Below are 968,171 nucleotides of genomic sequence, written 5' to 3'. Positions count from 1 at the left end.
GAGGTTTGTGGGCGCCATCGGGGCAGGGGCAGCCATTGGGGCAGGGGTGGCTGTCAGAGGCCATTGGGGCAGGGGTGGCAGGTGGGGGCTGTCGGGAGAATGTGACAGGCCAGCTGCCCACTCCTGCACTGGGACCGCTCTCTGCAGCTCAAAACATGGCATAGCAATGGCGGTTTTCCCTACCCATAATCCCTCATGCAGCTGGAAGTGTTGTGGGAAACACAGCGGTTCCATCTGTGTGGGGGATTGTGGGTAGAGAAGATGGCCATTGCTGTGCCGCATATTTTTTTGACAGGTGGCACTGCGGCATCAGTCGCCCTGCCTCCATCAAATCCAGAGGCACTACGAGGCGCCTCTCAATATAAATAGCCCTTTCAGGTGGACCAGGTAACTCTGCAGCAACCTTTTAGGGCTGCCACCTGAAGGGTGCGTCCGCAGTTTTAAATCCACCCCTGTCACTGGTCTCAAGGCAGAGGGTCCACCTGAAAGAGCCTAATAAGTGTGAGAATTCTCTAACAACAGAGCAATTCTGAAGGAAATGTTTGTACAGAATATATCAAGGTGATTCACATCTGTTTTAAGATGCAGGGACAAAAATCTGTAGATGCTGGAAATCCAAAACTAAAACAAAATTGTTGGAAGAACTCAGCAGATAAGGCACATTCAAGAGGAGAGAAGCAATATTAATGTTTTAGGTTAATGATAACTGAGCAGAGCTGATGAATGATCAATTATCTGAAACATTGGCAACTACATCTGTGTACTTTAAGAACGTGCTGATTTCTGAATTTCCCTACTTGTACAGATTGGGGCTTACATGACAATGACATGCCTAATTCTCCACCACTCAATGTATTTCCCCAGTTACAAATGATCTGACTTAATGCAAATTCTACTGTACAATTAAAAAGCATTTTAAGCTAGAAATGAGAATAATAACATGTACTGAGGTATTCATTAATGCCTGGATGAAGATTAATCATGGGTAATATTAGGATGATTAGTCACTGAACTGAAAGAATAAAAGGAAGTGATAATAGGTTACCATAGAAAACAGATCTTTGCTGTCTGAAAGAGAAATCATCTTGCAGAGTGGTCTCAGGAACAGAATTCTTACTTAACTCGGAGGCAGCCTTCAATGAGATTCTTTTGGACTAACAACATCTTTAAAAGAGCATGAACAGAATACAATTCATGTATTCCTATCTTCTTGAAACTAACCCAACAAGTTATTGGGTGTGCAAAGTAAATAAAAAAAAAAGAACACCTTTGCAGATGGCCCAATCAAGTTGGCATCCGACTTCACAAGACTTCCAAAGAAAAAGTTCAGAGACAAATACTACCATTTTGCAGGCAAATTGCTAAGTTTTAAAAGCTTTTACCTGAAGCATTGGTGAATGAAGAACTTGTTGACCTAGCAGCTCGGGGAATTCTTCCCTGAGGCCTTCCACCAGAATCCTGCTCTTCAGGAATTGGAAAAGGGAATGGATCCTGTGAGGTAGTGGTTCTTCCTATTCGACTGGTCGCGTTAGTAAGGGAGGTACGAATTGGAGTGACAGGGAAAGTTGAAATTGTAGTTGCGCTGGTAAGATTGTCAGAATCATTTTGACTCTGAGTGTCTTTGATTTTGTGACGTGCTGTGGATCGAACACTGGTGCGAATCGATGCTGTCATTGATGCTTGTGTGCTAGAAGTCACTTCACGTGCAGAAGGATTATTATCAGCAATGGGACCATATAAATTTGATTGTAAGTTGTCGAAAATCAATCTGCAGAAGGGAACTGTGAAACAGAAACATGATATATTAAAATGTTTGCCTGGCAAAATGGAAAGATTAATGCATCAATCTTGAAGAATTGAATTGGTGCAGAACACAAAAGTGCAAGAGAATCTCAGCAGGTCATGCAACACTGATAGAAATCAAATGTCAGTCAATTTTTCAGACATGTACCCTTCTTTTGGAATGGTGAGGTGGGGGGGAGGAGCACAGACCAGTAGGTCATAGGTGGATACAAGTTCAAAGTTCAGGTTTACTGTCAGAGAACATACATGACATCACATACAATCCTGAGATTCGCTTTCCTGTGGGCCAGGCAGAATATCTATTTATTGGCAGTGCGAAAAAAAACTGTACTCAAGAAAAGATATGTAAACAAAACAGAGAAATATAAACAAATTGACTGTGCAATGTGTTTATTATCGCTGTTAGTGCAACATTATTTCAGCACCAGTGACCTGGGTTCGAATCTGCTGCTGTCTGTAAGGTGCATGTCAGGACTGGGGTTTGAACACAGCGCTGTCTGTACAGAGTTCATACATTCTCCCCGAGTATGCATGGGTTTCCTCCCATCTTTCAAAACATACGGGGGTTGTAGGTTAATTGGGGTATTTGGGTGGCATGGGCTCGTGAGCCAGAAGGGCCTGTTACTATTCTGTATGTCTAAATTTAAATGTAAAATTTAAAAAATTAAATTTACTGATAAATAATGTCCAAAGTAAGAGCCCTTAAATTAGTCTCATGTCATTGAGGAGTCTGATGGTGGAGGGGGAGCAATTGTTTCTGAACCCGGTGGAATGGGTCTTGTGGCACCTCTCCCTCTGATGGCAGCTGCAAGAACAGACCATGTCCTGGGTGGTGGGAATCCTTGATGATCCTGCTGCTCTGTCAGCACCGTTTCATGTAGATTTTGACAATGGTGAGGGACAGTGTTGCCAGTGATCTACTGGACTATGTTCACTGCTCTTTGAAGGGCTTTTCACTGAGAGGTAACTGGTGCCCCCACACCAGGACATGATATAGCTGTTCAGCATATTTCCCACTACATATCTGTGGAAGTTTACCAAGGTTTCCGATGCCATACTGAACCTCCACACAATCCTGAGGAAGAAGAAGAGAAAAGAGCCAGGAGATCATAGGGGAAAGCGCAAAGGGCTAAGAAAGAGAGCTCTCTGATCAGAGAAGGGAAAGGGCTGGAGAGCTGAATGAAGGGAGACAGGGATGAGGTAAAGAGAGAGACCGGAGGAAGTGGTTAACAGAAATCGGAGAAGTCAATATTGATGCTAACTGGTTGGTTACTGGGAAGACAGAAATTAAGCTGTTCTTCCTCTAATTTAAGAGTGGCTTTAATTTGGCAGCACATGACACCATGAATAGAGAGTCAGTGTGGCAATGGGGTGTGGTATTGATGATTGGCCATTGGGAGGTCCATTATGCTGCAGCGGATGGAGCAAAGGTTCTCAGTGAAATGATCTCCCAGTCTGCACCCAGTCTCCCCTATGTAGAGGTGGCTGCATCAGGAACAGTGGCTGCAGTGAATGACTTCTACAGATTCACAAGAGGTGCTGCTTTACTTGGGAAGACTGTTTCAGGCCTCGAATTATGGTGAGGGATGAGGTATAAATGCAAGCCCAGTACTTCTTGCAGTCAGAGGGCTATGTACCAAGGGGGTGATTGGTGGGAAGGGATGAGTGGATAAGGAAATCATGGAGGGAGCAATCCCAAAGGAAATAAGAGATGGGAAGGGAGGGGAAGATGTGTCTGGTGGTAGGATCCCATTGTAGGTTGCAGAAATTGTGTAGAATGATATGTTGGATGTGGAGGCTGGTGGGATGGTAGGTAAGGATGCAGACAATCCTGTCCTTGTTATATCTGCAGCAGTGGCGGTTGGAGGTGGTTTTGGGGGGGTTTAGGGGAGAGGGGACAGGGCAAAATTGCGGTAAATGGAGGAGATGCTGGTGAGGGCTGAGTTACTGGTGGTAGAGAAGAAGCCACATTTTCTGCAGAAGGACTACATTTCTGATGTCCTGGAATAGAAAGCTTCATCCTGGAAGCAGACGTGGCGGAGACAGAAAAATTAAGAGAAAGGAATTGAATCCTTAAAGGAGAAAGAATGGCAAGTCCAACTAGCTGTGGGAGTCGGTGACTTTATAGGAGATGCCAGTATGGAAAATGGAGACAGCGAAGCCAAGAAAGGGGAAAGAGTTACCACAGATGAACCAGGTGAATTTGAGCTCAGAGTGGAAGTTGGCCACAAAGTTAATAAAATTGATGAGCTCATCAGAATTACAGGAGGCAGCACCCATGTGGTCATCAATATAATTGAGAAAGGGTTGAGATGCCTACACTTTGAAGGCTTTGCTCCACAAATCTCACGAAATAACAGGTGTAGCTAGGACCCATATGAGAATTCATGGCTATACCTTTGATTTAAAGAAAGTGGGATGAGCCAAAGGAGATGTGATTGAGGAAGAGTACAAGTTCCACCAGGCAGAGGAATGTGGTGATGGAGGGGAAGTGGTAAGGTCTGTAATCCAGAAAGAAGTGGAGAGCCTTAAGGCCTTTTTTATGGCAGGTGCAAGTGCATACAGATTGGCTGTCCATGGTGTGAATAAGGTGCTCCAGCTCATCCTTTCCCACTAAATGCCCACTTGGTACCAACCCCTGTGATAGCAAGAAGTGCTACTCTTGGACCTACACCTCCTTCCTCATCACCATTCAGGGCCCCAAACAGTCCTTCAAAGTGAAACAACACTTCATCTGTGAATCTGTTGGAGTCATTTACTGCATCCTGTGGCCCCCGCTGCATTGGGGAGACTGGGTGCAGACTTGGAGATCGTTTCCTGAAGTACTTTCACTGTTTGTTGTAGCAGCAAAGATCTTCCAGTGGCCAACCACTTGAATTCCACACGCCATTGTCACACTGACATGTCTGTTCATGTGGTGCCAGGTTGACACCACTAATAAATTGGAGAAATATCATTTTATATACTGTCTCGACAGTCTGTAACCAGACAGCATCAATATTGATTTCTCCAACTTCTATTTATATGGCAAATATGAAGATAACTGATTTTCTAATAGTAATTTTATTGCAATGAAGAAAACTTGAAGATGAGTAATTTTCAAAAGATAATTATAATTCAACAGCCTCCTATGGAAAGTCAAGTACTTTAATCCTTGTAAAGAACACATAATCTGAAAGGTTACTGAACCACTTAAAAGAACCACAAAAATATTAATCATCAATCCAAAAATTAAAGAATATCTTTAGAATGTTGAGGTTAGTAGAAGGTTCTGGAATACTTCATGTGGCTCACCTTCAAAAAGTTCCGTATCTGTTGCATTTACAAGGAATAATTTCCAGGAATATGAGAGGTTCAAAATTTCTGTGCACTCCTCGCACACAGCTTTGACAGAAAAAGCATCATTCCAATTGATTGAATTATTGATACATTCAACACAAAAGATTTTCACCAACCTGTAAATAGTATTTTGTGTTCAAAAGATCACAAATAATTAGTCAACAATGGCACTGAGTGAACATATTCCCCTACTTCCTCTCTTGCTAATAATTTAAAAATCAACAATTTAAACATGGCAACAGAAAAATTCTTAGCTACAGCAGCTGTCACAATTTAACCAAGCACGCATCACCCATTTCACTTGAATCAGGCTGTGCATTTTTATTTTTCAATTTTTTGAGGTATTGCTGATCTGGCACTTCCTGCTGTTCCCTGAATGCCCTTGACTGTGTGACTTCCCAGGCCATTCTGAAGGCATTTCAGGGTCAACACTTTGGTGCGCCTGGACCATGTGTGAGCCAGATCAAGTAAAGCTGGAAAATTTCCTTACCTATGGCCAATCAGACTTTTGAGACAATCAAGATCACCATTGATAATTTCAGCTTTTTATTTCAAATTTATTTGAATTCATTAAATTTCAATCTCCCGGGTGTCAAGGAAGGATTTGAATATATATAAAAGTTCATAGTCCCGGCCTTGAGATACCAGTCCAGTAACTCAATCTGCTCAATCTTATGTAAGAGTTTTTCCATTTAATTGGATAGTAAAGATTGATGGTATCTTGATACCAGATAGCAAATTGCAAGATTCTAATTCAATTTCTTAACTGACTAAATGAATAAAATATTTGGCTGAAGAGATACATTTCTGACTTGGCTTTTTCACCCAATCAATGGGACACATTTGCAACAATTCTACATTTCAAAAATATGATGCAAACTATTTTGTTGTGGTTAGACCCCATAATACTGCCTGACAGTCAATAAGTACTCTCTCTCATTGGGCTCCCAAGATTTTGTTTGAGTCTTTGTTGCTATCATTGAGAAGTGAAAGAGTGCAAAATGAACTCCAAAATCTTTAATACATTTCCATGTGGATAATCTGCCATGGCAGCTGTTTTCCAACAAGTCGGACACTACAATATTTAAGTACTTGCCTCAAATTTTGATCTTTTTTCAGTGTAATAAAAAGATGTGCTTCTGAAGAATATCTGTCATTGTTACTAACTGTTAACTTGAAGAGAAACTGATCAATATCAGTTGTTAATGAAGACAAAAGAATATTGATGAAACTGGATGTTGTGTTCAGAGTATCACTTGTATTATGATTGAAACATGGGATATCTAATCCACTCACTGTTTCACAAGACCAGGAAAACCTGTAAAGTAAAATAAATTAAGATATTCATCGGGTGTAACAGTAAAAACTAGCATTTACAAATCAACATTTACAAACCATTAGTTAAATACACTCTGTGGAGGAACTAAACTAATCTACTTGATAAAACATTTAGGGAGAAAAATTAAGCTGGAATGGGCCAGGGTGCCATCCAGCCAAGCCCAGGATCCAAACAAGATTTAAGCATTGGGGTCTAAGACCTCCCCTATTGTTCATGAAGGGAGAATGTCCAGTGTTTAGAAAATAAAATTAACAACCTCAGGGCAAGACTGCTTTATCAGAGTCAAGCGAGACAAATCTCAATTGTTTGCTGCACTGAGACCTGGCTAACAGAGAACACAAAGGATGTTGTAATCCCACCAGAGGGTTTCACTATTCACAGACTGGATTGAAAGTCAGATTCTGGCACAGAGAAAGGGGGCAGTGTGTGCTTTTTAGTTAATACTAGCTGGCGCATGGAAGTTGGGGTCATGCCAACTTCCTGCTCCACTGCCTTCAAGCAAATCTCAACAAATGCAAATCTACCCTGAGAGTTCTCATTAGGAATTCTCACAGAAATTTATATCCTTCCCAATGCTAATTAGAAACAGGCACTTGCTCAGCTGCATGATGTAGTCAATACGCAAGAGATGGCCCACCCCAATGCATAGTTGGTGACTTTAACCAGGCCTGTCTCAAGAAAACATTGCCCAATTACCACCAGCACATAATCTGTTACATCATTGGTTCCAACACACTTGATCAATGCTGCACAATATAAGGAAGGCCAACCGTTCTTTCCCAAGACTGCATTTTGGCAAGTCGGCTCCTGCCTTTAAACATCCACAGCCAAAAAAGAACAATTACAGGACTGCCTCGAGTCAGTGGATTGGACAGTGGTTAAGAACTCAGCTGAGGATCTGAATGATTAAAGACTGTATCAGAACAGGTGTGATGAGTGTGTGCCCACTAAATCATTCAGTGTTTTCCCTAACAAGAAGCCCTGGATGATCAACGAAATCTGGAACCAGATCACAGGCATTTAAGTCTGGAGATCTAGAACACCACACGAGGAGCAGGTACAACCTACAAAAAGCCATCTCCTGGGCGAAGTGGAGATTCCTGACGAAAATGGAAACAAAGAAGGATACCCAACAGCTATGGCAGGGCCTAAATGACATAACCTGCTACAAAACCAAATCTGGTGCAGAATGAGATACCAAAGCTTCACTCATGGATGAATTCAATACTTTCTACACCTGATTTGACCACCAGAACAATAAAGAGCCACTGTGCACCCTCACGTCCACTTATGATCATCTATTGTCAGTACCTGATGTGCAGGCAGCCTTCAGGAAAGTGAATGCAAGGAAAGCATCTGGTCCAGGCAGAATACCAACCCTAGTGATAAAAACGTGTGCTAACCAACTTGCCTTGGATACACGGATATCTTCAACATCTCCCTCTGGCAGGGTGTGGTACCCACTTGTTTCAATCATACCTGTGCCCAAGAAGAGTGGGGTAACTTGCCTAAATGACTACTACCCAGTGGCACTCACATCAACAGTGATGAAGTGTTTTGGGAGGCTTGTGTGGAAGCATACCAGCTCCTGCCTGAGTGGTGACATGGATCCGTTTCAATTTGCCTACCACAACCATCTCACTGGCTTTACTACAAAGCCTTGGAACAAAGATGCATACATTGGGAAACCATTTATCGACTACAGTTCAGCATTCAACACCACCATCCTCTCAAAACTGATCAGCAAACTCCAAAACCTGTGCCTCAATACCCACTGTGTAATTGGATCCTGGATTTCCTCATCTCAAGACCACAATTAGTGAGGAACGGTAAGAACATCTCCTTCACAATTTCCATCAATAACAGAAAAACATAGGGTTGCAGACCTAGCCCCGACTTTACTCATTTTACACGTGACTCCATGGCTCAGTATGACAATAATACCATCTACTAATTTGTCAACAATTCCATGGTAGTGGGTTGTATAAAATGGGTTCAGCATACAAGGAGATTAAAAACCTGGTGCTGAGTGGTGCAATAACAACAATCTCACATTCAATTTCACCAAAACCAGAGATGATTGTAGACTTTAGGAGGGGAAAACCAGAGGTGCACGATCCATAGATCATTAAAAGATCAGAGGTGAGCAAATTTAAATTCCCTTGGATGATATTTCCTGGAACCAACACATGAGTGTCATTGTGAAGGAAGCATGTTGGCACCTCTACTTTCTCATGAGTTTGCGGAGGTTTGGTAATGACATAACTAATTATGGCAGATGTGCAGTAGAAAGTGTGGTATGACATTGACAAACTTCAGAAGTTGTGCAGTGGAAAGAATGCTGACCAGCTGCATCATGGATTGATATGGGGGTACCAACACCTCTGAATGAAAAGCCCTGCATAAGTAATGGGCACAGCCCAGTACATCAAAGGCAAAACTCTCCCATCATCAAGAATATCTTCATGGAATGCTGCCAACAGAAAGCAGCAACAATCATTAAGTATCCACACCAGCCAGGTCATGCTCTGTTCTCACTGCTACCATCAGGAAAGAGGTAATTGGTACCACAATATTTGTATCACCAGGTTTAGGAACAGTTGCTACCCTCCACCACCAGATGCCTAAACAAACTCAATCAGAGACTCATTTAAGGACATTTACTTTCCACATTATTTATTACTGAATATTTATTTTTGTATTGCACAGTTTGTTTGCACCTCCTTCTTATTTACATTTCTTTTGTATACGTACTATGGTATAGTTTTTTGCACTACTAAATTCTGCCTTGAGAATCTCAGCACTGTATGTGATGTCATTTATGTATTCTGACAATAAATCTGAACTTTGAAATTAATTTTTAATTGTTAGCACTAAAGCCTTGCAAGAACATAACATACATTCAGTTCCAATAACCTTATTGGAAATTCATGTCTGAGAGATGAGTACAACCCACAGCTAATTCACAATCAGCTTTAAATGCCAATGTAAAAAAACAAATGTCTTCTCTTGAGTTTTATTGACCTCTGGATGCTTTCAATGGGGAAGAAGGATTTAGAAGATAAACAACTTCAAAGCTCATGCAAGAAGGGAGAGGCTCACATCACTAAGAGAATAATGGAAAAGGGGAAGCCTTTTCCTGGATTAGAATGGAATTTATTTCCTCAACAAGAAGCTAAATGGAAAGGTTTTAATGTTGAGATGAGTGGGGAAGATGAGACTGGCATAACATTAAGTACCATGTTTAAATGTATGTAATGTGCAGTGTTATGAGATATGTATGGACCTGAACATATTAGGTTAAGGCATAGTGGTGCCAAACTTCAAACTCAACAATGACCACAATGGACAGAGATGTGAACCAAATACCATCTTGTGATGCAGAATACTTTCTGTTCCCAGTCAACAAAGTAACATGTGTGCAAGCATGAGACTGCATCCTTAATCCAGTTACCATATAACCATATAACCACTTACAGCACAGAACAGGCCAGTTCAGCCCTACTAGTCCATGCCGTAGCAAATCCCCACCCTCCTAGTCCCACTGACCAGCACCCGGTCCATACCCCTCTAGTCCCCTCCTATCCATGTAACGATCCAGTCTTTCCTTAAATGTAACCAATGATCCCGCTTCGACCACATCTGCCGGAAGCTCATTCCACATCCCCACCACTCTCTCCGTAAAGAAATTTCCCCTCATGTTCCCCTTATAATTTTCCCCTTCAATCTTAAACCATGTCCTCTAGTTTGAATCTCCCCCTTTCATAATTAAAATCTTAAACACCTCTATCAAGTCCCCTCTCAATCTTCTACGCTCCAGAGAAAAAAGCCCCAGTCTGCACAACCTTTCCCTGTAACTCAGACCCTGAAATCCTGTCAACATTCTCGTGAACCTTCTCTGCACTCTTTCTATTTTGTTTATATCTTTCCTATAATTTGGTGACCAAAACTGTACACAGTACTCCAAATTTGGCCTCACCAATGCCTTATACAATTTCATAACCTCCCTACTCTTGAATTCAATACTCCGATTTAAGAAGGCCAACATTCCAAATGCCTTCTTCACCACACCATCTACCTGAGTATCAGCCTTGAGGGTACTATTTACCATAACTCCTAAATCCCTTTGTTGCTCTGCACTACTCAATTGTCTACCATTCAATGCATATGACCTATTTAAATTTGCCTTTCCAAAATGTAACACCTCACATTTATCTGTATTAAATTCCTTCAGCCATTTCTCAGCCCACACCTCCAGCCTTCCTAAATCACCTTTTAATCTACGGTAATCTACCTCACTGTCCACAACACCACCAATCTTTGTGTCATCCGCAAACTTGCTTATCCAATTCTCCACCCCTACATCCAGATCATTAATATATATAACAAATAATAGTGGAGCCAGGACCGAACCCTGAGGAACTCTACTAGTCACCGGCCTCCAATTGGACAAACAATTTTCTACCACTACTCTCTGACACCTTCCATCCAACCACTGCTGAATCCATTTCACTACCTCCTTATTTATACCTAATGCCTCCACCTTTTTACCTAACCTCCTGTGGGGAACTTTGTCAAAAGCTTTACTAAAGTCCAAATAGACAACATCCACAGCTTTCCCTTCATCAACCTTTTTTGTAACCCCCTCGAAGAACTCAATCAGGTTTGTCAAGCATGATCTACCCCTGACAAAACCATGCTGATTACTCCCTATCTCCCTAACAATCCTTGTACCTCCAAAAATTTGTAAATAGCATCCCTCAGAACACTTTCCATCAACTTGCGTCAGACGTCAGACTTACAGGCCTATAATTCCCAGGTTTGCATTTGGACCCTTTCTTAAACAGAGGAACCACATGCGCCACCCTCCAATCCTTTGGTACCACCCCCGTGGCCAGTGACATCCTAAATATCTCTGTTAATGGCCCTACTAACTGTCCACTAGCCTCCCTGAGTGTCCTAGGGAATATTTTGTCCGGTCCGGGAGATTTATCCACCTTTATCTTTTTTAACACAGCCATCACTACCTCCTCGGTTATTCTTATATGCTTCATGACATCCCCACTATTTTTCTTTACTTCAACTGTTTCAACATTTTTTTTTCCCTAGTGAATACCGAGGCAAAGAAATCATTCAAAATTTCCCCCATTTCATCAGACTTCTCACTCAGCCTACCCTCGCTATCTACAAGGGGTCCAATTTTATCTCTCACTAATCTTTTACTTTTAATGTACTTATAGAAACCCTTTGGATTTATTTCTACTCTGTCAGCCAAAGCCTCTTCATGCCTTTTTTTGGCCTTTCTAATTTCTTTCTTAAGATTCCTTCTACACTCCTTGTAGTCCTCCTTTAACTTCTCAGCTCCCTGCTCTTTATATCTCTTGTACACCTCCCTTTTTCTCCTAACCAAATTTCCAATATTCCTCAAAAACCAAGCCTCCCTATGACTTCCAGCCTTTCTTTTGATCCAGACTGGGACATAACTACTCTGTACCCTCAAAATTTATTTTTTGAATATCCTCCATTTTTCATTAACATCCTTACCTGAAAATATCCTGTCCCACTCAATACTCCCCAAATCCCTTCTTATTCCTTTGAAATTTGCTCTTTTCCAATCCAGAACCTCAACTTTAGGCCTCTCCTTGCTCTTCCCTCTCTTCTCTGATCAAGATTGAAATTCAAACTTTTAATGGTGACCCACTAAAGTTCCCAGCGTTCATGAGAAACTTGGAATGCAGTATTCAAAGTAAGAGCCAAAACTCGGAGGACCGTCTATATTATTTGGAACAGTTCATGAGCGGACAACCACAAGAACTTGTAAGGAGTAGCCATCATATGCCCCTGACTAAATGAAGGATTCGAAAAGCCTAAGTCTTTACTAAAGAAACATATTGGCAAGAAGCATAAAATTTCTCCAGCTTATATAAGGAAGTCTCTTTCATGGTTGTCAATAAAACAGAATGACACAGAAGGTCTACATACTTATGCCCTCTTTCTAAGAGGATGCTGCAATATCATGGTGGAGATTGGCCATCTTCAAGAGCTTGACATGTATACTAATATGCTAATCATTTTAAATAAATTACCCTACCAGATGAGAGAACTATGGAGAAGTTCAGTGGTTGAAAACCAGAAAAAATACGATCAAACGGCTACTTTTATGGATTTGGTAGAGTTCTCAGGGACATTGTCACAGTATTCTTTGGCTTGGCTTCGCGGACGAAGATTTATGGAGGGGTAAGTGTCCACGTCAGCTGCAGGCTCGTTTGTGGCTGATAAGTCCGATGCGGGACAGGCAGACACGGTTGCAGCGGTTGCAAGGGAAAATTGGTTGGTTGGGGTTGGGTGTTGGGTTTTTCCTCCTTGTCTTTTGACAGTGAGGTGGACTCTGCGGTCTTCTTCAAAGGAGGTTGCTGCCCGCCGAACTGTGAGGCGCCAAGATGCACGGTTTGAGGCAATATCAGCCCATTGGCGGTGGTCAATATAGCAGGCACAAAGAGCTTTCTTTAGGCAGTCCTTGTATCTCTTCTTTGGTGCACCTCTGATCGGTGGCCAGTGGAGAGCTCGCCATATAACACAATCTTGGGAAGGCGATGGGAAATATCAAAGGCATTCAGACAGTAAGCAAAGAAATTGAGAGTCCAAATCACACGTTCAACCAAAATTTTTTTTAAAGTATCTTTGCCAATTCCCTGGAAGTTGTGGAAATTAAGGAAAAAGAAAGATTGCCCGGTGCGAAGAAATAACCATATAACCATATAACCATATACAGCACAGAACAGGCCAGTTTGGCCCTACTAGTCCATGCCGGAATGTTTGTTCTGCAAAGAAAAGCATGCTTTGGAAAAGTGTGGACAGTTCGAAAAGAAGGTGCATAGTGGGAAAATGGCTTTTCTGAAGGAAAATGGTGCAAACTTTGGCTGTTTATGTAAAAGACACATCAGGAATAACTGCAATAAGCGACTTAGTTGCAACATATGTAGTTGAAAGCATCCTCAAATGCTACTTATCTTCCAGTTAAGAATATTACAGAAAAAGGAACAAACAGCAAGAAAAGAAGCAGATGAAAAAAGTGCTAAAGCCTCAGTACAGACAAATGGTCTTACTGGGGCTGGTGAGAACAACTGCAAACTTTTAATAATATGTGTGCAAGTCAAGCCCAAGAGAGTAAGTGCAATAGTGCATACGTATGCATTTCTTGACCCAGGAAGCACTGCATCATTTTGCATTGTGGGGATATGAATAAGCTTAATATTCAGGGAGGAAGTACAAAAATTCTATTGAGAACTGTAGGTGAAGTAAAACTCATTGAAACCAGCATTTATTTGGGCCTAGAGATTGCTGGACTGGATAATAACTATTTTTGTGAACTTCCAGGTGTATACACACAGAAAGCTATGCCTGTGCATAAAAGAAACATCCCACATCAAAACAGTTTTGAACCATGAACGCATTTGAAAAATGTGCATTTACGCGAAATCAACTCCGAGATTGAGTTGCCACTCAATATATTGGCACCAGTAGTCCTGACTGCCAAGACGATCTTGCAAGATTTGTGTCAGAAAAGGTGTAATGAAACAATGTTAATATTAATGTTTAGGTTAATGTTTAGCTATATTTCATATAAAAATATCTTCGTAAAATAAGTTTTAGAGTTTAATGTATTTCTAGTGAGGGAATTGTGGGCTGGCACAGGGTTACAAACACTCATACTGATGTGCCAAAAGCTCTGGAACCATATATGATAAGATATATATAAGGAGTGTGAGAAACAGACCTTACACTGTAAAACTTATGCTTGGTTGGATGATTAATGGACCATTAGGAGGAAGAAATGAGGTTCAGGGCCAGTTGGCTACAAGTGTCAACAAGATAGCGATTGTTAAACTTGATGAGCTGTGGAAGCAGCAGTTCAAGAATGACTTTCCTGAGTGCCTCAGGGATGACCAAAAACCTTCAAAGGAAGATGAGCGGTTCTTGGAATCTTCCAAGTTAGTTAATGAACATTATTGCATTGGATTACCTTTAAAGAAAAAGGAAATATGCATGCCTGATAATAGAAGCATTGTTGAACAATGTACACTCAAGAAAGATCCTTCCTTTCATTCAGACTACACTAACTGTGTGTCTGATATGATATTCAAAGGTTATGCAGAGAAAGCACCAGATGACATCTTGGAACATATCATGGGGTTTTGCATCTACAAAAGAAAAAAAACTTCAAGAAGCATTTGACTGTGGAGCAATCTTTCGGGGGGTGGGGTTCACTAAATTCTCAGTTCTTACAGAGTCCTGATTTGACCAATACATTTAGAGGAGTCTTCATTAGATTCTAGAAAGAACATGATGAAATTCAGAAAGACAGGGCATCTATATGGAGCAACTTCATCACGAGGAAGTGTGGAGAGGACAATACGAAACAGTTTATCTCTCAAGTTTTAAGCACCATCAGGAATAACTTCTATGTGGATGACTGTCTCACTTCTGCAGCTATAGAAAAAGAAACAATAGCTCTTTATCATGAGTTGCGATCGATCTGTTTTAAGGGAGGCTTTCTACCTACCAAATGGATAAGTAACAGTCATCATATATTGGCTGCCATACCTGAAAGAGAGAGGGTGAAAAAAAAATGAAGAATTTGGACTTAGACCATGATAACCTTCCTGCGGTGAGGGTGTTAGGGGTACAATGGCTTTTAAGTTCAAAATAATTTTGAAGGACTGACCTCGCACAAGAAAGAGTATTCTGTCAAACATTGGCTTGATATAGGATCCCACTCAGAATATTGGCACCAGTAGTCCTGACTGCTAAGACAATCTTGCAAGATTTGTGTCACAAAGGTGTAATGAATCAATGTTAATATTAATGTTTAGGTTAATGTTTAGCTATATTTCATATAAAAATATCTTCGTAAAGTAAGTTTTAGAGTTTAATGTATTTCTAGTGAGGGAATTGTGGGCTGGCACAGGGTTACACACACTCATACAATTCATTCAGATGTGAGGTCATCTTTCAGAGTTGTGATATCTAAAAGCCAGAGTTATGAAGGTCACATGATTTCTAAGAAGCTGGCGCTGACAACTATTAAAGAATCCAGTACATGGTCACATGGTTTCCAAGAATTGAGATTGTCTCATTGATGATGTAATGTCACACCATTTTGAGAAATATATTGGGAAATTCAGACATTTTGAATCAGTTCAGTAGTCAAGACCCTGTGGGACACACACAGGAGTTGGACCCTTGTGAAAGACAGGGTTGAATTACAGTAACTAGAATAGAGCTGTTATGTGTTAACTCTTAAAAAGGAGGATACAGAAAAAGTGGATTTGAAAGGGAGACCACTTTCCGACTGCTCTTTTGAAAATAGAGTGCAGCCTCATCATGGAAGAAAACTGAAGACAGAGACAGAAGATCTGAATATTGGCGTCCTGCAAAGACAGGACTGCACTTTTAAGAAGAGCAGCCTCATTTGTGCTCAGAAGATGGTCACTCCTGTTTGAAGAATATCTCTCTGAAAGAAAACTCATCAAAAGACTCATGAGTTTAAAGAGATCTGAATATATGTTTAAAAGTGCTTCATAATTACCTCTGAACTGCGATTTAAAAGGATCCTGAAGTCAACAAGATGTTTGAAAATGAACTTTAAAATTGACTTTTCCAGAATCAAGTTTAAACTGTAATGGTTTTGAACTTTAATACATACACACATTTACATTTGCGCATAATGGGATTAAATTTAGAATTAAGTTTAGAGATAAGAAAGAAGTGTTATGTTATTAATAGTTTAATAAAAACTATTATTTTTAATTTGTCATTTTCTGGTGAATTTTCCATTGCTGTTCCATTATTAGTAATAAGAAATCTCTTGGTGCCTGCCACATTGACCACCGCCAGTGGGCTGATAACGCCTCAAACCGTGCATCTTGGCACCTCACAGTTTGGCAGGCAGCAACCTCCTTTGAAGAAGACCGCAGAGCCCACCTCACTGACAAAAGGCAAAGGAGGAAAAACCCAACACCCAACCCCAACCCACCAATTTTCCCCTGCAGCCGCTGCAACCGTGTCTGCCTGTCCCGCATCGGACTTGTCAGCCACAAACGAGCCTGCAGCTGACGTGGACTTTTTACCCCCTCCATAAATCTTCATCCGCGAAGCCAAGCCAAAGAAAAAGAAGGTTTGTTAGTTCATAACAAAAGGATTGTTTGGGGTGATGAAATACCAGAATTCATTGTTCAAGAATGGATGTGTTGGATTCAGGATCTTCGTAAGCTGGAAGACTTCAAGATTGACAGGTGCTTCAAACCCACAAATTTTGGAACTGTGATATCTGCTCAATTACAACATTTTGCTGATAGTTATGGAACCTAACCAGGATCAGGTACATCCCTCGAATGGAGTTGACAGCCACTACAATGGTGAGAAGAATGGACACAATGTTGAAAAGAGATGGAATTAACAGACTTCATAATTTGGACTAATAATACCTCTGTGCTCAAATACATCAACAATAAAACTGCAATGTTTCGAACTTTCGTGGCTAATACAATCACTGAAATTGAAAACGTCCCATGGCCAATACAGTGAAGATATCTTGCTTATTGAGATTTGAAAGTCAAATCTTTCCTGAAGAAAGAAATGTGGGTGCCTGGACCTCAATTTCTTCTACAGCCTCAAAAGGAAGATATATATGCTTGCCGCAGGTGCAATTTATATTGGATTTGTTCTGGCAAAAATGGGAGAAATCTTCCACTGTTGCAGAAGCAACAGAAATGCTCTAAGATCAGGCGCATTTTCAAGGCTGGGGAGGTTGTGATCATCATGGACAATTCAGTGCCTCGAAATTCCTGGTTGATGGGGAAGATTGTTGATACCATCCAGGACAAAGGAAGACTTATACGTCCAGTTCAGATCAAGACTAAAACTGGCTTTCTGAACAGACCAATTACTAAAATCTGTCTTTTATGGGAGGCAGAAAGCTTTCATAATTGACTTTTATTTTCTTTTGAAAATTAATCCATATATTCTACGATGTACTATGTTTGATTTTTTTTCTTTGTTATGGTAATTATTATTTTAAAAAAATAATTAGGGGCCAGTATTGTAAAGGTTAAAATGTATTTCATGCTCATATGCAGTCTGATTGTGGTTTTGTTTAACATATTTTTATGCTGTTTCCTAACATCTTTGACCCAGGGTTATATGGCTTGTTTGAGAGATAAAGATTTTTAGCTTAGTTCTTTTGTTCTGTGAAATGGAGTGATTGGAAAAGTTCCAACAATTTCTATTGATTGTCTAACAACATTTTAACGCTTGTAACAATGTATAACAACTGATAATAACGTTAACAGTGTTTAATATTGTTATTATTCTTCACAAGGTACGTTGGTTCGCCAACGTGAGATCCCGTCCGCACATGCGCAGCCATTACATCCATTGACTTGCGAGGAGCAATACGCATTTTTGGCACGGGAGCAAAAGCATTGAATCAGTGGGGAAATCACAGTAGAGCGATCCCAAAAAAGCGCTAAATTAGTGGGCCTGCAGAAGCAGAGCCCTGAGGGAGATCGCAGGAGTGTGATCCACAAAATGGAATCAACCCCCGTATGAGCCCTCCGAAGGAGAGAAGTGGTAAAAATTCCAGGACTGCCAGCGGGAGGTTCCCGGGTCCCGATGAGGGGCTAGGGCAGAGGCAGGGCGGCAAGAGCCCTCGGAGGAAGGCCTCTAAGAAGAGACCCCATAGCTCTTCATTAGTGAGAAATATCCAGCGGGCCTGCCGGGATGCAGTGTCCCAGCTGAGGAGTAGCAAGGCCAATCGATCTCCATTGGGGGTAGGATCAGGCGGCAGTGGCCAACCTTCGTTGAAGGTGGGGCCCGAGGCGGGCTGCCTGACCGAGCTTCATTGAAGTTGGGGTTTCCAAACAATAGCAGTGATGCCGATCTACCTCCGCTGGGGGTAGGATCAGGCAACAGAGATCTACCTTCGCTGAAAGTGGGGTCAAAGTCTGACTGCACTGACCTGGCTTCATGGAAGCCGGGGCCTCAAAAAGCAAGCAGTGATACCGTTATGCCGCTGCATGAGGTGAGTTGTATGAGACGATTAGACCTCAGTACATCGAGTGGCAGTGAGGGGGAGTACCCCGCACAAGAGCAGGTAGGATCTGAGCCAAATTTAACACATCGCATAGCAAAGCCGCCCACTCGACAGGTGAGAATAACCAGAAAAAGCCCGAAGAAGGGTGTGGTCTCTGCACGGCGGGCACCCGCTCGACTCCAGCCCGAGAGTAAGACCTGCCTCGACCAGCGACAAAATTGTAAGCCATCTGGACAAATTGGAGGAACTGGTGACGGCCATGGTGAGCAGGTTTCCTACATCATCAGAGCAGGGGGAGGACATTTATGATTATGCATGGGACGATGATGAAGGGTCAGTAATGGAGGCCGATTCCCCCAATTCCCCATACACTGGTCAGGCCAGTCAAGAGGAGAATATACCGGCTATTTCTGCAAAGTTTGCAGTATCAAAGGGTATCGGCCAGCCACTTAGAGGATGATATTGTGGGGTCAATAACTTATATGGTGTTGAATGTTTTTCAGGAGACGGTACTAGAAGAATCCATCAAGAAGTAATTGCCCTCTGTTGGAGGTGCCTAACATAAACCCCATGATATGGGACAATTTGAAGGTTTCCACCAGGGCAAAAGACATGAAATTTCAAAGACAACAGAGGTCACTGGTTAAAGGTATCACTGCATTCACACAAACGCTGCCACACTATTTATCAGAGACCCAACAAGAAGGGCTGCTATCCCATGCAAACTATGAACTGAATGCCTTCAGGAAGGCGCTGATTAAGCCCAACTTAAATGTAAGATATGCTTACTTGTACAGACCATCTAACCTTGTAACAAAATTTCTATTTGGTAATGATCTCAGCAAACAGGTGAAAGATTTGAATGAGCAGCAGAAGGCAGCGGCTGCCATGGTCAGAGGTCCGAGAGCACAGGCAAGAGAACCTGTTATGTTTCACCCCTATCGCAAGTATGCAGGGGAATTTAAGCGAGTTATCCAAGGCAGTTTCCCGCTCCAAGCAGCAACAGCCAGCAGGTCCTTTTTAGGGCAAAGCCCTCTGGGGAGACAGTGGCAGCAAACTTTTCCTGCTCAAAGTGCTTCACGGAGGTGGGCCCAGAATGCACCAGCTCACAGACTAGGCAGGTCAAAGAAGTGAAAACAACGCATTTACAGTTGAGTGCATTTGATAATTACAAGGCTTTAAAGGTTGACAGTCAACTAACGCTGCTATTCTATGATAGATGGTGTAATATTACCACTGATGTTTCTATTCGGCAGACAGTAAAGGGTATAAAATCAAATTTGACCCACAGAAATTCCCTCCGATAAGGAGGAAAGGTCTATATACATATATGCGCAGAATGCAACTGACGAGGCTATACATGCCGAGATCATGGCATTAAAAAAGAAAAATGGTATTGAACGTTGGAGTGATGAAAAACAAGTTTGTATCAAACATCTTCACGTGACCCAAAAGAAGTGGTGGCATTAGAGTGATACTGGATCTATCAGATCTTAATGAATATGTCTCGTACAGGCATTTTAAAATGGATAACAGAAATTCTGTGTTTCCTATGTTACATAAGGGCTACTACATGGCCTCGATAGATTTGCAAGATGCATATTATTCGGTCACGATCTGCCCATAGCACAGGAAGTTCTTAAAATTTTCCTGGAAGGGAGAGCTATGGCAATATAATGCTTTGCCGAATGGGCTGAGTTCACGCCCAGGACATTTACCAAGTTACTGAAGCCTGTGTTTGCAAGGCTCAGGAAAGAGGGGCACATGGTAATGGGTTACCTAGACAATATTCTTATTGCGGGCAGATCGCTCGAGGAAACAAAAAGGGAAATACCAGCCACCTCGAGTTTATTAAGCCATGTGGGGTTTCTCATACATCCTGAGAAATTAGTATTGGTGTCGACCAAGTGGTTAAAATTCCTCGGCTTCATTATTGATACAGAAGACATGAGACTTACCCTGCCAGAGGATAGAGTGGCAGAGATCAGGACAGCTTGCAAAGGGCTCATGTCAGAGTGTCGTCTCTCCATAAGAAAGGTGGCCAGGTTGATTGGAAAACTGGTGGCGGCTTTCCCGGCGGTAAAATATGGTCCGCTAAATTATAGGTTCCTGGAAAGGGACAAAATATCTGCTCTTAAGGCAGCTAGGGGACATTTTGACAGGCCCATGAGGCTAACAAGTGAGGCCAGATCCAACCTGGCATGGTGGATCGACTATATCTCGTGGGCTTACGCGAGGATCAAGCTTAGAAAGGTGGACCTGGAGATCAGGTCAGATGCCAGTGGCGAAGGTTGGGGAGCCACAAACCTAAAGGTCTCTGCTGGAGGCAGATGGGTGGACAGAGAGCTCAGGGAGGCCTCTAAATCAGGCATTAATTATTTCAAAATGCTAGTGGGGTTTCTAGTACTAAAGTCTTTCTGTGCGATGGAAGCTGACATTCATGTACTGCTGAGGTTAGATAACACTTCAGCTGTGGCCTACTTCAATAAAATGGGAGGTCTTAAATCTCCTTCCTGTAACAAGTTAGCCATTGAGACTTGGCGCTGGTGTATTCAGAGGAGCATTTGAGTTACTGCTGTCTACCTGCTGGGTCGGATCAACGTACAGGTGGACTTGATGTCCAGGAAATTCAATGATAGCGCTGAGTGGACTCTGAGTAAGAAATATTTTAAACGGCTAGCAGACACCTTTGGCAAGCTGGAGATAGATTTGTTTGCATCCAGGCTCAATGCCCAGGTTCAAAGGTTTGGGACCTGGCTGCTGGATCCCCATGCGGAGGCCATTGACACATTGACTGGTCAAAATATAACTTTTTATGCATTCCACCCCCCCCCCCCACCCCCGTTCACCTTGGTGGCAAAGTCCCGGAATAAGATACAGGAAGACTGTGCCTCGAGATTGCTGGTAGTTCCTAATTGGCCTTCCCAATGTTGGTTCCCCGTACCTTTGGCTTATGGTGGGGAGTCTGTTGATATTCACAAAAAGCAGAGGTCTGCTAATCCCACCAGTGTCAAAGATATCTCATCCATTGTCTCACTTAAGTCTGTTAGGTTGCAGGATCGGAGAGCAAGGATCGACATAAACACTCTGCAGCCTAGAACTCTGAACATCCTGAGGGCATCTTGGAGAAAGTCTATTCAGAGACAAAATGCTTGCTATGTGGGGAAATGGAAAAAATACTGTGCCCAAATCAGACTGAATGAACAGTCAGCCTCTATCAGAGGCATACTGAGTTTTCTAACCAATATGTTTTATATGCAGGGGGCCAGCTACAGCGTGGTGAATACAGCAAAGAGTGCACTGGCTGTTTTCTGGATGCTCCAGGACTCTGAGCACGAGAGAGTTAATCACCACCTGATCAAATATTTATGAAAGGAGTGTTCCACTTGTGTCCTCCAGTACCTCGATATAAGGACATTTAGGACGTAAAGATTGTTTTGGACTATTTAAGGCTATTGTCACCAACTTCCAATTTGGATTTAAGTCACCTGTCCCATAAGCTGATAACGCTAGTGGCCTTGACATCGGCCCAGAGGGTACAAACTTTGACTCACATTCATATCAACTATATCCATTGGGAGGAGGACTGTGTAAGCATTGAAGTTACAAACATTTTGAAACCAATCTCTGTAACCTAAACCCATCCCACATAAATTGAAGAATAAGGTGAAAGAAAAAGTACTTATATACATAGGAAACAAAGTGCTAGTAAACACAATCTGGGAGTAACAGGCTTCAGAGATCTAGTTGCTAGCAAGGCCATTTCTGATTCCATTTTTCACTACACTGTTGTCGGATGGAAAACCATCTCCTCAATTTACTCAAAATGCTAACTGTCTTTGTTGAAGCTTATCTGTCAAATCACCACCAACAAAATCCTCATTTGCCACGTCGCACATCTATTGCATTGTCACTTTCACTCTATCCAATCACAAAGCTATGTTTATATTGGCTGAACTAAACATCCACATTTTTATTTTAATTAAACATATGCTCAGCTTAAAATTCCATACACTTCTCATCACCAAAACCAATTCCTTCAGTCATCTTGACGCCCCTTTCTCCTGCAAAGGATTATTTGTTGTATCCTTTTTTGACAAATCCTATTTATTTTCTCCACACCAGTAAGAGATCTTGAATTGTATTGAATTATTTATTGGCAATGAGTTCTAAGAAACAGTAAAATGCTTCATTTTGCGTGGAATCCAACCATGTCAATTCATATAGCAGGTAGTATTACCATATAACCATATACAGCACAAAACAGGCCAATTTGGCCCTACTTGTCCATGCCGGAACAAATCCCCACCCTCCTAGTCCCACTGACCAGCACCTGGTCCATACCCCTCCAATCCTCTCCCCTCCATGTAATTATCCAATCTTTCCTTAAATGTAAATAACGTTCCTGCTTCGACCACCTCCGCTGGAAACCCATTCCACATCCCAACCACCCTTTGCGTGAAGAAATTTCCCCTCATGTTCCCCTTATAATTATCCCCTTTCAATCTCAAACCATGGCTTCTGGTTTGAATATCCCCCACTCTTAACTGAAAAAGTCTATCCACATTGACTCTCTCTGTCCCTTTTAAAATCTTGAACACCTCCATCAAATCCCCCCTCAATCTTCTACGCTCCAGAGAAAAAAGCCCCAGGCTGCTCAACCTTTCTCTGTAACTCAAACCCTGACATCCTGTCAATATTCTCGTGAACCTTCTCTGCACTCTCTATATTTTGTTTATATCCTTCCTATAATTTGATGACCAAAACTGCACATACTATTCCAAATTTGGCCTCAACAATGCTTTGTACAATTTCATCATAACATCCCAACTCTTGAATTCAATACTCCGATTTATGAAGGCCAACATTCCAAATGCCTTCTTCACCACTCTATCTACCTGAGTATCAACTTTGAGGGTACTATTTACCATAACTCCTAAATCGCTTTGTTGCTCTGCACTCCTCAATTGTCTACCATTCAATGTATATGACCTATTTAAATTTGCCTTTCCAAAATGTAGCACCTCATATTTATCTGTATTAAATTCCATCAGCCATTTCTCAGCCCACACCTCCAGCCTTCCTAAATCACCTTTTAATCTACGGGTATCTACCTCACTGTCCACAACACCACCAATCTTTGTATCATCTGCAAACTTACTTATCCAATTCACCACCCCTTCTTCCAGATCGTTAATATATGTATCAAACAATAGTGGACCCAGGACCGATCCCTGAGGAACTCCACTAGTCACCGGCCTCCAATTTGACAAACAATTTTCTACCACTACTCTCTGACACCTCCCATCCAACCATTGCTGAATCCATTTCCCTACTTCCTTATTTATATCTAATGCCTCCACCTTTTTACCTAACCTCCTGTGGGGAACTTTGTCAAAAGCTTTACTAAAATCTAAATAGACAATATCCACAGCCTTCCCTTCATCAATCTTTTTCGTAACCCCCTCGAAAAACTCTATAAGGTTTGTTAAGCTTGATCTCCCCCTGACAAAACCATGCTGCCTATTACCTATCAATCCTTGTTGATCCAAATATTTGTAAATGCCATCCCTCAGAACACTTTCCATCAACTTACCCACCACAGACGTCAGACTCACAGGTCTATAATTTCTAGGCTTACATTTGGACCCTTTCTTAAACGGTGGAACATCATGATCCACCCTCCAATCCTCTGGCACTACCCCCGTGATCAGTGACATCCTAAATATCTCTGTTAATGGCACCACTATCTGTACACTAGCCTCCCTGAGTGTCCTTGGGAATACTTTGTCTGGACCCGGAGATTTGTCCATCTTTATCTTTTTTAACAATGCCATCACTACCTCCTCGGTTATCCTTAAATGATTCATGACCTCCCCACTATTTTTATTTATTTCAACTGGTACAATATTTTTTTTCCTAGTGAATACCGAGGAAAATAAATCATTTAAATTTCCCCCATCTCTTCTGACTTCTCTCATAGCCTACCCTCCCTATCGACAAGGGGTCCAATTTTATCCCTCACTAATCTTTTACTTTTAATGTACCTATAGAAACCCTTTGGATTTATTCTTACTCTGCCTGCCAAAGCCTCTTCATGTCTCTTTTTGGCCTTTCTAATTTCTTTCTTAAGGTTTTTTCTACACTCCTTGTAGTCCTCTTTCAATTTCTCATCACCCTGCTGTTTATACCTCTTGTACACCTCCCTCTTTCTCCTAACCAAATTTCTAATATTCCTCGAAAACCAAGGCTCCCTATGACTTCCAGCCTTTCCTTTGATCCTCACTGGGACATATCTACTCTGTACTCTCAAAATTTCTTCTTTGAATATTCTCCATTTTTTATTTACATCCTTTCCTGAAAAAATCATGTCCCACTCAATACTCCCCAAATCCATTCTTATTCCTTCAAAATTTGCTTTTCTCCAATCCAGAAACTCAACTTTAGGCCCTTCTTTGCTTTACCCTAAAACTAATAGAGTTGTGATCACTAGACCCAATTTGTTCTCCAACATTAACCTCAGACACCTGACCTATCTCATTCCCTAACAGGAGATCCATATTACACCGTCCCGAGTCGGTTCCTCAACGTATTGATTAAGAAAACTAAATTGTGCAATAGTAACAAATAAAGAAATAAATAAACAGTCCAGGAGGTTGTGTTACAACACATTAAGTAGTGCAGGCTATTTAGAACAGTGAAAGATGGAGTGTCTAGCACTGAGAAAAATAGTTAACAATAATTCAACTGCATCATCTTTTCCAGTAAGCGATCCATTGAAGAGTCCAGTGTTAACAATATCTTGCAGTCTCCTGTTTTGCTATTTGACTGGATATAGAGATTTGCTCCCATTTTGACTCACCTTAGGTCTGTTGTACTTGGATAATCTGGATCATACGATTGTGAACCATTCAAACTGATTATGGAGTCTTGCTTGTCATTTATGAAGAGCTGTGTACCACCTGAAATCATACTCACTGGTGGGGTTGTGAGGATCTCAACAGTTACAGTGTAATTGTTATAAACCACACTCCCAATAATTTGAACCTGTATTTGGGAAGCAAATTTAGATCATTTGTGAGCTGTAAGTTACATGCAAAACTCTATTCTTCTGCAAAATTGATATAAATTCCATGTAAATTTCTTCTTCCTTTTTTAAATCATCATAATTTCAGTAAATAATAACAAAGTTAAATTCAAACTCCCTTTTCTTTTTATTATTCTTATCCAAGTTAAGTTTATTAACTCAAACTGAAGTAAAGCTGAAAAAGTAGCACATTGACTGAATTTCTGCTTCAAATGTGACATTAAATCACACTCGGCCTGCATAATTGGTGGACGGGAAAGAGGAACCCCACATTCATTTGTTTCTCTAAACCAATATAATTTTTAAAATGCCAGTATAATAACTGTTAATCCATTTCAAATAATTGATGCTTATAATTTATTAAATTATTGCAGCATTGAAAACCAACTCTTTTGATTGCTTAATTAAGAGTTTACTGTGGACTTTTGCTTGAACTGAGAGAGCAGATACAGAAATATGGGAACATCTGTTTGCTATGTGAGGTTGATTAATTTTAATCAACCTTCACATATCTTGTTGAAAACAATCATAAAAAGGTTTGTACAGATCCATTCAACTTCTTTTCTGCGAACCTTAAAGTGTTGAATGCCTAATCTTTGAAAGAAGTCAGTGTTATAATTTTGGAAAAGAAGTTGCCAATTTGCAAACGACAAAATCCCACAAACAGAAAAGTAATAGAGCCCATTAGTTTAATATTGTCAGCTGAAGATTAAAAATTGACCAGAGCATCAGAGCAACAACCTTTGCTGGTCTTCAGAAAAGCAACATGGCATCTTTTCTAAACATTATCTACAGGAGAAACTCAACAAGTCGAGCAGCATCAGTGGGAGAAAAAGAAAGGTGGATGTTTTATTGAGACTGGGTAAATGTAGGAAAAGCTATTGTGTCGAGGACAGGATGGGAGGGGCTCAATATGGGAAAGGTAAACCAGGTGGAAGTGAAACACGACAAACAGAGGCAACAAATTGGTAGTTAGCAGGCAAAGGGAGAGAAAGGCAAAAAAAAACAAAGGAGTCAGGTGAAGGAAGATGAGTCATACAGAGTGGAATAAGTGATTAGAAGGCAGAGGCTGCCTGAGTAGGAATTTGATAAGAAGGTGAGAATAGTGAGTTCAGATGGAACCATGAGTTGAGGAAGAGAGTGGAAGAATCAATGGGAGTGGAGGGAGATGGAAACAAAGGGAGTGGGGAATATAATGGGTAAGAGGCTGGGTTGACGTGAGACAGAAAAAGAAACTGGGGATGGTTAAGAGCAAGAGTACAGAAGAAGAGAGAGGGGGTTCATTATCTGGAATTAGAAAATTCTATGTTCTAACATAGACTTCCCAGGTAGAATATGAGGTGCCGTTCCGCTAGTTTACATTGGGCTCTCTCCAGCAGTGGAGAAGGCCTAGGACAGACAGGTTGGTGTGCGAATGGGAGTTGAAGTGGCATGCAACTGAGAACTTTGGATGGCCATTGCAGACAGACTGCACATGCTCTGTGAAATAGTTCACGAGTCTGTGTTTGGTACCCACCCCACCTCCCACCCCCCTGACTGCTGGACTGCAAAAATGGCTCTCTGAGCCAAACAAAAGTGCGCAGTGTGCAAACTAAGGAGAAGGAGAACACCGACGGGAGGGGTCTCAGCCAAGGAGCGGGCAATCACAGCGCGACCAGTTGAGGGATGCCCGACACCAGGGCTCTCAGCTGGAAGAAGAGGAAAGTGGCAGGAGAGGGAGTGAAAGGAAAGAAGAGCAGCAGCAGGAAGCTCAGATGAGTAGCTCAGAAGAAGAGGACCAACAGCAAGAGGCCAAGCAAGAAGAGGCCCGACAAAGTGAGACAAGCAACTCAACAGGAAAGTCAGAAGAGACACAAATACAAAGAAGACACAAATACAGGTACAGACACAGAAGAAGATGAAGAAGAAGACCAAGATCTTCACAGAGAAATAGAAGGTAAAACAGATGGACAGAATATAGATAAAGCCTTTTCTCAAGAACAATTGAGAGCATTAAAAGAAAAATGAAAAGAACAGAAGATAAAGTGGAAAGATTAGAGCTAGTCATGACAGAAATAGGGAAAAGAGTAGAAAATGTGGAAAAATGAGAAATGGCTGTAGAAATGGAAGTAAATGACAAGAAGAAAATTGGAAGAAAGTGATTTAAAAAATTAAAGAGTCACAAGAGTTGTTAGCTCAGAAAATTGACATGTTGGAAAATTTTAGTAGGTGAAACAACATAAAAATAGAGGGCCTAAAGGAAGATGAAGAAGGCACAGATATGAAGGAATTTATAAAAGAATGGATCCCAAAGGTCCTGGGAACGACAGAAATGCAGGAAGGAATGGAAATAGAAAGGGCACACAGAACACTAGCTCCGAAACCACAGACACATCAACATATAACTTTGTTATATGTTAAAAAAAAGTGTTTTCTGGGGGGGGGGGGGTTGAGGGAGAGAGCAGGTTCGCAATCCAAATGGAAAGGGGAGTTGTGGTTGCCCGGCAAGGGATAAGGGGTAACTCAGAGAGGGAAGGGATATTTGGGGTTAAGGGAATATTGGATGTGGGAGTTGTTAGAGTATTTTATGTTTTAAATGTGCTGTCATACATTGAGTTTAAAAAGGGAAAACTGAGAGATGAAAATGGGGAAAAGGGGGATGGTGGTGGTGAGGAAGTGGAAATGAGGTGTAAACAGAATATGAGATGGCCATGTTGAACTATGTGACTATAAACATTAATGGAATACATAACCAAATTAAAAGGAAGAGGCTATTAAATTTACTGAAAAAAGAAAAAATAGATATAGCATTTGTGCAGGAAACGCATTTAACTGAAGTGGAACATAACAAATTAAAGAGATACTGGGTAGGGCACGTAGCAGCAGCATCATATAATTCAAAAGCTAGAGGTGTAGCCATATTAATTAATAAAAATGTACCGATCAAAATAGAGGAGGAAATAATAGATCCAGCAGGGAGGTATGTAATGATAAAGTGTCAGATATATTCAGAATTTTGGAATTTGCTCAATATATATGCACCTAATGAAGAGGATCAAAAGTTTATGCAAGATATTTTTTTTGAAGATTGTAGATACACAAGGAAATATACTGATGGGAGGGGATTTAACCTTAATTTGGACAAATGTTGGATAAAACTGGACAAAAGACTAGCAAAAAGAATAAAGTGGCCAAATTTATGGTTAAATCAATGCAGGAAATGAAACATGGATATATGGAGGAGGCAGCACCCAAGAGAGAAGGAATACTCATATTATTCAAGTAGGCATAAAACATACTCAAGGATTGATATGTTTTTGTTTTCGGCCCATATTCAAGGGAGAGTTAGGAAAACTGAATATAAAGCTAGATTATTATCTGATCATTCACCCCTGTTATTAGCAATAGAACTGCAGGACATCCCACCAAGAACATATACATGGAGGTTAAACTCCATGCTACTTAAAAGGCATGAATTTAGAGAGTTTATTGAATGCCAAATTAAAACATGCTTTGAAATAAATACAGAATGAGTGAAAGACAAATTTATATCATGGGATGCAATGAAAGCCTTCATTAGAGGAGAGATAATAGTTATGTAACTAAGATTAAAAAAAGACTACAATCAAAAAATAGTGCAGTTGGAAAGGGAGATAGTAAGTACAGAAAATGAACAAGTAAAAAGGGATGATATAACAAAAAGGGGAGAATTAGCGGACAAAAAAATAAAATACGAAACATTACAAATGTACAAGGTGGAGAAGAACATAATGAAAATAAAGCAAAAGTATTATGAACTAGGAGAAAAAATACATAAAATATTAACCAGGCAACTTAAAACAGAACAAGCCAAAAGAACTGTATTGGCATCAAGGAAAAAGGACAAACAAATTACATATAACCCAATAGAGATTAATGAGAACTTTAAAGAATTTTATGAATAATTATACCAAACTGAGAACGAGGGGAAAGATGATAAAATAGAAGAGTTTTTAGCTAAAATTGAACTGCCGAAATTGCAAGAAGAAGAACAAAACAAACTGATAAGACCATTTGAAATAGAGGAAGTTCAAGAGATATTAAAAAAACTGCCGAACAATAAAACGCCTGGAGAGGATGGATTCCCAATAGAATTCTATAAAACATTCATAGAGTTATTAATTCCTCCTCTCCTGGAAGTAATGAACCAGACAGAAGAAACACAAAACTTGCCAGATTCATGTAAGACAGCAATAATTACAGTAATACCAAAGACGGGGCAGGATCCACTAACACCAGCATCATATAGACCAATATCTCTACTTAATTCAGATTATAAGATAATAGTGAAATTATTAGCAAACAGATTGGCTGATTGTGTACCAAAAATAGTAAAACAAGATCAAACTGGATTTATTAAGTAAAGACGAACAACGGACAATATCTGTAAGTTCACTTACTTAATCTATGCAGTGCAAGGAAATAAGATGCTAACAGTGGTGGTTGCTTTAGTCGCAGAGAAAGCCTTTGACAGGGTAGAATGGAATTATTTATTCAAAGTACAACAGAGGTTCAACCTACCAGAGAAATATATTAATTGGATTAAAGCATTATATAAGGGACCATTGGCGAAGGTGACAGTAAATGGATATGTATTGAACCAACTTAAATTAAGTAGGTCAACTAGGCAGGGATGTCCATTATCCCCCTCACTGTTCACTTTAGCAATAGAATCATTGGCAGAACTGATAAGAACAGAAAATAAAATAAAAGGGATAAAAATAAAGGAGAAGGAGTATAAAATGAGTTTATTTGCAGATGACATCATAGTATACTTAACAGAACCAGAAATATCAATAAAAGAATTACATATAAAATTGAAGGAGTATGGAGAAATATTGGGATACAAGATCAACACAAAGAAAAGTGAAGTGATGCCAATGAGTAATGCGGATTATACAGAATTTTAAAAAGAATCACCATTTAAATGGCAAACACAAGCAATCCAATACCTAGGTATTAGATTAGATAATAACTTAAGCCACCTGTACAAATTAAATTATCAGCCACTAATAAAGAAATTGCAGGCAGACTTAGAACATTGGAAAGAATATTAACATTGATAGGGAGGGTAAATTGCATTAAAATGAATGTCTTCCCAAGGATATAATACTTATTTCAATCATTACCAATTCCCTTAACAGAGAAATTCTTTAATGAACTAAAGAGAATAATAAGGAAATTCTTGTGGAAAGGTGGGAAACTGAGGATATAGCATTAGATAAATTTACAGAGAGGTACAACCAAGGTGGTTTGCAGTTACCAAACTTTAAAAATTATTTTAGAGCCGCACAATTAAGGTATTTATCAGATTTTTACAAGACGAGGGAAAAACCAGACTGGACTAAGATAGAACTAGATAAAATAGGGGAGAAGGTACCGGAACATATACTTTATAAGTGGCATGAAAAGCTGGTACAATATAAAAGCTCACCAGTACTACATCATTTACTCAATATATGGAAGAAGATTCACCTTGAAAGGAAAAAAAATGAATGACCAAATACTAAAATTACTATTGACGCAAAATCCGCTAATCCCTTTTACAATAGATAACCTTTCCTTTAGAGAATGGGAGAGAAAAGAAATCAAAAGAATAGAAAATTGTTTTTTGGGAAATAATTTATTAACATTTGAACAATTGAAGTAAAAATATGGAATAACTCATGGTACAATGTTTGCATACCACCAACTGAAAACCTACTTAAAGGACAAATTGGGAAGCAGGCTGAGGTTACCAGAAGGAAGCAGCTTTGAATATGTAATTACAGACACAATGATAATTAAAAGATTTATAACGAACATGTACATTAAAATGCAAGATAAGGAAAAGGATTAAATAAGGTATAAACCTAAACAAAAGTGGGAAAAGGATTTAAACATAAAGATAAAAATGAAACATGGGAAAAGTTATGTTCTGGAACTATGAAGAATATAATAAACACAAGGTTACAAATGATACAGTATAATTGGATATACAGGTTATATATCACACCCCAAAAGTTAAAAAAAATGGGATCCAACATTATCAGATAGATGTTTTTGCTGTAAGAAGGAAATGGGAACAACAGTACATGCAATTTGGGCATGTACAAAAGTGAAAATGTTTGGGAAGATCTAAATCACATATTAAATAAAATCACAAAAAACAACATACCAAAAAATCCAGAATCTTTCTTCTAAGTAATATAAGAAGTAAGGAATTACGCCTCAAATTGGATAAAGCGCAAAAAAGATTTATTATGATAGCCTTAGCAGTAGCAAAAAAATGTATAATGTCAACTTGGAAATCGGAAGAGAGCCTGAGAATACAGCAATGGTATTTGGAAATGAATAAATGTATTCCATTGGAAAAAATAACATATAATTTAGAAAATAAAGACACATTATTTGAACAAATTTGGGAACCATACATGGAACATGAGGGCTTGAGAGGGCTTGCCTCAGACCTTACAGAGAGAGCTTGCCTCAGACTTCCACCCCCTAAAATGACAAGAAGACAAAATGACTTGATCCAGTGTGTAAAAATAGATCACACATTTTTCTTGTTTATTTTTCATTGTGTGATGACATTGTTTAACGGTTTTATTGTATTTTATATATTGAATATTTATTGGATTTGAAGTGGGGTGGGAAGGGGAGAGAGAAGGTAGGGGGGAAAAAGGGAGAAAATGCCATTGTGTATATTTAATGAGAAACATTTATATATATTTTGATTGATATGGTTCACAGAATGAAAAATAAAAAAATATTTAAAATAAGTGTGTTTGGTCTCACCAACGTACAGAAGGTTACTTTGGGAGCAGTGAATGCAGTAGATGTTCTCTTTCCCTGTCATCTTTACAATGGGGTCTCCTACATTTGTCCAATCTTAATAAAGGATTTCAGCTCAAAACATTAATCATTCTTTTTCTGCACTGATGCTGCTTGACCAACTGAGTATCTCAAGCAGAGCGTGTTTAGGTTCACATTCCAACATCTGCAAACTCCTGAGTGTATGATTTATTTTCAACTCACTTGAGAGAAGAAATAAGCCTGCAATTTAATGTGTCAATTCGGCATGGGATGGTCGACCTAGATTTGGTGTCAAGTCCCTGAATGGGACAAATTCAGAACTTCTGACTCTGTGATAACTGCTAGGTGAAGCATCTTTAACCTCAAGTACATTTTTAAACATTTAAAATTTAAAAAGCTGAGATAAATGAAGTTTGTTAATGAAACACTCTGTTAAATCATCTCAGCACATATAATTTCTTCATGCTCAACATCTTAATATCAAATACTTTCTTTTACAGTTTTGTGCTTCACTTTAAATCCCAAAGAACTATCATGTCCTTCACATTATTAAGTATCTACCAGGATTTTCCCAACCACCTATTCAAAACATTTCCTAATATTGACAAACTTCACCAAAACAGGTAACATGCAACTTTAACACAAACACTGAAATAGTTGCTACTAAATTAGAAGAATTATCATCATGACAAAGTAAGCTCATTATTTTTCAGATATTTCTTACCCTGGCAATTGCAACATAAATTCCGTAATCCAGCAGATAGCCTGGGACAATTATTAGTTGTTTATTAACATCAACCTCTGTCAGTGTGACCAGTGAACCATCCGATTTGAAAAAGGACCAACTGTAGTGTATACCTCTCGAGATATTACAGACAAACTCACTCTCAAATGTAACTCCAAGCTTGAAAGACTGGTATCTTCTAACCTGTAGGAAAGTTGATTTCTTTTTCAGATTGATGACAGTTAATTGGTGTATTTACATTATCAGATGTGATAGGAGCCACACAGAAGTCATACAAATTACTTTCTTAACTTAAACCATAATCCACATTGAGAAGATCATCTTATTTTTAAAATATACAACATAAAACTTGTAAAAATATTAATAACTGATGGTAGATGGACTTTTCAAGTGACTGTCTTAACTAAGTGAGGATGGACATTTTACCATTCTTTTCCCAAACATTATTTGGGCAATACATTCAAGGTTCAATGAACAACTGTCCCAAAATAATCGTAAAACAAATAAAATTTGTCTTAAAATGAACATTTTCATATCGGACAACCATTGATTATGAGTGAGAGGGACAGCATCTTATTAAAATCTTTATGGAGGTGAAGGCAACTACATGGGATTGTGAAGCAGTCAGATTTAAACCAGATGGCCCACTTATTTCAAAAGGGGCAAGAAAAGGATTTTGAGATAAATCAATATTAAGAACTAAAGACAAGGTACAAAATACCCCTTCCCAAAAATTGGAAAGAGAAGGACATAACCAGAATATATGATACAGTGTACCTTCTTCAGTTATACATTTATCACATATGTAAGAAAGATTAAAGTAGAATTTAGCCAATTGGACTTAGGAACAGTGGGCCCGGTGTACTACTTTAAACTGTAATAATGAGTGTCTAGCACAAAGAGAGGATGAATGCACTCGTTTCAGAATAGAATTCTACATAGTTTCAGAAAATGACTGTTGAAAATTTGGTTCCAATAGTTTTGTTTTTTAAATTCTGTCCAGGGAACTATCCCTAGATCTTAAAAATAATTCATAAAGTGTAGATACCACCCCTTTATAATTAGATTGAAAATTCTAAATTTTCCCGATAATAGTTGGTTCCAGGTCTTCAGGGAGCTTCAAAATTAAATAATTTTAAGACTTTGGAAAAAATTCGATGTTCCACTACTGAAATGAATCTTAACATTGTTTCTTTATGGGGTTCTTTTCTTAATTACTTTCAGAATTTGTAAGATTAACTAGTTTTTGGTTTTTGAACCCAATGTTTACCTTCCTTTTTTTATTATTGCTAGTGGACTGTTTGTGTTAGTCAGTAACTCTGAAAAGAAGGAATTGAATTAGATATTTAGTATAGTGTTTTTCTTTTTTATCTTTATTTTTAATGTAACATGGGTCTCAGTACTATTTATATTGTTATACAAGATTTGTTAATACTTTATTTTATTGTTATGTACCTATGGATTATTTATTTGATAAAACCAATAAAAATATTGAAAAAGAAAAGAAAAAGCAAGATTTTCAAATGATAAAACATAGAATATGGTATTTGCTCTTGTGCCAACTCTTAAGATGTCCACGTGTTGATCTGTTGTTCTATGTTCAACACATAGACCTACTGTTTTCACAGCCTGTATTATTTTGACGATTGCTGTTAAATTTGCCTGCTCCAGTATAATTATGGAACCACAGAACACTACATCACAGAAACAGACCCTATGGCCCATCTCGTCCAAACCAATTTTTTTAATGATTAGTCCTATTGACCTGCCCCAGATCACAGCCCTCCATACCCCTGCCTTCCATGTCTATATCCAAATTTCTCTTCAATTTTGCTATTAGCTCATCACCCTTAATAATCCTCTAAAACATTTCATCTTTTATTATTAACCTATGTCCTCTTGTTCTTGCCTTACCCAAACACCAGTGTAAAAATTCTGCTTGCATTTACTCCATCGATAACCTTCATAATTTTGTATATCAAATCTCCCCTCGTGCTCTGACGTTCCAGAGAATAAAAGCCTAAACCAGCGTTTATCAATATTTTTACCCTTGTGGAACCGTTGAAATAGTTTTCATGTCTCAGGGAACCCTGCATAAAAATTATTATATACCATTATTAATATCTATCTCTTTTATATTTTTATCATACTTCACGAGGTAAACATTATATATTTTTTAGATAACAAGGAAAAAAGTACCCGCTTTTTTGTCAAATTTATTGGCAATGCAAAAAATATTATACTGCTTGTTTATGAAACCTCACACTGTTTTCATTTTAAATAATATAAGAGGTTGAAGCCTTTATCATAATAACCAAAGATTTTCCAACAATATGCCATCCATGTATAGTAAAATTACGAATACAAAATTTAAAAAATAACTCAAAAATGCATTTGCCTATTTAACACTGCTTCTCATGGAACCTCTTGCGACCTCTTGCAGAACTCTAGGGTTCCATGGAACCCTGGTTGAGAAACTATTAAACTTTTATTGTCATGCAGCTCTTCAAGTCCCAGCAACATCCTTGTAAAATTTCTCTACATTCTTTCAATCTTATTGATATATTTCTTGCAGGTAGGTGACAAAATCTGCACACAATGCTCCAAATTTGGCCTCACCAATAACTTTTTCAACTTGAACATAACATCCTAACTCCAGTACTTTGATTTATGAAGGCCAATGTGCCAAAAGCTTGTTATGGCCTTATCTGCCTGTGATGCAACTTTCAAGGAAGTATATATCTGTATTCCCAGATCTCTCTTTTCTACCACACTCCACAGTGCCCTATCATTTACTGTGTACTGGTTTGTCTTTGTCACACTTCACTGAACTCCCTCCATAGCAAGTACATCCTTCTTCAGATAAGATTTCTTGAACTCACGGTGCCACTCCTCAGCCAGTGGTCCGTTATGCAGAAGTGGAGGGCTCCTTAGTTCGCATGTGGCACTAAACGTGGGCTCCTTCTCGACAGTGAAGGGAGACCCACGTCATTTTGGAATGGTCATTTGTTGCGGCGATTCAGCCCATTCACCCACGCAGTCACTTGGCCTGCTGCACCATTCCCCCCCAGAATTACCGCTGCTTTTTGAGCATCTGACTTACAGCCTCTGAGTGGTCTACCTCTGTGTCTGATCCAGGGGTCCAGGGCTGGCTGCTCAGAGTCCAGGTGCGCGACTTTGAGGTGGTTAACTGTGAATCCGTCCTGTCAGCCACCAATATCCAATGTGAACACAACACCATCTCTCTGCAGTACCTTGAAGAGGTCTTTGTACAGGCATAGAAGGGGCATTCCGTGTTGTCCTCTGTGGATGGACTGCAGGTCTGCTGGAACATGGCTGGATGACAAGCTGTTTCGCGACAGTGATGGGAGTCATTCACCTGCTTGCACTCTCAACTTGCGTAGGACATCTAAAGCACTGGGCTATGGGCTGGGGGTTTGAAATGCAGGTCCCTTGGAATGGCGAGAAGTGCACTGTACACCATCTCTGCAGATGATGCTGGCAGGTCTTCTTTCAGAGCAGTACCCAGGGGAGCTCATCCATCCAGTTTGGTCCAGTAAGTCAGGCTTTCAAGGCGGCCTTTAGGTGGTGGTGGACGAGTCTGTTTGCTTGGGAATGGTAGGCCGGGGTGTGGTGGACCACATTGCTGCAAAATTTGTGAAGTTAGACAAGAGGGAGGAGGTGAACTGCGCTCTCTGGTCCAATGTGATGTGGGTTAGGATTCCAAAACTTGTGCCCCAGGTGGCTAGGAAAGCCCGGGCACATGTCTCTGTGTGCACGTAGTCATGGGTATCGCCTCTGGTCAGTGGGTGAATCTGTCGATCGTCATGAACAGATATCTCATATCTTGACTCACTGGGAGGGGGCCGATGATGTCAATGTGGAACATGTTCGGACCTATGTTGTGCTGGCTCGAAAGTCAGTAGGGGGGCTTTAGTGTGCCAGTGTACCTTGGTGCACTGGCACTGTAAAGAAGTTCTGGCCCACAAGATCACGTCTCGGCAGAGTTCATGCCACACGAACTTGTCCAACAGCAGGCATTATGGAGGGGTGAGGCAAATCGTGGATCTGGTTGAAAACCTGCCATTGCCTGATCGTGGGTAGGATTGGCCTGGAGGAACCAGTGGAGATGATGCACAGAAGGGATGGTTCTCCAGGTGGGGGGCAGAAATCACTGACCTTCAGGCTGGTGATGACCTGGACGTCTGCATCCTCTCTCCGGTCCTTGGCAAACTGAGCAATGCCGAGTCCTCTGAGATTGCAGCGATCGTGGGCCTGGACACCGTGTTGGCCACTACTTTGGCCTTGCCAGCGATGTGGTGGATATCTGTGGTATTCTCTAATATGTAGGAGAGATGCCATTGTTGTCTTGCCGACCACAGGTCTGAAACCTTGTTCAGCACATACGTCAATGGTTTGTCGTCCATAGAGGTGGTGAACACTCTCCCTTCTAGCATATAGCAGAAATGTTGTATCGCCAGGTATAGGGCCAACAATACACGTTTGAACGTGCTGTATTTGAGCTCTGGTATTCAAAGATGCTTAATGAAGAAGGCGAGAGGTCGCCAATATTTGTCGATCTATTGCTCTAGCACTGCGCCCACTGCTCTGCTGAAGCATCCGTTGTGAGGGCCAGGGGAGAGGTGAAGTCTGGGTGCGCCAGTTCTATGGCCCTCACCAGTGCTGACTTGGTGGCATGGAAAGCCTCCATGGGCTTCAGTGTCCATTGCAGCGTCTTGTCACTGAACTTGACAAGTTCAAACAGTAGCTGCATGAGGGTGGCTGCTCCCGGGAGGAAGCATTGGTAGAAGTTGACCATCCCTAGGAACTCGTGCAGTCTTTTGGTTATGCTCAGCTTAGGGAAATTCTGAATCATCTCTACCTTGTTCAGCAGTGGCGTGGTGCCCTCTGGGGAGTTGTGGTGTCCCGGAAAGCCTATTGTTTGTCAGCCGGACTGGCATTTGGCTGGGTTCACTGTGAGCCCGAACTGCTGCAGTCTGTCGAACAGGAAGGTGAGGTGCATCCTGTGGGTGCTGGCGTCGGGGCTGGTGATGAGGATGTCATCTAGATGGACAAAGATGGTCGAGGTCCCTTCCAACCAAGACCATTAGCCACTGGAATGTCTGGGCTGCGTTTTTGAGTCTGAAAGGCATTCTTAGGAATTCAAAGAGGCCGAAAGGTGTAATGATGGCCATCTTTTGAACATTACTGGGGTGTACTGGGCTCCGTTGGTACCCCTTTATTAGATCCACCTTAGAGAATACCCAGTAACTTTGTAGTCTTGTGGCAAAATCCTGGACATGTGGGATTGGGTACCTGTCCGGGACCGTCACCTCGCTTAGATGTCAGTAGTCACTGCATGGATGCCAACTGCCAGAGCTCTACTGGTGTGGGGAGGCCCATTGGCTGTTGGAACAGCGTAAAATCCCCAACTTCTCCATGACAGTGAACTCAGCCTTGGCTTGTTGGAGTTTGTCCTGTGGGACATGCCAGGCTCATGCTGGTGCTCTTTACTTGGTGCTCCATGCCATGTGGTGGGTTGGAGTTGTGAAAGTTCGGGGCCAATAAGGCTGGGTACTTGGCCAGTAGGCAGGTGTACTCGTCTCAGTCCAGGGCATGGACTCCCAACGGCAGGAAGGAACATTGCCGCAGAGTGAGGGGAAAGTCTGGAACATGGTAGCATTCATTAACTGGCATCTCGTCAGGTCTACCAGCAGTTCATGAGCTCGTAGGAAATCCGCTCTGCGTAGTGCCTGTCCCACGGCTGCAATAGTGCACTCCCAATGGAAAAATGCATCTGCAACGTGGATGGTGACCACACAGGTCCTGTAGCTAGGGATGGAGGACCTGTTGGCCGCTTTCAGGGGTAGGCCCTTGGTGCTGTTTCTTGCCTCAAAGTCCATGGGCAGGCTGAGGCTGATTTCCACACCCGTGTCAATGAGTCAGTCCCTCTTCATCCTCTGGTCTCTGAGGTAGAGTAGGCCTTTCTGAGTGCCAACCGTCAAGGCCACTATTGGTGGCCACCCTGCTCGTTTCCCATTGCCATGTTGGATTTGGCAGTGGGGTATGAGCACAGGGGGAGGGGGGTGCACCACCAGGCATTCCTGCCCCCTCGGCAGTGATAGAAACAGTATTCACTGTTCTTCTCTGTATGCCTGTTGTGTTGCTGCTGTGCCGTGGCTACCATTGGTGCTTCCATTGTGTTGGTTGGGGTGGTGGTGTCGATGGCACATGGAAGGAGCTCTTTGTGGCATGCGGAACAGCCTGTCTGCCTTCTTGGCTACGAGGTGTGGGGTGCTGAAATCCATGTCCGAAACTGCCAAGAATAGTGTTCTGGCAGTTGAAAGAAACAGGGCCTCAAACAGGAAACGGTCTGTATGCCCATCTGCCAGGGCCACCATCTCATGCATTAGTTCAGAGGGGTTTCTGTCACCCAGGCTCTGCATGTTGACGATCTGAATGGGGTGCTCATGCCAGCTGAGCTCTAGGGTGTCAAGGAGAAACCGTTGGAACTGCTCATACTTGCGCTCCATCAGTGGATTTTCAATGAAGGAGCTTACTTTGGCAGCTGTGATGGCATCCAGGGCACTGATGACATGCCAGAACTTGGTGTCCTCTGAAACAATTCCCTGATGTGAAACTGGGACTCAGCCAGCTGTAGCCAGTTGCTGGGCTGGTTTGTCCAGAAAGGCAGGAGATGCACGCCCACCACAGGCACTTTGACTGTGGATTCAGCCGGCTGCTGCATTTTGCTGTGATTGATGCTGGTTCCAAAACGTTGGAACCGTCGGGGTCACCACTGTAGCGACTGTTTCGGCAGCGCTACCAAATAAAGAAACGTCCACACAGTACGAGGGAGAAACCAAGACTGACTTTAATGTTTGAATACGCCACGTTGCCACGTTGGAAATGCCCACTTCCAGTGACGTGTCCGCGACGTCACTCCAGCAGGCGACCCGCTACGCAGAAGTGGAGGGCTCTTTAGTTCGCATATGGCGCTAAACGCGGGCTCCTTCTCGCTTGGCCTGCTACACCTGTATGATTCTATATTATGGAATGTAATGGGAAACTCACTTGTGGATGATATTCGAGAAATGTGCTTTAATTCTGATATCGTCAAGAGGAATTGAGAGCTCACTGTACCTCTATTTTTGATGGCCCATAGCTCTTCACTGGAGGAGGCTGGCAAATCTCAGAAATAACAAAGAGCTGCCCAGAGAGTACAGCAGAGCTCACATTGTTAAAGATTACCACTTCAACAGTAAATTCTCCTTCCCTGTAAGAAAAAAAATCAAGTTGTGATAATAAATATTTTCATCTCAGTCACAGAATACACATTTCTGAAATGAAGCTTGAGTGTGGTAGAACACCACAAAAATACTTTTTGAAGAGCTTTCAAACTTGTGATATAATTACACGTAAATCCAGGTTCAACAATGAAAATTTTACATTTTAGACTGCTTTAATTTGATTCCTTCTTGCATATGAGGTACAGTATTAAAGTGAACACATTTTGTGAGGTCACAACTAAAATTCACATTTGCTTTGTGCCTCCAAATGCTCGAATGTTCAGAGGACTTTCAGAGTAGAGATCAGCGCCTGCAGGTTCTTCAGTTTCAGTGAGAGGAGTAGACTGAATTAAAATAAACCACAACATCTATGGATCTAAATAATTTTTTTTTAAACTCAAGATTTGCAAGAATGAAGGATTGTTACACTTGAATATGAAGATTCAATCTCACTCTCAAACAGCCTGTGGAATTATCTATTCTGCTTACATTGTCTTGAGATTAATTTGTAACTTTTTGCTGAATTCCCTGCATTTTTTTTTATGCCAATTTTTACCAAAAATTCCTGATGCTGGTATAACATAACATAACAATTTACAGCACGGAAACAGGCCATTAGGCCCTTCTAGTCCACACCGAACCAAACACCCCTCTCTAGTCCCACCTCCCTGCACAATGCCCATAACCCTCCATCTTCTTCTCATCCATATACCTGTCCAACCTTTTCTTAAATAATACAATTGACTCCGCCGCCACTATTTCTCCCGGAAGCTCATTCCACACATCTACCACTCTCTGAGTAATGTTACCTCTAAACCTCTGCCCCTTCATTCTTAACTCATGACCTCGTTTTAATCTTTCCTCCTCTTAACGGAAATAGTCTATCCACATCCACTCTGTCTATCCCTCTCATAATCTTAAATACTTCTATCAAATCCCCTCTCAACCTTCTACGTGCCAAAGAATAAAGACCTAATCTGTCCAATCTCTCCCTATACTCTAGATGCTTAAACCCAGGTAACATTCTGGTAAACCTTCTCTGCACTCTCTCCACTCTGTTTATATCCTTCCTATAATTAGGCGACCAGAACTGCACACAGAACTCCAAATTAGGCCGCACCAACGTCTTATACAGTCTCAACATCACCTCCCAACTCCTATATTCCATGCAATGATTGATAAAGGCCAGCATACTAAAAGCCTTCTTCACCACCCTATTCACGTGAGTTTCTACCTTCAGGGAACGATGTACCGTTACTCCTAAATCTTTCTGCTCTTCTATATTCATCAATGCTCTCCCATTTACCACGTATGTCCTGTTCTGATTCTTCTTACCAAAATGAAGCACCTCACACTTATCAGCATTAAATTCCATCTGCCATTTTTCAGCCCACTTTTCTAAGCAGCCCAAATCCCTCTGCAATCCTTGAAAACCTTCTTCATTATCCACTATTCCACTTATCTTAGTATCGTCTGCATATTTACTAATCCAATTTACCACCCCATCATCTAGATCATTAATGTATATAATATATAAATATATGTCAGACCTCACTGCAAAAATTATTCTGTGCTGTGTATTGTATGTGTTTGTGTGTATGGTCCATGGTCCAGGCAAACACAGTTGCATTTTGTTGTATTTGTACAGGTTGGACAAATAATAAACTTGAAGAAACTTGAAAAAATTATTGCTGCTCTGTAAATGAAGTCTTTCTACTTCTATGACTCAGACCTTTTCATACATCAGCCAAGTAAGCATTTTTATGGAGGGATGGATGGATGGGGAAAAGAATCATACCCTATGGTATTTTTTTATTCAAATGCTGTCCACTGATGTACCAGCAGCAGGAATTTCCAGCTAGAGACTGAGAGAAAGAGGATGGACTTAAGAACATGTGGGCATGAGGGGATTTTAACCTCATCTCAGAATCTGCCTACCTCTCATAACAGTGATACTCTCTTCTGCTCCCAAGTCTCACAACACCATCACCAAAATTCCACAAATAAGAGAGATTGGTGCCATAGTTAATGCGTACTTCCACAGCAACACTGGAGTTTAACAAAACAGAGGCGAGATCTTGATTGTTTATTCGAAGCCTATTTGGCTCAACTGCTTGCTGTAGTGCTATTGGATAGATGTTTGATGTGAATGAACTAATCTGGTTTGATGCATTCACTATCACATTGTACCTACAACACAAAAACAGTTTAAGTTACATTTATTTACAGTCACACAGTATATCTGCCCCAAAGTGGTGGTCATCTGATATTTATTATGTAATTATCTGATTTCATTTGAGCAAATAGGTTGGAGCCCATCAAATTATGGTGGTGGGGTTAGTTTTCCCTGATGCAAAGGAGGTTGAGGAATATAAGATTATAAGAGACAGGGATAGGATAGGATGTCAGAATGGTTTTGCCATGTTTTGGGTATCAAAAACAAGACTGCAAAAAAAAAGTTTAAACTTTTTTTTAATTGGCAAGGCAATTGGACCTTGTGCAGACAACTGGGATTAGTTTAGATCATCTTTTCATTTGACTTTTTACAGTCACCTGGAATTAATGGATCCTACACACTGCTCCCATTTACATGGACAATAGCTGTCAGTCATAATTCTGCGGCAGCTCGAACGTTTGCATGTCCAACTCTCATTTCTTGACACATTACAGTCCTTATTATTTTGCTCTATTAATCCTTCTGTCATTTAATTACTCCTGACTTCCAACCTTTCATAGAAATCTCCTTCTCCTTCACTTCCTGCATGTTTATTTTTATTTATTATTCTACACATGTGGATATCCCTGGAAAGCCATGATTTACTGGTTATTCCTGATCATTGCTGAACTTGAGGGGCATTTTAGTATTCTGAAATAAGTTAAGTGTTCAAACTGAAAAGTTAACTCTGCTTCTCTTTCTGCAAATGCTAATCTGCTCAATTATTGCAAAATCTGCAATAGTTTTGATTTTCAAGAAGTATCAACTATCTGGGTGGGTTTGACATGTAGATCAGACCAAGTACAGGTAGCAGATTCCTTCCTTGAAGGAAATGACTAAATGAGATAGGTTCTTAAAACAATCCATGCTTTAATTTTTAGAACTGACAACAATTTTTTTTCATTCCCGATTTACTGAATTTAATTCTCAAAGCAGATAATGTGTTTGATCTTGTTTCTCTGGATGAGCAGTGCAGAACTTTGCTTGACATGCGTATTTACATAAAACTTCACACAAATTATTTTAAATCTTATTGAAAGATCATCAATCTGAACTATTTCTCTTTCTACGAATGTTGCCCAACATGCAGAATTGAACAGAACCACCTATCAATTATGTTAATCTACAATGGTTAGTTTCTTAATAAATAAAAAAAGCATTATAAATGTTACAAAAATATAAAAAATAAAAATGAAAATTCACCTCCTTATGCTTTAAATAAGAAAAACTTTGTATCTGAGTGAAGGCCTGCAAATAAGATTAATAAGTGGAACATACAATGTAATGTTTTGGTTTTGAGGGCTTTGCCATGCTTTATGGACAAACTTGGCTTTTCTTAAACCTCCATTAAAGAAATGCAAACTTTCTGACAGGTCATAATTTGTATGAGAAATCCAGCAAACTTCTGCACAGTTTAAGACCCTCAAACTGCGGCTCATAATGCAGAATTTGGGGCTTGTTTCCTTCTCTGATAAGGCCAAAATTCAACTTTCAATATTACCTGAAAGTCTGAATTCATAGGTGGTATATTTTGGGGCAGATGGGCAATACAATCCAAGTAGTTTGATACATACTTCCCTGGAGTTGAATATCTTGTGGTTATGCTGCGTGATGTAGTTTTCACTGGTAGCTTGTCTCCAAAATACCAAACAAATTGCAGTGGGTCATCTTCTGCAGTTATAGCTGTGAACACGATGTCTGAATATGTAGCATATATTGTCTTGTTTGTAAAGATAGAAACAGCTGTAAAACAATTTAAAGTTGAGTGTTTAATTAATTCTCTAATTCATACTAACAACTGTCCAGCATTAATTTGAGGAAATATCTAACATTAAAATGAACACATGCAATTCAGGACTTGTTTTAAATGTTCAATCATGAGTTCACTTTGTCAATTTTGCAAAGATACTGCCTGGCGATGCAGCATTCCTCTGGCAACATAACTTACCAGTCTGGTTGTCATCCAGACCATTCAAAGTTCACAGACAAGTGAACTGTTGGGACCACTACAGCAGAGCCCGTCTGGTTCCACATTCACCTGCTTCGGGAATTTAGCCACACATGGCACCCTCAGCTGGCTGTTTTTCAGTCCATTACAGTTTCTCATGGTTGCTGTGAATCATTCTGAACTGTACAAACCTTTTTCTCAATGAGGATCTGAAATGATTTGCCACTATCACAGGGACCTACAGGTGGCCCATCTCTGGCACCTATCTTGCAGCTGTACTAATCTTGAGAACAACTGTGATTCAATTAGAACATGTAATGCGTGTGTAGTTATTCTCCAGTACCTGCATTGCTGGTCAAAATATCTCATATAGAATGGCAGGTTTCTTTAGTATCTCAGCAATCATGAAGTCAATATTTATTTTTCTTTTTATGTCAGCATTCTGAGAAAACTGACTATTAGCTCTGAAATAAACTGTTTGCTGTTAACACTGACAAACAATCCATTCAGCTCCAATGGGGACAGTACAGATTTCAGGCCTGATTACGTCTCAGGGAGCAACTATGCACAGTGAGGTAAGATCAGGGTTGGGGGAAAATGGTGGATAGCAGTGATGAACAATTTTGCTGGACAAAAATCAACAGTTTATAAAGGAAAGTTTTGAGATTGGGGGCTCAGTCTAGGAATTGGCACTTCAAGAGATTCGGAAATTTGGTATGAGTCAGGCCCTGGATTGATTGTGTATAGAGGGAAGGTAAACAATAGGATTTACCTCAGTGGAGTCTTAGTCCTAAGTAGTTTCTTTTATTTGCTCACTGGATACAGACATTGCTGGTTCATCTCTACTTCTCCCTGTGTTGATGAGGGAGAGGCATGGTTGGTGTAGCGATCGGAATGAGGGTTTGAATCCCATGCTGTCTGTAAGGAGTTTGTACGTTCTCCTCATGTCTGCATGGGTTTTCCCTGGGGGTTCCAGTTTCCTCCCACCATTTGAAACATACCTGGGGTGTAGGTTAATTGGGTGTAAATTGTGTGACATGGGTTCATGGGCCGAAATGGCCCGTTTCTGTGCCGTATATAAATCTATGTAAGAGGCTGTTAGAGTCAATCACACAGTTGTTTCAGAAGTGCCCCAACACATACTTTGATATGGTTTAGATTTACAAGTGCACTTCCTACCAGGACAAATGTAACCTGAAAAAAACTGTGCACCCTGAAATAAGGAATGCTACACTATCAAATTAATAGGCCTAAACTTTCAAATGCTGATGTCTGTGCTTCTCAAGTTTTCCATTGTGGATTGATTTCTTTGCCAGCTTTAGTCATTTCACAGTGAAATTCTGAAAATCATGCCAAAATATAGCTGAAAATGTTTTACAGGAGAAACCCATGAAAAAAAAATTTTCAACCTTATTAAGTTCACATTCAAAGCAGGAGAAGCTGACCAATTATTACATCAACCATATTATTATTGACATTTCTAAATGAATGCTATTTAATACATAGTTGAGATATGGAGGTATTTCATACGCTGCATTCTGTAGAGTACAGCTACAGTGACATAGGTTGAGGCCACTCCCACTCTATTCCATGCATTTACTGTGACATTGTAAATTCCAGCTGACAAAAACTTGTGTTTAATTACAGGACCTGAAAAATAGAAAAGGTTCAAGCATGAATCACAAAGAAGTAACAGTGGATATGAGAATAATAATATTTTGCATCATCTTTATGTGAATTGAGATAAATGTTTATCATCTATATCAATGATTTGAATGGCATTCTTGTTAACATTGTGATGTAGTGGACGGTTTGGAAAGATATCCAAGTTTACAACAGGATTCGAATCATTTGGAAAGATGGGCCAAGGAGTGGAAAATGGAATTTAACTCTGACAAGTGTGAGATCTTGACTTTGGTAAGACGAACCAGAACAAGGCCTACACCTTGAATGGCAGATCCATGTAGAGTGCTGTTGAACAGAAAGACTTCGGGGAACAAGTTCATTGTTCCTTGAAACTGGCATCACAGGTGGACACGGTGGCAAAGAAGGTGTTTGGCACGATTATCCTCATTTACCAGGGCATAGAGTACTAAAGCTAGGACCTCAGGATTCAGCTTTAAAAGGCATTGTTACCACACCTATAAATACAGTGTGTAGTTCTGGTTGCCCAACTCGAGGGAGGACATCAGTAAATTGAAGGGGTGCGGAGGAGATCCACCAAGTTCTTGTCAGGACTGGAGGGCTTGAGCTTTTGGCAGAGGTTAGATTGGTGGGTCTCTATTATCCTTTAGTGAAGGAACCTGAACCATGACCTTCAACTCATGAAGGGAATGGATAAAGTGAATGCTCACAAAGAGGATGATTCTAGGTACCCTTTTACTATGCGTGGGTCAGATTGTGTGTCTGTGGTTGAAAGGCATGCTGCATAGGTGATGCCATAAATGAAATAAACAAATTGAATTAATTAATAAAATGAATAAATGGAATTAATACAATGATGCATTTCTGTTTAGGGAAGGCATCTTCAAATCTGAAAATGCTCCAAAAATCACCAGTTGGTCATTAAAATTACAATTTAAAAAAACCATAAAAAGGAGAAAAATTAGTCACAATGAAAATAAAATAACTAACCTCAAAACAGACAACTGTGAGAGGGGGAGAATGTCACACAAAGAGAAGGACGTGTCACAGAGAGAGGAAGTGTCAGAGAGAGGGATCTACGGACAGATAGGGGGAGTCCAACCCATGGAGAGGAAGTGCAACACTCTGAGAGGGAGTCCAACACAGAGAGGCAGATGACTGCAGAGACAAGGAGTCACACAGAGCGATGGTGTCATATACACACAGAAAAAGTCTCACATACAGAAACAGAGTGTGTGTGTGTGTGTGAGAGAGAGAGAAGAGAGAGAGAGAACCACAGAGATAAGTTGAAAGAGCATTACAGAAAGAGGTGGTGTTTTACAGAGAGAGAGGAGAATTCTCACATACACGGGTCTCTCACAGAAGAGATGGGTCTCACACAGAGAAGGCTCTCACAGCCAGCGGAATAATGTCACCATGAGAGGGGGGGGGGGGGAATGACACTGTGAGGGGGGAGGATTTCATGGCGGGAGGTCTCACATAGTGGGCGGGGGGAGTCTCATGCAGGGGGGAGGAGGCTCGCGCAGGGGAGAGGAGGCTCACGGGGAGGATAAATCCACAACAGAGAGCGGGGAAGGGGAGAAGTCGCCAATGCACAGAGTGGGGGAGCTGCGCACTGAGGTGGAGCTTGCACTGGGAGTGGGGGGGGGGGGGGAGCCGCACACAAAGGAGTGGGGGAGCTTCACACTGAGGAGGGCAGCCGCACTAGATAAATTTGAATCACAGGCCAGATATGGCCCGCAGGCCCATAGGTTGCTCATCCCTGTCCTAGAACTAGAGGACATAGGTTTAAGGTGGAGGGTATCTGGAATGAGTAGGATTGGGAACAATTACAATGTTCTAAAGATATTTGAACAGATTTATAGATAGGAAAAGCTTAAAATGATATGAACCGAATGGAGGCAATTAGGATTAGCCCAGAATGGAAAATTAGTCAGCATTGATGAGTTGGGCCAAAAGGCCTGTTCTAAGCTGTATGACACTCCATGACACTCTAAAGTCCTATTGTGTTAGCAATACCTGAACAGCAATATACAAATGCTTCTGAAAGATATCAAATACACAATGCCTCAGTGAAGTCATACTCTTTCTATTCGAGCTACAAATGTCCTTTTGCCATCATAACAGTGAACTTTCTTACCTTCATCTACATATGAAGTCTGATCGCCCATATTCCAACCATATGTCACGTCAGTTCCTTTGGCCAGCATCGCACTGAAGAGAATTATTTCATTTTTGTGAATCACACTAGAATTCATTTTAAGTATCAAGCCCTCTGGAGCCATTTGCACATAATATGCACCAAGTTTATTTGTAGCATTGTAGAACTCATTAAAGGTAGAGACTGTGATGTGGAACACACCCTCTGTCAAAAAGAAGTTCAAAAGAAAGATAGATCATGACATGCAATCAGCAAAGTGCACTTGTAAATATACTGTATATCTGAACTAGAAGCCTTTCATTGAAAAGCAAATAATTTGCCATAACTAAACATTTTTTTAAAAATCTGTTAGGAAATATTTTCAAAGAGCAAGGCAGTATATGACCTAAATTTTACTTTTATTTGCAAATCCTCTTGCCTCTCCAACATCTTTAAGATTCTAAGTTTTGATGTTGCTTCATAAATCTAAACCCACCTTTCCTGAAACTCAGCTCTTGAAACACCATTTAAAATAGTCCTTTATAAAGAAAAAAACTATATGTGATACAGTCATTGAAAACCACCTCACTTTAACCTTCTGACCCTGTCTTCAGTCTTCAATAATGTTGACCATGCCACTCCTACCTTTCACTTTCCTCTGTATTAGACTACTTTTATGTTCTTTCACTGACCTCCTTTACCCAGAGAACAATCTGCCACTCTTCCCTTGCTACTCTCATATCTATATATTCTGGATCTCCCAACTGTTACAAACTAACAAACCTTACAAGCAAAGAAAGAGCAATGGAAAATTCACCAAACAATGGTAAATTCAAAATAATAGTCTTTATTAAATATTTTTATTAAATAACATAAGATTTCTTACTTATCTCTAAACTTAATTCTAAATTTAACCCCATTATGTGCAAATGTAAATGTGTGTGTGTGTTAAAGTCTGAACTACTTCAGTTTAAACTTGAGTCCGAAAATTCAATTTTAAAGTCAATTTTCCATCTTCAGGATGAAGTCTGAACTTCAGGATCTTTTTAAATTGTGGTAGAGAAATAATTTTAAAGCACTTTTAGACATTACATCTTCAGATCTCTTTAAACTCACTAGTCTCTTCATGAGCTGTCTTTCAGAGATATTCTTCACGAGCGTTTTCAAGTTTCTCCCTTTTTTGTTAGGATTGCAGAACTGTGGTTTTCACGATGAGTTATTTAGACAGGAATGACCATCTTGTAAGCAAATGAGGTTGCCTCTTTTTTCTTAAAAGAGCAGTCAGAAGTGATCTTACTTATTTAAAAACCACTTATGTTGTCTATCTCCTATGATAAGGATAATACAATAGAAAACAGCATCTCTCTCTCTCTCTCCCCAGGATGTAATCTTTCTTCAGTCTTCTGATTCAAAATGTCTCTCTGCCTTCAGTGTATAGTTCTCTGACATCATATGACATGAAATCACCACAGTTTTAGTTTCATTTCTGCAAAACCTCCTGCCTTTCTTCAATACCACTCCATATCCATAACAACCTCTGACCTCATTTCCGTTCAAGTGCCTCAAGTGGTTTTGTTCTGGAAAGTCTATACAGGTCATTCCAAATGAACAGCTGCCAGCATTATGCAGATTGTAGATACAAATTGCTTTTAAGAACCTGAGTTTAAGTTTCAATTAAGATCATGTGGCAGCCCACCGCTGCAGAGATCAAGCCAGTGCTTCAGGTGGTGAGCGCAACCAAAGGCCAGCAGCCCGTACAGTGGCACTGGCCCAACAAGCAAACTGGTGGGTGAATGCCAAGGGCAGCTTAAAGGCCAGCAACCCCAAAATGGCACTGGCCTTGCTGCGCAGCCAACAGACAGGGACAGCGTGCAGGGAAGAAGGGCATGTTATGCAGGAAAGTAACCGTGCACAGGAAACCCGCTTTTGTTATGCATGTTGTGATGTCAGCCAAGGGGGGGAGGCACAGCGGCAACAGTGCAAGCATAAAATTCAGGCCTGAGCCCTAATAAAACTCAGAGCTTAACCTGACTACACTATTTGTGTGTGTCTTCTTTCGAGTAGCGTGCGGCTACAAATACTTCTTAAATTTTATGACTTTGGTTTTTTCCGTAAGTATCGACTCCAACTGAACTCTTTCTCTTATTGCAGTGGTGTTTCTGCAAATGTGCTATGACCTGTGTGTGACCCTGCATCCAACTCACAATTCCCTCACTAGAAATATTTTTAACTCTAGACTGACATTTTTATATGAAATATAGCTCATCATTAACCTAAATATTAATATTAACACAGATCCATTATGCAAAAATGTGCCCAAAGCATAGCTATTATGTGTTTCATGCCACTAATTGATGTAATCAAAATAGACAATTGATGCTGATGTCATAAAGTTCTTGTTCATCATTCTCTCCCACAACCCTCATCTTTCACAGTGATGATCCAACATCCAGTTTTGGATGATCCAAACATCCTCGAGATAAACAACGGGAATTCCAAAATCACTTTCTTCACTCAGTCTCTGCTCTCTCCTTGGCTTGTCTGCCTTGGAAACCTTTGAATATTTATTTATTATCCAAAGATTCATTGCTTCCAATGAACTCTAGGATGACCTCTCACAGAAAGTTGAGATTGAGGTTCCCAGTGTGAATATCTAATAATTTATCATTGCCTTTTTAAAAGAGTCCCAAATTATTATTTTTTTCTGTATGGTCAGCATTTTTTTCTCCTGCTTATCCCATAGACAGATAAGAGACTCCTCCTGAAAAATACAGATACTAGATAATGGAAATACGAAGCAGTAAATGTTAGGAATGCTCAGGAGGTCAGGTGGCATCAGTGGAGAGAGACAAATTTATCAACCTGAAACATTAACTCTGCCTTTCTCTTTCCACAGATGCTGACTTACCAGGTAAGCATTTCTGAACTTCTAATTGAAACACTCCACTATTAGTTTTAACATTCCTGTATTTGACAATTTAAGAGATAAATGGGCTAAGGAGATATCTCTCCTGGCTTTGTTTCCTATTCCATATTGAGCAACCTGGCAGATCTGAAAAAAAATCTGGATTGAATAAGCTTGTACCAATAGGGTTCAGAACTCATCAAGTCTGTGAAACCAGATAGAGTATGCTCTCAAATATTGCAGGCTTAATAGAAAAATATCAATGTATAACGTTGGGGTAGACAAGTGAAGGTTGTGTAAAAGCATTATTATCCACATACTCACCTTTGGTAAACTTGTGACGTCCATTTGCAAATGTACCATCAAAGCTACTTTGCCTTCCACTGACAATAAGTAGTGGTGAACCATCTCCAAAATCAAATGAAAACTTCACATCTTCAGAAAAGGTATGAACACTGAAGCCCAAGATTTGAGTGGCATAAGCGCCATCTGGCTGCAGTATAAGCTCAGCACTATTACTATTAAAGGGGAATAAAGCTTGTAAATCCACAATTGGGATTCTTACTTTTACTAGACCTGGAAGCAATTGACTGAAAGGTGTGCTATATAATGGGCTGGAGACTATTACTTTTATGTAGTAGTTGCCTCCTGTAAGTGCTTGGTAGTTAATTGTACTGATCAGATTGCCCCTGAAAGAAGAAACCAAGAATTAACACAATTAATTGAGTTGTATATTAAGTTGCTAATATCACAGAAATCTCCTAACTTGACACTATCAAAGATTATTCCCTGTTTCATTCAGTATGTTTTTTTAAACTTGTTTCTTATATATCATCTACTTTCAGTAATTGGAGAAAGAGATCATTTCATTTCATTTGACCTCTTCCAACCGATTGTACACTATTAAATGAAGCTCCTGTGAACTCTCTTCACCTATTCTAGGATGTTTCCCTGGGAGATAGGCATTTTCACAAAAATAATCTTTTTCACTAATATATTAGGAACTTTGACTAATTAGAAAAATGAAGGCAGAGAACCACACTCAATGGGGAGATGATCAACAGTATGCTAATGAAGGCAAATTGAACCCCATGCAGTATAAATAAATGCTCAGAGCCAGAAAGCTTAAAATAAATAGGAAGAGAATAGAAATTGATGAGCAAAGTCATCAAAAGTCAAATGATAGTGAAAAGTAACAATTTTAAGCCAATATAAATAAAAAGGAGTGTATAGAGAGTTGAGGGGAGGGGTCGTTCATATTCTTGAGTAGAACGTTATATAACCGTATAACCATATAACCATTTATGGAGCAGAAACAGGCCATGTTGGCCTTTCGAGTCCGCACCGGTTCACTGATTTTGTGCGCCCTCTTCAGGCATTGGTCCCAGTAGATCTTCATTCAAATTCAATGCAGGTGGAATCAGTCGTAGATAATCTCGCATGGAAGACCTGGTTGAGAGAATACCATGTCCTTTTCCCATTTGGGTAGCATTCTGTTCACATGACAGAGCTCATTGTCTGTTTCAGGAGTCTGGTGTTGGATATCTAAAGAATGTGAGCATCCAGCCAAGCTCAGGCCTGTGTTGGGGATACTGGCCGACGTGATGAGGCCATTGTTGGTTCATTTATCCTCCCAGTTATTTTGTAAGATTTGCAGAAATGACTTTGGTGTATTTTTTACCCAACACCTTGAGACAGCTGCCATATGTACTCCTGGTCTCAGAAACATAAAGGAGGATGGGGATCACTGCTGACCAGTGGACCTTGAGTTTTGCATCTTTTATCATCTTGATCTTTATATAACATTTTCTTCAACTGACCAAAGGGTATAATGATTCTTTGAGGGAGGTGGTGAATTTTATCATTGAAACTTCCCTTCTCTGAGAAATGGGATGAGTGATGTCCACATTTTTCATGTCAGAGGACAGCAGAGTGCAGCAGGGACAGATAGGTAGAGGACCTTAGACTTTTTGAGCTCTAAAGACTTGCTCTACTCCCACATGAATTTTGTTTGAGATAAGCTTTGGCAATGCAGTTGGAAAGCTTTTAAAGTGTGTAAGGCAATGAGGCAGCCTGATTTGCAGCTGTTCTTCACTTGGTATGAACATTAGCTTGCCTGCAGCTGGTGAGCTGCATGCAGTTCCAGCCAAGGATATTAATTTTGAGAGAGGATTCATCAGAGAATTGTGAGAATGTTGCCAGGGAATTTACTAATGAGGAAGTATGCTGGTTTTCGTGGAACAGGTAAGGCTGAGGGGAGTACTTTATCTGTGTACATAACTTAGAAGTTCAACAGCGTGAACAGGGGTCAAGAACTGGTGGAGGTTGAACTGGAAAGATCAGAGGGGAATTGAGGGAATCACCTTCATCCAAATCAAAAGTGAACACCTTAGAATTCAATGCCTAAAAGGAACACTAATGCATAACCTTCATCATGTTGAATAAATATGATGATTATAACCTTAAAAAAATAACCGGAAAGACATATTGATAAAATAGTTTTGATTGATACAGACAAAATGGGACAAATGGTCTCTTTCTATACTTCTATGACATTGGGAGCTTATCGAGAAGCAGGAATATGGATCACGCACTCATAAAGGCAAAAAAGCACAACCATCAACCAGGACATGAAGTATCAATAAAAGTTTCAGCCTTATCAATAGCAATCAGTGTAGATTCTGCAGGAAAAGATTCTCTGATGAACTTCCCTCCCTTCTGCAATGAAGGGCTATTAAAATCATAAAAATCTTGCTAAGTGAAAATTATTTTTGCTCTTCACTTTAAATTAACATCCTCTGCTCTTACATTGGGGATATCACAAGAATATTTATGAATGTCTTGTTATTTTAGCATTTTGAGGAAGAGTTAACATCTCAAACCTGTGACAAATATTGAAGAATGGTTGATAGACACCAACATCTAATCTGACAACAACTGACTGTATACAGATCAATAATTAATATTTACACTGTAGTTAAAGTATAAATACAAATACTTCATTATAGCATTGTATACTTACTCTTGTGTCAGAATAAAGGGGTTGGAATGAGGTATTGAAATAATCCACTGAAAGGTAACCTCTGTGCCTGTCTGCACTGATGCCTTGACATTAATGTAGTCTTTAAGTTTGATCACTCTTGGTGAATTCAGAATCAATTTAAGACCAGTAATTGGCTCCTCAACAACAGCAGTGGCTGTTGATATAATAATACTAATATTATTGGATACTGTAGCATTCAAAATGTATTGACCAACAGCATGGTACATGTGTTGAAAAACAAAATTTGAACAATGAAATGGAGTTTCCAAGCAACTGGTTTGTGATTTAAGTTGTTGTGATTCAAAAAGGTTTGTTATTCCATCGCCATAATCAATAGAAATGAGGTAGTCTTGTTTGGGCTTGATTTTAACCAAAATGTTACTGGCCTTGTTCAGAGCTACACGAGCCACAGTAACAGCAATACTCATGATTGGATACTGAACCAGTGTGGTCATGCTGGCTCGAGCATGACTTACTTCGTTCTGAGCCAAAACTTCCACAAGTATTAAACCAGTTGAGTTTATCACCATAATTAACTGAAAGAAAAAAGTGAAGTTGCTGATTAATATTGTATATGTACATTACAAGTTTAGATTTTCAATTAAAAAGTTCAATAAACATAGTGGAAAAAAAATACCAAAACACATTTCTTGTTTGGCATGAAATATACAATATATTCAAAATGTGCAATCACAAAGAATGAAATGTCAATTGCACTGGTTTTCCAGATGGAATATTGATACAAGGTTGGCACTTGTAGTTTAAACAGAAGCATCGAAAGTGCAAGCAGGAAGAGTCTCCTCAGCTCTCTGAGACGGCTCCACTTTAGCACTCTGTTCCTGTCTTTTTCTCAATATCTGACCAGGCCTTTAACATTCAGAAAAATACTGAAAAATATTTCTTAATTTATTTTTGCCTCTGTGGCCATCTGTGTTGGATAATTTCACAGATTCATTATCATCTATGTGAAAAATTTATCCTGATATTGGTCTGCATTGAATGTACCATATCATGATCCTGAGTTTTGGACTTCCAGCTATTTGGAACTTCCTCTCTGCATCTGATCTATTTTGTCGTGTGAGATTTTTATTGTTTTTTCAAATCCCCACTCATTTCTTTCATACTCCAGTGAATATAGAACTAAACAATTAAATCTCTCCTCGTATATCTGTCCTGGTATCCCAGGAATCATCAAGTGAACCTTTAATGTGCTCCTCTCAACTACATTCTCCCTCAAAACTGCAAACAAATTCCATTTGGTATCTCATCAAGGCCTCTATTGCTGACGTTCTTATTCATGACATCAAATCCTTTCACAGTGAATGCCAATATTTAATTTGCCTTCCTAAATGCTTGCTGAATCTGAATGCCTACTTTCAGTGCCTGGTGTATAATGACACCCAGGTCTCAATGGAACTTCCCTTTTTTCTGATCTAACACTGATTTTTGTGTTTATTGAACCAGTGGATAACTTCACATACTTAAACTGCATCTGCCATATACCTGCTCAGTTGACCAATTTGTCTGGATAATACCTTTTTACATCCCCCTCAGAGCTCACGTTACCTTCTTCTGCGTTATCTGCAAACTTGGAGATATTACATTTTGTTCCCTTATCCACATCATTGATGCATATTGTGAATAAGTTGGAGACCAATCACTGATCCCCTTGGTCTCTCAGTGCTGTCCAAAAAAGACCCTAATTTGTTTTTTTGGTTCATTCGCCCATTTTTAATCCATGCCAGCATACTACTCACAATCTGATATGCTTTATTTTGAACTCTAACCCCGATGTAGGACCATATCAAAAGCTTTCAGAAAGTCCAAATACACCATATCTGCAACCATTCATTTTATCAGTTAACTTTAAAAAAAGCCCAATCAGAATAAAGAAAATTATTTATCTCTCTGTTAATCTTTTTCCTCAATAACCTTACATGGTTGAGAATTCCACAGGTTCTCATCCTCTGAGTGAGAAATTACTTCTCATCTTGATTATGGAAGTATGATTTGCCTTTCATGAACACTGTATTCACCCAATCTCATTTCAAGCATTAAGTTACGGCATTTTAAATGTGCCTGTTTGTAATTTTGCAAAATAATATTTAAATGTCTTTGCTGATTGATTAAATTTGATGATTGATTTGCACTTCAAACTCCAAAAAGGAAATCTAGCATTTAGCTTTGAAAATTATTGCAGAGCTGATTTATGCAATGGTTACATGTTAAAATATCAATGTTTTTATTGCTGCATGGAGATCTAACGTCAAAATGACCACTGAGCTTACGATTATCTTTAATATTAGTACAATGTTCAACAAAAGCATATTCCTTCAACTAAAGAAGGAAAGAAATTTAAGTGTTCTCCAGGATAATCATGGTGTCCCTTTACAACGTACTCACAAAATGGTAATCACAAGTGTAACTGTCACAAATGGAAACTGTTTACAATCAGAAAGTAATTTTTTTCTAAACCAGAGTAATAAGTTAAACCACCCACCATCCCTTTTCAACCATATTAAGTGAACTACTGAAACTCCAAATTTGATAGATTATAATGTTGATAGAATCTGATGTAATTTAATCTGATGTTAATATAATCAAAATATATTAAAAAAGATAAACTTAATCTATTTCAATAAATAGACTAATAAATAGATACATTTTAAAATGTATCTCTTATTTCATAAATACTCATTATGGCTTATCCATAATAAACACACAAACAGTGCCTTAATTAGTTATTAACACTCAGAGGGGTGAACAAATCACAGAGGCCAGGCAAGTTGTGATATATTTGAACAACTCTTTGTGGCTTTGCCAACCTGGACCAATGTGATAGTTGTATGGATGGATGTTGACTGAACACCTTGTGGTTTCTGTACATAATTACAGAGGGTAACCTAGTTCAATTGATATCTGCCTAAATCACAAGGTTGGGAACTCAGCAAACAAGAAACAAATCAAATTAAATATTGATCATTCAAACACTCATACAGTTTGCCCTTCATTTATATCATACCTGGTTTGCACCCACAGCAGTATGATTCATCCTGCCATCTGAGTACAACCACTTAAGGATATAGTTTGATCCATTTGTAAGTTTGGCAGTCCATTTTGCAACAGAAGGTTGAAGTGTGCTATTGGGGGGAAAAAAAATTAAAATAGATTTAAATCAGACAGATCCAAATATCTGTTCTAATTCAAATAAGACGATCCCCTTCAACAAATAGCTGACTCTTCTTCTTTCACAATGCATTCTTGTGGTATGAAATATCAGTAAGTTTGGATGCTAAAATACTTTAGGTTGAGTAGTTTCAGAGGTGAAAGTTCCAACAAACCAATGTAGCGATTGGACGTAAAACAAATAAAACTGGATATGACCGAATTATCTTTTTTTTTGTTAAATTTTGAAATGAGAAAGAATATGAAATTATTTATTTTTACCATTAATAGCCCCACCGAAGTGATAAGCTGCCTTCATGAACTGCTGCAGTTCTTCTGGTGATACCCACCCACAGGAAATGGAAGAAAATCCATAACTTGCACTTGAAATGAATAGTGATATATTTCCAAGTTGCTGGGTCTAAATCCTGAACTCCATCCCAGGAAATTAAGTAGTCCATGCCTGAAAGCATCAATGCCCAAACTCCACTGAGATGGCATTCAACCTTCCAATTTAACAACACTATAGTTGATGGACTCCCCAAACATCAACACATTCTCAGCACTGACAAAAACTTAACTGGGTCGGCCTAACTGCAAAAGTAATTCATGTGTTTGGTATCCTCTTTCCTGGTTCCATCATCTATGCAGAATGTAAAGGCAAACTCTCTACTTTTCTAGTTACCGTCAGAGCTTCTGTGGCACACATTACTTTCCATTTCCCTAACTGTTGTTCAGCCATGGTGCCTGAAGGAGTGAACAGTTTTGCTCTGTGTCCTTACCCCCAGCAGCATCCCACATAAGCAAAGGAGATGCAATGTTTGTCATTCACAGTCATTATCACTTTTGTAAGCCCCTCCATTCCACACGTACAACCAAATGGTCCCACTCCTACTGCGGCAAGACTAACAGGGGTCAGAGGCATAATACAGCCTGACTTTTGTTTACCCCAACCCAGCATGGGCTCTCTTTCAGACAATAACTGTGACGATTTTGACCACGGACAGCCAATATTTCCACCTGATATGGTTACCAGGAGCACTTTCTCGAAATATTCTTAAAATTAGGTCCATCGTCAATTGGAGATTATCTGATATAGTACTTCAATGAAAAATATGTACTTTTCAGTTTTCAATTGTTCAAGGAGGATAAGCCGATTGGCAGCCTAAAGGAGCAGGAGAGTTTTGTTTCATTGATGTTCATTTTGTATTCACCCGCAAGATAATTCAGAAACTCATTTGTCGTAGGTAGCTGATCTGAGTTTACCTTGTGGACAAGCTCAGGGTTTTTGGACCAGTAAGATGAAGGTCTCCAATGCGATCCTGAATTACAATTGTCGAAAGTGTAGCAACATTCTTACTGAAGAAGGCCCTGACAATGTATATCCCAGCAAACGAGTAAGTGTGGTTGATGCTGAAACTATAATATATTTTTGTGAGCAACAAACAGGACCAAGTGAATTGACAAAGTAATAGTGACAGAATAACAGAATTTCAACAATCTATAGACAACTCTCAATATTCTAACTATGTCACATATTGTTCAATAAAATCCTTTTGACAATTGGATATGGAGGGGGAGGACGTGGACCTGTCCTCGGGCCTGCGCAAAGGAGCTTTTAGGTGGAGTGCAGTGCGCGCAGTACTGGCCCCACCCTTGGATATGAAAAATGACCATCCTTTACGGAGCATATTGATTGCATGATTCTACATAGTGCAATGCTAAGAAGTAACAGCATGCACCTAGATTTGTACTTATATCTTTAACTGTTAACAAACTAAAGTGGCAGCCCTGGCATATTTTTCTCATTGTGACAACAAATACATAACTCACCTAAATATGCAACAATTAGATTCCAAATATTCCAAATACTTCACAAAAGCCTGAGTCATAGATATAAAGAGCAGAGATCTGATGAAGTAATCATGGAAGGTCTTTTTAAAGTTTAAAAATAGGACATTGAGATAAAGTTGTGGAGAGGTAACTGCCAGGGGCCAATGTCTTTGACACTTACTGGATCATCAAGGGACCATTAATTGGAACAATTTGCTCAGAGGTGCTTAACACAGAGATGCCACAATCATTAACAGCTCTGCCTGTTGGTACAAGAGCAGAACAAGGAAATGGTTGTGGAGGAATCAGCATTTCAAAAGATTAATGTCCCACAAAGGACCATTAGAAAAAAAGCAGCGGCACTGCCGCTGATGTGAATGCACAGAGAGCACCCAGTCCAACTAATGAAGGCTCCATACAAGCTTTAAACAAACTGTTAAAGGAGCTAATGGTGGTTTGTTTAAAAATACTGCGACTGCAGGTCCTGGGTCCAAGACAATGGTGCCTGTGTAAGGCAGCAGCCTTGAAGGGTTACAAACACTGGGGAAGCAGATGACTGGCATCAGGCACCAGAAAACGGGGAGAACACTCTCCATTTGAGAAGGAGATGGTGACCAGGGCACCGGACCAGTGAGGGGCTCTGCAGCTGAAGACCAAATAGGCAGCGGGCTATTGCTGCAAGGAAACCATGCAGGCTGCGGGTGTCTGCGGTTGACGGAATTCAAACCAGTCTGGAGACTGGCACAAAACCGGTTGAAAGGATACTGGGTATCAAAACTGGGATTCAAGCAGGTGCCGATAGCACTTCCTGATCATGTTGGAGGTTCAAATCTGAAGCTTGGGCTGCTGATGGTTTAGACTGGCGTCTGTGTGACTGCAGAGGCTGCAGGAGCAGTGGAGGGAAATCCATGGATATTCAGTGACTCTGGGGTGATTCTCGTTTGTTTCTCTTTCTCTGAATGCTGGAGGTGCCCAACAATTCCTGCTGATGATGAATCTGTCTGCAAATTTTGATTAATATTTCATCTGTTTTATTACATGACTAAAGGAATATTGAATATTTGATAGACTGGTTGAGGTGGAATATTAGTACTCCAGCACAAACCTTGGTATGGAACAAGATTTGTGTTTGGTCTCTGAACTCTATTCATTTTGAGAATGAGTCAATGATGGCAAGGCAGCAAATCTGCAATGCAGTAGGAAATACAGTACTGCTTGATGCCAAGTCAAGAGATAGGCAGCGATTCTGGAAATAAGTAAAAACATAGAAATGCAGGAGGAACTCAGCAGGTTTTCCAGTACTATAAGAGGCAAAGATATATGATGTTTTGGGCCGGAGCTTCTGGAAATGATATAATCAAGACAAATTAGAGCAGTAAGAGACATGAGGAGTCAGTAGATGCCACAATAAGATTGATCTTTCAGGTATAACGACAACCATATAAATTAAGGTTGCCCAATTTCAACAAGGGAAGGAGGAAATAGCAGTGATGCCCAGAGCTATAGATTGATGCAATGTAGAAGTCATTCAAGAACTGTGAGAGACTCATACTTTGATTTAATCTGCATTGAAATTTGAAGCTTAATGGACAGGTCAGAATTTTTGGCAGCCTAGAATTTAAAAAGTCAAAGGTGAAAGAATTCAGAGGCAGCTTGATCAAATTTATGATAACGATGAAAATGGCTGATTATTTCAGTTTCATGGCCACTGATCCTAGATTTGTGGCCCAGAATTTGTAGTCTCAAGAGCCATGGTATGTTGGTTTTGAAGGAACATTGAAGAACAGGTTTGGAGCAATACAATTGTCACTGAGAATATTGAAAAGCAGAATTGCTCTGAAGTAATCAGGCTATTCAAATGAAATTATTTTTATAATGAAGCAAACAGTGGGTTGAAAAACAAGACTCCCATTATCATTATTAAAAATAAGCAGATAGTCATATTCAATGAATAAATGATACAATATTATAGAGTTACATCTGCAGCATATAATTAGCTATTCTTGAAATATCTTGAAATGTGTTGTTTCCTTGTCTGCATTCTTCCTATTCTTCACATTTTTTTTCTTCTGTTCCTTATTAAGTGAGAAAAAGTTAAATTCTGTACCTACTGCAATTCAATGTCGAAATGCTTGTCATATTCCCATCACCAAACTGGATTATAACTTCATCCAGGTGAAATGAAACATTCTGTGAAAAGACAGCTGAAGTTGTATAAGGAATGAAAATGTCAATATAATGTACAATAAAAACGAGAGATTGATGACTGTAGAAAATAAAAATACACATGAGTTAGACAAAATTAATTTGAAAATATCTATCCTTGCACTAGAAGGGTCATCCAGACAAAAAGAGGTTTTTTTTGTTTGAGATTCATCAGTGTATATTATGCAACAATGTCAGTTCACCAGTTTTTAACACTTAACAGTTTCAAAATAAATAATTCTTTCTCAACCATATAATGTGACAAACACGTGGAATAAAAATCCTTGGCAATGTGAGAGAGAGAGAGAGAGAGACAAGGAGAAGTTTGAAAATAAATTCAAGAAGAATGCAGAAAAGGAATTGAATAAAAGTAAAAAGGCAAATTGAGAAGACAAAGGAATGGCTAAAGAAAGAGGAGTTGGGGAATTGGGTGGTTATAATGATAAGGAGGAGAACATAGAACATATAACATGATTGTACAGAACAGGCCCTTTGGCCCACAATATTGTGTTATCTATATAAACTTATTTTTTAAAAAAACCTTCCCAATCGCATAACCCTCTTTTTCATCTTTTTAAATGTTCCTACTGAACCAGCCTCCACCACCACACCTGGCCATGCATTCCAGTCAACCACTACTCTTGGTGTAAAAAAACTTACCCCTGACATCTCTCCTAAACTTTCCTCCCCTCACTTTGTACAGATGCCCTCTAGTGTTTGTTACTCTCATCCCAAGGGCGCTGGCTGTTCACACTATCTATGCCTCTCATATTCTTCTTTCTTTGGCTTGGCTTCGCGGACGAAGATTTATGGAGGGGGTAAAAAGTCCACGTCAGCTGCAGGCTCGTTTGTGGCTGACCAGTCCGATGCGGGACAGGCAGACACGATTGCAGCGGTTGCAAGGGAAAATTGGTTGGTTGGGGTTGGGTGTTGGGTTTTTCCTCCTTTGCCTTTTGTCAGTGAGGTGGGCTCTGCGGTCTTCTTCAAAGGAGGCTGCTGTCCGCCAAACTGTGAGGCGCCAAGATGCACGGTTTGAGGCGTTATCAGCCCACTGGCGGTGGTCAATGTGGCAGGCACCAAGAGATTTCTTTAGGCAGTCCTTGTACCTTTTCTTTGGTGCACCTCTGTCACGGTGGCCAGTGGAGAGCTCGCCATATAATACGATCTTGGGAAGGCGATGGTCCTCCATTCTGGAGACGTGACCCATCCAGCGCAGCTGGATCTTCAGCAGCGTGGACTCGATGCTGTCGACCTCTGCCATCTCGAGTACCTCGACGTTAGGGGTGTGAGCGCTCCAATGGATGTTGAGGATGGAGCGGAGACAACGCTGGTGGAAGCGTTCTAGGAGCCGTAGGTGGTGCCGGTAGAGGACCCATGATTCGGAGCCGAACAGGAGTGTGTAGACCTCGATTAAATCACCTCTCATTCTTCTTCAGTCCAAAGAGAAAAGCCCTAACTCAACTAACCTGCCTCATAAGCCACAATCTCCAATCCAGGCAACATCCTGGTAAATCTCTGCACCCTCTCCATAGCTTCTGCATCCTTCCTGTAATGAGATGACCAGAACTGAACACAATATTCCAAGTGTGGTCTAATCAGAGTATTAGAGAGTTGCAACATTAACTCTTAACTCTTGAACTCAATCCTCCAACTAAAGAAGGCCAGTATATCATAAGCCTTCTTATTTCCACATTAACTTGCAGAGCAACCTTAAGAAATCTAAGGATTTGGGCCCCAATGACTTTTTGTTCTACTCTGTTAAGAATCCTTCCATTAGCCATGTACTCTGACTTCAAATGTGACCTTCAAAAATGTACCACTTCACACATCCGGATTGAGCTCTATCTGCCACCTTTGTGCCCAACTCTGCATCCTGTCTATAACCTGTTGTAACCTACGATGACCTTCTTCACTAACCACTACACCTCCTCTGTAAACATACCGACCCACTTCTCTATTTCTTAATTCAGGTAATTTATAAAATGACAAAGAGGAGAGGTCTCCGAACAAATCCCTGAAGAACTCTACTAGTCTCTGATCTCCAGACAGAATATATTCCATCCACTAGTGCAGTCAAGCCAATTCTGAATCCACACAGCCAGTTTTCCAAGGATCCAATGCCTCTTGAATTTCTGAATGAGTCTACCACAAATATCTCTCAAAAATCCATGTTCACCACCTTCAACAATTTCTTTTGTTACCTCCTCAATTAGACTCATGAGGCATGACCTACCCTCACAAAATTATGGTCACTAACCCTGAGAAGATTGTACTTCTCTAAATGCTCGTAAATGAAAAGGGAGAATAGATAAAGAAACAAAAGTGAGCTAGTCAAGGAAACATAGAAGAGACAAAATAAGTATTTTGACACAAATCTTTTACAGTTTTAGTTTTACACTCACTTTCTTCAGGATAGTGGTTTACATTTCAAAGATCCATGGTCAATCTTCCCTTCTGTATCCATTTCTCTCCATCTCAGAGGTAGACCTTCCACAAACATCCATTAAAATCCCATTTATCTTGTCTAGATTTCCCACACCCTACCTTGTGCAAGGACTCCCAGTTGCTCCACCTCTGTCCCATTTGCTCCAAAGGTAAAACTATCCACATGAGTGCCTTTGAAATATTTTTGAATCATACCTAGAGTGCTGTGGGGAAGGTGGAAATAATCTACCTTGGAAATCACACTGTGAAAGTGTTGCAGGGGATGCCAATAGAGTCTCTCGAGGGGATCACACCTAGAGTCCTGTGGGAAAGACTCATATTGTCTACATGGGTGACTACATCTAGAGTGCAGTGGGTGAAACTCATAGTGTCAATATGAGGGACCACATCTGAGTGCTAAGGGCAAGGATGAAGGAGTCTTTCCAAGGGACCACACTGAGAGTGCTGCAGAGGAGGCAGTGGCAATAGCAGAGAGAGAGAGTGTGTGAGAGAGAGAGAGGGGGTGGAGGGGGGAGAAGAGAGAGTGAGGGTGGTCCAGGATAGTTGCAGGACTATGATTGCAGCAACAGACATGTCTGGATCTCATCAAATCAACTTTTGATTTGAAATTTAAATTTGATTTGCCTTTTAAGTTAATGTTGATGCAAATAATAAAGTTAAATATGAAAGATCACTCCCATAAGTTAAAAGTTTCTGTTTTCTGTGACCATTTTTAGTGCCGAGTGTAGAGGCATTTTGTGAACTGACTGTGGTGACATTCTACGAACAGCACTACGAAGCTGGTCACTGCATCTCTGTACATGCGACCAAAACAGTACTAAAAGTTCCTAAACAATAGCTTGCCCTCCATCATAGCAGATGGAGACCATATATTTCCACATCATTGCTCCTATGCTCTCTCCTGGACAGAGAAAGAAATCTCCCCTGTCCTCAACTTCCACCCACTGCTTCCACATTCAACACTTCATCCTTTTCAATTTCCATGAGCTGCTCCAACATCACCCACCAAACACATGTTCCCCTTCCCCTGCTTTTTGCCATTTCAATGTCTTCCCAGGTGAATCAATAATTCATTTGCATTTCTTCCATCTGTAATTTTGAACCAATTTTACTTTATTCATATATTCTGGCCTGCTGCACATGTCCTATGGTCCTGTTTCAGCAATACTTAACACTGACAATAAAACCACACCCAGTCACCATATCAAAGCAATTTTCATCCCTCCCACATCTTCTTTGCAACTGAAAACTAACTAATTTTCTCTCATTCCAGTTCTGATGACAGGTTTCTGATCTGAAGCATTAACTCAGTCTTTCCACAGATGCTGCCTCACCTTCGGTATTCCTCATATTTTCTGTTTTTAATTTTAGATTTCCAACATCTTTAGTTGTTCAGATTTTCATAGAAAATTCCAAAGATTAACTGAAGGTAAAAATTCAAAAACCAGGTAAAAGTGACTTCAAGCAATGTCCAAATTCCAACAACAAATAAAAGGAATTATGCCTTAAACTAATGAGTAAGAAAACAAATAACCCCCTTCTCATGACATCTTTTCAAAGATCCAATACCTGCCCTATTACCACTTCCCCTTCCCGCTACTCACTCTTCCTAAGTGAAGCAGAGTATTTTCAAATGTAGTAGATTTCATTCACTAGTCATTGAGGAAAACAATTGAAGATGAAAGGTATTTCAGGGATCTGGCTTGCTAGTTGTTAAAACTTTGTGTAATTTATGTCACCTTCTCACCCTCTGCTTCTCAGTCAATCACCTTAAAACTGCATTATACAAACCCTGCTTAACAACAGGGCAATGCTAAATGAAATCAGATGGTCTTTCCCCTCATGTTTTCACCACAGCAAGGTGAGACGTCAGGACCAAAGCAATGGGTTATCATGGTTTGAGATAACTTCTCCATTGTCTATTCTATATCAAATCTAACAATTACATTCAATTTATTCCATAACTGTTTTGCAACAACTCTATAATTATTCCAAGTTTGTCATACATGGGGTTCGCAATTCACTAGAATTATGCTGGAATCTTCAATATCTAATGGCTAACATCCCGTTCACAGGTTCATACAACCTGAGAGAAATTTCATTTTCATTTTCTGATAGCCATGGACCTGTTGTTTTTGAACTGGTCTGAGAAGACAGTCCATTGTATATGAGCAGCCAATCACACATATGGGGGTGAAGAGGAACAGCATGGAGTGGCAAGATAAAACCTAATTAATTTACTTCCAATAAACAGGCCTGTAACTTGTTTCAAGAGCAGTTCCAATGCAGTGCAGCACCTTAGATCATTTAGGTAACAAATAATTAACTCACTGTCATATCTTGTTTATCTTGATAATCTCAACTACCTCAGGTTTGATTACATTTTTGGACGGGAAATGTCATGGTCAAAGGAATCAATTATAATATTCACACAGGACGGAATAAAAGTCACTATTAACCTTTTATTTAAAAAATATTAATCTTTGCAAATAAGAATATGTTCTTCTGCAATGAGCTGCTATAATATTTCAATGGAAATTTCTTTCATTACCAAAACTGTTCATGTAGCATTGCTTGAAGGAATGTTTGTAACCAAAAGCAGTTGATGCAATTCCCCAATTTGATTGAACTTAGTGGTTGGAGGTAACCAGATGAAGTCTCATGAAATATTTTCAAAGTTGACAACCTGGTGCACAGACAATGCCACATTTCTAAAAGTTTTAATTCTCGGAAAGCTGCAAAAGAATTGCAATCCTCTCGACTGCAGATCTCAGTAGATTCAGAAGATTATCCTCAAGAAGATATTTGTTTCCCTTCAAACATGGCAGAATTTAAATTCTCCTTTTCCACAATGCTAGTATAAAACAGAATATTGCTACAACTGTAAAAACTTTACCTTGAATCTATAGGCTACAGCCTGCCCAGCTGCCGCATTAGCCACATGAATGAGCCGAGGACCAATGGACAATTTAGAAACATTAAGCACAAGCTCACTTGAAGTCTCTGATGCCAGATTGGAAACAGATAAAGCAACCTTTTGAAGCCCAGGTTTTCTGCACCTGCACATTAAAACTGGACTTCCAGTTGTCATCGTCTGATTGTCAAACAGGGTCCACTTGTAAATGTATGCTCTGTTTTTCCACAGGTATTCTGAAACAGAAAATGTCCTGTCACAACATGTGTTAAACATACTTCAAATTTATTTCACCTATGTAAAAGTACTAGACAAGATTATTATTTTTATTCTGTTTTCAATTTCCACAATCAGGCCATTTTGAGAAGATAATTTGATGCATAACTAAACTAAAGTGGTCAGTAATGGAGAGGCAATCAGAATTTTGAGGGTGCCTCAGTAATCAGTGCTGAAGCCTCAATTACGTCCAATCTAAAGACTTGGATTAAAGGATTGTGTATTTCACCAAATTGGCTGATTATATAAACAAGTGGTTAACATGCTGTGAGAAGAATGCAAATAAGTGAGAAGATGGCAGATAAGGTACAAGACATTTGGCATGTGTGCCTTTATCTGTCAGGTCACTAAATGCTGGAGCAGGGATGTCAGGTTAGTTGTAAAAGATGTTGATAAGAACTCATGGAGTATAAGTGCATAGATCTGGTCATCTATTGATAGGAAAGATGTCATTAAACTGGAAAGGGTGTAAGAAAAAGATTCACTGTGACTGGTAGGCTTGAATTATGAGGAGAGCTGATGGCTGGGACTTACTTTTTTCTGGAGCATTGGAGACTGAAGGGGAAACCTAACAGAGATTTATAAAACCATGAGGGACTTAGATAAGCTCAATACTCTAAAACTAAAGGATGTAGATTTAAGGTGAGAAGGGAAAGAGTTAAAAGTGATCTGAAGGGCACTTGTTCACACAAGAGATGGTGGGCATATTGAACAAGTTGCCATAGCAAGTCGTCAATGTGGGTACAACTGTAAGGATTAAAAAACACATGGACAGGCACATGGATTGAAAAGGTTCAGAGGGAAATGGCTAAATGGGACTGGGCTAGATACACAATTTGGTGGGCATGTGCAAGTTGGGCTAAAGGGCCCATGGGAGATGTGAAGGAAGTAAGAAAGAGAATAGTTTTATTCAAATATAATAAATGTCTATCCAAGAGACCCAGAAGTCTTGGTGCGTGAGATACAAAGAGTTGAACTGCAACAAATAATTAGGAAGATTAATGGGGTGAAGGCCTTATTATAAATTGAATGCAATATTATAAAATAGGGTAATTTCACTTCAACATTATTAGATCCAAGTGATACCACTCCTGGAACACTGCATATTGTTTTGGTTTGCATATTTCAGCAAAGATATCCATGCACTGGAGGAACAACAATGATGAACTAGATTGATCCCTGAGTATTGAATATAAAAATTAGTAAGTTACACTTTAAATGGAAGAATGCAAGTAAAAATTTTCAGTCAACGTTTTGGGTTGGGATCCTTCATCGAGGCTAAAGTAAACTGGGGGAGGGTGACATTATGTATGTGAAGGAGGAAAGAAGATGAGGAGCTACAAAAGGTAATCAGGTATTGGAGAAAAGGTAGGAGAGGTGGAGAGGCAGGCCAAGGGAGAGACCACAGGGAAGGGGTGAGGTGAAGTTAGAGAGACTAATAAGAGTAGGTAAATAAATGATGGAAACAGGGGAACTCTATGGAGTGGGGGGGGGGGGGGGGGGAAGAGGGATAAGTAGAAATATTAATATTCATTGTCATGAGGTTTAAGCCTATCAAGAATGTGATGCATTATTCCTCAAGTTTATGTTTGGCCTCACCCTGACAACAGATGAGGCCAAGGACAGAATGGATGGAGGAGTTGAAATGGTTAACTCAAGTTTTAGCCCATTAACAGAGCAGAGGTGTTCAGCAAAACAGTCCCCAATCTGCATTTGGTCTCATCAATGAAGAGGAGAACACAGCGAATACACTGAATGTAGTAAATTAGGTTAGATGATGTACATATAAAGCTCTGTTTCACCGAGAAGGTCTGTTTGTGGCCCTGGATAGAGCAGAGGGAGGAGATCTAAGGGCAAGTTTTAAACTTTCTGTGATTATAGAGGGAAACATCTCAAGGGTGAGTGGAGGGGGGTGGGGAAGAGGAGTGAAGAGCTGACTCAGAGAGACTGATCCCTGCGAAAAGCAGATAGATGAGGAGAGGAAAAGGTGCACCTAGTGATGGAATCATACTGAAATTGGCAGGTTTTAGAGGATAATGTGTCAGATGAGCAGGATGGAGGGATGGAAAATGAGGGCCAAAGAGACTCTGTCCTTGATCTGCCTAGGCAAAAGTGGGGAGAGGGTAGAAGTATGAGAAATAGAGGTGATAAGGGTACAGTTTTTAATCAATTAAACTGGAGGAATTCATGTTTGTTAGGGACATTTCAGATGTACTGATTGAAAGCCTCATCCTGGGGACAGATTTGATAGACATGGAGGATGTGGGAGAAGGGGGTGGCATCCTTACAGAAGGCAGAAAAGGGTATAACCCAAAAGCTTTGTAATAGATCTCCATAGAGTTCCACTGTTTCCATCATTTATTTACCTACTCTTATTAGTCTCTCTAAATTCACCTCACCCCTTCCCTGTGGTCTCTCCCTTGGCCTGCCTCTCCACCTCTCCTACCTTTTCTCCAATACCTGATTAACTTTTGTAGCTCCTCATCTTCTTTCCTCCTTCACATACATAATGTCACCCTCCCCCGGTTTACTTTAGTCTCGATGAAGGATCCCAACTCAAAATGTTGACTGAAAATTTTTACTTGCGTTCTTGCATTTGAAGTGTAACTTCTCAATTTTTATATTCGATACTCAGGGATCAATCTAGTTCATCATAGATAGTTTTTCTCCTCAGGTGGCGACAAAGAGATCAAGGAAGGGAACAAGGTATCATAAACAATCCAAGTAAACTTAAGGACTGGATGGAGGTTGGTGGTGAAGTTAATGAAATTGCTGAATACTGCACCAATGCAGTTGTTGATGTAGCAGAGGAAGAGTTGGGGGTTGGTACCCAAGTATGATTGGAACAGATGCAAGACACCAGTATGCCAGAAAAACTCAGCAGGTCACGCAGCATCCAAAGGGTAACCAAAGGTTTTGGGCCTGAGCCCTTCATCATTGTATAAGGTACAAGCTTTCTCCAATTTCATTTAACACCCTCCCTCAAGTCTCTCACTTTTCCTATCCCTCCATCTTTGCTCCTCCAGCTCCCCACCCCTTCCTTTCCTTCTCCTATCAGAGAACTACCCTCTCTGCCCCTATCACTTCTCAGCATTCTTTTGCTTCTTCTTCTATCCTCCCACCTGGATACACCAATGGCCTCTTTCCTGTTAGCCTGTACTCCTCCCCCTCGCCCTTCCTCCCTCCTTACCTCTCCTCCTACTAACACCTGCACGTATTGGCTTACACCCGACAAAGGGCTCAGGTCTGAAATGTTGGCTACCCTTTCCTTCCTATGGATGCGGCGTGACCTGCTGATTTTCTTCAGCACCTGTGTTTTGTCCTTATCCCCAGTACCTGCAGACTTTCTTGTTTAACTCAATGATTGGAAAAGGGATTGTTCCACATACCCAACAAAAGGACAGGCATAGCTGGGGCCCATGGCTACACCCTGGAATCAAGGGAAATGGAAAAAGGGTAAGATATTAAGTGTGATGACAATTGAGGAAAGTGCTAGTCAATGGGACTGAATGGCTCTGCATTCAAGAAAAAAGTAGAGAGAGCCCTGGGGAATGAATGTGTAAAGGAATTGCACATCCACAGTGAAGACCAGGCAGTGGGTTCTGGAGAAATGGAATTCTTCAAAGAGTGAAGAATAGGAGTAGTTTAACAATTGTAATATTCACTCAGTATTAAATTATAACACTGGACCACAAAGGTAATATCAGATCTGCTGTATCACGTTGGAAGTTGGAGAAAAATTAAATTAACTTTTATTGAATTTAGCATGTTTAATTGCATAATGATGCCGACATTGTTTTAGTTCAAATTAATGAAAAACATTTTGCAGCTAATTTGCTTTTGTACTCAGTGTCCAACAATAGTCAGCGAGCAGTGATGGATTCCAGTTGCCCTGATACCGCTTTCCCATGATTGCCATGTCCTAGTGAAACCTTTCACCATGTCCGACACTGACTGCATCAAGATCAACAGGGAAGAAATCCAAGAGCAAATGCAGAAAATGAATTTTCAATGATCGGTTGCTTGTCAAGGTTTTGTATACTTGAAGCATGTGAAAAACATGATAGGATATTACAAAAGTTGGCTATATCTGAAAAAAGGAATGTGATAGGAAAATTTTTAAGGTGATATTCATGATGAGCAGCCCAAAATCATAAAATACACCCAAAGGTCTTCAGGAGGCAAATTTTTCATTGTCCCGTGTAGTCACTTATAACTTTTAATTACAACTTACCATTAACCTTGGCAATAAGAATGCTATCTTCTTCTGCAGTGGGTTGCTGTTGTATTTCTATGGAGACAATATGAATTTCTTTCACAACCAAAGTTGTTAATGTAACATTGTTTGAAGAGATTAAGTTTGAAACTTGAAGCAACAGCTGCAATTCCCCAATTTGACTGAAGATAAGTGGCAAATTCAATGAACTACCTGCCACATATCTGTCAGTTTTAAATACGGTGGAATCATTTACTAGTATTTCAACTGTTAAGTTTGTACCAGAATTCACAGAGCTAGAGATGGTTACTGTTTGGTTGACTGTAATTATGTTGGGAAATTTAGTTGTTATATCTCCCACAACATCTTGCACTGTAAACTGAATGGCAGTTCCTGTTGTTTCACTTAATTTGTTTCTTGCCGCTACAGCTGCAAAGTAAACTCCGGGCTCTGAGAATGTATACCTCATTAGAGGTGTATTTGTTTGCACATGTGTAGAATTAGAAGTGAATGTCCATGTATATGTAATGTTGGATCCACGGACAACACGAGCATGGAGAATGATGGTGGAACCAGTTGATAAGTATCTGGGACTAAAGCTGAACAAAGAGAGGCCTTCAACTGCATCCAAAATTTCAATGTTGGTACTAAATGAAGCATTGCTGATTGGATTAGAAGCTGTCACTTTTAACACATAGATTCCTGCTGTTTCAAATAAGTGTTGGAGAAACCATTCAGCAGTCCTTCTTGTACTTAATGTGCAGTTATCTTTCTGGATAATCCAAAGACACTGTGAGCCTCTTTTATTGACCACACTTGCAACTTGAAAGGTAAGATTTGTTCTTGAAGGCAATACTTTATCCCATTGCAGTAAATAAATTTTAGTTATAGGATCATAAACCTGTATGAGCTCTGCCAATGTTGCATGAACAATACCCAGACCATTGTACAGTCTAATTGAAATGTTGAAAGCACCGACAAATGTGTACGTATGGAAGATTTGAATGCGCAAAGTGCAGTTCTGGAGGCCATAGTCTTCCATTAGTTTCAGATGGGAATGTCTTTCAAATGCTGGAGAATTGTCACTCAGTGCATGACGATGAGTTGTTCCTGTTTCAAATGTAATGTCAAAGACCAATAACTGCCGATTTGTGGTAAACAGTTCCAATTCTAATGTTAGGTTCTCACCAACAGCAACATTATAACCCCTTCTTGGGTGAAATGATAGGTTGGAGAATGATTCCCTTACGACACCCTGAAAGAATAAAATGATAAATTAACATTAATGTCATACAAAAACACAATAGAAAAATTGTTGGAAATATTCAGTAAACCAGGCAGCACCTCAGGAAAAAGAAATTTTGCATTTGACTTTCTTCCAACATTGTTGATTTCATTATCACACAAAAAAAATTATCTACATGTTATCCACATCTCCTTTCATCCTTAAACAGTCCAAAGAGAAAAGTCCCAGTTCTGCTAACCTTGCCTCATAAGACTTGTTTTCCAATCCAGGCAACATCCTGGTAAATTTCCTCTGCACCCTCTCCATAGTTTCCTTCCTATAATGAGGTGACCAGAACTGAAAACAGTTCTGGTCTTACCAGAAATTTGTAGAGTTGCAACATGATCTCTCTCCTCCTTAATTCAATCCCCTAGTAATGAAGCTGGGCATCACAGAGACCTTCTTAACTATCCTATCAACCTGTTCAGCAACCTTGAGGGATGTATGGATTTGAACCCCAAGGTCCTTCTGTTCATCCACACTCTTAATTAACTGACCATTAACCCTGTACTCTGCCTTCTGGTTTGTTTTTCCAAAATTCATCACCTCACATTTATCCCAGTTGAACTCCATCTGCCACCTTTCTGCCTAACTCTGCATCCTGTCTATATCCTCTTGTATTCTTCGACAACCTTCAGCTTCACTCACAACTCCTCCAACCTTTGTGTCATCTGTAAACTTACCCATCCTTCTACCTCTTATCCAGGTCATTTATAATAATCACAAAGAGTAGGGATCCCAGTACAGATCACTGTGGCACTCCACTAGTCACCAACCTCCAGGCAGAATACTCCTTCTACTTTTACTCTCTGCTTTCTTTCTGCAAGCCAATTTTTTAAGCCAATGTTCCACTGACACCCATGCATCATGACTTTCTGGATGAGTCGCTACCCTACCCTAGCCTCATCAATTTCTTTTGTTACCTCCTCACAAAACTGAATTAGGCTCGTGAGGCATGACCTTCCCTTCACAAAGCCATGCTGATTATTCTTGTACTTCTTCAAATGCTCATAGATCCTATCCTTAAGAATCCTCTTCATTAGTGTGCACACCACTGTTGTAAGGCTCACCAGTCTGTAATTACCAGGATTCTCCCGATTACCTTTTTTAAACAAGGGGACAACATTTGAACATCCACTGCGACCAAAGAGGATTCAAAGATTATAGCTACTGCCCCAGCTATCTTTCGCTTACTTCCCACAGCAGCCTGGGATAATATTGCATCTGGCCCTAGGGACTTATCAATCTTGATATTTTTAAGAAATCCAACACTTCCTTAATCTCTACATTGTCCAGCACACAGGCCTATTCTATTTCAACCTCACTGTGATCAAGATCCTTTTCTCTTGTGAATACTGATGCAAAGTGTTCATTTAGGATGTCCCCAACCTCCTCTGTGTCCATGCACATGTTGCCTCCTTTATCCTTTAGCAGCACCATCTTCATTCTTATCATCCTTCTATTCTTCACATACTCATCAAATGCCTTTGGGTTTTCCTTAATTCTACATGCCAATACCTTCTCATCCTCCCTTCAAGCTCTCCTAAGACATTTCTTAATCTCCATCCTGGCTACCATATACTTCTCATGAGCCCTTCCTGTTTCCTGCTTCCTGTATCTAATGAATGTTTCTTTCTTACTCTTGAATAGTTGCCTGACCTGTTCTGTCAGCCACTGTTCTCTTTTTCCACCATCTTTTGCTTGTCCCAATGGGACAAGCCTATCTTGAACCCTGCACAAGTGGAGGGTTCAAATATAATGGAGACCTAAAAGGTTTTAGGAGCATGTCAGCAAAATTTACTGGTCCAATGAAAAAATACATTGAATAGTCAAACAGAAATTTTTTTTTTTTTAAATATTTGGATGGTTGGAATTTAAAAGAGATTGGAATTTCTACATATGGACATACCTGAAATATTGTGTACAATGTTGAACACCAAACATTAAAGATTGTGGCACAGATGCATTAGAATGACAAAAGCCAGACCAAATCGCCGGGACTTCAACCAAAGGTTTGAAAGAAATGGTTGCAAAGATATGGGCTCATTGTTTGAAATTGATCAAATCTCACTAAATTCAAACAGTGCACAAGAAGATTGGAATATAGCCAATGTGACTCCCTTGTTCAAAAACGGAAAGAAGATGGAAGGAAGGAAACTATTGGCTAGTTTGTTTCATCTAAGAAAGCTAAATTCAATCAAACCACATCAACATTGTTTTATGAAAGGTAAATTACAATTGGCAAGTTTGCCAAAGTTTAAGGATGTGACAGAGAAAGATGATTGAGTGGAAGCTGTAAATGTATTTAGATTTCCAAAAGGCATTTGAACAAGTACCATGTACCATGTAAGAGGCGGGTGCATAAATTAATAGCCCAAACTATTGGAGAATGTGTGTTAAAATGAATTAAAAAATGATGGTCAGAAATAAGGAGTTGATATAAGTGGGTTCTTTTCAGGCTGGAGGGATGAAATCAGTTCTTCGTCCTCCAATGAAGGAGGGAATGGGATCGAAGGTTTTCAATTTTGCCAATGGCATTGCCTTATATTTGGAAGGGTAAGCGCCCTTGTTTCAGCAAATTTTATCCACAAAAATTTAAAAGGAACAGAGGCATGGTGCTACCTAATTTTAGATTTTTTTATTGGGTGTTCAATATACGTAACGTTATGCATGGTTACATTTTCATAACCGAATGGACTGTCTAGTATGGGTAGCAATGGAGCTAAATTCTGCTAAAAATGTTTCTATTTCAGCACTTCTTGGATCCTCACTTCCCCTCTCTTTAAATAAATCAATTGATAATCCTGTTGTCAGGCACACTGTGAGAATGTGGGTGCAGTTCAGAAAACACTTGGGACTGAATGGTTTTTCTCTTTCAAGCCCTATTTTATTCAATCATCCTTTTCAACCTTCTTACTTAAGCATGATCTTGTTTTTCATGAATGCATAGATTGGGTATTGAATGTTTCATAGATCTTTTTATTGATAGCAGTTTTGCGTCATTTGAACAGCTTTCTGAAAAGTTTAATTTACCAAATACTCATTTTTTCAGATATCTGTAAATCACACATTTTCTTCAATCTCAGGTACCTGATTTCCCATGGGCACCTAATGTGAACATTGTTGATGTACTTTTTAGTTTACAACATTCTTGCAAAGGTTTAATATCTATTATTTATGATAAATTGATGGATTTGAGATATGCCCCTCTAGTTAAAATTAAAAATGCCTGGGAACAGGATTTAAACCTGAGCGAGGTTTTAGATTTAATTTTTAAGATGGTTAATACTAAGATTATTCCCGTCATTGTTTGTTACAATTTAAAGTTGTACATAGGCCTCATATGTCTAAAGTCAAATGATCTCATATCTATTAAGATGGAAAGTCTTGTGATAAACTTAAGAGAGGAGAGGCTTCTTTAATCCATATGTTCTGGATGTGTCCTTCCCTTGAAAAAAACTGGAAGGATGTGTTTCAAACTTCAATCCTTAATGTTAATCTTGAGCCCAAACCTTTGGTTGCTCTTTTTAGTCCATCTAGAGAGGATGATGTTCTTTTAACTCCAATCAAATGTCGTAATCTGTCTTTTGCCTCTTCTTTGGCCAGACACGTGATACTGCTGAGATGGAAGAATGCTGCCACGCCCACTCATGCTCAGTGGCTGAGAGGCATTATGTCCTGTTTAAATTTACAAAAGATCCCTTACTCAATTAATAACTCATATACAAGGTTTCAAATGTTGTGGGAGTCATTCATGAATTATTTCCATAACCTCTAGGCATAATATTAATCCTAAATTTCATTACTTTGCCATTTTATTTCAGGAACAAAGTGCAATTTTTCTTTAGTCATGCAAGGTTGGTTTGGGGATGGTGTTTGGAGTCACGATCAAATTTTCTTCGAATATACTTTGTATTATGGATGTGCTAGATGTGCTTTTATATTTTATCGATTTATGTAATTTGTCATTATTATTATGCATTCCATAAATGTACATGTATGTTATCTATGTAAAATCAATAAAAATATTAAAGAACCTTGGAACATCGATCAGACCTTGTCTGACACCACAAAGATTTGTCTGCAAAATAGCAACATCACTTATTATTGCATGAGGTTAACTGTGAACAATTAATATCTATTTTTGTTGTATTATTGCCTCTTTTTAATTCAGTCAAGTATACTTTTGTATTTTTTTGTACAAAGTACCAATTTAGCTACAGCAAGCAAGAATTTCAGTGCCGATGGACATTATACAATGCATATGGCAATATGATCATTTGCAAATAAATTGTGGTTGATAGTGTCATGAGAGTTGGGAGCAGATAAGATAATAGATCAACTATATCATTATATGGCAGAACAAGCTTGAAGAACTGAATTGCTTATTTAACAATTTATGTTTATCATGCAAATTCAATATACTTCACATACTTATACTATTAAACTGTAACAAATTTATTAACATTGATATTCTGCAATATACTTTCAAATGCTCTTGATCCCATTATCTTAAATAGTGAGATAATATGATTTACATGTCAGTGACCACCATATATTCTTTTCATCTTAATATTATTCAAAATAGTTTCTCCAAAATGTAATTTAATTGTAGGAGTGAGATCCCAAAGGCAATGTTGGATGCATTTCATGCTTAAAATGGACATCTCCTGGAAATCATACAATGATTAATATGCTTTTTAGAGTCTCTTAACTAACAGATGAACTATGACTACAACAAGTTTACAACATTAATGATCAGACAATAAAGTAGGTACTGCAATCCATTCATACAAAGATTAAAATCTTGGCTTTTATTTATACTTACCACATAAATTGTTTTCTGGATCCAGCCATACATGTTTGACACATTGACAGTCACTCGGTGGACTCCTTCATGTTGAAATGTGTGACTCTATAATCAAAAAAATAAATGTACCTTATTATCGACAATCAGATACATTCTATGAAGCCCAGCACGCCGTACATTTTCGTTATCATCCGATCTACTAATGTGGCTTTCAGCCAAGATCCAAGATCCCTCTGCACAATTAGAAATCATTAAATTAACCAAGTGAGAAGGGCTATTATGAAATTTACTAGCTTGACAGGCTTTTGATCAGTTTTATGAGCTAAGCACTGTTAGAGGCAAATGATTAATATTCCTTAACAGTTATAGTTTGACCTGATCTGACATCAGACTGAACATTCTGTCCTCGTGCAATGAGGGAGAAATACATGCACAAAGTAAGAATTCTGCATCAAAACAACAAATCTTTCTAACACCAAATCTTCAAATATGTAAAAAAGAGCCTTTCTCTAAAACCTCTCATACAGTTTACCGTGTCAGATATTTCAACAAATTAATCTAGTTGACAGGGGGATGGGAACCAGAAAGATGGGGCAGAGAATCGAGCAGATGATGGAAAGGTCGTAGATTATGAGGATGAACAGGCTGTGGAGGGAGCATAAATGTAGCCAGTTGGAAGGATTGAAGTGAGTTTATTTCAATGCAAACAGTATTAGGAATTAGGAAGATCAGCTTAGAGCATGGATCAGTATGTGGAATTATGATGTTGTGCCCATTGCTGACTTGGCTGATGCGAGGACAAGATTGGCTGATGAAGGTACCAGGGTTTAGATGCTTCAAAGGGGATAGGAGGGAGGTAAAAGAAGGAGGGAGTAGCAATACTATCAGAGATAGTATCACATCTGCAGAAAGGGAAAATGTTGTAGACAGATTATCTATTGAGTAAGTTTTGATGGAAGTCAGAAACAGGAAGGGAGCGATCACACAATTAGGAGTAGTCTACAGACCCCCAACAGATCAGTAGGCAGATTTTGTAATGATACAAAAATAAGTGTTGTGGTTTAGGGAGACTTCAACTTCCCAAATAATGACTGGTACCTCCTAACTGCAAGAGGGATAGATGTAGCACAATTTGTCAGGTACATTCAAGAAGGATCCCTGACACAGAATGTGGACCAGCCGACTAGAGGAGAGACCATATTGGATCTAGTACTAGGTAATGAGCCTAGTCAGGTGATAGACTTTTTGGTAGTGGCAAGACAGGTTGGAGGGAGGCATTTTGGTGACAGTGATCACAACTCCCTGATCTATGGACAAGGATAGGAGGAGACAAAAGGGTGAAGTGTTTAATTGAGGAAGGCCCAATTACAATGGAATTAGTCAGGAACTGGGGAGAGTAAATTGGGAACAGATGTTCTCAGGGAAAAGCACAAAAGTTAAAGGATATTTAGGAATCACATGGGCAGGGTTATGGATCAGTTTGTCCCACTGAGACAGGGAAATGATGGTAGGATAAGGGAACTGTGATTGACAAAAGAAGTGAGACAGCTAGTAAGAGGAAGAAGGAAGCATGCATAAGGTTTAGGAAGCAAAAGACAGGAAGGATTCATGAAAATTTGACAGTAGACAGGAAAGAACTTAGGAAATTACTTAAGAAAGACAAGAATGGGCCACGAGAAGGCCTTGCAAGCAGGATTAAAGAAAACCCTCAGGCATTCTATCCATACATGAAGAAGGATGAAGGAAGGACTGCTTATAGATAGATGAAGCAACATGTGCCAGGAGGCAGAGGAGGGAGGGGAGGTCCTAAATGAATACTCAGTTTTTTGCCAGGGAGAGGGATCTTTGTCAACGTGAGGTCAGAATAGAATAAGCTTACAGGTTGGAATATGTTGAGGTTAATAAAGAGGAATTGCTGGATCATCTTAAAAATATTTGGATTGTTAAGCCCCCAGGACCAGATGATATATACCCAGATTACTACAGGCAATGAGGGAAGAGATTGCTCGGCAATGGCAATAATCTTTGCATCCTCCCTTACTACAGGGGAGATAGCAGAAAATTGGAAATGGAAAATGTACTTCCCCCTAATTTTAAAAATGTAATAGCGAAAATCCTGGGAATTATATAACAATAAGTTTCACATCAGTGGTGGGCAAACAATTTAACAGAAATTTTAGGGACAGGATTTACAAGCATTTAGAGAAGCATAATCTTCTCACGGATAGTCAGTTTGGCTTTGTGAAGTGTAGGTTGTGTCACATGAGCCTAATTGAATTTTTTGAGGAAGTTGCAAAAGAAATTGATGAAGCTAGGGTGGTAGATATTGTGTACATGGTTTTTTGTAAGACATTTGGCAAGGTCCCCCAGGGTAGACTCATTCAGAAAGTCATAAGGCTTGGGATCCATGGAACCTTGGCAATGCAGATTCAGATTTGGCTTGCCCTTGGAGACAGCAGAGTGTAGTAATGGATGTAATATATTCTACCTGTAGGTCAGTAACTCGTAGAATTCTGCAGGCATCTGTTTGGGGACCCCTGCTCTTTGTGATTTTTATAAGTAACCTGAACAATAAGGATAGCAATACACCAGTTAAATTTGCAGATGATACAAAGGTTGAAGGTGTTGGGAAGAGTGTAGAAGATTATCGTAGGTTACCAAACAATATAGACATGATGCAGAGTTAGACAGAAAAGTGGCAGACGGAGTTCAATCTGATTAAGGGTGAACTGATGTATTTTGGAAGGTCTAACTTGAAGGCAGAGTACATGGTAAATGGCAGGATTCATAACAGCGGAAGAACAGAGGGACCTCAGGATCCAAATCCAGAGATCTCTCAAGGTTTCCCTGAAGACTGAGTTAGTTCAGAAGGCTTATGGTATGCTGGCCTTCATTAATTGGGGGATTGAAGTCAAGAGTGGAGAAATAATGCTGCAGTTCTATAAAACTCTGGTTAGACCACACTTGGAATATTGTATTCGGTTCTGGTCGCCACACTACTGTAAGTACGTGGAAGCTTTGGAAACAGTGCAGAGGAGATTTATCAGGATGTTGCCTGGATTGGAAAACAAGTCTTATGAACCAAGGATAACAGATCTAGGATTTTCTCTTTGGAGGTCTGGCAGATTATGAGAGGGATTGATCAGGTGGACATCTAGCACTTTTTTCCCAGGGTGACAGTAATACCAGAGAACATCCGTTTAAGATCATGGGAGGAAAGTTGAGCAGAGATGTCAGGGGTAAGTATTTTTTTTAACATGAAGGTTGGCGGGTGCCTGGAATGCATTGCCAGGTTGGTGGTGGAGGCCAGTACAATAGGAACTTTGAAAAGACTCTTAGACAGGCACATGGATGCAAGGAAAAATAGAGGATTATGGATGTGAGGTAGGGAAGGTTTAGATTGTTGAGTAGGTTTATATAGGTTGGCAGAACACTGTGGGCCGAATGACCTGTACTGTGCTGTAATGTTCTACAATACATATTCAATATTCCACATCCCACCACCCTGAAAAATTAACCTAAATATATTTCACACATCCCTGACTAGTTTGGCTACAGGAAGACAATATGACATTTTGTGCATTCTCCTTCATCTTCAATAAATTCACTACTAAAACATGCACAATGCCAAAAGCAGAGAACTGAAGTAAAACATTGTTAATTTTATCATGATCCATGCACCATTTACAGCCACCTTTATTTCTTGCCCTCAGCAAAACAGCTGCTCCATATCATTTAACAGATTTAACAATGGCCAATTGTACATTATGACTTGGATTAAGCTGTGATTCATCAGTTTTCTCTGATTTGCTCTCCTTTCCAAAAAAACAGAGAAAATCTTTACTTGCAAGAGGTTGCAGATACCAGAATCTGGAACAAAAATAAACTGTTGGAGGAACTCAGTGGGTAACTTTGGGGGATGGGGTGGAGGGAGGGGAAACAATTGCTGTCTTTTCAGGTTAGGACTGTGCATCAGCAATGGAGAGGGAAGACTGCCAGCATTAAGGAGGAGAGGGGGTGAAATGAGATAGGGGCCAGGAGGTGATAAGTCAGCCATTATTCATAGGATCAGAATTAGGCTATTCTATCACAGCTGATATACTATACTTTTCAACCCCATTCTCCTGCCTTCTCCCTGTAATCCTTGATTCCTTTCTTATCAAAAATCTATTTCCCTCTATTTTAAATACAGTACACCCAATGGCTTGGTCTCTACAATCACTTTCAGCAATGAATTTCACAAATTCACCACCCTGGATTTGGATCCTGAGGTCCCTCTGTTCTTCCACTGTTATGAATCCAGCCATTTACCATGTACTTGGCCTTCAAGTTAGACCTTCCAAAATACATCAGTTCACCCTTAATCATGTCTATATCGTGTGGTATCCTACGACAATCTTCTACACTCTTCCCAACACCTTCAACCTTTGTATCATCTGCAAACTTAACTGGCATATCGCTATCCTTATTGTTCAGGTTATTTATAAAAATCACAAAGAGCAGGGGTCCCCAAACAGATGCCTGCAGAATTCTACGAGTTACTGACCTACAGGGAGAGTATATTGCATCCATTACTACACTCTGCTGTCTCCAAGGGCAAGCCAAATCTGAATCTGCATTGCCAAGGTTCCATGGATTCCAAGCCTTATGACTTTCACTCTTGAGGAAAGAAATTCCTCCTTAACTCTGCTCTGAAGGGATGCTTTGTATTCTGTGGCTGTGTCCTCTGGACGCAGACTTCCCCACCATAGAAAATATCCTCTCCATTCCGTCCAGTAGACTGAGGTGGTGGATGGAGAGGGATGGAGATTGGAGACAGACATAGGTGAGAGGTGAAGCAGACAAGGAAAAAAAATGGCCAGATGGAACAATAGAAGGTGAGGGCAGAGGGTGATAGACAGCAATACAAAGGCTGGAATTTGATAAGTAAGTCAGATGATAATGGGAAAGATAAGGAAAAGATGAAGGAACCTGATGGGTAAGGGAACCTGATGGGTAAAATGAATGGATAGTAAGTGGAGAGAATCAGGAGAGAGGCAGACAGGTCAGTGTGGGAATGGGAAATGGAATTAATTGGCATGGAACCGAGAGCTCAGAATGGCCATTGCCTAGAGTGATGCCCTGTGAAATGGTTCTTAAATCTGTATTCTGGTCTCACTGATGTGGAAGAGGCAACATTGGGACCACGGAATGCAGTGGATGGGGCTTGACAAGGTGGACATGAACCTTTACTTCATCTGAAAGGGCAGTTTAGGACCCTGGACGGTGACGAGGTTTAAGAGAAACAGTTTCATTTGCTGTGGTTGCAGGGGAAAGTGTCATGGAGCGGTAGGCGTAAAAGGATGAGCGGATAAGGGAATCATGGAGTGAGCAATTCCTGAGGAAGGCAGAAAGGGGTCGGGAGGGGTAAAAACATCTCGTCTGGGGTCCAGTGGCAGCTGGCGGAAATGGTGGCAGATGATGGTATATAGCTTGACTCCTAAGATGGAGATGGAGAGATTAAGAAAGAGGAGGGAAGAGTCAGAGAATTTCAGAGCAAGGTGGAGACTAGTGGCAAAGATGATAAAATTTCTGAGATAGTGGAGACCAGGGAATTGAGTCAAAGTGGTGAAAGTCATACAGATGTAGGTGGGAAGAGACTGGACAAGGGAAAGAGGACAAGATATCAGGAGATAGGTTTGGTGTGGCAAGGAAGGAAACAATGAGCCTGACAGTACAGTCCTGTTTGAGTACCTTGGTAAGAGGTAAAAAGCAGGGTGTGGAGTTGGGTTATATCAGTGTGGAGGCAGTCAAGGGATTATCTCCTGACATTTCACATTTGCCTAGTTTACCAGCCCTGCAAAGGATCTCTGCCTTACTGTTCCAACCCCCTCTCCCCCTTATCCTCTTTACACTGGCTTCCCTTATACTTATCCCCAGTCTCAATACAAGTGTTTGGCCCATAACACTGACCATTCTTTTTCTAGCACTGATGCTACATGATCTACTGAGTTCCTCCAGCAGTTTGTGTTTAGGATGAAATTGACAAGTTCTGCATGGTGCTGGAAGCAAAGTTGATGTGAGAGAGAGAGAGAGAGAGAGAGAAAGAGATGGGGAATGGAAATACAATTGATTTTTGATCTTTTGAAGTTTTTTTTCCAATTTCTGGAACTTTAAATGTTTGAAACAGATTGCTTTGCTCCACTCTTTACGTCCTTCACAATATCAATACATAATTTTTATATAATAGTTACCAGAACTAAACAAATTCCACCATCATTGACAAATCATTTCAGTGTGTTCATCAACTTAATTTAATTTCATCACTCATCATGTTGCCTAAACAAGCCATGCTATCCCAGATCATTTAAGAATCTAATCATTTAGTCAGTCAAAGAACTTAAATATGTGAGGCGAAAGGTTCCATTCCCTGAAATATATTTGCAAAATTCTTGGAATTTAATGGAAATCTGAGAAATATGCTACTTGTATTTCCATTTCTTAACTTGCCATGAGAGGATTTTACATCACAAAATTCATAATTGCTAAGCTTTTGTTCATACTAAGGAACTTACAACCATATCCGAAAGACAATCCACTTGCTGAAATTCATTACAGGACTGTAAATAATTTGAGGAATGGGTGCTGTTGTCATCACTGAAGTACCAAGAGAAGTTTAAATCAATACCCATTACAACAAAGGCCTCAAAGCTATAGGCAATTCCAAGGAAAACCTTCTCGAGTGAATCGATTTCACCAACATCCAATGGAATGCAGGATGGGATTTGTTCAGTCATTTGGACAAGCTTCACTTCAAGAGTAGTGGGAGCAGGATCCAGAACCACAACACTGACATTTTTCTCTTCCCTTGAGATATGATTGTCTGCATGTACAGCTGAGGAATGGAAAGAAACAAATTCTAAATATAGTAAGTAGTATGCTCAGGTCGAGACAGCCAAAAAAAAAACCTTATGACTCAGTGCTGATTACACTGGACAGTGAAAATTTGCTCCTTGAACACTTTTGGGTGTATTTTATGGATTTTGGCCACTGATCATGAAAATCACCTTGACATTTTTCTACCATGTACCATTTTTTAGACATAACCCATTTTTGTGATTTCCTGTCATATTTTAAGTCTATTAGCACACTGCCCACAAAGCATGCTGTTTTGGTCAGTCCAAGCACAGCTGGGCATGCACTCAGTGCATGCGCTATGCAAATATTGTCTTAGGCCTAGGCATACTTAGGATAGATGAAGGCAGGGTATAAAACCATGTACAGATGCTCTACATTAAATTCATATAGATTGAACACATGTTGATGCACGTGTTCTTCAGGCAATAGCATTTATTGTATTCTGAAAGATTCAATACAGTAAAAATCTCTCATCAATGTTACATTTATGGTGAGACTACGCTTAGGGCTCAAAGATGCAGCATGAATGAACTTTCATTTGTAAAATTGGTGACCAAAACAAATCTTGGGCTCCTCACATTTGTTGTGCAACACGTGCAGTCAACCTAAAAGCTTGTGTCAGCATCATTGACTGAAACATGTTAAAGTCAATAAAATTTAATTGAATATTTCTCCAAATTCCTACACAATACAGCAAATCTGAAATTATTTTTGTATTCAGCTTGAAGTTTTCTATCATAATCTGCAATTTCTATACAGTCAGCAAATCTTCTGAAAAACATTGTAAAGTGCTCTGCAGCGATGAACACACAAGGGAGTGCAGGTATTAGATTCTGGAGCAACAAAAATTAGTTTAGGGCAGTGGTTCTCAACCTTTTCTTTTCACTCACATAGCACCTTTTTTTTTTCTTTGGCTTGGCTTCGCAGACGAAGATTTATGGAGGGGGTAAATGTCCACGTCAGCCGCAGGCTCGTTTGTGGCTGACAAGTCCGATGCGGGACAGGACATAGGTGCCACGTGGTTAGTATAGGATTAGTTACGGCAGTATGTGAGTGGAAAGATAAAGTTTGAGAACCACGGGTTTAGGACAAACTCAGCAGGTGAGGTAGCATCTGTGGAAATCAAGAGATGGTCAATGTTTCAGATGAAGATGCTGTTCTCATGGAATGTCTCGACTCAAAAGATCGACCATCCATTAATCCAACCTGCATTTTTTATTCTCTAGATAACATCAGTTCCCTTCAGTAATCAAAATACCATGATCAGAATTGCTTTGTAGTTCAAAAAAAAAACACATGGAAAACCATGGTTTGGTTTTGAAGTCATAATACCAGGATAGGTCATTATCTCAAATAGAAATGGAATACTTACCAAATGAATTTTCAATTGAATTTAATGTACATCTATTGTAGTGTCATTTTTTTTCCTTTATAAAATATCTTTGGTTTCAGCAAATAAGAATTTTGGTGCAATGTATGACAGTAAACTCATTTCATTTATTGCTAAATCTTTCTTTATCAGCATCCCACATACCATGAGAATAGTTTTAAGTACTGCCTTAAAGACTAATACACAAATTGATCTCTGATTAAAATTAAAAATTCAAATTCATATTTAAAAAATCTCTCAATATAATGCAAACATCTTGCAAATAAAATTGGGATAACTCTTCACAAACATGAAAAAATGTTAAGAATATGAACATCTGTGTTGATTTAGGACCAAGTTATTAATAACACATCATAACTAAACTTACTTATTAAATACTTTCCAGGCTCGGTATAAATCCAAACAGGAGAAGAAGAGAAAAATCCATTGGAGATTACAGTTACATTCAGGCTGCTATAATCCATTTGGTCCCAATGAACTTTCACTAGCACATAAGACAGTTTGGCTGTAATGAGAGTTCCAGTATCTAAAATAAAGACATTATTTATTTTTGATGATATGTTTGACCACTATTGGCCTGCAAACAACTTCAAAAAGATGGAATATTCACCTATTTAGAAACATACAATTCTTAAATGATATTCTCCCTTACCCTTATTTAGTTTTCCTCAGAGAGGGAGTAAAGAATATAGGAAGAGAAAGGCTTCTGGTAACTTGAGAACGTATAAAGAGCAAGGCAGAGAAGTTAAGGAAAAGTTCAATTACTTGTCTCATTGACTTGAGGAACTGCCCACAGAGCAGAGAATGAATAGACAGCCAGTGAGCTGGGGAGGATGAGATCAAGCAAAACATTCAAAGAAGGCTCAGCATGTTGAACTGAAATTGATTAGCTTCAGCCAGATATGTTGTATCATTATATGAGATGTGTTCTTCCAGGAAAGAAAAGGAAAATTAAGGCATATATATGGCTGAACGTATGATTTCCATGATTTATGAACAATGGATTCCTAATTCCCTAATCAACAGGACTCCTCATCAAAAATGGTTTTCATCCTTTGGGACATATTCTTTGAGTTTTCACCTGATAAGACCATAGGACCAGGAACACGCTATTCACCCCATCGAGTCTGCCCTGCCATTTAATCATGAGCTGATCCATTTTCTCACCCAGCCCCACTGCCTGGCCTTCACCCATAACCTTTGATGCCCTGGTTAATCAAGAATCAAGAGTGTATCAATCTCTGCCTGAAATACATAACCGCCTATGGCAACAAATTGCACAGATATACCACCCTCTGGCTAATGAAATACTGTATGACTGTTCTATGCAGATGCCGTTTAACCTGAAGTTGTGCTCTTTTGTTCTGGACTCTCCACTATGGGAAACAACTTTCTACATCTACCATGCCAATGTTTCAACATTCAAAATGTTTCACTGAGATTCCACCCCCTCCCCCCACGCTTCTAAATTCCAAATGAATACAGACCAAAATCTGTCAAATGCTCCTTATACGATAACCCTTTCATCCGCGGAATTATCCTTGTAAACATCCTCCAAACTCTCTCCAATGTTAACATAACTTTTCTAAATAAGGAACACAAAACTGCTCACTTTAGTCCAAGTAAGCTCTCACCAGTATCTTAAAAGCCTCAACAACATATCCCTGCTTTTATATTCTATTCCTCTTGAAATGAATGCCAGTATTGCATTTGCCTTCTTCATCACCAATCAACATGCAAGTTTATCTTCAGCTATCCTGCATGTGGACTCCCAGGCCCCTTTGCATCTCAGTATTTTTAATTTTCGCCCTTGAGGAAGGCCCAAACCATCAGAAATATATCTTTACATTGGACACTGCAAGACTGGCTGGGTTACTCTAGCATTTCTGTCTTTTTAGAACAATCACAGCATCTACAAACTTTTGTGTTTCACACAATTTTCTCCCTATTTAGAAAATAGACCGCCTGTTTTTTCTACCAAAGTGTATGACCATACACTTTCTGACATTGTTTTTCATTTGCCATCTCTCTGTCAATTCTCCAAATCTGTCCTTCTGCAGCCTCTCTATTTGCTCAACATTACATGCTCCTCCACCTACCTTCATATCATCTGTCTACCTGCTTCTCCACTTACTTTTGAATCATCTCATCATGCCTGATCATATAAAAATATTCTTACACATATATTGGCAGTGCAGAGCAGACATAGCATTGGAAAACTTTTGAAGTACCTTTTCTAATAGCACTCAGAAAATATCCTTTGGAATACTGAAATTATCTTCCGGATTTATCACCTCCAAGTACTCAGAGTTGGTCAACTCTTTATAATATAAACAAATTCTGGGTATAATTACAATTATGATTGTTTTCTAACACATCCACAACCAAGTTACTTGATAATTCCTCCACAAATTGGCAGCACAATGAGGAAAAGGTATAAAAAAATAATAAAAGTGTTTTGGAAAGAAAGTAACAAAAGGGATTTGGGGCAGCAAAATTGCACAGCTCCACCAGGGTTTGATCCTCCCCTTGGGTATTGAGTGCTTGGTGTTTGAAAGATTTCCCAGAGACCACATGTACTCTCTCTTGGTGCTCCATTTTCTCCCACTCCCTGAAGATATGCAGTTTGGTTGATTAATTAGTTGCTCAAAACTACCTTCTGTTGTAAATAGGCGGTAGGAGAAGCAGGTTTTAGCTGATGGGCGTACGACTTAGAACAAGTGACAGGCAAAAAAGTAGTACAATGGGATTGATGGGACCATTGCAGAAGACGGCATTGACTTAATGGGCCAAATGGCTCCAATTTTATCTCTTACTATCCTTTTACTCTTAATATACCTGGACTTTTCATCACCTTGCCTGCCAAAGCAATCTCATGTTTTAACAATATAACCATTTAACAATTACAGTAAGGAAGCAGGCCATCTCGGCCTCTCAATTCCATACAGATCTAAGTGATCTCCTCTAGTCCCACCTCCTTGCATTTTGCCCATGATCCTTCAATCCCCTCTCATCCACATACCTATCCAACCTTTCCTTAAATGACAAAAATTGACTTTGCTGCAACCACCACTTCCGGAAGGTAATTCCACTCAGCCACCACCCTCTGAGTGAAGAAGTTCCCTCTCAAGTTACTTCTAAACTTTTGCCCCCTAACTTTTACCTCATGACCTTTTGTTTAAATCCCATCTACCCTCAAGGGAAAGAGCCTATTCATATCTACTCTATCAATCCCTCTCATAATTTTAAATACCTCTATTAAATGCCCCCCTCAGCCTTCTACATTCAAATGAATAAAGACCCAGTCTACTCTGTAATGGATTATAAATATTTGGAGAATTTGGTAAGATTTAGAATAGGTTACATACATGCACACATTTTAAAACAGATCTTATTTGAAAGAATGAAAAATTCACTTTGCAGGATCTCCGGAAAATGTCATGCACATTTCACAAGTAGGAGCTAATGGCTCATAAAATGCATGACTATTGTCTTTCTGGAGTCAGGCTAACTACAAGTATCCTTTCTGCAAAGTGCTCACAGAAAGGTCATGCCTGAGTTTTGTTTATCTAACAACAACTTAAGCAGAAGGAAGAACTCCAGTTGTTTGCTGGAGAAGGTGGGGGTTTTGCAAGTCACATCCTTTTCACTGAAGTTTCAGTTGGAGAGAGATAGAGGACACAAGCTCTCTCAGTCAGTGTGCGTGGGACACTGAACAGTGCAATCCAGGAAGAACTAATGAAAAGTTCCAAAGCAGAGGATGGCTGGAAGTGCTCTCTGACTGATGTTTCTCTTGGAATAAGAGGAAGAGAGTGGAGCTTTGTGGTGACCTAGAGGAAGAGGTTACCACCTGGAAAACCCTGATGGGGCAAGTTTCATCAGCGAGACCTTGAGGTGACTAATGGTGGTACCTCAGTTGTGGAAATCCTGGAGCAACAAATCTCTCGCAAACCCTACAAGAACCTTTTTGAGCAGCAAACGTTTACCTTTCAAGCACCAATGCCTGGTGAACTTTATACATGTTAAATTCTGTGCACAGTATAAGAATTTCCTGCATCCAGAGAACTTGGAAGGAGAAGTGAGATTGAACTATGAACCAAAGAATTTTTCTTGAATTTACACACACATTGCATACACGTGCGCTTAGAATTAGAAGGGGGTTAATTTGGGTTAGTATAGAGTTACGTTAAAATTTTGATTCTATTTTCATGTTTAAAGTTGATTAAAAATAACTTTTGTTTTAAAAACCACTTGTCTTGGTGAATGTCTACACACAGTCCTTTGGGCTCGTAACAACTCAATCTTTCTTCGTAATTCTGATTCTGAAATCTCCTCTGGACCCTCTCTACCTTGTTGATATCCTTCTTGTAATTTGGTGACCAGAACTGTACACAGTATTCTAAATTTGGCCTCACCAATCCCTTGAAAAGTCTCAACATCACTTCCCAACTCCTATATTCATAAAGGCCAGCACACCAAAAGCTTTCTTCGTACTCTATCTACATGAGATTCCATCTTCAAAGAACGATGAACTGTTATTCCTAGATCTTTCTGTTCTTCTGCATTCTTCAATGCTCTCCTATTTACTGCTTATGTCCTGTTTTGATATTTTTTTCCAAAATGAAGCACTTCACACTTTTCAGAATTAAACTCCATCTGCCATCTTTCAGCCCACTGTTATAAGCAGTCCAAATCTTTCTGCAATCCCTGAAAACCTTCACTATCCACAACTCCCACCGATCCTTCTATCATCCACATATTTACTAATCCAGTTTACCATTCCATCATCCAAATCATTAATGTGCATGACAAATAACATCCCTGAGGCATGCCACTTGTTATCGGCCTCCATCCTGACACACAGTTATCTACCATAACTTTCTGGCATTTACCTTCTAGCCACTGTTGAACCCAAAGGACTGTGTGTAGACATTCACCAAGACAAGTGGTTTTTAAAACAAAAGTTATTTTTAATCAACTTTAAACATGAAAATAGAATCAAAATTTTAACTTAACTCTATACTAACCCAAATTAACCCCCTTCTAATTCTAAGCGCACGTGTATGCAATGTGTGTGTAAATTCAAGAAAAATTCTTTGGTTCATAGTTCAATCTCACTTCTCCTTCCAAATTAATATCTAGTGCCTGAACCTTCCTTACTAACCTTCCAAGCTGAACCTTATCGAGGGTCTTACTGAAATCCATATAGACTACATCTACTGCTCTACCCTCATCAACCTTCCTAGTCACCTCCTCAAAAAATTCAACGGGATTTATCAAACATGACCTTCCATACACAAACCCATGTTGAGTGTTCCTGTCTCTCTAGATACTTATATATATTATCTCTAAGAATACTTTCCATTAGCTTACCAACCACCGACATCAAACTTACAGGCCTATAATTGCTTGAACCCTTTTTAAACAAAGGAACCACATGTGCAATACACCAATCCTTCACCACTCTGCCCCTCTCTAATGACTTCTGAAAAATCATTGTCAGAGTCTCTGCTGTTTCTTCCCTGACTTCCCTCAAGGTGCCGGGGAAAATCTCATCAGGACTTGGAGATTTATCCAACCTTTATATGCTTCAAAAGCTCCAATACTGCCTCATTTCTGATCCTTACATTTTTCATAATTACTCCTTTTTCTGGCCTTAGTCTGCACAATTCAAAATCTTTCTCCCTTGCGAATACCAAAGAACTTGTTCAATATTTCCCCCATCTCATTCAGCTTTGCACACAGTTGTCCGCTGATTCTCTAAGGGCCCAATTTTATCCTTCACTCTCCTTTTGCTATTTACATATTTGTAAAAATCCTTCGGATTTATTTTCACCCTGTTTGCTATAGCCACCTCTTACCTTCCTTTAGCTTTCCTAATTTCTCTCTCAAGATTCCTTTTACAATCAATGCGTTTTCCAAGCATTTCACTTCCATCTTGTTTCTTATATTTAGTGTGGGCCTCCGTTTTTATTCAAACCAAATTTCTAATATCCCTTGAAAACCATGGCTCTCTCGAACTTTTGGCTCTGTCTTTTATCCTAACAGGAACATAAAGATTCTGCACCCTCAAAATGTCACCTTTAAAAGACTTCCAATTTTCCTCTACATCCTTCCCATAAAACAAATCATCTCAATCCACTCCTTGTAAATTCCTTCTCATTTCTTCAAATCTGGCTTTCCCCCACTGAAAAACCTCAATCTTTGGACCAGACCTATCCCTTTCCATAATTATATTGAAACTAATGGTACTATGATCACTTGATCCAAAGTGCTCCCCAACACATACCTCTATCACCTGCTCTATCTCATTCCCCAACAGTAGATCCAACATTGCCCCTTCTCTAGTTGGCGCCTCAACGTATTGCTGTAAAAAAAACTATCCTGCACACATTTTACAAATTCTAATCCATCCAGCCCTTTGACAGAATGTGTTTCCCAATTATATTTGGAAAATTAAAATCCTCCACAAACACAATCCTGTGCTTATTACAAATATCTGCAATTTCCTTACAAATTTGCTCCTCTATTTCTCGCTCCCCACTAGGTGATCTATAAGACACCCCAATAAGTGTAACTTCTCCTTTCCCACTTCTCAATTCCACCCATGCTGCCTCCCTTGATGAGCCCTCCAATCTATCTCACTTAAGCACCGCTGTAATATTTTCCCTGACAAGCAATACTACACCACCCCCTCTTGCCCCTCCAATTCTATCACACCTACAGCAGCAAAATTCAAGAATATTTATCTGCCAGTCATACTACCAAGTGTCTATCTACAATTTCAGCTCATCCACCTTCCTTACAATACTCCTAGCATTAAAGTAAATGCACTTCAGAGATTTCACACATCTTTCTCTCTGTTTGTCCCTATTTTTACAGTCAACTCTGTTATTTCTTTCCATCATCCCCTCTCCATTACTGTACTGATCATTTTCCTTCTCAATCACCTGTCTATCTACCCCCAAATTTTGTCTACAAACCTTCATTGTTTGCAGTCTAACCCTTTTCTTCTTGTTCTCCTTTATTTGGTTCCCTTCCCACAACCATTCTAGTTTAAAGCCTCCTGAGTAGCCCTAGCAAATGCCCCCACCAGGATCTTGGTCCCTCTGGCATTCAGATGCAACCCGTCCATTCGGAACAGGTCCTACATCCCCGAAAAAATGTCCCCGTGATCCGAGAACTAGAAACCCTGCCCATTGCATCATCCCGTCAACCATACACTCATCCTCTACTTTATACTATTCCTGCCCTCACGATCGTGTGGCACAGGAGGTAAACCCGAGATTACTCCTTTTGCTGTCCTTTTTAGATCCCTACCCAACTCCCTATACTCATTTATTAGGTCCTCTACATTCTTCCTCCCTTTGTCATTGGTATTAACATGCATCATGGCCTCTGGCTCATTTCCCTCCCACCTTAGGATGTCTTGGGCACAGGAAGCTATATCCTGGACCGTGGCAAACCACCATCCAGTTCTCCTTAGTGTGTCCACAGAATCTCCTATCTGTCCTCCTAACTACTAAATCTTCCTTTCTCTACCCTTCTGAGCTAGAGGCTGACCTCATGCCAGAGGTACAGCCAGTGGTGCCTTCCCCAGCTTGCCTGTCCCCCACCCCCCCCCAACAGTACTCAATGAGAAGTATCTATTGTTGAGGGTTACAGTCACAGGGGTCCTCTCTAGTACCTTACTCTTCCATTTCCCTCTCCTAACTGTCACCCACATCATCCTCCCATGGCCCTGGTGTGACCACCTGGCTGTAACTTCTGTCTATGACTTCCTTACTCTTTCTGACCAGGGTAAGGTGGTCGAGCTGCAGCTCCAGTTTCCTAACACTGTCCCTGAGAAGTTGCAGCTCAGCACACTTAGTGCAGACATGGACGTCTGGCACTGAGAACAGCAAACTGCTCTCATGTTCATTTCCTCTCACCCCTTACCTCAAAAATAGAGAAAATTAAAGAGAATAAAGACAAATATACAGAAAGAGCTCGACCTCTGCCTCTGCTCGCCAAAGCCTCAATACCCCACTCCTTCACTGAGCCACTCACTCGCTGGCCGCTCCTATATCTTATTCTCTTTTTATTGGCCTTTGACCAATTAACACAGTTTCTCGCTCCTTGCCCCTCCTCCTCTGAATGCTGCCGAAATTCCAACTCCTCCAATGCCAACTCCTCGCTCGAACCATCTAGGCCAGAGGCCTGGTAAGCCATTGAATTTCAGTTCTTACCTTGCTCCTCACTCCTCCTCCTCTGAATGCTGCCAAAACTCTGATTCCTCCAAAACCCTCCTGATTTCCCTCTTAATTTTTTTGCTGCATTCTTACACTCTTCATGTATAGTGACCTCCATAAAAAGTGCTGCAATTTCTACATGGTCAAACCAAAATGTTTTCAAATGACCTTGAATAAAATATGGAACGTGCATTTTCATCACGTAAATTGTTTGATTGCAAATTTAAAAACATAGGGCACAGGGACAAATAAAGGAAAAAAGTGATCTTTGTCGCAAACATGATGGGGTACTTCCTTGCCAGTACGCAACCATGCACAATCCACACTTTGTAGATCTTATCTCATTTTCTCAAAATTGTCCTTTCTCCAATTTAGAATCTCAACCTGAGGTAAGAGTCAGAAATATTGTTAGTTGCTATTAAATCCAATCGAGAGTTCAGGAGAAGCTGCTTTGCCCAAGAAATGATGATAACAATGTATTGTCACAGAGAAGATGAGGAAAATTTATCAGCATACTTGGGAGGAAGCCATCAACACAGGAAGGATATGCTGAAAAGATTAGGGAAGAAAGAGGCTTGCATGGAATACAAATCACAGCACATATTAGCTGGTATGTTTCCATATTTAACATTTGACCTAACTCCTCAAATGCAGCTGCTCAATCATTACCATATTTGGCTCATTGGAGAGAAACAATTTCCTGACTTTCACCCATCAAGCTGGGATGCTGGCAGCAGCATTCTGTCCAATACTCAGCAGTTTCCAAAACCTGCTTTACATATACTATTCACTGAAATATTTCTGTTCAGTGTTTTAAAATGACGCGGAGTAATAGTAAAATGCTGCTACTTACTGATTGGACTTTCTGCAGGACCAGCCAAATACCCACAAACTTCCAGCATAAATGGTTTCTTGCTTTGTACTTGGTCTGCAATGAGTGTGAGGCTAAGGTTCCTTATATATGGTCCAACTGTTTGATACACAGCCATTTTACTTTCTCCATCTCCATACGGCAAGCAAACAAAGCCAGTGCACCTGCCAACAAAAGAAGAAATGCAGAGACAAACGAAGCATTTGAATCAAGTATCAATCCCATTGGGGTCAAAGATGAAAACCATTCAAGTTCAAAGTGTAAAAATATTCCAAATTACAAAAAATGTGAATAAGGAGAGATCATTCTTTATTACGAATTGCCTAATTCCCCACATTACAAAATTGCTCAGACCTCATCAAAGATAGTTAGTTGGGAAAAGTATCTGCTGATACTCCAAATGGAGTTTGCTCTCAGGGAAACTGCTCCTCATTACAAAAGACACACAAAATACAGGTGAAAAGTTAACGAGTGGTTTTTTTTCCATTACAGAAACAAGATGCAGAAATGTGGGACATACTCAATGTCAGTCAGGATTTGTTGATAACATTTCAGGAATTTTAATGACAGATTGATAGATTAAACAATAAAAAATCTCTCTCCACAATGTTACCTGATCTGCTGCATATTCCTAGCATATGTACTTCTATTTGCATAATATTACAGAATGAATACAAGTTTTTTTAAAAATCACAAAATTAATTTGACTTCAGCCAGACCTCTAAAACCATGAAATTGTAATGTACACGAGGATTGCTATGAAGTCATTGTTTTAATCTATAGGAACATAAGGGTGCAAACATTTATTAAATTTATTCATCTCTGCAGTACATGAATTACTTGCCCTGCAGAACTATTTCTTCACTGTTATAAGTAGATATTTTTAAATGACTAAAATTTCTCTGACATGCAGTTGAAGACTTGAATGAAGTTTCATGTGGGAAAGTGGCACTTTGGTAAGAGGAATCGAAAGGCAGATTATTATCCAAATGGAGAAAGATTGTAGATAAGTGAAGTTCAGAGGTATTCAGATATTCTTGTGGACAAATTGCAAAGAAAAATGAGTGGGCATATTGACCTTTATTGCAAAAGAGTTGGAGTTTATAAATAGGGAACTATTGTTATGTACAACATGTTAGGCATGGTCACACCTAGAGTTTTGCATATACTATGTCAACTTACTTAAAAAAGGATATTCCTTCTTCTGGGGCTGTCTAAAAGAGAATTGCTATGCCAAACTACAGGGATGAATAAAAATACAATGCTGGAGAAACTCAGCAGATCATCAGTGTCCATTATATAGTAAAGATAAAAATTCATAACCAACATTTCAGACAAACTCGTCATCAAGATATGAAAAAATGTTGGTAGGCGTCCTTCCACACCCTTCCCTCTTTATTCACCTAGCCTTTCCTCCTCCCTTTGCTTGCTGCTGTGGCCTTGTAGCTGAATGCTACAAAGAAACACAGTGTGGCAAGTTAAGCTCACCCCTTTATTAGGGCTAGAAAAGCTGCTTTTATACGGCTCAAGTTCCCACTGTTTTTGCTGATTGACTGAGTCAGCAATATGAATAACATGTCAATCATATGAATGCCCTTTTCCCCCGCCTGTTTCTGATGAGTTAGCTGGGCAGCTTGAGAAACGCCATTTTAGGGCTGTTGGTCTGATGCTGCCCCAGCTTCTACCCCCACCGGTTCGTTGTCCTGGGAGTCATTTTAGTGATCTCTGTCCGCATCTGCCGCCGCGTGATGTTCAGGCCTGATCTCCGCAATTGCTGGCCACCACGCCTTCCTTCTTTCTCAACCTCTTATTTCCTGCCATTGTGACCCCTTACCTTTCTATTCCGATGCCTGTCAACATTTTTCCATACCTTGATAAAGGGCTAAAGTCAACAACAATAAAGGACACTGTTTGACCTATGGAATTTCTCCAGCATTGTGTTTTTACTTCAACTACAGTGTCTGTGGACTTTCATGTTTTACTTCCCAGGATGAGAGGATTGTCCAATCATGAGTGGCTGGAGAAAATAGATGAATATTCTTTGGCGTCTATAAAAATGTGATATTGAAACAAATGTGATTTTTGTGGGGAATGAATAGGGGGTGGGGGAAGAGTGTGTTACGTGAGATTTAAATCAGGTTCAATGGGTTTGCAGAGAAGCGAGTCCAGACACAGACTAACAAATAAAGGATGATCTTTATTGCACACATTGGGAAATCATAATAAGGAAGACACAAAATAACACTTGATACTAAAACAATATAGACATTCACGCCGGATACAGCAATCTCTGATACCAGTAGCCACCTACTTTCTCGCTCTATTTTTGAATATTTCATTAAAAAAAATTCTGTACATGTAATTGATGAACTTTCAAATAAACAAATAGTGAATGATTTTAAAATCACACTGATTACATGCTGGGTTTACTCCACCCTTGCCTTCCTCTCCCTTCTTATACCCCCTCCCACTCAGAAATTATACAAAGAGAATAAATATGTGTAATATATATTGTTATATAAAATATAGAAAACAAAGTAAAATAGTTTCCTGGATTGCACGAAGAGTCGATTCACACATTGGGAAACTCCAGTATTAATACAACCATTTTAGGAAAGAAGATTAACACAGATCTCTCTCATTCTTTTATTACACATGTGCAGTAGTATTCGGTAACTAGCACACTTACAAGGAACGCACGTTCCTGATTCCCTGTACACAATACTACGGTCCTGCTCTGAGTGTAGTGCATACCTTACCAGTGACTCCTCCAGTGAAATCCATAGTTTGTGACCTAACATAGAGCACCCATCGTAGTTAGGACCAAGGAGCAAAGAGAATGATCTGCTGCATGTGGTTGGCTTTTACAGTGCAGTCAGCTGGTGAGTCCTGACCAGATAATCAGTAAGTGTTTATCAGTCAATAAGTAAATGGTCAGATGTGCGCCAATGGATGGGAAGAGTTCAACCTTGATTGCCAGGTGATGCAACTTCTGACTAAGTTCCAGATGGAGAGATCATGTGACCCTTCACAATCCACATTCTCACGTTGTTTGAGAGAGAAGCCACATAACTATCCATAATGTTGAAAGGCATGGAAGATGTGGAAAGGTTGTTTCCCATGGTTGATGGGAGAGTCTAGGACAAGAGGGAACAACAAAGATTGAACAGAGATGAGTAGGAATTTCTTCAGCCATAGTGTGGTGAATTTGTTGCCACAGGCAGTTGTGGAGACCAGGTCATTGGGTGTATTTATGACGGAGGTTGATAGGTTCTTGATTAGCTTGAACTTCAAAGGTTATGGGAGAAGGCCAGCAGTGGGGCTGAGTGGAGAAATGGATCAGCTCATGATTAAGTGGCATGGCAAAATTGAATAGCATATTTATGCTCCTATGTCCTACAGTTTTCTGGTCTAAATACTGAGAATTTTCCACCAGCAGAATATTGGATGAGGGACATAGTTACAAGATTAGAGGATGGTCTTTTAAAAGTGATGCACAGGAACTTCTTCTCACAATGAGTTGTGAATGTCTGGAATTCTTGAACCAGCAGGGTTGAGAGGGCTAAATCGTTGGAGGTATTTAAAGAGGAAGTAGATATTTTTTTTAAATATAAGGAATTAGGTGCAACAGGGAACAGATATTGAACAGGAATTGAGGCCAGCTATAATCAGATTAAGTGGCAGAGAAATCTTGTGGGTCTGAGAGGCCTTTTCTTATGATCTTCTAAACCAGTGGTTTTCAAACTGCCCCCTAAACTCACATTCCACCTTAAGTCATCCCTATGCCATAGTGTTTTGTGATTGGTAAGGGATTGTTTAAGGTAGAATGCACGTGGGAAGGGAAGGTTGAGAACCACTGCTCTAGACCCAATTGTTACTGAAATATTTTGCTTGAGTAAAATTATCATTAGCCTATTTCCTTTGGAGTTATAAAATCGTGCATTTTTTTTCTTTTCACTCACATACCACCTTAAGCAATCCCTTACCAATCACACAGAACTTATGGCATAGGGATTGCTAAAGGTGGAATGTAAGTTTAGGGGGAGTTTGAAAACCACTTTTCAAAACAAATGATATACAGTAAGATCCCCATTATCCAGCAGCTAAAGGGATCATGGGTGTAAGATATGTGAATCTTCAGGTTGACTGAGACTGACTCTTCCATCCGCGTTGAGTACACAATTTGAAAGACAACAAAAGAGTGCAAAATGTAACGTAATTTGAAAAAAATCAGTGTTGTAGTCTTTAATTATGTCAAGTTCACTTTAGTCAGCTAATTCTCATAACTTAACAAATTTAAATTTGAATCCCAGTCGCTGGCACTGTAACAGCGTTGCGCTAGCCAATATACTAATCATGTCACCATCATAACTAACACCCCTCCCCTCCCACTAACAAACTGACTCACCTCCATGCAAGTGCATTGGTCAGACATTAAGTGCAACCTCCTTTAAATTTGAACCCTGTTCGCTGGTGCTGTAACAGTGTTGAGCTAAATGATACACTAACCATGCTGCAGTCATAATGAACCTCTCCCCCTTACTTTACAGATAAAGTCATATCAACATACTTAATCATATATGAATAAAAATAAATACTCTTACTAGGCAGGGATAGGAAGACAGTTTGGGAGTGTCGTTCCAACATCAACTGAATCTTCATCCTGGGTGCCGCCATTTTATTAAAACACAACTTTATTGAAATATTGCTCAAACAGCTGCAGTGGGAGGAGCACGACCAGTGCAACGACTGACTCAATGTTTCCTTCCATTTTCACCAAGAGCCTTTACTTTTACAATTTTTAATTTTTAATTAAAACTTTATTTATATTAAAATATATTTATTTATTTCCTCTGGGAAATTTTGTCAGTTGTTTGCATTTCTGGTTGATTAAGTTATGGATAATGGGGATTTTATTGTATTTTCATATCTGTAATTTTATATTTTATTTACATGAATGTATTAAACATTTGTTAAATATATTCCACCATTCCACTACAGGAAGAACATCAACTGAATATAAAGCAAGTGTGGATTATTAATTTAGTCTGAATTCCCATTTAAAAACAAAATGATTATCTTTATGCAATAGATGTTATGGCAAGTATTCTTGCTGCACTTCCACGACCATTTAACTTCAGTGCAAAACAAAACACAAGAAAAAGAAACAGTAACGAGTTACGAGAAGGTGGAGACAGGAGTTCTTCGATCCATAAATCAGTCCTGTTTCTGATATAGCACTGGAAGGCTTGCATTATGAGACTTAAAAAGAAATTAAAATATTTCTCAGCTCAAGGTCATGATCTGGGCATGAACCATTTTGCTGACATGAGCAATTCAGAAGATAAAAACATAAAACAGACCTCAAGAGGTCACATTTTATTAACCACCTCACCTGCTTATGCATCCTATACTGAAGAAATTATCTCTCTGGCCGAGGTTGCCTCTTCCCAACAAGCTATTATTCAGCAAATTATCATTGCTGAGAACAGAATTGTTGTTATGTGAAGTCCAGAATGCTTCAGATTCATTCATGCAGAAACAGTCAGTCTCACTTGAAAGAACTGCTAACTCAAAGCTGTAAATTGAATAATAAGAGAATTATTTAATAAATACCACAGACCAAGATCTTTTTCTAGAAAGTGTATGCAAACTAATACACTTCTAATTATTTTAGCTTACTGGTACTAAATTTCAACTGAAGAAGGTTTTTCAGTATCAGGTATTGTCAGTATGACATTCAAGCATATTTCATTTGTTTTGTTGAATGCAGAAGCAATCCCACTGGCTCTTCACTCAGGCTGGGTTGCCTTGACAACAGCAACACGTACATCATGCTGCTTTTAATCAACCACAGCTCAGCTTTCAACACCATCAACAAGCTTCAAAATCAGGGCCTCTGCATCTCCCTCTGCAACTAGATCCTTGACTTCCTCATCAGAAGACCACAGCCAGTACAAATCGGAAATAGCATCTCCTCCTCACTGATAATCAACACAGATGCAGTTCAAGGATGCATACTTAGCCCACTACTCCTCTTGCATTACACCCATGACTGTGTGGCTAAGCACAAATCAAATGCCATCTATAAATTAGCCGATGACACCACGATCATCGGCAGAGTCACAGACAGCGATGAGGAAGTGAACAGGAGATAGATCAACTGGTTGAATAGTGTCACAACAACCTTCTATTCAATATTAACAAAATTAAGGAGATGATTGTGGACTTCAGGAAGGGGAAAACAGTCCTAATCAAGGGGTCAGCAGTAGAAAGAGTTAAGGACTTCAAATTCCTGGATATCAACATGTCTGAAGATCTATCCTGGTGCTTTCATATCCATGCAATCATGGAGATTCACCAGTGGTTATACTTTGTTAGGAGTTTGAGAAGATTTGGTATGTCACCAAAGACTTGCAAATTTCTTCAGGTGTCTGATTGCATCACTGTCTGGTATGGAGGTGCCAATGCACGGTCTGCAAGAGGCTACAGAGAGTTATAAACTCAACCAGTGCCACCATGGACACATTGCCTTCACTCCATTAAGGACATCTACAAGAGGAGTGTCTCATCAAGGATCCTCAGCACCAAGTCCATGTCCTCTTTTCATGGCTACCATCAGAAAGGAGATACAGGAGCCTGAAAATAAACACCTATTGGTACAAAAACAACTTCTTTCCCTCTGTCATCAGATTTCTCAATGGACAATGAACCATAAACATCACCTCACCTTTTCTTTTCCTTTGCACCCATTTATGTTCTTTAATGTAATTTATAGCAATGTTGAAACTGTGAGGCTGCCACAAAAAAAACCAAATTTCTTGACACATGATCACAACAATTAATTCTGATTCGGAATCTCTTGTTGGGATGAATTTATTCAGTAATAATGCATGGAAATTTATTTTGATTATTTCTAAATTGTCATGGTTCACTGACCTATAAAGACTACTTATTTTGTGCGAGTGAGGAACTTAAAAAAGTTTATTAGGAGATGCTGTTTGCAGATAAAGGGTCATCTGGCAAGTGAGAGGTTTTTAAAAGAGAGACAGGGAGATTCCAGGGATTGTATATTGCTGTTGGAGGGAAGGCCAAAGCTGGCAAAATTTGAGAATTTTGTCTTCGATGGATATTGAGGGTCGAGTCAAAAAATAGGAGGCACATTTCAGGCAAAGGCAGGTGAGATCAAGAAACCCCTTGAGAACAGTAGCAGATAAAGTCGGACACCTAGAGTGCAAAATGAGGACATGAGATTGCTGTAATAACTCAGGTAAAGGAGAATTCTATGAGATTCTGTGAGTATATTAAGAGCAAAAGGAAAATTAAGGAAAGAATAGGTCCCCCATTAAGGATGAACATGGTTGTTTATTTGTGGAGCCATAGTAGTCGGGTGAGGTCTGAAATGAATTCTTCGCATTTGTATCTATGGCGGAGAAGGTCATAGAAGCTAAGAAATGAAAGGAAATGAATGGTGATATTTTGTAATATACCCATATTCCAAGAGGAGGTGCCATTAGTCTCAAAGTATTAAGTTGGATAAATCTCTAGGGCCTGAACAAGTTTATCCTGGCACATTGTGGGATATTGCAAGGGACCTGCTAGGGATCTTTAGCCATAGGTGAAATAATGAAAGAATGGAGGGTGGTTGGTCTTTATGTAAGAAAGGCTTAAAAAAAAAACAGGGAAATACAAGCCATTGAGGCTATGGTAGGAAAGTTACTGGAGATGATTCTGAGGAACATCATTTACCAGCATTTGGAAAGGCCAGAACTGATTAGGCATTTTGAATGGCAAATGTGTCTCACAAATTTGATTGAATTTTTTGAAAAGATCAAGAGGATGAGGGCATGTCTACAAGAACTTTTGCAAAGCCTATGACAAGGTTAGATCACAAAGGATCCAGAATGAGCTGGCTAATTAAATACAAAATTAGCTTGGTGGAAGGAGTCAAAGGCTTATTGACTGGAGCCCTATAATCAGTGTTGGGTCAACTGTTGCTTGTCATTCATATTATTGACTTGGATGACAATATAGTTAACATGGTTGGTAAGTTAGCAAATACCACCAACATGGAAGGACATTGCTCACTCACACCCCATTCAAAATTGGTTTGGAGTTATCTGTAGTATCCCATTCAAATGACAACAATTTTAAGGTAATTGTATAGAAGAAAATTACAGATAAACAAAGCTTAATATTTAAATAGAAATGGCCTGAATGGTCATGAGGTTAGTGAAAATCAGAAGAAAAATACTTAATATTGTGGTGATACGACCACCAGCCGACTGCAGGGGGACCATTTGCAGAAAGACCACCTAAGGGACTGACTCCACCTGGCCAGCTGCCAATCAGCCGACCTGAAGATAAACCTGAGCCTTCCCCTCTTGAGACAGTCACACGGGGAGTCACCAAGGCATGAACTGGTATTCAGACTTTTACTGGAATAAAGCCTATTGTACAGTCTTTTCTGAGTTCGTGCTTGCTTGCTGCTACCTCAGTGCATCACAATTTATTCCAGTAAAATTTTAAAGAGACACCATGGAGAAGTTTCTGACGATTGGGAGCCTGGAGATCGACCCCCAACACCCGGATGCCCAGGCACGCTTCGAGGTCTGAAAGTACTCAATTGAGGTGATCATCCTAACACAGGCTGAGGTGATCAACACCAACCAGAAACGGCTCATGGTGCTCCGTAACAAGCTGTGCCCACAAGCTTTCCAGGCCATCAAGGACAGCATGGACTACAAACCTGTGATGGCCATCCTGGAGAGCATGTACAAGCTCCTAACAAATGTGGTATATGCCCAGTACCTGCTCAGCATCAGGTCCCAGCAGCCAGGTGAGATGGCAGATGCCTATCAAGGGGACCTGCATGAGCGAGCCTACCTATGCCTGACCGAGACCGGGGTGACCAAGGGGGAAGTGGAGAGACTGATCCAGTCTGCCTGTGTGCGATGTCTGTGCTCAAGGAGTGCCCAACAGGACTTGCTGGAGGAAAACATTGCCTCGCTTACCAGGACAATGGAGGTAGTCCGCTCCCAGGAGGCTGCAGCCCATCATGCAGAGGTCTTCGATGCCAGACTATCCCAACCTGGCAGGTGCCAATGACCTCCATCACTAAAGGGCCCTAAGTAGAAGAGACGATTGCAGACGCTGGCGCAGTTCGCCCCTTGCAAGTACTGTGGGTCCCAATGTGGGTCAGACAGGTGATCACAAAAAGGCTTCCCAGTGAGGAACTTGCATTGCTCCCGATGTGGGAAGAAAGGCCACTTCGCTAAGATGTGCCTTTCAAGGCCCATTGGGAGCACTGCGGCCCTCTGCAACCAGCTGGGAGCCCTCCCGAACACCGCCATATGTGAGGATCAGGTGAAACTTGCCACATTCGCTCTCACTGCCGACGTCACTTCCACCCAGCCACTGACCTGCATCGCTGCAGTGTGCTCACCCAACATGCCACCATCTTCCTCCAGACGACTTCTGCCCACACTAAAGACATCGCTTCCGTTCGCTCGGATGACGTCATCTCCAGCTTCACTGCTGGTCAGGTCGCCCTACTGCACTGATGCCACGATCGTCCACCGGGCCCAGACTTCCACAACATATGCACCACATTGACGGGATGATGTGGTCAACATGGACGCACCCCACACAAAGAAAGGAAACCGCTGGCCGCTACTCTCATCCATTGGGGAACAGCGACTCAGACCCCAAGATGGTCCTCGCATGCACCACCTTAAAACTGGACATTCCCCATGGACTCAGGTGCTCAATGATGGACATTGCTGTCAATGGGAAGGTAACAAAATGCCTGTTCAATAGTGGTAGTACTGAGAGCTTCGTGCACCTGAATGTGGCCTGGACATTAAAGCTCAAAATCTATCCCAAAAACTTTTCCATCGCTTTTGCTGCCCAGGACTGTTCCATCATGGCTCTCGGGTGCTGCTCAGTGGAATTGATGGGGGGGGGGGGGGTGGCGGGAGAAAGAGGGAAGAACATACCAAGGGTTCAAGCTCCTGGTTATGCCCCAGCTCTGTGCCCCAGTCCTCAGGGCTGGACTTCCAGTGCCACCTCCAGAGCCTTACCCTCACCTTCGCTGGGCCCCTCCCCCTGCTCGCACTCCACAGCACACAGCCCACCGACTGCCCTAATCCACCTGCAGCCTCTCCGTGCTTCGGGTAACCCCTCCTGCCCTCTTCAACTACCTTACATCAGAATGCAATCCCATAGCTGCCAAGTGCAGGCTCCATTTTGCAGTCGATGGAGTCTTCATTAAGGCAGAAGTGAGGCGGCTTCTGGCAGAAGGTATCATAGAGTCCAGCACCAGTCCTTGGAGACCCCAAGTCCTCCTGGCCCTGATATCCAAAGGCTGGCCCATTGACTACTGGCAAGAGGCCCTCCAGCCATTAGGTCACTCTTGTCCACAGCTACTAATCAGGCCCCTCACAGACTGAAATCCTTCATAAGTGGAGTCCAAGGTGTATAGAAAGGTATGGAAATGGAACAGATTAAATACATTTTGGGGAAGGAAAGGACTTTGCTACTAAACTTTGTTGCATAGTTGCCAAGCAATGTGAGATTTTTTTTCAAGGTTGGAGGCATTTGGAGACAGCCAAGAATGACCTAGAAAAATGCAGAAAATTAGCAATGTTTTCAGAGAGTTTCTTGCTTCGATATAATTGTGTTTGACTGAAATGGTGCCAGCTTTGCCTATGAATTGCCTTCCATGTACTTTTCCTCCTTTATTCTATTGCCTTCATTTCCAGGATTTAAGTGTCTAAGCCTAAAAGGCTTGTCCATATTTCTCATGTCTTTCTTTGCATTGCGTTTTCATGACAGGTAGTGAATGTATGTCACCTCCTACTAGCTTTTTAATTAAAGAAGGTATGCATTGTTCATTATTTGCCAGAAAATTTAATCCAACCTATTGGCTAACCCATGCAAGAAGTGATTTCATTTGTAATCCATATTGTTTGTTACTGTCAGAAATAATTTTACCCATGAGTAAAAAGAAGCGTCGGCAGTATTCAATGTGTGAAAGATTTTATTTTAAGTCATCCAGAAGCGGTAATTATTAAGGAAAAGCACCACTGATTTTGTCTTTATTTAATGCAGAATTCCCTAGCCTTAAAAAGGTTAGAAAAAAAAGCATGTTCATGTTTACTGAAAGCAGCAGCTCCATTCATAAACATTAGGCAAAAAACAGCTGCTAGTACATACCAGTAGCTGATTGATGTTAATCATTTTCATTTAAGATGGAACACAATGACAAGTGTTAACAAGGAACTGTAAAAAAAATGCCTTAAATGAACTCAAAGAAATATGCTTATCAATTTGTAAGAGATCTAGTGCCAGAAAATGCCTTAAATACTGTACCATTTCACTGAGATCTTTGAGTGAGGTTCGATATTGACTAAGGTGACCCTGTCTACCTGAATTTGATATGCCTCACTCCCACGAGCATAATTTAATAAATCTGTTGAATACTCTTTGGTTCTGCCGTGCATTTTTCTATCTTGACAGTGCGGACTATCACAAATGCAATACTTAACATATGGTTTCATTACATCTCCACAAAACACTTCCCTGCCGATGATTTTGACTTGTTTGAATATATTTTCAAATTAAAGCACGAGGCCAGGAAAGTTCAAACAACATTTAGAGCTATACATAAAGAGAATAAAGATTGGATTATTTAAAAAATGTTTGAATAATTTCGAGAGAAGGTCAACACTCAAACAGATGATTACTGAAATATCACAGTAATTAGAAAAGGGGCTATATTTGAAATGTGTCCGCAATTCTAGAATGGGTAAACCTAATAGCCTCTTAAAAGATCTTATTGTACCCGCCTCCACCTCATTCAATGCACCCACCTGCACTTCATCACCTTAAATGTATCCCCCTCGTGTTAGCCATTTCAGCCCTGGGAAAAAGCTTCTGGCCATCTATATGATAAATGCCCCTCATCATCTTATACACCTCTATCAACCTCCATTGCTCCACAAAGAAAAGACCAAATGCACATGAAGAAATTTGATTGCACGGAATCATGATATTTCAATCACTCTCAATAAAGGGTTTTACTTGGAGTATTTGAAGGAGTTTCAGAAAGAATTGAAAGATATACTTCCTCTAAATTAAACATATTACTTGACATAGTAGAATAGAGGAGGGCCATTATTCCACTTGTTACACACTGTCACAGCCTCCACTGCATATCACAAGTAAGTTGGCAACATACACCAATATTCCAACTTACATGGATTAATGTACAATCACTGAGGCATCTACCACATCAGGGAAATAAAAAAGAAATGACAACAGCTATTCAGCCATGCAGAACAGTAGAGCTTATGAATTGTCAGGAGTTAAACCGTCAGCATATCATATTGACACAAATCTCACAGGTGAGGGAAAATCCCACTGTTGAGTAGCTACTGACAAAAAAAGGATCCAGAATAAATATCCCTCATCCATTAACTAAATGACAAATTATTATTAATTCTCATATGAAAATTGATTTCACAAAGTTAAATATTCAATATCTTCAAAGAACTTTAAGCAGCCTCAACCTACAAAAGTGGAAATCCACATAGTACTCCTCTTACACCTGACATCAAAAACATACTTGATTTCCTCTCCGTGTGATTATTTTAAAAATCTTTTTTTTTAAATCATGCAACACTTTCCAATTTGTCTGTTTTCCTATTTCTTCTACCAGAATACCAGTCAATTCTAAAGATTTCTTCCTCCCCAACTTAGCTGAGACAATGCACAAGTTAATGGGACTACCTTTGGACAATAATTTACTGTCAAAGAAAAATTCATGCATCAAATGGCCCCTTTGCACTGCCCTTAAAAAAAAGGGATTTAATTGCTTTTGAACCTGTGTGAAAGCAATGAACTTGGGATGGGTGGGGGGGAGGGGGGGTTATTTTCATCCTGGTAATTGCTCAACAAGGTAGATAGTATCAGAGCTGATACATTCCTGTGTAAAAGGCTTTCCTGACTTCCCAAGACACAATTCAAGTCCTGCCTCCTTTTTCACTGGGTTTTCTTGTTTCTTATGTAAAAGGTCACACTGACTCAGCTTTTCTTGGTTCAGTGTGAACGACATGATCCAACTTTAAACATGGGTCATTCACATGCCAATTAAATGGGATCGCTGTGTAAAAGGGGTAAATTATTTTATGGTCTTTGAAAAATGATCTGTTCCCTAATATTTCATATAAGCAATGTGTGCAAATAAGGAGTGGCTCAGTTAATTATCACATTTAACAATACGCTGAAAAAGCAGTCCAGAGTCAGGGCAAAAATTTAAGAGCAAACTACAAAACATGACAAAATATTAAAAATAACCACTATCAGACTTCATTGTGCTGAATAAGGAGACTCCTTTAAAAGTTGGGTCAGGATAGAAGATACAGTGTATATTATCAAAAGGTGCAGAAGTAAATGAACTAAATTTACTAATACGTGGTACAGAATGGAGTTAAAATAATCAACAACAAAGACTCAGCAACATGAGCAAGAAAATCTCAGGAGAACACAGTTAATAGCCAAATAAAAAGGGGACAGAAATTACTATCAAAAAAACAAGCAAGATAGACGCAAAAACACAAAATGCTGGAGAAACTCAGCTGGTCAAACAGTGTCCTTGACTTCCAGTTGGGGTGTGATATCGAGTAGACGTCTCTATCACAGCTCCATACCTTCAGTATACTTCCTCATTACAATCTGGAAAGGCCCTGGATCCAATGGGCTTCTTGTGGAATTTTTTAAATTTATGTCCTCAATTGCTGACACCTCACTTGAATGGGTGGTGTTGGCAGATTTGTTTCAACAGGGTAAGCTTCCAGATTCATTTAATGAGGCTTGCATGCCTTTAATTGTGAAGAATGTTCCTCCTATAGACCGATTTCCTTATTGAATGTTGATGATAATAGGATGGAAAAGATTTTTTTTTAACCGTCAGTTATTTATGAAGATCAGATTGGGTTTATTAAAAACCAATATTCCTTTTTTAATATACATCACTTAATGAATATTATGTACTTATCCTCTGGGAAAACTCCTGAGCGTATTATTTCATTGGAAGCAGAAAAGGCTTTTGATTGAATAGAATGGGCATATCTTTTTATAGCCCCAGAAAATTTTAATTTTGGTTGATTTTATTGCATGGGTTAAATTATTGTATTTACGGCCATCTGCCACAATTGTTCCTAATTTACCACAATCTCAGCCTTTAAATCTGCAACATGGTACTCATTAAGGATGCCCATTAAGTCTTTATTATTTTGTCTGGCAACTGAAACATTGGCAATTGCATTTCGTGAGTGTAAGGACATCTTGAGGATATGAAGGAAAGGGATTGAATGTAAAATCTCCTGTTCTGTAGATGATCATTTACTTTTCATCTCAGATACAGTTGACCATTACTTTCACAATTCAGTCAATTTTCAAGATATAAATTGAATGTGCATAAAAGAGAACTTAAAACAGTGAAAAACCTTTTTTTTAGCAAGTTATACATAGTACATCAGGTAGTTTAAGATTTAAAACAAAAGTAAAAACATATCGGCCCTTCTGGCTCACAAGCTCGTCCTGCCCAAACACCTCAATTAACCTATACTCCAGTATGGTTTGAAGGGTGGGAGGAAACCCACACAGACATGGGGAGAATGGACAAACTTCTTATAGACAATGCTGGATTTGAACCCAGGTCACTAGTGATAACCACGATGCTAAACATGCCGTCCTGCGTTAGAATAAAAAGGTGCAGGGTATTGTGTTAAAGAGGAAAAAAAGTTAAACGATGCAAGGCAGAATCTTTAGTGATGGGGATGTATGGTCAAGAGTCAGAGAACAGCAGGAAAGAAACTGTCCTGAAAGTGCATGTTTACAAACTCATGCATCTTCTGCCTCATAGCAAGGGGAGAAGAACAATGTGTGAGTGGGGTGGGATGTGCTTTTTAATAGGTTGGCGTCTTTCCCAAGGAAGCAGGAGATTAAGAAGTGCTAAGCTGTGTTCATAATCCTGCAGTTTCTTGCAGTCTTGGGCAGATGTCCTCCTGCCCCAAGGTCTGATGCATTCAGACAGGATACTTTCTATGGTGCATCCATAAAAATTAGGAAGGCACATTGAGGATATGCTGAGTTTCCTTAGGCTTCTGAGAAAGTAGATACATTGGTTCATTTTCGTGGCCATTGTATCAATAGGATTGGGCCACGACCCACTGTTGGTAATATTTACCACACAAAACTTCCACTTCATTATTGCTGACACAGACAAAGGTTCATCCCACTTCCTGAAATCAACGGCAAGTTCCTTAATTTGACTTGCATAAAGGGAAAGGCTGTTATTCTGACACCATGTCACCAGACTCTCTGTCTCCTTCATATACTTCATTGTTTGAGATCATTCTAGACAATAACAGTCGTGTCATTTGCAAAGTTTAAGACCATGCTGGGACAGCATTTGGCCTCAAAGTATATGGTGAAATAAATTTGCTGATGCTACTAGGATAGGTGGATTCACAAGCTGTATGGTGCAACAAGTTTGCAATGAGATTTAAATAGGTGAAGTGAATGGGCAAGAAGTTTGCATTTGGAATATAAAGTAGAAAAATGTAAAGTTATCCAATTTAAAGGAGACCAAAAAAACAAATTATTATTTAAATAGAGTCAGACTGAAAATATTGACAGATGAAGGAATCTGCCTGTCTGAGTGAATGAAACACAAGAACGCTAACATGCAGGTACAGCACTTAATTTGGCCTTAATTGTATGGAACATAAAAGTTGGGAAATGTTGACACAACTTTACAGGGTATGAATGAGACTGCATTGGGAGTGCTGCAATACTTCATACAAGAGAGAAGGTCATTAGGTTAGTTACTGTGATGAAGACATTGACAAATGAAGAAAGGCTGAGTGTGTCAGTCCTGCATTTATAGGCATTTGGAGAGAATTTTACTATGACACATCGGATTCTAATGGGGATTTACTTGGTAGATGCTGATGGGATGTTATTCTCTTGAGCACATCTCGAACTAGGGAGCATGGTTTTGGAATAATGGATTCCCCACTTAAGATAGAGAGAAAGATGAATAGCTTCTCTTTATAAGTGACAATTGTTTGTAATTTTCTACTATTGAGAACAGCGATGGATATTCAAGGCACAGAGAAACAAACATTTAAACTAAGTAGGGTGATAATTCCAATTTTGCCTAGGTTGTCCACATCTGAAAACAAATACAGTACAATAAAATCCCCATTATCCGGAATTCAAGCAGCTGCCTCCGTCAAGTAACCTAAAAAAAATTTGCAGAAAATAAATAGGTAAAAAACACAGGTTTAAAATTGCTACCCCCTCGCAGTCAGTTCACAATCATGCAACACTTTATCTCAACCAACCAGAAAATTCACTTTTCCGACATCTATCAATCCCCACATGCCGGATACCTTTTTTTTCCTGTATAATAGACAAATGGGGGTGATAATACACTCTAAGCTGGGAAAATGAAATGTACCGTGTGTTCTCATTAATCTCATTCAGTGACCTAGGGAAAGTGACAGATATTCAAATGTCAAGCAGCCTCTTAACACCTGAAACTCTGAAGATGTTTTCTTTCTTTATATTTCCATTGCCTTTGAGCGAGGACATTTCATGTGTACTGGTTTTTACTCACAGCATCAAAACACAGTAGTGCTTTGTCCTAGAATCACAGGATATATGTGACAAGCAGGGATTTTGTTTCTCCAGGTGTGTGTCAGATGCTCCAGTTTGCAGGTATAAAGGATAAAACTCAACAATAAATTGTATGAGTCTCCAGGGTAACCGTGAAACTTTAATGAAAAGTTGAAACAGGACTTTGATGATAAAACCTGATAAAACACCCTTACAACGTGGGAACTGTGCCAGCCTCCAAGTGTTCTTTGTGTCCCCTACTAAACAGATGTCTTTTATTTGAAACAACTACATGTATTTTGTTTCAGCAATAACATCTACAATTACAGGACAAATAACTTGTTTCACAATGCTTTTATTGTGGGTTGGAATGCTTACTATAATTATAAACTTTGAAATTTTTAATTTTGTTTGAATTCCAACTTAATTAAAAATCACTTCTAAACACAAAACAAATAAAAGGTAGGAGATGTGCTGGGAATATGTCTTTAACAAGAAAATTCTAATTTCCTTGTTAAAATATTCACATGATTTGCCATCCCTGGTCATGGATAGAGAACCTCTTTTGCTTCTCTTTCTCTCGTACTTTAAGGGGATTTTTTTTTAAAATATATAATGGCAAACAGCCCATTATATTAAAATGGTCAAGAAACTCAAAAACTGTTCACAAAGCCAAACATAATCTGCTAGAGCAGTGGTTCCCAACCTTTTTCTTTCCATTCACATACCACTTTAAGTATTCCCTATGCCATAGATGCTCTGTGATTCGTAAGGGATTGCTTAAGGTAGTATGTGGGTAGAAAGAAAAAAGTTGAAAACCACTGTTTTAATTGTACCTATTTGACTTGTTATGTGCACAGTTTCACAACTCCAAAGGAAATGGTCCAATGACAATTTGTCTTGAGCAAAATATTTCAGTAACAATTGGGTCTAGAGCAGTGCTTCTCAACCTTCCCTTCCCACTCACATACCACCTTAAGCAATCCCTTACTAATCACAGAGCACCAATAGCATTGGGATTACTTAAAATGGTTTGTGAGTGGGAAGAAAAAGGTTGGGAACCACTGTGCAAGAGGAACTCAATGGGACAAGCAGCAGTGGGAGAAAAAAATAGTCAAAGTTTCAAGCTAAAACTCTTCATCAGGCTATCAGGAGAAACACTGCAGATGCTAGAATCCTGAGTGCACAATGAGAAGCTAGAGGAACTCAACAGGTCAGGTACATCCATGAACTAATATACGGTCCAATTTTCAGGTTGGGATCCTTTATTGATAAAGAGTTCCCATCTGAAATGATTACTGACCAATTCTGTTCATGGATGCCCTCTGACCATGATCTTAAGCAAAAGATTAACAATGTAGCCAATGTCAGTGCAGACTGGTGTCATACTACGACCCATTATCATTCTAACCCTTTTTTCAATATTTCTTGCTGCGATGTTTCACCTCACCTCCAATATGCGTTCTGCTGGACTGAAGCTGAACAATAAACTGTAATTGTTCAACCTCTTAAACCAACGTCACTTCAGCTGCCATCAAACTGCAATACTTCGAAGATGCTCGTGCATGTACATATTTGGAAACTGCACTCTAAGTTATCATTGATGCGTATATGAAAAAAACATTTATTGTACAATATGCACAGAGATTATTAATTGATGCAGCCAAACACATACTTCATGAAAAAACATACAAATTAAATTAATTTAGACAAAATTAATATTCACAATTAAATTTTAGTTTAAAAAAAAATTTAGACCCACAAGTCAGTGCCGCCCAATTTACATCCAATTAACCTACACCTATTACGAGCAGCAGCAAAAAATATTCAAGACAAATAGTTACTTAAAGAAAAGTTGCTTTTAATTACCTTTAAACATGAAAATAGAATCAAACTTTCTTATCACTATGACTTAACTAACCTAACTTAACCTCCTTCTAATTCTAAGTGCATGTGTATGTAAGTTTAGAAAAGTTCTTTGATTCACAGTTCAATCTCACTTCTCATTCCTCCAAGTTCACTCGTTGCAGGCAATTCTTATATTGTGCACAGAATTTTACATTTATGAAGTTCACCAGACTTTGGTGTTTGGAAAGGTAAATGGTTACCACTCAGGAAGGTTCTTGTTGGTTTTCAGAGATAGATTTGTGTTCACTGGACACCCACAATGGATTCCTTGTAACCAGTCACTTCAGTGTCTTGCTGAAGAAACTTGCCCATCAAGGTTTTCCAGATGATAACCTTTCTTTCAGGTCACCACAGAGTTCCTTTTTGTTTCTCTTATTTCAAGTGAAATATCAGGCAGCCAATCCTCTCCTCTTGCATGAACCACAAGGTCTTTGACCAGGCCGAACTAAGCACTCACAACCCATCTTCCGAATGGGGTTTTTCCACAAACTTGCTAGCTTGTCCTGTTCCAGTCCCAGCTGCTGCTGGTAACTGTAGCACTCAGAACTGAATTCTCTCTCTCTCACAGAAAAAAGCCTGTTTTTCTCTCTGCTTGCACACGACACTCTTAGAACAGCTGGTTCCATTCCAGATAGCATGCAACTCTGACAAATTTTTAATCTGTTGCCTTTTTTAAACAACATTCCATTCGTGAAGTCTCTTGGACACTCTCCAAAGCTCTTGCAAAGACTGTGGGGCCGATATGTATAGCATTAGCAGAGCTCCAGTATTTTAAATAAGATCTGTTTTAAAGTGTTTATATGTGACCTACACTAAAAAAAACTACCCCAATATATCTCTCAAAAACATATCTATAATCTGTCACACACCCCAGTATATTTTTGAAGGATGGGAGGAATCCAGAGCCCCCAGAGAAAAAAGCGCATAGACACATGGAGGATGTACCAACTCCTTACAGACGACAAGGGATTCAAACCCTGGTGTGGTCCCAATCACTGCTGCTGCAAAGGCATTGCACTATCCGCTATGCCAACAGTGCAAAAATTGGTGATACAAAGTGTACACATTTTTTTTTTCATGGTGATAGATCTGCCTACAACAGTCTTAACAATTCACGTGATCCAACAGAAAAATCCCCAAACAACCTCCTCTTACTATAGAACAGTTCTCCAACAAAGAATGTACAAGACAAAGCAAAAACATCAAATCTGAAAAGTTATCTCTGCCTTCCTGTGCACAGCTGAGATATGGATTACCAAAACATGAGAGAGATTTACCAATTGCTCCAATCCATGAACATGGTAAGTTAACCAAAAGCAATGGCTTCTTCAAGGATAACAGCCTGATCAGAGACCCCAGTTGTTCTCAATCAATAAGAGGTTCCTGAAACAAATGATGATGATTCACTTTATTGTCATTGTCTCATAAAACTAACCACCAAAACACACAAAATCTCAGTTTACAGACACAAAAGCTGCTTAAAAATATGATTAATAATCTGTTCAATTAGTTAATAGAATTTAGACATGGTACAGTAAATCAGGCTGCAACAAGATGTTAATATCCGCCATTCAGATGGAGAAGAATGCTTCTCCTAATCTCCGAGGCTACTGCGAATTACATGCACATCATTCCGTGTCATGTTCAATGACTCCTCGTGCACCAGATCTTATAAAGTCCACTGGCATTAGGGAGAGGGTAATGGGTTTGTGTTAACCTTTAATTTTATGTCAACTATATTTCTCATATATAAAATGTCTTAGTAATGTAAATTATAGAGTCAAAATATTTTACCTGTATTCCTAGTAAGTTAGTTGTGGGCTGGTACAGGGTCACACACAGGTCTCAGCATATTTACAGAGAACCATTGTTTTCAGAGAAGAGAGTTCATTTTCGGAGTCAACATGTCTTGGAAAGACAGAGTTAATGGATTTGAAGTGGTGCCTTAATTATTCAAGAACAATGGAGTGTTTGCTTTATTAAAAACTGAATTATCTAAGTACTCAGTAAGAACTGCTGAGGAAGCCATTTGTTTTTTAAACAAAGCCACTTAATCCTTTTAAAACAGAGGTGAGGTAATCTTTCAGAGACATGTCGTCTACAAGACAGAAGTATGAAGATCACATGGTTTACAAGAAACTGGGATTGGTAACTGTTTAAAATTCCAATAACTGTCACATGGTTTATAGAAAAATATTATTGAATTCAGACATTCTTAGCTCAGTTCAGTTTGGATTTGACTAAAGTCAAACCCTGTGACACATAGGGGTTAAAACCTTGTGAAAGACAGGGTTAAGTTAGGTATTGTTGTGTGTGTTACGCCTGGAAAAAGGGGAACACAGAATCAGTGGCTTTAGAAATAAAGAAGACAGAAAAGAGGACAGAATTCTACTGGGACTATTTTTGTATGGCCACTTCATTTAACCCATCTCTGGGTTCACGAATACATCATGGAAGAAAATAACCACATTTATTTAACCCTTATCTGGGTTTGTGAATTCATCGTGGATGAAAATAGCCACATTCCTTGTCTCTTTGGAAAAGAGGACAGATTTGTGAGTAAAGAGCCCTTAAGAAATGATGTTTAAAAGCACTTTATAATTATTTCTGAACTGAGAATTTAAGAACGTCAAGCAAGACTAAAATGATGCTGAAGTTTTAAAATGGACTTTTCAGAGTGGGACACAGTCACCCACCCTTACATTTTACATTTGTGCATAGTGGGGTTAAATTTAGAGTTCATTTAGAGATAAGTAAGAAATGTTATGTTATTAATAGTTTAATTTTAAAAATTATTTTGAATTTACCATTGTCTGGTGAACTTTCCATTGCTGTTCTTGTGTTAGTGCTAACAAAGTCTCTTTTGTCCCAAAAATAATTAAGAGGGTTGTTAGTTTATAACAAGAGTATACACCAATCAGTCACAGTTCACAGAGCTACCCAAACTCCGGCATTAGCTGCCACGAGGCCCAAAACAAAGCAACCTCCAGACCTCTACAATCACCACAAGGCTCAGGGCAGAGCATCTGAGTCCTTCAATTCTGGCATGGCTCCACAGCTCCCAGTCACACCAAGACACCTCACCGGCTCTGCTGCTCCACCTTCGGTGCTTGTCTTTCGATAGCAAGGACCCCAGTGATGACCCAAATAAGTCTGAAGACCATGACACAAGCAGCTCAACCACACACCCCCCACCACCCCCCGACTAGGATGCATCTGGAGTTCTATTTTCTTCATTGATCAAGTCCTTCACAAATCTGCAGCATCTGCGTGAATCTGTTCCTGTTCGATGCATCACACAACTCACTGCAGTCTGATGTCCAACTTCATCGAATTAAAAGGCGAGTATGGCTCCAGCATCTATGTTTCATTTACAGCAACTGTAGCTGATAAAAGCCACAGCAGACATGGTCTGCACTGCCATTTCTAATCTAGCCTCCATTACATAAAAAAAAATTATCAAATTGTTCAAAACCTCCTCAAACTAGTGTGCAACTTGAGGGAATATCTGGCCTAGCTTGTTCAAAATGGAAACTGAACATCTGGGGTGGCAACGAATCCTTGGGCCCCAAGGCGATACTCATCTGGATGCTTCCGAAATCCCAAGACAATGTCAATGACGAATGCTAAAAGCAAGACTTCCAAAGTGACAGTTACTTCACTATACTTCCAATTTCCAGCTAAATATGTTGAATTTTTAGTTTCCCTTCGTCAAAAACTGAAGAAAATTCCACATCATTTGAATGAAATGCACACCTCAATGGTGTTTCAATCCATTCGATTAAATAATTGAAACTTTTAAGATAAAAATCAGCTACATATAAAATTACTTTAAATAGTGAATCTTTGCTTTTGCTAACAAATTTCAATCAACAATTAACCAGTTCTTCTGCTCTAATCAGCTTTCTTTACAATACTGAAAACAGCACGTCCACAACACCATCTACAAATTCGTTGACGATATCATGGTAGTGGGTTGTATAAAAAGGTGCAATCAGTCAGTATACTGAAAATTTGGCTAAATGGTGCACCAAAAGCCACCTCGCCCTCAATGTCACAAGAACCAAGTAGCTTATTGCTGACTTCAGGAAAGGAAGTCAGCTTGTTTACATTCCTTTATTTGTTTACATGTGTACGTTGAGTACAATATTTTTCCACTACCAGTAAGTGGTAGTTCTGCCTCATCGGCAGGAAAAAGAATCTCAGGGTTGTAAGTGATAGACAACAGACTCGCCAAGGCAAATAGCGCCTTTGGAAGACTACACAAAAGAGTCTGGAAAAACAACCAACTGAAAAACCTCACAAAGATAAGCGTATACAGAGCCGTTGTCATACCCACACTCCTGTTCGGCTCCGAATCATGGGTCCTCTACCGGCACCACCTACGGCTCCTAGAACGCTTCCACCAGCGTTGTCTCCGCCCCATCCTCAACATCCATTGGAGCGCTTACACCCCTAACGTCGAAGTACTCGAGATGGCAGAGGTCGACAGCATCGAGTCCACACTGCTGAAGATCCAGCTGCGCTGGATGGGTCACGTCTCCAGAATGGAGGACCATCGCCTTCCCAAGATCGTGTTATATGGCGAGCTCTCCACTGGCCACCGTGACAGAGGTGCACCAAAGAAAAGGTACAAGGACTGCCTAAAGAAATCTCTTGGTGCCTGCCATAGTGACCACCGCCAGTGGGCTGATAATGCCTCAAACCGTGCATCTTGGCGCCTCACAGTTTGGCGGGCAGCAGCCTCCTTTGAAGAAGACCGCAGAGCCCACCTCACTGACAAAAGGCAAAGGAGGAAAAACCCAACACCCAACCCCAACCAACCAATTTTCCCTTGCAACCGCTGCAATCGTGTCTGCCCGTCCCGCATCGGACTTGTCAGCCACAAACGAGCCTGCAGCTGACGTGGACTTTTTACCCCCTCCATAAATCTTCGTCCGCGAAGCCAAGCCAAAGAAAGAATTTGTACAGTGACAAAAAATCTGAAATCTGAAATCAAATGGTTCACAATTCCTCAATGAAAAACTATGCTTATTTTCTTCTTTGGTAGTGTATCCTCTGATGAAACTTCATCACATTGCATTCCTAGTGCAACTTAGGCCTATATAAATTTCTCACTGGTAAATGGAAAGGATGTATTGATTACAAGGCATTTGCAATAATCAATGACTTTCACAAAAGAGGATAACACATATAGAAACAGAAAATTGGAGCAAGAGACACCAATTCAGCTCTTCAAGCCTCCTTCACCATTCAATTCGATCATCGCTGATCATACCTCTTCTGGACCCTGTTACTGCTTTCACTCCATATTCCTTGATCCCTTTAGCCTATAGTGCCATATCCAACCTCCTGTGGAATATATCAAATGAACTGACCTCAACACCTTTCTGTGGTCAGGAGTGCCAAGAGTTCACAACTCTGAGTGAAACGGTTTCTCCTCATTTCAGTCCAAAATGGCTTATGCCTATCCTTGCTCTGGACTTCCCCCACATTGGGAACATTCTTCCTGCATCTAACCTGTCTAGTCATGTCTCAATGACATCTCTTTCATTCTTTGATATTCCTATCAGTATAATCCTGGTTTCTCCAGTTGTTCTTTATATGACAAAACAGGAATCAATCTGGTGAACCCCTGCTGCACTACCTCAATAACAAGATGTCCTTCCACAGACAAGTGGAAATTACACAGTATCATTAATGGGGGAAAACTACTTCAAAGAAAGAGACCAAATAAAATGAGACCATCAGGAGCAAAGTTACAGGTCTGGCTAAAAGCACAAACAAAGAATCCAGTGAAAGAAGAGTATCTAGATTTCAAGGTAGACTGGTACACAGAATATAAAGTGTATAGGGCTGGGAAGAGCATACAAGAAATATGATTTGTTGGAAGTCATTTGTGTTAATGAATCAATTGCAAGTTGGCAGATTGTTACTAATTTGTTTGATATCACAAGGATCAGGGTTCCATCTATGGCTCTTCATCAGTATGACTTCAATAAGAAGGTAGAATGTAACCACTAGTTGATAATAAGAAAGTAAATAGGAAAGTGAGCTGCGTTGAAGATGTGGATACCTTGCACAAGCCTTTGATGCGACATTTTTTGAAGTACAGGATGCAATGTTTGCCTTTGGACCTGATGAGTGATTATATTGGCATTTCCACCAGTGTAAATTCATTAAATTACAGCATATTCCATTAGAGCATCTGCATTCTCTTGAGTCTGACTAAATTGATTCCTGATAAGGAGGCTTCCCCATAGAAAATCAATGTGGAAACTTGGATCAATATTCATTGAGGTTTTGAAGAATAGGAGATTATCTTAATGAACTAAAGGGTATTGTCAAGTTAACAGGATCACCACTTTGGAGCAAAATGAGAAGATTGTGATAGAAATACAGAGAAAGAAATTATTTTTCTCAAGAGGGGTGTGAACACTAAGACTATGCATGTATCATTGGTAAAACCTGAAACATGAAATGGATCAGGAGAGGGCCTGTATGAGTGCAGGATAAGCAGAGTGGACGAGAGCAGAATCCAGTGTGATACTGAATGGCTCAAAGGAGCAGGGCCCAAAACTTCTTCTATTTCTTTTCATGCTCTAAAATGAGAGATGTTTGAAGATGCAAGAGGAGAATATGAGCTGAATGGGTTTGGAGATATAATTACAGAGCATGAAAATAAGATGGCAGACAATTCTGCCACCAGAAGAGATGGACACCTTGAGAAGGGAAGTCGTATGCCAGAATCAAAAAATAAGATGACATTCAAAGGAGACCGGGAAAGATTGTTGAAAGAGGGAAGAAAAAGGTGCAAATAGATTCAAGGTATTGGAGATATTCAAGGTATCTGGAGCAGGAGTTGTGAACATGAGCAAAAGAAACAAGATGTATGTAACCAATTTCAGATAAATTAGAAGGAACTCAGGAAACTTAAAACATGAAAAATGGCCAATACAAATGAAGATGTCTGAAATGGTGATGAAAACTTCAGAAATGAAGGGTGCAATCAAAGTAGAAATAAATGAAAATGCAGGCTAAATTATGTAATGGATTAGTACATGGGTTTGGGTTAATTTGAAAATCAAACAGATTTATCAAATTTATGATGACTGCTATAATTAGTTTGAGGTGTTCTATTTTTGAAAGACAATATGGCTTTTGACTTATCCGTGTGATACCTCAGGTAATAATTCTTTTTCAATATTTTTATTAACATTGAAATTCCACATAGGATATATGTTAAAAGTCAAAAAAAGATTCATTACACTTAAATCATATTCTCAATCAAACAAATTACATTATATTAATATTTTATGATTTTTAAAAAATTTAAACCAACCACCAAAAAAGCTATTTGGAAAGAAAAAAGACAATTCTTATCAGAGTAATAAATTACTTTATTAGTCAATACTTCTACCTTCATATCAAATCAAAGATTATGAAAGTAATTCAAGAAGGGTCCCCACAGTGTTTGAAAATTTGAATTCAAATTGGAAATTCAGCATCTAATCTTCGCTAAATTTAAATATGACATCATGTATCCATTGAGCATGAGTAGGTGGAACAACATCCCTCTGCAGCACTGCCTGCCTAGCCATAAGAGAAATAAAAGCTAATATGTGAAAATTAGATACTGTTAAAGTTATGCCATTATCTCCAACAATACCAAATAAGGAAGTTAAAGGATTAGTTTTAAAATTAACTTTAAAAAGTACAGAGAAAGTTTGAAATATTTCTTTCCAGTATTTATCAAGACTGACATATCCAGAACATATGAACTAATGAAGCATAAAGATGAGATAGCTTGATTTTGGACACGCAAATCCTATGGACTACTTTAAATTGTAGGAGGGAGTGGCGGGCACAGAAAGATGAGGTATTAACCAATTTGAAAATTACATTCCAAGTTTCTTCAAAAATTAAAAGCTGTAGGTCCTGTTCCCAGGCTTTTTGTCAATCAGATAATAATTGTTAACAATAAATGAATTATTAAGATTTAGGGTTCAGCAGGTTCTACATGAGAAATAATTTGATTGGAACCAATGGAAGAATAGGGAAAAAAATGGTAAAGAAGATATAAATTTAACTGAGCTCAGAAAAGGTTGAAAATTAGGTCCATCACACGAAAGATTCCAAGGCAATCGTTACAAGATGGAAGAAGTAAAAAAAAAAAAACCAAATATATTACTCAAGGCACTTTTAAGAAATAAGAGAACTAAAAAAATAAAATTAACCAGAACCACTGGAACAGTTTATTCAACCATTATAAATAAATACAGTATATGAATACTGTTAAACTACAAAATATTTGTTAACTATATTATTGGTAGGCATTGTTAATAACGGCAAACAGAGTTCCAGCCTTTCTTACAAACTAATTTGTAGCAAATCATACAAAGAATAATGTGCAGTTTCTCTGGTTTCATAACATAACCAAGACAACCCTTAGTTTTGTACCCTGCCTTGGAATCTATAACTAAATGCAGATTTGATTTCATGTGTTACAAACCAAATGAACATTTAATCTAACCCAAGTATCAAATTTGTTGTTTCAGTGAAAGATTAATTTATTTTCTAGTTCTACATCAGATCACTATTTCCCTCTTCTCAGTAAATTGTCATCTTGTTGTGGAGAAGCTTGTGTGGTCCTGTGATTCCGAGAGTGATGCGGTAAGGTCTAGGGTGAGGTCCCTGACAAAGAAAAATCCAACCAAGTCCTCAATGGTGGAACAGGCCAACGAAGTAACTCTGAACTCAATGGCTATGAAGGCGGATGAAGGCTGGAACAAATCCATCAGCTCCAATCGTCGTGGTTTTCATGCCATTGGAATTAGTTGATTGATTCGTGAAGCATCATGTGCTTCTTGGAGTGCAACATCAAGTACACGTTAAACAAATAAACACAAAGGTGTCTTCACTCTGTGGATCCACAGAAGGAAGGCCATCATCCTCGACCTCGAGGGGTAGCCATGAATGAATGAACTATCTCCCTATCAAATGAAAACCAACTTCAACTTCATACATTACAGACAAGAATTGCCAAATATTTCCTTCACTCTTAACTCTAAAATGCATTAACAAGATTGACAGAGCTTTGTCTTTTCTCTTTGGAGTGATGAAGGAAAGAGGTGACTAAAAGAGATATATAAAATTATGGAGGGTACCCTTTCACCTGGGCAACAACAGGAATTAACAGAGGACATCTATTTAAGGTAAGTGGTGGAAAGTTTATGGAAGTTGTCAGAGAGTGGTAGGTGTCTGGAATATATTGCCAGGGATGGTGGTAGATGCTATTACAATAAAGTTATATAAAGATTCTTAGGTACCCAAATTGATTGTGGCTGGGAGGCCAGCATTTGGTGCCTATCCCTAACTAAGCCACTTTCTTGAACTGCTGCAAACTCTCTTGAAAAGCTATTTCCTTAATTCTGTTGGTTTGTAAGTTACAGGATATAGACTATGCAATAAAGTGTAATATTTTTCCAATTTAGGATAGTGTGGGTAATGGTAATATCATTGAATATCCAAGAAATGAGGTCAGAATCTCACTAGTTGGCCACAGAAACAGAACAGCCAGATGACGGTTTGCCAAAAAGTATTAAAGGAGCCTGCAGAATTCTGGAAAAACATCTTGTGGACAGATTAACCTGCATCAGGGTAATGGCAAGAGTAAAGTGTGGAGGCGCAAAGGAACTGCCCAAGATCCAAAGCATATCACTGCCATAGTTTGCATGTTGCAGGGTAGCCTCTGTATTTCTGTTCATGAAGTTTTCTGCCCACAATAGTCAATGACACATCCACATGTGCCTCCTGAAGAGTGTTTCTGATCTGTTAGACATACATTTGTGGATTTTTCTTCATTATAATTGGAATTCTTCTGTCATCAGCAGAAGAGGACTTGCTTGGAAGACCAGCCCCTTTGCTATTACTGAGTTCATAAGTATGTTCCTTCTTCTTAATGATGTTCCAAACAATTGACTTTGGTAATCCTAAGGTTTAGGCGATATCTCTTATGGTTTAATTCTTGCTTTTCATCCTCATCATGGCTTCTTTGGCATTAATTGGCACAAATCTGATCCTCATGTTGAAAAATGGCAACTTCAGTCTCCAAAGGTGATCAAAAGCTAGCTCTCTTATACCTGTACCAATGAAGCAATTAAATATACCCGAGTAATCACAAACACTTGTGAAGCCAAACATTTATCAGGCATGACTTAGTTGTTCTATAGATGGGCATGGGGGTTTCATTGGCTGAGAAGTTGCAAATGGAATTGAGCATTATACAATTTGCAACAAATATCCCACTATCGAACATGATGGAAGGAATGTCATTGATAAGGCAGGTGAAAATGTTTTTTGCCTACGACACTGGCATATTGGGTTGGAATGAATTGACCTCCAACGACCACGGCCATCTTTCTTTGTTCAACATATGCCTCCAATCATTATCATGCCTTTCCATTGATGCCTTTTTCCTTCAGTTTTAACTGGACTCTAATGCCCACTCATTTAGATCCTTTTATGTTGAGTGCAATCACTTTTGGTTTTCCTCTGGAATTCTGTAGCATTTTTGGAACAAGACTACTAAGAGAACTGAAGCCATGTGGTTCAAACAAAGCCCAAACTTGGTTCAATGAAGAGGTTATAGAGAAGAAAAGATGATTTAATACTGCTGATGACACTATCCATCGCAATGTGATATTCTTTTATTTTAATTAATTAAAAAGGAAAACAAATCCAAAATATTTTGCATTATATTTGGAAACTCAGCAATATTTAGACTATATTTAAAACATCCAATATCCATAACTGAATTTTAAAATAATTGTCAAAAACAAATTAAATGGAGATAGAGAAGAATCCTCTCAAAGGGAACTTTGAAGACCTTCTCATCTGAGACTCAGCCTTAGTCACGAGTTTGCTTGACTTCATCCCACAGCTGACTCTCTGGTTCAGCCTTGCCACAGACTCGCCTACCAAGGAGTTGAAAACACTGTACATCAACAAAATATAATCAAGACTTTGGGAGCAGACCACTCAAGCTCTAAAGTCTATAAGAGAAAAACTTCAAACACATATTCACATGTCAAGGAGATCTCAGATGTCATAATTATAATGTTATAATTTGCCATTCTCCTTGAAGAAGAATGATAAGTTCAACTGCATGAATTAAAGAGGGATCTCCCTGCTATGTCCTCCTCAGCCATTTCCTCAATAGTAAAGAATTGTTCCCCAAAGAACAAGGAGGGGGGGTATTCCATCCATCAAAAGGCATAATGGACATAACAGTCACCATATGACAAATCTAAAAGAAACCCAGGGAGCAGAACCAACTGGTGCATTATTTGGAGACATGGACAGCATGAGACAGGAACCTCAAGTACTGAGGAGGCATCAGCAAAGCTGTCTCTGTAAAACCTTCTAAATTCACTGAGAGTATAAAGAAACCAACATTAGCATCCTCTCCCAATCCAACACCTCCACCATCGAGGTTCTTATTCCATTCATTCTGCCCCGATGAGCAAGCCACAACATTTGCACATCCAACATCAGGCTCCCAAAAATGTCACAGCAAGAGATTACCAAGAGGGCAGAGGAAACAATCAATGATGTTCTCAACACATCTATAAAAAAAATGCAATATCCTCATTGACTTGTGAGAACCCCTCATCCATAAAACACAGAAGTGACAAAGGACATTCAGGATGAAGCTGAGAAAATTGTATCTACCTCATCAGGAATATGTGGAAAATTAATAAAATCAGTGGAAGAAGCCCATGTTACCCATGAATCCACCACATGCAACATCTTCTGTTTCTCCTTTGGTGGAGAATGCAGATCTAACATTGACCCTATTTTGAAATGTTAGATCTTATCATGGAAGCAAATTATCCGCCACTTTAGATATAGAGAAAATAATGTGTTTTGAATGTAAAGTATTAAACTTATTCCAGAGTCATAATGACAATGCTGAACAATTATGTAAAATTATGTGCCTGACAATACCTCTTTTGAGTTCAAAGTCATTAAAAAAATTAAGCAAAAATCATACTAAAAAAATTAAATTATGGTGAAGAACTTCTGGTGGATTAATAGATTAAAATCAGTTTTCAAACACACAAAATGAAAGTTATATTTTCATTGAGGTGTTTCTCAGATTAACTTATATGAAACCTCTCATTTTAAAATATCTAACGTTTGGCTAGTTCATTACATTATCTGGGCATTCAGATATTATTCCCACATACATAAAATTCACTTTTCAAAATTGTATTAGTATTATTTTAGAGAAGTCATTCTCTTTCTCTTTGGCTTGGCTTCGCGGACGAAGATTTATGGAGGGGGTAAAAGTCCACGTCAGCTGCAGGCTCGTTTGTGGCTGACAAGTCCGATGCGGGACAGGCAGACACGGTTGCAGCGGCTGCAGGGGAAAGAGAAGTCATTAAGCTTAAATAAAAAGCACAGGAAGCAGAACTAGCAAGTTTCAAGTGGGGAGGGATACCAAGCAAATAAAATGGGGATCCAACAAGCATGAAAGTGTAGTGGCCTGTGCACGGAGACACGGACAGGCCCACAAAATGGTTGACGAACATGGCAACCGTGCGGACCTGGTGGTGACACCGACTGACATCCCAGGTGACTTCCTGCACGGAAGGAAGACAGTGAACCATGGTGGGAGTGCCAGCCAATTCCAGGCTGGCGCTCCGATGATGCGGTGGCCTGACGTAGGAACCTAGGGCCCATAAAAACACAATGGCCAGTGCAATAAACTAGTCTTGACCAAGGATTTGGTGCATGTGTGTGTTTTCTTCTCCATGCTCACGTAGTGTGAACACTACATTAGTGACCCCGACAGGTCCAACGGCAGTTGAACCCAAATACGATGGACCAGGCGGAACCAGCGACAAACCACGCAGTCTCACTCAGGCTCCCAACTTTTTGGGTGTGGCAGCCACAAGTGTAGTTCAAGCAGACTGAGGCTCAGTTCCAACTTCGATATATCGCCGCTGATGAAACCTACTACTTCTACGTCATGAGCGCACTCGATCAAGAGACAGCAGCAAGGTCATAGTCTCCAGAGAAAGGCAAATATTCGGCCCTCAAAGAGCTGTTAACCCATACTTTTAGGCTCTCTTGGTGTGAGAATGCTGCCCAATTGCTGCACATGGACAGATTGGGGGACAGGGCCCCATCTGCTCTAATGAGCAAGATGCTCATATTGTCTACAGGCCACAAGCCTTTCCTGCTCTTTGAGCAGACTGTTCTGGAGCATCTGTCCAAGGATATCCGACTCTTGCTCACAAATGAGGACTTCAGTGACCCCCGGAGGGTCACAGCCCAGGTGGACATGCTTTAGAGAGTGGAGGGATACAGCCCATCATAGACGAGGTCAGCAAGCCCCACATGCAGCCGACTGCTAAGCCAAGATGAGTGAAGAGGCAAGTTAATACCTCAGGAGAATTCTGCCATTATCATCAGCGATGGGGTGCAGAGGCCCGTCGATGCTGCCTACCCTGCGGGTTTCTGGGAAATGCCCTTGCCAACCGTCATTGATGGCTGTGGTGGTTGGCCCACGTGATAGCCTCCTCTACATTTGGGACTCCTTGTCAGCTAGGCATTTCCTGGCCAACACCAAGATAAACGTCCTGCCCCCAGAGGCCTCAACACCCACAAGCAGGGCCCAGCACTGAAGGAGGGCTAACAGCTCCTCCATCCAAACTTTTGGTACCCACATCATCCACTTTCTGTTTGGCAACAGGTGATTTACGTGGATTTTCACCCTCGCGACAGTGGTACAACCGCTCCTGGGGGCACAATTTACTTACGGCCTCTGGGCAGCGTTGGCTAACCTCCTGGGGATACAGCTCCACCACCATAGCATATCACGCTCAGGCCAATGGGTTGGTGGAGCAGTTTCACAGGCACCTGAGGGTAACCTTGATGGCCTGGCTCAAGGGTCCTACCTGCTTTATGTCCTGCTGGGGATTTGCACCACACCAAAGGAAGACATTAATGACTTGACAGTGGAGGTGGTCTACGGTGCACCTTTTACTATTCCGAGGGAGTTTCTGCCCCCTGACAAATGCACAGAAGACTCCATGGCCACCCTTGAGAACTTGCGGCAAAAACTAGGATCCCTGGTTCCAGGACAACCCCTACCACAAGGCTAACCCAAACATAACATTGCCAGGGACTTAAAGACTTGTCAATATGCGTTTGTGCAAAGGGGTGCATACCGGCCACCCCTACAACGACCCTATGAGGAAGCCTACAAGGTCATCAGGGATAATGGCTCCACTTTCATCCTTGATGTTGGCGGTAAGGAGGACCTTTACCATTAACCGTCTGAAGCTAGCATATGTGGACTTCATCCACAACACAGGGGCAGACCGCCCAAGTCAACGGACGATGGTCCAATTGCTGGTTCTAGAGGGAGGTGGACATGTAGCGGCCCATGCACGGAGATGCAGACTGGCCCACAAAATGACCAATGAACGCAGTGACCACGCAGACCTTGGGGTGACACCGGCCACCATCCCAGGTGACCTCCCGCACAGTGGGAAGAAAGTGAACTGTGGCAAGAATGCCGGCCAATTCCAGGCCAGCGCTCCAATGATGTGGGGCCCTGACATCAGCGCCTGTGGCTCATATAAATGCGACGGCCAGTGCGATAAACCAGTCTTGACTTCAAGGCTTTGTTGTGCATGTCGTCCTTCTCCACGCCTGCATAGCATGAATGCTACAAATGGAACATGGTAACCAGGGCCTGGAGAGTCGTGGTGGGGGGTGGGAGAAATCAGTTAGTTAGAAGGGAGTACAGGAACCAGGGCCTTGTAGAGTGGACAGGGAGCATGGGAACTTTGACACAGGTGAGTGGAAATTTCAAACATTGCTTGGTAATCCATGTGCTGATCCTCAGGATTTCTGAATAGTCAGACAGCTGATCATTGAACTATTACTATTACAAAGTAATAAAAACCTTTACCAGGAAATGTAGCTCAGATGACCATATAACATTTTTTCCTCGTCATATAAAAAAAATGACCTGTGCTACTGCAGATGACGCAGAATGGTCCCAAATAGACTAATCTTATCACAGAGATAAAAAGATTAGCAATAACAACAGAGATACAGTTGGTCCTTTCAGTAAACTTTATTGAAAGAAATCTGAACTTTAATCATCAAATGTTGAGATTATTTGCGTTGGATATGAGGTGAGTTATATCCCCAAGATGGTGGTGCCTGGGACACTCAGGACTGGAAACTGAAGTTAATAGTCTTTTTATTTGTTCAATCTCAACTTGAAATTGCTCGAGAAGCAACCTTACCTTTCCTGAAGACAAAACTTTGAACATGTAGCAGGCTCAATCAATTTTGACATCTGGAACATGAGCTTTGAAGGGCCCAAATTTGTATAATTATAGCATCCACGATACCAGCTTGTCACTGCAACAAATTAATCAACACGATCAGATGAAGTGCAAGAACAGAAACTTTGTCTCATCCATAATAATCCAATATCATTTATTATTTCACCTTTCAGCTATTCTGAGCTTCATATCAATCTTATCAGGCAGAGAAATATAGAAATATTCTACCCTGTAATTATTTTCTAAAGTTCTACTTCTGTATTTAAGCAATAATGCTCCTTAATAAAAGGAAAAAAAGTAATAAAATCCATTCAACATTAAATTTAAAACACTATTTTGGATTTTTGCTAAAAGAATACATTCTAAATATTGCAAATTTTAAAGGTAAAATAAAAAGATACAACAAGCCACCTTAATAGTAGGAGTGTAGCCAATTGCTACAAAGAAAGACACAGTGTGAGAGGTTAAGCTTTTATTGAGGCTGGAAAGGCTCCTTTTATACAGTTGGAGTTCCTGTTTGTTTGATTGACTAATATATCAGCTGCATGAATAACAATAGCGGGCAGTAACATTCTTGCATGTGAATACCCTTCTTCCCCAGCCTGTTATTGATCTGTTAGCTGGGCAGCTTGGCCAGTGGCATTTTAGGACTGCTGGTCTTGTACTGCTTTAGCTTTCAACCACACCGGTTCGCTGTGTTAAGGGACATGTTACAGTGTGTTATGCTGCTGTTTACTACCACACGCACCATGCAATGTGCCGGCTTGATCTCCACGGTGGCGGGCCACCGCAGTAGATTTATTAAGTCAGTATTTTGGAGTGAGAATATAAGAATTGTTTCTATCGAAATTCTAACAGAATTCCTTGGATCTTGGTTCAACTTGTATTCTTTTTTTAATTTTGATGTTGATCAGTTTGTCTTCTAATCATATAAAGCCTTGCACTTGGTAAATTAAAAGTTGGTTTTCTGCTTGGTGAATCAATTGACCAATCACAACACACTCCAAGGTATTCATATTACCAATTACACCTTACCCCTCTCCTCCATTCTGCTTTTAACAAGGACCACTTTCTTCATAACCCCTGGTCTACTCATACCTGCCAACACACACCCCTCCCTGTTGGCACTTTCCTCTTTAGACAAAGGAGGTGTAACACCCTTCCCTTCACCACAGTTTGGAAACACCAAGTGTATGCTAGGTTGCCATTTTGCAGAGCAGCTGTAATCTCTCTCCAATGGCCATCACAAGCTTCTGGTTGCACGGTATTTTATCTTTCTTAATCATTCCCACAACAAGCTATCTATTCTCTGATTTCTCCATTGCTACAGAGGAGCCAAACACAAAATGGAAGATCAGCAAGCCTGGGTAGTTTATAAGCCAATGGAATATGTATTGAACTTGCAAACTTTTGGTAACCTGCACCACAGTGTGCTTCTCCTGCACACCTAGTTTTCTTCTCCTTTTGTCGCATCCACTCCCCATTAGTTTTGACTTACCACCAACTTGCGTTTATCCATCATACTGCTAATAATCTGACAGTTTTTTTTTGGTGACAATTATCTGACAAGCTTAATTCCTGTGAGTCCCTATCTCAAAGGACCTTTCCTGGACCCAACACACTAATCTCATCGTGAAGAAAGCACGTCACCATCTTTAATTCCTCAAACGTTTGTGGAGGTTCGGTATGTCATCACAAGCTTTAGCAAACTTCTACAGGTGAGTAGTAGAACATGTATCAGAGCTGAGATTCAAGATGGAGCTACGGGCAAAAAGGGCTCCTGACAGGCCTTGGGAGCTGAAGACTTCCTGATTGTGCCAGAGGTATGGATCTGGAGTTCTGGCTGCCGAGGAATCGAACAGGAATCTGTATGACTGCAGAGGCTGTGGGACCACTGGAGGCAAATCCATGGATACTCAGTGACTCTGAAGGGACTCTCTTTTGCTTTTCTTTCTCTCATGCTGTAAAGGATGCTGGGCAAGTCGAATGGCAACATTTTGTCTGCCTTTTGGTCGGCAAAAGTTAAAGTATCATGTACGTAACATTTTTAATGTATTATTATGTAATGGTGAAAGAAATCTTGAACTATGTCAGCATTAGGGCTGGGTCCTTGCACTGGGATACTTGTCAATTTTATCAACTTTGACATGAACCTCCACTACACTCCTAAATTCACTTGGACTATTTCTGACTCTACTCTCCTTTTCTGCATCTCTCTGTCTAGATGATAAGCTATGTACTAACATTTACGACAAATTGCACAGCTACCTCAACTACACCTCCTCCCACTAGGTCTCTCTTAAGGAGGCCATCCCTTTCTCAGCTTCCACTGTATCTGCTCTCACAATGAGGCGTTCTATTCCAGGACATCTGAAATTTCCTCTTTTTTCAAGCAACCTGGCTTTCCCTCTATTCTCATCAATTGATCTATCTCACTTGATTCTCTTAGAATTCTGCTCTGAGCCCCCACCCATCCAAACAGAACATGGATTGGGTTCCTGTTCCTCTGGTCCTCACATTTCACCCCACCAGCCTCCACATTCACCACATCATCCCCCATCATTTGCACTAGCTGCACTAGACCCCCACCCCTTTCCTCCAGCCATGCAGGGATCACTCCCTCTATGACTCCCTTGTCCACTCGCCTGTATAATCCCTGGAACTTTCCCCTGCAACCACTGGAAGTGCAACACTTGCTCTAACACCTTCTCTCTCGCCACCACCCAGGGTCTTAAACTGCCTTTTCACCTGAGACACAGATTCAATGTACACTCCCACAAATCTCATCTATATCAGTGAGAGCAAAACCTGGGGACCATTTTGCAAATCATCAATGCTCAGTCCACAATGACTATCTTATGTTCCTACTTACGTATAATTTCAACCCCCCCCCCCCCCCACCACCCTTCCCAACCTGTCTGTCCTGGGCCTTCTCTACTGCCGAGTGAGGCCCAAAGTAAACTGAAAAATACCTCATAGTCTGCCTGGACAGTTTACAGCCAACGTATGAACACACAATTTTCTAATATCAGCTATGTCCTCTCGCTCTTCCTCGATACTTATTCCACTCTCCCCTTTCCCACCCCCCCCATACCCCACCATCCAAACCCAGCCCTCCACCCATTCTCATCCCCCTCCTCTATGGTTCCATTCCCCCCCTTCCCCCTTCCTCCATTTCCCCACTGAGTTCTTCCAATATCTTCCCCACGTTCCCACTACCCACCCCCCCCCCCACCACCTTTTCAGTTCCCCCTGGCTTCTCTTTATACTTTCATCATTCAAATGGTTGTCTGACCATTTCTATCCATGGAAACTGTCTTAACTGTTGAGTTCGTCCAGCAATCCTTTGTCTGCAATAAAATACAAAAGGCTGCAGACACCGTGGTTGAAATAAAAACACGATGCTGGAGAAACAGAATAGGACATCTTTCCCCTTTTTCAAAAAAAACAAACACAATACTCAATACTATGTTGACATAGCAAGGGTATCAACATTCCGTGGCCAGTCTCTTTCCACTCAGTAGCTTTCAATTGGTCTCTGAAGTGGTTTAACATTCCTTTTTGATCTGGTATGTATTTCCACTGGTGTACTGCTTGTATTTGTGTCTTTCTGTAAACCCTGAGCATCATGTTCTTTTTCTACGTATGCTGGACCCTTTTGTGTACTGACAGGTGATGGGTCATGACCATGAGTTGGAGCTTGTAGTCATAGATCCACACGGTTCCTTCTCAGAAGTGTCCCTCTGTCTGGATCTGGTAGGATCTATTTCCTCTTGTACCTATCCTTGTATGGATCATGTGCCAGAATTGTGAAAAAAACCACATAAAGTTAGAGAAACTCAGCAGGTCAAACAGTGCCTTTATGTAGCAAAGGTAAAGATACATCACCAACTTTATCAAGGTGTGGGGGAACATGAGAGATGTCTAAACAAAAGGGGGGAGGGCGGAAGGATTCTAGGCTAGGTGGGAGAGGAAGGAAGTAGGAACTGGAATAAGTAGTAAAGGCAAGTTGGAATGCAGTGAACTCAGTGTTCATGCCCTGAGGATGAAAAATGCCCAGGTGAAAAATGACCTGTTGTTCCTCCAATCTGCGGGTGGTCAGGGTGGGGTAGTGTGAAAGGCCATGGACAGACATGTGAGTTTGAGAGTGTGACTCAGAATTGAAATGGTTGGCTACAGGGAGGACGCTTTCGTTGCGGACTGAGAGGAGGTGTTGGGCAAAGCAAACTCCGAATCTGCGACCTGTCTCTCTGATGTAGAGAAGGCCACAGAGGGTGCACTGGATACAGTAAATGAGTTATCTGGAGGTACAGGTGGTGTTGCTTCACTGAAGGATCTGTTTGGGACCTTGGACTGTAGTGAGGGAGGAGGTGTGGGTGCAAGTATTACACCTCCTACGACCACAGTGGAAGGTTGAGGTCCGGGTGGAAATTGATGAAATTGACGAACTCATTGCAGGTGCACAATGCTGCCCGATGTAGTCGTCAAGATACCAGCAAACAGGCAGGCATAGCTGGGACCCATGCATGAACCCATGGCTACTCCTTTAATCTGGAGGTAGCCCACCTCACTGACAAAAGGCAAAGGAGGAAAAACCCAACACCCAATTTTCCCCTGCAACCGCTGCAACTGTGTCTGCCTGTCCCGCATCGGACTTGTCAGCCACAAACGAGCCTGCAGCTGACGTGGACATTTACCCCCTCCATAAATCTTCGTCCGCGAAGCCAAGCCAAAGAAGAAAGAAGTGTAAATAAAAGCTAATAAAAGTGTGTGTTCTCCCTCCAGTAGTGAGAGCTTTTATTCTCGATACCATAGGTAAGACATATTTTGCATGAAGCAGTGGTCTGGCTTATGTTTTGGTTCATTCTTAGCCAGTACATTACTTCTCGCTTGACTCAAAACATTACAGTATCTTGGAGAAAACAGTTTCAGAAACATTCCCCATTCAGTAAATGAGAATTTGACCGATTTTGGATCTGCTCCCAAGAATAATCATTGATCTGCAGCTGCCCCTTTGCACAAGAAAGAATATGCAAAGATAGCTCAGCCTCCTGTCCACATGTTGCAAAGCTCACATCAATTGGCATTTTATCACCAAGGGCATAATTGAGACACATTTCACATCCTTTCACTACAGAAGATGATAATGAATAAATTTGAATTCCAAAGGTTTCACATTCTATTGAAATGTGATTTTGGGAAGTGGGCGCTTCCGGAGTCCTGTCGCAGCTGAGAACGTGCTGCAGGATGCGTGTGTGAATTTGGCCCCGATGATTTACACTCGCCTGTTGCGGAGTGTTTTAAAAACAAAGAGATTGGTACTCTTGCGCTATCAGTGTCCCCAGTTAGATGGGAGAGTCCCATCAGAAACAGGGCAAAAGTGCAGACACGCGACCTGCTCATTATTTCATTCTTCGGACCCTTGGCCAATTTTGTGGGAACACGTTTAAAATATGTGGCCGGGTTCACAGAAAACCATTTACTCTCGGTGTTAAACTGACTCGTTGATGAAAATGCCGACAATATGCGATTTGCATTCAAAATTCTGTGGTGGGGCAGTTTCAAGAGGATTGGGGAAGAGAAATTCGAAACCCTGGTGCACTCAGACCCACCAGGTTCATGTATTGGGTTTTTTTTTGGTTAATAAACTCTGTACGGGATTTGCTTTTATTGGGCTGTTCTGTTTAACAGGACGAGGGAGATGACTGAACTACATTTGCAACTGTAATGAGAATGAGGGGTATACTCTTGAGTAAATCGAGATGGACTGTAGATCTAAAAACAAGAAAATGTCGAAAGCATTCGGTGGTCCAGGAAGCATCTGCGGAAAGTGAAATGGAATTTGCGTTTCGGGTGAAGACCTGAACTCTTTCTAGAGATAAATGCTCTGACCTGTCTAGTGTTTCAAGCGTGACCTCGGATCTTCAAACGTTAGCTCCAAGCTCGATTAGAAGTATTTGTTGTTGTCCCATTATCAATAGCTTTCGATTATTACTTTAAAGAAAATCCTTAATAACATTGTTATTAAGGATGTTAATGAATTACTGCAATGACATTTTTGTTAATGAATTACTGCAATGACATTTTTCCAGTCGCTTTGCTGGAAGAGGGTTCCCTACCCCAACCCCACCACCCCCTTGCTGGAAGAGGGTTACCCCTCCCCAGTGAGTCACCTTTCACTGTGGAGCTTCTCAATCGTTTCTCCTCAGAACGTACACTCACGGGGAAACTAACTCACAAATCCCTCCCGTCAGCTCAAAGTATGATGCTCATTTCTCACACACGCCAAACTTCCACTCGGAAAGTCGAGGAGTCTCAGACTTACCACTGTTAGCACCAGTGCCAGACGTTCCGAGAGTCCCAAAAGTTATTGTGAGAAGCACCCAGGCAGCCCGCAGCCAGCACTCCATGGTAGGAGTGCACTTTCCAAGAGATCCCATCCTTCCCCGTCGCCCTGCACTTGTTGCTCACCGACGTCAGGAAGTGGGGAAGTCCCCCTGCTGGCCAGGATTCCCCTGGGTCAAGAAAAAAACAGGAGTCACTGCACACAAATTGTCCTATTAATGTTCATAGATCTTTTATGACCATTATTCCAGACAATTTCAAATCAATTGATGTCTTTTTTTCTTATTCGAATTATCCTAAATTGAGCGAGTCATGAAACCAGTTATTGAAAGAGTGAATAAGTATGGTAACCACTATCGTTCCCTGTCATTAACTTGTTTTTTTTTTAACCGTGAATGATTTAGGTAGAGAAACACTCACAGTGTGGGCTTCCTTCTTCTCTGTTTCGAATGAACCAATTCTCATAGCCGTTTCTCCGCACAAGTTGCCTTCGTATAATGAGCAAAAAAGAAGAAAAGAAGATTTGAAATGAAACGCTAAACATATAAAAACGATGGAAATGTATCCTTTCTTATACCGTTACGGGAAAACTTATTTTGGAAAGCAATTTTACTCTCAAGGAAATTGTGCGATAACTGTAATGTTGGAGCTTTGGTTTAAAGGAAAACAATAAAATTACCAACTGGCTTGATTTTCTTTTACCTGTCAATTTCAGCCCAAGCCCCAGTCTTGAGACTATAAATCTCTCAATTGTACACTATTTTTAAACAAGTTAAAGTTTCTTTTAAAGGTTTTTTTAAAATCATAACAGAATTAATACCCTGCTTAACTCTGAAGCCAGTCTTTGATCTATTTAATTGATTCCTTCTGTCCTTGAATCCTTGCAAATAACTACTGCATCTCTTTCCTCCTAATCCTTTCCAAAGTTGGGTTAACCCTAACCCTAACCCTAACCCTAAAATTTTGATGTATGTAAAAGGTTGATGCGGTTGTGGTCTCATTTGAGATGTAGATCTCTTGTGATTTATCTGCAAATTGTGAACTGGTTCAATACCATTTTCCTAAGGTGTGTATATATTTTTTTTTAATCATTCGGCAATTGTGTTAGTGCGATACAAATATATTCCCCAAGAAGACAGTTCTTTCCTTCATTCTAGTGTTTTTTTTCTTCCTTTCATCATCTGATGGATCCCATCAAAAGTTCTTTTGCATTTTTTGCTAGCCAATATTGTCTGAAGAGTAACATATTTCCTAATTTCCCACCAGGGATTGACAGAGCATTGGATAAAACAGGCATCATCTTTAATTGAAGATTAGCTGACTAACGAATTGTTTTATACATTGACAACCACATTCTGTTCCTCAACTTGTTACATTAAACAACAAATAAAGAGAAAACCATTTTTATTCTTCCCATATTTCCATTATCTCATCTTCATTGTGCAGTGAAATCAAACTTATCAGGTTTAGAAACTTGAAATCAAAATTAAATCTTTGGCCTAATTAGTTCAGCTTCAGCAGCATTAGAGTTTAGTCTGGTCCAAGATGAAGCAACCCACTTGATTTTCATTTATTTCGATAGCACCTCGCAAACTTGTGACCACTACCACTTTGATCAGAAAAGTAGGCAGGTGCAGGGAAACGTCTAAAATTCCCAACCACTTAATATCATTTTGTTTACACATTCTTTAATGATGGCAGAGTCAAAATTTGGCACCTCCTTATCTGCAAGAAACATGGAAGAACAACACTATGTCAACGAAAGTAGTTCAAGAATACCACAAGTCTGAAACCCACTGTGCCTGATTTCCACTTCCATCCACCTAAAACATTAACTGTTTATATGTCCTGCAAAATGTGTAAACAAAATGATATTAACTGATTGGGAATTTTAGAGGTTTCCCTGCACGTGCCTACTTTTCAGATCAAAGTGGTAGTGGTCACAGGTTTGGGAGGTGCTATTGAAATAAATGACTTTCCATTGGAATATGGCAACAACATTCCTAAGTTTGTCAGATGATATTGGCAGATCAGATATTCATTTCAGTTAAAAGCTGGAGAACCTGCTTTCTCCCAGGCCAATGTTCACAAAATTGTAGCACGAATCGTTACATTGGGCAGGCCACATATTTTATATGTTTGACACAAGAATTCTGAGACAGATACCGATTCCAGGCTCTGTTTAGGAAGATAGTACCAGCAGACGTAGGGAAACATGCAAAAATGTGTTCATAGCCTGGCTGAAAAAGTGCAACTTCTTCATAAACTCCTGGAAATCTCTGACTCATGACTACAAAAAGTGGAGAGGGAATAATGTTACGAGCCCAGAGGACCCCCAAAACCCAGCAGTAATAAAAATGATGACTTAAACAAAAGTTGCTTTTAATTATCTTTAAACATGAAAGCAGAATCACAGTTTAACTTAACTAACCAAACTTAACCCATTTCTAATTCTAAGTGCACGTGTAATGTATGTGTAAGTTCAGAAAAGTTATTTGATTCACAGTCCAATCTCACTTCTCATTCCTCCAAGTTCACTGGTTGCAGGCAATTCTTATACTGCACACAGAATTTAACATTTATAAAGTTCATCAAGCTTTGGTGCTTGAAAGGTAAATGGTTACCGCTCATGAAGGTTCTTGTCAGTTTAGAGAGAGATTTGTTGTTCCAGGACATCCACAACTGATTCCTTTTTAATCAGCCACTCCAGTGTCTTGCTGACGAAACTTGCCCCCTTCAGGGTTCTCCAGGTGATAACCTTTCTTTCAGGTCACCACAGAGTTCCTTTTTGTTTCTCTTATTCTGAGTGAAACACAAGACAGCCAGTTCTCTCCTCTTGCATGAACCACAAGGGCTTTGACCAGGCCGTCTTCCAAATGGGGCTTTCCACAAGCTTGCCAGCTTGTCCTGTTCCGGTCCCAGCTGGTTCTGTTACTGATTGTAACACTGTTGATGTGTCTGTCTCTCTCTCTCTCTCTCTCTCACACACACACACACCCTCTGCTTGCAAAACCACATGACCCTCTTAGAACAGTGAGCTCCCCTCCAGACAGAAGGTGGCTCCAACATGCTCTTTCAATTGTTGCCTTTTTGTAAACAACAATCCATTAGTGAAGTCTCTCGGGCACTCTCCAAAGCTCTTGCAATAGCTGTGGAGCCAATATGTCTAGCATTATCAGAGCTCCAGTATTTTAAATAAGATCTTTTTTAAAGTATTTGTATGTGACATACTCTAACAAACCTTTCCCAATTTATCTCCCAAAAACATATCTATATACTCTTGTCACAATATTCACAATAGGATTGAGAAGCATGAGGCTGTGTGTCAAAAGCCAAAGAGGCCCTGTTCAAGTAGTAGAACCAGGCAAAAATTACAAACCACCCAAATGTCCTAACCACAGCAGGGTCTTCAGATCTCTCATTGCCCTAATGAACCATCACAAACTTAAAAAACTGTAATGAAAGCAAGTAATCCTTGATGCCAAGAGATTGCCTTTGGAAAATATACATCCTACTCCAATTCAGAAGTACCACTTATTCAGAATCAGAATTTATTGTCATGAACATGTCACAAAATTTGTTGTTTTGTGGAAGCATTGCAGTACAAACATTTCTATGAGCCATACATAAATTAAAAATAGTGCAAGAAAAAAATGTCAAAGTGAGGTATTGTTTGTGGTTCATTGTTCATTCAGAAATCGGATGGCAGTGGGGAAGAAGCTGTCCTTCTGCTCCTGAGAACTCATCTTCAGGTTCCTGTACCTTGTTCCTGATGGTAGCAGGCTTGGGTGGCAGGGGATCCTTGAGGAGAGAGGCTGCTTTCTTCAGACACTGTCTCTTGTAGATGTCCTCGATGGAATGAAATCTTGTGCCCCTGATGTCACGGGCTGGGTTAACAACTTTCTGGAGTTTTTTTTTCTGGTCCTAAGCATTGGCACTTCCATGCCAGGCAGTGATGCAACAGACAATGCTCCCCACGCTCTTTGATGACATACCAAATCTCCTCAAACTTCTCACATTATATAGCTGCTGGTGAACCTACTTCATGATTTCATTGGAATTAAGACTCCAGGACAGATTCTCAGAGATATTGAAACCCAGGAATTTGAAGCTCTTGACCTTCTCCACTGCTGACCCATTGATGAGGACTGGATCATATTCCCATGATCTCCTCCTGAAGTGCACAATCATCTTCTTGGTTTTGCTAATGGTGAGTGCAAGGTGGTTGTTGTGAAACCACTCAACTAGCTGTTCAATCTCTCTCCTGTACACTTCCTCATTGTGATTCTGCCAACAACCATGGTGTCATCAGGAAATTTCCAGATCATATTTGAATTTTGCCTAGTCACAGGGTCATGGGTGTAGAGTGAGTAGAGCAGTGGGCTGAGCACACATCCTTGAGGTGTGCCTGTGTCAGTGATGAGACATTGTTTCTAATTCGTACTGACTGTGGTCTTCCAATTATGAAGTCAAGGATCCAGTTGCAGAGGCCCATGGTTTGGAGCTGTTGGCAGCACTGAGGAAATAATGGTATTGAAAGATGTGCTGCAGTCGATGAAGAGCAGGTGAATGTATGGATTGCTGTTGTCGAGGTGATCCAGAGTTGAGTGGAGAGCCAGTGATATTGTGTCTGCTGTGGAACAATTGTGACAGTAGTCGAATTGCAGTGCGTCCAGACCTTAACTTAGGTACATGTTAATTCTGGCCATGACATGATATTCTTCATGTTCTTTAAAAAATACAAACTTTTAATTTTTGAAAGATTGTTTGTGGGTGGGTCACAATTTTTCCTTTACATTACATTGCAGGGCAGTTCTTCCAGAAATTATTTGTTTACTTATAAAATACCCATCGCACTGCCACCTACTGGTAGAGGGCCATCAGAATCCATAAACTATTTAATGTGCAAAAGCATGAAAAATAATAATTCTGTACTCGTGAATCATCTTCAAGTTCTGGCTCAAACACTGGCTTTTAAATAATTTCCAACATTCCTGATTCTACCTACTGGCCAGAATTAAACACAATCTGCTCCCAAGATGAGGTATTCATTGCAGTCCAGATGTCCTTTTTACAAAAATACGGCTTCCCCACCAACACTATTAACTTAGCCCTTACCTGCATCTTCATTTCCCACTCATCTGCCCTGGCCACCTCTGGACCCATACACAATAAAAACACGACTCCCCTTGTCCTCACCTCCTATCCCACCAGCCTTCACACTCAACACATTTTCCTCCATAACTTCCAACACCTATAACATGATCCCACACTGACATGTCCTCATGGACCACTCCCATCTTGAATCCCTTGTCCACTCCTCCCTCCCCCACCAATCTTCCCCTTGTCATCTACCCCTGGGACCACAGGAGATGCTTCACTTGTACCCACACTTCCTCCCTCACCATCCTTCAGGACCCCAAACAGCCCTTCCAAATGAAGCGACATTTTACTTGCGAATCTGCAGAGGTCATTTACTATATCTGGTGTTCTTGTTATAGTCTCCTCTACATCGGAGAGACAGGGAGATTGCTTTGTTGAGTACCTTGGCAATGTTCGCCACAATAGTGTGGAGCCACCGAAGCTCATCCATTTCAATTTCCTGTCGCATTCTTTTGCTGACATATTTGTCCATGATCTCATGGACTGCCAAACTGAGAACACCCATGGAGCCAAAATCAGTTCTAACCTATCCTCTTATCATATCCAATTAACACCTTTCGCTGGCCTGGATTCTTCACCCAGCTAGCTTTATCTTTATTCTGATGTCTTCCTGTTCTTTGCTTATTCCTTAAAGAAGGGCCAAGACCCAAAACATCAGATAGAACCACAGTACATTACAGCACAGAAACAGTCCCTTTGGCCATTCTAGCCTGTGCCGAACTATTATTCTGCCTAGTCCATACCACACCCATCCATGTAGCTATCCAAATTCTTTTCAAAATGTTAAAATTGAGACTGCATTCACCACTTCAGCTGGCAACTCCTTCGACACCCGCACCATTCTCTGCACGAAGTTCCTCTAAACTTTTACCTTTTCACCTTTAACCCACGTCCTGTGGTTTGTATCTCACCTACCCCCAGTCAGACGAAGCGAGAGGAAACTTCCAGGCAAACCTCAAAGCAAAGCTCGACGATGCAATCCACCTCACGGACCCGTCCCCCGAAACCCTCTGGGATCAGTTGAAGACTACCATACTGCAATCCACTGAAGAGGTACTGGGCTTCTCCTCCAGGAAAAACAAGGACTGGTTCGACGAAAACAGCCAGGAAATCCAGGAGCTGCTGGCAAAGAAGCGAGCTGCCCACCAGGCTCACCTTACAAAGCCGTCCTGTCCAGAGAAGAAACAAGCCTTCCGTCGCGCATGCAGCCATCTTCAGCGCAAACTCCGGGAGATCCAAAATGAGTGGTGGACAAGCCTCGCCAAGCAAACCCAGCTCAGCGCGGACATTGGCAACTTCAGGGGTTTCTACGAGGCTCTAAAGGCTGTGTACGGCCCCTCACCCCAAGTCCAAAGCCCGCTGCGCAGCTCAGATGGCAAAGTCTTCCTCAGCGACAAGATCTCCATCCTCAACCAATGGTCAGAACACTTCCAATCTCTTTTCAGTGCCAACCGCTCAGTCCAAGATTCCGCCCTGCTCCAGCTCCTTCAACAGCCCCTAAGGCTAGAGCTGGATGAGGTCCTCACCCAGGATGAGACATATAAGGCAATCGAACAACTGAAAAGTGGCAAAGCAGCAGGTATGGATGGAATCCCCCCAGAGGTCTGGAAGGCTGGCGGCAAAACTCTAAATGTCAAACTGCATGAGTTTTTCAAGCTTTGTTGGGACCAAGGAAAACTGCCTCAGGACCTTCGTGATGCCACCATCATCACCCTGTACAAAAACAAAGGCGAGAAATCAGACTGCTCAAACTACAGGGGAATCACGCTGCTCTCCATTGCAGGCAAAATCTTCGCTAGGATTCTCCTAAATAGAATAATACCTAGTGTCGCCGAGAATATTCTCCCAGAATCACAGTACGGCTTTCGCGCAAACAGAGGAACTACTGACATGGTCTTTGCCCTCAGACAGCTCCAAGAAAAGTGCAGAGAACAAAACAAAGGACTCTACATCACCTTTGTTGACCTCACCAAAGCCTTCGACACCGTGAGCAGGAAAGGGCTTTGGCAAATGCCCCCCAAAGTTCCTCAACATGATTATCCAACTGCATGAAAACCAACAAGGTCGGGTCAGATACAGCAATGAGCTCTCTGAACCCTTCTCCATTAACAATGGCGTGAAGCATGGCTGTGTTCTCGCACCAACCCTCTTTTCAATCTTCTTCAGCATGATGCTGAACCAAGCCATGAAAGACCTTAACAATGAAGACGCTGTTTACATCCGGTACCGCACGGATGGCAGTCTCTTCAATCTGAGGCGCCTGCAAGCTCACACCAAGACACAAGAGAAACTTGTCCGTGAACTACTCTTTGCAGACGATGCCGCTTTAGTTGCCCATTCAGAGCCAGCTCTTCAGCGCTTGACGTCCTGTTTTGCGGAAACTGCCAAAATGTTTGGCCTGGAAGTCAACCTGAAGAAAACTGAGGTCCTCCATCAGCCAGCTCCCCACCATGACTACCAGTCCCCCCACATCTCCATCGGGCACACAAAACTCAAAACGGTCAACCAGTTTACCTATCTCGGCTGCACCATTTCATCAGATGCAAGGATCAACAACGAGATAGACAACAGACTTGCCAAGGCAAATAGCGCCTTTGGAAGACTACACGAAAGAGTCTGGAAAAACAACCAACTGAAAAACCTCACAAAGATAAGCGTATACAGAGCCGTTGTCATACCCACACTCCTGTTCGGCTCTGAATCATGGGTCCTCTACCGGCATCACCTACGGTTCCTAGAACGCTTCCACCAGCGTTGTCTCCGCTCCATCCTCAACATTCATTGGAGCGCTTTCATCCCTAACGTCGAAGTACTCGAGATGGCAGAGGTCGACAGCATCGAGTCCACGCTGCTGAAGATCCAGCTGCGCTGGGTGGGTCACATCTCCAGAATGGAGGACCATCGCCTTCCCAAGATTGTGTTATATGGCGAGCTCTCCACTGGCCACCATGACAGAGGTGCACCAAAGAAAAGGTACAAGGACTGCCTAAAGAAATCTCTTGGTGCCTGCCACATTGATCACCGCCAGTGGGCTGATATCGCCTCAAACTGTGCATCTTGGCACCTCACAGTTTGGCGGGCAGCAGCCTCCTTTGAAGAAGACCGCAGAGCCCACCTCACTGACAAAAGGCAAAGGAGGAAAAACCCAACACCAACCAACCAATTTTCCCCTGCAACCGCTGCAACCGTGTCTGCCTGTCCCGCATCGGACTTGTCAGCCACAAACGAGCCTGCAGCTGACGTGGACATTTACCCCCTCCATAAATCTTCGTCCGCGAAGCCAAGCCAAAGAAAGACCCCCAGTTGAAAAGTCCTACCTTGATTTACTTTGTCTAATCCCTCAATTTTATTTTTAAAATATTTTATTCATATTTAGAGTATAAGCAATTGAATGGTACAATTATATGATGGGCAAAATACAAAAAGATTACAAAAATGATCATAATTAAAGAATCCAGAGCAGATTCTTAATAACTAAAAAAAAATCAAAAGAAAAAAAGGAAGAGAAAAAAGTTTTAAAATTCTCTAAGCAAGGTTGAAATTTGACATTTAAGATCATGTTACACTTTATTGAAGAGGGCCAACACAGCAAAGGCAGGATTCTTAATAGTGTGGAAGAAGAGGAACCTTGGGGTCCAAATCCATAGATCTCTCAAGGTTTCCATGCAGGTTCATTGGGCAGTTAAGAAAGCTGATGGTATGCTGCCCTTCATTAGTAAAGAGATTGAGTTTAAGAGTCAAGAGATAATATTGCAGATCCAAAAAACTCTGGTTAGACTACACATGGAATATTTTGGTTGCCTCATCACAGGTAAGATGTGGACATTTTAGAGAGGGTGCAAAGGAAATTTAACAGGATGTTGCCTGAATCAGAGAATGTGTCTTATTTTGTTGCCCATTATATAATTATATCCCTCAATTTTAAATATCTAATCTCCTATCATTCTTCTATGTTCCAGGGAATAAAGTCCTAACCTGCTTAACGTGTCCCTGTAACTTAGTTACTGAAGACTGGGCAATGTTCTCTTTACTCTTTCTATCTTATTGATATCTTTCTTTTAGTTAGGTGACCAAAACTGCATACCATAGCCCAAATATATCCTTATCAATGACTCAGATAACTTTCCATAGCATCCCAACTAGGGACATAGCCAGGTTCTAAAGTTAGGGGGAGCAAGCACATAAAAAAGGTGTCGCAGATCGCGATGCAGGCAAACCGGCTTCATGCTTGTCACGCCCGTGGGTCAAGATGGTGCCGCTGAGTTTTGCTTCCCTTGTGGCCAAAGAAGCTGCGCACGTGCACTTGCACTTGGCTGCATCATTACTTCACCGCCAATGCAGAGGTGTGCCTTGACAGTCACCCTAAGGTGCAGTGCATGCTTTTTTGAATAAACCGTTGGAAATGAAACGGACTCATAGCATGTAGTCTCCTTTTGTTTCCTCCTCCTAGCTACTGCTACACCACGCCACATTCCAGATGATGAGTCAGTGATTCAATGGTGGCCTGCACTGATTTTTGGCAACATCAGACTGGAGCCAGGGAGGGGGTGGCAGCATCAAACCAGATCTGGGTCGGAGGGAACGGGATGACAGAGGCGTCAGACCAGAGCAGGGATGTGGGGGGCGGGGAAGTGGTGGTGGACCAGAACTGGGTGTGGCGGGGGGGGGGGGGGGGGGAGGGTAGATGCCACTTTTGAAAGAGCCCACTGATCCAGAAATCTGAAACCCTGCCTCCTGAACCATGTCTTTAGCCACGAGTTCTAATGCATTATCCTAATTTTTCTAACCTCACTTGTATGTGGCATGGATATCAATTCTGAGATCACAACCCTGGAGGTCATGTCCTTCAACCTAGTGCCCAACTCCCTGAATTATGCTTGCAGGACCTCCAAACCCTTCCTACCTATGTCATTGGTCCCAACAAGGACCTTGATATCAGGCTGCTGATCCTCCCTCCTGAGAGTGCTGTGAACTCAATCTGAGCTTTTTTGGACCCTTGCACCACTGATCCCTTCAACAGAACCCCTTATCCATCCCTCTAACTATGGAACCCCTATTTCTGCAGCTTGCCTCTTCTCCTTTCCTTTCTTAACCACAGGACCAAACTCTGTGCCAGAGACCAGACTACCATGGCTTGTCCATGGTAGGTTTTTTTGGATAGCACAACATTCTGGGCCAAAGGGCCCATACTGTAATGTTCTGTAAAATGTAATTGTTGAATGATCAATGCTAATGCATTTAAAGAATATAACAAGTTATCAGTCTGTTAGATATGAAAAGAAAAAAAAAATCACAGGTAGAGTTCTACAAGTGTGAGACATTGCACTTTAGGAGGTCAAATGTAAAGGGAATGCATATAGTTAATGACAGGACTCTTAAAATTATTGATGTGCAGAGGTCCAAAACTCATTAAAAGTAGCCATGCAAGTAGGTTGATGGGAAAGAAGGCTTATGGTCTGCTTGGCTTCATTGGGCAGGGCAGAGTACAAAAATAAGGAAATCATATTGCAGCTATACAAAACTTAGGTTCAGCCCAACTCGATTGCTGTGCGCAATTCTGGTCGTCTCATTACAGGAAGGATATGGAGGCTTTGGAAAGGGTAGAAAAGAAATTGACCAGGATGTTTCCGGACTTAGATGGTATGAGTTAGAAGGAGGAGATTGGACAAACTTGGGTTGTTTACTCTGGAGGACGGGGGGAGCAGGGAAGGCTTGAAAGATGTGCTTAAAATCATGAATGGGATTGATTAAGTTGACAGTCAGAATCTTTTTTCCCATGGCAAAAACATGACAAAGTAGGGAACACGTGTTTAAGATGAGAGGGAGGAAGTTAAGGGAGATATACTGGGCAAATATTTTACAAAGAGCCTAGAATGGGCTGTCAGGAATAGAGGTGGAAGCAGATACAATTAAAGGCTTCCAGATGAAGGGGATAGTGGAATGTCAATCAAGTGCAATCATTAGAAGTTTAGTTTGATTTGGGTATCAAATTGCACAGTCATCAGTGGGGCACAGAGGAGTGTAGAAGAACAGAGGGATCTGGGAATGGTATCAGAGCTAGATCGGGTGGTAAAGAGAGCTTTTAGTGCATTGGCCTTTGTAAATCAAAGGCTTGAGTAAAGGAGTTAGGATGCTATGGTAAAGTTGTCCAAGGCACTGGTGAGGCCATATTTGGAGTATTGTGTTCAGTTTTGGTCAGTAACAACAGAAAAAAATATCAATAAGATTTGAAAGAGTGTCGAGAAGATTGACAACAATGTTGCCAGGTCGAGAGGAGCAGAGTTACAGGGAAAGGTTAAATAGATTAAAAGTTTATTCCCTGGAGTGTCAAGAATGAGGGAAGATTTGATACAGGTATACAAAATTATGAAGGGTACAGATACAGTAAATGCAAGCAGGCTTTTTCCATTGAGGTTAGGTGAGACAAGAATATCAGGATGAAAGGTGAAATGTTTAAAGGGAACATTGGGTGATCTACATGCAAAGAGTGGTGAGAGTGTGGAATAAGGTGTCAACAAAAGAGGTGAATGTGGGCTCGATTTCATACAAGAAAAATTTCGATAGGTACTTGGATGGGAGGAGTATGGAGGGCTATGGTCTGGTTGCAGATCAATGGGACAAGGCAGAAGAATAGTTCAGTAATGACTAGATGGGGTAATGGGCCTGTTTCTGTTCTGTAGTCTTCTACGGTTTTACGTTAAGTACATTCATGTGAGCCGCAAGGCCTATTCCTGTGTTCTGTTCAAACACCAATTTCTGCAGCTTGTCAACCTGCATAATGCCATTGAAGACACGGGAGTCAAGCCTCTGGAATCTGAAGCAAAGAAACAAACTGTTAGAGAAACTCAGTGGGTTGAGCATCATCTATGGGGCGGTATGGCCGGGATGGGGGTGCAGGGGGAGGGAAGAGAAAGGTTGAGGTTTCGGGTCGAGAACCTGCATCAGAGCTGAGAAGGAAAAGGAAAGAAACATTTTCCAGTATATTGTGGAAGGGCCAAAGGCTGGTATGCAATAGGTGCATTTTACCAAAGTTTGCTTTCTCTGTGATGACCCTTTTATCCCCAATTCTTGTTCTCTAACCTATCAGAATTTTATGATGGTTAAACTCTTGCTGATGGTCATTCCTTGACACTTGTCATTAGCTTTGACTTGAAGATTTTGGATGCACTGCAGAACAACTTCAATTACTGAGAAGCTATGGATGGATGTACCCACTGAACATTCCCACTTTCAACTTCAGGGTGGAAGTATGGTTGATGGTTGGGCCAAAGACACTCCACAGCTATTACCTGGGATTGAAATGTTTGGGAAAATAAGATTTAAAAAAATATTTCCTCCAATTTGTTCCTTCACAGGAGACAGACTAAAGTAGTAAAGTGAAAATTTAGAAATACTTTTATTGCTGGAGAACAGTGATTAAAAAGCTGATGTTGCAACAAGAAAATGTTGTATGTGGAGAAAACGTGGCCTCCCTGCCTGAAACTTATTCGTAAGTCATATCACATCAATCAAGGTTGGACTCCAGCCACTCATTCATGCATACCTTTCCGCTGGTTAATTTAAATCACCTAGGTAATTATTGGCTAGATGCATAGATTAGCACTTTATTTAACACCAATGCACAGCACATTCTTTCTCTCTGCCTTGTGGTCCAAGCTCTTGACATTACTCCATGGCATGTTGCTACTGTGGACATTGTTAGAATTGTTGCGGGTAAGGTGAGCACTGCACTGAAGCTGAGGTGTTAGTACTGCAATAGATCGGTACTTGTAGAGATCTGCGACTCTGTCAGTCAGGGAACTGGGTGTTTGTTTAAGAGCCCCTTTTTGTAGCGTGTGAGTGGGTCGGGAATAGGTTTACCATTGTCCAAGTCCAACCGAAGTCTGAGGTATCGTAAGTCTGTATCATCACTTAAGTGAAATAGAAATCGAAAACTGTTTAACATTCTCCTGTTTGTTTCTTGTGCGTTAATAAAAGTTACATGTGATTGTCACACTTGTGTCCAGGTTCTCTCTGAACCGACTGAACCTGATACTCTTCCCAACATGACAGAAGTGAACATGAAAACATTGAAAATAGTACAGCCCAAAATAACCACATAGAAACAGAAATACCAGCATACAAATATTCTGCTTAAATTAATACATCAGTGGAATGAAACAGATGCCAACCACCAAAAACTGAACAAAATCCAAAAGGAAAGATAGGACAAAGCTCTGCATTGTAGATATATTCCCCAGTTTTCAAGGCGAGAACACTCACCTTTCACAGTTCATCCACAAGAGGAAAAAAAAAGTTTGAAAACTGTGATTGTTCCACTTTGAAATTAGGTGTAACTATGTTTAAAGATTAACTTCAAGTTAACAGTTAGCTTCAAGTTAAATAGTTTTTGAACATCTGTAATTAATAAAACATTTTTTTTACTTTGCTAAATAGAATATCTATGTTCCTGTCTGAAACTTAATCAGACGTTGTTTTAATTTTGAAATAACTTTTCTAAAATTTAAAATCTTAATGTTTCTTGTAAATGTTCAGATATTTGCGGAAATTCTTCTTGCAAGGTTGCTTAACTTTTTTCATGTAAGGGCGATAATTCCACAGGAGTCCATAATGCAATCAAATATTGAGCAGAATCTTCTCATACAAGAGCTGGTATAAAGTACTGAAGGGAGACATCTTCATGTAGGAAAACAAAATGAATAACTTTTTTATTCACTAGATCTGTAAAAGAAGATTTAAAGTTTTGTTAAAATAGAACCAGTATATTCAGAAAATAAATGAGATCAATGGAGGTATGCCAGTTATAAAATCTAGACCATCTAATAGAAATGTCTTGGCCTAGTAATGTGGCAGGCAAACAATGAACAATAGCTTTGGTGCTTTCCCCTATCCTTTTCAGGTCAAATCTCTAAAGTTGATAAGCAAATTACTAAGATGGAGAACAAAATTATTCCAGATTGAAGATGTGGGACAAAACTGAAGAATGAAGAATATTTTTTCTTTTGAAAGAAAAAGGGTAAACCTGGAGGGCAAAACGAAAAGTGGAGCCTAAAACAGTCAGAAGCAACCGTTGGTCACAATTTTTATTCAAATGTGCCACCTCCAATACACCTTTTGAACTGAAGAAACAGTTAGACCGGAGTTGTTTTTTTATATATAATGAGACAGAAAACTGTCAATTTTAATCAATTCTTTAACCTCAGCTGCTGGATCCATTTTTCCAAAAAGGTATGGTTCATGTTTTATCAGCAACTTTGTTGGTAAACTGACTCTTCAATTCTGAGAGTGCATCTCGTCCTTTTATTTAACTTGAGTAAATAAGTTTACTGGCACAATGTTGCAGATGCTGCAATTTTTTTGGTCTTACGTCAGTGATCAGATCCAGGTTGGGGTATGAATCGATCCTGTGGTCTTCCCATTTTAATATCATTACAATTTTTTTTTTTAAAAACACAAAATCACTGCATCCCAAGACCTACAATGTGTAGAGAATGCCTTGTGCAACAACTGATGAGCTAATATGAATGGCAAATAATGTAATTTATAATTTTATTTACGGAAATGTTGAGAATGTCAGATTTGTTACCATGAGAGTTGAAAGAAGAAGAAAATTCAAGATTTAGAAAGGTTATGGATTCCGAAGATCAAGTAAATTCTTTGTCAAAATAAATTAAAATAAAAAAATACTTACTACATATAGCCTTGCTTGGATTGACCTGCTGTCCAGCAAGAAACTGTAGAAGCCTCTTTATGTCAATCTTTACTTTTGCCATACTTGTTGGATCTCTTTGAAAAGAATCAGGTTGGGTTCCTTCTTCAACTGTTTGGAATAATATTTGGGATAATGCTTAACATACAATTCATTTGGATCTTAATCTTTAAGCTGAATTTGCACTTACAAAAATAAATGTCATGTTATCCTAAGTAAAATGCAAACAACATATTGATCAAACAAATCTTCAGGAGAAACTCAATGGGTCAAGCAGCATCAGTGACAGAAAAAGAACTGTTGATGTTTCAGGCTGGAATCCTTCATCAATTTGAAATTGTTAAATTCAATAATACAATCACATTTTGTTTGAAAAAAAAGTTCAGTTTATGAAATTCACAGAATTCAATTGCAAAAATTATAATTTGTTGTTGTAGTTAATCAGAAGAGATCAGGTGTAACAGAAAGCAAAAGAGTCACAGAATGAAAAGTTGAGCTATGTGCATTTTCTCAAAATCTGAAACAGAAAGAGTTAACAAAATCAGGTTGATAACCTTTCACCAGAACTTAGCAATTTTTAATTCTGTTGCTTCTCAAAAAATTTTTGGAGTGCAGTCAGGGAAAGAGCGAGTCACAAAATGAAATTTGAAAACCTAATTCCAAAGAGGATCAAAGTAATGCAGTGCTGGAACCAATTAGCACATTTTTATACCAACATTTATTATTTCGGAGACCATTTCCTCTGACATACAATTTTCCGAGATCAGAAGTGACTTCACCTGCCAATCAAGGGTTAGATCTGCCCACCTGTGCGGCTGACACCTGATTGGTTTGAATGGACCATGCATTGAAAAGCCATGCATGGAGCCCCTTTGGTCCCATTTTTGCTGCTGCCTTGAGACTAGCACTGAAGTCCAGGCTGCTAGCCAAAGTGGGCATCAGAGGGCCGAATGCAATGGACCCAGCCGAGATCCCATGCCATGGTCGATGCTGGAAATCAGGTTCATTTCACATACTAATTAGTGGTAAATTTTTTTACTGTTCTTTGATGTTCTGTGCTTGTGGATGGATGAGCATTGTGTGTTTAATCCTTGCATTCCCAATCAGTTCAGAATGTTTAGTAGCTATTTAATAGCACCTGATGGGCAATTATTTGTGTATTATGCTTGCAGCGTTGCCTGGTCCATCTAAAAGGGCCTATTCATATCCAGAGGCACCTCATAGTAACTCCGAATCTGATGGAGGCAGGGCAACTGGTGCCACAGCGCCACACATCATAAATATGAGGCACAGCAATGGTAGTCTTCCCTACCCATAATCCTCCACATAGGTAGAACTGCTCTGTTCGCACAACAGTTCCAGCTGCGTGGGGGATTATGGGTAGGGAAGACAACCAATGCTATACCTGCACCGGCAGTCGCTCCTCCCCAGTGGGTGGGGTCTGTCGGGCAACGGGGAGTTGGGTACCTAGCTGGTAGAGTCATCAGCCCGCCCCCACGCAGCTGCTTACAGCGGCTGAAAATTCAGGTTTGTCAGTGGAGCGTGGCGCTCCGCTGATTATGTCTCCCCAGGGGTTAGCGGTGGCATCTCGCAGGTGCTTCTGCCACATTCAGGTGAGTATGTCTTTAGCCACAAGAGGGGTGGGGGATTATGTGGCTTTACACTTGGGTGTTCAGGCCACCTGAAAGGGCCTTATATGAGTGTATGACCATATGTGAATTCTATGTATGACTATGTGTAAATAAAGACTACTGTTTGTTGATAACAAGTGTCCAGCCTTGATTCTCTTTGAATCTACTAAATGGTTTCTCATACAATCAATGTGATAGAAACAGAGACCAATAAGATCTCCTATAAATCATTAGAAATTAATAAGACTTTTAAGTAATCTTATATAAAATTATATAAATCAGAATCACAAGATGATGCTAATAAATTAGACGATTATTAGTCACAATTGGTTTTGACAAATTTAGATTTAACTGAGCAGAATGAATTAAATGCACACTTTACACAACTGGAAATAGAGGAAGTATTGAACTTAGTACATGTTAATAGATGGTTTTTCCAGAAGAAGTTTACAAAGAATTTAAAGATAGCTAATGCTTCTTTTTATGGATGTACTGAACCAAGTGATGGAATTACATATTTTACCAGAATCCTTCTCAACAGCAATAATAACAGTAATTCCCAAGAAAGATAGGGATCTATTGAAACTGTCATCATACAGACCGATATCTTTGTTAAATGCTTATCTATAAAATATTAGCTAAGGCTCTGACAAACAAATTTCTTCCTAAATTAATAAGGACCAAACAGGATTTGTGAAAAAAGTCAATCAGCAGAAAACATAACAAGACTTCTTAGTCTAATCTATTTGGCCCAGAAATGATGTGTACATGGTGTGCCAGTTGACTTGAATGCAGAAAAAGCCTTTGATAGATTGAAATAGAACTTATTTAAAGTACTGGAGAAGTTTGGATGAGGTCAAAATTTTATAAATTGGATTTGAGCTCTATAATAAGCCAAAGGCTAAGGTTGTGACCAATGGTCTTCTTCAATATTCCCACTATCTAGGTCTAGTCAACAAGGATGTCCACGGTCACCAGCCCTCTTTGTACTATATTACTCAAAAAATGCCCTTGTTTCAGAATAGACTAATTCCTCTAACTATGGATAATTTAATTCTACATACATGGTTCCATAAAGGGATCAGCTATGTAGAAGATTGTTATGTACAAGGTCAATTAATGTTATTTTAACAATTCAAAAATAAATACAATATTTATAACAATACAATCTTTTGGAACTTTGAATTAAGAGTTTTTCTGAGAAAAGAATTAAATTCGACTTTGACATTACCAGAGGTCAGTGAAATGGAGATTCTAATTTGAAAGGGTACCACAAAGAAGTTCATATCAGTTATGTATTCTTTAATCCAATTGGGTACTCCTAAATGGGAGCTACATAGATCAAAACAAAGATGGGAATCACACTTGAATTATTGGTATTGATAAGACCTGGTTGAACTTATGCTACAACTGTATGACCAACACAATTTATGTAAGATATAAGCTGATGAAATATAATTTTTTACCCCACAAAAAATATATAAATTAAATCCTAATTTTTCTGATATATATTTTAGATGCAGGGAAGAAATGGGTACTTTTTTACATTCCACCTGGTCACGTTCCAAATTGAAACCCTTTTGGGGAAACTTGAGAGCTTTATTAAATCAAATTATTGAGAAATAATTGCCCCTCAGTCCAGAATCGTTTCCTTTAGGAAATATTACAGATCACAGGCATTTAAGTCTGGAGATCCAGATCAGTACAGCAGGAGCAGGTATGACCTGCAGAAGTAGAGATTCTTGATGAAAATGGAAAGAACAAGGGACAACTGACAGCTGTGGGAGGGCCTCTATGCTAATAACCTGATACAAAACCAAATCCAGTGAAGTAGCAGATGGCAAAGCTTCTCTCCCAGAGGAACATGAGAGAGAGAGAGAGAGAGAGAGAGAGAGAGAGAGAGAGAGAGAGAGAGAGAGAGAGAGAGAGAGAGAGAGAGAGAGAGTGAGAGAGTGAGAGAGAGAGAGAGAGAGAGAGCGAGAGAGCGAGAGAGCGAGAGAGCGAGAGAGCGAGAGAGAGAGAGAGAGAGAGAAAGAGTTTCTAATGTCACATCTTCACTCTTTGGAATTTATAAATGATACACTATGTAGACTTGGACATATCATTTTAATTGTGTTATTTCTATTCTCCTTATGCTATGTATATTATGAAATTTTAATAAAAAGAAAGAAAGAATGCTCTTTATTGATGACAGTTCAGCATTTAACACCATCATCCCCTCAAAACTGATCAGCAAACTTCCTAGACCTGGGAGTCAACAACCCACTGTGTAATCAGATCATGGATTTCCTCACCTCCAGTCCACAATCAGTAAAGATTGGTAAGAACTTTTGCTCCACAATCTCCATCATTACTGGAGCACAACAAGGCTGTGTCCTTAACCCACTGCTCTACTCATTTTATACCTATGACTGTGTAGCTTGGTACAACAATAACGCTATCCACAAATTTGCCAATGAAACCACAAAAGTGGTTTATATAAAGGGATGAGTCATCCATGATGGAGATTGAAAACTTGGCTGAAAGGTGCACCAAAACAACCTTGCACTCAACATCACCAAAACGAAAGAGCTGATTGTTGACTTCAAGCCAGAGGTATACAATCCAGTGATCATTGGGGGATCAAAGATGGAGAGGATGCGCAAAGTTCTTGAGAGTCACTATCTCAGAGGATCTTTCTTGGACCCATCACATCAATGGCATCGTGAACAAAGCACGTCAGCACCTCTACTTCCTCAGGAGTTTGCAGAGGTTTGATATGACACCAGAAACCCTGGAAAATTTCTGCAGAGGTATGGTGGAAAGCATACTGACCAGCTGCATCACAGTCTGGTATGGGAACACCAATAACCCTGAGCTAAAAGCTTTACAAAAAGTAAAGGACAACCCAGGCAAAACCCTCCCCAGCAATCATCAAAGACCCACACCACCCAGCACACGCTCTGTTCTTGGTGCTGCCATCAGGAAAGAGGTATAGACACAAGACTTGCACTTCCAGGTTCAGGAACAACTGCTTTCCCGCCAACATCAGACTCCTCGACGACAAACTCAATCAGAGACTCATTTAAGGACACTTATTTGTGCACTTTATTGATTTCTTTTTTGTTCTGTTTTGCACAGTCATTTACATTTGTTATCAGTTTACAGTTCTTTTATTTGTTTACGTACTTACACTGTGTACAGTTTATTTTTGTACAACCAATTGTGTTGCGCCCAGACAAAAAAAGGAATCACCACATATGTGGTGTCATGCATGTTGTTACAGAGTTCTGTGTTCTGTGTGGTTTTATGTTAAAAAGTGACAGTTTTCCTTTGAGAGCCAAGGTGAAGGTGGACTGCTGAGAGTGAGAAAGAGTGGGAGATGGACTGGGCATGTGTAAAAGACGATCAGAGATTTCTGGACTTGGAAGACAAGCCATGGCTGGGTGTGGCTGTGGTGTGGAAGGAGGCCCAAGCATTTTAAAAGGGATGAAGATTCCGAAGGCAGCCAGAAGGATCCGGACTAAGCTTTTTTCTTTTTCTCTGCAGCAACACAAGACCACTTTGAATGTTGTGCTCTCTCTCTAAAAGATCTTTTGGCTTCCGTTTACCAAACAAACTGAATTTTGTTTACGATCTTTACTTTGACTATAATCGAAGTTTTGTGAATCTTGTGTGTTTTGTGCTTGTTTTGTGTCTAAGTTATATTTCCAACCAGCCCACAGGAAAAATAACTTTGACTTTGATTAGATATGTTATATTTAGGCTGGGGAATTTATTAGTTTTACACTGTTATAGAAATTTGTATATTAACCAGTGGGCATTGTTATAAAAGGGGGAATTTTTAATTAAAGTTTGAAGGTGAAATTTTGTTAATAAAGTAATTGTTCATCTTTACCGCTATGTGATATGCCTTCTTCGTGGTTGCTGGTTTGATCTAGTAACAATGTACTCTGACAATAAATCTTAAATCATCGAACCTATTCAGAACATAACACCATGACAGGCAATTTCCCATGACATACTCTGGTGTTCAAGGATGATTCCATTTGATCATTGTGAATGCCACTAACATTCAAAAGATCAGTCTTTTCTGAGTTAAAGCAGTATATTAGACTCATTGGAAAATCCATTTAAAAGTTCAGATCCTTTCCAGGCTACCGAGGGCTGGAATAAAAGACTTGAATTGTCTAAACAAAAAAAATCTCCTGAAGTTGTCAGTGTTTTATCTGATGTTCATTAATATTTTGAAAAACATCTGTAAACTTCAGAGAAAATGTTCATATTTTCATGAAGGTAATAAAGGACATAGCTCATCACACAGTGAGATTTTTACTAGTTAAGATTGGAGGTGCTGTGGATAGTGTTACAACAGGATATAGACAGGATGCAGAGTTGGTCAGAGAAGTAGCAGATGGAGTTCAATGCAGATAACTGTGGTGATGCATTTTGGAATGTCAAACATGAAGGTGGAGTCTATGGTTACAGGCAGGATTCTTTATAGTGTGGAAGAAGAGAGGAACCTTGGGGTCCAAATCCATCAATCTCTCATGGTTGCTGTGCAGGTTCATAGACCAGTTAAGAAGGCTTATGGTATCCTGGCCTTCATTAGTAAGGAGATTGAGTTCAAGAGTTGAGAGATAATATCGCAACTCCATAAAACTTTGGTTAGACCACACATGGAATATTCTGGTCGCCTCATTACAGAAAAGATGTGAAAGCTTTAGAGAGGGTGCAGAGGAGATTCAACAGGATGTTGCATGGATCAGAGAACTTATCTTGTGAGGCAAGGTTATCAGAGCTCAGGCTTTTCTTTGGAGTGAAAAAAGATGAAATGTGACTAATGGAGGTTGAGAAGATTATGAAATGCATTGATTGGATGGACACCCAGCACCTTTTTACCAGCACAACAGTAGCAAATTCGAAAGGAAATCTGAGTAAGGAGAGGGAAGGAATATTTAAGGAAAACATCATGGGTAAGTGTTTTTTTTTTAAATAAATATACAGAGCAGTGGACGTGTGCAATGCATTGCCGGGTTGGTGGTGAATGCTGGTACAACTGGGGCATGCAAAAGAATCTTGAACAGGCACATGAATACAAGAAAAATAGAGGGATATAAGTGTGAAGCTGGGATGGTTTAGATTGTTGAGAGGGTTTAAATAGGTCAGGACAACATCATGGGCTGAAGGCCTATACTGTGCAGTAATTTTTGAGGTTCTACATAAACTCAGCACACATTCTATCTCAAGGAGAATCACCAATGGAAACAAATAAATCGCAGATTTTAAGTAACTACCGTGAAGAATGGAAGCATCCCTCACTGATAGATGTAGAAATATGCCTGCTGTAGTTCAAATTATGTGATGGATGGTTGAAAATATTGCCAACATTCATCATTTCTCAACATCCTCAGTTTGATGGAAGTGGTAATTCCCACAAAGAGCAGGGATTGCCAGTTTTCACAACCTCAGATTCCAAACATCCGAACACAACCCCAGCACTAACCAGAGAAATAAATTTTCATCCAAAAACCAGTGCTAAACTCAGGAGAAGATACTCAAGTACTAAAATAATAATGAATAACTTATCCCTCTTGATTATCAATACAATTGTATAAAGTTCCTATTCAGACCTAGCACCAAATTAGTGGATGCCAGTTATTCATCGTCAACAGCTTTGTTAGGTAGAAACTAGACATTCATAATTTTTTAATGTTAATACTGTTGTACCAGTTGCTAATACATTCTTAGACAAATAATTATTAAATTGTCTTGAATTCAAGCCAAGTATGAAGATGAAGTGGTTAGTAGCACCAACAATCGGGATTGGGTTTTGATTCCCGCATTATCTGCAAGGAGTTTGTACATTCTCCCATTGTCTGTGTGGGTTTTTCCTGGGGGCTCTGTTTTCTCCCACCATTCAAAACGTACTGGGGGTAGGAGGTTAATTGGGTGTAATTGGGCAGCACAGGGCACTATGGGCCAAATGGCCAGTTTTTGTGCTCTATGTCTAAATTTAAAATTTTAAAATACAAATGGGGACTATGCAAAAGCGGAAAAAAATTGAACAATTGCATATTACTTAAAAATGTTCTTTTCCATCAACAGATTAAAAAGTAACTAAAAAAACGTCATTAGAATAATATTGAGAAAATAGTATGTAGTGTTCATAAAAATTTAAAGGTCCAGAACATTGCAATTGAAGCACCTGGTGACATAGAAAAATAACATCTACCCTGCAGTTTAAATGCAATTTTGAAAATGGTTTATACATATTGGAAGACAGAAGAAAAGTTATTTGTCAAATCTTATGAAATTCACCATCATTTAATAACTGCATATTATCCTCCATAATTTCCACCACCAGAAACATCTTCCCTTCCCCTCTCTTTCTGCAGGGACCACTCCCTTCAAGACCTCCTTGTCCACTCAACCCTTTCTACTAATCAGGCCCTCGATACCTACCCCTACGACCACAAGAAATGCTATCCTTACGCCCACCTCCTCCCTTACCATTATTTGGGGCCCTAAATGAAACAACACCTCATTTGTGAATCTCCAGAAGTCATCTACTGCATCCTGTGCTCCTGCTGTGGCCTCCTCTACATCCAATAGATTGGACGCAGACTGGGAGATCATTTCGTCAAGCACCTTTGTTCCATCTGCTGCAACAGCAAGGACCTACTATTTTAATTCCATAGACATTCCCACACTGATGTGTCAATCCATGGCTTCAAGCACTGTGAAACAGAGGCTACCCACAAATTGGAGAAACAACACCTTATACAGTATTCTGTCTGGGCACTCTCCAGTCGGTATTAACAATTTTCATTAAACCGCTCCCCCAAGTCTCTCTCTTTCCCTTTCCATCTCCTTTCCTCCAGATCCCCACATCATTCCTTTCCCTCTCCATTCAGAGAGCTACTCTTCCCAACACTTCTCAGCTTCTCTTCTACCCTCTCACCTGTATTCACCTTTGACCTTTTAACTGTTAGCCTTTGCTCCTCCCTGTTCCTTTCTTCCTCCTCTCCCCTTCCCACCTTTTTGTTCAGGCACTTTTTGCTCATACCTTGACGAAGGGCTCAGGCCCAAAATGTTGGTTATCCTTTCCTTCCAAAAGATATTGCTGGTCCTGCTCAGTTTTTCCTGCCTTTTTAAATATTGCACGTCAAACTATACTGCAATGTTTAAAATTTCTGCATTTTTAAAATATTTTATAATGTGAACATTTTTTATATGTATATATTTACTTACCCCAAGAAGGATTCCCAAGTTCTTTAAAATGTGTTGTGACAGACACCATATCAGTGTCAATTTTCAAATTCATTTCTCCATTCTGATTAGCTTCAATCATCTAAATTGCAAGAACAAAGACATATATTTAAGTGTTATTAATGCTGTACTTTAAAGGGTACTCAACATGCATCAAGCAATTGAGTCGATAGTTCACTTCAATAACCCATGGTTGAACAGATGCTGGCAATGAGTTTTGTCAGCAATAGCCATATTTACCGTCTCTGAGAAGCAGCATTTGATCACGGCAAATGAAATTTTGCTGCTTCCGATCATGAATCCAAATTCACCTGTTACAAGCCAGAAGACCTCAAAACCCAGCAGCAATAGATATTCACCAAGACAAATGGTTACTTAAACAAAATTTGCTTTTAATTATCTTTAAACATGAAAATAGAATCACACTTTAACATCACTATTAACTAACCAAACTTAACTCCCCTCTAATTCTAAGCGCAAGTGTATGTAATGTATAAGTTCAGAAAAGTTCTTTGGTTCACAGTCCAATCTCACTTCTCATTCCTCAAAGTTCACTGGTTGCAGGAAATTCTTATACTGTGCACAGAATTTAACATTTATAAAGTTCACCAGGCTTTGGTGCTTGTTACAGCTCAGGAAGGTTCTTGTTGGTGTTCAGAGAGAGATTTGCTGTAGGATGGACACCCCAGACTCTTCAGTGTCATGCCGAAGAAACTTGCCCCCTCAGGGTTCTCCAGATGATAACCTCTTTCTTTCAGGTCACCACAGAGTTCCTTCTTGTTTCTCTTATTCCAAGTGAAACATTAGACAGCCAGTCCTCTCCTCTTGCATGACCCACAAGGGCTTTGACCGGGCTGAATTAAGAACTCACAACCCGTCCTCCAAATGGGGTTTTCCACAAGCTTGCCAGCTTGTTCTGTTCCAGTCGCAGCTGCTGTTGCTGACTGTAACAATGTAGAACTGATATCTCTCTCTCTCTGTGAGAGAAAGCCTGCTTGACTCTCTCTGCTTGAAAAACAACAGGACCCTCTTAGAACAGCTCCAGACAATCTGCGGCTCTGACAAACTCTTTCATATGTTGCCTTTTTGTAAACAACAATCCCATTAGTGAAGTCTTTTGGGCACTCTCCAAAGCTCTTGCAAAGGCAGTAGGGCCCCAACATATCTAGCATTAGCAGAGCTCCAGTATTTTAAATAAGATCTGTTTTAAAGTGTTTGTATGTGACCAACTCCAACAAACTTTTCCCAATTTATCTCCCCAAAAGATATCTATATACTCTGTCACACACCAATGAAGTTGGTCTTTCTGAACCGCTGGGTCTTTAAAGATCGTGAAGTAAGGGGTACCTTACATCACTGGTCGGGAAGTTGCTTGGGAAAATTCTGAGGTACAAGATTTACCTTTCCCTTCAAAGGGCAAGGATTGATTAGGAGGTCACAAAGAATATTAATTAAGGTAGTGCAGTAAATGTTATCTAAACAAAATTTAGTAAAGCTTTCCACAAGGCACTTTCAGGTGGCCAAAATCCCCCGAAGTAAAGCCACATTATGCCCATATGGGGCCGTCAGGAGGCCACTTCAAAGATCAGGAGGCAAACTTTGTAACTGAGGTCCCCCCAGGCACATGAAAGCTGCTTATAAAGGGGATGACAGTCAGCTGGTGAGTGCCTGACAGCTCCACTCCAAGCTGCCCCTGCCCCCCGGCGCAGGATGTCAAGGCACACTGACAGCCCGCGCCGACCACCCCACAGTGTGGGGACTGATATTGGGCTGTTGGGAGAAAGTGGGGCAGCGGGATCAGTGTGAGGACATCTCGCGCGGGATGAATCCGCGCTGATTCATCTGCACTGTGCTTTCAGTGCTGCCTCCTGAACAACAATTCAAAGCTTCTGCAGGCACATTCTTGCAGAGAATGCACCTGAAGAAGCCTTGAGTCAGCCATATGAAAAACAATAGCAGGCGGGAACGTCCATGCATATGAATGCCCTTCTTCCCCAGCCTGTTTCTGCTGAGTTAGCTGGGCAGCTTGACCAACTCCATTTTAGGGCTGTTGGTCGAATGCTGCCCCAGCTTCTACCCCCACCGGTTCGTTGCCCCGCAATGTGCCAGCCCGATCTCTGCAATTGTGGGCTGGCACACATCAACTCCACTTCAACTGATCTACAAATTGCTCATCAAGTAGACAATTCCAAAGATTCAAAATCCAAAATGAGCAGACTTTTTACTAAAGTCCAAAATGGCCAACTACCTATCTATATTCATTGTGTGTACTAACAGAAAAACAGAACACTTCAGTAATTCTGTTAATATTGTTTTCCAGGAATATTTTTTTTCAGCAATAAAGATGCAGTGGACTTTATAAAATTTAAATAAAATGGAAAACTTAACAAGAAAACACACTTACAATATGGTTAGAAAGATTCTTCATTCTTTCCACAACACTCTTCATGGTCTTCAATACTGGGAGATAAATACTGACCTTCAAAATACACAAATAAATGTATCATATGGAAACTAAAACTATGCTCATAACAGAATTGCATTAAAACTTAAGGACAATATGTAACAAAAGCACAAATGGCCCAAATGGAGGGAAATGTTAGGAATTCAGCATAGGATTCCTGGGCTTTGTCACGTAGTGTTTAATTTCACTGGCAGAGTCAATGTGCATTTTCCAGCATAGAGATAAGAAGAAAGAAACAGTGGTTTTAAAGGGTGGGTGTAAATTGGGGGGGCGGGGGTGGGGGGGGGGAGGAGGAGAGCGGGAGTGAAGGGAAGATGCATTGATCAAAATAATGGCAAAGGAAAGAACTTGCATAAAACAAATCTGCCATTCAAAACCTTTAACCATATATAACCAAAGTCCCTGCAATTTTCTCAAAGGCCACATCTGTTTCTATTCAGGCACAATTTTCCTTTAAAAATTTGTAAAAATTATGATATCAAAAATATAAAAGCCCAGTTAATTATTTACAAAATCAAAGGAAGATTTCTGACATGTTTCTTTATATGGGCATACACAATGATTATATTCTAAAAGGAATCAGACTTGTTGGTGTTGAAGGGCTTAGAGGTTAAATAGTACAGGTTTGTGGGGCGATGAATACAATTGAAAACCAGCATCGAAAACATTGGTGTACAATATAACTAGAAGTGCTACGAGAAATGAACCTTGTGGAACACCGTATTTTAAAACACCTGGGATTTTCCTAATCAGATATCAAGTTGTCTGGACTACAATTAGAATGAGCTAGTCCCTTTATGGTCATGACTATGAAGCCAAGTTTGGCTCCAATGCAATCGACAAATTCACCAATGATATCACCATTGTTGGTCAAATCACTGGAAATTTTGGGAGATCAAGAATCTTATTGGGTGGTGCCAGAACAATGTTACTCTCAAAAATCACCAAGACCAAGGAGGTTACTGCTGATTTCAATAGGGGAGACTGAGGGATCACACGTCTGTCTTCATTGATGGAACAGAGATGGAGAGGATTAGTACATTCAAGTTCCTGGGAGTCCATATCAGAAGCCTTAGAGCCATGATTTTGAAGCAACCGAAAAGAAGACACATAAACACTATTTCCCAAGAAGTTTGAGGAGATTTGGCATTTTGTCAAATATTCTATCAGACTTCTACAACTGCAATATGGGAAGTACATTGACCAGTTGCATCACTGCCTGGTTTGGTGAATTGAACATCCAAGAATGCAGAAGGCTGGAGAAGGTAGCCATCACAGGCTCTAACTTCCCAACCAGTGAAGATATCTACGTGAGATGCTACTTCAAGAAGGCAGACCACATCATAGAAAGATGTGTTAAATGGTAGACTATTGAGATGTGCAGAGCAACAAAGGGATTTAGGAGTTATGGGAAATAGTACCCTCAAGGCTGATACTCAGGTAGATGGTGTGGTGAAGAAGGCATTTGGAATGTTGGCCTTCATAAATCGGAGTATTGAATTCAAGAGTAGGGAGGTTATGATGAAATTGTACAAGGCATTGGTGAGGCCAAATTTGGAGTATTGTGTACAGTTTTGGTCACCAAATTATAGGAAAGATAAAACCAAAATAGAGAGAGTGCAGAGAAGGTTCACGAGAATGTTGACAGGATTTCAAGGTTTGAGTTACAGGGAAAGGTTGTGCAGACTAGGGCTTTTTTTCTCTGGAGCGTAGAAGATTGAGGGGGGACGATAGAGGTGTTTAAGATTTTAAAAGGGACAGAGTAAATGTAGATCGGCTTTTTCAATTAAGAGTGGGGGAGATTCAAACTAGAGGGCATGGTTTAAGGTTGAAGGGGGAGAATTATAAGGGGAAATTTCTTAACGCAAAGGGTGGTAGGGATGTGGAATGAGCTTCCGGCAGATGTGGTTGAGGCGGGATCATTGGTTACATTTAAGGATAGACTGGATAGATACATGGAGAGGAGAGGACTGAAGGGGTATGGACTGGGTGCTGGTCAGTGGGACTAGGAGGGTGGGGATTTGTTACGGCATGGACTAGTAAGGCCGAACTGGCCTGTTCTATGCTGTAAGTGGTTATATGGTTATATAAAAGACACCCCCCCTGCCCCCACTCCATGAATCTGGTCACAACCTCTTCTCACTGGTATAGAAGCTTGAAATCCAGCACCTCTACGTTCAAGAATAGTTTTTTTTCCCCCAACAGCTATCTTGAATCTCCCTTTGGTATACTAATCATAGACTGCAACACCACTTTTTTGTTTCTTGCACTATGACCATATATAACAATTACAGCATAGAAACAGGCCAATTTGGCCCTTCTCGTCCATGCCAAACACTCTTTCCCACCTAACCCCACTGACCTACACTCAACCTGTTATCCTCCATTCCTTTCCCATCCATATACAGATCCATCTTCTCTTTAAATGCTAATATCAAACCTGCTTCTGCCACTTGGTCTGGAAGCTCATTCCACACACCCACCACTCTCTGAGTTCCCCCTCATGTTTCCTCTAAACCTTTACCCCTAATTCTCTCAACTCATGTCATCTGATTTGAATCTCCCCCTTTCTTAAAGGAAGGAGCCTCTCCACGTCAACTCTACCCTAATAATTTTAAATACCTTAATCAAATCCCCTCTCAACCTTCTATGCTCCAAAGAATAAAGACCCAACTTATTTAAACTTTCCCTATAACTTAGGCCCTATACCCCAGCAAAATTCTAGTAAATCTTCTCTGCACTCTCTCCTACTTGTTGACATCATTCCTATATTTTGATGACCTAAACTGTCAAGTTTAGCCTCACCAATGCCTTGTCCAATTTTAATGTGACATCCCAGCTCCTATACTCAATGCTCTGATTTATAAAGACCAACAAGCCATAAGCTTTCTTCACCATCCTCTCCACATGCGACTTAACCTTCAGAGAATTAGGTACCATTATTCCTAGATCCCTCTGATCTACTGCACTCTTCAATTTCCTACCATTCACCATGTATGTCCTATTTTGATTACCTATACCAAAATGCAACACTTCACACTAATCTTCATTAAATTCAATCTGCCATTTTTCACCTCATCCTTCTTACTGGCCTTAATCCCTCTGCAGGCTTTGAAACCCTTCTTCACTATCCACATATATTAGTTTCATCCACATATTTGCTAATCCAATTTACCACTCAAGCAATCAGATCATTAATGTATATGATAAGTAGTAATGAACCCAGTACTAAATCCTGAGGCACACCACTAGTCACTGGCTTCCAATCTGACAAACAGTTATCTACCACTACTCTCTGGAATCTCTCATTCTACCATCGTTGAATCTATTTTTTCTTGCACTAATATCTATGGTTCGAACCTTCCTAACTAACCTTCCCTGAGAAACCTTAAAGCCCTTATTAAACTCCGTATAAACAACATCTCCTCATCAACTTTCTGAGTAATCTCCCAAAAGATTTCAGTGAAGTTTGTCAAACATGATCTTCCCCTCACAAATCCATGATGACTATTCCAAATCAAACCTTGCCTATCACATATTTATATATACCATCTCTAAGAATATTTTCCATTAACTAACTCACCACGGACATCAAACCTACAGGCCTATAATTACTAGATTTACTCCTAGCATCTTTTTTAAACAATGGAACTACATGAGCTACCCTCCAATCCTCTGGCACCATTCCCGTGAGTGATGACATTATAATTATCTCCATCAAAGCCCCTACTATTTCTACATTAACCTCCCTCAAGGTCTTAGGGAATATCTTGTCAGGACCTGGAGACTTAACCATTTTATTTTCCTTAAAAGCACCTTCTTTAATCATCATCATTTCCATAATTTCCCTACTTACTTCCCTTACTTTCCCCAGATCAATATCCTTCTCCTTAGTAAATACTGAAGGAAAACAACAGTTCAAAATCTTCATCTCTTTTGGCTCTCCGCATAGCCATCCATTCTCATCACACAGGGACCAAATTTATCCATCACTATCCTTTTGCTCCTAATATATCTTTAGAAACCCTTTGGATTTATTTTCATCTTACTTGACAAAGCAACCTCATAGCTCCTCTTATCCTTTCTAATTTCCATCTTAGGGATCATTTTACATTTTTTTACATTACTCTAATACCTCATTTACTTCATGCTGTCTATACCTTTTGTACACCTCTCTCTTTTTCTGAACCATATTTCTAATAATCTTGAAAACCAAGGATCCCTAAAACTTTTAACCTTTCCTTTCATCCTAACAGGTACATTTCTGTACCCTTAAAATTTCACCTTTGAATGCCCTCTATTTTCCTTCTACAACTTTCCCACAAAACAATTTATCCCAGTCCACACCTTCCAAATCCATTCTTATCTCCTCAAAATTAGACTTTCTCCAATCAAAAATCTCAACCCTCGGTCAAGACCTATCTTTCACCATAATTATTTTGAAACCAATAGTATTGTGATCACTGGACCCAAAGTGTTCCCCAAAACACACGTCCATCACCTGACCCATCTCATTTCCTAATAGCAGATTGATCATAGCCCCTTCTCTAGTTGCTACCTCTATATATTGATGTAGAAATTCATTCTGCATGCATTTAACAAACTAAAAACCATCCAGCCCATTTACAGTATGGGCATCCCAGTCAATATGTGGAAAGTTAAAATCTCCCACAATTGCAACTTGGTGCTTACTATAAATATCTGCTATTTCCTTACAAATTTGTTCCTCCAGTTCCATCTTCATTTGGTGGTCTATAATACACCCTCATGTGTTACCATTTCTTTCCCTCTCCTCAATTCCACCCACAGTGCTTCTCTAGACGAGCCCTCTAATCTATCCTTCCAAAGCACTGCTGTAATCCTCTCTCTAACAAGCAATGCAATAACTCCCCCTCTAGAGCCCCCTATTCTATCACACCTGATGCAACGAAATTCTGGTAAAGCCATGTTTCACTAATGGCTACCACATCATAATTCCAAGTATCTATCCATACTTTAAGCTCATCTACTTTTCTCGCAATGCTCCTAGCATTGAAATAAATATATTTAAGAAATCCTCTTTCTCTCTGTTGATTACTGATGGTTCATACAACTTCTTTATCTTCATTTTCATCCTTCTCACCAATGTCTATTCTTCCACTCTGGTTCCCTTCCCCCTTCATATCTAGTTTAAACCCATCAGAGCCACACTAGCAAACCGACCTGCAAGAATATTTGTCCCTTTCCTGTTCAGATGTAAACCATCCCACCGGAATAGTTCCCACTTTCCCTGGAATGTTGCCCAATTATCTACAAATCTAAGTGAACATTAGTTTTCCATTTCACTTTTGTTTGATATTATCTCATTTTTTAATTAATGTAAGTTTTTGTGGGGTTTTTATGAAGTTTAGTTGCAGTAAATTATGTGAGAAATACACTGTACAATGTATATGACAATAAAGTCATTGCCATTATTATCATTGCTCAGAATGGCATTTTCTCATTTATTGAAAAGCCACTCTCTGAGCTTAACTGATATACTTCCAGATATCAAATCAAGAAATGAATTTCTGTGGACAGTGTAATTTAGTCAATCAGGATCAAAGGATATATTTGATCACTCCCTGGGGTTTTGTCTTCCTTTAATTTATTAAAATTTCCCATGAACTCACCACTCTCATTATCAAACATTTCAAGAATCACCTCAGTTCTAATATTCCTTTTTACACAAAGATCAAAGTAAGTTTTAAATATTCCTCCCATTTTATTGTTATAATTTCTATATTCAGGCTTCAAGGAGATCTTGCCAGGCTAGAGCAAAAGTACACAGAGTGAAGAAAAGCAAAATGGGTCAAAGCACAGAACCAGCTGAATATGGAACAGGCTTGCGAGGGTAAATGGTTTACTCGGCTCAATTTTTCTTAAAAAAAATACAAAATGTACAATTCCACATCAGATAGGTACTCAATATAATCGGTTTTGTCAAATTTTCTTTCATTTCAAGAATATCTACTTCAATGTGAATGAACACTGGAGCAGTGGGCATATTTTAGGGAAAATTGAGTCATCAAATTTGGAATTATGCAAAGATTCAAAATAGAAACTTCTGGATTATATATTCAAACAATTTATTCCAGTTACAAAGCATGTCAAGTATCTGATGGACACTTGTCCGGATGAGTGCAGCTCAAAGAATGCTCAAGTGCAACATATTTAATATTCTACCCTGGCCTAAATGTTCCATTTTCCCCCATTACAAATGCATCACAGCTGCAACAAATATTAGCTACCAGTATTAAATGTATTTCAGCTATGCATCTCGAATACATCAACGGCCTTCTCTTAAACTGTCATCTTTACTACCAAAACATGACTTTCTTTTTTTTTTTTTTTTTTTTTTTTTTTTAAATTTTTTTATTTTTCACACCATAAATCACATTAGCCATGATATACACTATTTCTTTTCACACATATACAGTGACTTTTTCTCCCCCCCCCCCCTTTCCTCCCAAACCACCCCCCCACCCCCCCCTCTCATCCATTTTAGGTATACAATCTAGGTTGCATTAAGCCAGTCAGACAATGTTGTCATTCAACCAAATTACACCAGAAATTCTACTGAGTCCATTCTTTTCTTTCCTTCTCCTTCCATCAACTTAGGTAATGTTTGTCCCCGGTAGGTTTTTGCTATTGTATTTAATGTAAGGCTCCTATACTTGTTCGAATATTTCAATGTTATTTCTTAACCAATATGTTATTTTTTCTAATGGAATACATTTATTCATTTAAATTTGGTAGTTTCTTCCTTTTAATTTGGTTATGTATTCCATTAATATTTAAAGACATATAGTTCAGCGTAGCCCTTTTATATTTTGTTTATCTTCTCTTTCCGTTTTTCCATCATTACCTTTCCTCCTTTTCCATTTCTGTTTTCTTATTTTCAACTCTTTATAAGACAACATTCCTACAACATCTAACATTTTCCTTATTCTCCTATTTCTATCTTATTTATCCCCAATCTCCCCTTCACCTCCTGAGTTGTCCTTTATCCCTTGTCGGACAACCACATCTCCCCTCTCCATTTGGATTTGCGAATCCACTCGCAAGCGTCAACTGATTTTGCAGTGACCGCTATTTCCCCCCACCCCGCCTCCCCCAGAAAAGATTTCACTTTTCATATGTCACAAAGGTCCCTCTTTTAATTCCCTCCTTATTCTCTCTATTCCATTACCTTCCCTTATTAATTCTTGTCTATACTATCCATATTTTCCTCTAAGTACAGATACATTCATGTATGCTCATTGTCTCTATTCACTCTTATACCTCTTTACCTGCATACATATCAATCGTGATCATTTTTACTCTCATTACCCGTCTTCATCCCTCAGTCTATTTTTGTCTTTACCCACATACATATCAGTCGTGATCATTTTAACTCTCATTACCCGTCTTCCTCCCTCAGTCTATTTTTGTAATTGTTCTGCAAATTTTCGTGCTTCTTCTGGATCCGCGAATAGTCTGTTTTGTTGTCCTGGAATAAATATTTTCAATACCGCTGGATGCTTTAGTATAAATTTATACCCTTTCTTCCATAAAATCGCCTTTGCTGTATTGAACTCTTTTCTCTTCTTTAGGAGTTCAAAACTTATATCTGGATAAATGAAGATTTTTTGCCCTTTATACTCCAGTGGTTTGTTGCCCTCTCTTACTTTTTCCATTGTCTTCTCCAGTACCTTTTCTCTTGTAGTATATCTTAGGAATTTTACTACAATAGATCTTGGTTTTTGTTGTGGTTGTGGTTTAGAGGCCAATACTCTATGTGCCCTTTCTATTTCCATTTCATGCTGTAGTTCTGGACATCCTAGGGTCTTAGGGATCCACTCTTTTATAAACTCCCTCATATTCTTGCCTTCTTCATCTTCCTTAAGGCCCACTATCTTTATGTTATTTCTTCTGTTATGGTTTTCCATTGTATCTATTTTTTGAGCTAGTAGTTCTTGTGTCTCTTTAGTTTTTTTATTAGATTCCTCCAATTTCTTTTTTAAGTCTTCTACCTCCATTTCTGCTGCTACTGCCCGCTCTTCCATCTTGTCCATTTTCTTTCCCATTTCTGTTAAGGTCATCTCCATTTTATTTATTTTCTCTTCTGTGTTGTTTATTCTTTTTCTTAAATCCTTAAATTCCTGTGTTTGCCATTCTCTAAATGATTCCATGTATCCTCTAATAAGAGCAAGTATATCCTTTACCTTGCCTCTCTTTTCTTCTTCTATTTCACCATACTCTTCCTCTTCTTCTTCCTCTGGGTTGGCCATCTGTTGTTTCTTTGCTGCCCTTTCCTCCTCTTCTATCTTGTTTCTATTGTCTTCTGTGGTCTCTTCTTGCTGCAGGTGTTCTGCAGCTGTCGTTGCCGGCTGTGGAGATCGACTCCCCAGCTGGTCCCCCCTCCCGTCGGTGTGTTTTTTTTCATTCGCATCGCGCATGCGCGAAACTTCGCGCATGCGCGGTTGCGCACTTTTGTTCGGCTCTGCGAGCCATTTTTGTAGTCCATTATTTACCGACCTGAGGGAGCGGGTTTCTCTCTCCGCAGCGGGCCTCTTCGGACAGGTAAGGCCTTCACCTTTTTCCTCCTTTGTCTTCTCTTCCTCTCTTCTTACCGTTGCTTTCGACTTTTCTTTTTTTGTCGCCATCTTCTTTCCACCTTTATACTCACTTTTCTGTAACTTTTATTTCTGTGCCTTTGTGTTTTCTCTTGTTTTTCCCGACTTTTCTGGAGAGGGCTGGAGTTCACCGTCCGGCCACTACTCCATCGCGTGACTCCTCCCAAAACATGACTTTCTTGACAACAGAAAGCCAACACTTTCATGTTCTCCTCCCAGTCACATCTTCCTGGCTTGGATACCTTCATCGTTGCTAGATTCAAATTCTGAAACTCTCTACCTAATGGCATTGTGAGAGTATTTTCAACAGAAGCACTGCAGTTGCTCCAGAAGGTGGATGACTATCACCTTCTCAAGTCCAATTAGGAAACAACATTATTGCTGTCCTTACTGAAATGTCCACATTTAAAAAGAAACATAATTTAAAAATAAAATGGACCAAATAAAAAATCTAGTGTGAGTAATAAACCACCTTCCAGCTATGTAACAAGTAACATTTATTATTCAGATGAAATACATTTAAGAATGGGGCATATTTTTAGAAAATGAAAAATAAACAAAGAAAAATGTACACTATTACTTACATCAAAATCTGGAACACAGGGTTCTTCAAAATCATTCCAGAGTTTCCTGGGAATAATGCTGACAGGAATGTCATGTGTCACAATCCGACTATGGCTGGAGAGGGATGGCTGCAAATTATGATGCAAGTTATATGTTTTAACATTTCCTTCAAATAATCAAAACAGCAATTATGTATCATTGTGTTACTGACAATAGTCTGTGTATGGCATTCTACAACTGAAAATTACTTTTCTGTTTAACCAATTAACTAATTGGTTCATACTTTTTAACCAAAATGAAATCACATGCATTATGGGAGGAATAAATCCACGATCCCAGATTTGCAGATTATATACTGACTTATGCTTTCTTTCTGTTTTAATTTCCATTCACGATAGAATCAAAGAACATTACAGCAAAGAAACAGGCCCTTTTAGTCTGTGCTGAACTATTTTTCAGCCTTGTCCCAATGACCCGCAACCAGTCCATTGCCCTCCATACCCCTCTCATCCATGTATCTGTCCAAATTCTTCTTAAATGTTAAAATCGAGCCCACATTCACCACTTTAGCTGGCAGCTCGTTCATACTCCCACCATCCTCTGTGTGAAGAAGTTCCCCTTCACATTTCCCCCAAATCTTTCCCCCACCACCATTAACCCACGTCCTCTGGTTTATATCTCACTTACCTGCAGCGGAAAAAACCTACCTACATTTACTGTGTCTATATCACTCATAATTATAAATGCTTTTATCAAATCTCCCCTCATTCTTCTATGCTCCAGGGAATAAAGTCCTAATCTGTTTAACCTTTCCTTATAACTCAGTTTCAGAAGCCCAGGCAACATCTCTTATTGATGTATTTTCTGTACCAAAACTGCACACAATACTCCAAATTTGGCCTCACCAATGTTTTGCACAACTTTACCATAACATCTCAATTCCTACTCCATACTTTGATTTATGAAAGCCAATATATCAAAAGCTCTCTTTACAAGACTATCTCCCTGGGATACCATTTTTAGGGAATGATGCATCTGTATTCCCACATTCCCCTGTTCTACCATACTCCTCAGTGCCCTACCATTTACCATGCATGTCCTTTCTTGGTTTGTCATTCCAAAATTTAACATCTCACCCGTGTGCATTAAATTCCATCTGCCATTTTTCCAGATAGTCCAGATCCCTCTGCGAGCTTTGAAAACCTTCCTCGTGGTCCACAACGCCTACAATTTTTGTGTCAGCAGCAATTTTACCACATTATCATTCACTTCATTGATATCAATGACAAACAACAATGGACCCAACACTGATCCCTTAGACCTCCAGTCTGAGAAGCAATAATCCACCATTATTCTCTGGTTTCTCTCATATAGCCAATGTCAAATCCATCTGACTACTTCACCATGAATGCTATGCTTCTGAACCTTCCTGACTAGACTCCCATGTGGGTCTTTGTCTGAGACATTACTGAAGTCCATGCAGACAACACCCACACCCTTTTCTTCATCAACTTTCCTGCCAACCTCCTCTAAAAACTCTACAAGATTGATTAAACACTTGGTAGCATGCACAAAGTCATGTTGACTATCTCTAATCAGTCCCGGCTATCCAAATATTTGTACATCTGATCTCTTGAAATACCTTCCAATAATTTGCCTGCTACTGATGTCATGATTGCAGCTAATAATTTACAGAATTACTTTTGGAGCCTTTTTTATATATAACATGAGCTACCCTCCAATCCTCCAGCACCTCACACATGGCTAAGGACCTTTTAAATATTTCTGCCAGAGACCCTTCAATTTCTACACTAGACTCCCTCAAGGTCCGAAGAAATAGTTTGTCGGATCCTGGGGATTTATCAACACTTATTTGCTTTTAGACAGCTAGCTCCACCTCCTCTTTTATCTGTATAGATTCCATGACCTTGCTCCTTTATTTTCCTAAATTCCTGTGACTCTGTACTAGTTTTCTGAGTAAATATTAATGCAAAAAATCCATTTAAGCACTCTCCCATCTCTTTTAGCTTCATACATAGCTGACCACTCTGATTTATTTGTCCCTGACTATCCTTTTGCTCTTAATATTCCTGTAGAAACCCTTTGGATTTTCCTTCACTGTTGCCAAAGCAGCCTCGTCTTCTTTTAGCCTTCTTGATTTCTTTCTTGAAATTTTTTTTTTGCATTTTTCATACCCCTCAAGACCTTCATTTGCTCCAGGTTGCCTATAACTGCTATACTCCTCTCTCTTCTTCCAAACCAGATCCCCATAAAACCAAGGTTCCCCATGCCTATTAATTTTGCCTTAAATTCCAACAGGAATATAATCTCAAAATTATACCTTTGAAGCTTTTCCACTTACCTCATACTTCCTTGCCAGAAAACAATTTATCCCAATCCACGCATTCTAGATCGTTCCTCATATCCTCAAAATTGGCCTTTCTCCAAATTTAAAATCTCAACCCGAGGCCCAGATCCCTCCTTCTCCATAATTAACTTGAAACTAATAGCATTATGTTTGGCCTGGAAGTCAGCCTGAAGAAAACTGAGGTCCTCCATCAGCCAGCTCCCCACCATGACTACCAGCCCCCCCACATCTCCATCGGGCACACAAAACTCAAAACGGTCAACCAGTTTACCTATCTCGGCTGCACCATTTCATCAGATGCAAGGATCGACAATGAGATAGACAACAGACTCGCCAAGGCAAATAGCGCCTTTGGAAGACTACACAAAAGAGTCTGGAAAAACAACCAACTGAAAAACCTCACAAAGATAAGCGTATACAGAGCCGTTGTCATACCCACACTCTTGTTCGGCTCTGAATCATGGGTCCTCTACTGGCACCACCTACGGCTCCTAGAACGCTTCCACCAGCGTTGTCTCCGCTCCATCCTCAACATCCATTGGAGCGCTTACATCCCTAACGTCGAAGTACTCGAGATGGCAGAGGTCGACAGCATCGAGTCCACGCTGCTGAAGATCCAGCTGCGCTGGATGGGTCACGTCTCCAGAATGGAGGACCATCGCATTCCCAAGATCGTGTTATATGGCGAGCTCTCCACTGGCCACCGTGACAGAGGTGCACCAAAGAAAAGGTACAAGGACTGCCTAAAGAAATCTCTTGGTGCCTGCCACATTGACCACCGCCAGTGGGCTGATAACGCCTCAAACCGTGCATCTTGGCGCCTCACAGTTTGGCGGGCAGCAACCTCCTTTGAAGAAGACCGCAGAGCCCACCTCACTGACAAAAGGCAAAGGAGGAAAAACCCAACACCCAACCCCAACCAACAAATTTTCCCCTGCAACCGCTGCAATCGTGTCTGCCTGTCCCGCATCGGACTTGTCAGCCACAAACGAGCCTGCAGCTGACGTGGACTTTTTACCCCCTCCATAAATCTTCGTCCGCGAAGCCAAGCCAAAGAAAAGAAAATAGCATTATGATCACTGGAGCCAAAATGTTGCTCTTCTGTCACCTGAGCTGACTTATTTCCTAATAGGAGATCCAGTAATGCACTCTCTAGTTGGTACCCCTTAATAATGAATTAGAAAACTTTCCTGAAAACATTTGACAAACTCAAAGCCATCCAGCCATTTCTCCAAAACTTTTAAAAATATTATCTGTAACTCTGGGGCATTGAGTACTTATCCAGTTCCTTTAAAGCTTGAATTTCATTGCTTATCACCTCCATGGTGCATATCATCAAGCCATTCTCATAAAACATTGACAGAGCCACATGGGAAATTCTGCTTTGTACAATTCAATTATCAATGGGCTAAACTATAAATGATGTAGAAAGGATAAATCCTGATGACTAAAGGATAAAAATACAATATAAAAAATATTTTAAAATAAAAAAAATTCACTGTGTCACCCAATGAAAACTGGTGGTATTATAAATCTTCAAAGGTCTTACCAGTTCTACAGCAATGGTAATGCATGGACAATGTTTCATGGTCAACTTTATTTTCACAGCTTTAGCATTCTGGGATGTTTTCAAAGACCTTGAAAGATTTTCAGGTGTGAGTTCCAGATAAATTTCATTATACTCTGCTGATACACCTTCAATCTGGAACTCGTCAAAAAAATTACCCTGCATATTTGAAGAAAAATACATGTTAAATTATTGAGGCACACATCAGACAGCTATGCTTTTTATAGTTCATTTTTCAGGATTCACAGCTTGTACAGTTCATTGCTAGCATTTACAAGCAACACTAATGCATAACAAAGGACAAAATATCAAAGCTGGCAGGGTTATTTTCAGATTATGACCAATCCTCCATTTTGCATCAAGCAATTAAAGTCCAAAAGTCTTTACAGTGTACAGGCAAAATTATGAGATGTGGCAACTGGAGAAAGAACAAAGGAAGAGATACTGGAGAAAATGTGTGCCAGATGACCAAATCAAGTATTTTCCCATTTACCATTATTTTTTAAATAAACAGTTGAAAAGAAAGATCGACTCACTTTTTCCATATATTTCACAGACACTAATAGTAAACTGCCTCATTAATATTAACAACATCAAAATTGGCATTTCTGAACAACAAATAATTAGGAGCAAAAAGTTTCCATTCAAGAGTTTTGAAGGAAAAGTGAGCACATTGCAAATGTTTTCATTATAGTCTGTCAAATGTGTCTTTTCAGGCATTTTCCCATACAGTCCCCTCCATGATGTTTGGGACAAAAACATTTTTTTTCTTTATTTGCCCCGTGCAGCAGTTTTCAATTTCTAATCAAAGAATTTACTTGTGATTAAAGTGTACATTCCAGATTTTATTCAAGGTTATTTGTTTACTTTTGGTTTGACCGTGTAGAAATTGCAGCACTTTTTGTACATATTTGCCCCATTTCAGGGCACTATAATATTTAGCTTCACAGGTGTTTATAAGTATTCCGGTATTTCTAATTGCTTCACTGGTGCAGGTATAAGAGAGCAAAGTTTGCTTCTAAGCTTTTGATCACCTTTGAAGTCTGTAGTTGTCATTTTTCAACATGAAGACCAGAGTTGTGCCAATGCAAGTCAAATAAGTTATTAGGAGGCTGAAATACAAGAATAAAAGTAAGAGACGTCACCCACACCTTTGGATTAGTAAAATCAACTATTTGGAACATCATTAAGAAGAGTGTACTGGTGAGCTCAGTTCTCACAAAGGGAATGCTAAGGCAAGGAAGATCTCCACTGCTGATGAGAGAAGAATTCTCATCATAATGAAGAAAAAAAAAACAAATTCCTGACCAACAAATCAGAAACACTCTTGAGGCAGGTGTGGATGTGTCAGTGACTACTGTCATCAGAAATTTCATGAGCAGTAATAGAGGCTACACTGCAAGTTGCAAACCACCAGTTAATTTGGGCAGCATGGTTGCCATAGTGGTTAGAGCAATGCTTTCAGTGCCAGCAATCAGAACTCGGGGGGGGGGGGGGGGGGGTTGGGGGGGGTCAAATCCAGCACTGTCTGTAAGGAGTTTGTATATTCTTCCCTTGTCTGCATGGGTTTTCCCCAAGGGCTCCGGTTTACTCCCACTGTTCAAAAATGTAACAGGGGTATGTAGAACTCATCTCCGGGGATGAGTGCGTTCATTGAAAAAGCAATTAGTGTCCTAGTGGAAACTGCATAAAGGGCTTCCTATCCCAGGACACTACACAGCCAATTAACTGGGATGCCAGTGGAAAAGGAGCTTCTGATTGAGATTGTCGTTGATGGTGGAGGGGTAGCAGCTGTTCCTGAACCTGGTGGAGCGAGTCTTGTGGCACCTATACCCCTTTCCAGCAGCAAGAACAGAGCAAGTGCTAGGTGGTGTGGGTCTTTGATTGCTGCTGTCCTCCAAAAGCAGTGTTCCCTGTAAATGTACTCAATTGAATCACAGGCTTCAAGCAGTCATTGCATGTCACTAATATGCAATGTACGAAACATGACTATATTAATATACATACCATTGCTATGTCCCAAACATTATGGTAACCTGAAATAACAGGACGACGTATAAAAAGTGCTGTAAATTCCACATGGTCAAACCAAAACGTATATAAATAATCTTGAATAAAATCTGGAGTGTGCACTTTATTCACATGAATTGTTCGATCACAAATTGAAACTGTGGAGCACATGGACAAATAAAGGAAAAAAGTGGCTTTGTCAAAAACATTATGGAGGGCACTGTATATTTGAAAATTGCACATTAGTCTAGTACTTAAAATGAGAAAGAAAAGCCTGGATATCACAGGCAAATTTGCTTCACAGCTGCAGCCGAAGAATTAATAATGTCTACAATTAAGAATAGAACTGGACCATAGAAGACAGAGGGTAGTGGATGAAAGCTATCATTCAGGCTGGAGGTGTATGATGAGTGGGATCAGTGTGGAATCCCTACTGTTTGCAAATAAATGACAGATGAAAATGTAGGCAGGTGGCTTCATAAGTTTGCAGATGATAAAAAGATTGTTGGAGTGGGGGGGGGGGGGCGTGGCAAGATGGCATAGTGGGAAGATGTGTGATTCCAACTTCCCTCAGTTAGACTTCTTAATACCCAAATTTAAAATTTGTAAAAGTTGTTAAAAATAATATTTACAGACTTTGGAATATTGGTGGATTGCAATGGCTGCAAACATGAAAAATCAAAAGCTCAATTGCAAAAGAAATTACCTTACAAAAATGTTGAAGGGGGGGTGGGTGTGGATGACACTGAGACCTTCAGTCATCTGCCACTAGTGGGTTTTACCACACCCAAAATTTTAGGGAGCTATTACTTTTTAGTAGTTTGTTTTGGGGATTGTTAGTTTTTTTTCCCTTTTTTGGGAATATTTACATGGGGGGGTAGAATATTAAAGGGAATGAGAAGAGAGCATTATTTTATAGTAGTGGAATATATTATTAGATTAAGATAGGTCTAATTTGAATTTTGCAACTTTTAATGTTCAGGGTTGAATAACCCAATTAAGCATAAACAAGTTTTGGCTTATACAAGAAAAATGAAAGTTGATATTGCTTTTTTGCAAGAAACACATTTGACTGAAAAAGAACATTTGAAATTGAAGAGAGAGTGGGTTGGTCATGTATTTCCTTCTTCTTTTAATTCTAAAGCAAAGGGTGTAGCGATTTTAATTCATAAGAAATTACCATTTGAATTCGAATAGTTTGAAGGAAATGCTGGGAGAGTTTTGATGGTTAATTGTAAAATTTTTTGCTGAATCGTGGATTTTCTTAAATATTTCTGCACCTAATGTAGATGATGGACAGTTTATGTCGGAGGCTTTTTTATTGCTTAATCAGGCCAATATTTTGGTCGGGGAGATTTTAATTCTGTTTTGGATCCTTTATTGGATAGATCTCGAAAAGTATAAGGAAATCAAAGGCAGCAACACAAATAGGAGCTTTGATGAAGGATTTGAATCTGGTTGATGTTTGGAGGAGAGTAAACCCTACAGAGAAAGACTTTTCCTTTTATTCCTCTAGACATGATTCCTTTTCTAGAATAGATTTTGTTTTGGTTTCAGCACATCTGCAGGATAGAGTATTACAGGTTGAGTATAAAAGTCAGGTTATATTGGATCATTCTATGTTATGTTTTTTCTATACAAGTTCAGATGTAGTACAATTGTCTTACAAATGGAGGTTTAATACAATGCTATTGAAGAAACCGGAGTTTATTACTTTTTTTAAGGAGCAGATTACTTTGTTTTTGGCTGAGAATGTCAATTCAGTATGTAGTAATTTTGTATTGTGGGATGCTTTGAAAGCATATTTATGAGGGCAAATTATTAGTTATACTACGAAAGTTAAGAAGCAATATGTGGCAAAAAGCTTTATGTTAGAGAAACAAATTGCTGAATTGGAAAAGGAATTTCAAAAAGATGTTACAGAAGATAAAAAAAAGCTTTAATGAAGTTGAAATTACGTTATAATACTTTACAAACTTATCAATATGAGCGTCTACTTTATCGATCTAAGCAACATTATTACGAACTGGGTGAGTGAGCAATTAAAAACAGAACAGACATCACAAATTATTAATGCTGTGAAAAAGAATTCAAAAGGGGGGGGGGCGTGGCAAGATGGCGTAGAGTCTAGATGTGCAATCTCAACCTCTCTGGCTAGACTTTTAAATTCCCGTTTTTTAACCCTTTGTTTTCAAGTTTAAACTTTTTAAATTTTAGTTTAAAGTATTAAGGAATTACTATGGCCACTAATGGTAAAAAAAAAACTAAACCTTAAGTTCATAAGAAGTTAGATTTTCGAAGTGCTGAAGATTTGGGGCTTAGACAACTTGATACAGCCCCAGGCTCAATCTCTTCATTGTCTAAACCCCAAAGATCGCCTGTGGGGGCTCATCAAATGAAGGATGGCGCTGGAATTACCCGTTTTCCGGAAGAAGGAGCGTGTTCCCAAGAAGTGGACCTCAATTTGGAAAGCCTTTTGATTTCAATGGAGGGAGCACGCAGGAAGACGACTCTATTGTTGGAAATGCATCAGGTAGCATTTCAATCTGAAGAAATCGTTTTTCTTTGTGAATTGATGAAAAAACGAGATGCGGGGGGGAGACCAGCGGCGAACCCCTGAGGAAGTCAGGGTGCCGTCGCTGGGAGTCCAGACCCGCAGTAAAACTTTTTAAATGCCTTCTGTTGAGTTGCAGCCAGAGCTGCACTTACCTTGTTCTGCCACTATGTCAGAGAGAGCAGAGCTGAGCTTTACTGAATCACAGTGTATGCAATTGAATACAATTGTTCCAGCTGTTATAAAACCTGGACTGGATTTGTTGACATCTCAAATGAATGAAAAGGTTCAAATGAATGCTGGTATGAGTTCAGAATTAAATATGGTTAAGGCACGTGTGGATGTATCTTATGAAGAATTTAAAAAATTTCAGACTGCTTTTTTGGACTGTAAACAACAAGTGACTTTTAACACAGAAAAGTATTGAAGGTGGAAAAATCAGTCATAGAATTAGGAGAACATGAGAAGGAGCAAGAAAGAAAAATAGATTATTTGGAAAATCAAAGCAGAAGGAATATTGTGAAAATTGTTGGTTTGCCAGAAGGTATAGAAGGACAAGATCCTCTTTGCTTTTTTTTTAAGACTGGATTCCGCAAATATTAGGGCAAGAATTTTGCATTGGAAAGAGCCCATAAAGCTTTAAGAAGAACATCCTCAGCTGGTCAACCACCGAGACCGGTAATAATTCGATGTTTGAGTTATTTGGATAGAGAAGCAATACATCGACTTGCAGTACAAAATCCGAGACAAAGACAAACCCCATTATTGATTCAGAATAGCAGAGTCTTTTTTTATCCTGATCTGACTCAAGAAGTTATTCAACGTTGACATCGATTCAATCCAGTTAAAGAAGTTTTGTGGTGTAAAGGTTATGTCTACTTTTCGTTACCCTGCAGTGTTGAAGGTGTTTTATGGAGACTATCAATTTCTGTTTTATGAAACTGATCGTGAACCAATGATTTTTGCTGATTCATTGCCAGATATAAGAGGACAAAGACGTTGTCCACCATTATCTCCTAAAGAAAAATCTGGTTGCTCTGGAAATGGAAGAAATGGCAAAAATGGGAAAAACGGGAATGGAAAGAGTCTACCTCCTTCCGAAATGGGATCTTCGAGATTGGAATCTTCTGGATGAAAATAAGAATTTTCTTATTCTATTTTTTCTTTTGTTATTATGATATTTTGATGTTTCTGACTGTTTGTCTGGGGAGGGAGAGATTTGCACTGTTCTTTACTCATCATCAGCCACTGGTGGGTGACCCACACCCAATTTTTGTTTAGGGGATTACTATCTTTTGGTAGTTTTTTTTTTGGGGGGGGGGGATTTTCTTTTCTTTTCTTTATTATTTTTTTATTTTTATTTTTAAAATTTTTTTAGTTTTTAATTTGTGATTTTTTTAATTGGAGGGCCTATATTTGAGTTTTTATATAAAGATATTATTGGTATTTAGTAATAATAGTAGATATGTCAAAGTTGAGGTTTGCTACTTTTAATGTTCAATGATTAAATAGTCCAATTAAATGTAAGCGAGTCTTGGCATATATTAAGAAAATGAAAATTGATAATGCCTTTTTATAAGAAACACATTTGAATGTGAAGGAAAGTGTGAAATTAAAAAGGGACTGGGTTGGGCATGTATATTCTTCTTCATTTAATTCTAGAGCTAAAGGTGTAGCAATTTTGATACATAAAAATGTATCTTTTGAATTATAATCAATGGAGGAAAAGGCAGGATGTATTCTTAAATTGAATTGTAAGATTTTTAGTGAATTTTGGACTTTACTTAATATTTATGCTCCAAATGCAGGCGATGAAGTATTTATTTCAGATGCATTTTTATGTTTGGGTCAGGCTAATGATAATATTTTAGTTGGTGGTGATTTTAATTGTGCTTTGGAACCTTTATTAGATAAATCTCCTAAGAAAGTTAAAAAATCCAAGATGGTAATTCAGGTTCAAGCGTTAATGAAAGATCTTAATTTAGTAGATATTTGGAGACATCTTAATCCGACAGAAAAAGATTTTTCCTTTTATTCATCTCGACATGAATCGTTTTCAAGGATTGACTTCTTTTTAGTATCGGCACATTTATAAGGGAAAATACAACAAGTGGAATATAAAAGTAGGGTGATTTCAGATCATTCTCTGTTATATTTTATTGGTTGGATTAGGGCTCTATATAGTAAACTGGTAGCTAGAGTATTGACGAATGGTTTGATTTCGGAATTTTTTAAGTTAACTCAATCAACTCATCAAGGTTGTCCTTTATCACCAGCTTTGTTTGTGTTAATGATTGAACCTTTAGCACAGTTGATAAGACAAAGTACACAGATACAAGGTATGAAAGTTTTAGATGAGGAGTATAAAATTAATTTATTTGCTGATGACGTATTGGTCTATTTAACAAATCCAGCTCAGTCACTTTTGCATTTGAAGGAATGTTTAATACAATATGGATGTCTTTCTGGATATAACGTTAACTGGGAAAAAAGTGAAGTATTACCGGCAAGTGAAGGAGATTATTCAGTTTATAAGAATATTATTAACTTGAAGTGAACTGACCGAATTAAATATCTGGGTATAATTTTGAATGTTAATTATCAATCTTTATATACTAAATTATGCTCTGTTAATTTAAAAAAATCAAAACTGATTTGATTAAATGGAAAGATTTACCTATTAATTTAATGGGAAGGATAAATACAATTAAGATATTTATTTATTTCAATCTCTTCCGTATTTACTTGATAATTTTTTTTTCGAGATTTAAATAAAATAGTTAGGGAGTTTTTATGGAGGGGTAAATTTTGGAGAGTAGCTTTGAATAAATTAATTTGGAACTACGAGTTAGGGGGATTACGTTTACCTCATTTTCAAAATTATTATGAGGCAGCCCAACTTAAATTTATTAGCTCATTGATGGATTTGGTACGGCCTCCTAGTTGGGCTAAAATTGAGATGGCAAGTATTTCTGAATTTGAAATACATCAATTTTTGTTTAGGTGGAATATAAATTTGTTACAACAATATAATGTGCCTACACTAAAACATTTAATGAAGTTATGGATAAAGAAAAATAAAATGATAGGTTCTAGGAGTAAATTATTGGCTTTAACTCCGTTGTATAATAATCAACTTATTTCTTTTTCAATACATAATCAAAGTTTATTGCATTGGAGATTCAAAGGTGTGAAAAATTTGGGAGATTATTTTAAAGAGGGTAAGTTTTTATCTTTTAATCAAATGAGGGAAGATTTTGGTATTGATAAGAATTCTTTATTTCTTTATTATCAAATTTGATCTTTGGTAAAATGTATGTTTGGTAGAGATATGATTTTACCTAAAATGACTAAATTTGAGACTTCTCTTATGAAGGTACCAGAGAAGGGGTATATTTCATTTATGTATCAAATATTACAGGATGGTATGGATAAAAAGGGTTGGGATAGATCTAAAATTAAATGGGGCGGATATTGGTTTTATTTTTTCTAAAAGAGGATTGGTTAGATATCTATTGTGATAGTGTAACTAGATTGATAAATGCAAGTTATGCAATGATTAATTACAATTTTTTACATCAATTATATTTGACACCTGGGAGGAGTCACGTGATGGAGTAGTGGCCGACGGTGAACTCCAGCCCTCTCCAGAAAAGTCGGAAAAAACAAAGGAAAACACAAAGGCACAAAAATAAAAATTAAAGTAAAGTGAGTATAAAGGTGGAAAGAAGATGGCGACGAAAAAAGAAAAATCGAAACCAACGGTAAGAAGAGAGGAAGAGAAGACAACGGAAGAAGGAGAAGGCCTTACCTGTTCGAAGAGGCCCGCGGTGGAGAGAGAAACCCGCTCCCTCAGGTCGGTAGAAAGTGGACTACAAAAATGGCTCGCTGAGCCGAGTAAAAGTGCGCAACTGCGCATGCAAAAAAACACACCGACGGGAGGGGTGACCAGCTGGGGAGTCGATCTCCACAGCCGGCAATGACAGCTGCAGAGCAGCTGCAGCAAGAGGAGAATATAGAAGACAACGAATACAAGAAAGAAGAGAAGAAAAGGACAACAAAGAAACAACAGATGGCCAACCCAGAGGAAGAAGAAGAGGAAGAGGAAGAGTACAGTGAAATAGAAGAAGAAGGGAAAGGCAAGACAAAAGATATACTTTCTCTTATTAAAGAATACATGGAGTCATTTAAAGAATGGCAAGCGCAAGAATTTAATGATCTAAGAAGAAGAATAAACAATACAGAAGAGAAAATGAATAAAATAGATATGACCTTATCAGAAATGGGAAAAAGAATGGACAAGGTGGAAGAACGAGAAGCAGCAGTAGAAATGGAGGTAGAGGACTTAAAAAAGAAATTAGAGGAATCTAATAAAAAAGTTAAAGAGACACAAGAACTGTTAGCTCAGAAAATAGATATAATGGAAAATTATAACAGAAGAAATAACATAAAGATAGTGGGCCTTAAGGAAGATGAAGAAGGCAAGAATATGAGAGAGTTTATAAAAGATTGGATCCCTAGGATCCTAGGATGTCCAGAACTACAGCAAGAAATGGAAATAGAAAGGGCACATAGAGCAGTGGCCTTTAAACCACAACCACAACAAAAGCCAAGATCTATTTTAGTAAAATTCCTAAGATATACAACAAGAGAAAAGGTACTGGAGAAAACAATGGAAAAAGTAAGAGAGGGCAACAAGCCACTGGAGTACAAAGGGCAAAAAATCTTCATTTATCCAGATATAAGTTTTGAACTCCTGAAGAAGAGAAAGGAGTTCAATACAACAAAGGCGATTTTATGGAAGAAAGGGTATAAATTTATACTAAAGCATCCAGCGGTTTTGAAAATATTTATTCCAGGACAGCAAAACAGACTATTCTCGGATCCAGTGGAAGCACGAAAATTTGCAGAACAATTACAAAATAGACTGAGAGATGAAGACGTGTAACGAGAGTACAAAAGACTGCGAACTAAAAAGACACATAAGTTTTGAACTCCTGAAGAAGAGGAAGGAGTTCAAAACATCGAAAACGATCTTATGGAAAAAAACTATTCTCGGATCCAGAGGAAGCAAGGAAATTTGCAGAACAACTACAAAACAATCAGAGAGATGAAGACATGTAATAAGAGTAAAAGTGACCACGATTTATATGTATGTGGGTAAAGAGGTATATGTGTGTATATGTATAATGTGCATACATGAATGTATCCGTATTTAGAGGAAAATATTGATAGTATAGATAAGAATTAATAAGGAAAGGAAATGGAATAGAGGGAATAAGGAGGGAATTAAAAGAGTGACCTTTGTTACATATGAAAAGTGAAATCTTTTCTGGGGGGGCTGGGTGGGGAGGAGTTACAGTCACTGCAAAATCAGCTGACGCTTGCAAGTGAATTCGCAAATCCAAATGGAGAGGGGAGATGTGGTTGACCGACAAGGGATAAAGGACAACTCAGGAGGGGAAGGGGAGATTGGGGCTAAAGAAGTTTTAAATAGGAGAATAAGGAAAATGTTTGATGTTTTAGGAATGTTGTCTTATAAAGGGTTCAAAACAAGAAAATAGAAATGGATAAGAAGGAAAGGTAATGATGGAGAAACGGAAAGGGAAGATAAACAAAGTATAAAATGGCTACGTTGAACTATATGACTAAATATTAATGGAATACATAACCAAATTAAAAGGAAGAAACTGCTAAATTTACTGAAAAAAGAAAAAATTGATATAGCATTTGTGCAAGAAACACATTTAACTGAATTGGAGCACAAGAAATTAAAGAGAGATTGGGTAGGACACGTAACAGCAGCATCGTATAATTCAAAAGCAAGAGGAGTGGCTATATTAATTAGTAAAAATGTGCCATTTAAAATAGAAGAGGAAATAATAGATCCAGCAGGGAGATATGTAATGATAAAATGTCAGATATATTCGGAGTTTTGGAATCTACTCAATGTATATTCACCTAACGAAGAAGATCAAAAGTTTATGCAAGATATCTTTTTGAAGATAGCAGATACGCAAGGGAACATATTAATAGGAGGGGATTTCAACCTTAATTTGGATTCAAATATGGACAAAACTGGGAAAAAAATTAACAGAAAGAACAAAGTAACCAAATTTATAATTAAATCGATGCAAGAAATGCAACTTTTGGATATATGGAGGAAACAACACCCAAAGGAAAAGGAATATTCATATTACTCAGCTAGACATAAAACATACTCAAGAATAGACCTATTTTTGTTATCAGCTCGTATGCAAGATAGAGTAAGAAAAACAGAATATAAAGCTAGAATACTATCGGACCATTCACCCTTAATATTGACAGTAAAGTTAGAGGACATCCCTCCAAGAATGTATAGATGGAGATTAAACCCCATTTAACTTAAAAGGCAGGATTTTAGGGAATTTATTGAAAAACAAATTAAAATGTATTTTGAAATAAATACGAAATCAGTGAAAGATAAGTTTATACTATGGGATGCAATGAAAGCATTCATTAGAGGGCAAATAATAAGTTATGTAACCAAGATGAAGAAGGACTATAATCAGGAAACAGAGCAGTTGGAAAGGGAAATAGTAAATATAGAAAAAGAATTAGCAATGAAGGAAGATACAACTAAAAGAAGAGAATTGGCGGATAAAAAAATAAAATATGAAACACTACAAACATACAAGGTGGAGAAGAATATAATGAAGACAAAACAGAAATATTATGAACTGGGTGAAAAAACGCACAAAATCCTAGCATGGCAGCTTAAGACAGAACAAGCTAAGAAAATGGTATTGGCATCAAGGAAAAAAGACAAACAAATCACATATAATCCAAAAGAAATTAAGGAACACTTTAGAGAATTCTATGAACAATTATACCGAACTGAAAACGAAGGGAAAGAAGGGAAAATAGATGAATTTCTAACTAAAATTGAACTACCAAAACTACAAATAGAGCAACAAAATAAATTAACAGAGCCATTTGGAATAGTAGAAATACAAGAGATAATAAAAAAGTTACCAAATAATAAGACACCAGGAGAGGATGGATTCCCAATAGAATTCTATAAAACATTTAAAGACTTATTAATTCCGCCCCTCCTGGAAGTAATCAACCAGATTGATAAAACACAAAGCTTACCAGATCCATGTAAAACAGCAATAATTACAGTAATACTAAAGCAAGGGAAAGATCCACTCACACCAGCATCATATAGACCAATATCTTAACTTAACACAGATTATAAGATAATAGCTAAACTATTAGCAAACAGATTAGCAGAGTATGTACCGAAAATGGTAAATCTAGACCAAACTGGATTTATCAAAAAAAGACGCACAACAGACAATATTTTTAAATTTATTAACTTAATTCATGCAGTAGAAGGGAATAAAGCACCAACAGTAGCAGTTGCTTTAGACGCAGAGAAGGCCTTTGACAGAGTAGAATGGAATTATTTGTTCAAAGTATTGCAAAAATTCAGTTTACCGGAGAAGTATATTAATTGGATTAAAGCATTATATAAGGGACCATTAGCGAAAGTGACAGTAAATTGACATGTATCAAAGCAATTTAACTTAAGCAGGTCAACACGGCAGGGATGCCCACTATCACCATTATTGTTTGCGTTAGCTATAGAACCACTAGCAGAATTGATAAGAACAGAAAATAATATAAAAGGGATAAAAATAAAAGACAAGGAATATAAAATCAGTTTATTTGCGGATGATGTTATAGTATACTTAACAGAATCAGAACTATCAATAAAAGAATTATATAAGAAATTGAAGGAATATGGAGAAGTGTCGGGTTACAAGATCAACGTAAATAAAAGTGAAGCAATGCCTATGAATAATGCGGATTTCTCAAAATTTAAGAAGGAATCACCATTTAGATGGCAAATGCAAGCAATAAGATACCTAGGTGTACAAATAAACAAAAATCTCGGCCAACTATATAAACTCAATTATTATCCACTAATGAAAAAATTACAGGACGATTTAGAGCATTGGAAAGATTTACCACTAACACTAATAGGAAGGATAAACTGTATTAAAATGAACATTTTTCCAAGGATATTATACCTATTTCAGGCATTGCCAATACAACTGACAGAGAAATTCTTCAAAGAGTTAAAGAAAATAATAAGGAAATTTTTATGGAAAGTGGGGAAACCGAGGATAGCACTAGATAAATTAACAGAATGGTATAAACAAGGAGGCTTACAACCGCCAAACTTTAAAAATTATTATAGAGCCGCACAATTAAGATACCTATCAGATTTTTATCAAACAAGGGAAAAGCCAGATTGGACTAGATTAGAATTAGATAAAATAGGGGAAAAGATACCTGAACACATATTATATAAATGGGATGAAAAATTGGTACAACATAGAAGTTCTCCACTATTACATCATCTACTCAATATTTGGAAGAAGATTCATGTAGAAAGAAATAAAACAAATTATCAATTACCAAAACTAATATTGACGCAAAACAAGTTACTCCCTTTTACAATAGATAACCTTTCCTTTAGAGATGGGAGAAAAAAGGGATTAAAAGAATAGAAAATTGTTTTTCAGGAAATAGATTCTTATCCTTTGAACAAATGAAAGATAAATACAATATAACTGAAGGTACAGCGCTGGCATATTACCAATTGAGATGCTACTTGAAGGATAAATTAGGAAGCAGTTTGAGTTTGCCAGAGGGAAGTAACTTTGAATATGTGATTACAGATACAATGATAATCAAAAGATTTATAACAAATATGTATATTAAACTGCAAGAAAAGGAGAATGAGGAAACAAATGGTAAAACTAAACAAAAATGGGAACAAGATTTAAATATAAAGATAAAAAAGGAAACATGGGAGAAGTTATGCTCTGGAACGATGAGAAATACAATAAATACGAGGTTACGTATGATACAATATAACTGGATACACAGGCTATACATTACACCTCAAAAGTTAAATAAATGGGACCCAACAGTATCTGATAGATGTTTTCGATGTAAAAAAGAAATGGGAACAACAATTCATGCAATCTGGACATGTGAGAAAGTAGAAAAATTTTGGGAAGATCTAAATCAGATATTAAATAAAATAACAGAAAACAATATACCAAAGAATCCAGAGATCTTCCTCCTAAGTAACATAAAAAACAAAGAATTTGGAATTGATTTGGAGGATGCACAAAAAAGATTTGTTAAGATAGCTCTAGCCGTAGCAAAAAAATGTATTATGTCAACCTGGAAATTGGAAGATAATTTGAAAATACAACAATGGTATATAGAAATGAATAAATGTATTCCATTTGAAAAAATAACATATAGTTTAAGAAATAATATTGAAATATTCGAACAAATATGGGAGCCTTACATTAAACACAATAGCGAAAACCTACCGGGGACAATCACTACCTAAGTTAACGGAAGGAAAAGGAAATGAAAAGAATGGACTCAGTGGAATTTCTGGTGTATTTTTATTGAATGACAACATTGTCTGACTGGTTTAATGTATCCTAGATTTTATACCTTAAATGAACGGGAGGGGGGAGGAAGGGAGGGTGGGATGGGAGGAGGGAGGGGGGGGGAGAAAATGGCACTGTATATGTGTGAAAAGGAAAAAGTGTGTACTATGGTTAATGTGATTTATGGTGTGAAAAATAAAAAATTTAAAAAATAAAATAAAATTATATTTGACACATGAAAAATTTTAAAAATATGGTTTTAATGAATCAGATTTGTGTTTTAGATGTGGTGATACAGTTGTAACTTTTTTTCATGCTGTTTGGTCATGTATACATATACAATCTTTTTGGAAGAAAATTCAATCATTTTTAGAATATCTGTATAAGATTAAAATAGTTTTAGATCCAACAGTATATTTATTGGGTAGTTTGCATCCTCTGAAAGGCTTGATATTAGATAAGTTCCAGCTTGCTTTTGTATATTTAGCTTTATCCATAGAAAAAAAAAATTATTGCTAGTACATGGAAAGATACAATACGATTGATATTAATAGATGGCATATTGAGAGGAAATATTGTTTACTAATGGGAAAATTATGTATGTTTCGTATGATAATTATAATTTTTTATTAATAAGTGGCTGTTACACTTAGAATATTTACATTTCAATTTATATTGCTTAGATATGTATATTTAACTTTTTTTTAAATATTCTTTCTTTTTTTCTTTTTTTATGACTCTCCTTAGGAGAGTTGGCTGAAGGGGGGGGGGGAATTCTTTTCTTTTCTTTTTGTTCTATATATATAGATATAAAACAATGTTCATGTTTAATTGCTGTAGATGACATATCTTATTTTTTTTGAACGAATAAATAAAAGTTTAAAAAGAATTCAATAGTGACCCATCAACCTCAGGAAATTAATGATCAGTTTTATTCATTTTATCAAAAATTATATACTTCTGAGAGAAAGCAGGATGCTGGTTCTATCGAATCCTATTTATCTAAATTAAATTTACCTGTTTTAGGGGAGGATGAGTTTAAAGTATTGGGTGCTCCATTTACGGATTTTGAGAATAAAGAAGCTATACAAGAGATGCCAAATGGAAAGTCGCCAGGAGATGATGGATTTTCTGTTGAATTTTATCAAGTATTTTATGAAGATTTATCCTCTATATTTGGAAATGTGTTGCAGCAAGTAAAAGAGGAGCAGTTATTACCAGAATCTTGTTCAAATGCTATAATTACTGTGATTCCTAAGAAAGATAGGGACCCATTGAAAGTATCTTCGTATAGGCCTATTTCTTTATTAAATATAGATTATAAAATTATAGCGAAGGTGTTAGCGAATAAACTTGCCAATTATTTACTTCAGTTGATACATATAGATCAAACAGGTTTTATTAAAAATAGAAACACGTCAGATCATATTCTTAGATTGATAACATTAGTCAATGCATTTAGACAGCAACCCAACCATTGTGCTGGATGCGGAAAAAGCCTTTGATAGGGTTGAGTGGAACTCTTTGTTTAAAGTGCTAGAGAAGTTTAATTTTGGCTATTATTTTATAGGCTGAGTTAAGGCCTTATATACAAATCCAACTGCAAGGTGGTGATAAATGGTCAATTTCCTTATCATTTAACTTAACACGTTCGACTCGACAAGGTTGTCCATTATCACCAGCCTTATTTGCATTGGCTATTGAACCATTAGCTCAGACAATAAGACAGAATGATAAGATTAAAGGAATGAAAATTGGGGAGGATGAATACAAGATTAATTTATTTGCTGACGATGTGCGGGTATATTTGACAGAACCAGAACAGTCTTTGAAATATTTACAAGATTGTTTGTTAAAATTTGGAGAGCTATCTGGATTTCAAGTAAATTGAGATGAGTGAATTATTGCCAGTTGGGGATGGAGATTATTCAGAATATTAAAGTATTATAAAATTGAAATGGTCAGATAGAATTAAATATTTGGGAGAGGTAATAAATGCAGACTACCATTCTTTATGTAAATTGAATTATGTCCCCTTATTAAAAACGATTAAAGTGGATTTGACTAAATGGAAAGATTTTCCGTTAACATGAATTGGTAGAGTAAATTGTGTAAAAATTAATATTTTTCTTCGAATTCAATATTTGTTTCAGTCTATACCATGTTTACTTCAAAGAGTTTTTTTCAGGATCTGAATAGGGCAGTACGGGAGATTTTATGGAAAGGAAAATTAGCCCGAGTTGCTTCACATAAACTTACATGGAAATATGCTTTAGGGGGATTGCAGTTACCTCACTTTCAAAATTATTATGATGCAGCTCAATTGAAATTTGTTAGTAGATTGATGGATGTCGACCAACCCCTCGGAGTTGGGCAAAGGTGGAAATGGCTTGTATATCTGAAATTGAGATACATCAGTTTATATTTAAATGGAATGTGGATTTATTGCGGGAATGTAATATGCCGGTATTAAAACATTTGTTAAGGATATGGGTTAAAAGAAACAGGGTTTTAGGATCAAAGGGTAAATTACCAATTCAAACCCCATTATATCATAACCAGCTTATTTCTTTTTCAATATTTAATAATCATTTAAAGAGATGGAATTCTCAGGGCATAAAATAATTCAGGACTGTTTTGAAGAAGGCCAATTTCTTTCTTTTATTCAATTGAGGGAGAAATTTGATATATCTGTAAATTCTCTGTTTGTGTATTATCAACTCAGAGCTTTGATAAAAGATAATTATGGTCAAGAGATTAATTTACCCATGTTGATGAAATTTGAGTCTTTGATTTCTTTTGTACCTAAGGTTATATTTCAGATATGTACCAATTATTACAGGATAGAATGGATAAACCGGAATGGGAAAAATCTAGGCTTAAATGGGGAAGTGATTTAACCTATATTTTTCAGGAAGATAATTGGGAGGTTATGTGTTCTGATTGTGTAACTAAAGTGACGAATGTACGTAATGGAATGGTTAATTATAATTTTTTTACATCAGTTATATTTGACTCCAGAGAAATTGAAAAAATATGGATTTAGTAATTCAGATTCTTGTTTTAAATGTGGACTATGTACTGGAACTTTTTTTACATGCTGTTTGGTTTTGTTTTAAAGTACAACAATTTTGGGAAGGAATTAGGTTGGTTTTGGAAAAATTATTTAAGATTAAATTACCACTAGACCCATCATTCTTTTTGTTGGGATATATGGTTTCTTTGAAAGGACTAGGGTTGAACAAATTTCAAATTGCAATTGTATGTCTAGTGTTATCTGTAGCACGAAAATGTGTAGCTAGTACTTGGAAGGATAATGTGGAGGTTAATATAACACGCTGGCATAATGAGTTGAGAAATTGTATTATTATGGAAAAAAATTACATGTAATCTGCACGATAATTATTCATTTTTTGTTAAAATGTGGTCTTCCTATTTGGAATATATGAACTTAAAAATACTTTGAAATATTCTTTATAATCACTGTATTATTTTTATATTTGGCTGCAGGGGTGGGAGGTGTCATGATAATGAATATGTATGAGATGTACCGGAAGTCACGTGGTAGGAGAGAGAGATAAGAGCACAAGCAGGAGAACAAAGGAAACTGGAAAATAAAGACACTGAGATGTTTACCTGATAAAACTTGTGTTCGATGTTTTATTAACTTCACATTTCGGGCCACAAATGTGACATTGGCGACGAGGATGGGATAAGCTTGAAGAAAATTAAAGACTAAAGAAGATTACAGAGGATTAAAGAGAACTTCAAGGTGATAAGAATTTTCTCTTTGACTCAGTACTTTTGGGGCTGGAATATTTCCTCATGGCTGGTGCAGACGGTGACTTTCTAACACATAGTAGAATTGCTCATTTTGACCCAACGGGTGATGCAAGCACTGTAAGTGTGAAGTGGAAGGCATGGCTGGAAGAATTTGAATCCTACGCCAACAGTCGTGGCCTATTTCTAGATATCGGTACAGTTGAACAAAAAGCGCAGAGGAGGGCGTTACTTCTTTTCACTGCTGGACCCGCAGTTCGGGAAACATTTAAGACACTTTTGAATACTGGAAGAAAGGATGAATACCGGAAAGCGGTAGATGCATTAAATGCACACTATGTAGTGACACCAAATGCTATATTTCAACGCCATTTGTTTCGGAGAACGAGACAAGAAGATGGCCAGACAATTGCTCAGTACGTGACGAGACTACGCCAGCTAGCTGTTGGATGCAATTACATGCCAGCTGATTTGGACAACCAATTATTGGATCAAGTCGTACAGCACTGCAGATCAGATAAACTCAGAAGACGTCTACTGGAAAGAGGGAGTGAGTTGGAACTCACCGATGCTTTAGCCATTGCTGCTGCATTAGAGGCTGTTGAAGGGCAATTTCATACCATGACCCTGAAAGACAACTCAAGCCAGCAAATTAAGAGGCTCCCACATCGCCATAACCAGCCAAGATATACGTCGACACAGGACGTGGAGTGTTATCGATGTGGAAACCGAGGTCACTTTGGAAAAGACCCATATTGCCCGGCCAAAGGCAAAGTTTGCAGAAAGTGTGGAGGTAAGGACCACTTCGCAAAGAAGTGCAAAAGCAAGTCCAATGCAGACCAGAAGAGGAAGAGTACAACTTCCAAAGGCAAAGCCTGGGGGAAAGGAAAGTATCCTGGAAAGAAAGATACCATTCGCCAGATAGACGGTGACGATGATGATGATAACCAGGATGGACAGAGATATTATCAATTTACATTGAATGATGTACATCATGAGAAGGTCCCTGTGATCATTGGTGGAGTGACAGTGCAGGTCATTGTAGACTCAGGCAGTGACAGTAATGTGATTGATCGATATTTATGGGAGAAGTTGAAAAGGAAAAAGATCATCTGTACCTCAAAGAAGTGTTCCAAGAAACTGTATCCATACACAGCAACCAAGCCATTGCAGACCATTGGATGTTTTACTGCAACTGTTGAAGCTGGAGATAAGTACACCGAAGCAGAGTTTATGGTCATAGAAGAGAGGGGAGAACCATTGCTGAGTAGAAGCACAGCGCAAGACCTGGCAATACTTCATATTGGAGCTTGTGTCAATTCAATTCAGACATACGAGGATATGAAACAAGAAATCCCCGCAGTCTTCCAAGGAGTAGGAAAGCTGAAAGGTCGACAATTGAAGCTAGCGGTAGATGAAACGGTCAAACCCAAGGCACAACCAATGTGCCGAACTCCGTTTGGACTTCGTGGGAAAGTCGAAGCCAAAATTAAAGAATTGATCGAACAAGACATTATAGAACCGGTGGAACATTCGACACAATGGGTCAGTCCCGTAGTGATTGTGCCCAAACCAAAGGGTGACATAAGACTATGTGTTGACATGAGAATGGCCAATGAAGCTATAATTAGAGAACGACACCCTATACCAACAGTGGAGGAAATACTTCAAGAACTAACTACCAGCAAGGTATTCTCAAAAATTGATCTGAAATGGGGCTATCACCAATTAGAGCTGGATCCAGGTTCCCAAGATGTAACAACATTTGTGACTCACTGTGGATTGTATCGTTACAAGAGACTATCATTTGGAATTAATGCAGCTTCGGAGATCTACCAGTATGAAATCCATCGAGTGATTCAAGGCATTCTTGGAGTTGCCAACATTTCTGACGACATCATAGTCCATGCACCAATGAAGGAAGAGCATGACAAACGGTTGAGGCGTATACTATCTAGACTACAGGACGCAGGCCTTACCGTGAATGGAAACAAGTGCCAATTCGGTGTGTCAGAAATGGACTTCATGGGACACAGACTTACACGGGAAGGACTAAACCCTGCAGAGGCCAAGGGGAAAGCTATTGCAGAGGCACGTGCACCTCAGAATGCAACAGAGGTGAGGAGTTTCCTGGGATTGGTCAATTTTTGTGCAAAGTTCATTCCTAATTTCGCTACAGTGGCAGAACCACGAAGGAAACTAACCAGGAAAGGTGTACCATTTCATTTTGGATCTGAGCAGAAGAAAGTGTTCACAGCGCTGAAGCAAAGCCTGACAGATACAAAAACTCTTGGATATTACGATCCGGCAGCATCAACCAAAGTCATAGCGGATGCCAGCCCGGTTGGTTTAGGAGCTGTGTTGGTCCAGATGCATGAAGAAGGACCAAGAATCATTGCCTATGCCAGCAGATCATTATCAGATGTGGAAAGAAGATACTCCCAGACAGAGAAAGAAGCACTCGGACTTGTATGGGCCTGTGAGAGGTTCCATGCATATTTATACGGCATTGAATTTGAACTCATCACAGATCATAAGCCATTAGAGATGATCTATGCACCTAGATCCAAACCATGTGCCAGAATAGAGAGATGGGTACTCAGACTACAACCCTACAAATATAAAGTAATCCACATTGCAGGGAAAGCAAACATTGCAGATCCGCTGTCCAGATTGGTGAAGGTTGGTGGTCCACAATCCAAGTCAGAATTGGGAACAGAAACAGAGGGCTTTGTACGCTTCGTAGCTATTCAGTCGACACCGAAAGCTGTGACTACGAAGGAAGTCGAGAGAGAATCCAAACGTGATCCAGAACTCATGGAAGTAAGAGAATGCATACAGAGTGGACAATGGGACAAGTGTACTCACAAGGCTTACATTCCCATTAGAGACGAACTTTGTTGCATCGGACAGTGTGTATTAAGAGGTTGCAGATTGGTGATACCGCAAAGATTGAGACCGAAGATCGTATCCTTAGCGCATGAAGGACACCTAGGCATTGTTGGTACCAAGCAAAACCTCAGGACCAAGGTATGGTGGCCAGGTTGTGATAAAGACGCAGAGAAATTTGTTAAAACTTGTCACGGATGTCAAATCACAAGTAGGAGTAATCCGAGTACGCAACTCCCGACAGGACCATGGATCGACGTAGCTGTTGATTTTCTTGGACCTTTACCGACGGGTGAATCAATTATGGTAGTGATAGATTACTACAGCAGTTACTATGAGTACGTGGTGTTGAAGTCCACAACCACTGAAAAAACAATACAGGCATTAGCAGAGATATTCGCAAGATATGGATTACCTGTTACATTATACTCTGACAATGGTCCATAATTCATTTCAGAGACATTTGTGGAATACATGAAGACCACAGGTATCCACCATCATAAAGTAACTCCGAAATGGCCGCAAGCCAACGGAGAAGTAGAGAGACAGAATCAGTCCATTGAAAAACGATTGAGGATTGCACACGCAGAAGGACAAAATTGGCGAGAAGCATTGCTATCTTATGTGGCTGTCTATCGAGCAACGCCTCATGCAACCACTGGAAAAAGTCCTGCAGAAGCATTTTTTGGGAGAAAAATCCGCACAAAAATGCCAGAAATAAAGGAAATCCGAGACGACCAGGAGATGAGGGACCACGATGCTGAAAAGAAAGGTGCAGCAAAGCTGTACACAGATTCGAAACTTGGAGCCAAGTACTCAGACATCATGCCAGGAGATAATGTTCTAGTGAGGCATGAAACTGGTGGTAAGCTAGACACACCTTATTACCATCAACCCTATACTGTCGTATCCAGAAGTGGCAGTATGGTGACAGTCAAGTCTCCGACTGGAGTCCTGTATAAGAGAAATGTATCAGGTGTAAAAAGGTACCAGTCCAGAGATACATCGAGCGAAGAGGTTGAAAGGCCAATACGAGATGCTGAAACTAAGAGACCTGATGATGTTCCAGAGGCAGTTACCAGCACTCCTGATGAAGTGACTAGAACGCCAGAAACACCCGAAGCCGTGGCGAGCAGTATTTCCGACGCTGAGAGTGAACAACCAAGAAGCGACGACAATATCGCAGGCAGGCCGAAACGAAACCGGAAAGCGCCCAAACGATATGAAGACTTTGTGCCATAGTTTTAAAAAGAACTTTGGGTCAGTATTTTAATCTTATATCATAAAGTGCATGTATGAGTGCTGTAGGAAGTAAATTTATGTAGTTGAGTTATAGTATTACCATTAGTTATGATGTTTGTAGGTTTCCGAGGGATATTGGTAAGTGAAGGTAAAGTTTATTTCTGATTCAAGGAGGGATGTCATGATAATGAATATGTATGAGATGTACCGGAAGTCACGTGGTAGGAGAGAGAGATAAGAGCACAAGCAGGAGAACAAAGGAAACTGGAAAATAAAGACACTGAGAAGTTTACCTGATAAAACTTGTGTTCGATGTTTTATTAACTTCACATTTCGGGCCACAAATGTGACAGGAGGGGTTTTTGATCTTTTTTGTTTCTTTTTATATTTACAAAAAATTGTTTTTTTTTCTGTTATGTTTGATTGTAAGTTGTCTAAATTCTTTTAAATAAAGTTTTCAAAAAAATTGATGGAGTGAAGTAGTAAAGAAGGTGTCTGATTTGCTTAGATTCATTGGGTGGGCATTGAGTACGTAAGTCATGTTTTTGCTTTGCAAAACTTTGGTGAGGCTACATCTGGAATACTATGAACAGTATGTGTGGAAGCTTTGGAGAGTGCAGAAAAAGTTTATCAGCATGTTGCCTGGTTTAGAGAGTATGAGGGAAAGAGACTGGACAAAATTAGGTTGTTTTCTGAAAAGCATAGGAGGTTGAGGGGCAAACTAATAGAGGTGTATAAAAGCATGAGTGGCATTGATAGGGTGGGTAATCAGATCTTCTCCACAGGCAAAAGTATCACACACCAGAGGATATGCGGATAAGGTGAGGGGGAGGAGATTTAAGGAGGACACATGGGGAAAATATTTTACACAGAAAGTATTAGGTGTCTGGAACGGGCTGCCAGGAATAGTGGTCAAAGCAGATAGCCTTTAAAATGCTTCTAGATGGACACCTGCAAGCAGCAGAGTGTGGTCTAAATCACAGACCTAAAGTCCTGTTTAATGATCAACTTATCTCAGTTAAGCATAAACCTGCTAAAATGATAAACTAAATACATTCTGCATCCCACCCTGAACTTTTCACCAGTCACTCCAATCCTTCAGTTAAACAAATATACTAAAGAGATTTTTACAACAGTTCAAAAAGCTTTCTACATGGAGCAATGTCAAAACCCAATAGCAGAGCACCAGTCTTAAATGCTGCTCAGCACCACATTGCTCTGTGGGAAGTTGCATTGAATTTCATTCAGATGATTTTTGATCATACACTTGCCATTGTGTTTGCCCATTCTATATGATGAAGATTCTTAACACACCATCTCCAAATTATACCAAAATAGGATAGCATACAAGAATTGAGTAGTAACTGTACAGATAAATACATATATGCCTGTAAATAAACAAATACAATCTTATATTGGGCAAACTAGAATTGCATCAATAACTAAAAATCAGTTTACCTGAAATAGCTGACACCACAAAGCAACTCCACCACTAGCAACCTTGTCAGACAGGATGAAGAAAAGTTTGTCAGAAGTAAGTCTTAGGATACATGATTTTGTGAGCTTTGAGATTGTGTTCACTATACCTGTGAATATACATAAATTCAACAATTAAAACTATAATTTAGTCATGATCGTTCAAATTCACTTTTCACTACAGGAATTCTTATAGGCTGTTAAGTTCAGTCCACATCTAATCCTTGTATCAGGAGAGATCACTGAATATCTTTCTTTGGCTTGGCTTCGCGGACGAAGATTTATGGAGGGGGTAAATGTCCATGTCAGCTGCAGGCTTGTTTGTGGCTGAATAACTATTAATAATAAGCCAAACTTATTTTCTCCACTTCCATGGAAAGTCACACTATTTGGAACTCCTGAATTAATTACCATAGTCTGGCAATGAAGTCAAGTAATTAGTGAACAGCCCATTCAATGATTTTTGCTCAAGCATCTTGATCCGTCATGCTTGCTGGCTGGAGGCTAAATTTGAAAGTGGTACTGTGAGAGATGAGGAAACTTGACATAAAAATATGAAAGATGGGGAAACTAGTGCAGACATGTGGAGTGATGGATTAAACCAGTATGAACAGGCTAAGCATGGAAATTAGTATGCAGGAAGCAGAGTCAGCCTCTGTAAGATAAGAATCTTCTAGTCTTTTCGACAGGATCAGTGAGCCCACCTTATGAATAAGATAAGGAGAGGTAAGGAATAATAGAATGTAGGAAGTTGAGATAGTCTGGATGAGATAAGGGTCTCCTAGCCCTAGACAGAAGAACCAAGTTCTACATATATAATTAGTAAGCCATACACAGATTTATCAAGTTAGATTTCTTCTTCTTTGGCTTAGCTTCGCGGACGAAGATTTATGGAGGGGGTAAATGTCCACGTCAGCTGCAGGCTCGTTTGTGGCTGACAAGTCCGATGCGGGACAGGCAGACACGGTTGCAGCGGTTGCAGGGGAAAATTGGTTGGTTGGGGTTGGTGTTGGGTTTTTCCTCCTTTGCCTTTTGTCAGTGAGGTGGGCTCTGCGGTCTTCTTCAAAGGAGGTTGCTGCCCGCCAAACTGTGAGGTGCCAAGATGCACGGTTTGAGGCGATATCAGCCCACTGGCGGTGGTCAATGTGGCAGGCACCAAGAGATTTCTTTAGGCAGTCCTTGTACCTTTTCTTTGGTGCACCTCTGTCACGGTGGCCAGTGGAGAGCTCGCCATATAATACGATCTTGGGAAGGCGATGGTCCTCCATTCTGGAGACGTGTCCCACCCAGCGCAGCTGGATCTTCAGCAGCGTGGACTCGATGCTTAATTAGTAATTATTTAATTAGTAAAACCCTAGACAGGATTAGCGAACTCTGCATATGAAGGGACTGTATCTGAGAGTTGGAAAGGTGTGAATAAAGACAATGGGGATAATGACATGAGAAAACACTGACAGGATAACCCCTGGTCCTCCAAGTCCACTGAAACTGCACGTAGGCAGGAAGGATTGCCTATGCCAAACCCATCCAGGGGGCAGAAGAATGTAAGGGGGAGGGTATTCTGATACTGAAATGAACTGTATAAAAGTTGGGTGAGCCCCAGTGTATGTGTGTATTCCCAGGGTAAGGGGAAGCACCCAACTTTGCATTGTTGTTGTAATAAATGTTCTTTGTTCTCAATTTTTGTCTCGAACAATTTCTGTTAAGGTACTTCTATTTCTAACAGTACTATAAAATAACAACTAGAATGTTAAAGTTTAAACGATGGAGATGATTAATATAGATAAGTAATTTGCACAAATGGAAAATAAAGCTGTTTTCCCCTCGACATCAGAGAAATAACCATGAAACGCGACTTCATTGCAGTTTCTGGCAGTAGGAAAAGGGGATGCAAATAGACCGATAAAGTTTTCAGTTTGCAACGAAGAGAAATTGTCTTGTGCCTGAAATGAAAAGTGTAAATGGACAAGAATTTCAGCCTCAGCAACAGGCGCGCCCAAACCAAGTAGGGAACGACAAGCCCCGCTCAATGGTCGCCTCCCTATCCACCAATCAACACTTACGGGTGAAATGATTCAAACAACCGACGTCCACGATTTTAGCTCGAAACTTCATTACCTCCTTCAAATGAGTCCAACTCTTCCGTCCGCCTGGCGAACGTCACTTCCGGTGTGTACGAGATTGGGGGGGAGAGGAAGCGGAGCCGTTACCATAGCGAGCCGGCGGCGATTGGGACCACGAGGCAGGGAAAGCGTTGGAGCTACAGCAGCCAGGAGCAACACGGGGTCATTCTGGCCTGTGGGGAGAGGGTTAACACGAGGTCGTTAGAGGAGCAACAAGAGGGAATCAACCGACCCAAGGACAGTGGGGCAACACTGGGTCACCCCAGACCAAGAGAAGTGTTTCAACATGAGGATATCTTGGTCCAAGAGGAGAGGTGTTTCAAGCCCAAGGATGAAGTGGTTACACCGGATAACCAGATGCAGAGGAAAGGCAGGTTTCCTGAAACACCTTGCCTAAGGACTATGGTTACATAAGATTACACTGATACCAAGTACAGGGGAAATTGTGACCAAAATGATGACTTTCTACTCATGGGATCAAAACGTTGACTGACCATTTCTACTCCTAGATGTTGTCTGACAATTCTTTCTTTGGATGGGGGAAATGTGGCCAGCCTGGGGTTACCTGAGAGGGGGTTAAAATGGCACTTCAAGGATGGAAAGAGATACAAGCATGTGTCTTTTGTGAAAATCAAGAGTAGCCTGCCATATGGTCCATTTTTTTCCTGTGAAATTTATTATCAGAACAAAAAAGTGCATATGTATGGCTGAGGAGGAAGTTCATTTATGATAAATAAGATTGAATGATAAAGGCTGAGGTGCTGAATGGTTGGTTCTTTGTTACATGGATGGGGCTGACAGAACACAAGATTCAAAATGGGGTAAATGACACCAAGATTAAGGACATTGGGGAAAGCAAATATTTAGATAGCTCGTACACAGTTGAATATCAGTTATTTTGGCATTTTGATAGATACTATGTATTCTTCAAAGCCCTTGCAGTAAAGATGGATGATATTCAAGTAAAAAAGGAACATATAAAATTGTCATGGTCGCACACTTACTTTCGTCGTGAGCAGTACTGGCCACCACTGATGATGTAAGCGATGTGACATGCGGGGGTAATAGCATGCAAACGTAGGTGTGTTAAGCGTCAAGTGATGAATCTCAGATGCAGGAGGAGGCAAGTGAGTGTCAGGATCACCTATGTGGCAGTGAGCCAATGAAAAGGTCAAAGCAGTTTAGTTGGGTGGTGTTTGGGAAATTCAAAAATGCAATGTGTGTCAAGTGAATAATAAAAAGATAGTCAACTTCATAGTGTGGTGAAAGAAACAAGTGAGTGTATTCTTTGTTTGTAAGCTGTGTTTAATCAGTACTGTTACAAAATAAGGAATGAATTTCTCATAAACTTCTGAGATATCTATAGCTACAAAAATGCCTCAGAATATTTGAAACCCAGATAATCATAATATTGAAGGACTATGTGGCATGACAAAACCAACAGATTATTTAGTTTAATCATAACCTGGATGCCAAAGGATCCAAAGCATTCTTTGCCAGAAACAGGGTCGCTTTTAACAGGTCACTCAGTTAATTTTTGCAACTGTTTGGGCACAACTGAGATGCTGAACTTGGATTAGTTATCAGTATTGGAAATTACTGCAGTACATTTTCATTTTCACAGAATTAAATGATCAAAGACCAATTGCAAGCCAGGGGGCAGTGTTTGCAGCCAAGTTCGATGATTCTTGAACTTTGCTTCACAAAATTGCAAGAATGTTTGCAATCACATGACACAATTGCACATGACCAAGGGCAGTTTAAAAGATACATGATATTTTGCTATTTAACTGCAGCTGGCTCATAAAATTGGCCTCAAAAATGAAGAACACTAAAATAGACCAATGCAAACTACTATGAAGACTGCTGGTATATTTCAAATTTGTTTATTAAGATGTGGCCATTGTAGAAACTTTGCTGGAGAATAGACAGGATTGGCTGATTCAGATACCAGGGTTTTGGTGGTTTAAAAGGAATGGAATATAGAGGTATGGGAGAGTAGCATTACTGGTGAGAGACAGTATCACAACTATAAGAGAGGATGTTGCTGAGGGAGTGTCGATTGAGATGATGTGGGTGGAAGACAGAAATAGGAAGGGAGCAATCACTTAACTGGGAGTCGTCTGCCAGTCCCCAAATAAGGAGCAAATAAGCAGGCAAATCTTGGAATGGTGTGGGGAATACAAGGTTATTGGTATGGGAGATTTCAACTTCCTAATAATGATTGGCACTTCCTGACTGCAAGAAGGATACATGGGACTGAATTTGTCAGGTACGTTCAAGATGGTTTCCTGACATAGTATGTGGACTAGTTGACAAGAGGAGAGACCATACTGGATCTAATTCTGGGTAATGAGCCTAATCAGGTAGTGGACCTCTTGGTGGGTGAGCACGTTGACCACAACTCCCTGAGCTTTAACATAGCTATGGATAAAGATAAAAGCAGACAAAGTGGGAAAGGGTTTAAATGGGGAAGGGATAATAGTAGGAGGCATGAACTAGTGACAGTAAATTGGAAACAGATGTTCACGGGTGAAAGTACAGAACTAATGAGAAGGAAGTTTACGGACCACATGTACTGGGTTTAGGATAGGCTTGTCCCAATGGGACAGGGAAAAGATGATAAGAAAAGGGAACTGTGTTTGATGAAACAGGTGAGGCAACTAGTTAAGATGACGAAGGAAGCATACATTAGATATAGGAAACAGGAAGGCCTCATGAGAAGTATATGTTAGTGAGGAAGGAGCTTAAGAAAAGATTTAGGAGAGCTCGAAGGGGCATGAGTAAGCTTTGGCATGTTGGATCAAAGAGAACCCCAAGGCATTCTGCGTATGTGAACAGAAGGATAATGAGAATGAAGGTGGGGCCATTAAAAGTTAAAGGAGGCAACAGAAGGTTCTTTTATCTCCATCTGAGAGGGCAGACAGTCCTTGATTTAGGAACTCAACCAATGAAATAACAGTCTCAACTTCTCTGCCCGAGCCTCAGTAGTGGACTGTTCAGCTTCCAGTGCAAAAAGAGGCTTTAACAACCATTGCTGCAATAGTACCATTGAAATATCCATGGTGAGAGACTGGCAGGTATAGAATAAAACCTCCATTCTAAGTAAATTATAAAGCAAAGCCTGTGTGCTGAGCTCAGATTTTCAAAATTTGTCACTGTTAACATTATTCATGTTGAGCTACTAGCACAAGCTAGTGTGTATTTAAATTTTTGTAGAAAGCTATAGATAGATAGTCATTGGACTTTACAATACTTCCAATGACTGGTCTGCAGGATTAAACTAAAATGTACCGAAAGAAGGATACGGTACATCAATGTGTCTGAGAAGTAGGATGCAACTTCTAAATAGCTAATGGTAAGAACCCTTGGTCCTCCAGCATATAATGCTGTGTGCTTAACCAGCAAAATGCTGGGAATCCACAAAGTATGACTGTTGCCAAAGACTGTCAGTTTCTAAGCCACTAGGTATTGTAATGTATCCGTGTATTTGAGTAACATTGTTCCTTCAAATTTGTGATCTATAAGATACCAATCCACTGGCCCTAGAAAAGATTATCCACAGCCGCTCATTGATTGCGTTATTGGCGTACAAGCTGGATGGATTGCTGCAGTTTTCTCCTCTATGTCGTTTTAGCACTAAAGCTTCCTAATGAGTGGCCAGTGAACATATGGCCACTGAAGCTGAATCTGAACTGCATTAATTTCCTGACAATGATAAAGGAGAGGTCAGAAGGTTTTGATAATGGCAGGTGGCTGATAAATGCAAGTGACCCATTATGACAGGTGTTTATTTGACTCTGGTGAATCACTTTCTGACGATTGAACATTGAGGCAAAATCTTGGCGAGAGAAAGGGGTCACTCAAGAGAATGGCCACCAACATGAAGTCAACTGCTGACCTCAAGAGTGCAGCTCATTTCCTTTATGTATTTCATCCTGTCAGCATTGAACTGCCGCTGGCCCAAGTGGTCTTTGTTAGCATACTTATAATCCAATTGTGCTTCACTCAGAGTAGAAGCAGCAATTATTAAATTAGTAAAGCTCTTCCTTTTTAATCGATCAATCCCCTCAATGCACAACTCTTCCTTCAAAAAGAAACAGATAACCAAGGACTCCTTTGGCATGGGGAACTCTGGGGGGTGCCCCTACTCTTCTGCTATTACAAGGAGCTAGGTCTTTAAAACATGATCAGCCTCACTGTTCCCATTGCCAATTAACAGCTTCAGAGATTGAGGTTTGGCACTACTTGTGTTGAAGTCACTGCAATGTGATGATGGCAGAGGGGAGGTGCTCATTCTAAAACCCTCAGCTTCATATAGGTGGCCAGAGGCAGCACTGGTGCTGTATAACCAGGGACCACAGCACATTTAAGGGGGGGGGCACAGATTGAAATCTTTTTTTTTAATGTCCTTTATGTAGTCGATAGGAGAAAAATACAGAAGAAACTAACTTAAGTTCACTGGTTCATAGCAAAGGTGTCCTAAGGGGTCCATAGCCAAACAAAGGTTGGCAGGTGAAGATCCTCAGACTCTTGGATCCCCTGCCATCCTGACTCTCATGTTCATCAATAATGTAACTGCACCTGGAATTAAATTCTTTGTCTCACTGAAGGAAAGTGAAGTCATTCTCAACCAAAGTATTTTTCGAAAACTGGAGCACAGATGAGTTCATAAAGTAGAGGAAATGTGACGTGTCACAGCTCCTTGTGAGGAGCATTTAATTGTATTAAAAGTCTCAGAATTGATTATAGGTATTATGCATGTGGGTGGAAATCAAAACACCGACCTTGCCTGCCGGGAGGGTTGTTGCATTCTCTGAAGTGTTCTTACCTCTCGAAACTCAGAAGGATAGAGAGTGACATAGCTGGATTCTCTGATAATTGTTGGGACTTTGAGGACTCAGCACAAACATGGGGGGGGGGGTTGTTGCAGCTTACTCTCAATCACCTCCAGAACTATTAGTGTTCAGAATGCTGTTGTATCTCATTAAGGCTCCAGCCTTTTTGGAGCCCCAGATCAACCAATGTTTTCTGTAGGAGCCCAATTGTGTTTGAAATATACCTGTAATTCCATGTGATATTAAAAGACAATACATCATGCTGTAATATTTACAGTTTGTGTTAGTAGGGATCCTGTGTACAAGATGACTGCTGCATTCCTTACATCAGTAACTATAATCCAAATGGGCTCTGTTTGCTATAAGGTGCTTTGGGGGCTATGAAAAGAGTCGCAGAATCATACAGCATAGCCCTTCAGCTCTCTTCCTGATCAAGCCTCCTTTGGTAAATAATTCCAAATATTCTCTTTCCTATTTTGGTGTGGTCTTGAATACTCAGTTTCTCTTAACTTTCATTGTAATTTACCATCCATCTCTGCTAACTCCTGATTTTATAGATTTAAGACACTGATTTTGAATTGAAATGAATCACTTTGATTCTGCGCAGGAAATATGTCAATGGTAGTTTGTTTGAGACTTCTTCAGGCTGACCTCGTTCAAGTTCACTATAATGATCGGAAAGTGCTGTCTCATGGCTTGAAGCTGCTGATTTCAGTGCTCAGCCCCTCCAGTGCCAACATGTGTCCAGGAACCACAGTTAATCACAGAAGGACTCTAGGACACCACACAGGATTCGGCCATCCAGCTAGCAATAGGTTTGTTTTGATTGTTTTAGTGCAGTGGTTCTCAACCTTTTTCTTTCCACTCACATAACACTTTAAGTAATCCCTATGCCATTGGTGCTCTGTGATTAGTAAGGGATTGCTTAAGGTGGTACATGAGTGGGAAGGGGAGGTTGAGAATCACTGCTCTAGACCCAATTGTTACTGAAATATTTTGCTTGTGAAAAATTGTAATTGGCCCATTTCCTTTGGAGTTATGAAACTGTGCACATAAAGAGTCAATTAGGTACGATTAAAACAGTGATTTTCAAACTTTTTCTTTCCACCCACATACCACCTTAAGCAATCCCTTACTAATCACAGAGCACCTATGGCATAGGGAATACTTAAAGTGGTATGTGAGTGGAGAGAAAAAGGTTGAGAACCACTGGGTTAAATGTAACAGGTTACCCAAATGAGACAAATAATAGTTGTTATTTCTCTGAGTGCTGAGAGTATTTGGAAGTCTGTTCAAAGGATAGTGTCGATGAAAATATTGAATATGTTTAATTCCTATGTTTGTACATAACAGATTTATTGAGTTGTCATTATGTTTTAGTTTATATCCCCTGCTATGCACAAATTGGCTACCTAATTTCCTACATCAGTGATTATATTTAACATTTCAGGGATTGTAAGATGCTTTCCATATCTGGAGTTTATGAACTCTGTTGTGAATGTAAGTCTTTATTTTCTAATTAGTTATCAACCAATGACACCTGGTATATTGTTAGACTCTGGCTTTACCTTACTCTTAACTTAGTCTATGTGTGGTCTGAGTCCAGCGTGTTCTTTGAATGAAGTGATAGGAAAAGGTATTAGGTTCAACAGTCAATTTATTACACAGCACAAGAATAAAACTTAACAGAGCTCTGGGTCAGTCGTTAGTTCATAGGTCACCTGCACAGTGAGCTATTCCCCAAGACTGACCCCTATTGTCCAGTTGGCTCAGTTTATATAGATCAACCTTATCATACAGAACAAAAGTTGGCTTCCTTTGCTAGATTTCATTATCATACAGAACAAAAGTTGTCTTCCTTTGCTAGATCTTTTTGCATAAGGGTTATCACAAGTCATCTCCTGTTTGGCAGATATCTGGGGTGTAGCACTCCCATCTTAATCCTCCAGGCCAGACTATCCTGTTGTTTTGATCAGAAATTAATTCATCCCCAGATATTTCTAATCACCATTCTGTTCCTGTCTGGCCAATTTCTGCTCTTCTCTTTAACACCTCCTCATGCCTTAATCTTCCTCCTAGACTGGTTTTCCATTCCCTTTGTTTCTTGCAGGCCATTCTTTGTTCTGGTCTGGCCTGTGTCTCCTGTGCTACTCACCACCTCCTTCAGTTTGAGCATTCCTCCTAAATCGTTTTATGCATTTCCTCTCCCTGTATTTGGGAGCAGACAATTTTGCTCAGCCAACTTTGCTCCATGCTGTGATTGCCACTTAATCACATTCCTCTTTTTCCCTGACCCATGCAGTACATATAAACTTATTAATTAATCATTTCTTTCATAATGTTTTAACCCCTAGATTCCAACAATATGCAGGAGGACCAGAAGGGAGTCAGGGAAATGTAAAAGATGAATATGAAATTGCTGACCCCAGAGAACGTAGAGGAACTAAAGGAAAACACTGTTTGGAGAATCATGAAACTCTTCTTTAACTCCCCAGTGAACTTGTGGGAAGTGACCAAGGAGAACATAACCATATAACCATTTACGGAGCGGAAACAGGCCATGTTGTCCTTTCGAGTCTGCACCAGTTCACTGATTTTGTAGCGCCCTCTTCAGGCAGTGGTCCCGGTAGATCTTCATTCAATAACGATGAACGAATTCAATGCAGGTGGAATCAATAACTATTTGTGAGAAAGATGGGAAAACTGATCTAAAATTATGAACATGAAGGAAACTAAAATTCATACATCAGTTAATGGCTGTAACCAGTACAAACAGGATGAGCTTGGGAATTAGGATGCAGGAAAGCAGAGTCAGCATGATTAACATAAGAATCTTCTAGTCTTTGTGACAAGATCAATGAGCCACCATAAGAATAAGATAAGGAGCGGTAAGGAACAATAGAATGTAGGAAGTTGAGGTAGTCTGGATAGACAGAAGTGCCAAGTTCTACATATCTAATTAGTTAACCTTACACAGATTTACAAAGTTATACATATTAAATTAGCCAACCCTAGACAGGATGAGCCAACTCTACATACCAAGAGACTGTAGCTCCGAGAATCAGGAAGGTGTGAATAAGGACAATAACATGAAGGGACACCGACAGGATACCCCCTGGTCCTCCAAGTATACTGAAACTGCACGTAGGCAGGAAGGATTGCCTCTGCCAAACCCATCCAGGGGGCAGAAGAATGTAAGGGGGAGGGTATTCTGATACTGAAATTTACTGTATAAAAGTTGGGTGAGCCCCAGTGTATGTGTGTATTCCCAGGGTAAGGGGAAGCACCCGACTTTGCATTGTTGTAATAAATGTTCTTTGTTCTCAATTTTTGTCTTGAGCAATTTCTTTAAAGGTAATTCTGTTTCTAACAATTTGGAACTTCCAACAATCCAAGAATAGTGAAGTCATCAAGCAGGCAAGCAGCATTTTAAAAAGTAATAACACTAATTGTAATTCTTTTTATAAATCATATCACAGAAAGTAAACATTTGGACAGGCATATAAGATTAAGGGAGAAGTAGAAATATTAAACTTTGCTGAAAATAAGATTTGAAATTATAAGGAGTATATTAACAGAGTATGGAGTGAATGATGCACCAAAATGCAATTTAAGATCATTGACAGTGCAGAGATTGATCAGCAGCTTTTTTCCCCCCTTTATAGACCATTAAAAGTTAAATATTCAATATTTTATGGGCTTTTATTGTCAGAAAATCACATAAATAGTCAAGTTCATTTTAATGAACGAAGACTACATAACTGTAGTCGTAGACTGTCTGAGCTTTCTCTACTGTTCACAATGCTAACTTATGACTGTACTGCCAGATTCAATTCAAATAGATTAATTACATGTGCAGTTTGGGTCACCAAATTAGAGGAAGGCATGTTTTGAGTTGACCATGGTGGGCTATTAACAAAACTTTTTAACTTTCACATTAATATTCAATAGTTGTGAAGCCACCGCATGAATTGGCTTCTGCATTGAATTGATAGGCATGTGTCTGCCAGTTTAATTCCACAAAAGGCTAATATCATATTTATTTCAGAGGAGGTTCATTCCATTATGAGTGAAGCACTCTAGAAGAAAGGTTTTGGATTACTGCTAATGTTGCATTCAGCTCGAGTAATTTTTGTTTAGCCCCTCCTTCCTCACGCCCTGCACAGTATCGTTACATCAAGAGGTTGTTTTTTTTAAAAAAAAATCCTCAAATGTGATCAGAGAGCAAGATGGAAGCAGAGGGAACTGAGCTAACTCCAGACTGACTTGCGGTAACCCCTCCTGCTGCAATCAAGAAGGGTGGATGTGAGGGAGAAACTCACTATTCACCTCAGAATCCTACAAGATCATCTTCGATCCAGAGACCACACAGTGGAGCAGGATGAGACATCTTCATACTTCTTCAAGGTTCACAAGCAAACTGCAACCTTAAGAAAGAGCATGACTCAGTCATGACCTCGCAGATTCTTTGATGCCAAACTGTATGACACTAAAGCTACAGATTGAATGACCTCTCAAAACTTCCTGCCTTCTATCACAGAGGAGACTGACAACAGCAAGCAGGAGTGTGGACCAGCCAATTACCTGGAGGGAGCTGACGAACTCCATCCATTCTTTTGGGTCGAGTAAGAAAGACTCCCAGAAGCAACGGCTTACCAGCTGAGTTGAACATGATTCTGTGGGACTGGGTGAGCTTGGGCCTGCTGGAAGTATACAATCCTTTGCTCCAGGCAGGCAGCATGACAGTTTCCATGAGGAAGAGCATTAGCACTGTCATCTTCAATCAGAAGTGGGTGAAGGAAGGTATCAGGAAATGGAGACATGTCATTGTTAAATGTTAACTACAAAATCCTGTCCAAAGCCATCACAATCGAGTTAAGTCTGTCCTGGGGCAGGTGATCCAATCAGACCAAACTTGCATGATTCCAGGCTAAAAAATCTCTACAGACTTGCGCTGCTCAGAGATTCCACCACCTAAGTGCTGGACAGTGTGGTGGACACTTGCCTGGTCAGCTTAGACCAGTAGGCTTTTGACCTGCTGTCACAAGGCACTTTCAGGTGGCCAATTGCCCTGCATGTAAAGCCACATGTTTAGGCAATATGCAGCTGTTTTGAGGCCACCTGAATGTGCAGGAGGTGCTCTTGAGGCAAACTATGTAACCCTCCTCCGAGAAGGATAATCAGATCAGCTCAGCTCAGTGGCTCCCCCAGCCACCTGAATGCAGCGTTCTTAGCTTAGAATGCACCTGAAAAAGCCTACAGACGTACATGCTCTCAAAAATTGGGTTTCAAAAGATCACAAGATATAGGAGCAGAAGTAGTCCCATTGGCCCATTGAATTTGCTCTGCCATTCTAGTCATAAGCTGATCCATCCTCCAACTCAGACCCACTCCCCAGCTTTCTCCCCATAAATCTTGAGTCCCTAATTAATCAAGTACCTGTCAATCTCTGTCTTAAATACACCCAATGACCTCACTTCCACAGCCACCTGTGGCAACAAGTTCCACAGACTCCAACCATCTGACTAAAGAAATTTTTCTATATCTTTGTTTTAAACTGATGCCTTTTTAATCCTGAAATTATGTCCTCTTGACCTAGAATCTCCTACCATGGGAAACATCCTTGCCACATCTACTCTGTCCTGGCCTTTCAGGATTCTAATTACCTCTATGAGGTCCCACCTCATACTTCTGTACTCCCTCTGTACTGTTTGGGAAGGGAATCCGAAATTGGACGAAACTGCTCTATTTAGACATCTGTAGTGCAGTCCAAATCAATAGGTGGGAAACAAATGATTTCCCAATAGTCTTCAACCATGGTGTCTACAGATTTTCGTGTTTTACTTCCCAATCATCTGGTGTCAGGCTGGGTTGCCTGCTCTCTCCAGTCAAATTTGTGTGCAGTTTGGAACCCTTTACTGAATCCATCAGGAAGGATGAAGGCACATGAGGAGTAATATTGCAAGGCAGTGGAGTGGAGGCACTCAGGTCAAGGTCTCCCTGTACATGGACAACTTTGCCATTTTTCTGTTTGGACACATGATGGATCCATAGACTGATCAACATCTGTGGCCATTTTGAGTCCACATTGGGTGCCAGGGTAAACTGGCTCTTTGGTAACTGGTCAGACTGGTCCACCATCCCCTTCACAGTCAAACCTGATGAACTGAAGGTGTTAGGGATCTGGTTTTGGAGGGGCCAAGACATGCAACAAGAATTGATCAGAGTGCATTGCAAAGGTTGTCCAGAAATTGGGTTTGTGGTCACAGTGCTCCCTCACAATAACAGCGAAGAACCTGGGCATCTGGTGTAAGGTGCTCTCGGTACAACTGTACGTGATGCAGGTGTAGTCCTTCCCCCCCCCCCCCCACATCTCTTCCTGGGTTGTCACCAGAGCAGTCTTCCTGTTCATGTGGGATTTCAAAAAATAAAGTCACATTATTTGAACAAATTTTGGAACCGTACATAGAACACAACAGAGAGGGCCTACCATGGATCTCCACCCCATAAAATTATAGAATGAGAAGAAAACGAAATGAACTGACCCAATGTGTAAAAGTAGATGACACAATTTTCTTGTTTATTTTCATTGTGTGATTATATTGTTTAATGGGTTTATTGTATTGTATATATTGAATGTTTAATGGGTTTGGAGGAGGGTGGGAAGGAGGGAAGGGAGGGGGGAAAAAGGGGAGAAAATGACACTGTATATTCAAGAGGGAAATGTTTGTGTGTATTTTGGTTAATATGGTTCATAGTCTGAAAAATATTTTTTTTAAAAAAGATGGAAAAGGTCCAAAGAATCATCATGTACAAGTTGCCAGACAATGGGAGCAAGGGCATACATACCGTGGCCTTCATATGATGACCACCTTCGCATGTGGCTGCATCAGGCTCTACATAGAACAAAAGTACAAAGGTGCCAAGTGCCATTATGTGCTGAGGTTTACCTGTCCCAGGTGCTGTGAAGGATGGGACTGGCCCCATTGCCATGCAATGTCCCAGTCAGGTGGACTTTGCCACACCACCTATTCTTCACAGAAAGGTTTTTCCAAACAAACACCTTTGACAATGCCATCAGGAAGTGATCAGCATGAAACATCCTGCAGATACTGAGAGACAAAGACTCAATTCTCATGGTGGGATGGTTCCCAGAACAAATTGTCCAGGTCATCTGGCAGAATACCTCAATGCTACTGCTCACAAATAAGCACCAGGGCTTGGCCTGGCTGGCCGTGAGAGGAGCTCTCCCAGTCACATCCTTCCTGTACATCTGGAACATTACCCACAATGCATGTTGTCCCCAAAATGACTATGATGGACTGGAGACAGTCTCCCACTTCTTTGCAGAATGGAGATTCACTTAGCGTACATGGGGAAAGATGCAAGGGTCCTTGTCATGGTTCATACCCTGCAGTAGTGTGAGAGAAGACTCTGATTTACAGGCTATTCCCTGGGATGCGGAGAGTCAGATATCCAGAACAGCTGGAAGACCATCAAGATGTACTCTGGTGTTCCAAAACTTTTTGTTCTTTCAGCACATGGTATTGGTGCTGGAATGCTGCCATGTGGCCCATTTCAGGTGGCAAGAGTATGTACAGAGAGATCAAATAGAGGTAAAACAGCATCTATGGGCAGACTGTATACACAACGTTTTAGAATCGACCTACTCATACTTGACTGCCCTTTGCTGTAAGATCCACTCCTGGGATCTTTTCAATCCCCACTCCCTGGGTACACATACCCATACCCCTTCCCAAAACCCTCCACCTCCTCAAAATTTGAGAGCAAGTGGGAAACTTTCAAAAAATGTTTGGAAAAACATTTCTTGAACTTCTGAAACATTGATTTTTCTGGTTTTTCTGGGTGGTGTGGCAGGACACGGCCTCAGGCTCCTGGCAGGTACAGGACCAAGGGTTCCCGGCAGGAGCGGGGATTTCCATCAGAAAGTAAAATGTGACAGTGCCATTAAAGAACCTCAGATTGTGCCCCATACCTTGAAGATCTTTTGTCAGATGGAGATTCTTTGTTGGGCTTTGTTGAGTTCGATATTGTGGGGTAAGACGAGGGCAATAGTGTCTACCTTCAAATGGTGCTCAGGGCATGTGCACTGGCTGCCATACCCTAAATGCGCCTATATGAGAGATGCACTAAAGGCTTGGTGCAGCCAACACAAGGGTACTGTGAGTCGGGCCTTCACTGAAGATTTAAGTTGTCAATGGAAACATTCTACCAGGCCGTTGGGCTGCGGATGGTGGTGCAACTGTGTACCACAAACTGTGTACCACAAAAACAAGCCAAGGAAGCCCATAGCACCGAAGTGAACTGTGGTCCACAGTCCGAAGTTATGTGTATAGGCACTCCAAATCTAGCAATCCAATTTAAGATGAATGCTCTAGCCCATACTGACTGGTAATGGAATGGCCTCTGGCCAACATGTGAAGCAGTCTACTACCGTGAGAATATACCTCATGTCTGTGATACTGGTTAAAGTTGTGAGCCATTAGCACCTCGTTCCTTTAGGCAGGGGCTTCACCTGATCCATTCACTGTACTTTGGTGCCCAGCACTGCGAGCCTGCGTTGTGTCAGGTAAGTCTGTGAACTGATGGTGGCAGTTTGCAATACCACACCGTGCACCCACTACAATGGAAATTTATTGATTTGAAGCTAAGGTTGGCAAGAGATTTCAAATGGTTTTCCTTATGTAAATATTTTTTGTAAATGGTTTATTTTTGGTTATAAGTATTTTGCTTTTCAAGTTTGCATTAATAATAAAAATGCAGTATGTTCACAATTATCTTGTGATAATATGTCCAACTTTAAAAAAAATGGTTGTCATGGGAGTTGGCTGTGCTTATATGCCATCTGTATCACTATAAAATATCTATCATGTTTCTCTTTAATTTGGAAGTAAATCAAAAATATCTGCAGATGCTGGAAATCTATAGCAAAAGCAGAAAGTGCTGGAAACTTTTAGCATGTCCACCAACATCTGTGGAAGGAAATATAATTAAAGGCAACTGAGTGCCCCCATCAGAAAGATGGATAGAAATACAAGTTAATTTTCAGCTGGAGAGAAAGTTGGGGTGAGGTGTGAGGTGTGCTGGAGGATGTGTCAAACAAAGGGGATATCTTAATGGGAGTAGGTATCAGGATATTAAGATTCTTTTTCTGTGTTGGAAATGGTGAAAGTATGGAACATTCCCAGAAGGCAAGTGTCACAGACCTGAAATGTTAACCATTTCTTTTTCCACAGATGGTACCTCAGCTGCTGAGTTTTTATAGCATTTTCTGTTTAGTTCAGAGTGTTTTAATTATTGCTTTTAAAAATATTTTCATTATTACAGAGATTAGAAGAAATTTCTTCTTTGGAATGGTGGTGAATATTTTGAAAACCTGAGAAAGCTTTGAAGGCCACTCACTAAATATCAAGGAAGAGATTGATAAACTTTTCGACATTAAGGAAATCAAGCAAGTGGAGTTAATTCAAGAAGGCAGAGCTGAGTTAAAAGATCAATCATGATCTGATTTTATTGGAGAATAGACATGAGGGGTTGAATTTCCTTCTACTTCTTTTCTTTGAAATACCGTCTATGCTTAATCGTTAAGTACAGAGATGAAGATGACATCAATGAAACACCATTTAATAGTTCACCAGTGTACATCCCCAGCAACTGCAAATCACCATCTAAGTGATGGTTTTATAGATTTGTGGATGATGGGACAGGATAGGTTGGCAGAAAGTACCAAATCAAATAGCATGACCCAACATGTCCTGTATCGAATACCAGTGACTGAGGAATTCTGAAAGAGGTAATGGATTGAGAGTATTGTCTAGTTGGACTTGTGATATTTTGGATCACTATAATAGAATTTATAACTAGAAGAAAATCACACCAATTAACCTCTTCAGACTTAAACAAAACTACCATTGTTGTCTGCCATCTATAGATTATGTAGTCAAGGAATTTTAGTATTTATGAATCCAAAAACTTGTAATACATTTTGATTTGTGAAACATTAAAAATTATCTTCATATTTCACGTAATGATCATTTCTTTTGAAAACTGTATTTGGGATCAGATGAGTTCAGAAAGACATCAACTGCAAATAATATCTGCTCATGGAAAGTTTGCAGGGGGTTGAGTCAATATGAGTATTTTTACCAATTAGCTTTGGAGAGTTTGTAGAAACGATGAATACTAATGATAAGCTCTCATTGATGTAACAAATACATTGTTGAGTTAAAGATTGACAAGGTTTCTTTAGGCTTTTTCAGGTGCATTCTTAGCGTAGAATGCACCTGAAGAAGCAGAAGCGGCCCATTAAATTGCCGTTCAGGTGGCAGCATTTAAATTGCAACGCTGGCCACCTGAAGGACACAGCTGCACAGGGTACGGCTCTGAGCACACTCTGGCTCCTGCCCAGTGTCAGCTGTGATCAGCAGCCTGACCCTTTAACATCCGCTTTCAGCCAGCTGCATTCAGGTGGCTGGGGGAGCCCCTGAGCTGATTATCCCTCTCGGAGGAGGGTTAGTAGCTCGCCTCAAGCACATTCAGGTGGCCTCAAAGGAGCCGCATATTGCCTCAACATGCAGCTTTACATGTGGGGCAATTGGCCACCTGAAAGTGCCTTTTGGCAAGTATGGGTTGTAGACTTGTGGATCTCTCACCCTTGGCTCTTGTTGGAATACCCAGTGGTTTGTTATTAAAAGTTAATCAGTTAACATCGCATGTCCTCAACTCCCTCTCTAAAAAAAATTAGAAGCGGCAATTGATTTTTCTTAGGTTTAGTTCGTAGTTCGTGCAAAATATGGAAAAGTGCATTGTTATAATGTAGCCACACGTCGTTCTGTGGTGAACACAACGCCTTCCGTTCACTCCTACAAAGTTAGGATGAGAAGGAATTTGAGGGTGATCGGCATCTGTGATGCACGTTTGCAGAACGGTCTCGGTTTCCCAACCCGCTTCAAGTCTGGGTGAGACAAAGCGGTGATTGACAGGCGAGCCCTGACGAAGGCGATTAATTTCATACAACGGTCGTGGCAGAGAGAGAGAGAGAGAGAAGCAAACATTCAAAAGTAGAAGAGCCTTATTTCTTTTCATTTCTCGATTCTGAAAACGCGGATTAAAAAAAAAACCAATGAGCTTTTCAAACCCGTGGCTTAAAAGTGTCTGAATGTGGAATGGTGAGTTTGCATCGTGAGCTGCTTCTGCTGGTGGGCTCATTGCGAAGGCAGTTGTGCGCGTTGGAGAGAAAGGACAGGCTGTCAAATGGTTGACGTTTACTTTTTGTAATTATTAATTGGGACATTTGCAGTGCCTATAGGAAGTACTAAAGTTCAAAGAAAGAGTTACGCTATTTTTGGGGGGAGAAGGGAGAAATTTGGAAAGGATTTTATTTTGTGTGTTAATTGCATTTCACTTGAACGCCATTGACAGTGACCGGGATTGATGGTGGATCTCGAAGGACAAAGAAGCGACAAGAGGAGTTCGGCACCATGGAAATGCTGAAGATTGGGGTAACGACTCGACCACCGACAGGGTACATTTCTAACCCTTTCTTGTCGAACACCGGACTCTGGCAAAATAGTTGCGGTCGGCGCCATCAGTCCTGCTTCCGCGCACCCACAACATCAAGGGCAGCCGGAGGGGGAAAGGCGGAGGGGACGCAGTAAACAAGAGTGTTGGAGTTGCCTGGATGTTTGAGGAGGGATGGGAAGGGACCCGGCCGCGCTGTGGATCCCGTCGAGTTGCGTGGAGCGTGTTTCCCCGGAAACGCCGAACACCTTCCGAGCTCCGAGCCTGACACCTGTTCGCCACGCAGGATGCTGGCGTGCGGGCACTTGGAAAGGTCCGGCTCGTTTCTGGGCCTTGAGGCACAGAAGCAGTGGTGCATTTGCCTGACTCTTTCAAAAAGGTGGTCTGTTATGGTGGCACAAACTTCCATTGAAGTTAAAATATGTTGAATAACTTTTAAAATCTTAAACTGTCACGTTTACTTTGATCTTGTAACTTTTTAAAAGCTTGCTAGTCTATGTGCTTGTTTTAAATTCATCCTTTGTCAAAACACGATGAGTTCCTCCAGATGATCAAGGAAGCTGTTGCGCAATTACTTGTATCATTTAACGCGTTCTCGGGGAGAATGTACTGCGCAGTCTTAAATATTGGGCAGAATTGCAAGTTGCCTTCAGTTGTTCAGGGTTCCTTCATCTCATAATTTTCAGCATTCATACAATGTATTCCAGCACTAGTTTTCCCATTCTGCCAAAAGTGATTTCTTTTTTGGTTTCTTCATTTCGGGAAAATAGTTGGATTAAATAATAGTGCTGTAAGCATGCATTCAAAATTATTTTGAAGTCATGAGTTCTGTCCTTTAAACTTGTATTTGAGGATAAAAGCAATTCTTAAAAATGAACCAGTTATATCATCCCTTTTTAAAAGTTTGTTCATGTTCATTTACAGCAGTAAATAGTTCATTGATAATGACTGTCAGTGTTGGTGTGGAGGAGTAAATGCTGAGGGTGTAAACCAGCAGTTTTCAAACTTTCTTTCCACTTACATTCCACTTCAAGTAATCCCTTACTAATCACAGAGCACCTATGGCATATGAATTACTTAAGGTGGAATGTGAATGGAAAGAAAGTTTGAAAACTGCTGGTGTAAACCAACACTTTTTTTTTTACTTTGAATGCATGTGCTTGAATGCCTTTAGATTTGCATATTCACACAGACTATTTCATCACCGTGGAAAGGCATGGGGGTCAGCAGGTGTATATATCATTGCCTGGAAGGTAGTTTGCCTTCTAAGTACTCAGACTCTTGAAGTTGTAATTATGTGGCTCACCTATTTACATTTCTGGTCTTCAGTGTCGCAGGTTCTTGATGGTAGGGAGTGTAGTTCAGAGAATACAACTAAGAAAGTGATGGATGAAAGTACTCTCACAACATTCAAGAAACATGTGAAGAAGCACTTGAATCACTAAGGCCTAGAAGGCTGAGTTAGTAAATGGATGGGTGTTCAATGAACAGCTTGAATGTGATGGGCCAATATTGCCTGTTTTAACAATCAAGAGGAGTGGTAAATTTTCTCCTGCAGCAGATATAAATTGCATCTGTGTTACACAACATGATCATTTAAGCCAGAGACAGTGCTAACTAAGGCATTTGCTGATCGGTGTTGAAGTTTTTTTCCTATAAATGAAAGCTGAGCTGAGGGAGAGGTAATCAGAAAGTCACCTTGCATGTAACATATGGTCTGACCAATTTTATTTTTATTGGGCTAAACTTCCTGCCAGGATTTGCTATCAAAATCCCACATCTGGTCCAGATTTGGAGATCTGTCTTGCTGCCCTGAAACACCAAACTTGGTTTTGACAATTGCTAAAGTCATTCCCTAACCTTTGCTGACTTAAAAAAAAAGTTAAGGGTTTTTTGAACTACTCTTTGCAGACGATGCCACTTTAGTTGCCCATTCAGAGCCAGCTCTTCAGCGCTTGACGTCCTGTTTTGCGGAAACTGCCAAAATGTTTGGCCTGGAAGTCAGCCTGAAGAAAACTGAGGTCCTCCATCAGCCCCCCCACATCTCCATCGGGCACACAAAACTCAAAACGGTCAACCAGTTTACCTATCTCGGCTGCACCATTTCATCAGATGCAAGGATCGACAACGAGATAGACAACAAACTCGCCAAGGCAAATAGTGCCTTTGGAAGACTACACAAAAGAGTCTGGAAAAACAACCAACTGAAAAACCTCACAAAGATAAGCGTATACAGAGCCGTTGTCATACCCACACTCCTGTTCGGCTCCGAATCATGGGTCCTCTACCGGCATCACCTACGGCTCCTAGAACGCTTCCACCAGCGTTGTCTCCACTCCATCCTCAACATTCATTGGAGCGCTTTCATCCCTAATGTCGAAGTACTTGAGATGGCAGAGGTCGACAGCATATTCACATCGAGTCCACGCTGCTGAAGATCCAGCTGCGCTGGGTGGGTCACGTCTCCAGAATGGAGGACCATCGCCTTCCCAAGATCGTGTTCTATGGCGAGCTCTCCATTGGCCACCGTGACAGAGGTGCACCAAAGAAGAGGTACAAGGACTGCCTAAAGAAATCTCTTGGTGCCTGCCACATTGACCACCGCCAGTGGGCTGATATCGCCTCAAACCGTGCATCTTGGCGCCTCACAGTTCGGCGGGCAGCAACCTCCTTTGAAGAAGACCGCAGAGCCCACCTCACTGACAAAAGGCAAAGGAGGAAAACCCCAACACCCAACCCCAACCAACCAATTTTCCCCTCAACCGTGTCTGCCTGTCCCGCATCGGACTTGTCAGCCACAAACGAGCCTGCAGCTGACGTGGACATTTACCCCCTCCATAAATCTTCGTCCGTGAAGCAAAGCCAAAGAAGATATTTAAAATTAATTTTTTAAAAAGTAGACATACAGCACAATAACAGGCCCTCTCTGGCCCTCCAGACTGTCTGCCTAAGTACCCCAATTAACCTAAAACCCCAATATATTTTGAGTGGGAGGAAACCAGAGCAAATCCATGCATACATGGGGAGAACTGTGCCCGATTCTAAGCCAAATTGCTAGCGCAGTTATAGTGCTACGCGAAGCTTGCTGCCCCTATATTCACTTTGCCACCCCTTGCAAAAGTTGATGTAAATTAAAAAAAAAACTACACCCTTGTTTAATGTTTTAAATTAATTAACTTTTTTTTAATAAGAAAAGTGATTTTTAATCCTGATTTGGATCAAAATCTGGTTTATGAACTTCATTTAAATTATTTTAATCTCAGACTATTTGTTTTTTTTTCCTTTCCTGCCTAATGAAAGTCAAGGAATCTTGGAAATGTAGAGGATGAAAATGGAGAGGTGTCCTGAAACTTTAAGTATGGTGTTGAAGCAAAGCATTGAGATGTTGGACAATAATTTGATGCATAAAATCATTCAATATTTAAAACTGCTACTTTAAAAAAGAACATTTTGACTCTGGCTGATCTGAATTTGTAACTGATTACAATGAAGCTCTGGTACAATAGCAAAAGGAAGCAGAAAAACTGAATGGTTTAAAACCATAGAGGAGCACAGAAACAGACCCCTTTGGCCTTTCTAGTCTGTGCCGAACTATTTTTCAGCTGAGACCCATTGACCTGCACTCAGTCCAGAGCCCTTCAAACCTCTCCCATCCATGTACCTGTCCAAATTCTTCTTAAATTTTAAAATGGAGCCCACATGCACCACTTTAGTTGGCAGCTCATTCCATACTCACACCATTCTCTGTGAGAAGAAGTGTACCCTTCATGAGAACCCCCCCCCACCTAAACCTTTCCCCTTTCACCCTGAACCCATGTCCTCTGGTTTCTTGGTTTGTCATTCCAAATTTTAACATCTTGGAGGGAGAATCACAGCTAACGTTTTCAGGTCATTGACCTTTCATTTTTATTGACTTTATTTATGCACTATAACTTTACTCCAAACAACAACCTTGCACTCATTATCACCAAAACCAAGGAGATGATTGTTGACTTTAGGGAGTGAAAACCAGAGGTGTATGATCCAGTGATCATTGGGGAATCAGAGGTCGAAAGGGTGAGCAAATTTTAGTTCTTGGGACTCACTATCTTGGAGGATATATCCTGGGCCCAATACACTAATGGCATTATGGAAAAAAAGCACGTCAGCACCACTACTTACTCAGGCATTTGTGGAGTTTGGTATGACACCAAAGCCCTGGCAAATTTCTACATATGTGTGGTGGCAAGAGTGCTGATCAGCTGCATCACGTCTTGTCTGGGGAAACCAATACCTCTGAGCAAAAAGCCCTGCAAAAGGCAGTGGACACAGCCCAGGGATCACAGATAAAACTCTCCCCACCGTCGAGAATGTCTACAGGAAATACTGCCATCAGAGAGCAGCAGTAATCATCAAGGATCCACCCAACTCAGCACATGCTTTTTTTCTTGCTACTACCATCAGGAACGAGACATAGGTGCTTCAAGACCTGCACCACCAGGTTCCAGAACAGCTGCTGTCCTCCACCATCAGACTCCTCAACACAATCAGGGACTTATTTAAGGACTCTTACTTTTTGTATTTTGATTTTTTTTCTTTGTATTCCACAGTCAGTTTATTTACATTTCTTTATTTGTTTACATGTGTACATTGAATTTTTTTTTACTGCCAATAAGTGGTAATTCTGCCTTGCCTGCAGAAAAAGAATCTTGGGGTTGTATGTGATATCATGTATGTATTCTGACAATAAATCTGATCTGAAAGCCTGTATCCCCCATGTTATTCTTCACAAAAAATATTGAAACCTGCACACATCACAGAAAAAGATGAAGTTTGTCATTCTATCTGAAATCAGTCAATATTTCATTTCAAATGTAAGATATTTGAATTGTCATGCTTTTGTATAATGTGAAATTATTGTTGCAGATTATGCAAGTGGTATGTAAGATTCCTCAGACAATCTTAATAACTGTCAGGTAAAGGATCAGAGATGAGCTATTTTTGCACATGCAGTACTTCTATGGCTGGTGACAAAAAGAGTGAAGAAGCTGTCCAAATGGATGTACATAAAATAATCCCGTTAATGTGATTCCAGTTTTATAATATTTTAAGATTTGGAACCTTTGTTTGGAGTCATAACTGCTGGAGTCCACTCCTTTTTCTTGAATGCAACTATGGGAACTCGGTTCTTCTGCATTATTCTGCAGCAAGGATCAAAGGAGTGGTGTTTGCCTGTTTTTGGACTTGTTGCTTTCACTGACATTTCATCAGGACAAGGTGACATGTTAACTTTTACCAATCTTTTATACATTTTCTCTGACATTTATTTCCTGTAACCTTTGAATCACCTTTTCTTCTCTTCTGTTAAGTTGGGTTCTCAATTGTTTCAATTTTTCCAGACTAAACACTGAATTTCTATTTTTAATCTAACATTTTGGGCTCAGTTTAGTATTGCCCTCTAATCCTTTTTCTGGTAATGACTGACTTTTACGTTTTAATTATCTGTTTGTATTCCATAACCTATTTTGGTTATCAATTGTATTTTTGGTCATAACATATTTAAAAGATCTGCAAGCTTATCCCTTTAAATTAATTGTGTTTTTTTTTTCAAAATTATATTTTGTGCTGTTTTCTGCTCTTACTTTGCCCTTATTCTAAATTACATTACCATTAATAAAGTGATACTATTTTTGAAAGGGTATTTTTAAATAAAGACCTGGTGTGTCAGCTGCATCAGAATTAATGGCACCTTTGCCACTGCATGAGAATGCGATGGTTACAAATATTGAAATTAATGTCCAATTGTTGGAGGTGGTGTTTGTGTTGGAGAGCTTAAATACAGGCAATGACTATCATATTAGATGGTTGTAAAATAAAATCTCATCAAGCTGATTTGTTGAGAATTGGAGTAATTTCGAATTCCTTCATCAATAAAATTAAAACGGATTATCTGGTGATTATTTCTTTGCTGTTTGTGAGAATTTTGTATTTGAAAATTGAAAGCCTCTTCACAACAGAACCACAGAGATATCTGGAACATTCTTTTATCTGTAGACTTTATTGAATACGACACATAAATATAAGTTTTATAAATGGGAAGTATTTACAAATGAACAAAATTATGATCTTGTCCACGAAAGGCACAGCTACTGTCTTGCAGCTCCAGTGACCCAGAGTTTGATCTGTGTGGCTCTCGGGAGTTGTCTGTGTGGAGTTTGTATATATTCTGTGTATCTGTATGGGTTTCTACAGGGCGGCACAGTTAGCGTGGCGCTTTGTGCAATGCTATTGCAGTGCCAGCTATCCAAGTTTGAATCTGTCTGGAAGGAGTTTGTTTGTTCTCCCTGTATTTGTTCTCCCTGTATCTGCGAGGGTTTTCCCCAGGTGCTCTGGTTTCCTCTCACCTTTCAAAATATACAGGGTTGTAGTTCAGTTGGGGTATTTGAGTGGCAAGAGCTCGTGGGCTGGAAGAGCCTAAATTTAAGAAGTGAGAAAAAAAGTGTTGTGTAATTGCTCACTGTAAATTGTCCTGAGTGTGGTGGTGAGTGGTAAAACCGAGAGGCTTGATTGGAAAATGGGAGTAGTGCAAAATTAATGCCATTGGAATTTAATGGTCTGCTTGCATGGTGAAAGAGCAGTGATTATGGTCTTGTGGGAAGACCAAAACTGCATTACACCGTGGAAAAATAACCTTAAATCTACCATCCACATTCCTTATAAGCACTTGAGCTCCCATTCCTAGCCTTTGGAAAGGAGGATCAAATGACACATATTTGGTTGTATTTGTTCTCAAGACAGTTTAAAGCCCACTTTCTTAACATTTAATTTCTTCAGATTTTGTTCTTGTCTTAACTGTCGGTGGGAATAAAGTAGAATTTATTGTCACAATTCCTTCACTCTTAAAATGTTTTCTTTCTTGGATAAGTGTTCTCTCAGAATCTCTCCAGGTTGGCTTAAATTGGATTCAATGTTGCTTTCCTCTTCAGATTTCTATTTTGTTCTTTGGCACTCTTCCTGGACTGAAACAATGATCTCCATAATTAATTGCATTGTGTGCAGGTTAAAATTCCTCATGATGACTGTGAATAATATTGAATTTTATTTTGTATATTTCATATTCAAATGACTTGAATTTTATATATTTTATTATTAGATCCTCCTAAATGTAATTATCAATGTCCAGCTCCTTTTTTGTTAGCAATGTGGATCCCATATTTCTTCCTTGAAATTTGCATGTCGCTGCAAAATTGTACATTATTGGATTTTTTTTTTGTCAGTTAAATCTTTACCTACAGTGGATCATTACTGCTGCCATCACTTGCTGAAGCATAAAATGGAGTAAGTTTATGCTGGTTCACTTTCATGTTCTCATTTTATATTTAAGCCTTTTCAAAAGTACACTATTACTCTTTGTATTTCTCAATCCTCTGCCTTGGTTTAAATCTTACATTGTAACGTTTGTGCTATGCGGGCATGGAGAAGAATGACATGCACACCAAAGCCTTGAAGTTGAAACTGGTTTATTGCACTGGCTGCTGCATTTATATGGGCCCCAGGGACTGACGTCAGGGCCCCACGTCATCAGAGCACTGAGCTGGGATTGGCTGGTGGTCCCACCACAGTTCTCCTTCCTGCCGTGCGGGAGGTCACCTGGGATGACAGCTGATGTCACTCACCCCACCCCCCAGGTCCGTGCAGTGACTGCATTCATCAACCATTTTGTGGGCTGGTTCACGTCTCTGTGCGCAGGCCGCTGCACAACCCCCCCCCCCCCCCCCCAGAATTGGTGATCGGGACATTGCCCGTTGACTTGGACCGTCTGCCCTTCTCTCACATGGGAGGAATGGAGACTGGATGGTTATAGTGCAGATACGCCGGGTTCAGATGGTTGATGGTAAAGGTCTCCTCCTTACCATCAACGTCAAGGACTAAAATGGAGCCGTTGTCCTTGATGACCCTGTAGGATCCTCATAGGGTTGTTGTAGGAGCGGTGGTGTGTGCCTCTTCACACAAACACATATTGACAAATCTTTAAGTCCCTGGGGATGTTATGTTTGAGCTAGCCATGTAGTGGGGGTTGTCGTGGGACCAGGGACCCCAGTTTTTGCCGCAAGTTTTCAAGGGTGGCTGCGATATTTTCCAGGCATTTATCGGGGGCCAGGAACTCCTCCAAATGATTAACGGTGTGCTGTAAACCATCTCTGCCATCGAGGCATTGAAGTCTTCCTTCCGCAAGGAGTGAATCCCCAGCAGGACCCAATGGGTCCCACCCATTTGGGACCCTTGAGCTTGGCCATCAAGGCTGCCTTCAGGTGCCTGTGAAACTGCTCCACCAACCCATTGGCCTGAGGGTGGTATGCCATGGTGTGGTGGAGTTGTGTCCTCAGGAAATTAGTCAGCGCTGCCTTGAGGTAAATAGTGCCTCTCTGTTAAGTTAGGTTAGGTGCTCTGGGGCTCCAAATCTGGACACTTGTGTCGATGAGTGTCCTGACACAGGGTTCTGTGGTGGCATCAACCAGTGGGTCTGCCTCAGACTATCTCGTGGAGCAGTCGCTCCCACAGGAAACTGGTAACGGACCCACTATATTAATATGTACATGTGCCTCACTGGTTCAAATGTCTGTGTGGGCACCTTTGTGCAAGTTTTCACTTTTGAGGACTGGCAGTTCCTGCAGGTCTTGGCCCACTGGCTGACCTGCTTATGGAGGCCATGCTAGACAAACCTGCTAGCCTCCATCTTGACTGTGGCTCATTTTGCAGGATGCGCCAGGTTGTGTATGGCTTTGAAAACCTGGCACCTCCATGCAGATGGGACGATGGGGTGGGGATTCCTGGTGGGGATGTCCCACAATAATGTCTGGTTACCTGAGCTGATGGAGACATCTTCCACCTTGAAACTGGAGAAGGCTGTCCTATATGCTGCACTTTGGTAAGGGCTACGTAGTGTATTCCTTTGGAAGGGCTTGTACTGTCTCGAATGTGGGGTGTGAAAGAGCGTAGGCTCCCACATTGCTTTTCTCCGTGATGTGGTGAATGTCCGTTGTAATTTTGGACACATAGGACAAGTGTCTCTGTTGTCAGGTCATCCAAGGGTCTGATACCTTATGGAAGGCCAAGGTCAGCAGCTTGTTATTGGTGAAGACCTTGAATTGCCGACCCTCCAAAAAGTAATGGATATGTCTTACTGGCAGGTACAAGCCAATAGCTCAATTGAAAGTGCTGTAATTGAGCTCTGTGGGGGGGGGTTGGTTGGAGGTGTCTGCTCAGAAAGGTCAGGGGTTACCACTGACCTTCAATGAGCTGTTCCAGTATGCCTCCTACCGCTGTGCTGGAGATGTCTACTGTCAGAGCAGTAGGTGCCTCTGGTCTTGGATGTACCAGGAGGGTGGTGTTGGCCAGCATGTATTTGGTGTTCTCGAATGGCCTCGAAGACTCATCATCCTAGGTAATGTGCTTTGACTTGCCTGCCATGAGCACAAAGAGGGGACACATGATGTGGGCTGCTGCTGGTATTAATCTATGGTAAAAGTTTATCACACTGGCAAATTCCTATAGCCCTTTTACTGTAAGTGGCCTGGCGAAGTGCCAGACCTCCTCAACCTTTTTGGCGAGGAGTGTTGCTCCGTCTTTGTTTATCCTGTGCCCCAGGAAGTCAATAGTGTCCAGACCGAATTGGCAGTTTGCTGAGTTAATTGTCAGTCTGAACTTATTCAACTGGGTGCACAGTTGTCTCAGGTGGGCAGCATAGTCTTTGTGGCTGTGGCTAGTGATGAGGATATCATCCAAACAGAACACAAATGGGAGATCTGGCCCACCGCATCCATCAACCGCTGGAAAGTTTGTGCCATGCTTTTCAGACAGAAGGGCATGCGGAGGAATTTGAACCAGCCAAAAGAGGTTATAATCATGATCTTGGGGATGTTCAGGGGATGAACTGGGATTTGGTGGTACCCTCCGGATGAGGTCCACCTTGGAAAACACCCATGCGGGTTACGGCAAACTCTTGGATGTGGGGCACAGGATATCTGTCATGTGTGGTGGCCTTGTTGAGACAATGGTAGTCACCACATGGCCTCCAAGCCCCCCTCCCCTGTTTTTGGCATCATTTGGAGGGGGGAGGCCCAGAGACTGTTTGAGCGCCGCACTAACCCTAGCTCCTACATTTTCTTGAACTCCTCCTTTGCGAGGCTGAGCCTCTAGGTAGGGAGCTGGCGCATCCTGGCATGGAGCGGGGAGGGCTCTCAGTCAGAATATGATGCCTTATCCTTTGCTTTGGTTCGGATGTGGAGAACTGTCGCACCATTTTTAAGGGGAACTCCGTCAGGATGTGGCCAAATTCATTATCTGAAAGCATTACAAAGTCAAGGTCGGGGGCAGGTAGTTTGGCTTCCCCTAGAGGTAGAGTTTGAAAAGTTTGGCATGCACTAAGCATCATCTCTTGAGGTCTGCAAGCAAGCAGTGGGCTCGAAGGCAGTTATCCCCCGGGGGGGCGGGGGGTGTTGTGCCACTGCCACGAAGGTAAAGGACCATGTAAACCGGCTTTTGCCGAACCAAAGGGGGATGGTGCGGGTACCAAAAGTCTGGATGGAGGAGTTGTTAGATGCCTTCAGTGCTGGGCCCTGCTTGCTGTCGCGGGTGTCAAGGCCTCTGGGGGACAGGGGGCTTATCTCGGCACAAGTATCGGCCAAGAAACTCCTGCCCAACAGGAATCCCAAATGTAGAGGAGGCTATCACATGGGCCAACCGCTGCCGCCATCGATGACGGTTGGCCAGTGCGTTTCTTGGAAACCTGCAAGGAGGGTGGCATCGACAGGCCTCTGCACCCCATCGCTGATGATAGTAGCAGAATTGTACCATGGTATTAAAGTGCTTCTCCGCTAGTCTAGGTCTCACAGTTGGCTGTTTGTGGGGCTTGCTGATGTGGTCTACGATAGTGCTGATGTCCTTAGTCGCTCTCTAGAGCATGTCTGCTTGGGCCACAACCCTCCAAAGGTCGTTGAAGTCCTAGTCTTTGAGCAAGAGTCTGATATCCTCAGGCAGCTGCTCCGGAAGGATCTGCTCAAAGAGCAGGCAAGGTATGTGGCCTTCGGTCATAGCGAGCATCTTGCTCATTAGGCCGGACAGGGCCCTGTCCCCCAATCTCTCCACGGGCCCCAGGCTTGTGCTGGGAGAGTCTGAAAGTGCGGGTTAAACACTCTTTGAGGGCCACATATTTGCCTTGCCTCAGAGGCTGCCGTAAGAAGTCTATGACCCTTGTTGCTGTGTCTTGATTGACTGCGCTCAAGACGTAGAAGTAGCAGGTGACATCGGAGACGATGTGTCTAAGCTGGAAGTGAGTCTCAGCCTGCTCGAACCACGTGTGGCTGCAACACCCAGAATGTTGGGAGCCTGAGTGAGACTGCGTGGATGGTTGTTGGCTCTGCCTGGTCCGTCATCTCCGGGTCCAACTGCTAGTTAGACCATTCGGGGTCACCAATGTAGCATTCGTTGCTATGTGAGTGTGGTGAAGAATGACACACACACACACACCAAAGCCTTTAAGTTGAGACTAGTTTATTGCACTGGCCATTGTGTTTATATGGGCCCCAGGCTCTGACATCAGGGCTCTGCTTCATCATCTGCTGACCTGGGAATGGCCGGCGTTCCTGCTACAGATCCCCGTCTTCCTGCTGTGCGGGAGGTCATCTGGGATGACGGGTGGTGTCAGCCCCAAGTCTGCATGGTTGCTGTGTTCATCATCCATTTTGTGGGCCAGTCCACGTCTCCGTGTGTGTGCCGCTACCATATGATATTTTCCTGTGGCTGAAGTAAACACTTGGGTTTGTCAAGGGTCCTTTGTATCCGAGTTTCCCATCAAACTCTTAGTGAAACTAATTGCATGTCACATTGTCTTGGACTTGAGCTTTTATTGCCAACGTGCATCAAGTGTTCATCTCAAGACTTAAATATCGTAACAGTACTGCCTCCTATGGTTATGGTTCCAGATTTTTGTGTGTGTGTGTGTGTGTGTGTGTGTGTGTGTGTGTGTGTGTGTGTGTGTGTGTGTGTGTGTGTGTGTGTGTGTGTGTGTGTGTGTGTGTGTGTGTGTGTGTGTGTGTGTGTGTGTGTGTGTGTGTGGATGGAGGGGGAAATCTTCTTTCTCAAATCCCCTTTAAACCTATTTCCTCTAGTCAACATAACTGCTCAGCAGAAAGTTTTTCCTTCTACCATTTATAGACCTTCATTTTATATACCTCGTTCAGTCCAGGTATTTCACTGCTCAAAAGAAAATAAAACTCAGCCTATATAATTTCTCATTACTGAAATAATCCTTGATAAAATCTTGATGAATCTCTTCTGCATTTTGTCTAATAAAATCATCTTTTTCTTTGTGATGAGATGACCAGAACTGCTCATGCAACTTCAGCTATGGCCCAACTAATGTTTAATGTAGTTGCACCATAATCTCCCTGTTATTTTCTAATCAAGTCTCTCTCCTATCAGAACTACCCCCTCCCCCATCATTTCTCAGCTTTTTTCTCTTTTACATGTCCATCTGTATCCAGTCAGCCTGTACTTCTTTCCTTTCACCCCCCCCTCTTTCTTAACTCTTCACCACCCCCCCCCCCCCACTGTTTTATTCAGGTGCCTACCTGTATTTGCTTATACCAGACAAAAGGCTCAGGCCTGAAATGTTGGTTACACTTTCCTTCCCATGCATGCTGCATGACCTGTTGAGTTTCTCCAGCACATTCGTGTATTGCAGGTATCCAGTCTCCTACCTTAATCATCCCATATATGCTGTCTTGGGAATTCTTGCAAATGTTCACCATGGTCCATATGTTGCTCAACATTCCCTGGAGCTGTATCAGTCATTGTGTACATCCAATCCTTATTAGTCATTCCAAAGTACATCATCTTGCACTTATCAGGATTAAATTTAAATTGCCATTGCTCTGCCCATTTCATCAACTGATCAATGTCTTCTTGTGAGATTGTTTTTCATGCCATCATCAAATTTATTAATCATATCTCCTTTATTCATATAATTAATGAATAATTAATCGGTGTCGGTGCTGTGCACTCCTTCTGTATGATAGTCTACAAGTCACCCTTGGGCAATGTGTAGTACCTGTTGAGCCTCCCATTCAGGGTCATGTGAAGCCATAGATTGCAGATGGTGGATGGTTTTTGCAAGTTTATGGTTGTAAAACTAAAAATGCTAGGCAGATAAATCTGCTGATCGATGACTAGGGTTACCTGTCCAGTATGGACACTGCAACTGAAGAAGGTAATGGGAAACCACTTCAGTATTTTCCCTTGTATAATCATGAACTCAACATTGACTATGGTCTCATATCAAAGATGGAGCCTTCGCTGAAGGAGAACAGGAGAGGCCACAACTACAATTGGGAGGGTCAGGAATCGTGACGAATGGAGAGACATGATCGCCTGTGCCGAACGGCAAAAGACCTGTATGGAATTAATTAAACAACAAAGATTCTAACATTAATCTTTGTACTTCATAATTGATCATTGGCTTCAAACTATAAAAACTAACCTTGAGCTTCAACTCTGCCTCCAATCACTGAGCCAGTTGTGGATCCAATTAAACTGGAACTCATGGACTTTTATCCTTTGGACCTTTTGTCCATTTAGAGCCTTGTTAAATACCCAAATCCATTTATACTGCTTGAAATCACATCCCATCATTGTCACACTTAATTGTAAAAATGTAGTTACATTGGGCAGTGCTTCCTTTAACAAGCCATGATATTTATCCTTGATCAATCCATCTCTCAAAATGCAGATTATTCTTTTAACTGAGAACATTTCCAATAATTTCCCTCCCACTGTTAATGGGCAGTGTCCAATTAACTGTCTTATCCTTGATGCTCTTCCTGAATAAAAGTCTAATTATCTGTCCCCTTATTATCTCCCCCATGCAGCTGCTCTTCTGTGGCCAGAGAAGGTTTGAACATTTCGGACAGTACCTTTTGCCTTCTCCTCCTAGTTGCTCATGATAATGTCTTCTCATATCCACCTTTCGGCCTGTGATATGATGTGTCCGTTTTCAAAAGGCAGTTTGTTCAAGAATTTGATCTGGTCCAATCCCTGAATTCTGCAATTGTGGTGTCTTTCTCCAGAGTGAATTAATATAAGAAATATTAATTTAACTCGGTACTTGTGTCCTCAGATGTACTTTACTTTATTCCCTTTGATAGGAAAGTTTGATTCTATTTTCATATTTAAAGATAATTAAAAGCAACCTTTGTTTAAGTAACTATTGTCTTGGTGAATATCTATTGCTGCTGGGTTTTGGGGTCCTCTGGGCTCATAACACCCTTCAGAGATGCTGGGTATCCTTGGAATTACCAAGTCAGAGACACAACTTGGTATGATACAGAGATACTTGATGAATTTCTTGAAGATTACATGGTTAATTGGAGTTTTAAAGACACAATTAGAGTGATGCACAATGCTATATTGCATTCTAAGCTCAGAATCCAAATTTATTCTCATGAATATGTCATGAAATTCGGTGTTCTGTGGCAGCATCATAGTGCAAACATTCATGTTGTAACCATCTAACAGCATTGCTCTATATATATATATATATAAAAAAATAAGTAGTGCACGAAAAGTAAGGCAGTGGCTTTGGTTCATTGATTATTCAGGAAGCGGAGAAGAAGCTGTCCTTGTGCTGTTAAGTGCTCGTCTTTAGGCTCCTGTAGATTTTCCTGATGATTTCAGAGTGTATTGCACTATATTCTCATGTTAAACTAAAGCCTCATTAAGTTTTGGTTTTTAAAATAACTCTGCATGAAACTAATGAAAAAGTTTGGTTGAAAGTGTAAAGTAATAAAAATATAAGACCATTGTTAAGTTGCATGATTTTTTTTGTTAAACATCTGGGTGACAAATACAGGTAAAAACCTAAAATGCATTTGTCAGTATATACTTGTATACTTGCTGCAGAAAATAATTTTAGAATGGCACAGGATAATCATGTTGACTTCATGGAATTAATTATTTACCACGGTAACAGTTAATTTTTAATCAATGTTCTTCTGCTCTGTGAAGGATAGTTCAATTTTGTTGTCTGTATATGGCCTATCTGGCATCTGCTGATGTAAAGGTAGGTTTTTAAAGAACAAAATGCTAACTGAAGGTTTTGTGAATAGGCAAGGTTGTGGGAAAGTAAGGCTTTTCTTAAATGAGCTGCCTGTGGAATGGGGCAAGGGCAAAGATGAAGGCTGTCTGTTCAGCCAACACTAGTTAATCCGAAGGATCGATGTCTAGTAATCTTTGCATCACCTTTTGTGTAGTAGAGCATTCTGAGTGTAAGATAGGAATCATTCTTGTGATACTTTTGTGCCATTTCTTTTTTTTGTGTATTTTCACAAAAATTTAAAAAAAATTGATATTTCCTGGCAGTCAGTTGTGTTCAACCTAACATCACATTTAACACAATGATTTCACGAAAGCAGGAATTTATTTAGGTTCAAGAACAAACATTGTTCAGAAAGTTTTGTACATGATCTATTTTGTGCACCACTCAATTTGACGTTTTGTAAGAAATATTGTGGATTTTATCTTTGTGCATGGCTAAAACTACATTTTTTTGCCTCTTTGCAAAAGCCATATTTAATTTAGAGATACAGCATGATAACACGCACTTCTGGCCTACGAACCTGTGAAACCCAAATGCACCCATGTGACCATTTAGTCTACTAACCCTGAATATCTTTAGATCAGGAAGAAAATGGAGCACCTGGAGACTCGGGAGAGCATACAAACTCCTGACAGACAGTGCCTGATTCAAACCCAGGTCACCATTGCACTAACCACTATATTAACCATGCAGCCCTTATTCTTAATGCTGCCATATTCTTAACCTTGGCAGTGCTTTTCAATTTGAGGAACTAACCATTTGAAATAATATGTGGAATTTAGCTGTATTGATTTTGCTACCTTCTCAAGTTGGGATCTTTAATTTACATTAACAAGAACTGGCATACAAATGTCTCTCTTATGAAGACCTTCTGCTTAGCTGAAATAAACCTGTTGTTGAAATGCAGACCCTTCTACCTGCCCAGGGAATTTTTCAACCATGCTGATTGCCGCAGTCTGTTCTGCTTATGGTTAATGAGGGTGAAGCCACGAAGGAGCTTTATGGTGCCATCTGCGAAACCCAAATGTTCCACCTTGATGTGCCATGATTGTTGCTGGTGACTTCAATCAGGCAGACGAGAAAACGGTCTTGCCATGGTTTTAATAGCATGTCAGCTTCACTACCAGAGGAGAGAACACTGTGGGTTGGGTACACACCAACATCCTTGGTGCATACAAGGCTGCAACTCGCCCCCACCTTGGTTAATCAGATCACATATCTATCCTGCTAACCCCCTACAGACTGGTGGAAAAGCAAACAGGGACATCAGGACATAGTCGCGGTGGGTGGTGTTGGGAGGTGGGTAGTGGTGGAAGGGGGTGTCACAGTAGCATGACAAGACTGCTTTGAGACCATAGACTGGAGCTGTTTCAGGGAGGTGGCCACTTACAAAAGTCATGTAAACGTACATGGGCTCAGTCACTGACTGCATCACCAAGTGCATTGAGAATATCTCTGAGATAAAATGCTTCACAGAAATCATGGTTGGATGCAGAAGTCTGGGCATCTCAGAAACTGTGATGCTGCCTTCAGGATGGAGATAGGATGGGGACAGGGCTGAACTCTCCCATGTAATCCAGAAGGCAAACTGGATATGCACAGAAGATCCACAGATAACTGTGCGATATTGGTGGCACGAGGTGCATATAGCAAGGGATCAGGAGTATAATGGATTACATGTCATCCCTACAAGTTGAGGACAATGACGCCTCCTTCCAAAGAGACTGAATATCTTCTAGTCATGGTTTGATGAGAAGAACAGGATGATGCCAAAGAAAGCTTCATGTTCACCTGACGAACAGGCCCCCTACGTATCCAAGGTGCGGAGAACCCAATCCAAAGGGCGGAACCAGACAACATAACTGGTCGGGTACTGAAGGACTGCGCAATCCAATTTTCAGAGGTCTTCACGAACATCTTTGATACCTCACTGTAGCAGTTCATCATTGCCGCAGGGTTCAAGGTGGCCATCATCATCCCAGTACCCAGGGGGCTGACAATAAGACAATAGCAGGCCTCAATGACTATCTCCCTCCCCTGGTGGCACTGACCTCCACCATTATGAAATGCTTCAAGAATCTGGAGATGGAACGCATCAAAGCACACCTCCCAGAGATGTTGGCCTCCTTTCAATTCTCAGCCTTGTCGCTTCACTCCCTCCTGGCCCACCTGGAGAACAATGGCTTGTTCACCAGGCTGCTGTTCATTGATTTCATCTCAATATTTAATACACTCATTCCCCAGAGGCCAGTGGAGGAGCTGTCCTTGCTGAGATTCAGCACCCCTCTCTGTGAAAGGATTCTGGACTTGCTCACGGAAAGATCTCAGTCTGTCCGGGTTGGTAGTAGAACGTTGAGCACCGGCACACCTCACGGCTATGAGCTCAGGCAGCTCCTTTTCACACTACTGACTGTATCATCAGATCCAGCTCCAACAGTGTCAACAAATTTACAGATGACTTCATCAGCAACAATGATGAGTTGCACGTCAGAGAAGAGGTCGAAAATCTGGTGAAATGGTGCGAATGTAATAGCTTGAGTCTCAAATAGACAAGGAAAGGAGATGATCGTGGACTTTAGGAGGACCAGAAATGGTCACTCTCCACTATGCATCAACTCTGTAATGCAGTGAGTGGGAGCACCAAGGTGCTAGCAGTTCACTTAACTAGTGACCAAACTAGTGACCAATCATGGGCAAACAATCTCCTCACTTGTCAGCAAGGTACAATAGTGACTGCACTTCCTGAGAAGACTGAAGTGGGCAAGGCTCCTGGCTACCATTATGCCAACATCTTGTTGAGATCTATCGAGAGCATCTTGGCCGGCTGCATCACTCGCAATGAGCTTGTCAATGTCATTTACTTCCATCCTGATCTCAAACTCAATTGGTCCATCTCCACTAGCATTCTCCCCTTTCTGGATCTCTCTCTGTCCATCTCAGGAGGAAAGCTATTCCCCCACCCCTTACTTTTTTGTTCAGATGCTTGCTGATTCTTTTCCATACCATACCATACCATACCAAATGTTGGGGTCTCTGCAGACTTTTGTGTTTCTACTTTTTGCATCACAGTGTGGTGCAGTTTCTGCAGAGAATTGGATCAGAGGTAATCCACAGGATCATAAAAGTGGCAGGGAAGATCACTAGAATCTCCCTTCCCCCCCCCCCCCACCCCATCACCATGATCTACTAGGATTGTTGTCTGAAGATGGCACACAAAATCATTGAGGACCCTTTCCACATTGTACACAGCATCTTTCAGCTGCAGGAGAATCGAAGCCAGCACCAGCAAGCTAAGAAACACCTTATTCCAATGGGCAGTGAGAATGCTGAATGGCCAAAGGAATCGCTCACACTAACCATCCGAGACGCTCCTATTCATTAAACTCTTTATTTATTTATCTCTTAATATTTCTCCAGCATATGTATGGTTTGTCTGTGTGTGCATTGTCTGCTTGTGTGTCTGTATGTTTTGCACCGAGGACGAAAGAATGCTATTTCATTGGGTTATACTTGCATAATAAGATGACAATAGACAATAAATGTGACTTGACTTAATTGATTTCTTTACATGATATTTGTCAGACAGCTAATGGTCCCATTTTAAGCATGGTTATAATGCAGGAGTGCCTTTTATGTTATTTTTTGAATTGTGGAGAAGAGTGGGTCTTCCTCTGCAAATCCTCCTAAGAAACTTAAAAAGTATTTGCTGCCCTGCTGTTTTGTTCCTCTGCACCATTTATCTCAGGGCCTGGATTGATTTATGTCTTGAGTAGCAGCTGCTAACCAATTTTGCTTTGCCACCATGTTTGGTCAAGAGAAGTAGTTGCCTCTGCAAGTAACCTGAGCATTTCAGCCTGTGCATTGTACAGATATAACTGCTTTGCATTCTTCCTTGACCCTGCCCAGAATTCCCCTTCCCTTTTATACTTCACCCTTGACATGGTTAAATTCTGCACTTGACAATTGATAGCTGCAGTTCAATGAATGATGTAGTTTTAACTAGAAAACACAAAGAAATAAGATTTTAAAAATAAAGTTTTGAAGGCAATTACTGGGGCAGTCATATCAGCTAAGTGTGCAGATTCAGTATGAGAAATTTATAAAATGTAGTTCTATCACTGCTTTAAAAATGTATGCAATTTTGAGTGCCTCATTGGCATACAAGTCACAGTAAAAATACAAATGCATTCACCAGGATAGTTAATAAAAGAATAATAAAACACACTCTAGTTGATTATTTTTTAAAAATACAATATACTTGAATCTGGCATATAGGAGCAGAAGCAGGCCATCCGGCCTATTCGAGTCTATTGTGCTATTCCATCATGATCTGATTTATTCTTCCACTCAGCTTCACTCTTCTGCTTCTCCCCATAACCCTTGATACCCAGACTTTTCAGCTACCTATCAGTTTCCATATTAAATACATCTAGCTACACCTAGCAAGGATCGACAACGAGATAGACAACAGACTCTCCAAGGCAAATAGCGCCTTTGGAAGACTACACAAAAGAGTCTGGAAAAACAACCAACTGAAAAATCTCACAAAGATTAGCGTATACAGAGCTGTTGTCATACCCACACTCCTGTTCGGCTCCGAATCATGGGTCCTCTACCGGCATCACCTATGGCTCCTAGAACGCTTCCACCAGCGTTGTCTCCGCTCCATCCTCAACATTCATTGGAGCGACTTCATCTCCAACATCGAAGTACTCGAAATGGTAGAGGCCGACAGCATCGAATCCACGCTGCTGAAGATCAAACTTCGCTGGGTAGGTCACGTCTCCAGAATGGAGGACCATCGCCTTCCCAAGATCGTGTTATATGGCGAGCTCTCCACTGGCCACCGAGACAGAGGTGCACCAAAGAAGAGGTACAAGGACTGCCGAAATAAATCTCTTGGTGCCTGCCACATTGACCACCGCCAGTGGGCTGATATCGCCTCAAACCGTGCATCTTGGCGCCTCACAGTTCGGCGGGCGGCAACCTCCTTTGAAGAAGACCGCAGAGCCCACCTCACTGACAAAAGGCAAAGGAGGAAAAACCCAACACCCAACCCCAACCAACCAATTTTCCCCTGCAACCGCTGCAACCGTGTCTGCCTGTCCCGCATCGGACTTGTCAGCCACAAACGAGCCTACGTCTGACGTGGACATTACCCCTCCATAAATCTTCGTCCGCGAAACCAAGCCAAAGAAAGAAGAAGACACCTAACAACCTCCACAGCTGCCTGTGGCAGCAAGTACCAGAGGTTCACCACTCTCTGGCTAAGGAAATTCCTCTGCATCTCTGTGTAAATGGGTGCCATTGAATCCTGAACTTGTGTCCTCTTGTCCTCTACTCCCCTAACATGGGAAACAACTTTGCCACATCTTATCCATCTAGGCCATTCAACATTGGAAATTATTCTAAGAGGTCTGCCTCATTCTTCTGAACTCCAAGGAGTAAAATCCAAATGTCTTTGTATATTCCTCATATTGTTAATCCCTTCATTTCAGGAATTATTCCTGTGTATCTACTCTAAACCCTCTCCAATGTTTGCATATCTTTTCTTTTGAATATTTAAATTTTCCAGACATATTTAATATTTGGTGAATACAACAACAAGTTCAAGATAATTTGTCATCTGATTCTACCAGTACAACTCAAAGAAACAGCTTTCTCTGGTCCATGTTGCAATACACATACATACAGACATAACATACTTACTAAAGATGCATGTACACAGTACATAAATATTAATAAATAGTCATGGAGAGTTGTATTAGCAGTCATTCAGCAGTGTCACTGGCTGTGGGCAGAGGCTGTTCCTCAGTTTGATGGTTCTAGATCTGATGCTTCTGTATCTTTTTCCCAATTGGAGTAGCTGGAAGATACTGCATATGGTTTGGTAGGGGTCTGACCTAATTTTTCAAGCTCTCTTTAAACAACAATCCTGGTAAAATCATATCAATGGTGGCTGTGTGGGGGGAGGGGGTGAGGAGGGAGATAGGAGAGTAGTGGGGGGGAGACTCCACTGATCCTCCCTACTGCTTTTATGGTCCTATGGATTGACCTCTGACTGATGCTCTACAGCAGGGGTGTCAAACTCAAATTCACAGAGGGCCAAAATTAAAAACTTGGACTAAGTCGAGGGCCGAACTAAATATTTATTGAAAATTTTCAACATCTGCATGTTTTCTCTTCTTTCAACATATGTAATGTTAAACTTTAGGATATAACTTTAGGAGGATAATGTTACAGCTCAGGAGTAGGTAGCTCAAGTTCACCCTTTGCTTGACCTGAGGGAAACATATTTGGTCCCTGTGGAGATGTTGTCAGCATTCACAGGCTGTGTCCATTTTGGCCTGCATCAGGACTCAGCATTTCCTGCTCACTCCTCAGGCTCTAGGCCTCTATTCACCCTCGACCCACCATCCCTCTACCTGACCAGTCTTACCCAACCTCTACTCACCCCTCACTCCACTCGCTCTGCCTCTACCCACCCCATCCTATACATGCCCCTCTACTGCCTCTCCCCTCAACCTGTTCCTCCCTCTACCCATCTCATACCCTACTCGCCCTGCCCCTCCCCTTTTACCTCTTCCCTATCCACCCCTCCTTCTACTCATCCCTCCCTCTAACTGCCCCTCGCACCACCATAACTTCCCCTGTCCATTACTCCTCACCTACACCCTCTGCCCACCCCTGCTTGCCCACCCCTGCTTGCCCACCCCTGCTTGCCCACCCCTGCTTGCCCACCCCTGCTTGCCCACCCCTGCTTGCCCACCCCTGCTTGCCCACCCCTGCTTGCCCACCCCTGCTTACCCACCCACTCAGGCCCAGCGCGCTGCCGATCAGCCTTTGCGGACAGCCACCATCTCTCTCTTCACGTGCAGGGCCGAACCAGCCGTCCCTCGGGTCCGCGCGGGTGCAAGCGCTGAAGGCCGTGGCGACCGGGAGAAGTTCACTCGTGCTGTGGAAGGGCCGTCCGGTGCCAGTCGCGCTGCCCGGGGGCCGTGCGCAGCCTGCCATGCCCGTCGCGCCGACAGGAAATCAAAGGCGCTCGCCCATCCGCCGCACCGCTCGACAGGTGGGAGAAGTGACTGGTTGTGCGGGGAGCCTTCCAACTGGCTTGCCGGCTGATGACATCGACAGACTTCTCGTATTACAATTTCTCGTGTTACAATGGGGAAGGATGTGCAATGAAGGGGGAGGATGGTGAGGGTGACATTACCAAAAAACAGCATCGGCTCTCGCTGCAGGGCGGGCCACCTCTAATACATTTTTGAAATGATCTTGCGGGCCAAATATAATTATATCGCAGGCCAAATTTGGCCCGCGGGCCAGAGTTTGACATGTGTGCTCTACAACAACTGTACTACACTGTGATGCAGCCAACCAGGACATCCTCGAAAGAGCTCCTTTAGAAGGTTGACATGATGTTGGCTGGTAGCCTTGCCCACCTCAGCTTTCTCAGGAAGTGCTGTTGCACCTTTATGACAAGTCAGGAGATGTGTGTCCAGGATAGGTAACATCTTCAGTGGAATCCGACGAATTTGGTACTCTCCACTATCGAGCTATTAATGTGTAGTTGAGGATGGTCATCCGTGGACCTACTGAAGTCCGCAATCATCTCCTTTGTCTTGTCCACGATTAGACTCAATTTATTATTTTCACACCATTTTACAAGATTTTCCTTCCTCTTCTCTGTATTTCAACTTATCATTGTTGCTGATGAGGGCACCAACTACAGTGACTTCTGCAACTTGATAACACTGGAGCTAGATCTGGCGTGGTAGTTGTGGGTCAGTAGAGTGAACAAGAGCAGATTGTTATTGCCACCCTGAGGTGCACTAGTGCTTAATGTGATGATGCTCGATGTTCTGCTGCCGACTTGGACAAACTGGTCTTTCCGTTAAGTCGAGAGTCCAGTTACAGAGAAGGGTATTATTGAGGACAGCTTCTCCATTAGCATCTGAGGTATTAAATGCCACGCTGAAGTCAATGAACAGCACCCTGGCATATGAGGCATCGCTCTCCAGGTAGGTCAGGATGGAGTGGAAGGACAAATCTGTAGTAACATCAGTGGAATGGTTCCTTCTGACAATGAATTGAAATGGGTCTAGCATCTCTTGGAGGTACATTTGAAGCATTTCGTAGTGGTGGAGGTCAATGCTACTGCGTGCTGGTCATGGAGGCCTGTTACTGTTCCTCTCTTTGGGACCAGGAAGATGATGACTGCCTTGAAACCCGCAGAGATGATAGACTGCTGTAATGATGTATTGAAGATCTCCAGAAGGACCTCTGTCAGTTGGTTTGCACAGCCCTTCAATATCCAGCTAGATGCGTTGAATGGTCCTACTGCCTTGTGTGGATCCACCCTGGATAGGATGCTCCTCACCTCGCCATGACTAAGCAAGGGGCCACTTTTCAGGGGCAGACAGAGCTTTCTTTGGCATCAACCAATTCTTCTTGTTGAATCATGCATAGATGATGTTCAAACTGTTAAGAAGGAAGGTGTCGTTGTTGTTGACTCGCAAGGTTGTTTTGTGATTCTTGAATAAGGAGCCCAAAACTATACCCGAAGTCCATGCGAGTCCTCACCATTGCTTTTATAAAACTTCAGCTTCACATTTCTGGTCTTGAATCCTATTCCTTTAGATATGAATGCCAATGTTACATTTGCCGCCTTCAATCCCATCTCAACCTGAAGATAAACCTTTAGGATATCCTGCACGAGGACTCCCAAGACCTTTTGCACCTCTGCATTTTGAATTTTCTGCCCATCAAAATAATAGTCTACCCTTTGATTCCATCTACCAAAGTGCATGACCATACACTTTCCAGCAGTTTATTTAATTTTCCACTTCTTTGCCCATTCTCATCAATCTGAGTCTCAGTGTGGCCTCTCTGATTCTTCATCACTACCTGTTCCTCCATCTATCTTTCTATTATCTCCAAACTTAGCCATAAAGCCATTTACTCTGCAATCAAATCATTAACATACAATGTGAAGAGAAGTGGCCCTGGCACTGAATCATGCAGAACACCACTGGTAACTGGTTGCCAAAAAGAATAGGATCCCTTTATTCCCACTCTGTTTCCTGCCAATCAGCCAATGCTCCACCTATACAAGTATCCGTCCTGCAATTAGATGTCTAGGGTGTGGCATCTTGTCAAAGGCCTCAAGAAAATCCAAATACACAACATCCACTGCATCTCAGGTCTATAATTTCCTTTCTGCTGCCTCCCTCCTTTTTAAATAGCGAGTGACCTTTGCAATTTTCCAGTCTTCTGGAACCAGACCAGAATGTATTGATTCTTGGAAGATTTGAAAGATCATTACTAATGTCTCCACAATCTCTATAGCTACTTCTTTCAGAACCTGAGTGTGCATTTCATTTCATTTGGTCTGGAAGACTTATCTACCCTAAGACCATTCAGCTTCCCAAGTGTGACAGAGTATTTAGAGGTGGTTTGGGAGGAGTTGTTAGAGCAGGTTGCCCACAAACATTTTAAAACACAGAATCTTTGAAGGATTTTTGCAGAATGCTTTTTTCAGGAAGCAACAAGCAACATACAGCTTGCCTGGGAACATGTGATCTTTGCAGGCAGGAGAGAACAGTTTTGCTCTCAGAGGGAGGGAGTGAAACAGAGAGGAGAGACACAGAAATCCATTCCAGAGGGACAAGCTGGAAAACTTTGGAAGGCTGCCTGGTCAAAGGAGTTTGGTGGTGTGAAAGGTGACCTGAAAGAAAGAGGATCATCTGGAGAACCCTGAAGAGGGCATTTTGTCAGCAAGACTGATTGAGAAGGAATCAGTTGGAGTTGTCCTGGAATCTCTCTCTGAAAACCAGCAAGAACTCTCTGTTGGGCGCTACCAGTTGCCCCAATAATTATGGAGTCAAAGACTGAGGGGAACGATAGGCTTTATTATACAAGAGACTGCTGGCCTGGGTCCAGGAGAGGAAGAGGGACTCTACCTTCATGGCCTGGGTCACATGGGAGAGACCAGGGAGGAGTCAAGGACAGGAAGTCACCTGGAGGACGGGCCAGCCAGTACACACAACCATTAACACCACATTCACCCCTCTTTTAAAATAGAACCCACCGGGAACAATAGAAAACCGGGGATAGCCACACAATAACAATGACAATAGCAATAACAATAACAAAGGGTAGATGGAAAAGCGGATGCTCCCTCCGACTAGAGATTTAGTTGCACAGGTGACCTCCTTCTGGCGGACTGCCAAGGGGCCGGCGTGTCCGTGCAGCACTCCTCCTGAGAGAGGGCCATCCGGGGAGAGTCCACTGCCGGAAATGTTGGGGTGGGGGTGCTGGGGGGTGGTCCAGTGCCTCGTGGGGAGTAGATTCCTGGATGGTGAGGCAGGCGGCTCGGACTCCAGGGTTGTGTTCTGGTGCAGCACGATCGGATCTGTGGCATGGTTGGTGGCCGGCAAGGCAGTTGCAGGGTCACCGGTCCTTGCCAGGTCTTGATTTGATACAGTGTCCTCGTGCCCATCCGGGTACCTCATGAATGTGTATTGGGGGGTTAGCATGTATCACCTCTTCAACCAGTGGGTCTGACCTATGGCCCCTGACGTGCTTCCTAAGTAGAACCGGCCCTGGGATTGCCAACCAGGGAGGGATGGATGAACCATTTGCCGATCTCCTAGGGAAAGCAAAGAGGAATTCGTGTGGGGTGACCAGATGGTGTGGAGAGCCTCGGGCAGAATGTCCTGCCAGCGGGACACTGGCATATTTTTGGACTTGAGGGCCAGGAGCACTGCCTTCCAATTCCTGCCATTCTCCCTTTCCACCTGGCCATTACCCCTGGGGTTATAGCTGGTGGTCTTGCTGGTGGCTATGCCTCTGGCCAAGAAGTACTGTCGCAGCTCCTCAATCATGAACAAGGCCCCCCGGTCATTATGAATGTAGTCAGGGTACCCATACAGGGTGAAGATGCTGTGCAGAGCCTTAATAACCGTTGTCGAGGTCATATCCGGGCAGGGAATAGCAAAGGGGAACCTGGAGAATTCATCCACCACCGTCAGGAAGTAGGCCTTCCTATTGGAGGTTGGAAGGGGGCCCTTGAAATTGACACTGAGTTGTTGAAAGGGGTGGGTGATCTTGATGAGGTGTGCCTTTTCTGGCCAGTAGAACTGGGACTTACACTCAGTGCAGATCTGGTGTCATCTGGTTGTGGACTGGACGTCCTCAATGGAGTACGGGAGGTTCCAAGTTTTAACGAAGTGGTACAGCCTCGTGACTGCCAGATGGCACAGATTATCGTGCAGGGTCTGGAGACTGTCGAGATGCGTGCTGGCACACGTCCCTTGGGATTGGGCATCCAGGGTGGGGGAGTTTATTGAGTTTACCTGGCCGGTACAAGATATCATAATTGTAGGTGGACAACTCAATCCTCCACCTCATAATCTTATTGTACTTGATCTTACCTTGTTGTTTAGCACTGAACATGAAGGCCACTGCTCTCTGGTCAGTCAGAAGGGTAAACCTCTTACTGGCCAGGTAGAGCCGCCAGTGGCGTGCCGCCTCAACGATTGCTTGTGCCTCCTTCTCGACGGAGGAGTGCTGAAGTTCGGGACTGTGCAGGGTGCGGGAGAAAAATGCTACCAGCCTGCCTGCCTGGTTCAGTGTGGTGGCCAGTGCAAAGTCTGAGGCATCGCTCTCCACCTGGAAGGGGACGGATTCATCCACGGCATGGATCGTGGCCTTAGCGATGTGTCCTTGGATCTGGTGAAAAGCAGCCTGGGCTTCTGCTGATAATGAAAAAGTAGTGGATTTAATTAGGGGGTGGGCCTTATCAGCGTAGTTGGGCACCAATTGTGCGTAATAGGAAAACAGCCCCAGGCACCTTTTTAGTGCCTTCAGGGTATTTGGGACTGGGAGCTCCATGAGTGGTCGCATGCGGTCGGGGTCACGACGCATCCAGGAAGGACCAGGCGATCTGTATTAAGCACGCACTTGTCCTTATTATATGTCAAGTTGAGGGACTTGGCCGTAAGCAAGAACTTGGTGAGATTAACTTCATGGTCCTACTAGTCGTGGCCGCAGATGGTGACATTATCAAGGAGTGGGAATGTTGCCGTCAGCTTGTGCTCCTCCACCATCTGGTCCATTACCCTCTGAAAAGCAGAGACACAGTTAGCAACACCAAAAGGCAGCCGCAGGAAATGGAATAGCTTTCCATCAGCCTTGAATTCCATGTAAATTTGATCGCTCTGTCGGAAGGGAAGTGGATGGTAAGCCGACTTGAGGTCAATGGTCGAAAAAACCCTGTTTGCGCGACCTTATTGACCAAGTCGGCTATCTGGGGTAGCGGGTATTCATCCAACTGGGTGAAACGGTTGATGGTAGTCGATTACCTTCCGGAGCTTGCCCGCCCCTCTGACTACAAGGACCTGTGCACTCCAGGGACTGGAGCTAGGGGCGATGATACCCTCCGCCAGAAGTCGCTGAACCTCAGCCTGGATGAACTGCATATTCTCCGTGCTATAGCGCCTACTCTTGGTGGCGGTTGGTTTGCAGTCCGGGGTGAGGTTCATGAATAGTGTCAGAGGGGCCACCCATAAAGTGGAGAGACCACAGGATGGTGCCGGAGACCGGGTACTTGGCTGGGCGTGGGAGTCTAAGAGCTAGGGGCTATGGACGGTCAACGGCGGTTGGGGACCTCCAAAAACCATCGTTACACTCCTGAACTGACTCTGAAAGTCAAGGCCCAGGAGGATAGGTGCGCAGAGCTGGGGCATAATCAACAGTACAAAGTCATTGTAACATTCACCCCCACCATCAGAGATGCGACATACAATACCCCAGAATCAAGTCTGTTGGACCCTCGCTGCCATCGATACCGACCCGGTCATCGGCCTGACAGGAAGGGAGAGTCTGTGGACCACATCGAGGTGAACAAAACTTTCCGTACTGCTGCTATCAAAAAGACAGTTCATCTTATGCTCATTCTCCTCAATCTGCATCATGGAGTTCGAGATCGGGTGAGAACTGGCTTGGTTCAGCATCACTGATGCCAGGATAGGCATCTCTCTGTCGTCATCGTTGGTGGGGAGGCCCACCCAAGATGGTAACTGCCATGTTGACCACACAGCACTCGTTGGAGAAGGAGGAAGTGGAGTCGTGGCGAGCAGAAGTGAGATTATCGGTGCTGTAGGCTATGATGTAGAGGTTGGGGGCGGTAGCCGATAAGAAGGCGCCCCCCTTCACCGTGCACGCTGTCAACACCAGAGTCTCCTCTGGCACACATGTCGTGCTGCACCCGGACTCGGGTCGGGACTGGCAGACCTTTTGGTAATGGCCCTTCTTCCCGCAGACTGAGCACGTGGCTCCTCTCGCGGGGCAGAGGAGTCTCGTGTGCCTAGCTTGCCCACAGAAGTTGCATCTCGACGATGCCGTCAGTGTTATTGCAGCCGCTGTTGTCAGTAACCCCTGACACTGAGTCCCAGGATGGTGGCCCGCGTGGCAGAACATACATGGGAGGCCCGCTTCTGCCCGCAATCGCAGCTCAACCATCGCCTCGTCATAGGTCACGCTGCTTTGGATGGCCAGGTAGGCCCTCTGGCCGACTCGTGCCTGCAGGATCTTTAACCTCTTCGTTGGAGTCGACCACCTCAGCAGTGGCGTTGAGGAAATTATTAAAACAGTTCACCCACTGTTTGAAGAGTACTAATGCACCCGGTACCTGTGGTCTATCTCTAGCCGTTTGGGGTGCAGCAACTTTTCCATTACTTGAGACCTACAAATTCTTGTATAATAAATTCTTGGGCACTACCAGTTGCCCCAATAATTACGGAGACAAAGACTGAGGGGAACGATAGGCTTTTATTATACAAGAGACTGCTGGCCTTGTCCTGGCTAGGGAAAATGAGGAGAGGAAAAGAAGGACTCTACCTTTATGGTCTGGGTCACATGGAGAGACCAGGGAGGAGTCAAGAACAGGAAGTCACCAGGAGGGCGGGCCAGCCAGTACACAAAACCATATCATCACACTCTCCTGAGTGGTAACCATTTGCCTGTTAAGCACCAAAGACTGGTGAACTTTGTTAATGCTAACTTCTGTGCACAGAACAAGGATTGCTGCAACCAGTGAGATTGACTGTGATCCAAAGAACTTTTCTAATCTTAAATATATATTACACACACCTGTGCTTAGTATTAGGGGTGGGGATTAAGTAGTTAGGTAGATTAAGTAAGTAGGTTCAATTCTGTTTTCTTGTTCAAATATAATTTAAAAACTACTTTTCTTTAAGTAACCCTCTGTTGTGGTGCACATCTATTGCTGTTGGTTTTTGGGGTCCTCTGGACTCTGTAACACAAGTATCATCTCTCTGGTAATTGCGACTGCACTCACTCCTCTGCTTTGATACCTTTGAAGGTCAGGTGTTCCATGAATGTCTTCACAGTGAAGACTGAAGCACAATACTCATTGAGTTCCACTGCCATCTCCTTGTCACCCATTGGAATTTCTCCAGTCATTTTCTATTAGTTCTACATCTACTCTCACCTCTTTTTTACTCTTGATGTACTGAAGTAATCTTTTACTTTATATTAAAAAAAAAGCAGCGGGAGAGTTAGATGCTCGTTTAAATCTCACTGGGGACTGTGAGAACAGGATTGTGATCAAGAAGAAGAGCGATTAAATTTATATCAATGATCATTGCCTCCTATGGGTTCACTTGCCTTCAGCTCTCTTATTAGCTCTGGTTCATTGCACAATACCCAATCCAGAATCTGAAAATTGCCCGGAACTCTGCCTCCAACCATGGTTTCTGGTTAGCCCTTGTTGTGAAGCATTTGATCTCAGTGACATCCTCAATGCACTTGCTGATGTAGCCAGTCACTGACCTTGTGTATTCCTCAATGTTTACATGACTATTTTAGGTGGCTGCTTTGTGGTCTTAAAGCAGACTTATACTGTGTTGTGTCCTTTCCCTTGGCCATATCACTTCCCTCTTTGGGATCCAGCACCAACCTGGTTTTCCCAATCAACCTACATATTGAAATTCCCCATTACCCTTGTGCATGCCTTCTCTATCTCCCTCAGTAGATTACACACCATATCCTGGCCACTGTTTGAAGGCCCATCTGGGTCTTTATCCCATTACAATTTCTCTATCTTCTGATCCAATGTCTCCTCTCTCCAAATATTTAATTCCATTTATAATCAGCAGAACAGCTCGCCCTTTCTGCTTACCTTCCTGTCCTGATACACTGCATATCTATGGATATTTCATTCCCAGCTGCATTCTACTTTCAGCCACAGCTCAGTGATGGCCACAATGTTGGACCTGCCAATTTACAGCAATGCTATCAGATCATCAGTCTTATTTCTTATACTGTCCTGAGGGCATTTAAATGCAAACTCTTCACTCTGCTTCATCATCAGTTTCAATTTTGTTTCCAAAATGCCCCAAGTTAAATCCTTAATCTTATGCTTCCAATTTTGCCCTATTGACTGCTTATCCTTTCTCACACTCTTGCTGCACAGTGCATCTACTTGTGCATCTTCTGCCCTATTCATTTGCCTTCTCATTCTGATTCCCATCCCCGTTGTAAATTAGTTTAAACCCTCTCTAGCAAACCTGTCTGGGATTTAGTCCCCCTCCCATTCAGGTGCAACCTGTCCTTTTTTGTTCAGGTCATACCTTTCCCAGGAGTGATACTAATGATCCATGAATCTGCCCTGCCCGTTGCACCAATTCTTCAGCCATACCTTCATCTGCCATAGCTTCCTATTCCTACCCTCATTGGTGTGTGGCACAGACAGCAATCCTGAGATTACCATCCTTGAAGTCCCATTTTTTAGCTTCCTTCCTAACTCTCTGTATTTCCTCTTCAGGACCTCATACCTTTTGCTATCTATATCATTGGTACCAACGTGGACCACCCTCCCAGTTAAGAATGCTGTGGACATGATCTGAGACTTCCCTGACCCTGGCACCTGGGAGATAACATGCCACTTAGGAGTCTCAATTTTTTTCACAGAACCTCTGATCTGTTCCCCTAGCTATTGAATCCCCAATCACTATAGCTCTTCTCTTAAGTCGTTTCCCCCCCACCCCCGTCCTTCTGATCCAAGGACCAGACACTATGTGAAAGGTCTGACCACTACGACGTCCCTGGTAGATCACCACCCGCGCCTCCCCCCCCCCCCCCCCCCCCCATCAGTATCCTAAACAGTATACTTGTTGAGTGGAATGGCCACTGGGGTGCTCTGCACTGACTGGCTAAGCCAGTTACCTGCCTCTTGCATCTTTGGTGTGACTGAATCCTTACAGCATCCAGAGGTTGGCTCAGCAGATTAGTGGAACAGAGAGCTAAGGCAACATTATTTTACTAGTGTAAAGTTTGTACAGGATTCTGATAAAGGCAAGGAAGAAACTGTCCTTGAATGTAGAGGTGTGTTGTCTTACACTCATGAATCTTCTACCCAAAGGGAGAGGGATGAAGAGAGTGTGTTTGGAGTGGTTTGTGTTCTTTCATTATGTTGGCTTCTTTTCCAAGGCTGTGGGAAGTGTACATGGTGAGGAGCTAAACAAGAAATCTGTTTTTCCTGAGGCCTAGTGCTGGTCACAAACATACTGGAGAAACACAGCTTGTCATGCAGCATTCATGAAAAGCAAAAAGCAATCCATCATTTTCAGGCCTGAGCCCTTCTTCAAGTATACTGAAAATCTGGCAGATGTCAAAAAAAGGAAGGTGGGGGATGGGGGGAGAAGAAGTACAGGCTAGCAGTTGATAGGTAGTTACAGGTGAGTGGGGAAAGAAGAGAAAAGAGCTAATGGATCTCGGGAGGTGGACGAAGAGGAGGGGTGCTTAACGAAGCAATTTCCCTTGGTCTTCCTGATGCTGCAAGAAGTGATACACTTCACCTTTAAATTTGTTGGGGTCATTTACAGCATCTGATGCTCATGCTGCAACCTTTTCTACACCTGGGAGACTGGACATAGACTGAGTGTGATAGTACAGATCTATCACCAATGTATATAGTGTATATAGTTACGGTATCTAGACTGTGCTTACAGCGATTGGCTGAGAGCTAAGCCACACCTATTGTCTGGGCCTTAAAGGGTTGTGTCCCTAGCCAGGTCGGATCATTCCGGACTGTTCGGCCACCTGTGAAGAGCTCCTGTCTTTTGCTAATAAAATTGTAGAGCTCGTCGAAAGAATCAAAGACTTGTTGATCCAAACCAAGGCTACACTGGCTCTCCGGTCTAAAGGTCTCCCCACCTCTCACTGGCAGGAGGTTCTCACTAGTGCCTTACGCTCCATCCGCTCCCTCCTATGTACCGCAACAAATGCAACCCCCCACGATAGGATGTTCCTTTTCCCGAGGAAATCCGAATCAGGAACCACTGTACCAGCATGGCTCACCGTCCCTGGCCCCATCCTTTTGCGACGCCACGTCCGGCACTCAAAGAAGGACCCCTTGGTCGACCGAGTAACTCTACTCCACGCGAACTCACATTACGCCTACATTGAGTTCCCAGACGGGCGGGAGGACACTGTTTCGATGCGGGACCTAGCTCAGGATGTGGTAGATCCAGCAAACCCCCCAACCCAACCTTCCCCAACTCTTTATTCCCCAGGCCCCATGCCGCAACAGAAGGACCAACAACACCCCAACGACCCGGGCCACCTTGCCGACAACACGACTGGGGAATTGAGCGAAGGAGCGGTCGCACCCGACGAGCCCACTGGCGACACCACTCCAGCGACCCCAATCCCGGCACCACGGCGGTCACGCCGGATGGTCAGAGCCCCTGACCACTATAGTCCTTAACCTACCCCTTACTTCCATTCTCTCCCTCATTTTTTTTGTTTTTTTTTCCAGGATCAGCTCTCCAAGAAGGGGTGAATGTGATAGTACAGATCTATCACCAATGTATATAGTGTATATAGTTACAGTATCTAGACTGTGCTTACAGCGATTGGCTGAGAGCTAAGCCACGCCTACTCTCTGGGCCTTAAAGGGTTGTGTCCCTAGCCAGGTCGGATCATTCCAGACTGGTCAGCCACCTGTGAAGAGCTCCTGTCTTGCTAATAAAAGCCTTGGTTTGGATCAACAAGTCTTTGATTCTTTCGACGAGCTCTACACTGAGACATCGCTTCATTGAGCAACTTCACTCTGTCCATGGCAAAAGGACCTTCACAACTTCAATTCCACGACCTTTTACCAAACTGACATTTCTGAACATGGCTTTGTGTGTTTCAAAGTTGAGACTTCTCATAAAGTGAAGGAACAATGCCTCGGCTTTTCCAAACAAATGGTGTCAATATTAACTTCGCCAATTTCTATTAACCTTCTCTGCAGTCTCTCACCTTCCTTTGTTATTATTTGGTCATTTGTAACTGATCCTGTAAAGATTTAACTGTCAGATGTTAAGCAGGAAAGTCTGTTATCAATTCGAACCTAGCTTTGAGTTTTAAATTAATTTCTCTACAATTTTTTATTTTTGATTACATTGTTGGTGGATTTGAAAAATCACTGTCGTGGACCGCACCTCATGTATACAAGTGAGCTGCATTTGTTATCCCTCCAGTGTCGTCAGCTGCTTGACAAGTCTTCAACCTGGATCCTGCCCTTTCTGAGCCTTGCTTAAGTGTTTCCCTCCCCTAGTGACCCTATCGTATGCCCATATAGATATTAAACATGAAGTAACCCACCACATAGAGACTTGTTGTCCTCCGGTGGTTGTGTGGGCTCATAGATTACTCCCAGATTGTCTTAAAATAGTGAAGTGGAATTCAACCAAATGCAAGAATTGAGCATAGTCTGCAGATCTGACACCTGCTGAGCATCACCATTGCATATGGTTCCAAAAAAATTTAGGGATTGTGATAATTATCATGGCCTGAACAATTCTATCTTGCCTGATGGATATAACATTCCTAATTTATAAGACTTTTCAGCAAATCTCCATGGCAAACGTGTATTTGCGAAAATAGATCTAGTACGTGCTTACTATCAGATTCCAGTTGTGCTTTCTGATGTCGCCAAGACCCCTTTGGCACTTTTTTAGTTTCTGTGAATGTGATTTGGTCTTTGGAATGTAGATCAGACATTCCAGTGGTTTATGAACTTGATTTTGTGTTTGTCTATGTTGACGATTTTCTCGTCACGAGCGTGGATGAAGAGGAATACAAGGGCCATCTTATTGTTTCAGAGGCTTGATGAATTTGGCATTGTGATCAATCCCATAAAATGTTTTATTTTGTGCTGCTGATCTTATATTTATATGCAATTTGATATTTTCCATGATGAATCGAAAGTGCGAGAAATTTGAGCATTTCCTACATTCGTTACATTTGGCCAGTTGCAACGTTTTTTTAGGCATGATAAATTTCTATCACCGTTTTCTGCTGAATGCTGCAGCATCTCTATTAACCCTTACTGAACAACTAAAAGGATCTGATGAGTGTGTTTCCAAAAGCCCATTGACATTGGGAGACAATGCTGTGCGTACTTTCAACGATATGAAGACTGCACTTGTGAATGCCACAATACTTGTACTTCAGAACCCCAATCAATGCCTTGCTCTCTCTTACCACAGAAGCATCTGTCAGTCCCATGGGAGCAGTGTTGGAATGAGACCATGGGCAATTGGAATGTCTGGCTTTTTTTTTCAGCCTAGCTGTCACTGGATCACGAAAAGTATGGTATGTTTGGTCAAGATCTCTTAGCCATCTCTCTCACAGTGAAACATTTCTATTTTTATTGGAAAGACATCCTTTCATCATTTATACAGACTACCAGCCTCTATGCATACCACAAGTACAAGTGCACATCCCTACTTGCCCCTAGAAATTCGGCACTTGGACTTTATCTTTACAATTTTCATCAGATGTACGGTACGTCTGAGGAAAAGCAGATGCTATGGCCGATGCCCTTTCCAGGCACAACATTAATGCCTTGTATTTGACTACTGCCATAGCTCGTGCATAGCACACCAATTCTGACCTCATCTGAGGTTACTGAATCAACTCTGGCCTCCATGTTCAAGATGTGACCCTGGATGAATGAGGTGAAACTTTAATCTGTGATTTTTCCACCAAAATACCCAGGGCTTTTGTGCCTGCGGCAATGAGGCGGACGATTTTCATCCATGTGGAAGGGCATCAATCAAGCATATTCCTCCTCATCTAGGTTCCAAAGGGATGTTTTTGCATTTTGAGGCCATCTGGTCCCACTCTTCCACAGAGGAAGCAACTTCTCCACATCCACTCTATCCAGTTCTTTCAGTATTTGATAGGTCTCATGAGATTTCTTCTTCTTCCCCCCCCCCCCCCCCCACCCCTGTTTTTCTGGAGTCTAGTGAGTACAGTCCCATAGCCCACAATTGTTCCTCGTATCCCTTTAATCACTGGATCCTGTCAGTGAACCTCTTCTGGATCTTCTCCGATATCAATGCATCTTTTAGATAAAGAGCCCAGAATTGCTCACAATACTCCATGTGAAGTCTGACCAAGATCTTGTAAAACCTCAATGTTGCATTTCTTTTGTATGCTATCCCTTTTGAAATAAATGCTTGCATTGCACTAGGGCTTTCTTACCATTACCTCTTCTTGCAAGTTAACCTTTAAGGAATCTTTCATGAGGACTCCCAAGTCTGAACTTGATGCTTGTTTACTAAATAATCTGAACCTTTTTCCTTCCACCAACAAGACCTGTCCCTCTTATCTATGTATCGACAGATGATGTTTTCCTGCTCAGATAAAATATATTTCCACACAGTAAAAATTTCAGACAGGCAGGATGAAAATCTGATTGCTATTCCGTAAGTGTTGCATGAAGAATGCAGCAGTGCAGAGTTTCAGGGAGAGATATTAATACAGAGCAAAGGCAACATTATTTTACTGTGTACTTCAGGAGCCTAACAGAGGGAATGAAACTGTGTTTGAACGTGGTGATGTCACTCTTGTGAATCATTGTTGCAGCAAGAAACAGGGTACTGAGAATTTATCCAGGGTGGGATGAATCTTTTAATATTTTGGCTGCTTTTCCAAGGCAGTAGAAAGTACAGATGGAGTTGATGGAGTACTTATTGATGGGAATTTGAGTGATAATCTGAGCTGCGACCACAACTCTGCAGTTTCTTGAGGTCTCGGGTGAAGCAGTTCTCATTCCACGCAGTGATGCACCCTGAGAGGATATATTCAATCGTACATCTGCAGATGTCAAGGGATGCTGGCCACATGCTAAATTTCCTTCTGCTCCTGTGTAAGTTCAGGTGCTGCTGTGCTTGATCTTCATGTTGATGTAAATGGGCTAAACCGGTCACTGGAGATGTTGACTCTGAGGAACTTAAAGCTCACTACTATCGACACCTCAGTACCATTAATGTATTCAGGGCAGCAAGCTCCATCCCTCTTACATAAGCTGATGGCCATTTCCTTAGTGTTGCTGACACGAGGGAGAGGTTTTTGTCCTGGCATCAAACCATTACTTCCTGTCTCTCTTTTATATATTCCAACTTGTGGTTGTTAGAGGTTCTGCATGTGATGATTTCATCTGTGATTTTTACAAATGAAGTTGGAATGCTGTTTGTCCGCATGGTCTTAGGTGTACAGGGAGTATAGTAGGGAATGGAAAGGTCTAAGGCAGGTGTGAGGTATGGACCCATTTGAGACCTCCACTTAGATCTTGCTCTCTACTTGAAAGGCTACAAAGCATAGTTCATTTGATTTTTCTGGTTTCGATAATAATTTGCATTCCAAAGATACATCCATAATCCCCACATTAAAGAATAATTTAATTCAAATAAGTATAAATGAGGCAAGTTTCTCAGCACCACTTTAATTGTTCAGTTTTATTTAAATTCAGAATCTTTGTTATTCTACAGCAATGGTTTTCAACCTTTTTCTTTCCATTCACATTCCACTTTAAGTATTCCCTATGCCATAGGTGCTCTGTGATTAGTAAGGGATTGCTTAAGGTGGTATGTGGGTGGAAAGAAAAAGATTGAAAACCACTTTTTTAATCGTATCTAATTTACTCGTTATGTGCACGATTTCATAACTCCAAAGGAAATGGGCCAATGACAATTTTTCTCAAACAAAATATTTCAGTAACAATTATCACAAAGCAAAGGAACAGAAGTAGGCCATTCAGCCCATCGAGTCTGCTGCACAACTCCACCCTGAGCTAAACTGTTCTCATATCTAGTTCTAATTTTTGGCCCTTTCCCCATATCTCTTTATACCTTGACTAATAAAATTCCCATCAATCTCCTCCTTAAACTTCTCCAATGATTAGGCTGCCACAGCTGTATGTGGCAATAAATTCCACAAATCCACAATCCTCTGGCAAAAGACATTTCTCCTCATCTCTGTTTTAAATAAGTACTTTTTAATTCTAAGACTGTGCCCTCTAGGGCAGTGGTGCTCAACATTTTTCTCCACTCATGTACCACCTTAAGTAATCCCTTACTAATCACAGAGTACCTATAGCATAGGGATTACTTAAAGTGGTATGTGAATAAAATGAAAAAGTTTGAAAACCACTGTTCTGCAGCATTTGTGATCTGAATGGTCAACTTGTGAAATATAACCTTGCTGTTCATTCTAGACTGCTCGTTTCTTTGGGCATAATGTAGGCCTTGTGCCAGGTTTGTGAAGTATGCCCAGACATTTCTGACAGGCTTCAATGAATTAATGTCAACTTTTGCAAATGGTTGTGGTATTGAATTTGGCATACTTGAAAGTAAACTGGTATTTTCCCCCACAGCATTTCCATTGCATCTCTTATGCTAAAGGAGTGATTCTTGCTGAAGTGGAGTTCCTTGCCCACTGAAGCCCTAATTAATATTATTGACAGGCAAAGAGGGTGATCACCAGAAGGACAAATTCCTCTATTAAAAGCAAATATGCTGGAACTACTGTAGTTAGTGGGTCATCAGGCTGCATCAGTGGGAAAAGAAACAGAACTGGAAAGAAGGGAAAAAAAATGCATAAGTGGAGGGATGTGGGGGTGGTGGGTGAGAATAGGATTAGATAAAATCGATGCCATAGAAAATAGGTGCAGGAGTAGGTTATTTGGCTCTTCAAGCATACATTGCCATTCATTACGATCATGGTGGATCATCTATTCAATACCCAGTAACTTCTTTCTCCAACTGTGATCCCAGCACTGAGCCTTGCGGTACCCCACTAGACACTGCCTGCCACTCTGAAAAGAACCCATTTATTCCTACTCTTTGCTTCCTGTCTGTCAACCAATTTTTTATCCACCACAGTACCATACCTCCTATACCATGCGGTTTAAGTTTATACACTTTCCTGTCTGTCAACCAATTTTCTATCCACCTCAATACCATACCTCCTATACCATGAGGTTTAAGCTTATACACTAATCTCCTGTGGAAGACCTTATCAAAAGCCTTCTGAAAGTCCAGATATACCACATTGACCGTTTCCCCCCTATCCACTCTACTACTTGCATCCTCAAAAAATTCTATTAGATTCGTCAGACATGATTTTCCCTTCATAAAACCATGCTGACTCTGTCCGATGACATCACTACTTTCCAAATGTGCTGCCATCGCATCTTTAATAACTGACTCTAGCATTTCCCCCACTACCGATGTGATATGCCATAATACATTACATCACTACATGATGTCAGGCTAACTGGTCTATAGTTTCCTGATTTTTCTCTGTCCTTCTTAAAAAGTGGGGCTACATTTACCATCCTCTAATCCTCAGGAATGAATCCAGAATCTAAAGAGTTTTGAAAAATGATCACTAATACATCCTTACATGAACAGTTTTTCTGAAATGTTAACATTGAGCCTACATTCACCATTTCAGCTGCCAGCACATTCCACATTTCCACTAATTTCTGTGTGAAAAGTTCTCCCTAATTTTTTTCCCTTTCACCATTAACCCATGCAGATGTGACTCATTAACCACAGGTGGTAACTCATCGCGAGGGAAAATGCCTATTTCAAACCTCCGCTGCCTTGTTGCTATACCTGTTCATGGGAAAGGCTTTAGGAGTAAACCCCGAGGGAAAAATCCGGAATAGGAGACCCGAAGGAAGCTGATGGCTGTACTCAGCACCGGGTCGGCAACTCCTGCGATGCTGCCAGCACCAAACTATATAGACCTTCGTCATTCCTTTGGACCTGTCGTTAGCATGGAGAGGGGGTTCCCTCATGCTCAATCTGAAACAACGGAACCTTAGAACTAGAACATTGAGCTGCCAGTCCTGCAATCAAGTTTCTCTAATGGCCACAATGATATAATTCCATTTGGCTTTCCCACAATACTTCTTGCATTGAAATAGATGTACCTGAGAACATTTGCACCTCATCGAACCCTTTGATTTCTGACTTTACTTGCAGTCTTCACATCTGTTTTCTCCTCCACTCCACTATTTGCTCTAGTTCCCATGCCCCTGCAGATCTATTTTAACCCCCCCCCCCCCCCCCCCCCCCGGAGCAGCACAAGCAAACATACCTGCAAGAATATTAACCCCTCCAATTCAGATACAAACAGTCCTCTCAGAACAGTTACCAATTTCCCTGGAAGAGAGCCCAAAGATTAGATTAAATTTCAGATTTATTGTCCGAGTACATACATCACATACGACCCTGCAATTCTTTTTCCTGTGGGCAAGGCAGAATTACCACTTATTGGTAGTGCAAAAAAAAAATTGTAGACAATGTAGACAGGTAGCAAATAAAAAACAGTAAACAAAAAACAAATGTAAAAAAAAAACTGTGCAATGCAGAGAGAAGAAAAAAATAATCAATAAAGTGCACAAGTAAGTGTACTTAAGTGAGTCCCTGATTGAGTTTGTTGTTGAGATGGCAGAGAGGTAGCAGCTGTTCCTGAACGTGGTGGTGTGAGTCGTGTGGATCCCATACCTTGTTCCTGATGGCAGCAGCGAGAACAGAGCGTGTGCTGGCGGTGTGGATCCTTGATGACTACTGCTGCTCTCTGATGGCAGCGTTCCCTGTGATGTTCTCGATAGTGGGGAGGGTTTTGCCTGTGATGTTCTGGGCTGTGTCCACGACCTTTTGGAGGGCTTAACACTCAGGGGTATTGTTGTCCCCAATGATCCAGAAACCTGATGTCCTCTCTCCTGCACCATGTCTTTAAGCTGCATTATCCTTGTATTTCTCACCTCAGGTGGCATAAATAGCAATCCTAAGATCACAACCCTGGAGGTCCTCCCTGAACTCTCTTTGCAGGACCTCATCACCCTTCCTACCCAGGTCATTGGTCCCTAATGAACCATGACATCTGGCTGCAGACATATATTCTTAGTTTGCTTAACCTTTCAGAATAAAAGTTTTTGTGGGATTTGTAACTGAAAAGTTGTATTCAGAATATTCAATGCCAAGTACTTGCACAGGAAGTAAATTAGAAGGAAAGAAAGTTAAGATTGGGAGATGGGATAAAAATATATTGTCTTAATAAAATAAAAATTCTCATAGTAATTAAAAGCTAAAAGAATGATACTCATTGCCCTACGGTTGTTTGTTAGTAATTAAAACAACAATGAAAAATCACCTCAGCACAAGTTGGCACATTGTAATTACAGTTTTGAATGTAATTTTGCCATGAATTTCCCCAATCAGGAAAATTTTATGCAAACTTTTTCAGTGGACAATATACAATTAAATCATAGAATAAAAAATCAGCAATGTATTTGTTTTTTTTTAAATACAGGCAATAATTGAGTTTGAACTACTATTCTTTGAACAGGTTGACAATTTTACATTGGTTGAGGAAGGCATTAAACTGCAAAGGGTGTCTTACAAGGTATTAAAAGAAGTTTAGCAAAACATCGGAAAATAAGATGTAATTGTGAAAAATATAGTGTTCATTTTGGAAGGAAGATCAGAAAAACAGACCATCATTTAAATGGAGGAATGTTGTTCCATTTTCAAGAAGAGAAATGCATATAGGCTGGGAACAGCAGGCTGTTGAGCTTTGTGTTAGTTTTAGGGATCTACACGAAAAATTCAAGGATGAGATTTATGATCACTGGGGGGTGGGGGGGGGGGATTCGTGGGAAGGACTGATTAGGGCTAGTCAGCTTGGTTCTTTGTATGAGAAATCTACTGCTTTGCCCAATCAAGAAAATCAACATAAAGGAGCAAGACTTTTGATCTGATCTTGTCTGGTAGGCTGGTTAGGATAGTTAAGGGACATGGGAATCAAAGTCGTCTTGAGAAAACTGGATTCAATATGAGAATTGTGAATGGAGGTAGAGGGTTGCTTTTTTTTATATATACTGGAAATCTGAAACCAGTCATTGAGCGCAGGGATTGGTGCTAGGACCTTGTCATATATGTAAATGATTTGGGTGAGAATGCATCTGCACTGATAGTCATGGAGTTTCACAACACAGAAACAGGCCAAACTTGTCAAAGTCAAACACATTGTCCACTGAAGCTAACTGCATTGCCAGTGTTTGTCTTGTATTCATCTCAGCCTTTTCTATCCATGTGCTGTTTAAATCTCTTGAACACTATTTGTGTCCACATATATATTGTGGACACATATATTGTGTCCACTGTACTTGTTCCACATATCCACCACCTTTGGTGTGGAAAAACCTGCTTTTTCTTTTTGGTCCCTTTTTAAATGATTTGCCTTTTGCCTTAAATCTGTGCCATCAACTATTAGACTCCCCTACCCTGGAATAAAAGACATGACTTTCTTAACTATGCACCTCATGCTTCCATCCATTGAAGATATCGATGTGAGGTGCTACCTCACAAAGACACTCAACATCTCAAGGAATCCCCATAATTTTGGTCATAACCTCTTCTCCAGTGACGTTCAGATCATTATATAGGCTCTGTGATTTCACCTGACCCCAAAGCCTAACTGCGGTGACCATTTTGCAAGCAATGATGAGGCTGAAGTCCTTAAGCACCTCAACCCATCCTCCAGAACATTGAGACCCTCTTAAAATGTTTTGAAATGTTTCTGATGATCAGAAATAGTTAATAACCATTCATTTTGAATTAAAATAATTAAAAACATTTTTTTGAGTCATCTGGCAGTTCAAAACTGAGTATCCATTATGCTCTGTGAAGCATTTGTAGAAAAACGGAAGTATACCTGTAGCACTATCAATTCGAGCTGACAGACCAGAAGTTGAGATTAATAGGTTTTAATCGCTATAAACTTAGTCATATCTTGCATGCTGTTGGCCTGATTCCAAGGCAGTACTGAGGGAGGGGTTTGGGCGATACCACCTTTATTAGAAATTCTGGAGGGGGAGGAGTTACAGTATCAGGGGCACGCACCAACTAGTACAATGCCTGTAATACAGTGATCCACCACACTACCATAATCTGGTAACCTCGTGCTAGAAAATCCCTCACTATGATTGCAATGTAGATAGGGGGATTGACCCAGATTCCACGAGGAATGCAGAGGGGCATATTGGAACCAATACCTGGCACATGTGATGAGGCTGCATCTCCAGACAACTTGTATGCTAAACAACAGAATCAATGTGCAATAGATGGAGCTTTGTGATCTCAGAAAGCAATGTAGCAGATGAAAGTCATGGAGTCTGATCATGTTTGGTCATGAGTGAGAGTAGACAATTACACAGCTGTGTGGTGAGGGTTGCAAGAATATCACCATCTTCAATGATGTCAGGATGTGCATGATTTAAGGTTTGTAAATAAGTCTTAGAATTAATCCATTTTGGTTTCTACCCCATCCACTCATCCTCACCTCAGAACCAGCCTTCAGCCAGTTTGATCCACCTTGCATGTTATCAAGAAACAACTGAGAGCATTGAATGACGCAAGTTCTTTGAGGATTGACAGCATTTTGGCTGTGCTTCAGAAGACCTGTATTCCAGAACCAGCAATGACTCCATCCAAGCCGTTCCAACTCGATTGCAACTCTGCTATATACCTACCAATATGCAAAATTACCAAGGCATGTCCTGTTTACAGAAAGCAAGGCAAATCCAATCTAATTAATTACCACCCAATTTATCTTAGGAGTGTGATGAGAGTTGCTATGGAAAGCACAATGAAGCGGCATTTATTCACAAAGAATGTCACAGTTTGCATTTTATCAGGACTACTGCTCCAGACATGTCATGACTTTGATGCAAACATGTACTGGAAAGTTGAATTCCAGAAATAAGGCAAGAATGGCAGCCTTTGGTAAGAAACCAGCTTTTGATTAAATGTTTCATAAATGAAACATTATAAAAATTAACTTAATGGGTATCATAGGGAAACACTACAGTGGTTCAAGTTGATGCTGTTGGAGGTTAATCTTCCCAGCCCTATAATATCATTTGTGGCAGTGCCATTAGTCCTCCTATCAATGACCCTCAGATGTGAAGAGTTATGCTGGTGATTGTTTAATGTTCAATTCTCTTCAAAGTTCCTCATTACATGAAACAGCTGTGTCTTGACATTATTCAGACAATTGATAAGTAATTTCCTCCTACAGAAATCCAACTCCCCATCCATTTTAATGCCCTCGATCACGAAATTTAACTGAACTGTTGAAAGAGTACTATTGCTACAAGATCATGTTAAGGGATAGATTTTCTTTGTTGAGTGATTTGCTTCTTGCCACACTGGGATTTGGACCCAGCAATGATGAAAAGATGTTCATGCATTTCCAAATGTTATAGTTGTCTGTGCAAGTATTTGCAGTGCATTTTGCAGATGACATATACTGTGGCCATTGTGTGCTGATGGTAGCAGAAAAGAACATTCAGGGGAGTGATGGATGTCAGTCAAACAAGATTCTTAGTCCAGATGTTACCAAGCATCTTCAAAGTTCATTGGCAATTATGGAGATTTGATAGATATCAAAAAAAAATCAGTCCTCAATTTGTTTTCCCAGCCATAGCAAGCATAGAATGGAAAGCCCAAATGTGATGTGTGTCTGCTCCTCAGCTCATTGCATTTTTGCTCTTCCGCTGAACTCTTCAAACATGGAGCCAGAAATCCATTGTGCTTTAGTGTTACGCTTGGAGGAGGTGGACAGAACCACCGCCAACAGCTCCGTCTTGTGATGGCTAGACACAACAGCCTCCTATCTACTAGCACCTAGTCACTACATTCGCGAGGCACAGTGATTCAGCAGAACTCGTAGGTATACTGAGAAGCCCTGGCCTACTCCTGAGGTCATTAGCACTTCAGATGTCATGACACCAGGTCACATGTTGTGTGTCCATATCGAGCCTGACACCGCATCAATAAATGCTTCTACTCTTCGCTGGCTGACAACTTCAGGTGTGGTCTCGTTATACTTAACATTTCAATATGATGGAGTATGAGCACAAACATCATCCACCACAGTGCCGCCATCAAATCTCCTATTTGTGTCGAATATCAGAAATATGCTGACAGATTTGGTGCTTTCTCCAGACTGCTAGCTAGCAGAATGAAACACGAAAGTTTGCAGATGCTGTGATTGTAGTAAATCACAAAATACTGGAGGAACTCAGCATTGAACCCTTGTAAAAGTGCTCAGACCTGAAACATTGGTTATATACAGCCTCCCATGGATGCTGCGTGACCTGCTAAGTTCCTCCGGCATTTTTATTATTTTACTCAAGCTTGAGGAATATTTTATCTGAAAATGGAACTTAATTGAATTAGCAAAGCATTTTCAAGAATTTTGGAGAATGCAGGGAATAATTGAAGTTATTGACTTCTGCAAAGAACTTGCATTCTGTTTATGATCCTTGGAAGTAATGAGGTAGGGTGGGATCTTGGTATACATGTATAATAACAGCAGTACATGAACCCAGCTTATGGTACAACCAAATGTAAGGAGAAGCTACACAATTAATGGGTGGACTGTAAGAAGCATTGTGCAGAGGATCTGGGGATCCAGTTCTATAGATCCTTGAAAGTGGCTACACAAGTGGACAAGGTAGTGAAGAGGGTGAGTGGAATTCTTGCCTTCATTAGGCATGGCATCATATATTAAAATCAAATTTCAGCTGTACAAAACTTTGGTTTGGGCACACTTGGAAAACTAAATACTCTGCAGTTTTGCCTGTCACAGGAAGGAAGTTGAGTCCTTTGAAGAGGTGCAGAAGAGACTTACCAGGATGCTTCCTGTATGAGAGGGCATGACCTACAGGGAGAGGGTGGACATACTTGATTTGTTTTTGCTGGAATGTCAGAGATTAAGGCGACAATTTATTGAAGTTTATTAAAAGAAATTATAAATTATGGGAAGCATGGGTGGGGTAGGCAGTCAGAATTTTTTATCCAATATAGCAATGTCATAAACTCGAGGGTATGTTTGATGTGAGGGAAGGAAAGTTTACAGGAGATGTGTGAGACAATTTTTCATACAGAGTGGTAGGTGCCTGGGGTAGTGGTGGAAGCAAAACTGACAGTACCATTTAAGAAGCTGCTGAATAAACATGAATATGCAGAAAAGAGAGCATGTAAATATGCAAACAGATGTTGCATATCCCTGCTCTACCTCCATCCTGTTCACTGCAGACATCATGGGCTGAAGTGTCTGTTCCTGTGCTGGACTGTTCAATGTTACGTGTCCAAGTGAATAAAAGATTTGTAAGACTACAGTTGCAGTGCTACGTGTAATTTTGATTGCCTCATCACAGGAAGGGTGCAAAGGAGAAACACGAGGATCTTTCCTGGTATGGGGCATTTCATTTGCAAACAGACACCGTTCAGCCTGTATTTGTTTTTCTTTGAGGAGGGAAGACTGAGTATGAAGTCTCCAAAATTGAGGGGCAAAGATTGAGTGAATGTTGAGTGACTTACCCCTTTGTAGAAGTGACTACAAACAGAGGACAAACGTTAGTGAGTAGAGGAATTGAAGGGAAATTTTTAGGATGACACAATAGTGTAATTGTTAATGCAATGCTATGACAGTTCGAATTCAGTGCTGACCATAAGGAGTTTGTACATTCTCTCTGGGTTTCTTCCAGGTGCCCTGGTTCCCTACCACTCTCCCAAAGACATACAGTGGTGAGTAAATTAATTATTACATGGGTGTATTTGACCATCACAGGCTTGTGTACCAGAAAGGCCCTTTTCTGTGCTATATTTCTAAATTAAAAATTAAATTAAAATTAAATTTCATTTTTTCACCTGGATGGTGGATGAAATCTGGACTCATTGCCTGACAGGGTGTTTGGCGCAAGTTAACTCACAATTTCTATGTATTTTGATGAGCACCTAAACACAGTGATGTAAATTGCAGTGGTCTATGTGCCACAATACTGGATTTGTATAGATTAGTACTTGATATCTGCATGGACATAGTGGGCTGAAGGGCAAGATTCTGCACTCCACATAGTACATCATGAGAATTGCAGAAAATGCTCTTTCTTCCTTTTACTTTTTAATATATTTTTATTAACATAATAAGCATACATCGATTACATAATGACTCAAATGTATGCAAGCAAATACAAACCAAAGGGAGAGGAAAAAAATGAGTAAGTAATAAAATGTGCATTTCCGCATTAATAGTAACTTGCAATAACTCCATCTAGTAATAAACATAATGAATGCAATGATGTCAGATGCATTATTAGACTGTTATATTAAAATAATAATGATTTTTAAAAAAACCTAAAGGACTAAACTAAGATAATCCGATTCCCTCCCTCAAATCAAGGTTAGCTTTTTTTTTCTGGAAGAAAAATAAATCAATAAAGATGTGGAATCATTAGTAACCCGCCCACCCCCCCCACCCCCCCCCCCCCCCCCCCCCGCCCAAGAGAACAGACAAAGAATTACTGGAATGTATAATACTTATTGACTCTTCCAATTATTAAAATAAATACTAAGAATAGGCCCCATAACTTCATAAATTGAAACTTTCTATCTTTAATATTATATCTGATTCTCTCTAAACTTAAATAGGACATTACATCATATAACCACATATAACCACTGCATATGAATAGAGGATGTATCTACTTTACATTTCAATAAAGTGGCTCATCTGGCTATTAATGTAGTAAAAGCTAAGACTTTTTCTTGAGTTGCTGACAGAGGTTCATCTGAATTGCAAGAAAAACCAAACAGAGCAATTAATGGACAGGGTTCTAAGTTAATCTTAAAAATTGGTGATAGAGTTTGAAAAATCCCTTTCTAGAATCTCTTTAAATTTGGGCATTCCCAGAGAGGCTTCCAAAATTTTGCATTTCTCACAGAAAGGATCAATGTCTGCATAAAAATGACATAATGTAAGTTGAGACATATGAATTCTGTGCACCACCTTGAATTGTAATAAGCATTGTCTTGCACAAAATGAGGAATCATTAATCAAGCTGAGTACCAATCTTCATCTGAAAGAATAATATTCAAGTCTCTTTCCCAATCTCTTTTGATCCCAGCTATTGGGACTGGATTTAAATCCAGTATATAATTATCAATACATGCTATTAATCCACCATTAAAATAAAATCGTATATTTAAAAAGCAGGTAAAGATTCTTACCTGGATGAACCCTTCTCCATTAACAATGGCGTGAAGCAAGGCTGTGTTCTCGCACCAACCCTCTTTTCAATCTTCTTCAGCATGATGCTGAACCAAGCCATGAAAGACCCCAACAATGAAGACGCTGTTTACATCCGGTACCGCACGGATGGCAGTCTCTTCAATCTGAGGCGCCTGCAAGCTCACACCAAGACACAAGAGAAACTTGTCCGTGAACTACTCTTTGCAGATGATGCCGCTTTAGTTGCCCATTCAGAGCCAGCTCTTCAGCGCTTGACGTCCTGCTTTGCGGAAACTGCCAAAATGTTTGGCCTGGAAGTCAGCCTGAAGAAAACTGAGGTCCTCCATCAGCCAGCTCCCCACCATGACTACCAGCCCCCCCACATCTCCATCGGGCACACAAAACTCAAAACGGTCAACCAGTTTACCTATCTCGGCCGCACCATTTCATCAGATGCAAGGATCGACAATGAGATAGACAACAGACTCGCCAAGGCAAATAGCGCCTTTGGAAGACTACACAAAAGAGTCTGGAAAAACAACCAACTGAAAAACCTCACAAAGATAAGCGTATACAGAGCTGTTGTCATACCCACACTCCTGTTCGGCTCCGAATCATGGGTCCTCTACCGGCACCACTTACGGCTCCTAGAACGCTTCCACCAGCGTTGTCTCCGCTCCATCCTCAACATCCATTGGAGCGCTTACACCCCTAACGTCGAAGTACTCGAGATGGCAGAGGTCGACAGCATCGAGTCCACGCTGCTGAAGATCCAGCTGCGCTGGATGGGTCACGTCTCCAGAATGGAGGACCATCGCCTTCCCGAGATCGTGTTATATGGCGAGCTCTCCACTGGCCACCGTGACAGAGGTGCACCAAAGAAAAGGTACAAGGACTGCCTAAAGAAATCTCTTGGTGCCTGCCACATTGACCACCGCCAGTGGGCTGATAACGCCTCAAACCGTGCATCTTGGCGCCTCACAGTTTGGCGGGCAGCAACCTCCTTTGAAGAAGACCGCAGTGCCCACCTCACTGACAAAAGGCAAAGGAGGAAAAACCCAACACCTAACCCCAACCCACCAATTTTCCCTTGCAACCACTGCAATCGTGTCTGCCTGTCCCGCATCGGACTTGTCAGCCACAAACGAGCCTGCAGCTGACGTGGACTTTTTACCCCCTCCATAAATCTTCGTCCGCGAAGCCAAGCCAAAGAAGAAAGATTCTTAGTATTAGAAATTCGTGGAAAATCCGAAAGCTTGGACTGAACAAAATGCCTAATTCGTACATATCTAAAGAAATGCCTATTGAAAATATTAAATTTGGCTGATAATTGTTGAAAAGAAGCAAAATTATTTTGAATAAAAAGATCCTTGAAACTTTGAATACCTTTTCTTTACCATTCCTTGAAACCCACTTCTAACAAACACAGTTGAAATAGATGATTATCTATAATTGGACTAGCCAATGAAAAATCCTTAATTCCAAAGATTTTCCTGAACTTGAATTCAAATTTTCAACCTATTTTTCATCAATGGATTATTTGTTAATTTGGAAAAGGAAAATGATAAGAAGATTCCTAAAATTGCCAACATAGAGGTTTTCTTAATAAACTGTAATTCCATTTTTACCCAGGAAGGACGATTCACTGATTTATCCAAATGTAATAACAAAAGTAACTTACATATATTAATCACCCAATAGTATAAACTAAAATCTGAAAGTGATAATCCTCCGTTTAATGAAGTTTTTTGAAGATGGTCTTTATTTATATGCTTTTTTTTCTCTTTGCCAAATATAGGCAGAAATATTTAAATCCAGCGAGCTGAAAAAGGATTTGGGGATAAAAATCAGTAATGCTTGGAAAAAATATATAAAATTTGGGTAAAATATTCATTTTAATCAAATTAAAAACATCCCATTATTGTAATATATAAGGGAGAGCAACCCGATAATGATTGTTTAATCCAATCAAGCAATACCCAGAAATTCTCTTTCAGTAAGTTTTGAAAATTTTTTATAATTGCAATTTTGAAATATTGAAAATGTTCTTTCACTACATTGAATGGAAAATTGGAATAGAAACTGCTGTTTCTACTGTAGCTTGAAATGCCTTGTATGATATATTTATCACGTGTGTTAATCACCGATCAATCAGTTTAAAATAAGATAGATCTCCTCTTGTTAGCAGATTACTCCTTGAAGTTACATCTCTTAAATGTTGCCTTTGCTTTGGAAATGAGATAATTGCTCCCACTGTGTCAGCACTTCTCCCTTGCCAAAAAAGCTTCACTTTGGAAATTGGAAACCATAGTAGCATTGAATACGGGAGGCAGCAAGCTATATTTAGATATTTAGATACTTAAAATATATTGTTGATCCTTGCACCATTTTGGAAGAACCGTCATTTGAGCATGTGTTCAGTTGTGGTAAAATTAAATTTGAACTTGAATTTTTGTTGGTGCTTTTCACTCCCCACCCTATCATCCACAACATCTTTGTACTCATGTGTTGCATTCACCCTTTAATGGAGCAATATCAGACAAATTTTAAACAAGCCCAAAGAGAAATTAGAAAAATGTATTTAAATCTACTGTAAAAAGATTGAGGCATTGTGTAGGGAGGTGGGACTAGATAGGGGTGTTTGGTTCGGTGCGGACTAGAAGGGCCTAATGGCCTGTTTCCGTGCTGTAAATTGTTATGTTATGTTATATGTTAAGAATGAATCGTGACTGTATCAATGAAAAACTGAACATTTAAGTCTGGAATTTCACTAATGATAAAGAAGTCTTGCATTGCATGCCAGCACTGTTGTTAAGTGCCATAAGATCATGGTATTACCTACAAAATTTACAAAACTTTGTGGAATTTTCAGTGTAAAGGTGTGTTAGCTTTGAAGGGCTAAAAGTAGACATGAGGTTGCTTTAATAGAAAAGGTCAAAGAAACTTCCAAGGGCTTCTACAGAAATATTGTAGATTCAATTTATTGTCATGTAATAAAAACAGTCAAATCACATGAAATTGCTTTTGTCTGCTGTAAGGCAGACAGATTTGCCAATGGCAGAAATTGCCTGAATTGCCTCTTGCAGTCAGTCAGAAAGAGAACCGAGAAAGAAATCCCCCCAGTCACCAAATGTCCATAGGTTTGCCCCAGCGATTCTGCAGCCACACAGAGTCCAGTTCAAACCATCGGCAACTCGAGCTCCAGAGCTGAACCTCTGATACGATTAGGAACCCTTCAGCACACTCTCGCATCCCAGTTACAATGCCAGGCACCCCTTCAACCAGTTTCAAGTCAGTCTCCAGCAGCCCATCGTCTATTTAGAGTCCCTTGACTGCAGTCTCAAGCAGCCAACAGCCTGCAAGAATTCCTCACCAACAGCCCGCCGATTGTGGGTCCTTCATCCGCAGAACCCCTCACTCGTCCGCCACCATGGTCACCAACCTGTGGATTGTCTCCTCTCCTCCTGCTCCTCCTCCTCAGATGGGGATTGGTCTCCCTGCTTTATGGTGTCTCCGGCAATTTGCCACTCTCCTGGAGGCTGGAACCCCTCATAGCTACTGCCAAATATAGGCACTGCCATCTTGGGTCTAGATCCCGTGATCGCGGTTTTTTAAATAAAACTACCGTCTGCTCATTTAACAGATCATTCGAAGCTTGTACTGAACTGACGGCAGTTGCACTTCAAAACTTACTGTTATATTAAAATAATAACGATTTTTTAAAAAACCTAAAGGACTAAACTAATCTGATTCCCTCCCTCAAATCAAGGTTACTTTTTTTTTCTGGAAGAAAAAGAAATCAATAAAGATGTGGAATCATTAGTAACACCCCCCCCCCCCCCCCCCCCCCCCGAGAACAGACAAAGAATTACTGGAATGTATAATACTTATTGACTCTTCCAATTATTAAAGAAATTCTAAGAATAGGCTCGATAACTTCATAAATTGAAACTATATTGTTGGGACCCCATGAGAGAACTGTCTCTCCACTCTCTGCTCCCCGTAGGCTTGCACCAGTGCTGCCATTTTTAAAAATATTGAGCAAAAGGATATAAAGAGACACAATTGGTCATCTTGAAGAACTGAGTGATTGGCATTGTATGGAGATGGAAGAGATCTTAAATGTTTTTTGCACTGTATTTTCCCGGCAAATTGGTACAAAGTCTAGATAGGTAAACTGGTTGACCGTTTTGAGTTTTGTGTGCCCCATGGAGATGTGGGGGGGCTGGTAGTCATGGTGGGGAGCTTGTACCAGCCCCCCCACATCTCCATGGGGCACACAAAACTCAAAACAGTCAACCAGTTTACCTATCTCGGCTGCACCATTTCATCGGATGCAAGGATCGACAACGAGATAGACAACAGACTCACCAAGGCAAATAGCGCCCTTGGAAGACTACACAAAAGAGTCTGGAAAAACAACCAACTGAAAAACCTCACAAAGATTAGCGTATACAGAGCTGTTGTCATACCCACACTCCTGTTCGGCTCTGAATCATGGGTCCTCTACTGGCATCGCCTACGGCTCCTAGAACGCTTCCACCAGCGTTGTCTCCGCTCCATCCTCAACATTCATTGGAGCGACTTCATCCTTAACATCGAAGTACTCGAGATGGCAGAGGCCGACAGCATCGAATCCAAGCTGCTGAAGATCCAACTGCGCTGGGCAGGTCACGTCTCTAGAATGGAGGTCCATCGCCTTCCCAAGATCGTGTTATATGGCGAGCTCTCCACTGGCCACCGGGACAGAGGTGCACCAAAGAAGAGGTACAAGGACTGCCTAAAGAAATCTCTTGGTGCCTGCCACATTGACCACCGCCAGTGGGCTGATATCGCCTCCAACCGTGCATCTTGGCGCCTCACAGTTCGGCGGGCAGCAACCTCCTTTGAAGAAGACCGCAGAGCCCACCTCACTGACAAAAGACAAAGGAGGAAAAACCCAACACCCAACCCCAACCCACCAATTTTCCCCTGCAGCCGCTGCAACCGTGTCTGCCTGTCCCGCGTCGGACTTGTCAGCCACCAACGAGCCTGCAGCTGACGTGGACTTTTACCCCCTCCATAAATCTTCGTCCGCGAAGCCAAGCCAAAGAAAAAAAACATCCACCTCCATTCAGCCTGCCAAGCCCAGTCAGAGCTTTGTATATTTACTCAATGCATTTATTTAAAAAGCACAGTGTGTGGAACTAGTGTCTAGTTGTTCCAGTCTAGTTGGAACACCATCTTCTTTTGCACTCCTTGTGTAAACAATCTTGCTGAGCAGTCTCTAAAGAGGCATCAGAATAATAAGTTAGCTTTATTCTCTGAGAATAAAGCTAACTTTTATAAACCAAGTTAAATAAATTAAATATTAATTTGATTATTATCTGCTTCAATCCATTATGCTGCAGAGCTTGTGGAAATTATTCCTGAAGAGGTTCAGATCATATACTATTTATTGTCATGTATAAAGCAGAAATGTAATATTACACAAAATTGTCTTTAGTTTGCCATAAGGCAAAAAAATTTGGTATTACTATTGCCTGGCATCCTGTACAGTTAAAGAAAAAGTAAAAGAGAGTCCCCCAGAGTCACAGAGTGTCTTGATTTGCCTCCAGTGCTCCTGCAGCCTCACAAGATTCCAATTAAGTTCAAATCATCAGTAATCCAAGGCCAGATCCAAACCATTTAGGACCGAGATGAAGAGGAATTTCTTTACCCAGAGGGTGGTGAATCTGTGGAATTCATTGCCACAGAGGGCAGTAGAGGCAGGTTCATTAAATATATTTAAGAGGGAATTAGATATATTTCTTCAGTATAAGGGTATAAAAGGTTACGGAATCCAAATCTCCAGCACAATAAGGAAGTTTTCAGCACTTATGGAGCCCAACCCTTTTTTAATCTCATCGGGAACTTCAAGAGTAGGACTCTGAACAAGAGGAGTAGCATTCAAAGAGCATAGGGAAAGGCAGGTTCTTGTTTAAATCTCTCCTTTGGCTGATTAGCTATACCAATAAAAGGAAGGCAAGCTCAAGTGTAATGGCCATTGTGGAGTGCCAGTTTTGGAATGGGACTTTGAGGCTTTGGCGTGCAGAGGCTGAGGTAGTGGTGCAGGAGTTGAAGAAAGGAAAGGTTGAACAAATGGATTCAACAGGAAGGCAGAGGTAAGGATAGGTTTTTCCATTTTGTTAAACAGGGTAATGGCAACCAAGGCAGGAGCATACTCCTCTTGCAGAATATGGATAGTCAGGGAACCCAACAACATCCCTGACAACTTCATCTGTGAGAGGTGCACCAAAATACAGTTCCTTACAAACCATGTAAGGGAATTGGAGTTGGATGAACTCTGGACTATTTAGGTGGCTATGTGGGTAATAGGAGTTCCAAAGATACAATCACACCTCAGAAGCAGGAGGAAGGTAGCTTCTGTGACAGTCAGAAGAGGAAAATGGAACAGGCGCAAGACACCCCTGTGGTCATTTCTCTCAGTAAAAAGTCTACCATTGTGGATACTACTCAGGGGGATGCCCAATTTGGGCAAGGCAGCAGCCAGACCAATAGCATTGGGCATGGTTCTGAGCCTTAGAAGGAAAAGGTGGTCAGGTAGAGCAAGGTGGTCATTGTCATGGGAACAGTTTTGAAATTCTGTGGCTGCAAAAGAGACACCAGAATGGGTGCTTGGGTTCAGCATGTTCCTGAGTGGGTGCAAAATATTCTTGAATGGGAGAGTGACCAGTCAGAGGCTGTGGTACATATTGGTACCAATAGCACAGAAAAGAGTGGGGAGTGAGGACAGAAGCTAAAGAGCAGGACCTCCAATGTGGTAATCTCGGTGTCACAAGCGAGGGAAGGTCATAATGGGAAAATAGTGCAGACAAAAAAGTGGCTGAAGAGATGGTGCAGGGAGCATTGTTTTAAGTTCATGGATCATTGGAACCTTTTCTGGGGAAGAGGTGACCTGTACATGTGGGACGAGTTGCACCTGAACTGGAGGAGAACTAGTATCCTAGCAGGGAGGTTCCGGGGTAGAGTTAAACAAGATTGGCAGAGTGATGTGAACCAAATGGAGGAGGCAGATGAAGGGGAGATGGGCACACAAGAGGAGATAGCTGGTAGGGATATAGGGCAAAGTTGCAGCCATTGGGACGTGTTGCAATGCAACAGGGACCCAGAATTTTTTTTTAAAGTAACAAATAAAGGACTAAAGGTTTTGTATTTACATGCAGGCAGCATTAGAAATAAAGTGGATCACCTTGTAAAACAGCTACAGATTGGTAGGTATGATGTGTGGCTATCATGCAGTCATGGTTAAAGGATGGCTGTCATTGGGAGCTGAATGGCCAAGGATACACAGTGTATCAAAAGGATAGGCAGGGAAGCAGAGGGGGTGGCATGACTATGTTGGTAAGGAATAACATTCAATAATTAGAAATAGGATCAAAAGATATAGAGTAATTGTGGGTTGAATTAAGAAATGGTAAGGGTAAAAATACTCTGTTGGCAGTTATATACAGACCTCCAGACAGTAGACAGGGTGTGTACAACAAATTACAACAGCAAAGAGAAAAGGTGCATCAAAAGGGCAATGTTATGTTGGTCATGGGGAATTTTAACATGCAAGTAGATTAGGAAAAACAGTTTTGGACTGGATCTCTTTTTAATTTTTTTAAATTAAGTCTATCATAGTAATATGGGACTGTATCTCCAGAGAATTTGTAGAATTGCTGAAAAGATGGCTTTTTAGAACAGCTTCTTGATGAGCCCACAAGGAGATTGCTGTACTCGATTGGGTGTTCTGTAATTCACTAGGGATGATTAAAAACTTAGAGTCAAAGAATCATTATGGGTCAGTGCATGAATATGATTGAGTTCAATTTGAGATTTATTGAAGAGAAACTGGCCAGAGGTGTTGAAACTTTTTTTGGAGTGAAGGGAATTAGAGTGGCATGAGAGAGGAACAGGCCAAAGAAGATTGAAAGGGGGCATGAGTAGGGAAGATAGCTGAGCAGAAATGGATGGAGTTTCTACAAGAAATAAGGAATGTGCAAGATAAATACATACTAAAAAAGAGGAAATATTTGAATGGAAAAATGTCATAACTGTGGCTGACAAGGGAAGTCAAAGCCTTCATAAAAGCAAAAGAGAGGGCAAAAAGAAGATTAGGAAGTTTTTAAAAATGTGCAGAAGGTAACTAAAAACTCAAAGAGGGAAAAGATGAAGGATGAAAGTAGGCTGGCAAATAATATCAGAGAATATAAATAGCATTTCCAAGTATATAAAGAGAAGTGAAAGTTGATATAGGACCATTAGAAAATGACACTGGAGAAATAATAATGGAAGATGAGAAAATGTCAGAGGAACTAAATGAGTATTTGCATCAGTCTTCATTGTGGAAGGCATCAGCAGTGTGCTCCTGAATGTTGAATGTTTTCTGAAGGGAAAATCTTGCTTGACAAACCTATTAGAATTCTTTGAAGAAATTATAAACAGGCTTGATAAAGGAGATGCAGTGGATGGTGTGTATCTGGAGTTTCAGGAGGCCTTTGACAAGGTGCCACACAGAGACTATTAAGAGGATGAGAGCTGATACATGGGTCAGCACAATATCATTAGATGAGGGGTACACTGCTGCACTGTTCTAGATGGTATGTTCACAGATAACTAACTGATGGAATTGTGGGCATTGTAGAGGGCTATAAAAGAATACAACAGGATAAAGAGTTAGAGTTACATTTACTGATATGCACTGAGAAATGGAAGATGGAGTTTAATCCTGAGAACTGTAGTACTCTTGAAAGTACTGATGCACAGACAGATCTCGATGTCCAGGTCCATAGTTCATTGAAAGTAGCCACACAAGTAGATCAGTTGGTAAAAAGGCTTGGCTTCATTTGGTTGAGTAATGAGAACAGAAGTAAGGAGATCCTGTTGTAGCTATATAAAACTTTGTTTAGACTCCACTTGGAACAGTGCACAATTCTGGTCACCCCATAAAAGGAAGAACGTGCAGGGTTTGGAGAAGATGAAGATTATCAGCATGTTGCCTGGTTTAGAGGACATGAGAGGTTAAACAAACTTTGGTTGTTTTCTCTGGAGTGCAGGAGGCTGAGTGGGTGACCTGATAGAGTCGTATAAAATCAAGAGAGGCATCAATATGGTGGACAGTCAGAATCTTTTCTTCAGGGCAAAATGTCACATGCTAGACATGTATACTTAAAGGTGAGAAGGAGGAATTTAGATTTCTCCACAGCAACCTAATCCTTCCCTTCCTCGCAGCTTATAATCCTCCATTTTTAAATGTCAGCCTCTACCATCACCCTGCCAACATGCTCCAGGAACCCTGGGAGCCATCGGTACAGTCCATTATTTCAGAACTTCACTGTAGTTCTCAGATTTGTGTGTAAGCAACCCATCGGGGAGAGGCGTCCTCTCACCTAGGAGGTACGTTTAAAAAAAAATCTGTAATCAATGGGGAGATGTGGAGATTCAGTTTGTTATTTCACTTGCTGACACAAAGTATCATCATCTCTCCAGGCAGAGCCTTACAAGCATGGTTTGAGCAGTGAAAGATTTTTGTTCCAATATTTGAAAACCTTAACTCTGGCTGCTTTACTCATTAGACAACTGAAGGTAGTCACAAGGGTTCCTGCATCCCGTTGGAGAGTAGGTTTTCTGTGAATGTGTGGTTCCTCATCTTACCTGCTATGTCGTCCTTGCCTTTAGGTCTCATCTATCCCCACAGCGCACGTGTTCATGTGTATGTGCGTGCGCGCACACACACACGTACATTTATGCATAATATAAATGTGCCCATATTTTGATTGGTTGTGAGTGTTTGGGATTTGAGTGAGTGACTGAGACACGGCTGCTTTAAATTGGTGAGTAACACTCGCTTTTTCTTTAGATAAGTAAATGGATAATCCAGTTGTCAGATGCTCTGTGAGAGTATGGGTTCAGTTCAGGAAGCATTTTGGATTTCATGATTTTTTTTTCTTTCAAGTCTGATTTTATTCACTCACCTTTTCTAACCAGCTTTCCAAGATTCTGCTTTTCAAATTTGGCATAGAAATGTATTGAACATTTCAGATTTTTTTTGATAATAGTTTTTCATCATTTCAACAACTCTCTGAGAAATACTTAAATTGTTACTGCAAAGGAAGATCTTTGTTGGTTTCAGAGAGAGATATTTGTTGTTATTTGGACATACACAAACTAATCTCCTTCAATCAGCCACTTCAGTGTCTTGCTGAAAAAACTAGCCCCATCCTAGTAGCGTAGATAAAAGCTCTCACATGACTGGCATGCAAAATCAAGGCTCATGGGATTGGGGGCAAGGTATTGATGTGGATTGAGTACTGGCTGGCAGATAGAAGACAGAGAGTTGGGATAAAGGGCTCATTTTCTGAGTGGCAGGCGGTGACCAGTGGGGTGCCACAGGGATCTGTACTGGGACCCCAAATGTTCACAATTTACATTAATGATCTAGATGATGGGATTGGATGTAATATCTCCAAATTTGCAGACGACACTAAGCTAGGAGGGGTTGTGTGACTGAATAGGGTCACCTTATCTGAGGAAGGATGTTCTTGCAATGGAGGGAGTGCAAAGGCGATTCACCAGGCTGATACCTGGAACGGCAGGAATAACTTATGAGGAAAGATTGCGCAAATTGGGATTGTACTCGCTGGAGTTTAGAAGATTGAGAGGGGATCTCATAGAGACATATAAAATTCTGGCAGGACTGGACAGAATGGATGCGGAAGGGATGTTTCCAATGGTGGGGGAGTCCAGAACCTGGGGCCATGGTTCGAGTAAAATAGGCAAACCATTTAGAACCGAGATGAGGAGGAATTTCTTTACCCAGAGGGTGGTGAATCTGTGGAATTCATTGCCACAGAGAGCAGTAGAGGCAGGTTCATTGAATATATTTAAAAGGGAATTAGATATATTTCTTCAGTATGAGGGAATTAGGGGTTACGGAGAGAAGGCGGGGACAGGGTACTGAACTTTAAGATCAGCCATTATCTCATTGAATGGCGGAGCAGGCTCAAAAGGCCGAATGACCTACTCCTGCTCCTATCTTCTATGTTTATAAACGCTTTTATTAGTGTTCAACAATGGGTAGAGTCACTAGTAGGCTTCAGAGGGGTTCTGGGTTTAGGTGGGTTTATGGGTAAGTGGGAGTGGGGCCAGTCATCAGTACTTCACTCTCCCAGTTCACTGCATTCATCCCTTCCTGGGTCTGTGGATGAAGAGAATATGGGATCAGAAGCTGGCAGAAGACAGAAAAAAATATACAGTACATACACTATTTACAAATTTAGCCAGTACGGGGGTCTGAAGATCCTGGTGGAGTGCTTTAGCACCAGGAGGCCTTAGGTTCCTTGTGTCTTCTGGTCCTCCTGTGATGGAGGAGTAGTGGGCTGGGGTTCTGACTCCATGATGAACTGGATCCCCTGAAGCCCTGACTTGGGATGGAGAGAAAGAGCTTGGTAGCTCATGGGCACCTGAGGCAATGGACCCTCTGTTCCGCAGGAGCCAGGTGTCCTCCGTGCCATTTGGGTACTTCACGTAAGGTACATGGGATTGGCATGAAGCAGTTTCACACTCTCCACCAGGGGTTTGATCTTGCTTCACCTCAGGTGCTTCTTAAGAAGGACTGGACCAGGACTACTGAGCCAAGCTGGGAGCCTAGCCCTGTTGCCGACCTTCTGTCGAACGTGAACAGTAGCTCGTGAGGAGTAGCATTGGTCACAGAACAGAGTAGTGACTGAATAGAGTGGAGCATGATGGGGGAGAACATCCTGGCAGTGTGATTCTGGAAGGTCTTTTGGCCTCAGGGCAATTTTGACAGCCTTCCAGAATGTGGCATTCTCTTTTCCAACCTGCCTATTTCCCAGGAGTTGTGGCTGGTAGTCCTGCTGGATATGATGCCCCTCACCAGCAGGTACTGACGGAGCTCGACGCTCATGAAGGATGAGCCCCGATTGCTATGAATATAGCTAGGATACCTGAACAAGTTGAAAATGGAGTCTAAGGCCTTCATAACTGATGAGGTGGGCATGTCTGAGCATGGAAAGACGAACAGGAAGCGGGAGAACTCATCAATGACCGAGAGTAAGATGATGTTCCCATTTGTGGAGAGAAGAGGTCCCTTAAAATCAATGCTGAGCATGAATGTGACAGAGCACTGGCCAGTGAGGAGCGTAAATCTTCTACCAGCAAGGTAGTGCCTTATCGCTTCTAAAATGGCTTGAGCCTCCCTTTCCACTGATGAGTTGGTTCGGAGTTTGTGGCCTTGTAACGTCCGTGAAAAAAAGGTAACCAGCCTGCCCACCTGATTGAGGATAGTGACCAAGGCTAAGTCGGAAGCGTCACTTTCCTCTGGAAAGGTACATTCTTGTCCACCACGTGCATGGTGGCTTTTGCAATGTGGCTTTGGAGGTAATTGAAAGCCATCTGGGCTTCAGCTGACAGGGGGAAATTAGTGGGTAAACTTGTCAGCATATTGAGGGCTCCACTGGACGTAATATGAGAAAAACCCCAGGCATCTCCTCAAAGCCTTTGTGGTCCCGGGGAGGGGGAACTCTAACGGGTGCATCCTATCGGGATCGTGGCCAATGATACCATTCTCCACCACGTAGCCAAGGATAGCCAGTCGGGTAGTCCTGAATATACACTTGTCGGAATTATAAGTGAGATTCAGAGCTCTCCCAGCTTGGCGTCATGATCTTCCTTGGTGTGGCCACGGTGGCATTATCGAGGTAGGGGAAGATGGCCTTCAACCCATACTCATCCACCATTCTGTCCATCTACTGCTGGAAGATAGACACCCTGTTGGTAATGCCAAAAGGGACTCTCTGGAACTGATAGGTGCCATCTTACCTGCACAGTGGACTCTACCTCGGTGGTGCATTAAGATGGCTGCCCTCCTTCCTCCTCTGACAATGATGGTGCCGAATTTGAATTTGGGCCATGGCAAGATGGCTGCCGAGCCTTCTTACACCATTTCCGAAGGTGGTGGGTTGCACAGCAGGTGATTTCGGGCAAGTTCGGAGTAGACGGCTTGGGGCTGGAATTGGATCCAGGAGCAGTGCAGGCCATGTACTTCCCTGACCTCCCTTCGCACGGTAGACCCTTGCCCAATGTCCTTTCTTTCTGCAGCTGGAGCATGCCGAGTCTTTAGCGGGGCAACAGGCTCAGAGGTGCTGACCTTCCCTCCAGAAAAAGCACTCCCTGGCGCAGGAAGTGGCAGCCGTTAGAGCAAGGGCAGCTGTAGCGGGAGCAGCTGGTCTTGGAGGTGCTCACCTGAGAGCCTGAGTTCGCTGGCTTCGAGATCGTAATTTTCGAGCCTGGCCTGTTTCAGTGATTTGGCTAGCTTGATGTGGCTAGAGAGGTCCTTCCTTCCCGACTCGACCAGCCGCTGCCTTATGAACCTTGAGCAGACTCCTGCGACTAGAGTGTCCCGGATCTGATTGTCTTCTTAGATGTGGCCTGAAGCCGCTTCATACCTGTACTTCTTAGCAAGTGTCCACAGATCCAGCAGGTAGTTGTTGATCGACTCTCCAGGCCGTTGGTGACGTAGAGTGAGCCGGAGCCTCGGTAGGACCTCATTCGGGGCCTTCATGTAGCGAGTCTTCAGCACCTCAATGGTGGCTTTGTATGCCTGGCAATCTCTGATGACTGCATACCCTTTCGTTCCTACCCTGAAGATGTACGCTGACCTTTGGAATTCGTCTGTGTGAAAGATGTCCCTGGTTGTGTTCATGTAGGCCTGGAAGCAGTCTAGCCAATATGCGAACTCCTCAGCTGCGTCGGGGGAACTGGAGGTCTATTAGCAGCATACTGAACTTGAGTAATGCCATCCTTGTTTTGAAAGCTAATAAAATTGTAGCATGGAAGCTCTCACATGACTGGAGAGAGAACAAACACTTTTATTAGCTTTCAACAAAGGATAGGGTTCACACGTAGGCTTCAGCGGGGTTTAGGGGTAAAAGGGGGTGGAGCCAGGAGGAAGGGCCAGTCATCAATACAGCACTCTTCCAGTGAATCCCAGTTCACTGCACCCCTCATGGGTTTTCCAAAAGATAACCTCTTCTTCGAGGTTACCACAGGGAGTTCTTTTCCCCTATTTTAGGAGAAACATATCATCCAGCCACATCCTCTTGTAATTGACTACAAGGGTTTAGAATAGGCTGAACTCAGAACTCAAAACCTGTCTTCAAGTGGGGTATTATCGCAGGTCTGCAAAACTTGCAGTTTCCAACACCTCTTCCTGCTGTCAACTGATACTCTCCCTCTCACTCTCCAAAGAGAATAGCATGTTTTTTTCCCCCTCTCTTTGCAAAATCACATGATCCTTCTTAGAATAGCAAACTTCTACCAGACTTGGATCGCTAGCACTGGCAAAAGATTAATCAGTTTCTGATCTTGGACATCTGTTTCTTAAAAGACAATAGTCCATTTCAATTCCACAACATCAGTCCAATTAATATCTACTGTGATATCTTCATAGGCATTCATCAAAGTCACTGCAGACAGGGAGTCTGATTAGGCATAGCTCTAGGTTTTCAAATGAGATTCTTTTGTGAAATGTACCTAAATTAATACCTAAACTAAACCCCTACAATCTATACCTTTTAAAGATATATTTTATCATAATTATATTAACCCATTCTGTAGCAGTATATTATATTTACTTATTATTGTTGATGCGATGTTGGCTGATTTGTGTAATTTCTTACTTTTGTTCTGGATTCCATATGGACAATGCACTGGTTTGGTTTTTATTTGTATAAAATCAATAAAAATATTTTAAAAATAAATTGGTGAGTAAACTGCTGAGCAAATCTTTTGAGTGTTCAGGATTGGAGCGAGAGACTCAAGACCCGCCTGCTTTAAATTGGTGGGTGGTATAAGCGGAGCGGCCATCTTTTGTGTGATCCATGGTAGGAGTGGGGAGTTGAGGCTTTGGCTCAAGAGGGTTAGGCAAGCAGAGGCTGAGGTGAGTATCTGGTACATTCTTTCTTTCCCAATGGTGTAGTTAGAGCATTTGAAATGACTCCTGAGACAATGATGTGCCTCTCATGTGAAATGTGGCAATCCAAGGTGAACTCCCCTCTCTTGGAGAGCCACATCTGCCAGAACTGCATGCAGATGGGAGAACTGGAAGACCATGTTAGGAATCTGGAGCAGTAGCTGGAAGACCTTCAGCTCATAAGGGAGAATTAAGCAGTCACAGATCAGAGCTAAAGAGAGGAAGTCATACCAAGGCTGCCAGAAGCAGGTGGTTGGAGGACAGTCAGAGAGTGTAAAGTGAATGTGAGCAGGCAGGTAGTGCAGAGCACCCATGTGGCTATTCCCCTGAATAATAAGTATATTGTATTAGATTCTGTTGGAGGGATGACTAACCAGGAGCGAGCCACGGTATTGAGCCTGGCTATGTGGAGCAGAAGGATGGGATGGAGAAGCGCTGTGGTCATGTGGGACTCCATAGTCAGGGGGAAGACAGGAGATTCGGTGGGCTTGAGAAATGCACCCACATGGTATATTGCCTCCTTGGTGCCAGAGTCCATGGCATTCCTGTGTGAGATGAAAAGCAGCCAGAAGTTGTGAGGACCTCAAGGGTAGCATTCTCAGGATTGCTACCAGTGATACAAGATAATGAGGGTAAGAATTGGAGGAGATGGCAGATGAATGCGTGGCAGAGAAGTTGGTGCAGTAGTCAGGATTTTAGATTTTTGGATCATTGTGATCTCTTTGGGCAAAGGTGGGACCTGTATAGATTGGATGATTTACATCTGAACTCAAGGAGGAGCAATATCCTTGTGGGCAGGTTTGCCAGTGTGGTTCGGGAGGGTTTAAACTAGTTTGCAAGGGGGATGGGAGTCAGAGCGATAGGTCAGTGGAAGAAGTACATAGGGTTTAACCAGATCTACCATTTAGAGAGGCATTGAGGAAAGGGAGGTAGTAAGGTAGAAGGACTAAAGTGCATGTACTTGAATGCAGGAAGCATCAGAAATAAGGGTGAAAAACAGAGCTTGGATACATACATGGAACTATGATGTGGTGGCCATTACAGAGACTTATCTGGCTCCAGGACAAGCATGGATTCTGAATATTCCTGGATTTATGAGTTTCAAAAAGGGATGGGAAATGGGGGAGAAGGGGAGGAGGGGTGATATTGAGTATAAGCCTACCCTCTGTTGGACATCATGATGCCCATATCATGATGTCACCCTTCCATAAATATATATATAAAACCCTGTGTGTCAGTAGCCATGTTAGTCTAATAGAAGTAAAGGATGAGAAAGCATCACGTCTCCGAGTCTTAATTGTGAATGCTCACACAACAGTGGTGATGAGGAACAAAACAAACCCTACACATACTCCACGCACCAACTGTGAGAAAGAAAACCACAGAAGAAAGGTAGAAAACAACTACCTAACAACCCCAACAAATTTCCACCAAAAGATCAAGATGAAAATGTGCCAAAATAGCTGAGGGAAAGTTCAGGGAATTCAATGAAGTAGAAGAAAGTTGGGATAACTATGTGGAATGGTTTAAACACTACTGAGTAGCCCACAATATTGTGAAAGGTCCAGTAAACTGTAAACATGCCCTCTTACTCAGTATAATGGGCAGCAAAACATTTGACCTCTTTAAGACCTTGCTGACCCCAGAGGATCCAGGGACGAAGACATTCAATGAATTATGCACAGCTCTAAGGATCCATTTAAGCCCCAATCCACCAGTTATGGCAGAAAGGCAACGATTCTTATGAAAGGATACAAGAACCAGGAGAAACAGTAAGTGAATACCTGGCATTGTTGCGCAAACTGGTGGAGCACTGTCATTTTGTGCAGTTTCTAAATCAAGCTCTGTGAGACAGATTAGTGATAGGGTTGGCAAATTGCCAAGCAAGGCAAAAATTATTAGGAATGGATCAAGACATTACATTACAGATTGCATACAGAACTGCCTGCAGCTCTGAAATGGCAGATAAAAACTTGGATGTGGGTCAACCAGACCTACTGGTCGGGAGATCTTCCTGCCAACTATGCTTCGTTGTGGGAAATGCAACCATGGACTAGAAAACTGTTCAAAAATTCTAAATGCAACCATTGCAAAACAGAAGGACATATCAAAGCTAAATGTCCGCTTCTAAAGCACAGGTGGCCTGCAAATAAACAGGCAGCTAAAGTCAAAACAATTGCAGAGAGAGAGAGAGAGGGGCAATCTAGCAATGACGATGATAACAGCCCAGCGGCTGACCTTCAAGCTCCTGAAATTTCAGCTCCTGAGATAATACACATCCAAGGAATAAATAGAGGAAACACAGCAATCTTTATACAGCTAAAAATAAATGGACACCCCCTGAAGATGGAGTTAGACACAGGGGCAGAGGTGACCTTAATGCCGTTACATGTAAAGGAACGCTTGCTACTGAACAATTGAAATAGCTCTAAGATCTGTTATAGGAGGCAGAATCAAAGTGTTTGGAGAAAGTACGGTCCAAGTACAAGACAAACAACAGCAACCAAAAACACTCTCTACACCATAGATAACCAGGGACCAGCACTTTTAGGAAGAAACTGGCTACAACACATTCCCCTACACAACAGGTGGCATTACTGGTCAGGGATTCTATTACAGCTTCAGAAATTGTAGGCAATGTAGCAGGATCCTCAAATGAGTTAGTATGGGTGGAAGCTAGGAACAGAAAGGAAGCAGTTATTCAACTGGGAAAATTCTATAGGCTCTCTGGAAGCAGTAAGGATAATGGGGAGCAGATTGGGAGGCATATTTTGGAAAGGTGCAAAAATAACAAGGTTGTTATCACGGGTGACTTCAACTTCACTAATATTGACTGGCAACTGCTTGGTACTAAAGGTTTAGTTGGGTAGAGTTCAAGTGTGTCCAGGTCAGATTCCTGTCACAGCATGTTAGCAGGCTGACTGGGGGAATGCCATATTAGGTATTGAACTTGGTTAGGTCACAGATCTCTCAGGGGGTTAATATTTTGGGACAGTAACCACTACTCTCTGGCCTTTAATATTGCCATAGACAAGGACAAATTCAGAGGACAGGAAAATATTTAATTGGTGAAGAAGAAATTATGAGGCTACCTGTATAGAGCTAGAACTTGTGGGTGTGAATTGGGATGACATTTTTGCAGGGAAATGTACTATAGAGATGTAGTCAATGTTCAGGGAGCTCTTGCAGGTTGTTAGGGATAAATTTGTCCTGGTGAGGCAGAGAAAGAATGGTAGGATGAAGAAACCATGTTTGACAAGAGAGGTGGTAAATTTAGTCAGATGGAAGAAGGCAACATACATGAGGTTTAGGCAGAAAGGATCAGATAGGTCTCTTGATGAAGATTGGGGAGCAAGAAAGGTCTTTAAGAAGAGGCTGAGAAGAGCAAGAAGGGGCCATAAGATGGCCTTGGCAAGTAGGGTTAAGGAAAACCCCAAGGCATTCTTCACTATGTGAAGGACAGAAGGATGACAGGAGTGAAGGTTGGACCAATTAGAGATAAAGGTGGGAAGATGAGCTTGGAGGCTGTGGAAGTGGGTGAGGTACTTTTCGGTATTCACCAAAGAGAGGGACCTTGATGATGGTGAAGACAATATGGGACTAGAGAATGTTGATATTAAGAGAAAGGATGTGTTGGAGCAGTTAAAATGCATCAGGACGGATAAGTCCCCAGGACCTGACAAAATATTCCCCAGGCTGGTCTACGATTGGAAGGTGGAAAATGTTTTCCCCTTGTTGAAAAAAGATAGTAGGCAAAGTCAAGGTAATAATAGACCAGTGAGCCTTGCATCTGTGGTGGACAAGCTGTTGCAAGAGATTCTTAGAGATATGATCTATGGGGATTCTTTGAGGAAGTGAGCAGACATATTGATGATGATAGTGCGGTGGATGTGGTCTACATGGATTTTAGTAAGGCATTTGACAAGGTTCCACATGGTAGGCTATACAGAAAGTTGGAAAGCTTGGGATCCAGGGAGGCTTGACCATGTGGATTCAGAATTGACTTGCTTCTAGAAAGCAGAGGGTTATGGCGGAGGGAGTATATTCAGATTGGAGAGCTGTGAAAAATAGTGTCCCACAAGGAGTGGTTTTGGGACCTCTGCTTTTGGTGATTTTTATTAATGACTTGGATGAGGGGATAGAAGGATGTGTTGGCAAGTTTTCAGATGACACAAAGGCTGGTAGAGTTGTGGATAATGTAGAGAATTGTAGAAGATTTCAGAGGGAAATTGATAGGATGCAAAGCTGCCCTGAGAAGTGGCAGATGGAGATCAATCTAGAGAAGTGTGAGATGGTACACTATGGAAGGCAGAGTGCAAAGTTAATGGCAGGATTCTTGGTAGTGTGGAAGAGCAGAGAAATCTGGGGATCCATGTCCACTATTCCCAGAAAGATAGGTTGGGTAGTTCAAAAAGCTTATGGGGTGTTAGATTTCATGTCGAAGGTTTGAGTTTAAGAGTAGTAAGTTAATGACGCAACTGTAAAAAACACTAGTTAGACCTTGCTTGGAGTAATGTGTCCAGTTCTGGTTGCCTCTGGGGTTTATATCAGATATCTTGTGTGCTAAATTGTGGCAAGAATTTTGAATGCTGCTTGGAGTGTGTAATCTTGTTGTGTGAAATGAACATGCTGATTAGTCTTTTCAGAAATGCATTGCTGCACAATAAAATATGTCCCTCATTTGTATGATCGTATTTAGATTACAAAACTGCAATACATCTTTTTAAATATTTATTTTTGGTTTGTGATGATCTGCTGTCAAACTTCTCAATCTGGAAGTGATTTTAAATAGGTTTTTGGATAATGCACAGTTGATAGAGACTGATACTGCAGTTTAATGTCTGCCACAAACATATTCAATGACAAAGCATAAAGAGCAGAATTACCTACTTTTGTTTTTACTTCTTATACTAGAAAGCAACCATTCTCAATGGGGGCATATTCCACCCACCCCCACCCATCCCCCAGTACATTTAAGAGAGGTATGGTCTGAAAACTTTGTTTTTTTTAATATGCAGTCAGATGTAGTCTGGAGAAAGTACGGAAGAAACCAACTAAACTTGATTGCTCACAGGTAAGGGGGCCCTTAAACTCTAAGCAGAGTCTAAGGGGGTCATAGCCAAAATAAAAAATGGTTGAGAATGACTGCTCTAAAGAGCTTGTTAAAAGAGAGTGGTAAAGTCCAGTGTACAACAAAATATTTGCTGTGAATGTAAGCTGGAGTGGTGACGTAGCTGGCATGTCAGCACCTCGGCTTCCTCAGGAGTTTGCGGAAGTTTGATATGGCCCCAGAAACCTTGGCAAATTTCTACTGAGGTGAGGTGGAAATACCCCTGAGCATAAAGCCCTCCGAAAGGTAGTGGATGCAGCCCAAGACATCACAGGCAAAACCCTCCCCAGTGTCGAGTACATCTCTAGGGTACGTTGCCATCAGAGGGCAGAAGCAATCATCAAAGACCCACACCACCCAGCATATGCTCTGTTCTCGCTGCTGCCATCAGGAAAGAGGTATAGGTGCCACAAGACTCACAGCATCAGATTCAGGAACAGCTGCTACCCCTCCACAACAAAGTCAATCAGAGACTCATTTAAGGATCCATATGCACAGACAGCTTGTTTACATTCATTATCTATTTACAGTTCTTTTATTGTTTACCTGTTTACGCTGTGTACAATTTTTTGCACTACCAATTAGTCATAATTCTGCCACAGTAAGTATTTGATGTCATCTATGTACTGTGACAGTAAGTCTGAAATCGTTTCATTCCATGAGTCTGGAAGTCTATATTGGGCCATATTGGAAGCTTAGATGCTGTTCCTCAAGCTTGTGTTAGCCTATGTTGAAGAATATGAGGTCAGAATGGAAGTTGATGGATAATTCCAGTGACCTGCAACTGAAAGCTCAGAATTATTTTTGCAGACTGAACAAAAGTATTTTGCAAAGTCCAAATCCACATCATGAGTGCAGTACTAAATTGCAAAAAGTACAAGTGAATCACATCCTTAAGATCAGTGGTTTTCAATTTTTTTTTCTTTCCACTTACATACCACCTGAAGTTATCCTTATGCCATAAGTAATTAGTAAGGGATTACTTCAGGTGATATGTGAATGGAAAGAAAAAATGTGAAATCCACTGTTTTAATCGTACCTCATTGACTTGTTATGTGCACTATTTCATAACTTCAAAGGAAATGGCCAATGACAATTTTTCTCAAGAAAAATATTTCAATAACAATTGGATCTAGAGCAGTGGGTTCTCAACCTTCCCTTCCCACTCACATACCTCGTTAATTGATCCCTTACTAATCATAGAGCACCTATGGCATAGGGATTATTTAAAGTGCTATACGAGTGGAATGAAAAAGTTTGAAAACAACTGCTCGAGATTGGTGTTTCATAGCAGCACTTGCCTTATTTCTCAATATCTAATGGCCCAAGGCCTTCTCCCAATTTATGGAGCTGCATTGCAACTAATGATCTTGCTCAGGGAAGAATTTACATTTATTTGCTTGCTGCTTTGATTGGAAACTTGGCAAATACAAAAGCTTTTTAAAACAAATGCAGCTTATGCCTAGGTTGTCAATGACTCTTGTCCAGTCACATTGGATTAACTTCATATTTTGCCTTTGATGTATCCATGTATTATTGAAAGGGTGCAATCATTCAGAAGATGGTTTTAGGAAAATTTTCTCTTCATGCAGTATGGAGGAAAAGAAAATACTGTCTTCTATGCAATTGAATGTGTGGTCTTTGATTTAAGCTCCTGGGTAACCAACCACAGCAGTATCCACTCACATTAACAGCTAAATTTAAACATGCCATCACTCCTTCATTTACTAAACCTGGAAGAGCTGAGGGAAACTATGCTGTGGCCAGTTGGCCCTGACCTACTTTTGGAATCATTTATGAACATGACTTAAAGCCAAACAAAATAAACCAACAGCTATGAGTGTGCTTTGTAACTACTGTGATGAACTCTGCAATGGTCACTGGTTGCTGGAGCTCCCAATAGAGGCACAAACAGAAAATGCTGGAAATGCTCAGCAGGTCAGGTGGTGCCTTTGGAAAGAGAAGCAGAGGTCATATTTCACGTCTTAGATGATCCATGTTATGCATGCTTGATGAATTTGGTCAGTATCTTTTGGTTCCAGTAACATTTGAAGGCATTTTATCAGTATGATTTTTAAATTAAAAACAGATCAGATTTTTAGTTTTGGCAGATCTACATAGATTATTCTTTGGAAAAAGTGACATTGTTGGAAGGGCTAAAAAATTCAATCATGTGATGCATAATAGAATTGAATTGAAGCTTAAAATTGATCTCTAATGCTGATCAGAAACTTCCTGCTCAATGCAACTTTTGCATTTGGCCTGTGTGCATATACTTGTTTGAAACAGGTAAACAAACAAATCTGCAGATGTTGAGGTCAAGGACAGTGCATTAAAGTGCTGCAGCAGATCACCCTGCATCCCTGGAAAGCAAAAGGCAGTTGACATTTTGGAACCCGTGTTACCTGAAGAAGGGCTCAGACCTGAAATATTGATTGCCTTTTGCTTTCCAGGGATGCTGCATGATCTGCTGAATTTCACCTACACTACTGTGTACTGTACTTGTTGGAAGCATTCAGGTTGCTGTCATTTCACAAGTAATAAGTAATTAATGCCCCCATTATGGAATTGACTATGGACAAAAGACTGAACAGATGGAAAAAGGCTGCACCTAATCTTTTTAAAAAGGACTCCTTTATTTTGTATTAGACTTCAACGGGGATTTTATCTGAAGACTGCACCTGGCAATTGGAGTCAGGTGACTCAGACAGTTGTATTTGAAAAGCTCAGATCAGCAGGAAGCTGATTGGGCAATAGAGATCAAGTGATGGAGGGAATTTGTGACAAAGGGTGGTATTAATTCATTTCAACTCAGCGGTCTAGAAAGGCAGTACTTTTAACTGGATATCCTCGCAGTACATTCAGCAGTTAGTAGGAAATTTTCGATGAACAATGGGTAGTTTTTTTACAATTGCTTGCCTGATGGTTGGGAGATCAGTTAGATATGAGCTTGTTGCAGTTTGGAACACCAAACTTTGGAGATGCAACAATTTTGGGGTACTCTGAATGTTTTGGGTAAGGTCATCAATTTGTCACTGAAATGCTTATATTCCTCATGACTCCGGGCCTTCAGCATTTCAGAGAAGAATCAATAACCAGGTGACTTTGGGAGAAGAAAAAGGGAGAAGGATATTCTTCAGAGCCACAATTTTACCTGCTTCCATCTGAGGAATATGACCAGAAACAAAGATTTTCCATGTCAGTGGTAACTGTTTTATTTATCAATGTGAATTTGCTGCAGCCCTGAGCTTCTTAACATTTGAATTCCTCCAGGTGTCGGAAACATTATTGATGCTTTCATGTGGAGGGGATCCTTGAGCAGTGATCTATCAAGGTTTCTAGATTCCTCCAGGTTTTCCCTGGCCTGATTATTTTTTAAAATCAGGTTGTGTGGGGGGGGGGGGGTACTCCTCATTAATGTATGTTGCACTGTTAACTAAAGCCGGCTTATTAATGTTAAATCTAATATGGCTTACAGAACCATAAAACTACAACACAGAAATGGACCCTTTGGTTCATTGGTTTTCAGACTTTTTCTTTCCATTCGCATACCACCTTAAGTACTCCTTATGCCATAGGTGCTTGATGATTAGTAAGGGATTGCTTAAGGTGATATGTGAGGGGAAATAAAAAATTAATTGAAAACTATTAATCTAGTGGCATGCCAAACTATTTATTCTGCCTCGTCCATTGATTTGTACCTGATCAAGACCCCTCAAAACCCCTCCTACCCATGTACCTTTGCAATCTTCTCTTAACTATCAAAATCAAACCTGCATCCGCCACCTCTGCTAGCAGCTCATTTCACACTCTCACTACCTTGTGAATGAAGAAGTAAGTCCTCCTAATGTTCGCCTTAAATCCATATGCCCCAGGGAAAAAATACTGTTTTCATTTACCATATCTCTACCTCTCATAATTTAATATACCTCTATCAAATCTCCCCTCATTCTCCAATGCAAAAGGGAATAATGTTTTAACCTCTTCAAACTTGACCTGTAATTCAGCTTTTCAAGAATCAACAACATCATAATAAATTTTATCTCGCATTCTTTCAAACATGATAGCTTTTCTTTAGGTCGGTAATCAAAGCTGCACGCTATTATCCTTATATTAATTTTAGATTTTTTTTTCAGAAAAAAATCTGACCTGTTAGTCCAGGGATAAAACAATTACACCACATCAGAATCAGAATTTATTGTCATGAACAAGTCACACAATTCAGTGTTTACGGGAGCAATGTAATGCAAACATTCATATTATGAACCATCTTGCAACAATAATACAAAAAAAAATAGTAGTGCACGAAAAGCAAGGCAGTGTCTTTTATTCATTGACTATTCAGGAATCTGATGACAGCGGGGAAGAAGCTGTCCTTGTGCCTCTGAGTGCTCGTCTTTAGGCTTCTTTACCTTTTCCCCAATGGTAGCAATGTGAAGAGGGCATGACCTGGGTGGTGGGGGTCTTTGAGAATAGAGGCTGCTTTTTTCAGACACTGCCTCATGTGGATGTCCTCGATGGAGTGGAGTTTGGTGTCTATGATGTCACAGGCTGAATTAACAACCCTCTGGAGTTTATTCTTGTCCTGAGATTTGTCACCTCCATACCAGACAGTGATGCAACCAGCTAGAATGCTCTCCATGGTGCACCTGTGGAAGTTTTTGAGATTCTTTGGTGACATACCGAATCTCCTCAAGCACCTCATAAAGTATAGCTGCTGGAGGCTCCCAAGACAAATCCTCTGAGATGTTAACACCTAGGAATTTGAAATTCTTGACCTTCTCCATGACTGAGCCCTCAATGAGGACTGGGTTACAGATTTTTGAGATACGAGGATGTCAACCTAAACACAATCAGCTGGAATAATTTGGGAAATCAAACAGCATCAGTGAGAGAAACAGAATGGTCACATCCTTCAATTTTGTTTTTCAACCTATTAGTTCCTATTGCTGTCCATCTGAAGTAATGCATCTATCAGTCATAAGTATCTTGTAAAAATGTGAAATTTAAATTCATATGTTTTAAATTTACACAATTTGTTCTTTTACAAATGCATCATGTGGGACTTACAACTCACTGTATTCTGTCTTTCCGTTGGAGTATTTCACTTGTATATTTCTGCTACTTTCTTTTGGACATCAGAATGTAAGAACATACAAGCAGGAATAGACCATTGGTCTCATGAAGCTTGCTCCACCATTTGTCATGATTTGATCCATCCAGGCTTTGCCGTCTCTTCTGAGCCAGTTTTTTGAGTTTTCAAACATCTATCTGGAAAATTCAAGAGATTTACAACAAGTCATTCCATCTGACCTCTGTTTCAAATGACTGTCCTTTATCTTGTAATGTAGATGGCTTTGTGACGGAAATAGATTTTTGAAGCTACAGATTTTTGAGATTTTGGGATGTCAACCTAAAACAATCTGCTGGAAGAATTTAGCAGATCAAATGGCAACTGGGAGAGAAACAGAATGGTCAATGTTGCATCTGTACCAGTACTAATATCTTGAAAACACAAAGATCAGTTGTGAAGAAAATGTATAGAGGCAGCAAAGGATATAGATAGGATAAATGGAATATAAGACGAGTATTATCCAAAAAACAATAAATGGTGGGAGGTTGAAACTTTATGTACAGAAGGACCTGGGTGTCCCAGTATGTTATTTGCAAAATTGCTATGAAGATACTGTAAATAATTGGGATTGTTGAACATTGCTGTTTATTTCAGGGGGAGTTGAATGGAAAATAACCAATGACATTGGTTATGCTTTATCTACATGGGACATTAGTTGTCACCTAATCTGGAGTGCTGTCTATCCTTATCTCCATATTTCAGGATTTAATATCTTGAAAGCTGTTCAGGAAAGATTAGAATATTAGTTTAAATAGAGGATTGCCTGATGAGGAAAGGTTAAAAAAATCTCTGCTTGCATCCAATGAAGTTTATGAGTGTGTGGACGTCAGTGAAACGTAAGCTTGTTAGAGGCCTTAATAAGGATGATCTAGAGAGGATGTTTTCTCTAGCATATTTTTTTAACTAGTATATTCACTGTTATAACATGATTTTTTTCCTATTTCAAACAGAGATGAAGCAATTTTTTTCTGGGTCATGAAACTCCATTCCTCAATTTTTGGTGGAAACAGAATAAAGTTTAAGGTTGCATTTGATGTTACCTGATGAGCAAGGGGATAAGAAGTTACTGCAGATAGGTTGGAATGAGGAGTTTGGTTATGGTCACATAAGTATGATCTTATTAAATGGTGGAACATAATTTAGTGGCGCAGTTGTTTGCTCCTTTCATGTATATTTAAGACTGCTTTGAATTTGGGATGATGTTTATTCCCATTGGACTCTGGGATTACTTTGGCATTTTCTCTGACTAAAAATAGGAATCAATATTTTCTGTTTGCTGCCAAGGTATCATAAATAAAAATCTGCCATCACAGGATTCCACTCTTAATATATAGTGTCTTTGAGAATGGAAAATTTCCCTTTTTTTCCAGCAGATGTCAGAATTGTTTAGAAATTAATTGGTTGTGTTGAATTAAAAAAAATGAAACCCCAGATATATCAGAACTAATTGGGGGGAGGAACATTCAAATTGATCCTTCAGATGCAGACCCATCAATGGAATTGGAAAATATTACAAGCAACAGAAGTTTAAAGTTACAATCTCAGTTGTTAAGAGAAGAATACAAGTAATTATGGGTCTTGAGCAAACAAAGAATAGCTGGAGGAACTTTACAGGATAGACACCATTCATGGATAGAAAAGATCAGACTATTTTTTGGGTCAGGACCCTTTATGGAGAATAAGATCAAAAGCTGAAATTACATGTATAAAGGGGGAAGTAAGCTTGGGAAGGGGTGAAATAGGACAGAAGGTATAAAAAAAGTGGAGAGACAGGGAGAGAACAATTGGAAAGGAGGAGGGAAGAAAGTTGAACAGGGAGGAAAAAAAATATAAATGCAGAAGCAAGTAAAGAGATGGAAACAGTGGAACGAAGTGGGGAAGGAGTTATCTAAAATTGGAAAAAATGATGTTCAGGTTTAAGACTGCCCAGGAGGAATATGATGTTTTTTCAAAATTTCCCTTTTATTCAGGATTTGATAGAGTACAGTTATCTCCCTTTAATCTGGTATGCTCAGAAGTTACAAGAAAGTACGGGGAAAAGAACCCAGGATTTCTGAAGAGTTGGATAGCAAATTATCAAAGTTTTACTCTATTATAAGTATCAATATCAGGGTAACTAAAGCAAAGCAAATAACATGAGAATAAAAATAGTAGAAGTTCATATCTAAATATATGTTTGTATTGGTTTCCTACATGGGATATTTCCTGCAAATTGTTTTCTTTTGGTTGTTGTGAATTTTAAATCAAATAAATGAGAATTCAGGAATAGTGAATTGCATTTCTAATTGGTGAATGATTGAAAAACTTGACAATATCTGAATATCTTTGGTTTTCTTTGGTAAAATGGTTATGTGAAAAGTAATTTCCGTTGTTTGTTTCTCTGAATTTGAAGAGAGGTTGGAAGTTGGAGGCAAAGATGATAAAATTGACAAGTTCCACGAGTGTTGGAAGCAGCACCAACTCAGTTATTGAAGTGCAGATTGAGGGAGGCAGAGTAGGTTTGCAAAAAGGACTGTTCCACCCAGCCAACAAATAGATAGGAATTGTTCAGGCCCATGCAATTACTTAGAGACATTGACCAATCTCTGTCTCGACCCTCCTTCTCCCATCCCTCATTCTGTTTTCATTTATCTAATCATCCTTCTTTCTCTTTTCTCCCTAACTGATCTGTTTCTCCTATCACGTACCAGCCTCTGCTTCACTTCTATAGATTGGCTGCCTTCCTTTTCAATTGGTCTTTTCACGCTGCTTTGTAAAATGGAGATTCCCTGGAAATTTTTCTGTAAACCCTCCCGTGAACCTGCAGTGTGAAAAGGTCGGTCTGGGCATTTTAAACGAGTAGGCAGCCCTACCTACAACCCTGGGAAGTTTTCCCTGACCACCTGCTCCTTGTGGTGTGAAGAGCAAAATGGCCAAGCGGGGAAGTCTTGTGTTGTCAGCACTTGCCTGTTGCATCATGTAGGCAATTTAAATTAAAAGATACTTACTGCTTGACAACAGCAGACTGCTTTAACACAATGCGGGATGAATGGCCTTCCTCGTTGACCATAATCCCTCGCAGCTGGACTTCCCAGAGTGGCTCCAGCTGTGTGTGGGATTATGGGAAATGAAATCGGCCATACATTCTGCATTGTGCTGCAGTTGTAATGTGCCGAAGCATGGGGTGGGGATTCGGGGCACAGAAGGGGACAGACAACGGGTGGCCGGGGTGGGAGGGTGCGAGGGGCGAGCGATTGACAGACAGGGGGTGAACTTGCATAACTTATCATTGGTTGGGGGTGGGACCTTCCCTGTGACATTTTGAATATATCCACCAGGGGCCCTGCAATTTCAGCACTTGTCTCCCTTAAGGTGCTGGGAATATCCTATCCTGTCCAAGGGATTTATCTACCTTTATTCGTTGCAAGGCATCAAGCACCTCCTTCTCCTTAAATTCCTTATGCTCTATGACACTTCTATTTGTTTCCCTTTCATCCTTATTCACTATGCTAGATTCCTGCGTAAATACTGACGCAAAAAATATTGTTTAAGATCTTCCCCCATTTCATGAGGTTCTACATATAGTTGACCACTCTGATATTCTAGGGGTCCAATTTTGTCCCTTACTATCTTTTTACTTTTAATATACTTTCACATTTTACTTTTAATATTTTCCTTCACATTATCAGTCAATGCACTTTCATGTCTTCTTTTTGCTTTCCTAATTTCCTTCTTAAGCATTCTCTTACATTTTCTATTCTCTGCAAGTAGCTCATTTCCTCCTTGTTGTCTATACCACATATATAGCCCCCTCTTTTTCTTAACCACTTCTCCAATCTCCCTTGAAAACCAAGGTTCCCTTTGTTTGTTGACTTTGCCCTTATACAAGAAGATCAAGTATTGCATGCTCTCATGTTGGTACCTCTACATATTGATGTAGAAAGCTTTCCTATACACATTTGACAAACTCCAACCCATCCAGTCCTTTTACCATATGAGAGTCCCAGTCTATGTGCAGGAAGTTAAAATCTCTGACTATTACAGCTTTCTACATCCCACAGATTTGCTGCTCCAATTCTCTCAGACTATTGGGCGGTCTGTTATGTAGCTCTATTAGCGAGCTCATGCCCTTCCTGTTCCTCAGCTCCACCCATATGGCCTCTGTAGATGAGTCCTCAGTGCTGTCCTATCTAACCACAGCTATGATATTTTCCCTGACTAGCAATGCCACACCTCCTCTTGTCCTCCCTTGCTCGCTATCCAGTCTGAAATAACGGAACCCTGCCAGTCCTGCCCCTCCTGCAACCAAGTCTCACTAATAGCAATAATGTCATAATCCCACATGGCAATCCTCGCTCTAATCTCATCCACTTTACTGACAATACTCCTTGCATTGAAATACAGTACAACTCCGATTATCTGAAATGATTGGGACCAGGCCCATTTCGGATATTTTTTTTTCAGCGAACCTTTCATTTTTTAAAAACAACCCAGTAGCGGCAGCAAATCACTTGTAACAATGTTTGTACAATAACAAACAACAAGGTAAGTCATTTTAACCATTAAAATAAAGTTTTAATTCTATCAGCTCCGAATCATGGGTCCTCTACCGGCATCACCTACGGCTCCTAGAATGCTTCCATCAGCGCTGTCTCTGCTCCATCCCCAACATTCATTGGAATGACTTCATCACCAACATCGAAGTACTTGAGCTGGCAGAGTCCGCAAGCATCGAATCCATGCTGCTGAAGACCCAACTGCGCTGGGTGGGTCACGTCTTCAGAATGGAGGACCATCGCCTTCCCAAGATCGTGTTCTATGGCGAGCTCTCCACTGCCCACCGAGACAGAGGTGCATCAAAGAAGAGGTACAAGGACTGCTTAAAGAAATCTCTTGGTGCCTGCCACATTGACCACCGCCAGTGTGCTGATCTCACCTCCAACCGTGCATCTTGGCGCCTCACAGTTCGGCGGGCAGCAACCTCCTTTGAAGAAGACCGCAGAGCCCACCTCACTGACAAAAGACAGAGGTAAAACCCAACAGCCAACCCCAACCAACCAATTTTCCCTTGCAACCGCTGCAACCGTGCCTGCCTGCTCCGCATTGGACTTGTCAGTCACCAACGAGCCTGCAGCAGACGTGGACATACCCCTCCATAAATCTTCATCCGCGAAGCCAAGCCAAAGAAAGAAGAAGAATTCTCACCAAAAAAATGCTGGCTGTAGCCGATCAACAACACTTCCCCACCAAGACCCTGCTCATGCAGGGAACCTGAGGGTTCCGCTCCTGCCCAGGAGCCCAACGTCCGCTGCGCTGCTGCCAGCGCTGGGAGCCTGAGGACTGCTACTGTTGGCGCCATGGACCCGATGTCCCGGTCAGTTCGGCCTCAAAAAAAATTTTGGATAAATGAGGATTTTGGGGAATCTGATTTCAGTTGTACTATTGAGACTATTTCTTTCCTGAACAATCCTGTCTTGCAGTCTTTGCATAACTCTCAATGTCCTTCACCTTACTATCTACTCTAACACTCTTGTTTCTCTCCCACTGCAAATCTAGTTTTAAACCCCCCCCCCACTGAAGCAGCACTAACAAAATTAACCCCTGCAGTTCAGGTGCAAATCGTCACGCTGGAACAGGATCAACCTTCCCTGGAAGAGAGCCCAATTATCCAGAAATCTGAAGCCCTGAAGCTCCATCTATATACATTTGATCCTAGCTGCTTATCCTTGCCATATTGCCCCCTCCTTTCTCTTAGCCAGAGCCTAAATTTCCCTGATATTCCATGCTTCCTTACTCTTGCATATCTGACCTTTCACTTTAACTTCTAGACTTCTGTTAACACATTTTTAAAACATCCAATTTTCCTTGAGTTCCTCTTCCTTCAACCTGTTCTATTTAACTTGAGCAAGTTCTTGTCTTATATCTTCCAAGTTAGTCTTGCCCCACTTCCGAATTTTAACATCTGATCCTGTCTTATCTCTCTGTAGAACTAAAATAGAATAGCGGAATGATCACTAGTCCCCAAAGACTGGTTGTTAACACCTCATCTATTTGATTTTCCCAATCCAGTGTTGCCCTCTTCCATTTGGGACCCTCGACATTTTGTTGGAGGAAATTTTCTGATCGCATTTGACAAATTCTACCTCATGTAAACCTTTCAATATTTGGAAAGTTAAAATTCCCTACTCTGACAACCTTATTTGACCTGCAGCTGGCAGCAATCTCCTGCCATATTTGATCCTCTAATTAGAACATGGAGCATAGAATTCTACAGCACAGTACAGGCCATTTGGCCCTTGATGTTGTGCCAACCTAAATATACCTACCAAAAAAAACCAAAACCCTTCTACCACATAATTCTCTATTTTTCATTCATCCATGTGCTTAAGAGTCTCTTAAATGCCCTGAATATTTCAGCCTCCACCACCATCCCTGGCAAGGTGTTCCAGGCACCCACAACTCTCTGTTGGGGGGAGGGGAAATCCCTGATGACTTCCCTAAACTTTTCTCCCTTCACTTTGGCAATCTTGAGAGATGTATGGATTTGGACCTCAAGGTCCCTCTGTTCCTCCACACTGTTAAGTATCAGATCATTAACCCTATACTCAATCATCTGGTTTGACCTTCCAAACTGTAATCCCTCACATTTAGATTCCATCTGCCACTTTTCTGCCCAGCTCAGTATCCTGTCTATATCCTTTTGTAACCTAGGACAACCTTCTTACCGTCCACACTCCTCCAACCTTCTTACCGTCCACAAACTTACTGGCCCATCCTTTCACTTCTTTATAGAGGTAATTTATAAAAATCACAAAGAGCATTGGTCCCAGAATAGATCCCTGTGGAACTCCACTTGTCACTGACCTCCAGGCAGAATAGTCTCTGCTTTCTATGTGCAAGTGAATTTTTAATCCACACAGCCAAAGTTCCGTGAATCCCCTGCCTCATGACTTTCTGGAAGTATCTGTCATGGGGAACCTTGTTTAATGCCTTACTAAAATCTATTTAGACCACATCTACAGCCTTACCTTCATCAATTTCTTTTGTTACCTCCTCAAAAAATTCAATTCAGCTCGTGAGGCACGATCTTCCCTTCACAAAGCTATGCTGACTCTTTTTGAGTAGACTATACTCCAAATACTCATAAATCCTATCCTTTAGAATCCTCTCCAATAGTTTGCACACTACTGACGTTAGACTTGTTGGTCTATAATTCCAAGGATTCTCGGTACAGGTACACAATCCTTTATCTGGAACCCTTGGAGAACAGCATGTTCCGAATTTCAGATTTTTCCGGATTTTGGAAAGCCAGATTTAAGCCCACCCGAATTGTGCTGCCGTATCCAACCCCACCCCCCTTCCATTCACGTTGCATCTCCTCCCTCCCCGCCCGCCCGACTCGCGCTGCCGATCTCCCCCCCCTCGCCTGCCTGACTCGTGCTGCCGGTCTCCCCCCCTCGCCCAACTTGTGCTGCTGGTCTCCTGCCCACCCAATGTGCGCTTCTGGTCTCTCGCCCACTTGATCCACGCTGCCGTCTCTCTCCCCACTTGCTGGATTTTGGAGCTTTCCTGATTTTAGATGTCTGGATAAAGGATTGTGAACCTGTATTACCTTTTGTAAACAAGGGGAATGCATTTGTCATTCTCGAATCCTCCGTTGCCTCCCCTATGGCCAAGGGGGACTCGAGCATTATAGCCATGACCTAGCTATCTTTTCCCTCACTTCCCACAGCAACCTGGGGTATATTGTGTCTGGCCCTGGGGATTTATCAATCTTCATGTTTTGAAGAAGATCAACACTTCTCTTCCCTAATCTCAAGATTAAAGATTCCGCCTAAGCGCCTCTTGCGGTCAGTCGTGGTCAGTCTGAGAGAAGCAAAAGAGAGTACCTCCCAGAGTTATCGTGTGTCCGTAGTTTTACCTCCAGCGCTTCTGCAGCCCCCGCAGCCACACAAAGTCCAGACCAAATAATTGGCAACACAAGCTCCAGATTCAAACCTCTGACACAGTCAGGGACCCTCCAAAGCCCTCAGCAAATCCTTGCAACCTGGTTCCGACACCTGGTACCTTTCCAGCCAGTTCGAGTCAATCTCCAGCAGTCCGCAGCCCAGCGTGAATCTCCCCACAGCAGTCTCCAGCAGCTCACAGCTTCTTCGGTTCCCCCACCTCGGGTCGCCAGCAGCCCACTGCATGCACTGGTCCTTCAGCCACAGAACCCCCACAGGTTCGACACCATGGTCACCGTCCTCGCGGGTCATTTCCTCTGCTTCTCCCTTTCAGATGGTGTGTGATCTTCCCGTCCTCTGCTGCCCTGCTCCAGTCCTCCGCTTCCCTGGAATCTGAAGCCCCTTGTAGCTGCTGCTAATTAATGGGCACAGATTTGTGGTCACAGGATTTCATCCAAAACCATTGTTGGCTCCCTCAATGGGCCATTCAAAGCCCATGCGAAGCCAATGGCAGTTGACTGGACCCTGCAGGAGCACTGCATCTCCGCTCCCTTGCTCTCTGCAGGTCCGCATCAGTGGCAGCGCTGCCATTACAGTGATGTCTGCAGCGCTGCCATCTTTATACATTACGCTCAACATATCCAGCACACAAGCCTGTTCTATTCTGACCTTGCCCTAATCAAGGTCCTTTTCTCTGGTGAATTCTGAAGTAAACTATTCATCTTGGACATATCCAACCTCCTCGGCCTCCAGGCACACATTGCCTCCTTTATCCCCATCTTCATTCTCGACATCCTTCTGTTCCTATTGACTCTTTGGGATACCTTCTGACTCTTTTGGGATCATGCCTTTCTTCTTCACAGTTTCTAATGTAACTCTTCTTGATTTTGAATGTCTCCATTGTCTCCTGATCATCTGTGGAAAACATCCACGATCCTGCTGTTGACTGGTTGTTGATCTTTTTTCCATCAATTGCTTTTCATAATAACAGATCATAATTTAAATATGGTCCATTGTTAACAAGTTATTTTTCATGTTAATGCAGTTATTTTAACATGTTCCTGTTGAACAACTATGTAACACTTTGAGCATGTGATCACATTTTCTGGAACAAGTGTTTTCATAATTGCACATTTTTTCACTTGTTGCCTTTTTCAAACCATTTGAAATGAGGTGGATCATATCACATTCCAAATGCGTTGCATGCTCTCAGAAATGGAAATGCATTGCATGGTATCAGTGTCATTTTTTGATAAACCTCCAGTCATTTAACAGTGTAAGGCAATTATAAAATTTCATTTGTCTGTTTTTTTGAATGCTTTGCCAAGAGGTTTGAATTAGAATTGCAACAGGATTTGCAACAGAAAAATACCTTGTATTTTCTTCATCTTCAGTTTTCTCCTTCGTAATTTTTTTCAAAGTATCTCATAGGAGAATTTTTTTTTCTTGGTTTCATGTGTCAAGGAATATTGGCTACTGGTTTTACTTGACAATGTGTTTAGTTCCATTGATTTCATTGGAAAATTAAGAATTGAGTGGAACTGGCAGCTGATGCTTGCTTATGCATCAGACTAATTTCTTCCTCCACCATTTATGAAAGCAAAGAATGATGGGAGTTTGGAATCGTCTTGAAAATTGCATCTGTTTTGTCTTTAGATTCAGAATTAATTTAATATGTTGACCAATAGTGCTAAGGTAATTGGAAAAGACTGTAATGTGTTGAGTCACGTCAGCTGTGATTTGTTAAATGATAGAGGCTCGGTGAGAGGGAGGTGGGGAATGTAGGCTATTCCTATTCTTAAATCTTTGTAAATCAAGATGTAATACACTTCAAAATATTATGATCATTGGGCATTTTAATATCAGCAAGTGTGAATATAATTTAATGCAGCTAGCTACCTGATATGTAATTGGGTATAGTTTCCAAGTGGTCTTGTGAAATCTCTAACCGTGGAAAAGAATGAGGTAATTCCACTCTTTCTTCTGAGTTGTGATTTCACTTGGATGTAAACGCTAGGATTGGAAGAAAGTACACTCTTGATTGTCGTAAGGCAATATGATCTGGATTTTTATTGTTTTTTGTATCTTGATGTAATGAGACAACATTGCTGAGGAATAAATGAAGCTTGCCCTGATTTTCCATGAAGCATGTGAGCTCCCACCCAAGGCTGGCTGTGTCATCTTCCCTTTTGTTTCAATTGAAAAGATGACCTTTCTCTGATTTTATATGTCTAACTATCTCTGCTGCACAGCATTGAGGTGAGTATAGCAGATGCTGTCATTTTTGACACTGGCATAAAATATGAGTATCTAAGAATAAAAATATAAATGTAAGAAAAGGGTTCATTCAGAGTAGTGAAGAAGGCTGAAATATTATTTGTAGCATTCAATTGATGTAATCTACTTAATAATTCAAGATTCCTTTCCATACCTTGATTATGGACTCAAGCCTTATGTATCTTTATCTTTGAGGGGATGATGGGGTTGAATTTAGTCAATAAATGTACAATACAACTTTGGCTAGGTCACATCTGGTCTTTTGTATACAATTTTGATTGGTTTTCTCAACGAATTATGTGGTTGAAATGGAAGGAGGGCAGAGGAGGTTGATTAAGATGTTAAAAAAAATTAAAAAATACAAATGCTGGAAATCTAAAAGAAAATTGGAAAATGTGGGAAATATTCAAGAGGTCAGGCTGCAATTGTGGGTATATAAATAATTGTGATTTCAGACCTAACACCCTGTGGCAGAAGCGCAAAGAATGATTAAAAATCTTAATTGCTCTAACTTCAACAATTTAACTTCAGGATCCACTGCAGCAATTCAAGATTGCAGTGAAATATGACATTAAAAATCTTGGCAAACCACTACAGATGAGTGCTGGAAAGTGTGTTCACTGGCTGCATCACAGCTTAGTATGAAGGCACCAATACCTCTGATTGAAAAATCCTGCAAAAGATAGTGGGCACAGCCCAGTGGAGGAACCCATGACCTCTACACTTTAGAAGGACAAGGACAGCAAAAGCTACAGGAGCATCATCATCTGGAAGTTGCTCTCCAGATTGCACCCGTCCTGACTTGGATAAATATCACTTGATTGTTTGATTGATTGATTCCTTGATTGTTGCTGGGTCAAAATCCAGGAACTCTCCCACACAGCATTGGGGCACACCCACATGTCAAGGATTGTTGCAGTTCAAGAAGGTGGTTCACCGCCAACTTCTCAAGGTTAATTAGGGATTGGGAATTAAATGATGGCTCAGCCTGCAAACTTCACATCCTTTAAATGTTTTTTAAATGGATGTCAATATCATTTAACCTTCTCTAGTGGGGGAGCAATCTCGGCAGACTTCTCTGACTGCTGTTACCTGGCAGGAAGCATGAATCAAAAGGGGGAGCTTTTTCAGATTAATATTTATTTGTTCCCAATATATCAAATTACAATCCACTCATCAGACAGAGGGAATGTAACTAACACTGATGATGACATTCAATTTGAGATATACCCTTTGCAAATGATAAAATCTCATCAGCCATTATTGGCAATGGAAATAAAACCTCTCGTTTAGCTTGTGTGAAATATTAAATGTTAACTGTAGCTATTCGGTTCCTCCTGTCTATCTCTTTACTAAAACGGGAGCTCAAAATGGGTTCAATACCCAGGTAAACACTGTTAATTCTTTTTTTTTAAATTTTTTATTTTTCACACCATAAATCACATTAGCCATGATATACACTGTTTCTTTTTCACACATATACAGTGACTTTTTCTCCCCCCCCCCCCCCCCTTTCCTCCCAAACCACCCCCTCTCATCCATTTTAGGTATACAATCTAGGTTGCATTAAGCCAGTCAGACAATGTTGTCATTCAACAAAATTACACCAGAAATTCTACTGAGTCCATTCTTTTCTTTCCTTCTCCTTCCATCAACTTAGGTAATGTTTGTCCCCGGTAGGTTTTCACTAATGTATTTAATGTAAGGCTCCTATACTTGTTCGAATATTTCAATATTATTTCTTAACCTATATGTTATTTTTTCTAATGGAATACATTTATTCATTTAAATTTAGTAGTTTCTTCCTTTTAATTTGGTTATGTATTCCATTAATATTTAAAGTCATATAGTTCAGCGTAGCCCTTCTATATTTTGTTTATCTTCTCTTTCCGTTTTTCCATCATTACCTTTCCTCCTTTTCCATTTCTGTTTTCTTATTTTCAACTCTTTATAAGACAACATTCCTACAACATCCAACATTTTCCTTATTCTCCTATTTCTATCTTATTTATCCCCAATCTCCCCTTCACCTCCTGAGTTGTCCTTTATCCCTTGTCGGACAACCACATCTCCCCTCTCCATTTGGATTTGCGAATCCACTCGCAAGCGTCAACTGATTTTGCAGTGACCGCTATTTCCCCCCACCCCGCCTCCTCCAGAAAAGATTTCACTTTTCATATGTCACAAAGGTCACTCTTTTAATTCCCTCCTTATTCTCTCTATTCCATTACCTTCCCTTATTAATTCTTGTCTATACTATCTATATTTTCCTCTAAGTACAGATACATTTATGTATGCTCATTGTCTCTATTCACTCTTATACCTCTTTACCCGCATACATATCAATCGTGATCATTTTTACTCTCATTACCCGTCTTCATCCCTCAGTCTATTTTTGTCTTTACCCACATACATATCAATCGTGATCATTTTAACTCTCATTACCCGTCTTCCTCCCTCAGTCTATTTTTGTAATTGTTCTGCAAATTTTCGTGCTTCTTCTGGATCCGAGAATAGTCTGTTTTGTTGTCCTGGAATAAATATTTTCAATACCGCTGGATGCTTTAGTATAAATTTATACCCTTTCTTCATAAAATCGCCTTTGCTGTATTGAACTCTTTTCTCTTCTTTAGGAGTTCAAAACTTATATCTGGATAAATGAAGATTTTTTGCCCTTTATACTCCAGTGGTTTGTTGCCCTCTCTTACTTTTTCCATTGTCTTCTCCAGTACCTTTTCTCTTGTAGTATATCTTAGGAATTTTACTACAATAGATCTTGGTTTTTGTTGTGGTTGTGGTTTAGAGGCCAATACTCTATGTGCCCTTTCTATTTCCATTTCTTGCTGTAGTTCTGGACATCCTAGGGTCTTAGGGATCCACTCTTTTATAAACTCCCTCATATTCTTGCCTTCTTCATCTTCCTTAAGGCCCACTATCTTTGTTATTTCTTCTGTTATGGTTTTCCATTGTATCTATTTTTTGAGCTAGTAGTTCTTGTGTCTCTTTAGTTTTTTTATTAGATTTCTCCAATTTCTTTTTTAAGTCTTCTACCTCCATTTCTGCTGCTACTTCCCGCTCTTCCATCTTGTCCATTTTCTTTCCCATTTCTGTTAAGGTCATCTCCATTTTATTTATTTTCTCTTCTGTGTTGTTTATTCTTTTTCTTAAATCCTTAAATTCCTGTGTTTGCCATTCTTTAAATGACTCCATGTATCCTTTAATAAGAGCAAGTATATCCTTTACCTTGCCTTTCTTTTCTTCTTCTATTTCCCTGTACTCTTCCTCTTTTCTTCTTCCTCTGGGTTGGCCATCTGTTGTTTCTTTGTTGCCCTTTCCTCCTCTTCTTTCTTGTTTCTATTGTCTTCTGTGGTCTCTTCTTGCTGCAGATGTTCTGCAGCTGTCGTTGCCGGCTGTGGAGGTCGACTCCCCAGCTGGTCCCCCCTCCCGTCGGTGTGTTTTTTTTCATGCGCGGTTGCGCACTTTTACTCGGCTCTGCGAGCCATTTTTGTAGTCCATTATTTACCGACCTGAGGGAGCGGGTTTCTCTCTCCGCAGCGGGCCTCTTCGGACAGGTAAGGCCTTCACCTTTTTCCTCCTTTGTCTTCTCTTCCTCTCTTCTTATCGTTGCTTTCGATTTTTCTTTTTTTGTCGCCATCTTCTTTCCACCCTTATACTCACTTTTCTGTAACTTTTATTTCTGTGCCTTTGTGTTTTCCTTTGTTTTTCCCGACTTTTCTGGAGAGGGCTGGAGTTCACCGTCCGGCCACTACTCCATCACGTGACTCCTCCGTAAACACTGTTAATTCGATGTCATGGTGAAAATGTTACCAGGTAAACAGTGAACACTGTTACAAGTCAATGATTAATTTGTCTTTTGTGTCAAAGAACCTCAAATATGATAGATAAAGTATCAATCCAAAGAATGAAGATCTGAAGACATAAACAAATCCTTCTTAAAGCTGTAGAATCAAAATTTGATCAATTAAATAAACCTACATTCAGTAACTATTACCATAAAAGAACAAGGCTGTTGCATCAGCCCTTCTGATTTTCTTTATTTTCTTCACTTTAAGAGAAGGTATGTTGTACTCTCCGATTTGTATGTAACCTAATCTTATTGGCCTCTGAAATAAGACCACTCCCTCAGGTCAAGAGTAGATAAGTAAAGAATCTTCAGACTTGTTTGTGATGCCCACATCTCACAATTTGCAGATTCATTTTCTGACAATAGGATAGCATGATGTGATTTCTCCTTACAGAAATGTATTTAAATATGAATATCCTCTTCTATTACTTCCATTCTATTTGCTATATCCCAAATTCCAAAACAGAAAACAGTTTGAATATTCAATAACTATGGAGTGAAATATTTTGTTAAGGGTTATATTATATATTATAAATAAATGTCTATAAATGAGATAGATTGTGGGGGGTTCAGTGTAGGTCACAAGCAGAGTAAAGAATCACATCTCATTTAAAATGCAAGAGCTTTGGCTGATGCTAGACATTCAGGTACCAGTGATTTTGCAAAGACAATGGAACTGCTTTGGGAAAGAACTTCAAAAGCAGGTGCAAATGGAAGAGTCCAGGCTCAAGTGCTGATAAAGATCTTTTAAGGATTGCATTGGGAGCCCTGCAAGGAGTGCTGATCTTTACAAGCAGAGAGAGAGGAAAGACCAAACAGGATTTCAAGAGAGATAGAGAGCCTGGTCAAAGCCCTTGTGGTCCATACAAGAGGAGAGGACTGGCTGCCTCATGTTTCACTTGAAATAAGAGAAACAAAAAGGAACTCTATGGTGTTATGGAGTCCAGAGGACCTGAAAAACCAGCAGCAATAGATATGCACCACAACACAGGGTTACTTAACCAAATTATTTTTTAAATTATATTTGAATAAGAAAACAGAATTAAACTTTAACTTATTATGAACCTACTTACTTAATCTACCTAAGTACTTAATCCCCCCCCCTCTAATACTAAGCGCAGGTGTGTGTAATGTATATTTAAGATTAGAAAAGTTATTTGGATCACAGTCCAATCTCACTGGTTGCAGGCAATTCTTGTACTGTGCATAGAAGTTAGCATTAACAAAGTTCACCAGTCTTTGATGCTTAACAGGCAAATGGTTACCACTCAGGAGGGTTCTTGCTGGTTTTCAAAGAGAGATTCTTTTTCCAGGACATCCACAATTGATTCCTTCTCAATCAATCTTGCTGACGAAACTTGCCCCCTTCAGGGTTCTCCAGATGATCCTCTTTCTTTCAGGTCACCTTTCACACCACCAGTCTTCTCCTTTGATCAGGCAGCCTTCCAAAGTTTGCCAGCTTGTCCCTCTGGAACTGATTTCTGTGTCTCTTCTCTCTGTTTCACTCCCTCCCTCTCCGAGAGCAAAACTCTTCTCTCCCTGCAAAGATCATATGCTCTCCCAGACAAACGGCTGTCAATACTTTGTTGCCTCCTCCAAAAAGCATCCTGCAAAGATTCTGTGTTTTAAAATGTGTGTGTGCAAGCTGCTCTAACAATTCCTCTCAAACCACCTCTAAATACTCTGTCAGAGAGGTGACCTGAAAGAAAGGTTATCACCTGGAAAACCCTGATGGGGCAAGTTTCTTCAGCAAGACACTGACGTGGCTGATTAGAAGGAATCAGTTTGTGTCCAGTGACCAACAAATCTCTCTCTGAAAACTGACAAGAACCACTTACCTTTCAAGCACCAAAGCCTGGTGAACTTCATAAATGTTAAATTCTGTGCACAGTATAAGAATTGCTTATAACAAGTGAACTTGGAGAAATGAGAAGTCAACTTTTCTAAACTTACAAACATTACATACATGGGCACTTAGAATTGAAGGGGGTTAAGTTAGGTTAGGTTAAGTTAAGTTAATAGTAATAAGATAAGGTTTGATCCTGTTTTCATGTTTAAAGATAATTAAAATAAACTTCTGTTTAAGTAATCATTTGTCTTGGTGAATTTCTGTTGCTGCTGGGTTTTGGGGCCCTCTGGGCTCATAACACTGTTCTCATAATTTTAAATACCTCTATCAAACCTCTCCTCATTCTTCTATGTTCCATGGAATAAAGTCCTAACCTGTTTAACCTTTCCCTGCAACTCAGTTCCTAAAGTCTGGGCATATCCTACTAAATTTTTTCTGTACTCTTTCATTCTTATTGATATATTTCCTGTAGTTATGTGACCAAAACCTTACCTAACATCCCAACTCCTATACTCAATACTTTGATTTATGAAAGCCACATATCAAAAGCTCTCTTTACAATCCTGTCCACCTGTGATGCCACTTTCAGGGAACCATGTATCTGTATTCCCAGATCCCTCTGTTCTACCACACTCTTCAGTTCCCTATCATTTACTGTGTCTGTCCTTTCTTGGTTTGTCCTTCCAAAATGCAACACCTCATTCTTGATTGCCTTATATTCCATCTGCTATTTTTCAGCCCATTTTTCCAGCTGATCCAGATCCCTCTGCAAGCTTTGAAAACCTTTTTCACAGGCCACAATATCTCCAATCTTACTGTCATCTGCAAATTTGCTGATTCAATTTACCACACTATCATCCAGATCATTGATATAGATGACAAGCAACAATGGTTCCACTAGGCCTCCAGTATGACAAGCAATCATTCATTATGACTGACTGGCTTCTGTCATCCTGTCATTATTGAATCTAGTTCACTATTTCAACTTGAAGACCTAGCGTCTAATCATCCTGACTAACCTCCCATGTGGGACCTTGTCAAAGGCCCGACTAAAGTTCATGTAGACAACATTCACAGCCTTTCCTTCATTACCTTTCCTGTTAACCTCAAAAAACTCTATCAAATTAGTTGAACAGATTGGTTAAACATGACCTACCACACACAAAACCATATTGACTATCCTTAATCAGTTTCTGGCTATCATAATAATTGAAGATCCGATCTCTTAGAACGCTTCCAATAATTTACCAACTACTAGTATCAGGCTCACTTACAGGGTTACTTTTTGAGCCTTTTATTTAAACAACAGAACAATGTGAACTACCCTCTAATCCTCTGGCACCATGCAGTGGCTAAAGACATTTTAAATATTTCTGCCAGAGCCCCTGCAATTTCTACACTAGTCTCCCTCAAGGTCCAAGGGAATACCGGGTCCTGGGGATTTGTCTACTCTTACTTGCTTTAAGTCAGTAAGCACTTTCTCCTCTTTAATCGGTACAGGTTCCATGGCCTCACTGCTTGTTTTCCTTACTTCATATGACTCTGCCCATTTTCTGAATGAAGACTGATGGTAAAAAAACATTTAAGATCTCCCCCCGCGCCCCCCACCCCCCGATCTTCAAGGGGACCAATTTTGTCCCCTACTATCCTTTTGCTCTTAATATACTTGTAGAAATTTTTAGGATTTTCCTTCACATTCCTTCTTTTATTTGTCAGTCATCCAAATGCAATTATTGGTGTTTTAGTTGTTGGGAGTGATGTTCTAAGATGCCACCAATCAGGCATCAAATGTAGTGCAAATTTTTCTTAACTGAACATATCAAGCCTGTATTTCACCACTTCAGTTGGCATCTTCTTCCGCTCATTTAAGCCTAAACTAGTTTCAAATTGGGCGATCTCTCTAGAACTCCTAACCTAACTTATGTGCAGAGGTTGCTGATTCAGACTGAAAACGTGCCAAACTTTAATCTGTTAGTGCTAGTAGATTTTGTAACTCGGCAGCTGATTGCCTTTACTACCCCTCAATGACAGAATGTAGGTTCCATAATGACAGAATACTTTGGACGTCATTGGAAGAAGATGGGCAAAACTGGATTCAATTTGAACTGACAAGCAGCCTGCAATGTGGATGTATTTTTTAATTCTTGTATTTTTACTTCAAAATACTGTATATATCTGAGATTATTCTTTCTGAATTTGTTTACATTGTTCACTTCTTATAAATCTTTTCATTCCTTTTCAGTAGAATGAAGGGTCGAGCTCCACAACCACCACCACAGCCAACACATCACAAGGTCCTCACTGCTACTCAGAAATGTAAAGTTTTACCAAGTGATCCAGATCCAAAAGACATGAAGGAAAATGTATTGCCTGGGACATTGGACCTCTTAGTTGTCTTACCAAATGGTACAGAAAAATCTGTTAAAGTGAATGAAAGGTAAGCAATCAATTAAAATGTATTCAATATTGAAACTCTGATACATAAGATAGGAAATCCAAATTGAGCATTGGAATTGAACAACTGGTGGATAAGCACATTAATCTTAATTCCCAGATTAAAATGTCTTGTGTTTCATGAAGCCGCATCACAAATTAATGTTCAGGATTTGATTGCAGTAATTTACTTAAGTGAACAGAAAAAAATTGAGAGGGCCATAAATGAATATTCTTGCTTAGATGCTGAATAAAACATGTTAATCTTGTCTTCTTTTGCTGTTGTTAACCCTTCATCTCAAATGTACACTTGCAAGAGAATACAAAAGTTTCACCCAGCAGCTAACCATTCAGATTGGGTCATTATGACCAAAATCAAATGCCATCTCAAGTATTTGTTCTTAAAATCAAATGTCATCTCATTATGTTTGTTCTAAAACAATGAGCTCCAGTCATGCATTCAGAGCTAGTTAATTGCTAATGAGCAGAGATGTGTTTTTTTTAAAATTTACCACTAAAAGTCTGGCATATTTTGAATCAGTTCTTCTGTATAGCAACCATACCTATCATCTTTGCAGTTATGCAATAGAAAAAAATGGTGAAAATTTGTAAACCTAAATATTTTTGTTACTGAATAGTTTCCTCCATTTTCTACCTTGTGTACATGTGTGAACAAATAATTGGATGGACTTGGTAGTGTGAATTTCTGCCAACATTTCCCTGCAGGAGTTTGGACATGCAAAGGTACGGGTCCAAAGACAGCTACCTTCAGTTTGCTGTTTATGATCCTTTGATGTCAGCAACATATCATGAAATTGCCACAACTGAATAGGGGATTTGCTGTCCTCCTCCTTTGTGGGATTTTGAGGAATTGATGAGTCAGTCATTCAATTTTCTTTTTTAATTATCTGAGTTTTTATGTTTTGTATTTTATACTATTTAAATATTTAATACCAGAATTTCTGTATGGTTTGATTAAGTTTAAATAGTATTTTTACTGAATATCAGAAACATTTAATATTTTAGTCAACTAATCAGAGCCTGGCTAACGCATTTGTCAAACATTTATAGTATTATGGCTGAAGCTTACTCCATTCCTTTCCCAGAAATGGAATGAATCTTGGCTTCAAAGGTCTGTCTCTTACTTCACTACAACTTCTCACTGGAGGAAAACTAAATCATGTTGTGTGGTGGTGTGAATTTCAGCTTGTCACAACATCTGGCAATTATTTCAACAGTAGGAGGATAAATTGAATTTGCGCTTGAGTCATAGGTATTCCAGGTTAGAGTTCAAACTGTTTCTTTATTGGAAGTGTGCTGCATTCATGCAATTTTTGCAACTTGAAAATTATATATATTGCCATGTTTGTGTACTGCATTATTCTTTTGACCTTTACATGGAATGCAATAAAAGATATCAGAGCAATTTATAACTATTACATTTATTTATTCATTTCAAATGACATACTGTGTGATAGTAGATGCCTCCCTTAAACTCTGGCCAGCTTTCATCACAAAACAGCCTCTGGTCACATGACATGGGCATGCAAAATTGGTCAATGTGCAATGGGTTGAATTATCTGACTTGGGTAACTGCCAATACTTCACTTTGGGTCACGTGATGGCTGGATCACCTAATTCCACAGCAGTCTCCAATGTCAAGCCCCTGACTGCTGCTTCTGGAAGTTACGACTCCTGGTGTGTGTCTGCGAGCAGCTTCCTGTTTCAGTGATCTAGGTGGAATAACTTCTGTGCAGCAGGATTACCGAGAAGTGAGAGGCCTCTGATTGTGAGACTGCAGGAAGGAACAGATTCTCTGGCTCTGCCTGAGAAGACAGAGCATTGGGGTGCAAGAGTGGTTTGGGAAGGAATAGCACACCATACTTTGTTCCAAGGACAAAGGGAATAATGATGTATTTAACAGAGTAAAAAAGATTGTAGATTTTATTTTCAGTTTGAGCAATTCCATTCTTCTCAATATTTCATTTGACAAACATAATGAAATTTGTCATTCGTATGTGCTACAGGGAGCTATGTGAGACCACCCCCCCCATCCAAAAATGAGGAGGAAGAATAGAGTGAAGAAATGCCTCCAAACTATCTGTTAGTCTTATAGGACACAGCATGCAGCAGTACACACAATCTGTCTTTTGTAGGTTGATGAGCAGTGTTGAGATCGCATCTAATTGGATTTTATTTTCAGTTTGAAGAATGGCTCCAAGAATAGTATTTTAATGTTAAATATAGTCAACTATAAATTGATAGTTTATTGTGTTGAAACAGGCCCTCAGCCCAACCTGACCATGGCGACCAGGGTGCCTTCATTTGCCTGCATTTCTGTGGTGGTACACCACCGGTCTACAGCAGGGGGCAACCTCTGTACCTGCGGGAGTGTAAGGGGACAGGACAACACCTGGCCGGCAGTCAATCAGTCGGCCTGAATGGATCAAGCCCCACCCAGTCGGGTGTCAATCACCCTCCGGGATATAAGCCTACGCCTGAGGCCTCACTCAGAGTTGCTGCAGCCACAGCCAGCCTGACTCTGTGGAAATCTTTGTCGATTAAAGCCTGTTGTACAGTCTTTATTTTTGTGTGTGTCTGATTCTGGCTAACAGTGCACCACAATTTGGTCCATATTACTTTTAACTTTTCCTACCCATGAACTGTCTAAATGACTTTTAAATACCTCTACCATTGCACCTCTCCCACTTCCTCTGTAAGTCCATTCCATATACCCACCACTCTCTTTGGAAAAAATGCATAAAAGCAATCTTCTGCCTACCATATTTCATGTCTGCCTAGTTTGTCAATTTCATCTGGGGCCTACATCTCATGAAGAGTTTTGATGTGAAACATTGACCATTTTATTTCTCCCAGTAATACTGCAGATTGTGTTTGGCTTCAGAATCCAGCATCCACAGTCTGTGTGTCTCGAGTTAATTGATGTGTTGACTTCAATTTTCCAAAACCCCTTGGATTTGCACAACAAAGATGAGGCATAAATAAGTCTTTTTCTGATTGTCAATATATTGTGTGTTGAACTATAGGATTCGATGTTGAGTTCTCAATATGATTGCCAGTAATGTAAATTCTGAAAGAAGTGAGGTAGGGTTGGTAAATTTTCTGATTTTAAAACTAGAAAATAAATTGTTAAAGTACTGTCGCAACTTCATGATAACAATACATGGATTGAATTGCAACTGAGAATCTGGGAAGGGCAGTTCATGTGTTCTCTAGGAACTGTTTTTATGTCTGTGTCTGTGTATGATTATGTCTGTATAAGACAGAAAAAACACTGTAGAACCACGGAGCATACAAACAGGTTTATTAAATCACGCTAGCAGAAGTGAGGAATACCAGGTTGGGTAGACAGTATCACCTTTCCCAGTATTGAACCCTACTTAAAGAACACAATGATTTGGTCCAGTTTATACTGGTACATTTTGGCAATTCATTTCTCACAAGTTGTTAAATTGGATTGTTTTGAAGTTGATTGTATTCCTGTTTCTATTAGCATCTGCCTTTGTGGTTCTGTCTCAGTAATGTAAATTACTGACGTCTAATTATTAATCCCATTTAAATTTCAGGTCATTACACATTTGAGGTACATCTGGGGGGGTTTCTTTCCAATATATAGCAAACATCTTTTTTTTCTGTTTAGATTTGGTTTTGATCTAATTATCCAACGTTAATTATTTATTTGAGGGGTAAATCAAATCTTTTTTCACACAAAGTAAAGGAAGTTTCTCCTAGAATCTGATATTCCTGTGTGATATTTCTGTATTGGTTTATGTAAATAGTAGTAAATTCTGACAGATTGCTTATTAGTCTGTATTACAGCAATGGCTCTTTCTGATAATATAAATGCTAATTTGTCTGAAAAGGCTAACAAATCTTCTATCAGTTAACATGAAACTGGCTTGTTTCTGTTTATATTAATGGAAATTTTCTATCAGCAAGGCTAAGAAATCCTCTATTATCAACACAAAGCAGTAGTTCTTTTCCTTAATATTTGACATCTCTTTATGCCTGAATATAAAATCTTTTATATTACCTTCCTTTTATCGTTCCAAGATAACCACAAAAAGGACCGTGGAGGATTCTTGGACAGCATAAAAACAGTAAACCTACAAGGATAACTAAGAGTATAATAAAACTCTCTTTTCCAGCAACTGGATCCACCCAGTGCCAAAGCATTGTGCAAAAGAGTATGTGTAATTGTCATGCAGAGATGTACCAATTTCTTCATCAGTTCAGTATCTATTTTTGCATGTTAGAGGTATACGTTCAGCAGTCTTGACATATAATTTTATAGGTCTCCCCACGAACAGCCAAAATAAAGTCATGGTCCATTCGATTCTGAATTGTCACAATACAAATGGCAACCATCTTTGCTGACAGTTGAGAAACTGCCTCCCATCTTCTTGGAGCCCCTTAGCCTTGTCATTAGCCAGTAGTTCCAATGCTGAGGCAGAAAATCAGCTCTTTGGATGCCTTTCCTGTACTGTAAAAGGGGAACAGAATGAAAAAGCCTGCTCCATCTTAAAGATACCTCTCCTTGTCCTGAACTCTGTTACATCTGGCCCATCAGGATATTGGTGTAGCTTATGTACATGATGTATAGAGGGAACCACAAACCCAAATAACAGGACCCCGTCCGATTAGCAGTCAGCCATGGATAAGCTTATCACTTCCTGCATGGGGTAAGGGCAGGGTCTTGAGATGGTTGGAATATGAGAATAGATTCAACGGCTATAAACATTCAACTTATCAGCATGTAAGTAAGATCCATGTAAAAAGGTATTATATTGTTGCCCAAAATTCCTCTTTCCATTCACAATTCCGGCATTCAGTTCAAATGTAAAGGTGACAAAAGGAAAAACAATAAAGTTCTCATATTTTAGGTAGGTCTTTCTTTTCTTCAGTTTGTTCAGTATATCCAGTGAGGCTGTCCTTCAAGCTTTATTGCAGTCAGTGTTATTAATAGGACCTGGAATGGCCCTTTTACCAATTTCTTCTGATCCCAATTCTTTGAGGACATAATAACGTTAGGATATTTACCACTTTGATCTGTTGAATCACCCTTATTTAGTTGGGTTTGGTGTACCTGTGAATACACCACTTGAAAAGCCTTAGTAACTGATAGATTACTCAAATATTTGCTCTTGTCATCACCTAGCAATAATAAATCCATCCCTACTGGCAGTGTGGACTCTTTCCCCCCACCCCACCCCCACCTTGGTGTCTGCATTGGCTGTCCATTGGCTGCAGCAGATAGCCCTGATTTGGCCTGTGGTGTCACCCACATATTAAACAATGCTAGGGATAGCACTTATAGCCTTGTTTCCTTAGTAATTTTTGCCATCTTAGCTTTTAATGTTCCATTCACACATTCCACTATTCCTGCAGCCTGGGAACAGTGGAATCTGCTGGATCCCCAAGTCCTTCTATAATTCTTCATTTTCTTGCCCACAAAGTGAGAACCATTATCTGATCTCAATGCCTCAGGCAATCCACAGTCGGGATTATTTCCCTTGACAAAATTTTAACTGTCAAAGCAGTATTGTTGGTGGTTGGGTTAGCCTTCATCCACTGACTATCACCAAGCAATATCTATATCAATGCACTCATGATAATTCAATAAAATCTCATTTTATAAACAAGAAAATTGGCCTCCTGGCAAGGGGTACTTCCCTGCAGGCATGGTGTTCCTTTACTGACATTGTGTAATTGGCATGAATCAGTTTGTTTTTTTTAACCTTCGGCTGCTTCACTAAAATTTACATGCACCAAGTCTGCAGTGAGGTATTTACAGTAAAATATTTATCATTCCTTCTTTGTCCAGGTGGGTACCAGTGTGTACATTATCAAGTAATGGGTGAAAAGATTATCTGGTACACGTTTGGCAGCCAGAATAACCCATTACTGAGTATCGGGATGTGGGGCGCAGCCGATCTATTCCCATTGTTTTTTTTTCTTAATGGTAGAGGCTCCCTCTACTGATGATGCACTTGTTACATGTCTGGCAAATGCAGTCTTGTCAACTAATCATAAATCAGCTTGTTTATCTCTCCCAACCCCCACCCCCAGCCACCAGGACCTCCCATTCAGGGTTGCCTGCCGTTTATGGGGAAGAAAATGCAGACTGAATGAAGTGAATTTTCAGAATTTTAGAAAACTGCACATTATCACTTTCACATACTCCCTCATTGCAGCAAATTATCCCAAAGCTCAAATGCCTATTGATCATTTTGACAATATTCCCCAAATCATTCTAATTTTCTGTCTCGGAGTCGAAGTAATATAAATATTTTCTCTTTGGTTTTCTTGTTTCCTGTTGCTGAGTTGCTGCATTTCAATGATATACAAATATTCAGGCATTCAGAAATAGTTATCTACTATTGATTGCATTACCTTTGTGAGAAACAGAAGTATCTTCACAGATTTCGCTCGAGACAAAAATTGAGAACAAAGAACATTTATTAGACAACAGTGCAAAGTTGGGTGCTTCCCCTTACCCTGGGAATACACACACATACTGGGGCTCACCCAACTTTTATACAGTTCATTTCAGTGTAGAGGTACCCACCCCCCCCCCCCCCAACATTCTTCTGCCTCCTGGATTGGTTTGGCATTTGATAATTCTGTCTACCTATGTGCAGTTTCTGTAAACTTGAAAGACCATGGGGTATCCTGTCTGGGTCCCATCATGTCATTGTCCTTATTCATGAATCTGCCTTTGACCTTACTCACACATCTCAACCCCCAGGACTTACTAATTCTATATCAAGAACTTGCTAATTCTTTCTATCACTATAAGACATTTTTTCTATTATACTTGCGTAAACCTTCCTCACACTCTTATCGGAATTCATCCCTACTCAGCACTTACTTAACTTCCTCTAGTCCAGTCCAATATTCCTTATTTCATTCATAGGAGCTTTACTTCCGATATTCTATTATCTCTCACTATCCACATTTTTTCTTTAGCTACACTTAGTAAATTCTCAACTGGAAGCTTGGTCTTTTTCCCAGTGAGTCAGCAAACGAACTGCAATCTCAGCATCAACAGACGGAGCTTGGGAAACATACATCCTTTGGGTTGTAGTGATCTGACGAAGGGTCCGTTGAATTAAACACTGCACACAAGTCATTCGGCAGGGAAGTATCATGATGGCTAAAATAACGAGTCCAACTGCTATAAGTCACCAGTAAAAAGTTCAACCGCCTGACCATTGTGACTGTTGTCATCAATCGATCTTCCACAAACGCAGCCCTCAGCAGCCAACAAGTAATCGAGAGCCAGGCAGTTTTGATAAGTTGTAGCTCGTATCTGTCGTTGTTCTTCAGCCAATAAATCCAAGGCCGTCGCTGTCTGTTTGGTGATAATCTCCAAAACTGCCTGGAGTCTGATTAAACGGTTTAAATGCCAAACAGCTGTGGTACTCTGGAGCAGCTTGAGCCGTTTACAACTGGAATCCCCCTTATAGTGATGGCGTTTAGCCTTCCGAATGTATTCGTGACCCAAAGGATGATTTACAAGATGCCAAGTTATTGTTACCTAACCTGTGAGTAGCAGTTTGTCTGCGAGCATTAGCATATACACCCCCTTTATCCCTACTCCAGGTATAGCCCTGACTAATGTTCTGCCTATCATTTTCCCACCATCTTCTTTGTACCATATTTTTAGCACTCATCTCTTTAATATCTGTAGAGGCCGGGACGCAAACCCAATCCACTCCCCTAGGGCAGTTCTGTTTCCCTGGTCCATGTTGGGATCCTAAATTAAACCATACTAAATAAAGTACCGCACTATGAATACACTCTATACCTGTGCCCTGTCTGCATTCTAAAGGTAAACTTGTCCATTTCTCAAAGTAATTATCACCTCTGCTGCCCCTATTCCAGGAGGACTTGATGCATTGTGTGCAATTGGGTGGTTTCCCAAAAATTGGGAACCAGCAGAAAAACAATACAGCAAATAATAAAAATAACATTACAGCACTTTTTCCCAGCGTAGCGTAACTTTCAGACCAGAAGGATGCGAGACTGCACGCCAGGTGGAGAGTATATTATCAATGTCTTTAGTTCGTGGATTAGCTTGTTTAATGCGTTGTATTTGAGTCCACCCCTTTTCTTTTGTTCGCACTGCAGTGTCTGTAATCAGAAGTACACAATAAGGGCCGTCCCATATCGGTTTTAGTTTATGGTCTTGCCACGCTTTTACACATACCCAATCACCAGGTTTAACTGTGTGAGTCCTAATTAAAGCTAAGGGTAAGCATTTAATCCAGGAGAGGCCAGTTTCCTCATTAAGTCGAGTGAGTTGATTTTTCAGGGTCTGATTCATCCGTTCAACACGGCCTGAACTCTGGGGGTGCCATGGGGTATGTAACTGCCAATTTATTCCCAGGATTTTACACACACCCTGGAATACCTGAGAGGTAAAATGTGTACCTCGATCTGAGTCAATGGTTTGAATAATGCCATAACGTGGAATAACAGACTCTAGTAATATCCGGATAACGGTGCTAGCACGATCATTAGGGGTTGGGAAAGCCTCAACCCATCGAGTAAAATTATCCACCATCACCAGGAGATATTTATAAGCCCCTGTCTTAGGTAATTCCGTGAAGTCAATCTGCATTCGTTGAAACGGGTGTACGGCTATATCGCGACCGCCAGGCATTACCTGGCGCATGACTTTCTTATTCACTCGCTGACAGATTGGGCACCACCGAGTACTTTGCTTGGCTATGGTGTATATTCCCGAGCAATTAAAGGACTGTACAAAAGCATCAACAAGTGCCTGTGTTCCCCAATCTGTCTGCTGGTGGAGCTGATCAATAATCTGACGAGCCAAGGCTTTGTTCAGTACTTGGCGTCCCTCTGCCGTCCACCACAACCCATCGGCAGTTTGACGTATTCCCTGGTCTTTCATATAAACCTCCTCTTCCCGTGAAAAGATGGGAGTCTTTTTAACCTCATGTGGGGTGGGGAGTAACAGCTGCATGTCTATTTTTTCTGTGAGTGCAGCCTGTTTGGTAGCTTCATCTGCCCGTCTGTTCCCCTGTGCTTCAGGACTGTCAATAATTTGATGGCCCCGTACATGAATTACAGCTATCTCCTCAGGTAACATAAGAGCATCTAAGGATTGAACAATTAAATTTTCATGGACCAACTTTTGTCCTTTCCCAGTTATCATTCCCCGCTCTTTTGAAATCTTTCCAAAAGTGTGCACTACTCCAAAAGCATACTTTGAGTCGGTATAGATTGTGCCCACCTTTCCCTCTAAACCCTGGAGAGCTCTACAGAGGGCATATAATTCACAGGATTGTGCCGACCAATGACCGGGAAGACGACCGGCTTCAATCACAACTCCTTCATTCCCATCCACTACACTATACCCGCTGTACCGAATGCCGTCAATGCAGCGGGAAGATCCATCAATAAACCATCTTTCACCCTCCCATAAAGGTTCATCACTTAAATCATCTCTAATTTTTGTCTGTAAATCTATCACTTCTAAACATACATGCTCTAAATCATTGAGGACAGTATCAGAATCTGGAGAAACCAAGAAGGCGACTGGATTCTGTTCTTTGTTTATAATCAGTGTCAAATCATCCCTATCCATGAGAATCGCTTCATACTTTAAAATTCTAGAATCAGTAAGCCACCTTCCGGCACGTTAAAATTAGGGTATTAAAAGGTGACATACAAGGTTCGAGTATACCATCTTTCACCAGTTGGTCAATTACTGGCTGCAGCCCCTTTCAGCCAGCCATAGGAATTGGATACTGTTTTCGTCTAATTACTTGATCAGGGTCTTTTAAAGTAACTTGCAGGGGAGGAACATCTAACCCTCCTCTATTGCTTCTTTTTCCCCATACTCTAGGATTTATTAGTTCCCGATCCTCCTCTGTTAGTACATAAAATTGAACCCCGATACCTGATCCATGTGGTCTGGTACCGATAGCCAATTGGTCCTGTAAATCCCGTCCCAACAAGCAAACTCCAGCTTGGGGAACTAGTAAAATATCCTCTTATTATCTTCTCTCCCATTTGTATCCTTACATTCTTTAGTATAGGGACCGTAAAATCTCGTCCTCCCACTCCCGAAATCATCACTGTCCCTTCTGTTTTAACACCTTTGGGCCATTGTAAAATACTAGACTGGGCTGCCCCAGAATCTACTAGAAAAGTCATCTCGTCACTGTGGGGTCCTATGCTTAAATTTACCAATGGTTCTCCGTGCAGCCCCACGGTGTGTATTGACTGAGAACCGTGAGCCCCCCTATTCATAATCTACCTCCATCAATGCATAAGATCACGTCTCCCTGGCTCGCATTGGGCATTCCCTCTTAAAGTGTCCCTCCTTTTTACAATAATAGCAAACTAATGCTCCTGTTTCGCAATTTCTACCAGGGTCTCCACGGGGTCCCGGGAATGGTCGTCGTCCCCGGAATTCTCCTCTACCCCTGCCTCTGCTCTGGTCTCTACTACCCCACTCCTGGCGCTCCTCCCAACGTCCAAGAGCTGGAACACAGCTCCTAACATTTCCCTGCTGTCCCTCCACAACTTCCTTGACTGTCAAGGGTTCTGCCCTTCCCTCCCGAAGGGTCTCACACTGTTCAGAATGACTCTCATAATCAAAGTCTCCTCCCTCTCGTGTCAATTGAGGCAGTAATCTTATACTCTGTGAGCGGGTCATCATACCACCCCTCCTTCTTCTTTCTCTAACTGTGGAGGAGGAAGGGAAGGTAAAGAAGGATAAAGCATAGGTTAGAGGGGAAAGATAGGAGCCGGCACAGGGGGAACATAAGGTGGAGGAAAGGAATGTAACACATCCCATCCTTGTATTTCAGGGGTAGAAGGTTCCTCATCCTTCTTGTTCTTACATTCCTTTTCGCTCAAAATCATTTGATCAACCAATCCACTGAGCCAGCAGGCTGCATATTCTCTGCTCTCGGTATTACCTCCTTGATTTTGGTAGAGCCAGATGTTCAATGCCTGACACATCCAGTCCTCGTCGGATCCGAACTTTGGCCAATATACTGAACTCCCTTTTATCGGATTCTTAACCCATTCCTGACAGCAATACCTGACCATGGTCTGTTTATCTTTTCCACGGGTTTTCCCCGCACCCCAATCAGATAACATTAATCCTAACGGACTATGTTTAGGTATCTGATCTTCCCGTCCTTCTTTAGGACTGTTTCCCTTGCTACTTACTCCTCCCATACTAGCAGGTAAATAAAATTCCTCTTACCAGGATCCAGTAGCTATTCCTAGTGCGCTTCCTTAACGTTCTCCCGTCGTTTGTTCTCAATGCCTCTTCTCGGATATCACTCACCGTCCACTGACCAGTCACCCGTCGTCCAGGAGTCCAGCTGAATCAGCCGGGGTGCACCTACCCCCGTCATCGGGCACTCTGTCAGTGGAGGGAGTGCGATCCCGGACGAGCCCCCATTTGTGAGAAACAGAAGTACCTTCATAGATTTCGCTCGAGACAAAAATTGAGAACAAAGAACATTTATTGTACAACAATGCAAAGTTGGGTGCTTCCCCTTACCCTGGGAATACACACACATATTGGGGCTCACCCAACTTTTATACAGTTCATTTCAGTGTAGAGGTACCCTCCCCCACCCCCCAACATTCTTCTGCCTCCTGGATTGGTTTGGCATTTGGTAATTCTGTCTACCTATGTGCAGTTTCTGTAAACTTGAAAGACCATGGAGTATCCTGCCTGGGTCCCATCATGTCATTGTCCTTATTCATGAATCTGCCTTTGACCTTATTCACACATCTCAACCCCCAGGACTTACTAATTCTATATCAGATCTTGCTAATTCTTTCTATCAGTATAAGACATTTTTTCTATTATACTTGCGTAAGCCTTCCTCACACTCTTATCGGAATTCATCCCTACTCAGCACTTACTTAACTTCCTCTAGTCCAGTCCAGTATTCCTTATTTCATTCATACTAGCTTTACTTCCTATATTCTATTATCTCTCTATTATCTTGGATGCAGATGGGATGTTTCCAATGATGGGAAAATCCAGAACCCTGGGCCATGGTTTGAGGATAATAGGCAAACCATTTAGGACTGAGATGAGGAAGAATTTCTTTACCCAGAAGGTGGTGAATCTGTGGAATTCATTGCCACAGAGGGCAGTGGAGGCAGGTTCATTAAATATATTTAAGAGGGAATTAGATCTATTTCTTCAGTATAAGGGTATTAAAGGTTACGGAGAGAAGGCGGGGACGGGGTACTGAACTTTAAGATCAGCCATGATCTCATTGAATGGCGGAGCAGGCTCGAAGGGTCGAATGACCTACTCCTGCTCCTATCTTCTATGCTTCTATGTTTCTATGAAAAGGAAAACACTGATGGGAGGGGGGCTCAGCTGTGGAGTGAACTTACACAGCGCGACTAGCTGAGAGATCCCCGACAGCAGGGCTCTCAGCTGGAAGAAGAGGAAAGCAACGGGAAAGGGAGTGATAAGAAAGAAAAACAGCAATAGGAAGCCCAACAGATAACTAGCCCAAAAGTAAAGGATCAACAACAAGAAGCCATGAAAAAAAATCACCCAACAAACTGAGGCAAGCAGCTCAACAAGAAATTCAGAAGAGACACAGATACAAGGAAGAGAAATAGAAGTCACAAATCCAAGAGCAGACACAGAAGAAGAAGAAGAACACCAAGCTCTGCACAGAGGAATAGAAGATAAAATAGATGGTCAGTACATAGTTAAAAAAAAATTCAAGAACAAATGAAAGCATTAAAAGAATAGTTGACATTAGAATTTAGTGAAATGAAAAGTACAGAAGAAAAAGTGAGTAGAATAGAGCTGGTCATAACAGAAATAGGGAAAATATTAGAAAATGTGGAAGAACGAGAAATGACTGTAGAAATGGAAGTGAATGACTTAAGAAGAAAATTGGAAGAAAGTGACAAAAGAGACATAAGAGTTGTTATCTCAGAAGATGGATATAATGGAAAACTATAGTAGGTGAAACAATATAAAGATAGTGGGCCTAAAGAAAGATGAAGAAGGCAAAAATATGAAAGAATTTATAAAAGAATGGATCCCAAAAGTCCTGGGAATGCCAGAAATACAGGAAGGAATGGAAATAGAAAGGGCACACAGAACACTAGCCCTGAAACCACAGTCACAACAAAAACCAAGATCCGTTTTAGTAGAATTTATGAGATACATGACAAGAGAAAATGTATTGGAGAGGGCAAGGAATAAAATTAGAGAAGACAAAAAAACCATTGGAATACAAGGGTCAAAAAATATTTTTTTACCCACACACAAGTTTTGAACTAAAGAAGAGGAAGGAGTTTAATACAGCAAAATAGATCCTATGGAAAAAAGGCTATAAATTTATGTTAAGATATCCAGCTGTGCTTAAAATAATTATCCCGGGGGAGCAAAACAGACTGTTCTCGGATCCGGAGAAAGCATGAGAATTTGCAGAACGCCTGCAGGACAGAAAGAGAGATGAAGAGATGTAGCAAGAACGAAGAACAGCGACAAACTACATATAAAGATGTAAAAATAATGTATAAGCAAGAACTAAAGAAGGGAAAGAAAAGGGAAGTAAGGTAGAAGGGGGGAAAAAGGAGGGTGGGAAAAAAAACGAGAAGAGGGTGAGCTTTGTTTTAATGTGAAGATAAAAGTCTTTTCTGGAGGGGGTGGGGTGGGAGAGAATAACAGTCACTGTGAAATCAGTTGACACTTGCGAACGGGTTCGCAATCCAAATGGGGAGGGGAGTTGTGGTTGCCTGGGAAGGGACAAGGGGTGACTCAGAGAGGGGAAGGGGGGCACTTGGGGTTAAGGGAATTTTAGATGTGGGAATGGTTGAAGTATTTTATGTTTTAGAAGTGTTGTCATACATTGAGTTCAAAAAAGGAAAACTGAGAGATGAAAATGGGGAAAAGGGGAAAGGTGGTGGTGAGGAAGCGGAAATGAGGTGTAAACAGAGTATGAGATGGCCATGTTGAACTATATGACTATAAATATTAATGGAATACATAACCAAATCAAAAGGAAGAGGCTATTTACTGAAAAAAAAATAGATATAGCATTCGTGCAGGAAACACATCTAACTGGAGTGGAACATAATAAATTGAGGAGAGACTGGGTAGGGCACATAATGTCAACATCATATAATTCAAAAGCTAGAGGTGTAGCTATATTAATCAATAAAAATGTACCAATCAAAATAGATGAGGAAATAATAGATCCAGCAGGGAGGTATGTAATGATAAATGTCAGATATATTCAGAATTCTGGAATTTGGTCAATATATGCACCTAATGAAGAGGATCAAAAGTTTATGCAAGATAATTTTTTGAAGATTGTAGATACGGAGGGGAATATATTGATAGGAGGAGATTTTAACCTTAATTTGGACCCAAATATGGATAAAACTGGACAAAAGACTAGCAAAAAGAACAAAGTAGTCAAATTTATGGTTAAATCAATGCAGGAAATGCAACTTTTGGATATATGGAGGAGACAACACCCAAAGGAGAAGGAATACTCATATTATTCGAGTTGGCATAAAACATACTCAAGGATTGACCTGTTCCTGTTGTCAGCCCATATGCAAGGGAGAGTTAGGAAAACAGAATATAAAACTAGATTGTTATCTGATTATTCACCCCTGTTATTAGCAATAGAACTACAGGACATCCCACCAAGAACATATAGATGTAGATTAAACTACATGCTACTTAAAAGATAGGAATTTAGAGAATTTATTGAACACCAAATTAAAATGTACTTTGAAATAAATATGGAATCAATGAAAGACAAATTTATATTATGGGATGCTATGAAAGCCTTCATTAGAGGGCAGATAATAAGTTATGTAACTAAGATGAAAAAGGACTACAATCAGGAAATAGAACAGTTGGAAAGGGAAATAGTAAGAACAGGAAAAAAAACGAGCAACAAGGGAAGATACAACAAAAAGAAGAGAATTGGCAGACAAAAAAATAAAATATGAAACATTACAAACTTGTAAGATGGAGAAGAACATAATGAAAAGAAAGCAGAAGTATTATGAGCTAGGAGAAAAAATGCACAAAATACTAGCCTGGCAACTTAAAACAGAACAAGCTAAAAAAAACTGTATTGGCATCAAGGAAAAAGGACAAACAAATTACATATAACCCAACAGAGATTAATGAAAACTTTAAGGAATTTTATGAACAATTATACTGAACTAAGAACGAAAAGCTAAAATTAAACTACCGAAATTGGAAAAAGAGGAGCAAAACAAATTGATAAAATCATTTGAAATGGAGGAAATACAAGATATATTAAAAAAGCTACCGAACAGTAAAGCGCTTGGAGAAGATGGACTCCCAAGACAATTCTATAAAACATTTAAAGTGTTATTAATTTCTCCTCTCCTGGAAGTTATGAACCAGATAGAAAAAACACAAAACTTGCCAGATTCATGTAAAACAGCAATAATTACAGTCATACCAAAGACAGGGAATGATCCACTAACACCAGCATTATATAGACCAATATCTCTACTTAATTCAGATTATAAGATAATAGCAAAACTATTAGCAAACAGATTGGCTGACTGTGTACCAAAAATAGTAAAACTAGATCAAACTGGATTTATTAAGAAAAGACGAACAACGGACAATGTCTGTAAGTTCATTAACTTAATCCATGCAGTGCAAGGAAATAAAATACCAACAGTGGCGGTTGCTTTAGACGCAGAGAAAGTCTTTGACAGGGTAGAATGGAATTATTTAATCAAAGTCTTACAGAGGTTCAACCTACGAGGAAAATGTATTATTTGGATTAAAGCTTTATATCAGGGACCATTGGCGAAGGTGACAGTAAATGGATATATATCGAACCAATTTAAATTAAGTAGGTCAACTAGGCAGGGATGTCCACTAATCTTCCTCACTGTTGGCTTCAACAATAGAACCATTGGCAGAACTGATAAGAGCAGAAAATAAAATAAAAGGGATAAAAATAAAGGAGAAGGAATATAAAATCAGTCTATTTGCAGATGACATCATAGTATACTTAACAGAACCAGAATTATCAATAAAAGAATTACATAAGAAATTGAAGGAATATGGAGAAATATCAGGGTACAAGATCAACGCAAATAAAAGTGAAGCGATGCCAATGAATAATGCGGATTACACAGAGTTTAAAAAAGAATCACCATTTAAATGGCAAACACAAGCAATCTGATACAAATGTATTAGATTAGATAATAATTTAGGCCACTTATACAAATTAAATTATCAGCCATTAATGAAGAAATTACAGCATGAACATTGGAAAGATTTACCACTAACACTGATAGGGAGGGTAAATTGCATTAAAATGAATATCTTCCCAAGGATACAATACTTATTTCAATCATTATCAATTCCCTTAAAAGAGAAATTCTTCAATGAACTAAAGAGAATAATCAGGAAATTCTTATGGAAAGTGGGGAAACCGAGGATACCGCTAGATAAATTAACAGAATGGTACAAATAAGGTGGTTTGCAGCTACCAAACTTTAAAAATTACTATAAGGCAGCACAATTAAGGTATCTATCAGATTTTTATCAAACAAGGGAAAAACCAGATTGGACCAAGATAGAGCTAGATAAAATAGGAGAGGAGGTACCAGAACATATACTTTATAAGTGGGATGAAAAACTGGTGCAATATAGAAGTTCGCCAGTATTGCACCATTTACTCAACATATGGAAGAAGATTCATGTAGAAAGGAAAAAAACAAATTACCAACTACCAAAATTATTATTGATGCAAAATCAACTAATCCCTTTCACAATAGACACCTCTCCTTTGGAGAATGAGAGAGAAAAAGAATCAAAAGAATAGAAAACTGTTTTTTGAGAAATAATTTATTATCATTTGAACAAATGAAGTACAAATATGGAATAACTCTTGGTACAATGTTTGCATACCACCAGCTGAAAACCTACTTAAAGGACAAATTGGGAAGCAGACTGAGATTACCAGAAGGAAGCAGCTTTGAATATGTGATTAGAGAAACAATAATAATAAAAAAGATTTATAACAAACATGTACATCAAGCTGCAAGAGAAAGAAAATTATGAAATAAGCTATAAACCCAAACAAAAGTGGGAAAAAGATTTAAACATAAAGATAAAAAATGAAATATGGGAAATGTTAAGCTCTGGAACTATGAAAAATATAATAAATACGAGGTTACGCATGATACAATATAATTGGTTACACAGGATATATATCACACCCCAAAAATTAAACAAATGGGATCCAACATTATCAGGTAGATGTTTACGTTGTAAGAAGGAAACTAGAACAACAGTACATGCAATTTGGGCATGTGAGAAAGTGAAAAAGATTTGGGAAGATCTAAATCAGGTATTAAATAAAGTCACAAAAAGCAACATACCAAAAAATCCAGAGATCTTTTTTCTAAGTAATATAAGAAGTAAAGAAATAGGCCTCAAACTGGATGAGGCGCAAAAAAGATTTATTACGATAGCCTTAGCTGTTGCAAAAAAATGTATAATGTCAACTTGGAAATCAGAAGAGAACTTGAGTACAGCAATGGTACATAGAAATTAATAAATGTATTCCACTGGAAAAAAATAACATATAACTTAAAAAATAAAGTCACATTATTTGAACAAATTTGGGAACCGTACATGGAACACAACAGAGAGGGCCTACCATGGACCTCCACCCCCTAAAATGATAGAATGAGAAGAAGACGAAATGACCTGATCCAGTATGTAAAAGTAGATGACATAATTTTCTTGTTTATTTTCATTGTGTGATGACATTGTTTAATGGGTTTATTGTATTGTATATGTTGAATGTTTAATGGGTCTGGAGGGAGGTGGGAAGGAGGGAAGGAAGGGAGGGGAGAAAAAAAGGGGAGAAAATGCCACTGTGTATATTCAAGAGGGAAATGTTTGTGTGTATTTTGATTAATATGGTTCATAGTGTGAAAAATAAAAAATGCTTTAAAAAAATTTGTAGATATGGCTGCCATATTTTTAAAGAACATGTCTTAGGTTATAAGTAATCTTCTCAAGTGAAACAAAACTATGCATTTCTGCATTCCAATGGGCTACATCAAGATCTGAATCAGATTTATTAAGTAACCACTATACATTTCCTGGTGACTGCCAATGCAATCTTAACGAATATTTTATGATGTTGGGACAACTTCATTTTAGGTCCTATGCTAACAATATTCCCCAATAAGACTAGTTCTAGATTCTGTGGAAAATGAATCCCTGTAATTTGCTCTAAAAGGTTTCCCAGATCTACCCAAAACATGACCAAGTTGAATGTAAAAAAAAGTTCCTATTTCGTCACCACACCTTAAGCATTGATCTGAGATATCTGATTTTTAATTAATTTATTTTTTGCAGTGTGAGATATAGCTGGTGCAAAAAATTATATTGCACCAATCTGTATCTTACATTTGGTAAAACACCCTGACCCACTTGCAGAATAGAGGAACAACACCTCATTTTTCATCTGGGCACTCTCCAACCCTAAGGCATGAATATTGATTTCACTGCATTCTACTAATCACCTTGCCTTTAACCCCTCCACCCCTTTAACTAGTTATTCCAGTTCCTAATTCCTTTCTCTCTCCACCTTGCCTCGACTCCTCCCCACTCCTGTGGTGAACCCAAATCATCTCCCACCCTCACCACCCCCCTCCCACTTCCCCTTTTTGTTCAAACATCTTTTATGTCCTCCCACACCTTGATAAAGGGCTCAAGCTCGAAAAGTTGGTGATGTATCTTCACTTTTGCTACACTGTTTGACCTGCTGAGTTTCTCCAGCAATTTGTGTGTTTGTATCTTACATTTTTTGTGTTTGTCATACAGTTCTGAAATAGATCTGAACAATTTTGATCACCAGTACATATAGTTAAGTCTGATTCCCATATTTTGTTTAGGGGTTCCTGTTTGAAGTAAAAAATGCATTGCTGAAGTATGTTACTTTACGTTCCCCTTTCAAATTAGAGTCTCTACATCACTGCACTTTGATAAAACCATTGTCGGTCCCATTTGTCGGGCCCAGTTTATCTCTTAGGTATGCTTTAAGCTGAAAATAGCAGAAGATTGTATTGTTAGCAGTACTACACTTTTAATTGCTGAAGAGATATAAATTGCTCATTAGAATCCTCACTATACCTGACCCCTTTCCGGGGCCAGGTATCAAAATCTTATTACCTTTTCTTTGGCTTGGCTTCGCGGACGAAGATTTATGGAGGGGGTAAAAAGTCCACGTCAGCTGCAGGCTCGTTTGTGGCTGACAAGTCCGATGCGGGACAGGCAGACACGATTGCAGCGGTTGCAGGGGAAAATTGGTTGGTTGGGGTTGGGTGTTGGGTTTTTCCTCCTTTGCCTTTTGTCAGTGAGGTGGGCTCTGCGGTCTTCTTCAAAGGAGGTTGCTGCCCGCCAAACTGTGAGGCGCCAAGATGCACGGTTTGAGGCGTTATCAGCCCACTGGCGGTGGTCAATGTGGCAGGCACCAAGAGATTTCTTTAGGCAGTCCTTGTACCTTTTCTTTGGTGCACCTCTGTCACGGTGGCCAGTGGAGAGCTCGCCATATAACACGATCTTGGGAAGGCGATGGTCCTCCATTCTGGAGACGTGACCCATCCAGCGCAGCTGGATCTTCAGCAGCGTGGACTCGATGCTGTCGACCTCTGCCATCTCGAGTACTTCGACGTTAGGGATGTAAGCGCTCCAATGGATGTTGAGGATGGAGCGGAGACAACGCTGGTGGAAGCGTTCTAGGAGCTGTAGGTGGTGCCGGTAGAGGACCCATGATTCGGAGCCGAACAGGAGTGTGGGTATGACAACGGCTCTGTATACGCTTATCTTTGTGAGGTTTTTCAGTTGGTTGTTTTTCCAGACTCTTTTGTGTAGTCTTCCAAAGGCGCTATTTGCCTTGGTGAGTCTGTTGTCTATCTCATATTACCTATTGATAAGGGTAAAAGCCCATTCTGAGTCAGGGGTATTTTAGGAGATAAACCCCCCCCCTCATCTGATAATTTATTTAACTCCATATTATTAATTATATGTTTTAACAAGTGGGCTTTTTTCTCACCAGGTATTAATTTTGAGTGCCAGCTATCCTCTCTCTCACTTTATGTAGTTCTATTTTCACCCATGAAGACTTGTCTCCTCCCTCGAATAGTGAGGTAAGAAATTTCGTCTGAACTGCCCAATAATGATTTTTAAAGTTTGGGATTTGTAAACCTCCTAACTCAGATTTCCATGTTAATTTTTTTATGGAGACTCTAGTCATCTTGCATTTTCAAAGAAATTTTCTGACATTTATTTAATTCCTGAAAAAGACCTGAGAGGTAGTGGTATGGACAGTGTCTGAAAGAGATACTGTACTATTGGAAATATATTCACTTTTAACACAATTGATTCTACCAGCTAATGTTGTTGGTAGAGCCATCCATCTATTTAAATCCTCATCAACCTTTTTAAGCAAGGGGAGATAATTTAGTTTGTATAAATTCTGTAAATTATTGTTCTAATCCCTAAATATTTTATCCCATTTAGCGGCCACTTAAATTGAGTATTTCTTTGACATTGATATCCCATGTGGCATAATTTTGCTTTTATTCCAATTTATTTTATAACCCAAGATTTTCCCATAATCCTCCAGTTTTGAGTAAAATTTCTGTAATGAAGTTGCTGGTTCTGTCAAATACCTGTAAATGATTAATTTTATATTCCTCCTGGTTTACCCTGAATCCTTTAATCTCACCGAATTGCTTCCACTAATGGTTCTATAGCCAAAATAAAGAGAGCAGGAGATAGTGGACTTGATCTTGTTAATGGGAATGCTGAGAAATTTTCCCATTATTCACAACATTGTCGTTGGGTTCATCAGGGCCACAACTACACTCATATCACCTCTTGGTTGGGCCAGATGAATCATGCTAATTAGCCTGCTTACATTGTCAAAAGACTGTCTCTTTTGCACAAACCCTGTTTGATCCACATTTATTAAATTTGGCAAAAAATATCACTAGTCCGTCCGAATTCAACAATGAAATAGGTCTACAAGATAATGGTTTCAATGGGTCCCTATCTTTTTTGGGTATCTTCATAATTATTGCCAGTGAATAATGATTCCGGGAGAGTGTGTTTCTCAGCCGCCTAATCTAACCCCTCCATAACGAGAGGTATCAAAAGATCTTTATAAAATTCAGGGGGAAACCCATCCTTTCCTAGAGACTTGTTGACCTCTAATGAACTCAATGCCTCCTTTACCTTCATTTGAGTAAAAGGGGCATTCATTTCTTCCAAATCTAAATTTGGACATTCAAATTGAATTCTTCAATATTATTAATATCTCATTGAGATTCTGATTGCTATTATTTAGAATAAAATTTTACGAAGGTAAAGGTGGTTTGTAAGAAGTCCTATTGGTTTCTGTGTTTACCGTATTGATTGTTTTTGAGACCTGTTCTGCCTTCAACTGCTAAGAGAGATCCTCATAGTACTTTTGTTTAGTTCTTTATATTGCTTTTTATGTCTTGTATGTTTGTAATGTATTGTACTTGAGCTTTTTATTGATCTTCATTTTTTTTTAGAACCCCTTTGCTGAAGCTCTTTTCTAAACAATGTATCTCCTTTTCTAATTCTTCCACCTCCCTTATGTATTCTTTCTTAATCCTTGAAGAATAACATTATTTGTCCTCTTAAATATGCTTTTAGAGCATCCCATATAATGTATCAGTAGTTGAATTACAGTTGGTCTCAAAGAACATCTAAATTTGTCTCCTTATAAAGTCACAAAACTCTGGTTTCTTCAACAGCAATGAATTAAAACACCATCTATAAACCATCTTTTGTTTGTCCAGCATTGTAGTTGTTAATACGAGAGGTGAATGATCTGTTAAAAGTCTCGCTTTATATTCAACCTTCATGATCCTACCCTGTAGTTGAGCTGATTGAGTAGGAATTGTGTCTGTTTGAATAAAAAGAATAATCCCTCTCCCTTTGATGAGATCTTCCCCAGATAGCCACTAAATTCAATTCTCTCATTAATATCAAGGTGGCTTTTGCCCTGGATGATTTATTTAGAACTGGATCCAGACAAAAATTAAAATCCCTTCCCACTAAGATGTTTTCATGTGCCAAATTGAAAAAAGTTTCATTCATAAATTTCTCATCGTCAGTGTTTGGAGCATACAGATTCATCAGGGTCCAAGATTCTGAATAGATGTAGCTGTTGAATCTATAACTACATCCTGTACTCTAACTGGAAGGTTTTTGCTACTCCTTGCTTTTGAGATAAAAGAAAAAGCTCTGACCTGACTAACCCCATTCCTTTTTAATTTTTGATGTTCCTTTTCAAATAAATCAGTTTCATGAAGGAAGGCCAGGTCAGCCCCTTTTTTTTTCTAATGTGTCAATATCTACTTTCCTTTCTCTATACCATTCAAACCATTAACATTAAAACATAAATTTTAGTGTATTACTCATCCCTACAGAGGTTGATCAAGCCATGTACTTTACTCCGTCCCATCTCTTCGACCCATGCCCCAATGACCTCATAGATCTATCCATCCTTATTGTCTGGGGAAAAACGTATGGTCTAACAATCCCAATTGGAGAAAGAAAAAATAGAAATAAAATAAATAGTGATAAAGAATCTTTCTCCCCCCCTCCCCGTTTAGTGTCGATAATAAATTTTGCAACATTTTACAGGCTGTGGAAAGGTCACAAATACACACATGTGACTAGGCCCCCACTGTCCCTAGTTCCCTGGAGTATTCCCAAAGTCATAACATTTCATTCTTTATATGCAAGAGAAATATGTAACAAAGAATAAATAATAAAATTCTTTAGATGAATATACCATTTCACTCTTTAAGTTCTGGCAATTGATTCACAAATTCTGTTGTACCTTGAAGATCCAAAAATAATCTCTTTTCAGCACCCTGCATTGTGATTTTCAAAGTTGCTGGATGGCAACAGCATGAAGTTACATCTTTCCTATTTTATCCATTCTGTCCATTACATCCTTCATTTTCTCCTCCACATCCTTTACTTTATCATTAAAGCTTCCAATAGCTCCTTGCCATTGGGTCAAAATGGATAAAATATTATTACATTTTTTATTTATATGGTTTTCTTTCTTATCCAAAACCTTCATTACATCCTCAATGGTATATTAATTATCTTTTTTTCCTTTTTTTTGCCCTTACTGAATGCTGTAACATTTTCTTATTAGTCTTTGTCCAAGCTTGTATAATTTTCTTCACTGTCACTACTGTCATTGTCAGATTCCTTTTCATCCTCCTCCACTGCTAGTAGAGCTTGCAGCGCCAGCAACTATGGCACCATCAATCAATTTCCGCATGTGCTCAAGCTTGTCTTCAGCAATGTCTGCTTGTTCCTCAGCAAACAATGTGGTAATGGTTGGGGGGCAGCTTTCGTGGTTGATCTGTTGTCACTAGTTACAGTTTGCTGGGGGGAAAGGACAGGTGAAAGGAGGAGGGAATGTGGTGCTGGTGTATCATGGGTGACTACAGTTGTGGGGAGTGGAGTGTGGTCAGCACCAGGTTCAGGGACCCCGCAAGGTGGCAGTCAAGAGGACTGTCTTGGTGGTCGATTGTGGTCGGAGGGGCACCTGATGGTGACAGTTCCTAGATGGAGACTGTCCTTGTGCCCATCGGGGAAAGCTACATAGCTGTACTGGGGTTTTGCATGGAGGAGTGGACCCTCTCGGTCGTCTTAGATTGCTTGGCATGCTTTCGAACCAGGATTAGTCCCAGGGAGGCAGCATAGTCCCTGTCATAGACTTGCTCGGAAAGGCAAGCATACGCTAATGAGGTGAATTGTTCATGGCCATACATAAGCGTGAACATACGGAGTGGACCGTGTCTGGGAGGTTCACTTTGCCATTAGGAGATGGGGAGGCCCCATTTTCCATGCCTTGGCATTCTTCCTTTCTACCTGCCCTTTCCCTCTGGGATTGTAGCTGGTGGTCTTGCTCATGGCGATGCCTTGGCCACAGGTACAGCCGCAGCTCACGCTCATGAATGAGGACCCCTGGTCACTGTGGATAAAGCGTGTATCCAAAGAGGGTGAATATGTTGCGGAGGGCCTTGATGACTGTAGCCACGGTCATGTCCAGCCAGGGGATGGTGAAAGGGAAGCGAGAATACTCATTGATTACGGTAAGGAAGTATACTTTCTGATTTGAGGAAGGGAGGGGCCTCTTGAAGTTGATGCTCAGGTGATCGAAGGGGCGAGTAACTTTGATCAAGTTTGCCTTGTCCAGCAGTAGAAGTGCGGTTTACACTTGACATAGATCTGCCAGTTTTTGGTCATTGTTCTGACTTTGTCAATGAATTATTGTAGGTTCCATGCATTAATGAAATGAAGAACCTAGTCATTTTGGGATGGCAGAGGTTGTTGTGCAATCTGTCCATTTGGATACTGTCTCAAGTCTGCAGGAGAAGGCGTCTGGAGGCTCATTAACGTTGCCAGGCTGGTATAGGATTTCATACTTATAGTTGTACAGTTAGATTCTCCACCTAAGGACTTTATCATTCTTGATTTTTGCCTTATTGACTTTGAAGGTGACCATCCACTGGTCCGTGAGGAGGATGAAGCATTTGTTGGTGAGTTAGTGCCTTCAGTATCGTACCGCCTCCACGATGGCCTGGGCCTCCTTTTTGACTGAAAAGTGATGGATTTCAGGGCCTTAGAGGGTGTGTGAGAATAAGGCGATGGGTCAGCCTACTTGGTTGAGTGTGGCAGCTAGGGTGAAATCAAACGCATCACTCTCCACCTGAAAATACCTGCTCTCATTTATCGCAAGCTTCGCTGCCTTGGCGATGTCATTCTTGAAACAGCTGAAAACTGCGCAGGTCTCTGCTGATTGGGGAAAAGGGGCACCTTTTACTAATAGGCGAGCCTTGTCCGCAAAGTCGGGGACCCATTGAGCGTAGTACGAGAAGAAACTCAGGCATCTCTTCAGGGATCCGAGAGAGTGTGGAAGTGACATCTCCAATAGGGGGTGTATATAGTCGAGGTTGGAGCCAATTATGCTATTTTTTTATCATGCAGCCAAGAATTGCTAGTAGGGTTGTCTGATACACAAATTTCTCTGTTATAAGTAAGGTTCAGGAGGTTTGCGGCCTGGAGGAATTTTAGAAGGTTGGCATCATGGTTCTGGCCACAGACGGTCACATTGTAAAGATATGGAAAATTGGCCTGTAATATATCGTGGTCCACCATATGGTCCATGTCCAGCTGGAAAGCAGAGCCCCCATTGGTGATGCCAAAGGGGACCAAGAAGAAATGGAGAGATGCCCATCTGCCTCGAATGCAGTTTAGTGGCAGTCCTCCATGTGGATTGGGAACTGGCCAACTTGAGGTCGATCGTGGAGAATACCCGATATTGTTCAATCTGATTAACCATATTGGATATGTGGGTATGTATTGAGCTGCGTGTGCCAGTTGATGGTCTGGCTATTTCTCTTTCTTTGTCTTGGCTTTGCGGATGAAGATTTATGAAGGGGTAATGTCCACGTCAGTTTCAGGCTCGTTTGTGGCTGACAAGTCCGACGCGGGACAGGCAGACACGGTTGCAGCGGATGCAAGGGAAAATTGGTTGGTTAGGGTTGGGTGTTGGGTTTTTCCTCCTTTGTCTTTTGTCAGTGAGGTGGGCTCTGCGGTCTTCTTCAAAGGAGGTTGCTGCCATAGAGGAGTCATGTGATGGAGTAGTGGCCGGTCAGGGAACTCCAGCCCTCTCCGGAAAAGTTGAAAAAAAACACACAAAACACAAAGGTACAAGAATAAAAATTAAAACAAAGTAAAGGTGGGAAGAAAATGGCAGCAAAGAGAGAAAATCCGAAAGCAACGGGAAGAAGAGAAGAAGAAAGAACGTCAGAAGAAGAAGGTGAAGGCCTTACCTGTCCGAGGAGGCCCGCTGCGGAGAGAGAAGCCCACTCCCTAAGGTCGGTGGAATTCCCGAGCTCGGGACTACAAAAATGGCTCGCGGAGCCGAGTAAAAGTGTGCAACCGCGCATGCGCATGAAAAAAAACACACTGATGGGAGGGGGGAACAGCTGAGGAGTTGACCTCCACAGCTGAGAGTGACAGCTGCAACATAGCAACAGGAAGAGAACACAGAAAACAATGAGAACAAGAAAGAAGAGAGCAAAAAGAAAACAAGGAAACAACAGATGGCCAACCCAGAGGAAGAAGAAGAAGAACATAGAGAAATGGAAGAAGGGAAAGGCAGGACAATGGATATTTTTTTTTTGAAGAATATATGGAATCAGTAAAAGAATGGCAATTACAAGAATTTAATGAAATAAAAAGAATAATTAAGAGTGCAGAAGAAAAAATGAATAAAATAGAGATGGTCATATCAGATATAGGAAAAAGAGTGGACAATGTGGAAGAACGAGAAATAATCGTAGAAATGGAAGTAGAGGACTTAAAAGAGAAATTAGAAGAATCTAATAAAAAAGTTAAAGAGGCACAAGAGCTGTTAGCTCAGAAGATAGATATAATGGAAAACTATAATAGAAGAAATAATATAAAGATAGTGGGCCTTAAGGAAGATGAAGAAGGCAAAAATATGAGAGAATTTATAAAAGATTAGATCCCAGGGTCTTAGGAAGACCAGAATTACAGGAAGAAATGGAAATAGAGATGGCACATAGAACACTAGCCCCGAAACCACAGCCGCAGCAAAAACCAAGATCCATTGTAGTAAAATTCTTAAGATATACAACAAGAGAAAATATATTGGAGAAAGCAATGAAGAAAATAAGAGAAGACAAAAAGCCACTGGAATACAAAGGTCAAAAAATTTTTTTCTATCCAGACATAAGTTTTGAACTCCTGAAGAAGAGGAAAGAGTTCAATACAGCAAAAATGATCCTATGGAAAAAAGGATATAAATTTATGTTAAAGTACCCAGCGGTACTTAAAATAGTTATTCCAGGGCAACAAAACAGACTATTCTCGGATCCGGAGGAAGCACGAAAATTTGCAGAATAACTACAAAACAAGCAGAGAGATGAAGACATGTAATGAGAGTAAAAATGACCACGAACTATATGTATGTGTGTATATGGGTATATATATATATATATATATTTATATATATAGATGTGTATGTATATATGTGTGTACATGAGTGTATCCGTATTTAGAGGAAAATATATAGACTATAGATAAGAATTAATAAGGAAATGAAAGGGAACAGAGGAAGTAAGGAGGGAATTAAAAGAGTGACCTTTGTTATATATGAAAATTGAAATCTTTTCCGGGGGGGGGGGCTGGGTGGGGAGGAGTTATGGTCACTGCAAAATCAGTTGACGCTTGTGAGTGAATTCACAAATCCAAATGGAGAGGGGAGATGTGGTTGCCCGAGAAGGGATAAAGGGCATCTCAGGAGGGGGAGGGGAGAATGGGGTTAAAGAAATTTTAGATAGGAGAATAAGGGAAATGTTTGATGTTTTAGAAATGTTGTCTTATAAAGTGTTCAAAACAAGAAAGCAGAAATGGATAAGAAGGAAAGGTGATGATGAGAAAATGGAAAGGGAAGATAAACAAAGTATGAAATGGCTACATTGAACTGTATGACTTTAAATATTAACGGAATACATAACCAAATCAAAAGGAAGAAACTGCTAAATTTACTCAAAAAAGAAAAAATTGATATAGCATTCGTGCAAGAAACACATTTAACTGAAATGGAGCATAAGAAATTAAAGAGAGATTGGGTAGGACATGTAACAGCAGCGTCATATAATTCAAAAGCTAGAGGAGTAGCTATATTAATCAGTAAAAATGTACCAATTAAAATAGAAGAGGAAATAATAGATCCAGCAGGGAGATATGTAATGATAAAATGTCAGATATATTCGGAGTTTTTGAATTTACTCAATGTATATTCACCTACCGAAGAAGATCAAAAATTTATGCAAGATTTTTTTTGAAGATAGCAGACACGCAAGGGAACATATTAATAGGAGGGGATTTCAACCTTAATTTGAATTCAATATGGATAAAACTGGGAAAAAAATTAACAGAAAGAACAAAGTAACCAAATTTATAATTAAATCGATGCAAGAAATGCAACTTTTGGACATATGGAGGAAACAACACCCAAAGGAAAAGGAATATTCATATTATTCGGGTAGACATAAAACATACTCAAGAATAGACCTATTTTTGTTATCAGCTCGTATGCAAGACAGAGTAAGAAAAACAGAATATAAAGCTAGAATATTATCGGACCATTCACCCTTGATATTGACAATAGAGTTAGAGGACCTCCCTCCAAGAATGTATAGATGGAGATTAAACTCCATGCTACTTAAAAGACAGGATTTTAGAGAATTCATTGAAAGACAAATTAAAATGTACTTTGAAATAAATACGGAATTAGTGAAAGATAAGTTTATACTATGGGATGCAATGAAAGCGTTCATCAGAGGGCAAATAATAAGTTATGTAACCAAGATGAAGAAGGACTACAATCAGGAAACAGAGCAGTTGGAAAGGGAAATAGTAAATATAGAAAAAGAATTAGCAATGAAGGAAGACACAACTAAAAGAAGAGAATTGGCAGATAAAAAAATAAAATATGAAACACTACAAACATATAAGGTGGAGAAAAACATAATGAAGACAAAACTGAAATATTATGAACTAGGGGAAAAAAACGCACAAGCTAGCATGGCAGCTTAAGACAGAACAAGCTAAGAGAATGGTATTGGCATCAAGGAAAAAAGACAAACAAATCACATATAATCCAACGGAGATTAATGAAAACTTCAGAGAATTTTATGAACAATTATACCAAACTGAAAACGAAGGGAAAGAAGACAAAATAGATGAATTTTTAACTAAAATTTAACTACCAAAATTACAAATAGAGGAACAAAATAAATTAACAGAACCATTTGAAATAGTAGAAATACAAGAAATAATAAAAAAAACTACCAAATAATAAAACACCAGGAGAGGATGGATTCCCAATAGAATTCTATAAAACATTTAAAGATTTATTAATTCCTCCCCACCTGGAAGTAATCAACCAGATTGACAAAACACAAAGCTTACCAGATTCATGCAAAACAGCAATAATTACAGTAATACCAAAGACAGGGAAAGATCCACTCGCACCAGCATCATATAGACCAATATCATTACTTAACACAGATTATAAGATAATAGCTAAACTATTAGCAAACAGATTAGCCGATTATGTACCTAAAATGGTAAATCTAGACCAAACTGGATTTATTAAAAAAAGACGAACAACAGACAATATTTGTAAATTTATTAACTTAATTCATGCAGTAGAAGGGAGTTAAGCGCCAACAGTAGCAGTTGCTTTAGACACAGAGAAGGCCTTTGACAGAGTAGAATGGAATTATTTATTCAAAGTATTGCAAAAATTCAGTTTACCAGAGAAGTATATTAATTGGATTAAAGCATTATATAAGGGGCCATTGGCAAAAGTGACAGTAAATGGATATATTTCAAAGTAATTTAATTTAAGCAGATCAACAAGGCAGGGATGCCCACTATCACCCTTATTGTTCGCGTTAGCTATAGAACCACTAGCAGAATTGATAAGAACAGAAAATAATATAAAAGGGATAAAAATAAAAGACAAGGAATATAAAATCAGTTTATTTGCGGATGATGTTATAGTATACTTAACAGAACCAGAATTATCAATAAAAGAATTACATAAGAAATTGAAGGAATATGGAGAAGTGTAGGGTTACAAGATTAACGTAAATAAAAGTGAAGCAATGCCAATGAATAATGCGGATTTCTCAAAATTTAAGAAGGAATCACCATTCAGATGGCAAATGCAAGCAATAAGATACCTAGGTATACAAATAAATAAAAACCTCGGCCATCTATATAAACTCAATTATTATCCACTAATGAAAAAATTACAGGACGATTTAGAGCATTGGAAAGATTTACCACTAACACTAATAGGAAGGATAAACTGTATTAAAATGAACATTTTCCCAAGGATACAATACCTATTTAAGGCATTGCCAATACACTTGACAGAGAAATTCTTCAAGGAGTTAAAGAAAATAATAAGGAAATTTTTATGGAAAGGGGGAAACCGAGGATAGCACTAGATAAATTAACAGAATGGTATAAACAAGAGGCTTACAACTGCCAAACTTTAAAAATTATTATAGAGCCGCACAATTAAGATACCTATCAGATTTTTATCAAACAAGGGAAAAGCCAGATTGGACTAGATTAGAACTAGATAAAATAGGGGAGAAGATACCTGAACATATTATATAAATGGGATGAAAAATTGGTACAACGTAGGAGTTCTCCAGTATTACATCATCTGCTCAATATTTGGAAGAAGATTCATGTAGAAAGGAATAAAACAAATTACCAATTACCAAAACTAATACTGACGCAAAATCAGTTAATCCCTTTTACAATAGATAACCTTTCCTTTAGAGAATGGGAGAAAAAAGGGATCAAAAGAATAGAAAATTGTTTTTCAGGAAATAAATTACTCTCCTTTGAACAAATGAAGGATAAATATAATATAACTCAAGATACAGTGTTGGCATACTACCAACTGAGATCCTACTTGAAGGACAAATTTGGAAGCAGTCTGAGGTTACCAGAGGGAAGTAATTTTGAATATGTGATTACAGATACAATGATAATCAAAAAATTTATAACAAATATGTATATTAAACTGCAAGAAAAGGAGAATGAGGAAACAAATGGTAAAATTAAACAAAAATGGGAACAAGATTTAAAAATAAAGATAAAGAAGGAAACATGGGAGAAGTTATGCTCTGGAACTATGAGAAATACAATAAACATGAGGTTACGTATGATACAATATAACTGGATACACAGGCTATACATTACACCTCAAAAGTTAAATAAATGGGACCCAACAGTAGCTGACAGATGTTTTCGTTGTAAAAAAGAAGTGGGAACAACAATTCATGCAATCTGGACATGTGAGAAAGTGTAAAAATTTTGGGAAGATCTAAACCAGATATTAAATAAAATTACAGAAAACAATATATAATTTAAGAAATAATATTGAAATATTTGAACAAATATGGGAGCCATACATGAAACACAATAGAGAAAACCTACCGGGAACATCTACCACCTAAAATAATGGAAGGAGAAGGAAATGAAAAGAATTGACTCAGTGGAATTTTTTGTTTATTTTTATTGAGTGACAACATTGTTTGACTGGTTTAATGTATCTTAGATTCTGTACTTTAAATGAATGGGGGGAGGTAGGGAGGGTGGGATGGGAGGAGGGAGGGGTGGGAGAAAACGTCACTGTATATATTTGAAAAGGAAAATGTATGAATCTTGGTCAATGTGGTTTATGGTGTGAAAAATAAAAAACTTAAAAAAAAAGGAGTTTGCTGCCCGCCGAACTGTGAAGCGCCAAGATGCACAGTTTGAGGCGATATCAGCCCACTGGCGGTGGTCAATGTGGCAGGCACCAAGAGATTTTTTTAGGCAGTCCTTGTACCTCTTCTTTGGTGCACCTCTGTCACGGTCGCCAGTAGAGAGCTCGCCATATAACACGATCTTGGGAAGGCGATGGTCCTCCATTCTGGAGATGTGACCTACCCAGCGCAGTTGGATCTTCAGCAGCGTGGATTCGATGCTGTCGGCCTCTGCCATCTCGAGTACTTCGATGTTAGGGATGGTCTCTCCAATGAATGTTGAGGATGGAGCGGAGACAACGCTGGTGGTAGGTGATGGTGGTAGAGGACCCATGATTCGGAGCCGAACAGGAGTGTGGGTATGACAACGGCTCTGTATACGCTAATCTTTGTGAGGTTTTTCAGTTGGTCTGGCTATAGTGTATGACCAAACTGTGATTCATCCTGTTCTTTACTATTCTTCCTGTTCTTTACTATGACTACCTGGGCCCTCCAGGGGTTATTGCTGGCCTCTGATGCCCTCACCCAACAAACACTGAACGTCTGACAATAAATATTTTGTCTGTGGCGCAGTATCGCCTGCTCCTGGTGGCCACTGGCTTGCAGCTGGGAGTAAGGTTTGCGAACTGTAGTGGAGGGGTGACCTTGAGGGTCGAAGCCCACAGGTTGTGGGCAGAGGGCTGTCTAGGAAACTTGTGAGGGGCGGGGGAATAGGGGCTCATCGAACTCTAATGCAATGTTCTTAAGTTGGCACTGGAAGTTCTGCCCCAGCATCAAGGGGGTACAGAGCTGTGGCACAATGAAGAGTCTGAAATATGCCTCCAATGGTCAAAGTTACCGTACAGGACCCGTGGACATCTGTATGGGATTTGGACACGAGTGATATCTTATGGCTGACTTCAAAGGATAGGCGCCTAGCGGTATCGAGATGAATAAAACTTTCCATTCTCCTGTTATCAAACAAACTTACCGTCATGGATCTGGTGATTTAGTGTGGTCTCTCATGGTTCAAGTTGATGGAGACCAGAATGGACTCACTGTCTGAGTCCGATGAGGCCCCAGTTCGCAAGATGGCCTCCTTCGCTATTGCCCCGCAGTGCTGCAGGCCTGAGACGATGGTGCCAGCCATGCACTCCAAAATGGTGGCCCCTATGACTCACCTGTGTCATTGCTGGTCCGCAGAGGGGATGGTGCTGATCATCCTGCCTGGGGTGGTGGCTGTCCATACACGGCGCTGCTCGGTTTCACAGGAGAGTTAGTGACAGACTTTTGCATAATGTCCCCTTTTCCTGCATCTAGCTCAAACCACCTCTTTGGCAGGGGCAGTTTCCTCGGATGCTTGCCTTGCCAGCAGAAGTAACATTTGGGGCAATCACCCACCATGGTTGCCAAGGTCAGAGCGCTAGAGGAGTGCGACCATTCGCTTAGAGTGCGAGGTGGTCCCCCATTCCAAGATGTGTTTTGGAGGGCCATCTCCAGTTCTCTGTTAATTCAACTGCCCTTTGCAGATTGAGTACCTTCTGCTCCAGGAGTTGCTGTCTTATGAGTCCAGAATGGATGCTTGCCACATAGACGTCCCAGATGATGTCCTCTGCATTCTAGGCGGCAGTTATGGCTTTACAGTTGCATGTAGATACTCAGTGCTCAACTCACAGGTTCTCTGCTTCCTGGTGGGCAGGAGATGTTGTGCATAGACCTCGTTTACCTTTCTGTGATACTGGACCTTCATTGCACTCGTGGCCTCAGCATACAATTTGGCATCTTTGATTATTGGGAAGACCAGGAAGACTCATGAGAGGAGGAGCTTCAGTCTGTCCTTGTCTATTTTAACAATATTTGCAGTTGCCTTCAGGAACTACTCAAAGCAACATAGCCAGAGTTTGAACATGTTTGGGGCATCAGAGGATCGAAGGTCCATGTTGAGTCTCTCTGGTTTCAGTATTGCTCCACTTTCTTTGAAAAATAATAGTCAATAAAATTGACAAAAATAATAGTCAATAAAATCACAGTATAAAAGTGGTTTACCACAATGCAGTTAAGGTTGTAATGAAAGAGAGTACCAACTCTAAAGTTGCAAAGTTGTCATGCTGCATTTCCAATGATTCCCACAAATTGTTCTGAAACTGCTCAACTCTTTAACAAATATTCAACCATCTCTGCCTTGAAGAATCTTATCATCTGCTTAAGAGTTTCAAAGTACCTTTGACTACTCTTATAAGGAAAACAATGGTTGCAGAAGGGCAAGCCTGATGATCAGACAATGGTGTTCCCCTTCTAGCATGTTGAATTAATGTATGAAAGTTTCAGAAGCAAAAAAAAGGGCACTGATAAATCGATTCTTTTTAGATTGCCAAAATTTTTTTCATGTATTTTAAGAACTGCTTGTTTGTTTTGTCATTAATATGTTTTATTCTTGAAGAGTGTCAAGTAGAACGTTTAATGTAGACTTAATGTGTTATGTGACTTATTAGAATGTGTTATATTTCTTCCTATATAATATAATCTTTTTTTTTGGTTGTTTTTCCAGACTCTTTTGTGTAGTCTTCCAAAGGCGCTATTTGCCTTGGCGAGTCTGTTGTCTATCTCATTGTCGATCCTTGCATCTGATGAAATGGTGCAGCCGAGATAGGTAAACTGGTTGACCGTTTTGAGTTTTGTGTGCCCGATGGAGATGTGGGGGGGCTGGTAGTCATGGTGGGGAGCTGGCTGATGGAGGACCTCAGTTTTCTTCAGGCTGACTTCCAGGCCAAACATTTTGGCAGTTTCCGCAAAGCAGGACGTCAAGCGCTGAAGAGCTGGCTCTGAATGGGCAACTAAAGCGGCATCATCTGCAAAGAGTAGTTCTTGGACAAGTTGCTCTTGTGTCTTGGTGTGAGCTTGCAGGCGCCTCAGATTGAAGAGACTGCCATCCGTGCGGTACCGGATGTAAACAGCGTCTTCATTGTTGGGGTCTTTCATGGCTTGGTTCAGCATCATGCTGAAGAAGATTGAAAAGAGGGTTGGTGCGAGAACACAGCCTTGCTTCACGCCATTGTTAATGGAGAAGGGTTCAGAGAGCTCATTGCTGTATCTGACCCGACCTTGTTGGTTTTCGTGCAGTTGGATAATCATGTTGAGGAACTTTGGGGGACATCCGATGCGCTCTAGTATTTGCCAAAGCCCTTTCCTGCTCACGGTGTCGAAGGCTTTGGTGAGGTCAACAAAGGTGATGTAGAGTCCTTTGTTTTGTTCTCTGCACTTTTCTTGGAGATAAGCGTATACAGAGCCGTTGTCATACCCACACTCCTGTTCGGCTCCGAATCATGGGTCCTCTACCGGCACCACCTACGGCTCCTAGAACGCTTCCACCAGCGTTGTCTCCGCTCCATCCTCAACATCCATTGGAGCGCTTTCATCCCTAACGTCGAAGTACTCGAGATGGCAGAGGTCGACAGCATCGAGTCCACGCTGCTGAAGATCCAGCTGCGCTGGGTGGGTCACGTCTCCAGAATGGAGGACCATCGCCTTCCCAAGATCGTGTTATATGGCGAGCTCTCCACTGGCCACCGTGACAGAGGTGCACCAAAGAAAAGGTACAAGGACTGCCTAAAGAAATCTCTTGGTGCCTGCCACATTGACCACCGCCAGTGGGCTGATAACGCCTCAAACCGTGCATCTTGGCGCCTCACAGTTTGGCGGGCAGCAACCTCCTTTGAAGAAGACCGCAGAGCCCACCTCACTGACAAAAGGCAAAGGAGGAAAAACCCAACACCCAACCCCAACCAACCAATTTTCCCTTGCAATCGCTGCAATCGTGTCTGCCTGTCCCGCATCGGACTTGTCAGCCACAAACGAGCCTGCAGCTGACGTGGACTTTTTACCCCCTCCAGAAATCTTCGTCCGCGAAGCCAAGCCAAAGAAGATATAATATAATCTAATATGTGATTTACTCCAGGGGAATGCATCTCTGCATTTCCATATTCCGTCATGTGATATTTAGTTGGGAGTCGGACTTCCATGAAACTGCTATACACTTCCTGGCTATCACCAAGGCGAGCTTCACGAATGAAATTTGGTACTTTGGCATTCTAAAATATGTCCCCAATAACTTGCAGAAGGTGCACTTCCAGAAAGACCTTACCTTTGTCCATAGCCAGGTGGAGTGCACAAAAGTTCCAAACTCCACACCTAAAGCACATTTCTGAAATTTCAGGCTTTGATTTGTGTAATTTTTGTGGTGTGAGGTACAGCTGGTGCAAGAAATTGTATTGCACCTTCCTGTGTCTGGCATTGATGACTCCAGTCACACCTGCCCAGCCACAGGTCTTGCCACCACTCAGCAAAATTGCAAGGAATGTTGGTCTTCAGAGGCTGCTGGTTGAATTAAACCACAATTAAACTGCATTAAACCACAAAGCCACAAACCAGCTTGCCAATCTTCATTCCACAATAATAGCTGAGGGTGGGTTCTATTGTTTATTTAGCATATCATCATGCCAAACTGATCCAGAAGCTATACACAACTTTTCAGTATAGAAACCAGCCTCTCGCCTCACCTTATCTCAGCAACCATAAAACATCCCTCTCCATCCTTGGAAGTATTTGACTTTATAGAATGCGATGAAGCCATACTTTGTCATATGCCGGTTTGAGGTTAAGGGCATTCATCCTCACTTCACCTCTAGAGTTCATATCTTTGCTCAACATTTCAGTCAAGGTTGTGATGAGGCCTGGGTCTATCTGGTTCTGGTGACACTCAAATCGGCATTGGTGAGCATGTTATTGTGTCTGATTTTTAAATAATACCTATTGTCAACAAGTTGAGGTTCACTATAATTTAGTTAATGAGCAAGATCAAGGTGAAAGGAAAATTGTCCTTCATATCCATGAATTTTGAAGGCATTCCTTTGCATTTGAAACAATTTATTTCATCATCTGTGAAGGTTAATTTTGTGGTTTATCCTTATTTTTCTGTCATCTTTAATTGACAGGCTTATAAATATTTTTGAATGCAAAATTATAAGATACATTTTGGAACAATGATACAGTCTTATTTTCTGCCACAATTCTTTACTTCTCAACTACAAAGGTCCTAATTTGATTCTTCTGCCCCTTTCCGAGTTATAAAGGACAATGAATTATTCCTGATTTCTTCCTTATTTTTGTCAGAAGTTCTACTATGTTTATTTTAATGTTTCCTTCATACTTAAAACTCACTTCAACCAAATTTTATCATCAGTATCCTTCTTCACCATTCTTTGTAAGCTATTATCTTTCAATTTTAAAATTACAATACAATAGATGGTACAAATCAGCTCAACATCATATTATGTCCATGAGTAACAAAAACTTAAGTGAGCAAAGTCACAAAATTAAGTTGTTTGCTTGAAATGCCTGTGCCAATTTTGTTTCAGCAAATGCTTCAGTTTTCCTTTTATGTACACTGAAATAAATTTGCTACCTTTTCTTTGCCACGGAAATTTCAACTGCTTATATGTGTCATATAAAGGAACTTTTAGCATCCATTTCCCAGACTTCTCCTCACTATATGTTTGTTACACTTTCCTTTCACATAAGCTAAGTATGAATGCAGTTTGGGTGTCTCTTCTCCATGACTTTGTGCATTATGATATAGTACTCTTTGGTGAGGGTTGATTCAGCATCTGAGCCAATATGATGGATGTCTACAACAGCAGCACCTGACATCTGATGCAATGTTTCGCAGGGAATTGGATGGTGTCTATGTCCAAACTATTGTGCAAGACTGAAAGCAACCTGCAAAATGGATTTATGTGGCATTATTGTTAAATCTCATGAGTATTTTTACTGCCTTGGTTAATAGTAAGTTTTGCCAACAAAACTGGCAGAAATTCCTACAAACTAGTTCCTGCTAATAGTGCTAATTTAATAGCCCCTAAGGCTAGAGCTGGATGAGGTCCTCACCCGGGAAGAGACATATAAGGCAATTGAACAACTGAAAAGTGGCAAAGCAGCAGGTATGGATGGAATCCCCCCCCCCAGAGGTCTGGAAGGCTGGTGGCAAAACTCTGCATGCCAAACTGCATGAGTTTTTCAAGCTCTGCTGGGACCAAGGAAAGCTGCCTCAGGACCTTCGTGATGCCATCATCATCATCACCCTGTACAAAAACAAGGGCGAGAAATCAGACTGCTCAAACTACAGGGGAATCACGCTGCTCTCCATTGCAGGCAAAATCTTCGCTAGGATTCTCCTAAATAGAATAATACCTAGTGTCGCCGAGAATGTTCTCCCAGAATCACAGTGCGGCTTTCGCGCAAACGGAGGAACTACTGACATGGTCTTTGCCCTCAGACAGCTCCAAGAAAAGTGCAGAGAACAAAACAAAGGACTCTACATCACCTTTTAAAGGATGAAAGCGCTCCAATGGATGTTGAGGATGGAGCGGAGACAACGCTGGTGGAAGCGTTCTAGGAGCCGTAGGTGGTGCCGGTAGAGGACCCATGATTCGGAGCCGAACAGGAGTGTGGGTATGACAACGGCTCTGTATACGCTTATCTCCAAGAAAAGTGCAGAGAACAAAACAAAGGACTCTACATCACCTTTGTTGACCTCACCAAAGCCTTCGACACCGTGAGCAGGAAAGGGCTTTGGCAAATACTAGAGCGCATCGGATGTCCCCCAAAGTTCCTCAACATGATTATCCAACTGCACGAAAACCAACAAGGTCGGGTCAGATACAGCAATGAGCTCTCTGAACCCTTCTCCATTAACAATGGCGTGAAGCAAGGCTGTGTTCTCGCACCAACCCTCTTTTCAATCTTCTTCAGCATGATGCTGAACCAAGCCATGAAAGACCCCAACAATGAAGACGCTGTTTACATCCGGTACCGCACGGATGGCAGTCTCTTCAATCTGAGGCGCCTGCAAGCTCACACCAAGACACAAGAGCAACTTGTCCAAGAACTACTCTTTGCAGACGATGCCGCTTTAGTTGCCCGTTCAGAGCCAGCTCTTCAGCACTTGACGTCCTGCTTTGCGGAAACTGCCAAAATGTTTGGCCTGGAAGTCAGCCTGAAGAAAACTGAGGTCCTCCATCAGCCAGCTCCCCACCATGACTACCAACCCCCCACCACATCTCCATCGGGCATACAACTCAAAACGGTCAACCAGTTTACCTATCTCGGCTGCACCATTTCATTGGATGCAAGGATCGACAATGAGATAGACAACAGGCTCGCCAAGGCAAATAGCGCCTTTGGAAGACTACACAAAAGAGTCTGGAAAAACAACCAACTGAAAAACCTCACAAAGATTAGCGTATACAGAGCCGTTGTCATACCAACACTCCTGTTCGGCTCCGAATCATGGGTCCTCTACTGGCATCACCTATGGCTCCTAGAACGCTTCCACCAGCGTTGTCTCTGCTCCATCCTCAATATTCATTGGAGTGACTTCATCCCTAACATCGAAGTACTCGAGATGGCAGAGGCCGACAGCATCGAATCCACGCTGCTGAAGATCCAACTGCGCTGGGTAGGTCACGTCTCCAGAATGGAGGACCATCGCCTTCCCAAGATCGTGTTATATGGCGAGCTCTCCACTGGCCACCGTGACAGAGGTGCACCAAAGAAGAGGTACAAGGACTGCCTAAAGAAATCTCTTGGTGCCTGCCACATTGACCACCGCCAGTGGGCTGATATCGCATCAAACTGTGCATCTTGGCGCCTCACAGTTCGGTGGGCAGCAACCTCGTTTTTTTTAAAAACTTTATTTAAAATTTTATGACATGAATAAAATAAAAATTATATTTAAAGAAATAATAAAAAATAAGATAATAAAAATTAGAATACTACATCATTAAACTACACAAATTAACCCCCCCAATAATTATAACACATTAATCATCTAATTTAAAATTAGTCCAACCCTCCCCCCCAAAATAAAGAGTGAAGAATTAATTAACAATGTTGTAAATAAAATAGAAAAAACCCCACTTACAAAAAAAAGGATAAAACTTAACAAAAAAAATATCAATACTAAAACAATACCCTTAAACATATATTTAAATGAAACATTTAACAAATGAAATCCACTTTAAAACTAAGTTCAAATATTAAAATCATATATCAACCACATATCTGTTACACAAAAAATCATAATTAATAATACATAAATACAGAATTTCCATTAATACCAAGTTTCCTTTAAAATTCATCGAGAGAACAAAAACATCCCTTAGAAAAACAATCAGATAAACTTTTTATTCCCTTCCCCTCCCCTTATATAAAAAAGAAAAAAAAGTTCAAACTCTTATAAAATTCTCCATATACTTCATTTATAACATCTTCAAAATTAACTTAATTTTATTAAACTCTTCTCCCTCAATGTATTTGTACTTAATTTTCTTCTTTTTTTTCTTATCACCTTTCCCCTCATCTTCCTCTAAATCTAATTCAACATCCTCAACTTTTGACTTATTATCTTCTGTGACATCATCCTCTTAAAAAAGAAAGAAAAAAGAAAAAAAAAACCCAAAAAAGGAGAGAAAAAAAACCTCCTAATTCCCTCTCAATTACAATCAGAAAACAAAAAGAGTTAAAAAAATTATTTATTTAAAAAAAAAATAAAAAAAACCCTTCACTTCTTAACCCAAAAATTAAAAAGAAATAAAAACAGGTCGGAGGTCACAACTACCTCCTCCTGTTTAAACCACCCAAAGCGGTAACTCCCCCAAAATATTGGGTGTGAGATAACTCACAGGTAGCTGATGACTTCTGGAAACTAGTGCACACCCAGTTCCCTCTCCCAACTCCCATTTCATTAAACTATCATCATTATTTAAACTATTTAAACTCTTCTCAAAAAAAAGATAAAAGATTTATTTTTTTAAATCAACGTTACCACTTCGGTCACCATTGCTTCCATTTCTTTTAAAAATCTGGATCCCACCATACATCTCTACTATCTTTGGAGACCTTGAAGGACTACATCATTCCTGAAACTACATGATTGGTAGAGACTGAGCAAAATCCATAACCTCTTTAGGATTGTCAAAGAACTTTGGCTAATTTCCATCCTAAAAAATCTTCAGTACCGCAGAATACCTAAATGTTGCCTTATGTCTTTTTTTCCACAACCGTTCTTTCACAGAATTAAATTCGCGTTGTTGAAACATAATTTCTTGACTCAAATCTTGATAGAAGAAAACAGAATTATTCTGAACCATCAAAGGAGATCTATTTTGCTGGGCATTTCTAGTAACCGTACGTAAAATTGTCTCTCTGTCACAATAGTTCAAACAACGGATCAAAACAGATCTTGGATTCTGTCCTAAAAAAGATTTTCTTCTTAAAACTCTAAGCACGTTCCAGTATTAAACCTTCAGGGAATTTATCCTGTCCTAACACTCGTGGAATCCATTCAGTAAAAATTTTTCTTGGATCTGGTCCTTCTATGCCTTCTGGCAAACCAACAATTTTCACGTTATTCCGTCTAGATTGATTCTCCAAATAATCAACCTTTTTTTCTAAATTTTTATTTTGGATCTGCAATGTTTCAATTATTCTATTTTCATCTTGCAGTTGATCCTGTGCATCGACTAAACCTTGATCACACATTTCAAATCTTTCAATAGTTTCAAGCTTAAAAGCTCCATTAATGACTTCCGCCATCGCATTAATCTTGGAAATAAACAAGTTCACAAAATTAGCTAAGTGACTCGATACAGAATATATCTTATCTTCAAGATCCTTAACAGACATTTCAACAGAAGTAGATTCAGGCATAATGGGGTCTTGCTGTTCCTTAGAGACCACGGGATCTTCTGTCCCTTCCCTTAATTTAGTATCTTTTCTAGCAGTTTGACTTTGTATAAAAATCCCTCTCAAAGTCCCCCCAGCAATGCCAGGAGACTGAAGATCAGAGTTATCTTTAAGCCAAATCTCTTTAATCATCTTCACTGAATCGATGTCTGGAAAAACCGTTGTAATTGAAGATGCATTTTGCAGCGCCACTACTGTAGCAGTCGAATGACAGCTCTTTAACTCTCCAGCTGGTGGCGCCCCAGCTGATTCAACTGTCAAAGACTGAGTAACAGCACTCACAGTGGCCGTTGTGTGAAATACTGGCACCCGTCCAGCTCCTTGATCCGAAAGCTGTTGAATGCGAACTTCAAAGAGCCTCACCGGCTTAAAACAGAGCTTCAATGCCGAACTCTGCACGTCCTCCTCTGGATCCATTCTACGCTGAGTACTGGCTTCTTGTAAACAAGTAGGCTCAGACAATTTCGGAAAATGTAGTTTTTTAACAGTCTGTTGATGTTTTCATTTACCTCTTTTTTTGCATATAAACCATTAGGCACTAATCCAACACCTCTTATTATTTATAAACTTTTAAAAGAACTTTAACGGGCACTTAAAGACAAAACAATAAATCAGAGTCAGGAGAGGTCTGGAAGGCACGTCTGTTCCCTAAGCCATCTTGCCACGCCCCCCCCCGCAGCAACCTCCTTTGAAGAAGACCGCAGAGCCCACCTCACTGACAAAAGACAAAGGAGGAAAAACCCAACCCCAATCAACCAATTTTCCCTTGCAACCGTTGCAACCGTGTCTGCCTGTCCCGCATCGGACTTGTCAGCCAGAAACGAGCCTGCAGCTGACGTGGACATTACCCCTCCATAAATCTTCGTCTGCGAAGCCAAGCCAAAGTGAAGTGAAGTGAGAGGAGATAGAATACATTATTTGGGACCTATTTGCATAAGTAGGTCATAGTTACCTTGCAAGAGGACTGGAATTATATTATTAAAAAATTCTGAAGGAACTCGTTTAATCCAAATCTACCTGGGAATTCATGTCTTTAAAATCTGTGTAGACAAACTGGCAGTAATTTTAGCAGATGTTCAATCTCTTGCTCTTACAATCTGAGTTTCCACCTGGTTCTAAAGAACATCTGTCTTACTAGTTGCCATGTAGAGCAACGCATCCTGCCTCAATGGAGTTGACTGGTAGCACTTGCATCCGTTGTGATAAACTGCTTTGAAAGGTTGGTTATGGAGCAATCACCTCTTGCCACAGGAAGGACACATTTTTCAATTTGCTTACCATCGCAACAGATCAACAGTGGATGCCGTCTTATTGGCTCTTCACTTTGTGTTGCATCACCTGGATTGTTAACAACGCCTTCTTCAGGCTTTACTTCATTAACTATTGCTTGGCATTTAACACCATCATCACACTTACGAATTTTGAAGTCTCTTTTACACTTTATAACTTGATCGAAGGATTCTTCATTTTAGCAGTCGCTAATCAGCATGGGCTGGCAACAACTCAGTCTCTTTGCTGATCATCAGTGCACAGGAATCTCAAGCTACCAGCTTAGTCCCCTGCTGTTTTCCATCTATACCCATGATTGGATTGCCAAGTTCAGGTCTAATACAATCTATAAATTCTCTGACAACCCTTCTGTAGATGGTTGAATAATGGGAAATGAAGATCAAGAACCTGGTTATATAGTGTCAGAACAATATTTTTACTCACATTGTCAATAAGATCAAGGAACTCATTGTGGACTTCAGGAAGAGGAAGCTGATGGAGCATGCACTTATCTTCATTGGTAGGACAGCAGTGGAAAGTATTAGTTGCTTCAGGTTTCTGGGCGTCTATGTATCAGAGGAGCTCTGCTGGAGATGACACATCAAGGCAACCATAAAGAAGCCATGCCAACGTTTCTACTTTTGAAGGTGTATGGGCATATTGTTGAATGATCCTTTGAACTTCTACAGGTAAATTGTAAAATGTACACTGGCTGGTTGCGTCATAGCCTGGTTTATAAATTCAAGTGACCAGAAGGTCAGAAGGTTGCGGGAAGGGACAGACACAGCCAAGTCCAACATGAGTGCCAATCTCCCATCTATTGAAGACTACTATGTGAGGCAGTGCTCCAAAAAAGTAGCCAACATCATAACAGACCCCCGTCACCTTGGCTATGCTCTCTTCTCACTGTTACCTCAGGCAGAATGTGCAGAAGCTTGGTCTGGAACTTTTAGGTTCAAAAACATTTTTATCCCAACAGTTGTCAGTTGAACCTCCCCATATCAACTAAGCTAGAACACCACTACAAGACAACAAAATACTGCCTGTACTCATGATAGTACATATCTTTTGTTCTATCGCAACGTGAAGGCCATTATTTATATTTGTCTCTCTTTGCGGCATCTTAATTATATCTGTTAGTGTGTTTTGCGATACTGCAGCAAGTAAGATTTTCATTGCATATGTGCACTGTATGTGACAATTAACTTTTATTGGGGCTGGGTGGCTGAAACCTAGGTATCTGACTTTGGAGACTAGTTTGTTTGGCTCATTGGTGTGTTGAAAGTGGAGCTGTAGTCAATAAATAGTTCTCTGTCCAGATATTCAAGAGCTGAGTGCAGGGCCAGGGAGATAGTTTCTGCCTTGGACCTTCTTGCAGGAGGTGATTTGTATTGGATCCAGTCTGTCTGGGAGACCAGAGTTAATTTCTTCCACACTGGCACCTTGTCCCAGTAATTGACTTCCAATCCACAGGCTAATTGTCCAGTATGAAAGAAAATCAATTGGCACACCCGTGTTAACCCTACTCACATCCCTGGTGTCAGCTGACAGTGGCGTGGCAATTAACCCAGTGTGAAAAGGACAAGTTGTATCACAGGGCAAAAATAACGCAAGTTTTTGCATGAACATGTTTAACCGCGTGTTGAAGCGGTCTGCTGGAGTCCTGAGGTAAATCAGACGATGGCTCATTCTCTCCTCAATGGGGGAGAGCAATTAAAAAGATTGCAGTTTAAAAATTTGGTGTGCAGTATAAAAAGTGTATAGTATAAAATTTGGTGTGCAGTATAAAGAGTTTAGATTCAAAAATAACAAAATTATGGCTGAAAACTGGGAGGAGAGGGAGGTGCAAGAGCTCCTCTCACTGAGGTTGGGGAAGGCTGTAGAATATAATTTGATAGGCATTATTAAAGATGGCCGGTTTTATGAGTGGATAGCACCCAAGCTCAGGGCAATGGGGGTTTAATAGGGATAGGTCCTAGATCTTAAATAAGATGAAGATATTTCATAGGAGGTTTCAGCAGATTATGCACCACAATAGGAGGAGTGGAAAGGATTGTTTTGACTGGCCTTATTTCAACCTGGCATATAATATCTGGGGTATCAGCAAGCAAGCTGAGCCCCTCTCCCTGCTATCCAACCTGCAGCCTAGTGTGGTGGCTGCTGCACAATCTGCTGAACCCAGTTTGGAACCAGAGGAGGAGATGGAGAAACTAGATGCCCCTTATATCTTGTCTGCCCCAAATCCCCCAACTACCCCAATCCCTCATCTGGTCCAGTTGCCATACCCACCCCCCAACCACCACAACCTCTCCTTCTACCTCATCCACTCTCAGTACCTCAGCTGCCCAGAAAAGAGGGACCTCAGTATTTCATCTCTTCATTATCGCATTTTTGTTTGAGTTCATGGATATGACATGGCATCTAAATCTCATATGTCTTGCACAGCTATCCAGGAACCAAAGGGAGCACGAAGCTTAGGAAGAGGAGGGGAAAGGGGAAATGAGAGAGTCATCTGCTGAAAATGTAAGAGTTGACAACAGAATTCTGAGGGCTCCTACATGATAGAGACCTGGTGGACCAGGAACAAGAACAGGGAATTGGAAATGGGGTTGATGCAGGCACAGCTGCAGGCAGAGAGTCAGGAACGTAATGTGGTAGGCAGGATCGCCAGGCAAATAACGAGGGATTTTCGTGCCTGATCAGTGAGATTCGGCAGGAGATGCAGGCCCAGACAAGCATCATGAGGAACCTGGCCTTATCTATCAATGTAATTGCCTGCGTCCAGCCTTGGCCTTCCATCATCCAGTCTCCTTCACCATTGGTCAGCCTCTTACATCCTCTCTTCAACCAGCTTCCTCCTCTCTACAGCTACATGCATCATTCACTAGCTCTCCATCCTATCACCACCATCAGCTGTCCCCGTACAATTCTCCATCCTGCCACCTTCCACAACCTGCCCGCTTCCAAAATCTCTCATACTCCCTCTGCTGTCTTCCTGCACCTGTGAGCTCCACCTACATACCCACTGCCATAACCCCCTCAAGAAGGAAACACCCATTACAGGGTGGTGATGAGAGTTCAGCATATGACTCCTTCACTTCCCCTTTCCCCTCTTTTTACATGCAGTTTCTGGAGGAAGAGGATGAGGGATGAGAATGCCAAGTGAAAAGTTGCACATGATCTGCCAGATAATCATATGTTTATTTCCAAAGTCATAATGTTTACATTTGTTCATAGTTCTAATCATTGGTGAGCAGTTTAATACGTTAAATTTCTTTATCCTTGACTGGTACATGTGTGCTACAAACTTGTAGAATTTAATGTATTCATTACTTTTAAATGATCATACAGACTTCAGGGATTTACCAGATGCAAACACTGTGTTTACCTGACTTTATGTTGTGTTAATTCCAGAAATTATAGACGCACTGCTTTTATTCACATTTTATGTTGATGTTTATACATGTTATACATGACTTTCCAATGGTCATTCAAAACTTTATTCTTAAACTTTAAGAAGTTGTCGTTGCACTACATTCTAAGATGCACAATAAAATTTAATTGATGTGCCTCAGTTGTCTTCTTCACATCCACACAGAAGGGTAATAATAGCCTCACGTACAGCCTTGTGACCCTGGCCTGAGGGACCTTTGTAAGGAACCCTTTTCTGTAAGAGGGAGATCTGATTCAACAGTCTTCCAATCTTTCAAGAAGTGTTCTTTGTTAATTTCACATATGCTATGCAAGACACAGCAGGTAACAACAACCCCTAACACAAAGGCAGTATTAATATCCAATCGTTTGGACAGACACCTCCAGCGGCCTTTGAGATGTCCAAATGCATTTTCCATAACCATTTGCATGGAGCTCAGCTCGTAGTTGAATCTGAGCTGACAGTAATTTTTTTATTTTATTTTTCACACTATGAACCATACTCACAAACATTTCTCTCTTGAATATACACAGTGTCATTTTCTCCCCTTTCTCCCCCTTCCCTCCCTCCTTCACCCCCCTCCCCAATCACTTAACATTCAACATATATGGTACATTAAACCCATTAAACAATGTCATCACACAATGAAAATAAACAAGAAATTTGTGTCTTCTACTTTTACATTCTGGGTCAGTTCATTTTGTCTTCTTCTCCTTCTGTCATTTTAGGCAGTGGAGGTCCGCTGTAAGTCTTCTCTGTTGTGTTTCATGTACGGTTCCCAAATTTGTTCGAATACTGTGATGTTATTTCTTAAATTATATGTTATTTTTTCCAATGGAATACATTTATTCATTTCTATGTACCATTGCTGTATTCTCAGGCTATCTTCTAATTTCCAGGTTGACATAATACATTTTTTTGCTCCAGCTAAGGCTATCAATAAATCTTTTTTGTGCTCCATCCAAATCGAGTCCAAGTTCTTTACTTCTTATATTACTTAGAAGAAAGATCTCTGGATTTTTTGGTATGTTGCTTTTTGTGATTTTATTTAATACCTGGTTTAGATCTTCCCAAAACGTTTCCACTTTCTCACATGTCTAAATTGCATGTACTGTTGTTCCCGTTTCCTTCTTATAGCGAAAACATCTGTCTGATACTGTTGGGTCCCATATATTTAACTTTTGGGGCATGGTTTATAGCCTGTGTAATCAATTATATTGTATCATGCGTAATCTCGTGTTTATTGTATTTCTCATAGTTCCGGAGCATAGCTTTAAGATGTTGCGTGAACCCTTTCATCAGCCATTTTCTGAGTGGGTAGGTTGGGTCCTCAATCAAATGTGCAGGGATTTCCATTCCATCAACACTTTTGAAAACCTGTGAACAAACCAATGAGAAGGTATGGCTCATTCATAGTACAAGGCATCAGAAACAATTCAAACTCACATTCATCATGGGCTGTGATACAAAGCAAGGGTCTGCATGGCTATACACTGATTTGCACAGAAGGCCTTGAGGCCTTTATTTAACACTTGATATGATTACATGTACATGTTAAAAGCCTCATCGTACATTGTAATATGTACTTACGTCATGAGGAATAGATAACTGCCTGCACCCTCAGCCATGCTGTAAATGGGAGAGTTGATATGAACTCAAGCATCATGGGTGTGACCAGGCCAATCCACATATACATCTGTGAAGCTGGGAACACAAAAGGTCAATGCATAGAGTGAAATAAGGCTTACATTATTAAGTGAGGACAACCGATATTAATGGATTCATCATCTTTACTAGCAGTTGTGGTTGACAATAGCTTGCAGAATAATAGAGTTCCACCCTTTGTAGTAGGAAGGTGGATTGTTGTGTGGGGCAATGATTGGAATATGTGTGCCATCGATGGCACCAGCACACATTGGATATGCACCTATTTTTTTCAAATGCATCAATTGTCTCCTGAAGAAGATCTCTGCCCGGCAGTTCAATTAAACATTTCACGAGGAGCTATTTCACTGCGACAGTCACCTCACCACCGTGAATACAGTGGAGATACCCACACCGAACAGAACACTGATGGAACGATATTCACAAGGAGTGGCATACCACCACAAAGCTATTACAAGTATGATCTGAGGGTCCAGAGGCTTTCGGCAGTTGGTGATCTTACACCTCAGCTGTGGCTTGAGGATCCCTGCAATAAAATCAAAAGTACGACGACACATAAGATTTTCATGCCACTGTTCATTATCACATTTATTTTTGACTTCATTCCAGAACACAGGTCCATGAGGTCTCTCCTTCTTCCACTTTCTTCTGCTACTATGTATCTTTTCAAAATACTGCATTATAACCAGATGCTTTATCCGGCAGCTTCTTAGCACAACCCGATTCTCCTCCTCAAATCTCTCCCAGGTTATCCACAATATATCAATAAAATGTTTCACCCAGGAGCAGGTAAACGAGTTTGATTAGGCTCTGTTATTTTTTGAACTAACTTGCTAAGGAGGCTGATAAGACCTGACTCTCTGGTAATAGATTCACACATTTTCAGGATGCCCAAAGCGGCCTGCTTGGTGTCCACCATTGTACAGAAGAAGATGATATCACAACCTGCTATTGCGTGTTATGTCATACAGGATATTTCTGGTTGAAAGTAGACTGTCCTATCCCTGGGGATGACTTATGGTCAGTGTGAAAGCAGGTAGTGTCTCAGTTAAAAGTGGCCCAGTGTGAACATTGAAAATGGCTTCTTTGACTGGGACACTGAAAGGGCAATTAATTGGGATGCCAGTGTGAAAAGGGCTAAAGTGAGCCATGATCAATCCTACAAAGTGATTCATGATAATGAGTGTCAGAGACTTTAATCAATATACACAAAGGTGTCTTACCTGATTTTTTGGCCCTGAGATGATGATGGTCTTCTTAAAGCAAGTGGGAACTTCATTGTGTACAAGAGATGTTAAAGATGTCTGTGAATATTTTCGCAAGCTAGTCCATACAAGTCCTTAGAATGCTGCCAGAAATTCTATCTGAGCTAGATGGGTTTTCTCTCAAAAAGGCCAATCTGACAACTGCTATAGAAACCATTAGTACAGGTGTACATGAGGCTGATAAGGTGGATGACATCAACTCACTGTCCTTCAGTTCAAACCACGTTGGGAGGGATGTAATGTTTTCTCCAATGCTGCACACTTCTGAAGCCTGTGATGCACACATGTTTTCTCACAATCAAGCAGAATCAGTGAGATTTGCCAGCGACTCAAGCTTGATCTGGTTTGCTTCTTGGTATCCCTGGCGTCCTGCAACTTGTTAATAAATACATTAAGGGCATCTGATTTGAATGCATAAGATCTGGGCTACAGTAGGGACTGGATCTTTCAGTTCATCCATTGTTTCCAGTTTGGCAAATGTTTGAGAACAAAATTACATTTCAAATCATTGCCTAGTTAAGCTAGTTCATGGCAGAGTTAAAGCCATGCAAGTGAGACTGTGAAGAAACAAATGAAGAAGAAAATGCTTTTCTCAACAGTTTCAATTTTTGGCTGTGAAAGACAGGTCTTAATTTTTTTCACATAATTACTAAGTGTAGCACAGAGAACTTAATTTTTAATGAAATTAATGTGAATAAGATAATATGTTAAAAATTTTACTTGTTCCGTGCACTTCATATCTCCTACTTTGTTTTCTATTATCACTTCCTTCTATTTCTTTGACATCAACACTGAAGGAAAAATACCTGAATTTGTTGCCATTCCCATGCTGCAGTTTAATTCCACTGACCACTTGGTGGTACTGTTGCAAACTGAGAGAGGATTGCGCATAATATTAAAAATTGTGTGCTTAAATATTAACATGGTAATTTTTAAAAGATGCAAACTGATTATCTAACTTAATATGAAAACTACCTATTTAAAATTTGAAGCTAATTTGAATTTGTAATGTACTCTATTACTTTTTCAGTTCCATTTCCATTTGAAGTTGAGTAATTTCTAACCTTGAATATTTGTATATCAAGCGTGTTGTATCACAGGTGCCCCTTGTCCTCCCCTGGTGTCAAGTTGTTCTCTAACTCTGCTCTTTGTATACATTTCTTTTTAATGCCACAGACTTTCACTTGTCCCTGTTTGTTCTTTCAGCTCTCTCAGCTTTGACACACTGCTCTCAGTGGCCTGCTTGTTCTCTTCTGTGACATCTTTAATGTGAATCAATTGACTCATGAATGGTACTTTATTTTCCCATCAAAATAGCTATCCCTTGTTTATTGGCACAAAATAGCAACTCCCAATAATGACCTTTTCTTAATTGCATTGGTTAATTACATTTGTCAATCCAGTGTGTGAAATTTTACAGAAAGGAAAAGGAAAAGAAGCTCTGCTTCTTGTGGCATTTTTCATAATGTTTGTTACAGAAGTTATTTTGGAGTGAGGTAAAAGTTGGAGATGCATACTGACATTGAGAGAAAACTTAACTTAAACCTGTATGGTGAGAGATTGTAAATTATTGGCAGCATCTAGTTGAACCAGATATATGTCTTGCTCACCAAACTGTTAACTTCTGTCACTTCTGACCAATGTTACTTATGGATTCCCCTGTCCGTCAACACAGAGCTCAAGGATGACTTCCTCAAAGATTCTATCAGTAATCTGTAGCTTGTTTGCTTCAAAATGTTATATTTGGTCATGTGTTATTTTTCTTTCCTCCCTTCACTTCATTTTTTTTAATCAAGGTAGTATTTAAACAAATTATCTGGAGAATTCAGAATGGTTTTTGTACTTGTTACCTCAGCGGACATGCTTTTCAAAAGAAAAAAAATACTACAAAAGTGACAATTTGCAATTTGCAATGAATTACTCATAAGTAGGTAATTGAAATAATGTTACTTGAATTAAATTGTTTGTTGTTGGGAATAGCCAGAGTGCCATGAAAAGCTTTGTTTTGCATACTATCCATGCAAGCCAACCAGCAATTATGACAAGTATAGCAAGCAATGAAATAAAAAACTAGTGCAGAATGTAATGTTACAGTAAGTCAGTATGCATAGTATTATAAGAATAAAATGAATGCCATGGAGAAAAGTACAGTTAAAATAGTGTAAATCATCTTTTACCAATAAAGGGTTCATTTAAGAATCTGATTATAATAGGAAAGAAACTGTTCTTCAATATGAAAGTTTGTGTTTTCAAGTACATCTATTTCTGCTCAATGAATGGGGGAGAAGCATGTGACCGGAGTGGGATGGATCCTTTAATATGTTATTAAAACCTTGAGGAAGGGCTCAGGCCCCAAACGTTGGATACAAATCTTTCTGACATAAGGAACACCAATTGACTTGCTGAATTTCTCCAGCAATTTTGTGTATTGAACTACAATTACAGGGTCTGCAGAATTTCTTGTTTAACTCCTTTAATATGTTGTCAGTTTTTACGAGATATTTGGAAAGTTTAGATGAAGTTGATGGAGAGGTTTCTTTACATTGATGACCTATATTGTGTTCACAAAACAAAGTGGCGCTGGTGATCAATGCCAACTTTCTGTGGGATGCAGAAACCCCATACTACTTTTCCTTTTAAATACTTACCTTCTGACCTGCTTTCACTGGAGTTGGTAGCACAGTCTTCTTCTCAATGGTCAGCTGCTAAACTGCATTAATGATCTTCAAACCTCCCAGGCAATGACTCAGTTAGGCTGGCTGGAATGGAGACCTTAAAGGGCTATAAAGGGCTAGGCCATCACCAAGGTCTCGGCTGGAAATGCTGCATGAGGCCAGGAATCAAACTGACTGAAGTGCAAGGGACTGAGACCTCCCCAACTGTTCTTACTACTGGCGAATGTTCAGTCATTAGAAAATAAAACTGACTACCTCAGGGCAAGGGTGCTTTTATCAGAGGCAGGTGAGACAAATCTTAGTTGCTTGCTTCACCGATACCTGGCTAACAGAGAACACACTGGACACCACTATCCAACCAGAGGACTGGACTGGAACTCTGATTCTGACAGAGAGGGGCCAGTGGGTGGTTTTTCATTAATACTGTCTGGTTCACGGACATTGGTGTCATATCGACCTCCTGCTTGTCTGCCTTAGGGCAAATCTCGATTAAATGTAAACCCCTCTATCTACCCCGAGAGTTCCCATCAGTAATTCTCACTGGAGTTTATTTCCCTCCTGATGCCAATAATAAACAGGCTCTTGTGGTCAGTAAACAAGAGATGGCTCACTCCGACGCACTGTCTCAAGAAAACCCTGCTCAATTACCACCAGCACATAACCTGTACCAATGCTGCACCAAGGTAAGGAAGGCCTACCATTCTTTCCTGAGACCATATTTTGGCAAGTCAGATCTTCTGGCTGTGGTCATTCTTGGTGTATTAAAGTTAATAAAGAGTTTTAAATATGTGCAGTAAAATCATTGAAAATGGTAGGTATGCTGATTTCCTTCTACATCTTTCATGTAATGTACTGCAGATGCCTGACAGACTTGTACAAGTTCAGAACAAATGTGTGATGTGCACTAACTCCTCATAATATATATATATGTATAGTGGCTATTTTTTGGAATAGATTTGAAGAAGGGAATAACATGATTATACACAATTATAACCAACTTGTCATTTCCATTGTGGTTCCCTTACACTGCTTAAGCAAAAGTCTGTCTGGTTGAACTTTTGTTTGGATTTTTGTTTTAAAGTTTTGAATTGTTAATGTGCAACTGATGTAACCAAATAATTGAAAAAAGGATCAGTGGAATAATTCTTTATGCATGTGTGGACAAATATGAGTGGGGTGCACTAAGGCCACATCCCACCATTTTACTGATTATTATTGTGGACAACTTGGTGAATTTTATTGATGGTAATGAGTCATCCAAGCAAAGAATAATACTTCACAATATGTACATCATCCATAAATTTGAACATTTGAGGGGTTATCTCTATTCACTGCAGCCTTTTCAGAGAGTGTTTTAGCAACTACATCGGTGAAACTCCTTTCCCACATCTCCCATTAGTGCATAAACATTGATTTTAGTTTTCATATGTTGAAACAAATGTATTTTGGAAAGATTTTTCTCCTCCATTGATCAATGCCACATATAATTTACTCTTCTCTGTGAGGCATATATTGCCGCACATTGGTCTATTTGTTGGGCAACGGTATTATGTGGTGTCAGAGGCTCTGCGGCACCTGGTGTTCCTTGACGGTCTGAACCCCCAATGATAAGTATTTTAATTGATCTTGATTGTATGATGGTCTTGAGGCTTTATCAAACAATTGTTATTGCATATAAAATGTACATTTGTTAAAATGTCTTTTTTTCTAATTTTTGGTTGTTTAATAATATTAGTCTAAAATTTGCAGTTGATGGCAAAGTAGCTGTGTTTCCAGTTAACTGGAATAAAGATGTCCACTAATACACTCACTATTCTGATGTCTGGTGGTGTCAAACAAGATCCTTGGCAAATAACAGCTGCAAATTACAGTATTAAAGAATTTTCGCGGATATGAAAATTAGAAAAAATGTAAAACTCCTAGAACAGAACAATAAACCAGTATATAATGAGTAAAAAGCAATGAAATCATTATAATAACATTTACATTTCTCATATTTTATGTGTTCATATAAAGATGTAGCCTCACTTCCAAAACACGTTACGCTTGCCACTAAAAACTCAGACTAATGAGGTGCATGGTCTTCAGAATATTTTGCTGCAGGACACATTCATAAAGAAGCCTAAATCACAGCAATTTATTTATTTTCAGTTTGATGGCCCTCAGGAACCTGTGAAGGCACACTAGCTATACAAATATATAGCCTGGATTTTGAGACACATGAGACTCCCAAGTACTGTAATTTGGAGCAAAATAAAAACTGCTGGCAGAGTTAAACAGGAACATCTGCAGATGCTACGATTGCAGTGCAGCACACGAAGTTTGGAGAAACTCAGTAGTTACGCAGCATTTATAGGAAATAAAGGGTAACCAACATTTTGGGCCTGAGCCCTTCATCAAGGAATGAGCAAAAAGTAAATAGGTGTCTGAATAATAAGGTTGGGTGAGGAGAGCAGTGGAGGGAGGAAAGAACAGGCTAGAGGTTATAGGTGCCCTCCATAATGTTTGGGACAGATATTTTTTCTTTTATTTGCCACTGTGCTCCTGTAGAGCTCGTCGAAAGAACCAAAGACTTGTTGATCCAAACCAAGGCTTTTATTAGCAAAAGACAGGAGCTCTTCACAGGTGGCCCACCAGTCCGGAATGATCCGACCTGGCTAGGGACACAGCCCTTTAAGGCCCAGACAGTAGGCGTGGCTAAGCTCTCAGCCAATCGCTGTAAGCACAGTCATTACATACTCTAGATACTGTAACTATATACATTGGTGATAGGTCTGTACTATCACAGTTACACAGTTTTAAATTTGTAATAAATCATTCACATGTGATTATACTGCACATTCCAGAATTTATTCAAGGTTATTTGTGTACATTTTGGTTTGACCATGTAGAAATTACAGCATTTTTTATACATTGTCCCCTCATTTCAGGGCGCCATTATGTTTGTGTCATTTTGGCTTCACAGGTGTTTATGAGTACTTAGGTATATTCAATTGCATAGTTGGTGCAGATATAAGAGAGTTAGCTTTGCTTCTAAGCTTTTGATCACTTTTGGAGTCTGTAGTTGCAAATTTTCAACATGAAGAAAAGAGTTGTGCCAGTGAAAGTCAAAGAAGACATTATGAGGCTGATAAACAAGAATAAAACAGTAAGAGATATTGTCCAAACCTTAGGATTACCAAGATCAACTGTTTGGAACATCTTTAAAAAGAGTGTACTGGCAGATGTGTCAATGACCACCGTCCAAAGAAGACTTCATGAACGGAAATACAGAGGCTCCACTGCAAAATGCCAACCACTAGTTAGCCACAGAAACAGGACGGCCAGATGACAGTTTGCCAAGAAGTATTTAAAAGAGCCTACAGAATTCTAGAAAAGGATCTTATGGACAGATGAGACAAAGACTAACTTAGAGTATATCATAGTGATGTCAAGAGCAAAGTATGGAGGGGTGAAGGAACTGCCCAAGATCCAAAGCATAGCACCTCATCTGTGAAATATGGTGGTGGGGATGTTATGGTCCGGTTTACCTTACTTCATTGGTGATGTAACTGCAGGAGCAAAATGAATTCTGAGGTGTATAGAAACACCTTATCTTATCTGCTTAAGTTTGAGCAAATGCCTCCAAATGGTGCTTCATCCTACAGCAAGACAATGATCCCAAACATACTTCAAAAGCAACAAAGGGGTGCTTACAAAGGTAAAACCTGAACATTTTTTCAATGGCCAAGTTAGTCACTCAATCTAACTTGAATTTAGCATGTCTTCCTCCTTTATACTAAAGAACAAACTGAATGGGACAAGCCCCTGAAACAAGCAGGAGCTGAAGGTGGCTGCAGTAGAGGCCTGTATGTGCATAACTAGAGAAGATACTCAGCATCTGGTGATGTCTATGAACTAGACTTCAAGCAGTCATTGCATGCAATGGATATGCAAGAAAGTACGGGCAGTCCCCAGGTATAAAAACTAGTTCCGTTACCTAGTTCTGTCTTTAATTCAGATTTGTATGCTAGTTGGAACAGGTACATAAGGTCCTTATTTAGCGTCAGTCAAATGTTTATCTTAGTATATATTTTACATTTATATACAAATAAACACTTCCCACTAAAATATCTTAAACATAATAATTCAGTACATAACATAAAAGTAACTACATATAGTAGAAGATGACAGAGAGATGGTTACTCTCTTGCAATGCTAGGCAATGGCAGTGCCATGCCCCGATTTCCCCCATGGCCCTCCTGCATCTTTGCTCCTTCTGATCTGCACCTGGCTCTTTTGCTCACTCCCTCTCTCCATGCTGGGTGATAGTAGCATCACGTGAGAGTATCCTACAGTATAACCATCCTCAAACTGGAAGTTCACGGCATTCTACTTCCAGGTGGCTTCTCAGTACATATGTATGAGTTGTTCATAAACTGGGTATTTTCAACCTGGGGATTGCCTGTACAAAACATGACTACTTTAATATGGATACTACTGCTATGCCTCAAATATTATGAAATTTAGGGCCTCTGTATATAAAGTGCTATAATTTCTGCATGGTTAAGTCAAATCAAAATGTACACCATACCCTAGAATAAAATCTGGAGTGTGCACTTTAATCACATTGCAGGAGGGATGGTAATAAAGAAAAAAAGCTGAGAAGGGGAGGGTTGGCTCTCTGAATGTGGAGGAGGAAAGGAAGAGAGTAGGGAGCTTGAGGGAAAGAGAGAGATTCAGGGGAGGGGTTTAACAGAAACTTAAAAAGTTAATATTAGTACCACCTAATTGGGGATTGTCCATACAGAATATTAGGCGTTGTTCCTTGAATTTGCGAGTAGCCTCGGTTTGGGCAATACCTGAGGCATGGATAGACATATCGCTGTGAGAATGCGCATCACTAGTGTGTGGAATTAAGATGCATGACACTGCTAGGTCCCTATTGTAGTGGACAGAGCGAAGTTGCTCAATGAAACAATCTCACAGTATGTCTGATGAAGAGGAGGCCACATCAGGAACATCAAATGCAGTAAATGACACCTGCAGACTCGCACATGAATTTTTGATTCACTTAGAAGGACTGTTTTGGGTCCTAAATGGTGGTGTGTGTAGCATTTCTTGTAGTTACAGGGGGAAGTCCTGAGGGAAGGGATGAGGGACGAGGGAGTACCGGAGGGAGCGGTCCCTGTGGAAAGTGGAGAGGGGAAGATGTGGGAGTGTCTTATGGAATATCACCTTTTTTAACAAAGGCCATGCCCTCAAGTAATAGCAATTCTAAATATTGGAATTAATTATGATGAATCTCTTGCCCAATAATTTTTCATTCAACTCATAAAGAAAAATGGGTCACCTTAAACATGTTTATACAACCATGCAATATAGAAATTTGCTGCTGAGTTTCTGATATAATAGTAGTGTCTAGTTATTTCCAGAAGTACTGCACTGGAATTGAACTTTGGACACTGAAAAATACAAATGCAAGTTTGTTTTTTCACAAGTTTTTATACCATTAAGAAGGGAAAGGAAAGCTCTTATGTTGTCAACTATTCACAGGCAAGCAGTAATCCTTTTGGGAGGTTGGTGAAAAGTTGAGGTCTTTTTCCCATTTAAATAGTTTTACGTGGATGTGCATGTAATAAAATTTCATGGCTGTTACTGCTCAGCGATAAAGTGCCATTGTTCGATCAGCAATGTTTCTTCAAAGTGAAAGCAGCCCTTCTCACCCCAGGAAACTGCAAAGTAAGTCTTGTCAACACGATTTGGAATTTTCACCAAGAGGATAGTTCCGAAGAGTATCAGCAGACTGAAATACAAGATCATCAGATGTTTAGTGGAATACATTCAGAAAGTGAAGATACTTGTGGCACAGAAATTTAAAATGCCTCCTTGCACATTGTTAGGTCTGCTTTGTTCATGAATGAGTGAGACAAACACCAGGCTGAGTCGAAATCAGGGTTCTTTGTTCTTTATTACCGGATTGTAACACTTGCGACCAACCAGGTTAGTCGGAGAATGCATTCTGCCGTTATCAGCAAAATGGTGATTTTTTATACCCTTGGATATGTGCTTAGAACATCATCATATCATTACTTGTCCAATGACTAAAACTGTTGCTATCCTTTCCCTGCTAGCTTCCTGCCTCTCAATCCATCAATGTCTCTCTTATCTTGTAAGTACAAGGATGCATTCACATCTTGTTACTGCCCCGTACATTCCCATCTCATGATGTTTTACCTAACAGGAGTACAAGGACACCTCCCCTTCTTGTTACAGCCTTGTACAGGGTAACTCCCTACACATTCCCATCTCATGATGTTTTACCTTACAACATTTGACTATTTTGGAGATTCAAACTAGAGGGCATGGTTTAAGATTGAAGGGGAATAATTATAAGGGGAACATGAGGGGAAATTTCTTTACTCAAAGGGTGGTGGGGATGTGGAATGAGCTTCCGACAGACGTGGTCGAGGCGGGATCATAGGTTACATTTAAGGAAAGACTAGATAGTTACATGGATAGGAGAGGACTGGAGGGGTATGGACTGGGTGCTGGTCAGTGGGACTAGGAGGGTGGGGATTTGTTACGGCATGGACTAGTAGGGCCGAACTGGCCTGTTCTGTGCTGTAAGTGGTTATATGGTTATATTTTCAGCCAAAGGAAATTATGCAATTCCCAGCCTGCCTGATGTTGAATCATCTTTGTTAAACTGGTTTAACAACTTGGCAATGCAAACTGCCTGAAACTAGCTTGTCTGAAAAGGTGAGTCAATTTGCCAGAGAATTTAGAGCTGACCTAGTTTCTGCAACACATACAAGACACTTGAAAATCCAGCATTCTGTTTAGTTCAAACACAAGTCCATGGAGACAAGTGGAGTGTGTGTGTGTAAGTGAGAGAGAAACAAAATGAATGTATACTTGTGTGAGAAACAGAAGTACCTTCACAGAAATTGCTCGAGACAAAAATTGAGAACAAAGAACATTTATTATACAACAATGCAAAGTTGGGTGCCTTCCCCTTACCCTGGGAATACACACATACACTGGGGCTCACCCAACTTTTATACAGTTTATTTCAGTATAGAAGTACCCTCCCCCTTACATTCTTCTGCCTCCAGGATGAATTTGGCATTAGGACGTGCTGTTTCTGTGAACTTGGAGGACCAGGGGATATCCTGTCGGTGTCCCATCATGTCATTGTCCTTATTCACACCTTCCTGACTCTCTGGGCTTACTAACTTCTTATATGCAGAACTTGCTAATTCTGTCTAAGGCTAGAAGACCCTTATCTTATTCAGACTAACTTTACTTCCTACATTCTATTATCTATCCTTATCCTATTCATACTGGCTTTATTCATTACACATATATCCATACTAGTTTTCTTCATCTTTCATATTTTCATATTAGTTTTACTCATCTTTCACACTTGTATATCTGCTGTTTTTATCCCCCAAATCCAACATCTTTCAACATATCTCTCACAACATCTCCTCACTTGCCAGGAAGGTACAACAGCGACTGTACTTCCTGAGAAGACTAAAGTGGGCAAGGCTACTGGCTATCAACCTTTCAACTTTCTACTGGAGTTCTACTGATAGCATCCTGGCTGGCTGCAACATAGTGCGGTACAGTTGCTGCAGTGTAGAGCATCGAATCTTAAGTCAATCTACGGGAGAATAAAACGGCAGAGTGGATCATTGGGGTCTCCCTCCCACTCATCAATGTGAAAAGGGCACGCAAAATCATTCAAAATCCCTACCACCCCGAACACAGCATCTTTTAGCCACTCCTATCAGAAAAGGGATACAGAAGTATAAGAGCCAGAACCACCAGGCTGAGAAACAGCAGTTAGACTGCTGAAGGAACTGATCAGAATCAGAATTTATTGTCATGAAGAAGTCACAAAATTCATTGTTTTGCAGCAGCGTCATCACAGTGTAAATGTTCAGATAAACCACCTTCCAATAATGAATGAAAATAGTGCACGAAAAGTCAAAGGAAGGCAGTGTCTTTGGTTCATTGATCATTCAGGAATCTGATGGCAGCAGAGAAGAAGCTGACCTTGTGCCGCTGAGTGCTTGTCTTTAGGCTCCTGTACCTTTTTCCCGATGGTGGCAGAGTAATGGTGGCACCTCTGCCCAGGTGGTGGGGTCCTTGAGGATGGAGGTTGCTTTCTTAAAACACTGCCTCTTGTAGATGTCCTCGATGGAGTGAAGTCTGGTGCCCATGCTGTCGCAGGCCAAGTTAACAAACCTCTGGAGATTTTTTTTGTCTTGAGTGTTGGCACCTTTGTACCAGACAGTGATGCAACCATCCAGAATGCTCTCCGTCGTACACCTGTAAAAGTGTTTGAGTCTTCAGTGATGTACCGAATCTCCTCAAACACCTTACGAAATATAGCCATTGGTGAGTCTTCGTCATGATTACATCGACATGGAGGCTCTAGGACAGATCCTTGGAGGTGTTGACACCCAGGAATTTGAAGTTCTTGACCCTCTCCAGTATTAAACACTTGATGAGAACTGGATGTGTTCTTCTGACTTCCTCCTGATGTCCACAATCGTCTCCTTGGTTTTGCTGACGTTAAGTGCAAGGTTGTTGACGTGACACCACTCAATGAGCTGATCTATCACCCTCCTGTACGCTTCCTTATTGCCATTTGTGATTCTGCCGACAGCTTGACATCATTGGCAAATTTGTAACCCTTCATGACTCAACTATTTATTAAACAACATTTATTTTTAAATATGTTTGTTTGTTCTGCAAATGTAATGCTTGTCTGTATATGTGTTTTATCTGATTGTGTGTTTGCGTGTTTTTGAACTGAGGACTGGAGGTCAGTTTCGTGGGTTGTATTGTCCAAATGGATGATAAGTAAATGCCCTTGAACATTCATATTGATGAACTTGCTGTTCTTTCAACACATTGCTTCGAATATAATTTTCGTAAATGTAAAATGCTTATGTTGAGCAAGAGCAGCATCAAATTGCAATTATTGCCCAAACGTATCTAGCAGAGGAAAAGATGATTGCTAGGTTTTTTTAAGAATTCTTTTTTATTTAGTAGTGTTGTAACTTTGTGATGAACTGTAATAAACTTTTGCAGATAGTTGTGCCTTCTCAATCAAACCATGACGTTGCAAGAAAGAAAAATAATCGTCCTTGTTCTCAACATTTTTCCATATGTGAAGAGATAAAAAAGGAATAAAATGGAAATATTTGTATATTTCAATCACAAAATCATTGCAGTGACAATGGTGCCCGTGGTGACAACAATGACCTGTATGGGATTCCAATTAATTGATTCCAGGACCTTAATTTTTCTCTGCATTCATGCAATAAACGATTTCCATGCTGCTCTAAAGAAATATTTGGTGTTAAGAGGTAGCCATGCGTCAATTTAATTGGATATTTTGTTGGCAATTTGTACAATTCATTTGTGATGAGGTAATATGGCAGGGGGTTGATTGAATTGCTTTTCATCCTGTAAATTCAGCCAGGTGTTGAAGAAACATGACACTGAAGTAGGAACCTTTGGATTTTGGTGTGATTGCGAATTAATTTGTCATGCATCCATTGTCATTGACTGAATTACAAATCCAACCATGTTTTTGCAGGGTTATTTCCAATAATGACTGGAAGAAACCATTGTGAGGAGATTTTTTGAGCTGGTTGAAGTAGAGAAACGAGCATTTCTCGTATATTTTTCTGAATCCGTTCTGATTCAGGGTCTCAACCCAAAACACTGACAATTCTTTCTTGCTCTAACCCACCCCACCACCTTCTGACCGAACACTGATTTCGCCCAGTTGCTTGTGTCTTTTTTGTTCTAGATTCCGTCATCTGCAGACTCTGATGACTGTTGGTAATAATTACTCAGATAAGGAGCTTCAAAATGTGCTTAATAGCTCAAGGAAATTCTTCATTTGGCAAAATCAAATGAACAACTTTGTGACTGCTATTGGTAATATGAAAACTATAAAACTCAACATTTTTATTGATTAGTCAGGGCATCAAAGGTTATAGGAAGAAGGATGGGCAGTGGGCTGGGTGGGCAAATGGATCAGCTTGTAGCGGCAGCTGGGGGGCAGGGGTTCATGTTCGAATCGTCCCAGTAATTCCGGCTGACCACAAGTCCCGGGGGCCCACGCTAAGATGGTGCTGGACCCTCTCCACCTCAGGGACGAAGCCCGCAGGCTGAAAAACGCATCGGGAGTGTTATTACATCACTTCTGCTTTCGGTAAAGCTAAACCGGAAGTGACCTAAAAAGTTCTTTGTTGGTTACAAAGTGAGTTAATGTTTCCCTTTGCAGCATTGCCTTAAAAGCCAACACATTGGTGACCCCGATGGTTCAGACGTCTCTGAACCCAACACAATGGCTGACGAACCAGTGCTGAGTGTGGTTGCCATTAAGCTGCACAATTCAATCTCCACAATATCAACAAGGAGTTGGCCACTAAAGCTGAACTTTTCCTAAGCAATCCTCCAGCAAAAGGTCAGTACGAGGCTTTTAAGGCCCACCTCCTACGATCTTTCACCATGACTGAGCTGGAGAGAAGCACGCGTCTCCTACATCTAGACGAACTTGGGGACAGGTCCTCCTTTGAGCAAATGACCGAAATACTTGTGCTAGCCGACGGACACTCCGTGCCTAATGTTCAAGGCTGCATTCTTAGAACGCCTCCCCCATGATATTGCCTTGTTACTGTCCGACACAGAATTTTCTGACCTTCAGTCTGTGGCAAACGAAGCAGACAAACTATACAGAGTTCCTAAAACTTCTGTCGCAACAGTCTATTTCGACAACCGCCACAGCCCTGAGACAGGCAGGAAGATCCAAAGGCAGAGCAGCAGGATGAGTGACATTTCCACAGGAAGATCCCGGCCCCTTGTTACCCACATTGTGGTGCAAAAGACTTTTCGACCATGTACACAGACTTCTTCTTTTCTTTTTTTTTCTTTCTTTTGGCTTGGCTTCGCGGACGAAGATTTATGGAGGGGGTAAAAAGTCCACGTCAGCTGCAGGCTCGTTTGTGGCTGACCAGTCCGATGCGGGACAGGCAGACACGATTGCAGCGGTTGCAAGGGAAAATTGGTTGGTTGGGGTTGGGTGTTGGGTTTTTCCTCCTTTGCCTTTTGTCAGTGAGGTGGGCTCTGCGGTCTTCTTCAAAGGAGGCTGCTGCCCGCCAAACTGTGAGGCGCCAAGATGCACGGTTTGAGGCGTTATCAGCCCACTGGCGGTGGTCAATGTGGCAGGCACCAAGAGATTTCTTTAGGCAGTCCTTGTACCTTTTCTTTGGTGCACCTCTGTCACGGTGGCCAGTGGAGAGCTCGCCATATAATACGATCTTGGGAAGGCGATGGTCCTCCATTCTGGAGACGTGACCCATCCAGCGCAGCTGGATCTTCAGCAGCGTGGACTCGATGCTGTCGACCTCTGCCATCTCGAGTACCTCGACATTAGGGGTGTGAGCGCTCCAATGGATGTTGAGGATGGAGCGGAGACAACGCTGGTGGAAGCGTTCTAGGAGCCGTAGGTGATGCCGGTAGAGGACCCATGATTCGGAGCCGAACAGGAGTGTGGGTATGACAACGGCTCTGTATACGCTTATCTTTGTGAGGTTTTTCAGTTGGTTGTTTTTCCAGACTCTTTTGTGTAGTCTTCCAAAGGCGCTATTTGCCTTGGCGAGTCTGTTGTCTATCTCATTGTCGATCCTTGCATCTGATGAAATGGTGCAGCCGAGATAGGTAAACTGGTTGACCGTTTTGAGTTTTGTGTGCCCGATGGAGATGTGGGGGGGCTGGTAGTCATGGTGGGGAGCTGGCTGATGGAGGACCTCAGTTTTCTTCAGGCTGACTTCCAGGCCAAACATTTTGGCAGTTTCCGCAAAGCAGGACGTCAAGCGCTGAAGACCTGCTCTGAATGGGCAACTAAAGCGGCATCATCTGCAAAGAGTAGTTCACAGACAAGTTTCTCTTGTGTCTTGGTGTGAGCTTGCAGGCGCCTCAGATTGAAGAGACTGCCATCCGTGCGGTACCGGATGTAAACAGCGTCTTCATTGTTGGGGTCTTTCATGGCTTGGTTCAGCATCATGCTGAAGAAGATTGAAAAGAGGGTTGGTGCGAGAACACAGCCTTGCTTCACGCCATTGTTAATGGAGAAGGGTTCAGAGAGCTCATTGCTGTATCTGACCCGACCTTGTTGGTTTTCGTGCAGTTGGATAATCATGTTGAGGAACTTTGGGGGACATCCGATGCGCTCTAGTATTTGCCAAAGCCCTTTCCTGCTCACGGTGTCGAAGGCTTTGGTGAGGTCAACAAAGGTGATGTAGAGTCCTTTGTTTTGTTCTCTGCACTTTTCTTGGAGCTGTCTGAGGGCAAAGACCATGTCAGTGGTTCCTCTGTTTGCGCGAAAGCCGCACTGTGATTCTGGGAGAATATTCTCAGCGACACTAGGTATTATTCTATTTAGTAGAATCCTAGCGAAGATTTTGCCTGCAATGGAGAGCAACGTGATTCCCCTGTAGTTTGAGCAGTCTGATTTCTCGCCTTTGTTTTTGTACAGGGTGATGATGGTGGCATCACGAAGATCCTGAGGCAGTTTACCTTGGTCCCAACAAAGCTTGAAAAACTCATGCAGTTTGGCATGCAGAGTTTTGCCGCCAGCCTTCCAGACTTCTGGGGGGATTCCATCCATACCTGCTGCTTTGCCACTTTTCAGTTGTTCGATTGCCTTATATGTCTCATCCAGGGTGGGAACCTCATCCAGCTCTAGCCTTAGGGGCTGTTGAGGGAGCTGGAGCAGGGCGGAATCTTGGACTGAGCGGTTGGTACTGAAAAGAGATTGGAAGTGTTCTGACCATCGGTTGAGGATGGAGATCTTGTCGCTGAGGAGGACTTTGCCGTCTGAGCTGCGCAGCGGGCTTTGGACTTGGGGTGAGGGGCCGTACACAGCCTTTAGAGCCTCGTAGAAACCCCTGAAGTCGCCAATGTCCGCGCTGAGCTGTGTTCGTTTGGCGAGGCTAGTCCACCACTCATTTTGGATCTCCCGGAGTTTGCGCTGAAGATGGCTGCATGCGCGACAGAAGGCTTGTTTCCTCTCTGGACAGGACGGCTTTGTAAGGTGAGCCTGGTGGGCAGCTCGCTTCTTTGCCAGCAGCTCCTGGATTTCCTGGCTGTTTTCGTCAAACCAGTCCTTGTTTTTCCTGGAGGAGAAGCCCAGTACCTCTTCAGTGGATTGCAGTATGGTAGTCTTCAACTGATCCCAGAGGGTTTCAGGGGACGGGTCCGTGAGGCGGGTTGCAACGTCGAGCTTTGCTTTGAGGTTTGCCTGGAAGTTTCCTCTCGCTTCGTCTGACTGCAGTTTTCCAACATTGAACCTCTTTCTGGGGGCTTTATTGTTCCTGGGCTTTGGCTTGAAGTGAAGGTTGAGCTTGCAGCGAACCAGCCGGTGGTCAGTGTGGCATTCCGCGCTAGGCATGACCCTGGTGTGGAGCACATCTTGTTTGTCACTTTCTCGCACCAGGATGTAGTCCAGGAGGTGCCAGTGTTTGGATCGGGGATGCATCCAGGTGGTCTTAAGGCTGTCCCTCTGCTGAAAAAGGGTGTTTGTAATGACAAGCCGCTGTTCTGCGCAGAGCTCCAACAGGAGGCGCCCATTGTCGTTGCACTTGCCGACGCCATGCTTGCCCAGGATTCCTGGCCAGGTTTCTGAGTCTTTGCCGACACGAGCGTTGAAGTCGCCCAGGATGACAACCTTGTCGGCTGTAGGGGTACGTTGGATGAGGTTGCGCAGGTCGGTGTAGAACTTGTTCTTTTCTGCTGGTTCCGCCTGGAGGGTTGGAGCATAGACACTGATGAGGGTGATGTGACGCTTGTTTTGAAGTGGGAGTCGCATGGACATGATTCGGTCCGAGAGGCCTGTCGGAAGGTTTTCGAGTTTGGAGGCAATGAAGCTCTTGACCATGAAGCCTACACCAGATAGGCGTCGTTCATCCGAAGGCTTGCCAGACCAGTAGAGTGTGTAGCCCGCGCCGCGTTCTTGGAGGCTGCCTACATCTGCCAGGCGGACTTCACTGAGAGCGGCTATGTCGATGTCAAGTCTGAGGAGTTCATGTGCAATGAGGGCAGACCGACGTTCAGGTCGATGGCTGTCAGTCTTGTCTAGCATGGTTCTGATGTTCCAGCATGCTAGCTTGAGTTTGTGAGCATCTTTTGAGGGGGAGGACGTGGAGGGGGAGGACGTGGAGGGGGAGGACGTTGAGGGGGAGGACGTGGACCTGTCCTCGGGCCTGCGCAAAGGAGCTTTTAGGTGGAGTGCAGTGCGCGCAGTACTGGCCCCACCCTTTACACCCATGGTTCGTGTGCCGTGGCCCAGCAAGCTGGGACGTGGCAGCGAGGTCCTTGGGTCGTAGGTTTTATATCGGAGTGGCCTTCTCCTATGCAGGTTTCTTACCCGGGCTGGAGGGGCCTGCCTCCCCTCCTAGGTCGGTCCATACTGCCCGGACCGGGGCCTCCGTCTGCCTCACTCACTCACAGACTAGCACCACTTGATTAGCAGTATAGTCAAACTTATAGCATCCAAATATGTCCACCATGGGTTGAAAAAACAGGTGTCTCAGAGGGCAAAGACTTGTCTGGCTTGTCAAATGGCCAGAGACCTTAAGCACACCAAGGGCCCAGTGCAGCATTTCCCTTCTACCACCCAGAGGTTCCAACACATCCACATCGACATTGTTGGACCTCTGCCCGTGGCCACAAATACATTCTCACCATGGTTATTCGATTCACTCACTGGCTGGAAGCTACACCCATGGGTGACATAACAACTGAGACTTGTGCCAGGATATTTTTGTCTACCTGGGTGGACTGTTTTGGGGTATCTTGCATATCACCTCCGACAGAGGTATACAGTTTATTTCTGCACTTTGGGCTGCACTGTCATGTCTCTGTGGCACACAACTCCATTTCATCACGTCCTACCACCTGCAAGCCAACAGGTTAGTGAACCACTTTCACCGGCACTTGAAGCAGGCTCTGCAAGCACATCTCACAGGCCCACAGGGGTTGGATGCACTGCCCTGGGTGAAGCTTGGAATACGGACCGTTCCAAAAGAGGACTTGCAGGCTTCATCAGCTGAGCTGGTTTATGGCAAGCCCCTGTTAGTTGCAGCTGACATTCCGCCCCAGCCCGATGGTGACAATTCCATGCATCAGAAGAACTCCAACGTTTGCACCACTGTCTGGGCGAATTAGCCCCAGTTCCAGCCACAAGGCTCACAACACACACGTATTCCGGTGGATCTCGACTCGGTGCCTTATGTGTTTGTCTGGCGCCCGACACGGACACAGCTACAGCATCCCTACATCGGACTGTACAAAGTGCTTAAATTCAACGGGTTCACCTCACAGGAAAACACAAACTGTATACAAGGGACTGGCTCAAACCCACCCACGTGGCACTGCCAAGCTAGTACCATTTTCACTGCTGCGCCGCTATGGTTGCCCCTCCAAAAAAGCATAAGGCTCAGATTATTGTACTGGGAAATGATTCTGCGGGGGGTGGGGTGGGGTGGGGTACTGTAGCAGCATCCCGGGGGGGGGGGGGAGGGTGTGGGGCTTCACGTTCACTCATCCTTGTAATGCTGGCCAACCATGAGTCCCAGGAGCCTGCGCTGAGATGATGGTAGGCCCACTCCACCTCGGGGACGAAGCTCGTGGGCTGAGAAACGTATTGGGAGTGTTATGACGTCACTTCTGCTTTCAGAATGGCTGATCTGGAATTGACTTAAAAAGTGGTCTAATGAGAGATTAAAACAGTTCTTAGCTGGTAAAACATGAGTCAATGTTTTCCTTTGCAGCTGTTCCTTAAAAGATGCCACACAGCTCATGATTAAATGACAGGGCAGACTCAATAGGCTGAATTACCTACATTTGCTCCAAAGTCTTATGGTCTTATTTGGGTTTGACTACTTAAGTAGTACTGCGTTATTTAATTTTGCGTATTCGAAAATTAACATTCTTTGAGCAAAATAATTTGAGATTTAAATATGTAAATTAAAACTCCAATCTTTGGTTCAGAGGGTAATAGGCAAGTGAATATTCATGGTTAAATTACAAATATCTGAATTCAAAATAGATTGCTTGAGTTCTCAGTCTATTTGTTCAGATGATCAGAATTAGCGAGGTTCTTGCAGTGTCATTTCAGAAGTAATATGCCAAAGAAGATTTTGAGTGAGAATTGGCCACTGAGTGCCCCAAGGTCCTTGGGTACTGAAGGCGTCCTGATTGTGTCAGAGGTTTAGATCTGGAGCTCGGGTTACTGATGAATCAAACTGGCTGCAGAGGTTGCATGAGCTCTGGAGGTGAATTCAAGGACATTTAGTAACACAGAAGGAACTCTCTTTTGCTTCTCTCTCTCTGACTGAAAAGGGCATCAGGCAGTTTCTGTTAATGGTGAATCTTTGCTTTATAGCAGACTAAATGCAATTTCCTGTAATATTGCATCTGTTTTATTACATGAAAATGAAAAAATCTCATATCTTGGGTTGCCAATGGATTAAACAGGGGTCTGTGCGACTGCAAAGGGTGAGGGAGTACATGGTCACTCAGAAAGCCTTCGTGTATCAAAGCCAACTCGATGGGGGAAAAAAAGGTGAATTTACCTTTTTATGGAGAAGGCCTATAAGATGGATGTACAACCAACTGAAAAACCTCACAAAGATAAGCGTATACAGAGCCGTTGTCATACCCACACTCCTGTTCGGCTCCGAATCATGGGTCCTCTACCGGCATCACCTACGGCTCCTAGAACGCTTCCACCAGTGTTGTCTCCGCTCCATCCTCAACATTCATTGGAGCGCTTTCATCCCTAACGTCGAAGTACTCGAGATGGCAGAGGTCGACAGCATCGAGTCCATGCTGCTGAAGATCCAGCTGCGCTGGGTGGGTCACGTCTCCAGAATGGAGGACTATCGCCTTCCCAAGATTGTGTTATATGGCGAGCTCTCCACTGGCCACCGTGACAGAGGTGCACCAAAGAAAAGGTACAAGGACTGCCTAAAGAAATCTGTTGGTGCCTGCCACATTGACCACCGCCAGTGGGCTGATATCACCTCAAACCGTGCATCTTGGCGCCTCACAGTTTGGCGGGCAGCAACCTCCTTTGAAGAAGACCGCAGAGCCCACCTCACTGACAAAAGGCAAAGGAGGAAAAACCCAACACCCAACCCCAACCAACCAATTTTCCCCTGCAACCGCTGCAACCGTGTCTGCCTGTCCCGCATCGGACTTGTCAGCCACCAACGAGCCTGCAGCTGACGTGGACATTTACCCCCTCCATAAATCTTCATCCGCCAAGCCAAGCCAAAGACTGCCTTCATATAGCAGCATTGGAAGCTGTCTTCTGGAGCTGAGAGGTGGGACAAGAGATGCAGTAGTGTCCCCCCACCCCCATCACCGTGATGTCATCTATATGCACCAGCAAGAGAAAAATTAAAATAGAAATTCCCTCCCACCCAAAAGAACAAAAAACTTTAGCCATCACTAATATGAATAGAGTAATCATGTGATTGATGTGAATAACAAGTATCTGAACACTTTAAAATTCACGCTTCTGGGTTGTGGGCTGACGATGTCACCATGATGTCATCAGCTCACCCCTTTTCAGCCGCCTTCAGCAGCAATGCCTTTATGGAGGAAGTAGAGAGAGTCACGACACCTAGGTATAGCCCCCCTAGGTGGATCAGAAGATAAGTGAAGCGATGTCAAGATGGAGAATGTCTGACTTTACATTGGCCTTTTTTTACACTATAAAAAGGCCTAGTGACTCTAAAGGGACTCTCTTTTGCTTCTCTTTCTTCAGTCGTTAGTGGCGCCGGGTTATCAATGACGACTCCTTGTCTGCCTTGTAGCAGGCAGAAGGCAGTTTCGTGTAATATTACATGTTCCATACTCTTCTCTCTCTTTGGCTTGGCTTCGCGGACGAAGATTTATGGAGGGGGGGTAAATGTCCACATCAGCTGCAGGCTCATTTGTGGCTGACAAGTCCGATGCGGGACAGGCAGACACGGTTGCAGCGGTTGCAGGGGAAAATTGGTGGGTTGGGGTTGGGTGTCGGCCCTTCAAGTCCATACCGGTTCACTTGAACAACTCCACTAGCTCCTCCGCAAACTCCTGAGGAAGCAGAGGCTCTCTCAGGTCGCTACATCCTGAGATTTTCCAGGTCCTCATAGATTCTCTTTACAAGACCCCGTTTTCTTGGATACTTTACTCCGTTCCATTCCTCTTGATAAATCGCTGTTCTCTGGGAATCTTTACACATGTTCCCTTTCTCTTTATAAGTCCACATCCTCTAGGATTATTTACTCCATTCCTTTTCTCTTTATAAATATCCATTCTCTGGGATTCTTTACTCTGTTCCTTTTCTCTATAAAAGTCCCCTCTGCATCTGAGGTTCTCTCAAGCAGAGAACGTAAAGCAGGACAAGTATTTCAAGGGTAGACATTCATTCTTGTTTTATTTGAACTACTTACTATGTCTTTAAATGGTTTTTATTTCTCATAAAGCCTGCAAACAAACAGCATAGTGACCTTTACTTAATTCAGCAGGTCTTTTTGAGGATTATTTTTGTATTGGTCATGAATAATGATATCATTGACCTCGGTCCAAGTACAGATACAATAGATACTCCCTTGAACTCTTTCTTGATGGAAATCATTACATTTATTTGAGCAAAAAAAAACTTTGGAAGCCTTCAAATATGTTCTGTGTGATTCCAAAAGAATGAACTCCAGCAAAATTCAGTTCAAACAAAAGACCCAAAAGTGCTATTTATTTCATTAAAACAATAACGTCAAGTGACAATTTATTTACTATGTTACGAACTATCAACTCTTTTAATTTTGTTTGGGACCAAAGGAACAGCAATGGAAAATTTACTAGACAATGATAAATTCAAAATAATAGATTTATTAAACTATTAATAACATGACATTTCTTACTTATCTCTAAACTTAACTCTAAATTCAGCTTCACTATGCGCAAATCTAAATGTGTGTGTGTCAAGTCCATCTCTGAAAAGTTGATTTTAAAACTTCAGCATCATTTTAGACTTGCCTAAAGATCTTAAATTTTCAGTTCAGAAATAATTATAAAGAACTTTTAAACATCATATCATTGGACCTCTTTAAACATACAATTCTTTTGATGAGTTGTCCTTGAGAGATATTCTTCAAGCAGAAGTTACCATCTTCTTTCCAAAACCACTCTATATCCATACCAACCTCTGACCTCACCTCTGTTTCAAGAGACTTAAGTGGTTTAGTTTGTTCGAAACAGATGGCTTCCTTCAGCAATCATATTTGAGTACTTGAATATTTCAGTTTTTAATAAAGCAAACTCTTTGTTCTTGAATCAATTAAAGTCCACTTCACTTCCATTAACTGTGTATTCCTAGATGCTGTGACTCCGAGAATGAACTCTCTTCTCCGAGTATAATGGTTCTCTGTAAATGTACTGTGACCTGTGTGTGTAACCCTGTAACCAACCCATAATTAATCTAAGACATATTTATAAGAAATATAGCTTAATATTAACCTAAATATTAATATTAACACAGATTCATTACAATTATTATTGTCCAACAGTTTAAGCTGCCCAGGCTTCAAACTTTGGAATTCTTTACCACCCACTCCCCCACCTACCCAAATATTTCTTGCTCTCTTTTTATTTATTTCATTAAAATCCATCTTTGAATGAGTTTTTGGGTGTTCATTCTTCCACCTCCTTTTATAAATTTCATAAATTTAGACATACAGCATAGTAACAGGCCCTTCTGGCCCATATGCCCATGCCTTCCCAAATACACCAATTAACCTACTATCCACTTACATTTTGAATGGTGGGAAGAAACTGGAGCACCCAGATGCGTAGAGAACATAAAAACTCCTTACAGACAGTGCTGGATTCTAACCCAGGTCACTGCCGCTGGAATAGCAATCTGTGTCAGTTAGATTTTTTTGTTTTTTTTTATTTGAGAGATGCTATTAGAAATTTCATTGAGCTGAAGATGGTGATATAAAATCAACATATCATGCTTGGCTGAAACAAAATGAGTAAATGGACCCAGAATTGCTGTAATGGCACTGCTGCCACTGGTGTCAATCCGGGGAGAGCGGGGAGTGGAGACGTAGCGCTCCCTGTGGGGTCCTATTGCCTGGTCCAACATTAATTGGCTTTAATTGGCCAGTTAAAGGAGATAACGGTGTTTTATTTAAAATCCGGCAACTGCATGGTCTGGGCCCAAGATGGTAACACCTGTGTTCGGCGGCAGCCACGATCTGGTTAATCCTTACTTTGGTATGTAATGCTTTATTTTACAGAGCTAGTTTATGTACTTTCTTAATCTGACTGCTTTCAAAGATGTGATGATGTATGCCCTGTGTCCTTCCAACCTCACATAGTCTTCAAAGTAGCATTTTTTTTACATATTGTACATTATTTCTCTCAAAGTGCATCACTTCTCAAACATCTGTCATTTTGACCATTCCACCCACTTAGCTCTTCCTGAGATCTGATGCTGATAATTGTATAAACTGTTTTAAAATTCTGCTCACGAAACCTAAACAATATTTTTGTATTTGTATTTTTTAAAAAAATCAGTGGTCATTATTCTGACACCTTTGTGGATTCAGAAAATATCCATTTGGCTCCACTGTCTGCCTCAGATCATTTAAAAAAAAATCTCCTGTGAATATTGATCTGTCGGGTGGATGTTGCATAAGCAAAATCAGTACATGTTCTGCTCTTGGATAAGGCTTGTAAAAGTAATGATTAATTTATCATCATCCTACATTCTTGTTTTAAAAAAGTGAACCTTGCATATTCTGTAAGATATAAAATTTAAACAGCCTCCTCAACAACAAATGCTAGTTTGCCATATGTGGTGTTCTTGTGAATCAATAAATAACACAAGGTTTTCATGATTTTTTTTTCCGCCTCATTTGGATTCATGCAATTTTACTGTTTTACCTTGCCTGAGTCCACTTTTTTGAGGTACTAGATTATTTTTCTTGAAACCCAGTAGTGTATCAATGCCTGTTCTGAATGAAGTACTGGAATTATATTAACATTTTTGACAACATCTGAGACACATTGGAACTTTATACTAATTAGATAATTTTGATAAATAGTATTTTTAAATATTCATTATAGCTAACTCATATCTCAAATAGTCATAAGGACAGGACCTTCAGCCCACAATGTGCTGACCTTTAGACCCTGCCTCCCACATAACCCTCCACTTTAAATTCATTCATATGCTTGTCTCGTGGTCTCGTGAAATTCACCGATGTACCTGGTGCCACCACTGACCCAGGTCATGCATTCCATGTACCAACCATTCTCTGGGTAAAAATCTTCCTCTACTATCTCCCTTGAAGGAGGCACAGGCTGTCCACTCTATCTATACCTCTTAATATTAATATCTTGTATACCTCTATCATGTCTCCTCTCATCCTCTTTCTCTCCAAAGAGTAAAGTCCGAGTTCCCTTAATCTCTGCTCATAATGCATATCTTTTTTAAACCAGGTAGCACCCTGATAAATTTCCTTTGCACCCTTTCCAAAGTTTCTACATCTTTCCCATACTGAGGTGACCAGAACTGGACACAGTACACAAAGTGTGGTCTAACCAGAGTTTTGTAGGCTCTTAAACTCAATCCCTTGATTTATGAAATATAACACCCCATAAGCTTTCTTAACTACCCAATCTCCCTGTGAGGCAACTTTCAGGGAACAGTGGAGATGGAACCCTAGATCCCTCTGCTCTTCTACACTACCAAGAATCCTGAAATTAACTTTGTATTCTGCCTTGGAGTTTGTCCTTCCAAAGTGTACCACCTCACACTTCTCCAGATTGATCTCCATCTGCCCCTTCTCAGCCCAGCTCTGCATCCTATCAAGGTGCTTCTGCAAACTTCTACATTCCACAACTATCCACAACTATCCACAACACCACCAAACTTTGTGTCATCTGCAAACTTGCCAACTGGCCCTTCTACCCTCTCATCCAAGTCGTTAATAAAAATCACGAAAAGCAGAGATCTCAGAACTGATCCTTGTGGGACACCATGTCCCAGCTCACCGATCTGAATGCACTCCCTGCACCACAAACCTCTACTTTCTACAGGCAAGCCAATTCTGAAATTATATTGCCAAGCCACCCTGGATACCAACCCTTCTGACTTTCAGTAAAAGCCTATCATGTGGAACCTTATCAAATCCCTTACTAAAATCCATGTAGACCACATCTGCTGCACTACCCTCATCAATTTGTCTGGTCACCTCCTCAAAGAACTCTATCAGGTTTGTGAGACATGATCTGCCCTTCACAAAGCCATACTGACTGTCCCTGATCAGACCATAATTCTCTAAATGCCCATGGATCCAATCTCTTAAAATTCTTTCTAGCAGCTTGCCTACCACAGATGTAAGGCTCACTGGTCTATTATTACTTGACTTTCCCTACTACCTTTTTTGAACAAGGGGATAACATTGCCACTTCCAATTCTCCGGTTACAGTCTCATGGATAACGAGGACACAAAGATCAGAGAGCTTTATGACACAAAGCCAGAGGCTCAGCAATCTCCCCCTGCCCCCCTCCCACCACTTCGTGGAGCAACCTGGGGAATATTCCGTCCAGACCCGGGGACATCCATCCTAATGCATTTTAACTGCTCCAACACATCGTCTCTCTTAATATCAACATGCTCTAGTCTAGAATATTAATCCCACCCATATTATCCTTACTGTCATCAAGGTCCCTCTCCTTGGTGAATACTGAAGAGAAGTATTCATTGAGGACTTCACCCACTTTCACAGCTTCCAGTTTGTTATTTATTAGTGGATTCTCTTTAAATTGATTGTGAGCCCCTTCATTGATTATTGAGCCTTGTGGCTTGATTTGTTTCAACAAAGTTTGTATTCATTGTTTTCTTTGCCAGTGTTAAACAGCTAGGAATAATGAAAATAGCTCTATAAATACTGTTTTTTTTAAAAAAGCTATCTATTTGTTTCATTCAAGCAATGGGTGGCTAATGTTATAATATTATTTAAGAAGGTCAGCAAGTTCTTGCCAATGAATTACTGGCCTGTGAGCCTGACCATAAAGTGGGAATGATGCTGGAGGAAATTCTAAGGGACAATATCTACTAGATTTGGAAAGACAGGGATTGATTAGATAGCATCAGCATAGGTTTGTACATAGGCGATAGTATATCATGAATCTGACAGTTTGTTTTAAAGAGGGTTGATGAGGTTGTGTATTTGTGAACTTCATAAATGTCTTTGACAAAATCTCACATGGCAAGTTAATCTCGACAAATTGAATTCAAAACAGCTCATTCGAAGAAGTCCTAAGGTACCAGTGGAGGGTCACTTTATTTAATTGGAGACCTCTGACCAGAGGTGTGGCAAAGGACTTGGGACTGGGTCCCATGTTATCGTTATTTATGTGGATGATTTGGATAGCAATGTAGTTAACATTGCAAGGACACAAGATACAAGAGCAGTGGTAGGCCAACCAGCCCATCAGGTCTGTTCTGCTATCTATTCATGAGTTGATCCTTTCATTCTGCCCCACTCCCCAGCCTTTTCCTTGTAACCCTTGATCCCCTGACTAATCAAATTCCAGTCAATTTCAGACGTAAGTACACCCAATGACCTTGCTTCCTCTTGCACCTATGGCAACAAGTTCCACGTACTCATGATCCTCTGTCTAAAGAAATTTCTCCACATTTCTGTTTTAAATTGACGTCCTTTTATCCTGAAATTGTGGTCTTATTCTCAACTACCCTACCATGGGAAACAACTTTGTCACATCTACTCTGTCCAAACCTTTCAGCATTCAAAATGTCTCTGAGGTTCTTCCTCATCCCTCTGTACTCCAACAAGTATAGTCCAAGAGCTGACAGACATTCTTCATATCCTAAGCTTTTCATTCCTGGTATCATTCCAGAAAATCTTCTCTGAACCCTCTCCAATGCTCGCTCATCCCTTCTCAAATAAGGCACCCAAAACTGTACACAGTACTGTGGGGTCTCACCAGCACCCCATTGAGTCTCATCATTATATCCCTGCTCTTGCATGCTATTCCTCTAGAAATGAATACCAACATTGTATTCACTTTCTTCACAGCCACCTCAACCTGGAGGTTAACCTTCAGGGTATCCTGCATGAGAACTCCCAGGTCCATTTGCACCTCAGAATTTTGAATTTTATCCCCATCTAAATAATAGTCTGCATGTCAATTTCTTGTACTAAAGTGGATGACTACACACTTCCCAACATTGTATTTCATCTGCCAACTCTTTGCCCATACTGCTAATCTATTCAAGTCTCTCTCCAGCCATTCATGTCCTCAGCATCACCAGCTCTATGACCTATTTTGGTGTCCTCTGCAAATTTAGACATAAAATTATCTATTCCATTATGCAATGTAAAATGAAACAGCCCTAACACTGACCCCTGTGGAACACCACTAGTACCAGGCAACCAACCCGAATAGGATCCCTTTATTCCCACTCTGTTTCCTGCCTATTAACCAATGCTCTACTCATGCTAGTATCCTTCCTGTAATTCCAGAAGCTCTCATCTTGTTAAGCAACATATATGTGGCATTAGTTAGCGTTTAATTTGGCCATCATCTTCAGCAAAGATATGTCTGCTGAAGAGCTTGTGTCTGGGATGTACTGTCCTCTATATGCATTTTGGGAATATACATTTTAAATTAATGTGCACTGTTCTGCAATTTGGTTCATGGAATAGCATGTGTTGCTTCTGCATGCTGTAAGTAAACAGAATGGGCAAGTTGTGTGGCTGATTTGCTACTGAAGTGGGCTATGACAGTTCACCAAATCATGTACAGGTAATCTGGTGTTTAGCAGAAAGAAGCACCTCCTATCTGTGCTTTTTAAATAGATCCTCAGAGATTTGCAGGTTACTCAGTGGATGACTGGGCATTTTTGGATGGAGAAAGCTGCATTGATGTTTCCCAAAATCTGTTCTGATTCTCCATTAAAGCGGACAATTTCATATTTATTCACCTTGTACTGCATTGAATCAGCTTGTCTAAGTTGGCCTGAAGCCTTTTTGTATCCTTCTCAAAACTTACAATCACGCCCAGTTTTGTGTTGTTGGTAAATTTAGTCATATTAGATTCTGTTCCGTCATTAAAATTATTGATCCCTGAGGTACCTAATTAATCACTACAGAGACTTGACACACATATTCTTGCTCTTTTTCTTTTGTCTGTCAACCAATTTTCAATCCATTCCAAGATGACTTTCAAGCCAAACAGAATTTGATAGCTAAAGGACCCAATCTCAAAACTAGAGCATAAAACAAACTGCTAGAAGAACTCAGTGAGTTGAGCAGCTTCTGTGGTGAGAGAGGAAAGGAATTGCCAAGATTTAGAGTCAAGACCTGTGTAAGATTGGAGAGAGAAGATAGTATCATAGAGTCATGGAGACAGAGCATGAAAACACACCCTTCAGCCCAACTTGTCCACGCCGACAAAAATGCCCCATTTAAATTTATCACACCTGCCTATGTTTGGCCCATATCTTATCCATATATCTGTCCAATCATTTCTAAAACATTGCAATAGGACCTGCCTCATTCACATCCACTGACAGCCCATACCAAACACCCAGAATCTGCTGTGTAAAATAAATAAAAAAAGGTTGCCCTTCAGGTTTCTGTTAAATCTCCCCTCCCTCATCTTAAACCTAAGTCCTCTGGTTACCGATTTCCCCTAAACTGGGTGCCAAAAAGAGAGGAGGAACAGTGATACGGGGACCAGTTGGTGATAGGTGGGTAAAGGATGATGGGCAGAGGTAGTCAGTGGGCAGGGGGATTTGAGAGAGCGATAATGGGGAAACATGAAGGGAGAGATGAATGGAAGATGGAACAGATAAAAGAAAAGAGAGGGGACCTGGTGAGTTGAGTGCCTGTGTCTGAGCATAGTAGGTGGATGGAACCAGAAGGGGAAGAGGGTGGAAAGGGCAATGGAAGCTGGAAGTGGAATGAGAAAAGGGATAAAAGTTAAAACTTTAAATTTATTGTCAGAATACATTCGTGGCATCACATACAATTCTGAGATTATTTTTCTTTGGGCCAGGGTTAGTAATTTCTATACTGATAACTGTAAACTGTACTCACCAGGATCTGTAATCAAACTGTGCAAATGCAGATGTAGGTACTGTATAAATATATAGTAATAAATAATGAACATACGAGTCCTGAAATGAGTCTCCGTATGAGCCTGAGTTTGACAGTTGAGGGGTAGGAATTATTTTTGAACCTGGCTGTACAAGTCCTGTGGCATATGCGACTCCTTCATGAAGGCACCAGTGAGAACAGAGCATGTGCAGTTTCTTGATAATTGCTGCTGCTCTTCAACAGTATTCTCATTGGTGAGGAGAGTTTTTTTTCCTGTGAGGTACTGGGCTGTCCACTACCTTTTGTAGGAATTTTCACTCAGAGGTACTGGTGCCACCGTGATGCAGACACTCATTTGTTGAGTTGTACTTTCTTATTGTTCAATGCTCTGTGAATGTCCCATTGGTAAACATTTCATAAGAAATAAATTCTGAAAATATTTTCCCAAGTTATGAAGCTATTTTTCATGGAATAAATCGAGATAAACTGTTTTCTACTCAGGTTTTTGCTGTTGTAGTTAACTTGACAGGAAAGAGCTTTGCTTGCTGTGTCTCTTAAATCTTGAGCGGAGTTCCAAATTGATATCCATGCCAAAAAAATTAACATTTTATTGACTGGTCACACTTATTGATGAGTTTTCATTTGAGCTTTGAAGACATCTTTGATAATTTAGACAGGTAAATAGTGGCCTTGGTTAGTCAATCTTTACTAAAATCTGAAACTGCAATGAGAATTTAGAAACAACCTCTGGAATTTGACGGGAAGGATAGTGAGAAACTGCTCTATGGTGTTTTGCCTTGAGATTATAGAATGCAATTATTTTGTAGTATTATTTTCTGATTTAATTACTTTTACACTCTGTTTTCATGTCATTGCAGAAATGGTATTAATTGAACTGAATTACTCTCATATAATTGCTGCTCTGAACAATTCACGTCATTGAGGAATAAAGCAGTTTACAATTCATACTGAACTTTACACTTTCAGAATGATCCTAGAGTCAGAGAATCAGAGTTTTCTTCATTGAGTCAGATGATACGAGTCAGTTTCCAAAAAAGTAATGTGAACTGGGTTTTGAAGATATTTAACTGATGCCTAATGAAAATATTTTTGTTGCAGGCCAAATATCATAATCCCAATCAAATAGAAATTAAACTTTTTATAACTAGCACAAATTCACATGAGAAACTGAGGAGTAATCAATGAAATATTTTGTGTTAATTCTTTAACAGTAACCTGATGCTCAAAACATTATCCTGAAGTGAAACATATCTAAAATGTACTTTTCATGTTTTATTTCCACCCCAGTAAAGCATTGATGGATCTACTCATTGATTTGTGCAGCCAAAATCATTTAAATCCAACCCATCATACCCTTGAACTTCAGTCCAGAGAGACGCACAAACCATTAGGCTTCAAGCCAAATACCACTGTTGGGATTTTGAATGTAGACAAAGTGCTCATAAAACAGAAAGTTATTGAGGATAAGCCAAGAAGATTCCAACTTGTAATGCCTGAAGTAAGTAACAAATCATGTAGTAAAATTAAATATAAATTATTTTAAGTTGTATGTGATATTAGAGCATCCAAAACATTTGCTATGAAAACTCTGCAGAACAGTGATTTAAAGTTTCTCACATATTCACAAACCACATGCTGTGCCAAATGTTTTGGAGTTTAGAACAATATACAAGAGTGCTGGAGAAACTGAGCAGTCTATGCAGCATCAATGGAAAGCAATAGGCAAGGTATGTTTCGTACCTGTGCCTGTACCCCTCTTCAGGAATGCCAAAAATCAAGCAGCCAGCCAAATAAGAAAGTGGGGGAGGAGGTGGTAGGAAGGGGAGGAGCATAGGTGGGAGTGGAAGGATTAGAGTGGTGGAAGGGGCAGAAGGCTGAAAAAATTGTAAAATCATGAGACATAGGAGCAGAAATAGGCTATTCAGCCAATCGAGTCTTCCCCAACTGACCAGCTTTCTCCCCATAACTTTTAATGCCCTGAATAATCAAGATCCTATCAATCTCTGAGAGGGGCAAGGAAGGGAAGAGGGTAGAGAGATAAAGGAATAAAGTTGAGGGATTTTTTGGCAAACCTGAAGAAGGGCTCAAACCTGAAACATTGATACTCCATGGTCAGCACTTTTGCACACTGCATTTGCAGACTTTTGGTTGACCTCAAGAGTTTTGTTAAAAAAATCTGTAAACTTTCAGAAGTGAGTGGAAGTATTGAAGGATAAGCTAAAATAATGCAGTGAAAGTTAATTTATGAATGCTATTTCTCTTAATGAAATAGAAGGTTTAAATTAATTGATAATATGATTTTTGTTTCTCCTTCATGAGTGAGTGCAATACTTTCATGCCAACTTATTAATGAAGTTCATGGTGTATAAATTAATGTTTATCTGTTTTGGTGTGCAATGCCATTACTTAATATCTAATGCAAATCTTGACTCTTACAGAAAACTGTGAGGCTGATTGTGAATTTCCAAAGGACACAAAAAGCTTTGCTGCGTGTTAGTCCACTTGTGCCTTTGCGTGAACTGTTACCTGTTATATGTGAAAAGTGTGACTTCAGTGTAGGTCATGTTGTACTCTTGAAAGATGACATCAGAAGGGAAAAGGTGGACCTTTCAAAATCACTGAATGATTTGGAAACAAGAGAATTGTATGCTCTGGATGCCAGTAGAGGTAAGTTTGGCTATAGACATATTTGCATTGACATTTGTTTAACTGAATGATTAGTTTACATTGCCTCAGTACTTTTCTCCCAGAGTATAATCAACTTGAAAAAATTGTGTGGTAAATTTTAAGGAAAATTTTGATTTATAATTTGAATTATGACTTGCATTTATAAATTTGTCCTAATCAGCATTCTGCTACTGAATGAAAACTGTATAATAAAGCTGAATATTAAAGAAGTAATTAAATTCAGGTTTGTTCAAATGGAGTAACAAATGTGTTGTAAGTGCTGGAATGTTTCAGGCAATTTGGGTTTTTTTTATAAGCTTAATATATTGAAATGTATGTACATCCAAGCCAGCAGAGACCCAATCACTTCTAACAATTGTCCCCATAATGTATCTGTAAAGAACACATTGATTTCTCATGATATTTTGTGATGTCATGTAGCTTATTCGAAAATAATTGTTTTTTTTAAGCAGATGTCATTGCCCTCTTGTTATTTACCTGTAAAATTGCATTAAATGGTAAGACATAAGTACATTAATGGTAAATGTAATATTGGCATTGCTGTTTTATTTCTGGCTTAAAAACAGCATATGTTGCAATGATCAAACTGACGTATACCATTTCAGATTTTGATGTGGTATTTTACTAAAATCAAAGCAAAAATTGTTGCCAAAGACTGAATGTCATGCAACAATCATAGGACTGAACAAGAGGGCATTTTGTTAGAAGACAAAGTTAAGGCATTCAAACACTATAATCATAGGGTTAAACAAGTGGCATGTTATTATAGAATGGGATTGAGATTGACTATTATACGCTGAAGTACTCGAGTGGTCAAAAGGACTCTGTATGGCAGAAATATTCCAATCCTATTTTTAAATTGAGTTTGTAAAGACTAATAGTCACTATTTTCCATGAACATGACAGAGCTGTGTCTGCAAATATTTAACTCTGAAGGAAAGCTCCCTAATTATCTTTCCTGGAAGTACATTTTCACCTCTATTTCAAGTGAAATATTGCTCAACTAAATACAGTGTGCAGGCTGAAGTTTTGTTACACAGTGAAAAATTAATAAACAATCTGTAAGAAATTCCTTTTGGTATAATTCTGGCTCAGTTTTGAAACAGTAAAACCCCTCATATGGGGATTTGTAGATGCCATATAGGTGAGTCTTCAGGTTACTTAAGACTCATTATTACAATGCCAAACTGATACACCTGCATAAAGAATAAATAGTTTAAAAGACAAAAATATGATACTGAACCTACACTGAATAAACTTCACTTGCATGAATACATAAACTTTAAAGCTTTTTACTTTATTTTCAGTCATATTCTTTGGAAACATTTAACCATCGCTGCATCTGCAAGTTCCTCATCCTCCATGGAGCCACCCAAAAGACAAACAATATCATAATTAACTCTCCTCCCAAGCTTACAGATATAGCCTTATTAATGTACTTAATAATATACTAATAAAGATAAAGCTTCTTACTTAACAGGGATAAGAAGATACTTTAGGAGAATCATCCCAATGGGGAATGGCCTCAACCAGCTCTGCATCATTGGATAATGGGATCCAATTTTGTTTTTTTTGGGAGATATTAGAGGGGTCAATCTTAAAATGAAATTGAATATTTATCAAGTGAAATTTGTTCAAATTGCTTTAGCGATAGAAAATGAATTGCAATAATTTGGAAGTCAGATATTGATTTGGAATTGGATCGTTGGCATGCAGAAATTAGGAGTTGTATGCCACTTGAAAAAAATTACATAATTTAAGAAATAGTTATCATAGGCTTTGGAAAATATGGAGCCTATATTTACAAAATGTGGGTATTAATATTTAAATGAATCTCAGACATTCCCTTTCTCCGATATAGTTTTCTATTTAAAGTATTTTTCTGCAAATTTAAAAAAAATCACAATCCAGTTTTGAAAGTGTTTCTTTAATGCTTAAGCAACGTCTACATGACCTTAAACCTCCTTTAAGATGATTACTGATGTTTTCTGAGGAATTCCATTTATTTTTCATTTTGTAGTCCTTCAGTCTGCTGCTTCAACTCTAAATTACAAAGGTACAGTATTTTTCATGCTTTTCTTTTCTTCATTTGCTGTTCTTCTGTAGCAGATCTTGTGCAAGTCCCCCATTGTGGTAATTGAAAGCTTGGTGGCTGCTGCTGGATGTCAAGAATGCTTGATTATAAATTGCATTGCCCATTGCTTTACATTAACATGAGGGTATAAATGTAATGTACATTAACATTTTTGTTTTTACAAAAGCAGTATTCATTATCATGAAAGCTGCTTGTTGTAATTTCTCTACTTTTCCCATGGCTGGATTTTAGATGATAAGACCATGACAGGAGTAGAATTATGTCATACACCTATTGAGCTGCTTCATCATTCAAATCATGGCTGATACATTTTTTCCCCTCACCTTCATTTTCCTTCCTTATCTCCATAACCTTTTGACACCTTACTCATCAAGAACCTATCCACCTCCACCTTAAATCTACCCAATGACTTGGCTTGCACATCTGTAGCAATGAATATCCCAGATTCACCATTGTCTGGCTCAAGAAATTTCTCCTCATCTCTGTTCTAAAGGAACATCATTTTATTCTGCGGCTGTGCCCTCTGGTTCTAGACTCTCCCACTACTGGAAACATCCCCATATCCACACTATCCAGTCTTTTCAATATTCGATTTCCAATCTGCCCCACCCCATCAAACCAATCCTTCTAAACTTCAGTGAGTAAAGGTCTGGAGCCATCAAACACTCTTCATATGTAAACCTTTGAATTCTTGGGATGATTTTCGTAAATCTCCTCTGGACCTTCAACAATGCAAGTGCATCCTTCCTGAGATATGAGGAGTCCATACAGACCATTAATGTGGTATGATTAATGCCTTACAAAGTCTCGGTGTTATATCTTTGCATTCTAGTCTCTCAATGTGAATCCTAATATTGCTTTTGCCTTCCTTATTACTGACTCAACCTTCAAGCTAATCTTTAGGAAATCTTCCACTTGGAAATCCTAAGTCCCTTTGGGCCTCTATTTTCTGAATTTTCTCCCCATTTAAAAAATAGCTTTTATTCCTTCTACGAAAGTGATGATCATACACTTCCCTTCACTATATCTCATCCTCCATTTCTTTGCCTATTTTTCCAACCATTCCAAGTCCCTCTGCATACTCCCTCCTTCCTCAATGCTACTCGCCCCTCCACTTATTTTCATATCATCTGCAAACTTGGCCACAAAGAGATCAATGCCATCATCAAAATTATTTATATTACAACGGGAAAAGTAGTGGACCAACACTGATTCCTACAGAACAACTCTGGTCATCAGCCACCATCTTGAAAAGGCTCCTTTTTTCTTATTCTTTGCTTTCCACCAATCAGCCAATTATCTATTCATGCCAGTACCTGTTCCATAATACCATGTGTTGCTAGTAGATGGCTGATTTGTTTCACAAAATTTTTCTATCTGTCTCTTAATAAACTCGTAGAAGTCTGTTCTTTTGAGTGATGTGGCATTGAAATGTATACATTGATCTGTATACATTTTCTTGCTTTTCCATTATTCCAATAGTTAATGTTAGTGGTGAGTGATCTGATAAAAGCCTCACTATACTATTTTTATCATTCTACTGTATGACTGGGCAGATATTAACAATAAATCAATCCTTGTATATGAATCATGTGCCCTTGAGTAAAATGAATCGTCTCTCTGTGATATTTAATTGCCTTGATAAGATTTAGATCCTTCGTATATGAACTTGTGGTTTTTGTTGCTTTCACCTTCATTAATGTTCTTGCAGATTTATCTAATATTGGGTCCAAGCATAAATTAAAATCTCCTCTGACCAATATATTTTGTCTTCCCTCTGCTGCTCTTAAGAAGATATCTTTCATAAAGGATTCATTGTTATAATTTGAAGCAGAGATATTCATAAGTGTTCATGCTTCTCCATAAATCCTTCAATGTGCCATTATATACTTTCTGGCCCAGTCAACTGACGAACTCTATATTAATAATGGTGTTTTTTAATTAATTATAATTGTTGCTACTCTTGCCTTTGAACCAAAAGAAAATGATATTATTTGTCCAACCCATGTTCATTTCAATTTGTCATGTTCCAATTTAGTAAGACGTGTTTCCTGCAGAAATATTATATCTACTTTTAATTTCTTTAAATATGTCAAGACCCTTTTCCTTTTCACTGGTCTATTTAACCCATTAATAGTGTTTTATCCATTCCATTTTTCAAACAAATATTGTATAACAATAAAATCTTTCTGACTTCTTAAATAATACTGCAAAATTTCCCTTTTAAGAAACATGCACATTTCCCCTTTTAAAAACACACACTTGTCCCTAATTCTGACGGTGACATAAACAGTAAAACCCAGAAGCCCACTAAAAAGGCCTGAAGAATTTACTCAACTATCTTTTGTGCCATTTTTTAAAAAGCACTCCTCTCCCGGCTCCATTTTCCCCCTTAGATCGGAGTCTTATTGTATTTGTATGTGTGAGTTCTTAGACAACACATAGATGAATGAAAAGTTTCTTTACTTTAAATTTGATGGAAACAGCGCATGGGGCATGCAATGAGGCTGCAAATCTCCATTGTAGATACAGCATCTGTGTGTCAGCCCCCCATTGGCAGCCAAGTCTAATCCAATAGTAAGGCATTGCTAGTTGCATTGCAACCATGATCACTATCATTACATCTCTCTTTCTTAAAACAAAAGTAGCTTACTTTTAACTAACATGTTTTCTTCGTTTAACTCTGCAATTTTAACTTTAACACCAAGAACTTACATTTTCATTATTATCAACATGGTTAACTTTTTTAAAACTTGTTTTGTGTGTTCACATTTACATACACTAAGACTTGAAGAGTGAATAAGATAACACTACTTCATTCTATAACAGGAGTCTTTAAATTTGCTCTATTAGTCTCTTAGGAGGATTCACATGTCTTGACGATCTCCTGATTGATTGTTTTTGAATATGAGTTGTTGCCTTAGATGGGCATTCAGGTTGTTGAACAGTATCCATCTTTTAATCTACTGTGGCTGGTCCCATTTGAACATCTCGATGAATTATTCGCAGAACAGCACCTTCATCTGTCAGAATGGAGTATGATATTGGCTGGACTTCACTAAGAAGAGTTCCCTTCTGAGTCCATAAGTTTGTTTTGTCTTTTATCCTTACTTGGTCACCAGTGTAGAGTTCTGGTAGTTTTTTTTTTGTTCCCCTGTCAAAATAATACTTTTGCTTTCCTTTCTGTTGTTCTTTGAATTTCCTCACTTTCTCCCCTTCTTTTGTTTTTAGGAGGTTCTCCTGAATGGGTAGGTTTGATCTTAGCCTATATCCCAGAAAGATTTGTGCTGGTGACGTACCACATTCGAACGGCATTGTGCCTTGTTCATCAGTCTTTTCACTGTCTGTACTGATTTTTCCATTAGACCATTGGACTGTGGAAAATGAGGACTTGATGTGGTGTGCACAAATTTCCACTCTTTGGCAAACTGTCAGAACTTTAAATTGCAAAACTGGGGTCCATTATGAAGACCTTGCTTGTCACACCATGTCTGGAGAATATGACTTTCATACTTGTTATTACAGCATCTGCAGTGGTGGTGTTCAATTTACACACCTCTGGATACAGGGAGTAATAGTCTGTTACTAAAAGATAGCCCTTACCTTGACATTGAAATAGGTCAGCGCCTACCTTCTAAAGAAGGTCTGTATGGTCCTGGGTGTGGCTTCAGTGTTCTGCAGGATTGCTTGTTTGATATTTCAGGCACATTATACAGTTTGACACTTCATTTGTTATATCATTGTTGATTACACCTCTTGTGCTCTTCCACTTTTCGATTCTGAGATGTCCTCCATGGATCCTTTTCAGCATCTCTTTTCTCAGACTCTTTGGTATAAGGATTTTGCTTCCTTTGTAGATGATAGTTCAGTCCTGCAGTTCCAGTACTCTGAAATGTCAGATGAGCAGTCCTGCTTCATGTTGGGCCATCCATCCAAGATGTTTTTTCTCAGTTGTTTCAGTGTTTCATCTTTGTTTGTCTCTGACTTTATGAGCTCCATTTTTGCATCTGATATGGGCAATGCACTTGTGAATGTGTCCACGAAGGCATTCATGTCATTATCCATTTTGGTGTTTGCGAGCTCTCTCATGTCAACAGCTCTAGACAAGGTGTCTGCTGTGTACATTAGCTTACCCAGAGTGGATGCTACATTCAGTGTATAGTGTTGCAGCCTAATCATCATTCTTTGCATTCTAAGTGGACATTCATTTAATGGCTTTTAGAACAATGTAATCAAGGGATTATGGTCAGTCTCTACACTGATTGCTTGTCCTGTCACAAACTGATGAAATTAAAGATGCTGAGCAGCTCCTTTTCAATTTGAGTGTATCATGTCTCCGCGTCTGTCATTGAGCGTGATGCATACACAGTGGGTTGCCAGTCATCATATTTTTGCAGAAGAACTGCACTGAGCCCACTATGTGATGCATCTGATGATATCTTGATGGGTCTCGCTGGGTCGTAAAACCTCAGAACTGGTTCCTCTGTGAGCAGTTTCTTTAGTTCCCTCCATGACTTTTCATGTTCATGATTCCACTCCCATTCAATGTTCTTTTCTGTTAGTTTTCTCAATGGAGCCATCTTTTCTGAGAGGTTGGATATGAATTTACCCATATAGTTCTGAATGTCCTTTTTGCATTGTTGCCTTGGCATGTTCCTAAAGGTGGACACCTTTCTGGGATCTGGTCTGATGCCCTCACTACAAATAATATTTCCTACAAATGTTAGTTCTGTCACCCCGAGCTTGCATTTCTCTCTATTCAGTTTCACGTTTGCTTTCCTTGTTGCTTCCAGCACTTTGCTTAGTCTCCCATCATGCTCCATTCTCATGGTTCCTCATACTATAATGTCATCCATTGAGGTATCAACTCCGTCCAGGTGCTCATAGACCCTATGGATAGTTTTGTGATACACTTCAGGAGCTGAGACAATTCTGAATGGTAACCTTAGAAATCTGTATCTGCCAAATGGACACTGAATGTGCACAGTTTTGAATTTGCTTCATCCAATATCAGCTGCCAAAATCTTGATGATACATCTAACTTGTTCAAAACTTTGCATTTGCTAACTCTGACATGATTTCTTCACCGTAGGAAGCTTAAAATGTTCCCTTTTTATTGCTCTTTAGATCTCTTGGATCCAGGCAAATTCTCAGCTTTCCATTCTTTTTGTCCTCAACAATGAGTGAACTCACCCATTCTGTTGGCTCATCTACCTTCTGAATTATGTTCAGGCTTTTCATCCTGTCCAAATCTGCCTTTAGTTGCTTTTGAAGCGCAAATGGAAGTTTTCTGCATGGATGTATTATCGGTGGCACACATTTATCCCCTCTGCTTATGTGTTCTCCTGAAAGGCAGGCTAGACCCTGAAATAATTCATTGTATTCTTTCAAGAGTTCATCATAGACTGTCTCTCCTTCACTTTCCACAACGAGGACTCTTTTTCCTGGTTCAGTTTCTCACAAGCTGTTAAGCCTAGTATGGCCTGTATATCCTTTGCTACCACAATGAATGCTAGCATGTGCTCTTTTTCCATATGTTTCACTTTGACCATGCACTCTCCTTGCACTGGTATATCAGTACCTGAATATCCTGTCACCTTCACTTTTGTTCCATACATCTTTGGTCTGGGGCTAATCTTCTTGAAATCAGTCTCTGATATTACATTAATTTGTGCTCCAGTATCCAATTTAACTGAAATGTATATGTCATTCACTTTTAATTTCAATATCCAGTCTTTGTTTTCTTTCTTGTTTTCAATCACAACATCTACATAGAATTCCTCTATCTCCCTTACATCTACTGCATGAGCTTTGCTTTGTTGCACTTGGTCCCTACAGCAATGGGCGTAATGGTTGCTTTTGTTGCACATATAGCATGTTTTACCATATGCTGCACACTTTTTTGGTAGGTGTTGTGTACCACATCGATGACATGGCTTTCAATTTTCCCTTTCATTTTTGTTCACTGGCCATCCCTCTCTTTCCACTTTGGCATGCTTTTTGTTAAACAGTTTACATCTATGTTGCAGCTAGTTTCACTGAACAGCTCTTTTGCCTGTGTTTTTACAGTTTCTGTAGCTCTACAGAGTGCTATGGTTTTTTCCAGGACTAAATTTCACTCTAAATTAGACTCTTATCTGGAATACCACACACAAGTCTGTCTTTTATCAGCAAGTCGGTCAGTCCACCAAATTCAAATGTTTTGCTTCTGTTTCTCAATTCAATCTCATCAATACATGTGAAAAATCTGTGGCTCTCAAACATCACGTTACTTTTAGGGATGCAGGTTGCCTCAAACTGTTCCATTTTTTTTCCAGTTTAATTTTGTCTCCTTCAGCAGAAAATGTGAAGTTATCATACACCTCCAGGGTTTCATCATCCATGACATGTACGAAAAGTACGTTTTCACTTTTTTCTCGTCCGCTCCGACTGCCACTAAATACAATCCAAAATGCTGCTTACATCTGTTTCAATTTTCAGCCACATTATCTGTCAGATGAAGTTTCATGGGTAGATGTAATTCATCCATTTTTTCATTGTGTTAGTTTCTCTTCACTGATCAGTTGCTGACTTTAGATTTTTCCTTTTAAAATAATTTCCTTCATCTCACTTTTGACACTATGTTTCATCTTGTTTTCATATGTGTGAGTTCTTAAACACATGGATGAAGGAAAAGATTCTTTGCTTTAAAGTTGATGTGAGCAGCACGAGGCATGCCATGAGGCTGCAAGCCTCTATTACAGATAACATTCTGTGCGCCAGCCCCCTGCTGGCAGCCAAGTCTAATCAAACAGTAAGGCATTGCTAGTTGCATTACAACCATGATCACTATCATTACACCATCCTGCCACTTTCCTCTCTGCTTTCCTTTTCCCTCCAGAGTTCTCCATTATTTTTTTTTCTTTTAGCAGTAAATAAGATGGTTTAATACTACAAAAATGAAAAAAAGATAAATTTTTCAGTTAGCCCTGTTTTAAAGCAGTCTTTTCAATCTTCTTATCTGCAGCTTTCATTAAAAAAAATTCATTCCTTCTTATTCTTGAAAATTTTCAACCCTCAGTGTCACTTGATAAGTCATTGAGTATTTTAAGTTCTTAGATTGCAGTTGTCACTTTAGCTCTTCAAATTATTTTCTTTGTTTGACCAAGGCAGGGTTAAATTCATGGAAAAACATTACTTTTTCATTGTCCACCATTAATGGGCTATTCTTATTTTTTGAACATTCATATGGTGCTCCTGGAAAATTAAAAAGCCTTACTAGGACTGATTGAGGTCATTGATCGCTGTTTCTTCTGGGTACGAAAGTACCGTATGCCCTTTCTATTTGCAGATTTGTATTTAGCTTGTTTCTCCCCAACATTTGTGGGATTCATGTTGCAAAAAAGCTCTCTGGTTCTTTTTCCTCGATTCCTTCTCTCAGTCCAATATTACATTATTACAACTGCTGAAATTTTTCATCCAGTGAATCTTGTCCATCATTCCTTTTCTGTCTGTGTCCCATGTTTTTGCTTTTTCTTCCAGAGTCTTTAGCCTGTCTTTTGTTTTGTCCAGCTCAGCCTCCACTTGCGTCATTTGTTCTGTTAAGTCTTTCACGCTTTCTTTAATTTCCGATATCATTACCAATATGTCTTTTGTCACTGATTCAACGCTTGTCTAGTGAGTGCACAAAACTTCTATCTTGTTCAAGATATTGGCCAGCTCTGCCAGGTTCAGCTGGTCCCAAGGCCCCTTCTGTACTATTCCTCATTAGGCTTTCACTTGATGTTCCCACCTGAGCTGCTGTTTCTTCAGTTTTTGTTTTTGGTTGCCTTGGTCATTTATTACTAGTTTTATCCATTTTTGACAATGAAATTCTGATTTTTGAACTTTAAAACTGTCTTTTTAATACTTCTCCTGGAGAGCTCTTTCAGAACATATCTGCTCAGATCCTCTGCACTGCCACGCCCCCAAGATATTGCCATGTTAAGACATTCTCAGTGTCACATTTGACCTCATCAAAGTTTCCTTTTCTACCTATGGAATGCTTCTCAAAATTGGCACTCAACTATACATGTGTTCTTTACAGATTTACACCATTCTAATGAACGCGACCAATGTGTTTTCCTTCATTGTCAGTAAACTTGGTGGATTCATCGTACATCCTCAGCCAACTTGCATTTTTTTTCATGATGTTGAACTTCATACCTTTCTAATTTCCTCCATCTCACCTTATATATTTCTGACATTTTTGCTTCCCTATTTTAATCCTGTTGATTCTGGAAATATTCAGCATATTCAACAGTTTGGAAGATGTATCTCCCACATGGAAGATAAAATGCTGTTGTCCAGCTCATGCTGAGCCATGTTATAAAAGTGTCGGGGGGCACAGATGGATTTGGAGCAGAATGAATGTGGTAGGCAAGCGTCTCTAGAATCTATACAATGTTGGAAGAGAGTGACTGATGTATGTATCATCTCTGTCATACCAATGAAAACCTGCAGAATGGAGATATAATGTTTTGTGCATATTATCTTCTCCAATACTAATAGTTTGCTCAGGATAACTACTTTGAGCTGCTCATTCAGACTAATTGATCATTATCTTTTTAAAGACACGTTTTGCTCTGACATTTTTAGATCTTAATACATTTATAAAAATTTTTGCTTTTTTTAAATGATAATGTCCAATGAATCTGTAGCATTCTGCTTTTGTTTCTTGTATTGATCTCATATTCCACTTCCCTATTTTTTGTCAGTTCACTGGTCATTATTAACTTCTGAAATTTTTCCAGTCATAGAATTATGGAATCAAAGAGTCAGACATCTCAAGAAAGGCTCCCTCAGCCCAATTCATCCATGCCAACCAATTTGGTTTTCTTGACTCGACCCTTTTATCTGCATTTGGTCCTATCTGTCCCAACTGCTGTTCAAATGTTGTAATTGTCCTTGATTATGTCATTTTCTCTGGAACTCATGTAGACATTCACTGCCATCTGAGTTAAAAAGTCATCCTTTAAGTCCCTCTCACATTAAACCTTTGTCCCGAGTTCTAGAATCACTTACCCTGGGAGAATGAGTATTAATTTTACCGATACCCCTCGTGATTTGATAAACCTCAATAAGATACCCTTCAGTCTCCTGTGCTTGTGGGAATAAAGACTCATCTATCCAACCTCTCCATGTAACTTAATCCTCCAGTCCAAGCAACATGTTGGGGAATCTCCTCAGCGTTCCATCCAACTTACTGTTATTTAGTAAAGCACAAAAGTCTGCAGATACTTTGATTTTAGTAATATTTCTCTGGTGTCCGTTAGCCTCAACCTCTGGTCCCATCTTTCCGAATTCCTCTAGCTTTGTTCCACTCTCCCTCTCTCTCTCTCTCTCTCTCTCTCTCTCTTTCCTTTTCCCTGTGTCTCATTTCACAGAACCAAAAACAACACCTTTTCACCCAATCAATTCCCACCTTCTGTCCTTTCATCATAACAAATGGACAACTTCTGTCTGTTGCTCTATACTCCTCTCCTTCTCTTGTCACGAGCTTTTTTAATATAGCCCCTTGCCTGCTTTTTATCATATCTTGAGGAAGAGCTCAGGGCCAAATGTTAATATTATATCTTTAACTCCTGTAGATGCTGCAAGACTTTCTGAATTATTCCAGCATTTCTGTATTTTTATTGATACTCATTCTATAGCTGGGTGACTAGAGCTGCACACAGTACTCCAAGTGTGGTCTCACCAAGCTGTATCATGAGGTCCCAACTTTTATACTTGATATCCCATTCTACGAAGGCCTGTATCCCCACTTATCGCCATTCCACATTTTGGCCCTGCCATTTGATGTGTATGTCTTCACCTGGTTTGACTCACCAAACATAAATTCTATTTTCCACTCTTTTTCCCACCTTCCAAACTGATTGAAATCATGTTGTACACTTAGATGTATATCCCCAGTGTTGGGTATAAGTCTGCCCTCTGCTGGACATCATGATGCCCTCATCATGATCTCACCCTTCCATACATATATTTCACCCTGTGTTTCAGGTTAAATGTGGTGACACACCACTGGCCTACTGCAGGGGGAAACCTCTGTACTTGCAGAACAGCATGGGGACAAGACAACACCTGTCGGCTGTCAATCAGCCGACCTGAATGGGCCAAGCCCCAACCGGTTGGGTGTCAATCACCCTCTGGGATATAAGCCTGAGCCGGCCCTTCGAAGTCACTCTCAGAGTTTACAGCAGCTCTCCTCATAGCTGGCTCTGTGGAAGTTTATGTCGAATAAAGCCTGATGTACACTGTTTTGGTTTTGTGCATTTGCTTCTGACTGACAGTGTACCACAATGAGAAAGCATCATGTCTCAGAGTCTTAATTGTGTGAGTGCATACACAACATCCACTGTCTACTGCACCACCACACTTTCAGTGTCATCTGCAGCTATACTAATTGCTTTAATTAACTACATTGCCTTCCAGATTGTACATATGGATGACAAACTGTGGCACCAGCACCAATCCCTGTGACACACCACAGATCCCAGCCCTTCAATCTGAGTAGCAAACTTTCATTACTACATTCTGTCTCCTACAATCAAGCTGGTTTTAAATCCAGATGGCCAAACCATCTTATATCCCATGCCACCCAACTTTCCTGAAGGCTCTGCCATTCTGGTCAAAGGACTGCTGAAGTCCATAGATTCAATGTTTCATGTCCTATCTTACTGAATCCTCTTGGTATCTTCGTATAGCTATATTTGGCAACATTATGCCTTTTCCATTAATCCTGTTTTGATATTTTTTCAAAGGGAATTCGCATTACTTGTCAACTATGTATTACAGATCCTTTTCTCTTTATCCATAATTCCAAAAACCTCCCAAAACCAAACATTTTTACTGCATGTACAGTATATTTTCAGATGTTCTAGAGAGAGTGAGGAGAGAAAGCTGCTTGGGTGGGTGAGTGGTTAGAGAGCGAGGAGAGAATGCGGCTAGTGCGGCAAGTGGGGAAAGAGCAGCAGCACAACTCTGGCAGATGAGTGAGGATAGAACGTGACTTGGACAGCGAGCGAGAAGAGAGCGATTAGAGAATGCAACTTGGACAACAAGTGGGGAGAGAGCGATTAGAGAATGTGGCTTGGGCGGTGACCAGGGAGAGAGCAGTAGTGTGACTCGGGTGGGCAAGCGGGAAGAGAGTGAGGAGAGAATGAGGCTCGAGCGGGAAGAGAGCAAGGAGAGAACGCGGCTCGAGTGTGGAGAGAGTGAGGAGAGAACACTGCTCGGATGGCGAGTGGGGAGAGAGCAGGTGAGCTGGGCTGAAAGGAGACAGACAAGGGTGCGGTGGAGCTCAGCAGGGTGAGCCTCTTTTTGTTTTAATTAGGGATTAATGGCCGTCTTTGTGACCCATAGTCCTCTACGCAGATGGAACCGCTTTGTGTTTCCTAGAGTGGTTCCAACTGCATAGTGGAATTATGGGAAATGATGACAGCCATTGATCATTGAGCCAGCTTTAATATGGAGTTGTTCCATGAAAAGGGTTTATAGTTTGTCTGTACTGTCATTTTAATTCTATAATCCGTAATAATATGAATACTGAGAAGCGTTTGGTTGAAAGGATCTCAGATAAAAGGATAAGCACCAGATGTTTGAACCATCTCAGTCTCAACCAGTAAGTTGTTTATTTGAATCTTTTCCTGTGACCATGATCTTCAGATTTTGGCTCTCCTCCAAGTCTAAATCTGGACATGAGACTTCCAAGGTCTCCTGATAAGAGGAGACCTACCTGTTAGTGAAGAGATACATGAGTGTTTTGCCTTGGCCCTGAAAGCTAACCTTCTACTCTGACAACATTGCCACATTAATGTCAGTGACCTCTTCAGACAACTTAACACTGACTCTCCACACCTTGTTTCTTTGCCTCCCCATCCAATCCTCTCCTATCTTTTTCAATATTTTTATTAATTTAATTTAGTAAATGTAACAAAGATAAATAAACATGAATAGAACAATAATCAAATTTATATAATACCAATATCAGTAATGACAAAACCTACATTACATTAAAAAAAAACATGCAAAAAGAATAAAAACAAACTGGCTAATCTACAAATTTGACCCCCTACCTACAGAAGGTGTTGTTAAAATACATAATCCACTATGTGATCAAGAAAAAAAACCAATGCGGTCAAGAATCAAAAAATAGTTAAGATTACCAATATGAGGGATAATGAAGAAACCCCATAAAGAAATAAAGTTTACATTGATTACAGTAGTGGAACATCTGATTTTTTTTCTAAAGACAAACAAGCCATCATATCAGAGTGAGTGAGAGTGACAGCATCTTTCCATTTCAATAGCCTTCTGGCAATCAGGGAAGCAAAATCTGAATTCAATGTCAGATCATTGGGCTCGTATATTCCAAGCAAGGCAATAAAAGGAGATGGAGCCAAATTAATATTAAGAACAAAAGATAATGTACAAAATACACCTTCCCAATAATTGAGAAGAGAAGGATGTAACCAAAATATATGATACAATGAACTATCTTTTGTTTTACATTTATTGCATTTTGAAGATAAGTTAGGATAGAACTTAGCCAATCGGGTTTAGAATAGTTAAGGATGTAACCAAAATATATGATACAATGAACTATCTTTTGTTTTACATTTATTGCATTTTGAAGATAAGTTAGGATAGAACTTAGCCAATCGGGTTTAGAATAGTTGGCGTTGATGTACTACTTCAAGTTGGAACGGCAAATCTGTAGCACAAAGAGAAGATGAATTAATATTTATCAAAATAGTAGCCCATGTAGCCTCAGAAAATATTTGTTGGAAATCTTGTTCCTGTAGTTTTTTAAGTCCATCCAGGGAACTATCCTTAGATAGCAAAAGTAGTTCATACAGGGCAGACAACTGGCATTTATGGACTGGTTGAAAATTATACATTTTCCCTAAAACCTTAAACTCCAAGCCCTGAGGAAGTCTCAAAAATAAAAAAGTTCAAAAAATTCCTAACCTGTAAATAAAGAAAAAAATGGCATCTAGGTATATTAAATTTAGCAAATAGTTGTTCAAGAGGCAAGATTATGGTCGATTAAAAAGGTTCAAGAAAGATTGGGTGCCGAAGGTAGACCATTGATAAAAACCAATATCTTGAACCGAGGAGGAAAAAATAATTACTTAAGATTGGACTAACTAATAAGAATCTATGGTATCCAAATTGTTTCCTGAATTTAAACCAAATTCTCAATGTATGTCCAATGACAAAATTATCTAATAATCTAGAAGCAGAGAAGGGTAAAGGAGCTCCAAATATTGAAATAAGGGAGAGCTTTTTAGTCAATTTAATTTCTAAATTAATCCACCCTGAAGCACATGAAAGAACCTGTGATGAATCAAAAAAATAACGTATCTGATATTAGCTGTACAATAGTAAAATCTAAAATTAAGCAAAGCCAAGCCTCCATTTAAAAAATATTTTTAAGGAAAGTTTTTTTTAAGACAGAGTTCAAAGAATCATAAAAGGTTTCAGGAACAAAAACGGGTACAGCTTGAAAAATGTATAAACATTTTGGCAGGATATTCATCTTAATAATATTAACATGTTCAATTAAAGACGTTAAGTCAAGGACTTCTTAATAGGATTCAGTAGGGTAAGAAAAATTTCCTTTAACAGGTTATTAAATTTCCAAGTGATAGTAATACCCAGAAAATTAAATAGATTATTGACTATTTTAAAAGGGACAGAGGAATCTAAAGAGTTAGAAGAGTCCAGTACAAACATCTCACTTTTCTGTAAATTTAATTTGTATCCTAAAAATTGACCAAATTGCTGAAGAAGAGATAGAATAGAGGGAATTGATAGATCCGGATGGCGAGTGTCTGCATAAAGAGATACTTTATAGACACCTCCAGCTCTGGGAATTCCAGAAATTTCACCCGATTGTTGAAAGGCCACGGCTAAGGTTCTAATGCCAGGTTAAATAGCCAAGGGCTTAAAGGGTAACTTTGTTCCACGATGCAATTTAAAAGTTTTGGATTTAATTGAATTAGTAAAAATGGAATCTAGGAAATAAATATATCAATTTTATCCAATTGATAAATTTGGGTCCAAAATTAAATTTTCCTTACATAGTAAATAGATATTCCCATTCCACCCTGTCAAATGCTTTGTCAGCATCTCAGGAAACAATACATTCAGAGGATTGAACAGTGGGGGAGTAGAGAATATCTAACAAATGGCAAACGTTAAATTGAGAATGATGACTTTTAATAAACACAGTCTGGTCTTCAGAGATAATAAGAGGTATAATAATTTCTAGCCTGGTGGCTAAAATATTTGATAATATCTTCGTGTGCACATTTAAAAAGGGAAATTGGTCTATAAGAGGAACAGTTTAATGGGTCCTTATTCTTTTTAAGTATTCAAGTAATTGAGGCTTTATAAAAAGCTTCTGGTAGCTTCCTACTTGCGAAGGATTGAGATAAAACTAAATCCAATTGAAATATCAATAGGTGGGAAAATATATTATAAAACTCTGCAGGGAAGAATCCTCTCCTATCTGAGCTCTGCTCTAATCTCTGCAAGCACTTCCTCACCTTGTAAGTGAATCTGAATCTATTTTCTTTGTCAGTGCTAAATGTACACTAACAGTGGAAAGCCTATCTTTTCCTCTAAATATGTTTCATGCAGCCATCATGGAGCCAAGCTTGTCAATCAGGTTGTCTTTTGGAAAAAGCCTTTTGGAAAAAAAAAGCACGCACTGTTCCATTAAAACACTTTCAATTCCTCTCTTGAGAAATGTGCATCCATTAGATCTGTACTTTCCATGGAGAACTGTTAGAAGAAACATTTGAGTTAATAATTTTTGGAAAAAGTATATTTGTCATGGAAACCAATTTATCTTCTCACATTTCCTATTTTTGTTTGTACTGTTTCAATTATTTTGACTTTTGACCAGTAAAATGGTCAGCTAGTAAAATAATAATGTGATCTCTATTTTCTTTTGGTTATGTAATGTGGATCCAAATCTGGAAGGCGTATAAGCTGACACATGAGCACCTTTTCTTCCATGAAAAATGCCACCTGATTTGTTGAATATTGCCAGGTTTTTGAGTTACAATTTTTCTGTTTGAAATTAAGCCTCCTTATGAAAATAATAGACAAACACATGTTTGAATGTTTTTTTTATGTCTTGGACTTCACTTAACTAGTGACCTATCATGGACACTCAACATCTCTTCACTTGTCAGGAGTGTGCAACAGCACTTCCTGAGAAAACTGAATCAGGCAAGGCTACTGTCCACTATTATGTTAACCTTCTATAGGAGCTCTATCAAAAGCATCCTGGCTGGCTGCATCACAGTGTGGTATGGTTGATGCAGAGAAATGGATTGGAGGGTCACTGCAGTCTCCCTCCACACCCCCACTCCCGCATTGAAGTAATCTACCGGGATCAATGTCTAAAGAGGGCGCACAAAATCATTGAGGATCCCTTCCACCCTGCACACAGCATCTTTCAGCTGTTGTCAGGGGAGAGATAGGGGAGTGTCAGAGCTAGCACCACCAGGCTGAGGAACAGCTCCTTCCCATGGGCACTGAGGATGCTGAATGACCGAAGGACCTGCTCACAGGAAGCATCCAAAACTCTCATATGTACAAAAAAAATTATTTATATAGATGAAATACTTGCTCTGCATATGTAATGTTTGTCTGTATGTGTATTATGTCTGGTTGTGTGTCTGTGTTTTGCACCGAAGACTGGAGGACGCTGTTTTGTCAGGTTGTACTTGTACAATCAGATGACAATAAACTTGACTTTTTCATTGAATTGGTGTAAGATGCTTAACTAGACAGAAATGTTAAAATAAATAGGGTCCAAAAACTGAAGATTATATTCATGATTTTCAGAGTTCACGTTAAAGGTTTCTTCAATTTAGAAAAAAAAATGTCTGTGAATTCAAATCTTGTATCCATTGTCTGGATATTTAATGCCAGATAGTATTAATATCTATATAAGGAAAATCTCTGCTAATTGCCACTAACCACGTTTGACAAATAAGGATTATTCGGAGATGCTGGCTGGTGAAAACTTCTGCAATGCTGCTTATTGGAGCATGCCAATTGCAGGGTGCTCGTTAGTCTGTATATAAACACTTGTGTTGTTTTTCTGAGGATGTAAGGATTTTAATTTGACCCTTTGGTGAATTGGTAAACTCTAAACTGAGGTTTATTTTTACAGACTTGAGCCAAAATGATTTAGCTATCACGGGCATGAATGAAAAGCGAGACAAGGGATTATTAGGCTTTTTGAAAATTGGCAAAAAGAAAACAAAGGTAAGCACAATATTTTTGATCTCAGTCATTCTGTAGGTTAGTGAAATATTCTGCAGCTAACGTTGTACCTTGATTTTTAAAAAAATCTCTAACATTGTTTGTTAATTTTGTTTTATAAAGAATTAATAGAAACATAGAATATTACAGCACAGAAAAACAGGTCATTCGATCCATCTGGTCTGTGCCAACCAATAAAAGTAGCTAATTCCACTGACCTGCTCTCATTCCATAACCCTTCACCTCTCCTATCCATGTATTTATCCAATTTATTTTTAAAACTCAAGATTGAATCTGCATTCACTACATCAGATGGCACCTCATTGCATACTCCTACCACACTCTGAGTGAAAAACTTTTCCCCAATGTTCCCCTTCTACCTCTCCCCTTTCATCCTAAAGCCTCATGTATTTATCTCCCTCATTCTAAATGGAAACGCTCTACTCATATCTAATTTGTCTATACCCCTCATTATCTTATAAACTTCTATCAAGTCTCCCCACATTCTTTTTCGTTCTAAGGAGTATAGACCTAACCTGTTTAACCTTTCTTCGTAACTCAACTCCTGAAGACCCGGCAACATCTCAGTAAATCTTCTCTGCGCTCTCATTTTATTGATATCTTTCCAGAGGTGCACACAATATTCTAAGTGTGGTCTCACTAATGACTTGAATAACTTCACCATAACATTCCAACTTCTATACTGAATATTTTAATTTATAAAGGCTAAGATGCCAAATGCTTTCTTTACATCCACCTGCAACGCCACCTTCAGGGAATAATGTGTATGTATTCCTAGATCTCTGCTCCTCCACACTCCTCAATGGCCTACCATTTACTGTTTATGTCCTACCTGATTCGCTTTTCCTCTTTCCAGAGGTGCACACAATATTCTAAGTGTGGTCTCACTAATGACTTGAATAACTTCACCATAACATTCCAACTTCTATACTGAATATTTTAATTTATAAAGGCTAAGATGCCAAATGCTTTCTTTACATCCACCTGCAACGCCACCTTCAGGGAATAATGTGTATGTATTCCTAGATCTCTGCTCCTCCACACTCCTCAATGGCCTACCATTTACTGTTTATGTCCTACCTGATTCGCTTTTCCAAAGTGCAACACTTCACACTTATCTGAATTAAATTCCATCAGCCATTTAACTGGCCCAATTTCCCAGCTGGTCAGATCCCTCTGCAAGCTTTGAAAATCTTCCCCACAGTCCTTTACATGCAGTCCTTGCATACCTCTGATTGTCGTCCACTTTACTATCTTCTCTAACACTCTGGTTCCTCTCCCCCTGCAAATCTATTTTAAACCTCCCAAAAGCAGCATGAACAAAACAACCCACAAGAATGTTAGGCCCCCTCCGATTCCCGCCTGAACAGGTCCCGCCTTCCCTGGAAGAGAGCCAAGATATCCTGAAACCTGAAGCCCTCCCTCCTGCACCATCTCCTTCACCATAAGAAATAAGAACAGGAGAAGGCATGTAACCTGTTGAGTCTTCTCTGCCATTGAATAAGATTATGGTGATCTGACTGTGAACTTGGTTCCGCCTGCTTACCCTTTCCCCATAACCATTTATTTCCTACTTTGCAAAAATCTATTTAACGGTGTCTTAAATATATTTAATGAGCCCCCTCCACTGCTTCCTTAGTTGGAGAATTCCACAGATTCACTATTCTGTGGTAAAAGCAGTTCCTCCTCATCTTCATCCTAAAATTTCTTTCTGGAACCTTGCGACTTTGCATCTCCTGCCTCTCTCTTATCAATCCTTTTTATAATTTTGTATGCTCTGATAAGATCCCCCTCATTCTTCTGAATTTTAGTTAGTGGAGTCTCAGGGCAACTCAATCTCCTGTCATGGGCTAAATCCTTTATTTCTGGAATCCACATGGTGAACCTTTCCTGCACTGCCTCCAGAGCCAGTTTATATTTTCTCAAGTATGGAGACCAGAACTCCAGGAGTGACCTCATAAGTACCCTGTTGCAGCTGGACACCCCCCGCCCCAGCACTTTAATTCAATACCTCTACCGATGAGAGCCGATAACCTAATGCTCCCTAAAACCAATCTTTCTGCACAAGCTCCTCCAAACATTTTGCAGTCTTTCACTGACACTGATAAGCATGAGATAACCAAAACATGACAATAATTACTCCAGCCAAGCATCATTCAAGGTGATAAGTTAATCAGACTAATAGTGGTGGGAGCGGTGGTTTGGTGATTAATTTATCTGTTGCATCTCAACATGCAACAGTATTCTCGATCCACTAGGATATGGCAACCTGAGAGAGCTAACTCAACAAACTCCTTCATCTCTCTTAAACTTTGCTCTTATTTAACTGACCTCATCTCTGACAGATCTGAGGAACTTGCAGATTTCTTCTCTAAAGCTCTTACCTCACTAATTCATCAAATAACAGCTCTATTTCCAGTTTCATCTTCACTTTGCTTAATCACGTTTATCTTGTGGCTGACTTATACTTAGATATGCTTACCATTTTCACCGACTATTTTAGATGTCAGTGATCTTTTCAAAACTGCTGCCATCACTCTCTCCATTAAAATCCCACTCATTTCAAGTTATTGCTGAATCTCTATTCTCCCTTTTTTTCATGTCGTTGCAATCCAACTACTTGCCTGCCACACTGATCACATCCTTTCCCATACCAAAACGTCAAGTACTTCAATAAAACTGATTAGCACTGTCTGTGTTAACTGCATTTTAGGCACAAAATTCTGTCTCAACCTAAATAAGTTTATACCAACTTCTGACAAATAAAGATTTTCTGTACTCTTTGTTCCCCTTCATTGCATATTTTAAGGTGTACTGTTCTTCCCAACAAATATTGAATTGGAGCTTTACTTCCATCAGTTTCACTCCCATTCCTAAATTATAATACAGCATGTGGACTTCCATCTTTAGGCACCTCCTGTCTCTCATTTATATTCACTTGAGAAAAATTGTTTGGTAAACATTGGTCAGCATCATTGATAACTGGGTTTTCTTTTAAGTCATAATGTTTGACTCTAAATATCTGAATTAAAAGCTGTACACGTCAGAAATGCTCAAAAGGGCAAACAGCATTCTGTGGAGTGCATGGTATAAATTAATGTATCAGGCCAATGACTGCAAAATTCTTTCAGCATTTTGTTTTTATTTCACAATTACAGGTTCTATATTTCTTTGATTTTTTGTTTGTACCATTGAAGTTCAGGTTTTGCCAAATGAAGTCTCTTTTGTTTTGAGAAATTCTCTTTCTCTCCCCTGCATCTGGAAATATTAAAGAGTGACATGATGGACCCTACTGTTCAGTGTAATGCTGAGTATACCAAGTTCTATAGTTTCTACATGAACTTTGAGGTGCTATAATGAGGCATACTCTCAAAAGGCTCCTACTGCTTGGCTATTCATTGCTATATATCCCACCAGACAATGTATAAAACCAAACAAGGAAATAACAAAGCTGTAAAAAGAGCCAAATAGTCCCCGTTAATCAGATCAATGACTTGTACTCCAGTTTTAGTTATAAATATAAATAAGTGACAATCAATTACCATCTTCAACAAAAGAGTCTACCATTATAGACCTCAGATGTGAGGAAGTGGAGCGATCTAAATAGCTAGGATCAAGCAGAAGGAATGCTGTGGGGCTTATCTCTGAAACCCTCTCTTCTCTCTCCCCTTTCCCCCTCTCTTATTACCCCCTCTCCCCTTTCCCCCTTTCTTCCACCTCTCTTCTTTCCCCCTCCTCCCCCTCCCCATTCCCCCCTCCCCTTTCCCCCTCCCCTTTCCCCCCTCCCCTTTCCCCTCCCCTTTCCCCCTCTGCCCTTCCCCTTCCCCTCTCCCTTTTCCCCTCCCCTTTCCCCCCTTCCCCATCTCTTCCCCCTTTCCCTATCTCTTCCCCTCTTAATTCTCTCCCACTTTTGTCCCTCCCTCTCTCCCATCTCTCCTCTCTCCTCTCTCCCGTCTCTCCTCTCTCCCTTCTCCTCTTTCTCCCGTCTCCTCTCTCCCGTCTCTCCTCTCTCTCCCCCATCTCTCCTCTCTCTTTTCGCTTGTTCCCCTCTCCCCTCTTATCCCCTCCACCCTTTCTCCCCCTACTCCTTTCTCTCCCCCCTCTCTCCCCCTCTCTCATCCTCTTTTTCCCATTCATGGAGGGGAGAGGTCCCTTAAAATCGACACTGAGCCTTTCGAAGGGCCTGGATGACTTGATCAGGTGTGCCTTTGTGGGGCGGTAGAAGTGTAGCTTGCACTCCTCACAGACCTGGCAAGACCTGGTCAGTTGCCTGATGTCTTCCATGGAGTAGGACACATTGTGCGCCTTGACAAAATAAGCCATGCAGGTGACCCCTGGATAGCAGAGCTCATTATGCAGAGACCACATTTGGCTGGTGTGTGCAGAGGCACAGCTTCCTCTGGATCAGGCATCTGGAGAGTCATTAAGAAATCCTGGCCGATGGCAGTCATAATTGTAGGTGGAGAGCTCAATCCTCTACCTAGCAATTTTGTCATTTTTGATTTTGCCTCTCTTGACATTATTAAATATGAATGCGACCAAGCGCTGTTCAGAGAGGAGCGTAAATTTCTTACCATCCAGGTAGTGTCTCCAGTGCCTTACAGCTTCTACAATGGCTTGAGCCCCCTTTTCCACAGAGGGATTTCAGAGTCTGAGAAAATAATGCAATCAGCCTGCCCGTCTGGTTGAGGGTAGCAGCTAGGGCTATGTCCGAAGCATCACTTCCACTTGGAAAGGTTCATTCTTGTCCACTGTGTGCATGGTGGCTTTTGCAATGTGGTTCTGGAGGTAATTAAAAGCTGTTTGGGCTTCACCTGAGTGTGGGAAATTAGTGGCTTTTAAGAGAGGGCAAACCTTATCAGCATATTGAGGGATCCACTGGCATAATATGAGAAAAGCCCAAGCATCTCCTCAAAGCCTTTGTAGTCCTGGAAAAAGGGAGCTCTTAACGGGGACGCATCTAATCTGGGTCGGGGTCAATGATGTCATTCTCCACCACGTAGCCATGGACAGCCAGACGTTTAGTCCTGAACATGCACTTGTCAGAGTTATAAGTGAGGTTCAGGACTTTTGCCGCGTGGCGAAAATTCTGGAGATTGGCGTCATGGTCTTCCAAGGTGTGGCCACAGATGGTGACATTATCGAGGTAGGGGAAGGTAGCCTTTAACCTATACTCGTCCACCATTCTGTCCAATTGCCTCTGGAAGATAGAAACCCCATTAGTGATACCGAAAGGAACCCTCTGGAATTGATAGAGATGACTGTTAGTCTCAAATGCCATTCATGGACGGTCCTCGGAATGGTTTGGCATCTGGTGATAAGCAGCTTTCAGGTTGATGGTCGAATAGACGCGATACTGTGCAATATCATTCACCATGTCCGCAATTCAAGGGAGGGGTTATGCGTCCAGGAGTGTGTAACAATTAATAGTTTGGCTATAGTCAATTACTAGCCTGGACTTGTTTTCCCCTTCCACCACTACCACTTGCGCTCTCCACAGGTTGGTGCTACGTTCGATGATACCTTCATCTAGCAGATGTTGTATGTCAGACTTTATAAAATCTTGGTCTGCTTTACTGTACCTCCCACTCTTGGTAGCAATAGGTTTGCAGTCTGAGGACAGACTTGGGGGGGGGGGGGGGGTGGGGGGGGGTCGATATTCAGTGTGGGGAGGCTGCATGTGGGTTCTAATTTTAGGAGCCCTCTGTTCTGAATTGTTTCAGGGGAAGGGACCAGAATACTCCAAGGTCATGCTTTTAAGGTGACACAGAAAGTCCAGACCCAACAACACCAGAGCATACAATTCATCAAGTATATACAAGTGAAATTTACTGAATTCCCCCCTTCAAATTACTGATTTACTATACAATGTTGTTGAACACGCTTAGAATGCGAATGAGACACAAGTAATATGCCGTAAATGGAAGGATACATCTTTAGATTGTACTCTTGCACAGTCTGTGAGTCTATAAAGCTTTCAGTAGAGCCTGTATTGATTAGGCATTTAGTGGAATGTCCATTTACCTTCACAGTCACTATGAAGTTGCTGAGCTGGTGAGGACTGACCTGATCTAGGACCATCAAGGTTATGTCCCCGGAGACTCCATACTCCTCACTCGAGTGGCCCTCACCATCCTGGGTTGCCCTGTGTGGGTAAGACCTTGTGGCATGGAAAGATGGCCGCCCTCCTTCCTCCTCTAACGATGATGGCGTCGAGTTTGAATTAGGGTCAAGGCAAGATGGCTGCTGAGTCTTTTCACACCACTTCCTCCATCGGCGTGTAGCACAGCAAATGGGTTCAGGTGAATTCAGGGCAGAAAGCTTGGGGCTGGAATAGAATGCGGGAGTGGTGCAGGCCGTGGGCTTCCCCTCGCGTGGCAAACCCTTGCCCAATGCCCTTTCTTGCTGCAGCTGGAATACACTGAGACTTTAGCTGGGCAACGAGATTGGGGATGCTTGCTCTTGTCTCAGAAAAAGCACTCCCTAGCATTGGAAGTGGCAGCCATTAGGGCTGGGGTAGCGGGTGTAGCCGGTCCTTGGAAGGGGTCATCTGGGAGAGTGAGCTCATTGGCTTCGAGGTTGTCATTCTTGAGCTTGGCCTGATCCAATTATTTGGCCTGCAGCAACATGGCTAGCCAGATCCTTCTTTCCCGACTTGAGCAGTCGCTGCCTCATGTACCTCGAGTGGACCCCCATGACTATAGTGTCCCAGATCTGTTCTTCCTCAGGAACATGGCCCGTAGCCGCTTCATACATTCAGTTCCTGGCAAGCATCCACAGATCCAACAGGTAGTCATTAATGGTCTTTCCTGATCACTGGCAATGTAGAATGAGTCAGTGCCTTGCTAGGACCTTGTTTTGTGACTTATGATACCTAGCCTTTCATGCCTCAATGGCAGTGCATTATGTAGTGCAGTCCCTGATGACTGCCTACCCTTTTGTTCCTACCCTCGAAACGAGTGCAGACCTCTTGAGTTCAAGAAGTGGAAGACGTCTCTGGTCATGTTCAGGTAGGCCTGGAAGCAATCTAGCCAGTATGTGAACTCCTCAGCTGCATTGGGGGACAGAGGATCTACCAGCAGCATCCCAGGCTTGAGTAGCACTTACATCATTTAGCGAATAAGCTAATAAAATTGTAGCGTGAATAAAAGCTCTCATAACTGGAGTGAACAAATGCTTTTATTAGCTTATAACTAAGGATAGCGTTTCACAGTAGTCTTTGGAAGGGTTCTGGTTTTAGGCAGGAAACCAGGGTTATATGTGAGCAGATGGGGGCAGAGCTGGGAGGTGCGCCCAGCCATCAGCACAACACCTTACCAGTGAATCACAGTTCATTGCACACCCTCACTATCTCTCTCTCTTCCTCACTCTCTCTTTCCCTCATCACCTTTCCCACTGCCCGTGGGAATAAGCTTTTCTTCAGCATTATAAGTGCTGGCCTGATACTCCTGTATCTCTTCCCTAATGGGAGCAGCTGAAAGATGTGTGCAGGGTGGAATGGGTTCTCAATGATTTTGCACTCTCCCTTCAGATAATGATCCCAGTGGCACATTGATGGAGGAGAGAGACTCCAGTGATCCTCTCTGCCACTCATGGTCCTGTGAATTGATCTCTGATTCATTTCTCTGCAGCAACTGTACCACACTGTGATGCAGCCAGCCAGGGTGGCTATTCCTTTAGAAGATTGACATAATGGTGGCCAGTAGCCTTGTACCTAAGAAGGCCAAAAGTGGTTTTGAGGTGAGGTGTAAGGGAATACCCAAAAATATAGTACTATGAAGAACAAATGACTCATGAGGGAAATAATAGTTTCCCTTCTAGATCAGGATGGATGTCTCTGCATAGAACCAGAGGAGATATAATTATCTTGAATGAATATTTTGTAGATACGTTTACAGTGAAGCAGGATAAGTATGAGTCAGAGGTGAGGGAGGAAACTAAAGGTAACCCGGAGCATGTCTGCACCAGCATTGAAAGGGTTTCAGCAGACTTAGATCATACTGATGGGGACAAATCTGCAAGTCCATCTAGAACATGTGAGAGGACAGAAAAGGAATTTTTGAGGTCATGACACTTATTTTTAACATCACTGAGGACCCGAGAAGCTTGGAGAATTGGACAAAGGCAAAGTGGTGCCATTTTCAAAAGGATTGCAAGGATAATTTGGGTAGACTATGTCAGTGGTTGGGAAATTGTTGGAGAGGATTCTGAGAGAGTCAATCAACATTATATGACCCCAAAAAATTAAAGAGAGCCAGCATAGAATTTGTATATGGGAAATTGTGTCTCATGAACTTGATAGAATATTTTTGAGGTGACAAGGAGGGTAGATGAGGGCAAGACAATTGATGTTAGTGAAATGAATTTGTTTGATAAAATCTCACATGATAGGTTAGAACATACAGGATTGGAAGCCAACCAGTCAACTAGATTAAAAAAAAGACTTATTATGACATCAGAGTGGTCGTAGAGTTTTTCCAGACTCGAGGACCATGAAGAGAATTGCAGCAGTTTGGTGGGAATAGGGAATCAGGAATTGGGTCAGAGCAAGATGAGCTTGGAGACGGCTTGTGGGAAGAAGGGAGTTTAAGAAAAAAAATGCAAAATAAGAACTGTGGCAGATGGAAGTCCTGTGGTTTGTGAAGGCTTGTGATGATGTACAGCAGCCAGTGCTGCTGAAGTGATTGCTTGCAAATCTTAATAAAAAGTCCAAGAACTTCTGACAGTACAGGGACATTGCATTTGACAGTAGAAAGAAAGACCATTTTGATTGTGGTTCTTCTGCTGCCTTCATGAAAGATCTGGGATATTTCTTTGCCATGCCAGTTAAGATTTTTAAAACTTTTTTTTGTCTCCAATTTAAAGCTCCTATTGCATTTGTTTTTGCAACACTTTGGGGCATTGCATTCCCAAACCTGGAAACTCAGAGCATTCCACTTTTCTCATTATTCTCCCTGCCTTATTATGTCTTTCAAGATCTATGGTAGATGACTAAGCGAGTCCTCTGTACCAATTCAGCAGTACACATTTCTTCCAGAAGCAATGGACTGCAGATTTGGTCGGAATAAAAACAGGAAATGCTAGGAAAATTAAAGGGAGAAATAAATGCATGTTGGCACTTCAGATAACCTCTTATGGGAACTCTTAACTCTGTTTCTCGGTCCTGCTGAGTATTTAAAATGTTTTTCATCTTATCCTTGTTTCTCCATATTTGTTCTAAGTTAACAGTTTTCTAGTAAAAGAGGATGAATAAGTAGGTAAACCTTGAAAGCATGGAGATGCTTCAGTGGTCCAAAGATTCCTTCCTGGAAGTATCCTTGTTGGCAGATTTTTTTTTATAAAAAGGAATTTGAAGATTAAGCTATTTTCTCCAATAAAAAAATTGAGTGTATCAGTTAAATCAGGCCACTGTATGCCATCATATTTTTCAGTGTCACCAAGCACGGGATAATTTTTTGAATTGTTTAATGGCAATGTTTATTTTGTTTCATAAGGTGAGCAGATGATTATGGAAAATATTGATTGTGAAGGTGAATGTCTCAGCCCCAGTTAAATGCTAGACTGTTGAAAGTACTAACACAACTTTCTGGTGTAGGGAAGGATTAGATTGTTGTGGAGTAGGTTTATATAGGTCGGCACAATATTGTGAGCTGAAGCGCCTTTGCTGCACTGCAGTTTTCGATGTTCTCAGCTTCTATAGAGTACCTGCCAGCAAATGTCTATAATATTACTAATCAAAGCTCATTTAAAAGTAAATTAAAAATGGAAATCTTGAATCGGAGCAAGCTTCAGTTCTTTGAAAGCAATCAGAACTTTTTAATCTCATTGCTTCATTAGTATCTGTTAGCTAGTTTTTTTTTAAATTATGTAGTGCTTTTGCATATATTGAATTCACAGCTTTTTTAGGGTTAGTCTGAAGTTTTTTTGGATTATTTTCCTCTTTAACAAATTGAATTCCCAATGAAGGTGAATTAACTCTTTTAAGAAGTACTTTTCTAGTTTAGCAGTGATAGTGACGCCATAGAACTTGTTTAGACATGTATTTTTACAGACATGCAAGATAAATTTAACCTTCCTCAATAAAGGAATGCACGATATCTTTGATGGTATCATCTAATTTATATCTACCAAAAAGCTACTCACTAGTGCTCAATTTGTGTAACTCCAGACGTAAATTCCTCCAATATCACAGCCACATGCAGACATTGTTACAAGAATAATATCACAGAATATAGTGGTGATAGAGGAGGTTGTGGCCACAGGGGTAGGTATCACAGAGTGATTGTAGGAAGGAATGAGTATACAAGGGAGTCATGGAGGGGGCATTACCTATGGAAAGTGAGGAGGGAGTGGATGATGTGCCTGGTGGATCCCACTGTAAGTGACAGAAATTGCAGACAATAATATGTCAGGTGTGGAAGCTGCTAGAATAGTAGGTAAGGACTGTGGAAATCCTGTCCTTGCTGTGCCAAGATGAAGAAGTGGGGAATGTGGGAAGGGGCCAGAGCAGATGTATGGAAAAGATCTGGGAAATGGCAATTGAAGAAAAGCCACGTTTTCTGAAGAAGGGGGACATTTTGGATATCCTGAAATAGAAGGCCTTCTCCTGGAAGCAGATGTGACAGAGATGAGGGAATTGAGAGAAAGGAATGGAATCCAGGATATAGGGTGGGAAGAGGTATATCAAGATAACTATGGGAGATAGTGGATTAAAAAATGTCTATAGATAGTTTATCTCCCAAAGTTGAGAGAGTTGCCAGAGATGGACTAAGTGAATTTGAGATCAGGGTAAAATTGACAGCAAAGTAAATAAAATTAATAAGCTCATCATTAGTCTAGGAGGCAGCACCAATGTAGTCCTCGATGTAATGGAGGAAGAGTTGTGGTGCCTTGCCTGTGTAGGCTTGTAGCATAGATTGATTCACATATCCAATGAAAAGGCAGGCTTTGTTGGGATCCACCATGTTATCCATAGTTACACCTTTGAAGAAAGAAGGAAGAGCCAAGGGAGAAGTCATTGAGGGTGAGTACAAGTTCTGCCAAGCAGAGGATGGTGGTGGCTCAGGGGTCTGGTTAGGTCTGTTATTAGGGAAGAAACACAGAGCTTTGACACCTCTTTATGGGGGATGGATGTATATAGGGACTAAACGTCTATAGTGAAAATGAGTTGGTCCAGCCAGGGAACTGAAAATTGTCAAAATGATGGAGAGCTCATGAGATGCCCCATATATAGATGGGAATGAACGGGATTCTGGAATCTTAAGAAACATGCAATCTGCTGAAAGAATTAGCAGATCAAGCAGGATCAATGGGAGAAAAAGAATAGATGATGATTCAAGCCAAAACTTTTATCAGCAAAGAGGAAAGTAGAAGCAGTGTAAAGAGGGCAGGATGAGAGTGGGGAGTCAGGAGCCATAGTAAACCAGGAAGAGGTGAGAAAAAGGGGGAAAGAGGGATGAAAAGCAAAAGGGTCAGGTGGAGGAAGATGAGTCATATGGGATGAAGTGGGTAATTTGAAGACAATGACTACTAGTGCTAGAATTTGATATGTAGAGAAGGTAAGAATGGTGGCATAAATAAAAACCAGATAGAACCAAGGGGAAGATGTGGGTGAGGGAGATATATTCAAAGAGGAGGGAGGTTGAGAATGGGTGCAGTGCTGGGAGAGATGTTTCAGAAGGTGGACATAAATGGAGTGAAGAACAGAGAGGGTATATAGGTCTCATTACCTAAAATTTTGAGCCGACAAGGATACCACAAAGAGAGTGATCTCTGCAGTAAGAATAAAAGAGGGAAGGAGTAGATATGTCTGGTGATGAGGTCATGTTTCAGCTGGTGGAAATGATAGAGGATGATGCACTGAAGGTAGAGGCTGATGAGGACAAGAGGAACCCGAGCCTTGTTCTATTCAGAGTTCCAGGCTAATAGTGGATCTCCAAGAGATGGAGGAGATGCAAATGATTGCTGTATTTACCACAGTGTAGGGGAAGCTGCAATGCTTGAAAAAGGAGGACATTTCAGGTACCATGGAATGGAAGACCTCATATTGAGAGCAGATGTGGAAAAACCAGAGAAACTGAGAGAAAAATCATTTTTGCCAGCTTCATCTCTGTCCCACCACTAGACACATCTACTTTTCCCCACCTCTTTTTCTCCTGGAGCAGGGATCACTATTTTCATGATTTTCTTGTCTACTCGCCCCTTCCTACCTACCTCTCTGTTACCCCTGGAACTCTCCCCTGTAAATGTAGGAAGTTTAATTCTTGCTCTTGTGCCTCCTCACTAGCCACCATACAGGATCAAAAACAGCCCTTCTATATGGGGTGAAGATTCATCTGCTAGCCTCATCAGCTGCATTTGGTTCTCCTAATGTAGCCTCCTCTACAAAATGCTGAGTTGGGGATACTTTCACAGAGCATCTACACTCTGTCTACAATGCCCATTCTAAGCACCTAGTTGCACGCCATTTCAGCTCCTCTTCCCATTCCCACACCAACTTCTCTGCCCCAGGCTTTCTCCACTGTGAAGCTCAATGTAAATGAGAGGAACAGCACCTCGTATGCTGCATTAGCATTTTACAGGCTAAGTGTACCGCCATACCTTCACTTACAACCGATGGAGTAACGTCTGATCGCAGATGCATCCAAGGTCATCATAAGGGCTTAATAGAAAAAAAAATAATATTTACGCTAGGACCGACATTATCGGGCGTTAGCAGATATTAAGTCATGCATGACACATTTGACGCATGGGCTCAAAAGCCAAAACAAAGTATTTGCGCTGTCAGCTGTATAATGGTACACAGTATGCACCTAATTTATAGTACAGTACGTATAGGTAATTGAAATCTATAATATATGTATGTATATGTACAATATATAGGTTTAAGTAATTATGTATTTGTGTCATGGTATCTTATGTTGTACAGTATATTTCAACTATAATGATCGGCTTACGCCCACTTCCAGAATGTAACTCTGATGCAAGTCGAAGCATGGCAGTATTATCAGAATTTTCTAATTTCAGGAAATGAGTTCCTTCTGCTTTCTTCTGTACCCCTTCTCTGTTCTCTTTTTCCCTCTTTTTTTGTCCCTCTTTCCAGCCAACTAACCCAGCCACCACCCATTCTCATCCCCTCTCCTCTTTGGTCACATCTCCCTCAACCCCCATAAACCCACAGATTCCTCTGCTCTCTCTTCTTTCCCCTCTCCCTTCTGTTCTCTCTTTACACCACTATTTTTTTTTCCTTTTCTTATCAGATTCCAGCACTGAAAGGATGTTTTCCAATCACCCAACAGTCTGCTTGACTCATCTTCCTCCACCTGACCCATTTGCTTGTGTGGGCCCTGTCTCATAATTTTAACCCTGTTTTACACTGCTTCTGTACTAACATTTTTGTACAGAAAATAATTTTGTCTTGAATTGTGAATTCTTTTCCCTTCCCATTAATGTTGCTTGACCCATTGAATTCCTCTAGTTTGTTGTGCAGTGTTTGCAATAGATCTGGATGCAGCCTAAGATTTAGAAAATGGAAGCAAATTTTTGGACCTGGACCACTTTTGCCTTGATTGCTTTGTTCCAAAGGAAACTGCCAGATATCTGTACTTTTCCAAGCATATTTCCTGTGGTTTATTTTCTAAGTCTCCTGAAATCTATATTTGTCCAAGCACATTTCCTGTGATTTATTTTGAAAAATGCCAAAAATCTCTATTTGCTCAAACATATTTCCGTGGTTTATTTTGATGATATTTTACATCTATAACTTTTATTTTCCAAAAGCTGAGGCTTATGTTTTTGCTTTTTACACTGATGAACTTTCCATTTGAAATTATTTCTGTATTGTTTAATCCCAGAAAGTATAACTGAAGGAACAGTGGCTTGAGCTTCTTGAGCTTCTTTGGGAACTGTTTAAATTGAATTGTAATAAATCAACATTAATTTTTCATTTAAACATACTATTGTTATGGAAATAAAACTTTTGAAAGTATGTTTCTGTTTCTAGATCTTTGATCAGATACAGGTTTAATTATCTCCACTGTCCCCCAATGTGTTTCAATCCAAGAACTTTTTTATTGCACAAATGTTCTGGAAATTCTGAAGATCAAATTCTGAAGATCAAGCATTTGATTTATGTTAATAGATATTCACATTATGTTGCTATAAAGTGAGGAAGTAATCTCTTCAAGTCTTTTAACAATAGTTTTGTTCAGGAGTACTTAAACCACATGACTTTTGGTGCATTTATCGTCTTGGAGTATGGAAACAGACCCTTTGACCCAATTCATTCTTGCCAATCAACTTATCTTCCTGAGCTGCAATTGCCTGCATTTGGCCTACATCCCTCTAAACATTTGCTATGCATGTCTTTTAAATGTCGCAATTGTACCCATCTACTCTGGCAGCTGGTTCTATGTACCCATGGTCCTTTGTGAAAACATTGCCCCTCAGATCCTTTTAAAATGATTCCCCTTTCAACTTAGATTTATGTCCTTTACATTTAGACATCCTACCGTGGGAAATAGACGGTGACTGATCACCTTATCTGTGCCTCTCATGATTTTGAAAACCTCGAGAATTGACCCTTTGGTTTTCTGCAGTCCAGAGAGAAAAAAAACCCCCAGACTATTTAGTCTCTCCTTTGAAGTCAAGCCCCGGACACATTTTTGTTAATATTTTCTTCACCTTTTGTAGGTTAATGACATATTTCTGATAGCTGGGCAAATGGAACTACACACAGTCAACCAAGTGTAGTCTCACCAACATCTTGTATAATTTTAACATGACAGCTCAACTCCTGCACTCAATGCCTCGATGGCAAGTTTGCCAAATGCTTACTTCGCCAACCTGACTACTTGTGTCACTATCTTCAGGGAACCATGCACTTGTATTCCAAGGTGTCTCTATTCTACGGCACTATCCATGGCTCTACAATTTACTGAGTGAATCCTGCCTTAGTTTAAACTTATCGACATACATCACTTTGCACATGTCTGTTAAATTACATCGGTCATTGCTTGGCCCACTTTTAATTTCAAATAATTTTGGTGTAGGCAAAAAGCAGGTAACTATATGCCAGTGTTTAATGTATGTAGTCAGGAAAATGCTCAAAGCAATCATTAAGGAAGAAATAGCAGAATAGAAATATTTCATCACACTGTATTCAGGGACAGCAAGTCCTGTTTGATAAACTTATTGGAGCTCTTTAAGGATGTAACAAGTGCATTGGATGGAGGGCAACAGGTGAATGTTTTGTTCTCAGACTTCCAGAAGCATTTGATAAGGTGCTGCATACAAGACTAATCCATAAGATAAGGATGCATAGAGTTCAGAGTAATTCAAGATTCAATATTATTTTATTATCAAGTTTTAAAGCAGAAAATATGACATTACACAAAATTTCCTTTATTCTACTTCAGAAACTCAAGATGCAAAGAAGTTCACCATGATATTTCTGGATTGTAGTACATTGGTTGAAAGGAGAGATTGGATAAATTCAGGTTGTATTCTGCAGTGTCTTGTGACTGAGGATGATCTTTAAAAAAAGTATATGATATTATGAGAGGCATAGATAATCCTTGTTAAATGCTACAAGGCACATGTTTAAAGTATGAGGAAAAGTTTAGAAGAGACTGACGAAGAAAGTTTTTATTACATAGAGAGCGGTATGTTCCTGGAACATGGTGTCGGGGACATATTTGAAGCAGATACAATAGTTATTTAGACTGACACAGAATGAAGGAGGATAGTCCATATGCAGGCAAAAAGAAATGAGTTAAATTTGTCATCAAGGTTGGCACAGACATGGTGAGACAAAGGACTTGTTCCTGTGCTGTGCTGTTCCATGTATGATGGAACATTTACTGTTTCACTTTCCACAATTGAGTACGGCATTGAAAGGTAGAAAAATAGAGCAGAAGAAAGTGGATTTGACCCTCTAATCTTTGTTGTTCAATATAATCATGACTGATTGTCCTCAATCTAATATTCTTACTCTCTCTCCCCATATCATGGATGCAATTTGTGCATTGAATGTACTTCCTTTCATTATAGTGAATTGCATTTCTAGTTAAAAATTTCATTGTAGAACTGCAAGTATTGAACAGTTTAATACAAAATGTGCAATCTCGCCGCCTCTAACAATACATGAAATGAGCATCATCATGTTATTAAGGAAAGAAGAAGTCAATGTACTTTTGACATGGTCCTCTTCGCAATGTGTGATCAGGATTGTGTTTATTTTCCATGCTTCTTCCCCCTGTTGTTAGATACCTTGATCAGCAAAAGAGTGGGAAGTAATTTTTCAATTTCCCACAATATGTTTGAAAGATGTGGCTATTATGATTGAATTGTTTTCAGTCTATTGGATGCAGGCGTAAGACTTGCGGTATGTTCATGACTGTTGAAAAGCAGTCCAAGACTGATTGCTGGAGATTATTGAAAGGGGTGTGGCAATTTAGGACATGATTTAGGCTGTGGGTGGGATGGTGGGAGATGCACTTCAAAGTTATGTTTTTTTAACAATGATGTGCATTGAACCTTCTGTGAGCCTTCTGGGTCCTTGGGGATTTCCTCCTGGATTAACCAATACAGCTTCGACCACCCATAGCCTTTTGAGTCTAGATCTAGAGGAGCTCATGTTTTACTCTGAATAGATAAAATCACTCCAGCTTTTCCACAAGGCCCCTGTAATGGTTTGTCTCTTATCTCAATGACGACTTTTGCCAGCAGTATGGAGGTCCATCTCAGTTATAAAAATGTCTGGGTTTATGCAGTTGAGATGGGCTTTATCTGGCACCAGTCACTCGTGAAAGTGAGCCCTTGATGATATGGTGAGGCAAACAGTGCATAGTTTATGCTGGGTTGATGCTGAAATTATAACGACCCAAGAAAATGAATGTGATATGCATAAATATCCCCCAACAAAATTTTGAGACGACTGAACCCAACCACAAACTCTTTTCCCTGATCAATTACAATTATCAATTTTCCCTCTGTCAAAATGTCTGATGGCATAAATGATTTGGAGATAGGATATTCATGTCAGTTTCTAATGTGGTAACATCACTTGATTCCTCACTGCTGGAACCATATCCATGCCTTTGTTATCTTCAGTCAAAAGAGCTACAGTGCCCTGCTGGTTATTTCCCTTGATCTACCTCTGCAAATTTCATGTTATTCAAAATTCAGCTGCTTTGAAAAGTCAAACAGTCATCCATCTCTATAGCATAGAAACAGGCCCTTCGGCCCAACTTGTCCATGCTATCCAAGTTGCACATCTGAGCTAGTCCCATTTACCTGCATTGGGCACCTATCACTTTCAACTTTTCTTTTCCATGTACCTATCTAAATATCTCTGGAATGCCACAGTTGTCCCCATTGTTACCATTTCCTCTGGCAGTTTGTTCCATATACCCATCCCCTTTTGTAAAGAAGGTATCCTTCAGGTCCTTTTCAAGATTTTGCCTTTCACTTTCTCAAACTGAGGGAAAAGGTTACAACTTCTTTCCTTATCTATACCCGTCACGATTTTATAAATCTCTACAATGCCTCCACTTCTGTACTCTGGAGAGAAAAGTCCCAGGTAATCCAGCCTCTCCTCATAAATCAAGCCCACAAGTCCAGGTAAAGTTCAACCTCTTCTATCCTATAGCTCGATGACCAGAATTGCACACAATACTCAAAGTACAGTCTCGCAGTTGTCCTGACAGTTGAAACCTGATCTCCCTGTATCAAATGTTCAAACCGATAAAGGCAAGTGTGCCAAATGTCACCTTCACCAAACTGACTAATTGCATCATCATTTTCATGGAACTATGACCCTGTATACCCACGTCTTTTTGTCTGAAACATTCCACAGGCCCTACATTTAGTGTGTAAGGTCTACCTTAGTTTAACCTACCAAAATGCAATACCATTCATTTGCCATTCCCTGACCCACTTTCTCGGTTCATCTCGATGCTGCTGTAATCTCAGATCACTGTCTACTCCATCAGAAATGTTGGCATCAACCACAAAATTGCTAACCTCATCAAAGTCTTGGATGGCAAACAACAGTGGACCCAGCACTAATCCTTGCTGCACACCACTGCTCACAAACCTCCAATCTGAATAATAACCCTCCATTATACCCTCTCCAACCAATCCTATATCCAGTTGTCCAACTCACCCTGGATCCTACATGGCATGGGCTTCTGGACCATCCTATCCTGCAGAGCCTTGCTAAAGTCCACAAAAACACACCTATCACCTTACTCTCATCAACGTTGCTGGTAATCTCTTAAAAAAAATGTAGTTGAATTTGTGAGACATGATTTCTCATGCACAAAGCCATGCTGACTGGACTGAATCAGTCCTTATCTTTCCAAATGTGGTAGATCCTGTCTCTCAGAATCCCCCCTGGTAACTTACCCATGACTGACGTGCTTAATGATAATGCAAATATCTCTGCCAGGTTTCTGCAATTTCTTTCCTCTGTTTCCAAAATCTCCTGGGATACACTTGATCAGGCCCCCAGAGATAAATGTTTTAAGACCTCCAGCACCTCCTCTTCTATAATGTGGACATTCTTCACTATTAAATAATGATCTAGACATCACTACTTAATTCCTTGAGTTCATTAATATCCATGTTTTTCTCCAGGGTAAATACAGATGTAAAATGCTTGTTTAGGACTTTGCCCACCTCCTCCTGTGGCTCCACACATAGACAAACATGTTGATCTTTAAGGGGTTCTATTCCTTCCTGAGTTACTCTTCTGACTTTCACATAATTCTCCTTAACCTTATCACCAGACCCATCTCACAGCTCCTCCTTTCCCTCCTTCACTGCTTAAGGGATTTGCTTCATTCTTGACATGAAACAGGCCACCACTTCAATGCAGGCTAGAATGGGCACCAATTTTTATGTGAAGTATTGAAGTTGAAATGCCATGCTCCTCAAAAATTCATGCAGGTGCATTGCTTGATTTATTGGGGCTGGAAAAAAAAAAGAGTTTGAATTCCAATGCCAGCTAAGAAGAAATAATTGAACACTAATACTTGGTTTGCATTTTAAGGCTCTGTGAATAAATACCACATTCCTTGGCTCACATCTTTCTGCTCCTCTACACTATCTAAAATCATGCCATCCACAGAATAAGTGACATACACATTCTGTGATGGGATGAGAAGCAAGAGACTGAAACCAATGATTGTAGACCAGCTGAGAAAGGATCATGAAGACCTGTTAATTATGGATGATATGACTGGAGAATGTGTAAATAGAGGGAGGTGAATGAGCATAAATGAATATTCCTCTTCATCTACAGTTAGTCCTTAACTTAAGACTAAATTGGGACTGAAGGATTGATCAAAACTCGGATTGGTCGTAAGTCTTATTCGCATGTCTTAATGAGGTATTAAAGCAATTTTTCAAAAGAAATTCAACAATTGAACCTTTAATGAAAAATCTCAGTATTTGTACAGCCTATTTAAAAAAAAAATCAGTCATTTGTGCGGGTGGACGTAACTCGTGTAAGTCGAGGACTACCTGTACTATCTACACCTGTAATGTTTACTCATTTTTCTCCCTATGCAGATGATAACTGACCTGCTTTTTCTGTTTTTATTTCAGATTACTAAAAAAATAGCTGTATCACTTTTGAAACAAGTGATTGAATATAAATTATGTTTGTCGTTCACTTATCTTTCCATTTTAATGGCAGGGTTATTCAACTGCTCCGTCCACACCAATGGTCAATGCACGATCAACTGCTTTGAATTCCTCACTATCTACCAGCAACGTTTCAAAAATATCACAAATGATGGATGTAAAGAAACGGAGAGCACCACCTCCACCATCAGCTACTCCAGAATGTACCAATGCGAGACGTGTGGATGACAGTGCACAAGAGGTATTAATACATAGTTGCGCTGTACAGAAATAGGCCTTTGATATACCATGCCCATGTAAGCCATCAAATATTATCTATAGTAAATCCATTTATAAGTGCTTGCCTATATTAGTTTTTAAAATTATTTATTTCTTGGAAGTTATCCAGTGCTTATCTAAATGCTTAAAGGTTGTGACATACATTTGAACACAATATTAACAAAAATGAAATGGTGTTAAATATTAAGTGTTACTTCAGCGTTTGCTGGAAATTTTTGACAAATGCCACCAGTAATTCTGAAATATACAAATACAGATTAATTCAAAACCTGTATTAAAATATCATATGCTTAAGGTTATGTTAAAAGGTTACATTTGAAAACCAAATGATCCATCTGCAAGAGAGTTTGGTTTGAATTGACTCAAATTTGGAAATGGAGAAATTGTACACAAGACTCAACAGGGATGATTTCAACAAAATATTTGGGCCAAATCGCAAACTGTTTTGTAAAATATCACTCAACAATATCTGAATTACCAGTGGTTGTGTGAAAGAGCAATTTTAGAACCAAAATGTGAAGCACTGCAGACCTGGATTAAAGGCTTTCTTTCAAAGTATCCAGGATAACTCATACAATATAAATCTATTGACAGTGTGACGGACATTGAGGTTGTACATTTTGCTGTTCAAATTTTGAGCTCTCTGTCACCATCTGTGGCACCATCATGTAACCTTGAACAAAAATAAGGAGCTCCAGTCATGCTACTCAGGAATTTGGTTCTACCAAATACAAGGTATCGTCACAAGATTATCAATTCAAAATTTGCTATCACATGTAATTGAGGTAACATTAATGACTGATAATGCGACTGAGCAAAACATCTTGGATACCAATGATCCCATCTGATCTCCCTTTGCAATTCAAGTGACATCATTGTCCTGTCAATTTAATTTTGCTATGAGCATTAACAAGGCATGAGAACAATCACTGAAAAATGTTAGCCTTAATCTTGAAATTCGATGCATTTTGTGGTTGGCATTATGATGGCTTCCATCCCACCCCCCCAACCCCCAGAGTTGGAGATAAAAATAAGACTCATATTTTTTTACACCAAATTTAAAAGAAAGAATTGTATGTAGCAGCATTTCAACATTGAAATCAAATAAAATATATATGTGCAAAGGCATATTTCAACTTAGAGAACTATATTAATTCTAATTTTTATGAACATGTTCTGTTTTTATTGGTGACTTTAATGTAACTACATAAATTAACTTCCTACTCATAACTTTTGTTGATTTAAAAAAAATGACATATTATAAAAATTGATGAATAAGTAAATTCAAGGGAAGAATTCTATTTTTTAAAGAGATGATGTGTATATTAGCATTGTGAAAATCATAGTGCACACAAAGTCTCTGAGCATGTTGAAGCAGAAACAGGAATGGTGCAGCTAGTTTTGGAGCACTTGTAATAATGAATAGAATTTATTAGAAATTGGAGCAGGAGTCTGCCACCTGACCTGTCGAGCTTCCTCCATCATTCAATAAGATCATGGCTGATCTGATCATCTTACAGGCCTGTTCCCCATCATCCTTTTTTTCTCCTACTATTCAAAAATCTTACCTATCTGTGTCTTGTCTGTATTTAATGAGGCAGCCTCTACTACTTCCTTTGGTAGAGAACTCCACAGATTCACTATTCTCTGGAATAAGCAGTTCCTCCTTGTCTCTATCTTAAATCTATCCTCCTGAATCTAACCATGAGACAAAGTCCTCTAATTTTAGTCTCACCAGCTAATTAAAACAACTTCTTTGCTTCTATCTAACCTATTTTCATAATTTTGTATTCTTCTCAAAAATCCCCTCCTCATGCGTCTCAACTGCACTGAGTGTAGATCCAGGGTATTGTTACCAACCATTCTTGTTTTTTTTTTAAACAGTGACATTCCATTTGCTGTCATCTAATCCACTGAGACTTGTCCAGAGAATTTTGGTAAATTACTACAAATTCATCTGCAATAACTTCTGCCATTTATTTCATTTCCCTGGGAATACATGCCACCATCATTGGAGACTAATCTGCCTTTAGCCCCACTAGTATGCCCAGCATTACCTCTTTGGTAATGCTTTGTATTGACGTCTACACCTTCCATCACCTTAATTCTCTTTTCTCATCTTTTAGAGAACCTGCGTTTACTTTGTCATTCCTTTCTGAATTTGATATTTCCTGCATTTGCAAATTATGCTGGTTTACTTTCATAATCTACCTTTCCTTTCTTTATTGCTTGCTCAGTGTTTTTTTAATTGCTTTTTAAAGTTTTCCAATCTTCTTTTCCACTGCTCTTGGCCATTTTAATGCCTTCCTATAGCATGCTGTCCTGATCCTGGCTGCTCTTGTTTTTATCTGGACCATATTCTTGTTGAGCTCTGTAAAATCTCTGAAAATATTCCACTGTTCCTCAACAGTTCTTCCATATAGCCTGTGTTACTAGACTATGTTAGCTAACTCTTTTTCCTCTCTTGTTTAAAATCCATTGAATTTATTAATTTTATTTAACATAAAATGACTTAATAAAGATATCACAATATTTCAAACTTAATCCAAATACATGTGGTACTTTAGATATAAAAAAGATAAACAAAAAAAGAAAAGGGTCAAGAGAACCACCACAGGAGCATTTCACTTTCTGATACTTTTAAATTTTTATATATTTATGTCCATAGAGACTGAGAGGAGAAAGGGAATGTTCAAGATTAATTTCAATTTTAATACCCACACCATAATTCACAAGAAGTATGATATTTATTTCTTAAATTGTAAGTAATTTTCTCAATTGGAGTATAACTCCAAACTTCTGCATGCCATCTATCCATTCCCAAATCAATATCCGACTTCCATGTTATAGCAATACATTTCCTAGCTATTGCCAAAGCAATTTGAATAAATTTAACTTGATGCATATTCAGCTTTAATTTAGGTTTAATTTCTCTAACATCTCCCAGTAAAAATAGCAATAGATCCTGTGGGAATCTTACTCCAGTTATTCATTCTCAGAAATTACCCATGTCAAGCCAAAAAGGTTTAATTGTGGAACACTGCCAAGTCGAATACAAAAAAAGTAACAACTTCTTGTCCACATCTAAAACATAAATCTGAATAAATATAATTCATATTATGTAACATTTGAGCAATATTAAACTAACTGATAGCTCACATTTATTGTACTTTTCATATTCTGTCTACATATTTGAATCTATCTACATTCATCTATTTGCTTATTTAAATCTACCTCCCATTTATGCCTTGATTTATGAACTCCTTCTGTTTGAGCCTTCTTTTGTAATAATCTCTGAAATAAATTTCTTTACATCCCTATTACTTAATAATACTATTTCTGTCTCTGCTGGTAATACTAAATCTTGGCCAAAAAAAATCACAAAAAATCTCTTAACGATAACAGCAACATTTTGTATTTTCCAAATCTTAAATTTTTCTTCATTCTACTAAAAGTAATAAATGTCCCAGCTTCAAAACAATCTTTAATTTTCTTAATGCCACAATTTTGCCAAATTTTTAAAAAAATATTTTCCATAGAAAATAGAATGCTATTTTTAAATAAAGGTATTCTTCCAGACATTAAACCTCTTCCTCCAATCTTTTTATCAGCTTTATTCCAAAGTTTAATTAAATGTTTCAGTATGGGTGTTTCTTTATTTGCTATTAACAATCTTGATTTCCATTTATAAATAAAATGTGTGGATCAGTTTCTCCTATTTTATCAAGTTCTATATTTACCCATGCTGGAACATTATTTAACTCATACATTACATTAATAAATCTCAATCTTGCTGCTTTGCAATAATTCATAAAATTGGGGAGTTATAAACCTCCTAAACTGTATTTCCACATTAATTTCTCCAAAGAAACCCTAGCTATTTTTCCTTTCCTTGAACATTTTCTAACACAATACAATTTACTCTACCTATCAATGGAATATGTAACATATTCTATTTTTTCCAAATCTCCTGTAATTTTCTTTAATAAAAATAAATAATTTAATTTAAATATTTTTGTCAAATCTGATTGCAGGTGAATACCTAAATATTTTATTCCAAGATCTTGCCATCTAGATTCAATTACTTCTTACATTTCTGAAAATTTCCATGATCTAAAAACATAATATCTCTCTTCTCTCAATTCATTCTATATCCCGATATATCTCCATATTCTTTCATTCTAATCTTTAATGGTTGCATGAATTTAAAGGATCTGTTAAATAAATCAAAACATCATCTGCAAATAAATTTCACATTAATACCCACAATCATTAAATCTAGTCTTATTAATTTAGCTAATGGTTCTATTGCTGAAACAAATAATGTTGGTGATAATGGGCACCTTGATCTCGTTAATTCAAAAGATATTGAAATCTATCCATTTGTCACTACATTTGGAAAAGGCTTTTATACATCATTCTAACCCAATCTGTAAACATTGAACACAATTTACATTTCTCTAAAACTTTTAAAGAGGAAATCCCATTCTAATCTGTCAAATGCCTTTTCTGCATCCAAAATGACTGCCATACTCAGGTCTTCTTTTTTTTTTGAACTATGAAGCCCCACTTTATTATCTGCAGATTTCTAACTCTTAACAAATCTTATTAATTTCAGTAAATATTTTGCCAATCTATTTGTTAATGTTTTAGCTAATATTTTATAATCAACATTTAATAATGAAATTTTCTATAAGATGTTGGTTTCATTGGATCTCTGTCTTTTTTCAGAATTACTGTAATAATTGCCATTAAAAGGGATTTCGGCAGAGAATGTACCTTTGTAGCATATTTTAACATCTCCATAAATGGAAGTATTAAAAGATCTTTAAATTTCTTATAAAATTCTACAGGAAATCCATCTTCTCCTGGCAATTTTCCTTGCTGTAAATACTACATTCAAATCTTTATTTTCTCATTCATTCAGACTAGGTAAAGTAAATTTGAGAGAAAAACTTATCAATCTTATTTTCATCATGTACTGATTCTGACAGATATAATTCAGAATAAAATTCCCTAAATACATAATTTATTTCTTGTGGTTTGTATGTTATAGTCCACGAAGATTTTTAACTACATTAATCACTCTGGTTGTCTGTTCTGCTTTCAATTGTCATGCTAGAACTTTAAGAGATCTTTCTCCTAATTCATAATATCTCTGTTTAGTTCTTTGAATTAATTTTTATGTTCTATATGTCTGGATAGTGTTATATTCATTTTTTCATTAATTAATTGTTTAATCTTTTCTTCAGAAGGATTATTTTGGAGATCCTTTTCTAATTTACCTATGTCCTGTTCTAATTAATTTCTCTCTATTAATATATTCCTTTTTAATTTTAGGCGAGTAACTTATTATTTGACCTCAAATATGCTTTTAACGCATCACAAATTATACATTTATTATCTATTGAATTAAAATTAACTTCTAAAAATAATTGAATTTGCTTTCTTATAAAATCACAAAAATCTACTCTTTTTAATAATGGAACCGAGAGGTGGCCATACCGCTGCTGGATAAGGTGGAAGCCATCCAAAGTTTCCTCAGGCTGAGCACAAGCAAAGGCCTACAGATATTCCTAGGGATGGTGAACTTTTATCATCATTTCCTCCTGGGAGCAGCTACACTCATGTAATCTCTATTTGACCTCATCAAAATCAGCAACAAGGTGCTCTATTGGACACATGAAATCACTGAAGCATTCCAGCCAACCAAAGCAGTACTAGCAGAGGCCACATCTTTGGTCCATCCAGATTCTTCCCCCCAGCCCTTACAACAGACGCATTGGATAGAGTGGTCAGCGTGATGCTGGAGCAGTGGGTTAATGAACAATGGCACCCCCAGCTTTCTTCAGCAAACATCACTGGATAGCAGAACTCAAATACAGCGCGTTCGACTGTGAGCCAAGGAATGTGGTATTTATTCACAGTAATCAACTGTTTTACCCATTGGCTGGAAGCGATACCTCTACCCACATGTGACACAGAGACTTGAGCCAGAGCTTTCTTGTCCACTTGGGTCGCAAGTGGAGTCCAGAGTCCCAGCCCACAACACCTTGGACAGAGGAGCCCTGTTCACGTCATCACTCTGGGCCAACCTAGCCAAGTTCTGCAGCAGCCAGTTACACCACACCACAGCCTACCATCCGCAGGCAAATGGCCTAATCGAACATTTCCACTGCCACTTGAAAGCAGCCCTGAAAACTCAGCTACAAGGCCTGAATTGGATGGACGAACTCCCATGGGTGCTGTTAGGAATTTGCACAGCACCAAACGAAGACCTACCAGTGTCATCAGCTGAGATGGTGTACGTCTTCACGCTTACCATCCCAGGGGACATTCACTTCAACCCTCCTGGCCTACACCCAGTGCTCTAGATGTCCTCCAGCGATTGAGGGAACAAACTAGTAAACAGAAACCTCTGCCACCTTCCTGACATGGGTCTCCACAGTGCCATGTCCTGGCCAACCTGAAGTCCACCAAATTCATTTTTGTTCAAAGAGGAGAGCAAGGGACACCCCTATAATGCCCCTATGAAAGCCCATTCAAGGTGTTGCAGCGCAATGGTGTTGTTTTCACCTTGAACATTGGCAGGCAGCAGGATAGGTTTACCATTGACTGCCTCAAGGCAGTGCATCTGGACACAGGCCAGCCTGCCCTGAATCCCCAGGTCAGACACAGAGGCCGCCTGCCCAAAGACAGTATGGTGACTTGCTCAAAGGGTGGCAGTGATTCTGGCGGGAGGGGGGGGGGGGGTGCCAAGTGACTGCACAGTTAGACAGGCCGAATCACCACCCCAATCTTCCAACACAAGATGACATTCCCTTCCGAGGAGATGTCTGCGTTTGACAACATGCGTTGCCCGAGGACAGCACTGGTTCCAGGTTGCACACTGCTGAACAGGTAGTGATGCCACGATGCACTATGCACTATCACTTCCTAAGGCCAGCGAACCCCTTACAGGAAGTGCGTGGTCCTCTCAAGCAGCGCGAAGAATTAAAAATAAAGTTCAGTTACTGGTTCACCCTTGAGCTGTGTGGACGTCTCTCATTTCAGTAGCACTGCCGTTAACAGATGCTACAGTATCAAAAACTTTTACTGGCAAAGTTTTTTAATTAGTATAGCCACTCCTCTTGCTTTAGAATTAAAAGATGAAGCAATAACTTGGCCCACCCAAACCATTTTTAATTTAGAAAATCTTTTTCTGTCAAATGAGTTTCTTGCAAAAAATGCAGTATCAACCTTCATCTTTTCCTTTTAATTATACTGTTTATCCTGTTAAAAATATTTTTTTAAAGTTTTAATGTTATCATCTATTATCCCAAATCAATATATTTTACAACCCATTCTCCCATGTCTCTTTATCAACTCAAACCAACACCTGTATGCATCTCTGTCCCTTAAAAAGAAAATTGAAAAAGAATTAAAAAAGAAAAATCCATGATTAACCAAACAAGAACATTAATACTTAAAAAAACAAAAAAAGTGCTGAATAAAAATATAACAGCACTATTTCCCTCCATATGGATCATGGCACCTGCCATGATATGGCACATAATGGTTTGGGCAAGCAAGGAAGCACATCCAACCCCCTCTGAGGGGAAGAATTAATTAATTACACATGAGGAAATAATAAGTCGCCCACTGCTTCAAGGTCCACATTAACTTGATCATCATCAATTAAAGATGTTTTCATCTGAGACCCCAGCTCCAACTGAGACTCGTTTTGAAATTTTCATTCTGCTTCAGCACAACTTTCATCGGTGTAATTTGAACCCACAGCACCTCTCTTTGAACTCCTCGCTGAAGACAAACTCAATAATTCTTGCTGCTCTTCCTTGATATTAGGAAGTGATTCTTTAAATCTTTGTGCTTCTTCTTCATCCATAAGGAACTTAGGTTATTCATTCAGCAAAAAACTTCAACATATCTAGAAGTAAACATATAGTCTTTCATTCAAAGACTCACCTTCACTGGATTGAATTGTTTTCTTCTGTCCACTACTACTTTACTTATATCCGCATAAAAGAAGACTTTATTTTCATAAATAACCATAGGTCCCATGTTCTGCCTAGATTTCTGGACCGCCAATCTTAAAATTTTCTCTTTGTCTTGATATCGCAGACATTTAATGAATATAGCTCTAGGAGGCTGATTTGGCAGTGACTTCCTCCATAAAGCTCCAGAGCCCTTTCCAATTCATTTCCATTTGGAAAATTTTCTTCTCCCAAGATTCCAGGAATCCATTTTTGAAAAAAATTCCACAGGATTCCCACTTCCTTCAAGACCTTGTTTCGTCCAGCAATTTTAACATTATTCTGTCTATTTGATTTTCCAACATCCATCATTTCTTTCCTCTGTTTTTCCCAGAGTATATCCAAATTTTCAACACTTTCAATTCTATCAGTATGAATATCCATATCGTTTTTAACTCTCTGCACATCCAAATCAACTCTGAAATCTTCTTTCACCTCTGAAGCACCCTTGATATTTTACTTTTAACTTCCATCATATCAGATCTAACACCCCTAATATCAGGCTTCATAACTTGATATTGATTCATTATTAGTAAGTAAAGATCTTTCATGTTTGTTTTTTTGCCAAAACCTGAAGCCCCTGGTATTTCTTCTTCATCTTCTTGATCATCTTCATCTTGCTCTGATTCTTCTTGATTTTCCTTCTTCTCTTGATCACCAGCTGTCAAAACTGCAGTACTCCTGACAGTTCTGGCATGTCTGTTATATCTGCCTGCAGTTCCTTTACTCCACCAGCACTACTGGGGATGATGTTATGGAACAACCATTCCAGTGCATCATCTTCCTCTTCAGGCGTGCTTGGAAATAAATCTTTGCACATATGCATAATATTAGTGTATTCTTGAGGGGAGAGGGAGGGAGTGAGAAAGAAGGAGTCACAGAAATCAGTTCCAGAGGGATAAGCTGGCAAACTTTGGAAGGCTGCCTGGTCAAAGGAGAAGACTGGCAGTGGGAAAGGTGACCTGAAAGAAAGTGGATCATCTGGAGAACCCTGAAGGGGGAAAGTTTCGTCAGCAAGACTGATTAGAAGGAATCAGTTGCGAATGTCCTAGAAAAGGGATCTCTCTCTGAAAACCAGGAAAAACCCTCCTGAGTGTTAACCATTTGCCTGTTAAGCACCAAAGACTGGTGAACTTTGTTAATGCTAACTTCTGTGCACAGAACAAGAATTGCCTGCATCCAATGAGATTGGACTGTGATCCAAAGAACTTTTCTAATCTTAAATAGACGTTACACACACCTGCGCTTAGTAAAAGAGGGGGGATTAAGTGGGTTAGGTAGGTTAAATAATAAGTTAAAGTTTAATTCTGTTTTCTTGTTCAAATATAATTAAAAACTACTTTTGTTTAAATAACCCTATGTTGTGGTGCATATTTATTGCTGCTGGTTTTTGGGGTCCTCTGGACTCCGTAACAGTATCTACAGAACCTTAGCTGAATGCAATCATGTTCAGACATTTTTACATTCTCAACGTAATCTAAATTTGATTATTTTCTAAGAATAATATGCATCTACAGAGAGTCTTTTAGGTGTGTGTAGTGACATCTGAATGCAATAGAGATCTTCATGTAACTCGTTTTTGCTGAGAAGTTCATTGGTAATCACTTTACCACTGTAATGCGACTGATACACTCAGACACAAGCGAGGAGTACAAACACACTTTTAATAGCTTACAATCAATGGCCAGTAGACACAATAGTTCTCAGGTGAATCTGAGGTAATGGGGGAAAACCAGGGTTTATATTGGGTTAGGTGAGGGTGGAGCCAAAGGAGGAGCCAGCCATCTGAACAAAATATAGTGAATTCCAGTTCTCTGCAACCACATTATGTTCTGCCTCAGCAATTTTGCGAGTGCTCGCACGTGTGTTGGTGGTGGTGGGGGGCGTTGGTGGTTTTGTCATTCCTAATACCTGCCTTTTTTTTTTTAGCAAGCACATTAATGAAACTTGTTGAAAAAAGACATTTAACTTCATTTGAACAAGGGCTTTTCTATCAAATGTAATGTGTTGGAGCTCTTTCACAATAAGATTTGGTGTATGTCCATTAAAACTGCCAAGGGTCCACACTGGCAACACTTAGAAATATCCTCCTGACTCAAAAGATTTTTTAAGTTATGATCTAGTAATATGCAGCACTATTATTCTAAGTATGAAAAGGCTTTCCAATATTTTCCATTAATAATAAAAAATGTTAGCCATTGTTTAAATCTCTTATGAAAATATTGTTTTTTCAGGATGTACGTCAAGAGAAACCTATTTCCTTCCTAGGTTGATATTTGTTTACAGTAAATGTGTTTATGGCTTCATTTTGGTCGACGTTGCTAACTTTGAAGTAGAAGTTCACATACTTCAACTGATTTTCAACCTTACCCTTTAAAGTGAAGAAGCATCATAGCAGAAAACAATTGTATTTTAAAATCCTGACCAATTTATTTCATTGCCTAGAAATATGATTTTAATTTGAGTACCATTGTATGCTCTTGAAGTCATTTTTGTTCATCCAATGAGATCCAAAGAATCTGGTCATAGGGGTTTTTAAGATTCATATTTTAGATATTTGGGAAAAGAAGGGCAGTGGGTGGGTAGAGCACATCAAGGGGTTTCAAAATTAAATTGCATCTATTTTAATACAATGAATACAACTTTTAAAGTAAATGAACTCAGCTTCAATTGATTTTGTTGTTATCACCGATACATGGTCAAAGGATGGGCAGGACTGGCAACAGAATCTCCCAGAGTCAAGACAGGCAGTGAGTAAAAGGGGAGGAGGTATTGCACTCTTTGTCCAAGATTGAATTACTTCAGCAATGCCAATAAATTTTCCACATTCCTTCAATGAATTAGAAGCTGGAGTCCGGTTGTCCATTGAATCAACAATCAAGAATGAAAAGCAGTAGTTATTCCATTTTAACTCCACATGAAAACATTTTTCTTGTTCAAATAAATTGAGTTGTTTAATTCAAAGTACAGTGGAAAAAAATCAAATAATGAAGGATATGAACCCTTATTTAGATTAACAATTGCACTCAATGTCCGCAAAACCAAGGAATAAATCAGGAGAAAACAAACACGTCATTATCAAAGGGGTCAACAACATCAAATTACTGGATGTTAACATCTCCAAGAATCTGTCTTGGAGACTTCTTGTCAATGCATTCATGAAGAAAGCTCACCAGTGACCATAAAACCATAGAACATTACAGCACAGAAATAGTCCCTTTTGCCTTTCTAGTCTGTGCCAAACCTTTATGAGGAAATTTTGTGTGTCACTGAAGACTCTTGAAAACTTCTACAGGTGTACAATGGAGAGCATTCTGTCTGGTTGCATCATTGGTATGGAGTTGCCAATGCATAGGATAAGAAGAACTCCAGAGGGTCGTTAACTTGGCCTGCGACATCACGGGTACCATCGAGAACATCCTGAAGTGGAGGGGTGTTAAGAAAGTGGCCTCTATCTTCAAGGACCCCCATCACCTCTTCACTCTGCTGCCATCAGGAAAGAGGTACAGGACCTTGAAGTGGCACAAGGACAGCTTTTTCTCCTCTGTCAATAAACGACAGACACTGCCTTACTTTCACTTTTACTTGGACTATTTTTATTTATTTTGTAAGGTGGTTTATATATAAATGTACTGTGATGCCGCTGCAAAGTAACAAATTTTGTGGCAAGTTCATGGCAATAACTTCTGATTCTGACATAACTTGACCATCAGCAAAGCCAAAGATGACTGTGATATCCTCCTGAATCCGTCTGACAGTTTAACTGGCCTGCTTTGAAGTAGTATCATGCCAATAAATAGCTTGATCCAGAAAGTATACAGTTGGGCTAATTAAAGGCAGCACTTTTTAAATAAGGTTAACTGAAAGGAAAAGATAAGGGTGTTGGATTGTTGTTAAATAGAGCCATGATAAGTTCAGTATTTCTGTATTCTCAAGAGAATCTGAAACTTGGTGATTACCTTTGTTGTTGGAATTGAACATAAGTCTAGTGCTGCAGGGGAAAAAAAAAACATTCCATTTGTACCTTTTATTCAAGAGAAATATTGAACACTAATTCTGGTGGTTAAACTGGTGAAATTAAAACTACGTCAAGGTATATTTGGACTACTTCTAGTTCAATCACCCTCCATGTAATTCTAAACAAAACATTGATTACCAAGTGGGTGTAATATTGAGGCCATGTAATCCTACCAGCGGTCATCTAGTTGGTAGTCATCTCACCAGCCAGACAAGGTCAAGTTTAGCCCCAGATTAATGCACACCTGACCATTAGCCCCTTTAATCACCTAACTCATACCTAGCGTAGACTCTCCACTTGATTGTACTTTAAAGCCCACTATGTGTGGATCATCTGCCTCTTTTCTTTCGTCTTGCCGTGAGATGAACTCCAGCTGCACTCCAGGTTGCGAACTGTGGGAGATGCTGGAGAGTCAGTGGTAAAATGTGCACTAACAAAGGGTTGAGAACTGTAGCAGTGGTATGTAGAAATCACAGTCCCTAGTCTAGTTTAGTTAAGAGCCGTGCTTGCATTGTATCAAGGGGTGGTGAGTATCGTATTTAATTCCTTGATTGTAAAGCTATCTCTCCACAGATGTTTGTGAGTATCGGTAGTTGTTTCATCCAATGTGATTGTATTCTGCATGTGTGTGTTTGTGTGTGTTATCCCTGTTGCGACTTCCCTACACAAGTGAATAAAGTTCCCTGTTTTAATCAACCTATGTTCAGACTCACTGCTCTTGAGACCAAACTTGTTTTTCCTCACATAAGAGTGGGTTACATAAAATTAAATATCGGGTATGAACCAGAAAATTGGTTGTGGCAAAATTTAGTCTTAATATTGGTACCTTTGACTTGAAAGCTGATGAAATATCAAAACATAATTACTTTCACTTGAGTTGCGTGAAATATTTTTACCTGGGAAATTCCTAGGCTAATTTTAAAAAATTTTTCCTCCTTGCTCACCATTGGTGAGGGAGGGCCCTAGTACCGAACAAAGCCGCCTAACTACCTGTCACACAGAAGACACACAATTTCTCATCGTGCCCTGTAGTTGTTGTGTGGCTTTTTGTGTTCTGGAGCTAATTTCTACTCTCTGTAAAGTGGGTGACCGTATTTCCTTTCTTTAGTAGGTCCCTCTATGGTTGGGGTTGTGTGCCCCCTCCTAGAGGTGGGGAGTAATGGGGGAAGAAATGTGAGTTCTTAGTTTCTAGTGGGTGATGCTTCCCATTTCAGGGTTTGGGATTGAATGAGGGGTTGATTGCTGTTGTCCCTTCCCTCACTTCTCCACCTATAACCTCCTGCCATATCCCCCCCCCCCCCAACTATTCTTTTGTTTAGGCACCTGCTGACATTTTTCCATACCTTGATGAAGAGCACAAGCCTGAAAAGTCAGACTTGTATTTTTACCTTTGTTATATAAGACAGAGCTTGACCTGCTGAGTTTCTTCAGCATTGTGTTTTTACAAGATCTAATAGCACTTGAGTGGCTTTCATATTAGATTGTTCCAAGGCAGGAGAACTTTAGTTAAGGAGAGATTGACAGATTAATTGGCTGGTGAACCCCCATCATATTCAAAAGTATTTGAATAAGGGCTTGAAATGGTTTAACACACAAGGCAGTCTAAAGCAAAGCATGACCAAGTGTGAGTGAGTATAAGTATAAAAGAGTAAGTATATTAGTAAGTGTACTGACTATGTCACTGTGCCCAAGACCATCATTACTCGCTCTAATCGAAAGCCATGGATGACTTCTGAGGTGCATGTGCTGCTGAGGAATTGAAACTCTGCCTTCAGAGCGGGTGATAAGGTAGCTGTCCAAGGCCATCAGGGAAGCAAAGTGTGCGCATGCCCAGTGGATTCACTGTCACTTCCTGGACAGCAAGGACACATGACACATGTGGAAGGGCATTCAAGATATCACCAAAACAAGACTATACCATCTGCCTGTGCTGGTGATGCTTCCTTCCTAGAAGCACTGAACAACTTCTACATGCATTTTGAGATGAAAAATCATGTGGCGGCGAAGAAGACCATCTCTCCTCCAAATAATCAGGTGCTGTGTCTTACAGTGACTAATGAGAGGAGAGTGTTAGGCAAGGTCAACCCACAGAAAGCTGCTGGGCCAGATAACAAATTTTGCAGAGTGTTCAGGATGGGAGCTCAGCTGACAGTTGTTGTCACTGACACCTTTACCATTTCCCTAAGAAGTGCTATGGTCCCAATGTGTTTCAAAGCTGCCACCATTGTCCCCATGCTGAAGAAGTCGTCTGTGTCCTGTCTCAATGACTACCGCCCTGTCACACTCATGACTACCCTCATGAAGTGCTTCAAGAAGCTCACTATGGGGCACATTAAGCTCCTGCTGCCCAAATAGATTGAATCCTGTGATATCAGATTTATGTTTTAGGTGTAGATCTAAGATTGGCATTCAACTTAGCAATGCCCTAAAATTAGACATTTTTGGTTAGGGGTAGGTAATTTTCTGGAACGAATTACAGGGGTCAAATTCCAACAGGATCTGATGTTATTTTTATTGAGTTATATTAAGGTTATAAGACCAAAATTAAATTAAATATAGATCAAGCTGAATTTGTGTTAATTGCTTCAGCAGTTTCTAGGAATGTATAGCAATATCATGGAAATCAGAAATAGATATAGGTATGGGAAGATGGCTGCAGAACTTCACAGTTGTATATCATTAGAGAAGATTACTTATAATCTGCAAGATAAATATTATGTCTTTTGGAAAATATGGCACCCATATTTACAAAATTTGGGTTTGCATGTTTAATAGACTCTCTGAAGACCTCACTTCTTGGTAATCTCCAATATAGACTTTATCGTTTTAATGTTTTATTTCCTTGGCATTTTCAGTTTTCACTTTTTTATTTCTTTCTTATTTTCCATTTATCTAGGGGTTGGGAGGGCGAGAAGGTGGGAGGGTGGAATTATGAGGTGATATATAATATATCCCACATATATAATAATCGTTTGAATGTAACTATTACAGTGGTTTAAAATTTATAAATAAAATGATAAAAAAAAGCTCCTGCTGCCCCCATCACCGGATCCCCGACTGTTCACATATAGATTCAATCACTCACGTATAGGTTCATCACCCTCCAACTACCCCACACCCACATGGAAAATAAGAACTCGTATGTTTGAATGCTGTTTATTGACTCCAGTTCAGCATTCAACACAATCATACCTCAGTACCTGATAAGGAAGTTGGGCCTGCTGGGTCTAAACACCTCCCTCTACAAATGGATTATCGACTTCCTGTGGGGGAGACTTCAGACAGTCAGAATTGAAAACAGCACTTCCAAGACCATCACACTGAATACGCGCTTCCCGGCCCCCCCCCCCCCCCCCCACCCCAAGAGCTGTGTGCTTAGACCACTGCTGTTCATTCTACTGACTCATGATTGTGCAGCAAACCACATCATCAAGTTTGCTGACGACATGACCTGGTGGGCTTTGTTAGTAAGAATGAGGAGTCAGCATACAGAGATGAAGTGCAGTCGCCAATGGACTGGTGCAGAGCCAATAACCTTTATCTGAATGTTAATAAAACAAAAGAGATGGTTGTCGACTTCAGGAGGACCATTGACAGCTCCACTGTTGAGATTGTCAAGAGTCTCAAGTTCCTTGGAATGCACTTGGCAGAAAATCTCATCTGGTCCCTTAACACTAGCTCCATAGCCAAGAAAGCCCAGCAGCACCTCTACTTTTTGTGAAAGCTAAGGAAAGCTCAATTCCCACCCTCCATCCTCACCACATTCCACTTAGGATGTATTGAGAGCATTCTGAGCAACTTCATCACCACCTGGTTTGGAAGCTGTACCACCTTAGACCATAAAACCCTGCAGAGGATAGTGAAGTCAGCGGAAAAGATCATTGGTGGTTCTCTTTTCACTATGAAGGACATTACAACACAGGATGCACGTGGAAAGCAATAAACATTGTGAAGGACTCCACATACCCCTCGTAAACTTTTCTTCCTTCTGCCATCTGGAAGGAAGTACTATAGTGCTTGGGCCCTTATGTTCAGATTGGGCAACAGTTTTTTCCCCCAAGCCATCAGGTTCCTGAATCTCCAGAACTTATGTGAATAGTGTACTGTGGACTTTTATTGTATATGTTTTAATATTTTAATCTATTTTAACTTATATTTATGCAAATCTTCTCTGTGGTCCTGGAGAAACACAATGAATGGTATGAATGATAAATAAAGGTGACTTGATGTCTCTATGACGCATTAATTAGTTTTTATTCTTGTGACTTGTCATTACTTAATTTTTTTCTTTTAACATGCATCATTTCAGTATAAAATGGTGATGTGCGAAGGCATATTTCTATTTTCATATTTACTTTTCACTTTCCCTATTACTGTCATCCTTCAACAGGAAATGTTATTTTTTTTACTGATCTGTGGAACTAATGCAAAACTCAAAATGTCCAAGAGTTTATGGAAAGTTTATTTTAATATATTGAGCTCTAATCTCCAAGCCAATTAACTTATGCCAGAATTTACTTTTCGTTTTCTTTGAGTTTCATTAAATATTCTTTAAGTTTCTTTGTTGTAGAACATTACAGCACATAACAGGCTATTCAGCCCACGAAGTTGTGGTGACCCCGATAAACCAACTCAACAATCTAAACCTTCCCGTCCTTATTCCCAGAACCCATTACTTTTCTTGCATCCATGTGCATGCCTAAGAGTCTTTTAAATGTTCCTATTGTACCAGCCTCCACCACCACCCCTTGAAATGCATACAAGGTACCCACCACTCTCTGTGTATATAATTTAAAAAAAACTCTGACGTCTCTCCTAAACTTTCTTCCCCTCACCTTAACCAAATGTCCTCTGGCATTTGTTGCTCTTGCTCTGGGAAAGGTATGCTGGCTCTCCATCCTATCGATGCCTCTCATATTCTTGTACACCTCTATTCAGTCACCTCTAATCCTTTGTTGCTCCAATAAGAAAACCCCTAGTTAACCTTGCCTCATAAGAGAGATTCTCTAATCCAAGCAACATCCTGGTGAATCTCTTCTGCACCCTCTCCAAAACTTCATCTTCCTTCCTACACAATATTCTAAGTATGGTCTAACCAGCATTATATAAAGCTGCAACATTATCTCATGGCTCTTAAACTGGAGTCCAGTATGCCATAAGCTTTTATTAACTACCTTATTACCCTGCATGGCACCATTTTGAGAGATTATGGATTTGGACCACAAGATACCTCTGTTCTTCCACACAATTAAGTATCCTGCCATTAACCATGTACTCCACTTTCAAGTTTAAGCATCCAAAATGCATCACACTTATCCGGATTGAACTCCATCTGCCACTTCTCTACCCAACTCTGCATCGTGTCTATACCCTGCTGTAACATACGACAATCTTCTACACCATCTACAATGCCTCCAACCTTCATGTCACCTGCAAACTTACTGACCCCTCCTTCCACTTATTCTTCCAGATTGTTTATAAAAATTAGAAAGAGCAGTGGTCTCAGAATAGATCCCTGTGGATCTCCACTAGTCACAGACCTCCAAACAGAATACATTCCATCAACTACTACTGCTCTTTGCTTTCTGCAGACAAGCTAATTCTGAACCTACACAGCCAAGGTTCCTTGGATCCCGTGCCCCATGACTTTTTAAATTAGATTACCATGAGGGACCTTGTTCAATGCCTTACAAAATTCCATATTCACAACATCTACTGCTCTATCTTCATTATTTTTTTTGTCACTTCAAAAAACTCATTTAGGCTCATGAGGCATGACCTGACAAAGTCATCATGACTATGCCTTAGAAGGCTATGCTTCTTGAAATTCTCATAAATTCTGTCGCTAAGAATCCTCTCCAATAGTTTGTCCACCACTGGTCTATAATTCCAAGTATTTTCCCTGTTATGTTTTTTAAACAAGGGTCTACATTTGCTATTCTTCAATTCTCCGGTACCTCATCTGTGTCCAGGGAGAATGCAAAGATCAATGCTCATACCCCAGCAATGTCTTCCCTCACTTACTGTAGTAACCTGGGGTACACTTTGTCCGGCCCTGGGGACTTGTCAATCCTAATGTGTTAAAGAAAATCCAGCACTTCCTCTTTCTTAACCTCAACATCCTCCAGCACATTAGCTTGTTCTACACTGATCTCACATTGACCAATTACCAAACCAGCATGAGATGGCACCAGTCAGTATTCATTCCACAGTGCAACTGTGGAAATTTAATAGTTTTCAACAACATGTCAAATCTCCTCAGACTCTTTAGAAAGTAGAGGTGTTGCAGTGCACTTTTTTCAAGGTTTCCTCAATCTACTGGCTGCTGGTCTACTGCAATATGGTCTCCCAAGTGATGAAGGTCCTTGTCCTCTCCCATCTCTGTCTCATTAAAGCAGAGAGATGCATGGTTCATCAACCTTCCTTTCAAAAATGAACAATAAGCTTCTTGGTCATGGTGATGTTGAGAGCAAGATTGTTGTTATGGTACTGCCCAACCAGATTCTCAATCTCTGTCCCTTGTTTTGATTAATCTTTCCCAATTATTTGACCAAAAACTGTGTTGTCAGCAAATTTATAGATTGCAAAGGAGCTGAATTTGGCTATGCAGTCATGAGGGTATGGAGATAAAAGCAGGGTCCAAGCATACTGTCTTGGCATGCCCCTGTGCTGGTGATCAATGAGGAGGAGGTGTTAATGCCGATCTGAACTGATTGGGATCTGCCAATGAGGAAGTCAAGGATCCAGGTGCAGAGCAAGAAATAGAGTCCCTGGCAGATAAGGTAAAAGAGAATTCTAAAAGGTTCCACAAATATTAGGAGCAAATGGATAGCTTGGTGAAATGTAGGTACCATTAATGATCAGGGTGGTAATATAAGTGTGGAGCAACAATAGATGGGTGAGACCTTAAATGTATACTTCTTGTCCATGTTGACTATGGAGAAGGACATTGAAGCAAATGAGTTCAAGGAAGAGGATAGTGATACCTTTAAACATATCAACATTACAAAAGAGGTGATACCTGTATTTTTGAAATGCATAAAAGTGAACTTACCAGGTGTATATTTGATATTGTGGGAAGCACAAAAAAACATCATTGATAGGCACAGGAAGACTAGAGGATGACTAATGCTCTATTTAGGGCTGCAAGGACAAGCCAGGAAACTTCAGGCTGGTGAACCTAACAGCTGCAGTAGAAAAGCTACTGAAAGGAAGTCTGAAAGACAGAATTTATTTGCATTTGGAAAGGTGAAGATTGATTGAAGATATGGAGCCTGGTGTGTGTAGGAAATCATATCTCTCAAATTTGAGGTTTTTTTTTCCCATGGTAGGCTAGTCTGTAAGGTTAGAATATATGGGATTCAAGATGAGGTAGCCATTTGGATACAAAATTAGTTTGGTTGTGGGAGGCACATGGTGATCGTGCAGGATGATTTTTAAAAAATATTATGAGTCCTATGACCAGCGGTGTGCCACAAGTATCTATGCTTGTCTACCTATTTATTTTATATTAATGATTTGGATAAGTAAGTGGGTGGCACAATTAGAAAGTTTGCAGATGGGCAGTGAGGGAGGTTGTCTCTTGAGACACAAGATGTGGATTAATTGGGAAAGTGGGCAAAGGAATGGCAGCAGGAATTTACCTTAGTGCAAAGAGATGTGGTTTTGCTAAGTTAAACCAGGGCAGGACACACATAGTGAATGATAAGGACATGGGTAATATTATTGAACAAGAGAAACATAGGAGTGTCTGTGTGTCTGTTTGCTGAAAGTGGTGACAAAGGTAGACATATTAGAGAAAAAGGCAAGGAAAATGCTTGCTTTGATTGGCCGAGGCAATGTGCAAGAGTTAGGATTTCCTGTAATGGTTGCACAGGCAATAGGCTGCAGTTGGAGTGGTATATGCTACAATGTAGGAAGAACATGATTAAGCTTGCGAGGATACAAAAGAGATTTACAAGGATATAGCCTTAATGGTAGGGCTTCAATAATCAAGAGAGTTTGAATCAGCTGGGACTGAGAGGTGATCTTGACAAGATTTATAAAATGACAAGTCAGCTGGATAGGTTAGATCAGGGGTGTCAAACTCAAATTCACGGAGGGCCAAAATTAAAAACTTGGACTAAGTCGAGGGCCGAACTAAATATTTATTGAAAATTTTCAATAACATCTGCATGTTTTCTCTTCTTTCAACATATGTAATGTTAAACTTTTTCTTATTAAAATAAATGTTTAATAGTAGTTTTGGATAAACTCTTACCAGAAGCATTAACAAATGAGAAATAAAATATTCAATAAATAATATTTCTCTATGGAGGATTTGTCAAATGTTGCTAGTGTGCTGTCGAATAGTAAAATCTGAGGGCTATTGAGAATGTGGGAGAATAACATGATTCCTGAAACAATCAAATGGGTGACCGATTGTGGGCATGAACTCTAGCAGGGTTATTTGCCATGCCCTTTTTCCATTGGTATAGATATCCTTTGATTTACACACTTTTCAAGTTTTATGCCTAATGAGCTTGTATCCAGGTGCAGGACCATTTTTAACCAGGAATATATTTATCACAGTGACATGAAACTATTGGAAGATCGTTTTATCCTGAGATTAAAGTTCATAATACTTACTCAGGCCTGTGTGCGGGAGGGCGGGGTTTGCGGGCGATCGGGTTGGACAACGGCATCGGCTCTCGCTGCAGGGCGGCATCTCGGCGGATCAGCGGCCCCGTCACCATGAGTCGCGGGTCGGCCTGTGTCAGGGAGGGGGAGTGGGCAACGGTCCTGGCGAGGTCAGGCCCGAAGCCTCCGTTTCCGGGCGCTGGGAAGCGGCTTTGGCTTCCCCTGACACCGGCCAGGCCCCAAAACCAGAGTCCACGGTGAGACCCTGCAACGTAAACAGAGGAGGTGGCCCGCGGGCCAGAGTTTGACATGTGTGGATTAGATCATCACAGTTATTTTCCCAAGCTAGGAAAGATTTAATAGGGATTTGAGATCCAAGTTCTTCCCACTGGTGAATTATATTGAATGAGTTGTTGGAAGAGCTGGTAAAGCGAAATATAATTACAACACTTAAAAAATTTGGACAGTACACAGGAAAGAAAGGTTTAGAGAGATATAGGTTGAATGCAGGCAAATGGGAGAAGCCTAAGTAGGCATCTTCATCATGGAAGAATTGTCTGAAGGGCCTTGCTGAATTACCCCATAATTCTGTTAATCCAGAAGATAAGCAGCATAGACCACCATGGTCTTGCCTTTGATTGCTTTCTTTCTTCTGATTTCATAACTCACGCTGGGGAAGGCATAGTATTTCTTCGTTATTAACCAGAAAATTGACTGTTCACCATGCAGTAATAGTGAGGTGAATGTCTCTGTTCGTTGCTGCCACCCATCATGCATGGTCTTGTGCCTATTTGTCAAAGTTCTTGTATTATATATTGATTTATTGATTATTCAGTCAACGTGGCTATGGTGATTCCAGGAACCTGCCAACCACAAGGGCAGGATTGGCTGGTTAATGTTCTGAGGTTTAGATATTTCAAAGGGAAAGGGAGGGGTGTTTAAAAAAAAGGGGATGACATCGCTAATCAGGGATAGTATCATAGCTGTAGAAAGGGAAGACATCATGGAGGGAATGTCTACTGAGCCAGTGTGGGAGGAAGTCAGTAACAGGAAGGGAGTGCATACTCAACTGAGAGCATTCTATAGGCCACCCAATAACCCCTGAGAAATGGAGGAGCAGATAAGTATTCATGTTTTAAAAGGTGCAACAATAACATGGTTGCTGTCAAGGCAGTGGCACCACTAGAGAGGCCATCCTGGATCTGGTAATGGGCAACAGACCTGGTCAGGTGAATTACCTTGTAGTGGGTGAGCATTTTGGAAATAAACGATCACAGCTCCCTGACCTTTAACAGGGGCATGGACAAGGAGAGGAGCAAACAAAATAGGAAAATGTTTAATGGGGAATGGGTAATTACATTTGTATAAGGCAGGAACTTTGGAAAGTAAATTGGAAACAGATGTTCTCAGGAAAATACACAGCAGAAATGTCGAGGATGTTTAATGATAATTTGCATATGGTTCTAGACAGTTTTGTCCCACTGAGAGAGGAAAAGGAGCAAAAGGAAACCATCAAAAGAGTATTTGAAGATTAGTGTCAGAACCATGGTTGACAAGTGAGGTGGAACTGTTATTCAAGGCGAAGAAGGAATCACACACAAGGTTTATGAAGCAAAAATCAGCCAGGGCTTATTAGAATTATAAGGTAGCCAAGAAAGAACTTAAGATGGGACTTAGAAAAGCAAGAAGGAAGAATGAAAAAACCATGGGAGGTAGGATTAAGGAAAACCCTTAGAGTTTTCTTGACTTTAACCCTAAAATCTCTAAAAGAAAACTCTAAAACCTTAAAGAAAACACCAAGAGTGAGAGTAGGAATACTCAGAGATAAAGTGGGTGAGGGGGTGGGGGTAGAGAGGTCCTTAATACTTTGCTTAAGTGTTCAACAGGGCAAGAGGCCTTGATAAATGTGAGGTCAGTGTAGAACAGATAAGTGTACTGGATCATTTTGAGGTTAAAAAACAATTTGTGCTGGAGTTACTGAAAAATATTTGGATGAATAAGTCCCCAGAACTAGACAGGTCATACCCTAGGTTACTACAGGAAGGAAAGGAAGAGATTGCAAGGGTGTTCATGATGATTTTTGTGTCTTCCTTGTTCATAGGAATGGTAACGGAGGGCTGATTGTTGTATGGTAAATGTAGTTTCCTTGTTCAAGAAAAGTAATGAGAGAATCCTGGAAATTATAGATCCACGAATCTGACACCAATGATGGGCAGACTATTGGAGAGGATCTTAGGGACAGATTTATGAGCATTTAGAGTATTAGGGATAATCAGTATGGCTTTGTGAGATGCAGGTGAACTTCAGCTTAACTGAGTATTTCAAGGAGGCAAAAAAAGAAATGTTTGAATTTATATGGCGGTAGATGTGGTGTATATGGATTTTGATAGTGTTTGAAAAGGTTCCACATGGTAAACTTATTCAGAAAGTCATGAGGCATGGGAGCCATGAAAATTTGGCTTCAAAGATTCAGAATTGGGTTTCCCTCAGAAGTCAGAGGGTAAATAAGAGAAATAATGAACTATTTACATAGTAATAAATCTTCAGGAGAAGATGGTTTCCCATTTGTATTTTATAAAGAATTTAAGGATTTATTAATTCCTATATTTACATGTATTGGATTAAGCTTCACAAACTTCTACTCTTCCAGAATCATTTTCGTTGGCATTAATTACTGTGATTCATCATATAGACCTATTTCATTATTAGATGTTGATTATAAAATAGTAGCAAAAGTTTTGGCAAATAGAATGAGTAGTTTGTTACCTAAATTAATTAATATGGATTAGACAGGGTTTGTTTAAAAAAAATCTTCAGGAAATGTAGCTAGATTGCTTAGCATAACTCATTTAGCAGTTGCAGTGGTTTTAGATGCAGAAAAGATGTTTGATAGATTAGAGTGGGATTTCTTGTTTAAGGTATTATAAAAGTTTGGATTAAAATTTTAAAATTGGGTTAAAGCATGAAATAATAGTCCTAAAGCTAACGTAGTAACAAATAGACAGGTATCTAAGCCATTTAAGTAGACAAGGATGTCCTTTGTCACCAGCTTTATTTAACTATGGAACTACTTGCACAAATGATTCACTCAGATTTACAAATTAAGGGCTTTAGGGTAGATCAAGAGAAACACAAAATCAATTTACTTGCAGATGATGTTTTAAAATATTTGACAGAACCTGAGTCATCTTTAAATAGATTGTATGCCCAATTGGAAAAATATGGGAAAGTTTCAGGTTATAAAATAAATTGGGATAAAAGTGAAATTATGTCTTTGACAGTAGGTGACTATACCCAGTGTCAGAGAGATATGCAGTTTAAATGGCCAAAGGAAGTTATTAAATATTTAGGAATACCTGCATATAAATATTTGAATAATTAATATAAATTAATTATTTATCTTTACTTAAAAAGATTGAGGAAGATTTTTAAAAATGGATAAATTTAACTTGTGGTGGCGTGACCATGCAACAGATGAACTGGCTCATGGAATTGTGGACAAGTCCATGTCAGATCTGACTGAGTGTGCTCTGGGTGCAGGGCAAGCCCATAACCTAGCAGCTGAGGTCGTAAATGTCCCAGGAGTTGCAAGCATCACCGGGTTCTGAGGGATTTAAACGTGTGCGAGAGTTCTATTAAAAACTCAGTTGGTCAACTCACTTTCACCTCTGTGTGGTTCTTTCACTCGCTGCGTGCCTAGTGCGACTACATTGGTGATCCTGATGCTTCAAACAGCATTTGGACCCAATGATGACCGACCCAAGCATGCAGAATACAGTTTCACTGAAACTGCCAGCTTTCTGGCCCTCACAAGCTAAAGCCCAATTCCAGATCAGGTAAATAGTCTCAGACGCCACCAAGTTATACTATGTGGTTGGTTCACTCGATCAGGAAACAACAGGCTGCACCATCGACTTTCTACACCAGCCACTGGTTGTGGACAGGTAAGAAGCAATCAAGGTGCTCCTGATCTAGTTTTTTAGCCACTCCTGCCGTGAGTGCACAGCACAGTTGCTTCACAAGGATGGCCTTGGTGACCGCGTGCTATCGGCCTTAATGAACAAGATGTTCTCACTAGCAGCTGCCATAAGCCATGTTTACTGTTCTAACATGTCTTTCTCAAGCAGATGCCAGAAGATATCTGCCTCCTCATCACTGACAACGAGTTCAGCGACCCATGCAAAGTAGAGGCCTGCACAGATATTCTGTGGCACATCAAACAACATGGTGAGGCCTTCATCGACCAAGTTGCTGCATTACGCCCCAAGGCCTGGGCCTTCTCCGCACCACCAACAAAGCTAGTGAAGCCTGCAGCAGGGAGCGACCCCAGTTCGGACTGTTGATATTTTTAACACAAAAGGTGGGATTCAGGAGCCCACTGTTGCCACCCACCCTGTACTTTTCTGGGAAACTCCAGGGATGGCTGGAGCTAACGGTTACAGTGGCTGGCCACCGTGATAGCCTCCTTTACTTATGGGACCGACCCTCCGGTTGAAAGTTTCTCATAGACACAGGGGCAGAGGTTAGCGTCTTTTCCCCCCTCTAGCCATGACACCCACACCGGGAAGTTAGAACTGGTGCTCACCACTGCCAACAAAAGCAGTATTCGCGCATTCGGTATGCGAACAATCCTACTACAGTTCAGTTCAAAGCGTTTCACCTGGTCGTTTATGCTGGTAGCAATCTTGCAGCCTTTATTGGGTGCAGATTTCCTCCAGGTGCACTGCCTCCCGTGGACCTCAAGGGACGGGGCTTAGTGACTGTCAAGAGCTTCCAGACCTTCTCACTCGGCAAAGCCAAGTTAACAGCCTCACACCTGGACTCTGTGACTTTGTCAGGCCATGAATTTGCCAGAGTACTAGCAGAGTTCCCGACCATAGATGCCCCTAAGCATGGTGTACAGCACCTCATTCCTAGTCATGGATCACCGCTATACGTCCAGGCATACATAATCTTGCCCGACAAACTCCACCTCACCAAGGAGGATTTCAGGAAAATGGAGGAGTTGGGAATCATCCAGCGCTCAGACAACCTGTGGGTCTCTCCTTTCCACGTGGTGCCCAAGGTGGCTGGAGGAATCAGACCATGCAGCAACTACAGAAGCCTCAATGATGCAACCGTGATTGACCGCTACTCAGTGCCCCATATTCAGGACTTTACGGCCAATTTGCATGGGAAACGCATCTTCTCCAAGGTCAACCTGGTCCATAAGTATCACCACATGTGATAAGTCCACCCAGTGATGTCCCCAAGATGACCCTCATCACCCAGTTTGGCCTACTCGAGTTCCTGCAGATGCCTTTTGTACTCAAAAACACAGCACAGATGTTCCAGCAGCTCATGGACTAAGTGGGGCATGGCTTGAATTTTGTATTCATCTACTTAGATGATATCCTGATCACCAGCTGCTCACACCAAGAACATTTGATGCACCTACGCCAACTCTGCCGCAGCCTGAGTGAATACGGCCTGGCCATCAACCCCGCGGTGTCATTTTGTGCTGTCGACCATTGATTTCCTTAGGCACCACATCGACCAGCATGGAGCAGTTCCCTTGGCAGAGAAAATCGAGGCCATAAGGCATTTTGCCAAGCCCAATATAGTCAAGGGTCAACAGAAGTTCGTGGGCATGATCAACTTTTACCACTGATTCCGACTGTCAGCAGCCTGAATCATGCAACCCTGTTCAGCCTGATCTCTGGCAAGGCTAAGGAAATCATCTGGGACACAGAGTCAGCAGTGGCTTTTGAGCAGGCCAAGGACGCACTTTTAAACGCCACCATCTTGGTACACCCGCAAGTGGATGTGCCCACAGCCCTCACAGTTGATGGTTCCAACTCAACAGTCGGCAGCATGCTGGAACAACTATTGAGGATCAGTGGAAACCAGTTGCATTTTTCAGCTGGCACCTGCAACCCCTGGAGCTGGAATACAGTGCCTTTGACAGGGAGCTGCTAGCCCTCTACATTGCCATTTGGTACTTTGGTATTTCTTGGAGGGGTGGGAGTTCACGGTCTTCACAGACCACAAACCTCTCACCTTCATATTTACCAAAGTACTGGATCCATGATCAGCATGGCAGCAATGCCACCTGTCGAACATCATGGAGGATAACACCATTGTCAAATTTATCTCTTGGAAAAACAAAATCGTGGCTGATGCACTGTCACCAGGGTTAGACTATTCAGTGCGTGCCAAGGCACAGCAGCGGGACAAAGAAATGCAGGCCTACTGCACCACATTCTTGGGCCTGTAACTTCAGGACATCCCATCAGCCCAACAGGCAGCAAGTTCCTCTGTGACATCTCCACTGACCAATCCTGGCCCATCATTCCAGCTGCTTAGAGGTGTCACATTTTTCGATGCACTACGTGGTTTGGACCACCCCATAGTCATCCATTCGGGCAACCATCCAACTGGTGGTGGATAGATTTCCTTTGCATGGCCTACGCAAGCAGGTTGGGCACTGGACTAGGACATGCATACACTGCCAGACCTCTAAAGTCCAAAGGCGTGTGAAGGCCCCCCTTCAACTGACATCGTCAGTCCACTGCCAGTGTCTTGAGGGACAAAGTACCTGTTCAACATAGTCGACAGGTTTACCAGATGGCCAGAAGCCATACTACTCGCTGACATGTCCACAGAATTTTGTGCCAGAGCCCTCATTGTAAGATTGCATTTTTCAGCCTGTCTGCCATCATCACCTCAGACAGGGGATCGCAGTTCAAATCCAACCTATGGTTGTCACTGGCACAGCTACATGGGACCCAGCTACAACACTCCACTGCCTACCATCCGCAGTCCAATTGCCTGGTAGAGTATTTCCACCAGCATCTGAAGTTGGCCCTGATGGCGTGCCTCTGAGGCCTGGATTGGGTGGACGAGCTCCCATGGTGCTTCTTGGCATCCACTCTGCTCCCAAAGAAGACTTAACCACATCTTCAGTAGAGTTTGTCTACAGTGCCCCCTAACAGTTCCAGGTGAGTTTGTGCCAGCAGCCCGTGGCATGGAGGAGACACCCCCGGTAGTGTTCACAAGACTCTGAGAGAAGATAGGAACACTAGCTCCTGTCCCAGCCTTTTGCCATGGCCTGACACCTCCTTTTGTCCCCAAGGACCTCTGGGACTAAAACTACGTCTTCGTCCGCAGGGCCTACACTGGACTCCACTCCAGCCGCCGTATGAGGGCCCATACAAGATGGTGGTTCCGTACAAGAACGGAATCATGTACATCCTCAACGTGAATGGCCACGAGGAGACCTTCACCATTGACCACCTCAAGCTGGCACACCTAGACCTGGAACATTCTGTGACTGCGCCACCCTTACACCATTGAGGTCAGCCACCCAAACGGACTAAAGAGGTGTTGGCCGTAGACTCCACCCCTTCTATTGCTGGTTCTGGGGGAAGGGGGGAGGGGTCATGTGGCAGCTCACCCACACAACCGACAAACTGACTCATGGAGTCATGGGCAAGTCCATGGCAGATCTGACTGTGAAAGCTTTGGGTGCAGGGCAAGCCCACAGCCTGGCGGCTAATGTCATAACGGTCCTGGGAGACACAAGAATTATCGGGTTTCAAGAGATTTAAGCACATGTGAGAGTTCTATTAAAGTCAATTGGTTCAACTCACTTTTGACTCTGTGTGGTTCTTTCGCTTGCTGTGTGCCTAGTGTGACTACAATCTACAACTTTAGTTGGAAGGGTGAATTGTATAAAGATGAATGTATTTCCAAGGATACCATATCTTTTTCAGATGTTGCCAATATTAATACCTCAAAAATGTTTTCAAGAATTAAATAAACAAATAAGGAAAATTATTTGGAAAGATAAAATGGCAAGAGTTTCTATAGAGAAGTTAGTTAATGTGGAAGTATGAATTAAGAGGATTACAGCTCTCTAATTGAAAGAGTTATTTCCGAGCGGCACAGATGAGATTCCTTGTTTCTTTATTTGAAAATGTAAAACCAGCATGGGTTAACATAGAATGGAATAAAATTGGAGAAATCAGAAGAATTTATATATAAGTGGGAATCGAAATTGTTGGTTGCTGATAAAGACACACCACTATTAAAGCATTTACTCAACATTATGAATAAAATAAATCAATATATTGGTGGAGGATTTTTATCATCTAAAATGCCATTAATTAAACCTCTTTATGTCTTTTCAAGAGAAAACCAGTTCTTAAATACATGGTATCGTAAAGGAATTGTTAAAGTGGAAGATTGCTATGAGAGAGGACAATTAATATTGTTTGAACAATTGAGGAATAAATATGATATACCATGTACTACTCTTGTATGTAATTTTCAATTAGGGCATATTTGAGAGATAAATTAGGGCCAGCCATGCTTTTGCCTAATTGTGCTATGGTAAAATTTATTATTAGGAGTGGGAATGTCAAAAGAATTATTTATTTGATGTATTTGCTATTGCAAGTAGGAACTCCTAAATTAGGATTGTATAGATCTAGGAAGAGATGCAAAACAGATAAGAATATTATAATAGATCAACAAATTTGGAAATGTTATGTAGAGATTCTATGACTAATACTATTAATGTAAGGTACAAATTAGTTCAGTACAATTTTTTTACATCAGTTACATCTCACAACATAGAGTAGAATAAATTGAAATCAGATTTATCAGATCAATGTTTTAGATGTGGTGAAGCTGTAGGATCTTTCATACATTCAACATGGTCTTGTCCAAATGTGAGTCTCTTTTGGGTGTCCATAAATAATTTTTTACAAGAAGTTACAGGATTTCTTTTCCCATTAAATCCTGATCTGTTTTTATTAGCAAATATTGAAGGTACAACTCCTAAATTGAAATTATCAATTGAAATTTGTTAAATTAGCATTAGCAGTTGTGAGAAAATATATTGCAATCATTTGAAAATCAGCTACATCTGTAACATTACCAAGGTGGCATGCTGAAATTCCAAGTTGTATTCCTTTTGGAAAAGAATACTTATAATCTCAGAAATAAATATTCTATGTTTTTACAGATTTGGTGCCCGTATACTCAGGTAATGGAATTAAATTTATAGTGATATCCTTTTTACCCCTCTGGTCTTCCAGAATCCTCCTCTATATGTTTGTGTTAGAACTGATGAGTTGTGCTGCATGACATCTCTCTCTGCAATCCAAGATTCTTTGTTACTCTTTCTTTTCCTATCTTTTTATATATATTTTTTTATTTTTCTGTTTAGATATTTTCTCTTTTTTTGGGGTGTGTGGGAGGTTGGGTGGAGGGAGGGGCTTTGAGATAGGTTGAAAATCATCATGTATATAATCAATTTGGTTTTTTTATATCTGTATTATAATAATTGTAGTTACTGCATGTATTGAGTGTTCAATAAAATTTTCAAAAAATGAGAAGGCAAAGGGTGGTAATTAATTAATCTTATGCTGCCTGGAGGTCAGTAACGAGTGGTTCTCTGCAGCAATCTGTTCTAACATCCCTGCTCTTTGTATTTTTTAATATAAATGACAGATGAAGAATGGGATGGGTAGATTAGTAAGTCTGCAGATGACACGAAGGTTGAAGGAGTAATGGATAGTTTAGAAGGTTGTCGTGGGTAACAACAAGGCACAGAAAGGATTCAGAGTTGGGCAGAGAAGTAACAGATGGAATTCAGTCTGGAGAAGTGTGAACTTTTGGCAGAGTATATGATTTATAGCAGGATTATTGGTCTTGTGGATGAACAGAGGGACCTTGGAGTCCAAGTTCATAAATTCTGCCAGGATGCTACTCAAGTTGATGAGATGGTGAAGAAGGCTTATGGTGTGCTGGCCTTCTTTAGTCAGGGGATTGAGCTCAAGAGCTGAGAGGTAATATTGCAGCTCCATAAAACTCTAGTTTGGCCACACTTACTGTTTTAATTCTGGTTGCCTCATTTTCAGAATGATGTGAAGCTTTAGAGAGGGTGAAGAGGAGATTTGCAAAATGCTATCTGGATTGAAGAACATATCCTTTAAGGAAAGGTTAACTGAGCTAGAGTTTTTCTCTCTGGAATGATGGAGGATCAGAGGAGACTTTATTAAGATTATGAAAGTCATAGATATGGTGGACAACCATCACATTTGACCCAGGGCAGCAATGGCCAATACCAGAGGAGATCTGTATAAGGTGAGTGGAAGATAGTTTAGGAACGATGACAAACATGAAATCTGGGTGCCTTTTTGTGTGATCAGCATATGGATGTAAGAAAAGAGGGTTATGAATTGTGAGGGAGGGAAGGTTTTGATTCATGTCAATTATATAGGTAAGTACAACATTCTGGGCCAAAGGGCCCATATTGTCCTGTTTTGTTCTATGTGATTAGCACAGTGAACTTTATTCTAACAATGCTTACAAAAAGCAGAAAGCAAGCATGGTAATTTGGCTCGTAAGTAAATTATACTGAACAATTAAGTTTTTACTTCTTGAAAACTTTTTGGTGTATTTTATGGATTTTGGGTTGCTGATCACCAAAATCACCTTAAAATGATCCTATCATGTTCTATACGTATTGTTGTGATTTCCTGACATGATTAGTCTACTTGTATATTGCCCACAGAGCAAGCTGCTTTGGTCAGTCCAAGCATGCCTGGGCAAGTATTCAGTGCAGGTGCTCTGCTAATGTTGTCTTTAGCTTTGGCATACTTAGTGAGGATAGATACAGACAGGCTATAAATGCAGCTCACATATATACTGTATATTTTGGCATATAAGTAGACCCCCCCCCTTTCAGCCTCAAAATAATTTTATGGTATATCCAGCATATGTTGACCCCAATTTTATGGCCATCTGAGGTGCCCCGTTGATTGGCATATGAGTCGACCCCCAAAATTCACGATGACTGAGATGGGCCGTTGACCGGCGTATTGATTGACCCCCGTAGATCACGTAGATTAATCTGCTGGATGTTGGCTGGAGGTGATTGCTATCATGGAGGGTCAATCGACACAATGCAGCACGTGATGAAAATATGAAGTGAGCTTTAAGTTGAAAGTGATAGAAGTGGCCAAGAAAACCAACAACTGAGCTGCTGCAAGAAAATTTGTTGTGCATGTGAAGTTGGTAAGTGTTTGGAGGAAGAAAGAAGAGACTTTAAGAAAAATACCAAAAAGGCAATATTCTTTGAGAAAAGGAATCACTCATTGGCCAGAGTTGGAACATCACATTGCAGAATGGGTGCATGACAGAGGCAAGATTGCTACATAGTCACCTGAAATAAAATAAGAACATTTGGACTGCAGTGGGCCAAGTCGCTCCCAGACATTAGTGATGATTCTGAAGCTATAGTAGGCTGATGCAATCATTACATGAACAGGAAAAATCTGGTATTATGCCAAAAAAACAAAAATTACACAGAAACTAGTAAAAGATCTTACTCATAAAGTTGTAAGTTTTCACCAGTTTTATTAATTGAAACCGGCAGAAACACCAGTTTGCATTGGCAAATATTGGAAACATGGACAAAACCCCCATGAATTTCGACATGATAGGCAATAGAATAGCGGAATGGAAAGTGCAAACCAGTGCAGGCCACGAAAGGACCAGGTTTACCATGGTGTTATTGTGCATGGCCAACGGGACAAAGTTAAGGACATGGTAATCTTAAAATGCAAAACTAAACTGAAAATTAAATTCCCTGCAGGTTCTTTTGTACATTTCATGAAAAAGGATGGATGGATGAAAATGGTGTAAAACTATGGATAGACAATGTGTGAAACAAGCGGTCAGGAGGTTTATGCAAAGAATGGAGTTTGCTGGTCTGGGATATGGTTTGTAGCCACTTAACTGAGAACACTAAATTAGATTAGCACTATGTGGTGATACAAATATGTGTCTATGTGACTGTCAATGTGTAGTTGGCCCGTCCCCCACTGGTAACTCACTCCGTGGTAACTCCTCCCCTTGTGATCCTGGAATAAAGCTCAACCCCCCTCTCCTTGTCCTCAGTTGGGCACTTGGAATCGGGCCAGCTACAAGTTTAAAGTATAATAAAACTCTATGGCTTTGGAGAGGCTGTTACCCCAGGTGGTTTGATGTCTGCTTGAACAAGCCATTCAAAGACCATATGCATGAGGAATAGAATACATGGATGTTGAGTGCATAAAAATCATTTACAAAGCGCAGGGCAATGGATGCTGCATCAGTTGATATGCTATGTTACTTCGTGCTCAAGACATAGGACAAAGTTAAAGTAGAGACAGTGATAAAATCATTTAAAAAGTGTGGTATCTCTTGTCCAATTGATGGCACAGAAGATTATTTATTATGGGATACTGATGATGAAGCAGAAACTGCCTCATCAGATACAGACTGGGACCTGTATGATGACTGTCTAAACAGTGAGAGTATGGATGTGGTTTCTGTCATCTTTGCCTCAGACAATGATATCGAGAGTGATTTTGAAGGGTTCTAAATGTGTTGTTATTTTCAAACAATGATAGTAATTTTGAAGGTGCTAATTGTATTGTTTTCAATAAAAATCTCAATGAAAATCTGTCACAATTGGGATTTTTTGGGGGTTTTTTCCAAGGGTCGACATAACCTTGATCAGTGCGGATTGGATTTTGAGCTGAATTTAAGGTCACAAAAGCATATCTGGCATATAATTCGACCCCCATATTTTGAGAGATTTTTTGGATTTCACGCGTCGACTTATACACCGAAATATATGGTAGATGCTGTGTATTACATTGATAGAGGTCAAATACTTGTTGATGCACATATTCTTCAGGCAATAGCATAGTGAGTGTACTTAGCAATAGCATTTATTGTCTTCAGGAAGATTCAATACAGCAGAAATGTTTCATTAATGTTGCAACAGCTGTGACACATTCTGTTACATTTGTGACGAGTATACACTTAATACTAAATTCAATAAAGGTTCTTTTGATGTTTTTCCAACTTCCTACATGATATAGCAAATCTAAAATTATCTTCCTGTTCAGCTTGAAGTTGTCTATCATAATTCCCAATTTTTTTCAGGAAGCAAAGCTTTTGGAAAAAAAAAATGGTTGTCCTGTGTAGCCTTTGTCTTGAAGTGTCATTTGATGCAGTTTTTTGATTAAATAAGCATGATAGATTTTTGTACCCTTAAAGTTCCCACATTTTGATAGGTGTGGGTTGTGTTTCTGTCAATTTAATATTTATGAAATTGTTGCACATGGCATGCATATTCTAAGTTTGGTTCCTATATATATATATATATATATAAATATAAAACAAGTTAACCCAGATTTATTTTTAATATGGGTTGTCAAGATGATTGCATTGTACTCTGCATAACACAGGAAGTGTATTCTGCAGCCAAAATAAACATCCTTAGACTGTTATGGTCTAAATGTTTGAATATATGTGAAAATGTTTATTGTTGCAGCAGAACTTCCTCAGTGGAAATATTCTTTAATAATGGGATCAAGTGAAGGGAGGAAACCTCAGCAATTTTCAACATTCATGTGACTTGATGTTTTTGCAAAGTTTCCATCTTCTGAAACAAAATTGCAATACTTGAAGATGATTTCATTCCATCACACCTGCATAATCAATGTAATGCAAGGAATAAGTTATATTTTTAATGATTTGAGGTTTGGTTTTCATGGCTTTTGTTATCAGGAACTTTAAAAAAAAATCTTTATACTGTACATGTGGGATCACAATAATGCCCTTAAGAATAAATCCATTTTGATTACATTTCTGTACTAACATTATACAAATAAGTAGCCATGCAAACAGATGTTCACTTAAGTTCTGAAAATGTTTGTAGCAATATTCACAGTTAGTATGGGATAAGTATGTCTCACTCTTAGCTGTAACATCAACAGTCATCTCCAAATACTGTTTCGATGGTTTCATTTAGCTCCTTCTTTATTTACTTGGGAATGAATCTTTTATTGTTGTCTGAAGAGTTGGAGCATTGGAATATGATGTGGGCTTTGACACAGTGTAAAGGAGCTTTGCTTTCACCATGTATGATCTCTGAGCCTGTGAGGTGCCTTAAGGGTGATAAAACACTCCAAGCTAACTGAGATATATACAGGTATTTGGAGATATCCAAAAATGCTCAAATACATTGCTACCTGATTTTGCTAGTCTCTGGACCAACAAGGTGATGACAAAGATAATTAATAATCTGTGTTGGTCATTCACTTATTACCAACAATTATGTTAGTACAGAAATATTATCAAAATGGATTTATGATAAATCTCCTTGGTGTATTACCACATGTACAGTATAAGGACTACTTTGTCCTTAAGTGGGAAATGATAGCATGATCAATTTTTAGCCGAAGTTTGGAACTGTTTACCTTGTTGCACTGCCAATATATCAGAACAATAAAAGCACTTTGGTGCTTTAAAAATTGAGATGGTGTGACAGCAATAAACATTATAGTTGTGAGAAACCTTAAAAAAAGCAATTGACTGGAAATGGTTCATTCATTCTTTGGGAAATGATTGAAGCACAACTGACTGCAGACGCTGGATCATGGAGCAAATAACAAATGGCTTGAGGAACTTAACATGTTGAGCAGCATTGGTAGGGAAAAAAGGAATTTTTGACATATCTGGTCAAATCTCTGCATCAACTGAGAATATAAAAGGAATATAGCCAGTTTTAAAGGAGAGGGGGTAGGGTGAGATAAGTTTCAATAGGTGATAGGTAGGATAAAGAATTTTGGCCAGAAAAGAAGTCAAAAGATGGAGGGTGGAGTTGGGAAGTTGGGGGATGATAGGTGAAAGCAGACAAGGCGGAACAAAAGAGGATGGAACCAGGTGGGGTGAGATAAGAGGCTGGAGAGTGATAAGCAGAGACACATAAATCAGCAAGCACTGGAATCTATTGAATAAAGAATGTGATAAATGGGAACCATTAAGGGAGACATGAAAAGCAGATGGGCAAGTGAATACCAAGTTGGTGCATGAAACCTGGAAGGGGATTAAAATGGGTGATGGGATGCTGGACGGGAGTATGGGAAAGAGAACAAAAAGGGAAGGATTGGAGATGGATCAGAAATGAGGGGAGTGAGAGAGAGAGTGAACACAGAATGTGAGGATTATATTTTCTACTGATCATATGTAGCTGAATATGAAATTTTATTCTTCTAATTTGCATTGAGCCTCATTCTGGCAGCAAAGAAGTTTAAGGATGGATGACAGGTTAGTGAAGAAATAGGAAGAGAAGTTGAAAGGGCACATGGAAGTAAAACACAAAAGTCTGCAGATACCATGGTTAAAGTAAAAGCACAATGCTGGAGAAACTAAGGTGGTCAAACGGTAAACTTTATGTAGCAACAATACATGAAGTTTTGGGCTTGAGCCCTTCATCAAAGCATACAACTGGGAGCTCAGGATGGCTATGTGACTGAATCTGCAATCCAGACACATGGTCCCCTTGATAAAGATCAGGCCACATTGGGAACATCAAGAATAGTTGGTGAAGATAGAGGATCTGTGCATGAATCTTTGCCTTGACTGGAAGGGCTGTTCACTTCCCTGCATGATGATGTGCCTAAGATGGCAGTGCCTGTGCTGAGAAGTGTACCACACAGGTTACGAACTCCAGAGGAGTAGTTCCCCAAGAAGGAGCAGCATGGGAAGCAACCCTACAAGATGGTGAACATGGCAACGGACCAACAAGGGGCTCAGAGGCTGAAGGAACCACACAGGCTGCAGGCAGTGGCAACTTACAGTCAAAGGATTTACAGACGCTGCAAGTTGCTGACGACTTGCAGTCAAAGGACCCACACAGGCTGCTGGAGACTGGCTCTTGAGAACCAGGTATTGGAACCAGGATTTGAGCGGGTGCCAAGGTTATGAATGGCTCCCAAATGGCCTTGGGTGCAGAGGTTTCCTGATCGTATCGGAAGTTTGGATCTGTAGCTTATGTTGCCGATGGTTCGAACTGGAGTCCATGCAGCTGCAGAAGCTGCAGGTACACTGGAGGCGAATCGACGGACTCCCAGTGTCTCCGAAGGTACTCTCTTTTGCTCATGGTGACTCTGTTTTCATTATGGCAGACAAAAGTTGAAGTACTGTATTTTACATTTTAAATGTATTGCTACATGACTTGAAAAGAAACCTTTGAATGACAAAGGAGAAGATGTAGGGTCTTTCCATCTCTCAATGAATGTATTCAAGAAGATGTAAATTGAACCAGACCATAGAACAGATTTTAATCAACTAATTGGCATGAAACATGAAAATAACATACAAATTGCTTAAAAGTGAATTCTGTGAATAATAAAATGTAAATGCTGATGTATTGATATGAATAGCTAAATGCTCATCCTTCTGAGCATTTCTGACATACAAGTACAGGCAAAATTACAAAGGTCTCAGGCTCCACAGAGATTTTGAGTGTGATGTTCAAGAAGTGAACTGAATATACTAGCACAACTCCAACCCAATCCTGAAGATCTTCAGCATGAATAACTGTGTAAAGCAGAAATCAGGGCTTTTATATTTTTCTGTATAAAAGGCAGAGCAAACTAATTTTACTGATAAACTGAGGTCAAGGCTATTGTAATAACATACCAAAAGGCAATAACTGTTGAGTACCCAGACTTGAACAAAGTTTGGCAAAGGAAATTGCATAAACTAGCATAATTTTTACATATTAATGTCCTGTGTTATTGTAAAATATCCTACAAATGAGATATATACAATATATGAAATTTCTGCAGGTTTTTGGTGTGCCAATACAAAATTGCTTGCAAACAAACTATCTGACAATAAAAATCCAATTTTATATATCGTATTGTAATTTTCTCTCGCTATCTCTCGCAAACTATAAAGAATGTACCCAAAGTGTTTATTTATTAAAGTATTTCCTCATTCACAGGATTGTAAGGGCAATATCCACAAAATAGTGAGATTAAGAATAAAACCTTTTGTCTTGTAAAGTTCAAAGGGATGCAAGAAACTGCTGGAAAACAGACTTGGTGAAAAACTAGAGTTAAGAAGAATTGAGAGGAACATCTGACAACAATAGAAGAATGTGTAATCTAAATATGAAAATTGGCAGTTAGGGACAAAATATGACTGATTCCAGGAAGTGATTATAAATAAAAATATGATGAGAAATAAGAAAGAATACGAAGGACAAGCATGACTGAAAAGATAACAGCACTGACGTAGGTTATAATACAATGTGAGGGATTGCTATATTGGAAAAGAAGATATGAATGGCATTTCTGTAAATGTATAAAATGTGAACAGGATTGTTGAGGCATTTTGGGAGTTCTGGAGTCATAGCTTAAGGGCATGTGATAATATATAGTAAAAGACATTGACTGAACTTTTGTTTTCTACTTACCAAATGAGACATCTGTTGTAAGATCTCAAAATATGAACTGTACCATGCTCAAAGGTGTGAACTGCAGAATATGGAGAAAATTAAAAGGAGTAAGAAGAGATTCATGTCTACAATAATATGATGGTAGATTCCAGTCAACACTTTATAACCAATGTTAAACTGACATGTTATTGTTACCAGATTTATTTGTCCTGCGTCTGTGCCCGAACATTTTTAATTTTCAAGTGCATATGTGCAGTTCCTGACTCTTGAGAATATGAAGGCAATACATTCATATTTTTAGATTTTTCCACCTTTCTTTTAGTACCTGAAGCAAAAAGTTATCAGTTCTTTTATATTTATTTATCTTCAGTCTCTTTTTTTTGTTTCCTTTCTGCACAATGATCAAAGTGGGTAAAATACCAGACAAATGTTGTTAGTTAATGTAGTTTATCATTTTCCTTCACTGAAAATGGTTTAAAGGTGACAATTTTGTTATAATCTCATTTTATCTTGGCTAATTTTTTCTACATTCTCTTCATAAAAGATTATTCAGTTGGTTTGTCTGATTTGCAAGAGTGCATGCATGATTTACAAGTGGGAATAAGCTATTTAGCCCCTCAAACTGATTCCACCAATCAATAAAGTCATAACAGATGTGATTGTAATTTTATTTTTATAATTGTAATTGCACTTTGTATAACCAGCAATAATCTTTCAAAGTCTTGCATTTCAATGACCTCTTGATGTCTGCCTTTCCAAAGTTGTTTTTTCAAAGCTTTTCACCATCCTTTCAGGAAGAGTTGCAATCTCACAACCCTCTGATTTAATAGTGAGTAATTATTTTAAAACAGTTGCCTATAGTTCTAGAACCTTCTAAACAAGGAAACATCCTGAAAGCAGGAGAGTGGAGGGTGATGGGCACCAGGCAGGAAATTGTATCTCAGGCACAGTGGAGGTTCACTAGGATGTGTCAGGTATGAGGAGAAACTTGATTTGTTCAGTGGTGGTGAGGCTTTGGCAAGGTGGCCTTCGGTGGGTCAGGGGTGGTGAGGCTTTGGCGAGGTGGCCTTCGGCGGGTCGGCGGTGGTGAAGCTTCGGCATGGTGGCCTTCAGTGGATCGGTGGAGAGGCTTTGGCGAGTTGATGTGAGGCCCAGCAGGGGCAGCAGCATGGAGCTGGACTCAGCAAGGCGAGGTCCATTGGGAGCAGCGAATGGAAGTTCAATTTTTGATATTTTAGCAACCATAATATTTAAATTAATCCTTTAATTAAATTAGAAGTAGGTAATGGAGTCAGCTAGGGCAGTGGATTGCTCTGATTGTAGGATGTGTGAAATCTTGGACAGCATAATTGTCCCTCATGACTACACCTGCAAAAAGCTGCAGCTCCTGACAAACCAAGTTAGTGAATTGGAGCTGGATGAACTCTGGATCATTTGAGAGGCAGAGAAGATGATAGAGAGGAGTTTCAGGGAGACAGTTACCCCCAAAAGACAAGAGGCAGGTAGCTGGGTGACCGTCAGGAGAGGGAAGGGGAATAGACTGAGAAAGCAGAGCATCCCTGTGGGTGTTCCCATCAACAATAAGAATACCATTTTGGATACTGTTGGTGGGGACGACCAATCATGGAAAAGATGTAGTGGTCACATCTTTGGCTCTGAGACTGGATCCTCAACTCAGAAAGGAAGGAGAAAAAAGAGGAGAGCAGTAGTGATAGATGATTCAATAGTTTGGGAGGGCAGATAAAAGGTTCTGTGGGAGAAATTGAGAATCCCAGATGGTCTGTTGCCTCCCTGGTGCCAGGATCTGCGATATCTTGGACCGAGTTCTCAGTATTCTCAGGAGGAAGGGTGAGTAGCCAGATGTCGTGGTCCATGTAGGGACCAATGATGTGGGTAGGAAGGGTGAGGAGGACCTGCAAAGAGAGTTCAGGGAGATAGGTGCAAAGTTGAAGGACAGGACCTCCAGGGTTGTGATCTCAGGGGTGCTAGGGAGGCTAGAAATGGGAAGTTAATGCTGCTAAATATATGGCTGAAAAGATGGTGCAGGTGGGAGAGCTTCATGTTTTTGCACAACTGGGGTCTTTTCCAGGGAAGGTGGATCTTGCTCAGATGGGATAGTTTACACCTAGACTGTAGGGGGACTAACATCCTTGTGAGTAGGTTTGCTAGTGCTGCTCTGGGGGGGGGGGGGGGGGTGTAAACTAGAGTGTTAGAGCAGGTAGTGAGGAGGGGAGGATAAAGGTCACGTGAGGACTGTATGTATGGACAGAAATCAAAGGTTTGTACATGATAGAAATGTCCTCAGGTGTATTTGTTTTAATGCAAGGAGTATTGTTGAAAAGGCAGATGAGTTTAGGGCATGGATTAGCACATGGGATTACAACATTATTGCTATTAGTGAGACTTGGTTGCAGGAGTGGAATATTCTAGGGTTCCATTGTTTCAGACGTGATTGAGAGGGGAGGGTTGAAAAGGGGAGGAGTAGTATTGCTAGTCAGGGAAATATCACAGCTGTGCAGCCCAGAGGGCTTGTTTACAGAGGCCATATGGGTGAAGCTGAGGAACAGGAAAGGTGTGACCAAACTGACAGTATTGTATTATAGATTGCTCAATAGTCTGAGAAAATTAGAGGAGCAAATCTTTAGAGAGTTAGCAGATTGATGTAAGAAACAGAAAGTTGTAGGAGATTTTAACTTTCCACATTAACTGAGACTCCCATATTGTAAAAGGGCTGGATGGCTTGGTGTTTGTCAAATGTGTTCAGAAATGTTTTATAAATCAATATATAGAGGTATCAATGAGAGAGGATGCAATTTTTGATTTCCTTCTCAGGAACCAGATAGGTCAGGTGACAGATTTAGGGGATTAACCATAATGTCATTAGTTTCAAGTTAATTCGGGATAAGGATCGATCTGGTCCTTGAGTTGAGATTCTAAATTGAAGAAAGACCAATTTTGAGGAAATGAGGAAGGATCAAGGAAGAGTGGATTGGGATGTGGTTTTCTAGCAAGGATGTGTTCAGTAAGTTGAAGGCCTTCAAAGGCAACATTTTGAGAGTGGACAGTTTACATGTGCCTGTCAAGATTAAAGGCAAAGTTACCAGGTATAAGGAACATTGGCTTTCAAGGAATATTAGCAATCTGGTAAAGGTGAGAGAGGTGTACAGCAGGTATAGGCAACAAAAAGCAAATGAGATACTAGAAGAGTATAGAAAATGTAAGAAAATACTTAAGAAGGAAAATCAGGAAGGTAAAAATAAGACATTAGGTTGCTTTGGTAGTTAATGTGATGGAGAATCTGAAGGGTTTCTACAAATATGTTAAGAGTAAAAGGATAGTAATGGACAAAATTAGTCCCCAAGAAGATCAGAGTGGCCATCCAGGTGTGGAGTCTAATGAGATGGGGAAGAGCTTAAACAGATTTTTTTGCATCAGTGTTTACTCAGGAAACTGGCATAGTGTTTAAGGAAGGAAGGAAAACAAGTAGTAATTGATAGAACATATAGACCTTAAAGAGAAGGAGGTGCTTGCTGCCTTACAGTGAATAAAATAGACAAATCCCCTGGGCCTGATATGATATTCCCTCAGACCTTGAGGGAGACTAGTGTAGAAATTGCAGGGGCCCTGGCAGAAATATTTAAAATGTCCTTAGCCATGGGTGAGGTACCAGAGGATTGGAGAGTAGATTATATTGTTCCGTTGTTTTAAAAAAGCATCAAAAGTAAACCAGGAAATTACAGGCTGGTGAGCCTGACGTCATTATTAGGTAAATTATTGGAGGGTGTTCTGAGAGATTGGATGTACAAGTATTTCTAGGAGGTTACCAAGAAAGTAGATGAAGGAAAGGCTGTGGATGTTGTCTGCATTGACTTTAGTAAGGCCTTTTACAAGGTCCCATATGGGAGGTTAGTTCAGAAGGTTCAGACACTAGGTATCCATGGAGAGGTTGTAAACTGGATTTGAAATTGGCTGAATGAGAGAAACAGAGAATGGTAGTGGATGGTTGCTTCTCAGACTGGAGACCTGTGACTAGTGGTGTGCCTCAGGGATCAGTGCTGGGACCATTGTTGTTTGTTGTCTATATCAATGATCTGAATGATAATGTGGTAAATTGGATCAGCAATTTTGCTGATGACACTAAGATTGAAGGAATTATGGACAGCAGGTTTTCAAAGATTGCAGCGGGATCTGGACCAACTGGAAAAATTAGTTAGAAAATGTCAGATAGAATTTAATGCAAACACGTGTGAGGTGTTGCATTTTGGAAGGACAAACAAAGGTAGAATATATATAGTAAATGGTGGGTCCCTAAGGAGTGCGGAGGAACAAAGGTATCTGAGAATACAGATACATAATTCCTAGAAAGTGGTGTCACAGGGCTGTAAAGAAAACTTTTGGCATCTTGGCCTTTATAAATCAAAGCATTGAGAACAGTAGTTGGTATGTTCTGGTGAGGTTGTATAAGACATTGGTGAGGCCAAATTTGGAGTATTATGTCCAGTCTGGTTGCCATATTACAGGAAGAATATCAGTTAGATTGAAGGAGTGCAGAGGAGGTTTACTAGGATGTTGTTGGGCCTTCAGGAGTTGAGTGCAGGGAAAGATTAAACAGGTTGGGACTCTATTCCTTGGCATGAAGAAGAATGAGGGGAGATTTGATACAGGTTTACAAAATTATAAGGGCTATGGACAGAGTAAATGCAAGTAGGCTCTTTCCACTTAGATTAGGAGAGATAAATATGAGAGGACATGGCTTTAGGTTGAAAGAGGAAAGGCTTAGGAGCAACATTAGAGTAAACTTCTTCACTCAGAGAGTGGTGGGAGTAAGGAACGAGCTGCCATCTGACATGGTTACTGCAGACTCACTCTTAAGATACATGGATGGGAGAGGTCGAATGGATGCAGGTCAGTGAGACTAGTGAAATGATGTTTTGGTACAGACTAAAAGGGCCGAATGGTATGTTTTCGGTGCTGTAGTGTTCTATGGTTCAAAGGAAACATCCTCCAATGAATGGCTCCTTCTGAGTTACTCTAGCACTTTAGTGTTTTTACAACATCCTCTCCAACTTAATAAGATTTCTTGTTTTTTTTACATTTCACTCAAATCCCTTCTCATTGTTCAGAACTCCAATCAAGCCTGCCCAACTTTTTCTCATAAGACAACCAATCTGCTCCAAAAAATCTAGTAGAATTTCTATGAACTTTCCAAGCCATTAGCATCCTTCCTTAAATAAGGAGACCATGCAGTCCACAATACTCCAGATGTAGTCCTATATTACCAAAGCATTAGCTTGTCATCTGCTCTGTCTTTGGTAGGGGTCTGGCCAAAATAATTCTTAAGTCAGAATGCTTTGCCTGAAAATGTAGATGAACAGAAATTTGAAGATCCAAGCAAAATGTACCATACAGCTCCTATCTGCATGGTGAAAAAAATATTTGGAGAATCAAATGATTTGCCATTTACTTTTTCAGTTATTTGACTTGATTTTTGAATTCTGTACTTTCCCAGTTCTCGTCAAATGTTGCCATTTGATCTTTTGCCATTTGCCTAACATTTAAGCAGTGGACTGTCATTTCGTCACGTAACCTTTTCTTGTGTCTTGACACTTGAGATATTCATTTAATTGGCCTCTTAATTTCTTTCAAAGGAGATACAAATTAAAGATCTTATTTCTTGTTGTTTTACAGAATCATCAGTGTTTCCCTTTATCCCTTTATTCCATGGTTAAAATTCAAATCTGTCAGAAATAGGTCATGCATTAAGCTTATGAAGAATATAATTGTGTTATGCTTTGTCAAAATCCATTTGGGGGTGAATATTCTCCAGGCTCAGAACCACTAATTAATGAAAATGCTGAAAATATAAGGATTAATTTTGTGAAAATTAATAATTGAGGCATTCCAGATGATTTGTTCAATTGAAGTTGCAGTTTTAATGTTTAGTCAGAGAATTGCTTGAATAAGATTGTTAAGACCTGGATTCATTCAAAAGAATCCAGTAAGCCATGACAAATAACTTCAAGTACTATTGTTTTAATATTCAAATGTGCAAATGAAAGATGTATTTTTTTGTTATATTTTGGCTTCCCACTTATCTGGCAAGAGAATATTTTGTCTTAAAAACAAAAATCATGTGCTTTTTTTAGAATCTAGAAAAATAAACAATTTTACCAATCTTGTCTGAACATATAAATGGTGCCATCCTAACTGATGTAATAATCCACTGAACAAATCAATCTGACTTGATTATCATTCAGTTATTTTCTTTTTCAATATTTTTATTTACATTGAAATTTTACATCCAAAAATACAGAGTCCATACGTATATGTTAAAAGTAAAAAAGATACATTACACTTAAATCATATCATTTCATCAAAGGTACTCCACATTTTAATTAAACAGATTATATTGTATTGATATTTTATTATAAAAAAAGAAAATCTAAATTTAGCCATTGAGCATGAATAGGCATCCCTCTATCTGAGCACACTGCCCTCCTAGCCATAAGAGAAATAAAAGCTAATACATGCAGCTCAAATGCTGTTATGTCACTCTCTCCAACAATACCAAATAAAGCAGTTAAGCGATTAGATTTAAAATTAACTTTAAAAAGTGCAGAGAAAGTTTGAAATACTTCTTCCAATATTTCTCAAAACTCTGACATGCCCAGACATATGAATTAATGAAAAATGTCCATTGTTGCATTTATCACAATGAGGAGGTACACCTGCGTAAAAATGAAGTAGTCTGACTTTGGACATGTGAGCTCTATGGACAACTTTAAATTGTAGGAGAGAGTGGCAGGCACATAAAGAAGAGGTATTAACCAATTTGAAAATTACAATCCAAGGTTCTTCAGAAATTAAAAGATGTAGGTCCTGTTCCAAGGTGTTTTTAATTTTATCTGAGGGAGCCTCTCATCCCCAACTACATACAAATGTTAGATATTGAACGATTATAGAAAGGTTTTAAATTAAAAATTACATCAATTAAATTCTTCTCATTTCTCTTGGGGATGTATGTAATTGAGATTGTAAAAAAATCTCTTATCTGTAGATAACAACAAAAAGTATTTGGTACACCAGATTTAACTGAAAGTTGTTCAAAAGAAGGGAGACTTCCCTCAACAAATAAATCTTTAAAACATTTAATGCCCAATCTATACCATTCTTTAAAAGTTGCATCAATCATGAAGGTTTAAAGAAATAATTAGAAAAAATAGGACGAGGAAAAGAAAATCTCATTAAACCAAAATGTTTTCTAAGATGTATCCATATTCTCAAAATATGTTTAACCACTGGATTATTAGCTAATTTATTTAAAGATATAGGAAGTGAGGATCCAAGAAGAGAGATGAAGAAAATTTTGTAACAGAATTAGATTCCAAAGAGACCCACATTGGACAGTCTTCAAAGTTGCTATATAGTATGACCAAAACGTAAGATTTCAGTTATTTTAAAGTTATAAAGTATAAAATAAGCATCTGTACAATTGTACTTTTAATCAGCTATTTAAAATATGGCAACGTTACTATAATTTTTAAAAAATTGTGCAACATCCACATACATACCAGAATGCAACGTGTCTTAACTCCATTCTATAGCTAACATTTATTGTATTTTTCATATTATCATGACATATTTGTGCCCAATTTTTATCATTTATATCTATACCCAGGTCCCTTTCCCACCTTTGTTTAGATTTATGAAAATCTTTCTTCCATACTCCCCTCAAAAGTAATAAACACATAACTGATATGAACTTTTTTGTATTTGGATTTGATATTATTATTTCTATTTCATCATCTTCTAACAGTAAATAAGATATAGTTAATCTTCCTCATAGATAAGCCTTTAATTGATAATATCCAAATATTGTATTATTTTGTATTTCCATAGATGGCTTCAAAACAGTCTCTAATAAATTTTATTCCTTTCTTTTAACCAATTAATAAAATTTTCTGTTATTCAATGTAAATGGGATCAATGTATTTTGCACCAGTGGCATCCTCACTAATCTATGCCCCTTAACTTCCATCAACATATGCCCATATGCCATATTTTAACCAAATGTCTTAATATTGGTGTGCCTGTTTCTCCAGTTAATAATACCTAATTCTATTTATATAGAAATTTTTCAGATTGTTTTTCACCTATCTTATTCATTTCTATATTAACCTGAGCTACTTTTTCTCCTTCCTCAAAAAAACAGAAAGAAATCGTAATTGGGCTGCTTTATAATAATAGTCAAAATTTGTAAGCTCCCAACCTCCCAACTAAAATCTTCAAGTTAATTTGTCCATAGAAATCCTTGGTATCTTGCACTTCTACAAAAATTTCCTTATAATTTTATTTAGATCCTTAAAAAACTTTTTAGGAATTTCAATGGGTAAATATTGCCCCCGTGGAAAAATATTCATTTTAATACAATTTACTCAGCCAATTAATGTAATTGGTAAATCAATCCATTTTTAAAAATCCTCTTCAATTTTTTTAAACAATGGCCCATAATTAATTTTAAAAAGCTTCCTCAACTGATTATCAATTCTAATCCACAAATATTTTAATCCACATTCAGGCCATTTAAATTTATATTTTGTCTGTATTGGATATAGTCACCAAAAGTCAATGGCATGATTTCACTGTTATCCCAATTAACTTTATATCCAGAAACTGCTCCGTATTGTTCTAATTGCATATATAATTTACCTAGTGAATTTTCCGGGTCTGTCAAATAAATAATTACATCATCTGCAAATAACCTAATTTTATGTTCGTTAGCCCTAATTTTAATACCCTTAATATCTAAGTCTGTATTAATTAATTCAGCTAACAGTTCAATTACTAATACAAAAACGACAGGCGATAATGAGGATCCAAGAAGAGAAATGAGAGAAAATTTTGTTAAAGAATTTGAATCCAAAGAGACCCACATTGGACAATTTTCACAGTTAATATCATATAACCAGAGCATAATGTTTCAGTTGGGCTTGATGTTGAATAATTACTTGTTAAAATTTGATGAAACTTCTGATTTAGAAGGTATTATTTGCCTCCGGTTCAATAAAATTAAAATTTTATTTAAGAAGAAAAGAATGAACACAGGTCAAACATTAGTCCTTTTCACACTGCGGTCAAGCAGTGACCCTACTTGGACCTGGGTGAAATTCCCGGGAAGGCAGGACCCTCTGGGCCTTTCTCACTGTGGTCCATATTCCCTGGAATTTGCCCTCCCAGGAATTTAGGGTGGGTTCTGCCCCCCAGCGATGATGCATTACGCATGAAGCTACTCCAACCAGAGTTCTCAGGTTCTCGGAATTGGACCTTTATGTCGTTCCCTATTGTTCATTCAAACCGATATGTGAACTGGATACGGGGTGTTTATTTCAACATCACATTAACATGTGTCTTTAAAGCATTTCTTTACCCAGTTCTCCAAATGGTGATGAATGAGATTCATATTTGGAGATATGGTCCAAATGTTTGATTTGACACCGACACCAACCCCTCTCCCCCTATCCTCGTCCCTGATCGTCCATCACCCATGTCCCCGGGCATTGGTTATCCCCGCCCCAGCCATCCATCATGCTCCCTCCCCCATGCCACTTTGGGGCCACTTTGGCACGTCGTGATGGTGGCACAATGCAGGATCAATGGCTGACATTGTTACCCATAATTGCTCACACAGCTGGAATCGCTCTGGGAAATGCACGAGAGGATTCCTGGGAAGATTTCCCGGGAATCCCCATTTTAATGACAGTGTGAAAAGGCCTGTTGATTAACTTGATGCACATGTACAGTGAGGCAAATTGAATATATCTTCTTTTCTCTAACTCTGGTTTTGACCATTCAACTGCCTCCTCACCAATCCCTACACAATGTGAATTTGGAGCCAAGACACTTTAATTTCCAGTTGGAAAGCAGCTGGTCTGGTGGATCAACTCACTGCTCATTGATCATGCATTGCCAGCAATTTCCTGTGGCATATAAGGCAATCGAACAACTGAAAAGTGGCAAAGCAGCAGGTATGGATGGAATCCCCCCAGAAGTCTGGAAGGCTGGCGGCAAAACTCTGCATGCCAAACTGCATGAGTTTTTCAAGCTTTGTTGGGACCAAGGTAAACTGCCTCAGGATCTTCGTGATGCCACCATCATCACCCTGTACAAAAACAAAGGCGAGAAATCAGACTGCTCAAACTACAGGGGAATCACGTTGCTCTCCATTGCAGGCAAAATCTTCGCTAGGATTCTACTAAATAGAATAATACCTAGTGTCGCTGAGAATATTCTCCCAGAATCACAGTGCGGCTTTCGCGCTAACAGAGGAACCACTGACATGGTCTTTGCCCTCAGACAGCTCCAAGAAAAGTGTAGAGAACAAAACAAAGGACTCTACATCACCTTTGTTGACCTCACCAAAGCCTTCGACACCGTGAGCAGGAAAGGGCTTTGGCAAATACTAGAGCGCATCGGATGTCCCCCAAAGTTCCTCAACATGATTATCCAACTGCACGAAAACCAACAAGGTCGGGTCAGATACAGCAATGAGCTCTCTGAACCCTTCTCCATTAACAATGGCGTGAAGCAAGGCTGTGTTCTCGCACCAACCCTCTTTTCAATCTTCTTCAGCATGATGCTGAACCAAGCCATGAAAGACCCCAACAATGAAGACGCTGTTTACATCCGGTACCGCACGGATGGCAGTCTCTTCAATCTGAGGCGCCTGCAAGCTCACACCAAGACACAAGAGAAACTTGTCCGTGAACTACTCTTTGCAGATGATGCCGCTTTAGTTGCCCATTCAGAGCCAGCTCTTCAGCGCTTGACGTCCTGCTTTGCGGAAACTGCCAAAATGTTTGGCCTGGAAGTCAGCCTGAAGAAAACTGAGGTCCTCCATCAGCCAGCTCCCCACCATGACTACCAGCCCCCCCACATCTCCATCGGGCACACAAAACTCAAAACGGTCAACCAGTTTACCTATCTCGGCTGCACCATTTCATCAGATGCAAGGATCGACAATGAGATAGACAACAGACTCGCCAAGGCAAATAGCGCCTTTGGAAGACTACACAAAAGAGTCTGGAAAAACAACCAACTGAAAAACCTCACAAAGATAAGCGTATACAGAGCCGTTGTCATACCCACACTCCTGTTCGGCTCCGAATCATGGGTCCTCTACCGGCACCACCTACGGCTCCTAGAACGCTTCCACCAGCGTTGTCTCCGCTCCATCCTCAACATCCATTGGAGCGCTCACACCCCTAACGTCGAGGTACTCGAGATGGCAGAGGTCGACAGCATCGAGTCCACGCTGCTGAAGATCCAGCTGCGCTGGATGGGTCACGTCTCCAGAATGGAGGACCATCGCCTTCCCAAGATCGTATTATATGGCGAGCTCTCCACTGGCCACCGTGACAGAGGTGCACCAAAGAAAAGGTACAAGGACTGCCTAAAGAAATCTCTTGGTGCCTGCCACATTGACCACCGCCAGTGGGCTGATAACGCCTCAAACCGTGCATCTTGGCGCCTCACAGTTTGGCGGGCAGCAGCCTCCTTTGAAGAAGACCGCAGAGCCCACCTCACTGACAAAAGGCAAAGGAGGAAAAACCCAACACCCAACCCCAACCAACCAATTTTCCCTTGCAACCGCTGCAATCGTGTCTGCCTGTCCCGCATCGGACTGGTCAGCCACAAACGAGCCTGCAGCTGACGTGGACTTTTTACCCCCTCCATAAATCTTCGTCCGCGAAGCCAAGCCAAAGAAAGAAAAAGAAAGAAGAAAAGAAAGATAAGCAAAGACTCCCCCAGACATCATGTGAACAAACCATGCAGATTTCACTGCAAATTCTCAGTGCATGAGGAGGCCTCATTCTGAGTGAAACATTCAAGAGGAACAGAAACTTCTGCACAGTGGTGTTTTCTTTATGATTTTTTATATTTATCCACTGAAAATGCAGATTATCTAATTACTAGCACATCAGAAACCTGCAAATCCATTGCTCATGAATTTGCATTAATTCTAATATGCAAGACTTCAGACATTAGTGGCACACAGTTAGATAAATAATTCAATAAATGCTTGAGTGTAAAAAAAGAAAGTACAAAAAAATTGAAGTTGCTGTTCCTTTCACAATACAAAACAACCAGATTATCTGTTCCACTGTATGGCTACAAACAACAAATGGAGCTAAGGTCTTGAATGGATTTTACTGGGTCACTGGACATAGTCATGATGTGCTTACTTATCTGACCTTGAGAAGTTCAATGATGTAAATTGAAAAAGAAGAAAATAAAGACCAGACAATAATAACATTTTCCTCATCTATTTTTAAAAATGTGATTGCATGTAAATTCAGCTCCAGATTTCAAATTTATTGTCCGAGTACACAAATGACATCAAAAGCAACCCTAAGATCCAACTTATTGGTAGTGCAAAAAAAAGTACACAATGTAAACAAACAAATGTAAACTACCAACTGTACAATACAGAAAAACAATAAAGTGCACAAGAGTCTTTAAATGAGTCCCTGATTGAGTTAGTTGTTGAGGAGTCTGATGGTGGAGGGGTAGCAGATGCTCCTAAACCTGGTGGTGCGAGTCTTGTGGCATCCATACCTCTTTTCTGATGGCAGCAGTGAGAACAGAACATGTGCTGGGTGTTGTGGATCCTTGATGATTGCTGCTGCTCCCTGATGCCAGTATTTCTTGTAGATGTTCGCAATAGTGGGAAGGGGTTTGCCTGTGATGTCCTGGGCTGTGTCCAATACATTTTGCAGGGCTCTATGCTCAGGGGTATTGGTGTTTCCATACTATTCTGTGATGCAGCTAATTAGCACACTTTCCACCACACCTTTGTTGAAATTTGTCTGGGTTTCTGATGTCATAGAAAACCTCTGCAAACTCCTGAGGGAAGTAGAGGCACTGACATGCTTTCTTCATTATACCATTAGTGTGTTGGCTCCAGGAAAGATCCTCCAAGATAGTGACTCCCAAGAACTTACATTTGGTCATCCTTTCCACCTCTGATCCCCCAATGAACATTGGATCATACACATTTGGTTTTCCCTTCCTGCAGTCAACAATCAGCTCCTTTGTTTTGGTGACATTGAGTGTGTAGTTATTTTTGGTTCACCATTCGGCCAAGTTTTCAATCTCTGCCATGTCTGGTGATTCATCACCTCTTTTTATTCAACTCACTATCGAGGTATCATCAGCAAATTTGTAGATGGTGGTGTTGTCGTACCGAGCCATGCACTATAGGTGTAAAACGAGTAGAGCAGGAGCCTAAGAGTGCAACCCTGTGGTTCTCCAGTACTGATGGAGGTTGTGGAGGAGATGCTTTTACCAATCCTCACTCATTATGGTCTGTAGGTGAGGAAAACAAGGATCCAATTAGACAGTAGGGTGCTAAGTCCCAGATCTTGGAGTTTGCTAATCAGTTTTTAGGAGATGATGGTGTTAAATGTTGAACTGAAGTCAATAAAGAGCATCCCGGTGTATCCATCTTTGCTGTCAAGGTGTTTCAGTGCTTTGTGTAGAGCCAGTGAGATAGTATCCACCTAGACCTGTTGCTACGATAGGCAAACTGGAGCATTTCTATGTCACAACTCAGACAGGAGCTGATATGCTTCAACGCTAGCCTTTCAAAAAACTTCCTCACCGTTGATGTGAGTGCTACTGGTTGATAGTAATTTAGGCAGGTTACTACACTCTTCTTGGGCACTGGTACAATTAACACCTGTTTGAAACAGGTGTGTACTACATTCCTGGCGGAGGTGATGTTGAAGATATTGTGAATACGTTGATAAGTTGGTCAGCACAGAGTTTTAATACTTAGCTGGGCACTCTGTCTGGACTGGATTCTTTCCTCAGATTCACTTTCCTGAAGGCAGTCTGCACATCATCTTCGGATACAGACAGGAGAAGATCATCAGGACATTGGGGTGTGCAGTGGTGGTTTGTTCTTGTTCTTGTGGTTGAAAGTCTAACAAAATCTTGATTATGTGATATTCATCAATACGTAGAATCGTAATAGCACTTTGATGACGCCTGAGATATATAATTACCCTGATAGCATCTCAGACTTTGCATTTGAAATGGAGAAAAACTAATATCATTGTGGGAATGTTTGATCAGGCTACTTTGGAGAATTTAAACAAGTCATGCGGGGAATGGGAATCAGAGTGCCAGAGCAGATAGTGGTAAAAGCTATTGTCAAGCCTGCAGACCAACACAGAAATAGAAAGGTTGAGCATGCTGGGAATAATGTTTGGAGGTGTGTCTTTCAATGCAAGGAGTATTCTAGGAAAGGGGAATAAGCACATGGAATTATAAAATTGTAGCCATTATTGAGACTTAAGTTGCAGAAGTGACAGGACTGGCAGCTTAATGTTCCAGGGTTCCATTGTTTTAGATGTGATAGTGAAGGAGGGTTGAAAAGAAGAGGGATGGTATTTCCAGTAAAGGACAATGTCAGAGCAGTCTTCAAATAGGACAGAATGGAGGGCTTGTCTACTGAGGCGTTATGGATGAACCTGAGGAATGAGAAAGGGATGACCATGTTAATGGCACGATCTTTTAGGCCTTCCAATAGACAGCAGGAATTGGAAGATCAAATTTATAGCTAGCTACCAGAATGTTACATGAAACATTAAGTTGTAATAGTAGGTAATTTTTAACTTTCCACATAATGACTTGCTATAAAAGTGCTGGATGGTTTCAAGTTTGTCAAATAAGTTCAGGAAAGTTTCCTTATCAATATTTAGAGGTTCCAACAAGAGACAGTGCAATATTGAATATGAGAGTCTGATACCCCTGTTAAAAGATAGGAATTAACTGCCTTACAACACCTATTGGAGAGGAATCTTTTTATTTATATATAGTTACATGTTTTGTTACAAGTATATTTTGAAAGTCTTCTTTCTTTTCATCAGGATTGCCAGAGGAGAGGTGAGCAATGAACATGGGGTGGGGGGTGGGGTCATTTTCATCTGGTTTATTACTCAGCAGAGCCAATGCTTTTCAACCCGGCTTTTCTTGTTTCAGTGTGAACAAACTGACCTGGCTTTAAACTTGGGTCATTAAACACCTAGCTGTACTTCTACTCCCAGCATACAAGCAGAGACTGAGGATCACAGCACCAGTGGTGAAGACAACGAAAGTATGGTCGAGGGAGGCGGAGAAGTGTCTGGAGGACTGCTTTGAATTGGTAGATTGGAACATATTCAAGAACTTATCCATTAACTTGAATGAATATGCAACAGATGTCACCAACTTCATCAAGACCTGCATGGATGAGTGGGTGCTCTTGTGCAAATACCGGGTGTTCTCCAACCAGAAGCCCTGGATGAATCAGAGAGTTCACAGCCTGCTGAGGCTGGGGATCAGGATCAGAAGTCTCGGCATGACCTGCGGAAGGCCATATCTAAAGCAAGGTGGCAATTCCAGAGGAAGTTAGAGACAGGGACAGATACACACCAGCTATGGCAGGGGAGTGCAGGTCACTACAGCATACAAAACGAGGGTGAACACTATGTGATGCTTTATTAACCAATGAGCTGAACACATATGCCTGCTTTAAGAAGAACCAAACAGTGCCTAATAGAATCCCTGTAAAGGCTGAGGACCCTGTGATATCTGTCTCTGAGGGTGACATCAGAACATCATTCAAGAGGGTGAATGCTCACAAGGTACCCCACAGAGTACCTGGCAGGGTACTGAAAATCTTCACAAACCAACTAACCAGAGTGCTCATTGATATTTTGAACCTCTCATTGCTGCATTTAAAGTAAAAGTACCTGAGGGTGGTGTAATGGAAGATTCTAACCTGTTTTTTAAACTTGCAGCTCTGGGTTCTGCAAGGCTGAGAACCTGCTTGTGTTTTAGAATCAGCAGACATAAGCTAAATTCCACCAAGGGGCCAGAGATGCTGTTATCTGAAGAAAGGACATCTGTGTACCAAGAACATTTAATCTTCCTGCTTGTTTTGGTCACAGACTGTCAGAGGCCTAGCCTTGATGGAAAATAAACCATTGTATTCAAAGTGATAAGCTGAAAATTATGTTATTCGTTAATAGCCTAGCATGCTAGCTAGCTGGCTTGCTTATCTTTCTTGCTGTGCTGGGAATAGGTGCTTGGGTAAGCAGTTTTTGGGTAATATAAGCCATGGTCCCGCTGCTGAAGTTTGAGACTCTCCGAGAGGTGCCAACATCTCTCAGCAAGAAGAAGAACTTCTGGAGTCCAGCAAACGTCCCGGTCAGGGGAGGTGGAGAAGCTGCTACCGGCGCCCTGACAACCAACTACAAGTGTGCAGTCGTTGCCTCACTTCGGCAGTTGGGACCAGTCCAAGCATTGATAAGTATAGTTGAGAAGGGCTTGCATATTGTAGTGTGAAATCAGCTTTTGAATTTGTAATAAACATTTGTATAAACTGAACTGCTCTTGGTGTGTGTGTCTATTTTCTTTCGGTAGCTCAAACACTGTGACCAATCTAAAATGAACAAAATGAGAGGTATAAGTTTACCCAAGACAGATGGGGGGAAATGGTGGTTTGAGGAGAGAATGTGGTTCTCACTGCTATTGGATCATGTGGGTAGTTGTGACTTTGATCACAGCCTGTAAAATAGAGGGAAGTGGTGTGGACTATATTATTACAACACCTATTGAGGAGGGATCTTTTTATTTATAGATAGATATATGTTTTGCTCTAAGTATATTTTGAAAGTATCTTTTTTTCTTCTTTCTTTTCATCAAGATTGCCAAAGGACAGGTGAGTAAGCTTGCTGGGTTTAGAATAATAGAGTTATGAGAGGAAGACTTAGAGGCAGAAGCAGAAGAAATAGTGAATTAGAAAGATGAATAATAAAGTTAAATATGTAAATTAAAATGTTAATGGATTAAATAAAACCATGAAAAGGAGAGGTGTATTAACATATCTTAAGAAGATATAGCTTTTTTGGAAGAAACTTACCTAACTGAAAAAGAACATTTGAAGTTAAAGAGAGATTGGGTTGGACATGTAGTAGCTTCTTTTAATTCCAAAGCAAGAGGTGTGGCAATTTGAGTTAAAAAGAAAATTCCAATTTAAATACAAAATGTAGTGACAGATCTTGCTGAAAGGTACTTTGTCAAATATTTTCGGAATTCTGGACCATTCTTTATCTTTATGCATCAAATGTAGATGATGAGAGATTTATTCAAGAAACTTTTTTGAATTTGGCAGATGCCCATAATAATATTTTGATATGAGAAGAGTTTAACTTCTGTTTAGACCCAATTTTAGATAGAACTACAAGAGGAGGAGTAAACAAGAAAAGATGATTTTACCAAGTGAAATTTATTAAAGTAGCATTAGTAGTGGTAAAGAAGAATATTGCAGTGACTTGGAAATCAGATGCACATTTAGCTATGGAAAAGTGCAATACAGAATTTCAAAGTTGTATACCTCTGGAGAAAATTACATATAATTTAAGAAATAAATATTCTACTTTCTTACAAATTTGGTGCCCATATATCCAAAGTTTAGGGATAACTATGTAAAAATGTACCATCAGCCTTTTAAGACCTGTAACAATCTTCTTCCCTAAATATAAGTACTGTAAAATCCCAATGTGTGACCTGATCTTTTGTGCAATCCAGAATAATAATATTGTTTTTCTCTTTTTCTTTCTTCCTTTTCTATAATTTTTTCATATAACAATATATTATATCTGTTTTTTATTGTTTTTTAGTGGGGGGGTAGAGTCTGGAAAAACAACCACCTGAAGAAACACACAAAGATCAGTGTGTACAGAGCCGTTGTCATACCCACGCTCCTGTTCGGCTCCGAATCATGGGTCCTCTACCGGCATCACCTACGGCTCCTAGAACGCTTCCATCAGCGTTGTCTCCGCTCCATCCTCAACATTCATTGGAATGACTTAATCACCAACATCGAAGTACTCGAGCTGGCAGAGTCTGCAAGCATCGAATCCACGCTGCTGAAGACCCAACTGCACTGGGTGGGTCACATCTCCAGAATGGAGGACCATCGCCTTCCCAAGATCGTGTTCTATGGCGAGCTCTCCACTTGCCACCGAGACAGAGGTGCACCAAAGAAAAGGTACAAGGACTGCTTAGAGAAATCTCTTGGTGCCTGCCACATTGACCACCGCCAGTGGGCTGATATCGCCTCCAACCGTGCATCTTGGCGCCTCACAGTTTGGCGGGCAGCAACCTCCTTTGAAGAAGACCGCAGAGCCCACCTCACTGACAAAAGACAAAGGAGGAAAAACCCAACACCCAATCCCAACCAACCAATTTTCTCTTGCAACCGCTGCAACCGTGCCTGCCTGTCTCGGATCGGACTTGTCAGTCACCAACGAGCCTCCAGCTGACATGGACATACCCCTCCATAAATCTTCGTTTGTGAAGCCAAGCCAAAGATAGGAGGGAGAGGAGGGATCGCAAGGTTAAATAACCAAGTAATTTCAAATCTAAACAAATTTTTCTTATATAAAAGTATATAATTACACTGTTGGAAAATTTTAAATTAAATATTCAAAAAAATATGACTACCACACAGCAGCATTCACTTCTACTCTGATGAAATGCTTTGAGAGGCTGGTCATGGCCAGAATTAACAACATGTACCTAAGCAAAGACCTGGGCTCACTGCAATTCACCTATCATCACAATTGCTCCACAGCAGATGCAATATCGCTGGCTCTCCACTCACCTTGAAAACAGCAATTCATACATACAACTGATCTTCATCAACTACAGGTCAGTCTTCAATACCATTATTCCCTCAGTGCTGGTCAAGAAGCTGCAGTCTCTAGGCCTCTGTACCCCACTCTGCAACTGGATCCTTGACTTTCTCTTCGGAAGACCACAGTCAGTACGAATTGGAAACAATGTCTCCTCCTCACTGATTATCGACACAGGCGCACCCCAAGGATGCGTTCTTAGCCCTCTGCTCTACTCATTATAAACTCATGACTGTGAGGCCAGGCACAATTCCAATGCTATCTAGAGGTTTGCTGATGACACCACAGTTGTCGGCAGAATCACAAACAGCAATGAGGAAGCGTACAGGAAGGAGATAGATCATTGAATGTTGTTACACCATTGAATGTTGTAACAACAACCTTGCGCTCAACATTAGGAGATGATTATGGACTTCAGGAGGAAGTCAGCAGGACACAACCCAGTTCTCATTAAGGGTTCAGTAGTAGAGAGGGTCAAGAACTTCAAATTCTTGGTATCAACATCTCCGAGGATCTATCCTGGAGCCTCTACATTGATGCAATCACAAAGAAGGCTCGTCAGTGGCTATACTTTGTGAGGAGATTCAATATGTCACTGAAGACTCTCGCAAACCTCAACAGGTGTATCATGGAGAGTATTCTGCTGGTTGCATTACAGTCTGGTCTGGAGGCACCAACTCTCAGGACAAGTATAAACTAGAGGGTTATTAAGTCAGCCTGCAAAATCACTGGCACCAGACTTCACTGCATCAAGGACATCTACATTGAACCAAAGACACTGCCTTACCTTTGGTGCACTAATATTTTTTTTATATATAGTAATGTTGTAAGATGGTTATAATATGCATGTTTACACTATGATGCTGCCACAAAAACTGGATTTCATGACTTGTTCATGACAGTAAATTCTGATTTACTTGCCGATTAAATGAGATTGTTGGGTAAAAGGGTTATTAGACTCTCATATCCATGAAGCAATATATATTTATTTATTTATCAATACAAATACTTGTCCTGCAATCTGTTGTTTGCATGCGTGTAATGTCTAATTGTGTGTCTGAGTGTTTTGCATGAAAGACTGGAGAAAGCTATTTTGTTGGGTTATACTTGTGCAATCAGATGAGAATAAACTTGACTGGACTTCCAATTAGGAAACAAGACCAGACAGATGCCAGGGAACAATGTGGATCCAGTGATCAGAATGTCATTAGTTTGGGGAGCGTGACAAGATGGCATAGAGGGCAGACGTGCGATCCCATCCTTCCTCAGCCAGTTTTTAAAGCACCCATTTTTAAATTTAAAAAAAGTGATTAAACATTTTATTTTTACTTTTGGGAACATTAGTGAGTCATAATGGCTGCTAATGTGTAAAAGAAAACGAAAACTCAACTACAGAAGAAATTACCTTTTAAAAGTGCTGAAGAATTGAGGCCTACCTGTTCAACTGAAGCCATGGACTCGATGTTTGGAACCTCCAAGGCACAGAGAACTCCTGCCAGGTTAAATACTACACTGGCGCCAATCTTGCCTCCACAAGATGGTGCCGGCATGATGACGAGCTTGGCCGGGATCGAACCGCATGTCTGTGATGTCAGGAACGCGAGTGACCCAGCTGAGAGAAGAGCCCTTGAGCCCGGGCTCCCGTTGGGTGGGCCGAGGACGTGCAGAATGGCGTTGGAAGTCGCCTCTGTGCAGTCCCTGGCCTTACTGGGCATGCATGGTGCTCCAAGGGTCCGCGAGTCACTGAATCGCGTATGGGCTGTGGGGGGGCCCGAATGGTGGCAGCCCGATGTGGCCAGGATGCCGCCACCGGGTGTACAAACCCGCATCCACACCAGGAGGGGACTGACAACACTGAAAGAAGAAGAAGACCTACCTTTAACGAGCAGCTCACAGGAACAATTGGAGGTGGAGACTAGAGAAGGTAGGCCTCAAAATGTGGAACTGGAATCTGGAATGGAGTCTATACAGTCCTGGAAGGGATTGCTTATCAAATGGACAATATGTTTAAACAAATGACTCAAGGATTTCTGGAGGTGACAACCAAAATATCTAATATATCTACAGAAGATATATCTACAGTTAAGAGTGATGTTAATAAATGTATTAAATCAGTGGATACAGTGCAAGAAAATTGAAACAGCTTTTCTTGACTGTAAAAAATCAAGTTGAATGTACTACCAACAGAATGGAAAAAATGGAAGATTCCTTTGTGGATTGGGGAATCCAGAGGAAAGACTTACTGAAAAAAAATTGATTCATTGGAAAATCAAAATCGGAGAAATAATGTGAAAATTGTGGGTCTCCCAGAGACATTGAAGGGTCTAATCCAATAAAATTTTTCAAGAATTGGATTCCCGAGGTATTGGGCAAGGAGTTTTTTTTTGGAAGCCTTAGTACTAGCGAGGACACATAGAACGTTACGAAAGAAACCATTACCGGGACAACCACCACGGGCAGTTATAGTTCATTGTCTGGACTACCAGGACAGAGAAATTATATTACGTTGGTGGTACAGAAGGCACGACAAAGTCAAACTCCAATAATGATCCAAAATAACAGAGTATTTTTTTACGCAGATCTGAGTCAGGAGATTATTAGGCGACGACGGGAGTTTAATTCAACTAAAGAAGTACTGTTGCGGAAGGGTAACAAATTTGCTTTTCGATACCCTGCTGTGTTAAAAGTCATTTATGGTAACTTTCAATCTCAATTTTTTGAGAATGACCATGATGCATTAATTTTGCTAATTCATTACCGGATTTGCGAGGACCTAGAAGATTTTCGCCACCATCGCCTAAAAAGAAGGCAAATGGAAATGGGAATGGGAAGAATGGGAAAAATGGAAAGAATGGAAAGAAAGAAGTTTTAACACAAAGTCTTATTGACATTGAAGATCCGGAACAATCATTGGGAATGGAGTCATTGGATTGAATATATTTAAAGTATTGGATTGTGTTGATGTGAATAATGTACTTCTGGCTGGGGAGGGTGGATAGCACTGAAATCTTTGATAGTCATCTGCCACTAGTGGGGTTTACCACACCCAGTTTTTTTAGGGCGTTACTACCTTTGGGTTGTTTTTTTGTGGGGGGGGGATAATCAAAAAAATTTTTTATGTTTTTTTTCTAAAAATATTTAGGGGAGGGATAGTGGTCTTAAGTTACTAAAAGGGGAGCGATATTCTGTAGTAAGTGATTATATTGTTAGTTTGTTCAGGGGTTAAATAATCCGATTAAGCGAAAGTGAGTTTTGGCTTGTATCAAGAAAATGAAAATTGATATTGCCTTTTTACAAGAAACACATTTGATTGAAAAATAACATTTGAAATTGAAGAGAGATTGGGTTGGACATGTCTTTTTTTCTTCATTTAATTCTAAGGCAAGAGGTGTAGCAATTTTAATTCATAAGAATTCGCCTTTTGAATTGCAAACTATGGAAGGAAATGCTGGAAGGGTTTTAAGGGTGAATTGTAAAATTTTTGCTGAATCTTGGACTTTGCTTAATGTTTACGGACCTAACGTGGATGATGAGCGTTTTATTTCGGAGGCTTTTTTGTTGTTAAATCAAGCTAATGAAAATATCTTAGTTGGGGAAGATTTTAATTGTGCCTTGGACCCTTTGCTGGATAGATTTCCAAAAAGTATAAAGAAATCAAAGATGGTGACACAAATTGGTGTCTTGATAAAGGATTTAAATTTGGTGGACATTTGGAGAAGGGTCAATCCTACAGAGAAGGATTTCTCTTTTTATTCATCTCGACATGATTCATTTTCTAGAATAGATTTTTTTTGTATCGGCACATTTACAAGAGTATTACAGGTGGAACCAAGCCATGAAAGACCCCAACAATGAAGACGCTGTTTACATCCGGTACCGCACGGATGGCAGTCTCTTCAATCTGAGGCGCCTGCAAGCTCACACCAAGACACAAGAGAAACTTGTCCGTGAACTACTCTTTGCAGATGATGCCGCTTTAGTTGCCCATTCAGAGCCAGCTCTTCAGCGCTTGACGTCCTGCTTTGCGGAAACTGCCAAAATGTTTGGCCTGGAAGTCAGCCTGAAGAAAACTGAGGTCCTCCATCAGCCAGCTCCCCACCATGACTACCAGCCCCCCCACATCTCCATCGGGCACACAAAACTCAAAACGGTCAACCAGTTTACCTATCTCGGCTGCACCATTTCATCAGATGCAAGGATCGACAATGAGATAGACAACAGACTCACCAAGGCAAATAGCGCCTTTGGAAGACTACACAAAAGAGTCTGGAAAAACAACCAACTGAAAAACCTCACAAAGATAAGCGTATACAGAGCCGTTGTCATACCCACACTCCTGTTCGGCTCCGAATCATGGGTCCTCTACCGGCACCACCTACGGCTCCTAGAACGCTTCCACCAGCGTTGTCTCCGCTCCATCCTCAACATCCATTGGAGCGCTCACACCCCTAACGTCGAGGTACTCGAGATGGCAGAGGTCGACAGCATCGAGTCCACGCTGCTGAAGATCCAGCTGCGCTGGATGGGTCACGTCTCCAGAATGGAGGACCATCGCCTTCCCAAGATCGTATTATATGGCGAGCTCTCCACTGGCCACCGTGACAGAGGTGCACCAAAGAAAAGGTACAAGGACTGCCTAAAGAAATCTCTTGGTGCCTGCCACATTGACCACCGCCAGTGGGCTGATAACGCCTCAAACCGTGCATCTTGGCGCCTCACAGTTTGGCGGGCAGCAGCCTCCTTTGAAGAAGACCGCAGAGCCCACCTCACTGACAAAAGGCAAAGGAGGAAAAACCCAACACCCAACCCCAACCAACCAATTTTCCCTTGCAACCGCTGCAATCGTGTCTGCCTGTCCCGCATCGGACTGGTCAGCCACAAACGAGCCTGCAGCTGACGTGGACTTTTTACCCCCTCCATAAATCTTCGTCCGCGAAGCCAAGCCAAAGAAAGAAGAAAAAAAGAAACAGGTGGAATATAAAAGCAGGGTTATATCAGATCATTCTTTATTATTTTTTTCTTGCATAAGTCCAGAAGTGGTACGTTCATCTTATAAATGGAGAATTAACACAATGTTTTTGTTGAAAAAAAGTTTTTTTTTACCTTTGTTAAAGAACAGATTACTTTGTCCTTGACTGAGAATGCTAATTCAGTAGAAAGTCATTTTGTGTTATGGGATGCATTAAAAGCTTACTTAAGAGGACAGATTATCAGTTATACTACTAAAGTTAAGAAGCAGTATATGGCAGAAAGTTTAGAATTAGAAAAGCAAATTGATAAATTAGATAAGGAATTTCAGAAGGAAGTGGCAGAAAATTTTTTAAAAAGTGGCTTTGGCTAATTTGAAATTGTGTTATAACATGTTGCAGACTTATCAGTTTGAACATTTAATTAATTGATCTAAGCAGCATTATTATGAGTTGTGTGAGAGGGCACATAAGGTACTTGCATGGTAGTTAAAGATGGAACAGGTTTCACAGACTTAATGCTGTAAAAAAGAATTCAACAGTTACCTATAAACCTCAGGAAATTAATGATCAGTTTTATTCATTTTATAAAAAAATCTATACTTCTGAGGGGAAACAGGATAGTGGGTCCATTGATTCTTTTTTATCTTAGTTTACGTTACCATCATTAGAAGAGGAGAACGTTATGGATCTGGAAGCTCCATTCACAGAATTTGAGATTAAGGTGACTATGTTGGAGATGCCAAATGGGAAGTCACCAGGCGACGATGGATTCTCGGTGGAATTTTATAAAACCTTTTATGAAGATTTATCCTCTGTGTTGGAGGAGGTATTACAACAAGTGACTGAAGAGCATGAGTTACCAGAATCTTGGTCTAGTGCTTTAATTACTGTATCCTGAAAAAAGATAGAGATCCGTTGAAAGTTTCTTTGTATAGACCTATTTCTTTATTGAATGTAGACTATAAAATTATAGCAAAAGTGTTAGCAAACTGACTTGCCAAGTATTTACCTAAATTGATACATGTTGATCATACATGTTTTATTAAAAATAGAAATGCATCAGACAATATTTTTCGATTGATTAGTTTGGTCAATGCATATTGACAGCAGCCCAAGCTCAAGTGGTTGCACTTGACGTGGAAAAAGCCTTTGATAGGGTTGAATAGGATTTTTTATTTAAAGAATTGGAGGTTTAAATTTGGCCCTTTTTTATTGGTTGGATTAAAACTTTAAATACGAACCCAATTGCTAGGGTGGTGACAAATGGTCAAATTTCATTATCGTTTAAATTGACGCGTTCAACTCGACAAGGCTGTCCATTGTCACCAGCCCTGTGGGAGGGTGGGTGGGGATTTTTTTTTTTCTGTATTTTCTTACTTTTTTTTATATATACTTATATAAAATTGTCTTTATGGAATGTATGCTGTATTATCATTAATGGTTTTTCAAATAAAGTTTTTTTAACAAAAAGTATGTCATTAGTTTCAAGATAATTATGGATAAGGATCGGACTGGTCCTTTGATTGAGATTCAAAATCAGAGAAATGCAATTTTGATGAAATAAGAAAGGATCTGGCAAGTGTGGATTGGGACAGGTTGTTTTCTGGCAAAGATGTTGATGCACTGTCAATAACTCCAAAAGACTGAAAGTTATGTAAAACTTTATTCACAGTAGAATGGAGGCATGTCTATGCTAGTCGACTGTCCTGAACTAGGAGGAGGGTGTGGAGCAGTCACTTTTATTCAGAAGTCTGTGGGAGGAGCCACAGGTACAGTCAGCCAAGGAGCATGCCCAGAAAGTTAAATATACAAACAGTAGTTTACCACATTCACCCCTTGTTTTTAAAGAGTTTGGCGAGGTGAAGTTCATCCAATGTTATAATAAATTGTCTTTTAGGTGGTCTGATCTGCTGCTGCAACCATCATAGTGCCAGCTGCAGCTGGATCGCAGTGATGGGATCCTAGACAGTCTGGGGCACCTATAATGCAGTCATTGGTATTGGTTTGGTGGATGCATGATGACGAGTCCATTGGGGCCATCCTTTGGGGCAGGAGTAACAATCCATGGCCCAGGTGCATCATGGGTGATGATAGGTGAGGGAGGTGTGGGGTGATGGGTAATGTTCTCTGGAACCCTTGAGGGTGCCAGGTCCCTAATTTAGACCATGTCTTCATGCCCATCAGGGTACACCACTTAAGCATATTGGGGGTTGGCATGGAGGAGGTGTTCCCTTTTGACCAGTGGGTCAGACTTGTGGTTCCTTGCATGCTTCCAGAGTAGGACCAGCCCCAGGGATGTCAGTCAGCAGTGTGGCCCCTGTTGCAGACTTCATGGGGAAGGAAAACATTCTTTCATGTGTAGTGTCATTGGTGGCAGTACATAGAAGTGATATGATGGAGTGTAGTTCCTCAGTGAGGGCATCTACCAGCGGTAGACTGGAAAACCTCTGGACTGCAGGGTTAGGAGGATGGCCTTTTAGATGGTGGTGTTCTCCCTTTCCACCTTCCCATTCCCTCTGGGGTTGTAGCTGGTGGTTCTGCTCATGGCAATGCCTCTGGTCAGCAGTTACTGCTGCAGTTCATCACTTATAAAGGAGGCGCTCACAGACACTATGGATATAGCAGGGGTACCCAAATAGAGTGAAGAGGCTGTGTGAGGCCTTGATGACTGTAGCAGCTCTCATGTCTGGGCAGGGAATAGCGAATGGAAAATGTGAGTACTCATCAATGATCTTGCGTTTAGAGGAAGGAAGTGATCCTTTGAAGTCAATGTTCAGTCATTCAAAAGGGCAGGTGGTCTTTATCAGCTGTGTTTTGTCAGGTCGATAGAAGTGCAGTTTGCACTCCATGCAAACCTGGCAGTTTCTGGTCATAGTCCTGATCTCCTCAATAGAGTAAGGCCTTGATAAAGTGGAAGATCCTGGTGACTCCAGGGTGGCAGAGATTGTTGTGGAGGGTTTGCAAATGGTCTATTTGTGTGCTGGTATATGTTTCATGGGATAGAGTATCTGAGGGTTCATTAAGTTTCCGGGGCCAGAATAAGATATCATAATTGTAGGTGGAAAGTTCAATTCTCCACCTCAATATCTTGTCATTTTTGATTTTACCCTGCTGTTGGTTATTGAACATGATAGCCACTGTCTGTTGGTCAGTCAGCAAGGTAAATCATTTGCCAGCTAGGTAATAAAGGCCCTGTCCCCGTCACTGTACTGCCTACTTTTGGTGGCAATGGGTTTACAGTCAGGGGTGAGGTGAGGGAATAGCAATGGAAGGATGATCTTGAAAGTTGAGAGTCCAAAGGTCTTGCGCCATTGGAAATCTTCAGGTTGCAGGCTGGAAACGGTGATGGAAAAGGCCGGGGGGGGGGGGGGGGGGAGGGATTTCGCTGGTGGAGTGCAGAGGGCGATATAAGAACTGCTGGCTACAGACAGTAAGGAAGGAGAGGGTGGTGCTGGTTGTACTCCATCGTTACGCTTTTAAGGTGGCATTGGAAGTCTGGTCCCAGAGGCACTGCAGTGAATAGTTATGAAATCACCAGGAGTTTCAAGTCTTTGTAGTCTGTGCCCTGCAAGGACAGGGTTACTACACTGTAGCTATGGACATCAAGAGACTTCAAGGCCAAGGAGACTTTGTGACTCACTGGCCTAACCACAAGGGAGTAGTGCTGCACCATGTCTGGGTCAATGAAGCTCTCTGTTCTCCCACTATTGAACAGGCAATTCATCACATCGCCGTTTACCTGGTTGTCCATCATTGATCTGGCAAGTTGGTGAGGACTACCTTGGTTCAGCATGATGGTTGCTACTTGTAGCTGTGGTGGAGAGTTCATGTGTTCGATCTCAAGATGGCAGCCCTTATGGCTCGCATGCAGCGCTGCTGGGACTTGAAGATGGCGATATCCAAGATGGCGGCCCCATTGTCCACACACGGTGCTGCTAGGTTGGGGTGACTTGGACTTACACATTCTCGCATAATCCCCTAGCTTCCCGCAGTTGGAGCAGACCATGACTTTCACTGGGCAGCGTTTCGTCGGGTGCTTGCTCAGGTCACAGAAGAAGCACTTTGGGTGCTCACGGAGTACTACAGCTGTGGCTGGGTCACTGGCAGTGTGCAGCGGTGGCAGGACGTCCCAAGATGGCGACACCCTGAGCAACCATGAGGTGGCCACGTTGTCGGCCGAGTAGGCTTCCATATTCTGGAGGGTCACCTCTAGCGTGACTGCCAGTTCAACCATCCTCCAAAAATTGAGCTCATCTTGCTCCAACAGTCTCTGACGGGTGTAGTTGGACCTGATGCCTGTAACATATGTGTCTCTAATCAAGTCTTCCGTGTTCTCCACGGCTGTCACAGCCTTGCAGTCGCAGGCCCATCCAAGAGTTCATAGGGCTCAGAGATCATCAGTGCTCGATTCCTCAGGTCACTGTTTTTGGGTGGCCAGGAGGTGTCTCACTTAGACCTCATTTACCTTCTTCACCTACTGGTCTTTCAGAATGTCCATTGCCTCCAGATACGACGTGGCATCCCTGATCATTGAGTATACCGGGGGCCCAACCAGGGAGTGTAGTACCTGAAGCTTGTTGTTCTCTGATCGGATGATGGCAGATGATGCCTGCAGGAACGCTTCTGCATATGTGTGGTTAGATAACTGCTGTAATAAGGCATTGTGATGAAAAATGATTTCAACTTTTACATTTGTTGTGCATTACATCTTTCAGTTTGGAGAGAGTAATTTTCTTTCTATGAGGAACTATCCATCCTCTCATCATCACATTGTGGAACTCTTTATGGGTGGTCTGTTTTGCTTTTGATTTATTCGCTGATTAATTTTTTTCTAGCCATGTTTGGTGTACCGTTATTCCAAGATTGGTTTGATTTTCCAATCCACATCACAAATATTTGATTTAACAAGTTGAATTGTGGACATTAAAAAAATCCTTGAACAGTAATTTAATGAGGTATTATAAAAATAATTTATGAAGATAACTAACATTTTTAAGATTACAATATTTATTTAAATAATGACTAGAATGTCTCAGTTGGTGGATAATGAATAATGAAGAGCATGAATATTGTTATATGAACATGGAATAACATTGTACATATGTAATTCAACCTGTATAAAACACCATACAAGAACATTTAAACAATTTTTTTCTTTTATATGCAGATTGGTGTTGAATCACTAAATACTATGCAGAAAAAGCGACGTGCTCCAGCCCCACCACCTATTCACAGTAAGTTGGAAGGAACAGAATTTGACAGAAGTAATACTATTGGTAAGTGAGAGCAATTCCTTCAGTGAAATTTAATTTCTTTCTCTAGCTATTAATATACAGAATGGAAAATTAAAGTGTATTGATGGTTTTTGAATAAATAAATAATTTTTAAAAATTGGTGAAGGCTTATAGTTAGATGAGGCTATAAAATTAAAATTAAACAGGGTTCTAGGTAGTTTTCCAAATGTATTACATGCGCCATGGTACAGTTGCACTGGAGTTTCTCAACTTTTAGAATTTATGGTTTACAGGTGCTGTATTATTGTTGTGGTTTCAACTTATTTTGAGTGTACTTTGAATTTCGGCAAATTTTAGGGGTTTGAGCCCCAGCAAGTCTTTATAAAGATTGAATTATAATCGCAGCTTGTGACAAATTTTTAAGAAATTTACCTACATATTTTGAGTATTCCTGGTATTTTTAGCATCAATGATTGGAACTTTGAAATTTAAAAAAGAAAATCATTCCACATTTTTATGAAGTTTGTTTTTATTCGTTTTCAATATCTGGGCATTGGTAACAGCATTCATGGCTGTAATTACTTTTGAGAAGGTGATGGTAAGCCACCTTCCTTAACCACTGCAGTCCTTCTGGTGAAGGTATTTTGAGTACTGATGGTTCAAGTATTCCATGGACCCAGCAACTATTAATTTTGTTTTTGCCAAGTTGAAATCTGATTCATAACACAGGTGACATATTTCTTTCTGTTTCTTTTTGATTTTTTTTTTAGTTTCTTTTTAATTTAATTTAATTGTATGAATGTAATTTAATTGATTGTACTTCCAGTTGTATGAAGGTTGGGGGGGGGGAATAAATACAGACTCTGTATGTAATATGAATGTTAAAAAAAGATTATATGGTTTGTTTGAAATTTATGAGTCTGAAAATTAAAATTAAATATTCAAAAAAATGCTGATTTATAACTAATATATGCAGCCCAAATCCTCGAGGTTCACCCATCCCTCTACCTAGACAATTGTTCATCCCTGTACCTAGACAATTGTTCATCCCTGTACCTAGACAATTGTTCATCCCTGTACCTAGACAATTGTTCATCCCTGTACCTAGACAATTGTTTACTCAATATGTAAATTCACAACACAATGTTTTAATAAAAAAACCTTATAACTTAACAAGTATAGAATTAAATTGTTGAATAGACTCTATTTTGATCAAGATCCTGGGTCATGTTCAGTTGGAAAAATTGAGCTTTTGCAGAATATGATGATTCAGAAAATAGATTTGTTAGGGATGTATTTGTTCATTTTGGATCCATGGAATTGCAGATTGGCTTTCGTGGTGCCTATTCATACTTATTAAATTTTTATTAATTTTAAATTTAATTTGTAATTTCTAAAAATTTTAAATTTAGACAGGCCTACGAGACTGAGCCACCCAATTTACACTCCATTAACCTACATCCCGGTACGTTTTTGAAGGGTGGGAGGAAACTTGAGCCCTCGGAGAAAATCCACACAGACACGGGGAGAACATTCAAACCCAGGTCTGTTCCTGATCACTAGCACTGTGAAGGCGTTGTGCTAACCGCACCACCCTACTCGAACCGTGCTGGCCTAAGAGAGAGAATTTGTGAATGTGTGCTAATGCAGCTGTTTAGGAGCTCCACTAACACCCCTGTTTGAACAAGTAACTGCAAAGGGGACACCTCATAATGTATTTAAAAATTCATCAGACACAAAAAGGTCATTTGCAGTTTGACTTCTCCTGTTTGAAAGTTCTTCAAATTTTTTGTGCTTTGCAAAGTTATTTTAAGTTTTAAAGACTGAAGGAATGGTGGAGCATGGACAGAATTGAAAAGCATCAGCTTGTGTATACTTGTCGGCATTCTTTTGGAATATTGCAAGTCTATGATAATGAATTAAACCAAAATGCTTGCTTGCCCCACTGCTAATTTCCAATGTGCAGAGAATACTCAAGGTGACCCAAGTGCCCCCAGCAGTCACTCACAATCCTCAATACCAGGCAGGCATTTAGTAAATGCATCCTGAGATCCAACTACCAGAATTTTTAGTTATCTTTGACATTTTTCAGTTGTAAAGCTTTGAAGTGTTAAAAGTCTCAAAAGCAGACAAATTTAAATAGATTTAAATATAGAATTACAAAACTGCAGATTCTTGAATCTTAACCCTGTACTCCAGAGTTTTAAATTTTTAATCAAACAATTCATATGTAATTAAAGTGCACATTCTAGATTTTATTCAAGATTATTTGCTTGACTCTATAGAAATTACAGGGCACCATAAAATTTGGCTTCAAAAGTGTTTGTGAGTACTCAGGTATGTTTCATTGCTTCATTGTTGCAGGTTTAAGAGAGCTTTGCTTGCTTCTCAGTTTGTGATCACCTTTGGAGTCTGTAGTTGCCATTTTTCAACACGAGGACCAGAGTTGTGCCAATGAAATTCAAACAAGCCATTATAAAGCAGAAAAACAAGAATAAAACAGTAAGATACATCACCCAAACCTTAGGATCACTGTAACCAACAGTTTGGAATATCATTAAGAAGAAATAGCATACTGGCGAGCTCAGTAACTGCAAAGGGAGTGGTATTCCAAGGAAGACTTCCACTGCTAATTACAGAAGAATTCTCATTATAATGAAGAAAAATCTCCAAATGGGTGTCCAATAGATTAGAAACACTCTTCAGGAGGCATGTTTGAATATGTCAATAACTATTGCCTGCAGGAGATTTCATAAAAAGAAATACAGAAGCCACAATGTAAGATTACCAAAATCAGTAGAGGCTCCACTAGTTAGCCACAGAAAGTTTGCCAAGAAGTATTTAAAAGAGCCTGCAGAATTCTGGAGAAAGGTCCTTTGGATAGATGAGATGGCAAGAGCAAAGTGTGGAAGCATAAAGGAACTGCCCAAGATCGAAAGCATACCACCTTTGCCATGGTTTGCATCTTGCAGTGGAGCTTCTTTTGATTTTGGTAATCCTAAGATTGTGCAATGTCTCTTACTGTTTTATTCTTGTTTTTCAGCCTCATAATGGCTTCTTTGACTTTCATTGGCGCAACTCTGGTCCTCATGTTGAAAAATGGCAACTGTAGACTCCAAAGACAATCAAAAGTTTAGAAGCAAGTCTATCTTATGCCTGCATCCACGAAGCAATTTAACATACCTGAGTACACACAAATATCCCAAATATTATGGTGCCCTGAATTGAGGGGGCTATGTATTAAAAAGTGCTGTAATTTCTACATGGTCAAGCCAGAATGTATGCAAATAACCTCGAATAAGATCTGGAATGTGCACTTTAACGACATGTGAATTGTTTAGTTACAAACTTAAAACTGTGGAGCACAGAGCAAATAAATGAAAAGAATGTATTTGTCCCAAACATAATAGAGGGCACTGAAAATATACAAAATTTGTCAACTTTCTGATGCATGATCAATTACACAAAGACTGAAGTTATTGGAAACTGAAGGCTTTTATTAACAAGAAATGGACAACATCCCTTGTGTTGCTGGCTCATGCTGACTCAGACTCGAACTGGGGGCAGGCTTGTGGCATGTCAGCCTTTATGGGGGAGAAAGGGGAGGAGTCACGAGCTGGCCAGTGAAAATAGGGTCAAACATACAATAGTGGTTTCACCATATTCACCCATTCCTTTAAAAAGAAGTCCTGGGTGGGGGAGGGGGGAGGGGGTGGGTGGTGCGGTCAGCCGAAATCATAAGGTCAGCTGAAATCATAAATTCAGTCTGTCCTGCGGCCTATTTTGGCGTTGTGATCGGTGCATCCCAGTCCGGGGGTGTGTGGCAATCTTTGTTGGCTCTGTCTGATCCATTTCAGTTGGCCCGGCTAGGGTATTTGGTTGAATCAGGAGGATGGGGTGTGTGTATCGGTTTCCGGGTTGGCCAGGATGATGGGGGTGGGAAACTGAGGCCCTGGAGAGCTGGGGAGGGTGTACCTGTTGGCTGTTTTGGGGGGGGGGGGTCCAGATGCTCCCGCGTATGCCAGGTCCCGGATGGATAACTGTCTCGTGTCCATCCAGGAATGCCACGTAGGTATACCGTGGGTTTGTGTGAACCCTCTTGACCAGAAAGTTGGACTTGTGGGTCCTCACGTGTCTGTGAAGTAGGTCCAGCCCAGGGAATATCAGCCAGGTAGGTAGAGTGGTTCCCAACGCCAATCTCCTGGGGAATGTAAAGAGTCTTTCGTGAGATGTTTCATTGGTGGCAGTACACAGGAAGAACCGAATAGCATGAAGGGCTCTTGCCAGTGGGGGACAGCGAGGCCTTTGGACTTTAAGGCAAGTAGTACTGCCTTCCAGACCGTGCCATTCTCCCGCTCCACCTGGCCACTCCCTTTATGGTTATAGCTGGGAGTCCAGCAAGAGGCGATGCCCTTGGACAGCAAATACTGCAGCTTGTCACTTATGAAGGATGAACTTCTATCACTGTGGACATATCAGGGGTAACCAAAAATGTTGAACAGGTTGTTCAGAGCCTTTATGACGGTAGCTGCAGTCATATCTGGACAGGGGATGGCAAAAGGGAACCATGAGTTCTCATCAAGGATGTTGATGAAGTACACATTGCAGTTCATGGAGGGTAGGGGTCCTTTGAAGTCCATACTCAGACTTTCAAAGAGGCGAGTGGCCTTAATCAGGTGTGACCAGTCGGACTGGTAGAAGCAGGGTTTGCATTCCTCACAGACCCGGCAATCTTTGGTCAGTGTCCTGATGTCCTTGATGGAGTAGGGGAGATTATGGGCCTTGATGAAGTGAAAAAAACAGGTGATCCTTGGGTTGAAGAGGCCGTCATGCAGTACCTGCAACTGGTTCATCTGCGCACTGGCACAAGTCCCCCGAGACTCAGGCTTGTTGAGCTTTCCGGGCCAGTACAGTATGTCATAATTGTAGGTGGAGAGCTCAACTCTCCCCTCAGAATTTTAACATTTTTGATTTTACACTGCTACTGGTTGTTGAACATGAAGGCGACTGCCCGTTGGCCAGTCAGCAGGGTAAAATGCTTTCTGGAAAGGTAATACCTCCAGTGCTATACTGCTTCATCGATAGCCTGGGTCTCTTTCTCGATGGAGGAGTGCCAGATCTCAGGGCCCTGGAGGATGTTGTGAAAAATTGCCATGGGCCTGCCTGCCTGCTTAAATGTGGCGGTCAGGGTAAAGTCTGATGCATCGCTCTCCACCCGGAATGGGATGGGCTTGTCACTGTATGCATCATGGCCTTTGCAGTGTCAGCTTTGATACGGTTGAATGCCTCGCAGACTTCTGTTGGTGGTTGGGGGGGGGGGGGGGAATGGTGGCCCTGACGAGGGGTTTAGCCTTCTCTGCATAACTGGGAACCCACTGAGTGTAATTAAAAAAAAAACAGGCACCTTTTCAGGGCCTTGAGGCAGTGGGGAGTGGAAGTTCTAACGGGGCGCATGTGGTCAGGATCGGGGCTGATGACTTTAGTATAGCCAGGCAACGTGAGCTGAAAACACACTTCCCTGTGTTACATGTGAGGTTGAGGCATTTCACAGTGTTGAGGAATTTTTGGAGATTACTGTCATGATCCTGCTAATCATGGCCGCAGATAGTAATGCTGTTGAGGTATGGGAAAGTGGTCCGCAACCCGTGTTCAACCACCATCCAATCTATTTCCCTTTGAAAGGCAGACACCACATTCGTGATCCCAAAAAGGACTCTCAAGAAATGGTACAGTTGACCACCCGCCTCGAAGTCTTCAGGGTGGATAGGGAGCTGGTGATATGCGGACTTAAGACCTATGGTCGAGAACACTCTGTATTGTGCGATCTGCAGGGCAGGGTGTATGCATCTTGCCGGGTGAACCCATTGATTGTCTGGGAGTAATCTATGACCATCTGGTGTTTCTCCCCACTCTTCACCACCACTACCTCTCCAGGGGCTCGTACTCTGCTCTATCACCCCCTCAGCAAGGAGGCTTCTCACCTCTGACTTAATAAATGCCCTGTCCCTGGCGCTATACTTTTAGTGGCGATGGTCTTACAGTCAGGGGTGACATTAGCAAACAGAGGTGGGGTGTGGATTCCAGAGCATGGAGAGGCCGCATGTTTGATGTGGTGATTGGGTTTGAGGCTGCGGGTTGGTCCTGTGGGTTTGGGGCTGCTGATCGGCCATATGGTGAGGGAGGGACAGACTAGCGGTTTAAAAACTGCTCATTACAGACCGTGGCATATTCCATTGTGATGCTCTTTAAGTTGCACTGGAAGTCTAATCTCCGTAGGATGGCTGCGCAGAGCTGTGGCAGTACTAGGAGCTTAAAGTTATGGTAGACCATGTCTTGGAATGTCAGTGTCAAAGTACAACTGTCACGAACTTTAGCAGAGTGGGATTGGGATGCTAGAGAGACACTATGTTTAGCGAGCTTCACCCCAAGTGAGTAGTGCTGTACAGTGTTTGGGTGAATGAAGCTCTCAGTGCTCCCAATGTCAAATAGGCAAGTGGTGGGGCAGCCGTTTACCTGGATGTCCATCATGGCCCTGGAGAGTTGATGCGATCTGCATTGATTCAGGGTTACCGATGCCAGTGTCAGCTTATTGTCTGAGGAGTTCCGATGGCTGCCGGCAGTCCGGTAAGATGGTGGTCGAGATGGTGGCTTCCATTGCACACACGTGGTCCTGCCATCATTTGCTGGAAGAAAAGAGGGAGAAAACGGACGAGACATCATTGGTGATCTCCGTGATCCTCAGAAGTGACTGCATCAAAGATGGTGGCACTCGCTCGCATGTGGAGTTGCTGGGGTTGGGGGTTTGCTTAGACTTACAGACCTTCGCGAAGTGTCCCTTCTTCCTGCAGTTGGAGCAGATGGTGTCCTTGACAGGGCAGCATTTCTTCATATGCTTGCCCTGACCACAAAATTAGCACATCAGATGGTCGCTAACAGCAGCGGAGGTCAGCTCAGGACGGGAGGGTGCTTGCAATCCCGCCTCCCAAGATGGTGCCACCCATGTTCCTCACAAGGAGGCTCCATGCTTGCTGAAGAACGATTCAGATTATGGATGGCCACCAGTTCAATGGTTTGAGGTAAGCTCAGTTGTTTCCGTTCAAGTAGCCTTTGCCTCAGGTAATCGGAGCAGACATGTGATCAGCAGCTGTATGTGATGTTCTGCACTCAGAGCCTGGCAGTTGCAGTCCCCTGCAAGCTCCTGCAGGGCCCTGACAAAGTCATTGAAAGTTTCCTCAGGTCGCTGCTGCGCGTGTGGAGTGCGTGCTGTGCATAGACTTCATTCACCCATACCTTGTGCTAGTCTTTCAGTCTTCCATTGTGTCTCCGTATGTCTGGCAGTCCCAGACATCTGGTAGATTCTGTGCCTGATATACAAAAATAGCAGATGGAGCTTGTCTTTTTCGCCCTGGATCCCAGCTGCAGAGTCTGTGAGGAACCTTTCAAAGCAGCAGCACCAGAGTGTGAATTTATCAGCTGCTTCGGGTTCTCTTGGGTCGATTTCTAAGTGATCCAACTTCAAGTATTTGTCCATGTTCTGAGGGAAACAAAATCTTGCTAATAAAATTTATGCACAATCAATTACACAAAGACTGATGGAAACTGAAGGCTTTTATTAGCAAGAGATAGACAGCATCCCTTGTGTTGTTCACTCACACTGACCCGGGCTTGAACTGGGGGTAAAGTTGTGGCATGACAGCCTTTATGGGGGAGAAAGGGTAGGAGTCACAAGCTGGCCAGTGAGAGCAGGGTCAAACATACAAGGTCATGTCATTTAAAAAATAGTGATTTCACCACACCACCTCCTGCCATAAAGCCAATATGAGAAAAGAGGAAAAGAGAGGTCTCTTCAGAGACACCTAGTGTTTGTGAATTCGCCTCCTGAATCTAACCTCCTAGTTCCGATACTTTGATATGATTCAGGAAGCGGCAAACACCAGAGATCCTTCAGGAGCTCTTGTCACAATTGACATGCTCATGAATCCTGGTCTTGATATCTGGTTTACACAAGCATCCATGATGCTTGAGCATCAGGCAGCATCCATGGATAGTCAATGTTTCAGATCAAGACCATCATCGATCAGATTTTCCACCACACATCTGTAGAAATTTGCCAGGGTTTCTGATGTCAACCCAAACCACCGCAAACTTCTGAGGAAGAAGAGGCGCTGATGCGCTTTCTTCACAATGCCATTAGTGTGTTGGGTTCAGGAAGGATCCTCCAAGATAATGACTCCAAAGAACTTAAATTTGTTCACCCTCTCCACTTAAAATCAAATGTTTGCATATCCACATAACTCTAGATACTGTAGGTCAGCTACGTAAGGTAATTAAGATGGGCCTCAGACTAACCTCATCATTGTAAGGATGTGATTTAACTGGAAGAGATGGGGAAAGTTAATAAAATTGTTTCTAGAACAGGAGAATTTTAGTTGTGAGGAAGGATCAACAAAGCTGGAGTTTGTTTATGATCAGAATAGGCTGACGGAAAAATTTGATTGTGGTGTACTGTCATCATGATCTGCCTATCGTATCTGGTGATCCATCCCATCAGATGATAATGGTTCCTTTCAGTCAGTTTGTGGGGTTTGATATAAGGATACCCCACTCCTCAGAAAGGAACAGCATGTGTGTGAATGGACTTAGGTGAGTCGGGGTTGCACAGGTCCAGACCCACCTTCTCGATATCCCCACCCAGATCCAGCAGCATGGTGAGGTCCAAGACAGCAGGGGGAAGTTCTGTTGCAGTGAATGGCCAGACCAAGCTTCGATGCAAGGGATGCCCTTTCCGTGCGTCACAGCACGTGTTTGTGAGATGGCTGTGACCCTACGAGAGGGTTTGTCTTCTCTTTAACAGGCCTTGTTTTTCATCCTGCAGGGTGTCTAGCCACCCTCCTCAACAGGCAAGCCTGGTGGGGGAGCCAGTTTAGTCGCCAACCACCCAACAATGCAACAGGTAGTACTGGGTTCCAGTAGCACTCAGACAAGTAACCTGAAGCCTATAGTATGCACTTGTGGCAAACCTTATTGTGCATTGGTCAGGATGCCTAAACAAATTGGCTAACATTTTAACCTCTGAGAATTCACATAGCAACCAAAAACTGACAGTATTAAGTACAATTCTGCCCTGAATATGTGCTGTTAGGTATATTTCCTGATATGAACATAAAGCCATTTATCCTCATAGTTTCATTTTATTAATTGGGTTCATTCCTTCACCTCCCTTCACTCCATATTTCTGAATATTTTGGCCTAAAATAATATTGGCCTTTTTTGCTTGTTTTTTTGAAGGGGAGAGTTCCTGGTTCTGTTTTCCTATGTGTTTAAGTATTTGTTGACAACACTTGTTGACAGCTCACTCTCATTTATGTCATTTTATTTTGAAATCACTGCACCAAAAGAAATAGTTTCTCCCTCTTGACTATTATCTAATCTATTAAACCATTTTAAATATCTCACTTACTAATTTTTCATAGTTGGTTGCTCACTGCTACATTAGGGAGATCATCAAACTGCATAATCAAGGGGAGAAGTTTTCTACTTATCCTTAATCCCAAAGGAGCAGATAGTTATGTATTTTGCAAGTTTCCTCAAGAATTATCAGACTGCATTTAGATATTACAAAACCTCTGCTGGATTTGGTCAACTGGAGCCATGAATAGCCTTGCACACAGAGCATGCAACCTGTACAGGTACACAATCCTTTATCTGGAACTCTTGGGGGACAGTGTGTTCCGAATTTTGGATTTTTCCTGATTTTGGAAAGCCAGATTTAAGCCCACCCAAATTGTGCTGCCGTATCCCCATCCCCTTCCAGTCGTGCTGCCGGTCTCCCCCCCCCCCCCCCCGCCCGCCTGACTTGCGCTGCCGGTCTCCACCCTCTCCCGCCTGACTCGCACTGCCGGTCTCCCTCCATCGCCTGCCCGACTCGCGCTACCTGTCTCCCCCACTTGCCTGCCCGACTTGCACTGCCAGTCTCCCCCCATTGCCTGGCCGACTCGCACTGCCGGTCTCCCCCCCCTTGCCCGTCCGACTCGCACTGCCAGTCTCCCCCCATCGCCCGCCCGACTCGCGTTGCCGTCTCTCTCCCCACTTGCTGGGTTTTGGAGCTTTCCGGATTTTAGAACTTTCTGGATTTTAGATGTCCGGATATAAGATTGTGTATCTGTACCTCTGTTTTTCACTACCCTATCCAGATATCATTGATCTCACTGAAGCTTTTGCTCAAACTCTCCCATCATTGCAGCATCCCATTTATGTAATCACAACATTCCCTTATTAGCTGGAAGTATGCTGCCCATGTGTTTTATATCTCTTTAAGAGCTGGCTGCAAAGATTGCATTTGCACAGCTACATGTTAGCAGCTACAAATGCTATCAGAGTAGACTATCAGAGTATGCTGCGCAGAAACCACAACTGTCAGTTTTGTCTCAGTAGGCTTTTTCAGGTGCATTCTACGCTAAGAATGCGCCTCAAGAAGCAGAAGCGGCCCTTTAAATTTCCGTTCAGGTGGCAGTGTTTAAAGCGCATTGCTGGCCACCTGAAGGACACAGCTCCACAGGGTGCGGCTCTGAGCACTCTCCAGCTCCTGCCCAGTGTCAGCTGTGATCAGCAGCCTGACCCTTTAACATCCGCTTTCAGCTGTCTGCATTCAGGTAGCTGGGGGAGCCCCTGAGTTGAGCTGATTATCCCTCTTGGAGGAGGGTTACGTAGCTCACCTCAAGAGCGCCTTCTGCACATTCAGGTGGCCTCAAAACAGCCGCATATTGCCTAAACATGCGGCTTTACATGTGGGGCAATTGGCCCCTGAAAGTGCCTAGTCATTGTTAAAACGTGACAACACTGTTCTACAAAGTACCCAATGTAAGATCTTTGTCAATATAGAACTAGCACAGACATTATCAAAGTAACCACAAAGGTTGCTTGAAAGCATTCCTTTTTGTAGCCTATCCATCTTTTTTGATTTTCATATGTAATCATTCAAATTTTCTTCTTTGAAAATGTGCTCTTTTTATCATCTATGGCAAAACACTCTGATCTATCTAATCTGTGTCCAAACTGAATGCCATCACCCTTTCACAGGTTGAATTTATCCATCACATTCAGAACATATGCTTAATCTAAGAATGTTGCTTTACAATTTTCTGTACCCAGCCACACTTCAATATTATTTAACTCTATTGTTGCTAGAAAATTTGTATATATGGCTCTGCCATTTAAACAAAGATGATAAAATTTGTAAAGCACTGAACCAGTTGAACATGTCTTTACAGCACACTGCTCGTTTCACCGTGTTAATTGGACGTCATATTTCCCGTTTCCCTGTCGATACGGTTGTCTCCTATTATATAAGTTCATGATTATGGAATGGGATTAGATCCCTTCTGGAAGCCTTACAACCCTTGGTATCTTATCAAGAACAGATTTAGTAATCTAAAAAAAAATCAACTAGATTAGTTAGTCATTTCTACCTTCCTCATCGATCCTTACTAGTCCAATAATTTAGTTCATATTTATTCACGGGCTCTGTATCACATCTGTAATGTACTTAACTGGAAGATAATTGATGCTGACACTAGAAATGTGACCAAATGTTCACATTCCTGACTCCTTTCATGTTAAAGACAAATGTCATCCTTCATTAGTCACAAAAGTTCAACATTCAGAGTTTTGTAACAAATCCATTATAATGGATTATATCCAGGTTTAAATGAAAATACAGTTTTGGGGGAATCTGACTGAATTAATCCAAAATGCACTGTTATTAATAGTCTAAAATTAGCATAAATTCAACATATTCATTCTAAATTGCACCTGACACATCAGTTCACAAGGCTAGCTCAAGGTTGCACATACTGGATAAAGTGCATTCTTTTTCCTAGCCTCAGAGAAAATAGAGAAGAAGAAAGTTTTCTCATCTGACTCGCTCAAACATTTTTTCCTCTCAGTGTGTTTATCAATCCTATTTCTTTTATTTCTCTTCTATTTCACCATATATTCTGAAATTGAAGAGAAATATGCTACATTCTTTTTGCATGTTAATTCAACTCCTTTTTACACTCTGCCTCAATTCATAAATTATAAGCTACATTTTCACAACCTGACATTTACAAAAACATTTTATTTAAACTATGTACAGGGTTTTCATAACCTTCAGCCTCTGTCATAATCATAGTCAAAGAACAAGGAAACAGGCTATTCAGCCCATCATGTCCATGCAGACCAAATGGCAACCATAGTATAAATTCCATCTTTCCAGCATGTGGTCACCAAGTTTTCTCTGCCCAGGAAATTCATGTGTTTGACCAGATACTTCTTAAATACCATCAGTGACTCAACTTCACCCATCTCTCGAGGCATTGTATCCCAAGTAGTCACTACACCCTGGGTGAAAAGGGACTCCCATGGATTCCCTCTAACTTTATTACCCCTTATCCTAAATTTATGTCCTTTAATTTTATCTACTTCTGTATGAGGAAAAGTTTCCTGCAGTCTACCCTTGCCAACAATTTCATATTCCCCAATAATATTCCCACTTAACTTCCTCGGGTCGAGAGAAAACAGACCTAGCCTCTCTATAGTTTCTCCTCTTAACTGAAACTGTCCATCTCAGGCACCATCCTTGTGAACCCCCTCTGCAGATCTATCATGTATTTCTTCTGGTTTCAGAAAAAAAAATGGAATTAGAAATTCCATCAAATTATATAGCCTTTTCATTCATAATAGCGTGAAGCACTCAGACAAGGAAGCTACTGATCATACACCATTGATATCCATTGGTGTGTAGTCCAATGATTAATGTCACCATTATGATATTGTCGTGCCCCTTCCTAGATATTCTGGTCCTTCAATATTAGGTACTTCCTGGATGACTTCAAGTTACTCGCACTGAGCTTCAATCTTCATCTGCCATTGCTTGGCCCAGTCACCTAATCTATAATGTTGCTTGACAACCATCTGCTCTTTGGCATCTAACTTTACTGTTGTCAGTAAATCTGTATCTGGCCTGCTCTTTCAAAAATAACATTTATTAATAGAGTGAAAATATGAGGCTGTCATGCATAACCCTGCATCACACCAGTTTGACTACATATTCTTTTATTCAACCTTCTAGCTCTTAGCTCCTATCTTATGATCTATTTCCCATCAATTTTGTTTTTAATTGCATGCCATTACAAGGGTATAATGCTTTATAGAAAATAGAGCAGAGTTTTATAGCAGGGAAACAGGTCTTTCGGTTCACCTGCAACACCACTTTCATACAACTATGTAAATCTCTTGTTCTACAACATTCCCCAGCAGGCACTCAGCAAAGCAATCCCTCTCTTATTCACCTGTAAGCCTGCAACTTATTCCTTGTCAAATTTAATTATTTTGCCACTTGCTTATACTGGAGAAAATCTGCTGTACCCATTTTATCTTCTATCATGTTTTGGGGATATGGGAAGAAATCAAAGCACCAGGGAAACTGTCATGATTCGAGAGAGTTGATTCATATTCCACAGAGACACCAAAGATTGGTATTGAATGCGAGTTGCTGGAGTTCCAAACTAGCAGTATTAATTGCTATGGCACTGTGCTATCTTTAAAGAATAATTCCATTTGAAAAAACATTAAAATGAGATTCTCAAGTCAAGTCACCTTTATTTATCATTCATACCATGCCTGCACGGTAAAGACGAGATAGCATTTCTCTAGGACCACGGAGCATATTTTCATGAATATAAGTTTGAAAAGAAGTTAAACACATTAAAATATTAAGACCTAAACAGTAAAGGTCCACGGTACGCTATCCACATATGTTCTAGGAATTCAGTAGCCTGATGGCTTTGGGGAAAAAACTGTTGCCCAATCTGGTCATATTGGCCCAAGTGCTACAGTACCTCTTACCAGATGGCAGAAGGGAGAACAGTTTACGTGAGGGGTGTATGGAGTCCTTCACAATGTTTATTGCCTTTCACTTGCAACAAATGTTGTAGATGTCCTTCATTGTAGGAAGAGAGCCTCCAGTGATCTTTTCTACTGATTTCACTAACCTCTGCTTGGACCTGTGGTCTGAGGTGGTACAGCTTCCAAACTAGGCTGTGATGCAGTTGCACAGAATGCTCTCAATACATCCTCTGTAAAATGTATTGAGGATGGAGGGTGGGAAATGAACTTCCCTCACCCTTTGCAGGAAGTAGAGGCACTGCTGGGCTTTCTTGGCTATGGAGCTGGTGTTAAGGGACCAGGTGAGATTCTCCACCAAGTGCATTCCAAGGAACTTGATATTCTTGTCAACTTCAACTTTCTTGTTCAATGGTCAATGGTCAGTGGAGCGCGTCCTCCTGAGCTCTCCTGAAGTTGACAACAATCTCTTGTTTTATTAATGTTCAGATGCAGGTTGTTGGCTCTGCACCTGTCTATTAGAGACAACTCCTCATCTCTGTACGCTAACTCGTCATTCTTACTAATCAGGCCCATTACGGGTCTCACTCATATCATAACACTATAGCCTGAACCAACCACTTCAGGAGGAAAATATTGAAGGAAAATAATCTATTACTTTTCCTCAGCATAGTCAAACTCTCGAAAATAGAGAGTGGTGAGGGGTAAAGAATCAAAATGAACATTTCTCATCTCTAATGAAAAGTCATCGACTTAAAACACTTAATGGGTTTTGTCTTTCTGCGACTACTTATATTTTCATGTTTTTTTGCTTGAGAAGTGAAAGCACACAAAAGTTACAAATTTCAGATTGCTTTAAATTAACATTTTCAGTATGTAGAATGCTTTATTCGGTGACATTAGGAAAAAAATACTGTATTCAAGTATAGAATTACATCAAGTATAGAATTACATCAAGTATAGAATTACATGCTATCTTTGTTGAACTAATTCTTATTGAACTACTCTTGTGGAGTCGCACAATATTTCAGATATTTTCCTTCAAAGCTCCTTGTCATATTTCTAAGTTGGATTCATTGTCAAATTGTTCTTTGGATCTGTTTTTTTATGTTGCAAAATTTTGCAAAATTCCAACATTGTGACTATGCAAGAACAACTTGTCACTTTTCCCACATGGCAAGCTACTTCCTGCAGCACAACTGACATCTATCTAGTTTATAGCTGGTAATATATGGCATGTTTGTCAGTGCTAGTTCCAACTGCCACTAAGATTTGGTACATGATATTAACTGGGTAACAAAGGAAGTGACACAAGACAAGAAGAATTTTAAATGAGGCAGGAAAGTATGCTTAATCTAAAAAAAATTGCAGCCTCATTTTCTTTTCATAAATGAACCATCCCTATTCTCTTTTCACTTGCATCTTAAATCAGCTCTGCCCTATAAATAAAAACTTTGCTCATGCATCTCATTTAAAACTCAGAGCTAATTTAAAAAGCATTTTTCTATGTTGGGATTTTAGCTGTTTTTAATTGGTGGGTTGTGATGGTAGTTTGGAATATTTCTTTCATCTGTTTGATTGGTATTGTTCTTATTATTTTGTTCTTCCTGTGTAAATTATTATATTATAGTTTTTTTCTGATTAAGACATTGTTTCTGATTGAAGAGTCTTGTATTTTTTTATTTGCTTAAATATGTTTATTGCATAAGCAAAATTTTCAAAATGTATGTTCTCCTGCTCCCTATTGCACTGGTCAGATGCCTCACAATCCCTGGATTCACTTTAAAAGAGAGAAGAGAGCTGCTGCAATTCAAGCCAGTGACTATCATTTACATGCACTTGCCTTTGCTTTAGACGCTCCCAGTAAATGAATTGGTAGTAAAGAAAGATTTAATTTTGAAAAAGTTGAATCTCATTATTTCTACAATATACATTGGATATGTGTGTGTTTTATGAGAGGTTAATTTGATTCCAAAACAGGTCATAACATCCAATTCGAACAACTACCACTTCTTTGGGCAGATGATGAAGTTGTACATTAATTAAGTGGCTGATAGTATGACTGCTATCGGTGATAGGATTATTTGTTTTATGTCCATGCAAAACCTTGTTTTATCTTTGTCTTTACTATCCTCTTTTCCAGTCACCTGTTGGACACCTGTTCCTATTCGGGTCAGTCGCCTCTGACAACCGTTGCTTCTACTTCTGAACTCTTCCAGCACTGAATTTTCCTGTCTTCATTTGAATTCATCTGAATTTTTATTATGCTTTCTTGTTAATGGGCTGACTTTCACCTGTAAAGAACTTGCGATTATTATTTGCCTGAATGATATTATAATATTAAGGGCACTAACTGCCAAGACTATAGTTTACAACCTGTTCAGTGAAAAACCTTTGAATGAATGGTTATCTTGAAATGAAATAGTTGCTCCAACTTTGGGCTGAGGATTGCAGAAGATATTATGGTGTAGCTTTCAGAATAGCAAAAAAAGTTCTAACCCCTCAGTTTAACCTGTCGTTCATTATGTTTGATGAGAATTTATCAAGAAATAATGAATTATAAATGAAATACAACTCTTTATGAACTAGTGCAACTAAATTTAAGGGAGATGAGCACAAAGAAAGGAATTTCCTGGAATCAAAAGCTCTATTGCCAAGATTCCAAGTATTTAGCTGAAGTTTAAACAACCCTGCTTTTGTACATTAGTGCTTCTCAACAGTATTCTGTATACTTTAAATAGACATTTCAGTCAGTGTATCAAACTCCTGGCATGGAGCTTAAGCTACTGGGAGTGCATACTGAGAATCTGAGCAGGAACTAAAAAGTATTTTCCAAGTATTAAAGGACAGAAACTCTTGAAGGATCTACTTGTTCTGTGCCCATGTTCTCAATGGATTGGAGCAGACAAAGCTCTGGACTGGGCTTACAAATATGTATAATTTCTCTTGAAATTATTGATTCCTTTAATATTTGTTTAGTATACCTATATTCATTTCATTGATACAATTGCAAATGATTTCATAAAAGTAAATATTGTGAAGCTTTAGCATGCTCTGGATTTTAGATGTTTCATAAATGAATTCTTGTAATTTTACTTTTTAAAAATTATTACAACCTTTTCTTTTATTCCACTCCATAAGTATGGCATGTAAATGGATTCTTATATTGGAAGTGTTCCCAATTTGATGACAGTGTGATAGAATTTGGAGCTTTTAACTGTGAGGCTTTGCAATGGCCCAAACTGCTCTTCCTTTTGTGTGATTATTCACAATGGTGAAACTATTAATAAATAATGGGCCTGGGCAACTGCTAATAATCATACAAATTCTTGGAAGAAACACAAGTTAAAAATGTTGGTTTGGACTAGAGGGAAATGCTTGAACAGAAAGTACAATTTTATTTCATGCAAAATTATTTGGGTATGGATTCTATTGTGGCTGTAGAAATAATTTTAATGAAAATGTTAGTAGACAGAATAGAATCATCATATATTTATATACAACTTTTGTTTTGCTTCTGGAATGCATTTGATAACACTCCCGATCACTAAAAAGTAGTTAAAAATCTTTACCATGATAAAAAATGTATTCCTACAAGAAATAACTATCATCAATTGTGATATTTTATTGGGTTGTTAAGAGAATTGGTAATTAGCTCGTTAAATAAAGTTAGATTCAAGGATTATAAAAGGAAAAATCTTTAAAGGATAGTTGGAACAGGTCTAAGACAACTTGAAATAAAACACAAAAGTCCGCAGATGTTGGAGAAATGCAGCAGGTCAAACAAGTGCACATTATGTAGCAAAGATAAGTAACATTTTGGCTTGAGGTATGGACAAAATGTGGCCAGAATTCCAAACAAAACAGTGAGGGATGGAGGAGCACAATCCCACAGGCAGGAGGTAACAGGTGGATAAGGGAGGGAGAACACACCAGCAAACAAGGAAGGGGGTGGTGTGGCTCTGTGAATGGAGAGGGAAGGGAGTGGACAGACAGATGGAGAAGAGAGAGGAAAAACGTGGAGGAGGTTAGCAGAAACTGGAGAATCAATGTTAATGCTGGAGAGTGCCAAGATGAAAAATTAGGTGTTGCTCCTCCAATTTACAGGTGGTCTTGGTTTGACAGTAATGAGCCCATAGACAATCACGGCAATGTGGGATTGGGGTGCAGAATTGAAATGATTGGCCACTGGGAGATCCCTGTCACTGATGCATGGTGTTCTTGGGTTCTTTTATAACAACTATACTTTATTATCTAAAACACTCACAACCTCCTGCAGGCATCCATGTTAAATCTACTCTGAGCTGCAGAAACTCATCTCTGACTCCCTCTATTGTTCAGGAATATCACAAGCATTCTATCATGACATCCCCTTTCCTTGAGATGTTTAATGTAACACATGACACACTAATACAGTGTGTCAATTTAAAGTTCAACACAAACAAAAATACAGAACAAACTTTTTCAGTGTGCACTTCTTTTTCTTTTAGAAATTCAGACTGTCAGGTGCTTTGATAATGTGTGGATCATCTTAATATAGGTGCATGTGTTGGCTCTGCTGGTCCACTACTGTGTAGCACTCTGTTGTTGTGCAGGCTGGATCAGCATTTGTATGTTCCTGCAGTGGCTCTTGAATTTTCAGCAGGCTCTTTCGATTCCTCCTCAGTATTTGACCCTCCTCTGTTCTGACAGTGTAGGATCCTTGGATTTACTTTCTCCAGAACAGTAGCCTTTTTGTCCCAAGTATTAGAATCTCTGAGTCTCACTGTGTCATGTTGTGCCAGTGGCCCTAAGTTTCTTGCTGACTTGACAAAGTTTGCATTTTGTCTCCATTGCAAACACCTTTGTTTCCATTTGACATCTTGGACATCTTGTTTTGGTCTGGAGAGCAGGGAAGTGTGGTGGGTAGTTCACATCCCATCAGAAGATCAGTATCAAGTGGCAAAGCTCTGTAACTCAATAGAGCTAGATAAGGATCTGAGCCACTATATTGTGTTTTCTTGAGCAACTCTTTAACTATGTGAATTCGTTTCTCTGCTTTACTGTTTCACTGTGGGTGCAGAGGACTTGAAGTCACATGTCAAAAATCATACTATCCTGCAAAGTTCTGGAATTCTCTGCAATTTGAGGAATTTGATGACTTATAAAGATCGATTTCATATATTTGATCACCCAAGCAGCAGACACATTAAGAAGCAACACAATCTCTGGATAGTTCGATAGATATTCAATAACCAGCAGGTAATTCTTTCCATCCATGTGGAACAGATCATTCCCAACTTTCTGCCATGGTTCTACTGTTAAGTCAGTTAACAGAGTGATGTTTTAAACAGATTTCACAGCTAGAAACCATTCTGTCGATGCAAGCATTTATCCCTGGCCAATAAACAGGGATTTATTGGCCCTCCTCTTGCATTTTTCTATTCCAAGGTTCCCTCATGCACCCTTTTCAGCATCTCTTGTTGCAGTGATTGAGGAATGATAATTCTGTTCTGTCTGAACAGAAGCCCATTGACAAAACTCAGTTGAGCTTTGATGTTGTAGTATGGCTACATTCACCTCTTGGCCATCCTTCTTTCAGATTCTTGATGACCTTTTGTAGAAATGTGTCATTTTCTGTTTCAGCTTCAATCTGCTTGGATTTCATGTCAGATACTGGAAGAGATTCAGTGATCAGCTTCATCTGTCTCTGTGGAACTCTCATTGTGTGCTTCACTCTGCGTCATTGCCATGGATACTGCATCAACTAACACAATAAGTTTCCTTGGTGTGAACACCAATTCAAAATCATAAAGTTGTAGCTTAATCATCAGCTTTGGGATTTGTCGTGACATTTCACTGAGGTTTTTCTTGATTATCACTATTAATGGCTGTGGTCTGTCTCTGCCATAAATGTTGGTAGACAATACACATAGCTGTGAAATTTCTCAAATCCATAGACCAGACCTAGACACTTTTTCTTCATCTGTGTATATCGACATTCAGATGTTATCATTGTCCTTGATGCGTATGCAACTGGGCTCCAATCTTCTCCCATAGTCTTAAGAAATATGGCACCTATTACATCTTTTGAATGTCTCAAAGAAAATCAAAATCATTGGTTCTGTCATTAGAATGGTTTCAGTTGTCCTCATTCTTCCTTGTGGTTATCTGTCCACTTGAATTCACATTTGTCCTGTAACAACTTCATTAGGTACATTGCTTTGGAAAACAGGTTTGGTATGAATTTACCAATGAAATTGATCATTTTCAGCACTCTCGATACACTTTTTTTTGTCAGGAGTCTGGGCATCTCTATAATTGCTTTCATCTTGCTCTTGTCTGGTTCCACACCCACATCTGACAGTTTACCTCCCAGAAAGGTGATTTTCTTCACATCAAACTTTAATCCATATTTCTAGAAGCATTGTAGCACTTTGATACACCTCTTGTGTTGTTCTTGTGTGGATCCCCATAGGATCATGTCATCCATGTACACAGGTACCCCATTTATACCTTCTATGATGTGCTCCATTGTCCTGTGGAACACTTCTGAGCTGATGAAATTCCAAAAGGTATCCTCAGACAGGAGAATTGGCCAAATGGTGTATTAAATGTACAGTATTTTGTGCTGTCTTATTGCAGTTTTATTTGCCAGAGGTCCTAGGATGTATCCAATTTAGTGAAAAATTTTGCACAGCTTTTCAATTTGTAATTTCATCCCTGGTTGGAATCTGATAAAATTCTCATTTTATTTTGGCATTCAAGTCTTTTGGGTCCATGCACATGCATTGGACGCTGTTCTTCTTTTTGACACACACCATTGAATTCACCCATTCTATGGGCTCCTCCAATTTCTTTATGACCCCTAGTGCCATCATTTGGACATGTTCCTGCTTGAAGTTTTCTTTTAGTGGCACTGGAACCTGTCTTGGGGCATGCACAACTGTTCTCCTTTAGCTGTATCTTATAGGTGAATCTTATAGGTGAACACCTTGAATACATCTGGAAATTGATCTACGCTGTTCCTTGCACTGTAGCTGTTAATGTGGTACTAGATTTAAGTTTTCACATGCTTTATCACCAAGCAGTGATTCATGTCCATCTGGGACTACTGCAAACCTGAGGTGGTGTTCTTTATCTTTAACTTTTACCTTGAGTTTACATGTACCTTTCTTGTCAATCCTCTGTCTATTGAGCTGTACAGGGTTTGCATGCATGTATGGGTTTATCTTCATTGCCCTGATGTCGCAGTCACAGATCAAACTGATCTTTCCTCTGTGTCCAGTTTGAAAGGTATATTTGTTCCATTTGTATGCAAATTACACAGTCTACTTATCCTGCTTGACACTGTTCATGCTTGGCTGTTCAGTGTCTGTTGGTTTAGAATCTTCCTGCAATGCCATGCCAACATTAGAGGGCATTACTGAGAGCATCACTGAGTGCATTTTCTTCTATAGTGTGTATAGTGTGCCCGCTTTCACTTCTGTTTGTTTCCCTTTGGAAAAGCATTTACTTTGCGTAATGATTCTGTTCTTTGCTTTTAGTACAGACTTTTCCATAGGCTGGGCATTGTTTTGGTGCATGTTGAGTGCCACATTATTTACAATTGAAAATCTCTCCACCTTTTTGTTGTTTCCTATACATTATGTTGTTTTTTTTTTGTTTTTGTGTGTGTCCAGACACTATGACTACAACTCTGTCTTCATTATCACTGGCTTTTGCACTATCACCAAAATTTGTTTGCATTCTACAGAGCTATTTCACTGGCGTGCATATCTTCACAGCTCCAGCTAAGGAATGCTCAGTCTCTCGCAGCAATCTCTCTCTCACTTTCTTATCAATAATCTCAAACACAATTTGATCAAGGATCATTGAATCTGATTGGGACCAGGGTTTGAGTCATGTGCTATCTGTAAGGAGTTTGTACACTCTCCCTGTGTTTGCGTGGATTTTCTTTGGCTCCGGGTTTCCATCCCCTGTTCAAAAACATACTGGTGGGGGGGGGGGGGGGGTGGGGTGTAGGTTAATGGGGTGTAAATTGAGTGGCACAGACACTTGGGCTAAAATGGCCTGTTACCGTGCTGTATGACTAAATTTAAAATTTAAATTTATCAAAGCTCTCTCCCTGTGGTTCAAAATTTTAATTTTTCTTTGATGAACAATGTTCCTTGTTGAACTTGCCTAGTTAGTCACAATGTGTTAAATAAATGTGTTGAAAGCCTCTCATGCTTGAAGTCCTGCTACGGTAAGTAACAGTGCAATCTTCCATGCATCAGGTTTGCTATCAGGTCCAGTAGTTTGCAGGTACAGCATAAATCATTGTATGAACAACCTTCATTCCTGGTTAACATTTCCAGTCTAATTTACAGCATTAGGAGTCTTTACACTCTCCATGTTTTCTGCTGCTATTGACTAATTCTCATTTTGCACACACCTGGTGTGTTTCTTCGACTCCTGGTACCATGTGATGTTTCTTTTATTGTAATAAAGAAACTTGGGTACTTTTATAACAACTATACTTTAATAGCTAAAGCACCCATGACCTTGTGGAGACATCCATCTTGAATCTACTCCTAACTGCAACAACTCATCTCTGACTCCCCCTTGTGGTCAGAATTTCCACTAACACTCTATCATTACAATGCAGATAGAGCAAAGGTGCTCAGTGAAGTGACCTCCCAGTCTGCATGTAGTTTCTCTGATGTAGAGAAGGCCACAATGGGAGCACTGGATGCAGTAGGAGAACTGTTTAGGGCCCCGAATGGTGATGAAGGAGGAGATGTGAGTGCATATGTGGCTGCAAGGGTAGGTGCTTAGGGGCCAATTGACAGGAAGAAATAAATTGATGAGGTAATCACGGAGGGAGCAGTCCCTTTGGAAGGTGGGGAGGAGAGGGGAAAATGTGTCTGGTGATGGGATCATGTTGTGGCAAGATAACAATACAGAATTAATAGATTGCAATGTTGTCTTAAGTGTCAGTGATCCTGAAGTAAAGCAACTGACCTCTGATAAATATAATAGTTTGGAGCAAAATTTGGTTGGCTCTCTTTACACATTGAGAAAAACTTAAAAGTGCCCTTTGAGAATTAATGAAACATGTTTTTGCATTGTACTTCGTGAACAAAGTGCCAGTTTTCATAAAGGCAATATTCTATATTAATTGACTGTCTTTTTGTTAAGGAAGTGGCAAATGAATTGTGCTATGTTTTGATTATTTACATGCACCTGCAGATAGTTTTTTTGCTTCCAGCATTCACTTCAGAAAGCATTTCAGATGTGAAAAGTGATAAGCTGCCAAATGTGTTCGGTAGTTTAAAGGTGATAATTTCATCAATAAATAATATTCTCAGAAATAAATCAAAAACACTTAAACAGATTGGAGCAAGTAGCAGCTTTTCAATTCAATAAGCATTTTCACTTGGAAGGAATGATTCCAATGCATATTTTGAAAAAGAAAAAAACTATTTTCAAACTACCAGCGAAAGGAAATTATTTTGGAGTACTAAGTGGAGTGCCTTGTATACTTTGCATTTCTTAGCTGTATTGTGTAAAAGCAGTGGAGCATGAGGTAATAATGTGTGAGAGTTATGTCTGAAACTTTTGCTTCACTGAATTTTAAGGGTGATGCTCAAATTTGATACTGAGATAAGGCACATTTGGATAAGGATTACAAAATATAAAATCCTATATCAGCTAAAAACAAAGAATTTATGAGGAAAGTCAGAAATAAGGATTCATTCTAATTTATACAAGTTTAACCATTAAAATTATTTCAGTAAAGTTTTGTATAATTTGTGTTGTTTGTTTAAAATCCTCCTGAGGGAATTTGGTGCATTTTAAGGACTGGGCTTTAGCCTATTTATAGTGAAATGATTTGTTTACCATTGATGTGCATTTTATGGCATGATGTATGCTTCGAAACTTAATGGTCATGAACTTCCTGGGGTCATTTGGAGGCTGATTTTGCAATCCTCAGGTCAATTATTGGTCAGGCACACTCAATTTTTTTATATATCTTTTGAAGTGTGACTTTTGAAGTCAGTTAGAGAGTACTTTCTGCGGACAAAATCTTAATATACGTTGCAAATAATTAACTAATGTTTTTTTTTAAATTGTAATGCTTTAACTATGACATGGAGTTTTCTAGAACAATTTGTCATTTCCAAATCTGACACATAGGTCATCGATTAGGGTCTCTCCAATTTAAATGATACATTTCTGCAAATGAATCACAGAGCAGGTTGTTTCAAAGGGTAATTTAGAGCCAATATCTTGGCTTATGGGCAAACTTGGGAAGAACAGCAGATTTTCAATGCATGAGAGCCAAACAAAGTTGAATATTCTTGTTATCAACAGACCTTTTTTTCCTTTTTGTCTTACTGAATACAAATTCCACAACTGCTATTCAAAGCTATTTATGCAGATTATTGATTGGAACTTCTGGATTAATTGCTTCTCACATAACCAATATCTAATATGTTATTTTGTGAAATAAATAGCATCATATTAACACTTTCTTATTGCATGGAATAGTTGGAGACTTTATTCGATGTAAGATTTATGCCTATTTTAGCAAATCATAGAAAATAGTCATAGAAATGTATAGCACAAAAATAAGCCCTTTTAGCCCACCTTATTCCTGCCAACCATGTTCACCATCTACACTAATGCCACTTGAATATATTGGAGTTCCTCTAATTCTTCCCTATTCATGAACCTGTCCAAAAGTCTTTTAAATGCAGTATAGAGTAAAAGATTCTGACTACCCATAACATCTATTCCTTTCACAATTTGTTAAAACTTCAATCGCTCACCCTCCTATGTTCCAGTGAGAATAAGACCAGTTTTTCCAATCTCTCCTTACATTTATGCTTCCCCCATTCCAGGCAACATCCTGGCATATCCTTTTTGCACTTTTTCTATTACTACAATATCCTTCCTGTTGTGTAGCAATCAGGAACTGTACACTTTACTCCAGATGCAATCTATCCAACATTTTATACAACTGCAGTCTCACAGACCAAGCATCAGCCTATGAAGGAAAACATACCAATATTTTTTCAAAATAATTAAAATTCATAAGAGCTATACTCTCCAGGTAATTCCTTTATCCCATATTCTGAACTATGATGATTTTAGGTGCAAATGAAGTAGTTCACAAGTGAGTTAAAATCATAGCAATCCTAACTTTTCATTTTGTAATTCCTACAGCTATATTTAAAATGTCTTCAGAGGTGATGGGAAAATAATAGTTTCTCAAAACTACAGCTGTTAACAGGAACAATTAGCTTGATTGAAATTGATCTTTCATCTTGATTTGGATGGGGAGTTCTGTGAGTGTGCACACATGTTTGTGCATGCATGTTTGTGCATGCATGTACTTTGACTAGGGATCAATATTAATAAGTCCCTAGTTAAATGCTTTGTTGTTTTATTATTTGGATGTACCTTTATGGTGCACGACAATCAAAACCACAGCAGTTCTTGTACCCATTAAATCAGATGTATTGCTCAACTCCGTGAGCTATTTGATTCAATTCCATTCCAGTCCCCATATAAAACAGTACCAAATGCTCTTTCTTCTGAATTATTGATAGCACTGTAAAATTGTGTTGTAATTTCATATTGAAGGAATGTTCCCTTACCTGCATCTCTTTGTCTAATACAGACCTTATGAATAGATGTAAATTTCCATTTAAATTCAATAATATGCATAATTCATACAATAATTAACCCAGTTAGTTTGAATCATTGCTTTTCAATTTAATTATTGGAATACTTGGAAATCAAACTCTAAGGCAGCTAATTGAAATGTTCATTCAATTCCACGTCATTGAGTAGGAGGTTTAAGGGAGATCTACAAGGCAAATGTTTTATAGAGAGTGGCAGACACCTGGAACAGGCTACAGGCTACCAGATATAATGGCATTTAAGAGGCTTCTTGATAGATGCATGAATGCGAAGAGGATGAAGGGATATCTAACCAGCAGCATTTTAGATTTAGAGATCATGTTCAACATAGACACATGGGCTGAAGGGTCTGTTTTTGATTCCTTCATTGTATACTGCTTAAGTATGAACTTAACTAATCTGTACCATATATTGCATCTTAACAGCATGCCCTGCATATTCAATTAAATATCTGGTTTATCATTATACATTAGAATTTGTTAATCAATAGTTCTAATGTTCCCTATATTCACAAAATGGAGCACATTTCATTAATTGTGGCTTTATTTTTGCTTATTTTAAAAGGTTTTCCAATTTTTGCAATTTGTTTGATTCCTTTTTATCAACTTTAAAATTAAAAAATTATTCATCATGCATGCTTTATTTATCAAGATGGCTGCTTTGTCTTGATAGCTTCAAGTTATTCCAGTGTTATTTGAGCACTCTTTAAGTCCTACCAACTTTATTAATTGGTAAGAGGTGAAAAAGATAGAGGAGTTTGGAAATTCCAACTCTCTCTGCTTAATTCCCATCTTACAACCAATTTATGTGCCTGGTCCTTTTAAGTTGGTGGTCATTGGTTGACTATCTGTAAGGAAATGTAATCCCAAATTGGCGTGATTTTAAAAAAAGTTATCTTCCAGCAAAGATAATAAAAAATCTTCAGGGAAACAATGGCAGGTTAATAGAAGGAACATGATACAACTTTATATGTGGGTAAAGGTTGGGTAATTTATTTCAAAAGTATAACAAGTAATGAGAGTTGACACAATATAGAAATATTGAAGGATGTTCCTGAAGAGAAATATCTTGTGACACAGCATTATTATCTTGAAAGGAGCTCACTTAGAAAAGAAGGAGAAAAAAATAATTTTGAATGTTATAACCAAAGAGAAGAAAACAAGAGTAAATAAAAGTGGAAAAAAAACATTGATGGCATTTTTAAAAACACTCTATGTTTGGAATATGCCATTATAAGAACAATATTAAAACTGTGAAGAGCATGGATTTGCCAGGATTTTATTTAAAAATCTCTTGAGAAACTAGTTACTTCCATACTCAAGGTTGAGGCAAAATGGGGAAATATTTGAATCATTCAAGGATACAGAAGAATGGAGTCATTAGAATTATTTTGAAATGTTCTGGCAAATAACAAAATGGCTTCCTCCAGCACTCAAAGCTCTAATTCCAAGTATCTCTGTGGAAAGATTTGCGGGGCTTCAAGTTTGAGTTATGCAACAGATAATTACCTTGTTTCTCTTTTCTATTTGATCTACAACTCAAATTCCTTGAGGAAGCATCTAAACAAAAGAAATGAACATAATGCCACATGAAGCCCATGTGAAATGGTCCAGCCCTAACCTCAATAGCTCAGGTTCCAGACTGGTATATTCTGAAGAACCTGTTGGGGAAATCCTTTCCCCCGTGTCAATTTTGAATTCTGAGATAAGCAAACTAGGAAAATAGATGTATTTTTAAAAATATATTTATTCAAAACAAAGTTAAACTTTAAAGTGCAAACAAAACCTCACTTTCTTGAAAATTATTTGATTAACAAGCCTGCAATCAGATTTTAGGTTGCATTCTGACATGCAAAGTCTTGTGTGGCATTGGAAACATATAAAAGCCAAATTTCAAATAAACTCAAAAGCTAAGAAGGTGAAAATATGAAAGATGTATGTTCCAATGCCCATTTTCCATATTCTGGTGGTATGTGGAGCCTGGGTATGGATTTGGTGTCAAAATGTACCAAACTCTGGCAATATTTTTGGATCCAAGAATTTTCTTCTTGCCTAATCTCACCATACATAGATTTGAGACTAAAACAGAATTCAAATTATACATTTTTCTGCAATAATTTGAGCATATTTGTTACGCAGAAAAGCACCCTGCAGTACCAAATAATTGTTACATTTCTATTGCAACTCATTGATCAGAATGGATAATACACAGTTTCACCACCATTCACTGGCTGGGTCTCCACAGCTTTTTTGATTTGTTGCCAATTCAGAACTATTGTTCCTGAGATTCCCTGCCTCTTTTCACATGTGGCACCCATATGCTTGGCAACTGCAGGTCAGCCAGTTTAACCTGGTTATGGGAAAGCTTTTTAGAAATAGTAATAAGGGAAAAATAGAGCTTGAGAAATTTAACTTTATGAAAAGAGATTCAACATGGATATGTTTAATTAACCTGACTGATTTTTTATTTAATGAGGCAATTGGAAAAGTATTGAAAGAATGCAGTTGATAATGTTTTTATGAATTTACATGTGTTTGATGAAGTTCCAAACAAAAGACTCTGTAACTTTATCAAACACCTGAACTTTCTGAGGCCTACTAAAATTAAAATGATAGCAGTATCATGAATGGGAAATTAACTTAAAGATATAAAAAGGGTACTGATAAATTGTTGCTTCTCAGATGGTTTTCATCAAAAGACTGGAGAATTTAAAAATATATATTTTAACTGCCTGGCATTGAGTAAAATGTTGCAGATATGAGAGGTTTCAAGATTCAGCATTCAAGATTCTTGTCATGTAATAAAATAGATATAATATTAGATTAAATTGTATTTCGTCTGCCGTAAAGCAGACAAAGATCTGCCACCAGCAAACGTTGCCCTGTGCCCCATATAGTTAGAGAAAGAAAAGCAGAAGAGAATCCCTTCAAAGTCACCGAGTGTCCGTGGATTTGCCTTTAGTTCTTCCGTAGCCTAGACAGCCACACTAACATCAGTCCAGTTCATCAGCAACCCAAGCTCCAGATCCAAACCTCCAACACAATCAGGAAGTCTTCAGCACTCGAGGCCCCTCACACCCTCGGCACACTCTCACATCCTGGTTCTGATGTCTGGTTGTGATGCGCTGTGGTGCAGCAAGCAAACACAAAACGAGAAGACTGCTACAGGCTTTAATCAGCTCAAACTCTGTACACACCAGCCTTAATATCTTTGCTGGCTCCATGTGAGCCTGGCGGTCCTTTGCTGGCTGCACGTGACCGACTGACCCCAGGAGGGGCCGGCTTGAGTCTATATATAGGCCAATGATTGACAGCTGGAATCTTCTTTGGCTCCAGGTAGTACTTACAAGTTCAGGTGGTCCGGTAGTCATCTGTGCCTCTGAGACTGTCGCAGGGCTGGCTCCTGGTCATTGGTTGGCAGGGACAGGGCTGCCTGAGGGTTGACTGGGTCCGGAGCAGCTGGTGGTGTGGGCAGGATGGTGACTGGTAGCGAGGGGGTGTAGGTGTGGGGCGGGTCGGCAAGGAGTGAGGCCCTTTGGAGAGGTGGAGAGAGGGGGTAGGCTCCCAGGGAATCCTGGGTGGGCCAGGGGTGCCTGGGGTGGGAAGGTTTGGCCCCTGCTAGTGCCATATCCCTGGTTGAGATGGTGCCCTCACGTCCATTGAGGTACCTGACGTAGGCATAGTTCAGGTTTGAATGGAAAAGGAGCACCTGCTCAACCAGGGGGTGCACTTGTGGGTCTGCATGTGTTTGTGGAGGTGTACCGGTCCCGGAGACATCAGTCATGATGCCAGTCGCCGATTTCCTAGGAAAAGAGAAAAGGCATTTGTGAGGGGTCTGATTGGTAGGTGTGCACAAGAGCGACTATATGGCGTGAATGCCTTAGGGATGGCCTCTTTCCAGTTGTCAATTTACCAGCCTTTCAACCTCAAGGCCAGGAGGACTGCCTTCCAGATTATCCCATTTTCACGCTCCACCTGCCCATTGTCCCTGGGGTTGTAGCTAGTCATGCGACAAGTCGCAATACTTTGCTCTGTCAGATACTGGTGCAGTTCCTCACTCAAGAAGCCGTCCCCCTGGTTGCTGTGGATGAATGCTGGAGTACCCGAGCATGGTGAAGATCTGCACCAGTGCCTTGATAAAGGAAGTGGTGGAGGTGTCAGGGCAAGGGGCGCCAAAGGGAAAATGGGAGTATTCGTCTGTGACCAAGAGTAAATAGACGTTCTTATTCGTGGAAGGCAGTAGTCCCTTGAAGTCGATGCTGAGTTGTTTGAAGGTCCGAATGGCCTTGACAACATGGGCCTGTGGTGGGCGGAAGAAGTGTTGTTTGCACTCTCCACAGATACTGCAGGACTCAGTCATGGTCCAAACTTCTTGGACCGTGCGGGAGGAGTTCCAGAACTTAATGAAATAGTACAGGCGCATGATGCCTGGGTGGCAGCGTGTCTCGCAGCACCTGCATTTCTTCCATGATGGATGGCGAGGCGAGTGGTGCTGAATACGCTCTTCTCCCTGTCGTAAATGAGGTTCAGCGCCTCAGCCATCCTGATAAATCTCTCCAGTTTGCCATTGTGATCCTGCTGGTCATGGCCGCAGATGGTGACATTGTCCAGGTACAGGAAGGTCACTCTTAGATTGCTGGTCTACCATGTGGTCCATCTCCTGCTGGACATGGAGACTGCATTTGGAACCTCAAAAGAAACCCGACGGAACTGGTAAAGGCACCCACCTGCCTCAAAGGCGATATAAGGTTTATCCTGGGCATGGATGGGGAGCTGGTGGTCGGCTGACTTCAGGTCATTTGTGGAGAAGACCCTGTAGTGGGCTATCTCGTTGACCACATAAGCGATGCGGGGCAGATGGTAGGTGTCCAGCTGAGTGTACCGGTTGATGGTCTGGCTATAGTCGATGACCATCCTTGGTTTGCTTCCCCCTTTTACGACCAGGACCTGGGCTCTCCAGGGGCTGGTGCTGGGCTCTATGATTCCTTTCACCAGAAGTCATCTCACCTCTGCCTTGATAAAGCTCCTGTCGTCTGCACAGTAGAGGGATAGAGGGGGCACTCATAGGGTGGAAAATGCACAGATGGACTGGGGATGATCACCGGGCTTCGTGCTGTGCATGGTGAGTGGGGGGAGTGGGCCACTGAAGGCAAGGGTGAGGCTGTGGAGGTGGCATTGGAAGTCTCGCCCCAGGATGACAGGGCACAGAGCTTGAGCGTGACCTGGAGCCTGATCCTTGATATGTACCCCCCCCTCCCCCCCACACTGTCAAGTCCACCGAGCAGCGCATGAGTGCCGTGATGTAGTGGTCCTGGGCCATGAAGGCGATAGAGAATTTCACTGGGTATACCTTTAGCTCCGTGTATGGACCGCATTTGGGTGCAAAAAGCTCTCAGTACTACCACTTTCAAAGAGGCATTTTGTTACCTACCTGTTGACAGCAATGTCCATCATCGAGCACCCAAATCCATGAGGAATGTCCTCCATTAGCGTGGTAGATGCTAGGACCACCTCAGGGTCCAAGTGGCTGCTTTCTGATGGTTGTGAATAGTGGCCAGCGGGTGCCCTTTGGAATGTGGAGTGCAGCGGGTGTGCGGTTCTGTACTTGCACATGTTGACAACGTTTACCGGTTGGCGAGTCAAGCAAGTTGGGCTGGTTGGGGCTGGCTGGCCCATGATGGCAGTGCCCAGGGGACACACATGGCGTCGGTGTGGTCAGGCGACCCAACCGGAAGTGAGGCTAGAGATGACATCATCAGTGCAGGCAGACATGACATCGTTGGTGTGGGCGGAAGATGGATGATGAAAGATGGCATTTGTGGTGTGGGTGGACGACTGGGACAGAAGTGACATCAAAAATGCTAGCAGAAGTTGCAGGCGGAATAATGGTGCTGTTTGGCACTCACATGTGGCAGGGCCTGGGTGGCTCTCAGTTGGTAGTGGAGGGCTACAGCACTCCCAGTAGGTCTGGAGAGGCACACCTTATTGAAGTGGCCTTTCTTGCCGCATTGGGAGAATGCAAGCTCCAGCCAGGCAGCTCTATCAGGAGTGCCTGTCTGACTCACACCGGGACCCTCAGTACTTACAGCGTCTCTTCCAGGTGGGGCCCCTCAGTGACTGCTGTCGTCGGCATCGACCGGGTCAAAGGTTGGGTGAGTCAAGCATTGAAGACCTCTACATGATGATCTGCAGCTTCTAGGGAGCAGACTACCTCCATCATTCTGGTAAGGGAAGCATTGTTCTCTTCCAACAGTTTCTGTCGAGTTGCCCTCGACCACAACACTCACACGCAGGCATCTCGGTCAAGTCGCTCTACCTTCCCTTCAGTCACCCCACCTTCACTCCAGCTTCAATTGTGCATGGATGTGCTAGCTCTCGCAGTGCTCCCAGGTAAGCATCTGCTATCTCACCTGGCTGCTGTACCCTGATGCTGAGCAGATACTGGGTGTAGAGCACATTCGCTGGGGACCTCGAGGGCCCCTCAAGGATGGCCATCGCTGGTTTGAAATACATGTAGCTTTGGTTAACCTGGAAAGCACGGGGGCCCAATTTGATGCAAAGTATCATGGCTCTCTTATGGTTCATGTTGATGCCCTCAGCCTGCTTTTCGATGATTTCCTCAATTTCATGCTTCCAGATCTCAAAGTATACTGAGGTGTCCGGGTGTTGAGGGTCAATATCCTGCCTCTCGATGGTGAGGAACTTCTTCATGATCCTTTAAAATTTTGAGCTGATTAAATTGTGATGCACTGTGGTGCAGCAAGCAAACACCAAAACACGAGAAGATTGTAGTACAGGCTTTAATCAATTCAAACTCTGTTGTTACGAGCCCAAAGGACCCCAAAACCAGCAGCAATAGATATTCACCAAGACAAATGGTGACTTAAACAAAAGTTGCTTTTAATTATCTTTAGACATGAAAACAGAATCACACTTTAACTTATCACTATTGACTTAACTAACCTAACTTAACCCCCTTCTAGTTATAAGTGCATATTATGTAATGTGTGTACAAGTTCAGAAAAGTTCTTTGGTTCACAGTCCAATCTCACTTCTCATTGCTCCAAGTTCACTGGTTGAAGGCAATTCTTATACTGTGCACAGAATTTAACATTTATGAAGTTTACCAGGCTTTGGTCCTTGAAAGGTAAATGGCTACCACTCAGGAAGGTTCTTGTTGGTTTTCAGAGAGGGATTCGTTGTTCCAGGACACTTACAGCTGATTCCTTTTTAATCAGCAACTTCAGTGTCTTGCTGACAAAACTTGCCCACTCAGGGTTCTCCAGATGATAACCTCTTTCTTTCAGGTCACCACAGAGTCCCTTTTCTGTTTCTCTTATTTCAAGTGAAATATTAGACAGCTAGTCCTCTCGTCTTGCATGAACCACAAGGGCTTTGACTAGGCTGAACTAAGAACTCACAACCCGTCTTCCAAATGGGGTCTTCCACAAGCTTGCCAGCTTGTCCTGTTCCAGTCCCAACTGCTGCTGCTGACTGTAAAGCTGTAGAACTGATCTGTGTGTGTGTATGTCTCTCTCTCTTTCTCAGAGAGAAAATCCTGTTTGACTCTCTCTGCTTGAAAAACCAATGCAACAATCAAATGAATATGGTGAAATTAGCTCTCCTTGTAATTTATGTGCACAGCAGTGATCTGGGATTAAATTGATATGCTTGCAATTTTTTTAAAACTTGGAACATCATGATAATTATGTGAGGATATATCCCAAGTATCACGTATCAGATTTTCAGTTTAAGTTTGTCACATTAATCCAAGAACAGAGAAGAATATTTTGCAAACTGTCTCATGGGTTATCTCCCACATTCCTGAGCATAGTTTACAAGAACAGGTTGCAATGAAGAGAAATGTTCAGTTCTTTCAGGAGGCTTCTCCCCTATGGGAGAAGAGAGCATTTTTGGGATATGGGAAATGTCGATGGAGTCTTGGCAGTGGAGAGATATAGATGGGGTACTTCACGGGGATGGAAGTTTGCATTATGATCTGACCTGCATTCCTTACCTTCTGTAGCTTTTTTAACTGCAGGGAACATTTGAGAGAATTTTTTTATCCATCTAAATACATTTAGATTTTTGGAAATTATTATCTGGGCAATATTATTTTCAGTGAGGTTACCTAATTTAAAATTTGATTGTCATTTGCTATTATTCTAGGAGTTATGAAGTCCATCGCAATAAGCTTGGGTAACATGGAATTCAGTGATAATTATTTACTTTTAAACATCTGTTTAAAACATCTAACACCACTTTTGATAGATTCATGGAATTAAAGGAGTGATCTATCAATGCTGTTTTTAACACTATTTGGAAATTTCAATAAGAGCATTCTGTTCACAGGAACATTACTTTTTTTGGGTTGCAAGTGTTTCTTGTAATTAATTAACAGAAGTAGATGTTAACCGGTTTCTTTACAATCATGATCTTCCTTGCTCATATGTAATTCCTCTTGTAGTAAAGCTTACAATAAATAACAGAAAAAAATCTTGTTAGATTTATGAATCATGTAACTTTTCAACTCTGCATTGCAAATTTTCATATCACTTAATTCTTTATGACTAAATTAATTAATTAGGCATTCAGTACAGTTATAAGCCATTCTGGCCCATGAGCTGTGCTGCCCAAATACTCAATTAACCTAATACCCCTATATATTTTCAAGGGTGGTTGGAAACCAGAGCAACTGGAGGAAACCCATGCAGACATGGGGAGTCACATATTAATCTTTACAGTCAGCACCAGATTCCAACCCAGGTTGTTGGCACAGGAATTGTGTTGTGCAAACCGCGATATTAACTGTGCCATCAAAATGAATTATTATATTGTTTGTTAAAATCCTGAATCACGTGGCATTCTTGTCATTCCTTCTCCACAAAATTATAACCATATTTGTTGGCTTTACTGTGATTTACTATTCAGGCTAAATTAACTCCAGTGCATGCTGAATTGATGTTAATCTCCTGCTGTTCTGTACACTTTTACCCACAAAGAACAATATACAAATCAGCTTTTGTCAAGGACAGTTATTTTGGGTAATACTTTACCAAAGGCCCACTTCTCATAATCATGGGGCCAACTTCTCATCACTTAAATCTTCCAACCAGCAATGATTCACATATAAATTAATGTTATTCCACTCCTGACATCTTCCAGATTATTAATCATTACTATTGAAATTGACATTAACTACAAATATCCAGCCATTGACAAACTTTAACATAAGTTTTTTTAAATTTTAACATGAGTCTTCCTTGGTGGTCTTTGCCTTATTATCCCAATTCCTGCAGAACTTCAATTTTCTAAGATCAAAGTTCCCATATTGGACCCCAATTCATTTCCTCAGTTATCAGGTTATTCATATTGCTTTCTTAATCATCACTTATTAGGCAGCATTGCTTTGTATCTGTTTTTTATGGGCATTTTTAAATATTGCCTTTGTCTTGAATGGAGAATGTCATGAGATTTTTCCTCACTCATTAATACCATTCGTCCTCATAATTAATGCATCCAACACAAATCATGTACGGCAAGTGATAGAATTAAAATTAAACTCAAATATTATCACAGTAAAGCACATTTTAATTTCCCCAAATTCTTAAACATGAATTATTTCTAAACAGTATTAACTGTATGCTCAAACAAGCAATTCCAAGATTCCTTGAGTTATTGTGCATGCAGTTTCAACAAAAATATGAAATATTTATAGTTGTTCAAAATATTTCAGTAAGGGGCCTCCAACTAGTGTGATATGTCTGTTTATTATTACAGTAGCAAATGTACTGCTACTGTAATATATTCAAAAATAAAATAATCTCAAGCATTTTCTTGCGTTCATTTCTGTACCAGTATCTAGATGGAGCTGGCAATATCAGCATTTCCTAAATTGCACTTCATAGTGAGCTCTTTTCTTTTGGTGAAGATACACTACTAGTTCTCTTCCATCAGGAGTTCAGGAAATTAGGAAGATAGAGTTGGTGATTACATTTAAAAGTCAGAAAGGTGTGTGGCTTGGATAGGAATCTGCTGGTGATTTTTGTCTGACCCTGTTACCTTTGTCCTCCTTGTTCAAATGGTCTTGGTTAGGGAGGTGCTGTAGGAGGAGCCTTGGCAGGTGTCTGCAATGTTGATGGTTCAATGCCCAGGACATTTCAGGCAAAACCCACCACACTATCAAGAACATCTACAAGGAACACTGCCATCGAAGAGCAGCAGCAATCATCAAGGATCCATATCACCCAGCACATGCTCTTTTCATAAGGAAAGAGGTATAAATGCCACAAGACTCGCACCACCAGGTTCAGAAACAGATGCTACCCCTCCACCATCAGACTCCTCAATGACAAACTCAGTCAGCAATTTTTTAAGGACTCTAATTTGTGCTCTTCATTAATTTTTAAAATTCTTTCTGTCTTACACAGTCAGTTTGTTTACAATTGTTATCTGCTTACAGTTCTTTATCTGTTTGCATTTGTACCATTTTTTGTACTACCAATAAATGGTAAATTTGCCATGCCTGCAGGAGAAAGAAACTCACAGTTGTATGTGATGTATGTACTCTGACAATAAATCTGAGTTATGGAGAAGGATAGATCTGGTTGAGATTCTAATCTGGAGAAAGGCCAATTTTGAGGAAATGTGGAAAGTTCTAGAATTCATGGATTGGGATAAGTTGTTTTCTGGCAAGGATGTGCATGGCAAGTGGAAGTCCTTCATATGTGAAATTTTGAGAATCCTGTCAGGATTAAAGGCAAATTTAACAGGCATAGGGAACTTTGTTTTTTGAGGGATATTGGGAATCTGATTCAAAAGAAGAGAGAGGTGTGTAGCAGGTATAAGCAACACAGAGCAAATTAGGTACTTGAGGAGAATAAAAAATGAAAGAAAAAACTCAAGAAAGAAATCAGGAAGTTAAAAGACATGAGGTTGCTTTAGCAGACAACGTGAAGGAAAGTTCTATGTTTCTACAGATATATTAAGAGCAAAAGGATAGTAAGTGACAACATTTGTCCTCTTGAAGATCAGAGTGGATGGCTATGTATGGAGCCAAAATAATGAGGGAGATCTTAAATGGGTTTTTGCATCAGTATTTACTCAGGAAACTGGGACAAAGTCAAGTGAAGTGAGAAAAACAAGGAGAGAAATCATGGAATCTCTGCAGATTAAACAGGAGGAGATGCTTGATTAAAATCTCCAGGGCCTGACAAGATATTCTCTTGGACCTTGAGAGAGTCTCATAGAAATTGCAGGGGCTCTGGCAGAAATATATAGTACCGGAGGATTGGAGACTAGCTCATGTTGTTCCATTAGTTGTAAAAGGTTCCAAAAGTAACCCTGGAAATTAGAGATCAGTGAGTCTGATGTTAGTAGTAGGTAAATTATTTGAAGGTGTTCTAATACAGTTCCCTCCATAATGTTTGGGGCAAAGACATTTTTGTCCTTTATTTGCACAACTCTGGTCCTCATGTTGAAAAATGGCAACTACAGATTTCAAAGGGGATCAAAAACTTAGAAGCAAGCCTGTCTCTCTTATGCCTGCACCACTGAAGCAACTAAACATACCCGAGTACTCACAAACACCTGTGAAACCAAATATCTCAAAGATTATGGTGCCCTGAAATGAAGGGACTACCAGTATATATAAAAAGTGCTATAATTTCTATATGGTCAAACCAAAATGTATATAATTAACCTTGAATAATATCTGGAATGTGCACTTTAATTATAGTTGAATTGTTTGATTACAAATTTAAAACTGTGGAGCACAGAGGCAATCAAATAAAAAATGGTTCTCTGTCCCATGTATTATGGAGGGCACTGTATATCTTTAGCTCCTATGGACACTGTAAGACCAGCTGAGTTCCTCCAGCATCTCTATGTTCTTCTACAATCACAGAGTCTGCAGACTTTCGTGTTTTACTCCGTAGCCTCAGCAGAACTATGTACAGTTAAAGTAGAACCTCCCTACTCTTAAAGTCAATCTCTCAAGCAATGAAGGCCATTATTCCATTTGCTGCCTTTATTACCTGTTGCAACCTTTTGCAATTCATGCACAAGCACTCACAAATCACTTTACATCATAGCATGCTGCAATTTTTCACCATTTAAGTAATAATATTATACTTTAATGATAATGGATGACTGTAATTTACCAACATCTTATTCCATCTGCCAGACCCTTTCCTGTTCACTTAACCTGTCTATAATTCTCTGCAGACTCTTCGCATCCTCTGCTCAATTTCCATTCAATTTAGTGTCATCAGCAAACTGAGATACATTACATACTGCCCCCTCTTTCAAATTATTAATGTACACTGTAAACGGTTGTGGACCTAGCACTGACCCTTATAGCAATCTGCTTTGATTTCCCATCAGAGAAATGTTCATTGATCCCAATTCTCTGGTTTAATACATTACTCCCCACCTCCATGAATCCTTACCTACTGTAATGGCAATGCTGCCACTTGTATGGACCTGGAAGACCAGGGAGCGAAGACACAGCATTGCTCCACAGGCTCTAACTGCCATTTCCTAAGCTTTAAATGGCCTGTTAAAGGAGCCAATAATGTTTTTTAATAAAATCCTGTAACTACGGGATCTGTGCTCAAGATTGCAGCACCTGTGTTCAGCAGTGGATATGAGTAGTGCAGACTCCAGGGGATCAGCAGACTGGTACAGGGCACCAGAAGTGGGAGAACACCCCATTGAGAAAGGGAAGCAGAGGTGGTGGTCTCGTGAGGGGCTCAGAGGCTGAAGAACACATGGTAGAGGGACTCACAGTACTTAGATTTATGAAGGTGCTAAGGGCAATATGGGCTTGCAAAGGACCTCAGGTGCTGAAAGCATTCTGATCATGTCGGAGCTTTGGATCTGGAGCTCGGGTTACTAATGGATAAAACGGGACTGTGGTTGCAGAGGCTGCAGGAGCACTGAAGATGAATCCACAGACACTCAGTGTCTCTGAATGGACTATCTTTTGCTACTCTTTCTCTATTAATGTAAGCAACAATACTAATGGCAACTCTTTGCCTTGAAGCAGGCAGAAGGAAAGTTTTTGTCATATTACATTTTCTGTATTATTACGTGACAATAAAGGAATTTTGAATGTTGTTAAATGTCTTTTGGAAATCCAAATATATAGCAGCCACTTGTTCTTCTCTATCCAGGGTGCTCATTATATCCTCAAAATCTTTCGAGAATCTAATGACCACAGTAGTTAGAGGATATTATTCAGATTTCAGATTGAAATTTATTGTCAGATTGACATCACATGCAACCCTGAAATTCTTTTTTCCTGTGGGTGAGGCAAAATAGCTACTTATTGATAGTATATATTGGTAAGCAAAGAAAGAAATATAAACAAACTGACTGTGCAATACAGAAAGAAAAAACATCAATTAAGTGCAAAAGTAAGAATCCTTAAATGAATACTTGAGATTATTGTTGAGGAACCTGATGGTGGAGGGGTAGCAGCTGTTCCTGAACTTGGTGGTGTGAACCTTGTGGCACCTAGACCTTTTTCCTTATAGCAGCAACGAGAACAGAACATGCACTGAGTGGTGTGGGTCTTTGGTGATTGTTGCTACTCTCCAATGGCAACATTTTCTGTAGATGTTCTTAATGGTGAGGAGGATTTTGCCTGCGATGTCTAGGGCTATGTCCACTACCTTTTGCAGAGTTTTATACTCAGTGGTACTGGTGTCCACATACCATACAGTGATGCAGCTGGTCAGTACACTTTCCACTACACATCTGTAGAAAGTGTTGGAGAGTGGTTCTTGTGTCATACCAAATCTCTACAAACTTCTGAGAAAGTAGAGGAGCTGATGTGCTTTTTTCATGATACTATTAAATTGATGGGTCCAGGAAAGATCCTATGAGATGATGACTCCCAAGAACCTCTCCAACTCTGATCCCCCAATGATCACTGGATTGTACACCTCTGGTTTTCCCTTCCTGAAGTCAACAATGGCGAAGAAGACCACCTCTTCTCCAAATGATCAGGTGCTGTATCTTGCAGTGGCGATGTGAAGAGAGAGCTAGGCAAGGTCAACCCATTGACAGCTATTAGACCAGATAACATTCCCAGCAGAGTGCTCAGGGGATATTAGACTCAACTAGCAGATGTTCTCACTAACATCTTTAACAGAAGCGCCATGGTCCCAACGTGTTTCAAAGGCACCACCATTATCCCCGTGCTGAAGAAATCATCTGTGTCCTGCCTCAGTGACTATCACCCTGTTGCATTCATGTGCATTGTTATGAAGTGCTTTGAGAGGCTCGTCTTGGGGCACATCAAGCTCCTGCTGCCCCCATCATACAGTTCGCATACAGATCTAAATGCTCTACAGACAGTGCCATTGGCACAGCCCTTCATCTAGCCCTCACTCACCAGGGAAAAAAGAACTCTTATGTTCAAATGCTGTTTATTAACCAATTTGGCATTCAACATGATCATACCTCAGTATCTGATAAGGAAGTTGGGCCAGCTGGGTCTAAACACCTCCCTCTGCAATTGATTCTTGACTTCCTGTAAGAGAGACCTCAGGCAGTCCTGACCAGTAACAGCACTTCCAAGGCCATCACACTAAGCACGGGGCCCCCCAGGGCTGCATGCTTTGTCCACTGCTGTTCACTCTACTGACCCACAACTGTACAGCTAAACACAGCTCAAACCACATCATCAAGTTCGTAGATGATATGACCATGGTAGGACTGATTAATAAGAATGAGTCAGAATACAGAGATGAGATGCAGTCATTAATGGACAGGTGCAGAGCCAACAATCTGTATCTGAATGTTAATAAAACAAGAGGATGTTGTCAACTTCAGGAGGGCCCGGGGGGACCACGCTCCACTGATCATTGATGGCATCAAAAGTATAAAGTTCCTTGATGTGCACTTGGCGGAGATTCTCACCTGGTCCCTTAACACCAGTTCCATAGCCAAGAAAGCCCAGCAGCACCTCTACTTCCTACAAAGGCTGAGGAAAGTTCATCTCCCACCCTCCATCCTCACTATATTCTAGAGGATGTATCGAAAGCATCCAGTGGAACTGCATCATCACCTGGTTTGGAAGCTGTACCTCCTCAGACTGCAAGACCCTGCAGAGGATAGTGAAGTTAGCAGAAAAAATCATTGGGGGCTCTCTTCCCTCCATGAAGGGCATCCACAACATTCATTGCAGGCGAAAAGTAATAAACATTGTGAAGGACTCCACACACCCCTCACATAAACTGTTCTCCCTTCTGCCATCTGGTAAGAAGTACTGTAGCACTTGGGCTCATATGTCCAGATTGGGCAACAGTTCTTTTACCCCCAAGCCATCAGGCTTCTGAATTCCTATAACATATGTGGATAGGGTACCATGGACTTTTACTATATATGTCTTAATATTTTAACGTGCTTAACTTAATGTGATTTTGGCGACATTTATTTCAAGGTTGTTGTTGGTCACCATTCAGCCAAATTTTCAATCTCCATCCTGAATGCTGACACATTATATACAACCCACTACTGTGGTATCATCAGCGAATTTATAGATGGTGTTGTCATACCAAGCCATTTCAGTATAGGTCTAAAGTGAGTAGACCAGGGGGCAAGGAATGCCACCCTGCGGAGTTCGGGTCCTGACGGAGATTGTGGAGGAGAAGTTCTTACCATTCTTCACTGATTGTGGTCTGGAGGTGAGGAAATCCATGATCCAATTACACAGTGGGGTTTTGAGTCCCAGATCTTGAAATTTGTTGATCAATTTTGAGGGGGTGATGGTGTTAAATGCCGAAGTGTAGTCAATAAAGTACATCCTCATGTCTGTGATACAATTGGCCTCACTGGAATCTCAGAACCCACAAACCCAAAGAGGGAGTTAGTCATCCATTGTACATTACAGCACAGAAAGCAAGCTCTTTGGTCCTACTAATCTGTGCCAAATATTATTCTACCTAATCCCATTGACTTGCACCCAGTTCATAGCCCACAATACTCCTCCCATTCATGTACCTGTCCAATCTTTTCTTAAATGTGAAAATATACCACATTCACAACTTCAGCTGGGAGCTTGCGCCATACACAATATTCTTTGTGTGAAGAAGTTCCTTTTTAACTTTTCCCCTTTCTCCCTTAACCTATGTTTTCTGGTTTGTATCTCAGAAGTGGAAAAAGCCTTCTTGCATTTTTCTATCTCTACCTCCCTCATAATTTTGATACCTCTCTCAAATCTCTCTTCATTCTTCTTTGCTCCAGGAAATAAAGCCTTAACCTGTTTAACCATTCCAGGTAACTCAGTTCAGATTTCAGATTTATTGCCAGAGTACATACAAGACATAACATACAAACCTGGATTTTTTTCCCCCCTGCATATTGGTAGTGCAAAAAAAAACTGTACTCAACGTGCACATGTAAACAAATTAAGAACTTTAAACAAACTGTGCAATAAAAGGAGGAGAAAAAATCAATAAAGTGCAAAAGTAAGAGTCATATGAGTCCCTGATTGAGTTTGTTGTTGAGTTGTCTGATGGTGGAGGGGTAGCAGCTGTTCCTGAACCTAATGAAGCAAGTCTTATGACACCTGTACCTCTTTCCTTTTTTTGAATATTTTATTTATAATTTTTAAATCATATAACATCAGTTATAATATATTTATACAAAAAGTATATAATTGAATAAAATCCCCCCAACTTCCCTCTTCTTCCCCACTAACACTCACCTTCCCCTCCCTCCCCCCTTCTACCCACTCCTTGGCTTGGCTTCGCGGACGAAGATTTATGGAGGGGGTAAAAAGTCCACGTCAGCTGCAGGCTCGTTTGTGGCTGACAAGTCCGATGCGGGACAGGCAGACACGATTGCAGCGGTTGCAAGGGAAAATTGGTTGGTTGGGGTTGGGTGTTGGGTTTTTCCTCCTTTGCCTTTTGTCAGTGAGGTGGGCTCTGCGGTCTTCTTCAAAGGAGGTTGCTGCCCGCCAAACTGTGAGGCGCCAAGATGCACGGTTTGAGGCGTTATCAGCCCACTGGCGGTGGTCAATGTGGCAGGCACCAAGAGATTTCTTTAGGCAGTCCTTGTACCTTTTCTTTGGTGCACCTCTGTCACGGTGGCCAGTGGAGAGCTCGCCATATAACACGATCTTGGGAAGGCGATGGTCCTCCATTCTGGAGACGTGACCCATCCAGCGCAGCTGGATCTTCAGCAGCGTGGACTCGATGCTGTCGACCTCTGCCATCTCGAGTACTTCGACGTTAGGGGTGTAAGCGCTCCAATGGATGTTGAGGATGGAGCGGAGACAACGCTGGTGGAAGCGTTCTAGGAGCCGTAGGTGGTGCCGGTAGAGGACCCATGATTCGGAGCCGAACAGGAGTGTGGGTATGACAACGGCTCTGTATACGCTTATCTTTGTGAGGTTTTTCAGTTGGTTGTTTTTCCAGACTCTTTTGTGTAGTCTTCCAAAGGCGCTATTTGCCTTGGCGAGTCTGTTGTCTATCTCATTGTCGATCCTTGCATCTGATGAAATGGTGCAGCCGAGATAGGTAAACTGGTTGACCGTTTTGAGTTTTGTGTGCCCGATGGAGATGTGGGGGGGCTGGTAGTCATGGTGGGGAGCTGGCTGATGGAGGACCTCAGTTTTCTTCAGGCTGACTTCCAGGCCAAACATTTTGGCAGTTTCCGCATAGCAGGACGTCAAGCGCTGAAGAGCTGGCTCTGAAAGACCCCAACAATGAAGACGCTGTTTACATCCGGTACCGCACGGATGGCAGTCTCTTCAATCTGAGGCGCCTGCAAGCTCACACCAAGACACAAGAGAAACTTGTCCGTGAACTACTCTTTGCAGATGATGCCGCTTTAGTTGCCCATTCAGAGCCAGCTCTTCAGCGCTTCTACCCACTAAGAAAGAAGAAAGACCATCACTTAAAAAACATTCAACTATTTAGCTGTGGAAACTGAGATACCACCACGTAACAGACTGAGAGATTAAATCTTCAAACCAAGAATTTTTAGGTAAGGGTTCCACACTTTTACAAAAAAATGATATTTATCCCTCAAATTATACATTATCTTTTCTAAAGGAATACAGGAATTCATTTCAGTATGCCATCTTTGCATTCCTAAAACTATATCAGATTTTCATTCGATTTTTGGACCTGCTCCAAGGTTAAGACTTTTTAGGTACAAGTTAAATTATTTTTTGGAAAAAGTATTAAAAGTGAGTCTTCCGTTTGATCCAATGTTGTCTTTATTAGGGAATATTAAGTCGATTGCCTTAGGGTTAAGATTGACTATGTAGCAAATTGAATTTCTATGTTTAGATTTAGCTGTTCCTAAAAAATGCTTGGCCATCACCAATACCTCTTTCCTGACAGCAGCAGCGAAAACAGAATGTGTGCTGGGTGACATGGATCCTTGATGATTGCTGCTGCTTTCTGATGGCATTCAGCCAAGTTTTCAATCTCACCTCCTATATGCAGACTCATTCCCCTTTTTTTATACACTCCACTACCATGGTATCATCAGCAAATTTGTGATGGTGGAGTTGTCATACTGAGCCACACAATCATAGATGTAAAATGAGTAAAGCAGGGCTAAGAACACACCACCGTGGTGCTCCAATACTGATTGAGATTGTGGAGGAGATGTTCTTACCAATGCTCACTGATAGTGGTCTGGAGGTGAGGAAATCCAAGATACAATTACACAGTGAGATGTTGTCCTAGTTTGCTGATCAAATTTGAAGGGATGATAGTGTTAAATGCCGAACTGTTGTTGATAAAGATCATTCTGATATATGCATCCTTGATGTCCAGGTGTTCCAGGGCTTTGTGTAGAGCCAGTGACATGGTATCCACTGTAGACCTGTTGCTAACATAGGCAAAGTGGAACAAATCCATTTCGCTGCTCAGACAGGAACTGATATGCTTCCTGCAGTCCCAGCAACTTCCTAGTAAGTCTTCTCTGCACTCTTTCAATTTTATTGATATCTTTCCTGTTGTTAGGTGACCAAAACTGAATACAATACTCCAAATTTGGCCTCACCAATTTCTTTATATAACTTTACCATAACATTCCAACTCCTATACTCAATACTTTGATTTATGTAGGCCAAGGTACCAAAAGTTCTCTTTACAACCATATCTCTTTTTATCTTGTATTCTTATGTGTGAGTTCTTAGACAACACATGGACAAAGGAAACGGTTCTTTACTTTAAAGTTGATGTAAACTGCACCATTAGGCCAGCCATGAGGCAGCAAGCTTCCATTCCAGATCTTCCATGCTGTGTCTCCTTGTCTGTGTCAGCCCCTGCTGGCAGCCAAGAATAATCAAATGGGAGTTATAATCCTTAAGGCACTTTCAGGGAATTTTATATTTGTATTCCCAGATCCCTCTGTTATACCGCACTCCTCATTGTACTACTATTTACCATGTATGTCCTTCCAAAATGCAACGCTTCAAACTTGTCTGCATTAAATTCCATCTGCAATTTTTCAGCCTGTTTTTCCAGTTAGTCCAGATCCCTCTGCAAGCTTTGAAAGCCTTCCTCGCTGTCCACAAATCCTCTAATCTTTGTGTCATCTACAAATTTGCTGATACAATTTTCCACATTATTGACAAGATCATTGATATAGATGACAAACAACAATGGTCCCAGCAGCAATCCCTGAGGCACACCACTAGTCACAGGCCTCCAATCATCCACTACAACTCTCTCGCTTCTCCCATATAGCCAATGTTGAATCCAATTTACTACCTCACAATGAATACAAAGCAACTGAACCTTTCTGACTAATCTCCAATGTAGAACCTTGTAAAAGGCCTAACTAAAGTCCATGCATGTTGTTTGCTGTATCTGATTCTTACCTCTTATTGATATGTGCACACGAACACTTTGGTTTTTTGAATTCTAGCACCTTTAAAAATCTCACCATTAAAGGTTATCTTTTTTTTAATCCAATTGATTCACCTTATCAAAGATAGGCCTTAATTGCCCTGCTGAACCCTCCTTTGTTGATTGAGGCTTAGGCTCTTCAATAAGTATTTACATTCATTTTTTACAACAGTCTCATTCACCATGCACTGCACACGGAATGATGCTCTGCAATATTACTGGATAATTATGTGGTAATTGAATCAACAAGTTTGCAGGTGACACTAAAATTGAGGTTTGTGGTTGATCGCAAGGAATTCTTTCTGAGATTGCAGTGGGATCTGGACCAGCTGAAAAAAAATATGCTACATAATGCCAGATGGAATTTAATGCAGACAAGTGTGAGGTGTTGCATTTTGGGAGTGTAGGCCAGGACTTGCACGGTGAACAGTAGGGATATGTGCAGTAACTGGTAAATTGTATCAGGGAACTGCGCAGTGCAATGGCAAGGCTGCAGAGGGCACCCAGTACCAGCAGTTCCTGCACAGAAACCTCATCTACCTGGTTACCATTCCAGTCAGAATGTGGTCACTTCCCATCAGCAACACTTGGCCAGCCAATAGTGATGGAGCCTGTTGGGAGAGCTGCAGATTCCATGGGAAATGGAACTCCTCAGGAATTCAATTCTGCACAGAACTCTCAAGTAAAATTTAGAAGTTTCCAGCAAGATCCAGGGCAACAGTACATGGCTTTCCGACCACAGCAGCCTGCCCCCAGCGCAGCCGAGCAGCAGGCTATTATTTTTTTCATTTTTTTTTAATTAAATTTTTTATTTTTCACACCATAAATCACATTAGCCATGATATACACTATTTCTTTTTCACACATATACAGTGACTTTTTCTCCCCCCCCCCCTTTCCTCCCAAACCACCCCCCCACCCCCCCCTCTCATCCATTTTAGGTATACAATCTAGGTTGCATTAAGCCAGTCAGACAATGTTGTCATTCAACAAAATTACACCAGAAATTCTACTGAGTCCTTATTGAAGCTGTTCATTACTGGAGACACTTTCTAGCTGGCAGAAAATTTACTCTTGTCACTGATCAGAAATCTGTAGCCTACGTGTTCAGTACTAAACACAAAAGTAAAATCAAGAACGATAAGATGGCACGCTGGCGAATAGAACTCTCGACTTATAATTATGAGATCCAGTACAGACCGGGCAGGTTAAATGATCCCTCTGACGCATTGTCACGATCTGCTGGAGGGGCTAAAAGAGATCCATAGCAAACTGCCACCCAGGAGTCATGGGATTCTTTTCTAACTACTGCAAATGGGTTCGGGACTATGACACAAAGGCACGCCCTCCATTTGATAAATATTCCAGGTTTCCTTTTGCGATACGCTGCCCTGATATGTGTCTGTCATTAAATCACGACAGAATTTTCAGCATTTTTGGTTTTCCCAATTACATTCATACTGATAGAGGCTCAGCATTCATAAGTGCTGAACTGCGGTGAGCCCTGCTACGAAAAGGAATTGCCACCAGCCGTACCACGAGCGACAACCCGCAGGGCAATGGGCAGGTTGAAAGGGCTAATGCTACAGTCTGGAAGTCTGTTAATCTTGCTTTAAGAACACATGGTTACCCTGTAACCCGGAACCGGTGGCAGGAGGTGCTGCCTGAGGCGCTGCATTCTATTCAGTCTTTATTGTGTACTGCAACAAATCAAACACCTCATGAACGTATGTTTGCCTTTCCTAGGAGATCAGGTACTGTGATGGACTGGCAGTCTGTTTACCTGAGCCTGGAACTGTGCTACTGAAGAGCCACGCTCGGGCGCATAAAACAGACCCCCTAGTCCAACCAGTTCAGCTACTGCATACTAACCCCAACTACGCTCATATTAGATTCCCAGATGGGTGTACTGACACTGTACCCCTAAGAGATCTGGCCTTGCTGGTTCACTCCTTCCTTGCACCCTTACTCAGAGTGAGCCTGAGGGGTTGGACTCACTCCCCCCCCACCCCAGCCTGTGACCCCCTGGTCAGCTTTCAGATGGCCATGCTGAGGCTCCACTGCCTCACGCTGGTGATTCTGGAGCAGGTCCAGAAGTCATTCCTTCCCACACTACTGACCCTGTACCAGTTCCCAAGGTTGCGAAGGACCCACCTGTTTTGAGACAAAGCACCAGAATTCGTAAACCACCTGATAGGCTAGGACAGAGGAATCTGGAAATATAAATACACAATTCCTGGAATGTGGTAGATTGGGCCATAAAGAAGGCTTTTTTTCTCATTGGCCTTCTTCAATGAAAATACTGAGGTGGGATGTTATGTTGAGGTTGCATAAAATATTGGCCATGCCAAATTTGAAGTATTGTGTGCAATTTTGGTCAGCTACCTACAGAAAAGACACCAATAAGATTAAAAGAGTGCAGAGAAAATTTATGAGGATCTTGCTGGGACTTGAAGAGCTATATTATGGAGAAAGGTAAGGACTTTATCTCTGCAAGTTTGGAAAATTAGGGGAGATTTTATAACAATGGTCATAATTATGAGGGCTATAAATAGGGTAAATGCAAGCAGGCTTTTTCCACTGAGGTTGGGTGAGATATGAATGAGAGGTTATGGGTTGAGGGTTATAAGTGAAATGTGAGGGTTGTGAATGTGTGGAAATGATAGATGTGGTTCAGTTTCAGCATTTAAGAGTAGGTTGGATAGTTCATGGCTGGGAGGCTGCATGTCGATGGATCTATACAAAATAATAGATTGGCCGAGGCCAGACGGGCTGAAGATCCTGTTTTTGTGCTATTATATTCTATGGTTCTCTGTGTGGCATGCCAAAGCCAGCGAGGTACACAATTAAATTTCCTGTTGTGTCCTGAGTGCTCAATGAAATGCTGTTCTACTTTTGCCAGTCTTTGGACTGCAAGCCAGTCGAGTACTTTATAAATAGTGTACAATACAACTGAAGTTCTGAGCATTTTACTTGCAGGATTTTCAGTTTAACTGAATGTATTTGGCACAAAACACTATGAACAGGATAAGGGTTCTTTCCAAAACAGACCAGCAGGTTACCTCTCACATTACATATAACTGTGGACTTTATGATTACAATGATAAGGAAGATCAATGAGTGCTAAACAAGGACAGCATGAGAGTTTATCAGGAGCCTGATGGCTACAGGGAACAACCTATATTTAAGCCTGTTGATGTGCATTTTCACTGAAACCAATAGTATACAATAGATTTGGTTTTGTGGCAAATGGACATTGAATAATTGTTGCTAATAATTCCACCTGGATCACTTAAGAGATAAATTTAAGGGATGTTTGTGACTTCCTTTCTCTTTTTCTTTCAAACCCGATGATCTGAATTTTGCTAACAATTCCTCATATTTACCTATGTATGCTCCTGCAAGTTCCAGGACTCGATACAGATGTCTTCTGATCTGAACTCCATTTGGTTACTTCTTCCTTTTCAATCACTGGATAATGATGGAGAGTACAATTCAAGATAAGGATTTACTATGAGGTATCCTGGACATCAAAAATGCCATTGACAGCACACTCAGTGAGTTGATTTCTCCACAGATTCAAAAAAAGAGGAGATGGCTGATCACCAGGAAGGGTAGTCAGGGCAGGTTTGTAGTGTACGAGTCCCCTGTGCTCATTCTTCTCTCAAGCAGGTACACCTTGTTGAATACTGTTGAGTCGAATGACTTCCCAGTAACAGCTCAGTTTATAGCACCAGATTTGCTGCAAAGAAAGTGAAATATAACAGTGAGATTGCAGTGGTGTTAGAGGTTTCTATTGTAAGGGAACAAGTAGGTTTTTCTGCAGGTTAGTATATTGTCTCCCTGGTGCTAGGGTCAAGGATGTGTTAGAATGGCTCACGGGCAATCTGAAATGGGAGGATGAATAGCCAGCAGTCATGGTACATGTTGCTCCCAACAATGTAGGTAAGAGGAAGGTTGAGGTCCTTCTCATCACTCATGAGGGCCAATTTAGAATTATTCATATCAGGACGCCCAGCCAAATACAATCTCTGCAAGGTCACCACCACATTATTGTCTCAAGAGAATATCATGGACATGCAGAGACTATGACAAGGCATGCTATCGAGGAGTACAAAGCAAAGCCAGGCAACACAAAAGTACAACTCTCCCAATAAAGCTTAATGTGTTCTATATTCTGTTCAAACAGGGAACCACCAAAGAAATGACAAGCCCTGCACCCATGGTCACTGATGCTGGTCAGGTTGGTCTTCCAGAGGGTGAACCAGCCAAAATGAAGTCTCAGGACATGTCCAGAGAGTCTAAGCAGCTCAATTAGCAGATGTATTCATCAATGTCCTTAATCTCTCCCTTCAATAGGCCATAGTTCCCACTTATTTTAAGAAGGCCACCATCTTACCAATATGAGATAACAGGCCTAAATTACTTTTAACCAGTGGATCTAACATCTACCATCAGGAACTATTTTGAGAAGCTGGTTATGCTCACATTAATTGTCGAAGCTGAGCCAGCCGTGACCCATTTAAATTTGTTTCTTATCCGAACAGGTCCACTCGAGACACCAGCTGTCTGGTCGTCTGTTGAGCCATCGAACAGGTGATTGCCAAGGACATGTGTGTCAGACACTATACTCCACCTTCAACACCATAGACTCTAGCAAACCTATCCTCAAGAGTTGAGAATTAAGCTACAGCAGTCCCCTCTGCAACTAGATCCTTGACTTCCTGTCTAACAGACTGCAATCAGTGAAAATAGGTAATAACATCTCCTCTGCAATTATACTCAACATCAGTAATCTGCAAGTCCCCTATGATATTCTTTCTACATCCACAACTGTGTAGCCAAATACTGTTACAATTTCAGAATCAGAATTTATTGTCATGAACAAGTCATGAAATTTGTTGTTGTGTGGCAGCCTCATAGTGCAAATACTCATAAACCACCTTACAGAAAAAATAAATAAAACTGGTGCACAAAAAGTCAAAGGAAGGCAATGTCTTTGGTTCATTAATTATTCCGGAATCTGATGACCGCGGGGAAGAAGCTGTCCTTATCCCACTGAGTTTCTCGTCTTTAGACTCCTGTATCATTTTCCCCATGGTAACAAAGTAAAGAGGGCATGTCCTGGGTGGTGGTGATCCTTGAGGATAGAGTTTAGTGGCATGGTGCCAATCTAACAAATTCTCTCTTGATGTCAATAAGATGAAGGTGATCTTTAACTTCAGGAAAGGGAGAAGAGACCACACCTCTGTCCATATCAATGACACTAATGTCAAAAAAATGATAGCTTTCAGTTATTTAGAATATACATTTCCAATGACCTGACCAAACATGTTGACATGGCAGTCAAGAAAGCACACCAATGCTTCTACTTTCTTGGAAGGGTTCAGATGTTTCATGTTTCCCAACATCCCTCAATATCCTCTCCAAGTGCATTGAAAGCATGCTTGCTGAATGCATCACAGCGTGGCAGGGAATCTGCTCGGCACCAGACTGGAAAAAGCTGCAGAAGATAGCAAATGCAGCTCAAAACACCATGGAATTTTCTGTGATCTAAATCTCCTGCTGCTAAGGAATGACTGCCAACATACTGAAGGACTCATCACACCCCAGAAAGATTATCTTCTTCCTCTTTCCATTCGGGAGAAATATTTAAAGTGCAATGGATCTGTGTTAATATGAATACTTAGTTTAATGTTTAAACTATATTTTATCTATTTATGGTTTAATAAGTTAGTTTGGGTGGTTACAGGGGCACAAAGACAATACATTAGCATTTTAAACACACATGGTTCTTTGAGTTAGAAGACAGAAAGCAGTTTCAGATGAAAATGGATGCTGTTTGAAGTTAGCGTCAAGATGAAAAAGATTTATGATGGTTCTTGAGATACTGGAAACAATAGGTATTAGTTCAGAAGCACCTGCATAAACAGCCATTTTAGTTCTTAGGAAAGCATACTTCTCAGAGACTCAGTGGACTTAAATACTTTTAGCACATTTGTGCCAAAGATTTTATGAGCTTCAAAGACAGAAATTATGTCACACACCATGTGACATGAGAAATGGGCTGGAAATATATTATCAAAATGAGAGACAAACAGTTCAGTTTGGAGAGTACAGAAGTCAAAACCCTGGAACACACAGGGGTTGGAACCTTGTGAAAGACAGGGTTGAATTACAGTAACCAGAATAGGTGCTATTGTGTGTTCTCCTTGTCAAAGGGAAACACAGAATAAGTGGCTTTTGAAATAAGGAATACCACTTTGCTGACTCTTAGGAAAAAGGACAGAATTTTTTACTGGGTCCATTTTGTATGGCCACTTCATTTAACCCTTGTCTGGGTTTGTGAGTTCATTGTGGAAAAAAATAGCCACTTTGTTTAACCCTTATTTTGGTTTGTGAATTCATTGTGGAAGATAGTAGCCACATTCCCAGTCTCTTTAGAAAAAGGGTAGATTCTTTGTGTGCAAAATAGATTCCAAAATCTTCTGTAAAAAGAAGATTTGATCCTGGGAAGACAGGAGGTACATTGTTGGCTCAAAAGATGGTCACTTCTATTTAAAGAATATCTCTCAAGACATCTAAAGAAATGTAAGTAAAGAGGCCTGAAGATATGATGTTTAGAAGCACTTTATAATTATTTCTGAACTGAGAATTTAAGACCTTCAAGCAAGACTAAAATGATGCTGGTTTTAAGAAATTTACCTTTCAGATTGGGACTTTAATTACACACATTTTACATTTGGTCACAGTGGGGTTAAATTTAGAGTTAATTTTAGAGATAAATAAGATTTGTTGTGTTATTAATAGTTTAATAAAAACTATTAGTTTGAATTTACCATTGTCTGGTGAATTTTCCATTGCTGTTCCTTTGTTAGTGCTACAAAGTCCTTTTTATCCCCCCCAAAAATTAAGAGTTGTTAGTTAATAACAAGGGTCCATCATGGGCTCCAATGACCCATCCAATAAAGACATCTATATGAGGTGCTGCCTCAAGAGCACAGCCATTATAAAGAACTCCCATCACCCTAGTCACAAATTCTTCCTGCAGCTACTTTTGGGAAGAAGCTCAGAAGCCTTAAGTTCAGTCCCTCTGGGTTCAACAACAGTTTATTTCCAATGTCAATCAGCATCCTGAACTTCTCCTTGTTACACTAATCGTAAACTACTCTGACACCACAAAAAGAAATGTCAACTTTTTTTTCTTGCTTTGCTAACTGTAAATATTATTTTTTTTTAATTTAATGGATACTATTGTAGTTTTTTTTAAAATCATGTACCAGTTTGGCTGCAGCATGTAACAATTTCAATGCAATGATTATGACAATAAACTCATTATCAGAGTGAGAAATCAAAACACCAACAGACTTAAAGACAATTTCTTCTTCACAGCCATTCAACTCTTGAATGAACCCAAAACAGAGCCTTCATGCTGGCCTTTCTTGTTTGCTTCTTTTTGCCATCATTCTATAATTGTGTTCTTGCCTGTTTGTTAGAATTGATCTGTTTAGACTACTCGTGAAAGAACCCTTCTCACTGTATAATGTAACAGAGCCAACCCCCCTCCCCCTTGTTTGCTGGTATGCCCTCCCTCCATTATCCATTACCTCCTGCCTTTGAGATGGTCTCCTCTCCCTGCCCCATTCGCCCTCCATTTTGCTCAGGTGCCTGCTGAATTTTTTCCATACATTGAAGAGGGCTCAAGCCCTAAACATTGGTTATGTATCTTTATCTTTGCTATGTAATGTACACAGTTTGGCCTGAGTTTCTCCAGCATTGTGTTTTACTCTCTATTATTGTCTTGTCTAAGATTTTGCAATATTCAATGTAATATTTCAATAGCTGCCTTGAGAGCCATCATTCCAGACAATATGTTAACAATCTTTTGAAACTTGTTCTTTTGCATTTTCCCAGCAATGCTACTCAGGGGAGTATCCATATTTTTCAAATTTGAAGAGAGTTTAAAAGCCTAATGTACAGTTTTCCTTCCTGTCAAAAGCATTGCTGAAACATTGCCTCATAATGCCATAGTAATCAGTCATATTTTGTCTCTGAATTTTGTCCTTTATTACATTTGTCCCACTGGTTTAAATTATACCTGGCCTCCTGCAGAAACTTGATGCATAAGTTTTCAGTTCTCGTTGTGATTTAGTTAAACCCAAAGTATTTAGGTCAGGTCTACTCTTATACATGGTACCTCAAAAATAGATTTTAAAAAAAAGCTAATCAATTTTCAAAGGGAAAAATTAAACTTGAATGTCTTTTGGGCTATTAAAGATCTTCTGTATGAGTTTTTGAAACGCTAAGAGGGCAGTGCACATCCTTATGTTAAACCTAACTTGAATGCAAAATTTAAGTTAGCTAGGTTGCTTTGCTACAACTACATGTATTTAGATTACAACTTACTTATTGTTCTCTCATCAGTCTGTATTGATATATTTGATATAGTTACTTTGATTAAAATATATTAGGCAGCAAAAAGATACCTTTATTAAAAATGTGGAGATTGAATGATTCGTTATTTTAGTAAATAATTAATAAGCTGGAAATTTATTTTGTGGCGACATTGAGTAGCTGGAAAATTTGATGAGATTCTCACTTATTTCATCTTTTAATTGATGGTTGCCTATTCAAATTCTCTATTTGAAACAATATTTTTCATTCTCCAAAAGGGAAATTACAAAAATTTTTCAAGATATTCAATTTTAACTTTTAAATTTGTCTGTTGTCAAAAATTGTCGTGTTTGTTTTGACTACAGTTCAATTAAAATTAACAATATGCAATAAAAATGTGCTCATGTTGCATCAAAAATATTAGCAAAATGTAATGATGTCATCATTTTTTTTGGTCAAAAAGTGCATTTGAGCTTTGCTTTCTCACTACATCTGAATTTGTTTAAATAATCAAGATATTGATAAATGTCCAGGTCAGTTTTTCCAAAGACACACTACCCATCTTTCCTTTCCATAAAAAAAACTTCCTAATATATGAATATAAGTCAATAAAAATTTTTGGGGAATCAAACAAGGAATTGACTGAAAAAGAAATTGAACTCTTGGAAAAATATTCATCTTTATACAATTAACTCTACCTACTAAGGTTATAGCAAATTATGCCACCTATTCGAATCTTCTTTAATTTTATTCTAAAGGTAAATAATTATATTTATATAAATTATTTAGGTCATTATCAACCTTAATCCTCAAATACTTAATTCCATCCTCTGGCCACTTAAATTAAGCAAATTTTCTACATTGAGTATAATCACCCTTAACCAAGTGCATAATTTAAATTTTCTCCCATTTAATCTTATAAATTGAAATTTCATCATATTCTTCCAATCTTATGCATAATTGATGCAAAGAATGTATAGGGTCTGTTATATAAACCAAAACATAATTAGCAAATAAAATAATCTTATATTTCTCCTGCTAAAGGTTCTATTGCTCAAACAAACAAAGTTGGTGATAAAGGACATCCTTGTCTACTTAATTTAGACGATGAAAAAGCAGAAGTAATTTGTTCATTAGTTACAACTTAAGCAGAGGGAATTTTATATAAAGATTTAACCAAATTAATAATGTAGATCCAAAACCAAATTTTCCTAATACCTTAAATAAATAATTCCATTCTAACCTATCAAAGGTCTTCTCAGCATCTAAAGTTACTGGAAGTTTAAATTGGAAGGTTTTCAACTTCCCGTTTTAATTATTATTACAAGGCAGCTCAATTGAAATGTATTAATGTGATGTTTGATATAGAGAAGACTTGCTCTTGGGTTAAAATAGAATTAAGAAAAATAGGAGAAAATAGTCTGGAGAATTTTATTTATAAATGGAATTCAAAATTGTTAATAGGAAGTTGAGACATGCTTGTTTTAAATATTTGATTTAATTATGCAGTAAAATAGATTATGAAATAGGAGGAAAAGTTCTGATTTCTCAAAAAATGCCTTTATATCAAAATAGACTTCTTCATTTTTCTATGGATAATGAATTTTTTGAGGATTTGGAGTAGAATGGGGATTAAGAAAATAGAAGATTGTTTTGAAGATGGCATATTTATTACTTTTGAATGAATGAAGAATAAATGTAATGCACAAATAATACCTTTTTCTGTTATTATCAGGTTAAGGCTTTCTTTTTTGATAAATTAGGTCCTAGCTTGATATTACCCAGACAGAATTAATTAGAATTATTGATTTGTTAGGGCAGTTTGAATGCTTATTTCAGTAATGTATATATTACTTCAAAAAAAAACCTCCTAAATTAGGAATGCATACATCGAGATTAAGATGGGAAGTTGATTTAAATAGACAAATAGATGAAAATGATTGGAAGCAATTATGTAAAGAAAATATGACAAAAATTATTAATGTTAGGTATAGATTGGTTCAATATAATTTTTTGCATCAATTATACTCAACTCCTCAAAAATGAAAAAAAAATGAATCCAATATTATCAGATTTATGTTTTAGATGTGGTCAGGAACTTGGTTCTTTTTTGCATTCTATCTGTAAGTGTCCTAGGGTAAAACCTTTTTGGTTAGAGCAGTGGTTCTCAACCTTTTTCTTTCCACTCACATACCACTTTAAGTATTCCCTATGCCTAGGTGCTCTATGATTAGTGAGGTGGTATGTGAGTGGAAAGAAAAAGTTTGAAAACCACTTGAAAACCACTTTTTAAATCGTATCTAATTAACTTATTATGTGGATGATTTCATAACCCCAAAGGAAATGGGCCAATGACAATTTTTCTCAAGCAAAATATTAGAATGTGAGAAATCATTGTACTTATTAATACAAGTTGATCTACTGTTGGCAGTGATTTTGTACATTCATATTCTGCAAGATTGAAATACTAACAGTGGTTCTCAACCTTCCTTTCCCACTCACATACTACCTTAAGCAATCCCTTACTAATCAAAGAGTACTTATGGCATTGGGATTACTTAAAGTGATATGTGGGTGGAAAGAAAAAAGGTTGAAAACCACTGGGTTAGAGATAAGAATTTTTTTGAGAAAATATATAGGGGTTAAAGTCTCACAGGATCTGATGTTAATTTTGTTGGGTAATAGTAAAGAGGTTAGACCTAAATTGAAGATAAATATGTTGTAGAGCTCGTCGAAAGAATCAAAGACTTGTTGATCCAAACCAAGGCTTTTATTAGCAAAAGACAGGAGCTCTTCACAGGTGGCTGACCAGTCCGGAATGATCCGACCTGGCTAGGGACACAACCCTTTAAGGCCCAGTCAGTAGGCGTGGCTAAGCTCTCAGCCAATCACTGTAAGCACAGTCTAGATACTGTAACTATATACACTATATACATTGGTGATAGATCTGTACTACCACATATGTATCAAATTGAATTTTTACGACTTTACTTGGCATTACAAGTTGGCATTACTTGGAAATCCAATACAGATTTAGGGATGGAGAGATAGGATGCTGAACTACGAGGCTGTATTCTACTTGAGAAAATAACATTTTATGTAATAAATATCAATTTTTTGATAAATATGGAGCCCATATTTACAATATGTTGATTTGAAAATTTGAGGGACTCTCTGGAAGCCCAGTATTATAGTATTGAGATTTTGTTTTTTTACATTCTCCAAACTTACTTTCTTCTTTATTTTCTTTTCTTTTGGTATATTCTGAGGGGGAGTGTGGGTGGAGGGGGGAAGGGAGGGGGGTTATACACACACACACACACACACACACACACACACACACCGCATGTATAATTTTTTCTTGTAGTTTTATTGAATAGTTTTATTGATGTGATTTCAAAATTCTTAAATAAAATAATTTTTTAAAAAGATACTAATAAATGTCCATGTGTTAATCCCTAATTTATGATTTCTCTTCCTTTTTCTTGCCACATTTCCTATTAGTGGAGCTGGAATTGGAACGAGATGGTGGAATTGGTGATGATATTATGGGCATGGAATGTGCAGATGGAGAAGAGATTGCATCAGATAAAAGTAGTGACAGTTTTCAGCAAATTTGCTCAAATTACACACCAGACTCCGAAGGTGAACTATTGAAATCTGATGATGCTTTCACTGTAATCTCCCAGTCTGATATTTTCTCTACACCCACTGAGAGCCTCAAGTTGAGAAACAAAACTGATGCAGATGCAATACCAGGAGCCTCAAATGAAATATTTGTTACAAAAGAACACCCAACATGGAGCAGTGATCAAATATCCACTGAGGATAAAGAAAGTTTTTTTGGTTTCAACACCAGGTATGATGTTTTTGCATGTCTTATTGTGGAGATGGTATTGAAATTTGCTGAAGTTCAGCTTCAGAGCTAGAATAACAAAAAATTTTCTTGTTTTATTCAAACAACAGGCAATTCATGACCAGGGTGTTGTGCCTTGTTCATGCAACCATTTGTACTCTAATTTATGAAATAAATCTTGTACCAGCTAAGGTGTACCATTACCTATTTTATGTTCTATATTTTTATTTAAAAGGTATTTTGGTTTATTAGAAAATTGTAAGCTTAGTTGTATTTAAAGCCTATATTCTTTAGACAATTGTTTTTGATGACATTGATGACCAGGGAGAGCAATGGCTATTGGTTTCCCGTGCAATACTTTTATTAGAGTGTTTTTTACTTGTTAGTATTTCAATCTTACAGAATATGAATGTACAAAATCACTGCCCACAGTAGATCAACTTGTATTAATAAGTACAATGATTTCTCACATTGTAAAATTGTCCATACAATATGAAATTTTCATTAGAAATTAAAAAAGGTGAATATTATTAAAAAAGGTAAATATTGGAAGTCCAAATCACAAGTCTGAAGAAAATATAATGAAAAGACTTAGGAGGTCAGGTAACATCTGTGGAAAGAGAAATATAGTTAATGTTTAAGGATGAAATGGGAAGAATTGGGAAGAAGAAAAATCAAATTAATTTTAAGTTGCAGCTGAGTGGAGGAGATCAGATACTATTTATTGTCATATAATAAAACAAGAAATATAATATTACACAAAATTGCCTTCGGTCTGCCATGTGGTAAAAAAAATTTGCAATTAGCATGGCCCAGTGGAGGGTAATCACTAGAGGAGTAGGATTAGAGAAATATATAAGAGTCAACTCAGATATCATAACTAACCAAATTTGAATGCTTGGAATACAGTTCAATAATGTTAAGGTACTGCATATCCATTACATTGATCAACTTTGTAAGAAATGTTATTACTCCAACAGCAACTGCCTGCATTTATTAGAAGGGATTTTCCTGGATTTATTCTTATTGACTTCAACTTGTGTATGTAGACATGGTCTGAAAAGAATCTTAGAATGAAGTGAAGTAGCATGTGTATTGAACTGTTGAAGATTTCACTGAGTAGAATATTACATATTTCTAATGACAAGAATGAGATAGTAATGAATCATATAGGCAAAACTGTTGCAGAACAGTGGCACAAAAGTGCTGGAGAAACTCAGTAGGTCACAGCATCTATAGAAAGCAAGAGATTTCACATTTATTGTCAAAGACATCACATACAATCCTAAGATTCTTTTTTGTGTGGGCGAGGCAGAATTACCATTTAATGGTAATACAAAAAAACTGTACACAATTTACACATGTGAACAATTAAAGAAATGTAAACAACTGCACAAAACAGAGAGGAAAAAAAACCAAGTAATAAAGTGCAAAAGTAAGAGTCCTTAAATAAGTCCCTGATTGAGATTGTTGTTGAGGAGTCTGATGGTGGAGGTGATATTTTGGCCTGAGCCCTCCATCAAGCTATGAGCAAAAAGCAGGCAGGCGCCAGAATAGAAAGATGGGGGGAGAAGAGGTCAGGAGGCAAGAAGGGGCAAGGAAAAGTGCACAGAACAACAGGCAAGAGTTCATAAGTGGATATGGATAGGAGGGAAGAAGAGAAAAGAGCTGAAAAGTGATAGTGTAGAGGTAGCTCTGAACAGAGAAGGAAGGATGCTGAAAAAGTTGTGGAAGCATTCGTGGTGATTGGGTATCACTAGATACCGGAATGGTTCCAGATGATAAGAATATTGCAAATGTCACTCCACTCTTCAAAAAAGAAGGTAGGCAAAAGACAGTAAATTATAGGCTAGTTCGCCAGAATTCGGTGGTTTGGTAAGGTGTTTGAATCTATAATTCAGGATGAAGTTTCGGTGTACTTGGAGTTACATGGTAAAATAGGTAGTTAGCATGGTTTCCTGAAGGGAAAATCTTGCCTAACAAATTTGTTGGAATTCTTTGAAGAAATAACAGCAAGGACAGTAAAGGAGATTCAGTGGATGTGGTTTACCTGGATTTTCAAAAGGCCTTTAACAAGGTGGCACATGAGGCTCCTAAGCAAGATGAGAAGCTATAGTTTTACGGAAAAGATACTAGCATGGATGGAAGATTGGCTGACTGGCAGGAGGCAAAGAGTGGGATTAAAAGGAACCTTTTCAGGTTGGCTGCATGTGACGAGTGGTGTTCTGCAGGGCTTGGTGCTGGTGCCAATTCTTTTCACGTTATACTGTATATCAATGATTTGGATGATGGATTAGAAGGTTTTGTGGCCAAGTTTGCAGGTGATACAAAGATCAGAGATGGGATAGGTAGTGTTGAGAAGGCACTGAGTCTGCAGAAGGACTTAGGAGATTGGGTAAGGAATGGCAGATAGAATTCAGTGCAGATTAGTGAATAATCATTCACTTTAGTGGAAGAAGAAAAGGCAGAACTATTTTCTAAACAAGCCACAAATTCACAAATCAGTGGTGCAAAGGGACTTGGGAGTCCTCGTGCAAGACCTCGTAAAAGCAGGGATGTGATGTTGAGGCTTTATAAGGCATTGGTCAGACCACATTTGAAATACTTAACATCCGTTTGGGCAACGTCTGACCACATGTATGTTCATCATCAGTGGTCCTATAAGATTACAATAGAGTTCAGAAATCCTGATAGATGTGTGGGACTTATTGGACGTAACCAGATGTACGCAACAACCTCCCGCATGCAACATGTGTATCAGTGCTAGTGATCGCAGCAACAAGAGGCAAAGGAGAAATATCAATTTGGAAGTGAAACAAAAGGTTATTAAACAACACAAACGTGGAAAAACAGTGAATGCCATTGCTCGCGATTTAGGCATGTCACACTTGACAATCACGATGATCCTCAAAAACAAAGAAAAAATTCTCCAAGCTGCTAAAAGATCGGCTCCTCTAAAAGCTACAAGGCTAATAAAAATGCAAGAGGGACCTATATCAGATATGGAGAAATGGATAATGACATGGATTGAGGACCAAACACAAAAGCGAGTCCTTCTCAGCACGTTGACGATTACTAAGGCTCGAAGCTTGTTCCAAATGCTTAAAGAAAAAGCAGGATCAGGTTATGATGTCGCATTTAGAGCGAGTTCTGGGTAGTTCAGGCACTTCAAACAATGTGTTTTGCTGCATATTGTGAAAATGAGTGATGAGTCTGTGAGTGCTGATGTGAAGGTAGCAGAAGAATTAGTTGAAACCTGAGATAAACTAATTGCAGAGGGAAGTTATTTGCCCCAGAATTTTTTTAATTTGGACAAAACCTTAATCTGGAAGCAAATGCCTGAAAGGACCTTCTTCATTAATAAGGAGGCCAAGTCAATATCAGGCTTTAAAGCTTTTAAAGACAGTGACAGTGTTGTTAGGAGACAATGTTGCTGCTGACAAGTTAAAGCCATTTATTATTTGGCACAGTGAAAACCCCAGGTCTTTCAAGAACATTAACGAACACACCTTACTGGTTTATTACAGGAGCAATAAAAATTCCTGGATGACACAAATGCTGTTTTGGGATGCCCTTCTCAATTGCTATGCCAGTGAAATGGAGAAGATCTGCTTGAAAGAAGGCAAACCTTTCAAGATTTTACTAATTGTAAACAAAATGCTGCAGGACATCCCCCTTTCATAGGTGACCTCCAGCCCCAACATCAAAGTGGTATTCCTCCCACCGAATTCCACTTCTTTAATCCAGTCAGTGGACCAAGGGGTCCAGCATTCAAGGTCTACAACCTGAGAAAGACCTTTGGTCAGACTATTGCTGTAATCGATAACACTGGCAGGACACTGAAGCAGTTCTGGAAAGAGAACAACATTTTCCACTGCATAAAAAATCATTTGCTTGGGCCTGGGATGATGTGACCAAAAAACGCACAAATGGCATATGGAAGAAAATACTGAAGCAGGTGTATGATTTTAAGCAATTTGAAAAAGATGTTGAAATTGTAAGGATTAATAGAGCTGTTGTTCACCCATGAGAGACAACAACCTGAACCTAGACATAGATGATGAGGACATTGAAGAACTCCTACGGGGAGTTCCTGAGGAACTAACAAATAAAGAGTTACTGGAGCTAGAGCAAGAGAGAATAGCTGAAGAAGAGGCAAGGGAAAAGGAAAGTGCAGAAGGAGAAGAACAGGTACGGAAGAGGTTTAATGTTAAGGGGTTGGCCAAATTCTTTTCAGACCTTAACAGCTTGCTGAAGAGGAACACTTTTCACTGATAGAGAGGAATGCTCATGCAGTGTTCTCTGCAAATAAAAAAATTATGAAGTAAAGAAAAGACAATCTAGGCAAATAACACTGAACATATTCCTGAAGAAGCCAACACCTCCCCAAGAAGAGCCTCATCCAGGTCTTTCAGGTATTACAGAGAGACAGTTCATCAAAGGAGTTTATTCGACCTGAAACTCTTCCAGTGGAACACTATGAGAAAGCTGAGAATAGTGTTGTGGATGAACCTGATCCTCTTTGTTAAACTATGTGTGATATATGCTAATAAAGTGTTTACATAAAAGTTTATATAGCTTTGCTAAGTATATACAGTGATATGGTGTTTGTACAAGGTCTTCATTGCATAACGCCCAATTTCACAGAACATATCATGGATGTTTAATGACGCATCCCTGTATTGTGAGGAGTTTTGAGCTCCATATCTAAGGAAGCTTGTGTTGGCACTGGAGAGGGTCATGAAAAGATTTACAAGGATGATCCCCAGAGTGAAATATGAGGAGTGTTTGAAGGCACTAGGATTATACTCAGTGGAGTTTAGAAGAATGGGAGATGGGATCTAATTGAAACCTATTGAATACTAAAAGGCCTGGATGGAGTGGATATGGAGAGGATATTTTCTTTGGTGGGGGAGTTTGGGACCAGAGGACACACCCTCAGAATACAAAAACATTCCTTTTGAATAAAGATGAGGAGGAATTTCTTTAGCCAGAGGAAGGTGAATTTGTGGAATTCATTGCAGCAGATGACTCCATTGGCCAAGTTATAGGGGATATTTAAGGCAGAGATGTGTATGTTCTTGATCATGAAGGGAATCAAGGGATACATGGCGAAGGCAAGAGAATGGGGTTGATAGTAAATCAGCCATGGAGTGGTGGGGAGACTCAGTGGGCTGAATGGCCTAATTCTGCTCCTTTGACTTATGAGGTCTGGAGGAAAGGGGGAGAGAGAGAGATATTGGGTAGGGGTCTAATGGAAATTGGAGAAGTTAATGTTAATGCCATTTGGTTGGAGAGTGCCCAAATGATACATGAGGTGTTGTTCCTCTAATTTGTGAGGGGTCAAGGTTTGAAGAGGTGTAGATTGAAGAGTGACAGGTACAATTGTAATGTTTTAAAGACACTTGAATATGTTCATGGATAGGAAAGGTTCAGAATGAGATGAGAAACAAGAGCAAATGAGAAACAAGAGCACAGGTAATCAAATTGGTTTCCATGGTATTAAATGCTTTGCTCTATTACTTTATAATTCTTGCACTTCATTCAAAATTTAACAGATCATGACTCTTCGAGAACATACATATGATGTTACAAAGCATGTCTGGCCATCAGAGAAAAGGGAGCTTTTCTAAATTGGCAATAACACAGGGTCCAGTTTCAAAACCTTGTCAATCCTGCTGAAAGTATCTTGTCAAATTCTCATAGTAATTATAAGTGAGAAATCTTGTATTTGCTGTTGCATATTTTATTATAATAAGGTAGATATTCCACTGCCTGAAACTATTGGTTGCCTGCTCATCGATCATGTTGCAGTTTTCCAAGATCCAGACACTGCATGTAGGAAGGAGCCCAGTTCCCTTCACGCCACCAGGACCCAACACAGCATGATGCAGGATTGGCCATGTCTCAGTATAATTGGTTGACTATGCTTTGACAGCCAGATCATGGACCCTGACTCACTGACTATTAAAACTGCTTCTAACATTAGCTAATATTCCAAACCATTTGGGATGTCCCTGTCTTTCACATGCCATAATCAATCGATCTTGATTTCTCACATTCATTTTAATAGGGTTGTGTCAGATTTAAACTGATGCCAGTTCTGTCAGCACATTTCCTAATCTAGAAGATGAGAACTTTGTGGAAGTTGTTCTTAGACCAGTGACATACACAATGAGGTGTTTGGGAATACATACAGTATTCAGAGACATTTAAAAATGGTTGAAATAGATGCAAAAATAATTTGTTTTAATACATATTTTATGGATGTAAAGTAACTTCAAATATTGTTTTAATTCTAAAGAAAACAAAATACTTAGCTTCTTCATCTAGCACAACCCTGTTCAAAGGAATAGGTCTGCTCTCAATGCCCTAACTATGGCGGTCACAGAACTGAGGGACCAGGTATAAAGTTTATCCAGTCTTTCTCCTCAGCGTGATTGAGCTCACTGACTGTCATGCGGAGTCCAGCATTGGAGTAGGAAGTGTTGGCATCTGACCACCATCCTGCAATCCATAAGGATGTCAGGGACTTGTGGGCCTTGGTGATAATGTCAGCTTGTGGTTTTCTCTAGGACTAGTGGCTGAGAAGGGGATATGACCCAGACTGACTGTTGCTACTTGGTACAGATCATGTCAATGGAAGAACTGAAATATTGTTTCACATTGTAAGTTTTGTAATCTGTATAATAAATACCTATGACACAAGGAGGGGCTGTGTTCCTTGTAAACAGGCCACATTTTGATTTTCGGTTACATGAAACTGTGTCATCCCTGCATATGCCAAGAAAAACAAGTTTGGAAAAAAAAACTAAAATGGTTGATTTGATTTGATTTTTTTCACACAAATTTCACAAGAGCAAATTTTACTCTGTATCTCAAATTTTTGGTGTGTGATTGGTGAATTATGCCATGCATACTATAATGCAAACACATGTAATGCAGCAGTCATCTGCATTTTACAAGCATAAGCAATATCAAATCTTAGCTAAATTTTTTTATTGGTGATATCCATTAGCCTTGGAGTAAGTATAATTCCCTTGTTGTTAATGAGATCTCAAGTCAGGTGCACATAAAGCATGAGGGGCAGTTATAACCACTAATAAGAATTTATGATTTAATATTTAGCAAATTCATATGTTATTATTAACATTTATTAAATGTTACTTCTAATCTTCAATGATGTAACTTTGTAAAAAGGACATTAAAAGATACTGCTACAGTTGTATATTGTACATGTGCCAGGTGTATAAAACATGCAGACATATTAGTTGCTGTTTGCTGTTATGTCATATAAAACAGTGCCAATCTGATGTTCAGTAAATGAGAGCACATTTTGGGTCTCAGTGAAAGGACTGGGCAGGACTAAACGGTGGAAATTATGAAAATTATGAAAACACTCAAATCCTAAGTGAAAGTGAAAAGCTCATTGTATTTGATTAAATATGTCATATTATTGTGGGGCAATTGTAAATGTATTATTTAATCATTTAACCCTTGCCTATGAAACTTAGATTTGAATCTGCCACATGTGCGGAATCCAACTGGAAAGAAGATAAAATCTATATTCCCGCCCAGGTAAATCTTTCATTGGCCAGACTGGATGCAGATCTGACAGGTCAGAATTGTTTCATTGTTTCCATGTTCTGAAAATATATATTGGTGAAAATGTTAGTGTTTGTACAAATAATTTTACATAATTTCATATTTACTGAACATACTTAGTTTGTTTTTTGAACAATGCATCTATAATCTAAGCATAATTGATTCTGTAAATAAAAAACTGCACTTCAGACAATACCTCCATTTTAAGATGTATTTTGGTATGCATCAACATTTTGGAGCATAGCATTATCATTCTGAGGCTTCAGAATAATAATGCTATTCTTTCCTATTGGACAAATATTACTGATAAAGGTTGTGAGAAGAGTATGAGCAATCAAGTGGTTGATACTAATTTCCTCAACTTCACCAAGTTCACTGTTTCCCTGTAAACAATTCAGTACAATAAGGAATAAGAACAATTTCCATAATCCCACAAGAAGGTTCATGAATAGTTGTGGTGTGATGTCATTTCCTGGTCCAGCAAAAAGATCACGGACTGAAAAAATTATAGTGGGTCTGCTTGAGTTGCTGTAACGGCAGTGCAGCTGCTGATGCGGGCCTGGAAGAGCGGGGAGCAGAGATACAGCGCTGTTCTGCAGGGTCCTACAAGGCTGCTCTTCATCGACTTCAGCTCGACATTTAATACGATCATTCCCCAGAGGCTGGTGGAGAAGATGTCCTCACTGAGACGTAGTACCCCTCTATGTAACTGGATTCTGGACTTTCTAACTGAAACACTACAGTCTATCTAGGTCGTCAGCATAATATTGAGCATCGTCACGCTGAGCACTGGAGTATGTGCTCAGCCCACCCCTGTTCTCACAACTGATCCACGGTGGCAACACTAGATCCAGCTCCAACGGTCTCATCAAGTTTGCTGATGACACAACCGTACTTGGCCTCATCAGCAACAACAATGAGTTGCACTCAAAAAAAGAGGTGGAAAATAACAACCTGAGTCTCAACAAGGACAAGATGAAGCAGATGATCGTGCACTCCCTCCCCTACATATTAACAACTCCATATAAGAGAGAATGGAGACGACCAAGTTCTTTGGAGTTCACTTAACTAGTGACCTACTGTGAACACTCAATATCTTCTCACTTGTCAAGAAAGCGCAACAGCAACTGCACTTCCTGAGAAGACTAAAGTGGACAAGGATACTGACCACCGTCGTGCTAACTTTCTACAGTAGCCCTATCAAGAGCATTAGTCTTTTCTCCATTAAGGGCATCTTTAAGAGGTGGTGTCTCAAAGAAAGAAGAAAGCAGCTTCTATCATCAAGGACCCTCACTGCCCTGGGCCATGTAATTTGCAGTAATTTTGTATTTTATCCTGCTCAATATTGCTGTTCAAATCAACAAATTTCATGGCATATGTTTATGACAATAGACCTGATTCTGATTCTATTGTGAAGGGCTCTGGGAAATGCTCATGAAGACTCTTTGTTTGCCTTACGGCAGACAAAAATTGAAGTATATCATGTATATTACATTTTTAATGTATTGATATGTGATGATCAAAGGAACCTTTGAAGTTGTTGCTGGAGTGTTCCTGCCTCATTGAAGTGACTGAGTATGTGCCATGAACAAGAGGTCCCGGAAAATGCAGAAGCAGATCATACTGATAAGATTAATGTCTGCATGTCACTGTTTCTAATTATTCCTCCCCTACCCTGCTCTCAGTATGATCTGAAAATGCAATGCTGGAGAAATTCAGCAGGTCAAACAGTGTCCTTTATATTCAGTGTCCTTTATCTAGCAAAGATAAATAATTGACATTTCAGGTTTGAGCACTTCATCATGTATATCTTTGCTATATAAACACTGTTTGACCTGATGAGTTTCTCCAGCATTGTGTTTTTACTTCAACCACAGTGTCTGTGGACTTTCATGTCTTACTTCTCAATTTGATATACTCACATCATCCTCTAATGGTGTCTCCTTTACCATCTTTTCCAAATGCACTATCTGCTCCACCTTTTCTCTGATCCAGTCCTCCCATCCCTGGAAAAAAACTCAGATATGATTTTCTCCTACCATTCCTTCCACTCTCCATCTTTCCCAACAATCCACTCTCTGACACACTGACCATTCTGCGTAATCCTGTCCAACCCCTTCTACACTGCTCTTCAGTTCTTATGCTTCTCTTCTCACTCTGACTCAACTGCCATTGTGCATATTTCTACATAGAAGTCTGATTCTATTGCTGATGTGTTACAGCCACTCTGCATAATGGAATATTATTGTGAAGGGATCCTATAGGAAACTAGCACAGGTTTTCAGCAAGTAACCAAAATATTATGCCTTTTGAGGCACTAAATAAGTTGTAGTTCTGCTGTAAAGCTTGAAAGTTCTGACAAAGGTAAATGACTGGTTGACAATTAATAAGCTCACTGCTCTCTCCTCTCTCGCTCACTCTCTCTTATTCTTTCTTTCTACGATGCACTTTTCTGAATTAACTGGATTCATACTGTCTGTTTCAATTAATTCAGTGAAATTTGAAATGGCTTAATGGTATTCTTAAAACAAGTCTCTTAATCTTCGATTAAAACTTTGATTGCAATCATTTTTTTTTAAAAATGTAGCAATTCCTGAATATTTCTTTGCAGCTTTGCAAGAAGGATTGGCCTTGAACAAATCTACCATGTCATCTGACAGAACATTTGATGAACAGGAAACTGTTCCAGTGACAATCATAGATGAAGTGTCATGGACTTGCCAAGAGGAAGCAGAAGAGAAGATATTACTTGAAAAAGCACCCAGTCCTTCAAAATTAAAAGGATTGACAAGTACAGATAGGGGTGAGGCAACAAACTCAAAAGTAACAACTGGAATTTTTATTACCAATGTTTGTGAGCTGACACCATCTGGTATTTCATCTGACACATCTTATCCTTCAAGCGTTACCAACTGTACAGATATCTCAAGAGAGACCATTGAAACATCAATAGAAACTTTGCATGAAGGTAATAAAGATGTTCACGATGAGATGAAGCAAGATGAGAAAAAATTTAAAATGACTTTACCTTCAACCGAACTGGTATCTGATAAGCAGGTTAGAGGGAATGGTAGGAAGAAAGTGCACAGTGCTGAACCTGCAGAGATTGGCACAACAATATTGGAAGACATAAACTGCCATGGGAGGCAAGTTAAGAATTGTTCAACAGCAACCTGTTCTCCAGAATACATATCTACATCAGACAGATGGCTAATTACTGCCAACAAAATTACTAATGAATGTCTTCCAAAAATTGGTATGAGAACATTCACAGTTATTCCACCAAAGCCAAATGTAAAACCTCAGCAAAGAGAATACTTGTCACTAAAATCCTCTGCTATCAAGATTGATGATCAGGGCAATTTAATACATGCAAAGATCAATGAAAGAAAAAATGAACAGACTGATACAAACAATTTAGCCAGTGATCAAGAATCACTTGTCAGGAGGGCAAAGGCATTTTGGAATGTGAGGAGTGCAGATAAGGACAACCTGCAGTGTGCCAATGTAGCTAAAGTTTTGATGATAAATAAATCAGAAGTCATAGCCTGTGAATTGCAACCGCAAGAGCCAGAAAAACAGTTAACAAGTACATTCCCTACATCTGATGCAGTTGTTGCACAAGTTACAGCTACAAGTACCAAGACAATTCAAACCTGCTCCCCATCCACTAAGGAAAAGCCACTTTTGTCAGTCATGCCATTGAATGTTAAAATTACAAACATGCCAGTAAATAGCCAGGCCAAAATAAAAAATAACTTTATCAGGCCCTGCAGAAGAAATTCAAGCCAATATATTGCTTCAGCAATTTGCCGTTACACAGGACTGCAATCAATAAAAACTGAAGCGAGGATTGAATCTAATGCTCAGTCTAGTGCTCAATATGAAGGCAAATCTAATGACATAAATAAATTCAGAACTGTTGAGGAGAAACCTTCTCCACTGTCCTCAAAAAGAAATGATGTTGGAAACCAACAGAACACAGAATTTGCACTTCATTCTAGCTATAACACACATAATGATACACAAGTGCTTAACAGAATAAATGTTTTGCCACAGGAAAATGTTGATACTGAAGCTATTCCACGTCAGAACTGGTTAATTAAAGATACATCAGAAAAAATGAATGCCTTTAGCAAAATTACTTCCCAGTCACAACGGTCCCAGCTAATCATAAAGGAATCCATTTCCATTGATGACCAATACACTTGTTCAATTCCACAAAGTACATTCCAATCACCTGTTGTGAAAGATGTGATTTCAGGTGCTCCAAATGATCAAACAATTAACATGACCAAAAAACATGCATTCACTCCAACTTCAACTTCATCTTCAGACTCTGTCAAAGCTTTTTCTACTGAAGCAAATCAAAGTAATTACTTCTCAGATAATCCTGCCTCAAAGCTGCCAACAACCTCTGTCACTACAACCTCAATAACTGAATCAGCATTGGATGAAGAATCAGAATGTTCACTGTCCTGTAACTTAAATAGCTTCAATATCATTCCCAATACCAACATGTTTGGTCCTGTCAAGAGATTCAAACCCATTATTCAGAAGCCAATCCAGAAAGATGAGTGCATACACAGCTCCCTGATGAAAGCTATCCAGTCAGGACAAAACAAAGAACGACTAAGAAAGGTATAAAAAATTTGATTGCTTAATTCTGATTTTTTAATGGTAAATCCAGTCGTTTGAAATATGATCAGTGTTCTCTTTCTTTATCTGTTTACCAGACTTCTGATAAAATAATGCATCATAACCAGAAGAAATCTTCAATTATTGCAATAGAGAATGAACACTCAGCACTCTTGGCATCAATAAGAGCACACAGCGGTATTTCAAAACTGAAAAAGGTAAAAATAATGATGGTGAGGCAACTTGAGGGAAAATGTTTGTATTTCATTGTCATCTTGTTATTCCAACTCAGAATAATACAATATTTAAACATTTCATTTAAAGTACTGAAAAAAACGAGGAGCTAAATTTGGCTAAGGACCAAGAGTTCTGAGGAGTGCCATTGACAATCAGCCATTACTATCTAATGAAGAGATGCAGTAAGCCTAGGACTGACTAAATGATGATCTGTACTGTACTTGTTATTTTGCCATTTGAGGTCTAGTGGTGCAACTTGATTTTGTTAAAATTTGCAAGCATTATGCTAGAAAATTGTCTTCCTCCTCTTACTCCAGGGAAATCCTGGAAAGTGATTGAATGCAATGTTTATTTGAATGGTGTCTTGGCATGAGGAAGGTATTTTTTTTATTTTTAATTATTCCACATTAGTGTTTTAATGATCTGTAACTGTTTAAAGGAATTGTATTTATTTCAAAATCTTATTTTTGTGTTAATTATTTGCATCAGTTTTAAAGTTCAAGTCAAGTCAGGTCAAATTTATTGTCATCTGAATGCACAAGTAAAATTCGACGAAACAAGTGTTCTCCGGTCCTTGGTGCAAAACATGCAGACACACAATAGGGAGGCAGAACAACTATTTCATCCATCCATATATCAATATTTATTAAATGTATTCCTTTGGTCATTCAGCATTCTATCTGTCCATGAGAAGAAACTGTTCCTCAGCCTGGTGGTCCTGGCTCTGATACTCATGCATATCTTACCCTACGGGAGCAGCTGAAAGATGCTGTGTGCAGAGTGGAAGGAGTTCTCAATGATTTTGCAGACTCTCTTCAGACAATGATCCCAGTAGATCCCATCATTAGAGGGGAGGGAAACTCCAGTGATCCTCTCTGTCACTCTTATGGTCCTGTGGATTGACCTCAGATCCATTCTCTGCAGCAACTGTACCACACTTTGATTCAGTTGGCCAAAACACTCAATAGAGCTCCTAGAGAAGGTATTTTTAAATATTTTATTTAAAAATGTTAAATCTCCTAGAGAAGTTTGATGTAATGGTGGCCAGTAGCCTTGCCCACTTCAGTCTTCTCAGGAAGTGCAGTCTTGTATGCACCAGGGATGTTGGTGTACACCAGATTCAGGCTGTTCTCTCCTCTGGTGGTGAAGTTGGCATGCTGTTGAAACCATGATAAGACCGTTTTCAGGTTGCCATGATTGAAATTACCAGCAACAATCGAGGCACTGTCAGGGTGCGATGTCTGTGCTTTGGTGATGTCACCATAAAGCTCTTTTATGGCTTCACCCTCAATAGTCAACAAAGGCAGAACATAGACTGTGGTAATCAGCATGTTTGAGAATTCCCTGGACAGGTAGAAGGGTCTGCATTTCACCAAGAGATACTCTATATCTGCTGAGCAAAAGGTCTTCACAACAGAGACATTAATGCACCAATTCTTGTTCCTGTTAATGCACAGTGCCTTCCTCAAGTTTTGCCAGAATTAGCACTGCGTCTGTCTACCCTGAAGGAGATGAGGTGATCCAACTGGATCGCTGAGTCTGGAATGGTATCCAGGAGCCACAGCCTCTGTGGTTCATGAGCTGCCTCAGATAATCCATTTTCTTCTCCAGCGATCTTACATTTGAGAGTAAGATTGTCGGGTGTGCAGGTCTGCAGGAGTCCAACCCTGTCTTCACTGTCTTCTTCAGCATTGCTAACAATGGCCTCCCACATGTCTCTTACAGTTTGCAACAGTCTGTGCTCCCTGTTTTAAGACATTTAAAAATTATTAAAACTGTTTTACAACTTTGGTAGAAGTCAAAGTTTCGATCACTGCTTTGCCTTCTGTTGAAGCCTGTCAGGATGTTCCATTACTTGCCGTTGAGACTTTGGAGCCAACTTTGATGGTGGCAAAAGCAGCTCTCCATATCTAGTCCAGGGAAGTGTGGGTGGGCTGGCAGGAGATCCAGGTGATTATTCTTTAAGGCAGACCAAGTGTATGAAGATCCATCCCAACAAAGAAGTTGTTACTTAAAACAATTAGAAGTGAAGATGGAGATCTCAGCATTTGCTCCTTTTTGTTCCATAGATTGAAAAAGAACTTCCTGCGTAAAAATAGCTTTTAACGTGTACTTGAGTTATAGGTTGTCTTGTTATTTCTTGTTATATGTGACATCTAAATTGTAAACGCTAGTACGTTTGTTGGTGCAGTGGACTGCATTTGAACTGCGTTGGCAGCAACAATTAATAGTCACTCAATGCTTCGGTTCAGAACTCTCAATAAAAGGTCTGACCATTTTTCTCCATGGAGTCCCTCTTTGTTTCTTCAAGACTCCAGCGTTTGCAGTTTTTGTGTTTCTTTCCTCCATTTAAACTGTAGTCGATTATATTTTTGAGACGTTTAATATAATGTATCTTTTATAATGAATAAAAATTGGGCTTTTAAAAATTATGTTAACATGTGGTAAAAATCTTTAACATGCTAAATCACTCTGATGATGTAATCATAGGAAAGTGAACCCTGTGAAATAACTGTGCCATAGGAAAAAGAATAACGGCTTTTGAATACACATGACCTGGATTAAGAAATGGTTTAATATTGACATTCTTTGAAGAAACACGATTGCTTCACTTCTCGTGTAGAAGCCTGTGTTCACATTGAGTTGGTCCCCATGAAATTTGTTTAGGTAGGATCATAACACAAAGATTTTAAGAACCTTAACCTTAACCTGCTTGGGATAATCTATGATATTGTAAATAAATAACACAATTTTGTTTATACCAACAAACTCTTACATACTGCAAGGGACTTTGATAGATGACATCTACATACATTTAGAAAAGCAAGGACTAGTTAAGGCATGGCTTTGTGTGTGGCAAATTGTGTTTCACAATTACATTTTTTGAAGAGGTAATTTAGAAGATTGATGAGTACAGGAACAGGAATGTTGTCTATGTGGACTTTTGCAAGGCCTTTGACAAGGTCCCACATGGTAGGCTGGTCTGATAGGTCAGATTACATCAGAGGCAGGTGATCTGGCTAATTGGTACAGAATTTACTTGATGGTAGAAGTAAGAATGTGGTCAATGGAGGGTTGTTATTCAATTCAAGATGTGACAAGTGGTGTAGCACGGGCATTGGTGCTAGGTCCACTGATGTCTGTCATCTTTAAAACTCCATTGCATATTAATAAAAGTAGATAATGGAGATAGCAGCTTGGGTAGTGGAATGCTCCAAATGCAGGTTGTGGAAAATCCAGCAGAGCACAATTGTCCTTGATGACTACACTTACAAGAAGTGCATCCAACTGCAGCTCTTGACAGACCAAGGTAGGAAACTGGAGCTGGATGAAATTCAGATCATTTGGCAGGCAGAGTGGGGTGATAGACAAGAGCTTCGGGGAGACAGTTGCCCTCAAAAGTCAGGAAGAAGGTAGCTGGGTGACTGTTAGGAGAGGGAAGGGGTAGAGACAGTCAGCACAGAGCAACCCAGTGCCTATTCCCCTTAAATAATAAGTATACTGTTTTGGATACTGTGGGAGTGGATGATCTCCCAGGGAAAATTGTAGAGGTCAGGTCTCTGGTTCCTTGGCTCATAAGGGGAGAGAAGAGAAAAGTGATAGTCGATTAGATTATTAGGCAAACTAATAGGAAGTTCTGTGAACAAAATCGAGACTCCTTGATGGTTTGTTGCCTCTCAGAGTGAGGATCAGGGATATCTCTGATCGAGTCCACAGCATTTTCAAGTGGGAGGGTGAGCAGCCAGATGTTGTGGTCCAAGTTGGTACCAATGACGTTGATAGCAGTAGGAGTGAGGTACTGAAAATGGAATTTAGGGAGTTAGGAAGGAAGCTGAAAAACACGACCTCAAGGGTAGTAATCTTGGGATTGTTGCCACTGCCATGCGCCAGTGAGGGTAGGAATAGGAAGTTGTGGCAGATGAATGCATGGCTGAAGGGTTGGTGCAGAGGGTAGGGGTTCAAATTTGTAGAACTTTTTTTAATACTTTATTTAAAATTTTAAGCCATATTACATTCAAATATATTTGAATATGATAATTCATATACAAAAAACAATGTGGTATATACCAAATAACCCCTCCCCCACTCCCTCCCATCCACCCCAATACCCGTCCTTCCAATCCCTCCCCCTCCCTACTACCCACAACACCAAGGATAGAAAAAAGAAAGCAAGGAGATACACCCTGTAGAGCGTGTCGAAAGAATCAAAGACTTGTTGATCCAAACCAAGGCGTATCACATGTAGGTCGACCAGTCCAGAATGACTCTGATACAAGGATGTCTTACCTGAATTTTTTCCGTGTTTTCTCACTTATCATACTCCATAATTCAATTAAATGTCTCAAAATAGATGAATTATAAATACATAGTAATTCTAGGAGCATTGCTTTAAGACCTGCCAGTAGGTGTGGCTACACTCTCAGCCAATCACAGTCATCTTACACTACAATCTGTACATATACACATTGATGATAGAATCTGTACTATCACACAGCCATCAATAACATAATTAAATGTCACGGAATAGGGTAACACAACCACAACATGCCGAAGAAAGTTCAAAACTTTAAACCAATATAATCCAAATAAGGGCTCCACATATTCCAATTTTAAAAGATAATTATAATGTAAATTATACGTTATCTTTTCCAATGGAATACATGATCTCAATTTCATATGCTATCATTTCAAACTCAAATCAGTCTCATTTTTCCATGTAATTGGTATATATTTTCTCACTACAGCCAAGGCTAATCTCAAAAACGCAATTTGATACCTACTTAATCTCAATTTAAAACCCAACATTTTAACATTACTTAATAAAAATAATGCTGGTTCCATCAACAATTTAATCTTAAAATTTTTTTATAATTTTTTTTTCCTTAAATTGTATCCAAAAAAGTTTAATAGTGTCACATAACCAAGTACAATGTAAAAATGAACCTACTTCTTTATGACAGCTAAAACATAAATCTGAAGAAATTAAATTATATCTCTTTAATTTTTCAGGAGTTAAATATAACTGATGCATAAAATTCTAATGAACTAATCCATATCTCACATTGACAATCTTAGTTATACTATCTTTACATAAATTTCTCCAATCTTCCTGATCAATTGCTATTCCCAAATCTTTTTCCCACTTTAATCTAGATTTATGCACATCTAATTTAGGCATTTTATTCTGTAATAACGAATACATTTCAGATACAATTTTTTTCTTCCCGTCTTCCATAAGTAGAATTTCAGATTTTGACTGCCTTGGCAACTTTAAAGCATGTCCAAAATTATCCAATAATAAAGCTCTAACTTGGTAATAACAAAAAAGGGTTCTTTGTGGTATTTCATATTTTTCTTTCATTCTTTGAAAAGAAATAAAATGACCAGCTTCGTTGCAATTTTGTACTATCTTAATTCATTTCTGATCCCATATTTTCAAAAGTTGATTATTAAGAGTAAAAGGAAAAACAATTACTCTGATACAAGGATGTCTTACCTGAATTTTTTCCGTGTGTACCTATTTTCTAATTTATCATACTCCATAATTCAATTAAATGTCTCAAAATAGATGAATTATAAATACATAGTAATTTAGAATTCCATCTATAAATAAATTGCTCCATCTTCTTCTCACCAATTTTAGTTAACTCAATATTAGTCCATACTAATAAATTTTCCAAATCAAAAACACTCCATTAATAAATTTTGTTTGTGCTGCTTTATAATAATTTTGAAAATTTGGTAATTGCAAACCTCCCAGATCATACCTTCAAGTTAATTTTTCCACAAAAACTACCTAACAATAGAATTCAAATATTTGAAATTTTTTTTGAGGAATTTTAGAAGGAATAGATTGAAAAAGATACTTGACTGGAAAAAATATTCATCATGATACAATTAACTCTACATATTAATGTTAAAGGTAAATCTTTCCTTCTATTCAAGTCATTTTTAATTTTATGAAATAAAGATAAATAATTCAAATCATATAAATGATCTAAATTCTTACCAATCTAATCCTAAATATTTAATTTGATCTGTCCATTTAAATTGGGCTATCTTCTTACAATCAGTATAATCCACATCAGTCAAGGACAAAATCTTACTTTTCTCCCAATTAATTTTATAACCTTATATTGTACTGTATTGTTTCAATCTTACATATAATGATTTTAAAGAATTTTGGGGTTCTGTTAAATAATTCAAAACATCATCAGCAAATAAATTGATCTTGTATTCCTCAGATTTCACTTTAATACCTTTGATATTGTTATCTTGTCTTATCAATTGAGCCAAAGGTTCAATAGCTAATGCAAACAGTGCCAGAGACAAAAGACAATCTAGTCGATCTTTCTAATAAAAAAGACGATGATATTTGGCCATTCGTCACCACTCTGGCAGAAGGGTTTCTATATAAAAATTCAATCCAACTAATAAACTTTGTTTCAAACCTAATTTTTTTTCAGTACTTTAAATAAAAAATCCACTCTACGCTATTGTATGTCTTTTTGGCATCTAATGATAAGACTATTGGTAAGTTGGATTCCTCCCAAGAGATGTGAATCAAACTAATTAATCTTACAATATTATCTGCAGAATAACAATTTTTAATAAATCCAGCCAGATCTAAATGAATTAAACCTGTAAGTAATTTGATATTATATTTGCTAGAACCTTAGTTACAATTTTATTAACAAAATTTAATAAAGAAATAGGTCTATATGATCCATTATTTAAAGGATCCCTATGTTTCATGAGAATAACAGTTATAATTGCCTGTTAAAAATAATCCGGTAGAATGAACCTCCATTGCTTGTTTCAATACCTCCATTAATAAAGGCATTAATAAGTCTTGACATTTTTTTATAAAATTCATATGTAAATCCATCTTCACCAGGGGATTTCCCATTAGACATTGATGTAAGTGCTTCTATAACTTCTCTATAGGTAAAGGGAGCATTTGAGCCATTACATTCTTGAATACTCAAAAAAAGTAATCAAGGTCAGCTAAAAAATTATCAATTTTCACCTCATCTTTTTCAGATTCAGATATATATAATTTCATATAAAATTCTTTAAAAGCATCCTTTATATCTTGGGGTTTAGATGTAATTTTTGAATCTTTCCTTATGGTATTAATTGTTCTAGACGTTTGCTCTGTCTTTAATTGCCATGCCAATACTTTATGGACTCTCTCCCCTAATTCATAATATTTTTGTCTAGTTCTTTGTAGTAATTTCTCTGTTTTATAAGTCTGTAATTAATTATATTGCAATTTTTTATTTAACAATTGTACCTTTTAGGCTCAGTTAAATTCTGCTGCTAATCTTTTTCCAAATTTTCGATCTTCTTTTCCAATTTATCTACCTTGCTAGAATACTGTTTCTTAACTTCAGTTGGAAAGCTAATAATTTGTCCTCTTAAATATGCTTTTAAAGCATCCCACAAAATAAGTTTACTATTAATTGAATCTGTATTTGTTTGTAAATATTGTTGTATTTGATCTCTTATAAAATTACAAAACTCTACAATTTCATAATAATAAAGAATTAAATCTCTATCTATATGTAGTACCCTGTATCTATTTTTTCTGAGGCTGTACATGTTAATAAAAGAGAATGATCTGGCAATATTCTATTTTATATTCTGTAAATACGACATATCCTTGCAAAAGAGCTGATAATTTTAAAAAATCTATTCTAGAATAAGAATCATATCAGAAAGAATAAAATGAAAAATCTTTTCCTGTAGGGTTCAACCTTTTCAACTAAATTCATTTCCTTCATTAATGCTAAAATTTGTTGTGTTATTTTGGATCTAGTGACTATTTTTGGAGATTTTACCTTTTCTTATCCCTGCACCAAATTATAAAAGGAATCTTGAATAAATTTCTCGTCATCAACATTTGTCACGTAAATATTCAGTGTCCAAAATTCTGAATAAATTTGACAATTAATTACTTACCCAATGAATCAGAAATAATTGATTCTAATTTGAAAAGCAAATTCTTGTTAATAAAAATAGCAAAACCTCTCACTTTTGAATTGAAGGAAGAAGCTATAACTTGACCAACCCAATCCCTTTTCAATTTCTGATGTTCTTTTTCAGTCAAATGAATTTCTTGCAAGAAAAGCGATATCTACTTTCAACTTTTCAATATAAGCTAAAACTCTCTTCCTCTTAATCAGATTATTGAGCCCATTTACATTAAATGTCATGAAATTTAATTTACTTGCCATCATATTTAATATTGTGAATGTCGACTTTCGGCCAACCGCTGGGAAGGGACCTCCCTTCTTCCATCTACAGCTTTAATGGGATTGAATTCATTATGCTTCTTAATTATAGCTTGGCTCAGATCTGCATAAAAATACAATATGTTATTCTTGACCAACAAAGGAGTCTGGTGCTTTCTTACATTTTGAACTACAACTCTTAAAATCATTTCTTTGTCTTGATAACATAGACATTAATTAAAATGGAGTGTGGCGGTTGACCAGGAAAATGTTTCTTCCTAATAGCTCTATGTGCTCTGTCTAATTCCAAACTATTTGGAAAATGATCTCTTCCCAAAACTTCAAGAATCCAATTCTGAAAAAAACTGTACCGGATCTGAGCCTTCAAATTCTTCCAGTAAACCAACAATCTTAACATTATTTCTATGATTCTGATTTTCCAAAACATCAATTTTCTTTAATAAATCATTTCTTCGAACTTTCCAAGCAGTAAAGGAATCCTCCATCTTAATAACCATATTGTAATTTACATTGTTCTATGTCTTCAATCCTGAAACTCCTCTTCAATTTTCCAAAATGTTATTTGCACTTTATCCGCCAGCTTTGCACATTTTGCCACATCAATCTTAATAGTCAACATTTCATCCTTCAATCTACTAAACTGTTACTTCATAGATGAAAAACCTTGATTCATTTGAGTTGATAAAGTTTCCATTTGTTTAGTTAAAATATTAAACTAGCTTGATGAGCCTGCATAAGTTGCAGCCCCATATTTACTCAGTATATTGAACAGCCTTAGCTAAGGGCCTACCCTGATAAATGACTGTTTCCTCTTATTCAGTCGTTGGAAAGGTTCCTTCTTCTTCACCCAGTCCAACAATATCTTCTTCCTCCTCCTCCTTCAACACAGACGGTGGTTCCATCTGTGAGGTCTAGGTCTCTCCTTCAACAGTCCAGTGCTGCTGGGCTGAGGAGTTGCCCATCCCCTCCCCCCCCCCGCAGTGAGAATTGGACCCTGTGCAGCGCACATGCGCAGAGTTCTGCGCATGCATGGCTGCTCCTGGATCTCTGGAGGATGAGATCTCCAGGCTCCAGAGTTGCCTGAACACTAGGCAGCGGCTGTCGCATCAACTTTGGTAGATGAGGAATCGACTCCACAGGCTCTGTTTGCAAGGTAGGCCCAAACTCTTCAGTAGTTGCTGTTTGTTTCAAAGTCTTTTTTTTTTCTAGTCTGTTGTTTTGTTTTTCTCATGATTGCTTCCAGTAATGTTTACAATAGTTCCAAAATATCTTGTTTTTTTTTTAAATTCTAAAAAAAAACTTTTTGGTCGGGTTTTGAAAAGTTCTGCCAGGAGAGATGTCTTCCCAAGTCTCCCTCCTAAACCATCACGCCACGCCACCCCCCCACCCACCCCCCCCCCCGATTTGTAGAACATTGGCAGGGGGATAGGAACCAGAATGTGTGTGCAGAGAATAAGGGAGAAGGTCAAAAGGATGATGCACTGTGCTGTGGGTTTGTGAGGAAGGACAGGCAGGAGAGGAAGCATAAATGTTGTCACTTGGAGGATTTGAAATGTGTCTATTTCAATGCAAGGAGTATTAAGAATAAAGACGATGAACTTAGACCATGAATCAGTGCATGGAATTATGATGTTGTTACCATTAGAGATACTTGGTTGGCAGAAATCCAGGATTGCCTGATGCAGGTACCAGGTTTTATGTGTTTTAAAAGAAATAAAGTAGTGCAGATTGTGGAGGGTCATGTAGTCTCTCTGTCCAGAACCAGGTGGGAATATGGATTGTGAAGGGTCATGTGACCTCTCCATCTGGAACCTAGTTGGAAGTCACATCACCTGCCAATCAAATTGGACCCTGCTCACCCATTGGTGCACACCTGACCACTGGCCTCTTTAATCACCTAGTGATTACCTGAGCAAGACCCTCCAGCTTACTGTACTATAAAGACCATCATGTGTGGAAGCTCTTTCTGTGGAAAATGCAGGAGGAGTTATTGATAAATGTGCACTACAGAGGGAATGGGGCTGTTGTACACTGCTGTAGTTGTAGATAGCATCTGAGCCATGTGCATGTTAGACAAGGAACAGCGGGTAATGTTTTGTAGTCCTTGGTTGTGATGAGCCTGCATAAACAGTTGCTAGTATCGGTAGTATTAAGTCCGATGTGACTGGTTGCACTATGTTGTATGATTGAGAATACTTGCGTGTATTAACCCTGTTGCAATCTCCTTACGTTTGCTTATTTGCTTCAATAAAGATTATTTCTGTATTTAGCCTGTATCCAGATTTGTTATTCTTTGAATCCACTGATCTTTTCCCTTCTGACACAACAAATAGGATGGGAGGTAAGGGGATGGGGTGGGGGAAAGTAGCATGTCTGGTCAGGGATAGTATCACAGCTATAGAAAGGGAGGATGCTGTAGAGAGGGTCTACTGAGTGTGGGTGGGGGTCAGAAATAGGAAGGGAGCAATCACAGTATTGGGAATCGTCCATAGGCCCCCAAATGACTCTCAGGAGACTGAGGAACAGGTAAGTAGGCAGATTTTGGAATGGTGCAGAAATTACAGGGTTAATGTTATCAAAGACTTCAACTTCCCCAATATTGTCTGCCACCTCCTGACTGCAAGAGGGATAGATGAGGCATAATTTGTCAGGTGTGTCCAAGAAGGATTCCTGACACAGCATGTAGACCAGCTGACTAGAGGAGAGGCCATACTGGATTTAGTACTGATAATGAACCTGGCCAGGTAACAGACCTCTATGTGGGGGAGCATTTTGGTGATTGTGACACAATTCCCTGAGCTTTAACACAACTATGGGCAAGGATAAAAGCAGACAAAATGGGAAAGTGTTTAATTAAGAAAGGGACAATTACAATGGGAAGAGGCAGGAACGAGGGAGAGTAAATTGGGAACAGATCTTCACCGAAGAAAGCAGAGAAGTAATGTGGAGGATGGTCAGGACAGGATTGTCCAACTGGAGACATGAAAAATATTGGAGAAAAAGGGAAACATGATTGACAAAGATGAGGCAGCTAGTTAAGAGGAAGAAGGAAGCATAAATTAGTTTTAGGAAGCAAGACAAACAGGAAGGGATCATGAGAATTATGTGGTAACCAGAAAGGAACTTAAGAAAGGACAGGAGAGCTTGAAAGGAGCATGAGAAGGCCTTGGCATGTAGAATTAAGGAGAACCCCAAGGAATTCTCTGCATACATGAAGAACAGAGGATGACAAAAATGAAAGTAGCACTGCTTAAGGATAAAGGAGGCAACATTTGCCTGACCTTTATCAAGGTGAGAGTGGTGAACTATTGTTATGTATAATTGCCTGCTCAGGCACACCTATTGGCTGGTTGTACCTGTGGCCCTGCCCCACAGGCACCTGTATAAAGGTGACTGTCCACAGCCCCCTGTAGCTCAGTGCAGGACAACCAAACAGTATGGATGTGCTTGGGTTCTTAAATGAATAAACACCTATTGGTTTCTCAACAACAGTCTTTTGAATAATTAATAGTGCATCAATTTTATTCTCTTAATTTTTTTTTCAATTGAGCAGATCCTAAAGCTAGAAAAGCTGGAAATTGATCCTCAATCGCCTGAGGTATCTACCAACTTTGACCTCTGACTGTGCTGTTTTGAGGCATTCCTGCAGGCTACCTCCACTACCATTGTGTGATTGGAGACTGACAAACTGCAAGTGCTGCACTCCTGAGTCGGCACCCTGATATACTCCATGATCAGGGACACTACAACATACCAGGAAGTCATGGACTTTTCAAAGGATAGTACCTGTGTAAAATCAATGTTGTCCATGCCAGACACCTCCTAGTGATTTGTTATCAATGACCTGGTGTGTCTAATGTTGAATATCTTCGGGCTCTGCGAGCACTCGGTAGGGCCTGTGAATACAAGGCCATGTCTGCCATGGAATACACAAAGGACCTGATCCTGGACCCCTGCATTGCAGGGATCAGATCGAACAGACACCTGGAGCAAGGGGAGCTCAGTCTGCAGAGAGCAGTTGAGCTGGCAGGTATGCTGGAGGTGGCTGTCCAGAACATGGAGGCCTACTCATCTGACAATGCACCACCATCTTCGGATGCGCTGCCACCTCCTCACTTCGCTAATGACTCGACCACAGCAGCAGTGCTCCGTGACCAACTCCCGCTTCATTCGTCCGACTCTGCTAATGGCCCAACCACAGCTGTGGTGCTCCAGAGGCACCCAAAGTGGTACTTCTACAGCCTGGGCAAGCATCAGAGGAAATGCTGCCCAGTGAAAGATTCATCTTGCTCCAACTGTTTGAAAAAGGGCCACTATGCCAAAGTGTTTAAGTCCAAACGACTTCCTAGCAATGCCACGAGTGAATCATTGGGGCCACTGTCCCGGACACCGTCATCACCCGGAGCCAGCAGCACCATGTGCGATCCGTGGGGGAGAGGGGGCACTATTTTAAGGACCCAGCACCAAGTGCGGGTCATGGAAGCTGTCAATTTGGGTGCCATCTTCAGGACCCAGCAGCGCCACATATGGGCCCTGGAGGCTGCCATTTTGGAACTGCCGCCGCTCACAAAAGTGAGGTGCAGCCACCCAATAATGGCCTCAATCACGCTCGACCAGGATAGCCCACATCAACTTGCCAGGTCGATGATAGATATTCAGGTAAATGACCACGTGACCAGTTGCTTATTCAACAGTGGAAGCACGAAGATCTTAATCCACCCGGACGGACACAGTGTGGTGTTTTTCTCTCACAGTACTGCCGTGAACCAGAAGGTCTCTTTGCCATCCTGGTCGCACACAGCAAACATCTGGGGCCTCTGCATAGTGACTCCAATGGTGTGGGGTACTGAATATAAAGAATTTAGACTGATACACTGTTGTACTGTTGGGCTTGGATTTTCAGTGTCACATTAGAAGCATGACGATGGAGTTTGATGGGCCCCATCCACCCCTCTCTGTATTTAATTTTTAAAAAATATTTTATTTATAACTTTTCACACAGGCCTGTAGTCATATACCGCGTCCTGCCAACGATGGCAGTTCACAATCTCGAATACATGTACATGTACTCCTTTTCTCTATGTCAGTATATAGAAGCCCACTCCATTACCCACCCCCCTCCCTCCACCTATAAAACTAAACGATTCATTCATACTACAATAACAATAACACATTAAGGAAATTAATAAGTGTACAAATAATGTATAGAGGACTGTTATGAGCAAGGGCAATTAATGTCGTTTGAACAGCTCAAAAATAAATATGATTTACCGAATAGAACATTCCACTGCCATTTTCAAATAAGGTCTTTTCTACAGGATGTATTAGGTCCAGGTATGGTTCTACCTCGTTGCAGCAGCATAGAGGCCCTGATTCAAAGGGGGATCGACAAGAAATTCATTTCAGTAATGTATTACCTGTTCCAGTCAGAGGGACCCAAACTGGGGCTTCATAGGTCGAGAGAAAGATGGGAGTCAGACTTGGGCATTACAATTGGTCTGAACTGTGCTGAGAAAGCATGACCATGGTCATTAATGCAAGGTACAGGCTGGACAGCATAACTTTTTGCACCAATTGTACATAATGCAGCAGAAAATCAATAGATCAAAACCAGAACTCCTGGATCAATGCTTTAGGTGCAGTGTTGCAACTGGGACATTTGTGTATGCAATCTGGTCATGTGCCAAGGTGAGGCCCTTTTGGGTAGATCTAGGCCAAGTCCCTGGAGAAAATTATAGGTAAACAGTTCCCTCAGGACCCAGAGTTGTTCCTGTTGGGAAATATATTGGAGATAAGGCTTACAATGAAGCTGTCCAAATTTCAAATCCAATTTGTGTTAATCGCATTGGCAGTGGCCAGGAAATGCATTGCAGTGAATTGGAAGTCCGACTCTATTCTTAGTATTGAGCGATGGAACAGAGAAATGCAATGTTGCATTCCCCTGGAGAAAATAACTTACAATCTGAGAAACAAGTACTGCACCTTTCAAAAGATTTGGCAGCCATACATGCACTACATAGGTGCACGGAAGTGATTGTTCTACCGTTCCCTGCTGCGGCTCCCTCTCTCCCGCACTGATCCTGATCAAGGAAAGTCAAGAATGAGCACCGACCCAGAAGCCATCTGTTGATGGCTTTGAGATAATCCCTGTTTCTTTTTTTCACTGCGTGTAATTGACAGTTTAGAACTGGCAACCCTACCACTCACCACACATGACCTGCAGGCTCTCCACACTCAAAATTGCCACCCATCGCTATTCACCAACCTCATGACTCTAAACCCATCGCCACTAAAAATAGGCGGTACAGTGCTGGGGTCAGGGCCTTTATCCAGGCAGAGGTTCAGCACTTACTCAAGGAGGGGGTCATTGAAGCCAGCACCAGCCCCTGGAGAACGCAGGTAGAGGTAGTACAGAACGGGGAAAAGAAATAGGATGGTCATCAACTAGAGTCAGACCATCAACTGATACACACAATTGGATGCATACCCCCTTCAATGCATCGCTGACATAGTCAAATTGCCCAGCATCAGGTCTTTTCGACCATTGACCTGAATCGGCATATCATCAAATACCTATCCACCCAGAGGACAGCCAGTATATGGCGTTTGAGGTGGATGGCCACCTCTACCACTTCCTGCAAGTCCCCTTTGGTGTCACGAACCACGTATCGATCTTCCAGCGAGAGATGGATCACATACGAGTTGCAGACTACCTTCCCATACTTCGATAATGTCACCATCTACGTCCATGACCTGTATGGCCATGACCTGCAGGACCATGACACCAATCTCCAGAAATTTCTTGAAACAGCTAAGCTCCTTAACCTTGCATATAACAAGGCCAAGTGCATGTTTTGCACATCCTGTCTGTCCATCCTTGGCTGTGTCATGGAGAATGGAGTTATCGGCCCGGACCCTGACCACATTCGGCCACTCCTGGAACATTCCCTCCTAGACAGCCTCAAGGCTCTGAAGAAGTGGCTTGGATTCTTTTCCTATTATGCTCAATAGGTCCACAATTGTGGACAAGGCCCATAATTGACATCCTTCCCCATGGCAGTGGAGGGCTGTGCTGCCTTCAGTCATATTAGGGCAGATATTGCCAAGGCCACAATGCAAGCTGTGGGTGAAACAATCCCATTTCAGGTGGTGGAAAGCGATGCGTTAGACTTCATCCTGACAGCCATCCTTAACCAGGCAGACAGGCCAGTTGCATTTTTTTTCATGTACTCTACGGGGCCCTAAGATTTGGCTCTCCTCAGTCGAGAAAGAAGCCCAGGCCTTGTCAAGGCAGCGGGGTAAAGTCAAATGTGTCAAAATACTGAGGTGGAGGATTGATTTGTCCACCTACATTGACAATATCTTGTACCGGCCAGGGAAACTTTATGATCCACCAGGCACCCTGTCCCATGGGACCTTTGCCAGTGCATAGATCGACCAATTGCAAAATCCCCACAACAAACTCTGTCAACCCCCAGAGTTACCTGTTTTTTTTTTGTACTTTATCAAAGCGAGCAACCTGCCGTATTCCATTGAGGAGATGAGATCCATGAGAAAGAATTGCCAGGTCTGCTGAATGCAAGCTGCACTTCTACCGGCCAAACAGGGCACAATTAATTAAAGCTACCTGCCCATTTGAGTGACTCAGTATTGATTTTAAAGGACCCCTGCCCTCCACTGACTGCAATGTGTATTTTCTGAATATCATTGACGAATACTCCCGTTTTCCATTTGCCATTCCCCAGATCTGACATGACTGCTGCCACAGTCATCAAGGCCCTGCATAGCCTCTTCACTCTGTTTGCCTTCCCCAGTTATACCCACAGTGACCGGGGGCCATCTTTTATGACTGATGAGCTACGCCAGTACTTGTTGGCCAGAGGCAGTGCCACAAGCAGGACCACGAGTACAACCACCGGGGTAATGGGCAAGTGGAGAAGGAGAACGCTACAGTTTGGAAGGCAGTCCTTCTACAATTGCGGTCTAAGGGCCTCTCAGTTTCCCATTGGCAGGAGGCCCTCCCAGAGACACCCCATTCCATCAGGTCCTTGATACATACGGCCACAAATGCCACACCGCATGAACAAATGTTTTTCTTTCTCATGAAATCTGCGACTAGGACCACACCAATGACGTGGCTGACATCCCCATGGCCCTTCCTACTATGCAAGTGTGTAAGGAGCCATAAGTCTGATCTCCTGGTCAAAAGGGTCCACCTCCTCAATACCAAACCCCAATATGCCTGCGTGGCACAGCCAGATGGACATGAAGACACCGTCTCTATCAGGGACTTGGTTCCCTCAGGGGTTCTGGAGTTCCCCACCCCCACACCTTTCTCACCATGAAACACACATGATGCACCTGACCCCTGGTACCCTGCTGTTGTGAGTGAGGAAACAGGTTTGGTAGGTCTCAAAGGCAAGGACTCTGGACACACAATTTTTGTAGTGAAGTATTTTATTTACAGAAGGCAAGTGTAGGAAATAGATGCAAAACACACACACACACAGAGTTTAAAATAATATCGACAGTGAAACATAAGAACAATTAATAACAAATGTGGGAAAAATAGCGTGGGAACAAAATACACACATACAACGAACTGGTGCACACAGTGATCAAGGAAATATCACTACGATGCCCCACCACCCATTGACTCAGAGCAGGCCCAGCTCTTTGCTACAAAGGACACAAATTAAACACTCCCAACCCTTTTAACAGTACACATTTTACCAACAGTTTCTCCACCATCATTCCACCTTCTAGGCCTGGAGTGAAGCAGGACGGTCCCAATCTGGCAAAGAGGGAGAACAAAGAACATATGGCACCTTTATAGTGCTGGAGGATCCAGCCCAGGTTGTTAGCAGAGAAATGGCTTGGTGCCAGGAGAGTTAATCCAATTACAACAGCCAATGGCCCAAGGCCAAGTACAGGCAGCCTGGAAAGTAAAGTCCAGGTAATTTACATGGAGCCAATGGCAAGGTGTGCATAAATGGGTGGGGAAAAACAAAACCTTAATTGGCAGCTGGTGTCCCCTCTGACTAGGCAGAGCCACAACCCTTCCCAATACACCTGCCTCTGTCCCAAGGGAGGTTGCACTGGACTCATTGGCACCTACCCACCAGCAAAACACTGATGAGTATGTACAGATGCCCAAGACCGTCCAGGACCCTGCTGTGGAACTGCAGCTGCAATCAGAACTATGACAATCCCAGCGAATGATCAGACGACTTGAAAGACTGAACTTGTGACTTTGAATTGTAACCATGTAAGTTTCACTTCACCCTGCTGGACTATTTTTTAAAACAAGGGGTGAACGTGGTAAACCACTGTAATATATAATTGTCTGGTCAGGCACACCTATTGGACGGTTGTACTGTGCCCATCCCCAAAGGCTCCACAGTCCCCTGCAGCTCACTGCAGGACAACCAAACAGTATGGATGTGCTTGTGTTCTTAAGTGAATAAAAGCCTATAGGTTTCTCTAAAATAGTCTTTCAAGTAATTGATGGTGCATAAATGAGGTCAGATTAGAACAGGCTTTTGTTCTGGATGATGTTGAGATTAGGAAAGAGGAAATGCAGAATCTTCTTAAAAACATTAAAATTGATAAGTTCCCAGGGCCAGACACAATATACCACAGGTTGCTCTGGGAAGGCAGAGAAGAGAGTCTTGTGTCAGTGGTGTACAATCTATTGGAGAGGATTCTTAAGGACAAGATTTATGAGCAATTGGAGAAGTACAGTCTTCTCAGGGATAGTCAGCATGGTTTTGTGAGGGGAAGGTGTAGGTGATACTTCCCAGCTTCTAATATTTCTCAATCTCAAAGCACGTCACCTTACAAGAGAAATAAACTTCAATATTCTGAATTGTATCTTATTCATCCAAATAAATCAAACTTTGTAATTGCAGCTGCAAATAGCTTTAATTTTCTGTTGATAAAAGCAAATAAACAATTTCATAGCTTTGCACTTCATAACGATGAGTAAAGCAAAACATATTGTAAATGATAATGATTCTCAATTTCAAACAAATATAAATGAATTAAAATGATAATAAATGATTAATGATGAATAATAATAAATTCAAAGAAAAGTTTCTCGAGAGCTCGCGTCTCTTCCATGGTCATTCCAAGAATGAGTATGAGCTCCTCGTCTACTTGGATGTTACGACATATGACATCACAGTAACTATGGTAACTAAAAAAACAATCCTTAAAGGAAAAGTCATAAAACAACCATAAATCATAAACTCAAGAATGAGGTGGATATGGTATATATGGGTTTTAATGAGGCATTTGACAGGGTCCCCAAGAGAGACTTGTTCAGGAAGTCATGAGGCATGGGATCCATGGAACCTTGACTGTGAGGGTTCAGAATTGGTTTGCCTGTAGAAAGCAGAGAGTAGTCGTGAATGGAAAGTATTCTGCCTGGAGATCAGTGACTAGTGAGGTTCTGTAGGGATCTGTTCTGGGACCCCTGCTCATTGTGATTTTTATAAATATCCACAGTGAAGTAGCAGTAGAATGGGTTGGTAAATTTGTGGATGATACGAAGGGTTGGAGAGTTGTGGATAGTGTTGAAGGTTGCTGTCAGTTACAAAAGGATATAGACAGGATGCAGAGTTGGGCAGAAAAGTGACAGATGGAGTACTATGTAGATAAATGGGAAGAGCTGCATTTTGGAAGATCAAACAAGAATGCTGAGTACAGTGTTAATGGTCAGAGACTAAACATAATGGAAGAACAGAGGGACCTTTGGGTCCAAATCCATATATCTCTCAAGCTTGCCACACAGGCCTATGGAATGCTGGACTTCATTAGTTGGGGGAATGAGTTCAAGAGTTAAGAGGTCATGTTGCAACCTTACAAATCTCTAGTGAGACCAGATTTAGAATATTGTGTTCAGTTCTGGCCACCTCATTATATGAAGGATGAGGCAGCTATGGAGAGGTGGCAGAGGAGATTTACCAAGATGTTACCTGGATTGGAAAATCCCTTTTCAGGCCAGGTTAGCAGATTTATGACTTTTCTCTTTAGAGTGAAGAAGTTTGAGAAGTGACTTAATAGAGGTCTACAAGATTCTGAGAGGCAAAGGGTAGACAGCCAGCACCTTTTTCCCAGGGTGGGAGTAGCAAACACCAGAGGGCAAAGTGAAGGGAGGAAAGCTTAGGGGAGTCATCAGGGGAGACATCGGGGTAAGTTTTTCACACAGACAATTGTGGGTGCATGGAATATCTTGTATGGTGGAGGATGAAACATTAGGACTATTTAAGAGCCTCTTAGATACATGAATGAAAGAAAAATAGAGGATTATGAGGTAGGAAGGATTTAGTATTTTTTTGGTAGGAATATATAGGTCAGCACAACATCAAGGGCTGAAGGGCCTGTACTGTGCTCTAATGTTCTATGTTCCAAAAACGTTATCAGTTTAAAATAAATACAAGGGGTGACATAAAGTATTTGTCCACATTTTGGTTGTAAAAACATGTAATGAATTTGTTTGAGCGATGTCAATTCTTCAGGATATTCAGGAATTCTTCCTGCTCCTTTTAGGATGGATTATTTTCAATTAATATTATTCAGTTGACATACCCCACACTTGAAAGGCAGGGCCTCTGGCAGTGACCCCTTTGCTAGCACACTGATATAACAGCTCTAATTACACTGGACTACAATTTTTTTTTTTCAAAAAGGTTGGTTTCCTGAAAAAAAATTGGGAATTATGACTTCAAGATGAACACAAATATAATTTCAAATTTGCTGTATCATGTAGGAAGTTGGAGAAATATTAATTTAACTTTTATTGAATTTAGCATGTTTAATCGCATAATGATGCTGACACATTGCATTACTTCATTTGATCTAAAAATGTTTTGCCGGTGACTTTCATTTGCACTCAGCATCTGATGTCTCTCGTGTCAGTGTCCAACAATAGTCATCCAACATTGATGTGCTGTCATGCTGCATATTTGAGCATTAAATGTATACTTGCCATAAATGTAACAGAATATATGTTGTGCCACTGACGAGACCTTTCTGCTGCATTGAAACTTCCTGAAGGCAATAAATGCTATTGTTAAGTACACTCACCATGTTATTGCCTGAAGATATGCATCAGCATGCATTCAATCTATACCACAGCATCTCTATATGTGAGCTACTTTTATAGCCTGTCTGCATCTATCCTGACTAAGCATGCCCAGGCCTAAGACAACATTTGCATAGCACCTGCACTGAGTGCATACCCAGGCATGCTTGCACTAAGCAAAACAACTTGCTTTGTGGGCAATATACTAGTAGACTTAAAATATGAAATCACAGAATTATACCCAATTAACCTACAACCCTAGTACGTTTTTTGAATGGTGGGAGGAAACTGGGAAAAACCTACGTAGACATGAGGAGAATGTACAAACTCTTTACAGTCAGCATGGGATTTGAACCATGGTCCCGATTGCTGGTTCTGTAACAGCATGGCACTAACCGCTACGCAAATCATGTTGTATTGATAGTGAACTGCATTCATTATCTTCTGCTGCTGCTTCTGATCTTGGGCAGAGTAGCTCCCATAACACACTGTGATGCACCAAGCGAGTATGGTTTTGATGGTATACATGTAGAAGTTGTTGAGGGATGTGAGGACATGCTAAATTTCCTTGGTCCTCAAAGAAAGAGGCATTGCTATGTTTTCTTGACTGTCTCATCAACATAATTGGTCCAGGTCAGGTCCTTTGAAATGTTTACTCCAAAGAACTTGAAGCTGTCTACTCTCTTCATTTTACCAGCATTACTGTGGACAGGGGTGAAGTCTCCATCCGTTCTCCTGAAGTGTATTATCATACACTTTGTCTTGTTGCACCATGCCTGTAAACTTTCAATCTCCTTTCCATATACTGTCTCATAATTATTTGATACGCATCCTACAAATGTAGTGTCATTAGTGAAATTGAACATTAATGTGGGATGGTATATAGTTGTACAGTAGAGGATGTAGCGGGAGCATATTAGAAGACTGAAGAGCTCCAGTGTGGAAAGTGATTTTGAGAAAGATGTTGTTGCCCATCTCCACTGATTGCAGTCTGTTATGACAGATGAATGTTTTATTGGGCTGGATGATGATCCATGATATGACATAATTAGGCTGGTTTGTAATCAGTCCAACCTGCCACTCATTCTTGCTTTGTGCCATTCTTGCATGACTTTTACACTCAGCAAGATTCATCAAACAAAATACTCTCTGGTTGTCTTTATGGCCTTTTATGATAGCTCATTGTAAACCAGACCAGGGCACCAATCACTGGTCACAACAGAGGTCACAAGTTCACTCCTCACTGGTGCCTCATTTCTGAGGAGCGCTGGTCAAAGTGGTACACAAAGTTAAAAAATTTCATGTATGTGACATTCTAAATAACATATTACTCAAGAATAATGGAACCTTTACCTTACAATTTTTATTAAAAATTCTGACCGTGCTATTTAAGATAGAAATTCAATGTACTATTTCTCTCAGAAATGGAAATAAGGTTGAACTAAATGGGAGAGCATGGATACAAAACAGGCTTCAGAAAATGTGTTTAAAAAGGCATAGAGTTAATTTGTAGAATGCCTACGAAATGTCTTTTTCGAGCAGGTTTTGATGAGCCAACGAGGGGATCTGTGTACTGGATTGCATGTTGTGAAACGTGATTAGAGAGCTTAGAGTAAAGGAACCATCAGGGGGAAATGATCACAATATGATTGAGTTCAATTTAAAATTTAACAAGAATAAACTAAAGTCAGAAGAGCTGGTATTTCAGTGGAGTAAAGTGAATTATAGTGGCATGAGAGAGGAACTGGCCAAGGTAGACTGGAAGGGGGCACTTGTCGGGAAGATGGCCATATAGAAGTGCTTGAATTTCTGCAAGAAATGAGGAAGGTGCAGGATAAATGCATACCCAAAAAAAAAGGAAATTTTCAAATGGAAAAATATCACAACTGTGGCTGACAAGGGGAAATAAAAGTCAACATAAAAGCAAAAGAAAGGGCATACAAGGAAGGAAAAATTAGTGGGAATATAGGGAATTAGGAAGTTTTTCAAAACTTGCAGAATATAAGTAAAAAATGCAGAATGAGGGAAAAGTAGGCTAACAAATAATATCAAAGAGGATACAAATAGCTTCTTCAAGATATAAAGAGTAAAAGAAAAGTGAGAGCAGATATAGGACCTCTAGAAAATAATGCCGGAGAAATAAAAATGTGAGACAAGAAGATGGCAGAGGAACTAAATGAGTATTTATGCCATAGGGTATCAGGGAAGGGAAGTGAGTGCACTTACTATTTTAAGGGAAAGGGTACTCAGAAAGCTGAATGGTCTAAAGGAGTATAAGTTTCCCAGATCAAATAGATTGCACACTCGGGTTCTGAAAGAAGTAGTGGTAGAGATTGTGGAGGCATTGGTAATGATCTTTCAGGTATCAACAGATTCTGGTATGGTCATGGAGGACTGGATAATCACAAATGTTACCATGCTATTCAAGAAGGAAGGGAGACAGCAGAAAGGAAATGATAGACCAGTTAGACTGACGTCAGTGGTTGGAAAGATCTTAGAGTCAATTGTCAAGGATGAAGTTACTGAGTATTTGGAAGCCCATAACAAGATAGGTCAAATTTAGTGTGGTTTCCTTAAGGAAAAATCTTGCTTGACAAACCTATTGAAGTTCTTTGAAGGATTGACAAAATAAAGGAGATGCAGTGGATGTTGGGTATTTGGATTTTCAGAAGGCCTTTGGCAAGCTGCCTCACATGAGGCTACTTAAAAAGATAAGAGCCCGTGATATTGCAGGAAACATACTAGCATGGGTAGAGAATTAGCTGATTGGCAGGAAGCAGATATTTGTAATACAGGGATCATATTTTGGTTGGATTCCAGTTGCTCGTAGTGTTCCACAGGGGTCAGTAAGACTACACAAAAGAGTCTGGAAAAACAACCAGCTGAAAAACCTCACAAAGATAAGCGTATACAAAGCCGTTGTCATACCCACACTCCTGTTCGGCTCCGAATCATGGGTCCTCTACCGGTATCACCTACGGCTCCTAGAACGCTTCCACCAGTGTTGTCTCCGCTCCATCCTCAACATTCATTGGAGCGACTTCATCCCTAACATCGAAGTACTCGAGATGGCAGAGGCCGACAGCATCGAATCCACGCTGCTGAAGATCCAACTGCGCTGGGTAGGTCACGTCTCCAGAATGGAGGACCATCGCCTTCCCAAGATCGTGTTATATGGCGAGCTCTCCACTGGCCACCGTGACAGAGGTGCACCAAAGAAGAGGTACAAGGACTGCCTAAAGAAATCTCTTGGTGCCTGCCACATTGACCACCGCCAGTGGGCTGATATCGCCTCAAACCGTGCATCTTGGCGCCTCACAGTTCGGTGAGCAGCAACCTCCTTTGAAGAAGACCGCAGAGCCCACCTCACTGACAAAAGACAAAGGAGGAAAAACCCAACACCCAACCCCAACCAACCAATTTTCCCCTGCAACTGCTGCAACTGTGTCTGCCTGTCCCGCATTGGACTTGTCAGTCACAAACGAGCCTGCAGCTGACATGGACATTTACCCCTCCATAAATCTTCGTCCGCGAAACCAAGCCAAAGAAAGAAAGAAGATTATAGAATGAATGATTTTGTGGCCCAGTTTGTAAATGGTATGAAGGTAAGTGGAGGAGCAGGTAGTATTGAGCAAACAGGAAGGCTGCAGAAGAATTTTGACAGATTAGGAGATGGCATAAAATTGGCAAATGAAATAGTCATAAAGTGTACATTCATGCACTTTTGTACAAAATAAATGGGCATTTGGGAAAATGTGTGTGTGTGTGGGGGGGGGATCTTATGGAAACATTTTGAATGTTGAAAGGAATGGACAGAATATTAGAAGATTGTTTTCCATGATGCTAGAGTTTAGAACAAAAGGGTACAATTTCAAGATTGAAGTATGTCTGCTTAAGAGGAGAAATGCAGTGGAATTTCTTCAGCAAGAGGGTGGTAAATCTGTGGAATCTGTTGCCTCAAGCTGTTGTAGACACCAAGTTGTTGGGTGCATCCTTTTTAAGTTTAGGTTAGTATGTTATTACAAAGAAGTGCACTCATTTTACTTGAATTATGTTCAATAAATTATTGAAGTTTTTAAGAATTGATATTTTTGATAAAACTTTGTGCTATTTTCACAGACAACTTCCCTAGCTTCTAAAGAAATACAAGATCCAAAAAATGTAGCATCTGCTTCAACAAGAGAATACTTTCAAACTAAACAACCAGAACAAGCACCTCCTTGTTGCCCACCACCAAAAACTGAAAAGTTTTCAACCAAACCTCTCGTTAATCAAGAGGCACGAACTGCATTATTGAAAGCAATTCAGTCTGGAACTGGTGCAGCACTTCTAAGGAAGGTATGAATTTTTAATCCATCCATTCTGTTTAATTTTTAAATAGAAGTTTCTGTCTCTTTCTCCCCTTTGTTTATTAATTAACTCTGTGCTATAATACTTAGCTTTTCTCTATTTTCAGTAGCAAGTGTTAGAACTGCTTGCTGGAGGATATGAAGCAAGTTGTTTCTAACTTCTATTCATTAGATTATATACAAGCAAGGCAAAATTAAACCAAAAATGGAGGGGCTCAATGGATCAGGCAACATCTATGGAGGCAAATAGATGATTGACATTTTGGGTCAAAGCCATCCCTTCGCTTCCACATATGCTACTGGACCTGCTGAGTTCCTTCCAGCTGCTCATTTTTTGCTCCAGATTCCAACATCTTCAGTCTTTTGTGTCTCCAAGCTTCCATAAACAACCTTTCAAGGCTGAAATTCCATGGTTGCCTTTTGCTCAACCAAAGTGAAACCTCCGATTCAAATGGAGGACAACTAGCCTCAAGACTTTTTGGTTTAGACAACTCAGTACAAAGCCTTAACATATTCAGGAGCAAGAGCCTTGAATGATGTACTCCATGACTGGAAGTTATCTCTTCTGAGATTTGAAGGTAGTCTGGCAGAATACATTTATGCGTTGAGTAATTGTCTGGAGTGCCATAAAGTTGGTAACAATGCAGACCAAAGCAACTTATTTACTGTGATATATTCAAGTCCAGGGGTTCAGGAAACAGATGGAGACAGTAAACATTGCCTAAAACCCATAGATGTCTTTTGAAGTTTTGGACAGGTGGGTACTGCATGTTGTGCTGGCTTCATTTTACATATGCCTGTACAGATCTGAAATCTTCATAGGTATAATTTAAGACACAGACATGTTATAAAAATATATGGGCAAGAGATCATTGGAGGGATTGCTATGTTATTGCAGAACTATGCACTGTCCCCTACCTCAAATTACCATAAACTGTATATATCTAGATGAGGCCAACATAATGACCTTGGACCATTCAGGTTGCAAATTTCAAGTGTGAAAATGCTGCCAAGTTATGACAGAACTGCACTTGTGCCAAATCAGCCTGTGGTTTGGAGAGATTTCATGTCAGCTCACTGCAAAAAGGCCCTTGTTATATTCATGATGAATGCTTTCCAACCTCCAACCACATTTTTAAGTAGACATGGTCAGTCAATGGCAATCAAGAGAATAGCCATATTAAATGTTTTTACCTTGCATTACATACAGAAATACTGAGATTTTAAAAAAATATATACATACTGCACAGTTACAGGTCATTTCGGCCCATAAGTCCGTGCTGCCCAATTTACACCCAATTAACCTATCAGTATGTTTTGAAAGGTGAGAGGAAACCAGAATCCCTGGGGAAAATCCAAGCAGACACAGGGAGAACATACAAACTCCTTACAGACAGCATGGGATGCTAACTGCTATGCCAACTGTGCCACTAGCATCATATATCAATCTCTCTACAGATTTGTTGCAGCTGATGGAAATAATAAAGGATGATGTGTTGGATGTGGAAGCTGGTAGGATGAAAGGTGAGAACTGAAGAACTCTTATCTTTTCCCTTTGAGGGGGAGGTGAGAGCAGAAATCCAGAAAATTCAAGAGAGGGCTTCATCAATCACAGTGGAAGGGTAGCCATGTTTACTGAAAAGGTGGATGTCCTGGAATTGAAAGTCTCATCTTGAAGGCAGATGCAGCAGAAAATTAAAACTGGGAGAAAGGGTGCAAAGAGGTATAGTTCAGGTAGCTGTGAGAGTCAGTGGGTTTATAGTAAATATCAGTGGATAGTTTGTTCCATGAGATGGAGAGAGAGAGATTCAGAAAAGGGAGTGTCAGAAGTGGTCCAAATGAACTTGAGAGCAGAGTGAAAATCAGTAGCAAAGGTGATAAAATTGATGATTTCACATGACTGCGGGAAGCATCCAAGGCAGTTATTGATCTAATGGACAAAGAATTGAGGAGTCGTATCAGCAAAGGTTTGCACAGCCTGCAATAGAGCAACATGCCAACGAGCTGAATGCATTCTACATTCCTGTAGAATAGGGGTCAGTGAGGCTCAACTATTTCCTGCATTCTTTACGCCCCTGATCACTGCTGCTGACGCCTGAGTGGCCTTCCTGAGAGTGAACCTGCAGAAAATTACTTGCCCCGGATAGAGTCACTGGACATGTCCAAAAGGCTGCATAAATCATCTGGCAGGTGTGTGCACCTATAACTTTAATCTTTCCCCAGAATAGGCCATAGTTCCCACAACTTCAAGAAGGTCACCATCATACTAAGTATCATAGAAAAGCTGAATAACACAGATTTAAATAACTACTGACCAGTGGCTCCAAAATTCACCATCATGTTTGAGAGGCCGGCCATGGCACACAACAACTATAGCTTCCCAGCCAGCCTTAACCACTTCAACACCCCCAAACATAACAGGTCCATGGCAGATGCCATATCCCTATCCCACCATTTGGTCCTTAAACACCTGGACCAATGGCCGAATACAGCACATTGACTACAACTCCGCCTTCAATACCATCATCCCCAGTAACCTCATGTTTAAAATTCAGGTCCTTGGTCTCTGCCACAGAATTCATGATTTCCTGTTGATCAGCCTTAACTCCATCTTCAATTTTGCTGATAACACCACATTTTTGGCTGGCAATAAAAAATGAAATGTAATTCAGGAAGAAGATTGAGAGTTTTGTGGTACCTAGATAACAATCACCTCTGAATGTCAATAAGACAAAGGAGCTGGTCAGGAGGGGTATGGGAGGAGACTCCTCCTCTGTTCACATGAATAACATCAAAGTGAAGACAGTAAATAGCTTCATGGTTGTGAGAGTGAGCATTGAAAGTGATTTGACCTGGACTAACCGAACTGACACTGCAGACAAAAAAGCACACCAATGCCTCTACTTCTTTAGAAGGCTAAGGAAGTTGAGCATGTTATCCATGTTCCTAAATGACCTCCACATGTGCACCATCGAAAGCATCCTAGATGGATGCGTTAAAATATAGTAGAGGAGGTGCTCTGCTTAAACTTAGATGAAGCTACAAAATATTACACATACCTCCCTCCTCTCCATCAACTTCATCTGCATCTCCTGCTGCCTTAGAAATGTAGCCAACATATTGAAAACACCCAACTCCATCTACACTCTGTTCTCCCTCCTCCTGTCGAGAAGTTTCAAGAATGTGAAATTGCTCACCAACAGGTGCAAAGACTGTTTCTCTTCTGCAGCCATCATGCTCCTGAATAAACCTCACAACAGTGTGTTTCAATGCTGCCTTGCCACATACTAATTGATCTCTTCATTGTAGCACTACACACTGTAATGTGCTCTTGGTGTTCTACTTTCTACTGCTGTGTGCCTGTTGGAGTTGATTGCTGGACTGCTTATGGAACAAATCCTTCTCACTGTACCAGGTATATTTTGACAATAAACAAACTTGATCAAGGACTATTCAATGGTAGCCAACAAAAAGACATGTATGGCTGGAAACCTTATGGGTGCCCATAGCTACACCTTTGATTTGTAGGAAGTGACAGAAATCAAAAGAGAAATTATTCAGGGTGAGAATAAGTTCTGCCAGGCAGATGAGAGTGTTAGTGGTGGGAAAATGGTTGGATCTTTGTTGCAGAAAAGGGCAGAAAGTTTAAAGATCTTTCTGATGCAACATAAAGTAAAGTTGAGGTAGTGGGAAATTGCAAATTGCCAAAATTGTGGAAATTATGTGAGGTGTCCAGGATGTAGATGGAAAGGAACTCAAGAAAGGGAGACAGATATGAGTTAGTAACGTTAGTGAACAGACAGAAACAACAGATCTAACAGGAATTTAAATTTCATTGTCTGATTTGAAATTCAGTGAAAAATACAATTGATGAATAATTTTGAAATAAAAATAGCTAGAACTACTGTGATTTTGTGGCATGGCATTACCACCTTAATTTCTGCTTTTGTTGTTTGTGCCATGTCTTTTAGATAATTTAAGAAATGCATGTTGTCCCGAATCATAGGATTTGAAGGAGCCTGGCCATGTGAATAACTGATCTGAAATTAGGTAGCAATCCTTTTTAAATTTTGTTCAACCTTCGGTACTGAAATTCTTTGGACAACAGGATAATAGGGTAGTGGCCAAAATCATTTTATGATTAAAAGGAGGCACCAAGGAAACATGATAGGTTTCGTTCAATATTTTAATATTCTCTAATGTTTTGTTCAGGAGAATAGCACATGAAGATTTCTCGGAATAATTTCAAAAATTCCAGTCGATATTTAATTGAATCACTTGTCTGATAACCAGATGAGTATGGTTTACATAGCTGGGTTCTTCTCACCTGGAGCCTCATTATTAACCAATTTATCAACATGAATTGCACATGTCACTGTATTTTGGCCTTGAGTTTCTGGCAAAAAATAAATATTTTTTGCCAAAATGTTTTTCTGTGGACATCTGACATTAAGATAGTTAAACTTCAACTTTGTTGAGTTTTATAAATGCAAAATCCACTCAGTGACCTGGATATTAGGCCCAGATATTTTAATTTCTGTGTGATGTTTAGATTTGAAATTTGCTTTTCTGGACATAATTTCCATCATCTTTTGGACATCTGTTTCAAATGCAAATGCACCTTCTTGGACAGATTTTATTCAGTTTACTGTCATTGGTGCTTTTACATACTGCAAAATATAGAAAAGTAATAGGGAAAAAGGTCTTTAGATTTTCTGAAGCATCATTTTGAAAGTCTTGTTGGAAGAGATGAGGGTAAGAAAGGAAATTCTTTATCCCACCAGTGAAAGGAAGTAATTCTAAATGGAGATTCATCATTCTGCATTTCACATTTATTTGCAGGATGGAGGGAAGCATGTAGTTTGTGGTTTCCACATACCTGTTCTTGTCTGTCTGGAAGGTAGAGGTCATGGAATTTGGAGGAACTGAATGACAGGCAATTGCCAATGTGTTGTTAGCACTGCCTTTGAAAAAAAAGTTGAGTGTATTCCTTCACATGGCTACAGGTTACACAACCTCTGATCTCTTGTAGACACAATGATCACAGAGCTGATCCAGTTGTTACTGGTCACTGACAACTGGCCCTTACTCCAGGATGTTGACAAGAAGATTTGCTGACTGTAATTCAGTTGCCAGCTGCCCAAAGAGCCTCATGAGTATTCAGATAAAAAACTGTAAGATCTTATTCAGTATGATGGTTGAGCCACACAGCACAAGAGCTGATGGTATGCAATAATCTGTATAATTGCCCAGGGTTCATTTTAATTCCACAAATTCTTCATCGCTGCTTTAAAGGAATATTGAAGAGGGCAACAAAAGACAAGGGAATAAGGTTACTAGAAACTTGTTTATGGACACTCTGTGCTGATCTTTCTCCTTTGTCAAGTTAAACAAGCAAGTCTGCAGATGCTGTGATTGTGGTTTACTCTAAATTGCCGGAGAAACTCAGCAAATTACGCAGTGTTCTTTATGCAGTAACGATAAAGGTACATAATCAATGTTTTGGGCCTGAGGCCTGAGAAGGGACGTCATTTTTTTTGAAGAAGGAAAATTCTTGGATGACCTGGAATGGAAGAACTCATCATGGAAGCAGATGTAATGGGCACAGAGGAATTGAGAGAAAGGAATAGAATCCTTACAGGGGACAGGGTACGAGGAGGTCATTGGTACCTGTTTGACTTAGACAAAGTGAGTTGAGTTAAGGGAGGAGTTATTCAGGATGACAACAAGGTGAGGAAGGTGATAGTGGAGGGGGGCTGGTTGGGTCTGTTGTTGAGAAAGAAAGCCTTTTGGGAATGGATGTGTATAGAAATTGGACATCCACAGTGAAAATGAAGCAACTGAGTTCAAGGAATTGTAAGTTATTGAAGTGATGGAGGGCAGATGAGGTATCGCGGATGTAGGTAGAGATGCACTTGATTGGGGGGGTGGGGGGAGGATGGAGTTAAGGTAAGATGATGCCAGTTCGGTGGGTCAGGAGGATGCAGAAACAATGGGTCTACTTTGACAATTGGGTTTTTGGATATAGAACCAGATAGTGCAGTGTTGGGAAATAATGAGGTTGGAGGCCATGGGAGGGAGATGACCGAATGTGATGAGGTTATAGATGGTATGTGGGACAGTAGTTTAATGTTCTTTGGCAGAGTTTTGTTTAAGAAAGAGAGTAAGAACAGGTGTTCGAGAGCTGTCATCTGGCATCAGCAAGGCTAAGGTTAGTCCACTAGGCCACAACAGCACCACCCTTGTCTATGGGTTTGATAGGTTGGGATTTGTGAGCTGAGTGGAGAACAGAGGATTCCAAGGGAGTGAGATTAGAATGGTGAATTAGTGAGTGTTGAAATTGAGATAGTTAATGTCTTGGTGCCATTTGGAAATATAAAGATCCAGAGCAGGCAGATGGCCAGGAGGAGGTGTCCAAGAGGAGGAAGAAGGCTTTAATCATCAAGTCAAGTTTATTGTCAACTAATTACACAAGTACAACCCGATGAAACAGTGTTCTCTGGTCCTCAGTGCAATACACGCAGACACGCAACCAGACATTACACACATACAAATAAATAAATGAAAACTGTTTTGTGTGCATGATAGTCTCAAATGGTTAATATTAGCAGTTCCTTTGGTCATTCAATATTCTCATTGGAAAAGAGGTCTTCAGGGGGAGATGGAAAATCATGGTAGAAGAAGTTAGCATGGAGACAGTGGAAGAGTTCAGCATCATGAGTGCACAGAACTCGTTGATGTGTGGCAAAGGAGGATAAGGCTAGGGTGGCCAGACATCATTTTAGGCTGTTTAGTCCGGCTTTTGAGGTCGAGCCATATGTTAATTTGACCTGCATTTGGGGTTGTAGGCTCTACACCTCCAAATGTAGGAAAAATTAAGAGGCCAAAAAAGGGCGAGGGAAGAAGCACTTACCTGTTAAATGTGGTGTCCCATGGTCCGTAGGGCATGCACGGCCATTTTTCTTCTTGTGCACATGCGTGAATACACGATGGATTGGATTGGAGTGCTGGGGCCGCCTGGTGCATGCACAGTGGGTTAGTTTACTGGAGCCAGTTGGCGTATGTGCGGTGGGCCTGTAAACAGGGGAATGTGTGATTCTGGTGTGATCGGCAGTGCTTCAACTGCAAGTGGAGTCGTGACAGGCTTGGAAGGAGCGAGGGTCTACATTCATTTCTTTCAGTTCTTTATTTATACTGTATGAATGCATGTAATGTATGTAATATGCAGAATGATAAATCATTGAATAAGATTTATGTTGAAATAGCTAGGTTTTTGCTGAATTTATATAGGCAAAAAAAAGTTTCATGTTAGAATTTTTATTTAATAAAATAACTAAGGTGATCATCTGTTTGCATTTGTTTTTGCAATACGGTTTAAATTTTATATAAAGAAATAATTTTTTTTGTAATATATGATAACCAATGATCATGTCTTCAGGGCCGGCACCAAGGGGGGTCATTTACGGGCATTGCCCCCCGCAAATAAGTTATTGTGCTTCCCCCCACCTGCAGCACTAACGTCACAAGAGTCAGCACGCGATGTAAACATGCCCCACCCATCCCCGAGAGAGCTTTTGAACGTTAGTTTGTGCCCCCGCACGGTTGCCCCTATGCCCCCAATTAAACTTGCTCTGACGCCGACCCTGCATGTCCTCCTTTTTGGAAATTTGTAAATGGCCACCCTAGATGAATGTGAGGCCTCTGTGTGATATCAGGGAATTCTGCCTCTGAGAGGAGAAATCTGGAAGGGATAGTAAAGACCAGGCAGGTTCAGAGTGGGGGTAAGTGGAGTGGAGTGTGCTAGGGAGAGGAAGGTGGGGGAATCAGGAGCAAAGTGGAGGGTTGGAGAAGTCAGAAGGGGTGGAGAAGGTAGGGATCAGAGCAGAGTTGAGATAAGAAGGTATGAGGTAAAAGGTTAGGAAGAAAAGAAGAGTTAAAAGTAGGAGTAGGGAGAGGTGTGGGGAATAGGGAAGGGTAAAGTATGGTGGTCAGGTTGGGGATGAGTCTGTAGTATCCAGTAGCAGAGGAATCCAAGGTGTCAATCTTACAGAGGCTGAGGTTGGTGTGGGAACTGGCAAGAGAGTTTCCCTTGTCTTCTAGCTCTTTTTCTAGAAATAATTACTATTGCTTTTGTTCTCCTTGGTCCAGTTGCATTTGGGTATTTATTACTATATTGTACAGCATAAGATGCACAATGATGCACCGTGCATCTTGGCGCCTCACAGTTTGGCGGGCAGCAACCTCCTTTGAAGAAGACCGCAGAGCCTACCTCACTGACAAAAGGCAAAGGAGGAAAAACCCAACACCCATCCCCAACCAACCAATTTTCCCCTGCAACCGCTGCAATCGTGTCTGCCTGTCCCGCATCGGACTTGTCAGCCACAAACGAGTCTGCAGCTGACGTGGACTTTTTACCCCCTCCATAAATCTTCGTCCGCGAAGCCAAGCCAAAGAAAGACAGCATAATGAGGTGAAATTAAATGGAGCATATTACAGTCCTCACTGACCTAAACACCCTAAATTGTTACCTTAATAGTGTAGTCAACCTCTAAATGTACCTAAATAGACAATGTTAGCAGGCATACTACACACAGTCAAATCAACCATCTTAATATTTTAGAATGATGAAATATTAGTCTTGCTGATGAATATTAGAGATTGAAAATGTTATCATTCCCTTTGAAGGAGTTTGATTTCAAAGAGCTTTCCAAATTGACCAGCCAACAATTGTTGAGGTGGCTTGGTTTTTTGGAGTCCTCATGTCTACAGAACACAGAATAGTACTACTCTTCATGATGTCAATCTCAATCTATCTCATCTGCCTGCACAAGGTCTATAATTCCTCCATCCCTTGCCTGTTCATTTGACCAAGTGCTTATCAAACATGGCTGTCATATTTGCTTCCATCATTTCCTGAGCAACACTATCCAGGCACCAACCATGCTCAGTGTAAAAGTACACTTGCCTTGTAAATCTCATTTAAACTGGTCCCTTTCCACTTTAATTCTATGCCACCGTATTTGATATTTCCACCCAGACAAAAGACTAATTACAGTAGACCCCCTTATCTTTTGGAGATATGTTCCAAGACCCCCCCAGCAGATGCATGAAACCGCAGATAGTACCGAACACATTAAGCTTTTTCCTACACATACATACCTAAGATAAAGTTTAATTTATAAATTAGACACAATAAGAGATAACAACAATAACTAATAAAATAGAACAATTATAACAATATTTTTAAAAAGTGGGTTACTTGAACACAAGCAATTGCGATACAGTAGTCAATCTAATAATGAAGACAGCTACTAAGTGATTAATGGGCAAGTAGCATATTCAGCGTGGATATGCTGGACAAAGGGATGATTCAAGTCTTGGGCAGGACGGCGTGAGATTTCATCATCCTGCACATAATAGCACACAATTTAAAACTTATGAATTGTTTATTTCTGGAATTTTCCATTTAATTTTTTTGGACCACGGTTGACTATAGGTAACTGAAACCCTGGAAAGTGAAACCGTGGATAAGGGGGGGACCACTGTATCTCATGGTGTTTAAAACTTCTATCAGGTGATCTATTCAATAGATAAAACAAATCAAGTTTGTCCAACCTCAAACAACTACTGTTGAGAAACCAATAGGCTTTTATTCACTGAAGAACAAAGGCACATCCATACTGTTCAACTGACCTGCACTGAGGAGAGGGGTGTGGAACAGTTACCTTTATACAGGAGCCTGTGGGAGGGGCCACAGGTACAGTCGGCCAATTATACGCAAACAGTGGTTTAGCACATTCACCCCTTTTTAAAAAGAGCCCGGCGGGCTGCAATCACAAATTAAGTCTCAGGCAGTCTGGTCATTCGTTAAGACCGTCATAGTACCAGTTGTGGCTGAAGTGCAGTGACAGGGTCCTGAACGGTCTCAGACACCTGTACGTATTCATCAGTGTAAGCAGGGCAGGGTACCAGGGGTCAGGTGCATGACGTGTGTTCAATGGTGAAGGGTGTGTGGGGTGATCCACAGAGGTCTTCAGGGCCCCTGGGGGAAACCAGGTCACTAACAGAAACAGTGTCTTCGTGTCTGTCAGGCTGTGCCACATAGGCATATTGGGGATTGGCATGGAGGAGGTGGACCCTATCGATCGGGGGGGGGGGGGGGTGGTTTTGGACATGGCTCCTCACATGCTTCTAGAGTAAGACTGTCCCTGAAAATGTCAGCCACACCAGCAATGTGGTCCCTGTTGCATATTTCCTGGGAAAGGAATACATACGTTCATGCAGTGTGGCATTTGTGGCAGTGCATAGCAGGGACTTGATAGAACAGAGTGGCTCCAGGAGGAACTCTTGTGAGAGGGAGACTGGGAAACCCTTCGACCGCAGAGCCAGGAGGAGGCCTTCCAAACTGTGGCATTCTCCCTTTCCACTTGTCCATTCCCCCGAGGGTTGTAGCTTGTGATCCTTTTCATGGCAATGTCCCTGACCAATGAGTACTGGTGCAGCTCATCACTAATAAAGGAGGACCCCTAGTCATTGTGGATATAACTGGGGAAGCTGAATAGAATAAAGAGACTGCACAGGGCCTTATGACTGTGGCAACTGCCATGTCTAAGTAGGGAATGGCAAATGGAGTATTCTTCAATGATATTGAGGAAATACACGTTGTGGTCAATGGAGGCCAATGGAGGGCAGAGGTTAACTTAGGCGCTCAAAGGGGCGGGTGGCTTTTATTAACTGTGTCCTATCTGGCCTGTAGAAGTGCAGCTTGCACTCAACACAGACCTGGCAGTTCTTTGACGTGGATCTAATCTCGTCAATGGAGTACGGCAGGTTGCCGTAAAAACCTGTTAACTCCAGGATAGCAGAGATCATTATGAAAGGTTTGTCGCCAGTCGATATGTGCGCTGGTACAGGTCCCATGGGATAGGGTATCTGGTGACTCATTAAGTTTCCAGGGTTCAGATATTGTAGTTATAAGTGAACAGTTCGATTCTCCTCCTCATTATCTTGTCATTTTTTATTTTTTCCCCACTGCTGATTGCTAAACATGAACTCAATTGCACATTGATCAGTCAGCAGGGTGAATCATTTACCAGCCAGATAATGGCGCCAGTGTTGCATTGCCTCGACAATGACTGGGGCCTCTTTCTCAATCAAGGAGTGTCAAATTTCTGCGCTCTGCAGGGTATGGAAAGAAAATATGACTGGCCTGCCTGCCTGGTAAATGGTGGCTGCCAGAGCCAAGACTGATGCATCGCTTTCCACCTGGAACGGGATGGATTCATCCATAGCTTGCATCGTGGCTGAGGCAATGTCTGCCTTAAGGCGACTGAAGGCCGCACGAGCCTCCGCCGTCAGAGGGAAGAATGTGGATTGGATGAGGAGGCGGGCCTTGTCCACATAATTGAGGACCCATTGGGAAAAGAGGAGAAAAACCCAAGGCATCTCTAGCTGTGGGGGAGTGGAAGTTCCAGGAGTGGCTGCATGCGGTCAGGGTCTGGGCCAATGATTCCATTCTCAATAACACAGCAGAGGATGGCAAGATGGGCTATGCAAAATACACACTTGGCCTTGTTATATGTGAGGTTGAGGAGGTTGGCCGTTCTGAGAAATTTCTGGAGATAGTCGTCATGGTTCTCCAGGTCGTGGTCGCAGATGGTGACATTGTCAAGGTATGGGAAGGTGGCCTGCAGCTCGTATTTTTCCACCATGTGGTCCATTTCCTGCTGGAAGACTGAGACACCATTCATAATGCCAAGGGGGACATGCAGGAAATGGTTGAGGCAGCCAAATGCCTTGAACCCTGTATTCTAGTGGTCCTACGGGTAGATAGGGAATGGTAGTATGCTGATTTTAGGTAAATGATCAAGAATATCCAGTACTGTGCAATTTGGTTGACCATGTCAGATATGAGTGGGAGGGATTATGTGTCCAGTTGCATGTATTTATTGATGATCTTACTGAAATCAATAATTATCCTGTCTTTTCCCTATTCCACACAAACACTACCTGTGCTCTCCAAGGGCTGGTCCTGGTTTCAACGATCCACTTTTTACAGGTTTACAATCGGGAGGTGAGGTTGGTGAATAACGACAAGGGGGTGAGGGTAATTTTAAGTGTGGAGAGCCCACAAGTTGTATATGGTGAGTGGCTGGGTTGTTGGCTAAGTATGCTGAGGGATTGTGGAGAGCAGATGGAGTGCAGCATTCAGTTCGAAAATTATATACAATGAGGGGTGGTTGGGGCCCATTGAATTCCATCGTCATGCTTTCAAGGTGACACTGAAAATTAAGCCCTAATAGTAGAGCTGCGACATTACCAAAAGTTTAAAGTCTTTATAGTCTGTACCCCGCACTGATAGAGTCACCACATCAGCAATACTGTGAGGGAAAGTTGCTGCACTATGTCTGGGTGTATGAAGCTCTCTGTACTCCCACTGTCGAATAAACAACTTGTCAAGTGGCCGTCAACCTTAATGTCCATCGTCGACTTGGCGAGTTGGTGCAGGCTGTCCTGGTCAATTGTGATGGAGGCCAGTGTTGGATCGCTACTCATTACTGCTGTGGAAGACGACTGTGTGCAAGATGGACACAGCACACGGCGCTGCTGGATCCCTAAAATGGCAGCCCCCAGGGCTCACGTGATGCTGCTGGATCCATAAGATGGGCCTAAGATGACAGCCCCTATGGTTTGCATATGTCACTGCTGGTCCCGGTGATGGCGGTGTCCAGGACGGCATCCCCTATGATCCACACATGGCGCTGCTAGGAAGCAGTTTCAATTTACACATTTTGGCATAGTGTCTCTTCTTTCCGCAGCTGGAGCAAGTCAAATCCTTTGCTGGACAGTGTTTCTTCTGATGCTTGTCCAAGGCACAGAAGCAGCACTTCAGGTGATCCCGGAGCATCGCACCTGTGGTTGGGTCACTGATGGAATAGGGCAAAGGCAATGGGAGGCGTTCATGGAGCACTGCTGCCATGGTCAGGTTGTTAGCGGGGGAGGGGGGGGGGTGGCGACGTATCCCAAGATGGCTGCGCCTAGTGTAGCCACGAGGCGGCTACGTTGTCAGTCAAGTAGGCCTCTATGTTCTGGAGAGCCACCTCCAGCGTACCTGCCAGCTCGACTGCTCTCCGCAGACTGAGAACCCTTTGCTCCAAGGGTCCCTGTTGGATGTAGTTTGACCTGATCCCTGCGATGTAGACATCCCTGATCAGGTCCTGTGTGTGCACCACAGCAGTTACAGTCTTACATTCATTAGCCCTTCTGAGGGATCGCAGGGTCCAAAGATACTCCGCATTGGACTCACCAGGTCACTGTTTTCAGGTACTGTCCTTTGAATATGTCCATGGTTTCCTGGTACAATGTGGCATCCCTGATCATGGAGTACACCAGGGTAGTGGCCATGAGTGCAGTACCTGCAGTTTATTGATCTCTGACCACATGATGGTAGAAGATTCTTGCCGGAATGCTTCAAAGCAGTGTAGCCAGAGTTCAAAATTGGTGGATGCCTCAAGTGATTGAGGGACAATTTCCAGCTTTTCTGGCTCCAGGATCTGCTCCATTATATATAAAAAAAACTTACATTGAATAAAATTGATACACCATCAATTACTCGAATGACTATTGTTGAGAAACCAATAGGCTATTATTCACTGAAGAACAAAGGCACATCCATACTGCTCGAATGACCTGCACTGAGGAGGGGGCTGTGGAACAGTCACCCTTATCCAGGAGCTTGTGGGAGGGGCAACAGGCACAGTTGGCTAATGGGTGTGCCTAACCGGACAATTATATCCCAACAGTGGTTTACCACACTCTCCTTAACAGCTAATACTCTTCAATCCAGGAGACAACCTAGTGAACCTCTTCTGCACCCTCTCCAAAGCCTCCATACCCTTCCTATAATGTGGAGAAAATACAGCAAATGTGGCTTAATCAAAGTTTAATACAGTTGCAACATGATTTGCAAGCACGCCTTTTGCAAGCTTAGCTACTTGTGTTGTCATTTTCAGGGAGCTCAGGATGCACCCCAAGATCCCTCTGTAAATTAATGCTCCTGAGTGTCCTGCCATTTATTGTATACGTACTTTTCTCCCACATTTGACCTCTCACAAAATGCACCACCTCAAATTCCCAATCTATCAAGTCACCATGAATCTCACATGAAAATCCTCATTTAGCAAAACCTGAGGGATGGAGTCAAATGCATGTTCACTCATCCTTGTTGTCTATATTGAGTCCATATCCCTCAAAACATATCCAGTCTAGGTATCCATCCACTTTTTTCTGCATTCATCTGTATTTACTGTGGAGAAAGATTTGGAGGCAAGGGAACTTGGAGAGGTAAATAGTAATGTCTTGAAGAGACTCCACATTACAGGAGAGAAGATGCTGGAGGTATTAAAATACAGATAGATAAATCTGTGGGGCTGATAAAATGTATCCTAGGATGTTATGCTAAGTGAGGGAAGAAATTGCAGGAGCTATTCTTCACTAACAAGAATGGCTGGAGTGCCAGATGACTGGAGGAGGGCTAATCATGCACCTTTATTTTAAAAAGGCTGTAAGAATAAGCCAGGGAACTACAGATCAATAAACCTAATGTCAGTCATGGGTAACTTATTGGAGAGGATTCTGGAAAAAAAAGGTACATTTAAAAAGCCAAAAACTTATTAGGGATAGCAAACATGCCTTTGTGACAAGGGGAGGGTGATAGATTTGTCCTCATGGACTTTTAACAAGGCCTTTGACAAGGTCCTGTGTGGTCACCTGCTGTAGAAGGTTAGATTGCATGGGAGCCAGGGTGAGCTGGCCAAGTGGATACAGAATTAGCTTGATGGTAGATCAAGAGTGGTAGTGAAGGGTTGGAGGCCTGTGACCAGCAGTGTGCTGAAGGGATCAGTTTTGGGTCCACTGTTTGTCATCTGTATTAATGACTTGCATGACAATAAAGTGAATGTCATTAGTAAGTTTGTGGATTACACAAAAAGATAGTGGTGTAGTGGACAGTGAAGAAAGTTATCACCAAGTATGAGAGCATCCAGATGAACTGAGAAGATGGGCCATAAAATTGAAGATGGAATGTAACCAGTTTATGTGAGATGTGTTTTTGCAGAGTAGGACTCTGCAGTGAATGGTAGAGCTCTAGGGAGTGTAGAAGAAAGAGACTTGGGGCTGCAGGTATATAATTACATTGGAGAGTTGAAGGAATTTGTCATACTTGTCTTCATTGGTCAGAACACTGAGTCTAGGAGCAGGGACTTCATGTTATAATTCACAAACTGTTACTTGGGAGTAGGTATTGTGTGCAGTTTCAGTCTCCGAGGTATTGGAAAGGTATTAACTGTAAAGGGTGCATAAAAGATTCAAGAAAATATTTCTGGGATAGGTGGGCTTGAATTATAAGGGTATAATGGATACGTTGGGTCTTCACTCTCTGCACTGTTGGAGGCTGAAAGGGGAAACATGGTTTATGAAATCATGAGGGGCATAGATAAGGTAAATAGCAATCAGTTTTTTTTTCCCCAAGGAAGGAAATGTTGAAAAGCATTACTGTAGGAAGACAAAGATTCAAAAGGATGTGAGGTGTGCCTTCTTCACATGGAAGGTAGGCATGTGAAACAAACTGACAGAGGAAGTGGTAGAAGTGGGAACAATTGAAACATTCAAAATCATTTAGACAGGTTAATGGATAGGAAATGGGTTGAGCATAGGCAAGTGTGCTTAGCATGGTTGGCATGGACAAGTTAGTCTGAAGGGCATGTTTCTGTGTAGTAAAACTCTTTGGCACTAATTAATTTGCAATTTTTAAAATGCCACCTGCAGAGATATTTTGATCATGGTGAACTGCCAAAGTCCATGAGAACATTCTTAGATGTTTCATGGGCAGGGGTTCAATATTCACAGCGGAGACCTGCTTGAGGTTTGGAGCCTGCTGCATTTAATGGGGGTGGACATTTGATGCTGCTGGCCCTCTGTGTCCACAGCAGTTCAGTGCATGCTGTCAAGCTCAGTGGCTAGCAAATTCAGACACTGGACTGGATCCAGGATAATGTGTCCTATTACCAACATTAGCTCTTCTGTTGAATTGTGCCAAAAATAAATTGTTTGTAACTGTAAATTTTATAAAAATACTTTCTATTTTAGGTCTCTGTTCCCTCAAATACAATAGAAATCAACGGAAGGACAAGTACTGTACATATATCAACCTGCTGGACTCCTTACATTTCATCATGAACAACGCTGAAAATACTGTATGGTAAATCTACATAAATATCACAGAAGAATTGAAAGAAACAACTTTGACATATCCATTATCTAATCCTTTGTTGTTTATTTCACCAAATGTACATATTGTTTTTAAATTAAGCTCTTTATCAAAATTCAGCATCCAATTCACTTCAACTAAGATATTGTTAATTGTGTACTAATAAACCCTTGCAAGTGACAGGGTATCTGATTTCATACATGTTAAATGTCCTGCAACTTTTGAAATTATTTTAAAACAGAAGCTTTCAGAATAGTTTTGAACACAGATTTGTCTCAATAGTGCCAATAATGTTATTATCTGAATCCTGCAGTGAAGTCTTGTATTACCAACTATCCGAATAAAACCATAAAATACATTCTGCATTGTTGTATATATTTAGTATTCTTGTATTGAGAATAACTTTCTTTTGACAAAATGAAAATCAGCACTTAGTATGTCAAATTTATTCAGATTTCTGATTTTAGATTTATTGTCAGATTACATACATGACATCACATTCAACCCTAAGATTCCTTTTTTCCTTCAGACACAGCAGAATTACCATTAATTGGCAGTGCAAAAAATAAACTATACACAACGTAAAATGTAAACAAACTAAGAACTGTAAACAAACTGACTGTGCAATACAGAGAACAAAAAGAAAATCAATAAAATGCTTAAGAATCCTTAAATGAGTCTCTGATTGAATTTGTCATTGAGGAGTTTAATAGTGGACAGGTAGCAGCTGTTCTTGAACCTGGTTGTGCGAGTTTTGTGGCACCTCCACCTCTTTCTTGATGGAAACAGCAAGAACATAGCGCGTGCTGGGTGGTGAGGGTCTTTGATGATGGCTGCTGCTCCCCAAAGGCAGCGCTCCCTGTGGATGTACTCGATAGTGGAGAGGGTTTTGCCTGTGATGTCCTGGGATGTGTTCACTACCTTTTGGAGGGTTTTCCATATCAGACCGTGATGTAGCTGGTCAGCACACATTCTACACCTCTGTAGAAATTTGCTAGGATTTCTGATGTCATACCAAACCTCCGCAAACTCCCGAGGAAGAGGCACTGACATGTTTTCCTCTCTATGCCATTGGTGTGTTGGATCCAGGAAGTTCCTCGGAGATAGTAACTCTCAAGAACTTAAAATTTGCTTACCCTCTCCACCTCTGATTTCCACACCACCCCCCCCCCCCCCACCATGATCACTGGATTGTATACCTCTGGCTTTCCTTTCCTGAAGTCAACCATCAGCACCTTAGTTTGGGTGATATTGAGTGCAAGGTTGGTTCAGCCTAGTTTTCAGTCTCCATCCTGTATGCTGACTCATCCCCTTCCTTTATAACAGCCCACTGATGGTAACATCAGCAAATTTGTAGCTGGTGTTATTGTTGTATTGAGCCACACAGTCATAGGTGTAAAGTGAGTAGAGGGCTAAGAACACAGCCCTGTGGTGTTCCAGTACTGATGGAGATTGTGGAGGAGAAATTCTTACCAATCTTCATTGATTGTGGTCTGCAGGAGAGGAAATCCATGATCCAATTATACAGTGGGTTGTTAACTCCCAGGTCTTTGAGTTTGCTGATCAGTTTTGAGGGGATGATGGTGTTAAATTTATTCCAATGAAATCAACAATTTATTCTAATCTTTCTGTCATTTTAAAGCATAACATGGTCTTTTTTGTACCAATTACCAAATTCACAGATATCTATTTTTCAATTAGTAGCTGAACACCTGAGAAACTGATAGCAAAAGACTGCAGACATTCTTGTTTCACATTGTGATTTAACTGTTCCTGAAGAGAAAAAGATGCATCTTGTATCTGTTTAATGTTTTTGTAACGTATATACTTGTGTAAACGTCGAGTTTTTTGGACCATATTTTAATGTTAAATTTATGGGGTCAACTATTTCATGGATGCTACCTTTAACTGCAGCGCCTACTTCATTTGAGGCATTGGGAGCTCCAACGGGCAGGCATTCAGGGCCTAGGTGAGAGTCCGTGGTTGAGATATCGGGAGTTCTGATGAGCAGGCAGCTGGGGCCAAAAATAATGGGGAGGGGTCAACTTTTACACGTGATATATGGAAGATAACCAGATTTTGGGGTCAAAAATAGGTGGGGGGGGGGGAAGGGTGAACATTTACATAGTTTCATCTTTTAAATGAGTATATACAGTAACTCACTCAATGCAGCTTGTGCCATAGTTAAAACTTGGTATGATTAATGGCATGTACATTTACTTAAATAACCTAGTAGAGAATTTTATGTGAAATATAGTTTAGGTATCAGTTATTTTGTTTGAAATTAGAGCAACACATGAAACAAAAAAAAGTACCACATTAATATTCTATATCTGATCAAATAAAATTATCACAAGATATTCTTCATCAAGGTATAAAATACAGGTATTACCAACATGGAAATTGGGATGCAGTAATGATAAATCTAGCAGCTGAAAATTGTCCATTGTGGAGCATTGTACTCTAACATAATATGTCAAAATGATGGCTCAACATACTCTTATTTTCCTATTAATATCAACTCAGTTTAATGTATCATATAAAAGAGCATGCAAAAAGAAGTTGCAACACACATTCTGTTAAGGTTAAGTAATATCCCAAAACAAAAAGTTCTGCAACCTTGTTACTTCCACCTGTACTTTGTGATGTGTAATTAACAATTCATGAGTTAGTTCTTGAAAATCCCCATTTTCAATTATAACCCTTGTGTTCACATGGCCTTTTATGTTTGCATCCTTTACCAATGATAAACACAAAAGGGTGTGTGGTAAACAACTGTATAATTGTCTGATCAGCATACCTATTGGCCGATGGTATCTGTGGCCCCACCACAGACTTCTGTATCAAGGTAGCTGTCCCTCGGCCCCCTCCTCAGTGCAGGGCAATCGAATAGCATGGATATGCTGTTGTTCTTACGTGAATTGGTTTCTCAACATCAGCCTTTTGAGTAATTGATGGTGCATCAATTTTATTCACTTAAAAATAATTTCTACATTGGAGCAGATCCTGAAGCTAGAAAAGCCAGAGATCGACCCTCTATTGCCTGATACATCCACCAACTTTGAGCTCCGGCTGTGCTGTTTTGAAGCATTCCTCAGGCTTCCTCCACCACTGTGCAATCAGAGACCGATAACCGGCAAGTGCTATACTCCTGAGTCGGCACCCTGGTGTATTCCATGATCAGGGACACTAAATTGTACCAGGAAACCATGGACATAGTCAAAGGACAGTACCTGCATAAGATCAATGTCATCTATGCCAGACACCATCTGGTGACCCGCAAACAGCAATCCGGTGAGTCCAATACCTGTGAATGCAAGGTTGTGTCTGCTGCAGAGTAAACAGAGGACCTGATCTGGGAGGCCTACATCATGGCAATAAGGTCGAACTATATCCATTAGAGACTCCTGGAGCAAGGGGAGTTCAGTCTGCGGAGAGATGAGCTGGCAGGTTTGCTGGAGGTGGCTCTCCAGAAAATGGAAGCCTACTCGACTGACAATGCGGCCACCTAATGGTTACCCTGGGCATCACCATCATGGGACGCACTCCCACCCCTTTGCTCCACTAAGGACTCAACCATGGCAGGAGTGCTCTACGATCACCTCCCATCACTTTCATCTGGCTCTGGTGTCAACCCGACCACAGCTGTGGTGCTATGAGAGCACCCAAAGTGCTACTTCTGTGGCCTGGGCAAGCATCAGAGAAAATGCTGCCCAGTGAAGGATTCAACTTGCTCCAGCTGTGGGAAGAAGGGACACTGGTCAAAACTTATTCCTAGCAGCACTGCGTGCGGATAGTGAAGGCCTCCGTCCTGGACACCATCATCACCGGGACCATGTGCTATCCGTGGGAACTGCCATCTTGGACACCAACGTCTTCCACAGCAGCAATGTGCAGTGACCCAACACTGACCTCCATCACATTCGACAACCTCCACAAAGATCTGTGTCACCCTGGAGTCACCAGGTTTTTTCAATTTGTTAAAGCACGCAACTTACATGCTTGTCGAGATCAGGTCCAAGATGAAGAACTGGCAGGTCTGTGCTGAGTACAAGCCGTACTTCTACCAACCAGACAGGGCACAATTAATTAAAGCCACCTGCCCCTTTCAGCAACTCAGTATCGATTTTTACAGTACCCGTGCCCTCCACTGATCGCAATGTGTACTTTCTGAAAATTGTCGACGAACATTCCCATTTTCCACCCCCTGCTTGGACATGACTGCTACCACAGTCATTTTGGCTTCCCCACTTATATCCAGTGACCAGGGGGGCCTTCCTTTATGAATGATGAGCTGCACCAGTACCTGTTGGCCAGGGACATTCCCATGAGCAAGACCACTATTTACTGACCCTGGGATAACAGGCAAGTAGAGAGGGAGAATGCTACAGTTTGGAAGGCAGTCCTCCTAGCCTTGCAGACTAGAGGACTCCCAGTCTCCCGCTGGCAAAAGGTCCTCCCGGAGGCACTCCACTCCATCAGGACCGAATGTACTGCCACACTACATGAATATATATTTTCCTTCCTCATGAAATCTGTGACAGGCAGTAACTACCAGCATGGTTGTCCCCAGGGCCTGTCCTGCTCAGGAAGCATTTGAGGAACAATAAGTCCAACACCCTGGTCAGAAGGATCTACTTCCTCCATGACAATTCCAATTTGCCTACATTGCATCCCTGATGGGCATGAAGACACTGTCTCTGACAGGGACTTGGCTCCCTCTGGGGTCCGGGAGGCTACCACTGATCACCCCACATCCCCCTACCTGTTGAACACACATGATGCACCTGACCCCTGAGGGTGGATATACCGGACTCATCGGTGCCTACTCACCTGCACAACACCAAAGAGTACATACACAAGCCCAAGACCGTCCAGGACCCTGCCACTGCACTGCAGCCACAACCAGTACTATGATGGCCCCAGCGAACGACCAGACCACCTGAAGGACTGAACTTGTGACTTTGAATTGGAACCTTGCAAGTTCTACTTCACCCCACTGGACTCTTTAAAAACAAGGGGTTAATGCGGCAAACCACTGTGATGTATAATTGTCTGGTCAGGCACACCTATTGGCCGATTGTACCCGTGGCCCCACCCCACAGGTCCCAGGTTCAGTGCAGGACAGTCAAACAGTATGGACATACCATTGTTCTTAACCGAATAAAAGCCAATTGGTTTCTCAACAAGTCTTTTGAGTATTTTATGGTGCATTAGGGTCTTCATTCTCTGCCTTCATTATGGTTCCTATACATGGAATCCATTGTTCTTCTTGTTCAATTCACTGTGTATGATACTAAGAACAACTGAGTGCATAAGACACAGCAAACCTGATGAGCTCTTGTAATATTCCTGTTAAAATATTGAAGATCTATAATCAAGTACAAATCACTACAAATTTGGCATCAGCTTTTCATGTGTTCAGAATATGAACCAATTTGTTGCTATGTCCAACCCAATCTGGACAATATTCAATCTTAAGATCCTCAGTGGCAAGTCATGTTCACACTGCACAAATTACAACAATATTTCCCATCAAGAGTGTTTCTAACCACCTCCTTGAAATTCAGAATATAGAGTGAAATTTGTTAATCTGGTACCCTCAGATTTAACTGATGCCAGACCACAGAAAAGTATCCCTGATCGTCTTCTTCTGAGCAGGAAAACTGTTCTTTTAAAATATAGATGTTCTCTGAGTCAATTAAGGTTTCCGAGAACTGCTGCAATCTGTACTTTCTGTGAGTTGGAAATGATGTTGGCTGAGATTGCAAAAGTTACAGTGTAGTTACTTTGCTACATCTTAGTTCAGAATTCTGATTAGTATTAGTCTATATTGATTCTGCAGATTAAATCATGCTAGACAGTGGCAGTTGTAGATTTAGAGAGCATTATAACCTAATACCCTTACTTAATAATCCAACATCAACCTTCTAGGGTCACCACTGTCCAGAAACTTGACCAGCCACATACCTAGTGTAGCAATAAAACAACTCAGATCTCAGGTATTCTGTGCGAAATGACTCACATCTCTGGAATTATTCTGGCATCAAGACACAAGTCAGGAATGAACTGGAATGCTTTCCGCTTGCCTGGATTAATGCTGTTCCAATAGTATTTGAAGTTCAACATGAGGAGAAAGCAGTCTACTTAAACTCTACCCTCAGCTGTCAACCAGTCTACCACTGACCTATGAGTATGCCACCTACAAAATACAGTTCAGTAATATGCCAGTTTCAATCACCCCATTGTTACTGGCAGTAAATTCAGACCTCTGCCTGCTTTTTGCTTACACAGTAGAATCCCCATTATCTGGCACCTATGGGGATTGTAGATGCTGGAAATGTGAATTTTCTGGTTGACTCACCCAACCAATGCCTAATGTACCTGCATTAAGAATACACTTTAAAAATCAAGACAGTGCAAAATGTAATTTGAAAAAAAACCCAGCATTGTAGCCTTTAATTATGTAAAGCTCACTTTTATCAGGTGATTCCCATAACTTAATAAATTTGAATTTGAACTTTGGTCATTAGCACTGTAACAGACTTCACTAGCTGCTACATTAATTGTGCCGCCATCATAATTAAATCCCCCCCCCCCACCCTTACAGATAAAGCCTAACACTATATATTTTTTTTTAAAATACCTACTAGGCAGGGATAGGGAGATACTTTGGTAGTCACCCCAGCGGAGAGCAGTATCGACCGGTTCCTGGTCAGGCCCTCAGCACAACCCAACTCACCTCCACACTAGTGTCCTGATTAGGCCCTTGGCGCACCTTCCTTGCACTGACAACCCAACTCATCTCCATGTGTGATGACAGCAAAAAGAATGCAAGCGTATTGAAGGGTAGTTCACCAGGGCAAACTTGCACATGCCCAATGAATTCTCAGCGCTCCCCCTCCATGGGGTCCAGCCACCCAGTCTTATTTATTTGGAGCTTATTTATTTATTTCTTCAATTTGTTTTGCTGTTTGTTTGAGTTTCTGGTTGATTGAATTCTGGATAATGGGGATCTTACTGCACCTTCAAGAAGGGCTTAGGTCCAAAACATCAGTAATATACATTTACCTATGGATGTTGTGAGACCAGGTGAGTTCCTCCACCATTTCTGTGTTTTTATTACAATTACAGCATCTGTAGAGTTTCATGTTTCACTCCTCTCTAAATCCTAGAGCACCCAATATAACAACACTTTGAGAAAATAATGAATTCATAATCAAGGAGAAAGTAACTTCCCTTAACAGCAAGACTGACTTTGATCAGATAGTGCTTCAATGGATTCTGGTAAAAGTGTCGTTACTGGAAATTGAGGAAATCTCTCCAGTGCAAAGAGTCATACATGACACAAAGCAATTAATCACAACCCAGACCATTAGAAGACTACTCAGATTTTTGGAACATAGAACAGCCCAGGAACAGCCCTTGGGCACACAATGTCTATGTCAACTATGCCAATTTAAACTAGACATCTGACTACACTTGATCTTTTTCCCTCTATTCCCTGACTGTCCTTGCGTCTGATTACATGTCTCTTAATCACTGTTTTCAAATCTACTTCTACCATTTTTCCTGCAGTGCATCCCAGGCTCTGTTTAAAACTTCATTTAAAAAAAAACTTGCTTTGCACATCTCCTTTAAAAGGGCCCATCTCATTTTTAATCCTCTGGTTTGTGACATTTCCATTGGGAATAGAGACAGGAAAGTTGTTTCACCTGTTAGGTTAAAACCAAAACTAGACATAGCCTCAAATTTAAGGGAGTAAGATTTAGGATGGAGGTGAGGGGGAACTGCTTTCCCTATAGTGACTCTGTGGAATTTTCTATCCAAGGAAGTCTAATTAAATTTATTGAAGACAAAATTAAGGATTCTAGGGAAAAGGCAGCCCACTGCCAGATCAGTATGATCTTATTGAAAGGCATAATCCTGCTCCTATTTCTTCTGACACTATCTACCCTACCCATGCCTCGCACTTTTATATCCTATCTGATCTCCCCTCAGCATCCAATATTCCAGAGATAAAAATCAAAGTTTATCGAAACACCTCTGGAGGAAGCAGCAAAAATGGGAGAAAAAGAATATTTGATATTTCAAATTGAAATTTCATGGACTGAGGAAAAAAAGTCAGTACATTGGTGAATCAGATTGAGGTGAAATGTGAAGATAAGAGACTAGATTGGCAGTGCCAGCCAAAGGCAAAGAGGGGCAAGAAAAACAAAGGAGTCAGGTGGAAGATGGGTGGAGTGGGTGATTAGAAGACAATTTCCCCAAGTTACTGAATTTTGTAAGCAGAGGAGAGTAGCCTGAATAAGTATTTAATTCACTACTTAAAAGACAGAATTAAAATCTGAAGGATTGTACTAAATGACACAAATTTTAAAATGTGTAACACAATCCTGGTCAAAGCAGTCCACTTGACCAGTATTTTGCCTACTGGCCTCAACATCCACTCCACTCCATCTAACACTGTATATTCAAGGCTGCAGGATGCACTGCAATAGCATCACTGTTTTTGTTTCAGCAACAAATTTAAAATCCAAATCTAAAATCTTCTAATTCAGAAGATGAATGAGAATACCATATCAGGGAAGGCAACTCCTCCAAATACACACCATCCTATCTTAGACATGTGTCGGCAGAACATATACTGAGAAATAACTATATTAAAAAGTGAAAAAGCTTTGTGTTTTAGAACATCTTTAAATTCATCTGTGGGTAGTCACTTGAACAAAAACAGAATTTAAAAACCATTACTAACTCATATCTATGAAAACTTATGGTTCTACATGCTGAAAAATAGATAATAACATGTATTGTTAGGAATTATGCAAGTTTTACACAGGGAATAGAGGGATAATTTTCATGTTCACATTGCAAGGCAATGTAAATATCGGGTGATTTATGGATTAGTACATTTGTGAGTATTAACCATGTATAATTTTGGGAGTAAAGGATAACTAATGTTTTGGGCTTGGGCCCTTCATCAGGAGAGCCCAGGCCTAAAACAATGTTTGCCTTTACTTCTCATGATTGGTGAATGTTTTTCTCTTGCACCTTTGCATATTGCACGACCTCAGCATCTGCGGATTTTCTTGTTTAAAAACAATAATTTTCAGAAAAATGCATCAACCACAAATTGCAAACCAATATACATGATATTCTGACATGCCTGAAGTTCTCAGTGGGAACTACTGCTGGAAGTAATGGCAACACTAGGAAAGATATGCATTATCTTCCATGATCTAATTCTCCTGCAGCAACTTGAAAGTGGCATTGCATGTCATTTGTCCTCTCCAATTTCCTTGGGCCATTTGGGGTGTGGCACTAATAAGGGACTATAAAAACTGTACACAATTGTAAATTCAAATACATGTTTTACATTGAAGTTTATGTCTTCATTCAAATTCTTGGAATTTTTTTACACCATCAATGTACACTAAAAGAATTTTGATGGTTTTAATGCTTTTTAAAATTTATTTATTTTTATTGAATGATATTTTATATATATTTAAAGTGTAAGAAAAAGAAAACTGTCTTAGACACGTACAAACTAATTACAATGTATCCTAGAATAAAAATAAAACTCCCACAGACAGCACATATTCAAGTTTAGTGCTTCTTGTTGTTTTCAGGAATATCCATGCATCTGAATTACAGTAAAGCTCAAAAAAATACTATTTTCAATAGTGGAAATTTTTTTATTACTTTAAAATTATGCTATAATAATATTACTTTGTTCCCGTAGTATTCTGGAATATACCAACATTATTTGTTATTGGTGTATTCTGGACCGCATCGGACTTGTCAGCCATAAACAAGCCTGCAGCTGATGTGGACAACTACCCCTCCATAAATCTTCGTACGCGAAGCCAAGCCAAAGAAGAAAGAAATATTCTGGAATGTGTAAAAGCCTGATAAAATTCTCAAAATAAATTCCTAGATTACTAACACAAAGTATCTTCCAAATGCATCTCATACTTCATAGCAAACATTTCCAATTTATTTTGTGTTATTTGCAATTTTATTCACTTTGTCCTTTCACCAAAACCATGAAAAAAGATTGTACAGATTTGAAGCTCCATCCTAATTCTGCTGGCAAAATGTTAACTGTTACAAACTTTTAAAAAATTCATGTTAATTCCTACTCTGCTTTTAATTTTTAACTGAATTTTAATGTTAATATTTTCCCCATTATCAACTTTTTGTGCAGCATGTTAACAAATGAATTTCAGAAAATCATATGTATTCTGGTTATTTCTTTTCTCACTAAATGCATAATCAAAGAAACTATAGGATTTCTTATAAAGAATTTTACTTCCATGAAATCATGTTGATTCTGCCAAAGCTTATTATGATTTTCCAAGTGCACTTCTGCTATGAATTCTCGCTTTACAACTGGTGTCAGAATAGCTGGTCTGTTGCTCCGTTTTCTTTCTTTCCTTAGAGAGAGTGATGTTATTTATATTATCTTTCAAATCACAAATTCAGTAAAATTGGAACAACACCATTTTTGCAGCTGTCGAGAAAGCAGATACTGTTTTTAAGAACTCAAGAATTCACAGTATCAGCTCAAAGGGACTTCATCCAATTAATTCCTCCAATGAAGACAGATGTTTAAAACACCTTTTGTAGTCTCAGTTCTTTCTTTATTTACCATGAATTTTCTTCTATATTTGCAATTCTCTTGCATTTGTGGAAAATCATAATTTATTCTATTTTCTTCAAATGTTTATTGTAGAATTAAATACACAGAATGAAAGCTACATCTCAGCAAGCTTCTGATTTCTACACTTGCATGGTGAGACAGAAGTCTGGGATGTGCTGGAAGTTAGATAGTACTCTACTGCAATATCAAAGAACATGTTGCAGAGGCATCTGGATGCATTTTGGATCTAACCTCCAGTTTTATATGAGAGAATGGATGGGCTACAAATTGTAATTCCATTCATTTGCTTTTTCCTAATTTAGTTTTATTTAATGTTTTAAATTATGCTTTTTTAAATATCTAAAATAAGTAAAAGAAAATTACACATATGTTAAATCTATCAGAGGGATTTCCATGGATGGGATTCAGTGCTTGATGTTTTCTAATTGCACAGAGCATACTGGGTATCTGCTTGGTGTGGTTGATCAGCGCACTCTCAATTTGTTGCAAATGTCTTAATCTTTATCATTCAGTCTACTTTAACCAATTTACCACTCAATAAATAAATTAACCACATAATCTCAAGAAAAATGCAATCTTGGAGGAGGCCATTTTGCCCTTTGAGATCATGCCATATCAATATTATAGCAATATTTTTGTTCCCACTACCATCCTCTTAACCCAGTATTCTTTTATACTTTCAAGTATTTATCCCACTTTTAACACCACAAAGATTCCAACTCTACTTCCTTGGCAATGAAGTTCAGATTCTAACTACAGGTTCAATAATTCTTTACATCTGTCACAATTTTGAATACATCACTCAACATTTTCTGCTCTAGGTAGCTCAATCCCAAATTTTGTCATTTTTACATGTCACTGAACCCTTCATCTTTTGAACCATTCTGACAAAACTTAACTCCTTTTTGAAGATCTTAAGATGTTACTTAAAGCAGTGCATAAAGTTATACAGAAAATATTACCTGATTGTGTTTTTTTTTCAATTACATTTTCCTATCGATATGTATTCCACCTTTCTTATATTTCAAGATTACAGAAGAACCCAAAATAATGCAAGCTCGTTGAGAATTTCAAAGGACAGTTCACAACGCGGAACCTTTGGAGTGAAAAACAATTTTTAAAAACAATTGTTATCAGTATGTTAATTGAAAGAATTCCCATCAGAAATCTGAGTATTGTTAAACATGGATTGTGCATTAGATTGCAGCAAAGGAGGGTTGCGATTGCCGAAGATACAGTTGCTGAGCCAAAATACTCCATTTACCTGAATCATTATCAATCACATCAAGAACTAGAGTTGCCTAGTTGTCAAGTGATTCTGCATAAATGAAAACAATATCAGATAAATGATCATTTGATGACAATGTTGATTTAAAAATGACAACGACTTTCCTAAATTATGTACTTTTAAACCACTTTTCAGAGTGGCCTTGTTTTCACATTCTAACTTTTTTATTCCGTGGCATGAATGATCACTACATCTTTTCTATCCTCTGAAATATTTTCTTTGTTGTCTTATCACTACTACTTGCAATCAGTCCCTTTAACATTCCAGTGAAACCAGCTAGGACAAAGGGACATTCAAATGCACTCTCAGTTTATGTATATCCTGCCATAAGAATGCAAGGTTCACCAGTTATGCATTTTTTAGCAACTACAAGAGATTCCATTTTATTATTCTGCAATTGGTGTTAAGTGGGTGTGTGAAGGATTCCTTGTAAGCTGAGATAAGATTGCAATGTTGTGGACGACAAGCAAATCTCATTCAAGCTGAGCTCATAAGACTTGTTATCTTCTTTGGCTTGGCTTCGCGGACGAAGATTTATGGAGGGGGTAAAAAGTCCACGTCAGCTGCAGGCTCGTTTGTGGCTGACAAGTCCGATGCGGGACAGGCAGACACGATTGCAGCGGTTGCAAGGGAAAATTGGTTGGTTGGGGTTGGGTGTTGGGTTTTTCCTCCTTTGCCTTTTGTCAGTGAGGTGGGCTCTGCGGTCTTCTTCAAAGGAGGTTGCTGCCCGCTAAACTGTGAGGCGCCAAGATGCACGGTTTGAGGCGTTATCAGCCCACTGGCGGTGGTCAATGTGGCAGGCACCAAGAGATTTCTTTAGGCAGTCCTTGTACCTTTTCTTCGGTGCACCTCTGTCACGGTGGCCAGTGGAGAGCTCGCCATATAACAGGATCTTGGGAAGGCGATGGTCCTCCATTCTGGAGACGTGACCCATCCAGCGCAGCTGGATCTTCAGCAGCGTGGACTCGATGCTGTCGACCTCTGCCATCTCGAGTACTTCGACGTTAGGGGTGTAAGCGCTCCAATGGATGTTGAGGATGGAGCGGAGACAACGCTGGTGGAAGCGTTCTAGGAGCCGTAGGTGGTGCCGGTAGAGGACACATGATTCGGAGCCGAACAGGAGTGTGGGTATGACAACGGCTCTGTATACGCTTATCTTTGTGAGGTTTTTCAGTTGGTTGTTTTTCCAGACTCTTTTGTGTAGTCTTCCAAAGGCGCTATTTGCCTTGGCGAGTCTGTTGTCTATCTCATTGTCGATCCTTGCATCTGATGAAATGGTGCAGCCGAGATAGGTAAACTGGTTGACCGTTTTGAGTTTTGTGTGCCCGATGGAGATGTGGGAGGGCTGGTAGTCATGGTGGGGAGCTGGCTGATGGAGGACCTCAGTTTTCTTCAGGCTGACTTCCAGGCCAAACATTTTGGCAGTTTCCGCAAAGCAGGACGTCAAGTGCTAAAGAGCTGGCTCTGAATGGGCAACTAAAGCGGCATCATCTGCAAAGAGTAGTTCACGGACAAGTTTCTCTTGTGTCTTGGTGTGAGCTTGCAGGCGCCTCAGATTGAAGAGACTGCCATCCGTGCGGTACCGGATGTAAACAGCGTCTTCATTGTTGGGGTCTTTCATGGCTTGGTTCAGCATCATGCTGAAGAAGATTGAAAAGAGGGTTGGTGCGAGAACACAGCCTTGCTTCACGCCATTGTTAATGGAGAAGGGTTCAGAGAGCTCATTGCTGTATCTGACCCGACCTTGTTGGTTTTCGTGCAGTTGGATAATCATGTTGAGGAACTTTGGGGGACATCCGATACGCTCTAGTATTTGCCAAAGCCCTTTCCTGCTCACAGTGTCGAAGGCTTTGTTGAGGTCAACAAAGGTGATGTAGAGTCCTTTGTTTTGTTCTCTGCACTTTTCTTGGAGCTGTCTGAGGGCAAAGACCATGTCAGTGGTTCCTCTGTTTGCGCGAAAGCCGCACTGTGATTCTGGGAGAATATTCTCGGCGACACTAGGTATTATTCTATTTAGTAGAATCCTCGCGAAGATTTTGCCTGCAATGGAGAGCAACGTGATTCCCCTGTAGTTTGAGCAGTCTGATTTCTTGCCTTTGTTTTTGTACAGGGTGATGATGGTGGCATCACGAAGATCCTGAGGCAGTTTACCTTGGTCCCAACAAAGCTTGAAAAACTCATGCAGTTTGGCATGCAGAGTTTTGCCACCAGCCTTCCAGACTTCTGGGGGGATTCCATCCATACCTGCTGCTTTGCCACTTTTCAGTTGTTCGATTGCCTTATATGTCTCATCCAGGGTGGGAACCTCATCCAGCTCTAGCCTTAGGGGCTGTTGAGGGAGCTGGAGCAGGGCGGAATCTTGGACTGAGCGGTTGGCACTGAAAAGAGATTGGAAGTGTTCTGACCATCGGTTGAGGATGGAGATCTTGTCGCTGAGGAGGACTTTGCCATCTGAGCTGCGCAGCGGGCTTTGAACTTGGGGTGAGGGGCCGTACACAGCCTTTAGAGCCTCGTAGAAACCCCTGAAGTCGCCAATGTCTGCGCTGAGCTGTGTTCGTTTGGCGAGGCTAGTCCACCAATCATTTTGCATCTCCCGGAGTTTGCGCTGAAGATGGCTGCATGCGCGACAGAAGGCTTGTTTCTTCACTGGTCAGGATGGCTTTGTAAGGTGAGCCTGGTGGGCAGCTCGCTTCTTTGCCAGCAGCTCCTGGATTTCCTGGCTGTTTTCGTCAAACCAGTCCTTGTTTTTCCTGGAGGAGAAGCCCAGTACCTCTTCAGTGGATTGCAGTATGGTAGTCTTCAACTGATCCCAGAGGGTTTCAGGGGACGGGTCCGTGAGGCAGGTTGCAACGTTGAGCTTTGCTTTGAGGTTTGCCTGGAAGTTTCCTCTCGCTTCGTCTGACTGCAGGTTTCCAACATTGAACCTCTTTCTGGGGGCTTTATTGTTCCTGGGCTTTGGCTTGAAGTGAAGGTTGAGCTTGCAGCGAACCAGCCGGTGGTCAGTGTGGCATTCCGCGCTAGGCATGACCCTGGTGTGGAGCACATCTTGTTTGTCACTTTCTCGCACCAGGATGTAGTCCAGGAGGTGCCAGTGTTTGGATCAGGGATGCATCCAGGTGGTCTTAAGGCTGTCCCTCTGCTGAAAAAGGGTGTTTGTAATGACAAGTCGCTGTTCTGCGCAGAGCTCCAACAGGAGGCGCCCATTGTCGTTGCACTTGCCGACGCCATGCTTGCCCAGGATTCCTGGCCAGGTTTCTGAGTCTTTGCCGACACGAGCGTTGAAGTCGCCCAGGATGACAACCTTGTCGGCTGTAGGGGTACGTTGGATGAGGTTGCGCAGGTCGGTGTAGAACTTGTTCTTTTCTGCTGGTTCCGCCTGGAGGGTTGGAGCATAGACACTGATGAGGGTGATGTGACGCTTGTTTTGAAGTGGGAGTCGCATGGACATGATTCGGTCCGAGAGGCCTGTCGGAAGGTTTTCGAGTTTGGAGGCAATGAAGCTCTTGACCATGAAGCCTACACCAGATAGGCGTCGTTCATCCGAAGGCTTGCCAGACCAGTAGAGTGTGTAGCCCGCGCCGCGTTCTTGGAGGCTGCCTACATCTGCCAGGCGGACTTCACTGAGAGCGGCTATGTCGATGTCAAGTCTGAGGAGTTCATGTGCAATGAGGGCAGACCGACGTTCAGGTCGGTGGCTGTCAGCCTTGTCTAGCATGGTTCTGATGTTCCAGCATGCTAGCTTGAGTTTGTGAGCATCTTTTGAGGGGGAGGACGTGGAGGGGGAGGACGTGGAGGGGGAGGACGTGGAGGGGGAGGACGTGGAGGGGGAGGACGTGGACCTGTCCTCGGGCCTGCGCAAAGGAGCTTTTAGGTGGAGTGCAGTGCGCGCAGTACTGGCCCCACCCTTTACACCCATGGTTCGTGTGCCGTGGCCAAGCAAGCTGGGACGTGGCAGCGAGGTCCTTGGGTCGTAGGTTTTATATCGGAGTGGCCTTCTCCTATGCAGGTTTCTTACACGGGCTGGAGGGGCCTGCCTCCCCTCCTAGGTCGGTCCATACTGCCCGGACCGGGGCCGAGGCCGCCGCAGTTCACCCTGTGCCTGGATTGGGGCCGCCGCCTCCCACTCTCTGCCCGGATCGGGGCCTTCGCTTGCCCCACTCGACCGAGGCCGGGGCCGCCGTCTCCCCCTTGCTCCTGCCCGTATCGGGGCCGCCGCCGTCTACCCTTCGCCCGGACCGGGGCCGGGGCCGCTGCTGCTCTCCCTGTGCCTGGACTGGGGCCGCCGCCTCCCACTCCCTGCCCGGACCGGGGCCTCCGCCTGCCTCGTACTTTACACTGCAGCCAACTCAGGTGTGATCTATGTTTCTTAGCTACAGTGAATACTACCAACAAAATGCACACATAATATCTCCGCAGGCAACTCTGACAACATCTCCTAAATCTTGTTATAACCCTACATGAAGTCTCATGAACAACAAGAATAATCATTAGTGTAACCATTGAGCATATGACTGGTCTATTGGACATGCATTTAGGAAATCAAGAGAGGTCCGAATGGGCCTTTCATTCATCTTCCACCAGTGTCTCTAAAATCAGCTGTGTCACCCAAGGTGCTGCTCAGACATCAGCTGATGAATTGTTTGTCACATGTACCAAGATACAACAAAATGTTTTGTTTTGTGTGCATTTAATGAAACCTCTTATCTCAATTCCTCTGCAAACTCTGATAATGTCAATTTCCATATTAATGTTTAGTTTTACTCCAATTAAGGACAATCTCTACAGAGCCACAGATCCTTGCATCTATATAACCATATAACCACTTACAATACAGAACAGGCCAGTTTGGCCCTTCTAGTCCATGCCGTAGCAAATCCCCACCCTCCTAGTCCCACTGACCAGCACCCGGTCCATACCCCTCTAGTCCCCTCCTATCCATGTAACGATCCAGTCTTTCCTTAAATGTAACCAATGATCCCGCCTCGACCACGTCTGCCGGAAGCTCATTCCACATTCCCACCACCCTCTGTGTAAAGAAATTTCCCCTCATGTTCCCCTTATAATTTTCCCCATTCAATCTTAAACCATGTCCTCTAGTTTGAATCTCCCCCTTTCTTAATTGAAAAAGCCTATCCACATTTACTCTGTCTGTCCCTTTTAAAATCTTAAACACCTCTATCAAGTCCCCTCTCAATCTTCTATGCTCCAGAGAAAAAAGCCCCAGTCTGCACAACCTTTCGCTGTAACTCAGACCCTGAAATCCTGTCAACATTCTCGTGAACCTTCTCTGCACTCTCTCAATTTTGTTTATATCTTTCCTATAATTTGGTGACCAAAACTGTACACAGTACTCCAAATTTGGCCTCAACAATGCCTTGTACAATTTCATCATAACCTCCCTACTCTTGAATTCAATACTCCGATTTATGAAGGCCAACATTCCAAATGCCTTCTTCACCACACCATCTACCTGAGTATCAGCCTTGAGGGTACTATTTACCATAACTCCTAAATCCTTTTGTTGCTCTGCACTCCTCAATTGTCTACCATTCAATGTATATGATCTATTTAAATTTGCCTTTCCAAAATGTAGCACCTCACATTTATCTGTATTAAATTCCATCAGCCATTTCTCAGCCCACACCTCCAGCCTTCCTAAATCACCTTTTAATCTACGGTAATCTACCTCACTGTCCACAACACCACCAATCTTTGTGTCATCCGCAAACTTGCTTATCCAATTCTCCACCCCTACATCCAGATCGTTAATATATATAACAAATAATAGTGGACCCAGGACAGAACCCTGAGGAACTCCACTAGTCACCGGCCTCCAATTGGACAAACAATTTTCTACCACTACTCTCTGACACCTCCCATCCAACCACTGCTGAATCCATTTCACTACCTCTTTATTTATACCTAATGCTTCCACCTTTTTTCCTAATCTCCTGTGGGGAACTTTGTCAAAAGCTTTCTTTTTCTTTGGCTTGGCTTCGCGGACGAAGATTTATGGAGGGGGTAAAAAGACCACGTCAGCTGCAGGCTCGTTTGTGGTTGACAAGTCCGATGCGGGACAGGCAAACACGGTTGCAGCGGTTGCAGGGGAAAATTGGTGGGTTGGGGTTGGGTGTTGGGTTTTTCCTCCTTTGCCTTTTGTCAGTGAGGTGGGCTCTGCGGTCTTCTTCAAAGGAGGTTGCTGCCCGCTAAACTGTGAGGCGCCAAGATGCACGGTTTGAGGCGTTATCAGCCCACTGGCGGTGGTCAATGTGGCAGGCACCAAGAGATTTCTTTAGGCAGTCCTTGTACCTTTTCTTTGGTGCACCTCTGTCACGGTGGCCAGTGGAGAGCTCGCCATATAACAGGATCTTGGGAAGGCGATGGTCCTCCATTCTGGAGACGTGACCCATCCAGCGCAGCTGGATCTTCAGCAGCGTGGACTCGATGCTGTCGACCTCTGCCATCTCGAGTACTTCGACGTTAGGGATGAAAGCGCTCCAATGGATGTTGAGGATGGAGCGGAGACAACGCTGGTGGAAGCGTTCTAGGAGCCGTAGGTGGTGCCGGTAGAGGACCCATGATTCGGAGCCGAACAGGAGTGTGGGTATGACAACGGCTCTGTATACGCTTATCTTTGTGAGGTTTTTCAGTTGGTTGTTTTTCCAGACTCTTTTGTGTAGTCTTCCAAAGGCGCTATTTGCCTTGGCGAGTCTGTTGTCTATCTCATTGTCGATCCTTGCATCTGATGAAATGGTGCAGCCGAGATAGGTAAACTGGTTGACCGTTTTGAGTTTTGTGTGCCCGATGGAGATGTGGGGGGGCTGGTAGTCATGGTGGGGAGCTGGCTGATGGAGGACCTCGGTTTTCTTCAGGCTGACTTCCAGGCCAAACATTTTGGCAGTTTCCGCAAAGCAGGACGTCAAGCGCTGAAGAGCTGGCTCTGAATGGGCAACTAAAGCGGCATCGTCTGCAAAGAGTAGTTCACGGACAAGTTTCTCTTGTGTCTTGGTGTGAGCTTGCAGGCGCCTCAGATTGAAGAGACTGCCATCCGTGCGGTACCGGATGTAAACAGCGTCTTCATTGTTGGGGTCTTTCATGGCTTGGTTCAGCATCATGCTGAAGAAGATTGAAAAGAGGGTTGGTGCGAGAACACAGCCTTGCTTCACGCCATTGTTAATGGAGAAGGGTTCAGAGAGCTCATTGCTGTATCTGACCCGACCTTGTTGGTTTTCGTGCAGTTGGATAATCATGTTGAGGAACTTTGGGGGACATCCGATGCGCTCTAGTATTTGCCAAAGCCCTTTCCTGCTCACGGTGTCAAAGGCTTTGGTGAGGTCAACAAAGGTGATGTAGAGTCCTTTGTTTTTTCTCTGCACTTTTCTTGGAGCTGTCTGAGGGCAAAGACCATGTCAGTGGTTCCTCTGTTTGCGCGAAAGCCGCACTGTGATTCTGGGAGAATATTCTCGGCGACACTAGGTATTATTCTATTTAGTAGAATCCTAGCGAAGATTTTGCCTGCAATGGAGAGCAACGTGATTCCCCTGTAGTTTGAGCAGTCTGATTTCTCGCCTTTGTTTTTGTACAGGGTGATGATGGTGGCATCACGAAGATCCTGAGGCAGTTTTCCTTGCTCCCAACAAAGCTTGAAAAACTCATGCAGTTTGGCATGCAGAGTTTTGCCGCCAGCCTTCCAGACCTCTGGGGGGATTCCATCCATACCTGCTGCTTTGCAACTTTTCAGTTGTTCGATTGCCTTATATGTCTCATCCAGGGTGAGAACCTCATCCAGCTCTAGCCTTAGGGGCTGTTGAGGGAGCTGGAGCAGGGCGGAATCTTGGACTGAGCAGTTGGCACTGAAAAGAGATTGGAAGTGTTCTGACCATCGGTTGAGGATGGAGATCTTGTCGCTGAGGAGGACTTTGCCGTCTGAGCTGCGCAGCGGGCTTTGGACTTGGGGTGAGGGGCCGTACACAGCCTTTAGAGCCTCGTAGAAACCCCTGAAGTCGCCAATGTCCACGCTGAGCTGGGTTCGTTTGGCGAGGCTAGTCCACCATTCATTTTGGATCTCCCGGAGTTTGCGCTGAAGATGGCTGCATGCGCGACGGAAGGCTTGTTTCTTCTCTGGACAGGACGGCTTTGTAAGGTGAGCCTGGTGGGCAGCTCGCTTCTTTGCCAGCAGCTCCTGGATTTCCTGGCTGTTTTCGTCAAACCAGTCCTTGTTTTTCCTGGAGGAGAAGCCCAGTACCTCTTCAGTGGATTGCAGTATGGTAGTCTTCATCTGATCCCAGAGGGTTTCAGGGGACGGGTCCGTGAGGCGGGTTGCATCGTCGAGCTTTGCTTTGAGGTTTGCCTGGAAGTTTCCTCTCGCTTCGTCTGACTGCAGGTTTCCAACATTGAACCTCTTTCTGGGGGCTTTATTGTTCCTGGGCTTTGGCTTGAAGTGAAGGTTGAGCTTGTAGCGAACCAGCCGGTGGTCAGTGTGGCATTCCGCGCTAGGCATGACCCTGGTGTGGAGCACATCTCGTTTGTCACTTTCTTGCACCAGGATGTAGTCCAGGAGGTGCCAGTGTTTGGATCGGGGATGCATCCAGGTGGTCTTAAGGCTGTTCGTCTGCTGAAAAAGGGTGTTTGTAATGACGAGCCGCTGTTCTGCGCAGAGCTCCAACAGGAGGCGCCCATTGTCGTTGCACTTGCCGACGCCATGCTTGCCCAGGATTCCTGGCCAGGTTTTTGAGTCTTTGCCGACACGAGCGTTGAAGTCGCCTAGGATGACAACCTTGTCGGCTGTAGGGGTGCGTTGGATGAGGTTGCGCAGGTCGGTGTAGAACTTGTCCTTTTCTGCTGGTTCCGCCTGGAGGGTTGGAGCATAGACACTGATGAGGGTGATGTGACGCTTGTTTTGAAGTGGGAGTCGCATGGACATGATTCGGTCCGAGAGGCCTGTCGGAAGGTTTTCGAGTTTGGAGGCAATGAAGCTCTTGACCATGAAGCCTACACCAGATAGGCGTCGTTCATCCGAAGGCTTGCCAGACCAGTAGAGTGTGTAGCCCGCGCCGCGTTCTTGGAGGCTGCCTACATCTGCCAGGCGGACCTCACTGAGAGCGGCTATGTCGATGTCAAGTCTGAGGAGTTCATGTGCAATGAGGGCAGACGACGTTCAGGTCGGTGGCTGTCAGCCTTGTCTAGCATGGTTCTGATGTTCCAGCATGCTAGCTTGAGTTTGTGAGCATCTTTTGAGGGGTAGGACGTGGAGGGGGAGGACGTGGAGGGGGAGGACGTGGCGGGGGAGGACGTGGAGGTGGAGGACGTGGAGGGGGAGGACGTGGACTTGTCCTCGGGCCTGCGCAAAGGAGCTTTTAGGTGGAGTGCAGTGTGCGCAGTACTGGCCCCACCCTTTACACCCATGGTTCGTGTGCCGTGGCCGAGCAAGCTGGGACGTGGCAGCGAGGTCCTTGGGTCGTAGGTTTTATATCGGAGTGGCCTTCTCCTATGCAGGTTTCTTACCCGGGCTGGAGGGGCCTGCCTCCCCTCCTTGGTCGGTCCATACTGCCCGGACCGGGGCCGAGGCCGCCGCAGCTCACCCTGTGCCTGGACTGGGGCCGCCGCCTCCCACTCTCTGCCCGGATCGGGGCCTCCGCCTGACCCACTCGACCGAGGCCGGGGCCGCCGTCTCCCCCTTGCTCCTGCCCGGATCGGGGCCGCCGCCGCCGCCTACCCTTCGCCCGGACCGGGGCCGGGGCCGCTGCTGCTCTCCCTGTGCCCGGACTGGGGCCGCCGCCTCCAACTCTCTGCCCGTATCGGGGCCTCCACCTGCCTCACTCGACCGAGGCCGGGGCCGCCGTCTCCCCCTTGCTCCTGCCCGTATCGGGGCCGCCGCCGTCTACCCTTCGCCCGGACCGGGGCCAGGGCCGCTGCTGCTCTCCCTGTGCCCGGACTGGGGCCGCCGCCTCCCACTCCCTGCCCGTATCGGGGCCTCCACCTGCCTCACTCGACCGAGGCCGGGGCCGCCGTCTCCCCCTTGCTCCTGCCCGGATCGGGGCCGCCGCCGTCTACCCTTCGCCCGGACCGGGGCCGGGGCCGCTGCTGCTCTCCCTGTGCCCAGACTGGGGCCGCCGCCTCCCACTCCCTGCCCGTATCGGGGCCTCCACCTGCCTCACTCGACTGAGGCCTGGGCCGCCGTCTCCCCCTTGCTCCTGCCCAGATCGGGGCCGCCGCCGCCTACCCTGTGCCCGGACTGGGGCCGCCGCCTCCAACTCTCTGCCCGTATCGGGGCCTCCACCTGCCTCACTCGACCGAGGCCGGGGCCGCCGACTCCCCCTTGCTCCTGCCCGTATCGGGGCCGCCGCCGTCTACTCTTCGCCCGGACCGGGGCCGGGGCCACTGCTGCTCTCCCTCCCTTTAGTAAAGTCAAAAGCTTTACTAAAGTCCAAATAGACAACATCCACAGCTTTCCCTTCATCAACCTTTTTTGTAACCCCCTCGAAGAACTCAATCAGGTTTGTCAAGCATGATCTACCCCTGACAAAACCATGCTGATTACTCCCTATCAATCCCTGTACCTCCAAAAATTTGTAAATAGCATCCCTCAGAACACTTTCCATCAACTTGCCCACCACAGACGTCAGACTTACAGGCCTATAATTCCCAGGTTTGCATTTGGATCCTTTCTTAAACAGAGGAACCACATGCGCCACCCTCCAATCCTTTGGCACCAACCCCGTGGCCAGTGACATCCTAAATATCTCTGTTAATTCCCCCACTAACTGTCCACTAGCCTCCCTGAGTGTCCTAGGGAATATTTTGACTGGTCCGGGAGATTTATCCACCTCTATCTTTTTTAACACAGCCGTCACTACCTCCTCGGTTATCCTTATATGCTTCATGACCTCCCCACTATTTTTCTTTACTTCAACTGGTTCAACATTTTTTTCCCTAGTGAATACCGAGGCAAAGAAATCATTCAAAATTTCCCCCATTTCCTCAGACTTCTCACTCAGCCTACCCTCGCTATCTACAATGGGTCCAATTTTATCTCTCACTAATCTTTTACTTTTAATGTACTTATAGAAACCCTTTGGATTTATATTTACTCTGTCAGCCAAAGCCTCTTCATGCCTTTTTTTGGTCTTTCTAATTTCTTTCTTAAGATTCCTTCTACACTACTTGTAGTCCTCCTTCAACTTCTCAGCTCTCTGCTCTTTAAACCTCTTGTACACGTCCCTTTTTCTCCTAACCAAATTTCCAATATTCCTCGAAAACCAAGGCTCCCTATGACTTCAAGCCTTTCCTTTGATCCACACTGGGACATAACTACTCTGTACCCTCAAAATTTCTTTTTTGAATATCCTCCATTTTTCATTAACATCCTTACCTGAAAATATCCTGTCCCACTCAATACTCCCTAAATTCCTTATTCCTTCGAAATTTGCTCTTTTCCAATCCAGAACCTCAACTTTAGGCCTCTCCTTGCTCTTCCCTAAAACTACCCTAAAACTAACAGAATTGGTTCTCCAACATTAATGTCTGCTACCTGACCTAGCTCGTTCCCTAACAGGAGATCCAGTATTACACCGTCCCGAGACGGTTCTTCTACTAACTGATTTAGAAAACAATCCTGAGCACATTTAACAAACTCCAGCCCATCCAGCCCTCTAACCGTATGGGTATCCCAATCAATGCGTGGGAAGTTAAAATCTCCCATGATCACTACCTTATGATTTTCACACATATACGTTATCTCCCTACAAATCCATACCATTTCCTAAATTGCTGTGTTCACTCATTTCCCCTTCCAGAATTAGGATAGAAATTTATTTCATAGTAAGTTCTACATTTGAGGAGTATTCTGATTTTTCATATGATTCTGCAAATAATGCTGGTAAGTTATTTAAAAAAAACATATCTACTTTTCAGGAGACATGTAGACCTCTTGTTGCTATATCTTTAATCAAGTGTGAACAGATTAATGTGCACCAGACATCACAGTTGGAGCCAACTTCTTTTCTCATCTGATGTTCTCCCATATAAACCTTCCAGAATGTATGACCCACATCTATCTATATTTTAAAATATGAGCTATTTTTTGATTTCATTATCTATCAATATTGAGAATAGTGAGCGTGCGCTGGAGAAGAAAAAGCACCAGAAAATTAATCTTTCTGGATAAAGATTTTAATATTTGGACTTATGCTAATAGAGATATACCAAACACTTTTATATAATGATTTCGTAAAATCCCTTAGAAGTTAGAAGAAGCAAGTTTTCATCAGTCCATTCAGTTGCCTGCAGTTCTGTGTGTATCTGTGTATGTGTGTATGACTGTGTATGATTGCTTCTCTCAGCAATGCTTTCATTTTGTTTTAAATAGTGATTACTTTGAGTGTATGCGGTTTAAGTTATTCTGTATATTTTTTTGTGGAAGGTTTTGTTTGGCATAGCTTTTTCTTAAATGTTGATAGAGAAAGTAAAGCACACCTACTTTTGAGATTAAACCAGCTAATATTTGTCTTTCTGGATCAACTATGTAAGTCAAAGGAGCAGAGCACTGCAGGCAGCAGATGTCATGATAATGAATATGTATGAGATGTACCGGAAGTCACGTGGTATGAGAGAGAGATAAGAGCACAAGCAGGAGAACAAAGGAAACTGGAAAATAAAGACACTGAGAAGTTTACCTGATAAAACTTGTGTTCGATGTTTTATTAACTTCACATTTTGGGCCACAAGTGTGACATTGGCAACGAGGATGAAAGAAGCTTGAAGAAAATTAAAGACTAAAGAAGATTACAGAGGATTACAGACAACTTCAAGGTGATAAGAATTTTCTCTTTGACTCAGTACTTTTGGGACTGGAATATTTCCTCATGGCTGGGGCAGACGGTGACTTTCTAACACGTAGTGGAATTGCTCATTTTGACCCAACGGGTGATGCAAGCACTGTAAGTGTAAAGTGGAAGGCTTGGCTGGAAGAATTTGAATCCTACGCCGACATTCGTGGCCTATTTCTAGATACCGTTACAGTTAAACAAAAAGCGCAGAGAAGGGTGTTACTTCTTTTCACTGCTGGACCCGCAGTTCGGGAAACATTTAAGACACTTTTGAATACTGGAAGAAAGGATGAGTACCGGAAAGCGGTAGATGCATTAAATGCACACTATGTAGTGACATCGAATGCTACATTTCAACGCCATTTGTTTCGGAGAACGAGACAAGAAGATGGCCAGACAATTGCTCAGTACGTGACGAGACTACGCCAGCTAGCTGTTGGATGCAATTACATGCCAGCTGATTTGGACAACCAATTATTGGATCAAGTCGTACAGCACTGCAGGACAGATAAACTCAGAAGACGTCTACTGGAAAGAGGGAGTGAGTTGGAACTCACTGACGCTTTAGCCATTGCTGCTGCATTAGAGGCTGTTGAAGGGCAATTTCATACCATGACCCTGAAAGACAACTCAAGCCAACAAATTAAGAGGCTTTCACATCGCCATAATCAGCCAAGATATACGTCGACACAGGACGTGGAGTGTTATCGATGTGGATACCGAGGTCACTTTGGAAAAGACCCATATTGCCCGGCCAAAGGCAAAGTTTGCAGAAAGTGTGGAGGTAAGGACCACTTTGCAAAGAAGTGCAAAAGCAAGTCCAATGCAGACCAGAAGAGGAAGAGTACAACTTCCAAAGGCAAAGCCTGGGGGAAAGGAAAGTATCCTGGAAAGAAAGATACCATTCGCCAGATAGACGGTGACGATGATGATATCCAGGAGGGCAGAGTTGTTACCAATTTACGTTGAATGATATACATCATGAGAAGGTCCCAGTGATCATTGGTGGAGTGACAGTGCAGGTCATTGTAGACTCAGGCAGTGACAGTAATGTGATTGATCGACATTTATGGGAGAAGTTGAAAAGGAAAAAGATCATCTGTACCTCAAAGAAGTGTTCCAAGAAACTATATCCATACACAGCAACCAAGCCATTGCAGACCATTGGATGTTTTACTGCAACTGTTGAAGCTGGAGATAAGTACACCGAAGCAGAGTTTATGGTCATAGAAGAGAGGGGAGAACCATTGCTGAGTAGACACACAGCGCAAGACCTGGCAATACTTCATATTGGAGCTTGTGTTAATTCAATTCAGTCATACGAGGATATGAAGCAAGAATTCCCCACAGTCTTCCAAGGAGTAGGAAAGCTGAAAGGTCAACAATTGAAGCTAGCAGTAGATGAAACGGTCAAACCCAAGGCACAACCAATGCGCCGAACTCCGTTTGGACTTCGTGGGAAAGTCGAAGCCAAAATTAAAGAATTGATCGAACAAGACATTATTGAACCTGTGGAACATTCGACACAATGGGTCAGTCCCGTAGTGATTGTGCCCAAACCAAAGGGTGACATAAGACTATGTGTTGACATGAGAATGGCCAATGAAGCTATAATTAGAGAACGACACCCTATACCAACAATGGAGGAAATACTTCAAGAACTAACTACCAGCAAGGTATTCTCAAAAATTGATCTGAAATGGGGCTATCATCAATTAGAGCTGGATCCAGGTTCCCGAGATGTGACAACATTTGTGACTCACTGTGGATTGTATCGTTATAAGAGACTATCATTTGGAATTAATGCAGCTTCGGAGATCTACCAGTATGAAATCCATTGAGTGATTCAAGGCATTCCTGGAGTTGCCAACATTTCTGACGACATCATAGTCTATGCACCAACGAAGGAAGAGCATGACAAACGGTTGAGGCGTGTACTATCTAGACTACAGGAGGCAGGCCTTACCGTGAATGGAAACAAGTGCCAGTTCGGTGTGTCAGAAATGGACTTCATGGGACACAGACTTACACGGGAAGGACTAAACCCTGCAGAGGCCAAGGTGAAAGCTATTGCAGAGGCACGTGCACCTCAGAACGCAACAGAGGTGAGGAGTTTCCTGGGATTGGTTAATTTTTGTGCAAAGTTCATTCCTAATTTCGCTACAGTGGTAGAACCACTAAGGAAACTAACCAGAAAAGGTGTACCTTTTCATTTTGGATCTGAGCAGAAGAAAGCGTTCACAGCGCTGAAGCAAAGCCTGACAGATGCAAAAACTCTTGGATATTACGATCCGGCGGCATCAACCAAAGTCATAGCGGATGCCAGCCCGGTTGGTTTAGGAGCAGTGTTGGGCCAGATGCATGATGGAGGACCAAGAATCATTGCCTATGCCAGCAGATCGTTATCAGATGTGGAAAGAAGATACTCTCAGACAGAGAAAGAAGCACTCGGACTTGTATGGGCCTGTGAGAAGTTCCATGCATATTTATACTGCATTGAATTTGAACTCATCACAGATCATAAGCCATTAGAGGTGATCTATGCACCTAGATCCAAACCATGTGCCAGAATAGAGAGATGGGTACTCAGACTACAACCCTACAAATATAAAGTAATCCACATTGCAGGGAAAGCAAACATTGGTGATCCGTTGTCCAGATTGGTGAAGGATGGTGATCCACAATCCAAGTCAGAATTGGGAACAGAAACAGAGAGCTTTGTATGCTTCGTAGCTATTCAGTCAACACCAAAAGCTGTGAATACGAAGGAAGTCGAGAGAGAATCCGAACGTGATCCAGAACTCATGGAAGTAAGAGAATGCATACAGAGTGGACAATGGGACAAGTGTACTCACAAGGCTTACATTCCCATTAGAGACGAACTTTGTTGGATCGGACAGTGTGTATTAAGAGGTTGCAGATTGGTGATACCGCAAAGATTGAGACCGAAGATCGTATCCTTAGCGCATGAAGGACACCTAGGTATTGTTGGTACCAAGAAAAACCTCAGGACCAAGGTATGGTGGCCAGGTTGTGATAAAGACGCAGAGAAATTTGTTAAAACTTGTCACGGATGTCAAATCATAAGTAGGAGTAATCCGCCAGAACCGATCCGGAGTACGCAACTTCCGACAGGACCATGGATTGACGTAGCTGTTGATTTTCTTGGACCTTTACCGACGGGTGAATCAATTATGGTAGTGATAGATTACTACAGCAGATACTATGAGTACGTGGTGTTGAAGTCCATAATCACTGAAAAAACAATACAAGCATTAGCAGAGATATTCGCAAGATATGGATTACCTGTTACATTATACTCTGACAATGGTCCACAATTCATTTCAGAGACATTTGCGGAATACATGAAGACCACAGGTATCCACCATCACAAAGTAACTCCGAAATGGCCGCAAGCCAACGGAGAAGTAGAGAGACAAAATCAGTCCATTGAAAAACGATTGAGGATTGCACACGCTGAAGGACAAAATTGGCGAGAAGCATTGCTATCTTATGTGGCTGCCTATCGAGCAACGCCTCATGCAACCCCTGGAAAAAGTCCTACAGAAGCATTTTTTGGGAGAAAAATCCGCACAAAAATGCCAGAAATAAAGGAAATCCGAGACGACCAGGAGATGAGGGACCACGATGCTGAAAAGAAAGGTGCAGCAAAGCTGTACACAGATTCGAAACGTGGAGCCAAGTACTCAGACATCATGCCAGGAGATAATGTTCTAGTGAGGCATGAAACTGGTGGTAAGCTAGCCACACCTTATTACCATCAACCCTATACTGTTGTATCCAGAAGTGGCAGTATGGTGACAGTCAAGTCTCCGACTGGAGTCCTGTATAAGAGAAATGTATCAGGTGTAAAAAGATACCAGTCCAGAGATACATCGAGCGAAGAGGTTGAAAGGCCAATACGAGATGCTGAAACTGAGAGACCTGATGATGTTCCAGAGGCAGTTACCAGCACTCCTGATGAAGTCACTAGAGCGCCAGAAACACCCGAAGCTGTGGCGAGCAGTATGTCCGACGCTGAGAGTGAACAACCGAGAAGCGACGACAATATCACAGGCAGGCCGAAACGAAACCGGAAAGCGCCCAAACGATACGAAGACTTTGTGCCATAGTTTTAATCAGAACTTTGGGACAGTATTTTAATCTTATATCATAAAGTGCATGTATGAGTGCTGTAGGAAGTCGATTTTATGTAGTTGAGTTCTGGTATTACCATTAGTTACGATGTTTGTAGGTTTCCGAGGGATATAACTTTAAGTGAAGGTAAAATTTATTTCTGATTAAAGGAGGGATGTCATGATAATGAATATGTATGAGATGTACCGGAAGTCACGTGGTATGAGAGAGAGATAAGAGCACAAGCAGGAGAACAAAGGAAACTGGAAAATAAAGACACTGAGAAGTTTACCTGATAAAACTTGTGTTCGATGTTTTATTAACTTCACATTTCGGGCCACAAATGTGACAGCAAGTGGATTGTCGCAGCTGTGCAAAACGTGAGCTCGGCGAGTTGGAAGTCTTATCTCTGAAACCTGCTCATCGAAGATACAAATATCATCTTTGAGAATACATTCCATGATCCCTCCAAGCGGAAGTCTAGGGCAAAGGAATAATAAAGTGGTGGAATATAAATGAACTGCTTTAAAAGTAGCATTAACCCTGATGAATCCCGTAGAAACGTTGCGCCACAATTGCGCAGGATGAAAGCAAGAGGCATGATAAAACGTCACTCCTCCAGGCTTGTTGATTGCCTCAACATTGCAATTCTGATAGTGAAGGGAGCGAGTGCCTCTACAAAAGGATACTCGTGGTGTTGCCATGTGCATGTACAAGTCAACTGGAGGACAGGAAAGTACAAAGTAAAATAAAGCGCAAAAGAGAACATAGAACACTACAGCACAGCACTGGCCCTTCAGCCCTCGATGTGGTAGAGACCTATATATTCTTTAAAAAAATACTAAACCCTCCCTACCCTGCAACCATCTATTTGTCTTCCATCCATGTCCCTGCCTAGGAGTCTCTTAAGTGCCCGCAGTGTTCCAGCCTCCACCTCCATCCCCAAAATATTTGCATACATGCAAAAAAAAACGTACCCCTGATATCTCCCCTAAACTTTTCTCCTTTCACTTTATTCTGGCATTTGCTATCCCTGCCCCGGCCTTTGAACACCCAATATCAACCAAAGTGGGCACCCACAGTGAAGCACCAGGCATGGAAATGTAGTGCCCGTAACCACGTGCGAACCGGTCAGGACGTCGACATGACACCTCCTAGCAATGGAAGCACCACTTCACAAGGGAACACCCTCCAATTTCCACCCCTGTCGCCAGGTGTGCCCCCGTCACGGCCCCTTCCCAATTTCCCACGCATGGCGGAAAAGAATCACCAGTTGTGCCAAGGTGTGGTACAGTTTGTTATAGATGGGTAGGGTAGGAGAGGGTGTGAAATTCGCATACACTTTTTGTTCTCTTGTCTCGACTCCACCACCCATCCTCCCTCCCTCGACCGCCCGGTTCTTGCGCCCGCGTGGAGGCAACGGCGTCGCTCGCGCACGAACTCGGCTCGTCTTTCGGAGCCGGGGAGGCGGGGGGAAAGGAACGTCGCTGCGCGAGCGAGCGAGCTGCGCTGGGCGCCCTCAGTCGCGCGACTTCTCACGCAAAGGCAGTTCCTCCCCTCCTCCTCCTCGCGCGGGCGGGCGCGGTCGGAGAAGTTGGTCTCTCAGCACGCACGTCGAGGGGAGAGGCGTCGCCATTTCGGCCGAACTGGTTGCAGCGCGCGTGCGCGTGCGCTGGGGAGGTGGGACCAAGTGACAGGGTGGCGAGCCAGAGAGCGAGTTGCGAGCGAGGGAGGGGAGGGGGGCCGGTCACTCAGTCAGTTACCTAATACAGTGGGCATAGGCGCTCGCACAGAAAAATCGCAGAACCAGAATTTAAGTAAGTGCACGTTTTGCTTTGATATTTACTTTCTTGACCTCTCTCTCTCTCCGGCATACCTTGAGCGGCCAAATATCTGTTAGTTTTCTTGCGAGGGGAGGAGCAGTTGGAAAGTGTTTTGGTGCATTGTGAAATGTCCGGCTGTTTGTGTGCAAAGTGCTGGTCAAGGGTGCCTCGTCGCTTTCTCTTCAAAGTCCGCGGTACGCTGTGTATTTTCAGCGGAGGTCCTGCGGCCAGGACACGTCCACATCGCGCTCAGAGCGCCAGTCGGCGGCCAGGGTGGCCGAAGCCCCGAGCTGAGCTCGGTTTAAAGTCCAGCCCGCGTGCCACAGCGCTGGTGTTTTTAAAGGGAGCCCTCGGACTTCAGCCTCACGGTTGCATTCCAGTGATGAGCCCCGGTCCGCTCAAAGGAGCAAGAAGGACGACTCTCGAATTCCAAGCAGTATACTGCTTTGTCTAAACTTTTCTCTTCGTGAGCCACTTTGGAGATAACGCAATTTTTATGCGTCACCACTTTATGATATTCGTTCATTTGAAGCCTGACTGGGCCGCGAGGTTCTGAAATACCACAGGTATCCCTTTTAAATGCAGTTTGCGAACTGTTGGGCCTTGAACAGGAAAGGAATGGGCTTGTTCACCCTTGAAATGTGAAAAGTAATCGTGATTGCAAAGTTGTTCCGTCTATCCCCCCCCCAACCAACCCCGGTCACTTCAGCTTAACTTCAACTTGTATATTGAGTTACGCATACCCGGAGAACGTAGTAACAGCACTTCACACCAAATGAAGAAATATCGTTTTGCAAACAAAAACCTTAACGTCACTTCCACTTGAATGGAGAACTGGATCAGATATTTGCATTCTTGAAGTCCAATTGAAGCTCGATGGTGTGATTTACGATAGAAAGAGACTCATTTGTAGGTATAAAATTGTACTGGTCGGTGAAATTTCGATAAATGTTACGATCAAATTTTCTGAAGGCGAGAATAATTGTTTGAGTAATATGCCTGGGGGAAAAAAAAACTTCACAGGAGCACCACCAATCCAGGGAAATTTTCTTTTGTTTTGGGGGGTGTGGTATAAGTGAAGGTTAGCAATGGCAGATAAGATTGCGATGCTGTTAAAGTACTGAAGCCAACCCGTTTCACATGGGTGATTCTGTGTAGGGGTGGTGGGTGGCAGCACATTTATTGATCTCATCAAGAAGTGTACGTAAACAAAAACCTTTTGGGAGGTCTTGCTTATAGAAACGTAATTTTTGAAGAGAATATTTTTTACTAACTAACTGAAATAATTGTTGACAACAGTAATTTACTGAAGGAAGCATTTTTGAGGCAATAATTACACGCGCAGGTGTTGAGAGATTGAGAATCATCGATCTATTGGCCAATATTTTAATTTTTTTTGGTGTTTGTTACCAGTGATATAATGTTTACATACGAAAATCTATGAATGAATGACGGATTAGTTGAACTTGTATCACACATTAAAGATGATGGTTTTTGCATGGGACTCGATTCATGTTGCACACAGTCTTGACTGAGTGATGGTCCAGTAGTCAAGGTGATTGAAGGTTAGATTCTGTTGCATCAACTTTGTGCATGTGTCTATTGACAAGCAAAAATATTGACAAAGTGTGGTGGTACACCATTGGTCTACTGCAGGGGGCAACACCTGTACCTGCAAGAGTGTACCGCTGGCATTCTGCAGGGGGCAACCTCTGTACCTGCAGGAGTGTAAGGGGACAGGACAAACACCTGGCCGGCTGTCAATCAGTCGCCCTGAAGGGATCAAGCCCCACCCAGTCAAGTGTCAATCACCCTCTGGCATACAAGCCTGCGCCGGCCTCCCGAACCTCACTCAGTTACTGCAGCTACATCCAAGCTCTGTGGAAGTCTTTGTGGATTAAAGCCTGTTGTACAGTCTTTACCTTGTGTGTGTCTGATTCTGCCTAACAGCGCACCACACAAAGGTGGACGCAAACACGTGCTCTCGTATTCAATCTTCTCGATCTTTTAATTCTGTTACTCTTTCCCCTCCCCACCGGTTGTCTCTTCACTCTTCCCTTTTAAGTCCCACTCTGTCAAGTCTCTATAGTATTTGCTGTGCAGCAGCTTAAATCATGCATAGGTGATTTCTACTCAGTATGATTGTTGGGACTTGAAAGGTCAGGACTCCCGTGGAACAGATTTGAATGTCACTCTTCTGTCAAGAGCATGGGAGTTTTGACACTGTTATATTCTAAATGAGACAATGGGTAGGAGATAACTATTTTAAGGAAAATGCAGTGAATACACTTCCTTCTGATATGCAAACTGGAGAGGAGCTTTTGTCAAGAGTGAGCTGTCCAATCATCCCAGTGGCTCCACCTGTTGGATCACAATTATTTTACAATCATTCAATTTCATCTGTTGTCAAACTGCAGGCATCAGAACATGAGCTCCATTCCTATCCCAATTTTACACCTTGTGCTGTATCCACTGAAAATGATCTATTTTATTAGCTAACATAAAATGCTTACTGGGAAGGAAGCAGCCCTCTGGAAAGAAATAATTGGTAAGGAAGGAGTGGGGAAAGTAAACTACAGTAAAGTTGCCTTCCTGACAAAAATTTGGTCTTTTAAGAACAAACATCTCATTTCAACAGGGTTTCATGACAGGTTCCATTAACTGTTGGGTTGACTGCTGTTTACTTCCATCTGCCTGTCCACAAGGTAAGGGCAGTGACAGAAAAGTTGCCAATGAGAAAATCAATGTTGATATCTTGGAAGCCCTGCAAAAAATATCTTCACTTCAGACACTACCAAATGACTTCTTTTCCAAAGAACAGAAATGATACTGCACTGTCTGGTCTGAAATCTACACAGCACACGGAAGAGATACTTGGCTTCCCAATCATAAAACATCAGGACTTGGTTGAAAATGGGCAGGTTATCTTGAAGTTAAGTTATCAAAACAAAAAGCTTTCTTAACTTAGAAATGTCAGCATGTTTCAATGGGGGGGGGGTTAAAAAAAGGCTGTACAAGGATTGAAAGGCCCTTCAGACTGAGATCAAACAATAACTAATCTAACTGGAAACTGGTGGAAAGAATGCAGGATATTGAATTGTTCACTAATAACGACAGCTTCTTCAGAACTATCGTCATGGCCCAGATACCAAGGATCCACCTCATGGGGAGAGACACAACTTAGACAGGAAAGAGCAATTGTAATAAGCCATCAAATGAGAGAATGGCCTCCAGTAAACCTTTGTTTACTCAAGGTTCCAGCAATGGGCAGCTTTCGTTTCTGTCTTGCATTTGAAGAAACTGTCTATGTTTCATAAATTTTCTGGAGACCATTGTACAAATGGGTTAATTTTTTTAAATGAATACCTTAATTTCAGACACAGAAATTCTGAGTAAGAGTAGCATCAATAATCGTTAATGTAGAAAATTAGTATTCTGAGTTTGAACAACCTTTTCATTGATTTACAAATACAAAGAAAATACATTGCGTTCCAATGTTAAAATCTTCTCTATTTTGGCTCTGTTTTATAATTCATAAGTCTGGTTCCTACCCCCATTTTTCCATTCAGGTATTTCAATTTGGCAGTTACTGTGACCATGTACTGTTTAGAGCCAACAGCATAAGAAAATGCAATTTGTTTCCTTGTATCTGCTCTACCATACCTTCCCTTACTGTACTGTTTTTTGAATATCCAAAATCTTATTAGTATCAGTCTTGATACTAGTGATCTCAGTCTTCATAGTTGTTTTAGGTGGATAATTACTCAGAGTCTCCACTCTCTTGGTGAAATATTTTTCATCCTAGTGCAGGTGCATGGCCTGGTTATTTAGAGACTCAAATTTGGCTAACAATCTCTTTTGCTGGGTGAAATATACTCCTTGCAGTTTAAGGCCTTGCACATTGTAATGGAATCTCTAATGCTTCCAAATTTATTTTGTCAAATCTCTTCTGAGGACAATTCCATTCTACAATCCCTGGTATCATCTTAGGAATCAATCTAGAGATTAGCGCAATGCTGTTACAGTGTCACCAACCTGGGTTTGAATTCAGCGCTGCCTGCAAGGAGTAATAGGTTCTCCCTGTGTCTGCATGGGATTCATTTGGGTTCTTCCCATCCTCCAAAGCGCAAGAACTGATTTGGGTGGCATGGGTTTAAATGCCTGGAAGTTGCTTCTACTGTGCTGTAAATTAAATTTTAAATTGAATATATATTTTTAAAATCAGAAGTACATTACCATTTTCAGCAGATCTTCTGTACTATCAGAATCAGTTATCATGAACGTCACAAAATTTGTTGCTTCGTGACAGCACCACAGTGCAAACATTTGTACAAATGACCTATCTAATGTTATCAAGCATTTCTCCACATCTGCTTTCAGCATTGAGGTTTGTTAATTCACCCATTTATCGATGCCAACAAACACTCCCATTCTTGTTTCATTTTCCCATACTGTTCACCTGCCTGAGTGCTATGTCAAAGAAGTTGGAAAAGATATGAAGTTGTAAGGAAGGGAGAACCTAGAGAATCACTGATTACTGTAGGTGGAACCCAAGATAGTCTGAATGATCCACTGATTGCTGGTTGATAGAGAAAGATGAATTATATAGAGGTGATATTACTATACCAAAATGAAAGAATATGGCAGGGATCATGAAATTGAGAGATGCAAATGTGAAGTACCTAGGTTGGAGGTAATCTGCAAGGTATCAATTAACTGGCTAGTGTCTTATGAACTGAATGGTTGGTTATTTGTAGTAGTAGAATTCAGCAAGTTCTAAGAGCTGTAGTGGATGTGGATCAAATAATTTGAAATGAGAGTGGCAGTAAGATGGAGAATTAAAATGGCAGGGAAATAAGGTTATCATCACTCTTGTGGACTGATAGAAGAGGTCACCAAAGTGTAAACCAAATTTGGTTTGTTTTCTCTATCGTGGGAGATGCAGTGAAACAGGGAATAAGAGCTTCTGTTACACCATCTACTCATACTGCCCTCTCAGGCTGTGTCGTCGCACCTTGTTCTGGGCAACTGATTGCTGTGAGTGCCATCAGAGCAAAAGGATTTATGCCAGGTTCTTTGCACCCAGATTGATAGCACAGAGGTGTGCGGCCACAGAGATGGCATGGGTCCATGCTATGTTCCTGGCAGAGCACCATGTTGCAGCAGGGAGCACAGTGGTTTGTGCCAAGTTCCCAGAGGTCACCATTATTAGAAATGCATCTCTATGTAATAATGCTGCAATTGCCTTTGGTTTTTTGGCTCCATTCATTGCATTGAGCATTAAGTGAGCTAAGTGTACTTTTTATAAAAAAAATTAATTACTATAATGTCGTTATCTCATTATTTGTGTGTTTTATCATTTCACCTCATTTTGGTGTCCTACTTGGATTTCTAATGCATGGGAAAAACTTTTGTTGCCCAACCATCATTATGTTTCAAGCCATGTACATTTGGCAGTCAAGATGAACAGATTTGTAAATAATTTTTCACTATTCCCCTTGAGAGTTCTGGAATGTGAGATAATGCTCTCAAAATATTGAGGCCTAAGTATTAGTAAATACCTTGTATCAGCAGGCATCAAAAGTAGCACATCGTTCATGACCTCAGAATCAGAATTTATGGTCATGAACATGTCAAGAAATTTGTAGTTTTGTAGCAGCATCATAGATGCAAAAGTGTTCCAAATCATATTTAAAAAATAATTAGTGCAAAAGAAGAGAAAGTGAGGTAGTGTCTGTGGTTCATTGTCCATTGAGAAATCTGATGGCAGATCCTTTAGGGTTGCCATGCAAGTTGATGGGATAGTTAAGGAGGTGTATGGTGTGCTGGCCCCTATTTGTAGGGGATTGAGGAGTTCAAGAGAGAGGTATAATGTTGCAATTCTATAAAACTGCTTAGACTACACTTGAAATATTGCTTGCAGCCCATTATAGGGAGGATGTAAATGCTTTAGGGAGGGTGCAAAGGAGATTTTCCAGGATGTTGCCTGGACTGGAAAGCATGTCTTATGAAGCAAGGTTGACAGAACTCGGGCTTTTCTCTTTGGAGTGACGAAGGATGAAGAATGACTTAATAGAAGAATAAATGATTGTGAAGGGTTGAGGATGGACAGCTAACACTTTTTTCCCCCAGAGCAACAAAAACAAATACCAGAGTACATCTGTTTCAGGTGAGTGGAGGAAATTTGAGGTGAGATGTCAGAGGCAAGTTCTATTTATTTATTTTTAAAAAGCGTGGTGGGTCCTGCGTTGCGAGGAGTGATGGAGGAGGCTGGTGCAATAAGGATATTCAAAAGACTCTTCGATGGGCACATCGATGTAAGAAAAATAAAGGGTTATTGATCGGAGTTCTGGAGGGATTAGATTATGGGCTGAAGGGCCTGTGTTGTAATATTTTATGTTCATTGTACCTATCTATCAATTCCACTTATCTGCATAAATTTGTGTCCCTCTTTGATTTTCTCATTCAAGTATCTGTCCAGCTTCCACTTAAATACTGTAAATGTTCCTGCCTTCCCTTCCTTTGATAACTCATTTCAGTTATCAAATGCTGTGTGAAAAATATACCCCTCAGATCACCTTGAAACCTTCTCCCTTTCATCTTAAACCTATGCCCTCAAATTTTAGACATTCCTACCTTGGAAACAAACTCTGGCTGTCTGCTCCATTTATGTTTCTTGTAATTTTATATACCTGTAATGTCATTTGTCAGCCGCTTTCCCATTAGGGAAAGGAGCCCAGGCCATCCATTCTCTCCTTAGAACTCAAGCCCCCAAATCCAGGCAACATATTTGTGAATATCTGCACCTTCTTAATCACATCTGTTATCTAGTCGGTTCTTGAATAATTAGCAAATGGCAATCATGCCTTGTCATCCATATTGATTTTGAAAAGGGCATTTTCATAGATTGGTACGACATCATGATCTGAAAGGATTGCACTGTGTCACTATGTTCTATCATGGGCACAATAGTAACATCAGTAAAGTTGAAGCATAATAGATTCATTAGGGAATGTAGTAACTAATATACAATTAACAAGATGCTGCAACTCAAAATTTGGCACTTTGTGATTTAGAAACCTAGAACATTCCAGAACAGAAACAGGATCCATTGACTTCTTGTCTGTGCCAAACCATTTTTTTGCCTACTGCCACTGACCTGCACCCAGTCCATAGCCCTCCATACTTCTCCCATCCCTGTACAAATTTTTAAATGTTAACGTGGAGCCCACATTCAATACCTCAGCTGGCAAATCGTTCCACACTCCCTCCAGTCTATGAAGAAGTTCCCCCTAAACTGTTCCCCTTTCACCCTAAACCCATCTCCTCTGGTGGGTATCTTACCCACCCTCAGTGGAAAAAGCTTTATCTACAGTTACTGTCTATTTCCCATAATTTTAAATAACTCAATTTTATTAAAATTTTTGATTTTTTTTAAAGACATACAAATCCAAATAAACAATACATTTTTCCAACAATAATGTATATATGTCTATTTTATCCTTATCCCTCTCCCCTCCCTCTGGCATCCTAATGCAAAAAAAAAACAAATACAAAGAACAAAATATCATTAAAGTCAAAAACATTTGAAGGAACTTAAGAAGAACCCAGAAAAATCTAAAGTAAAAGGATAAGGAACAAAATGCAAGAGCACATTGCCTGCGCCATGACCAACTTCACTAATTTCAAGTATTCCACTACTGGCATGGTTGTTGTATTGACTTTATCTAAAAGGGGTATAATTACATCTGTGCACTAATATGCTGCAGATAGGGATGCCACACCCTCATGAATAGGTCATATTTCTTCCTGAAATTGTATGCAATTTTATCCAGGGTAATACAACTCTGCATTTCCAGATTCCATTTGTGTAATAATTTAGTTGGGAGTTGGACTTCCACATGACCACTATATACTTCCAAGTTACTGACAAGGCGACCATCACAAACTGAATTTTGTATCTGGACAGTTTAAATCTCATCCATCAGGTTTCCCAGAATATACAATTCCAGATCCTGTGTAATTTTGTAATTTTTTTTTTCAGAATGTCCCCCAGCCCTCCTAGAAGGATCTCACCTTTGTACACAGCCATGTTGAATGGATAAAGGTTCCAATCTCCACCCAAAGCATATTTCTGAGATTTTTGATTTAGATTTGTGTAATTTTTGTGGTGTGAGGTACAGTTAATTCAGGAAATTGTATTGCAGCAACATGAACCTGGCATTAATAAACTTCTGTCATGCTGTCCAGGCACAGGTCTGACCAGCACAGCTTGTGGATTGTTGTACTCAAGTCAGACTCCAGCCTTTCTCTCAACTTGTGTAAGCCTGGTTTTGGGCTCTCACTTTGGAATAGGAGATGCACTGAAGAGATGAATGTGTGTATTCCCCTTTTGAATTAGAATCTCCATGTCACTACATATGGGTAGGGTCCAAGACAGTCCCAAATTATCCCTTAAGAAAGATCTTTGCTGAAGATACCAGAAGTTTTATTATGCAAATCATATTTATTCCTCTGCTGTTGAATGATATGAGCTGCCCTTGCTCATGATGATCCTCGATTTACCTGATCCCCTTCTGGCATCAGGTGTCCAGGATCTTAATATCCAGAGTCATGGGTATTAATTTGTTCTGGGTCAAGGGTATTTTAGAAGATATCCCCACCTTTATTTCAACATGTAATTTAGATATGGCACAAATAAATCAACATGTTTTAATATGGGTTTATCGGTTTTCCCTAATATCAATTTGATGACCTGCTATCTTTGTCTTACCATGTATAGTCCAATTTGTGCACAGGCAGGGGTACCACCTTCCTCAGAATGAAGCAATGAATTCAACTGGGCTGCCCAATAGTATTTTTTTTTTTTTTTTTTTAAAATCCTGCACTTTCAGACATCCCAATTTATAAATCCCAAATTAACTTTCACATGGAGGTTCTAGCCACCTTACCATTCCACAGGAATTTTCTGACACATCTGTTGAGCACTTGAAAGAAGCCCTGGGGCAATGGAATTGGCAAAGACTGAAATAGATATTGTTGCCTTGGCATCACTTTCATTTTAATACAATTAGCCCTGTCCACCAAAGTTATGGGCAGGGTCCTCAATATACCAAGATCCTCCTCAATTTTCTGGAGCAAAGGGAGATGATCAAGTTATATAAATACTCATTACTCATCCACTTTTAATACCCTCTTGTGGTAAATGACCGCTGCCCTTACCCCCCCCCCCCCCCCCCCCCGGTCAGTCAAATATACTAACACATCATCAGTGAATTAATTTTATGCTCCTCCTGGCCCATTTTGAACACCTTTGAATCTGGATCCTGTCGAATGGCTTCTAGCAGCAGTTCAATAGCTAGTATAAACAATGGTGGGGACAGTGGGATGCCTGCCTACTAGACCTACCCAGCAGGAACACAAATTTGCCCATTCGTAATAATTTTAGCTTAAAGTTTACGATAGAGTGTCCATAACTAATGAATAGATGATAGTCCCAATCCAAATCTCTCCAGTACTTTGAATAAAAAGTCCCAATCCAGTCTGTCAAATGCCTTCTCTGTGCCCGAGCTATGGCCACATCTGGATCCACCTCCAAATGTGCCAGATCCACAATATTGAGTAATTTACATACATTTTCTGCTGATTGTCTCTTTTGTACAAATCCAGCTTGATCTGGATATGTTAACTTGGATAAATATTGAGCCAACGTATTGTCCAATGCCTTTGCTATAATTTTATAATCTACAGTCAATAATGAAATAGGTCTATAGGAGGAGGGATTCAATAGGTCCCTGTCTTTTTTAATTTGGGATCACCGTAATAATTGCTTTTGAGAAAGACTCTGGAGCGTCTGTGTCTCTGTCACCTCGTCTATCACCCCCATAATAAGGGGAATTAAAAGATCCTTAAACTCTATCAAATTCAGTGGGAAACCCATCCTCCCCTGGTGATTTGTTAGCCTGCAAAGAGCCATGGACTTTATCAATCTCTCTAGAGAAGGGAGCACTCAGACCCTCTCATTCATCTTGATCCAAACTTGGTAGTCCCAATGTAAGAAAGAAATCATCTACTTTAGCAGGGTCTCCCACTGATTCTGATTTATACAGCTTTGAATAGAACTTTCTAAATGTTTCATTCATCTCCTTTGGATAGTACGAAATCTAGTCTTCCCCCATTAGAATTGCATTAATTGTTCTTGAGACCTCTTCCATGCCAAGACAGGACTTTATGGAGCGCTTTCCCCCAGCTCATAATACTGTTATTAAGATCTTGAGATCATTTTTTCCATCTTATATTTGCATTGTGTTGTATTTGTGTTTTTTGTTAACTCTATCAAATATTCCCTCATTCTTCAATGCTCCAGGCAATAAAGTCATAAACTGTTTAACCTTTCCCTGTAATTCAGTTCCTGAAGTTCAGGCAACATCCATAAATCTTCTCTGCACTCTTTCTATCTTATTGATATTTTTCCTGTAGTAGGTGAACAAAACTGTTCAAAATACTCCAAATTTGGCCTCAGCAATGTACAATTTTACTACAACATCCCAACTCCAGTAGTCAATAATTTGATTTATGAAGGCCAATATGCCAAAAGCTATCTTTACAAGCCTATCCAACTGTGATGCCACTTTCGGGGAATTATGCATCTTTCCCCAGATCCCTCTGTTTGACCACACTCCTCAGTGCCCTACCATTTACCATGTAGAACCTTTCTTGGTTTGTCCTTCCAAAATACAACATTTCACCCTTGACTGCATTAAATTCCATCTGCCATTTTTCCAACTGGTCCAGATCCCTCTGAAAACCTTCTTCACTGTCCGCAATGCCTCCAATCTTAATGTCATCTGCAAACTTGCTGTTCCAGTTTACCACTAGATCATCCAGATAATTGATATAGATGACAAACAACATTCCCAGTACCAATCCCTTAGGCACACCACTCATCACAGGCCTCCAGTCTGAGAGCCAATCATCTACAATCACTCTCTGGCTTCTCCCATCCAGCTATTATCTAATCCAGTTCACTACTTCACTATGAATACCAAGCGTTTGAATTTTCCTGACTCGCTTCCCTTGTCTTTCTAAATTGTTAACATCCACAGGCTTTCCTTCATCAAGTTTCTTGGTAATCTCCTTGAAAAACTCCAAGATTAGTTAAAACACTACCTTCTACAGACAAATCCATGTTGACTATCCCTAATCACTTCCTGGCTATCCAAATAATTGAATATCTGATCTCTTAGAACACCTTTCAATAATTTACCAACTACTGACATCAGGCTCACCAGCCCACAATTTCCAGCATTACATTTGGAGCCTTTTTCAAACAACGGAAGAAAAGAGCTACCCTCCAGTCCTCCACCACCAGGCTAAGGACTTAAATATTTCTGCCAGAGCCCCTGCAATTTCTCCCTCAAGGTCCAAGGAAATATCTTGTCATTCCCAGGGGATTTATCCACTCTTGTTTGCTTCAAGACCACAAGCACTTCCTCTTTAATCTTCATGGGTTCCATAATCCCATTGATTATTTTCCTTACTTCCCACATTCTGGTTTTCTGAGTGAAGACTGATGGGGAAAAAATCATTTAAGATCTCCCCTATCTCTTTTGGCTCCATACAAAGCAACCAGTATGATCTTCAAGGGGACTAATTTTGTCCCTTAATATCCTTTTGCTCTTAATATACCTGGAGAAACCCTTAAGATTTTCCTTCACATTGTCAGCCAAAGCAACCTTATCTTTTTTAGCCTTCATTTTATTTTGCGTTTCTTGCATTTTTTAAATACTCTTCAAATGCCTATACCAGCTATACACCTTTTTTTCTGAACCAGATACTCAATATCCTTCAAAAACCAAGGTTTCCTATACCTGTTAACCTTGTTTATACCTGTTAATCCTGATAAGAACATACAAACTTTGTACTCTCACAATTTCACTTTTGAAGGCCCTCCCTTACCCCACACATCTTTACTCAAAAACATCCCAGTCCACACAGTCTAGATCCTTATTTTCTTCAGAATTGCCTTTTTTCAATTTAGAATCTCAACCAGGGGCCCCGACCTTCTCCATAATTAACTTGAAATAAAAGTCATTAAAATAATTGGACCCAAAAATGTCCCCCCAGACATACTTCTGTCACCTGTCCTATCTTATTCCCTAATAAGAGATCCAGTATTGCACTCTCTCTAGTTTTACTTCTATATATTAGAAAACTTTTTCTGTACACCTTAAACAAGCTCCAAGTCATCCAGCCCTTTTACAGTTTGGGAGTCCCACATAATATGTGGAAAATTGAAATCTATTATCACAACCTTGTGTTTCCTGCAGCTGTCTGCTATCTCTACAGATTTGCGCCTCCAATTCTTGTTGATAATTGGGGAGTGTGGTCATACCTTTCCCATTCCTCAGCTCCACCCATATAGTCTCAGTAGTCAAGCCCTCTTGTCTGTCTTTCCTGAGTGCAGCTGTGATATTTTCCCTGATGAGCAATGCCACTTCCTTTTTTTAATCTCCCCACTGCCCCATTCTATGCCTAAAGCAATGGAAATCCAAAACATTGAGCTGCCAGACCTGCCCCAAGTTTCACTACGGCCACAATATCATAATTTCATATGCCAATCCACGCTCTAAGCTTGTCTGCCTTTCCTACAATACCCCTTGCATTGAAATAGATTTCTACCACGTATAACCAATGGACTTCTAACGATCCATGTAATTTTCACATAACCTTTTCCCTCCTCCACTCATCTATTTACTCCAGCACTTTGGTTCCCATCCCTCTGCAAATCTAGTTTAAACCCACAGAAGCAGCACTAGCAAATTTTCCCACAAGGATAATACCCCCCTCCAGTTCAAATGCAAACTATCCCATTAGAACAGGTCCCACCTTCCCTGGAAGAGAACCTAATGATTCAGAAACCTGAAGCCCTCCCTCCTGCACCACGTCTTTAGCCATGTAAAAAGCTTCATAATCATCCTATTTCTAATCACACGAACACATGGCATGGGTAGCAAGCCTGGAGGTGCTGTTCTTCAATCTAGTGCCCAACTCCCTGAACTCTCCTTGCAGGACCTCCTCACCCTTCATACCCTCATCATTGGTCCACATCTAGCTGCTTACCCTCCATCCTGAGAATGCAGTGAACTCAATCGGAGATATTTTAGACTTTGGCATCAGGGAGGCAACATATCATCTGGAATACTTGATCTCTTCCACTGAACGTCTTATCTGTCCCCCTAAGTATGAAATTCCCATCGCTGCAGCTTCCACTGAACGTCTTATCTGTCCCCCTAAGTATGAAATTCCCATCGCTGCAGCATCGTCTCCTCCCTTCCCTTTTTAGCCCTAGGACCAGACTCCATGCCAGAGACCTGATTACCATGGCTTGTCCCTTGTAGGTCAAGCCCTCTCAACAGTATCCAAAATGGGTGTTCTGCTTGCCTGTTCACTTTCCTGCCACCCACCCCTTGGTGGGGCAGTTTCCCTATAACTTCGGTCAATATCCCCTCTGCCTCCTGAATGATCTGGAGTTCATCCATCTCCAGCTCCATTTCCTCATTTCAGCTTGTCAGGAGCTGCAGCTGGATGCACCTCTCACAGATGAATTTGTCAGGGATATGGCTGGCTTCCCTGATGACCCACATTCTCCAAGAGAATGACCTGTCTTGCTGCCATTTCTGCTGTTTATGACTAGAGGAAAAAAGTATGATGTGTAAAACCTGCCCTTACCTGTGCATACCTGGTGAATTATTTTTGTTTCTTGAATAGAATGGCCCTTACTTCAACTCCTGCACCCCCACCTTAGCCTCTTCTTGTCAAAGCCTTGCCACTCTGACTCAGCCTTCTCCAACAATACAGTTGGCTATACAATCCCTCAGTTTATAATGATATTTGGGTCATCTGTCCTCAATTGCTCAATCAACTGCTGGCTGCTGAGTCTATCCTTTTCAACCCTTTTGCTTTGAACTTGATTGCCCAATCAACTGCTCGTTTGTCTTCAACTGTTGAACTTGATTGTCCAATCCAGGTTTGACAGGACTTCTTATTCCTGTCCTAAGAAATGGAGTTTATGCACTCAGGTCTCTAAAATGGACCATTTACTTGCAACAGTCTGACTTAAGACAAGAATGCTGCCACTGAGCCTTTTGGTTGTGGGCATGGTGGGTAATGCATTATTTATTTATTTCTCCTCTGAGTTGTAACTTTTCTGAATCAAGATGTTTAAAACTGTGGTCACTGTGAACTTGCCACCAGGGATAGTTTGTAGAGGACCTGATTAAAATGTAATTGATACTTTTTTTCCGAATCTAATTATTAATTGATACTGGTTTTGCTAAAAGAGTATTTATATTTTGCACTGCAGTTTGATATGGTTAGCCTGGCTGTGGAAATACAGTTTTGACTTTAAATTTCAAATTCTGTTTTTGTGAACCCTACACCTGTTTGAGTGTTTTTTTAGCTGCAGTTAATTTTTATTTAATTTATACAGGTCCATCTGGCCCAAAAACTCCAATTAATGTACAAACCCCATATATTTTGAAGGGTAGGAGTTAACTGGAACGTACCAACTCCTGTCACAGCGCCAGATTGGAACCCTGGTCACCTGTAGTGTAATAGCATTGTGCTAACTGCACCTTTTAAATGCTGATTCTTCTGCTTCTGAAAAGTGCAAAATTATCTAAGGTTGTAAATCTTGAAATTGGATTGATAAAACTATAGAATATAAAAAAGAGCCATGTGGATTGTGGAGCGTGTGGCGCCATTCTTTCACAATCTAGAACTGAAGAACAAAGTGCCATGAAAGTGTTAAGAATACATTTTGCACAAACTCACAAACTAAAATCTGTGAATACCTGGGAATTGTTGTCAGTTGAACTGTAGAATAATATGCTGAAATTTATCAGTGATGAACTGAGATATCTTGCACTGCAAGCATTTCTTGTTACAGTACAGTGTGTATAAGTGGCCAAATTTCTTCAGAGTCTAGAATATATATTCATGCTGGCAAACAAGATTTCAGATTCTACTCCTGGTCATGCATTTGGATCTAACTTGAGAAATCATAGATTAGGTCAGATGATGATGGGATGTTTATTCTCGTCGCGGCCCTACCTTGAAAATGATGTAACTCATCGTTTGTAAAGATCTTGGAAGTGGGGGGCATGTCAGATGATGGTGTAGCATCAGGTTGGAGAATCTAGCTCTCCCAAAAAAAAGTTCAAAAAATGTGTTAAAAAAGGAAAAGAGATAGAAGGAAAAGAGAAGAAAATGTAAACAGCAAAAACTACAAGATTAAGAAGAGAGGGCTACCTCGCAGATGGATCCAGGAGCTGTCCCAAAGGTAGCAACCCGTCTTGAAGTCCATGGTTGAGGTGACTCAAGACGTCGGATGTCAAGCCACCTCCAACAATGGCCGTAGGTCTCGAAGGAAGAATCGTCTCTGCGCATGCGTGACTCCTCACGCATGCGCAGAATGCATAAAATGTGAGCGAAGAAGGAAGCAGATATAAACTGCTTCAACAAGAAGAAACAGATGAAAAATTAAATTCTAACGATTCTGAGGAGGTTTTACAATCAGGAGAAGAAATAAAAGAAGAATCAGAAAGATCTAGAAGACAACTGAAAGTTAGAAAAAGTAAAATTGTTATGCCTTTGATTTGAATAGACAAATGAAGGGAATGATAAAGCAAACTGAAGCTTTAATGTTAAAATTAGAAGTTAGAAAAGACATGTAGAGCAAGTATTTGTGAATATGCAAAAAAGATTAGAAGAGATGGAAGAGTCAAAGGAACAGAATTTGAAATTGATTCAATTAAAGGATCAGATGAGGAATTTGCAAACTAATTTTACTACTATTCAACATCATTTGGTCCAAAAAATGGATGCTTTAGAAAATTTCAGTAGAAGAAATAATATAAAAGTTGTTGGAATTAAAGAAGGGGATGAAGAAGATGATATTAGACAATTTTTGCAACATTGGATCCCACAAAGTATTGGAGTCAAAGAATTTTAGGGAGATATTGGGAGAGAAAGAGTGTACCGAGCTCTAAGACCTCAACCGCAACCAGATCAAAAGCCACATCCAATACTGGTTAAATTCCTTTCTTATCAAGTAAGAGAGAAGAATTTGGAATTAGCAGCAAGACATACAAAGGAAAGACTAAATCCTTTAGAATATAAGGGAAATAAGATCTTTTTCTATCCAGATATGTTGTGAATTGTTAAAGAAAAGGAAGGAATTTAATCCAATTCAAAATGTACTGTGGAAAAAAAGTTATGCTTTCGTTTTAAGATATCCAGCAACTTTGAGGTTTTTGTTCCAGGAGGTCAAAACAAGATCTTTGTTGAACCACGGAAGACTAAACAATATGCTGACTCTCTGCCAGACATAGGTTGTGAAGAAGACATGAGTGCTGAGCAGCAGAGTGCAATTTGAAGGACATTTTGAACAGTAATATCTGTAACTGATAAATGGTGATCTGTTTATGTTTGAGTAAATAAACTGTAACAATATCTTGGGGAGAGCTGGGAGGGAGGGATTGATAGCTGCCAATTCACGTGTGCATTTGTGGCACAGGCGACTGCTTGTTTCATGGATGGGAGTTTATGTGTATAACAACATTAGCAGGGGTTTCTTTTTTCTATTTTTCTATCTTTACAGGCTTTCTTTTTGTGTTCTTTTCATCTGGAATAGTTAATAACAATAGTTTGAAATATGATAATGTAGTAGAATTAGGAGCTGGAAGAGATGAGTTCTGGGTATGGGATGGTATTATCAAAATAATGGGTGAAATGGTAAATTTTGTAAGTATTAATGGGATTAAAAATCTGACTAAGAGAAAAAAAATAGTATATGAAAAAGATGAAAGTGGATATTGCTTTCTTACAAGAAACACATTTAACTGAAATTGAACATCAAAAAAGGAAAATAGATCGAGTAGAACATGTTACAGCATCTTCATTTCATTCCAAGGCTAGAGGGTTAGCAATTATGATTAATTAAAAACATTCCAGTTAAATTACAAAGTATTATTATGGATCCAGTAGGTAGATATATAATAGTGCATTTTCAAGTTTTGTTTCTGAAATTTGGATTCTTTTGAATATATATGCACTAAATTTAGATGATGGAAAATTTGTACAAGAAACATTTTTGAATTTAGCAAATGCTAATGAAATACTTGGAGACTTTATCTAACAAAGGGTCAAGGGAAAAATTAGATCTGGGAGAAATGTTATTAAAAGTAAAGTGGCCAAAATTACACAGTCCTTCATGAAAGATATGAGATTAATAGATACATGGAGAAGAATTCATCCAAAAAAAGGGATTATTCTTTTTATTCAAAAAGACATGACTCTTACTTCAATATTAATATTGGCACAATATTAAAGAGTTGAGTATAAAGCAAGAATTTTATCAGACCACTCAACTATATTTTTAGAAATATCAATAGAAGATTTTTGGTTTAATAAAGAAATTAAGACAATAAAATATTGCTTCCAAGGTACAACTTTTAATGACATTTAAACAATTGAAAAGTCAATTTAGAATACAAAATAATGCAATATTTTCATATTATCAGTTAAAGGAATAGTTAATAGAAAATTTGGCTCCTGATTTGATATTACCTGAACAAAATCTTTGGAACAATTAATCACAGATATAAATATTAAAAGGTTCATTTCAATTATATGTACAATTTTGAAAAAAAGGAATGTATAAATGAGAAGTCAAGACAGTTGGAAGAATGATTTAAAAATAAATATTCCAAGAGGAAACTTGATTAGATCTTTGTCAGTATAGTATGACTAATACAATTAATGTCTGGTACAGAATGGTACAATATAATTTTTTACATCAACTATATCTTATTTGACAGAAATTAAATGGATTAAATTCTAATTTTACAGATAAATGTTTTAGATGTATTAAATAGGTACTTTTTTTTACATTCTTCATGAGAATGTTCAAAATTAAGACCCTTTTGAATAGAATTTGGTTTATTTTTGTAAAGAGTTACAAAAGTAAAGTTTCCTCAAGATCCCATTTTTTTTACTTGGAAATATTTTTGATACAGAATTGAGATTAAGTATCAAAAATAATTTATTAAAATAGCCTAAGCGGTAGCGAGAAAATGTGTAGCAGTAACTTGGAAGTCAGATGTGTATTTGGGAATGAGTAGATGGCATACTGTAATAGGTAGTTGTAGACCAGTTAAAAAGATTACATATAATTTACATAATAAATTTGAAATTTTTCAAAAGATTTGGAAAAAATATTTTCGAATTGTAGGAATTAGGTTGTAATTGCCCAACCTGAATCTTCCGATTCTTAAAATTAAGGTATGTTTGATTTTATTTGATAGTTCTTTTGTTTTTACTTAAATAGTATCTAGATGTTTTCCTATTTCTTCCATCTTTGCTATTGGGCTGTTGGGGGGGAGGGGGAGGATAAAAAAAAATTAAATCACTATTAATCTTTAATGTTTTGAACAAGACAATTTATGTCCAAATTTTAAGGCATATTGTGAAATTAAATAAAATTAAAAAAAAAATCTTGGAAGTAGTAGCTGTTAGAACTTTTCAGTGATAAAATATTATCACTGTTTCCAAACAAAAGAAAGCAAATTTACAGTTGGTGATGTCATCATCAGTTTCCTGCCTCCACCTTTGATTATCCACCCATCCCCTCCTCCAGACTTTAGGGATGCCAGAGGAAGCCAGGAGGCAAGATGGCAGTAAGATCAAATGTTAAACTCTCCCATCCAATCAGGAAGGCAAAGTGTGGGTGTGCACAGAGAACCCATGGTCACCTGTGTGACACCAGCAACACGATTGCATGTGGCAGTATTTTCAAATAATAACTTTGTCAACTTATGGGTCCATGACAATGATGCCTCCCTGACAGGTGAGATACCTTCTACATGCTGTTTGATGAAGGAGAATAATGTGACCTCAAAGAAAACCTCCTCCTCTAAAGAACAAACACCCTGCATAGCTGAGGCAAGGATGATCTAATTGTGGGTGAACCTACACAAAGCATCAATATCAGACAACCTGCCTGGTTGGGTGCTGAATGTCCAGCTGACAGACATAGTAGTGGACACCTGCACTATCTCACTGCAGGAATGCACTATCCCTGCACATTTCAAGGCAGCCACCATCATCCAGGTGCCCAAGAAAGCGACAGTAACCGGACTAAATGACTACTGTCCAGTTGTTCTGATGTCTATGATAATGAAGTGCTTTGAGTGGCTGGTGATGAAATGCATCACAGAGCACCTTCCAGTGACAATGGACCCATTCCAGTTTGCCAACTGTACAAACCAGTTCATTGATGATGCAAAAGCCTTGACTATCCACTCCATCTTGTCCCACCTAGAGAATGATACCTCGTATGCCAAGCTGTTCATTGATTTTAGCTCTGTGTTCAACACAATCCTACCTTAGAGGTTGATAGATAGATTTTCCTCACTGGGACTCGACACCCCTCTCTGCAACTGGATTCTGGACTTAGAACCATAGAATATTATAGCACAGAAAAGAGGCCCTTCTAGTCTGTACCGAACTATTATTCTATCTCGTCCCTCTGACCTGCACATAGTCCATAGTCCATATCCCTCCCATCCATGTACCTGTCCAAATTTTTCTTAAATGTTAAAAATGAGTCTTCATTCACCACCTGGCCCATTCCACACTCCCACTACTGTGTCAAGAAGCTCCTGCTAAACTTTTCCCCTTTCATCTTTAACCCATGTCCTCTGGTTTGTATGTAAGTGAGAAAAAGTTTACCTGCATTTACGGAGTCCATCCCCCCCATATTTTTTTATTCCTCTATCAAATCTCCCCTCATTCTTTTGTGCTCCTTTCCCTGTAACTCAGTTCCTGAAGTCCTGGCAACATTCAAGTACACTCTTAATGATATCTTTCCTGTAGTTAGCTGACTAAAACTGTACACACGCTCAAAATTTGGCCTCATCAATGTACAACTTTACTGTAACATCCCAACTCCTTTACTCATTACTTTGATTGATGAAGGCCAATATATCAAAAGTTTACAATCCTATCAACCTGTGATGCCACTTTCAGGTAATTATGTACAGGGGTATCTGTATTCCCAGATCCCTCTGTACTTCCGCACACCTTAGTGCCCAGCCATTTACCATGTATGACCTACCTTGCTTCTTCCTTTCAAAAATGCAACACTTCACATATACCTGCATTAATCCCATCTGCTATTTTTCAAATTTTATTCCAGATGGTCCAGATCTCACTGTAAACTTTGAAAGCCTTCCTCACTGTCCACTTCACTTGCAATCATAAGGGCCTTTCATGCCAACTTCCTCCTGGAGGCCATCTACAAGTGCAGAGGAAAAAATATGAACGTACCTTTAATGGAGCAGCCTTAAAAGGCTACTCTTGTTTCGCATTTTTGTTGAGCAGCGCCTTGTAGCGCCCTCCAGAACCGATATAGGTGGAGCGATTGTTGCCGTGGCACTGCCTGTCATAAATACATGGAAGAGCAATGGTTGTCTTCCCTATCCATAATCTCCCATGCAGCTAGAACTGTTCTGGGAAACAGAGCAGATCCAGCTACATGGAGGATTATGGGTAGGGAAAAAGAGCCATTGCTCTTCTGCGTTTTGAACCACTGATGAGCGGCCACGAATGCAGAAGCAGCCCAATGAGATGCCAGAGCAGCCAGCAGGGTTGTCACAGGCCACACCGCTCCCCTCCCTGCCCTGACAGTGTCATGGAGGGAAAAGGGTGAGTGTGTGGGAAAGAGGAGATGGGCCATTGGCTGACGGTGAAATCGTGACGTCATCAACCCGCCTCTCCCCAGCTGCTTGCAGCAGCAGTACATTCTTTTTAAGTGGCGTGGTGCTGCACTCCACAGATGATCCTTGCCCGAGAGAGATTGCAGTTGGTGCCTTGGAGCCGACCATGGTGCATTCAAAGTGGTAAGTCTCCCGACATAAGGGTGGAGAATCTTGACCTTAACAGTCAGTCTTTTTCACTGCATGAAAGGTCCTTTAGTGTCATCTGTAAACTTGCTGATTCAGTTTACAATATTATCATCCAGATCATTGATAATGGATGACAAATAGCACCCATCCCTGAGGCACACCACAAGTCACAGGCCTCCAGTCTGAGAATCAATCATCCACTGCCACTCTGGCTTCTCCCATATAGCTAATGTTGAATCTAGTTTAATAAATGTCACCATTAATACTGACTAATCTCCTATGTGGGACCTTGTTAAAGTCCTTACTAAAGTTCATGTAGCCAACATCCACAGCCTTTCCTTCATCAACATTCCTGCTAATCTCCTTTTTTAAGTAAAACACTTGAAGATTGGTTAATCATAACCTACCTTGCACAAAGCCATATAAACTGTCCCTAATCGGTCCCTGGCACTCCAAATACTTGTATATCCCATCTCTTGAAACACCTTCCGATAATTTACTTATTACTGACATCATGCTCACTGGCTTATAATTTCCTGAGTTACTTTTGGAGCCTTTTTTAAATAGAATGACATGAGTTTAAGAGACTCCTATACAGGCTTAGACATGGGTGAAAGAAAAATAGAGGGTTATGAGGTAGGAAGGGTTTAGTTTTTATTTTAGTGAGAATATATAGGTCGACATAAATTGACGCTGAAGGACCTGTACTGTGCTGTTGTTTTCCATGTTCTATGAGCTACCTTCCAATCCTCTGCCACCACACCTGTAGCTAAGGACATTTTAAATATTTATCCCAGTGCTCCTGCAATTTCTACATTAGCCTCCCTCAAGGTCCGAGGGAGTATCTTGTCAGGCCCTTGAGATTTATCTACCCTTATTTGCTTAAAGACAACAAGCACTTCCTCTTTAATCTGTATATGTTCCATAATCTCACTACTTGTTTCCCTTACTTCCCTTAACTCTGTTCCTGTTTCCTGAGTGAATATTGATTGAAAAAAACAATTAAGATCTCCCCCATCTCTTGGCTCCAGATAAAACCAACCACTCTGATCTTCAAGGGGACCAATTTTTCTCTTAATATACCTGTAGAAACCCTTCTGATTTTCTTCACATTGTCTGCCAAAGCAACATCATGTCTTTAAGCCCTCCTGATTTCCTTCTTGTTTTCTTTCATTTTTTAAAATTCCTCAAGTACCTCATTTGCTCCTTGTTGCCTAAATCAATATTGATATTAGTAGGAATGTTGATGAAGGAAAGGCTGTGGATGTTGTCTACATGAATTTTAGTAAGGACTTTAACAAGGTCCCACATAGGAGATTAGTCAGTATTAATGGTGACAACTGTATCACCAATATCCCTCAACAACCAATGTTCCCTATTAATTTATACAAACTTACTACTCTCAAAATTTTGCCTTCCACTAACCAAATGCATCCTTGCCAGAAAACAACACATCTCGATCCATGCTTTCCAGTTCCTTTCTCACTTACTCAAAATTGGCATTTATCCAATTTAGAATCTCAACCCAAAGACTAGACTTATCCTTTCTTAATCCATTATCAACTTGAAACTAATGGTATTGTGATTAATGGACCCAAAATGTCCCCTGCACATACTCCTGTCATTTGTCCTGTCTCATTCCCTAATAGGAGATTCAATATTATACTCACTATAGTTGGTACCTCAATATATTGATTTAGAAAACTTTCCTGAACACAAGAGATAAACTCAAAACCATCCAGCCCTTTTACAATATGGGAGTCCCAGTCAATGTGTGGATAGTTAAAAATCTATCACAACTTTGTTTACTGCAGCTGTCTGCTATCTCTCTACATATTTGCTCCCTCAATTCTCGTTGACTGTTTATGATCACTAATAGATGGAAAGTCGACAGACTGTCCTGATTGACAGCAGAACCTCAAGTCCCATCACACTGAGCACTGGCACAACTCAGGGCTGTGTTTAGTCAGCTACTGTCCACACTGCTGACTCATGACTGCACTGCCAGATTCATTTCCAATCGAATAATCAGATTTGCAGATGATACAACTCATCAATATCAATGATAAGTTATATTACAGAGAGGAGGTTAAAACATTTGAGAAATGGTGCAAGAACAAAAGCCTAGGTCTTGACATGAAAAAGACAAGGGAAATGATGGTGGACTTGAGGAGGATGAAGGTTGACCATTCTATACTACACCAGTTCTGTTGTGGAGAGAATGGAAAGCAAAACGCTCCTTGATGGCATGTAAGGGGTGACTATTCTGGACTCAACACCTCCTCATTAGTCAGGCAGGCACAGCAGTGCCTACTCTTACTAAGGAGGGTAAGGCTACCAACCCCATTGTGGCAACCTTTAACAATTGAGAGTGCCCTGTCTGGCTGCATTTCACATGACTGATTCCTGCCAATCTTCCAAGGAACCGGGGGGTAAATTTCCCAGGAAGGATACACCTCACCTTTCACACCACAGCCTGCCTTACCTGGTAAACCAGAAACCCAGCATTTTAAGGTGGGGGAGGGGGGGTTCCGCCTCCAGCAGTGACAATGTGAGAGCAGGTTGTCCTTTCACACTGCAAGAATGCAATCCGCGGGTTAACTCAGCAGGGCTCCAACAGTACTCGCCCCACCAATGTCTTTGAGCCTGGTTAAATTTGACCTGCCCTGTCTGACAGAGATGCTTCAAACCACACAATTATTAGATAAGTTGCTGGGTAAATTGCCCGGTTAACCCACATGTATTTGGCAGTGTGAAAGGGCTTGTATCAGACTGGAACTTTTTTACAGAGGATCCTAAGACAGCTGAGAGGAGTCTCCCTTTCCTCTATAGACCACATTTACTTGGAATGTTAAAAGGGCTCAAGGAATTATAGATCAGCCTTTCCATCCTCCAAACAGTATCTTCAACCCACTACAGTCAAAAAAGTGGTACAGGAGGCTCAAAAGCAGAACAGCTAAACTGCAGGATGTGAATGTGAGACTGATGAATAGCATCCTGAAACTGAAAATAATACTAAATATTTATATATTTATTTTGATGGTTTAAGTGATCTCTATGTACTGTGTGATTTTTATGCGTGCACCAGTCAACCTCATCAGAATCCAACAGTTAAATCTACCTAGGTTGCGTCCACAGGTGATTTGAACAAGAAAATGGCCAACCCGCTTATTCCGGTGATGTCAGTGCTTGAATGCGTGCGTCACCAGGCAGCCAACTTCTGAAATGGTGAGTGCATGACACGTCATTGCAGGGGCGGGATCCCCTTAAATCACCAGGTTGGCAATTTAATGGGTCAATCTCCCTGTAATTTAGAAGGTGCTTCCAGCAATTTATCCCAATAATTGTACCTGGGTCCCAGGAGGGCTTCAATTTAAAAGGGGCTACTGTTTCATTGGGTTGTATATGTACAATCAGATTATAATAAAGTATTTTCATCAGTCTCATTCCCCAATTTATTTCCCTGTAATCTATTCCCTCTCATATAGTGATTAATTCTTTTAATTGTCCTGTGATGCATGACACCAGAGACAATTTCAGTAGCTAATTAATGAATTTATCAGGATCCTTTTAGGATACAAGATCTGAGCAGAGCATCTGGGAGAAAACTCAAATTTTTACAGCTGAATCATGCAAATTGGCACAACATCTAAAATGTAGGTAATTTTTGGAACAAGTTTTTGTGTGTTAATTGAAAATCAGAAAAAATGAATTTACTGAAAATCTGCAGAACACATTTAGGTCCAGCAACAGCTGTGGAAAGAGAATGACATTAACATTTTGGGTTGAAGACTTGTCATTAGAACTGGAAAATTGAAATAAAAATTAATTTCAAGTTGCAGAGATGGATAGGACATTGATTAAATTGAGTTGCTTTAATGGGTGATTTCCCCATTATACAGAGCCTCTTGATTGATCATTGAAAAGTAGCTCAGAGCTGTTGAAACATGAAACCAAAAGGTGAATGTGAGAAATCCCCAGGAGGTTAGGCAGTGCCTGTGGAGAGAAAAAATGTTGATTTTACAAGTGTTAACTTGAGATATATATATATATATATATATATATATATAGAGGACTGGCTGATTCCCAAACAAAGGCATGTTATCTGAATGGGCATTTGTTATGAAATTAGGAGACAAGGATGAGAGGATCTGTTTCTTTGGTTTTTGAGCTTCACTGAAACTGCAGGAAATCATAAAGAAAGTTCAGAGTTACAAACACAAGCAACTGGAAGCCCTGTATTAGCTTTCTCTAGTCTGGAGGAAATTTTAAGAAAGGACACGTTGGAGCTTTTGAAAAGCATGAAGTTAGATAAGTCGCCACTACCAGGTGAGATTTACCCAAGGCCACTGTGGGAAGTGAAGGAGGAAATTGGTTAGCCACTGGCAATTATATAGCTTCAGGGAAGGTCATGTCTCATGAGCCTGAATTTTTTGGGATGTGACAAAAAGCATTGAAAGTAGAGCAGGGGATGTAGTGTTTATGGGTTTCACAAAGGATTTCTCAATGCAAGACTCATTCAGAAACTCAGGAGGCCTTTTTTAATGGATTCAGAATTGACTTTGGAAGAAGGAAAAGCATCATTGTGGATGGTTTGTGTTTTGCATGGAGGTCAATATCCAGTGTTGTTCCGCAGAGATCGGTTATGGGACAACAATGTTTTGTGATTTAAAAAAGAATACATATAAATGATTTGGATGAGGAAGTGGGAGGGTGGGTGAGTAACTTTGCAGATGCCATGAAAGTGGGTGGTTTTTTTGGATAGCCTGGAGGATTGCCAGACATTACACAGAGAATTTGACAGGATTCTGAGCTGGGCTGAGAAATAGCAGATGGTGCTTAACCCAGAAAAGTGCAAGGTAGTCCATTTCGGTAGAATAAATTTGAAGGCAGAATACAATATTAATAGGAAGATTCTGAGCAGAGATCTTGAGGCTTGTGTCCATAGGCCACTCAAAGCATCTGCACAGATTGTTAAGAATTGTGTGTTGGCCTCCAAAGTTCAGGAACCATGAGGTAATGTGGTAGCTGTACAAGACTTCAGAGCCAACTTGGACTGTTGTGTTCAGTTCTGGTCATCTCACTACAGGAAGGATGTGGATGCTTTAGAGAGGATTCAGAAGAGATGATCAAGGATATTTACTGGATTGGAGAATGAGCCTTATGAGGCTATGTCTTTTCTCCTTGGAATGACGGAAGATGAAGGGATGATCTGATTAAAGATGTACAAGATGATGAGAAGCATGGATCATGTGGATGGCCGCAGGCTTTTTCCCAAAGCTGAAATGGCTAATGCAAGGGGCATAGTTTTTAAGGTGCATTGGGGTAATTACTGGGGAGAGGAATGCAAGGGATAATTATTTCCACAGCAAGTTGTGGGCGCTTGGAATGCTTTGCTGGCAACGGTTGTGTGGCAGCTACAATAGGATCTTTCAAGAGGCTATTAGATTAGTACATGGAACTGAGAAAAATGGAGGGTTATGCAGTAGGGAAATTCTCGGCAGTTGTTAGAGTAGATTATTAGGGCAGCATAACACTAGGTGGGCTGAAGAGCCTGTACTGTAGCATTTCCTGTTCTATGAGAGCACATAAAGAGCACCTGCATCCTTTAACAATTTTCTTGGCTGTTGGCTTGGAATGTGTAATTATAAAACTGAGGTATCCTCTTGATTTGAAATATTGTTGGAGGGTATCACACTGCACAAGTTGAAAATTCTGCACTCAGTAGCAGGATATGACAAATGATGCCCTTGGACTCTGGAAATTTTCAACAACTTAGAATAACAAATTCCTAAATGCCAGTAGTGAATGGTTGGGTACAATTAAGCAGCTCATGGAAGGAAGAGATTCCAAGAATGCCTCTGAGAAAGTTGATGGATCCCAGAAAGAGCAATAAATACCAGGTGAAGGCATGTTCTAACAGCGTTGTGGAGTTCCTGTTAAAATCCTCACAATTACAGAAGATGTCAGCCAATGTAATTCAGTTTTATCTGTTTTCAAGAAGTGGCCAAGAGCACTGGCTATTGTATCAAAGAATGGGTGGAGAATGGGTCCTGATCCACCCACTTTGACACAATCGTTTGATTTATACACTCAGTCAATCCTCGCTTTTCACGGAATAATTTGGCGAAGTGTTATTAACAATGCTATCAAATGGATCTTTCTTACCTAGCCTAGTTTGGGCTTCATAGGTCTATTCAACTTGACAGAGTCCATGTTCCTCGTATTTCGTTATGAAATAAATTGCCAGTTTTCTGAGCGAATTACTCTGAGAGCTGATAAACAAGCTTCATTTCCCTACAATTTATTTTCTCATGTACCTGTCAGCTTCTCCAACCATAAATCTCCTATCACCCACTTAAATCAAGGGCAATTCACAGTAGCCATTTAACTCATCACCTAGCACATCTGGAGTACCATATCAAGTAAAATGTACAAACTCTTCACAGGTGGAATCAGTTGTCATGATTGAAACCTGGTCATTTGAACTGACCAACTCTGGTGATCTGAGTTCTTGATGACAACATTGTAAGCCAGATGTTCTTTGGTTCAGTGTGTGTTTTAAAAAAAAATGTATGACTGTTCAATAGTCAACTTTTAGCAATTGGATAATGATCCAAAATAAGGTTTAATGACCTTCAGCTTTATTTTGACTTGCTGTAATTTGAGGAGTACTGCTGTGAATTTTGCTGGATAATGTGTGTGTTGCCTGCCAAGGTTTAGTCGTTATATTTAGTCTTCTAGCTTGTTAGCTGATGATCTCAATTGTTCATGATTGTAAACATTGTTTGGTACCATTCCTCAGCTCATTCTTGACCATAAGATATCCTCTGCTTTGTATGAACCAATGCATTTCATTTGAAGGATCTTAACTATTGGTAATTTTTTGATTGCCCCCCACCCCCAATAGTCCAAAAAACAGCTATTTTGGTTTGGGCAATTTGACCTTGGTTCCTAATGGGCTTGGAGGATTTGGGACAAAAGAGGTGTTTCTCTAAACAACAAGGCTACAGTTCTTGCAGGTTGGGCTGAGGAGGAATGTTGCCATTGAATGGAGTTCGCTGCAAGGCATTCTGCTCTTGTCTGATTTGGAGGGATTTGTTGTATTACCGTTTACAGAGCATTTTTCCAGATTTATCTTTTTATATTCTCTGATGCTTCCTGTGTTTTTTTTTTGTTTAGTGATATTGGTAACTAATATGATTGAGGTAGTTCTGACCAGTTGTTTATTTTTAATAAGTAATTAAAAATTGTTATCATCCAAGCTTTTTTTTTACTTTCTCTAGATTGAGGATGGTTCCACTCCTGTTTTACAGTTTCTGATATGGCTGAAGAACCCAGTATAGTTCAGTATAATATAGCTTTGCTGATCACCCTTCAGTATCAAGCATTTTAACTCTTGGTATACAAATGCTTTCAATACTGTTTAATTATGTCTGTTTTTGTGTGTCATAATTATCTCGATGACATGCAAAAAATTTTGACCACCTTGAGTTTAATGGAATTTGTTATTACAAGTTCTTTTTTTTGACCAGTTAGCAGAATTTCTTGTATATCTTTCATTAATGTAAAATTGAAAATTTGAGTTTTGTGCTAAGCTAAAGGAAATACATTTAGTACTTGCATATCAATCTCTCTTTCTCCATGGCATACAAGATTGGACTCAGTTCCTCATTCAATTCAATTAATTTGGTCATTGACTGAAAGCAAAGTATTGCAGCCAGCAGGGATTGGCCTCGTCAAATGTTTCCAATATTATAGGAGAGGTCCTATTCGGGGGGGGGGGGGGAAATAACTGAAATCTTGAATGTTTTGGGTTTAATTGAATTCAATAACTTTCTTTTTAGGAAAAAGTTTGATTTGGCTTGCATCCACATATTTGGAGCATATGTCTTCAAGTTTTTATTGGTAAATTAACCAATACATCAGGATATGTTAAAATGGAAATGCTCAGAAAATGTGATATATTTGGCTTTTTTCTCTTGCAAGACCACTGATGATCCATATTGAAGGCTTCTCGTCAGTTCTGAATGTTAGTCACATAATGGGTTTCAATCAAGTACAGGGACAAAATGGAAAAAATGGAAATTTTTTACAGAGCATTCTTAATAAAGAATGAAAATCTTTAACAGTAAGTATGCGTAACAAAGGGAATAATGTGAAAGGCAAACAAAACAGGAACGAAATTAGCAAAGATATATTGTCAGAGTACATAGATGACATGACATACAACCCTGAGATTCTTTTGGAAGTAAAACATGAAATTCTACAGACACCATGTTGAAGTAAAAACACAAAGCTGGAGAAACTCAGCAGGTCAAGCAGTGTCCTTTATATAGCAAATATTTAAAAAAATACATAACTGACTTCAGGCTTGAGCCCTTCATCAAGATATGGGAAAATGTTTGTAAGTAAAACATGAAAATCTCCAGATACCATTTGAAGTAAAACACGGTGTCTGCAGATTTCCTTTTTCTAGTTCTCCTCTCTCCCTTCCCCCTCCCTTCCCCTATCCATCCCTCCTCCCCTTGATCTCTGCTGACTCCTCCTTTCTCCACTGATCACCTCCTGCCTTGTCACCACCCCTCTCTCTCCCCCCCCCAACTCTTTTGTTTGAACACCTGCCAACATTTTCCCATACCTTGAACCATACCTTGGTTCAAGCCAGAAACATCAGTTATGTATTTTTACCTTTGCCATATAAAGGAAACTGCTTGACCTGCTGAGTTTCTCCAGCTTTGTGTGTTTTTACCTGAGATTCTTTTTCCTGTGGGCTAGGCAGTATTAACACTTTTTGGCAGTGCAAAAAAACATACAATGTAAACAATGTACACATGTAAACAAGTAAAGAAATGTAAAGAAACTGATGGCTATCAGAGAGAGGAAAAAATTGCAATTGAGTTTGTTGTTGAATTCGATGGTGGAGGGGTAGTAGCTGTTCCTGAACCTTGTGTGAGTCTTGTGGCACCTATACCTCTTTCCTGATAGTAGCAGCAAGAACAGAGCAGGTACTGGGTGTTGTGGGTCCTTGATGATTGCCACTGCTCTCCGATGGCAGCTTCCCTGTAGATGTTCTTGATAATGGGGTGGGTTTTACCTGTGATGTCCTGGGCTGTGTCCACTACCTTTTGCAGGGTTTTATGCTCATGAGCATTAGTGTCCCCATACCAGACTGTCTTGCACACTTTCCACCACACATCTGTAGAAATTTGCCAGGGTTTCTGATGTCATACCAAACCTCCGCAAACCCTTGAAGTAGAGGTGCTGTCATGCTTTCTTCACGATGCCGTTTGTGTTATGGATTCAGGAAAGATTCTCTGACATAGTGACTCCCAAGAACTTAATATATTCAACCTCTCCTCCTCTAATCCCTCAATTATCACTGGATTGTGCACCTCTGGTTTTCCTTTCCTGAAGTCAACAATCAGCTCCTTAGTTTTGGTGACATTGTATGTTAAGTTGTTGTTGGTGCACTATTCAGCCAAGTTTTAAATTTCCCTTACTGCACCATTTTATTCAATCTACTACCATGGTAGCAACAGCAAATTTGTGGATGGTGGTGGTGTCATACCAAGCCACACAGACCTAGATGTATGGTGAGCAGAGCAGGAGGCCAAGAACTTCAATACTGTTGTAGATTGGATCTTACCAATGCACACTGATTCTGGTCTGGAGGTGAGGACATCTATGAACCAATTATACTGGGGGATGTTGAGTCCCAGATCTTGGAGTTTGCTGATCAGTTTTGAGAGGATGATGGTGATGAATGGTGAGCTATAGTCGATAAGGAGTGTCCTGATTAATGCATCTTTACTGTCTAGGTGTTCCAGGATTTTGTGTAGAACCAGTGATATGGCATCCAATGTAGGTCTGTTACTATGATAGGTAAATTGGAATGGATCCATGTCACCACTCAGACAGAAGCTGATAATGCTACAACACCAACATTTCAAAACACTTCATCACTATTGATTTGAGTGGTCAATAGTCATTTTGACAAGTTACCACACTCTGGGCACTGGTACGATTGAGGTCTGTTTGAAACAGGTGGGTCCTATTCCCTGCTGGAGCGAGATATTGAAGATATCTGTGAATAGATTGGAAAGTTGGTCAGCACAGACTTTTAATACTCTGCAAGGTACTCAATCCAAATCCGCTCTCCTGATGGCAGCCTGCATGTCATCCTTGGAAAGGAGAGGATCATCCAGGGACATGGGAGTGGTGGTTCTTCCTTGTTTTTCTGGTTGTATCAGGAGTAGAAGGCATTGAGATCATCTGGGAGAGAAACTTTGCTAACTCCTGCACTGGATATTGTTTTTTTTATAATTGTTTGTTTATTGCACCATGACCCATATCAATAACAATATATACAAGTGTTCATCATTAAAACATATACAGTGACATTTCCTTTTTTTCCCCCTTCATCCCATTAATGTACTTTTAAGCTTGTGTCCATTTTCCAAATTGCCATTATTCACTTTTTTGCTGCTGCTGGTTTGAATCGGGTTATCATTTAGACCCTGCCACAGCTGTTGGGTATCCTTCACTGTTTCCATTTTCATCTGGAAACTCTTATTTGCCAAGGCAATGAGTTTCTGAAGGTCATACCTTCTCCTTCTGTAGTTACCTGGATTTCTGGACTGAAATGCTTGTGATCTTGCTCTCATGAGGTATTGGATTTCATTGTTCATCCAGGGCTTCTGGTTGGGGAAAACCTGTAACAGCACTGATTTATCCCAGTTTAAAAACACTTCAAGAAGAATACATTCTTCTTTCAGCACACATTGGAGTCTACTTTCTTTTTATCTGCAGTCACAACATTGCATTCTTCAACTCCCCAAACACTACCCAGCCAAACCCCTCTGTCCTTAATGGCTTTTCGCCACATGTGCGATCCTCATGATCTCACTTTCCTCCTGCATCCAAGATCTATCACCGCTATGCTGACACTTAACAGAGCGATGCATGTGCGCTATTACTCCTGCACATTGTTTCAGTTATGTCATCAGCAGTGACTGGCACCACTTGCCGCACAGGTAAGTACTCGACAATGACGAACCCTGTATAATTTGGTGGTGACACACTTATCCACGGAGATTGGTAGAGCTGCAACATTAACCAGTAGACTGAGATCAGAAGTCATGAGGTAATGAAGCCCAGCATACCATGGGCTATAACTGTCCTATCAACCTGTACAGTGACTTTGAGCGATCTATGGATTTGTACCCAAAGGTCTCTTTGTTCTTCCACACCTTTTAAGTATTCTACCATTAACCATGTACTCTACTCTGCCTTCGTTTAACTGACCAAAATGCATCACTGACACTTATCCAGATTGAACTCCATTTGTCACTTTTCCTCACAATTCTGCATCTTGTCTATGTCCTGTTGTAACCTACGACAGCCTTCAACACTATCCACAACACCTCAACCTTTGGATCATCTGCAACTTTAGTGATCCAGCCCTCTAGTTCTTTGTGCAGGTCCCAGAACAGATCTCTGCAGTACTCTACTAGTCATTGACCTCCTGGCAGAATACTTCCCTTCCTACTTTCTGCTTTATACAGGCAAGACAATTCTGAATCGATACAGCCAAGGTTTCATGAATCCCATGCCTCATGATTTTCTGAACAGGTCTCCTATGGGGGACCTTGTAAAATGCCTTACTTTATTCCAGGAGCACTACTTCTACAATTTATTTTATTATTTCCCCAAAAATCTCAATTAGGCTTGTGTGGCACAACCTTTCCCTCAACACCATGCTCTCTATCCCTGAGAAGAATGTACTTCTCTAAATGATTGTAAATCCTGTCCTTAAGAATCCTCTCCAATAGTTTGTCCACAACTGATATCAGACTCACTGCTCTACAATTCCCAGGATTGTCCCCATTAACTTTTTTTAAACAAAGGGACAAATTTCCCATTCTCCAATCATCCGGCATCTTCCCTTTAGCTAAGGCAAATACAAAGATCCATGTCAATACCCCAACAATCTCCTCCCTCCCTTCCCATGCAGCCTGGGGTGTGTCTCGTCCAGTTTTTAAGATCCAGCATTTCCTCTTATTTAATCTCAACATGGTCCAACACACAAGCTCCAATCTCCAGTCTTTATTCAAATGCCTTTCTGTTTTTTGGAAGAAGAGCTTAGGCCCAAAATTTTGATAATGTATCTTAACCTCTTATGGAGTTTCTCCATCATTTTTGTGCTTTTACAACGCACAAGGTGGTTCTATTCCAACCTCACCTTAGCCAAGGTCCTTTTCTCTGGTGAATACTGAAGTAAAGTATTCATTTAGGACCTGCCCAACCACCTCCTCCTCCAGGCATATGTTGCCTCCTTTATCCTTAAGTGGTCCTAACTTCACTCTCATCATTCTTCTGTTCATCACATATGCATAGAATGCCTTGGTATTTTTCTTAATCCTACTTGCCAAGGCCTTCTTGTGACTCCTTCTCACTCTTTAAGTTCCTTAATTTAAGGAAAGTTCTTTCTGAAGTTCCTTCGTAGCTACCATATCATTCTCATGAGCCCTTCCTGGATTTTGCTTCCTTAATCCAATAAAAAAACCTATCCAAAACTCCACACAAATGGTCTTTGAACATTACTTCTGTGCATTGTCCTGAGAATATCCATTCCCAATTTAGTCTCCCTAGTTCCTGCCACATCATAATTTGCACTTTCCCAGTTCAGGATCTGACCATTTTATCATTGTCCATGGCTATACTAAAGGTTAAAGTTGTGGTCACTGTCACCCAAATGCTCCCCCTCTAAGAGGTCTGTCATCTGACCAGGTTGATTACCCTGTACTAGATCCAGTATGGGCTTTTCTAGTCAGCTGGTCCATATATTGTGTGAGAAATCTTTCTTGAAGACAACTGAGAAATTCTTCCCCAATTAGCCCTCTTGCTGTTTTGCTGTGATCTGTTCTGCATTTGGCAGTTTAAGAGAGCATTTGCTTATTTGTCAAAATGGATGTTGCTGAGATAAATCCATCAGATTAGCTGTTGGGTTTGCTTTGCCATTTGATCATGGCTGATATATTTTTTTCCTTTCACCCCATTCTCCTGCCTTCTCCTCAGAACCTCTGACACCATTATAAATTAAGAACTTTCACTTCAAATATCTCCAATTATGTGGTCTTCTTCCACAGAACTAATTCCACAGATTCTCCACCAACTAGCTAAAATAAAATTCTAATCTCTATTCTAAAGGAACATCCTATCATTCTGAACCTGCACCCACTGGTCCTGGACTCTCCACTAATGGAAACATCCTTTCCACATTCAGACTATCCAGGGCTTTCAATGTTCGGTAGGTTTCAATGAGATTGCCCCCTTATCCTTCTAAATTCCAGTAAGTACAGGCCCAGAGCCATCACAAACTCATTATTAAACCTCTCATTCCTGAGATTATTCCTGAAAACACCTGGATCCTCCCTAACAGCAAACCTCCTTTCTTAGATATAGAGCTCAAAACAGCTCACAATACCCCAAATGTGGTATGACCTATGCCTTCTTGTTTCAGCATTATATATATTTTTTATATTCTTAACATGAAAGCTAACATTAGTATCACAGAACCCTGAAGTATAGAAACAGGCCCTTCAGCCCATCTAGTTAATGCCAAACTATTAGTGCCAAGCCTAGTCCCATTGACCTGCAGAGACCCTTCCTATCTAAAAAGTTCCTTCAATGTCAATTTAACATGACAGCTCATTCCACACTCATGCCACTCTCTGCGTGAAAGTTCTCCTCATGTTCCTTTAAACATTTTTAACCTTTCACCCATAACCCATGTCATCCAGTTCTTGTCTCACCAAACCTCAGTGGAAAAACTTGCTTGCATTTGCTCTATCAATACTCTTGATAATTTTGTACAACTCTCATCAAATTTTCCCTTATTTTCTGAAACTCCAGGGAATAGAGTCTGAATCTATTTAACCTTACCTTTTAACTTAGCTCATCAAGTCCTGAAAACATCCTTGTAAATCTTCTCTGTTCTTTCTCCATTTTATTGATAATTTTCCTGTACTTATACTGCACATAATTCTTCAAATTTGACTTGGTCTATGTCTTTTACCACTTCACCATAGCATCCCAATTCTTTTAGTCATTGCTTTGATTCATGAAAGTTAATGTGCTAAGAGCTCTCTTTATGCCCCTATCTTCCTGTGAAGCAATTTTCAGTGAATTATTTACCAATAGTATATTCCTGGTTCCTTCTTCTACCTCACTCCTCAGTGCCCCTACTGCTTATTGTGTCTGTCCTACCTTGATTAATCACTGGAGCTGCGCGTGGACTCAATTTGGAGCATCTGCGATGTGGAGAATGTGGTGGATCGCACATTTAGTGAGTTGGTCACACCACAGCTTAAGAGAGTAGAGAAAGATAAGGGTGTGGGTGATCAACAGCAAGAGCAGTAACAGAAAGGTAGTGCAGAAGTCTCCTGAGGTCATCACCCTCAAAAACAGATATGTCACTTTGGATATTGTTGGGGGAGATATTCCATCAGTGGAAGGCAACAGTAGCCAGGATGTGAGCACTGTGAGTGGCTCTGCTGTGCAAGAAGGAAAAAAGAGTGGAAGAGCAATAATTATAGGGGATTCTATAGTAAGGGGAACCAACAGGAGCTTCTGTGGCCACAAATGGGACTCCTGGATCGTGTGTTGCCTCCCGGGTACAAGGGTCAGGGATGTCTCAGAGTGACTTCAGGACATTCTGAAAGGGGAGGGTGAACAGCCAGGTGTTATGGTCCATATTGGTACCAATGATATAGGAAGAAAAGTGGGATAAGTTCCTACAAGCTGAATTTAGGGAGCTAGGAGATAAATTGAAGAATAGGACATCAAAAGTAATAATCTCAGGATTATTACCAGTGCCACGAGCTAGCCAAAGTAGAAATAGCAGGATAGTTAGAATGAATATGTGGCTTGAACAGTGGTGCAGGAGGAAGGATTTCTGTTTCTTTAGGCATTGGAACTGGTTTTGGGGCAGATGGATCCAGTACAAAACAGACTGTCTCCATCTGGGCAGGGCTGGGATCAATAACCTAGGGAGATTGTTTGCTAGTGCTTTTGGGAAAGGTTTAAACTAATGGGGCAGAGGGATGGGAACCTACAAAGAAAGAATGAGGAAGGTGGTACAGAGACTAAAACTAGAGTTAAAGAGAAAAAAGAAAAAGGGGTTTTAAAAAAAAAAGTCAAAAGCAAAGGATGCAGAGGTCACTAGATTCTAAAAGGACGATGAGCATAAGAGCACTTTATCTGAATGCCTGTAGTATTAGAAAAGAGCCCCTTTCACTCTTGTGTCCCACTAAATTGGCTGTTCGCTGCCCTGCGATAGGAATAAGGTTTGGCTTTTCACAGTTGACCACTCCTAACTGGGACACTGAACGCTTTCACTCTTGCAAGGAGCCATCCCCTGGGTTAGGACTGTTCTACCTACTACCAGTGATGTCATGACGCATAGAGTGGTGATGGACCTGCCCTAAATCCTGATCAATGTATTATGATCTTGTATTTGAACAAAATTAATCAAGCCTAATTATAACATAATTAAGGTCCTGTTGTGCTGATCTATATAAACCTTTAAAGGGACTGTGGGTAAGTGCTAGCAATAAATAGCAATAGCGGACAATTTTTAAACAGGGTGGGAAAATTGGTGTGCTATAGCACTCAATTTATGTAGCCTGGGGAAGTTTGTAGCACTATAATGCACAATTTATGTAGCCTAAGAATGTTTAGTGCTATAGTGCACAATTTGTACAGCGTGAGAAAGTTGGTAGCACTATAATGTAGAATTTATAAATATTGTGGGGGAAAAAGCGATGGTGGACCTGCCTTCCCAGAATTCCATGTAGCAGAGAAAGGGCTATATGCCCAGCTGTATGCATGGAGCATTCATGGAGGTGTTTCTTTGCCACACGACATTCTGGGAAGCCAGGTCTGCCATTGCTATTTTGCCAACTATTGCTAATTATTTCCCTCTCTTTCTCTCTCCCGCCGTGACTTTCCCATGGCAAAGTTTATACCTTCATTTTAATCTTCCTTCATGTTCCTGCACTCACGCAAAATCTTGGGTCATTTCAATCTCACAAGGCAATTGCCCATTTCACACTTGCCTGATTGCAACGCTGGCATCCGCAGACACCAGGGATTGTACTAGGGGTCGAAGCCATCAATCCCCGGTATAAGATGACGTCATCTGACACCAGCGTTTAGTTGATTTTGCTTTCGTGCTAGATACTTTAAGGCCAATTTGTGGTTAATTCCTGAGATCACTTGCAAATGTGAAAGGGGCTAAGGTTAGTGAACTTGAGGTGCAAATCATGATTTAGTGGCCATCACAGAAACATGGTTGCAAGATGGGCATGATTGGGAATTCAATTTCAGGGGTATCTGGTAATACGAAAAGATAGGATGATAAAGATGGTGGGATGGCGCTCTTAATTAAGGATGAGATCAGGGAAATAGTGAGAGATGATATAAGATCTGAATGTTGCGTCCATCTAGGTAAAGATTAAGAATAGTAAAGGGAAAAAAAATCACTGGTGTGAGTTGTCTTTCGCCCACCAAATAACAATAGCTCAGTGGCACAAGCAATTAACCAAGTGATAACTGAGGCATGTAAGAATGGAATGGCAGTTGCCGTGGGGAACTTCCATGTAGATTGGGAAAATCAAGTTGGTCGAGGGGAGATGACTTCATAGAATGCATCCGAAATAGCTTTCTTGAGGAGCATGTTAAGGAACCAACAAAGGAGAATGCTATTTTAGATCTCGTATTGTGCGATGAGAGAAGTAAAATTAACGATCTAGTAGTATTGGACCCTCTTAGAAAAAGCGATCATAGTATGATTGAATTTCTCATTCAGATGGAGGGTGCAATACTAAGGTCTAAAACTAGTGTATTATGCTTGAACATGGGAGACTACAACAGGATGAGATGAGCGTGGACTGGGAGCACAGATTTGCTGGCAGAACAGTTGAACAGTGGAAGACTTTCAAAGAGATTTAAAAAAAAAAGACAATAAAGAGAGAGAAGAGTCAGCCTTGATTAACTAAGGAAATAAAGGAAAGTATAAAATTAAAAGCTCATGTTCAAAGTAGCCAAGAGTAATTGGAAACTGAAGGATTGGGACAACTTTAAAAGTCAACAAAGGACAACTAAATTGGAAATGAGTAAAAGGAAGAAGGATTATGATGGTAAATTAGCACAAAATATATTTATGAAGTTTTTTGCTGTTTTTATATAAAAAGGAAGAGAATGGCTAGTCAACAAGGTTCCTTGGAAGATGGGAAAGGTAGATTGATATTGAGTAATGAGGAAATGACCGAGGCATTGAACAAATATTTTGTCAGTCTTCACAGTGGAAGACATGTCCAGCATACCAAAGAGTGGTGATCGGGATGTGAAGGGAGGTGAGGGCCTTGATAAAATGATTGTTACAAAAGAGATAATGATGAGCAAACTAATGGGTTTGAAAGCAGACAAATCCCTTGGTTCTGACAGGATGCATCCCAGGGTACTGAGGGAAATGGCAGGATTTATAGTCGCTGCATCGGTAGTCATTTATCAAAATTCTCTGGTTTCAGGGCAGGTCCCAGCAAATTGGAAGGCAGCAAATGTCATGCCACTTTTTAAAAAGGGATGTAGGCAAAAGACGGACAACTATTGACCAGTTTGCTTAAAACATCTGTAGTTGGGAAAATGCTTGAAGCTGTCTTTAGGGGTGAAATAGCGGAACATTTAGAACAAAGGGGTTCCATCAGACAGATGCAGCATGGATTCAGAAAAGGCATATCTTGTTTGACAAACTTGCTGGAGTTCTTTGAGGATATAATGGGTGCGGTAAATAGAGGGGAATAGGTTGATGTTGTAAATTTGGATTTCCAGAAGCCGCATGAGATTTATCAATAAGATGCAGATGAATGGAGTCGGGGGAAGTATATTGGCATGGATTGAGAATTGGTTAACTGACAGAAGGTAGAGAGTCAGTATAAATGGGTGCTTTTCTGATTGGCAGACAGTGGTAAGCGGGGTGCCGCAGGAGTCGGTGCTGGGCCCACAGCTGTTCACCGTTTACATTGATGATTTGGAAGAGGGAACAGAGTATAATGGAGCCAAGTTTGCAGATGATACTAAATTGAGTGGAAAAGCAAATTCTACAGAGGATGTGGAGACGCTGCAGAAGGATATAGTTAAGTTAGGTGAGTGGGCAAAGGTCTGGCAGATGGAGTACAATGTTGGTAAATGTGAGGTCATCCACTTTGGTAGGAAAAATAGAAGAACAGATTATTATTTAAATGGTGAAAACCTGCAGCATGCTTTGGTGCAGAAGGACTTGGAAGTGCTTGTGCATGAATCACAAAAAGTTGGGTTGCAGGTCCAACAGGTTATTAATTAGGCAAATGAAATGTTGGCCTTCATCGCTAGAGGAATTGAATTGAAGAGCAGGGAGATCATGCTGCAACTGTACAAGGTACTGGTGAGGCTGCACCTGTGTGCAGTTCTGGTCTCCATACTTGAAGGATATACTGGATTTGGAGGCAGTCCAAATGAAGTTCACCAGGTGGATCCTGGAAATGAGAGGGTTGACCTATGAGGAGAGACAAACCATCTGGGATTATACTCACACGAATTCAGAAGAACGAGAGGAGATCTTATAGAAACATAGAAAATTATGAAAGGGCTAGATAAGATAAAGGCAGGAAAATTATTTTCACTGGTAGGTGAGACCAGAACTAGGGGACACAGCCTCAAGATTCAGGGAAGTAAATTTAAGATGGAAATTAGGGAAAATCTATTTTTTTTTCCCAGAGACTAGTGAATCTGTGGACTTCTCTACCCAGGGAAGTGGTTGAGGCTACTGCATTAAACATATTTAAGGTTCAGTTAGATAGATTTTTACATAAAAAAGAATTAAGGGATATGGAGAAAAGTCAATGATCAGATAAGCCATGAAATTATTGAATAGTGGAGCAGGCTCGACAGGCCAGATGGCCTACTCCTGCTCCTATTATGTTGTTATGATCCCACAATGTAACAGCTCATACTTGCCCATATTAAAAACAGACATGCTCTATTCTCATTGCAGCCATAATGAAAGAGGTATAGATGCCACAAAAATCATACCACCAGGTTCAGGAACAGTAACTACCCCTCCACCATCAGACTCCTAAAGAAGAGACTGAATCAGGGACTCTTACTTTGCACATTATTCATTACCAGGTTTTTTTTTCCCCTTTGGAAACATTTTTTCTTGAATATAGTTTTTTGCCCTGTCGATTCATAGAAATTCTGCCTGGCCCACATGAAAAAATCTGGGCGTTGTATGCGATATCATGTATTTACTTGGACAATAAATCTGAACTTTTAACTTTGATCGCTGTGTGACCTGAGTTTCTCCAGCACTTTTGAGTTTTAAACAACAATCAGACTTTCTTGTTTTCAAGGCCTTACTAAAGACCTTGCATACAGGATCGATGGCCTTTCCTTCACTAATTTTCCTGATAACCTCCATGGAAAAACTCAGATTGTTTGAACATGACCTACCATACATAGTCATGTTGACAATCCTGAATGAATATCTGTCTATCCAAATTGTATTTTTCTTGCTTGCTACTGACTCAAGTTAATCATTTGGGATTCCTGCGTTTATTACTCCTAAGTCCCTTCCATTCCCCAATTTCTGAATTCTCTTCACATTTGGAAAATAGTCAGCTTCTTTATTCATTCTATTAAAGTGCATGATGAAAAAAACGATGGTGGCAATGTTATCAGAGATGCTGAAACAACAGTGGTGCTGTTGGTGTGGACCCGGAAGAGCGAGACACTGCTCTGAAGTGTTCAGTCACCCGATCCCAATGCTGTCGTCTCCGTACAGGTGTTAAATGGCCTTTTAGAGGAGTCAATGGGGTTTTTAAACTAAAATCCTGCAACTGCGGAGTTGTCTGACCAAGATGGTGGCACCTGAGCTCAACAGCAGCCAATAAGTGTTGCAGACTCCAGGGAAGCAGTGAACCTGTCAAGGCACCAGAAAAGGGGAGATATCCCCCATTGAGAAGCAGAAGAGTTGACCATACATGACAATGACGTCAGCAGTGGACCAGCATTGTGTTAGGCGGCCAAGGGACCCACACAGGCTGCAAGTGACTTGTGGGCAGTGTACTGCTGGGAACCAGATATCGGAGCTGGGATTCAAGGAAGTGATGAAGGTAAGAAGGGCTCCCGAATTGACGTCGGGAGTTGAAGGCTTCCTGATCATGCCGGGAGTTTGGATCTGGAGCTCATATTGCTGTTGGATCAAACAGGGAGTCTATGCAGATGCAGGAATGTTGGAGTATCCACAGACACAGTGACTCTGAAAGTATTCTCTTCTGCTTCTTTCTCTTTTACTGTAAGAGGCAACACTAATGGTGCCTCTTGTCTGCCTTATGGTAGGCAGAAGGCAATTTTGTGTCATATTACATTCTGTTCCACTACATGACATCAAAGAAATCTTGAATACACTTAATTGTGCTGCATTCCATCTACCACTTTGCCTATTCTCTCAATCTGTCCAAACCCTTCTGTAGACTCCGACACTAGCTGCCCCTCCAATGATCTTTGGATCTTCTGCAAAATTGCCTACAAAGCCATTAAATTATATTGAGTTTGGTGAATATCATTGGACTTTCAAATGATTTAAAGACTTGGTCCTGTCTTTTTGTAAACATAGTCCTGCAGTTATCGTGGAACAATTTCATAAAAGGTAAAACAAATTGATTAGAAATGGTTAAACGTTTTTATGGATAAGCAACACTACATCAGACGTGTGTACACACACACACACACACACACACACACACACACACACACACACACACACACACACACACACACACACACACACACACACACACCATCAGCTCCCAAGGAAATAATTCATTAGTTCAATTTTCCCCCAACCCTTGCTTCCATGCAATTTGTTAATAGAGTGAGATTAAAACCTGCAATTGCTGGAATCCTGCATATGAACAAATAAAAGCTGGAGGGGCTCACCTAATTTGGAATCATCCATGGTTAGAAATGGTCAGTCTTAGAGTGGTTTGTCAGTATGAAGCTTGTTTTTCCTTCCAAAAACGTACAATTTAAATAGAATCCTCAGTTGTAGAACAGGAAGTGCTTATTTATAAATGCTCTAAATCAACATGCAGAGCATAAATGTCCTGATGATAACTAATGGGTAATATATTCAAAATCTTGCATTTATTTCTAATTTTAAATGTATAGTTCCAAATGTTTGTCCAACAAAAATACAGTCAAACATGGGCTGCAAAGAAATATTGTTGATATTGGTGTTAATGTGACATAGATACATCATTTCACCACTGAGGTCAACACTGAAATATAGAACTTTACTCCCAGTCTAAAAATAGACTGGCTATTTTGGACAGTGACCCAATTAGGAAAAGAAAATGCATGGCTCTCCAGTACACTTCTGATTTATTGCAATCTTTTAAATCAAAAAATAATGTTTGGTTGGCAAATCAATGAACAGTTTAAACTAATATTATCTGAATATAGCATTTCTGCTTCAATCATTTGCAAGCTTATCAAAATGTCTGATTTTTTTTGTGCATAGTAGATTATTTAATCAAACCTTAACATGGTGGTCCAGCCACATGACATCACACCATTTAAAATTTGGGGGAAAATTTGCGTAAGTGCCATAAAGTCTGCAAGAGTGATTCTTCGTTTCAGATTGGTTGCTTTTGGTTCAGTAACATTAGCTGTTTCCAATGTAAGGAATGAAATAAACACAAGAACAGGAACAAGAGGTGGTCATGTAGCCTCTTGCACCTGCTTTGCTATTCATTAAGATCATGTTTTTGAGGAAGTGTTGAAAGTGGTTGGGGAGGGTAGGGCAGTGGATGTTATTCACATTTACTTTGGGTAGGCATTTGACATGGTCTCTCATGGTATAGTCAGCTGATCCTAAAGGGACAGATTCATGGGATCCAATGAGAATTGACAGTTTAGATTCAGAATTAACTGACTTTTTTTGTAAAACTACAGATGCTGGCCAAATGTGGTAAGTAGTAGGTACCTGGAATGGACTGTCAGGAGTAGTGGTGGAAGTAGATATAATAATACTGTTTAAGAGGCTTCTTGAAAGGACTATGAATATGTAGGAGATGGAGGGATATGTATGATGTGCAAGAAGCAGAGTTTAGGTTTAATTTAGACCTCGTGTTCAATGAACAATTTTGGGGCAAAGTGCCTGTTCTTGTGCTGTACTGTTCTTTGGCTTAATAGATTGTTAACTTTAACAAAAGAATAGTTGAAAATATTACCTTTTCATGTTTGAATATATTTAATTACATCTTTTATTTCTGTGGGAATTCCAAAGTTTACCAACCTTTTTAAAAAAAAAAAGAAATTCTTATTTATCTTTTTAAATGGACATCATCTTACCCTGAGAATTATATTTTACTACAGATTCCAGTGAACAATTCATATGGTATCTACCTACTCAGTCCTCTTCAGGTATAACCCATCCTTTTCGTATAGATCTAATTTCCCCCAAAAGAGATCCCAATGATCCAAGAATCTGAAGCCATGCATCAGTTTCTCAGCCAGACATTTATTGCCCCAATCTATCTATTTTTGCCCTCACTTGAATATGGCTCAGGCAGTAATCTTGATATTACTGCCCTGGAGGCCCTGCTTCACGGTTTCCTGCCATCTGGTAGGAGGTACTGTAACACTCAGGCCCCTGTGTCCAGATTGGGCAACAGTTTTTTTCCCCCCAAACCATCAGGCTCCTGAATTCCTAGAACATATGTGGAGAGTGTACTGTATATGTTTTAATATTTTAATGTGTTTGACTTCTACCTTAGATTTAAGTAAATATGCTCCATTGTCCTGGAGAAACGCTGTTGTCTTTATCATGCGAGCATGGTGTGAACGATAAATAAAGGTGACTTGACTAATTCCATATATTCCATCTTCAGGGCCATCTCACTTACTATTGTTATTGGTACCAACATCTACCAAGACTTCTGGCTTTTCATCCTCTCCCCTCAGAATGTTCTAAACCAGACTGGAGGTAGCACACAATCCTGGTGTCTTTATTGGGCTCTAAGAATCTCTCATCTTTCTCCTCACAATCAAATCTACTATCGCATGCTTCTTCACCTAGTCTGCTACAGATTCATTCTCTTGCCAGAGACCTGATCATTATGGCTGTCCTCTTCAGGTCATCCTCCCCAATCCTATCCAGTATGGTAAACTGGTTGCAGAGCGGAATGGCCACACAGGTGTTCCCTGTGGCTCCAATCTATCCTTCCTCTCTCTGTAGGTCATCAAGCTGCAGGTCCAGTTCCTTAACATGGTCTGTTAGGAGCTGCACCTTGGAACACCTGGCACAGATGTAGGCATTAGAGATGCTCAGAGTTTCCTAGGGACCTCATAACTGACACTCAACACAGTAATAATCGTACAGTCATATTGCCTAATCGATGAATACTAATTAGTATTGAACAACATACTCACACACTATGAACACTCTCCTTACCAAAGCCTTACCACTCTGATGAAGACTTCTCCCTCAATGACAGCTCTGCTACATGGTTCCTCACCTTTATAGTGATGCTCCATTTGAACTCTGGGTCACCTGATCATGCCTCCACCAATGGCCTGTTCTTCAGCATGCTGGATTATTCGAGTATTATTATTTCACTCAGGGAATGCTTATTCCCATGTCTACTCCTGCATTAATATCTCCATGGAATGTTACAGTGCAGAACAGGTGCTTCCGCACTTAATGCGGTGCTGACCTATGTAAACTTCACGAGTCACACAACCCTCTATTTTTGTGAAAAACACAATGCTGAAGAAACTCAGCAGATCAAACAGTATACTTTACATGGCAAATATAAGCAATATTTCGGGCTTAGCCCTTCAAGGTATCTTCCCTTTCCACCATTTGGGGCTCAAAATAGTCCTTCTAAGTGAAACAACACTTTGTGTGACTCTGTGGGGATTGTTGACTGCATTTGTGGTCTTCTCAACATCTGAGAGACTGGACACAGGCTGGGAGATTGCTTTGCTGAGCATCTTTGCTTTGTCTGCATCAATGACGAGGATCTCCCAATAGCCAACCATTTCAATTCTGTACCCAACTCCTGCACAGACATGTCTGTCCATGGCCTCATGCACTGTCAAACCAGACTCCTTTGACTCCTTTCCTCCATCTCTCCACTCTTTCTCTCTCCATTTTTTCTTGTGTCCTCCCTCTCTTATCCACCTTTTACTTCCTGCCTGTGGCCCTGTGCTCCTCCCTCCACCATTTTATTCTGATGCCTGTCTACATTTTGCTCATACATTGATGAAGGGCTCAAGTCCAAAACATTGGTTACATATCTTTATCTTTGTTATATAAAGTGCACTGTTTGACCTGCTGAATGTCTCCAGCATTTTATTTTTACTTCAATCACTGTGTCTGCAGACTTTCATGTTTCACTCCTCTATTTTTATTACATCTACAGTGCTCTCCATAATGTTTTTATTTGTCCCTGTGCTTCACATCTTTAAAATAGTAATCTAACAATTCACATTTAATTAAAATGCACATTTCACATTTTATTCAAGGTCATTTGTAAACATTTTGGTTTGACCATATAGAAATTACAGCACTTTTTAGAGACAGTCTCCTCATTTCAGGGCACCATGATGTTTGTGAATTTGGCTTAACAGGTGCTTTTGAATCCTCAGGTACAGTATGTTTAATTGCTTCATTGGTGCAGGCTATAACACCCTAGCTTACAAACCAATAAAGAATACACTCGCCCATTTCTTTTAGTAGACCATGAAGTTGGCTTCCTTTTATTTTCTGCAGATAACATTGCATTCTTCAACTTCCCAAACACCACCCAGCCAAATGCCTTTGACCTTCTCATTGGCTTACCGCCACACAGGTGATCCTGACACTCTCACTCTCTTCCTCCTGTGTTTGAGATCCATCACCTGTATACTGACGCTTAATACACCCACGCATGCGTCCTATTACTCCTGTGCTTCGCTTAAGTCATTAGAGGTGACTAGCACTGCTCCTGATGCAGGTAAGTAAACGACTGCAACATTCTTGATCACCTTTTGAATCTGTAGTTGCTGTTTTGCAACATGAGGACCAAAGTTGTACCAATGAAAGTCAAAAAAGCCATTATGAAGCTGAAAAACAAGAATAAAACAGTGTGAGACATCATTCAAACTTTAGGATTTCCAAAGGCAACTGTTTGGAACATGATTAAGAAATAAGAGCATACTGGCGAGCTTAGTAATCACAAAGGGACAAGTAGGCCATGGAAGACTTCTACCGTTGATGACAGAAAAATTCTCACCATCATGAAGAAAAATTGCCAAATGCTTGACTGGCAAATCTGAAACACTCTTCAGGAGGTGGGTTTGGATGTGTCATTGATTAGGGCCTGCAGAAGGCTTATGAACAGAAATACAGAGGCAATGCTGCAAGATGCAAACCACAGAAACAGAATGGCAATATTAGTTTGCCAATAAGTATTTAAAAGAGCCTGCAAAATTCTGGAAAAAGGTCTCGTGGACAGATGAGACCGTGCATTAGAGTGATGGCAAGAGCAAAGTGTGCAGGCATAAAGGAACTGCCCAAGATCCAAAGCAGACCACCTCTTCTGTGAAAAATGGTGATGGGGGTGATATAGCCTGGGCATGTGTGACTGCCACAAAGCTGGCACACTTACCTTCATTGATGAAGTAGTTGGTGATGGCAGAGCAAAATGAATTCTGAGGTGTATAGAAATATCTGTTCAAGTTCAAGCAAATACCTCCAAATTCATTGGATGGTGCTTCATCCTGCAGCAAGACAATGATCCTAAACATCCTGCTGAAGCAAAAAAGGAGTTTTTCAAAGCTGGAAATTTCTTGAATGGAAAAGTCAGTCACCCAAACTAAATCCAATGGAGTATGCCTTCCATATACTGAAGAGAAAAATGTAAGATATAAGCCCTCAAAACAAGCAGGAGCTGAAGATGGCTGCAGTAGAGGCCTGGCAGAGCATCATTAGAGAAGATACTCAGAACCAAGTGATGTCTATGATTCACAGACTTTAACCAGTCATTGCATGCAAAGGCTTGGCAACAAAGTACTAAGCATGAGTACTTTAAAATATATACCCTTGCCATATCTCAAGTATTATGGTGCCCTGCAATGAGGGGACTATGTATAAAAGGTACTGTAATTTCTACATGGTCAAAGCAAAATGTTTACAAATAATCTTGAATAATATCTGGAATGTGCACTTTAATCACATGTGAATTGTTAGATTACACATTTCAAACTGGAGCACAGGGGCAAATAAAAGAAAAAAAAAATGCATCTTTGTCCCAAACATTATTTGAGGGAAATGTATGTGCCTATCTCAGAGTCTTTAAAATGTCCCTATTGTACCAGCCTCCACCACCACTCCAAGCCTTCATTCCAGACACCCACCAGTCTCTGTGTATGGGGGAGGGGGCTTGCTATCCATCCAATCTATGACCCTCATTAATCTTGCATATGTTAATGATGTTATCTTTCATTCTTCATTTCTCCAAAGCAAAAAGCCTTCGCTCAGTATTGCCTCATGAGACGACATGCTCTCAAATCCCAGCAACATCCTGGTCAATAACCTCTGGACTCTCTCATAGGCGACCAGAACTGAACGCAACACTCCCAAATGTGGCCTAATCACAGGTTTATATTGCAATAGCATTACCTCATGGTTGTTGAACTGAATCCCGTGGCTAATGAATGCACACCTTCTTGACCATCCGAACAAGTTGATCAGCAACCTTGAGGGATCTATGTACTTGAATCCAAAGATCTCATTATTCCTTTACATTGATAAGGATTCTGCTGTTAATCACATACTCTTTAGTTTGACTTTGAAAGTGATTATTTCATACATCTGAATGGAACTTCATCTGCCATTTCTCTGCCCAACTCTGCATTCTCTCGATATCCTGTTATAACCAGCAAAAATCTTCCACATTATCCACAACACTGAGCTTTGTGTCATCTGTAAACTTACCCACCCAAGTCTTTTATAAAATTCACAAAGATCAGGGATCTCTGAATAGGTGCCTGTCAAATGCCACCAGTCACTGACCTCCAGGCAGAATATATTCTATTACTACCTCTGACTTCTGCAGGCATGCCAATTCCCAATCCAAGCAGGCAAGGGTCCATGGATGTAATGACTTCTGAATGAACCTACAATAGGGGACCTTGTTAAATGCTGTATTTAAAAAAAAAAAAATTACATCCCATCCACTGTCCAACTTTCATCACTTTCTCTTTTCTCCTTCAAAAATTGAATTAAGCTCGTGAGGCATGACCTACCCCTCAGAAATTCCTGTTGACTATCCTCAAGAATTTTCTAAATGCTTGTAAACCCTACCCTTAAGAATGTTTTCCAATGGTTGCCAACCATGGACTCAAGATTCGCTGGTTTATTATTCCCAGGATTCTCCCTCTTAGCTTTCTTAAACAAGGGGCTATATTTGCTATTCACTAATCCTCCAATACTACTTCTGTGCTCCAGGAAGCAAATATCATTGCCAACAGCCCAGAAATCCCATCCCTCTCTTCCTGTAATAACCTGGGATATATACTGTCTGGTCCTGGGGGCTTATCAATCTGAATATTTTTAAGAAGATCCAGCACTTCCTTTTTCTGAACCTTCTCATACTCCAGCAAATTGGTCTGATCTAATCTTACCTCACATTCACCCTCTCCCTGGTGAACACTGAAGCAAAGTATTCATTAAGTACAATTGTCCTCCCCTCAGAATTAGAACTTATGAACAAGTCAAGAAATTTGGTATTTTGCAGTGTATATTCATTTTATAACATCTTACTACATCACTATAAGGGGGAAAAATAATAGTACATGAGAAATAAAAGAGTTTCTTTGGGTTCATAAAACTATTGAATCTGACAACCTCAGGGAAGAAGCTGTCCTTGTGCCATTGAGTGCTCACCTTTAGGCTTCTGTACCTTTTTCCCGATGGTTGCAGAGTAAAGAGGACATGGCCTGAATGGTGGGGGTCTTTGAGGATAGAGGCTGCTTTTTTAAGACATCTTGTGTATATGTTCTTGACGGAGTGAAGTCTGGTGCCTGTTAACAACCATCTGGAGTTTATTCTTGTCCTGAGAGTTAGCATCTCTGTTACCAGGATGTGATGCAACCAGTCAGAATACTCTCTACTGTACACCTGTAGAAGTTCACAAGAGTCTCTGGTGACATGCCAAATACTCAGATACCTAACAAAGTGTAGTCACTGGTGAGTCTTCTTTGTGATTGCATCACCTTGGAGATATTAACACCAAGAATTTGAAGCTCTTGATCCTCTCAACTACTGAGTCATTGATCAGGACTAGCTCATGTTCCTGAAGTCCACAATAATCTCTTTGGTTTTTCTGATGTTGAGTGTAAGGTTGTTATAATTGCACCATTCAATAAGCTGATTTATCTCCCTCCTGTACGCTTCCTCATTGCTGTTTGTGATTCTGCCAACAACTGTAGTGTTGTTGGCAAACTTGTAGATGGCATTTGAATTGTGCCTGGCCACACAGTTATGGGTGTATAGCGAGTAGAGCAGTGGGCTGAGCACACATCCTTGGGGTGCGCCTGTGTTAATCAGAGGAGGAGACGTTATTTCCAATTCGTACTGACTGTTGTCTTCTGATGAGGAAGTCGAGGATCCTGTTGCAGAGTGGGGTACAGAGGCCTAGAGTTTGTAGCTTCTCGACCATCACTGAGGGAATAATAGTATTGAAGGCCGAGCTGTAGATGATGGAGCAACTATATATATGAATTATTGATTTCGAGTTGGTCCAGAGCTGAGTGGAGAGCCAGTGATATTGCATCTTCTATGGAGCGATTGTGATGATAGGTGAACTACTAAGATCTTTGCTTAGATATGTGTTAATTCTGGCCATGAACAGCCTCTCAAAATATTTCATTACCGTAGAAGTTAGTGCTTATGGGCAGTAGTCATTGAGGCAGTTCACACTGCTCTTCTTGGGTACTAGTGTGATTGACCACCTCAGAAGGATTCACTCTGATAAGAAAAACAAAGATCTTAATTTTTTTTAAGGTGCTAATAAAACAAAAGAAATCAGAAATCAACCAAATTTAAATACATTTTTTAAAGCACCTGCCAGTGCTGATAATGAAGGAGATCAGTATCTCCCTTAATATAGCAAAATAAGGAAAATTGTATACCATTGTTCAGGAGATCATGATACCAGCAATTAAGGATGGATGCCATTAAGTGCAAATACAGTGTGACAACGCTTTGATGAGATGACCGATGATATGGAGAAAACCTTGGCATCTGAGCTTCTACATTGCAAGTTTTCCATCCAATTTGATGAAGCAACTTTTGGCATTTCAAATATTCTCATAGCCTATGTGAGGTATTATCTTCTTTCTTCTTTCTTTGGCTTGGCTTCGCGGACAAAGATTTATGGAGGGGTAATGTCCACGTCAGCTGCAGGCTCGTTTGTGGCTGACAAGTCCGATGCAGGACAGGCAGACACGGTTGCAAGGGAAAATTGGTTGGTTGGGGTTGGGTGTTGGGTTTTTCCTCCTTTGTCTTTTGTCAGTGAGGTGGGCTCTGCGGTCTTCTTCCAAGGAGGTTGCTGCCCGCCGAACTGTGAGGCACCAAGATGCACGGTTTGAGGCGATATCAGCCCCCTGGCGATGGTCAATGTGGCAGGCACCAAGAGATTTCTTTAGGCAGTCCTTGTACCTCTTCTTTGGTGCACATCTGTCTCGGTGGCCAGGGGAGAGCTCACCATATAACACGACCTTGGGAAGGCGATGGTCCTCCATTCTGAAGACGTGACCTACCCAGCGCAGTTTGATCTTCAGCAGCGTGGATTCGATGCTGTCGGCCTCTGCCATCTCGAGTACTTAGATGTTGGAGATGAAGTCGCTCCAATGAATGTTGAGGATGGCGCGGAGACAACGCTGGTGGAAGCGTTCTAGGAGCCGTAGGTGATGCCGGTAAAGGACCCATGATTCGGAGCTGAACAGGAGTGTGGGTATGACAACGGCTCTGTATACTCTAATCTTTGTGAGGTTTTTCAGTTGGTTGTTTTTCCAGACTCTTTTGTGTAGTCTTCCAAAGGCGCTATTTGCCTTGGCGAGTCTGTTGTCTATCTCGTTGTCGATCCTTGCATCCGATGAAATGGTGCGGCCGAGATAGGTAAACTGGTTGACCGTTTGAGTTTTGTGTGCCCGATGGAGATGTGGGGGGGCTGGTAGTCATGGTGGGGAGCTGGCTGATGGAGGACCTCAGTTTTCTTCAGGCTGACTTCCAGGCCAAACATTTGGGCAGTTTCTGCAAAACAGGATGTTAGGCGCTGAAGAGCTGGCTCTGAATGGGAAACTAAAGCGGCGTCGTCTGCAAAGAGTAGTTCACGGACAAGTTGCTCTTGTGTCTTGGTGTGAGCTTGCAGGCGCCTCAGATTGAAGAGACTGCCATCCGTGCGGTACAGGATATAAACAGCGTCTTCATTGTTGAGGTCTTTCATGGCTTGTTTCAGCATCATGCTGAAGAAGATTGAAAAGAGGGTTGGTGCTAGAATGCAGCCTTGCTTCATGCCATTGTTAATGGAGAAGGGTTCAGAGAGCTCATTGCTGTATCTGACCCGACCTTGTTGGTTTTCGTGCAGTTGGATAACCATGTTGAGGAACTTTGGGGGGCATCCGAGGCGCTCTAGTATTTGCCAAAGCCCTTTCCTACTTACGGTGTTGAAGGCTTTGGTGAGGTCAACAAAGGTGATGTAGAGGTATTATAGTCCAAGCCTAAAGTGCTATATTGATTAGTTTTTGTTTGCCAAGTACCTTAAAGGTGATGTGAAAGGTGAGACAAAATTTCGATGTTTGGAGGATTATTTGAAGAAACACTATGTTTCCCCATGGGAATATTACTGCAGTGGTTACCGATGGTACACCAGCAATGGTTGGCTGTTGTGGAAGATTTCTGCCTTTCTCAAGGAAAAGGTTCCTAATGTACATACTTTTCACTGTATTACACAGACAACATCTTGTAGCCAAGAAGCTCAGTGGTGAACTGCATAATACCTTAAAATATGGTCAGTAAATAAAGCATATCTTCTCAATTTGTGACTGTTTGCAATGATAAAAATTGACAAAACTTTGAAACAATTACTTTTGGACAACTAGGTAAGGTGGTTGTTAAGATGCGATAGCTTGCAAATACTTGTTGACTTGTATGGCTCAACTGTGGAGTTTCTTACGGATGTGGATCCATTATTATGTGACGAGTTGAAAAGATGTAAGAACCATCTATTCTATTGGCAGACCTATATTCAAAATTTAAAGAAATACAGAAACGTCTACAAAGTAAATATGCTTCCATTATTCAACCCCGAACAATCCTAATATGTTTCCAAGTCAAAATAGACCTATTTAAATCTTCATTGGCACATAGAAATTTCAAATGTTTTTCAAACTTACGGCAATTGGAAGAACATGAAAACATTTCAGACTGTGATCTGGAGACATACATAAAGCACTTGAAAATTGAGGGAAAACTTTAAAGTCTGTTTCGAGGACCTGGAGAAAATACACGTGCCTGACAGGATAGTTATTCTGTCTGATTTGGAAATGGAAAATGCAGACATTGAATCTCACTTAGAAGATGAACTTGTTAATATGTATGTGGATCTCAAAGCAAAATCATTGTTCAAAAGTAAAAATATCAGTGATTACTAGAGCAACATAAATATTGCTACAAAATACCCCAAGCTTTGTGCAGTGGTTGAGCCATTTATACTTGGCATTCCCAAGTTCGTACATGGTTGAAGTTATTTTTAGCCATGCAAGTGTAGTTATAAGAAAGCAGAGGAACAGACTGAACCTGGTGACCTACGACTAAAACTCACTAATCTCCAACCAAAGCAGGGTTTGGTATGCAGTTTCCCCTCACTAATGCATATGGAAACTGCATGTCTACTTAATCATTATCATTATTTATTGTACATGCCTGGGGTCAATGAGGGAATCAAGGTTTCCATGAAGGGGTCAATGGTCTAAAAGGTTTGGGGGGCCCTATTTTAGATAATCTTAAAATTATATGCATGATATGGATAGATAGTTAAATTTGGACGTACAAACATATTGTTAGTGGGATCCTTTGAACACTATGGAAACGCTGTGCATTTCTGTATGGTTTCATTGTCCAAGTTTATCATCCATTGTGTAATTTTAACATAATAGCTGGTTAATCACATGATTTATCATTTTTGAACACATTCCAAATAAAGAATAGAAAAAGTTTAATAAGATGATTTCTTAATCCAAAATGCTTGCAAATGATGGGGTCAAATAACATTTTGCAGGTTAAAGTTTGATGGAATAAAAATAGCCTCTTTATTCTGATATATTGAGCTGTTTAACTCATTAGGTCTATGCCAGCTAAAAAACGGAACAATCTTTTTCAGTTAGAACATAGAACAATTACAGCACAGAGACATGCCACTTCAGACCCTCAAGTCTGCCGAATTTCTATTTCTTATTTCCTTGTTGCCCTTCAATTTCTTTTCTCTCATAAACATCAACTCCACTTTGATTTTTCTTTTGTTAGTTATTGACACTATTGAAGTCTTTTAACTTGTGTGTCCAGACAATTATACAAGTTTAAAGTTAAAATTTAGGTTTGGTGAGTGAAGTGTTCTACTACTGTATATTAACCACAGTCAGTAAAATGAGGCAGAAAAACTTAGTATTGAGTCAAAAGAAAAACCAAATTGAAGAAAATGAATATCTCTCTGCCTGTCTGATGAATGAATATCTATCTGCCGGTCTGATCTGAAAACATCAAGTATAACAAAAAAATTAGTACAAATAAAAAGGCCAAAAATGCAAAAGATTTGTGAGCAAATATATGATGTAGTAAAAGTGTACTGATGTCTCGCAAATACATTGTTATAAAATTGTCTAGTATGGAAGGAATGAAAAAATCAGACTCGCTAAATGAAGTTTTCTTCATTCAATTGAAAACGTATATAAAGTGGCAAAGAACACTCAAGTCCAGAGACTGGTGATTTTTTTTATCTGTTTAAAAAAAATCTAATTAAGTGAATAAATATAGGATCTTCAACTATTGTACAGAAATGCAAAAGTTGCAGACTTCTGTCATCTGATCACTGCTGTCAAATGAATCCACAGTTCGACAAGTTGAACTGGACCACCAGGGAAGCACAGAGATTGTGCAGTTTCTCAGCAATTATGCAAGGAAGTAAACTGCCTAAAGTGCCAATTTGAGTGTCTGTTCATGTTTCATTTCATTGGAGTGGATGGGCTGCAATAAGAAGGTTATGTTTCATATTGTTTACATTTTTATGAATTTCATGTTATTTTAATAGATTTGATTGCTTTTTAAATTCTGACATTCAAAAATATTTATAAAATATTTGAATTAATTGACCACTTTGACAATATGTTCTGCCTGGGGATATGGGTTCAACTGGTGTCAAAGTATTTCTGCAGATTTTGTGATCTTGTGTCTGAGATTTGACTGGTCAAGATTATGCCAGCTTCCTTTCTCATCTTTCTTATTTTAATTTCTCATCCTGGTCTTGTTTGAGGTAAGAATAGTTTTACTAAGAGAAAACTATTTGAAAATTCTGAACTATTGTAAAATTTAAAAATAAGCTGATATACAGTATTAAGGATGCAAGATGAATAAATTTTCAGAATCTGTCTGTGTTTACCTTGGGACATTGAAAACCCCAGGGAAAAACCCCATTCCCTACTTTGAGGGGAACAGGGCTAAGGTGAAAAGTACAATTTTTCAGCTTTTGCTTCTTTTGTGGGAGTCACTGTAATTTATGAATTGTTGGCAATTAAATACTTGGCCACATTTAAATATGACATTAGCAAGGTTTGAATTTTGTGGTGTTAACAAAAATGCCAAAGAGCACCCTGGGAGGCATGTCTCAAACTGCTATTTCTTAACTTCAGTAGAGCTTCATGCTGGCAATAAATTTCACCTCTGGAAGGTTAACATTGGTATTTATTTGTTGGTACACACATAAAATATAGAAAAATACAACAGAGTACTGGCCCTTCAGCCCTCGATATTGTGCTGACCCATATATTTCTGCCTAAAAAAAAGTACTAAACCCTCCCTACCCCATAATCCTCTATTTTTATTTCATCCTTGTATCTGTCTAAGAGTCTCTTAAATCCCCCCCATGTTTCAGCCTCCACCATCATCTCCAGCAAGGCATTGCAGGTACCCACAACTCTGTGTGTAAAGCATCTATCTATGCCTCTCATAATCTTCTAGACCCCTATCAAGTTTCCTCTCCTCCTTCTATGCTCCAAAGTGAAAAGTCCCAGCTCTGCTAACCTTAATTCATAAGACATTTTACAATTCAGGCCACATCCTGGTAAATCTCCTCTGCAACCTCTCTATTGCTACCTCATCCTTCCTATAATGAGGTGACCAGAACTGAACACAATACTCCAGTTTCATCACAGATTTGTAGAGTTGCAACATGACCTCTCTATTCCTGAACTCAATCCCCCTATTAAGGAAAGCCAGCATCCTATCAACCTGTGCAGTGGCCTTGAGGGATATATTGATTTGAACTCCCAAGGTTCCTCTGTTCATCCAGACTGTTAAGGAACTAACCATTAGCCCTGTACTCAACCCTCTGATTTGTCCTTCCAAAATGCATCACCTCACACTTATCCCAATTAAAATCCATCTGCCACTTTGCTGCCCAACTCTGCATCCTGTCTATATCTTCTTGTAATCTTGTGACAATCTTCAGCTCAATCCACAACTCCTCCGACCTTTGTGTCATCCGCAAACATATGGACCTATCCTTCCGCCTCTTCATCCAGGTCACTTATAAAAATCACAAAGAGCAGAGGTCCCAGAACAGATCCTTGCAACTCTCCACTAGTCACTGACCTCCAGGCAGAAAATTTTCCTTTCACTACTATTCTCTGGTTTCTTCCTGCAAGCCAATTTTTTTTATCCACACAGCCAAGGTTCCATTGATCCCATGCCTCATAATTTTCTGGATGAGTCTCTTGTGGGGGACCTTGTCATATGCCTTGCTAAAATCCATGTAAACAACATTTACTGTCTTACCCTCATCAATTTATTTTGTTATCTCCTCAAGAAAACTCAATTTGGCTTGTGAGGCACAACCTTCTCTTCACAAAGCCATGCTGACTATCATTGTGTAGACTGTACTTCTCCAGATGGTCATAGATCTTATCCTTAAGAATCCTCTCCAATAGTTTTCACATCACTGTCATAAGACTCACTGATCTATAATTCCCAGGATTCTCCATATTACCCTTTTTTTTAAAAAAAACGAGGGGGGCTACATTTGCCATTCTCCAATCTTCCAGCACCTCCCTGTGACCAAAGAGGATTCAAAGATCATAGCTACGGCCCAAGTTATCTCTTTTCTCACTTTACACAGCAACCTAGGGATATATTGTGTTTAGCCCTGGGGACTTAACAATCTTATGTTTTTAAGAAGATCCAACACTTTCTCTTCCTTAATCTCCACATTGTCCAGCACACAGGCCTGTTTTATTTCGACCTTGGATGGTGGTGTCCTGGTCGGCCAACCTGTTCTATTTCGACCTTGAATGGTTAAAAAAGAAGACAGTGTGGGAGGAAAAGACAAAAGGTTTGTGAAATTACAAGTTTTTTTTCACCCAAGAAAAATGAAGGGGGAATTCTTGCATTACCCTTAAATATCACAGTTGTAATTCCATGGTTTTCCAGCAAAATAACGTTGTTTTTCAGGCACTTAGGCAGAGCATTTTTTCAAAGAAATAAAAAGGGTCAACCAACTGATTTTTGTTATTCCTGGCCACAGGAGTCATACTGGAGAATTGGAGGATGGCAAATAGCTATTTATCAAGAAAGATAAGAGGGAGAAACTTAGGAATTAGATCATAAGGCCATAAAACAATCAGATATAGGAACATAAGTAGGCCATTAGGCCTATCGAGTTTGCTCTGCCATTCTATCATTAGCTGATTCATACTCACACTCAAGCCCACTCCCCTGCCTTCTCCCCATAACCTTTGCTTCTCTGACTATTCAGATGCCTAGCAATCTCTGCCTTAAATACACCCAATGATGGCCTCCACAGTTGCCTGTTGTTGAAAATTCCGGAGCTTCTCCACACTCTGGCTAAAGAAATTCCTCTTCGGTTCTCTTTTAAATGGGTGCCCTTTGATTCTGAACATTTGCCCTATTGTCCTCTACTCTCCTACTGTGGAAAACAACTTTGCCTTATCTGCTCTGAGCAGGCATTTCAACATTTGAAATGCTTCTGCAGTCCCCCCTCATTCTTATGAAGTGCCCCTCAGCAACATGTATTTGGCATTGGATACTGCTGGGGGGAACAGCCTACCAGGGACGAGTCATGGGGGTCAGGTCTCTGGCACAGGGGCTGCCCCTGAGGCTCAGAAGGGAAAGAGGGATAAGAACAGGGTAATTGTGGTTGGGGACTCGCTTGTCAGAGGGACAGATAGGAGGTTTGTTAGACGAGATCGGGGATCCAGGTTGGTCTGTTGCCTCCCTGGTGCTAGGGTCAGGGATGTCTCTGATCGAGTTCACAGAATTCTGCAAGGGGAAGGTGAGCAGCCAGAAGTCGTGGTCCATGTGGGGACCAATGACTTAGTTAGAAGTGGGGATGAGGGCCTGAAACAGGAATACATAGAATTAGGCAGGAAGTTAAAAAACAGGACCTCTAAGGTAGTAATCTCTGGATTGCTGCCGGTGCCACGCGCTAGAGAGGGTAGTAATAGGAGGATGTGGAGGATGAATGCGTGGCTAAAGAGCTGGTGCAGGGGATAAGATTTTTGGATCTTTGGGATCTCTTCTGGGGAAAGTCGAAACTGTACAAAAGGGACGGACTCCACTTGAACTGGAGGGGGACCAATATAGCAGATTTGCTAGAGCTGTGGGGGAGGGTTTAAACTAGTTTGGTAGGGGGGTGGGGAGCAGAGTTTGCGAGTAGTGCCTAAGGTGCATGGCCACCTAGTTAAGAATGATAAAGATAACAAAGGAAGGATGGAGGTTAAGGTAAAAGGTAGAATAGGGAATATATGTGAGGGTCATTCTCTGAAATGCATGTTCTTTAATGCAAGTGAACAAGGTAGATGAGCTTAGAGCATGGATTGGCACTTGGAATCATGATGTTGTGGCAATTAGTGAGACCTGGTTACAGGAGGGACAGGACTGGCAACTAAATATTCTAGAATACAAATGTTTTAGTAGTGATAGAACAGGGGGTTAAAAAAAAAGAAAGGGGGAAGAGTTGCTCTGTATGTTAAGGAGGACATTACTGCCATGAGGTGGCAGGATGGTTTGGAGGGATCGTCCAGTGAGGCTGTTTGGTGGAATTGAGGGGTGGAGGAGGCATGAGGGTACTAATAGGAATGTATTACAGACCACCAAATGGGCCAAGAATATTGGAAGAACAAATTTGTAAGGAGATAGCATATATGTGTAATAAACATAAGGTAGTGATCATGGGAGATTTTAACTTCCCTCACATTGATTGGGATACCCAGACAGTAAGAGGGCTGGATGGGCTAGAGTTTGTCAAATGTGTGCAAGATAGTTTTCTTAATCAATACGTAGAGGAACCGACTCAGGATGGTGTAATACTGGATCTCCTGTTAGGGAACGAGATAGGTCAGGTGTCTGAGGTTAATGTTGGAGAACAAATTGGGTCTAGTGATCACAACTCTATTAGTTTTAGGGTAGTTTTAGGGAAGAGCAAAGAAGGGCCTAAAGTTGAGGTTCTGGATTGGAGAAAAGCAAATTTCGAAGGAATGAGAATGGCTTTGGGGAGTATTGAGTGGGACATGATTTTTTCAGTAAAGGATGCAAATGAAAAATGGAGAATATTCAAAGAAGAAATTTTGAGACTACAGAGTAGATATGTCCCAGTGAGGATCAAAGGAAAGGCTGGAAGTCATAGGGAGCCTTGGTTTTTGAGGAATATTAGAAATTTGGTTAGGAGAAAGAGGGAGGTGTACAAGAGGTATAAACAGCAGGGTGATGAGAAATTGAAAGAGGACTACAAGGAGTGTAGAAAAAACCTTAAGAAAGAAATTAGAAAGGCCAAAAAGAGACATGAAGAGGCTTTGGCAGGCAGAGTAAGAATAAATCCAAAGGGTTTCTATAGGTACATTAAAAGTAAAAGATAAGTGAGGGATAAAATTGGACCCCTTGTAGATAGGGAGGGTAGACTATGTGAAAAGTCAGAGGAGATGGGGGAAATTTTAAATGATATCTTTTCCTCTGTATTCACTGGGGAAAAAAATATTGTACCAGTTGAAGTAAAGAAAAATAGTGGGGAGGTCATGAATTATTTAAGGATAACCGAGGAGGTAGTGATGGCAGTGTTAAAAAAAGATAAAAGTGGACAAATCTCCGGGTCCGGACAACGTATTCCCAAGGACATTCAGGGAGACTAATGTAGAGATAGTGGGGCCATTAACAGAGATATTTAGGATGTCACTGGTCACGGGGGTAGTGCCAGAGGGTTGGAGGGTGGCTCATGTTGTTCCGCTGTTTAAGAAAGGGTCCACATGTAAGCCAGGAAATTATAGACCCTGTGAGTCTGACGTCTGTGGTGGGTAAGTTGATGGAAAGTGTTCTGAGGAATGGCATTTACAAATATTTGGAAGAACAAGGATTGATAGGAAGTAGTCAGCATAGTTTTGTCAGGGGTAAACCTTATAGAGTTTTTCGAGGGGGTTACAAAAAAGATTGACGAAGGGAAGGCTGTGGATGTTGTCTATTTAGACTTTAATAAAGCTTTTGACAAAGTTCCCCACAGGAGTTTAGGAAAAATGGTGGAGGCATTAAGTATAAATAAGTGAAATGGATTCAGCAATGGTTGGATGGGAGGTGTAAGAGAGTAGTGGTAGAAAATTGTCAAATTGGAGGCCGGTGACTAGTGGAGTTCCTCAGGGATCGGTCCTGGGTCCACTATTGTTTGTTATATATATTAACGATCTGGAAGAAGGGGTGGTGAATTGGATAAGTAAGTTTGCAGATGATACAAAGATTGGTGGTATTGTGGACAGTGAGGAAGATTACTGTAGCTTAAAAAGAGATATAGGAAAGCTAGAGGAGTGGGCTGAGAAATGGCTGATGGAATTTAATACGGATAAGTGTGAAGTGTTGCATTTTGGAAAGGCAAATCTAAATAGGTCATATACATTGAATGGTAGACAATTGAGGAGTGCAGAGCAACAAAGGGATTTGGGAGTTATGGTAAATAGTACCCTCAAAGTTGATACTCAGGTAGATAGAGTGGTTAAGAAGGCATTTGGAATGTTGGCCTTCATAAATCGGAGTATTGAATTCAAGAGTTGGGATGTTATGATGAAATTGTACAAAGCATTGGTGAGGCCAAGTTTGGAATACTGTGTGCAGTTTTGGTCACCGAATTATAGGAAGGATATAAACAAAATTGAGAGAGTGCCGAGAAGGTTCACGAGAATGTTGACAGGATGTCAGGGTTTGAGTTACAGAGAAAGGTTGAGCAGCCTGGGGCTTTTTTCTCTGGAGCGTAGAAGATTGAGGGGGGATTTGATGGAGGTGTTCAAAATTTTAAAAGGGATAGAGAGAGTCAACATGGATAGGCTTTTTCAATTAAGAGTGGGGGATATTCAAACCATGGTTTGAGATTCCAGGGGGAAAATTATAAGGGGAACATGAGGGGAAATTTCTTCACGCAAAGGGTGGATGGGACGTGGAATAAGCTTCCGGCAGAGGTGGTTGAAGCAAGGACATTATTTACATTTAAGGAAAGACTGGAGAATTACATGGAGGGGAGAGGATTGGAGGGGTATGGACCAGGTGCTGGTCAGTGGGTCTAGGAGGGTGGGGATTTGTTCTGGCATGGACTAGTAGGGCCAAACTGGCCTGTTCTGTGCTGTATATGGATATATGGTTATATGGTTAAGAGTACAGTCAAAGAGCCATCAAATGTTCCTTATATGCTGATCTCTTCATTCCAATAATTATTTTTGTGAATCTTCTCTGAACCCTCTCTAACACCAGCACATCCTTTCTCAATTGAGCCCAAAACTGTACCCCTCCCTCCAAATGAGGCCTCTCCAGTTCCTTATAAAGCCTCAACATCACATCCCTGCTCTTATATCCTGTTCATCTCAATATGAATGCCAACATTGGATTCACCTTCTTCACCACTGATTCAACCTGGAGGTTAATCCTTGGGATGTCCTGCATGGGAATCTCAAGTCCCTTTGCACCACCAAATTTTGAATTTTCTCCCCAGCCAAATAATAGTCTGTTCTTTTATTCCTTCTACCAAAGTGCATGTTCAGACACTACAATATGTAATTCTTTTGCCACTTCTTTGCCCATTCTCCTCATTATCTAAGGTTTTTTCTGCAGCCTCTTCGATCATCTGGAAACTTACCAAAAAAAACCATTTATTCTGCCATCCAAATCATGAACATACAATGTTAAAAGAAGTGACCTGACACTAGCTCCTGGTTGTTACGTGAGATTAAATCAAGTTCACTGCATTCACAGAGAGGCGAGTCTAGACACAGGCTAACAAACAAAGGATGATCTTTATTGCACACACGGGGTAGACACAAAACGTCATTTGATACTAAAACAATATTGACATTCACACTGGATGCAGTAATCTCCGATACCAGTGGCAGCCTACTCTCTCTCTTTATTACACATATGCATTAATATAGTAGTTGATAACTAGGACTCTCTCACAAGACAGGAGCATTAGCACACACTCCCAATTCCCTGTACCAACAGTATGGCCCATTGCTAAATATTTCCAAGCAATACCACGGTCCTGCTCTAAGTGTAGTGTACACCTAACCAACAACTTCTCCAGCAATATCCACAGTTCGTGGCCTGGTGTGGAACTTCATTTGTAGTCGGGATTAAGGAGCAAAGGTAATTAGTAAGTGATTTCAAGGGACCAGTGGTCAGGTGTGCACAAATGGGTTGGCAGAGTCCAACCTTGATCAGCAGGTGAAGTAACTTCTGACTAGGTTCCAGGTGGAGAGTACACATGACCCTCCATAATCCACACTACATTCCACGCTTCGGAAGTCACACCACTCGCCAATCATCTACAAAGGTGAACAACAATTATGTACAATGGATAACAAAAAAGCAAGGAAATCTTCAACTGACAGTTTACCTCAATTAAATGAATTGTACATAAATTGGGGGAGTGTCACGTGATGGTGTAACGTCAGGTTAGAGAACCAAGCTCCCCCCAAATTTAAAAAAAGTGTTATAAAAGAAAGAGATAGAAGGAAAAGAAGAAAAAATAATATTTAAAGTAACAGAGAACAGCCTAGAGATGTCTCCAAAGAAAAAAAGCTGCTGCTGGCTCAAAAGAGAAACAACAGAAACTACAAGATAAAGAAGGGAGGCCTACCTTGAAGATGGATCAGGAGCTGTTCCAAAGGCAGCAACCTGTCAGAAGAAATCCATGCTTGGGGCGACTCAGGATGTTTCGACATCAGGCCACCTCCAACAATGGCTGGAGGTCCCAAAAGAAGTGTCTCTGCACATGCGTGAAGAGTTGCACGTGGAGGAGACACGTGATGGAGTAGTGGCCGGTCTGGGAATTCCAGCCCTCTCCTGAAAAGTTTAAAAAAAAACACACACAAAGCACAAAGGTACAAGATTAAAATTTGTAATAAAGTAAAAATAAACACACTGACAGGAGGGGGGAACAGCTTCAGGAGTTTTGAACTCCTGAAGAAGAGAAAGGAGTTCAATACAGCAAAAACGATCTTATGGAAAAAAGGTATAAATTTATGTTAAAGTACCCAGCGGTACTTAAAATAGTTATTCCAGGGCAACAAAACAGACTATTCTCGGATCCAGAGGAAGCAAGGAAATTTGCAGAACAACTACAAAACAAGCAGAGAGATGAAGACATGTAATGAGAGTAAAAATGACCACGAACTATATGTATGTGTGTAAAGGGGTATATGTGTGTATATATATATATCGGGCACACAAAACTCAAAACGGTCAACCAGTTTACCTATCTCGGCTGCACCATTTCATCAGATGCAAGGATCGACAATGAGATAGACAACAGACTCGCCAAGGCAAATAGCGCCTTTGGAAGACTACACAAAAGAGTCTGGAAAAACAACCAACTGAAAAACCTCACAAAGATAAACGTATACAGAGCCGTTGTCATACCCACACTCCTGTTCGGCTCCGAATCATGGGTCCTCTACCGGCACCACCTACGGCTCCTAGAACGCTTCCACCAGCATTGTCTCCGCTCCATCCTCAACATCCATTGGAGCGCTTTCATCCCTAACGTCGAAGTACTCGAGATGGCAGGTCGACAGCATCGAGTCCACGCTGCTGAAGATCCAGCTGCGCTGGATGGGTCACGTCTCCAGTATGGAGGACCATCGCCTTCCCAAGATCGTGTTATATGGCGAGCTCTCCACTGGCCACCGTGACAGAGGTGCACCAAAGAAAAGGTACAAGGACTGCCTAAAGAAATCTCTTGGTGCCTGCCACATTGACCACCACCAGTGGGCTGATAACGCCTCAAACCGTGCATCTTGGTGCCTCACAGTTTGGCAGGCAGCAACCTCCTTTGAAGAAGACCGCAGAGCCACCTCACTGACAAAAGGCAAAGGAGGAAAAACCCAACACCCAACACCCAACCCCAACCAACCAATTTTCCCCTGCAACCGCTGCAACCATGTCTGCCTGTCCCGCATCGGACTTGTCAGCCACAAACGAGCCTGCAGCTGACGTGGACTTTTTACCCCCTCCATAAATCTTCGTCCGCGAAGCCAAGCCAAAGAAGAAGAAGATTAGTGTGTATACATGAATATATCCGTATTTAGAGGAAAATATATAGAGTATAGACAAGAAAGGGAATGGAGGGAATAAGGAGGGAATTAAAAGAGTGACCTTTGTTACATATGAAAATTGAAATCTTTTCGGGGGTGGCTGGGTGGGGAGGAGTTACGGTCACTACAAAATCAGTTGACGTTTGCGAGTGAATTTGCAAATCCAAATGGAGAGGGGAGATGTGGTTGTCCGACAAGGGATAAAGGGCAACTCAGGAGGGGGAGGGGAGAATGGGGTTAAAGAAGTTTTAAACAGGAGAATAAGGAAAATGTTTGATGTTTTAGAAATGTTGTCTTATAAAGTGTTCAAAACAAGAAAGCAGAAATGGATAAGAAGGAAAGGTGATGATGGAGAAACGGAAAGGGAAGATAAACAAAGTATGAAATGGCTACGCTGAACTATATGACTTTAAATATTAACGGAATACATAACCAAATTAAAAGGAAGAAATTGCTAAATGTACTGAAAAAAGAAAAAATTGATATAGCATTTGTGCAAGAAACACATTTAACCGAATTGGAGCACAAGAAATTAAAGAGAGATTGGGTAGGACACGTAACAGCAGCGTCGTATAATTCAAAAGCAAGAGGAGTAGCTATATTAATTAGTAAAAATGTGCCAATTAAAATAGAAGAGGAAATAATAGATCCAGCAGAGAGATATTTAATGATAAAATGTCAGATATATTCGGAGTTTTGGAATCTACTCAATGTATATTCACCTAACGAAGAAGATCAAAAGTTTATGCAAGATATTTTTTTGAAGATAGCAGATACGCAAGGGAACATATTAATAGGAGGGGATTTCAACCTGAATTTGGATTCAAATATGGACAAAACTGGGAAAAAAATTAACAGAAAGAACAAAGTAACCAAATTTATAATTAAATCGATGGAAGAAATGCAACTTTTGGATATATGGAGAAAACAACACCCAAATGAAAAGGAATATTCATATTACTCGGGTAGACATAAAACATACTCAAGAATATACCTATTTTTATCAGCTCGTATGCAAGATAGAGTAAGAAAAACAGAATATAAAGCTAGAATATTATCGGACCATTCATCCTTAATATTGACAATAAAGTTAGAGGACATCCCTCCAAGAATGTATAGATGGAGATTAAACTCCATGCTACTCAAAAGGCAGGATTTTAGAGAATTCATTGAAAGACAAATTAAAATGTATTTTGAAATAAATATGGAATCAGTGAAAGATAAGTTTATACTATGGGATGCAATGAAAGCATTCATAGAGGGCAAATAATAAGTTATGTAACTATAATCAGGAAACAGAGCAGTTGGAAAGGGAAATAGTATATATAGAAAAAGAATTAGCAATGAAGGAAGATACAACTAAAAGAAGAGAATTGGCAGATAAAAAAGTAAAATATGAAACACTACAAACGTATAAGGTGGAGAAGAACATAATGAAGACAAAACAGAAATATTATGAACTAGGGGAAAAAAACGCACAAAATTCTAGCATGGCAGCTTAAGACAGAACAAGCTAAGAAAATGGTATTAGCATCAAGGAAAAAAGACAAACAAATCACATATAATCCAAAGGAGATCAAGGAAAACTTTAGAGAATTCTATGAACAATTATACCAAACTGAAAACGAAGGGAAAGAAGGGAAAATAGATGAATTTTTAACGAAAATTGAACTACCAAAACTACAAATAGAGGAACAAAATAAATTAACAGAACCATTTGAAATAGTAGAAATACAAGAGATAATAAAAAAATTACCAAATAATAAAACACCAGGAGAGGATGGATTCCCAATAGAATTCTATAAAACATTTAAAGATTTTTTAATTCCTCCCCTCCTGGAAGTAATCAACCAGATTGATAAAACACAAAGCTTACCAGATTCATGTAAAACAGCAATAATTACAGTATTACTAAAGCAAGGGAAAGATCCACTCGCACCTGCGTCATATAGACCAATATCATTACTTAACACAGATTATAAGATAATAGCTAAACTATTAGCAAACAGATTAGCAGAGTATGTACCGAAAATGGTAAATCTAGACCAAACTGGATTTATTAAAAAAAGACGCACAACAGACAATATTTGTAAATTTATTAACTTAATTCATGCAGTAGAAGGGAGTAAAGCGCCAACAGTAGCAGTTGCTTTAGACGCAGAGAAGGCCTTTGACAGAGTAGAATGGAATTATTTATTCAAAGTATTGCAAAAATTCAGTTTACCAGAGAAGTATATTAATTGGATTAAAGCATTATATAAGGGGCCATTGGCGAAAGTGACAGTAAATGGATATATATCAAAGCAATTTAACTTAAGCAGGTCAACACGGCAGGGATGCCCACTATCACCCTTATTGTTCGCGTTAGCTATAGAACCACTAGCAGAATTGATAAGAACAGAAAATAATATAAAAGGGATAAAAATAAAAGACAAGGAATATAAAATCAGTTTATTTGCGGATGATGTTATAGTATTCTTAACAGAACCAGAACTATCAATAAAAGAATTATATAAGAATTTGAAGGAATATGGAGAAGTGTCGGGTTACAAGATTAACGTAAATAAAAGTGAAGCAATGCCAATGAATAATGCAGATTTCTCAAAATTTAAGAAGGAATCACCATTCAGATGGCAAATGCAAGCAATAAGATATCTAGGTATACAAATAAATAAAAATCTCGGCCATCTATATAAACTCAATTATTATCCACTAATGAAAAAAATTACAGGACGATTTAGAGCATTGGAAAGATTTACCATTAACACTAATAGGAAGGATAAACTGTATTAAAATGAACATTATCCCAAGGATATTATACCTATTTCAGGCATTGCCAATACACTTGACAGAGAAATTCTTCAAGGAGTTAAAGAAATTAATAAGGAAATTTTTATGGAAAGGGGGGAAACCGAGGATAGCACTAGATAAATTAACAGAATGGTATAAACAAGGAGGCTTACAATTGCCAAACTTTAAAAATTATTATAGAGCCGCACAATTAAGATTTTTAGCAAACAAGGGAAAAGCCAGATTGGACTAGATTAGAATTAGATAAAATAGGGGAAAAGATACCTGAACACATATTATATAAATGGGATGAAAAATTGGTACAACATAGAAGTTCTCCAGTATTACATCATCTACTCAATATTTGGAAAAAGATTCACGTAGAAAGGAATAAAACAAATTATCAATTACCAAAACTAATATTGACGCAAAATAAGTTACTCCCTTTTACAATAGATAACCTTTCCTTTAGAGAATGGGAGAAAAAAGGGATCAAAAGAATAGAAAATAGTTTTTCAGGAAATAGATTATTATCCTTTGAACAAATGAAAGATAAATACAATATAACTCAAGATACAGTGGTGGCATATTACCAATTGAGATCCTACTTGAAGGACAAATTAGGAAGCAGTCTGAGGTTACCAGAGGGAAGTAACTTTGAATATGTGATTACAGATACAATGATAATCAAAAGATTTATAACAAATATGTATATTAAACTGCAAGAAAAGGAGAATGAGGAAACAAATGGTAAAACTAAACAAAAATGGGAACAAGATTTAAATATAAAGATAAAAAAGGAAACATGGGAGAAGTTATGTTCTGGAACGATGAGAAATACAATAAATACGAGGTTATGTATGATACAATATAACTGGATACACAGGCTATACATTACACCTCAAAAGTTAAATAAATGGGACCCAACAGTATCTGATAGATGTTTTCGATGTAAAAAAAGAAATGGGAACAACAATTCATGCAATCTGGACATGTGAGAAAGTAGAAAAATTTTGGGAAGATCTAAACCAAATATTAAATAAAATTACAGAAAACAATATACCAAAAAATCCAGAGATCTTCCTCCTAAGTAACATAAAAAACAAAGAATTTGGAATTGATTTGGATGGTGCACAAAAAAGATTTGTTAAGATAGCTCTAGCCGTAGCAAAAAAATGTATTATGTCAACCTGGAAATTGGAAGATAATTTGAAAATACAACAATGGTATATAGAAATGAATAAATGTATTCCATTCGAAAAAATAACATATAGTTTAAGAAATAATATTGAACAAATATGGGAGCCTTACATGAAACACAATAGAGAAAACCTACCGGGGACATTCACTACCTAAATTAACGAAAGGAGAAGGAAATGAAAAGAATTGACTCAATGGAATTTCTTGTTTATTTTTATTGAATGACAACATTGTTTGACTGGTTTAATGTATCCTAGATTTTGTACTTTAAATGGACGGGGGGGGGGGGGGAGGTAGGGAGGGTGGGATGGGAGGAGGGGGGGGGGAGAAAATGGCACTGTATATATTTGAAAAGGAAAAAGTATGTATCATGGTCAATGTGGTTTATGGTGTGAAAAATAAAAAATTTAAAAAAAAAGAGTTGCACGTGCAGAATGCATAAAACGGGAGCATTGCTAGAAGGAAGCAGATATAGACTGCTTCAACAAGAAGAGGAAACAGAAGAAGAATCAAACTAGCAATTATGAGGAGGTTGCATGGGCAGAAGAAGAAGAGATGGAAAAAGAATAAGAAGAATTAGAAAGAGCCAGCAGAGAACTGAAAGCAAGAGTATACAGAATTTAAGTAAGCAAATGATGATAATGAAGGAAATAAAGCATGTTAAGTACATTAGAGCCTTAATGGAAAAATCTGGTATTAGAACAAAACATGTAGAATTATTGGTGAATATGCAAAAAAGGTTTGAAGAGATTGAAGAAAAAGTTAAAGGAACAGAATTTGAAATTGATTCAATTAAAGATCAGAGGGGGAATATTCAAATTGATATTACTACTGCTAAAGAACATATGGCTCAAAAATTGGATGCCTTACAAAATTTTAGTCGAAGAAACAATTTAAAAATTTTGGGACTCAAAGAAGGGATGAAGGAGATGATATCAGACAATTTTTTGCAACGATGGATCCCACAAAGTCTTGGAGTCAAAGAATTTCTGGGAGATATTTAGATATAAAGAGCACATCAAGCTTTAAGACCTCAACGACAACCAGATCAAAAGCTGCAACCAATACTGGTTGAATTCCTTCGTTATCAAGAAAGAGAGAGCTAAACAAGCAAAGGAAAGACAAGTCCTTTAGAAGTCTTTTTCTATCCAGTTTTGAATTGTTGAAGAAAATAAAGGAATTTAATCCAATTAAAAATGTACTGAGGAAAAAAGGTTACACTTTTGTTTTAAGATATCCAGTCACCCTGAAGGCTTTTGTTTCAGGAAACCAAAACAAGTTCTTTGTTGAACCAAAAAAGGCTGTACAGTATGCTGAGGCTTTGCCAGATATTCATCGTGAAGAGGAGATGAGTACTGAGCAACAGGGTGCAATTTGACGGACATTTTCAACAGTAATATTTCTAACTGATAAAGTGCGATCTATATATGTTTAAGTAAATGAAATGTGACAACATTTTCAGGAGAGCTGGGAAGGAGTGGTTGACGGCTGTCAATTCATGTGTGCAGTTGTTTCATGGAGGGGAGAAATGTTGTTTTTCTGTGTAACAACATTAGTAGGGTTTTTTTTCTATCTTTACAGGGTTTCTTTTCTTTTTCTTGTGTTCTTTACATCTGTAATGGTTGATGATAATAATAATAATGTTATATATGATAATGTGGTAGAACTAGAAGTTGGGAGTGTTGAGGTATGTGTGAGAGATGGTTTTATTATTATAATAATTAATGCATAAGATTAGTTTATTTGCAGATGAAGTTAAAATGTTTTTGACTGAATCAGAAAGGCCATTAAGTAAATTGCATTTAAGAATATGGTGTAGTATCTGGCTATAAAATAAATTGTGATAAAAGTGAAATAATGCCTATAGTAGAGGCAGATTACAAGCAGTGTAAAAAGGAAAGTCAATTTCAGTGGCAGAAAAATGCAATTAAATATTTAGATATTAAAATTGATAGCAGTTTAAATAATTTATTTCAATTGAATTATACACCATTGCTTAAGAAAGTAGATGATTTACAGAAATTGAAGGAACCACCTATAACATTAATATGAAGGGTTAATTGTATAAAAAGAATATATTTCCTAGAGTACAGTATTTATTTCAAACGCTACCTATGTTTATACCATCAAAAATTTTTCAAGAACTAAATAAGTATGTAAGGAAATTTATTTGGAAAGGGAAGAGTTGCATTAGAAAAATTAACATGGAAATTTGAATTAGGAGGACTTCAATTACCAAATTTTAAAAATTCGTATAGAGCAGCACAATTAAGGTTTCTCTGCTTTTTTTTTCCCAAGAGGGAGAGAAGCCAGCATGGCTGAAATGAAAAAATGGAACGATAAGCTTTTTTATTGGAAATAGAGATATTCCTTTGTTAAAACATCTCTCATATATGGAGTAAAATACATTTAGAAATGGAATAAGAAATTTTCAGATACCAAGAATGATATTGAGTCAGAATCAATGTATTCCTTTTGCAATAAATAATAAACTTTGTGATATTTGGTTTAACAAAGGAATTAAGACAATAAAATATTATTTTCAAGGTTCAACTTTAATGACATTTGAGCAATTGAAAAGTAAGCATGGAATACAAAATAATACAATATTCTCTTATTATCATTTAAAGGCATATTTAAGAGAAAATTTAGGTCCAGATTTGATATTACCTGAACAAAGTTATTTGGAATAATTAATCACAGATATAAATATTAAAAAGTTCATTTCAATTATGTATACAATTTTGCAAAAAGGAATGTATAAACCAGAAGTTCAGAAGTCGAGACAAAGATTGGAGAAAGAGATAAAAATATTCAAGAGGAAACTTGGTTAGAACTTTGACAGGATAGTATGAATAACACAATTCATGTCCTGTGTAGAATGGTACCATATAATTTTTTACATCAACTATATCTTACTCCACAGAAATTAAATGGATTAATTTTTAATTTTTCAGGTAAATGTTTTAGATACAATAAAGAACTAGGTACTTTTCTACACGACGTGGGCATGTTCAAAATTAAGACCCTTTTGGACAGAACTTTTTTTTTTGTGGAAAGAGTTACAAAAGTAAACTTTCCTCAAGATCCAAATTTTTTTTTATTGGAAATATTTTTGACACAGCATTGAAATTGAAATTAAATAAATATCAAAAAGAATTTGTTAAAATAGCCCTAGCAGTCGCTAGGAAATGTGTGACATTAACTTGGAAATCAAGATGTGTATTTGGAAATGGGTAGATGGCATACTGACATAGGTAGTTGTATACCACTTGAAAATATTACATATAATTTACGTAGTAAATTTGAAATTTAAAAAAAAATCCTATTGGTATGAGTGTCCACATGGTGGACCATGAGTGCCCTCTGTCCAGCCTGCTCCCAGGTGTATTTCTGGTGCTGCGGGCCCCAAAGCGGACAGCTATGGATGTCCCACCCAGGCTTGTGCCAGCAGGCCATTCACACTGCAATCCAATTCACCACTGCATATGAATCCATATGGATACAGAGCAGACCTGTCATCTCTTTAATTGTGGGGTACAGAGCCACTGCTTTCCATAGCTTTCCAATAAATCTGAATCTGAAATCTGAGTTGCCTTCTGTTCTTCCGATGACATGAGCCATCCATAAACCATGCCTGCTGCTGCTGCTTTTGTTTATTGAGGGAGTTGAACAGCTGACCCCCAGGATATGGGAGAGGGATGTACGTCAGGCACTTCGGGAAGGGGACTGTTGCTCTTGGGGAGGGTCATGACTTGCTCATACAGCCTGCTGACCCTCTCCACCTCTCCCTGGTCCACAATGTAAATTCTCTATTTTACAATGGTGACCCTTTTTGTGGGTGTTATCGGCGCAGTTGACCCACTGCATGATTGGCAGGTGAAGCTGGAGTGATACAGTTTCAGTGGCCTTTTGGGCTCCATGGCTGGGGCACCAGATAGCACGCCAGGAGCCGGTGTTCAAAGGGGCTGTAGCAGGAGGTAGGGACATGGTGGGTTTTGGTCCAGAAGCAAGTGGAACTCTGGAGCCATTGATTTTCTGCCAGAAACTCCACTTGGCCATGGTGGTGGTGGCGGAAACTTGAAATTCAAACATGACCTCTATCTGACTGCAGGCTAGTGGAAGTGCCTGCTCAATGGGCTGGTTTAGCCATGTCGAAATCCATCTGCTACCTCGGATCCCAGTGGAACGTGGCTTTCTTTCTGGAGACTGCATAAAGCGAGCCTAGTAGCATGGTGAGGTGGGGAATGTGCTGCCACCAGTAGCCTAAAAGGCCGTTAAAGCTCTGGATCTCGGCTTTATTGGTGGGCCCCACAGTGTTTAAAATTTTATTCTTTGCAACCTCTGGAATGTCCTCTACCCTGAGTGCCATTGAATGCCCAGGAAGAGGACTGTCTGGCTGGGGCCCTGTACCTTCTCTGGGTTGGCTGCCCAGCTATGTGCATGGAGTCCTGAGATCAAGGACTGTAGTGCTTGTCCCACAGCTGTGGGGCTCTGTAGGAGTATATCATCGATGTAATGGGTCTCATTGATGTAGGGGACAAGGCCAATTCATTTTACATTGCAGGCGATTAATCCAAGGCAGTGTCCCTGGGGCAGCTGACAGAAGGTGTATTGAGTGTCTCCTGAGGTAAAGGCAAACTGGTCCTGTGAAGAAGGACTCAATGGGATTGAAAAGAATGCATTTGTGAGGTCCACCACAGCATAACCTCTGGTGTTGTCTTCCAATGTGACCACATTGGGAATGGCAGCAGTGAGAGGGGAGTGTGGTCACCTGTTGTTAATTTCCTGTAGTCAATTGTCATGAGGCATGTGTCGTTCTTATTATGGATAGGCCAGACTGGACTGTTGCGGGTGACACATGGAATAATAATACCTCAATCACTTAAGCAATCTCTTCAGTGCCTCCCAGCACCCAATACTGCCAGGTGCATTTTACCTAGGGGATTGGCGTGGGGGGTGGGTAACAACTGGAGTCCACTTGGCACTCTGACCACAATGGTTGCTCAAGTGACCCCAAAGGTGAATTTCCCCCCTATCAATGTACAGAGTCTGCCTCTTGAGTACATTCATGCTAAGAAAGCATTCAGGGGAAGCTGCCACCAGAACAGGATCCGAAGGTTCACTGCCTATGGAGAGGTGAGGGTGACCTCTCTGAATGTAAAAATTGAGCTCTCTAGCCCCTCTACAGAAATCCTTGGTCCCCTCCATCCTTTGGGGTTCCAACAGAAATAGTATGCTCAGCCCCAGTATTAACCAACATCATCCAGCACTCAGTATTCCCCTTTTCCCTGTGTATGGCCACTGTGATAAATGGCCTTGGATCACCCAGGTGGGACAGGTCTGCTGACGGATCAGCCGGGGGCCCTGGCCTCTCTTCTATGGGACAGTGTTGGAGGTGTGCCATGCTGTGGGAGGTGTCAGGTGCGACTGCATATTGGACATTTCCTGTCGCACCAAGGAGATACTGTCTGTTTTGAGGGCAGCAGGGCCCACCTCTGATAGGAGACAAGTAAAAGGCTGAGTAGTCTGGGGCGAGGTGGGCAGTGCAATGAGTGCTCCGCCCTCGTGGGGCTTCCCACCCACAATGCTCCTGCAACAGCTTGAATGGTGGAGGTGGAGATGCAATGGATGCAGGCAGGATCCACTCCAGCCTTTAGGGTGGTGTCGGGTGGCACTTGAAGGGAATTATTAACTGATTGCTTTGCTGATAGGATGCCCAGAGCAATTGACTCAAGATTGGAGAGGTGGATTTGGGGAGCTCCATCATCCAACAGCTGATGTAGTCATGTGGCCTGGGCTCACACGGCCACTGGCAATATCTGCCTCCCAGCCCTGCCACTCGCCCTCTTCCCACTCTCGGCTACTTCCACTGAGGGTTCCTTGTGGAGGGTCTGGGACCGTGTCGTTACTGGCTGGGCTTGCTGAATTTCTGGTATGCAGGGTAGACAACATTTGTAATGGGACTTCACCTCCTCATTGTCCACACATCCCCATCCCACGACTACGTCACCCTCTCCTCTGTGAATGATAATCACCCTTATATTAATGGGATTGACCTGCCAGTTGGATTGGTGGGCCACTCACTCACAGTTGCTGTGCTTAAAACTAATTGGCAAGCAGCCTCAGTATATTTGTCCTCAAGGCTACTGATGCGCACCTGGGCAATGTCCCCTGCAATGAACCATGGTGGTGCTTCAGGGACTTGATTTGCTCATCTTTGAGCACTCTGTTTTGTTAAATTCTGAGTTATATCCCACTGGCTCCTCAGCAGGGATATTAGCAATCATAGGACTTCCCCCACGGCCCCCCCAGCTTCAGGAAATTCTGATTTCTCCAAGACGAAGGCCATATGGTGCCAAATCCTTTCTCTGCAGGAGTCCAGCCTGTCAACCTAGTTGACTAGTATCACGTGGCGCACCAGCCAAGCCGCTAGCTTGATAAACTTGATTTTCATCTGTCAACCCATGGATCCTAATTTCTCCCTGATGTTCACCTGCAACTCATGTGTTGCCTACTGCTGCTCCTGTTGGTGAGAAGTTCAATAACCACACGTGCATGTGACAGGACGCCCATATAAATCCTGGTTAGTATCATCTTAATCTTCCACATGGTTAGTTATTGTGCGTGTGTCTGGCCGGGTCTCTTTGAACCCTGCTCACAACACCAATTGTTCTGTGAGATTAAATCAGTTTTGGTGCATTCACCGAGAGACGAGTCCAGACACAGGCTAACAAACAAAGGATGATCTTCATGCACACACGTGAAAATAGTAACAGGGAAATCACAAAACAACACTTTATCATAAACAATATTGGCATTCACATTGGATACAATAATCTCCAACACTCATAGTGTCCTCCTCTCTTTCTCTCTCTATTACAAACGTGCAGTAATAGTCAGTAACTAGCACTCTTACATGACATGGGGTACAGCTCAATACTAAGTATTCCCACACAATACTATGGTCCCACTCCAAGTGTAGTGCACACCTTAACAACTACTCCTCCATCAATGTCCATAGTTCGTGACCTGGCGTAGAGCAGCATTTGTAGTCGGGACCAAGGAGCAAAGTGGATGATCTGCCACATGTGGTAGGCTTTTAAAGTGCAGTCAGCTGGGGAGTCTGCCCCAGGTAATCAGTTAGTGATTTAAAGGGGCCAGTGGTCAAGTGTGCATCAAAGAATGGGCAGAATTCAACCTTGATTGGCAGGTGATGCAACTTTCAACTAGGTTCCAGACGAAGAGGTCATGTGACAATCCACATTCCCACCAGATTCTAGACAGAGAGGCCACATGACTCTCTACAATCTACACAACACCGGTAGCCAACTAGAACCAGAACCTTTTATTTCCACTCAGTTTCCTGCCGATAACCTCATTCTCTATTCTTGCTGGTATCTTTCCTGTAATTGCATGGCCTCTCATTATTAAGCAAGCTCATGTGCAACACCTTGTCAAAGGCCTTTTTAAAAGCTAAATATACAGCATCTCCTTTGTCTAACCTACTTGTGGTTTCCTCAAAAAATTGGAGAAGGTTTGTCAGGCAAGATTGTCCCTCAAGGAAACCATGCTGACTTTGGCCTATCTTGTCATGCACCTTCAGGTACTCTGTAACTTCAACCTCGAAAACCTCCATTAACTTCCCAACCACCAATGTTAACCTGGGTCATTATCCTTCCAGCTGACTCCCTCCCGTTTTAAATAGTGGAGTGGCCTTAATTTTCCAGTCCTCTGGAACCATGCAAAGATCTATTGATTCTTGGAATATTATCACCAATGCCTGTGCAATCTCTATAGCTACTTTTTTAAAAACCTTCTAAGTGATTTCCAACTCTCAACACTACCCGATATCCAGCCATGAGGAGGGTGGATTGCTATCTATTTGATCCAAACTTTAGAGAAGAACAGAAAAAAGATGTAGATCAAGTTTTAGAAAGGATTGACAGCTTTTTTCCAAACAAGACCATTTTTTCTTTTGGACATACCAACAATAACATTTAAAGAAATTAATTATTTATTGAATAATTGATCTATTTAAGCCAATGATTTTGAGATTTATTATAGATTTTGTCTGGTGAGAATTTAGAATTTGATATATTTAAAATACCTAATAAACGGACATTTTATGATATTTCTAAGGAGTTGTGGAGGGCAGAATAAAAAATCTTTCAAGAGAGAGATGCAGCAATTATAATTGAGAACATTTGGTTTAAGCCCAACATGCAAAGTTGATTCTTCTTATTCATTGGTAAAGTATGATGATGATTTTTCCTAAGCATTCAGAGAACAATAGTTTCATGTGGTTCTAGTTGTAGTCCTGATACAGCATCTCGATCCAAAGTGCTGACCATTCCTTTTCTTTCACAGATGCTGCTTGACTTGCTGAGTCCTAGAAGTCTTTTATTTTGCTCCAGAATTTAGCTCCTGTGCTTTTCTCCTTTTTTCCTCTCACTGTGACTGTTCAACAATAGTTTATTTCAAAATTCTGCAAAGAAAGAGGCAAAATTACTATAAGATGGTTGTTTATAATTTCAGTCTATTTTACTTGATTCTTAGCTATCCACACATTCATACCACTCTCACTCAGTTGCTGAAGGGCCTATTGCCCTCTCTATAAAAGCAAAGGTTATGTATTTTTTTTAAAAAAAGGGCATTCAGCAATGCGCACATGTTGAAATGATTCCTCATAATGTCAAAACAAGAGTAAGATGATCTTCAAGCTTCTGTGTGAATCACTTGTGAGCACCTTTTGAACTCCTATAGTATCTCTGCCTTTTGCCAATATATTACTGCTTTCAAGAATCTTCAAGTGTTACTTTATGCTTGCATCATTCGTCCTTGCATCATTGGTAAACTTGTTCAGCCATACAAAATGATCATATAACTTCTGGTCCCATTACTAATTTCTGGTAAATTCTTTCTTATTGATGGTGAATCTTAAACCAAGCTTGGATTTTCTGACTTGACACTTAAACTTCTCTTCTGTGGGTCTCTCCTTATGGAATAATTGTCTTTATCATATAGTATTGAAGTCTGTACATGTTAAGTTTACTGAACTTTCTACAAACTCAATCAAGCATGGTCGTCCACCTTGCCATGATTTATTTTTCCTGACATCTCATTATTCTTTCTTTCAGGATGCTTACAACTACTGATGTCAAGCTCGCAGGTCTGTAATTCTTTCGGTTGTTCCATCTTTGTAAATTGGCACCATGTTCATTGCTGTCCATTTTGTGATCACATCCTTTATTCAGAGTTTCTTTTAAGTTGTCAGAATATGCTCATTCCCAAATTTCCTTAATTATAGCATGTATCAAAAAATCTCAAACAGGACCTAAGCCCTTATTCAAGCCATGAATGTATGTATTAGAATCAGAATTTATTGTCATGAAGAAGTCACAAAATTCATTGTTTTGCAGCAGCGTCATCACAGTGTAAATGTTCAGATAAACCACCTTCCAATAATGAATGAAAATAGTGCACGAAAAGTCAAAGGAAGGCAGTGTCTTTGGTTCATGAATCATTCAGAAATCTGATGGCAGCAGAGAAGAAGCTGAACTTGTGCTGCTGAGTGCTCGTCTTTAGGCTCCTGTACCTTTTTCACCATGGTGGCATATCGAAGAGGCCATGGTGAGGTCCTTGAGGATAGAGGCTGCTTTCTTAAGACATCACCTCTTGTAGGTGTACCTAATGTCGCAGGCCAACTTAACAACCCTTTGGAGTTTTTTTTGTTCTGAGTATTGAAACCTCCATATCAGACAGTGATACAGCCAGCTAGAATGTTCTCCATGGTACACCTGAAGAAATTTTTGAGAGTTTTTGGTGACGTATCGAATCTTCTCAAACACCTTACAAGGTATAGCCATTGGAGAGTGGAGAGCCTGCTTTGTGATTGCACCAACTTGGAGGCTCCCAGACAGATCCTTGGAGATGTTGACACCCAGGAATTTTAAGTTTTTGACCCTCTCCACCACTGAGCTCTCAATGAGGACTGGATCATGTTCTTCTGACTTCCTCTGAATTCTGCAATCATCTCTTTGGTTTTTCTGATTTTGAGCACAAGGTTGTTGGGGTGATAACCGTGCAACGAGCTGATCTGTCTTCCCCTTTACACTTCCTCATTCCTGATTGTGATTCTGCTGACTTCTATAGTGTTGCCGGCAAAGTTGTAGATAGGATTGGAATTGTGCTTGGCCACCCAGTCATCAGTGTATAGTGAGTAGAGCAGTGGGCGAGGCACCCATCCTTGAGGTGCACCTGTGTTGAGAGTCAATAAGGAGGAGACATTTTTACCAATTCGTACTAACTGTGGTCTTCTGATGAGGAAGTCAAGGATCCAGTTGCAGAGGCCCAGGGTTTGGAGCTTCTTGACCAGCACTGCAGGAATAATGGTCTTGAAGAGCAGCTGTATGTATGAGTTGCTGTTTTCAAGGTGATTCAGAGCTAAATGGAGAACCAGCAATATTTCACCTGCTTTGGAGCAATTACAGTGGGTCCATACCTTAGATATGTGTTAATTCTGGCTATGACGAACCTCTCAAAGTATTTCATCACAGTAGATGTTCGTGCTACTGGGCGATAGTCATTGAGGCAGCTCACATTATTCAATAGTCTGTTTTTTTTTAAATTTTATTTTCTCTATTTTCTAAAGCTTCAAATGAGAGAGATTATTAAAGTTTAATTGCTAATAGAAGTTTAACGTTGAATGGGAGAAAGTTATCAAGAGATGTAAATTTGAATTTTAGCTTGTGAAATTAAACTCGAATAGACAAGTGAAATTAATGTAGCTTGTTAATTGAACGTGAAAAATGGCTGGTTGAAGCTGGGTTGTCTCTGAGAGTTAAACTCATTAGTTTAAATTAAATGTATGTTGCACCCAGGTGTTTTAGTGCACAACTTATCGTAATGAAACATGCGAGTGTACCAAGCAGCAGTGATATCTTGACAAATGACCAACAGCTTCTGCAAGGACTATTTTGGAGAAGTGGAGAGTTGTAGGCAGAGAATACTGTGGCAGCCATCTATGGTGGAACAATTATAAAAAATAGTATTTAAAAAAAATTAGAATGCAAGAGACAAGACTCCAGACATTTCACTGCAGGAGCAGTAGTCATCATAGAGATGAGAATGGGGACTGAGAATGAATTTATGGAGGTTAGTACAAAAAATGTTAATATTTTAAAATTAGTATCTCAAGTGGAAGCCATTGTTGATCATTAAATACAGGTGCAATCTGTGAACAAACCAGAGTGAATTGAGAATATAGCAACAGTGTTCTACATCAACACAAATTTATATATGGTAGATGGCTGGAAGATTGCCAAGAGAGCAGCAAATTTGCTAAATCTATAGATAGTTGTGGATTAGGTTTCAGCAGAAGACTTGCTGAGGTAAAGCTGGACAACGTTAATTAAATGAGAACTAAAAGAATTTCAACCATGTAGCAGATTTGAGGGTGAGAAGTCATCTGTGTCAAATTGCATCATGGTTATGAATGGTCATCTTTAGCCTTGGACAATTAACCTAGAGTGGAACTGGTCGAGTTTGTGGCAGGAAACAAAGATTATTTCCAAGTATTTTATATTTTAGTTTGATTAATGTATGCTCATTTGCAGTTTATTTCTGCTTTATCATGATAAATCTGATATATTAAGGGATTTTAAAAAGAGGTGATTAAAAAGAAAGGATGATAAGAAAGTGCAGTGTCACCTAATTTTGTTGCTTCAATTAATTATTGTAGGTAGATGTGAAATGAGAGGCATGGGACAGTTTCTTCAACTCCAGAGATAATTTGGTGTAAACAAAATTTCTTGATACTCCATCAAATCGTAGAACAAAGCATACATTTCCTGTAAATGAATAGAAGATGAGCATTGAAGAAAAATGATATAATGGGTCAAAGGCTATAATTAGAGAAGGATGAAGAGGGAGTTCAATATCATTGCGAAGGATATATTTTGTGACACCAATAAACCATTGTCAACTGCAGCAGGTCTGGAAACCATTTTATTAACAGAGGAAAGGTGATTTGACATTTCAAAAGTTTGGGTAAATAAAGGCAATTGAAAGTAAAGATTGACATGTCAGTGAGATCAAGGATATTTTTTGAGTATTGATGACACATGATAAACTGCAAATGCAACATGTTATAATCAGAACTAGGCCATTTCACAATCAATGCACAAGATCGACCTGTCACTTCCAGACATGAATGGAAGAGGATGCTCAAAGATAAAGTTAAAGCTTTTAGAAGTGCTGAATGAATGATTAATAGTGTCTCCAAGTTTCTTAACTTTTTAGAAACAAGTAGTTGGACAAATCTGTTCAGTAAATGTGAAATCAAGAAAGAGTTGTGAGTACAAGATATATCAAATGCAGGCAAATATAATATTTTGGCTCCATTGCTGAACTTTTTTTTGCTGCAGAGAAAACTATACCTCCAGCAAAGATTATTATAAAACTTTCATAACTCTCTGGAAAACTGCACAGATACATATCGGACAGCAAAATGAAGGGAAGATCCAGTATGGTGGATTAAAATTACTTCAATGATTAGCAAAATGACTATGGGTGGGGAGATGATTTGGAGAGGAGCCCCTGACTGTGGTGAGGTGAAATTGGTGGAGAACTTCCTGGGAGTAAATTTCACCTGTCCTGGTCTGACCACATTGTCACAATGGCCAAGAAAACACTTCAACTCAACTGCCTTAAAAGTCTAAGCAAATTTAGCATATCCTTTATATTTTTTAACCAATTTTTGTGGTTAGACCAGATGCATCAGGGCTTTGTATGGAAGCTCCTCTCCAAGACTATGAGAAACTGTTGAAAGGTCTGAAGATAGGTCGATCTATTCTATACGTACCTCCAGCTGCCTTGGGAAAACTGCCAATGTATTGAAGGCAGAAAACAATCAAGCTTGAAAATACAAGCCTTCAGATTTGAGAACAGTTTCCTGCTGTTATCAGACTATTGAATAGACCTCTTACTGGTAAAAGATGATGACTGTTTATCATTACTTTTCCCCATACCTTGTACTTTTTAACTTGCCTTAACACTATACACTGCACTTTTTTAGTTTTGTACTACCTGCTACACTTAAGAGTGGGTTAACCACTGAATAGGATGCAAAAGAAAGCTTTTGTTGTCTCTTGGTCCACAGCAATAAACAATTCATTTCATTTTTAACAATTGAAAGATGTCATCAGTGGTTATATGGAATGGCACTTCAGAATCAGAATTTCTTGTCATGAATAAGTTGTTTTGTAGCGGCATCATAGTGCAAACATTCATGTAAACCACCTTAAATAAAATAGTGCACCAAAAGTCAAAGGAAGGCTCATTGATCTTTCAGGAATCTGATGGCAGTAGGAAAGAAGTGGTCCTTGTGCCGCTGGGTGCTCTTCTTTTGGCTCGTATCTTTTTCCTGATGGTAGCAGAATGAAGTGGGCACGACCTGGGTGGTAGGGGTCCTTGAGGATTGAGATTGCTTTCTTAAGACACCACCACCTTTTGTAGATGCCCTCCATGGTGTGAAGTCTGGTGCCTGTGATGTCACAAGCCGAGTTAACAACCTTCTGGAGTTTTTCCTTGTCCCGAGTGTTGGCACCTCCATACCAGAGAGTCCTGAGTTTTGGCACCTTCATACCAGACAGTGATGTAACCAGCCAGAATGCTCTCCACGGTACATCTGTAGAAGTTTTTGAGTCTTTGTTGACATACTGAATCTCCTCAAACACCTCACAAAGTATAGCCGCTCTTGACCCTCTCCACAACAGAGCCTTCGATGGGGACTGGATCGTGTTCTGACTTATTCCTGAAGTGTATAATCATCTCCTTGGTTTTGCTAACATTGAGTACAAGGTTGTTGGTGTGACACCACTCAATGAGCTGATTTTTCTCCGTCATGTACGCTTCCTTATTGCTGTTTGTAATTCTGCTGAGAATTGTGGTGTCATTGGCAAATTTGTAGATAGCATTAGAATTGTGCATGGCCACACAATCATGGGTGTATATTGAGTAGAGCAGTGGGCTAAACATGCATCCTTGAGGTGCACCTGTTTTGATAATCAATGAGGAGGAGGCATTGTTTCCAAATTCATACTATGGTCTTCTGATGAGGAAGTCAAGGATCCAGTTGCAGAGGCCCAGGGTTGGAGCTTCTTGATCAGCACTGAGGGAATAATAGTGTTGAAGGCTGAGCTGTAGTCGATGAAGAGCAGCTGTATGTTTGAGTTGTTGTTTTCAAGGTGATCCAGAGCTGAGCGGAGAGCTAATGATATTGTTCACCAATACTCAATTTGTGCTTCATTCGCAACGGCTTGACTCTGTTCATATTACAGCTGTGGTCCAAAGATACTGAGTTTAGTGTTTTGATCAAAGTTTAAATTGGAGTTGAGAAGTTATTCAGTATTAAAACTAGACAAGGAATGCCAGGTAAAAATCTCAGCTGAAGCCTGTCAAAACCTGTGATACAAAGGCAGAAATCAAATCAAATCAAGATTTAAAATGTTATCCAAGTACTGAGAGAGTAGTTAAAAGTGAAATTGTAAGCAGTCTGAAAAGGACCAAGCATGATTTGGAGGCTACTCTGCCATCTGGGTAGGGTGATGGACAGGGAAGTTTATCTCATGTTTCTGACAAGACATCTATTAGTTCATGAATAACAAATGTCCTGCTTTCAAGAAAATGTGTACTTTGAAGTAAAATGCACAGCCAGTATTTAAAGCTGGTCCATTTGTTGAGTCCAAGATTTTATTGATATGTGCAGCATTAAGTGGAGAAGTTTATATATTTTTCCACTTGAGGGAGTAAGCTGTATGAAAACAAGCTACCAAAGGAAACTTTAGTGGCTGGTACAATCATAACATTGAAAAGATATTAAGACATGTGGGAAAGGTTTGGAATGATTGCAACTATTCAATTGCAACTCTTGCATGTAGCCCAGAATATCAAATTGCTTGGCATGAACGGGTGGCACTGAAGGCTTATTCCATTTGTGTATTCTGTCTGCTGCATTCCTGCCAATTCACTAACCTATCTGTAACTTTTGATTCTTTCCATCCAACCAATATTTCCCACAGCTTGCTCTTTAAATCTGGTGTCATCAGGAAATTTTTGTCTCCCATACACTTATAAAACCATAGAACATTACAGCATAGAAACAGGCCCCTTTGGCTATCTAGTGTGTGCCAAACCATTTTTCTGCTAAGTCCCACTGACCTGCACCCAATCCATCACCCTCCATCCTTCTCCCATCCATACACCCGTTCAAATTCTTAAATGTTAAAATTGAGCGTGCATTTACCACTTCACCTGGCAGCTCATTCTACATTCCATAGTGCACTTTCCACAACCCTTATCTTCTGGTTTGTATCTCACCTACCCTCTGTGGAAAAAAGCCTACCTGTATTTACTATTCATCCCCTCAAAATTTTAAATATTTTATCAAATCTCCCCTACACTCCAGGGAGTAAAGTCCTAACCTGTTTAACCTTTCCCTATAACTCAGTTCCTGAAGTCCGGGCAGTATCCTAGTAAATCTTCTCTGCACACTTTCTATCTTATTAATATCTTTCCTGCACTTAGGTGACCAAAACTGCACCCAATACTGCAAATTTAGCCTCACCTATGTCTTGTACAACTTTACCATAACATCCCAACTCCTATACTCAATACTTTGATTTATAAAGGCCAACAAGTTAAAAAGCTTTCTCTATGGCACTATCCACCTGTGATGCCACTTTCAGGGAATTATGTACTGTATTTCCAGGCTCCTCTGTTCTTCCGCATTCCTCACTGCCATACATGTCCTTTCTTGGTTTTTCCTTCCAAAATTCAACATCTCATACATGTCTGCATTATATTCCATTTTTCAGCCCATTTTTCCAGCTGGTCCAAATGGCACTGCAAACTTCAAAAAAAATTGTACGCTGTCCACAACACCCCCAATCTTGGTGTCATCTGCAAACTTGCTGATCCACTTTACCACATTATCATCCAGATCATTGTTATGGATGAGGCAGACCACTACTCACAGATCTCCAGTCTGAGAAGCAATCATTCCCAACAACTCTCTGGATCTCCTGTCCAGCCATTGTTGCATCCAGTTTACTACTTCACCAGGAGTACTGAGCATCTGATCCTTCCTGACTAACCTCCCATGTGGGTCCTTGTCAAAGGCCTTACTAAAGTCCATGTAGACAAAATCCTCAGCTTTTTCTTCATCAACTTTCCTGGTAACCTCAAACTCTACAAGATTGGTTAAGCATGACCTACCAGGCACAAAGCCATGTTGACTATCCCTAATCAGTTCTTGGCTATCCAAATACTTGTTTGTCCGAACGCTTTCAATAATTTACCTACTACTGACGTAAGGCAAACTGACCTATAATTTCCAGAGTTACTTTAGGAGCCTTTTATTTAAATGAATAATGTGAGCTATCCTCCAAATCGCTGGCATCACACCTGTAGCTAAGGAGATTTTAAATATTTCTACCAGAGCCCCTGCAATTCCTATACTAGCCTCCCTCAAGGTCCAAGGGAATATCTTGTCAGAATTTATCCACCCTTGCTTTAATCAGGATCAGAATTTATTGTCATGAATAAGTCATGAAATTTTGTAGTTAGAAAGTGCCTCTTCCTCTTTAATCTGTTTTGGTTCCATGACCTCACTGCTTGTTGTCCTTGCTTCCCTCAAATCTGTGCCAGTTTCCTGAGTGAATACTGATGCAAAAAGCCCATTTAAGATCACTCCCATCCCTTTTGCCTCCATATATAACCAACCACTCTGATCCTTGAGGGAAACAATTTTGTCTTTCACTATCCTTTTACTCTTAATAGACCTGTTGAACAATGTCTGCCAAAGCAACTTCATGTCTTAGCCTTCCTGATTTCTTTCTTGAGTTTGTTCTTGCATTTTTTATACTCTTCATTTTCTCTGTGTTGCCTATACCTGCTCTATACCTCTCCTTCTGAACAAAATCCCCAAAATCCCTCGATGACCAAGGTTCCCTACAGCTGCTAACTTTGTCTTTAATCTTGACAGCAACATAGAAACTCTGTACTCTGAAAATTTTACCTTTGAAGGTCTTCCATTTACCTCGCACATCCTTGCCCGAAAAAACTTATCCCAATCCATGTTTTCTAGATCCGTTCTCATTTCCTCAAAGTTGCCCTTTCTCCAATGTAGAATCTCAACCAGAGGCTCAGACCTATCCTCCATAATTAACTTGAAACCAATGGCATTATGATCACTGGACCCAAAATGTTCCCCTACACATCTGTCACCCTGAAAAAGAGATCCAGTATTGCTTTCTCTCTAGCTTGTACCTCTATATATTGATTTAGAAAACTTTCCTTAACACATTTGACAAACTCCAAGCCATCCAGACCTTTTACATTATGGGAGTCCCAGTCAATATGTGGAAAATTAAAATGCCCTACTATCACAACCTAAGTTTCCTGCAACTGTCTACTATCTCTCTCCAGAAAATAAATGACGATTGAAAAATATAAAATTTTCAGATTTGTCAAGCAGATGTGGAAGAAAAGGTGATATATTTGGACTTTAAGATTTTGAGAAGATTCCATCAGTGATTAGTGTTAAAATGAAAACACATGGATACGATCATTGGTTGTGAGACTGGTCAAGAGGAGTGAAATGCCCAAGGGATCAGAGCAGGGACACCAGCCACTCAGAATGTTACCTAATTATAGGAAGGATATAAACAGAGTGGAGAGAGTGCAGAGAAGGTTTACCAGAATGTTACCTGGGTTTAAGCATCTGGAGTATAGGGAGAGATTGGACAGATTAGGTCTTTATTCTTTGGAGCGTAGAAGGTTGAGAGGGGATTTGATAGAAGTATTTAAGATTATGAAAGGGATAGACAGAGTGGATGTGGATAGACTATTTCCGTTAAGAGGAGGAAAGATTAAAACAAGAGGACATGAGTTAAGAATTAAGGGGCAGAGGTTTAGAGGTAACATGAGGGGGAACTTCTTTACTCAGAGAGTGGTAGCCGTGTGGAATGATCTTCCGGGAGAAATAGTGGCGGCGGAGTCAATTGTATTATTTAAGAAAAGGTTGGACAGGTATATGGATGAGAAGAAGATGGAGGGTTATGGGCATTGTGCAGGGAGGTGGGACTAGAAAGGGGTGTTTGGTTCGGTGCAGACTAGAAGGGCCTAATGGCCTGTTTCCATGCTGTAATTGTTATGTTATGTTATGTTACTGTAATGCAGATGAGAGAATAAAATGCACTGTATCAAAATTTGCAGAGGAAGCTAATTGGGACTTGGATGCAGAGGAGTTCCATTGTGAACTGGACAAATTGAGGGAGGGGGAAAATACATGGCAGGGGAATATTATGGTAAAAATAGACAAATGGTTGGAAATTGTATCATAGGGATCAGTACTGGGTCCACAATGTACATGATTTGAAGGAAGGGACCAAGTATAGGGTGTCTGAGTTTGCTGGAGGTACTAAATTAAGTGATGAAGCAAATTGTATGGAGGGCATAGAGTTAATATACTGTAGATAGTGTGCAAGGGTCTGACAGATAAAGTGCAACATCAGTAATTCTGAGGTCATTCACTCTGGAAAGAAGAATATAGATCAGACTAATATTTAAATAGTAAATAATTACTGTGTGCTGTTATGGATTTACCTTGGAGTGCTTGGACATAAATTCCAAAATGTTGGTTAGCAGGTGTAACAGATAATCAATAAGGCAAGTGGAATACATGAGGGATTAAAAGGATACACTGGCTTTGGAAGTAGTGCAGAGGAGGAATAATCTGGCCAAGGAAGCATCAGAGGCTGCTCATATTATGTATTTTAGACATAGGTTTTTGCTTCATATAGGAATTAATAGTTATGGCGAACAGTTGGGTAAATGGAGCAGAATCCACAATCAGTTCAGCCACAGAACCGTTGAACTGGAGAACACATCAGCACAGAAATAGGTCCTTCAAACCATCTAGTCTTTGGTAAAGTACTATTCTGCCTAGACCCAATGACCTGCAGTCGATCCATATTCCCCATACCCCTCCCATCCATTAACTATCCAAATTTTTCTATAATATCAAAATTGATCCTGCACTTCAACTGGCAGCTTATTCTTCTCATCACTCTGAATGAAGTAGTTCACCCCAAATGTTCCCTAAACACTTCCCCTTTCATTCTTAACCCATGACCTCTAGTTTTTGTCTCACCAAATTTCAGTGGAAAATGCCAGCTTGCATTTGTGCTCCATGGAATAAAGTCCTAACCTGTTTAACCTTTCCTGTAACTCAGTTCCTCAGGTCCCGGCAACATCCTTTTAATAATACGTAACTTATTTTGTAACAGAGAAGGCTTGACAAATTATATGCCTACTCCCCCTAGTTTTTGTATATTGAGTATTTTTTGAGGTTAACTACATGAGTAGCAAAAACTAGGAAGATGGATTACTATCTGAATAGCAAAAGATTAATAAGAGGAAAGGTACAATATAACAAGGCTGTATCAGTTGCTGAAGATAAATGTGCAAGAACAGCAGGTAATTAGGAAAGCAAATGGGTGTGTTGGGCTTCATACTGATGGGATTTGTAGCAAGGAGCAGAGATGTCTTGGTACAATTATCAGAGGCCTTGGTGAGGTCATACCTTGAATACTCTACCAGTGGTTTTCAAACTGCTCCCCTAAACTCACATTCCACCTTAAACAATCCCTGTGCCATAAGCCAGGGGTCCCCAAATGTTTAGACCATCAACCCCTTCATGGAATCCTTGAACCCTCATAGACCCCTCCCCCCCCCGGCAGTGCAGTTTCCATATGCATTAATGAGTGAAACTGCATACCAGCCTCCCAGCAACAACCCAAACTTTGTTACAAAACTCCAATCACCAAGTAATGAATCTCTATAAATTAAGCAAGCAATTACAAGAACAGTAAAAAAAAAACCTTTGCTTCTGGCCAGGAAGATGCCAAACAGAGCTGGGTCCAAGTCTTCAGCATCGGCGACAGCGACTCCATTCACAACATCGGGTGCAGTGTTATCGCATCAAAGGAGTCACCTTGGGCTCATGGGTAGGAGTGGTGACCTCTGGCTCCTGGGCATAAGCGGGGATCTTGCCCTCTTCAATTCTTTCTACCCCAAAAGTTCAATCAACAACCTGCTGTTTATCAAACCCCTTTCAACCCTCTGGCATTTCTAGACCCTTTGGATTGTCCCATCGACAACTTTGGAGACCCCTGCCATAAGTGCTCTGTGATTGGTCAGGGATTACTTAAGGTTGTATGTGAGTGGGAAGGGAAGGTTGAGAACCACTGCTCTAGACCCAATTGCAACTGAAATATTTTGCTTGAGAAAAATTGTCTTTGGACCATTTCCTTTGGAGTTAGGAAACTGTGCACATAACAAGTCAATCAGGTACGATTAAAACAGTGGTTAACAAACCTTTTTCTTTCCACCCACATACCACCTTAAGTAATCCCACAGAGGACTTATGGTGGACTTACTGTGGACGTAGCGTAGGGATTGCTTAAGGTTGGATGTGAGTTTGGGTGGGGGCAGTTTGAAAACCACTGCTCTATAGAGTTTTGGTTTTAGTATCTGAGAATGCAATGAGGGTTCATTGCACTGATTGGATGGCATCATGGCAAATTGGTAGAAACAAAGACTTTGGATCAAAATTAAAGCAAAAATTTGAATTTGGCTTTGATTTGAAAGAAAACTAATGATTGCTGACAATTTGAGTGAATAGTAGACTTGTAGCAAAAAGGATCAAGAATTGCTACATTCCTAATATTTGAAGCTGAGCATTAATTTGTATAAACAAGCCATGATTCAGAAACTTTTGAATATTAAAGAATGGACAAAGTAATTAAAGTACAAATGATCCTGTAGGCTAAATGAAGACACCATGTATGGTCTAGTAGGTGCAAGGATGATAAATGATATTCAGTCCAGAGAACAATTGTGTAAGGTACAGGTATACAGTCCTTTATCCAGAACCCTTGGGGGACAGTGTGTTCCAAATTTCGGATTTTTCTATATTTCGGAAAGCCAGATTTAAGCCCACCTGAATTGTGCTGCCGTATCCACCCCCCACCCCTTTCCAGTTGCGCTGCTGTCTCCAAACCCCCTGCCCGACTCGTGCTGCCGGTCTCTCCCCCTTGCCCGCCTGACTCGCACTGCCAGTCTCTCACCTGCCTGACTCATGCTGCCGGTCCCTCACCCACCCGGCTCACGCTGCCATCTCTCTCCCCACTTACCGGATTTTGGAGATTTCCGGACTTTAGATGTCCGGATAAAGGATTATATACCTGTATATTGGGAAAGCAAACGAGATGAATATTTATATACAAGTGGTAAGATATGGAAGAATTTGGAAGACTGAAGACCTGTAGTGAATGTCCACAAATTCTGGTTAGTTGTTTAAAAGATAGTTAAGCAATATTTATTTGATAATGCATAAACTATTAAGAGCCTAGAAGTTGCATTTGTAGCACTAATTTTTTTTCTTTGGCTTGGCTTCGCGGACGAAGATTTATGGAGGTGTAATGTCCACGTTAGCTGCAGGCTCGTTTGTGGCTGACAAGTCCGATACGGGAAAGGCAGACACAGTTGCAGCGGTAGCAAGGGAAAATTGGTTGGTTGGGGTTGGGTGTTGGGTTTTTCCTCCTTTGTCTTTTGTCGGTGAGGTGGGCTCTGTGGTCTTCTTCAAAGGAGGTTGCTGCCCGCCGAACTGTGACCCGCCAAGATGCACGGTTGGAGGCGATATCAGCCCACTGGCGGTGGTCAATGTGGCAGGCACCAAGAGATTTCTTTAGGCAGTCCTTGTACCTCTTCTTTGGTGCACCTCTGTCACGGTGGCCAGTGGAGAGCTCGCCATATAACACGATCTTGGGAAGGCGATGGTCCTCCATTCTGGAGACATGACCTACCCAGCGCAGTTGGATCTTCAGCAGCATGGATTCGATGCTGTCGGCCTCTACCATCTCAAGTACTTCAATGTTAGGGATGAAGTCGCTCCAATGAATGTTGAGGATGGAGCGGAGGCAACGCTGGTGAAAGTGTTCTAGGAGCCGTAGGTGATGCCGGTAGAGGACCCATGATTCGGAGCCGAACAGGAGTGTGGGTATATGCTAATCTTTGTGCGTTTCTTCAGGTGGTTGTTTTTCCAGACTCTTTTGTGTAGTCTTCCAAAGGCACTATTTGCCTTGGCGAGTCTGTTGTCTATCTCTTTGTCGATCCTTGCATCAGATGAAATGGTGCAGCCGAGGTAGGTAAACTGGTTGACCGTTTTGAGTTCAGTGTGCCCGATGGAGATGTGGGGGTCTGGTGGTCATGGTGAGGAGCTGGCTGATAGAGGTCTCAGTCTTCTTCAGGCTGACTTCCAGGCCAAACATTTTGGCAGTTTCCGCAAAACAGGACGTCAAGCGCTGAAGAGTTGGCTCTGACTGGGCAACTAAAGCGGCATCGTCTGCAAAGAGCAGTTCACGGACAAGTTGCTCTTGTGTCTTGGTGTGAGCTTGCAGGCGCCTCAGATTGAAGAGACTGCCATCTGTGCGGTACCGGATGTAAACAGCGTCTTCATTTTTGAGGTCTTTCATAGCTTGTTTCAGCATAATTAAAATGAATGGATTCTGTTCTTAATGTATTGACTTGAAATCTGTGATAGCACTGAGGATTTCCCCCCTCCCCAAGATTCTCCCACAGAATTTAGACAAAAGCATTGTAACAGGCCCTTCCGGCCCATGAGCCCATGCCACCTAATGGCCTACAACCTCGCTAATTTTTTTTTGAAGGGTAGGAGGAAACTGGAGCACCTGGAGTAAACCCATGCAGACACAGGGAGAATATACTAATTCCTTGCAGACAGCGCTGATTCAAACCCTGGTTGCTGGCAACGTTGAGCTAACTGTGCAGCCCAGGATAATTTGCTTTCACTTAATTTCTGAGGGTTCCTGCTAAAACGTATGAGGGATTCACAAACTCTGTGTGTAGCACAGAGGGTACTTGACAGTTGACTAGTATGGGAAGAGGTGTACTCTAGCTGTTAACCTTTGACTTTCAAGTGATCTTGACGAAGGTCAAAATTATAATTGTCTGTTGTCAGATGAAGCTCCTCCATTTTGTGAGTTGTCCTCTTGATATTTTAACAAACTATTGAGAATATTGTTGATGCATTTGTCAGTCATCCTGGCAATCTCTTGGATTTGTGTACCTGCTTTGGGAATCTAGAGCATGCAACCACTCAGACCCTCTGTTGGATGTAGCTGAATTATATTGAAGCTTCAACACTTGGGATGTTGTCTTGGTGATAATACTGATATTGGTTTGTCAGAAGGATTTTGCTGACAGCGAAAGAATTACCTCTCTTGTACTTTGAGATGTCTATTGCCGGCAGATTTGGTCTCTGGAATGTACAGGTGGTTCAGGGCTACTGCATTTCATTGGTGGATTTGAGATCTTAATCATTGAACACCATTTTCTCCCTCAGATGACTCAATGCTATGCTGACACACTGGAGGCAGTGGTAAATTTTGTCATCTGTCTCTGCCTTTGTCAAGGATGTATGGGAAGCGTTCATCATTTTCCAGAGTTATATTGTAGATTTTTATTGGTTGTGGTTTTGTACAATGGAGATGGGTTGATTAAAAAAAACTTTGATTTGTGAATAGTCAACACTCCTCTCTGTAACTGGTTTCTGGACTACCTAAAGAAAAGACCATAGTCTGCCCAGTTTAGTAGCAGAACGTTGACCACCATCACGCTGAGCACTGGCGCACATCAGGACTGTGGGCTCAGCTGGTTCTTGTTCATGAACTGACCCACGACTGCAATAACAGATCCAGCTGCAACAGAATCATTAAGTTTTCAGATGACGTGACAGTGGTTGGCCTCATCTTCAACAACATGAGTCACACTACAAAAGGAGAGATGGAAAATCTCATGTTATGGTGTGAGAATAAAGTGGACAGGCTGAAGTGATCATTGGACTTTGCGGATCAGGGTCAACCATCTAAATAACACATTATTAGCTTAGTTGTGGAGAGAGTAGAGAGCTCCAAGTTCCTCCAAGTCCAGTTGGGAAATGACTTACCTGGACACAACATCTTCTCACTTGTAAGGAAGGCAGAACAGCGACTGCATTTCCTGAAAAGACTGAGGCAAACAAGGCTACCAGCCAGCATTCTGTCAACATTCTTCAGGAGCTCCATCATGAGTGTCCTAGCTGACTGCATCACAGTGAGGTACAATTGGTGTAGAGCATATCCACAGGACCATAAGAGCAGCAGAGAAGTTTACTGGGCTCTCTCTTCCTACCCCCACGCACCCCCCACCCCAAGATAGTTGTTTAAAGAGGGTTTGCATAATCAGTGAGGACCCCAACCACCCTGCACACAGCATCTTCCAACTACTGCCTTCAGGAAAGAGATGAAGGAGTATCAAAGCCAGAAGCACCAAACTTCAAAACGGCTTCTTCCCATGGACAATGAGACTGCTGAACGACTGAACTGCTCATGTAAACCCTCTATGACTACAATTTATTTCACAATTATTTTTAATATTTGTGTATACTTCCTGTCCATTTGTGTCATTAGTCTGTACGTGTGATATTTGTGTGTTCGCAGCGTTTTACACAAATGACAGGAGAATGCTGTTTTATCGGGTTGTACTTGCACAATAAGATGATAAATGAACTTGATAAGCAGCACGTTACATATGCAACACTGGTGCCAGATGATTATTACCAGTATTACAAAGGAGGGAGAGTGTTACCTTTTTATCCTTAGTGTTCAATGACTACTGTTTCTGCAGGTCGCTATTATCAAACTTAATTGGACTAACTATTGCACATATGACTAGAAGAGTGCATTAGAAGCTTGAGGAGGCTGCAAGTGTTCTTCACAGATTTTTAACAATCTGCAAGCGAGATTCAGGAGTATGATGAAATATTCTAATTTGTTTGAATTTCAGATTTGGTTCAATGTTTAGACTGACATTTCGGACAAAACACAATGTTAGGAGAAACTGAGTTAAACAAGAAAGTCTGTAGATGCTGTAATTGTTCACACAAAAATGGATGGAGAAACTCAACAAGTCATGCAACGTTCTATGTTTCTTTATCTATGAGATAAAGATACATAACCAACATTTCAGGCTAAGGCGTTTATCAAGGTATGAATACAAAGCAGGCAGGCACCTGAATTAAATGGTAGGGGAAGGGCAGAGGAGGAGCACAGGCCCACAGGCAAGAGATCAGGTGGATATAGATGAGAGGGTAGGAGATTTAAAAAGTTGAGGTGTGATAGGAGGAGGGAGGGGAGAATAACTCTCTGAATAGAGAGTGAAGGGATGGGAAGCTGGAAGAAATGAGACAGAGGAATGAAGAGAGGGAGAAAAGGGAGGGATCTAACAGGAAACCAAAGAAGTTGATGTTAAAGCTATTCAGTTGGAGTTTCCAGACTGAATATAGGTATCTTCCTCCAATTTGTGAGTGACCTTGGTTTAGCAGTGCATGAGGTCTTGGGCAGATATGTTGGTGTGATAATGGAGTGAGGAATTGAAATGGTTGACCACTTGAATGTCCTTGCTATTGCAGCAGACAGAGCAAATGTGCTCAACAAAACTATCTCCCAATCTGTGCCAATTTTCTCTGAGATGGAGAAGTCTACAATGGGAGCATGGGTACAGTTGATAACCTCTACAGATTCACTAAGAACTGTTTGGGTCCTGTACGATAGCGAGGGAGGAAGTGTTGGTGCAAGCGTAACATTCCTGCAATCACAGGAAAAACTTGGTGGGTTGAGCAGAATCAGTTGGAAGAAAAATTATATCAACGTATCAGGACAGAACCCTTCAAAACTGGCCTTGATGAAGGTTTCTGGTCCCAAAGTATTGACTATTTATTTTCTCTCTGACCGTGTTTTGCTCCATATTCTAGCCTCTGCAGTCTCTCATGTGTCTTCATTTTGGATAAAGCAGCCAACTGGATTGGCACATCTTCACAATCTTAAACTTGCAATACCTGTACTACCTTTGTACCATGCCTACAGTATTTACGATTCATAAACTGAACTGCAATTGTTGTAATAGCTGCTTTGACTAGACTCCACTGTAAGTTCTTTTCCATCTCATAAGGAAAGACAAACCTGTATAGAGTGTAAATGTCTTTTTTCCAGGGTTCAAGAGAGGGCAGAGATTTAAAGTGAGAGAGGGTTGTTTAAAGGGGATTTAGAGCTTTTGAGAGTGATAAGTGCCAAGAACATGCTGCCTTGGGGAAGTGGATGAAACATTCAAAAGCAAAATTTAAGAGGCATTTGGACAGATGAGTAACTTGGAAAAGAGGGTTGGGGATCTTGTGCATGCAATTTTGATTGGCATCTTGCTTGGTACAGTCAGCATCAAATGACTGTTTCCGTACTGTACCTTGTCCAGGTAGGTTGTAACCTTTAATCTGAATATTGAATTCAACAATTTAAAATAACCAGCTTTTCTTCACTTGTCTGAGTTAGCCAGATGAATTTTAAGGTATTTAAACCTAACTCAGTTTTGCCTGATTTCAGAGGTAATTCCACAATTTTCTTTTTTACTGTTGACTTTTTTTTCTTATTTCTCCAATTACCTTAATTTGTCATTTCAATCCTGTTCTCTAATTGTATTCTTTACACTATTGTATGAATTATGAGGGTTCTTCTCTACTAGATATTTTGTGAATAAAGTTAAACTTAACATCTTGGAAAGTATTAAGTAAACTGGATAGTCTTGGTCTGCAACTAATTGCATACAATCTCTCCCTGAATAATTGAAAATATGCTTGTTTTCACACTTCTGAAAAATCATTGACATGTTGACATAATTTCTCTCTGCAAATTACTGCTATTTCGAGCACTTTGTGTTTGTAATTATATATATTTTTTTATTTTTGATGCAATTTTTGTGGCCTGAATTCAAATTCTGAACTTGCTCGAGTGGTTATCAATTTTTAGTCCTTCAATTATTGGTTAAGACTGAATGAAAAATCCAATAAGTTACACTATCAATAATTTGGTTTCTAGATGGAACAGCAGCAAGTCTCTATTTGCCTTGTTTCAATATACTATTTGAAGAAATGAAGTTGTATGTTTATTTCCAATTGAGTCCATTCCAATTTTATTGCAAATGAAGTATATTGAGCAGAGTGGATTAAAATATGAAAGTCTATAGATGGTGTTATTGAAGCAGAAGCACAACGCTGGAGAAACTCAGCAGGTCAAACAGCGTACTTTATAGAGCGAAGATAAAGATACATAACCAACGTTTCGGGCCTGAGCCCTTCATCAAGAAAGAGGAGAGTCGTCAGAGATGGACTAAGTGAATTTGAGGTTGGAGTAAAAGTTAGCAGCAAAGGGAATAAAGTTGACAAGCTCATCATGGGTGTATGAGGCAGCACCAATGCAGTCATCAGTGTAACAGAAGAGTTGAGGAGCCTTGCTTGCATAGGCATGCAGCATGGATTACTCCACAAAGCCAACAAAAACTCAGGAGTCCCCATGGATCCTCCTTTGACTTGAAGAAAATGGGATGAGTCGAAGGAGAAGTTTTTCAGGGTGAGAACAAATTCTGCCAGACAGAGGAGGGTGGTGGTGGTGGTGGAGGGGGACTGGTTTAGTCTGTTGTTAAGAAAGAAATGAGACGATGAGACCTTCTGTATGGGGAATGGAGGTGTAGTGAGATTGGACATTTATAGTGGAAACAAGTTCAGGGAATTGAAGTTTTAAATTTTATTTAAAAGTTTTCCATACATGTAATATCCAAGTAGAAAATATAACAATCAAATATTAATATCCAATCTATTACATGATTATACAAACCCCAACCCACTCCCTGACTAAACTAACCCAAAAGAAAAAGAAAAAAGAGCAGTGAAATAGTAAGAAAACAAAAGCAAAAAACTGGAATAGATGCCTAGTTCCCCCTTACCACAGGGAATCATTCATAACATAATATTTCAAGGAGGGTGATGAAGTTCGAGGCTCAAGGAAAAGATCTATATTAATTCCCTCAATTCTTAAGTATGGGCACCAAATTTTCAAAAATACACCATATTTATTTCTCAAATTATAAGTAATCTCCAAATGAAATACCTATGTATTTCTTCATTCCAATGTTCCATACACAAATGGGTATCTGATTTTTATGTCATTGCTATACATTTTCTTGGAAGATGTTGCCAATTATATTATTAAAGGTTAATTGTGTTAAAAAATGAATATATTTCCTAGGGTTCAATATTTATTGTAAAAAAAAGTGTTTCAAGAATTAAATAAATATATTAGAAATTTTCTTTGGAAAGATGTTGAGAGTTTCTTTAAATAAATTGACTTGGAAATTTGAGTTGGGGGTTTTGCAATTACCAAATTTTAGAAATTATTATATGGCAGCTCAACCGAGATTTTAAACTTTTTTCTTTGATGAGAAAGAAAAACCAGCATGGATTGAAATCAGAAGATCATTCATTCACATATATATAAAAGTGGGAAGCAAAGTTATTATCTAGGGAAAGGAAAACATCTTTATTGAAGCATTTGATTAATATTTTGAATAAAGTAAATAATGAAATTGGAATGAGAAGTGCTGTTCAGGCTAAAATGCCTTTGCAAAACTGACTTATTCCATTTTCAATGGATAACTAATTTTTTTTAATATTTGGTTTCAGAAAGGAATTGGATTGTAGAAGATTATTTTGCAGGTAGAAATTTAATGACATTTGATCAATTCAAAAATACATATGGGATACAAATTAATATCCTTTTTTGTTATCAATTACAGGCTTATTTGAGAGATAAACTGGGTCCATTGATGTCATTACCAAAATATGGTGATATAGAAACATTGATACATAGTCGATATATTAAGAAATTTATTTTGACTATGCATTCTTTATTGCAGAATGAATTATTAAACAGGGGGATACACAAGTCCAGTCAATGTTGGGAGACAGATTTAAATGTTAAGATTAATGAAGCAAGTTGGTCACAGTTGTGTTTGGACAGTACGACCAATACTATAAATGTTAGATATAACAGGAGCTGCTGGCAAAGAAGCGATCTGCCCACCAGGCTCACCTTGCAAAGCATTCCTGGCCAGAGAAAAAACGAGCCTTCCGTCTCGCATTCAGCCACCTTCAGTGCAAACTCCGGGAGATCCAAAATGAGTGGTGGATTAGCCTCGCCAAATGAACCCAGCTTAGTGCCGACATTGGCGACTTCAGGGGTTTTTATGAGACACTAAAGGCGGTGTACGGCCCCTCACCCCAAGTCCAAAGGCCTCTGCACAGCTCAGACGTCAAAGTCCTCTTCAGCGACAAGATCTCCATCCTCAATCGATGGTCAGAACACTTCCAATCCCTTTTCAGTGCCAACCACTCAGTCCAAGTATCCACCCTGCTCCAGCTCCCTCAACAACCCTTGAGGCTAGAGCTGGATGAGATCCTTACCCGGGAAGAGACATATAAGGCAATTGAACAACTGAAAAGTGGCAAAGCAGCAGGTATGGATGGAATCCCCTCCAGAGGTCTGGCGGAAAAGCTCTGCATTCCAAACTGCATGAGTTTTTCATGCTCTGCTGTGGGACCAAGGAAAGCTGCCTCAGGAACTTCGTGATGCCATCATCATCACCCTGTACAAAAACAAAGGCGAGAAATCAGACTGTTCAAACTACAGGGGAATCACGCTGCTCTCCATTGCAGGCAAAATCTTCGCTAGGATTCTCCTTAATAGACTAATACCTAGTGTCGCCGAAAATGTCCTCCCAGAATCACAGTGTGGCTTTCGCGCAAACAGGAACTACTGACATGGTCTTTGCCCACAGACAGCTCCAAGAAAAGTGCAGAAAATAAAACAAAGGACTCTACATCACCTTTGTTGATCTCACCAAAGCCTTTGACACCGTGAGCAGGAAAGGGCTTTGGCAAATACTAGAGCGCCTCGGATGCCCCCCCAAGTTCCTCAACATGGTTATCCACCTGCACGAAAACCAACAAGGTCGGGTCAGATACAGCAATGAGCTCTCCGAACCCTTCTCCATTGACAACGGCGTGAAGCAAGGCTACATCCTGGCACCAACCTCTTTACTATCTTCTTCAGCATGATGCTGAAACAACCCATGAAAGACCTCAACAATGAAGACAGTGTTTACATCCGGTACCGCACGGATGGCAGTCTCTTCAATCTGAGGCGCCTGCAAGCTCACACCAAGACACAAGAGAAACTTGTCCATGAACTACTCTTTGCAGACGATGCCGCTTTAGTTGCCCATTCAGAGCCAACTCTCCAGCGCATGATGTCCTGTTTTGTGGAAACTGCCAAAATGTTTGGCCTGGAAGTCAGCCTGAAGAAAACTGAGGTCTTCCATCAGCCAGCTCCCCACCATGACCACCAGCCCCCACACATCTCCATTGGGCACACAGAACTCAAAACGGTCAACCAGTTTACCTACCTTGGCTGCACCATTTCATCTGATGCAAGGATCGACAAAGAGATAGACAACAGATTCGCCAAGGCAAATAGCGCCTTTGGAAGATGACACAAAAGAGTCTAGAAAAACAACCACCTGAAGAAAGACACAAAGATCACCGTGTACAGAGCCGTTGTCATACCCACGCTCCTGTTTGGCTCCGAATCATGGGTCCTCTACCGGCATCACCTACGGCTCTTAGAACGCTTCCACCAGCGTTGTCTCTGCTCCATCCTCAACATTCATTGGAGCGACTTCATCCCTAACATCGAAGTACTTGAGCTGGCAGAGTCTGCAAGCATCGAATCCATGCTGCTGAAGACCCAACTGCGCTGGATGGGTCATGTCTCCAGAATGGAGGACCATCGCCTTCCCAAGATCGTGTTCTATGGCGAGCTCTCCACTGGCCACCGAGACAGAGGTGCACCAAAGAAGAGGTACAAGGACTGCTTAAAGAAATCTCTTGGTGCCTGCCACATTGACCACCGCCAGTGGGCTGATATCGCCTCCAACTGTGCATCTTGGAGCTTCACAGTTCGGCGGGCAGCAACCTCCTTTCAAGAAGACTGCAAAGCCCACCTCACTGACAAAAGACAAAGGAAGAAAAACCCAACACCCAAACCAACCAATTTTCCATTGCAACCATGTCTGCGTGTCCCACATCGGACTTATCAGTCACCAACGAGCCTGCAGCAGACGTGGACATACCCCTCTATAAATCTTCGTCCGTGAAGCCAAGCCAAAGAAAAAGAGATACAAGCTAGTTCACTATAATTTTTTTTTTAATCAGTTATATCTCACTCTACTAAAACTAAATAAACTGAAATCAGATTTATCTGATCAGTGTATTAGATGTGGTCAGGAGATAGGTACTTTTTTTATATTCCACTTGGCCTTGCTCCCTTTTGGTCAAATTTGGCATTTTATTTAAAACAGTTTATAGGAATTAAATTTCCACAAACTCCAATGTTATTTTTAATTCGGTCACATTGAGGGGATAGGTTGTAACTACATATCAAAAACAATTTTTAAGGATTGCTTTAGCGGTAGCACGAATAGGAAGTTATTGAAGAGGTATCATGGATGTAGATGGGGATCGACAGGACCAGGGAAGAAAAAATGCAGTTGAGGTAAGATAATACTAGCTTAGTGAGGCATGAGCATGCAGAAACAGTGAGTGTACCTGGATAATTGGGTTTGTGTACCTTGGGGAGGAGATCGAACCAAGGAATGGGAGACAATGAGGTAGGAGGCTGTAAAAGAGAAAGGACCAGAAATGTTGAGGATTAATATGGTATGTGAGGTGGTGCCGAACTCTTCTTCCATTGTTTGAATAATCTTGTCTTCAAATAAAATGGTTTTGCACAGGATGAAGAGCTGGTTGATGCCGCTCGCTGTTGGAGTGACTCTCTTAAAGTGTCTCTATCCTGCTTAGGAGTCTTTATTAGTATACAGGTCAATTACCCTGTATCTGAAGTTCCGAAAACCAAAAAGATCCAAAAACAGATTTTTATAAAAAATAAATGCACTGACATGATGTTACAAGTTGAAAAAAACACACCACCTGATTTGCCCATGTGGGGCTCTGATGCTCTGCTGGTGCGAGTTTAGTAACCACAGCTCTGTGGTACAATACAAAATCTTTGCTTCTGGGCGAGAAGATGCCAAATGGGGTTGGGCCAAAGACTTTAGCATTGGCTGCAGCCAGTGACGGTGGCTCCATTCTCAACATTGAGTGCAGTGCCGTCTGCATGAAGAAGTCCCCTCAGATGACCAATACTATAAATGGCTGTGGCAAAAGACAAAAACTACTGTTAATGAGGCAGATGACACTGGAGGAAACATTTGAAAAAGCCATTGAGGAGAATTTCTAGTGTTTATTGCTGCATTTATCTTCTTTTGTAAGCAGATAAAGTTTTTTTTGGTAAATACTAAACATTATTTCATGTGAATTTTCCACTTGTGGCATCATGCCGGAGCTCAAAAAGCCTTCCATTTTTATTTTTGTTGTTTAACCACTGATACAGGTATTCTGCTGATGCTACTGTGGTGCATTGTTCTAAAATCTGAAAAAAAACAAAAACGTCTGGTCCCAAGTATTATCAGTATATTAGTTAACCTTTATCTGTAAACTTTAGGGAGGGAGGGTGTAATAATCCAAAATGTTATTATTAGTCTTTTGAGCGGCTCTGTGGAGGGGGCAGATGCAACAATGGTTACTGTAAATATTCGTGTATAAAGTGACCCCCCCCATTTTTGAGGGGAAAAATTTTACCCCTGTGTATAATATGATCCCCCCTCTCCCACTTGAGTCGTGCTGCTGTCTCTCCAGCCACCCGCCCGCGTTGTGCTGGCATCTCACAACCTCCCCCCCCACCCCCCCACTGGAGTCGCGCTGCCACTCGCCCGCCCACAGAAGTTTTTAAAAAAAAATTTTTTTTTACTCTCGAGTATAATGCGACCCCCCCCCCCCTTATTTTTGAGGGGGAAAAGGGGGAAAACTTTCCTCATTATACACAAATATTTACGGTAAATGTTTTCAAAGAATGAAAATGAAGTAAAATGCTTTAAGGTTTATATATTTAAGCATGACGTTTGTTCAGTTCAAGTACAGTATCATGTTTTCTCTTTTAAACTGTTTATTCTTCATGTCTGTGAATAAGTTAGACATTATAAGAGTGACTCATCCAACTGGAAAACTTGCTTATCCAGCATCTACCAATCCACTTGGGTGCTGGATACCAGGGGTTTTACTGCATTTCCAATTACTTCTGAGACATCAATCAACTCAACTTCACCACTCCTCTCTCTTTTTCTAATCTCACCCCTTCTGAATGCCTTGCCCTCCACCATCTCTCCACACAAATCCAAACCTTACTATCAAACTTACTGTTGTGGTCTGGCATACTAACCTCTTTGTGCTGAGTCCAGATGACAGCTCTCCGACACCTTTTACCCCTTCAACAGAACCCTACCAAAGATCATCAAGCTACTGATTCGCATACCATCTCTACCACAAGTGAAGGCTTTAGATTTCTGGATTATTGGTCACTCTTCCAAGGAAGTTAGGTCATGCACTGCTGAGACAGTTTGCATCTGACCTGGAGGAGGACTCATTACTCATTATCTTGCTAAACATTTGCTAGTGCTGCTCTGAGGTTGGGGGTGGGAGAAAATCGATGGCAGTTGTATAAACAAGATTTGCAGGGGGATGGGAACAAGTGCCGGAGCAGATTGGAGTGGAGGTGGTAAAAGATGATGTCAAGATTGTATACTGAGACAGAAATCAAAGGTGGAAATTATGCTCTCAGGTTCATGTAATTCAATACAAGGAGTATTGAAGGCAGACGAGCATACAGAGTGGATTGGCACATGGAATTTTGACATTGTGGTCATTAATGAAACTTGGTTGTAGGAGGTGCAAAACTGGCAGCTCAAAGTTCCGAGGTTTTATTGTTTCAGATACAAGAGAGCAGAAGGGGTGAAAGAGGGAAGGAAAATATCACAGCTGTGCTCAGACATGACAGGTGAGAGGGCTAAATAGGTGAAGCTGAGGAATGGGAAAAATTACCACATTAATGGGGTTGTATTATAAACCCTCTGACTGAAATTCCAATGCACTTCTGTTCTAAGCGGACACCCTTCATTTCTGGAGTTGTGCAATCTTGTCAGGACTCTCCTACCATTGGAAAATAACCTTTTTACATCTACTATGCCTATGCCTTCCAACACTCAATGTTTTAATGAGATCCCCCACTTATAAAGCCTCAACACCACATCCTTGCTATTTATTGAATTACTCTTGAAATGAATGCCAGCATTGCATTTGCCTTTTCCACCACCTTTTCAACATGCAAGCTTACCTTTGGGGTATTCTGCAAGAGAACTCTACAGGTCTCTTTCCACCTGTGTATTTTCAATTTTCTCCCCTCTTAAAAGGAAAGTGTCTTCCCGTGTAGTGCTGGACACAGCCACCACATTGAACGCAATTAGACTTTTTATTCAAATTCAGCGCGCACCCTTTTAAGGGCAGCATGAGCTCAGTCAATGTGCATTGTGACATCATAATCGCTACCCCAGGCGCGCGCTGGGCAGGAGACTTGAGGCAGTGCCATCTTCCCATGGCTGAGAGTCCGTCGTCACACCCATTTATTTGTTCTACCAAAATGCATGACTGTACAATTTCCGACATTATATTTAATTTATCATTTCTCTGCCCATTCTGTTAATCTAAGTTCTTCTGCAGCCTCCATGTTTTCTCTACACTTCCTGCTCCTCCACCTACCTTCGTATCATCTGCAAACTTGGCCACAGAGTCATTCATTCCATAATGCAAATAATTAATATACAACATGGAAAGATGCAGCTGCAATACTGCCCCATGGAACAACTGACAGCCAATCAGAATGCAATTCTTGTATTTCAACTCTCTGCTTCCTACCAATCAGCCATGCTCTACCCATGCTTGTATGTTTCCTGTAATAACATGGGTTCTTAGCTTGTTAAGTTACCTCTTGTGTGGCACCTTGTCCAATGCCTTCTGAAAATCCAAATCCACAACATCTCCCATTATCCAGCCTTCTTGATACTTCCTCAAAGAATTCCAATAGGTTAGTCAAGCAAGATTCCCTTCAGGAAATCATGCTGGCTTTGTGCTACCCTGTCATGTGCTCCATAACCTCATCCTTAAAAATAGACTCCAACATCTTCCCAACCACTGTCAGGTTAACTGGTATATAATTTCCTTTTTGCTGCCTCACTCCTTTCTTGAATAGTGGGGTGATATTTGCAATTTCCCAGTCCTCCCTGACCATGCCACCACAATCTCTACCACTACCTCTTTCAGATCCCATGGGTGCAATCTGTCTGTTCTGGGAGACATCCACCTTTAGACCATTCAGCTTTCTGAGCACCTTCTCCCTTGAAATAGTAGCTGCATTTACTTTCCTGATGCTTTTTGACATCTGGCACACTGATAATGTCTTACAATGAGAAGACTGATGATGCAAAATGCTCATTTAGTTCCTCTACCATCTTCTTGTCTCCCATTAACATTTCACCAGTGTCATTTTTCTCATGGTGCTATAATCTACTTTCACCTCTTTTATTTTTTATATAATTGAAGGTTTTTATCTTCTTTGATTTTAGCTTCTAGCCTACATTCATACTTCATATTTTCCCTTAAATTTTTTTGGATACCTTTTAATTTTTTTTAAAAAACTTCCTAATCCCTTATCGTTCCACTAATTTTTACTTCCTTGCATGCTCTCTCTTGCTTTGACACTGACTTGACTTCCCTAGTCAGCCACAGTTGTGAGATTTTTTCCATTTGAATATTTCCTCATTTTTGGTATCTATTTATCTTGTACCCTCATATCTGTAAGGTAAAACATCATGAGATGGGAATGTGTAGGGAGTTACCCTGTACAGGGCAGTAACAAGAAGGGGAGGTGTCCTTGTACTCCTGTTAGGTAAAACATCATGAGATGGGACCGGAGAAGGAGTCACCCAGTACTAAGGAGTAACAGAATGCATCCTTGTACTTACAAGATAAGAGAGACATTGATGGATTGAGAGGCAGGAAGCTAGCAGGGAAAGGATAGCAACAGTTTTAGTCATTGGACAAGTAATGATATGATGATGTTCTAAGCATGTATCCAAGGGTATAAAAAATCACCATTTTGCTGATAACGGCAGAATGCATTCTCCGACTAACTTGGTTGGTCGCAAGTGTTACAATCCGGTAATAAAGAACAAAGAACCCTGATTTCGACTCAGCCTGGTGTTTGTCTCACTCATTCATGAACAAAGCAGACCTAACATATCTTGCAGATATTTGTCGTCTTCCCTACTAGTGCCCCCTTCCAATCTATTTTGGCCAGTCCCTCTCTCATGCCACATTCCCTTACTCCACTGAAATACCAACACATCTGACTTCATTTTCTCCTTGTTAAATTTCAAATTGGGCTCATTCATATTATGATCATTGCCCCATGATGCTTCATTTACTCAAATATTTCTAATCACCTCTGGTGCATTTCACTACAATCAATTCAGTACAGCCCATCAGCAAATTGCTCTAAAGCACCATCTCATAGGCTTTCTACAAAATTTCTCTTCAGATCCAGTCCCAACCTGGTTTTGCCAATTTCATCTTGAAATCCCCCATGACTACCATAACATTGTTCTCTGACACTCCTTTTCTCTCCGCTGTTGCAGAATTTTGTCCACATCATGGCTACTATTTGGAGGTCTCTATAATTCCATGCCATTTCTTAACTCAATCCACAATAATTCTATATCTTCTTATCCTAAGTCATCTCTTTCTAATGATTTAATGTTGTTCCTTACCAATAGAACCATGCTACCCCCTCTGCTTTCCCTTTAGAACAGGAGGATGTTTTTGAATAGGAAGGAAACAGAGGGTTACTGGGATTAAAAAAAAGACAGTAAATCAGAAATGATGAAATGGCAGAGTGACTCAATGGGCCAAATGGGCGAATTCCACTTCTTTGTGTTGTGAACCATCTTGTTCCTGAACCATCTTGTTCCTGAACCATCTTGTTCCTGAACCATCTTGTTCCTGAACCATCTTGCTCCCATTAGTCTGACGTTAGCCCATATCCCTCGGAATCTTTCCATTTCATGTACCTTTTTGAATGTCCTTTGAATGTAACAATTGTCCTCCTTTTCCAGCAGCTTATTCCATTTATCCATCATTATCTCTGACTAAGGTATCCCTTAGATCTCTTTTGATGTCTTTCCTTCAACTTAAATCTGGGGAAAAAGGCTATGATCTTGTAGTCATGGCATAAGTGGCTGGTCCAAATGAATTTCTAGTAAATGTTGTGCTACTAATCTTAAACGGAAAGTTAGCTTTTCAATTTGTTAATATTTTGTAGGTTTGTGAAGCAATTCTCTCTATTTGTAAGAATAGTACTTAAACCAAAGATTTCATACTATATAACTCCAATATTTTGCTGCAAAAACAATCTGCTGCAGGAATTAGGTCCATAATATTGGTAATATGCTTTTACCTCATATGAACATTGAGTTTTTTCAACATCTCTGTTTTGACTGCTGGAGGAACTCAGGAAGTCCAGCAGCATCTGTGAGGCAGAGTGATAATTGACATTTTGGGTCAAGACCCTGCATCATGACTGAAAATGTAGAGGTCATTGAGGGGACAATCAAGGTTGCAGATTCTGAATCTGGTAAGAAAGGAAATGATGAATGAAACCAGGTTAAGGGGAGAAGTTGGATGGAACTAGTTTCAGGAGGGGATCCGAAATGCAGAGATGGGAAGATGAAACCAGATGATTGAAAGATAAGTAATGGAATAACAAAGGGCTGGAAGTTGGAATGGAAGGTGGGAGAAAAGATGGATTAGAAGGAGAAAAAGAACAATATGCAGGTTACCTGAAATTGGAAACTCCAAAAATCGAATGTGAGGATTGTATTCGGTGTCATCCTGGCATCATACAAAGCAGAGGACAGACATGTAGGTCTGGAAGGAAATTTGACTCTCACCTCCCCCACTGCCCAATTTCTTTCTCTTTTCTCACCAGGTATCATTTGTCCATCATCCACACATTTAACTTGCTGAATAACCAATCTGCTCACCAAATGGTTCCATTTACCTTATCTGGTTTCATTTATCACCTTCCTGACTGAACAGATTCCAGAATCTGCAGCCCTTCGTTGTGTTTACCTATCAACTCCCAGTCTGTACCTCTTTACCCACCTCACCTTCATCTGTGGAGTATCCCCCTCCTTATCTTGCCTCATTCTCAGCTCTCATCTCTTTATTATGGTCATCTTTCCTCTATATTCAGTTATAATGCAAAGTCTCCACCTTCTGTCTTTGGAGATGCTAGCTAACTGACTGTGTTCTCTTAGCAATTTGTTATTTACTTTAGATTTTGGCTTCTGCACTCTCTTGTGTCCCCAATAATGAACTATCTGATTGTTCAGAAATCCTGATGACTTTGTATCTGCCTCAACAAGTACTCAAGATTTAATTTATTGTGATAGTAATAAAACAGTATCCAATTACATGAAATTCCTTTTTGCCTGCTGTAAGGCAGGCAGATTCACCACCGGCAGAAATTGCCTAAACGCCTCTTACATTTCTTACAGTCTGACTTAGAGTCAGAGAAATTGAAGTAAAAGAGAGTACCTCCCAGAGTCACCGAGTGTCCGTAGATTCACCTCCAGTGTTTCTGCAGCCACGCAGATTCAATCCAAAACCATTGGGAACCCAAGCTCCAGATCTGAACCTCTGACATTGTCAGGGTCCTTCAGCGCCCTCAGCAACCCACACTTCCCAGTTCCGATACCTGGTTCTCCTCCGGCCAGTTTGAGCCAATCTCCAGCAGTCCACAGCCTGGTGTGAGTTTCCAGAAAGCAGTCTGCAGTGGCCCACAGCTTCCATGGGTTCCTCACCTCAAGTCGCCAGCAACGCACTGGTCCCTCAGCCACAGAGCCTCATCACTGGTCCACCTCCATGGTCAGAGTCCTGTAGGTTGTCTCTTCCACATCTCCTCAGATTGGGGGTAATCTTCCCAACCTGTGGTGCCCTGCTCCAGTCCTCCACTTGCACGGAGTCTGCAGCCCCTCGTGGCGGCTATTGATTAATAGGCGCCGCCATCTTGGGCTCAGATCCTGAGGTCATGGGATCTCAAATAAAACCACCATTGGCTCCCTCTGAGCTGTTTCAAGCCCATGTGGAGCCAACCAGACGGCTAGACCCAAGGGAGTGCTGAATCTCTGCTCCCTCACTCTCCACGGGTCCGCACCTGTACTGGTGCTACAACGAATCCAGCAGCACCGTCATCTTTACACTTATTTCACTACTTTCAATCAAAATATTTCCTGGAAATTACACAACTGTTGTATTTAATACAAAAATGTAATTTACAGTGAGCAGAATGTATTAATAGGAGTAATATCCAATAGTCTAGAAAACCTGTCATTTCAGGGCTGCCAGATTATCAGAATTTTAGAGCAGTATACATTTTCCCTGTTAGCTGGTGTTGATAGGTCTTTCATGCTTTTGGATCTATTCTCACTTTTAAAAAATTACAACAGTCTTAAAAATGTAGTAAATGTTAGTATTTTATTTTAACACATGACTCACTTTTTATTCGCTTTCTCTTAAAATTGCCAGATTGTTCTAAATATTGTTGTAAGACGTGGATGTCTACTACGTGCAAAATTCTTACTTGAAGAGGGAAAATAACATGGCATTGGCTGGATGTCCAGATTCCTTTCTACACCATCCATATTATCAGGTTGGATTATGATTTTATATAAATACATATATATATTTGTTTCTGAAGTAGTTTGTTTTGCAAACTTTTAACTAAGCATCATGGAACAAATTCATGTTAGACCAGTTATTTCCTGAGACTGCTCATTGTAGAATATCAGAGATTATTCTCCCAATCTCTGTACTCTACATTTCAGAAATTTTCTCAGCTATTTCAGAACTCTGGGATATCCATACTAGTCCAGTTCTAACTTTTGATGCCCATACCTTGATGTGCCAAGTTACAAAGCTCTCTAATTATCTGGTGTGTTTTTAAAAAAAGAACTTGCATCTTGGTTTTTTTTAAATTTAGGCATGCAGCACAGTAACAGGCCATTTCACCCACAAGCCTACAATTAACCTTCAATCCTCAGTACATTTTGAACCAGAGTCCACAGGTAAAATCCATGCAGACACGGGCAGAGTGTACCAACTCCTTATAGACAGTGTGAGATTTTATCCCTGGTTCCTATTGTTGGTCTTGTAATGGCATTGTGCTAACTGCTACGCCAACCATGCTGCCCCTATTTTTATTTATTTATTTATTTTTAAAACTGACATTTGTTTAAATCTATCTCTTTGACCTTCAGCCCTATATACTTTTTGTCAAATTTTGTGTGGGAGTAATACTGGGAAATCATGGCAGATTTTGCTATGATATATACATGTAGGTTTCTGCTGTTATCAGATCCATTGGAATGTCCAGTCATGATCTTTTATCGATCTTGCAATTTCAAAAGAAATTTTACAAATTACTCCTGACTAAAGGATCTTGTGTTCATCATTTATCACATTTATATTAATTTTGCTGACTTCAGTGTAGCTATTTTGTCATACATATACAGTAAAACACCTTTTATCAGGAGTTCAAGAAATTGGCAGCCTCAAACGACCGGAAAAAAAAGAGGAAATGAAATAGGTTTAAAAAAAAATGTAAGTTTAAAATTGGTGTTCCTTGCCAATTGCGCAACACACCATCTCAAGCAAATACACTTATCCAGGGTCCTCCAGCACCCATAGGTGCCAGATACCAGGGTTTTTCCTGTATTGTCCAAATTTTCAGATATTCTTTCAATGGACACAACTTTAGCCCTTGGGGAACTGACATAAAGAAACCAGCAATTTAAGATATGTTTATCACCCTGTCAACTTCAGTGAAGTGGAATCTTTCATTGAGGAATAAAAGTGCTAATGGGAAAACTGGTATCAAAAGCAACATCAGGGGGGCGTGCCATGTGATGATGTGAGACTTGAATTGAATTCTCTACTCTCTCAGCAAAAGTTTTAAAAAAGAGTTAAGAAGCCTGAACTAACTGCAAGAAAATAGAAGAGGAAGCTATCGGAAGGCCTACAGTTACAATGCCACCCAAGAAAAATAAATTGACTGTTACTTTTCAAGAACTTGAACAAGAAAAAGCTGACAAAGAGGCTTACCTTGAAGAAGGATCCTGGAGCTCTCCGGAAGGCAGGTGCCAGTGGTGACAGACCTGGGGCTGGGGAAACCTTAGACATTGCTGTACAAGGTCTCCCCGGACAATGGTTGACTGCCGTGGGTGAAGAAATGACACTGAACATGCGCGAGGCAATTTTTTAAAAAAGCTCAAGAAGCCTCCAGCTCCAGTGATGAAGAGGAGGAGCAGGAAGAAGAACTATGTTGAACACAGAGTTTTGGCCAAAAAAAGAGAAAATAAATAAGTCTTTGTATCTCCAACTGAAATGAAGTAGTATATGATTCTTTCCAGCAAACTTTATTACAGTTAACAATGGAAGTTAAAAAGTGTAATGAGGGTATATTTGAAAGTAAGGGTTCTACGAAGAAGGTGGAGGGAATGCTGTCGCAAATGGAACAAAAATTTGAGGTGATGGACACAAAAAGGTAATGAATTTGAAATTCAACATGTTAAAGAGCAAATGAAGAAAGTTCAAGCTGAGGCAGCTGCAACTAAAGAACAATTAACTCAAAAAATTGATGCGTTAGAACATTTTAGTAGAAGAAATATAAAAATTGTTGGACTTGAGGAAGGTGATGAAGGGCAAGATATGAAGACTTCTACAACATTAGATTCCACAAACTTTGGGGGTAACTGAATTTCAAGGAGATATTGAGATGGAAAGAAGTCATTGAGCATTACGACCTAAGTTATAGCCAGATTGGAAACCACGTTCAATTCTGGTCAAGTTGCTTTATGAAGTGGGGGAGAAGATCTTGGAGCTGGCTGCCAAGGAAAGACAATCGCCATTGATTTATAATGATAAGATTTTCTTTTACCCTGATAAAAGTTTTAAACTTTGGAAAAAATTAATGCTGTCAAAAATGTGCTATGGAAAAAAGAGCTGTTAAAACATTTTGTTCCTGAGGGTAAAAATAGATTTTTTTTATATATAACGGAACCCAATGAAGCGAAAGTGTTTGCAGATTCGTTGCCTGAGAAAATGAGACGAGAACTGAGAGGTATTTGAAGAGAGAGAGGAAGTGGAAAGATCGCAGTCGGGGAAGTATAAAGTTTTAGGAGAAGAGTGAATATTAGAGAGGACAGTTTTTACCCGATATATCTGTGTAAAAAAAAAATGAATTGATCATTGTAAGTTTGAGTAGATTTGAGGCATAAGAGATAGTATAATTTCGAGGAGTTAGGTGGGAGTGTGAGCCTGGCCTCTGTGGAATGTAGTGGATGGGTGTGGTTTTCAATCACAACCCCTATAGATCAGGGGTGTGAATGTGTACTGTTAATAATGTATATCGGGGAGGGTGTAGGGTTTTTGTTTTTTTTCTTTGTTTCCTTTCTTTCTCTTTAATACGTCTAAATTAATTGTATTATGAAATATTTAGTTAGTATTTTGGATGTGGGAGGTGTGGAGATGGAGAGTTTAGATGGCTGATAAATTAAATTTTATTAGTTTATATGAAAAAATTAAAATAGACAGCTAAACATTTGACGGAAAAAGAACATCAAAAATTAAAAAGAGATTGGGTAGGAACAGTAATCTTTTAATTCTAAGGCTAGAGGTTCAGTAATATTAATAAAAATTTACCAGTTAAAATGTTGGTTAATAATATAGCTGTAGCAGTGAGATAGGTTATGGTGAATTGTCAGATTTATTCTGAACAATGGACCTTAATGAATGTATAGGCACCAAATGTAGATGATGGCAAATTTATGCAAGATGTCTTCATGAATTTATCAAATGCCAAGGGAGAAAGTAATATTGGGAGGGGATTTTAATTTTCCTTTAGACTCTAAATTAGATAGATCATGAGATAGAATGGTGAAAAATAATGTAATAAAAATGGTAACAGATTTGATGAAAGATATGGATTTAGTGGATATATGGAGAAAAATCCACCCAGATGAAAGATTATTCTTTTTGATTTAAAACATATTCATGAATAGAATGGTTCTTAATTTCTGCACAACTTCAATATAGAACACAGAGAATGGAATATCAAATGTGGGTTTTATCAGATCATTCACCTTTAATTTTGTCTATTTCATTGGACGAAGAACAAAAGGTAGGTTATAGATGGGAGTTAAATACTAGCCAATTTTATAAAACTTCTTTGGTTTTACTATTATTCCTGATTCCCCTCATGGGTAATAAAGGAAATTTCATGTTAAAATTATCTTTTTTTAAAAATGTAAATATTTTGAAGTGCAAGAAATTAGGAAGAAAATTGCCTATTTTAAAATGTTTTTCAGCATGCCTGCGAGAGTTGGCATGCTTGTGATATTTTAATGATCTGTGTAAACAGACCTCTATTTTGTTTTAAACAATGGTCATGCAGCAGGGCACAAAAGCAAGACACCCACAACTGAAATTACAGTCGATACTGGTTTATTAAGTGGTTTGCCCTGCCTTATGTAGGCCTGCTGGGCCCAGTTGTCCCGCCACTTCCAGTGGAAATGATGTCACAGGCTTGCCGACCGCTGATTTGTTGGCATTCCCGCCTGCAGCCTGGGAAGACCTTTGGTTAGCATGGTCCTTGCAGGATCACCATGTTCTACTGCCATGTTGTGCACCGGCATGCCTATTGGGTATCGGGCCATCACATGAATCCGCCCCCCAACCTCCAGAACCGGCAATCCAGGCGCTCTCTCTGGTTTTGGGTGGCCTGCCTTTATGGTGCGGGAGTGGTGGGGTGATCAGTTGACTGGTGTCCAAATGTACTAGTTTGAGGCGGAAAAGAGTACATGTCTCTTACTTGCTGCCAATATCCAGCACACATGGTTCCATTGTTTCTGATCAACCGGTAGGGCCTCTCGTATGGCCGCTGAAGTGATGCCCAGTGTGTTCCCCATCATAAAAAGACGTTCTTGAATCTTTTCAGTTTCTCTGGGGACAAACGTCTTGAACTAGCTGTGTAGTGAGGCCAGCTTGCCCAGTCATTCCTTCAGTCTCTCAAAGGTTGTCATTGGTAATTCATCTGTGTTCCTGGAGGTGGCCAAGAATTCCCCAGGAATAACTATGGGTGTGCAATACACCATTTCTGCCGTCAAGGCATTGAAATCCTCCTTTGGTGAGGTATTGATCCCCAGGAGGACCCATGATAGTTCATCAGTCCAATTTGGTCCCTTGAGTTGAGCCATTAGGGCTGCCTTTAGATGCCTGTGGAACCACTCCACCAACGCGTTGGCCTGGGGATAGAATGCCGTGGTGTGGTAAAACTGGGTTTCCAGGAGGCTGGCCAGGGCTGCCCATAGTCCTAAGGTAAATTGGGAACCCCTCTCTGATGTTAGATGCTCAAGGACACCAAATTGAGCCACCCATTTGTTTATTAGAGCTCTGACGAAGGTCTCGGTTGAGGTTTCTGCCAGTGGGATTGCCTCTGGCCATCTTAAGAGGCAATCTACCATCGTCGACAGGTACTGCGATGCCTATGTGCACGTGATTGAACCTCCATCGTGCCGCCTCAAATGGTCGGGGGGGGGGGTGGCGCTTTGATATGTGTCTGCACCTTTGATGACTGGCAGTGTGTGCAGGTTTTGGCCCATTGACTGACCTGTTTGAGGAGGCCAAGCCAAGCAAACCTGCTGGCCACCATTTTGACAGTGCCCCTGATGCCTGGGTGCACCAGGTTGTGCATCGCTTCAAACACTGGTCACCTCAATACCCCTGGGATGATGGTGCAAGGTTTGAAATGTCACTCAGGAGAGTCTGGTCACCAGGGCCAATGTGGAAGACTTCTAGCTTGAGTCCTGACTCTGCCATACTGTACACAGGGATGTCAAGGTCCATCTGCTGTGCCTGGGCCAGGGCCACGTAATCAACCCCCTGGGACAGAGTCTGTATCACCTGGATTGTCGGCCGAGGTAATATGTCAGCCACCATGCTCGATATCTGTGGTGAACCCGGATATGTACGACATGCCTTTGCAGCCTGATGCTTTATTAAAGGCAAAAGTCAATGGCTTCTGATCCGTAAAGATCTTGAATTGTCTCCCATCTGGAAAGTACCTAAAATATTGGACTGTTAGGTACAATGCCTTGAGTACACAGTCAAAAGCACTGTACTTGAGCTCGGGAGGCCAGGAGCTGCCATTTTCCATCAACCAATTGCTCAAGTACCTTTTCAAACCTCTGTGATGGATGCATCCACCGTGAGGGCAGTCTGGATGTCTGTTGGTGGATGCACGAGAAGTGTGGCATTGGCCAGAGCATCTTTGGCCTTCTGGAAAGCTCCAATACTTCTTTCTACTAAACCTCTCTCTTTTTCCCTGCCATGAACAAAAATAATGGTGTGTGATGAGAGCTGCTGCTGGTATAAAGTGGTGATAGAAATTAATCATACAGACGAACTCCTGGAGACCCTTCACCATGTGTGGCTTGAAGTGCCTGATGGCCTCTACCTTTTTGGGTGGATGTGTCGCCCCATGTCTATTCTGTGGTCCAGCAATTGTCTCTCACCTGAACTGGCATTTTGCCGGGTTGATGGCCAGGCCAAATTCGCTGAGGCAGGTGCATAGCTGCCTTATGTGGACCATATGTTCTTTGCGGTTGTGGCTAGATATCAGGATGTCGTCCAAGTAAATGAAGGCAAACCTGAGATCCCGGCCCACCGCGTCCAACAAACCAAAGGATGTGGTGAAGGCGATTTTAGCAATGTCCTCAGGGTGGACTGAGATCTAGTGATAGCCCCTGATGAGGTCAATTTTAAAAAATATCCTTGCCCCCCTGTAAGTTTGCAGTAAAGTCCTGTATGTAGGACACAAGATAATTGTCTGGGTTTTGTGGCCTTGTTAAGGTGGCAATAATCCCCACATGGCCTCCATTTCCCTGCTGCCATCAGTACCACATGCAGGGGGGGATGCCTAGCAACTGTCAGATTGCCGCATGATTCCCAGCTCTTCCATCTTTCGGAACTTTTTCTTTGCGAGGTTGATTTTCTTGGTGTGGTGGGGAAGGAAGGCAGTGTGGTCTGGCATGGAGAGGAGGCCCTTTGTGAGGATGTGATGCCATACCCAGTGTTTTGGTTCTACTGAGGTAAACTGTGCCACCATGATGGAGGGGAATTCTGCCAGGATGCGTGCGAACTTGTTGTCGGTGGCAGTGACAGAATATAGGTGGGGGGGCGGGTAGCTTGACCTCCCTCATTGAGAAGGTTTGGAAAGTCTTCATGTGTATTAGCTGCTGCCTCTTGAGGTCCACTAACAGGCAGTGAGCCCTGAAGAAGTCCACTCCCAGGAGCGGTTGTTGCACTGCCAGCAGGGTGAAAGTCCACGTGAACCAGCTGTCCCAGAAATGAAGTGGTATGGTGTGGGTGCCGAAAGTTGTTACATTACAATTGTTCACTGCCATCAAGGATGGGCCTGGCTTCCCGTTGTGGGTGTCGTAGGCTGAGGGGGGGAAAGATACTAATCTTGGCCCCCATATCAACTAGGAACTGTTGCCCTGACAGGGAGTCCCACATCTGGAGGTGGCTGTCTCGTTGTCCCGCTGCTGCAGCAACTAGCGATGGTTGGCCGCGGCATTTCCCTGGAACACGCCAGGGTGAGGGGGGGAGGGGGGTGGCATCGACAGGCCTCCAAACCCACTGCTGGTGGTTAAAAGCTACTGCTCACTGGTGGGGGGGGAATGGTGATTCGTTGGCTTGTTGTTCGGCGGCTGTGGCAGCCTAGTCATCAGCTGCATGCAAGGCCTTGCGACTTGCTCCACCTCGATGCTGGTATGTCTTTTTGGTCCCCAGAGCACGTCTGCTCAGGCTGTAACCTTCCTGGAGTCACTGAAATTTTCCTCAGTGAGCAGCAGTCAAATCTTTTGGTAGTTGCTCCAGAAAGATCTGCTTAAAGAGCAGGCAAGGTTTGTGCCCATGGGTTAAAGCTAACATGTCACTCATGAGGGCAGAAAGGGCCCCCAAACCGTCCATGTGCAACAATTGGGCCGCACGCTCATGCTTTGTGAGCCCGAAAGTGTGAGTTAAAAGCTCTTTTAGGGTCACATATTTGTCTTGCTCTGGAGGACATCGATTACCCTGGCGGCTGTGTCTTGGTCAAGAGAGCTCACCAGATAATAGTACTTTGTGGTGACTCCTGTGAACTGTTGAAGCTGGAACTAGGCCTCGGCCTACTCAAAACCCACCAGCAGCTGTGGTCCAGAATGTTGGCAGTTTCAGAAAAACTGTGGAGTGCTGTTTGTTCTTTCATCGTTGGGTCCAAAACGCCATTTCAAATGGTCGGGGTCACCAATGGAGTACGTGCTACAGCAGGGCACAGAAGCAAGTAAGTACAGTCAATACTGGTTTATTGTGGGGTTTGTCCTGGCTTGTATAGGCTTGCTGGGCCCAGATGTCCTGACTCTTCCAGCAGAAATTACATCACAGGCTTGCTAACTGCCGATTGGTCAGTGCTCGTCATTTCCTGCCACGTGGCCTGCAGCCTGGGGAGAAAGGCCATTTAGTTGGCATGGTCCTTGCTGGATTGTTCGACCACTATCTTAGGCATCCCAACATATCAGGTAGCAGGTCAACGCAATACCTTCATTCTATTCATACAGCAATACTATGCATTATCTTTATCATTTATATCCTTGATGAAGTATTTTGCATTGGTCTACAACAAGTCAAGTCAAGTCCCCTTACAAATTTACCTGTTATCTCAGTTGCTTTGGTTACAATCTATCCTCAAGTTTGAAAGGGAGATAAGATTTTGATTGGGGTGTCAGAAAACTGGAACTTGGCAACAAAGTTTAGGAATTTTTCCAATTCAGGGTAAGAAAAAAAATCAACATTTGATTTAACTGTGTTAAGGTTGAACAGGGATGTTATGGAAGACATCAACAAAATAAACAGACAGAAAGACAGATTAAATTGATCCCTTTACATTGCCTTTGGTTTCCAAATAATGTTGGTTCCAAGATGTTGTTTGGTTTGGAAACCAGCAGATGCAGCTGGAGGAAGGTGAGAATGAATGGGTAAATAGTAAAGGTCTCAATATTGAGTAAATTTGGTGATATAGAACATCCATGGTGAAAAGAAATCTTAAGAAACTGGGAAAATTTAATGATAGAAGACAACAGATAAAAGCGAATGGGAGATTGGATGAAGGGTTCAAAGTTCTTTGCAATGATAACAAATTGAAATGATATACAGTGTTGTAGATCTTGGAGAGAAATGAAAATAGGCTCCTCATGGTTAAGGAACTGATACTGGAACAAGTATAAAGTATTTGATGGAAGTAAGATCAGGGGCAAAATGGGGACTAATGATTTGATGGTCCAGGTAACATTGAACTGTCAAATTTCTGTTCAACTGGAAGGGTACAGAGTGTGGGGTTTTAAATGTGCACAATTCTCCTTTCCTTGGAAAGGCAACAAGGCTAAGTAGATGGGGAGCATTGCAGTCTCATGTTGAGAGAACTAGTTAAGGGAGGTGGAGAAGATTAGTTAAGCAGTAATTAAATATCATGGTAAAGAATGTGAAGGTCCTAATTAAGACATTGATCAAAGTAATAATTTTCTCCAGCATGTTTGTATATTGCACTTGACCCCAGCATCTGCAGACTTCATGTTTCAAAGTTTTGAAAAGTTTGATATCTGAAGGAATGAGGAGACTGAGGGGGAAACTAAACGGGAAAATCTGCCCTTGGGGATGTCAGAGAAAATTGAGGTATCTATCTAACATGGCATTAGAGACAATTAAGATGAAAGGAAAAAATTAAGCATTTAAACCACAAAAGAGGACATCAAAGTGGAATATAAAATTATTAGGATTGTAATCCAAGGCACAGTTCAAGAAACAAAAAGTGAAGCTAAGTTATTGAAAAAAAAAGAGCAAAAATGAATGTGTTCAACAAAATAAATGATAAATAAAAAATGAACTTTAAGATAGGAGGGAGAGAGAAAACAGGGAATTTTAGACAAGTTCGCCTGATATTAGTGGTGGGGAAATTGCTGGAGTCAATTATAAAAGATGAAATAGCAGCACCTTTGGAAAGGAGTCACAGGATCGGTCTGAGTCAGCATTGATTTACAAAGGGATTGGTTAAGGTGGTATGTGGGTGGGAAGAAAAAAGTTTGAAAACCACTGTTTTAATCATACCTAATTGACTCGTTATGTGCACGGTTTCATAACTACAAAGGAAATGGACCAATGACAACTTTTCTTAAGCAAAATATTTCAGTAACAATTGGGACTAGAGCAGTGATTCTCAACCTTCCCTTTCCACTCATACCACCTTAAGCAATCCCTTACTAATCAAAGAGCGCCTATGGCATAGGGAACACAAAGTGGTATGTGAGTGGAAAGAAAAAGGTTGAGAACTACTGATTTAGAAGAGGGGATTAAAAGTGACATTAACAAATTTGCAGATGATACAAAGTTGGGTGGCTGTGTGAATTGTGAGATGTTATGAGAATGCAGGGTGACTTGGACAGGTTGGGTGAGTGGGCAGATGTAGTTTAATGTGGATAAATGTGAAGTTATCTACTTTGGTGGCAAGAACAGGAAGGCAGATTACTATCTGAATAGTGTCAAGTTAGGAAAAGGAGAAGTACGAGATCTGGGTGTCCTTGTCCATCAGTTACTGAAAGTAAGCATGCAAGTACAGCAGGCAGTGAAGAAAGCTAATGGCATGTTGGCCTTCATTGCAACCGGAGTGGAGTATCGGAGCAAAGAGATTCTATTGCAATTGTACAGGACCCTGGTGAGACCACACTTGGAGTATTGTGTGCAGTTTTGGTCTCCAAGTTTGAGGAAGGACATTCGTGCTATTGATGGAGTGCAGCATAGATTCACGAGGTTAATTCTGGGATGGCGGGACTGTCATATGTTGAAAGATTGGAGGACTGGGCTGGTATACACTGGAATTTAGAAGGAGAGGTGGTCTTATTGAAATTTACAAGATTATTATGCGATTGGACACACTAGAGGCAGAAAAAATGTTCCCAATGTTGGGGGAGTCCAGAACCAAAGGCCACAGTTTAAAAATAAGGGGTAGGATACTTCGAACAGATTGAGGAAAAACCTTTCCACCTAGAGAGTTGTGGATCTGTGGAATGCTCTGCCTCAGAATGCAAGATGCTATCAGGAAAGAGTTAGATAGAGCTCTTAAAGATAGCAGAGTCAAGAGATATGGGGAGAAGGTAGGAATGAGCTACTGATTGTGAATGATCAGTCATGATCACAGTGAATGGCAGTGCTAGCTCGAATGGCCTACTCCTGCATCTATTGTCAAATGGAGAGACAAGGCTACTGAAATAGGCCTGTAATCAACTCATAACATTTGCTATTTGGCAAAAATTGCTTAAAATTTCAATTAATGTAATTATTTAAAAACACAGGAAACCAGTAAATTAATTGAAATGGAAGGATAACATTTTAGATTGAGAGGGGTCATAACGTGTATGTTAAAATTTGGTGATGTAAGAGAACCAAGACATTCTAACAGGCATGCTTTGTTTCATTAGAAAAGGGGACAGAGTAAAACTAATAATCTGTAGCCTGCCATTGGCCTCTGACTCACCATTTGAAAAGTTTATGGTTCACCTTTGAGCTTCGGTGAAAGAAAGGTAAATTGGACTGGTGGAGCTCCCCAAAGTGTATTTTAAAAATGACAATTATTTGCGCATAATTCCTCAGATGAAGTATGCTGCCCTTATTCACTTGCCAGGGAACTGGTCCTGGTGCTCTTTCTTAAATTTGGATTTTTGGGAAAATTTGTTAGAGTAAGTGAATTTGTTAAAGAAATTAATTAAAGAAATGATCGATAAGAATAAAGTTCTCTTGGCCACAAAATCTGGTACCAGTAAGGTCCTGATTAGAGTTGTGCTGTCATCCCAAAGGACTTGTCCAAAGCAGACCTGATTACTGTGTGTGAAATGTAGAAAGAACAAATCCAGAGAACTCCAGTAATTAGCGCAATATCAGAAAGTAAGAAATTAAATGTATTTAAAGGCTGAGAGTATAGGACCAACAAAACTAAAATACAAGAGACATCAGTTTCCAATGTTCACACTTGACTAAGTGCTTCCCTTAAAAGTGAGAACATTTAAATGTAAAGTTAGTTGTATACCTCCCACTGAAGCGCAATATCAAAAATTCAAATTATATTATTCCACTCCATTCTGTTGGAATGATTACACATTTGAAGGAAACCTTAGAAACAAGTACTTTTTAAAAAAATTTATAACACAGTAGAACCCCATACCGCCCAATTACACCCAAATTAACCTAGAAATCCCGCACGTTTTGGAGGGTGGGAGGAAACCGGAGCACCCGGAAAAATGCACACAGACATGGCGAGAAAATATAACTCTTAACAGACAGCACCAGATTCAAACCCAGGTCGCTGGCCCAGTAACCCCACTGCGCTCACTGTGCTGCCCATTAATCACTTGTCATTTTAAAATTTAAATCACCTGTACATTTCAGCAATGTTGAGTGCAAAGTAGTTTGGAGGGGCAGCTAACTATGAAACTGAATTTCTGTTCTTTATTGGCTCTCAAAGATAAATTGATCAGATGCCACTGTTTACATACAAGGATTGAAGATTGGATAATGATTTCAGCCAGAGCTCTACTTGGAGAAACAGTTTGGACTAGTTAAGTGTATAAGTCGACCTTCAGATCAGTCAGGTCCCCTTCTTCAGCCTCATTTTCATGGTTTTATCATATCGTGTATATCAGCCCCCCCACCCCAAAAATCTTGATGATTGGGTGTTGACTGAGGATAGTTGTTATCATGGAGGCGCCAGCAAAACAACCAAATTATAAACTGAGTTTTTAGTTATAAGTAATAGAAATAGCTAAGAAATCCTGCATCTGTGCTGCTGCAAGAAAATTTGAGATAAGTTGCAAGATGGGTACATGAACAAAGGCAAAATTATTACATAATTATGCAAAATAAAATAAGAGCATTTGCTCTGAAGTGAGCAAAGTCACACCCAAAACACAGTAAGGATTTTGAGGCTACAATAGGCTGGTGCAACAGTTTCATGAATAGGAAAAATCTGGTTACGACAAAAAACAAAAATTGCTCAGAATCTACTAAAAGATCGTAATGTTGCAAGTTTTCACCAGTTTATTATACGTAACCACCAGAAACACCAGTTGGCATCGGCAAATATTGGAAACATGGATGAAACCCCCATGAATTTTGACATGATTGGCAATAGAACAGGTGTGAAAATTGTACAAGCCGAAGTACAGGCCATGAAAGGACCAGGTTTATGGTGGTATTATTGTCTGACAGGACGAAGTTAAGACCCATGGTAATCTTCAATTGCAAAATTAAACCTAAAATTCCCAGCAGGTATTTTTGTACATTTTCATGAAAAAGAATGGATGGATGAAAATGGTATAAAAGTATGGATAGACAGAAATGTGTGGAAAAGGCAGCCAGGCGGTTTACGCAAGGAACTGAGTTTGCTGGTCTGGAATAAGTTTCGTAGTCGCTTAAATGAGAACCCTAAAAGTAGATTAGCACTAAATAATACTTACATGGTGATGATCCCAGGTGGTTTGACATCTCTATTGCAACCTCTAGATGTCTGCTTGAACAAGCCATTCAAAGACCATGTGCGTCAAGAATGGAATACGTGGATGTAGAATGCAGAAAAATCATTCACAAAAGGTGGGGCAATGCATGCTGCATCACTTGATGTGCAGTGTGACTTTGTGCTCAAAGCATGGGATAAAGTGAAAGTAGCAACTGTAATAAAATCATTTAAAAAGTGCACGATCCCTTATGGAATGGATGGTACAGAAGCTGCCTCATCACATACAGATTGGTATCTGCATGATGACTGTTTAAATAGTGAGACTATGAATGTGCTGGTCACAGTCTTTGCCTCAGATGATGATAGTGATTTTGAAGGATACAAAATGTTTTTTTTGTATCAATAAAAAGTTTTAATATACTGGTAGCATGAAAATTTGTTGTAGTTGGGTTTTTTGTTTTTCAACTTATACGCCGTCACGTTGAGATTTTGTGTCATGAAATTTGTGGTTTTGTGATAGCATTATTATGCATTATATTAATAATTTGTGGGACTTCTCATGAACAGCTTTCAACAGCTGATACTATTAACCTTTAGAGAAAAAAATCTGACTATCCAGAAAATCTAGCCCACTGCTCAATTGATTGATTCATTGAGAGAGATAACTGAGTCATAGATCATTTTATTTTAATAGGGAGTGCAAGTTAATCACATGGCAATGACAAATGCTTAATTTTGTAGGTTGAGATATAAAGCTGTAATTCTGCTTTTGTTTGTTTTATACTGAAAATGTCATTCAAAATGTTATTGTGTCAAATTTAATTGAGGCAAATTTCTGTTCGGTCATTTTAAATCCTGTCAGATTGTACCAGAATAATTAGCCTGTAAATGACTGAAGAGTGCACTGCAATAGTGTTAAAGTAGTGGTCCATTAACTATTTGATGACCATTAAAATTTACTTGCACCTGGAGTCCAATGCTTCGTCATAAATGTTGCCATCAACTAATGTGTATTACCTTCAAAAAGATCACTTTTTAAAAGCTGTCTAAGTTCAGTGGATGTAATTTATTGATGACTGCAATCATTTCACTTGATTCAGAAAGGACTGGATCTAAAAGTCAACAGTGGCAATCATACAGCACTATCAGAGCATAGAATCTTTTGTGTAATTCTGGGAATAAATGAGCAATCAACACCCAGTTCAGAGTACAAATAAAAGTTAATGTACCCCTGAGAAGAGTACTCCTCCAGAATGATTGAGAATTCCCCCCTCATCCAAAATTGCAAAAAACAGCTAATTTTTTTAAATATAAATTTGCATGTTTGAATATTTGAGTCTGCTACAAAGGCAAATTATCATGAAATTCCTTGTGATCCCCAGAGAATTTAATGAAGCAGTGTGAAAGTAGAAATTAATTCTTCTCTCATTTCTCTTTCTGATTATCTCTAAGTTATGATTAGGTTTTACTCCACCTGTATTTGCATACTTCAATCACTTAACCATTTCTTGGTACATGTTTGCATTCTGCATTACCAAATCCATCAGAATTCCAAAAATAAAATTCAGAATTTTATCCTGAATGTTTAGTAATTTCTGAGAAAAATGCCTTACAAATTTGGTAATTGGGCAGATTTTGCATCTATGGAATTAGCATCTGTATGTCATGTTGCAAATGAAATTGTATTTAAATATTTTTTTAATTATTTTTTTAAAATTAGACATACAGCACAATAACAGGCTATTTCCGCCAGGGAGTCCATGCCATCCAATTTACACCCAATTAACCTACACCCCAGTACATTTTGAACAGTGGGAGGAAACCGGAGCCCCCGGGGAAAACCCATGCAGACACAGGGAGGACATACAAAGTCCTTACAGAGAGTGCACTGGTCCTGATCACTGACGCTGTAAAGGGGTTGCACTGACCGCCATGCCATCCGTGCTGTCCCGTTTCCCGGAGAAAATACAAACTCCTTATGGACAGCACAGGATTTGAGCCTCGGTCCTGATTGCTGATATTGTAAAAACGTTGCGCTAACCGTCAAGCAGACGTTCTTATTCTTAAAATGCTCCCCCACTTATTTGTGAGTGCTACAAATAAGAGAGTTTGATAGAGTTTTAGACATATCTGGGATTTTTGCCAAATTGAGATTGAAATAAAAGCTCACCCATGATTTTTCTGAAATGAGATATTATGCATGGGACTGAATAGTCTACATCTGCTTTGTGTTCTCATTTTTCACAAATGATTATGTGAAACTTGGCTAATTTTTAAAAAATTTTTAAAAGTTATGGAGGCCGGTGACCAGTGGTGTGCCTCAAGGATCTGTATTGGGCCCATTGTTGTTCGTTATATACATTAATGATCTAGATGATGGGGTGGTAAATTGGATTAGTAAATATGCAGATGATACTAAGATAGGTGGAATAGTGGATAATTAAGAAGGTTTTCAAGGATTGCAAAGGGATTTGGGCTGCTTAGAAAAGTGGGCTGAAAAATGGCAGATGGAATTTAATGCTGATAAGTGTGAGGTGCTTCATTTTGGTAAGAAGAATCAGAACAGGACATACGTGGTAAATGGGAGAGCATTGATGAATACAGAAGAGCAGCAAGATTTAGGAGTGACGGTACATCGTTCCCTGAAGGTAGAAATTCACGTGAATAGGGTGGTGAAGAAGGCTTTTAGTATGCTGGCCTTTATCAATCATTGCATGGAATAGAGGAGTTGGAGGTGATGTTGAGACTGTATAAGACGTTGGTGCGGCCTAATTTAGAGTTCTGTGTGCAGTTCTGGTCGCCAAATTATAGGAAGGATATAAACAGAGTGGAGAGAGTGCAGAGAAGGTTTACCAGAATGTTACCTGGGTTTAAGCATCTAGAGTATAGGGAGAGATTGGACAGATTAGGTCTTTATTCTTTGGAGCGTAGAAGATTGAGAGGGGATTTGATAGAAGTATTTAAGATTATGAAAGGGATAGACAGAGTGGATGTGGATAGACTATTTCCGTTAAGAGGAGGAAAGATTAAAACAAGAGGACATGAGTTAAGAATTAAGGGGCAGAGGTTTAGATGTAACATGAGGGGGAACTTCTTTACTCAGAGAGTGGTAGCCGTGTGGAATGAGCTTCCGGGAGAAATAGTGGCGGTGGAGTTAATTGTATTATTTAAGAAAAGGTTGGACAGATATATGGATGAGAAGAAGATGGAGGGTTATGGGCATTGTGCAGAGAGGGGTGTTTGGTTCGGTGCAGACTAGAAGGGCCTAATGGCCTGTTTCCGTGCTGTAAATTGTTATGTTATGTTTGGTAGGACAGAAATTTCTTAATGATCTGTGAGAAAATTAACTTGATGTGCTATGACCAAAAGTGAGAATTTTATCTGTTCTGATGTAAAATTCATATTTAATCTCTTACAGCATGTAAAGGATAATCTTTTCATCTCCCTCCACATGCCCGTTGGGATGGCTAGGTGCAGCTAACAAATAATGGGGAAAATAGGTGAAGTCTAGATGTCAGTTGAAGCTAATTGAAGATTATTTACTGACAGGGTTAATTGGTCAAGGGCCAATAAAAGGAGGGTAAGGATAAGGAGCGGCCCAATGAGTGAGTGGGGCTTCGAGGCTTTGACTTGAGAGGGTTCAGAGAGCATATCTGGATTAAGACTGTATATTTGGCACATATTGTGCCTATTTTTTTCCCTTTGTATGGTGAGGTGGGGGGGGGGAAGAGAAGAGGGGGAAAGAGAAGAGAGATGGGATGTGTGTGAGAGCAGTTTGCTGCTCTCAGTGTCAGATGTGGGAGGTCCTGGAGTCTTCTAGCCTCCCAGACATCCACGTCTGTACTAGGTGTGCTGAGCTGCAGCGTCTCAGGGACCAAGTTAGGGAGAGAGAGGCAGTCGTAGATAGGAGTGATATCCAAGTGTTCTCACCAGGACCATGGGAAGAGAGTCAGTTCATTACTGTTAGGAGAGGGAAAGGGAAGAGTCAGGTTCAAGAGAGGGCTCCTATGCCTATAGTCCTCAAAAGTCAGTACTTCTCCTTGAGTACTGTTGGGGGGGGGGGGGGAGGAGGGGGAGAGGGGAGGCAGTAGTGGTTGTACCGCTGGCACAAGGCCAGCCTTTGTAGCCCAAAAGGGTAGGGAAGAGGAGAGCCATAGTTATAGGGGATTCAATGGTCAGGAGGACTGATAGAGGATTCTGTGGATATGATAAAGGATGGTGGTTTGCCTTCCTGGTGCCAGGGTCCAGGATGCAACTTCTCATGTCCAAGACATCCTAAAAGGGGAGGGTCATGAACCAGAGGTTGTGGTACATGTTGGTACCAACGATATAGGGAGGAAGGAGGAAGTGGTCCAGAAAAATGAATATAAGGAGTTAGGTAAGGAGCTAAGGATGCAAAGGGGGTCATCTCTGGATTACGACCTGTGCCACGTAATAGTAAGGTCAAGAATAGAATCAGGTGGAGGATGAATGCATGGCTAAAGGGGCAGGGATTAGATTTCTTGGATCACTGGGATCTATTCTGGGGAGGTGGGACCTGTACTGAATGAACAGATTGCATCTGAATCCCAGAGGAACCAGGATCCTGGCAGGGGCATTTGCTAGGGCTATTAAGGGGGCTTTAAACTAGTATGGTTGGGGGAAGGGTCCTTAAAAGAGAGGACAGCAGAGAGAAGGTTTGTTGGCAAAGAGAGAAAGCTTGTAGACAAAATTTGGAAGTGGAAGGGCAGATGGTCAAGGAGGAAAGGGATTGGTGCTATGATGGAGGGGGGGAAATAATGGTAATAAATAAGAGTTGACCATAAAGAGGGGGATAAGCATAAGGTATATGTGATATCTCTGAAATGCATTTACTTTAATGCTAGATTATTGTAAGGAAGGTGGATGAGCTGAAGGTGTGGAAAGGCACTTGGCAGTATGACGTGCTGGCAATTATTGAGAAGTGGTTGCAGGAGGGATGTGACTGGCAGTTAAATATTCCGGGATTTCGCTGCTTTTGGTGTGATAGATTTGGAGCGGTAAGGGGAGGTGTAGCTTTACTTGTGATCGAAAATATAACAGTAGTGCTGATGCATGATAGATTGGAGGGCTCGTCAAGGGAGTTGGTGTGGGTGGAATTAAAAAGATAGAAAAGGTGAGGTTACAATTATAGGGGTGTATTTATAGACCACCTAGTGAGGAGCGAGAACTGGAGGAGCAAATGTGAAAGGAAATAGTAGCTGAGGTGTGCAATAAGCACAGGGTTGTGTTAGTTGGGATTTTAATTTTCCTAATATAGATTGAGAGATGCATTCAGTGAAAGGGCTAGATAGCTTACAATTTGTAAAATGTGTGCAGGAGAGTTTTTTTTGCAGCAATATTTTGAAGTAACCACTAGAAAAGGGGTAGTGTTGGATCTACTGTTGGGGAATGATATCGGGCAGGTGACTGAGGTGGGTGTTGAGGAGCACTTCAGATCCAGTGATCATAGTACCATTAGTTTCAACATAATTATGAAAGGGGATAGGTCTGGTCCGACGATGAAGGTTTTTGAGTGGGGTAAAGCCTGATTTGACGAAACGAGAAGGGATTTGCAGGGATTGGTTTGGGCTAATTTGTTTGTTGGGAAGGAGGTAGAGGAGAATTGGAGGGCATTTAAAAGTGAGATTTTGAGAGTGCAGAATCTTTATGTTCCTGTTGGGATAAAAGGCAGGGCCAAATATTCAAGAGAGCTGTGGTTTTCAAGGGAGATTAGGAAGTTGGTTCGAGATAAAAGGGAAGCCTACATTAAATACAGGAAGCAAGGTATGGATGAGATGCTTGGAAGATGCATGGATTGTGGAAAGAAGTTTAAGAAGGAAATTAGGATAGCGAAAAGTAGATACAAGGTGGCTAGAGTGAACAGGTGAAAATAAATCCGAAGGGTTTTTACAAATATGTGAATAGCAAAATGAGAGTGATGGATAGAATTGGTCCACTAGAGAATCATAGCAGAAAAATGTGTGAGGAGCCAAATGAGATGGGGGAGATATTGAATGAGTTCTTCTCATCAGTATTCACTAGGGAAAAGAATATGAAATTGTGTAGGATAAGTGAGGCAAAATTATGGAAAACCTAGGGATTAGGAAAGAGGGGGTGTTGGAACTTCTGAGGAATATAAAGGTGGATAGAGAAGTCCCAACGGGATTTTCCTCAGGAATTTGATGGAAGTCAGGGAGGAAATAGCGGAGGCTCTGACAGTGATTTTTCAACACTCACCAGAGGAAGATGTAGTGCTGCAGGATTGGCGTGTTGCAAACATGGTTCCTCTGTTTAAAAAGGGCTCCAGGTGTAGGCACAGCAATTATTGGCCAGAAAGTTTGACATCAGTGGTTGGTAAACTAATGGAAAGTATTCTTAGCGATAATATGTATAAGTATCTAGAGAGACAAGGATTGATCTCGAACACCCAACATGGGTTTGTGAGGGGAAGGTCATGTTTGACAACTCTTGATGAATTTTTTGAGGAATTTCTAGAAAGATTGATGAGGGTAGAGCAGTAGATGTAGTCTATTTGGATTTCAATATGGTTTTCGATAAGGTTCCACATGGAAGGTTGGTGAGGAAGGTTTAGTCACTACAGATTAATGTTGAGATAGTCAAATGAGTTCAGGCTAGAAGAAAGATGTCAGAGAGTCATGGTGGATAACTGTATCAGGATGGAGGCCAGTGATTAGCGGTATCCCTTCTTGTTCCTCATTTACATTAATGATTTGGATGATTGGACTGGTAAATTGTGTGAGTAAATATGCAGATGATACAAAAATAGGGGAAGTTGTGGATAGAGGATGGCTTTCGGGGACTGCATAGAAGAGTGGGCTGAAAGGTGGCAGATGGAGTTTAATGTAGATAAATGTGGCGCTTCATTTTGGGAAGAATAACCAAAATAGGACATATGCAGTGAAGGGGAGGGCATTGAAGAATGCAGAGGAACAGAGAGATCTTGGAATAATGGTTCATCATTTCTTGTAGATAGGGTGGTAAAGGCGGCTTTTGGTATGCAGGTCTTTATAAATTAAAGCATAGGATATAGGAGCTGGGAGGTGATGTTGAGACTATTCTAGGCATTGATGAGGCCAAATTTGGAATATTGTGTGCAGTTCTTTTCCCCAAATTATAGGAAGGATATCAATAATGTAGAGAGGGTGCAGAGAAGATTTAGTAAAATGTTGCCTGGATTGCAGTATCTGGAATACAAAGAAAGATTGAGTAGACTTGGCCTTTATTCATTGGAGCATAGAAGGTTGAGGGGAGATTTGATAGAGGTATATAAAATTATGAGGGGGATAGATAGAGTAGATGTGAATAGGCTCTTCCCCTTTAGGTGAGATTGGAACGAGGGGTCATAAGTTAAGGGTTGGGGGAAAAACATGAGTAACATAAGAAGAAGCTTCTTCACTCAGAGTGGTAGCTGACCTTCCAGAAGAGGTGGTTGCAGCAGGGTCAATTTTGTCATTTAAGAGAAGGTTGGATGAGAGCATGGATGTGAGGGGATTGGAGGGTCATGGGCAGGGAGCAAGGACTAGTGGAGTTCACTTAAATCAGTGTGGACTGGAGAGGCCAAGATGGCCTGTTTCCATACTGTAATTGTTATATGGTTATACAGGTACTGGCAAACAATGCTACGGTCCTGCTCTAAGTGTAGTGCACACCTTTCCAATGTCTCTGCCAACCACGTCCACTGTTAAGTGACCTGACGAGGAGTAGTGCTCATAATCAGGATCAAGGAGCAGAGAGAGAGAAAAATGTTCCACATGTTGGAGTTTATACCGTTCTGAGCTGACTGACTGCCCAATAATGACACTGAATTATTTAAATGAACCAGTGGTAAGGTGTGCACTAATGGGTGGCTGGAGTCCAACCTTGATTAGAAGGTGATGTGACCTTTGAGCTTTCAGACAGCAGGGTCATGTGATTCTCTGCAATTATTCCAGGAATCAGAATTGTCAGTTTTCTATCGTAAAATATCATCGTAGATACACTTGCTATAATTTCATTTTATTGAATAATCACCCAATACAATTAATTGAATATATATAATCATCCAGTCACTAATGAATACCTCAAAATATTATTATTAGTAATAGTAGTCTGGAAAATATTTAAAAAAATGTATGGTAGGATTTGCATAAAGTTGTATTTCTTTGAGTCAAGTATGTATTCATGTATTAAGATAAGTGGGACCACTAGACCCCCAACCTGATAGTACCCTCGTCCCACACCACCCAGTTCTATTTACTATTTAAGATTCACACGCAGAACTTTACCTCTGAATTCATCTTCATACCTCAACTCCATTTTGTCCTCCCTTGTCCAGTTCTTTCCCACCTACTTGACACAATTCATGCTTGCATGGCAGTGCACATCCTCATGGCGAACCAGCCCTGCTTGTATCACTATGTGGCGGGGCAGCCATGGGGAAATGGAATTGTCAGAGGTTTTTCTGACTCCAGCATCTCTTCACACACACACCCTGGACAACAATTATGAGGTCATAATGCACCAGGTGACTGAGCTCATGCTGCCCTTAAAGTGGCGCGCTGAATTTGAATAAAAACAGTCGTTAACAACCCTCAACAAAGTGGCTGCGTTTCTTCCACTGCTCACACAGCCACACTTCTACCTTTTTGTTAACTTCCCTTCCTGACCCCCCCCCCCCCCGCCCCCGCCCTGCCTTATCACCATGTGCAAACCCTATACACATCAGGAAGGCATTAGGGTCCTCTGCTTCTTTCTTGAATGCCAAGTCACTCAGGATAAATGTCCAGACCTGAAACTTTCCAGTGACCATTTCCACTCAAGGGTGTAGTCTGACCTGCTGAGTTCCTCCAGCAATTATTTTCTTGCTCAAGATTCCAACATGTGCAGCTTTTGTGTGGCTCTCCACTGCTTGGTGAAACTGGTTCTTATCCATACAGCATTTCTTATGATCTTTTAGTTTCTTCAAACTGGAGTTTAACAGTGGACTTTAGTTATGACTGCCTTTTTGACTAGTATGTGGAAAAGTGCCCTTTCCAATCCTACTCCAGTAACACTTCCCAATTTTTCTGCAACTCATTTATACAGTCAAGGGATTGACAATTCCTTTCTCCAAATTCTTCCACTACTCCTGCATCTGTTCCTGGGATGAGGTCTTGCACTCCAGGATGACTATAATATCTTTTGAGAAATGTGGCTTCCCCATGCATTTCTTGTACTTTTGCTCTTATCCCACCTCACCCTCCTTCCAGCCCAGACAAAGCAAGGATAGAGTTCTCTTGGTTCTTCCTACCAATATCCACATCCAACATGTCACTCTTTGACATTTCTGCCAACTTCAACAAGATCCAACTACCAGTCACATCTTTCACTCTCCACCATTGTCTATTTATTGCAGGGATCATTTACAGTGCATCTCCTTGGTATATGCTCTTCCTTCCTCTTCAATTCTTCTACTCCCATGGTCATTTCCTGTAGAAAGTTTGTTGCTATCTCTCCCCACTACCTCCATCCAAGGCCATAAACAGACCTTCTAGGTAAAGAAAAATTTACATGCACCTCATCTAACCTAATCCATTGCATTTGGTGCACTGGGTGTTGCCTCTTCTACATCAGGGAGTCCAAACACCAGTTGAATGTCTGCATTGCTCAGCAATTATACTCTTAAGTGCAAGTTGGAACTGCCAGTTGCAAGCCAATTTAATTCCCCTTATCATTCCCACACAGACAGCACGTCTGTCCTCTGCCTCATTCGTTGCCAGAGTGAAGCTAAACAAGTGAACAAAATTTCTCCTAAACAGCCTTAAACGCAATGGCATAAACTTTAAATTTTCTTATTTTCAGTAACCCTCATATCTATCTCATTTCATATTTCCATTCTCACTTTTCTTTCTAACCTTTCTTCTTCCTCCCTCCCAATGGTCTTGTACCTTAACACATCTTCTATCCAGAACACTATCACATCCTGGCTCCACCCTCTTTTTTTCCCCCACCCATTATATCCTCTCATGTTAGTTATGAAGGATTATAACCTGAATACTGACTAATCAATTTGATCCATGGATGCTACATGATCTGCTGAGTTCTCCCAGCTTTCCTTTGTTCTATGTACAGAATGCACTTATCAATGTAGTGGACATTGTTTCTAAATGTATGATCTGAAAGCATATTCTGTGTTGTTCCTGATTAATTAAAAATCATTCTTAAAATTTGGAATGGATTTGAAATCACTGTCATTGCTGTTGACTATTTGCTTAGTATTACAAGCAAAGTTTGTTCTATTGCTAGCCACTACAGATAGACATCGTACTTTTCTCTAGGTTTCCTGTTTGATTAATCTTGAAAATTATTTCCAAAAGAAATCACATTTCTGAAAAAAGTTAACTTAATCCCTGATACTGCAGTTTATTCATGTGTGGAATCAGGGAATTGTTGCAGCAGAAAGCGAACATATTTAACAAAGAATTGTACTTCAGTACAAATACAGAACAGTATTTCAGTGATGAAACAAGTATTTACACAGCCAGTTTTTACAAATGTTCCTTTTGCATGCAACTTTGCTGCAAATTTCCAGCTTTTAAGCAACTAGTGAATGTGTACAAATATATGCCTTCCTGCATTCATGTAATTAACATCACCATGTTATGTTATATATATTAAAGGTTCCTCTTTTTTGAATAGAGAATATGGGAGATCAATATTATGTGTGAAGTGTACAATAAATTTCTTAAGGACAATTACCTATTTAACTTTGTCTATTTCAGGATGATGTAGATCGGTCATCACACAGAACTGGGAAGACAATTGGAGCTAGTTTCCAAACTTCATGCAGTCATAATTCAACTAATAATCAAGGTTTGTATTTGTTGTATCTGCTGTGGGTTTAAAATGAAGTGAGGTAGAGGAAATTTATTCAGATTTAAAGAATTAAGAGACTCAACCGGGGGGAAGACCCCATTTTCCTTCAATCTATTACTGGGCGGGGGGGGGAGGAAGACCCCATTTTCCTTCAATCTATTATAAGTAAAGAGTTAGAATGGAGTTGAGAATGTGTCTGTCAACCAATGCCGAAAATTTTCCAGAGTTTTTACCTGAAATAAAATTAGAAAGAAAAACTGACAATGACTGCTTTAGTTATAGAGGCATTCCTTTGGTTTACATCTTTTAATATTCACTGCATGCTCATCCCTGGGTTAAGAATGATGTTATTTTGGTTAAATCCAATCCAAACACTGGTTTGTTATGCTGCCATCAGAGAACTCAATGATGGCTGAATTCATTCACTTCTCTGAGATACAGTTGGGTGATAAATTACTTGTTTCTCATCTGGTCTGCTTTATGACATTTAATTTTTCCATAATGTTTGGTAAATCGAAAATTTATAATTTAAAGCCATCTTTTACCAAAAAAAATTAGTAATACTTAGGAATTATCCATTTTTTATCCATTTTTGATATGATGTTTGACCTGTACAACCTCCTGATGGGATTTATAGCAATGATCCTTCAGGGCTTGGACTTGTTATAAGAAAAAAAAAGCAATTCTTTGTATATTTTGGTTCTTAAATAAACAAATATGTTACAATTCAAGCACTGGTCAGCCATCTATTTTGATAATAAGTTGGGAGGAGTAATGGCAAGTGGGATTTAATTTTGACAAGTGCAAAGTATTTCATTTCATAAGGTTGAATGAGAGCAGTGCATAGTAAATGGTTGGGCCGCAGGGAGTTTTGATGAAAGGCAATATTGATGAAGAGGGGGACCTTAGGATACGAGTCCATTAATTCCCTAATAGTAGTAGCACAGATAGATAGATAGTGAAGAAGGTATATGGGATGCTTGCCTTCATCAACAGTAATATAGCATATGAGAACAAGGACACCATGTTACAATTTTATAAGATACTGATTAGGACACCAATATTGTGTGCAGTTCATGCAGAAATAGGAAGGACTTGGTTGCACTGGAAGGGGTGCAGAGGTGGTTCACCAGGATGTTGTTTAGATTGGAACATTTAAATTATAATGAGAGATTGGGATTGGCTGGATTTGATTTTTATGGAACAGAGGTGTGACCTGATGAAGAAGTGTATTGGTTTGGAAGGGGGTGGGGTGGTGTTGATGTCCAAAATCCAGGTGAACATAGGCAGATGGTGAGAAGCAAAGTAGCTTACAGGGGATCAGGGAGAATTTTTCCCCCACACACAGATGAATTTCACAAGAGAAAATGATATTGATCAGGATGAGATCAAAATAGAAATAGGCCTATGTGCTGGACAATGTGGAGAAAATGTTGGATCTTCTTAAAAACATCAGGATTTGATGGTTCCCCAGGGCTGGATGTGATATACCCCAGGTTGCTGTTGGAACAGATAGCTGGGCATTGGTTATGATCTTTGAATCCTCTTTGGCTGCAGAGGAGGTGCTGGAATATTGGAGAATGGCAAATGTGGTTCCTTTATTTTAACAAGGTAATAAAGAGAATTATGTCTTATGTCAGTGGTGTGTAAACTAATGGAGAAGATTTTAAGTATTGAATCTATGAGCATTTGGAGAAGTACAGTCTACTCAAGGATGGTCAGCATGGCTTTGTGAAGGGAAGAACATGCCTAATTGAGTTTTGAGGAGGTAACAAAAAGTTGATGATAGTATGGCAGTAAATGTGGTCTACATGGATTTTAGCAAGGCATTTGACAAGGTTCCCCCAAGAAAGACTCATCATTGGAACCTTGGCAGTGTGGATTTTTTTAAAAAGTGGCTTGCAGGAAGAAAGCAGAGAGTTGTAGTGGAAGGAAAGTATTCTGTCTGGAGGTTGGTGACCAGTGGAGTTCCACAAGGTTCTGTTTTGGGACCCATGTTCTTAGTGATTTTTATTAATGACCTGGATGAAGAGACTGAAGGATGGGTCAGTGTTTTCAGATGACACGAAGGATGGAGGAGTTGTAGGTGGAGCTGAAGGTTGTTGCAAGGTTACAAGAGGATATAAACAGGGTGTAGAGTTGGCAGAAGAGTGGCAGATGGAGTTCAATCCAGGTAAGTGTGAGGTGATGCATTTTGGAAGAACAAACCAGAAGGCTGAGTACAGGGTTAATGGTCAGATATTTAAGAGTGTGGATGAGCAGAGGGACCTTGGGGTTCAAATCCATATATCCCTCAAGGTCACCACAGGTTGATAAGACAGTTAAGAAGGCCTATATGATGCTGGGCTTCCTTAATAGGGGGATTGAATTCAGGAGTAGAGAGGACATGTTGCAACTCTGCAAATCTCTGATGAAATTAGAGTATTGTGTTAGTTCTCGTCTCCTCATTATAGGAAGGATATGGAAGTTATGGAGAGGGTGCAGATGAGATTTTCCAGGATGTTGCCTGGATAGAAAAACAAGTCTTAGGAGGCAAGGTTAGTAGAACTGGGACTTTTCAGAGAGTAGAAATAGGAGACTTAATAGAGGTCTACAAGATTGAGAGGCATAGATAGGGTGGACAGCCAACACCTGTTTCCCAGGGCAGGAATTCCAAACACCAGAGGGCACATGTACAAAGTTAAAGGAGGGAGGTTCGGGGACAAGTTTTATTTTTAATTATGCAGAGTTGTGGGTGCCTGGAATGCCTCATTAGGGAGGCTGCAACATTAGGGGAATTTAAGAGACTGAGGCACATGAATGAAAGAAAATAGAGGATTACGAGGCAGGGTAGATTTAGGTTTTTTAAAAAAAATGGGTTGGCACAACATCAAGACCTGAAGGACCTGTACTGTGCTGCAGTGTTCTATTAATCTGAAAACCACTTAAGAGGTGATGGAATTAGGTTCTCTCAATAATTAAGTGGTATTTAACAAGTCCATATATTCTCATGTAATAGTTGATCCTGTGTAAAATTCAACATCCCTTATTTTGGGCCCTGACTGCCCGCCCACCCAAGCTCACAACATTGTGAATGCCTGGCCACCAGAGCTCCCAAAGTCCCGACTGTTGATCCTTGTCCCAGCCACATGCCCATCAGCGTGCGCAACGCTGACTGTGGACCCTTCCCTCAGCCGCCCGCCAGAGCCTCACTCCTCGCCCCCTTCGGTTCTCTCATCTTAGTTCCCAATGCCATGAACATCCACCCATCTGAGCTCCCAATGCCTTGACTGCAGATCCTCATCCCAGACACCTGCTCACCTGAGCTCATGACACGATTGCCCACCTGAGCTCTCAACACCCCGATTGCAGATTTTCACCTCTTCTGCCAGCCCAATGAGCTCCCCTGATCCTCACCTTAGCCACCCACCCATCCGAGTTCCCAACACCCCTGCTGTTGATCCTTGCCTCAGCAGCCTACCCATCTGAACTCCTAATGCCCCAACCACCGATCCTCACCTCAGTCGCCACCCCCCCCCCCCCCCCCCAATCTGGAATCCCAATGCCCCAAATGCGAACTTGCTGTGTAAATTTTACCAAAAAAAAAAATTGGTCCAATAAAAAAATCCATGACTTTGTTACAAGCCCAAAGGACCCCAAAGCCCAGCAGCAAAAGATATTCACCAAGACAAGTAGTTACCAAGTAGTTACTTAAACAAAAGTTGGTTTTAATTATCTTTAAACATGATGTACTTAACAAGATTTCAATCCACTAAAAGCACCTGGGAAATTCTTAGAATTCTGGTCCAAATGTGTCGGGGGCATTGGTTTTGTGGCCAATTTGTCACAGTCATCTTGTAATATGCAATACATAATAAACAATAGAGCTGAGTCGCTAGACCATACCGGTAAGATTGGCTAAAGGCTGGCTAATCATTAACTGTGCTTGTTTGTTAAGTACTGTATGAACTTGTACTATTTTTAAATCGATTCAAATCATTATTTTTTTCCACAATTTTGAACTTGATACAACCTTTGAACAGTTAGATTTAAAATTGTACTTAACTGATTCATCATGGCTTTTTTTTGTGATTTGCTGTTTTTTCCAAGATTGGATTGGTCTATAGATGAGAGAGGCATGGAAGGTTATTGGCTGGGTGTGGATCAATGGGACGAGGTGGGAGAAGGTGTTCGGCATGGACTAGAAGGGCTGAACTGGCCTGTTTCTGTGCAGTAATGGTTTATATGGTAGCAGAATCAAACTTTAACTTATCTCTGTTAACTTGACTAGCCCAACTTAACCCCCTTCTAATTCTAAGCACACGTATATGTGATGTGTGTGTGTAAATTTAAGAAAAGTTCTTTGGTTCAGAGTTCAATCTCACTTCTCATTCTTCCAAGTTCACTGGTTGCAGGCAATTCTTATACTGTGTACAGAATTTAACATGTATAAAGTCCAACAGGCTTTGGTGCTCGAAAGGTAAATGTGTACCACTCAGGAAGGTTCTCGTAGGGTTTGCAGAGAGAGATTTATTTTTCCAGGATTTCCACAACTGAGGTACCACCATTAGTAACCTCAATGTCTTGCTGATGAAACTTGCCCCATTAGGGTTCTCCAGATGTTAACCCCTTTCTTTCAGGCTACCACTGAGTACTTTATTCCAAGAAAAACATCAGTCAGGCTACCACTGAGTACCTTATTCCAAGAAAAACATCAGACAGATAGTACTTCCAGCCATCCGCCACTCTGGAGCTTTTGTTTCAGTTCCAACAAGCTTCTCCTGCTGACAACATTCAGCTCTGTCTCTCTAACTTGCAAAAACCCCTCCTTCTCCAGCAAACAATAGGAGTTAGCCTTCTGCTCCCATCTGTTGTTTTTAGGTCAAGAACCCAGGAGTTACCTTTGAGTGAGCACTTTGCAGAAAGGTCAGAAGTCTTATAAAAATGTTCAACACAGATGACCTGTCTCCAGTCCATTCATTTCAATTAGCACCTACTTGTGAAATGTGTATAGCATTCTCCATAGTTTCTGTAATGTCACTGAATATGAATTCTTCAGTATTTCAAATAAGATCTGTTTTAAAATGTGTGTATGTAACCTACTCTAATTTTACCAATTTATCTCCCAAATACATCTACAAATATTACATCACAACTTACAAGTATATACTGTTCTTGAATTACCATGGACAAGGCAAGCAAGTCACCTCTTGTCCTTTGTTGCTCCAAAGAGAAAAGCCCAGTCATCCTTACTTCATAACTCCTGTTCTCCAATCTCCAAAGCATCAACATCCTTCCTGTAAGGAGGCAACCAGGAATGAATGCAATATTTGAAGTGTTGTCAAGCCTGGGTTTTAGTGAACTGTGACATTACCTCAGTTCTTGAACTCAATCCTCTACCTAATGAAGGTCACCCCCCATGTCATTTTAACTACCCTATCAACCATAGAACACAACAGCACAGACATTAAGCCCTTCTCGCCTGTGTAGAACCTTTTATTTTGGCTAGACCCACTGACCTGCACCCAATCCATAGCTTTCGATACCTCTCTCATCCATGTACCTGTCCAAATTCTTAAATGTTAAAATTGAACCAGCTTTCACCACCTCAGCTGGCAGCCTGTTCCACACTTCCACCACTCTGTGTGAAGTAGTTCCCCCTCACATTCCTCTAAGCATTTTTCCCTTTCACCCTTAATCCAAAAAACTCTGGTATGTATTTCACCTACCCTCAGTGGAAAAAACCTGTCTACATTTATTCTATCCCCTTCATAATTTTAAATACCTCTATCATATTTCCCCTCATTCTTCTATAGTCTAAGCATTAAAGTCCTAACTTGTTTAACCTTTCCCTGTGACTCATTTCCATCCTAGTAAATCTTCTCTGCACTCTATCTTATAGTTAGGTTACCAAAACTGCACACAATGCTACAAATTTGGCCTCACCAGTGTCTTATACAATTTTACCATAACGTCCCAATTTCTATACTCAGTACTTAGATTTGTGAAGGCCAGTATGTCAAAAGCTCTTTGCAAACCTATCCACCTGTGACACAACTTTCAGGGAATTATGTATCTATATTCCTAAGTCCCTCTATTCTACCACACTCCTCAATGCCTACCATAACCATGTACATCTTTTCTTGGTTTGTCCTTCCAAAATGCAACATTTCACACTTGTCTGCATTCAATTCCATCTGTCTTTTTTCTAGCTGGTCCAAATCCCTCTGCAAGCTTTGAACACTGTTCACAACACCTCCAATCTTTGTGTCATCAGCAAACTTGCTGATCCAATTTTCCAAATGATCATTTAGATCATTGATTATAGCTGACAAACAACAATGGTCCCAGCATTGATCCCTGAGGCACAGCACTAGTCATAAGCCTCCCATCAAGGAAGCAATCATCCACTACTACTCTCTGGTTTCTGCATTCCAACCATTATCAAATCCAGTTCACTACTTCACCATGAATACCTAGTGTCTGAATCTTCCTGATTAACCTTCCATATGGGACCTTGTCGAAAACCTTACTAAAGTTCATGTATACAACATCCAGACTTCCCTTCAACTTTTTGGCAACCTCCTTCAAAAACTTTGATTGGTTAAACGTGACTTACCACACACAAAGCCACATTGACTATCCCTAATCAGTTTCTGGCTATCTAAATAATTATATATCCAATCTCTTAGAACATCTTCCAATAATTTATCTACTACTGATGTCAGGCTCACCAGCCTATAATTTACAGGGTTACTTTTGGAGCCTTTTAGCAATTTAACAGCGTGAACTACCCTCCAATCCTCAGGCACCACACCCATGGCTAAGGGCATTTTAAATATTTCTGCCATTGTCCCTACAATTTCTACATTAACCTCCCTCAAGGTCAGAGAGAATATCTTGTCAGGCCCTGGGGATTTATCCACCCTTATTTGCTTTAAGACAGCAAGGACTTCCTCCTCTTCTTTATAAATTGCATGATCTCTCTGCCTGTTTTCCCTACTTCCCTCGACTCTGTACCTGTTTGCTGAGTGAATACTGATAGATAAAACATTTATGATCTCCCCCATCTCTTTTGGCTCCATTAAAACCAACCACTCTGATCATAATAGGGGACCAATTTTGTCCATTACTGTCCTTTGGCTCTAATATACCTGTGTAAACCTTAGGATTTTCTTTCACGTTGTCTGCCAAGGCAACCTTATTTTTTTTGCCTTCTTGAATTCTTTGAAGTTTTTCTTGCATTTTTATACTCCTCAAGTACTTTATTTGCTCCATGTTGCCTATACTTCTATACACCTCTCTTCTTCCAACCCAGATCTCCAATGTCCCTCAAAAACCAAGGTTCCCTATGCCTGTTAAACTTTGCTTTTAATCCTGTCAGGAACATACAAACTCTGTTCTCTCAAAATTTCACCTTTGAAGGTTCTGCACTTATCTTGCACATCCTTGCCTGAAAACAACTTATCCCAATCCACACATTCTAGATCCTTTGTCAGTTCCTCAAAATAAGCCTTTCTGCAAACTCCTCCTCTTCGTCCAAGTCATAATGACTACAATAGACAGTGGGCTGAAGGACTTGTTTCTATGGTGAAAAATCTATGACAAAAGAAGTGTAATGATCTATGTCCAACTGTATTCATAAAAGCTTTTAAAAAGAAACTTGCATGTAGTTCAAGTTGAAGTTTATTATCATCAGACTGTACATGTACAACCAGACAGTACAGCATTTATCTGGACCATATATTCATAGATACCTTGGGTCGTAGGTTTTATATCGGAGTGGCCTTCTCCTATGCAGGTTTCTTACCCGGGCTGGAGGGGCCTGCCTCCCCTCCTAGGTCGGTCCATACTGCCCGGACCGGGGCCGAGGCCGGCGCAGTTCACCCTGTGCCTGGATTGGGGCCGCCGCCTCCCACTCTCTGCCCGGATCGGGGCCTTCGCCTGCCCCACTCGACCGAGGCCGGGGCCGCCGTCTCCCCCTTGCTCCTGCCCGGATCGGGGCCGCCGCCGTCTACCCTTCGCCCGGACCGGGGCCGGGGCCGCTGCTGCTCTCCCTGTGCCCGGACTGGGGCCGCCGCCTCCCACTCCCTGTCCGGACCGGGGCCTCCGCCTGCCTCACTCGACCGAGGCCGGGGCCGCCGTCTCCTCCTTGCTCCTGCCCGTATCGGGGCCGCCGCCGTCTACCCTTCGCCCGGACCGGGGCCGGGGCCGCTGCTGCTCTCCCTGTGCCTGGACTGGGGCCGCCGCCTCCAACTCTCTGCCCGTATCGGGGCCTCCGCCTGCCTCACACGACCGAGGCCGGGGCCGCCGTCTCCCCCTTGCTCCTGCCCGTATCGAGGCCGCCGCCGTCTACCCTTCGCCCGGACCAGGGCCGGGGCTGCTGCTGCTCTCCCTGTGCCTGGACTGGGGCCGCCGCCTCCCACTCCCTGCCCGGACCGGGGCCTCCGCCTGCCTCACTCGACCGAGGCCGGGGCCGCCGTCTCCCCCTTGCTCCTGCCCGTATCGGGGCCGCTGCCGTCTACCCTTCGCCCGGACCGGGGCCGCTGCTGCTCCACGGCTGTGGCCACGGCACACGAACCATGGGTGTAAAGGGTGGGGCCAGTACTGCGCGCACTGCACTCCACCTAAAAGCTCCTTTGCGCAGGCCCGAGGACAGGTCCACGTCCTCCCCCTCCACGTCCTCCCCCTCCACGTCCTCCCCCTCCACGTCCTCCCCCTCCACGTCCTCCCCCTCCACGTCCTCCCCCTCCACGTCCTCCTCCTCCACGTCCTCCCCCTCCACGTCCTCCCCCTCCACGTCCTCCCCCTCCACGTCCTCCCCCTCCACGTCCTCCCCCTCCACGTCCTCCCCCTCAAAAGATGCTCACAAACTCAAGCTCGCATGCTGGAACATCAGAACCATGCTAGACAAGGCTGACAGCCACCGACCTGAACGTCGGTCTGCCCTCATTGCACATGAACTCCTCAGACTTGACATCGACATACCCGCTCTTAGTGAAGTCCGCCTGCCAGATGTAGGCAGCCTCCAAGAACGCGGCGCGGGCTACACACTCTACTGGTCTGGCAAGCCTTCGGATGAACGACGCCTATCTGGTGTAGGCTTCGTGGTCAAGAGCTTCATTGCCTCCAAACTCGAAAACCTTCCGACAGGCCTCTCGGACCGAATCATGTCCATGCGACTCCCACTTCAAAACAAGCGTCACATCACCCTCATCAGTGTCTATGCTCCAACCCTCCAGGCGGAACCAGCAGAAAAGAACAAGTTCTACATCGACCTGCGCAACCTCATCCAACGTACCCCTACAGCCGACAAGGTTGTCATCCTGGGCGACTTCAACGCTCGTGTTGGCAAAGACTCAGAAACCTGGCCAGGAATCCTGGGCAAGCATGGCGTCGGCAAGTGCAACGACAATGGGCGCCTCCTGTTGGAGCTCTGCGCAGAACAGCGACTTGTCATTACAAACACCCTTTTTCAGCAGAGGGACAGCCTTAAGACCACCTGGATGCATCCCCGATCCAAACACTGGCACCTCCTGGACTACATCCTGGTGCGAGAAAGTGACAAACAAGATGTGCTCCACACCAGGGTCATGCCTAGCGCGGAATGCCACACTGACCACCGGCTGGTTCGCTGCAAGCTCAACCTTCACTTTAAGCCAAAGCCCAGGAACAATAAAGCCCCCAGAAAGAGGTTCAATGTTGGAAACCTGCAGTCAGACGAAGCGAGAGGAAACTTCCAGGCAAACCTCAAAGCAAAGCTCGACGTTGCAACCCGCCTCACGGACCCGTCCCCTGAAACCCTCTGGGATCAGTTGAAGACTACCATACTGCAATCCACTGAAGAGGTACTGGGCTTCTCCTCCAGGAAAAACAAGGACTGGTTTGACGAAAACAGCCAGGAAATCCAGGAGCTGCTGGCAAAGAAGCGAGCTGCCCACCAGGCTCACCTTACAAAGCCGTCCTGTCCAGAGAAGAAACAAGCCTTCCGTCGCGCATGCAGCCATCTTCAGCGCAAACTCCGGGAGATCCAAAATGAGTGGTGGACTAGCCTCGCCAAACGAACACAGCTCAGCGCGGACATTGGCGACTTCAGGGGTTTCTACGAGGCATTAAAGGCTGTGTACGGCCCCTCACCCCAAGTCCAAAGCCCGCAGCGCAGCTCAGACGGCAAAGTCCTCCTCAGCGACAAGATCTCCATCCTCAACCGATGGTCAGAACACTTCCAATCTCTTTTCAGTGCCAACCGCTCAGTCCAAGATTCCACCCTGCTCCAGCTCCCTCAACAGCCCCTAAGGCTAGAGTTGGATGAGGTTCCCACCCTGAATGAGACATATAAGGCAATCGAACAACTGAAAAGTGGCAAAGCAGCAGGTATGGATGGAATCCCCCCAGAAGTCTGGAAGGCTGGCGGCAAAACTCTGCATGCCAAACTGCATGAGTTTTTCAAGCTTTGTTGGGACCAAGGAAAACTGCCTCAGGATCTTCGTGATGCCACCATCATCACCCTGTACAAAAACAAAGGCGAGAAATCAGACTGCTCAAACTACAGGGGAATCACGTTGCTCTCCATTGCAGGCAAAATCTTCGCTAGGATTCTACTAAATAGAATAATACCTAGTGTCGCCGAGAATATTCTCCCAGAATCACAGTGCGGCTTTCGCGCAAACAGAGGAACCACTGACATGGTCTTTGCCCTCAGACAGCTCCAAGAAAAGTGCAGAGAACAAAACAAAGGACTCTACATCACCTTTGTTGACCTCACCAAAGCCTTCGACACCGTGAGCAGGAAAGGGCTTTGGCAAATACTAGAGCGCATCGGATGTCCCCCAAAGTTCCTCAACATGATTATCCAACTGCACGAAAACCAACAAGGTCGGGTCAGATACAGCAATGAGCTCTCTGAACCCTTCTCCATTAACAATGGCGTGAAGCAAGGCTGTGTTCTCGCACCAACCCTCTTTTCAATCTTCTTCAGCATGATGCTGAACCAAGCCATGAAAAACCCCAACAATGAAGACGCTGTTTACATCTGGTACCGCACGGATGGCAGTCTCTTCAATCTGAGGCGCCTGCAAGCTCACACCAAGACACAAGAGAAACTTGTCCGTGAACTACTCTTTGCAGATGATGCCGCTTTAGTTGCCCATTCAGAGCCAGCTCTTCAGCGCTTGACGTCCTGCTTTGCGGAAACTGCCAAAATGTTGGCCTGGAAGTCAGCCTGAAGAAAACTGAGGTCCTCCATCAGCCAGCTCCCCACCATGACTACCAGCCCCCCCACATCTCCATCGGGCACACAAAACTCAAAACGGTCAACCAGTTTACCTATCTCGGCTGCACCATTTCATCAGATGCAAGGATCGACAATGAGATAGACAACAGACTCGCCAAGGCAAATAGCGCCTTTGGAAGACTACACAAAAGAGTCTGGAAAAACAACCAACTGAAAAACCTCACAAAGATAAGCGTATACAGAGCCGTTGTCATACCCACACTCCTGTTCGGCTCCGAATCATGGGTCCTCTACCGGCACCACCTACGGCTCCTAGAACGCTTCCACCAGCGATGTCTCCGCTCCATCCTCAACATCCATTGGAGCGCTTACACCCCTAACGTCGAAGTACTCGAGATGGCAGAGGTCGACAGCATCGAGTCCACGCTGCTGAAGATCCAGCTGCGCTGGATGGGTCACGTCTCCAGAATGGAGGACCATCGCCTTCCCAAGATCGTGTTATATGGCGAGCTCTCCACTGGCCACCGTGACAAAGGTGCACCAAAGAAAAGGTACAAGGACTGCCTAAAGAAATCTCTTGGTGCCTGCCACATTGACCACCGCCAGTGGGCTGATAACGCCTCAAACCGTGCATCTTGGCGCCTCACAGTTTGGCGGGCAGCAACCTCCTTTGAAGAAGACCGCAGAGCCCACCTCACTGACAAAAGGCAAAGGAGGAAAAACCCAACACCCAACCCCAACCCACCAATTTTCCCTTGCAACCGCTGCAATCGTGTCTGCCTGTCCCGCATCGGACTTGTCAGCCACAAACGAGCCTGCAGCTGACGTGGACTTTTTACCCCCTCCATAAATCTTCGTCCGCGAAGCCAAGCCAAAGAAGAAGATATTCATAGATACAATTTAAATTATTCATAAACATTTTGGAACGATTTACTTGGTTTCAGGATACCATTAACCAATTCACAGCCTGTGCAAATAAACTATTTCCCAGCTTTGCAATCTTGATTTTGATTATCCTGTTCCACCACGATTATGGTAAAGGTCAAAGATAATCATGTTTTGGATGGATAGGATTCTTTGAGTCCTTTTTAAGCAATGCTCCCAGAAAATGTCATCAATAGAAGAAAGGATAACCCCAGTGATCTTCTTGCCGTCTTGATGATCCTCTGCATAGACTTCTGGACCAATGCTTTACAGCTACTGTACCTAACAATGATGCAATTAAGCAGGACACCATCCATTGTGATCTTGTAAAATCTTGTCACTCAGGTGAAGTCAATGAACAACATATGGCATATGAGGCCTTGCCTTCCTTAACCCCCTTAGGTAGTGTAGGCAGTGCTGCGCATTCTGACTAATGAGGAGGTACTGTGTATCCAGAATAGGTTATATGCACACCAAGGAACTTTGCACTTTCCCCTCTCTCCACCACAGAACTATAGATGTCTAATGGAGACTCGTTGATCTATATCCTCCTGAAGTCCACAATCATCTCCTTTGACTTGTCTACATTGTAACTCAGGCTATTGTTCTTGTACCACTCTAACCTTCTGTTAGTAAGCCGATGCACCATTGTTGCCAATGAGGCCAACTTCTGTTATGTGCAAACAAAGATTCTGTTTGACCCAAATCTGGGAGTGCAGTCATTAGTCAGCAGCGTGAACAGTAGTGCACTGAGCACATATCCCTGAGGTACACCAGTGCTTGAGGTTTTCCTATCAAGTAGTCCAGAATCCAGCAAGGATAGTTCATCCACCAGCTTTTGAAGTTTGATTGTGTTGAGTGCAGAGGTGAAGTCAATGAACAACGTATGGCATATGAGGCATTATTCTCTTGGTGGGTGAGGATGGTGTGCAGGGTCAAGGATATAAGCATCATCTGTGGGCTGTTTTGGATTGTAGGCACACTGGAATGATCTAATTTTGCTGAAAGATGCAATTTCATGCATTCTATTACCAGCCACTCAAAGCACTTCCTGATACCTTTGAATTCTGTGGGGCTAGTGGACTGCCTGAGTAAAATGTAAGGACCTCCATAAGCAGGGCCCCACGGTCCATCAGCACTTCTAAAGTATGTTGTTCGGTCCTGCCACTTTGTGTGGGTTAACCCTTGATAGATCCTCCTCACCTCTCTGTAAATCAGCCTTTCATATTTATGAGACATACAAAGTGTTTCATAGCCATCAAGGTACTTTTAAAGTAATTTAAAAAAATATATATACACAAAATGTCACACTTATGCAAAATAACCTCTTGGTGTTTCATTTGCTGTTTTTTTTTGAGGCCTTTGTTTATGGAGGCTTCAACATTGTTCCAGGAATCTGAGTGAATAGACAGGAGCATAGAGTCCAAATTAGGCCATGGAGCATTTATAAATTTCTAATTCAAATCTGATTTGATTCGATATCTATAAACAGACTCATCAGATTTTGAATGTAAACTTGTTCAGAGTATTTTTTTCCCCCAATAGATGAAGAATTGTAAAAAAAATATAACACGATTATGTAGGGATTACACTTACTTAAGAAAGCAACATTATTACTACTAGATCATGTTGTCATTAAAGTTGTTTTGGAGTTTTGCTTGTGAAATTTGAACATTCATGAAAATAGGAACAGCAGTAGGCCACCAGATGCTTCAAACTGCCCACCATTTACTGTCATCTGCCCAAGCCACAACTCTTCAATACCAGTTCTTCATAACCCTGAATTTCCCCATCTTTCAAAACCTTATACTTAAAATTTGTTGCAATGATCAAACCCCCATAAGCCTCTCGATAAAGAATGTCAGAAATTCACTGATATTTGCAAGAAATTCCTATGCATCTCAGTTTTAAGATATTGAGCCCTTATTTTAAAACTACATCTCTTTGTTTTGGACTCAGAAACCTGTCTCCTCAAAAATCACCCATTATATTTCCAAACCCGAATGAAAACAAATTTGACTTTGTAAAATGATTGTGACAGGACATCCCCTTCATCCTGAGGAGTGTAATTGTTTTTGCATATCCTCCAATGCTAGCATATTTTCTCTTTGAGGGTACCAAAATTCTGCAAAATGCTCAACACCTATTGAATGTTTCCTTGACCACAAAGTGAGAATTATGTTGTATCAAGTCAATTGTTGGATTATTCAGTCTAATCTTGGTGAGAATTATTTTTTAATGAGTAATTTTAGCTATAAATTATAAATGCCAAAACAATTATTGAGATAATTGTTCTCTTTTTGCCTTTCAGATGATGATGTAGACTTGGAAGCTTTGGTGAATGACATGAACTCTTCATTTGATAGTTTGTATTCTGTTTGTTGCAATCAATCAGAAACACTTCCACTTATTCAAAACGATCAGCCTGCTTGTAATCAGCTGTCAAGTTCAGGAACAAATTCGCCACAGCCAACATCACCAAGGCAGAAGTTGCTCCGTTCTCAGCCAATGCACATTCTGGCAGTTAGGTAAGATATAGAAGCATTTCATGCTTGTATTCTATACTGTACTGATGTACTTTACCCAACAGTCTCTTGCTCTCAGCAGTACAGGCCTCAATATTGTGCTGACTAATGTAAATCTTTTCCATGATCAATCCAACCTTTCCATCCTTCATAGCCCATACCCTTCCCTTGATCTTCATGCCTTTCTAAGTATCTTTTAAATGTTCTTATTGTACCAGCCTCCACCACCACCCGCAGCAATGCATTCCAGGCACCCGCCAAACTCTTAAAAAAAAAATCTACCTCTAATATCTCCCCTAAGCGTTCCTCTACTCACCTTGTACAGAATGGCATTGCTGCCCATCTTGGCTTCTTTCTGGATTTTGCGATGGCACTGACTCCACCTCAACCAATTTCATTTATATGATGTGAGGTCAAGAAATTACTAATATCACATGTGACAATAACTTACCCAGACCCAACATACCAAAGTCATCATAAAAAAGCACATTCAGCACCTCTACTTCCTTGGGAGTTTGCAGAGGATAAGAATGACATCAGAAACCTTGGCAAGTTTCTATATGTGTAATGGCAAGTGTGCTCACCAGCTGCATTGCAGCCTGGTATGGGGACACCAATATATCTCAGCAGAAAGCCCAGAGAAGCTAGTAGACACAGCCCAGAACAGCACAAGCAAAATTCTCCCTAACATCCAGAAAATCCACATGGAACATTACTGCTGGAGAGCAGCAGAAATCACCAAGGAGCCACACCACCCAGGACAGGCTCTGGTCTCACCACTACAATCAGCAAAGAGGTGCAGGTTCCATAAGACTCATACTAAGGTTCTGGAACAGTTGTTACCTCTCCACCCTCAGAGTCCTAAACAACAAACTCAGTTTCATTTAAGGGCCCTTACTCTGCACATTATGTGTTACTGAATATTTACAATAAAAGGAATCTTGAATAGGATTCCAAATTTACACATGGCTGAAGACTGTCAGGAACAAATCATGGGAATAGACATATATGCTCCTCTTGGCCATGACATCCACATCATCATCAGTTAAGGAAAAGAGTAATAATGTGTTGTTCAAGATTCTTTTATTGTCATCTAACAAAACAGAAAAAGCAATATTACATGAAATTTCCTTTTGTCTACCATAAAGCATCAACAGAAATTGCCTAGCACCCCTTACAGTCAGAGAGAGATAAGCAAAAGGGTCCCCCAGAGCCACTGAGTATCCATGGATTCACATTGCAGCCACACAACCTTCAGTCCATACTATTGACAAACTATGCTCCAGAACCAAACTTCTGACATAACCAGGAAGCCCTCAGCACCCTCTCACATCTCAGTTCTAATATCTAGTACCCCTTCAGTCAGTCTCTAGCAGCCTGCTTGGGTTCCTTGCCTCAAGTCACCAACAGCATTAGAGCCCCTTGCTGGTTCACCACAAATGGCACAGTGCTTTGGGTCATCTCTGCTGCTTTTCCTTCTCAAACAGGGAGGGGTGTGGTCTCCCCATTTTCTGGTGCCCTGCACCAGTCCTCTGCTTCCCCAGAGTCTGCAATCCCTCGAGGCCGCTGCCGAACATAGGTGCTGCTATCTTGGGCTCAGAATTTTAAATATAACCACTGTCTGCTCCTTTAACAGGGAATTTAAAGCCTCTAAAGAGCCCACAGCAGTCAAACTGAGTGGTTGGACCCAGAGGAGAAAGCGCTGTATCTCCGTTCCCCACAGGTCCACACCAACAGTAGTGATGCTGTTACAGCAGATCCTGTTCTGTTACTAAGCTAGCTAGTACCCAATGTTCAGTTTGGATTTTGCCAGGACAAAAGAATTGAATTCCATAAGTGAAATAAGAATGGCCACTCTTGGCATTGAGGACCCCAGTAAAGGAATTCAAGGTATTAAAATGTAAACGCTCATTTAGCTGGAGTTGTACCTTACATAAAGAGAGTAACCACTGGAGATTAATCACTTTGTTCTTGGGACAGATTTTCCAGTTATATTTCTTTGCTTCTAACGAAAAGTTACAGATAGGCACTGGCAATTGAACAACAGTCCTTTTGCAGTTTCTCAGATAATAAAGCATCCCATGTTTTGACCCTCTCTTTATGTATGGATTGATTTTTAACATGACATCTCAGTGCTATTCAACAGCATCTTTGCTTAGTTTCTGGATAGTAACATCTGGGGTTCATAAACTTTATGAAGGGAATTACAGTTTAAATAAAACAAGATGCAATTTGGATGACCTTTGAATATTTCATCTTAAGTTCACGAGGCACAAATTAGTTGAGTATTTGAATACTCACCACTTATCTGGATGATTACATTTCCTAGAGCACTGAAGTTTGATATTATCCAGCACAAAGCACCTTGCTGGATAGCCACAGATCTTCTACCCTAGCAATTGATAGCCATCAAACAAGTCTGAAGCTACATGGTATGTGCCCTGCAAAATGCCTCTTGGTTACGCACAAAACATACTTTGGAGGGATCTCCAAATCTGTGACATCACAAAGCAGAACAAGAGCAATATGTTCATATATCATAACCCCCAACCTTGACTTGATGAAATTGTTTAATACAGTAAAACCTGTTATCCAGAATTCAAGGAACTGGAAGCCTCAAACAATCAGAAAAGAGAAAAAAAAAATCACAGAAAATAAACAAGTAAAAAAAAATGTTTAAAATTAGTACACCTCACCATTAGTTCAACCAATCAAACACACAATCTCAGGCAACCAGAAAATTCACTTACCCAGCATCTATCAATCCCCATAGGTACCAGATATCAAGAATTTTATTGTAGAGGTTAGTGTGAATTCTTTAAAAAAAACCATCCAATTGCTACAAGTATTTTGCTAATCACAGCAGTTAATTTATGCCAAACTATCCTGTATTAAATGCTCCTAGTTTAAGTGCATTTTATTTTGCATAGGATAAGTAAACATCATTGTGCTTGTTGATCTTTTCAAGTGCCTACCTTTAAGATTTACATTAAGTGAAACAACACTGAGCCAGAAGCTTGTGCTCCATCACCATATAAAATTTACAGATATCATTTACTTCAAAATAATTGTAAAGGGTCATCATAATGATTAATATGTCCTAGAAGATGGGAAGCCATATCCTGATTATTGTTAGTGCTGTGACATATTGGAGATGAGTGAGTACAGATGGTTAGATAAAAAACTAATCCGTTGTAAATTTCCTACTCACTGCTGCATGAACTGTATAGAACTCCCATCAATAGTACCATCTTCCCAGACTGCTGCATTGAAGTGAATTAATACCACCCTGTGTCACAGATTACTTGATCTCTATTGCACAATTAGCTACTTGAGCTTTTCAACTCCCAACTGCCTGAGTCACCTGACTCCAGTTGCCAGGTGCAGCCTTCAGATAACATCCCTACTGAAGTCTGCACATAGTGAATGTACTTGCAAAGTAGAATTCTGCTCTAGTTATCATACAATCTATACAATTGAAGACCCATCCAAACATTCAGTAACATCATTTGCAATTTGTTGTACTCTTTAATAAAGGATCTCTTTCAGCTTTAGTTAATTTTGATCAATTGAAGCTATTTAGCCAATCTTCTGTCTTAAACTGTAATACCTATACTGATTAATTAATCTCTAGTGTGTAAAATTTGTGATATTACAACACAGTTTTAGTCAAAATAGGACATCAGTAAAGCATTTTTTTAAGCTTCCTCAACACCGCTAACTTCATCTCTCAGCTTTCCTTTTCCCATTCCCTCTCTTCTCCAGAAAAGTATTCCCATTCCAATGCCTTTGGTCCTATCTTATTGACTGGATAACATCCTCAAACTTCTGATCCAACCTGTGATCCTGTTAATTTTTGCCTATCCTTTTTAAATCCATTTTCCATCAAAGGTTTCAGTCTTTCTCATTCCAACTATTAGCACACATTTAAACAGCATGAAGAAGTTTCTTCATTGAATCTATGGTATAAATTTAGTCTTTGTCTTATTCTAATATTAGAGCAAAATTCTCCTTTTTATGATGTCACTCAGTCAAATTATTTGGTCTTTAAAGATACAAATTAATTGCAATTTATCAACTACAGATTGTGCTGCAAGATTTGCAAATTTAAAAATAAATATAATTTTCTTAGTAGTCAAATGTTTAGTCCAGCATTACCTATTTTTGTAAAATGAACCTTGTTTGATCCCTCAATTTTCAGAAGACTGCAGGAAGAAGATCAGTTCCGTACATCATCTCTGCCTGCCATTCCAAATCCATTTCCAGAGCTGTGCAGTCCTGCTAGCTCTCCGGTGTTAACTCCTAGTTCTATGCCTCAGAGTCCACCTACCCACAATCATGTGAGTTACAACACAGCTTTTAATTTTCCACAATCAAAGCTGTCCAATAAGTGCATATGTATATCAGAGAGCATCTCCTTGATGCAAGTTATTTTTTTTAATTTTCCTAACTGTTTAATTTCTTGAAGCATTTTATTATTTTTAGCTTGAATTTTTAACATAGTGGAATTTTTTTTTACGTTAACTTTACATTTTTACTGAAAGTGATTTGTCATGAAGAAGAAATTTGTTATTGTGATTTCTCTTATGATTTGATGCTGGTTGTTTCCATTCCATACATGTGTAAATAATTTTGCCTTGCATTTTCCCAGCTTGCATAAGTTTTTTGTTGGTTTATTTATAAAGTTTCCATTTAAAACTGTAAGGAATTGGAGTGGATTATAAATAACATCAACTGGATTTGGTGGACTCCTTGTGGCTTCCTCTACATTAGTAAAAACCAAATGTAGGCTGGGGACTATCTCCAGGTCCACCTTTCTGAGCTCGATCCTCACGTAAGCCTGCGAGATATAGTTGATCCACCATGCCAGATTGGATCTGGGCTCAGTTGTTAGCTTCATGGGCCTGTCAAAATGTCCCCTAGTTGCCTTGAGAGCTGATATTTTGTCCCTTTCCAGGAAACTATTAATTTAGCGGACCATATTGTACAGCCAGAAAAGCCCCCACCAATTTCCCAATCAACTGGTCACCTTTCTTATGGAGGGACAATACTCTGTCATGAGCCCTCTGCAGGCTGTCCTAATCTCTGCCACTTTGTCCTCTGGCAGGGTAACTTTCATGTCTTCTGTATCAATAATAAAGCTGAGGAATTTTAACCTCTTAGTTGGTACCAGCACTGATTTCTCGGGATGTATAAGAAACCCCACGTTACTTAATAATCTTGATGTAGCTGCTACTGCCAGTTTTGTTTCCTTGAACGATCTGCTACGATAAGGGTATTGTCTCAGTAACCCATTACCATGTGCCCCTCTTTCCTGAGCCTTGAAAACACCAGCTTCAGTAACTTGGTAAATGCCCTGGGTGCCGACCTCAGCCCATTCGGCAAAGCCTTATACTACCATAGCTCTCTCTTCCAGGAAAATTATAAGAATTTCCTGTACTGTGGGCAGATCGTGAACGATTAGTATACATCTTGCATACTATCGAGACCATGAAATAGCCTTTGCATAACATCAGCATCACAGAATATAGGTTATCCATTTTAAAATGCCTGTACAAGACATATTTGTTAAAATCTGATAGATCCAGTATAACTCTAGTGCAGACCTTTCTTTTGGGTTGCTTGAAGATGTTTGATGCAAACTCGTTTTTCATGGCTGCAACTTTCAATAATGTTTGCTTTTTTTTAACGTCGTGATCTGGGCATGTACAACCTCTGTCAGTTGCGGTCTGCATATATATGTATATAGATCCTTCCTCCTTATTGGAGGGGTTTTCTGTGGATCAAATTCAATTTTATTCCCCTTCACTATCTGCCAAATAGAAGCATCAGTGGTAATATTACACCAGCTATCATAGAATAGCGTTAATTGACCGCCAACCATTAAAGCCTTGTAATTATCAAGTGGACTCAACTGTTATTGACCCACCTTGTAAGCGGCCAGTGCATTCTGGGCCCACCTCCACAAAGCACTTTTTTTGAGCAGGAAAATTCTGCTGCTGCTGTCTCCACAGAGGACGTTGCCCTAAAAAAGATCTTCTGGCTGTTGCTGCTTGGAGCGGGAAACTGCCTCGGATAACCTGCTTAAATTCCCCTGCATACCTGCGATAGGAGTGTAGAGCTCGTCGAAAGAATCAAAGACTTGTTGATCCAAACCAAGGCTTTTATTAGCAAAAGACAGGAGCTCTTCACAGGTGGCCGACCAGTCCGGAATGATCCGACTTGGCTAGGGACACAACCCTTTAAGGCCCAGACAGTAGGCGTGGCTAAGCTCTAACCACTGTAACCACAGTCTAGATACTGTAACTATATACACTATATACATTGGTGATAGATCTGTACTATCACAAGGAGTGAAACATAACAGGTTCTCTTGCCTGTGCTCTTGGACCTCTGACCACACCAGCCGCTGCCTTTTGCTGCTCATTCAAATCTTTCACCTGTTTGCTGAGATTGTCACCAAATAGAAATTTTGTTACAGGGTTAGAGGGTCTGCACAAATAAGCGTATCTTACATTTAAATCAGGCTTAATCAACTCCTTCCTGAAGGCATTCAGTTCATAGTTTGCATGGGATAACAGTCGCAGAGCATCTTGTTGGGTCTTCAATAAATAGTGTGAGAGCGTTTGTGCAAATGCAGTGATACCTTTAAATAATGACTCCTGTAATCTTTGCAGTTTCATGTCTTTTACCCTTGTGGGAACCTTCAAGTTGTCCCATATCGCAGTGTTTACCTTAGTCACCTCCAACAGAGGGCAGTTAACAAGGCAGGGGTACCATTTGATGGATTCTTCTAGTACCGTCTCCTGAAAAGCATTCAATACTATATAAGTTATTGACCCCCCCAATATCATTACCACTCGGTACTGCAAACTTTGCGGCAATAGTTGGTATATGGCTCTGAGCAGTGTATGGGGATTTGGGTGACTCGGCCTCCATTACCAGCCCTTCATCATCTTCCCATGCATAATCATAAATATCCTTCCCCTGCTCTGATGGTATTGGAAACTTACTCACCATGGCCGTCACCAGTTCCTCCGATTTGTCCAGATGACCTACAATTTCATCGCTGGTCGAGGCCTCTGCTTTCAGGCAGGCCTTACTCTCGGACTGCGATTGAGTGGGTGCCCATCGAACAGAGACCATGCCCTTCCTCAGGCTTTTTCTGGTGGTTATTCTCACCCGTCAGGTGGGTGGCTTCACTACGTTAGGTTTGAATCATGTCCTACCTGCTCTTGTGCGGGATACTCTCCTTCGCTGCCACTTGATATACTGAGGTCCCTTCACCTCATGCAGCAGCATAACGGTATCACTGCCTGCTTTTTGAGACCTCAACTTCCACGAAGCCAGGTCAGTGCAGCCAGACTAGGACCCCACCTTCAGCAAAGATAGATCTCTGTCGCCTAATCTCACCCCCAGCTGAGGTAGATTGGCATCGCTGCTATTGTTTTCAGACCCCAACTTCAACGAAGCAAGGTCAGTGCAGCCAGCCTCAGGCCCCACCTTCAACGAAGGGAGGCCACTGCTGCCTGATCCCACCCCCAATGGAGGTAGATTGGTCTTGTTGCTCCTCAGCTGGGACACTGCACCCCGTCAAGCTTGCTGGATTTTTGGCGCTAATGAAGTGGTACGGGGGCTCTTCTTGGAGGCCTTCCTCCTCAGGCTCTTGCTGCCCTGCCTTTTCCCCAGCCCCTCATCAAGACCCGGGAACCTCCCGCCGGATGTCCCAGATCTTTTCCAGTACACCTCCACCTCCAGAAGGCCACAACGGGGCCTCCCCTCATTCAGGACCTTGGAACCTCCAACTGGTAGTACTGGAATTTTTACCTCTCACCTCCTACTCCAGAGGGCTCATTTGGGGGTTTGACTCCATTTTTGTGGATCGTTTTCCTGCAATCTCCCTCAGGGCTCTGCTCCTGCAAATCTACTATTTTAGTGCTTTTTGAGGTCTCTCTACTACGATTCCCCACTGATTCAGTGCTTTTTTTGCTCCCGCGCTAAAAACGCATGCTGCTCCTTGCAAGTCAACGAATGTAATGGCTGCGCATGTACGAATGGGATCTCACATTGGCGAACCAACATATATTGCGGAGTAATCCACGGTATCTGGAACCTACGGGGATTGCTTATGCCGGATATGCGAATTTTCCTGTTGCCTGTGACTCGCTCATACACTGCCTAATTAATACACCAGCATTAAGAATAAACAGTTTAAAAGACAGAGTAAAATGTGATTTGGGAAAAAAAATTGGTATTGCTGTTCTTAAGAGTGTAAAATTCACTTTAATCAGTTAATTCCCATAACTTAATTTAAATTTAAATTCAAACTCCAGTCACTGGCACTGTAATAGCATTGGACTAACATTTACACTAACCGTGCTGCCATTATAATTAATTACCCCCCCCCCAAGCTTACAGATAAAGTCTTACTAATATACTTAATACTAATAAAGATAAAGACTTACTAGGCAGGGACAGGGAGACACTTGTGAGAGTTACACGAGCGACGAGTGGCATTGGCTAGCTCATCATTCTGAGTGATGCCATTTTATTCAAATACTACTGAATTCAAACTTCATTCAAATAGCTGGTGCAGGCGGGGCATGACTGGGGCACTCCACAGGCTGAATGTTTCCTTCTATCTTCACCAGGGTTTGTGTGTTGCTTTGAAGAACATTTACTATTACAATTTTAAACTTCCTTTTAAAATTTAATTTATTTTTGTTAATTTTAATTTCTTTTATTTATTCATTCATTCATTCATTCATTTATTTATTTATTTACTGCCGGTTGCTTGAATTCCAGATAGTGGAGATTTTAATTCTGATTTGCATGCGTAAAATGAGGAGAAAAATAAGTTTTAGAAATATAATTAAATATTCAATAGTCATTGAAACTAGGGCAGGAGCAGTTTTCCAAAGTGGTGGTAGTTCAATTTGAGCTTGAAATGGTGGGTTCTCTGCAGGAACAATGATGTCTGCAATAGACAATGAAGGCAATGATGCAAAAAGGGAAACCGAGAAAATCTCAAGCATCATGGAAAATGAGAAAAAAGAGCTGAATAGAAGTGAAGAGACCACTTTTGATAAAGAACTTTGTGTCATTATTGAAGACTTGTCTTGGTTATTCATGGTATAATGCCAGATAGCAAAAGGATAGTATTTTGACTTAAAATAATGAAGTAACATTGTAAATTTTTTTAAGGTGTCATCCCCAATCTTTAAATGCTTAACAAAGGTTCTGATCACAAGTGGATGCTCCTTGTCCAATGATAATACCATCTATGTTTGGGGAAACTTTGCTAATGAGCACAGAATGGTACAACATCAGAACACTCTCTTTTGCCCACCTTGTCTGTGCTGACTGAAATGCCAATTTAAACAAATCCCTCTAATGCTTCAATAATTTTGTGAACCTGTCAGGTTGCCCTTCAGACTTTAATGCTCCAGAGAAAACAAACCCAGTTTGTCCAACCTCTCCTTGTAGCTAATAGATTCCAATCCAGACAATATACTGGTAAACTTCATCTGCCCACTCTTTCAACCCTTCCCATCTTTTTAGAATTGTGGGAACCAGAAATGCATGCAGTATTCCAAATATGACTGAATCAAAGTTTTATATAGCTACAACATGCCTTACCAGCTTCGAGAATCATTGCCCTGATCCATGAAGGCAAGGATGCCAAACACTACCTTTACCATTCCATCTACTCATGTTGCCACTTCCAGAAACCTATGGATATACAGCTAAAAATGCTCTGTTCATCATTGTTTCTTAGAGTTTTTCATTTACTATATACAGAGAACAACACAAGACCTATGCATCCACATCTGACATGATGTGAAATTAAACTATATTTCTTCTCCCTGCACATAATATCATTTGAATCTTTGCATATTTGTCTATCTAGAAATGCAAGCACCTACTAAATGTGTAAAAAAAAAACTCTTGCCTTGCACATCTCTCCCAAAGTGCACCACACCAAGAAACTCCATATGTTGCATTTCTGTCCATCTATTCCAACTGGTCTATATCCTGCTGTATGTTTTTCTTCTTCTTTGGCTTGGCTTCGCGGACGAAGATTTATGGAGGGGGTAAAAAGTCCACGTCAGCTGCAGGCTCGTTTGTGGCTGACAAGTCCGATGCGGGACAGGCAGACACGGTTGCAGCGGTTGCAGGGAAAATTGGTTGGTTGGGGTTGGGTGTTGGGTTTTTCCTCCTTTGCCTTTTGTCAGTGAGGTGGGCTCTGCGGTCTTCTTCAAAGGAGGTTGCTGCCCGCCAAACTGTGAGGCGCCAAGATGCACGGTTTGAGGCGTTATCAGCCCACTGGCGGTGGTCAATGTGGCAGGCACCAAGAGATTTCTTTAGGCAGTATTTGTACCTTTTCTTTGGTGCACCTCTGTCACGGTGGCCAGTGGAGAGCTCGCCATATAACACGATCTTGGGAAGGCGATGGTCCTCCATTCTGGAGACGTGACCCATCCAGCGCAGCTGGATCTTCAGCAGCGTGGACTCGATGCTGTCGACCTCTGCCATCTCGAGTACTTCGACGTTAGGGATGAAAGCGCTCCAATGGATGTTGAGGATGGAGCGGAGACAACGCTGGTGGAAGCGTTCTAAGAGCCGTAGGTGGTGCCGGTAGAGGACCCATGATTCGGAGCCGAACAGGAGTGTGGGTATGACAACGGCTCTGTATACGCTTATCTTTGTGCCATGAAAGACCCCAACAATGAAGACGCTGTTTACATCCGGTACCGCACGGATGGCAGTCTCTTCAATCTGAGGCGCCTGCAAGTTCACACCAAGACACAAGAGAAACTTGTCCGTGAACTACTCTTTGCAGACGATGCCGCTTTAGTTGCCCATTCAGAGCCAGCTCTTCAGCGCTTGATGTCCTGCTTTGCGGAAACTGCCAAAATGTTTGGCCTGGAAGTCAGCCTGAAGAAAACTGAGGTCCTCCATCAGCCAGCTCCCCACCATGACTACCAGCCCCCCCACATCTCCATCGGGCACACAAAACTCAAAACGGTCAACCAGTTTACCTATCTCGGCTGCACCATTTCATCAGATGCAAGGATCGACAATGAGATAGACAACAGACTCGCCAAGGCAAATAGCGCCTTTGGAAGACTACACAAAAGAGTCTGGAAAAACAACCAACTGTATGTTTTTACACCCTCACTATCCACATCACTAGCAATTTTTTTTATTGTTTGCAAACTAACTAATCAGTCTCTCTACTCTTTTGACCAAATAATTTATAAACAGCACAAACAAGAGTTGTGATCTCCAGTCAGAATAACACCTCTCCACCACAACCAAATCCCATGTCCATTAATCTTCTGGATTAACCTACCAAGATGGATCTTGTTGAATACCATGTCCGCTACTCAACCCTCATCAACTATCTTTGTCATCTCCTCAAAAAGTTCAGTCAAGTTTGTGAGACCTGACTGCCCTAGACGAAACCAAGCTGCTCATTCTCTATCAATCCATGTTTTTCCTAAAGTGCTTCAATCCCTGTCCCTGAATGTTCAATTTGTCTACTATCACTGATGTAGTGGACTGGAAATGTATAATTTTATTAGACTTTGCAGGAAGGGAAGGATAAGTTGTGTAACAATAGAACAAATAACTTCACGTGAATTGAAGACAAACTTTTGCAAACTGCAGAATGAAAAGATTAATTGTATTTTTTTTCAAATTAATGCCACCTTTCCCTCATGGTAACCATTCAAATTGCTCAGATATATTACTAGTCTGGATCCTGGTTTGAGGAATATTAAATGTCTAGGTTACCAGTAACCTTCAAAACAATTTTCAATGTCACCTCCAAGGTATCTGACAAAATGCAAGAGCACAAAGTTTAGAGATGCTTATACCCAAAATAAAAGCATAAAATACTGGAAATACTTGGCACTACTGTGGGAAAAGAAACAGCCAATTCTATTTCCAATGAGATTTTGTATACTGAAACATTGTCGTCGTTTCCCCCCCCCCCCCCCCCCACCCCACCATCCAGAGAAGTTGTATTTCTTGCTAAATAATGCTGATGGAGTTATGTCTATCATGTCCTTTCATTTAAAGTTAATCCACCATTGCAGAATCCCTCACCTGCAAAGAGATGTCTCACAATGGGCTTTGAGTGATCAAATTTATTTTTAGACCCAATGATTAACTGAAGAATGTGGCCAGGAGGCTATATAAGTGCTGATGTAATATATAGCTTTCAGCAAAGCTTGAATTGAGCACATTAGCGTACTTAAGCAATGCTTTGATTTCCTCAAAAGAATTCTGCATTATAACTTGACCAAGTCATTTGGATATAATGGGAAATGTGTTAATAATTCCGTCAGCAACTTTTTGTCCTTCATCTTTTTTAGCCCATTCAAAAAATTGCATTCATGATATTGATGGATTCTTGATAGACTAAATATCTTGCATGCAGATTAATGTAACAGATTATTAATTCTAAAATGCATTCTCATGTCATGCTCTGCTAACATTGTACCACTACAGTGGCAGTAAAATTTAGGAAATGGTGGTTGCTGTTACGGAATGGAAAAATTATGATTTAAAATATATCTTTAAAAGCTATAGATTGTGGGGGGTTTAGTTTAGGTATTGGTTTAGGTACCCTTCACAAACAGACATCTCAGTAACATTTCACAAAAGACATCTCATTTGAAATGCATGAGCTATGCCTAAAGTGGAGTCTTCATGTCTGCCAGTGTCTTTACAGTGACTTTGAAGAATGCCTATGAAGACTTCACAAGAAGGTGTTAATTGGACTGATGTTGTGGAATCAAAATGGCCTATTATCTTTAAAGGAACAGATGTCCAGGCTCAGAAACTGATAAATCTTTTGCTGGTGCCAGCAATCCAAGTCTGGTTGAACTTTGCTGTTCTAAGAGGGGTCATGTGGTTTTGTAAACAGAGAAAAAAACATGCTATTCTCTTTGGAGAGATAGAGGAAGAGAGTGTCAGTTGGAAACTGCAAGATTTGCAGACCTGCTATAAGACCCCATTTGAAGATAGGTTTTGAGTCTGAGTTAAGTCTATTCTAAACCCTTGTAGTCAATTACAAGAGGATGTGGCTGGATAAAGTGTTTCTCCTGAAATAGGGGAAAACAAACTCTCTGTGGTTACTTGAAAGAAGAGGATATCTTTTGGAAAACCAATGAGGGGCAAGTTTCTTTGGCAAGACACAAGTGGCTAATTGAAGGAGATCAGTTGTGTGTATCTAATGAACAACAAATATCTCTCTCTGAAATGAACAAAGACCTTCCTGAGCGGTAACAATTTAAGTTAAAGCACCAGACCTTGGTGAAGATCATAAATGTTAAATTCTGTGCACAGTATGGAAATTTGCCTACTTGGAGAAGTGAAAACTGAATGACTGGACAGTGAACTTTCCTGAACACATTGTTACGAGCCCAACGGACCCCAAAACCCAGAAGCAATAGATATTCACCATGACAAATGGTTATTTAAACAAAAGTTGTTTTTAATTATCTTTAAACATGAAAACAGAATCAAACTTTAACTTATCACTAGTAACTTAACTAACCCAACTTAACCCCCTTCTAATTCTAAGCGCACGTGTATGTAATGTGTATGTAAATTTAAGAAAAGTTCTTTGGTTCATTGTTCAATCTCACTTATTATTCTTCCAAGTTCACTGGTTGCAGGCAATTCTGCGGTTTTTGTCTGACCATTCAAATTTAGTTATGTCAGTTTTACTGGAGGAGGAGCAAAATATAGGCTATAGGTGAAGGTTTAATGCAACATTGCTGAAAAGGAAAGATTTTTGTGACTTTATAAGGCAACAGATAAAACTTTTTATGAATCTGAATGAACATTCTGTAACTAATAAGTTCATAGTATGGGATTCTTTGAAAGCATATTTAAGAGGACAAATAATAAGTTATACATCTACAGTTAAAAAAAATATATCCGATGTTAATTCTTTGGAAAAGGAAATAATAAAGATGGAAAAAGAATTGCAAAATCAAGGGAATGATAAACAAAGGAAAATGTTGGATTTAAAGAAATTGAAGCTTAATACAATACAAACATATAGAGTGGAGAGGGATATAAGACAAACCCGACAAAAATATTACAAATTGGGAGATCTTTGGGACTTACCTGAGTCGTTTAAAACTGCGTTAATAATAATTATTCAAAAAAAAAGAAGGGCCCTTTGCTTCCATCTTCATATAAACCAATTTCATTATTAAATACTGATTATAAAATTTTGTCCAAATTAATAGTTAATATTAGCTAAATGTTTACCTAAATTGATTAACATGGGCCAAACAGGTTTTATTAAAAATAGATCAGAAGATAATATTGTTAGATTTTTAAGTTTAATAGATATGACTCAGAAAAAAAAATACCATCAGTGGCTTTAGCTTTAGACACAGAAAAGGCATTTGATAGATTAGAATGAGATTATTCATTTAAAGTACTTAAGGTTTTTGGAAATCTGATAAATTTTATAAATTGGATAAGAGCATTATATAATTCTCCAAAGGCTAAGATGATTACACATAGGCAAATATCAAAATCTTTTATTTTTGTAAATTTCATCTCGACAAAGATGTCCATTATCTCCTTTTTTATTTGTATTAGCTATAGAACATTTAGCTGAGGTTATTAGAGGTAATAATGAGATTGAGGGCTTTAAGATACATGATAAAGAACATAAAATTAGCCTTTTTGCAGATGGTGTAATATATCTTACAAACCCTGAAAGCTCATTACAAAAAGTAAATGATCTATTTGCAGAGTATGGGTTAGTATCAGGTTACAAAGTAAATATTGATAAAAGTGAAGTGATGCCAATGATTGAGATAGACTATCTTCAGGTTAAGAAAATGACAAAATATAAATGGTGGACTGGTGCAATTAAATATTTAGGAATTAATGTTGATAAGAATTTAAACAATTTATTTAAATTAAACATAAATACATTTATTGAGGAAAATTAAAGAAGATTTATTAAGATGAAAATATTTGCCAATATCTTTAACAGGAAGGATTAATTGTGTGAAGAGGAATATCTTTGCTAGAATATAATACCTTTTTCAATCTTTACCAATTTTTGTACCAATAATGTTTTTTCAGGATTTAAATAAAAGTGTAAGAAGATTTATTTGGAGGGATAAAACACCTCAGATGATGTTGGAAAAATTAACATGGAAATTTGATCAAGGGGGACTTCGATTGCCTAATTAAAAAAATTATTATAAAGCGGCTCAACTTAGATTTTTGTCGTCTTGTTATCAGACTGATGAAAAGATTGCATGGGTACAAATTGAAATGAGTAAAATAGGAGAAAGTAATTCTGAACACATTTTAGATAAATGGCATGAGGAGTTATTAAAAGGAAAATCAGATATATCAATTTTGAAGTATATAAAAGTATTGTTACGGAGTCCAGAGGACCCCAAAAACCAGCAGCAATAGATATGCACCACAACAGAGGGTCACTTAAACAAAAGTAGTTTTTAATTATATTTGAACAAGAAAACAGAATTAAACTTTAACTTATTACTTAACCTACCTAACTACTTAATCCCCCCTCTAATACTAAGCACAGGTGTGTGTAATGTATATTTAATATTAGAAAAGTTCTTTGGATCATAGTCCAATCTCACTGGTTGCAGGCAATTCTTGTACTGTGCCAGAAGTTAGCATTAACAAAGTTCACCAGTCTTTGGTGCTTCACAAGCAAATGGTTACCACTCAGGAGGGTTCTTACTGGTTGCAACTGATTCCTTCTCAATCAGTCTTGTTTACGAAACCTTCCCCCTTCTGGGTTCTCCAGATGATCATCTTTCTTTCAGGTCACCTTTCACACTGCCATTCTTCTCCTTTGACCAGACAGCCTTCCAAAGTTTGCCAGCTTATCCCTCTGTCTCTCTCCTCCCTGTTTCACACCCTCCCTCTTTGAGAGCAAAAGTCTACTCTGCTGCCTGCAAAGATCACATGTTCTCCGAGGCAAGCTGCTGTCGATACTTTGTTGCCTCCTGAAAAAAGCATTTTGCAAAAGTCCTGCAAAAATCCTGCGTTTTAAAATGTGTGTGTGCAAGCTGCTCTAACAAATCCTCCCAATCCACCTCTAAATACTCTGTCACAGTGTGGAAATGGAGTACATGTAGAAAGAGGAATCAGTTGGCTAAAATGATATTAAATCAAAATCTTTTAATTCCTTTTACAGTTAATAATCATTATTTTGATGTTTGGTATAATTGTGGAATAATAAAATAAGGGATTGCTTTTTGGGATCTGTTTTTTTTACTTTTGATTAATTGAAAGATAAGTTATAGCGCAACTACATGCCCCCCAACTCCAGAACCGGCACTATCACCTAGTAGTTTTTTTTTAGAAGTCTACCCCTGCATTGGACTGCTGGCGGTTGAATCGAGACAGTTTTGTCAATATGGGCAGGTTTGAGCTTGTCAATTGTGAATGACAGAGGCTGCCCAGCAATGTCCCAAGATGCAGGTTGACCTCGTTCATCTTATCACCCTGTATGGCCCCTTGTATGGTGCCTGCAAGAGCAGTCCACGTGTTTCTCTACATGCAAACACTTATTCACAGTCCTTCAGTTCATGTGGTACAAAAGAAATAAGTTTGCCATATGATGGTGGTATAGGGATAATTTGCCTACAGTATCCCTTAGTCTCCTCAGCAGCTCTTTGGGATCTTCATCTTTACTGGATCTATGTGGAACAAATTCCCCTGGGACCACCAAAGGTGCGCTGTATACAAGCTCTGCAAATGAAGAGTGAAGACTCTCTTTTGGATTTGTCCTAATGCTGAGCAACACCCATGTTAATTCGTCTTTCCCAGTTGGGACAGTCCAAATGGGCCATTAAGTCTGATTTAAGGTGACGATGGAATTGTTCAACCATCCCGTTGGACTGTGGGTGATAGGGGCTTATATGATGAAGCCTAGAGTTGATCAGCTAAGATAAGGCCATCCATAATGAAGATGTAAATTGTGGTCCTCTGTCAGAAGTGATGTGCGCTAGTAGGCTGAAGCAAGCCACCTAGGAATTGAGGAATGCTCAAGAACAAGAGTCTGTAGAAGCATCTGCCATGGGGACTGCCTCAGGCAATCTCGTAAACCTATTGATCACCATGAAAAAATAACTGTAGTCTCGTGAAACTGGAATTGGTCTCACAATGTCCACATGGACATGGTCAAAGCAGCGAGTTAGTGGTTGGGAAGGGTTGTAACGGTGCTTTTATATGCTGATGGATTTTGACTTTTGACAAGCTGCACAAGATCTGGCCATTTGTATGATGTCTTTCTTCAGACTGTGCCAAACAAATCTATCTGAAATCAGATGAATGGTTGATCTGATGGATGGATGTGAAACATCATGGACAGAATCAAAAATGCGATGTCTCCACAAAGCTGCAATCATTGGCTGTGGATGTCCTGTTAGCACGTTGCAAAAGAGCAGCTTGCCGTCGACATCAATTTGCATTTCCTTCCATTGTAGGTTGGTCATCGAGGTGCGATTGATACGACTCCATCTCACTGTCTTGTGCTTGGGCAGTGGCAAGAGCCGCATAGTCTATACTGTGGTCCATAGCTGATACCTCGAGCACAACTGAGCAGGGAAGTGCATCAGCCATGACATAGTCTTTTCCAAGAATGTGCATTATTCAGGTATAAATTCCGAAATGAAGGATAACTGCCGCTGTTGTCAAGCTGGCCAGGTCTCCGATACCTTCAAAAATGCGAAGGTCATGGGTTTATGGTTTGTAAAAATGGTGAAGTGTCTGCGTTCCAAAAAGTAACGGAAATGACAGATGGACAAATATATGGGTAGGAGTTCTTCATCAAAGGTGTTGTATTTTTTCTTGGCTTCATGGAGATGGCGGCTAAAATATGCCAATGGTTTCCATTGTCCATCGACATACTGTTGCAGACATGTTTGCCACATCAGACGTGTCTGTTAAAAGAGTGGTCCTGCATTTAGGATTGGATAACTGAGCATGGTTGCCTGAGCTAATAGTTCCTTTGACTTTATGAAAGCATTTTGATTTCCACTGAATAGATTTGGCATTACTAAATGGCAGACTGAACAGAGGATTCATAACATGAGCTGCTGCTGGAAGGAAATTATGATTAAAAATTAACCATGCCCAAGAATGCTTGCAGACCTTTGACAGTAGTTCGTCTAGAATATTCAGTAATGGCGTCGATCTTGGAAATTAACGGAACCACACCCTTGTCGGTGATGGTGCCCCAGGAATTCTATGGAATGTTGTCCAAAAACATATTTATCTGGGTTGATGGTCAGTCCAAATTCTCGCAGACATCTAGAGAGTGTACACAGATATGTGCATCCATCTAATAGATAGGAATCATGTGCTTTTCTTTAGTTTTGCTGGTGACTAATATGTCATCTAGATAAATGATGACGTTGGCCATGCTATGCCCTATTGTGTCCATAACTCACTGAAAGGTCTGAGCTGCATTTTTTAACCCAAAAGGCATATGTAAAATTTTGAACAATCCGAAAGGGGTAATAATTGCTGTTTTCAGAATGTCGTCTGGTTCCACTGGTACCTGGTGATATCTGTGCACCAAGTCTACTTTTGAAAAGATTTTGTCCCATGCAGATTCACTGATAAATCTTGAATATGGGGAATAGGGTATCAGTCTGGTATAGTGATGTTGTTGAGCCGTCTGTAATCTCCACAAGGTCTCCACCCTCTGGTGCGTTTTTGGACTAAATCTAATGGAGATACCCATGGGCTGTCGGCCTGCAAATTATCTCCAGCTCTTCAATTTTGTGGAATTCTTGTTTAGCTAGTTGCAGTTTCTTTGGTAGAAATATGATGAGTTACTCCATGTTCCACGCTGGGAGTCAAAAACTACAGGGTTGTAATTTCGGGAAACTCTTCTCCAAGTCTGGAGAACTTATCAACAGTTTTACGCGGGGCTCAAAGGAATACCACAGGAACATATGATTCTGCAAGGTTAATAGTTTGAAAGATGGTACTATCCACCAGCCGACACCCTTTTAAATTCGCCTTGAATGAATCAGCTAGAAGGAAATCGGCCCTGAATACCAGTCATGAAACTACCACTATAATAAAAGGCCACGTGTAAATGTGCCCTTCAAACTGAACATTCATTTTTTTGGTGCCATTCATGGGTATGTTTGAACTATTGATTGCTGTGAGTTGGAAGTTAGGGGTAGGAAAAAGTGTATCGAAACTGGTTGGTGGAAAAACACTAATCTCAATCCTGTGTCTACCAACAATTTACATTGGGATAGCTGATCCCAAACATATAGAAGGCTCGTAGATTTTTGGCCACCCGTCACAACCATTAACGATGGTCGGCCAGGGTGTGTTCCAAGAATACACAGGGTGGCAGGCAACTACATGCATCAATTCCCCAATGCCAGTGGTAAAAACACCAGGTATAATTGTCAGCAGGCTGTCTGCCTGACCTGAGCTGGTGTGTGAGAGCATTGGCTTGGGAAGTAGTGTCAATAACAGAGGTGCTGGGTGTGGACAGCTGTGACGCAGTGACATTGTCCAAAGACCTTTTGGTGTGTATTTTTTGCTCACCACAGCTGGCTCTGAGCTCCAGTCTGACTCTACAGCTACTGCCCTGGGGACTTCAAAAGAACACTATGATAATAAGAGTCTAATGTCTTCTGGCATCCTCTCCAGGAAGAGCTGTTTGAATAACATATCTGGCCGTTGGCTGGATGCTAGTCACAGCATGTCGTTCATTAGTTCGGAAGGGGCGCGGTAACCCAACTACTCCATGTATAACAGTCTGGTGGCCCTCTTTCTGCGGGACATGCCATAGATTTGCAGCAGGAGTGCTTTTAGAGTGTCATCCTTGCGCTCTCCAGGCTCTGGTGGATCACACAGGATGTCAGCGACTCACTTGACGGTGGCTTGGTCCAAGGCATTGACAAGGTGATAATAGCGAGTCGCGTCCACCTCGATCTTCCTGACATGAAATTGTGCCTCAGCCTGTCAAAACCATAGCTCTGCTTTCACCATTCAGAAGGGTGGTAGCTTAACAGCAACAGCTGGAGTATCCATATGGTCAAAAAGAATGTTTTGGACTCATTAGGGTCACCAATTGTAGCCACTGAAAATGCTGATGAACACGAAATAACGACGCGCACTATTACACCTAAATCAGAACTCGTTTACTCGTTTATTCTTTTAAAACATTGAACTGCGTGATTTTATGATGTGCTGTGCCAGTTTACTAGACTTTTGTGAGTTGTAGTCTATCTATCATGCAGCTACACTAGAGAAATTATAATAGCAGACAAGAAAATGGCAGAGGAGCTAAATAAGTTATTTGCATTAGTCTTCACTATGGAAGGCATTAGTAGTCTGCCAGATGTGGAAGGGTATCAGGGAAGGGAAGTAAGTGCAGTTACTATTTCAACAGAGAAGGTGCTCAGAAAGATGAATGGTCGATGGGTGGATAAGTCTGAGGATTGCACCCTCAGGTTCTGAAAGAAGTAGCGGTAGAGATTGTGGAGGCTTTGAGAATGATCTTTCTGGAATCAATTAATTCTAGTATGGTCCTGAGGGCTGAAGAATCACAAATGTCTCCCACTATTCAAGAAGGAATAGAGGCAGCAGTGGTTGGGAAGATGTTAGCGTTGATTTTTCAAGGATGAGTTTACAAAGTACTTGGACCCACGTGGCAAGAAAGGCCAACCAGCATGGTTTTCTTAGGGGAAAATCTTGCTTGACAGACTTATTGGAATTCTTTGAAGAAGTGCACCTCGTCAAAGGATACCATCAGATTCTATTGCATCCCAACGAAGTCATGAAAATGGCCTTTAGAAGAAAGCCTCTACTTCCTCAGGAGTTTGCGGAGGAGCTAGTGGAGTAGTTCAAGTAAACCGGTACGGACTTGAAGGGCCGACATGGCCTGTTTCCGTGCTGTAAACAGTTATATAGTTATATGGTTAAGTGATAAATAGGCTAGATAAATGAGATGCAATGGATGTTGTGTATTATGATTTTTAGAGGGCCTTTGACAATATGTTACACATGAGGCTTCTCAACATGGGATAACAGGAAACATACTCATGTGGGTAGAACATTGGCTGATTGGCAGGAAGCAGTCAGAAAATAGGGGTCATATTCTTTATGGTTGCTAGTTGCTTGTGTTGTTCCATTGGATTCAGTGTTGGGACTGCTTTTTTATATTGTATTTTAAGATGCCTTTATTGTTCTGTAGTAAAGACAGTGCAATATTACATGGAATTTGTTTTTGGTTGACCTACAACAGACTCATTCACCATTGGCAGAAATTGTTGAAGCACCTCTTACAGTCAGAGAAAGAGAAACAAAAGAGAGTGTCCTAAGAGTCACTGAGTGTCAATGGATTTGCCTCCAGTCCAATCCAAACAATTAGCAGCCTGAGTTCCAGATCCAAACCTCTAACACTGTCAGGAAACCTTCAGTGCCTCAGCACCCTTATGCATCCCGGTTCCAATTCCTGGTATCCCTTCAGCCATTCTCAAGCCAGTCTCCAGCAGTCCGCTGCCTGGTGTGAATCACTCAATTGCAGTCGCCAGCAACCCACAGCCTGCGCGAGTTCCTTGCCTTGAGTCGACAATAGGCCGCTGCCTGTGCATTCTTCAGCTGCAAAGCTGCTTACTGGTCCTACGCCATGGTCATCGTCCTGTGGGTCATCTCCTTCTCACATGGAGGGTGCTTTCCCTGTTTTCAGGTGCCCTGTTCCAGTCTTCCACTCCTCCGAAGTCTGCAATCCCTCATGGCTTTGCCGATCATAAGCACTGCCATCTTTGGCTCAGACCCTGCAGTTGCAGAATTTTTATTTAATAATTTAATTGTTAATAAATTAATGATTTAGGTTATAGAATGAATGGCTTTGTGGCCAGGTTTGTAGATGATACAAAGGTAGGTGGAGTAGCAGATAGTGTTGAAGAAACAGGAAGGCTGCAGAAGGACTTGGCCAGATTAGGAGGATGGGCAGATAAATGGCAAATCAAATCCAATGTCAGAAAGTCTATGGTAATGCATTGGTGTAAAAAAAGTAAATGGGCAGATTATTTTCTACACGGAGAGAAAATTGAAAATGCCCAGATGCAAAGGGACCTGGGACTCTTCATTCAGGATAGCCTGAAGGCAAACTTGTATGATGGAGAAGGTAAATGCAATGCTGGTATTCATTGAGAGAGGAATAGAATACAAGAGTTGGGATGTGATTTTGAGGCTTTGTAAGATGTGGATGATGCCTCATTTGGAGCATTGTGAGCAGTTTTGGGCTCCTCATTTAAGAAAGGATGAGCTTTCATTGGAGAGGGCTCAGAGGAGATTCACAAGATTGATTCTGGGAATAAAAGTGTAACATATGAAAAACTTCTGAGAGCTCTTGGCCTGTCCTCATTGGAATGTAGGAGAACGAAGGGAAATCTCAATGAAACGGTTCAGCACGGTTGCCGTGGCGGTCAGTGCAACTCCTTTACAGTGTCAGTATCAAGACCAAAGTTCAAATCCAGCATTCTCTGTAAGGACTTTGTATGTCCTCCCTGGGTCTGCGTGGGTTTTCCCTGGGGGCTCTGGTTTCCTCCCACAGTTCAAAACGTGCTGGAGTGTAGGTTAATTGGGTGTAAATTGGGCGGCATGGACTCGTGGGCCAAAATGGCCCGTTACCATGCTGTATGTCTTAAAAAAATTTTTTAATTTAATTGAAACATTTTGAATTTTGAAAGGTATGGACAGGTAAATTTCACAAGGTTGTTTCCCATGGTGGGAGTATCTAGGACAAGAGGGCACTACAGGATTAGAACCTCGTTCGCTTAGAACAGAGATGCTTAGTAATTTCTTCAGCCAGATAATAGTAAATCTATGCAATTTGTTGTTCAGGCAGTTGTGGAGGCCAGATCATTGGGTGTATTTAAGGCAAAGATTGACAGGTTCTTGATTAGCCAGGGCATCAAAGGTTATTGGGAGAAGGATGAGCAGTGGTGCTTAGTGGGAAAATGATTAAATGGTGAGGTAAACTCGATGGGCTGAATTACCTATTTCTTGTCCTGTGTTAAGTGAGAAAACATTGTGATGAATGTATTCACATCCTTTCTATAGTGTGGTAGCAGAACTGAACACAGATGTGATTTATCCTAAACAATTTTCTTATGTGAAATAGAATGTCCCATCTTTTATATGCTTTGCCCTGATATGTGCAATAAGCTTTCCGTATGCATTCTTCATCACATTATTTTCCTGTGTTGTCATTTTCAGGGAACAATATCCTGTCTGTTCATCTGCATTTCTTATTTCCTACCATTTGCCATATATGCCCCACCTATATTTAATTTCCCAAAGTGCATCACATTGCAATTATAAAGATCAAATATTATATTCCACCTGCCAAACTCTCCACCTAATCTATATCCTGATGTAACCTTAGACAACTTACCTCAGCCTTGGCACCATTGATTTTTGTGTGTCATCCATAAATTTGTTAATCATTTCTCCTACATTTAAGTTATTCATATATGTCACTTTCTGCACTGGATTTTCCTCTGTGCTCTTACATAGATCAGCTCAGGAACAGGCCCTTTGGCCCACATATCTGTGCTGAACATAATGTCAAAATCATACTGAATCTCTGCTGCATTTACTTGACAGCTATCTCTCCAAGCCCTTCCTATCAATTTGTCCATTTACTGAATGTCTATCTAGAATCCTCTTAAATGCTACTATTGTATTTGCTTCCACTACTGCACCTGTTCCTCTCCCTATGTAAAATACTTGCCATGTCTCTTAAACCCACCTCTTCACCTTAAACTGATGTCTTTCATCATATGACACTTTCATCTGGGAGAAAAGATTCTGATTGTCTACCCTTATCAATGCTTTTTGTGATTATGCTTCAGACAAAACAGCCCAATTAATTCCATGTATGAACTTTGTCTTTTGGACAATTAAAATAGTGGCAGATTTGTTTAATCCATATTGATCTGTTAGAGAGTAAATGCAAGTTTGTAAAAGTTTAAAATTACAATATATAATATAAAATGCCTTCGTTATATATGTAAAATTTCCATGATCCCAAGTTTGAGATGTCCATACTTCCATGCTTTAAAAGTTTGACTCTAGGGCTCCTAAGAATGCAGTAACTATTATTAAGTTTCAATCGTGATTAAACCATTGGTACTTATAATGTTTACACAGCAGAATGGTATGAGTGATATTTTACTGTGACTATGTCTATAAATGGAAATGTATGGTTTTCACAATTCATATATGTACTTAGAGTATTTTAGAAGCTGGTGAAAAGGCATCTGCATGAAAAAATTCTTTCAGCAAAATATGGATATGTGATTTTAAGAAAGGACCAGGATGATTTATTTAAACTCAATGTGTCCTACAGTTTAGGATTTGGAGAAAGTACGAAAGTAACGCTGCAATTGTTAAATCAACAAAGAAGAGGAATTACACTCCATTGTGGTAATTTTGTACATCTTGTTCATTTACCATGTCAAGGTGAAGGACAGATGTCAGCCAGCTATGCCAAAGTATTAACTTGATTAAGTAACAGTATTGCACCTGTGTGATGTGCATTCAAAGGGAGGAGTTAAGTCAAGACAGCTGTTGATTATTTCTGAGAGAAAATCATAGCATTGAAAAAAGTGGAACAATCCAGACTCTGATTGTTTTGTAGATTTGGTAGTAAATATCTGAACAATGGATGATAGTTTACTGTTTATAGCTTTGGCTTCAAATATCATCTGCTTCAAATGGACATCTGTCATATGGTGCCCAAGAAGAGCAATGTAACCTTGCCTAAACAGTCAATGTCTACTGTGATGGAATGTTTTGAGATTGGTTATGGAGAAAATCAACTCCTGTCCCAAGAAGGATCTGGCTCCACTTCACCTATTGTCATAACAGGCAGATGCCATCTCATTGGCCTTCTGCCCTGCATTAGATTACCTGCTTCCCACTGTGAAATTGGATCTTGGATTTCCTCACCTCAAGACCATAAGCAGTGAGGATTGGTTAGAACAACTCCACAATCTCCATCAGTATGGAGCACCATAGGGCTGCATTCTTAGCCCCCTGCTCTACTCGCTATATACCTATGACTGTATGGCGTGGTGCCACAATAATACCATTTACAAATTTGCTGACGATACCAAAGTAGTGGGTTGTATAAAAGGGGGCAATGAGTCAGCATATAGGAGGGAGATTGAAAACTTAGCTGAATGGTGTATTAACAACAGCCTCGCACTCAGTTTAACCAAAACCATGGAGCTGATTGTGGACTTCAGGAAGGGAAAAACAGAATGTATGATCTAGTGATCATTTGTGGGGTCAGAGGTGAAGAGAGTAAGCAAATTTAAATTCCTGGGAGTCACTATTTCGGAGGACCTTTCCTGGGCACAAGACACAAATGTCATCGTGAAGAACACATATCAGCGCCTCTACTTTCTTAGGAGTTTGCGAAAGTTTGGTATGAAATTGAAAACCTTGGAAAACTTTCAGAAATGTGCAGTGGAAAGTGCGCTGACCGGCTGCATCATGGCCTGGTTTGGGGACAATAATATCTCTGAGCGGAAAGTTTTGCAAAAGATACTGGACACAGTCTAGTGCATCACAGGCAAAACTCTCCCCAACATAGAGAACATCTACATGGAATGTTGCTATCAGAGAGCAGAAGCAATCATCAAGGATCCACACCACCCAGCACACACTCTGTTCTTGCTGTTGCAATCAAAAAAGAGGTAAAGGTGCCACAAGACTCCTACCACCAGGTTCAGGAACAGTTGCTATTCCTCCACCATCAGACTCCTCAACAACAAACTCTATTAGTGACTCATTTAAGGACTCTTTTATTTTGCACATTATTTATTATTGGATATTCGGTATGTCACAGAAGACTTGAAAACTTCTTCAGGAACGCATCCTGGCTGGTTGAATCACTGTCTCATGTGGAAATGCCAACACTCATATCGAGAAAAAAAACTCCAAAAGGTTGTTAACTCAGCCTGCGACCTAACAGGCATCAGACTTCATTCCATCGAGGATGCTTACTAGAGGCAGTGTCTTAAGAAAGCAGCCTCTATCCTCAAGGACCCTCACCATTCAAGCCATGCCCTCTTCACTCTGCAACTATCGGGAAAAAGGTACAGGAGTCTAAAGACAAGGACTTACCGGCACAAGATCCGCTTCTTCCGGGCTGCCATCAGATCCCTTAATGAACCAAAGACATTGCCTTACTTTGACCTTTTTGTGTACTATTTTTATTTTACATCTATTGCTGTAAGATGGTTTATATGAATGTTTGTACTGTGATGCTGCCACAAAACAACAAATTTTGAGACTTGTTTATGACAATAAATTCTAATTATTTTCTATATTACATTGTTTGCAATCCCTTCTTGTATATATTTCTCTCTTTTGAAAATGTCTTTTCTTGAATGCAGTTTTTTTGCACTACTGATAAGTGGAAATTCTGCCTAGTCCATGGGAAAATCAGGGTTATATGCGATGTCATGTGCATATATTATAGACAAGAAGTGCAGGAGTAGGCCATTTGGCCCTTCAAGTCAGCATCGCTTTTCACTGTGATCATGACTGATCATTCACAATCAATGCCCCGTTCCTGCCTTCTCCTCGTATCCCTTGACTATCTTTAGGAGCTTTATCTAAGATCTCTATTCTCTAACAATAAATCTTAACTTTGAACCTCATCACCGACGTCATGCTGTCATTCATTGACTACAGTGCGGCAGTTAAGGATATCAGATTTGGGAGTTGTGAATCTGTCTTTTGCAAATGAATCCTTGATTTCCTCATCAACAGACCTTAATCGGTGGAGATTGGCATCATCTTCACTGACTATCAACACAGGCACCTCAAGGCTGTGTGCTGAGTCCTCTGCTTTATTCCCTATATACTTATAGTTGTGTAGCCAAGTTTTGCTCCAGTGCAATCAATATCTTGATGACACTGCCATTTTTGACAAAGTAACAGGAAATTGAGTCAGAATATAGATTGGAAAACAAGAATCTGGTTGTGTGATGCAGAACCTCAATCTTGCTCTTAAGACCAAGAAGTTTATTGTTGCCTTTTGGAAGGGGAGGCAGAAAGACAAACATCTCTGTATTCCTTGATGGAACATGGAGTTCACATGTCGCAGCACCCTTCTTGAATCCAGCATATCAAAGCAACTGTGAAGAAGGCACATTGAGGCCTCTACTTTTTAGGAGGTCAGAGAAACTTTAGCATGTTGTTGAATACTCTGTCAAACTCATGCAGGTGTACTGTGGAAAGTATATTGACTGGTTGCATCATTTGAATGCCTAGGAATGCAGAAGGCTGGAGAAAATGGCCAACCAAACCAGATCCAACATGGGCAATGACCTCCTTTCCATTGAAGACATCTATATGAGGCGCTGCCTTGTGAAGAAATACTTTCAACAGTATAATCACCCTGCTAAAACCTCTTCTTACTGCTACCTTCAGGCTGAAGATAGGGAAGTTTGGACCAGCACCTTGGTGGTTTTTAATCTAATGGCTGGAGTGAAGCATGAAAGTCTGCAGACACTCTGATTGTAGTAAAAATGCAGAAATGCTGGAGGAACTCAGCAGGTCTCGCAGTGTCTATCAGAGGTAAAGTTATAAAACCAAGAAGGACTCATGCATGAATCATTATAATAATTCTTTACCTCCTATGAATGCTGCAAGACCTGCTGAGTTCCTCCAGCATTTCTGTGTTAATATAACTGATATTAGGCTCTTGAACCTCCCATACTTCCCCAGCCTAACCATAAAATAGTTCAGGACCACCAAAAGATCAGTTTTTACAATTAAAATATCACTTTTTCTTGCACTAAACATAACTGTGAATATATGTCCATCTATTCTTTTATAACTATTGTTCTGTTTACAGTCTTGCATACTGTGATAATGTATACTACATGTATTTGTAGTTGGTGCATCTTGCATACTTGTTTGGCTGCAGCAAGTTAAATTTTAGTGCATCTGTACATTGCACTTATCAATATGACAACTCTCCTTACTCATATTGAAATCAATATTGATGGTGTAGTTTACCAAATATTCAAATCATCCTAGCTGCTTTCATTAATTTGTAAAAGTAAATAAAGGGTATAGGTTTTTGATTAAGATGTATCCAGTGGAAAGTACTTAAGTTTGTATTTACTAATAATGAAAAATTAAGTTATTTGCTGCAGGTGATTAGCCCTGGGGGTGCTGTAGAAGTGCAATGTGTGATGCTTCTTTTATTTGTAATAAAGAAATTTGGGTTCTTTTAAAACACTACACTATATTAGCTAAAGTACACTCAAGACCGTGTAGAGGAAAATTCAACACTAACACAAACATCAAGTGTGCAGTTCCTTTTCTTTTAGAGATTGGCTGTCAGGTGCTTTGATAACGTGTGTAAATCCTCTAACACAGGTGTTTGTGTCAGCTCTGCTGCTCCACTACTGTGAACACTGATAGTGTTTCCTCTGTTGCAGTGTAGGCTGGATTTTCTGCATTTGTCTATTCTTGCAGTGGATCTTGCGTTTTCAGCAGGCTCTTTCGATTCCTCCTCAGTATTTGACCATCCTCTGTTCTGACTGTGTAGGATCTTGGATTTACTTCCTCCAGAACAGTGGCCTTTTTGACCCAAGTGTTGGAATCTCTGAGTCTCCCTGGGTCATATTGTGCCAGTGGCCCTAAGCTTCTTGCTGACTTATCATAGTTTGCTTTTTGTCTCCTTTGCAGGTGCTTTTGTTTCCATTTGACCTCTTTGACATCTCTTTTCTTCTTTGGGTCTGCAGAGTTTGGAAGTGTGGTGTGTAGCTTAAACCCCATCAGAAGCTCAGTGTGCCATGCCATGTTCAAGTGGTGAAGCTCTGTAACTCAATAGAGCTAGATAAGGATTTGAGTTATTATCTAGTGGATTCTTTATCAATTGTATAACTATGTGAACTCCTTTCTCTACTTTCCTGTTTGATCTGATGCAGAAGGCTTGAAGTCACATGTTGAAAATAATACTCTTCTGCAAAGTTTTGGAATTCTATAGCTGTAGAATGGTCTATTGTCACTGTAGACAATTTGAGAAATTCCATGTCGTGCAAAGATCAATTTCATATATTTGATCGCACAAGCAGCAGACGTATTAGGAAGCATTGCAATCTCCAGATAATTCAATAGATAATAAATAACCAGCAAGTAATTATTTCCATCCACGTGGAATAGATCAGTCCAAACTTTCTGCTGGTACGTCAGTTTTTATCATAGGTTCCTTTGTCTCTTGTTATTTCAAACAGGTCTCACAGCTTGAAACAATTATTTCAAAGTCATCATTTATCCTTGGCCAATAAACAGCAGTTCTGGTCATCCTCTTACATTTTACCATTCCAAGGTGCCCCTCAGGCACTGGAGAGGCACCTTGGAATGAGGATTGGTAATTCTCCTCTGTCTGAGTAGAAGTCCATTGACAACACTCAGCTCAGCTCTGATATTGTAGTATGACTGACATTCACCTCTAGGTCATCCTTCATTCAGATTCTTGATGACCTTCTGTGGAACTGTGTCCTTTTCTGCTTCAGCTGCAATGTGCTTGCATTTCATGTCAGATGTGGGAAGAAATTTAGTGATCAGGTTCACATGGAGATTCACATCTGTCTCTGGAACTCTCATTGAATGCTTCACTCTGCGTCATTGCCCTGGATAACACATCAGGTAACATAATAAGTTTCCCTGGTGTGTACACCCTCTAGACTAGACTTACATTTTCACATGCTTTGTCACTCAGCAGTGATTCATGTCCTTCTGGGACTACTGTGGATCTGAGATGGTGCTCTTCATCTTTAACTTTCACTTTGAGTTTACATATACCTGTTGTGTTGATGCTCTGTCCATTGTAGGCTCTGAGCTGTACAGAATTTGCATAGATGAATGGCTTTATCTTCATTGCCTTGATGTTGCACTCACAGATCAAATGGACCTTTTCCTCTGTGTTCAGTTTGAAAGGAGTATTCGATTTGCATGTAATAACTCAGTCCACTTGTCCTGCTCGACTCTGTTCACACTTGGCTGTTCAGTGACTGTTGGTTTATCATTTTTGGTTTATCATCTACCATACCAATGAAAAGTATATCACTGAGAACAGTTTCTTCTATAGTGTGTATAGTGAGCACACTTTCACTTCTGTTTTGTTTCCCTTTGGAAAAACATTGCTTTGCATAGTGATTCTGCCCTTTGTACTTATTACACACTGTAAGGGTTAAAATGTATTTCTTACAAGTAGATAATGTTTATGGCTTTCTAGAAGGTTGTTTTCATATTCTTTGTGTGTCTCCATAGTAACAGTCTTCGAGCCAAGGTTACAGCTGGGTTTTCGATCATCTTAGAGAGATTGTTCAGTTTTGAATTTGCTTCTGAACTGTTTAGAACCAGTAGACGTGAAGACGGTCCAGATAATTCTTTTGACCATTCTTTTTAATGTATTAATGTTTTATTATCTGTTTTAAGTATAGTTTAATTGTTTTATTTAAGTTATTATTGCATAAAGATTTAATAATAAGTGAAAAACAATTCTACTTTTAAATGGATTTTTCATTTAATGAGTAAAAACAATGGCGTCTCCATGCTGTCTAAACAATTATAAAGGAAGATAGTCACAATACATACTTTTCTGTAGGAGGTGCATTGTTCTGATATATGTTGAATGCCACATCATTTATAAATGAATGTTCTCAATTTTGTTGTTTCCTATGTCTCATTTTTTTGTTTATGTGTGTGGACATACACTGTGGCTATAGCTATGCCTTCAGTTTCACTGGTTTTTGCACTCTCACCCACCTTTTTCCCATGCTGCTGAGCCAATTCACTGGCATGGCATATCAGTTCCAGCTAAGGTAAACTCTATCGCTCACAGCAACCTCTCCCTCACTTTCTATCAATAATCCTGAGCACAATTTGATCACGGATCATTGAATCTAGCAGCGATCCAAAATTGCATGTTCTTGCTTTTAATTTCAAGACCGTTTAAAAATGTATCAAAGCCCTCTCCCTGCAGCTGTATGCGGAAGCGAAACATGTACCTCTCGAAATTTCATTTTTCTTTGGTGAACAGTGTCCACTAAACTTGTCCTGGTCTTCTGCCTCGGCAAAAACAAATGTATTGAAAACCTCTAGTCCTTGAGGTCCTGTCACAGTAAGTAGCAATGCAATTTTCCAGGGACTCAGATTTACTATCGAGTCCATTGGCTTTCAGGCACAGCATGGATCATTGTTTGAACAACCTCTACACGTGATCAACATTTCCAGTCCAATTTACAATGTCAGGAGCCGTTACACTCCATAGCTCTGCTGATCACGACTGATCCACACTCTGCATACTCCTGGTGTTTCTTCCACTCCTGTTACCATGTGATGTTTCTTTTATAGTAATAAAAAGTCTTGGGTTCTTTTAAAATATCTATACTTTATTAGCTAAAGTACGCACAAGATAATATGCAGGCATCCATCTTGAATCCAACCCAAGCTGAAAAATAAACCTGTCACTGACTCCCTCTAATGTTTAGGAGGATCACTAGCCACTCTAACACTGCACAATGCTCATGCTGCATTTAGGCTGCATCAATTCCTACAAAGCTGTCGTGTGAGATATTTGGCAAATCTACTGAATTCTAAAAATTGCTCTGCTTTTCTTCTGACATCCAAACTTTATTGTCTTGTTATTTTCAATGATTTGTTTCCTCTTTTGTGGAGCATGTTGAATTCTGTACACACCCTTCGGAATTGTAATATGTTTCTTTGTTAGTCTTTGAAGCATTTGATAAGTACAGTAATCCTTTGATCTATTACATTCGAAGTGTACTACACTACTGAGGTAGCCTAGAAGGGATCAAGAAATCTGTTTAAAGCTGTTGGCTCAATTTTGAAGTGCCATCTTGTTCTTTGAATTGTTTTTTTCCAAAATGAGGTCAGATATTCTCACAGCAATTTATGTTCATAGAGACAAACAGGAGACTGCAGATGCTGAAATCTGAAACTAAATACAATCTGCTGGAAGAACTCAGTGAGTGAAGCAGCAGCAATGGGAGATGCTTCAAGTCGAATCCCTTTATTGAGTCTCAGTGAAGAGTTTTGCTTCCAAGAATCAAGCATTATTTTTCTCCCACTGATACTACTTGACCTGCTGAGTTCCTCTATCAGATTATGATTAAATTATGTTCAAGGTTTCCTTTGCATTGCAGTGTGGAGGTTGTGGAAGTTTCAAAATATGAGCAGGAGTTCCAAAGACTGAATAACTCCATTGTCTATCGGGGCTCCATAGGATTAAAATATCAAAGAGGAGATGGAGAGGCAGGGTCAATAAATAGGGGGAATAGAAAGGTAATATTCAAAACCAAAGGAAGAGAGCAGACCTTGCTCCAATTTTCAAGTTTGCAACTCTGATTAGTTTAATTGATGATGGAAATTGGATCAGAATTCTGGATCATGAGTTAGTGAAATAACGTTTATTTTTTTTCTATTTGCTCATTTGATTGATCTTTATAACACATGTTACACTGGGTTTTTATAGTGTATAATGATTATTGTTTCCTCTTTTATGGTAGGTTATTAAAGTTTTTGGTGAGGATGGAACAAGCAAAGCCATTGAACTTCCATCTGATATGACAGCTAGAGACATCTGCCAGCTATTGATTGAAAGGTGCCATTGCGTTAATGACAATAGCTGGACGTTAATTGAACATCACCCACATCTAGGTCTAGGTAAGGTTGTCATAAGACTGATTAAATTTCAGAAGCATTGTTCATTACAATTGTCAAATGTTGAATGGGAGATGCATGTGCACTTTTAAGAAAAGTAAAATTGACAAAACTTATGTTGCTATCAGAGCTTCATAGATATTTTTAAAATATCAATATAATAATAAATATTTCTGAGATGAATAGTGGGAATAAAGCACAAAAAGATTCTGAATATGGACAAATGTATATTTAAGTGATATGGTAATTTGAGGTGTTGTCCTTTGTTTTCATTTCCAGTTATCTTGTGCTGTTCTGCTTCACAACAAAGGAGGATGCTATTTGGTCCATTGGGTTCATGCTGGCTCTCAGGGAAAAAGTTCCAAATGTCCATTTACCCTATCCTCATTTCCCTGCATTACTGAAAAATCATTTCATCTCATTCAAGGCTGACTCTTCCCACCACCCCACCCCCATCCCTTTGACTACTGGTGTGTGGGTGGTATGGTTCGCGTAGCAGTAAGCACAATGCTACTATAGTGCCAGTGACCCGAATTTGAATCCAGTGCTGTCTGTAAGGAGTTTGTACATTCTCTCTGTGTCTGAATGAGTTTTCTCCAAGTACTCCAGTTTTATCTCACCCTTCAAAATGTACCTAGGTCAGTTGGGATATTTGGGCAGTACGAGCTCGTGGGCTGGAAAGGCCTGTTCCTGAGCTGTTTGTCTTAAACAAAAATGACTCAATAAGTGTAATTAGGATTTGTACATTAAGGTTATTAAGTTCATATCCAGATCGCTGATAAAGACAGTATATAAGGGTTGGTAATTTTTCAGTTTTTAATGGATGTCAATAGCAAAATAGAATGTGTAAACTAAAAAAGGATGTGGGAACGTTGTATTTTAAGTCTCTAAGCTACTCATGAAGACCCATGGAGCATGTGTGTACAGAAAATATTAAATCTGTGCTGATTGCAATTTTCATTTTTAAACTACACTTTTTTTAATCACTGATATTATAATTGACCATCTTCCTGGAATTTAAAAAAATCTATTTGTGCATGTCAAATGTAAGATTGTGGTGGTTTACAATGATTTAACACCTCTGTTGATCATCACCCATGAAAGGATTCAAATGTCCATTTGTTGGTGCCTAAGAACTGGCCATAAATTAATCCAGTTTTTCAGTAATTATTAATCTTAAGGACGAAGGTGGAATTTACAAAATTATTATACAAGATGACAGTGCTCACTGTTGTATAGAACAGTGGTTCTCATTCTTTATTTTTCTACTCACATACTACTTTAAGATTTCTTTATGCCATAGGTGCTCTGTGATTAGTAAGGGATTGCTTAAGGTGCTATGTGAATGGAAAGAAAATGTTTGAAAACCACTGTTTTAATTGTACTTAATTGACTCATTATGTGCACGGTTTCATAACACCAAAGGAAATGGTCCAATGACAATTTTTCTCAAGCAAAATAGTTAAGTAACAATTGGGTCTCGAGGAGTAGTTCTCACCCTTCCCTTCCCACTCACATACCACCTTAAGCAATCCCTTACTAATCATAGAGCACTTATGGCATAGGGATTACTTAAAGTGGTATGTGAGTGAAAAGAAAAAGGTTGAGAACCGCTAGTATAGAATCTTGGAAACTGCAAAGAATCTATTCTCTTCAAATGTTGGATAAATACTCTTCGGTTGTCTTCCTAATGATGTTAACTTGATCACAACAGTCATAATTGCATTTTGTCGTACTTGCCCTTCTGACTGCAGGTCTTGTCAAAGTTAATAGTGTCATCTTTCTCTGGTGCCTTTCCTGTCATTCATACCTATCCACTCATTGCTGGAAATTTCTTCTTGTAGGCCCCCAAGAATCTCTCCTTCCCCCTCTCATTTTTCTTATTTGTGTGCTGCCTTTTCTGTCATGCAATCTGTAAAAGAGTATAATTTTCCATGTGTATACTTGTCATTAATCTTCCAAAGTCTCAAGTTTTAAACCAGCTTGACATCTAGTGTTGGATGATTGGATGTACAGTGTAATCCAAACACAAATTGGAAAGATCCTTACAGTTGTTTTTGATCCACACCTGAAATTCTCTCTGTCACCATCAACTCAACTTCCTGGTAGGAGGTTGAAACTGAACCTGATTGAGAGCAACCTTATGCCTAATGTGATCCTGATATAAGCTTTTAATACATTTTTTCATTGTTATGACGACAAACTCTTTCATGTCCACAATGCTGCACAACGTACCTCAAAAAAGGTTACGCAGCTTTGATGTAAAGAGGAAATGAGATAACATTTCAGATTAAAGACTCCATGCAACCTCTCCTGGTTCTGACAATAGGTCTTTCTGCTGCCAAACCTAATGTGTTTCCAGGATCTTTCTACATTTAGTTCAGACTCCAGTATATTCAAGTTTTATTTATTTTAATCCTTTCCTTAGTTCCACTGCTGCTGATCAAGAATCACAATTTCAAGACTGTTATTTCCATCGACCTCTTTCAACTCACAATTTTATTGATTCACATACACTTGGAGATGGGCTGAATGCAGGCAAATGAGAGACAAATTGTTCAACATGGTCAAGATGGGCCTTTGACTCAATCACAAGATTTAAATATCACAAGCAAGGATGGCTCTAGCTCCTTCCATGATTGCCCCTGAATGGCAAACAACATTTTAGAAGTCACTACATTACTGAGTTTAAAAATAAAAACAAATTGCAGATATTACAGGAAATGTGAAATAAAAATAGAAATTGCTGAGCACAATTTGACAAGTTTTCCCTACAGTTGTGTCCAGCTCCACTAATACAGTTCAAGATGTTCTTTGCTCTCCTAACAGATTCTGAAATCAGCTGACTAACTTTGTTTTTCATTTATGCAACTTAAAGCTGCTCTCCATTTAAGCACTTTTTAAAAAAATTCTTCCTTCCTCATCTTGTATGTTTAAAAAAGCTTTTTTTATATATATTTTTTGCATCTTGGTTCCCAATGCACAAGGCTCCATATTTCTTGCAAAGGTGAATATAATAAGACCATAAGACATAGGAGCAGAAATAGGCTATTCGGTCCACCAACTTTACCTTGGGATTTAATCAAAGCTGATCCATTTAACCTTTGATGCCCTGACTATCCAAGAACTTATCAAACTTTGTCTTTAATACACCCAATAACCTGGCCTCCACAACTACTTGTGGCAACAAAGTCCATAGATTTATCACACTCTGGCTGAAGTAATTCCTCCACGTCTCGGTTTTAAGCAGATACCCTTCAATCCTGAAGTAGTGCCCTCTTGTTCAAGACTCTCCCACCCTGTGAAATAACCTTTCTACAGTACATCTAACTCTGTCCACATCTTTCAACATTCAAAATGTTTCAGTGAGATTCCCTCCTCAATGTCCTAAATTCCAATGAGTAGAGGCCAAGAACTGTCAAACGCTCCTCATATTATGATCATTTCATTCCCAGAATCACCTTATGAACCTTCTATGGACTCATCAATTTCAGCACATCCTTTCTTAAATGAGGAGCCAAAAACTGCTCATGATACTCCAAGTGAGCTTTCACCACTGCCTTTAAAGCCTTAATAACACATCCTTGGTCTTATTATTCTATTCTTTTTGAAATGAATGCCAGCATTAGATTTGCCTTCTTCACCACCGACTCGACGTACAAGTTTATCTTCAGGCTATCCTGTTTGGAGTCTCCTATCCCTTTGACTCTGTGTATTTTCAATTTTCTACCCATTTAAAATATAGTAGGCCCAATTATTTTTTCTACCAAAGATCATGACCAACATTAAATTTAATTTGCCACTTCTCTATCCATTCTCCTAATCTAAGTCCTTCTGCAACCTCCTTGTTTCCTCAACACTACCTGCTCCTCCACCTACCTTTGTACCATTTGTAAACTTGGCCACAAAGCCATTCATTCCAAAATCCAAATAGTACAACACCAACCTCTGTGGAACAGCACTAGCATCTGTCAGGCAACCAGAAATTGATCCCTGTATTCCAACTCTCTGGTTCCAGCTAATCAGATTTATTATCAGAGAACATGCATGACATCACAAACAGCCCTGAAGTTTCTTTTTCCTGCGGGGGTGGCAGAATTACCCCTAATTGATAGTGCAAAAGTAAACTGTACACAGAAGAACATGTTAACAAATTAAAAATTAAAAGAAACTGTGAAATACAGAGAGAACAAAAAATATCCAGCAATAACGTCACAAGTAAGAGTCCTTAAATGAGTCTCTGATTGAGTTTGAGGAGTCTGATGATGGAGGGGTAGCAGCTGTTCCTGAACCTGGTGGTGCGAGTCTTGTGGTACCTGTACCTCTTTCTTGATGTCAGCAGCGAGAACAGAGCATGTGCTGGATGATGAGCGTCTTTGATGATGACTGCTGCTCTCCGACAGCAACCTTCCCTGTAGGTGTACTCAATAGTGGGGAGGGTTTTGCCTGTGATGTCCTGGACTGTGTCAACTACCTTTTGGAGGGCTTTATGCTCAGGAGTATTGGTGTTTCCATATTAGACCATGATGCAGCTGGTCAGCACACTTTCCACCACGCAACTGTAGAAATTTTCCAGGGTTTCTGATGTCATCCCAAACCTCCACAAACTCCCGAGGAAGTAGAGGCGCTGGTGTGCTTTCTTTACAATGCAACTGATGTGTTGGGTCCAGGAAAGATCCTCCCAAGAACTTAAATATGCTCACCCTCTTTCCCTTAAGGAAACCATGTTGGCTTTGGCCTATCTTGTCATGTGCCTCCAGGTACTCTATAACCTCATCCTAGACACTTGATTACAACATCTTCCCAATCACTGACGACAGTTTATAATTTGTTTTTTGCTGCCTTCCTCCTTCTCTTGTACAGTGGTATGACAGTTCTCTGGGACCATGGCAGAATCTATTGAGTCCTGGAAGATCATTACCAATGCCATCACAATCTCTACCATTACCTCTTTCAGGACCCGAGGATGCAATCCATCTTAACCACCTATCGACCATTCAGCTTTCTGAGCACCTTCTCCCTTGAAATACCCCTTCTCTGATACCCTTCGACATCTGGCACACTGCTAATGTCTTCCACGTGAAGACTGATGCAAAGTTACTCTGGCATCTCCTTGTCTCCCATTATTATTTGTGGTTCTCATCTACTTTCACCTCTCTTTTACTCTTGAAGAACCTGTTCATTTCCTCAATCACACAAGCTATAAGGGCAGAAGTAGGCCAATCAGATTAAGTTAAATATTCTCTTTGATATTATTTACTTGCCTGCTTTCACACTTCATCTTTTCCCTCCTTATGTGTTTTTAGTTAATATTTGCAAATTTTTAAAAAATTTCCCAATCTTCTATCTTCCCAGTATTTTTTGCTTCCTTGTATGCCCTCTTTTATTTTTATAATATCTTATTCATGGTACTGATGTAAATGATCAATGGCCAAAACCAAAGCTCTGATTCTTATAGCAATGTGGTAATTACAGTTTGTCAAGTAGAAAGTGACCTGCTTATTGCTGCTATATTTTCATCCATTAACTCATCTCATGTCATGTTTTTTTCTCTGACCTAATGAACTCTTATCTGGTATAACAACTTCTCACCAAATGCCTTTTGGAAATCTTAAATATGTCACACCAATTTGTGCCCCATTAACCGTCCTCTTAAAAACTTCAGTAAGTTTGTCAAAATATTTTTGCTTTTTAATTTAGATAAATGTATCTTATTATCTTCAGTAGAATTCTTCTGAAATTCTTTTTCTAACTTTTCAATTTCTTTTTCCAAATTCTGACTTTCAATCAAATATTGTTTTTAATTCTAGCTGTATAACTAATAATCTGACCTCTCAAATATGCTTTTAAAGCATCCCATAAAACAAATTTACTCTGAACTGAATCTTGATCCATTTGTAAATAAAAAGTAATTTGTTCCCTAATATATTTAATAAACTCAGGTCTTTTTAATAACATCTCATTAAACCTCCAACGATAAGTACTTCCTACCTTCTCAGTGCCCAACAACAACAAATGGTCAGACAAAATTCTACTTTTGTACTCTGCTTGTATAAATCTACTTTGCAATTGAGCTGAAACTAAAAAGAAATCAATTCTAGAAAATGAATTATGCTATGCAGAATAAAAAGAACAATCTTTTTCAGTAGGATTCAATTTTCTCCATATTTCCACCAAATTTATATCCTTCATTACCTCAATAATTCTCTTTGCCATTTTAGTTTTCTTTAAAGTCTTTGGTGATTTATCCAACAAAGGATCTAAACAACAATTAAAGTCCCCTTCCACTAAAATATTTTCATTCAATTGGTTCAAATTTTAAAAAAGTATCTGTAATATAAATACTTCCTCATCTTCATTCGGTGTATAAACATTCATCAAAGTCCAGGCTTCCAAAAAATTTTTGCAATTCACCACCAAAATCCTACCAACATTAACAAAAAAAAATCCAAAATAAACGGTACTTTCTTATTTACCAAAATAGCTACTCCTCTGGCCTTAGAATTAAAAGGTGAAGCAATCACATGTCCTGCCCAATCTCTTTTCAATTTCAAATGTTCCTTCTCAGTTAAATGAGCTTCTTGCAAAAATGCTACATCCACCTTCAACTTTTTAATATAATCCAATACATGTTTCCGTTTTATCGGGTGATTTAACCCCATTAACATTAAATGTCGCAAAATTCAAATTGTTCATTATCACCTATAGAGTGGCACTTAACAAAATTTACTCTTACAATTAAACCGGCTCCCCCTCTAAAACTAATAAAAAATTACAATATAGTATTCTGCAATCATATAAATATGAAAAAATGATTCAAAGATCGAAGCAGCATTATTATGAGTTAGGTGTGAAAGAGCACATAAAGTTTTAGTTTGGCAATTAAAAACAGAACAAGCATCAAAAACAATTAATGCAATTAGGAAAGATTCAGAGATTACTTATAAACCTCAGAAAATTAATGAGGATTTTTTTAGATTTTATAATGAACTTTATACATCCAAAAGTAGACAAAATATTGAGCAAATTGATATGTTTTTGGCTAATTTAAGTTTGCCATCATTGACTGGGAAGTATATTAATGACTTAGTCCTTTTTCGGAATTGGAATTAAAGGAAGCACTGCAACCATTGTCGGGAGGAAAGTCCCCGGGTGAAGATGGGTTTACAGTAGAATTTTATAAAGTAACGATTTGTTGTTTCCAGTTTATATGTAAGCTTTGAAGCAGGCAACTGAGATGAGTTCATTTCCAGAATCTTTTTCGAGGGCGTTGATTACTGTTATTCCAAAGAAAGATAGAGATCCATTAAAAGTGTCTTCTTATTGACTAATATCGTTATTAAATGTAGATTATAAAATTGTTGCAAAAGTATTAGCTAATAGATTGGCTAATTATTTGCCAAAATTAGTACATGTTGACCAAGCTGGATTTATAAAAGGTCAATATTCAGTTGATAATGTCACTAAATTGATTTCTATAATTAATGCTGCTAGATAACAAGCTAATCAACCAATGATAGTGGCATTGGATGTGGAAAAGGCTTTCAATAGGGTTGAGTGGAAATTTTTATTTAAGGTTTTAGAAAAATTTCAATTTGGACCGCTCTACTACTTGGGTTAAAGCTTTATATACTAATCCTACAGTACAAATAATGATGAATGGTCTGATTTCATCAGCTTTTATATTATCTCGATCAACTAGACATGGTTGTCCTCTTTCACTCGCATTGTTTGCTTTGGTAATAGAACCTTTAGCTCAAGCTATTAGGCAAAATTTGGATATTAAAGGTATCAAAGTAGGTGAAGCTAATTAAATCAAAGAGACTTAATTGTATAAGATTAATTTGTTTGCTCAATATTTTTAACATATCCTAAGGAATCTTTGAGGGTGCTGCAAAATTTATTACATCAATATGGCATACTGTCAGGTTATAAGATTAACTGGGAGAAGAGTGAAATATTGCTAATATCAAGTGAGGATTATTTAGATTGTAGACAGATTACTAAATTTAAATGGTCTGATAAGATTAAATATTTAGGAGTTATAATTAATAAAGAATATCAGGACTTAAATATTTTGAATTATATACTTTTGTTGAACAAGATTAAAATTGATTTACAGAAACTTTAATTGGGAGAGTAAATTGTATAAAAATGAATATTTATCCTTGTATGCAATATCTTTTTCAATCTATTCCATGTGTGATTCTGAAGAAATTTTTAAAAGAATTAAATAAAGTAGTTCATTTATTTTTATGGAAGGGTAAATTATCTCGGGTTTCTATGCATAAATTAACATGGAGATACGAATGTGGAGGACTTCAATTACCACATTTTCAAAATTATTATGAAGCAACACGCTTGACGTCCTGCTTTGCGGAAACTGCCAAAATGTTTGGCCTGGAAGTCAGCCTGAAGAAAACTGAGGTCCTCCATCAGCCAGCTCCCCACCATGATTACCAGCCCCCCCACATCTCCATCGGGCACACAAAACTCAAAACGGTCAACCAATTTACCTATCTCGGCTGCACCATTTCATCAGATGCAAGGATCGACAATGAGATAGACAACAGACTCGCCAAGGCAAATAGCGCCTTTGGAAGACTACACAAAAGAGTCTGGAAAAACAACCAACTGAAAAACCTCACAAAGATGAGCGTATACAGAGCCGTTGTCATACCCACACTCCTGTTCGGCTCCGAATCATGGGTCCTCTACCGGCACCACCTACGGCTCCTAGAACGCTTCCACCAGCGTTGTCTCCGCTCCATCCTCAACATCCATTGGAGCGCTTACATCCCTAACGTCGAAGTACTCAAGATGGCAGAGGTCGACAGCATCGAGTCCACGCTGCTGAAGATCCAGCTGTGCTGGGTTGGTCACGTCTCCAGAATGGAGGACCATCGCCTTCCCGAGATCGTGTTATATGGCGAGCTCTCCACTGGCCACCGTGACAGAGGTGCACCAAAGAAAAGGTACAAGGACAGCCTAAAGAAATCTCTTGGTGCCTGCCACATTGACCACCGCCAGTGGGCTGATAACGCCTCAAACCGTGCATCTTGGCGCCTCACAGTTTGGCGGGCAGCAACCTCCTTTGAAGAAGACCGCAGAGCCCACCTCACTGACAAAAGGCAAAGGAGGAAAAACCCAACACCCAACCCCAACCAACCAATTTTCCCCTGCAACCGCTGCAATCGTGTCTGCCTGTCCCGCATCGGACTTGTCAGCCACAAACGAGCCTGCAGCTGACGTGGACTTTTTACCCCCTCCATAAATCTTCGTCCGCGAAGCCAAGCCAAAGAGAAAAGAATAGGTTGTTTGATGTTCAACAACCACCTGTCTGGGCTAAAGTTGAATTCGATTAAATTTCTGAAAAAGAAATGAGTCAATTTATTTATAAATGGAATCTCTTATTGTTACAAAAATATAAATGACCAGTATTAAGACATATACTGGATATTTGATGTAAGCAGGATCAACTTCTAAACTCTAAAGGGAAAATTTCAATTAAATCACCATTGTATCAGAATAAACTAATTCTGTTTTCTTTAAATAATTTTTATTCGAAAAATTTGAAATTGAAAGTAATTAGTGTTATACAAGATTGTTTTGAGGTGGGTAAATTTTCTACATTTAATAGATTACAAGAGAAATTTGGTATTTCTCCAAATTCTACTTTTGCTTATTATCAAGTTTGAGATTTTTTACGAACACAATTTGGTAAGGATTTAATTTTACCAAGTCAATCGAAGTTTGAGATTGTAATGATTGATAAGGAAACTAAAGGATTTATATCGGATATGTATAGATTGTTGTAAGAAAAGATGGATAAAGTTGGGCTATATAGGACAAAAGAGAAATGGGAGAAAGATTTAGATATTGAATTGTCTTGGAAGGAATGGTCAAATATATGTATTGATAGTGTTACAAAATTAATTAATGTGAGATATAGTATAGTTAATTATAATTGTATTTATTAATTATGTCTGACCCCTGAGAATTTGAAGAAATATGGATTTAGTCTAACAGATTTGTGTTTTAGATGTGGAGAAAAGACAGGTACTTTTATGCATTGTGTATGGATATGTAAGAAAGTTAAATTTTTTTGGGAAAAAGTTATTACATTTTTGAGAGATTTATTTACAATCAATTTGCAAATGGATAATTTTGTCATTTAATAAAAGGTTGGATGTGTACATGGAGGTGAGGGGGTTGGAGGGTTATTGGCAGAGAGCGGGAGGTTTGAGCTAGTGGAGCTGTTCTAATGAACCGGTGCGGACTCGAAAAGCCAACATGGCCTGTTTCCACTCCGTAAATGGTTATATGGTTATATGGATGTGTTTATTGGGTTACATGAATGCTGTTACTTTGGGATTGGCTGATAAGCCACAATTGGCATTTTTGCGGTTAGGGTTAGAAGTTGCAAGAAAATGCATTGTGATAACTTGGAAAAATGATGTGGAATTGAATATACAAAAATGGCATAATGAACTGCAATCGTGTTTATATTTGGAAAAAATAACTTATAGTTTGCGAAATGATTATTCTTTTTTGTTAAAATGTGGAGTTTATATTTGGATTGTATAGCTATTGATCTTAAGTAAAAGTTATGTAAAGAGTTGGCACGTCGATTAATTAATTTTAAATGTATAATTTTTTTCAAGGCTCCGAGGGGTGGAGGAGGAAGTTAAGATGATGTAGTTAGTAGAGGAAGGGAGGGGGTGGGGGGGATATTATCATCATTACCATTTTTTCAATAGTACTTTTTGGTTTATTTATATATCTGTATTTGTATTTTCTTTTTTTTGTATTATTTTGCAAAATTTTTAAATAAAATTTTCAAAAAAATAATTTTGCTTTGATAAAATAATACTGACTCTGTCACATGTTATACTTAGTCTCTGATATCATTTGTAATTAGACACAAGTGTTTTTCAGATATCTGAAGAACCTATTGCTGGGCTTTCTGCTCAGATGTATTTGAGTCACCATTCCAGGCCATGATTAGGATTAGGAATAGAAGGCGAAAACGTCACCAGTAGGAGTAGTCCACAGGCTAGCAAGTAATACGCAGGCAATAAATAAACAACTGACACGTTAGAATGGAATGACAGTTGCCATGGGCAATTTTAACCAATATATTTATTGATCAAATTAAGTCGGTCATGGCAGTCTTGAGGACAAGTTTTTTTAAACAGCATCTTGCGAAACCTACAAGGAAATATGCCATATCAACTTGTGTCATGAGACTGGTAAAATGAATGATCTCATGGCTTTGAAAAAAATGAAAATGTGGTTGAATTTCTAACGCAGATGGAAGGTAAGAAAGTAAAATATAAAAGTGGTGTCTTTGCCAAAACAAAGAAGACCACAATAAGATGAGGGAGAAGTTGGCTAATATGAACTGGGAGCTCCAGCTTTAAGGTAGGACAGTAGAAGATTTTCAGAGACTGTTCACAGTGCACAACAAAAGTATATTCCAATGAAAAATAAGGGTAGGAATAATCAGTTGTTGTCAGCTAAGGAAAAAAAGGCATCCAATTCATAGCTAAATACATTCAAAGTAGGCAAGTAGAGGGAAAATAGAAGATTGGAAAAACTAAAAAACAGCAGAAAAACACAAAGAAAGCAAAAGAAAGAGAGATTACCTTATCAAAATAAATTAGCACAAAACTATCTAAAGCAAAAAAGGTGGGTTGAAATGAAAAGGTCCCTTAGAAGATGAGAAGGGAGAGTTAATGGGAAAATGCAAAACTGTCTGAGGCCTTGTATCTGATTACTGTGGAAGACATGATTAATATTAGGGAGTTGATGGGAGGTGAGGACTCTCTTTTGCTTCTCTTTCTCTGACTGCATGCTGGGCACTTTCTGCTGATGGTGAAGCTTTGTCTGCCTTACATGGACTAAATGCAATTTTGTGTTTTAATATATGACAATAAAAAAATTTTGTTTTTATAAAATCACTATCACAAAAGAGGTAATACTGGACAAACTAATGGATCAAGAGGTAGATAAATACCCTGGTACTGATTAAATACATCCCAGGTGTGATAGTATAGATCTATCACCAATGTATATAGTGTATATAGTTACTGTATCTAGACTGTGCTTACAGCGATTGGCTGAGAGCTAAGCCACGCCTATTATCTGGGCCTTAAAGGGTTGTGTCCCTAGCCAGGTCGGATCATTCCGGACTGGTCGGCCACCTGTGAAGAGCTCCTGTCTTTTGCTAATAAAAGCCTTGGTTTGGATCAACAAGTCTTTGATTCTTTCGACGAGCTCTACACCAGGGTACTGAAAGAAATGGTGGAAATTATAGCAGATGAACTTGTGTTAATTTACCAAAATTACCTTGACATTGGGCTTGTCCTGTTGGATCACAAGACAGCAATTGTAACTCCACTATTTTTTTTTTAAAAACGGCAAAGGGCAGGTAGCAATAGGCCAGTGAGCTTTATGTCCTTAGCTAGAATGTTATCTGAGGCTATCATTAAGGAACAAATACTAGGATAGAAATTCACGAATCTGGCAGATGCAGCATGGATTCAAGAAGGATGGATCGTATTCATCTAAGTGTCTAGAGCTCTTTGAAGATGTAATGAGTGCAGACCATAGAGGGGATCAGGTGGATATTTAGATTTCCAGAATACTTTTGATAAGATGTTGCGCAAAATAATTCAATATAGTTAGTGTAGCAGTAAGCACAAGGCTGTTACAGCGCCAGTGAATGGAACCAGGGTTTGAATCCTACACTCTCAGAAAGGAGTTTGTTTATGACAATAAATTCTAATTATTTTCTATATTACATTGTTTGCAATCCCTTTTTGTTTATATTTCTCTCTTTTGAATATGTCTTTTCTTGAATGCAGTTTTTTTGCACTACTGATAAGTGGAAATTCTGCCTAGTCCATGGGAAAATCAGGGTTATATGTGATGTCATGTGCATGTATTATAGACATGAAGTGCAGGAGTAGGCCATTTGGCCCTTCAAGTCAGCACCGCTTTTCACTGTGATCATGTGACTGTGTGTCTGCATGGGTTTTCCCCAGGGGCTCTGGTTTCCTTTCACTGTTCAAAATGTGCCAGGCATTGTAGGTTAATTAGGCAGCAAGGGTTCATGGGCCAAAATAGCCAGTTACTATGCTGTATGTCTACATTTACATAAAAATGGGATGCACATTGCAGGAAGTAATATACTGGCATTGATAAAGGATTGGTTAACCAATTGAAGGCAGTGAATTAGGATAAATGTTTTTTTTTCTTTGATTGAAAGACCATGGTTAGTGGGGTGCTAAAGAAGTGGGTTCTGGACCCATAACTTCGCAATACAGGAAAATTATTTGGAGGAAGGGACCAATTGTGTATCTTAAGTTTGCTGATGACACCAAAATGAGGAGAAAGAAAATTATGTACAGGACACAGAGTTTGCTGAGAGATATAGATAGGCACATAGGAAAGAAAAATGGTAGATTGAGCTATTATTTAAAGGTGAAAAAAATCCCATGTTGTTGTGCAGAAAGACATAGGAGTGCTTGTACCTGATCACAAAATGTTGATTGACTGGTGCAACAGGTAATCAAGAAGGCAAATGGGTTGTCCTTAATTTCTAGTGAGTGGAATTTAAGAGCAGGGATGTTATGCTGGAACTGTACCGAACATTGGTGAGGCTGCATGTGAAGTACTGTGCATTGTTCTGGTCACCTTACTTGAGGAAGGTTATACTGACTTTGGAGATACAACAGTGGTGGTTCACCAGTTTGATTCCAGAAATGAAGTTAACACTTATGAGGAGAGATGGAATAGCATGGGACAATAGTCACTGGAGTTCAGAAGGATGAAGGGTGATCTAATAGAGATAGATACATTTATGAAAGAGATAGACAAGATAGAAGTACAACAGGATGTTTTGGGACCACTGGCATGGTGTTCTGAATAGATTTGTACCACAGACACGGAAAACATAGCAGAGTAAAGAACCACAGTTGACAAGAGAGGTGTCACAGACTTAAGAAGCCAAAGTCTGGAAGGCCTCATGGGAATTATAAGGTACCCAGAAAGGAAATTCAGAACGACTTGGTAGAGCCAGAAAGGGGTACAGGAAGGCTGTGGCAAGTAGAATTAAGGAAACTCTCAGGCAATCTACTCTTACATGAAGAACAAAGGATGACTAGAGTGAATGTAGGACCAATTGGGGATAAAGGGGGAAATATCTGCATGGAGGCAGAGGAGATAGGGAAGGTCCTTAATGAATACTTTGCTTCAGTGTTCATTAGACAGAGGGACCTTTGCGAATATGAGGTCAGCATTTGTGCTACAGTATGTCGAGGTTAAGAAAGAGGAAGTATTGGAACATTAAAACATTAGGAGCGATAAAGCCCCCCAGGACTGGATGGAAAATACCCCAGGTTACTAGCGGAAGTGACGAAAGAGATTGCTGGGGCATTGGTGAAGATCTTTGAGTCCTCCCTGGCTAATGGAGTGGTACTGGAGAATTGAAGAATTGAAAATGTAGTTTCCTTGCTCAAAAAGGATAATAGGGAAATTCCTAGAAATTATATACCAGTGAGTCGTATATTAGTGGTAGCTAAACTATTGGAGAGGAGTCTTAGGGTCAGGATTAGAAAGCATTTAGAGAAGCATAGTCTTCTTGGGGATAGTCAGCATGGCTTTGTGAGGGCCAGTCAAATTTGCAGATGACATGAAAGTTAATGGTATAATGAACAATGAACAATTTAGAAAATTATGCCAAGAAATAGCAAATGGAATTTAACTTGGACATTGGAAGGGATGCATTTTGTGAAGTCAAGCCATGCAGGGTTCGTGCAGCCACAGTACACGATCAGACTCTGGCTCACTTAGTTGAACTGAGACCTAAGGTACAGGTACATAGTTCATGAATGTGGTATAATAAATTTAAACATGAAACGTGAACAAGATGGTGAACAAACCAGACAGCATGTTTCAGTCAAGGCAATGAGTGCAGGAAACGTCTGCCTGGGAGTAGGGAAGGTCCTTAGTGAGTGCTTTGCTTCAGTGTTCATTGGACAGAGGGTCTAAGAATAAAGGTCTTGAGACACCATGTTATGACTGTACAAGATGTTGGTGAGATCATTTGTGCAGAATATTGTGGCACTGTGATGGTATCCCTGCTGCAGAAAAGATATTATTAAGCTGGAAGGAATGCAAGAAATCTTGAGTCACAAAGATGCTGCATGGATAGTGTTTGTGTGATCTTGAGAGATTGGATAGACAGGGACTGTTTTCCATAGGATGAAGGAAGCTGAACAATGACTGTGAGGAGGCATATTGAAGTATCAAGGGATGAAGATCACAGCATTTTCACCTAGGAGGGGGAAGTCCAAAACTTAAGGGCAGAGTTTTAAGATGAGAGGGAAAGATTGAGAAAGATCTCAGGAGCAACGTTTTCAAACAAATAATTCAATGGAATGAACTGTCGGAGAAAACTGTCAAGGTGGGTACAATAATGACAATGAATAGAACTTTAGACTGGTACCTGGATAGGAAAGATTTAGAGGGATATGGGTCAACTGGATCAATATCAGAGTCTCAATTATAATTTACACCATTGACTGAAGTGAAAAGATCAATTCTATCAAAAGATTGGGAAGAAAATAAGCAGGATGCAATAAATCAGGCATGTTAAGCAAGTCGCTTTATAAAAGATGCAGAAATGTGTGAAAATCACCTTTTGTGGGAACAATCTGGTTTGCAGGGAAACAGACTAGGAGAATGCTGCTGTTGAGAGAGATCTTGATGTTCTTGAATATGAAACAATTAGATGTATGGAATATTGATCTTTTATTGCTAGGACAATTGAGCATATTGGGATTTTTGCTATAACTGTACAGTTATGATATAAGTGACACCTCAGTTGAATTTCCGATCCTTACTTTTTAGGAAGGATACTTTTGTTCCTCTGTTGGCAGTTCAGAGAAGGGTCACAAGATTGATTCAGGAAATGTAGCAGTGAATATAAGCAAGCTGTGGAAGTTGAATATATTCAAGGCTGCCACTATTTTTCAGACTATAGAGAGAGGGCAAGTGTTGTGGAATTGGCACACAAATAGAGTTGAAGTCAAGATCAGAATAGTAATAAACTTACTGAATGGTTTAGCATGTTCAAGGTGTGCTGTGGCTTTTATTCTTAGTTTCTTGTGTTTTAAGAGGGCATAACTAAGTAGCAGAATTGCATTTCATTATGAGATTTACACCCTGGGATTGTTTGCTACTGCTGTTGGAGAGTTTAAACAAGTGACTTTCAAAATTGTTCTTTCCACTCGCATACCGCTTAAGGTAATCCCTATGCCATAGGTGTTCTTGATTAGTAAGGGATTATTTAAAGTGGTATGTGAGTGGAAAGAAAATGTTTAAAAAACACTGGTTTAAACTATTCTGGATGAGGCATGGAAATTCATGCAGAAAGACTAAAGGAAGCAATCGAAAAGTTGGAAGAGAGAAAAGTAAAAGTGGAGTGGATAAAAATCAAAAGCAAAAGACAAAAGATTAATAGATTCTAAAATGACAATGAGTGCAAGGGCTCGTCAACTGAATGCACATAGTATTTGAAACTATGTCAACGATTTTGTGATACAAATCAGTATAAAGATGTTTGATTTAGTGGCCATGATGTGAATTATTGTGAATGAAATAAAAAGGTGTATCATTATTTAGAAGGGAGGTGAAGTAATGTTTTGTGTTAAAGATGAGATCGGGGCGTTAGCAAGAGACAGTATGACATCTAAGGAGTAGAATTTGAATCGATCAGGATAAAGATTAGGAATAGGGAAAAGAATCACTGGTGGGAGTAAGTTTATGGGTCACAGGAGGAGAGCAGAGTATCACAGGAGGTGGTGCGAGGCCCTCAACTGTTCATAATATACGTTAATGATTTGGAAGAGGGGCCTGAGTGTTAGCATATCTCAGTTTTCTGATGATGCTAAATTGAGTGGAAAAGCTAATTGTGCAGACAATGCAAAGAGTCTACATGGAGATAGCTTAAATGAATTGGCAAAGGTCTCGCAAATGAGTACAATGTTCATAAATGTGACACCATCCATTTTGCAAGGAATATTATAAGATCAGATTATTATTTTAATGGAGAAAGATTGCAGCATACTGTTATGCGGTGGGACTGGGTAGTGCTAGTGCATGAATCAAAAAAGGTTGGTTTGCAGGTATAAAAGGTTATCAAGAAGGCAAATGGAATATGTGTATTGATCTTTATTGCTAAGAGGATTGAATTTATGAGCAAAGAGGTTCTGCTGTAAATTGAAGGGTACTGATGAGGCCGAAACTGGAGGATTGTGTGTAGTTCTGATTTTACTTGAGAAGGGACATACTAGCTTAACAGGCAGTTAAAAGCAGGTTCACCAGGTTGATTCCAGAGATGAGGGAGTGAACCTATGAGGAAAGATTTTCCTGGGACTATACTCTCAAAAGTTCAGAAGAATGAGAGGGGATTTTTTTTTTAAGTATGCAATCAATAAAGAGATAGATAAGATTGGAGGCATTGGTAGTTGAGACAAGAACTAGGAAATATAACCTCAAAATTTAGTGAGGGGGGTGAATGAGTTTGATTTAGGATGGAGGTGAGGAGGAGCTGGTTTTCCCAGAGAGAATTGAATCTAGAATCCTCTGTCCAAGGAAGCAGTGGAGATTGCCTCATTAAATATACTTAAGGCACAGATGGATTTTGCTTAGAAAGGGAATTTAGGGTGATAGGGATAAGGTAAGCAGATGGGACTGAGCCCACAGCTGGAGGAGCTATAATTTTATTAAGTGATGGAGTAGGCTCAACAGGTCGGATGGTCAACTCCTCCTCCTATTTCCTGTTCTTGCATATGCTATTGTATCTTGTTTCTGCTTGTCATTGCTGAGAAATTTGCATCAATTCTCAAACATTTACAGAAAGATGTTTGGAGGATCATGAACTTGTATTGCGCGTACAATCCACATGGACAGTGGGAAATGAAAGCAAACTTTTATTCAGAAAAAACTATGCCAAATATGAATTTTTTAAGCATCCAGTGGTAAGTACCTATTCAGGTTTTGACTATTATTTCAACTAGCTCAATAATGTTTGAATAATATAAATAGTAATTATTTGTTTTAAAATCACTATCCTTAAAATCATTGTGTCTTTAAAAAGAATGGTTTATTAAGTTCATATTTTCAGAATTTGACAGATTTCAATTTTGAGATTTTCAATTGTAAAATGAACCAATAATTATTCCTGCCCTAACATTGCATTTAGACCAAGGAAGATAATGGTGTGCAGGGTTAAATTGATGAAAGAAAGTAATCTTTGTGATGGAGGTGCTTTAAGATTTGAAAATCAAATAATGGACAACTAGGTGCTAAAGTTATGATAATTCTGGTTCAACATAAGGTATGGCCTAAGATGGATGAAGCTAGTTGTAATCAGACAGGGGTCATCAATGATTGGGTTGAAGAAAATGTCAGAGCCTGGACATGATTGTGAGACCCTTACCTATGTGGCCAAGAAGACAAATGTGACCAGTACTGCTGAAATGATCTAGAATCAAAGTTCACATCATTTGCACTTTTTGGTGAATGACATTGGAATGTAAATGGGTTGAGGGGAAAAAAAAGTCTGCAGTTGCTATATTTTCTCCATGATAGTTGGTGCTGCAAAATAAAACTTCTTCTCATGTTCCCAATGTCTTTTAACAAACTTCAACAATTCACCATTGAAAATATATGTCTGGTTGCATCACAGCTTGGTTTGGGAACTGCACCACCCAAATCTTCAAGAAATTGCAGAGTTGTGACTTCAGCTAAGGCTGTCATACAGACTAGGCTCCCCTCCATCAATTCCATATACACTTCATGCTGCCTCAGCAAAGCAGCCAACATATTAAAAGATCCATCCCAATCCCTCCCATAAGGCAGAAGATATAGGAATTTGAAAACTATTGAATGGACTTGTCAAAGAGTAAACTGATGCTACCCTTCCTCTGTTTTAACTGGACATTTTCTCTGCAACACTAGCTTAGCTTTTTTTAAATTTTGCGCTTCCTCTTGTACTTGAGGATAGATTGACTTCCCTGGGTAACACATGTAAAGCAAAGTTTTTTCCTGTATCTTGGTTACATTCATCAATAAACAATTCAATATTCAATTCAAATTTTCTGCTTTCATATGTCAAAGTTTGCAAACTTCCACAACTAATGAAATCCAAAAGTTATCTTGATCTTTCCCTTGATAATTCTTTTGGGTTGTTCTTTCTCTGATCCTGAATGATACCTCCTCTGCAAATGAGTCGGATTCATCTCCCTTTGCCCTGATTTCAATTCATTCCAGTTCCAGCACTTCCACCACCAACAATTTCAAAGATACATCTGACTTATTATCCTCTCTAGGTTTATTGATTGCAAATTATTGATGGGCCATTGATTATGATATTTCAACTCCATACTCACTACAACCATCTTAGTTTTGATAAAGGGTCTTGAACCTGAAATGTTAACTCTATTTCCCTTTCCACATGCCTTATCTGCAGTTTCCATCATTTTCTGTTTTTAATGTATCCCATGGATACAAGACTGCGAAAACAAAACATTGAGATGCTTTTTTTGCTGCTTAACAATTTGGTGGAACTTTTCAAGAATATGGGGATTTTTGAAAGTTGCCATCCAATGTAAGCACTTTTTGTTGGAACAGGAAAGACTTGGTGGAAAATAGTGCTTAGAATCATGAATTGTTTGTTGGAAAACCATTTCTGGTGTCTGAAGAATCCCTAACTAAATAGCACAGATTGACAATTGTAGGCAGGTAATGCAAGTAAATATTAATTTGCATTACTTGTCTATAACTGTCAATCTGTGCTATAATGGAATGGCTGTTGAATATATTTAGTGATGGTGTCAGGGCCCAAATTCTTTGCTGTATTCAATGTACTCGTCCATTTCCCTATATTATATGGAGTGCATTGAAATGATTGAAAACTACTTTCTCAGTGTTGTTGACTGGAAGAAGAAACCAAAGTGACTCTTTCACTATCACTTCTGACTGAAGATGGTTGAGTTTCCTTCAGCAATTGTTCATCATCTTTAATGACTTAAACAGGAATAATAAAGTCAGAGTCCTGAGCACCCTTTAAAAAGTTCAGCCACTAAATTCATAGCTCTTTGGATCTGGAATAAATATGAAACTGGATTGTTGTAAAAGCCTGCGTAGCCTTTTCAGAGAAAAGAAATTTAAACATCAGTCGAGATTTAGTGATTGGTGTTTATTGTATTTTACTTAAATATTATCATCAGTAAAGAGTTCCAAGAACAAATGTAGAGTACTTAAAAAAATCTGGTAATAGCTGCCCTTTGAAAAGTATTATTTGTTTGGACAGAGCTTCTTTCCAGATCAGATGGTGTCCTGTTGCCAGGAATTAAATGGAAGTAATCCACATTCACAGCTCATGCAGGTAGGCTGGCTTTGCCTTTGGAAATATTGTACATCGATTTTCGGTGAATGTGGGAAAAAAAAAATTTTCTTGGGGAACCAAGAGCAACACATAAACAAGTTTGAAAGAAATAAAATTAATCAAGATACCACGACAAGATAATGATAGCCCTGAGAATTTTGTAGACAGTCAAATGTAAGGAACGCAAGAGAGTTCAGATGAAGAGACAAATCAAAATGTCTACTGTCCATTTCCTTACATAGATGCTGCCTGAGCTATTTGGTTCCTTCAATGACTTGTGTTTTGCTGTGGGAGGTGTTTATTCCAATTTAAGGTTTTTAAAAATGAAGTTGTAAAATTGTTGGCTTTCAAGGGGGTGAGGATTTGTAAGCAAGAATGGATGGATTTTTATGTTTAAAGAATTGGATTGTTCTTGAACAGGAAAAGGACATTGCATACATTTGAAGATCATGTGAAATAGAAGTACTAATAGACCAGTAGTCTTCTTGAATATGCTTCACCATTCAACAATATCATGTGTGATCTGATTTTATCTTTGCTCCCAGTGCCTATTGATTCCATTTAGTTTAGGTGGCTCATGGTCTCAGATTCAACATGTATATAGCACTTGTCTCCTCCAGAATGCTTTTGGGTTAAGAATTACAAAAATTCTTGACCTTCTAAGAAGAAATTCCATTTCTCCTCCAATGAGTAGTTTGAAATTCTGCCTCCTAATTTGAGGTAACCCACCAGCAATTGAGAGGATAGTTCCTCCTATAAATCCCCATTTGGAATCTTGTGTTTCAAAGAGCTCATTTCTCATCCTTCAAAACTCCAAACAGTTTTGAACAGGCCCAACCCACTCAACGTTTCATCCCAAGAGAATTAAATCACCACAATGGTTCACTTTACCAAAACATTTCATAATACTTGATAAATATTTTAAATATTGAAGGAATAAATATGGGATACTGCACCATCAGAGGCATTTTACATGACTGAAACTTAGAAGGTTAACCAAGGGAATTTAGAATGAATGACTCAAGAATATATTTCTAAAGCAGAAAGAAGCAGAGGTTGAAAATGAAAGGTGAGCAAAAAGCATTTGAAGTAATGCAATGGTTAGTCTGCAGGTCTGATAAATTTTACATATCTTGTTGTGTCCATTCTTATTGACCACAAAGAACTGTAAAGCCATTTCAGAATGAAAATATCTTTGTACAATTTTTTTAATGTATTCCTGTTGTTAATCTGTTACAGAATTTCTTGAACTCCAGCAGTTGCCCAGAAATTCAAGGATTCTTGCATGTAAAGGAATTGGGAAAAAAGTCATGGAAAAAACTATTTGTTTTTTTACGAAGATCAGGGCTTTATTTCTCCTCTAAAGGAAATTCAAAGGTGAGTTAGTGTTTAGAGTTTACCAGCCAGAGATCTTGAAGGCTTCTATTATAGGCTATCACCTTGTTTGAAGCGAACAGGGCAATCATTGGTTTTGTCACTGTTGTGGGATTGTGCTCATGCTTTAACTCTAAACAGTTTGACATTACATTGTTATCGATCACAGGTAACTTTTGGTGAAGATGTTAAGGTAATATTCATTATTGAATATTTCTTCTATCATTTCCAGTAATTGGAGTAATTGTTTAAAAAAGGAACAGTCAGCAGTATTTAAGAACTGAGTCCTTATGATAGCAAACAATAAAGCTTAATGTGATACTGTAACTCCTGATGAGAAATATGGAATGCGGAAGCAGCTTCACTAATGGGTCTCTGCATTCCCTCTGCAACAGATCCTTGACTTCCTCATTGGAAGACTGCAGCCAATGTGAATTTATCCTCCTCACTGACAATCAACACAGGTGCACCTCAAGGATGCATGCTATCCCACTGCTCTGCTCTCTCTACACCTATAACTGTGTGGCTAGGCACAGTTCAAATTGCCATCTGCAAATTTGCCAATGACAATATGGTTGTCAGCAGAAGTATGGACAGAAATGAAGAAGAATACATTAATGAGACAAATCAGCTACTTAGTGGTAGCACAACAACAACCTTGCACTCAACATTAGCTAAAGTAAGGAACTGATTTTCAACTTCAGGAGGGGGAAAGCAAGAGAACACAAACTAGTCTTCATCAAGGAGTCAGCAGTGAAAAGGGTAAAAAAAAACTTCAAATTTCAGGGTGTCATTTCTTTGAAGATCTGTCCTGGGCCCTTCATGTCAATGTAATCATGAAGAAGGCATCCCAGCAGCCATACTTGGTTAGGAGTTTGACAAGATGTGGTATGTCACCAAAGATGCTTATAAATTTCTTGTGATATACTGTGGAGAGCATTCTGACTAGTTACATCACTGCTTGGTATGTGGTTGCCAATGTATAGGAGAAGGCTACAGAGTCGTGAACTCAATTAGTGCCATCATGGGCATTAGTCTTTACTCCACTGAAGACATCTTTCAGAGTTAGTGTCTCAAGAAAGCAGCCTCTATCATCAAGGATCCCCAGGCCATACCCTCTTCTCACTGCTGTCATCAGGAGCCTGAAGACAAACTGCCAATGGTACAAAACAGTTTCATCCTCTCTACCATTAGATTTCTGATTGGACACTGAACCACAGACACTACCTCTTTTTTTCTCTTCTTTTCAACTAATTTATTTACCTTTTTTAAAAATGTAATTTAAAGTGATTTTTGCACCTATAATGCTGCCACAAAACAACAAATTTTGTGACATGTTCATGATAATAAATTCTGTTTCTGAAGCAAATTCTTTGTTATAACCCTGTAGATAGATTATAGGAGCAACAAAAAATGTAATATGTAACAGCACTATTTCAAGAAGCATAACATGTACACATTTAAAATTGTTTATTAGATCACAATCTCTCTTTTCCTAAATAATTGTATAATTTTGCACCTGTCTGAGTTAAATTCTAGCAGCCACACTTTTGCCCATTTTCCCTTCTGCAACCTGAGACAATCTACAAGTGAAACTCATTATCACTTCTGAAGTTTAAGTTCAAATTAATAGAAACTTCAGTAGCTTTGCTTTAGAAAACCACAAATACCAAAATATTCTGTTCAACTGTCAAGTTTGAAAATAATGATGCTTGCCTTTTGGGATGTAATTAATGGTGAGGACATCAACTTTAATGATTTTTGGGTGAAAGAAAACTTGCTTCCTTCCATCAATAAGAGTACAGTAGTTTGCTGTTACATGGAACTCTGTAGCACAGTACATTCCCTTCGGCCCTGGATATTGTACTGACCTGTGTATTCCTACCTAAAAGAAATTAAGACCTTCATACCTCATAACCTCTATTTGTCTTTCATCCATGTGCCTGTCTGAGCCCTTTAAATGCCCCTAATGTTTACAAGTCCACCACCACCTCTGGCAAGATATCCCAGGCATCCACAACTCTCTGTGTAAGAATAAAAAACAAACAACTTACTGCTGATGTCTCCCCTAAACTTTCTTCCTTCTTATGTACAGATGTCCTCTGGTGTTTGCTACTCCTGCCCTGGAAAAAATGTGCTGGCCATCTAATCTATGCCTCTCAGCAACTTGTAGCTATCTATTAAGTCACCTCTCCTCCTTCTTCACTCCAAAGAGAAAAGCCCTAGTCCACTTAACTTTTCCTCATAAGATTTATTTTCCAATCCAGGCAACCTCCTCTGCACCCTCAGCAAAGGGTACCCTTGTAATGAGGTCTCCAGAACTGAACACAATTTTCTAAGTGTGGTCTCACTAGAGATTTGTACAGTTGTAATATGATCTCATGACTCTTGAACTCAATCCCCAACTAATGAATCCAGAATCCCATAGGACACCTTAACTATCCTATCGACTTGCACGACAACCTTGAGAGATGGTTCAGCACAGATTAGAGGTGCCAAGGTGGCCTGTTTCTGTGCTGTAATTGTTCTATGGTTCTATGTATGGATTTGGACCCCAAAGTCTCTCTGTTCTTCCACACTGTTAAATAACCGACCATTAATCCTGCACTCAGCCTTCAGTTTTGACCTTCCAGAATGCATCACCTCACACTTATCTGGATTGAACTCCACCTTTCCGCCCAACTCTGCATCCTGTCTATATTCTTTTGTAGCCGAGGACAACCTTCAACACTATCCACAACTCCTCCAACCTTCGTATCATCTGTAAACTTACTGAACCATCCTTCCACTTTTTCATCTAGGTCATTTATAAAAATCACAAAGAGTAGAAGTCCTAGAACAGATTCCTGCAGAACTCAACTCATCACTGACTTCCAGGCAGAATACTTTCCATTCACGACTACTCTCTGCTTTCTACAGGCAAGCCAATTCTGAATCCACACAGCCAAAGTTCCATGGATCCCATGCCTCATGACTTTCTGACCAAGGTGGTCATGGGGGCCCTTGTCAAATGCCATACTAAAATCCATATACACCTCATCTACCACCCTACCTTCATCAATTTATTTTGTTATCTCCTTAAAAAACTCAATTAGGCTCATGAGGCATAAGCTTCCATGCTGAACACTATTGACTCACTGCCCTTTAATTCCCAGGATTCTCTTTAATTATCTTTTTTATACAAGGGGACCACATTTGCCATTCTCCAATCTTACGGTACCTCCTCTGTAGCCAAGGAGGATGCAAATGCCCCCGCTATCTTTTTCCTCCCTTCCCAGAACAACCTGGGGCATATCTTGGATGGCCCTGGGGACTTATCGATCTTAATATTTTTAAGCAGATCCAGTACTTACTCTTTTCTCATATCAACATGGTCCAGCACACAAGCTTGTTCTGTTCTGACCTCACCTTGACCAAGGTCCTTTTCTCTGGTGAATACTGAAGCAAAGTATACATTTAAGATCACCCCAACCTACTCCGCCTCCAGGTACATATTGCCTCCTTTATCCTTAAGCAACCCTACCTTCACTCTCGTCATCCTTCTGTTCTTCACGTATGCATAGAATGCCTTGGCATTCTCCTTAATCTGACTTGCCAAGCCCTTCTCATGCCCCCTTAAGGGTTTCCTAAGTTCCTTCCTATCTATCATGTAATTCTCACGCCCTTCCTGTTTTTTTTTCCCCTAAATCTAATATATGCTCCCTTCTTCCTCTTATTTAGCTGAATCACCTATTTTGTCAGCCATGGTTCCCTTTTCCTACCATCTTTTCTCTGTCTTTGTGGGGCAAACCTATCCAAAATTCTCTCAAGTAGTCCCTAAACATCCTCCACATTACTTCTGTGGTTTCTCCTATTAACATCTGTTTCCAATTTATTCTTCCTAGTTCTTGCCTAATCCTGTTGTAATTAGCTCTTCCCCAATTTACACTTCCATATTTTGTCTGCTTTTATCCCAGTCCAGAGTTAAGCTAAATGTCAGGGAGTTGTGATCATCATTACCGAAATGCTCCCCCACCGAGAGGTCTGTCATTACCCACTATGGTGTCTCCTCTAGTTGGCTGGTCCACGTACTTTGTTGGGCATCTTTCTGGCCACATATAACCACTTACAGCACAGAACAAGCCAGTTCGGCCATACTAGTTCATGCCGTAACAAATCCCCACCCTCCTAGTCCCACTGACCAGCACCCGGTCCATACCCCTCCAGTCCTCTCCTATCCAGTCTTTCCTTAAATGTAACCAATGATCCCGCCTCGACCACGTCTGTCAGAAGCTCATTCCACATCCCTACCATGTTCCCCTTATAATTTTCCCTCTTCAATTTTAAACCATGCCCTCTAGTTTGAATCTCCCCCACTCTTAATTGAAAAAGCCTATCCACATTTACTCTGTCTGTCCCTTTTAAAATCTTAAACACCTCGATCAAGTCCCCTCTCAATCTTCTACGCTCCAGAGAAAAAAGCCCCAGTCTGCACAACCTTTCCCTGGAACTCAAACCTTGAAATCCTGTCAACATTCTTGTGAACCTTCTCTGCACTCTCTCTATTTTGTTTATATCTTTCCTATAATTTGGTGATCAAAACTGTACACAGTACTCCAAATTTGGCCTCACCAATGCCTTGTACAATTTCATCATAACCTCCCTACTCTTGAATTCAATACTCCGATTTATGAAGGCCAACATTCCAAATGCCTTCTTCACCACACCATCTACCTGAGTATCAGCCTTGAGGGTACTATTTACCACAACTCCTAAATCCCTTTGTTGCTCTGCACATCTCAATAGCCATATTCTGACAAATTCTGCCCCATCTATCCCTCTTGCAATCAGGAGGTTTCAGTTAATATTTGGGAAGTTGAAGCCTCCCAAAACAATAACCCTGTAATTTCTGCACCATTCCAAATTCTGCCCACGTATCTGTTACTTGGTATCCCAGGGGCTATTTGGGGGCCTACAGATGATTCCCTATTTCTGAGTTTCATCCACACTGATTCAGTGGGCACTCCTTCTATAGCTTCCTCCCTTTCTACAGACGTGATACTATCTGGACCAGTAATGGTACTTCCCCCCCCCACCCACCCTTTTTTATATCCCAACCTATTCCTTTTAAGACACCTAAACCCCAGTATTTTCATCAGCCAATCCTGTCCTTCCATCAGCCAAATCTCTGTAACAGCCACATCATCGCAATTCCACATCCTGATCCATGTTCTAAGTTCATCTCCTTTAAGCCTTGAAATAGACACATTTCAATTGCTCCAACTAACTTCAAGCTGAACACAAAGATAATTTCAGATTTGCTGTGACATGTAGGAAATTGGGGAAACATTAAATTAACTTCTATTTAGCATGTTTAATTGTATTATGATGCTGACACATTGCATTTGTTCAACTGACCTAAAAAAATATTTTGCTACTGATTTTCGTTTGTACTCAGCATCGGATTCCTCTCATGTCCGTGTCCAACAATAGTCACCCAGTATTTTTTTTTTTTTTTAATTTTTTATTTTTCACACCATAAACCACATTAACCATGATACATACATTTTCCTTTTCAAATATATTGATGGATTCCAGTTGCCCTGATACTATTTTTCCATGGTTATAATGTCCTGGTGAAACTTTTCATCATGCTTGTCACTGACTGCATCAAGATCAGCAGGGAAGAAATCCAAGTGCAAATGCAGAAAATTTTGCACAAGTTGCACCTCAGAATTTTGTATGCTTGAAGTAAATTTCAAATGTGACAGAAAAATCACAAAAATAAGTTACATCTTTAAAAAGAAAAGGTACACGATAGGAAAACTTTAAGGTTATTTTTGTGATCAGCAGCCAACGATCCATAAAATACACCCAAAAGTTTTCAGGAAGCAAAATGTTTGTTGTCTTGTTCTATCGAATCCCCAATCACTATTGTTCTCCTTCTCTCCACCCTTCCCCTCTTCATCGATGAGCCAGCCTCTGTGCCAGAGCAAGACAGCTATGACTTGCCCCTGGTAGATAGTAGACCCAACAGTATCCAAAATGGCATCATGAGTCCCTTTCTGATTATTGTTTTGAGCTTAACATATGAAAAAATTGCTTATTTTCAGGAACATTGTCAGGAGGGAAGTGGGATAAGAGAAAATTTAAAAGTTGATGCTTCCTCTCTCATGCTGCCAGAGTTTAAATTTAAAATTTAGACATACAGCACAATTACAGGCCATTTCTGCCCAATTAACCTGGTATGTTTTGAATGGTGGGAGGAAAACAGAGCCCCTGGAGAAATCCCACGCAGGCACGGGGAGAATGTACATACTTCTTACAGACAGTATGGGGTTTGAACCCCAATCCCGATCACTGGCACTGTAAAGGTTTTGTTGTAACCACTATGCCAACTATGCTGCTCTACAGTGGCATCACTAGGGTTGGTGTCACCATTAACTCATTGTGTCACCCTCACCCCCATGGTCCTCCTTCCCAGGGGTGTATCTACACAAAATAGCACCTATGGCAAGGGTGGCCATTGCATCAAAATAAACAGTGACAAGGAGGTATCGCGAGAGCTGGCCTTGGTGGCCGCCATGTTGTATTTGGCATTGTTTAAGCTGAGATTGAACGCTAGGATGAATGTGATGGTGTCACGCGGTGCGGTGTGCACCCCCCTAGAGACCCTCATTGATCATGGTTGCAATGCAATTGGCTATGCCTTACTATTTGATTAGACTTGACTGCCAGCAGGGGGTTAACACACAGAGCAGGAGACTCAGTATGTTATCTGTAATGGAGGCTTGCAGTCTCATGGCATGCCTCATGGTGCAGTTTACAACAACTTTAAAGTAAAGAACTTTTCCTTCATCCATGTGTTGTCTAAGAACTCACACATACGAGTACAAGATGAAACACCCCCTACAATCAGAAATACTCTTTTGAAAAACTTTTGATGGAAATAATTTTGGCATAAACAAAATTAAATCTGGTTCTGAGAAAATATTTCCTTGTTGCTTAACAATTCTGCAAACTTTACAACATTGGTCGAATGAGTCTAACAGTTAAAACACAATTAAATGCACCCATTCTGAAGTTTTAGTATTGTTTGCTGGGATCGTTACCATTTCATTCACTGTTTAATCTTCTAAACCAGAACAATAATTTTGCTACATAATTGTGTGAACTTTAAATTTTTTGTCCAAGTCACTTTTCTGACAGTTGTTTCACAAATACTAAATGTTTCTCATGTTACTTGCACAGGAACCAAGACATCTACAGCTGTTGGCTGACATTGAAGACAATAATATATTTTCATTAATAGCTGGAAAGAAAACATACAGTGCACCAACTGACTATGGTTTCTGTATAAAGGTAATTTCTAATTGGTTATTTCTTCAAATATTTTCCTTTATTTCATCAAAGCCTGTCATTGCATTAACATTTAATTATTCCTCCAAGTAGTATATTTTGAGTACATGCTATTAATTGTATTCACTTAATTGTTTGGATCACAGTTTTCATTTTGATCACCTTTCGTGAATGAAAGCTATGGAAAAAATAACAAATGCCACATTGTTCATGCAAATATTCATTTCGTATCAGTGTTTTGTTATTGTAGGATTATTCTTCATGCTTTTACTCTCAGTAATTTGACATAATGTTACAGAACACAGCTAAGATGTTTAGGTAATAGTCCTTGTAATATATTCCTACTATTTATTTCAGTAATTATGGTAAATATTAAAATATCATTCATCAGTTCTTAAGTACTTGGATTCCTATGAAAGCAATGCAAGGTATCCTTACTCACTGTGAAAACTACAAATGAAAACCAATAAATCAGCAGATCCTGGAAATCTGAAATAAAAACAGAAAATGCTACAAACAAGGTTAGACAACACCTGTGGAAAGTGAAATCAAATTAATATTTTAGTTCATTGAGATTTACACAGTACTGAAATAGTCTAATTTGGCCATGTCAACCTTTTTGACCCAGTGTAACTTTCTGCATTTGACCCCTTTCGTTCCGAACCATGAGCTTGTTCAAATGTCATTTAAACATTTTAACTCTTGCCACTTCTTCATTCCATATACCCACCATTCATCGGATGCAAGGATCGACAACGAGATAGACAACAGACTCGCCAAGGCAAATAGCGCCTTTGGAAGACTATACAAAAGAGTCTGGAAAAACAACCAACTGAAAAACCTCACAAAGATTAGTTGTTTTACCCACACTCCTGTTCGGCTCCGAATCATGGGTCCTCTACCGGCTTCACCTACGGCTCCTAGAACGCTTCCACCAGCGTTGTCTCCGCTCCATCCTCAACATTCATTGGAGCGACTTCATCACCAACATCGAAGTACTCGAGATGGCAGAGGACGACAGCATCGAATCCACGCTGCTGAAGATCCAACTGCGCTGGGTAGGTCACGTCTCCAGAATGGAGGACCATCGCCTTCCCAAGATCGTGTTATATGGCGAGCTCTCCACTGGCCACCGAGACAGAGGTGCACCAAAGAAGAGGTACAAGGACTGCTTAAAGAAATCTCTTGGTGCCTGCCACATTGACCACCGCCAGTGGGCTGATATCGCCTCAAACTGTGCATCTTGGTGCCTCACAGTTCGGCGGGCAGCAACCTCCTTTGAAGAAGACCGCAGAGCCCACCTCACTGACAAAAGGCAAAGGAGGAAAAACCCAATACCCAACCCCAACCCACCAATTTTCCCTTGCAACCGCTGCAACCGTGTCTGCCTGTCCCGCATCGGACTTGTCAGCCACAAACGAGCCTGCAGCTGACGTGGACATTACCCCTCCATTAATCTTCATCCGCGAAGCCAAGCCAAAGAAGAAGATACCCACCACCCTCTCTGTTGAAAAGCCTGCCCCTTAAGTCCCCATTAAATCTTTCTCCTTTCATCTCAGACCTATGTACCCTAGTCCTAAGCTCACATACCCTGAGAAAAAGACTGACTGTCCACCTTATTAACCTTTACAAGGTGATCCCTTGATCTCCTGTGCTCCAAGAAAAATAATCCTAATCTATGCATTCTCTCCTGATAACCCTAGTCCTGGAAACATGCTTGTGAATTGTTTCTCCCTTCTCGCTTACATTATCTTCATATAGTTTCAGAACTGCACACAATGTTCCACAAGTGGTCTTATCAATGTTTAAAATTGTAACATGACACCTCTGACGCGACTTGGTGCCCTTGAATGCAAACATGTCATAAGTTGCCTTCACCATCTTGTCCATCGTGTACCACCTCCAAGGGACTATACTTGTACCCTTTGGTTTCTTTGTTCTACATCATTTCTTAGGGCTCGGTCATTCACTGTGTATGTTCTGCTCTGCTTTTCCCTCTGTAATGCATACTTTGCACTTGTCTGAGTTAAATTCTATCAGCCATTCTTTTGCTCATTTTCTAGATCCTATTGTAATCTTATACAACCCACAAATTTATTGTCACATTATACTTGCTACAATAAGAAGGGAGCTTTGTTCTTGGAGCAATACTGCAAATCAATTACAAAATGCAGACAACAGTACCAAGTACATCACAGTGTTACAATGAAAAGATCAATCAGTACATAGAAAGGGCAAACACTCCTAGGAAGTTCTTTTTAGCATCCTCCTCACCACTAATTTTAGTGTTAAATCTGCAAATGTACTAATCTATTCTCATCTAAATCCAATAATAAACATGGCAAACTACAGCAATGATCGCCAATCCAAAAAAATCCCCCTGACTCTCTCTCTTCCCTGTACCTCTGTCTCCTTTCCTCCAGCTCTCAACCCCCTTCCTTCTCTAGACATAGAACTATTCCCTCCCCCATCACTTCTCATCTTTTTTCTCGTGCCGGCCCACCTATATCCTCCTTTGACTTCTTCCCCGTGGGCTTGTGCACCTCCCTTGCCTCTCCCACCACCATTTATTTTGGGGGGGGTCTGTTTGCTTTTACCTCATGCCTTGATAAAAAGCTTAGGCCCAAAATGTTGATTATGTATCTACAGTGTCTCTGCTCCTTGAAGAATCTGAAGTTTCTCTAGCATTTTTGTGTAATCCTCTGCTGCCACTGTCTGAGTCCAGTGTTGGGACTGCTTCTTTTTATATTGTATATTAATTATTTGGATTATGGCGTTGTCATCAAGTTTGCAGATGATCCAGAGGTAGATAGAGGAGCAGATAGTGTTGAGGAAACAGGGAGGCTGCAGAAGGACTTTGACAGATTAAGAGAATGGGCAGAAAAGTGGCAAATTAAATGTAATGTCGGAAAATGTATGGTTATGATCTTTGATATAAAAAATAATTGGCAGACTATATTTTAAATGGGGAGAAAATTGAAAATACCCAAATGCAAAGGGACCTGGGAGTCCTTGTGCAAGATAGCCTGAAGGTAAACTTGCATATTGAGTTGGTGGCAGAGAAGGCAAATTCAATGCTGCCATTCATTTGAAGAAGAATAGAATATAAGAACAGGGATGTGATGTTGGGGCTTTCTAAGGCCCTGGTGAAACCTCACTTTGAGTATTGTAAGTAGTTTAGGGTTCATTTAAGAAAGGATGTGCTGACATTGGAGAGGATTCAGAGGAGGTTCACAAGGATGATTCCAGGAATATGAGGAGAGATTTGCCTATATTTGTTGAAATTTAGGAGAATAAGGGCATCAAAGGTTATGGGGAGAAGGCTGGGCAGAGGGACTGAATAAGAAAATGGATCAGGTTGTAGTGTGTTGTGAGAGAGCGGTTGAACAGACTGGAGATGCAGGCTGTTAGCTCGAGTGTCACAACAGAATTTGTTCAAGCTTCGTGTTCTTGCTTATTAGGCCAACAGTTGGACCGCATGTACGTCCCGCTACTTGCGTCACACTGACACAAGCGCACATGCATGCCCACTTCTGGAGCAGAAGAGATGGATGTGCATCGCCATCTTCATCACGACTGCCCCACTGACCGCACATAACAAGTGGGGCCAGTTCGTCATGGCACAGTTGGGCGTCGCTAAATAATACCCCCTCCCAGAACCAACACCGGTGGCGTCCTGGTGCTTTGGAGGCCTACCTCTGTGCGCTGTTTGGTGAACTTGGACCAGCTGGGTCTCATCCAAATGAGCAGACTTCAGGTGGTCCACTATGAAAAGTTTCTCCCTGCCCCCCATTGTCTAATACGAAAGTGGAACTCTTTCTGCAGAGCACTCTGTAGGGTCCCTTGTAGGGATGTTGAAAAGGTCTCTGTGACCGCCCCTGCATACAAAAACATAAGAACAAGACATATATCACAGGGAACATGAGTGGGAGGAGGCCATCCCTTGAGAGTAGAGGAAGGACAAGGGAACCCAGTTTCACCCATATGTGCATGAGTGTGGCTTCTTTGTCTTGGGTTGAGCTGACAGGAGTGGGAAGGAACTGACCTTAGACGGTGAGGTGCTCTCCATAAAGCAACTCAGCAATGGAGGCATGCAAGTCATCTTTGTGAGCCAGGTGGATCCCCAGGAGCACCTAGGGTAGCTTGTCCGACCAGTTTGGATCCTTGAGGCACACCATAAGGGCCAAGTTGAGGTGCTGATAGAACCGCTCCACCAGGTCTTTGGACTGTGGGTGCTAGGCAGTCATGTGATGGAGCTCTGTTCCCAGGAGTCTGGAGAGCTCAGTCCACAAAATGGTCGTGAACTGTGCGCCGTGGTCGGTGGTGATGTGGGAGGGGACACTGAAACAGAAGGCCCAAGAGGAGGAGAAAGCCCTTGTACAAGTGTCAGCAGCTATGTCAGGGAGATGGGTTGCCTCTAGAAAACCACTATTGTGATATCTGTCCACTATTGTGAGCAGGTAGCAATATCTCCTTGAGACGGGTAGGGTGCTGGACGGATCCTCGTGTGAGAGTCTGCACCTTCGCTGTCTGGAAGTCCAGGCAGGCCCGTGCCAATTCCCGTGACTTTTTTGTGAGGGCCATGCCAGATGAAACAGATGGAAATCATCTGGACCGTGGAGCGGATGGAGGGGTGCGACAAACCATGTATGAGGTTGAAAACCGCCTTCTGCCACTTCACTGGTACCACTGGCCGGGGGCTGCCTGTTGAGACGCCACAGAGAATAGTGGTGGTGCCATCGTCTAAAGGCAGGTCTTGCAGCTGGAGGCCCGTGACGGCCATATGGAAGCAGTTCATCTCTGGGTCTGACTTTTGAGAGCAGGCCAACACGTAGAAGTCAACGCCCTGCGATAGTGAGCACACAGCCGGCCTGAAGAGGGCATCTGTGAAGATGTGTTTGCCGGACAGAAGACGAATAGAGGCAGTGAACTCGGAGATGTATTACAGGTACTTCTGCTGATGAGCAGACCAAGGATCCAAAATCTTATGAAAGGCGAAGGTTAACGGCTTGTGATCCGTGTAGTCTCTGAAAGTCAAGCTTTCAAGGAAGTAACGAAAATGGCGGACGGTGAGGTAGAGAGTGCGCAGCTCCCTGTCGAAAGCGCTGTACTTGCGTTCCGGTTGGCGAAAGTGTCGGCTGAAGAGTGCGAGCGGCTTCCATGTGTCAACCCCCAATTGTTCAAGGACCACGCTCACTGGTGAACCAGATGCATCAACTGTGAGTGCCATGGGTGCATCCATCCATGGGTGCACGAGCATGGCGGGACACTCTAGGGCTTCCTTGGTAGCTGCGAAAGCGGCCGTAGAGTGGAGGCCAGACTGCACTGAAACCAGAGGCCAACCCCAAATTCTTCAAATTGAGAATGGTTCCTTTTGCGATGAAGAGAGAATTGAAGCTGAACTCAACAGACTGGAAAATGAAGGAATCATTGATAAACTACAATACAGCGAATGGGCCTCCCCAATAGTTCCTGTAGAAAACCAATGATGAAATTCAAATTTGTAGTGACTATAAAGTCACCATTAATCAAGCTTTGCAAGTACCCCAACATCCAATTGCCAGAACAGAAGATTTGTTTCAAACATTGAATGGTGGGAAGAAGTTCATGAAATTGGATTTATCACAAGCATATCAGCAAGTTGAATTGGAAATCTGTGGCAATCAATACCCACTTAAGATTGTTCACGTATACCAAAATGCTGTACGGAATATCAGTAGCACCTGTGATATTTCAATCAATAATGGATAAGTTGTTGCACGGAATAAATGTGGGGTGTTACCACGATGACATTATCATTACTGGTCGTGACTGCACTTGGCAAACCTGGAAAAAATACTAACCTGAATGAAGGAAACCAAGGTCAGACTATGTCAAGACAAGTGTGTGTTTATGGTACCTTCAGTAATATATTTGGGATTTACAATCGACAATGAAGGAGTCCAGATGAACACAAAAAATACCAAAGCCATCTGCAGGGCATCTTGCCCCTCAAATCGAGTGGAATTACAGTCATTCTTAGATTTGGTGAACCATTATACCATTATTGAAAGCACATCCCCAATGTGTCCACATTGTGCAACCCGCTTAACCAAGTAATAAAGAAGGATCAATAATGGGGTTGGACTACAGAGAAAGAAAATGCTGACCTCTAAAGATAATGTTCTCATTCACTATGACCCAGGAAAAGAAGTGACCCTGGCAGTCGATCCTTCACCAATGGGTTTAACAGCAGTCACAGTAAAGGAGAACAATTGGTAGCTTATGCTTCTTGCTCTTTAGCACCCTATGAATGGAATTATGCACAACTGGAAAAGGAAGAACTGGCTGTGATTTTTGGTGTCAAAGATTTCTTCAATACTTATATGGTAGGAAGTTTACTTTAGTAGAAGACAACAAGCCACTGAGTTTAATCTTGAGCCCAAAGAAAGGTATTGCAGTATTGGCGGCCACAAGAATTCAAAGATAGGCAATACAGCTCACAGCATATGATTACAATTTAATACATAGTCCAGGGAAGGAAAACTGCCAGCAGATGCTTTGTCGCATCTAGCTTTACCAGAGACAGAACAAATAGAAGGATTGATCAACTGGACAGCAGAGGCCACAGCTATTAATTAAGAGCAACTTCAACATTTGCCAATTACAGCAGAAACTATCAGTAAAGACGTATGAAATGAGGTGACCTTATTCAGAGATCCTGTACTTCAAGTTAAATGGATGGTCTGAAGCTGAGAGGATTAGGCCCGAATTAAAACCTTATATGTGATGCAACAAGTTATCGATTGAAGAGGGTTGTTTAATATGGGGAACAAGAGCAAGCAATCATGTTAGCCAAACTCCACCACAATCATGCAGGAATGGTCCGAATGAATTCCCTAGTGTGCATGCATGTCAGGTGGCCATCAATGGACATGGACATGGAACAGACCGTGGAGATGTCATATTTGCCAAGAAGTGCAACCTAAAGCACCCCAAGCTGAAACTAACTGCTGGAAATGGCCTTCACACCCCTAGCACCGAATTCACATTGATTTTGCTCGTCCACTTAAGGGGAAAAACTTTCTGATTGTGGTGAATGCACACTCCCAATGGCCTATGGTATCCTAAATGCGGACAATAGTAGAAAATGCAATTGTGAGACTTTTGCAATGTACAGTTTGCCAATAATACTAGTATCCTAAATGCGGACAACAGCAGAAAAAGCAATTGAGAGACTTTTGCAATGTACAGTTTGCCAATAATACTAGTCTCCAACAATGGACCACAATTTGTGTCTGATGCTTTCAGCCAATTCCTGCAAAAAAAAAACAATATAAAACACATCTTATCGACACCCTATCATGCAAGTACCAATGGAGAAGTGGAACGCTTTATACGGACTTCTTAACAATCCATGAAGGCCCAGAAGTCGTCAAACATAATGTGGCATCACAGGATCACAAATTTTTTGTTATACAGGACAACCCTACACTCTACCACAAAACGCATGCCAGTAGAACTGATGTTTGGATGCAACTTGAGAACCATACTTTCTGCGGTACACCCAAACATGGAGCTTCGTATCCATCAATCAGCATTGTTTGGTAAACTAACCAGACCTCTAGAAGTATTGGTGAGAGATTACCGAGAGAATAAAGAAACATGGATAAGTGAAGTGCTTCTGAAAAAATTGAGCCCATGTTCATATTCTGTACTGGTGGGTGTAATGATATGGAAATGACACACTGACCAATTGAGACCAATCGATACTTAGGGTCCATTTCCGAGATGCATGATCTCTTTGACACACCAAATCTAGAGTGGGTTTATGCCAATGGGACATTAGATCTGACCCCCCCCGTTACTGGTTCCAGAGATACCCTTGCCATTGAGTACACCAGATATCCCAACAGAAACTATTCAATCTCTAGGGTCAGCCAATGAGGAAATGGTACTTTCTCCCGTGGGACTGAAAGTTTCCCTGGATAGACCAAAGGGTTCTCCTGAGAAGTCAAAAATTCCTCCAAGTCTTCTATCGCTGAGGAGATCTAAAAGCAAGAAGCATCCTTCATTACATTTGAAAAACTATGACCCAGAATTGGTTGAGAAGTATCATGCTTAGTAAATTACTTGCTGCCACTCACTTATATTGTTGGTATTCTTAGTTTAGTTTCTTTTTTGTGCATGCATGTGATGTCAGATAACAGTTTTGTATTGTGGGACACAGTAGAACCATTTTAGATTAAATAAAGAACACAAAGGATTAACCACCTCTCATGTGAGTGTGTTCTACGGTGGGAGGAATATAGAACAGGAACATTAGGGGGAACTTCACACAGAGAGTGGTGGGTGTGTGGAATGAGCTGCCAGCTAAAGTGGTAAATGTGGGATAAATTTTCACATTTAAGAAAAATTTGAACAGGTGAATGGATCGGAAGTATATGGAGGGCTATGGACTATTCTCTGTGCTGTAATTTTTTATGGTTCTCTATTTCAGTGATGGCCATTATGCCATACTGCCACATATCGATGTTTCCTTCGGCACTTAAAAATCATTAAGCATTCTGAACCGAATTTGTTCCCTGTTTTTGATTACTTTGTCTTCCAAATTCTTCACTGCCTTCCAGACTCAATTACTACACCTCTGCCTTCCATCTTTGCCTCTTTGTGAAATTTCAATGAAGTACCTAATTTCTGCCACAACTTTGAACCCTCAATGATACTGATGTGACACAGCCTGTTTGGATTTTATTGTTCCCACCTTCACGAAAATCCTTTTGTCATGCACCATATTTTCAGCCACACCCATATTTAAGTTCTCAAATTTATTTTTGTACTTGTAAGTATGCGATAATTCCAGAAATTGTCACATTTGAATTCCTGATGTTTAATCTCCTCCCTGGCTCGATGTAATCAATTACCTTTTTTAATTGTGTCATTTGTGAATATAGAGGCTAAGAGAATAGAAGTAGACCATTCATCTTAAAAATGCATCAGTTGTAGAATGACCACCTCCTTAAACACTGTCTACTTGACATTAAGCCTTATGAATGCACTTTAGTGAAACTAACTATTGTTCAGAGTCTGAAATAGATAACTTGAAATCTTTATTGGCAATGCTTCCCGCACATGTGATTATCCAGTCCAAGAAACACACCTATTTCATTCACAAGACAGTTTTTGTATTTATGTAACAGAAGACCCATTCCTCTGTATACTTGAAATAAAGTCCAAATATCATCATGGTTCAACACTTCAATGTGCTTGTTAAGCTGGTTTAATTAATTAAATACTGCAGTTCCCAGGTTACAAAATGTTTCTGTTCATGAGAACTCTTGGCAACCATATGGTTTATAAATTGGAACTGAACAAAAGTAGTGCGAGGGAGAGGATCACAGAAATGGCTACAACCAGAAAAAGTGCAAAGCAGCCAACAGTCCATCTCATTGACAAAGTGAGTGAGTAAGCAATCTGCTCAGTTCAACCCAGCCCCCAATTATTGCAGCTGAGAACCAGGGATGTGATGGGTTGTCCCATTCCTAACCAGCATAAGATGCCTGCAGCGCTGCATCAGCTGAGGAATCTATCTTGCCAGTTTCCCAAATACTTCTCAATATGCAGAGGATGTCAATTAGATGGGCATTCATAATCCTGGATGGACCTGTACAGTAAATCTCAAATAGTTCAGCATGTTCAGGACTTCAGAGCTGTTATGTACCAGACCAGCAGCAATATTAATTCACCAGGACAATGGTATCTTCAAAACAATATTTTTTGAATAGCAATAATATAAAATCTTACCTAACTCTAATTTTAGCTTGACCTCACTATGCGCGATGTGTGTGTGTGTGTGCGCGCGCGGGGCATCTCCCAAAACCATTACAATTTAGGCATAATTGTAAAAAGAATCAATTTTTAAAGTTCATTCAGTTTTGTGTTGAAACTCAGATTCTTTAAATTGTTGCTCAAAAGTAATTAAGGAGTAGGTGTGAGGCCTTAGACTTCTCAAAACTCTCGAAATTCTTGGAGAGTGTTTTCAGAGAATTTTTTTTTTAATATTTTATTTGTAAAAGAAAAGCAATAACCACAGTTACATAAAAGAAATACAACAACGTCAAAATTTAAACATTGTTACAAAAGTATAAACTAAAAAGGAACTACTAGAAAATCCTACCAAAAAAAACCCAAACCCCCTCCCTCTTTCCTACCTCTAAACGCCCTACTCACCTTAAAAAAAAGGAAAGGATAGAAAAAGAAGAGAACACCAAACGCCATTCATTTAGTATATGATAAGGAGACCCAGCGGCACTCAGAACTAACCTTAAATTTTCAAATTAAAATAATCCAAGTATGGGCTCCAAATCTTTTTAAATACATAATATTTATCCCTTAGATAATAAGTTATCTTCTCCATTGGAATACATGACCTTATTTCCAAATGCCATTTTTGTAAATTAAGATCCATTTGATCTTTCCATGAAATAGCTATACATTTCCTTGCCACTGCTAAAGCTAATCTCAAAAACGCCATTTGAAATTTATCTAATTTAACCTCCTTGCATGGAGGTTTCAGAACTTGTGTTTTCCTCCACATTGATTTCACAATCCCCAGCAAGGGTTACATGAAGTGGCCATTGAAAATGGACACAATGAAATTGTCTTCTTTTCAAAGAGATAGCTGAAGTGAGTGGCTTTTCCTTGCCACTGATTTTGTGTATAAGAGAATACAACACGAACAGTACCTCTCTGACCGCAGGCAATTGCATTTCAGACCTCAGAAGAAAACTAGTGTAATATTAGAGATGTCTCATTGAAGTGTCTTTAATCATATGACTTGACCTCATTGCTGTCTTTGTTTCTTAAAACCACTTCAAAAGTATGAAACATGAGCAAAGAGCTCTGGTGTCTTCCACTTTCCTTCTGTTCCTCTCCCCATGCAATGAATGTACTTTAATGGTGTCTTCCCTAATTAATTTTATTTTTGTTGGTGCTCAGCATTGGTTTGACGGCAATAAGTCAAAGTCGAGACCCCTTATTTGCACTTGCAACTCTCCTTTAGCACTTTTCTGGGCCCTGAACAGTCCCTCCCAGTGAAGCAACACTTTACCTGTGAATGTAGGGATCATTTACTGCATCCAGTACTCCCGACTGGGACTCCTTTACATTAGGGAGACTGAATGCAGACTGGGAAATTGCTTTGTTGGGGACTTTCTCTCTGTCCACTTGAACAGAAAGGATCTCCCAATGGTCATATAACCATATAACCACTTATAGCACGGAACAGGCCAGTTCGGCCACACTAGTCCATGCCGTAACAAATCCCCACCCTCCTAGTCCCACTGACCAGCATCCGGTCCATACCCCTCCAGTCCTCTCCTATCCATGTAACTATCCAGTCTTTCCTTAAATTTAACCAATGATCCTGCCTCGACCACGTCTGTCGGAAACTCATTCCACATCCCTACCACCCTTTGTGTAAAGAAATTTCCCCTCATGTTCCCCTTATAATTTTCCCCCTTCAATTTTAAACCATGCCCTCAAGTTTGAATCTCCCCCACTCTTAATTGAAAAAGCCTATCCATGTTTACTCTGTCTGTCCCTTTTAAAATCTTAAACACCTCGATCAAGTCCCCTCTCAATCTTCTACGCTCCAGAGAAAAAAGCCCCAGTCTGCACAACCTTTCCCTGGAACTCAAACCTTGAAATCCTGTCAACATTCTTGTGAACCTTCTCTGCACTCTCTCTATTTTGTTTATATCTTTCCTATAATTTGGTGATCAAAACTGTACACATTACTCCAAATTTGGCCTCACCAATGCCTTGTACAATTTCATCATTACCTCCCTACTCTTGAATTCAATACTCCGATTTATGAAGGCCAACATTCCAAATGCCTTCTTCACCACACCATCTACCTGAGTATCAGCCTTGAGGGTACTATTTACCACAACTCCTAAATCCCTTTGTTGCTCTGCACATCTCAATAGCCTACCATTTAATGCATATCTACTTCAATTCCATGCCCCATTGCCACACAGCAATATCTGTCCATGGACTCATGCACACCAAGTTGAGGCCACCCACAAATTGGAGAAACAACACCTTGTGTTCCATCTCAGCAGTTTCCAACCAGACAGCATTGCTATTACCCCATCCCCTAGTTTCTCTCATCTCACTCTCTCCAGGCCCTTCCCTTCCTTCTCCTATCATAGAGCTAAAAACTTATGCCCTCTATCCCTATTACTTCTCAGCTTGTTTCTCTTTTGCCTTCCACCTGCATTCACCTATTTTTTCTTACCCATTAGCCTCTGTTCTCCTTCCACATTCATGCATCCTTTTCATTCAGGCACTGATTTTCAGCACTCCTGAAGTGTCAACTGCTTTTTATTTCCCATAGATCTACATGTTCTGCTGATATTCTCCAGCACTTTACGTGCTGCTCTAGACATCTCCATCTGCAGATTGGTTTATGTGTAAGGCAGTGGTTCTCAACATTTTTATTTCCACTACTCTAGACTGAATTATTAATGAAATATTTTGCTTGAGAAAAATTGTCATTGGTCCATTTCCTTTGGAGTTATGAAATTGTGAACATAACAAATCAATTAGGTACAATTAAAACAGCGGTTTTCAAACTTTTTCTTTCCACCCACATACCACCTTAAGCAATCCCTTACTAATCACAGAGCACCTTTGGCATAGGGAATACTTAATGTGGTATGTGAGTGGAAAGAAAGAGGTTGAGAACCACTAGAGTAAGGTTTTTTTCCACTTATCAGCCTTTAGTACCTTGCTGACTATTAACCATATAACTATATAACTGTTTACGGCGTGGAAACAGGCCATGTCGGCCCTTCAAGTCCACGCCAGTTCACTTGAACAACTCCACTAGCTTCCCCCTCCTGCTTTCTTATTTTAGAGTGGCATAATCACTTCTTGAAATATGCACTTGTAGAAGTTCTCAGTTATCTCTTCAAATACTCTTCACCCATGACCTGGAGTTCAAATAACTACACTTGTCCTTATCCAAAACCTTCAATCCCCTAATTACCCATGTTTTTTTGTTCACATTTTGCTTCAATTTATAGCACTAGAACTGTCAAATTCACAGTACTGTCTGTAGAATGCCATTTATTTTATCAAACGCTTCAAACATGCGTGTGCACTATTTTTAAATGATAAATAATTAGTCATAACTTCAATGAACTCAAATTAAATCTATAATATTCATTTAAAAACACTTATCATATTGTTTCTTATTTAATGCAGCCTATTAAAATGAGAAATGAAACAAAAGATCTTCGATTGTTTTGTGCAGAAGATGAACAGACTAGGACCTATTGGATGACAGGTTTTCGACTCTTCAAGGTATTTCTTGGTTTCTGTCATTGCCCAGTAACACCACCAAAGACTTGTACCTTTAATTTTTTCTTCTGCATTGAGAACTCAGTGCAAGCTTAAAAATTATTTTATAAGAGCATAGAAATTGAATCTTACTTGATTTCAGTTTTTGTAATAAGACTCCTTGATTTGTAAATAAATATTCAGTTCCTAGGATATCTTAGAGTTCTCTTTATATGAATTCAGTTGGAAGAATGCAGTGAGGAATATTTACCTTTTTTTTTACATAGTATGGAATTCTTTTGTACCAAAATTTCCGGATACCTCAACCGAGGAAAACATTGCTATCTCACTTCTCCACACCTGCGGTAGGATAACAAATTTGAATTCTACAATTTGCATTCTTGATTTTTTTTTACTGTTTGTCTCTCAACATGATCAAAATCCTTTTAAGAAGTACTATGGTATTGTGAGAAACGTGCACTTTCAATGTGATCTTTTATTTATGTCATCTTTAATTTTTCAGAGAAGCATTTCAGAAAATTCTTTGGTAGCTATGGACTTTTCTGGTCAGACAGGCCGAGTTATTGAAGATCCTGCAGAGGCCCAAAGTGCAGCTATGGAAGAAGGTCAAACGTGGAGGGTAAAAAAAAATTGAAAGTTCAAAATTTAACTTTTTGATAGGTTTAAAAAATGCATATTTGAAATCATAACTCCAAGAGTTGTGTTTGTCACACTTCATTTGTTGATAGCTTGATTATCTGGTACTTTGCTATTCAGGACACACTCATAACTGGCATTTCAGAAGAAATGAACTGACTATTTGCATTAACTGGGATATAGCAGATAATAGCTTTTAGTGTAATTTGATATACCATACAAACAGTTTTTCCAAATATATCAGATGAACTCTATGGCCTGGTGGTTGCAGCAAGGTCAATTTGGTCATTTAAGAAAAGGTTGGATGTAAGGGGATTGGAGGGTTATGGGCAGGGAGCAGGTAAGTGGGACTAGAGGAGATCACTTAAATCGGTACAGACTTGAGGGGCCGAGGTGGCCTGTTTCCGTACTGTAATTGTTATATGGTTATAGGATTTCACATGCACTAGGATGAATTTTATTCATAACCTGAACAGTGTCCACATCCTAATGTATTCAGCAGTATTATATGAATCAAGATGGTTGGACAAATACTTCAGCAATTTGTACCAAATAGCATGCCAAATAATTCAAATTCGTACTTGCCACATAGTGTTTCCAACAGTTCTTTTGCTATATTGTGGTAATCAGTATTTTTTAGATTTGTAAGTAGATGTGATAAGATGTCACACCAAAGGTTAATGTAGGAAATAAAAGCTCATGAACACATTAGCATGGATGAAAGATTGGTTTGGATAACGGGAAACAGTAAACAAACAGGTATTTTCTGGAGGGGAAGACGTAACATGATGTGCTGCAATGATCAATGCCAGAGTTCACCTTGAGATAATTTGTATAAATTATTTGCATGAAGTGACTGATTTATTGGTTAAATTTATTAATAACACAAAGAGGAGTGGGAAAGTAAGTTGTGAAAAAAACACAAGACTACATTGAGAATATGGTTGTGGGCAAAAATCTGACAAATGAGTAAAATTGCCTATTGGCAGGAAAATCAAACAAAATGCCAGCTCAATGCTGAGAAATGCAGAACTCTAAGATGTAGAGGGATCTGGGGGTCCTAAAGTATTTGCACAAGGATAGTCTGTCAATACAGAAATTAATTAGGAAAGTTATCAGTATGATTGTTTATTGCAAGGGAAACTGAATATAAAAAGTGAGGGGTATATAGGGTGTTTTTGAGACCTATTTATGCCTATCAAGTTAATGTTTACATGTTAGAATTAAGCATTTTACAGTATCAACACTATTTTATACCAATTTCGATATAATTGTTTAATTGACAGAAACGAAATCAACGAATGAACACATTGGGTAGTTCAAGTCCTTTACATCCCCCTACACTCAGTCACAGTAAGTTGTATGCTAATTGAAAATTTGATTTTCATTTTGTGGAAGCCTCACATAGTTTGAAACTTTAAACACAATTTATCTCAATATCCAGCTATTCACAGAACACAGCCATGGTTTCATGGGCGCATCACTCGCAAAGAAGCCCATAGTGTGATCGAAAAGCAGGGCCTTGTGGATGGGTAAGAAGAAATAAAACAAAAAAATTGTTATGCTTCCAAAGTCCAATGAACTCTTCAGTGACAGTTTATCTATCTTCTGTTGTGAATGAAAAAAATCTTTTGAAAATAAGTAATTATAACAAAAACCGCTTGCAAAACTTGCTGATTATTCAAAATGTAACTGTTTTGCTGTATATATTTCATTTTTCTCTTTGTGACAAATGATGTTCATAGATTTTCAACAGATAAAAAATCTAAACCAAAGGAAGAGGTGTACAATGTGGATTGGAAGTATGTTAGAATTCAAAGGACAGTCAAGAAATTAATAAAAGCAAGATCAAAGATGACAGTAACCTGGCAAAAAACATAAAAAAACGAACCATCTTTTTGCTCTGTAAAAAGGAAGACTAGCAAGTGGAAGTGTTATCCCTCTTATAGACAGACAAAAGAACACATAATGGAAATGGTAGAGGAACTAAGCAATTTGGACAGAAACATACATTTCTAGATATATTACAGAATCAAGAATGGAGTGAACAGGCAGAACTGAAGGAACCAACCATGTCTAAAAAGAGTATCAGAGAAGTTGGTGAGCTTGAAAGCTGATAAATTCTAAGAAGCTGGTGATTGGCATTACAGATTTGAAAGAGATGGTGGATGCTTTGGTTTTCAACTTCCAAAATTCTATAGATTTTGGGAGTTGTTTCTGTGGAAAAGAAAGCCATTCTCAACCTTTTTTTTTGGCGATAGCCCCTTAGGAATCTTGTCAAAGTTGATCTCCACCACCCCCCTCTTCCCTGTGAATCAGTCAAGTTTAGTTGGTTTCTTCCATACTGCTCTCCTACACACTACATAAAAATATTTATTTTACATGAGGTGAAAAGAAAACAAGACTTTTACTAATAACTGAGGTTTTTGATTCCAGAACAAACAGATAAGCAGGAAATCATTCTTACTGAACATATCAGAAAAAAGCTCTTGTTTGACACAAACACATTTTTTTCCTTTATTTCCCCCTGTGCTTCACAGCTTTAGATTTGTAATCAAACAATTCACGTGTAATTAAAGTGCACATTCCAGTTATTAGTCAAGGTTATTTGTGTACATTTTGGTTTGACCACGTAGAAATTACAGCACTTTATATACATAGTCCCCTCATTTCGGAGCATCTTAACGTAGTCTGTGTATTTATTTTCATGAACCCTTCTGCGGACAGTAGTCATTGACATATTCACACCTACCTACCTCCTAATGAATGTTTCTGATCTGTTCGACATACATTTGGGGAATTTTCTTTATTATGATGAGAATTCAGCAGTGGAGATCTTCCTTGGAATACCGGTATTACTGAGCTCACCGGTACTCTCTTTCTTCTTAGTGATGTTCCAACCTGTTGATTTTGGTAATGCTAAGGTTTGGGCGATGTCTCTTACTGTTTTATTCTTGTTTTTCAGCCTTATAATTGCTTCTTTGGCTTTCATTGGCACAACTCTGGTCCTCTTGTTGAAAAACAGCAACTGCAGACTCCAAAGGTGATGAAAAGCTTGGAAGCAAGCCAAGCTTTCTTACTGTATATCTGCACCAATAAAGCAATTAAACATACTTAAGTACTCATAAACACCTGTGAAGCCAAATATCCCAAACATTATGGTGCCCTGAAATGAGGGGTCAGTAATTTCTACATGGTCAAACCAAAATGTATACAAATAACTCTGAATAAAATTTGGAATGTGCACTTTAATTCCATGCAAATTGTTTGATTTCAAGTTTAAAATTGTGGAGCATAGAGGAAAATAAAGGAAAAAAGTGTATTTGTCCCATTATGGAAGGCACTGTATTGCAACAAAATTTTTAAAAAAACTATTGGAGAACAATGGTTTGCACACAATGAGTCATTAAGGAACCTTAAGCATAAACTCAAAGATGTGAAAACTTAATAAAACAAACTTAAAAAAAATAGTGAATTAATTAAGAGATAAAGCATAATAACAGGTCCTTTCGGCCCATGAGCCTGTGCCGCCCATGTACACCCATGTGACCGATTCTTATAAAATAATATTTTAGTGAGATCCTTGAGCTTGATGTTCCTGCGCAAGTTTTTTGAAGACAGACTCCAAATTGGATGGTGATAGACGAAGGTCACCTCTTGTTGTGGTATCAAATCTGTTTTTGGATTTTGTCAAGGAAACTACTTTGCTGAATCCACATTCAATGTATTTTGAGGGAAAAGAAATGAAAAATATTTTGATCTTTTTCCATAGTTTTGTAAGTCTATTTGGCAGATTCCTCTTAACCTAAAAATCTTTTCTAAATTGATTGAGTTTACAACATGCAATTATATCACTCTGAAGATGAATAAATCTCTCTTTAATTTCTGCGTCAACATCAGTTCCTCAAATGGATCTAATATCTAATATGGGATATTGAGGTTTAACAGGTCATTAAATCTTTCCTGCAGATCTGTGTGTATTTGCTTTAAGTTTTTCATGTAAACAGTCATGTCTTTCAGTTGCCTCTAAGTTCTTTTCACATTTGGAAATTGTGAAATTCCTGACATATGATATAGAACCAGTAGACTTCTAAGCTTTTTAAGGAAAGAAACAATGGCTTTCTTACTATCAATGAAATAACTGTGTTTATCCCTGTAAGGTCTTGTTCAATAAATTGAGTTTGTCAAAGGTATCTGCCAGATAAAGTACGTCCACCTTTGCAACAACAAGATTTTCTCCATGCTTGTTATGAGAAAGAACGGAAACCATCGTGTCCTAGGCTGCAACAAAACGATGAAGACCACTTCCTTTGGGCTGCCACCTCACCTCAGTACGCAGCTGCAGTGTCTGGAAATATTTGTGATTTTCTTTACACAGCTGCCGGAATAGACTGTCTTGAAGGGCATGTGATTTTATAAAGTTTATAGTTTTTATGACAATTAAAAACAAAGCATTTAAACGTCCTCCTAAGTTTTTAGCCATGGTGCTCCCTATAAATGACACAGTAAAGATTGAAGGCATATAATGAACCCTCTGTACCATCCCACCATTGAAGCAGCATTATCAGTAATACCAGGCAACGGTGCTGGCGAATGGAACACTGTTCTCGTTTATGTAGTTCTTCAAAAATAGTCAGTCCCTTACTATCTGTTTAATTCTCCAGTCAACATCTCATTCACCTTATTTCCATTCTAGAATTTGGCATAACCCATGAGAAGAACGTTGTTCACTTGCAGAGTAGATTCTAATTGTAAAGAGAATCTTTTGGATTATATTAATTGTTTTTCAATGTCCATTTCCATCTCATCAATTCTTCTAGAAACAGTGGAATTACTGAAAGGAATTGTCTGAATAATTTGGCATTTAAGTTCATGATATCATATATCATGTACACTGAAGGCAAAATAAGTGACTCAGCTATGTTATGAGCATTTTGACTTTTCACAATCCATTCAGTTATCTTGTATAGTGTGTTTCCCAGTATCTGAAAAGCTTGGGACTGGATTTATTGTTATTGGATTTTTTTCGGATAACAACAATGGCTTTAAGCAGCTAAGTTACATCAGCGGAATACTTGAATCAGTGGTTAAACAACAACAAAAAAACAATGGCAGGCTTTTCAACCACAAAATAATGTTTAATATGTACCAAAAAACAACTTGATCTCCTTTTCACTGACTTCCACAGTGTTATCTACAGACCTCTTTGTCATTTACAACTCTATCTTTGTACAGTACATGAGAGCTCTGTAGTTATCAAACTGGTGCCAACAGAATGAGAGAGCCCCACACGGGCAAGTCAGGTAAAAAAATTTTTTCAACTGGTGTCGTCATGTTGGCACCACAAAAAAAAATTTGGTTAGTGGATCATTTTGGTTAACAGAACTTTGGATAAGGGAAAACATACTATATGATGAAAAAAGACCATTTTCAAATTTTTGTGACATTTTACTAATCATCTGTTTAACCATTGGCCTTCTCAAAATTGCTAAAAGGGTTTTGAATAATTCAAGGGTTTATCTTTCTTTATGTACAGTCTCAAAAAGTTGTTTCAGCTTCCTTGGTATCATGATTTTGTTTGAAAATTTATTCAAACAAATCAAACACATGGGCAAGAAGAGTTTAGCACAGATGTAATTGAACCATGCGATAAATATTCCACTGAATACTGCCGACACTTCTTTTTTTGCCAAGCAACTATTGCAGAAATTTACTAAAAGATAGAGACTGAGATTTTCTCTAAGGGTTTATTAAGATGATTACATGGAAAATCTACAGCTTCCTTCACTGCCAGTATAAATTTAAAATTTACCTCTACATGCACTTATAGTGCCCTCTATAATATTTGCGACAAAGACCCTTTTCTTTATTTGCCCCTGTGCTCCAGTTATAAATTTGTAATCCAACAATTCAAATGTGATTAAAGTGAACATTCCAGATATTATTTAAGGTTATTTGTATACATTTTGGTTTGACTGTGTGGAAATTACAGCAGTTTTTTGACAAAGTCCCCTCATTTCAGGGCACCATAATATTGGGACATCTTCTTCTGGCTTTCTATCCCGCAGGATGATGATGGTTCCTTTCAATCAGTTTGTGGGGTTTGTTATGTGCGTCCTGGAGTGGCTGTACAGGCTGATCCTTGACAGGCCCTGCTTTTCACATACTTGGCAAGTGAGGCCTGGAGGGGCAACAGGGACACAAGCTCTGTGCCTTTTCTCTGTTGCCTCTTTGAGTTTGTGCTCAGCACCTTCCACACCTTTTCTCATGGTGTCCCTCCACTGCGAGAGACCTTGAGCCAGATCCTCCCATGTTGATGGGCTGATTTCAACTGTTTTGAGGCTCCAGTGCAGAACATCCTTGTACTGTAGTTACTGGCCTCCTCACTTTTGGGTACCACTTGACAAGATGTCATAGAAATGGGATGAATATTAAAGTTATGTTTAGTACTTTGTTGCATATCCCTTGCATGCAATGACTGGTTAAAGTCTGTGATTCATAGACATCACCAGGTGCTGAGTATCTTCTCTGGTGATGCTCTGCCAGGCCTCTTCTGCAGCCATCTTCAGCTCATGCTTGTTTTGGAGGCTTGTCCTCTAAAGTTTTTTCTTCAGCATACGGAAGACATGCTCAATTGGATTTAGATCGGGTGACTGACTTGGCCATTCACACATTTTCCAGTTTTTTGCTTTGAAAAACTCCTTTGTTGCTTTAACAGTATGTTTGGGATCATTGTCTTGCTTTGAGTTTGTCCAATAAGTTTGGAGCATTTTCTCGAACTTTCAGAATTCATTTTGCTACTGTCATCAGCAGTTACATCATCAATGAAAGTAAGTGCACCTGTACCTGTGGCAGCCAGACATGCCCAGGCCATTCGCACCTCCACCATCATGTTTCACAGATGAGGTGACATGCTTTGGATCTTAGGCAATTCATTTACACCTCCATCACTCTGATACTGGTTAATCTTGGTCTCATCTGTCCACAAGATGTTTTTTCTAGAACTCTGCAGGCTATTTTAAATACTTATTGGCAAACTATAATCTGGCCATTTGACTTTTTTCTAGAATTCTGCAGGCTCTTTTAAATACTTCTTTACAAACTGTAATCTGGCCGTTCTGTTTCTGTGGCCAACTAATGGTTTGCATTTTGCAGTGTAGCCTCTATTTATGTTCAGGAAGTCTTCTACGGACAGTCATTTATGCCTTTTAGACTGCATGCATGTAACGGCACAATCAAGGAATTTTTCCACTACAAGCTAGTTTTAAAAGGAATGTGCAGGAATTTTGAGTCAATTCCTGCACCTCGATTTATCCTGCAGGACCCCAATAACATTGTGGAGAAAGCCTGTAATGCAAATCGTACCAGAAAAATTTGTTGACGGTCATCCACTCTACTGCACATCCATCCACCGGGTAATTGCACTCAGCTACTTACAGTCTAAAAAGGCGCCCAGTGTGAACGACCACACAGGGAGTAATTATGTTAATTTTTTCTGTGATTTTCCTGACATTGCAGTCTAAAAACCATAAGTTCCCGACATTGGAGTGTAAAAACCATAATTGGCACATCCATACCTGCCCTGCTGAAGAGCGTTTTTCATCTGTTGGACAGCCATTTGGGGATTTTTCCTCATTATGATGAGAATTTTTCTGTTATCAGCAGTCTTCCTTGGAAGACCAGTCCCTTTGCGATTATTGAGCTCACAAGTGCTCTCTTTCTTCTTAATGATGTTCCAAACTATTGATTTTGGTAATCCTAAGGTTTTAGCAATGTCTTTTACTGTTTTATTCTTGTTTTTCAGCCTTATAATGGCTTTTTTGACTTCCATTGGCATGACTCTGGTCCTTGTGTTGAAAAATGGCAACTACAGACTCCAAAAGTGATTAAAAGCTAGAAATAAGCCAAGCTCTCTTAGCAATGAAGCATTTAAACATAGCTGGGTACTTAAAAATGCCTGTGAAACCAAATGACCCAAACATTATGGTGTCCTGAAATGGGGGAACTATGTATAAAAATTGCTGAGATGAAGTTAGACTATTTACCATAGGATATCACTCTGGTCCAAGAAAATTGAAATCTGAGCTTGGTGAGCAAAGCTGTAAATTGACAATGGAAGACCTATATGTTCATTCAGTCCCAGATAAGGTACATTTCCAAGCAAGGATAGGAAGAGTTCTGTAAGTTGGAGTTAGCAGGATGTCCCATACAAAAGAAATAGTCACATGGATGGGTATAAGGAAAGCACATGACAGATTGTTAAGAAAGGGAAGGCAGAAAGAACATAGAACAGTACAGCACAGAAAGAGGCTCTTTAGGTGACATGTCTTTTTCTTTGGCTTGGCTTCGCGGACAAAGATTAATGGAGGGGGTAATGTCCACGTCAGCTGCAGGCTCGTTTGTGGCTGACAAGTCCGATGCGGGCAGGCAGACACGGTTGCAGCAGTTGCGAGGGAAAATTGATTGGTTGTGGTTGGGTGTTGGGTTTTTCCTCCTTTGTCTTTTGTCAGTGAGGTGGGCTCTGCGGTCTTCTTTCAAGGAGGTTGCTGCCTGCCGAACTGTGATGCGGCAAGATGCACGGTTTGAGGCGATATCAGCCCACTGGCAGTGGTCAATGTGGCAGGCACCAAGAGCTTTCTTTAGGCAGTCCTTGTTCCTCTTCTTTGGTGCACCTCTGTCTCGGTGGCCAGTGGAGAGCTCGCCATATAACACGATCTTGGGAAGGCGATGGTCCTCCATTCTGGAGATGTGACCTACCCAGCGCAGTTTGATCTACATAATGCCCAAGTTAAAGTAAAATCCTGCTGCTTGCACATGATACATATGCATGTTAATGTGTGCATCTAGAAGACTCTAGATATTAGCTACTATCTAATCTGCTTATACTACTACTCCAGGTATCCTGTTCCAGGTGTTATGGGCCCAGAGGACCCCAAAACCCAGCAGCAAATAGAAATTCACCAAGACAGATGGTTACTTAAACAAAAGTTACTTTTAATTATCTTTAAAAATGAAAACAGGATCAATTTTTAACTTATTACTATAACTTAACCTAGCTTAACCCCCCTCTTATTCTAAGCGCACATGTATGTAATGTGTGTATCAGTTCAGAAAAGTTCTTTGATTTACAGTCCAATCTCATTTCTCACTCCTCCAAGTACACCAGTATCAGGCAATTCTTATACTGTGCGCAGAATATAATATTTATGAAACTTCACCAGGTTTTGGTGCTTGGAAGGTAAATGATTTCCGCTCAGGAAGGTTCTTGTCGTTTTTCAGAAAGAGATTTGTTGCTCATTGGACACAAACTGATTCCTTCCGATTAGCCACCTCAGTGTCTTGCCAAAGAAACTTGCCTCATCAGGGTTTTCCAAATGATAACCTCTTTCTTTCAGATCACCACAGAGTTCCTTTTCTGTTTCCCATATTTCAAGTGAAACATTATACAGTCAGCTATCTCCTCTTGTATGGACCACAAGGGTTTTGACCAGGCTGAACTAAGAACTCACAAACCATCTTCAAAGTGGGGTTTTTCCACAAGCTTGCCAGCTTGTCATGTTCCAGTCCCAGCTTCTGCTGCTGTCTGTCTCTCTCTCTCTCTGAGAAAACCACATGATCCTCTTAGAACAGCAAACTGCACTCAGACTGTGGCACTAGACCCAATCTTCTAAATTGTTCATCTATTGTTTTCCAAAACAATAATCCATTACTCCAAAGCGTGTCCAATTAACACCTACTTGTGAAGTCCTTATAGGCATTCTTCAAAGTTTTTGCAAAGATATTCGGAGCCTGGATTGTCTGGCTTGAGCCAAGCTCTTGCATTTTAAATGAGATCTGTTTTGAAGTGTGTGTTTGTTTGTGACCTACACTAAAAACACCTGCCACAATTTTTCTCCTTTAAAACATATCTATATACAATATAAAATGTAAACATAATCTACCACAAAGGCACCTGTGTGTAAAAGAAATTGTCCAGTCCTTTTAACCCCTCCCCCCACCTCCATACCTTCAAATGCTTGTCACCCAATATGTGACATTTTTTTACCCTGGGAATATATTCTGACCTGTCTATCCTTCAATACCTCTCATAATTTTGTAAATTATCAGTAGATCACTGTTCATTGTCTGACACTCCAAAGCAAACAACTCAGGTTGGTCATACCCTCTAAATCAGGCATCATTCTGGTAAATCTCTTCTGTACCCTTTCCAAAAACTCCACATCTTTCCTATAATAGAGGCATGCCATTAATATGCCTTTTACATTTCCTTTCCCAAAGTACAACACATCACGCATCCAAATGCCATTTTTCTGCCCATATCTGCAACTACAACATTTTTTGTAATCTTTACCCTCTATACTGACTACAATTCAGCTATCTTAGTGTTATCTTCAAGCTTTCTAACTCCCCCCACCCCCACCCCCTACCACAACCTACATTTTTATCCAAGTAATTTGTATCTACCACAAATAACAGGGTCCCAATATAAATCCCTGTGGAACACCAATAAACCATGGAACATTACACTACAAAATCAGGCCCATCGGTTCATCTAGTCCATACTGAACTATTATTCCACCTAGTCCCATTGACAAGTAGAACTGTTCTCTACCCAAAAACAACCTTCCACCTCTGTTCTCTGTCTTGTCTAGACCAGCTAATTCTGAATCTAAGATATCATTGCACCATGGAACACAATGAAAACCTGGATCAACCTACCATGAGGGACATGATCAAGTCCATGCAGACAACACACACTGCTCTACCCTTGCCAGTCATCTTCATCACTTCCTCAAAACAGATTTGTAAGAGGAAGGAAGAAACGGCAGGGGGGGTGGTGGCTCTCCACTCCCCCGATCAATTCTCACTTTTCATGTCTTGACAACCTATCCCAGGATCAGTGCCGGGAGGGGGAGGGACCATTCCAGCCCATGCCCCACAAATGAGTTATTGTTGCACCCTCCCCACCCACCCACAACACTAGCATCACTGGGTGACACCATCAGACGGGGTGTCACCAAAATGAATCGCGTGGTTTTGTCAGCATGCGCTATAAGCACGCACACATGTTACATCAGAGGGAGGAGGAAGTTTGACAGTGATGCACAGAGGAGGTTCATGGTAGGTATGGTCACCTGCACCCACGCTCCCCCCCCCTCCGCTGATTGAGTTCTCCAAGGACAATTTGTCCACTCCTCCCCCAGATACCCTAATGCCCCCCTCCCCCGATTAGACTTGTTCTGATGCCAGATCTAACTTATCCATGTTCATTTGTGGCCTTTTGCCAGATGCCCTGTGCTCCTCTTCCTGCCCTTCTTCCCTCCTCCCCTACTTTTTTTATTCTGATGCCTACCCACTATTTGCTCATGCCTTGAAGGGCACAGGCGCAAAAAGTTGGTTATACATCTTTACCTCCTACGAACACAGCGTGTTTTAAAGTCGGCTTCTGTCAGGGTACAAAAAGGTACAGTAACAAACCACGAAGTTCAAAACAGTCTTTATTGAGCCACGCCAACAGGAATGAGGGTACCAGTGGTGGGTAGACAGAGTCACCTCACTAGTACTGATTGAACCTCATTCAAAGAACACAGTCACAGGATACAATATTTAAGGCATTTTCCTGCATACAAATTGGATAACATTTCTTTGAAGGTATTGCTATAGCTTATGTTTTACATTTTGCATATCCTCTTCCTAAAGACAGGGAAATGATTTGTTGTTGGTCATTTAGTCTCATGTACCAGTTATAATTAAGAACATCCTTCTGGCAAACAAAAAATCAACAGAGGTTTGGAAGGTTGATTTCTGATTTCCAATTTACACATGTAAATAGCTAGTTTCATAGTAATCTTAGATTCTTGAAGTTGACAATGGTGGCCAACACTTCAAAGTAGAAACAATGTCATTCAGGGACTTAGTGGTGCTGGACGCTTATTGTAGCCTTTAGATCACATCTAATAGGTAGTAGTCAGTTTGCACTATTGTGTTAAAGAGATCAGGCAGGCATTAGAATATGGCTCAGTAGAAGAGGTGAGAAGTGATTCCTTTCTGAAATGTTCTTGGTTACTCTTTCTCCCGGCTTACTGGCAAAGTCTTGTGATGGTTTTTTCATCATAATTCCCATAATTAAATACTCTATAGCCAATATTCTACACATGCCCTGAGTTCATCCAGCATTTTTTGTATTTTTCCACAAATATTCTGTGGCTTTGTGAATCAGAATAAGATTGTAGGAAAAGAGGTGAGACCTCTGAGGCTGGAAAATAAAAGAAATCTACTCATGGAGATTGAGGATAGAGTTGAGGATGTAAATTAGTATGTATATCTTGGAATTTGAAGCTGCTATATTCTCAACAAATTAAGTTATTGGGATTATGGAAGACAAGAATTTGACATTTAGGATTTGAGTACATCAATTATCTAGGCTCCTGGTGCCACGACATCTCATATTGTATGCACTGGTTTAGTCTCCTTAGGCGAGGGGTACATGTGATAGAACTCCAAAGGTTCACTTGGTTGCTCAAGTATACATCTGAGGGTTTGTTCCGCGGCTCACTGAAAATTACAGCAGGTTAAAAAAAAAAGGGATAATTGGAAGAGTTAAGATTAAGGAAGTCATGATGAATAATTTTATTAAAGGCTGGTTTAGTCAATACTGGAGTATTGTACTCAGTTTTGGGTGACCACCCCACTCTAGGAATGATATCAAGGCTTTAGAGAGGATGCTGGAGAGTTTTAATAAATACTTCCAAGGATGAGGGAGTTGGATAGACTAGAGAAGTTGGATCCTTGGAATTGTGAAAGCAATCATTTGGATATCCAATTTAAGTTCTTTATGTGCAATCCATAAGATGCAGCATGTAGTTTATATGTGTTGTCATCTTGCTTTCAGATTGCAGCTTTAAAAAGTGTCTTTGGGAATGTTTGGTTATTCCAAACAAATTCTTCTTTATGGCCGTATGCCGCTGAGGTTGATGAAGTGTGAATGTCAGTGGAAGTACTTTCTTTTTCAATTTTTTATATATTTTTTTATATAACAAGTACAGTACAATGAAGAAAAGGAAATTAAACTGAAAATACAACATCACATATTAAGATCAAACAGTATAAACTTGGTCCCCCCTCCACTGTACTGAATGAAGACAGAAAATACATCAAAAATATTATATAGATATATATATATAAAACACTTAACTTAATCTATTAAAGAAAAGTAACCAAAAAAAAAATCTGAGCATTTGATTCTAAGGGTTACATATATTTTGCAGCTTTTGATTTGTACCGTGAATCAAAAGACCAAGGTAAGACTATATCTTTAAAACATTAAAAACATTTACATCAAATGAAAATAAGACATAAAAGCTCACCACTGATGAATCAAATACATAATATCTAATTTTTTCTGAACTTAAACAGGACATGAGAGAAAGAGTGAAACACTGTTGGAGGTCTAGAGTCTTTCCATTTGAATAAAATGGCTCTTCTAGCCAACAATGTAGAGCAGGCCACAACACATTGCACAGGTACAGAAAAACTCCCTATGTCTGGTTCAATAACCCCAAAAAGAGCAGTTATTGGATTGGGTTGTAGTTTCACCTGAAATTCAGTTGAAAAGGTATTAAAAATGTCTTTCCAATAGATTTCTAAAGATGGGCAAGAGCAAAACATATGTGTCAATGTAGCAATATCAGATTTGTATCTGTCACAAGTAGGGTTAATATTAGAAAAGATACAAGTCATCTTTATCTTTGGTCATGTGAACACAATGCACCATTTTGAATTGGATTAATGAATGTCGGGCACATTGAATATGTATTCACCAGTTTAAGAATCTTTTCCTGGAAATGTTTTCATAATGAAAGTAAGCTCAAGTTGTAAATAAAATCATTGCAGTGAGTTCCTGTGTACTTAAGTAGGTGTTGCATTTTGGCTCATTTTTTTGTTGTGTGAAAATAATATTTTACTTGTGAGGTAGTGGTGAATGTTTTTATGCTTAATAGTAAAGATTAATTTATCTGGGTAAGGTGGCTGAAAGGATTAGCTATTCAAATCTAAATACAGCTAAGAGTCTTACAACATAGAAGCAAGCCTTTCAGGTTGATGATGACTCTAAAGTACCACCTGTTACCAGCACTTGGTCTGCAGCCAATTATCCCTTGATGATTTTAATGCTTGTTCAGATGTGTTAAATGTGGTGAGAGCTTCTTCCATATTCTTTTTTGTATTTTTCAATCTCGAGATAAAATTACAAAATATTATCTCAAGTCTTCAGAGAAATATTGAGAAGCAGTAAATATATTTTTGTAGTTGATGCGGAAAAATTGAACAGGTCGTGTGTTTAAATTGGCAATTAAAATCAGAAGTTGTGAGTTATTCTCATACATTCTGAAGTCAGTAGAGATTGCTTCAGAGATTTGATAAAGTTAGTAAATTGAAGTAAAGTGCTAGATTTTAAACATTCTAAATATACCTGTTTATCTGGACAAGTGAAAGTATTCGATGGAACATGAAAAACAGAAATGTTTGCATACTAACAGTTTGAGATGCAAATTTTGGCAATATCATGAGATTAAAACAGAATTTAAAAGGAACATAATTGCAAAAGTTGGACTTTTTAGAATGGGTTTGTCCAGTGTATCTGAAATGCTGAACGAAAAAGGATTTGTCCTTATTGGTTCATAAATTGACCTTCAGACATGAAAAAAAGTTGCAATCAGTCATTCTGCTACCTTTTCAAGACATTTTGGACACTCACAAGTATAATTTAAACTGAAACAGTTGCATTTCTGTCTTCTACTGTCAATTATTTATTAGGAACTATGTTTTTTAATTCCAGTTGAAGTATACATGTCATTTAAATGTCATTATAATTTTGATTTTCACGATGCAGGTTATTTCTTTTGAGAGATAGTCAGAGTAACCCAAAGACATTTGTGCTAACATTGTACTGTCAACTGAAGATTAGACATTTCCAAATATTACCGGTAAGTTTTTAGAATTCATTGTTCCTGACTGTATTTCTAAATTTTTGAATTTATTCCATCTTTTATAACCACCACATAATTTTAGATTTTTATGACTAATAATTCTAATAAATAAATTAAATTAAAATGGCTTCCACCTAACTGAAACTACTAGTTTTAGAGTATTAATGAGTGTTGACCCAAATTTTCCTTTCAAAATACATTGGCTGAACTTAGAACATAGAACAGTATCTCTTCTCTCTTTGGCTTGGCTTCGCGGACGAAGATTTTTGGAGGGGGTAAAAATGTCCACGTCAGCTGCAGGCTCGTTTGTGGCTGACAAGTCTGATGCGGGACAGGCAGACACGGTTGCAGGGGAAAATTGGTTGGTTGGAGTTGGGTGTTGGGTTTTTCCTCCTTTGTCTTTTGTATAGCACAGGAACAAACCTGTGTCCTGCACTTGATAGATATCCTGCCATCCTTTCATATTCATGTGTGGATCTAGAAGCCTTTTATATACTACTACTGTATCTACATCCACCACTAATCATGGCGGCCCTTCTCAGGTAAAATATATGCAGTGGAATCTTCCTTAAACTTCAGCCTCACCTTAAAAGCTTGTCCTTCATTGAGTTACATTTTTACCTCAGTGAAATGATCCTGACTATCCAATCAATAAATCTCTTATCAGCTCTCCCCTCAAGTTCCTATGCTCCAGAGAAAATAACCCAAATATGTCCAATCTTTCCCCATAACTCATTCCCTCTAAACAAGGCAACATCCTGGTAAACTTCCTCTTTACATTTTCTAAAGTCTCCCATCATTCCTCTAATGGGATGACTAGAATTGTACACAGATTCCGGTGTGACCTAACCAAACTTTAAAATAGTAGCAACATAACTTTTATACTCAATGCCCCACCCATTAAAGCCAAGCATACCATTCTCCTTTAATACCTGATCTACCAGCATGGCCACTTTCAATGTCTAGACCAGACCCCCAAGATACTGTAGCTCTGTACTTCAAAGCTTTTAAGAGCTCTGCCATTAACTGTGTGCATTCCCCTTACATTTGACCTCCCGAAGTGCATACTACATTTGTCTAGATTAAACACCATCTACCATTTCTATGCCAATATTTGTAGTTGTTGTGTCCTGTTGTACTTTTTTGATAACCATTTACACCAGCCATTTTCAACAGGAGTCCTTCGCACAACCCCCCCACCAAAAGAAATCAGGGGTACAGTAAAAACCATTTTCTTTTCACCTCACGTAAAATTATTTTTTAGTGTTTTTTAATCAGAAGGAGAGAAGTATGGAAGAAACCAAAACTTAACTGCTTCACAGGAAAGGAGGCCCCATAAACTTTGAGCAGAATCTTAGTGAGGACATATCATTAAAAAAATGGCTGCTTTTCACTGTCCACAACTCGTGTTTGTATCACAAGCTAATTAGTATCCCGCCCACCCATTTATTCATCAAATCACTTACATCACAAACGGGTCCAAACGCCAATGGTTACAGGCCTCCATGCCAAATAACACCCTTTGACTGCTACCTTTTCCGATCTCTTCCCTCTGTCACATCACCATTTAGTATTTATTGGGGTGGCCTTTATTATGGTCAATTTCTGTTTTTTTTAAATTTCCTGTTTATAAAATTTCCTTTTGACATTAACTCAAGGCAATTTAGAGCAGTGGAAGTTTCTGTTCAGGGTTCAGAGCCATCTTATCAATACTATTTTGGCCTGCAGGAATACTTGCATTTGCTGATTGTACTTCATTCATTTGCACCTCTTATGAGTAATTAGTTTTCATGTATTTTTATTCTTTTCCATGAAAAAGGAAATTAAGCAGGCTCAAAAGAAAATCCCCATTTTATCACTCATGGTCAAAATTAAAATTATCTGCCTCACTCCAGGATGTTTTTAGATGGATATGTAAGAAAACAGCATTACTATTAAGATTGAGTCTGATCTTTTGAGAAATTATTTTTTTCAATGCACAATTCCTCTTTGTTGTGATCTGACATTATTTAACCACAAATGACACTGGTTTTTGAAGTTGGGTTCTCATGCCCTGTTAATCAAGATCATTTGAGATTGTATAGTCTGTGTGATCAGTGTTCTTTCATTCTCCTACAGCACAGGAGTATCTGAATTGAAGGATTATTCCATTGATTCAATATTGTAAACTTTTGGTTCATTTTCTTTATGTGCATATTAAAATATTTTGCCAAATAAACTTTTAATTCCAAAGGTTCATAGAATCATATCAAAATGTTGACCTTGCATGTAGAGTTGCAATGTTTAAGAGATCAAGAAATACTAAAATTTCAATTATTTCTAGTTGGTAAATTGTTTGAGTAAATATTCAATTATGTTACAAAATAAAATGCATCAATCAAGCCTTATAAGTAAAATATTGGTAATGGTTTCTGATTTTAAACGTATGTATTTTTCCAATATTTATTAGATTGTTTTACTTTTGTATCCAATTATTTTTACTTTCATAGTGTGAAGAAAATGGACAGCTTGTCTTCAGTCTTGATGATGGAAATACAAGATTTGCTGATCTTATCCAGCTTGTTGAATTTTACCAACTGAACCGGGGAATTCTTCCCTGTAAACTAAAGCACTATTGCGCTCAGATTTCTTTGTGATCCTTGGTTTGAATTACGGTAATTATGACAGGAAATACTACCTTATTTTCTAAAACAACTTTGGGATCTTTTTCAGAAAAAAAGAATTGCTTTCTTCAACTGTGAAATCAAGTAAAATCTTAAATTGAAGTCTAAATTAAGACTGTACATGTTCACAAAAATGTAATACAGAAGATGGTGTGAGCCCAGAGTATCTTCCAGTTTCATTAGTCACTTTGTACAATCTGATAAAAATATTCAAGATGAACTAAAACTGTATATTACAGCAAAAAAAAAATGACTATAGTGCCTGCTTGGGGGTAATTGTGATACTGTATTTGAATTTAAAGAAAATTGAATATGTATTAAAATATGAGCAGATAACATGCCCATTCAAAATCTTTAAAAATTACATTGCTAAAGAGATGTATGATTTGTTACAGCACTTATTGTTTCCTTTACTTTCTAAAGGTATCCTATTGTGAATAATGGTCAGGTGTAGGCATCTTGAAAAAATATAAAGTTATATAACTACTGCTTTTGGATAGAACATAGAGCCATTCACAATCTCATCAAATGGCATCCACTGTCCAAAGTCAAGTAAGGATTAGGTATAGAAAGAATTCATATCCAACACACAGTACTGTTGCAAGTTAAAATCAAGTTATGAAGGTATGATGGAAGTAAAGTCAGTTTGAAATATTCTGTGAAGTTTATTTAAAAGCTGATAAATATAAAATAAGGTTAAGCAGTCTAAGTCTAAAGATGCTGTGATTGTACTACAATACACAAAAGTGCTGGAAAAACTAAGCAGGTCACCTTGATGAAGGGCTCAGGCCTGAAACATTGGTTACCTTTTACTTCCTATAGATGCTGTGTAACCTGCTGAGTATCTCCTTAATTTTGTAATATAAAATGGAGATAACCTTGATTTTAGGTGGAAAACAAGTAATTGCTGATTGATTGCTTAATTTCAATGGGAAGTAAAATTAGGTTGGGTGTATAAGGACTGTAGAATTGACAAATGCCAGTTTACTATTCCACAGAATGAAAATTTTCTCTAATATTTTTAGACTAGACATCCAGTCAAATATCAAATACTGGTGATAAACAAAAAATTCTGCAGATGCTGGAGTTGAGTATGATACACGTGTTGCAGAAACTAGTTTCTCCAGCACTTTTGTGTACTGCAAATATTAAATAATGTAGCATTATTATTTGGATTTTGTCTTTTGAAAATTTGCTGTATTGCACTAGATCAACCTTTGTTCTTCTGCTCAGGTCTGACCAATTGTTAAGCCATTAAGTGGTTGCATTGTGGTGTTGCTCTGCCGCGGTGTAACATTGTCCAGCCCTTGTCATCAAGGTCATTGTGCAGGTTTGGGCCCTTTAGTTATCAGATTACCAAACTAAAACTATTATTGCAATTACTCAGAAGCACGATGCACATTTTCAAATGCCCTGAATCCATTTGTTCATTAGGATATGACTTCATTTCAGATGGCATAGCAAGCAAAGCTATTAAATTATTTTTCAAATGTAATTCGAACTAAACAGCTATTAAAGTAGTCCTATATCTCAATAATGTGTAGAAGTAGAATGTAGCAGTTTATGAATTACATTTTTGGCTCGTAATTGTTTGATTTTCTTAGAAAATATGTCAGCTTGCTTGTGAAGAGATTTTATTTGAGTTTAAGGATCTTGTGTATTTTGCTTTACAACAACTAAAGATGTTCATTTTTTGTCTTCTGACGCAATGCCACATGAAATAATGGTGGCTTAATATACCCCATATATATATATGCATAATGATTTTCATCAACTGCTCTATACAGTCAATGCTGGGGTAAAGGCATTTCAATTTAGCAAGATAAAATGTATTCTAATAATTTCAGAATATTTTTGAGAACAGGATCCAGACATTATTTGTAAACACCAGGCCAGATTTTTGAAATCAGTATTGCATCTTTTTTGCATATTTATGAATGTAAATTATATTTAAACTTAGAGAAGCAAAAAGTGTGTAGGAGCCCTTATGATAATAATGTGATAGTTAATGTTTTAAACATTCAGCAGTTATTCATCATTTAGTTTTGTCCATTAGTTCAGCAGGTAATATGCATATACTAATTATATTCTTATTATCAGCTTGACTGAGCTCTTCTACTGAAATTCTGACAGGGTTTCAATCTGGCCCGAAAATCTGGCTGGTTATCAATAAAAAGCCAATGATATTTTATTTTTGTATTTGTGATATGAATGTACAGTAAAAGGAGACTCTCAGGGTTGATGAGGCCTGTTGATTATTTTTCTTGATCTGTGAAGAAAAAAAAAATCACAATATAACATATCGTATTTGGCTTGAGAAGAATATACCAAATATGTTTGGTTATTAATATACACATCGTTATATTTGTCAACATTTAACAGCAAACTAATTTACCCATTAAAGTGAAAATAGGTGTTGCGTTCCAGTTTGTATGGGTCTATTCCTCCAGATGGATCTGCATGAATATATTCTCAATCATTTGACCAATCAACACACCTTTTCCATTGATGGGATTTGCTTAAGTTTCATATAATACAAAACTGACGACTAGGAATTGGAATGCAGTAGACCTTTTTTCAGGGAATGCTTGAAGATATTAACTTTTTTTAAATGGAAATCTGTATTCACAATATGCTTGGTGTAAATAGCTGTAAAGCTTGTGAACTTAACTGTAGCTGTCCAGGTATTTTTGTACAAATAAGGGCTGATATATTCTGTTTATTGTAATTAGAAATAAACATTAATGCTCATTTGCAACTAAATACAAAATACTTAGACTTTACTTTTGTTTCTCCGTTTATTTCGTTTTCTTTGAAAAAATCTAAGTACTAAAATCATTGCAGATAAAGGAAGGCAAAGGTAATTGTTTTATTCTTAAATTAAAGAACAAAATAACATCTAGCTATGGGCCCCCTTCCCAGTGAAGCAGTCAAGTTTAGTTGATTTATTCCAGGCTTCTCTCCTACTAACTACATTTTAAAAATTATAATTTCAGTACATTGGACTTCCTTAAATGCGCTGTGGCCCCAACTGAGAATGCTTGATAGCTCACTGAAAAAGGTGAACCTATTTAGTTAAATGAGCAGTGCAAGCCTGTTTCATTATCAGATCAGCAGTGAAATGGACAAGGTTTTCATTGATAGACAATTCTGAGAATCTTTTTGAAATGACAGCTGAATTTGGCATCTGGAACTGGATCACCAGCAACATTGCCAGTATTCACATTTTGGGAGTTATTGAAATGTTTAACTTTCACCAAAAAAATATTTTGAATTCAGGTCCTTTGTCTCTACATACCTTTAACACTGCCATTTATCTATATTACCTGCCCTCACTGTGTAACGTAATACTTTGATTAAATTTCTCCCAAGAACTATATGCTCATTCTACGAGCCTATCTATTCTCTTTATTCTTCCTGCCTACCAGTCTTTTGAGCTTTGGGTCACTTTCACGCTTTGGCATACAAGTCATCCAGCAGATAGGGTTTTTTAATTTTATTTTCCATTTGTGTCAAAACAAATCGAGTATTTCTCCATAACACAAGAATAATAAAAACTACAGCACAAAAGTAATAAAGTTTTTATATATTTTCTCCCCCCACCCACCCACCCCCTTCCCCAAAAAAGGAAACAAAGTCTGTCTAATAAACCTGTATCTTTTAATTAATTAATTGCAGTTTGCAAAACAACCTTAAACCATAACTAATTAGGGTGGATTGGATGGGGCCACGGTGGACGCTGCAGGTAAAGTCGTAGCAATAAAATCCATGTAGGGTTTCACAAACTTATCAAATTTTTCTGGTTGATTTTGTGAATTATACGTTGGACTCTAATAATATACAATTTAATAATTCCATTCTCCATCTATTCAACCCCACAATATCACCAAATTTCTACGTTACAGCTATAGATTTCTGTGCTATTGCTACAGTTAAGAACTTCTTTTGATAAATATCTAACTGGGCCTCCCAGAAACAACCCAAGAATTTTAAAAATACTCCATTTGCAAGTAACAAAGCTGTAAATTAAGTAAGTAAAAAAACCTTGGCCTACCAGGCAGCAGCGACGACGGCCCACGGAGCTGGAGCGGCGATGTGGTGCTCCCGGCAGGAGCGGTTATGGCGGTGGGGAGGTGTCGGGGACTAGCAGTGGGGAGGTGCTTCTAGCATCAACTTATATGCATGTCAGCATCAATTTTTTTTGTGAACTTAATATCTAAAAAGTATATCTGGTGTATAAATCGACCTCCCCCTTTTTGAGAAATGTTTTATGGTTTCACGACTCGACTTAAATGCCCAAATACATCAAATAAAAGGAGTAGTTTAGTGGTCCCAGGAGAATACCTTCCTTCTTTTGAACATTGACTCATAATCTTATGGACTGAAAGCAAAGTTATGGTAGTTTCACATCAATTCCACAATTAAACCTCTATTCCTTGGGTTTCACTTTTGAAATCAGATCTCAAATCCTACATAAATATTATTTTTTTTTGGACAGCAAATCTCATCTCATCATCACAATTTGTTGATTGATTAAACACAATTTACCCATTAAATTCCTGTTAAATTCCTGTTTTGTCTCCTTTTTTACAGTGGTCTCCAATTAATTATGTACATTAAGAATGTAAAAAAATTTACAAAGGATATTGATGAAAGTAGAGTGGTGGTTGTGTATATGGATTTCAGTACGGAATTTGATAAGATCATAAGATAAAGGAACAGGTAGGCCATTAGCCCCATCAAGTCTGCTCTGCAAACCCACCCTGAACTGAACTGTTCTCACTTCTCTTTCCAATTTCCAGCCTTACCCCCTTATCCTTTGATACCTTGACTAATTAGGTAACTGTCAATCTCCTCTTTAAACTCCTCCAATGATTGGGCCTCCGCAGCTGTACGTGGCAATGAACTCCACAATCCACTACCCTTTGCCTAAAGAACTTTCTCATCTCAGTTTTAAATGGAACCCCTCTAATTCTAAGACTATGCCCTCTTGTCCTGGATTCATCTACCAAGGGAAACATCCTATTCACATCTACTCAGTCTAATCATTTCAGCATTCGACATATTTCTATGGGATTTCTTCTCATTCTTCTATATTCTAACGAATATAGTCCAAGAGCCTCTAAACATTCTTCATATGTTAGCCCCTGCATTCCAGGAACCATCCTGGTAAATCTCTGTACTCTTTCCAACATCATTACATCCCTTCTAAGAGAAGGGGGCCCAAAACCACACACGGTATTTCAAATGCCCCAAAGAGTCTCATCAACAAGTCTTTACACTAATCGTCTTGAAATGAATGCAAACATAGCATTTGCTTTTTTTTATTGCCGATCCAACCTGGTGGTTAACTTTCAAGTTATGCTGCACAAGGATCCCAAGTCCTCTTGCACTTATGAATTTTGAATTTTCTCCCCATTCCAAATAATAACCTGCCTGTTTATTTCCTCTTCCAAAATGTACAGCCGTAAATTTCTCAACATTGTATTTCATTTGTTATTTCTTTGCCCATTGTTCCAAACTGTCCAAGTCTCTCTGCTAGGTTCAGTTTCTTCAACATTTCCTACTTCACCACCTACCTTGGTGTCATCTGCAAACGTAGCCACAAAACCATTCAGTCCATAATCTACATTGTAAAACGAAGCGGCCACAACACTGACCCCTATGAACACCACTAATAACTGGCAACCAACCAGAAAATGATCCTTTCATTCTCAGCCTTTGTTTCCTGCCCATTGGCCAATATTCCACCTAATCTAATATCATTGGTTAATCACAATTAAATTGTGAAGTTCAGTTTAGAGCAGGGGTGGGCAACCTTTTTTAAAAAAAAACGTCACATTCCACATTTGGTATTCCCTATGCCATAGGTGCTCTGTGATTGATAATGGATTGCTTAAGGAAGGTTGAGAACCATTGCTCTAGACCCAATTGTTACTAAAATATTTTGCTTGAGAAATATTGTCATTGGCCCATTTCCTTTGGATTTTTGAAATTGTCCACATAACAGGTCAATTAAGTACAATTAAAAGTGGTTTTCAAACTTTTTCTTTCCATTCACATACCACCTGAAGCAATCCCTTAATAATCACAGAGCACATACTGCATAGGGAAATACTTAAATTGGAATTTTTTTTTTTAAAAAAGTTACCCACCTCTGGATTAGAGTTTGCAGAATTTTTTTCTAATGCATGCATAATCTAACTTGCATAATTGGTCAGGTTTTAATACAATTCAATTGCCATTGACAATTTTTTTTAAAAAAATGTTCAAAAGTTCACAGATGGATTTCAACCAATTGTCTTTTATTATCCTGGTTGCACCACGATACAATCAGGCTGGATGTAGAAGTGACTATTATTGAGAATGTAAAAAGCTTTTGAATACATTAGCTATCAGATTCACACATCTAAACAGCATAATGGTGGTATCAAGACAAAAATGATCAACAGTAATTATACTATTAAATAATAAAATAGAATTTATACTGAAATCAGCACGTTCAAAATTATTTAAGAATAATATTCAATTTAGTTTGCAGGGGCACTGACCAACAGTAATATCTGATCACAAAATCAACACAATACAATGAAAATAAAATTAATATCACTTCATTTCACTTAAATAATCTTTAAAATGTAAGATGTGCAGATGCAAAGCATTATTGAGGGCCAACATGAAGATTTCTGGCAGCTTCATTTATAATTTTCCATGCATATTGGACATGTTTACTTTCAGATGTACGTCCACATATGACAAAACGGAGGACAAACTTGTCTCTAAGTTGGCATGGTACAATATGAATCTTCCTCGCATCATTTATCCTTTTCAATAGTTTTTCATTTAACTCATTTGTGCCCTAAAAAAAAGAAATCCACCAAGTCAGTTTTAGGTTTTAAAAAATCTTTGTCACAGCAAATAATGAAATGCAAACTTTCCAAGATGGAGTTATATAGAGAGAAAAATAATACAAATTTCCTGCTTTGGTCCATAACCTTGCCAGTTCCTCAACTTGAAGCACTCATTAACTCATTTTGAAAATTCTTTACAGGACCAGCTTCATACAATATTATCAGACAGTTTTCCAGATCCTCAAAATTCTAAAGATAAAAAGAGTTCTCAGTACTAAAATATTGCAATTTTTTTCCAGCTATTGGCTTATTTCCCAGTGAAAACATTCATTTCCATCCACCAAATACTCTCACATTTAAACATTTTATTAACTCATTTATCTGATCCATAATATATCTTGGAGCAGGAGTAGACCATTCAGCCCATCAAATCCACTCCACCATTCCATCATGAGATGATCCATTCTCCAATTTATCCCTGCTTCACTGCCTTCGCCCCATAACAATTGATACCCTGGCTATTCAGATACCTATCAATCTCCACCTTAAATACGCTTAACAACTTGCCCCCTCCTCTCCCGAACCCCCCCCCCCACCACAGCTGCCCAGGGTAGCAAAATTCAGTGGTTCACCATTCTCTGGCTGATGAAACTCCGCCACATCTTTGTTTTAAATGGGCGGCTACTAATCATGAAGTTGTACCCTTTTGTCCTCTACTTCCTTACCATGGGAAACAACTTGGCTTCATCTACACTGTCCATGCCTTTCAACATTTGAAATGCTCCTATGAAGTTACCCCTCATTCTTCTGAACTCCAAAGAATACAGTCCAAGAATTGTCAAATGTTTCTCATATGCTAATCTCTTCTTATGCTAATTCCAGGATTCATTCTTATGAAACTTCTCTGAAACCCCTCCAATGCCAACACATCCTTTCCTAAATATGGAGCACAAAATTGTACCCTGTACTTCAAGAGAGACTTCACTAGTGCCTTATAAAGCCTTAACATCACATTCTACTTTTACTGTAGATTCCATTCCTCTAGACATGAATGTCAAAATTGCATTTGCCTTCTTCAGCACCAACTTAACCTCGAGGTTAACCTTTAGGGTATCCTACACAAGCCCTCCTAAGTCCCTTTGCGCCTCCAAATTTTGAATTTTATCCCATCCAAATAATAGTCTTCCCTTTTTTCCTTCTTCCGAAGTGCATGACCAAACAATTTCCAACATTGTATTTCATCTGCCACCTCTTTCCTCACTCCAGTCTTTCCATTTTGTCCTCACTACCTACCCCTCCACCTATCTTTGTATCATCTGCAAATGTATCTACAAAGCCATTTTTTCCACAATCCAAATCATTAACATACAATGAAAAAAGGTGACTCCAACACTGACCTCTGTGGAGCACCACTGGTAACCGATAACCAGCAGAACAAGATACCTTTATTCCCACTATTTATTTCATGCCAATCACCCAATCTTCTACCCATGCTATCATCTTTTCTGTAATTCCAAGGGCTCTCATCTTGTTAAGCAGCCTCATGTGCCTTGCCAAATGACTTTTGAAAATCCATACATACAACATCCACTGAATCTCCTTTGTTTAGCCTGCCTGTGATTTCCCCAAAATATTTCAGTTGGTTTGTGAGGCAAGATTTTTCCTTAAGGAAATTATACTGACTTTACCCATCTTGTCACGCACTTCCAAGTACTGCATAACATGATCCTTGACAATCAACTCCAACAACTTCCCAGGTCAATAATTTACTTTCTGCTCCCTCCCTTTTTAAATAGTGGAGTGACCTTTGCACATTTTGGAACCATTCCAGAATCTATTGATTTTTGGAAGATCATTATCAATGCCTCCATATTCTCTATAGCTATTTCTTTCAGAACCTGAGGGTGCATTCTATCCAGACCAGGAGTCTTAGCTACCTTTAGACCATTCAGCTTCCCCAGACAATGCTGTTACAGCACCAGCAATCAGGACTGGGGTTGGAATCCCGCATCATCTGTAAGGAATTTGTACATTCTCCCCATATCTACGTGGGTTTTCCCCAGGGGCTCCAGTTTCCTCTGTTTCAAACGTACCAGGGTGTGGGTTAATTGGGTGTAATTAGGGCAGCATGGGCTCCTGGGTGAAAAGGTAGCACCTAATCTCCTGAATCAGCACCTAATAACCTGAATACGACTGAGATTGTCTGATCTCAGAGGCTAAGCAGGCTCAGGACTGGAGGGGAGACTGCCTAGGAACACCAGGTGCTGTAGGTTTCTGTGGACAAAGTGGTGACTCTGCTTGCCTTATGGTAGACAAAAGTTAAAGTATTTCATATATGTTACATTCTAAATGTAGTATTGCATGTCAATAATAGAACCTTTACTGTTTTAAACCTTTTTACTGTGCTGAATGTCTAAAAGTTAAATTAAAATACTCATCGAGTTCCTCTGCTTCCCCTTGCCTCCCATTTCAGTTTCTCCAGTGTCATTTTCTATTGGCCAAAATCTACTCTCACCTCATTTTATTGCTCTTAATATAAAGAACAATTAAAAAAAAACTTTCAGTATCCTTTTTTATATTATTTGCTAGCTTCCTTTCTAAGTTCATCTTTACCTTCCTAATGACATTCTTAGTTCTCTGTATACTTTTAAAAGCTTTCCAGACTTCTTTCTTTCCAATTTTTGCTTCCTTTCTTTGGCTTTCACTTCTCTTGTTAGCCACAGTTGTGTCATTTTTTTTAACTACTCTTGTCCTTACTTTGCAACCTATGTTCACAAATGAACTACCCGAGAACTCGTCGGTAACCTTTATTCTTTCCTGATGTGCAATACTCAGAATCATCACATTGCCTGAATTAGAACGATTCAGTAAAAGGGAGAGATTAGATAGGCTGTTTGTTTTCCGCAAGGTTGAGCAGACTGTGGGATGATGAGGTATATGATATTTGAGGGAAATGGATGGGGTAGATAAACAAGATACTGAAAGAGGATCCGAAGGGAAATATTTTCATACAGGCAGTGGTTGGGACTGCAGTGAAACACCCGGTAACCAGCTCCTTTGTGGATTGGTAGATGCCAAATAAATATATTTTCTGGTTGCTTGTGACTTACTCTTATACCTAAAATGCATTAAAAATAATTTAAAAGACAAAAATACTCTCCTTAACCTACAGTGAAAAAAACTTCACTTGCATTAATATATAAACCTTAAAGCATTTTACTTTATTTTCAGTCGCATTATTTGAAAACATTTAGTTAACCATTGCTGCATCTGCAGATTCCTCCCCCTCCACAGAGGTGACCGAAAGGCGAACAATAATATTATAGATAAATGACCCCCCCCCCCCATCGCCAAGTTTACAGATAAAGCCTCTGACCGGGGCAACTCTTACTGAACAGGCATAAAGAGACACTTTAAGAGAGTCATCCCCCAGGGCAAGCACAATCAGCCAGCTCTTCATCCTTAGCAACACCATTTTATTCAAACACATCATTGTAACTTTAACTTTATTCAAACAGCTGCTACGAGCAAAGCGTGACCAAGACACTCTGTTGGCTGAATTTTTGCTCCTATCTTCACCAAAGATTCATGTGTTACTTCAGAGAACATTTAATTTTACAATTTTAAACATATATTTTTTACCTATTATTTTATTCCTATTTATTTTCCTCTTTTTTTTTGCCGGTTGCTTGAGGCTGCTGATTGGTTGAATTCCAGATACCAAGGGTTTTACTGTAATGGTGGTGAAGACAATACTCTCATAATATTTAAGAAGCATCCAGTCAAATATATGAATCACCAAAGCAGAGAAGTCTACAGACAAAATGTGACTAAATTGGGCTAGTATAGATTAGAACAATTCAGAGTTCCTTTTATTAAATCAACCCTTTTCCAAATTAAATTTTATTTTGTCCCTTTTATCATTGTTTTGCAAACCTTCACCCTTATCAAATAGGCTTGGTTGTAATTTCCTGGTTAATCCTTCATCTTGTTCATAAATAGTATCTCTGGCACTGTGATCACTGCTCAATAATAGAATAACTGCTTCAGGACCAGAGTACTGCCACCGCTCTTCTCTTTTGCCTTCTTTATTATGTTTAAATAGTGGGAATCCATTTCTATTTATGTATAAATAAATTTGTATAAAGACATTTTAACACAAGGTGCCATCTTGCATAAGGGCAGAGGATTGGCTAACAGACAGAAAGTAGCCAGAATGGATTTGCACAGAATGGAATCTGAGCCACTATCAAATATTCATCTCCTGATCCTATTTCCAGTATTCGACCTCGGGCCTTCTATTCCATGTTGTTTCAAGTGGCTATCAAAATACTTCTTAAATGTTATGAGGCTGCTTCCACACTCAGACAATGCATTGCAGATTTGAACCCCTCTTTGGGTGAAAAGTTTCTCACTCAAATACTCTAAAATTTTTAATACCTTACCTTAATCCAGATGTTCTGGTTGTATTCGCCTTTAACAAGGAGAATTGTTTAATCACGATCCACCCTATCAATACCTCTAATAATTTTGTATACCTCAGTTAGGTTCTCCCTGTTCCAAGGAAAATAAACCCAGCCTGTCCATTTTCTTCTCATCACTGAAACATTCCAAACCCAGGCAACATCTCGTGGCAGTTCGAAAAACTGGATCTGAAATTCGATTGAAAGCTACCATAATCACTTTTTAAAAAGCACCAATTCATATTGTCTGGGAACGGCTTCATTCATTACATATTATTCAACGGGGAGTCAATAGCAAATACCAGAGGATATCTGTTTAAGGAGGAGTGGAGGAAGTTCAGGGGAAACATCACATTTTTAAAATTTTTATTTTTACACACAGAGTGGTGGGTGCCTGCAATGCAAGGATTGTGATGGAGTCTGGTTCAATAAGACACCTGAATAGGGATATGGATGCAAGAGAAAATAGAGGGTTATGGATGTGTGGTAGGGAAGGATTAGATTGTTGTGGAGTAGGTTGACCTAGGCTGGCACAACATGGTGATCCGAAGGGCAAGAACTGTGTGTGGTGGAACATGGCACTGCTGGAGGAGGGGGGGGGGGGTTTAGAGCAGCATACCTTCACGTAGTGCCCTTTCCTACAGCATTTTGACAAGGTCATGCTACAGGCCAGGCAGTACTTCTCTGCGTATTTGATTAGGCAGCAGTAGTTGTACCTCATGTGCTCAATGGCAACAGCAGCAGTTAGGGTCCCCAAGTACCAAGATGACAGCACCTGTGCTCCCCACCTTGCAACCACGTGGCTTGCCAAATAGGCCTCTGTGTTCTTCTGGGTTGTCTCCAGCGATTGAGCCAGCTGCACAACTTCCTAAAGGGTCCAGTCACCCTTCTCCAGGAGTCGCTCCCAGATGTGGTTGGAATGGAAGCCAGCCACTACTAACCTGTCGTGGATGAGCTCTTCTTGGTAGGCCACTGCAGTCACACCTCAGCACCCACAGGCTCGCCTGAGCTCTCTCATGGCCCTTACAAAATCATTGATGGACTCACCAGGGTCTTGGCATCGAGTGACCAGATGACAGCGGGCATACATGGAGTTCAATGGGGCACCGTATTGCTGTCGCAGTAGGGCCATTGCATCATCATACTTCTCACAGTTCTGTAATATTTAGTATGCCTGGTGGCCCAGCAATGAAAAGAGCAGATCATATTTGTGCCATCTGCGGTGATCTCATGGTGCCTTATGTAGGCCTTTAAGCAATGAAGCTGCATATCAAATTTGACAGATTGCCTTCTCCATGGCAAGTATTTTTGGATATTAAATTGTGGCTCAATCAACCACAAGCAGATACAAAGCTAGTAGTTAGGGGTTTTAATATCCAGAAACATTGGGCATGTCTCCACATGCTTCTGGCCCACGTCCACGGCTGGTATGGAAGGAGAAGACTAGGGCTATCAACCTTTATTAGGGGATCTTACGGAGAGGAGTTGCAGGGACGGAGGCGGGCAGCCTGTACAGTTCAATAAGGTCACACTTGCACCACCGTGTGTCCACCACACAGTGCTACAATGTTCTATGGGTTCTAGCACTAATCCCAAAGATGTACTGCTGGTCACAGACTTCCAATTTCAAAACCAACCTTCATACTTTGACTCCTATAATCAGTTGAAATTCGATCCAATTTTCCGAAATTCCTTTGATCCAATGAATTGTTACCTATGGACCAGTTGGAGTTGCTCTATTTTGTAGTTTATGTGAGTTTCTTTGGCTCTGTTGAACCTCCTGGACTTTCTGATCTTCATCTGGTACAAGATGAAGAAACTTTCTACTGGCAAAGTTATATATAAATTTAGATTTAGATGAGAAAAAGCAGGTGGTGATGTTTGTGAAGCACAAATAATAACCAAATGGCCTGCTACTGTGCCACACATCCCATGCAAGCAGACAGTAAACTTCATGATACCGCAAACCACTTCAGGGCTCTGCTGGACTTTCCCATCACCAATTCAAGTGTTTGAATTAAGCCTTTAACCATTGTTATTAATGCAAGATTTGTCTGGATTCCAAGGCCAAATATCAGCAGGTATTATGTCACAAAAGCAGCTCTGTCACTACAATTCTGGCAGCAATGTTTGTTCATAACACACTATTTCTGTTCAGACTGAAAGTCAAACTTCTGCTTGGCTACTGTCCTTGTGGCACAATGCTTCACTTGCTTGGAGAAGCTGCAGTGGGGTCATGGACTATTTCTGTAAAGAGCAACCTTTGCCTGGAAGTAGTTGACCAGAACAGTGCCCTGGTTTTGTGATATGTTTTGCACTCTTTTCAATGAAATTAAAAATATCAATAGAACTTCCCAGGTAGCATGTGGCAATTCTTTTCTGATCTTCATGCTTATAACATACACATTAAGTAATAGGATCACGCAGCATGGAAAACAAGCCATTCAGCCCACTATATCCATGCTGACCAGCAGGCACCCATCTGCATGAACCCGATCTTCCAGTATTTGACTTGTAGGCTTTCATCCCAAGGCAATTTAAGTGCTCATCTAGACACTTCTTAAATGCCTGCTAGTGATTCTGCTTTGTTACAGAATAAGTTAATAAAATTATGGTAAACTACATCTTAAAAGGGTAAGATTTTGAGGTTTAGTTATCAGGTCATATTTCACAAACATCTCATTTGCTATGCAAGGATGGACTTTATGCCTATAGTTTGCTTTGCGGAGACAATGGAAGTGCTTGTGAGAGTTTCACAAGTAGGTGCTAATAGACCAGCATGTTTGAACAAAGTCCAGACTCAAGAACTGAGAAACTTTTTGTTTTTAAACTGGGTCCCAGAGTTTTAAATGTCTGGTTGGAATTTGTTGTCCTAAGAGGGGCCATGTAGTTTTGCAATTAGAGACTTTACCATCCAATGGTATATGTCCTGCCCTCTTTACTATTCCTAAAATGCATCACCGCATTTTGGTCATGATTAAAATCCATTTACCATTTTTAAGCTTGTTTCACCAACATATTGATATCACCCTGCCACCTAAGACTACCTCCCACTTGATCAACGACTCCATCAATCTTAGTCTCACTTACAAATTTACTGATCATGCCACCTATATCCACATGCAAGTCATTCACATAGATTTCAAACAGCAAGAATCCCAGCACCAATCCCTGTGAGACACCACTGGTCAAAGGCATCCAATTACAAAAGCAACCCTCCACATTTACTCTCTGTTTTCTATTACCAAATCAATTTTAGATCCAAGTGGATGAGAAACAAGAACGTAAAGATGGTGGAATCGGGAGCAAAATAAATAAATAATTGGACAAGTCAGACAGGATCTCTGGAGGCAAAGGAATGTGTTGACGTATCAGGGCAAGGATTTGGGAGGAGGGTTATAGTGGAGAGGAAAGGTCGCAAGTACGCATATGGCAGTTTAGGGGAGTAAACAACATTCATATTCAGCTTGGGTAGCTTGTAACTCAACAGGATTTCCCAATTTCAGCAGTCATACCCCATGTTCCTTTTTCCATCCACACAGGTTCACTTTCCCTCTGTTTACCTGTACCATCCCTCCCCTCTCCTTCACCTGCCTCCTCCTGTTCAGTATTCGGCTCATCTAGTTCCACCTACTGGCACCCTGTCTCTGCTCTTCTATATACTAGATATCTTCCCTCTTCCACACAGTCATGCAGCAGGCTCTTGACCCAAATGTCATCCATCTTATTTCTCTCCATAGGTGCTGCTTGACCTGCTGAGTTCTTCCAGCAATTTTTTTTCATTCCAATTTTGGATCCAATTTTCCAACTTGCCCTGGATCCCATGGACCCTATCTTTTTGGATCAGTCTTCATATGGGACCTTGTTAAAGGCCCAGCTGAAGAACAGATAGAGAATTGGATCAGAGGTCAATCCCCAAGACTATAAGAGAGATAGAGGATTGCTGAAATCTCCCTCTTCTCCCCTTTCCATCAATGTGATCTACTGGGTTCATTGTCTGAAGAGTGTGCACAAACTCATTGAGGACCCCTATGACCCCACATACAGCATCTTTCAGCTGCTCCTGTTGGGCAGGACCACCAGGCTAAGAAACAGCTTCTTCCTGTGGGCAATGAGAATGCTGATCGAATAAAGGAACCACTCACACTAACCAATTGATTATATATTTATGTCTTGTGTAGGTATTGTTTGTCTATGCATGTGTTAAGTCTGGTTGAGTGCCTGCATGTTTTGCACCGAGCACTGGAGAATGCTGTTTTGTCAGGTGGTTCTTGTGTAATCAGGTGATAATAAACTTGAAGTACTGTATGCTCTCAACAATATACATTGTAATGTCTTTAAAGCGCAAATTAAATTGGTCATACACAATCTGCCCTGGACAAACCATGCTGGCCATATCTGATTAGATTAGTCATATAAGATTTTCCCTGGACAAACCATGCTGGCCATCTCTGATTAAATTGGTCATACACGAACTGCCCTGGACAAACCATGCTGGCTATCTGCATTTCCAATCCTTCTCCTCAAAACAACTATTAGACTTGGTCTATAATTGTCAGACTTCTCTCTGCTGCTGGCCACTTTATAAAGGGGCAAATACATTTACAGCTGTCCTATCATCTAGTACCTCACTTGAGCCAGAGAAGATGTAAAAAATCTCATCCAGAGCCTCAGCAATCTCTTCCTTCACCTCTCATGGCACCTCAGGATAAATCTCATTGAGTGCTGTGCATATATTCTCCTCCAAATCCACCAAGGCTCAGAGTACAACCTCTTTATTTATGGAGACTTGCACTAGAATTTTTGTCTTCCCCTTCACTGATTCTCCAACAGTACTTTTTGTTTTGTAAATACCAATGAAAGATTATTCATTTATGACCTCACCTACAGGTTCTGGCTCCACATACAGATTGCCCCATTGTCTTTAATGGGCCTGACCCTTTGCCTGATACCCTTTGCCTTTTATCCTTGATGTACATAAAATGATTTCATACTCACCTTAATCTTGATTGCCAGATATTTTGTGACCCCTCTTTACCGCCCTGATTTCCATTTTAATAATCTCCCTACACTTATGGTCATGATAGTCTCCACTCTATTTTTTCTATAACTGCACAATACTTTTTTACCTCTTTATCCAATCCTCTATATTCCTTGACCTTCAAGGTCCCCTGCACTCTTTACCCTTGTCTTTTACACTTACAGGAACATGATGGCCCTAGACTCTTGTTATTTCTCCTTTGAAATCTTCCCACCATGCAGATATAACCTTGCCTGCAAGTAGATGCTCCTAGTCTATCTTCCCACAAATTATGACCTTTATTCCTGGTCTATCCATATTTTTCCCATAGCCAGTTTGAAATATGCAGTTTCGGTCATTATCTCCAAAAAGCTCTCCCACAGACATACTCTCCATTTCATCTACTGCTTTGCCCAAGATGAAATCCATGTATTGATCCTTCCCTCATTGGACTATGTATACATGGAACAAAGAGGTCTTTCAGATACACCTCTAATATCTTCCCCTCTGAGTATTTATAATCAAAGGCTATTCCAGTTAATATTTGGGAAATGAAAATTAAAAAGTATTATAAACCCATTTTTATCATTTTGCTCTGCTATTTTCCTACATATCTGCTCTTCTACCTCCTGTTGTCCCCAAGGTGGCCTGTACTTGATCAGTGTAACTGGATTTGGGAATGAACAGAATTGACTTCATGGGATCAATCAAAAACCTTGCTGATCTTAATGAAAGATAGAACCGACACAAGGGATGAATGGCTTTTTTTTAGACGTCTAATACATTTTTTGTCCACTGCTCTAGACCATCTGAAAGAAGCTCAACACTAAAGTCATGGAAACTGACTACAAATGTAGAACTATAAGTCAAAATAAATAGGAATGGATCTATCATAAGCTTTTAAAATATTAAAAATATTTTTTACACACCTTTATTCTGAAGCAAACCAGTCCCAACACCACGTCACCGATGATCTCAAATCGTTCATCTTGATGAACCAAACTCTCAAACTCATGTGCTAGATCCACCTGCTACAGTAAATACAACATAGGAAGACGTTGAAATACAAGTTTTTAATTAATAGACATTTAATCAAAAATAAAAGATTTCCACCACAAAATCAAAACGATGGACTAGAAACTTAGAATGCAGAGTATACAGCAATGCTTTTGGAGTCCCAGAAAATGATCATTCAGTGCTCATTTTTCATATACAAATCTACAAATCATTTAACCCATCTTAGATTGTGTAACTGATCATTTCCAGGTGAAATCATGCCCTTTGGAGAACTGGCCTGATATTTCCTTGCACAATTCACCTCAGTGCATCAAATGTTTCCCCAACAACACTTGGTACACCTGATGACAATTCATACTCACCAATTCCCTCTTCCTGATCTAAACGGGAGGTTTTGAGTTCTAAATACAGATTAATTCATAGGTCAATCAAGACTTGTGTAAAACTCTGTGATATTTAGGTTTAATTATATGGACACGTATAGACATTGGACATTTAAGAACTTATTCTAGGTCACTCAATAAGCATCAAAGTGCTTAAAGTAAGAGGCAGTCATTTTCTCATCATTTAATCACTGAGAAATTATTGCTCTTTTTGTCTACTCCAGCTTTGTGGCTTTTGAAATGATCAATGAGACTAATGTACAACCTGCAGCTATAGCATGATGGAGCCAATAGGTAAGTGTTTGGGAACAGTCATAGTTTCACTTTTTAATAGTACGCTTATGTGTGAATGGACTCAAGATTCTCAATGCAACTTCTCCATTTTGAATGATAGTGGTTCAGGGATCCTAACAGGTCAGTGGGATATTTTCAAGGAGACTTTGGGAGCATCTCCTCCTCTATACATCACTTGCCATGGTATAGCTTGGAGCAGACTATTAGCAGTTTGAAGCCAAGTGTGATAATAATCTACAGAGTTGATTGAGCGTAACATGGACCTCAGTGATGTAGACATTGGCTTGTGAGGAGGCACTGATATTAGCTTATTTATCCTGCCAACTGATATAGAGGATTTTGGGAAGACAATGTTGGTGGTACCTCCATAGTGCTTTGAAATGCCTTTGCTAGATTGTTCATGTCTCCAATACAGGGGTCATTGTTGTACAGCAAACCATGAGTTTTGTGTCAAGTTTGAAATACTGGCTTTTGAACTTTTTTTGGAATATTTTATTTAAAAATTTTAGACAATACAAAAAAGAAAAAAGAAATAAAGATAGGGTGGGAAAAAAAAAAGGTTTCTGGAAAGCACTGTTCTCACCATGGATTCATTTAACTCCTGAAAAACCTATTAGTGGGCAATGTGTGAAATAGGTACTGTACTCTTGGAAATATATTCATTTTGACACAATTAACTCTTTCATGTAAAGCTGTCCACCTGTTCTTCAACCTTTTTAAGCAAAGGTGAGTAATTTATGCAAGTTCTTTAAATTGTTATCTGTACATATTCCTAAATATTTTATTCCATTTAATAGCCACTTAAATTGGGTGTCTCTTTAGCACTGAATATAATCCCCTTCTGTAAGTGGCATAATTTTGCTCTTATCCCAATTTATTTTGTAACCCAATTCTTTCCCATAATCTTCCAGTTTAGAGTACAGTTTCTGTAACAAAGTTATTGGCTCTGTCAAATATATCAATACATCATCAGCAAATAAATGTATCTTATATTCTTCCTGCTTGACTGTGAATCCATTTGTCTGGATCTCATGGAATTGCTTCTGCAAGCAGTTCTATAGCTAGAATGAAGAGCCGGAGATAGTGGACATCCTTGTCTACTAGATCTTGTCAATTGGAATGATGCAGAGACTAGTCCATTCATCACTACTTTAGATTTAGGATCATTGTACAGTGCCTTAATCTAATGTATAAAAATTCACCCTAATCCAAATCTTTCTAGTACTTGAAATGGTAAGTCCCACTCCTGTCTATCAAATGCACTTTCTGCATCCAAGTCCACAGCTTTTGAGCCTCGTGTTGCCAATGGCCTGCCAGGCGCACTGAAGCTGATGATAGATTTAATCAATGATGTTTCTCGGCATGGGGAAGCAACTCCTGGAAGAGGTGGGATTGAGACATGACATTCGGGGTCTTGTATGGACCTTTCCCATTGGAGGATGTGTCGCAAAGAAGTGGCAGTTTCTACAGAATCTTCCTTTTTCAGATGTTAAATGTAACATTTTCTTGTACAAGATTCAATAAACAAAGTGCCATGGAGCTTGGCCTCTGAGTGTGTTCATGCACAAGCATTGTGCATATAAATGTTCGCTGAAGCTGAAGTGATCACAGTTCCAGGATAAAAGAGATGTAGATTGAAATAGTTTCCTATTTGTCCTATTCCATCTGCAAGTTTGTGGGAGATGAAGTATAGTATTATAAGACCATAAGCATAGAAATGGAAATAAGCCATTCAGCCTATTGAGTCTGTCCTGCATTCAATTACAAGGTGATCTATTTTCTCACACAGCCCTACTGCTCTTCCTTATCCCCATAACCTTTCATGCCCTTGCTAATCAGGAACCTATCAAACTCTGCCACCACAACCGCTGTGGCAACAAGTTCCACAGATTCACCATCCTCTGGCTAAAGAAATTCCTTTGCATCTCTGTTCTAAGTGGATGCCCTTCGATCCTGAAGTTGTGCCCTCTTGTCCTAGACTCTCCCACCATAGGAAACAACCTTTCTATATCTACTTTCCCCATGCGTTTCAACATTTAAAATGTTTCATTGAGATCCCCCATTCTCCTAAATTCCAACAAAAACAGGCCTAGGGCTGCCAAACACTCCTCATATAATCCTTTCATTCCCAGAATCATCCTTGTGAATGTCCTCTGAACATCAGCGTATCTTTTCTTAAATGAGGATCCCAAAACTTCTGACAATGCTCCGTGAGGACTCACCAGTGCCTTATAAACCCTGAATATCACATCCTTGCTCTTATATCCTGAAATGAATGCCAGCATTGTATTTGCCTTCTTCATCACTGACTCAAGTGACAGTTTACCTTCAGGGTATCCTGTCCAAGGACTCCCAGGTCCCTTTGGACCTGCAAATTTTCAATTTTCTCCCCATTTAGAAATTAATCTGCCCATCTTCTAGGGAGAGGGAGAGAATGCTGGGACAATTATCCCACTTTCTTAACATGAATCTGGACTGAAATTGGTTACATTAGACATACAGCATGGTAACAGGCCCTTTCAGTCCACGAGCCCGTTGTCCTACAACTCCTAGTACGTTTTGAAGGGTGGGAGGACACCAAAGCACTCAGAGGAAACCTATGCAGACACAGGAAGAATGTACAAACTCCTAACAGACAGCGCTGGATTTGAACCCCTGTCGCTGATGCTGTAACAGCTTTGCTCTAACCACTATGTAATTTGTGGACTTGGTTGGAATCATGGTCAGCATGTTATCAGATAGCAGATAAAAGCCAGATAAATTTTTCCAGGCAGCCAAGTTTGTGAAAGATAATTCACAGTTTCTCAATCAATAAAATCCAAGGCCTGCTTAAAGGAAGTGGATCAAATCCACATTATGAGTTGCAGAAAAGCTCTTCATTCACTGGTAGGATTTGGCTGAGGAGGAGCTGGTTGATGACTTTACCAGTGGAAGACAGCAGGGAAACTCATCAGTTATTACTGCTTTCTTGGTAATGGTCATGAGTAAATTTAAGTTTACTTGTCACAAAATACAGAGTACAGTGAAAAGTGTCTTTCTGTGAACAGACTAACAAGATGTGTTTAACATTCATACAGCCATATAAAGAGGACAATTTGTGGATATAGGATTACAATGAAAAGATTAATTAGCATGAAACAAAGGTAGCATGACGGCACTGTTACAGGATTCATTCAGGAGCCTAATAGATGTGGAGACGAAACTGTCTTAAAGCCTCTTGGTGCATGCTTTCACAATTTTAATCTTCTGATGGGAGGAGGGAGAAGAGAGTCTGCTGGGGTGTAATGGGTCTTTCAGCATGTTGGCTGTGTTGACCGTCTTTCCTAGGCAGAGATGTAGATGGAGCTCATGGAGGGGTGTTTGTGTTATGTTCTGAGCTGTATTCACCACCTTCCATAGTTTCTTCTGATCTTGAGAAGAGCAGTTCCCATACCGTGCTGTGATGTATCCAGTAAGTATGCTTTTGATGGTGTACCTGTAGAAGTTGCTGAGGGCCAAGAGGGAACATGCCACACTTTCTTAGTCTTTCCTAGTCTTCTGAGAAGGTTGTGTACATCTGCTTATCCCAGGTCAGGTCACCAGAAATTTTTTATTGCTAACAAATTGAGAAATCCATCTTTCCACTTCAGCATAATTAATGTGGGCTCTGCTCCTCACCTGAAGCCAACAATCATCTTCTTAATCTTAGTGACATTGAGAGTGAGGTTCTTAACTTGGCACTATGCCACTTTCTTGTACTCCATCTCATTGCTATTTGATATACAGTAGTAATGTTGCCGGTAAATTTGAAGATGGAGCTGGAACAGTACTTAACTCTTCAGTTGTAGGTGTTGAGACAATATAGTAGTGGATGAGTACATATCTTTGAGGAGCACAGGTGTTAGAGTGCGTTCGTGGAGGAGATGTTGTTACTCATCTTCACTAATTGCAGCCTGCTACAGGAAGTCATTGATCCAGTTGCAGAGGGTGAGGGGGGGGTGGGGGGTGGGGTGAGAGAAGCACTGAGCCAGAGATTCTGAAGTTTAGGAGTGAGTTTTCAAGGGACTATAGTATTGAAGGCTCAACTATAGACTATTAATAGTAGTGTAACATATGTGCCCATTCCGGTGTTCTTGGGCCATGGAGGGATTGGGAGATGGCATCTGCTGTGGATCTGATTGGCCGATCAGCAAATCGTAATTGGTAATTGGTAGACTAGAGTTTATGTGAGCCTTAACTAGCCTCTCAAAGGACTTCATGATGGTGTGTGTTAAAGCTACTGGTCAGCAGTCATTGAGAGATTTCAGTGCCTCTTTGGTCCCTGACATGCCTTCTACTTTTCTGAGGTAGGAGGAGAGTGAATTGTAACTAAAGATTCTCTTCTCTAAGTGTTTGAATTTCAGAATAGAGTACACTGGCATTCTAAGGACACCAATATTACCAAGCATCTTAAGGATGCTTTCTCTATTGATCAGAATTTGTTACTGCTTGTACCTTACCTTGCGGATATGTTCCTGAAGTCCTTTAACTCCATACAATCTGAACACAAACCACATTTTCAGAGAACGGAATCTGCGACCCAGAGGAATCTGCCAGTGCTGAATGTAAAGATTGTTACTTAAAACGTCATCGTTTGTATAACATGATAGTGATGTCTGTCTTACAAATTCTTATGGTTTCTGGAAGGCTTTTGATAAAATCTTTGGTAACATTCCATAAAATCTCTGGCTTTTCGTTTTGCTTCAAGCCGAGAGGCTATTGAAACATATGCATTTACAGCCTGGAGTATCCTCAATCATCAATAACATTGTTGTGTTAGAAGGTTAGCAGAGGCACGTGTGTGTAATTACCAACCACGTGAGCTTGGTAATGGTGAGCTCTGTAAACATGAGTAGGCTACAGAAGGGTACAGCTCTTGGAACAAATCCAGTTCTTCATCAATGCACTTTGCAACAGCAATAGCAGGCTTCATAATTTATTTTTCTAAACTTATTGCATTGCAACTGGTCAATCCCTTAAACCCAGTCAAAATTTGACTGCGATTACAATGTTGTGTTGCACCAATGAATTTTATGAAAACATCTGTTGACAGGTTCAAGACAGGAGGTATTGATTCTTGGATGATGTTGTGGAAAGATCTGAGGGCAACTTCAGAGCTGTATCTCTTTCTCTGACAATACTGGAAAATAGCTGGTAATACAAAAAAGGGCATTTCATGAAATAAAAGGAGAGCTTATTGAACATTACAGTACAGAAATAGTTCCCTTCAGCCCTTCTAATCTGTTCCGAACCAGTTTTTGCCGAGTCCCACTGACCTACACCAAGTCCATAGCTCTCTGTGCCTCTCCCATCCATATACCTTTCAAAATTATTCTTAAATGCTAAAAGTGAGCCCGCATTCACCTCTTCAACTGGCAGCTCGTTTTATACTCCCACCACTCATTTTTCTGCTGCTTACTGCCACAGAGCAGACCAATTTCTGGCAAATTCCACACTAACCACTGCCACAACACAGAGAGAAGTTGGTCACCTGATATAATTCTTAAAATGGCACCCACAAGCAGTGTAATGCCCTTTAATATATGAAGATCATAGATTGTGAAAAGGCAACAGTGAACAATCATAGACTTGTGAACTTGAATAGAGAAATCCTATACAGAGTCCCTGAAGAAACTCTACTATCTACAGATCAGTGAGGTCTGGTATCCCGTGCCATTCTTTCTTGCTCTCCCCATCACAGCGTGATGCTGTTTCTCCTCCTTTTCCTCTATTAATGGGGTACAGAAAGATATACTACATCTTCTTCAGAGGACTTGAAAAAGGAGGTTCTTGGAGGAAGGCAGCGAAGGTATCAAGAGCAAGGAGAGAAAAGATAAAAGTGAAGGTGTGATGTTATTATGTGTAAGAGTGGGGACAGGACTAATTATCAGAGAGCAGAAAGCAAATGTTGAGAGTGTGCAGTACACAAAAGTGGAGGAGAAACTCAGCAGGTCACATTTTATCTATAGGAAATAAAGGATGTTTTAGACCTGAGGCCTTCATCAATGCATAAAGTAGGCAGATGCCTGAATAAAAAGGTGGGGGGGAATAAGAGATCACAGGAGGATATAGGTGGGAGGATAGAAAAGAAAAAAGCTAAGGTGATTGAATGGAGAGGTGGAGGGGAGCTGAAAAGGACCCACAGGGGCAGGGAATGAGTGAGGCTCAAGATTCAAAGGTTCACTTTATTGTCAAATAATAGTACAAAAATTGTACTATACATGGTATAATTGAACTTCTGCTTGCCATAAAGGCAAACAGTGTCACCATGAGCATTGCCTGGTGCCCCAATAATAAGAGAAAGAGAAGCAAAAGAGAGTCCCTTCTGAGGCACTGAGCATCCGTGGATTTGCCTGCAGCGCTCCCACAGCCTCATTTGATCCATTGGCAACCAGATCCAAACCTCCGATACGATCAAGAAACTTTCAGCACCCAAAGACCTTTAAGAGTCCTACTTGCACTTAGCACCCTCTCGAATCCCAGTTTCGATGGCTCATGGGAACCAAGCAATCTCCAACAGCCCACAGCCTGTGTGAGTACTTCAACTGCATGTCACCAACAGCCCACAGCCTGTGTGGGTCCTTCAACCTCTGAGCCCCTCGCTGGTCTGCTGCCATGGTCACCTTCATGTACGATTACCTCAGGCTTCTCCTCATTGGGGTTGGGGGGGGGGGGGTGGAGGTGGTTGTTCTCCCAGTTTCTCCTGAGCCAGTCCACTGCTCCCTGGAATCTGCATCACCTTGTGGTACACTGCCGCCATCTTGGATTCAAACCTCCATGGTTGCTTGATTTTTTAAAATCTAGCAGGCTATTTAAAGCCTGTACAGAGCCATTGGCATTATGACTGTGTAGTAGTGTAGGACTCTGCAGAGCACCGCTCTGTATCACTGCCTACTTTCCTGGGTCCATACCAGTGGCAATGCTGCCGTTACAGCAGCTCTGGGAGTGCTGACTTTTTTTTTAGGATGGGTTCAAGGGAAACTGGAAAAGTTTAATGCCAATATTAGGTGTTGTTCCTCCAAGTTGCAGGTAGCTTCAGTTTGGCAGTGCATGAAGCCATGGATAGACACATTAGTGTGAGAATGGTTTGTGGAAGTGATTTGTTTACTCTGTTGAGAAAGTATGCAGCTTGAAATCTTTGTTCAAATTCCTCACTTTCTTCTTATGCAATGACTTGGAGAGCTGTGATTGTTTTAAATAGATGTAATATTCCCAAAGTACTATTCTGGTTTTAAATGAGTGTCGTTAGGCTCTTTGGCACAGTTTTATTTTTCTGAGACAAATAACAGAGGTAGTGCTATCAATAAAACATACAATTTAAATAGTTAACTTGCAACTAACAGTAGGGGATCAAAAGTCAAAGCAAATTTTACAGTCAACTTGATAAGTACAAACATACTACACATTGTACATAATTCTCATCAAACCAACATTATATTATGCTATGTTAACAATGTACTATTAACTAATCATTTACAAAGGCATGTCCATATCCCCACTGCTCCCCTCTTCCCACCATCCCTTTTATTTGGGTTCACACTCAACCTTCCTTTCTTATCAGATTACATAATCTATGAGGCCTTTGATGTCTCCACTTATCACCTCCTAGACTCTGTCACTATCTCTACCCTCTCCTCCCCCACCTGACTCCATCTGCCTATCACTTGAATCCACCTCTTACTCAAAGCAATATAATTACAATTTCCAAATGACATTTTCGGGCAGGTTTATGGACATGAAGTGGTTGGAAGGAATGCCAACTCGGTCAACATGAACCACTTGGGCCTAAGGGCCTCTTCCATGCTGTGTGATTCCATGACTTGGTGACCTATTGTCCCATTCCCCTCCCTATCACCTTTATACAGGCCATCTCCCCTCTACACTTTCAGTCCAAATGAAGGGAATTAACCTGAAATGTTGACTCTTCATTTTCCTCCACAAATCTGCCTGATCAGCAGAGTTCCTCAAACAATTAGTTGCTTGCTACATTATAAATTTACCTGCATGTGGTCTTCACAAGATCTCTGCCCTCGTTCAATCTTATTAATATCTATCCTGTAGGTAGGTAATCAAAACTGCACATAACACTCCAAATTTGGCCTCTCAATGTCATATACAACTTCAACATGACATTCCATTTCCTGAACTCAATACATTGACTAATGAAGGCCAATGTGCCAAAGCATTTTTTACAACTCTATCTACCTACAATGCTACTTTCAAGGAATTATACATCTGTATTCTTCCTTTTCTACTGCAGTCTGCAGGTCTGCAGTGCCCGACCATTTACAATGCATGTTCTACATTGGTTCGTCCTTCCAAAGTGCAACACTTCCCACTTCTCCACATTAAATTCCACCTGCCATTTTACAGCCCATTTTTACAGCTGGTCTAAATCCAGCTGCAAGCTTTGAAAGCCTTCATCATTGTCCACTACAACTTAAACATTTGGGGGAACTTCTTCCATTCAGATGGCAGTGGACACAGGTCAGGCATCACAGGCAAACCCCTTCCCACCATCAAGAACTTTTATGTGGAACGCCGTCATTGGAGAGGAGCAGCAATCATCAAAGATCCACACCAGTCAGCACGTCCCCTGTTCTCGCTGCTACATTGGAAAGAGGTATAGGTGCCACAAGACTCACACCACCAGGTTCAGGAACAGCTGCTACCCCCCACCATCAGACTTTTCAACAACAAACTTAATCAGGGACTTATTCTTGATCTCTTACTTTTGCACTTGGTTTGTAATTATTTTTTCCTCTCTGTATTGCACAGTTGCTTACATTTGTTTGTATGTGTACATTGCGTACAGTTTTTTTTGCCTTACCAATAAGTAGTAATTCTGCCTGTCCCGCAGGAAAAAGAATCTCAGGGCTGTACATGATGTCATGTATGTACTCTGACAATAAATCTGAAATCTGGCAAGTGTGGAATAAGCTGCCAGTGGAGATGTGCATGTGAGTTTGATTTCGACATTCATTCGAAGATTGGATAGATATATGCATAGGAGGTGGATAGATATATGCATAGGAGGGCTGCAGGTTGATGGGAAGGGGCAAAATAAACATTTCAGAATGAAATAGATTTTCTGAAGGGCCTGTTTCTGTGCTGTGTATGATTCTAAACATACACAGGCCAGTGCACACAACAATTATGACTGTATCTGAAATTTCACACTGCCTCCATCAAATGTACATCTGTTCCAGACTTAGAATTCCATTGCCATTCCACCAGTGAAGGATTTAGATCCTATTATTGCTCACCCACTGGGGATTGTGGCCATATCTTGACCAGGATTTTAGCAGTTCAAGAAAGAAGCTGACCACAATGGCGACTAGGAACGAAATGAACGCTACACATACTCCATGCACCAACCGTGAGAAGGAAAACAACAGAAGGTAGAAAACAACCACCTAATCACCCCAACAAATTTCCGCCAAAAGATCAAGGTGAAAGTGCATCATCAAGAAGGTGGGGGGAAAGTTTGGGGAATTCAACAAAGTAGAATAAAGTTGGGATAACAAAATAGAATGGTTTAACCATACTGTGTAGCCCACAATATTGTGTAAGGTCCAGTCAACTGCAAACGTGCCCTCTTCCTCAGTATAATGGGGAGCAAAACATTCAACCTCAAGCCTTGCTGTCCCTGGAGGATTCAGTGACGAAGACATTCAACTAATGATGCACAGCTCTAAGGAATCATTTAAGCCCCAGACCACCAGTTACAGCAGAAAGGCAACGATTCAATGAAAGGAGACAAGGACCAGGAGAAACACTAAGTGAATACCTGGCATCGTTGTGCAAACTGGCAGAGCACTGTCATTTTGAGCAATTTCTAAATCAGGCACTGCGAGACAGATTAGTGATGGGGCTAGTAAATCACCAAGCAAGGCAAAAATTATTAGAAATGGATGAAGATGTTACGTTACATAGATTGCATACAGCTCTAAAATGGCAGATAAAAACTTGGGTGTGGGGTCAACCAGACCTACTGGTCGGGTGGTCTTCCCGCCAACAATGTTCTCATTGTGGGAAATACAACCACGGACCAGAAAAACATTTCTTCAAAAATTCTAAATGCAAGCATTACAAAACAGAAGGACATATCAAAGCTAAATGTCTGCTTCTAAAGTGCAGGTGGCCCGCAAATAAACAGGCAGCTAAAGTCAAAATAATTGCAGAGAGAGAGAGAGGGGGAGGCAACCTATCAACGATGATAACAGCCCAGCGGCTGACCTTCAAGCTCCTGAAATTTCAGCTCTTGAGATATTACACATCCAAGGAATAAATGGAGGAAACACAGAAATCTTTATACAGCTAAAAATAAACAGACACCCCTTGAAAGATGGAGTTAGACACAGGGGCAGAGGTGTCCCTAATGCTGTTACATGTAAAGGAGCACTTTCTATCATGTCTCCCAGTCAAAACAACTGAAATAACTCGAAGATCTGTTACAGGAGACAGAATCAAAGTGTTTGGAGAAAGTACGGTCCAAGTACAATACAAACAACAGCAACCAAAAACACTCTCTCTATCATCAATACCCAGAGACCAGCCCTCTTTGGATGAAACTGGCTACAACACATTCCCCTAGACTGGCTGTAAATCAGTTCAATACTAAATGTAAACCACACGAACACCTCCCAGCCAGAACTCGACCAAATCTTCAACAACCACGCAGTGGTTTTCTAACAAGAATTGCAAAAAATCAAAGATGTTCAAGCCAAACTGTAATTACCAAAATTCGTCAAAGCTAGAACAGTCCCATTTGCTATGAAAGGAAAATTTGAGGCTGAATTAAACAGGCTAAAACATTAAGGCATATTGGAACCAATACAATACAGTGATTGGGCAGTGCTCATCGTACCCGTACAAAAAGCAAACTCTGAAATTCGCATTTGTGACGATTACAAAATCACCATCAATCCATCACTCAAAATACCTGAACACCCCATGCCCAAGGCAGAAGAATTGTTCCAGCCACTAAATGGAGAGCAAAAATTGAAAAAACTAGATTTGTCACAAGCATATCAACAAATAGAATTGGGCAAAAAAAAAAAATCAAGGGATTATGTGACAATCAATCCCCATCTGGGACTATTCACTACACACGGGTCTTACGGAATTTCTGCAGAACCTGCAATTTTTCAACGGACAAATTACTACATGGACTCTCAGTTGGGTGTCACCTTGATGTTATCATCATCACGGGCTGAAACAACAGTGAACACTTACAAAACCTTGAAAAGGTTTTAACCAGACTACAACAGGTTAATATATAATTACGAAAGGACAAACTTGTCTTCATGCATCCCTCAGTAACATACCTTGGTTTTACAATCGACAATGAGGGTGTGCGAATAAATCCAGCAGGAACAGAAGTCATTCTCAAGGCCACATACCCAACCAACAAATTGGAATTACAGTCCTTCCTAGGACTTGTTAATCACTACCAAAAACATATCCCTAATATGTCTACACTATGCAGCCTGCTGAACCAATTATTCAAGAAAGATCAAACATGGTATTGGAAAACAGAGACTAAAAACACAGTCGATCAACTAAAGGAAATACTAACATCAACAAATAAGCTACTGATCCACTATGACCCTAGTAAAGAAGTTACACTAGCCGTGGATGCTTTACCAGTGGGACGAGGAGTGGTACTATCCCAAATCACAGAAAAAGGTGATCAACCAGTAACGTATGCTTCACGAGCATTAACCACAAGCGATCGCAATTATGCCCAACTAGAAAAAGAAAGATTGGCAATAATTTTTGGTGTAAAAAAAATTCCACCAATATCTTTATGGAAAAAAAAAATCACCCTGATCACAGACAACAAGCCTCTTAGTTTCATCCTGGTGCCACACAAAAGTATACCAGTATTAGCTGCAGCCAGAATTCAAAGATGGACCATGCTACTAGTGGCACATAACTATGATATAAAACATAAACCAGGAACATTCAACAGCCATGCAGATGCCTTATCATGCACGCCGCTACCCAAGATAGAACAACGAGAAGAAATTATTAAATGGACAGCAGAGGCAGCCGCCGTCAACCAAGAACAACTGCAGCAACTGCCCATTACAGCCCAGATGATCACAAAGGAAACCCAAAAAGAAGTAACATTAAGCAAGATGTATACTTCACCCTTAATGATTGGCTCGAATCTGAAATCATCCAAGAAGATCTAAAATCTTATCAACACACCTCCATGAACTATCAGTCGAAGAAGGATGTATACTATGGGGTACCCATCCAATTATTCCAGCAAAATGGCAAACTACCATGTTATCAGAACTACATCACAACCATCCGGGAATGGTACGAATGAAAGCACTGGCCCAGATGAGCGTCTGGTGGCCCTCCATAGCCAGACATTGAAACAACAGTAAGAGAATGCAAAGTATGTCAGTCAATGCAGCCAAAAATTCTGCAAGCTGAAGCTAACCCATGGAAATGGCCATCCAAACCCTGGCATCGGATTCATGTAGATTTCACTGGACCATTCATGGGTGATACTTTCCTAATAGATGTGGACACACACTCCAAATGGCCAGTAGTTTCACAGCTGAAAAATACCAAAGCAGATCTCAGGATTGGGTATAAGCCCACCCTCTGCTGGACATCATGATGCCCACATTACTTTACAGGTTTGTCTTCTCACTCCCAGTGGTTTTTGAAATCTTTTTTGCAATGGACACTGCTTCTCTAGTATCTCACTGGCCTCATAATTCAATAACTGCTTAGTCAGGAAGGTTCCTACACTCCGTATTAATGGTGAGGTATTAAACTGGATTTGACATTGGCTATGCAGGAGAAGGCAGAGAATGGTGGTGGATGATGGATTCTCAGACTGGAGGACTGTGACTAGTGGTGTGCCTCAGGGATCAGTGCTGGGACATTTGTTGTTTGTTTTCGAGATCAGTGATCTGAATGATGTGGTAAATTGGATCAGCAAGTTTTCAGATGACATTAAGATTGGAGATGTGGGCAGCAAAAAAAAAAAAGGTTTTTAAAGCTTGCAGAGGGATCTGGACCAGGTGGAAAAATGGGACGAAAAATGGCAGATGGAATTTAATGCAGACAAGAGTGAGGTCTTGCATGTTGAAAGGACAAACCAAGAAAGGACTTACACGGTAAATGGTAGGGCACTGAAGAGTGTGGTAGAACAGATGAATCTGGCAATACAGATATATAGTTCCCTAAATGTGGCATCACAGGTAGATAGGGTTGTAAAGAGAGCTTTTGGCATATTGCTTGGAAGCTTATGAATCATTAGAATTCCTGAGCCTAGAGAACATGGAATACATTAAAGGCTTTAGTAAATGTTTTGACTGTATGTGAGATAAGGGAATTGCTACAAGCCCAGAGGACCTCAAATCCTAGCAGCAATAGATATTCACCAAGACAAATGGTTACTTAAAGAAAAGTTGCTTTTAATTATCTTTAAACATGAAAATAGAATCACACTTTAATTTATCACCATTAACTTAACTAACCTAACTTAACCCCCTTCTAATCCTAAGTGCATGTGTATGTAATGTGTGTATAAATTTAGAAAAAAGTTCTTTGATTCACAGTCCAATCTCACTTCTCACTCCTCCAAGTTTATGGTTGCAGGCAATTCTTACAGAGTTTAACATTTATAAAGTTCACCAGGCTTTGGTGCTTAAAAGGTAATAAATGGTTACCACTCAGGAAGGTTCTAGTTGGTTTTCAGAGAGAGATTTGTTGTTCTTGGACACAAACTGATCCCTTTTAATTAGCCACGTCAGTATCTTGCTGAAGAAACTTGCCCCATCAGGGTTTTCCAGATGATAACCTCTTTCTTTCAAGTCACAACAGAGTTCCTTTTTGTTTCTCTTATTTCACGTGAAATATTAGGCAGCCAGTCCTCTTCTCTTGTATGGACCATAAGGGCTTTGACCAGGCTGAACTAAGCACTTACAACCTGTCTTTTTCCACAAGCTTGCCAGCTTGTCCTGTTCCAGTCCCAGCTGATGCTGCTGAACTCTGGAACTGAATTCTCTCTCTCACTCTCTCTGAGAAACAGCCTGTTTTTTTTCTCTCTCTGTGTTTGCAAAAAACCACATGATCCTCTTAGAACAGCAAGCTTCACTCCAGACAGCCTGCAGCTCTAGACCCAATCCTCCGAGTTCTTTCATCTGTTGCTTTTCAAAACAACAATCAATTAGTGAAGTCCCTTGGGCACACTCCAAAGCTTTTGCAAAGGCCTTCAGAGCCAGCCAGTCTAGCTTAAGTGGAGCTCCAGTATTTTAATGAGATAAGTGTTTGTATGTGACCTACATTAAAAAAAAAGCCACATTTTATCTACCAAATTCATATCTATATACAATACAAACGCCACATAATCTGTCACAAAATGGGCAGAAAAGTGGAACTAAATTCAGAGATCATAATAGTTATAATATTTTTGAATAGGGTGATAGGTTTGCAGGATCCTATGGCAACTCCTCAATTTCTCAGCTCTAATATTCCTGTTCCAAATGTTTGTTAGCTTATATTGCACTTACTGTATTGGAGATGATTTACAAATTGTGTATTGTACAATTAGCTCCTCGTCAGGTCATTTGATAAAGGCATCATTTCGCTAAGTCATATTAACCAGTAGGTTCCTGCATATTTTCTTTCTGAGCTATTCAACTGTTCGACTGCTAGATGGCAGCAAAAATACAAACCTAGTTCATCATCTCCAGGATGAAAAATTAGTAGAACTCATTATCTGGTAACGTTTACAAGATGAGAGTACCTGATCACTGGAAAGGATTTGGACTGATTGCAAATTTGCTAACTGTTCAGTACATTGATAAGAAACTCACATTAGTATTTAAGGGGACAATGACATTAGCATTGAGGAACTAAAACTGTAAGAAAACTCTACATCATCAAAAATATGTTTCAAAAGAAAAGTTGGGAACAGAATAAATAATCATTTTCAAAGTTAACTGTAAACTGCAACACTAAATCTGAAAACAAACTGCAGTAATAAATGATTTTTTTTTTTCTTTTCAGAACACTCACCCTGTAATCAGTGATGAGTCCTGGAAATAAACAGAGAAAAGTTAGTGTAAGATGAGCTTGATTTGCTTAAACAATGCAGTGCAACTTCAAGTATTTTGTTGATATCAAGTATCCAATTCTTCAAAGATTCTCATGAAGCAGAATACACCAACCAATACAGGGATTTGAAGGGATATACATCATGCGCAAACAGAAGAGATTTTGTTTAAATTGGGCATCATATTTGGTGTGACTAGGTGGGTTGAAGGGCCAGTCCCTGTGCTGTATTGTTCTAGGTTCTAGCCACGATGAAATATTCTTCAGATTTAAATATGGTGTCAAGGTTAGCATAGCGGCTATCACAACGCTGTTGCAGCGCCAGCGATTGGAATCAGGATTTGAATCCTGCACAGTAAAGACTTTTTACGTTCTCCCTGTGTCTGCGTGGATTTCCTCTACATGCTCCATTTTTCTCTCACCATTCAAAAAATATACCCAGTCACTTGGATGGCATGGGCTTGTGGGCCAAAAAGGTCTGTTACCATGCTGTATATCTAAATTTAAATGTATGGTAATTTCCATTTAAATTTGTTTTTATCATTTAAATTTGTTTTTATCATTTAAATTTTATTGAGTTCTTTTAAAAAAAGTTTCCCCAAACCCTTGAGTCAGTGTTAAAGTTTTGTAAATCATGTTACAAAATAAACGTATGCATAAAATATCAATATAGATACCTTATGTATCTATTTAGATCTCAATAACAGAAAAAAACTGCCATTTATTAATCTGCTTCAACACAACATTCACCCCCCCCCCCCCCCCCCACAGGAAACCTAGCTATTTGACCCATTTTTGTGCTTTGATGTCAATTTATCAAACTGTTTGTAAGACATGCAATCAAACTCTGCCACTTTGGCCATTTCTGAGCCCCACCCCTGAAATGATGGTTTCCCCCAAAATTCTTCCACCCTTTAAGTATAATTTGTCTCCCTCCCATCATTCTTGTCTAAATCCAATTTTGAGGGTATTTATCCCCAAATAACCCAAGTGTGTCATCCAAGGCAAAGAGTCTGCAGCCAAAAAGGAATTGGATTATCTGAAACTTCGCCAATATACTTATGTATCATAATCCAAAATTTTAAATTTTAAATCTTAATTTCAATGTATATATTATTATATAACTTTTCAAACTACAAATCCAGTGTTAGCACCTGCTTAACCTAATTTTCACAAACAGGTTTATTTTTCTGTGCAATACAAAATTGCTGGAGAAGCTGAACAGGTCATGCAGCATCCAGAGCAAATACAGAGTAACCAACATTTTGGTCTTGGGTATGAACAAAAACAGGCAGCTGTCTGAATAAAAAGGTGGAAGAGGAGAGGAAGAAGGAAGGGGCGGGGGGGGGGGAGCAGTACAGGTGAATAGATAAGTTGGAGGAGAGAAGAAAAAAGATGAGGTGATGGGAGAGGGGGGGCCAAGGGTAGCTCTCTGATAGGAGGAAGGGAAAGTAGTGGGAAGCTGGAGGAAAGGTGACAGAGGGATAGGGAAAGAGAGATGGGGAGGAGTCTTACAGAAATTGGAGAAGTCGATGTTAATGTCATCTGGTTGACGACCGTTAAGATGGAGTACAAGATGGTTGTACCTCGGGTTGGCAGTGCATGAGGACGTGGACAGATACGTCAATGTGAAAAACAGCTAGATGCCTGAATAAAAAGGTGGGGAAGGGAGGAGAGAAGACAAGGTTTTCCTTATACCTGACAAAGGGCCCAAAACTTTGGTTCCCTTTTACTTCCTCTGGATGCTGTATGACCTGCTGAGTTTCTCCAGCATGGATTGCACTATAATCCCATCATCTGCAGACTTGATCTTATATTGTTTGTTTTGATGAAAGTAGAAAACCTGTGCATCTAACTATGGTTTATCTAAATGAAATTGGCCATAGTCACAGGATACCCTCTGAGAAGAAATGTACCCTAGAATATGACAGATAACAGACTAATTAAGCATTTTAGTAACACGATACGCATCCAGATGGTGCACATCACTGACAGCAGGCAAACTGGTTGCGACAGCGGAGCAGCTGCGTCAGCAGAGCAGCTGTGTCAAGATGGCACAACCGGGATCACTTTTTCTGCTGGCCGGGTCAGGTCCGCATGCACATGGGGCAACGTCATGATATCTTTTCCAATGTGAGACACAGCACGGAAAGTTTCAATAAACAACTGGAATGTAAATGAGCCCACCGACTACTGGTCTTGTTCTTCTCAACTCCGTTTAGCTGCCGCTACAAACACTAGCTTTATTACCACAATATATTTATCACAAAAACTGTAATCTAAAATATACCAGAGTCTTGATGATCATGTTTGAGGTAAAGAGGATCCATTTTAAAAGCTCCAATAAGTTCTGACCTTTTCTTCACCCTAAAAGTAATAAAACATTCATGACATGATCTATTTACTTGCACCATTTCAAATGTGATTACATGAATTCTGACCTTTGTGATGGAAAATATTTGTATAAGATCATTTCTGACCTTGGAAAATATTTATTGAAGAAATAACTGAAGATGGAGTAAAAGCACAGAAATGATGGAGGAACTCAACAGGTTCATAGGAAGTAAAGATATATAACCAATGTTTCAGACCTGAGTCATTCTTTAAGGTATAAGTAGAAAGCAGGGAGGTGTCTGAATAAAAGTTTGGGGAGGGGAGAGAGGGTAGGACGAGGACTACAAACCAACAGGCACAAAGAGTTAATTGGATATGGATGGGATACAGGTGAGAGGAAACGTGATAATTGACTGTGGGGAGGGAGGATTGTTTGGGTACTGGTTGAAGCAGAGATAGGGGAAAGGAGAGAGAGAGAGAGAGAGAGAGAGAAGGAAGGGGGAAGAGAGACAAAAGGTGAGAGGGTGAGAGAGAAAGAGAGAGTGAGAGACAGTGCACCAGCGGGACAGCAGGATTGAAATACAGAGAAAGATGGAGAGGGCTGGGTTAATGGAAACAAGAGAAATTGATGTTATTGAATCCCAGTTGGAAGATTTCCAGATGGAATACAAGTGTGTTGCTCCAATTTGTGGGTGGTCTCAGTCTGGTAGTGCACAGGACTATAGATAGATGTGTCAGCAAGGGAATGGGGCATGGAATTGAAATGGATCACCACTGGGAGATTCCCACCATTGTTACCAGACAGAGTGAAGGTGCTCAATGATGTGATCTCTCAGTCTGTGTTCAGTCCCTCCAATGTAGAGGAGACCACAATGAAAGCACCACCTGCAATGGATGGGCCCAGCAAAATCACAAGTGAAGTGTTGCTTCACTTAGAAGGACGGTTTGGCAACCTGAATGGTAGTGAGGGAGGAGGTGTGGGTGCAAGTGAAGCACCTCCTGTGGTCACAGGGATAAGGACTGAGGGGACAATGAGAGGAGTGGATGTAGTCTCAGAGGAGCGGTCACTGTGGAAGGTGAAGAGGGGAGGATCAGAGAAGATGCTTCTGGTGGTGGAATCATGCAGTAGGAAGCAGAAATGGCAGAGGATATTTTGGATGAGGAGGCTGATGAGGTGATAGGTGAGTAAGGGGAATCTTGTCCTTGTTGCATGCGGGGCTGGAGGGGGCCAGAGAAAATGGAGGATACGTGGGCAAGGCCTGAATTGATGGTTGTTGAGGGGAAGCCTTGATATTTGAAGGAGGAGGATGTATCTGATGATCTGGCACAGAAAACCTTGTCCTTGGGAACAGCACGGTTGGCGTAGCAGTTAGCGCAACACCTTTGCAGCGCCAGTGATTGGGACTGACGAGGGTTCGAATCCTGGTATGTCTGTAAGGAGTTTGTACATTCTCCCCATGGCTGTGTGGGTTTTCTCTAGGGGCTCTAGTTTCCTCCCACTGTTGAAAACATATCGGGGCTGTAGGTAATGGGGTGGTTCAAACTCATGGGCCAAAATGGCCTGTTACCATGCTTCATGTCTAAATTTAAATTTTAAAATTTAAATTTATATAAAAATAACTGAGATGATTGGGCTATGACGACTTGCACAAATACTGGAAATAAGAAGTAATTTGCCAATATCATTGTAATAGTTTGCAAATGAACAGACCTGTTCAGGAGAATCCTCTATAGATACAAACTTTAAGTGGAGGCATCACATTGGATACTTACCACATGGCTGAGCAATCAAAATTCACCAAAAGCCACTTATGAGGATTAAAGTTGAAAGAATTGGAAAACTGAAAAAAGAAAGATTTGTAAAACGTTATGCAACGATTAAACATCTAATTAAAAGTATTATCACTGCACCAGACAACCTCTGTACCGGGAAGTTGGAACTTCCTGTCACCGGGAAGTTGGAACTTCCTGTCACCGGGAAGTTGGAACTTCCTGTCACCGGGAAGTTGGAACTTCCTGTCACCGGGAAGTTGGAACTTCCTGTCACCGGGAAGTTGGAACTTCCTGTCACCGGGAAGTTGGAACTTCCTGTCACCGGGAAGTTGGAACTTCCTGTCACCGGGAAGTTGGAACTTCCTGTCACCGGGAAGTTGGAACTTCCTGTCACCGGGAAGTTGGAACTTCCTGTCACCGGGAAGTTGGAACTTCCTGTCACCGGGAAGTTGGAACTTCCTGTCACCGGGAAGTTGGAACTTCCTGTCACCGGGAAGTTGGAACTTCCTGTCACCGGGAAGTTGGAACTTCCTGTCACCGGGAAGTTGGAACTTCCTGTCACCGGGAAGTTGGAACTTCCTGTCACCGGGAAGTTGGAACTTCCTGTCACCGGGAAGTTGGAACTTCCTGTCACCGGGAAGTTGGAACTTCCTGTCACCGGGAAGTTGGAACTTCCTGTCACCGGGAAGTTGGAACTTCCTGTCACCGGGAAGTTGGAACTTCCTGTCACCGGGAAGTTGGAACTTCCTGTCACCGGGAAGTTGGAACTTCCTGTCACCGGGAAGTTGGAACTTCCTGTCACCGGGAAGTTGGAACTTCCTGTCACCGGGAAGTTGGAACTTCCTGTCACCGGGAAGTTGGAACTTCCTGTCACCGGGAAGTTGGAACTTCCTGTCACCGGGAAGTTGGAACTTCCTGTCACCGGGAAGTTGGAACTTCCTGTCACCGGGATGTTGGAACTTCCTGTCACCGGGAAGTTGGAACTTCCTGTCACCGGGAAGTTAAATGCTGCACACTCATCAACTGGTCAATATACCATCTTGACCATTGTTGCACTAAATTGTGCTAGCGAAATTCAGCATTCACATTCTTGAGAACGTGCAGCTAGTTAAGATCTATCCCCAACCTTACTTTTCCATGGCCAGCATATTGTTAGATCATTTGCTTCTATGTGGAGAGTTCTTTAAGCCCTCGCTCATCTTCCAGAAATCATAGAATAAGTTAAGGAAACTGCAGAGGTATTGCTTTAATGCATCAATCTAGCTACTAAACCTTCAAGCGTTCATTTTTATTCACTCCCCCCCCCCCCCCACCCCAACCAAATGTTAAATTTTTTTCAGCAAATCTGAATGGGTATTACTCTCAGTGCATTATATTATATAATAGCAATTGCAAAATACTTAAATAGGAAAGGCAAAGAGAAATATGGGCAAACAGGATTAGCATAGAGAGGCATCATGGCCAGCATACATGGCAAGGGCTTGTTTCTGTCCTTCGATGATTTGATGGACAGCTCGCCAAAATTGAGGATTTATGATCTCTTTGGATGATATTTTTCCTCAATATGACAATCACTGTTTTGCAGGAAATGGTTAGGATCTGTTAACAGCGGGAACAACGGCAGCTCATTCACTGAATAATTTATTTTAAGCAAACAATTGCAGGGACTTGAAAAGAAAATGGGGGAGTTTTACTGAGATGGATTTGATCAGCTGTATGGTTTCATTACCTGTGACTTTGTTAGGAGATTGAGGCAACAATCAAAAAAAATTCTCAAGTCCTCTTTTAGCTATTGGATTGCAATCCAAGGTTTTATACATGAAATGAGCAATATATGCAAATATTTTGCAAACACCTTGAAAGCCTCATCTGCGCAATGATTCATGACTGAGCGAAACACGAAAGTCTGCAGATGCTGTGATTGTAGTAAAAACACACAGAAATGCTGGGGGAACTTGGACGGTCTTTCAGCATTGATAGGACACAAAGATACATCACTGACATTTCAGGCCTGAGCCCTTCTTCAAGGAAGAAGCAGAATAAGCCAGAAGCAGGAAATCTCAAAAAGTCTCAGATTTTAGACAGTGATGGCTGGGGGAGGAATCCAAACTGACAAAAGGTGTGAATTGGATAATGATAAGGGGAGAGGTGAGAAATGATCGTGTTTGTGAGAAAGGAGGCAAGGAAAAGGGAGGGAGACAGAGCTGGGGAAGGCGATGGGAAAAAAGTGAGGGAAGTGTTTAAGTGAAGGCCAGAAAAGTCAAATATTAATGCCATCCTATTGGAAGGTGTCCAGTCAAAAGATGAGGTGTTGTTCCTCCAGTTTGCAGGTAGTCTCAGTCCGAAAGTGCATAAGACCATGGAAAGACATGTCAGCAAGAGAATGGGATGGGGAATTGAAATGGGTGGCCACTGGGAGATCCACACTATTGTGGCGGACAGAGCCAAGGTGCTCACCAAAGCGATCTCCCAGTCGGCACCCAGTCTTTCTAACATAGAGAAGACCACAACGGGAGGACTGGATGCAGTAGATAACTCCTGCGGATTCACAAGTGAAATGTTGCTTCACTTGGAAGGACATTTTGGGTCCCTAATGACAGTGAGGAAGAAGGTGTGGATGCAAGTGGAGCATCTCCTGCAGTCACATGGGTAGGTCCCAAGTGGAGTGGGGAGGGAGGAGAGGATAAGGGAATCATAGAGGGGGTAGTCACTGTAGAAGGTGGAGGGGGGAATATCTATCTCATGGTGGGATCTCATAGTAGGTAGTAGAAATGGTGGAGAATGATATGTTGGACGTTGAGGCTGGTGGAATGGCAGGTGAGGACAAGGGGAAATCCTGTCCTTGTTGCACATGAAGGTGGAGGGGGCAAGACAGATGTGCAGGTAATGGAGGATGTGTGGATGAGGGCCAAGTTGGTGGTAGAGGGTAAGACACGTTGTTTGAAGAAGGAGGATCTGGCATGGAAATCCTCATCCTGGGTGCAGATGCAAGGAAGCCAGAGGAATTGAGAGAATGGAATGGAATCTTGGCAGGGGGCAGGGTGTGAAGGGGGTAGTCGAGGCACCTATTGGAGTTGGTGAGTTTGTAGAAGATGTCTGTTAAGAGTTTGTTTCCCAAGATGGAGATAGAGAGATTGAGGAAAGCAAGAATGTTGCTAGAGATTGACCAAGTGAATTTGAGGTCAGGGAGGATGTTGGCAGTAAAGTGGATGAGCTCATCATTGATGCATGAGACAGCTTCAAAGTAGTCATCAAAGTTGTGGAGGAAGATTTGTAGGCTTGTAGCATGGATTGTCAAAAAAAGACAGGCATAGCTGGGCCCATGCAATTACCCATGATTACCCCTTTGACCTGGAGAAAATGGGATAAGTCAAAGTATAAATTATTGAGGGTGAGGACAAGTTCTGCCAGCCAGAGAAGGGTGGTGCTGGAAGGGGACTGGTTGGGTCTATTTTCCAGAATGAAACTAAAGGGTTTGAGGCCTTTGGTATGGAGGATGGAGTGAACTTGAAGTTGTTGAAGTGATAGAGGGCATGTGAAGTGTCCTGGATGTAGATGGAGAAGGAGTTAACTTGGGGGACAAAATGGAGTTGAGGTGAAAAGAGATCAATTCGTCAGGAGCACATGGACACATGAGTCAGCCAGGACAATTGGATTTGTGGATCTTGGGTAGGAGGTAGAAACAGCCAGTGTGGGGATGGGAAACAACAAAGTGGAGGCAGTATCAGGGAGATGACTAGAATTGATGAGTTCAAACACAAATCAGCAGGCTTTGTGCTGAATGAGACCTGTCTTGTTATAGTCTTGCTCTTCAAATTATAAACAAACTTGGCTTAATAATGTAAGCCTTGGTGGTGTAGAAACTGCTTAATCTCACCGCAAAATAAAGGATTCAATGCCATTAAGCTCAGCAAGTTATGTTGTGTCTGCTTTATTTAACATGTCTCTGTTCAAGCCTTGCTCTCTCCTCTAACTCAGCCCCACACCGCCCATTCACTACTTTCCACACATGACCGTGACACGGTCCCTGCCCTCGGCCCATTGACCAATGCAGGTGCTTTTTGACTCCCAAGCATCAACTCTGGTGAGTCACCTGTAGTGACCAACCCTATGCAAAACATGCGTGGTCATGCAGCCATGCCAGACCACCCCCCAGCCTCCTAGTAGCGATTGTGGATCTGTCCCACCAAATAATTATCTGGCAGGTTGATTGTCAGGCCTGGTCTTGTCTGGTACTGAAGCATGGTCAATAGGATGGGCTAGTTCGGTGGATGGCATAGCTGGTTCTCGATGTATGCCGGCTTTAAATAGTTGATAGATAATAGTATCAGTCTTTCTGTCCCAATAGATAACAAAACTTTTGGGCTGGTTTTGGAAAACTTGGTAAGGGCCATCGTATGCTTGCTGAAGTGGACAGCGAGCAGTGTTGTGACAAATCAAGACTTGTGTGGAGTGTAATAGGTTGGCAGGCACGTAGACCATAGTAGCATTAGCCTGAATAACTACATGGAGTGCCATAGTTGGTTGATGAAATTGGCAGGACCAAGTGGTCTAGACATCGGTGCAGATTCGATGAATTCCCCAGAAAGTGTCAGAGTGGTGCCAAAGACCATTTCCATCATCTTTTCCTATGACTGCTTCTATTGCAGTATGAAAGTTCAGGTTGACCATGGGCAACCATGCACTCCACTGGCATCTGTCACCTCCGGCTGTAAATGCTGTTTTTAGCTGACGGTGGAAATGTTCGATGAGGTCATTTGCCTGTGGATGGTAAGCTATTGTCCAAACCTGGCTGGTGCCCAAAAGGTCGGTGAGAGCTTGGAAGAGTGGCGACTCAAACTGTGATCAGTGGTCCGTTGTAATCATGCCTGGGACAGCAAATGCTGGGACCCTTCAGTCAATGAAAACCCAGGCTACTGTCTCTGCAGAGATGTTGGTGACTGGGATGGCATTTTTCCATTTTGTAGTCTGATTTTCAGAGGTGAGCAAATAAATGTAACCTCTCCATGGTGAGAGTGGACCAACCAAATCAAAGTTTGATTGATCCATAAACAAGATCTGGAGTAGCAAAATTTCTGAGTGAGGTTTTCATGTGTCTTCAGACCTTGAAGCGTTGACGCAACAAGCAGGTCTTTGCCCACAGTCTGACATTGCACTTGATGTGTGGTTAGGTGAAATATTCAGTGACCAGCTTGATCATTGCTTCCTAGGATTGGAGATTTTATGGAGCACACTGAAGATTTCCTAGCACATTGTGGTAGGCACAAAGAGTCTTGATTTGCTGGTGGATGTGTCACACGCTATTGTCTCACCTGAGTCACCAATGCGCAAGTCTTCATGTCTGAGATCTGTAACATTCTGGATGTGCTCAGGATCAATGTGTTGTGCACGAGCCATTGCATTAAAATCAATAGTTGCTGCTGCATGAAAGGCCCCTACTTCCAATCTGGATAGGGAAGCAGCAACAGGATTCAATTTTCTTCAGATGTGCCTATGTTGCTGGAGAATTGCAGCACAAGATCCAAGTGGCAGATTTCCCATGGTGAATAGTGCTGTGCGCTTTTGAGAGTGATACATGTGAGCGGCTGGTGGTCTATATAAAGAGTGAAGGGATGGCCTTCCAACAATTGGCAGAAATGCTCGACAGTGAGGTAGATGGCCATGATCTTTTGTCTGAACATACTGTACCTCATCTTAGTGGGTGACAATTTTTCCGAAATAAATGTCAGAGGCTTCATCCAACCTGCCATTGACTTGTTGCTCTAAAAGGGTTCCAATGGCATTGATGGAGGCATCTGTGGGGAGTGAGAGCAAGGAACTGGGCCTCTTGTGGACAAGCATAGCGGTGTTGGCAAGAGTTCTCTTCTCATTGTTGAAGGCCTCAACTGCATTATCACCTAAACACAAAGGTATTTTGATGATTTCATTACAAGACAGTGTGTAGAAAATAGAGGTTGCAAGCAATCATCTTAAAGTGACCAGTGCATATTACCATTGCCGAGGTCTGGTAATGCAGCTTTTGCTCTTCTTTGATCTTGCATTGCCTGGCAGATTTCAATGAAGGCTTCCTTTTTGAAGTGTAATGTCTCCCACATTGTTCCTTACTGTTCTTAGGGTAGGTTGATACTTTCTGTTTATTTTAATGCTAATGTCAAGGATAAGACCCATTAATATTCATGTAACTGGAGTGAGGTTCATATTGGAATCTCAAAGCCATCAAAATGTCCAACAGCTCTGGATATTCTAATCCAGGTAGACATTTGCAGTTTGAAGCATGCACAGGAGGTGCCAATTCAGAACCCTGCAACCGATCTACAAGTAACTGATGTTCCATGGAATAGATGGGTCCTTCCTATTGCTGAATAGTCACTCCTTATCTTTTGGTTAAAAAAGAGCATTAGCTGCAATGTTGAGCTCCAAATGGCACGCTATCAAAGTCATGTCCTCTCTACTCTGCACACTTCTGCTCAGCGTTCTTTGTGCGCACAAGCACACAAATATCCTATTATCATGTCATTTGGCAGGATTCACCTTGCACATTCTCTAGCACGCCACAGAATCGCAGTCTGGAGGACTAGTTGGAGATTTGCTTGGATACAAAATTAAAATCCAACCATGAGATTCTACAGGCAAATTACCCTGACATGGATAACATTTCAATCCAGGATCCAACACCAACTCATCCTGACAGATAAGTCAGCCCCAGTGGGCTTGGGTCAAGTCAGCAGGCTCTTGGTCCAACCACTCTCAATAACTATACACAAATTCAGAACAATGAATCAGAGGCCAAAACCCTTACCTCAACTCCATTTAAAAGAGGTCTGAACTCTGGACAGATGAACGAACTTCCTGCATAGGCTGCATCAATGTGCATCCAGATATTTTCAGAATTACCTGAAATATTACACAACTTTAATCACCAATGAAATAATAGTTTATACTTTACCCAGTGAAGTAAGAACAATGAGAACTGAAGGAAATATTTTACAATACGCAGACATGACAACAACATGATGGGAATGGAATGGAAATGTTTGTGTCTGTTGGATTGAAGTGTGAATTATGTGAAGCCACCTGGATGTCACAAAATTCCACCCAGTTCATTAATGCACTTCAGGATGTGAAATTTGCTCCCTTTGCCTGGCCTGGCCACTGGATCATTGCAAGAAATGCCAATGTGGTTGATGTTTAACTGCCTCTCAGATTCATCAGAAAACCACACCTTTAAAAGGTACAATCAAGTTTAGACATTAAATGCAAACTCTGCAGCTCAAGCACACTTCAACACTCCATATTACTTCTTAACTGCTTTTTGCTTAACTTAGTTATACCATAGAACAGTATAGCACAGGAACATGGTTTTCACTGACCAGGGTGCCATTCTAAACTAATTTCACTTGTCTGCACAAGGTCCATATTCCTCTCTGCCCTGTCTTTCATGTGCCTGTCTTAATGCTTCTTATGTTTGTATTTTGTCTGCTTTTACATGTCCCTTGTCAGTGTTCAAGATACCTGGTACTCCTGGTGTAAAAAAAAATCTTGTTCTGTAAATCTACATTCAACTTCTCCTTCAACCGAAGTCCATGCCTATAGTATTAGGCATTTCTATTCTGGGGGAAAAAAGGTTCTGACCCTATCTATGTCCCTCATAATTTTCAATACTTCTATCAAGTTCAAAGTTCGGATTTATGGTCAGAGTACATACATGACATCACATACAAACTTGAGATTCTTTTTTTTTTGTGGGCCAGGCAGAATTTCTACTCATTGAGAGCGTGAACAATTGTACTCAAAAAGATACGCATACAAAAGAGAGAGTTATATACAAAGAAACAAATGTAAACAAACTGATTGTGTAATACAGAAAAAATAAAAAGCAATAAAGTGCAAAGTCAGAGTCCTTAAATGAGTCTCTGATTGAGTTTTTTGTTGAGGAGTCTGATGGTGGAGGGGTAGCAGCTGTTCCTGAACCTGGTGGTAGGAGTCTTGTGGCACTTATACCTCTTTCCTGATGGCAGCAGCAAGAACAGTGAACACATAGATCCTTGATGATTGTTGCTGTGCTTTGATGGCAGCATTCTATGTAGATTTTTCACAATGGTGCGGAGAGTTTAGCTAGGCTGTGTCCATTACCATTTGCAGGGCTTTCTGCTCAGAAATATTGGTGCCCCTATACCAGGGAGTGAGGCAGCCAGTCAGCAAACTTGCCACTACACATCTTTAAAGTTTGCTCAGTTTGAAATGATGTCATTTCAAACCTCTACAAACTCCCAAGTAGAAACGTTAACATTCTTTCTTCACGATGCCATTAGTATCTTGGGTCCAGGAAACGTCCTCCGAGATGGTAGCTCCCAACCTCTGAGCTCCAATCACTGGAACACACCTCTGGCTTTCCCTTTCTCATTTAGCTCAATTCCTCAATTTCTCAAGTCCACAATCAGTTTGTGACATATGTTCATGATAATAAATTCTGATTCTGATTTTGTTTTTGATGACATTGAGTGAGAGGTTGTTGTTTGTGTACTATTCAGCCATGTTTTCAATCTCCCTCCTGTATGCTAACCCATTGCCCCCTTTTATGTCACCCACTGCTGTGGTATCATCAGCAGATTTATAGGTGGTCTTATTATTGTACTGAGCCACAGAGTCATGGGTGTAAAGCAAGTATGGCATTTTGTTGGGATGTGGGCAGGTTGCGCCAAGTGGCCTATTTTCACCTAGTATGATTCTATGATCCAGGACTGACACCTTGTTCCATTTCTACATCTTGTGATTACCTAAAAGCCATTGACATATCCTTTAAAGGGTGTCTTGGGAAAAAGCTACAACGTGCATTCTTAAACAGCACACCCAAGGTAACCACTTTCACTATTAATGTATCAAATAATATCTCTGGTGCGTCACCATATCTCATCACTATATCTCACTGAGAATTGCTAAGGTTATCTACAGAACTATTGGGTTGTTTTTATTGTGATCTGGTTGTGTTGTGTTAATGACCTTTCATTGGAAACATACAATATCCCTTTAACACACATGGAAACAATTTATTTCTAGAAGATAATTTAATATTTTCTTCTAAATATTTCCTATTAGATTGTGCCTTCATCTTTAATGGATTAAAGTACATTTTTTAAGTAAATAAATGTTTAGAAATTCTTACAGATTGGTCCTAGCTCCATAATGTTGTCAAATGAACATGAGGAAGTGGTGCCAAGCGTTGCACAAACCTGTGGATAGAAAGAACACATTGAAACATTTTAGCAACCAAAATTAACTTGGAAGAGTACAGGACATGTATGTTCTTCTTAAAACTAATAAATCAACCAATGAGGAGACACAGTGAATGAATAAAAAAGGCAATTTTGAAGCTCATAAAAAGAGGTGAATGATATTTTCTGAAAATAAATTGTTGAGGAGGTTACAGCTGGCTTGGAGTTGCACTCATCCACCTGCTGAGTACTGCCTGTAATCTAACAGGACTCATTGCACTTTCCTCTGGTTAAAGGGGTAACAATAGGAACAACATGAGCCCCAGCTATGCTTGGATGTGGAGAAATCCATGCTACAAGTCTACACAGTTAAGGGCCCTCAACTCTTCCTCCACTATATTGATAATTACTTTGGTGCTGTCTCATGTACCCACGATGAGCTCATTGACTTCATCCACTTTGCTGCCAACTTCCATCCCGACCTCAAATTCATTTGGTCCATCTCTAGCAACACTCTTCCTTTCCTCATTCTCTCTGTCTCCATCTCGAGACAAATTCTTGACAAACATCTTCTATAAACCCTCCAACTCCTCGACTACACATCTTCCCACCCTGTTCCCTGTAAGGATTCCATTTCATTTTCTTAATTCCTCCTTCTCCATTGCATCTGCACCCAGAATGAGGACTTCCATGCCAGATCGTCAGAGCTGTCCTCCTTCTTCACACGACATGGCTTTCCCTCCACCACCATCAATTCAGCACTCACCCACATATCCCCCATTACCCGCACAACTGTCCTGGCTCCATCCACCCCCACATGCAACAAGGATGAGAATTCCTCTCATCCTCAACTACCACCAGCCTCTGCATCCAACACATCCTCCTCTGCCATTTCTGCCACCTACTACTACCTACCCTCTGTGACTCCCTTGTCCAACATTGGAACCTCCCCAGTGACCACAGGAGATGCTCTACTTGCACCAACTCCTTCTCTTATTGCACCATTCAGGCCCCAAACAGTCCTTCCAAGTTGAACAACATTTCATTGGTGAATCTGCAGGGGTCATCTACTGCATCTGGTGCTCCTGCTGTGGTCTTCTTTACATCTGAGAGACTGGACGCAATCTGGGAGATGCTCTTTGAGCACCTTGGCTCTGTCCACTGCCACCCATTTCAATTCTCCATCCTATTTCCTTGCCGACGTACTTATCCATGGTCTCAAGTACTGCCGGACTGAGACTACCCATAAATTGGAGGAACAACCCATTATCTTCCAACTGGATGACATTAATATAGACTTCTCTGGCTTTTGTTAAACCCATCCCCTTATTCCCTCATTGTCTCTCCATTCCCTATCTCCTTTTGGACAGACATAATAAATTCTACTTATTCCTTTATCACATCCAATTAACACCTTTTGTTGGTCTGGATTCCTCCCCCGTTATTAGAATTCCGAGACTCTCTGATATATCTTACTTCTGCATTTTCTGATTTTTCCTTGAAGAAGGGTTTAGTCCTGAAATGTCAGCAATATATTTTTATCTCCTATAGATGCTGAAAATACCAGTCGAGTTCTTCCAGCATTACAGTGTTTACTAGAATGACAGCATCTGCAGCCTATCGTGCTTCACTCCTAACCCTGCTAATCCAGGCAGAACTGGTCTGAGTTAGGGCATCTGGACTTCTAAAACTGTGCAACAAGCAAACCAGCACCTTCACAGTCATCAAGTAAATATTTAAACAAAATAGTTTTCACAGAATTAAGTATAAAGCTTGCGTTCCAATTTACTGCTTTACTGAACACAGAGTGTGTAGGTTTAGTCTCATGACTTTCCAATCATAGTCATTTTTCTCGTCTTTGCGGTGACATGTCATTCTTTTCAAACACAAACCAGAAAAGAATTGCAGGAAAGTAACTTGAAAATTTTAAACCTTTTTTTTTACATTGATAATGTTCTTGCATTAGAATATGACCAGTGGGAGCGAAAAAGTGGAGCTAATTATTAAATTTGCTATAAATGTGTTAAATGGCAATATTATATTGCCATATTATTGGTGAGCATCGCAATCAGTGCAACACAGTTCGAATTCAGCGTTGTCTGTCAGGAGTTTGTACGATCTCCCTGTGTCTGCATTTGCATTTCCTCCGTGTGCTCCAGCTTCCTCCTAGCCTTTGAAGCATACAGGGGTTGGAGGCTATAATTGAGTGTAATTGGGCACCATGGGTTTGTAGGCCGAAAGGGCTTGGTATCGTGTTGTATGTCTAAATTTAAATTTAGATACCAAATCGTTATGTAAATGGCGCATTTTAAAGATAATTAACAACTTAAATTGATAGAAATCATGAAATCCTTTGTTAAAGTAATATCAACTCTCACACATAGCTCCCCTCTATAAATGCATATATTTAACCTCAAATTACAAATGTGCATCTGTATGTTTGGAATATTAATTTAATTTATTTTTCTAAATCATATTTAATTATTAAACAATTAAAGATTCTACTATAAAGATTTAATAATATAAAAACAGAATATCTCATTAAATACAATCCAAAAGAGAAAATACAGTTTAATCAGACTCCATACAGATTAAAGAACCCTTTTATAAAAGTGAAAAGGATCTTGCAGAGTTTACACAAGAGCTCTAGAACTCAGATATATCATACAGTTCCAATGTTTTTGCTTATGTTCCAGAATTTTCAGATTTTATTTCTCAAGGCATTTTAATTTGGGAAGTAGTCTCTCAGTCAGATTCTCAAAGACAGTAAAACACATAAAATAATTTGTAATCTGACATTTTACATTTAGCGAACAATCATTGTTTTCACAGTATTGTAAGAAACAGTCTCACACTTGATATTCTCATCAGATTCACTTAACATTGAACTTGTTTGAAACAACCCAAATATATTTCCTCAACTATATTAAGATCTGCTTTGATTGACTGCCAGTTTAACCTGTGAGCCCAAGCTAATTCTTACTCTGTTTGTCTTGCACTGTGACTGCACTGTACTGTAACTGATCACCTGAACTTGAATATGATCCTTTCTGGCTGTTGAGTTCAGTCAGGGCAGGAGCCCAATCACTTAAGTAATGAGCTGCACTGCACAGCATCTCACTGATCCCTGGCACCAGGCTACAGTTAGAAAAGTATGCATCTGTGGCACACTGGTAGAAACAGTGTGTTTTAAAGGATATGTGGTCATTTAGCTCCTGCCGTCACTGAAAGGTTGCTTTTCAGTTTGTTATTGTGGTTTGGTCAACAGCAATCTTTCTTCAGCTTCACTAAAGCTACTGGTGGAGTTGTTCATAAGGGAGACAGAGTAAAGAGGCCCCTTAAGAAAAATACTGCATCCAAGAGACATTTGTTCAAACATATTTGGTCAATGATTTGATGGTAGCTACCACCATTTGAGTGCTCAATGATATAGAAATTGGCCAAATGTTTTATATGAAAAATGAATGGAGTAGGTTAATAAAGATTATTAATAGGGAAGGATCTTTCCTGGACCCAACACACTAATAGCATTGTAAAGAAAGCATGTCAGTGCCTCTACTTCCTCGGGAGTTTGCAGAGGTTTGCTATGACACCAAAAACCCTGGCAAATTTCTATAGATGTGTGGTTGAAAGTATGCTGGCTGGCTGCATCATGGTCAGGTATGGGGACACCAATACTCCTGAGCGTAAAGCCCTCCAAAAGGTAGTGGATACAGCCTAGGTCATCACAGGCAAAACCCTCCCAACCGTTGAGAACATCTGCAGGGAATGCTGCTGCAGAAAACATCAAGGATTCACACCACCCAGTACATGCTCTGTTCTCACTGCTGTCATCAGGAAAGAGGTATAAGTGCCATAAGACCCGCACCACCAGGTTCAGGAACAGCTGCTACCCCTCCACCATCAGATGCCTCAACAACAAACTCAATCAGGGACTCATTTGAGGTCTCTTACTTTTGTACTTTATTGATTTTTTTTAATTCTTTTGACATTGCACAGTTTGTTTACCTTTCATTATCGGTTTAGAGTTCTTTACATGTCTACATGTGTGTGTTGTGTATAGTTTATTTTGCATGATCAATAAATTGTAATTTTGCCCCACCCACAAGAAAAAGAATCACAGGGTTTTATATATCATATATGTACTCTAACAATAAATCTGAACTATATTTTTAATTGTTTCTTAATGTAGATAAAGACTTATTTGGATCATAAGGGTGAATACAAAGAATATCAACTGACATTAAAACAGCTTATCTTCAGTATTTGTGTTCTAGGAAGTGAATTACATAAAAAGAGCACCACTCTAACCAAATACATTTACTAATGCATTATTACATTTATTTTATTGTACACTGGTGTTCTGGGCAAAGAAAATCTTAAATATAATAAGATTAAGTTTAATCTTTGTGGCCATGTGTTCGCTGTGCAAACAGGGCAGGAATATCTGCAGGCTCAATTAGTTTAAACAAATAACATCAAATGTTCCAGCTAAGCTTAATTTTTAGGCAATGGATATCTAAAAACAAATAGATTTAGAATGCCAGAATAATTCTGGAACCATCTGCCTGACTTCCAGGTCCTCAGATTGAAGTTACACTTGTAATTGCAGGAAAAAAATATTTACAATGGTCATCTAAAACAAAGGCAAAATACAATTTACTCCTTTCTCCATTTACAAAATGTGGATATATTGGAATATATGCCTGTAACTTCTCTTAAAATTCATAATTTTGCAACAAAAGAAAAGTGAACGCTACAGCATAATCCAGTAATAAAGGATGCCTGTGTTTTCAGTAAAGCAACAGAGTTACATTTCCCAAATGTTGCAGAAGCTAAAATAGTAGTCTCATTCTGCATAACACAAATTGATGTGCCTATTCAAACAAGGCATGAATATTGTTTCTGAAATTTGCAAGGATAAGGGAAGAACAGGGGAATGGGTCCAGTGGGGAGACAGCATTGCAACTGTTGGCTTGAATGATTTCCTTCTGGGATGTCATAATCTTGTGGTTGAATTCTAGTGCAATATTTTATGCAATATTTCAGTTTAGTCTAAAAGATGGAAATAGCAATTGGCATTTTCTGTTTATGTCATCAAATGTCAGAAAATGGTGCAGGAATGCTTTCAGGCACTAACATTTAAGTTTCATTAAAAACGTTTATTTAATAAGGCACAACTCCAAACTTGGAAATTGGGAATGATGACAACCCTTTCCCCCAATTATCCAAAATGTTAAGTGACACAAGAGGCTTACTGAACATAGCTGGCCTTTACTCCCACAGAATGTGAGGATGCATCTTCCCTGAAGGTGAAATATAAATGCAGACTTTATGGCTTCAGCCAAAAGGCAGAAAGTATAAAAATAAACAAACAATGTGTGTATTATAAATCAAACTTCAAAAGAAAGGTGATGGAAATATTCACTTACAAAGAAAGGGATGAGACCCAAAGCTTTATCTTCTTCTAGAGCTTGTTTCAGTGTCTCTCCTCGAAGACTGAATTTCTCATCAGGAACTAATTTTCTCATTTTGATCCCACCAATTAATCCTGCTCGTTCAACAGAAGAGTGAGACTGGGAGAGAAAGAGAGGTTATTTTAAAATTGGAGCCAATTAGCAAAAAAAAAATTGCAATGTTAAACCACAAGGAAAATCAAACATACTATAAAAAATACACTAATTTATCAAGTTTTTATTTTCATTGCTGACAACAATGACTTGTCACTCTGGCTCCCTCAAACCATCAAAACCTCATGGATTTATCATTCAAGCATGAGCTCAGTGTCTGACACAAAATTTATTTGAAAGCATCATAATGTCAACATAGGTAGCACATTTGGAAAGGATTTTTTCAATGTTAAGCCAAGAAAAGGCATCCTCGCAGACATTTCCCACACTAGTACAACTAGGTAGAAAGCTGGTTGGAATATATCAGTCATGTGTATAGGCAGCAGAATCATTCATTTTACTGCAATTAAACCGAGATGAGGGGGTAGAATGGGTGCTACAACAGAGAGGTGTGTCAGCTGTCTTTGTGATGCTTAAATTAAAAACGCCAAAATGCTGGAGGAACTCATCCATCTGGGTTATTCAGCATCTAGGATCTTTTTGATGAAAATAGATTGACGACATTTTGGGCCTGAGCCCTTCTTCAAGGAAAAAAAAAAATCAGAAAAGGCTGAAGCAGGAATATAACAGAAAGTCTTAGAATTCAATCAATGCGGGAAGAATCCAAAGCAACAAAATGTGTTAATTGGATGTGATGGTGATCTGGGAAGAATTTATCATTTCTGCGTGAAATGAGACAACAGGGAAAACAAGGCCGGGGGTTGGGGGGGTGGGGCGCGGGGGAAAGGGTGAGTTTCAATGAAAGCCAGAGAAGTTGACATTAATGCCTTCCGGTTAGATGGTGCCCAGTCGGAAGATGAGGTGTTGTTCCTCCAATTTACGGGTGGTCTCAGTCTGGCAGTACGCGAGACCATGAACGGACATATTGACAAGGGAGTGGGATGGCGAAATGAAATGGGTGGCAACTTGGTGATGCTTATTTTGCGGTGGTTAAATAATTAGGCCCAATGGAATGGGGATTTCATTTTGAGAGTGATTAGTGGTAGGCAAAGCTGGATCAACCAAGTTTTAATTTTTGTTTTTGTTGGTCAGGCATCCTTCCACCTTCAATCCTTACCTTCTCTTGTTTGAGCCTCCTTTCTTGTAGTACCATTTGCCCACCCAACTTCACAAGCTACTGATCTTCATCCCCAACAGCTGATCAGCCCAGGCCTTTGTCTCTACCTACTAGCTCAGCCCCAAACTCCCTAATCTCTTGACCAATATCTTCATCAAAGCGATACGAGATACAGCCAACAACCTAAGCTCTGTGACCCATCTGTATAGCTCCTTCCTCCTAATTCATATTTCCATGTTGTTTTCTAATGATTTTCTTACCATTTTTCCTTTCCAAAGAAATTTCCTAACTTGTTTATTTAAATCTTGAAAAAAAATCTCATCTTGAATAAGAATCATGTCTATGGGAATGAAAAGAATAATCTCTCTCTTTAGGATTTAACTTACACCAAATATCTATTAAATTCAATTCCTTCATCAAACTCAATGTAATTTTAGCCATTTTAGTTTTTGTTACCAATTTTGGTGATTTATTCCCTGTAGGATCCAACCAACAATTAAAATCACCACTTATTAATATTTTTTTTATGAGACTGACAAATGCAAAAAAGTATCATGTATAAAATTCTCATCTTCTTATATTCAGTGCATAGATGCTCATGTGTCCACATTTCAGAATAAATTTGACACTGAACCAAAATACATCTTCCCACAGGATCAGTTATAACACTGAATTTTCACCGTTAAAGTTGTCTTGATTAATATTACTACCCCTCCTGTTTTAGAATTAAAGGATGATGATACCACTTGATTAACCTATTCTCTTTTTAATTTCAAAAATTCTTTTTCAGACAAATGAGTTTCTTGTAAAAATTCTACATTAATTTTCATCTTCATATAAGCAAAAATTATTTTTCTTTTAATCATACTATGAAGTCCATTAACATTAAAGCTAAAAATTTAAATGTTTTAATACTATCCATTATTTAACTCTAAATCTCTTCCAGTCTCACCCTCCCAGGTCTCCATCATCCAACACAAGCAACTCCTGTGAATGTCTCTGTTCCAAAGAAAAGATCTAAAACCGCAAATAAATACTGTATATAAAAAAAAACAGCACTACCTCCTCCCATCATATGGGTTGTGGCTCCTGCCACAATATGACACATTTCGGATAAGGCAAGCAAGAAATCAAAAATCCACCCCACAAGGGAAAAGAAAATAACAAATACATTCAAAACTTTTAGGAGCCACTTCCAAGTCAGAATTTAATTGGCCATCATCGATTATAACTATTTGACTTTGTTCCTCCATTTCTATCTGTAACTTTTGTTGACAGATTGAAACCTGTAATGGTAAAGCTTTCTTAAGTGTTAGCTGTATCTGAATCACCTCCCTTTGCATTTCAAGTTGAGGACTTATACCGCTCGCTCCCTGGTGATCTTCTTTAATTGAAGGAAGCAATTCTGCAAAAACTCTTGCTTCTTCCACTACCACAAAAATTTTTAGATTGGTTGTTATCTAGAAACACCTTTAATGTAGCTGGGAGACATAAACCCTTTTTACCCTGAAAAATTGCCTTCACTGGATTGAACTCTTTCCTTCTATTCACCACTGCTTTAGTCAAATCAGCATAAAAGAAGATTTTATTCCCATCAGTTATCATAGGTCTCATATTTTGTCTTGCCTTTTGAACCGCAACTTTTAAAATTCTTTATCTTGATAATGTAGGCATTTCACTAATATAGCCCTGGGTGGTTGAGTTGGCAGTGGCTTCCTCCTTAATGGTCTATGTGCTCTCTCTAATTCAATTCCATTAGGAATATTTTCTTCACCCAGAACTTTAGGAATCTATTTCTGAAAAAAAATTCACAGGATTTTCACTACCTTCAGAATCTCCTCTAAGGCCAACAATCTTAACATTATTCTGCCTGCTATAATTTTCCAGTATATCAAACTTTTCCAGCAATTCTTTCCTCTGTATGTCCAGACATTCCCAGAAGCTACACCCTTCTCAATTCTGTCCATGCAAATAAACATATCATTTACAACAACTTGCACATCTAATTCCACTCTTTGAACTTTAACTTTGTTAACTTCTGCAGCATATTTCATTGTGTCAGATCTGACATCTTACACGTCACTTCTAAGATTCTGTACATCTTCTCTTAACATCTGGAATTGCCCTTTCAACAATGAAGGAAGATTCTTTATAATTGCACTTTAACTTTCTTCTTCTTCTGATTCTTCTTGGTCTTCTTTTCCTTCTGTATCACTACCTGTCAAAAAAACAGGTGTTTCTGACGGTTCAGTCACAAGTTATATTATCTCCATTTTACCAGTGTGGTTCTATTGAGTTTCCTGTTGTTCTTCACCGAGTATGCTTTTGGGAGGGGTTTCTGGTAATCCTAGAGAGATCTGCACAGCTCCAGCGTCATCTTCCCCAGTTCCTTGGGGAGGTGGCACTGCTGCCGGCTTCAGGAAGGTCAACATCGGATGTGTCGTCTGCAGGGGCTCCGGAACCTGAGCTGCAGATTCCATTGTGAAACTAGATCACACATTCTTCATTTCTTTACTCACTGTTAACTTGGCTTCTGCAATGTTCTTTCCTCTCCAAGCCATGCCTAGCTCATTGAGCGTAGGTTCCATGAGTTTTTCTGCATCGAGGAAGACTGTTATACTTGGATTCAACTTTGATTTTGCCATAGGTATTATATTAAATAGTCTATCCAGACTATTTGAAGAATATCTTCCTTTAACAAATCCCACCTGATCTGTACATATTAATTTTGGTAAGTATTGTCCCACTCTATTGGCTAGCGCCTTTGTCAATATTTTATAATCAGAATTCAGAAGTGATACACATTTACATGACAAAGTTTTCAATGGGTTTCCACTTTTCTTCAGTAACACTGTAATTATAGCAATTGAGAAAGATTCCAGGAAGGTCTGGGTCTCCACCACCCGCCCCAATACGTCCATTATAAGAGGCATCAATGTATCTTTAAATTGTCTGTAGAACTCAGGAGGCAACTCTGAAATTTATTAGCTTGTAAAGTGCCCAAATCTCTCTCAATTTCTTCTCTTGTAAAAGAAACATCCAAATCAACCCATTCTCTATCTTCTAATTTTGTAATTTCCATATTTGCTAAAAATGTGCTAATTTTATTTTCATCTCCTAATAATTCTGATTTGTATAGTTTCATATAATATTGTCTAAAAATATTATTTATGTGGCGGCACACATCGCGATGCAGTCAAACTGGCTCTGAATATGATGGCCACAGTAACAGAGCAGCCACATTAAATGGTGTTGTTGGGTTCAGGGATTTCTCGTGTCCTTGGCCATCATGCATGCCCTTTCAAATAAACAGTTGAAACAAACTCACTACAGCTTGTGGTTCTTTCCGATTTTGCTCTTTGTAGCTACCGCTACATTTATTTATTTTTGATTATATTTTATATCAGCCTGTTTTTATTGCATTTATCATTCTAGATGTCTTCTGCCTTTACTTGTCGAGATAAAACTTTGTGTCTTTTCTCCTAATTCAGAATATTTTTTATTTATTATTAGTACAATTTTTTTTCTGTTCAATACATTTGTAATGTGTTTTTAACCATATAATAATAATTACAGCATAGAAACAGGCCAGTTTGGCCCTTCTAGTCCATGCCAAACACCTTCTCTCCCCTCGTCCCATTGACCCGCATCCAGCCCGCAATCTTCCGCACCTCTCTCGTCCATCTACCCATCATGATGCAAGAAATGTAAAATTTTTGAGGCCTTGTAGATACGCAAGTTCTAGACTTGCCTTCGATTTCTGGATAAAATTATTTTCAAACTTTACCAGTTATTTTTTTTGGGGGTCAAATTGGAACCAAGATCCATGCCCCTTAGTTGGTCTATTTGGATTTTCTCAAGAGCAAATTTTAGCATTCACCTCATTGATACCTAGACAGTAATTCTGATGAAATGGAAAGACAGCGTCCCACCTATTCATACTCAATGGTTGCAGGAGGTCATGTCCTTGCAAAGTTTAGAAAAAAATGAGATCATGTTAAAGATCTTAAAAATGAAATTTTACAAGATGTGGGGCGCATTCATGTAACAAAGCAGGACATTGTCTTCGAATGTCATCTTTTGTTTCCTAAATATTTCAGATACACAAGCAAGCCTTGTTTAGAGGAAGGGTTTGATTAATTGGGGGGGGGGGGGGGGTGGGGGGGGAGAGAGAGAGAGAGAGTTTCTTGATCCCTTTCTTTTATTTTTAAACTTTTTTTCTGAGATATTTTATAAAAGAGGTTTGATCAAGAGGAGTAATAATCTGTATTATTTCAGTATTTTTGGACCAGTACAAATTGTCTTTTATTAATCTTTCAATCTATGTATTGGATCAATATGTGTAATATTTTTATAATTAAACTCAACAAAGATATTTTAAAAAAAGAAAAATATAATTTAAACACTCTTGGTAGTGGGGATTCCCAGAGACAGGAACAATAAGGGACACACTGGTCTCAATGAAATGTTACCTGACCACTGCTGTCTGACCTGCTGAGCCCTTTTGAGCTTCTTGCTGTTTGCGATAGATTGGTGATTGTCAGCACGTGTTATATCTCAGTTTTTTATTCTCTAATAAGCTATAATTTTTTTCTGTAACCCCATTCTTTGATATTCTTTTTCCAGTTTCATTATATCTTTCTCTAAACTATCCAAATCTGTAGCATCTTCTCTCTTAAGATTTTTTGTACAAGACACCGTTTGTCCTCTTAAGTATCCCATAATAAAAGCTATTATCCCATAATAAAAAGCTATTATCAATGGATGAAAGATTAATTTCACAAAATAGTTCTGTCTCTGAATAAACTCAAAGAAGTCTTTTATTTTCAACAGTGTGGCATTAAGACACACTTTCTTGTTTATCTGTGTGGCAATAGTTTTTTTGGTTTTTTAAAATTTTATTTTAAAAATTTTCCATACATGTAATCATAGCCGAATGCAAAATGCATTAGTCAAATATTAGATTCAAATCCATTTCTGCTACTTCAACCCTCAGAGTTGCGGGCTATATCATCGAATATTTCAAGTTTTTGGAATGCAATTGTCTTTTTACATCGTCAAACTCCTTCCTTTGCTTAATCAAAGTAAGACTAAAATCTTGAAAAAATAGCACTTTTTCATGATCAATCTCAGACAGGCCATTATTTCTCTTAGTGTATTCGTATGCTGCCCGCAGAATTGTCTCCCATTCCTGGTAACTCAAAAATCATACTAGGACCAGTTGTAGTTGCTGATCGCCGGCTCTCCTAGGTCCAAGTGACTTTCTGGTGAGTCCTTATATTGTGTAATTTTTCTCTGAATTTGTCTTCTCCCAACACTCGTGGGATCCATGTTTCAAAAAGAAGTTCATTGGACCTCATCCCTCTATTCCTTCTTTCAGTCTGATAATTCAAACATTATTTCGTCTGCTAAAATTCTCCACGTGCTCAATCTTGTCCAGCAGATCTTGTCTGTCCGACTCCCATTTCTTTGCATCCTTTTCCAAAGCTTTTAGCTTATCTTGTGTATTTACAAAGTCTATTTCTGCTTAGTTCATCCTTTCCATCAAATCTTCAGCGATTTCTTTAATTTCAGTCATCCTTTCAGACATGTCTCTCATTACATTTTCGACACCTGCAAATTGTTTGCTCAAGTTTTCCATTTTCTCCAAGATAATATTTAGTTCTTGTCCCAACTCCCCAATTATTGGCCCAATGTTACTCTTATGCCACTCCCTTTTGGGCTTTCATTCGATGTTGTTGTCTGAATAGAAGCTTCCTTGATTTTTGTTCTTAGCTGCATTGGTTTCTTAGTATTTGTTTTGTCCATTTTTTCAGTGGAAAAATTCTTAATTTCAAGATTTTAGCCATCTTTTTAATACTCTTCTTGGAGAGCTTGATCAAAACATGTCTAATTCCTTCACATGGCCATGGCCTCTCCAGGGTTACTTTTGGAGCCTTTTTTGAACAATGGAGCAACATGAGCTACACTCAATTCTCCAGCACCAGAAGCTGAAAACACCAGCTGACTCCTTCCAGCATTTCACAGCACCTGAATGTTCGTGTTTCAGTATCATGGGCTCTGAATGATGCATGAACCTCCACATCTAGCCATGGTTTTTGATTTGCTGTGGCCTTGTAGCATATGATCACCATGATGTCCTCAATACACCTGTTTATGTATTTAGTCACTGTGCTTGTACATCCAACAATGATGATGTGGTGGTAGGTGGCTTCCTCCCTGAATCCATACCAATTCAAGGTTTCGAAGCAGTCTTGGAGCACTGCTGTGGCTTTCTCTGGCCAAGTCCTGATCTCCCTGTGAACTGGTTTCACCTGTTTTACCGGTGGTCTCTCAGCAGGAATTAACAGGATAGATATGTGGTCTGAGTATCCAAGGTGGGGGTAGGAGCCTTGTACACTCCAGGGATATTTGTGTCAGTCAGATTGAAGATATTCTCTCCTCTGGTTGCAAAAATGACATGTTGTTGGAACTTCGGCAGGTCTGTTTTTAAATTGACCGTCACCGTCAACAATCATACAGTCTTCAGAGTGAGTTGCCTGGGGTTCACAGATGGCTCCATAAAGCTATTTCAATGCTTCCCCTTATTTTCAAAAAGAGAAACATATATAGTTTCTTTTTAAATATACACAACCATTGTGTACCAGGAAGTTATTCCATTTTCTCGGAAAACATGCTGTGTAAAAAGCTTGGAATGGGAATGAGGGTGCCATTCCCATTCTGACATATTACCTCCTAGACCCCCTAGTCATTTTCCCAGAATGGCTGCAGTCTAAAGTGAACTCCAGACATTCCGTGACCAAGGGGCTAATGAAATATGATGTAGAGATGATGCGCAATGACCGCAAGTATGCTATCTAAACTTGCGGACAGAAATGAGATTTGCCGTTTTAGTCATTTCTGTGTGAATGACCACTACTGGAAGACTCTTCCTCATGGTAAGATCCCACAAAGTCTATGTAAAAAAAATAATAGACTGCTGTGATTAGAGTGGTGGTGAATTCCCTGGGTAAGTAGAAGGGCCTACACTTCATCATTAAGAGCTCCGTCTCTGGTAAGCAGCGAGTCTTTACTCGATAGACATTTGTACACCAGACCTTGTTGATAAATACACACAACCTCTCTCCGCTGGTCTTACTAGAAGCAGACAAACATAGAACCACCCCCTCCCCCCCATCCTCATCTACCACCCAAAAGCCACCGCATCCAACACATTATCCTCAGGAATTTCTGGCACTTACAACCGGATCCTATACCAGACACATCTTCCCCTTTCCTCCCCTCTCTGCTTTCCATATTTCCCCACCAATTGCCCCCCAGCATCTTTACCTGTGGCTGCAGGAGGTGCCACACTTGTGTCCACATCTCTCCCCTCACTACAGTCCAGGGCCCCAAACATGCCTTTCAGGTGAAGCAACACTTCACTTGTGTATCCATAGGACTGTTTTTTTTTTAAACATCCGGTGCTCCATTTATGGCCTTTTCTACATCAGAGAGACTGGGAGGACTGGGCACAAATTGGCAGGTTGCTTCGCTGAGCACCTTCGCTCCATCCATAAGAGTAACAGAGGCCTCCCAGTTTGCAACCATTCAGTTCTGTGTCACACTCCCATACTCACATGCCTGTCCATGTATGGATGACACTTTCCTTATTGTAATGTATCCCAATTTCAAAGCATCATCTTCCAAAAGCATGAGTTACTATATTCTGTATTTAAATCTCTTTAATCCGATAAATCCAACTCTGTGGCTGCTGCTTTATGTAGCTTTAATTTGTTGATAAAATGGATAAACATTTTGCATAACTTCGCATTAAGACTTTCATAATGATTAATAACAACATATTTAATGTATAATGATAGAAATATATGTTAATAAAGAAACACAAACTTTAAAGAAACTCAAACTTCAACAATTATAAACAAATTTAAAGAGAAACACAGAAAATTCAAAGAAATATTTTTCATGCTCACGCCTTCTCTACATCCTGAAGAATAATGAGCCATTAGTCTGCCGGATATTACAACATATTACATCATAGTCACTATGGTAACATTATAAACAATAGTCTCTTAAAAAGATAGGCACAAAATTAACTAAGAATTTTTTTAAAAGCACAAGGTTTTAACCTTTACACCATTTCCTTATGCACTGTCCCACCAAGACCACCTGCAAATTGGAGGAACAAATTGGACACTCTCCAGCCAGATGGAGATACATAACCAGACTTTTCTGGTTTCTGCTAACCTGCTCTCCTCTTCCTGCTCCCCTTCTCTTCCCTTTACCCTTTCACATCCCTCCCTTCACCTAGTCATCCTTCCTCCCCTTGATCACTGCTATCCCCTCCCTCCCTTCTCCACCTATCATTTCTTGCCTTGCGACCACCCCTCCCCCCCACATTCTTTTCTTCAGAAGCCTACCAACATTTTCCCATACTTTGATGAGGGGCTCAAGCCTGAAACATCAGCTAGGTATTTTTACCTTTGCTATATAAAAGACAGTGCTTGACTTGCTGAGTTTTTCTAGCCTTACGTTTTTGTAGCAGCATTTCTATCTGCCTGAAAGGAGGCAAAGCCTTTAGCTATATAGCCAAATCAAGAGTGAAGTCCTGGAGCCAGATTTCTGCAATTACCAGAGTGCAGGAGTCCTTCATTTCCCTCTGGTTCAGATGCAGCCATAGGTAATCCAGTGTATTTTCCAGAGAAAAGATATCGCCTCAAACCGTACATTTTGGCGCCTCACAGTTCGGCGGGCAGCAACCTCCTTTGAAGAAGACCGCAGAGCCCACCTCACTGACAAAAGACAAGGAGGAAAAACCCAACACCCAACCCCAACCAACCAATTTTCCCCTGCAACCACTGCAACCGTGTCTGCCTGTCCCGCATCGGACTTGTCAGCCACAAATGAGCCTGCAGCTGACGTGGACAGTTACCCCCTCCATAAATCTTCGTCCGCGAAGCCAAGCCAAAGAAGATTTTCCTGATTAGATGAGATTAGTCAGATTGTGTACTTAAAAGTTAACCATCATACCATTACAGCAGAGACATCATTAAATCCTTTTGTTTACTGAAAAGAAAACCATCATATTTCTGTTCTATACCTAGAAGTCCAATGCCAATTAAAATTTTCTGAGGCAGGTCACGTTTTAAGCCTTTTTTTCATGGCATTCTAGAAGGTGAATCATAAAAAGATCTAGGCAACATTCAAAAGATTCAATGTGACCAAAAACCATTGATTCACATGGCTGAGAAAACCCATAAATAAATCAAGATTCAATAATGAAGGGCAGTGCACATCTGGCCAGAAATCTGGCCTTGACCTTTGGGGTGGGTTTTCTAAATCCCTATTTGCTGCAGAGAGCTGCAGCCACTGACAACTTAATCAAAAAAACACACTCTCTTTACAAGGCACCCTACCTTTGTTTGATAGGGAGGAAAAAAGAATGTGCCTTTTATTTTCTAATCTCTTTTCTGAAGGGCAAAGTTATCCAAGGTTTTTGAATGTAGAAAAGCTGAAAATACTGATCGCATATCTGATGGACATGAAAGGAAATGTCAAGCTAAAACAAAAATGATGAGAAGTTATATGAGATATGTGAAGCAGATTTTCAATTAATAGAGTCATACAGTGTGAAAACAGGTCCTTCAGCCCAACTTGCCAATGCTGACCAAAAAATGACCCCAACCACATGTGTCATACCTGCCTACATTTGGCCCATAAGAAAAGGAATAGGATGAGAGCATTAACACTTCCATAGAACCTGCCTAAACCACCACCCCCTCCAGAAGTCCTTTCCATATATTTTAGGTTCCCATTAAATTTCTCCACCAACCACTCCCCCAACCCCCCCCCCCCCCACCCACCCCATCCATTCCCACCTCACCTTAAGCCTATGTCCTCTAGTTACCTATTGCTTTACTCTGGGCAAAATACTCTGCGTTTATCTGATCTATTCCTATCATACTTTTATATACCTCTGTGATGCCAACATTCATCCTCCTGCATACCAAGGAATCAAGTCCTAGCCTGTTAAACTTCTTCCTGTAGCTTAGGCCCCAGTTCTGGCAACACCTTCATACATCTTCTCTGTACTCTCTCCACTTTGATAGCATATTTCCTGTACATAGGTGACCAAAACTGAACACATTTCCCCAAATGGAGCCTCTCCAATGTCTTATCCAACTGCAACAAGACCTCCCATCTTCGATATTCAATACCCTGATGGATGAAGGCTTCACTTTCAAGGTACATCACTAGTTGTAATCCTCCGGTCTGAAAAACTACCTTCCACCATCACCCTCTACTTTCTTCCATGAAACTAATTTTCTCTCCATTCTGTTATTTTTTTCTTAGATCCCATGTGATCTAATCTTCCAGGGCAGCCTACCATGTGAAACCTTATTGAATGCCTTATTGAAAACCAATTGTTAAAAATTTTACAAGGAAGCCAGTTGACTATTTTCTATTAAAGAGTTTAAATAATATAGATAAGGAGATCTCATTTTGGAACTAGAAATTGGATTGCATTATGCTTCTCCAGTGCCAGGTGACTGAAAACTATTTTAAACCTTTATAAATGACATTACCAATGCTTTATCAACCAAATCATGCTAATTGGGACGCGTGCTCATTCATTTCCAGTTGTGACACCAAATCAATTCCTACATTTAGGTCTCATGCAATGACATTGCTCCAGGAGGATTTGAACTTCCAGAAGTATCTTTTCCTGGGGACACCGGTCATAAAGTGTAGTCAAGAGAACATGTTGGTCAACTCTGACTTCTGATGGTACGCGAAATACTCAACACATTGTTGTTCCTCTTTATTGCACCAGAAACCCTAACCTATCTCTTGATCTCTATCACTCCCTTGTAAGCCACTAGTCAGACCTGCAGTCCATCTATACTGCTGCTTTGAACACCTGAATCTTGATGCTGGCATATCCAAGCTTCATAATATCCAGTGATATTTCCAGGTTCCAGTGTACTCTTTGGATAATTGAGTGTTTAATCTTTGTGCAAGTTTAACTTTTGAATCTCTATTTTAATTTTTTTAAATTTAGACATACAATATGGTAAGAGGCCAATTTGGTCCCACAAGTCCAAGCTGTCCAATCTACACCTAATTAACCTACTTTTTTGAAGTATGGGAGGATACCAGAGGCATTGGAAAAAACCCATGCAGACACAGGGAGAATGTACAAACTCCTTACAAACAGCACAGGATTTGAACCCGGGTCCAGTCCAGAGTTGTGCTAACTGCTACTCCAACCATGCTTACAGAGCTTTGGGAAATCTTTCATATGGAATTTTAATATTGTTTGGAATGGTTTGAATTACCATTCCTCATTCCAGAAGTGATTCTGCAATGTGACATTCTCAACACAGACCTTACAATGAAAATCACCACAGTTCAGCCCCAATTTTTCACCCCTTCAATTGAATTAGAAATCCAGGTAATCATATTCACAATTTCCTTCTTTTGATTTTAGGCAATGTACAATTGCATTTCACTTTTTCTAGGAAGTGTTCAGAAATTAATTGTCAAAGTTTTCAATTTTTACTTCAAGATTGATTAGCCCTTCATGGTGAATTGACCTTTTAGCTTGTGATTGTGTGGCCAGTTTGGATTCAGAATATTATTTATATCTGAGCTCAGGCTGATTGATAGGCCTATATTGTTGAAATTCCAAAACTAAATTTTTTTAAAATCCACACATGCTTCCAAACTACATCAGCATGTAAAGGAATCTGCATTTAGTTCCCTGCTCAATTTCCACTACACTCATGGCCAAATTCTGCTCAAATACAATCTATAAATTTGCTGAAAAACCACCGTTGGCTGAATAATTGGAAATTATGGTTCAACATACAGGATGGAGTTCGAGAACAATAATTCTGTTCTGACCGTCAACAAAGCCTAGAAGCTTATTGGGAAGAAGAGGGACTAGATTCCTGTCCATGCTGATGGAGCAGAGGTGGACTAGGTTAGTACTTTCAAGGTCTTGGGAGTCCACCTAACAGAGAACCATTTCTGGAGCCAGCACATCCAGAAAACTGTGAAGGCAGCACATCAATGCCTCTAATTTCTAAGAAGTCTGAGGAGATTTGAGATGTCATCAAATGCTCTATTAAACTTCCACAGGTATTATGGAAAATATACTGGCTGGTTGCATCATGGCCTAATTCAGATCCCCAGAAGTGCACAAGACTGAAGGATAAGCAAACATACCCAAGACCATCACTGGCTCTGACCTCAGAATTCATTGAAAACATCTATGTGAGGTACAGCATCTAGAAGTCAGCCAATATCATTCTGGCCACAACTTCTTGCTGCTATACAGTATTTGGGAAGAAGGTACAGAAACCTGAAGACCAACACCTTTAGGTTCAAGAGCAGCTTTTTTGTTTCAATGTCTATTAGACTCTTGAACCTCCTCCCCTTACTACACCTAATCATTATCTACTCTAGCACCACAAAATGACCTATCAGCATTATTGAAATGCCACACTTCTTTTCCACAACAGAAACTGCGAATATTTATTACCTTTCTATCTTATATATTAATTGTCTCTTTCTGTACAGTGAAGGAATATATATTGGAGTTTCTATTTTATGAAGTACCAATTTGGCTGCAGCAAGTAAGAATACCATATTGCAGTATACGATCATTGTACCTAAGAGTATGACAAGAAGCCTATTATCATTATCAAGTCCTACCTCAATATCTTGCCCTTCAAGATTGCATTTTAAATGGTTAACAAGAGCAGAACCCTAACCAGTTTGGAATTCTGCCACATTTTCCAACCTGCCATGTGAAAATTCCATCATTTCCATGAAAGAATCAACATAAAATTCCAAATCAACATAATCCACGTTGTAATAATTTTTGAAATTGGCCCAACTTTCAATCATACCATTTGTGGATCTTCTTGATCAAACATATGGGTAATGCCACATCAGTTTCCCTGATGGGCATAAAGGAAATAAATTTTAGAAAATAACAGGTTTTTGATACTGTACTATATTGTGATCTCCCACGAGCTGTGTACCACCTTATTCCTTACAGATGGCTTATCATCATCATTTCAATTCACTAATTTTATCGAATGTGAGAAGAGATAGAGTGGTGACAGCAATACTCACCTGATCAGATGTGTAGGCCACTAGTTTGGACATGATCATGCTTTCTTCAACATTGGGATTGTTTGCCTGAATATGTATAACCATCTTCCGTCTTGCTGCAAGAAGAGCCACCAATGTACTTTCACTGGCTGTGCCCTAAATTTTAAAAAAAATCATGATTTTAATAAATTCTACTGTTATATTATAGACAAAGCAAGGAAGTTTAATTAAAACAGAAAATTAAGGAAGTACTCATAAGACGAGGCAAAATTTCAGGAGTGATAATCGAAGTTAATGTTTCAGGGCAAACACCTGTCATCAGTGTTAATCAATCCTATTTTTACCCCCACACAGAGAGTGGGAGGTGCCATAAGCGCATTGCCAGGAGAGGCGGTAGAAGCAGATAAATTTAAGAAAATGTGTGCCCAGAATTGCAGCAGGAATTGAAGCAAGTTTATCACAGGCATCGACTTCCTGTCCAATGAAAACACTTACATGAGGCTCAATCTCAAGAAAACACCCAGGTTCATGAGGGTGCCCATCACCCTGATTGCAACCTTTTCTTACTGCTAGATTTATGAAGAAGGATCGATAACGAGATAGACAACAGACTCGCCAAGGTAAATAGCGCCTTTGGAAGACTACACAAAAGAGTCTGGAAAAACAACCAACTGAAAAACCTCACAAAGATAAGCGTATACAGAGCCGTTGTCATACCCACACTCCTGTTCGGCTCCGAATCATGGGTCCTCTATCGGCATCACCTACGGCTCCTAGAACGCTTCCACCAGCGTTGTCTCCGCTCCATCCTCAACATCCATTGGAGCGCTTTCATCCCTAACGTCGAAGTACTCGAGATGGCAGAGGTCGACAGCATCGAGTCCACGCTGCTGAAGATCCAGCTGCGCTGGGTGGGTCATGTCTCCAGAATGGAGGACCATCGCCTTCCCAAGATTGTGTTATATGGCGAGCTCTCCACTGGCTACTGTGACAGAGGTGCACCAAAGAAAAGGTACAAGGACTGCCTAAAGAAATCTCTTGGTGCCTGCCACATTGACCACCGCCAGTGGGCTGATATCGCCTCAAACTGTGCATCTTGGCGCCTCACAGTTTGGCGGGCAGCAACCTCCTTTGAAGAAGACCGCAGAGCCCACCTCACTGACAAAAGGCAAAGGAGGAAAAACCCAACACCCAACCCCAACCAACCAATTTTCCCCTGCAGCCGCTGCAACCGTGTCTGCCTGTCCCGCATCGGACTTGTCAGCCACAAACGAGCCTGCAGCTGACGTGGACTTTTACCCCCTCCATAAATCTTCGTCCGCGAAGCCAAGCCAAAGAATACAGCACCAAGTTCAAGAACAATTTATTTTCAAGAGCCACCAGACTCTTGAAACTCCCAGTTCTATAGGAGGTGGTAGATGAATCGGGTTGGAATCAATGGGCATCTGAGAGAGAATAGGCTACAGAAAAATAAATACACTGATGGGATTGTCCTGAGACCTTGGGTAGAATTGATGAGCCAAATGGCATCCTCATACATTGCAAACAAGTATCGAAAAATGCAATCCCAGGGAATATGTGCCTCATGGAAGTTATTGTTTGAGATATTTTTGCTTTGAAAACTCTGGTCTATCAGTGTACACAATCATCACATTAAACAACGAAGCTTTGATTCTTAAATTTTGATCCCAATTAAGTAATTAATTGAAAACCTAAGCCTTTATTTCTAGAAGGGCAGCTTGAAGCAGACATGTCGATTGGCTATATCTACCATCTGATTCCATAAGATCATGGCATAGCAACAGAATTAGGCCATACAGCCAATTGAATCTGACCTACCATTTAATTGTGAGCTGATCCATTTTTCCCACTCAGCCCCACTGCCCAGCCTTCTCTCAAAACCTTTGATGCCCTGAATAATCAAGAACATATCTCTGCTTTAAATACACCCAAAGACCTGGCCTCCACAACCGCTTGAGGCAAATTCCACAGTTTGACCACTCTGGCTAAAAAAAATTCCTCTGCATCTCTAGTAATCACCCTTCCATCCTGAAGTTGTGTCCTCTTGTCCTAGACTCTCCCACCATAGGAAATAACCTTTCTACATCTACTCCGTTCATGCTTTAAAAATTCAAAATGTTTCATTGAGATTTCCCCTCATTCTCCTAAATTCTAACATGACAGCCAAGAGCTGTGAAACGCTCTTCACATGATAATTCTTTCATTCTCGGAATTATCCTTGTGAATCTCATCTGAAATGGCTCCACTAGTAAAAGGGGTACTCATCTCTGCATCTCTACTCTGCCATAGACTTTTCTTGCTTCATCTCTGAAGGTAAATTGGTGGCAGGGAGATAGATCCACAAGGCCCACAAAAGTTTTCTGATATTCCAATTCTCTATTGTGGACCTATCACAGAGACAAAGAAGGGGGCAGTGGAGACTGAGGCTGTTGTGAGGAATATTGAAGGCGAGTGTCTACATTTGGTGATGTCTTCTCCCTATGCCCGAAAACGATATTATTTTCAGAGGTTCTGGTTCAGCCAAATGCCAAGACTACATTGGGTAGAAATTTGTCCAGGGCCAGTGATAAACAGGCATGTCCAAAGTCCTTCTTTCCATTGCTTGTGTATTTAAATCAATGAAGCCAAGTTTGAGAAGTAGAATGCAGCACACATTTGGTACCAAGTCTGCATCACTTAGCTTGAGCAAGGGCAAATTTCCAGTCCAGATTTTCAGGAGGTTCTGTCAACTTTGCAGCTTATGATGTGCACTTTAGCATTGTAATTATAGGTACTCATTCCTCAACAATACTTTGTTGCTTCTTGACAGTGAAAATCCTATTGGAACCCATCCTGCACAAGTAACTGGCAGAACTACCCCTTCTAATTCATTTCCTGTGTTGAACACAGGAACATTTAGGGTCTGCAAGTCAGCCATAAAATTATGGAAAGCAGAAAGTAATAACCTGCTTAACTACACAATGCTCCTAGTACCTTAACTAAAAGGCGACCAGACTATTGGCAAATACATATGCAAGGTAAAAAAGCTAGTTAGACATAAATTAATTTATTTTAGTTGAGGAACTTTGGGGGACATCCGATGCGCTCTAGTATTTGCCAAAGCCCTTTCCTGCTCACGGTGTCGAAGGCTTTGGTGAGGTCAACAAAGGTGATGTAGAGTCCTTTGTTTTGTTCTCTGCACTTTTCTTGGAGCTGTCTGAGGGCAAAGACCATGTCAGTGGTTCCTCTGTTTGCGCGAAAGCCGCACTGTGATTCTGGGAGAATATTCTCGGCGACACTAGGTATTATTCTATTTAGTAGAATCCTAGCGAAGATTTTGCCTGCAATGGAGAGCAACGTGATTCCCCTGTAGTTTGAGCAGTCTGATTTCTCGCCTTTGTTTTTGTACAGGGTGATGATGGTGGCATCACGAAGATCCTGAGGCAGTTTACCTTGGTCCCAACAAAGCTTGAAAAACTCATGCAGTTTGGCATGCAGAGTTTTGCCGCCAGCCTTCCAGACTTCTGGGGGGATTCCATCCATACCTGCTGCTTTGCCACTTTTCAGTTGTTCGATTGCCTTATATGTCTCATCCAGGGTGGGAACCTCATCCAGCTCTAGCCTTAGGGGCTGTTGAGGGAGCTGGAGCAGGGCGGAATCTTGGACTGAGCGGTTGGTACTGAAAAGAGATTGGAAGTGTTCTGACCATCGGTTGAGGATGGAGATCTTGTCGCTGAGGAGGACTTTGCCGTCTGAGCTGCGCAGCGGGCTTTGGACTTGGGGTGAGGGGCCGTACACAGCCTTTAGAGCCTCGTAGAAACCCCTGAAGTCGCCAATGTCCGCGCTGAGCTGTGTTCGTTTGGCGAGGCTAGTCCACCACTCATTTTGGATCTCCCGGAGTTTGCGCTGAAGATGGCTGCATGCGCGACGGAAGGCTTGTTTTTTCTCTGGACAGGACGGCTTTGTAAGGTGAGCCTGGTGGGCAGCTCGCTTCTTTGCCAGCAGCTCCTGGATTTCCTGGCTGTTTTCGTCAAACCAGTCCTTGTTTTTCCTGGAGGAGAAGCCCAGTACCTCTTCAGTGGATTGCAGTATGGTAGTCTTCAACTGATCCCAGAGGGTTTCAGGGGACGGGTCCGGGAGCGCATCGGATGTCCCCCAAAGTTCCTCAACATGATTATCCAACTGCACGAAAACCAACAAGGTCGGGTCAGATACAGCAATGAGCTCTCTGAACCCTTCTCCATTAACAATGGCGTGAAGCAAGGCTGTGTTCTCGCACCAACCCTCTTTTCAATCTTCTTCAGCATGATGCTGAACCAAGCCATGAAAGACCCCAACAATGAAGACGCTGTTTACATCCGGTACCGCACGGATGGCAGTCTCTTCAATCTGAGGCGCCTGCAAGCTCACACCAAGACACAAGAGAAACTTGTCCGTGAACTACTCTTTGCAGATGATGCCGCTTTAGTTGCACATTCAGAGCCAGCTCTTCAGCGCTTGACGTCCTGCTTTGCGGAAACTGCCAAAATGTTTGGCCTGGAAGTCAGCCTGAAGAAAACTGAGGTCCTCCATCAGCCAGCTCCCCACCATGACTACCAGCCCCCCCACATCTCCATCGGGCACACAAAACCCAAAACGGTCAACCAGTTTACCTATCTCGGCTGCACCATTTCATCAGATGCAAGGATCGACAATGAGATAGACAACAGACTCGCCAAGGCAAATAGCGCCTTTGGAAGACTACACAAAAGAGTCTGGAAAAACAACCAACTGAAAAACCTCACAAAGATAAGCGTATACAGAGCCGTTGTCATACCCACACTCCTGTTCGGCTCCGAATCATGGGTCCTCTACCGGCACCACCTACGGCTCCTAGAACGCTTCCACCAGCGTTGTCTCCGCTCCATCCTCAACATCCATTGGAGCGCTCACACCCCTAACGTCGAGGTACTCGAGATGGCAGAGGTCGACAGCATCGAGTCCACGCTGCTGAAGATCCAGCTGCGCTGGATGGGTCACGTCTCCAGAATGGAGGACCATCGCCTTCCCAAGATCGTATTATATGGCGAGCTCTCCACTGGCCACCGTGACAGAGGTGCACCAAAGAAAAGGTACAAGGACTGCCTAAAGAAATCTCTTGGTGCCTGACACATTGACCACCGCCAGTGGGCTGATAACGCCTCAAACCGTGCATCTTGGCGCCTCACAGTTTGGCGGGCAGCAGCCTCCTTTGAAGAAGACCGCAGAGCCCACCTCACTGACAAAAGGCAAAGGAGGAAAAACCCAACACCCAACCCCAACCAACCAATTTTCCCTTGCAACCGCTGCAATCGTGTCTGCCTGTCCCGCATCGGACTGGTCAGCCACAAACGAGCCTGCAGCTGACGTGGACTTTTTACCCCCTCCATAAATCTTCATCCGCGAAGCCAAGCCAAAGAAAAAAAAAATTTATTTTAAATGTTTAAAATTCAGTGACCTTAAATTTACAATCACCCATTTTTCAGAAGTTACAGAAAAATGCCCATTTACTGACTCCTGTTTATTGACTACACCATTATCCCAAACAAACCCATCTCCAAACTCCAGAAACTAAGCATCATAACACTCCACTGCAACTGGATTTTCGACTTCCTGACTTGCAAACCATAAGCAATGAACAACAGCAGTACTTTGCAAGGTTATGTACTCAATTGTTTACTATACTCAAAGTACACCCATGACAATATGGCTAAAAACTGTCCTAATTCCATCAAAAAGTTTGCAGATGACACCAACAGCATAGGTCAGGTCTCAAAAAACACAATGAGACAGAGTGCAGAAAGGATCTGGAGAGTCTAGTGGCATGGTGTCAGGAAAACAATTACTCCCTCATGTCATGATAATGAATATGTATGAGATATACCGGAAGTCACGTGGTATGAGAGAGAGATAAGAACACAAGGAGGAGAACAAAGGAAACGGGAAAATAAAAGCCACTGAGAAGTTTACCTGATAAAACTTGTGTTTAATGTTTTATTAACTTCACATTTCGGGCCACAAATGTGACATTTGCGACGAGGATGAAAGAAGCTTGAAGAAAATTAAAGACTAAACAAGATTACAGAGGATTACAGACAACTTCAAGGTGATAAGAATTTTCTCTTTGTCTCAGTACTTTTGGGGCTGGAATCTTTCCTCATGGCTGGGGCAGACGGTGACTTTCTAACGCATAGTGGAATTGCTCATTTTGACCCAACGGGTGATGCAAGCACTGTAAGTGTGAAGTGGAAGGCATGGCTGGAAGAATTTGAATCCTACGCCGACAGTCGTGGCCTATTTCTAGATACCGGTACAGTTGAACAAAAAGCGCAGAGGAGGGCGTTACTTCTTTTCACTGCTGGACCGGCTGTTCGGGAAACATTTAAGACACTTTTGAATACTGGAAGAAAGGATGAGTACCAGAAAGCAGTAGATGCATTAAATGCACACTATGTAGTGACACCGAATGCTACATTTCAACGCCATTTGTTTCGGAGAACAAGACAAGAAGATGGCCAGACAATTGCTCAGTACGTGACGAGACTACGCCAGCTAGCTGTTGGATGCAATTACATGCCAGCTGATTTGGACAACCAATTACTGGATCAAGTCGTACAGCACTGCAGATCAGATAAACTCAGAAGACGTCTACTGGAAAGAGGGAGTGAGTTGGAACTCACCGATGCTTTAACCATTGCTGCTGCATTAGAGGCTGTTGAAGGGCAATTTCATACCATGACCCTGAAAGACAACTCAAGCCAGCAAATTAAGAGGCTCTCACATCGCCATAACCAGCCAAGATATACGCCGACACATGACGTGGAGTGTTATCGATGTGGAAACCGAGGTCACTTTGGAAAAGACCCATATTGCCCGGCCAAAGGCAAAGTTTGCAGAAAGTGTGGAGGTTAGAACCACTTTGCAAAGAAGTGCAAAAGCAAGTCCAATGCAGACCAGAAGAGGAAGAGTACAATTTCCAAAGGCAAAGCCTGGGGGAAAGGAAAGTATCCTGGAAAGGAAGATACCATTCGCCAGATAGACGGTGACGATGATGATACCCAGGAGGAACAGAGTTGTTACCAATTTACGTTGAATGAAGTACATCATGAGAAGGTCCCAGTGATCATTGGTGGAGTGACAGTGCAGGTCATTGTAGACCCAGGCAGTGACAGTAATGTGATTGATCGACATTTATGGGAGAAGTTGAAAAGGAAAAAGATTATCTGTACCTCAAAGAAGTGTTCCAAGAAACTGTATCCATACACAGCAACCAAGCCATTGCAGACCATTGGATGTTTTACTGCAACTGTTGAAGCTGGAGATAAGTACATGGAAGCAGAGTTTATGGTCATAGAAGAGAGGGGAGAACCATTGCTGAGTAGAAGCACAGCGCAAGACCTGGCAATACTTCATATTGGAGCTTGTGTCAATTCAATTCAGTCATATGAGGATATGAAGCAAGAATTCCCCGCAGTCTTCCAAGGAGTAGGAAAGCTGAAAGGTCGACAATTGAAGCTAGCGGTAGATGAAACGGTCAAACCCAAGGCACAACCAATGCGTCGAACTCCGTTTGGACTTCGTGGGAAAGTCGAAGCCAAAATTAAAGAATTGATCGAACAAGACATTATTGAACCGGTGGAACATTCGACACAATGGGTCAGCCCAGTAGTGATTGTGCCCAAACCAAAGGGTGACATAAGACTATGTGTTGACATGAGAATGGCCAATGAAGCTATAATTAGAGAACGACACCCTATACCAACAGTGGAGGAAATACTTCAAGAACTAACTACCAGCAAGGTATTCTCAAAAATTGATCTGAAATGGGGCTATCATCAATTAGAGCTGGATCCAGGTTCCAGAGATGTGACAACATTTGTGACTCACTGTGGATTGTATCGTTACAAGAGACTATCATTTGGAATTAATGCAGCTTCGGAGATCTACCAGTATGAAATCCATCGAGTGATTCAAGGCATTCCTGGAGGTGCCAACATTTCTGACGACATCATAGTCCATGCACCAAAGAAGGAAGAGCATGACAAACGGTTGAGCCATGTACTATCTAGGTAACAGGAGGCAGGCCTTACCGTGAATGGAAACAAGTGCCAGTTCGGTGTGTCAGAAATGGACTTCATGGGACACAGACTTACACGGAAAGGACTAAACCCTGCAGAGGCCAAGGTGAAAGCTATTGCAGAGGCACGTGCACCTCAGAAAGCAACAGAGGTGAGGAGTTTCCTAGGATTGGTCAATTTTTGTGCAAAGTTCATTCCTAATTTCGCTACAGTGGCAGAACCACTAAGGAAACTAACCAGAAAAGGTGTACCATTTCATTTTGGATCTGAGCAGAAGAAAGCGTTCACAGCGCTGAAGCAAAGCCTGACAGATGCGAAAACTCTTGGATATTACGATCCGGCGGCATCAACCAAAGTCATAGCGGATACCAGCCCGGTTGGTTTAGGAGCCGTGTTGGTCCAGATGCATGATGGAGGACCAAGAATCATTGCCTATCCCAGCAGATCATTATCAGATGTGGAGAGAAGATACTCTCAGACAGAGAAAGAAGCACTCGGACTTGTATGGGCCTGTGAGAGGTTCCATGCATATTTATACGGCATTGAATTTGAACTCATCACAGATCATAAGCCATTAGAGGTGATCTATGCACCTAGATCCAAACCATGTGCCAGAATAGAGAGATGGGTACTCAGACTACAACCCTACAAATATAAAGTAATCCACTTTGCAGGGAAAGCAAACATTGCTGATCCGCTGTCCAGATTGGTGAAGGATGGAGGTCCACAATCCAAGTTAGAATTGGGAACAGAAACAGAGAGCTTTGTACGCTTCGTAACTATTCAGGCGACACCGAAAGCTGTGACTACGAAGGAAGTCGAGAGAGAATCCGAACGCGATCCAGAACTCATGGAAGTAAGAGAATGCATACAGAGTGGACAATGGGACAAGTGTACTCACAAGGCTTACATTCCCATTAGAGACGAACTTTGTTGCATCGGACAGTGTGTATTGAGAGGTTGCAGATTGGTGATTCCGCAAAGATTGAGACCGAAGATCGTATCCTTAGCGCATGAAGGACACCTAGGTATTGTTGGTACCAAGCAAAACCTCAGAACCAAGGTACGGTGGCCAGGTTGTGATAAAGACGCAGAGAAATTTGTTAAAACTTGTCACGGATGTCAAATCACAAGTAGGAGTAATCCGCCAGAACTGATCCAGAGTACGCAACTCCCGACAGGACCATGGATCGACGTAGCTGTTGATTTTCTTGGACCTTTACCGACGGGTGAATCAATTATGGTAGTGATAGATTACTACAGCAGATACTATGAGTACGTGGTGTTGAAGTCCACAACCACTGAAAAAACAATACAAGCATTAGCAGAGATATTCGCAAGATATGGATTACCTGTTACATTATACTCTGACAATGGTCCACAATTCATTTCAGAGACATTTGCGGAATACATGAGGACCACAGGTATCCACCATCATAAAGTAACTCCGAAATGGCCGCAAGCCAATGGAGAAGTAGAGAGACAAAATCAGTCCATTGAAAAACGATTGAGAATTGCACACGCAGAAGGACAAAATTGGCGAGAAGCATTGCTATCTTATGTGGCTATCTATCGAGCAACGCCTCATGCAACCACTGGAAAAAGTCCTGCAGAAGCATTTTTTGGGAGAAAAATCCGCACCAAAATGCCAGAAATAAAGGAAATCCGAGACGACCAGGAGATGAGGGACCACAATGCTGAAAAGAAAGATGCAGCAAAGCTGTACACAGATTCGAAACGTGGAGCCAAGTACTCAGACATCATGCCAGGAGATAATGTTCTAGTGAGGCATGAAACTGGTGGTAAGTTAGACACACCTTATTACCATCAACCCTATACTGTCATATCCAGAAGTGGCAGTATGGTGACAGTCAAGTCTCTGACTGGAGTCCTGTATAAGAGAAATGTATCAGGTGTAAAAAGGTACCAGTCCAGAGATACATTGAGTGAAGAGGTTGAAAGGCCAATACAAGATGCTGAAACTGAGAGACCTGATGATGTTCCAGAGGCAGTTACCAGCACTTCTGATGAAGTGACTAGAGCGCCAGAAACACCCGAAGCCGTGGCGAGCAGTATTTCCGACGCTGAGAATGAACAACCGAGAAGCGACGACAATATCGCAGGCAGGCCGAAACGAAACCGGAAAGTGCCCAAACGATACGAAGACTTTGTGCCATAGTTTTAATAAGAACTTTGGGACAGTATTTTAATCTTATATCATAAAGTGCATGTATGAGTACTGTAGGAAGTAAATTTTATGTAGTTGAGTTATAGTATTACCATTAGTTACGACGTTTGTAGGTTTCCGAGGGATATTGGTAAGTGAAGGTAAAGTTTATTTCTGATTAAAGGAGGGATGTCATGATAATGAATATGTATGAGATATACCGGAAGTCACGTGGTATGAGAGAGAGATAAGAACACAAGGAGGAGAACAAAGGAAACGGGAAAATAAAAGCCACTGAGAAGTTTACCTGATAAAACTTGTGTTTAATGTTTTATTAACTTCACATTTCGGGCCACAAATGTGACACCTCAATGTCAGCAAAATAAAGGAGATGGGCTCAAGCCCAAAATGTTGGTTATGTACCTTTATCCTTGCTACATAAAGTACACTGCTTGACCAGCTGGGTTTCTCCAGCTTTGTGTTTCTACTAAGGGAGCTGCTCACTGACTTCAGGAAATGGAGGGGAGTAGGTGGTCCTGAATATATCAAAGATTCTGAGGTGGAGATAGTTGATGGTTCCTTGGAATAAATATCACAAACAACCTGTTGAAGAAACCAAACAAGAAAGGGCACCATTGATCCTACTTTATCCCCTCCATCAACTGTCCATATCTTCTGCTATCTCAGGAAAACTGGTAACATATTAAAATACCTGTAACACCCCTATCAATCCCATTCTATTCTCTGCCTTCCATCTGGCAGAAGATAAACAATCCTCCAGATTCCAGTATAGTTTGTTTCTGCTGTTATCTGTCTCTTGTTGGTGATGGGTTACATCCTTGCACTCCTTAACTGTACTTTCTCTATCCTAAGCATGCAGTTTTTGTAACACTTAAACCCTGCACCCTTTGGCTTACGATAACACTACATTGGACATTTTTGTTTTATTATAGCATTACCTGACTTGCCTAGATAGCACGAAAAGCAAAGCTTTTTATGTACCTCGGTACATGTTGCAATAAACAACTTAATTCAATTTAATAAGTGTGTCCATATTTTGCTGCTAATGTCACACTTGGTTACTTGTTATTCCCGTAAAATAATTACATGGTCTATGAAGTTGGGCTGTTAAAGTATTGGTGTTTCCTATGGCAAATAGCAGAGGTAGGTCTTCCAGCAAGTTTTTAAAAAATTCTAAGTAGTGAGTTCAAAACTCATAATAACTGGTGCAACAAAATGAAAAATGATGCCACATGGCACACTCAGTTTTTAAAAAGTACAATAACCCTCCTAAATACCACACAAGGATATATAAATTTAGGATCAGTGTCAACTGCATCAAAAGGAATTTAGAAGAACATTTTCATGCCAAGATTTTATAGAAATAAATTATCGACTTTTTGAGCCATGTCAAAGTACATTCCGGAGCAATAAGATAAACACAGTAAAATTATTAAACGCAGGAAAATATTATTTGAATGCAATTTTATTTATATTTTAAATAATTCCATCCCAACTTGGAGCCTTCTTGGAGTTTGAATTATAAATTAAAAAAAATCAGACTTTTAATTCTGATTGAATTCTAGGAAGCTACCGCATGATTGGAAAACAGCAAATGTGACTCCCTTTTCAAGAAGGAATGAAAACAAAAGGTAGGGGAAACCATAGGCCAGTCATTTAACATCGATTGTTGGCAAGATGTGAGTCATTCATCAAAGGCGAAATAGCCATCATTTAGGAAAGCTTAATGTAATCAAATCAAGTCATTATGTTTTCATAAAAGAGCAAGCATGTTTGACAAATACGCTTCAGTTCTTTGATGATATTACGTAAGAGTGTAAGGTGGAGAAAATGTAGTATATTTAGATTTCCAAAAGGCATTTGACAATCTGCCACATTAAAAACCTGATGCACAAAATAACTAATGGCATTGGAGGGAGTGCATGAACATGGATTGTAAACTACAGGGAAAACAAAGAATGAAAATAAATGGTCCTTTGCAGGGCTGAAGGAATTAACTAGTGGGGTACTTCAGGGATCAGCTCTTGGCCTTCAATCATTTGCTATTTATATTAAATACCTGGAGGTGGGGACAAAATGCAGGGATTTCAAGTTTGCCAATGACTTAAAAATAAGTGGAAAGTGTTGAGATGGGGACATTGTAAATCTGCAAGGGGTTATACATAAAGTAATGGGTAAAAAAAAAAGTCATTTACTTTGGTAACACAACTTAAAAGGCAGATTGCAACTTAAATAGAAAAAGACTGTAAGGGTTTGAGGTATAGAGGGATCATGGTGGTCATAGAGAACACAGAAAATGGCTCTTAAGCCCAACTTGTCCATGCCAACCACTCTTATGTAATATCATCAAAGAACTGAAGCGTATTTGTCAAACATGCTTGCTCTTTTATGAATTGTCAACCTGAGCTAGTCCCATTTGCCTGCATTTGGCCTATATCCCCCAAATCTTTTCTATTCATGCAACTTATAAATATTCTTTAAATATTACTATTGCACCAGCCCCTACCACTTCCTCACACAGCTCATTCCACATACCCAACACCCTCTGAGTAGAAAAAGGTGCCCCTCAGGTTTCTTTTCAATCTTACCCCTCTCAACTGAAATCTACAACTTCTAGTTTTGGATTCTTCTAGCCTGGAAAAAATATAATCACCATTAACCTTATCTATACCCCTCATGGAAATGATAAACCCTTTCAAGGTCTGTGCATAAATCACAAAAAGTTAGCAGACAAGTGCAGCAAGGAGTTCAGGCAGAAATGGCATTTTGGGCTTCGTAGGAGTTGGAGATTTGAAATAGGAAATGATTATGATTATAATTGCACCATTTTGTTCCCATTACCCCAATAAAGGATAGAGTAGTTTGGGAGGCAGTCAAAAAGAGTTTACTTGGCTAGTTCCTGGGAAGTGAGGATTCTCTTCCCAAGGGTGACTCAACTAATTGGATCTATATCCTTTGGAGTTTAGAAGAAATGAGGAGCAAGTAATCTTAATGAATCGCGTAGCATCCTAAGCAGGCTTGGCACATTAAATTTTAAGGTGTTTATGAGTGGGAGACCACCTTGAATGGTGAGGTAGGATTGAGGCACCACATGACCTACACTTGCTCAAATTTTCATGAGTTCAAAGCATTGTTTGGTGATTTTCCGATCCAACCATATTTCACAATATTACAATTAACAATTTTGTGAAATAAAGCTAAAATGTCCATACCAGACAGTGCAACATTTTATAATATAATCTGAAATCTAATAGTTTATATACATAGGAAGAAATTTCAGGTCTGCGATATGAGTTTTACTCTTCAGGAATCTTCAGAAATTGAAAGCTGTAGGTCCTGTTCCCAGGCTTTTTTAAATTTTATCTGAGGGACCCTCTATTATTCCCAACAGCATATCATAAATGTTGGATATTAAATCATTATAGAAATGTTATAAATTAAAAATTACATCAGTTAAATTCTTATCAGTCCTCTTAGGAAATGTGTGTAATCAAGATCGTTAAAAAAAATCTCTAATCTGTAGAAAACAAAAAAAAATTAGTATTTGGTGAACCGTATTTCACTGGAAGTTGTTCAAAAGCAAGCCTCCCCTCAAAAAATAAATCTTTAAAACATTTAATTCCCAATCTATACCATTCTTTAACAGTTATATCAATCATGGAAGGTTTAAAGAAATAATTAGAAAAAATTAGGACTAGAAAGAGAAAATATCTTTAAACCAAAATGTTTTCTAAATTGTATCCATATCCTCAAAGTATGTTTAACCACCAGATTATTAGTTAATTTTTTTTAGAGCTATAGCATGTGAGGATCCAAGGAGAAAAATGAGAGAAAATTTTGTAACAGAATTGGATTCCAGAGATATCTGTAGTGGACAGTCTTCACAGCTATTATAATATAACCAAAATGTAAGGTTTTGTATATTGACTGCCCAATAATAAAACCTAAAGTTTGGTAAAGCTAAAAACTCCATTCCTTTTAAGTTTTTGTAAATGGACCTTATTTAGGTGAGGATATTTATTCTTCCATAAGTTTGAGACAAGGGAATTAAAAAAAAGACTTAGGAATAAAAACAGGCCAAGCCTGAAAAAGATATAAAAATTTAGGTAATATATTCATTTTATATAGTTGATTTGACCAGTCAGTGATAAAGAAAGGGGTGACCAATTTGATAGTGTCCCTTTCATGTGCTTGATTAAGGTGAGAAAAATTTCTCTGAATAAGTCTTGATGGTTTTTAGTAATTCTTGCACCTAAATAGGTGTGGTGATACACCACTAGCCTACTGCAGGGGGCAACCTGTATACCTGCAGGAAGAGCACTGGAGGACAAAGCAACACCTGGCCGGCTGTCAATCAACTGACCTGAATGGACCGAGGACCACCCGGTCAGCTGCCAATCACACTCCAGGATATATGCTACATCCAGCCTCTCGAGGTCAGTCTCAGAGCCAGCACAGCTACTCTCACAGCCAGCTCTGTGGAAGATTGTGTGGTATAAAGGCTGTTGAACAGTCTTTTTTGTTTTGTGTCTGCTTTTCTGTTTGATAGCACATCACAATTTATTCCACACAAAATTTGAAGCTGTAATGGTGAAGCTCTTGAGCACCAGAGCCTCGAAGTCGACCCACGTCAATAGACAATAGGAGCTGGAGTAGGCCCTTCGGCCCGTCGAGCCAGCACCACCATTTTACAGATCATGGCTGATCACTACCATCAGTACCCCTTTCCAGCCTTATCCCCATAACCCTTAACTCCTTTGCCATTCAGAAACACAGACACACTTCAAAATCTGGAAGCACACGATCGAAGCAATCATCAAGTCATATGCCGACAACATCCTAGACTTCAACAGGAAAGTTCTCATCTTACTCCACTCGAAGCTGGGTCCCCAAGCCTTCCAGGCCCTCAAAGAATGCACTGAGTACTCTGAAGCAATGAACACCCTAGAAACCATGTATAAATCTCCCACAAATGTGGTCTTCACAAGGTACCTTCTGAGTATTCATTCCCAGCTGCCCAGAGATACAGCTGAGACTTACCTGAGAGTCCTACATGAGTTAGCCCAACCGTGCCTGGCAGAACCCAGGGTGACAGAAAGGGAGGTCGAAAGGTTGCTCAAGAGTTGTCAGGCAGAAGCTGCTGGAGGACAACATCTACTCACTGGCCAAAACAGTGAAGGTAGTGCTGGAGACAGCAGCCCTGGACACCAAAGCCTTTGACTCCAGGCTTCACCAGGTCTGCACATGGTCAGCACGGACTGCAGCTATGGCCCAAAACCAGATGGTGGATGAGAACATCGCTGCTGTGGGCACACCAGACCCTTGTAAGTACCGTGGGTCCCGGTGTGGGTCAGATCAACGATCACGCCAAAACTCCCCAGCCAGAAATCAATAAAGGCTGTTGAACAGTCTATGTTTTGTGTCTGCTTTTCCGCTCGATAGCACATCACAATAGGTAACAATTTCTTTACTCAATGTTGACTCTAAAATTCTATCTTTTGCTTTGACTCATACACTTGAAAATATTTTACCACTTATATCTGATGATCAAACTGAATTTATTAAAATTCTGTACTCCCATTTTTATACTCTCCTTCTAAGGAGATTTTGGATTATATATCTCTAACTGTGGAGAAGGTAGAATGCAATCATTTATTCAAGACTTTCAAAAAATTTAATTTTGGTGCTGGCTTTATTCAATGGATAAAGTTACCGGTACAGGTACACAATCATTTATCCGGAACCCTTGGGGGACAGTGTGTTCCAAATTTTAGATTTTTCTGGATTTCAGAACAAAAGCCAGCTGCCCCAGAGCTGCCGACTCTCTGTCCCCCACCCACCTGAGTCGCGCTGCCGTCTGTCTCCACCTTCGCCCACCCAAGTCACACTGCCATCTCTCCCTCTCCATCCCCCCTCACATACCCGTCGTGCTGCCATCTCTCTGCCCCTCACCCACCCAAGTCACGTTGCTGTCTCTCTCCCCCCTCGCCCACCTGAGTTGCTCTCTCTCTCTGCTGTACCAGCATCAGGAAAAAAATGCTGGTTTTTGGAGCTTTCTGGATTTTAGATGAAGGATTGTGTACCTGTACTATGTTTAACCCTTTCTGCCTGTGTTCTTACAAATTTTCAGATTTCTAAGCCATTTAGACTTTAACATGGAACCAGACAAGGGTGCCCTTTAAGTCCACTACTTTTGACCTGGCTTTAGAATGCTTAGCTATTGCTTTTCAAGAATCTAATTGATATTACTGGCATTTTAAGGAAGGACACAGCCACAAAGGTTTGCTTTACACTGATGATTTATTGCTTTTTATTTCTAATTTCAGACTTCATTGCCTTCTATGCTTTCTTTAATTTCTCATTTCAGTCAATTTTTAGGTTACAAGTTAAATCTTCAGAAGAGTGAACTTTTTCCTTTGAATAATTTGGCACTGATAAATACGAACCTTCCTTTTAAAATTGTAAGAAATAATTTGGACTCAAAGCTGGAGCCCCTGACTCATGTCTGTGTGTGGTGAGATACTAACTCTCCATGAACACTTGACAATTTATGTCCTATTCCCAACAAGATTATTTGTTTCTCATTGTATATCAAAGAGCACTCCGCTTTACACCACAAGGCTAGGAAAGAGGAACTCATAATAAGTTGCTAAGATACGTTTTCTCCACTGCTGACACAGTAGACAAGTGTTGCTATGGCAACACAAATAAAATAGAGCAGAAATGTGGTCAAAATGATGCACATTCTCTCACATTTAAAAAAAAATCAATAGATGGATTTTTTCCCCATCTTGTCTTTTTCAAATGCTGTTGAAATGTATTGATAATCTGCTTATTTCCAGGTGACAAATAGATGATAAAAATTACATTCAAACACATGCTTTGGCAACATCAAAATTACATCTTGAAACAAAAATGGATTTTGCTGCCTGCTATTATGCCGTGCACAGTTTCCTTCTTCACAGGAAATTATTGTCACCAACAGCTTCACAAATTTCAATTAAGTTGAAATCTCTCCTATCTCAAACAATTTATCATTTTTAGCAAGCTGAAATTTCAAGTAACGACAGGCTGCTTGGAAAGAGAATGATATTTGCAAATGATAAGCATCAAATAATGGAACAGATGTTCCATTGGCTGTGATATTTGAACAATTTTTAATCAAAATAAAGACCACTGTTCTTCTACAGTAATTGCTTTCACTACCTGAACGAAGTGTTTTTCATTGATACAAACCAATAGTCTAAACTTAGTCTATAATATATGACTCACAAGGAAATTACACCAATGAATGCACACAATTTTCAACATGAACTTCTCAAATCAAACAGGTTGCACTAGAAAATCAAGTTGGAGTCCAATTACCATACTCATCAACTGTTTTCTTCTTTGGCAACAATGAAATCAATTAGTAGCCCCTTGAAGAAGTATCTCAGGAAAAAGCAAACCCAAAGGTAGCCATTTTTTATTTATCCTGACTGCTATTGATATCACTATTGTAAGGGCTGGGAGGTGAAGGGACATGGCCACAGGATCATGATTGCAAACTCTAGTGGTTGTTCTGAAGACCTCTCATTTCTCAGTTTAAAGCACAAGAAATTACAACGCAAAGAGTAATTCCTTTAATTCTGATTCCTTCCTTTCTTTCTCCAGTAGTGCAGATGTCTTTGCTACAAGTGTTCACAATAGGTAGACGCTGCTGGCTTTCCCAGCAATTTTTGCCCATTCCTAATTATCTGTGAGAAAGCAAGGATATTACTTTTAAGTCAGAAGTTATTAGGTTTAGGACCAGCAAAGATGAAGGCAAGTTGTCATTCCACGCCAGGATGGCTTGAAGGGGAAATCGAATTCTCAATGTTGACAACCCTTATTTTTAATGCAATAACTACTTATCAGCAAAGCCAAGATTAATCATTGCAGTGCATCTTGTACTTGGCTTGTACGAGAGCCTTGGCTTGACTGTAATACGCACACAGTTTAAGAACCTGTCACACAGACTGCTTTGTCCTGGATAGTATTCAGTTTCTTTGATCACTTCCTGACAATAGTCAGATTGATTTATAATTCCCTGACTCCCTCACTCATAACAATCATGGGATCTTTAGCACATGAATTATGTGTCCCAAATATTTGTGGTGACAACTCATTTGTATTTTGGCCTCCTCTTGCTCCAATTTCCTATGATTTTATGTTGAAATGATGGAGGTGTCCAGCAATTTGTTAAAATCATGGCATTAGCACTTTGCCTAACATTGCTATACCTCTCCCCCCCCACCACCACATTATTGCTTTTCCATCAAATTGTCAACAATTACAGCAGAATGGAATCAATTTAATCATTTACTGAAACATTTCACACCTGTATCACTCCGCCACCTTCACTTCCAGTTCCAGCTAGAAACTCTTCAGGCAGGTTCAGCATCTTGCTCAGCCAGTCAAGCATCACCGTTTCCAATTCTGTGCATGCAGGGCTTGCAGCCTAAAGGGGGAAACGAGGAGTTCATATATCTTTGATGTGCTTAAATACTTCATGTTCTGAACTGTTTTATTTGCAAAATACAGTACTGTAGTAAATGACAAAATATATTTCAATGAGTAGCATCAAGTAAGTGACCATAATGAGTGCAAGGAAAACAATGTTACCAGTCAAAGTATTCAGAATTCTTCCAACCTGCTTCAAAATTACTAAGGTTTCCACAGGATTTACCGGTGTGCTAATAACTGCCAGAAAATGCCTTGTAAAATATTTTAGTCTGGCTGTTATTTGAAATGCAGAGGAGAGAGAAGTGTTCTAACAGAATATCTTCACAATTGTAATAGTTTAATTGGAGATGCTGCTGTGCAGCAGTCTCTCAGGAGGCAGTTTCTATAATGAATGACCACAGCTCAAATCCCAAGGAAAAAGTCACTTTAATAATCAAGAAATAGAGCTTGTACCCGTGGTTCCTGCAGATGACCATGCCATGATAAAAGTTTGACACTCTCTCTCTCCAGTGGTAAGGTTCGGTTGACATTTAGCAGTTATTTATTAATCTGTCATATTGCATCCAGCAGTCAAGATGTGTAAAATTGTTAAGCATAATTAAAAGTTGGGGAGAATTAGATCCTGTGGAACATGACAGATGGGGAGGGGGCAGATTGGAGAGGAAATGAAGATAGATAAGTGGAGTGGAAGGAAAAATGGTGAGAAAGAAGATTGCTCGCTTCATTGGTCTGGGTTTTATTAAAATGCTTCAGAGCCAATAAAACACTCTTGATGTGTAGTTGTTCCTGTAATTTAGGAAACAGTGCATCCATTTTACATAAAACAAACTCCAATAAAATAGTCAAGTGATTATAATCTAGAGAGTCAGTTCCAAAATGGTCATTGGGATAAAACTGTTATCCAAGAACCTGAGAATAATTCTGCTATTTTACTTTGATGCTACACCATTAACGTTCACCTGAGAGAACTCAGTTTAACTTCTCACTCAAAGGCTGTGCATCTTCAGTGCTGGTAATGAAAAAGTTACAGACACATTCAAGTTTCTGCCCTGGGAGTCCAACTGATTGCTGATCCTGCTCACGGCAAATATCGAGGGCAGTGCTGAAATGTCATTTTACATTTTTGTTCTCAGGTCTCTGGAGATTGTGAGAATATGGGATGTATTGAGTGGGAAGGAAGGCAGAAAAGGTGAAACAAAGGATGAAGGAGAAGGTTAGGGGTAAAAATAAGAGTAGGAAAGAAAGGGGAAAATATTGTATCATGAAGGATGGAGATACAAGTCATGGGTAAATGAAAAAGAATGGAACAATGAAAATAATGGAAGCAGAGTCGGACTGTATCACCTACACTCAGTCATGAGGTTTCTTCTCCAGAAAGCCCAGTACTCTAAATTTCCACCTTGAGGGGATTTATGAACTTGCTCTCCTCCAGCACTCAATACCATGTTCAATGAGGGATAGTGGCAATCATTTCAATTTATTTGCACATCTTGGGAGGAAGTGCATGGTTCTTCTTGGACTGGTGAATAATGACCATGATTGAGGAGTACATTATTATTATACATTACACAATAGTTTCCATTAATGAAATATTTCCTGGAGGTTGAATCATTTATCAACACACTTGAGATTTGACAACAACTTATCCAATTAACTTTAGAAAACACTACTTTCTGTCAGGAAAAAACCCCATCCCATAGTTTGTTATGAATGCTACTACTTGGGGATTGTCAAACCAAACTTTGGCAGTCAAATGACTGTAATAATTGTCACAAAATAAAAAGAGAAATGTAATTATGAATTAGCAATCATTCAAATAGGAAAAGAGCATCCAAATTCAGAATGTAATGTCAAACAAACAAAAACTGAAGGTGCAGAAGATCTTAAATTTAAAAAAAACAGAAATGCTGGAAATACTCCACAGGTCAGGCCACATCTGTGGGAAGAGCAAGAGTTAATGTCTCAGATTTAAGACCCTTTGTCAGAACTGTGAAGGAGGAATAAAGCTTGTGAAGCTGCAGGAAAGTTGGGGAGGGGGCTTGATTCTGACAGAGTAAGACTATGGGTATAAGGAGTAACCAAAATTATCTGGTCAATGAGGGAATGGGACCAGTTAGGGAAGTGAGAACATAGACAAATAAATGTAGGAGTTTTGAAATGCAGAGCATAAAGGCATCTCCAGAAGATCTGGGTGGCATATTCTATATACCCCAGGGGTAGAAAAACAAAAAAGGAATTAAATGTATCTGAACAATGGAAAGCTAGCTGGAAGTCTTGGGTAATCCTAGATTCTGACAAAGAGCCAAGTCCTCTGAGGAGATTGGAAGCCATTACTTATATAAAGCAGAGAACAGAAGATCCACCCAAAATTCTTCTCCACCCTTGGAATCCAAGTTTACCTGCTCTCACTCAATGATACTAATCAATTACTACAATATTGAATTCTGGGAAATGTGTTGAAATTAGAAGACAAAGAGGTTGCATTTCAGCTACTTTTTGTAGTATTTGTTACCACTTGATTTTCTTTGAATCATAATCTATCTAATTTGCCACAACATAATCTAGTAAATGTAAATGCACCTGAAAAATACAAAGAACATATCTCCCAATGTCATGTTTTAATAAGAAAGAGATTTCCATTAGATGAAGCTGGAGGATAATAGTTTGCTTCTCTTTAGGATATTTTATTACATTCAAATTCAGCAACAACTGAGAAAAGGCTGGACGGCTGCTTTGCTGGCAATGGCAGAGTAAATATAACACAGGTACCTGTAATAGGTTTGTTTGTTTAGCGAAAAGGAAAATTAAGTGTGATGGGTAGATATGATTTGCATTAACATGATCACATAAGGCTATAGAAATTATGTTCAGTCTGAAGCAACAGCACCTTGAGATAAGATTATTTTTACAGAATGGGAGTAAAATTATTTGTTTTACTCAACAAGTCCCTTTCCATCGGAGATCAACGAACAATAACAGCTCTCGTCTCCTCTATTGATAAAGTAAATTACAGCAGAGATCATGAGGTATGTTATGTAGGACAAGATGTTAATAATCCTGAGACTTGCTGCCTAGACTCTGCGGGGTAGCCAAGTGGTGGCATTTTCTGGGTTATCAAGTGGCCGCCCTCCTTCCTCAGTATTTCACTGTTAGACCCATGACATCTCTGCAGGGTTCAGCATTGAATCACAGGAGTGTTGACAATAGAAATGAGAATATGTACATACAATATGGACAGACAAGCACCATTTTGCAAGGGTGACAATTACCTGTACCAATATTGGAGACATTTGTTTAAAGTTGGAAGAAAGTTTAGGGAAGACGTCAGGCATAATTCCCCCCCCCCCCCACCCCCGCCATATACAGAGAGTAGTAGGTGCCTTGAATGGATTGCCAGAGGTAGTGGTGGTGGTAGCTGATAAAAAAAAAGGGACATTTAAAATAATTTTAGGCAGGCACATGGATGCATGTCAACTAAGTTATGGGTGCAGGGAAGAGGTTTAGATTGTTGAGTAGGTTTATATGGGTCGGCACAAAATCATGGCTGAAGGACCCTATACTGTGCTGTTATGTTCTATAACGTGGCTCAGGTGCAATTTTCTATTTTTAATTAAATGCAATTTGAATAATTTGTGTAACACTGATTTAAGAAAGGAGAGAAAGGTAATCTTGTTTTACCATTGAGTTATTTCTTTTTGTATCTTCTGTGTCTTGAGGTAGAGAAAATTTAAAATATTTGGCTAACATCATGTCAGCAAATTCTTGAGATAACATTAATTAGAAATGTACAAATAAAGAAACCTTACATAGATTTATTACAAACAGGATGAGTTCAACAAATGCAAGAGTTTTTTCTTAAAGAAATAATTGGTTCAATAACAGTAGTGCAGTATGTGTAATACCTAGAGTTATACAGATATTATTTGACAATCTTTCTGAGAGACTGATTAGAAAAACATAAGAGATGGAGTTATTAATATGGCATTTTATTGTTCAAACACATATTAATAGTTGTGCTTTTTTTTGGCAAGTACTTGAGAGTCCATTCTACCCACTTTAAATCCTAGTCCAGGTCTATAAACATTACAGAACAGAAACAGTTTTCTTTGGCCCTTCTCGTCTGTGCCAAACCATTATTTTTTTGCCTAATCCCACTGACCTGCACCCAGTCCAGAGCCCTCCATACCTTTCCCATCCATGTACCTATCCAAATTCCTCTTAAATTGAGCTTGCATTCACCACTTCAGCTGGATGCTCCTTCGACACTCCCACCACTCTGTGTGAAGAAGTTGCCTCTCATGCTCCACCTAAACTTTTCCCTTTTCATTCTTAACCCATGTCTTCTGGATTGTATCTCACCTACACTCAGAGACCCGATCTCCATTGCTTTTCCCTGGTAAGATCCCCTCCATCCCAACAGTATTCAAAATGGTATACTTATTTTATACTGAGGGGTACTGTCACCGAGGTGCCCTCCACTGCCTGCCTGTTCCCTTTCCCTCTCCTGACTGTCACCCATCTAACTTCCTCCTCCCTTCAAGGTGAGATAATGTCTATCACCTCCTCTGCCTCCGGAATGATCTGAAGTTCATCCAACTCCAGCTCCAATTCCTTAACTTGGCTTGTCAGAAGCTGCAGCTGGATGCACGTCTCGCAGATGAAGTTATCAGGTTACTGCTGGCTTCCCTGACAACCCATATTTTGCAAGAGGAACCTTGGCTGCCATTCCCACTATCTATGACTAGATGAACAAAATATGATATCTAAAAAAATCACCCCTTACCTGTGCCAACCTGCTGAATCATTTTTGTTTCTCGAACAGGGTGGCCCTTTCTGACTTCTACCCTGTCTATTCTTTGCCTCTTACCTGATCTTGCTGAAGCCTTTTGAGCCAAAGTCTTACCACTCTGACTCAGCCCACTCAGGTCATGTTAGGGTGGCTCACAATTTTAGTATTGCTGATAAGAGAAATATTAAAGCTTGGCATTTGGTGAGGTTAACTGTAAAACACTGCAAAAAGACTTAAAACAAGTTACTTAAGAATGCATTTAGCTAAGAGTTTCCATTAAATATTTCCATTTGAGTAATAACATTTTGAAAAGAAAAACAAACATAAAATGATTTGGAAACATGGTAAAAATTTAGCATCAATACTGGATCATAGATCTTTAAATGCATATTCAGTCATAAAATGAACAAGGACTGTAATAAAACTTCAGAGAAGATGAACAGAATTCGTATTTTATGAATGGAATTGAACACAGATATTTAATATTATTTAATATTTTATTTGCCACAGAGCAGAAAATGATAACTTAGGGTGCCACCAGTGACAGCAGAGTTAAAGAATGTTAATATAAGGGATTATCTTTCATGAGACAGATAAAACAATGAGGTTAAATAGAAATAGTATCTTAAAATAGGCAATCATTTTTAGAAGGTGGCAATGATGAGGACGGATGAAATCAAAATTGTGAATGTAAGATTGGTGAAGAAGATTAAGAAAAATTCTTGTGATATCTATACCCAGATAAAATGTAATGATGAAATGACAAGGACATTAAAGAGACAGCAAGGCACAGTAGATTAACAAAACAGCTAATGTCGTTTCCACATCAGGGCTGTTGGAAGTGAATGTGTAATAAAATGGTCAAAAGCTCAAGTAGAAACTGAGAATAAAGAACAACTATTGTCGATAGGTTATAAAGTTGTGTTCTACAAGAATCAGTCTTTACATACTCTAATTAAAAAGCGAGTGCATTAACCACTTCTGAAAATAAGGAACTCAAGGGTCAGAAGAGACATTTTATTACATGACAACTAATAGTTTAATAATAAAGTACAGATTGATTCTTTGATTTGTGCTTTGCTGTACTTCCAACAACTCCTTTGAATCTGTCAACAATTGCTTGGGAGTTTGTGCATTAGAGGCCATTGACCAAAAAATTGGAATCCTTGAAGAGTTTGGTTATAAAAGGAACATTCAATTAAAAAAACACCAAGTAGACTCATCTTAAAAATCTGTTGGGGCCACTCAGGTTGACTGATGCTCCTCACATTCTTTTTTTTTGCAGAAGTAACTCGCAAGATGTGAAAAAGACACATACCCAGTTGAAGCCGATGCAGCCGAAGGCTCCAGACAGCATGTCACCCAGAAGAGCGGGAAAGGAGACGACCGCTGGGAAATAGGCGTGAAAATGAGGACTTTGCCAGTGGGTGATCTAAGAGAAAACACCAAATGAACCACCGCGAATTTAAAACCAAACGAGAGGACAAATCGCCAATAATCAATTGGCAAATCTTACTGACTTCAGCGGATAAAAGCTGTCGCCCATCACGCGTGTAACGTGATCTTTCTCCATCCTGCTGCTCACGTCCACGGTTTATTTCACAAGAGACTGCGGGCGATTGAAATCTCGGTGTTTTCTTACCCCCGGCATGATGACTCGCTCGACATCCTTCATCAGCTCCTCGTAACTGTCGGGGTCCTGGGGCGCGCTGTCCGGGATGAGCGGCCGCAGGTACCCGGGCTGCACTGCTGGATAGACGGGGCGCTCCTCCACCGATTTCAGGTAATCTGCCATGAAATCCACCATCTCTTTCCCCCTCGTGCGGAATTCCTCGAAATCCATGGGGCCGTTCAGGTTCCAACTGAAAGGAGCATCAGAAAGTTCATTATTTTAGTCAACAATTGGAAAATGTGGCGTTCTCAATCCCGAAACAACCCTGTGCCTCCAAGTGACGCGGAATCTGTATTTATCTCTCACAGTCACAAAATGACCCATTTCCCTCAGAGGGGACTTGTTTCCCTCGCTCCTACTCCTTCCTATTCGTCCATGGTCATTGAGCCTAGTGCTATTTTCTGGGTTCACCGTTTAACATTGGTTGCTCGACTTAAAGGCGGTGAGTAATCCGACTGCATGGAGCCGTGCGGTCACTAGTTGGATTATTCTCTCTGAAACGCTGTGGCAATTACATGTTTGCAAGCTCGCCGCTGAAACCAGAACGTAACACCAACACCGTTGATTTGTACTTTGTTCTCTCCAGTTTCCGACTAAATTGTGTTTTCATGTACACGGTGACTTTCGCCAAACAATGCCAAAATATAGTCTCCCACCCAATTTCAAATGCCAATCACGAACAGGATGAAGCTCCTCCTCGCATGGGAATGGGAAGCGAGGAGCAACCGGCCAATTAAACCACAGGTTCTGCCATGGCTATTTCACCAATGGTGATCGCTGAGACCAGCCTGCTGATTGGTTTCTGTTTCTTCAGTCATTTTACTTACGTTTTTCTGTGGTTGCCTCCTTTCAGGTGGAATTGCAAGCACTGCCGCAGTAGCCATTTCAAGCAAAGTTTTTCACTCCTAATGCTTGTTATTTTCTTCACTAATTATTCACAGGAAAGTTAATTATTATTGCAGTCATATTGGTTCAGCTAATGGAGCAATATCCTTCACTGCATTGTAAAGGATACACATTGATACACATAGTTAAGGAAATATTTACCTGCTTTCTCTATTTTCGCTATATTTTCTCTGTATTTACCTGCTTTGGTAAAGAACACCGAGAAGATTTACGAAGTTGATCACAAGGTTCAGCAGGTTTAATCAGTGTTCGTTACGTTATAGAAAGATGAAAAGTCATTTTATTGAAACAAGATTTTGAAGGAGACTGATGGAGTGAGTGGATGCTGAGATGCTTCTTCTGAGGCTTCTAGAACAGGGGGTCGAGGTTGACAATTTAAGACAGATGAGGAGGAATTTCATCTCAATTCTCAATTAAATTGCAGAGGAATAGTTTGGGCAAATGGAAAATCTCTCATAAGGCAAGGGCGAATTATTGTAGTGATAAGAAGTTGATGAAGTTATCTGGTTGATAGATTAAGATGCAGAAAACAACACCCTATTGGGCACTAGAAGGA

The 968,171-nt window shown here is 40.4% G+C and overlaps 5 protein-coding genes and 5 long non-coding RNA genes across 36 annotated transcripts; 2 read left to right on the top strand and 8 right to left on the bottom strand.

Annotated features, from left to right (window-relative positions):
• Positions 1 to 21,708: 21,708 nt before the first annotated feature.
• On the bottom strand, positions 21,709 to 44,831 carry LOC138758195 (polycystin-1-like protein 1). The gene is made up of 7 exons (XM_069926815.1): positions 44,735 to 44,831; positions 44,299 to 44,467; positions 42,448 to 42,699; positions 40,364 to 40,496; positions 33,200 to 33,403; positions 25,438 to 25,622; positions 21,709 to 21,730 (listed from the first exon to the last, which is right to left on the bottom strand). Exons 1-7 carry the CDS (start codon positions 44,829 to 44,831, stop codon positions 21,709 to 21,711), a joined length of 1,062 nt encoding a protein of 353 aa, XP_069782916.1.
• Positions 44,832 to 100,343: 55,512 nt separating this feature from the next.
• Positions 100,344 to 135,376, bottom strand: LOC138752576 (uncharacterized). The gene is made up of 3 exons (XR_011350745.1): positions 135,239 to 135,376; positions 128,872 to 128,989; positions 100,344 to 100,520 (listed from the first exon to the last, which is right to left on the bottom strand). It is a non-coding gene; the product is annotated as an uncharacterized lncRNA (long non-coding RNA).
• A 12,417-nt stretch (positions 135,377 to 147,793) lies between these two features.
• Positions 147,794 to 200,199, bottom strand: hus1 (HUS1 checkpoint clamp component). Of its 2 annotated transcripts, XM_069912290.1 has the most exons (8): positions 200,093 to 200,199; positions 198,012 to 198,139; positions 174,594 to 174,770; positions 170,697 to 170,804; positions 161,417 to 161,491; positions 158,995 to 159,094; positions 150,113 to 150,241; positions 147,794 to 149,142 (listed from the first exon to the last, which is right to left on the bottom strand). In XM_069912290.1, exons 1-8 carry the CDS (start codon positions 200,142 to 200,144, stop codon positions 149,060 to 149,062), a joined length of 852 nt encoding a protein of 283 aa, XP_069768391.1. In that variant the 5' UTR covers positions 200,145 to 200,199; the 3' UTR covers positions 147,794 to 149,059. The 2 variants fall into 2 exon arrangements, with proteins under 2 accessions (XP_069768391.1, XP_069768398.1); XM_069912297.1 differs by lacking the exon at positions 161,417 to 161,491.
• Positions 200,200 to 215,768: 15,569 nt separating this feature from the next.
• cobl (cordon-bleu WH2 repeat protein) lies at positions 215,769 to 605,338 on the top strand. 2 transcript variants are annotated; one of them, XM_069912158.1, is made up of 15 exons: positions 215,769 to 216,179; positions 216,433 to 216,535; positions 307,543 to 307,737; positions 386,864 to 387,074; positions 388,015 to 388,243; positions 406,576 to 406,670; positions 426,391 to 426,579; positions 456,298 to 456,318; positions 493,467 to 493,575; positions 550,871 to 551,225; positions 558,737 to 558,840; positions 561,415 to 563,468; positions 563,564 to 563,683; positions 588,168 to 588,386; positions 604,544 to 605,338. In XM_069912158.1, exons 1-15 carry the CDS (start codon positions 216,170 to 216,172, stop codon positions 604,631 to 604,633), a joined length of 4,104 nt encoding a protein of 1,367 aa, XP_069768259.1. In that variant the 5' UTR covers positions 215,769 to 216,169; the 3' UTR covers positions 604,634 to 605,338. The 2 variants fall into 2 exon arrangements, with proteins under 2 accessions (XP_069768259.1, XP_069768265.1); XM_069912164.1 differs by lacking the exon at positions 456,298 to 456,318 and having other exon boundaries at positions 215,770 to 216,179; positions 561,439 to 563,468.
• On the bottom strand, positions 390,176 to 485,190 carry LOC138750117 (uncharacterized). 10 transcript variants are annotated; one of them, XR_011349090.1, is made up of 5 exons: positions 484,766 to 485,190; positions 464,602 to 464,662; positions 447,297 to 447,552; positions 441,869 to 441,931; positions 436,326 to 438,641 (listed from the first exon to the last, which is right to left on the bottom strand). It is a non-coding gene; the product is annotated as an uncharacterized lncRNA (long non-coding RNA). The 10 variants fall into 10 exon arrangements; XR_011349085.1 differs by lacking the exon at positions 447,297 to 447,552 and having other exon boundaries at positions 436,326 to 438,510; positions 438,610 to 438,641; XR_011349094.1 differs by lacking the exons at positions 436,326 to 438,641; positions 441,869 to 441,931; positions 447,297 to 447,552 and adding exons at positions 390,176 to 390,419; positions 419,289 to 419,349.
• Positions 571,917 to 635,377, bottom strand: LOC138750138 (uncharacterized). 2 transcript variants are annotated; one of them, XR_011349107.1, is made up of 4 exons: positions 635,122 to 635,377; positions 633,875 to 634,062; positions 616,293 to 616,426; positions 571,917 to 572,063 (listed from the first exon to the last, which is right to left on the bottom strand). It is a non-coding gene; the product is annotated as an uncharacterized lncRNA (long non-coding RNA). The 2 variants fall into 2 exon arrangements; XR_011349113.1 differs by lacking the exon at positions 571,917 to 572,063 and adding an exon at positions 614,388 to 615,103.
• On the top strand, positions 635,296 to 877,996 carry grb10b (growth factor receptor-bound protein 10b). Of its 12 annotated transcripts, XM_069912179.1 has the most exons (21): positions 635,299 to 635,399; positions 659,513 to 659,602; positions 659,938 to 660,030; positions 712,507 to 712,538; positions 743,028 to 743,151; positions 766,857 to 766,947; positions 781,398 to 781,614; positions 785,813 to 785,951; positions 814,254 to 814,410; positions 832,336 to 832,457; positions 834,794 to 834,868; positions 836,108 to 836,245; positions 843,473 to 843,583; positions 856,832 to 856,930; positions 857,194 to 857,271; positions 857,430 to 857,546; positions 858,850 to 858,916; positions 859,008 to 859,095; positions 860,529 to 860,606; positions 872,454 to 872,547; positions 875,040 to 877,996. In XM_069912179.1, the coding sequence occupies exons 5-21, from the start codon at positions 743,101 to 743,103 to the stop codon at positions 875,184 to 875,186; spliced, it is 1,869 nt and encodes a 622-aa protein (XP_069768280.1). In that variant the 5' UTR covers positions 635,299 to 635,399; positions 659,513 to 659,602; positions 659,938 to 660,030; positions 712,507 to 712,538; positions 743,028 to 743,100; the 3' UTR covers positions 875,187 to 877,996. The 12 variants fall into 12 exon arrangements, with proteins under 12 accessions (XP_069768307.1, XP_069768278.1, XP_069768308.1 ...); XM_069912206.1 differs by lacking the exons at positions 659,513 to 659,602; positions 659,938 to 660,030 and having other exon boundaries at positions 635,296 to 635,399; positions 875,040 to 875,204; positions 875,637 to 877,996; XM_069912181.1 differs by lacking the exons at positions 659,513 to 659,602; positions 659,938 to 660,030 and adding an exon at positions 692,017 to 692,130.
• Positions 681,212 to 698,122, bottom strand: LOC138750142 (uncharacterized). Its single transcript, XR_011349118.1, has 2 exons — positions 697,921 to 698,122; positions 681,212 to 681,589 (listed from the first exon to the last, which is right to left on the bottom strand). It is a non-coding gene; the product is annotated as an uncharacterized lncRNA (long non-coding RNA).
• Positions 711,536 to 764,584, bottom strand: LOC138750108 (uncharacterized). The gene is made up of 2 exons (XR_011349073.1): positions 764,382 to 764,584; positions 711,536 to 711,854 (listed from the first exon to the last, which is right to left on the bottom strand). It is a non-coding gene; the product is annotated as an uncharacterized lncRNA (long non-coding RNA).
• Positions 877,997 to 881,497: 3,501 nt separating the features above from the next.
• ddc (dopa decarboxylase) lies at positions 881,498 to 967,326 on the bottom strand. 4 transcript variants are annotated; one of them, XM_069912229.1, is made up of 15 exons: positions 967,225 to 967,326; positions 966,680 to 966,899; positions 966,356 to 966,469; positions 960,124 to 960,243; positions 941,502 to 941,636; positions 927,101 to 927,244; positions 921,620 to 921,686; positions 919,256 to 919,350; positions 912,457 to 912,524; positions 910,640 to 910,716; positions 908,314 to 908,333; positions 897,720 to 897,818; positions 892,477 to 892,578; positions 886,603 to 886,716; positions 881,498 to 882,072 (listed from the first exon to the last, which is right to left on the bottom strand). In XM_069912229.1, exons 1-15 carry the CDS (start codon positions 967,317 to 967,319, stop codon positions 881,875 to 881,877), a joined length of 1,668 nt encoding a protein of 555 aa, XP_069768330.1. In that variant the 5' UTR covers positions 967,320 to 967,326; the 3' UTR covers positions 881,498 to 881,874. The 4 variants fall into 4 exon arrangements, with proteins under 4 accessions (XP_069768330.1, XP_069768336.1, XP_069768338.1 ...); XM_069912235.1 differs by lacking the exon at positions 886,603 to 886,716; XM_069912237.1 differs by lacking the exon at positions 966,356 to 966,469.
• Positions 967,327 to 968,171: the final 845 nt, after the last annotated feature.

The sequence above is a fragment of the Narcine bancroftii genome, chromosome 1, assembly GCF_036971445.1.
Source record: "Narcine bancroftii isolate sNarBan1 chromosome 1, sNarBan1.hap1, whole genome shotgun sequence".
NCBI lineage: Eukaryota > Metazoa > Chordata > Chondrichthyes > Torpediniformes > Narcinidae > Narcine > Narcine bancroftii.
Note: the sequence above shows the minus strand (reverse complement) of the source record. Positions and strands in the feature narration are given on the sequence as shown.

What these genes read in the sequence shown, in the direction of transcription:
- ddc (XM_069912229.1), bottom strand. Translation starts at nt 967,319, where the DNA reads ATGAAAACACAATTTAGTCGGAAACTGGAGAGAACAAAGTACAAATCA. An exon ending in TGGGTCTCATCCCTTTCTTT is followed by an intron (nt 921,687 to 927,100) that starts GTAAGTGAATAT and finishes TTCTATCCACAG; the next exon opens with GTTTGTGCAACGCTTGGCAC. An exon ending in CTCTTTTAAATGGAGTTGAG is followed by an intron (nt 912,525 to 919,255) that starts GTAAGGGTTTTG and finishes TTCTTTTTTCAG; the next exon opens with TTTTCCAATTCTTTCAACTT.
- grb10b (XM_069912206.1), top strand. Translation starts at nt 743,101, where the DNA reads ATGGCATTGGCTGGATGTCCAGATTCCTTTCTACACCATCCATATTAT. An exon ending in GTCCACCTACCCACAATCAT is followed by an intron (nt 785,952 to 814,253) that starts GTGAGTTACAAC and finishes CTTTTATGGTAG; the next exon opens with GTTATTAAAGTTTTTGGTGA. An exon ending in AGCAACTGCAGACTCCAAAG is followed by an intron (nt 860,607 to 872,453) that starts GTGATGAAAAGC and finishes TTCACGATGCAG; the next exon opens with GTTATTTCTTTTGAGAGATA.
- cobl (XM_069912158.1), top strand. An exon ending in TCTGTTAAAGTGAATGAAAG is followed by an intron (nt 307,738 to 386,863) that starts GTAAGCAATCAA and finishes TTTCCACCCCAG; the next exon opens with TAAAGCATTGATGGATCTAC. An exon ending in TGGATGACAGTGCACAAGAG is followed by an intron (nt 426,580 to 456,297) that starts GTATTAATACAT and finishes ATGTTTTTACAG; the next exon opens with ATTTGGTGCCCGTATACTCA.
- hus1 (XM_069912290.1), bottom strand. Translation starts at nt 200,144, where the DNA reads ATGAAGTTTCGAGCTAAAATCGTGGACGTCGGTTGTTTGAATCATTTC. An exon ending in TTACCATTGCTGTAGAACTG is followed by an intron (nt 170,805 to 174,593) that starts GTAAGACCTTTG and finishes CATAATTTGCAG; the next exon opens with CCATCCCTCTCCAGCCATAG. An exon ending in AGAATCTTTCTAACCATATT is followed by an intron (nt 159,095 to 161,416) that starts GTAAGTGTGTTT and finishes CTTGCAATTTAG; the next exon opens with ATGATTGAAGCTAATCAGAA.
- LOC138758195 (XM_069926815.1), bottom strand. Translation starts at nt 44,831, where the DNA reads ATGAGAAACTGTAATGGACTGAAAAACAGCCAGCTGAGGGTGCCATGT. An exon ending in ATGGGCCATCAAAAATAGAG is followed by an intron (nt 33,404 to 40,363) that starts GTACAGTGAGCT and finishes ACTTTCCTACAG; the next exon opens with GTTAGAAGATACCAGTCTTT. An exon ending in CCAAGTACAACAGACCTAAG is followed by an intron (nt 21,731 to 25,437) that starts GTGAGTCAAAAT and finishes TTCCCCACATAG; the next exon opens with CAAGCATTTTGTCTCTGAAT.